At 40.4% G+C, this 808,776-nt stretch overlaps 126 protein-coding genes, 35 long non-coding RNA genes and 2 pseudogenes across 239 annotated transcripts; 79 read left to right on the top strand and 84 right to left on the bottom strand.

Annotated features, from left to right (window-relative positions):
- Positions 1–2,037: 2,037 nt before the first annotated feature.
- LOC130694749 (uncharacterized) lies at positions 2,038–11,092 on the bottom strand. 2 transcript variants are annotated; one of them, XM_057517828.2, is made up of 21 exons: positions 10,676–11,092; positions 8,594–8,679; positions 8,206–8,515; positions 7,834–7,957; positions 7,619–7,770; positions 7,344–7,476; positions 7,123–7,268; positions 6,793–6,980; positions 6,596–6,722; positions 5,742–5,897; positions 5,166–5,323; positions 4,958–5,082; positions 4,740–4,900; positions 4,493–4,671; positions 4,279–4,418; positions 3,956–4,192; positions 3,737–3,887; positions 3,446–3,664; positions 3,219–3,376; positions 2,991–3,152; positions 2,038–2,928 (listed from the first exon to the last, which is right to left on the bottom strand). In XM_057517828.2, exons 1-21 carry the CDS (start codon positions 10,764–10,766, stop codon positions 2,652–2,654), a joined length of 3,480 nt encoding a protein of 1,159 aa, XP_057373811.1. In that variant the 5' UTR covers positions 10,767–11,092; the 3' UTR covers positions 2,038–2,651. The 2 variants fall into 2 exon arrangements, with proteins under 2 accessions (XP_057373811.1, XP_057373812.1); XM_057517829.2 differs by lacking the exon at positions 5,742–5,897.
- Positions 11,093–12,432: 1,340 nt separating this feature from the next.
- On the bottom strand, positions 12,433–16,959 carry LOC130694754 (1-phosphatidylinositol 4,5-bisphosphate phosphodiesterase eta-1-like). Of its 2 annotated transcripts, none has more exons than XM_057517836.2 (13): positions 16,436–16,959; positions 15,322–15,555; positions 15,030–15,255; positions 14,826–14,955; positions 14,635–14,750; positions 14,411–14,571; positions 14,197–14,317; positions 14,041–14,126; positions 13,764–13,973; positions 13,461–13,696; positions 13,306–13,402; positions 12,619–13,245; positions 12,433–12,533 (listed from the first exon to the last, which is right to left on the bottom strand). In XM_057517836.2, the coding sequence occupies exons 1-13, from the start codon at positions 16,509–16,511 to the stop codon at positions 12,442–12,444; spliced, it is 2,412 nt and encodes an 803-aa protein (XP_057373819.1). In that variant the 5' UTR covers positions 16,512–16,959; the 3' UTR covers positions 12,433–12,441. The 2 variants fall into 2 exon arrangements, with proteins under 2 accessions (XP_057373819.1, XP_057373818.1); XM_057517835.2 differs by having other exon boundaries at positions 13,306–13,405.
- A 1,957-nt stretch (positions 16,960–18,916) lies between these two features.
- LOC130694764 (cyclin-dependent kinase 17-like) lies at positions 18,917–33,262 on the bottom strand. Of its 2 annotated transcripts, XM_057517854.2 has the most exons (12): positions 32,920–33,262; positions 32,756–32,842; positions 23,794–23,915; positions 23,521–23,706; positions 22,697–22,847; positions 21,591–21,712; positions 21,413–21,523; positions 20,902–21,035; positions 20,537–20,634; positions 20,301–20,449; positions 20,125–20,215; positions 18,917–20,041 (listed from the first exon to the last, which is right to left on the bottom strand). In XM_057517854.2, exons 1-12 carry the CDS (start codon positions 33,041–33,043, stop codon positions 19,932–19,934), a joined length of 1,485 nt encoding a protein of 494 aa, XP_057373837.1. In that variant the 5' UTR covers positions 33,044–33,262; the 3' UTR covers positions 18,917–19,931. The 2 variants fall into 2 exon arrangements, with proteins under 2 accessions (XP_057373837.1, XP_057373836.1); XM_057517853.2 differs by lacking the exons at positions 32,756–32,842; positions 32,920–33,262 and adding an exon at positions 31,096–31,342.
- Positions 33,263–33,778: 516 nt separating this feature from the next.
- Positions 33,779–37,930, top strand: LOC130694806 (DNA replication licensing factor mcm2-like). The gene is made up of 15 exons (XM_057517916.2): positions 33,779–34,025; positions 34,087–34,367; positions 34,436–34,599; positions 34,656–34,747; positions 34,808–34,982; positions 35,049–35,320; positions 35,390–35,530; positions 35,598–35,978; positions 36,047–36,352; positions 36,419–36,583; positions 36,648–36,794; positions 36,856–37,032; positions 37,144–37,326; positions 37,386–37,541; positions 37,601–37,930. The coding sequence occupies exons 1-15, from the start codon at positions 34,020–34,022 to the stop codon at positions 37,709–37,711; spliced, it is 2,757 nt and encodes a 918-aa protein (XP_057373899.1). The 5' UTR covers positions 33,779–34,019; the 3' UTR covers positions 37,712–37,930.
- A 409-nt stretch (positions 37,931–38,339) lies between these two features.
- On the top strand, positions 38,340–42,570 carry LOC130694759 (Na(+)/citrate cotransporter-like). Its single transcript, XM_057517841.2, has 16 exons — positions 38,340–38,615; positions 39,321–39,470; positions 39,564–39,679; positions 39,771–39,843; positions 39,910–39,951; positions 40,048–40,241; positions 40,566–40,703; positions 40,791–40,913; positions 41,011–41,196; positions 41,286–41,377; positions 41,488–41,574; positions 41,645–41,786; positions 41,863–41,914; positions 41,988–42,043; positions 42,111–42,192; positions 42,252–42,570. Exons 1-16 carry the CDS (start codon positions 38,496–38,498, stop codon positions 42,423–42,425), a joined length of 1,827 nt encoding a protein of 608 aa, XP_057373824.1. The 5' UTR covers positions 38,340–38,495; the 3' UTR covers positions 42,426–42,570.
- A 9-nt stretch (positions 42,571–42,579) lies between these two features.
- LOC130694790 (vacuolar protein sorting-associated protein 37A-like) lies at positions 42,580–44,153 on the bottom strand. 2 transcript variants are annotated; one of them, XM_057517891.2, is made up of 6 exons: positions 44,014–44,153; positions 43,446–43,945; positions 43,151–43,302; positions 42,958–43,077; positions 42,754–42,891; positions 42,580–42,690 (listed from the first exon to the last, which is right to left on the bottom strand). In XM_057517891.2, exons 1-5 carry the CDS (start codon positions 44,103–44,105, stop codon positions 42,817–42,819), a joined length of 939 nt encoding a protein of 312 aa, XP_057373874.1. In that variant the 5' UTR covers positions 44,106–44,153; the 3' UTR covers positions 42,580–42,690; positions 42,754–42,816. The 2 variants fall into 2 exon arrangements, with proteins under 2 accessions (XP_057373874.1, XP_057373875.1); XM_057517892.2 differs by having other exon boundaries at positions 42,580–42,703.
- On the bottom strand, positions 44,021–46,670 carry LOC130694761 (ankyrin repeat and LEM domain-containing protein 2-like). The gene is made up of 8 exons (XM_057517849.2): positions 46,619–46,670; positions 46,180–46,551; positions 45,960–46,112; positions 45,680–45,878; positions 45,425–45,613; positions 44,687–45,213; positions 44,492–44,623; positions 44,021–44,426 (listed from the first exon to the last, which is right to left on the bottom strand). Exons 2-8 carry the CDS (start codon positions 46,509–46,511, stop codon positions 44,249–44,251), a joined length of 1,710 nt encoding a protein of 569 aa, XP_057373832.1. The 5' UTR covers positions 46,512–46,551; positions 46,619–46,670; the 3' UTR covers positions 44,021–44,248.
- Positions 46,671–47,691: 1,021 nt separating this feature from the next.
- LOC130695176 (ubinuclein-1-like) lies at positions 47,692–55,235 on the top strand. 3 transcript variants are annotated; one of them, XM_059494836.1, is made up of 15 exons: positions 47,692–48,210; positions 49,688–49,816; positions 49,893–49,997; positions 50,066–50,263; positions 50,325–51,010; positions 51,086–51,244; positions 51,321–51,401; positions 51,546–51,581; positions 52,111–52,221; positions 52,289–52,474; positions 52,573–54,116; positions 54,225–54,465; positions 54,537–54,627; positions 54,716–54,905; positions 54,977–55,235. In XM_059494836.1, exons 1-15 carry the CDS (start codon positions 48,016–48,018, stop codon positions 55,003–55,005), a joined length of 3,981 nt encoding a protein of 1,326 aa, XP_059350819.1. In that variant the 5' UTR covers positions 47,692–48,015; the 3' UTR covers positions 55,006–55,235. The 3 variants fall into 3 exon arrangements, with proteins under 3 accessions (XP_059350819.1, XP_057374285.1, XP_059350820.1); XM_057518302.2 differs by having other exon boundaries at positions 47,693–48,210; positions 54,225–54,471; XM_059494837.1 differs by lacking the exon at positions 51,546–51,581 and having other exon boundaries at positions 47,693–48,210; positions 54,225–54,471.
- Positions 55,236–55,315: 80 nt separating this feature from the next.
- On the bottom strand, positions 55,316–58,517 carry LOC130695177 (E3 ubiquitin-protein ligase UHRF1-like). Its single transcript, XM_057518303.2, has 12 exons — positions 58,283–58,517; positions 58,022–58,225; positions 57,836–57,957; positions 57,616–57,759; positions 57,152–57,553; positions 56,832–57,066; positions 56,619–56,775; positions 56,501–56,555; positions 56,230–56,424; positions 56,011–56,170; positions 55,714–55,950; positions 55,316–55,655 (listed from the first exon to the last, which is right to left on the bottom strand). Exons 1-12 carry the CDS (start codon positions 58,430–58,432, stop codon positions 55,410–55,412), a joined length of 2,307 nt encoding a protein of 768 aa, XP_057374286.1. The 5' UTR covers positions 58,433–58,517; the 3' UTR covers positions 55,316–55,409.
- Positions 58,518–61,178: 2,661 nt separating this feature from the next.
- Positions 61,179–62,984, top strand: LOC130695255 (DNA polymerase delta catalytic subunit-like). Its single transcript, XM_057518371.2, has 9 exons — positions 61,179–61,194; positions 61,247–61,419; positions 61,498–61,670; positions 61,744–61,878; positions 61,937–62,216; positions 62,276–62,411; positions 62,477–62,603; positions 62,665–62,802; positions 62,868–62,984. Exons 1-9 carry the CDS (start codon positions 61,179–61,181, stop codon positions 62,956–62,958), a joined length of 1,269 nt encoding a protein of 422 aa, XP_057374354.1. The 3' UTR covers positions 62,959–62,984.
- Positions 62,985–63,924: 940 nt separating this feature from the next.
- LOC132087899 (uncharacterized) lies at positions 63,925–65,958 on the top strand. 3 transcript variants are annotated; one of them, XR_009420864.1, is made up of 7 exons: positions 63,925–64,092; positions 64,504–64,618; positions 64,700–64,825; positions 64,888–65,145; positions 65,208–65,313; positions 65,389–65,625; positions 65,700–65,958. It is a non-coding gene; the product is annotated as an uncharacterized LOC132087899 (long non-coding RNA). The 3 variants fall into 3 exon arrangements; XR_009420863.1 differs by having other exon boundaries at positions 64,500–64,825; XR_009420862.1 differs by having other exon boundaries at positions 64,504–64,825.
- An 855-nt stretch (positions 65,959–66,813) lies between these two features.
- On the top strand, positions 66,814–67,236 carry LOC130695680 (uncharacterized). Its single transcript, XR_009002452.2, has 3 exons — positions 66,814–66,892; positions 66,960–67,030; positions 67,119–67,236. It is a non-coding gene; the product is annotated as an uncharacterized LOC130695680 (long non-coding RNA).
- Positions 67,237–68,549: 1,313 nt separating this feature from the next.
- Positions 68,550–69,715, bottom strand: LOC130695681 (uncharacterized). Its single transcript, XR_009002453.2, has 4 exons — positions 69,554–69,715; positions 69,397–69,491; positions 69,148–69,319; positions 68,550–69,043 (listed from the first exon to the last, which is right to left on the bottom strand). It is a non-coding gene; the product is annotated as an uncharacterized LOC130695681 (long non-coding RNA).
- A 1,126-nt stretch (positions 69,716–70,841) lies between these two features.
- Positions 70,842–77,139, bottom strand: LOC130695440 (sodium/glucose cotransporter 1-like). 2 transcript variants are annotated; one of them, XM_059495192.1, is made up of 16 exons: positions 76,981–77,139; positions 76,793–76,830; positions 75,823–75,894; positions 75,637–75,741; positions 75,502–75,553; positions 75,315–75,427; positions 75,049–75,247; positions 74,732–74,952; positions 74,408–74,651; positions 74,185–74,335; positions 73,571–73,739; positions 72,229–72,319; positions 72,014–72,156; positions 71,765–71,948; positions 71,504–71,663; positions 70,842–71,432 (listed from the first exon to the last, which is right to left on the bottom strand). In XM_059495192.1, the coding sequence occupies exons 1-16, from the start codon at positions 77,045–77,047 to the stop codon at positions 71,366–71,368; spliced, it is 2,076 nt and encodes a 691-aa protein (XP_059351175.1). In that variant the 5' UTR covers positions 77,048–77,139; the 3' UTR covers positions 70,842–71,365. The 2 variants fall into 2 exon arrangements, with proteins under 2 accessions (XP_059351175.1, XP_057374560.1); XM_057518577.2 differs by lacking the exon at positions 73,571–73,739 and adding an exon at positions 72,937–73,105 and having other exon boundaries at positions 76,981–77,137.
- An 802-nt stretch (positions 77,140–77,941) lies between these two features.
- LOC130695439 (uncharacterized) lies at positions 77,942–81,518 on the bottom strand. The gene is made up of 9 exons (XM_057518576.2): positions 80,971–81,518; positions 79,712–80,910; positions 79,447–79,641; positions 79,117–79,392; positions 78,826–78,976; positions 78,625–78,748; positions 78,430–78,543; positions 78,273–78,357; positions 77,942–78,215 (listed from the first exon to the last, which is right to left on the bottom strand). The coding sequence occupies exons 1-9, from the start codon at positions 81,448–81,450 to the stop codon at positions 78,005–78,007; spliced, it is 2,835 nt and encodes a 944-aa protein (XP_057374559.1). The 5' UTR covers positions 81,451–81,518; the 3' UTR covers positions 77,942–78,004.
- Positions 81,519–85,510: 3,992 nt separating this feature from the next.
- On the bottom strand, positions 85,511–90,747 carry LOC130695022 (uncharacterized). The gene is made up of 7 exons (XM_057518135.1): positions 90,007–90,747; positions 88,853–88,940; positions 88,027–88,112; positions 86,361–86,468; positions 86,008–86,067; positions 85,834–85,872; positions 85,511–85,750 (listed from the first exon to the last, which is right to left on the bottom strand). The coding sequence occupies exons 1-7, from the start codon at positions 90,163–90,165 to the stop codon at positions 85,703–85,705; spliced, it is 588 nt and encodes a 195-aa protein (XP_057374118.1). The 5' UTR covers positions 90,166–90,747; the 3' UTR covers positions 85,511–85,702.
- An 8,350-nt stretch (positions 90,748–99,097) lies between these two features.
- On the top strand, positions 99,098–104,764 carry LOC130695019 (uncharacterized). Its single transcript, XM_057518132.2, has 6 exons — positions 99,098–99,327; positions 102,133–102,183; positions 102,759–102,956; positions 103,096–103,734; positions 104,005–104,194; positions 104,716–104,764. The coding sequence occupies exons 1-6, from the start codon at positions 99,273–99,275 to the stop codon at positions 104,723–104,725; spliced, it is 1,143 nt and encodes a 380-aa protein (XP_057374115.1). The 5' UTR covers positions 99,098–99,272; the 3' UTR covers positions 104,726–104,764.
- Positions 104,416–111,048, bottom strand: LOC130695015 (apoptotic protease-activating factor 1-like). 2 transcript variants are annotated; one of them, XM_059495164.1, is made up of 19 exons: positions 110,777–111,048; positions 110,431–110,697; positions 110,168–110,368; positions 109,901–110,072; positions 109,667–109,840; positions 109,336–109,595; positions 108,855–109,277; positions 108,609–108,793; positions 108,397–108,538; positions 108,063–108,309; positions 107,660–107,711; positions 107,437–107,584; positions 107,145–107,361; positions 106,823–107,078; positions 106,535–106,754; positions 106,207–106,467; positions 105,848–106,129; positions 105,628–105,768; positions 104,416–105,559 (listed from the first exon to the last, which is right to left on the bottom strand). In XM_059495164.1, exons 1-19 carry the CDS (start codon positions 110,912–110,914, stop codon positions 105,092–105,094), a joined length of 4,254 nt encoding a protein of 1,417 aa, XP_059351147.1. In that variant the 5' UTR covers positions 110,915–111,048; the 3' UTR covers positions 104,416–105,091. The 2 variants fall into 2 exon arrangements, with proteins under 2 accessions (XP_059351147.1, XP_057374110.1); XM_057518127.2 differs by having other exon boundaries at positions 108,147–108,309; positions 110,777–111,047.
- A 1,500-nt stretch (positions 111,049–112,548) lies between these two features.
- Positions 112,549–134,628, bottom strand: LOC130695017 (neuropeptides capa receptor-like). Its single transcript, XM_057518130.2, has 8 exons — positions 134,342–134,628; positions 122,788–123,191; positions 122,610–122,700; positions 119,432–119,904; positions 116,077–116,199; positions 115,847–116,009; positions 115,393–115,777; positions 112,549–113,414 (listed from the first exon to the last, which is right to left on the bottom strand). The coding sequence occupies exons 2-8, from the start codon at positions 123,101–123,103 to the stop codon at positions 113,103–113,105; spliced, it is 1,863 nt and encodes a 620-aa protein (XP_057374113.1). The 5' UTR covers positions 123,104–123,191; positions 134,342–134,628; the 3' UTR covers positions 112,549–113,102.
- Positions 134,629–138,450: 3,822 nt separating this feature from the next.
- LOC130695021 (uncharacterized) lies at positions 138,451–140,731 on the top strand. The gene is made up of 5 exons (XM_057518134.2): positions 138,451–138,609; positions 139,443–139,706; positions 139,772–139,900; positions 139,995–140,109; positions 140,329–140,731. The coding sequence occupies exons 2-5, from the start codon at positions 139,455–139,457 to the stop codon at positions 140,457–140,459; spliced, it is 627 nt and encodes a 208-aa protein (XP_057374117.1). The 5' UTR covers positions 138,451–138,609; positions 139,443–139,454; the 3' UTR covers positions 140,460–140,731.
- Positions 140,732–142,659: 1,928 nt separating this feature from the next.
- Positions 142,660–149,858, top strand: LOC130695016 (uncharacterized). Its single transcript, XM_057518128.2, has 5 exons — positions 142,660–142,899; positions 145,255–145,560; positions 146,473–146,801; positions 146,952–147,085; positions 147,981–149,858. Exons 2-5 carry the CDS (start codon positions 145,306–145,308, stop codon positions 149,408–149,410), a joined length of 2,148 nt encoding a protein of 715 aa, XP_057374111.1. The 5' UTR covers positions 142,660–142,899; positions 145,255–145,305; the 3' UTR covers positions 149,411–149,858.
- A 3,124-nt stretch (positions 149,859–152,982) lies between these two features.
- Positions 152,983–156,420, bottom strand: LOC130695018 (Na(+)/citrate cotransporter-like). Its single transcript, XM_057518131.2, has 13 exons — positions 156,254–156,420; positions 156,044–156,193; positions 155,791–155,906; positions 155,185–155,299; positions 154,922–155,117; positions 154,770–154,848; positions 154,543–154,668; positions 154,174–154,445; positions 153,965–154,051; positions 153,649–153,842; positions 153,509–153,564; positions 153,333–153,414; positions 152,983–153,242 (listed from the first exon to the last, which is right to left on the bottom strand). Exons 1-13 carry the CDS (start codon positions 156,362–156,364, stop codon positions 153,072–153,074), a joined length of 1,755 nt encoding a protein of 584 aa, XP_057374114.1. The 5' UTR covers positions 156,365–156,420; the 3' UTR covers positions 152,983–153,071.
- An 885-nt stretch (positions 156,421–157,305) lies between these two features.
- Positions 157,306–159,899, top strand: LOC130695020 (bombesin receptor subtype-3-like). The gene is made up of 4 exons (XM_057518133.2): positions 157,306–157,768; positions 157,852–157,939; positions 158,115–158,524; positions 159,361–159,899. The coding sequence occupies exons 1-4, from the start codon at positions 157,483–157,485 to the stop codon at positions 159,606–159,608; spliced, it is 1,032 nt and encodes a 343-aa protein (XP_057374116.1). The 5' UTR covers positions 157,306–157,482; the 3' UTR covers positions 159,609–159,899.
- A 1,132-nt stretch (positions 159,900–161,031) lies between these two features.
- LOC130695024 (palmitoleoyl-protein carboxylesterase notum1-like) lies at positions 161,032–174,465 on the bottom strand. Its single transcript, XM_057518138.2, has 13 exons — positions 173,902–174,465; positions 164,308–164,564; positions 164,118–164,212; positions 163,958–164,010; positions 163,755–163,850; positions 163,580–163,640; positions 163,146–163,307; positions 162,742–163,028; positions 162,526–162,664; positions 162,152–162,445; positions 161,627–162,054; positions 161,376–161,552; positions 161,032–161,298 (listed from the first exon to the last, which is right to left on the bottom strand). Exons 2-13 carry the CDS (start codon positions 164,503–164,505, stop codon positions 161,153–161,155), a joined length of 2,136 nt encoding a protein of 711 aa, XP_057374121.1. The 5' UTR covers positions 164,506–164,564; positions 173,902–174,465; the 3' UTR covers positions 161,032–161,152.
- Positions 174,466–192,898: 18,433 nt separating this feature from the next.
- On the top strand, positions 192,899–196,192 carry LOC130695351 (uncharacterized). 2 transcript variants are annotated; one of them, XR_009002365.1, is made up of 12 exons: positions 192,899–193,014; positions 193,071–193,189; positions 193,252–193,470; positions 193,550–193,701; positions 193,772–194,298; positions 194,360–194,433; positions 194,517–194,625; positions 194,691–194,883; positions 194,949–195,180; positions 195,265–195,288; positions 195,365–195,553; positions 195,612–196,192. It is a non-coding gene; the product is annotated as an uncharacterized LOC130695351 (long non-coding RNA). The 2 variants fall into 2 exon arrangements; XR_009002366.1 differs by having other exon boundaries at positions 193,071–193,180.
- Positions 196,193–198,954: 2,762 nt separating this feature from the next.
- Positions 198,955–200,329, top strand: LOC130695673 (uncharacterized). The gene is made up of 4 exons (XR_009002446.2): positions 198,955–199,140; positions 199,221–199,426; positions 199,487–199,562; positions 199,647–200,329. It is a non-coding gene; the product is annotated as an uncharacterized LOC130695673 (long non-coding RNA).
- Positions 200,330–202,217: 1,888 nt separating this feature from the next.
- Positions 202,218–205,595, bottom strand: LOC130695182 (uncharacterized). 11 transcript variants are annotated; one of them, XR_009420775.1, is made up of 12 exons: positions 205,127–205,595; positions 204,957–205,021; positions 204,847–204,893; positions 203,922–204,748; positions 203,751–203,856; positions 203,661–203,683; positions 203,512–203,588; positions 203,408–203,454; positions 203,002–203,331; positions 202,859–202,938; positions 202,710–202,780; positions 202,218–202,602 (listed from the first exon to the last, which is right to left on the bottom strand). It is a non-coding gene; the product is annotated as an uncharacterized LOC130695182 (long non-coding RNA). The 11 variants fall into 11 exon arrangements; XR_009002297.2 differs by having other exon boundaries at positions 202,218–202,475; positions 202,531–202,602; positions 202,710–202,938; XR_009002292.2 differs by having other exon boundaries at positions 202,218–202,938; positions 203,002–203,114; positions 203,177–203,331.
- A 4,463-nt stretch (positions 205,596–210,058) lies between these two features.
- Positions 210,059–212,094, bottom strand: LOC130695202 (zinc finger protein 391-like). The gene is made up of 5 exons (XM_057518324.2): positions 211,921–212,094; positions 211,346–211,816; positions 211,107–211,276; positions 210,747–210,912; positions 210,059–210,689 (listed from the first exon to the last, which is right to left on the bottom strand). Exons 1-5 carry the CDS (start codon positions 211,982–211,984, stop codon positions 210,316–210,318), a joined length of 1,245 nt encoding a protein of 414 aa, XP_057374307.1. The 5' UTR covers positions 211,985–212,094; the 3' UTR covers positions 210,059–210,315.
- A 4,049-nt stretch (positions 212,095–216,143) lies between these two features.
- Positions 216,144–219,828, top strand: LOC130695293 (gamma-tubulin complex component 2-like). Its single transcript, XM_057518412.1, has 13 exons — positions 216,144–216,297; positions 216,373–216,534; positions 216,599–216,738; positions 216,795–217,175; positions 217,231–217,875; positions 217,941–218,091; positions 218,166–218,419; positions 218,497–218,671; positions 218,760–218,952; positions 219,008–219,133; positions 219,223–219,330; positions 219,387–219,523; positions 219,610–219,828. The coding sequence occupies exons 1-13, from the start codon at positions 216,245–216,247 to the stop codon at positions 219,692–219,694; spliced, it is 2,610 nt and encodes an 869-aa protein (XP_057374395.1). The 5' UTR covers positions 216,144–216,244; the 3' UTR covers positions 219,695–219,828.
- Positions 219,829–219,949: 121 nt separating this feature from the next.
- Positions 219,950–253,875, top strand: LOC130695299 (acetyl-CoA acetyltransferase, mitochondrial-like). 2 transcript variants are annotated; one of them, XM_059494922.1, is made up of 9 exons: positions 219,950–220,106; positions 220,200–220,426; positions 220,494–220,722; positions 220,805–221,009; positions 221,067–221,152; positions 221,224–221,430; positions 221,505–221,644; positions 221,707–221,830; positions 253,865–253,875. In XM_059494922.1, the coding sequence occupies exons 1-8, from the start codon at positions 220,086–220,088 to the stop codon at positions 221,825–221,827; spliced, it is 1,236 nt and encodes a 411-aa protein (XP_059350905.1). In that variant the 5' UTR covers positions 219,950–220,085; the 3' UTR covers positions 221,828–221,830; positions 253,865–253,875. The 2 variants fall into 2 exon arrangements, with proteins under 2 accessions (XP_059350905.1, XP_057374402.1); XM_057518419.2 differs by lacking the exon at positions 253,865–253,875 and adding an exon at positions 221,991–222,288 and having other exon boundaries at positions 221,707–221,823.
- Positions 222,439–225,463, top strand: LOC130695298 (importin subunit alpha-7-like). Of its 3 annotated transcripts, XM_059494835.1 has the most exons (10): positions 222,439–222,563; positions 222,743–222,961; positions 223,068–223,548; positions 223,621–223,720; positions 223,786–223,949; positions 224,008–224,212; positions 224,272–224,415; positions 224,495–224,654; positions 224,749–224,987; positions 225,138–225,463. In XM_059494835.1, exons 2-9 carry the CDS (start codon positions 222,805–222,807, stop codon positions 224,940–224,942), a joined length of 1,605 nt encoding a protein of 534 aa, XP_059350818.1. In that variant the 5' UTR covers positions 222,439–222,563; positions 222,743–222,804; the 3' UTR covers positions 224,943–224,987; positions 225,138–225,463. The 3 variants fall into 3 exon arrangements, with proteins under 3 accessions (XP_059350818.1, XP_059350817.1, XP_057374401.1); XM_059494834.1 differs by having other exon boundaries at positions 224,749–225,463; XM_057518418.2 differs by lacking the exon at positions 222,439–222,563 and adding an exon at positions 222,564–222,582 and having other exon boundaries at positions 224,749–225,463.
- On the top strand, positions 225,937–227,985 carry LOC130695335 (8-oxo-dGDP phosphatase NUDT18-like). Of its 2 annotated transcripts, none has more exons than XM_059494906.1 (7): positions 225,937–226,275; positions 226,431–226,621; positions 226,691–226,766; positions 226,833–227,115; positions 227,177–227,282; positions 227,355–227,610; positions 227,726–227,985. In XM_059494906.1, exons 1-6 carry the CDS (start codon positions 226,170–226,172, stop codon positions 227,601–227,603), a joined length of 1,011 nt encoding a protein of 336 aa, XP_059350889.1. In that variant the 5' UTR covers positions 225,937–226,169; the 3' UTR covers positions 227,604–227,610; positions 227,726–227,985. The 2 variants fall into 2 exon arrangements, with proteins under 2 accessions (XP_059350889.1, XP_057374449.1); XM_057518466.2 differs by having other exon boundaries at positions 225,938–226,275; positions 227,355–227,599.
- LOC130695322 (trafficking protein particle complex subunit 5-like) lies at positions 227,823–228,784 on the bottom strand. The gene is made up of 4 exons (XM_057518449.1): positions 228,597–228,784; positions 228,393–228,519; positions 228,129–228,311; positions 227,823–228,069 (listed from the first exon to the last, which is right to left on the bottom strand). The coding sequence occupies exons 1-4, from the start codon at positions 228,746–228,748 to the stop codon at positions 227,971–227,973; spliced, it is 561 nt and encodes a 186-aa protein (XP_057374432.1). The 5' UTR covers positions 228,749–228,784; the 3' UTR covers positions 227,823–227,970.
- LOC132087896 (uncharacterized) lies at positions 229,135–229,976 on the top strand. Of its 2 annotated transcripts, XR_009420848.1 has the most exons (4): positions 229,148–229,364; positions 229,435–229,618; positions 229,681–229,774; positions 229,844–229,905. XR_009420848.1 is itself a non-coding variant. In XM_059494935.1 (3 exons), exons 1-3 carry the CDS (start codon positions 229,173–229,175, stop codon positions 229,743–229,745), a joined length of 441 nt encoding a protein of 146 aa, XP_059350918.1. In that variant the 5' UTR covers positions 229,135–229,172; the 3' UTR covers positions 229,746–229,976. The 2 variants fall into 2 exon arrangements, 1 of the variants encoding a protein (XP_059350918.1); XM_059494935.1 differs by having other exon boundaries at positions 229,135–229,364; positions 229,681–229,976.
- Positions 232,670–233,649, bottom strand: LOC130695326 (uncharacterized). 2 transcript variants are annotated; one of them, XM_057518456.2, is made up of 6 exons: positions 233,586–233,649; positions 233,461–233,532; positions 233,263–233,402; positions 233,009–233,192; positions 232,853–232,946; positions 232,720–232,783 (listed from the first exon to the last, which is right to left on the bottom strand). In XM_057518456.2, the coding sequence occupies exons 1-5, from the start codon at positions 233,611–233,613 to the stop codon at positions 232,882–232,884; spliced, it is 489 nt and encodes a 162-aa protein (XP_057374439.1). In that variant the 5' UTR covers positions 233,614–233,649; the 3' UTR covers positions 232,720–232,783; positions 232,853–232,881. The 2 variants fall into 2 exon arrangements, with proteins under 2 accessions (XP_057374438.1, XP_057374439.1); XM_057518455.2 differs by having other exon boundaries at positions 232,670–232,946.
- LOC132087887 (uncharacterized) lies at positions 233,961–235,049 on the top strand. Its single transcript, XR_009420793.1, has 3 exons — positions 233,961–234,017; positions 234,281–234,366; positions 234,445–235,049. It is a non-coding gene; the product is annotated as an uncharacterized LOC132087887 (long non-coding RNA).
- Positions 235,787–238,772, bottom strand: LOC130695325 (coactosin-like protein). The gene is made up of 5 exons (XM_057518454.1): positions 238,666–238,772; positions 237,471–237,550; positions 236,912–237,029; positions 236,680–236,802; positions 235,787–236,404 (listed from the first exon to the last, which is right to left on the bottom strand). The coding sequence occupies exons 1-5, from the start codon at positions 238,717–238,719 to the stop codon at positions 236,288–236,290; spliced, it is 492 nt and encodes a 163-aa protein (XP_057374437.1). The 5' UTR covers positions 238,720–238,772; the 3' UTR covers positions 235,787–236,287.
- LOC130695329 (mitochondrial pyruvate carrier 1-like) lies at positions 240,081–240,729 on the top strand. The gene is made up of 3 exons (XM_057518460.1): positions 240,081–240,159; positions 240,399–240,499; positions 240,559–240,729. The coding sequence occupies exons 1-3, from the start codon at positions 240,098–240,100 to the stop codon at positions 240,711–240,713; spliced, it is 318 nt and encodes a 105-aa protein (XP_057374443.1). The 5' UTR covers positions 240,081–240,097; the 3' UTR covers positions 240,714–240,729.
- Positions 240,944–249,449, bottom strand: LOC130695285 (nuclear pore membrane glycoprotein 210-like). Its single transcript, XM_057518398.2, has 20 exons — positions 249,171–249,449; positions 248,080–248,213; positions 247,880–248,011; positions 247,574–247,818; positions 247,283–247,498; positions 247,034–247,207; positions 246,816–246,965; positions 246,416–246,742; positions 245,901–246,357; positions 245,647–245,840; positions 245,291–245,579; positions 244,979–245,235; positions 244,416–244,517; positions 244,268–244,354; positions 243,860–244,198; positions 243,000–243,803; positions 242,600–242,935; positions 241,852–242,529; positions 241,463–241,787; positions 240,944–241,379 (listed from the first exon to the last, which is right to left on the bottom strand). Exons 1-20 carry the CDS (start codon positions 249,332–249,334, stop codon positions 241,138–241,140), a joined length of 5,652 nt encoding a protein of 1,883 aa, XP_057374381.1. The 5' UTR covers positions 249,335–249,449; the 3' UTR covers positions 240,944–241,137.
- LOC130695307 (bestrophin-3-like) lies at positions 250,066–253,919 on the bottom strand. Its single transcript, XM_057518429.2, has 13 exons — positions 253,721–253,919; positions 252,884–252,994; positions 252,760–252,814; positions 252,652–252,682; positions 252,479–252,573; positions 252,352–252,405; positions 251,782–251,848; positions 251,479–251,714; positions 251,267–251,386; positions 251,093–251,200; positions 250,918–251,001; positions 250,771–250,851; positions 250,066–250,205 (listed from the first exon to the last, which is right to left on the bottom strand). Exons 1-13 carry the CDS (start codon positions 253,786–253,788, stop codon positions 250,128–250,130), a joined length of 1,188 nt encoding a protein of 395 aa, XP_057374412.1. The 5' UTR covers positions 253,789–253,919; the 3' UTR covers positions 250,066–250,127.
- A 2,227-nt stretch (positions 253,920–256,146) lies between these two features.
- On the bottom strand, positions 256,147–258,766 carry LOC130695316 (mediator of RNA polymerase II transcription subunit 18-like). Its single transcript, XM_057518441.2, has 5 exons — positions 257,184–258,766; positions 257,050–257,115; positions 256,862–256,981; positions 256,534–256,703; positions 256,147–256,458 (listed from the first exon to the last, which is right to left on the bottom strand). The coding sequence occupies exons 1-5, from the start codon at positions 257,323–257,325 to the stop codon at positions 256,273–256,275; spliced, it is 684 nt and encodes a 227-aa protein (XP_057374424.1). The 5' UTR covers positions 257,326–258,766; the 3' UTR covers positions 256,147–256,272.
- A 552-nt stretch (positions 258,767–259,318) lies between these two features.
- Positions 259,319–266,186, top strand: LOC130695301 (E3 ubiquitin-protein ligase goliath-like). The gene is made up of 10 exons (XM_057518423.2): positions 259,319–259,669; positions 259,825–259,972; positions 262,529–262,664; positions 264,172–264,289; positions 264,385–264,456; positions 264,733–264,812; positions 264,901–264,997; positions 265,088–265,294; positions 265,362–265,470; positions 265,536–266,186. Exons 1-10 carry the CDS (start codon positions 259,379–259,381, stop codon positions 265,661–265,663), a joined length of 1,386 nt encoding a protein of 461 aa, XP_057374406.1. The 5' UTR covers positions 259,319–259,378; the 3' UTR covers positions 265,664–266,186.
- Positions 266,187–266,929: 743 nt separating this feature from the next.
- On the top strand, positions 266,930–268,521 carry LOC130695324 (YY1-associated factor 2-like). Of its 2 annotated transcripts, none has more exons than XM_057518452.2 (5): positions 266,930–267,086; positions 267,251–267,306; positions 267,376–267,445; positions 267,513–267,662; positions 267,758–268,521. In XM_057518452.2, the coding sequence occupies exons 1-5, from the start codon at positions 267,055–267,057 to the stop codon at positions 267,969–267,971; spliced, it is 522 nt and encodes a 173-aa protein (XP_057374435.1). In that variant the 5' UTR covers positions 266,930–267,054; the 3' UTR covers positions 267,972–268,521. The 2 variants fall into 2 exon arrangements, with proteins under 2 accessions (XP_057374435.1, XP_057374436.1); XM_057518453.2 differs by having other exon boundaries at positions 267,254–267,306.
- Positions 268,522–268,529: 8 nt separating this feature from the next.
- On the bottom strand, positions 268,530–269,924 carry LOC130695328 (ubiquitin-conjugating enzyme E2 N). Its single transcript, XM_057518458.2, has 4 exons — positions 269,756–269,924; positions 269,548–269,638; positions 269,323–269,478; positions 268,530–269,076 (listed from the first exon to the last, which is right to left on the bottom strand). Exons 1-4 carry the CDS (start codon positions 269,783–269,785, stop codon positions 268,895–268,897), a joined length of 459 nt encoding a protein of 152 aa, XP_057374441.1. The 5' UTR covers positions 269,786–269,924; the 3' UTR covers positions 268,530–268,894.
- A 365-nt stretch (positions 269,925–270,289) lies between these two features.
- Positions 270,290–272,811, bottom strand: LOC130695309 (MAP kinase-activated protein kinase 2-like). The gene is made up of 9 exons (XM_057518431.2): positions 272,474–272,811; positions 272,260–272,399; positions 272,088–272,152; positions 271,916–272,023; positions 271,686–271,784; positions 271,541–271,616; positions 271,264–271,474; positions 271,069–271,197; positions 270,290–271,006 (listed from the first exon to the last, which is right to left on the bottom strand). Exons 1-9 carry the CDS (start codon positions 272,645–272,647, stop codon positions 270,911–270,913), a joined length of 1,098 nt encoding a protein of 365 aa, XP_057374414.1. The 5' UTR covers positions 272,648–272,811; the 3' UTR covers positions 270,290–270,910.
- Positions 272,812–273,222: 411 nt separating this feature from the next.
- LOC130695336 (beta-1,4-N-acetylgalactosaminyltransferase bre-4-like) lies at positions 273,223–275,110 on the top strand. The gene is made up of 6 exons (XM_057518468.2): positions 273,223–273,388; positions 273,454–273,603; positions 273,677–273,889; positions 274,131–274,527; positions 274,587–274,705; positions 274,782–275,110. The coding sequence occupies exons 1-6, from the start codon at positions 273,309–273,311 to the stop codon at positions 275,092–275,094; spliced, it is 1,272 nt and encodes a 423-aa protein (XP_057374451.1). The 5' UTR covers positions 273,223–273,308; the 3' UTR covers positions 275,095–275,110.
- A 40-nt stretch (positions 275,111–275,150) lies between these two features.
- On the bottom strand, positions 275,151–288,931 carry LOC130695284 (rho GTPase-activating protein 190-like). Of its 2 annotated transcripts, XM_057518397.2 has the most exons (21): positions 288,554–288,931; positions 286,076–286,425; positions 285,148–285,295; positions 284,970–285,059; positions 284,649–284,900; positions 284,228–284,581; positions 283,685–284,151; positions 282,446–283,617; positions 282,164–282,374; positions 281,598–282,099; positions 280,723–281,310; positions 279,866–280,060; positions 279,584–279,628; positions 278,997–279,187; positions 278,642–278,933; positions 277,899–278,195; positions 277,435–277,532; positions 276,915–277,329; positions 276,709–276,837; positions 276,532–276,640; positions 275,151–276,450 (listed from the first exon to the last, which is right to left on the bottom strand). In XM_057518397.2, exons 2-21 carry the CDS (start codon positions 286,244–286,246, stop codon positions 276,252–276,254), a joined length of 5,925 nt encoding a protein of 1,974 aa, XP_057374380.1. In that variant the 5' UTR covers positions 286,247–286,425; positions 288,554–288,931; the 3' UTR covers positions 275,151–276,251. The 2 variants fall into 2 exon arrangements, with proteins under 2 accessions (XP_057374380.1, XP_059351073.1); XM_059495090.1 differs by lacking the exon at positions 288,554–288,931 and having other exon boundaries at positions 286,076–286,469.
- A 46-nt stretch (positions 288,932–288,977) lies between these two features.
- Positions 288,978–291,050, top strand: LOC130695334 (transcriptional adapter 3-B-like). The gene is made up of 9 exons (XM_057518465.2): positions 288,978–289,304; positions 289,370–289,501; positions 289,574–289,705; positions 289,775–289,918; positions 289,989–290,200; positions 290,257–290,381; positions 290,450–290,583; positions 290,639–290,797; positions 290,872–291,050. Exons 1-9 carry the CDS (start codon positions 289,104–289,106, stop codon positions 291,010–291,012), a joined length of 1,380 nt encoding a protein of 459 aa, XP_057374448.1. The 5' UTR covers positions 288,978–289,103; the 3' UTR covers positions 291,013–291,050.
- Positions 291,051–291,147: 97 nt separating this feature from the next.
- On the bottom strand, positions 291,148–292,112 carry LOC130695321 (protein OPI10 homolog). Its single transcript, XM_057518447.2, has 3 exons — positions 291,953–292,112; positions 291,753–291,882; positions 291,148–291,667 (listed from the first exon to the last, which is right to left on the bottom strand). Exons 1-3 carry the CDS (start codon positions 291,980–291,982, stop codon positions 291,225–291,227), a joined length of 603 nt encoding a protein of 200 aa, XP_057374430.1. The 5' UTR covers positions 291,983–292,112; the 3' UTR covers positions 291,148–291,224.
- A 621-nt stretch (positions 292,113–292,733) lies between these two features.
- On the top strand, positions 292,734–299,825 carry LOC130695292 (uncharacterized). Its single transcript, XM_057518410.2, has 8 exons — positions 292,734–292,840; positions 292,920–293,181; positions 295,056–295,308; positions 295,380–295,492; positions 296,813–296,901; positions 297,066–298,182; positions 298,261–298,687; positions 298,872–299,825. Exons 2-8 carry the CDS (start codon positions 293,171–293,173, stop codon positions 299,517–299,519), a joined length of 2,658 nt encoding a protein of 885 aa, XP_057374393.1. The 5' UTR covers positions 292,734–292,840; positions 292,920–293,170; the 3' UTR covers positions 299,520–299,825.
- An 8,330-nt stretch (positions 299,826–308,155) lies between these two features.
- Positions 308,156–309,022, bottom strand: LOC130695341 (uncharacterized). The gene is made up of 3 exons (XR_009002352.2): positions 308,884–309,022; positions 308,569–308,701; positions 308,156–308,515 (listed from the first exon to the last, which is right to left on the bottom strand). It is a non-coding gene; the product is annotated as an uncharacterized LOC130695341 (long non-coding RNA).
- A 437-nt stretch (positions 309,023–309,459) lies between these two features.
- Positions 309,460–314,654, bottom strand: LOC130695332 (uncharacterized). Its single transcript, XM_059494924.1, has 12 exons — positions 313,981–314,654; positions 313,734–313,907; positions 313,536–313,668; positions 313,340–313,476; positions 313,070–313,255; positions 312,824–312,996; positions 312,682–312,758; positions 311,494–311,637; positions 311,182–311,414; positions 310,957–311,121; positions 310,562–310,880; positions 309,460–310,501 (listed from the first exon to the last, which is right to left on the bottom strand). The coding sequence occupies exons 1-12, from the start codon at positions 314,238–314,240 to the stop codon at positions 310,250–310,252; spliced, it is 2,253 nt and encodes a 750-aa protein (XP_059350907.1). The 5' UTR covers positions 314,241–314,654; the 3' UTR covers positions 309,460–310,249.
- Positions 314,655–315,015: 361 nt separating this feature from the next.
- LOC130695291 (putative protein kinase C delta type homolog) lies at positions 315,016–355,406 on the bottom strand. Of its 5 annotated transcripts, none has more exons than XM_059494921.1 (17): positions 355,311–355,406; positions 354,537–354,654; positions 347,422–347,514; positions 347,180–347,307; positions 329,272–329,332; positions 328,814–328,976; positions 328,275–328,306; positions 326,019–326,104; positions 324,086–324,215; positions 319,730–319,831; positions 318,786–319,147; positions 318,528–318,701; positions 318,300–318,454; positions 317,386–317,524; positions 317,050–317,238; positions 316,807–316,947; positions 315,016–316,673 (listed from the first exon to the last, which is right to left on the bottom strand). In XM_059494921.1, exons 1-17 carry the CDS (start codon positions 355,386–355,388, stop codon positions 316,527–316,529), a joined length of 2,298 nt encoding a protein of 765 aa, XP_059350904.1. In that variant the 5' UTR covers positions 355,389–355,406; the 3' UTR covers positions 315,016–316,526. The 5 variants fall into 5 exon arrangements, with proteins under 5 accessions (XP_059350904.1, XP_059350903.1, XP_057374391.1 ...); XM_059494920.1 differs by lacking the exon at positions 317,386–317,524 and adding an exon at positions 317,889–318,027 and having other exon boundaries at positions 355,311–355,403; XM_057518408.2 differs by lacking the exons at positions 317,386–317,524; positions 347,180–347,307; positions 347,422–347,514; positions 354,537–354,654; positions 355,311–355,406 and adding exons at positions 317,889–318,027; positions 340,215–340,376.
- A 12,928-nt stretch (positions 355,407–368,334) lies between these two features.
- LOC130695310 (store-operated calcium entry-associated regulatory factor-like) lies at positions 368,335–370,043 on the top strand. The gene is made up of 6 exons (XM_057518432.2): positions 368,335–368,620; positions 368,684–368,817; positions 368,894–369,049; positions 369,116–369,342; positions 369,403–369,651; positions 369,722–370,043. The coding sequence occupies exons 1-6, from the start codon at positions 368,542–368,544 to the stop codon at positions 369,885–369,887; spliced, it is 1,011 nt and encodes a 336-aa protein (XP_057374415.1). The 5' UTR covers positions 368,335–368,541; the 3' UTR covers positions 369,888–370,043.
- Positions 370,044–370,455: 412 nt separating this feature from the next.
- LOC130695254 (uncharacterized) lies at positions 370,456–372,426 on the bottom strand (annotated as a pseudogene).
- Positions 372,427–373,321: 895 nt separating this feature from the next.
- Positions 373,322–375,838, top strand: LOC130695302 (translation initiation factor eIF-2B subunit gamma-like). The gene is made up of 11 exons (XM_057518424.2): positions 373,322–373,425; positions 373,608–373,768; positions 373,832–373,986; positions 374,051–374,216; positions 374,353–374,560; positions 374,619–374,755; positions 374,843–375,033; positions 375,094–375,159; positions 375,230–375,378; positions 375,443–375,540; positions 375,638–375,838. Exons 2-11 carry the CDS (start codon positions 373,621–373,623, stop codon positions 375,688–375,690), a joined length of 1,371 nt encoding a protein of 456 aa, XP_057374407.1. The 5' UTR covers positions 373,322–373,425; positions 373,608–373,620; the 3' UTR covers positions 375,691–375,838.
- Positions 375,839–376,344: 506 nt separating this feature from the next.
- LOC130695320 (SOSS complex subunit B2-like) lies at positions 376,345–377,375 on the top strand. The gene is made up of 3 exons (XM_057518446.2): positions 376,345–376,605; positions 376,690–376,869; positions 376,981–377,375. The coding sequence occupies exons 1-3, from the start codon at positions 376,515–376,517 to the stop codon at positions 377,316–377,318; spliced, it is 609 nt and encodes a 202-aa protein (XP_057374429.1). The 5' UTR covers positions 376,345–376,514; the 3' UTR covers positions 377,319–377,375.
- LOC130695313 (testis-expressed protein 264 homolog) lies at positions 377,357–378,728 on the bottom strand. Of its 2 annotated transcripts, XM_057518438.2 has the most exons (4): positions 378,339–378,724; positions 377,984–378,205; positions 377,766–377,913; positions 377,357–377,705 (listed from the first exon to the last, which is right to left on the bottom strand). In XM_057518438.2, exons 1-4 carry the CDS (start codon positions 378,600–378,602, stop codon positions 377,563–377,565), a joined length of 777 nt encoding a protein of 258 aa, XP_057374421.1. In that variant the 5' UTR covers positions 378,603–378,724; the 3' UTR covers positions 377,357–377,562. The 2 variants fall into 2 exon arrangements, with proteins under 2 accessions (XP_057374421.1, XP_057374420.1); XM_057518437.2 differs by having other exon boundaries at positions 377,357–377,913; positions 378,339–378,728.
- Positions 378,729–379,651: 923 nt separating this feature from the next.
- Positions 379,652–394,194, top strand: LOC130695308 (calcium/calmodulin-dependent protein kinase type 1-like). Of its 2 annotated transcripts, none has more exons than XM_057518430.2 (10): positions 379,652–379,814; positions 380,034–380,331; positions 381,340–381,474; positions 385,876–385,950; positions 387,660–387,798; positions 388,511–388,634; positions 388,728–388,868; positions 389,474–389,600; positions 389,794–389,881; positions 393,066–394,194. In XM_057518430.2, the coding sequence occupies exons 2-10, from the start codon at positions 380,204–380,206 to the stop codon at positions 393,246–393,248; spliced, it is 1,140 nt and encodes a 379-aa protein (XP_057374413.1). In that variant the 5' UTR covers positions 379,652–379,814; positions 380,034–380,203; the 3' UTR covers positions 393,249–394,194. The 2 variants fall into 2 exon arrangements, with proteins under 2 accessions (XP_057374413.1, XP_059350836.1); XM_059494853.1 differs by lacking the exon at positions 393,066–394,194 and adding an exon at positions 391,367–391,816.
- An 8,791-nt stretch (positions 394,195–402,985) lies between these two features.
- LOC130695290 (dihydropyrimidine dehydrogenase [NADP(+)]-like) lies at positions 402,986–409,226 on the top strand. The gene is made up of 20 exons (XM_057518404.2): positions 402,986–403,315; positions 404,199–404,309; positions 404,644–404,820; positions 404,906–405,067; positions 405,174–405,367; positions 405,447–405,573; positions 405,656–405,806; positions 405,911–406,080; positions 406,171–406,381; positions 406,457–406,641; positions 406,738–406,953; positions 407,028–407,192; positions 407,279–407,431; positions 407,498–407,657; positions 407,730–407,839; positions 407,897–408,010; positions 408,075–408,254; positions 408,319–408,549; positions 408,625–408,782; positions 408,850–409,226. The coding sequence occupies exons 1-20, from the start codon at positions 403,274–403,276 to the stop codon at positions 408,947–408,949; spliced, it is 3,117 nt and encodes a 1,038-aa protein (XP_057374387.1). The 5' UTR covers positions 402,986–403,273; the 3' UTR covers positions 408,950–409,226.
- A 298-nt stretch (positions 409,227–409,524) lies between these two features.
- Positions 409,525–411,922, top strand: LOC130695300 (cyclin-D-binding Myb-like transcription factor 1). Of its 2 annotated transcripts, none has more exons than XM_057518421.2 (9): positions 409,525–409,783; positions 409,970–410,146; positions 410,215–410,342; positions 410,424–410,596; positions 410,659–410,887; positions 410,963–411,114; positions 411,174–411,374; positions 411,437–411,643; positions 411,711–411,922. In XM_057518421.2, the coding sequence occupies exons 1-9, from the start codon at positions 409,649–409,651 to the stop codon at positions 411,797–411,799; spliced, it is 1,491 nt and encodes a 496-aa protein (XP_057374404.1). In that variant the 5' UTR covers positions 409,525–409,648; the 3' UTR covers positions 411,800–411,922. The 2 variants fall into 2 exon arrangements, with proteins under 2 accessions (XP_057374404.1, XP_057374405.1); XM_057518422.2 differs by having other exon boundaries at positions 409,526–409,783; positions 411,714–411,922.
- Positions 411,839–413,762, bottom strand: LOC130695315 (uncharacterized). The gene is made up of 7 exons (XM_057518440.2): positions 413,564–413,762; positions 413,197–413,326; positions 413,072–413,128; positions 412,862–413,013; positions 412,699–412,795; positions 412,586–412,627; positions 411,839–412,086 (listed from the first exon to the last, which is right to left on the bottom strand). The coding sequence occupies exons 1-7, from the start codon at positions 413,613–413,615 to the stop codon at positions 411,870–411,872; spliced, it is 747 nt and encodes a 248-aa protein (XP_057374423.1). The 5' UTR covers positions 413,616–413,762; the 3' UTR covers positions 411,839–411,869.
- Positions 413,763–414,059: 297 nt separating this feature from the next.
- LOC130695311 (glycoprotein-N-acetylgalactosamine 3-beta-galactosyltransferase 1-like) lies at positions 414,060–416,059 on the top strand. The gene is made up of 5 exons (XM_057518433.2): positions 414,060–414,947; positions 415,046–415,187; positions 415,252–415,511; positions 415,585–415,733; positions 415,848–416,059. Exons 1-5 carry the CDS (start codon positions 414,629–414,631, stop codon positions 415,962–415,964), a joined length of 987 nt encoding a protein of 328 aa, XP_057374416.1. The 5' UTR covers positions 414,060–414,628; the 3' UTR covers positions 415,965–416,059.
- Positions 416,060–416,870: 811 nt separating this feature from the next.
- LOC130695318 (charged multivesicular body protein 6-A-like) lies at positions 416,871–418,025 on the top strand. Its single transcript, XM_057518444.2, has 5 exons — positions 416,871–417,047; positions 417,137–417,246; positions 417,319–417,442; positions 417,500–417,616; positions 417,674–418,025. The coding sequence occupies exons 1-5, from the start codon at positions 416,985–416,987 to the stop codon at positions 417,884–417,886; spliced, it is 627 nt and encodes a 208-aa protein (XP_057374427.1). The 5' UTR covers positions 416,871–416,984; the 3' UTR covers positions 417,887–418,025.
- Positions 418,026–418,854: 829 nt separating this feature from the next.
- On the top strand, positions 418,855–420,390 carry LOC130695342 (uncharacterized). Its single transcript, XR_009002355.2, has 6 exons — positions 418,855–418,983; positions 419,074–419,140; positions 419,244–419,342; positions 419,405–419,563; positions 419,625–419,961; positions 420,024–420,390. It is a non-coding gene; the product is annotated as an uncharacterized LOC130695342 (long non-coding RNA).
- A 5,248-nt stretch (positions 420,391–425,638) lies between these two features.
- On the bottom strand, positions 425,639–426,501 carry LOC130695345 (uncharacterized). The gene is made up of 3 exons (XR_009002362.2): positions 426,354–426,501; positions 425,914–426,262; positions 425,639–425,854 (listed from the first exon to the last, which is right to left on the bottom strand). It is a non-coding gene; the product is annotated as an uncharacterized LOC130695345 (long non-coding RNA).
- A 52-nt stretch (positions 426,502–426,553) lies between these two features.
- LOC130695343 (uncharacterized) lies at positions 426,554–428,734 on the bottom strand. Its single transcript, XR_009002358.1, has 7 exons — positions 428,631–428,734; positions 428,542–428,565; positions 428,424–428,470; positions 428,054–428,132; positions 427,116–427,414; positions 426,821–427,011; positions 426,554–426,752 (listed from the first exon to the last, which is right to left on the bottom strand). It is a non-coding gene; the product is annotated as an uncharacterized LOC130695343 (long non-coding RNA).
- A 415-nt stretch (positions 428,735–429,149) lies between these two features.
- LOC130695295 (serine/threonine-protein kinase PLK4-like) lies at positions 429,150–432,626 on the bottom strand. The gene is made up of 10 exons (XM_057518414.2): positions 432,388–432,626; positions 432,232–432,327; positions 431,844–432,167; positions 431,689–431,781; positions 431,482–431,625; positions 431,126–431,424; positions 430,578–431,061; positions 430,364–430,506; positions 429,717–430,297; positions 429,150–429,642 (listed from the first exon to the last, which is right to left on the bottom strand). Exons 1-10 carry the CDS (start codon positions 432,412–432,414, stop codon positions 429,416–429,418), a joined length of 2,418 nt encoding a protein of 805 aa, XP_057374397.2. The 5' UTR covers positions 432,415–432,626; the 3' UTR covers positions 429,150–429,415.
- Positions 432,627–432,676: 50 nt separating this feature from the next.
- Positions 432,677–434,378, top strand: LOC130695314 (vacuolar-sorting protein SNF8-like). The gene is made up of 3 exons (XM_057518439.2): positions 432,677–433,189; positions 433,262–433,450; positions 433,590–434,378. Exons 1-3 carry the CDS (start codon positions 432,765–432,767, stop codon positions 433,732–433,734), a joined length of 759 nt encoding a protein of 252 aa, XP_057374422.1. The 5' UTR covers positions 432,677–432,764; the 3' UTR covers positions 433,735–434,378.
- On the bottom strand, positions 434,117–445,911 carry LOC130695330 (splicing regulator ARVCF-like). The gene is made up of 17 exons (XM_057518461.2): positions 445,395–445,911; positions 443,250–443,389; positions 442,863–442,931; positions 442,338–442,397; positions 441,540–441,702; positions 440,266–440,773; positions 439,289–439,366; positions 438,418–438,729; positions 437,946–438,165; positions 437,729–437,882; positions 437,513–437,652; positions 437,163–437,422; positions 436,621–437,067; positions 436,201–436,538; positions 435,860–436,120; positions 435,688–435,780; positions 434,117–435,595 (listed from the first exon to the last, which is right to left on the bottom strand). Exons 2-17 carry the CDS (start codon positions 443,288–443,290, stop codon positions 435,422–435,424), a joined length of 3,318 nt encoding a protein of 1,105 aa, XP_057374444.1. The 5' UTR covers positions 443,291–443,389; positions 445,395–445,911; the 3' UTR covers positions 434,117–435,421.
- A 355-nt stretch (positions 445,912–446,266) lies between these two features.
- On the top strand, positions 446,267–447,951 carry LOC130695312 (uncharacterized). 2 transcript variants are annotated; one of them, XM_057518435.2, is made up of 8 exons: positions 446,267–446,415; positions 446,484–446,700; positions 446,764–446,921; positions 446,989–447,141; positions 447,209–447,327; positions 447,395–447,525; positions 447,621–447,662; positions 447,753–447,951. In XM_057518435.2, the coding sequence occupies exons 2-8, from the start codon at positions 446,531–446,533 to the stop codon at positions 447,865–447,867; spliced, it is 888 nt and encodes a 295-aa protein (XP_057374418.1). In that variant the 5' UTR covers positions 446,267–446,415; positions 446,484–446,530; the 3' UTR covers positions 447,868–447,951. The 2 variants fall into 2 exon arrangements, with proteins under 2 accessions (XP_057374418.1, XP_057374417.1); XM_057518434.2 differs by having other exon boundaries at positions 446,270–446,700.
- Positions 447,952–448,016: 65 nt separating this feature from the next.
- LOC130695304 (haloacid dehalogenase-like hydrolase domain-containing 5) lies at positions 448,017–450,437 on the bottom strand. The gene is made up of 8 exons (XM_057518425.2): positions 450,133–450,437; positions 449,849–450,058; positions 449,588–449,791; positions 449,368–449,532; positions 449,256–449,302; positions 448,991–449,179; positions 448,719–448,908; positions 448,017–448,643 (listed from the first exon to the last, which is right to left on the bottom strand). Exons 1-8 carry the CDS (start codon positions 450,253–450,255, stop codon positions 448,491–448,493), a joined length of 1,281 nt encoding a protein of 426 aa, XP_057374408.1. The 5' UTR covers positions 450,256–450,437; the 3' UTR covers positions 448,017–448,490.
- A 5,241-nt stretch (positions 450,438–455,678) lies between these two features.
- Positions 455,679–463,171, top strand: LOC130695288 (neuroglian-like). Its single transcript, XM_057518401.2, has 15 exons — positions 455,679–455,774; positions 456,073–456,202; positions 456,396–456,511; positions 456,577–456,910; positions 457,321–458,124; positions 458,397–458,488; positions 458,577–458,858; positions 458,937–459,467; positions 459,534–459,704; positions 459,798–459,998; positions 460,080–460,350; positions 460,439–460,767; positions 460,842–461,052; positions 461,128–461,237; positions 461,834–463,171. Exons 1-15 carry the CDS (start codon positions 455,702–455,704, stop codon positions 461,926–461,928), a joined length of 3,750 nt encoding a protein of 1,249 aa, XP_057374384.1. The 5' UTR covers positions 455,679–455,701; the 3' UTR covers positions 461,929–463,171.
- Positions 463,172–464,378: 1,207 nt separating this feature from the next.
- LOC130695289 (trafficking protein particle complex subunit 10-like) lies at positions 464,379–469,512 on the top strand. The gene is made up of 20 exons (XM_057518402.2): positions 464,379–464,577; positions 464,659–464,770; positions 464,833–465,062; positions 465,126–465,319; positions 465,379–465,574; positions 465,643–465,754; positions 465,821–466,014; positions 466,073–466,465; positions 466,533–466,765; positions 466,830–466,924; positions 466,987–467,404; positions 467,474–467,600; positions 467,658–467,870; positions 467,931–468,122; positions 468,187–468,322; positions 468,387–468,514; positions 468,582–468,746; positions 468,813–468,996; positions 469,066–469,194; positions 469,254–469,512. Exons 2-20 carry the CDS (start codon positions 464,731–464,733, stop codon positions 469,409–469,411), a joined length of 3,537 nt encoding a protein of 1,178 aa, XP_057374385.1. The 5' UTR covers positions 464,379–464,577; positions 464,659–464,730; the 3' UTR covers positions 469,412–469,512.
- Positions 469,513–469,610: 98 nt separating this feature from the next.
- On the bottom strand, positions 469,611–470,615 carry LOC130695337 (large ribosomal subunit protein eL37A-like). Its single transcript, XM_057518469.1, has 4 exons — positions 470,496–470,615; positions 470,125–470,260; positions 469,976–470,060; positions 469,611–469,760 (listed from the first exon to the last, which is right to left on the bottom strand). The coding sequence occupies exons 1-4, from the start codon at positions 470,496–470,498 to the stop codon at positions 469,661–469,663; spliced, it is 324 nt and encodes a 107-aa protein (XP_057374452.1). The 5' UTR covers positions 470,499–470,615; the 3' UTR covers positions 469,611–469,660.
- Positions 470,616–472,256: 1,641 nt separating this feature from the next.
- LOC130695306 (S-adenosylmethionine decarboxylase proenzyme-like) lies at positions 472,257–486,740 on the top strand. 2 transcript variants are annotated; one of them, XM_059495029.1, is made up of 8 exons: positions 472,257–472,587; positions 474,231–474,317; positions 474,376–474,502; positions 474,565–474,667; positions 475,274–475,710; positions 475,785–475,877; positions 475,951–476,130; positions 486,727–486,740. In XM_059495029.1, the coding sequence occupies exons 1-7, from the start codon at positions 472,463–472,465 to the stop codon at positions 476,113–476,115; spliced, it is 1,137 nt and encodes a 378-aa protein (XP_059351012.1). In that variant the 5' UTR covers positions 472,257–472,462; the 3' UTR covers positions 476,116–476,130; positions 486,727–486,740. The 2 variants fall into 2 exon arrangements, with proteins under 2 accessions (XP_059351012.1, XP_057374410.1); XM_057518427.2 differs by lacking the exon at positions 486,727–486,740 and adding an exon at positions 476,172–477,169 and having other exon boundaries at positions 475,951–476,106.
- Positions 474,678–475,193, top strand: LOC130695346 (uncharacterized). Its single transcript, XR_009002363.1, has 2 exons — positions 474,678–474,966; positions 475,077–475,193. It is a non-coding gene; the product is annotated as an uncharacterized LOC130695346 (long non-coding RNA).
- LOC130695297 (ATP-dependent RNA helicase DDX51-like) lies at positions 477,325–480,083 on the bottom strand. Its single transcript, XM_057518417.1, has 8 exons — positions 479,930–480,083; positions 479,112–479,860; positions 478,926–479,050; positions 478,702–478,869; positions 478,496–478,638; positions 477,924–478,436; positions 477,690–477,855; positions 477,325–477,625 (listed from the first exon to the last, which is right to left on the bottom strand). The coding sequence occupies exons 1-8, from the start codon at positions 479,950–479,952 to the stop codon at positions 477,359–477,361; spliced, it is 2,154 nt and encodes a 717-aa protein (XP_057374400.1). The 5' UTR covers positions 479,953–480,083; the 3' UTR covers positions 477,325–477,358.
- Positions 481,185–483,755, bottom strand: LOC130695296 (1-phosphatidylinositol 4,5-bisphosphate phosphodiesterase eta-2-like). Its single transcript, XM_057518415.2, has 2 exons — positions 482,441–483,755; positions 481,185–482,372 (listed from the first exon to the last, which is right to left on the bottom strand). Exons 1-2 carry the CDS (start codon positions 483,555–483,557, stop codon positions 481,267–481,269), a joined length of 2,223 nt encoding a protein of 740 aa, XP_057374398.1. The 5' UTR covers positions 483,558–483,755; the 3' UTR covers positions 481,185–481,266.
- On the top strand, positions 486,337–491,639 carry LOC130695286 (uncharacterized). 2 transcript variants are annotated; one of them, XM_057518399.1, is made up of 11 exons: positions 486,337–486,477; positions 486,714–488,312; positions 488,382–488,795; positions 488,857–489,640; positions 489,716–489,889; positions 489,962–490,152; positions 490,219–490,442; positions 490,513–490,681; positions 490,745–490,959; positions 491,019–491,207; positions 491,262–491,639. In XM_057518399.1, the coding sequence occupies exons 2-11, from the start codon at positions 486,786–486,788 to the stop codon at positions 491,590–491,592; spliced, it is 4,218 nt and encodes a 1,405-aa protein (XP_057374382.1). In that variant the 5' UTR covers positions 486,337–486,477; positions 486,714–486,785; the 3' UTR covers positions 491,593–491,639. The 2 variants fall into 2 exon arrangements, with proteins under 2 accessions (XP_057374382.1, XP_057374383.1); XM_057518400.2 differs by having other exon boundaries at positions 486,356–486,477; positions 486,761–488,312.
- A 176-nt stretch (positions 491,640–491,815) lies between these two features.
- Positions 491,816–494,133, bottom strand: LOC130695305 (uncharacterized). 2 transcript variants are annotated; one of them, XM_059494829.1, is made up of 9 exons: positions 493,754–494,133; positions 493,491–493,647; positions 493,266–493,419; positions 493,012–493,194; positions 492,745–492,951; positions 492,465–492,628; positions 492,271–492,404; positions 492,087–492,205; positions 491,816–492,005 (listed from the first exon to the last, which is right to left on the bottom strand). In XM_059494829.1, exons 1-9 carry the CDS (start codon positions 493,827–493,829, stop codon positions 491,937–491,939), a joined length of 1,263 nt encoding a protein of 420 aa, XP_059350812.1. In that variant the 5' UTR covers positions 493,830–494,133; the 3' UTR covers positions 491,816–491,936. The 2 variants fall into 2 exon arrangements, with proteins under 2 accessions (XP_059350812.1, XP_057374409.1); XM_057518426.2 differs by having other exon boundaries at positions 493,266–493,431; positions 493,754–494,131.
- A 538-nt stretch (positions 494,134–494,671) lies between these two features.
- LOC130695331 (coiled-coil domain-containing protein 174-like) lies at positions 494,672–499,547 on the top strand. Its single transcript, XM_057518462.2, is given in 8 exon segments — positions 494,672–494,819; positions 494,887–495,075; positions 495,175–495,425; positions 495,494–495,780; positions 498,045–498,266; positions 498,333–498,358; positions 498,361–498,514; positions 498,587–499,547. Coding segments are annotated over 8 exon segments (1,731 nt in total). The 5' UTR covers positions 494,672–494,765; the 3' UTR covers positions 499,135–499,547.
- On the bottom strand, positions 495,838–497,064 carry LOC130695317 (uncharacterized). Its single transcript, XM_057518442.2, has 3 exons — positions 496,986–497,064; positions 496,551–496,739; positions 495,838–496,320 (listed from the first exon to the last, which is right to left on the bottom strand). The coding sequence occupies exons 1-3, from the start codon at positions 497,047–497,049 to the stop codon at positions 495,995–495,997; spliced, it is 579 nt and encodes a 192-aa protein (XP_057374425.2). The 5' UTR covers positions 497,050–497,064; the 3' UTR covers positions 495,838–495,994.
- Positions 499,548–500,003: 456 nt separating the features above from the next.
- Positions 500,004–501,540, bottom strand: LOC130695323 (ADP-ribosylation factor 6). 2 transcript variants are annotated; one of them, XM_059495030.1, is made up of 5 exons: positions 501,168–501,540; positions 500,843–500,928; positions 500,664–500,767; positions 500,395–500,593; positions 500,004–500,326 (listed from the first exon to the last, which is right to left on the bottom strand). In XM_059495030.1, the coding sequence occupies exons 1-5, from the start codon at positions 501,170–501,172 to the stop codon at positions 500,184–500,186; spliced, it is 537 nt and encodes a 178-aa protein (XP_059351013.1). In that variant the 5' UTR covers positions 501,173–501,540; the 3' UTR covers positions 500,004–500,183. The 2 variants fall into 2 exon arrangements, with proteins under 2 accessions (XP_059351013.1, XP_057374434.1); XM_057518451.2 differs by having other exon boundaries at positions 500,843–500,949; positions 501,189–501,539.
- A 3-nt stretch (positions 501,541–501,543) lies between these two features.
- On the top strand, positions 501,544–502,697 carry LOC130695344 (uncharacterized). The gene is made up of 3 exons (XR_009002361.2): positions 501,544–501,622; positions 501,713–501,884; positions 502,082–502,697. It is a non-coding gene; the product is annotated as an uncharacterized LOC130695344 (long non-coding RNA).
- A 179-nt stretch (positions 502,698–502,876) lies between these two features.
- Positions 502,877–504,723, bottom strand: LOC130695333 (microfibrillar-associated protein 1-like). Its single transcript, XM_057518464.2, has 6 exons — positions 504,443–504,723; positions 504,056–504,386; positions 503,923–504,001; positions 503,700–503,857; positions 503,320–503,646; positions 502,877–503,255 (listed from the first exon to the last, which is right to left on the bottom strand). The coding sequence occupies exons 1-6, from the start codon at positions 504,658–504,660 to the stop codon at positions 502,980–502,982; spliced, it is 1,389 nt and encodes a 462-aa protein (XP_057374447.1). The 5' UTR covers positions 504,661–504,723; the 3' UTR covers positions 502,877–502,979.
- A 629-nt stretch (positions 504,724–505,352) lies between these two features.
- LOC130695338 (uncharacterized) lies at positions 505,353–509,339 on the top strand. 7 transcript variants are annotated; one of them, XR_009420778.1, is made up of 11 exons: positions 505,353–505,747; positions 505,807–506,124; positions 506,186–506,306; positions 506,359–506,551; positions 506,625–506,657; positions 506,738–506,805; positions 506,873–507,687; positions 508,256–508,631; positions 508,700–508,787; positions 508,848–508,983; positions 509,041–509,339. It is a non-coding gene; the product is annotated as an uncharacterized LOC130695338 (long non-coding RNA). The 7 variants fall into 7 exon arrangements; XR_009420779.1 differs by having other exon boundaries at positions 505,807–505,899; positions 506,041–506,124; positions 506,186–506,551; XR_009420776.1 differs by having other exon boundaries at positions 505,807–505,899; positions 506,055–506,124; positions 506,186–506,551.
- A 4,162-nt stretch (positions 509,340–513,501) lies between these two features.
- LOC130695353 (uncharacterized) lies at positions 513,502–516,033 on the bottom strand. 4 transcript variants are annotated; one of them, XR_009002369.2, is made up of 6 exons: positions 515,881–516,033; positions 515,774–515,814; positions 515,339–515,716; positions 515,201–515,283; positions 514,369–514,551; positions 513,502–514,149 (listed from the first exon to the last, which is right to left on the bottom strand). It is a non-coding gene; the product is annotated as an uncharacterized LOC130695353 (long non-coding RNA). The 4 variants fall into 4 exon arrangements; XR_009002368.2 differs by having other exon boundaries at positions 513,502–513,759; positions 513,862–514,149; positions 515,339–515,814; XR_009002367.2 differs by having other exon boundaries at positions 515,339–515,814.
- A 379-nt stretch (positions 516,034–516,412) lies between these two features.
- On the top strand, positions 516,413–517,937 carry LOC130694869 (uncharacterized). Its single transcript, XM_057517974.1, has 6 exons — positions 516,413–516,543; positions 516,601–516,785; positions 516,843–517,011; positions 517,073–517,199; positions 517,260–517,481; positions 517,567–517,937. Exons 1-6 carry the CDS (start codon positions 516,523–516,525, stop codon positions 517,680–517,682), a joined length of 840 nt encoding a protein of 279 aa, XP_057373957.1. The 5' UTR covers positions 516,413–516,522; the 3' UTR covers positions 517,683–517,937.
- On the bottom strand, positions 517,527–520,442 carry LOC130695253 (peptidylprolyl isomerase domain and WD repeat-containing protein 1-like). Its single transcript, XM_057518370.2, has 12 exons — positions 520,309–520,442; positions 520,136–520,238; positions 519,876–520,072; positions 519,728–519,815; positions 519,552–519,657; positions 519,275–519,493; positions 518,895–519,203; positions 518,688–518,824; positions 518,535–518,632; positions 518,190–518,378; positions 517,973–518,124; positions 517,527–517,905 (listed from the first exon to the last, which is right to left on the bottom strand). Exons 1-12 carry the CDS (start codon positions 520,424–520,426, stop codon positions 517,762–517,764), a joined length of 1,860 nt encoding a protein of 619 aa, XP_057374353.1. The 5' UTR covers positions 520,427–520,442; the 3' UTR covers positions 517,527–517,761.
- Positions 520,443–520,524: 82 nt separating this feature from the next.
- On the top strand, positions 520,525–521,176 carry LOC130695162 (U11/U12 small nuclear ribonucleoprotein 25 kDa protein-like). The gene has a single exon (XM_057518288.2). It carries the CDS (start codon positions 520,526–520,528, stop codon positions 521,159–521,161), a length of 636 nt encoding a protein of 211 aa, XP_057374271.1. The 5' UTR covers position 520,525; the 3' UTR covers positions 521,162–521,176.
- A 584-nt stretch (positions 521,177–521,760) lies between these two features.
- On the top strand, positions 521,761–523,376 carry LOC130695251 (high mobility group protein I-like). Its single transcript, XM_057518366.2, has 4 exons — positions 521,761–521,916; positions 522,841–522,963; positions 523,041–523,196; positions 523,266–523,376. Exons 2-4 carry the CDS (start codon positions 522,886–522,888, stop codon positions 523,374–523,376), a joined length of 345 nt encoding a protein of 114 aa, XP_057374349.2. The 5' UTR covers positions 521,761–521,916; positions 522,841–522,885.
- Positions 523,377–523,534: 158 nt separating this feature from the next.
- On the bottom strand, positions 523,535–531,017 carry LOC130695348 (rapamycin-insensitive companion of mTOR-like). Of its 2 annotated transcripts, XM_057518472.2 has the most exons (21): positions 530,944–531,017; positions 530,759–530,815; positions 530,524–530,686; positions 530,330–530,461; positions 530,080–530,270; positions 529,624–530,015; positions 529,250–529,559; positions 528,841–529,181; positions 528,668–528,784; positions 528,421–528,603; positions 528,149–528,357; positions 527,995–528,084; positions 527,710–527,926; positions 527,432–527,655; positions 527,304–527,368; positions 527,100–527,239; positions 526,787–527,030; positions 525,643–526,731; positions 525,461–525,566; positions 525,258–525,396; positions 523,535–524,275 (listed from the first exon to the last, which is right to left on the bottom strand). In XM_057518472.2, the coding sequence occupies exons 1-21, from the start codon at positions 530,978–530,980 to the stop codon at positions 524,231–524,233; spliced, it is 4,491 nt and encodes a 1,496-aa protein (XP_057374455.1). In that variant the 5' UTR covers positions 530,981–531,017; the 3' UTR covers positions 523,535–524,230. The 2 variants fall into 2 exon arrangements, with proteins under 2 accessions (XP_057374455.1, XP_059351145.1); XM_059495162.1 differs by lacking the exon at positions 523,535–524,275 and having other exon boundaries at positions 524,350–525,396.
- Positions 531,018–531,658: 641 nt separating this feature from the next.
- LOC130695048 (NAD(P)H-hydrate epimerase-like) lies at positions 531,659–535,752 on the bottom strand. 3 transcript variants are annotated; one of them, XM_057518163.2, is made up of 7 exons: positions 535,593–535,752; positions 535,379–535,461; positions 533,809–533,903; positions 533,620–533,736; positions 533,303–533,559; positions 533,140–533,221; positions 532,814–533,032 (listed from the first exon to the last, which is right to left on the bottom strand). In XM_057518163.2, the coding sequence occupies exons 1-7, from the start codon at positions 535,594–535,596 to the stop codon at positions 532,909–532,911; spliced, it is 762 nt and encodes a 253-aa protein (XP_057374146.1). In that variant the 5' UTR covers positions 535,597–535,752; the 3' UTR covers positions 532,814–532,908. The 3 variants fall into 3 exon arrangements, with proteins under 3 accessions (XP_057374143.1, XP_057374146.1, XP_059350915.1); XM_057518160.2 differs by lacking the exons at positions 535,379–535,461; positions 535,593–535,752 and adding an exon at positions 531,659–532,545 and having other exon boundaries at positions 532,866–533,032; positions 533,809–534,052; XM_059494932.1 differs by lacking the exons at positions 535,379–535,461; positions 535,593–535,752 and having other exon boundaries at positions 533,809–534,052.
- Positions 535,753–535,914: 162 nt separating this feature from the next.
- On the top strand, positions 535,915–538,135 carry LOC130695047 (alpha-N-acetylgalactosaminidase-like). Its single transcript, XM_057518159.2, has 10 exons — positions 535,915–536,311; positions 536,380–536,554; positions 536,621–536,689; positions 536,753–536,858; positions 536,923–537,017; positions 537,073–537,132; positions 537,198–537,299; positions 537,365–537,562; positions 537,663–537,900; positions 537,973–538,135. Exons 1-10 carry the CDS (start codon positions 536,142–536,144, stop codon positions 538,023–538,025), a joined length of 1,266 nt encoding a protein of 421 aa, XP_057374142.1. The 5' UTR covers positions 535,915–536,141; the 3' UTR covers positions 538,026–538,135.
- Positions 538,136–538,590: 455 nt separating this feature from the next.
- LOC132087903 (uncharacterized) lies at positions 538,591–543,311 on the bottom strand. Of its 2 annotated transcripts, XR_009420867.1 has the most exons (6): positions 543,177–543,311; positions 542,947–543,091; positions 540,053–540,694; positions 539,804–539,993; positions 539,433–539,713; positions 538,591–539,358 (listed from the first exon to the last, which is right to left on the bottom strand). It is a non-coding gene; the product is annotated as an uncharacterized LOC132087903 (long non-coding RNA). The 2 variants fall into 2 exon arrangements; XR_009420866.1 differs by lacking the exons at positions 542,947–543,091; positions 543,177–543,311 and adding an exon at positions 540,852–540,988.
- Positions 540,456–543,327, top strand: LOC130695052 (uncharacterized). The gene is made up of 4 exons (XM_057518167.2): positions 540,456–541,521; positions 541,730–541,905; positions 542,006–542,042; positions 542,877–543,327. The coding sequence occupies exons 1-4, from the start codon at positions 540,456–540,458 to the stop codon at positions 543,002–543,004; spliced, it is 1,407 nt and encodes a 468-aa protein (XP_057374150.1). The 3' UTR covers positions 543,005–543,327.
- Positions 543,328–546,104: 2,777 nt separating this feature from the next.
- LOC130695050 (receptor expression-enhancing protein 5-like) lies at positions 546,105–547,573 on the top strand. The gene is made up of 5 exons (XM_057518164.2): positions 546,105–546,268; positions 546,569–546,740; positions 546,823–547,055; positions 547,136–547,304; positions 547,380–547,573. Exons 2-5 carry the CDS (start codon positions 546,614–546,616, stop codon positions 547,418–547,420), a joined length of 570 nt encoding a protein of 189 aa, XP_057374147.1. The 5' UTR covers positions 546,105–546,268; positions 546,569–546,613; the 3' UTR covers positions 547,421–547,573.
- Positions 547,574–548,247: 674 nt separating this feature from the next.
- On the top strand, positions 548,248–549,307 carry LOC130695051 (receptor expression-enhancing protein 5-like). Its single transcript, XM_057518165.2, has 4 exons — positions 548,248–548,523; positions 548,592–548,824; positions 548,893–549,090; positions 549,159–549,307. The coding sequence occupies exons 1-3, from the start codon at positions 548,397–548,399 to the stop codon at positions 549,055–549,057; spliced, it is 525 nt and encodes a 174-aa protein (XP_057374148.1). The 5' UTR covers positions 548,248–548,396; the 3' UTR covers positions 549,058–549,090; positions 549,159–549,307.
- On the bottom strand, positions 548,598–549,595 carry LOC132087923 (uncharacterized). 2 transcript variants are annotated; one of them, XR_009420881.1, is made up of 4 exons: positions 549,515–549,595; positions 549,362–549,429; positions 549,103–549,280; positions 548,598–549,045 (listed from the first exon to the last, which is right to left on the bottom strand). It is a non-coding gene; the product is annotated as an uncharacterized LOC132087923 (long non-coding RNA). The 2 variants fall into 2 exon arrangements; XR_009420880.1 differs by having other exon boundaries at positions 549,362–549,582.
- A 6,220-nt stretch (positions 549,596–555,815) lies between these two features.
- LOC130695046 (uncharacterized) lies at positions 555,816–558,627 on the top strand. Its single transcript, XM_057518158.2, has 6 exons — positions 555,816–556,652; positions 556,718–556,976; positions 557,036–557,114; positions 557,183–557,343; positions 557,409–557,556; positions 557,616–558,627. Exons 1-6 carry the CDS (start codon positions 555,978–555,980, stop codon positions 558,025–558,027), a joined length of 1,734 nt encoding a protein of 577 aa, XP_057374141.1. The 5' UTR covers positions 555,816–555,977; the 3' UTR covers positions 558,028–558,627.
- LOC130695045 (calpain-D-like) lies at positions 558,564–562,940 on the bottom strand. The gene is made up of 13 exons (XM_057518157.2): positions 562,561–562,940; positions 562,396–562,438; positions 562,072–562,326; positions 561,679–561,982; positions 561,135–561,562; positions 560,919–561,075; positions 560,674–560,860; positions 560,460–560,594; positions 560,251–560,395; positions 560,057–560,189; positions 559,054–559,578; positions 558,941–558,982; positions 558,564–558,878 (listed from the first exon to the last, which is right to left on the bottom strand). The coding sequence occupies exons 1-13, from the start codon at positions 562,799–562,801 to the stop codon at positions 558,564–558,566; spliced, it is 2,910 nt and encodes a 969-aa protein (XP_057374140.1). The 5' UTR covers positions 562,802–562,940.
- Positions 562,941–563,883: 943 nt separating this feature from the next.
- On the top strand, positions 563,884–568,265 carry LOC130694840 (protein daughter of sevenless-like). Of its 2 annotated transcripts, none has more exons than XM_057517939.2 (6): positions 563,884–564,191; positions 565,193–565,321; positions 565,390–566,318; positions 566,388–566,791; positions 566,888–567,003; positions 567,146–568,265. In XM_057517939.2, the coding sequence occupies exons 1-6, from the start codon at positions 564,114–564,116 to the stop codon at positions 567,395–567,397; spliced, it is 1,908 nt and encodes a 635-aa protein (XP_057373922.1). In that variant the 5' UTR covers positions 563,884–564,113; the 3' UTR covers positions 567,398–568,265. The 2 variants fall into 2 exon arrangements, with proteins under 2 accessions (XP_057373922.1, XP_057373923.1); XM_057517940.2 differs by having other exon boundaries at positions 567,164–568,265.
- Positions 568,266–571,700: 3,435 nt separating this feature from the next.
- Positions 571,701–575,712, top strand: LOC130694841 (uncharacterized). The gene is made up of 4 exons (XM_057517941.2): positions 571,701–572,985; positions 573,088–573,208; positions 573,966–574,829; positions 574,904–575,712. The coding sequence occupies exons 1-4, from the start codon at positions 572,975–572,977 to the stop codon at positions 575,405–575,407; spliced, it is 1,500 nt and encodes a 499-aa protein (XP_057373924.1). The 5' UTR covers positions 571,701–572,974; the 3' UTR covers positions 575,408–575,712.
- Positions 575,713–575,722: 10 nt separating this feature from the next.
- LOC130694822 (sulfotransferase 1E1-like) lies at positions 575,723–577,536 on the bottom strand. Its single transcript, XM_057517928.2, has 5 exons — positions 577,016–577,536; positions 576,738–576,949; positions 576,549–576,675; positions 576,324–576,490; positions 575,723–576,245 (listed from the first exon to the last, which is right to left on the bottom strand). Exons 1-5 carry the CDS (start codon positions 577,464–577,466, stop codon positions 576,003–576,005), a joined length of 1,200 nt encoding a protein of 399 aa, XP_057373911.1. The 5' UTR covers positions 577,467–577,536; the 3' UTR covers positions 575,723–576,002.
- Positions 577,537–577,884: 348 nt separating this feature from the next.
- LOC130694831 (uncharacterized) lies at positions 577,885–578,815 on the top strand. The gene is made up of 5 exons (XR_009002155.2): positions 577,885–578,018; positions 578,162–578,208; positions 578,262–578,390; positions 578,461–578,541; positions 578,687–578,815. It is a non-coding gene; the product is annotated as an uncharacterized LOC130694831 (long non-coding RNA).
- An 83-nt stretch (positions 578,816–578,898) lies between these two features.
- Positions 578,899–580,385, top strand: LOC130695250 (probable ATP-dependent RNA helicase DHX37; annotated as a pseudogene).
- Positions 580,386–581,602: 1,217 nt separating this feature from the next.
- Positions 581,603–582,982, top strand: LOC130694826 (small ribosomal subunit protein eS1-like). Its single transcript, XM_057517934.2, has 5 exons — positions 581,603–581,764; positions 581,947–582,050; positions 582,119–582,237; positions 582,307–582,577; positions 582,640–582,982. The coding sequence occupies exons 1-5, from the start codon at positions 581,703–581,705 to the stop codon at positions 582,885–582,887; spliced, it is 804 nt and encodes a 267-aa protein (XP_057373917.1). The 5' UTR covers positions 581,603–581,702; the 3' UTR covers positions 582,888–582,982.
- A 423-nt stretch (positions 582,983–583,405) lies between these two features.
- On the top strand, positions 583,406–587,878 carry LOC130694820 (microsomal triglyceride transfer protein large subunit-like). Of its 4 annotated transcripts, none has more exons than XM_057517925.2 (17): positions 583,406–583,659; positions 583,770–583,819; positions 584,064–584,087; positions 584,154–584,287; positions 584,350–584,424; positions 584,480–584,833; positions 584,895–585,060; positions 585,123–585,274; positions 585,337–585,497; positions 585,556–585,713; positions 585,773–585,888; positions 585,975–586,540; positions 586,598–586,688; positions 586,771–586,971; positions 587,051–587,205; positions 587,283–587,450; positions 587,525–587,878. In XM_057517925.2, the coding sequence occupies exons 2-17, from the start codon at positions 583,774–583,776 to the stop codon at positions 587,670–587,672; spliced, it is 2,715 nt and encodes a 904-aa protein (XP_057373908.1). In that variant the 5' UTR covers positions 583,406–583,659; positions 583,770–583,773; the 3' UTR covers positions 587,673–587,878. The 4 variants fall into 4 exon arrangements, with proteins under 4 accessions (XP_057373908.1, XP_057373910.1, XP_057373907.1 ...); XM_057517924.1 differs by having other exon boundaries at positions 583,641–583,659; positions 583,719–583,819; XM_057517927.2 differs by lacking the exon at positions 584,064–584,087.
- LOC130694828 (MIP18 family protein galla-2-like) lies at positions 587,864–588,577 on the bottom strand. Its single transcript, XM_057517936.2, has 3 exons — positions 588,405–588,577; positions 588,248–588,327; positions 587,864–588,187 (listed from the first exon to the last, which is right to left on the bottom strand). The coding sequence occupies exons 1-3, from the start codon at positions 588,526–588,528 to the stop codon at positions 587,915–587,917; spliced, it is 477 nt and encodes a 158-aa protein (XP_057373919.1). The 5' UTR covers positions 588,529–588,577; the 3' UTR covers positions 587,864–587,914.
- A 268-nt stretch (positions 588,578–588,845) lies between these two features.
- LOC130694824 (geranylgeranyl transferase type-2 subunit beta-like) lies at positions 588,846–590,425 on the top strand. Its single transcript, XM_057517931.1, has 6 exons — positions 588,846–589,005; positions 589,078–589,386; positions 589,465–589,623; positions 589,694–589,800; positions 589,877–589,983; positions 590,049–590,425. The coding sequence occupies exons 1-6, from the start codon at positions 589,003–589,005 to the stop codon at positions 590,363–590,365; spliced, it is 1,002 nt and encodes a 333-aa protein (XP_057373914.1). The 5' UTR covers positions 588,846–589,002; the 3' UTR covers positions 590,366–590,425.
- Positions 590,426–594,418: 3,993 nt separating this feature from the next.
- LOC130694838 (uncharacterized) lies at positions 594,419–595,203 on the top strand. Its single transcript, XR_009002162.2, has 3 exons — positions 594,419–594,553; positions 594,783–594,998; positions 595,158–595,203. It is a non-coding gene; the product is annotated as an uncharacterized LOC130694838 (long non-coding RNA).
- An 86-nt stretch (positions 595,204–595,289) lies between these two features.
- LOC130694832 (uncharacterized) lies at positions 595,290–596,723 on the top strand. The gene is made up of 6 exons (XR_009002156.2): positions 595,290–595,422; positions 595,482–595,569; positions 595,635–596,005; positions 596,103–596,176; positions 596,242–596,341; positions 596,440–596,723. It is a non-coding gene; the product is annotated as an uncharacterized LOC130694832 (long non-coding RNA).
- A 1,406-nt stretch (positions 596,724–598,129) lies between these two features.
- Positions 598,130–599,217, bottom strand: LOC130694834 (uncharacterized). Its single transcript, XR_009002158.2, has 5 exons — positions 598,825–599,217; positions 598,697–598,770; positions 598,508–598,624; positions 598,370–598,440; positions 598,130–598,280 (listed from the first exon to the last, which is right to left on the bottom strand). It is a non-coding gene; the product is annotated as an uncharacterized LOC130694834 (long non-coding RNA).
- Positions 599,218–599,902: 685 nt separating this feature from the next.
- LOC132087925 (uncharacterized) lies at positions 599,903–600,840 on the top strand. Its single transcript, XR_009420883.1, has 4 exons — positions 599,903–600,109; positions 600,169–600,249; positions 600,312–600,431; positions 600,507–600,840. It is a non-coding gene; the product is annotated as an uncharacterized LOC132087925 (long non-coding RNA).
- A 1,050-nt stretch (positions 600,841–601,890) lies between these two features.
- On the top strand, positions 601,891–602,657 carry LOC130694836 (uncharacterized). Its single transcript, XR_009002160.2, has 4 exons — positions 601,891–602,202; positions 602,257–602,330; positions 602,403–602,519; positions 602,587–602,657. It is a non-coding gene; the product is annotated as an uncharacterized LOC130694836 (long non-coding RNA).
- Positions 602,658–604,573: 1,916 nt separating this feature from the next.
- LOC130694837 (uncharacterized) lies at positions 604,574–605,231 on the bottom strand. The gene is made up of 4 exons (XR_009002161.2): positions 605,089–605,231; positions 604,918–604,991; positions 604,753–604,852; positions 604,574–604,654 (listed from the first exon to the last, which is right to left on the bottom strand). It is a non-coding gene; the product is annotated as an uncharacterized LOC130694837 (long non-coding RNA).
- A 9-nt stretch (positions 605,232–605,240) lies between these two features.
- On the bottom strand, positions 605,241–605,809 carry LOC130694835 (uncharacterized). The gene is made up of 3 exons (XR_009002159.2): positions 605,671–605,809; positions 605,524–605,611; positions 605,241–605,458 (listed from the first exon to the last, which is right to left on the bottom strand). It is a non-coding gene; the product is annotated as an uncharacterized LOC130694835 (long non-coding RNA).
- An 80-nt stretch (positions 605,810–605,889) lies between these two features.
- LOC130694839 (uncharacterized) lies at positions 605,890–606,610 on the bottom strand. Its single transcript, XR_009002163.2, has 3 exons — positions 606,540–606,610; positions 606,095–606,310; positions 605,890–605,935 (listed from the first exon to the last, which is right to left on the bottom strand). It is a non-coding gene; the product is annotated as an uncharacterized LOC130694839 (long non-coding RNA).
- Positions 606,611–607,344: 734 nt separating this feature from the next.
- LOC130694833 (uncharacterized) lies at positions 607,345–609,607 on the bottom strand. 2 transcript variants are annotated; one of them, XR_009002157.2, is made up of 7 exons: positions 609,485–609,607; positions 609,243–609,420; positions 608,922–609,186; positions 608,381–608,779; positions 608,037–608,316; positions 607,887–607,974; positions 607,345–607,817 (listed from the first exon to the last, which is right to left on the bottom strand). It is a non-coding gene; the product is annotated as an uncharacterized LOC130694833 (long non-coding RNA). The 2 variants fall into 2 exon arrangements; XR_009420888.1 differs by having other exon boundaries at positions 607,882–607,974.
- Positions 609,608–610,708: 1,101 nt separating this feature from the next.
- Positions 610,709–612,347, bottom strand: LOC130694823 (L-lactate dehydrogenase-like). Of its 2 annotated transcripts, none has more exons than XM_059494925.1 (7): positions 612,191–612,347; positions 612,076–612,111; positions 611,892–612,009; positions 611,472–611,819; positions 611,279–611,396; positions 611,102–611,219; positions 610,709–611,043 (listed from the first exon to the last, which is right to left on the bottom strand). In XM_059494925.1, exons 1-7 carry the CDS (start codon positions 612,281–612,283, stop codon positions 610,879–610,881), a joined length of 996 nt encoding a protein of 331 aa, XP_059350908.1. In that variant the 5' UTR covers positions 612,284–612,347; the 3' UTR covers positions 610,709–610,878. The 2 variants fall into 2 exon arrangements, with proteins under 2 accessions (XP_059350908.1, XP_057373913.1); XM_057517930.2 differs by having other exon boundaries at positions 611,096–611,219; positions 612,191–612,345.
- A 591-nt stretch (positions 612,348–612,938) lies between these two features.
- LOC130694825 (L-lactate dehydrogenase-like) lies at positions 612,939–614,514 on the bottom strand. 2 transcript variants are annotated; one of them, XM_057517932.2, is made up of 7 exons: positions 614,377–614,514; positions 614,234–614,293; positions 614,053–614,170; positions 613,635–613,982; positions 613,455–613,572; positions 613,236–613,359; positions 612,939–613,173 (listed from the first exon to the last, which is right to left on the bottom strand). In XM_057517932.2, the coding sequence occupies exons 1-7, from the start codon at positions 614,440–614,442 to the stop codon at positions 613,009–613,011; spliced, it is 999 nt and encodes a 332-aa protein (XP_057373915.1). In that variant the 5' UTR covers positions 614,443–614,514; the 3' UTR covers positions 612,939–613,008. The 2 variants fall into 2 exon arrangements, with proteins under 2 accessions (XP_057373915.1, XP_057373916.1); XM_057517933.2 differs by having other exon boundaries at positions 614,363–614,479.
- A 297-nt stretch (positions 614,515–614,811) lies between these two features.
- Positions 614,812–622,127, bottom strand: LOC130694819 (cell surface glycoprotein 1-like). Its single transcript, XM_057517923.2, has 4 exons — positions 621,911–622,127; positions 619,677–619,811; positions 619,475–619,609; positions 614,812–619,029 (listed from the first exon to the last, which is right to left on the bottom strand). Exons 2-4 carry the CDS (start codon positions 619,782–619,784, stop codon positions 615,454–615,456), a joined length of 3,819 nt encoding a protein of 1,272 aa, XP_057373906.1. The 5' UTR covers positions 619,785–619,811; positions 621,911–622,127; the 3' UTR covers positions 614,812–615,453.
- A 5,799-nt stretch (positions 622,128–627,926) lies between these two features.
- On the bottom strand, positions 627,927–630,130 carry LOC130694830 (proton-coupled folate transporter-like). Its single transcript, XM_057517937.2, has 6 exons — positions 629,994–630,130; positions 629,559–629,938; positions 628,925–629,496; positions 628,528–628,851; positions 628,296–628,452; positions 627,927–628,197 (listed from the first exon to the last, which is right to left on the bottom strand). The coding sequence occupies exons 2-6, from the start codon at positions 629,912–629,914 to the stop codon at positions 628,119–628,121; spliced, it is 1,488 nt and encodes a 495-aa protein (XP_057373920.1). The 5' UTR covers positions 629,915–629,938; positions 629,994–630,130; the 3' UTR covers positions 627,927–628,118.
- Positions 630,131–630,208: 78 nt separating this feature from the next.
- Positions 630,209–631,580, bottom strand: LOC130694827 (uncharacterized). Its single transcript, XM_057517935.2, has 6 exons — positions 631,462–631,580; positions 631,279–631,396; positions 631,131–631,226; positions 630,820–631,073; positions 630,621–630,750; positions 630,209–630,552 (listed from the first exon to the last, which is right to left on the bottom strand). Exons 1-6 carry the CDS (start codon positions 631,462–631,464, stop codon positions 630,410–630,412), a joined length of 744 nt encoding a protein of 247 aa, XP_057373918.1. The 5' UTR covers positions 631,465–631,580; the 3' UTR covers positions 630,209–630,409.
- A 266-nt stretch (positions 631,581–631,846) lies between these two features.
- On the bottom strand, positions 631,847–633,986 carry LOC130695193 (protein disulfide-isomerase A3-like). Its single transcript, XM_057518315.2, has 5 exons — positions 633,716–633,986; positions 633,085–633,642; positions 632,723–633,019; positions 632,290–632,653; positions 631,847–632,225 (listed from the first exon to the last, which is right to left on the bottom strand). The coding sequence occupies exons 1-5, from the start codon at positions 633,856–633,858 to the stop codon at positions 632,118–632,120; spliced, it is 1,470 nt and encodes a 489-aa protein (XP_057374298.1). The 5' UTR covers positions 633,859–633,986; the 3' UTR covers positions 631,847–632,117.
- Positions 633,987–634,246: 260 nt separating this feature from the next.
- On the top strand, positions 634,247–635,454 carry LOC130695197 (C-signal-like). Its single transcript, XM_057518319.2, has 5 exons — positions 634,247–634,463; positions 634,528–634,579; positions 634,643–634,998; positions 635,053–635,131; positions 635,217–635,454. Exons 1-5 carry the CDS (start codon positions 634,341–634,343, stop codon positions 635,360–635,362), a joined length of 756 nt encoding a protein of 251 aa, XP_057374302.1. The 5' UTR covers positions 634,247–634,340; the 3' UTR covers positions 635,363–635,454.
- Positions 635,455–635,469: 15 nt separating this feature from the next.
- Positions 635,470–636,714, top strand: LOC130695195 (endonuclease V-like). 3 transcript variants are annotated; one of them, XM_057518317.2, is made up of 4 exons: positions 635,477–635,799; positions 635,890–636,044; positions 636,108–636,418; positions 636,498–636,714. In XM_057518317.2, exons 1-4 carry the CDS (start codon positions 635,690–635,692, stop codon positions 636,705–636,707), a joined length of 786 nt encoding a protein of 261 aa, XP_057374300.1. In that variant the 5' UTR covers positions 635,477–635,689; the 3' UTR covers positions 636,708–636,714. The 3 variants fall into 3 exon arrangements, with proteins under 3 accessions (XP_059351125.1, XP_059351124.1, XP_057374300.1); XM_059495142.1 differs by having other exon boundaries at positions 635,470–636,044; positions 636,469–636,714; XM_059495141.1 differs by having other exon boundaries at positions 635,475–636,044.
- A 246-nt stretch (positions 636,715–636,960) lies between these two features.
- LOC130695198 (uncharacterized) lies at positions 636,961–639,970 on the bottom strand. The gene is made up of 8 exons (XM_057518320.2): positions 639,644–639,970; positions 639,504–639,578; positions 639,270–639,437; positions 638,038–638,087; positions 637,834–637,951; positions 637,686–637,762; positions 637,355–637,622; positions 636,961–637,281 (listed from the first exon to the last, which is right to left on the bottom strand). The coding sequence occupies exons 1-8, from the start codon at positions 639,960–639,962 to the stop codon at positions 637,061–637,063; spliced, it is 1,296 nt and encodes a 431-aa protein (XP_057374303.2). The 5' UTR covers positions 639,963–639,970; the 3' UTR covers positions 636,961–637,060.
- A 1,640-nt stretch (positions 639,971–641,610) lies between these two features.
- On the bottom strand, positions 641,611–643,971 carry LOC130695236 (uncharacterized). Its single transcript, XM_057518355.2, has 10 exons — positions 643,856–643,971; positions 643,395–643,617; positions 643,227–643,341; positions 642,999–643,173; positions 642,785–642,944; positions 642,502–642,660; positions 642,258–642,448; positions 642,116–642,204; positions 641,909–642,057; positions 641,611–641,852 (listed from the first exon to the last, which is right to left on the bottom strand). Exons 1-10 carry the CDS (start codon positions 643,877–643,879, stop codon positions 641,674–641,676), a joined length of 1,464 nt encoding a protein of 487 aa, XP_057374338.1. The 5' UTR covers positions 643,880–643,971; the 3' UTR covers positions 641,611–641,673.
- Positions 643,972–644,376: 405 nt separating this feature from the next.
- Positions 644,377–646,487, top strand: LOC130695235 (shematrin-like protein 1). Of its 5 annotated transcripts, none has more exons than XM_059495000.1 (4): positions 644,377–644,502; positions 644,582–644,825; positions 644,968–645,861; positions 645,895–646,487. In XM_059495000.1, the coding sequence occupies exons 1-4, from the start codon at positions 644,461–644,463 to the stop codon at positions 646,434–646,436; spliced, it is 1,722 nt and encodes a 573-aa protein (XP_059350983.1). In that variant the 5' UTR covers positions 644,377–644,460; the 3' UTR covers positions 646,437–646,487. The 5 variants fall into 5 exon arrangements, with proteins under 5 accessions (XP_059350983.1, XP_059350985.1, XP_059350984.1 ...); XM_059495002.1 differs by having other exon boundaries at positions 644,968–645,831; positions 645,913–646,487; XM_059495001.1 differs by having other exon boundaries at positions 644,968–645,815; positions 645,849–646,487.
- Positions 646,475–653,973, bottom strand: LOC130695234 (VPS35 endosomal protein-sorting factor-like). Of its 2 annotated transcripts, XM_057518352.1 has the most exons (21): positions 653,838–653,973; positions 653,404–653,780; positions 653,152–653,345; positions 652,961–653,088; positions 652,731–652,898; positions 652,487–652,658; positions 652,244–652,413; positions 652,065–652,165; positions 651,814–652,001; positions 651,602–651,745; positions 651,378–651,544; positions 651,145–651,307; positions 650,766–651,068; positions 650,514–650,682; positions 650,295–650,428; positions 650,025–650,159; positions 647,989–648,157; positions 647,763–647,906; positions 646,871–647,040; positions 646,697–646,808; positions 646,475–646,632 (listed from the first exon to the last, which is right to left on the bottom strand). In XM_057518352.1, the coding sequence occupies exons 1-21, from the start codon at positions 653,852–653,854 to the stop codon at positions 646,610–646,612; spliced, it is 3,348 nt and encodes a 1,115-aa protein (XP_057374335.1). In that variant the 5' UTR covers positions 653,855–653,973; the 3' UTR covers positions 646,475–646,609. The 2 variants fall into 2 exon arrangements, with proteins under 2 accessions (XP_057374335.1, XP_057374334.1); XM_057518351.2 differs by lacking the exons at positions 646,475–646,632; positions 646,697–646,808; positions 646,871–647,040; positions 647,763–647,906; positions 647,989–648,157 and adding an exon at positions 649,682–649,944.
- Positions 653,974–654,099: 126 nt separating this feature from the next.
- Positions 654,100–662,861, bottom strand: LOC130695237 (transcriptional regulator ovo-like). Of its 2 annotated transcripts, none has more exons than XM_057518357.2 (5): positions 662,362–662,861; positions 659,305–659,623; positions 656,065–656,373; positions 655,895–655,982; positions 654,100–654,514 (listed from the first exon to the last, which is right to left on the bottom strand). In XM_057518357.2, exons 1-5 carry the CDS (start codon positions 662,764–662,766, stop codon positions 654,361–654,363), a joined length of 1,275 nt encoding a protein of 424 aa, XP_057374340.1. In that variant the 5' UTR covers positions 662,767–662,861; the 3' UTR covers positions 654,100–654,360. The 2 variants fall into 2 exon arrangements, with proteins under 2 accessions (XP_057374340.1, XP_057374339.1); XM_057518356.2 differs by having other exon boundaries at positions 656,065–656,376.
- An 18,511-nt stretch (positions 662,862–681,372) lies between these two features.
- LOC130694488 (uncharacterized) lies at positions 681,373–682,028 on the top strand. Its single transcript, XR_009002050.1, has 4 exons — positions 681,373–681,461; positions 681,548–681,577; positions 681,752–681,819; positions 681,891–682,028. It is a non-coding gene; the product is annotated as an uncharacterized LOC130694488 (long non-coding RNA).
- Positions 682,029–686,057: 4,029 nt separating this feature from the next.
- LOC130694487 (uncharacterized) lies at positions 686,058–686,628 on the bottom strand. The gene is made up of 4 exons (XR_009002049.1): positions 686,553–686,628; positions 686,364–686,481; positions 686,226–686,296; positions 686,058–686,136 (listed from the first exon to the last, which is right to left on the bottom strand). It is a non-coding gene; the product is annotated as an uncharacterized LOC130694487 (long non-coding RNA).
- Positions 686,629–687,338: 710 nt separating this feature from the next.
- Positions 687,339–689,049, bottom strand: LOC130694482 (uncharacterized). The gene is made up of 8 exons (XR_009002043.2): positions 688,782–689,049; positions 688,597–688,676; positions 688,416–688,535; positions 688,237–688,340; positions 688,080–688,181; positions 687,948–687,995; positions 687,603–687,730; positions 687,339–687,534 (listed from the first exon to the last, which is right to left on the bottom strand). It is a non-coding gene; the product is annotated as an uncharacterized LOC130694482 (long non-coding RNA).
- A 3,374-nt stretch (positions 689,050–692,423) lies between these two features.
- On the bottom strand, positions 692,424–694,007 carry LOC130694481 (uncharacterized). Of its 3 annotated transcripts, XR_009002040.2 has the most exons (6): positions 693,735–694,007; positions 693,395–693,662; positions 693,169–693,325; positions 693,076–693,100; positions 692,838–692,992; positions 692,424–692,779 (listed from the first exon to the last, which is right to left on the bottom strand). It is a non-coding gene; the product is annotated as an uncharacterized LOC130694481 (long non-coding RNA). The 3 variants fall into 3 exon arrangements; XR_009002042.2 differs by having other exon boundaries at positions 692,910–692,992; positions 693,169–693,662; XR_009420849.1 differs by having other exon boundaries at positions 693,169–693,662.
- Positions 694,008–700,025: 6,018 nt separating this feature from the next.
- LOC132087912 (nucleolin-like) lies at positions 700,026–705,981 on the top strand. Its single transcript, XM_059495003.1, has 6 exons — positions 700,026–700,533; positions 702,736–702,927; positions 703,112–703,172; positions 703,229–703,276; positions 705,019–705,244; positions 705,490–705,981. Exons 1-5 carry the CDS (start codon positions 700,410–700,412, stop codon positions 705,239–705,241), a joined length of 648 nt encoding a protein of 215 aa, XP_059350986.1. The 5' UTR covers positions 700,026–700,409; the 3' UTR covers positions 705,242–705,244; positions 705,490–705,981.
- A 355-nt stretch (positions 705,982–706,336) lies between these two features.
- On the bottom strand, positions 706,337–719,202 carry LOC130694475 (myosin-I heavy chain-like). Of its 2 annotated transcripts, none has more exons than XM_057517559.2 (15): positions 718,229–719,202; positions 712,375–712,809; positions 711,460–711,644; positions 710,987–711,331; positions 710,613–710,889; positions 710,244–710,482; positions 709,876–710,163; positions 709,518–709,691; positions 709,188–709,383; positions 708,939–709,110; positions 708,591–708,802; positions 708,059–708,505; positions 707,713–707,990; positions 707,546–707,645; positions 706,337–707,458 (listed from the first exon to the last, which is right to left on the bottom strand). In XM_057517559.2, exons 1-15 carry the CDS (start codon positions 719,055–719,057, stop codon positions 707,289–707,291), a joined length of 4,347 nt encoding a protein of 1,448 aa, XP_057373542.1. In that variant the 5' UTR covers positions 719,058–719,202; the 3' UTR covers positions 706,337–707,288. The 2 variants fall into 2 exon arrangements, with proteins under 2 accessions (XP_057373542.1, XP_059350982.1); XM_059494999.1 differs by lacking the exon at positions 718,229–719,202 and adding an exon at positions 715,259–715,685.
- Positions 719,203–720,642: 1,440 nt separating this feature from the next.
- LOC130694463 (2-oxoglutarate and iron-dependent oxygenase domain-containing protein 3-like) lies at positions 720,643–722,178 on the bottom strand. The gene is given in 6 exon segments (XM_057517546.2): positions 720,643–720,852; positions 720,855–720,911; positions 720,986–721,112; positions 721,217–721,370; positions 721,437–721,671; positions 721,735–722,178. Coding segments are annotated over 6 exon segments (996 nt in total). The 5' UTR covers positions 722,078–722,178; the 3' UTR covers positions 720,643–720,772.
- Positions 722,179–722,261: 83 nt separating this feature from the next.
- On the top strand, positions 722,262–725,189 carry LOC130694460 (uncharacterized MFS-type transporter YhjX-like). The gene is made up of 10 exons (XM_057517543.2): positions 722,262–722,608; positions 722,664–722,901; positions 722,965–723,419; positions 723,477–723,663; positions 723,735–723,861; positions 723,924–724,054; positions 724,128–724,530; positions 724,599–724,811; positions 724,906–725,005; positions 725,070–725,189. Exons 3-10 carry the CDS (start codon positions 723,299–723,301, stop codon positions 725,096–725,098), a joined length of 1,311 nt encoding a protein of 436 aa, XP_057373526.1. The 5' UTR covers positions 722,262–722,608; positions 722,664–722,901; positions 722,965–723,298; the 3' UTR covers positions 725,099–725,189.
- A 2,448-nt stretch (positions 725,190–727,637) lies between these two features.
- On the top strand, positions 727,638–732,739 carry LOC130694455 (uncharacterized). Its single transcript, XM_057517539.2, has 7 exons — positions 727,638–728,060; positions 729,029–729,096; positions 729,187–729,278; positions 729,358–729,580; positions 730,006–730,138; positions 730,388–730,846; positions 730,949–732,739. The coding sequence occupies exons 1-7, from the start codon at positions 727,719–727,721 to the stop codon at positions 731,630–731,632; spliced, it is 2,001 nt and encodes a 666-aa protein (XP_057373522.1). The 5' UTR covers positions 727,638–727,718; the 3' UTR covers positions 731,633–732,739.
- A 1,392-nt stretch (positions 732,740–734,131) lies between these two features.
- Positions 734,132–736,906, top strand: LOC130694480 (uncharacterized). Its single transcript, XR_009002037.2, has 7 exons — positions 734,132–734,290; positions 734,422–734,665; positions 734,731–734,818; positions 734,925–735,655; positions 735,720–735,823; positions 735,891–736,228; positions 736,360–736,906. It is a non-coding gene; the product is annotated as an uncharacterized LOC130694480 (long non-coding RNA).
- A 5,229-nt stretch (positions 736,907–742,135) lies between these two features.
- On the bottom strand, positions 742,136–744,408 carry LOC130694478 (uncharacterized). 4 transcript variants are annotated; one of them, XR_009420822.1, is made up of 6 exons: positions 744,297–744,408; positions 744,072–744,182; positions 743,689–743,814; positions 743,184–743,631; positions 742,900–743,124; positions 742,136–742,836 (listed from the first exon to the last, which is right to left on the bottom strand). It is a non-coding gene; the product is annotated as an uncharacterized LOC130694478 (long non-coding RNA). The 4 variants fall into 4 exon arrangements; XR_009420821.1 differs by having other exon boundaries at positions 743,689–743,822; XR_009002034.1 differs by having other exon boundaries at positions 742,136–742,579; positions 742,733–742,836; positions 743,689–744,182.
- A 315-nt stretch (positions 744,409–744,723) lies between these two features.
- Positions 744,724–747,373, top strand: LOC130694458 (uncharacterized). The gene is made up of 9 exons (XM_057517541.2): positions 744,724–744,984; positions 745,108–745,231; positions 745,302–745,469; positions 745,535–745,761; positions 745,826–746,050; positions 746,114–746,259; positions 746,320–746,405; positions 746,469–746,516; positions 746,580–747,373. The coding sequence occupies exons 1-9, from the start codon at positions 744,865–744,867 to the stop codon at positions 747,317–747,319; spliced, it is 1,884 nt and encodes a 627-aa protein (XP_057373524.1). The 5' UTR covers positions 744,724–744,864; the 3' UTR covers positions 747,320–747,373.
- LOC130694464 (retinol dehydrogenase 13-like) lies at positions 747,316–748,827 on the bottom strand. Its single transcript, XM_057517547.2, has 7 exons — positions 748,650–748,827; positions 748,313–748,587; positions 748,164–748,255; positions 748,054–748,107; positions 747,815–747,983; positions 747,548–747,755; positions 747,316–747,484 (listed from the first exon to the last, which is right to left on the bottom strand). Exons 1-7 carry the CDS (start codon positions 748,724–748,726, stop codon positions 747,388–747,390), a joined length of 972 nt encoding a protein of 323 aa, XP_057373530.1. The 5' UTR covers positions 748,727–748,827; the 3' UTR covers positions 747,316–747,387.
- Positions 748,828–749,179: 352 nt separating this feature from the next.
- Positions 749,180–749,829, top strand: LOC130695245 (gem-associated protein 6-like). The gene is made up of 2 exons (XM_057518363.2): positions 749,180–749,385; positions 749,466–749,829. Exons 1-2 carry the CDS (start codon positions 749,192–749,194, stop codon positions 749,827–749,829), a joined length of 558 nt encoding a protein of 185 aa, XP_057374346.1. The 5' UTR covers positions 749,180–749,191.
- A 39-nt stretch (positions 749,830–749,868) lies between these two features.
- Positions 749,869–752,893, bottom strand: LOC130694454 (protein suppressor of forked-like). The gene is made up of 10 exons (XM_057517538.2): positions 752,557–752,893; positions 752,398–752,495; positions 752,061–752,325; positions 751,494–751,808; positions 751,248–751,439; positions 750,775–751,188; positions 750,626–750,714; positions 750,370–750,560; positions 750,166–750,300; positions 749,869–750,106 (listed from the first exon to the last, which is right to left on the bottom strand). Exons 1-10 carry the CDS (start codon positions 752,773–752,775, stop codon positions 749,889–749,891), a joined length of 2,136 nt encoding a protein of 711 aa, XP_057373521.1. The 5' UTR covers positions 752,776–752,893; the 3' UTR covers positions 749,869–749,888.
- A 51-nt stretch (positions 752,894–752,944) lies between these two features.
- On the top strand, positions 752,945–757,082 carry LOC130694453 (SANT and BTB domain regulator of class switch recombination-like). 2 transcript variants are annotated; one of them, XM_057517537.2, is made up of 15 exons: positions 752,945–753,084; positions 753,144–753,184; positions 753,256–753,397; positions 753,454–753,681; positions 753,745–753,984; positions 754,426–754,689; positions 754,747–754,795; positions 754,868–754,969; positions 755,035–755,188; positions 755,266–755,532; positions 755,591–755,870; positions 755,968–756,106; positions 756,169–756,312; positions 756,378–756,672; positions 756,756–757,082. In XM_057517537.2, exons 1-15 carry the CDS (start codon positions 753,049–753,051, stop codon positions 757,060–757,062), a joined length of 2,688 nt encoding a protein of 895 aa, XP_057373520.2. In that variant the 5' UTR covers positions 752,945–753,048; the 3' UTR covers positions 757,063–757,082. The 2 variants fall into 2 exon arrangements, with proteins under 2 accessions (XP_057373520.2, XP_059351111.1); XM_059495128.1 differs by lacking the exons at positions 752,945–753,084; positions 753,144–753,184; positions 753,256–753,397; positions 753,454–753,681; positions 753,745–753,984 and having other exon boundaries at positions 754,060–754,689; positions 755,968–756,103; positions 756,175–756,312.
- Positions 757,083–757,119: 37 nt separating this feature from the next.
- LOC130694461 (uncharacterized) lies at positions 757,120–759,148 on the bottom strand. The gene is made up of 6 exons (XM_057517544.2): positions 758,976–759,148; positions 758,741–758,848; positions 758,475–758,684; positions 757,865–758,408; positions 757,641–757,800; positions 757,120–757,581 (listed from the first exon to the last, which is right to left on the bottom strand). Exons 1-6 carry the CDS (start codon positions 758,997–758,999, stop codon positions 757,371–757,373), a joined length of 1,257 nt encoding a protein of 418 aa, XP_057373527.1. The 5' UTR covers positions 759,000–759,148; the 3' UTR covers positions 757,120–757,370.
- Positions 759,149–759,205: 57 nt separating this feature from the next.
- LOC130694462 (phospholipase A2 group XV-like) lies at positions 759,206–763,627 on the top strand. Its single transcript, XM_057517545.2, has 13 exons — positions 759,206–759,507; positions 759,585–759,686; positions 759,757–759,917; positions 759,974–760,120; positions 760,185–760,247; positions 761,789–761,832; positions 761,909–762,283; positions 762,351–762,578; positions 762,645–762,699; positions 762,774–762,890; positions 762,967–763,060; positions 763,137–763,337; positions 763,404–763,627. Exons 1-13 carry the CDS (start codon positions 759,316–759,318, stop codon positions 763,476–763,478), a joined length of 1,854 nt encoding a protein of 617 aa, XP_057373528.2. The 5' UTR covers positions 759,206–759,315; the 3' UTR covers positions 763,479–763,627.
- Positions 760,625–761,342, bottom strand: LOC130694472 (bis(5'-nucleosyl)-tetraphosphatase [asymmetrical]-like). The gene is made up of 2 exons (XM_057517556.2): positions 761,122–761,342; positions 760,625–761,055 (listed from the first exon to the last, which is right to left on the bottom strand). The coding sequence occupies exons 1-2, from the start codon at positions 761,231–761,233 to the stop codon at positions 760,745–760,747; spliced, it is 423 nt and encodes a 140-aa protein (XP_057373539.1). The 5' UTR covers positions 761,234–761,342; the 3' UTR covers positions 760,625–760,744.
- A 335-nt stretch (positions 763,628–763,962) lies between the features above and the next one.
- On the bottom strand, positions 763,963–766,820 carry LOC130694459 (regulator of chromosome condensation-like). The gene is made up of 9 exons (XM_057517542.2): positions 766,662–766,820; positions 765,985–766,382; positions 765,720–765,919; positions 765,463–765,654; positions 765,198–765,382; positions 764,767–765,136; positions 764,574–764,687; positions 764,360–764,518; positions 763,963–764,295 (listed from the first exon to the last, which is right to left on the bottom strand). Exons 1-9 carry the CDS (start codon positions 766,674–766,676, stop codon positions 764,057–764,059), a joined length of 1,872 nt encoding a protein of 623 aa, XP_057373525.1. The 5' UTR covers positions 766,677–766,820; the 3' UTR covers positions 763,963–764,056.
- Positions 766,821–767,087: 267 nt separating this feature from the next.
- LOC130694471 (protein snakeskin-like) lies at positions 767,088–768,007 on the bottom strand. The gene is made up of 5 exons (XM_057517555.2): positions 767,860–768,007; positions 767,701–767,788; positions 767,587–767,625; positions 767,320–767,504; positions 767,088–767,245 (listed from the first exon to the last, which is right to left on the bottom strand). The coding sequence occupies exons 1-5, from the start codon at positions 767,914–767,916 to the stop codon at positions 767,174–767,176; spliced, it is 441 nt and encodes a 146-aa protein (XP_057373538.1). The 5' UTR covers positions 767,917–768,007; the 3' UTR covers positions 767,088–767,173.
- Positions 768,008–768,732: 725 nt separating this feature from the next.
- On the bottom strand, positions 768,733–800,471 carry LOC130694469 (uncharacterized). The gene is made up of 4 exons (XM_057517553.1): positions 800,467–800,471; positions 769,549–769,634; positions 769,065–769,481; positions 768,733–769,000 (listed from the first exon to the last, which is right to left on the bottom strand). The coding sequence occupies exons 2-4, from the start codon at positions 769,603–769,605 to the stop codon at positions 768,926–768,928; spliced, it is 549 nt and encodes a 182-aa protein (XP_057373536.1). The 5' UTR covers positions 769,606–769,634; positions 800,467–800,471; the 3' UTR covers positions 768,733–768,925.
- On the bottom strand, positions 770,394–772,806 carry LOC130694470 (uncharacterized). Its single transcript, XM_057517554.2, has 4 exons — positions 772,418–772,806; positions 770,717–770,899; positions 770,536–770,655; positions 770,394–770,470 (listed from the first exon to the last, which is right to left on the bottom strand). Exons 1-4 carry the CDS (start codon positions 772,490–772,492, stop codon positions 770,396–770,398), a joined length of 453 nt encoding a protein of 150 aa, XP_057373537.1. The 5' UTR covers positions 772,493–772,806; the 3' UTR covers positions 770,394–770,395.
- Positions 773,832–776,503, bottom strand: LOC130694477 (cyclin-Y-like protein 1). Its single transcript, XM_057517561.2, has 8 exons — positions 776,309–776,503; positions 775,884–776,168; positions 775,790–775,821; positions 775,539–775,727; positions 775,313–775,446; positions 775,043–775,195; positions 774,778–774,934; positions 773,832–774,714 (listed from the first exon to the last, which is right to left on the bottom strand). Exons 2-8 carry the CDS (start codon positions 776,119–776,121, stop codon positions 774,589–774,591), a joined length of 1,029 nt encoding a protein of 342 aa, XP_057373544.1. The 5' UTR covers positions 776,122–776,168; positions 776,309–776,503; the 3' UTR covers positions 773,832–774,588.
- LOC130694452 (dnaJ homolog subfamily C member 7-like) lies at positions 776,924–782,821 on the top strand. 2 transcript variants are annotated; one of them, XM_057517536.2, is made up of 9 exons: positions 776,924–777,221; positions 780,629–781,028; positions 781,096–781,214; positions 781,287–781,440; positions 781,527–781,691; positions 781,765–781,930; positions 782,003–782,149; positions 782,209–782,364; positions 782,424–782,821. In XM_057517536.2, exons 1-9 carry the CDS (start codon positions 777,040–777,042, stop codon positions 782,570–782,572), a joined length of 1,638 nt encoding a protein of 545 aa, XP_057373519.1. In that variant the 5' UTR covers positions 776,924–777,039; the 3' UTR covers positions 782,573–782,821. The 2 variants fall into 2 exon arrangements, with proteins under 2 accessions (XP_057373519.1, XP_057373518.2); XM_057517535.2 differs by lacking the exon at positions 776,924–777,221 and adding an exon at positions 778,675–780,134.
- Positions 783,460–784,361, bottom strand: LOC130694466 (uncharacterized). Its single transcript, XM_057517549.1, has 2 exons — positions 783,819–784,361; positions 783,460–783,753 (listed from the first exon to the last, which is right to left on the bottom strand). Exons 1-2 carry the CDS (start codon positions 784,327–784,329, stop codon positions 783,494–783,496), a joined length of 771 nt encoding a protein of 256 aa, XP_057373532.1. The 5' UTR covers positions 784,330–784,361; the 3' UTR covers positions 783,460–783,493.
- On the top strand, positions 784,429–788,199 carry LOC130694476 (85/88 kDa calcium-independent phospholipase A2-like). The gene is made up of 14 exons (XM_057517560.2): positions 784,429–785,058; positions 785,115–785,205; positions 785,269–785,393; positions 785,456–785,642; positions 785,711–785,950; positions 786,008–786,262; positions 786,317–786,609; positions 786,681–786,856; positions 786,923–787,070; positions 787,128–787,304; positions 787,415–787,583; positions 787,642–787,737; positions 787,805–787,825; positions 787,886–788,199. Exons 1-14 carry the CDS (start codon positions 784,832–784,834, stop codon positions 788,078–788,080), a joined length of 2,400 nt encoding a protein of 799 aa, XP_057373543.1. The 5' UTR covers positions 784,429–784,831; the 3' UTR covers positions 788,081–788,199.
- On the top strand, positions 788,644–790,281 carry LOC130694465 (tetraspanin-33-like). Its single transcript, XM_057517548.2, has 7 exons — positions 788,644–788,904; positions 788,977–789,180; positions 789,245–789,418; positions 789,480–789,617; positions 789,682–789,729; positions 789,786–789,902; positions 789,962–790,281. The coding sequence occupies exons 1-7, from the start codon at positions 788,812–788,814 to the stop codon at positions 790,031–790,033; spliced, it is 846 nt and encodes a 281-aa protein (XP_057373531.1). The 5' UTR covers positions 788,644–788,811; the 3' UTR covers positions 790,034–790,281.
- Positions 790,462–791,203, top strand: LOC130694491 (uncharacterized). Its single transcript, XR_009002054.1, has 4 exons — positions 790,462–790,572; positions 790,629–790,707; positions 790,770–790,911; positions 790,986–791,203. It is a non-coding gene; the product is annotated as an uncharacterized LOC130694491 (long non-coding RNA).
- On the top strand, positions 792,686–793,467 carry LOC130694486 (uncharacterized). The gene is made up of 4 exons (XR_009002048.1): positions 792,686–792,809; positions 792,866–793,096; positions 793,157–793,231; positions 793,315–793,467. It is a non-coding gene; the product is annotated as an uncharacterized LOC130694486 (long non-coding RNA).
- Positions 800,472–808,776: the final 8,305 nt, after the last annotated feature.

Below are 808,776 nucleotides of genomic sequence, written 5' to 3' on the forward strand. Positions count from 1 at the left end.
TACAATGTAGCCACTAACAGCTAAAACTAGAATTTTGAATATGGTGTTTTTCTTAGTTACATTTCATTCTGATTTTGAGCTTCAGCCACCAATGTTTAATTTGTCGTTCTCCATACTTCCCGGCTTGACTGCTTTAACACAGATAATTTTCATAACCATAATTTCATTTACTGACGGCTATTGCTATATTCAGGAATTTTGAATGTCTGATGGAAAATATATTTAACTATTTGGTTAATAGATTGTGAAATATTTTCTGTTGGTTTACCTGGCTTATGTCTCTGTTGGATTTCTTCACTTGTTTTATTTCTGAATTTCACGATTATTGGCCATTTTTTGTTTGTCTAAGTAGATTCTACCACAGGTAAGTTGTCAGTATGCCAAAGTCTACAACTGAAAAATATATAAGAAGCAGAAACATTGTTTGTAAATGATTGAAATACTTCAGGTCCCTATATGGGAGCAAATCAAAACCACTGTACAAGTGAATTCCTTTCTGATTCAGGTATCAACTTAAAATCTATGTTTACTGCCAAATGGTTTTTTAATTCAATGGTGTTTCCTATTTTTAAAAATTATAAATACAAAGCAACTAAAAGCATTCTTTATATACCTGTTACAAAACTTTTTGTAGACCTGTATTTCTCATTTTTTCCAGATGATATGAGGCATCTCCAACGTAGTTCGTGGTTAGGAGCACCTTTATCTCCCACAACATTTTCGTTCTCTAAAAATAGAACCAATGGAGGTCAACAAAATCCCATATAGACAAAAAAGGGACACCATGCAGCAAGAATTCAATTTTCTTTTCTCTCCTATGAAGTTTTACCATCATCAGAGCTAGATCTATCAAACCTTTGATAACACTGTACCGACAGGTATTTTTCTAAACTTCTGCAGCAGTGGTTCCTTCTGCTATTTTGATTGTGACCCATTTCAAACCAAACATATCCCATCTCCACACCAATCAGTTTTCCTCGGTCTCGCCGCCAGGTCACCTCACACGAGTGTGGAAAACTTCGACCATTTTCCCCTTTTTCCCATACTGACATTCATTTATAAGTCAAAGCAACTGTTTTCAAGTAAAATTGCGAACATTTGAGACAGGTAAACCTGCGTACCTTAACAATAGATGGCTGCACTGATTGATGGATCGTCACGAATATTTCTGCTGCATCTTTGCCGAAAAAATTTAAAGCCCAACTGATAAATAAGCCCGACTTTCTGCCGCTTCGCGCTAGCGCTGGAGCATACTGGCACGCTAGCGTTGCGTTAAATATTCGGTGTATTTAAAAAACGATTAACTTAATGAAAAAAATAGCAATTTTCCGGGAATGGGCATTCAGTTTTGAGTATATCCTATGATATTCAACGAATTCAGATGGGTGTCAGTTTTTGCCGAAAAAACTTTAAGCCCGACTAAATAAGCCCGACTTTTCTTATTTTTTCATTTTTTACATTTAATTAAAAACCGTAAGGCCCATTGGAAAATAAATTTGATTTCCGTGACAAGCATTCAATTCTAAATCGAAATCATGTATTTTAGGTGAAATTTAAAATGGATAATTTCGATCCAACATTGAAATTGAATCGCGAACAACAAGTTCGTTTTTCTATTGGGCACATCAAGGGGAAACATTTCCGGGATCATTCTCACATGATCGAATCGGCGATAATTTTTTTAGCGTGACCACGTTTATTTCAAAAACTTAAGATCCAATACGCTGCACTATTGACACACAGTGGCAATCGAAATTGGGCACACAATCGATCAACAAATTCAATGTGTGGCAGACTACTCCTTCATTGACGGCGTTATCTATTCAAACACAAACTTCGATAGCCAATTTTGGCCGCTATATGACATTCTACTTATCTGTTTATTTACGAAATAAACGGTTTTTTCAATCAAGAGTGTTCTATTTTAAAAAGCGGGCTACTAACCAAATCTGATTTGATAGTAAAAGGTTCGAAAAATGAGAAGGGAAGGGATGGCTATTATTCTTCATTATTTACGAGGAATCTGAAAAAAAAAACTGAAAGTGATGTTATTTGTATTATCGTTCATGATCATAGGTTCGGTGATGACATAAACTTGAGTCAACATTACACGAAACTATTCTAATTATATGACGTGAAATATATTTCTAGATACCGGGTATCAACATGTAGGCTGGAGAAAAATGTTAAGATTAATAAAAATCAGCAGATTGTAAGGTGAAACGTACTGGCAGTATCGCCGTAGGATTACAGTTTACTCAAGATCTTCTCCAAATCCGTGCAATAATTGTAAGCGATGTAACTTCCAATCTTCACCACACACGTTTGATTTCCTGTTCTGTTACCTTCACTAATCGGGAAAACTGATGGAGTAACACTCAGACCTAAAATCGATTGAACACTAAGATTAATTAGTCAGCGGGCGATGTTCGTAAAAGCTGCTCATGTTCATTATCCTACTACTAAGGTGCGTGGGTGGAGTTTAGTTAAAACAATTCGAAAATCATAAAAACAAGAAGGCTACCAAGCTACGTAAATATAACGATTCCCTCTTATAGTGGTAGTATGCTTGGAATATTTAAGTGATTATAGCAAAGTTTTAAGATAAATCTTTAAATTGGACGGTGGAATAGCAGGGTGATCAGTTAGTGTTATAAGGCGGCACTCTCGGTGTCGGGCATTTCTTTAATGGCCGGTTGATCGGCAGTTGTTCGATGCACTACGCGGCGGAGGTCGGTAGCTGCCATGCTGCGGAGGCTCCGCGACCGCTCAAACAATGACGGTTCAGTATAGATAGGTTCACTAGGATCTTGAAACACACGCGACGTCTTTTGCTGTCCTTTTCTAGTCGATGTGGCATCCGCTGCCTCTCCTTCACCAAAGTCTAGTTCAGTTTGCCTGTCACCAACGCTAGATTCCGGCGGCGTACTGCAGATAAAAAGAAAATGCACATTTTTGCAGAAGAGCCATACGCTGTTGGGCATACTGACCGTAAATCGAAGGCGCGATTAATGAAAGCAAAATTTCGAGCCGAAGGAGTGTGATGGAACAAATTGCGCTGTCGCTGCTGGCCGTAGGTGTTATGACTTAGCATTGAGTGCGGTGCTGTTGCATCCGCTCCAGCGTTTTTAAAATGCAGCAAACGATAGCGCCTAAATCATGGTTAGGAGTTTTGATCAAAAAGAAAGGGAAAATTAAAAGCGTAGCAACGAACGAACCTGAAACAGAGGCCAGCCACGAAGGAGGAGGCGATTAAAATAAGTAATATGATGCCCAATGACGTGATCAGGCTATAATATTCAACACGAGATAGACAGATGTCAAGCTTTTGAAGACTGACAGTAGTTTCAGGAATCTCATCGCGATTAGCATAGACCTGTTAGACAAATGAGAAGAAATGTAACTGAAATACATTAGAAAATCTGTGAATGTAGTCTCAACTAACTCGAAGCATTTCCATCACAAGCTCCTCCTCGTTTGTCTCATCTATGGATTTCATGCTGCTACTGCTACTGCTACTGCTACTGCTACTACCGCTACTACTACTAGACAAACTTAACCAAGCTGGTTTGTTCAGAGCAAATGTGGCCGTAGTATCACGTCGTTTGCGACCGTAGGACTGGCCGGAACCGCGTCCGGGTACGTTATTCGTATTACAGAAAACCTATTTTTTTTAAATGATTGTTATTATATGGATACAATCGATGATGAGATACAGATTAAGCAGTTTACTTACTGGCTGACAACCACCTCTGCATGATTTCACAGTGGCTTCAAACACTAAAAAGTTTGATTCTGGTATTTTGAAGGCGTTAAAGCTAGCCTCTAAGCCCTCACCGCTTCTTGCCCGATCTAATGACGGAAAAATTCCATCGTCAACTGGACATCTGTTGGTATAAACATAGGCATCAGAATTTGAAATGTTTTTGCACTAAGCTATTTTGTATTAATCTACCCGAATCGATCGATTAGCTGGACACTCTTGCCTGTGTAAGGATCTTTTGCAATCACGTTTGTGGCAAATATATCGGCAATCAGGTTATAGCCCTGCAGTGATTCCAGCTTGAAGGTAAGGGGATCACCAACAGCTATGGTGGTCGTAGGGCGCCCTTGATACATAATAAGCAATCGAACGCGGGAATCCAGTATGTTCTGAGCCGGAAGAAACTCTATTGGAGTAGGACTACCAGATCTAGAATGCGGAATTATCATTTACTAATTAGTTTGGAGGTACATAAAAGAAAAATAATAATATATACAAAGCGAGATTTCAATTACCCTGCACCGATATAGCCAGAAGTGACGACAGCTTCTCCTGGTCCACCATACAAGCAAGTTAAGTTATAGCGTTTATCTCTAGCGGTTTGGACCATTTCACTAAACTGGACCACTATAATGTTGGTCAGTATATCTCCATGCTAGCCATAAACGTAAAAACCAATTATAGTTTGTTAAAAATCACTAAACAAATAACGTATATACGTTTACGTACCCTCTGCGATCCGCAGTCGGGAAAGCCTCTCGGACCCGTGATGCGCAAAACATTGGTAAGGCCTCCAGTGCCACGAAAGAAACATCGGTCATAATAGCCGTACGTATAGATCCTTCCGGTGAACGGTTCAGGAGTACGCAACGTAAACTCCATTCCGTCTTCATTGCACACTTGGCTCACTGTGGCGTGAGTAGAAGAACGCTTACTTAGTATTTGAATTTGAAACAAATGTCTAAAACTTTAGTACCGTCAAGACAATCGGATGTCTGCGATCGTTCGTAAAAATCATAGTCGCCGTTGGTTTCAAAGAAAGATGGATTACTCGTGTCCAGTTCGCGAGTGGAGCGGTCGCTGAGTTCGCAGTTTTCTCGTTCGCCTCCAATCGCGTTCGAGTAAAATGGCAAACGACTAAAGGATGAGATGAATTTAAATTGTGTTGATCAATAATATTTATATATATCGTACTAGAAATTGAAAGAGATGCAACGGAAATCCCGCGCGGTTTGACACTCGCGCTCACACTGGGCTAAAGACGGTGCCACCAAGTAGCGTTTAACATAGATCCGGCGGAGGCGCATACGAGTAGCAGCCTATAAAGAAAACAAAATGTGTTAGTCTTTAGCGTTCATTTTGAATGCTAGAAATAGTAGCATTAAAAAAAGAATGAGTATACCTGGCGAAAACCATCGTTTTCCCGGCCGGGCTCACATCGTGGACGATTTCCCAGCTGTGTTCCACCAGCAAGAGTTCCTAAACCAGGAGAAGATCCTACTGATAGGCCTGGGCTTATACCACCCCCAGCGGGCCATGGTCCGGCATAGAACTGATCATCTGTAATATAAGAGAAAACGATACAGATGTTATCACAAATACCTTTACATTTGAAAACATTGACACCCATTACCCATTATCCCAGGCATTTGTACTTGGTAATTTGTTCAATCAAAGCTAATTTATATGTGTGCAAAAGCGGTGCTAAGGCCAATCATGTGCATTTTGAAAAATCAACCAAGCCCGCAAAAAACATGCCAATAAAAAAATCATGCATTGAATGAATTAGTATTAGAATTTAGTCATGAGATTTACTATCCAAGATTGTTCAGCCGAAAAGTAATAATAAGAATAGAAATGGTAACATTAAGAGTAATTAAAACGAGAACATATAATAACACAAATACATTAGATACTACATGCTATTTACTACAACTAAATGTCAAATGGAGCCTAGTGCCGAAGGGCTGAATGGAACCTGTTAGTATTTCTGGAACGATTCCCGGAGGCCAACCTTCGGCAGGAACGGCAGAATTTGCAGCACTACCTCCAACTGCTGCACCAGTAATATGGCTGATTTCTTCCGGTCGGTTCAAGAAGATCGACGAACTGGCAAACACTGTGTCGTTCACAACTATAGTGTTTCAAGTGCTCGTGCTGTGATTACTTTTTTTAACATTATTCTTACTTAGTCCTAGGTATCGCAAACATGCGGCATTTCTTAGAAAACTAATTTTGTACTACTAGATGTCGTTAAAAATACATGACCAGCAACAATTTAGAAATTAGTATTCGGTAAGTAGAAAAATGGTTCACTTATGTATGCGTGTCTGTGGTTCTCTTATAGAATTCGTGCAGTTCGTGACTTTAAATAAAGCCGTTCACTTGTCAAGTTTCCTTAATCTTTTTTTTTAGTAGCGTGAAGTTAGCGGATCGAGTGAACATTTTATGCGATTTTTTTCTACTACATGAAATAAAAGTAGCCTTTTAACCTTGCTGGCCTGGCATGATAAACGGAGGGCGGTAGGGTGTTACAAGCGACGGGTTGTAGTCGTCTATCGAGCTGGGACCAAGCCCGCCACCGCCAACGACGCCGCCTGTTGACGATTCAAGTGGCTCAATTCATTTCCAAACACGATATTCTAATTACATGTCGTAAATTGCTTTGGGCCCAAGAACTAGATATCGATGCATTTCGTTATTGTTCCTAATTATTAACTTGAATTCATTGCAATTCAATCGCAAAACGGCTTTTACCAATGTCATTTTCACGTAATTGTAGCTTTTCGTAGAAGCTGATAGATTTATCTTGCTCATTAAACTTACTCTTACCTGAGAGGCTTTCGTAGTAATCGTAATCTGGCTCGTAAATGAGTCGGCCATCCTTCTGATCGGAACGACTTAGACGGCAGACCCTAAAGCGCTCGCTGTACATAGTAGATCGGCATCGATAACTTGTCTGTTTTGTGCACAACGAATAAATGTAATCATTTAATTGAGTTTGAGTTTACTAGAAATGCGATAACAACCTGACGAAGGCATTCATCCAGACATTCAGCTAATGATCGGTCGGTAATTTCAGTTTGGAAATCAGCCGACAGACGCGAATTACGGTATCGTTGAAAGGCAGTCAGAATATCTCGTCGGCGACCGTCCACCAGCAGTGGTGATGCTTCGCCTTCACCTCGCTGTGACAGCGGATTCACTTCATTAGCACCTGTTGATCGCATAAAAGAAAATTTTAAAAAATCCATTGAGAAATGATATGACTTTTCGTTCATTCTACATTCTACGTAACACCGAAATTCAAGTTCACGCAATTTAATATCCTCCAAATAGAATATAACGGCAATGCTTACTGAGGCCCATGCACAAGATCTCAAAGTAGTAATAACCAGTGCCCGTCATGGTGGCAACTTCCTGGTCGGTCAAGGAAATTGTATCTTCGCTGGAGAGGGCGCATGATTTGGACATCGGGTCGAATGTCAATGATCGACAAAAGTATCTAAATTATAACAAGATTTAAATGTCAGTTGCTAAGAATATTTCGAGAAATTATAGCCATAAAAGATTTACGTACGTTTCTGCCGATAAACAGCGTGCTTGGCATTCTTCTAACGTCGTGTTTAGCATAATTTCAGCGTCAAAGGAGCTCCACATTTGGCCACGTTCTTCACGAACAAAAGTAAGTTGCCCTTCACAGCGACGGTTTTCTAAAAGAGTCAATTAGTTTCAAATGAATTATCATGAAAATATTGCTTTCGGTAAGCCAGTCTATTTGAACTTCTTTGCCGTATTTTTCGGTGAAAAAACCCGTAATCGTTAAATATGTGGTTAATACGAAAAAATGGTTACCTGACAGACACGTATTTTCCAAATATTCAAATCCAGGATCGTCTTCATACTGTTCCGGATGAGTACGGCGTGTGAATCGACTTAACGAACATGTTCTGGACGTGCTGTCGTACGAAATTGAACGACAGACGAAGCTGTATTCATTCAGACACCTGTATAGGGAATGTTATCACTCTTTAAGTTTCTTCACATTTGTAAATTAAATGATTTTGTACTTGTCTTCGCATTCGGTACGGTTGTTGACAAAATACTCTTTGGAACCAGAAGGACGAAATCGCTTGCGAGTGATACGATCAAAAACCGATTTCCGAGTTGGGCACTCACGTTCAATTCTTGACGCTGTGGAAATCAGACTCATATTTTAGATCAATACACTTAAATGAGAACTAATACAATACAACTAATGATGAGAATTAGTGTTTTAAAAACGCCCCCTTCTACCTCGATCACAACACAAACGTCATGAGCAATTCTTCTTCGACTTTTTGTAATTTACAACGTTCGTTTAGCAATGGCAAATGTTTAAGTATAGAAAACATTAAAAGCAATAAGTAATTATCAATATCTTGATTGTTGATTCGACTTACAACTTAGGCAGACCTCGCTATAAAGGAAATGTCCGGGTAAATTGACAAGTGTACCAAGTCCTTCTGGTCGAGGCAGTTCCCGTGACAAAAAACAAACTGATTCGTCGTATTCAATAGAACCCGACGTAGACGACGGTGTTGATTGCGAATTGAATGAAGACGATAAGGAACTCGGAAGTGACAGTCGTTTGCCTGGTTGAAAATCAAAGGAACTGCAAGTTCGTACCAGGTTGTTGGCGGCCGTTCGATCCCGGAGGCACAAGTCTTGACATCTAGTCAGAACTTGCATAGGAGGAGATGAATCTCGTACCTACAACACATTTTCTTGAAATTCTAACAATATTGACCAGAAATAACAATCAAATTGCAAATGTGGCTAAATTTGTACCACGTCATCGTCGTAACCTTGGAGCTGCTGGTGAGGCAATTTCTCGTAGACTATTCTTCCCAATCCAGAGTTGCAAGACGTTTGAGCTGTCATTTCAAAAACATCGGGCTTATAGTTTACTTTTTTATTTTTAAAAATTATAATTACTGCTATTTTTTTCTGCAATCTAATTTGATTTGATACTTTGATCATCAGAGCATAATTTCCTTCCAACATTTGGTTACATCAGACAACAGACAAAGAGCAGTAGAACAAATTGCGAACAGGCATTTCACTAGTGTTCAAAGACAATCTGATCAGTGTAACAAATTGTTTTATTGTTTCACGTATTGCTGTACTATTATCTGTATATATGAGGTAATTCCAGTGTTTTTCACCCCTTATGCATCCCTTAATAAGTTAATATTAGGCACGGCTAAAATGGTTTTTTATCATGCATGACTTTTCTAACCTCTTTCTTCCTATCGAAAACGTGGTGGGGGGGAGAGGGCCAAAAAACATACTTTAAAATGACGGACATCCTGTTCCTGCTATGGACCAACCTGTATATGGGGACAAGTATAGCACGTCCATCATGACTCAATCCCTCCTAGTTTATAAATGCTGAACGGCCAAACACGAGACAAAACTTTTCCACCCCATACACCTTGCTGCCCACCATTTCCACACAGACCTTTACTAATTGTGAGTACTCTCGACGCGTACTTCCGAGCGGAAAATACCGCTCGTTAACGTCATTTTTATTTACCCTCTCTCCACCCCCCACCTGGCATCCATAAAGTGTGAGATGAATTTGGGCCTCACAACTGTGCATATAATTATCTTGTCTCGAACATATTTCTCCGAGCTTTGTTTTAATGGCAGGGCTAGTTGACCAGTATTCTAATTCTATATTATCAATGTTTAGCTTATTTTTTAATTGGCAAGCACAGAATTACGACAGCAATTAACAACACATAATCAGGATCTAATCTGCACAGCAATGAACTGCTATCAGTTTGGATTGGTTACGCATGATTTCCCTAGATTGGGACGTGATAACGTTCGTCTGACCTATTTTTTTTTTTTACAATACAAGAGCATTGAACTGTTCCATGGTCAACATTTGTTTATTGCCACAGGGAACAAGCGGACAGCAGAGAACGGATCTATTTGCTTGACGTTGCACGGTCGATTACGTCTACCATTTCTACATCAACGATCGAAGTTGCTGATTGAGCTATCCCTAATTAGAAAATCCCACACTACTGAGTGAAACACGATTTCAATTACATTTCAACGTGAGTATTGCAATTGAGATCGGCCTAGATGAGGCACGAAAAAAACAAATAGTTTTACTGATGGGTTGCGAGCATGTCGGATGAAAAGGTGGAAAGAGGAATAAAATGGAAAAAAAAAGAGACACGAGGGGGAATGAAAAGAGAAAGAGAGGTGGGAAATATTGGAGAGCGTGGAAAGAAGTAAAAAAAAAGAAAAAAGAGGAGTGGGGGGTCACTTCCGATGTGGAAGAACGAAGCAAAAAGCAACAGGGAGAGACAGTGAAAACGATAGAATTGTCGATTCATATCCGGCCGGTGCTCTATTCAATTCTTCAAACAGCCCGTTGATTTGTTACACTCTATCCCTCCACCCTTTTTCACTCCCACCGATCCTCATTTTCAACCTACATAACTGAACGTTGCATGATAGATATAACAAAATCTAGCGAGTAAGCTAATTCATTAAACATTACATACTGAATGAGTTCACAAAACTCATTAATGATTATTAGTTTCAAAATGATGTACAACTAATTCCTAATAACGAATGGAACGAGCAAAAATAGCTGTTGTCCCATTGTTAGAACAATAAACTGTAACCACCTGTTGAACCCTGAAACCGGTGGTAAGACCGGTTTGGATGCGGTGTTTTCATTAGGGGAATTTAACCGGTACCGCGTTACTCGCTAACAATCTTGATATTCTAGATTTGCATATGTCACGCTACTTTAATCTACTTGGTCTTTCAAATTCATTTCGGCAAGTTAACCAACAGATGATGACAATTCATTTGAAAAGACAAAAATCAATAAATGGGGCTTACCTTCAGTTAGCATGCGCAAGAGAGTGAGTAAAGAAATGGCCTGCACCATGATGCAATGAATTGAATTGTGAACGATGGTGAACGATCGCATCTTGTGATTGAAGCCTAAGGACTAGTGGTCGTCCGTCAACCTCACTCGCATGGCACCCGTGCTTCAATGATTTAGCGAGTGATGAGCAGCGAAAACAAAAAAATACCAAGCCAAAAAGCAGCGGGATGCTCGAATTCCTTGGTGTTTTGAACGTTCCAAAAAGAATGCCTTCAACTGGGTTCAAACCACAGGTGGATTATGACTCTCGAGGATCTTTACCGACTGTCGTGAGAATTGGAATGAGCCAGTGAGACACACGGGAGTTGGTAGTGACTGCGAGCCGCGGTCCAACACGTCGACTTTATGGTCACTTCCACATCCCCTCGTCGGACTGTGCATCCTACGTATCCATGAACATCCCCTACCCACCTGTCCCCTTCATTCTCCGCCCACCGTTCCAGCCTCCTCTCCATTCGTTCGTTCTGTTGCAGCTAACACAACGCAGTAAGAATGAGAATAATAAGAGAGGAATCATACGACATCATCAAGTGACGTCATGGAACCATTTGCAGTTGTCTGGTCCCGGCATCGGGCAACTGCCGAAACCGGAAGCAGACAGCTGATGGCGGCGCAAATGCGGTGAATACAAAAAAGAAAAAGAGAGAGAGAGAGAGAAAAAGAAACGAGACAAGAGGCGAGGGGAAATGAAACATCCTCTCGTCCATTTCCAATGTGTGTCCACGTTCCATTATTCTCGGGACCTGGTTGCTCCCTAACCAGCTTTTCCGAAAAGTTTCATCCACGCAGGAACAAACATGGAACAGACACGCACTTACATTTTTACATCACTTTAAAAACAGATCACTGGTAACCCTCCCCTTAGCACAACTCGCATAGAAGCAATTTCAAATACTCGTTTCAGAAGATATGTATCAAAAGGGGATCTGTTCTGTTTCAATTTGAAAACATTTCAAGTGTCTTCCTAGTGCCACAGGTGGATAACAAGAGAACCCCTGGTAGCCTGGAAATTGAGAGAGGAAATTTAAATGGATAATTCGAAACAGCATCTCTTATTCTAGAAGAGAGAAAACAATAAAAGAACAAAAAAAAAGATGGTATTATCTGGTCTGTACTCACACCAAGTTGACAATTCTTTTGAAATTCACACGCAATTCAGAGTTGGAGATTAATGAGCTTTTCCCTTTCGAAAATCCTTTTGTAGCTGTCAGCGTTTTCCCCTGAAACAAATGGAAAAAAAAGGACCTAGGTGGAGAAGACTGGAAGCCATGAGCCAAACATAAAATGATACAATACGTTATTGAAAATAGTCAGAATTTCGGGAATCCATCTCTATGCGGCCGGAAGCCGTGTCATGTGGGGACACATAACGATCACTGGAGCGTAACGAATGAGAAAAAAGGTGCACAAGGCTTTTCAATCCAATCAATACCAACTAATATCCATATCCGGGACAAGATGACCGTGCCAATTAGCACACCTCTCAGAAAAAGAGTTGTCACCGTATCGAATTCCTCATAGAAAAACATGGCATAAAAAAAAAGGGGTCCAGTGACCCGGAATTGAGCAAAATCCTGTATTGCAAAATCAGTAACAATCCCCACCTTTTTGTTCGCTCGTCAGAGAACAAAAAAAAAAATAACAGAGAAACCAATCTGTAGAAATAAAAAAATTTTGAATGGAAAAATATGAATAGCCCTTTTTTCAGCATCATTCATCAGTCGTTCAGGTCTTTCATTTCGACCTGGATACAAATAGTGGCCGAAGAAAGCGGTTCGCCGTTCCTCACCAACGGAACGTGACGATATCCTGATGTTTTTTTTTTTTCAAAAACAGAACAATGCACTCTTTTAGCCAATCTCATTTGAATTTTCATTGTTTTTACGTTTATTACCTGGGCTGATGTGATTGACGGGCAGAGAATAAGATCCAATGAAGCGACTGGCACCAATCGTTTGGCTATCTTTGACGGTAAAACAGATGACAGCTAATTCTGGGGCTCGAAGAAACACTTCGACGGCCTCATCCCAGTATGGATTAAATCCATTATTAGCCACCACACGAGTACGGAACGAGAACGTATCGGCTGAATGGCCCAAAATTTTGATTGTGACGTAAGGATCAACAATAGAATTTTCGCTTTCTCCAACTTTGGGTAAATATTGACCGCTGATGATTCGCACTTTCAGATATTTTTGTAACTTGTCGTGTTCCAGCGGTAGGGGGAACGTGTTGTTGATTAAGTACTGTGGTTTCAGTACGTAACCGCAATTGCCATTTTGGCGGAAAAAGCCGCGGTACATTCGCATTTCTTTGCTGTTTGTCTGGTAATTTAATGCTACGATTTGGCTGCCCACTGCCCAGTGAGGAAATGGAGAGAAATTGCTCGACGTCGTTCTCGTTGCTGCAGGATAAATCCGAACCAACTGGCGTGTAGTGTGTCTGACAAAATCCTCACAAGATTCCGTTATCAAATCCAGAGCTTTGCCCTCCGAAAAGGACGAAATGTGGTAGCACTTGTCTATCAAAAGATGAAAAAAGAACTGCATATTTCAGTGGGGAAAGAGATATAAGGTTTTACCTTTTTTAAGACTGTTGACGAAGCCATGGAACTTGACGGCTTCGCAAATGTTGACCATGTCGAACAGGTCTTTGGCTATTGGTTGTGAAGTTTTCTCCTGCTTTTGATAAAGGTTTATTGATCTGTATAGACAAGTGAACTCATAAATGAATTACTTGGCTGCTATTTGCATGAGGCAATGGCACGGCTGGTTGACTGGAACTTGGATTCTTCTGGGCAAGTTGTTCTTCCTTCTCCGGAGGAGGTGAAGGCGCAGGACTCGATGTAGTCGAAGGTGCATGATGCGATCCACTGGATATATACTTTTTGGCTTTGATGATGATCTTGTTACGAAGTTGTTCAGGAGACGGAAGTTCTTTCATATCCGCAACGTCCATCAGACACAGGAAGTCTATTATTAGAGCGGGAGTGAGTAATCGTCATTCGCTTTATAGAACACACACACATGAGTGGCGTACCTCCTATGGCATCCTTAATCTGAGTGGCTAGCACGGCCTGCTGTTCCAGGCAGAGGTGATTTTCAAATGACAAGAACAAAGGGTAGTCAGTGGTTTTGAATGCAAATGGTTTTATGGCATCATTCAGCACATCTTTGACTGGCACTGTTCCCGTCAGCGTATTTCCATGGTAAATAACCGGCTCTCCGTCAGATCCATCCCATAGGTCCACTGTCGGATGTTGAATGATTGTTCATTATGCGGAGATAGTTACATAAAGAATAAAATTTTTACTTACGTTCAATGCAACGGCACCCGTTCTTTAAGACGGTAATGTAGGCCTCAATGCTACTTTCGCTCGTCAGTTGATTTCCCGTCAGATAACTACACGATAAAAGAAATTTTAAGCTCAATTAATATTTGATGAAATCTGAAAAAGCCAAAAACACGTTACGTGTTGTGCGAAGAAGCGATAAAATAATGAGAGAGGGGACGAGTCATGTCATGGACAACTTTATCACGTTGACTTTCATCCAGTATTTCGAACATGGGAGAAGTCATGAGAGCCGTAAAACCTGAATGAACCACAAAAACAAATGATTTTTTATCAGAGTCGTGAAAATTTAAATGGTAATCCGACTAAAAGCAAACAGATAAGACAGAATTACCTGCAAGTGTCATCCTTCCCATTTCTTTGGATGGCGAAGGGTCAAAACGTCGGATCAAACCGACAGCGAATTCGGCATTAACATCTTTCATCGATTGCTCTTTTTCGAGAAACTGACGTAAACCGTTGGGTGACATTGAAGCTCCATCATCTTCAGAATATCTAAGGGAAGATCACCAAACGTTAATCGGCTTTAAATATTACCTTAATTGAGGCTTTAAATACTTTCGAAATAAGGTATCGATCTCGGGGCGCACGAGGAGCAACTGGTAAAACTGGATGAACTCTTCAGCATCAATAGCGTCCTCGCCTTTGATTTTTCGCTTTCTTACATTGGAAATCTTGGATAAGCCAAAAAAAAGAGAGAAAGAACCGAATAAATACACGTGAAAGCTCAAGGGTTTGTTTTGTGCTACCTGGAATAATTTTATGGCTGCATCTGGATCGATTTTCATGTTTAGTTGCAGAAGAAGTTGGCAACATTCGTCGAAACACAAAGCACCTGAACCGTCTTTGTCCGCCTTATTAAACAACAGTTTCAACCACCTACAAAGAAAAGTTAATCGAGCGATCTTAGCATGTCAATTTGAAATGCGAACTTCGATTAAAAAAGTTCTTACTGTTGATCAGATCTCCGTTTTTGAACCGCTTGAACAGCTGTGATCAACGATTTAAATCCTCTGACCCAAGTGGCCGCAGTTTCAGGATCGCTGGCCACTAAATCCAGGCTTTTGTTATCCCGGCCATGAATTATAGAAAAACAACAGTCTTCTTTAAGCATTGGAGGTCGTTGTGGATCTTTAGCCCGTTTCTTCTCAGCCTGCCTGCCAGCCAAATTAAATATATCTGCAATAAATCAATCTTTAAATTATCCTCACAATCTACACATTTTTTAATAAATTACGAATAAACCTGTTTTCCATCCTAACCGAGCATCTTTAATATCCAAGATGTCAATGTGTTGTTTGGCATTGCACCAGAACGGTTTGTGGCTCGGTTCGTAGTGAAGTCGCATGTTTTGGGTATCAACCCAATAGCGTCGACGGTACCAGGCATTGGATGAGCGGAGTTTCCACAGAACAGTACCCACACGGACGGCAGCTAGGTCGGCATCGTCTGTTGGTGGGGGTGAACTTGCTATCACATCTGTCATAAATGTATCGTTTTTAACAACAGAAAAAGAAAAAAGGAGAAGAGGAAAGAGCCTAAACGATAACAGAAATCATTCTGAAACGAGTTGGAAAGATAAATAAACATTTCCAGGGGAGGAAAATAATGGCATAACCATAACCAAAAGAAAAGGGTAGCATTCAAACATGGTTAGCATTAACCGCGATAAATCACACGTATCTGTTCAGAAAAACAAAATACCCGGCTGTTTTAAGAAACTGTTTATATTTTCTCGCAGACGTTGGTAAAGCTATTTTACAAAGGAAATTCAATCTTTTTTTTTCCGAAAGGCAATTCCCTGAAAAGTAATGAGCGGAAACATGAAAGGGGATACGTGCCGGTATAAATAGCTAGCCAGCCAATACCGCCAGTTCATTTATACTGTACTTTCAGTCAACTGGAATATCACCATTGGTCGCTTAATTTCTTCTATTTCAAATAAATTCAATTTGGAAATAGTTTAGGAAATATTAACAGTTGCCTAAAACACCATCCTGTTTTTTTTGAGAAATGGGTGGTTTATGATGATGTATAATCGCTAGGATTTCCGGCCAAGACGTAAAAATGGCAAAATAAGGACGTTACACACAAGAGAAAGAGCAGTAAAAGATGAAGCCATTCGAATATCCTACAGTGGATTAAATTAAAGCTTTAAAAACACGAATTCTATTTGCTACTATTTGCGGGGCGTATTTCTTTCCCCTAGCACGAACGGAAATCTCTAGATTTGGAGAATTGGCAAACGCCCTTGTTTTACCCAGAACACACAATAACACATACATAGTATATCCTTGATTAATCATGAATAGTCAATCAGGAGAGAGATTTCTGATACAGAGTTTTAATGCTTGGTTACCTTGGAATTCTGGTGTTTCCTCAAGCAAGTGTGACGGGTAAATGCTACTCGGAGTTTGGGCAGAGACGACGGCCATGATGCCGTTTAGCTGCTTTGTTTTTGGATGTATTTCTGTGAGGGTCGCCCAGATGCTGTTCTTTAGCAGTTTTACTCAGAAAAACAGTGGATGTGATTTGAAACTTAAATCAAAAGCAGCCAACCAAGACGAGGTTATTTTTTTTCAGCCGACACTGCAGAACACCATCCGGTTTCTTTCTTGGGTGCTGTTTTTTGTGTGTTTTGTTTACGAACACAGTACAACGCGTTGAGAGACCAACAGACGAACAGTTCGGGTTTCACGTACAAGGAAGACTTCTTTTTTTTTTTTCTTGTCAAATGTGTGTGTGGGTGGGGTGGAAGCTCTTGATGTGATCCTCCGGCTCACTGTTTGAAGAGATGTTGGTGTCTTGCCTCCAGTCTGGCTGGCATGGCAAGACCTAGAACTTGTTTTGGAGAGTCAAGATGCTTGTCTGCTACCAAGATTGCCTTTGGCATTTTTGTTGTTTTTCTTCCATTTTCTATTCTGTCTCCTATCCACGTCTTCGTGTCCCCTCCCCAATGGTTCTTTTTCGCAGGAATTTTCGTTTGCTGCCAGGGATCTTCCCTTTCAGTTTCGAAAGCGCCGGTAGTTATAGAAAACAAAACACAAAAACCTTGAAAGGAAGTTTGACATGAAAAAACCCAATGACCATCACTTCCGTCCTGTCGCAATAAGCGTACGCTCCAAATCTTGAGCCATGAACATTTTTGGCAGTTGACTGTTTGACAGTAAGAGAATACGTGTCAATGAGTTTGTCTCTTCTACGAAAAGTGGGAATTGTTGAGGTGTTGCTTGGAAACAGCCGTTTTGTTCGATTGGTCTTATGTTACTGTCGACTATTTAAAGACAAGTATACAAGTAATACAAGGTGGACTGCTAAACCGAGTGTCTGTAAAACGTGGAATCATTTTCAAACGCAGCCATTTTGATTTTCAGACCACATGGAGTTTGTAGTTCGATAAAATGCCACCTGTCATAAGATGTTATTTTATTTTTTAAAATTCCATCTATTCTTGTTCGTAAAAAAAAAACAAAAAAACAGACGGCCTGTTTTCGTCGCTGGCTCGTAACAAACTCTTGATTACAGAGGCGATCGTACGGGAATACATTTACGTGTTTGATAAAGAACGAGTCGTATAATAAAAACAGAGCGTTTCAACTAGTTGACGACTCGTTGCGCTGGAATGTGTATTGTTTTATTATTTAAAACAAAATTGCCGTAGCACTGCCAATACGGAAAGCACCACGAATAAAACGACAGAAGTCACGGCGAGGTGCACACATCAGGAGTTTCATGGCGGCATGGCTATAGGTTTTCGGGAGGGGATCGGGAGCTCACGCTCGTAGATGTGACTAGTTTCGGGTAGTTTATATTGGACGTGCCCAAAATTCAAGGCTGACGGGCTGAAATAAAATGAAAATGGATGAAAGGAAGGAAAAAGGGGGAATGTACAATTGTTTTTTTGCTTCTTTTGTTCTGCTACTCGTTCAATTCGCCGGTCATCGTTCGATCCTTTTTTTTTTTTTGTTCTCCTACCGTTTGTTCGATTCAGAGTTGCCGTTGACAACAACAATTTACGTCAAACGACCGCTAGATGTCAATAGATGGGACTTTTTCTACCCCCATTTTCCTAGGCCCATGAGAGTACATATTTCGTATGCAGACCATAATTCCATCCATATTGGAAAAGGACGAAGCATTAGGGAAGAAGAATGAGTTGTCTACCACTTCAGATGATTACAATTTCAAACAGGGGGAGGACCTTTTTTTTTATTATTATTTTCATATGGTGAGAGAAACATTCCGTGTGTGACAGGCAAGTTGGGGCGAAACTAATCCAGTAATTGCCTTTTCTTGCGGGACACACACAAAGAGTGGCATGGGAAATGCTCATCATGGCTAATGAAAAGCAGCTGGAAAGGAACGCATTATGTCATCAGAAGAGTGGACTGGTTGGAAAATACCAAACTTGTCAACACAAGACGAACACACACACACACACACAGATGAACCAACCACAAGATTTCGATTTTTGTTTGTACTACGCACTGCACTTTTTTTTTTATTGTCATTTTTTTTTTTTGTCGTCATCATCACCGCTGCTGGCCACATACATAAACAATCAATGGAAATTGAAACAATTTTTCGATTCCTCAGACCTCCCCCCCCCCCTTCTAACATCCCCACATTTTGTGTAACACGTACATGTACACGTCTATACGCGATATATCATAATATATTTAATATGTATACTTGTATGTCACAGACGCGAGAGAGAGACAGTAGGAGGGTGGGAAAAAAAAGTCAGGCCAGAAGAAGACTCATTGCCAAAAAAAAATAAAGAAGAAAAAGAAAAAAAAATTAACAAGAAAAAAAACAAAAAAAAAAAACAAAGAAAGTCTCCACTGGCGCGCGCCATAAGTATCATATCTCTGAGACGAAACATTTCACGACTGCGTGACACGTACGGAAGAGAGGGAACGGACTTGTGAGCAGCTCGGTTGGCAGTTTGACTCGACATCCAAACAGACAGTCACACGGGCTCACACCTGGAACCGAGACGACACACTCACACAAAAGAAAAAAAAAAAAACACACACACACACGCGTACATGACACACACAAACCAGACACACACAAGACGCTAGACGATCCGCAGCATCCGCCAACAAGTGCGAAAAAAAAAAACATACAAATCCCCATACACGCCATTGATTATGTACCCCATCATAAATCATCAAAGTACAAGGGTCTACAGCAATGTGTCCAAGATTTTGGATAACCCTCTGCCATCACCGAATCTCACTGAAAACGAAAAGAAAAATTTGAGGGGGGGGGGGAATTCAACAAATCGATGTGACATTATTTTTTTTTTTTGTTGTTGTGTTGGATTATAAATGAGGGCAAGCGAAGGGAAATCAGAAGGTACTGAGAATCAGTCAAAATGTCCAAAAAAAAAAAAAAAAAAAAAAGGAGAAAACGAGCTGGACGATATTACCATCACAGTGGACAAAAAAAAAAAAAAAAAAAGATTTCAATTCAAATTTTCGGGAGAATTTCAGAAGAGTAGAACGACATGATTTTCAACACGCTCAACGGAGGAGGAAGGGGGGGGGATTTCTAAATAAATGGAAACGTGAGAACAACGGTGTGTGTGTTGAGGGGAGGATGTTTGTTTTTTCTTCCATTTTTTGTTTTGTTTTAAATATGATAAATTGAAACGTAAGAAGGGCCGAGCTGAACAACACGAGTGTCGCATTACAAGAAACGGGAGAGTTACAATTGTTTTCTTTTTTTTTTTGCGGATTCTCCAACCCACACACACACACACTTATTAAACTTTGAACCTTCATTTTTCGTTTTAAGTGTGATGCCAAGTTTATCGTATCGCGCCAATTTGACTGTATCACTGCAGTCTAGAGGAGCATCGATTGGCGTCGTGTTTTCGAATGATTGCCGTGACTCGATGGCCGATACCCTGGATCTCTCGTCAGCTGGATCCCTTGACAAGTGAAAATCGAAGCGACTGCAAACAGAAACATGAATAAACGATGAGCACACACACACACACACAGACATCGGGGGAACATAAGAACAAAAGGCATTTACCGTCTGGTAGTTTGTGCACCATCGACCCCAAGGATCGAAAGTACGGGTGACGCATTGCATCCTGGGCTGAGATCCGCTTTTTGGCTTCATACTGCGCAAAAGGGGGGAATACGGAAAGAATGTGTGAGTAGGAATAAATTAAAGATGAAGAGAGAACACAGTTGGGTGTGCCTTACACAAAGGAACTTGTTCAAAAGGTCGAGTCCGTCGCCGTCGAGTCGAGGCGCTCTGTGGATCAAGGATTGCGGAGCGCAATGGTCAAAGCGGTATGACAAGAAATCTTCGTTGCTCTGGATGCCCGGCCACGTCTCCTCTGTCGGGCTCCCTGTGGAAACCATCGGGAAAAAATATGCCACATGTTTTTAAGTCAAACTTCTTTTTTTTTTAATGTTTCAAAATCTTATGCCTTTACCCAACAGACTGAAAATCAATTGAAGCTGGTCCTCGACTGTTGATCCCGGGAAGAGGGGGCGGCCGCTTGCCATTTCAAAGAAGATGCATCCGACTCCCCTGTAATTTATTCAAAAATCATTATGTTTACACACCCAAAAAAAAAAAAAAAAAAAGGTCAGATTTGACATTTCATCTTTCTACTATGGACTTGAGTTTGCAAAAGGTTTCCATAACAACGGCTTTTAGACAATCAATAAGTGTTTTTACTCGACGAACGGGGTGTTTGGAAAGGGGAAGGAAAATAGGAAGAGAAAGGTGGTAGGTGAGGGGGGGGGGGAGGAAAGAAAATCGAATAATAACGTAAGATATAAGATGTGTGTGTACCACATATCGATGGGCGTCGAGTACTCGGTGGATCCTAGCAAGACGTCGGGTGGGCGATACCAGAGCGTCACTACTTCGTTTGAATAGGTTTTAGTCGGCACGGATTTAGCTCGAGCCAGCCCAAAGTCGGCCAACTGCATTAAAGATAAACAACAATTAGTAAAGCACACACACACACACACACGTACATATATATATAGAACGGAGGGGAAATCAATGCCAACGCAGCCATTTTTGATTAAGAAAAAAAAATAAATAAAAAGGAACCGACCAAAACTGGCGAAATAAAATCAATTTGCATAGAACGTGACTAGAAATGAATTTCTATTTCCCTCTTTTGCATTCTAGACATTTTTTTTTTTTTTTGTTGAGGCCACTTCAGTCTACACAACGTCTTTTGTTATTTTTTTTTTCTACGTTGAAAGGCTTTCGGGAAAAATGTGAAGCCGAAAACAAAGGAATCGAAAAGAACAGACGTGTTTTGACGACGTGAAACAAGACAAACGCTAACCTTGAGTTCGCCCTTGTCGTTGATGAGCAAATTTTGCGGTTTGAGATCGCGGTGAAGAATACGCCGCCGGTGACAGTAAGACAGTCCCCTCAGAAGCTGGAACAGAAAGATCTACAAAGAAATCAGAGTTTTTAATAGAAATGCGTGTTTCTTTAATTTAAATTTAAATTATACTGACTTTGACGTTATTCATGCTGAGAATGCTGCCGCAATCGTCCATGTACTGCTTCAAGTCCTTTTCCAGGTATTCGAAGACCAGCGTCAATGACTTTTCCGTGTGGACAATGTCGTGCAGCGTCACTAAAAAAAAAAATAATAATTTAAACACCACAAAAATTAAAGAAAAATTCATTGTATAAGAATCATGTTCGATGTTCCATTTCCATTTGAAAAGCCACTAGCCAGTAGGCCATCATTCTTTATGGAAGATTCAATTAAGGGTGGGGAGGGGGGAAGGGAATTACACGCTGACCGGTGATGAAAGCTTGTCCGGAATAAGAGATTGGATAGGACGAGGGGACCTAAAAATGTATCCTGGAACATTTGGGGAAGGGCGAAAACTCCTTCCGATTCCTATCCCCCCCCCTCCTCTCCAAGGTTCTGTGAGTATGGGAAGTAAATTAGTGTAGCCCAATCAGTTTCACTATCGATTGATGGTCCTAGACTGGGACTTACTTTCTCGCAACTTTCGATCAATGAACCATAAATCAGACTGACACACACACACACACACACACTAACACTTACTAGCGGGGGTCGGGAAATAGTGTGTTGCCAACGGCTATTATTTTCCATTACACTAGTGCGATATATTTCTATTTTTGACACGCATTTTACAATTCGCTTGTGATGGAGACAAAAGTTCATCCCCACCCTGCCTCCCCTTCTCGCTTTCGCTACAACATTGTTCCAAAAATGGGCCATTTTTTGAAAGTTCGCACCCGTTCCAATGCTCAAATCAAAAACGACTTTGAACGTGGAAGTTAACTTTTACTTTAAAACCAACGTCTCCTCCCTTCTCTCGTTTTCATCATAACGGGATGAGAGTCAAAGAGAACTCGGCATTTTATTTTATTCTATTTTTATTTTTTTATTTAAAAAAAAAAGTTTTCGGATCGATAGAAGACGGTTCTCCATAGCTGCGAAAGCTTATGATGAGTTCGTGATTGGATTCACGGGGGTTTCAACAAGAAGCCGAAATGAGATTTTCATTTTTTTTTTTTTTTTTTTTTTTTCAAATCAGATGATGGGGGGGGGGGTGTAGTAGAAAAAGCGATTGCTCACCGATATTGGCGTGACGCAAGTCTTTGAGGAGAGAAACCTCACGGATGGCCGTGCACGGAGCGCCTTCCTCGTGTTCCAGACGAATCTCCTTGAGGGCCACCAGGTTGTCCGTCAGTCGCGATTTGCCTTTGTAGACGGTGGCGTACGTTCCCTACGCGCAATAGGAAAAAGGAGATGCTTAAGATTAACACACATCCCTCGTAAGAGTTCGACCCCCCCCAACAAAAAGACCAACATTGGGGAAACAAGAGGAACGTGATGGCCTCGAGCAGCGTCCATCTGCTATCCCAGCAGAATAGTCCACCTTAAGGCAAGCCTCCCCTCTTCTCTCTTCGAAGTTGTTCAAATAAAAGAAAGAAAAAAGGCCCATCCGTCAGACTACGCCATTTTGGAAAAAAAAAAAAAAAGAGATGCCCGTAATTGGTCAGGAAACGTGTGTCACGCAGTTATTTTCTTTCTTTCTTTTTTTTTTGTACAGACAGAAGAAATCCTCCTTGAGAAAAAGACACTCGCCCTTTTTTTTTCAAGGATTGCCCGTCGAAATGGCAGACCAGTTTTCCCAGTTTCTTTGATTTGCATGATCACGACTTCCGCAATTTTTTTTTTTCTTCTCCATAAATCTTTTGATCGGGACGATTGCCAATTTGACTGGAACCGACGAAAAAAAAAAAAAAAAACTGATCGCGGTGCACTGAAATAGGAAAAAGTGTGTGTGAGATGTAGCTGGCCGGGGGCCGGCTATAGATAGACTAAAGCTAAGGAGCACATCAAACCCTCACACTACCACACGTATAAATGGGAAAAAAAAAAAAACGTGAACTGACCTCTCCGAGTTTGTCGAGTTTGGTGTACGTCTCCATGCGGCCGAAGCCGATCTCAGAGAGGGACTGTCTCCGGTTGGTCCGTGTCAACGGCCCGTCGAAGATGGGACTACTGCTCGACTGTTTGGCTAGGAAGGATTCCGGTATCCGTAAATCAGCCGGTAATGACAGACGTTTGCTGATGTCTTGCTGCTTTCAACAATTGGGAGTCGAAAAATTTTTGATTTCAAATTGCAATCTTTAGGGAAAAAAATATGAAAATAAAATTAAACAAACCTCGCTGAGACGGCGATTTTTTTGGCGCATTTTGACAGGTGATGTGACGTCAGGATCGGAGGCCAATGAAACTTCCTCCGACTCGCCATCGGAGCCAATCCTCGGATGTTCGTGCAACACACCTGCCAATCAGAATTTAAAAGAAAAAAAAAATGATTCATTTGTTAGTGTATCATTGGCCAATCAAAACAAGCGACGAGGTAATGCCGGAATGGCAACAGCGCATGTTGTTTAGGTTAGTATTTACTTGTTCACTAGCTACTCGTATCACAGACTAAGAATAGTAAAGGAAAATAAGAGGGGAGACTCTTTCCCTTTTGTGTGTATGTGTGTTAACGAGCCGCCATTCACGGGGTTCGAAAATAAACTGCTGGGCAAACACACACACACACACAAGGGGGGGGGGGTATGTTGAGGCCAACGGCCACGTAAAAAGAAGCCGAGCTCCGTACGTTTGGATTTTTTTTTTTTTAATGTTCAACAAAAGATGGTCAATAGCTCGTCAATGTTGTGTTACGCCTGAATGACGACCCCGCCCTCTCCTCCCCCTTGCACGCGCAAAAGATGCCAAAAAAACGCACGAACGGGCGCATTTTTTTCCTCATCTAAAGTTCGTGTGTAATCTTCGACGACATTTCCTCTGTATCTACAGTCTTGTTCGTTTGACATCAATCGACAATCACGTAATAGCCCGACAAAAAAAAAAACGGCACCCAGCCAATTTCACGAAATCAAAATCAAGGCAAGAACTCCCGAATCCTGTTCAAACTTGATAATTGTGCTGTTTTTTTTGTTTTTTTTTAACCCGCTATGCGTAACACACAAGTCATTCTTTGTCTATCAAAATTATTAAGCCATAAATCAATAAGAAAAGGATACAAAAACAAATAGATTTCAGACTCGGCAATCGGTCACGAATGCCTCCCCCCCCCCCATCCATTTCTTTTCTTCTTCTTGTACATCAAATATTGACCAACGTCACGAAGAAAGAAAAATGGCATGAGCCAACCGAGAAGAACGGGAGGGATAAAAGAGGAATCGTTGTTTGCCAGGCAAACAGATGCTACTGTTGACCAAACAGTCGTGACGTCCATCTTCCAATAATAAATCGCGCTTGTTTGAAATAGATTTTCTTTTTTTTTTTTCTTTTTTTTTTTTTTTTTTTTTTTTTTTGAAAAGCCCCTTCTTGTTTTGGCTACTACTTTGTAAAGCACCGAAGGCGATAAGTGCGCGCAGAGACCGGCGCAGCTGCCATGTGTTACTGGGCCAGTGTTTCACATCGTTCACTACGCACCACTTCAACCGTTCAAAATCACAAAATTCCAAAAAAAAAAAAAAAATAAAATAAATACTCAAACATATTCATAAATAAATTCCCCCCCCAAAAAATTCTTCCTTATTGAATTCACGTTCCAAAAGAAACTCTTGCATCGATTTTTCACGCTAATTCACGTTCCCAAAAGCAAAAAGCCGAGAGTCTTTTTTTTTTCTTTTTCACCTAAACCCGTCGTGTTGTTTTCGGGACATGGCGATGTGGACGACGATGATGAAGAGGACGAAGTGCAATCCGAACGCTGTTGAGGAATGAAGAGGGAGAGGACACGCTCTTGGTAATTGAGGCACGAGGGGGACGTGGCCGGAGACGAATCCATTTGGCTACAACAATCGTCAAACTCTTCGGAGGACGAGCGACGAGACGTCAGTGATATGGTGGACTGTGTCAATTTCGAACGAGACAGTGGAAACATGGCTTGTGTGTGTCGATGCACTCTTCGAGTACTGAACGAAGCCCGATGAGTCTGCTGGCCTTTTTATGCCAACGGGCCATGTGAGCAGACAAATTAGTGATGGAAACCCTCCCCATGTGGAAAGAATGGGCCATCACGTGGCACGTGGACTACAACCGTCTAGGATTTAACATTATAACATGGACTACAACCGAGTTAGGATGAGTTAGCCGAAAACGCACGTGAATCACGTTTTTGTTTTCGCAGTAAGTCTCTGGCTATCGGCTCGACGTCCCGAAACAGGGAAAGCCGAACACGTGTGCGCAAGTTGAAACAAAATTTAGCATCACGTGGATTTTGATTTGAAAACATCGGTATGCAAATTGTGAGGGACATTTTCATCGCCATCCAATGAATTTTTTTTTTTTAAAGAAATGATCAGATACGGGCCCGGATTATCTCGTTTTTGCACGCGGAAAAACTAATCACGCGGCAGATGCATTAAAAGTGTCATGCGGCCTCGTACGGAAATGATTCAAAAAGCTTTGGGGTTCTCATCCCCCCCCCCCCCTCAAAACGCAAATTAGAACGGGTATGATGAAAATGAACGCCTAAAAAAAAAAAAAAAAAAAAAAAAAAATTAAAAAGATAAACAGGAAGTCTATTTCCCTCCCCACCACTCCCCTCAATGAATGTTCAAGTTTTTTCGGTGAGCTTTCCATCTGTCAGTGGCGTCCGTCGTGGAGGAGCTGCTAGATGTCGACATCTTGCCGCTTATTCAGACATCACCACATGGGCGCGAGAACATTTGCATAACGGAATGCAGTCGAAGCTGTGACAAACGCTGATGGATTCTGAGCTCTTTTTTTTTTTTTTTTTCTTAGGATTCCATCCGGTATGCCAATGGCTGACGTCATCGTTGGCTGCGAGAACGGCATTCACGATCCCGTTCTCGTGTCCCACGTGATTGACGGCTTGGGAAGGCAAACAAACAAAAAACAAAAAAAACAAACACGTACGGATCAAGTCCAACATTGCCGGACCGGAGATGGAAAAGCGTGTTGGGACTGGTGGGGCAAAACCACTTGGCATCAAGCCATTCGTATTCGATCGATCCTTTTCCTCCCCCTTCCCTATCCCCCCCCCCCCCAGGAGTGTCGTCAACTTTGAAAATCGCGCGCTATGTCGATTTCTTTAGCACGCACAAGAAAACTCTTCTTTTTTATTTATTTTTTTTTAATAAAAAGGGGGAAAGATGGTAGCAAATAACTTTTATTTTAGGGATGCGATCCTCCTACTCTTTATTTTTTTTCCCCCCGTACGATCCCTTAGGCAAACGAGTTTCGTCCCTCAACAACATGAAAAACAAAATCACGTTTTTTAAAAACATTTTTTGGGTTTAAAATTTTTAATTTTCTTTCAAACATCAGACGTAGACTCGCAATCAAAACACCGAGAATGGCGCCTGGAGGCTTCTTCATTAAGCAGAGGGATTCAATCATTGTAGGAGCCTTCTCGATGGCAATCAAAATGTCATCACAAAGTTCAAAAAAAAAAATACAGTCTGAAATTATCCAACCCTTAATTAATCGTTAGAGCGCGTTTGTCTAACCGTGAGAAGAAGACCCTCCAGCGCTGTTGCGCATTTTATTTTTTTGATTGCTCAACATAAAAAAAAAAAAAACGAATCCATCTGGGTCGTATATCCTAAAAAAAGACTGTCAAAACTCTGCTTTCGTTTTAAAACTTAACGCAAGTTAACAGACAGACGCACATGAAAAAAAAAAAAAGTAGATGATACTTGAAACGAAAGAGATCAATGCAAGATCCGCCTGGAGCACGTACTCCACGTTAAAAGGATGAAGTAACAGAGAAGGACTTGATAATTGAACGCAATATAGCAGTCGGCAGCACACAGAACGGGGACAAGAAAAAGACTGTGTAACCTAATCCGCCAGAATAATGATTGTACTCGCCCGGCAGACACGTACTCTCTCCCCCCCCCCCCCAAGCCACCCTTAACTATTAGGTTCTTTACATTGTTGTCTGCATAAATGTATGGCCATGAATATAGTAGCAACGAAGGGACGGCCCCCCCCCCGTTCCAGTGAATAACACAAAAAAGAAAGGGAACGGACATGAAAGAAAACAAACCGGATATATACCGTGAACGGACACCAGATAACAAGACGTTGAGGACGTCTAGTGATCGACGTCACAGTCAGGTCCGCGACGCCAGAAACACAACAATAGCGCAATTCAATACGAGGGGGGGTGATAAAAAAAAAAAAATAGGAAAAAATATATATCTATACATACTGGGTTGTCATTCTAGATTTTCCAATGACGTCATTTCTAACTTGATCATGTTCCAATGACAGCCAGGCGTGATGCCTTGTGGGGGTGGAAAAAGGACTAAGGGGGGGGAGGGCTGAACGAAATTCAATTGTACATCCCTGAGGGGAGATTTAAAAGGCAGTGACACGAAGCGTCGTTACGTTTCTTCACCCTGTAGCCCATCCCCATCCCTTCTTTAAAAAAAGAGGAGAAGGTGCATCGCTCTCGGTGATTGAATGACATCCGAAATGAGAGTCAGGAAATTCAATTTTCACATTTTCATCTTCGAGAAGAAGTTGACTTTCCAATCTCCATGTTTTTGATTTCTCTCTCTCTCTCTCTCTCCCTCCCTCCCACTTCCTATTCTCACGAAGTTTGTATGCAAACATTGAACTGAAACATCGTTTGCCAGCACACACACACACACACACACGTCATTGCCGGAATTCATTCAAGCGTCGTCTGGTACTAATGCGCAGGGGGAACGCTGAATATATATATATATAAATAATCCAGGAAAAAAAAAAAAAGATGGATGGTTTGGTGGGGTGTGGCATCTTTAGAAACCGGATGCTGCTATCGCACACGGTTATTTTCAACAATTTCGGGTTGTGTGGCTTCTTATTATCTGGCCGTGCAGAGGAAATATCTGAGCTTGGCATCTTCAAAAACAAAACAAAACAAAACAAAAAAAACAAACAAAAAAGGCATTTTGCTTTCTGATTTTCGTTTTCTCCGGTTTCCGTTAGGCGGCTCATTAGCAAAAGAACAAGCCACAAAAAACTTGTAGGATTACAAAACGAGGACAAACCAGAGGTGCTGGAATGTAGCACACACACACAAAATTTGTTTTTCCCTGTTCAATGTCATTTGACTATTCTCGTCTTCTCAGCTCGCAATCCAGAAATCGATCGACTACAACAATCGGCCCGTCCAACAACACGATCGTAAAAACGAACTATCCAGGTCATATAACGCTCCTGTTTTTGTTTTATTTTTTTTTTTTAAAAAGAGAAAGATTTCCTATTTTTATTCTCTGCTGTCAGTGAACAATTTCAAGTGTAAATCATTATCTCGTACTGAAGGTCTTGAACGTCATTTACAGTTGAATGGAACCTTTCAGGTTCAAAGCCATTTTTTTTCTTTTGCGCGTTATTTTTCTCTGTGTGTCAGGTGAATATAAAAATAAAAATCTTTTGGTTGGAATCGACAACCGAATGATGGATGGCATTTCCATTTTCTTTTCACGCTCCCATTACACGAAAAGGGGGGGGGGGGGATCAACAATAAGAAAAGAAGGCCGAGGTTCTTTTCTGCATCATTCCAGTCGATCAAGTTGACGTCTGCGACTGTCACATCGTTTCCAGCCTTTTGCTTCCGGCTTTTTATCTGTCAAGAGGGATGTAGGCAAAAACACACACACGCACACAGGCTATCCAAACAAAGAAAGTAGGATATCAGTCCCTTTCCTTTCACATTGGTAAACATCAATAAAAAGAAAAGATAACATATTTTCAGCAAGGGCAGCTCGCTTTCGTCATCAAGACGTACCTACTCGCCTATCAGTTCTCAAAAATCCCCCCCCTCCCAAAAAAAAGCGTAGACGATATTAAAAAAATCGGGACACGAAAATTCTTATCTGTAGCGCGCACTGTTGCCCAACGAGCTCGACCAAACAAATAGATTTAAAAAAAAAAAAAACGCTAATTCTTCATTTTAGGAGGCAAGGAATGAGAACAAAAAATGTGCCGACAAGAAAAAAAACAAAAAACAGAGGATCGGGAGTGTCATGGTTCCATAAAAAATAAAGGGTCGTTAAAAAGAATGGAGGGAACATGTCATTTGCGAGATGAATAGGATCGTTCAAAACGGGGGATTGCACATTATGATGAGAAAAGGATCATGGCAACAGTGTTTCGCTAAACTGCCAGGTGGATCTTTGATCCCCTCCCCCCCCCCCCCCGAAATATCCGAGATCGATATTTGGAACAATAATAAAAAAAAAAAAAAAGAAGGAAAAGAACAAACAAAGCGTGAGAGAGGTGATTGAACCTGAACAACTCGTGCGGAATAATATCGTTTTGATCGACAGTTGGGGCCAGCCAAAGAATTTCTTCTTTACGTTTACATACATGTTTTATGTTTATCTATACGTATTTTTTTTTTCCCGTCGTAGAAGGTTTAAGCTTTCGTACCAGCGTTGAATACGAAAACTGTTTAGATGCACGGAACAAAACGAGGCTCAAAGAACCCTCCAAATACGCGTAAGCTTCTCAAGAAAGAAAAAAAAAAAAAATTAAGAGGGGCTTTGAGAGGATGCTGTATATATATATAAGTCTCGCATGAATAATGCCGGACAACACGGGGGCCTTCGTCGTTTCTGCCAAGTCCCATGGTAATCCGCATTTTCTTTTCTCGTATACGAGATGAAGACCTAGTGTCAATAGACCGACCTAGAACTTCTTCTTCTTCTTCTTTCTGGGGGCCAATATCGTGGACCACATTCGAAAAAGGTTCCTTGACCGACATGCGAACGACTCCTATTCGGCCCGTTTCATCCCCCCTTTTCTTTTTTTTTTATATTTGAAAATTCTTCTTTTTTCTTGGACGAAAACTGTCGGGTCCTGGCCGTGAAAGTTTATCGGACCGTACGAGCCCCGGCTCCTTTTCTTTTTTTCCCCTTTACTTCAATAAACTTTTAAAGAACTCTCAAAGTTTCCTAATGAGAAAACCTTCGACGTACGTCCCCCCTCGCCTTCAACCTCTAAAGAATTGTAAATCTCATTTCCCAGAGAAGAAGAAGAAGAAGAAAAAAAAATTTTTTTTAAAGCTTTTGCCAAGATGAAGACGGAATGCGGAATTCCGTACGCCCATGCCAAACCGTGACTCTCCCCCATCTGTTTTTCCCCGCTTATTTTTTTTCTTTTTCGATAACAAAAAAAAAAAAAATGAACACACACGCACACACAAAGATAACGAAAAACCTTCGCAAAACCGCATCGAACCGGAGGGCGTAAAAAGACGCGGGCCGACGGTGAACGGTAAATCGGTGTCTGGCCAGATTCTTTTTTTTTTTTTTCAATTGACTTTAAAAGAACATTTGTCTTCTTGCAATTCTATTTAAAAAAACTGAAATCTAGGTATCGATTTCTCCCCCAAAACCCCCTGATTTTCAAAAGGGGAACCGTGAATCGTCCTTCAAACGTGACGTCAGGACCGAACCCTGGGCCATCCTTACCGAGAGTGAAGCTGCGAGTGGTGTTGTTATTAGCGACGCCGTTGTTGGTCGAGTTGGCGGCGGCTGCAGCGGCGGCCACGGCGGCAGCTTTACGGCGCCCGCGTCCCCTGGAACCCAACGAGGCGAACCAGTGGCCGATCTTGTGGCCGCCCACTGTCGACCACGACATCTCATCCATGGCCACTGAAGTGACGACGTTGACTTCCGCCAGTTGAGGCATGTCCAGATGTTTTGAGGAACAATAAATTTCACGTCAATCCTCGGCGCACACTGTTTGCAATCATCGACTAAGTCGATGAAAAAGAACACGAAAACGCAGCACAGCTACTTGTTTCGTTGCCTTTTTTCTTTCTATGTTCTATTCAGCACTTGACGTTGCTCATAGCCAATGGCAATACGTCCTTGGCTTTGCGTTCGAATCGACGAAAAAAACAAAACAACAACACACACAGTCAAATGTTGCTTTTTCCTACTAGAAACATGTGACCTTTAGACTAGGCACGCTACGTCGTTTTCACGAACGAAGCAAATACGACAAGGCTGGAGAAGACGGTACACTCCCCATCTGCAACTGGCATCTGGCTCTCCCTTCTCGCATCTTCTTATACAGGAAAGAAAAAAAGAGCTCTAGAGAGAGAGAGAGAGATCAAGGGGCGGAGTTTCTTCCGCACAAGAGGCCCGAGACACGCTACCCCCGCAGCGTTCCATTAGGGCGCATCTACAAGTTTGTCGACATCTAGCGAGAGATTCCGTAGGGACGTGTTGGCGACGACATCCGTAAAAGAAAATAAACTGCGTTTACTAATGTCGTAAGGCCATACCTGGCGATGACTTCCCCCGTGGCTTAAAAAATGTTCTTTTTCGTCTCAAGGTCGAATGACAAGAATCCACGGGTTTCCGTTTCCAGAGAAAATCGCACTGTTTTATCCTCCCTCTTTAGTGACATCACAAGTCTACGTTACGAAATTGTTACCCACCCCTTCCAGGCTGATATGGTTTTCAAAAGAAAATAATAATAATAATCAATAAAAATAAAATTCGTCCAACATCAGAACGAGTGCAAAAATCGACATAGTCAAACGATAGGATTACATGTTGCAAACTAGGGCTTTATACTGCGACAATCACGCGACCTGGTTATTTTCCTTCCTTTTTCTTTTTACAACGTAAATGTTGCGAGGCTACGTTGGTGGGATAAGATAACTCCTTGAACTTAAACAAGATTAGGTAGAACTATTTACGATGCAGACAAGGAGGTCTCTCAGTGGGAGATTATCGCATTTTATCGTTGGCGGATTCACGCAGGTCGGAATTGCAACACTATGGACATTTTCATGTTTTCGACGAACAAAAAATAGATCACCTCTCTTTAATGCACAAAACATTTGGCCTCAATACCGATATTCTACCCGGAAAACGCAAAAATGAACAACATTCATTTCAGGAAATTCCAACAGACCCAAATAGCTTTTCTATTCGCATCTTAAAGATATTCATGTTCTTGGTGATGTTTATGTGCAAGTTTCAGCGAATGAAACTGAATAACTGGGAAATCATGGCAGATGTTCTAGAAATTTACCACCCTATCTGAGATTTAGTAAGCACCAGTATCACCAAGAAAGAAGAGTCAAATCAATAAATGGCAAGGCAGTTTTCCTACCTGGCCTGTGGTTGACATCAATAATTCGTGAGTGAGAGAGTGAGAGCCTCCTGTGGTTTTTTGTGAAGGTTGACGTATGGTGCATGCCTGAATGAAGGATATACAAGTTGGAAATGTTATTTTCTTAAAAATATAACTAACTAACATTTTCTTTTCATTATCACCATTATTCTTGACTTCGCCATTGCTCTCTTCTATGGTTAAATGTTCAGCCAGCTCAGACAACGAGCTTTCGATGCTGAAACGGAAAGTCTGAGAAAGTCGTCGGCGTATCTTCTTGAGGCTCATTGCAGCAATTTCGGTCTGCCCAATCCAACACAGTCCAACACAAATCACTCACAAAAGGACAAGAGCAAAATATTTCACTAAACTACAAAAAGAAGAAGAATTTCCTAAACTTTACTTGACATGTACAACGGAATCACAGATCTGAGTAAGGACAATAATCAGCATTCAAGGGCATCGACATGCTTGCAACATTACAGCACTGTTTATCAGCCATTTGGCTGTACAACCAAAGCTGACATCTAGTGAAATTTCTTGGGCATGCGACTTGTAGCCACCTAACGGTAAAATAGCTGGCTAAGGTCTAAATCACGAGGGCGATGCAGCATAACGTGAAATCCCAGAAACGCATGATTTTGTATACATACCTTGGCTAACCACAGCTATATCTATAATACAAAGATACACGAATGATTTAGTTTAGATGGAGATCGTGATTTAACTATCCAGATGAGCCCATGCTTAAAGGAAATTTCTCCGCCATCTCCTTCCCTATTTTATCTTTGAAATTAATCTCTATGTTGAAGAAACTGTAAAAAGTTATGATAGGAACACTTTCTTCGATTCGGAAGGCATATAGGGAAATTATTGTCTTCTTCTTGCTCAACTTCGTTTTTTAAATCATGGTCTTTAAAAATAAAAATATTTAAGATTCTCGATTCTAAATCATAATCGAAGTAATAATTGTCATTGTCAATTCGTCACTAGAAATTCGAAAGCCTGGCACTAAGACTGGCAACCCCGGTTTGATCATTCCCGCCAATTTCCATCATTCGCAATCCTCATGGTTCTTTGTGACATTCTTTGTTGCTTCTCCGTACTACTGGAGATTAGACTTCTTGGTGTCTGTGGCGGTTATTTCGTTTTTGTGTCAACAATATTTCTTCATTATTAGTCTTAACCACGAATTTGCGTATCTTGTGCACGAAAAGAAATTTTTTTTTTTGCGCGAAATTGTTAAAATCGAAAAATCAGCGCGATGTCGGTAAGTTTTGTTTGTATGAATCATCTTCATTACATATTTACAGTATGGACGTTCTTTACAGGATTATAATGCTGCATCACCTCCACCAATGAGCGTGTCTTCGTTGGAGCCTGCTACTCCATCCAGTCGTAGAGCAGGAAGAAGAGTTAGGTCACAATCAAGAGCCTCTGCAACAAGTGTCGAAACAGGAATCACTACTGGGGGAGCAGCAGGCTCGGTTGCAGATGATGAATTGCCTGAATTTGATGATGAACAGGATTTGGGTGGAGATGATGATGATAATGCAGTTTTGGAAGAGGATGAAGATGAAGGAGAAGAGCTCTTTGGGGATAACATGGAAGCGTATGAGCTTATTGTTTCCCCCTTGTGTTTTCGATTTTAGATTTCAATATGAATTTATTTGAAAATAGAGATTATCGGGCCATTCCTGCTTTGGACCGCTATGATGGAGAAGAATTGGATGAGTCTGATTATGATGCTATCTCTGAAACAGGGCGTAGGGAAGCAGAAAGAGCCATGCGCAAAAGAGATCAAGAAATGGGTGTTGGAGACATGCGAAGAGGGCTCTTTTACGGTTAGTTACACCTTTCAAGAATATTGATGTCTTTTACATCCAGTTATTTCTTGCAGACGAGAGTGATGAGGATGATGAAAGTCGCCCTGCGAGAAAACGTCGTTTGGCTGAACGTGCGGCTGAAGGAATGGAAGTGGAAAATGAACAGGTTTGTGCTGGCAGTGTCACTTAAAAATATGTTGGATTCTAATTTGTATGAATTGTCTAGGCTGTTGAATCCATTGAAAACTTGGAGGACATGCAGGGTTACTCTGTGAGTGAATGGGTATCACTTCTAGCCCCAAGAATGGAAATTTTGAATCGCTTCAAAAACTTTCTTCGTACTTATACAGACTCTAAAGGCAACGCAATTTTTAAGGAGAAAATTCGTCATATGTGCGAAGGTTTGTCTTAAAACCACTGCGTTTATTACATAATTTTTGTCGAGTACACTTATCGTTTCTTTCTAGAAAACAAAAGTAGCTTCGAGTTGGATTACAACAAACTTGCGTCCGAGGAGCACGTATTGGCTTACTTTTTACCTGAAGCGCCCCTTGAAATGTTGGCAATATTCGATGAAGCTACGAAAGATATTGTTTTGGCTATGTTTCCCCAATATGAACGAATTGCTAAAGAAATTCACGTCCGTATTACTGATTTGCCCCTGGTAGAGGATATCCGTTCTCTGAGACAGCTGCACTTGAACCAACTCGTCCGTACACATGGTGTCGTTACTGCACAGGTATCACCAAGCAAAATCAAAATGATTAACTAATCGTTTGCTGTATCATCAACTTAATTATTTGTTAAGACTGGAGTACTACCACAGCTTTCGGTCGTAAAATATGATTGTAACAAATGTTCCTACGTTCTGGGACCATTTGCTCAAACCCAAAATAACGAAGTGAAACCCACTTCCTGTCCAGAGTGTCAAAGTACTGGTCCCTTTCAGGTATTTTTCATTTTTTTTTTATTTATAGATATTAAGAAGTCTTCCATAACTAAATTGTTATTCCCAGATCAATATGGAACAAACTGTCTACCAAAATTATCAAAGAGTAACATTACAAGAAGCTCCAGGTAAGGTAGTAGCTGGTCGTCTACCACGAGCGAAGGATGCCATTCTGCTTGGAGATCTCTGCGACATGTGCAAGCCTGGCGATGAAATAGAGCTCACTGGCGTCTACACGAATAATTATGACGGTTCACTCAATACTGCCCAGGGCTTTCCCGTATTCGCCACCGTCCTTTTGGCCAATCATATTGCTAAAAAGGATGGAGATGCTTCCACCCGTTCCTTAACTGATGAAGATGTCAAAGCAATTATGGCCCTCAGCAAAGACGAACGCATTGCTGAGCGTATTGTTGCAAGTATCGGGCCCTCCATCTACGGTCACAACGTAAGAAATTGCTTCCTTTGATATCTGAATTCATGAGGTAAAGTTGCATTAAACGTATTCATTTTCAGGATATCAAACGAGCGCTAGCCCTAGCTTTATTCGGAGGAGAATCCAAAAACCCAGGGCAAAAACATCAGGTCCGAGGTGATATCAACGTGTTGATTTGCGGTGATCCCGGTACAGCCAAGTCACAATTTCTAAAGTATGTGGAAAAAATTGCCCCCCGAGCCGTTTTTACCACTGGTCAAGGTGCTTCGGCCGTCGGTCTAACAGCCTATGTCCAGCGTTCGCCAGTTACACGCGAGTGGACCCTTGAGGCTGGTGCACTCGTTTTAGCGGATAAAGGGTTCTGTCTTATTGACGAGTTTGATAAGGTAGGCTGACTTTTGTTTACATTTTCCATAAATGTTCTAACAAAAATATAATGTGTCTATTATTAGATGAACGATCAAGATCGAACATCAATCCATGAAGCTATGGAGCAGCAAAGTATTTCGATTTCGAAGGCTGGTATTGTGACGTCCTTACAAGCCCGTTGCTCCGTCATGGCTGCTGCCAATCCTTTGGGTGGGCGCTACGATCCATCAATTACCTTTTCCGAAAATGTGAGAAATCTCATAGGCCATCATGTTAGAATGTATACCAACATTAATTTTTGCTTTCGTGTAGGTGGATTTGACGGAACCCATTTTGTCCCGTTTTGATATCCTTTGTGTTGTACGAGACACGGTCGATGCCGTTCAGGATGAATACTTAGCGCGATTTGTTGTCAATTCGCACATTCGCCACCACCCCAATGTCACCAATTCTGAACAGGCATATTTATTTCCATTTTTAAAAATCACCAAATCGTAATGCGTTGATATTCTGTTATTAGATGGAAAACAATCCTGTCGACATCAACGATACGAATCTTTCTGGTGTCGAAAAAATTCCTCAAGATCTCCTCCGAAAATACATCACATACGCTCGTGAAAAAATACATCCAAAGTTACACCAAATCGACCAAGATAAGATTGCGCGTATGTACAGCGATCTCCGAAGAGAATCAATGGTAAGGTTTCCTAGTCCAGTATAAAATTTCATCTGTTCTCAGACGGAAAAAAAATTCTCATTTTGATTTGATTTATTTTCTTTTTAAATTCACCATTCCATTGCATCGTAGGCTACCGGGAGCATTCCTATCACCGTCCGCCACATAGAAAGCATGATTCGATTGGCCGAAGCACACGCTAAGCTCCATTTACGTGAATATGTTATTGACGATGATGTTAATATGGCTATCCGAGTCATGCTCGAATCATTTATCGACACCCAAAAGTATTCTGTCATGCGAACTATGCGAAAAGTGAGTTTTTATTAATTATTAATATTTGCATTGAAATTTAAATACTTTCCCTCTTGTAGACATTTGCTCGTTATCTGGCTTACAAACGAGATAATAACGAATTACTCTTCTTCCTCCTTCGCCAACTGGTCCATGAACAAACAGTTTATTTGCGCAACCGTTTCGATAGCGAGCCGGACACTGTTGAGATTTTAGAATCCGATCTCATCGACCGGGTACGAATATTATCATGCAGAATTTCGGATAATATCTAACTGATTTTGGATGTTTGTAGGCTCGCCAAATCAACATACTAAATCTCAAGCCATTCTACGAAAGTGAGATTTTCCAGGCGAATCGGTTCACTCACGATCCGAAAAAGAAAATGATTATTCAGACACTTTAAGGGATGTCAGTTATAAAAACAGCTGGACAAATGATTGCTGTGGTAACAAACAATTTTGTCCTTTAAACATGTAGATAAATTTTCATCATCTTTCCATTATCGGGAGGAAACCTCCTCTTGGCCGTATTTTTTTTTTAGGTGATACATTACTATGTATTACTTAGTGCGTATTTAATGATGTTTTTACGTGTCATATTAAATGCATGTTCTTTGCCGGTATGATGTTTTCGTATTTTTTTTTATATGGTCATTTTCCTGCTTTGATTGGCCATTTGAATTTTAGCTGTTCATATGGTCAAATTTCATACAGAATTTTTAGAAGAGAGTCTCTTGCATTGAACCTACAGTTTTCAATGTATTACTGTATACCACCAGGCGAAGGCAAAATTTAAGGGTAAACTGCATTTGAATTAAATATTTTAATAAGTAATTAATTTTTATTATGAATGACAATATAGGTAGGGTCTACCTTGTTATGGTGCAGCCAGGTCTTTCAGTAACCAGTTATTGTTAAAAAGTGAAACACCGGAAAAGCGAAAGTTGAATTTCACTAGATACATAAGTGCATGCATCAAGGGGCCTGCTCAACAATATGAACGGAATACCCAGCCATATTTGTACCAGTTGATCTTAGGAAATCTACCAGACGGGTTGCAACCAATTTCCCTCGCCACCGATTTCGATTGTCACACTTAACCTTTCAGTGCGGCATCACATCGCAGTAAAAGAAAACTACGCTGTTCTTTTTCTACAATTACTGGCGTACCTGTTTGAAGTTACACCAATGGAAGGACTTCAAAAAATGCGTTTGCGCATTTCTTCTTTGTCAGCCTATTGGAAAACCTACGTTTTAGTGCTGTTGCCGTTAATTCTTTTACCGCTACCGATCATGGGGAGTGGAAAGGTAAGATTCATTTTAATCTTATTTGGATGAGTAACGAAGTTTAGTAAGAGAAAACGCAAAGATGTAACTGAATTAAATTTAGGCTTAATTGTATTTAAAGTTGAGATCCCGATAAGCTTGCTCGCAGTTAAACTTTATCATGAGGAATTCGAAAGCATGGTCAATTTCATTGTGACTTAATCGTTTTTTCTTTCTCTTTTCTCGATACAAGTAGAAAGTAAAACTGAACTTGATTCCACTTTCTCTTCTTAATGCACTCTGTAAATCCTGATCCCCAATCAATTTAACCTAAAATAGGAGCTGCTTGAAGTTTTTTCCCGACCATTCTTTTTATATGTGTTCAAACAGTTACAAAATTGCCACTAGCTATTGTGTACGAACGTTCGGAACTGTTATACGTTTCTTTTGACCTTGAAACTCCAGAGCATTCTTGGCCATGCAAGAAAAATTTACTGCGAATATTTCGTAGGTATGAGAATAATTCGAGGCATGGGATGCAAGGCCCCACGGCAATTCCGCGTGAGTTTTGCCCGCAAACTGCACGAGGATAAAACTTAACCATTTTAATTTTAACTGTTTTGAAAAAATTATCCCACAGTTGCATGATGTAGCTAAGAATAATACTATGTATTTTAAATAGTTTAATGTACTGCTGAATTCAGTGCACTAAAATGAATAACCTTTATGTTTTCTCGTATCCTGTAGGAAGCACGAACAGGCTTTGTAATCATCATAATGGCAGTTTACTGGATGACGGAAGCTTTGCCTGTACCTGTTACTAGTCTGCTTCCTGTCGTCCTCTTCCCTTTACTTGGCATTATGAATACAGGAAAAGTCTGCACTGCATACATGAAGGTAGGATTGATTGCACAGAAGATATATTTATTGCACATTACGTCACTAATGCAAGTGGAAAATTATATCATTTTCCCCCGCTTTAAATCGTAGGAAACAAACATGATGTTTATAGGAGGCCTGATGGTAGCTTTGGCAATCGAGCATTGCAATTTGCACAAGAGAATTGCTTTGAAAGTTTTGCTTTACGTCGGCGCTAGTCCTAGATGGTTTGGCATTTTAATTATGTTTTTCCAAAAAATCAAAGTTACAGGTGATTTTTCATGCTACTATATAAAACAATTGATGTCGCATGCACAGGTTGATGCTAGGATTCATGTTGACCACCATGTTTCTGTCCATGTGGATTTCAAATACAGCTACCACTGCCATGGTACGTACAATCCCTTTGGATAACGCCAACTATGATTGACACTTTAATCTTTGAATTTCAAACTAGATGGTTCCTATCGTTGACGCCGTGGTACAAGAGCTGTTTAAGGTTCGTTCACTTCATTTTATCTAATCAAAGTTTTGAGTAGCAATATACGTTAAAAGTAGACAATAAAATCAACGTCTTTGTCCGTTTCACATAAAGGACAAGGTGGAGGAAACGAAGAAAGATTCAGACGTCCGTGTAATTCCAAATGGGTTGTCGACCTCTTCATCCTCGCTCGATATTGAACATACGTTTGAAAGCATTTGCCAGAATTCTGAAACAGGATCCGTAGATTCCGTTGCTGACTACGTTGGTAAAAGCTGCATGGAACTGACAACCTCTGGAGAGCAAAGGTACGGCTGCCTATATTCCTCGTATTTTTCTAATGATCATTTCTTCCTCCTCAGTCAATAATATCGCCTCTACGAATTTTTTTTTATTCCACTTCTTGCTTATGATTCTGAGGGGTAATTATTTCTTCCAATTGAAAGTGGTTTCCAAAAATTCATTCTCCTTGGGATTTTTTTTCTCTTTTAAAAACTTAACTTCATAAAGTGTATCAAAAGAAGCATATATTCACTGTCTGACTTCTGGGGCAACTAATTTTTTAAAAATTATGTCTGTTTGGGTATCAGAAATAATGTACCGAATTCAGAATGTTTGGTAAATCACGACAGATGCGCCGACAACCCTGATGACAAAAAGAAAATCGGTAGCTGTGTACTCATGTCTATTGCATACGCTTCCAATATTGGAGGTACTGGATCTCTCATAGGTTCCGGTCCGCAATTAGCCCTTAAAGGAATATTGAATGAGTGAGTTGTTGATCTCTGCAAATCTCTTTTAATGCTGTATTTAACAATAGCACTAGAAGACCAAGTCTAACGTTAATCTGTTTGCAGGTTGTATGGCTCAGATTCTGGTTTGAATTTTGCCACATGGATGGCATTTAATGTTCCAGGGATGCTTATCAACACATTCTTTGCATGGATATGGCTCCAGTATTTATTCATTGGATTCAAGCGGTAAGACATTATCAGCTTTTCTTATTTTTCATTTTCTTTCTAAGAATAGCCTTTTGCTGCGATGGAGAATTGGATGTTTACCTCGCTTTTTTTTTAGAACAACGGTAGACGAAAAAGGAAAAGCTGTAATTGTTAAAAAGCTAATTAGGAAAAAGTATGAAGAATTGGGACCAATGACCTTTCACGAACTGGTGACACTCATTTTATTCGTTTTGTGTGTTGTGCTCTGGTTTTTCCGCGACCCGCAATTTATCACTGGATGGTCCGAATTCTTACCTGCCGTGTAATTAATATAACATTTGCACTTGCACCTACAGTTAAGGATAAGAAGGTTTTAAATTTCTTTAATCTGCTTTTTCTTTTTTGGCGTAGAGAAGTGGATGATGCAACTGCAGTAATGGCTATCGTCATGCTTTTTTTCATCATCCCAGCAAAGCCAAAATTTTGGTTCAGTAATCCAGGAGGTAGAGCCAATTGGGTTATTACAATGCAGGATACTTAATAATTTCATTACAGCTAGCATTACTAATCTTTTTTTAAAATTATTTTATTCTTTGGCTTTTTTTGTGTTCAGAAAGAAATTCCGATCGATCCAGTCCTGCCCTTTTGGAATGGAAGTATGTACAGGATAAACTACCGTGGGGAATCGTTCTTCTTTTAGGTGATTTTTATTCAAATTGGTTGGTACTAAAAATGATTTTGATTTTAAAGGTGAGAAATTTTGTTTAAAGGCGGGGGTTTCGCCATATCCGATGCCTCAAAAATATCCGGACTTTCTACTTGGCTTGGAAGTCAATTAGCTGGTTTAAGTGTCCTGCCTCCATTTGCAATAATGATGATTATTTGCATCATGACCGCTGCCGTAACGGAAGTGTAATGTTCATAGCCTATAGCTTCAGTTTACTTATCTCTTGAATGAAATTAGTATACAATTTTCTTTTGTTGCTAGCGCATCTAACACAGCTACAGCCAATATCCTTCTACCTATTTTGTCTGAAATGGTAAGTGAAAATAGATGTTTTTTACGCATGTATCAGATAGTTGCAATATAAGATCGCCTCATCATTAAAATAGGCAAATACTGTACAAGTCAACCCACTATTTCTGATGCTGCCTGCAACGGTCACTTGGTAAAAAAAAATCACTTAAAATGTTAGTTTCTAATATTAATTTGAAGTAATTCTTAATACGTCACAGTTCGTACGCCTTCATGTTGCCAGTGGCCACTCCTCCTAATGCAATTGTTTTCGCTGCAGGGAAAATGAATCCGATTGACATGGTAACTTTTAACGTAATTGATTACCGACCAAGTCACAGGAAGCACAATGTTTATTACAGATGAAGGCCGGTTTCTTCATGAACATAATATGCGTTTTCACCATTTGTGTGCTGACTACCAGCTTTGGTAGTTTGATATTTGGATTCAACGAGTTTCCAGAGTGGGCCATTCCCAAAGTATCAAACGAAACCATAGTTACGGTTTTACTTATCTCAAACTACACCACCCAGTGAAGACAATCCAAGAAATAGAATTGAGTGTGGATGTATATATAGGGTTAATCTCAACAAAACTTTTGCACACTTATTTTGATGAATGGTTTTCTATGTTAATGCCGGCTTGTAGAAAAAAGAGCGCCATGATTTTCAATGAAAGAAAGAATCCAGATTTGGTTGAAAAAAAAATATATACCATGTATTTCAAATCCAATTCTCATCACTGATATTCGGTGGTTCAAAATTTATCTGTGGGGAATAAGTCCGCCGTCCAGGAAAAGACCTATAAACAATGACTAGTGATACAAGATGAAATTTATTCTAAATATTTAACATGTCAATTTACGTTATTGATGTGTCTTTCTATGAAAAGGCATGTGTCCTGAATCCCACAACAAATTTCACATTTTCAATATCCCAATCGCTGAAGCTCTTGGAGTTGCTTATGGAGAATTTCTTCTTTAGTTTTTCGTATGTGGCTTTCCTAAAATAAAAAGATTGTTAGTTTATGCTTGCTTCCCATTTCTCTAAAGGTGCTTCTTTAGGATACCGTCCTAGATGCAGTGTATGAGCTTAAGAATGTGTCAACATCCATTTGACCGGAGAGAAACACTTCAGCAATTGCTTCACTTTTCTCATCTGCCAGCGTTGCAGCTTGACGAAGGCTTCCCTGTAACATGTAAAAAAAACAAAAAAACTATCAAAGCAAAGGTTACCATTATGAAAAAAATTTGTCTTTTTACTTCAATGTTGTTAGGTAAATAACACTGAGACAAGTTATGGTGCTGAGTACTTGATGAATCCCATTCTAACTTCAGCTCATTGAGTGTCTCATAGTGTTGCAATATCAGCTGTCGTTTAGCATTCAAGGTTTTCTTCAGGTCAGCAATACTCCCTATTTCAGAAACATTAATACTTATTGATGTTCCATGTTATCCATAAAATTTACAGTTTCATTAAATTACAGTTACATTAAAATCAGATCAAATTCATTACAGTTTCATTAAAATTCTGAGTATGTTAAATTATAGCCCTTACTTGCTATTTTTTCGACAACATCCAGGTGGTTTTTGACATCTATTGCAACAGCCTCTGCTTGAGGAAGATCCTCAACAAACTGATGTAAAACATCTTCACTTTCACTCAGATTCTTGATCTGATATCTTGAGAGGCTTTCCAGTTCAGGAATGAAGGGAGGAATTGGGAAATATTGTTGCTGACTAAGTTGACTAGTTGATAGGAATGTTTCACTGCTGCTCCTTTCTCCATTTGGATAAGATTTTATTTCAGGCAACTTTGTCATTTCTCGTACTATTGAATGCACAATTTGACCCAAATCTGAGTGCTCTGAATAATTCACTAATCCTGGAGACATTATTCGGCCATTGTCGGTTATCCAGTTGTGTTGAATCACAGGATTAATCCAAATCAAAGGCTTCTGAGTTGGAAAGTCGGAAGGTAATTGAATTTTTAATGTCAATTCCCGATTTCCCGAACGAAAAAATACATGATATTCTCCGGCGTGAATTTCTCGAACACTGACAAGTAGAGTAAAAGGCTCAAAGTAACGAACTGTACCGACGAAGCCAATAAAGCTATAACTTACTCGTTGATGAAAATCCGTAGTGAATCAATTTGTTTCTTTTTTTTCAAATGTACAATCGAAGGAGTTAATGGATACACAGTAGAATGATTCATCTTGACATTATCATAACCTTATTATGACAGCGGCGGACATACTTGTTTATACATAAGCACGCATCAGTCCGCGCAAATTAGATTGGAAAGTAAGGAAATTGTAACACAGGAGTAGGGGAATTGGTGGCCCGTGATGCCGCGAACTAGGAGTCTTCGAATCTCTCGGAGAGGCGGGCGCGAACTACAGGAACGCCACGTGTTTTCCTTGGTGAATTTAAGCACTTAGCTATGGAAGATACTCGCGGAGAATGTGGATGAGTTTCTGGCAACGGAGATTTCAGAGCACTACTCATGATGTTAGCCCTAGCCGGAGTTTTCAGCCTAGTAAAACGTGATGAATGTTATTTGTAAGTTACGCCAAACCTGTTTTCAATGTTAATGCTTACTTGTTAAGGTGATCTTCGTTATATTGCATCATATTTTCTTTCCACATCGACACATTGGGATACTTTAAAAAATCTAATTCAACATTTACTAGTACTCGAAGTACATCGACATCAGTTTTGCTTGGTTGCGAACTGGTAACGAAGTTCACGACATTATTAGGCTGAATGGATTTAAATATATATATGATGACTTACCCGAAAATGTAAAATGGTGATATTTCGTAGAAAGTAGCGGGTGGAGTAGACGGCGGGGTAAAAAACTCGTCATTTCCGTTTTCAAGTATCTCGGGAGACTGAAGGTGCAGTTGGCTCAATTTGTTGCAAAGATCCGATAACGGGCTTTTGGCTTCCAGATTGGAAGAAGCCTGACACTCTTCTGCCTCACTTCGCTTTCGGCGAAAATAGTTTTCTAGTTTCCTCAACCCTTCACTGGAGCATAGATCACAAAATTCATCAAGGAATTTCCAGTACTCACTCCATGGTACATTTAGGTCTTGCGCAATATTACGGCCCACACGTTCGAGGCCCTTGTCGATATCCGATAACCTACTGTCCATCATTTTTTTCGGTGTCATTTTTTTATCACTGAGTCGATTCTGATAAAACTTGGGAACAGGTGGAGTTTTCATTTGTTGATAAAATAGTTCTGCTTCGACTGGTGACATAGGACCAGCTAGTGCTTGAAGCATCATCTGCGAATCAACCGGATACTTTTGATGGCTCTGTAGAATATAGATTTTCCAAAACATCAAGAGCCGAAAATACTATTTTAATACACAATTGTGAATCCAAGTATCTTTCATTGTACGTTGTTGTTTTTAAATCTAAGAGCTGATGCTAGGCTATATCGTAGTAAACACGATAGAAAAACATACAGTGAAAGAAACTTAGACCCACTAAGGCTATATAATTTTAAAACACATATTTTTGTACCAGAGGTGAGTTTGGCATTAGAGATTCTGGCGATCTTGGAGTAACATCTGGTGACCATGGCTTGCCAATGCGGGCTGGAGATGAAAGGTCTATTGGTCTAAGTACTGGTACAAAATATCTTTGGCTTAGAAGGGATCTCATTTGTGCTTCTAATTCTGGTGAAGGATTTTTACAAGAAGAACAGATAATCTAAATGGAAACAAATGAATTATTTCAGTTTTATGTAGTAGTTAAAACATGACATGATTTACTGACATCAGCAGGTGTTTCTCCTCTAGTATTTTTGCGTTCTCGATCACATTCGGGAAAAGAAAGGAATAATTCTAAAATATTCAACAACCCAAACTTTGATGCAAAATGCAGAGGAGTTTCATTAAGGAATTTATCAGGTGTGTTTAGATAGGTGTCTAGTAAATAAAACATGCGATTTTTCCGTACATGCTCCGCATCATTTCTGTTTTTGAATATACATAATGCAGGTGTTAGAATATTTGGCAAAAGAAGTTATCCAAATATTATTGAGTGATTTACTTACACATACAAGAGCCCTATGAAGCTTGGATCAGTAATTGTATCTAAAAGAGCTCTGCAGATGGGAAAGGATTTTTTAAAGGTTGCCAGTAAAAGACCATGATATCTGTAGCGTTCTCTGATCATTGTGGGTGTATCACCTGCACTTATGAGGAATCTGAAACATTCAACATCAGTTAACTGGCAAACAAAAATTTAAGGTCAAACTCAAAAATTTTACTTACCTCGGATTTTTCCAAACAAGGAACAAAAATTCTTCACAGTTTCCTGTTTCTATAGTTCTTCGAAAAAGCAATAGTTCTTGAGGGCTTGGATTAGGGAATGGTAATTTCTCACTTGGTAATTCTTTTATTACGACATCGGTTTCAGGTTGGGTTTGTTTTGTTTGAGTAAACAGAACGGCTTCATCGCGCTCCGTAAAGCATTTAAACCGAGCTCCTTTAAATTTTTTGCAAATTTTCAAAGCTTCAACTCGATCCTCGAAAACCAAGTCTGTCTGCTGTCCTTGTTCCTGCCCCTCCAGTAAAGAAACACCGTAAAATGTTGTTCCGCTCATTGTTATGAATTCCGACTAGTTATGTCACCTAGTGAACCATCTTATAAAAAGCGAAACTGTTATGAAATGGAAATTAATAAACGTTGCTTTTCTCTAGCAGACTTTACCAGCTTTATTTGTATCTGGAGTTTGGGATAAGCAACGTTGCCAGCAAAGAAAAATGGAAGGCAGCTAAACTCTTTGGGGAATTTAGCTTTTGCAGTGTCAATTTTGCCAAAAAGGTTAGTATCAGTCCAGTTCAAGTCTAACTGGTTCGTCCATCGTCGCGTTAAAATTATGTAGCAACTAGTTAAATTTGCACTTTGATGTATTGTAAACATGATCAAGTTATTTGCATGAATGTAATATATACTAAAGCAGTAAAGGCGGTATTTCAGAGGTGAAGTGAAGAACGAAGAATTTATTTTCAGCGTCAGAATTCGTGTCTCGTCTTTTCTTAAAAGAAAAAACTTCTTTTGAGATAACCGCTAGTTTTTGTAGTAGAAGTAGGAAACCGACCGGTTTTAACAATTCGAGGTCGAACAGCACAAATTTACCGAGAAGTTTTTTAGGTCCCCTCCATCATAAACTAGTCTTGATTTGAAATTCTATGCGTGCCTGAGTGTATTAAAATCAACGTGGGAAAGAAAAATTCGGATGTCAAAACCAATCGGTTGAGTCCTGTCGTGCACCTGTACAAACTTCCAGGTCTGTTTTTCTCCTCGTGTTCATGACATTTAAGAAGCAACTAAGTGCATAAAAGGAGATTATTATTTCTGCTGAGCTCATTAGCTATAAAAGAAAAGTGATTAAGAAAAGTTGCATCGCTGTGTAGCCTATGCGTTGTTTTCAACTAAAATTGGTTGAATCGTTCGGTTGTATGGAGTAGGTGTAATGGTGAAAACCGGTGCATGACTGTCTTCCAGTACCATCAACGAAATTTCAACCCACCAAAGACGTAAAGCGTTCGAATTTCATCCAGAAAACTGAACTGAACATTAGTAATAGGCTTAGTGATAACTTGGCAGTTGGTAGGGCTGTCTCATCAGAAAAAGCTGTACACAGCCAACGAGACAAGACGCAATCGGGCCGGTACCCCAGCAGGCCTGCCCTGGCATGCATGGATCTGCGCCCAACGCTTCACCTAGCAAGAACTGGCTTTGGCGCCTTCAGTGCCTTAATACAACTACGGGCATTGTCAATTCTGTTTTGCCGTTTTTCGTGTTCAGTAAAGTGTTTGTGCAGTGTGTGTGTGTGTGTGTGTGAATGTGTGTGTGCAAGAAGTTTTGTAAGCGCGGACGTTCGGAAATGGCGTGGCGATGGTTGTGAAAACTGGGAAACATTAGTGTATTAACTACCGTCCTGCCAATAAAGTGAATCGGCAGCCATCATTCGGCTGATGAAACAAGTTTTTCCACCACCACTGTTGACGAACTTAGACAAGAGAAAAGTGAACTCTCGTGAAAGAAAAGGGTAGAACGTATAAAAGACACGTAGCCCAGAACCAAGAGTCACAGCTAATCAAATGAGTGAGCCCAAACGGATAGCCCTGATTCCGCTGGCAGCAGCAGAAGCAGCGCAAGCACCATTGCCGGCCAAAAAAGACAAGAAATCCACAACTACAATTGTCAAAACGCATCGTTTTACTTTGACGTTACCCGACTCTACAGAGAAATCTTGTCCAGAATTCAACTTTGCCGACCTCATATCTGCTCTGACGGTAACCCCTTGTGTGGTTTTGTTTTGTTTTCTTGGCTTCAGAGGTGTTTTAGGTAGTGAAATGATAGAGGGCCAAGAAATGTTACAGTTGGATATTAGGTTTCATGTGTGTCGTTGTAGCTTAGATTTATTTCAAAGTAGGGTTCATTTGAGTGCATTCACGCCGTCTGCTCCATACTTTGTGAAAGTGGCATTTAAAATGAAACTGACAGCAGGTCGCCATGTTTTTGTCTTGTATCAAGCAGGAGAGAGGACAGTGGCCCCGCTCAGAGGAAGAGTTGGCGGGGCCTCTTCGAAGTTTCTTTCTTTCGCATGGTTTCACCTCCTCACCGTGTGTATTTTCTTACTCTCGCCAATCAACCCAACTCCAGTGCAGCATTCTTTGTATCGATTCAGTGCATTAGGATAGCATTAGTTAAAGTTTTTTTTCTTCTTCAATCGACGTTTGCGGGATAGTGAGAGTGACGGGTTTTCAATTCGTTGGCATCGTTGCCGCATTGCTTTGCAATTGTCGTTACTCGCGTACAGGACGCTGTTACCACCAAAAAGTAATCTTCGTTTTCCCAGTTCTTATGGACGTTGGAGTTAGATTGAAAGAGCGCCATTTTTGTCTCTTATTGCACCTCGTCTTTATGGCGGCGGAGCGGGCGACTAAGTACGGATGAGTCACCTGGCGCTAGATCGTTGAGTTATCTCATTCATCTTCGTTTACATTGTTTAAATTTTAGTAATGATTAATATTTTTTGTTATTGTTGTATAATATTAAATTCGTGCAGTGTGTTGTTATAAAAAAAATCCCTTTTTTAATCTCGGAATATTTTTACTACACTAGACTGTTTAAGGAGTTAAATGATATTTGATTACTAGGAAATAAAAGCATAATGAATCATACGTTTGGGGGATTTAAAGGGGATTGAATAGAATGTCAATGTTATCTCCGCAAAGTGGGAAAAGTTTAAAATGAAATATCAACTTCAAGGAAGTCAATATAGCTTTTTCTTTTTGTAACTATTTTGAAACGGACATGTGTATTTATATTCTTTGGAAGGAGAATCAACGTAATAGGGAGGCAGTCGGTGGAACTGTGTGAATTAGCCAAGTGTTTTCTTGCAAATTAGTAGAGGTCCTGTCGCTCACATTCCTCTACTATCTTAATATCGATCTCCTTCAAGGATTTTACCGCTAATTTTCCGAATTGGTGTCAAGGTAACATTTTGTGAAAAATAGTTTCTTAGAAGCAATGCACAAATGTTCAAATCGGCATGTTTTACTTGCTTTACTTGTGCATTCAATGATGTATGAAAAATGGGTCTGTAAATAGCTTGGTATAAAGTATGCAACCAATGTCTCAAATTAGGCGTGAAGGTCATTTTACCGTCCATCTGTTCCCCATTAAGTTTTTCAAAAGCGGTGCCGTAATTTGTTACATAAATTGAAGACTTTGATAAAGTATTGAACTTTCTTTCGTCTGGTTTAGAAAAAGAAGGAAAGTCACGCAACGAATGGTTCTACTCCCGCAGTTTCGACAGGGCCTCTACTCGATCCGTTTGCAGAAGATGATGAAGATCAACTTCGCGGCATTGCAAAGAAGTTTGAAGAAAAATATGTGAGTTATATTTTTAATATAATTTTTATTATTATTCTTTTTCTTATTTTCTTAATTTGCCACGTTTGTCTTTTAGGGTTTGCCTGCCGCGAAAAAGAAAAAGTCACGAAAGTATGATGATTATGTCGATCTGGGGGCTGGTTATGATGAAAACGATCCCTTTATCGACAACACTGATGCGGTAACCAGCATTTTTAAAAGCATAATTTAAAAACAAAGTTAATTTCAAAATCGTTTTGGGTCTCACAGTACGATGAAATAGTTCCTGCTGAAGTAACAACGGCCCATGGCGGATTTTACATTAATTCAGGAGCACTCGAGTTCAAACCGGTAGAAAAACGTTCCGATTCTGAATCCGAGTCAGAGTCGGAAAGTTCCGAGTCTGATTCTGAAGATTCTCTCTCTGAAGCCAGCACCACTCCTATTAGTACAAACAAAAAACGGAGGGTCAGTTTCCACATGTTATTCATTCCAAGTACAAGAGTACTGAGCGATTTCTTTACTGTAGGTAATTGAGTCGGACGACGATGACTCACCTGAGGAAATCCAACTAAATGGATCTGAAGGAGAAGAGACAGATGTCAAAAAGAAAAAGCTTCGGTTGGATGACAGTGGAAACGTCCAGCAGGCTAAAAGAAAGAAAATGTCTTCCCCGCTTGAGACTAGTGTCACTGGGGAAGCCAGCTCAGTTTCTTCTAAAAAACCCCGACCTAGTGTGAAAGAACTATTGCAGCAAAAACGGGAACATGAAAAAGCTACCCCGGATATTGCTGAAAAACCCGTCACCAAGAATCTTAATAACAACGTTTCAGTTACTCCAACTGCCGTCGTGACTACCCCGCCAGTGCCGAAAGACGTATTACAGTTGAAGCGAGATAAAGAGAGGGAAGTCGTCGACTTGTCAGTAGGAAGTAAAACTACACCCGAAACAGCTGTCGTCACAACCGATTCGTCGTCGGATTCGTCAGACTCCTCATCGGACTCATCCGAGTCTGAAAGTGGAGGTGACGAGGATGAAGACGGTAGAGATGCGGATGCGATGAAGGGAGAAAATGATCCTGATGCCAAACTGCCTAATAATTTAACCCCCGCTACATTGGCGGTCATCGAAGATATTAAAAAAGCAGCGGCGTCTTCAGATCAGCAAGGAAAATGTCGTTTCTTCTCAACGGAGATTAATCGTCTTCTTTTGGCGTAACTAATATTTAGATTTTTTTTTCTGAATGTATTCGTTGGCAGTAACGAATGCAATTTTCATTAATTGAATAGTATTGAGTTACAGGCCCGACAGTATTCGTGCAGTAAGAGACAAGCCATCTATACCCATTTGACTGGTTTTCTTCCATGTACAAAACACACACTACTCAAACGAGCCAAGAATCTAGTTTTGGAAGATGTTGAATCGAAATTAAAACCGGCTATTCGAAAGTAGGATTTTACAAATGTTCTGTGAAATCCTTTTGCAACTTTCAAATAATATTTTCTTCTAAAATTAATTCAAAAGGTTGCAGGTGTCTGTTGAAAAAGTCATTGCTGAACAAATTGAACGACATGCCACTCAATGCCAACGGTTAGCAGATGCCAAGTAAGTAGTTTCTTCAGTCCTCTATATCAAGATTCTTCTTTATGTGGTCGTGCGAATCCATTTTGTTCTGTTTGAGTCTTAATCATTTGTTTCTTATCCTTGCTCGTCAACCTCTCTCGTTTGGGTGGCTGTTTCGGTACACAGTCCGGAGAGGTACCTCGAGTATTATCGCTACGTGTGGTAAGAATTTTTTTGACCACTCGGGTTTAGATTGCAAGGTCTTAGGTTGGCTGTTAACCTGACCCTATTGTTTTGTGAGCTTTTGGGCGTGTTCACTGCACTTGGTAGAAATCACCGAACATTAAGACGATGTGAAATTTCAGGCTTCGCTGCTAAGGCACATCTGTTTGATCCATTCCGAGACAATTCCGACCCTACACAACATTCAAAGAATCAGACATATGATCAATGGACAAAGTGACTAATACGTTGGAAACCTATTGCTTTGGGTTGAGGTTACTAATGACGTACGCTAATTTCAAATACCCGTCTTTAATGTTTCACGCTTTACATCACCCCGATTCTTGTGTATGTGACGGACACTAGGTTTTGCGGAAGAAAATCTAAATTGTGTGGCATGGCTTTTTTTTTTCATGTCCATCGTGTGGATCGTCAGCTTTGGGCTGAGATTTATTAACGAAAAAATAATTCTCGCATTTTACGAATGAGCCTTAACATACAGTTCTTTTGTAACTCGTATTTTGTGTAGGGATCCTGAATTAGAACCTGCTGGGGGAACGGATGACGAGGACAAAAAACCAGAGAAAAGTAACAAAACACCACAGCCTCGCAGAAGATTCCAATGGAGTAAAGAAATGCGGTAATATATCTTAAAATAACTAATTATATCCATTCATTGTAAGCAATTTGTTTTTCTTTTCCTCTAGATCAATATTGAACCAAGTGGTTTACTTAAAAGCCGAGTGCTTCAACTGGTCAAAACTGCGAAAGGAAACTGCTGCTGAGTACCTGCTTCGTTTCCTAGATTCAGAAATCCGACTACTCTGGCCGAAAGGTTGGATGACGGCAAAAATTCTCTTCAAAGAAAGCCAAGAAGCTCATTCCTTTGTGACGTGAGTTTTTGTTTAATTTAGATAGATAATAATAATTTGTACCAAAAATCCGGTTAGTCCACGCATTTCGTTTTGTTTTTTTTGTTTTTTTCTAATAGATCGAAATCAAAATTGAATCCAGCTGTTAAAAAACCTAGCATTCCTCGCTCAGGATTAGTTGATGCTTTGGCACTACCGTCGCCAGTTGCTCCGTCCACACTGTCCCAAAATGCTACAAATACTCCGCCATCTTTTGTCTCTAAAGAGATAAAGAAATCTCAGCTCAAAGATCGGATGTCATCGGCACTAGCACAACCTGTAGCTCGGCAAGATTCCAACTCTGTCCACCATCGAAGCGATTCTGCACCCAACTTATCCTCAGGAAAAGCTGAAAAATCTCGGTCAGAAGTGAACGTACCCACCATTAGGCCGGACAATGGCGCCAAGTTAGATGTTACCAAATATCGTCCACGGCCAGACCCGACGTGTTCTGCCGCACGAACAGAAATTCATCACATAACTAAAGATCCTAACAAGTCTAGTTTTCGCCAAAATGAGAGTCCTCATTCCACTAATCACAGTAGAGTGACCGATGCCAACCAAACGAATAATTCGAAATCGGACCACCCGAGTGATCTTGTGAAGCCGAAAATCGAGGGGGCCACATCCAAAGCCAACCCTGTTCACGTTCGATCTGATTTAGGCATCGTTAAAAGCGACGCTCCTCAATCTACAAAGCCTAATAAGGTTGACTCGATCAAACCGCGCCACGATTCAAATTCGATTTCACGTGGAATGGAGAGCAACAAACAATCAAGATCAGACAGTGCCGCTTCATCTGAAGTGAAATTGAATTCAGTTTTACGTGGACCGGATAGCAGTAAACAGTCCCGATGGGATAACGTCTCATCGGCTGAAGTGAAAAATCGTTTTGATCATGGACAAACTGTGACGAAAGTTGATCCAGCTCAGAATAAAGTTGATGTTATCCCGTCCGACGGAAACTCCACGAGCAACTCAAAAGTGGGCAAAACCAGCAAACCTGTTCCAACCGTAAGCGCATCTCTAGCTAACTCTCTAGCCTCTTTCGTGGATTCGGGTCTGCGTTGGACGGATAGTATTCCAGGTGTGTTGGACCTTAGCGATGATCAACAACAACCTCGACCTACGTCAAAAGCAGCTGAACCTTCTACCCGAGCAGATTCGCATTTCGTCAAGGATCCTGTTCCAAAATCAGAAGAAACAGAGGATCAGGAATCCTTGCTACAACGTGATTTGGCTATGGTACTGGAAGAAATCAGCCAAATTACACGACTAGTCGAGGGGAAAGACCTTACGCAGCCACCGCAAATGACCAAATCTTCCGACTCTAGGACCAAAAGTGTCATCAAGACCACAGGATCGCTCTCTACCTCGCATATGCCAGCGTCGGCACCTTCCTTAACGTCTAATCCTGCTTCCAGGTCTTCAACAACTAGTGGCTCGGTTCTGCCACCAAAATTAACGGCAGCTACACGCACACCACCGCCACCGCCACTTGTCTCAACTCCCGTCAGTCGGATTAGTAGTTCACCTACTGGTGCCAACAGCTCAGTTCAATTGATCTCGCCAACTCACTCGTCAAGAACTATGTCTCCTGTTTCCAGTGATCATCTAAAATCAGGCGAGAAAGTCTAGAAATCTAAAATACAAATGAATTCAGTTCGCAGCATAAATGGTGTTTGGATTTCGTCTTTGATTGTAACACGTTTCTCTCATGTACTCGTATCAGGTTCAGGACAAGGAAAATATAATTCGAGCATAAGTAAACTGCTTTTGAGCGAATTCATGATGACTCCACCCACAGCCCACTCTTCCAGTCGACACGCGGGAGATTTTTTCAATTCGGGACATCTCAGTCCAGAGAAAAGAAAACCAGATGCAATCTCTAATCAGCAGTCGTTGCCACCACTCCCTGCTCATCAACAGCACGTCAGCACCAACTCCATTCCCAGAAGCTCACCAAACAGCATGTACAGGTATTATGTTACTCAATGAGGAAACAACACACACTAACTTGAAGTACTTCGCTTGCCATTTCCAGAAATTACCCAGCATCATCTGCGCAGGTGGTCTCTACTCCTACTAGTACCTTGGCAATGCGAAGTTCCCATAGCATCGAGTCGTTAATTCAGGTACGTAGCAAGTAAAACAACCTGAGCATTGTATACCCTCAAGATGTTAGCTTCGGTTTTTTGTTTGTTTTGGAAATGGCTTGTTTAGACAAAAAAAAGTCCAACTGAGACATCGTCTCACCGATCTGTGGGAAACGTTCACCCAGGACAGCAGACATCACAATCTCAACAGTTGGCACAGCCTTCTGTGTCAAAACACGATCCGCTTTCCATCTTCATGGCCCAAAAAAATTCACAAAAGAGTCCTCACGGAGACTACAACTATTACACTCAACCTGGTAAAAAAGAAAACATGAAGCTATAATTGTTAGTACACGACTTAATTGCAATTTCTTTATACTGATGATAGGGACGGGCCACCATCAGCAATCATCATAATAAATGCCTTCTGAAAGCACCGTCAAAGTTTGTTCCATCCGTGTCATGTACATAAAATGAACTGATGAGTTTTTTTGCCTCAAGTGTTCGCGCAATTGCAACATGGAATAATGGAGTTGTTACGGTATGTAGAATAACTAGTATATGCCACCGAATCCTCAATTGAAGTCTTCTGCCTTGCCATTGTACATTTGTTCTGTAAATTTTAATAAACCATTTCGTTTCCTCTACTTCCCCAGTTGGAAAACAGTTGTGCCAACAACAGCAACAACCAGGTCGAGAATTACAGGGATCTGCGAACTACTTAAAACGACGAAATAAAGTGCTTGTATTACCCGAATGCGCGCTTTCGCCTCAGCCATAAAAACCAGTCTAGAAAACATTCTAAAACCTAGATTCAAAAATTACCGACCATTTTCATACCCGGGGAAGATAGCGTTGAGAGCACGGCAAAGATCTTCATTCGGTTCCATAGCCATATTCTTTCCTAGTTCGTGACGACAGCAAGGGCAAGTATAAACTTTAGCACGAAAGGAACCTTGCAAACAGGCGAGACAAATGTTGTGCGTGCAACTTGTCGTAATTGGTTTGCACACGATGTCTTGGCAGCAAATGCATAAAAATCGCTCTTCGACCTTTGATACAAATTTCTGTTTAAGAAGAGATCAGTTATGTTCAATCAAGTATCGAATTCAAGATGAAAATTACGTGTTTTGTGTCGTCCAAGCTTTCTTTGCATTCATCCCACAATTTACGATTCAAAGTGTCTTTTTCGATTAATTCAGCGATTTCAGGTTCTAGCTGATAACCGACTTTTTTCGCTTTCTTAGCGGTTGCACTTTCTTTGTTCTGTTGTAGCAATTCGACAACAGACTTTCTCTTTCCTCCGTTCTTTTCTTTTTCTTGTTCTTTGGCTTCCATTGCTTCTAAATGTCCTTCAGGATACTTTGAACAGGCAACGGAAAATGAGGAACGAACATTTTAGCGAAAAGAAAAACTACTTACAATCACATGGTCTAACCCCAGCTGCTGGATACGTTGTTTTCCTTCATCTGTCCAGACCGGTGGAGTTGGATCATCTCGCTGTAAGAAATATCGCCAAACAAGAAACCCAGATTTCCCTTTTTCTGGCCAATACTTGACAATTTTATAAATTCCATCATACCTGAAATTTAGTATGCAAATTACAAATGTTACAGAGAGATAAAGACGAAAAGAACCTACCGGACACCGATTTCGGGACCATAAGATGATGAATGTTTTGCTGCTTTCCCTTTTCCCTTGCCTGGGCCTTTTGCCAGTGATTTTTCATCGCCCTGTCCTTTTCGAAGTACTCGTACCGGCTTACCTTTTCGCCAGTCCTTTGCTTCAGCACCTTCTGTTTCATTCACCGCGACGTTGCAGTTGAGAGCCAAGGCCCTATAATCGAATTACAATTTTCTGCATTGGTAATTAAAATTTAGGATTAATGTTATTTGTTGGGCAATCCGCTTACAAATTCATTCGAGTAAGTGTTTGATCACAGCTCTGTCCAGCAGTTCTCTTATTGCCTATTAATAATTAGACTATTAATTGATATATTATAATAAGTACTTGTTGAATTGTTTAGGTGCCTGTCAAATCTCGCCCACCGGATCCCGTATAATAGAAAGAGTCCCCATTGTCCATATCGTCTTCATATCCACCACTAAGAACGATACTGTAAGCGCCTTCCTTCTCACGACCATGAATACCTCCCACAGGTGGGCGATGCACACCCGCTTCAGATGCCTAGAGTTTACACTAGTATTGGTAGATGATGACCTTAAAAGGAGTATTTCAATTACCTGAAATCGAAACCGCCAAGTCGTTCCCACATCGACTCCTGGAATAGGTCCAAAATGATTTGACGGGACTATTGTGCACTCTTTTGCTCGACCAGCACAGGCCATTCCTCGGCCCCAGTCACGAGTTGTGTTTTTGTTTAGGTTTGACGGAGCCTTGGCTTTTTTCTTGCTTTCCTTGAGTTTTTCTCCTGCTTTGACAATCTGACTACTATCGGTTTTGCACTTCGGGCAATACCTTTAGTAATAAAAAACAAAACAATAATTATTGTACAATTTAGGCGGTAATTTTTCTATTATTTATTTTTAATTATTTCATTTACCATTCTTCGGATTCGTCTGGCATACAAGTTAAAGGTGGCTTAAGGCAGTAAAGGTGATAAGGTAGATCGCATTCGTCGCACATGATTTGCTGATCAGGATTTTCTTTACTTCCACACTCATGGCACCCACAAAATTTGCACTTGCGTCTTGGATTATCATTGCAGTGATGGCAGTATGGGGCGCTCTCTCTTTTGGTGGCCGGGCCTTTTTTCAGTAACCGGGTATCTTCTGCAGTTTGTTCTCCCCGCTTTTTTACGTGGGATATTCGCATGATTTCTTTCACGAAATAAATGGAACAATCGTTGACCTCAGTTTCATTTTCTTCTCCCATAATCAATGTCACGATAATTTTCTTTTTTGTTCGGGATTGAAGGTCGACTTTTGTTAATTTTCCGTCATACCTGAATATTCAAATATAAATATAGATTTTCATGAAATAAGTTATAAACCTATAATTCACTACCATAACCCCCTTTCTTTGCTTTCTTCCATGTTATAATTCACTAGCACAACTTCTCCTATTTTCAAATCTGCATTTGAGCACAATTCTTCTGCTCTTGGTCTGATTTGCTGAAAACTACGTGGGAGTGGAATTTCTCGTTCATGTCTAACACATTTTTCAGTGATTATTTTACACAGATAGTAAATTAACGTGTTGGCTTTAGAAGTCAAGCATTACATACCCTTGAAACAAAACATGATATTCCAATTGCTCATCTTCATTTTTGTTTTTAGCTATGCGAACAATTTTTGCTTCAACCCATGAAGAGGTAAAAGGATCTTTAGCATCAACTAAATCTTGAACCTGTTAGAATAGAGATTGCAGGATATCATATATTTAAAAAAATGAATATCATACAAACAACTACCTCATAGTATTCACATATTGCATCAGTGAGAGACTCATCCCCTGATTTCTTTACTTCCTTTTTGTCAACTGTTGCTTCTTTAGTTTCTGAACTTTCTTCACTCACCTCTTTAATAGGCTGTGGAATTGGAATAGCTCGAATCATCAGCTGAACTACATCATTGATGTTGATTCCATAATCAATTAAACGGTAACCATCTTCCATCTAAAACAATGATTAATGTGTTATAACATTTATTTTCTATCAACATCTTTAAAATACCTGTTTTCCGCGAAAAAAGAGACGTTGGCATGCCGGATCAACATTAAGTTTATCTTTTACAAGTTGACGAACTTCGTCTATCAATGACATCTTAGAGACAGTCAGCATGACCGATTCCTTTCCATCCATCGTCTTAATTTTGATATACATTTCTGAGAAATATTTTTAACTTTGCAAGGAAACAAAACAGAACCGATAAAATGAAGCAATTCCGCGAGCAAATTTAATTCACGAGTGAAAACACAAAAGTTTTTTCTTAAGGTTTACGCGCGACTTTTGCTACTGTTGAAGCAATGTTGCCATATTTTCTAACATTAGCGCTGTTGCGTACTGGCGCGTATGGCTCTGCCCCGCGACGATCGCGCACGATTTTGGCCGACCCGCGCGGTTTTTTTTTTAAAAAAGGTCAAACCGGTGTGGTTCGGTTTGTTGTTTTTTTCAAACCAATTGAAACGCGGTCACAACAATTAATGATAATTATTTAGTTTGGAATTTTAGCAAAATTTCAAAAAAAATTTTAATGGCGGTTCAAACCGGTTTGGCCCAGTTCCAAACCGAAAACGAAACCGCAGTCAAAAATGGCCAAACCGAACCGACGGTTTGACGATTTTTAAAAGAAAAACCGCGGTTTGCCCCGATCAAAGACGATCGGGGCCGAGCCCTACTGGCGTGCTAGCTTTTAAACTGCATTTTTACGTTTATTGAAGGAAATTCAAATCCTACGTCAAAACAAAATCATCCGTCATCGTTAACATTTGAATGCGATTCGAAATTTTGTTAATTTTACTAGATCTATATGGCAATCGTTTTACCAAAAAAAAAAACAATATCGGCTTTTTTCTGTTTCACTGCTATCGCCATCTACCGGTCGGTAGATGGTGACACCAACCGAAACAAATGCCAGCAAAAAGCAAAAAAATGCCAAAGGTGAGACATGCTGGAAAAGCTTGATACGACCAATCCGTTTTACCCAAAATAAAAATAAAAAATATTGCCTTTTTTTCTGTTTTACTGGTATTGCCATCTATCGGTCACATTTCTAGTTAATTTAGTTAACGAAAAATCATCATACTCCATTTTGGAATAAACTAAAGGAAAGGAGCAAGAAATTAAAGTGTGTTTCCCCAAGTATTACGCTTTTTTTCTTTTTTTTAAAGTTAAATCTTGGATTTGGTTGATTACTTTAAATTTGTTTAAAAACATTTAATTCGTGACCGATAAAGTTTCTCGTAATGACTTTGCGTCCACAAGAGGCGCCTTAAACCGTGGCTCATCGGGCAGTTGTTTTTCAGGCATATTTCTAGATTGGCTTAGCGCGTGCAGTCTGCCTTCCTCGCTCGATTTTGCTTCTTGACCTCGTGGCTTTGGCGATTTTTGGCGTTTAATTTATTCATTTTTCTTCGCTTTTCAAGGTACGCTAATAGATAATAATTAATAGCTGATACTAATGTTTGAATAATTTTGAGTTGGACAAATTTTGTTGTCTTCGTAAGGTTAGGTGGTGGAAGTCGTACTTGCCATAAGGTAAGAAAAATAAAAATACTATTTGGCTTAGTACATTCTAGTCTGGCTAATCCATAGTTATTAAACAGTTTGGAAAAGGACATTTTTCCATGGAATGCCCACAGGGAGGAGGTGGTTGTCGAGCATGTAGGTGTCATAAGGTGAATATGAGACTCATATCTAGTTTTCTTTTACTAAAGTTTAGTGTTCATTTCCAACCAAGAAGTGGGCCATGTAGCAAGGGATTTTCCACAAGGAGGGGTAATTGGTGACAGCAAGTGTTACAAGGTAAACATCAATTGTATCTTCACAAAAAATATTTTATGTTCCAGTGTTCATTGTCTTACCCCTAGTGTCATGAAGTTGGCCGACGTGAATTTCGAATTTCGTGAATTGACAAAAACGGAAAGCCGCGTGAACAATCAATTCTGGAAGGTGTGACATGAGATGAAAAGGAACTGTTTAAGTGGGATCGTCTGCGGGGAACGCTTTAACAATTTTGATAAAGTTGTTCTCCATCGAATCCAGGTAAGCCATTTTTCGATACAGTATTTTATGATTTGAAAATATCTATTGGGTTTGCTTTAGGTTACAGGAAAAGATGTACCTCAATACATAACATCACTCTAAGAAGCTGGCCTGCGCCCACTACTACTTGAAAACATTAAGAATTCTGGCTACATAAAACCAACATCTGTTCAGAAAGCTTCAGTTGTAGTTATTCTTGCCAAAAGAGGATTGCTTGTGCGGTCACGGGCTCCGGAAAACGATAATCCAACTAATTAACGCTGTGTAATTTTGAAACCTTGATTCCCTCGTACTGACTTGATTCGAATGGGTCGGTATGAACTGGGTAAGTTGAAGTAAAAGTAATTTTGATTGGGCACGCCGGTGATTGCGACTACTAAAAGGTCCAATTGCATCTAAGATACTCAACAAACCCTTCGTGATATTCGTTGATTAAGTCATCTAAAATTTTACATTTTTTCATGCAGGCGGCGTACTTGGTACCGGTTATGAACATATTGTTAGAACATATTGTTAGAACAAGGTGTTGTTGGTGCGTCTCATACCATGAGGCAAAAGCCAGAAGTTGTAATTGTCGCACTTACTCGTGAATTTTCGATTCGAATTCACCGCGGGTCGTGTAAATTCTCCTACAATTCGGTTTTAAAATCTGTCATTATATATGAAGGAACTGTCACGAGCCATCAGCGGTCAAATCTTCAAGCTGGGTGCAATACTCTTGTCGCGACCGCGTGGCGACTCGAGGATTTTCTCTACCGTGGAGTATTTTACTTCTCGACGGCCAGGTTTTTAATTTTGGACGAAGCTGATCGAATGCTTTATGGGTTTCGGTCCCGATATTGAAAAAATTGTCAACCATCCAACAATGCCTCCGAAAGTATGTTCTCGATGGCTTTTGAGTATGAGATTTGACTGATATTTGTTTCGCTGTAGGGAATCCGTCGTGTTTGTATGTTTACGGTTTCATTGGCGCCCAAGTCGGAAAATTGCCTTTTCTGGAAATTTCGCAAAGTGTCACAGCTTTTGGCAGAACTATGATTGAGAAAACAAGAGAGGATGTGGAGTCTAAATTTCGCGTCGAGAATGGCTATGCCCATGACGCCAAAGTAATAGCCCTGGATTGTGAATAATTATTTGCTGAAGTACTGAGTAATGGATTTTCTTTTAATGTAATATCATGTCAGGTAATCTATGGTAACACAGATTCCGTAATGGTGTTATTCGGTGTACCCACGGTGGCCGAAGCCATGGAATTAGGCCGAGAAGCTGCCGCATTTGTGTTGGCAAAATTTGTCAAACCCATTCATTTGGAATTGGGAAAAGTCTATTACTCCTATTTATTGATCAACAAAAAGAGGTAATTATGGTTCTGATTTATAAAGACTTGTTAGATGAGATACCAGTTGTACTGACTATTTCTGTCTTCACAGGTATGCAGGATTGTATTGGACCAAACCTGAAAAGTTTGACAAAGTGGATTGTAAGGATATAGAAACCGTTCGTGATAATTGTCAACTCGTTGCCAATCTTATCAATAGCTGTCTGCAGAAAATTTTGATGGAGCGGTAAACAAAGTCATCAAATTTAGTATTCGAAGTTTGAGGTTTTGATATTTTCTCTTAGAGGCCCAGATGGAGCCTTAGAATACGCCAAACAAACAATTTCCGACTTGTTGTGCAACAAAGTCGATATCTCACTCCTGGTGATTACCAAGGTAGAGCGTAACTATGTTTTGGAATACTGTGATTTTATCCGTTTGCCTTCTTTTATAAAAAAGGACTACGCCAGCAAACAGGCACATGTGGAAGGAGCTCACAAGATGCGTAAGCGAGATGCTGGTACAACCCCAAAATTAGGGGATCGAGTTCCGTATATCATTATCGCAGCTGCAGCCTACCTCAAGGTTCGTCTTTGGATTTCAAATTTCTCATGATCTATTAAGTTTTCATACGTCTTCTTTAGGCGGAAGACCCGATTTTTGTCCTGGAACACAGCGTACCTATTGATGCCCAATACTATTTGGAAAATCAGCTTTCAAAACCCCTTGTTTGGATTTTTGAACCCATACTTGGATCTAAAGCGGAATCATTGTTGCTACATAAACACGGACTCATCGCATTTATTTGCTTGACATAATTGAACCGTTTGTATTCCGTATTGTAGATGGTTACCATACCCGTACGCCTTCAGTTTTTACTTCAAAAATTGGTGGATTGGCTAGCTTTACCACACGCAAATCCACCTGTGTTGGATGCAAAACCGTCCTTCCAGACGATAGTGCTGTATGCAAGTAAGTCTAATTTCTGCCTAACTCGGCGATGTTTGTTAAAATTATTGTTCCAATTAAACAGATTTTGCAAGGCGAAAGAATCGGAGTTCTACCCGAGGGAAATTGTCGAACCTTATGCTCTCGAAGAGAAGTTTAATCGTTTATGGACAGAATGTCAACGGTGCCAGGAAAATCTCAACGAAGAGATTCTTTGTTCCAAGTAAATAGTTTGAGTGATATCATAATCATGTTACATACTAAATACTAATCATTTGTCACATTTAGCCGAGATTGCCCCATCTTTTATATGATGACAAAAGGTAGAAAAGATCTCACGGAACAGCATAAACTTATGAAAAGATTCGGCCTACCCTGACAACCTTCCGCTCTCGTCAATGATGGTGCATACAGGTAATGGTTTGGCTTCTGTAAAATAGATTGAAAACAATAAATTACATGACTCATTGTTCAGTAAGTTCCCCATAACCAAAAGATTTTAATAAAAATTGCGTATAGCGTCGTAAGAGTCTCGGAGGGAGTAGGCGGTAAAATGCGTAATGTCATGTAATTCCGTATTTTGAAAAACGAATGTTATGGCATTAGTACGTAGATGTATAAGTTATTATTAGAAACGTCATGTTGTTGCGAATGATCCAGTCGGCGAAACATCGTACGAACTAACGCACATTGAATTAATTAAATTAAGTTCGTAGTCTTTGTTTTCGTTTTTTTGTGGTTTATTTCAATATCTAGATTTTTTTTCTTCCCATCCCATCCCATTTTAAATTTTTTTTCATTGGTAACAAATTTTACTTCCATTTATTTTAGTCTTTTTTCTTTCTTTTTTTTCTTTTTATTACTGCCACCCGCGAAAGATGTAGCAAATTTGCAATAGACTAAATTCATTAATTTCTTTTTTTAATTCAGTAATTAATTCATTTGTAATTTAATTTAACTTTTTAGGAAGTGCTAATTTATACAAACTCATTATTCTTAACGCCCAATTAAAGTCGTATTTGTCAAACAAAATATTTGCTTTAGTCTCGTAGAGGGCTAGTCGCCTTGTGGCCCAGGTGCTGTGCTGAGCTGAGCTGAGCTGCTGATGGCAACATTTAACATGGCATCGTAGCGGCTGGTTATATCACGGCAGCCGAACGTGGCAGACCTTCCTTTTAGTAGGTGAAATTCAAGGGAGGAACTGCAAATGCTCGGCGCCATCTAGTACGAACGATGTGGTCTGGCGAACACCTTGCCAAGGTGACCATGCATTACCTTTCAGTGTATTTAAGGTATACCATTTGCTTGCTTTGTAAAAGCTAGGTTTTTAACTTGTGCATCATAACGAGTTTGAATTGGGCAAGTTGCAAGTCGGTAGATTTGCTCCGCAGTTTCCCGGATACCAGCATCCTGCATCGCGAGAACTACTCTACGTTGTTCTGAGGGGGCTTAGACGAACATCTGAATCCGATTTTGAAGAAGTCTTGCATCGATGGACACTGACAAAATATAGGTGAAACAGCAAGTTTTTTTTTATTAGCAAGGTTCATTTGTGTTCCAAGTCATTTTATTTTTCAGGAAGCTGCACATGAATGTTGGGTATTTTATCATAAGTAGAATACAGAAAGATTCTGTAGTAGTAGATCTCTTTAGTTGGGTATTGAAATTGGCTATGGTATGTCTGGGGTCCGATGGGGTCTCAGTTGCATTTGATCCTACTTGTTATTTATCACTGCCAATGCCAGTCGAAAAGGAAGTACCAGTTGACCTGTATCTGGCTTATATGGATCTTTTAGCAGAAAATTTTCTGCTTTCAAGGGATTCGAAGAGTTTGCAAAATATTATGTCACTAGGATTCCACAGTTTTACGTAATTCAATTGGCAAGAAATTTATACACTAATTCTTTTATTTTTCTAAAGGCAGATTCGTAATTATAAAGAATTGGGAAAGAAAATTGACGGAGGCTCAGTGCCAAACAAATTATGGTAGTTGGAATGATTACCGAAGCTCTTCGGATTCGTTTATTTCACGCGTTATGGTATTTAAAGAAAATAAACGTGTACCTGGGCCCCTTTGTATCTGTGACCCGATTTCCTCTTCACTTGTGATAATTCTGCAGCGGGTCATGCAGATACTGCGATCAGCAGAGAAGGTTAGAAGTGCGCTGCCCGGAAAGCAAATTTGGGGTAAAAGAAAAAAACTTATTCCAACTAGTAAGCCATTTCCAAATTCAACCAACAAAAAGGTACACACTGAGATTTGTTTAACAATTATGTTTCTTTAATTGATTTTAAAATTACGAAAAAGGTGGAAGGAAAAACTTTGTTCTCAGGTAGTTTTTTAGTTAAAATCCTTTTTGTGTTTATTCATTTTTGAAATTGTTTACTTCATTTTTGAATGGTTCCGTTCACATTTGTTGTTCATGTGAGATGTTATATTTACCAGTTACTGCATTATATTTACCACTATTGCAAGATGTTTGTTTAGGAATTACTACTGTTTTGTTTATCTGGCATGTTGTGTGGGAGTCCATCTGGAATTGCTGGTCTGCAGTAAATTTGTCAGGTATATGTTGACTTTCATCAGCAAAATGTTTGGCACTATTGTGTTTGATATTCTTGGTATAGGCTAGGTGATGAAGATCAATGAATCAGAAAATGTTTTGCATGGGTGGTGAATGTTCTGACAGTTTTAACAGTTGTGAGGTGGTGTATTTCACTTCCACGCATCATGGTATTTCTATCTATCAGTTGACTTGTATGGTTAATTTTCTGTTCGTGTAACCTCATTTCCTCTTGACTCATCTAGTAGAAGTTGGTGACCTGATACAATGAACATGGAAAAATCACCTGCGCCCACGTTGACGATGATACCTGTACCGAAGTGCTGGAAACTAAAATTAATTTTCTTTACAATTTGGTTTCAGGCTATCTTTATAATTTCTTAATAGTTTTGCGTTTATTGATGAGTCCGCAAGCTCTTAGCTGATTTCCTCCTTTAGATACCGCCTGTCGACGATTGGACAGCCTCACACAATTAAAGAACGTATGCCAAAAAGTAATTGATTCAATCTAGTGTATGCAATGTATACTAATTACACCATTCAAACAATATTGCAGGCCAAAGTGAGCTCTTCCGAGCAGAAAAGTGACGGCGTATCCATTTAATTGAAAATAGGCACAAGATAACGCACAATTAGCGTCCTTGTCTCAATGGAGAAATTTTGCCGTGGAACTTATAACCGAAATACCATTGCAGCTGTTCAAAAAAAGAAAAGTGTATTATCATACAGATGTTGACTAGCTAACAATCCAGAGATACGTCAACTTGCGAAATTTCTAGATGTGTGTGAAGCGCAATCAGCATCCTTGTTGAACTATGAACCCAAATCATGTATTTTCCTAGAAATATCTAGGTTTTTGGATAAATAAATAAATAACTGAAAAAATCGGGCTCAAAAACATGTTAAATCGCTATATTTTGAAAATGCCGTTCGTGGTTTTGGTCGCTGTATTTGTTAAAATAAAATTGAATGGTAGTAGCCAATATGGGGGTGGCGGGGGGGGGGGGGGGTTCACGCTCTTAAAGTATGTTTAAAGAGTTCACATTCAGTGCAGTTCCCGTCTCAAAAAAGCAAGATTTTCAATTTTGATGAATTTTTTTGTTGTTAATTGGAAAACAAGATGACGCTGCTGTGCCACTATTTACTTGCTGACTGTGTGGGAGCGGTGAAAGCTGTGTTCGAAAGTTTCTGTTAAATATGTCATATTCCAATGGAAAACTTAAGAAAATCTAATGGTGCTTCTGTACGTTTTCATCCCTGAGTGTGTTTTAGAAGTGAAGCCCACAGAATGCTTGGTGTTTATGGTACATGTCTTTTAATCACCTATGTCAGCTGACAAACCAAAAAACTATTAGCAACCAACTATGTTGCATCATCAAACTGTACGAGTGCTCATTGAGAGGTATAAGACTAATGTTTTGTTATCAGAATCTCATTGACGGATTTTGCTTTTAAGGTTTAGCTCATGAAACTTCATTTGTAAAGAATACTTCCCGTTGAGGAATGTCACCAAAGATGCAAATCCTATGGGTAGGAATACCATAATATCATTCTTCTACTCTTTAACCACTCATGGTCTCCTGTCAATCGTGATCTGAGTGGTGCACCATTCTTACTAAGATTTAGAAATTCTTCTCTCATATTCATCTTCGTTGCAGTGTCAACTGTAACAACAGTCATTTCGGCAGTTGTAATCTCTACTTAGCCTAGCAACAGACATAGACATGTACCTCAACACAATTTCTACTGGTATTTTAAATTTTTCATATGCCTCATATAGTTAGCTTTTTTATTTAAATTGAACATTCAACCATAGGACTGCCACCTCTTAGCCGTCTGCTGCCTATTTGCTGGCGCTACAGTTTTTCTAGCCATCGAACAGCAGAAGTAAGTCAAATTGCTTTCAACGTTTGGTTACAACAACAATCTTATATTTCCCACTAACTAGTTCTTTTTCTTTACTTTTACGATTTAGAACAAAGCCTTCTTCGTCTTCGCCGCGCCCGTCGTCACTTTGCCCGTCATCCCGTCTTCGCTTCGGCCGTCGTCCCGTCTTCGCTTCGCCCGTCGTCCCCTTTGCATCGCCCGTCGTCCCGTCTTCGCATCGCCCGTCGTCCCGACTTCGCCTCGCCAGTCGCCCCGTCTTCGCCTCGTGGTCGCGCCGTCTTCACCTCGCCCGTCGCCCCTTCTTCGCCTCGCCCATCGCCCCATCTTCGCCTCGTGGCCACGCCCGTCTTCGCCTCCCCTATCGCCCCTTCGTCACCTCGTGGTCGCCTCGTCTTCGTGGTATGGTTGTGTTTTGTTTTATGTTGTGATTATGTCATGCAAATTAACCCGTTGGCTGCCACCCACCCACTTTGATCCCCTTTTTTTTGTAGCTTGACAGGGACGGGCCGCGCTGTTCTGCTCCATGGTCTATCTGCCATGGGGTGGAGCAGCGCCACTGCCCAAGATTGGCCGAATGGCCCCAAAGGCAATGCACCACAGGGAATCCCTTGATCGAGACGGCGATGCAGACCTGGGATGTGCATTTCCGTAAAGGTCTCATCGCCGTCTCAGCCCGGCCCACCCGGCCCCCTTGGTCGCTATCCCTTTGATAGCGACAGTAGCTATTGTAGATAGGTGGCGTGGCAGCCAACGGGTTAGTTTTAAGTGTATTTGTGTATGTATTGTATGTTGTATACTGTATTTTGAAATGTATGTAAAAGTGGTGGATATGTGGGTGGAAGGAGGGACAATAAAAACGATTTTACACTATTTACTTTCGTATTTATTATTTAGCTATACAGTTGCTGACATGGGGATCGAACCCTAGTATTTTAGCGTGACAACCACACGCTTTACCATTATTCCAACCATCAACTTATGAACAACTAATGTGCATTCAATAATAAGCTAATGGGAATTGCAAATCTATATATGTATCACAATCCTAAACAACGTTAACAAGAGCAGCTATGGCATAACAGAAGCATACTGGCCTGCGACACAAGAAGTCTGTGGTTCGATCCCCATGTCAACAAAAGACGAACTGAGCAAGCTAAATAAAAAAAAAGTTGATAAACGTAATGTGTGAACACTGCGACAACAGAGAAACAAAGAAACAAATTTTGGGAAAAATATTTTATAAAACAAATTATATTGACAATTCTCTGCACATTACAATTATTTTTGCAACTTTAAAAAGGCACAATAGCCCTTTCAAAAGTTGCCGTCAACCCAGGCAGGGGGAGACACTGCCTTGTTGACCCACCGGGGAGATTACCCGGTGATTGGCTAAGAGAAGCCGGAAGAAGAGCCGAAGATTTGGAACATTTTTACAGGAGCGATTAACCTTTAGTTCGGATTTGTGGATAGCCACGTCGCCCTCCGTGAACACATCATCGGACTAAGCGGACCCCCACGTCCCCTTTCCGGCCAGAGCCCTCCAAACCTCGGTATATGTTATTTTTATATATACCGTACAGTAGGGGCATGACCCCCTACGGGCTTATTACGAGTCAAGGGGAAACGGGGCTACGGAAAGGAAGGGAGCCCAGATATGCACTTCAATTTTTTAAATATAAAATACCGTCTCGGGAATCCGAATGAAGTATAGAAATATCATGTCATCCATCCAATCATTACAATTTATTCAGTGTCATGCCCCAACCAAGAATTTTTTCAGATCCAATGTTACTATTAACCTACACTGAGAAAAGAAAAACAACACCATTAAGCATCTCAATTGTTGCTCATGTGACTTACATGACTCATAGATTCAACTTCTGACAGAAGCTTGGAAAAGGCCATACAAATTGTAGATGAAAATCATTGTAAAAGGCTCTTGAATGATAAAATAACACCCGTAGAATGTTGCATTGTTGATAGTTGTGTTCCCAGTATACTAAAAATCCTTTCCTATTGGATAAATTTTTTTTTTTGTAGATGAGACATGGTTGAGAAAAAGGAGGAGAAAAGCTTCATCATAAATTCAAAAATTTTCAAGAAAATTCCTTTCATACCTAAAGAGTCCATGTATGATGTTCATCGCTGCAATGCCAGTGAAGTGAAACATCTTTAGGGCCATTTAAGTACCCAGCTTCACCAACACTGAGCGTAAAGGACAAGTTGTTCTTTAGCAAGGGAAGCAGACTTATTTGAGGCTTCTAGCTGTGACAGAACTATAAAGGATTGCTGTTATACAGGATTCATTCACACAAGATGGTACTTCTCATTAGACAATGTGCATACTCTATTACTTTACCTCATACCTTAATGATAATGCACTCTCAGTGTTTTTTCAACTGTAGGCTGACTCTTCCATCCTGTAACACTTCCAGACTTGACTTGATCCCCTGCTAAAATTCTGTGAATGCAAAATAATAGCATTAAAAATACTTTTTCAATAGACAAAAAACCGAAAAGTACCTAATCAATGTTTTATGTTGAACTCGTGCCATATCTCGGTTTCCGTACCACACCCATTTTCGGCCCAAATACGGTCCCACAATTGTTCAATTCCTTCGCTGCATGGACTTATTACTAACGATTCTTTTGGTGCAGCACTAACAGAATTTAAATTTAACACACTGTCAGGTGGTGGACTGAATAACTAAACAATAAATAATTGTTTGTTAAAATTCTATACTTATTTTGAATTCTTATTTGAAAAGTTTAGGTACCTGACTGTGTTCGCCTAATGCCAATTCATCCTCATGTTCAGTTAGGGATGAGTTTGGAAAAACCTCCTTCACTGTTTGGAAACTGTTCTGTTCCAATTTGTTCTTTTCCCTAGCTGAGCTTGTAGACTCAAAATTTGAGCTACAAAACACAAATGAATAAAAGCAAATAAATAGAATCATTACATATTAGGCCTTACCATCCTTAGCTTTGCTGTTATCTAATATTTTGTGTTGTTCCAATAATTGGGCCTGCAGCTTCATAATTTGATCTAATAAACAATAATTAATAATTGAAAACCAATATAATAATGTTTATACTTACCATCCTTTTGTTGTATTATCTTATCCATTTTTCAATTGTTCCTCCAGCCACGCGTTATTCTCTCCATCCACGCTACTGAACTAACTGCGAATGGCATCCAATGGACTGAAATTGCCTACGCCAGTAATAACGAGTCTGAGCGGTAGATGGCTACGTGTCGGGAAAAAAGAAAAAAGTGTGATTTTTTTTTTTTTTTTGCGAAATTTTTTTTTTTTTTTTGTGTAAAACGGATTGCCATAGGTAAAACGGATTGCCATAATAGCCTTCCCACTTTTGTCAAAATTGGCGTAAATCAATATCTCTTGAAATTGGACAAAAATCACCCAGAATTACACGCTGATTCTAATTAAGTGATTTATTTTCTCGTCAAACGAGCTGTTTTTGAAATAAACGGTAACAATGTGCTGTAGGTGCACCAACTTTATGTTATGGTTTTTTACGTTTATCTGAAAAATCAATGGTGGATGCTTGGTCCAATAAAGTAAAATAATGGGATCAACTTCATAATTTAAAAATATTTTTAGGTAATTTTTCATTTTAATGCAAGCCGTTATTTCACGTGAACGCCACCCACATTTTCTTCTTAAAACTGTTTTGGCTACCATGAACTTCACTAACATCCTAAGTCGTTTGATTAGCAGCACCGTGGCAAGTGACCGGGTAAAATTCACGTTTTTCAAACAAGGTTTTTTTAAACCAAATACCTCTCGAATAAAATCTAAGCCGCTATATATGACTTTTTTACGTAGAATAACATAGAAGTCAACGTCAACAGTACAAAACATATGCAAGAGCTCAAACCGTTTAGTCCTAGCCCAAGATTAATAATGTTAACAAGTGTTTGACTATTTGTTAGAATTCACTATTTGCACTGCTTGCAACAATCTTAATTTCAACATGAAATGGAAAAACAAAAACAAACAAAAAACATGGCAAAAAGAACAAGTACTTGAAGATTTGGCGAATAATTCTAGTACTACGTTCTGGTCATGTTTTCTTTCACGTTTGTGTTTGTTGCTTTGTAAAAATAGAGCAAACTGAACATTCTTGTTGGCAGTTATACTATTTTGGCACAAAGAAAACCCCAGCAACAAACGTAATTTACCTATAAAAAGCGTTCACGACCAATCTTTTTCGCAAACCTATCGGGCTAGGAAGTATTATAGCAACAACACACATTTAGACAAACTAACTATAAAAACACGGTTGCATTGGGTGGCGTCCAGTAATTTCAGTCTAGGCATACCATGCCCACATAAAGGCAGACACCGACATGACTAATATGGCATTGGTGTTCACGAACCTAATGAAAATTTCCACATGCATACGATTAGGTTTTCATCATTACAAAACAATGTACAATGACATAATTACCTAAACCATTTCGGGTCTTCTTTAATAAACTCACTAGCCATGAGGGCTTCTTGCTTGGGATCGATAACAGCAGTCACCACAGCGGTAGTATCCTGGGTTACTTTCTGAGTCTCGACGCCACAGAGGCAGTTAATGGCCTTCCTCCAGACAGGCAATTCAACTTTAATGTGCGTTGAATGAAAAAAAAAAAAAAATTAGTATTAATAATTATGTTACGTGACCATTACAGAAAGCGACAGGTTTCATAAACTGCTAAAATACCTGCATTGTCAACTATTGGCTGGGGTTCGTTGAGTTCGTTTACTGAGTCGTTGCTTGCTGTAGTCGAAGAATCGGCATTCATTATGGGTGTCGTCTCTTTTTGTGATTTATCAGAATTGTCATTGTCTTCCAATATCGATCGAACTTGGGAGCTGTGACGGCTCCAAAATGTAAGACGGTACAACTGCGTTCAAGGCATTTTCATTAGTGCGGTCATCAAATAATGACTAGCATTATTAGATTTCTTACATATTTTTCATCAATCGGTTCCGTGATAAGTGAAACGAGTACCGTTGTTACCAGCGATATGACGAACAGAATGCAACCAAAATGAAGATAGTGAACGTTTCCCACAATCTTCTTGATGACCTCTGGTCGAGGATCAGGCAGACCTAATAAGTGTTTACATCCGATATTAGATTATAACAGAAAGCTTGTTGAATTGACGTTTCAATTTCACGTACCTGTGCCACATGGTGGAATAACGTAACCAAACTCCAAACCGAAGCGGATGAGTCCCACAATCAATCCTACCATAAGGCCCCAGAAAGCTCCCTGAAAGAAAAAGCAAAAATCCAATTATTGCTGTACATGTGGCAAAACAAGACAACATTTCTGATTTAAAAAAATTTGTTTAGTATGGGAAATAAGGACTGGTACGAACACCTTTAGTAGCATAAGGCTGGGGAAAATTACAAAATGATAAATGGCAAAGGCTGATATTAACACCAGCGTGGTTAGTGATTATAGATTTGCAGATACCTGAAGCGAAAGAAGAATTAATTATTACATAAACCAAAAGACGGTTGATTTTTCTGCAAATAGGCCCATGTTTAGCTAAAGCAAACAGGCTGTTAAGTTAACCATTGAATGATTGATCTTATGCGTGCATTTACATCTCTGATATGCGTAATACTACTCAAAATTCTAAATGGTTCGAGGTTAAGGCTACTCTGTCGTAACTGCTACACGTAGATGATAACGTATCATTTTTTGATGAGACAATTTCGAATATCTACACGTACTTAAACTTCAACCACTTAAAATAATGAGCGAAACAAATGCAAGGGACTCGCGCGTTACGTCGAACGTGTCACTCGCGGGTGGGTAATTTAAGTTAGCTTTAAGATCTATAATTGGCATAGAGGGGTGAATTCTAATTATGAAGAAACCTGTTCATTGGTGCGTGGGATGAAAAAGGCCAGTAAGTACACAGCGCAAACGGGTGGTGCTAAATATGATGTAATATTTTGAATGTAGACGAAGAGTTGGCTTCCTTGAGATGCCTGAATCATCGGAATCCACAGGATACTGATGGCTACTAGGACCAGCACAAAGAGTCTGTAGAAATGATGGCAATAGAAAGTAAGGAAATGATCAGTTACTGCCCGTTTGGGGACTACTCACTTACAAATTAATATTCCTTAGACTTAGTATATACATATCTGGCATTCCGCAATGGACGTACTTCAATTACGGCGAACAGGAAGTTCAACGAATACCCAATACATCTTAGTATTACGGTGCGACGAAAGTAGTTGTTTAATGTAATTATTATAGCAATGAAAGAAGCATGAGGCAGAAAATCCATTACGTCTTTTGATATTAAAGCAAATGATTAATTAAGCAAAGGACAATGGAGAAGCTGAATAAAACAATGAAGTTAGGTCGAAAGCTATCGGTAATCTAAGGTGGTGAGGAAAGGTAAGTTAGTTTTTCTCGGGTTTTCCTTTAGCATATAGGCAATTAGTTCCTCAGCTAACATCGGTTATTAATTTTGTTTGTTTGAAGATATTAATGCCTTACTGGTTCATTTGTTCGTGGCCAAAAGACGGCCAACAAAAACACCGCGCTGACGGGGGGTGATAAGATGTTTTGCACTTGTTGCATATAAGTAAATAATTGTGACCCGGCTACATTTTGGATGATTGGCACCCACAACACACCGATTGCCACCAGCAACAAGCAACTCACTCTAGGATCACAAGACATGACATTGAAATTACATTAAACAAACAATTCGTCGTCGCACCCCCGTTGCTTGGCTTTTTTGTCGTCACATAATTTCTTACCAAGTTACATAACCATGTTTATGGTATCATTATGGGCTAGTCTGCCGCGCCAGAAATCCGTGATCAACAAGATAAGAGTCAAACGAGGATTTTGTTATTTGATTAAACAATTTCTACGCTGACGAAACACTTAATGATCAGCTTTATCATCGAATGAATAAGCACTAAAATTTATGTAATTTCTCATACGTCGGTGACACTGCAAATTTTCTCTTCGCACCGTATGCATAACGATTAACCAAGTTAGCCAAAGGAGATGTTGATAACTTATTTTAATCCCTAATAAAATTACCTAATAGGTTTTCGCTTACGACCTAATAGTTCTCTACTTAAGATTTACATGATTACCTTCCGACGATGAGCAGCTCGATGTCAGAAGGATTTTTCCGAATCCGAGTCCAGATGTCCATAGTGAAAATAGTTGACGATGAGTTGAAAATCGAAGTCAAAGAACTCATTAAAGCTGCCAACATGACGGACAACATTAAACCAGTCAATCCTGCAGCATTGATAAAAGGTATAGTAGGCAATTCGCAGACGTAGATCAGTTGGAATTCAAAAAATTGCATACCTGGAGGTAATAAATTGATCACGAGCTCAGCGTAAGCGATATTAGTGCATCCGGCCTGACTTCCACAAATTTTTTCGCACGCCTGTGGATCAGCACAGGCAACCCTATCAGTGTATAGCACTCGCGAAGCCATTCCGGGGAAAATGATGATAAACAACGGAAGGATTTTCAGAAAACTGGCCATGATACAGCCTCCTTTTGCGTGATTCATGCTTTTCGCTGCCAAAGTTCGTTGAACGATAACCTAAGTAAGCCAAAAAGCCATACGCAATTTTCAGTTAAAAAAAATAAATAAGAGGATGCGAAAAGGTATACACGCATTACCTGATCAGAGCACCAATACCAGATGGACGAGATGGTAACACCGAAAACGACGCCAGTCCACGGTAATTCAGGCGACGTGATGCTCTTGAAAAGGTGCATCGCATCGGGCGGAATGTTTGCGCACGATCTGTTGTTCAAATCATACGCGGTGTAGTTTTCACTCGGGTACGCCATGAAAAACTGGCGAATCAACTCGCTGTAACCACCGACTTTGACAAACGCTGTTGATAACGAACGAAAAAAAAAATGATTCGCAAATAGTTTTAACAATCAACCAAGATTCAATAAAACGTAATATGGTAAAGGTTATGTGTTACCCATGCCCATCAAAATGAAAGATCCAATCAACATAATGATGGTCTGCACGAAATCTGTCCAAATAACAGCCGTCAATCCTCCGGTGATGGTAAAGAGTGCCGCAATACCTAGGAGGATCAAGATGGAAATATAAATCCCTGCGTCTCCTTCCAAACCCATTGCTTGTTGAATAAAAATAGCTCCGGAAAACAAATCAGCCTAAAAAAGGAATGTTGAAATAATTTTAACTTGTATCATTTTAAGTAATCATATAACCATATCGCACCGAGATTTTAGTGAACACGTAGAGAAGAAGGGCTAGCACGGAAAGGTAGACACGAATCCGCTGCCCACCAAATCTGAGTCGTAGGTATTCCGGCATAGTGTAAACACCGCTGGCTGTTTGGCAAAACGCCAGTTAAAATTAAATTATTCAGACAACGTGTGATCATTTCGTCAACCGGTCAACTTACCCATGTAGACAGGAACAAAGACGTAACCCAAAAGAATCAGAACAAACATGGCCTGCGGATGTGAAAACCCAATACGACACATTAATCGTCGTTACACTGATCGAGTGAGGTTAGCTATTTCGAATAGAATCTTACGTTTAATTCGAATGCCGCATTGCCAATTCCGGAAGCCGCACCCGATCCGGATAGTCCAACAAAATGTCCTGATCCGATGTTGCTAGCAAATAATGAAGCTCCTACCTAGTGAGTTTGACGTTTCAATTAATAATTCTTACATCCATTATGCAGAAACGAATAAAGTTTTAGTAAAAGCCAAATTACCGGAATCCAGTGCATATTTCTCGATGCAAGAAAATAGCCGCTAATGCTGTCTTGCTTATTAGAACGGCCAGACTATCATTCAAAAACAAAATTATACAATCATAAACATTTATGAATAGGCTAATTCGCCGCGCAATTCACGGGGCATAAAATAACTCATTTATTATTCACATATTTTGCAAGTTGCTCTCGAGCGTGGTCTACTGTTTACCTGTCGTGTGCAGTAAACATTGGTATCAGGGAAAGTACTACTTTAGCTTCCCCTGGATTAAACGGATTCGAGAAATCAACAATACGAAACCTGCTGATGACGACGCTCACTGATGTCGTTGCGTGGTTTTGATAACGGGGAACAAAAACAGCACGTACGTAAATTGTACCATTAATCCCCCTTCCTTTCGTAACTTGACTTTTGAAGTTTCTGCTAACATGAAGGTAAACTTTAAAGGGGCTTTCCATTTTTTTTTTTCAAACAACAAATAGAAGATGTCGTGAGCTTAGAGGCAAAAGATAATGTGGTTACTAAACCAAACTGAAATGGAAGAGAGACTCTCTGGAAATAACCTGATTAACACACAATGCCAGTGCTGACAGGAGATACATAAATGCAAAAGAAAACCATGGCAAAGGGAAACAATCAGCGATTACTCATGTTCTTGGTCTTGCATTGTCGATGTTGATAATCAAACAACACTCCCGAACCGTGCGATTTGAAACAATAACTGAAATTCGACCCAAACGTATCGCAACTATTTGGCCTGTAAATATTCGATGAACTAACTTTATGATGGGAAGGGGAAAAACCACGTAAAAACCCACTGCTTTCTTAAAAGGCAAAGAGCTCGTCTCAGCAAAAACAAGTGACCTTTTCTCATTTTTCTTTTCTAATCAATGCCTTAAGTTAATTTTTTTTATATTGCATGAAAGAAACAAAATTTCGGTACTAAGAATTTAAAGAGCAAAATATTACCCACAGTCCTACGGCGAGAATGCCCACGAAATAGATAGCTGTTTAAAAAAAAAAAAAAAAAAAAAAAAAAAAAAAAAAAAAAAAAAAAAAAAAAAAAAAATTAAATGAAGAAATTTATAATTAGCCTCCGGTTCATCGTTGAGCAATACAAAATAATAACGTTATTTAAAAAAAAATAAAATAGTTACCTATCACAACATAATCCGGCCATTCTAGCGAAGATGAAACAGACAGAGTAGAATCCGCTTTGTCCATTATTCCGAATTGTCAATGGCACTTTCAGAATCAGCGACCTCGATCACGAACCCAATTTTTTACCTATAATTCTTATAAGGGAGCAAAGAGGACTGACAAAAAAAAAAAAAAAATTTTGAGAGACCGCGAAGCGACAAGTGAGTATTAGACGAGGACACAGCCCAACTGCACACGCGCGAACCAGACGTGCTGTATTATACTAGGGTCCGGTTGTTGCGTTTCTCAATCCGTTGGAAACCCATGTTAGTCCATTACTGAAGTACAAAAATGGGTGGAGCGTATGAACATACCTGTTGCTGCAGGGGCTACGGGAACGTAAATCGAATTCGAACCATCGTGAAGGTCGGTTTAGTGTTTAAATAGGACCGACCTTGTCCCGACTATGCTTCGAGCACTGTGAACATCGCAAAAACGCAAATTGACGTTCGGTTACTTCATTTCCTCTTTTTTCTTCTCAACATTTTACGTTTTCAGGTACGCAGTCAAAAGACTGCACAGCACAAAGCGCAATTGCGCAAGTCTAGCCGATCACCGTTTGCATAAAACAGGTGAAATGCCAATCGAGCCGAAATTCTAGTACCATTCCAAAGGTATAGAAAACATTTCTATGGGGAGAGACTTTGACCATATGTTATTGACCAATACACGTATGGTATTGGCTCCGGTCCCAGCTACGTTTCGTATAGAGATGTAGCCTTGGTGAAAGAACCAGAAAACAAAGCCTTAGAACAGACGTGGAAATTTTTCGTTTCGCCAACTATTTTCTTTCATTTTGTTTTCAAACTATCTAGATTGATAGAATGAAATGAAATGCTTCATATTAGCTCCAATCGATCGTACAGACATGCACTAATATGAGGCACTTCATCATGGAAATGAAATTAGTTGTACGAATTTCTCATCACGTCTGTTTTATTTACAAGGGTCGTGTGTGTACTAGGGAAACGCTTCAGATGACTATACATTGCGCTGTCTGAACAGCTTTTGTTTGAGATAACTAGATTTGGCTTGGGTAGTGGAAAGGGCCAAAGAGTTCCAATGGTGAAGTGGTATGCCAACAACTCTATAGCCAAGGATTTCTAGTTGTCGCTGACGAAGTAACGACAAGCCCATCAGGTAGCCATAATTGGCAGTGAATAACGATGGTAATAAGGCCAAAATGGCAATCCTAGCACAGATCAGTTTTAGCTTCGGTGAACGATTGACAACCGCAAATCCCACTTACTTTTCTTCGCGGCCGTTGGACATCTTGGACTTGTTGATAGATGGAACAACGGGTTGCCCGTTTTCATTCAAATGCACCTCAAAGTCTATAAATGTAGAAAATCAAATTGCAATGTGAGACATAGCAGAAGGAAAGTAGTGAAGGCTTTGCAGTATACCTATAAGATGATAATATGGACTGTAGGTCCATCTTTCAATCAGATTACTGTTGCCCAAAATCTGCACCAAACAGTGGTGAATATCCACATGGAAATTCGTAGAGGTTGGAGCATCTGGTAAGCAGACAATTGAAAATAAACAGAGAAATAGTTTACATTGAATTTTGAACTTTGCTAATTGGACAGTACACGTACTAGTATGCATTTGTTCTTGGCAATATTTTTCATGGAACCAGGGGACACCAGCTTCTGGCATGTCAATGCAAACACTGCGGTTTAGCTCCATTAACGTACGTCGAACCCGAGCTGGATAAGTGGCCTGTAAGGAAGAAAACAGAAACAAATCAATGAAATACTGAAATAGGTCAAAAGAGATGAGGAAATCTTAGGACATACTTTAGAGTAGCAAGCAGCTACTTCTAAATCCAGTTTGTCGAGAAACTGGACGGTGAAGATGTCATTGACTAGTTTAATCGACAAGCGATTAGTAAGCACCAAAGCCAAGGACGCCTCCAGGACAAAGAGTCCGAACATTCCATTTTCTTTCCTGCTCTCTCCAAAGAAAACGTAATACGTGATATAATGGCTCGCTATTTATATAGCCTGTAGCTTGTGCACGAATAGGCAGATACACTGCAAGATATCTTCCACGGAGAAAGAAGAATAAAAGAAAGAAAATAAAATTACGATTCGAGAGATTGGGAGGTGATAGGAGCTAGAAGTTCCAGGTTTTTGGTGCTGTAGCCTAAATTGAAACAAAGAACGAAGACATTGACGAGAAGCGATGGCCCCAGATGCTCGTGCTTTTTTAAGGCGTAGTCCACAATCGCGTCTATGATTGGGAATTGCAAATAACGGAATCGATCCAGGAAGAATACTAAATCTCGCGTTACTCTGGCCGTCAACTCGTTTAACTGCGTTTCACATTTACGCAAGCCTGCCTCGTTGAGCGGGAACACATTCCTAGATAAAACGAATTAAGTAAGACCAAATAGTAGCAAATTGTTCATCAAATACCCATAGCTTTCGGCATTGCGATAAAGTGCACTATGTAAAAGGGTAGTCGTTAAACTCAATGTGGACGATGCTGGCGAGGACAAAAGAAATGCAGAACGCCGATCTAGCATCAACGTTAGGTCACCCATATCACGCTGGGAATAATGCAGCTGTGGCCGTCTGAGCCAGTGCCGGCCCAGTTGGATCCCCCGGGATCTGTTTACCAGAAAACATACAATTAAAAACTGACTACACGTGTGATATACGTGTTCAATTGATGCCTTACATATAGAAGATGTCCTGGATTGTCAACTGGTCTTCTATGTCAACCAGCTTCTCTAACAAGCCGGTCGATGTTGGATGACCTCCGTATGCTAACACAAAAGCTGACAGACGACAGAAGAAGCGAACATTTCGCACAGGTTGGCGCCAGTCGCCATTCATCATCTCCTTGATCCATTTTAAGACTTGATTTTCGAAGTTTGATGATCGGTAAGTTCCTCCAAGATTGTTGTTGAAGAACATGTACCATTGGGCCGCGTCGAGAAGGAGTGGAACAAATTCTTCATTATTTCCTAGTCGCCTTGTCAAACTTTGCAGTACGCGGTTCCAATACAGGTCGACCAATCTGATGTCGGACATTTTTGATGAGCGAATGATGCGAAATATTTGCTTTAGATACGGTTCAATTGCAATTGGTTGTTCCTTCTCCATGATGCGCATTAGATGCCGCTCTAATTGTTTTTTGCGGTCAGACGACGCGTCTTGAATATGCGAGACGTGCGAAAGCAAATTGATATGCTCCGTTTGAATATTTATCTTCTCTAACCAGCTGCAAGCCATATTCTCCATTTTGCGGACCAAACCAATTGGCTCGTTAACTGCCTCCCAAGACTTGCGAATGGCATCGAAATAAACCATGGATGATGGACTATTCATCAAGTGAGAATCCTGTAGAATATAGAGGATTCGTATTGTGGCACACGACGATGACGGGTTGCTTTTGGCCACCTGATATAGTGCACGCAACACCCCAACCAGTACGGCCAACGGAGTATCTTGGTTGAGCACATTTCTGTCTAATAGGTGACTGATTTGGTTGACGAACATACACGCTGTAGGCCCGTTTTTATCAACTATAGGAGCGATGGCGACGAAACAGATTGATAGCAGCTCTAAATCTGTTAATGATTGACAATTTTTGGCATGTTGATGAAAAGCTGGCAGAGCTGCAGGAAGCATCAGTCGGCCACCATGGTTGGGCATAGAAGTGACAAGGCACCATTTAGCCAGCGAATCGAGGGAGAAAGCTTTGATACGAGTAAGTGAAGTGCACAACAATGTCTGAAAGCTGGGTTCCTTCATTGAGATCTGAAATTTTCTCAGATAGAGCAGCATGGAAGTGAGGATGTCATCTGACAAAAGGGATGCTGACTTTTGAACACAATCCACTGCTACCCAGAACTGTGGATGGCTTTTAACAACCTAAAATACAGAAATCATAAATTTAAATCCAAAAGACACATCAAATGCAAAGAAAGATACCTGAATAAAATTTCGATTTGCAGATGAGGTATTTGATGTTACATTGTGGTAACCCTTCTTCAGGTCCCACAATGTAGCTATAGCTTGGCTAGCGTATTTAACATTGAGCGGCTCTTGTTTGATAAGGCCAAATACTTGTTCAATGGTTGAGGCTTTTACTAGGGTCTCAAGAAGATCATCATTGACTTGTATCATGGGGTAAAGTCTAGTGTGATCATTTAAAGTTTCCTTATCAAAAGAATTATCATTAAATTCTTTAATCAAGTTGTCTTCTTTAAATCCATGTTTGTAAAAAAAATCTTCTGCCACGTTTGCACTATTCCGAAACGAGGTGGTAAATTTTGGATTCCTCTCCTTAATCGACAACGTCCGATGGCACGTTTTAAGGGCGAACAAGTTACTCGGAAAACTTTGGGATGTAGTTTTACTGAATATATTTTTTGTTTTCAACAACATACGATAAGGAACCCTATAACCCATTATTGTAAGATATTACTGCAGAACCAAGGAGCCCATTTATATGCAAAAACATTGATTCACAAAAGGGCCCAGCCGGCATGAAGTAACTAACACATGTGACAGCAGACGAATGAAGTAAACAGAGACGCGTTCGTAACATTCCTTCGATTCGATTCTACAATATTTTGTTTTTCAGTTTTTTGTTTTTCCCCTGTCTCTATAGTTTTTGCATCTTTTCCGTTTTTTTTAATAATCATGTTACTGTTGTGGGATTTCTTTTGTACATCGTACTATTGCCTTGGGATATCTTGCATGTAAGCAAGTTTATAGTTTAGCAATTCTGGCAAATCAAATTTACGTGTACCATAGTGTATCCGTTATAGCCTACACCGACAATCACAGCTCAATAGACACCACAAACCACAATATACCCCCATCACCCCCGAAATTAAACAAATCCATCATAATATGACAAAGGAAAAATTATGACGGACCCTCAGTAACGTTAACTAGAAGAGCAAGTGAACCGATGAGGAGAGACATCCATCTTTGATGCTTTAGCTAGTTACTGGTAAATTTCTTGCGTGATACTACCACGGCTATCCATGTAATTTGATAGCCAATTATTAGGTAATTAGAAACTTAGCGTCAGGTCATGTGGATAAATCTAAGCACTGGATTCAGGCGATCCATGTATCTTTTAGCAATATCGCATGACCCCTCACTTTATACGGCTGATATCAACTCCACAACGTACTCTCCTTAGCCTGATCATGTATTTCTTTTAACGGTAAAAGACCGAAATGTATTGTTCAGTTCTTGTGCAGACGCTCACCACGAAGCTACATACTAGGCTGCTTGAGTGTGGAAATAAACGTCACCCGGGGAGTATAGCATTGAAACTTTGTCCAATCAATGGCCGTGAAGAACAATCGGCAAATCATTTTGTACAGAAGCGACAAAAGATTCAAGTTTCTCATTGGCGACATTAACGATCTTACTTTTCTCAGATGAAAGAACTGCGTACTCAAATTCTATACTACAGTTCCATCTTTAATACCATGATGGCTATAAGTGAAAAGTTCTTATCGTAGTAGCGCGCAGAGAGTGTACGGGCATTCTCTCCCTGTGCTTACAGCAATCAAATTGTCATTAGTCTTGGCAATCTACAGTTCTTGTTAAATTGATCAAAAGTATTGCAATTATAGGCTGTTCAGGCAAACCAATAAGGTTTTTAGTAAATGATTAAAGACTAGCAAGCTAAACTTTAAGTACTTTCTCAGTCGCTGTAGTTCGCTGTAGCTGTCACATCACGCACCACACTATCGTATAGTCATTGCAGCTGTGTGAACGAACGAACTACACAACATTTTTATTGAATTCAACGATGTAGCACATCTGTACTTCCCGGAAGAATAAGAAGGGTACGAGGGAAAGGCAGCTGGTACTTCAAAGCCGACGTCTGTTGCAAATTATCGATTCTCTCGAAAGGAATTGCACAATGATACCAGTAGTGGTGACATACCGTACCGAATTCGGTAAAAAATGGGCATTCTTGAAGAATCGCAATCCAGAATATCGAATCTTGCAGACCGGAAAACGTATAACAGAAATCTGTACGTATATATTTATGCCAGATGCTTGTTTATATATAACCTAGATAAGCTTTTTCACGCACTAGGATGTACATCAGTAGTATAAATGATACAGAATGATACATTTCAGTCATATGTGTGCGGCAGTATCGTCTTTTTTATTTCATTAATCGAATTCTGGGTTGCACAGTTCGAATTGCACTCGGGAAAGTTCACCCATCCGGTGTGCACATTCGTAAAGGTCCGAGTGAGTATTGACTTGTTGGAAATTAAGATGATTACAACCATGGCACTTCTGCCGAGCTGTCAACGAAACAAACACGACATGGTCATTCTACGTGGGGCCGTAAAGCGTACTACGTTTCCTCTTATGTGTTACTAATAATAGATGAGGAAAGTATAGTTTCATAACGCGACTCGGGTTGTGAAAATGTATTTTGTGTAGCATTCACCGAATGTCAACAAATTTGAATTCTTACGATATGTGATATGGCACATAGTCCAGTAGTCTAAATTCAGCCGTATTGAAGCAATATGCTTATATGTATCGTTATTGCAGATCACGCGAACCAGCCTTGACAAGTCCAGTGTTTTAAGGGACTGTTTTAAATTTGCCCTTTAATGGTGATTGAAACATTGCACAACCATAAACATGCAGGTAGACAGGAATAACGAAATATAAATATCCAATACGCTTATTATTCTGCTGTGTTTTATAGCCTCTCGTTTGTTTGAAATAAAGCAACAATTCTGATATACAGAGTAGGTATATAGATCGATGCCTTTGCGTTAGATCTGTTTCCTGCCTGCCTCTCACTCGTCTATCTTTATTTTTTATTTTTATTAAACAGTGCAGAAGCTGTCTTTGCCCTATAGTGTACCGGATATTCGACCAAAAACAAACTCTGCGTCCCTAGATTGTGTGTGTATATTCAAGCAACGAGTACCAAATAGCACAGCTTTATATATATATATATACACACTATATGTAAAGAATTTTTGTGCTCTATTCTATATAGATCAAGAAAAAAGGGAAAGAAAAGCGTCTATACAGAAAGCAGAATGCGTTTAGAAGCGATAGGGAAATACATATAAGATCTCAAATGACTATATCTTTTTTAGAAGCAAGTTGATGTGGACTTTTTTTTTTTTGCTGCTCAAAGTATTTATGTGTAGGTCCTATTTGCCAGTTAACCATAATAATGCGCCGTTCCAGTATAAAACAGCTGAATCGAACGACACACTTTACTAATAAAAAAAAATAGACATAGGCCCAGTCGATGGAACACCCGATCGATAAAACTCTTTACAACGAAGAAGACCCAAGGACGGAAACACGTATCATCGTTTCTTAACAAATACGCAGCACACAACGACGGCAAGCGGGGTTAACATGCTACGACCTATTGTCTATCTTTAAAAGTCTTATAAGATTCGATGCACGTATTCACATGAACATAAAGCTTGATAGTTTGGTTGCCATCTATACAAAAGATGAGCGCTATAGTTCTTTCCATTTGTTTTCTTTTGCTCCCAACGACCCGGCAGTCAAACGCAGCAAGTCAGCAGATTGACGGAGGAACCATCTAATGTTCATCGGCTTCCTTGCGCTTGCATTACACATTTTCGTGGAAAAAAAAAGAAGATTCGACAGAAAGGAAATAGAAAAAAAAAAAATAAGAACTAAAAGCTTCATCTAAGTCTGTTTAGGATCTGATATATAAAAAAAAAAGTGCAACGACAAAATAAAAAAAAAAAACATGGCGATGGAGCGCACGAAAAGCGAATGCTAGCATGCATATATGAAGCAATCAATAATACGAGCTCGTTTACCCGTATATATAGCTCTCTCAGTTTTACAAGGTTGATGCATACGTAGACATTCCAGAATGCGTTCGAATTCTATCCGTTTCCCCTCTTCTTCTTTTTTTCTTTACGTTGTTTCCTATTCGCTGCTATACGAAAGAGGCAGGACAAAAAAAATGACTGAATTCTACTGCAAAAGCGAGAATAAAATGAGTCTTAAAATAGTTTGAAAAAGGGTCTTTTTTTTTATACGTAGTCAATTGTATGCATCGTAGAATCAGAGTGACTTTTCCTATAGACTAAAAGGAATATAACAAGTTGTCGCTCGTTATTTATATTCTTCTGGTTATTTTTTGTGTGTGTGTGTGTGTTACTCGCTCGCTTTCTCTCCCATTATTTCTTTGACACTTGGGAGCCATGCCAACGGAAATGAAGGGCGTGTTACGATTTTTTTTTTTTCACTGCGGATTTATACTGCACAATACAGTGTACATAAGAACCGGAGGAATGAGAGCGCATAAAAAATAAACCTGTCTTGTTGGGGAGCCGATGAGATCGGATAAGAACTCTTGTGATCTCAGTTCACCCAACGAAAATTTCGCAGATGAGACTTTTGAGAACGTTTCCTTATATTATGTAGAAATAAGCCTATTCGAATGAGTTGTACATGTCGGTATATTTGGTTCGATTACGTGAAATGATCAGAAAAGCTGGGCATCGCGTAGCAAAAGACTTGTCGGATAAATAGCAAGGAGATTGAATCGTAAATCGTTTTTCATTGCACTCAAATTGCAGCAAATGTACAAGAATAGAAAATGGCAATCCAACGATGAGTACAAAGTCGAAGCCGAAAGCCATCGTAGGTACCACGGTTACAATTCGTAAATGTCGTTGACTCTCCATGTGACACCGTCTTTTAGCTATCGTCGATTATGGAAACCAAAAAAAAAAAAGGTGAGAAGAAATTGAAAATTGAAAGACTAGAAATCAGTGGATGACTGACCTGTCGATAGAGGCGTACCACAGCGCCAATAACGATCACCTAGCGACATATCACGACGTCCAATTGCGTATAAATTAAAAAAAGGCGAAACATTAGGTCATTAAAAGAAATGTCTTTTTAAAAAGAGGGTTTTCGTGTATGAAGATAACGAATACCCCCCCCGGTTAGACTTACGTTGACGAAAGTCTTTGATAGGAAGACGCCTACTTCAAAGTGGCACAACTGATCAAAACCCTGCAACACATCAACATCAAAGAAAATCAGCCGAAAATAACCGGATTTACCGTACAAGATTTTCGACGAGCCGCCTTTTTTTTTTTTTTGTACTTTAACTACATTGAGAAAGAGTTCTACGCACAACAGTGTCTTATCCCCAACGATCCTCGGTGCACACTTTCAATCATTTGTAATTAGACAAGACACATTTAACTCATCGAAGTTTTAAGCCGGCATGCAAAAGCACATGTTGGTAAAGCCACTCTAATTTTTCCTATCGATTTTTGGAAAGCAACAAATGTATGACATACCTGATTGATATGGTCACGAAGAACATTTGAATAGACTATGGCTAGCGCTTCTAAGGAAATGGAACCTATGAAGCCCAACACCCACGGAACCATCAGCGAACAATTCTCCTGCATCCGTAAACATTTCAAAACAAAAAAAAAATATCTGCATTAATTTAAGCAATGCCACACGCTCACAACAGGAGACTTCAAATGTTTCGGATTGCGCATCATCTATTTGAAAACAAATTAACGGAAAGCAACAAGCATTTAGCTGTACGTATACGTGAGCTTCATGAAACGCCACTGTGTCTACTTGAACGAGGGCCTACGATTACGAATGATGACAAGGACGTGTAGTACAAAGACAGAACGCTATAACTTCGACGACAAGCAACACGGTCAGCTACAGAGTAGCCAGAAAACGAACAAATGCGAGTTAGTTTATTGGCCCTATTAAGCGTGGAGCTGTCACATGAAAGAGCCTCGCCTAGGAAGAGGCATCTTAGTAGATGACGATTTAGGGAAGCACGTCTTTCATGCGCATTATCACGTTGACTGAAGCCCTTTATTACAGCGCAAAGCGAGACAGTGGAAAAGAAATCTAACCATTGCAGAAATGTTGGCGTAGTGCGGCCAAAACGAGCCGCTTCCAAACGAATGAGCGAATCGGAGAAAGTAACCTAATATACGAGGGCCGTGTTAACAGACTTTGGCTTATACTATTCGCAAAGGATGTTGTTGTCTAACCTCTTTGTTATTCTTTCTCTTTTTTGCTCGTGTCAAAACAACGTAATCAACACACAAAAAAAAACGAATGGGCACATAAGTGCGCAAAAAAAAAAACCCAAACTGCTTTTTTTTTTATTGCGGATTAGTTTTTCAAAATTGATGGATATTCTGTGCGCTAGTCGCAAAAAGAAAATCCTTGTTTACTCTGAAATTGGTTTTTTCATAGTATTTTCATCAAACAAGCGGCGGGTGACACACAATCAAGCGCACGCATTCGCTAGTTTACGCTTACGCACGCGAATTATGCACGCGAAGGAGATGTCTAGACAAGTCGAAGGATTTCAAGGGATGGGCTCTTTAATGAACTGGCCCGTTTAATTGACACGGTAGCACTCGAAATTGATTCTTATAGTACATCTATACGGTACAGTTTGACTTTTTCATTACGAACGTTGTTTTTTGCGCGTTACCATTAGTTTCGTCACCTGTACGATCCCTATCAACTTGCTAGCGTGCATCTTCTCATTATTCGGGAGTTGACATTATTGAGATTTAGAAAAAAAAAAAAAAAAAAAGTAGAGTTTGAGTTGATACGTAGTCCTTTCACAACAGAGCCTGTGCATTGCATAAGCTCATTTCTGCGCTTCAAAAAAAGAGGAAAGGTGTTTGTATTGATTTTTAGACATCTACTAACATGCGATGCGGCAGCTGAGCCAAACGAAGTTTATAATCGAATACGCTATTTCTTTTTTTTTTGTAATTTCTTATAAATTTTGATTGGCCATTTGACGTTCGTTTTTTATGATCCAGCGCTTTATAGTTGCAGGAAAATTGAAGTATACCTTAAACGAGTGGTAGCAGAAAACGAATGGGATTCTTTTTATGTTTCCTAATTTTTAACAGTGCAAGACCCATTGTGCTGTTTCATTTGAAAGGACGTATAGAGGCCACTGACCTGATAAATGGCGATCAACAGAGTGGTGGAAAGACATAGCGACGTTAATTCCGCCATCATGACGGCGGCGTATGAGGCTTGTACTCCTGCAAAAAATTAGAGAGATTCCAATTAACAGAGTACACGAGCGCACAGGAAATAACGAGCAGCTATAAAATAAATAAAAAAAGGAGGCACTATTGGAAATGGTTTTCTTCTATTTTAAGAGACCACGGCCTTCAATATAGCCAATTGTTAAAGAACGAACGTCCGTGGCGTATATAATCAACTCTAGATTGGCGCTACATCAAGTGAGCCCACGCGATTGGATCCTTTGATTGGTTCAGTATTTATTTTCTTTTTTTTTCTATTTTGGAACCTTCTGAAAAGGTCGTCGTATGAAAGAAATGTTTTTGCTCGTCGCGAACGAAAACGGACGGCAGCCAATCTTGAACTCTGCGTAGTTCGAAAAATGCGCTCACTGTGCCGTACGCTTTTGTACTGTTCAAATCGAACTCTGCAAAAAAGCCTTTTCCATTTTCCCATAGTCGTTGTCAAATACGCAATTTCACTTTCATCTATTTCTTTTTTTTTTTTTTCGTACACATTTTTGTACGTACAATTAGCGGGATAACAAATCTCGCAGGACTTCATTTGGCAAACGCATATGGCGAGACCTTCGTCCTTCACAGCGCTTCGTCAGCATAATGCCATGCTTATTTTATGTGTAAAGCTAACGAGAGCCAAACGATGAAGTGTCCACTGGTTTTTTTTTTTTTTTTTTACGATAAGAAAGGCAAAAGAATAAAAGGCGGATGGACATAAAAATGAAGAATAATGTGCTTACCCCAGTACACGTCGGCCATATGTTTGGCTTGATAAGACGTAGCGACGGCCAAAAAACAATAGCCGAAGAAGGTGATTGAGGACGCACACTGCAAAAAAAAAAAAAAAAAGAAATAAAATGAAAATAAACAACGTTAGAATTGCACTAGATAGAAAAAATCCTAAAGGAAAATCAAACAGGAAAGTGAGCATATGCGATAAATCGATAGGCGCGCAGGGGTGTATGTACACATATAAAACTTCATAAATAGGTCCTCGCATACATACAGCATTGCGCTAATCTCCTTCTAGTTGGAGAAACTTGACGCAAAAATCCCACCCACTGTACAAAAACATTTCAGTTGATTTTTAAAGCGTGCTTTCAATCCAATAGCATTTTTGGCCTGATACGGCGGTTATCTACCAAGAGCATTATCAATATGCCACGCCTTTTTCAATAAGCTATACAAGACCAACGTCAAGAGATAAAGGCAGCAAGCGTATCAGTGGTTCGTCCGCATGACGGGCTGTTGTTTCCCATTTATCATACGCTCTATTGTTGTTGCCAATTGGACGATAAAAAAACAAGGCAGCGAAGATGAAAGAAAAAAAACTTTCGAAACAGATAAACACGGAAAAAGGAAAAACGCCAAAAAATATGGCGCTCTTCATTCATTCACCACTCTTTTTTTTTTTTTTTTTTTTTTAAACAGTGTTATGGATTTGCGTGTCTATTCCTATAAGAGATATCACCCATAGTCGCATACATTGTTTTCTAGCCTAATAGAATATAGATTCACTTTCCCAGTCTTTATAGTATTGTTTAAAGATTTAAAAATTTCATTCAATTTGCGATGGTCGCACTCGCTATACATCGCCTCGCACCTCGTTAATTTCAATCAGTGGGAGCGTGATGAATGCCTCAGTTTCACACGGAGGCTTCACGCAGAAAGGGGTTCTTCGCAGCGAAAATGTCGACAGTGATCGATGTATCCATTGGGCTATCATCGAGTTCTACGAATAATGGGATAATAGGACTATTCCGTTTTGATGTAATAAAAGAAAAACGGGACGTGAAAGAAAAACGACAAAGTTATAGCCGATCGGGGCTTTTTCTGGTTAGAGAAAAAAAAAAATGTTAATTGAGAAAAAAAAAAAAAAGAAGAAGAAACTTGCTATTGCGTAAACGGCGGCGACAACGGCAGCTTGGCGATCGTTGAGAACGAATGGAGTGAAATGACAATTGTGTCTGCGAAATGATCGGTCGTCGTATGTGCCCGAACCGAAATTGCTGCCTTCGATTAGGGGCTGATTGGCTGCCGTTGACGAATCCATTTGGCTGATTAATATACCTAGATATATCGATCAAACGTGACTCCAATGGCTTTTTGACCTTTGAAACAATTTTTTAATCGAAAATGAAATCGAGGGGGGAAGAATGCAATCTCACAGGTCTTTCACGCGCACAAATTTCGTTTTGAAATGATCGGTGAACGTGCTGAATTGAGGAGCTCATCAGCAGCGCTTCCTCTATTAAACCAGAAGGGATTTTTTAGTTCCGGTGTTTGATAGGAAAAAAAAAGCACAACTAAGCGTTAATTGATGTCCAACTCGACTGAAATCGAAACATGTTTTCTGTGTTACATTGACCGTTTGTAGTTCGTTTAACAGGTAAACATAAACGTAGCCAATCGTGCAGGTAGACAACACGTCAGAACCCAACTAGCTGATTTGTATTTCCAGAAAACTGATCTCAAACAGTTTCACGACGAAAGTAAGCTGTGCATAACGTTCGACACTCACGCGGACGACCCAACAAAAATGCGCACTACGCCCAATAAAATCTTTTAACGAAAAAAATAAGGAACAAAAACACCGGAGACTTTGGAGAAGTCAGGACGTGCACAACTGGATCGCTAGCTGGTACATACGTGACTGTTTGAAGAAGATAAAAAAAAAGATGCGAGTCCTCGACGTTGACCCAATGGGTTCACGATAGTGTGAAACCTCGTTGCTTCCTCTATTTGGTTTCGATCCTTCTGCGCAACCGCAGTCAGTCCTCAATCCAAATAGGGAGGGTCCATTTTTCTCTCTTTTCACGTTTGTTTACACTATGTTGCATACACCTGCTCAAGTGGAAAGTGAATGCCACATTGTTGTTGTGTATCTTCTTTCGTTAACGAGCAGCTTTTAACTTGGAGCGTAAACAATGTCAATGTTTGTTTTTTTTGGAGGAGGGGTGGGGATTAAATGCCCGTCTTCTGAATTTTTATGGAAATGAGAAATCGTTTTCTTGCTAATGACCTAGCAGGTGGTGGTGGTGGTGGTGGACGTGAAACGATGTATTGATTCTCTGCTTGTACGTAGCGGCTTTGATTTAAAGATCCCCATCAACAATGTGCTCCGCATTTTCAATAAATCATTGCGTCTTGTATTCAATGAATATCCAACGCATTTTTTTATTTCATACAAAATAAGTTTTTGAATTGGTTACAAGAAAAAAAAAAAAAAAAAGAAGAGGGAGGAGTAAATAAGAAAATCGTTGCACAATGAATAAGGATGAAGAACAGCGCGCGAGCCAATTAAGCCTACACGTCGTAGCTTGAGTGAATTATAGATTAGGTCTAACAACGTTGTGTCCCGTAACCTATTGTTGCCTTTTCCCATTTTTCTCACGATCTGTTTTCCTTTCTCTTATCCTATACGCACAAACGGTGCTATGTGTCGTTCGTGATTTCGACGTGCCGTGCTTTCACAGCCCAACCGGCAGTCGCCCATGACTTCCATCCGCAAACTGAATTTGTTTATGAAGAACGAAGCAGCTACATCAAATCGATAGATGAAAAAAAAAAAAAAAAGCTTGGGAGGAAAGAAAACTATTGATAAAGAGAAGGCGGGGGCATGCCCAGTATTCGAGTAGTACATGGCCAGTAAACTATAGGTCTATACAGCCTATATATCCGATGAAGAAAAGAATCCCGTAAATTGGATCTGCCCTTTCCAAATAAGAAAAACAGAGGCGAACAAAAAAAAAAAAAAAAAAAAAAAAAAGAACCTACGTAAGAGAAAAGGGAAAGGCGATAGAAAATTAATAAAAAAAAAAAAATAATAATAGTAATAACGTCGTAGCCTAGCAACTCTCAACTCCCATCCTTTTTTTTTTTTAGGGTAAGGGAATACAACTTCCTCTTTTTTTTTTCCAACGTTTCCAAAAGTCTTGTTGGTAACGTTCAATAAGTGAAATCCCATCTTTGGCGTGCATTAGAACTAATATAAGAACAGCAAACTCAAGGTATTATAGATGTTTGAAAGATCAGGATTTATTGGTAGTATTAATGAGCTTTCGTCGTATAGCCCAGATCTTATTGCTGTCTAACAGATTGGCCTTCTCCCTTCCGGCAAAAAAAAAAAATGAAAAAAAAAAAAGGAAAATGCCAAGAGCAAATCCGTGACAAACGCCAACGCAGATAATATATGTTACAAAGCATTTTTAAGCCGATGCAAAGAAGAAAGTATATAATGTACAGCTAATGCAATACGCAGCCGCAGAACGGAAGCCTATCAAGAAAAGGATTGGGATAGAATTATAGCTAAAAAGAATAAACACGATCGGCTTTTTAAAAAAAAAAAAAAAATAGGATCTTCTATTTTAACACAGACTTAGCAGCCACGATATGAAGCTGATGAAACTAAATGTTTCGACGTTACTTTGTGGGATTAGACGAGTGTACAAAACTGTTTTGATCCGGAATTTTGAAATGAAATTTTAGCCAATGAATGCCCCGTATTTTGTTTCTTATTGTTTTTGCGCGTGGATTCATGCAACTTGCAATGTTCGCTCAATGACTTTGGAGTTCGGTGCAAACGCACGCGAACATTGTAACAACCAGCAAAGTTTTCGGCTGCTCAAATTGATTGACGCTACACAACCGACTTCAGATTGACTACTATGATTGCCTCATGATTACGTCGGATGCTTGTGTAGCCCGCTAAAAGTTGCGTGTTATTTCTTCGCTTCCGGCTAGATACATACTAAAGCGTCAGCTATGAGCCCTTGTGGGCAAACGGGGGGTTCTCCGATCGATTAAAATGCGATGACGGTCGGCCAATCGCCGTTGGTCCGTCTACTGTACTAGACTCGTGGCAACATTCTCTTTGATTTTCCCCATGCCAATTTCACGCTTCCATGATGAAATCGTGGTAAAGAGAAGAGTAACCGTGGCTCTCCATTCTATATGGTCATGACTTATGCAACGCACAACTGGGTTCCAAACTACTTAAGCAACAGTTTCCTCCGGCCTATTGACACACGTATCAGACGAACTCAAGCAACTGGCAACTTGCAATCTGCCACAGTTAAAAAAAGCCTTTCAATCAATGCGTCTTTTGGTAAATCAAAAGAAACGCGATATCAAGAAGGGGGGGGGGGGGCACTGTGAACGATGTCTACAAAAAAACAGTTGGCCGAACCCAAAGGCCTGCAATCACGACGATGAGCAAACATATAGGTTGCACCGCGCGCAAACAGTACGCAATGCAAACGATCGATGGTTGCACAAACTTTGGCAGGCAAAGGGCGATTAGACAAAACACATCGTCTTATATGCAAGATAAAACTACACGCTCGAGTAAGTTTCATCGCTTAATGCTGCCTATAGTTGCGTGAATAAGCGAACGGGGGGGGGGGGGGTAAACAGCGTTAGTTTTAAACCTTCCGCCTTCACGTATCAAAACTATTTTGAAATGCGCCCCGTCTTGCGGGGAAACGGGTTGATTCTTATACCTCTCCACCAATCTCCGCATTTCGATGCTTGAGTTAGTTCGGGTTGAGCACAGAGTGTGTTAATGCTCCTTTAGTCTTTGTTTTTTGAAGGAGAGAGGCCCTAGTTTATTCAAACGACTTGTGGATTATCGCAAACGGTGGCAGCGGCACGTGCCCGGCTTTAAGCAAACTGAAACGAAAAATACAAAATATTCTTCGTTTGCCTATAAACATTTGATCAAAAACTCTATGCATGCAAATTTTCATATTTATTTACGGTATCTATGCAGGCGTGTGTGCGATACCAAATTTTTAAAAAATGGTATTCCGCTTTTTCAAATTCGACTTTAGTGCGCTATATGCGCAAACTGTTTGTGCGTGAATGTTTATACAAGTAACGGTAATCGATCTTTGGCTGCTGTTGCTTTCCCCACTCCATCGCAAGTCAAACAAAGGAAGGCCTGGTTAAAATACGCGAGGCCAGCAGAGCCAATGACGTTTACCAGCCTCGCATTAAACCATGATCGTTTAAAGGGAATTTTGAGCAGAATAAAGGATCACGCAGTATATTGGTCAAGAACGGTGGTCTCTCCTACGATTCTATGTCGTAAAAGCCGGAAGTTCAATGTTACGCATTCAAGCATGCCACACCTGAGGGATGTGGAGTTAGCACGAACCTTTAAAAATGCACGAGAGATTTCAAGTTCGTTTGTTGGCCTAACGACAGTTGCGAAATGTGTGCAGTGAAAACACGTACACGCCTTTCGACATTGTAATCGTCAAATGTCACGCAAACCGGTGCAGGTAGAAAAAAAAATAGCAATGAACACACCCAAAGTCATTGAGTAAATGACGTCAAACGTTCGTAGGGATCGAAATTCTAAAGGCAGGTGTTTCTACAACGTTGTGGGCGGATTTTGATGCCTTTCGAATGGGTACGTTGTTTGATTTCGTACCGCGGGAATATGTTTCGTATAGGTACAAATGTATAATCAAACGCGAAAGAACTCCACCCCCCCCCCCCCCAAAAAAAAAAAAGGCTGACTTGTAATGCAAAAAAACGTGAAAAGAAAACTTCCGATTGAACTTCCAACAACATGTTTGATTAAAATGAGTCTTTCTTTCAAGAAAAAAAAAAAAAGATTCACCTCATCAGTTTCTACGGTACGCCTTACAAAGGATGAAGTTCCTCAATAATTGAGATGCAAATCTAGTGCAGGTTTTCAAATGAAACGGAAATTAAAAGCAACCGAACCGATCTGTTGCCTTTGATTCAATCATAAAATAGAACGAAAAAAAAAAAGAAATCAAAAGCTATTGAAGCAACTTGATTGAAAAATAAAAATACGTCGCATTATCTACTACTCGCTCTCACATGCTGTACATAGTAGAGGGTTCAGGTTATCGAAGAGAAAGTGGTGATGAATGTTTTACCTGCATTTCTTTGGCCAGACCATTTTCATTGAAGACCGGACGAACTCGTTTGTCAGCAGTTGGCGGCACTCGTGTGGGGGTTTGCAAGTTATTTTGGTGCACACCTTTCCGGATTCTCACTCCCAGCGAACTATGTTGCACATGTCCGATTGATTGACACAGTTAATCTGATTTGAGATGGAAGAAACGCGAATGACGTTGTTTCCTGCGTTATGCACTTTCGTTGGGATCAGCCAGACCACACTCGAGAAAGCGAAAAACACGACTAGCTAAATTTTGTGTAGGGATGTGTGGCATTTGTCCCAATTAGGGGGTTGAGAGAGAAAGTGACGTAATGAAAGGTAGGGTGAACAAAATAGGTAAGAAAAATTGCGCTGTTGACAGATCACCGAATTTGTGACGTAATCATTTTTGAATAACTGTAAGTACAACAACATGAAATTTTATTAAGAAATAGGAATGGTCCGTTTAAAAATTAGGTCAGCATTTCTATTCACGTTGAGGTATTTTTACTCACGCGACTTTGTGGCTTTGCGGTATAACGAAAATCGGACATCACCACCAACAAGAACGATTCGGTTTCAGTCTGCGCGATAAAAGTTTTAAAGAAAAATTAGGTTAATTATTAAATCGTGCTTACCTGGGCGTACAACACCTGATGTAGCATTCGATCTCGTTTTCTTATGTTTGTGTGTTTCCATCCAGTTAAAAAAAAAATAACGGGGAATATCAACAGACGTCATCAAATAATTTCTCTTTGAACTTTGCGTTTACTGAACATTTTCAAAAGTTTTAGATTCAACGGTGACGATAGACAAGATGAGAATTGCTTGGAATTTTCAAAAAAAATGAAAAGGAATAACTATTTCTAACGCTGAAGTGGAATGGCTCAGTCATCATGGAAGGTATACGAACGGAAAAAGTGTGTCCCGCTCTCCGACTTCTTTCATTTCGATGGAATGAAAAGATTGTGGAGCATCCCCCTCTTCACTATTTTCTTTGTCCGCTCCACCATTTCAAAGTGCTCGCTTTTCGCACTTCTTTAATCCGCTTTACATGATGAGGAATCTACAGCATTTACGAACAAAGATAAATAAAGAATTTAAAATTTCAATACATGTTTCTTTTACGTCATCTATACGTACACGTTTAAGCTGATGGATTCCAATTGCTTGCGTGGTTCAACATATCGGAGCACGTCACAACAGTCTGATGGCGAACCAAAGTAGAGCAACGTCATTTACTTTGACGTGAAAGAGAGCTGCTTTATAGAGCCTACCCTTTCTTCTCCTTTCCAGTATAATATTCTGCCTTTTGTGGTGGATGTGCTTTATCTCATCACGCTGCTCTTTAGCCCTCTTATGGAACAATATGCCGTCTGCCTTTTCATACAGTTTTGTTGTTGCAGCACGCTGTCACGACACCTCCCGTTTTTCCTCCCCCCCCCATACACGAAACACAAATCCCTTCGTCATGTCTCTTCACAGCAAGATTATGAATTTCACTTCAATCAGCACGAGAGTGAGCTCTGCTTTTCATGTGCTATTCAGCTTATTTAGCTCTATCTTGAGTGCTGCCTGCGCCCTGCTTTTACAAGCATATCTATTTATATAGAAATTTCGACATAAGATATCGACCAGACGTCTGCATTTTTAAAGCGATCAGCTACATCATAACGCAGACGTTGCGCTACACCAAAGCTGGGCTTTAAATAAATAAAAGCTGCGCTTTAAATAAATAAAAGCTGCGCTAACGAGAAACTCTTACGTGGTACATCGCAAAGTTTGCCGGTGATTCGACGTTTATTAATGAATAGTCACTCATAGTTTGGCTGCCAACAGTCTATTATTTACTATGGCCTATCGCAGGATCTCGTAGAAGACACACGACGAGCAATAAATCCATCCATTGCTCTTTAAAAATGACGTATAAACTTTACATTAACTTGCAACATAGTTTCTGTTTAGCTTAGTTTCGATCACGGTTGCATCCAGAAAGTTTATCTTTGTGATAGAAGTTGAGGCCAGAGTGCTAACGTCTATCAAAGTTTTCACGTTATATGTTTACACGAGTTTACAATTGGGCGCATCTGGCATAGTTATTACTTCAACTACAAGCATATAAAGTGCATTCCCCCTTTTTAAAATTGAAAAAAAAACAAGGATTCGTGTAAGTTGTCAACATCCATTGGCTCGGGACCGGATATCCTGTGTCGTGATAACGGCTCCTAATTAGAAGCACGTATAACTATATAGCCGTATAGTTCCAAGGTCTGAAAAGATTTTCAAATATAATGCCGTCGTGTTTGCATTTAAAAAATGGCACAGGGATATGTCGTCGTGCCTTCTAGATTGCTGATGACATTGCGATCCATTCTTCCAACGCACCGTAGATAAAAAAAATGGTAGAATGATGCAACGAGCCGTTATTGCGCGAAGGGCGAGATCGATCGAATCAAGGATGAAACACAAAGCTCACGGTATAAAGTAATGAGAAAAAAAGAAGAAGCGAGGGAATGCAAAGTAGAACGAAAACGGGTATGAAATAGCTCATCATAGCAGACAGTTGGCATTCAATATTGCCGCGCACAATGGCTGTTTTTGAATATCCAGATGGTGCCTTTTTTCTCTTCACGGGCATTCGTATCGCCTGCACAATCCGAATGTTCTGCCATTTCCATAAATCCAACGAGATGACATCGTGTTCAGCCGCAGAGTTGTTAGAAAAACGCAGTTTGGTTTGTCATTTCTTTTTTTCAACAACAAACTTCTCGTACGATCATCGGAGCACGACAAAAGGCATATCGATCGAGCTCTTGTTTGCTCGTTACTTTGTGTTTGGCACGTGCACGATGTTGCCCTTTTTTCCCAATGATTTTGGTAGCGGTCCCATTACGCACTGTAATGAACAAACGAACGTATCGAAAAAAAAAATGGTTTGTTTCAATCTTAATCAGTTCTCAGGAAGAACGCGTACATTGACAAGCAACAAGCGAAAGCCACCGAACTGAATGCGAAATTTAATTAGTTCTAAAAAGCCATTCATTTGCGTTGAAACATTAAAGACGACGTACTCTCTGACTGTGTAATTGAACGATCGCGCAAACCGTTAGAATAGAATCGTGAGGCCGTTACCTTTGATATTTTTCGTTTTTAAAGGGGAGCGCTATGCGAGGCGGTGAGTTTTAATTGCAAGTTTACGGACGTGTGCAATTAGTGTAACATCCGCCCATTTTTTTTTCGGACAGTCACACTCTACTAGCCTGCGTATGTTGTAATAAGAGATCAGACAGAAATAGATAGAATGCTAGCCACTTACGCCCTGCTTTGTTCCTCGGCTCACTTGACGAGCAACCATGGCATCATCGGATGAACTAGAAAACACTTTCAGCTGTTATGTTCGCTAAAGATAAGAGTCCCAAACAGGACAAGCTGGGAATAGACGATGGGCAAAAGAGATCGCATGTTTCGAGCTACGTGACTAAACGCGAATATCTGAAGCGACTGATGCATTTTGCAAAGCATGTTAAAGGAGATGTATCCACTCATATGTTATTCTTCTTAGAAGGCAACGAGACGATAAATGTTGTAAAAATTGTGTGTGTGTACGTAAAACAAGCGATCCCGGTTTCTCTCAGCTTGCTCAGTTAATCATAAAGGCCGGCACAATGGCGGGACCTTTCTATGTATGGACCGGTTTTTTTTTTCTTTTCTTTCTCCTTTTCTAAAAAAAAAATAAAATAATTTATTCAAAAGAGAGAACTCGAGTGGGGGATCGACTCCTCCTACCGTACGATGTTGGCGGCAGGTATATGGACGCCAACAGTTTGAAAGACGGGGTCTTTTCCCATTCTTGAAAAGTGGGATTTTTTTTTTTTTCGAGATTGGGCCAATGCCATATACTATGTCGGGGCTTATAACGCACGCTATTATACAAGTATATACCGTCCCCCTTTTGTCTAGCGTCTAAAGCGCTAGCGTTCATTTTCGCGTTTTCACTTTCCTTCAAGACGAAACGAAGAAGAAGGAAAAAGGACGAACGCTACAGAGGAGACCTTCCGTCAGACAGTTGCGATCGCACTGGTCTGCTCGAGTGGTTGTCATTTTCAAGAGCTCTCTGGGTTTTTCTTTTTGTATTCATATTGCGGGACAAAATTTAAAAAAAAAAGTCTTAATTGATTTGAGGCTCCTAGAAGATTCAAACAATTTCATTTGCTAAACAAGCTGTGAAATACGGTGAGCAAGAAATGGTTGCTCCGATGCTTCTCCTCGGATTCGTTTTGATTGCGTGCATCCGCGCCGGTAAGTTTGAATTATTTTTCCAGAGAATTTCATGTTTCGATCGCCCTGATTCATTTACCTTCCGCATTTGAATTTAGATTTTTGAACGAACGAGCATTTCATTCGAATTGCCGCGTTCCCCTTTTTCAATTCATTCGTTTTTTTTTTCGCGATGACGGTTCTCCCGATGAATTAAAACAGTCCCAAAAATTTGAAACTCTCAGTAATCGATGCGTGAAAAGCAACAGGTCTGATGTGTTGGAAAGTTTTCTCTTTCTATATTTAACACCCGATCCCTATAAAAAAAAGGGACGCACAACAAGATCTAAATAAAAAAAACAAAATGTTGCACGTCACTTTTCAAGGGTTAGTTAACGATGGTGTTGGTTCGCTTAGCTCGAGGGCAGGGTGTTAGTCGAGATTCAATCCGTATGCTGATGACCATACATGGTAAGGTATTACCTTGAAAAAAAAAAAAGAGAGAAGATAACCTTCAACCTGGTTGTTTTTTAAGGGCGGGAGGAATGATAATTTCTCAACACGATGGGTGGTGACGTATCTGCGTTATTTTTCGAAATGGACTTTAGCCGAGTGTTGCATACTTGGTGGTAGTGCCCAATTTCGTAAACTGGTTGAAATTGTCAAGCGACGTGTATGGTATTAAGCGTCAATGCGTAGCGAATTGTACCGTCACGCTATTTCTTGAAAAAACACAGGCGAGTTGGCCAATGGATTTTCGGGCCTCCTTTTTAGTGTATAGTTACAAGGACTATCGTCTTTATTTTTACTCGAGTGTTGCGCTCTTGCGAAAGATGATGAAACTTAATGGGCCACGGCGACCTGTTGAGCCCAAAACACACAAAATTGCCCAGTCCTGACGAAGGACTGCTGTATAACATCGGCCGTAAATGGAGTTAGGACCTTGAGATGGGGAATGTATAAATAATTTTTTCGAAAAAAAAATATATAGATTTATTTTAAAGACGTTTCGGAGGGGCGTAGGAGGTTCCAGCGTCCGGTGAAAATTGTCGGGCGTCGACTTCATCAATTTCAAGCGGATGGAATTTTTTTTTTAAGGGGGGAAGGGAATCTTTTTGTCTTTTCACGGTTTTCCTAACAAACCCCAATGTTTAAAAGATGAAACACAAAACCCAAGCGTGTTGAAATGACGCGTTCATTTGTTTTACAAAGACAGGACGCTTTGTCTTGGACTATGACGTCAGCAGTCACACGGGGCAAACGGGTATATGCCATTGGAATCGATCTTCAAACTGTTTCTTTAAAAAAAAAAGGGTTCCAACTTTCACTTGATAGTGTGTGGCCCACGGTCGTAGACACTATAAAACTGTTGACTCGGTTTCCAGTACACGAGAGAGTTTATACCATCAGAGAGAGGGGGGGGGGGCTGGTGACTGGCGCGAAACCAAAACGAATAAACTCGATAGTGATAACAACAAACGGACGAACATGGAGTTTATGGATACTGGATAATTCACAAATAGTTTCAGCTATGTGCTCCTCAATATGGAATTGAATTCAATTATTTTTCGAAACGAAAAATGGCAATATTTTCCAATGGATGGGGGCATCACTCAGGTTTTCAGCCGCAACCATTTGCTCGTGTGGGAAAAGAAATCGAGTGACCAGGAATTCGATTAGAAAAAAAAACAAAAAAAAAATCGGATAGAAAGAATTGAAAAATGTGATACATAAGAAGAAGAAGAAGAAAAACGTGACTGCGCGCATAAGGGCCCATCACAACAACTTTCTCTGCTTAGTTTGGAAAGACGGGAGAGAAAGTTGGATGGACTGTTAATAGCCGTCCTTTTTTTTTTTTTCTTAAAGAAACACGTACGGCACGCACGACGGGATTTGTTTTTTTCTTTCTTTTCTTTTCCTGTTTTGATTGTTATTTATATTTCTGATTGTCTTTTCTTTTGTGTGTGTGTTTTTTTATGGTTTTTTTTTTCTTTCTTTCTATGGTTTCTTATTTGTATGGTGTAGCTGTTTCCGCCCCTGGAAATGTGTAGCAAAACAAAACTAATGATGATCATCAAAAGAAAGATCAGTTGGTTGTCCGCCTTTTTTTTGTTTTTGCTTTCCGAAAATGACTGAAGAACTTGTTTGGCGGTTTATCTGAGCGTCGCACGAAAAGATCTAGCGACTCATTAAATGCAATTCCTTTTTGTTTTCCTCTTCGTTGCAGCCGCTTCGTTGTTTCGAATTCAGCAACGCCCTTTGAATCTCAAAGATGTACGGCGTACGAATTTTTTTTTTTTTTCAAAATGCAGAAATGAAACGAAATCTCGAAAAATGCTCGATTGAAACACGGAAACGAACGTAAAAACTAGCAAAGTGTGAAATGTTTTGCCTTATTATTTGCGGGGTTAAGCAGGGGAAACACGAAACGATGACGACGTTATCGCGTGTTCAAGCGGACGAGAGAAACAAACGCAGGTGTACCTCGTCAGAAATGCGCAAGAACTCGCAGAAATCACGAAAGAAAAAAAGATATTCTTTTACATTTCAAACAGACTTCAAGAGGAATAAAAAAGGACTTGGAGCTTTGTGTGTTTCCTGTTGCGCATTGTGTGCGCGCACAACGACTCAAATCGTTTGCTTTTGTTGTCATAGCGTTGCACATCCGGCCTTTTTCGTCCAGAATGGCCGCTTTTTCAAAGAGCATAGGGGTTATGCAAAGTTAATGGACATCCGCTGTGTCAACAAAAGTTTTGCCCGAACATGATTTTCTTTTAACAACTGTCAACATGCCCATCTGACTTTTTCCCTTTCGTTATTTATTGATGATGTCTTGCTTTTCCGCAGCTACCCTCGGAGACGGACGGACGAGTTTGATCGACGGAAGACCAATCGACTGTAAGTCGGCAAACATTTTGCAATGAAAGCAGTGATAGCCATAAGCATAACGCTTTTGTTTTGCATTCAACTATTCGTTTGATAGAAAACTAGTTTTTGATTTCTCTTGTTATTTTGTTTGTTTCCTTTTATTACATTAGAATACTTCAGGAAAACAAGAAAATAACAAACGAAATTGGCTTCTCCTGAACTGACAGCTATGCTACTATAGAAAAACGTCATGCACAGATAACTAGATGTAGACCAGTATAACATTCTTCATAAGAGATATAAGTAGGCCGAACGGCTAGGGGTCCCCCATTGGCGCAGAGGCTTTACAAGCCCTAGCAGCACATCCGGTTATTACATACAATGAAGCATAGCGGACATTAAAGAATAAAAAAAAAAAAAAAAAAAAGGGACAGGATCGTTTGTTAGAAACAGGAGAAATAATAAGCCTTCTTATGATCGCATATACTACTGCCGTGCGCTAACGACATGTGTCACTGTTATTAGGTGCTTCTGTCTGTGTCACAAAATCTTTATTTTCCTATTCTTGTTTTCGTTTTTTTTTTTTGTTTACTTTAATCAAACAGATCGATCGTCCGGCAGTTGCATCGTAGGAGGCAAAACGTATTTGTCGGAAACTTCTGTGCCACGTGACCATCCTTGTCATTACTGCATCTGTTACGGCGGCAAGATTGACTGCTTCTGGAAACAGTGCGCCCACATTCCAGACGGATGTCAAGTGATGGCCTTCCAAGACACCTGCAACCCTTCGCTTTACATATGCGGTACGAACGCCAATTGAAACTTTCACAATTGATCAATTTCGTCAATTGAAAACAGACTGCCAAAAAAAAAAACTGGTTACGTGACGCTAACGATGGCCCATTGATTTTCATTCAAATTTCGACCGCGTTTCTTAAATAGATATTCCCGAGAAGGCTCGTGAAGCCCCGATCTACGCACCGCCTCTAGCCGTTCGCCAACAACCGACGTTGCAATCGTTGCCATCAACGAAAATCTACACGACAACGAGCCTGTCCACGACGACATCATCACCGCGGCCACGATTAACTCAGCCATCGACAATTGTGCAAACATACGCAAAGCCGGAGGTGGTTCCCCCTTCGCGGCATCTCGTCCCGCCGGAACGCCAACCGATTGAACCGCCATCCCGTCATTTAACTCCACCCCTGCCATCGGCTGTTGTCCCGCAAAAGAAATCCATTTCTATTTCGCCCCAACGACGGCCCGTTGTTGAAGTTACAAACAAACAGCCTGCGCAATTCGGGTTAGGAATGAAGAATAAAATGCGTTTCAGTCGGTCACTGGCCGATGTTAGCTCCGTCCTCGAAACGATGTTACCGCATAACATCCAAGAAGAATTCCCGTTGAACTTCGACCAAGAATTCGTGATTCGTTTGGTCGAAAGGCAAATCCGCTCAAAGCGATCGATCAACGACGTGGCAAGTGGCAATCATCACCACCATCACCACGACCACCACGAAGAAGAGGATCGCGGCTGCACCATTCTTGGCATTCATTATCAACTCGGCGAAGTAATCGGTGAGTTTGCGGTCGGTAAGGCAACTCTCACAAGATAAATAGACGGGTACTTCCAAAACATTTCGCGTCGCAAAAAAGAAAAGAAAAGAAAAGAAAAGGAAAGTTTTGAACGAAAGTCGTCCTTGTGGTCGTCTTTAAATTATTTATGAGGCCGTAAACAGATGGTTTCTGATGGAGGTGGTCGATTCTAAAAAGATTTGCAGATGAGGCGTGAAACGGTGAAATGCATTTTAGTTGCGTGCTAACGAAGTTTGAATTGCCGGTTAACAGGTGTGGCCACCGACGTTTGCCGCGAATGCCGATGCGCAGCACAGTCTCTCTTTTGTTCGCCAAAGTGCTGCTTCAAACCGGCGCCACTTCAGCAGGTGACGGGAGATTTCGTTCGCGTCTTGGAGCAGAGCTCCGCACCAGCCTCGGGATTAGAAGCTCCGCGGCATCCACTTCATTACATCAAGAGCGAGTGAGTTTCAGAATGCTGACGCAATTATTTCTCCACGCTTATACAGGATAAGGGCAAGCCCCAGGCCGCTTAAAAGAGAGACCATTAATGTGATTGAAGCCTTATCCACTTACGTGCTAATCAATAGCAAAAAAAAAAAAAATGTTGCCCTTTCCCCTACCGAGCGCAAAGATGGCTGTTTGGCTAAGACGTTTCAAGCGGTGAACGCAAGAGAAACTATGAAAAAAACGGATGTATTATAAGATCATTTAGGAATGAGTAAGAATGAATGTAAGATAGTTATCACACAAAACTAGTATTTTTGAGGCAAAGATCGGGAAAACAATGTAACCATAATGGTCATCACAAATGGAAAGATCCCGAACAGTCACGTAGTTACGACTCAGATCCTTAATGTTAATTTTGAACAGAATTGAAATTGGGCAGACATGGGGGGAAGAAAATTTTTCAGATTTTGGATTGAGTATTGATAAGAAAACGCTTCGCAATCTTAATCCTTCCATCGATCTTAAAAACTATAGGTTCGCTTAAATTGCTGCGGTGAAAAAAAAAAAAAAAAAAGTGTCTCAAGAGTCATCTAGTGGCAACAATGCACAACGACAACGTGAACGGGAATCTCGGGATTTCGCAGCGACGATGCACAGCGGGAACGCGTTAACGTCCCCAAAATCGTTAGTTTCAATGTACCAATATGTTAAACTGTCCTTCTTTCTACTCTATTTTTTTTTCGTTGTGCGAACAACGTTGCTGTCTCGTGCCATTCAATTATTTTGCGAAAAACAAAACGCGACATCGGAAAAATCGAATTCATTGGATACGTGTTTGAAAGTTGTAACAATAAACGATTTATAATGAAAAATGGGGTGACTTCTTTGATTGTTTTTTGAGCGCGTTATTTCAATGTTGCGATAGTTGATGGAGAATGTATAGGATACCAGAGTCGGACACGGTGACGAGAGCACGGCCGTCACACGAAACGAAAAGTTTGGAGGCGTAGCGACCTCTGGTTTGAAATTCCACCGTCTGAACTAAGCCATCGAAGTGCGATGATTGCGTGGTGCCAGTGCTAATGAAACGTGAGGAAGAAAAGGAAGACGTGGAAGAGAAAGAGGAGCCCGGAGTAATGGGCGTTAAAGGGAAGCCCATACCTCCAGCCAAATGGTTGCTCCTGTTGGAGTGCGTCGGGTTACGTACACTAGAGGTAGACGTTCCAAAACGAGACGAACTGAAGTCCCACCACGCGATGCGGTCACCCAAAGACACTAGTTGGAAGAACGGAGAGTTTTGACACCATTGCAGATCACGAACCCATGACTGATGCGCTTCCAGCGTAGCTTGTAATGTGTTGCGCAGGTAATCAAAAATCTGTTGCACGAGAAACGTAAGATGTTAGTCCAACCTGACTGAGGAGATAAAAAGGGAAATGTACATACTTCGATTATTCCGTTGTCGTAGCCAATCGCTATTAATTGAACATGATTGGCGAAGCGACATACTCGCACTGGCACAAGCTGATGTCCAAGCCGATTTGGATGCCGAAAACCTTTGTTATTTTTTACAGGTTTACTGGAGCGCTATAAAATCATGCAAAAATACAAGAAATTAAGCCTCATTCTGGATGGAATAATTCGTTTTAGAATAATAGAAAATTACCGGCTCTGCATCCAAAGGAATGTGTACGATGCGAACTCCTTCAGTGATGGTTCCCTGGGCCAACCACTGTCGATTGTAGGCACGGTCGACGCAGGTCAAGTTCAAACCAGCATTGTCCAAGATTAGGCTGATTGGATGGCCATTGTCGATGCTCCACAGTCTTATGCTTCCATCAGCTCCACACACCATAAGTGTTTTTTCGTCAGACTCGATAAAAAAACAATCAGTGACGCCTTTTCGAGGACCCGTAATAGTAAAAGTCTCATTCTTCGGTTTCCAGATCTAAATAATCAATCGTCAGGAAAAAATACAAACAAGTTTTTACACGGAAATATATAAGAGATATTTTCAATCCATACCTTAATACAGCCCTCAGAACTGACCGTCAAAAGCAGAATATCAGACGGACTGAATTTCAGCAACGTCACTCTGGCGTCGGAGTGATGCCCGAGTGTTTTAACTTCTTTCTTGTCAAGCGACATCAGCTTCACTAAACCACTTAAAGTGGACCAGGCCATCATGGAAGCTCTGTGTGATAACACGCACATTTCTACTTGATCCTTACTCGACTCTACATCATTCGTAGTGAGCAATGTTTCACAACTCGATCCACTCACAACCTAAGATACAAGAATTGAAATTACTCTGAAGAAAGTAGTAGAGCATGTTGTATTTTTAAAGACATACCTGAATGTGGTTATCCGATCCAACAGTGGCAATCAGAAAGTCACTTGATTGATCTGGAGGACACACTGCATGGAAGGCAGTGCACGATAAAGAGCATTCAACTCTTTCAACGTCTGCGACATTCCACACTTTCAGAGTTTTGTCAGCAGAGCCAGAGAGCAACCATTTCGGTGGCTCATCATTGTTTGTGCTGGGAGAGAAATGTAGAGTATTGACAGTTCTACAAAGCAGAAAGAATAATATTCATTAAAACTGCATGAAGTTTCGCTAACGAGATCAAATATTTACCCAGTATGTCCAACATATTCGAAGATCTGTTCAGTTGAATCGATGTTGTAAAGAAGTATGTTATCTTTGGACGTTGACACAGCTAAGAGCTGTCTGTCATCACTTACGGTGGCGCAGTTATAACAGCAATTGCTATTGGCATTGGCAAGAGAGTTGGTGACGTAGCCAAAGGAATCAGACTCTCCCTCTTCGTCTGAGGATAATGTCCAGTCAAACCGTAGAATTTCCGTATCCGAAACAGAGAGCAATGATGTATCTGCAATCACATAAGTTGAACGATGATATATGACCATAGATATTAAAAGCCTATGGGGATATTTACCTGACAAGAAAGAAATAAACAGAATTCTGGAGCTGGAATTTTGTGTGTGGAAGGACGCCACGCACGTATACAAAGACACATTTCCGTTCCACAGACGAATGGTTGAATCAGTGCATCCTGTGGCAACAAAAAACCCACAGTCTGAAAAGCAACACGTGGTGACCGGTTCGGGATGATCCAATACGCCGAGCTCCATACACGCGGTACTGAGCCATATCTACATAATGATGGAAAACAAACAATTATTACTTGATGTACAAAAAAATGGAGAAATAGCGAAGCGAATGCTTACGCGCGCTGTGTTATCTAGACCGCAAGAAACTACTAGTGCACCATTTTCAGAAAATCTCGCTCCCAAAACCTCGTTTGTATGTCCTGTATAGGTCTTCAAACTGTTATCATTCACGAGGCGATCACCGACATCGAACATGTTGTGCCAACTGTAGAAAATAAAACGATATTAGGAAACGAATACGTGAAATGAAACCAAAAGTTAAAAAATATCAATTGCGTACCTATCCTGTCGCATCCGTGGCGACGGTGTTTTGTTGGGACGATGCTCAATTTCTGTAAGAAAAATCAAAAGTGCATTCAGGTTTTCATTGAAATCAATTACGATTCCCAACAGCCACCACTAGGAGTTATCTAGAGCTCATCACAGTTTTTTACGGTGAAGATTGAATTAGCCAAGCATATTAATGTTTCCGCAGAATGGCAAAAGCAAATATTAGCTATGTTATAGAACTTACGCACAATGGCATAAAGAGTTAAGCTAGCGTGCGAAAACGTAAGACTATGGGGGTAAAACAAAGACATTTGAAGTGGGACGGGCTACAACTTAGCATTCTCATTCGGGGATCCATTGTGTTTGAAACCCAGAAAAGATCGGCGGAGGGGCAGATCAGAAGCAGCTCTTACCACCGGCAACCAATGTATGAGAACCCATGACTATTGTGCATGGAGGGTGAAAGGGTGGTGAAGATGGATGGTCAAGTGGGGTACCGTCCAGTTTGCTGATGACAGCCGAGAGATCCCAGACCTTCACCGATCCGTCAGCCGACGACGAGACGAAACGTTTGGCATCCCTGCTCAGTGACAGCTGGTGAATGCTGCCGTTATGTCCCACGAAACGGTGGAGTTCCTTTCCTGAATCAACGTCCCACATCTAGAAAAGGAAACAAAATATATATTTATATAACACAAATTGTGATATGTGTAACACGAGCAGTCTGCAAAATAAATAGAAGCTTACGCGAATTTGTCCATCGTCGACTGCGCTGAGCAAACGTTGCCCATCCTGCGTAAAGCAAGCTGCGGTGACGTGACCATAATTTAGTATGGTACTACGGAGAACTTGATCCATGCTTTCTTTTGTTTGGCTGCCGACTGAGCGGCTAAATCGGTAAGAACAAAAAATATACAAGAATGATTGAGAGCCAGTACAAAATAAAGATTATGAATTACCATTCCAAATAGAATCTGTCCTTGGACAATTTTGCTATTTCTAGGGCATCGTTGTATACGCAGCTGTTCTTCGGCTGCTGAAGAGCAAGTTGAATGATATCTAAATGACGGCATTGAACCACAATGTGTCCACAGGTTCGAATAAAATGCGTATAGTCTTCGACTCGTTGACTGTTTCTTCCACTCTGTTTAAAGCAAAGAAGGTTAAGTAAATTCAAACGTAGCATAAAGGGCAATCTCACTTACAGTTTCAGATATGTAATCCTTGTACTTGCGGAAGTCGTTAAGCAGATCACTGGGTCCAGTAGCACGCAATTTGGCAGATATAAAAGAGAGGTTGAGGTAGACGTGTGGAAAAAGCTCAGTATACTCGGCTTTATACAAGTGGTAACCCAAAAACCAAAAAAAATAATTATCATCTGGTAGGGCACCGAAATAATGGTTGCACTCGGCGAAATATGAATCAATAAGCTTGCGATGGGCGTCACGCTGTTCTTCAGCGGTCAGATGTGATTTGAGGTAGTCCAACAGAAGATCGTGAATGCCGTACAAAACAACACAATTTGATGACTGTTCCTGGAAGTGTTGGGCTATCAGCGAATTTGCCACTAAAAGACTAATTCGTTCTTCCATCTCATAGCGGCTACAATTCCATAGAACTTGCAGCACCTGTCAAGAAATTTTTTTTTATAATATCTTGGACGTTTTGCAAGATTTAATAATTTACCGGAGCTGGAATGTTGACATCGTCTAAGAAAATAACAAAATCATTCAACGAACGCCTGGTCTCCTGATCAAGGTGATCAAAACTTATGGCAATGGCTTCATTAATGGTTTCGTAGTTGTAGGAACCATGCCGCTTCAATTGAGTATATCTCCTGTCGCGTAATTTTCCCAAGTAGTGATCCCATCTGTGGGCATCGATACGCTGATATTCTCCGCGATCGGCTAAAAGCGGAGCTAGGAGCGAAAGCACCATTGGAGAACCTGTTGTAACCAAGCCAACACGTGACGAAGAAGTCTTGACAACATGGTTTTAAATTTATGCTATTTAATACCTTTGCTTTCCAAATAAATATCATTTGCCTGTTCTGGCAATTCCTGTGCCGAGATATTAAAGCAATTCGCCAAATAAGACATGGACTCCTCCTGAGTGAAGCCGTCTTGAACTTTCACCAGCAATACACGTCCGTGAACAACGTCTGTCACGGAAGCATCTCGGGTGGTCATCACTTCACAAAAGCAAATAATTGATTTCATGCTTAGCAAGTTGATAGATGTACTTTTCTTACATATCCGGCATCCGAAATCAAAGGCACGGACCACTTCACCTCTCCAAACATCGTCCAGTATTATCAAACTGTTTTTCCGACTAGGATCAGTCATAAGGCGGCGAAGACGTTCCGTGGCTTGGTCAACGCTCAGTGGAGGTAGAACGGTGTGGTCAAGTCTCTCGCACAATGCCTACACTCGATATTATACAAAACCAATGAACGTAAGACTTTCCAAACGAATCTGCCACGTAGTTTCAATAAACATAAAATATTATTAATTTGTACCTGCATTTTGGTAAGTAAAGTATCTGTGCCTGTTTGGCCAACTGTCAACCAGTAGACATTATTCCCAAAGGTATTAATCATTAGGTCCATATCTCTCATGGATTCCGCAGCCAAAACTGATTTTCCAGCTCCTGCCATACCATGAATGACCACAAATTGACCTTGCGTCATTGCTTTAAGACATTCTCTGATCTGTGCAACCTATCGTCAATTAAAACATCTATCAACTGTTGAACACATGATTTAAAGAAAGCTAAACACACTTTTGTGTGACGAGGTATGAGATGTGGTGGCGGGAATGGGATCCCACATTGAATTAGTGAGTGCTGCAAGCTGTCCGGAGCAGCAAATGGATCACTGTTCAAGTGACTTGCCGCATCTGGACTGTCCCGGTTGTTACACTCACTTAATCTTTCAGCTATCCAATCATAGTCTTCTTCCAAAATTTTAACAAAAGTTATAAAGGTCTCTTTCACCCCTATTTCAGGTAGAATATCCAACAATCTACGCACTTTGGCTGATTTAGTTTTCTATATGACATGATTGCAAAGTTAGGAATGCTTCAATATTACAGTTAACAAAATGAATTAAAATTGAAATAGTCCATACCTCACAATCTACATCTTGCACCTCTTGGACACTTAGTACTCCATAAGCCAAAAGTTTATCTTTTATATAAGTGAAGTCAACATTTTGAACAATGGCATCCCGATTTCTAAGTAAAGCAGCCTTTTCAACAGTATTCATCGTCGGTGTTAACGTATTAGACTAAATTCAAATGTGCCCAGCTTCAAAGGATAAAGAGCATGTTTAGCTATTTCTCCTAAAATACGGCAAATAGGCTGCGCAATCCTACAGTTCCTCAAAGTTGTTTCAACTGTCAGGGATAACAAAATCTGAAATCATAGTAATAAGCTTACTGTAGTTGAGCTACTACAAGAGAATTATGCATCTAAACAAATGAAAAACGGGAACTGGCAAAACTTTCCTATGTTTCCCTATGGCCTAGCCTCCCACCACCCTTTAACTACCGATCGATTGATCTATATCTTTTGTACAAACAAACTTAAGAAATACAGAAGCTACACAAATAAAACGGGTTCAAAGCAATCTACGTTGATCAGATTCTGCTGGTTCGAGAGAGTGTTCAGTTAAAGGGATGTTTTACGACATAATCTTCGTTATAAGCCATCGCGGTGGTTTCACTTTAGCCTTTTCTTTATTAAAACGCAAAAAAAAAAATGTAAATGCTCTTTCGCGGATAAGTGTTTACTGTCAATATTACTGGCATTATCTTCGCGTCATCTGGTTTTGGTCAGTGTTTTTCAGCCAAAACTTACAAGCACAAATACTTTCGTAAGCAAGTACCAGTTAATAAAGTGTGTGACGTAAATGTTGCCAACTATGATTCGCGAGTCTTTTATTGCGAGTGCTCGCAATACGTTCGCGTTAGTTTTTGCACGAACTACATAAAGAAATAAAACACGACTTGTTAGGAACACGCCTCATAATTAATATAAGTATTTTTGTTTGATAGGCGTTTTCGTGTACAACGACCTTTTTCGTCACTGCCAATTCTGCTTACAATAGTTGATGGTTGTCGACGCTGTGATCATACATCAAAGAGGTAATTTTATTTATGTTGTTTATTCATCGAAGAACAAATGGGTATATAACTTATGTCCCCACAAAATGTCATGTGGCAGTCTGATCCATCTTCATCCAGCATAGGTCTTATTGTAGGAGATACAGCAAAAAAAAAATGTTACTACAGAATAAACTCTCATAGTCTCACCCCTTTCAGTTATAGAGCAGGGTACTTGAAGCATAATTAAATATGGTTATGATTATTTTTTTTACTATAATGGAATGCTCGGGAAAAATAAACGATAGTTTGATGTGCAACGTTGCTTTTCAACCGTATTACGCGCTTTCGGAGCTCACCCTAGTACAAACGTAATCTTCCTAGCCCACACTGTCATATTCAATCGATCGAAAAGTCGATGCAGGCTTATTTATCTCAGCATTGTGCATTTTTATATGTTTGCCAAAGCTTATATAACCGAGCTATCCCAGCAGACATCTCTCGTGTTCGGACACGTATCAGTCATATATTCCTAAAAGATTTTTTATAGCTACACATAAAATACAGTACATATACTGAACGATATCTAGAATTTTTTTTGTTTCCCAATAACCCCGTGAACTTTACCATCTGGAGTACTGTGTTTAAGTTTTTATTTTACTTCCTGATGTTTGTTCATGTACTATAGCACCGATGAGACCCACAGGTATATCAGGTCAATCGCCTTTGTTGTTGTTTTTTTTCTGAGGACAGCTTTTTATTTTCATTCACGAGTACAGTAAAAAAAAATGTTCATACTCATTTTTAAAAAACGGCACAGGATTAGGTTAAAAAGAAGGCTTCTTGTGCTCGTGATGGAACAATTTGTTGTCCTGCTGGTCGTTTTCGACAGACGAGAGCCTATGGGGGCAAATTGGACATGGTGTATGAACATCACGATGAACAGGTAAATATAGTGAACTGCCATTGCGATTCAAACAGGCATAATGGAGCAATATACGTCAAAAAATCCAAATATAAAATTTTCTTGGCAAAAATGATCCAATCCATATTCACATGACTATATGAATGGCAACCAAAAAAACGACATTAGCATGTGGTGCAATTTCATAAGAATCAGAAAATAATCCGAAATGGACGTCGGTGGGTAGACGAGAAAACACATTTTTCATGGTATGTACAATGATGGGTCTTCGAACAAAGAATTGTATAACCCACTCTTTGGAGGATAGAGTGGGAACGAAGAGACAGTCCATTCCAATTGGCTACAAGCGATTTGGAACTCCATCAATCAAAATTGAAAATCGATTTAGATTAAATGTGCATTATCACGAACAAGCTAATCTTAAATTAAGACAGCCTCCTTGTGTTTTGAACGAACGTATCACGGACTGCGGCGGAGATGGGATCGTCTTCGTGAGCGATGTTAGTTGTGGGCTCGATTAACGAGCTCATTTTGAAATCGGTGAGAAGCGGATGGCCTTCGGTAGGGGCGTCGCTAGGCATAGTGGCTACAGGTGGCTGATGCTGTTCATTGGCGACCCCAGGTGTCGGTTGCATTCGGCTGGTCTCGCTGGCTCTGCGCACTAGCTGACTCGATTTTAGACACAAGGGCGTACATCCGGCTGGCAAGTTAGCAACTCCGCCATTAGTGGCTTTCGGCTAAACGGAAAATATATACGAATAAGGTCAAACAGTTAATGGGCTTCGAAATCGATGGAGAAATCAATTCACAATAAGGATGTAACATCAATTAGAATAAGCTAAATCATCCCAACCCGCGATTCACGAAACTCAAATTCAATTAGTCCACGCTGTGTTCAGTGAGTTAACGATGTCATTTACTAACTGGTTAACACAAGCCAGCAGGAATAATTAAACCAATTTTTTCAATGAGATGGAAATCGATAAAATTAGGATGGAATCATTTGAAGGACGTTACTTTATTGAACGTCAGCAGGACATTCCTCCTGTCACCAATTTTGTTGATTTATTTATATTTTTCAATTCGATCGTAGTGGTGCAAATCGTTTGATGTTCAACCGTATCTAGCAAACAACAAAACGCACAAACGAACGGTACGATCGTTTATCGTTCGCCGCGTTCGGTGCAAATTGGAGTTGGCGTTTAAAGTCATGCAACTTCAAACCTTCGTACGCTGCATCGATCATCGGATGATTCACGCGTGACCGTGTAACGTTCGTGATGTGACATTTTCGTAATGGGCGTTCACGGTTTGGCGTGGTGATTGAACGCGTAATGTACAATACTGCGATTCGAGCTGTAACGAGTTACCTATTTGCGATTGCGTTCTAAGCAAATCTACCTAGAATAAAAAAAAAAAATCCTTTTGTTTTTCGAATCATCTCAAAAGTTACTTCGTATCGCCCCTTTAACAATCTTTTATTCAGAGTAGCACGAAGGCGTTTGATGGCACCGTCTACGTGACTCCTGAGGCTCATCAAGGCTTCAGCGAAGGCAAAAACGAATAGGAAACAAAGAAAGGGAAGTAACGCAACTATAGAATAGCCGAGCACAGAAGAAATCAAAGAAAATTTCGTCTCCTATTTATGTTTTGCATAGAATGGGGCCCATAGAACTGCATAGGTTTTGATGTGGTGTATGGACGCAAAGGTCAATTTAAAGATCTAATTGAAAGCGGATTGTAAAGAGAACAAACAGACAATGAAACAAACGTTTAATGGAAGCATCCCTCGTGAAGTTGACCAATCCCGATTGAGGTAATAGAAAATCCCAACCGCAAATGAGACTAATTTTCTAGACGGGTCTATACTAACATTTATGGCTGCCTGCTTAAACCAAGGGCACAAGTTATCTGACCGTCTCCTTTTCATCTATAACATTTCTTATTGTGCGTCGTAGGGACATACATAGCTACACATAATTCGTATATAGAAGAGAGAGTCAGCCATTAAAAAAAAAACGTAGTAGGCCCTACGCATTTGCTGGGTTCGGATCAAGCCACGAATCATTAGGATACGGCTATCTCACTTTAACCGTCACGTTGATATTCTTCGTGCGTCCTGGACATGCGTCATGAATAACTTACAAGTCAAACGAAGAATACGGCAAGCAACTAGCATGATTGCCATCTGATACCAACATTTCGATATCATTTCTTTAACAAGAAAAGGCGGAGTGCGTAACTATGCCAATGAATTACTGCACTATTACATAGGGTGGTTATGCCATTGCAATAGCCTGTTATGTTTTATCTTATTTTTTTAAATAGAAAATTTAATCTAATCATTAAATTAACGACGTGTGTGGACAACAGTTAGTTAGCCTTACATTTTGGAAGTTATCCAGCAAGCTAACGGACGAAGCGCTAAGACACCACGTCCGCTTCTTACAACATCATTTTACTTTCATACAATTAAATCTAAAATATAAAGAAATATCTATTGGATATTGCAGCTGTACTGCAGTTCGAAGAAATATTCAAATTTAGGCATGTCTGAGTGATCATTACGTTTAATCAGTTCCTTCCTTGCGGCACAACTCTGCCTGCACCGCTTGGATTATTATGAGCTCTGTAAATTGCCTGCCACTGATAACGTCTACATTGTCTAAAGTTTGCCCGGGTTGTACACTCATTACATGTAATTAGTAACCGTACCTTGACGTGGGCCAAACGAACTCGCCACTCAGCCGGTTTGGTAGTGCGATGATGTAATCCGACATCGGACGAACACGGTGGATGTTGCTTGCCGATCGCAACGGCTGTATTAGATGGCGTAGTAGCAGGAATGCTATTGACAACAGCATCGTCCTGCATCACGAACCCGATGCGGAGAGGGGCATTTGCCAGTGAGGGCACCATTTTCATGCTGTCGTCCAGCTCAATATCAACATTGGTGGTCTTCTCTTCAGCGATAAGTGTCTCTTTGACAGCCCCATTTTGCGGTGCTGGGCTCGCACGTCTCTGCGACCGACGTTCGGCCGTGCTCAGCCAAATGCCGCTCGTGTTCAAGCTGCCGCCGTTCCGCGAATTGGCCGAAAATCTGGACGATTACAAAGGAGACTCAGCTGTTGGATTTCACTCTAAATTCAATGATGCCGTTTTTTTTTACCGCGATCTGTCCGAAGCTTGTCGGTGGTGATTGTAAAGGTAGTGATGTCGGCTGGATGCAGGTGCCAGGCCGCACAGAGTTTCGCGGAACGCCTCACGATAACGAACCGACATGACATTGTACAGTATCGGATTGATAGTCGAAGAGAAGAAATAAAAACACCCTGTGGTATAGGATTTGGTGAGTAGAGTGAGGTTGGCATTTCATTTGTCATTAAACAATGTCAGTACCTGTAATGAAGAACATCTTCTCGTTGATCTCGCGGTAGTTGGGCGAGTCCTTTGCGTAGACATAGAGAAGTCGCTGAGCGTGGAATGGCGCCCAGCAGATAAAGAAGCCAATCACCACAGCAACTGGACGAATGAAAACAAAGAACATTAAAGTCACATGCCATTTCAGTTGTTTACTTTGTTACTGAATCTAAAAGAAAAAAAGAAAAACACCTTAAATATTTGCTCAGTCTTTCTTGGCTGAGTTTGTTGAGGACATCACCATCCCCCACATAGTGGCTGGAATGTGTGGGTTGCAGTTGTTATATTTTATGACCACGCGAATGCTTACAGAGTGCAACATTTTGCATTATCTCCACACTCGCCAATAATTCTCAGTATGCATTAAGTATTGCACAGTCTTCAACTTCCATTTGAAAAAAGGAAGACTTCTTATCATCTTTGCCTTTTTTTTACTTTGATTCCATTTGTTATATGAGCTTATCTTTTGCCGTTTCCATTTTTGCGGCTTTTGAAACGAAGATTTTTACCACTTTCGGGCGCATAGTTCAAACTTTTTTTTACGAAAGAAAAAAATCAAAATATAGACCAGGTTTCAATTTAAAAGAGAGATCTTGTATCAATCAATCGTTTCCGGCGCACATACAGACCCACTAGGAGAAGCTTTTGGATCGATGCTCAATGATGCCACTAACGGAAATGGTTTGCTATTCAATCAAAAGATAAACAGTTGAACCGAAATGGGTGCTGCGGGGGTCGTGAAGGCAAATCGTCAGTCGTTCAGACGGGGGAGGCTTACATCTAGCTGAAATTGGTTAGTGTGCGCGGCACATCTACCGGAACATGCTATTCCACTTAATATGACAACATCGACGTTGTTGTATTTTACTTTCTTATACACACACCCAATCTCTGAGTGGCCTGACGGCAAAAGAAACTTTTCAGCAAAACTAAAATGGTTAAGTTTTTTTTTTTTTACAAAAAATCAATCAACGCCATCATCCGTGATGGTCACACACACGTCTCGAGTGTAGCGATATACTCTGAGTTTATCTTATTTTTCACTGGAACTGGAAAAAAGAGGGGATGATGTGTTGGGAATGAAAGTGACATCGGATGTTGCCAGGCTTTCTTCGAGAGCTCCAGTGAGAGTTCCAAACCGACAAACAGCAATCTTATAAAAAAAAAAGTGACCACACACCGTTGGCACTATGGTCTCTCCTGTTTTTTTTTTTTTTCATCGTTACGTAACGGATGTTGGGATTCTCTTTTCTTTTTCGGGCTGTATAAGTGAGAAAAAAAAATGTTATAGATTCTTTGGAAAGAAGCTGTCGAACGGGACTGACTGACAGCAAATAGACGCCTCCGCCACCATCCCTTGCTTTTTTTTTGTTGTGTTTGACTGATGATCTACATGTATAACCTCCTTTTAGTTACTTTTCACTATTTACTTCTTTATCATCTCCTTTTTTATTCTTGTCCTTCAGCCGGTACCTTCTTTTTACAACATCCAACAGGAAGAGCCATAACTGTGTTGGCCTATCGAAAATTGCGCTGATATCAGGTGACTGTCAAACTTAATTCGTTTCAACTAAGTCTGCACGAAAACGGTAATCGGGATTGACCTCATCTTGTCATTCATTTGGGCACACGATTGCATGGCAAATAAATCTGAAACTCTGTGCCAATAGTTTGAGCACACACCGAAACTATAGCACACACACATACGTCCTGGATCGGCTTGATGAGTATATTTGCTGTGTACGGAGTGCCATCGATCGGGTCGAGAGACTTAACGACTTGCGGGACATGACGGCCAACGAGCCGTTCGAATGATACACCCAAAAGAACGCAATCTTCTTCTTCATTCTTTTCAGCCCTTTCTTTTTTTTTTTTTTCTCTCTCTCTCTCTTCTAAATCACAAATCATCACTCAGCTGAAGAGAAACAGATTGCTTCTTTTTTTCTTGCACGTATGCCATGTATCTAACGTCGTCAGGAAATGCTAGACGCGACCAACGGTCCTCGAGTGAGTCCGGCCAGAAAGAAAAAAAAACGTAAACAACTGAGGGAACACTCGATTGTCACATTTTGCTTTTGCAAAAGAAAAAAAGAAGAAGGATTTCAGAAGGATCATGCGAGTATATCGATGCCACCAAACGATCCAGCATCTAAGGCTCGTTTTGCAACGTATTTATTAAGGACATTCGTTGAATCTGACGCACTAAACTTTTCTTCTATGTAGCTGTTACTTACTGCCGTTGTTCTACGCACACCCACTCGATGTTTGTTTTTCTTGCAAAATTTTAGATTCGCTCATCAGCTGAACGATAACGGATGTTCTATTCCCCTAAGCATTTTTGCGCATACATCCGATGTTTAGTACCGAACAAGAGAACCAAAGTAGGACGTGCGCTGAATCTGCTTGTTGTTGGTATATGCAAATGTGACGTCAATGTCCCCCTACGCGTCAGCTAAAACAAAAATCTGCAACGTCTCTCGCAAGCCAGTTGACGTCTGTTAGCAATGAGCAATCAACCATATACTTTTTCGTTGGGGGGGGGGGGGATGATAACGATCACGCGAGGTAGAGTTGTGAATCTTCAAAACGTAAACTGATTTAGCTGTACGCAGAAGAATAAAGATGGCGACAGATTTTACACGAACGTTCGTGCTCGACTTGACACCACTTTCACGCACAATCGGTTAGCAACGCTTCTCTCTATTCACCCGGACAACCCGTGATTTTATTATAGGGTGTGACTCAATGTTCCCTTATTCGGTCGGTCAATGTCTTGATGCTGACGTAATGCTCCTCGTACGACTCGTCATTGGTCAGAAATAAAAAAAAAGACTGAAGAGAATAGAGAAAGAAAGACACGTATAATCCCTTAAAAGGAAATGCTGCATCGTGCGATATACGCGTCGCCACTGGTGGACATCCTCGTTGATTGTCGGTTACAGCAGACAGGGCACAATACGTACATACATCATCCGTGCGTATAGAGGGCAATCCAGAGAAAATCGACCGACCTTCCCTGGAAAAAAATGATTGTCCCCTTAATATAGCACGATGAAAGCCTTTCCCATATACTGGCAAAATTGTTCTTCATAAAGGAATAAAGCCGAGAGTCTATAAACCCCACGTTTTCACACCTGACCAACCATGTTACTTATAAATGATACGAAAAAAAAAATACAATCATTGACGTTGAACCCTTCTCGATGATTGAACGATCCTTCACAGGTGGTTACAATCTAACGAAGGCATTGTTATGCTAACTGATTGTTACAATCAAGCGATTGGAAAAGTCAATCGCCATTTTGAATGAAAAGGGTGAATCAATGGGACTTACCGAGCATACGTAAAATGGTCCTCCTCGAGGATGACTGCCTCGACTCATTGGAGTGATGGACAACACCTTGGACGTTACGGCCGCGTCCCAGCGACGTCCGTCTAATTCGGATTCCGATGCGCAGATAAAGCAGACACAGAATGCCCATGGGCACGATGAAGAAGATGAAAGTGGCCACTTCGACCAGCGGCCACTGTGTCGGTGGATTTTCATCTTGCAGCGCGCAGAAAGCCGATTCAGGTATCGACTGGCCGGACAAATTGGCTCCTGCTTCCGGCGGATAAGGCACGTACGAAATGCCAGTGTAAATAGCGAACGGCAGGGCTGAGATGAGCGCCACCAGCCAAATGAGAGCAACAATGCGAGCCGCCCGTCCAAGCCCGGCCATCGTGTACGCGTGCAGCGGATGACAGATGGCGAGATAACGTTCAAGCGAGAAAGCCACGATCGTCAGCACCGAAGCGTAATTGGTCCTTTTCATTAAAAAAAGGAGTATTATTTTATCATAAGCCGTACCAGGAACTTACATCACGGATTGACATGTCTACTTAAGCCTAACGTCAATGTCAGCGGCTCCAGCTTAGAGTGGTAGTCGTACTCTGATGCTTTCGCAAGGTACGTCAACTTAATACTAGCTCAGCCATGTAGATGTATTTTTCTTTTGAAAATAATTACGTGAAAATATTGAACATTTCAATCCTTTGCTGTTCGCAATTTTTTTTTTTGATATAGTGGTGCTCTAAAGAGAGACAAACTCCGAGGGATTTGGTGCTCGCATGGCGCCCTAGCAAAGCTTTATACGTTCACAATTGGGATGCTAAGGCTTTGATCGCAGTTGGGGTCGCAAATGTTTTGATTAGATAATCTTGTAGGAATGGGGAATAAAAAGGAGAACTCGAGCTTTAGTCGAATGAAATGCAAAAAAAAAATGCAAAAGAAATACATAAAAATAAAGTAGGAAATGAACGCGTTTGACTCATAGTCGTTCAGTTGAGCAATAACGTACGGCTTAATTGCTTTTTGCGATGCACAAATTCGTACTCGTTGCACGAGAAAGAGGACTTAATATAGCACCTTCCTTTTTGGCTACTTACAGAAATGTCCATCAACGTGAATTTTTGCGGATGACACTCAAGCCATAACCAGAATGCGAACGTGGCTGCAAGCACTTTGCATAAACACAAAAGATCGAGAGCGTCGTTTACGACATTGGAAGCTATTCGAACGGCGGGGGATATACACAAACCGATGTGGCATGCATCAAATTCAAGAGTTTACATTAAATTATGCATATTCTATTTTCCTATTCAATACAACATAGCGGAATAACTGGGAGTAAGCGGGCGCACAGCGGGAACGCAGCGCGACTTGATTTAGTATAACAGTTCATATGTAACAGCTGAGTGGAAATCGAGAGAACGGGAAGAGGAAATGGCCTCACCCTTCACATCTTCAAGAGGGAAGTTTCTAACGCCGAAACTGATGCCAATTCGTTGCGGAAGCATTGATGGCGTCCGCTTCTTCAAACGCCAGCCAAACTACGTTCTAATATTTTAAATTCACAGTGATTCCAACTTATTCCTTATATAAACATGGCCTCTGTCATCCATTGATGATAACAGCTATATTTTTTTTTTGTTTAAATGCCGGAATGATGGGCGCACTGACATTTTCATTATTCTTTTCCTATCCACAACACGAGACAGTTGTGTACGTCGCTGAATTTTATGACCCACGCGATTAACGTAATTGCATCGTTAGAAAATCCAGTGATGCTACGTCAACGGGCTGACTATTCATAACAGTGAACTGCTGAGTATCAAAGAAAATCATCTATTATGAAAGGACAATTTAGCAAAGTGCCATGTTAATCCATGGCGGCCGTATGGAGTGAGGAGCTTCCGGCCAAAGTGAGACGTCTACGTTACAAAAGAATATCGGATACATTTCGTTGCACGCGTCACATAATTTTCTTCTGAATAAAAGCTAAAAGGTAAATACGTTCTCACAGTGGTACCGAAATATTGAAGATCGTAGCCGGAAGTGGAAGGCGTAGGGAGCGTTGGGAGAATTAAAGAAAAGAATTTGATCTCAAGATTAAACTCGCGAAGCCGGAAACCCATTAGCAAATGCAGCCACGCCCTCCGGAAAAGCATGAAGTATATAGAATGGGATGTTATGTGCCCTCTCTCTGATTTAATATCTGTCGTCACGCAAGACGCTTGTCTCAACTATGCGAAGACCGAACGCATGATGCAATATATGCATAATAAATCGATCTATATCTTCATGGCTTCCTTTGCCTATCCATAAGACACACTTCAAGGGCACGTCCGTATGTGCGTTGTGATGCTGCTTCCGTTTTATCGACTGAATGTTTGGTATGTATATTCATCAAAACAAAATTTTTATTTCTCCTTTATAGGGGTCTCCTTTTTTCTTTATGGCATCAGACGATTGTAATGAGATCATTAGCAATGACAAAGGAGCCAGATGTTGACACATCTTCGTTCGTCAAACGCGCTAAAAACAATCTTTGGATCGATACGTCGTATTTACCCTTTTCTGTTGTAAAATGCCGTATACATTTTGTGTTGAAAAACAGCTTTATCGTGCTTTTCAATCGTAAATTTCACTATCTAGTTTAGTTTATATTATCCCATATAGAGAGCCGAGTCGTAATCAAAGTGGCGGCCCTTTTTCAAATGCGAAGGCGCTTTCTTTCCGTCCCCGCACGTACACATAGGATTAGAAACTCATTAAACCACCATCAAAATATTTAAAAGAAAAGATATACCCCTATGCTAAAATACCCCTTTCCTTCTACGCCTCTATAAGATGAATCTTTAAAGGAATAATTTTAAGCGCAACTCTCGCAAACTATTTGTGTAACAGCGTCTTTCCATGTGGCCGACACGTCTACCCGAAATCAATGCCCTTTTTTTTAATTTTTCACAGTGATTTAAAATCCCCTAGAAATCGAGTGATTAACGGCACGTGAAATGACTTATCAACTAACGCTCTCTAACCTTTTACAACAATTCACTTGAAAGTGTAAAACGGTTAGTGCGTCGCCCTAATGCTGTCAAGCTTTAACGCTATTCCCACGACGCCATAGCATTCTCACGCAAATGGGATGAATAATGATAGCAATCAAATAGTCAAATAGCTAATTTACATTTCAGCGATGAGAGCTCTCAGCTTGCAGACAATTTCGCCCAACGCCCACGGATACTGCTGCCAGTAGACGCTCAAATCGTTTGGCAAACCTGTTTCAACACAAAAGGTGTTAGTGTTACATCAAATAATAATAATTCGAAATAAATAAAAACGGACAATTGATTGCATAAATGTACCAAATAGAAGGACCGTCAAATCAGAGACGGCCAATGAGAATAGGTAGCAGTTGGTGGCCGTGTGCATGGACGGGTTGCGCACGATGACAACGCACACGGCGATGTTGCCCACCACGCCCGAAACGAATATCAAAATGTAGACGATGGTGATGGGTATGACGACGTCCATGGGCAGATGTTTTGGACCCCAGTGAGTGGTTAGATAATTATGCACGTTCCATTCGTTGACGGTGGCATTGCTCGAGTAGGAGGCATTTGCTTCCAACAACATCAAGTCCGACAGCCATTCAGTCGTGTTCTCCACGTCCGAAGTCATGATGGTTGTCAGAAACGAGCACCGAACAAAAGTCGGATGATTGTAATCACAACATGTCCGGCAGTTCGGTTGAGCGTCAAAAACGAAACTGTAATGGAACGAGAGATTAACACGCGTGATTATGAAAGTACAGATGTCTTGATGCAAATTATGTAATTAAAACAAAAATCAGCCTAGCGTACAGGTGTGACTAGAAAAGAAAACATTTCAAGTGTAACGAGTAATCATAAATAAGGTGACGTGTTATTCAAATCTTTCCCTCCTGCGGATAATGGTATATTATTACGTAACACGCAATTAGAGTGTGTGTAATATTCACGTTCGCTTCGCAAAACACGATCCAAGGAAACATGGTTAGGGCGATAGCTGGTGTGCAGACTACGCGGAGCTAAAATGTGTGTATGAAAGAGAGAACTAGACAGGCAATTCTATATTTCATGTAAGAAGAACGTCATCAACGTGTACATGAGTTACTCATGTTTTCCCGACGATCCGCCCCCCCCCCCCCAAAGACGTTGGCTGTTTTCTGCATGACGAACACACGACAACCACCTGCAAGGCAGTTAGGATATTCGATACACGTGTTGGCACTTCATACATTGAATTCAAATGTTTTTTTTTTCCATCAATATAAAGAAAAAATTCTACTGCCGTTAATACGGATTTGATAGACACCCCGGATTGAATCAACCTGTCACACATTCGCTTGATGTTTCAATTAGGGTAAATGAAAATCCAATCAAATTTTTCTTTTTACATCCGTGCGTCACGCAAAGGCAGTTTTCACATTAACTTTGTGTAAGTTAAACATTTTCTTATTGTTAAGAATTTAAAAAAATTCGGAACTCGGTGACGTGTTGCCCATGTATACATCAACTCGCTGTGCGTAGTTGATGTTTTGACTTGACACTTGCTAATGACCCTGCGCTTTTCACTGTGTTGCGTCAGCGATTGACCCGTTAAATGCTGGACAGCAATTGATGAAACTGCGATTGCTTCTTCTTCCTGTTTCGTTACTCGTTGCTGGCTCGACACTGTTCGATGGCACATCTCCTTGTAAACAAAAGTAGGGCGAAAACAAGGGAAAAATAGGACAAGGGTTTTATCATCACATTCTTGTCCCAAAATTGCCAAAAGACGTTGATGGTTTAAAAGAAAAACATCCAAATGAAAAAGAAGACGATCAAAAATAGCACTAGTCGAGTCTTGTGCCTGGCCTTCATATTATATAAATTGACCGATTGTTGCTCTGCCCTTTGCCATTTTCGACGTTTGGTTGAACGCGCAGCTGGCGAACTTCAACGCTAACTTTGGAGAAAAGATCAGACTTTCGGCTGTTAAACTTGCCGTGACACCTTTACAAGTGCTGAGAATAAATTACGACCGTGAACTCAAAGACCTCGAAGGCTTTTTAGGTTAGCCGACAGAGCGTATATTAGAAAGTTTGGGACGAAACACATCGAGAATGAAGCGTGCTTGTTTTGACCGTGCTATCTGTCTTCAAGCCGTTCGTTTTTGTTAATGTCGAAAATAACGGTAGATCTATTGGGGCCTTCTTTTTGGAGAGGGTTAGTCAGATCGTTAAATTTGATGTTAGTTAACGGAGGATATGTCTGCTCTGGTGTTGAAGCAATGCCGATTATATCTATAGTTAGGCATCATTCCAAAGAGTTGGTGAAATTTTAATAATAATTAAAAAAAAGATTTCCATAATTTCTTTGAAAGACTAATTTTGTTATTGGACTTTGACCCTTTTTATTTATGACGAGACAACTCTCAAAGAGGATCCCCACGGATAGATGAACGTATTTCATTCCATCTTTAGCGCTAAGGATGTTGATAGCATCGTATCAAATCTGATTATGAATCATTTTTGTGTGTGTTATGGCAAGGCTATAACGGCCCGTAATGCGACACGCCACCACATTCTTATGACAAGTTAAAATTCAATAAAACCACAGTCGCCTTAACAAATGTCTAATCATCCTATTATAGTTTTATTCAAATTTAGCGTGTTGTGCGGAGCTCGCTGGATCAATGCTCGTTGCGTCTGTCAGCATGTCCCGCGTGAGAAAAAAACAAAAAGGACGACATTCCTGGAATCTTTCCGCCAAAGATAGGGTAGTTCGGGTAGTTTAATGAATACCGGGAGCCTTCCAATAGTTCCGTACGCGTCAGCCTTTCATTATAGTTTTCCTTATCCGTATAGGGAAAAAACGTCCTGCCGGCCGGAACGCTATTAGCCGAGAAAGACGTATATGAAAGCTCGACAAAAGATTTTACGAGGAAATATATATAAAGTTACGGATAGTAAAAAAAACAAAAGAATTAATCGGTTACTAAGATACGCCGACTGAGCCGTGCTTCATTATAGCTGAACCATGAGGCCGAATAAAGCATATAAACTTATGAATGTACAGTCAATAGATATTAGCTTATATATGTACGCACTTTATTAAGAACAGCTGCGATTATATAAGCGAAGAGTAATGGGACACTCAAACGAGATATTGCAGAACAACTCAAGATGCTGAACGAACCATAAAGATTAATCATGATACATTTTGAGACTGTAGGAAATGTAATCCGTTAGCATCAAGCCAAATAGTGGATGAACGTAATGACGTCAAACACGCTGATGGGAAAAAGAAGGAGGGACCGATACTATGGGCAATCTTTTCAACGAGCGACTCTATTTACGTAAAAAAATATCTAGGCTCTTGTAAAGACACACATAAGGGCAACACCAAAAACTAGAGTCGCTTATGTCAAAAACTGACTTTGCACGAAAATGCAAACTGCCATCGCAATTACGTTAAATAACACGCGTCTAATGAATCAGTTTTGCTCAAGTTCTTTTTGGCGATTGCACGTGCGAGATTGAACAGCTGTTCGCAATGCTCCTCAACCTCAAACGAATTAAGATGGCACGTCAGAAAGAACAAGATGGAACGAGGATCGGTCGAGCGAAGATGGGCCATCGCCAGCCTGTTTCGCGTACACGCTGGACATTCGAGACGATGGATCCCATTGAACCGACGCATCCGAGCGTTGGAAGCTTAGCGTGATTATCCGCAGATTGCGTTTTACGTCGACGATCATCAGAGGAAGAAGAGATTGTACTCTGAATTATACAAAAATGGCAGTGCGCATGTCCGATAATCTCGTTGTTTCGAATCATGGCCGTTTCAGTTTGAAAATGGTCCCGTTTTATAGACGTGTAACTATTGTGACAGATGTGGCTGTCCCCTTGAATTTGCAACGAATGAATAATTCTTAAACGGGGTCGTGACAACTCGATTGCCGCTTGTCACGCGAAATGCATTCTACGCACAGCAGTCGTCCATTTTTGTTTTTCTTTCTCGAATCGACACTCAGTTCCGCTGGCGTTTGTCGCTGATCGTCTGTGCCGATATGACACTCAACTGCCCGTCTATATAGCGGCATGAAATTCAAACTCTGTTGGTCTGCTAGAAGCTTTTTTCGGATTAGTCAGCTAACAGACAGAAGGTATGGCACGAACAGACTTTCATTTTTTATCATTTTTGTTTTTGAAATAATGACAGCACGTTTCCACGCAGCTGCTGAGGTGACGAGACTGTGTTACTAACCGGCCCGACAGCACATACTCATTTCACTTCCAGTTTTTTTTTTTTCTTTTTATATAGCTCAAAATGTTGAATCATTCTTTGACGACTTCTTTCATTCACGACAGCTGAGATATGTGTATTTCTTTGGAACGAAATAATCCAGTTGAGATTCCATGTTGAGGAGAGGGGGGGGGGGGTTAATCCATGATAGACATGCGGGGACAGTTTCAATAATTCAACACGTTTCTTTATTTTTATTGGGCTAGGAAACTTGGGCTATTCTTTACGCTGCAGCTATGTGTGACATGAAGAGGGAAAAAATATATATACATATATTTTGGAACGCAAGCGATTTGACTGATGGATTAAACATTCACAATGTTTGAGTCAGTATGGCTTTTTTGCGCTGAGGGCGGATGAAGAATGGCGAAGTTTCAGCCGACGTTGATTGAGCAGGTGAACATCACTGGCTCCATATTTTGAGGGGGGACCAAATGAGAAATGGAGGCAGCGAAAAGGAAAATTAAACGACGACGTTGTTAGGCGAATTTGTTTTTTTTCTTCTAAATAAAACGACAAACTCAAAAAAAAAAGAGACTTGAAAATTGTTGTTCCCCATCGCAAGCCTTCGATAAGAAAGAAACGTAGATTATCTTTAACGTCTAGAGGAGATGCAGCTGTTCTTATAAATGTGAACCCCGATTTTATATTGAACACTCTCCTCTGTTATTGTTATGATTATTACTTTGTCTCGATCGTTTCTCCAGCGTTTTGGCTACGAAACTCATCTCTGTATTTTTATCCGCACCAACGGACCGCACACGCATTTACTTTGTGCTGCGGTTTATTTTAAAACTGTAATAGCCCCTCTACCTCGTGTGTGTTTGTGTGTGAGGGACCTGACAAGACGCTGGACAAAGAAAGAAACGATTGGACGGACGATTCCCGACAGATGCTTTCCATTTTCTTTTCCACTGTTCCTATCGCAACGCTTTTCGACAAACATCAAATTGCGTTGGAGCATCGCATTTCAAGTCTGACCCGGAGACAGTTCAACATCACCACAGCAACTCTCGACACAGAAACTAAGAATAACATTGAGTTTGGTATCTCTCTCTCTCTCTCTCTCTGTCTTCTCTTCCTTGCATATTGCAAAGCGCAGTCATCTTAGATAGCCCCTTCTCGCTTTGTTTATTTTTCGACGGTTTTCAACGTCAACACAAGTTAAGAGCGATGAGACGATCGGAGCGCACAGACCGACCGAAAAGCCCCCACCAAACCTTAAATTTTAAAAATGTTTTTTTTTTACAAGCGACGAGAGAGTTCCAAAACACAGTCGGGGACAACGAAATAAAATGATGAAGGTATAATCTCATTCCACCCATATTCAGCTGGCCTCATAGTCGAGATTCACAGCCCTGATTGTATGCCGCATATATTCTTATCGTTCATCTTTAAAAGAATAAAATAAAATAAATTAAAATGAATAAGAAAAAATAATAAAAGGAATGTTTTCTCGAAAGCCTGGCATAGTTTTTCAATGTCTCGCCTCCGTGAATATAATGAATTTCTTGGCAACTGGTGGCCCGGAAAGAGATTATGGCCCTGTTCAAATCTTTTCTTGTTTATTTTTGTTGTTTTTTGTTTTGTTATTATTGACATGTACGCAAAGCGTACGTGTTACATTAACAATCATTTTATTGCTATGTAAAATAACATTGTCTGTTTTTTTTTTTTTTTTTTTTTTTACCTTGATCTCATTAAAGGAGATGAAAGAGTTGTTAATTACATTGATGTATAAAAATTTTTCCTCTTTTGTATTCGGTAGAAAAGATCAAACTTCGTTTTTCGTTGCCGAACGAGGTTAGATTTTGATATGAAGTGACGGGTCAATAAACTGTGACAATGCGCTGCTACACAAAATGCGGAACTTTAAATAAAGCCTCAGTCATAAAAGTTAGACCGTCTGAAAAAAGTTCTGCCCTACAAAAAACAAAAATGCTCGAGATTTGCGAATGACGTATTTACCGAACAAGCTACCCGAAAACCTTGCCCACCACCACAGACATCGGTAATCCCGCACAAACAGCAAAAATGGTGATCCCCTTTAAGTTAATTTTTGTTTCCTTAGAAGTCTGCCATCGAAATGCAAATCCATCCCCAATATGTCGCAATAACCGAACAGACATTTATAGACTTTTCAAGCCTCCTCCTGCATATGCATTTCAACTTTGTATAATTATACGCGACTGTAGACACACATAAGAAGAAAAAAAAAAAATCTATGAATAATTCATTGTACAGCCTCCCCTTTTTCGGGGTAAAAACTTGGCTGCATAATGTGAAGACGCGTGAGTGAGCTATATCTATATTATGTGTGCCTTGTCGTCATGGTACAAATAGAACACACACACACACACCGTCTAAGTTTGTTAAGGGATTCGTATCGGTCTCCTATTACCACAACACACAGAGGCCTCGCAGGGGCATTGAGGCTCTGCCACCACGAATGTCATTGACAATTAAAAAAATTCTTTTCCGTAAACTCTTTGTAAAGGCGAAACAAACAAGTAAATGCAATATAAGAAAAAAAAATAATAATCCAATAACAATGTCTTCATTATTTGTGCGTCTTAATGGGACTGTGTGCCCTCACGGGCCTGTATAGGAACTGTGATCTTACTCGACTTCCGGCGGATTGAAAATACGTTGTTTTTTTCCGATCCTCTTTAAATAAATTGCATCCCACCTTTCTTTGTTGTTTGTTATTTTACATAATTAAAATCTCCCCCTCTATCTTAATAGTAAATAAACAGATCAAATGATGGCAGACTTTGCTTTGTTTCCTTCTGAATTCAGGCCAAAATGCTTCTCAATTATATTGTATATTTTGGTTGTCTTAAACGCTAGCATGGAAATCTTAATCATTCTTACGAAATGCTCAATTATGCGTATGGTTGTTATATCTGACACTATAGCAAACAGTTAAACAACCCAATTTGCATGCGAATGTCAATGAAGTTCACGAGGCACACGGTGGGCCGTGATACGTCGACGTTTCTCAACTATCGCTTTTTCAAACCATAAAAAATACTTCTTTCACCTTATAATTAAATGTTGATAAAGATCCTTCTTCTTTTTCTACACATACACACACAATAGTTTTATCACCCAGATAGCTACTTGAAAGCATTTCTTTAATCAAATAGTGAAAGGGAAACAAATAGGCGTCAGGACCTCCTCCCGTTAAAAACATTTCACACACACACAAAAAAGGGGGAAGCTTGACAAACAAATGATGGTGAAACAGCCGTTTCTTCGCGATTCAAAGAGTCGCTGTTCGTTCCTCTAATTGAATTCTCTGTTGGCTAATGAGCTTTTTTTTTATATACCGAGGCGGGGCGATGAGGCTGTGGTACTGCGCAGCGCTCCCGCTTTCCAGTTACGTTGATATACATACCTCAAGAGTTTAAGCGAAGCTAACATTGTATCCAGCGCAACAAGGGCTCACCATAGGGGTGTACACAAAAGCCTTTCGGAATTTCAAGAACAACATCATCAAGACGATTTTGCAACGTGGACGGGCTGCGTGTCCCGCGGGTCACGCAACTTCATCTCGCTAGTCAATTGACTTTGAGATGAGTCACAACGGGGTAGGTCAATACATCTGTGTTATGTGCATCCTTTCCCTTTTACTATGCACAACAATCGATGAGGATGGAACGATACGCTGGGGAGGATAATTGTTTGAATGCGGATTGAAAAAAGAGAGAGAGACAGAGCTACGTCCTTTGAGGCTAGAGGGGAGTGCATTTCAAATCAACCAGCCATGTCCGAATGTCACGAAGAGAATAGACTTTTGAATGGGTCTCTCTCTTTTTTTAAAGCAGGGTAAGATAATTTTGTTCATTGGCTTTTAAAGCTGCGAACCCACTCCAGTGCAAGAGTCATCAAGACTTTTTGTCAATAAAAAGGTTCAGCGTTTGAGAAGGGCTCCTCTCACATTTTTGCAGAACCCATCAGGGCTCTTCTATTCGCTGAGGTCTATCCATTTTGTTTGTTTTTTTTTTGTTTTCTTTTTTTTTTTTTCTAAAACGCAAAGACTCGAAGACGTAGTCGACTTGGTCGCGTAAGATGTTTTCGGTGATTTACGAAGACCAGATGTATTTCAAAACTTTGATATTATATCGATCGGTGCGTATATACCTGATGCACAAGCGGTGTGTTTTCTTAGAGTTACTTCAGTTTCTTAGCTTCACAGCTTAAACTGTTAGTGTTGGTTTCAGCCAGCCAACTTCTGTACCTATGGGCTAACGATAGTTTGTGGGAACTTGGGATTGTTAACTTCCCCCACATCGATTCGTGAAATTATTCTCTTGAAAAAATAGGTCTGCCTGGCGCGAAATTCACCTTTAATCATTTCTTGGGGTGTATTATGAAATTTTCAAAGTCAACAACAAACGCGTTATTTGAAAATGTAAAAAAAAACAATGAAAATTGAAAAGCCAAAAAAAAAATGATCGTTTCATTAACTCAATAATCGATAAGAAAATAAAAAGAGCGGATCAAAGTGAAGAGAAGGAACAGATTTCCTCGACTAGTCTACACGTTCCCAATTTGCTGCCTTTCATACAAGGAAGGAACGACCCACTGATATCCTCGTCCGTAAAGTATGCAAATCCTATTTCGCAACGTACAGCAGATTAAGGTCTCCAAGCTCCCCCTAAAGAAATATCATGGATTTCCAATACCATCGTCTCGCAAATAACATAGTTTACAGAACACAAAAGGTCCCATTTCTTTTTTCTTCATTGAGACCCGCGTATAGATACGAGATGGCATTTTTTTTTTCACATGAGCCTCTTTTTATTCTCGTCATGTTTTCCAAAATGAGAATTCCAAAATGGACTATGTAGAGTTGACAATTCCCTGCATCCCTTCGAAATCACGTTTGCTGCGCATGGATTTGTGGCCTTCTTACACCGCAAACTCCAACGTTCTTTTCTGAGCCGCTTTTCAATCACATTCAACCTGCTTCCTTTTCTTCGTGTCTTATCGACTAGAATTAATTAAGCAAACGAACAACTATGTGTACCCAATAGATGGGAAAAAGATCCCTATAGCTGTGGATTTCGTAATTGCACAAGCGAGAAGCCAAAAGTCGTTTGAACAGCGGTGCAACTCATCGAGGGCTGTAACGTTCTTGCACTCGTTTTGAACGAAACAGCCAACACTTGACCTCAACCTCTGAAGCATCGGCTCGTTCGCATGAGAGGGGCAACATGTAATCAGTAACTTGAGTGAGATCAACGTTACGCTCTAGTTGGCTGTGCGTTTCTTTTCCTCCCGCGGACGTTCTCTATGCACTAACGTTACGCCTTTTGTTTTTATTTTGTAACAGCCAGTTGGCCCAGGCTTCTTTATTTTCTCCCCCCCCCCCCCCAACCGACCAAACAATGACTCGCAACGACATTGAGGCACGCGTCTGGCCAGCAGTGCCAAAAAGGTGGGCATGCTTTCGTTAAGGCATCGCTATTTTTTATGGTTCTTGCCACATTTGTTTTCCTTCCTACGTTTTTTGCTTTAAAAAAATGTATTGAAATTTTTCCCTTTTCGCAACGGCTGTAACGATCAAAATAGATAGTGTTTCCCCCCTTCCCTTAAGTTAAGATTCGGTTTAATAACAACGCCCATAATAAATGGTAATAGAGCCGCAAGCTCGGTCTAAAATGTCCTGCGACGTGGGAACATGCTAAGCAGCTGCGATACAGCGAAAACCTTAGATGATCTAGCTCTTTCGGTTTAGCGTTTGATCGATTGGCTATCGAAACTGCCATTGTCACAACAAGATGGACGTTGTTTGAAAAGGGCGCTCTCTCACGACATTATCCAGCGTGAAAGAGAAAAAAAAATGTTGTTTACTGATTCCAAGTGTGAGGTCTGACCTTCAAGTTCTCTTTGGCTGCTATTTCTCGAAGAGAATCGATCGGCTGGATCACACAACTTGGATATGTGAACTATTATCCTGCTTTTATTTATGATTTATTTATATTCTTTTATCGCCCGTGCTTTGATTTCTTTTTCTTTAGCAAAACCCGTTAGCCCACTTGAAACTTTTTACACCGGCGTAAGAACTAGTGTAAACCTGTGGTGATCTTGTTCGCCCTCTAACGCCAATCGATACCACAGAAATAGATGAGGACCTTTTTCTTTTCCTTTTTTCTTCCATTCTTCTTTGTGTTTTGTTTTTTTTTGCACTTTGTTTTCTATTGAGGAATTGCGTTGGACTAGAACTTTTGGGATTCAAGGACGGCCAGCTTCGATCTAACGGATCATTCTTTTTTATTTCGGGGACAGCTGGCCCGGCATAAAGGTAATTCCCCAGAAGGTGTCGACTATACACGTCGCAACACAAAATTTGTTTTTATTGTGCAACATTATGCACAGTTTTCTGTGCACCCCATACACAGCAGCTCGTTTGCTGTGTGTTGTTTCTACGTGCTGGCCTAACGCGCAAGGTTGAATTCATTAATCATCGGGCGTGAATGTGCGTGAGTTGAATGGGAAACGAGAACACACATGTGAACGACGTTGAACGTTTTTTTATATTTCTGCATTCGACAATTGTCTAGCGCAAGTGCAAGCAACTTCGTTTGTTCTGTTCAATTTCCGTCTGTTGAAACAGACGAGGAGGGAGCTTCGCAAAGACAGAAACAATGGGGGAGACATTGGCTTTCAATTATTAAAATAGATTGTGCAAAAGTATAAAGACACCTCCCAAGTGCTCGTTGGCTCACCTCCTGCTCCCGCGTATGCAAATTTTGGGCGATTTAGAATGATTTGCGTGTATAACGCTGTTTCTTGAATATAAACCATTTGCGTATAAACACACACAGCGGTGGCCATAGAGCTCGGCGCTATTTGCATCCGTTCCGGATTAGTTCTCAAACTGCTATTTTTGGGTGTGAGTTGGAGCCCCCGGGACATCCGGTTAAACGAACATGCTAATGTCAGGAACGGTAATTCGCACGTGACCTGTTGATTTATACGGCGCGGTGAAGAGAGACGCAACAGCGTCGTGTCAAGAAACTGCGAAGAATTATATCTGTCTATTTTTATATACACAGCACGCGTATAAGTCGTATCGAATTCGATCTTCATCTATCATTTAAACCGGATGTCCGTGTGCCTTTTTTTTTATGACTCCATTCATTTGGAATACGCTCAATCTCTGTGACTAATGTACATGTCATTTTTTTTTTTACCCCCATCAGAATCACGACAGCTGCTATTCTGAGTACATTTTTTGATTTCATTTACTTGCGAAAGACAATCCGAATGGAAACAAATACCCGTGACCCAGAAATTCGATTTACATTAAATTCAATCATCCTTCGTCAAATGCAAAATCAATAGAAACAGTTAACCGTAAGTTAGAGGGGTTGTTGAGTTTACGGCAGATCCTAACCAGAAATATCGTTCTATTTTCACAGCGAAGCTATAAAGACTTTTTAATTATTTTTAATTTAAAAAGTAAATCAAAATGAATTGTGTTTGAACAAGAGTGCGGATTTGCTGAACGTGAGCGAACGATTACACCAATCTCTTTGGCCCAACTTGGTTTAATTTTGTTCAAAATCCGACTTACCCTGAAGTCCTGCCTACGATGTGGGTTACTATGTTGACCGGCCGATACAGTTCGAAGCTCGCAGAGTTCACTTAATTAACGTTTGCCACATTGGCAACAGATGAAATACGTAACTGATGACCCCGCAGATATAAATCACTTGCAAACTCAAAGATAGTTGACATACAATCTTTCGTAACGTGTCAAGATTCTCTTCACTCCCAATCACTTTTGATTTGTCCTTTTTAGTTCCTCGCTAAGGTCCAATGATTCTGCAAAATATATAACAAAAAAATTGCCTCTTCTTTCCTCTTCCCGTCCGAGCTGCCGATATTCTCGTACCGCTCTGGTCGGCGGATGAACGCACACTATTTGCGGCCGACTCCGTCCGCGCTACCGTATCCCCTTCTTTTTATTTCATTCTCTCGTTCTGTCTGCCAACCAGCTCCTGCGATATATCCAGATGTGGTACTGCTATAGCCACGCATCCCTCTCAGCTGTTTCCCCTATCTGTAAGCAGCCCCGCCCCAGCCCACTCACGCACACCACACATTGAGACCCCCACGTTCGTTTTTTCTTTCTCTTTCTAAATTCTTATCTCCTCCTTCACCCTTGTTGCTTTATGGGTGTGTGTGTGGATGTTTGGAATTAGAGTCAGCAGTTTAGATATAGAGAATTCACGCTGTTTTTCTTTTTGCTCCATCGTGGTAGATCATTTCCCCCCTGGTCACGGTGTGTGATACATGCCACAGGTCCATTGTTTAAAGAAAAGAAAATTCTAAATAGAAAGAATTTTTTTTTTCTAAGAATAGCCTTACATGGTTTGATGTCAGGGTGAATCCCAACAAATTGGATTGTAAATAACAGCTATTATTGAAGCAATTGAAAAGCAGAGGCTTGGTTCCATCTTTGATCAACCAAATGTGTGATCATCAGGCGGCATTCAGAGAGTTGGCGGACCAATTGAGATTCTTACCTCGTTCGTACGGTTGTCGCGTGAATGGTGAATCACGCGTTCGGCATGAATCTAATAATTACTCGATGTTTTTTTTTTTTGATTGAAAGCAAACGTCACAAAGCGGGGTAACGTGACCGTGTAAGACTGCAGAAAAATTTCATTTCTGACGTTGGAGGCGAATTAGTTAACGAGAGATGACGTGGCTTAAGCAGTTGATTGGGAGTGGGTGTCGTCTCTGTGTTACGAAATATATGAAAATATTCAAAGGAAATGTATCGATTTCTATCTATCTCCAATTTGCTTGTCGATGCTGAAATATTTGCGCATGTAGTTTTTGTTCTTTGTTTATTTTCAAACACGTACCATAAAATTATTGCGTACTAGTTATATGTTAGTTTGAGTTGCTTTCCTGAGGACGGTGGTATAAGCAGTTGTTTTCCTGTAAGTATTTTTCTTTGCAAAAAGGAGAGAAACATTAACATTGATTGTTATCGATCGAAAGAAAAAAATGCAAGGCTAAACTCCAACGAAGACATTCAACATATATGCAAAAGAAAGCACTTTCGGCGTTTGTTTGCCTAGTGATTGAATTTTTGGAAAAATTGATCATTTGCATATTTTGTTCGCCTTGGAAGTTTCCCTTACCCTACCTACCTCTTAGAATTTCTCAGAAAACCGTTGTCGCTGAATGCCTTTTGCACTTGACACGTCACAGCTCATTACATGACGAATCCTATGCAAAATTTTGGTTTCCCTCTCCCTACCTACGATTTGCGACCATCTTAGTTCTTTATCTCTTTCTTACCCTGCCTTATTTTGCAGAGGGCGTTATCAGCCTAATGACTAAATTGGAAGATGTGGGTTGCTTTTTAGTGCAATCGGCAGTGAGTACACACCTGTGAAAGATGTGGTTAAAGCTCAGGAAACATACACCCAAGCCAGGTACGCTTTAATAGTGAATTGTTAAGTTTGACTGCAGAATTTTGAAAAGTATAGAGGATTACACTCAGAACATTCAGTTAAACTCAACACTCAATATAGTGGCAATATAGCTGTGCAATTTAGAATTTGGTGTTATTGTTTCACGACATGTGTTATGACGGTGGTAGCTAGCTTATCGTGAAATCAGTAATTCTCTCCCGTTTTGATTAAGAGGTTAGAATGTCTTTTTAATTTATTTGTTGTTTCACATTAATAATAGATCAGGCAAAATTGATTTTCATTGGTAGTGTATTATTTTGTGCATCAATTCTGCAAGTGCTAAATGTGTTTGGGAAGCTTTTTGAACGCAAAATGTTCAATCGTATTCAATTTACTTCATTGCCCAAATAGATCTAACTTTTATTTGTGTTTATTTGTTTGGCAACATTCGCGTATGACAAAGTAATCATTGCATCTCATAAAGAAATCAATTTCAGCTAGCCTTTTGTGTGGTGTCATAAACTTTCGTTTCGCAAAAGTCCATTTTCATTTATAAGCAGCCCGCATTTTCGCAGCTTTTATATGGATTATTCAAATAAAATAAAGAGGGTGGAAAAAATGGAACATGTTGGATGACGCTGCAAATTTGCATTCACGCGAACGTAGATTAAGTGAAGTAGATAAATATTCATTTGGGTTAATGGATAGGTGGATTGACGTGTGTTCAGTGGCGATTGCACATTAAAGTACTTGATTAATATTCATTTGGTTTAATGGAGAGGGTTGCTGAAAGTTGATACAAAATGAGCTGTTTCGAAGTGAGTAATTTATGCTTTTTTTGGCACGGGATACACAACATCGTTCAGCAGGCAAAAAAAACTCCTAAACATTAATCGTTCCGTTTTAATTATTTGCGTTGCTTGGGCACAAGCTGAACTACGCTTGTTAACAACCAACAATCAGCAAGTCCTACAAATATAATTCAACAAAACAGGAGAACAGTTTTGAACGAAACCATGTTGCATTTACGTGAATGATGAATCGAGTTCATTGAGAACGAGCTGTACAAAGATTACTATTTTTAACAAAGCATTTCTTTTTGTTTTTAGGATTTAGTTTTACGAGGCTGTCGACATGCATTGTTCAATATGAAGGATGACCAATGGAACTCTTTGGGCAGATCAGTCGTTAGCGCAATATTTCTGGCTGCTTGTTGTGCAACGGTCCAGCGAACGGAGCTGGAACGGGGTCGCATGACAAAGTGGAAGGCTGTCAACTCCCGGCGAGTAACGTGCTCCATTCATACATTAAACATGACGTGCGTCGTTACACGAGAATTTTTTTCAGGTGGCTTACTATACTTTTTCTTCGTTTATGCTGTGATTGGCCTGAACCGCACGTGCGTTAAGACGCCACGTTCGACCGGAATTCGTGAGTAGCTTCTTCCAACACACACTAGAAAAGTTTAAAGATATGTAAATTTTGTGTAAACAGTCTTATAAAATTTTTTTTTTTTTTTTTTTAAATTTGTGTCTACTATTGATGTAGGGGTTCGGTTGTTTTCTTTATTGGCAATCCTGTCAGGAGCCTGGGACGTTGCAACCAGTATATTGCATAGAGATTGACGTCAAAGTGTAAGCTTGTAAGTTTGAAGAATTGTTTACAGTTGTTTAAACATTGGTGAACTTAAGCAAAACAAAATGATGGGATGTAACGCATCAGTGGATGACGGTATCCCAGAAACGCCATGTACTTGGATGACCCTTCCGATAGCTTAAGCAAAGACGGGGGGCTATCCAGTCTGTTTGAAAATTCAACTACGAAAAGATAGTCCCTATCTTTAAAGAAGAGTGGAAATGAAGAGTGGGGAATGCAATTTAATAAATGCATCCTCTCTTGCTGAATAGGATATGCGCCAGACAGTTGCCCTTTTCCTGAAATCGTATTTATTTAATGTTTTTTTTTTTCCTTTCATTGAAACAGGAACGTGGGTACCATCTAGCGTTCGTGCATTAGTTTAGCCGTCGTGAGTTGCCTCCCGCCACGTCGTTGAGAGCGGGTGCCAGATGGATGACGTCATGGGGAAGTGGCTCGTCACGAGCTCCCGTCCTTCGGAAAGCTAACAATGGGAGGAGAATCGAGTTTTACGACTCACGGCCGATTGTGAAGGTACGAGCGAGTGGAATAAAAGGTACGTGAAGGAAATATCAAACATTAAAAGCCCTCGAGCTTTGCGACGTGACGGAAGAACGGGAAATTCCAAGTTTGTTTATTCTTCTGGATTGAATTCATTTTGTGCTGCAGCTCTACACCGGCTTAGTTTGTTGAATTTTTTTCTTGTTTTCTCAACGGTGTGATTCTACGTTGAATTTAAAAGAAGTTATTGTCCTGTGACTTCACCGAGAGCAAGGTATGATTGAGCCACATGGTTTGTGTCCTTAGACGTTACACGTTGTTGCTGCGTGAAAACACGTCTCGTGAGTGTCAGCCACGTGTTTTAGAGAATTAATGGGATTTAATTAGATTGAAATGTTTTTAGTGCAAATTAGAGACTGCCTTCTGAAAGGAAATCGTTAATTTGATTAAATAATCCGTTCTAGATCTTCACACCCTTCACTGTTTGATTGCTCTGCGGGTCTGTAACCGTGCAACAATCACGTTCGATGCATAGTATTGTTTTAGAGTTTAAATCATTCGTTAGCATGATTTATTTTTGAACGAAACAGATCGTATTGCTAGGAAATTCCCTTGGTTTCATTAGCACACAATGGCAAATAGGCGATATGCCTTATCGTCGGATGATAACTCGTTACCCGTTTTTGACGCAGGTTTAATCCATTTATTTAACTAGGATTAACATGTTATGTAATTGTCTGCTGCGAGGGGGAAAACGTTATTGTGTTAATCTTGCTCAAGTTGCACACCAGTAAGTTTGTCAACAGAGAGGAGTACAGTGATAAAATCGTGACACGCACGATGTTGTTGCAATGCGGGATTGTTTGGTTTTTGCAGTATACTTTCAATTTTAAACGAACTGCTACAAGGTTCTGACATCTATTGGTCACGCTGTGCACTTACCGAATACAACGTGAAATCGTGCACGAATTTCACGGGGAATGAAAAGTAAATTTTAAGAAATTGTTAAGGCTTGAATATCTCTTAAGCAATGGTTCGATTAATAATACTTTTCTTAATTATCATAGGGTTTTAATTATTGTTTCGTACGTTTTGTTTTGTTATTAGATTTCTTTTCAGATGGAGCGAATTTCGAAACTTACGGTGTTGGCTGTCGTGCTGGCGTTGAGTTCGTGTTGTCACGCTGAAAGTACGGTGTCCTACAGACCTGTGCGCGTTTACGCTGACGTAGAGGTAGCTCTTCCTTGCTGGGAATTGGTTAATGCCGGCCATCTGATACTTTGGATCACGCCCGCAGAAGTTGTTATTGGCCCTGATCACGATGCTTCCGAGAAATACGCCATCGATTTTGAAGGGTCGCTAATTGTCAATGTAACGTTTGAATGTTTCTTTCTGTTATCGAAAATTTTAACACATCTGATTTAAAAAACAAAAAGGATACGGAAAAAAGCGATACTGGAGTCTACAAATGCATTTCTAAATCACCGGATGGGGCTTACACCACGACGAAAACAGAACTGGAAGTGATTGACGCTTCGTATCTTCCCGAAGTGGACGAATGGCAGGTAAAAACAAACAACGAAATCATTAAACTAATTCTTTTTTTTGTAAATGCTACGTATAATTTAATTAAATCAAATCTCTTGTTATCGTGAATAGAAAAACTTAGCTAGAGGATTGATAGCTGCCGCAGCAACCGCCGCTTTCTTTATTGCAGCTTGCGGATTTTCTTATTTCAGTTGGGACGAACGCCATGCGGAAGGCAAATCTAACCGTAAGTGACTTAATTTCTTATGTTTTTTTTTCTGGGAAACAATATCTTTAATCAGCCGCGCTGATTCGTGTTATACGCTGCGCCCTTGCATTTCGATCAATCAACGCCCTTTCATGATTTGGCTAGGTTTTCTAACAGTACAAATGGGAACTCTGCCTTCGTCGCTAAAGACTTTTGTATCAAATGAATAATCTTTTTGGTTCCGGTTTTTGTGTGTAGGTTCTCCGATAAGTAGCGCATCTCATCCGTTATCTGCGACGTCGTCAGACACTCCGAACGTACACGAATTGAAAGGTTTGGATAATCCAGCTCTAGCGATCGATACGAACGAGGTCGATTCTGGGCTGTGAGTCTTTTTTTTTTATTCTTACCAAGTTCTTCGTTGGTTTTCCTACCACCAACAGCCCTTCGTAGTTTATAGACTCTTCTGCTCAGTCGATTTCCATTTACCTTTTTCTTAAGTGCCAATATTTGCCTATTAAAGGGTTTACGGTGTAGTAATCCATAAATAGGGCGACGTGCAGTGTGATCAATGATAGTTTCTGATTAAGGATAATTCAATTGATTGAGCTTTTGTTTTAAATAGATAGTGGTATGTGGAAAACACGTCTTTTGAACGAAAGCTTTGCAAAACAAATGTGTTTAATTCTTCAGTTAAAAGGATGTTGCACGGCGATCAAAGGAAGGCTGTGAAGATTTGCATTTCTGCTTTGTGTTCTAGGGATAAGTTTGTTACGGGCAATGCTTATTTCCGAGGACATGGTGTGAGGGATGATTACCAAGCAAGAAAAGTCCGTGGTAAGACATCAGTCAGTTGATAGAATACGCAATGAGGACTACGTTGGTGATGCAAAGCTCTTAAAGTCAAGTAGGTTGAGCTAAGAAATCTGCACCTGTTTCGATAGTTGGTTGGAACATTTATGTTTAGCATAATAGATTTTTGAACACAATTTGCATAGAATCATTCCTCTGTCGGGATATTTGCATAAAAAGTATATCAAATCTCACGGGCATCGCTTCAACGCACACATAGAAGGAACTTTTTTGTTCACGCTGTTCAAATATCGAAATTTGTTGGAGATGACTTACGCTCTCTATTTTTAAGTGAGTGTAAAAAAGAAATTGTTTGATAGCGCCGATTTCAATCATTCACCACAGAAGGCTATAATTCAGACATCACAAAAGAGGTAATTTGTTTTTCTTTTTCTCTATCAAATCAATCCCTTCACGCCGGAAAACCCAAGTTTTCTCTTTTTTTTTTTTTTTTTTTTTATTATTGAAGAGGGCGCGTGAGGTTGAACGTGCTCTTTTTTTTTTTTTTTTAAATTTTATTTTAAAGTTCACATGCGCACGCTGACGGATTTCTAGAAGCTATTTCCAGAAAATAGGTTCACATAGTCTTCCCCTGTTTTCAGATAAATGAAGATAAATCCATCCTTTACCTCGACCCTCTTCATCCCCTTACAAATATCTCCGTGTTACTTGTAGGCTATAACTGAAATCAAACTCACGCAAACTGATTCCCTGGGATGATTAGTTGATGATTAAATAACAAGACTTGTGTTTTTTCTTTTAATTATTTCAACTGAGGAAATTAGAAAGGGATTCTTTTTTCTCGTACTTGATGGTATTTCGTGAAACACTTTTTATGCGATTTGATTTACTACTTTTTATATGGTTCTATACATGCGCACGTACACGTTCGTATACACAAGGCCGTAAGAACTCTATCCGGCGTGCTTGGAATCGATTGGCTAGTAGTTTTGTAGCCTCGAGGTTTTGTACGGCAAAACTTTGCAACAGAGAAACACGGAAGACGTCCTCAAAAGAAATGGGGGTAGGGAAGGGATTTTGCGATGCAAATCGGTAAAAAACCGGGACAATATGAAACGAGGATAGAGGGAAAAAAAAGACGTTTCAAAAGGCAAATGTTAACATCCAACAAAAACGGCTTGCTTTGCTGTTTGGACGTGCCTGCACGTGATGAATCTCGAACGTGCTAAACAAAGGCGAAGAGATACGAGTTGCAAAGGCAGCAAAAGTCGTAGGATACGATTCACGCGTGATGAAAATGCCAGCAGCAGCGACGTTTTATTGAAAAAAAAGGAGATGAAGAACTTGAAGACTAAATGAAAGTAAAAAAAAAAAAAGAACAAAACAAATGGAGGAAAAAAAAAGGAAGAATTGACTCTCAGACAGTTGCAATATTTACGACATTTTAAAAAACACGCATAAACATTTACTTGAATTCTTCTTTTTTTCTCATTGCGTCATAGCTTCCATAAAATAACTAAACAGTTTTTCTGAAAACAAAAACAAAAATTGGGTTGAGAAGAGAAAAAAAAGGGAGGAGGATGTAAACGACGCAAGTCTGCTGTGTTTCTGTTACACAGCTGCGTCTATATGCTTGCTGTTGTTGCCGCTTTAAACTGGAGGGTGAGGGTACCAATCCTGGGGACTGAGCCCCCAGGATTCCGTGCGTCCTAGACTCTGTTTAGTGCGATGAGAGCTCCAACTCGGTGCAGACGTGTCGTCTATACCTTTGGCCCCGCTCTTTATACCACAAACTACCGAGTGTGTAATCAGTGACATTACTGTGATGTGACTCCTTTGACCAAACGTGTCAATTTAAGTTCAAACGCTCAAACAGTATTTTGTTTTTCTTTGCCATCTTTCCATTTTTGCATTGTACCACACTGAAGGTAATAGGAATAGGCGATTGTTTGACAACAGAGTCTTCGAGAAGGAGAAAAAACAGGAGCAGGGTCGTCCGAGAGTGACAACTGACAAGTAAGACCGTGCACGTATACTCGCAAAACATTGTCAAACAACGAAAGCCGGAAGGGCCTTCTTGAAAATGTGGTATTCAAGCATCTTGGAAAGCTCAAGAAGTTTGAAAAAGTAAAACGGGAAGGGGGGGGGGAGGACTTTGGAATTAGCTTGGCACATTGATGTTATCAGTCTACATAAACAGTTTACCTTTTGGCCGTGTCACGGGCTTTGAAAGGCATCGTGAGCTGACCTGAAAGTTTACACAGTTCGTGCCAAGCTGTTGATGTAATCAAACCACGCTTCTCAAATATCGACACCAACAACAGCTAGCGAAGAGGATCGATGTTTTTTTCTTTTTGCCAACACTGTCTTTGACCCATATTTCGTCTATTTCACACAACAAAGGCCGCAAATGTCAATAGTTTCCTCTTTTAAATTTGAAAAAGTTATTATTCGTTCAAGTTTTCGCAACATACCTGATTTTCACTGTAATTTCAGTAGGGTTTGTGCGGGGCATGCCAAATCTTTTTGGACAAGTATTGATGGGTCTCTTGACATTTAGTCTACAACCACGTCTAGTTGCAAAAACTGTTTCTGGGGAGGGACAAAGAAAACAGACAGTTCTTTATTATTATTTTTTGTTATCACGAACATCAGGGGCGTAGGCGACAGCTATTGTGTTTTTTTTTTTTTCTACCCAACAAGTCTTTCATCGCACGATGGATGACGTTGTACGGTGATTGAAACCATTTGATCATACTGCGCTAAGGATGAGTTAGCATCGATCTACATTCGCAATGGACCAGGACTAGGAATGAACATTCCACGTTGTGGATGAAGATTGGGGTTCCAAGTAGACTGTATAGAACGTGCCATCGATTTTTATCTGCATTTATTTGGTTCGACATAAAGAGTTGGAAAGCCGGTGGAGGCCTCCTCCCCCCCCTCAAAAAATGTTGTTGGATGTAGCCCTCACTGGCGCTGCTATTCATAGAACGGCCAGGCTGGTCGGCTCGAGAAGAAAAGGCGTGTGAAATTGAGAAAGACGTGTGAGAAAAGGAAGAAAAGAGGAGAAACAGAGCAACACGAAATGTAAACGTAAAAAAAGAGGAAGAAACATCAAGAGGAAAAAAAAGGGGGGAGGAGGGGATCTTAAGCTAACTTTGAGCTAGTTCACGACACTAACGGCGTATTTGAACGCAGACAGTGAGACTCAGTAAAAAGAAAATGATGCTAAATTATCCCCCCTCCGGAAACAAAGAGCGAGTGTTGCGTGATGTTGCTTCTTATGCGATTTGCATCGAGACGAATAAGATAGAAGTAGAGCTGAAATCTGAAAAGGATGTTGAGAGCTTGTGAGGTGCCCGTGACGGTCAAGTTCCAGACATCAGAAAATCCTTTAATGCTATATACCTTTGCCAATATGTATGTGGGGAGAGAGAGCTGCTTGCCTACGCACACAGTGTGCACACCGCATCGGGACAGAAACTATTGATCCTCCTGTGCTACCTTCGCTTGACAGCATGCGTACATGCAGCAGACTACCTGCCCGTTTGCTTACCGCACGCCCCGCCTACCACTTCCATCAAAAATCCCATTTTTTGGGGGGGGAGGGCTTCCTCTTTGATAACAACCAGCCAACCTTTTTTTTCTTTCTCGGACAAAGCAAAAAATTAATGGGGGAAATGAGGTTGGAGCTGTTAGAAAAATAATCATAATGTGATGTAATCAAAATATGTCTTCGCCTTATTCTTCGTGCGATCGATAATCGTCATCATCACTGTCCCTGGCTCAACGACCTACTCAGCACCAGATGTTGATGAAAAGATCCTTTCTTTTGCCAGTTTTATTCCCGGCCCCCCCCCCCCCCATGTTTTAAAAAATCCATTTCATGAAATCTGACCATACAATGCAGTACGTTAGTTTCGGTGAGGCGTTTGAATCCCGATTTCCAACGTGCAGACACTGTAATGTTTGGACGATCGTGCACAGCCAATTGCGTCCGGAAGCGGAAATAGAGGCATATCAAGTTTCCGGGAAAACGATTCTTTTCGCACCGTCGTATCATCGCGTTCAGCCGGGCACAAATCAGCCCATATGGAACAACTCGAAAAACGAAAAAAAAATGTGGGTTAAGATAAGAGATGCCAGCACGAGAGGATCGCCATAAAAGACTATCAGCCTGGACAAATGCCAAAAAGAGTTACTTCGACATAGACTGACAGCGTCGATACAAAACGTCCTCCGCCTGCTGCCAAAACGCCTTTTAGCCCCCCGTACAATGAATGATCTTGACAATCCATTTCCAATTTGTTTGTTTGTTTTTTTCTTTAAATCAAATATGTACGATTTTCATTTATCTTTTCATTCAAGAGATGGACGTGCAATTGGCCGCTTGAATCGCATACGACAAGACGATTATCGATGGCTTCGGTCGTCAGTGAGTCAATCAACGAGGGCACGCCGCAAATGAACATCACCGTCGAAACGGCCGATTCGGTTTACTTTATCCTGTCATCAGCATGGCGTGCGGGAAGAACTCAATGGCCGCAGACGGCCGCTGAGAAGGCCGCTGAAAAGAACGAATATTACAAAGCTTATGATCCCTTGACTGGGCTCAAAATTGCAGCCACTCTTTCAGGATTCTTGACGATGGCCGTCCTCTACGTTTTTTATAAGGTCAGTGACACATCGTTCTATACGTCCGTCACTCCGTTTTTTTTTTTTTTTTTATTGTGTTTTGTTTGTAATAGCGTCGTCACTGTTTCAAAACGCAAGCCGACACGCTATAACTGTTGTTCGGCCGGCTTTGCTAAAAACTCTTAGCGGCGCAAGACGTATCGACCCAGTAGTTTTCCATTGTTGAACTCATTTTTTAATGGATTAAAAACGTGTGCGCTTTGGTATACAACTATCGACGTGTTATCCTGCAATCTGGAATTCCTACGAACGGCTTTTTAATATAACTGATGTGACTTAACTTGCCAATTCAACACTAGCCGTTAATGTCAAAGAGTCACATCGAGCCCATCCTTCTTCTTGCCGTTTAAAGTTGAATGTGTTTCGTTCGTTCAAGGGGACGAAAAGTGGGAACCACGGCAAACGAATGTATTTTAAAAGAAAATGCACAGGAAATGGTTTGCGCAAAAGGAATTTGATCAAATCACGAAATTTCAATCTCTTCATCTTATATGAGCAAGATGCCTGAAGGCGAAACTCCCTTGGATGCGTTCAGCATGGGCGACCGACAGGGACTCGACTCACGCTCAGTGAAAGTCTAAAGGACATATTGATTCAGCTGTCTAAACGAACTGAAGCATAAACGACACATCTCAGCTTGTAATCTTGTCTGAGTGGTAGATGTTGTTGCATATTTGCCTATTTGTCCAAGTTTGAAAGAATGCAAAACTCTTTTATCGATCATTCCGTCACTGATAGTATCCTCAGATCAGGCTCACTTCTTCTAATTAAGGAAGATCCTCGAATGTTCCTATTTGATTTTGTCTTCTATTTTCGCCGTGTGTTGTTGCTCTAATTCAATTGTGATTCGCTTACATGACCGACTTGGTGTTCTTCCTTATATCGAATTAGGCAAAGTGCAAGAGGTTGAAATTCATGCGAAGCTCCAGCGATGAGGATTCGATAGTCATCGACCAGCCGGTGTCTCAGCCGCACTTACACGAGAGCAATCCAGGGCTAACGGCCGACTCTTCGGCTTTCTACCAGGTCGAAGTGGAATGCGGCAGCCTTAACAAGTTTCAACATCATTGCGAATCGGGACGCGAAACGCCATCGGGCAGCATCGTGACATCGCAACAGCCAACACTGCATCAATCGACTGTGACAATCAAATCGTCTCAGCCTCAGTATTACACCGATGACAGTGAGATGCCAGCCTGGAAGATCTATGCCAAAGAGCTGTAAATAAAAACTATTTCCATATTGTAACGACTAAAAGTATATGGCATTAGTATTGGAAGCATGTTATATATATATATATGGGGACGCATACGTTTTGTTTAGAATGAATGATACTTCTTGATTTATAAGTGCTGTTTATTATTTCCCAGATTTCTTTATGGAGGCTCGGGTTTATGGCGATCTGCCAGTCTCCAAAAAGGAAGTGATCCCGTTCTACTGGTGGCCCAGTCCTCTTTCGACGAGACGATCAATAGCCGCAGTCAACGGACTGGTAGTTTATCAGGTACAATTTCATTCCTGCTTTTTAATGAGCTACCGGAATAAGACAATGACTCGTAAAGTCTTTCGAGACCTTCTGAAGGAAGCGTTTTTCTTCGGACAGAAATGAAAATGATTGGGTCCATAAGGGTTAGATGCTTGCGCAGCGCAATCTAGAACATCAGCGATGATGTAAGAGTGTCTATCAAAGCGCACTATAGCCATACGTTGCAAAGATTTATGATCGGCACAAACTTCGGTAAAAAAAAAGCGATAACAAATAGACTCAAAGACAACTTGATTTATATTGATTGGACTAGTAGGCTATTAGTACGTGGGAGGAAGGGCAAAATGTCTACACGAAGTCGTTCCGTATAGCCTTGTGTTATTATTGATCCAAAGTTTATGGCTGAAGAGGGGTGTTGCATCAGCCATATACTGTGCACAAACTATGTACGCGTGCCACCACCGAGAGGAATCTATATGAACTGAGCTTTGTTCATTGTTGTTGTAGCATGTAAAACGTTTGTTATAACATTGACATAGGAAAGAAAAAAACTATTTCGGAAGAAAAGAGAAAGAGCCATTTTGCTTTGGCTGTTGCGCGTATTCCGAAAATAGTCGTACGATTTATTGCGACCTCAATGCTTCCCTGGACAGGGGTCGAAACGCTCGTAAACATACCGGAAGTTTTATTAACGATTACAATGCTCCACTGTACATTCGATTTCGTTGTAGAAAAAAAGAATAAAACGAAGCAATAAAAATGGATCTAATGGATCGTATCTAACACGCAAAGTACCCATATTTATGCGAACGTGAGGCGCCATCATCATCTTTCATTCAAGTGTCACATCTTCATAGATAGAGTTCAATCATCACAATCGATTGTGTATTACCCCTTCTGTGTTTGGAAAAAGGTTCCGTGATGGGTGGATTGGGTATTTATCGGTGCGATTCTCGTAAGCCATCGTCCGTATGCGCCTACCCGACGCGCAACAGCCAGTCACGCTTGCAAGTGCCGAACGTGCAAGCGAAAACGGCGTGCGTGTCGCATCTGCATCGCCAACGTTCGTTGAATCGTCCAGATTGCAGCCGCCATGACGATGGAATGGCTGGTCGTGACCAACAGCTGCAAAGTCCGTTCAACAAAAAGAACCTACCTGGACGGTCGGTTTCGTTCCGTGAAAGCGACATGACCAACTACAGCCGAAGTAAGCGCGTTGCACGCAGCCGACCGGGATCGTTGCACAACAATCGGCCCGATTACAGCCGCCTGAGGAGCGGCAGTTGCAGTAACGCCGAAACGGGCCATTTGCGGCCCGATACTCTTCCAGTGGGCCATCGCAGATCGTTTCGAACGCCGTCCAGGCAGCCGTCGATTCGAGAGAACCGCCGCCATGTCATTACGCCTAGCACGTCGGTTGACATCCCGATACCATCCCTACCACCGCCATCGCCGCGTTCACGTTTAGCCGTCGTGCATCGCATTCACATCCAGCAGCCGGAAGATTCCAAGAATAAATCGACGTATTGCCGTTCGGCTTCGCTGACCAGTGAGCCTCTCTCTCGCGGATGGCGATCATCGATAGCTAAGATGATCAGGGCGAAGAGCACGAGTGGCCATTCGGTTAGATCCAACGGCGAACGGACCGAATGTTCGTCGCCGAAGAACCGCCACAATCGAAATCAAAGCAGCCTGGCGGAAACGGGCCTGGCCGGCACGAACCAGGAGGAGCGTGATAACTCTCAACGCGAAGGACACATCGATATTTGCGTGATCCAGGCAACGCCGGCAGCTTCGCCTTGCACGAGCATCCGCAGCACGTTCAGTGGCGATAGTTTGGACTCTTCGACGGCCAAGAACATCCCAGCTTATTCGAGTTTCCAGCCGGCGGCCGTCATGTCGGTGCGCGATCGTCGAAAGTGTTTCGCTCGCATGAAGGGCCAAACAATCGATCACGACAATGCGTTGGCGATCGACACGTCTCTCTTAGCTCCCCCAATGATTGAGTACAACGTTGGCCTCAGTCCGTCTTCGCTCTTGTCTTACCCGTTGGCCGATTTACGTTCGCATCGCTCCAGTAGTCCGGCCCGCCCTTCAGCTTCCACTTGGCTCCAAGTGTTCAACGAAGAGCGGAATCCGTTGAACTGCCATCCGCCGATTAAGAGACCAGCTGTCGTTGGTACCTGCAAATCGCGAGCATCGACGGTAGCTGGAGAACACCTGGGCCAGCTTCCACCAAGGGTGGAAGGTGAAGCTGTGAAATGCAGTCGGCCGACTAGTCAAGTTTCGAATGCAAGTCCGACCTACCAAACGACCCAACAGAGCACTCAATTTCCATTTTGAATGTCACATAACGTGTCGGTTTACATAGACTCGATGCAGTCAGTATATATCTATCTTTGACGACGCAAAGTTATGGAACGGAGAACGAGATGATGAATGTTTCCACTCTTGGATTTTCATATAGGTGCACTCAACTTATAGCAATGTGATAAGGTAAAATGCCAACCTTTTAGGCCTGACTAGCGGTTCAATGAATGTTTGAAAGGAACTATATATGTGTGGTTTCTTGTTATAACTATTACAATTTGTAAAAGGGCAAATTCAAACAAACAAAACAATGTGTACCGTAATTGATATGCACGTCATCGTGTCTCATTAATGATAAGTCAACCAATGTTTTCATTTGATTTTTGTTTTCACCCGATACATGTGTGCGTTTTTTTTTTGTTTCCATACTGACCTGGACAGTGTTTGAATAATTGGATCATTTCCTGTAGCAATACATGTAATACATCCAGGTTCATGGGTCAACATTCAGTTTTCAGAATGCTTGTGAGTAGGGTATTGCCTTTTGGAATAGTAATGGAGAAAATCGTATACAATGAAAATACATAATAGCCACCCTTTGAGTTCACATAACTCAAGAACTATACAAATACCGCGTAAAAATAAAATCCATTTTCATGATCATCGTTGAATTTGGCATCTAAATCGTGTATACAACTACAACTAGATTATTATTTCTTTAAATGAATGAAATGAGCGAAAAGTCGGGCTTATTTTGATGGGCTTGTGTTGTCGGGCTTATTTTTTAAGCCCGGTTTTTTTCGGGCTTAAAATTTTGACTTGGAACCCCGATGAAACCAATACCTGTGGTCATCAAATTTGAACGCCAGAGCCGAATAAAATATTAGTTTCGCTGTTGGTTGCGCATTTTTCGAATTAAACGTAAGACAAATGTTTTTAACGTAGCCACTTTTGAATAACTCAAAAACTATGAGCCCCACGAAAAAATAAAGTTGAATTTCGTGACTCTCATGCTAAATTCATGTGTATTTCCAAGTAAAACATAATTTTTGAAATAATTTTTGGAATGTACAAAAAGTCGGTCTGATTTTGGCGGGCCTAGGTTTAAAAAAATAAGCCCGACATTATTTTGTCGGGCTTATTTTTTTTAACCTGATCTTTTCGGGTTCAAAATTTTGACTTGGATTCCTACGAAAACAAAACCTGTTATAATCAAATTTGAACGCCAGTGCCTAAGAAAATATTAGTTTCGCTGTTAGTTGCGCAGTTTTCGAATTACACGGAAAATAAATGTGTGTAACGTTACCCACTTTGAATTTCGAATAACTTAAAAACTATGAGCCCTTCATAAAAAAAATGGAGCTGATTTCCGTGATCCTCGTTCAATTTCGTGACTAATTCGTGTGCATTTCTACGTAAAACATAATTTTTGAAATAATTTTGGGAATATACCAAAAGTCGGGCTTATTTTGTTGGGCTTATTTTGTCGGGCTTATTTTTTAAGCCTGATTTTTTTCGGGCTCAAAATTTTGACTTGGATTTCGATGAAATCAAAACCTGTTATCATCAAATTTGAATGTAAATGCCTTTTTTTTGTTTAATTCAGAAACCATAAGGCCGATTAAGAAATAAGCTGTATATTCGTGATAAGCATTCCATTCTGCATTGAAATCATGTATTTTAAGCCAAATTTGAAATTTGGCCAAAAATGAAAAAGTAGGAAGGCTATAGCCTTCTCACTTTTTCAATTTTCGTCAAATTCTAGATTTGGTTAAAAATACATTATTTTGATAGAAAATTGATCGTTGATCACGAAAATCTGGTATATTTTTAAATTGGGCTTATGATTTTGAATTAACCGTAAAAAAACTAAGGACTAGGACAAAATTTTAAGCCCGAAAAAATAAGCCCGGCCTTCTGTTTTTTTTGTTTAATTCAAAAACTATAAGGCCGATTAAGAAATAAGCTATATATTCGTGATAAGCATTCCATTCTGCATTGAAATCATGTATTTTAAGCCAAATTTGAAATTTGGCCAAAAATGAAAAAGTAGGAAGGCTATAGCCTTCTTACTTTTTCAATTTTCGTCAAATTCTAGGTTTGATTGAAAATACATTATTTTGATTCAAAATTGATCGCTGATTGCGAAAATCTGGTATATTTTTATATTGGGCTTGTAGATTTTGAATTAACCGTAAAAAACTAAGGACTAGGACAAAATTTTAAGCCCGACAAAATAAGCCCGGCCTTCTGTTTTTTTTGTTTAATTCAAAAACTATAAGGCCAATTAAGAAATAAACTTTAGATTCGTGATTAGCATTCCATTCTGCATTGAAATCATGTATATTAAGCCAAACGAAAACAACAACAACAACAAAATGGAGCGCACGCCAAGTGTTGGAGGAGAGAGAAAGTGAAAAAGAACGTTGGGCATTAATAAAAACAATAACTACGCGGCAGTTGTTTCCAATCTTCAACGTGTGTGACGTCAAAACCTCCATCCACGTTATCTTCCTTTTTCTTTTTCTTCCTACAACCCACAGCCGATTCCCACCGGGAAAGAAAAAAAAAAAAAGCTGGAACGAAGTCAGTAGCAGTCATGTGTTGTGTAGCAGCTCGGTGGATCGGTAGTGTCCCTCCACTTGATATCTAGACGTGAAGCAGGTATATTTGTGTACACAGCTATAGGCTATACACGAAGACGGACAAGGCAAGAAAAGGGATGGTGTGGGATTCCTCTTCAGATTTTCTCCCTCCACTATTTTCGTATCTAAATCGTGTATACAGCTACAGCTAGATCATTATTTTTTTTAATGAATGAAATGAGCGAAAAGACGTGTTTAATTTGTTGGGCTTGTGTTGTCGGGCTTATTTTTTAAGCCCGACTTTCTCGGGCTTAAAATTTTGACTTGGAATCCCTATGAAACCAATACCTGTTGCAATCAAATTTGAACGCGAGAGCCGAAAGAAATATTAGTTTCGCTGTTAGTTGCGCAGTTTTCGAATCTAAGTCAAATAATTTTAACGTAACCACTTAGAATTTTGAATAACTCATGTGCCCCCCCCCCCCGAAAAAATAAGCCCGACATTTTTTTGTCGGGCTTATTTTGTCGGGCCTAGGTTAAAAAAAAATAAGGCCGACATTATTTTGTCGGGCCTAGGTTTAAAAAAATAAGGCCGACATTATTTTGTCGGGCTTATTTTTTAAACCTGATTTTTTCGGGTTCAAAGTTTTAACTTCGATTCCTATAAAACCAAAACCTGTTGTAATCAAATTTGAACGCCAGTGACGAATAAAACATAGTTTTGCAGTTAGTTGCGCAGTTTTCGAATTAAACGGAAAACAAATGTGTGGAACGTTACCCACTTTGAATTTCGAATAACTCAAAAACTATGAGCGCTACAAAAAAAAGGTGCTTAATTTGGTGATCCCCGTTCATTTTCTTGACTAATTCGTGTGTATTTCTAAGTAAAACATAATTTTTGAAATAATTTTGGGAATGTACGAAAAGCCGGGCTTATTTTGTCGGGCTTAACATTTTCAATTTGGAATTTTCACAAGACCTACGGTCAAATTGATTAATAATGTTTTGTGGAGCTGAATCTATTAGAGTATATATATTTCGTTATTTTTTTCGTGGGAAGCATTGATTTTTGTTGATATTTCAATAGTTCAACTCGGCTGGTAAAACATTCATGCCCACATTAGTCTAGTGACGTTGCACGCGTTGTCAGTATCGTTCGTCATGGTAGAGTTGGCCCACGCCGGGAAATCTTTGCTGTTGAAAATCACATTTCCCCACGTCTCCATCAATACGCAAATGACAATGACGCAAACGAGGTTCATGAACCAACCGGCTTTCATCTGTCGAAAATCACGTTCAAATCGCAATCAGTTTAATTATACGTAAACGTTAAACGCCTTGATTTTGGCAATTGCATCTTTTATGCGTACCATTTCGACTGGATTCATTTTGGCTGCGGAGAACACGATCGCGTTGGGAGGCGTGGCCACGGGTAGCATAAACGCGTAAGAACTACACGTAGAATATTATGGATTCAAATGAAACTATGCACTTGCGATAATATTCTCTAAAAAAAAAAATAAAATAAAAGTTTACTTTCCCTTACCAAGTAACTGTCGCCGGCACCATCAAGTACAAAGGATTTACACCGATCGATACGGCCTGCGTGTGTCCAAAGAAATTCGATCAATTGCGAATAACATTAGCGAATTATGCACAAGAGGCAAACTTTCAGAATATGTATACCGTGTCTGCTAAGATGGGAAGGAGAATGTTGGCCGTGGCAGTGTTAGACGCAACTTCCGTTATGGTGGCCGTGATTATGCAGATGATTAACATGATGACGAACGGAGGAAGAACGGACAAACCGGTCAATTGTTGCCCAATCCAGTCCGATAATCCTGATTCTTTCGTGGCGTCAGACAATGCAAATCCACCACCTATAAAAGAATAGAAATCAATAGGAACTCGGATCATTTGCGGTTTTAATGAGGATGTAAATCCATTTTTCAACAACCAATGGAATAAATAATGAAAGCATTAACACAAAAAAAAAAAGTACCTAGAAGAAGGACAATGCCCCACGGTAGCCTATCTTGAACGTATTTCCAGTCGAGAAGGGCAGGGCTAGGCTTCTCCGGTCCGCTTTCTGACGACATTAAAGTCAGCGAGATAGCGCGTTGTTGAAAAAAAAAAAAAGTAAAAGCGACAGTTTGTAAATCAAGTGTTTGAAACACAAAAGGGTGTGACCAATGGCCAAATATAACACACCTCCTTTCGGACGTAAACACCAAAAGGCAGGCTTGGCAGGAATGCTGAACAAAAACAGAACTATAATCATAACGGCTGTAGCGTCATCGACGTGCGCGTCCTCAATGAAATGCGCCCAGCCGGGCACAAAACCAGGGTCGCGGAAAAACCACAGCATAACGCAGATGATGAACAGGACGAGCACGGCTGCTTCGTGGAACGACATAGGGCCAAGATCTTTGAATTTTTTGCGGATCATTTTTCTCACCTCCTTCTCCCGCTCCGCATCGGTGCTGTACATGCAAAACGCAATCAGAAAAAAATGATGATGTAACCTCTAATTTGCATGCATGTTTTTTTTTAATGAATTGTTATGCAATCAGATTATACTTGTTGTTTGTGAATCCAATGAAAAGAAATTGTATCCATAACCAAGCGAAGAACAGGTTAATAATGACGCCGGGAATATTGAACGCCATCCAGCTGGCGAAATTCAATTCCGTCGTACCGAAAGTTCTGTTTTGCAAACCAAAAGAGATGGGTGTTAACATATATATGATAATAATGGGCATTATCGATTGGCTTGCGCATTATTCAAACCCAATCAGTTGACCTACTCTTGCAAGATGCCTTTCAGCGCTAATTGGGGAGATGATCCGATCAAAGATCCAGTTCCACCGATATTCGAGGCATAAGCTACAGAATAAAACAAAATGAGCAATTAACTATCTATTGAGATATATATACTGTATATAGCTTAAGGACTAACCTATGGACATCATCACGCCTACGCGCATTTTCCTTCTCGCTTCCTTCTCGGCTGCTATCGACGCTGGAGATAAAGACGCTACTTTCTGATGAACGTCTTTGGTTTCCAGCGGACCGGGCACAAGTTCTTGAACGCTGTCGCTGGATATGGCAAGCGTGACGTGCGAAGATCCACGGGATTCCTCCTTGTCATCATCCTGTTATCGAAAATGCAATGAAAAACATTAGAAACTGTCCCACTTTCATTTCTTTAGTGAACAGTACCTTGTACAATTCGGAGACGACGGCTTCTACGATGGGAACCATCATGGCGGTGGTGGCCGTGTTGGAGATCCACATGGACAGAAAGGCTGTCGTTGCCATGAAACCCACCATCAACCTATAGGCCAGCAGGTGAATATTATTGTGTTCACATAAGTGTTAAAGCGTGTGCTCTTCATTGAACAAACGAGAGACCCATAGGCCTTAAACTCATTTTGAAAACTAAGACCAAGAGCTTCATGATTCATTGTGGATGTCAAAACTAAAGTGAAGTGTGACTGTCTCGAACAGGAGATGATGATAAAGCGACAAGGTAAACGTGTCACCAGTCACTGTTAACAATCTTTTTTTGAAATGATGATTATGACAGCTGTCCTTTTGCTGAAGATCACGATCTGAACCTAGTATCATGTACGACCATCGATTACGATGAGTGACGTTTTGACAAACGTCTGAAAATGTCGTGATAAAAAAAAAAATAAACATGTTCAAGAAAAACCCTGAATTAGTAGACACGAAGGTCGGCTATGTGTAATGAGTAGACAAAATCAGCATAGTTAATAGCTGTATACTCTTAAGTATGTATGGGATGTTGCATAAACGTCTTACCATCTTGGTTTAGCACCGACCAGTAGCAGCACGGCCAAAGCCACTCGTTTGTGCAAATTGCAAAACTCAATTCCCAGAGCCAGGATGAGTCCTCCGATGAACATCATGTTCGTTTCCTATGCAGATTTTGAAATGTCGAGAACGTGTCATAATTATGTTTCACAGTAACTAACTCAAATCCGATATGTCACGTTCGTTTAGCAACAGCAAAATGTAAAAAAAAAAAAAAACAGGAATAAGAGATGGATAGTACCTTCATGTAAGCTGTGCAAACTGTGCCCGTGTCCAAAATGCCAAAGAGGGGGAAAGCAACGACCGGAATCAAGCTCGTAATTGGAAGTGGCAATGCTTCCGTCATCCAGTAAATGGCCATGATCAAAATGATGTATCCACATGATGCTTCCTGGCATATCCATCAATCAAATCGTGTTTAATCGAAAATGGCGACAATCAAATGAATTACCTTCGTTCCCGATATAACAGGTAGTGGCAACAGTAACAAGGGAACAGATACAACAATGATGGATTTCCAATAAGGGAAAATATGATTACGGAAGAGTTTTAACATTTTCATGTTTTCGAAGCTAAGCTGCAGTGCCTTTCGTACCTCTGACTCGGTTCTTACCTGAATGACGCTTTACAATTGCTTCACGGATGGCAAAGCTACTCTCGTTTCATAAGGTTCACATTATCTTTCCTACGTTACACGACGCAGATGTGGGGAGGGCTGACAAATTGCCCAGCTTTACGGACTTTGTTGGCCAACACAAGTTGATTGGTAGTTGAAGCTAATCGCAATGCATCGTGTATCTACATACGCAAAGAATTCTTAACTTTGAAACTTAAGCCAACGTTGTACCGACGCAAAGGTTGGCGTGTCCGTAGGCTCTAAACCTTGAAAGTATTTCTTTTAAAGCTTACGCATTATCTTTACCATATTTATATATGGTGGCTAAACCCATGCGCTGCCCTATTCTTTCCTAAACGGGAATATAATGGAACGTTTAAAGATGATGTGTTTGTATGTAAGCGACTATCGGAATATAGGTATAATGAAATGGAACGCTCGCGATCGGTGTTTTAGTTTACACAAATTGAATAAAAAACTCATAAAATTACATTATGCCTACGGGCGTAGAAATGCACAAGATTTAAAACATTTTCTAAAAACATAGATCCGCATTAAAAAAAAAAAAAACAACTCTAAATGCGGATGTTATAAGTGTAGTCAGTCCTTATTAGATATGAGAGACGACAAACAAGTTGAAAAAAATAAGTGCAAAGTACGTTAACCAAATTTCATAATCAAACACGACACCCTCCCGTTCGCTTTGAGTTTTAGAAAAAAAAAAAAAAAATCTGTGCCTCTGTGCCCTTCATCCTGTTTTGTTGACGGTTAGGAGTCAGACGCAAAGAGTCTCTTTTCTCTGCTGCTCGTGATATTATATGCTTGACACGATACAGTTTGCTGGACGCTTATCGAAAACGATTCTTGAGAATGACAGATCGCGTTTCAACGTCCTCAGTGTTGGTCGAACATAGGAAAAGCTGTGGAAACGGCTGATAAAGTCAGTCACACTTGTCTCTCGTCCTTCTTTCCCACTCTTAACTAACGTTTCGTTATTCTCTAACGTTTAATTTAAATCATTGCATAATTGCCTTCGTCATCTGTTCAAAAAAAAAAAAAAAAAAATGGCAAACCGCTCAGTTGTGACGTCAGTATTCCACCTATCGAATTCGAGTGTCTTCGACTTGAAGAACGCCAGTGATTTCGACGCTATCGATCACGATGATGTCATCAGAAATATTCGCGTCGTATTCGCCACGTTCGGCGTAGTGCTCGGAATCTCGGCCATCGGTTTGAACGCTGCCATCGTCGTAGCATCGGTCGTCAAGAATGCCCGAACTCCGTTTTCATTGCAAACACTCCATCTGATGGCTTCGCTGGCCATGGCCGATCTGATCCTTCTAATGTTCGGTAAATGCGTAATATAACGATGAATCATATTGGGTTTTTTTTTCGAAAGGTATTCATTCGATTTTGGTTGATCACGCGCACAGGTTTACCTTACGATCTGGTTGCTGCCATCGACGGCTATTGGTTGGAAGGGCCGATTGGATGTCAAATGTCCGCTTATCTGCCTGAAGCGTAAAACATACGGTCCTATATAAATTAATTTACGACTATAACGTTAAGACGCAGTACAAAAACGTGACTTTTTTTCGTGTTTTCATGAACTTGATACGCATGTCGCGAAAAACAAACAACCATCTTATCTTTCAATTCGTTTTGTTCTGTTTTTAAAACAAAATTTTAAAAAAAGGTCACGTTTTGCTTGGGTCGGCACAGTTCTATTAGCCTTGCCACTTCGTTGGCCATCGATGATGAAGACGCGCAAACGGACGATCGTATGGACGCTGCTCGTTTGGATCCTCTCGTTGTGCGTCGTTATTCCCTTCGCTCTTCACGTTGACTGTCTCGGGCTGTTCCAGACGTCTGGCGATTACCCTACGACACCGGAAGCCGAGCCTTCGTTACGAAAGGAGGAGGACGGCCTTTGTGTCTGCGTGTTCACCGTGGGCCAATCGGAAGTCGTCCGCATGTTCGGTTCGTCTCTTCTGGCCTTCTCGCTCTTGCCCGTCATCGCTATCGCACTGATCAGCTTGAAGACGCGCACGTACGAAACGCAGCCATCCGACATGGACAAACGCAACACGTCTCCTAGAAGGCTGGGTAATCCATTTTATTTAATGGCTTTCGTTTTGTAGTCTATTTTAGTTTAACGTTATTTGTACAGACGGTTCTTATTGCATTTACGCACGGATGGTGTACGTAGAGAGGGAATAAAAAAAAAACGGAGGAAAAAATCACAAAAAAATGAATTCAAAGACTTTAAGTTGGTGTGACACCCGTGTTGTCGTTAACAGGTGAGCGAGTGATCGCGATCGCAGGTAGATACGCCCTTCGTTACCGATTTCCCTAACTCCTCTCCAGACGCTGCCAGGTTGGAATTTTCGGGGTCTGCAAAATTGCGACCGTTGTTCGCTGGCACGGGGTTGCCAACAGTTCTAGCGTCAACTGTTTTTATAGATAACACATTGTTTTAATAAGCTTTCTTCTTTTTTTTTTTTGGTTTTTTATTATTACTATAGCACCTCGTTCGTTTGAATGGGGTGTTAAGAGAAAGCCGAGCGTGTAGACGCATGGCTCTTTACACTTCGGCTCAAATTAATGCAACCAAAAAATGAATTGAGACCATAGGGTAACGGCTATTTACATCGGAAACTATTAAACTTTAAGTAGGATACAACACCAAGCTGTGTGGCTATCAACATAGTGGGTGGGTAGGCGCCCTTCGAAGCAAACAGCCCAGCGGGGAGGCAATTCAACTACCCTAAAAATCGTTATTTTATCAGACGCTTTGTACGTGTTTCAAAAATCGTTCGGCAAACGGCCGCTAGTTGACTTTGATGTGTACAGCTTTAAAAAAAAAAAAAAAGATCTTGTTATTTAATACTCTTTAAAAAAAAAAATAAAAAATAAGAAACACCATTTGTTTTTGTCGACAGCCGTCATGTTGTTGGCGTTTATGGCGTGCACTTTGCCTCGCTACGTGCACATCGTGGTCAACTATTCCGATCACGCTCCAACGATGGATGGCCATTACGGATTGGCCTTGTCCATTATGGAAATCCTTTGCTGTGGCCTTTTCTATTGCTCGACGCTGATTCATCTGGTCGTGTCGCCGCATCCGCGTGCCTTACTCCGCCAGCTTTGCAGACATCGTCCACGCCAAGTCTACGTCACTAAAAACTAAAAAGACACACATTTCGACAGAGCCAACCACTTAACTCGGTTCGCAATCCATCAAAAACCAGTCGGCTTTTTTTGCCATTCTAAAAAAAAAAAAAAACGGTGACTCGCCTTCGTACCTCGACCTGCTGACCTACAGCCTCAGCAGTAAAACGTGGTGTCTACATTGTTAAACGAACAATGGACCGCATGATCGTTTGATATTTCCATGTGTGTAATGCCGCGATTTCAGCTCGACATTCGCATCATTGCAAACGGAAGCTGTACAAAACAATAAAATAAAATAACGATGCAATCATTATCTCATGTTATTTCTCGTATTTTTCTTTTCTTTCACAGAACAAAAACAAATCGATCGGAGTCAAAATTCACAGGCAAGAAAATGTAGCAAAAAAAAAAAAAAAAAAAAGAATAATGACCTAATCAACGAATATAAGACGTATAGCTGTGATACTGTCTACACACACACACACACACACACACACGCTCGCGTGCATCAACAGTTTTACACGTTCGCAAATTGCATTGGTCGCTGTAAAGGGCAGCGCTCGGCCGAACACAACGTACAATCAACGCACATCGCAACACACTGGGCTTGTCTGGATTATATATGATACAAAATTTTTTTTACACATCTTATTCTTTTTTTTTTTTTTTTTTTTTGATACTTAAAAAAAAAAAATAATAATAGTATTGATTGTAATAAAAAAAAGAAGAGGGGCGAGTGGTCAACAATGTTGGCGATTTCTTTTGCTGGCGAACAAAATGATGTTTGTAGATGATTGGAACAGGTTGGGGGGAGGGGGAATGAGATGAAGGAAGTTGATGAATTGTGAATCTTAAAATTCATCACGTTCCTCGTTTGTTTTTGTTGGGCTGGTGGTTGGTTTGTTGTTGTTTCGTTCAAAAAATTCCTGAGATCTACAGAGGGGGGTCGTTGTTGTTGTTGTTGTGTGCTGATGTTTCCGGTTTCGGTTTGTTCTTCCGTTTCTTTCGTTGCAGGAGGGGTTTGTTCTCTACATCCGATTTCGGGATCTTCTTCACATTGTAACATGACATAATTATTCAAATTCAACTGTTTGCATACAAAAAAAAAACAAAATCTGTTGGATTGAACTGATCAAACATTGGCCAGTCAATGTACAGCACGGCTTGCTGGCTTTCAGGTAGGCAAGCAGGAATCAACATGTTTCCTTTCTTTTTTTTTTTTTCATTTTTAAAATTTTTTTAAAAAAGAAATTTCTTTCGTGGGAACTTGTAAGCCGGGAGAGGGACTAATTTTTATGTTTTTTTTTTCTTCTTTAGTTATAATAATAATAATTCACAAAAGAAATGAAAAAAAAAAAGGAAACAAACAAACATTTAGAAATCAATACAAACAAATGCATATAGGCCTGTATGTATAATATATATATATCGTTGTGTGTGGGGGGAGGGGAACGTCGTAGGTGGGAACAAAAAAAAAAATTTAATGAAAAAAAAAAAGATCTTTTCAGTTTTGTTTTTGTTTTTGTCGCTAATAAAAAAAAAAAAAAAAGATGAAATGGTCTAGTTGGTTTGCTGTGTCAATAAATGGAGCAGCACGTCGTGGTCCATGTTGTTGAGCGTGTGCATATCGATGCCAAGCGCGTTGGCCACGCTACTCATATCGAGCCCGAACGATTTGAGCAGCTGGATGAAATCCATTTCTTCACCTGTTTTCAAAGGTAAAACGCGTTTGAAATTCAACTATTCCCAATGTACAACTCACTTCTATTTTGATTAAACCTACCAGTGAATGGATTGTGCAGTTTCGGGCAGACTCGATTGCACTGAGGCCACGTGCACCGATCAACCAGCCGGTGTTGGCAAAATTCAGGTGCTGACGTCGGTGTAGGATCCGCCGCAATCGCGGCAGCCTCTCTCCTCGGACGCGTTGTCGTTTCGTCCTTCGACTGGCCGTTCTTATCTAAAACGAGAGAATGTCATCGTTTATAGATTTGCACGGAACAAAAAGACAAGGTTTCATTCGATTTCATTTACCTTTTTTACGTTTACGATCTCTGTTGTTGTGGTTGTTCCGCCGATGACTGCTGTGATTGCTGGCATTTTCTTTGTTGCCCTTTTGTTGGTGTTGTTGTTGCTGCCGTTTGCGACCGGATTTGCCGGCCGGCCTAGCGACTCCCGTCCCGCTGTTGGACCCCGCATTGCCGTTGACGTTTCGCTTATTCTCACCGGCTTTCTTGTTACGTTTACGACCTCCTCCTGCTTCTTTCTTTTTTTCGTCTTTATTCTTACGCGTTCCGTTACGATTGGCATGCCTCCCGCTCGGGATGAGAGTGGCGTTAGCCGTACCAACGATCAATTCGCTGCCAGGAGCCCGTTGGCCGGAACGGACCAGATTCTTGGCTGGTTTGACCGTCACGGCGTTTGCTGGCATTTCGGGATCATCGGCCAATAAAACGATGGGACTATTTAAAAAAAAAACAAAAAAACCACACAGGTTGATTAGCATATCGTGAAAAATTTAATGACGAGTGGGGGGGGGGGGATGTGATGGGGACTCACTTGGATTCGACATTGGCGGCCTTGTATCGCTTGTGACCGTGTCTGAGTGAATGCTGGACAGAATGAGCCGCGAGGTTCTGCTGCTCGTTCTCACCGTCTTCACTTCCCAGAGGTCGGTGATGATGACGATGGTGGTGATGTCCATTGGGCGTCAGGTGGTTCGAGACGGACCAGTAAGGTTGAAGTTCCCAACAGCGCAAAGCTTGAGGCAGCGATATGTCTCCGATGCGGATGGACTGCCAGTCACGTTTGGTCAGCACCGTATGTGAGATGCAAGATGGAGAAAACACGGCCCTGTTTTTGATTATTTAAAAAAGAAAAAAGAAAAATGAATTAGAAGGTAATGTTAAATGGAGAAGGTAGGAAGAACTTACGAGACATTGGCGAACGTGCGTCTTAAATCATCACCAACGGCGTGAATATAATCCCACTGTTCTTTAGACATGGGCGGACCGACGTTATCCGCCAGCATTTGAGCCTCGTCAAACAGCCATTGGAAGATGAACAATGGAGCTGTTCGAAGTAGAAAAAAAAAATGAATATATTTTGATGTGATTGGTGGGTTTTTTTTTTTTTCAAAAGCGACGTACTTTTCAATGTGCGATGAAGGTGATGGCCGAAATAGCAACGCCACGGCTGCGCGGCGTACTGGCCTTTGCAAGCGGATGGCACCTGGCCATTCCACAACGTGTGGCCCATCTGGACGGCCGTGGTCGGTGCGCATCGCTGAGGATCCTGGCAATCGGCCGGTGCGTAGGGCACGTTGTCCAGGAACCAACCGGAGTCCGTGACACCGCGAACTTCAGCCGTTGAGCCTTGCGTTCGCAGGAAGTCCGTGGCCCTGTCCAAGTTGAGCATCACGCCCGTCCCTCCGGCACTGAAAACAAAATTCAAGGACAGAAGACGATCGTTAGTTTTTTTTTGTTTGTTTGTTTTTCCGCAGTTTGGCTAATGTATTGAAAAGGAATGAAATCTAATTGTTTTTGATGTTTACCTGCTGCCTGTTAACATCAATTTGGATGCGTTCAGAAGGCCCTGGGACAGCAAGTCACGCAGCACTTCTTGGATGATGACTGAACCCATGAATGCGAAACGGGATGTGGCGCCAGCTGGAGACGAGCCACTCCATGAATCGCTGGAACAATACGGTACGTATCTGTTTTTTTTTTTGTTTTTTTTTTGTTTGTAAACACACAAAATACACGGTGAGAATACGCGAATGACATAAGCCGATGACGCTGTTTGGAATTCTTAATTCAATCGATGCGGGTTATCAAAATTCAAATGATTCGACATTGTACGAAAGGGCAAATGATGTTGGTTAATTTTAAATATTGTCTTTTGAATAATTAATTTAAAAAAAAAAAAATGGAAGGTGTTTTTCGTTTTTCTATCGTCTATGGAAGTAATTGATGTACCTGTACTTACACGTGGTTTGCGTTCCACCAGTAGGGATTTTCCTCGGGATCTGGGGACAAAATGCCGCTCACTGTCAGTTTCACAAAAACGATACACACAACAACAGTTAGAATTAAAAATCCAAAATGCAATCGGAAAATTGTAATTGTTTTTGTTTTTTTTTATTCGGGCTGAACGATTTTACCTTGACGAGTATCTGGCCACATGTTGGAGGTCATGAAGCCTCGCAGGCGACTCCAACGCGATTCGCAACTGCGCTTGTCGTAACAATACCAACCACCTATATTTTTTTTTAAGAAAAGCGAGAAAAATATGAATGATATGTAACGCTTGCGGCTCACTTGTTTCACACATATGTTGCGGAAATTTAAAAAAAAAAAAAATGACCTTCAAGAAAAACGATCCAACGTTTGCTGCCGTACGATTTGCGGATAAAGTATCTGCACGAAATAAAAATCATTGTTATGAACACACGTGGTTTTTATTCCAACTGGGGATGAGGGAGGAAAGAGGGGGGGGGGGGGGGGAGGCTAAAATGAAATCTTACCCAGCGGGAGATCCATCATTGCAGACTGCATTCTTGTCTTTGAGTAGGATTTTCTGCGTAGGAGGAGGCTCGCGTGAATTGCATTTAGACAAAGCCTACGATTTAAACAGGAAGACATTAGTTTTAAGTTCGATTGTTTTTGGATAGGGACTTGCCCAGTCAAACCAGCGATGTGGCAACATTAACGTACTTGTTTGAGATGTTGTCGAAGAATGTCGGGCGTCGTCGTGCTCCGTCGGCTGATGCCGGACGAACGACGCCGGACGAAAGGCGAGTTGACGCTGTGCTCAGTAGGTGTCATCACTTGATTGGGACGGGCATCGATGACGAGAACGAAGACGGCCGCTGCGGCCAAGACCGTCGCTGTCCACCTCGACGCCGTTCTCATCTTGCTGACTGTGCTGACCGAGAGACGGCCAACGTTTGGGCGTCCGCTGGACACCGAAACTGTTTAACAGCACAAAGGAAAAACGAGGGGCTCTCTTTTATTTTTGAAAACGAATGTAAATACGACATTTTTTTCTGTTGTTATTTGACGTGCATAGAAAATGTTCCCGTTTTCGAACAGGATATGGCCGAATATTCTCTATTCAGATTTAATGATGACAGGTTGGCGTTGGCCGCCTTGCCGTGACCATTTGAGTAAATGGCACTGCGGCCCGTCATCGATAATGAATCTCAAGAATTCCAGTATCGTAGATTACGTCATTCAATTTGGGACCGTTCCGTCAGGTATGCGCTTAACATCCTGGTGTAGAACTAGAGAAAGGCTTATAACTTCTTAAAATATATATATATATATATATACTGTATATTAAATATTAAAAAAAAATAATAATAAAAAAATGACGATATGCGAGAATGCGTCAACACATGACGTCGGAGCACCATGGGATTGAACGAGATTGAAATACTGCCGCATTAAAGAATGAAACATAAAAAAAAAAAAAAAAAAAATGGAAAATGGTAATTCATTCGAAAAGCGAAACGCCTGTTCTATAGAAGAGGAACACACACACACACACACACACAAATAAGAAACTAGAACCGGTCCGTCATAGACGTCAACGGGGCGGCACGTGAAATAGAAAGAAAAAAAAAGAACGATGAAATCCGGTAGCTTAGTAGCCTACCGTATTCAGTGTCAAAGGCAAAAGCGTTGCCCAATGATCAACACATACAAAATATCTTGTCCTTTTTTTTTTTTTTTTTCATCTTTCTCGAGTCATCAAGCAATGTACCGAAAAAAAAAAAAAAAAAATAAGGATCAAAGGCAATAAAGCGCAAGCGACGTGGTAAATGGTGGCACTGGCCACCATTAGGACGGGCAGGAGGTTTGAAGGAACATGCGTTCGAATATCACACAGCTGAAAGGCATCAACGAATAACAGAAGATGAAAGCGGCGCCATTCAAAACAAAACAAACAAAAAAAAAAAGAAAAAAGCTTGTCTGTTCTCTCGGCTTCTTCTATCTCTCCCCCCTCCTCCTTTCTTCTTTAACTACCTTTAAAAAAAAAAAAAAAAAAAAAAACAAAAAGAAATGAAATTCTTGATTCTATACGTGCACACACTGTGTAAGAACATGTACGCAACGCTTATTTTGTTCTCGTATACGAAGTCAGATGCATCGCGTCGCATCAAACGTCCGTCCGTGTGCGCACGGCGTGATTCACGACAGGACACGCGGAACACATCTCACTAGTCACATTCGTACCACACTCGTTTAAGGTTCAACAGTACATGAATGCCGATTATCTTGATATATTCTTCTTTTTTTCTCTTTTTTTTTTTTTTTTTGCAAGTGAGGAGAAAGAATACAACAAGAAATGCAAGTTGAATTCGTTAGCGTTTGGACTGTTGCGTTCGTTCAAAGAAACAGGAATTGGGGTTCAGGAGGAGAGGAGGGTGGACGTTTAGTAAGTAGGTGGGGGCGCACTGGTTTTTAAAAAATGAAGAAGCAGTCAAGACCGGTAGCTGCAAATCTATATGTGTTGTAGATGGTCATATATAACAGGGGCTCTCTAATCTCCATTCAACTTCTTCTTTTTTTTTTCTTTCTGGGGCTTTGTAATTAAAGTTAATTGATGTTCGGGACATGAAGGGGGGGGGGGGACTGAAAAAAAAAAAAAAAAAGCAAGAAAGAGAGGAGGGGGGGGGTTTACATAGAAGTCCGTTAGTGGAGAAAGCTGGAAAATGGACGAACTGGATGGAACTGTGTGTGCCCTCTATTTCCACTGTCTATGCGATCGTATTTACTTTAGGTTTCCCCCTTGTTATAATCTTTTTTGTTGAAAAGAAAAAAAAAAAAGAAGAGCTAAATAAAAAGGCATTAATGGAGGTTATAACACACGGTTGACTTGACATAAAGGACGTCTTCTTAACAGATTCTCTCTCGTAGACGTTAGTCTTCCTTCTTTTGTTTTCGTTAATGAAAGGCAGCAGCGCCATTAGTGATTGCGACGACCGGTGCAGGGCTACCGTATGTCGCCATCAACTTCTTTTGCTTTGCTTTTTTTAATGGCTTCTGGTGATCGTAAATCAAGAAGCTCCAATAAGAGAGAGAGAGAGAGAGAGAAAGAGGGATATAGCCTTAGCTTATTACTGGGTTCTTTTTTTTTTTGTTTTTATTGTCTTGCCACTCAAAAACAGTTCCAAAGACCTATGGATGCGACTCTCTTCGAAACGACCTTTTGCAGTTCGAAAATACAAAAAAAACAAACAAAAAAAAAACTGGATGGCATTCATTTTTGCGGTGGAGTGAGTGTCTAATTATCATCCATCATCACATGTTTGTCAGCTGAAAAATCTGAGAGAATTAGTTCCAAATTATTCAGAACATCGGAAAGGGGGGGGGGAGGTCTGAGAGAGTTAGTTCCAAATTATTCAGAACATCGGAAAGGGGGGGGGGGTCTGAGAGAGTTAGTTCCAAATTATTCAGAACATCGGAAAGGGGGGGGGGAGGTCTGAGAGAGTTAGTTCCAAATTATTCAGAACATCGGAAAGGGGGGAGGGAGATGAAACCGGTGCAACGGCTCGAAAAACAAAACAAAAAAAAAAACAAAAGAACGTGTTCTCTAGTTTGTTTGTTCTTTTTTTTTTTTTTCTAGATTCTTTTTGTTTCATTTTCGTACAATAAAACAAAAAAAAAAAAACCCAACTCGCAATGTGATTGGTCATTTATTTCTTTTTTTTATCGATTTGCATTGATTTAAACGCGTTTATTATGTTTGATGTTGTGTCTGCTTATCCTTTTGAAGTTGTTAGCGTGTGCGTGTGGCTCTTATCCCGACCTGTACAAATGTTTTCGAATGACGTGCAACTGGTTGGCTCACGTTTCTTTTCTATTTGTTTTTGTTCGGCGTGTATTCTCGTGACTCACAGTTCAGGCCCACGACGTTTTCCCCGAGAGAGCCAAGTGATTGATACGCCACGCCTCAAAGCCTTGGCTTTTTATAAACGTCCCGCCATTGCGAGAAAAAAAAAGTCAATCAATTTGAAATATTGAATGTACACACACACACACACACACACACACGCAACACTAACCCCGAATTGAGCAAATACATTAAAGTTCTTAAAAAAAAATAAATAATAATAATAATAAAAAAAAAAAGGATGTTTTTGAAATGACATGAAATTTGGGGGATCCGGGTTCGTGCGGTCAATAATTCCCGTCCTATGAGTTTTGTGTTTCGTGTCTGCCATTGTTTTTACTCGACGCGCGTTGTGTTTTTTGTTTTTATTTTGTTTTTTTTTTGTTTTTGTTTTTTGACGAGAATACGAAGAGACGAAAAGGAACGAAAAGAAGAAGAAGAAGAAGAAGAAATGTTGGATGTGGATAAGTGATGCGTGTGCCACCTTCCCTATATATACGCGGTCGCCCGGGATAAAGTTGGAGCGGCGGCGGCGGCGGTCGTGGTGTGGCGGCAGCGGCGGTCGAGGCCTTTCAGCTTTGCCGCTTCATTTGCATATCACTTGGCAATTGCAACTCTGTTGCCTCTTTTTTTTTTTTTTCTTTCTTTCTTTCTTTCTTTCTTTCTTTCTTTCTTTATTTCTCTCTTTTCTTGTACGGGCTCGCTTGTACGAAGTGGAAGGGCAAAGCCGCGGCCGGAGAGTCTGGTCGGGCACATTCAAAAAAATAAAATAAAATAAAATAAATAAATAAAACTAAAGAAACGAAACCCCGAAGGAAGAACGCAGAGAGAGGAAACAAAAAGAAAGAAAAAAAAACACGGCGGTTATAAGAGGATAAAAAAAGAAAAACGAAGAGAAGAAAAAGAAAAAAGAAAAAAAAAAAAGAAAGGGCCGAGCCATTCATCATCGAATTAAGGATGATTCATTCAACAACCTCGAAAGTTATCGTCGTAAAAGAAACTCTCAGAACAAAAAAAAAAAAGAAAGTAAACAGATAGAAATGAAAAAAATCTTAAAAAAAAAAAAAAAAAAAAATACAAATCCCAAACGCCAGTCAGCCGAGTCCAAAAAAAAAAAAAAAAATCCCAAGTTCCGCTTCGGAATGAATTGAATTAAAAAAAAAAAACTAAAAGAAGAAGAAGAAGAAGAAGAAGAAGAAAAGAAAAACGATTGTGTGTGTGTGTTGCCTTATTCACTTGACTTGGACGAGCCGATGATGTATCTCTTCTCTTTTGCTTCGTCTCCTTATGTTCTTATGTCGGCTTTGGCATTCGGGCTTTTATTTTTTTGGCCGATGTAATAACGTAAGAAGAAAAAAAAAAAAAGAAACGGGAAAAAAAGATAAATAGATTTATATAGTTGTGAACGGCAGATGTGGCTTGTCTTAAGTTCTCGCTTACTCCCCCCCCCTCTCTTTTTGGCTTCTGGCTTTCGCTGACTCAACTTAGTTACATGACGATATTTTTCCCTTTTCATTTTTCTTTTTCTTCCTGTCTTTTCTCTTCCACCATTTTTTTTTTTTCTTCTTCTTTCTAACCTCTCCTTCTTTTTTTTTTTTTTTTTTTTTTTTTTCGTTGGGTGCCTCCGACACGCAACGGACAAATTGCTGTGTCGGTGAATCGCTTTGATCGCCGACCTGGAACGGAACCTTTTCATCATCAGCGCCTCTTCTGTTTCATAAGCCCCCTCCATTTCTTTCTTTTTTTTTTTTTCTCTCTCTCTCTCTCTTTTATCTTCCCATCGTACTCCTCTTTCCCTCCATTTCATCGTTGCTTTTCTTCACTCTCCCCCCCCCCCCTTCTTTTTTTTTTTTTTTTAAATCGCTCACGACCGTCCAGTTTCCCATTTTTCCAGCCCGAAAAATGAACGAATATATCAACCCATCGAGTTGGGACAAGTTCTAATTTAAAAAAAAAAAAGAAAAGAAAAGGCATTTTTCGAGAGTTGAAACGATTCAATTTTCGAAGACGCACGTTGAAATTGCATTGAAAACAAAACAAAACAAAAACATTGGGGCAGCGTTAAAGGCCAGTTTATCAATTTGATGACGAGGGAAGGAAGAAGAAGACGATGGTCCAGAAAGAGCCCCGACAAGGTCGTGGGGCCTGGTCGGCGGTTTGTGTTTCGGTGCGAAGTCGAGAAAAAAAAAAAAAAAAAATAAAAAAAAATATCAATCAACTCGTAGCCGCAGACTTGACGCTGTTTGCTTGTTTGTCTTGCGACCCCGACCGCTGCCCCCATGCCGCCCTCTTTTTTTTTTTTTTTTTTCAAACATCTACCGACCGTTTGTTCCGAGATCTCAGATATGATTTTTTTGTGTGTGTTGTCTCTCTCTCTCTCTCTCCTGAGTCTCGTGCTTTGCTCCCTCTACATTTCCTGCGGCGCAATCCAAACGTTAGAGAGATGCACACACGTTGGGTATTTTTTTTTTTTAACAAGAAGAGAAAGGACACCAAACATGGGCGAGGGGCATTCGTCTTGTAGCCAAGAAGCGAGTCTATCAAGTGATTTCTTGGCGGCGTAGTTGGCAGGCGCGTGCGCTCCAGCGTGCCGAACTCTTATTTTCCCCTGTCTGCACGGCACCTTCAATTACAGAACGCAAAGGAGAACGGATAGACACGCGCACGAAGCAAAAAAAAAAAAAAAAAAAAAAAATGTATGCAAAACACGCCCGCGAGCTACTTTGGCGGACGAGTCATCGAGCCTCTCTATAAAAAAAAAACAAAAAAAAACAACAACAAACTTTGAAGGCTGGCATTTTTTTTTCTTCTTCTTCTAAACCTCCCGTCTAAAAGGAAATGTTTTCTTTCGTCTTCTTCTTTTTTTTTTTTTTTTTATTATTATGATGAAAAGAAATAAGAAAAAAAAAAAAAAAATCCCACGTCGGACGTCTCGCCTTGTTGAATTTTTTTTTTTTTTCTTTAGAAAATTTGAAATTCGAGTTAAAAAAAAAAAAAAAAAAAAAAGAAGAGGAGGAGGTGAAGAAGGAAGGCCTCTAACATAAGAGAGTCTCTCTCTCTCTCTCTCTCTTGTTTCCTTCTTTTTCTTTTTTGTATGTACGTGTGTGTGAGTGTGTGTGTGTGTGTGTGTGCGTGTCTATTTCTTCTTTGATAATAATAGAGCGGCGTCTGGGCCTTTGATGGTGTGTTGTGTGGCTGGTTGCGCGACGACTATCGCTAACGTTAGCAGCAGCGTAGAGTATAGACCCCGCAGTTGTTGAAGCGAGGCGAAAAAAAAATATGAAATAGAGCCCGGCAAAAGGCTGCCCTATCAAAAGCAAAGACGGCCAATGTGTCATCCGTCTCTCACTTTCCCGTCCGTCCGCAAACGGCCGATTTCAAAGGAAAATTGCGAGTTGTACGTTGATTTTCATTTCGTTGTTTTTTTTAAAAAAAAAAAAAAGATCTTCTTCTTCTTGTTCGTATCGTTGTACGTGTGTGTGTAACTCTTCTAAAGCTCTTGCCGTTCGTTTTACCTGTCGTTGGTGGGGCAACTGTCGGAGAGATAAAGCATCCACCTCCGTAACATATTGCTTTCGCCTTATTTTCATCACTATTGTCTTCTTCTTTGTCTTTCTTGGCTTTTTTTTTTTTTCTCTTTCTTTGCCTTCCATCCAATGCTTTTAGTGAATAATGCCGACACGACACCGACACGACCTCTTTCGCTATACATCCATGTTGTATATATATATACTATATATATATATATATAGACACATGGATGTATTTATACCGTATGTTTTGGTTACATTATGATCCCCGTTCGTTCGTTCCTCCCTTGTTTTTTTTTTTCCTTTTCCACATGGGGCTCAAACAAGAGACACCGTCTAAGACACACACACACACACAAAAAAAAAGGCCTACACTCATTTTTACGACATCCCCCCCCCCCCCCCACCGTGTGTGTGTGCCGATGACAACAACACACAAAAAAAAATGCACAACCCTTTTCGACGATTTATTTGACTCGCCTTTTTTTTTTTTTTTTTGCTCTTGTGATGTAATAAAAAAAAATATGTCGTCGGAAAAAAAAAAAAAAAGGATTTTGTAAGAGGACCTATGGAAATCGTATGCCGACATTGTCAAACCGTGGGGCCCCCGCACAAAATCAAAAAAGCAGAGCGAAAAAAAAAAAAAAATGATGGAAAAGTATAAGGCACCCATAAAGATGCGCACCAATGTCTTACGCGTCCCACATATCGGTGAATATCAAAGAGAAAAAAAAATGAGATAGAATAAGCCAGAGGAATACAGTGTTACGTGCACGAACGCCCGATGTCATAATGGCCTTTTTTTTTCAGTCTCTTTCCTTAATGGCAATGAATGAGAAACACAAAAAAAACAAGCGTCTCTCTCTCTCTCTCTTTTTTTTATTTGTTTTTCTTCCGCTTGGGAAACGACCAGGAAGTAGGGTGGGAATAAATGAGCGAGTAACTGACTCATAACGACGCCGACCGACGACGTAACCCACCCCTATGCCGCTTTTATTTTATTTTATTTGATTTTTTTGGCTGAGAAAAGCCGCCAACCACCAAGAGGAAGAAAAAAAAAAGCAAAAAAACCTCAAGCCCAACTATTACCGCCGCTACAAACACACACACACAAACACACACACAACGACCGCAGAAGACAATCCATTACCCGGTCGTAAATCAACGCCGCCGCCGCCGCCGACACCCGCCCGACGATGCCGATTCGTCGTTTGGAGCCGCCCTCAACACTTGCCGACAAAAGAGCTCGAGACTTGAAAAAAAAAAAAAAAGCGAGGACGTACAAGAAGAAGAAGAACAGGAGAAGTGAAATAAAAGGCAGTGGAACACACACACACACACAAGTAAGGGGAAAGAGAGAGAGAGAAGGAAAGAATTGCTGCGGTTGCTTCGTTCATTGACACGTCCCGGACGCCGCTGTTGAACGCAATTTGCTTTCAATTTGGACGGCGTCGAGTCGCGACGCTCCCTTTTTTTTTTTTTTTTTTTGTTCCCTATACACGTCGGCGAATCTTTAAAAATAAAAGGGCGGCTGATGTGCGTTCACATCGTCGGCTCCAACTCATTTTCCAATGTATAACCAATACGAAAACGAGCCCATCGGAATCAATTGGCCATAAAAAAAAAAGAGTGAAACAATAGAGTTGACCAGCCCATCCAATGAATTGCAAGCCGTGAAAGACGAACAGAAAAAAAAAAAAAAATGGGATAGAAGCGGCGGGTGTATGAAAGTCACACAACCCAATACCGGCGTTAGTGTGATGGCAAGGAGCGATATGGAAACCTCTTTTCTTCTGTTTTTTGTGTGTGTGTGTGTTGAATTTTTTTTTTTTTTTTTTATGTATTCCTCCTCTTCTGTTTTTTTTTTTCTCTCCCCCCCCCTTTTTTTTTGTTCTCTCTGTACGTTGAGCCATATTCCCCCCTGTCCAATTGCTTTCCGTCATCCGCTTCTGCTGTAGCTCATTTACCTGCTGCGCGGCTGAGAGTGTTAGAGAGTCGGATAAGGAGAACAGAGAGAAATGGAAGAGAAAAAAAGAAGAAGAAAGAAAGGCCCATGGAGCACCTGGCAAATTGCGTCGTTAAACCGAGGAGTTAATCACCGCGGCGCACACACTCTCACACAATGGAGAGGGCTTATACACAACAGCACACACACATACACGCGAAGAGTGAAAAGCACTGGTGCTGCCTCCAACGTTCATTCCCAATAGGAATGAACGCCGCCAAAGTAACATCCGATTTTATTTTATTTTTTTTTCAATTCCCTTCAATAGCAGAGTTCCCTTCCATTGGGCAAAAGTTGGAAGGCTAATACCCGAAAAATAGCGAGAAAAAAGAAGCCAAAGACGAAAGAGGGTAGGACCTTGAGTATTTGCCCCAAACGAGTCCCGCCGCTGCGGCCGCGCAAAACTTGGACTACCTTTAGACATGCGTCAAGTGCGTGTGTGCATTCGCTATTGCGTGTAATTTGTGTCTACGTTGTTTAAAAAAAAAAAGAAAAGAAAATAGGACTACACATTTCAAATCAATGAAGTACTCGGCAATCCGAAGCTAAGAACGGTGGGACTTTTTCCCCCGAGTCACGATCAATACGTCCGTTGGGCCGACGTTCTTTTGATTTGCAATCGATAAATAATGGCTACGCGTAGTCAAAAAAAAAAAGAAAAAAAAAAGAACGATCATATCGATCTACTCAACGGTTGGACTTGGAGCAATAACAAACACGGGGATCAACCGCGATTGCTCACGTCTGCTTTCAACATTTTTCAAAGATAAACAGTTTATATTCGAGTGGAACGCGGCTATGTGTGTAACGTTTGTTAAAAGAACATTACGAGTTGTATAGTTAGTAGTAGGTATTGACACACTGGGCTTTCTTACCTTGTCGGTTGTGTTTTGTTTTGTTTTTGTTTTTCCTGAAGAATGTCGATTGGAATGAAGGCGTGATACGGGCGCGTGAGTGAACAACACAAACCGAGTTGATTTTGTTTGGTTTTTTTTTTCCAAATAAATAGAAAAAAAAAGGAGGAAGGGGGGGGGGGAATGCGTGGAGGACGATTTTATGTTTTCCAGGAATTCAATCGGATGTTGTTAGATGGAAATCTTCAAGAACACATTTTCCGTGACGGCTTGTTGTTGTTGTTGTTGTCGGATGGCCAACGAACTATGGAGGGTGGAGGATTCACAATGTTGCAAACATAACGATGTTACAAAACCCTCTTGTAAATCGTGTACGGCCGATGAACATAAAAAATGTGTCTAAATATTCAAATGAGCGGGCGCCAAGATCGGACGTGGAACTTTTTTTTTTTTTTTTTCAGAGCAGGAGCCGAATTGAAAAACTGATCGGTCGGATTAAGAAACAGAAAAGTAGCAGCAAACTTGTTGTTGTACTGGAAATAAGTTGAAGAGAAAAAAAATACGACGCGTGTGCACAGGAGCGCTGCTCAGCGCAGACTGACCGCGCTCGGTTCGGTTGACATTCAGTTAACTTCCCTCTCTCTCTCTCAACTCTCTTTGGCCTCCCGTTGGCCTCTCTTGAGCTCTTTTTTTTTCTTTTTCTTTTTTTTTTTTTGCCGGCTCTACCCAAGAGAGGGCTGCATCTTAGCCGCAACAGCCCTGCGCGGCGATGTAGAGAGCGAGCGAAAGAACATGGAAAAGAAAAAAAAAAAATTCTAATAAAAAAAGAAAAAAAAAAAATAGGGGAAAAAAAAGAAGAAAAGGAATGAAAAAGAAGAAGAAGTAAAAAAAAAAAAAAAAAAAACTCCACCCACCTTGGACTAGAAGCAGCAACAACAACCAGCGCGGCGGTACAGCAGGTACTCCATCTCCCCTCTCTTCATTTTTTTTTTTTTTTTTTTGAAATATATTTTATTTCATTTTCAAATTTCCTGGTCAGTGATGGGGGTAGCCTTTATTTCTCTCTCTTTCTCTGTGTGTGTGTGTGTGTGTGTGTGTGTTAGAATCCTTGCTTGAGCCTATAGCTATTTTATTTTGTATTTCCTGGAACGTGTATATATTTGTTGTAATAGCCGGCGTACGTACGCATGTAATGCAGCCGCCAAAGAAGCGCGTAACAACCGTCACGCTATCGGCATCATGTGGGGTAAACCCATACAATGCGATATAAACATTTCGTGTGCGTTATAAGCCCCCAACCATTCGGCCCCGTACAATGCATAAACACGGCCATAACAGGACACACTATACGCTTTTTTTTTTTCAATGAATCATCGCCGACTGTGCGCGCTAAGCGACCCAATCGTTCTACGCCGTGCGCATTTGCTTATTCAATCAAGTACCAGCTATACTATAATTCGCAATCATCTTTTATTTATTTTTTTTTTTTTACACACCCCCTTTTCTTCAATTTATTTCAATCAAAATTGAACCAAGGACATTTGTATATACCTTTTATATGAATAGCTCCTACACGTACAGTGCGTTCACTTTGACTATATAATGACCTGTTTATTTCTTTTCTTGTTTTCTTTCGCCTTCCAAGTCCAATGTCTGTCCTTCTAAAAAAAAAAAAAAAAAAAAGAGCCAACATCGATAGAAACGATTTGAACTTGCCGCCCAATGTCGGCCTTCCCAATCTTTTCTCTTTGACCGACGGAGCGCGGTCACGGCTTGTTTGCTTCTGCTCCACATATTGATTGGACACGGGGTGGCAAGGCAGCACTGAACGTGCACTCTACACCCATTGTGAGCACAAAATGCATTAAGTACCTCCTGAACAGACAGGGAACAGGAAAAGAAAAAAAAAAAGGGAAAATCAATTAATGAAACGTAGGTTTTCCCACGATGTCAAAGGTCGTGTGGGTCTTTACTGATCGCACCGGAGAACCGAGGGGGCTTCTTAATTTTTTTTTTTTTTTCGAATGCAGTTTGTATGTATGTACGTATCGACGGATGCGGTTGCAAATGAAGCAAACGGATTTTGCGGATGAGCTTTTTTTTTTTTTCTTTCAGAGTTTGATGAGCTTCGGCTTTTTTTGGAATAAAGGGGAAAATTGTGTGGACACACACACATCTCGATTGGACAGATAAAGGGGGTAGACAAACGTAGGAAACGGATGAAGAATGAAGGAAGGGAGGGTTAGAGACTAGGCAATTGGGAGGAACCACAGAAGATGATGATGATGATGAAGAAAAAAAAAAAAAGAAGAAGAGATGGATATATAGAAAAGAAAGAGAGGGAGAGACCTGCCGGATGATGAACAACTGATTAAAGAGATGCCGCCCTTAATGATCGATTATAGTGCGCTGATGGGCCGAGGGGATCTTTCCCCAGTGGAGGAGGAAAAAAGAAACAACTGCTCGAGAGTAAAAAGAAAAAAAAAGAATAAAGATGATGAAGGTAAGTAGAAAACCAATTCTTACTTTTTACAGGTGGAGTGGGGGGGGGGGGGTGCAGCAGAGAAGATGTGGTCTCTATGCGCACCGTGCGCCGCCATTGTTTCTAAAGGACGAATCAAACAAAAGAAAACAACACACAAAAATTGAGTAGAAAAGAACATAATCATGGTAATAAAAGATCAACACAACACACACAATGTTATTCCCAACGAAAACTCAAAAAGAATTTCGAAAGCAAACAAAACATTGGAAACGAGGGAAGAAGAGCCGAGAAAAATGTAGGCCTTTTTTTTTTTCTTTTTTTTTTTTGAGTGCTGCGTCAACGTAACACGGAAACCAATCAATACTGCCAGATTGCACCGTATCGTGCTCGTCATATCTTTTTTCTTTTTTTTTTTTTTTTCTGAAATTGAACCCTGCCTCGGTTGTTTGACGTCGTGTAAAGCAAGTCACCTACCACCCAAAAGCAAAAAACTGGCCCGTTCAAGTGGCGGCGGAGTCCGATACAAGATCAAAAGGAAAAAAAAAAAAAAAAAAAAAAACTGGGAGGGAGGGGGGGGAGGGTTGTGAAAACAAAAAATAAAAAAATCGCTGTGCGTGACAATGGAGAATGCAACTAATATAACAAGCCTCCAATCAATGGGCGGCATGTATTTTATAGCTCCACTGGGCTATGGGCCCAACAAACAAACGTCGGTTGTTTTTTTTGTTTTTTTTTTTTTGCCCGGCTTTGATGCTTTTATCGTTTCAAGAAAAAACAAAAAAAAAAAAAACAGAAAGAAAAACTGGCCGCATCTTATATGGATTTTGGGGAACTCTGATGCTATTATAGCTGATACACTTAGTGCTTTGCGTCAATCAACAAATCACGCGACTAGGTAAATGCTTTTTTAAAAGCCTCCATTTTTAAACCTTCTAAAAAAAAAAAAAAAAAAAAAAAGCTGCAAATCTTATGAATTTTTCCTCTTTCGTTTTTCTTGTTTTGTGTTTTTTTTTTTTTAATGAGCAAAAATTTTTCATAGGCAGGGAGATGGATGGATGGGCTCGCGCCCAATCAGCAATCTGCCAAAACTGCGTGACATTGTGCGCGTGTTGCGATGTTTCTTCGCCCAACGCAAAATCTTGTTTGACGGTCGCTATCCAAAAGGGAATGAGAAACTCTCTCACTATACTCTTATTGTATATAGCCGCCGATGTTCTTTTGTTTGTTTTTTTTTCACGTGCGTGTGCGCGCGCTTGTTGTATAAACCTTTTCAAAGCTAAACATTCATAGAGCACGTAGTGAGAAAAGAAAATAAAGAAGGACGAGGCATTGGCTGATCGGGAAAAAAAACAAAAAACAAAAAAAAAACAAGACAAAAAGACGTGAGGAAGATGGACGTTGTAAGGCACGTCCAAAAAGAACGGACCCATACGCGTTGCCAATGAAAGACTAGCGAAAACGGGCAAAACGGGCGAGTTCTCTTTTTTTCTTTCTTTTATCCAATTCGAAAATGCAGTAGGGATTGAAGAGGAGAAGCAGGGCCAGAAAGGACACGCACACAAAGAGAGAGAGAGAGAGAGAAAAGGTAGGGGAGTAGGATATATCAAAGGCGCCGCTTGTTTACATAATAGTGGATTGCGGTCGGTCGACAAACAAGCCGCCCATCAGCGTTGCCTTTTACCTTTCGGCTCCTAGCAAAGCACGTAGAAACACTCTTGTCTTTTATTCTCTCTCTCTCTCTCTCTCTCTTTTTCTCTGCTGGTTCCCTTTTATTTTTTTTTCTCTCTCTTCTTCTCTCCTTTTCATTTATTGTTTTCTTCTTTTTTATTCCATTTCTGCTCTCGTCTCTCTCTCTCTCTTGTTCGCTGCGCACACAGACAACAGAGAGAGAGAGAGAGAGAGACACGCACACGCACAATATATAGACACGCATGCGAACACACGACGTTACCCGTGCACATAGATACGTAGCATAGCGTAGCATTCAAACGAAAAATTTGCATACATTTCAACTGTTCAACGTATAGACTATGAGCACGTAACCGGCATGGCACATTCCAGCCGGCCCCATATTCAACAGGTATCTTTAACTATATATATATAGCCGAAACCCCTATATGTGAATGAGGAACTTTGAGCCCGGCGTCTCTTCTATGGCCAACACTTCCGCAGTTCTTTCGCATTTCCGCCACCTCATTTCGTTTCTCTGTTTTGTCTCTTTTGAACGCAAAATTTTCATTCGGCCATTTTCTTTTTTTTTTTTAGATTTTATTTGTTTTGGACGTTTTATATAAAAAAAATAAAAGTCCATTCGATTTTCTTGGAAAGCGGCCGATTGGCTCCGCTCGCAGATGTGTTGACGCAAATGGATGAAGCCGCGCACGAACGTTGCGTTGGGACTTTTTGGTATTGAAATTTGTTCAAGTCTGATGGCGTCCCGTCTTTTTATGTTGATCCTTCTCCCCCTTTTCAACCCGAATCGCGATGTTTATCAGGACGCAGACATCAGCGTATGCAAGAGACTTATTCGGATCAAGTACATCGGGCCATCGATTTGGATTGCACCGTTGGCCAAGCTGCTGATGTCCCGTCTCGGCTCGCCCGTTTCCTGTTTCAGAAACATTGGCCGAATGCTGATTTTTGTCGGATGCATGTCGTGCATGCGTGAACGTCTTGAGCTATAAGCTGCGCGTCTTTCCATTCGATTGTTCATCTCTTATCCGGGCGAATGCAAAGCCACCCTCAACATATACTTAATGCACGCGCTCGCAAAAAAAAAAAAAAAAAAAACCAAAAAACCAAAACAAAAGAAAACAGAAAAGCCAAAATGATAAAGAAGAAACCAAAGTCCCAGGGTAGACGAGGGGCCACACTTGAATTCGTTATCCTTCATTGCGTATTTGAATACTCCAAGTCGGAGAGAGAGACACGCACCAATACATGGCTGTTGTGTGTGTGTTTTTTTCTTTTCTGATATTGTGCAACGTGCCGGCGAAGAAATTAAGTTTGTCTGTGTCTGAGTTCACATCTAGAAAAAAAAAAAAAAAAAAAAAAAAAAAAAAACGTTTGACTCTCTCGCCCTACATTACGTTCAAACGTACAGGGAAATCAAAATGTGTGTGTGACCCTGGTCGGAAAGAAAGTATAGGAAAGCAACAACAACATTGCAAAATGCTCAGAGATGTTGTGCAGGGGCGAGAGTGTTAATCACATAATCGTATGAAATCATGTGCTAGTCGATCATCATCATTCAAACATTTTGGCCCCGACAAACACACACACACGGGTCGTGATTCTTGATTCAAATGACCATCCCTCCTCTCTCTCTCTCTCTCGCTCTCACTCAAAGAAATGGAGACAAGAGGTTGAGGGCGGACTTCTTTACTTCCACCCTTCCATTTTCTTCATATATATATTTTTTTTTTTTTTTTTTTTTTTTGCTCTTAGACTGAAATGGCAGCCCCAAGTTTTTCTTTTTCTTTTTCTTTTTTTTTTTTGGCTGAAAAAAAAAAAAGAATCGCTTCCCCCCCTCAAACGCTGCGCCCTTTTAGAGGCTCTTTAGAAATCGGTTTCCTTTTGGCTGGCTCGAAGAGAGCGCACACCGTGCGCTGCAAACGACTTGGTCGGAGAGAGAGAAGGTGGGACGAAGGAGGGGGGGGGGGAGAGATCCAATAGCTGTCACTCACCTTCCCATTCAACAGTGCGTTTTCTTTTCTTTTTTCTACGTCTTTTGAAAATGCTTTTTGCTGCTGCTGCTGCCCTTTGCGGTAGTGTACGATTTTGAAACTGAAGAAGTGCCACACAAGCAATAGCGCAAAAGGTATTAGTACCGTGTGTGCCAGCACCCGCCTAATATAACAAGCGAGAGAGAGAGAGAGAGTATGCATAAAAAGGGGCGGAGGAAAATGAAAAAAAGAACTTGGGTTATTCAAAAATAAAATAAAATAAAATACTGCCGACACTGGTTCTATAGTCAGCTGTACGTGTGTGTGTGTACGATGGGTATGACTGGTGCCCGTGCCGCCAATGATGCCGCGCATCCGCCACCATGAACGTTATACTATGTTCGAATCCTATAAATATATGAGGGCGAAGAACAAAAGAAGCGAACAAGTTTTTCATTTTTTTTTTTTTTCAAGTGGAAAGCTGGGCGGTAGCAAAAAAAAAAAAAAAAAAAAAACGGGTGCGGCTATCTGGGCGCATTTTCTGGAAGCCGATCTTAAAAGGGTGGGCTAAAAAAAAAAAAATAAGAAAGAAAAAAGTATAAGACATGAAAGGTATTTTTTTTTGTGTGTGTGTGTGTTTTGTTTTGTTTGGTGGGTTCCAGGTGCTACTACAACTACTACTACTACTACTACCCACTATTAGCATTACTACTTCAATTGATGCTCGTTGTTATACGCCTGCTTCTGCACCCAACGTCAGCTCCCTTTTTTTTTTTTTTTCTTTTTTTTTTTTTTTTTGCTTTCTATAATGTTAACTCGTCCTATACAAACGTGTGCGTGTGTTTCCAAAGCCTTTGCGCAAGTCCTCAAGCGAGCGTGCTGAGCGTTATTGCCTCTCTCTCTCTCGCTCTCTGTGGCGCTCGTTATCATTTAGATTTATCATCTCGGCAGTGAGTTGGAATGAGAGTATTAAGCAAACAATAGGAGCAAGCGAAGCGCATTTTTTTTTTTTTTTTTTTTTATAACGCGGCCATTAGTTTTCCGGTCTGAACCGTATAACCTCATCACCTCTCTCTCTCTCATTCTCTGTCTGCTTTCGGAAGGTGTGTTTCTTCCTCTTATTTTTTTTATCAACGATCCCACCACCAGCCATAAGCTCGTTGGCTATGCCAGGTGAAAATGCTTTGCTTTTGCCTAATACGGGGGGAAGCTGATGTTATTCGCCCTTCTCCTTTATAAGCGCACCATTGTGTGTCTCGTACACAGATAGTGCTACCTCACCTTACGACCCATGACCTACATGCTTTTTTTATTTATTTTTTTTTTTCCTCACACTTCCTCCAACTACCTGCCTTGTCGAATTATGGTTACAGTGAGAACGTCGCCATTACGTGTATTTCCTTTTTTAAAAAGGACTTTATTTTTATTTTTTATTTTTGCAAATCAACTCTAGTAGAGGGTAGGCTAGACCGGTAAGGCACTGCGTGCGAAGAACAAGGTAGATGAATCGAAACGCAGTTGATTAACGTTGCCAGTTCTTAAACAGCAAACGATTTTCACTTTGAATCTTCTTCTTCTTCGTACGAAAACGCAATACGTTTAAACGGATGGCACATACCTACATGTGTGTTTCACGTATTGGCAAATGCAATATGCGATTGTGTACCTGGCAGTTGGACAACACCAACTGCTGAATGGTGAAAGACTTTCTCATGCACATTAGCAGCGGTACTCTTGGCTCTAAAATGATCTTTCAACTTATCTCTCGTACATTCCCAACCAACGTTTTCTCTTTACATCTGTTCTCTTATTCTCGTTTTTTTTTTTTTTTGTTTCTTATAATACCGCGACTGCTGTTGAAAAAAAAAAATAAAAATAAAAACGTGCATACAGTTTTCTTTTTTCTTTTTTTTTTGAAGAGAAACGGTTGAGAGACCAAGATCCAGCCGGACCAAATGGCTGAACGCTGTCGGCTCGGCCTCAGCATCGGCAGGGGGTCCACGTTTGTGGTTTGCCTATATACCTCGGCATTATTTATTTAAGGAGCGGAGCTTGTCGGCGGCACTGCGACTCCGCCGGAGCAAGCGGCCAGCCCCGCTTGGCGGCAAGCGGACGTGCATACATACACATCCACGACACACACACACACACACGCACAAAATGAATGGCGGGACACACAGCCTCTGTCCGTTTTCTCTTCTCTATCCCAAAGATGCCTGCTTACTGATACACGCGTATTGTAGGCCTATATGGAAGAAGCATCTTGTTACACACATCCGTCATGGCATTGAATTCGTTTTTTTTCTTTTCTTTTTTGTGTTAGACGTTAGTCAGTTATCGTAGCTTTCCATGTTGGAAGATGCGTGACGGATAGGCAGGATGACTGGCCCCTGTAATAGAAAATAATGCTCAATAAATGTTGGACTTGTTTTTAGAAAGCATTTCAAAAGCCTCGGTAGATCGTTTTCAAGTGCTGATGGAGCATAGGACAAGAAGGGGGGGGGGCAAATGTTAGTGTGAGGGACGATAGCGGGTTAGCGAGGACTGGTGATGGGCAATTCACTTTCTTGGGTCGTTTTTGCCATTAACCAAGTTCTTCAAACTATGTCTGGCCTATTTTTTAAAGGATATTTATATACAGTATATATATATACGTATGTACATAGTATACCTACTATCGGGCTATCTATAGTGCCAATTACTGCCAATAACGCGCATCGTAAAAGCCTAAAAGATAGAGCCTGTTTATGTATCGATAGACAATAAGGCATAATTTACGGCCTACAGTTATTAGCTGGCCCTTCCGATAGGGGTCCCCTTACTTCGAGAATAGTTCATCAAAATGGCATTCAAACTATTTATGATGGCACTATAAGCTGTATACATAGCCTATATATACAATATATATGTACTCATTATGGCCGTAGACTTTGGTCCATGCGTGATAGACGCAGTAAATGACAAGCAAGTGTTTACTACTTGTCCCTGCTATTAAAGCTGTCAGTCATAATGCAATTTAAACAACTAGGATAAACCCGGCCGAAAGAATGTTTGGAGTTTCCGGGCCGGATGATAACGTAACAACGGTGTCAGAAATGTTTCAAAAAAAAAAAAAAAAAAAAAAGAAAAAGGTCCAAAATTTAAGGAAGTTTTGTACGCAGCGTAATGTAGGAATGTGTGTGTGGAAGAGCTTAGGCGGTGGCCGAGTTGAAGTGATATACATACCACTTTGGCCAAAGAAGCACTGGCATCCTCCCTACATCTCGATATTCGATCGGTTGGGATGATGTTATCTTGGTAGCGACATTGCGATGCCGAGTGTGCCTTGCGGGCCCATCATCTGCATCAGACGTCTGGCAGTCTGTATATATATATTACACGTCAAGTTCGATTGCGGCTCTTACCCGTACCTCATCTCGTTCTCCAAACATCTCTGGCTGCCACCCATCTGCCCCTCTGGATTGTGACCGTAGTCGCCTAAGATGAGGGACGGAAGAGAGTCGAAAGGAAGAACTATAGAAAGTTATATAGGAATAGTTTGGTATCTAGCCAAAGCGTTCGCAGCTGATGCGTCTGCCTTTTTAGTTCGTCGCATATCCTCGACGTTCCATGTACAAGTGGCATGGTCTCAAATAATAAAAAAAAAAAAAAATGCATTCGATTCAAACGGTGGTTTCCCTTTATATTTTTCAGTTCGATAGGCGACTCGCTGCGTCCCGTTTCGAACGGTCTCGCAGCTCAAAGAGATTCACATCTGACCATCGCGGAGTGGGGGCGCTAAGATGACGACCATCACTAATGTTGGGGATGTCCCAAAGATGAGCCCTTCTCTATTATTGATAGGCTTACAACTTTGGAATTTAAAAAAAACAAACAAAATACGATGACATCCATTTTGCCTTTCTTTCTTCTTCTCCCCCCCCTACCAGCCGTGGCTAAGGGTGATATGAAACTCAAATAAAATAATAATAACAGAACATAAATTTACAACAACAACAACAAAAAAAAAAATTCAAGAAAAGAAAAGGATAAAAAAGGAAAAAAAACAAACAAAAAAAGAACAAACAAAAGAGGATAGAAAAACAAACAATAGATGGGGGGAAGGAGAAATTCTATCGTACGCCACGAAGGTTATGGTGCCCAGCACTCGCGCGTCGAATGTGTAGCCCATACATTATTCTTGTCGTTAAAAAAAATAAAAAAAAATGCCGACAAAACATCTACAGTTCGATGTAAAGACAAGAGAATAAGAAGAAGAAGAGGGAGAAATGGGGAAATAACAAAACAAAAAGATATGGACAGTGCTATATAAGCTTTTGGCCTTTTGGCTGCTGGCCTGCTGAAAACGGGCTGGGACGTTTTTGAGACGGTTTGCTGGCCGCCCAATCCCCCCACCCCCCTGCTGTTTTTTTTGTTTTTTTTTCTTGTCTCTCAGTCTACATGCATGTATAGGCTTTTTACATGTCTGTGCCGTACGTGCATATGTGTATGTGTTCAGACTAAAATCGTTTTTCCAGTTTATCTATATCTACAGCAATTATCTATCGTTTGCGCTACGAGTTGCTGTACCACCATCGTTCATTCGCTATAGGAACTGGCAAAACGATCCATTCGGACCGCATTCCAAAGATCGTTCGAAACGAACAATGCCATTACTTGTGCAGATGAATTGGGACACACACACACACACACACACAGTGAGAGTTCCTATAAGAAAAAAAAAAAGAACGATAGCAAGCTTAGATAAAAAAAACTTGTATGGTAAGCCATTTACTATAAGATAGGTCCCCCTCTGTGTAGCTAACAGGTTGCCCCCCTTTTTTATTTTCTCATTCAAGAATTCGATGTCACTCTTGAACTGCCCTTTGCGATGTTTCAGGTCAGTCTAATCGAATAAAGTAGGCCAGACGCAGTTGGCTGCACAGCCAAATGAGTCCACGTTGTGTTGCGTTAAAGAAATCGTCAGTTAACAAGAGAATGTGTTGTGTTCTACCACCGGAAACAGAAACGCAACTCGTTCATTATCCCAATTTTTTTTTTTTTTTTTTTTTTTAAGGAAGGGGGGGGGGGCAGCCGGAAGTAAAGCATTAATTCAGGAGGGCAGGCGGCGAGCAGGCAACAGCAGGCGATGCATACGCATATATATATATATATATATCCAGCAGAGTGAGGAGCACACACAACTGAAAAAAAAAAAAAAATGGGGAAGCATCAACCAACTGCACAAGAAGCGGAGGCAATTCACAAACGACCTACTTGCCTCCGGCCGACAGCCACGTCCCGTCTGGGGCTTTTGTGTCACAGTCATATCTCATAATAAAGAGGCGGCCCCAACATTAGAACGTATACAAAACCGGGGGGGAAAAAAAAAAAAAAGAAGAAGAAGAAGTATAGTACACAAGCATCAGCAGTAACAGCTGCAAAAAGAAAAGAGTAACCTTTAAAAAAAATATATATATATAAGGACCCAAATTTCGAAAGGTATATATATACATATACGATCAATAGCAGTTTATATGCCTTAACATTTCTTGTCATCAGCCCAGAAGGGACAACATTTTCCACATTCCTGGACAGTCCATATACTTGCAGGTACACACAGTCAATAGCTTCAGAAATTGTCCGACTAGCCAACAAATAAAAATAAAAGATAAATAAATAATATTAGTAATAAAAAAAAATAAATAAATAAATGAACATAAGTATAAGGATAGCCCTGTTGTAGATTAAGATCAGAGGAAAGGAAAAGAAAAAGAGAGAGAGAGAGAGAGAGAAACGCTTTCCATTCAGACGAGAGTCTGTGATGGGGACAGGGCGCCATATAACACAACAACTCTGGATTTCCTGGACATGTTCTAAAAAAAAAAAAAAAAAAGAAAAAAGGTCAGCGCTAAATGGTTTCAACGTTTAAGGATAGCAATCCGAAAGCAAGAAGCAAAGTATTAAAGAGCATTTCCGGATGGTATAAAAACGTTAGACAAGGTCGCCGTTCTTCTCAGACATTCGAATTGTACGAGAAAGTGAGAAAAACAAAATTAAAAAAAAAAAAAAAGGGCCCCCGGATCCGAACGCGCACCGGAATGGACTTGTTGAACATTTTATTACACAGCGTTTTTACAGGTTGTGCAGGCCGTACATAATCGCATCACCGTCTTCGCCATCGAGCGGTGCCATTGAGAATCCAGCGAACAAAAAATGAGGAGGAAGAAAGAAGAAGAAGAAGAAAATCATCATCATCATCATAACAATAAAAACTCGGCACGGTTTCTCAGCGGCTCATTCGGACATTATAAAAACATGCACCATCCTTTTCGGTGTTTAGCAGGTTTACCTCCCCCCCCCCCCCTACACCCACCTATGATGTTTTCCACGAAAAAAAAACAAAAAACAAAAAAAAAAAAACAACAGACGCATTTATAAGATGGCGAGTCGGAACCAACGGAGCCTATAGCCATCAAATTGAAATATGTACGAAAACAAGAGAGAAAGAGAGAGAGAGAGAGAGAGAGAGAGAGAAAATGTAGTGTAAAACGAGTTTCGCTCGTTTAACCATGCCGGACATTAGGGAAAAGTTTCAAGCATGCATGTCATGTCGTTAACTTGCTGACCGTGAAGTTCATTGGAGACATTTCCCCTTCCCTTATGCCTGTTGTGTGTAGACCCTGGGCCCAGTCAACTGTAATCGGCCTTTTTACCTTTCAACTGCACCGTATGGGCTCAAACTATACGTCCTTTTTTTTTTATTATTATTATTTTTCTTTTTCTTTTTCCCCATTTCTCATTTTTTTTTCTTTTTTTTTTTTTTTTTTTTGAGGGTCCAACCGTTTTTGGCCGAAAGAGTGGGAGGGGGATATCCTTGATATACGGGCTAGTTAAACGTTCACGATGGAGAGGGAAGGAGTGGGAGGGAAAACGAAAGAGCTTTGGGAAGATGGTCGGTCGAGATGTGGGAAGTTTTGCAGAAGCCGGCAGAGAAAAAGGGTGGGGGGGGGGGGGGAATAAAAGTTTTAAAGAAAAGAAATTGAATTTTATTTCGCTTCGCTTCGATGCGGCCTGTCACACCCTCAGTTTTCACGGTTTGCGGACATCAAAAAGAAGAAAGGGAATGAATTTTCAAAAAGGAGGGGGGGGGGGGGAATCATCAAATCCTTACTTCCTCACGACCGACACCGTAGCCAGTTAGTAAGCGACAAAAAAGGCTAAACCAGGTGGAACTGAGGCCCCCCCCCCTTCTTTTTTTTTTTTTTCTTTCAATATTACGTGTCCATTTTTCGCATTTTTTTTTTTTTGCGTTCCGACATTTCGTCGTGGACGTTCTCCATTTTGCATCGAAAATAGAATTTTGTATATAGTTTGATTGGCTTAATATGTTTCATGTAGCTACAGATGAGTCATTGGCTTTCATAGCTGCGTCATGATAGATACAAAGCAGCAGGGCAGCACTTAGTCTTTTACTGGTATATACAGTATAATTGATCGATGCCATACGCATGAGTGGCACGTTTCAAATGGCAATCGGACAATCTCGCAGAGTTGAAAGAATTAAACACTAAAAGCGTCAGCATCATCAATGCTAAGTTTATAACACAACCAAAACCCCTTCCAAAATTCAAAAAGGATGTAGAAGAAGGAGTGGCCAACCACTTGAAATCTATTAGCGAGCGGTCGACAAAGTAAAAGGCACACTGTCTGTTTATGATCCGTTCGTGTCTTCTTTCTTTCATCCGGTGTGGTCAGTTTTGACGGGTTTCACGAGTGGCCGTCATTGAAATTATTCAGAGAGCTGGAGAGGGAGCTCACATCCTTAAAAAAAAAAAAACATGCCAACGAAATGAGTATGCGCCAAGACGACAGGCCTTAGTCGTCAATCTGCACGGTGCGTGCTGCGCATTCTGCAGTCACGGCGTGAAATCACGAAACGCGGCGACCGGACCACACGCGAGCAAAACGAAATACGAAACAGTGATTAAAAGATCAATAAATAAGTCGGACCCTATTTAATGACGCGTATGCAAATAAAGCGATTGATAAGGAGCGAAAATGGTCGGGAAGCGAGACAAAAAAACAAAACAAACAAAACAAAACAAAACAGGTATGTTTAAAACACACTCATAACAAAAGACAAATAAGCCAACAATAAACAAAACAAGAAAGGTGGCGCCACGTCCCCACAGCTCAAACAATAAAACATAACGACAAACAAAACAAAAAGCAAAAGGAACAACAAAAAAAAAATAATAAAATAAATTAAAATAAAATAAAAAATAATAATAACAATAATAATACCAGCAAAACAAAATACAAATAGTGGCGCCACTTTGTTTCGTTTTTTCTTTTTTAAATCTTTATCTTATTCGTTCCGTTTTTCTTTCTGTCCGTTTTTCTTTTTTGTTTTTTTGTTTTCGGTGCGTCCTTTTGTAGTACGTCCTTGCCGAACACACACACACACACAGCACACCCCACATGGGCAAACACAACACTCGTGCTGAGCGCTGGCACGCAGCAAACCGGTATGTAACACGTTAATGGACAAAAGGCGACGTTCTTTTTCGAAAGGTCCTCACATTCTTCCTCTCATACAAGTGAAAAGCCAACAGACAAGTTATTAGTAAAAGTAATTATGATTTTTCTGAATGCCAGCCGCATAGGTCCAAAAAAACAAATCATAGGCCTTAGATCTGAGCGTGTACGCCGGTCACGTTGGCACGCATTTGCGTTCATAACCAAGTGGCAAAGAGGAAAGGGCGCATTTTCGGCTGTCACCTACAAAAATGAGTGGAGTTTTTTTGGTTTTTTTTTTTTTCGTTAGCTGCGGAGCCCCCCACCCACAACAGAGTCCTCGTTTTTCAAGTTTGGATTTCCTTTCTCCTTACCCTCCCACGGTCTCCTATTTTGTATTTCCTTTTTGAATGATTCTTGGGAAACAGCAAAAAGGAGAACCGCCGCTCGCTGCGACAGCCGGAGAAAAAGGAAGTTTTTTTTTTGTTTTTTTTTTTTGTTTTTTTCAGTGCCGACGTCAAGTGCCGCTTAATTGAAACACTAATGACAGCAGTAACTGTATCCTCCTCCACTTGACTCGCCCGTCCTCCCTCCTCCTCCCTTCCCTCCATGAATCCAGCGGAGCGCTATGCAGCATGGCCACTCGGGGCTTCCAGTTCCCATACACAATGTCTCCAGCAAAAACAGCCTACTTTTTACTCCACCCTTCCATCCACCCCATCGCCCCAACTCCGCCCACTACTCAGCGACGTTGATGGGTTCCAGTCAAAAGTGTTTCTCTCGCTCCAGTGAACCCTAAACCTCCTCATGTCCTTTCTCCTCCGTCTTCCCATTTTATTATTATTCGAAAAGAAAATTTGGAAGGAAAAAAAAAAAGCTAATCCGAAAAGTACATTCTGATGCATTTTCAATATGAACGGAGTTACACCCCAAAAAAAGAAAAAGAAAAGATTGGCCGTTAATAGTCCTAGGAATATAAGGTTTTTTTTTTCTATCTTTAATTGCTGCTAGTATAGAACCACTCGGGGACGCTTGTTTTAAATAGGTCCTTAGTGGCAGTTAAACGACACGAGTGCATTGACGTATAGACAGTACGTATAAGATGTGCAGAGGAGAGACAAGCCCAATGTCGCAGACATAATAAGGTACATGGAGGATATGTGATTAAATGATGGTGTGCGATGGATGTGTATATTCAGCCGTCTTTTTGCAATGCAATCAGACGTAGTGGACAATCAAACGAAGTACTGCGGGGATGCATCCAGAGCAACAATCAAACAAGGTAGTAGCTTTGGCCATGATCGGCCTGACGTGATTACAGGCTGCAACAGCAGCAGGTAACGAATGGCAAGCACGAAGCAAGCGTTTGCTTTTCTGCAAGGCTATGCGAAATGAAGTAGGGCATCTTTGCAAATCTGGTTTTTCAAAAATGTAAACATCTCGCAGCTCCTCCATATCCAGGAATGAACGAACGAAATGTAGTGGCGTATTTAATCCGAGTTATTGCGTCAAAATGCAGCTGCGAATGACGCACCGTTTGAATACCAAAATTTCCATATGAATCCGTCTTTTTTTTTTTTTTTTTTCGGCTCAATGATCAGCTTTTGATCTAAAAAGAAACTTGATGTCGTCTAATCTCCATATCATACATGCGTTTCGACAATTTATTTATTTATTTATTCGTTTTATCTACCCGTCGTTTTCGATTGTTGCTCGCCTTCGGTTACTGGAATCTCCACATACCAGCAGAGCGCGGCGAAGTCTAGTAAATTAAGAACGAGTCGATTTTAATTGCACCTTATCAGTTGGTTGTGCTTCTCTACGAGCCCCCCCCCCCCTTTTCGTTTGCCGCTGCCTCCGCCGCACTTGCCGCCGGCTCGTTTTTTTTTTTCTACCTATAAAAGATTGACAGTAAATGCATGAGCGGCTTGGCAGTCGGGCGCGCACTGTGTCTAAAAAGAATCAAATTTATACGAATGGAAAAATGTACTCTTACACACAAAAATCTATTTGAAAAAAAAAGGGAAAATTCAAGAACATCAATGGGAATTGTAAAAAAAAAAAAAAAAAAAAGAAATATTTTGCTGCATGACTTCTCCGATGCTAAGCGGCCAGAGGTCGGTTCTCATGCGTACGTACGTATTCATCATCGTGATCAATGCGCTTCCCTTTAAAATCCCGATGAATGATGAATTAGCTGTGCGTGCCGCTCCTCTATGGATAAATCCAAACAACACACACACACATTTGCGCACACACAAAAGAAAGGGCCTCGAGCTGGTTCCTCCCTTTCGCTCTCTCTCTCTCTCTCTCTTTATCAGTGGCAGCAGGTAAATGTACTCGCGCATGTAGCTTTATTTTTTTTTTTTCTTTAACGCATTGATATATACATATATATATTTCGTTCTTTTCGTCTTGTATTGCAGCTCTGTTTTTCTTATGCCTGCCTGTTCTTTTTTTTTTCTGGTGGTTGATCGCGCACAAAAAAAAAAACGAGAGAAAAGAGAGGGAAATCAGAAAAGAAAAAGAAAAAAGAGGGCGGAGGAGAAGGAGGAGGCCGGAGCTCCTTCAAAACGATGAACACCTGCCGAGGTCTCTGACTTCAAAGGAGCCGATCGGTCCAGGTTAAATTACGTCCAATTAAGGAAGACTGTCAATAGCCGCAAGGTTTCGTTTCGTCCTTCTCTTTTTTTTTTCTTATTTCTTTACATTTTTTTTTCTTGTCTTTCTTTCGGGGCTTAGCTCTACAGAGAGATCCGCGCTGCTGCTGGCTCACGTCTCTCGTCATACAGGCCCACATAGAAAGAGCCCCGTCACTCTAGAGTATATAGAGGGCCTATGGGCCCAATCTTCTTCAATTGATTTGGCTCGAGCTGATCTCGTATAGGAGCATTCGGAGGTGATCTTGAGCAATGCACCTCGAGCGCAGATTGATGCGCGATGGCCATTAGCCTAGCTATGTTAGGCTAGAGGAGGGGGAACTATAAAAAAAAAAAAAAAAAAAAAACGATGAAGAAGAACGAGAAGGCTGGAACACCTGGGCGCCATTAGGGTCATCAGAAGACCTAGCATCCATCGGGATTGCACCCAACGCTGCTGTTGGTGTCCATCTGTAAAAAAATGCGGAGATCATATACCAGCCGTATACGCTTCATCGTACCGGCTTTCTAACATTTTATTATTATTCATTTGAATTCTTTCCTTTTGAATTTCCCGCTTCTAAAAAAAGGCGAAACAGATTCTCTCGTTGATGGTGTTTTTAGTAGCCTCCTTTCTATTGGGTTCTATCGCTCGTTTTCGTTCATTTATCATCAACAGTGGACGGAGGTGGACAAACAAATAATTGTTTTCAAATTGCCTAACGATCACGACTATCTTTTATCGATGATGATCGTGAGACGAGAGAAACATCGATGAGCGTGGCAGTTGGAAAAACAAATAAGAATAAGAAACATGAAATGGAGCAAACGAGCCTCGGCCCGCGTGATGTTTGAGCGTAATGGCGGATAGCCCTGTCCTCCGATTTCCTTTCGTTTCCTCCCCGTCCTCCCCCCCTCCCAACCTTAAACTTTTCTTTACGCCATGTGTGTAGGGCAACAAAAATATGAGGCTGTACAAATTATACAAACGAGCCGCTTTTGAAATCCGATATACAACATACGATAGGAAATCGATATATGGGAGAGAGAGCGAGAGAGGGAGAGGACAAGCGTGCAATGGGCCAATAGAGTCGGTATTCCAGTCGGGAACAAATAGCGAAGTATGTGGAGTTTTATTTTATTTATTTATTTATTTATTTTTGTTCCTTCGTAGCCTACAAGCGCAAAGCCACAACTGCCATTTGCCTACACGCATGTTTTTGTTTTTAATCAAAGCTATAGAGTTTTTCCTGATTGGAAACATGTCGGGAATTAGTTCAAGAAACGCAGGGAAAGCTTTATTGTTTTTTTTTTTAGCATAAAGGTTTGGCCCCACCAGCAATTTGAGAAGGTGAGTAAAACTTAAAACGGTGTGAGAAAATAGAACAATGAATTTTGTCATTGTCTGATTCCCGATGCGTATGGAATACGATTGTTCTAATAACAAAAAGAAACTTCACTTTGGTTTTTGGAGCTTTTTTTTTTCATCAGTTTGTCTTTTTTTGACGATTTGTTTATTAGCATTGGTTTCAGTTGACTTTCAATCTCGTTGTTTAAAAGTTGCCGCCGTTGCCAATAATGTTGCGGGCAGTGGTCGGTAGGGGCGCTGCCTTAAAGCGAAGGGTGTCAGGGCGGAGCGTTGAAGATGGGCCCACGTTGAACGGAAAAAGATGGCGCTTTCGTCTGCTGGCTTTTCCGAACAGTTGGCCAACTCCTTAATTCGTATGTGAGGTCATAGCTCAGACATTCTAATTTACAAATGATGTTAATTCTTGGACTTTTTGATTTGTTTTTAATTGTTTGATTATTCCAGTGGTGTCCACGTTTGTTCGTCATAGCTTAAAGGGTATTTTGATTAATCAAAAATCAACAAAAATTTATCGGTACATCATATGTTTTTAGGTCGTACACCATGGCATGCTGATCAGCATGGTGGAAATCTTCTTGACTGAGCTTAAATTCGCACATGTCTCGATTGAGAAAGTTTATGTCAACAAAATTTTGCAAAAGAGGTATTCTAGGTAAAATGGCAGAAAGTATTCACAAATCAGTTCACTAAATAGTTAAGTATATTTTGTATCAGAAACTGCCGTAATTCATTCTCTGTGATATTTGTGAAATTCCTGGGAGTAGTAATGTGAACCAGTGGATGATATCAAGCTTAAAAAAAAAACAAGAAAAACAATCAACCCAGGAACTGAGGCAGATGAAAAACTAAACTTTAGATGCTGTACTGTAAAGCAAAATGAAACACAACGAAAACGTTCAGAAACAACATAATGCAAACACTGCTTTTAAAATGGTAGTCTTGTACATTTCTGGTTGCAAACTTTATTCTACTAATTATTTCTACACTTTGTCATTTTTAATGTCAAATGCAGGGGCATCTTATTCATTACTATAAGGACCAAAGTTTGGATGTTACATTGCTTTTTAAAAAAACTTTCATTTTCTTTTCCATCCTCTCAAGTAATTCAGTTGCCAGTATGATGAACATTCAAGCTCCCGTTCCGTTCAAGCCATTCCGTAAAAAGTGGGAAGGCTATACTCTTCCCAGTTTTTCATTTTTTGTAAAATTTTTTTTTTTTTTTTTTTTCACCAAGACTGTCGGGAACTTCGCGAACATCTGTAGCCGTTGAGTTTACAGCGAAAAATTTCTTATCTTGGATTAGGACCCACCCGGCTGTTCAAGAAGTTACCTACGATGCGTAACTAAGAAGTAACTAGATGGCGTTAGAAGCACAGAAGCCTACGATGCCTAACTAGCAAGCAACTAGATGGCGTTAGAAGCACGGAAGCCTACGATGCCTACCTAGCAAGCAACTAGATGGCGTTAGAAGCACGAAAGCCTACGATGCCTAACTAGCAAGCAACTAGATGGCGTTAGAAGCACGGAAGCCTACTATGCCTATATAGCAAGTAACCAGATGGCGTTATAAGTACGGAAGCACCAGGGGCGTGGTTAAAATGGTTAACTGGATGAAAACGAGTCTTGGTAATGGACAAATGGTAGACGCACGACATTTTGTTTTTCATCTGTGTCGTCGAGTTAATTTTCTGCATGCCATCAACTGAAAGCGCTCGCCATTTTGGTCTTCCCTCATGCAGGCTGAACTGTCTTCATGATTTGGTAAATTGTAACAGATTTCAACAGAATTATTATTATGGTCGCTGTTATATGAAATTTTTAGGTCTCCTTTTTCTGCCATAAAATGGCAGAAAATTAATGGAAATCAATTTCGTTTATTAAGAACAAAAGATTTAGGTACCTGTTAGTTTAGTTTATGTTCATATTTATGTATTAATGAATTATTAAAAATTCTTCACATAATATCTTTTCTTCTATAGTAATCCTTGGCATAATAAAAACCAAAAAATGATTTGGAAGCATCTGGAGTTTACGGAAGGAATTGCTGCCTGTGTTTAGTTTTGCTTGAGTATTGTCACAACCCTCATGGTATGGCAGAGATAATCATGGTAAAATTGATAAAGAAAATTCTTTTTTCCCCATAAACTTGGCAGTAACACAAACTAATGGAGGTCATGAAGTATAGCCCTAAGGTTGGTAAAGCTATATACAAGGATAGCAAAAAACAAACAAAGGTGTCAAAGGCATGTTAAGTCATACACAGAGCATTTTTTAAAAATTATTTCTCAGAGTAGTAGTTGATTCATCAACTATGCCAAAAGATTCATTTCAACACAAACATCAAAGGTATGTATACTTCAGAAATTATTAACGTAACCAAAAAAAAACCATAAATGACATTTCATTTATAGGTATGTTGTGCAGTGGAGCCATTGGGTTGGTAGTGTCTATCAGAGTGACATCAAGTTGTACAAAATAGTAGAACAGAATTGTCAGAGTATAGTCGAGCTCTCTGTGACCATGGCAGAAAATCGTAGCATTTGCCGTCAGCTGCAATTTACATTGTCCATCAGCTTTCAGCTAAGGATAAACTATCAACGTATTCCGCACTTTGGCCTGTATATCCGTAAATTTCGATTGGTCGTAAGTTTGTGCAAATTTTTAGAAGTCAATCACAATTTAAAATTAATTATTGAAAATTTTACAAATTAATTATCGTTATTACAGACCTGTAGAAGTTGAAAGCATCAGGTAATTAGAACCGTGTCCTTTTTTGAATGCTCAAAAAACTAGATCAACATTTTTATTGTCTATTGTCTTGTAAAAGCTAACTACAACATCAAGCTGCTGTCTTGGCTGTTATCTTTTATTGATAGCTGGAAAGACCGCTGGTGTACCGATGGACTCGTCCGAGTACTATGTCACATGTGCGACACGCCACAACGTTCGTTGCTCTCACATACTTCTCTACCGGGATACCAGATTGCTACAAAATGAAAAAATACAACATAACCACGTATGCCACTTCCAACTACTGCACTGAAGTTTCTAAATACTAATTTAGTACTATATAGAAACTCGGGTTTACCGCATTTTAATGTATGCCTCACCAAGCTACATTACCAATTCATCCGAGTACTACACGACTAAACCTGTGTATTGCACAACGACTTGTGTTACGTTAACATATTCTACCAAAGCCTCGAAATATCACCCTTCACTGGTTTACTACACCGACGCTGCCCAATCTTATTACGTCGTGTCCAACTACTACGCGTCAACTTATGCCGCTTCAGTTTACTACACTGAAGATCTGAAATGAAAGTCGGTTGGAGTCTACTTTGCTGAGGTTTCTTTTTACTATATTACTTCGTTTATCTCGCGTTGCTCTTAAACTAAGGCCACAGAATACTACATCACAAATGCTGACAATTACTATATTACCGCATTGCACACATCTCATTTCCGGAATCTTACCCTTCCAGAAGGTGGAATACCATACTACAACCCGAGTTACTATACCGAGAGCAAAAGTTTTTACACCGAATGCATAAAGGCATAATGCACGTAGATAATCCATAATTAAAAATATGGAAAATTGCTCACGTGCATGTATTGTGTCGTTATGACCTGCACGTCTATAGTTCAAAAGATTTTGGGCCCATCTCTCCTGATGCTTGGCGATTGAAATTTTGGTGAAGTTATATAATCAAAATTCATTATTGTGAAAAGTAATGGTTACTGATCACATTCATCAACTTGGAATTGATCAAGTGATTGATGTAGTATCCTCATTTATACCCAATTTAGTCCGTATTTTTATTTGTGTGTATTTCGCGATCACTTTACCATATTTGAATTCATGCAGTAGCCATGAAGTAGAACGGCGTAGTCACGGCTGCGGAACTAGTTGAGCTACGTTTGTTGCGGCTCAGAGATGGCGTTGTCTCTACCAATTCCAGTACAATCCGATATTTGAAATTTTTGCCCCGCTGTTGTGCTTCACATGTTAACATTAGTTTAATGATGCATCATATCGTACCTTGCAATTTATGTGAAGTAGAAGCATGGATCATTTCTTGTTTGAGATACATAATATTGTCTAATATGGTTAACTATCTAAAAGTTAACGCTTTTTACTATGATCTTGTAGTGTAAGCTACACATGTTAAGCTCCAGAGATGGCGTACAAATTGCCAGTATGCTCCGGTATTTGACAGTTTCGACCGCCAGAGTGCTCTGGAGAATTGATATGTTAATAGCTAGGCCCTATTAACATCGGAGCCTACTGGCAATTTGGTGTTATGCTATCTGTGGAGCCTAATGTCGTCTGTCATGTCTGCTGCTTGAAATGTAAACTGCTAAATTCGTTTTTTCTTAACTCCGCTTGCTGTTTTCCCGTACACGTTAGCGTAGTCCTGAGCACGTACTGAACTCCACGCTGACAGTCCTTGAAAAAACTTAGAAGTGCCGTGTAGCACGTGGATCAGAAATATCGGGATTCGACTGACATTCGTAGGTATGAATTTTTTTTTCAACTCCCAATTGTCCACAGTAATCAGTTATTCTTGGCTTGCAAATCAATAGATAATCTTAATATCTGATTAATTTAGAGATGGACAAATTTTGTTTGTCTTCGAAAAGATTAAGATTTTAGTATTGAAATTAAACATCTGCCTTCGTTTTGATCTCTATATAATCTAAATAATAGACTGTTTTGTTCTGATATGAATTTTTCTGTCCAGGTTACTTTATGTTGATGGACTTCGATTACAGCTGTAAAACTATACCTAGTACTTTAAGCATTTACAACACAAGAGCAATATTGAAGTTTCTATAAAAAATGCACCAGCATTCACAAGGGAGTGGGTTCACAGACTGACTAATGTTTTGATTTTGCCCTTGATCTACATAAGTTGTCTTTCAAACGGTAATATGATGTTTTATGGGCACCGTGTATAAAAGATCTTCATCAGCATTCCAGAAACTTCTTCACCGCAGCAGTTATCCTTTGGTAATAATCAGAAATTCTATGCATTTACGGAAAGATCGAGGAATGATTGCTACAGGAACATGTATGAACCCTCAAAATCAGGTGTGATTTTGATCTCAACTCCTTTGGCCCTACGTTACCAACATCCTTTGGGTTAAAAAGCTACGCCTGAGAAATTTCATTAAGGAAAGATCAAATGTATTACTTTCTTTCGTTTGCAATCGGTTTCTCACTTCTAAGGTGCCACCAGCAAACTCAACAACCAGAGGAGTGCTAGGCATTTGCGGGTGAACGTGAAAATAGTTGACCGCCTGTTAATTGTAATTCCGAATTTTGCTTAAATTTTTATTTTCAATGGTGCATATACATAGTTGAGTTGCTGGTAATTGTAATAGCCATCATCCTCTGTTAAGTCCTTCAAAAATCGTAAGACCTATCAAGGTATAATTTTTCTGAGAACATTAAGAACCATCTTTGTTTCCTTCTAATATTTTTCTTCTCTCTAGGTTATTTCATGTTGAAAATTTACATTACGCCGAAAAATACACCAGCAGTCAGCCACCAGACAGTAGGTTTAAGAGGACTACCTTGCCTTGCTGAAAGTGTTAGGTTTCCCTAGGATCTGCGTCATCCGAAACATTCGACTGACTGTCTCCGATTACGTATCTGCTGAAAGTTAATATGTCGTTGTATCGGGCAAGCAAGCTAAAGAAATAAAGTAAGATAAAACGGGGGGGGGGGGGGTTATAAATTATAAAACATGCTTCTCTGTTTGGGCCGATGCGACTTTTCTTTATTCGACGGAACATGCCATTTCAGTTGTGCCGATGGTTCGTGTTTGTGGTAAAACTGGCGCATATTAGCTGATTACCATTCTTCCTTAGACAATGTCTTGTTTGTCACTCGTCCTTTATTTCTCGCAATCCCTTTCGGACAGCATCTTGCATGAGAAACTTTCACAGGGGAAATAGATTATCCGCTAATTTCTCTGGGATACTTTCAGCGTGTTTTATACTCTTTATATTTTATCGTTTGACTGTAAGGACTGGCGCGGAAAACTAATGTCGTTCTTTTTTTTTTGTCATTTTCTTTGTTAAATTGTTATAAGCGCAAAGGGCACACAGGTGTACGCAATACCGGACCGCTTAGGTTTTAAATGAAAATTACTATGTCCTGTGGTTTGGAATCATTATATGGCCGCGTATTCTATGTTGTATTTTCATTGGAATACCTAGGTTTTTGAATAAACAACCTGTTCCCTAATTCCTTTTGATTCGTTTTTATTGTGGTTGTAAACAAAAAAACTAGATGTCGCAGGTGTGGTTCCAAAATGGTGTTGTGATTACGTGTGACAGTGATGTGAGCAGTGAAATCTGTGTTTGAAAGTTTTTGTTAAAAATGTTTTATTCCAGTGGGAAGTTATAAAAAAACTAACTACTATTAAGTGTTCTATTCCCTGTGAAGTTTTTGGAAGTGAAGCACACTAAATAGTTCATTTTTTATGTAACAGGCAATCTTGCAAGCTACCAATTCCAAACAGTGACAGATTGCTCTGCTACAAAACTATGACCTTAGCATTCCAACGTGCTACTCTGTTGCTCTTTTTAGAGGTATTTTACTTTACATGGCCCTTAGTATACCATTTGGCATGATTCCGACTTTAAGATCTAGCTTGTGAAACTTACAACAGGAAAAATGCTAACCAAGAGGAAGTACACCAACGAAGTGAATTCTTGGAATCATTACACCACTGTCCAATTCGACTACCCTTTGCCCTAGTCATAAGAATCAGTTTTATTGTGGTAAATGCATCATGTTGCTCTTTGTTTGGTTTCCAATGAGTAACCACTACCAATCAACACACACAGACATGGACATCAAAACCAATCCCTTTTGGTATTTTATCTTGGAGGTTTATTTAGTATTGCTTTTTTAAAATTTATTTTCCCATTGTAGGGCTGCCAAGCTTTCAAGTTCTTCAGCCGAAATTACCAGCCCTTCAACTTTTGCAGTCTTCGAACAACAGGCTTAAGTAATTGTGTTCCCTGTTATAATTACACCAATAATCTTATATTCCACATGTAGTCACACGTTTGTTTTCATATTCATTACTTAGAACTATGCCATCGTCTTCATTCTCACGCAAAATTGAAACAAAAATTCTAAGTTTTGCCCGTTCTTCGCTCCTTCATACGTCGTCACCAGGCTTTTCGCCCTGTCCGTCGCCCAGTCTTCGCCTCGCCCGTCGCCCCGTCTTCGCCTCGCCCGTTGCCCCGTCTTCGCCTCGCCCGTCGCCCCGTCTTCGCCTCGCCCGTCGCCCCGTCTTCGCCTCGCCCATCGCCCCATCTTCGCCTCGCCCGTCGCCCCATCTTCGTCTCGCCCGTCATCCTGTCGTCGCCGCGTCCGTTGCCCCTTGGTCATCTTATCTGTGTGGTATGGTTATGTTTTGTAATGTATGTAATGTATAATGTAAACTAACCCGTTGGCTGCCACCCACCTTTTATCCCCTTTTTTTTTTAGCTTGACAGGGACGGGCCGCGCTGTTCTGCTCCATGGTCTATCTGCCATGGGGTGGAGCAGCGCCACTGCCCAAGATTGGCCGAAAGGCCTGTAGGCAATGCACCACAGGGATTCCCTTGATCGATGCGCTTGATGAGACCTGGGGTGTGCATTCCCGTAAAGGTCTCATCATCGTGTCAGCCCGGCCCCCCTGGCCCCCTTTATCGCTATCCCTAAGATAGCGATGTAGCGACTGTAGTTAAGATGGCGTGGCAGCCAACGGGTTAGTTTTAAGTGTATGTATGTATGTATGTATTGTATGTGTATTATGTAAAGTGGTGGATTTGAGGGTGGAAGGAGGGAAAATAAAAAGATTTTTAATTATTTATATTTGTATTTATTTTATTATATGGTGAATGATTTGGGGATCGAACCCAAGGAATCTCACACGCTTATCACGTGCTTTACCATCAATCTAACAACTATTCATTATCTATGAAAAAGCTATCCCATAATAACCTTGTATAGAACTCATTTCAACATACCCATAAAAATCTAAAGTTAGGTATGTAAGAACAGTGATGGTACAAAGGTAGTGTGCTGGACTGTAGTGTTGAAGGTCTGTGGTTCAACTCCCAGGCCGGGTGCTATTGCTTGACCGCCGATAAGCGCCCTAAAAGTTTCTGGAATGACGGAATCTGCATGAAGCCATCCGATCGTCGAGGAGAAAGAATTTCGTTATTTTGACATTTAAGGGCGTTTTGTGAAAAATATCGTGTCATATCGACTCTAAGTATTGAACCCTTAACCTTCGGATTCTGAAGCCGATGCTCTACCACTGAGCCATTTCACGTATTTTAGTATTACTGTTACTAATAGCGAATGTAGGAGTAAGATTTGGACTTAGAAAAATAAAAGCAAACTGCCCTTTCGTTCACGGTCCATACACTGGCTCACTACGCTGAACGCTTACCTTCCTTTGCCTGTACATTGCTTGGCTCGGAAGATCGTAGCCAGAACCCAGGCCCCTTGCCCAATGTGACAGACGTTTTTCAATTTTATCAGATATTGTACATGAGTTACAGAAAAATCCTAAATTTTTCTCTAGGGTATTTTCTACAGTACCGACAGCCCTTTTTCGTTTCTTCTGTCATTCGCCTGTGACGATGCTGACAAATTTTTCGTCGACAGAAAATTTGTGCATTTGACATGAAATTACAAATACAGCAAACAGAAAATAACCGTCTTATTCGTTATTTTCTATTTTTTTACAACCAAACCCACACAGATGTTGTATCTGTACATATAATTTGACTATATACACATGGCTTAGAATGGGAGACAACAATGAGATGTAAATATAAATAATGTGTTCTACTTAGCTCTCAATTTCAGAAGAATGGAAGAAAAGAAAAAAATTACTGATTACTCACACGCGCAAAAAAAGAAGTCGTTTCCAGAGCAATTCTAGTTGTAAGCAACACCCTATTCCTGATGTGATGATTGCAGCAAAGCTCAGAAAAGGATCCATAGCATAACTCCAGACTGCAATCAAATTCACTGCTACTCACTTTCTGATCATTAATCACAAAAGTCGACTGTTGTTGAATGCAATAGGACAAATGCTGCAGGTGGAACTCAGTAACAACTGGAAGTGGAATAAAATGAACACACCAGTAGCTAGTACAGAAACACATGTAGCATATTCAAGTTGGTGAGGTGCATAAATTATTTGTTGCACACTAGTCAATGGTAGGTGCACTAATAGATTATCACTTGAAGAGGCTAAGCCTTTAACAAATCCTAAAGCCAAATGACATAACTTTAGACTAATAAACCATACTTCCATATAATGATTAAATAATACTTGCCTTTCTTACTCTTAGTTTCACACCATTATTGATATTGTCCTAAACCTTTTTCATCAATACCTTCCACACTTTTACCGCTGATGTAAAGTTGCTGACGAAGTCAGGAAAAATTCCAAGATCCACATTTATACGGATCTGATTTAATCACAGCATCACATGCACTCTGGTTTCAGCAATGAGAACAAACCTATAAATCATTCTTGGCGTAAACATTCTCTGAATTCCTACTTTCTTTTTGCAGTGTTCTACAAAATACAACAAATGTTTTACTAAAATTAGAAAAGTAAACTAACTTCGAGGAAAGCACTTGCCGTATACAACATCTTCAACGGCAAACAATAATCCTGAAGTCCCGGGACGCCTAGATGGTAAAATCCTATCCATCAGATTTATTTGTATGGGATATACATTCAGATCTATGTCTACCGTCACGTCTGTCATGCATTTTCCACTGCACACGTGATTGGGAATAGCAGCTGTACAAACTTTGTAAGACTAATCGAATATGGGCTAGCTGTTGTTTTTGATGAGGGATCTCAATCACGAAGCTGACTCTTGCTTGCAGATGTGTTTGTCTATTTGAAGGATTACAAATTTAATTGATTAGACGCAACGAGGTCGTCTACTTACCGAAAGCTGATTTACTAGCATTTTGCCTCGGAAATCACCCTTTTTCACACCGAGTCGCCCGACACAGCTGTTCTAATTTTCCCAACAAGAGATTGACAAAACCAAATTAATTTAAGTATGAAATATACAGCCATAACAATCCAGGTCTGCCAGATTTCGTATAAAAATCAAAATCTTACCTTTGAAATGCAAACTAAGAACGAAATGAATAGATAGAAAATTCGATTTTGAAGACCACTTTTGTTCGTGTCTGTCAGTACCGAATAGTTATTCATATCACTGTAAAGCCTTTAAATATTTCTGTAACCATGTGACTTCTTTAAACTACCTTAAGTTAGAACTCTGCAGAAAAACTTCTTCAATTACCTATACAGCAGTTCCTTCACATGTTTAAGGGAATTGCATTTCCTGCAAAGGCAAAAAGCATTAATGTAAAATTTTTACTTATCCGTTCTAGTAAAAATAAATTACTTTCAAGCAACTCCTTTGGGCATACATGCACTGGTTAAAATCATCCACCATTTTCACCGACCATAGACAATTTCAATTCAATTGGTATGTCAATGCAAGTATCACAAATTCACCTGGGATAAATGGTATGCTCAGAAACCCCTTGAACAGTCTATGTAGTATCAGTCTCTCATACCTAAATACCACAAAAGAAGTATCTCACAGCACATAGGCAATTCTTTAGGCATACATCCACAGGTTAAAAATTATTTGCATTTTAACAACCCAAAGCCAATTTTATTCAGGAGTGTATGTATGTCAAGGAAAAGATCACAAGAATCTCCACTTTACCTGGAAATAAACAATATGCTGGTCATTTCTCATTCACTGCAACATAATACATTTGATGGTATTATAGATTGACTACCTGTATAAGGCATTACATTACAAATGTTGCTAGAAAACAATGATAACCTAAGAAATAGTATTTCATTCAAGTTACTATGAGAGTTCTATTAGTATGCAACTCACCTTAAGGAATTAAATACTTTAATGTTGCACAGCCAGCGCTATGTTTCACCACAACAATATCCAACAAGTAATTGTACCTGAAAGACCACAAAACAGATGGAAAGTTGTAAACTACAGTACAGGTGATTTTTCCCACATCAATTACTTACAGAAGTAGTGTCCCTGTGGTTTACTACACGAGTCAAGAGGAAATTAGCTTACAAGTTCAAGCATTAACTTTAATTGTTAAGTAAAAATACCAAGATGTGTGGAAGTGAAATTATCCATGTCACAGCTGCTAGAACTTTCTGAACATCCAACTCTTACGCAAAACATTTTTCAATTCATTATCTTTCTTCATTTAACCTATATCGAGAAAATTAAACAAAGATCAGTCTAGAAAACGTTTGCTTGTCTAAGTTAATATATACCCGTAGAATTCATCGAATGCCAAGAATTTCTGACGAGCTTAAGGTAGCAGGCAACGCCACGTAACGGACATACCCAGTGAGGCTTGCAAGGAAATCTGTTGGCTATCAGGGTAAGTTGGATCTGAGCACCATACATCTGAGCACCATATATTGGTAGATTCGCACACCACCTGTTGGAAAACAGCCCAAACACCATCCAGTGGACGAAAAGGGAAGTAGCTTGCTTCCATCTAGTGGACGAAAAGGGGAGTAGCTTGCTTGCCATCTAGTGGACGAAAAGCGAAGTAACTTGCTCGCCATCTAGTGGACGAAAAGGGGAGTAGCTTGCTTGCCATCTAGTGGAAGAAAAGGCAACGAAAAGGGAAATAGCTTGTTCGCCATCTAGTGGACGAAAAGGGAAGTAGCTTGCTTACCATCTACGAGTTAAACAAACTTAATATTAAAATCATACTAGTTACAAGAAAAATATTGCCTTGTTACCTTTCACGTACGCCACTTTCACCACCACCTCACTATTATCTGTTTGCGATTCTTGGAACAAGCAAACCAAGCTATGTAATAATAAAATATCTTTGTTAATTAGCTAGCAGATTGACAGTAACCTGGAATAAATCACCAAAGTAAATGTTATTTTACTAAATAAGGAATATCATTCAATATTTGTGTGAACGTAGAACACAAATGTCAAAAAAACAAAAAGTTGGGTTAATGCACCCATAATCACCCATAACTAAAGCAGTATTATTTGCTATCAATTCTGGGACAGGCTAACAAAGCTATGTAGCTACATTATATTTTATGATCAGCTAGCAAAGACTGGCAGCAATCTGAAATAAAATATGAAAATTAATTTTGTTCTACTTTAACATTAACACAATAGGACATAAAACTCAGAAAAACAAATAGTTGCTTAATTGATCCTTACTTTAACATTTTAGCAGTGACTTGCCCTTGATTGCTGATATTTGAAACCTAGTTTTCAACAAAAAGAAAGTTATGATTTATGCAGACTCAGATAAAATCTGCTGAACGTACTTTAATATGTTGAAAATTTGATGTCCTGCAATTTCATTGCCCACTGGCTGTGATACTGTTTAGTCCTAAATAAGTGAAAAGAAATTTTCTTTTACACACATGCTTTAAAAATCAAATTATAAATACAAAATCTAACGAATTAATTCAATTACAGTCATCATGGTACATACCGAAAGTCCCACATCCGCCGCAGTTAAAGAAACGCTGTTAAAAACTTCACAAGGTATACTATCTGACGAAGAATTCCAGGGGTAGTGACGGCTGCATAAACCCGTGGGCCTGCACGTGTTACGATCTAGTGGCTCATCAGTACCCTAAAACTGACCATTTCGGTATATCACCATTTTACAGCGCCTGAGTGTTCAACTAGCTGTAACTGGTTTTTTACCACACTGGCATCCCAAGACACTTTCTCTTCTTCAATGCATTGTCGTATGAGCGTAGAATAACAGTAACGCTACCTAACCGTGACTCCCACTCACAGCCATGCGCGGCATCTAGTGGTGATTCACATCCGCAGCACATTTAATGAGATGACTAGCGGCAGCGCCAGCTTTTTATTATATGGTGGTCTAAAATTTTGAATACTGTTTGCGTATGGACATTTTCACAGAAACATCTCTGGACGTGGAACTGCACTTCTTTTCCAGCACTGTCTCCTGATATAAGTACCAAGTATCTAAAATGTAATAAATACCAAACCATCATCATTAGATGTTTCTTCATTTTCGGTTGCGACATTTAACATTGCAAACCCTTAAGGAAATCCATGGACATCCTAATTAACACCAGTACATATTTTCTGGCCATCTTCAATTGTCTTTATTGGGTAATTATTATGCTCTTCCTTCAACAAACAAAAATGAGGTTTTGTTCTGTAGTACTTACAAAAAAAAATGCTAACAAATAAAACTAAGTTAATAGCTAGTGAGTAGAACTAAATCTGCCATACCTTGTGTAAATGAGTGCACACAACATTCCATCCATGCTGCCAATAAATGGCATTTCTAGCACAACTGGAAATAGCCTGAAACTTGAAAAATTTTCTTGCTCAAATTATTGATTACATTTTAAAAACCAACTCCTATAACCTCTTACATTTTTTTAGTAACATTTTAAAAAACTTCAATTAAAAAATAACAACTGTATCAAACTTCAGCATCAATACCTGTTTAACTTAGGCAGATAAGACAAAATAACCAAATTGTGCCAATGTCAATAACTTTCAACTTCACATTTCAATACTTCATTGTTGGATAGGGCATAGGAGTTAGTCGATTAAAAGGTTTGGCACTTTGTAATACCACTCTGTGCAGGAAATGTGCCTTGCTGTCCCCAAGATAAAAAAAACCATTTTAAAATACAAAGTTTAAATGCTGATTTTCTTTGAGTGCCAGAAAAAAAAAAGAAAAGAAGCATATTAACGAATTGAACTAACTTCAATCTTTTACCTTTTTCGGAGATATTACACTCGTCAGTGTCTTTTAATAACTTCAGCTTTCCGGTGTTCAAAAGCTTCCTGTTCAAATTAGGATACCCAATTTTCGCAACATACGTGTGCAGTTGTAAAATTTCAATTTCTAGTATTATCAACGATTTTTTTTTTGCTTCCCATAGAATCTTATCGTTGACGTTCATGGCACGGTTAAAAAAAATATGGAATGGTGATGAAGAGAGCGTGGCGTAGGCTTTAAGATGTTTCTGAACTCTTAAGCTCTGAACACGTTGGCCGCCATGTTGAAACTACGAGTCTAACGCTGTAACCAGTGTTTCCACTTTCCGCAAAGGTATCCCTAGAACGTTGCCAGACTTTAAAAAAATAAAATCCCCAGAAAAATCCCTGTTACTTTCATGGCATACTCACATGGCCTACTATAATAACGGCCTGCAAGCGGCCTGCAGCGCCCTGCAGCCTAAAACTGCATTGTAACACCCCAAACTTAAACACTGTTTGGTAACGAATTTTCCGGAAATGGGAAACGAAAAACAGTGGAAAGTGGAACCTAGCACCGGTGTTAGATACAAAAACTTACGGGTAGCGAATTGGGTCACATATCCCGATGATAAGCTGCCTGCATCCACGAGCCGTCTTTCAGGCCGTGGGGAGGCTAACGAACAGCCTACGTTCAACGCTCACCTTTTCTCTACCTTTCAGCTTGTGGTTCGATCTTCAAGGTAGTACAGTACTACAGATCGATTTTTAGCCTGGCAAGGCTATTTTTGCCAATTTTAGCCTGGCAAGGCTTTTTTTTGGTGTGCCATTTAGCCCCTTTATAGTAGGCATGGCTCTTCTTTTTTCTCTTTTCTTTTCTCTCTTCTATTTTTCTTTCTTCTTGTTTTCTCTTCTTTTTTCTCTTTTCTTTTTTCTCTCTTCTTTTTTTTTTTCTTGAAGGCTTAGAATCTTGCGTCTTGATCTGTTGTAGAAGCTTGCGTAATCCGATGAATCTTGCGTATCTTGAATGAAGATTTGGAGGGAAAGGGAGGGGGGGAAATTGGCGGTGTCGGGACTTGAACCCGGGGCCTTCAGAATGCGAAGCGAAGGTGGTAACCACTGTGCCAGGACCGCACACCTCAAACAAATTTATTTTTCATCGACCTTCGTTCTAATACCGGAACTATATAATATGTGACTAATAGTGGTGTCGCGCTGTGATAGGGCGCTGTGGTATAGCACTGAGATCATACGTCGACTGTCCGTGTTCGGTTCTTATAGACGCCATTGCTTCAAAAATTTTTTTATTATTTTTATAAATGTAAATAAAAAAAATAAAATAACCCATTTTATTTATTTTAGAACAGTATTAAAAAAACACATTTTTAAAGCAATTAACCAGTGTCCGTCAAAGCCAAACAAGTTACCAGAAAAATTTAAATTGGCTATGGAAATAAAACCATCGGATTGCCCCATCATATTTGTTTAGTTAAGCAATAAAGATATGGTTTTTTCCAAAAATAATTGTCATCGAACTTTCAACGTTATAAAGCCTCAAGAGAATCACAGCGTTTCCCAATGAACAGTGTGTTGCTCACCTAGATAACAAAATTGTGTGAGAGGCCTCGGGTTCATCATGTCTCAACAACACATTGTTCATCATGGTTGAACAAAATAGATTCGTAATTCCTACGTATATATTCAAGGAACTCTCCCCAGCTTTTGCAATTGGGTCAAGTGCTTGTCAGAAATTCAGTCGGAGACTTGAGTCTTAAAAAATTCGGCGTGCGATATGTTTGGCACAGACGTTTGGAGGATCAAATGGAGTTCGTGGTGTATCCTAGTCAGTGTTACTTTCTGAAAAGCGTACCGTTCACCATTGTCCGCTTGGTGGCTCTTATTGAGGAACATTTTACTTTTGACGTTGCATAGAAGCGCCAAAAGCAACAGCGGTTTGGCCAAAAATCTCAAAATCCCGAGAAATCCCCAGAAAATTAAATAGGCCCTGGATAATCCCGGAAACCCTAGATTTCCATAACTGCACCCTAGATTCCAAAAATTTTCCTTAAATCCCCCTAAATAGGGTAATATCCCTAGAAGTGGAATGGCTGGCTGTAACGTACCAGTGAGGTAAAATTAACTCCTGATTTGCTGGCATTTAGCAGTGTTGCACTTCTACTGAAACTGAAAACTCAACCAAATAAATTAAATACTTTAAAAATAAATTTGTTTTCATTAGAGCATGGCCTAATATAATCATTATAGTAGGCCATGCATTAGAGACTAAGACGAGTCACCACCCACCATTTCATTAATTAGAAAATATTTCGATGTGGCAATGTTGTCGGTGTTGATTGTCAATTTGAATACTGCCACCTTTATTCCTTTTAATCCTTTTCCTAGAAAAGCAAAAAATATTATTTATTAATTTATGGCACGAACAACGTTTTGTTTAAGTTTTTTTTTATTTTTAGTTTCAAAACGAAAAATTACAATGGAAGTATCAAAATTTCAATGACAACAAAATGGTTGGATAGAAATAGTTCACTAATTAGCGGAAAAACTGCTTTTTCCAAAACGCAGGTGATGGCAGAGAGATAGCCATTCAAAGTGGTATTTTATGTAGGCAATTCAACTATTCATTTTCTTACCTTTATTTGTGCTTTGAGCCTACATTCATTTTCAAAGACTGAATGATTTCTCTGCTAGATTGGGCAGAATCACATGTTTGTTATTCTGCGGCTGATGTTTGGTTGGCTTTGTAAATTCATTTCATTTACTTAATGTTCCAGGCTTCATTGATTCTGTTAAGCGGATGAATAGCCTAGCTGTTATTAAAGGCTATAAATGGATAGAAAGTAAAGCTAATGAGGCTTGTTTAGCTGTCCACTAAGTTACCAAAATTTCCCAGTGATAAATTCATGTGCTGGAAAATCAAATTAATTTACTTTATAATTTGGTTTCAGGTTTTATGTTTTATTCTTGATTTGATTCAAAAATCCACTAACTGTTTGCTGACCAACTCTTTCAGGCACAACCTATCAAAGATTTCACAGCCACACACATTTAAAAGCATTGTGGCAAATAACAAATGATCTACATCAGCAAAAGCAGTGTGCTGTATTCTAACAACACCATTCAAAGATTTCATGAACATAATGAAAATCTGTTTTTCAGTCTTCATCGGAAATGACATGACAGCAGAAATTGAAAGGGAACTTTTACCTTTTTATTGGTCGTAAAGAAAGGTTTAGTTGTAAAATGCATCCACAGTAGGTGTACCACAAAGTTTTCATATTAAGTTAAACTAATACTACATAAAAAAGATTTGTATAATTTCCCTTACTTTACCAGCAGGCAACGCGTTAATCTGTCACGAAGTTGTCCCATGGTCGCTTTTTAATTGTACATAATTTAAAATGCCTTTACATTATGAATTTGAAATTTAAAAATTCATTTAAGAGACAAGACACGGACTTATTTCGACTGAACACACTAGGAGCAGAGCAGGAAACAAGAATGCAGTCTAGCGGAAGAATAAATGACACGAGTAACGTTTCCAGAAATTCAAAACGATTTCTCAATTTTGATTTAATTTTATGTCTGGTTACAAATTCATGATTTCGATTGAAAATTTAAAGAAAATCACTCAAATCTATGACAATAGGACGAATAGGTTCACAGCACGCCAGTCACAAATTTGCGAGACAGACCACGTTTAGGATTTAACACAAAAAAAGGAAAAGGAAAAAACCCCTAACCTCCTCTTACTTCTTTAATTCGTACTCCGCCTATTGAACTTGGGTTTATTTCATTTGGAAAGTGAAAATAATATTTTTTTTTATGTTGTGTTATATTGAGACGAAACATTTACACGTATTTATATTGTGAGTATTGTTGTAGGTATACAATTTGTTCGTGAAGAATTCATTTGAAGGATTTGAATGGACGAGATGAGGAAGATGTGAAATGCAGTGGGTCCACATGAATTTGCTGATGTTGTTGTATTAACATGTCGGTTGTTAGTTGTTGTTGAATAGACTGCCAAAAGAAGACGTGATCCACCAAACGGGGGTTTAATTGAGGTATGGGGCAACTTCCTTCCACGGGCTCTTGTGTTGTGGAAGCAGAAAATATTGGATTAACTTTGTTATCTTGTGAATCTGAATGTTTCTCCGCTCGATCAGCTTTAGTTTCAAGTTGACAGGAGTTTGATTCGGGATGAGTTCGCAGGTGTGCTCTTAAGTTGCAGGCTAAGGCAAAACACTTTCCACAGCGCAAACAATTGTGTGGTTTTTTTCCTGTAAACCAAACAGTCAATAAAGGACAAAAGGGAAAACAATTTACAAAAAGCTTACCAGTATGAAGAAAAAGATGATTCCGCAAATTGGTCTGCTTGCTAAAACCCCGCTTGCATACATGGCACTGGAAAGGCCAACTACCGTTGTGGACGTACATGTGAGATTTCAAATCTCCCGGCGTGGGGAATGATTTATTGCACATCGTACATTTGTGGGGCTTTTCCTGGAACAAAAATAAAAACTGAATTAACGCATCCTCCGATATACGTCAACAGATTGGAGATGTACAGATATATTCTATTGTTGGTGACCACAAATGTACTTGCCACTTTTCCTTGCAAGGCATGATGTTGTGGTACGCGGTATACCAATCATGTAGTTACCCGACTAACATTTAGCCTATTAACCATAGCTTACCTTTACGTGAGTCATTCTATGATAATAAAGGTTGGATGAAGCCGTAAATCGTTTTCCGCAGATGGGGCACTGATGTGGTTTCTCGCCACTATGAATTCTTCGATGAGTATTCAACGAGCTTGAAGTGGAAAACCCTTTTCCGCAAACATCACACACATGCGGTTTTTCACCTGAAATCAGATATGCAGAAGAATAGCTATTAGACTATCAATGTTGTAATTCAGGCCTACATTATTTACCAGTGTGCGTGCGTATGTGACGTTTCAGCAACGATGGACGATCAAATGCTTTACCGCACACTTGACAGGGCAAAAGAGTCCTTTCACGGTTTCTCCTCGGCATCGGTTGATGACTTGCCGTAACTGACATGACACGGCTATCGTTCCCTGAAGAGTGAAGATCCTTGGTGGAAACATCTCCTTCGTGAGGAGAAGGGATGTCGTCGTCGGAATCTGTATCGTACAGCGAAACAGTTCTCGATTCAGCACTGGTACTGTCAGGACTTAATGCTTTCCTAGGCAGTAAGTCCTGAGTTTTCCGCAATGGGCACGATGAGGCGAGAGGCATAGGCGATACAGTAAGATCAGCATCACTTTTGAAGCCCAATTGATTGTGAGCACCGACTGAAGGTACAACGTCTCCTGTTAAAATTTGGTTATTTGAAAATTGCTTGCATTCTTTTGGTTTATAGCTCAAATCCAACGGAAGATCTACAAAATAAGTTTAAAAAACGAATAAAAATTTTCTCATTAGTTTTATATAATTTATGTTTTGTTTTTTAGCATATTAAAATCAAAGCCTGTTTATACTGTACCATTGGTAGGCGTGACAGAAAAATTGTTTTGCGAAAGAGGAATGTAGAAACAGCTGCCAAACATTTTAACTTCCACTTTTTTAGGTATATCAAAATGGCTACCGGTTGTAGTGGTTGAAAAGTTCTAATAATCTTGTCTTACCGATGGCTCAACCACAACTGACCGATCACCATGAACGATCCATCCTCAAAATATTAAAAAAAAAAAAAATTCACAATGCCCTGGAAAATGGAATCATAACAGCCGCAGCGATATCTCGGGGGTTACGCACACAAAAGCGGGACCTCATGCGTCGCAGTGGTAGCGGCCAAGGAAAGAAAAAAAAAAGGAAGGCATCCCAGCTGCTGGTATTGGTCAAACCTTGGCGATCAAACCTGTGATGTCATTTCTTTTTTTGCTAGCGTGAGCCAATCGTCGTCAAGCTAATCAAGAGCACCTATTCTTATTGGTCTACACCTGTGCTGCATTGTCTCTTTTCAGTACACTCGACCATCGAAAAACATGTTCAACAACCAACACAAAGAGAAGCCGTTCTTCTCCGCTTTTTTGTGTGTGATGTGTCCTTTTCCCACTTTTCTTTCAAGGGACATTCGTCGCGTATATAGGCTACACGTCTTTTACACAATCGATTCCCATTATTGTGATTATTATTATCATGCCCTTTTTTAATATCACGCTGCCGGTTAGGAATTTGAAATTTGTATGGGACAACAATGGAATTGGTATTGCATCGTCATCTAGCTACTGGTTGTAACAGGACAATCGAATCCTATATTTCCTACTTGCTGATGGCTTCTACTTGTACAGTTTGTAGATAACGTTATGTAGTAGTCTACTGTATCCTTTTATATGTGCATAATAGCAGCAAGTATCGACAAAATATATCAAGAAATAATCAACTAGTGTAAAAATTTTCATTTCAGTTTCAACCATGCTGCATTTTTAGAAACATCATGTAAGAAGAACAAACCATAAAGCAATGGAGGTTCTGCCAAATCACATACGTCTGTTCAGCAGATGGTGTTATGCATTAAAAACTGCAATGAAAATTACTAAATCACATCCCAAATATGCTTTAACTGCTACATTGCTAAGGGTCCTAGTCTAGAAAAAAAAACGAACGCTTAAAAATTCACGTACCAGTTGCTGACATTTAAGATGGTTGGTCTTAAACAACGTCCAATCATTTCATACCAAGTGTGTCTGTGTTTCTAATTACAGGTGATCTCTGTTTAGTCTTATTTCACAAGTAACCAAGGTGGCATGAAAAGTACTGCTATTTCAGGATCTGTAGCTCAAAGTCAAAGACAGGAAGTAAACCTGTACAAAGTGGATCAGAGACGCAAGAAAAAAAACCGATGAAACAAAAATCTAAATCGATTTGGATCCGTTCATAATTGTATGACAGCAAAGGGCCGCCACAATCTCATTTTGTTGTTACCGACTTTCCCAACAAAAAAGGAAAGAAAAACTAAAAAAAAAAGAGGGCGACTTGCGATAGTTGCCGCCTCACTATATGATGCCAGATCATCGGCAATGGCGGCAGACAATCGATGAGGTGGAAGAAGGTAAAAGGGCAATATCACTACGGCATCATTAAGGTCTGAAAATAAGAAAAGCCATGAAACGGAAAAAGATAGGTACGTGTTATTGCCTGCTGGGACAAAGAGAGACCGTTGCAGCACTCTACTTCGGGACGCTTTAAAAAGCGTACCGCCTCGATTCCAAACGACGGACAAGTCCATGATGTCGCACCAAGCAATGTGAAATCACAACAATGGCTTTGTTTTGGAGACGGCACTTCCGCGAAAAAAGCTTCCATTAAACTATGGGGCTCATTGTTATTTTTAGATCATCGATAAACGCATGAAAGAGGGTCAGTTAGTTATTTTTCTTGTCGGTTAACCGTTGCGTTCAGGCAAAAACGTAATGAGCTCGACGAGGTGGTGTTAAAGTTCTTCCAACAAAAGTTGCAGAAATTGAACACGATTCGGTTATCGAATTGCGATGTATAGTCCTACATGAGATTGCATCTTATACATGCAATGTTGTGTTCCATTACTTGGCTTGAATTTATTTTTAATTTTGGGATGATTATAAGGTATTCTAGTAGATCATTCTGCCCTGGAGGTCACTTAAACAAGCCTGTAGCCGACAGTTAACCGTAGCAATAACAACCAGCCATATGGGAAGCAAGCGGAATCGACCAACTACGGGCGACCTTTTTTCTTTGAACATGAAGAAAACCCCCCAGCGCGGGCAATGACTAATGACTATCCAGTGTTTTGAAATTCAACAGCTTGATCATAAATAAAGTTATTGTGTCCACGTAGGCTACTCCAATCTATCCTAGCATTAACTTATGTGGAATCACCATTATGAAAATAGTTAAATGCCCTTTAGATTTGTGGAACTCTGTACAAATACAATTTTACGTAACAAAAACTATTGCACAACGATTGCGATAGCCTAGACATTTATAGCAATTACATAAGGGCATTGAAACAAATCTCTTGTTAAACTGGTGCTTTCTTGGAAATGCGAAACAATGTTTTTTGTCTACACAGAAATTGGATTTTGTTTTTAGACGCATTGCTGCCCGAATTACTTCCATCCTTGACTATAAGAAAACTAATTATTCAAACTGAGGTTGGAGTGTATGGGTATTAGTATGCTGGTACTGTGAAGAAAAGATAAATTAACGACTTTTTTGCTAGTGGGGATAATACACCTGCCCCGATTGGTTCCATCCTCGCCTTTGAAAACGCCTCCCACTACCTATTGGTCTTCTATTGTATTTCCACAAAAATATCAGGAAGAGTCTTTCGTGTCAAAGAATGAAAACCATTTATCACTTTTCTTTCTGTACTGCCATCCCTGTTTTTTACCCCCAGTTGGTTTTGTCTATTTTGTTGTTTGTGCCTCCCTTCTTTCGTTTCTCGTTCTACATTAGTAGCTTCATGAAAGTATTATGCATAGAGAGAGGTCATCACTTTTTGTTCATCTTTTAGTGGCGAATACAACTACTAAACATATTCAACGCAAAGTAATGACCGTATTAAATTGGATCAGGTTACCAAGGTTACCGAAAAACGCCTCAAAACACGACATGTTTGCCTAACCATGAATAACTGGGATGGTAACTTCGCGAAAAGAAAAGCCAAATGTTATAAATCCCCCAAAAACGCAATTAAAAGGTGCTGATTAACACTTAAATCCATCTCCACCAAAGAATCTTGAGTGCAAAAAGGTGCAATCAACGTTACAGCGTAAGTGGACATACAATGACGCATCAGTAAGATATTACAATGTGATCCATTTGCATTACGCGATTTTTCAGCAGAAAAGAGAAATAGAAATGAGACGGAAGTACTGGAAGCTACTTTCAGCTGCAAACGTGATTCTGCTGGGGTAACCTAAAATCTGTGAATGTACGATCCTGTGTTCGTCGTAACTACATAGTACTGAGGTATATAATTTCGCATCCGTGCCCGTTAAATTTAAGTCACACAAAACACGAATGATAAGCAAAATTTCACCACGTACAGGTTTAAAAAATCCTTGCAAAAGTTGGGACCAAAAAAGTATTTTTCTGTAGTTGCACGTTAAAACTACTGAGCACAAGGTTTACGTCTTGTTTTTAATAAAGAAAAAGCTCTTACCTTGCTATCGACCTGAATTCTTCTCCACTTGAGATGTCCATGTTTCACACACCCCTTTCGTTTCGACCGCGTGGTGAGCTCGTAAGTTTACTCCTTACAATTTTCTACTTTTCCCTTCACCATCTACTCCTTAATCAGCCTTAATTTGCTTGGGTTCCATACATTATCGACATCGTTTTATCTATTATTGAGGATAAACAAAAATTGTAATGCGAAATCAAATATGTAACATTATCCATAATTACGCACATCTTAGCATATGCTGTTATCCCAGCGACAGAAACAGGAGCAAAATGGGACGTGGGCGAATTGCACTGATCAGTTTCCTCAGTTTAGCAACTCTGCAAGTTGGCACTGGGCCACTGGCAGCAAATCACAGTAAAACAATTGTTGCCCTATTATTTTTGCTCCATAATTTATTAAACATATTTTTTAATGTTTTATTTTAGTAACTTTTATGTCGCAGTGTCAGCGAATACGCTACTCATACAAATCCTAAAAAAGTACAGTTTACGTTCTAATTAACCGTTCCCATTCTATCCGCCAGATGGCTTTTTATTTAAAATTGGCATTACCGCCAAAATGGTAAAGTATCATGAAATGTCAACTGGAAGACGAGTGTGAGTGAATGTTACATCGCTGAAGATATTCTATTATTGGTATGGGGGAATTTAAAATCCACCACGCCGTCAGCGAGTTAATTGATTCTTTGGGGTAAGTATTTTCTTTCAAACTCAACTTAAAGAAAATACATGCCACTAAGTAGAATCATTTATTGCATCCTTGCAGGCTTACCGATTTGGTTGCACCTGAGAAGTTTGTAAAAAACTTAGTGACATCTCCTTCCCAAGTGCAAATATCAAACACGAGAGAAATTGTCCAGTCTTTAGCTGCTGTAAGCTCAAATCCAGCTGAAATAATCAGCAAATATGAAGAACTTCGAGACAAAAAGTATAATTGGGTTTATTTGTTGTAGTAACTGAAGTGTATGGTTATAGTTGATTTCTATTTTAAGCTATGCTGAGCTGGATCCATTTGTCTTGATACTCTCCAAGATGAAAGAGTCAAAGACAATGACCCGTTCAGTTAGGGCTGGTTTGCCAAAAGAATCAGCAAAAAACTATTGTACCAGCACCGATAGCAACCAAGGATCTGGTATGACAGTTTTAATTGTTCTTTAGATGTAAATAATTAGCTGTGTTTTAATTTAGGGCCATCAACGTCTACTCCAATTGTGGTTGGTGGTGTGAAATTGAAGGAATTGAAAAGTAGATTGCAGACTGCAAGTGAAGGCTCAGTGGGTCATCAAATCATTGAACTAGCAGAAAAGAGATGCACAACCAATGAAATCATACAAAGGAATCCTAAATGGTTTCTCTCCAGACCTTTCCTGTCCTGGGACTATCCTGTTGCTGGGTTATTAGATTCCCAGTTACTTCAAATAGCTCCTCTGGGGAATGTGCCTGTAGGAGATCAAGAAAGAATTCTTCTAGAAGAGCTTTTGTACGTCCTTAGTGGGTTTGATGGCGACTACATACGCGCACTCCCCTTGTCATCAAATATCGACGAGAGAAAATTCGAAATCGATGAAAGTAATACTATTCCTTTCTCTAATTTCCGTCATGAATCACTTAATATTATTTTTAGGTGTTGACGATTCCCTAAAAGAAATGGTTCGGCGATTCTTTCCAATTTTGGCTTCCTATTCTATAATTGAGCGTTTCTACGAAAGTCGTTCAGGATTCGATTACGGAATGGTCAACGATGCTCTAGCAGCGGCTATTGGCAACTTGGTTCATGACTACCGAATATTTATTTGTCAACTGGAAAGCTTGTTGCTCAAAACCGAATTAAGTTTCCAGAAAGCTTGGTATCTGCTCCAGCCTAATGTTACAACATTACATCAATTGCATCATGTCACACTCTCTTTGATGAGAGCTAAAGCTCAAGGTGGTCAAGTTTTGTCTGTGTTGCACCAACAGACAATGGAAGCTATGGGAAACGATAAGCAGCAAAAACTTTTGCTCTCTCTAACTCGTTCTGCTGCCCAGCCATACTGGGACATTTTGCAAAAGTGGATTTATCAAGGTTCAGTTGAAGATCCGTATTTAGAATTCATGGTTGAAGATCATCAAGTAGTGTCGATGGATAAGCTCTCACCAACGGCTTACAGTGACGACTATTGGGAGAAGCGATACACACTACGACGAGATCGAGTACCCTCATTTCTGCTCCCTCTTACCGACCAAATACTTCGTACAGGAAAATATCTCAACGTCATCAAGCAGTGCGGTAATAAGCGATTTCTTCTTATAATACTCTGAAAAAATTACTTTATCTCTTGACATTATGCATAGGAATGAAAGTTAAACCACCAAAAGTGGATGATTTGCGTTACACGCTTGATGGCTCAGGTTACAAAGAAGCAATTGAAAAAGCTTACAGCTATGCATCTGAAACACTCTTGCACGTGCTTATGCAGGATTATGATCTTCTTGGGCGACTCAAGTAATATGTTCTAACTGCTCTACTCTGCTGTGCAACTTAGTTTACTTAATACTTATGGCTGGCACGTTTATTAGGTCCGTGAAATATTACTTTTTCCTGAACGCGGGAGATTTTATCTTACATTTCCTCTCGCTGTGTGGAGCCGAATTGGTAAAGAACGTTGACGATGTAATGCCGAGCAGATTGGAATCTTTGCTTGAATTGGCACTTCGAACTTCCACAGCTAACGCTGACCCTTTTAAAGACGACCTCGGACTTGAATTACTCTCGTACGACCTTACTTCCCAGATGGTTCGCATTCTGTCTATTCAAACCCAAGAAGAACGAGGTAATTCCATTGATAATTTTCTATTTCATGAGATTAATTTTGTTTTCTATACGTTTGATTCCCGTCTTCATATATAGTGGATGGAAACCACTCAATGGACCATGTACGGTTGACGGGCTTGGAAGCCTTCTCCTTTATGTACCGTGTCCGATGGCCCGTTTCACTTGTATTCACAACCAAAGTCATGGCGTGCTATCAGATGATTTTCCGTCACCTTTTTCTGACCAAATATGTAGAAAATCTCCTGGGGCGGTAAAATCTTTTTCTTGGAATCAAATAATTAACCATAAAAATGAACAATCACAACAAAATCAATGGGTATATTGTTAAATTCTTCTAGGGTTTGGATTTCCCACAAAATCGTGCGCAACTACGCTTTCCCAACTAGCCAGTGGTACAACAATGCCTTCGCTCTTCGACATCGCATGCTGCATTTTATTCAAAATTTGCTGTATTACATTACTGTAGAAGTTCTTGAGCCTTCCTGGCAAGTTTTTGTTGAAAAAATCAGAAAAGTGGACAACGTAGATCAGGTATGCTTCTATTATTTTACGCTGAGAAATAATTCTAAAGTACGGCATATTTCAGGTCATCTCAACTCATATGGAACTTCTGAACATCTGCATGAAAGAGTCTATGTTAACGGATCCTGCCCTTCTGCAAACAGCGACCAAGCTGATTAAACTCTGCGAAGCATTTGCTCATTTTATTCTTGTGAGTGGCTAATTATTTTTTATTTATTTCTTATTAAATGTTTTTGACATAAAATACGTAGTAATTTTATGCTGGTATTTCATTCATAGAAGATGCATCGCCATGCTAAAGAAGCTGAAATGGGATTGAGCAGCCTTGCAAATGTAACATCTCTGAGCGAAGTGCTTCTAACTTCTCCAGGGGACGTCTTCCTTCAAGTATGTTGATGTTTTACCAAGAAAAAACTTTTATCTTAATAGTATTTCTATCATAGGAAAACAGTGATACGTTCGACCAAAACGTTGCGCGCATGGAGTTACAATTTACCACACTGCTCGCCGACTTATTACATAGGATTGCTGAAATGGGCCATGAAAGCTATGATTCTCATATGTTAACCTTATTGAACCGGTAAATCATCAACTACAATTGACGATCGCAGCAATCATCGTGTTTACATTATAAATTAATTTTCAATATTTATGCGTTGCCAATAGGTTGGATTTTAACAACTATTATACAGAGAAAGTGATTCAGTTCACCATGAAATCGAATCAAACGGATGAGACAATTTCTGGATAGTGCATACCAGTGATTCTTTTTCCCCCGATCCATAGCTTGTATTAAAATCGAGGAGTTCCCATGAAATCAATAAAATTCCCAGGTATTCTAGTAGAACATGAAATATCAACATTATTGCGCGAAAGCTTTTGGAACATTATTTCAAAGCTCCCATTTAAAATTTAACATGTTTGCACGCCGGGGTCCTGGCTGTGGCTGTTGCCATATTCAGCGCCAGAAAATTTTTGAAATTTGGCATTACTGTTCGGGATTTGTTTGGCAGACGAATTCGCCAATTAAGAAGAATAGTAAGAATTTTTAGATTCCTGAGTATCCCTCTATCCCCTAATACCTCGTAGAATCTGATAAAATCGCAATTTTTTTTGTTGGCAATTTCTCCATTTCGTGCAATATGGCTTTTTTAAGCTCTAAAGTATGTCAAATATTTTATATTGCCTACCGATGCCTTGTAATGATGTAGACTGATAATCGCATGGAACATATGTTTTTGCTACAAATTCAATAGGTTGTTCAATGCAGTAAACGATTTTATGCTTCGTCTGCAAATCTGAATGATGTAGTCATTCTTGGAGCAGCTCGAACTCCTATGGGAGGCTTCAGAGGTGGTCTGAAGAGCATACCAGCTCCCAGGTTAGGTTCAATTGCCATTCAGGCTGCTGTTGAAAGAGCTGGCATTGCTAAAGAAGAAATTCAAGAAGTTTACATGGGAAATGTTTGCCAAGGTGGTGTAGGGTGATTCATTAACATTGTAATTGAAATGAAAAAAAAAATGATTTGTCTTATGATATTTCATTTATAGCCAAGCTCCGTGCAGGCAGGCGACGCTTTTTGCTGGTTTGTCAAAAACTACACCAACAACAACAATCAATAAAGTGTGTGCTTCTGGGATGAAAGCAATTATGCTAGCCACTCAAAATCTCCAAACAGGACAGCAAAATGTTATGGTGGCTGGTGGAATGGAATCTCTTTCTAATGTACCTTTTTTTCTCCCTAGAGGTGAAGTTCCTTATGGAGGAGTTAAACTCATAGTAAGTATTATAATACATGTCACAGAGTCCTGAGTACCCACAGAATTAAGTTACAAACCCGAGATTTTCTTGGTACTTATAGGATGGCGTCTCATTTGATGGGCTGACAGATGTTTATAATAAAATCCATATGGGCAACTGTGCTGAAAATACCGCACAAAAAATGTCCATTTCTCGCCAAGATCAGGATGCCTACGCCCTTCGGAGTTATCGTCTGAGTGCCGATGCATACAAAAATAATATAATGCAGAGGGAAATAGTCGAAGTTCGTATTCCGCAAAAGAAAGGTGAGATATGAAAATAAAATGACTACATTCCTCGATTCACATTATTTAACTCAAAAGGTAAACCGGATTTGGTGGTGTCTGAGGATGAGGAGTACAAGCGCGTCGATTATGAAAGATTCTCTAAGCTACCCACTGCATTTCTCGTTAGTACACCAAATTTGCTTTCATCAGCTTACATAAATTCTACATTGGTAGGGTTTATTTTCTTTTCTAGAAAGAAAACGGCACTCTTACTGCTGGTAATTCGTCGGTATTGAGCGATGGCGCAGCAGCATGTGTACTCGCAAGCGCCAAAGCGGCAGACCGCCTGGGATCCAAGCCACTCGCCAGAATTGTTAGCTTTTCTGACGCTGCAACTGACCCTATTGATTTCCCTATTGCCCCTGGTTTCGCAGTACCAATAGCTCTGGAACGCGCTGGGGTAGGTGTTCTTTCAGATATAGCGTTTTCGGATTCAAACTTTTACCACTAACCGATGTTAATTTTGCATGGTAGCTCCGAAAAGAAGACATAGCCCAATGGGAGATAAATGAAGCTTTTAGCGTGGTGGTATTGGCCAACATAAAAATGTTGGACATCGACCCCGAAAGAGTTAACATACACGGAGGAGCAGTGAGCTTGGGCCATCCTATTGGGTGAGGAACAAAAAAAGTTGTGTGCCTTTCTCATTGCTAATTGAATGAATCTGTCTTCACAGTATGTCCGGATGCCGGATCGTGAACCACTTAGTGTACAGTTTGAAGGCTGGGGAATATGGTGTTGCAAGCATATGCAATGGAGGTGGCGGTGCATCTACAATAGTGATCCAGAAATTGTAAGTTGCACTGTATTGACCGTAAAGATTACATTAAATAGTTGAAGATGTTATATTGTTCTTATTCGCGCTGTCGTCATCATAAAAAAAAATACATTTGATGGCCATACGAGTTGCAGATTTCAGGTAGTTAAATACCAGTTTATTCTTAAATTGCATTGTTCCAGGGCGGCATCTGCGCCTGGACGACTACCGGTGCTTACACTATTCACGAAAGATGAGTGCTCGCTCTGTGATGATGCTAAAATGGTTCTTATGAAATCAAGTTTGTGGAATCGATTCCTTTTTCAAGAAGTGGATATCCGACGTCCAGAAAACCGGAAATGGTTTGGAATGTACCGCTATGAAATTCCCGTTTTTCACTTAAATGGGCAATTTTTGATGAAGCATCGTGTTGATTTAAAAGTTTTAGAAGAAAAACTTAATGCCACAGAATTGTAAATTGCAATCTGGCTTAAGCAAAATTAAGTTATCGATATATTTTTTAAATGATATCATAATAAAGACTACATCCAAAAATATAACTGCATTTAAACAGCACTATAAGTTCAATACCGTGATACATCAAATGGAATTCTCAAAAACAAAACCATTAAAGAGGTTGAAACTACACTAATAGGTTGCTGTTTAGGAGGTCTATGGTCTTACTTGGTGATACCTTTTGCATCTGTCATCTGTATCTACTCGGTTTCGTTGTCGCTGGAGTGCTCCTAACTTGTATTAGGATTCTGTTATTTAAAGTACGATTTTTCCCAGAAAGTAATTGAATTTATTCACTGTTAAATGCTGCTTTTCATTCTTTAAGTAAAAGGTCATAATACTATAATGCAAGTGCTGCAATTAAAACATCCATCAAGCTCACTGCTAGGAATATGCAATACTATTTTCTCAATTAATAATTTCTATTTTTATGTTACAGGAAGAAAAACTTGAAGTGAAACATTTTGAAACTGATCTGTGGTGATAACTGCCTATTTACCAATGTCAGGATCAGGGACAGGACAAACTCACAAATTTCGATACAAAAATGCAGCTCTTGATTCTCAGGAACTCAGACGCAGAAGAGAAGAGGAAGGAGTTCAGCTGCGTAAACAGAAAAGAGAAGAACAGCTGTTCAAACGAAGGAATGTAGTTAATGGTTGGTGTTTTAACTTAAAATTGGGATACTCCTTTATTTTTACAATCACCATTTAGCTCTGTTTTATTAATATTTTATCATTTTCTCTAATTGCGTTTTTTTTTAGCTGGAAATGTTCAGGATGAAGAAGTTAGTAGTTCTTTACAAGAAGATCTGATGAGTGTGGCTGCACAGCAAGGCAGCATTACTCAAGAAATGTGCCAAGCACTGTACAATCCTGATATCAATGTGCAATTATCAGCTACCCAGAAATTTCGTAAAATTCTGTCACGAGAACCAAATCCTCCTATTGATGAAGTGATTCAATGTGGAATAGTTCCTCGTTTTGTGGAATTTCTGGCTAACAACAGCAACTATACACTGCAATTTGAAGCAGCCTGGGTTCTCACTAACATTGCCTCTGGAACTTCTGCTCAGACTCGTTGTGTCATTGAAGCTGGCGCCGTCCCGATCTTCATTGACCTACTTGGTTCTCAATACGAAGATGTTCAAGAACAAGCAGTTTGGGCCCTTGGTAACATTGCTGGTGATTCTCCTGAATGTCGGGATTTTGAAATCGATGCAGGCATCCTTCCCTCTTTACTACAGTAAATACTAAACAAACAACAAAACTTGATTTTTTGATAGATAGTTACCTATCAGGTCCCGTTTTCAAACAGGCTGTTGAGTAAATCAAGTCGGTTGTCAATGATTCGCAACGGAGTTTGGGCCTTATCAAACTTGTGTCGTGGTAAAAATCCTCCTCCAAATTTCTCGAAGGTAAAATTTTGCACGTTTTTGCGCAACTTTAGTTAATCTTGATGTTAATGCAATTTTCTGTTTAGGTTTCACCATGTCTTCCCGTCCTCGCTCGTTTACTTTTTCATGCGGATCCGGATGTTTTAGCTGATGCATGTTGGGCTCTTTCCTACTTATCTGATGGACCAAATGACAAGATTCAAGCCGTCATCGACGCTGGTGTTTGCCGGCGCCTAGTTGAGCTGCTCATGTAGAGTTACCGTCGTTATATGTTAAACGACAGCGTTAAAGAAAATATATTTAACTAGGCATACTACACCCAGCGTTGTGCAAGGAGCGTTGCGAGCTGTCGGAAACATTGTCACTGGAGACGACGTCCAAACCCAAGTGGTTTTGAATTGCTCTGTTATGCATTGCTTACTGCATCTTCTAACTTCACCAAAAGAATCAATTCGCAAAGAAGCATGCTGGACGATTTCAAACATCACGGCAGGCAACCGCCAGCAAATACAGGTAGCCTCCTTTTTTTTCCTGGGGTTGTTTACTTTTTAACCAGTTTTTTTACGTTATAGGCCGTTATAGATGCAAACATCTTCCCTGTTCTCATCGATATACTTGGCAAAGCAGAGTTCAAAACTCGAAAGGAAGCCGCTTGGGCCATTACAAACGCAACATCGGGTGGCACGGCGGAGCAAATTCGTTTCCTTGTTAATTTGGTATGAACGTTGATTTGCTTTTGCCTAGCTTTCATAACTACTGGGACATGTAAAGATTCAATAGTCTTGTACATCACAGGGGTGCATTCATCCATTATGCGAGTTACTTACCGTGATGGATGCCAAAATTATCCAAGTTGCTCTAAGTGGACTGGAAAACATCCTTCGATTGGGTCAGCAAGAAGCGCAAACTCGCTCCGGGCCCAACGCTTATGCTATTTTGATCGAGGAGTGCTATGGTAAGTACCTAGATAATTTGAAAAAATTCATTTATGCAGTAATGTGTAACTCTTCTCATTTCTAATTCATTCCTGCTTATTTTTTTCGTTGCAGGGTTGGACAAAATTGAGTTTTTACAGTCCCACGAAAACATGGAAATTTACCAAAAAGCTTTTGATATCATTGAAACCTACTTTGGTTCGGAAGAAGAAGATACTAAATTGGCACCGTCTGTTGATGCCCAAGGTCAGCAGTTCAACTTCAATCCCGATCAACAACAGCAACCATCTCAGGGCTTTGAATTTTGAACTTGTATTTGCAGAGATTTGGGAGCAGGGGATGGGAAGAGAAAGGTAGTTTGCTGCAAGAGTGGTTCTCTGCAATTCTTCACTTTTCATGAAATATTGGAATTGATAATTATATTTAGGAGTGATTTATTTCTTTGAAGAAGCTGACCTCTTTCTCTTTTTTTTTTGTAACACCTTTCTCATATTTTCAATAAGGTTACATTATATTCTCCAAAGGATCTAAAGCTATTCCTTTGCTTGTCACGAAATTGACCCAACAATCTTTTCTTTTTGTTTTCTTCGCGCTATGGATTTGAGCAAGAGTATTCAGAAGATTTGCTTGTTTTTTTCACCTTTCCTCTGTATCATATATGAAAGAAATATGCCGCCGATTTTATAGATACGGCATTAAAGGACACAAAATAAAATAACTATATGAATAATTCGACGGTGCGAGGATAGGCGATTCTGTAACATACCGCATATGCAAATCGACAAATAAAGTTGAGGTAGTGATACTAAATACAAGGGGCTTTCGATCAAACTACCATGCACTTCTTGAGTTTTCCCAGAAAGTAACCACACAAATTTAACCTAAACAATATTTCATCTAAAACGCCAAAAAAAAAATGCAAGTTTACAGGCAGAATAAAGTGCTTTTAAAATTAATTGAGATAATAAAGGCTTGTTCGGATGAATATTCTTGTTCTAAATGTACGATTTATTTATTATTTTTTTTAGGTGGAAAGTTTGTGAATAAAAATCTTCCAAATGAAGGAAAACTACACTTGTAATACTATCGAAAGAAAGTAAGAAACTACTACGCCATTTGAACAAGCGATCGATTTTTTCCGCAGCTATTACAGAGAGAGAATTATTCAGGTATTACTAAATTTTCATATTTTAAAAATCCAAATTAGGAAATACCAAGAAACAATCAACGAACGCAGCGTGTGGAAATAAAGCGTTAAAATGTGCCAACTTCTAAGTTGTCCTGGCACTATGACTGGTAGTCTGGTGCCACTAGTGGTCATAGCTGACCAAGCCCTTCTTCGAACGGTATATCCTGTTTAGACTATAGCCTGCCTAGCTGTCAAAATCGAGAAAAAATTGGGACATTCTGTCAATGTTCGGAGGGTAGTTGACAAATCAACTAGTGGCGAGGAATGCATTAGTAGAGTATAGCTATACTGACGTATTCTTTGAGATACGTTTCCGGGATTTTTTCACATTCTAAATGTCACAAAAATGGAAAATATTGAAAAGAACGTGGTTCTTCTGTTGAATGGAAAAGATGCGGAAGAACCTCAAGATTTCTGTGATTTTACACTTGAAGATCAAAATGAAGCTGCCAGTAAGTTTTCTTTAATGATCATTGTATTGCTGAATATGTGTTAATAACAGTAAAAATGGACTAATAAGTTTTAAACAAACAATTAGTACAATGTGAGATCTTGTGATAAACAAATTAAAAGTATGTGTTAAACTTGTTCAATGATTTTTTTTTAGTTTCTAAAGGTTTAGCACCTTCTGCACCTCCAGACTTTGTTCCAGTCTTGAGGCAATCTGTGTGCTACGTGGTTATGGCTGTTATCATAAATGAGAAAAATGAGATCTTGATGATGCAGGAAGCAAAAAGTTCTTGTGCAGGGCAATGGTATCTGCCTGCTGGGAGAGTTGAACCTAATGAGAGCATAATGGTAAGCAAAATCTAGATTTTAATACAAAACCTAAATAAAAGTGATGAAGTTTGTAACACTTTACTGCAGGATGCATTTAAGAGAGAAGTCTTAGAAGAAACTGGTTTGACGGCTGAACCCTCAACTTTGTTAATGGTGGAATCAGGTATTGCTATACAAAAACAGTGATTCCAATCATGAAGATGAATGTTCATATTGCATGTTTTTGCAGCTGCTGGATCCTGGTACCGGTTTGTTCTTGCTGGAAATGTGACAGGTGGCTCAATTAAACAACCCTCACAAGCAGATTCTGAATCTTTGCAAGCCAAATGGGTTCAGAATTTAGCTGACTTAAGCCTAAGAGCAGGCGATATCTTATCTATTGTTGAACATGCAAGATCCTTTAAAGTCCACCTTGATACCCATCAAGCGTTCCATCCTTCCCTCCTTCCTACTCCGCGGTCATACACAAAGTTATTTTTAAGATTGATCATTTGTGCCCGAAGAAAAACAAAGTACTGAGCTTTTAATTTGTTTCTATGTCTGATACTTAATGGGCAATTTTTATCTGCCTAGTAATAAGGTACACGTTCTAGTATCGGAAAAGACAGCTGCGCATCTGCCAGTATGCGAAATTCATCCTGGACGAAGTTTACACGCAATCCTTAAGAAATTTATGACGGTATTTAAACGAATCCAAGTTTATATTTTTTGTTGAAAACTAAGATAGACTCAACATTTATTGTTATCATAGGAAATGTTTGGTGCCGACTTACCCTCGCACAGGCCACATGGAGTATTAGCTTTGGGTCATCATTGTCAGCAACGACCAAAAATCACGGATGGCCTGTGTCTTACTTTGTTAGTTTCTGTCCGACTTCCGTTGGAAGAAGTTGGACTGATTGATAAATATTCCTGGTTTCAAGTGAATTTGGAAGTGGCTGGTACCCTTCTGTCACGAATGGGGAAATTCCGCACTGTTCCCCTCAACGTCGTACGGTAAGCATCCGGTAAGCTGGTTCATCTCAACTTGTTGAAATCTACCAACCCTCTACCGGCCTAATATTAGAATGCCACGTTCAGCTATATGCTAGCTTACAAAATTTTATTTGTCGATTTTGGCAGGACTTCAGAATCTGATGCCTGAATCTACTTCAAGATCTTCCAACATTTGTTAATGTATTGGCACACTAACCATAGAGATAAGAAGAATAATCCAATATTTGAATATATTTATTTTATTGTTATCGGCGAGACACATTTTAATGTTCTTACCATTATTCCGTCCATTGGAATGCACACATTCTGTTTGTTTTTATTCCATGTAGTATGACTTACATTTACTGATGAATGTGAAAATACACCATTTGTTATCTTCCTTCTAATTGTTTGTCTCTTACAATGACTGATTCGTCAAACTTGATCATATATGTTGTTCCTTTGTGCCAGTGGGCTGTGACTTTTGCAGGCTGGAATTAATTAAATTACAATAAAATTCTTCTGTTGTAGGGAATTGAGAAATACTCACAAAATTGCTAGTATTCAAGATTCCTTCAATGATACCAGCACTAAAGGCAGCACAGTTGAGGTTTCCTTTATCCTTGGGGACAGAAATAAATCTGTTCACTAATGATTCTTTTTCAATAAGGTAATAAGTATGATCATCATCGTTGGCATGTTCAAGTTTATCTGCTTCTTTCCCGAACAATGACTAATAAGAAAATTATTAGTAGGAATAGCTACTGCATACCATATTTTAAAATTTTCACAATATTTTTTCTGGATTAGTTACCTTCCACACAGTTGATTTAATGAAAATCAAAATTTGCAGTAATTTTATCTCTCGTTTGCCACTCTTTTCTCTGACAATTAGCAAATCAAGCATCCGGACTCCAACTTGTTGACCAAATTCTGAAAGCCTGCAATTGTTCCCAACAAAATATTATACGAAATAGGGAGCTACATCAATTCAAAGTGATAGAAACACACCACTTACTTGGCCTGTAGCTCAGGTACAGTGGATACCCTGTTTTGGCAATATTGTACGATTTCTGAGAATAATAGAGCAAATCCATTCAAACTGACTTCGTTTTTCCCTTTACTGATAGATCGATCAAGAATGGTAGTTTTCAGTTTGAGGGATGACATACTTTTCCACTGTAAAATAACCAGTCAGTCAAAACAGAAGCATCGCAGCGCCATCTACTATGACTGAAAGAAATTTTAAGCCCGACGAAGTAAGCCCGAATAAAGTCGGGCTTATTTATCAGTCGGGCTTAAAAATTTTTTCGGCAAAAACTGACACTCATCGGAAAACGTTGAATATCACAGGATATTATGGCAATCCGTTTTACATAAAAAAAAAAAAAAAAAAATGGCGGAAAAAAAATTAAAAATCGCACTTTTTTCTTTTTTTCCGACACGTAGCCATCTACCGCTCAGACTCATTATTACTGGCGTAGGCAATTTCAGTCCATTGGATGCCATTCGCAGTTAGTTCAGTAGCGTGGATGGAGAATAACGCGTGGCTGGAGGAACAATTGAAAAATGGATAAGATAATACAACAAAAGGATGGTAAGTATAAACATTATTATATTTGCTTTTATTCATTTGTGTTTTGTAGCTCAAAGTTTGAGTCTACAAGCTCAGCTAGGGGAAAAGAACAAATTGGAACGGAACAGTTTCCAAACAGTGAAGGAGGTTTTTCCAAACTCAAACCTAACTGAACATGAGGATGAATTGGCATTAGGCGAACACAGTCAGGTACCTAAACTTTTCAAATAAGAATTCCAAATAAGTATAGAATTTTAACAAACAATTATTTATTGTTTAGTTATTCAGTCTACCACCTGACAGTGTGTTAAATTTAAATTCTGTTAGTGCTGCACAAAAAGAATCGTTAGTAATAAGCCCATGCAGTGAAGGAAGTGAACAATTGTGGGACCGTATTTGGGCCGAAAATGGGTGTGGTACGGAAACCAAGATATGGCACAAGTTCAACATGAAACATGGATTAGGTACTTTTCGGTTTTATGTCTATTGAAAAAGTATTTTTAATGTTATTATTTTGCATTCACAGAATTTAATGGGGGATCAAATCAAGTCTGGAAGTGTTACAGGATGGAAGAGTCAGCCTACAGATGAAAAAACACTGAGAGTGCATTACCATTAAGGTATGAGGTAAAGTAATAGAGTATGCACATTGTCTAATGAGAAGTACCATCTTGTGTTAATAAATCCAGTACAACAGCAATCCTTTATAGTTCTGTCACAGCTAGAAACCTCAAATAATTCTGCTTCTCTGTCTAAAGAATAACTTGTCCTTTACGTTCAGAGTGTTGGTGAAACTGGGTACTTAAATGGCCCTAAAGATGTTTTAATTTTGCTGCCATTGCAGAGATGAACATCATACATGGACTCTTTAGGTATGAAAGGATTTTTCTTCAAATAGTTTTGAATTTATGACGAAGAATTTCTCCTCCTTTTTGCCAACCAGGTCTAATCTACCAAAAAAAAAATTATCCAATAGGAAAGGATTTTCATGTACTGGGAACACAACTATCAACAATGCAACATTGTACAGGTGCTAGTTTATCATTCAAGAGCCTTATACAATGATGTTAATCTGCAATTTGTATGTCCTTCCCCAAGCTTCCACCAGAAGTTGAATCTATGAGTCATGTAAGTTACATGATCAACAGTTGATATGTTTAACGGTGTTGTTTTTCTTTTCTCAATATAGGTTAATAGTAACATTGGATCTGAAAAAATTCTTGGTTGGGGCAAGACACTGAATAAATTGTATTGATTGGATGGATGACATGACATTTCTATACTTAATTCGGATTCCCCAGACGGTATTTGATATTTAAAAAATTGAAGTGCATATCTGGGCTCCCTTCTTTTCTGAAGCCCCGTTTCCCCTTGACTCGTAATAAGCCCGTAGGGGGTCATGCCCCTACTGTACGGTATATATAAAAACAACATATACCGAGGTTTGGAGGGCTCTGGCCGGAAAGGGGACGTGGGGTGCCGCTTAGTCCGATGATGTGTTCACGGAGGGCTCTGTGGCTACCCACAAATCCGAACTAAAGGTTAATCGCTCCTGTAAAAATGTTCCAAATCTTCAGCTCTTCTTCCGGCTTCTCTTAGCCAATCACCGGGTAATCTCCCCGGTGGGTCAACAAGGCAGTGTCTCCCCCTGCCTGGGTTGACGGCAACTTTTGAAAGGGTTATTGTGCCTTTTTAAAGTTGCAAAAATAATTGTAATGTGCAGAGAATTGTCAATAAATTTTTTTTTATAAAATTTTTTTGCAAAATTTGTTTCCTTCATTGTCTGTGTTCACACATTACATTTATCAACTTTTTTTTTATTCAGCTTGCGCAATTCAATTTTATTGTTTTTGCCACCGTTGTATCGTTTATCTGTAAGTATTCAATTATTATTTATTACACTTTTTGAATCCATGAACTTAGACAAGGAACAACGTGTAATACCTTGATATTTTCTGAAGTAATTTTGTATTTGTATATTGTTTTACTGGTACGGGAATCGATCCTCAGACATTCAGCGTGCAACGCCGATGCTCGAACATTGAGCCACGAGATATATATAAATTTTTTATTATCGCATATCATATGTTATCGTCTAGGATGTTTATGCAGTCTTTCACAACTATATGTTTATCTTTGTATCGCTTTTATAATGTCCATAGCTCTGTGGTAGAGCATTCAGCTGCGATAACTGTTACCCTGGGTTCAAACCTTACTAGATGTATAAAAATCTACATCTAAATGGAGAAAATAATATTGCAGTATTGCATTTCAGTTTTATTCAAAGTGTAAATGCAAGTCCGCAAGTGACTAGAAAAAAGCCAACTTGACATCATATGATTCATGGCTCATTGGTAAAGCATCGGCGCGGAATGCCGAACATCTAGGGTTCGATCCCTGGATAATAATTGAATGCTTACAGATAAACTATGCTTACAGGAAACAATGCTTACCATTAAACGTGGCATAAACAATAAAATTGAATTGCGCAAGCTGAATAAAAAAAAAGTTGATAAATGTAATGTGTGAACACAGACAATGAAGGAAACAAATTTTGCAAAAAAATTTTATAAAAAAAAATTTATTGACAATTCTCTGCACATTACAATTATTTTTGCAACTTTAAAAAGGCACAATAACCCTTTCAAAAGTTGCCGTCAACCCAGGCAGGGGGAGACACTGCCTTGTTGACCCACCGGGGAGATTACCCGGTGATTGGCTAAGAGAAGCCGGAAGAAGAGCTGAAGATTTGGAACATTTTTACAGGAGCGATTAACCTTTAGTTCGGATTTGTGGGTAGCCACAGAGCCCTCCGTGAACACATCATCGGACTAAGCGGCACCCCACGTCCCCTTTCCGGCCAGAGCCCTCCAAACCTCGGTATATGTTGTTTTTATATATACCGTACAGTAGGGGCATGACCCCCTACGGGCTTATTACGAGTCAAGGGGAAACGGGGCTTCAGAAAAGAAGGGAGCCCAGATATGCACTTCAATTTTTTAAATATCAAATACCGTCTGGGGAATCCGAATTAAGTATAGAAATGTCATGTCATCCATCCAATCAATACAATTTATTCAGTGTCTTGCCCCAACCAAGAATTTTTTCAGATCCAATGTTACTATTAACCTATATTGAGAAAAGAAAAACAACACCGTTAAACATATCAACTGTTGATCATGTAACTTACATGACTCATAGATTCAACTTCTGGTGGAAGCTTGGGGAAGGACATACAAATTGCAGATTAACATCATTGTATAAGGCTCTTGAATGATAAACTAGCACCTGTACAATGTTGCATTGTTGATAGTTGTGTTCCCAGTACATGAAAATCCTTTCCTTTTGGATAAAATTTTTTTTGGTAGATTAGACCTGGTTGGCAAAAAGGAGGAGAAATTCTTCGTCATAAATTCAAAATTATCTGAAGAAAAATCCTTTCATACCTAAAGAGTCTATGTATGATGTTCATCTCTGCAATGGCAGCAAAATTAAAACATCTTTAGGGCCATTTAAGTACCCAGTTTCACCAACACTCTGAACGTAAAGGACAAGTTATTCTTTAGACAGAGAAGCAGAATTATTTGAGGTTTCTAGCTGTGACAGAACTATAAAGGATTGCTGTTGTACTGGATTTATTAACACAAGATGGTACTTCTCATTAGACAATGTGCATACTCTATTACTTTACCTCATACCTTAATGGTAATGCACTCTCAGTGTTTTTTCATCTGTAGGCTGACTCTTCCATCCTGTAACACTTCCAGACTTGATTTGATCCCCCATTAAATTCTGTGAATGCAAAATAATAACATTAAAAATACTTTTTCAATAGACATAAAACCGAAAAGTACCTAATCCATGTTTCATGTTGAACTTGTGCCATATCTTGGTTTCCGTACCACACCCATTTTCGGCCCAAATACGGTCCCACAATTGTTCACTTCCTTCACTGCATGGGCTTATTACTAACGATTCTTTTTGTGCAGCACTAACAGAATTTAAATTTAACACACTGTCAGGTGGTAGACTGAATAACTAAACAATAAATAATTGTTTGTTAAAATTCTATACTTATTTGGAATTCTTATTTGAAAAGTTTAGGTACCTGACTGTGTTCGCCTAATGCCAATTCATCCTCATGTTCAGTTAGGTTTGAGTTTGGAAAAACCTCCTTCACTGTTTGGAAACTGTTCCGTTCCAATTTGTTCTTTTCCCCTAGCTGAGCTTGTAGACTCAAACTTTGAGCTACAAAACACAAATGAATAAAAGCAAATAAATAGAATCATTATGTATTAGGCCTTACCATCCTTAGCTTTGCTGTTATCTAATATTTTGTGCTGTTGCAATAATTGAGCCTGCAGGTCCATAATTTGATCTAATAAACAATAATTAATAATTCAAAACAAATATAATAATGTTTATACTTACCATCCTTTTGTTGTATTATCTTATCCATTTTTCAATTGTTCCACCAGCCACGCGTTATTCTCCATCCACGCTACTGAACTAACTGCGAATGGCATCCAATGGACTGAAATTGCCTACGCCAGTAATAATGAGTCTGAGCGGTAGATGGCTACGTGTCGGAAAAAAAGAAAAAAGTGCGATTTTTAATTTTTTTTCCGCCATTTTTTTTTATTTTTTTTATGTAAAACGGATTGCCATACATATCCCTGTCCTCTCAAAAGCGATGTGGCCAACACTATGCACTCCATCCATGAGTATTCAAGGTATCTATTTTTACGGTGTGGTAAAAAGGCTAGGTTTTTAACTTGTGTATTGATACATTTCTAAACAGGATTAGTTGCAAGTTGGTAGATCGCGTCTTGTATGCTAACTTGCTAACAGCCATGGATCTAGGTAATTTTTTTGGAATTTACTAGTAGTATTCAGGCCATAGATTTCCATATGTTTACCATATAGGTATGAGCAACCACAAAGGCTTGGGACACTGGTTACATGTTGTTTTGGTGCATACCTAAAAAAAGTGGAATTTATGAGCTGTTTGACATGACTGTTCTCTGTTAGCAAACTTGGTTTTTATGTACATCAAAACTTAATACCATTTAACTCAGATATAGCCATCACAGTTTAATTTAAATATTTTTTATTATCATTTTTAGCTCAAGTGAAAACAAGGATGATGGTTGTTGGAATAATTTTTGCAACAGCTGCGTTTCTGAAAGTGAATGAAGTGTCTGTTTGTTTGGTAAGAAGCAGTGTTTTTAATTTGTGTTATTTATCTTGACTGGTACTCGTTAATGATCACTTTCAATATTCTAAGTAGAAATCCGTTTGAAGCCTTTCCCAGCAACAGTCCATATGACGCACGCGAAGTAAAGTACAGGAAACAATATGTCGGAGTATCAGGCAGTATCAAGTGGTCTATTTTACCAAGCATTAGCATCATCTAAAACTCAAACACTATTTGATTTTGCTAAAGATAGTGTATGGAAGAAGATATGGGAAAGTGTATTGATGGATGCATGCTGCCAAAAAAAATTATATTAGATGAAAGGACGACCGAAGATCTCCGGATTCATTCATTTTCTCCAATGTTATGGTATTTAAATTAATATATTTCAGTGTATATCTGGGCTCCCTTCTTTTCTGTGGCCCCGTTTCCCCTTGACTTGTGATAAGCCCGTAGGGGGTCATGCCCCTACTGTGATCAGCAGTAACGGTTGTGAGTGCGCTGTCCGGAAAGGGGACGTGGGGGTCCCCATGGTTCGATGATATCATTGGAGGGCTGTGGGGCTACCCAAAAATCCGAATTAACGGTTAATCGCTCACGTAAAAGCTTGTCCGCAACCTTCGCTCTTCTTCCGGCTTCTCTTAGCCACGCACTGGGTAATCTCCCCGGTGGGTCAACTGAGGCAGTGTCTCCCCCTGCCTTGATTGACCGTATTATCTCATGTGTACTGAGATCTCAATAAAAGAAATAGAAAATAAAAAACGTTTGTAACTACTGACTTACGTAAATTGTAATTATTACGCTGAGGAATCGTGTCTTGAACATTGAAATTTTGATAGCTGATAGTGTAATGTTAATCAAGGTTACTACTACCTGTAGGTGGGACTCGAACCACCAACGAGATTTTACCATCACAACGCTCGTGAATCTTAACTGGAAATCATCACACATTACACATTACAATTCAACTCATTTGGGATTCGAACCCTAGACTTTCGACTTACGACGCCGATGCTCAACCACTGAGCCTTGAGTTTTGTTTGTTTGTGAATATTTCTCTATGTCACCAAAAAACGAGTGATTACTTAAAAAAGTACTGGAAGATACAAAAGTCAACGATATTAGGGGAGGATAGATAGCTCAGTGATAGAGTATTGGCTTGATAAGTTAAATGTCGAGTGTTCAAACCGCAGTTTGGTGAAATGAAGGGGAAAAAGATTTTAGTATTGCACGAATTATTCATTGGTGAACGTATCTTAAGAAGTTGTTATAACTAGAAAGTTTAAAACTGATTTCATTGCCGGTACATCAGATAACATTCGGTTTAGCCACGAATTACTGAAATAAGCGGTCAACTTACGAAAAATAGAAAAAAAAAGGTGGGTCAAAAGACATTTAGTAGTCCTGTAGTCAATTGATCAATGAAGAAAACAGATGATGTTCAATAAGGATGTGTATATCCGATAATTTTCTGTACCGACAATACTGAAATATATTAGGTAAGTACAAAATAGGTGGAAGGATACTCAAAAAGAAATTTACCCGTAGGCTTCCAAATGGATTGTGTGCGACAAATATACATAAAAATAGCAGACAGCTGATCAGGTAAACATTCTGGAAGTGGGCAATTAGAAAAATCCACTATAAAATTTACAAATTCAATTAGAGCTTCTCATTTCATATAACTTGTTGGGTTTTCTTTTGTAAGTAATACATGGGGAGCTAAAAGGACCATAGCCGGAACCTAAAGTGAACAGCAACACTGATCACATTCACCTCGTACTAACACACAACAGTACGGCTAAATTACAACCGAATTGTTTATGAAGAATTTAAATTAGAGATTTTTCCGTTTAACCTCTGCCTTACTTCCCATCATGAGCAGTGATAATCAAGGCGGTAGGTAACAAAACCGTGATGATGAAAGCAAATCAAATCACAGCTCCCGGACACCGGTTCCATAGTTGGCTCCGCCCGCTTTGTGGACGGCTTCACGGAAGAACTCGTAGTTGAGCTCATCAGGCGACTCAATCTGCAGCTCGACAGCAAAATTCTATATGAAAAAAAAAGTTTAAGTAAAACAGTCATTACACAACTCTTGCCGCCATCATTTGCAGTTGATCAAGGAAGCATTAATGAAAAGAAACCTACAAACCCAACTGGTATAATGCAAAAAACTATTGTCATAATCTAACTATTTAAAAAAAAAAAGAACATTATAATCTTTGTTTAGGTTCTTTCTCATCAACCGTTGCTATAACATCGACTATTTGAACTGTTTTGATCATCTCTAGCAATAACTCAAACGATTGTTTATTTAATTAATACCATTATAATTTCTTTGACGAGGGCCTTGTCGCTGCTGAGACGGGCGCGCTTCATGGTACTGACGTTGGGCCCCAACCAAGTTACAAACAGAAATTTGGTTCGCTTGCTCATCTCATCACCACTCTGAAATTCAGAAAGAACAAACAACAATGTAAGGGATCTGGCATTCCCGACTTCCCTAGAAGTGGACAGCTGCCAAAATGACAACGAATAATCACTGAAGCACAATAACCTGAATACGAACAAATCCAAAAGCCCGTTCATCATCGACGAATTGAGTTCGGAAGTCGGCGAAATCGCTTCCTACCGCCTTGCTGCAGATTTGGTTGCCTTCAAATTGGAAAACAGCCCTAAGTGAGATATTCCAATGTTAGTTTGGTGATAGTAAGGCATACATATTCTTTTGTGTGGACAGATTTTTGCATAGAGGACAAGACTTATCTTGTCTCATTAATTACAGAAGAAGAGATTGGTACTGGTTAACAACGGTTTGCTTGAATTCAGGTTGTTGACTAAGACTTCACTGAGAAAAGAACAGAGGAGTTGAGTTTATTACGATTACATCTACCTCAAGATAAGCCTTGCCAAATCATTGCGGTATTAAATTTTTATCGAGAACTAGAACCGTCTTGTGTTTCTCTTTCTTCACAGGTTAACCTATGCTATGGGATCCGATGGACTTCAATTGTTTTGAAAACTAGATGGAAGTCAATGAGCATGTATCCGCGGCGTAATGAATATAGGAACGAGAAAATTCGAGCGAAGGAACAATTTAAAATGGAATAAAATACCAATTCGTTTCGGAGAAATCGGAACGGACATCATTGTAAGACTCCCGAACACTCTGGCGATCGATGTGCGTCTCCAGGGTCTGAAACGATAAGAAAAAACAAAACAATGATACAAATATTAAATATGACCGCTTTTAGCAAAACAATTCGAAATAGGATGTAGTATGCATAAAATCAGCAAAGCAACATTGTTATCTATCCCCCCACTGTACCTTATGTACACTTTAAGTCGTCGAACAATCACGCACGTTGCTTTTACTTATTTAACCCAATAAAGAAAACGGGTGAATAAGATACACGTCGTGTTCACAAGGTTCGGTTGTCAACAAACTAGAAGAACAGTTGTGCGAAAACAAAGCCAGGACATGCAACCAGCATCCGTAATAGCTATCAGAACTACCGGCGTAGATTAGCTCATGTAGGACCGTATGTGCAGCAAAACGAGTCACGACTATAACGATAACCGTTCTAAAATAAAAAATAAGGAAAAAAGTGGAAGAAAAATATGTTGGACTAGCGGAATGTTGTTCAGGAACGGAATATTCTAATTACATATTAATCTAAGTCGGCCATAAAACGTGATATTAAACTTCGATGGGGGCAGTATCATTAGGAAGTGGATGGACCACCTGAGCAACTGCAAGGGAGTCCGCAAAATTCGATAGCAATAAATGAAACGGGATAATGACTTCCTAAAACGACTTCAAGAAACGAGTGCATTTTTCTCGATGAATGATGCAATCGCCCAAATTGATAAAACGAACAAGATTGCGGTTATTTAAATGGTCTGATTTGTTTTTGTAAAAAAAAAAAAAAAAAAAAACGTAAATTTTTTTAGTGATATTTACACAGTATTGGAGGTCAATGTTCGTCAAACTGAAATGGTAACTGACAGCCCAACAGTTCGAGGAACTGCAAAAATAGACTGAGCACGACATACAAGAAATACGATTAAGACATTATCGACCAACAACGGCGGCCATTATAGCACCTAAACACACTACGATCCAATTGTTTTACATTTTCTCTCGTGCACTCCTTTACCTCTTTTGCAAATTCAGAAACTTTATTGAATCAATCTTAACTCTAATCTAAAACTTCAACATCAGATTGTTACAAAGTTAGACACGAAACGCCACCTCTCAAAAATAGAAACGAGCTGTTCAATTTTTATAACAATTCAAATGCTATTTACCTTGTTGCGAAGACTGACTCGGCTGCTATTTTCTCTGCTGAACATGGTGGACATGCAGTCAAATGTGCTGCACGCGACCCTTTTCTTTGTAACCGGTACAGCAAACTTTAACACACTGTCAACCTAAAAGCACTGACTATACTGATGTTTACCAAACAGACAATTGAGAACAAAATAAAGGAATAAAACTATAAAAGCCCCAAGATGCTGTAACACACAGAAGATATTGGTCGATCCAATTCGTGAACACGCTGGTTCAATCAGAGACTAAGAAAGGCTCAGGATTGTGATATCAAAAAAGACAGAGATAGGGAGGTTTTCCGAGAGCTAGCTTCAGCGACCATCTGAAAGGTATGCCTAGACGTGTGTGCGAGCCGACTTGAAACATTGTGGTGTGAAATAGCCTAAGGCTAATCGCATTTGTGAATTGTTGCAAACTTAACATTTGTTTTGGTTTTTTGCAAACGAAAATAAGTTTTTTAAGGCAAGAGTGTTTCCGTTTGCTATGCAAATCGAGTCTTATGAGCTGTTTTTTTTAAATTATTTAAATATAATTTTTATTTTTTTGCGAACTTTCCTGGAATCGACAACTCTAGTGTTTTCACTCTCTAAATAATGTCGATAACGCATAAAATTCTTCAGAAAAGCTTAGAAATTTAAATTTTTTTAATACCGAACTATTTTTTTTTTAAATGATCTTTTGAATGATTCAAATGCACGGTCAGATTCCTTTTTTCCCTTCGCAAAAAGCCAGCTTCGTAGAACTCACACCAGAGGCCTTGAACTGACGCACTTGCGTGCATGATTCACCTTCAGTGGCTCCAGAGTGGCAAAGAATCCTCCCCTCTTTTTTTTCTGCTTGAATTTCGATATTAATCAAACGGTGTGACAGACCTTTTTCTAGCAATGTTAGTCTTTGTTTGTTCTGCTACTGACATTTTGTTATTTTCAGAACTTGCGTACGTTAATTTAGTTTGGATTCTGCGCAAAGATGCGAGTAGCAAGTTTTTCCCGACATGTCAGCGAAAATATAGCTCAAGCTTCAAATGTTACATATTGCCATATTTTCTTTTATATGTTTTTGGAATAATTTATAAAATAAACCTTCAGATAATGTCAGTTTTACAACAAGACGTTGATGATACTAATCAAAGGAATTTTTTTAATGAAAATAATATGAAAAAACTACGATAGTGATATGAATTCTAAGCTCTGTAAAACAAACAAACAACAATTAATTTTTTCTGTATTCAATAACTCAAGCTCATTCATAATATTTCCTACAAACATTGTTTGTGGGAAAGATGAGTACCTAGTTATGCAACATTTGGAAGAAAATAAGGTCTGTTTGTAACCCATCTCTTATATTAAAGTCACAAAAAAATGATCAAGTGTTGTTCACACCAGGTGGAAGCAAACAATCAGCTTAAAAATGGCTACAAGAAGACTCATAAATTACTTGTCCAGTAAGGAAATACGAGATTGGCTTATGAGGTAATTTTTGTCAAATATTAATAATATTTTGGGTCACAAATTATTCTATAATAGCTATAAAGAAACTTAATCCTACTTTTGATTTGATTGGAGTGATCCAACTTGTGAGTTTGTGGAGCTCTAAAAACTTTGTACATAGATGCAATTTGACTCAAAATTTATATCATAAAAATAACTCACTGCCATATAACATAATCTTGAAATACCCTCTAGTGATAATCATCCTTTTAACTTTTCAGCACCCATTTTTGGGGGCCTGTTGCAACTTGGTCAATTCCTATAGCTGCTATTGCCGACACTCAAAAAGACGTTAATTTGATCAGTGGAAAAATGACATTTGGTAACCTTGCCTTTTAATTTCCAATTGTTTTTATATGTTTAAACTCCTCTTTTTTTCAGCTTTATTAATGTACTCTTCCATATTCATGAGATTCGCATGGAAAGTGAATCCACGTAACCTGCTTCTCCTATCTTGCCATTTTACTAACACATGTGCACAACTTACCCAGGGGACAAGATATTTGAATAATAAGTATGGCAAAAAAAATATTTAAGTAATGTTTGTCAATTTGACATTCTAGTCATAAATACCTTGTTTAGTGGGTATGTTTTATGGAGATATTACTCCAATTTTCTCAATAAGCTGATATTTTATTTGATCAACAGCAAATGTATGTTGTGTGATTCTAGTCACTTGAGCTTCTAACTAAATACTGTAATTATTGTACTTTCTGTGTACAACGTTCACATTATCCAAGGTTTTCCTCAAAAATTCTTGAAAAAGACTGAATCCAAACTGTGTATTATTCTTAGAATAAGGATTTAAATTAGGACAACTGTATTGCTTGTCTTCATCTCCTGTAACTGATGGACTTGGGAGAGTACAAAATTGGTAACATTTTCACACGAATGTCTGTTCAAAATTAAAACACATTTTGTATAGGAAAACATTGGACAACTCAAACACTACTTAAAAAATTAGAAGGGTGATTGACGTCTATTTAATAAAGGGGAAGAGGTGCTAGGAGATGAGTGATGTGACCGAGGGTAAATCCCTGAGTTGTGAAGCGGGGAATCATTATCCACGCTCCAGAGTTGCGGTCCACGTTTAATAAAGGGCGAGCCATATGCCGGAGCCTCCGGAATCCCATTGGGTGGTAGAAATGCGACAGGATTTGACGTTACTCGATATGAGGACCATCCGGCGAAGGCACGGTAACCTTCAAAATAAAATGATCAAGTTGTGTATAAAAGTAAAAATTAAATTGTGTTTAAAACAAAATGTTTAACAATTCAACGTTACCTATATATATGGCTGCGCAAGTCCCAAGTAGAGAAAGGACACTAATTGCTCTTTCTTGAACAAACTGCCACACGGAAGTTAATACGTTTACCCACGTTGCGTCGGGCACACACTGAACGTGATCACCGAATAATTTAATTTTCACCGGGATTTCGATTTGCTGTCCTGACAACGGGCTCCGAATTGTGATGAATAAAGACGTTCTACTGTTTTCGCTTAGATACCCTGGGTTGAACCGTACAGGTATCTTGATACTCTTCGGCGACGGGTGTTGAGGACCATAAATGCTTAAAGCAGAACTATCACTGCTAATGAACTCCAGTTGCTATAAACGAATCCAAATAAAATTTCATCATTTGCTACAAAACAATCAATTTTGAGGAATTTACCTGAAGTACATTCGATTTCCCTGTTACGATAAGATGTGAGGCAGGCTGGAGATCACTGACATGGACTTCTGGTGTCTGAACAAACACGGCAGGGTAGAAAGGCATCTTCATTTGAGCAACAACATTAGAAAACCGAGCTTTTAGCACAACATCAGTGTCCAGTGTGCTGCTCGCCACAGTTGGATTTCCTACTGCTTTAATAACACACTGATAGAATCCCGTTTTGGGATCAAATTCGGCTTTTGAAATGAAAATATCTTCAATGTTGATTTCACTTTCAACATCAAATGAAAGTGAACAAGTGAGAAGTGGTGTACGAGAACGCGTAAAACGAGTCACAGCCTCAGTACTGCAATTGTCTCCTATGAGACTGCTACCAGTCTGACGTAGACTCAGGGCGAAAAACTGGCCAGCCCGTCGTGCATCGGTAATAACCTTTTCCGACGTTTCTTCGAAACGTAGCGAAGAAATAGGGACAGTTGTCACTTCGGTTGATGTGCTTTGTTTTTCAGAAATGCTGTAAGTCACTTCACTTGTTCCCGTTCCAACAACTATCGCCACTCCTGTATCCTGGTCTATGTCAATAATTTTAACGTCTGCTGACCATTTGCTACGTCCTCCACTCAATGGCAGTACGTGGGTTGAAAAACACACCACATCTCCTAACACAAGGTCAACCTTTATCATAGAAAAACACAAAAACATTTACTCAAAGTAACCTAGAAATTTGAAATACAAATATTCTTACTTGCTGGGGTCGAAGCACGTCGGCCACATCGAATCGAAGGTAGTCTTTAAGCCCTGGATTTAATTCATCGTATAGATGCAAAATAGTTTGGCCAACTTTGTCCGCATGAACAATCAATGTCGAGTTGTCTGGGTCGAACGATAGCCGAATCAAATCAAATCGGCTAGGACGGAACGTCAGTTGATTGCGTACGGCATGGAAAGAGCGTCCAAGAGCGTCTCGGTAGCTTAATCGAAGCTCCAAGTCAAAGCCTCGAGGAATGACTGATACACGAGCTGTGGGTGCCACATTCAAAAGCGGAGAAGCAGTCAACATGATGTAGGATACAGAGCGCACCTAAAAATTCAACAAGAAACACGATTGAAAATTATCTATCAAACAAAACGTAATAGGTTATCACCTCCACTAGCGTGCTTAAAGATTGTGCTACTCCGTAGTTGTTAACAGCCGTTGTAATGAGTGACGAATGGCCCAAAGAACGGCCTGATCGAATATTTCCTTTGCTATCTGAACGGATAATGTCATTCGATCCTGCTACTGTATACTCAATGGAAGCCGCCGAATCCAGATTGGTTCTCAAATTGAGTTCCGTACTTGGCATCATAACAATCACGTCGCCAGTCGTTGGGTAGGGGTTAACAAGCTGTAGTGACTCATAGACTTGAATTGAAATTTCATCTGTCAGTTCCGCATGTTGTAGTTGACCAGAAGGTGGCCGGGAAGAAACTTTAACCTTCAGAGTTGTGTGGCCCGGCTGTAAAGCCCTAAAACGTGACGCAAAGTAGCTGCCGCTTGACAATGGATTCAAGCCGCTATGCTGGAAAGGGCTTGAAACTTGGCCCGATTGGTGATCAGTCAAAAGCCATTCGACTTCAAGAGGAGGGTTGCAAGTTCCAAAGGCAAACGGTACTTCAAAGTCATCAAGACCCGTAAGATATACAGGCATTTCAGTGCCTTGTCGTAAACGAGTTAGTGGAGCCACAATGCGGATCCCTGACAGACGTACTACATGGACATCAACCTGGTCTTGTGAATAGATCCGTGGCCTTCCTGTTTGCCGATCAATCCCCACTGCCCGAGCAAACAGTTTGGTGCGTCCAAGTTGAATCGCATCAACAATTCCGTTTGAAGTACAGGTTGCGGTTTGTTCGTTTTCAAGAGTATACTCTACTACAGCGTCTGGCTGCGGTCCGCCGGAACTCACCTATAAAAAAACAAGTCAGTAATGCTAATATCGATTATAGACGAAATTATACTAACCACTTGCATCGTAGCTCCTAAAACAAGTGTGACATTCCGAGGACTGAGTTTCAACGGGGCAAACACTTGCACATTTACAACTGAACTGTGAACAGCGGCCGAGCTGAAAGCGACAGTAGTTTCGCCTAATGCAACTCCTTCCAGTGTGTGATGTAAGCCTTCACTGGCTTTGACGCGAACAATGGATGATCCAAGGTGAGGTTGTAGTTTCACAAAATGTAACACATTTGCTCCCAAAGGGTGACCTAACGTATCAAACAACTGAACGTTCATCGGTACACTGTTGCCCTGTTCAATTTTGTCAGACACTTGTAACTCGATACGCGAAATCCCCACAACCTGTTATAATCGAGTATGGAATGCAGGGATATTTTAAATGAATTTGCAGATGAATAGGAAAGTAATTACCTGGATCGTGGTAGTGGCAGGTTGCCGCGTCCACAAGCATTGGTCAGTTACTGTTATTTTCAATTCACCGTTCATTAAAGGAGATACCTAAACGCACAAAATCAGTTATTTAATAAATAATAGAATAAGGCCATTTAAGGTCCTTTACCAAAACGGATCGGTTCGCAGCATTGTAATCCACATGAGCAATATGTTTGGGTTCATAATCCAAATGGAAGCTTCCAGATCCATCAGTCAGATACAGCAACATCTATAAAACAAAGTGCAATAAGCAGGAGAGGAAAAGAAAGTTGAAAGAATGAATGAAACTGGGATAAAATTTGGTGATCATTACAAAAAAATGTTTTGCTTTGTTTTAGATATTTTTACTTGAACTCTACTACTATGCTTAAAACGAACATCGCATTCCAGCCCATTAAAAAAATATTACCCTTAACCTTCAAGTGAATTATTTCAACCAAGAGGGCAAGTAAAGTATTCCCAGTCAGTTTAACTGGTAAAAGACATGCATAATTGGAAGTAAAAACTATAAACGTATAAAAGAATGCAATAGAATGTGTGCTGATTTAATAACGTTATGCAGCAACATCCTGTAACGAGTTAAAATAAGGCAAGTCGTTATACTATCCATGAAAAACTAAACATTTTGAAAACTAAATAGCAGATCCCGATAAATCACTATGACGAAAATGGATAAGACAAAAGAAATACCTTATTTTGGGGGTGGTTGTAAAGTGATTCTCCGATTGAAGCAATTTTTACATCATCAACAAGAATCAAATCAATCGTGCTAGTTAGTATTTCGCTGACTTCCTCTTCTTCGTCTAATGAGGTTTGGGATGAAGCTGGAATCAGCGAAGGCTGGGCGATTAAATTCAACATACGCAGCACGTACGGCTTGTATCCAACAATTCGGACGGTCACATCCAGTGGTCCAGTTTTACCGGCAGGCTTAAACATACGATAGCCTAGGCAGGATATATTTGAACTATACTGAGAAAACGTATTTATATTCGAACTTACTCCGCCTGAACTTTGGGTATCCATTTACTTGTTCGGTATCAACCAAGAGTCCTTCCTTGTTAAGTTTCCCAAGTTCCGTATGTGAAAGAGACCATTCTAATTCTACGCTGGAATAATTGTCCAATTTGCGGCCCTTTTCATCTTTTACCACCGTTATTAACTTTAGATCAAGGTAAGCTTGCGTGGCTACTCTTTGTGTAGTGGTGTCGATTGTGCATGGGAGTTTACTTTCGTCGGGAACTCGTATTTCGGGCATCAAATGAATTTTTCCAGGGTGTGCACAAGAAACCTGGAAATTATAAATTATTCTTTCCATTAACGACATTTAAGAAATTAAAATTTGATACACGACGTACCTTGATTTGAATCGAAGCTTGCACTGGATACATGTTAGAAGCAGAAGCAATGTTTCCAACCCGGTATACGACTTCCGTATCACCAATTTGGCGACATAACACTTCCACTTGGAAAACGTCTTTATTAATATGCCTACTGTCCGTAACGGCTTGCAACTGACCAACAGAAGCAACGGTTTCATTTTTAACGCTAACTGTTTTAAAAAGGAGATGTAATCAGTAAACTTTTCATTAAAATTAATAAGAAAACCTACTTTTACGGAAATGGCCTGATGGTTTGTTTATCCAAGGGAGAGGCCCACCTTCAAAAACAATTAGCCGAGAAGATCCCAATGCTAACACAGTTTCTTGTTTAACCGGTTCTATATGGCGGAGTTTCCGAAAAGACGCCAAAGTTACGCTATCTTTCACAGCCATGTTTTCGCCAGCAAATATGAGAGCCAATTTTGTTACTGATATGCCCGTAGCATGGACAGGAATTGATCGGCAGCCCGTAATTTTGGGGGTATCTTTTGCCAAGGGACCAATATGAAAATTCTTCTTATCGCTTAACTCCATCTCAATCCATACGTCTGAGCAATCGTTGAATGCAATTTTCTCTCCATTAGGCAATCGGGTCATCATGGCCACGGGTACATTGATGGAGCTACCTTCTTCAATTTCAACTACGTGATTCAAAATGCTCATATTGAAGGGCGGAAGAACATAGAGCTGTAAATAGACAATAATTAATTGGGGTTGTTCGGTAAAATTTACAATCTATACGTACAGCAGCATCGCCACGCAAATGCGGATATTTCGGAACACTGGCCGAAATATTACACCAGCCTTGTCCTACAGTTTTGGCTAGACCAGCTTGCGAAACTGCTGCAAACGATGTGTTGGACGACGAAAAATAGTGCGACGATACACCTCCAGCAGCCTTATACTTGATTTCATGTCGGGGTTGCATTATTGGATCCCAAGCAAGCACTTGTATAGGAGGAGTCACGCTTATGCTCTCAAAGATCTCCAGGTCGGCACTGGCTTTTAATGTCGGATTTAGTTCAAGTTCAGTGCCATCCGTCAGCTTGATGGAGCGTAAAGACGCTTTAACCTATAAAAGAGTACAGCCAACCGCAAATAATATACATTAGATTTTGTTTAAGATAATGATTTCTATTCGTCACCTTATGTACTCCAAGTAGGGAAGCTTTGCCAGGATGATACGTGCCATTTTTTGTGGCTTTGTCAACTGTGAACGATTTAGGAATATTTACATGGACAGAGAGATCGTCGTTTGGCTGGATCAAATTGCCATGTTCATCAAACAATTCCACCTGATGCGTTGGAAAGAAAAAAATTTGCTGGACATTCGATAAGAGTAGGTAGCATTTAAAGTATTTACGATAACGGCATGATTTCTGCCAAGAAACGTTGCCCAGCTTCGCTCAGGCAACAGCGCCAATGAAAGACGATGAGGGTGAACGACATTGACAATCACGTACGGAGCGTGGCTTACATCAGGATCTTTCATGTTTCTGTCGCGTAAACGGACGTGAGTCGATCCAAGTCCCAAAGCCTGTCGTTGAAAATAATTGAATATAAAAGACTTCTACTGAAAACCGTTCGAACATGCTGGTGTGTGTATCCTTACCCGTACGGAGCCGGTAGTATCGATGGTGGCGCTCACTTTAGGGTCATCGGCCTCAAGGTAATATTGAGATGAAGGTAAAGAAATTACTTCCGCTTTTCCTTGTCGAATTTGACTCAAGCGTAAAGGTACAGTAGTTCCCGGGAGAAGATAAAGTTCTGGCGGATCAAGCACTAAGTTTGCGACTACCACAATGTTAACATCCACAGTAGGAACATTCTGCATCAAGATACGAGCATTTAGCAATTAGTATTACTATTTGTTAGCGAACGCATAAATGAAAATGATCTTTACCTTGAAAATTTCATCTTCAAGCCGAACCGAAACTTTTGCGGAGCCCGTACGTAAACCTTCAATTAGAATGACGTGGCCCTGGTAACCGAGTGTCTCGAGTGCAGCAATGGACGGTTTTACTTCGTATGAGGAGTCAGAAAATTGAACCCAACGTAATACAGGTTCATTTCCCATTTCGGGATCCGTCGAATGACCTTCAAACGTCCATCGGAACACTAGACCGTCCACGCTAGAAAATTCATTTCCTATGTACGATAAGGTATTTCATTAGTTTTGTTTGTCATTTTTGGTAAGGGTAGCAATTACCTTGGTCATCTGATGCCCTAGCATAGAACTCTTCAGGTGCGTCTTCTATGAAAAGTTCACGAGTTTTCATTGCAATTTGAATACTACGGATGTGATTGAGAATGACATCACAGCGAAGAAGTTCTCCAGTGTCTGACAGTAAAAAATCGGCAAGTTAATGGCAAAATTCTGATGAATTATCTTTAAATAAGTTGACCGACTTATTTCTTGTGCCAATACGATGGCAGATGTCTTATGAGTTGAACTTCCTGCAGAGGTAACGACAGCATTCCTTGAACATCCGGTATCGTCAGAAAGTGGGATGATTTTTATTGCTTCTGGCCGTGAGGAAGACCTAATCCAAAGAAGAAGAAAGTGTGATAAGTAAACTGGAAAAGAATATACTAGCTACTATAATGGCTTAATTAATTTTATAAATTTCGCACCGAAGTTTAATTGTACTAGTAGCATAGCGCTTGGTTTTCCTTATTGCACTACCTCTTGAAGCATTTGACAAATTAATTTGTTCTTTCTCCCATAACGTAATAAACATGTCGACCAAAAATAATTCATTCAATGCTTCCGTTTCGAGTAATTATTTGGGGTTGACAACAAATGCCCTTTCTTTTACTGCTAAAGAAATTTCGAAGGACAAATAGTTATTCAGTTTGAGGTACTGTTTCAACATCACTCTATGTCATTAAGAAAACTTAGAGTAAATTTAACTTTCATTACAAAATAATGAAGCACACACTGTAAAGATGCTCTTTTAAGGAGCAGAAAAAAAAACTGGGGTGTGTTATAGAATGCAAGATGGCATAAAATTGATGATTTGCCAAATGAAATGTTAGCAAAACATTATCAACCACTTCCTTTAAGAGTACTTTTTCTTGCTCATTTTCAATCTACACTGAAATAAAGACAGAGTAAACTATTATAAAGGTAAAGTTAAAATTCCAAAGTTAAAGATGGAAAATTAAACAAGCACACAGACAACACCATTTCTAACTTCGCAAGTGGTTACAAACAGTGGCAGGATTGCTAAACATAGAGAAGGATTGAATCTGAGAAAACCTCAATCTAAATTTTCAGATGGGTATGATAATTATGTTAGAAACTGAATTCTTATATGATGCATTTGTATGTAACACACACAATCAAATATGTGAAAGTGTCCCGGTAGACAAATGCATATTCAAGAACTCGTAATATTTGAAAGACATTTTCGAACCCTGCATAAAATGTCTAATAAAGGTTCAAATGGAAGTATTGCTTGAAGGTAAACATGCAAGAATTACCCGTGTAAACTTACCACGTGTAGCAGCCTCCATCGGATACTTCCAATGTGAAATTTACCGGTGTTTTTGGAGAGATCGGTAACAAGACACGAGGTACGTTAAGTTTTGATGGTGAGGCGAGGGCTGCGAAAAGCAGCAATAGAAAAGTTCGAATCATTGTGAAAAATTCGTAACTCATAAGAATACACAAACGTTTTAAAATTTCAAAATTCGATTCCGATACAGCGTATTGTGAATTCTGCTATACTGTTTTTGTGGCGCTGTTTTATTAAGTACAACTGCTGGATATTCCAGGCCAGCCGCACTGCCACAACCGCCTCAACTGTCGAATTCCCAGCCCCCAAGTTGAAAACATGATAAGGAAGCGACACCTTACAGCCAAATTTTCGACTAATGGCGATAGGGAAAACAATATATATCTATGTCAATAAAAAAGAAAACTAAAAGTAATAAAAAGTTAGGTATATCCTTGAATTTCGGCAACGTCGTTAGGTATTACTCGATTGCTGAAAAAATTCAGACAAGAGAGCGTCTTTTTCTGTATTTACAAAGGCTTCCAAATTTCGACTGTTTCTTTTTTTTCGTTATGTCCTAGCGAGTTATTCGTTCTTCCGGTCGGAAGCTATGCTATTTTTGTCCGTCAGTCAACGTAGACGGTATTAGCTTTTTGTCAAATGCCCTGCTGTCTTAGCAGAATGCATTCCATGGCCTATAAATGAAGAACTTGCAAAATATCATAGTGGCAAATTCTATCTCTATCGGAATAAGTTTGTTGTAAGGTTGCACAAAAGAAGAAAGCAAAAAGGAAACGAACCGAAATGATGACCATACCTTTTTCGTAATATTTCTTTGCTGGAGATATGTATTCTGAAGTAAAAATCATGATTGGCATTTGAAACTAGCGAACCAATCTGCCATCCCAGCCTACACTTGAAGATGATAAATGGTTGGATAACACGCGATGTGTTACACTATTCAGCTATGCCACGGGAAAATAATAATCCGCATTCCAGAAGAGGCAATGACATCTGCGGTAGCCGATTAGATTCCTAGTTAAAAGTAGATTAGCAAAGGACAAATATCACAGTTTGTAGCTCACTAGAATGATTGAAATTAGTTGAAAACTAGCCCTTTGGAAGTAATTTTAATGCATACAATGCATAATTTTAATCATCTGTTATTACACAGTGATTCTTCAGAATCTCCCAACGTTGCTAAGAAATTTATCATTCTCATTAACACAAATAAAGGAGGCTATTTTCCTTAGGAATGGTGCCATACATGCAGTCAGACGTTCAAACCAAACGACCGGATTGCAAAATATTAGCGAAGATGGTAAAATTTCTTAACCACAGCATGTATAAAATAAAAGCAAATGAAGACGTAACATTGAATTTTTTTAGATCACGTACTGCACAAAACACATTTGAGACAAATGCAAGAACAATTTGAGTTGTCTTTTTACAGGATTTGATCATGAATTGATCATGACTTCAAGCTCATCCGCGTCATCCTGACGAGAAGATAGAGCAAATCGTTAACTATATTTCTCATAAATAGCCACCAATTGGCATCATATCCTACAACTATTGAACAAGTAAATGTTATGCATACCATGAAAGGGATTTCTTCCGATGTACTGAGAGCGTCATTCGGTATTTCTGGTTTCCTATCCGTAATTTCGTTCAATTTAAACTGTACAATATAGAAAAGACAGAGATTAGGAATATATACAAAATGTAAACTATTAAATTTCTTTACCAGTGTAGAATTCATTTGTTCCAGACTTTCTTTCACCGGATTATTCTGATCAAGCTCAAAGAGTTTCAGCAAATCGCCTGCAAGCTTCACAAATATTCGTTCGATTTCCACAACAAAGTGAACATTTAAAAAATCTAATCAGAACTTCCAGAGCAGAAACACACAAATATAATACCTCGACGTGGTTTTCGAATAGCCCGATTATGTCAAAATCGTCATCGTCTTCTCCAAAGGGATTGACAGCAACTTCTCCCAGTTTCAGCCAAGACAAGTAGGCCAGATACTAACCAAAATAAATCAGATTATTTTGCTATGATCTTTCTCATAAACTTATCAAACTGAAAATCACCTGCATTGCTGGCAATATGGGAAGATAACAGTCAATAACAAGAAGTTTGGTCGGAAAATCGACAAACTGCTTGCCCATAAGGCTCACGAGTCCGAAAATTTGCACCGTCAATGTCACTGCCTGAAATCATTCAATTGGCCAAAATTAGAAAATGAAGAAAAAAACAAAAATACAAAAACAAAAACAAGATCGCTTAAGTCCATACAACTGACCTGAACAAAGGAGAGCGGGATAGCAGTAATTTGATACTTTAAGACAACTGAGCAGGATTTTTTGAAAGCAACAATCGGATCGAGGAGACGAGTGGCGTCGGAAGGATTGTCGAAATATCCTTCATCGCGCGCTTGTCTAACAAGTATTAAGGCCCAATTAACCACGCGCAATGACCACTTGTGATTCTTTTCCTCGTCCAGGGACAGAATTTCGGCTTCATGTTTTAATAGAAATCCTAAATCATTCAAAAATCAAGTGTAAGACCAAATTAACATTGATGGAAACAACCCTTTATTACGTACCAGCTCGTTGCATAGATTCTAGCGAAGGGTATTTATTTCTCAATGGCCTGCATGTCGTCCTCATTGTCTAAATTAATAAAATTTATTATTGGTCAGTTCAATAATTTTCTTTTTCCTGTTTACAAAGGTGCGCATTAACACAGTGACATTTTCGTTTTACAAACCCGGGCCGTATTACAATTTTTAGATATTTATGGGTACCGTAAAAGGTTTAGCAAAGCCTAAACCAATTGATGCTCATCGCTCGAGCGAAATGCGTGACTTGACTCTCTGCGTTTAAACAAACAATAGAATGCCAAAATAGGGATTTACCCTGCCCCTGAAAAGCATGGCCGTTTTGGGATTTGTGAAATTGGGCCACTGGAAATTTAACAGCAGTCTTCCGTAGCCGCATTCTTGTGGGGAAGTCCCTCTAGTTCCAAGCACATGGCAACGTTTAATTTTATCGTGTACTTTTTAAGATTCAAAGGGAAAGTTCAAACTAATTTCCAGAATCAGAAATTGCAAAGGACCCAATATTTAAATGTTTCTTAATTTTAGGGGGGTAGATGTAAAATAAAAGTTATTTACCAACATCCATGCGAGGATCAAGTAGCGGGTAAGAGTCCTCAGCCACTTGCTTGTCTTGAAATGAAAGCAAAAACAATTATACATTAGCGTAATTGTGCAAAATGTGGGAGAATATGCCTTATCATACTTGCGGATTATTCTTCTGCATGTAAAATGTGGCCAAAGTAATGATTTTTCCTGTTCCAGGTATTGCGGCATACACAGCCCACCACCGCTGCATCACTACATGTAATTTGTGTTTTACTTTTCAATCTTGATGAATGCAAACAATATTTCTCTATGATTACAAGATGAGATTACCTGTTCCGGTAAAAAATCCGAGGAAAAGTACCTACATAAATTTGTAATAAACTTGCTACTGAAATAAGATTTAAGACGTAATAAATTGTAACATAGAAGGAACTATACCACAGGAATACTATCGGCGTACTTGGCACAGCAAAGGGCAATTTTTTCGAACGTCCTATTTTTTGTTGAATTTCCTTTTTAGCATATCATTGTGCTTTAAAGTACGATGATGTGTGAATAATACCCTTGGTCTTCGTCGTCGAGCGCTAATTTATAAATCAATCCTAAAGCAGTGTATGTGACGAAATACATCAAGACTTGACGCCACAAAATTTTGTAGATGCTTCCTTGCCATCTATTGAAAAAAAAATAAAAATAATAATGAAAACTTCAACTTGCTTCTTACAGAAAATTCCGTCCAAACCCACACACACACGAATTTTTAGGCGATAAAGCGCTGAATCATTGACGTATGGTTAGATCGAAGTTGTGTACACATGAAAAAGAAAAAGGCCGCACCTACACTTTAGAAAAAATTTTCAAAATTTTTTCTAGCAATCCACACATAAGTGAATACGAAATTATCTTATTCTGAGTGACAGTTAACGTAGGGTCATCTTATTTACAAAGGGGAGGGGGATACAATCAAGACACTCTTTGATTATGTGGAGCGAAAGGGAGAGGTAGTTGACATGTTGGATTTCTCATCAACAGGAGATTGCACTTAAGTGGTACAAAGATAAGGAACTTTCTTCGGACCGCGGGCAAAGAAAAACAGTTGGACGACAAAAGTGTATAATTGCACTTTGCGTCGTGTTTAAATGTTGCCCTAAGGACAAACAGCATAGCGGAACGGAAAAGAATTTAATGTATCTATTATACTATTTAGGGCAGCATCACGAACGCACGAAGAGCTATTCTGAATTTTCAAAACTAACTAGTGTCTACACTGAATGTTATTTTAACAAAACTTAACATTTAAGCATGTCTATGGATGCGTCCGAACATAAGGGAAAGAAATAGATACGAAATAAAAGGATCAATGAATAACTAAAAGCGAAACGAAAACTAAATGTGATACCTGAAGAGTAAACTGCACGTTTGACACATTTGCTTGACGGAAGCCATATCGTCATAATAGTTGACCATGTTTGAAATATCCTGAAAAAGGGCACAGTTCCAGAGACGTTTGGCGGTGAATTGTTGCGGTAAGGCCGACAGTGGCGAACTGTTAACACGACTGGTGAAGAGGTGATGCTGGAACTGAGTAGACGAAGAAGCAGACTACCAAGACGACACGCCTGGTTTTCGTTCGGAGGTAAAAGCCTTCCTCACTATGCCAATGTGAAAGCGCTGAAAAAGATAGCTATTGTGGGGTTCGCAAGGTTTAAAATGCGTGCATAAAGAGGGTTAAAACAAATTACATCCGGAATTTTACTTTTTGTTTGAAATCTATAGCAATTAATTATGCTCGTAAAAACACTGTAATTTTGCCCACGAAATAAGGAAACCGCCACCTGCAGGCCACGCATTTTGAGTCTTATCATAGATGCGAGCTTGTGGATCCATTAAGCGATTCGTGATTTTAAGAAAGAAAATTACGTACACAAACAAGAGCTATTTAATACTAGGTGATGCGTTTAAACGCAAATTGTGTGCAGGAAAACATGGAGAGCAGGGAAAGGTTTTAAATACAGTTGGTCTTGGACAATGAAGAAGTACCTGTGTTGAAGCTCTTTAATGTAATGGAACTGAATTCACCACAGCCACGTCCATCTTCCACCTGGGAAATCCTCATTTATTTGTTAAATCACAGTGTTTAACAGCAATTAAGTTCTGCACGAAATACTAGCGCCACTTGAGAAATAAAATAGCACAGATGTCTTGATAAATGTGTTATTCACTGAATGGCAATGGGGGATGGGCGTGAAGCGTGAACTTGAAAAGTGGCAATCCCATACATATTTCAACTTTTGGTTCATAATCTTGGGAGGTTTTTATCAATAGTAATATTGCCTGAAGTCACGCACCCTTGTCTACGTTTCGGGGTCCAACGAAATTTCCCAGCCGAAACTTTGTCGCAATGGCTGGAGGCGCGTCTCACGATTAGAAATTAGGAGAAGAAAAAGAACGTTTTTGTTTACGCAAAAAGTTATTAATCACGAGTCACGTAAAATCTGAAAAGCTGATTGAGCAAAGTTTATCCTTAAAAGGATGATGGAGAAAAAGAAACGCCCGACAAAGACATGCCACTTGTCTACTTCTAGCTAGTTATTAAAAAAAAACAAAAAAAAACGATGATAAACTGAACGTGAAGTTACATTTTTGTACAAGAATCCCGTTATTAAAGAATGATTCAGAAATGAAAAATTCCAATCGCAGCGCAAATTAATTGTGCAAGTCATTGACTGTGATCGTACCCATCTTAACATCGCTTGTAAGATGGTGATACTTGTACGCGGCATTATAAATGATTCCATCGAGCCATTTTTAGCTGAGATGAAACGCTCGTAAGACTTTGTTCCTCCTGAAACTCTCCCTAACGCTATAAAAAAAAAAATCTATTACGAGTGTAAATTCCAGGGCGGAACCCTGCGCCTGGCTGCAGGCCCGTTTTCATCACCTCTGGTGTAACGGATAGCGCACAATATTATCATAAACGGAATACTCCCATTGACGATTCCTAGCGGACGATGATGTCAGACACGTGACATGACTGCATGAAACATACCACTGAAATTGTAGTGACATGATACGGGTGAAAGGCATGTTCATTGAATGTGGTTAGGTAAGTCTAGACAGAAAGGTAGAGACGCGCTTTTAGTGAATGCGGTGTACGTGCGAAGTGTACAGCGCTTAGATTTCGAATGTGTGGGGAAAAGGCTATCGAATCGCATTTGATACAAACATGTGGCTTTACCGCAAAATGTCCTAGTACTTGATCCACTTCAGTTGAATTTTAATCCAAATGTAGTAACCAATTTCCATATTGGCACGTCCAAGTAGTTTAAAACTCCGTGAGAAAGGACATACCACCGCAAATTTAATCACAAAAGACAATAGGGAGTTCCTTCGTAGTAGTTGCCACTGTCTGCCCTTAATTACGTACTGGACAGATTCATTTTTTTTTTTGTACACGGATGTGAAAAAAATAAATACTTTCTTCCCAAAATGAGAATACGGTAGGAGGCTGCTTAAATCGCATTCACTTTCACGCAGCGTCGAGCACATAAGTGTCGAACTTTTACGAGAAACGCAAACCCAACATCGCAGCCTCCAGGCCCATTCTATATCAGCAGGTGTTTAAAGACGTAAAAAGATACCTGACTTTGGACTGGTATAACTGATGGCACTCACTCTCGTGAAGCAAAAAACTGCAAGGCATATCGATGTGTGCAGTGGTAAACTAAGTACTCGGCATGGACGGGGGACCCTTTTCTGACATTAACGATGACTAACTCGGACGGGAAAGGTATATGCCTCACGTTCTCTTGAAGAACAAGTTCGTTGAAAGAAAGAAACCAATTTTATTCAAAAAAGAATAGTTATAGTAACAACCAGCAATTATTGAGATACTTATCTTGCAGGAAGTAACCAGAAAAAAATTAAGGTTTGTCCGATCTTGGGTTTAGCTCATGAATACGACTGAAGCCTTCTATAATCGATCTTTTCAAGGTGAACCAATGGTCTAAGTTGTTCGGCAAAGACTTTGATTTCATCCGCAACAGCGTCTTGTCCACTAGGAGCCAAAAGAGAAAGTTCCACTAGGTAACTTCCGGTCATCGGTTCCAGGCTGTCTGGAGATTTGGCCTGACCCATCTGTCAAACAATAAAAAGAGAAATATTAGTCAATAAAAAAAATGCAAATGAAAGAGTAGCTAGATAATGCATTACCCGAAATATTTTTGACATGGTAACTTTCATTCTTCCTTTTCTGAAGAGATATCCTTTTAGAACATATTCAAACTCAATTCGACATCCAAGTTCAGATAAAAATTCCACTACATTAGGGGTACAGGCAATATCAATGCAGCTTCTTAAAACTGTAGGCTGGTTCTTTTCACCTGAAGAGAAATAAAACAATAAATAAACAATTCAAGATAGCAAGTTGCTAGCTTGGCATGAGCACTTCAGTCAATTTCTAATACAACTTAAGCTTAAAGATAGTGTTACACTTTCCATTACTGCTATTAATAAACAAGTGATAGGTAGGGAAATATACCAAGTTCAGGTTGTCCTAAGTATCTTAATTGCCATGGATACTCAGGATGATCCAGGGCTCGTCGTACACGTAGCAAAAACGACTGCTGCTGCTGGGGAGTGCCCCCCGGACTACTGGCTTCTGTTGGTGTAACAGGTGAATGGACGGTAATTTCAAATATCATTGATGATTGGAAAATATCTACATACTTAGACTGAAACACATTTCATGATCATGGAATGTTTCTGGTCCAGTTTCAGCAGCATCACATAAACCTGGTGTAAATAAAATTGTGATAACTTGAAATACGAAAAGCATTAGAAAAGTTTAATAAAGACTTTACCACGTAATCGGTTATGCAGGACTTCAGCTGATGAGTCGATAACACTTCCTTGGAGTAGGTACTCTTGGTTAGGAATTATATTGCTTCGTAATGCAGAGGTAAGCATGTCAATGGCGGATATAGGATTTTGATTGCCGGCCATTTTCCGGTTTAAAGTGAAGTGCTTTTTTGATAATTCAACCAGTAATTCTCTTAAAGAAATAACGCTTTTTTGCGAACGCTTTTTTTTTTTGAAGATCTGGCCAAAACAGCAGACGATAATTAAATCAAATCTTTGGAACGCTTATTTTCAGAGACACCTGGCGGTACAAAATAAAACCCTTAACAGAAAGGCAGTTTAACTTGATAGCTAAATGATACTGTCCTTTAAATTAATTCGGTTCAAGTGCACGATGATAATAGTTCATAATCGTTAAAAAATGATTTTTAACACGAACGAAAATAAACCGCTAGTAAAAACGTATGTATAGCGATGGACGCTTTTTTTTGCAACAGGCGGCTACGTACAATCCGTGAAATGTTAAAAATCTAGATCAGAGGGAAAACTATTTTGAGAAAAACGAACATTCACGTCAAAGGCCAGTTTGAACCGGTGGGGTCAGGTTTAAAGTATGTTCCCTTTTTGTCTGCAAATGATTCCTTACAGAATTTAAACAAGAATTCGGCGGTTCACATCAGTTTTATGACGTTGCGATGCCAACTCGTAGCACGTGTAGCTGTAGCTCCCAGGAAACGAGATAAAAATAGTTGGAAAAATAAACAAGCAGAAATCTACAAACCTAATATCTCGATACCAACGAAATAAAAATAAGTTTACACGCCGAGCTCCCGTGGGACAGAATAATAACATTGTTTCACAATTTACGAGCAAAGGCTGACTTAAATTCTATTACAATGTACATATCACCCATGGCTTGAGCTACGCTTTTGCACGACGACGCAAATAACAGACCAAACAGACAAAAAAAACAAACAAAAAAACTGGATTCTGGTATTTGGCATGTGCTTGTGGCGTGGGTGTGCATTCTAGAAACATAGGGAAAAAATACCCTTGAAGAACTTTGATTCCTAGTTTCCAATTCGATTAATGATGGGTAAAAATCAAGTTGGAATCAAAACTAAGAATAACTCGTTTGTGCGCCTATCCACGCAATTAGAGTAAACGAGTGTTTTGGGCGCCATTATGCCTGCAAAATGGTGGACGAATAGTTTCACTCTTACCGAAGGCGATTGGGCATGACGATTTGCTTAATTTATTCTTCTTCCGTGTAACGATCAAGCTGATAGTTATCGTCGAAGGTTAAACGTCAAGAGTAAAGAAAAGGCAAGTGACCTTGAAGAGTCGTGATTGCCCAGTCATCCACTTCTTCTTATGGCGATCCAGCTCGCCCGAGAACCCGAAAGTCATGCGGATGTGTTCGTACAAGCATGGATAAAATAAAAAAAAGCACTAACTTTTGTTTTGAAGGTTGCTCTGCGTCGACGCCTTTGGCAAGCATTTCTTCCATTTTGTCTCTAAAAAAACACACGAGAGAAAAATCTAGACATCTTTGTACGCCATTCTTGGATTTTGTAGCACTGACGAGGAAGAAACTTTCGGCCAGTTTTTGCCCGCGAATTGGTCTTTGTCCCCAGAGCAGAATTTTTCCTCGTAGCTGAAATGTATGTGATTGGCTATGGCTATGTCAGGTGACGTCACTGATGACGTCGCATCGCCCCGCCTTCTCCCTGCAATGTCCTTGGCAGTTTTTCCTGCAGCGCCATCCAGCGAAAAAGGTGTTTTCCGTCCACGAACGAGCTTCACTCGTGCTCGAGAGTTGGATTCGTGCTATCGTGTTTGGCTTCTTTGGGTTTAGACAATTTCCTTTTTTTTTCCGTTCGCCTCTCATCTTAACGTACCGTAAACAAATCCGTACCCATTTCTCTCACAGGCAACAGATTGTCTGCCAGTTGTGTGACGATTAAATCGGGTCCAACAGTTGTGGTAATCGGCCATTTTTGTTTTTCAAAGGCATCACTTGACTCGTCTTGTCAATGACGACGTCTCGTCAATATTCTTCCTCAATTGATTCCCTCGTTGCAAAGCCTTTGAAAAGTGACACTTGTTTTTTCCCATCGATAAAGTCTCGTCACTCTGTGCATCACTATCTTCTTGTTTAGTGCCGCGTGATTGTGCATGTTCGACGTTTACAAAAATGAACCGGTCGATGCGCGCGATGACTGTGTCCATCGCTGTTGTAGTATCGCTAATTGGAACCAAATTAGTGCATTGTGATCAATGGCCGTTCCCTGAAAGCGAGGAGTACACTCTGGCCCACATCAACGTGTCTTACATCGATTCTGCCGCAGTCCACAACGATGGAGCGGATATGGGCAAATTCGGCAACGGCAGAGTCGGCAGCACAGCCGGACTCATCGTTCACGTTCGTTCGGCTAATTCGAGCTCACATTATGGTTGTGATATGACCTACGAAAACGAGATACCTGTAATTATTGTTTTTATTCGAATTTTTCAGTACGCATTTGCTAGTAATTAAAATATTTCCTCATTCTTGTTTCCTCTCTTACGTTCGCCTATTAAAAAAGGAAAACCTATACTACTATTTCACATTAACAATACGATTACATTTTTTCTTTCAAGGTGGTGCCGTGGATTGCTCTGGTTCGCCGTGGTCGCTGCAATTTCGACGACAAATTGGAGGCGGCTTTTTTAAACAATGCGTCCGGTCTGGTCGTCTACAACAACAAAGAGGACGGCCTCCAGAAAATGACGTTGCGCAATAAATATCGTAAGTGAAACACATTCGTTTTTTTCCCTCCCGCCGTCTCTATGCGGCCCCACCCTCAAACGTTACGCCTAGCCGAGCAATGCCAGGAGACATTAAACGTCTATTTTTTTTTTTTTTTTTTTTTTGTAAATTATCGTCACTTTCAATAATTACAGTGGATCAAATAACGATACAGTTAAACAGTATGGGAGGGTGGCAACCAGGACAATAAGTGGAAAATTGGGCAATGGCACGGCGGTGTGTGACGTATCCGAGTCCGGTGCTGCGGTTTTGCAAGGAAAAGTGCGCGGTGAATACGACCAATAGAAACAATTGTCATAGAGTCTAAAGTAAAGTGTGTCTATAAAGTCCGTCCTTTGTGTTGCAAAAGCGAAATGTTTGCTACCATCTGATCGGCCTATTTTTCTTTCCTCCGTCACCTTGGACCCAAAATGTACAAAAGCGAAACGCTTGCATACCTTTTGGCGTCGAGAGAAAAATATAAAAAGACAGGACATCTGATTGCCTATTTATTCGTCCCAATCGATGATAAGATATCTATCAGTGAAGCGGAAAAAAGCGAGCATGGATACGAGTCGCAAAATCATTTCCTCCGAGGGCTCTTTTTGGCTACAAGAGGGGCATGGGGGCCGCAGTGGTTGGTTTCGTACCATCATCTCTTTATTGATTTCCTTTCATCCAAGGTCTGCGACGTCGCACGACGAACCCGTGTGTGTGTGCAACGTTAACAAGCATATATACGTACACAATTGCTGATCAATAGAATGAAGTACGTTCCGCTTTGGCGCATTACAATTCACCTTTCATAGGAGCACCGGGTTCATTTTCGGGAGGGGTGTTTTATTGTTTCTTTTTCAACACGGTTATTGATCAATGCTAAAGGATTTAGTAATTGCTAGCAGATTGAGACATGTATGGTGAAATTGATTGTGTTGGACGTTAGAGAAAGCCTCGGTTTGGTCGCAATGTTTGGGAATGAGAACGCTAACCTACCTGTGTACGTTGGTCGTAGGAAGGTTATTAAGTAGAAAATGAAGCATTTTCTAAAGGGCCTTCACTTTCGTCTGAAATTTTCTCTCGCGCGCGCATCGGCCGTGCGAACCATCTGGCGAAGAGAAAATACCTTCGTTAAACTCGTGGTATCTAGGGAAAACACTGAAGCTTTCGCCAGGTGTGCTCGAATCATATTGTCCCATTTTTTTCTCTTTTTTTTCTTCATTAAAATTGGAGATGGTTGTCAACAATCGTCAGCACTTTCCAAAAAAGACCATCCGGAGATGACACCGAAAAAAAGAAAAGAAATTAGGATAGAAACAAAGTACAAATTTGTACAGCGATTGCGGAAGCCCAAAACAAGATTTTTAAAGGTCACGTATTCAAGTAATCCTTTGTTTCCGTATGGACGGGGAAGGACGTTTTGCGGTGGGTGGATGATGGTTCACGGAGTCATCTCAAGGTGGACCAGTCGCCACTAGCGATATGTTTTTCTCGTTTTGAATGGAAGACAAAATCTGGCAGTTAAAAGAGGCCAAGGTCTGCAACGCTCTGTGGTAGCGTTTGTGAGACACACAAACGATCTAGTTACGCTTTCTATTCATTGCTGCCGATTCAGGGCCGCTAGAAAGACAACAAGTGTGCAATATTGGTTCTATAGGCAATTATTACGCTTTTCTCTTTTTACGTGGCTTTTCTTTTTGCCGTTTCTTTCAAGCGCTTGACGATGAAAAAAGATTGAAAGCAGATGGTCGGCCCGATGTTGACAGATCACGGAATTCCCCCTCGTTTTTTTTTTTTTTCGTTTAATGAAAAGTCAGAAAGAAAAAGCGCTTACCATCTGCCGCGAGGACTGCAAATGGCATTAGTCTTTTTTATTTGATTTTCAGGACAACTTCTTTCGCCTTCCGTGGGGCACGCAACTATACATTTTTTTTCTTACCGGGATTTCGGCTTCGGTTTACTTTTTTTTTGTCTGTTCCGGAATGGAAAGTGCGACCTCGTTTGGAATCAAAACCGAAATCTCCCGTTGCGTTTGAAAAAAAAGTTGTAATCAGATTTCCTTGGATAAACACGCACTGGGTATTTAAATAGAGAGAAGGGGGTGGGCTCTCTTAATCCATAATAAGATAATCAATATCCGTGAATGAGATGGAGGTTAGCAGTTGGCTTCTAAATATGATTTTAACGGGGGGGGGGGGGGGAAACAAAATTTTATCCAGTGGAACATTTCTTCTGAGTATACATCACTGTCTCTTATAGCGTCTTTACCATTTGTCCTATTGATCAGATACGAAAATAAAAACAAAAGTGTTCTCTGACTGACAGAAAAACGGATCTATAAACAGACGTATAATAGGGTGCATCGATTTTTCTATGTTTTTTTTTTTTTTATATTTGCACTGACATGGCGACTAGAATTTCCCTGGCAACAGAAACATACCAGGATGTATTGACGTTGTGTTTTGATTGAATATTCAGCCATTATTAAATCAGACCTTGTATGCAATGAACGTGTATCGGAATTTAACTTGATTAATTTTTTAAATTTAATTCCAATAGGTGACAAAATCGTGGCCGTGTTTATCACGCGCGCCAAAGGTGAAGAATTGGCAGCTTTGGTCGACAACGGCACGCGTGTCATGATGCAAGTGACGGTCGGCGCTCATTACACTTACCGTTTCACTAATATCAACAGGTAGGAGAACATTTCAAAGTATGTGCGTTACGCTATGAGGAAAAACTTTCTATGCAACATATGCTGGTGGGTGTAATCGAGCGAAAGTAAAAGTCGACGTGCCACGCTTCTGTTCTAGACATGTTTTAAATCGAAAAGCGCTTCAGGAAGTCGACTACTTTCAAAAGAATCTAGTGTAGTCGACTAGTGTTATTAGCCATCACGTCATCTATCATTCACTGTAGATACACGCGTTTCTCTTCTTGTCTGCAAACTTCTTTTATGATTGTACTTACATAGGGGCCGCTATCGATTGATACGCATCATATACTTTTCGTATATCAAAAGTAAGGGGGGTTTTTCTCATCCCACATGATTGGCCTGATTCCCGCACTCGTTGAGGGTCTCCCATATACGATGGGAGAAAATACGATAAGACAAAGTTGTTTGGTCGTTATTACGCTTGTCTTAACACGTTGGGCCTACTGTGAATCACATGTTAACTCTCTTCTGACATGCTTCGTTAACCGAGAAACGCGTGGAACGAATTGACGTGGCAATCGCATCAACATTTCGTTTAAATAGCGCTGGACGTGCGATGTGCTTTTCAGGCTTTTGCGTGAGTCATTCGGGGAATTCGTTAAGTCACAGAATACTGTGTTTTGTGGCTTCCAAGTTCTGACTTTAACGGAAAGAAGTGCGAGATATTTGGAAATTTTTGTGAGCTCATGACGCATTGGCTGTGGGGTAAAACGTGAGCTGTTGAGAAATCACGTGTTCGGGACTGATGCCCGAGAGTGATAGTAAGTCAATTCTATTTGCATATGGTCGTAGTGGGTAGTATAGGAAATGGCCTTTCATTCTACCAGAAGTTGTACGTCTATACGAAGCATTACGAGTAATTTGGGAAAGAGATCAACTACGTGCATAATTTAATTACCGATGATGGGGTCACGCGTGCTTCTAGACGCCTGCGCTGTCTTACTGCCCTTCTGTTATTATGAAATCTTGTTTTGTTTTCTTTCCATCGCACATTTGATTTTTCCCTACCCGCATGTGACTTTAAGGGCTGGTTTAAAAGTCGCGGCCCAATTGCCCATCACCGGCACTCCATCAGAGTCTTCGAGCTTGACGACGTCAGTTTGGGGCTGGGTGAAGTATCGTTTTTCAAAAAAGGCAGCTAGCGACGTACTCTACATTCCTTGATATCGCAGTTTTTCGTCACATCTTTATGTGTACACTTCGAAAAAAAGGAAACAACAAGAGAGCGTAACTCGGGCCTTAATCTTTGCGAAAAACAAAAAAAAGCGAATCAGTTCAACATGGATCCTACTGTTGCAACAGAGGAGACGTTTCTTTACGGCCGCAGACCCGTCAATATTTTCACGTTCACGACGATGGCAATGCGGATGTCTGTTTACTGGTCTGCCTCTGTTGTCGATAACAAATCCATCTGCGTACACATGTCTTAACATTGCCCCATTTTTATTTTTCAATTTTTCTGTTTGATTTCCTGTTGGCAACGTAGGACATCGGTAATGTTCGTTTCCATCTCTTTTATCGTTCTGATGATGATCTCCCTGGCCTGGCTCGTCTTTTACTACATCCAGCGTTTCCGCTATTTGCACGCAAAGGACCGCCTGTCGGTACGGGTTTTTTCCAGTTGTATAATTTCACGATGTGTAACACATTAAGAAAGTCCTCTTTTCATGTTTCATTTTATTTTGAAATTTTGTCTTAGCGCGAGTTGACGAGTGCTGCTCAGAAAGCCCTTTCCAAAATCCCCACCAGGGCCATCAAAAACACTGACAAGGTACTGTGTGTGTGTGAGCGCAATGGCTCGTGTTGTTCTTTATCGATCGTGTCCCGCTAGTAATCCCGAACCCCGATGTTATCGGCTCGTAAATGTATTCTTCAAGACGCCCATCTCGTGATGAGATTTTAATACATTGTGTGTAGACTAGAGTTAACAAGTAAAGGGCATTTTCGCGATGAGAAATTTTTAAAACATGATCGTGAGATTCAATAACCTGCGCTTTCTCTTAATTGTATCTTTTTTTAAAGATTTTATTTTTGTTTTTGTTTTCAGGAAGTTTCCGAAGCTGAATGTTGTGCCGTTTGCATCGAGCCCTACAAAGCCAACGATGTTGTTCGATTATTGCCTTGCAGGTATAGTGTGTAGAATTTTGACTGGAGTTTGAAAATGACCCGTTTTAATTTTTCCCCTTCGATATTTTTTTTATTTAAACAAAATTAGGCATGAATTTCATAAAGTGTGCGTCGACCCATGGTTATTAGAGCACCGGACCTGCCCCATGTGCAAAATGGATATCCTGAAACACTACGGCTATGTGGTATAAATTTCAATAACCATAGTAATTTCATTTGCCTTACATCGGATGTATCGTGCAGCTATTAATACAACTTCTGTTTTATTATTTCAGTTTACTGGAAGTCAAGAAAGCGTCGTCAATATGGATTTAGACGCGCCCATCATCTCAGGGTTGCGACCAGGCCATCGCAGAGGAAACGCTTCGCCGGTGGTCGTTCCTGCTGGCCAACATTCCACTCATCAACGGTCACCTAGCGTGACCCCCGATATCCAGCTCACATCAGAACAGCCTTCAGCCAGAATTAGCCGAACAGACACGGTAAATAATACTTTAACAAAAATCCAATTGTCTTAGTAATTTCTTTCTTGTTTTAAATAAAAAATAGTTGGAGCCGATTCGTCGCGAAGCGAGTGATTCACCGTCCACACGTCGTTACTGGTCATGGCCACGATCTTTCTCCAGTCGGAATAACCCTCCTATTTCAACAGACCCAGGTATTTTTTTCTTAATTCATTTCTTTTTGGGATAATACATGAATTTTCTTGCTTCGTTTAACAAGACGTCGTTGAAGATGCTGCTGTTTCAGTACCAACAGCTGTCGAAACTCAAGTGGAGATTGTCTGCGAATCTCCTGTTGCAGCATCGGCTACGCCCATCGGTACCGATAGCCGTTCGAACGTCGTCTAGTATTATCCATCTTGTATTTTGGTTTTTCTCAAGTCGTTTATATAGTCTTGCGCTGTGTATATACCCTCACTCCGACGCGAACATGTCACCCATTGCATCAACAGTCATTTGTGCTGTGAAAAATCGTAGTTCCGACCCAAATGTGAACGACAAGTAGGGAATCGAACTTGATATTTTGACTGTATTTCGAGCGTGATTTTTTTGTAAACTGACGGAGAAGGATGCATGCTTCGCGAATTGTGATATTCTCCATTGTTATCAAGTATGGAGGAGATTTTACGAAATGTCTGGCCGACTCGTTTGGTTGGAAGGCGTCGAAATCCGATCTGTTCGAATCAGAATTTCCATCTGAGCCAATCGCCCATTCAAAGATTCGGGGAATGTGTAATCTTTTTCGGGTGTATTCGTTAATTGTTCGTTCTCTCTTATGTCTCTTTAATATCCATTTGGGTGAAGATAATATTACATTGGTCTGTACATAATTTCAAATTTTAATCAATACATATGGACAGTATTCCACCAATACTTGTATGGTTTCGTCTGCTTCTGCTTTGCTTTTTTTTAACAATGCTGAAATTTAACTCGAAGTTTTATTTCACTTACAGTTACGGCGTTTTGTGTTTATAGAAGACCTTTCTCAGTTTGAACTCTTCAAAGTTAGCAAGATTTCATGCAAATTGAATGAAAATTTCCTTTCACATTCAAAAAATACAACATACCAGATTCTAGTTTTTCATGATCAAATAAATCAAGAAGGTTTTCCTGGATGCACTGTGGGGAAAAAATCAGTTTCCTTAAACATCGTATGGATTTCTTTCAAGTTTGGCGCCGTAATAAAATACGATTGTTAAGAGTGGACTGCAAAGAGCGGTCACGCCCTTGTCTGTTGATACTGAAAAACTGATCTAATAATACATTTGTTAAATAAAATTTCAATGAATAAGCAAAGCTGCATGACCGGTTACGGTAATGGCTAAAAGATAGGATACCTCTTTGAATTTCACCATATGTTTCCATTTGTGGTAAGGATATTTCTATGAAGAATGCTAATGCAAAAATATCAAGGGAATATACCTTCTGGGGAAGATAGCTTCTGTACTTAGACGTTGTACATGTCAAGATCTAATGCATTCAAACTTATCACTCGTCAAAGCAAAAAGGAACAATGAATACTCTTCATCAACATTTATTGAAACCTTTTCTTGCAATAGTTTGGTTTCAAGAATGTTTCTCTATCTATTGTATCGATAGCGAATGAATCGATAATTAAGGAAAGAACCCCGAAAAAAGCATATTTTTTTAACGTTGTAATTTGTAATGCCATTCGTACGTTTTATTACAAACTTAGCGAGTAGTTGAATTGTTTTTTATTCGTTCTGATCATTTTGGACATGGATGCAAAGAAAGGCAGTCCCAATGCGAGGTAAATAACCCTTTTCTTGTCGGTTCTTAAGTGAAAGACTCGATCCAACTGGACTTCTTTCTCCCAACCTTGACCAACAATGTACTTGTTTTTGTTTGTTATCTACTGCAATTAGTATAAGTGAAATATTTATTCATACTAATGGGGGTTTCTGTACCTTCAAGAAGGGCGAAGCGGAGTAGCAAGCAAATAGAAGAAAACTACTGGGACTGCAGTGTCTGTGAGTTACTAGAGCAAAAATGAAAACACAAGATGTTGACAAATGATATCTATCTCATTATTTCTTTAGGTACCTACAGAAATAATGCTGAAGCATTCAAATGTTCAATGTGTGATGTTCGCAAAGGAACTTCAACCAGGTGACTTTTTCTGTTTCGTAGTTCCTTCGGAAAATTTACATTCTACATAACATTTTTAACTATATAGGAAACCAAGGCTCAATCCTCAATTGGTACCTCAAGTGTTCAATCCTTCCCTAGCTAACAAAAATAGAAAAGAGAAAGAATCTAAAGAGAGAGATAAATCTGAAAGAAAGTCAGATGGAAACACTACCAGGAACAGTAAAGCCAGGCCACGGTATAATTTGATTTCAACACTCATTACTCTCAGAAAGCTTAGTATTAGTTCACATGGGCAATTGTTTGATTCATAATGATTAACTATCAACACAGGTTGAAAAATGTTGACAGAAGTACTGCCATGCACAAGGAAGTAACAGTGAACAATGTGACTGTAGTCATTACTGAATTTCGGCCAAAAATTAGCAGCAAGTCAACATCCCCCAGCAATCTGGATTTGGATGCTGGGCACACCACCAGTAGTTCTAGCAGCGCCAGCAATCACGGCAACGATCTTTCCCCCGCAGACCAGGGACATTCAGACTGACCTGTCGCCGTTCATGGTTAATTTTTAATTATTATTTTGCATCCTGAGGTTTTGAACTATATTCTGTTTGCGCGCCGAATTGAGCTCCCCCTCCCAATCTTTTCTCAACTGCCAACAAGTATAGAATTTTAAATATCTGAAAGGATGCAGTTTGACCCCAACCAAATTTAGGTGAGAAGTAACTGGAGCAACTGAAGTCCAAACTGAAAACTCTACAAATGAAAAGCCAAGAGGCAGTTGTTTATAACTATTCTGGATATATTTTTTTTTCTTTCTAAATACTGCATTCGTAATATTCCATTTACTGGAGACTATTTTTGAGTGTTGGGGATTGCTGTTCTGATCGGATCTCAGTACCAAAATTCGCTTCCCTTTTCGGTTTAACCTACCTCATCAGAACAGTGTGCTAAGAGGTGGGGGACGATTTGGAGAAAATTGATGATGTCTGTCGAATGGATGGTTTTCGTTTCGTGATAAATGTGCGCTCTCATCCGTCTTTATAATTTCACCCTCATCCACGACAAGTAAATACACAGCTGTATAATTCGATTCTTCAACTTCCACGGGTGACGCATTTATTATTGTTTTTCTTTAGTTTCCTTTTTGAGGTACTCGTAGTACTAAAACGGTAAAAAGAAAATGCTATCGACGATCATTTTTTACGGCGCGCGAATTGGAATGAGACGTCGATAGAACTGTTGACGGGCAAACAAAAGAAGTGGGATTATAAGAACGAGCAATTTTTCTTTTTTCTGGCTGCGTGATCACCACCAGAAGACAATTCAGCCAATTAAAGGGAGAGGACAACCAGCAAATAAAAGCTGATGGGCGAGGAACAAAAGAAAGCAAAATAATCTAGATTCAACACATTTCTCGGCAACCGATTGACAATTTTACTCTTTTCTCTTCCACAGAACCAGATTTCATATGTTTCCCATAGCATAAGTTCTGGTCCATTCTCGAGCATTACGAATAGCTTCTCCCTCGTTGACTTTCCACAACTCTGCAACATCGTTGGCCAGCGGATCATCAGGATTCGGTGCACTCAATAAAGCTTGAATTGACAACAACACTGTCCGAATTTGCAAAGCTGGGCTCCATTTGTCTGAAAAAACAAACAATCAAGCAATTCAAACATTTTCTTAGAGGAAAATAAATAACAGAATAACATATTTGCTATTTCGAAATATGTTATGGTTTAAAAGATAAACATGTTTTCTAATTTTGACATGAATGTGAATCAAAGAATGGAATGCCAGCAAACTAAAGAATTTGACACTCCATGCAGAAAACTGTGCTTTCTTTTAAACACATTACCAATATTGTAACTTAAGCAACAAAAAAATTTTACCTTTCAAAATATCGAGGCAAATACGGCCTAATTTATCAATGTTGGGGTGATAAATCTTTGTCATGAAGCGCACTTTAGGTGCTGACATGGGATACTCTTCTGGCAAAAAAAGTTCTAATTTGAAAACACCCCCTTCAAATGGAGAGCCTTCTGGACCTACATATCAATTAATGGCTCACTGATGAATGAATCAAGATGACACCTCTGTACATTATGATATCAGACCTGCAACCACAACATGGAAATAGCGAGCATTTTGTTCATCTGGAACTGCACTGATGCCTGGCACAGGTTCAGCCATTAAACGTTGAGTTTCCTGCGAGTGAAATTTGTCAGTGTACATTAAGTTCCAGAAAATACTGCCGGTCCAATAATATGACCCAAAACACGTTGCCTCCATCTGATAGAAGCTTGAAATTTAAGATTATGTTACCTTGATTATCCGTCTAGGTAGGCCTGCCATTTCGCATTAATGTTCAGCACGAAACAACTTGTATAAAATCAGAATGTCGTTTAGTAGACGGTAAATGTTAATGACAAATAATAGGAGGCGGAAAGTTTTCACGCTTCACGCCGAATAACGAGACTGCCTTTACTCATTAGACGTTGTCAAATCAATTTAGGAGGCCTAACTCTCGCATCCGTCTGAATACCCCCAATTCATGATTTAAATAACCTTTTTAAACACTGATTACGTACAACATCTCCAAATTTAGTAGTAAACAATTATATTTGAAAAAATTATGAATTTTTAGTTAACTTTATAAAGATATGACATAAAGAGTTTTGTTTCAAGCAACCTACCTAGAAAACCGAAGCCACTGCCCCTCCTTAAATTCATTTTACAAATTGAAAATTCGGTACAACTAAATCCACTATATATTACGCTTTAAGCGTTGTGTCTGCCATTGAAATAAAATCAAGTAACAGTAGGTTGCATAATAAATGTAAGTAACCACAGACAACATGAACAGTTCACCGTCTTTATTCGGAACACCTAAAACATGTGGATAATCAATAACAACCGGTGTGGCGGACGAACGGATGACTATGTAAACTAATTGCACTTTATAACAAAAAGAGATAAACAGGTCGAACCACCGACATATTGTACCATCAGAAAACAAATCAAAAACAAAAAAAAACTGTGTAAGGCAATGCTGGTCCAGTGCGGCTAAATTGCCCAGCAAAGGATTTTGACGGTCAAAAAAAAAAAAAAAAAGAAGTAAACGGTTAAGTGGCAGAAAATTTCACGCACTCCAGCACCAGGATTTGCTCTTAATTGCAAAATCTGAGCAACCAAGTCTAGTGATGCAAAACACATTCACGCAGATTTGATCATACTTCACGGGGGGGATCAACAATAACACGGAAATTCGTGCATACACGTATAAGTAAACTTGTTTGTTAAAAACGAGCACGGATTGAACATGGGAGAATTACCTGGTCAACTTTAATAAACTACACAAGGTTAAGTGATGTTGAATTGTGAGAAGTCAATCAATCAACAGTATTTCAATTTCAATTTTTCTACGGCAACCTAAAATGTTCGCTGGTCGCAATATTTTAAGATACATAATGCTTTCCCTTAGTGCGCTTGGGCACAGGGAGGCTCCGGCGCGGCTCTTTTACGCCGCTTGTTCAATAATGCATTATTTGATGTTTGTAAAGATTTTAATGCAACCTAATTAAAGAAAAATGATTCGAGATTAAACCAACACAACAACCAACACTTTGTAATATTACTTGATCGTAATCCACACGCATGGTGGCTAACGACCTATTCATCTCTTCTTGCACTTCAGGCCAAGCCTCTTCTTCTTCTTTCAAAACCATTCCTGTTGCCAACGGAGTCGGTGGTACGGCAGCAAAATGCTACACAAACAATAAAACAATGACAGTGAGTGGAAAAGAATTAACAATATAACTATTTTTATATACCGCGATCCATTTGTTCTGCATGACTTGATCTATAGTCGGTCGTTTAGTAGCTTCTGTTTGTAGTAAAGACCGAATCAATTCTTTGGCTTCACTGGATACATGTTTCCATTCGGTACTTGGGAAATCATACTGTCCTGTGCGAATTCGTTTCTTCATACCAGGTGACATGGCTTGGCCATGATTAGAATAGAATGGTGGGTAGCCGCAAAGCCTAAAACCAGAATGCCCCGATTTACAAGACTGGATTGAGATTATTTCGAATGACAAACTTTCTTACAAGATATACATGATGACGCCTAACGACCACATGTCGCAGGACGTATCATATTTTTCAGGGCCGAGAACTTCAGGTGCTATAGATACAATTATTTGAGTTATAGATTGACACCCAATAATACTCAATCAAATTAATCTAAACTTGCCAACGTAGTACGGTGTGTAGCAAGGCGTTTGAAGAGTTTCTTTAGCAAAACATTCTTTGGCAAAACCAAAATCAGTTAGCTTCAGTATACCATCCAAGCCTTTATTCCAAATATTTAAAAAAAGAAATACGAAAAAAATAATGAAGAAAAAAACAATAATTACAAAAGTTAGTCTCATATTAGTTTCTGCTTGTTTGTCATACTAAGCATCCAATCAGTGCAATCCATACCTGGTGAAGAGTATAACAAATTCTCGGGTTTCAGGTCTCGATGAGCGATGCCCATAAAATGAAGATGTCGGACAGCTAAACAAATATCTCGCATAACCTCAGCAGCTTCTGTAAAAATAACAGCATTTGAATTTAAACTATCAATTTAACTCCTTCTTAACACTGAATGTACCTCTTTCTGTGAAAGCACCATCTGCACGGTCTTGAATACGCTGGAACAATTCCCCTCCTTCCATGCTACAAGATAGATAAAAATAAATATCAAAATCATAGCTATGGGATGGGAAAATTGAGACAAATGTAAATGTAAAAGAAAAATAAAATATTAAAAAAGGAGTAAATACCACTCCATGACAACAAGAAGACATTTTGTGTTTCCTTGCACATTTTCATAGATATCAATAATATTGACTATATGTTGGTGGCTACTGGCTCTCCAATGAAGCTCCACTTCTCTTCTGGCTTTGGGATTATCACGTAAAACCTGATCCCATTCACAGATTCACAAAAAGAAAGTAAGCACCAATATAGATTAAAACACGGTTGAATTTCCCATACTTTAAGAGCGTATTTTTTTCTATTCTTCAACGAGAAGCATTCGACGACTTTCCCGCTAATCCCTAAGCCCAACACTTTCTTGCTTATTTCGTATTCCTCTGTTATCGGGAACGTTTTAGGGTTTAGGGTATTCGCTCCTAATACTGACTGCTGGGCGAATGTATTTGGATTCATTTTTGAAAAGCGAACACAACGACATGGGTCGTTGCGAGAATTAAAGAATGGTTTCCAATAAAACACAAAACTAACTACAACAATCTGATGTTACCAAATACAGTCAACAAACGTTACGATTAGCACCTGAAATCCCACCCTTTCCCCTTCTAGACCAGTTTCATCACACAGAATCCTTTGAAGCCTCTTCTTACTAGGTATATGTCAACAAATATTTTCTTTTGCCATTTCTTTATTGTTTTGATACCTAAAAGTTTAAGATGTATTTATTTCATGTCATGTTTTTTTTTAACATCTGATCTCAAGTAAACTAGTCAGTTAGTCAGTTAACTCAGTTTCGACTTTCCAGTAAATCACATTTACTTTCCTTAATCTTTAAAGCCCGTAACCCAATTTGAATATAGCAGCTTATAGACTTGAAAAGTAAGTGTAATTCTATTCCTATCCTTTTAAAATAAGTTAATTAAAAAAAAATTAAAAATAGAACTATAAAAATTTTACAAGTTTTTTTTATTGAGATGTCGCAATGCTAGAAACGATTTAAAATCTCGTCTGCTGTTAGTGTGCTTATCAGTTGCAATTTCTATATTTGTTTGGTGGCAGCGAGGGACTACGATTTATTTGTAATATAATTTTTCTTTGCCATGTTTTCATTGTGAAAATGGCTGACGATAAAAAAACATTACAGAAAATTCAACAATGCGAGAAGTTCGTAAATGAGGTCCTAAGAAGTAAGCTCAAGTATGAACAATCTATGCCTTCTAAAGCTAAGTTCAATCATTTGTACTAATTTCGGCTTTGGTTAGGAGCTGCTTAGCAGCCAGGGAAAATTACATGTCGGATATCCAGGAATATCTTCAACTACTGGAAACAATAAAAAATTTAGATGAACTGGATGTTAATCCACTCAAAACAAAAGTTGATTTGGGGGTTGGATTTTTCGTTCAAGCTGAAGTGTAAAAATGAAAAAAAGAAATTTTTAATGTATTTTGCATGCAATTTAAATATTTATAACTTTACTTTGTGTAGGCCTGATGTTTCCACAATACTTGTTTCAATTGGATTTGGATTCTTTTTGGAACTAACACATACAGAAGCATGCACCTTTATTACAAAGAAAGTGGAGCACATTGGTGGACGTGTTAAAGTTTTAGAAGAGGAAGCTTCATACATCAATGCAGATATAAAAATGATGTTAAACACACTTGGGCAACTACAAGGTGTTATACCTACAGGCAGCTTGTGAAGCAATTTTTTTTCGAGTGAAGCATTGCCTTTTTTGACAATAAAGAGTGAACAAAATGACTCTTAGCTCAAAAGTGCTTAAACCTATTACATGGATTTATTATCCACGTCTGCAAAGGAAGAAATTCCAGTGTGTCACAGCCCTATTTTTCATCCTTACTGTTTCATTGTTCCTCAGCTTAAAGATAGATTTTTTATGCTCCTTTTCTTTCCTCTCGTTTTCCGCAATGTCCAGAAGTTTGGTTCCTCGAGAATCAAAAAACTTTGACAACATTTGTTTTCATCCCTATGAGAAGCGGCTCAGTGACGAACGGATTCATTTAAATGTGAACGATTCGGAGCTAACAGTCTTCACCGGTCAAGCAGAAAACATTACGATTGGAGGTACATGGAGTCCCACGGAATGCTGGTCCAAATACCGCGTCAACATAATAATTCCATACCGTCAACGTCAGGAGCAATTGCGCGTCTTCCTTCATTATTTCCATCGTTACTTGCCGTTGCAGCAAATCGCATACCGGATAATCGTCGTTGAACAAAGTGCGGAAAAGGAATTCAACCGGGGAAAGCTCTTCAATGTTGGTTTCGTTGAAAGTGAAAAACGTTTCCCATCGGATTGCTACATATTCCATGATGTAAATTGCTTTTTCAAAATTTATCACACAACTGGCGGTATTCATAATTTTTTGAATAGGTTGATCTCATCCCCCAGAGCCTGAACAACATGTATGCCTGCACAGAAATGCCGCGCCACTTGTCTTCAGCTGTTGATACCTTTAATTACCAATTACCTTACTGCGGAATCCTTGGAGGGTAAAATATGGAATTGCCGAACTGCATTTATACGCGCTCCAATTTCCGTTGTATATTTTTCATATTTTTATTGCAGAGTTGTCGCCATGAGAAGTCAACATTTCAGAAAAGTCAATGGGTACTCGAACATGTTTTATGGATGGGGAGGAGAAGACGACGATCTCTATTTCCGTGCGTCTCAAGCTGGGCTGAATGTTATTCGATTTGAGCCGGACGTCGCCAAGTATAAAATGCTTCGCCATATTAAGGAGATTCCAAATCCAGCTCGTTTTCAAATTATGGAGATGGATCAGGAGATTTATTATGGTGAAGGATTAAACAACCTTAACTACACTTTGTTGTCGTATGAACTAAAACCATTGTATACGAGGATATTTGTACACGTTTAGGAAAACTGAAGGAAAACAGTCCTTTCTTGCAATTTCACCATGAATGAAAATCAATGTGATATTTCATTTTTGTATTTTCTGGACTTGTTCTTTTTGCGATAAACATGATAATCATTGGTAGGAGCTGTTACCAACAACAAAGAACGTGAGACTCGCTGAAAAGTAAAGTAATAGTGTTGGCATCTCATTCGGCAGCAGCAATGTCGAGCTCCTAGATCGAAGCATCGTAAATTAAGGTTATTAATGTCCGAAAAATTTAATTTGGGAGATTAAAAAAACAACTGTAAACGACATTTTACAGCTGTCGAGAGATGGCACACAATCAGCTCGAATCGTGCTTGGGGAGAAAAGAAAGCGAAATATTGAAGACATACAGAGAGCGGCGAGAGAATAGGATTTTAGATTGCTTTGTTATGCCCCGATTTGAGTTTTTATTGTATATCTACATGTTGACTCGAGAAAACTCCCTGAACCACCCGACAAATTTCGACTTCCAGCAGATCGAGCTTATCGACTCTGATGACCGAAATTACAACAGCTGTTAATTATGTTATCGCGTGTCTTTTTTTCTTCTTTTGTCTAAAGCATCAACAGTGTTCAAACTGCACAAGGGGAAGAAAAATCAAAATTCGACGAGCAAGCGAAACTCGTGTTGTTAGATCAACAAACCGAAATTGAAACAAGGTTGCACAAAATGACACGAGGGTATCAAGAAATCATAATCAATGAAGCAAAAACGACAACACGATTTGAATGAAGCGGTGATTTGTCTTTCAGTTTTCGAGTAGACCCTTTCCAAAAGCATGTGGCTGCTTCACGCTCCTATTGCTCGGTACTATCCACGGAATCGAAAACACAAACGCTCGTGAATTCAGGCTATGTACATGAAGAGAAAAAAAAAAATGTTACGAACAAGCGAGGACGAGACACAACAACGTACAAAACAGACACTTGATAATGCGAGAATTGTTGAAGCAGTTTAAGAATTAGACGGGGCGACTATTATTATTGTTTCTGCGACTCAAGTTCTAACAGATTCTTAGTTTTGTTCATCTGTTTCTTTCCATTTCTTTCCTTTCAAGTTAGCGAAACGCAAATGGCAATGTCATGGAAAAAAGGAAACACGCGTAGTAATGAAGATTGACTTGGCCAAACGATTAAACCATAACAATTTCATCTTTGCCTAAGAAGAGGAACGGGAACTGATCAATCATGGCCTGAACTGTGTCTTCAAGATGAGGCCGCATCATTTCGAAGCGGACCATATCCGTAAACTCGAAGGGTAGTAATGTAGGCCACCAACAAATGGCCAAATTCTTCGAGTCCATGCTATTGGCTTTGCAATTTTCCGTCACTCTGTTTGTGCACAAACAATAGAAAATTATTTTAGGGGCGTTTGTTACTTAAACAATCGATGCTTATCAGACAATGACGTACTTGACGAAATGCTGGAAGATGAACTTGAGCACATTGAAACTGACGGGTGTCAGCTTTTTCGTCAGAAGATCCCGCAGTGCCAGCAAACGGCAACTTCGATCTGGCGTCACTGAAAGATTCGAGGGAAAAGAACGTCACACTAAGCTCATCAAAAGAAGAATGAATTAAATCACTTACTGGAAATTTCTTCCATTTCGCTCATTTGCTCTTGCGTTAATATGGAAGGGAACCGTTTGAAGAAATCCTTCAAAGCTGTAGCCACTGCATTGACCGCGATATCCAATTCATGAATATCATAATTGGGATCTGAGGATGTGTATAAAAAAAAAATGCACATTTTAATTGAAATGTTTCTTCATTACAAATAATTTCGTAATAGAAACCTTCTTCGAGCTTCTGGAAAAGCATGTCAACATGGGCTCGATTGCCCGGCACCCGGTAAATGCCTTCAGAGTCGAGGCCCTCCGCTTCGATGAATTTGACACAGGTTTCGAGGAAGAGCGGAATGGCCCGTCCCTCTGCCATCACAATATCCTCCAACATGGGTATGGCTTTCTCCTTTTTGCTATCCTTCATTTTTAAATTGCGTTTGCGTTCGCGCTCCTTCTCTTTCTCTCGTTCCCTTCTTTGTCGCTCCTCCTCCTTCAACCGCCTCTTCTCCTGCTTCTCGTCGTCCTTAGCTTTGGCCTTGTCCTTTCGTCGTTGCGTCGACGGATCCCTTTCGGCTCTTTCTTGCTCCATGACCGAAGCGACTCCGCCGGAACCTTCTGAGCCTCTTTGCCGCGACATGAAGCCAACCTGCAAATTCATTCAAAACGTTCGCCATGAAGAATAATCCAATCCAACGTCGCATCGCACGTCCGTCTTTCACATAAACAAAAATAGTCAATTCATGTCAAATACCAAAGGAGATCCCAAATCACGTTCTCGGGGCGATGCCACATCCATGCCGGGATCATCGTCGGGTAAAGCGGAGTAGATGGGATCCCGTGGTCCGATTCCTATTGTGCAATGCAAGGCAAGAAACCGGCGTTACTTAGTGCAAGCCCCATCCCTTGTCGATCCGTTCGAAGAAAAGCCACCACAGCGCCCAAGATTAAAAATTAGCAAGCGCAGACATACAGTTCACAAGTGGGTAGGTTGAAAACATAACCAAAAGCAACAAGTCATACAAAAATAAAAGCTCCTGTTTTTCAAGTTTACGTTATCCGAAGGAAAATCAATTGTGAAAGCCAACCCAACCCTTTGCTCTCTCTCTCTCTCACAACCTCATACATAACCCAGGAAGGAGTAAAGAGAATATGAATAAAATGTGAGAGAGAGAAAATAAAATTCAGGGATGCTTTAATTGAGTCCGATGTGTGTACCTTTATCGGCAGCAGTAGTAGTGTCACCAGAAGTTTGACCTCTGGAACGTGCCGATAAGGGAAGGGGCATGCCGGAAGGAGGCAAGTTGGTAGTCGTTGATTGGCTGTTGGCAGAAGGCAAAGTTGGAACGCGAGGTGTGGCCACGGGGATGGCCGCTCGCTTCCGGCGGGGACGTTTGTGCGTCGACGACTTGCGAGGCGGCCGCGAACTTCCATCACCCGATCCAAGTCCGGTTCCAGAGATATTCGGCCGGCGATCCAGCGAACTGTCGCTGCTGTCCGAGTCCGAGTAAACGGCTGCTCATAACACAAAAACCAGTTGATGCGTGGGCTTGATGACTGTGTTACGCATTTTCTTTTACAACTAGTCCTCATGCTCCCTACCCCTTTCGTTCATGTCTCCCTTCCCCTTTATGAAAACCGCATGACATTCGTAGCTTTAACCCATACGAGGCGGCGTGAAAGCTCACCGGCAAACGCGTGAATAAAGTTGATTGACATAGGGTTTAGAATAATGCGAATCAATGGGACAGAAGCTGCTTCACAAATGGAAGGACAATTAACATGAAAAAACGACAATCGCTTGACGGGTCCCAGCTTTTAGAAGACGGATACCATTTGCATGAAAGCTGACTGCAATCAAATGAAACTCGGCCATTTAAAATGATGGCCACAACTTAGCGGGGCACAGGGAATGTTTTGCAGGGAACTGCATTAGAAAAATCAAAGCTCTTGCTTTTTACCTGGTCGCTCCTTTTCGCGGCGATAGCGGCTGCGAGTTTTCGAGGTATTGGTCTGCGTTCCACTGGCTAACGCATCCTGAGCGGACGTGTAGCTGTAATCGCCGTCATAAGACCCGAAATGGCGATGGCCGTGGCTATCTTTGCTCTTGGCCAGCCGCGGCGGAGGTGGCGGTGGAACAGTGGGGCATTCTTTGCCGCTCGACACCAATTTCATCCTAGCGATGGCATCAGCCACGTTGGCGAAATCCTTCGGGTTCAATTTGCCAGGATGTTGATACACTTGCTGTTGTTGCTATTCGAAAAGACAAACAGCCAATAAAATTATTAATCATTAAAATCAAAGATCATTTCCTACCTTTCTACTCGTGTGTGGAAGATGGCCAGGCATTTGCACTTGCTGCTGCGGGAGACCTTTCCTTCGACCAGTCGTGAAAGCGCGATGAGAATATGAATCTGCACCAGGTACGCCGCCGCTTATGCTCTGACCCCACGCTTCGTCTTCCATCTCGTTCCGTGACCGGAGAAAAACGGAATCGTCCATCCATCCTAATTTTTTAGTGGCCAAAAAATGAACGAGCATTATTATTATATGCTAAATCAAACTCACAAAAGAACAACGGTTCCCTACAAATTGGCAAAATTGGCATGCATGACCAACAAGTCATCATGATATTGACCCCTGTCGACCTACACAACCCCAGTAGCGACTAAAAAAATTTAAATTAAAAAACAAACGAGTAGGAAATGTGTGTGAAAGAAAATCAAAAGAAAAATAAATATTTCTTGTTGATTTGATCAAAAATAGAAAATGATCCTGGACATGCAATTCAAAGCGGGAGGTAAAAAAAAAAAAAAAGCCGACTAGGATGGTGGATAGCTGTAGCAAAACGTGGCGTACAGCAATAAACAACGGAAGGCATACGATAGGTCGGCGGTGTGTACCTGTCTGAGACGTCGAGATCGAGTCCCTTGAGCAAGAAGCGTCCGCTGTGCGATGAAGAGCACCGAACGTCACGCAAGAAAAATTGGTGGGGGAAATGCAAACGGTTAGAGATAAACAAATAAATTGTTTTAAAGAACTAGCCTTATCTCTTCATTATTATAATACGCTATAATTAATTGATTTCTACGTCGGCGGGGTGATTTCAAAAAAAAAAAAAAAAAAAAAAAAAAAAAAAAAAAATTAAAAGAAAAAGGGTGCGGTTGTGAGGATCAGATCCATACATGCCGCCTCGTCGAGGCTCGTGTGCGAGGAAGCGGTGGGCAGAGACGACGAGGCCGTGGCGCCGTGAAGGAGCTGCCAACGCGGAGGGGGCGGCGCTTGCGATGACGGATGCGGGTTGGAAACGGCCGGGCCTCGGTCGGGTGGTGCCGGTTCTGGTGGTGTACTGGGCGGTGGGAAAACTTGGAAACCACCGCCTATTGGCCGCAAGTGAAAAATTGCACGTGCCCACACACCACACAGATGACGACCGATTGTGATAATAATAAAAAAAAAAAAAAAAAAAAAAAACAAGGAAAAAAAACGCGATTGGTATCATCTGATTTGCAACCACGCCAAACGAAAAACGGATCCCACCACTGTGGTACAACGAGCAAACGAACAAAGCCGAGTTTTTGTTTTTGCCTATCGACCTGCGAAATCTATGCAGGGCTACAATGTCACCATTTCCACCGTTCATGCATACTGTGCCCCCGCATCGCCCGTAAATCCTACCCCAGAAAATAACACTTGCGGCGGAAAAAAGAAGCCGATATCTAAATTCATACCAAAGCCACAGCACACACACATAAATAATAATAATTTTAAAAAATAAGGCGAAAATGGCCCCAGAAATCAAGTTACGTTTCAACCAAGAAAAAGGCGACGCTATACTCCTAATTATAATCGTATCAAAACTGCTCACTCCATGCATTCAAAAAAAAAAAAAGAAACGAATCAAACGTCACTATGGAAACCATTCTAAAAAAAAAAAAACAATGGTATCCAGAAAAACCCAATGCAACGAAAAACGAAAAAAAAAAACGGACTAAAAAGATATGCTGCATGCCGGGGACTGATAACAGCGAGAAACTCTCACCGCGACTTTTCTTATCAGCCGGATCGGCTCCACCGTTGCTTCCGACGCGCCGTTGATCTCCCCAGAGCGCCGCTTCGGCCTGAACGAGAGACGGGCCGAGCGACTGGAAGTGCGAAAAACGTGACGACGATGGAGGTGCGCTCGTGGGCACAGGAGGTGGGGGATAGGACGGTCCGGCCGGATGGTGGTGGTGATGATGCTGAAACGAACTGTAACGATGACTAGTCCGGCCCGTGAGGCAAGGCCCACCGTCGCGCGTGAACAATTTGGGAGAGGAGGACGACTCTTGCGATTCTCCCAAATGGCCGAATGGGGGAGGCGAAGGCGCGTGATTGGAAGCAGCAGCCGATCCAGACGATGTCGGTGTGTAATGAGGAATGGGGGTCGAATAAGGATTGAGTCCAGACGGATTCAAAGCGGACGTCATCATCAAAGAATGTTGACTTTGCAACGTCATGATATGAGAAGCGGGATTAGCCGGAATTCGACTTCCCGTCGCACCGCACGGATACGTTGGACCGCGCAGCGAGAAGGAGAAGGCCAGCGGAAGCGAATCAATACTCGGGCACGTCTGACGAGCACCCTCTGCTATGCCGACCCAACCGAAAACATTTTTTTTTTTTTTTTTTTTCGAACAACCCAACAGACCGAAAAAAACAAAAAAAACAACAAATGAAGATGGAGAAAATTCAAGAGTAAAGTTTGAACGACAAGCATTTCTTTCTTTTTTCACACTCGGCGAAAGCAGGCCCGAGCTGAAACGCTAAAAAAAAAGATCACTTCCCATCCCTACCAGTCGAACATCGGACTGTCGCTTTAGACTTAACTTCCACAATGTTATGCCATAAGAATAAATCGAAAATGACAGCAGTTACCTTGTCTGGTCTTTTGGCGACTCTTGAAATGACTTGGCTTGACTAGACTCTCGCCGACACCATTTTCTTTCTTGTTACGTTGCATTGGCCGGTCCAACGTAGAATAGAGATCGCTGTCGTCGCTGGGCGTTAGTCGACGTTCGTCTGGGTAGGTCGGAGACACAGCGTCTTCCCCGTCTTCGCCCAGGGAACCGTCAGTTGGCAATCGCTCGTAAATCTCCGATCCACTGCCTTCGTTGGAGCCGGCCCGGCTTGATCGCTGGTAAACTCCGACACCGCAACGTCCGTAAACAGGTCCGGCCAAGTGACGAGGAGGAGGAATGGGTTGCGTCCTCCTCAATGGTCGCTCCAATGTGCCCTCGCCCGAATCATTCAGGCCCGCCGCGTCTTCTAATTGGAAGGCCTGTTCTATTTCCATTTTCTTATCCCAAACTTCTTTGAAGAAAGGAGTGTAAATGGCCGATTTGGGATTGGCAGAGGCCGTCAACGTCATGAAATGAGCCTACATACAACGACATCAAAATAAACGAGGAAAAACATAAAAAGGAAAGCGATGAGCTGAGTACCTGGAGACGGTCGGCTGCGGCATTGCCGGCCGTAATAAGCTGATGACTAAGTTCAGAACTGAAGAAGGCATTGGCTGCGCCTCCACTCTCCGTCACAGCCAAGATCTGGATGGGCAAATTAGGAATGTTTTGAGAAAAGGCAACCAAAGTGGCTAACGAAGCCTTTCGTTTCGTCGAATACACCAAGACGAAGCCATGAACTAGATCATCCCTGTTTCAAAAAGCAAAACCGTTCATGTTTTAGGCTGCAATTAGAAACCAACCTGATGGAACTGAACGTACCTGAAAGAGTCGGCCGAATGGTAGGATGTGACGACCACTTCGACTCGACGTTTCGAGTCGCCTAGAAATGTCTCGAGGGTCAAGCTGCGTTCGCCGCTGAGGAAGCAGCACTGGTGAGAAAGGAGCGGGCCGAGGACGCTCTCCACTGAGAACGGGTCGGCGCAGAGCATCGACAAAATGATGCGGATGTCGGGCTGGCATGAACCGTCCATCAGTCCGGACGTGGATGACGATTGGCACACGTTCAAAAAGCCGGCCCGCTGCTGAATACTCGTGACTAAGGCCCGCAGCGCGCTGCTGACTAAGTGGGGATTGAATCGCTCTCCCTGAGTTTGAACTTCGGCCGGCGATTCTCCGTTACGCTCGGCCTCTTCCATTGAAACGCCGACTTTGCCGCCATCCATGGATGACGTTGAGGACGATTGCGAGACTTCGATGAACGGACACTGGAGATTGTCGGCCAGGTTCAAGCCCTCGCCTTTGAGGTGTTCGTAGTCCGTCTCGCTGAGAGACGGTTCGGCCGCCATGACGATGACGATGGGCAATCCTTGGAACGGCAATCGATCTTCCTGTTCCAGATTGGACAGAAGGGTTTTCTCTAAACTGTCGCGGATGTATTCGAACGAGTCGGCGTTGGAGAAGACGCAAAAACAGCCTTGCGGCGTGAACTCGGCCGTTCGGAACGAGTTCTCGGGCAAGCTGACATCGCCGTCGATGATCCTGTAGTCGAGGCTGTACACTTGATTGTCCATTTCGTACTCGTCCTCGTCGCACAGCGCACGAATCTCGCCAGCCAACTCGTGTGCCAAATCCGCAACGCCCAGCAGGATCAGACTGAGCTGACTGTTGTCACTGCCGCCACTGCCCAGCATCCACTGACTATTGCGGTTCCATGACGACGGTCGATGAGCTTTGACCGAGATGAGCCGCTCGATGACAGCGTCCATGCAATTAGGATGAGCTGGACAATGCTCGCGAATAGGGCAATGGACAAAACCGAGATGCTGGAGCAACAGTAACCTTCGCTCGTTGTCCAGCCGGTCAAGCGCTTTGTAACGCGAATCCTCTTGCAATTCTTCCGTGATTTCCCGTATGTCATCTTGCGTCACTGTACCCGACGGCGCAATGCTCTTGAACTGATAAAACAGGTGGGCATGTTCCAGTAGCAATTCCTAATTAACAAAACACGTCATTTTTATTGCGAACAGAAAGTAAAACAGCACGACAAAAAAAACGGACCTGGAAGTTTTTGCGAGCCTTTTCCGTTATGTCCCTTTGATGGAGATCGTAGATGTGGTGGCAGTCGGCCTCGGAGAGCGCTTCGAAGCATTCACGACCCATGAAAAGAACCTGAACTTCCGAGAGTGTTTTTCCGGGCGTGACGTATCCCGTTTCCTCCAACAAAGACTTGAATTGGTGTCGGTACTCGAGCAGCCGTTGTTCTTTCTGCAGCGTGTTGATGTGGTTACGGAAAACCATTTCGGCTTCACTCGTATCCAACACGTCGAACGGTATCCGCATTTCGGTGCTGTCCAGCAAATCCGTTTCGGCCCACGACATTCCATCGGCCGGGCAGTCAAGGAAGTAGTTGTTGAAGTCAGGGTGGCTGTGCATCTTCTCTTTGATGAGATCCCAATCGCCTTCCTCTAAGCTGGGCAGATCTGGAAAGAATTCCAGCAGGATTTCGGGCAATGTGTCCATGTAACCTGTAAATGTTATACACAAATAAACAACTCATTAGTTTGCGAAACTAAAATGAACTACGCCAGTCGATGAGGGAACCTTTGATTTTGCGGGCCAAATGTTCGTCTTTGAGCTTCTTAACGTGACGCCGGAAAAGGCGTTGGGCGTCGTCCTGACCGAATAGGTTACAATAATGGATGTAGTCCGGATTTGCGGCCAATTTCTTGGACGTGGCCGACCAAAGGGCACGGAAATCAGTCACTTGAGCTCGTATCAAGCGCTGAAAGGCTTCCGTGGCAACATCTAGTACATCTTTGCGAGCTCGTGCCGCTTCGGCGAAGGGAACGACTCGCATGCGATTCTTGGCCTTGTCCACCATCTGGGCCAACACGAGGAAAGCCAAGTCGACATTGACGTTCTCGTGAGCTGAAGTCTCCACCATTACGATGCTTCCTGTAGTCAAGCAATTAAAAATATTCAAGAAGCAGCCACAAAATTTAAAAGAATATACACACTGGACCTTTAAACTCCTTTCTCGAGACTAGTTTCTCGGCCTCGCGGATGAAGCCGTCAAAGGCCTCGTCATTTTTGGTGGTGGCCAGGACGATGGGTTTCTTGCTTTTGACCAGATTGGCGAGAATGGTCGCCGTGTACTCCATTTGCCGTTCGATCGGCCGGCTGGGCACCATCGACACGTCAAACACGCAAATGAAGCCGTCAACATTGAATTTACCGTCCGGCATCACCTTTTGCTCGTATTCCTTTTCGATTCCTATTGTTGACATCGATAAGGTGATAAGTTGGAAAACACATGAAATAACCTTTGATTTTTTTTTTTTACCTAGCTGATTCTTACAGATGTACATGAATTTTTCAGCTGATGTTAACTTGGTAGCGGCACACCGTTTGACGTACGGCTCCATTTTGCCACCTGCATTTTTGTTTCGTGACAAAACGTTTTCAAAAGGGAAAAGAATCAGTAGAAATACAGGGTGTTTGTACTAAGAAGCGCATTATACCTTTGAAAGGCTGAAAGGAAGCATCGTCGAGAAACTCTGTCTGTTCGACTAGGTGGAAGTGATACTCGACGCCATCGTCGGCCTGCTTGGTCGTCTCTCCCCAATAAAGGAAGTGATCGTTGTTGATCACTCGGCCGCTAAAATCCGTCTATTAATAAGAAATTACAATCAATTTTGAAATAAAATGAGCGCATTAACAAATGGGGGGATTGCAGCCAGCGGTCCCATATTTTCATGCATCAAAAAACCAACTACACGATGAGCAGTTATTTAATTACGAACGCGGGAGTGGCGGCACTTCGTCACTATTCTAAATTGCGTTTTTTCAAAATTAAATTTTTTTTTTTTTTATAAAGACGGGCAGTTACAGGGACCGCCTGTCGTGGATGGAAAAGGCCATGCGAGGGCAACGAGAATTTGCCGTTGGCACTGAAGCGGAAGTCGCCACCGCTGTCGCCACATGCAGTCAAGATTGAAACGAAAATTCCCAGTGCGCACGGTGACGTGCTTCTGGCGGTCGGAAAATCATTGGAATACCTCGACCGTCTTATAACCACGAAAAAAAATAAAAAAATAATAAAAAAAAAGAAAATTTTAAAGTAAAAAAACAAACAAAAACGGACAGAAGCCCATAAGGGAGGAAAATGGTCGGACATCAACGGGAATGTCATTGATTCTAGACCCAACCCCATAACGGAAACATGCCATTAATACGATTTCTTTCTTTTCACTTGGCTTTCTATCCCTCGGGGGCTTTACACTGGGTCATCAACGGTTCCAAACAGCATAGTTAAATGGATTCCAATAAAAATGTAAAAAACAAAAAAAAATATAATAAAAATAGGCGTTGCCATCGCGCCAGTCTATTTGGTATTGTTGACACACTGCCATTGGCCATCTACCAGAATACTCTGCACATTAAACTAACCTGACTGAGGACGGAAATATGTTCGACGTGATAATCATCGGCCAGCGACTTGATGAAGCGATTGCACAGGCAGGACTTGCCCACGCCGGACTGGCCGCGCTCTTTTTCCGTGCCGGCCAGGCCGACGACGGCTACGTTCAGCGTCCGCACCTGTTCTGCTTTCCGCGCCATTTTTCTACTTCGTCTTTTGTTTCAAACGTCCTCCAACGGCTGGTGTTGAAAACGAGCTCCTGGCTAGCGGTTTGTAATTTAATCGCACTCTTCCGGAGATGGAGCAACCATCTTGATTGCTTTCCACCTTGCTTTGATGATGTCACCGCTTTCAAATAGTCCAGATCAGCAGCATGACTCTGTTGGATAAAATAAAACAATAAATTAATACGAATTTTTTTTTTGTTTCGGAATAAAAAGGCAAACAAACGAAAAACAAACTAGATGTAGAAACGTCACCCGGCCTTATGGATAAGATCAACGTTACCGCCACCAGGGTTCGTCGCAACGAGGACGAGCTGCGTGTGTCCCCCAAAATTCAACGGCTTATAACCACAAGAGAAAGTCTCGAATCAATAGTCTGCAATTCCGAACGATGTGCAAGTGTATAGAAAAGAGGGGAGGGATTTTTAGTTGACTCGAAAGACCAAATGTAAAGTAAACAAAATTAAAAAAAAAAATACGAGAAACGTGAAAAGGGCAAATCAAACGACACTACACTCGAACGAGTTGTCAATCCACGTAGGGAGATGCAAGAGCAAATCAAATTGGAGGGAAGCTAACAAGAAAAACTGGCCATTTTTGAGAGACAACGGAAAGAGTCATTCGATTGGAAATGGATATAAAATGGATAGATGATGGCTTTGTTTTGGCGTCATCCGAGATTGGCTTGGCATTTGGCCATTCAAGGGAGAGGCGGATCTTGACGACTAGCACACTGGTGTGCAATCGATCTCATCAGTGTTGCGATTATCTGAGCTTCTTTACAGCCCACTCAGTCGGGGAAAGAGCAAAAGCACTGGATTGCATCGATAATCAATTTTTCGGGAGGGGAACTAAGAATATCACCGTATGGCTTGTTATCGGGTGCTAGTCACAGTCAGGATTCTCTTCAAGTTTGTTGCCGACGAACGTGCATTGTAGCGAATGAATGTCAAATCCAGCAGCTGCACTAGTCGGCACCATTGCCATTCCACAGTCGATAATACTCTCCACCATTAATGCGTTGTTTGTTATTATTTTTTACTTTTGAGAGAAGGACGGCAGGTTACGACGAGGTGGACCCGATTAAACCGCGCACGCGAGATACGCATTGGGTATGAGACCCTAAAGTGTCGCTGGATCGTAACCCAAACGACGGATTGTAATGCAAAGGGGTAGCCGGTAACAACAAAGGGAATGCACGTGCCAATGGCTGGGGGTCTTTCATGGAATGATCTTGGGTTTCCGTGTTAACTTGGATTCCGAGATCTTTTTTAGCCCGCTGATGCGAGCTCAACTAACGACGGTGCATGAGGAACGGAGCAGCTGGGAGGAAAAATTAAAAAAAAAGGGGGGAAGGATGAAGATATGTCGACCAGGGAGCGGTCGTCGTGGAAACCAGCTCCACAAAAGTGACCTTCCCTTCTGCCTTTCTTACTAAATGACACGCCGACGGAATTCCAGTTGGGCCTGAATGCAATCAATTCCTATTTGCACTGTACCCTAAAAAACCAACACATGGAAGTCAAACTTTGAGAACGCTAGACGCCCTTCGTTTCTGTGACGTCTGAGAGAGACCGAAGCACAAGAACAATAACAACTACCGAACATGAAGGGGAAAGAAAAAAAATACGGGACTATCTCTCCTCCTCGAAGCAGATACGATTTCTCTCCAACCCCCCCCCCCCTACTAGTGACTCCGCCTTGAATCTGGAAGAGATGAATCCATCGGATGGAGAGGGAAAAAAGGCGCTGGAGATCAGGGATGGGAATGGATCAAGAAAGTATGTGAGTGTGTGTGTGTTGGACGCTGCGCACAAGTCCAAGTGCCATCGTGCCGTCGGATTCAACCCCCGCTCCTCCTCCCCTTCCTCTTTTTCCTCCCTCCTGACGTGATCAATACCTGAGCTACAGATTCCCCCATGCCCCATTCCCAACCCCGCCAACGCACATACAGCTGTGTATCCCATTTGCAATCGTTGCGAAAAGAAATGACCCATTTCCAAATGAATTTCCTATGTGTTTTCCAATCCACCTGATACCACGAAAGACCTTGCCTGTCACACAAATGATTATGTTTAAGGAAAATAATGCTTTTTGCTCCTACGTTTCACACAAGATTACACTAAATTCAGTCAGATATTATGACAAAGGATCTCATACCAAATAAGTCCTTGCTAATAATAAAGCAGTGAAGGGAATTTTTAGAATGTACTTGATCCATAAAAGTGTCAAGTTTCACCAGCCAAATGTGACGATTGTGCAATAACAGCCAAGTTTCCTCACCTTGTAATGAACAACAGCTCCAACAATCACAACGCATAAAAACCAGCTTGAAACCCGCTTTTATAATGTCATCAAATAATGACTGTAACAAGGAAACACTCTAATGTTCAATAATTATTGAAGGTTGTCTCACGCACTCGACCCCCTTTGGGTTCTTCAAAGCAAGTGACACAGATGTTACAACCCACTCACATCACAGAATGCAACAAAAAAGAATTTTCACTCAAAATGTGGTAATGATTAAACACCACAAATATGCCAGTTAAGAACTCTTTTCTGCTTCTGGCGCACACACACTACTTTTTAACTTCGTGTAAATGATAAACTGTCATGAGACATATCTAATGTCACAGAAACTCGAGGTTGTCGGCCATAGGAGGTCGGCCATCTTGGGAATAATTATCGAATCGTTTACAGGAAATCGATCCGATATCTAAGCCGCGATACTTGATTATGTGTTGAGCGTTTCGAAGGACAGTCATATAAACATCGTCGATTTTTCCCTCGAATTTTAACTTGCCGTGGTGCAAAATACTAACCGTGCACGAAAATGGTGCCGGGGAAAGGTAACGTCTCTAAAGGAAAAGGAGCAGCCAATGTTAAGGGGTCAACATCCGCTACAAAAGTTAAGAGAGAGAGAGTGTCAGAACCGGAGGACTCTGATGAAGAAGTATCTCTTGCTGACGTCCGAGCTATCGACTATGCAAAAGCTTTACCCCGTTTCACAGCCAGTAAAATATTATTGTTTAATGTTTAAATTCATATTTAACTTTTTTTACCAATTCTGCTTTTTATTTATTCATTTTACAGTTACAGGCACGTCCAGAAGATGGGGGTGTCATGATGGATGACTTGGATACTTTACAAATGGAACTAGAAACACTACTCAATTGTGTGGTTTTACGTTCCTTGAATTTGCAAAGGGAAATAGCTGGAATGACTGAAAAGGTACCTTTGCTATCCAATAACTCCACCTTATGTAATGCTATTAAGTAGTTGAAATTCCCTCTTGTCATTCAGCCTCCATCTCCTGGAAAACGTTCAAAACAGGATGAACGTTCGCCAAAAAAATTCAAGGACCAACAAGGAAGACTTAGGGATGCACATACACCTCCACTTCTGAAGCAAATGAAGATCAAATCTGCTCTAGCTGTACATATTTTTTGAAAGATGGGTTTTCATACTTCAAACCAACTAATTCTTCACCTCAAAATTGATCAGAAACCTATACTACCTGAAGGAGGAGTGGAAGAGTTGCCTCCCTTAGAACTCATGAAAACGTCTACCGCCAAAAACGATACACCAAACAAGTTTTGGGCTTCCGTAGAACCCTACTGCGCTCCGTTTACGGATGACGATTTAAAGGTAAAACATGGGTTAGCAAAAAGTAGTTGTTGTTCTTCCTTTTTCTTGACACATAGTATTGATAAGTTAGATTGTGGAAGAACTGATCTCGACTCACAATGACGATGAAGAATATTTGAAAATCCCACCTCTCGGCCGTCATTACACACATCGTTGGGCAGAAGATGATTTGCTTCAGGAACAAAGAGAAGGCTCTCGTTTTGGGGAGAAAAAGAAAATCACTTCTGGGACTTCAGGAACAGAAGAGGCTCAAAGACTGATGGACGCTGCAGCTAAAAACAAGTAAAGAGACAAAATTTTTACCACATGCTAAGTTTCTCAGTATTACATAAATGTAGTGGGGAAGCAAATTCTACGTCTACAACAGGAATATGCGGACCCATGACTCAGCGCCTCATTTCAGCCCTTTTGGAAGAAAATATCGTAACATCTATACAAGAGACGATGGAATCGGAAGGACAAGGTATACTGTCCTAGACATTCGTTTTTTTTTCGATTAAAAACATTTAACATCTTCAACCACGACAACAGACGAAAATGCCAAATCCACTGGTGAAAAAGCACCAGTTTTCAACGGACCTCAGACTGCTGCGCTTGAACGCCGTCTCCGCCAGGAATTAGAAGAACAAGGCATTCTTACAGCCGATGAAGCCACTGTTAACCCGGTAACTCAATTGTCTAGTTTGAAATAGATCTTTAATAACCACCGAAATAATGAAGGCTGACGATGAAATATTGACGGAGCTACGTCGGTGCCAAGGAGAATTGAGAGCCATATCGCAGCATAACTTGAAGCAGCTAAAACGACTTTATCGTCTCGGTCAAGAAGAAATGAAACGTCAAGAAATTCGTAAAAAGCTGATTGCAGCGGATGCTGAAGTAGTAATATTATTGTCTTCTTTTGGTATCGAGCTTGTTTACATTTTTACGTGTTTGCAATCGTTATTCTTTAGGTACTAGATACATATCGCAAAATGGTGGCGGCAAAACAAAAAAAACGACCCTTAACTAAGAAGGAAAAAGACCAAATGTGGAAAACCCTTCGCGATCGCGAGGCGATTGTCAAACAGTTAGACACTGGGGCCCCGATGTAAATATTTTTCAATAAAGACATGGAAAACTTTATAATGGTGCTGGATTGCAACAAAATCGAGCAGAGAAACCGTATTATGGTTTTCCGCAATAGAAAATGATATTCGTGAGTTTGCTTTGGGGTAGGTATGAAAAATTTTATTCTCAAAAGGAGGAGGTATTGAACACATGGTAACAATTATGATTTCATCAAATAATGATTATTCAATGAGCTTCAGGTTCTCCAGAACTGAGGATTCAGTTCTAGTTTTCTGGTGAAGTTAGTATACCAGTTTCTTAATGCAGACATGGGTATGTAAGTTTCTGTGGGATTGGGTGTCATCTGAGATTGTGTGACACCAAAACTCGCCACAAAATTGAAAAGATGTTGAATAGTTCGCTCAGCAAATTCTTGAAACGTTGTAGTGTTTGATGGTTCTGCAATGGCACTAGGGGATTGTGTGGAAATTAGACTAAGAGGATCAATGGATATGCCTATTTGAGCATGGTGATGTATTCCACCCTGATTCTGTCCGAATGGACTTGGATTGAAACCACCTGGATTCTTCTTCAACCCAGTGATTTTGTAGATGTTTGATGGCTTAGTGTTTGTGAGGTGGCCTAGAAGTTGCCATACTGGTGGTGTTGCTAGATCTGGCTCTGGCCATCGGAAGTACACTAAAGAATTTTTTTTTTAGCAAATTGATGTTAATGTTGGATCATAAAGAATAAGTAAAGAAGTATGAAGCCTCCACAATTATACCTGATCCACCAAATCCATCTGGAAATGGTACAGTGCCAGTTAAAAACACAACTAAATGATTGATGTTATCAGCATCGGGAATGGTAATGGCAAACTGTGCCTCTGATATTTGTTGAAAGTCTGTTTGAACCTGTAGAAAACGTATCAACAAAGGTGCATTCGACACAAATGTCAACAAATGATTTGTCTCTTGAACTTACCAAACGTCCCGCCACAATAAGACCAAACATTTCAGCGAATTGAAAGATTCAGTTTTGGACCACGAGACAGAATATGGTTCGCAAGATAATATAAGTACAAAGTGGTTCAGAAACGCGATCGCAACGATTACTATCCTTTTTCATTCGAATTTTTTCCAAATTAACCTAATCTCAGTATTTTTCTAGACGTTCTCGAAATTTTGTCTGCTCTCAAAACGCCATCTGTTGTACGACTGACGAACTGTGTAGCGGTCATCTTTCAGTCGAATTGAGTAGGGGAGGTTGTAGTGTTCTCGTCTTCATTCTTTAGTAGTAACGATAATCATTGCACTTAATTTTCACGCCAAAGCTGTTGTGCTCTATAATTGTCTAGTATTTTAATTGTATCACAAAACTAGAACCATTTTATTGTGCATGATTGTCATGATGTTGATTGTACCACTCACTGTGTGATTAACATGTGGCAAAAAGGTGACATGGTGTGGCAACGAAACGTGCTTACTTTCGTTTCTCATGTGCTCGTTATGCCGGAAAAATGTGGAGCTTTTGTAAAGTACCGTTGTCTTTGTTCTGAGGCATATTTTTGGCTCCGGAATAAGACGTGTTCATGTTCACAAGTTTTAATTTTTTAATATAGAAACTCGGTATTGCAAGAAGTTGGACCACGTGAAACTCGATCGATCAGGTTGGAAGGCGTCTCGTTCTTTTCGGCAACGTGTGCGTTCCTGACTGGTGAATTATGGCTCCATCAAGTTTCGTTGTTTGCCCGAACAAATAAATGTCATCGTTTTTCCGTCTTTTCCACAAGAATGATGGAAACATTCCTGAATACATTTCACAAATTCGTATTCGTCCAGACGTGGTTTTCTTCACGAAGAACACTCTCGGGTAATTTCATTTTCTAAATTTTTCCCAATTCACGTTTGTCTCAAACCACTATTTATCTTTTAAAATTTAATTTATCCAGATGTTAAAACCATGGGCTGGAAATGAAAATCGAACATCAGTTCGAATGCAGCTACTTGTTATAGCCTCAACGTTGACGTACCAATGTTTGACATCCAGCATACTGCGACTGCAAGAACATTGGTCTACACTGGCATATTGTTTCTCAGTCATGAGTAAATATTGGCAAAAAGCATTTGGCTAGGCACAATTGACGGTTACACAAGTCTTGTGCTAGTACCGGAGAGCGACACCAATTGGACCAGTAGGGGAATGTTACCTAGGTATGTGGCTTTTTATTAACTATTTTCAAGGCGAAGGCGTTTGAAAGTGGAATCGGAATTTCAAATACCTTTGCTAGACCGTACAAGCGAAAAAGAAAAACCTGCGTGCATGACTAGAATAAATGTGTAATGGCATTTCTCAGCGGGGGCGTTGCATGTATAGACAATCACAAGATTCACGTGTATACATTGGCCCGCACACTACAAAATCACGACAGAGCTACCGTGTTTGCGTATATATGCACAGTATGCCGGTTATTTCACGTGGAAGCAATCGTTCACTACCCCAAAGAGCATACATTTGAATTGAGAAAAAAATGTAGAATATGTGCATTGCAAGGCCTTGTACAGCCAGATTATCACATAGGCCGCTCTGAACAACTTGAATGGAATTCAAATTTGAATCAGTTTCGTTCGCATTTTCCTCGGTTCGTTATGGAATTTTTTTGCTTGATTTAGAACTAGGTTCATTATTTTTTGCTCCTCAAATTAGCGGTGATTTGCGTTCAGTTGCCGATTCTGTCGCCTCACCTCTTCTATCAAGAATGTCTTTTGTAGAGTTATATAGTAGTCTATGCGTAGCATCCCCACACGGTTCCTTGTAGAGGTCTAGACTCGGGGAACCTACGTTTTGAATTCAGTTGCATGGTGTTCATGGCAGTGGAAGGAAGTGTTCCGTTCATCAGCTGTGCTAGCGATATTGAATTCTGAACGTATATTTTCATTATATTCAACTATTTGGATTTTTAACTCAGTCACACACATTTTACTGCGATCGACTCCGTCTCGCGAAGGTAAAACAACCAACTATCTCGGAGCAAACTTATAAAGCAACATCCCCGCACTGATACACATCACCGGACCTTGCCTGTAACATAATTAAGAACACGGCAAGAGACCCCCTGATTGGTATCTGTGAGCATACCCTACTCAATTTCCGCGTTTTGACATTTTTTTATTTGAAAATTCTTATCTTACATGGTAATCTTTCTTCGAGTCGCTCTTCAGCTAGAACAAGGAGGGGCTATCTTACCGATCCATCACTTTTATCTCTCCTGCTCTCGCCTGCGTTTTTCAACTTCTTTCAACTTCCTTGAAATCACAACAATAGTAAGGGGTAAAAAAAGATCAACTCGAGTGATTGAAAAATAGATTTACTTACCGTGTACGACTAATGCGTAGAATGGGCTACATGTAAAAAAAAAATGTTTTATTTCAGCCGTGACCTTAGTTTTGGCGTGTTCGAATTGGATCTGAGAGAACGTGAAGAATGACAGTCGGCAATCAATCTCAAACGTATGAACAATTTTTACTTACCGCCAATAGGAATTGCAGACCGATGTGCATGAAGTGAACAGCTGCGATCTGTCTACAAACGTATCGGTTAATAGATGTAGTGATTTCATTTTTGCGCTGCCCCCCCCAAGTCTTTTCTATTACAAATAGAATAGAAAAGACGACATTGTTACCTAACCTGTAAATTCAGAATCCAGGCATGAACCACCGAATAGAGTTCTACCAGGGTTTTTCGTTTTCCCTTTTCTGTCGTCACCCCTTACCTCTACAGTGGTTCATAAATCCTAACTAGAAAAAAGGTTCTGACATAATAAGTGACTGGACCTGTGCTTGCAGGCCAGCAAAAGGGGGCTCCTCTCAACAGATGTTTCAACAATGTAATGTAGGGTCACCGTACAATAAAATGGGAATAATGTACAATGTGGAAAAAATTGCCGACCATTTCGCAACAAAAAATTTTCATTTCAGTTAATTTTGTAAATTTAACAAATTACAATATAACAGCATTAACATACCAGTTACGACAAACATTGTTCCTAATATTTTTAATTTGTATTTTATTGGGATTTTATTTCCAGATATCCAATGATTGAGGAAACGGAGCAAATCTCTTTCCACATCGCTAATGACAATTCTGGTGCCGAAGAGAGTTCCGATCCCGGTACCAGGATTTTGCTGGACATCAATAGTCACAAAACCAATGTTTGTGTTACACCATCAGAACAATTAAACAATGAAACATCAAGAATGAATTCAAGTTCTACGTTATCGAATAATCGAGAAGATTTGGGCCTCGGGATTCAAGAATGTCCAGCGGCTTTGAAAATGAATGTATGTAGAAGACCGAAATAAATTATGTGTCCATAGTTACCCATTCAAAATATTCTAATTTTGGCATACAGGCCTCGTCAACTTCAGCCCGCGTAGAAGAACAGCGTTTAAGAATTAACCGGACGGTTTTCTTGTGGTCCAGCTTTATTTGCTTCATTTTTCTGGTCGGTGCCATCTCATTAGGGTGAGTAATAATAGAAATAAAGTATCATTACTTTTCTACTCCGCCTGCGAAATTGCTTATTCCGCAATTTAGCATATCTCAATAGTCGTCTGTAGGATGGTAAATTTGGTCATGCAGCGTGACAAATGCCGTAAAAGTAAAAAGGCCAGCGTGCCCTCATAAAGAAAATTATGATTAGTTCTGTACTATGTAGGCCTCTACGTCTCTATCCATACTTGGCAAAAAAAAATGGGAGGAGGGGAGCGAATCAATGGCCGGGCAAGATGTGCTCCAACAGCTTTGTATTTAATCAGCCGCAGTTTTTTTCTACTGTTTATTCAAAGGGGAAGATGCGTTAATCGTTAATGGGTAATAAATCCTAAGTTAATCCGATTATGCTATGACTCCTACCGTGCCGTATTGTAAGCGTCGTTTTATTACCCTATCTGGATGTCGGTTGACAGTATTAGGGAATTAGCTTTAGGACTTCACGAATCGCCCATAAAAGTTGCAGTTCTCGACTACAAATATTCTTAGACACCCGTGTTAAATGTGCTTATTGACAATTTCTTTAGGTTTTCTACTTTTAATATCTGTCTTTGTAAATATAAATGAAAGGGGCAAACAATGGAAGCATTGATAAAGCGCTCGTCGCGATTCACCTCACTGAATCTCCAGCAGCTCACAGAGCAATAACATCCACGTCGTTATCTGCCTCACCTTGCCATGAATCATGTTGACTTGGTGGTCTTTTTTTCAAGTTAGAAACTTGAGAGATCATCCCTTCCAGGCCAGAAAAGGTTACGAAGGAAAAATGTGTAGATATTTTCGTTACACGGAGTTGAGACTGCGGGTGGGCGTACACGGCCTAACTCATATCCGAATGCATTTTTCACTTACCTTATGCATCGTAACATTTATGTTCTAGCTTTCTGATGGCAGAAAAAAACTTGAGCGGATATGTCCTTGGGGAAAGAATTGCGTTACAGAACCAATAAATAATTTTAATTGTTGCACGTCTGCTAGCACCATTTGAATCAATGTTGATTTTAAAGATTATCTTTCTTTTGAAATTCACAGCGCAATGCCAGAAGTGGAGGCGGGCTTTAGGAAATGACTAGCTTAGCCTGTACAGTGAATTGTGTATTCACACAAGACGGTTTCAGCCAAGTCAAACAAACTTGACTCTCCTCGCAATCAGTTTTATTTGATTTGAAAGAAAAACGTTACACGTCAGCATAGCTTATTGACTCAAAGTTGCGTACAAATCAACTTGTGAATTTCAGTTTGATGAAGTGGAAGAAATTTAATCCATTCAACTAAATCGTGCATTTTGTTTAGGGTTATAATTTGGAACAAAAATCAAACAACCATACGGAACCCTATACGCCCGTTACCTGAATTACAAACGCGGTCATGGCCAAAGCCAGGTAATCACATTTCCATCTAATTATTTTTCTCATATACATCGTGTTAATTTTGAACATAAATCATTAGTTACATAATTTGCTACAGCTCTATCGAGCACTTTGTTGCATTTTAAATGCTAGTGCACCTCGGAATATCTAATGTTTTACTCATTTCTTTGCATCAGTTCCAGATTTGTTTTGCCATAATCGGTCCACGGTGGGTTTCTTATCCGATCTATTTATGGCTGGCTATGACATTACACGTACCAACCCATTTCGCAAGCAGATCTTTGGAAGACCTTTGTTGGAGCACACTTTGTTGCATGAATGTCGCCTATCACCTGACCCACAACGCTGTCAACCTAATGTTGAATCTGTCGTCATTGACAGTTTCATAGCTTATCAACAGTGGGCTAGCCGTTACATAACATTCTCTCCAACCAAAGCCGAAGAGCTAGACGAATCCGTCCTTACGGCTGCTGTTTCTAGCGCTCAAGACAGCGATTTGCTGAGCATCCAAGCCGCATTGATGTCGGGTAACCTGGTTATTATGACTCACATCAAATGTCCTCACGTGAACGCCTCAAGGACTCGTGCACCTATTATTATGTCCGAGTACGCTCATAGACTACGTTTGATGATGCTTACGAAAACGGAGGAAGAAGAAGAAATGGTTGAATGGGCTGAAGATTTTGGAGGGCATTTTGTTGACCGAGTGACTCTTGGAGCTGAAATCATTATTCGTTTTACGCTCAGCAGAAAAACGATTGATTTCTTTAAAAGAAAGAACCTTAGCTTTGACATGCAGGCCACAGCGAGCGCACTTTACATTTTGTCTCGAAACAATATTTCCGTTAACATTTCCAAAACGAACCAAAAGGTAGCAAGGGATTTTGTAGCAGCCGCTCAAATGCAAATTTACTCGGGTACTGCACTATCCGCGCCGCTGTCTGATTTGCAAGCAGCCGATCAATGGGTTCGTTCAGCCATGAAACACTTTACTGTAATCAGTCTACAACTAAAGCCTATGGAACAGCTCTTCATCCAATTGTTTCAAAATAACACCTCAAAAATACAAGAGAAATGGCAAAGAAGCCGAAAAAGGATATGCCACCAATTTTTGCCACTCGCGTTGAATGGCAAGTGCGGAAACCCCAACAACAGTAGTTCTACATCTCTTCAACGACCAATGCAGCACACCAATCATCCGGACAACGAACAATTCAACGTTTTCGTACTTCCATTACTTCAAATTTGGACCAATCGAAGTACTGTTTGCCTCCGCGCTTCCTGGAATCATTGGTACTGTAGAATAATTGGACAATTTCTATCATTCATATTAACAATCTATTCGTGTCGTATATTTGGTTTCACACACAGCTTGGAATTATGCCGTAATGATCCTCTATGTTCGGCAGCCACCGTTTGTCTAACTTCAAATGCTGCTGTTTACCAATCAACAGATACAAATACTGCGCCTTCATGCCCAGCAGAATTTCGAAATTGCGATTGTGCTCTTCATCGACAGCAAGATTTCAGTCATGGTATTGTATCACCGAGGGTGATAACGCTGGTTCCGGAGCGGCAAGATTTGCGACCGGTGACACTTCGCGGATTCGCAGTGTATGGGCAAACGCTATTGTTGGTCGATAGGATGCCTGATGTAGCCTCATGCGCACGTCTCTGCAGCCGAACAGCTGCATGCCAAATTGCTTCCTTTAGTCAATACGATTTAGGCCAACACAAAATTTGTAAGCTTTTTAGCAACATGACTGGAAATGAGCTAAGAAGAAAAGGGCGAGCCATCGTAAGTTACTCTTTTCTTTTACGTATTATTTCCTATCATTTATCATGTTGAACCATCGCCGCATTTTAAAAAATAGTAATTGCAAAAGAACAATGAATGTTCATTAATTACGATATAATTTTTTTCCCCTTTTATTGCAAGTCAATTTTGAATAATTTTATTTGCTTTTTCTTTTCCCGTGCAGACAGTATTTATGATGGCTACCTTTACACCATGTTTCTCTGGCGAAATAGAATCTGGGAGGACCAGCTGCCCGTCTAATGCAAACTGCTCTTCCTTCTATGGAATGTGTGTTTGTATGCCTGGTTACTTCAAAAACGGAAGCACTTGCCTTTCCCGTAATCACGACTACCAATACGAAGCTGACGACGGTTTACAGAAAGCTCTTCCTGAGAATAGCGTTATCGTTAACGATGACTTCAATAGGAAAGATCAAGAGATGGATCAAATTCATGGAAATCATCAAATTTCTTCGTTTTTGAACAAGCCTCCTACACAAGACGCTTCGCTTTGGTCTAATGTTCAAAAAGTGAAAGAAAACTTCACGTCGAGTGCTACCCATGTATTAACTACTGCCTCTTATGCATCAAGCACTATAGCGATCATGCACATGGAAACTGCTGGACCAAACGCTAATGAAATTCAAACGACTACCAATCAGCAAGACCGAGTGTCTAATACCGAGGATCCCACTGCCGTTATTGCAGGGGTAACCGTATCAACGCATCGTGATCCTAATAAAAACAAAATGACATACTCAACCATGCATAGCAAATCTTCCTATGTACCGTGGCAAATGAGATCCTGGAATAGTAGGGCTACCACAGCTTGACAGTGAAGATCATTAACGGGAATCATACCAGGCCATAACAAAATGAAATTTCCTTTGTAAATCTAATTCAAAAATGAAAGCACCTTCATCTTCGATATTTAGCACAAAGCTGTAACCAATCCCGATGGGGATTCTACCTGCGAAAACTCTACTGGGCGAAAAAGGACACCATTGTTACTGTTCTCCGATATTAGATGGCGATTTCGTTTCTCGCGAGATGGCATTGGCGTTTCAATTCTAATGTCGGTATCCTGATGTAAATGTCATTCTGAAATACCTGTTTCCAGCAGTGTGCCCTTGAATTTTTAGTAAGACTGTTTAACGGAGGGATACTACCATTAAATGGAAGATGATGCAATAAATTGCATTTAACTTGTTTATTTTTGACAAACAAGCCCTTCCTAATAGCCGTTTCATTTCCAGTCCTGACAACTATTCTCTGGGAATTGGCGCTATGTTTGGCTGTTTGCAAATGGCCGAAACTCCGAAAGGTAATAAGTCAACCATAAGTTTTTCGGCAAACCGGTCTACATAGCAGATACAGAAAGAATACACCAGTTTGAAAGAATACTCTGCTTGGTAAAGTATACAAGTAGCATCTCAAAATTCCATTCATGAGAATTTAACTTATTTTTTCTTGATGAGCTTTCTATTGGCATGACATTAACATGCAGACATCTGTCATCAACTGAGGTGGTGTGCTTTACCTTGAATAAGAATAATTGTTCTTGCCTGTTGTGTTTTGGTAGGTTTCTTTCCAGAAGTTTCAGAACTGGAACTGCAACGGAGCTCTGGAGTGCAATATTGGCAGCCAATTTCCTTGCCCAATGCCATTTACACATTGCAAAGATTCTTCTTCAATAGTTCATGGTAAAAAAAAATGTAAATGAGGGTCACATCTTTCATATGTGTGTATGACCATAGAATTGAATTCAGGATACTTAGCTTAGCCCATTTCTGATTAACTCCTATTGCAGTAAACAAGTTTCGTTTGAACACATACTATAAGCATTCATAATTTTTCTTTTTTTTTTTTAACAGGTTCAAGCCAGCATTTTAACAGGTTATGCCATGGATGATTTGCGTTTTAGGCTGGGCAGTATAGTGCATCTGCAATTCATTGACTGGATGAATAATATAGGCAAGTGGCTTATCTGTGATAAAGCGAAGGACCCAGAAGTTTAATTGATTTTTTCTCAATTCCATTTTAAGGATTTTTTGTGGTAGTTTAAGTTTGATGCATAAGCGCCTTACCCTATTCTGACATCTGCCTTCCGGGGATAGCTGTTGATGATTTCCTGCCATATAGATTACAAGCTGTAGTTGCACAAAGCAGAAGAATTGCCTGCCTACGTTGTACGTACATAGCGTTTTTACAGTAGTATCTGACTCAAAAAGTATCAAACCAAAATTACTTCTTTCTAGCAGAAGAGAAGCGTTGCAGTTGCATTTATTTCATCGAAAACGAGGGAAGATCAATCAGAAAGTGGCGTGCTTTAATTTTCTTCAAAAAGCTTTGGGTAGTAATAACTTAAGATTTAAGAAGAAATCGGAATCGACCGCCATAGAAAATTTGGATCGCTCAACTGATTGCCCATTAAAGAGACGGAAAGGCCCACGTCCCCGTTTCATTTGGCCGATGAAAATCATCAATATTTAAGGGCCCTAATAAGGACATCAGCTCCGCCTCGCCGTGGAATAACTACTACATGAAGACTAACCTGAAACAAGCTGGAGATGCCCGCTTAACGTGGGCAGAAGGAGAGGAAAGTGGTGTTGTTTCTGATCTTGTCTACGATGGGCTTGAACGCAACGCCAATTTTAGTGGTGGCGATCTATGCCCGTGCAACAGCACCAACAAAACCAGTTGCAAAAAGGCCCAGCGATCTTTCACCACCAGCCCTCGTCGAATCGGTGCGATGAAGAGCACGTAGCGCGGTGCGCTAAACAGCAGTGACTTCAACCGCGAATCGCTTTGTTCTATCTATGTGTGTGTGTTTACGTAAAAAAGCGTAATGTAAAAAATATGGTGGGTTTTTTCTATTCGCTTCGTTTGTTTCTGTTGTGTATGTCAAATGCACAACCTGTACAGAGCGGCTATTTCCACGGAGCTGTGTTGAGCGCGATTTTTTCCTTCGACGTTAAGTGCGTCACTGCCTTCACAAGCGATTGACAAGTAGTAGAATCGAAAAAAATCAAACCGGCAACGTAAAAAACACCCTATAAAAAAAGGGGGATTTCGCAGCACAGCTGATGTGCAATATGTGAACAATGGAAAACATCCGTCTCAGAAAAAAAAGGTATTCATGATATCAGGTATTGGTAAAGGCAAGTGATCTGGGTCTTGGCTTCGATGTTCTGAGCCAGTAAATAGTCAGGCAACGAAAAGGAAGCATGCTTTTTTTTTTTCGAAGTCCAAATCTTATTCCTACATTCACTATTAGTAATAGTACTACTAGAATATGTGAAATGGCTCAGCGGTAGAGCGTCGGCTTCAGAAGCCGCAGGTAAAGGGTTCAACACTTAGAGTCCACATGACATGCATTTTCACACAAAATGCCTTCAAATGTCAAAATAACGAAAAATTCTTTCTCATGAATGTGATGGCGAAAAAGTTATAATAATGTGAAGTACGGAATTGAATTCCCATCCATGAGTCGCCTTTGTATTCCCGCGTATTACGTTATTAATTATTTAAAGATTGAAGTGCATATCTGGGCTCCCTTCTTTTCTGTAGCCCCGTTTCCCCTTGACTCATAATAAGCCCGTAAGAGGTCATGCCCCTACTGTACAGTATATATATACCGAGGTTTGGAGGGCTCTGAGCGGAAAGGGGACGTGGCGCCCCTCAGTTCGATGATGTGTTCACGGAGGGCTATTTCGCTACCCACAAATCCGAATTAAAGGTTAATCGCTCCTGTAAAATAATGCAGTGTCGTAAGCGGCGCAGTGGTCGTGGACGAGTTGTTAGGTTGTTTGGAATTGTGGTTGTAAACATGCATCTGGGCGTAAGAGTTGTGGGCGCAAATAATGTTGTTCGCCAGCAGAGATTATTCTGGAACGCCAAGTTCAATTGTTTAAAACAAATATCGGAAATAGCTGTTAACAAATTCGGAAACAACTTTAAAGTGGATGCGTACTATGACGTTACTAGATGGCAGCACGTTGGAGGCTAGTTAATAGATGGCCGCCAACTGTTTCTCTAAATGCAGCTTTTTGGGAACCTACAAGTAAACCGGCCATAACCTTAAATTGTAACATCGTAGAAAAAGGTTAAGGCTAAGACATCATCTGCAACTTCTGTATAACCGTGATTGCCAGGTAAAATCAGCCCAATCAAAGACCTTAGGGTGGTATGGATTTATTCAAAACAAAAATTATGCAAAGGAAATCTCAGAGATGCTTTTGTTTTATTATGTCATAGCTTTCAGGGGCGTCAAACAGACGAAACTCAAATTACCATCAGTTGCCATCATAGTTACATCTGCTTCGTCTAGTGCTGTTCTGGAATTTCTTTGTCGTAAAAACTTTCGAGTCTCCGCCATGCACGTTTTAAACAAGTCAGCCGAAAATGGTATCAAATTTTGTATATCGCAAATGAGTTAATAGGTTTCAGTGATTTCATAAGGTACATATGAATTTCTTTCTGCAGGTTGTATAGGATATGTGTTGTGTCCCATGCGGTGTTGTTTGCAGCCCTTTCTTGTGGTATGTGTTTAATATAGGCATATTAGATGTAGAGCCATTTGCTGTGGATAAAATTTATGCAGGGAAAAGAACTTCATCGTAATGGTGCATTGGAACTGACATGAGCTACTGGATTTCTACCCCTTAATGGCTTCCATTAAAATTTCATGGTAAAAAAGTATTAACAATATTCCCATTGACTTCAAGGAATTGATCACTGAAATTACCAGCAAGGGTTAAACAAAGTTCTACCTGGAAAAGCTCCCTTCGAGAATAATGGTTGGATAAAGAAAGTGAGTTATCCTAAATCAAGGTATGGGCTTCTTCGAAGACATAACGACCATTCCATTTTGATTTGTGTGTAGAAATTGAATCCTCTCTTTTTAAAGATGTAAAATATTGTGCTTGAATGATTGGTAAGTTAATAGTTTCTGCTGTTTAGCTTCTTGGTGTTTTCTTTCTTATCTTTTTTTTTTGCCCATAGAACCAAATTTTCTTCTTTAGTATATAATAAAAGCTACTGCGAGAGAATACATAGTGATTGCCGTACAGCCAACCCCGTATACAACATCGATTGCGTGACGCTTCAAATTCGGCTTATTGTAATGGTGTACACACATTAATATCTACGCGCATGAAATGTTTTATGTAAGTGCGATATGAAATATTTTTTTTTACAGCGACCAGAATAATGAGGATGAGGAATGAACTGGGCATCGAAATGTGGGGGCATAAGGCATAGAGCTGTTTATTTGGGGGAAAAAAATGGTTAGCAAAGGAAAGGTTACCCTAAACCAATAGCAGGAATGTATATCAGTTAGTAATTACAATATGTAGGTTGAATTCAACTGTGAACATCTCTTATAGTTAGCACTGTGTAAAATGACAAAGTAGGGTGACTGGAAAGGCCTCCCACAAGAAGCCATTCCCTCATTCCATAGAGATATACTGTGAAAAGGAAAACCTGGCAGACAAGAAAAATGAAGGAGTTATTCTGCACCAGAGGATTTCCTCTGTCAGGTGGGTGTAAGTGTTTAAAAATTGGTAATTGTAGCTGACATAGTTATGCAATCCATTGTCTACACTCAAATCAACATATTTTAAATTTGCCCATAGTAGTTACGCGCAGCCTGTGCCACTGCATACCAGTAGTATTCTCTCAAAGCTGGGACATGGAGGCTATACCAGCTTTGGGCCAACTATCTGGAATGAAAAATCCACTTGCAATTGCTAGAACTTCATTTTCTATATTGCGAGTGACATCGTAACATTTCACCGATTTATTGGACGAATCTATTGGATTCTAATGTTATTTGGTACAAAAATTATCTTATGCAAACAATGAGACGGCTATTGACATATTCACGAAGTATGGCTTTACAAAGTCTAACTACGGTCGCCAGATGTCCCAAATCATTGTTATGAAAAGTTGTATCAGAATTGTGCTTGTGCTGTAGGTTTTTATTTAACAATTATGTAAACTTATGAGTGTAATCGTGTGAAGCTAATTAATTCTGATGGATATCAAATAAAGGTGAGGGTTTTGAAATATTTGCCTCGATTATTATGTGTGTGGTATTGCTTTAAAGTGGTATATGAGTCATACCTGAAAACTGAACTTCAACAACTTTAAAAGGCCATGTTATATAAATTTACTATAGTTAACGTTTGAAACTGCGCAGATCTTCTATACCTTGTAAAGAAGAATATAGTTCACTTTTTAAATTTTCGAAATTTCAACTTCCGGTTTAAGATCCGGTTTGAAAATGCTTAATAACTCACTATCTATTGGTCTGAACAAAAAAAGACCGGCATTTTCGTAATCCTCGTGAAATTTGGGGTCGAATCCATGTGTCAGTAGAAAATACCCGAAAATCGTCAAAAATCGCAAATTTCCCTGAACTATAGTTCAGGAAAAATCGCGATTTTGGCCAAATTGGACTTTTCGCCAAAAACAGGTCAAAATAGGTCAGACACACCTTAAATGTCACGAGGATCACGAAAATCATATTCGTTTTGTTGTGGGCCTAGTATTTCTGGAGATATAGGCTACTTCCGACCACTTCCGGTAATTTTTTTTTTCAACTTGGCAAAAAGTAAAAAATGAACATTAATATTCCAAACATTTTAAGCATTTTGATCATAAATGAAATGGGTTGGCGGCTTTTTTCGTGTTTGTTTTGCTATTTCATTATTGGTTGATCGCGCGAGATGCATATACTTATAACACTACTTCGTTAACAGAGACTACTAGCATTATGTGTCACACTAATGGGAAGGTATACCTGATAAGTATAGATGAAGATATACCTCGTGCTATTATTATAACCTTATCATGCACGGCCATCTGATGTACAGTCAGGTTTAGAAATAAGCCCGACTTTTTCTTATTTTACGTTACGCTGTAGCGTACTGGCATGCTACGGGAAATTGCGGAATACTAATAGCGCCCTAATGTCTCATTAACTATAAAATTCGTATGTTGAATGTGCAACACATTCTGTTAAATTTTTTTCTGATTTCAATTTTGTCCGGCTTTTCATTGCTCGTAACAAACGAATATACTCGCTGGAATGTTGCGTTCTGCGATTTTATGGGTATTATACATCTCTGATTCGTTTCGTTGTGTAATTAGTAGTTCAGAAGTTCTTCGTTACTTCCGACACACTTTGGAAATTTGCATATAAACAGTAAGGAACCTTGAATTAAAAATCTAATCATTCACTGGGGGTATATTTAAAATTCGAAAATGCTTATCGTATAAAGATTTAAAACCTCGGTTGCTTCGCATTAAAACCCGAAAGATTGAACGCTACCGTCGTCTGCCATGTCCGCCATTAGCCATGTCAACATGCAAACATTTTTGCCCCGTTGTTTTTTTTTTTTTTAGTTTTCCCCCTGTTTTGTGCGTCTACATCAACGAGTAAGTAACATACGATCATTATTTTTATTCAGGCATTATTATTTTGCTTTATTGTTAGAATTAGGAAGATGGAAGCGTTTTATGTAAACCAGCAATGATAAGTTAAACACAGATAGTAAGGAAGTCGATGCTCAGCTGGTGCCTTGGAAAATCAGCCGTATGATTTTTGTAGCGTAAAATATCTTTAAGCTCTTCTTCAGAGCATAACAGAAATATTGTTGGCAAATTGTTCAGTATTACTTGGCAGTGAGTCTCTTACATAGAATTGTGAGTAGAGGTTAAAGGATTGTTTCAACTGTTTCAATAACGAGCACACTAGCTGAGCTATCAGTATTTAACTTATCAGCCTTTTTCATCTGTATCATAATAATATAAACTAAATGGTTTATTAACCTTTTTCAAGTTTGTATTCAATATTGTGACTTCTGTTGTACTAAATATTTGTTTGTTTGAACTTCTTGAATCTACGTTCAACTAACAAAGCTTTATGACAGCTGTTTGTGAAAAGCTCTTTTTGAAGAAGATTGAACATATGGAATGTTTGATAACCATTTAGCAAAGGATTTATTTTGAATGAAAAACTATTTTACAGAAGTAACATTCCCTGTCTTCAGTCTGTTCATATTATGGTCCCAGTAATCCTGGGAAACTAATCGAGCTAGTTTTCGTTATTTAACTTGTATCATTTTTAAAGTCCCGGTAAACCATAAACGTACTTAGATCTCTTTTATTGAATTCCTATGTTGTTCTTTTATCTAACTCCTTTACATCTGTTACATTTACATAGGGTCAATAAAAAGAAAATCCTGATAGTCGCCTCATCGCCATCGCCGTCTTCGCCATCGCCATCACTGTCTTCGCCATCGCCGTCTCCATCGCCGTCTTCATCGCCGTCTCCATCGCCGTCTCCATCGCCGTCTTCATCGCCGTCTCCATCGCCGTCTCCATCGCCGTCTTCATCGCCGTCTCCATCGCCGTCTCCATCGCCGTCTCCATCGCCGTCTTCATCGCCGTCTCCATCGCCGTCTCCATCGCCGTCTTCATCGCCGTCTCCATCGCCGTCTCCATCGCCGTCTTCATCGCCGTCTCCATCGCCGTCTTCATCGCCGTCTCCATCGCCGTCTCCATCGCCGTCTTCATCGCCGTCTCCATCGCCGTCTCCATCGCCGTCTCCATCGCCGTCTCCATCGCCGTCTCCATCGCCGTCTCCATCGCCGTCTTCATCGCCGTCTCCATCGCCGTCTTCATCGCCGTCTCCATCGCCGTCTTCATCGCCGTCTCCATCGCCGTCTTCATCGCCGTCTCCATCGCCGTCTCCATCGCCGTCTTCATCGCCGTCTCCATTGCCGCCTCCATCGCCGTCACCTCATCGCCATCTACGGGATTCGCCTTGGTATTGTTTTGTTTTGTTTTGCATTCTAGTGTATAAGTTAACCAGTTGGCTGCCACGCCGTTTGCTCCTATTTTTTTTTGGTAGTTGTAGGGACTTGGGCGCTGTTCTCCTCATGGCCATGGGGGGAACAGTCGCCATTGCGCCTAATGGCTTTGTGCCATTAGGCGCCCGTAGGCAATGCACCAGCAGGGACTTCTCTTTGTCGGCGCAGTGATAGATAATCCAGGGGTGTGCATTCCCGGAATGGACTCTATCACTGTGCCAGCCCGGGCTTGTCTTCGGACAAGCCCCACCTTGGTCGGGGATCCTTCGGACCCGACATGTAGCGACCGTAGCTTAAGCAACGTACAAGTTGCATGGCGTGGCAGCCAACAGGTTAATTTAGCTAAGTGTATATATGTACTTATGTATGTACTTATGTATGTACTTATGTATGTATTTGTATGTATTTGTATGTATTTGTATGTATTTGTATGTATATATGTAATGTAAAATAGTGGTGGAATTGAAGGGTGGAGGTGGGACAATAAAAACAATTTAAAATTTATATATTTGTTTTGTGTATTTCCATTTTTATGGTAGTTGACTTATTAAAAGTCAAAAGATAAACTTAGCTTATTTTTTTCTATCAACTTGTTTGACTTGAAGTCTAGCCATAGCAAACAAAACTTGCTACAAATTTTCTTTCTTTGTTCAAATTTACTGTCAACTACAAAAAAAACTATGAATCTCAAAACACAATTGGCAAAGAAGGTATGTAAACCCAAGTTTTCAGTGACCAGCACAATGTGACACTTGACTAGCCACTTAGGAAAAAAGAAATGACCAAATTCATCTTGAATCTTTCTCCGTTTCTTGAACGAATAAGTAATCCAACAATGCAACAATGATACTGGAAATTTTTCATTTACACTGATAATAGAACATCAACAGCATTCCTTTCTGGCGAATGACTCTGCTGCCACCACGTCACACCAGGTATCTCCCAAAAATCTAGAAGTACAGTTAAAAACTAAACCATAAATTGTAAGATAGCCTACGAGTACCTTATGGAATCTGGATCTGAGAAATTTTGGATCTAAGAGATCCAGGTTGCACAGACTAGGATCCAGAGAAGAGAACAGATTTTTAAGAACTGCCTTCTGCAAGTAGCACCTTTGGTATTAAATGTGTAGTTGCCTAACAGAGATGAAAAACTGGGTTAAATCAAGCCATGCACCGAAGCGGTGTATTTGACTAATGGAGATCAAAAACGTGCTGGCTAAGTTAAGCAATGCTTCTCTTTTGAATAATTTATAATGTGTTACACAATAGTTTACGAATGAATAGCTGCCATAATACCGTCAAAAAATTACTCTTACCTTTTAGCACAGATTCAACCCACAAAATCCAGGTCTAGGCACGGCGAAATCGACGGTAAAATTTCGAGAAGGAACACGTTTATTTCATGCTTCCATCCTAAATCCGACGCCACGCGAAATGAAACAGCTGATAGAAATTTTGGCAGAATAGCTGACGTGGTGGCTATGAAAACGAATCGGAGTTAGCCACTGGTCCACTAGATGTCTTGAAAAATATGCATCACAGAATTATTTGACGTGTAAAACAGAAAAAAAAAACATTTTTTATTTTTATTTTGGGTAAAACGGATTGCCATAGAAAACAAATAATCTTATCGAAATCAGCGCTCAGTTTTGATGCAGCCCTTTGGTTTCTATGGAAGAGTTCTTAAACCCCAATTCAAATATTCGCTTAAACCGTCAATTAGAAACAAGGTAGTTCCTGTGGATGATGTTGGTGTTCTGAAAACTACAGCTGATTTGCATCTAAACAAAATTTGAGATGCAACTGTTTTCAGCTCTTAGAGTGGAGACAACCATCTTTGCTAGTTTGCAACGAGTTTAAGTTTTTCACAAATTCAAAATTAAACGATCCCGTTAGGATTCACAGCTCTATATATATTTCCCTTTGCCATATCGCATACATCTCTACATAACTTCAATTACGGAGAATGCGTTAAGGACAAACAGAAACTGAGAATTGAAAAAATCAGTTGAAGTGTGACAAAAGAACTTACTACTCAAACTAAAATAGGAAGAAGAGAAGAATGAATAAGAAAAACAAAATGGCTATCCCGATCGATAAAAGTATGCGCACTTATACAGAACAGATTGAGACCGTAATCGGATTTTTTACTTGCCTTTTCTGACATTTGATAAAATTCCGGCCATCAGGGAAACACAAGAAAATGCAGTATTATACAAGAATAGGCGATGGGGAACAAAGGTTTTGAATAGACTACGCTCGTAAAAAAATGCGCGATAACTTTCTCAGCCGTTTCAGGGTATTTTCCTGATGATTCTTCACGACGGAAATGTAAACTATTGTTGTTCTCGCTTTCCCCCCATATTTTCCAGCAAAGAAGACACCAGCGGATTCACGCTTTGACTCAGACAATTTTCCTTTTAGCTCTTTGAAAATAATAATAATAATAATAAAAAATAATAACAATATGGAATGCCAAGAGAAAAAAGAAAACACCAGCATAGATCTCTTGCAATGAGTTAACATACAAACGATCTTTTAGCTTTCCGACGGTCATCATAGTTCTTTCAGTATTTGCAGTATAAAGCCGCTCAAATAGGCGGCAGAGGATAGAGAAAGGGGATGCCGTACAAACGTGGTAAATATTTAAGGGAGTGAAACGCCATTTGACATACCAATTATTCACGCATCCTCTGTGGGAACACCTTCTGCATAACATTCTACCCTGGAAATATCTTCGGAAGGCGCCGCATTTGGAGCAGGTTCTTCTGTTGGAGAATCTTCCAAGGACGCTTCTTCGCTGACGGGCGTTGGAATCTTCTCAAACGCTTGGACCTGATCACTTTCCCCATTGCTTGTCGGTGTTGTCACTGGTACCGGTGCCATTTGTAGGGATTTACGTATCCGATCTCCTTTTCGCCACAAGGTGATTTCCTAAATCAGATTAACATTCGTAATGATAAGTTGTGCGAAAAGGGGGAGAAAATGTATTACCTGTTGCTTGAAATAACGGCGTTCCTCTTCGTCAACCAGAACGAGATTCAGGTAATAACGAACAGAGAACTTTTTATTTATGTCACGCATGGTTGGCGTTAGATCGTAACCAGCAAGAAATACTCTGATAGGTATGCTCTCGCCTCGAACAGGTGAGCCATCCATTATCTCATATTTTGCAATAGTTTCATTTTCATTGAAGACGTTTGGTCCAGAACCTGTCGTCTCCCTTCGAATGATGGCAATTTCCATATGACGAATTTTGATTCTCACGAGGAGGAAGTAAATTTTCCCAACTATTACATCTTTCAAATGGTACCTGTCATACAGAAATATGCGGTATGTCAATATGGTTCAGTTGACGTATAAGAAATTATCGGCTTTTGATTTCATACTTGGACTTGTTGTATTCAAATTCAATGTGTAACGAATCTTCGATGCCGACTTCCATTTTTATGCTACTGTTCATTTCTGGATAAGAACTAAGCGTGTGCACCGCCAAATCTACTTCTTTGACTAAATCTGTTAATCTTCTAACTACAGTCACTCTAAGGAAATATCTGTTGAAAATGACATTATTAGAGCTTGTGCTAAAGTTATCAAGTAATTATATCCTTTACCTTAGCTTGACATTTGTGCCAGTGTAGACCTCATATGGTTTCTCCACTTGGTTGAAATCAAAATCGTAACTAGTGTTGTGATGGAGTTCACCTGGGCGAGCTAATTCTTTCACCAATGAAGTAAATTCATGCTGATTCCCTCTATCATAGTAGAGTTCGATTTGACCAAGAAATTCAATTTTGATCCCCTGGTGCTCCAATTTATAGCCTGGTCGCTTGAGTGTTATATTTACCTGCAAATTAGTATGTAGGGATTTATACACAACATAATATTATATTTGACAATACATTGTAAATATTATCAAACTTTACCTTTCCAGATAGGCTTTCTCCATCAAAAAATAAGAACAGCCTTTCTTTTTTCCCATCTTCTGTTTTAACTTCAGTAGTCCTTCTTGTTGCAGCTCCATCTAGGATGATATCTATCTCTGCACTTTGTCCAAATCCAAAGAAGCTCTGAAAATATATAGTGTATATTAAAGATGGATCATTTTTTCTATATATAAACTGTGATTGTCTACTACAATGATAACAAAATAAATGGCTGAAGTGTAAACATTTCCTACAATATGTATCATGCTTTTCTGATTAAAATTACATGGCATTGGCAAATAGTGCTAATGTTGGGACATTTTGTGGGACTATGACATTTCTTGCTTTATAAAGAATGAGACACATACCATTTTTGCATCAAGTAGACGCAATTTCTCCTCATATAGCTATAGTCACAAATATAACAGGCGTTTTCCGGAGAGAATTGCTAAGTTTACGTCTTGTCGTCTACAGAATACAGACTACAAAAACCCATAATCATGAATGCGGCGTTGCGATTTGTTGTAAGATAACCTGCTCAAACTTTTCGGTGAGTGGCTAAATGGAGCTAATGGCTAGGGGAGCCATAGATTTGATTTCATATATTTATTCAAATCTATGACTCTGGCTATGGCTTGTAGATGCAGATAGTCAGTTACAATTGAACTTTTGAAGATTTGAATTGGCATTCATGGTGGTATATATTTATTTTTACATAGTCATGAACAATCAACACTACACTACATTGATGCGCCATTTTCCAGTTTTGGCAACACGTTATCCACTGAGTTTCGACAATTGTAATTTCTAAGCACGAAAAGAACATAAATACACACGACAAAATCACACTCTTTAATTAATGTTCATTTAGATGGCGCCAGATGGCAAAATTACTGGATGACAAGATAACGACCATTTACGGCAAATCAGATATTTTTAGTAACGACAAACATCGATTTTCTTTCACCTACAATTATTTCTCATTTACGGCAAATATGGAGAAGGCAAAACATTTCATCAGCTAAAACTAAAAAAAAGGCAAGACCTGGTAATTTTTTCTTCTTTTGCTTTTACTTGTTAAGACTGTTTGCACGCGGACAATTTCCTAATTCTAAAAGTCCCTCTCCAACGATCCCTCCGCCGCGACCTCCGCGTTTCGGTCGACGGGGCTCCAACTGCTGCAGCTACTGTTCCGGGACTAGGAGGAGCGCTCCGGCTGTTTTGCTGTTGCATGTGCTGCTGGAGTTCTTGCTGAAGTCTTTGAGCTAAAATTTAAATAAAACCGATTATTAATTAAATACTCAAGGCAGACAAGAGCTACGATGGTTACCTGTCAAGTCATGTTCCGTAAAGTAATGAGAATCACTGCAATCATCCTCCTCTGAGTTGTTACCATGATGCGATTCCAAATATTTTAACACGGTCATATTTCGACTTTCATCGCCACGCAAAGGCGGAATACGGACAGACGGCTCGTTTCGCGGATGCCGCTTGATAAACCATCTGATGAAATAACGACACACAACAGTTTAGAAATTAATCAAGTATAAACATTTGTTTTGCTACAGTTGCCTACCCATGGTGCTGGACTTGTGGTAGAGAAAAACGTAGATAAGGATCTTTGTGAAGCATTCCTCTGAGAAGGTCGCTCAATAGCTCATCGACCTCCTCAGGAATTTCGAATACACCTTCGCCGATTTTCTCAAATAGCTTGAAAATATTGTCTCCTTCAAAAGGATATTTACCAGTCGAAATGTTGAACCTTACAAAGGATATTCAATGTGAATAGTCAAACAATGGTGTTGGCAAACTAAAAACTCTAAAGTTAGATTGCCGAAAGCCTTACAAAGTGACACCACTACTCCATACATCAACTTTAAATCCCGGAAATGAATCCAATCCATTGGCGATTTCTGGAGGTTGAAAAGCTGGTGATCCTTGGCTAGTTTGGCATAAGTCATCCAATGCAAACATATCTAAAGCCTGAGATTTTGAGCTGTCAATATTTATCTTAATAATGTCATCAAACTTAGAATTTTTACCTCTGCCACTCCAAGGTCAGATATTTTCAGCAAACCATCTGTAGTGAGCAATAGGTTACTTGGTTTAATGTCTTTGTGGATGATTCCCTGGCTGTGCAAATATTCCAATCCATCTATCAGCTGGCAGAAGTATCTGTTAAAAAATTCATTGTATAAAAACAATATGCTTGCTTCATTATTTGAGTTTAAAAGTTTTACCCATGGGCCTGCCATATTGGAAACTTCTTTAAGGGAGTGCTGTCAATAAGTTCTTGTAATCCAGATACACAGTACTCTAAAATGAGATACATTTTCTGCTTTTCTTCATTGTGCATGACTTCATACAAACGAATCACATTTTTGTGATTCAACTGCTGCAGTAGTTTTATTTCCCTGAAATGTATCAGGTAACCATTCGAAAAGTAAGTAAGTGGTATCACATGAGCTAATAAGATTTTATCCATACCTTTCAACATTCTGCTCTCCGTTAGGAATCCTCCTTAATTTCCTCCTTTTCAAAATTTTGACAGCCTTTCTACTAAGTGTCTCTGTGTCGAGGACTTCTTTAACCTTGCCATAGCTACCTTCTCCCAACAAATCTCCCATCACATACTTCCCAATAAATTTACACTGATTTTTCTTGGATTTGTAGATGATTTGCTCTGAACTTATCCGGTGGATGAAAGGCATGAGGCCATCATCTTCCAAGTTGAATGGGTCATCCATTTTCTTTGTGTTCTGTCACCAATGACTGTCTGCCGCTGGAAATGCAATTCATTTGGAGTTCACAATATGTTGATTCTTGATTGGCAGTTCCATGACTGGAGGTAACAGAAAATTTCTCTGCCGGTGATACACTGCTATACAACGCCTAAAAGCAGTGTAAATAAGGCGTCCGTAGGCACCGCCACGAATGTTTTCAATTCAGAATTAACAGTGTTCAACAGTAATGACATTATACATAGCAATGCTAGTAAACTCTTGTTAAATCTGTTACTGTTAACCCAAAGAATGGTATTAGTATACAGCAAAACTATCCAGGCGTTGGCGTAAATATTAGTTTTATTTAGTTTCGTCCGAATTCACCGATAGAAACTACCAAAAAAGTCTCTAGCTTGACGATGCGCTGTTGCCGGCTAGCACTGGCCTTAACCGGCATGCAGCAGAGGCTCGTCTCGTAAAACTATTGCATCTTTTCATGCACTTTCTGATGGCGGTTTGGCGGTCTGGGCTGCCGTTGAACTGGAGCCGCGCATGCTAGCTCATCGCAACATTATTAATCATGAACTTTAAATGCGTTGGTAAATAAGACATCAGCAACCGTAGCATCAATTTGGTTCCCGAAACGTATAGGTTGATATATTTGAAAGGAAACATAATTCTTTGTTTTAATGAGATGTATCGGATTTGACTTCCTGCTATTGCATTTCTTCATTTTTGAAAAACCGAAATGGTTTACAATGGATCGAACTAGGTATGGCAGCCACACACTTACACAGCATTGTATACAAGAGCGGTGTATTCAATATACACTGATTAACGATGTAGAGAGAAAAAGAGACGGAAAGGCAGACAAATGAAATAGCAAATGAAAGAACAGTTACTTTTTGGAGTCGGGTAGAGGGCTCCGCAATAGTTACAAACATTTGCATTTGCAACATGATGTGCATAACATTGCATTTATGAAATGATACCCAAACAATAAAAAAAAAATCGATTAAGAACAAAAGGAAAACTTGGCAAAATAGCAAAACAAAAAAAAATCGATAACTTCTGCTCGGTATCGAACATCGTTCATGTAGAAAAATAAGAATAATACTCCTGAAGCTAGGACCCCAAGGGGAACATACACAAGTATAGAAAGGAAAATATCGACAAATTAATGTTCGAATTGCTCAGATACGCAATGACATTGCACAACATCCCGCAACGGTGCGAGGTAGAACGCAATTCAAAACCGCGGACGTGATAACAGTGGTATCAATTCCAATCGTCTCTATTAAACCGGTTCGTCAGTTTTAGCATATGTATCTTTATATTGTATATTGCGTGAGCGTCTTTATACATGTATATGTAAGTAATAATTACTTTAGTATTTAAAAAATGCACATGAGACGTCAAACGCTCTCGCAGGATTCAGTTCGTGTCCGAATATGGTGTGTTTATTTCATTTCTTTTCGGTATTTAAAAAAAAAAATGAATATCCAATTTATTTTTAAAATAAGAATTGAAAAAAAAAAATTAAAATTTCTAGGCAAGCAAGCACTTTAAATTGTGTGTGATGTGGCTTATTGTACAATTTTTACGTAATAATAGCGAAAAAAAGTGTCTGCAAGCACCTAGGCATCGATAAAGTTCGATGTCATCTTCTTACAGGTCCTAAGTCCAAAAACAGCAAACAAATTGGCAAATAAAACAATAGTACAAAGGATTTGCTGGGCGAAGGAAATCTGTACATCAAAGAGTTCACGTTGAATATAACGAGCTCTGGGAGCAGCACCAAAATTGGTGTGCGGGTAGGGTATGGGAGGATTCGGTCATTCCGAAGGTTGACTACAATACAATAACAAATGCGGACTGTAATAGTATACAGATTGAAAACAAAAAGTCCTCCGAAACTGTACCGATGGACTCAAATTTCCAAACAGCTGGAAAACAACAAAGGTCAGCACTGATCATTAAGGCAAACCAGATGATTTTTTAATTTGTTTGGTTTGGTTTCTATGTTGTTGTTTTTTTTTTTGTTTGTATTTTTTGTTTATCATTATGATTAAATTTTTGGTTTTTTGGTTTTTTTTTTCATTTTTACTTGTGCAATTTCTTAACTGGATAGCAGGACTAACGTACGAAAGGGAAAGTCCAAAATCTTCTTAAAGGGCTGAACGGGCTGTCCAATTCAATAAAATTCACGTCCCCGTGTATCTAAATGCGTTGAAATGGATGTTTTGCGTAACTTTGTACGTAGCAATGATAGTTTTTTCCCCATTTTCCGGCGTGCTTTTTCTTTTTTTTTCAGTCAGTGGTGTTTGGGTTGGTGTAGGAAAAGCCCCGAAACTGGGTTTGGTCCATAGATGCCAAGATGTCCTTGTCGACTGGCGTCAGCTGGGGTTTCTCGATGGTGAAAGCCGAGTCAAAGTACTGGACGTCCAAGATGTGCCGCTAAACAAAACAGAACAAGATCAATTTGGAGAACGTCAATTACATTGTTTTGTTTGTTTGTTTTTCTCTTTAGAGTTAAATAACATTAAATTGTACCACGTCAGCAATGCATAAAATGAAAATTAACGCGTACCACTCTAGGTTTGAAAGGCGGTTCAATCTCTTTACGGTCCAGTTTGTCCCAGTTGATGGTCTTGAAAAAAGGCTGGTCGACAATGTCACCGGCTGTGCAACCCGACGTGCCCAATCGTTTCTGAGGATCCTTTTCTAGGAGCTGTTTTTTTTTTTCGTTATTTCAAGTAATAAAAATGTACAGGAAAATGTGTTAATCAAATGCTTTTGAATAACTTTAGATGAAAAAAAAATTCGTGAATACCAGGACAAGGACGGCTTTAGTTTCTTTGGCTAGGAAACGAGGATAGTAAGCCTGCTCGTTACAGATACACCAGAAGAGTTCGTCTTCATCGCAGCCATTAAACGGCGATTGTCCAACCACCATCTCGTACAGGAGGACGCCGAACGACCACCAATCAACGCATTGGTTGTACTTGAGACCTTTAATGATCTGCACCCGATTTCCATTTGCGCAATAATAAGAAAAGATCAAAATGAATAAAAAAAAAAGACGAATGAATACGACTGAAATTAGCACGTGTCAGGAGTCACTGTTAATTAAAACAAAAATGGCATGCAATTCGATTGGCGGTCTGACCTCAGGTGCGATGTAATCTGGTGTTCCGCAAAAGGTCGACGCGGGATTCTGGGGGTTCAAGTCCGTGCGGCACATGCCCATATCAGCCAAGCGTACATGACCGATCGCGTCCAGCATAACGTTGTCAAGCTTCAAATCTCTACACGACAAAGACGGGACGCGGAATTCGATGGGCACACATGCAAAACAAGAGTACAAAGTGTAATCGAGTGGTTAGGTTTTGTTAGCTGTCAATACCACACCATGTGGTTGGTCCGATAACATCTAATCAAATCACACTCTTCTTGTTCTCTAAATAAACGTTAGTCGTGCAGTTAAGCGGGTCAGTCTAAACACGTTACGTTAGAGGTTAGATCGCTGTCTCTATGCCCCGCGCAGTAAGGACCAGGTGACGCATATTACGTCAATGCTACGCTATGAATGGTCAAATGGTTAGGATCGTGGTTCACGAATCGGACGCAGGCAAAAATCGGATATCTTTTAGCAGCGTCATTTCTTCGTACTTCGGGAGCCATGTAGTCGGGCGTGCCGCAAAAAGTGTCTGCCGTCCGATCCAGGTAGATTTGCAGTTTACACATGCCGAAATCGGCGATGCGGACGTGACCCTCGTAGTCCAAAAGGATGTTGTCCAGTTTCAGGTCTCTTTTGTCCAGTTTTTGTTTCGTTCAATTGAGTTGTCGTGGAGGCAATCAACACCAAAATTAGTGCACCTTCGCCAATTGTACTATACTTAAATTACTAATCACTAAACCCTTAAGCACCTTTCTCTCGTTACGATCTAAGTGATATGAATTTTTGGATCCCTAAGTTTTTGCTATCAATTATTGGAAGAGTATTTTTTACGTCACTGTCGATCGTTTTGAAAACGATACCCTTTCATTTATGGCTTAAAATCTTAACCACTAAAAACGTACCGGTAGACGATGCCTTTCTTGTGTAGGAATTTGAGTCCGGAAACGATTTCGGCCGCGTAAAACCGGGCTCTGTCCTGTTCGAATCGGCCGCTCTGCTGAATGTGGAACATCAAGTCGCCCCCGTTCAAATACTCCATCACAAAGAACAGGTGGGACTGCCCGAAACCAAACAAAAACGCGTTCATTTAAATAGCTGATCTTGTTTGACTCTCAATTCACGCCATTTACCTCTGTTTGGAAAGTGCAGAACAGGTGGCAGAGATAGGGATGTTTGGTGCCGAGCGCCAGGACTTTGCGCTCGATCATGGTGCACTCGACATCGTCGTCTTCCAGCACTACATCTTTTTTCAGGCATTTAATGGCAAAGTAAGAGCCGGTACCTTTCAGTTCGGCCAGCATCACCTACGGAAATAGTTCACGCATCAAACTGGTAATGGAACACGAAGAAAGAAAAAAAAAAAGAAGAAAAAGATGATTGTATTTTACCTTGCCAAAGCTTCCCTTGCCTAGGACTTTGACCAGCTGGAAATCGTCGTATCCGTACTTGCGGAATTTCGGTTTGGTCTTGATGGGCGGTTCGCAACGAGCTGGAACCGAAGACAAGGACGTGCTGCTGGTTGTCGCATTACTACTGCCGCTACCTCCAACCCCTGTTACGCCAGGCCGTTTTCCCGTACGTCCGTCGCTGTCCGAATCTGTCGAGTCGTCCTCGTCGGCTGAAGATGTTGAGCCACCGGACGTCGTGTCCTCACTGGAGCGGATTGTCGATTGCGAGTTCTTGGTCGACTTCTTCGTTTTCGACGATGACTCCGACTTGACCGATGTCGGTGGCGACTTATTACTGCTACCTAAATTGTTAATGCACCAATAAAATTTGAATAATTATGACAGTTATCGGCCGCAACGAATCCCGAAGTCCCACGCAGGGCTATGCTTATGAATACGCAAAATTGTGCTACGTATGGGGGGTCATATTTTTGGTTTCGTGACGTTGGCCAATTGGAATGTGAACGAGTCAAGTACCATTTACATATTTGACATGACATGTACATTTAAATATGCCAACAATGCAGACACGCAGCATCGCCTTAAGGCTGCAGCCTGTTTGGCAACGAACAGTTCGATTCGTCTTTGATTTGAAGCATTTGGCTCACACATCAGGGCAAAACGTCGACTCAGTGAATCGGATCGGGAAAAACGTCGGGAAGTTCAACAAACATAAATAGATAAGAGGAAAGGACGGGAGGACGGGAATGATGGACGATGAATGATGATGGTGTCTACAAGATTAAAGGAATTATTGATCACGATTCTTTTTAAGGGTTTCGATGGTATAGCTGCATCTGTGAAATAGGTGTGTAAGCTCCTGCGGAACTGGTACACTGAGGGCAAGAGGAAGATGGTACGAATAGAAACGTTACAATACACACCTCGTTTGACTGAAGAAAGAGCCTCGGCCAAGAGTTTCTGGTTGACGCCGCACAGGTTTGGCATATGCCGCTCGCATTTCTTGTGGCAGTTGACATTGCAGACTGATTAGTGAGCAATCGAAGTAGCACCAGTCAGACATAAATGCATCATCAACGGTTGTCGAAACAGGCGGCCGGCAGAATGGCACAGCGTTCAGAAATGAAACAAAACAAAACAAAAAAAAAAAGAAACAATAGTTTAGTGAATTGATTATTTGTAAAGTGTACAACAAACATAGACGATTCCAGATTTTCCCAATGTCATAGACATGGCCGACGTGACCGTCAAAATCCTTCGTACTACAATTTTGGATTGGATCCAGGAACACGTGAGAAAAGACGCTGTCTACTGCAACAACAACAAAGCAAAAGCTCGGAAGGATTTTTCTGAGCAGAGAAAATCGCGAAAACTTTCAGCGAAAAGTAAATACACTTTGACGATGCAAGAGTGCGCAGTTGTAGTTTTGCGACGTGTGTAACGCGCGTACGTTAACAGGCCGTTTCTCTCGACTTAAAAATAGCCCGATATTCGGACAGCGCTGGTTTAACAAGTTCGTTTATCGATATGCGTCGAAAAGCTGAACGCCATTTGGGCCGAGAGGTCGACACGGCCCTTGGGGGCCGATCCTTCGGCGAACTGATTTGCGACGAAAACACACGTCTCGTTATGAATCCTGTTCTAACTCGACATGGCGTCACCTGCCAAACTGACCCGTTACGGCTGATAAACGACGTCCGTAAAAACCGCCAACAGACGCAAATGAGTCACAGCGTGAGTTGGCAATGACCGAGAAATTGTTTCCCGAAGGAATATGAATCATCCGACATTTGAATACAAAAGGCAATGAACCTCGTAATAAAAAAATTAAATCATACTTTGTTGCGGACGTGGAAGAAATTTGATTTTCGGATCGCGATAGTGCGGATTATAAACTGGCGGTATGAGGACCACCGGTGATGAGCCCAATCCCGAATCTTTGCTGGGACTCACGAGCTTCACCGGTAAAGGAGCTGAAGCTTTGACGGCGCGTACAGCTGGAATCGCTACAGGAGATGAGACTGCGATTTCATTGGTTGGCGGAGGCCTACGAATTGGCGGCTCGGGTGACGTTTGCTTGGGCAAAGAAACCGGACTGACGGTGCAAACATCAGCTACTGCCGTCACGGGCGGAGTAGGTTCCGCCAATCGGTTGTGATGGATGGCCGGCTCGATCGTCTTTTGAGGACCTTTTCTTGATAAGAGCATATATTTCTTCTTCATTTTTTCACCAGGGGTCAACGCCACCTTCTGTGACGGCATCGCCTCCGCCGGAGGAGATGCCGTCACAGCCGGAGCTACCGGCAACGCTGTGCGTTCTGCCCCACCGTACGTTCGCATGGCTGTTTTGCATTTTGGACTCTTGTCTTCCTTGTCTTCGCAAATATCAAGGCTCGTTATCTCATCGCAAACTCGCTCGACTTTCTTCTCTTCTGGCTTCTCTGCGGCGATCGTTTCAGGACTGGGCAGACGATTCGTTTGAAGGCGGATGACCTTCCGGCCGCGCTTTAACGTGCCCACCGTAAAATCACGTTGGATCGGGGTACTGTAGGCTGGCGGACGCGAGGCCTCGTACGGTTCTGATCGATTACTGCTACTACAGTTATTATTCAATGTCTGACGCGGCTGTTTGTCCTGTCGCGATGGCGGACGATTCACCACGTCTATGTTGGCCGTGTTACGCACGTTCATTCGACGGTAACTAGCGTCACTTGCAGCTCGGTTTCCAGTGCCACCTGACCCGATCAACGTCGAGGAAAACGTCGATGACGGGAGAGGACGGTACGGGGATGATGGTGGCGGTGTTGGTCGTGAATTGAAAGTGTAGCCTTCCGAAATGGAGGGCATGTAACTCGACTTGATGATGCGACAAGGAGAGTGGTAATGCAACGCCGGTTTAATTCCAAACGATTTCGGTCGGGGAAGATCGAACGATGACGAGAAACTAGACGAAACGGCCGAACTGCTTCCGAAACCGGACAAGATCCGGCTGGCTGAAGATCCGTAACCAGACGAAGAGGTCAGATGGTAAGACGGCCCGCTGTTGTAATTCGAACTGAACGAATACGGCGATGAAGAAGAGCCGAAATTATAGCCATAGCTACGGCCGGCCATTGTTTCACAGCGTGGATCCGATTGCTCGGAATGTTTCGCTTAGCTTTTTCTTTTCACACTTTTGTTTACTTCATTTAAAATAGCCGCTTTTTTAAGAGCAACCATCGGTACACGTGAATTTGGCCTTGTTACGTGCCGGCACTGTCATTTCTCTTCCTTTGATAACTCGTTGTCTTGTCAAACGTCAATCGCTTTAACAACACGGGGGGGCACTGCTGCAGACGGTGAGTTCGGATCGAATGACGAACTACAACTAGACGGACGCCAAAAAAGAACTGGGCAAAACCAGTCGGACAGCCCAGCCTATATCCGTGGCATTAAGCCCGTTTTTTTTTTCTTTTTTTCTTTTTTCCTTTCTCAAAGTATATACAACACTGGGTGTATGGTAGTGTTTTTGGCTCTGGCTGGTCACGTGGATTCTCGTGAGTTCCGCTTTGCTACCCGTCGTCATCAACCCGTACGAAGACCTTCCCTCCCGACGGGCGACAAGTCGTTCCAAACTTCGTTAAGGGACGAAGCCGGATTTCGGTTCTAGTACTCTTTTGTACCGGCGTTACAAACTAAACTTGTGGTAGCGTGTGTGTGTGTGTGTGTGTGTGTGTGTGTGTGTGGTTATTTTAAAACGCGGGCAGGCCAGTTGCAGTTAGAGACCCATTTTTTTTTTTTTTGCGTTAGAAGAGACGCAAAGACAGATACGCGGGATATTTCAAAGTACAGAAAAGAACAACACACACACACGAAGAGATGCGATCATTCTTGTTTTCTTTTTGAGAAGCGTCTGTGTGAGATAAGGCGTGCCGTGTCTCTCGCACACACACGGCGGCGAACAAAATAAAATGTTGCCTTGCGCCAACGTATTTTTAGAACGAAACACGAAACTGTGGATAACTCGGAACTGTTCGGCATTGTTGCTGGGAAGTTCGGCAGAAGATGGGCGCCAACTTGGCATCCACTTCTGTGGCCGAAGAGAACTTATTGCGCGCTGCTTCGGGGGGGGGGGGGGGGGGGTAGAGTGATGCCAATAGGCCTTTTTCCAATAAGGGAACCTTGTCATCGTTTCAACAATGCAGAATTGAATTTGTTTGGCCACTTGGAAGCAAAAGAGGTGAAACGCCCCGTGTCGTACAACATTCGACAGGTCCATAAACCATAGCGGTTTAAATTGCTCCGTGCAGGTGCGGCTCGTTCCACTTGACACACGCACCGCACACCGCACACCGCACCCCCCCCCCCCCCACCCCCTATAACTTCTTATACACGTTCGTGTCTGTAGAAGAACCAGATGGAGCCAATGGTTTTCTTTTTAATTCTTTTTCTTTTTAATTGAAAATAGGCATGTTCTTTTGTTGGCACGATAAGCGAACGCGTGACCCGAAGCTTTTTTTAGAAATAACACCTGATTTTGTTCGACTGTGTACGCAGCATGTCTGTTTGGTTAAGGGTGTTGACTGTTGACGTTGGTTCGTGTGCAAACAGATGTCAGGCCAGCAGTCACACATAACGTGGCGTCATTGTTTACTGTTTTTTCGATCTCCGGTGGTCGACATATGATGAATGATCGACATTTGATATAGGTCTCTTATAGACGCAGTTAAACAACTAAATCAAAATGAAGATGGATCCATTTTCCTTGCGATATTCTTCGCGATGAGCTTGCCATCTAGTGGACAGGCACCAAAAAATCGTGGTCTCGGCTTTTCACGGCCGTCGTGAGCGGGATTGGTAGTTTGCTTACTCACGCCACCGTTAGATGGCGTTAGAGACCGGTCTGGTAAAATTATTCTCCGTGAAATTAACAAAATAACACCTGATGTTTCTTCCACGATAAGAGCACGATATCGGAATTTGCCCGAGCTTGATATCAATTGACCAGTGTCCGGAAGGCGCCTCTTGTTCAAACAATTCGTAGAATTCCGCCGGTACAGATCCAATTATCTCTTACTAAATATCGTTCAGTCCGAAACATTGCACCCTTTTCTTAATCTCGTAAGCAACAACAACGCAAACTTGTTAGATAGAACCATCTTGTCATCAAATCAAATCGCAAAGAAACAAAAACAAGTTTAGAACCAAGGAAGTTGCGCAATCACGATGTAGATAACCCAACAACAAAACAAAAAAAAAAAAAGAGGAAAAACTGGGCGATAGAAAAATGATGGACATACCTTCACATTTTAGTCCTTGCCGGAATAGGCCGTAGAGTAGCGATCCGCAATGATCGCAAAAGGTGGGCGACATGTAGTTGTGCACGCGGAAACGATGCGGCACGTCGATCTTGAACCGCTCTCGCAGGTACTACGCGAACGCGTTTAAATCCAATATCGACATCGTCCAGGAAGAATTCGCCACGTGAAGTATGGGATCGTGATCAAGACGACACATCGACGAGCAGAGAAAGTGAGGAGAAATAAAACAAAACAAAAAAAAAAGATGAGACAATTAACGTCAGTTGAAAGCACACATGTCGTGACTCTTCAGGATCTATATTTCAGCATTGTCCAGGCCCTTTACGCTCGTTTCTCCAGGATGTTATACAATGGTATATTTTTAAAACGGAGCGTGGCAACAGTGAAAGAGATACCATTAAACTTCTGTATATACATCCGACGTAAACTAAAGGTTGAGCTTATTGGCGCCCTGTCTACGTATATATTTATGTGTACAGTAGAGATCCCACCCCCCGCACTGTACATTTTGGAATTGGGTCTCTTTCCGTTGGCCATGGCAACGAATAGCAAAAACAAAAACAAAACAAAAATCCGATTTAGTTATGGACGTCTTGTTTGTTTTTTTTGTTGTCTTGTCCCTGCTTCCATAACGATAATTCCTTGTTTCCACCCCAATGGATAACGTAGTGTTACAGTTGGAAGGATGGACGCAGGAAAAAGACGTACGGCACGACGCCCGTCGAGCGCACGAGGCAACCCGTTGGACGAGCGCATGGGTCGCAAGAAATAGACAAAGTGGAAAGCTATTCATAGAAGTTTTGGTGGGAGACGAACGAGCGCGACATCATCCGCACAGAAAAGATTGCTTTTGTATTCTCCTGTTTCGGGTTCACTTGAGAAAAGTGTGGCCGGCAATTGACAATGGAACCAAAAAAAAAAACAAAAACAGAACGATGTGGAGACGGCGTCTGTGTGTGTAACTGTCCCCCCCCCCCCCCCCTGTTCTACATTCTCAACAAGATAGAGAAAGCATAGAAATGTAGTTGAGGTAGATTGCCTGCATAGCCTTTCATTGTCAGTAAGGGAGGGAGAACTGGAGACAAATGCCAACAGATTGATGATGGACTCGTGACGTAATCTAGTCACGCTACGCGACTCGCTCAGCAGCGCGAGGATGGAGTAATCAACGATTTCGGAAGCAGGGCACGTGCAACGGACGCATCTCTTGCCTTTCACGTCCGCGATCCCGGCCGAATCAGTTTGTTTTTTAAAATTCAAATCAAAAATTGAATTCCAAAAAGAGTCGAATAAAATTTTATGTTTTGGTTTGCATATTTTTCAAAACAAATTGTTTGAATCAATGATTTCCAAAAATTTTCAAAAAAGAATTTTTCCTTTTTTTTTTTTTTTTTTGTTTTCCAGTTCATGGAATGCGGAAGGATGGAGAGGATCTACGTCATAATTCTTTACTCATTCAATGCACATTTTTGATATATTTTTTCTTTCTTTCAAGAATTATTCAGTGGTATTTTGATATACGATCGCAACGCAACATATTCAGATTTGATTCACAAAAAAAAAAAAAAAAATGATATGTTCCCCATTTGATTCGAATTCGAAATGATTCGACCGATCAGCGACGATGACGACATTTCAATATTTACGCACCGATGTCTAGCATTATTTATACGGACATATCGAACTATAGGATGGCATCTCTCGCAGCGGGACAAGAATAACCAAAAAAAAAAGCAATTTCAAAAATTGACCCAAGAGGAAAGAGATGTACACTATATCACTACGTATGGGAGGAAAGTGAGTGGAATTAAGAGACACGTCAGTCTATAAATCACCCAGAAAATATATATATATATATACACCTACATAAAAAAAGAGAGGGAAAAAAAAAAATAATAATAAAACAACTTACGATGGTGTTTTGGGATTCTTTGCCGGAGCCAGGGCATTTTCCAAGTATCTTGTCGTGGCACTTCTTGTGCACAGCACATTGGCAAACTGTGCATCGCCACAAAAGAAAGGGGACACATAAAAGAAAAATAAAATCAATCAATAAAAATTTAGTTAGCAATTTTTCTAGCATGAATTGTTTATATAAAAAAAAAAAAAAAAATCTTCGTGTGCAGATGTCGCTGCTGTCTTCAATGGAAGCGAAAATCCTACACGGCTACTTTGGGGCTTACATCAGCTCCTTGGCAAAATGCAAGATCCCTTGGCCAATGGAACGATCGAGAACAGAAGATGACGTCGTGACTAAATGTGGGAGAAAACGCCGGGCGACGCGTACGGACAGTTCCGAAGCGAATAGACGGCGCGCCTAATGCCCTGCGGGGATTAGACACGCTCTCTTCGCAACTTGCGTTCCCAAAAAAAAAAAAAAAATGAGAGAGAAAAAAGAGGAAAAATTGCTGGAAATTCTTGCTGGTTGAATGCTGTTATTAAAAAAAAAAAAAAAAAAAGCAACTCGAGATTAAAGATATTGCTTCTTTTTTTTTTTTCGGGAGGGAGGGACATAAGGACGCAATACTTCTTCTACACAATGCAAACAAATTGTTATCCGCTGGATGTTGCGCTACTTTAGTGTGTGTACACATCGTTGTGACGCGCAGATGTTCTTTGCATTCATCATCGCACGAATAGACATTATAATGGAGCACAACATCTGACATGATAGAACGAGGCTTTTCAATACAAAATTCGAGAAAAAAAAAAGATTGAAGTTCAGGTGCGGGTTGATTTTGTTTTCAACTATCAGACGATTCTCGTTTGAAGGTCCATGCGATCGAATGAAATTCGATGAAACTCTTGATTTCAGTTGGTTACATCTTAAACATACATATATATATTTTTAAACTTTGATTTGATGTTATCTAACCAACCGAAACATCAACGAATCAAATCAAGTAAAGGTTCTTCTTCTCTTTCTACTTTGTCCAGTAACGTACAGCTTACCCAATCGTTATCCGCGCTAACGAACTGACGAGACCCCCCTTCCCCCCTCTCCATCGATGTCACGCCATCGTCTTATAGAAATTCGTTTCTTCATTAGTCCGCATCGATTTGAGCGCTGATAGAAATGAACCGCGGAAATGATCAGAGCTTTCGTTTGGACGAAGACAAGTTGCAGAAAGATCGCACACGAAATCCCGATATTTGAAGAGCAAATGGCAACAAATCCTGAGATTGCGGACTGTTGCACTGGACGAATTTAGATGTTGTCGTTGGTTTCCTATTCAACGTCTTTGGCCTTATTCTTTCACGATGAGTGATCTTGATAAAACCCATACAACTTGTGAGCGTTTACAAAAATGCATGAATGTATGAAAAAGCCCTAGATGTTCGTGATACAATTTTTTTTTTTTTTTTTATCCATTTCACGATAGAAACGTTTTGATTCCCAATAGATCTGATATTTCGCAAGAGGTTTCGAGTGTCGCATGCATCATCGAAGGATCCCATTTGCCATTGATGCATGCATTCGAGTCGTGTGAAATCATTCGTAAAAATGTGTCCTAATATTTTGGCTTTTTGCTCGCACCAATCGAAATAGCGAAAGAAGAAAATAAAGGGAGGCAACATGGCAAAGCAAAACATGGGTCGCATCTTTAAATATCGGCTAACGATGTAATTGATTTTCCCTGTCTACGCAACATCCACCCAAGTCCGGATCAGCTTGCTGTGACATTTGCCAGGGACATATCCAATATCAGACGACCTCATCGCAGACGCATTTTGACAATCCAAGTGTCCTCCCTATTCTCTTATTTGCGTGTCTCGAAACAGACTCTCCACACGGTTGTTATGAACATCGAGGACGTTGTCATCCATTTTGGAAGACAATGTTTCGGCATTTAAAGCAGAGTCAGGAGAGGAATAAGTTTTCGTCCGATCGATGTCGATAACACTTTGAATGATTAAGAACTTCCTTAGCATTCGAAAGAGTTGGGCTTGATTTACGCTACTTGTGTTACTCGAGAGAACTCGAGCCCAACTTTAACGGTTATTCGCAATCCCTATGGGTTCGGGAGAAATAACTTTTGCGGAAACGTTGGTGCGGAAATAGGCTTTCAAACGTTACGGTCTGTTCTCGAAAGGTTGGCCGACTGCTCACACAATAGACGATCACACGAGAAGCTCATGGAAATAAAGAGAGGCAAATGTTACTCACTTTGACATTGGTAGCCCTGCTTACCGAACCCCCTGCAATAAAGAAAAGAAAATTTATTTGTAAGAAAGAGTTATGCAATAATAATAATAATAATAATAATAATAATAATAAAAAAGAGAAGCTTATAAAGAAGAATGAGAGAGGAAGGGTTGGGGGGGGGGGGGGGGGAGTTGCGGGACGAAAGTACAGCGGTCATTCATCGTGGCGTCCAATAATCCAACGATTCCTCACGCTCGGACACGAGCTTTTATGTTGGCATCGCTTCTGCACCGGTCGCCAATGGGCGTTCAAAATCGACCGCAATACTTGAACGATATATCCAAGCGATTCGTCATCTATGGCAGCGTTCATCCGCGCTTTACACGCCTGAGTGTTTCGACGTGAAAAGATGGAAGCGGTGGACAGTGCAAAATTGTAAAACAGCAATTGTGCGCCTAAGTGAATCCGCATCGCTTCGTTTGGACAGTTTTGGAAAGGGATGTTTTGTATGCGTGTAAAAAAAAAAAAAACAAAAAAAAAACAAAAATATAGAAACGTACCATAGGAAATCCCGGCAAAAGGCACAAAAGGTCGGCTGACGGAAGAACTTCGCGACAAATTTGTGACCCTTGACCTCATGGACTTTGTGGTGTTTGATGGCTCCACGACGGCGTGTAATTCCGCCGCCGCCCAGGCTGAAGTCATCACCGTCCAACACGGGACCTGGATAAATGAACAAATGAATGCAGTAGAGTTACGGGAATCAAATCTACGACGCGTATCTAAAAAAAAAAAGGAATTGATAAAATGGCATTTTAGGAGGGGGGAGGGAGGGGATTTAAATCCCCGCACACAAAGTGTCAAGGGCATTCAATTTCATGTTATTCATAGCCGTGTTATAACACAGCCCGGGGCCTAAATATCCGTGCAAACGGTAGTTGTATATCGAGGATGATGATGTAATGCGGTTTGTTCGCTTGGCACGTGAATAATTTATGAGTGGGAACAAACTGCTTACCATCACTTTCGCGGAAGTGTCGCACCTGGACATTGAGGCGGCCGGTAGGTCGAAGCTTCAACTGCATAAATAAAAAAAAAACGAGAAAAAAAAAAAAAAAAAAAATTTATTTCGATTAAAAATTATTAACACCACAATGGATACAAATCCCAATTCAATAACATTTTCGCATTGACGCCCTTTCTTTCCTCCCTGTTCGTGAACCCTTACTTTAAGCGATGAATGGTGAATAATAGCTCAAGTCCCCGTCTGTTCATTTCGTAACAGAGAATCTACGCAATTGATCATCGAATGGCTGACACATTCCCTCCCTCCCCCCCCCCCAACCCATCCACTTCGTAGAATAGTACGCTATAAAAAAAAAAAAAAATATCTAAAAGTAGCACTAGCAATTGACTTCGTGGCATAGAGCAGATGGATGGATGGATGTTACGCAAAACTTCATTTCAAACGCGCCTGTAAGTGCGATGGACAGCGAAGATCAATGGAGGGAAGCCCGAAAGGAAATGTCTGCGTGGCCTCAGCTGCGCACAATTTTTGGCGGCCCAACCATCGAGCCTCTTCTTCTTCTTCTTCTTCTTTTTTTTTTCGTTTTTGCCAACTCGATTGGCCATCGGTACGCAACATTCAGTAGGTAAAGGAGTTGGGCGCAGATGGGATGCGGACTCTGTGGGCTCGATGATGTGTTTCTCTTTCCGAAGAATTCGACCATCCATAAAGAACGGAAAAAAAGTTTAAAAATAAACTGGGCCGTCGGTCGTAGGCGTGGCCGGACGTGGCCAACAAACGTTCGGCTTTCCAACATCTGCGTTGACTCGATTTTCGTTGTAGATTCTTAGTCCTCCGGCCACGTCACGAAAACTTGTCTTCTGCATCTCGTTTTCAAAGTCGCAGTGCGCACGCACGCTCGCATGTATATCGGCCTACACTCAACAGACGCAAAGCCTTCCTTCGTCATCTCCCTCATAAAACACAATTTAATGAAAATACAAAGTTTTTCATTCGTCCTTACGGTTATCCCATTTCGCAAATGAAGATCATTTTTTTTTTTCCAGCCTAGTATAAAAACGGTGCCATCAACAGGGGGGGGGGGGGGGGTCAGGCGGGCAAGCGATGTTTTGCCACAGGTTCTTCATTGTTTTACTTATAGTTTTCTTTTTCTCTCCCAGCATTTCGTCTATACGCAAACCGATTCATACGCCGTTGCAACAGAAAAATATATAGAAATCAATACAAACACAAACACACACACACACACACACACACAAACACAGACAAGCAGGGCTAGGGGGAAAAAGCCAGTTTCTTCTTAACGCGTCACTAAAACGCTAAAAATAGAAAAGCCAAATATATGTTGACACAGTTGGGGGTTCTGCAGCTATTAGTGGGGGGGGGGGGGGAGCACACAAGCTGATTAAAGCTGATGGTGCCACTTGGAGTGTCTGCCGTGTGTGTCGACTGTTTCTACTGCTCTAGCCTCAGACCATCCATAATTCAGGAATTGCCACCCTCTTATTTATAACAAAAAGAGCGAGAGTTTATTCGTGTCTAGGCAAGACGCACCCAATCGGTCGGGATAACACACAGCAAAGCATCTCCAAACAACTCGGCGTTTCCTTTCTCAAAACAAGGGCACTGCCATGTCGGTTGAAGAACACTACGATTCAACATCTTGTATTTTGTTTTGTTCTTGTATTTAATTCAATTCTTTCGCTACGTCAATCTATAGACGGTATATTAAACATTTATTTGTTCCCGTCCACAATGCGCTGCATGGACGAGCGCACGTGACGTCGCAACAACGATAAACTATCGTGCACGTTGCCGTGTTCATTCACTGGGCGCCAGCGTGACTTTGGTCTACCACCGTTTACTTGCTGCTGGGCTACTGCGTAGCCTTGGATCATAGAGTACCTGGAAAGGTTGTTGAGTAGCAGGCCGTCCAAGTAAACTTTGATGCCAAGTTTTGTTGGGGAATTACACAAGAACGCTTTGGTCAACTAATATCCAGGAATGACATGTCTTGCAATGTGCTATTTCGTTTTCAGGGCGTAGGTGGGAACAACATCAAACGCATTGAAAGCGTAGAGACGCGCTAAAGTTATAACGATCCCCGGTTGCAAAAATTGCGCTTCCATTTCGTTTCATTGCTTCTCGAATGTGGGTTCTTCGACGTGTAACGAGGGGAACAACAGCGCATGACCCGCCAATACGAAAAATGGCAACGTAGCATTAATCTACGCATTAATCTTTTTTTTTTTTGTAGGCAGAGCTTATGCAATCCCATTCACGTGATTTGGCTCTTTGATTCGCTTCTGACCAAGCCCTTCTTGCCATAATGACACACGAACTGATGCCTTCCGCTCTTTAAATATTTCTTTTTCTTCCTCTTCCGATCCTTTTCTCTTTTTTTTTTTTTTTTTTTTTTTTTTGCCTTTAGCTCATGTCTGACATTTACGTAACAAACGAAATCATCTCAAATCTAAAGACAAGCCTTACGGCAGGCTAGGGATTCCATCGATTGCGTTACTCCACTGTCCAATAGAATGGCCACGTATAGACGTGGCGTCACACAAGATCGGTCCCTCGATCACGTTTATCCTTGCCGTTTTGACGGCCACAGACTCCAACCCCCCCCCCCCCTTCACTCTTTTTTCGTCTTATACATTTACTTTAAACCGTAGACTCTTCAAACGTCTATCTTGTCTGCGTTGATACGAAAGAAAAGGAGCGATACGCAAAGCTTACACCGATCTACGTCATAAAAAAAGTCTAAAAATGGAGACGGCGTACAACGACTTTGTACGGCCAATTCGCCGTGTTGATTGGACCTTAGAGGTTGGCGTTCCCCCCCACTGCATCTGAAAAAAAAAACAAAAAAAAAACGGAGAAGATTCCATGACGGGATAGTATCGCGAAAAAAAAAAGAAAAAAAGATGAGCTAACACGAGCACGAGGGACTTTTCTTTTTCATGTACTGGATTATACGGACGATTGGCCGCATCCGCACACGCCGCGCTTGATTGCCTCCTATTCGCTTGCCAATTGCCATGTTTTGTAACGAATTTCGGGCCGTCTTCTCAACGTGTACCAGCGTGCGTAACGTGGGGAGGCATCCAGATGATAGACTGACGATGAGTATACATTTAGGTCTTACTACTATGTGGGACGTACAACTCAATGCATCCGCTAATCGACTCACTAAAACCAGACCTCCAACGCCACCCCCTCCAAGAAAAGAAAGAAATCGAAAATAGCACGACAATAAGAAAAAAAAAAAGAAAAGAAAAGAAAGGAAAAGAAAAGAAAGAGAATGAAAGCCAAAGAGCGAAAGCCGTCTCATCAATTTGGGTCATCGGTTAGACTATTGGCATGGCCCTTTTGTCCAGTTTTCACCGTTTCCAAATGGGAAACGAAGAGGCATCGCACGCATTTTTACTACATCATAATGAGACATATTCTCCCTTTCTTTTAGTACATAAATTTGGCTGGAACGACAGCGAACTCCGACTAGCTTTTAATATTTTGTGGCAAAAAGAAAACAAAAAAAAAAAAACGTGAAATCCGGTTGATTGTTCGTGGGGGAAACGATTTGTAACATCGACAAGCCGTTTGCGCTATTTAAAAGACAACCCAATGGACCCTTACAATTTGGCTGGTCTTCCACAAAAAGAAAATCAATTTTGACCAGCTACTAAACAATTACGTCTAAAAAAAAAAAAAAAAAAAAAAAAAAAACAAGGACCAGAAAACGTCCATCGATCCGGATGGTTTCCATCATTCGAAACGTATCACGTTCGATCTCCGAAAACATTGCAACTGCAAACTTAAAGCTACACGATAGCTAAACCAAAAGACGCAAACGATTTTCGATGGTCAATGGTTGAAACGGAGCGTTAAAAATTCAAAGAGATGCGACAAAGACAAATAAAGAGAGCAGTTGTGCACAGCTAAGACGTTCGTGATCGAATTACAGATGCTGGACGTGAAACATTGTTGATTGCTAGTTGTCTAGACATCTTTGCCCTGTGTTTCACAACTGCGCAGCCAAAAAGGATCATCCCTAACTTAACGTAAAAAATAAATAAATAAATAAATAAGTAAATAAATAAAAATAAAAAAAAACGGCCGACTTCGTCTTATCGATCTCCAGTCCGGGTGGCAGGTTAAAGTCAACGATATATTTTCCGCAACAAGCGATTTGATATAGCAGTATAGCCATTTGTTGTTACTTGTCCCTGAGGGCGAGGATGACGCCAAACCCAACTTCTTGGGACTCTTGCCAATAAAACACGACACACACGCACGCACACACACACACACACACACACAGACAAAAATTGGAAAAGAGGGGGAGAGCGATAGAATTCAAAAAGAATCCAAACATCCATCCATCCAAAGGAAACAAGTTCGGAGAACGTTGCGGAATCGATTCTCTTTTACACCGGCACACACAAAAATGCCGGTACGTGCGGCGACGCTCGAGTTATTTCCGCGCACAACACACACACACACACACACACACACACACAAAAAAAAAAAAGAACATCAGCTTTCTTTCAAAAATGGAAAGGTCCATCAAAGTTTTTGTTTGGATGGATAAAACCCCGACCGGTGTCGGATTAGACGGATGAAATCGGACAAAGTTTGTGGCAAGAGGAGGAAATGACCTTCTTCGCACTATCAAATACAAATACAAAAACAAAAATAGGCCAAAAAGACAATAAGAAAGGCCAAATAGCGGCTGTTACGTACAGACGGCAATGGTAGACGGTCCAAACACACAACGTCTTCGCAAGATAAGAAATTGTTGGGGGCAAAAAGACGTAACGCTATATAATCGGATAGAGGCCATTACATCATCGCTATGCGACTTGGCCGTATAACTTGAAGCTCCGCAATGTAGTGGAAACGGCTGCCCGTATAACCTGAATGAAGACTTCAATTATATCTGGGCTTTCACTGTTGAATCCTAACCCCCCCCCCCCCCCCCCCCATCTTTTTTTTTTCTTTTTTTTTTTTTTTGTAGCAAGTTGCGGGGGGAAACGGAACGGATGACGCTCCCTTTAGCGCATCTCGCTCCAGTTATCCATTGCAATCAGATGCGTTATGTTATTTTCTTTTTTTTTTCTTCGTTGAATGGATCCGCTACCGTATTTACAGACGAATCCTTTGTCTGTCTGAACCATCCTATTATAAAGGCAGTCGGCTATTATATCCCCGTTGATGTCGGACGATCACACAATGCCCTACACGCACGGCTCTACGGCTTCTGTATAAGCGATGCGAATATAACCTCCAGCGTATAATATACGCTCCAATAACACGGCCAGAAAAATCGAAATGTTTTTTGAGGGTCAGTGGATCACTAGGATCGTCAACGTCAGCAGCAGCAGCAGCAGCAGCAACAAAAAAAAATAAATAAATAAAAAAAATTAAAAAAAAATCGTGTATCGGGTCAGGGTTTCGCCCCCCCCCCCCCCCCCCCCCCGTCTCCTCTTTTATTATTACGACATTCGTTTCCTTGGCTGGCTGTTTTTATCGAGACGTGAAGCGAATCACGGCCAAGATAAAGCGACTCGTTTCAATGAATCGTCTTTCCGCCGTCCACGTTTAACAGATTACAAGCAAAGGAATGTCATTATCGACATCATTGATTAAACTTCTGTTACACTGAGCATTAAAGAAAGCAGAAGAAAAAGAAGGGAGGAATGCAATTCGAGTAAAAACATCCCCGTTGGCCGTTGAAAAATACGGGCAAAAGGAGGAGTAGCGATGGCAACAAACAGGGGTTGGTGGGGGGGGGGGAGCTGGGGGGTCCGCTTTTCTTAACCTTTTTGGACGAACGCTGACGTAACCTATCGTTGCGTACAGTTCAGTGGCCTAGAATAAAGCCGGGGACGTGATTGGGGAAGGCTTGTTGATGCGCACAATGCGAGACAAGTAGGTTGTATATCAGCACACGGAGCCCTTTGCTTAATATGTCACGAGCATTTGACGAATGAGCAAGCGGCCCAAACAGAAATAGAACTATGTAACCTGTCAAGTGAGTATTCTCTTTTACTTTCTTTCTTTCTTTTTTTTTCATTTCTATTTTTCTTTTTACCTCTTTCTCTTAAAAAAAAAAAAAAAAAAAAAAAAAAAACGCACAGTTCGACGAATTCAGAATGCGGGCAACGAGAGCGATCTTTTTGCTTGTGTGCGCGCGTTTTCGGGGGCCTTGATACTCAGACATTTTGCCAGTTCTCGGGCCGTCGTATAGCGAGCCGCGTAAGAACGAGACACAAAGTGTAAAGAAAAATTTGCAAAACAAAATTATCGTTGACTCGTCTATCTACGGCAGCAAGAGATGCAAACTGCGCAGTTTATGCGAAATATTTCAGACATGTTTTCTTGACTTTCAACCATCAAAGTAATAGTCCATCCTTTCGCCCGAGAGATGCAAGGTTAAAAATGGTAAGAAATGATGATCCGCTTTACGGAGATCGGGTTCGTCTGTGATATCTCTTTAGGCTAGACCGACGAATGTCATAAGAAACCCGATCCTCCCCTCCTTCCCCTCCAAAAAAAAAAAAAAAAAAAAAAAAAAAATGCGGCAACTTAAAAAAAAAAAATAACAAAGTTCGTTGTTGGCAAATGCGTATGTGCATACTGTTGTCAAAATTTTCAAATAAAAATAAAATCAAAATAAATTAAAACGACTAATTTAAAAAAAAAATAAATAAATAAAGGGAGAGATGGACATTTTTTCGCAGAACTTTGTGACGTGCGCAGATAAACTGAAATGCCCCCCCCCCCTTCCGAGCATCAGGCCCGAATCAGCTCGTATACAACTCCGGCCAATTAGTGTACCAACCGTGTAGGTCATGTATATCTGTCGGCCTCGGAGGCGGCGGGAAAACAAGGGAGGAAAAAAACAAAAAAAAAAAAACAAACAAAAAACACATCCCACATCTACGTTGTTTCGTCTCCCTTTTCTCTGAAAAAAAAAAAAAAAAAAAGGACGCATACATCACGCGCTTAAAGGATAATTTTATTTTTATTTTTTTTTAATGAGCGGCAAAAAAGGAGGAATCAAAACGAAAATTGATCAGAGGTGTGCGCGTGAATAGATCGTTCTCAAAGCCTTTTCTAAAGATCTTCAACGCTAAAATACCTTATCTTAAAAGATCATTGCTTTATTGTTTTTGTGTTTTTTAGGTAGAGCTCAAACAAAAAATGGAAAGACCGTAGGGTACGACTTGGAAAGGAAAAAAAAAAAAAAAGAAAACTGCTGCGCCAATGGAATTAAAATGAATGATCCGTGTTATTACTGCGAACGAGCATCTGATGTCTGGCGGCGCCAAGCATTCATCATCTCGATGAAAATAAAACAAGAGGGAACAGTTGCAGCATTTGAGAGAGAGAGAGAGAGAGAAGAGAGCGGCCCCAAAATGTAAATACCATATCATAAAGGCTGGTTATAGGAAGCCGGCGAGTAGTAATGAACGCGCCATTTCAAATACGCCCATCTCATGTGTAGTTAGTCTTCGTGCTGCGTGTGTCTGTGTAACGTTAATGGTTTTTCTAATGCTCCTCGTCAACTCTGCTCGTCGCCCGTAGGCCGCAAGAGCTAAACCTGCAGATGATCTACGTTTTGAAATGTCTAAACAAAAAAAAAAAAAAAAAAAGAAAAGCGCCGCTTATTTTTGTTGCCAATGGACGACGTGTTCCAGTTCTCGGATCCCTAACCACGAACGAACGAAGACCACGGCACCACATCATCGTCGTAATTCAAAATGCAATTCATCCGCATTGATGAGTCGGCGGGAATTCAAAAAAAAAAAAAAAAAATGGGGGGGGGGGGGGGGGGTACTAATAAACACGGATGGAAATTCGAATGATTTTTTTTTCGTTCATGGATCTAAAGGCGAAACACATCAATGCACATGATTTCGCTTCGCTTCTCATTCGGCATCTTCTCTTTTGATGTAACGTCATTGTTTGCTCTCGTCGTTTGATGCGTCGATGTTACAGACAGTTTCCACCTATTGAGACGTACCTCGCTAAACAGCTTACACGTTCCCTCCAAGCAGAGAAAGAAAGAAAGAAGAAGCAAAATAGAACAAATCTCCTAAATGCGCGCATTCATGATGAAATATTCGGGGCTGGCTGGGAGGGCGCACTCGGGCGAGGACCAATCGCCGACTTGTGTATAGGACTAGACATCGCGAATAAAAGCCATTTTATTGCGAATGCCGCGTTCAGCGTGTACACCACACAACGCGGGGGAGCAAAAACCGTCGCGACATGACTAACCAACGAAGACAACGCACAAGAAAAGCAAACGACCAACATTCTTTCCTATAGCTCTCCGTTGTTCCGAAATGTTGAGTAGAGCGAACGCTATTCCGTCCTTTTTATCTCCGCCATCCCCCATATTCTATGTGTGCATCGATATATTTAACGAAACAGATCCAACCCCCCCACCGCATATGTATGCGCAATTTGGGCGGCGGGTGGGCACGGGAAAAGAAAGGGCTCGCAACGCTAGCGGAGGGGGTAGGATAAAAGAGCCATCACGAAATTGACGAAGTTCAAATAAAAAAATATAAAAAAAAAGCAGCGAGACACAGACAAGAGAGTACGAGTTTGAGTAGTTTCAACGAGAAAATGGCTGTTTGTTTTTTTTTTTTTTTACATACAAATGGCGTCGATAGGGAAACCTCTCCTTACTGCCTTCCCCAAAGTCGTTTCGAGGTTGGCAATCTGATTAGACGCAGCCGGCGAGAGTCTTGTGTTCTACGCGCCACTATTTGATGCACATGCACACACGCGCCGGGGGAACAAAATGAGAACGAAAAAAGAAGATAATAATTGTCAGGAGTTTGAGAAAAAAAAAAAAATAATAATAATAATAATAATACTAAAGGCGGCGGACGCAAGCGCTTTGATTTTCACGCGGCAACAACGAGAGAAAAACAAAACAATGGAGACTTGCAAATGCAGCCGCGTTCTGGTGCGGTTTAAAAAAAAAACAACACAAATTTCTCCGCGTTTGCCAAGAAATAATAAAATATATATATATATATATATATATATATAATAACAACAAAAAGTCTGTGACAAAACAAAAAGGGGGTGGAGGAGAGAGAGAGAGAGGGAGAGAGAGAGAAAGATAACCTTGTTCTCCGCGTCACAAGGCGCTTGAATAATTCAATGCGGGATGATGACGTCAATATGGGACCCCGAGCGCATTTGCGGCTCTCCCGATCGTCCGTCCCATCGTTTGTAGCTCCCCCCCCCCCCTCCCTGTCTACCGCATCCCAGCAGCGAAAAAAATGTTCGTCCATCATTTTTGCCGGCCCTTGGCCTCTCCTCCGTTAATGCGACTTGGGAGAGAGCGAACACACACACACACACAGACACACCCAGACACACACACACAAACGAATTTTGGTGTGTGAGATGCGCAGCGAGAGGGCGTAAAAAAAAAAAAAAAAAAAAAAAAAAAAAATGAAAAATAAAAGGAAGACAAGCAACGGGCACACACACGTGTCGAGACCTTTACATAGCGAACCGTTGGCAATTGCATTTTTCATCATTGCAGTGGCCCCAAACGTCTATTATTTCGTTCCATTTTTTTTTTCTTTCCTCTCCCGTTCTCCCCCCCCCCCCTTTTTTTTTTCTTTTCTGGAACACATTTTCTCTGAACGAAAAAAAAAAATAATAATAATAGATGCCCGACACACACTCTGTTACGAAAGACTGTAGAGGTTTTCACATTGTGTACGCAACGGACGTATAGATTATATAGTACCATAGCTCTCTGGTCCCCTGCCCTTCTCTGTCCACTGGGAGCCCAAAAGATCCTGCGCATCCCAATTTTTTTTTTTTTTTTTATTGTCTCTCTCAGTCAGAGTTTTTTTTTTAATGAGAAATGATATTTATTATTACTTTTTGAGGCAGGAAGGTTATTTTTCTTCCGGGCTGCGTGAGATGGTAGTAAGTGAACGACGTTGAGCAAAATAAGACATCGATGGGTTCGTGAGACAGACGTCCATGCGGAGCCGGGAGGGGGGGGGGGCGGAGGGATCAAAGTCCAGTCAAACAGGAAGGGAGGCGATTCAAATGCTTAGGCTAGCATTTTAAGCAAAAATGCGAGCAGCAGTGTAACAAGATGATTCGATTGCATCAAGACAAAAAGTGTCAAATCAAACGAGGTGACGTCCCCCCCCCCTTTTTTTTTTAAATTATTATTATTGATTTATTTCTTTTCGCACGGCATCGCGTTTTCGGTGTGTCATCGATCTTTCAACTGTTTAACGATAAGACCTACGTCGGGTAACCTGATTTTCTATACTCGAATATTCAAATGACGAAAGAAAGAGAGTGGGGGGGGGGGGGGGGCGTGTCGATGGGGGAAAAAAAATGGGGATCAATAATTCAAATGGCTGGCGGGCGGTTGTCCGCATCACACGGAACGTTGCAGACTATTTAAGTAGTCTCTCCTACACTCCCTCCACCCCCACCCACCCACCCTCACTGAAAAGGCCAAGAGGCTAATCTCATAAGAGCGTTAAGTGCACGTTGGCGTACGGGAACATAACATTCTTTTCTTCCCCCCCCCCCCCCCCCCCCGTCGCGCAAAGGGCTTAGCTTTTCCTCGTCCGACATCTTGCGCCTCTCCCTCCCCCCCCTCCTTCACGCTTAATACGACGGCCGAAACATGTAGGTTGCACACACGAACGAGCCGCTACACCACCGACGACATTTTTTCTTTTCAATTAACAGGCGAAGGCCAACGGCGAAATTCGCATTTGTACGTTGATGTTGGCCATTAGTCAAAAGCGCAAAATTTAAAGAGTTTTTGACGTCTGATTAAGATGGACGCCCACTAGAAGAAAGCAATTACAAAAAAAAAAAAAAAAAAAAAATAGGAGGATGGCGGTGAAAGGAAATACCTCCTGACAGCTGAGGCGGGTGCGATCAACGCTCCTCTCGGCGATAGCGCCCGGATGTTGTCGTTCCTGCGACAAGAATTGCCTCTGCTTGTGACTGGTGCTGCTGCTGCTCCGCTTCTTGGCCGCGTGCGAGCCGGTGAACATCATATTGACCGCCGTACTAAATCAAATCCTTCCTCCTTTTTTTTTTTTTTTTTTCCCACACTGTTTTTCTTTGGGGGAAGGGGTGAAAGGGCGAAGGGAGACTTAAAAAAAAAAATGATAATAATCACAAAGCACAGAGACACTCGTTTCAAAAAACTGTTCAAAAAAAAAAAAAAAAAAACTGTTTCTCGTTTCACAACAAGCCGTCTCTCTATTGGAGCGGCGTGCGAAGCGCAATGAGGGAGCTGGACACTGTGATTACACTGGATCCATGTTGAGGTGGGTACACCGTCCGGCGGCCACTTGGCTACGTTTCTTTTTCGTCGTCCTCGTCCTCGTCGTCGTCCTCGTCTTCGTCTGCCGCTTCCTGTGTCATCCAGCCGTCGGGGCGCAAAGCGGGGCCGGCTGTGGACGCGGACAAAGGCGGACAGACAGACAGACAGACGAACGAACGAACGAACGCACGCACGCACACACACACACACAAAAAAAATGCACGGCCAGCCAGGTAGAGAAAAATCGACAAATTGAACGTTCACTTTTCAAACGAAACGGGTTTTGAAAGGCGCGCGCTGCTCAGTGCGGCGGCGCTGCCAGCCGCCCCAAATTCAGTATGCGATGCCGCAACGCGACCCGATCAGCCCGCCGAAATGAAATCGTTACGTTTGTTTTGTTTGTTTTTTTTGTTTTTGTTTTTTTTTTCAAAATTCACCTCAATTTTTGTTTTTCTTTTCTTTAACTGCATCAGCTGATCCGCTGTGCGAGCTATTCAAAAATTTCAGTTCCGTTTCGATAAATTCAAAGACGAACGATGCGCTGAACAAGCCGAATCAAAATTAAAAAAAAATAAAAATTCTTCCCCCCCCCCCTTTTGTTGGACGTTCACTGCACGCGGGTGAGGGTCAGAATGGATGAAAGGCCTACGTAATCATGGCGTTGACGGCCAACAAGGGCGACATCTGATCGGGCCGACGGCTCAACATTCACAAGCCGCCGGAATGAAGAAGCGATCGACAGGCGATGCGCCGCCGATGTCGGCGTTGCGTCGGCCAAACGCGGGTGGTGGCACATCAGGCCAAGGTGGCGGCCGGCCAGCTCCAACACTCGCAGCCAACGAGGCCCAAACGGCACACCAAGCAAAGATGAGGAGGACGAAGAGCACCTATTAAGCGGCAAGAGCTCTGGCCGGTGCAACAAACGCCATCCATCGCGGCCTCGGCGACGTTGCGAACGCCCAACGGCCGGTGCGGTGCGAGCACGGCGGCATTCCGCACACATCATGCAAGGCAAATCCGCGTCCTTTTGCCCGCCATTGGATAAACACAAGAGCCGCACACAGTTAACCTATTTTTTTATTATTATTTTTTTTTTTTTTAGCCAACACAAGAGCAACAGGCCTGTTCCAGCGAAATGTTCCCCCCCCCCTCAACCTCTCCTCCCAACACCTCTTGGCCACCGTACACGATACGCGATGTGTATAGATTGCAAACACCCGCACGCAACACCGCTGTCTTAAAAAAAAATGAAGGCACAGCTTGCTGCTGCTGCTGCTGCTGCTGCTGCTGCTCCGTCGGCTCTTTCCCAATCTACACTTCCGCTCGTGCACGCAGTTTCGGTGAAACAGCCGACTGGAACCTTTTTCTCACGAAACAGAAGGTTGAGAATAGACAACCAGCAGAGGGCCTCACACACACACACACACACACACACACACACACTTTGAAGTTAAACTGGATCGAATGAAAAGGCAATCAACGCACGAAAAAAAAAAAATAAATAAATAAAACGAGCATCGACATACGAGAAAAAAAAAAACAACTAAACTTTTAAAAAAAAAAACAAAAGAAAAATAAGAAAAAAAAAAAAAAAGAAGAAGCACAAATTCCTCGGTCTGGAAGACACTGCGAAGTTTTGAGCGAGAGATAACCAAAGGAGCGCTAACGGGAGAGTGGAGGGGATAACGGTAGCGCACGGCTGGAACACAAGTCTGAAAAGATGGCGAAGAGCAATCAACGCAAAAACAGGAAAACGTTCCCCCCCCCTCCCTCTCCTCGGTTGTTGTTCAATGATTGAATGCGAGCGAGCGTCTCGGTCGTCGACGTCCGACTGAATCAACGCCCAACCTGGAGAACGAAACTGCCCTCCCCCCTCTCTCTCTTTTGCTCTCTCATTCTGTCTGTTTTTTGTTTTTTTTTTGTTTTTGTTTTTTTGTTTTCAAACATTTTTTTTTTTTCTTTTCGAAACGGCCACGAAAACAAAAAGCGAAGGCGGATGGACGAAACCAAGGAGAAGGTAAAAAAAAAAAAAAAACGAATGGAAGGAGGAGTTTTTGCTTGGCGCTCTCTGTCGCGTACAGACGTAGGCAATGCGGCCAGCGATGTGTGGTGGATTCCACCAGTGGGAGGAGGAAAGACATTGAGGGCCTTTTTTTTTATTATTATTATTTCTTTGATGGCGAACGAACGAACGCAAAACAAAAAAAAAATGAAATGGGTGAGAATATATATACTACGCCTTGTGTGTAGGAGAGAGAGAGAGAGAGAGAGAGAGAGAGAGAGAGAGAGCAAGCAAAAAAAAAAAAAAAAAAAAAAAAAAAAAAAAAAAAAAAAGAAAAAAAAAAAAAAAAGAGGAGGAGGAGGAGGTGGGATGGGCGTTTCCGCGGCGAGTACTCGAAATAGAATAGGGGACGATACAAGGAGCTAGAGAAACAGCACAGCCGGTACACCGTAAGATGACGAGCACAAGTCGGCCAAAAGCTGCTAACCGGGCACGGGCAAAATCGAAAAACGCGGGTTGCCAATCCGCCGGATTCTGCCAACGGCGGGATCCTTTTCCCTTCTTTTTTTTTTTTTTTTTTTTTTTTTAAATTCTCAAAGTCCAAAAGAGCGGACGACACCCCCCCCCCCTCTCTCTCATCCTCCCAGTGCGATCCGCACGAAATTTTATTTTATTTTTTTTTTTTTTTCAAGTGCCAAGCGAAAGTAAGTCACAGCCCGTCCGCATACACGGCCAAAACAACATCCAATCTGTGTATCTCTTATCGGAGCGTGACAACAACAACAACAACAAACAAAAAAAAATCAGTTCCTTCATTTATCGAGCGATGACCAGCGCCCCCCCCCCACATCAATGAGCAAACAAGAAAACAAATGACGATATCATTTGTTTGTTTGCTTTTTGCAGTTATAACTCTGAATATGCGCACCGTGTGATGTATTATTATAGAGCAGCAGCAGAGAGAGAGAGAGAGAGAGAGAGAGAGAGAGAGAGGCAGCTGGTTGTAGGCTGCAAACAGGGGTATGTGTAAACTGTGAAATGCGTGTACAACGCGTGTACAACGCACGTACACACACATAGCCAACGGAAAAGCAGCAGCCAAAGAGGAAACTGAGGGAGTGGGCGGGGGGATTTTTTTTTTTTTTTTTTTTTTGGGGGGGGGGGGGGGGGTTTGGGAGAGAAAGCTTTCGCTGTGGAATCTAAACAAGAGTGAGGAGGCAACAGCTCGAGCGGAACGTTGTCCAAAAATTGGATGGTCTACATTATAATCTCTCGTGTATCTAATAAATATTGACGCAAAAACAGCAATTCCTTACGCAATCATGACGAGAGAGCACATCCAATTATCAGCTGTAATAACAAGGGATTTAACACATCGTTGCGGGGAGTGCAATCGCGGGCTCTGCTTCGGATCAAGGTCCGTAAGTCAAAGGAATACGATCCTCCCTTAAAAATTAAATAAAATAATATTCTAATTCGACATTGAAGCGATGACACAATCAACGTCTGTTTGTGTCTCGACTATTGCTTAGCCAATCAACTCTCCTTTGTACAACCCACACACACACACACAAAAAAATAAATAAAAATACTCCGTTGCGTGTTCACTTGTTTGGGGTGTGGCCGCCGCAGGTGCTGACGCAGACCTGGCCTTGTTTCGTTTTTTTTTTTTTTTTTAATTATTATTTGTTAAATGAAAGGAAAAAAAAATAAAATAAAATAAAATAAATAAAACCCGGACGGAAGTTGACCATCGACCACTCCCCAACGCTTGCGGAAATCGTTCAAAAGACCGCCGATGAATGGCCAGCAAATATTCGCATACTCTTTAAAACGTTTAACGACTCGAGTTACTCTCTCGCACGAGCTTTGTTTGCCTCTTCGTCCTTACACCACCACCCCCCCCCCCCCCCCAAACGCTGGAAGAAAAAAAAAAAAAAAAAAAAAAACAATTTCTTTTTGGTCGGGAATTTTCAACAAATCTATTCTCGTCCGAAAACGTGTGGGGCTGGCGCCTTCGTCCGATTGGTGGGAGGGCATCGCCACCGTCTTCCGGCGGATGAGCAACTCTTTAAAAAGAAAACTCAACTTTCAAAGGAGAAAAAAAAAAAAAAAAAAAAAAAAAAAAAACAGCGTCAACAAATGTCTCAAGCGGACACACATTCCAACGCTCGCCACCCACACGCAAATCTCAAAAATAATAAAGAATTAAGCAATACCGATGAGTGTTACAACGACCGGAGGCAAAAAAAAAAAAAAAAAAAAACAAAATCTGCATAATATTAAAGGAAGGAAATGAAAAAATGCCCAGCATTGCAAAATAATTATTAAAAAAAAAAAAAAAAAAGGAGGGTAGCGCATTCCTTTGCGTCATTCGTCGACACTCTTTTACAAAGCCAACAATTTCGAACGGTGGGAGGGGGGGGGGGGGTCGGTTACGATTTCAACGCGATTTTTTTTTTTTTTTTTTTTTTTTTTCGATTCTCAATGCGTGAACTCCATAACGGATCGCTTCGTGAAAGACTTGCAACGATAATTGTAACGTTACCATCAAGCTGGGAGGGGGGGGGGGGAGACACTAACGAGAGCGTACACGTACACGCACACAATGTGTGGGCACCAAAGTGATTCATCGTTTTCCCAACACTTTCGATTTCTTTCTGGCGCCAGTTCGAACCGTTGAACGAGATGGCGACCGAGTTTCGCATTACCTTGACCATCGTCGGTCCCTTGCGTTGTCCCTTTTTTTTTTTTTAATCAATCCTATTTGCATGTCCTTCTCCTACTTATTAAAATTCAAATGGATTAATGCACTCGTGGAAAATGCGGCCGAGAAGAGGCAGCGGGAATTTCACACGACGAAAACATCAAAGTAAAAAAAAAACAAAAAACAAAAAAAACAACAGGCAAATCCCGATTTGATGTAAACCTCAACGTCAAAGGGAAAAAAAAAAGAAAAAGAAAAAGGTAATAATGTGATGCGTTTTTTTGTTTGTTTTTTTTTTTCCCCCCGGATGTTGCGACAGAAGACGGCAATAAAAAAGGAAACAGATGCGCCAACGGGGGGCGACACGAGCGCATGCATAGCTAAGTTATTAAAGCGCGCACGGGGCTTCGATGCGCGTTGTGGCCGCTTTCAGGATTCAGCGCACGGCGTAACGAAACACAAAACGATGTACGAGCCCCTGAAAATTCACCGGTCGCAGCTTGCAAAGCAGATCCACCACGTGCCGTCGTGTCGCTATGCTTTATATCCCCCCCCCTCTCTCTCTCTCTCTCTCTCTCTTCTTCCTCTTCCTTTTTTTTTTTTTTGAAACATCAACATCGCAGGCATCAACGACTGGTTGCAAAAAAAAAAAAAAAAAAGCTGTTGGATTACACGTCAAGAACAGCCGCGTTGGCTCCCGAAGGGAACAGAACGCCTTCGCCCCCAACCAAAAAAGGGGAGGGAACAGAAAATGGGTGGAATGGAAAGCAAAAAAAAAAAAGGTAGGCGAGTGTATAGTAGGGCAGCATCGCATATTCGCATGACACCGTTAACGTACAGCGCTAGGTGAATAGGCAGAGGCTTCAATTCAGATCGGCTCTTTCCGTCCGTTTTGTTTGTTTTTTTTTTAAATTCCCGCATCGTTTTTTGCGTTTAAAATGGAAACGCAAACCCGTCATGGACGGGCGCAATGTCACGATGGGACGGATGAGTGGAACAGTAAAATAACTCGTTGAATATTAAATTTTAGAAAGAAAGCCGGGGGGTGGGGGGATCGCCGTGAGTTGAAGTTGAAGGGGTAAAGGAAAGCCGTTGGAATTGTGGCGGTTGTGCACTCACCAGCAGATGGCACGAAACGGTGAAGTGGGAACACGAGTGGAAATAGAAACGGCCAATTGGGTTTTTTGTTTTTAAAACAAAACGAGAGTTGCCACTCCATTCTCTTCACATTTGCTGCTATTTGCACTGACACTCATTCGACCGTCTCACTCGAAACGTTTCGCAGCTCTCAACACACACAAAAAAAATCGCAGAGATTATGAATCGAAAATTCGAAAAAAAAAAAATATATATATAAAAGAATTCACGAATCATCCATTCCAATTCCATCCGACTCATACGCGAGCGCGTAACCGACATTTTAAAACAACTCAACGAGTTGTTCTTAAACGATTTTTTTTTTTTTTTTTTTCAAGAGGCAAAAGGTTTAGATTGCAAGACGAACTCATTTCTCCCTCACAACAAAGGCGCTGCAAAGAGCGACTAGAGGATTCTGTTTTATTTATTTTTTTTTTCCCTTTTTGACAGATCCTTGATGACGTTGTCAGATTATGAACCCCCCCCCCAAGAAAAGAAAAAAAAAAAAAATAAGAGAGCAAAAATTGGTAGTAGGCAGCTTTTTATAAATGGCATGCCGCATACTACTAACGCGCACCCCTCAGCAGTTCCCAGCCTACCCACGCGCCATCCCATCGCGAGCCCGTCGCAACAAAGAAATGCAGTTTCTCATCAATTACGATGAAATACGAGGAAATATTAGAAAGCTTTCGAGGCTTACCCATATGCTGTCTCCGGCAGATTGTTTGCACTGGTCGGCCAGCACTTGCGCTCCCACCAATAGATCGGCGTGAGCTGTGCCCCTCTTCTCCGCCGGCCTCGTGCAACGATCCAGCAGCAAGACGTGAACTGTCCATTTTAAAAAGAAAATGACATCATTTTTTTTTTTATTATTACTATTATTATTATTATTATTATTATTATTGGAAAACATCATTAGAGTCTGTAGAAGCTTTACGTTACCCAGAACGCCGCGGCTGAGCGGCACATCGATGCACGAGTTCCATTCAACGACACGCGGTTTGCGCTTCAGCATCAGCTGAACGCCTTTGCCGGCTGTTGGGGAGGTCCACCGACGAGCACCGAATCAAAACCATGCACACAAAAAAAAAAAAAAAATAAAAAAAAAAATTAAAAAAAATAAAAAATGAGTTCATTATTAGAAATTTAAAATTCACAGTTTGTGTTTTTTTTTTTTCGAAGATAAAATAGAACGGTTTTCTTTTTTTTTTTTTTTTTTTTTTTTTTACGAATTAAACAAACAAAACGTTCGAATTCTAGTCTAAGCCTTTCGTTTCCCACGTCCTCCCGGAAACGTGAACGGTCGGCAGTGGCATAAGGCACCAAATCGTCCTACAGTGACTTTGTGTTAGGGCATTTCGTTTTGGGGTCACGGCCAGCCCAGGATGTCAATCAAAAGATATATATATATATATATCCAGTTTGCAAACGTATAGAGACTTGAGAGAAGCCGCCTCATCGCATGCAGCCGAGCAAATTCGGGACAGCGGGGCCAAAGTCAGCCGGACGTTATCGATTCATTCGAGAACGCCCCTTTCCGAGCACTTGACCGGCGAGCACGAGAAGCCACCAACTCTTTAAGCAAAGATTACGTCTGCTGTCTTGTAGTTCTTCGGCAGAGGCCAAAGTATACGAGGAAACAGCTGATGTCGCTCACTTTCTTTTCCCTTGAAAGCATCTTCTTTTCACGAACATGTCGACAATAGACGTTTTTTGTTTTTTTTTAATTCAGTTGTTTTGACAGAGGAGGGAGATGATGCTCTTCGGCTGTCTTCGCTACGTATTGCCACATTTCTGCGAATGTCCTAAATCTGTTTTCATTGGCCAAAAAGGACAGCCTTTTGATGCATTTGGCAGATACGCTCCCCTCCCCCTTCCCAATCCTTTCTTCTTTTTTTTTTTTTCTTTTTTTTTTTTTTATTATTATGATATCCTGAACGATGTATAATATAAAACGCTACTAAAAAAGAGAAGAAAACAAAAATAAAAAAAATGAAACGTGTCAATAACATTCAGGGCGCGCACATGACGTGATGTTGAATAAAGACAGACCAGTTAAGAGACAGAGACTATTAAGATGGAGAGAGAGAGAGAGAGAGAGAGAGAGAGTGTGCCGGCTATATTTCCGAGAACAGCTCACGCAAGCCGGCCCAGTGAAGCGCACTGAATATAAGACGTAAAAAAAAAAAAATAAAAATAAAAAAAATAAAACGAACAAGAGCCCAATGCAGAGGGGGGATGTCCAGCTGCATTTCCAGAAACTGCCGGATGCCGCGGAAGACATGGCCAAACAGATGCCAAACATTGGACTGATGTAGTTGGACAAACTCGACCGAGCGAGAGCCTTTCCTCCTCCCCCTTCTCCCCTTCCCCCCCCCCCCGCTCTCAATATAATAGTACAAATACAGCGAGTAAAGTCGGGCGGAATCAATTGCGATGACACAGAGGGGCCGACTCTCAGTTGATAACGTCAGGCCGGCCATAACGTGAACCGGCGTTCGTAGGGGTCGCTTGCCATCCCCCTCCCCCCCTCTTTCCTCCCAATTTTTAGTAGAAGGCAAACCGAAATGGATCTAAAAAGGAATTTGAACCGCATCTTCTATGGCCTCGCACAGCTGACGTTAGCAATAAAGTCGGTGGATTACAAAAAAAAAAAAAAAAAAAAAATAATAATAAATATTTTTGGCGAAATTGATTCTTTGATAAATAGGCGGTCTACATGCAGCAGTTTATCTTTGCAATTAATCGTGGGGCATTGTACTCGGCATCACGCATTCATCGCAAATAGGCCTAAATATTTACTACAATCAAATTTGGCGGACTTGAGAGTTTCGAATGGAACTCGATTCAGTCAGTTTAAAACAAAAATGAATACATCAAATGCCGACGATTGCCGTTGTGCTGTTTGTTTGTTTTTTAGAGAAAGTATAAAACCAGGGCAAACAACGTATAAAAAAAGAAAAATGTAGGAATTAATTATTATTCCTATTCTTTTTTTTTTTTTTGGGTGTGTGGGTGTGTGTGGGTGTGTGTGGGTGTGTGTGTGTGTGTGTGTGTGTGTGGTATGTGCGGAAGGTGCGAGGGAGTCAGTCTACAAACATGCTACACCACAGAGCTGCAGTGTGCACTGAAGGAACTCTTTGTGTGGCTCCATTGTACAGCAAAAATTGGGTTGCAAAATGAACCAATCACTCGGTCGAACTGTTAAGCGCTTTACACGTCGCATCCACACGACAAAGGAGTCTCATTACTTAAACAAACACTGTCAAGACTGCGGACGTTCGTCAAAGCCTATTCGTTTTTAAACATTTCCCCGCCGGTTCCCAAAAATCCAAAATGAAAAAAAAAAAAAAAAAAAAAATTCGGGCCTCTCTTTCCTTTAAATTCATCTATAGGGCCGTCTATTTGACAAGAGATCCACACACTCCTCGCGCAAGAAAACACGTTTGATGAAGCGGACGGACCAATATACAAAACTCGATCGGTTATAGTTCGCAAACGCGAGGGGACACTTTCAAATCGCTCGTTTCCTAACGCACAAAACTTTAGTCTTCACGATTTTTTTTTTTTTTTCTTTTTACATGGTAGGCCAATATGAAAATAGATGGAGCCCCTTTCGTTCATGTAAACGTCGTAGATTACGTACAATACCAGACGAGCCCACCCCCACTGCATTTCACGCTGCCGCACCCCCATTACAGCGGGTTTAAAATCAACCCGGATAAACGGGGACGAAAGTGGGTGATAGACTTGTGAATTTATCCTAGTGTCAAACTGTCAAAACTTTTGTGTGTGTGTGTGTGTGTGTGTGTGTGTGTGTGTTTTCGCATGAAAGTCAACCACGCCATAGTCGTTCAAAGAATAAAAAAAAAAAAAAACGAAAACTTAAAATCGGATGCTTCCGTCAAAAGGGCCTTGGGTAGTACTAGTCTTACTCCGCTACATTTGGCAATGTTCACTTTCGTTGTTGACTTCCTCTTCCGACATTGGAGAGCTTCAGTCGGAGCCGGAAGTCGATGGCTGCGATCAGAAAAAGGAGTGCGCCACCTTTCATTTAAAACTCGCAATGACGTTGAACATAAGCAGATCAAGCAAAATAAATAAACAAATGCGATGCAACGCGCGTAGAAAATGAGAAATAAATTCGGTTATTTTGTTTGTTTGTTTGTTTGTTTAAATGCTCTACATTAATTGCAGATCACAAAGGCAATGCGGTCATCAAACAATTATAAAGACGGTCGAGCCAATACGTGAGGATCGATAGAGCGAGATCGATGGCATCGGGATCAATGACACCCAGTGATGCATAGTCGCTATAATGAGGCGCGGTCCCAATCGTAAAAGAAAAAAAAAACCAAAAATTCAAGACAGACATCAAAAGAAAAGAAAAAAAAAAATGTTCCAGCACAAATAGTGAGCTATAGAGATGTCGTAGCACAAGAGCTAATCCCCATCGGTCCGGGCCGCGTATTACGCCGTGAATAACACATAGACCTACTTACACGTCTCTATTGATCTAATCAAACACACAAAAGACCTAACCCGCCTTTGCCATGCTTTCGGTACGTGCAAAAAAAAAAAAGGTCCAAAGTGTCTTCAGGTGACAATGAAATCCCCTCGCATGTCTTTGTCAGTGATCCTCTTTATATATTATAAAAAAAAAAAAAAAAAAAAAAAAAAATAAAATAAAAATAAAGGACAAGCTAATAGCATTTCGTTGTGTTGCATCAACGAGCCACGCAGACGGTCACGACAGTTCTCATCATCCATCATGCTCTAGCAGTCATAGTCTCTTCTTTCTTCTTCTCCCTTCTTTTACAGGCTTATCTTCCTTATTATCTATAAAAAAAAAAATAAATAAATAATAGGACCAGTGAACACCCCTACGTCTCCCGTCCTATTCGCAGATGGGGAAATGACGTCAACATCCTTCTCCGTCACAATATTCTAAAGCCCATTACGTCAAAAACTCTATATAAGTGAAGCCGATCCCTCTTTTCTTCATCTACTTCGTTCTTCCCTCTCTTTTTCTCATCACTTTTATTTTTTATTTTTTTTTTTTAAGGGACAGGGTTGCAAAGCGGTATTTCTTGCGTCCCCACCGAACGACGGAAGCTGATGATGAAAAAGGGAGAAAATTGCCAATATATTTATTTCCCCGGCTCGGCACAAAGCTTATTTTCCGTATATGACAACACACACACACACATACACACACAGCCCTCGTTGCACATTTATTGCATTTAAAAATGACGTAAGCCTGCGGCTGAAAGCATTTTCCCCCAGCGCAACGATGAAAGATTTTAAACGAAGAAACAAAGTGAATTGAAGAGCGACGCTTGATGATAGAAAAAAAAAAAAAAAAAACGAATTTCGATGAAATCAAAATGAAATCCCTGCCAAATAAGGAAAAAAAAAATTGCATCGATGAGTTGCGCATTGAAGAAGCCCCGCTACGTACCGACATTAATGTCAACACCCTCGATTTGCAGTTTGCCTTCAATGTTCTTTTCAAGCACTTTCTACTTTGTTTTTTTTTTATTGACACAACAGACATAACTAACTTAGCAGATTGTTATTGGCAATCTGGAGAACCATTTAAAAAAAAAAAAAATAATAATAATAAAATAAAACGGGATCAAATAAGGAATTAGGCACGAAAAAAAAAAAAAACGAAGGAAGGCCCTAGTTTTGGGGCGATCGAAATCCATTGCCCGCCACCCCTCAAATAAAAAACAAAACAAAACGGGGATGGAATTGGAAAAGAAAATCAAATGATGACGATGGGACGGAATAAAAAAACAAAAAAAACAAGGGAGAGTCGGATCTCATCAATCGATTCTTCGGCGTTCCGCGCTCTTCAGTAGCGCGGTGTTCGTCATTAGAAAGCAAAAGTCAAGGGGGTTGGGTGGGGGGGCAATGAAAGAGATCGAAGTCTTTTGTTTGTTTTTTTTCAACATCAACACCCGACCCTGTATAAATCACCTCGCAAAACATTCTGATGCCAGATAGATAGAGAGAGAGAGAGAGAGAGGCGGAACATATGCTCGTGTGCTGCCAAACGGGCCAAGTTTCATCGTTCCACCTGTCTACCTTTTGACGAATACGTTTCTTGCGGCCCTTATTAGAAAAATGGCAAAGCTCTCAAAAAGGAAATCGAGCTGTGCTGCGGATCTGTACTTTGAAGTCATCTTTAAAATATATATAGGAGACGGTGCAAAAAAAAAAAAAAAAAAAAAAATCATTCCGTCATCATTACATACTCCAAACAGCTGAGGCAAGATGATCTCGGGAAAGAGAGTGAATCAATCACAGGGCGAAGCGAACGAGCTGGCCTTTGAGGAAAACTATAAGATCGATGGCCCAACTTTGCCCTGATTTATGAATCGAACGTAGAATGTGATCGCTGAAATATGCGCGAGCGCAACAAGAGCTAAACGAGTGAGAGAAAAAAAAAAGAAAAAAAGAAGACAAACGTTTCGTATTTGTGAACGTCAATCAAATGAGACAAGCAGGCCGTTAAAAATGGAGAACTTTCGTCGTCTTTTTTTTTTTTTTTTTTCCCTCATGTTTCGTTATAAAACCAAAGGAAAAGAAGAGACAAGTCTTCAACGTGACGAGCTATACAATCCGTCAACCGCGTTTTCCAAGGTTCATTATCTGCATGTAACCAAGGAAACGCAAAGGGCGGGAGGGGGATTCTTTAATGGTTGCATCTGTAATACGAAACTCCCGGTGGCAAACGTTCGAAAAGAAATCATTGCTGCGATAACCTTTTACAACACAAATCATTTTTGTTTGTTTTTTTTTTCTTTCAAACCCCAAAACAAATGAGTCACGCCAGCATTTTGAAATTGATTCTCCCGCTCTTCAGACGCATCTATTTATGGAAGTTCAACGGAACAGAGAGGCACCCTGTTCGCGTACGCGAGAAGCCCAAAGTTCATACAGTCGCAATGCAATTACGAATGCCATTACGACGGCAAAACTGTAAAACGTTGAAATCGATACTTTCATCGCAAAATCAAGACATTGCAACATCAAAAATCAATCGCTAAATGACAATTTAAGGCATTTCCGTCAGCCAGTCCGACACAAAGTTCAATGCAAAAACGCACGTAAAAACTGCGTTGTAGAACCCAGGGTACCAAAAAGAGACCATGTCGGTGGTGTTTGCATTCTCGAATGCCATCAACTCGTTACGAAGCTCTCAACTCGAAAATACTTTGCATTCCTTCTCTGAAAAAAAAACAAACAAACAAACAAACAGTTCCCAGCAATTGACATTCCCCCCGCTTCAAGAATCGCGTCCGCCACATTTGCATAGAACCTTACGCAACGCGCAACTACTCGCAAAGTACAACAGTTTTGAAACTGGACACGATTATCTATTGACGATTTTGTATAGCAATCGAGGCGACCATCGAAGTGATTCTACTCGGCACCCTCTGCCCAGCCCTGCGATGCATCTCGATCTGTCATACTTAAGAATAAAATCACTGCTGATGGATGTCACTTAAAACAAATGGATTTTCATTTTTAGCGTTCAGTACAAAACAAAAGTTTCAAATACTTTTTCTTAAAAAAAAAGAAGAAAAAAACAAAAACAGGCCGGGCTAAATGCTGCTCCCCCTCCCCCCCTTCCCATTTTATTTTCAACGAAAAAAAAAAATCAATTTGAATAATAAGCGAGGTGGGTAAAAGGAGTGAGAAGTGAAAGAGTGAGATAACAAGTAGTTCGCTGGAAAATGTGAAACAAATCACAGAAGAGCGGAGCGCCAAACAAGTTACCGTTCCCCCCCCCCTTTTCCTACCAAAAGATAATGCAATATTCTCGTACTTGAATCCCATTTTTCTAAACGCCCTACCCATTGTTCTTCTAAAACGAGAGGGGGAAAAAAAAATAACTAAAGTGAATAGGTTACAGTCAGAGCTGCCGATTGCTTTTAAGTTTTGCGCGCATTTTACAAGGGCGCACTTTAGCGAAAGGTGCGCACAAAAGCGAACGCGGATAACGAGATTCATCTTGATTTTATTTGTTGGGAATGGCAACTTACCAGCATCTGCTATGGCTTCTTTGATGGAGACTGCACAGTAAGGATCGCGGGCGGGCGACTGAGCGCCGAAATCCACCTGCATCAGCTTGACGCGAACAAATTCGGGCATTTTCCCAATCTGAAACGATAAGAAAGAAATGAATGAAACTCTCTAAATCAAATAGTGTCTTGAATATCGATCCATTATATATGTGTGTAACGAGCTCTTTGAAATGCAAAACGATCGGGATGAACCCTTTGAAATGTTCTTCTTTTCTTTAAAAAACAAAACAAATAAAAAAAAAAATAATAATAAATGCAGATCAAATATGCGAACGTGGGTCCGTGGGTCCGGTTGGCTGCTAACGAAGTAAACCAAGTGCCCGATGTGCAGACAAATGAGGCAAAGAGTTCCCCCCCCCCCCCCCCCTTTTTAGCGGATTATTAATTAATCCTCCTTCTCTTTCCACTCCAATGAAACAAACAAAAAAAAAAAAAAAAGGGGGAAAGCGTCTGTTACGTGCGATACACAACGAATAATCCTAGAACTCTTCAACCACTTGATCATTTCACGTGAAAGAAAAGCGCGCATCAATCATCCGCAAAATTAAACATCCGTCTTTAAAATTTCTTTTTTTTTTTTTTTTTTTTTTTTTTTAAATAGCGTCGTCGGTCGCAACTGCTACAACGTGATAAGCACCCGAGAAAAAAAAAAAAACTAAAATGGTACGTTCATGTAAAACTATGTCAACGGTCGGATGCGGTGAAGGATGGAACAAATAAGAAGCGGCATACTTGAATGGAGCCAATGTCGAAATTGGACGCTTCCGAAGACGGAGTTAAAATGGGAGTCAACGGCGCCTTGTCTTCCATTCCATCCACAAACGTGATCTCAATTGCAACTCGATTTTTGTGAATAAAAACGAAGGCGAAAAAAAAAAAAAAAACTGGCCGAAATGCAAATAACCAAACGCTTTTTACGACATGGCTCTCCCCGTGTTCGATTTCAGCGCAAACAAAAACAAACAAACAAAACAAAAACACTCGACACAGCGACACGCGAAAAGGGAGGAAACGTCAACGATCAAAAGATGCAAGAAAGACAAAAAAAAAAAAAAAAATGATGCCGTCCTGCTCGATACCACCGGCTCGACTGGAGTGCTGATGGCACGGGCCTTTTATCATCATACCCTCCCCCCCCCCCCTTCTCCCTATAAAGATGTGCAGCAGCACAGACGGACGGATTGTCTTGCGCAGAAAGACGTCGTCTCTCTCCCCCACTCGATGTCTTCGAACGAGTATTTGTTTTCTTTTTGTTGACACACACACACACACACACACACAGAGAGAGAGAGAGAGAGAGAGAGAGACACACTCTCCGTTTATACAGTCTGCGCGTAGAGGCAATACACATGTTGGCATGGATTTGAATGGTACTTTGCATAATGCGACACACCCGTGTACTCCGTGTGTGGCGTTCTTCATAATCATGATCGTTGTAATGTATTTTTTTTATTTTTATTTTAACGGAAATCACGCGGGAAAATGTGGGGCGTTAAAGGTTATACGCCTACGATGAATCGCAACTGTTTGCACGCGTAATCGGAGCAACGAGGGAAATACGAACTGTAAACGAACTCGTAAGCCATGTTATGTGTTTTCATACCGGACGTCGTAATGACGGGTGAATTTACTTATCTAGATAAAGACAAATAAAATAAAATAAAAAAAAAGCCTTTCACATTATGGAACAATTTCAAGATTGGTGAAACGCATCGTCGGATTAACAATTTTGATAATCACGCGGTTCGATAAGGGTCTAGAATTCCACCTCCCCCTCCCAGAAAAAAAAACAAACAAAAACAAGCAATGATAAATATTATCAACGTCCACCTCCGCCCTTCCAATGAATTGCACAAGATTTCCCATGTTAGACGATCTGGATCAACTATCCCACCCTAAGTTAGTGCAAGTTAATTCAAGATCCTTTGCGCCATTTACAGATCGAGTTACATAAATTGGACACATTTTTATTCGAAATAATCGCATTGATCACGATGTGTCCTCAATGTCTAATATAGCAGAATAAGGTAGTCGATCGTAAAGTGCAGTTACACGAGAAAAAAAAAAAAATAATGGCGTGAATCGGATGGACGTCTTCTATATTTTTACCGCTCTAGGATATAGTGGTTTGATCCCCGGGACAAGATCTCACAGCCATACCCAATTTTGCTATGAGCTTCGAATTCCACGCCCCCCCCTCCCTTCCTCCCCATATCATTTTTCGTCCAGAGATGTTATTGCACATATTATTATAGAGGCCTAATATAAAACAAAACAAAAAAAAAAAGACTTCAAAGCTCAGCAGCTTCTCCTCCAGTTGCTAACAGGCAACGCGTTTTTGCTCAGTTTTTTTTTCTTCTTCTTTGAATCGTTTATAAAAAAAAAAAAAAAAAAAAAGGATCGAAGTTTGCTCACTTCCAAACTCAATTTGATTCTTTCCTCCATTTTCACAGACGTCCTCAGCGCCCGCACAACTGGGATCCAATAATAATAAAAAAAAAAAAACAGCCAATCCTTCAAGTCGCAGTGCCATGTCATTACGGCGTATCTCTTTGCCATTAACGCGGAACGTGAGGCGAATGTTGCCGCGGCCCGGCACATCGAGAGTTGGACAGCGCGCTGCTTTTCAACGAAAGTCTCCTGTACAGTTTCACTTTAACGTTTCACCCCCCCCCCGTACCTCCCCCCCCCCAGTCCGCATGATAAATGGACGCCCTTTTCCAGCAGCTGAAGGCCACATTTATTTTTCTAAGCAAGTTCGCAAACGCCGATGCTATCCGCAGTTTTCTCAGGAGGAATCGATCCCCAGTTTGCCAACGGACTCGCTAAAAACTCTGTAATCTGTTTATCCGACTTGGGACATCAACTAGAATTAAACGAATACCCGTCAAAGGCTATCTGAGATTCGCCTTTTTTTTTTTTTCTGACAGTGTTGCCTAGTCAGATTCGCTTCGTTGGATTATTTTTCTGCCGTCCATCCGGCCACAGGAAACGCTAAGCAACGGTGCAAAAATAAAAACATAACTACGGACACTTTTCTTTCTTGGAAATTTAATTCCATCGCGATTGATGTTTGGGAGGGGGTGGTGGGGGAGGTCATCGAGTCTTAAGGACTGCAATCACCGCAATGTCCTCTTTGAACCTTTTCCTTTTTCCAGCCATGTCTCTGTGGGATATAAATGACGTCCTACTAGCCGTACAATATCCTTTAAAAGGACGCATCGTCAAAATGTCTTAGTGCGAATCCAACGCAAATCGTTGCACAACGAAGCGCCAATGGCATGCCCATTTCGGCAAAGCGATCCGCCTGATCTCGTTACGAGGCCTCTCTCGCACTGACAACAATGAATAAATCACGCGGCTAACACTATGTGCCATCCGCAGCGTGCGGCCCCGGCACTCACAATTTCAACATCAAAAAGCTGTTTTTTGAATTTTGTTTTCTTTCCTTTTTTATTCTCGACGCGCTACACGAGAATGCCGGAAGCTAACGCATGATTTACTACGTAATTACATTGAAATTTCGCCGCACAAAAAAAAAAAAAAAAAAAATGGCGATCAATTGAATGTAGGGGAATTGAATCGCTTACGATGAAATTCTGTAACGTTCGTCGAGAGGAAGACGGCAGCAGCCAATGATATCTAAACAGTTCAATCATCTGTACGCCCACACTGACAGTTTGGCTATCGCACGTCGTCCTATAAAGATAATGCGATTTTTTGATAGAACGGCAGGGAGAAAGAGAAGGGAAAGGGAAAAAAAAAATCGATCGCTGAAGGAGGAGGAAATTGTATAAGGTCGTCGTGCAAAGAGGAATTTGAATTTTTGCTTTTCGTTCAACTTTCGGGGAAAAGTAAGCCGACTAGACGCTTCGGCTAAAGAGGCGCAGCAGTAGGTTTTTTTTATTGCATCGAACGGATGGATGCCTCCACCACCCCCCACCAAAAAAAAAAAAAAAAAAAAAAAACTTTTGAATTGCTACCGCGTTCGCTATATCGTCTAAAAAATATCGGCCAGGATACGCTTGTCCGCAGCATTTTGATTTTTTTTTTAAATAAGAAAGTTAAACAGGCCAAACGAATCCTTGTTTCGCCATCTTTTTTTTTTTTTTTTTTTTTTTTTACCATGTTTACACACTCGAGTTTTATCCGCCCCTACAACATCCATTCATATCGCCGGCTAAATTCAGTTAAAGACAATCGTTAAAAAAAACAACTTCAAACAGCCAACGGCGATGTGACCATGATTTGCGTAGAGAGCCGTTGTCATCGCAGCCGAAGCGGTAGACGATTCAAAACCGCTCGTATGTAAGACGACTGCAATCGGAATGTAACGTGTCGATTTAAGCGGAGTAGCGCGTTTCAAACTTCTCAAAAAAAAAAAAAAAAAAATCTCGCTTTGTTTGTTTGTTTTTATTATCATCCAACCTTTAAAAATTGTCAAGTGCGTTTCATTTTCAAGAATGTTCGCTTGCTATATGCGGCTGTCCTTTTTATCCTGGACAAACAACCTCAAAAACGCTCCTAGATGTACATAAAAAAAAAGGCCCTTCACCAGGGGCGACTAGCATTGACGCACGAAAAAAAAAAATAAATAAATAAATAAATAAAAAATAGGGACGGCAAGTACAACAAATTCCATCGTCCACAGTGTCAGTATAAGAGGGCTGGATGCCTGTCCGGAACGTATATAAATATATATAAAAGAGGCAATCCAAAAAAAAAAAAAAAAAAAAAAAAAAGACAGGAATTTCATGTTCCAGTTTGTATATACAACTGAGCATCCAGCGGTCAAATTGCCTCGTAGATGTATACATAACAACATGTCTATCTCTTTCGCGAACCAACATTTTCTTCTATATTCGGTAGCGCATAGACGTGCGCCACCATTAAAAAAAACACGCACACAGACACGACCAACCACAATTTTCTTTCACGAAAAACAAAACAAAAACGAAACGAAATGTTACTTAAAAAAAAAAAAAAAAAAAAAAAAAAAAACGTGCAAGTTGTCTTTTTATTCATTCGAGTCTAGACTATTACGTCGTAAATCTGCTGCCATTGCAGAACGAATAAATCAAATAAGAGAAGAAATGCGAGTGAACATGCTACTGTTTTTCCCTTCCTTTCTTTCTTTCTTTGCTCGTGTTTCCCCACTTCTTTTCAGATTACTATCCTTCATATCTCACGCTGTAGAAGAGCACGTCTCAGTCATTTTTGTCTTTGTTACAAAGCTTCCCCCTTCTTTTGTTTCCCCCGGTTGGCATCCAAGTTTCATATGGACGCCCCGCATTCGATTGCGTTTGATGTGAGCAAAAAGCCGAAAGCGACAGCATTACAACATCAGCGCACACGCTCCCTAGCCAAACGCGTTCTGCGTTACGCACCGCTGATTGTTACAATATCCACTCATTAGCGCGCGAAATGCGTTGCGATTAGGAGCGCATCCCTATTTAATGTCTACAATGGCTGCCGCCGTGAAAGACGATGGCGACATCTATCGTACGGCGCCAGTAAAACTCGTTTACCGACGCCTTGTTAGTTCTCGGTGAAGAAACCATCCACACAACCGATTGTCTATTAGCGGGTAACATAAAAAAATATATATATATTATTGCGCTCCTCGGCAATCGACATTTCTTTTTTTTTGTAAGTAGCGATAGCTATTTGCAATTATTGCCCGCCGTCGTAATGAGCTCAGAAGAAGCCAAACAAAAACAAACAAAAAAAAAAATAAGACGGAAATCATTTTCATCTTGATCGCGATTCACCAGTAATACGTGATAGTAACGTAGATCCCCCACCCACTCTCCCTTAAAATGAAAAAAAAAAAAAAAAAAAAAAAAAAAAAATTGTACGAGTTGGATGTGCGATTCGCATCAACGACAGACGTTACGCCTACACTTGCTTCCTCTGTGGTCAGCACTCCATCAAGCTTGAAGGCCATCACGCAAGACATCGTGACGTATACATTTTTCCTTTTTTCGGAGGGCAACAACAAAAGAGACGAAATGCTGGCCGGAACTGCGGACTGCTCCATATACTCGATCGGCGGTACATCTGGACAGGAGCGATCGCTGAGCCAAGTTTTTGTTTGTTTATATATTTATCAGCGCAAGACCTTTGCATTAGTTAAGATGCGGAATAGACGTGTAGTCTAGGTCTAGAATTTAATGCAGCGCTCGAACACGTCGATTGATGCCGCAACACGCGCAAGAGGCGAGCACAATTCGAAGGGAAGCGCAAAATTGATGACTAATAATAAAATCTTTATGATCGGAATATGATTGCCCACACTCTGATTTGACGTGAATTCGATATCCTAACGACAGAAAGGACCCGCCAAAAGTGGCAGAGTCATCGTGAAACGGCGTATCCGGCCCAAAACTTTCCGATAAAAATCCAAATATAGGGGGGAAAAAAGAAAAGAAAAAATGATCGTAAAACATTCGAGTAAATAAGAAAACCGTAAAGACGAAAAAAAAAAAGCAGCTTCGCAATGGAATCGGTGAATACGTATAACCGGCCTTTTGTTACACATCAATGACCCGCTAGAACTTTCTGTGCCCATTAATGGATAGAGTTGAAAGGCACGTAAGATGCATTCAATGTTATTCCTTTCGCCAGGCATGTAGGCCCACACAACTTGTCGATTAGGGCTCCCCCCCCCCCCCACCCTCAATAGTTGAAATCTAACGGAAAAGTTTTCTTTTTTTCTTCTTCTTCTTCAACCCAACACACGGTAATCAGTGCAAAGTTCTGCCCAGCTATATCCGCACTCTTTTATGCCGGCCTTAAGAAAGAAAAAGAAAAAGAAGGGAATACACTAATAGAAAACGTGCGAGCAGTCCGTGAACGATCCATTATAGATTACATTAGTACAAAGCATCGTCAACATAACACGAAACTGCGTAGAAATAAAAAAAAAAAAAAAATATGATGAAGGCCATTAAATATAAAGGCCTTTACTTATTATGAGGAAAAGATGTATCAACGTTCGCGGTAAATTAGGTTATCAGCAAATAATGATAATAATAATAAAAAGGTTACACAAAGACGGCCCGTTTTTCTGATCGCGCGCCATACGAGTTAAGATTTTCGGGATATTCGGTGTTCCATAAACGCCCACGGTCGCAAAAAAAATTATTTATTGTCTATACATCCGGTGTGACGCAACAACAAAAACGTACCGACACTTTCTCCGCAATTTCCAGTGGTTTTACTGTTTGCCCAGCAATTATTCCCCCTCCCCCTTTCGCTTCGGTCCATTAACATCCAGTTAGTTTGTTTTGTTTTTCTTTACCCCATTGAATAAGCAGCTCCATAACTTGTGTGTTTTGTTATGGTCTTGTGCTCGCGTTTGGCCTACTTTTTTACGGTAAAAAAACAACAGTTTTTGGCTAAGACGCGCAATCAAAACGAGTTAGCGAGGGGGTTTCGTGGGTGGTGTTCAATCTTGACCTATTCTAACACCAAGGTCGAACGGAATATCAAACGGCACCGTTGAGAAGCATTAAAATTCACTGCGATTAAAAAAAGGGACACATGGAATACCCTCGATGGAATGTGCTGATGTGGTTTCAACTGTTTTGCGTGCACCGCCTGATAAACGTGAGCAATAAAACATTGTTCGTTTTGTACTTTTTCTAAAGCAGTGCATTTCGGCGGCATTGCATCAGACACGCCCGTTCGTAACTCTTTCGACGTCACAACCCGATTTCCCATCCTCGCCCACTTATGTCACAATGCCAGCAGTAAATGGCGAGTAAAAGTCGTCAAGTTACAACCACGGTCGCAAAGCAAAACAGAAAAACCTTGAAAGGGGCTGACGAGAATTGGATGTGCGTTAAGACAACGCACTTCGTAACGGGGTCGTTTGTCCATCACAGAAAATGGTCGTTTAATCGAACCTTGTCTGACTTGATTTCGCTCGCCCTCGTAAACAAAACAATTGCTCTCGTTCCAATCCTAACTCGTTGCAACCTTGTGTTGACCGACACCGTTTAAAAAAAAAAGGGAAAATAACAATTGTCAAAAGAAAATGGGGGATTCACCGTAGTCGATTACACAGCGCGAGTCATAAAAATAAACTCATTTTTTAAAGACCCATTGTTTAAAAAAAAAAAAAAAAAAAAAAAAAAAAAAAATGACAACCATTCCCTTCTCAAAATTTGGTTCAGGGATTTTTACAAAAAACGTTTCGCAGATGAATTTCGCATTTTTATTAAAAGGAAACCCGAGCCATAGATACGTCCTGTTTAAAAGCGAAACGGCAACCCAATCACACACACACACACAGAAATGTGTGTACAGAATAGACATATCGATTTAGCAAACTCTATGACCTTACAGTTCCTTACATCCGTTTTCTTTTGGCTTCGGAGCCACTAAGACCTCCTACCCTCCCCGACCGATATCGTCATCCCGCAGAAAAGGGAGTTACCCAAAATATTTTGGCACGTGACTCAAATATCAATCACGTACATCCTGGTCCAACAAAAACACATCCAGAGTACGCGACTTTCAATTGTTCTATGGAATTCCATCGAGAACTACGCACACACACCAACGCCTTTGTAACACCAATGGAGCCAATCCATATCGGGGACAGGTTGGAAAACCCGAGAGAATCAGTGTCCAATTCATCGCCTACCGCCTTTATTATAAACACAGACTGCAGCAGCATCCCGCCCCCCTCTTTCAACTAAAAAATAAGAAAAAATGGTATAGTTTGATAAATCGGGCCGTATGCACACGCCCCTCGTGCGGCCCGGCCATTATTTCCCGTCTAGCGATCGTATATCCGGCGCAGGCATATAGACACCGCTGAGAGATGGATGAGCCCTCTGCCATTTCCTCTATATATAGTTCACATGTGTCATTTGCGGAAATTTTTTTTTTTTTTGCTTCTTCTTTCACAGCCCTTTAAAAAAGACAACAACAAAAAATGTATTCCTCTGTGCATGTTGGCGTGGGCGAGTCTAATAATTAGATTCAACACCCCATCCCACCGAAGAAAAGCTATTCGCGTTATAATATCGTTAAGACGGCGCCCTCTTTGTTTCATGTTTGGCTTCGATCAGATTATTCGAAGCGTTAAGAGATTTACGACATTCCCCGCGAAATGGCATTCGTATCATTTGTGTGCGATTTTGTCAAGTCTTTAAAAAAAAAAAAAGGAGGAAATATCTAACGGGGTAGTTCATCATTCTACGTAACAACGCCCTTCCGGATACATTTAAAAAGGCGGGAAAAAAGAAGGGTTCATCCAACGTCAATGTTTTTTTTAAGACTTATCTCTTAACGATGGGGCTGTTTCTGCACTTGTCCAATGAAGACCCGATATTGCACGTCACACACCACATAAAATGATTTACGTATTGTCGTTTCTTTCAAGTCCCTACGTATTTCAAATCTAAGAAGTTTACCGGTAGCGTTTCAACAAAGTCCACTTTACAAGTAGCATTTAACGGGAAAAACAACATCCATTTTATTCGTAACCCAATTCATCCCTTTTTTTTTCTATACTGAGCAAATTAGATGAACGTTGACTTGTACGCGATGCATTGCCGACGCTGCATGAATAAAAACTATGGCCGAAACGAAGCGTATCAAAGAACTTACCGGAATGGCTCAGCAGAGGACGACGGAGGCGGATTCTCTCGGCCAGAGTTTTAGCCCAATTACGCACGGATGGCTAAGAAGCACCGACAGCACAAGTAACTTGCGATAGACTGGAACACGAGCCGGCGTTCAACGGGCACCTACCAGCAGACAATATTGAGACACACTGGTGCCTCGAAGGAACTGGCAAAGGCCGTCACCAACGAAACATCCAACTAGGATCCGCCAAAAAGTTTGATATCGGGATCACGGATGGCTGGAATGTTCTCCTCCTTCCTGTCGTTAACACTTATTCAAAGTATGCATCGATGAGGCACATACCTCCCGTAGTTTTCTAATGGCCGCGACCCACTGCGAACCAGTCCAAAAGTGATTGAAAACGAGATAAACACAAGTCGAGATTAGAATTCCCCAACTGTCTTATCACCAACGTCAAGAACGAAAATATAAAATAGCCAGCAGTAGTGCAAATAGTACACACACACACACAGACCCACGAGGTGCGGAAAAAAATGGACGACAGGAGGTCGACAGCGACTAGCAAACAGTTTTGTTCACAGAAATTGTTAAATCACTTGGGAGAACATCTTGTTGATGTCGATGAAATTGAAAAAAAAGCAGTAACAATGTATTCGAAATCACTTGGGTTAGAACGACGAACTGGACACACCTGACGCCGATGCGCGCCAACATCAAACTAGGACGAGATCGCCACTGAGAACTCGAAACGTTTCTAAAGCAATCAGCTGTGATGTAACCTTGACTGCTATTGGACGAGGGTTCTACCCCTTCCCTGTGATGCAACCTGTACGCCATCACAAAAATTGGACGTTAGTCTTTTGTTTTCTAGAGATATGGTCGAGGCCAAACAAAAGAACGTCTACCTCTGTGGACGAATGTCCCCGTTTAACATTGGGATTGTCTTTAGCTAAACGGATGCAAGCCGGAACTAGGGAAAGTGGTGGTGAAAGCAGGTACCTTCGAGTTTTCCTTCTCGTGTGACGTCCAATGCCAGGCAATGCTGATGAGTCATCAGTCATTTGCATCCTGTTTAGGCGGGAAAAAATGTCAACATCTCAGGCTAATGGCTGTTCTCTGAGTCAAAGATGTGGAACGGTGAAAGCAGCCGAAAAAGAACAACAATTTTAAGTCTGCGTTAAACATTAGCCGACCGCACCATTTCTTTAGTTTGTTATGGGATCTAAATAAACAAGCAAAGAATAAACCATGAGAAAAAACACGAAGGTTTTGCAAGTTAGGCGATTAATAAGCCTCCGAAATTCTTTCTTTTGGCTTCCATTTTTCAATGGAACGTCGAGATTTGACGTTCTGAATTTTTTTTTATCATCCTTTTTCTCTTTGTAAACATATCTTAAACTGATGCTACGTCAAGGATTATAATCTGGGCTGGCCTTCAAACATTCAGTACGAATTTAACCGTCGATCAAAGGCCTTCTGAAATCCTCGGAATTTACAAACTTCTGGATCAAATGCACGAAATTCGTTGCATAACGGAGTGTTACATTGTTAATTCATGGCTGCATCTGTAGTCCATAAGACAATTATGGACTAAACACGTATGTCGTTGTTGCAGCTGTTTTTCTAGGTTACGTGTTTCTTGTTTGATCCACAAGGTTTTTTTTTTTTTTTTACTAAGAATAGACAGTAAGGTCTTGAAAAATGTAAAGCAGGTCAGCCATCAAATAAGGAGCCATCAATCTGCTTTGGTTTCTAACCAAAATCGTATAGTAAACAGTTTAGAATATTAACACTCACGTTTCGCTTGGTGATCGGTGAGCTCGACACATGTCAGGTTTAAGAATGGGGATTTTGAACGTCGGGTTTTAAAAGGAAATCTTAATGGATGCCACAGGAAGATTCAAGGAAATGCTGAGTGCTATGAGAAACTACGAAAAGTCTTACAGCATCCGCCATCCATAAGCTGCCCTCGATTAAACTTGAAAATCTTAGATAAACGAAAATGATCGTCTGTTTATTTCGTAAAATAATAGAATTTTTCCCTGCGTAAACGATTAACTTGACGAAGTTAACTTTTTAAATATGAATAACATGCAAAGAAGAAACAATTTCAATAAGGAGATAGACAAAGAAATATTTAGGCGCGCTGTACTACACGTGTCGTTTAGTTTCAAGGATAAACTTTAAAGGGTAAAGGGTGGGTGATGAAACAGATTATAGAAGACAAACAAAATAAGCGGCCATCATGGATTTTTTCTTCACCCTTACCCTCAAATTCAACCAATACGCTGACGAATTCTCTGACTCAAAAATATGTGTTTTCCCTTATTGGTTGAAAGACAAAACTAAACAAAAAAAATGAATATTCATAGCTGTGCAGCTGTACACGTGTCATTTAGAACAATTTCAAGGATAAACCTTAAGAGGCTGGGGTGATGAAAAGGACGTTACTATAGAAGAAAAAAAAAATGGGCGGCCATAATGGATTTTTTCATCACCCTTACCCCCCAGTTCTAATATGCTAATGAATTCCTACCTTTAAGAAAAATGTGTTGTGAAACTGTGTTATTAAATAGGTGAATATCAAATATTTAAATTTTTGATTGATTTAAATATTTTCTATATATCTTTAACCCTTAAAATCGCTGGAACAATATTTTGAAACTCTATTATGTAAAAACCAAAATCGTGTCATATTGCCATTAATAGATTAGTTGTTTTTTTTTCTGGTGATTGTTATTTCAGTTATTACGAGAGATTTTAAAATTATGTTTCTATGATTTGCTGATTGCATTTGGCCAAATGCATCCACCAAATAAAGCAACGAAAATTAGAAATGAATGTTGTTCTTGTAGAAGTGAATTGTTTCTTGTAAATGTTAATCCACAAGAAAAAGCTTTGAGGTTTATTCGTTGGAACTCAATCGATCAGTGTTTTTTTTATTATTATTATTTATAATACACGAAACAATTGACGGCAGCACAATCGGTATTTATCAAGACGTGCCTTGAAGAAACGTAACGGCTGAAGCCGATACGATAGGTTGCTGAACTTCCATTTAAAAATTGTGTTCGAAAACTATTATGTTTGTCATGACATTTGAAAATTCGTAAAAAAAAAAAGAAAAAAAGAAAACGGAACTGATTTGCCGGCAAAATTTGCAGCGTGAAATAGTTCACTTCTCATCAGCAAGGTATAGTACTATCGCGAATAAGAACTTTTGGCTTCCATTTAAAGTACTGAGCAGCTGCTTTTTTCACGGAAAGGGTTGGCTTTTTGTGAGCTGAATCCGATCATCAGGCAATCATCCTGCTGATGGTCAGAAACGTACTTCTACAATTTGATTAACAGAAAAATTTAGTCTTGATTTTTTTTCCCAAGGGAAATATAATTTAAAGTATACCATTATATCAGCAACTGCTTGGCGAACAGTAATTCGTTTGATCGCGGCCTCTCGTCGCAATTGCTCAACCACCAACCTTTGTTGTTGTAAGTTGGACATCTGTAGACACAAGTAAATAGTATCACATGCACGCTAAACCTTTTCACATCAAAGCTTTTGGTTTCCAAACTTATTCATTAATATATAGGTTACTTAATGATTTTAGTCTTATTGATACTTTATCATAATACATATAACTGTGGTAAATGAACGATTTCATTTGGCTTTGTTATCTCTCATTGCCAATTTTTTTGTTAAGGCTTCTTGCATCAACCTCCTCGTGCAACCTAAATAACTAGAAAATGTCACCTATAGAATAGTCATAAGTACATGTTGCTATGTCTTTACTTTTCGATCGTAAATTATGAGGTAATTGCATTTAAAACTATCACGACGAAGGGCGTGGACTTGTTGCACAACGATAACTTACTTGCTACTACCAACTGATGATGAGGAATGTCTTAAATAGGGCACGATGCGAAAAACAAGCATAATTTAAAAAAAAATGTTACCTTTTAATAGCCGCCTAAGTTATCAAAGCCAAATCATAAAATAAAACAAGAATCAAAGTACTAGAGTCTCTAAAGCTCTGTTCGATGACGCGTTGTGAAGCCTGAACTGACACTTGTGCAATAATCGATTAATATTGACAACGATTCGAGATCTCTCGATATCGACGATCGAAACGTTTGTTTACGGAATGGAGATCTTACACGTGTATCTGGAAAGCGGATAATAAAAATTTCTTAGGTGAAGCAATAGTTGTGAAATAAATCGCATCACTTAACGTTTTTATAATGCTGGATACTCGACTGTTTAGTTCTTTCTCAGTGTTATCAGTCACGGGCTCTACTTAGAGTGATAACAAATATATCTACAGTATCTTATTGTGCATCTTCACTTTCTGTGTTAAGTAAAATGAAAAACTTTGCTATTCTGCTGTTTGTGGTTTGCTGTTGCCTTGTGGCAACGGTCAGCACATATGGTGGGTCTTCAGGTATTAAAACAAAATAAGTAGTTTTGTTATTGTTATATGCTACTAATTATATTTTATATATAGATGGCATCAAACTAAGTGAAGTTAAAGTACTTACTCTATACCATGGAAAAATGACCACTGGTAGACGTTCTTCGCCAGTTCCACAATTAAAATGTGTGGGAGGAAGTGCTGGATGCAAAGCATTCACACCCAAGGTAAAACATTGCTTTTTGTATTTCTCCTGTTTTGTTCCCAAATTTCATTGGAAATATCCTTTTTAATCCTATTTAGGTAGTTCAATGTTACAACAAAGGATGGGATGGCAATGACATTCAATGGGAATGTAAAACTGACATGGATAATGCTTACCGCTTTGGTGACATCTCAGTCTCATGTGAAGGCTACTCTTATGCTGATGATCCATTTATTTTAAAAGGATCTTGCGGAGTATGATACACAATAACTCCCTCTAAAACAACACCTAGTAATAATGAATGTTTTCGTTTATTCTAGCTTGAATACACCTTAGATTTAACAAAAGAGGGCTATGGAAACCAACAAGGACATGATTATTACGGCAGTGCTTTCCATGCAAATGATAGAAAGGGCAATTACAGTGCTGAAGAGCCTAAGACATCGTTTCTGGGAAATCTTATTCCTCTAGCTGCAGTTGGGTTGATTATCTATGCCCTTTACAGGACGTGTATTGCACCCCCTTCTGAACGAGTCTTTCAATCTAGGTAGAGATAAAAAAAATATATGTATATATCATACCATATGTTATATTTGAGCTTCTACAGTACCACTAGCGATGATTTTGGTGGATACCCAGGAGGTGATCCATATCGCGCAAATGCCCCTCCTCCTCCTGCGGGATTTCGATCAGAATTTGCACCGGATACTGGATCGCCCTTTGAAGCGTCTTGCGGAGGAGGGCAAGCTGGTTTTGGCAGTGCGACTGGTGGCGGTCGTCCGGGCTCTAGTGCTGGAGGATTTTGGACAGGGGCTGCTGCAGGAGGACTACTTGGTTATATGTTTGGAAACCGAGGGTACTTTTCACTCGTCTGTAGAATGCAAGCAGCGAAGTGTTTCTAATAGCTAATCGTTTCTTCGAATCAGGAACGCCAGAACATCTCATACATACAGGGCTGATAGAAATGACTACTCGGACAACGCATTTTGGGGCGGAACTTCTAGGAGAGGTAGTGGTTATTCACCGTCAAGTGGAACGTCAAGTACCGGCACCAGAACAGCATCAGGATTTGGGGGAACGACACGCCGCTGAGTTTCAAGTCTTAATCGTCATTCTGTAGGATACTTTGTCCAAACACTTGATTATCTTGATTTTTGAAATTAACATATAGACGCTGAAATTGCTGTAGCTACCGTAACACTTTCTATTAATTTGTTTGTTTAGCAAAAAAGTAGTTATAAAATTTGACCTAGTTTTGTATTTAATTTAGCAACACAGAGAAGCTGCAAGCTTAAACCTTATTGCAGTCAACCCCTTAGTCTAAATGATTCTTAAATAAACTGGGTTCAATTCTAGTTTGGAATCAGGTAACTTCACACCATTATGTGACATATAATGGCGTTTCAGCACAGTACGCATAATACCAAACTACGAGCCAGACAGTCTTTTTAAAGAGAAAATGGGGCTTCCTTAAAATTTGTTTGTCAGAAAATCCACGGGACAGGCATTTTGATTGAATCTGTAACTACAGGTTAAGTTTTTCGAGCACTAAAAATGTTAATACTAGCATCTTCTTAGATGCGACTCAATTAATTGTGTGAACGCTAAATCTCTAAAAGCTAGAAGCAACGCCTGTGGCTAAATGATTCTCATCGTACCGTTAATGGACAATGAGGGATTTTTGCCACCTTAGTTTAGATAAGGTCATAATTTCTACAATAAATATAAAGAAGGACAATGAAATCCCAAGTCCAAAGAGTGCAAAAGCGCTGGATAGGTCATCCAATGTGAAACGATTCATCCGTCCTCGGGGTTTGATTTTTCCTACCATGCACTTGTCAACGTTCGGTGTGTACTTCTTTAACCGATACGGAAGCAGACCGTTTTCCCATAAGTACTGAAAACTGTCAATCGAAATTAATGAAGAGTGTGAAAAACATCCATACCTTTTGTATCTCTCGAGCTTTGAAAAAGTCTTACTCATAATTGATCACCGCATTGTGTTGACCACGTTTGGGTAAACCCGCCGATGAGTAATCCATGTACGGAATCGTAGCCGAGGAGGTCAGACGACAGTTAGGGTGACTTTTCATATCCATGGCTAATAAATAATCTACGACAACGCGACTCTTACGAGTAAACAGAAGTAATAAAGTTAACTTGGCTTGCAGCTAAATTATCTTTGGCGGAGTATGCAGTACTAAAGGAACACCATACCGTAATGAAAGTAGCTCCTAATTCCAAAACATTTTAAAGTCCATCGAATATATGGCCCCCTTTGACGAGGAGCTTTGGATTATTACGAAGGGAATTGCCTAAGATTAAATGTGTTCCAGAAGTTGCCCTCTTTAACAGCATTAATGATCATTAGCTACTACACTTAAATAATATCATTTGATTTTTAAATGTACCAAAAACATTGACGTCTGCTCCGTTCCGTAATGCACAGTTACTTCTGTTTCGCTAACTCTGGCTGCCAATTCCTGTAGTGTGTTCACAATCGGTGTCAGTTTATGGACCGCCAAGTAAGAGGTCAATATACTTGAATAAGCATTAACCAAAAACCATCATCGTCAAACACCACAAGCCTGCCACTAGGCGCAGGGAGAATTTTTCTTTTGATGATATACTGTTTCCTTCATAGGAAGGGTGTTGCCTATGTCAGTACAATCTCATAAAAAAACCCGAAAAATTCAGTCGGTACCTTGACCAGTTATTACTGTGATGACGTAGTTTACATGACGACTGATTGCATCCATGAAGCTTGTTTGGTTGCCTTCTGTACTTAAACGAGTCAACAGAGGCATAAAAACGATCAGTGCAATGGATGAAAAAAGGAATACGATCCAAACCTATGTGGAAGACATAGAAACGGGATATTAAAATTAAGCCGTATTTTTCCCCAAAAATATTTCTATGAAAAACCGTTAAAGAAAATGGTCTAATCAGTGTGGTTAGACGACTTGCTTCTTCAGGCCAGCGCTGTAACATACTGTAATACTGTATTGCCACAGGAATCGAAAAATCCGCTTGTTGCCAAAGTTCTGGCGTAGGAGCAAAAGCGTATGGTACAAAATCGACTTCCTAAAACAATTGTTTTTAGTATTTTTTTTTGTAGCAGCTTAAAAGCAGGAAAATTTTTATTTTATTAATGACATAAACGAAATAAAACCTTGTACCATGTTAAGCAGTTGTTCCATCAGCACAGGAACTATTCCTAGTTTGGCTATTTGTGTTGTGTTTGCAGGCACGTAGACCAACCTTGTTCGACATTATGATTAAATTGAATAATTACTTGATGCACGTCAGTTCTGTACAAGATATTCTTACTTCATATTGTAATATGAAACCATCCATGTCACGATATCATGGCAAATCCCAAAGTATGAGTAGTTTCCCGATGGCATTTTCATGCGCGACAAACACGGGGGATACTGAAAATCAAGCGGTTGATGAAAACGGTCTTCAGTTATTTTCGAATAAATATCAAAATAATAATAATAATAATAAATAATTTTACTGTACATCAAAGGCAGAAGCTCTGATTTGAAGACCGTGAAGGCTTCTTCTTTCGTTTTGCCATACATCTCCACTAACATCTGGTTTGAATAACACAATTGCTGCAGAAACAAGAAAAAAATAACATTGCTTTTAAGTGTATGAAATCCCAAAGAGTTCTTCTCCCAAGTCCAGATGCATTTGTCTTCACCACGTTGGCTTTCGAAAGATCCACCGATCACGTCTCGCCTCTTTTTATGGCGTAGAACCAGAATGATGTAAATGTTTCATATTGCTTAAGACTGTTCTGTTTCCAAGCAAACTTACCCCATGGTGACTCCTTCCTCGAACTTTATTGCTGTTTTGTTGTGCCAGTAAGACAGGGAAATCGAAATAATATCGGTTTTCTTCCAAATAGTTTGAGACGCACAGTAACACTTCTTGCCAAGAGTAGAGAATCAATCTTTCATGGGACGAAGTATCCAAGTTTCACACAAGATTTTGCCCTTCTCCTGAGTTCATGACACATTTTTCACTAGGTAAAAATGCATGCAATTGATTGCAGAGCAGCTTTTGTACGAAATTGGAAACAACGATTCTACAAGTATTTGCAATGGTTCTGCCATGTGGGTCTGCAAATCTGACTCTTGTTCTAAAAAAAGATGCCATCTGAAACCCAACATTTAGGTTAAAATTTGCAAGATACTTTTACTGCTTTACAAATCATAATGTACAGGAATATCTGTATTTATAAAGTTGTTTTGCGTAGGCTATTCCATTCTCGGGCGCCATTCCTTGAATGCTGGAAATTCGACGTACATTATGAGATGTCCCTTAGACCCTACACGTTCATTCACCTGAATTCTACATAGAATTAGGAGCAACTAGATTTGTGAAAATGGCTCAATAGCTGTAGGATGTAGGCAAGCTGCAATTTTAATTTTTAGTTTCTCGATTTGTTTTAATTTTAAAAGTAAGGCTTCATCAGTTGGCAATTTTTATAAGTTAGATGGCGCTTGATTCACTAGCAGAAGAAATCCTCCGTTTGTTGTTGCACTTTGCCGATGTTCATTATAATATTCAGACGTCTAGTTACTAATAATTATTCTACCACAGGAGTTAATAACTCAAGGTGCGCCAGGTTCACTTTAAAATTTTTTTTTTTATTATTACCGCTGTTAGGAAAATTTTGTACGTTCGCTTCTGCTTGTCATAAGGTGGCCTGAAGATGAATGAATCTCAAAGCATGTTTTTTTCGAGAATTTATAAGATATCCGTCGTATTGCACTTAAATTATTGTTCCACCACATATAGAATTTCCTAAGTTATGGAGTACCAAGCTGTAATCATGGCTGCTGGAAGGGGGTCACGGATGACAGATTTAACCCATGATCGCCCCAAGTGTTTACTACCAATTTGCAATAGACCAATGATCTGGTTTTCTTTAAAAATGTTGGAAAAGGCAGGCTTTGAAGGTATTTGAGCCTTACAGGTCATATAATAAAGATTTTCTAACAAAAATGGTGTTTCTGTTTCAGATATTCTAGTTATTATCCATGAACAATTCAAAACTGAAATAGCAGACATTCCAAATAAGTATGGTTTGAAAATCAAATTAGACATCACATGCCTTCAGAAAAATGAAGATTATGGAACTGCTGATTCTCTTCGGCTAATTAAAGATAAAATCAAGGCAACAGATGAATTAATTTAATAAGTCATAAAAAACCATTTCTAACCTTATTTTTGATGAAAAGACTGATGTCTTAGTTGTTAGCTGTGACTTGGTATGTGACATACCATTGCACAAACTGTTTGATCTTCATAGAACGCACCAGTCAAGTGTCACAGCTCTTTTTAGCCAGACTTCTACAGAAATGATATTGGCCCCAGCACCTGGTCCAAAAACCAAAATCAAGCAGGGTAATATCCGTCTTTATCCCGTTAAGTTGTGCTGCCTCTATGTGTTATATACTACAGTACTTCGTTTCGTGTGGATTTCAACACCAAATAATGGTCGTCTGTACTAATATAATAATTTTTTTTCCTGAAATTTTAGAAAGAGATCTAGTAGGATTGGATCTTCAAACTCCTCGTCTTGTTTTTTTGGTATCTGAAGCAGACTTGACTTCGGAAAACGAAGAAGACCTCTCAATCCGCAAATCGGTTATGAAACATTTTCCACAAATAAGCGTTCAAGGTAATCTCCTTGACGCGCATTTGTACGTTATTAAGAAATGGGTTTGTGACTATATCGCCGAAAACCGGTATTTAAAATTTAAGATTTAATTAGGAATCGTTCTTAACTTTCGCGTTCTGATATAGATCTTTTACAATGCTTAAGGGTGAGGTATTGCCTCATATTGTGCGAAAGCAATTCACAAAGTCGCCAAAAAGAAATACTGATAAAGATCTTCCCAATGCAGACGTCTCAGTCGCTTCTTTCAGTACTGCCAATCGAGGTACTTCTAAATTTTGTTGGCTTTTCCCTTAGTGCTCAATCTGTTGAATCTTATTCTCTTCTCTTCGTTTTTGCTTTCCATGCTCAGATGTTTACAGCTTTCTTGTAGACGCTGAAGAAGAAGAAAGGATAAGAAGCTATTCTGCCTGGAATGATCATCGTGGTGATTTGCGTGGTCCATACCAAGATCATGCTATTCGTTGTTTTGCCTACGTTGCTAAGGAAGGCTTTTGTTTGCGAGCAAACACTTTGAACAATTATTGTGAGCTTAATCGACAGGTAATAGAATGCGATAGCTCAGTCCTATTACTTCGTATTAAGACAAATTTAACGCCGTAGGTCATTAAAAGTTGGAGTACAATGTTCCCCGAGGAAGAAATAACACCACCGGTATCCAAAGCACAGGTATTTAATAAACCAGACAAGAATTTTCTAGATTTCCTTTGTGATTTCGATGTTTCTTAAATTTTTAAAGGTCGGCGCTGATTGTCTTATTGGTGAAAACACCCAGTTGTCAGACAAATGCTCAATTAAGCATTCAATTATTGGTCAGAATTGCAAAATCGGAGATAAAGTTCGAATTACCAACTGCATTATTATGGATAACGTCACTATTATGAAAGAGTAAGCTCAATCGGTTTCTAATATCTACAAAGTTTGCAACATTTTTCTAAAATCTCATCTTTAGAACGACTCTTCAGGGAAGCATTCTGATGGATAACTCGATAGTGGAGAACAGTTGCGACATAAAAGACTCCATAGTTGGACATACTGTGCACAGCAACTGTAAGTTATCACTAGTTAAACATGAATCGCCAAAATAGTACTTCTCAATGATACTTATTTGCATTTGTTTTTTTGTTTTGTTTTCGCCGTTTCTTAGGTAAATCCACTAATGAAGTTTTAGTTGATGCCGATCGGCTTTTAGAAATATGATTTAACGACCGTAATGTTGGTGTTAAATTTACGTGAGCTATGGGCGATGGTTATTTCTATATGCCATTATGTGGTCGCTAAATTTATTTTGAGACAAATCCCTGGTTTTTTGTTGGTACCTCTTAATAAATATAGTAATTGACCATCCAATGTACATCCTTTTATATGCAATGTTTAATGTGGGCTTAGCCTTAACCAATGCACAAGACCAAACTTTATTTTTTTTATGTAGCCGTGCATTACAATAAGAACACACAAAGTGCATTGTCATAGAAAAATCAACTGCACAATTGTCTAAAGTCAGAGCTAAATGTCGAAGGAATAGATCAACTTAGACTGCAGAGTATTTTAGGTGCCACATATAGAACGAAAATTCCGAATATTAAGTGATGGCTTTTTGAAACGTTTTCTGCAATATCGCGCAAATGTCAAAAGGCCCAACCTTGTTTATTTTGTCGAATAATGAAAAGAAAAAATTTTATTCTTTGACTAATCAGGTTTTATCCTTAAGGATGTCTGTGAAATTTTGAACTATACTGCTTGCAGAGGCCCGACTGCCTGAGCCCAGAGGGCACGAAGTTATTAAATACGTTAAAAAGGCGCCGAGAGAAAAAAAATATAGTTGGCAATATTGCACCAACACAAACAGTTCTGGTGGTGATTCGGTGTCGCGAGTGTTTACGTTAAGGATTATTTAATTTTTATATTTCCAAGTTCCAATACAAATACAACAGTGGCTTATTATTAATGTCTCATTTGCTATTCAACGACGAAAAAAACTCCGTTTTGAAATCTTAATTCGTTCCAAAAATAACGTGTCCAGCATGCAGGAGCTGCGAGTGGAGCTCACTGCAGTTAGAGATTTGAAACCTTCCATGAAAAATCTAAATATGATTTTCATTGTTCTTGAAATCGGTAAGACATATATGCATAAATATCTTTTTTTTTGGATAATAATTTGTGCCATGAAATCTATTTTATGACTTACTTTGTTTCCAGGTCGACCAAATGTTACAAAAGATGGACATGAAGTGAGATCTTGTAAAGTTGCAGACAAAACTGGGTCCATAAATCTCTCTGTTTGGGATGAACCTGGTATTTTGCTGCAGCCAGGAGACATTCTTAGAATATCGAAAGCATATGTCTCAGTGTGGAAAAACTGTCTGACACTATATATGGGTATGTTTGTTTAAGTTTCTCTAAAACAACAAATAGCATATCAAAATATAGTAATGATAAAATATAAAATTACATTTTCTGTCACTGTATATATTTTTCGTGTGCATGCAGGAAAAGGTGGAGATATCCAGAAAATTGGAGAATTTTGCATGGTGTTTGCTGAATTACCCTTCATGAGTGAACCTAACCCTGACATTGCAACACAGTTGGTTGGAGGAACAAGTGGGCCTGGAAGTCAACCAATCAGTCCAGTAGTGAACGCAGCTCCTGGCGTAGGACCTCGACCACCGGGGAATGGAAGGCAACAAAATGTAAATGGCGGGACATGGCCGTCAACTGCCCCTGCTCCAGGGGCGATGGGTGGTAATGGTTCCATTCCGGCTCCATTTCCGAGAGGACCCGTACCGCCTGCCAAAGGTGGAGGTAAAAGGGATCCAAGGAAAAGATGATGTAAATTCAAGCTTACTCATAAATGTTGTAATAAAACTTGTTTTGGAGTAAGCAAATGTTCTTTATTCTCTTACCCCGCTATACAAAAACGAAAGTTATACATCACATCATTCAGATTTAGGATTTTTAACGAATCGCGAAAGAGTAAACAAAAACGGAATTTTTAAAACTCGCTGAATGAGATAAAGAGGACTTAAACCACTTGAAGAATACACCTTTGAGAGACAGATAATCTAGGATATATTATGAATGATTTAGTTCTTCAAATGATGACCCTGAACTTTCGTCACTATCTTCCATGACGCCGTTCATCTGTGACTTCTCAGTTTCCTCTTGTTCATCGTTACAGTGGTTAATCTGGTGAAGACTTAATTCTTGTGCCTCCTCTGAATCAGCAGTGTAATTTATGTTAAAAACAGAATAAAGAGAAATAACTGATATTTTACCTTGATTTTCTTCAGCACCTGAGTGTGTCAATTCTTCTTCTTGGGTCTCTTTAACATAAAATTCATCTTGTTTAGACAAAGGTGACATGAAGATAATTTTGTCATCCTCATAAATTTCTATCATTGGATGGGCACACAGTTTACTTTCCTAGGTAATTCAAAATAACAATATAATTTAAGCTTGATTATAACAAACAGGTATAGAAGAGCAATATTACCTTTATATATTCAGCTAGCTTAGGGTATACACGTGCTACCCCAATGAAAATTGAAATAGTGCTTTTGAAAGGAAAGGTTGTTAGTACAGCATGATCTACTGCTGGCAAAACTAATTCCTTGAATCCATATTCAAGACAAGTTGAAAGGTGAGTATTATCAGGTTCAGATTCTCCTTCGGACAGAATTATTCCAACACAGTATCTCAATTCTGAAGGATTGACCTATAAAAATTTTTGAGTAGGCATTAATTTATCAAAGAATGATACTAGGAGAAAATTATGTTATATTATTGTTATAAGGCTTTTAGTCTAATGATATGTTACAACTTGATTTCCATTATTTAAATCATTATACCTGTTGTGGGTCATCATAATATATGCCTATGGTTTTCAATTCCGGTATCAGGCTATGTGCTTCTGTAAACAGATGACCGGCATTCTTATATGGACCTCGGGCAAATTTATACGCAATACGCAGACTGGTAAATGAAGGGCGTTGAGCCCTGATTTCAATAGGAGCAAACAAGCCAGAATAAACCAAAAAATAACAAACTGAGGAGAAAAAAATAATCAAGAGAAAAATCAGGCAAAAAACGAGATCGTTTGCTTCAGTTTCCATTTCTTCACAATTAGTGCGTCATAGGAGATTTTGCAGAATTGATAGGATAGAATACGGATCCTTTGCTGGTGGTCGATCACAAAGGGGTTACTAACAACAGCTGATTTCTTGTTGCAATGAGAATGGCAAACACTCGTGATCAGATTTCAGTTGTGTTTACATATCCATTTCAAGAATTGCTCAACAGATGGCTTTGAAGATATTAAACAGAGAAATCCGTGGATCGTTCTTTTGTTTTAGAATCTTTTACTGTTTTAGCTTTCTAGCATTCTTGGGATCCACGTCTGTAACAATTAATACAGTATGTTTTACGTACATGGATGGCAACAAAACACATTCATCTCTGACTCTAGGCATCAAGTATATCACATGAGGTATACCTCATGCTCTCAGCGTCATTTTAGTTTTACGTAGAAAAGTAGTTAAAACAAAAATCTTTACTCGCATAATTTTCTGTTTTGTAGGTTGATTAATGAACTTCCTACTGGTTATGGCTGAGAGGTAATTATAAACACTCTCCTAAGACAATTTTTTGTTATCTTAGCATCGAACCGAGTAAAAAGTGAAAAGGTACTAGAATAGCTAAGTATTAACCCGTAGAACATTATTTTTTCCTTGGATATGTTATGAACCGATTACAAATTACGATATGGTTCTAGTATGCTTGTAGAGTCTTGTTTCAAGGTCGCTCAATCAACCATTAGCGTGAGAAGCAGCTGTAGAAATATTAACAGTAGACTTCTCAAATGTGGGTGATTCTTTCAAGCATGCGACTAGTGTTGCTGGCGCATTCGTGGTTAATGGGCGAATGTCGTGTACCTTTATCATTATTTCACCCACAGTTCGGACATCTGAATCTACCTTACACCATTTTAATTTTAAAACGATCGAATCACATTCATTAATCACATAAAAAGGTATACCACATCAGCATTTTTTATGCTATTTCTTACCCGTTTTGCTGAGACTAGTATCGTACATGCGAGATCTCGTCTCCAGATGGTGCTAGTGTGGTGCTACGCACTTTCGAAAAGACCAAGTTGTGTGGGCCTGACGGCTCTTAGTGCTCGGTGCAGTTTTTTTTCGTGACTCCTGTTTAGTTTGGTTAGGATTGGCTGGCAGTGAACAGTCAGCGGTCGTGAGCTCAAGTCGCAAGTGAACGATCCTGTTTGTTTCAAAGAAATGTGCAGCCAACAGTTGCCCTGACAAAAGGTAGTGGTTGTTAAGCTTTAATTTCCCGCCTCACGTTCAACAGTTTTGTTTCAACTGACTGCAAGTGAAACCATTAATATTCACAGAAACTATATCTGTATGCAATTGTTAAAAAAAAGAAAGAAAAAAATATGAATCCACCTGGTTATATGTGACACTTTTGGTATTCTTATTTCATCCTTGTTCATCTAATTTATAACTTTTCTATGTATTCTCCAGATCCTTTCGTATGCAACAATTGGCTCGCTGTGGACCACACACCTGGTAGTGCAGAAAAAAGGGAAGAATGGTGTAAAGGAGTGAAGTGTCTTGATTGCTACTGACACTGAAGTGACCATTTACAGAGACTGCAGACAATCTAACAGTTATTAGTGCAACCATTTTCCAAAATGCCTTTTTTTGGTAAACGTGATAAAGATAAGGAGTCCAGTAAGAAGAGCACTAATCTCTTGAAAAAAGATGATAAATCCTCACCATCCCTGGAAGATAGATATGAACTGAAAGATCTCCTTGGAACGTAAGTTTACCACATTTGCTTTATTATTGGCAGTCCTGATTTCCTTAACATGTGATGACCCTTTTCCTGCTACCCACTAAAATATCTTTCAACCGAGACAGTGGCTCCTCATAGTCTGGTGCACATGTATTTCACTATGCATCCTGGGAAGCCAAAGACTTTTCTTTGAGTGGCATGCGTGAGACGTTGGGCCATTTTCAGGTTGTAGTGGTTTTCAATGGCGAAACTGGTTCCCTCAATTGAGGTCAGAATGTCTTTCTTTTAGTATAAGAACATAGGTGTGTGTCTGTGTGTTCATGAGGAGAAGGAGAAGGGATGACAGCAGGGTGGAAGGTTTCTCGTTTGACTCGGTGCAGTCGGAACATTTCGGCTGGCCTGAATTACATTCCACTTTCCATTTCAGCCCATCATTGTGTGTAGCTTCCTTTTAAAATCCCCCCGGCCACACACGCACGCACTCTCTCTTTCTCTTACCCCGTCATTGAACCTCTCTGGAGACCCGATTTGCGACCGCAAGGACCTGAATATATATTGGGGAATGAAGACGGATCGTCAGACATGCACAACTTGTGTGGGGTAGCCGGGAAAGTCATTGCCTATTTCTTATCCATGTGTGAGAGAGAAAGAAAACCGCATCAAAAAATTTCATGTGGTTTAATTTCTCGGCCTGAATCGTGGTGTTCCCAAAAGAGAAATATAAAACAACAAAGTGAAAGGACACATATGTTTTATTTAAAAGAAAGACGCAGGTAGCGAGTTGGAAAGCAACATCTAGTCGATGACTTGAGTATTAAGCAGCTTACGTTTGAAGGTCAAGTGGTCTGTCTATTGGATAATTCATACCACAGGACATTCTTTGAATATCCAGCTGGCAAACTCGTATTTACTGACTGCCATGTTTAACAGAAATGCTGTATCATTGTTCGATGACAAGTTCACGTTGTTGTGTCTTTCAAAATGATTATTTTAATAACATTGATTTGCACGGTTCTTTCTTTTTCTTTGTAGGGGCGCTTTCTCTCAAGTGCGACTGGCGGAATCGAAAACGGAAGCGGGCAAACTGTTTGCTGTCAAAATCATCGACAAGACGGCGCTAAAAGGCAAAGAAGACTCGCTAGAGAACGAGATCAAAGTTCTACGAAGGTAAGTCTCTCCCGCCGACGTGCTCTCTATCCTTCAAAGATACCCTATCTAGCACCTTCAGTCTCTTTTTCTTTCTAATCTAAGCTCGTATAATATTCCTGCCTTTGAACCTGGCCTTATTTGAATTCACTGACGAGGTACAACGCTGCCAGCTAGCAAAGCCCCAACCCTAGCCCGAGTTTGCGTTCGAATCTCATTAGAAAGCTCGTACAACCCTAATGACGGTCCGATTGTAAATTATCAGCGGGGAGTGTGTATAGTCGAGCTTTACTTCAAGCCATTTATAGTTGTATCGATTCAGCAAGAGAAATAGGAAAAAAACAAAACAAAGGCGGCTAGTAAAAACGAGTGAAATCGTTCCGAATGCACCTAGAAAAACAGCTTCGGGGAAAGACTAGTTCCCAATTGCTACCATTCTAGTTACATTCAATCATTATGAAATAAACAAGAAGTCAGGTTGGAGCGTTTTGCCTAGTTGGGAGTATTTTTTTTTTTTTTTTATGTTTGTCGAAATGGTGTAGAGCTTTCTCTTTCTTTCGTCGATTATGCCGACGGGCAGGATCACGTTGTACGATCGCGTTACGACATTCGATCTATCGACAGGTGACAACGCAATTAAAACCCTCTATCGCGTGTTTGTTTTGCTCAATTAACGACATTTTCACGCTCTTTTTTTTTTTGTTTTGACGTTCTCTCTCACAAATCATTGATTTCGTTATTTTTTTTTGTATGTTTTTTCTTTATCAGATCTCGATTTTTTTTTCTCAGACACATAGTCCGTTTTTTTTTGTACGGGGAGTATAACTCGTGGCATTCCATACGTATCAACTATTCATCACTACAATCTCCTTTTTTTCATCATGTCTTTGAGTATTCAGCGCGCGTCTTTTCGGGACCAATTGAATAGTCCATCGGAACAAATTCATCATTGTTGTGCTGTCATATTGCGCCATTCATTCCGCAGCAGGACGCTCGCTTTGTTGAACATTTTCACGAGACAAAATTCTCTTTTAAATAATATTTTGCTGTTGTCCTGTTTGTTTTTTTTAAAGGCGGAAAGATTGTGATAAAATCCTGCGTCGATTTAATAGCACAACGGATAGGGAAGCGATTCGGGGACGCGACAAAGTAGACAACAAGCGTGGAAGCAAAATAATGATCTTCCCTTCTTTTTTTAAATATATATTTTGCGAGCTCATTACAAAGGAAAATAGGATGACAAACAAATCTTTTGGAGCGAAGTGAGTTTCGCCTAACGAAGCTATCTGTAATGAGGGGACCCTTTTTGCGTTACATTTCTCGCTGTTTGCCGTCTAATGAAGACGTCAAAGGCAGGACTGTACCGCACTTACTTTTATGCCTTTCTATTCGGGGATCCTTTTTTTTTTGTCTTTTCGTTGTCATTTGTTTTGTCATTGAGCCTTTTCTTTTATTGATTTAAACAGAAAAGATACAAGGAAAAAAAGAAGGGAACGAACATGAGATTGAAGTTCGTACATTGGTTCTTCTACCATGGCGTAGAGCGATCGATGATGGATCAGTTGTAGGTTTCCTTTTTTTTGGGGGGGGGGGGGGGGACTCTTCCCTACAAAGGCAGATAGGAATGCTACAGATTGTGTGCGCAAAGAAACAGCAGGGCTTCTTCTCATTCCATGTAGATGATGCGGATGACGAAAGCGGGCATGTCTAACAACGTAGAATTGGTAGAAAAGCCGACGAGCGGGAATCCTGCTGACTAGAATCCTCTTCAAGTCTGACGTTCTTTCAAGTATCACTGACCGTTCTTCACTCAGGCAAAACGCAATTTTCAGTCCCTTTTGCCGGAAGATTCCTCTTTGCGTTAGGACGGAACAGGATGTCGCTTACATTGAAGCCATTATCTGTTGGAGAATTCTCCCAGTTAAAAAAAAGAACCTTCCTTTTAGAACTTGACTGATTAGCCTATAAACTAGTGTAGGACATCCGCACATCTCCGACACGAGGTCTACATCTTTGTCGGTTTCAAAGAACCCCCCCCAAAGCCGGTGGAATGAAACAGACGAATGGCTGTGTTCGTCTATTGAACTGATTCGACGGAATCGTCCAACTGGAATGTCACATATTTAACCATTGAAGTCGGGGCAAGAGGATTCGATCGGCCGAGAGCCGAGTGGAACATGTTGGCACCGTTAATGCATTGGTTGGCCGGAATCGTTCCGTATTCGACGTCAGCGCGCTGATTATCGAACGCATGGGCGGAGGCTACTGACATTCAGCCGAATTTCGTTTTCAGAAAAAAAAAAAAAAAAGAGTTCGGTGGAAACGTATCGATCCTATTGATGGGCTTCCCCTTGTAGTCAGGATTTTGTTTCTTTTCCTGTTCAGAAGGTTGTTCCTTATAGTTTTACACGAGAGCTTGTTAAAAAAGCTCTGAACTTGGTGTCGTTCAGTATTTGCGACAGGAAAGATCAGTGACACATTTGGACATATCGCTGATAAGAACAAAGAGAGACTTTGCATTTGTTCAAATTATTGACAGAATGAAGAGCTAAATTTTTTTAACGTTTTCATTTGATTAGCGAACACGTTGGGCTAATGAAGGGAAGCGATCTGGGAAAGCGTGTCGTTCAACTGAATGAACGAGCTCATTCAGATCAATACTAAATGGGGGGGGGGGGTTGTAAACAAATTGAGGCCGTTCTTTAATGCCTTTGACCTTTGACGACAAAAAAAAGCTTTGCAAGAAATTACGTGTTTTTTTTTTCTTTCGAAACTCTAAAATGAAGTCTTGAAATAATCCTTAAGTCGCCTTCAAATAGATGATTTTTTCCCCCTACTGTTAATACAGGCGCATTTATTCGCTAGTAGGGGAGAGCTCGATCGAGCGGCCGTGCTCAATCGCATTAGCGTCGACATCCAATCTCGTCGCAAACGGCACGGGCCGTTCTATACATCTCTTTCTTGTCCCTACACATGTCGACGAAGGAGTTGATGCATTGAATTGTTGGGCTCGGCCTCGTTTTTTTTTTTTAATCCGCTCTCTGAGCTGATGCTCGTTTGAAAAGAAAAGAAAAATAATTCGAAATAGAGGGAAGGTGGTGTACTTCAACTTTTATGGCAATGATTATCGGAGAGACAGGCGGGTCTTCGTAACTGAGTTTATCGATCCTACCCTGCTACTCGGTTTATTTCGCATGTGGGCTATGGTTACGGCTACTGGTTACTGTGGGGTTTCTCTCAACACATAAAGGTCCCCTCACTATAGTCATGTCCAGTGGCTATGAAACTTGTTTCTCCGACATGGGATACAATGGCCCCATTAAAGAGAGGATGCCTACGTCGTGGACGCACACAGTCCACGTTAATGGGAATAACATTTAACAAATGTGTAGGATGGAACATATTGGGGCCCGTCTGCGGTATCTTAGCGATGTGTGCGCGTTGTGCACGAATATTGTCGCCAATTTTGGCTATCGTTGTTAACGTCGTCTGAGAAACACGAGATCCTTCCGGGTTTCGCCGTCATCCAATTTTTTCTTTTCGTTTTTTTTCTTTGATAACTTGACCGGATCCTTGCTGCTACTGCTTACGCATTCAGCCTCCTGTGCCTTTGCTTCATTTTAAAATGTCCTCGCTTCGGTTCTAAGAGTACAAAAGAAATGTTAAAAAAATATGCCAGTTTTATTGACCCGGAGTTGAAAAAAAAAAAAAAAAAAAACAGCCGTAGGATGCCACCAAATTGTTTTGCTGGAGGACATTAAAACGCATGAAAAAGAAAACGACGTGCATGAACGTAAAGCGGCAAAGAGGATAGGTCCCCCCCTCCCTCAGATTTGAAAGAACTGACGGCCGCGTGTGTGAGAGATGCATACAATATGCTGGCCAAAAACCATCAGCCATTGTTGTTGTTTCTTCTTTGCGACTGGCGTCAGCGCTGCCTTTTTTTTAAAAACCTCTTCTAAAATAAAAGGTTATGTTGGGATTTTCCTTTTTTTTTTTTTTTTTAAGGTACTTCGTTTTATTTTTAAATATTTTTTTCCCCCCATCTCCTTCGGGCTTTTAAGCTAGACCGTCGTACTTCCGCGTAAGATGTATATATAATACCTTTAGTGTGCTGCAGCTGTGCGTTCGTGATCACTTTGTCATCCGAAGGGAAATCAAAAAAAAAAAAAAAAAGAAAAAAAAAGGCCAGGGGATGGAAATCATAACTTTTCGTATGCTTTAATAATAGACTAAACGAATGTCTTTTTTATTCATCGTAATGGTAGAAAGCGATACGAGCTTGTAGTAGTAGCTTAGATGGAGATGGAGAGAATGAAAGAAATGCTGAAACAGATTTGCGCTCCATCTCCTGTCCAACTGTTTTGGCACCTAAGTTGTCTGTGTAATTTCTCCCGTTCTTGTTTGTTGGTTTTCCGACAGGCTCAAGCACCCCAACATCGTCCAGCTGCTGGAGACGTACGAAGACAAGAGCAAAGTCTACCTGGTCATGGAACTGTAAGTAGTTTTTTTCTTTTTTCTCTTTGATTTCGTTTTGTTTCTTATGTTCCTTCCCTTAATAGCTTATCGGTTCCAAATAAGGTAGTATTGAAAAAAAAAAAAAAAGATCGATGCACGTGGCATATTCTTTCTTGTGTACCCGAATTAGGAAAATGGCATTTAATGCTGATTCGTTTGTCGGGCGATTCTTTGCATACCACGATAGATAAACAAAAACAAAGAATTACTATTTTAAATCAAGCTGGTTTGAATTGGACCCCACCGGGGGGGGGGGGAGGCATTTTCTATTTTTGAAATGTGTCGTAATCATTCCGTCTTTACTTTCTCCTTGCCAAGAGCGCAATAATCATTCAACATCCGCGAGGTATAGGTTGTTCTTTCCGATTTCAAAGTTGGGTTTGCGGAGGAGGCCAACTTCGAACTACGGTGTGATTATCACATAAGGCACTCAGCTCCACTCTAAAATAAATAAATAAGTATCGTAACTAGCGAAGTAAGCTGGAAAAAAAAAAGGAGAGAGGCAATGATGGAACTCATCCGCTCAAGAGAAATGGAGTGTCGTCGCACTGGCCGCACCCAACCTCACGAACTGATTATAAACGCTGCGTGCACGCCGACCAATAGACGAGCTAATTACGCCTACTATTATGATACGTTTTCTTCTTCAAAAAAAAAAAAAAGAAACGAATCTCAATTGCATAAAAAAAAAAAAGCACCAAAAAGAAAATGGCTCAATCGATCTTTTTTTGCACGGCTGCTTTGGCCAGGCCCGCCCTCTTTCGCAAACACAGTTTCCACCTACACAACAGTGTGCACGCTACATAATGCTGTTATTAGAGCAATTTCAGCCATGACCTTGTGTGAGGACAAAAAGGCATTGTTATTCGTTGATTTTGTTGTCGTCGCCGTTCAATAATAATAATACATCCCACTCCCCCCGTACACACACAAAAAAAAACATTCAGCCTTTCTCTGTAGACAGGACGTGTTAAAAAAAAAAAAAATAGGGGATGATGGTGAGGCATTTGCATTTATATTACCTTTCCTACTCTGCCTTTGCATGGGTAAACACAGACAAGTCAACTAGCATTGATCGAATGTATCGTTTGGCTCTGGCATTCCCATCACTCCTTTTGTTGTTGTTTTCATTCTTTTTTTTTTCTTGTAACATTCAATTCGTATGCTGGCAAATTCACAGAGTTCTCGCCTTATTTTTTTTTAAAAGCCAAATTGAAAAGGAAAAAAAACCGTAGTTGGAGGTAGTCAAAAGATAACAATGCTTTCATCGTTATTGCTTAGAAACATAGTAAAGTCTTTGTGATTTCGCTGGAATTCACGAAATGAACAATGAGAACTTCCCTTTCTTAACCGTGTGTGTCATTTTTTGGGTTTGAGTGCACGCATCGATAATCGATATCGCCTCCCGTGTGCATTCGTCACAACGTGCGCGTTTGATTCTAAGTTTATAAAATATTTTTTTACGGGCCAGCTGTAATGCGTTCGGAATAAGTGGTACATTATGAATGTAGGTCGCTTAGGGCCATATTTTTTATATTTGGCTGCTGTTGTTTTCGGGAATACCCGCACCGTACGGGTGGCACAAGTGTGACACGAAAATCGATGGCTTTCCTGTTAGTCATCAATCAATCAGTGACCTGATTAACTTTTTTTTTGTTTTTGTTCTTCCCCAATCGTTATTAATGCAGAGTGACAGGTGGTGAGCTGTTCGATCGCATCGTCGAGAAAGGATCGTACACTGAAAAGGATGCAGCTGATCTGATGCGACAAGTCTTGGAGGCCGTCGACTACATGCACGAGCAAGGAGTCGTTCATCGTGATCTAAAGGTAAAAAAAACGTGATCAATTTATTGCACGACCTGCCGGTATCGCCATTCTTATCGAAGATTAATGGCGGTCGATGGACGATTGAATGATAAAAAAAAAAAAAATAAAAATAAAATAAAAGAGAAATGTATTTTGGGGGAGTAGGGGATGGAACGTCTTGCGTGAACTCTCTTCCCATTGTGTTGTAACGTTTTCGGGACGGTTAAACGTGATTATTAAAAGCGAAGTTATATTTAGAAAGTGGGGAGGGGGGGAGAGAGAAGGGCGTCTAAAGAACGATGAAGGTGATAGTATATGTGTAATCCGATGGGTGCGTGACTGGGTGTCTCGGCCCGGTTCAGTTAGCACGCCGGCTCAGGCTCATATATATATCGATACAAATTGATTGCTGATATCTCTGATACCAGTCCCTTTTTTTTTTGCTACACACATCAGGTCCGAATCGTTTCTTTTCTTTTGACTCCGGATGGTGTATTGCAGTTGTTGACACACCTAGGCATTGGATGTCATTAGATCTAGTTGGATAGACGATATTGCAACGATGTGTGTACAACAATCATTGATTATGTAGCCATGGATATGGGGGGGGGGGGACACGCAATCGATTAGAACATCTTCTTTTCTTTTGAAATTCAGTAGATGTTTTTATTCGATTTTTTGTTGTTGTTGTTGTGTTCATTATTTATTCGTTTTGTTTTTCACATCCCATTAGCCGGAGAATTTGCTCTATTATTGTCCAGACGAAGACAGCAAGATAATGATCAGCGATTTCGGCCTGTCCAAAATGGAGGATTCCGGTATCATGGCGACTGCGTGCGGCACTCCCGGTTATGTCGGTAAGTTTTCGCTTCCTCCATAGTAGATCCTAAATTTATTTATTTTTTGTTTTGTTTTTCCTCACTTGTTGCTTTATATTTTGCGCTGAACAGCTCCCGAGGTGTTGGCGCAAAAGCCGTACGGCAAAGCCGTTGACGTCTGGAGCATCGGGGTCATCTCGTACATCCTCCTATGCGGCTATCCGCCCTTTTACGACGAGAGCGACGCCAATCTCTTCGCACAAATCCTGAAAGGTAAGCAAGATCTATATTGATCAAGAGTCCTATTGGCCGCTATCCCGCCTCCCCCTTCCCGTTAATAACCTAATATCGGACCGCTGCCACAAAGCCTTATCTTCTTTCCCCAAAATCCGGGCCTGGCTGTTCTCGTTTGATTTGAAAACCATCGCAGTGCTACCCGCATCGAATTATTTGAGCCATTGTAACTGCGCTTCGTAACGAAAGTGGTTTGACGTCACGGAGCGAGACGACGTCCTCGACGTCGCGTGCACCTACATTAAAAAACACGATGTCGTGCGGGATAGAGGCGGAACGTGTGCAGTGAAACGTCAATCTGCTCTCGGAACTTTGAACGAAAATAAGCATTTCATTGGTGTTGAGATTTGTATTTGGTTGTGAATCAGCTTAAAAGGAGAACGTATTTACGCTGGATTTTTCACGCTCGACAGTCGGGATCGATAAACTCATTTCGCGAGTGTTCAAAAAAAAATTTAATGGCGTGGATGTGACGCCCTTTTTGTTCGATAATTGTAGATTGTTGGGTATTTATTGGTTAAAAATCGATAGTTGTTTAATTGAGTTTTTCAATTTTCCTTATGTTTTTTGTTTTGTTTGTGTAGGTGAATTTGAATTCGACTCTCCGTACTGGGACGACATCAGCGATTCTGCCAAGGATTTCATCCGCCGGCTGATGTGTGTCGATGTCAACAAGCGTTATACCTGCCGCGAAGCCCTCCAACATCCATGGTAATTGTTACGTCACAAGTCGTAAGAAAAAAAAAAAAAGAATAAGCTTCCAATTTCCGGTCTGACAAATTTAATCGAATCAATTGTTACATGTAGCGGAAGCTGGTCCTTCCTTTTTGTTGTAGTCGTTGTTGTATCCGTCTTTGGTTTACTTGACTACTAACTGCTATTTTCCGTTTGCCTGTTACGTCAGGATATCTGGCAATGCCGCCAGCACCAAGAACATCCACAGTTCCGTGTCGGAACAATTGAAAAAGAATTTCGCCAAGTCTCGATGGAGGGTATGTCTCACTTTTTTATTTTGATTCGGATTTTCTTTTTTTTTCTTTTTTTTTATTATCCCCTTACTTTCTTTTTTTTTTGATAATATTAACTGTCGTTCACATTTTTTTCTTTACCTTAATCTATTTTTCGATTAATCTTTTCATATTACTATTTCATCTTGCCGGCAGTCTATTATAACCGCCCTTTTTTTTTTTCAATCCGCATTTGAATATTCTGATTGCAACTAAACCTCTCGAGCCTCGGTCCTCAATTCGAATCCCAATGCCGTCGTACTTTTTCTTTCTTTCGGAAATTGCTGCTCTTTATTCTCTTTCTTACTCTCGGTCTTATATTCACACGATTTTTTTTTTTATTCACTTTTTTTTTTCAATTGGCGGTGGAATTTTTTTTTCCTCCCCGCCGCTCAGGAATTAAATCTCTTAGCCGTCGGCATGCTCATATTTATTACTCAACGTTCCTTTATTTTCCGCTCGTCTTTTTCATTTGTAGACTTTTCTTCTCTCTCCTTCTCCTCCATGTTTCCGTGATTGCGTCAACGTCGTCCGTCACGGCCAAAAATGTCAACCGGATGACAGTTTGAACCGTCGCCGCATTTTCTTTTTTCTTTTTTTTTTCCGCCAAAATGAAATAGGAGATGCAACGCTTTTAAAGAGCATATCGAATGAACATGTTTTTATTTACACCGGGTCGACCTTCTAGCGCGCACGCACATTTTGGGGGCTTCACCTGATGAATGTCGACATCGATCGTGACGGCCGTCGGTAATTTTTTTTGTTGGGGGGGGGGGGGGGGGGGATCAAAAAGAAAAGGTTACGTGCACATAGAATCCCTTTTTCGGTTGTGCACGCTTTGCCAAGAAATCAATTGGATTGGCAGAGAGACTCGGTGACTCGAATGTTTACTCGCCCGACAAAATGATATCCGATGCGCGTTTCACCTTTCAATTTCTGTCGTCGAGCTGCTTACCACTCCCGATGTCGGGATCGCTTTCTTTTCTTTCTTTTTTTTTCCAGCAAGATACCCGGATGGCAACCTAAAATAGTGATAGGAAACTGGACATTGCCCAGCTCTTTTCGTCTTCTCACTTTGTCTTAGCGTTTCGCCATAAATGGGGGGGGGGGGGGTACTGATCGTTGTAGAAAAAATCTATTGGATCTCGAATGACGTCGCACACAATTGTGTACACCGATCCAATTAGTAAGGATTGACACACACACACACACAAAAGTCAACTTTTATTTTCTTGTAGTGTGTAAGAAGAAGACACTAACGAAAAGAAATTGTTCACTCGAAAATATCGCAAGTGTATTATAAGTTGATATGCAAAAAAAACAAAAAATGTTGGAAGAAGAAGAACAAGGGTGTTTGAATAATTGCTTGGTCCATCTCTCTCTCTCTCTCTATCTATCTATCTATCTATATGGTGCGCGTCGACTCCACCCTTTTGTGTTGTGCGTATGTGGGGGTTGGATGTTTTCTAGCAACTGATGCACGCAATCGCCATGGTGCACAAGATGCAACGGTTGGCGTTGTCTTCGTCATCCATGATTCCGGCGCCATTCACGAAGAAGAGAAGGAAGAAGGGCCTGGCGTCGAGTCGACAGTCAACCATAGAGACCAACTCGACGTTATTGATATCGACCCTTCGTCGTCTACCGCAGCTTCTTCTGCGGCCGCTCCGGCTCCTTTTCCCGTACGGGGTTCATCGATCGCCGGCGGATCCACTGCCGATCCCATGGATCTCTAGTCCGTTCCGGCCGTTTCTCAAAACAAAACAGACACAGACACACGCAAAAAAAACTGCTGGTTATTTCCACCTCTTCTTTTTTTTTTTTTTATTTGTCCTTTCTTTTCTTTCTCATCGCTATTCTCTTTCTTATTCATTTCTTCTTCTTTTTTTTTTTGATCGACCTTAGTTCCATTCGCTCGAATGGCCGTTTCCATTCCCGTTTTTTTTTTTTCCTTTTCTCTTTCGTTGACTTTCTTCATCTTTCTCTTTGTCCATGTCTTCGTACAAATCGACGCTGGCACTTGGAGAAAACGGACGCCGAAATGTGTGCGTGTTTGTTAGCGTCTGCACTTTGAAAACGTTGCCTCTCTCCCTCTTTTTCCTTATCTTTCTCGCTGTTTCTTTTCCTTTCTTTCTGGATAGAGCCAACACACAGAAGTATTTGATTAGAAGATAGAGGAACGCAAGCCCCCCGCATGTTCGATGTTAGCCAATCATTTCGCAAACGATCGCCACCACCCGAGCTCAATCAAACACTGGCATATGTATTTATTATGTTGTTGTTTGTTTTTCAATGATCGCATTGAGTGGGGGACACGTGCACTGGAAACCCGCCTGCCTGCTGTGATTGGCCATTTGAGTAGATTTTCACGCCTATTTTCAAATTTGTTCAATGTTAGTTCGTTTAAATGAGTCTGTTGGTGTTAACGTTAAACACGATGCGTGAAAAAATGTAATAGAGACCATAGCGGGATAGAAGTACGTTGCGCTAGCCAGTCGATAAAAGATATACGTAAGACTTCGCCGGTTGTTCCAAAACGCGCACGCGCTCCTTTGAAACCGTTTCACCCGCGCGTCCAATAAAGCCACGGTCATTTTTTATTTATTTATTTATTTATTTTTACCAATATGTATGATAATATATTTACTACTTCCCCCCCCCCCCCCCCCCCCCCCCCCCCCCTCCCCCCCCCCCCCCCCCCCCCCCCCCCCCCCCCCCCCCCCCCCCCCTATTTATTTGTTACGGTTAGGAAATGTTTGCGATGAGCTCTTTGTGCATTTTGTATTTTTTTTCCCCCGCTTTTATTCTCTTATGCGTTGCGTGACGCAGCGAACGTAACGCAAAAATACGGGTGTTTGACATTCAATCGCCTTTGCGTAATGTGAGCGGCGCTTTTCTTTTTATTGATTCGACTTCAAAGTGCCACCACTGGGTGTTATACGCGTTTATTGTCGCATGTATTTGTTTTGACTAAACAAGTTTGCACGACAATCATGCGCTTGAATGACGTAACTGTTTTTTTTTATTTATTTTTCATCGGTGTGTTTATCCGCGTGCATGCTAGAACAAAGAGAACCTTCGCCGCCTTCTTCACATAATATTGACGTGTTTCTTTTGTACTGATGGTATTCCTTTTTGTTTTTGTTGTTGGTTGGGAAACGCTACGCAGCAAGCGTACAATGCGACGGCCGTCATTCGCCAGATGAGGCATTTGGTATTGGCCAGCAGCAGCCGGTCGACGTTGAGCAGCGGCGAGGACAACAATTCTTCCAGCGATCGCGAGCTGGATGATCAACCGCCCCGTCCCAAGCCCGTCTCTACGGCAGCAGCCAACGGACGTCCAGCTCTCTAGCTAGATCACAAGCCCTCCTCCCCCCCCCCCAAAAAAAAAAAAAGATCAAACCAGATAACCAATTTAAGAATCTATTTCGAATTTTTTTTTTTTTTTTCTCCAACCCCTCCTTTAATGATTTTTCCCAGTACTTTGGTAATCCAATTACAAAGAAAAAGAAGAAGAAGAAGAAGAAAAAAAAAAAAAAACGAAAACGAAACACACAAAAAATAGTAATAATAAAAAATTTCAAAATAAAATTGGGGAAAAAAAATGGTATGATATTTGGGTTATTTGGGTTTGTCTGTTTTTTTTTGGTTTTCTGAATTTTTTTTTTTTTGGCTTTCTTAATTATACAGAAAGCCATTTGATTAGGGTTTTGTGGTTTTCCCCAGGTTTTTGTTTTTTTTCCCCCTATTTCAATTCGTTTCCCTATTGTCTTCACTTTTTGATCCTTTTGGTATCGACGTGTTCCAAGTATTGACTCGGTCAATTTTTTCTCCCCAAACTTTCTACATATTTGAACATTTTTGCTCTCTTTTTTCTCGCTCTCTATTGTTCGCTCTCTATCTCGTTATTTTATTTTTTTTTTGGAATGACTTCTTTACATTGATTCCAGTTCATTTTTGGAAAGGGGGGGGGGATAGATTGTGTTAACGGGTATATACATATATTATAAAAAAAAATATGCATAGACTGTAAAATGAGTTTGGGATGCCCCCCCCCCCCCCCTCGCTTCGGGAGCCGAGTGAATGACAAGTGGTAAAGTGTCAAGAAAATGTGCGATAATCGTTAATCAACTAGCCACACATTGTCAAGTGCATTGTGAAGGGAAAGGAAAACAACACAGCGATTTAAAAAAGAATATCCATTTTATTTCATAAGGTAAATTTTGTTCGTTTCTCCACTACATAAATGAACGTCGAAGACGACGGGACATTTGAAAAATAAACTTTAAAGAAGACGTTTTAAGATAGAATTACATTTGTGCGTTGACGAGACAGGTGAAGATCACAATTCTTATCTTTGTTTTGAGTCTTTTTTCATGTCTTTCTTCTTGAAATGCAAACCTTGTCTTTAAAAAACCAAACAGAAATGGCATTTTTTTTTTAATTCCCAACGTTCTTGAATTTTTTGATCAAAACAATCAAAATTTAATCAAAGGAAAAAAAAAACCTTGGAATTGATGACCAACGTCGTCTATTTCGCCTTCTCGTCGCCTACCCACGCAATTATAATCAGGCCGAGAATAATCGCCCATTGGTATGCGCTTTGCGAACCCGGAAAAACATCCAAATCATCATCCCCACCTTCCAAAACACAGATTGGATTCTGTCCTTGATTGATCTCTATGCGCTAAACATAATAATCAATCCAAATGCATAGAAAATCTGGGGAAAACCGGGTCGTCCAATCTTATGTGAGAATGCATTTCCCGATCGTCCACTTCATCATTCCTCCTGTTACGCAAGAGCGTGTAAAACGATCGTCACGTGACTTGGAACTTGTTTTTCTAAAGCTCATTTGTTTTTCCTTCCGCTTTGCAAATGGACATGGCTGTTTGGCTGCCCACATGCTGTAAGAGCGTTCGTAATGGGTTGCGGTCCTTTCTATTCTTTCATAAGAAAAAAAAAACTTCAAAGTCTTCAGCACTATATAGCTGTATCGTATCAAATATTCTATTCTATTCGGGAGGTTATGGGCATCGTTCCATCATTGGTATTTTCTTTTTCCATTATCTATCGTCCCTTATTTCTTTTTGAATAAAGCATTAGTTGTTACATTCAGCCGAAAACGACCTATGTGAGGTTGTTGCCTTTCTGATTGTGTGAGGCGATTGCTTTTTTTCATTTTTATTTTGTTCACTACACCGTGTATAACCCTGTGTGTGTGTGTGTGTGTGTTTGTCTTCTCTTGTTTTGTTTATGGGCTTGTTCCCGTTCGATGACTCTATTTTGTTCTTGTTCCATAAAGTATATTACAACACACCAAGAATAGCAGATGAAAAAAAGAACGAATGACTATATCGATTATCGCCCGTTGTTTGACCTTCCTTCAGCGCTCTCCCAGTTGCATAATGCATACATGTTTCTTTTTTAAATTGATCGCATCATAATAAAGACTTAACAACTATAACGTCTTACGAGCAAACGCGGCAGTCTTATGCTAAACTGTGGGTCTTTAATTTTCGCATTTCGCAATCGACATTCATCGCATTGCCATCATCGCTCTGTTGCTCATTGATCTAACCCTCCCCCAAAGAAACAATCGACATGACTCGTTCAGTTTTAATTGCCATCATGCCGTAATAAGTTCGGCCAGTTTGTCATAAAACAAGACGGGGCGAACACATTTCAAAAGCGGGATTCTGTGCAATACGCGATGTGTTGCGGGACAGGCAGAATAGTTAAAGAGATACATTGACGTCAGAGAGCTAGCGTGTGAGTTCCAATATACGATCTTTGCCGTCAACAAAAAAATAAAATAGAAAATACATCCAGAACCACACACACATACATACGATCGACTATAGCAACAATGATGTCTTTGGCCTATTTATGTTGTGTATCCAAAGACCTCTCAGTTTTTTGTATTCGGCAGAGTGCTGCTTTTACGTAAAGGGAAGCTCAATAACGGACTCTATAAATGGCCTGTATCAAAAAAAAAGAAAAAAAAACGTGGCAGGCAGTACGTGAAGATAAGAGAAAGGCCTGACAACTCGCGATAGGCTTTCACGCACGGGGCACGTTCCGCCAACTTGCATAATCCATGTAGTGGTCAACATCGTGCGTACGTACGAATTTTTAAGCAATCCACAAATGCCAATAGAAAAGGCTTTTGCCTTACACGCGTGTATTTATAGATGACGGCAAGTGACGTCTGGAACGTGACTATCTGGAAAAATGAACGGAGCAGGGATTTCTTCTTTCACATTTGGCTGTTTTCTTAATAGGTTTACTTTTGGTTTTATTTATTTCCATGGTTTTTTTTTTTTTAATATTTATCAGTTTCAAACACTGTTGAATCCTTTGAAAGTGCATTTCTTTTGAAAGAAGTTGAGTGGATTGTTGAATCGATATCAGACAGCGTATAGATCAAGATTGAAATGCCAACCAGTGACCGTAAACAGCCGGTGGTCACTGTCTACTAAGAACCAAGCTCGACGCCAACGTTAAGAGCACCTCGAAATGTATGCAAGAAGTTACAACAACTGGGGATTTAACTTTGAGGAGGCGAGCGTAAGCCACGAAGTGAAATGATTGGATTCATTTCATCATCCCAGGCACTTGAAACTTTGCTTTTCAGCATCCGTCTCTGTTCATTATGAAAACTGTGCCTGGTCAAGCCGGACGATGAGTTGCGCCATTCCTGCACGAAAATTAACATACTCGATCAGGACACGCGTCTAACTTTCCTGCCCTGACATCAATCGTCTTCCGTTGGTAAAACAAGTTTTAAACGAGAAAAAAAAAAGAAAAAGTTGAAGACACATGCCATCGAAAAACGAAACCATCGTTTAAACTTTTTTTCTGAAACGTCCCGCCGTGAAACAAGAAGCCAAGGAAACGGGCGATTTTCAAAATAAAAAAGTTACGACACGCTGTTAATGTTGGCAAGCCACTCTTTCGATATTAGACTTTTTTTTATATCTTTCCGTTTTGTTTATATAGCCACGGGGAAATCTCAGTAAAACTTGATGGTGTGTATATATACAACTTGACGTAAGAGCTCGCATGAAAAACGGGGCAGACCGTTGGCCAACAAGTCACGACTCCCTCCTCCCTCCCCAAAAAAAAAATAAAGAAAAAATTGAAATACTTGTTTTGTTTCACGATGTAATACCCCCTCTTTTTTTTTCTTCTCCTACACTTGATGGATCCTCTGTGCGTGTTGTGCATGCCCGTGATATGGAAAGCTAACTTTTGCGCGCTCGCGTTGGCCGGTCGATCGGTTTGGTCACACCAGATGCGGGGAATATACTTTACACACTGGCTGTTTGTGTGTGTGCGGGGGCAGGAGCTAAAAAAGAGTTCGGGGCAGACCTTTGGGGAAATACAAAATGCGTGCGTGACTCCGCGGTCAGCCGAATAGGTCACCGTTTCTTTCCCCCCTTCTTATCGCCGAACGTGTTTGTTTGTTTCCAGGTGGCCTGAATTTCAACGGGAAAGAAATAAAAAAACAAAGATATTCTTTCTCGCGTGATGACAACTTCCTCGTTAGACTTGGCTGCGTAAATATTCAAATGGACTTCACCGTTAGTCTTTCATACAACGATAACAGGTTAGACGGCTCTAAACAAAAAGGGGCCTCGTTGATAGACGATGGCTTTCAAAAAAAAAGAGAAGAATAAAAAGAACGGTGTGTAAGTACACGTAGGGCCTCCTGATATGGATAATAAGCACAGCAGAGCGTACGTGTTGCAGAGACGTCCATTCACGCAGAGTGTTGTGCGTATACCAGTTAGAGTGGTGAAATGTTTTTCTCTTGAGACCAGAGAAAATGAGAAAAAGGCGGATCGTTTTTGCTAGAAGCAGCCAAGCTTGATGGAAAGCGTGTGTGTTTTACACCAGGTGTGTTTGTGGCACAACGGAGAGGGTGGAGGGGGGGGATGCTATTGTAAAAAGAAATGTGATACATTTTTCGTGGAACTCGCCACACGTAATACACACGGGTTTTCGATTCGGGCTCCTCGTATATGGCCAATAATCGACCCAACTTTGATTGATTGGTTCGTGCTGACTATGTTTCCCTTTTTGCTCGATCATTTCTGGAAAATGATTGTGAAATGTATTAGACGAGATGGTTTACTGCGGATCGCTTTCCTTTAGCTCCAGATGCATAAACAAAATTCTATATGTGAAAACCCAGCTAAGAGCAAAATCAAAAATAGGTTGCTGTAGTATAAGGTATTGGCAATGATCACGATATCGAGCTAATAAAACAATTTCCGCTTGGAAAAAAAATATATATATGCATGTGTCTGGAACGAATCCAAAAAAACATCGTTCGATGTAAAAAAAAAAAAAAAAAAACCAGCTGCTGACACAACTAGTTCCCTCTGCGTTCAGACATTTATTTAGGATCTATATATATATTTTTTTAAAGTCTATATATTTTCAATTTTTGTCTCGGAAATAAATTCAAACGTCAGTCGTGATTTATGTAGTGCAAATAACCTTTTCCGCGCACACTTCCCAAGTGTTTCATCTCTGCCTACACCAACGGCTGTATATATGCAGGCTACAGTGCCAATGTCAATGTTGATTCGACGTTGCGAATTGTGACTCCAATCCATCGGCAAGAGCTTAGCTACAAAAGAGGCTCTTTAGATCTTTCCTTCTTTTTGTAAGTTCATTTCTTATTACTAACCTCTTTTTACTTGCACTCCCCTCTTTCATCTTTCGTTTCACGTCGCTGCGTCATTCGTTTCCTCCCATTGAATGCTTGTTCTGGTTTTACGTCGAGGATCGATCGGTGGCGTCCAGGGGACGAGCGGTTGGCGACAGCAAAGTCCCGCTCACGAAGCAAACCGGAACTCAAGGGACGACACGTCGTCGTCGTCCGGGGTTTTCTTTCTTTTTCAGTCTTCAAATTGGTACAGTACATTCCCATGGTGACATCCCTTTCATTGAAATGATTTGTTGTTTTGTTTTTTTTTTTTGTTTTTTTTTTGCTATTACTTCACTCTTTTTAACAATTCTTTTGCTCGCTGACGTGTTATCTTTGATCTTTCGCGATTACATTCGTTTTCTGGACGGTCGTTACGTCCTTTATTTCTATATGCGTTATCATCTTTTTATGCCTTGTAGCCTTCTTCGTTGTTAATCAATATGTTGCTTCCGATCGATTCTGCGCTGGAAGACGTCCCGCAGAGAGATAAAACGGCGAGGATAATACAATCATGGGCAAGGAAAAAGTTTTGTTTCTTTATTGGAAGAGAATGACAATCAACTTCTATTTCCTTTTGTATATAGCATTCGTTTGTGTGTAATTGTGGTTGCGCGTTAACTTGCAGCGAGCACGGCGAGATAACGAGATAGAGCCAAAGAAAATCCTGAGAGAGGAAAGCGGGTAGATGGATGAAGAAATGAAATGATGGATAAGTAAATATAAAGCAACGGATGCGGGCTGCGTATCAGATTGACGTGCCACGACGTATAGGACTTGTGAAATAATTAGGAAAAGCAGCAACTTTTGAAAGTTTCCAAATTGAATTTCTTTCTTCGGCTGGCAGCAGTTCAATTTGCGGTCGCATTATTGAAACAGAATTAACTCATTTTCTAGACTAGATGGTCTGCACTTTAAATCGCCATCGTTTAATTTGTATTCGGTGCCCTTTGGCTTTGATTTGTTTTGTTTTTTATTGACTGGAGATCGATGATCCAATGCTACAGCGCTAGACGCGAGTAATACAAGTCTGTCTTAATAATAAGTGTAAGCTCATCATCAGCGAAGCTACAAATCGATTGAATCAAAATGAAGGCCATAAAGCCATCGTACATGATCCAACTACAAAAGAGACGATCAAAGAACTCGAGCTTCCGTCCTATCCGTTCTATATAGACCGGAACGAATTAAAGCTATGCCTGTATATATATATATATATATATATATATGTGGTGGGTTACTGGATGGAGAGAGGGTCCATTAGTGTCATCCTCGTCTGGGATTTCCCAGGGAAAGAAGAAGCATTTCGTATAGCCAGATGAGTACATAAAAGCTTCATCCTCGACATACTATAGCCGTATAAGAGTGTATAATGGCATAGTTGTTTAATAAGTCTACACAGCAGTTGGGGCGAAGCACTCCCATCAAGTAGAATAAATCATCATGATAATCAAGACATAAAAAATGATGTAAGTGCCTCTTTTTTTTTTTTGCTCAACATTGTTCATCACTTGAATAAGTTGACCTTAAGCTCTTCAATTTTAAATTTTTACCTTTTCTGCTTTTTTTTAGGATCATCATAACAATATCCTGGATTTAATAAAAAATACAGCCTACAAATATAATCCTGCAAATGCGCGAAGCGTTTTTACTATTACAAGGAACGATGGAGGTAGGTTGTTTTTTTTCTGTTGCGTGTCTTTAGAATCTTTGCGCTCTCTTAAAAGGACAATGTAAACAGCAAGTGACATACAAGGAGTCGTGAGTGGGAGATAATGGGTAGTAAGAGCATTTTTGTTTTCATTGCTTCCCTATTTTTCTTGTGTCACCGTTGATGTTTTCGCTTCAATCAACAACCAAGCTAAAAACTATACATTTGAACTGGAGGGCTTCGAAAATGTTGCCAGACATAATTACTATTGACTTTTGAAGTAAACAAAACGCCCCAACGAAGAATAATTCAGTCAGCGCCATTGAGTTCAACTGGCAATTGGCTGAAAGCTGGTTCCTAGAAGACAGGGTTTCCTTTAAAGCCTTTCGCCATTTCTCTTCGCACGACTAAATAGAACTGATGACATAAGTCCTATATCTAAATACCACGTATCCCAAGCCCTTGCCGATAGGCAGGGTGCAACTCCGCCGTCGGAAGTTACACAGATTGAACGGCTTATACATAAACACGTATCTCATCAGTCCCGTCGGACCGTTCCACGGCTTGATAGCTTCGCTCCCTGCCGCCCTTTTTTTGTGGAACACATTCATTTCCCTGTAAAAGGAGCAAATATAAAGAAAACTAGAAGAATAGGAAAGAGTTACGCTAGATATGGCAGCACTATCGTTTTATTTTTTAGAGTTTCTTTTTTATTGAAACAAGACGCGTGCCAGACAAAACAAGGACGTATGTAAATTTCTAGACACACAGAAATTGCGTTGGTGAAATTGAATGAGTTGGTTCCGTCAGCGACGCGATAACAAACGCGAGCCTCCATCGTCGAAACGACTTTCATGGTTTTTAAACGGCCAAGGAACTCATTAGAAGTTGATGAAGAAAGAAGAGACCTACGTCAACGTCGGAGTTGGATACGAAAAAGGTAATAAAGAAGAATTGGAAGAGAAATGCGGATTGAAACGATGGCGATTCACCCGTTGTTAGCCGAGTGTTTGGTCTCTCTGCCACTCGAAAGAACGGCATCCAAAGTTGAAGATTATTGACGCAGTAGAAACTGATGGATGCGTCGCTTTATTCGCCCTGTTACGTGCGCCACGAGTATGGTTGCACACGTGGAGCGTAGTGCTCGCCCTTTGCCTCTTTTCTTGTAGCTCTTTATCGAATCGATAGACGACATGAAAGGGCACTAGGACGCTGAGCTTGGCATCAGACTGTAGTAGGTCGAATCAATTGACTGTCCTTCACTAACGTTGAATAGAGCGCGCAGAGAGGCCATCCACTTCGCAGCTATCCAAGAGGTTCATAGAGGGAGTCTAGTCGGTTTTTACATCTAGTCTCTTCATTCATATGCTTTTTCAATTGCCTGGAAGAATACAGGCGTCTGCCATTCTCGTTCGTTTCCATCCATTTCGCTATTTTGTATCTTTAGGGAAATTAATTTTTTGTCTTTTTTGTGCTTGCCGATAGATGGCAGTATGATCAGCGGGATCCAAAACCATCGCAAGGCTCCGGCAACGAACTCCGTTAGATCGACCTTTAATTTTTTAATGCTCTGACCAGAACTATTACTGGAATTTATGAAGAAAAAAGACAACAAAAACAAGCCCATTTAAGGGCAAAGCCTATGGGCTATACATGGGCAAATACATCGGAGCCCAACAACTAACAAAACAAGAACCCGCGCGGCTCAACAGGAAAAAATAAAAGACAATTGCAGGAGAGATTGATAATTTACAGAAAAAATTATGTAAAAAGAGCAAGGTTACGCTTTAAAGATATGAGTGTATTGAGCGGCCTTTTAGATGGCGCAGTTTAGCATTTTGTCATTGTTTGGGGAACTGACCGAAAGAGGAGATGTAAGAGGCTGCATGGCCCTAATCAAATGGAAGTCAGTCTCCCTTAGCAACAAGATCAAGTTGACAAGGCAACGCAGCATATTTCCATACTCAGGCTGACAGCTCGTAGTCTGCCTAGCTGCATAATTGGTAATCTTTCGAGTCAGGTTTCTATTACCTGGTAAAGAAAACTCTAATGGAATGCTAACCAATTGTACGGTACGGTAACTAAATACTATAGTCGAATGATTGTTTGTTTCCCTGCTACTCTTGAGAGTAGATATACATGAGTTTCCTGTTTTCCTTGCTTACAGAAAGATGCACTCAGGCTCTTTCAGTTGTTTGTTTGGCCATACTAGCGAAATGTGAGTCGAGCCCGTCCCTCGAGTTCGATAAGACGTTTCGAGGCCATTTTTGTGTTTTTTGTTTTCCAGTTCGATAATCGTACGAGCAGCGCTGTTTTTCCCGTTTGCGATTACGAATTTATTACAGTCAACGTAGTGTTACGTCCTTTATTTCCAATTAAAATTGGTCCCAATAACAAGGGTGAAACTCTTAGTTGATTTTGCAAAATTAATTGATCGATGCAACTTCAAAGTTTCATCGATTTTGAGGCTTTGATTAGTTGGTGTGAGAAAAAAGCAGTTGATGTTTGTTGAATGTAGGTCACGCAAGAGGGCCAACCACGCTGTAACATTTTTGTCCGATTTTTCGTTTGTATTTATTTTAGTTCATAAACATACTAACATGTATATTTTTGTTTTCTTTTTTAAAGAAAATTCCCATCCACCCATCTTCGTCTCTGGTCTCCCACTTAGGAGGTTTTGTAGGGACTAAGAAAGGCGGCCCCCCAAGAATAGAAATCGCTCCGGGATAAAACTAGCGATTTTCTTAGGACTCTGTGAGTGTCAAACGAAACGTGGAACCTTGGACCTCCTTTGCTTTCGGCTTGCCCAACAGTCGGGACTTGGCACACTGTTCAGCTGACGCCTTTAATTCCCTGTATCCCGTTCATTCGTCGATCAACTGCTGTGGCCGTTTGAGTGAAATCATCGTCTATCAGACGCCAACGTTCGTCGGCCAAAGCAGACAGTGTACACAAGTTCATCAAAACAACACGAAAAGAAAAACAAAGTGCGCCAACTACATTCGCAATGGATAACCTCGGATTGAGTCGTGATGTGGCCGATATTGAGGTATGATTTTGTGCTCCGTGTTTCAAAAAGCTTATCCAAAAACATTAATTTTAAGTTGATAAGAATTAGACCAGGAAAAAAAAATTGCACTCTTGCGGTTATCCTCGGGTGATGTCTTAAAAAACAATGGAAGATAACGAGTCGAAACGACTTGTTGTCGTGGAAAGGTATAAGGCGCGAGAGAAACTTACGTAAACCTATCGACAGCCTCATTGGGAGACAAAAGAGGGCGGGGTCGGTACAGGTAAATAGGGAACTGCGTTGAAACATGTGTTAGTTGTTTGCACTACGTAATTTCAGCTAGGCATGCTGTCGAATTACCAATGGCCATTTACCGACGCGGTGGGCTATTTGAAAGTTTAAAAAGAGGAATACTAATATTATGCCTTATTTTTTTTTCCGTAGGGCTTCTAAAGAAATTGGAGACGCACACGGTTGGAAATTGAATAATGTATTTCACCCCCCGTAGCTAAAATTAAATTATTCTGGTGCCCAATTTAAATATTAAGTGCCCTTTTGGGTTCATAAACGAGTTACTGGAAACAGCGAACTTTGCAAGTTGTCTGTATACGCAGTGTTTTTGCTACTTTCTAATCAAACTTGCCTCAAGGGCAAGTGGTATCACGATAATACTGAAGCCTTTCCTGGGCGCCTCTGTTAACATAACTTCCCTGAGGTTAAAAGTTGGTTGCCGGGAACTAGATTTTCGCCACGTTTCAAATCCAGACTCCTGTCAGAAAATTAATTCGGGTCTTGCACAAAATGGCGTGTTAAAGGCTACTATTTTAAACTAAAGAAATCAGTTGTTTACCATTTTTTTTTGGTCTTTTATTGCAATGCATTTGATAATCATTGACCTTTCCGTTTAATTCTTTTTTCGCAGAACATTTTGGCGCTGAACCCGAAGATCAAACCCTTCGCCAGTTTAGTTCCGTCAGCCGAGACCAAGAAGATCAAGAAACACTGGAAACGAAATGAAGATAAAAACTGCCAGGTAAATAACCAATTACTTCGCGCTGTGAAACGGCGTGTTTTTCTTGGCAATAGACGCCAACCTTCGTTTGCCTATTTCACTTCGCTCAATCTTCCTCACAGACGTCCTTCGTAAGACGTTATTTCCTACTGTGCTTGAGTACCAATCTGATGAATTCAACTGATGCTCAGATGACTTGATCATATAAATGAAAATCTTTCTATTTTTACTAATGGAAATTCAATAACATTAGTTTATTTGGTTGACTCGTTCTTTCCGCTCTACAACAAACTTAAAAAGGAAATCGTCATTTATTTTTGATGTTTTTTCTTTTTGTTGGCATGCGATTATTCAGTCGTGCGGTCCACCGGATTTGTTCCAAAACTTTGATGATATCAAACACACGACGTTGAGCGAGCGCGCCGCTGTGCGTGAGGCGGCCAGATGCCTAAAATGCGCCGACGCCCCCTGCCAAAAGTCTTGCCCAACTCAGCTAGACGTCAAGAGTTTCATTGGTAGCATCTCCACCAAGGTAATCAATAGCAATAAAGAAAAAAAGAAACTAAAAGAAAGGGTTCTTTTTAGAATATAACCGGCTATCGCTCTTTTAATTGCAGAACTATTACGGAGCTGCTAAGGCTATTTTCTCTGATAATCCGCTCGGCCTGACGTGCGGAATGGTGTGCCCGACTAGCGACCTGTGCGTGGGTGGCTGCAATTTGTACGCGTCGGAAGAAGGGCCTATCAACATTGGAGGGTTACAGCAATTCGCCACGGAGGTAACAAGCAATAAAGATGAACACGCATAGCTTATTTGATCGATAGAATAAAGAACATAAATCATTAAAAAAATGAACCACTTGATTCACGTTTCCTTTCCAACAGATGTTTAAGTTAATGAAAATTCCGCAAATCCACTCACCGGATCTTGCAATTGAAGATCTGGGTCCCGGATATCGATCGAAGATTGCCCTCCTAGGGTGTGGTCCTGCTTCAATCTCCTGTGCCACGTTTCTGGCCAGAATGGGTTATTCCGATTTGACGATTTTTGAAAAGAATGAAAGCATCGGCGGTCTCAGGTGAATCAAATCAGCTGAGGCGTATAATTTTCACACAAAAATGAACAAACTAAACAACAAAAGATTTTGTGTGTTCAAGTTCCTCCGAAATACCCCAGTATCGCCTACCTTACGAGGTGGTCGATTTCGAAATCGAACTGATGAAAGATTTGGGAGTGAAAATCGTAAAGGGCAGATCGCTAAGCGTTCAAGACATCACATTGCAGGTATAAAAAAGATCAATTCTTTCTAATAATACAATCCCAAAACAAATACGTCTGGAAATATATTTTCCCCCCCAATTTCCAGGGCTTGAAAGAGCAAGGATACGAAGGAGTTTTTATTGGAATAGGTTTACCACAAGCTAAGAGGATCCCCATCTTTCAAAATTTGAACGAACAAATGGGTTTTTATACTTCAAAGGATTTCCTGCCCAAGGTTTCAGCCGCCAGCAAACCTGGTACGTTTTTCAGTTGTCATTTGTTTTCCTTTTTACTCTATCTTTATGGAGGTCTCATCGATTTTGTGACAACGGGAAATAAATGATATTTTCTATTTGTCTAGGAATGTGCAAGTGCAAATCTGCCCTACCATCTCTGCACGGTAACGTGATCGTCTTGGGAGCCGGAGACACGGCTTTCGATTGTGCTACTTCGGCTCTGCGTTGCGGTGCCAAAAGAGTTTTTGTCGTCTTCCGCAAAGGCTTTAACAATGTCCGCGCCGTGCCCGAAGAGGTAAGAAACACTCGCGATTTTTATTGTTGTTGCCCATTTGTTTGTTTAGAGTTTTTAACAGCCTTTTTTTTATTACGTTCGTGTTTTCAGATGGGCTTGGCCATTGAAGAAAAATGTGAGTTTATGCCTTTCTTGGCCCCAAAAGAAGTGATTGTCAAAGGTGATCGTATTTCTGGAATTAAATTCCTGCGTACAGAGCAGCTGGACGACGGATCGTGGATAGAAGATGAAGAGCAAGAAGTTCGTTTGAAAGCGGACTGGATTATTTCCGCGTTCGGTTCAGGATTAGAAAATGCGGACGGTTGGTTTCTACATTTGAAATGTTCAAATTTTCAATTCTATAATTGTTTTGTATTTTTCCTTTTACGTAATCAAGTGAAAGCTGCAATGGAACCACTCAAGTTTAATCGTTGGGAATTGCCAGAAGTGGATACACGCACAATGCGATCGAGTCTAGAATGGGTGTTCTGCGGCGGAGACATCGCCGGCGTAGCCGAGACCACCGTCGAGTCTGTTAACGATGGAAAGACTGCCGCTTGGCACATGCACCAGTATATTCAGGTTAGTGAACTCGAAACAGGGCGTTAGCCTTTCCTTTGCACGACTTTGTCACTCAACGGCCAACATGTCAAAGCTAAATCGTTTGTTGACACGCAGGGATTGCACGGATCGATCGTTTCATCAGAACCCAAATTGCCAAAGTTTTACACACCCATTGACATGGTTGATATAAGTGTGGAAATGTGCGGACTCAAATTTCCCAATCCTTTTGGACTCGCTTCGGCACCGCCCACCACCACGTCGGCCATGATCCGTCGAGGTTTTGAAGCCGGTTGGGGATTTGCCCTCACCAAAACATTTTCGCTGGATAAGGTCTGTAAAAAATAAATGCTCTCCTTTACACGCGGAATTCCAGGAACTGATGGAGTCCTTTCCTTATTCTACAGGATATTGTAACGAACGTGTCCCCTCGTATCGTGAGAGGAACCACTTCTGGGCATATTTATGGACCCGGTCAGGGATCTTTCCTCAATATTGAATTGATTTCCGAGAAGACTGCTGCGTACTGGTGTCAAAGTGTCACCGAGCTCAAAGCCGACTTTCCTAATCACGTAAAACTTGCGTGTCAATCTCAACTTTGATCTCTATTTTTATTCTCCTACGTAACAAACTCTTTTTTTTTTTTTTATATCAATAGATTTTGATCGCTAGTATCATGTGCAGCTATAATGAAAGCGATTGGACAGAGCTTGCGCGCATGGCTGCCGCAGCCGGAGCTGATGCCCTCGAATTAAACTTATCGTGCCCGCACGGAATGGGAGAGCGTGGGATGGGCCTGGCGTGCGGACAGGTAAACATTTCAACCCAAATCATTTACTGAATCTCTAGCTTTACAAACAAAGATATTTATCGACAGGATCCTGAGCTTGTACGTAACATTTGCCGATGGGTAAGAGCAGCCGTCACCATTCCGTTTTTCGCCAAATTGACACCCAACGTCACTTCAATAGTTGCCATCGCAAAAGCCGCTTACGAAGGGCAGGCTGATGGCGTGACAGCCACCAATACAGTGTCAGGTCTGAACGATAATTCGGTTGAACTTATTCTTTTTTTCTGAATTCATTTTCATTTTTGGTTGTCTCTATCAGGACTAATGGGTGTGCGCAGTGACGGATCGGCTTGGCCATCGATCGGTAAGGAGCAGAAGACCACTTACGGAGGCATGTCGGGCAATGCCATCCGTCCCATCGCTTTGAAAGTATTCATATCCGCTATTGATCTGGTGAGGCTTAAATAACGAATGGTTCCCTGTCAGGCTGTGTCAGCCATCGCTAGAGCTCTTCCCGGATTTCCGATTCTAGCAACGGGTGGTATCGATTCTGCGGATGCAGCTCTCCAGTTCCTCCAGTGCGGTGCCAGCGTTCTCCAGGTATGACGATAGCCGGTTTGTACAATTTGTAGGGGCAATAATAATTAAACATTTTTTCTTACAGATCTGTAGTTCCGTACAGAATCAAGACTTCACTGTCGTGGATGATTACATCACCGGACTTAAAACGCTGTTGTATCTCAAATCCATTGACGGACTTAAGGGATGGGATGGCCAGAGTCCACCAACCATTCGACACCAAGTCGGTAAACCGGTTGCCAAGGTGGAAACGGTGGTTGATCAGGTATATCCTAATGCAGATAATTACAGGGACTTTTAATTAACAAGCAATTCGTTCATTCCTGCAGCACTTGCCGAATTTCGGACCTTTCATGAAGGAACGTGAGAAGAAATTGGCCGAATTTAAGAAAGCAGATGATCTGTTGGCTGATACATATCAACCGCAACCTCAGCGGCCACCGAACGCACCTGCGAGACCAATTCCCGCTATTCGTGCCATCATTGCTGCTGCTATTGACCGCATTGGAACCTATGGCGACCTTGATAATAAACAACAAGTCGTTGCCATGATTGATGAGGTAAAAACAAAAGAACGCAGCAAACATACTTTCGTCACGCTGTTATTCACGCTTACGGTTTGAAAATGATTGCAGGAAATGTGTATCAACTGCGGTAAGTGTTACATGACGTGTAACGATTCCGGCTATCAAGCCATCGTTTTCGATCCAGTTACCCATCTACCGAAGGTTAATCAGGACTGTACGGGCTGCACGCTTTGTCTCTCCGTTTGCCCCATTATTGATTGTATCACGTAAGGCGAATTTGTATCTAGTTTCCTTTTGAAAATATCTAATTTGCATTATTTTTTGATATAACAGAATGGTGCCACGGAAAATCCCGTACATTCCCAAACGAGGAGTTGCTCTGGGTGCAGACGCCAACCGTCGTCTGGCGGTTACCCAATCACAGGATTTCTAGGTATCCAGATACTTTCGAGTTGTCGTGTCGTTTACACTTTTGAGGTTTCTTTTTTTGGCGAAATCTCAATATGTCCTAGCTGCACCACCGATAGTTCAAAATTTAAACTCTGGTGTTGGGGATCAGTTACATTAGATATGATATACAGTATATCCAGTTTATTTGATAACAATGTCTCTGTCACCTCCTGTGCGGTAGACTAGCAAAGTGGACCAACTTTCAAAGTATGGGCTTAAGGAGCTTTTGGTAATAAACAGTATCAATTAACTCTACCAAACGATTTGCTTTCGGTTTTCGTTTACCGGTGACGAGAAGCAAAATACGTTCTGTGTGTCGTCGAATTGTACAATTCCATAAGAAATTGCTGGGAAACACTGCCCCCAGCAAGGCAAAATGGAGAGAGGCGAAAACAGCTCACTTTTAAACAATGAAACTTCAAATGTTCGCCCAGTCGTTCACCTTTTTGTAAGTAGAATAGCACTACCGCAATTGCCAGAGCTCCACTACGTGATTTTCCATGTTTTACAGTTTCCACATCAAATTTCCTCGCTTTAGCGGTGTCTTTGACATTTTTCGCCCATTTCATGTTTTAACTACCGCCATGCTACAAATGTTATTTGTTTACCTGTGAAGCATATGCGTTTATTCAGTGTTCAAAACATCAACTTGTCTTTCAGCGATCGTTATTGATTCTTAAAAATGGCGACAGAGTCTGTCCAGTTTAATAGCGAGACGCCTACACCAGAAGTTTCAGTTCAAGTGCTAGGCGGAGAACAGTATTTGGTTAACTTAGATGGCGAAGAATATTACGAAAATCAAGTTTCGAACAGTGAGGTAAATTTGGAAAAACAGACAAAGTTTCTGAAATCATGTCATTTAAAGTAAATCCTTGGCATTGCTTGTCTTACTTGTCTTACTTGTACTAAAATGATGCATTTACTTCTTTGTACTGTACTTTCAAGCCAGTTGTGCTAAGGGCCTTGCGGAGAGACTTTACCAAATATTGCTAAATTTATGCAGGAATCCACATTCACACATGAAGAGATGCACAAAAATCATATGTCAAACATTCACAGCTGGACATCAACTTCTCAAGAAAAAGGGCACTTGAAGAATCAAGGGCAAGCTTGGAAACAAGGAGTTTGGAACAAAGAAGAAACCCAACAACTTAAGCAAAATATACTGGATTATTGTGATGTAAGTTATATATAACTATATAGATTTAAAGCCTTTGAAGGTATAATAATTTGGCCTAACTTTTTTAGACTTACTCAATAAAAGACCCATGTGAAATAATTTTTGAATCTGGAAAAGAAAAGCGAAAAAATTTCTATAAAACTATTGCAAAAGGAATCAACAGACCATTGTTTGCTGTTTATCGAAGAGTGGTGAGGTATGCATCACCAGTGCCCTTTTGTTAAAATGATGATAAACAGAGTTGGCATTATTTTGTGTGCCCTCTTTCTGCTTTCAGGATGTATGATTCAAAGAATCATATAGGAAAATACAGCACGGAAGAATTAAAAAAGCTGCAAGAACTTAGGAAGGAATATGGGAATGACTGGCAAAAAATAGGTTTAGCAATGGGACGTTCTGCAGCATCCATCAAAGATAGATGCCGTCACCTTAAAGAAGATTGCAACGCGGGTTGTATCTTAGACATACGTCAATAAACCTAAATTTAAAATTTAATAGTGTTCATCTAATAGGGCCTTGGATAGCGGAAGAAGAAGATCTTCTGTTCGAAGCTGTTTTTGCCTTTACCCAATGTCTACCGGGCGAAAATCCGGTAGCTGGTATACCTTGGATTCAAGTTGCTCATCGTGTAGGAAGCCGTAGTGAACGACAGTGCAGGAAAAAGTGGCTAAGCTATTGCAGCATAAAACGAACTGGAGCTGTAGAATGGAACGACGAAGACGAACTTCATCTAATAAACAGGTTCTTTAATTTCCATACAATCTTACAGTTTCATATATTTAAAGAATTGTATGTATTTTATTTTTTTACGAACAGGTTAACTGAGCTGGACAGTGATAAGGAGATTGCTTGGGCCGACCTGACACAATCCTGGCCGCGGTCTTCCGTTCGATCCCATCAATGGTTGAGAGCTAAATGGAAAAGGCTAAAGAGCTCGGTGAAAGGCAGTGACAACCTAAGTTTAAAAGGTAGTTAACAACAATAAGTGCATAGCTTTTGCATCAAATGATTATCATTTTAAATTTAGAAATTTGCAGTCAGTTGAACATGAGACACAATCGTGTCGGAACCTCAATGGTAAACGAAGAAAATTATCAGTCCAGTATTGCACGTGCTAGCGGAGTTCTCAGTGTAATTGAAATTGTTTCATCTGCGTCAATCAATGCACCTATCGGTGTAAATTTCAGCGTGGGATTTGGACAACCGCCAGTCGTTCTCAATTCATCCTGTAAGTCCCCTTCTTTCTTTCATTCATAGAAATAGATTTTTAGCATAGTGTATATCTCGTAGGCGTAACCAACATTCCGATGTACCTCTGTACGCCCAATACGGCGGAGGGCTGTTCAAGTATTTTGTCAAGGGCCGAACGACACGATATTGAATTCGCCAATAACGTAAGACAGAACGCTGAAACAGGCAATGACAGCGTGGCTGTAGTTCATTTGGATTTGGATGGAGGAGAAGAACCGGCCGTCACAACGGACGTGATGTTTAGTGGTATGCGTCTAGAAACCTTATTAGCTTAGGCTGTTCTGCTTTACCGTACTCGATTGTTATTGATAAGCAGGTAGTTCTCTCTGCTCACACGGAAGCCCGCTAGGGTTCGTGGACAAAAGCGATCAAGAATCGGAACATTCTCACGCAAGCAAATGACAATTTGTGATTAGTGGGTAACATTGGCTCTCGAGCAAATTCATTCCGTTCCTTGTATTCCTTACATATTTTATGCGAAATAGCTTTGCACACTGATAAGTGCCAAAGCTATGATTAAAGAGAGAGTGCAAGAGGAAAAAGGTGATTCTGCCCGACTTGCATAGATCTGGGATGGTGTACACCATGCATTCAAAAATAACTGATTTAACTCTTTATAAACGACTTGCGCTTCAACGGGACAGCTGGTGGTGTAACCGTGGGTGCAGTTCATATGGCTGGCCAACGCCCTGTTAAATAAAGTACAAACATTTATTTTAAATACAGTGGTTATCTTAGTAAAAGCAAAATATCGATCAGGCTTCTCAGTCAAATCAGTAAAAGCTCGTGCTTTAGGCCGATTTTCTAATTCAGTTTTGCATGTAACGTCTAATTTTGGATTTAACTAAAAAAGGTGTCTGCAGTTGGTATTATTTCCGCGTTAGATTATATGATTTTTCTTTTTTTGTCACAATGTCCAAACCAGACGTTTGTCTCGAATAGTAAGATTCATGTTGCTTGTATTTTTACGACTAGAGCTCAGAGATATAAATATCCCAAAGGCAACACATGGCGGTATCATGTGCGCATCTCCTATAGGCTACAGAGGGTCAAGCAAACGACATGAATAACCCCTATAGCTGTGCCTGCGTCTTTAATAGCAGATCCACCAATTAAAAAAAATTCACAGACATACGACAACTGAAGAAAGAATACGTAATCCCGAATTTACGAATAATTTGAACTTACTTGCAGACTTCTGTCCCACTTTGAAGTCTAACGATTCGTTGCCTGTGGATTTTAAATTGCATTTTCATTAATAATAATCTACCATTAAATATTGTCGTATAAATTTCACCCACCATATATTCGCTGGAATGTTAGGATGGAAACAAGCCTGGTCTTGAGAGCCGGCTTGCTGACGAGCAGTCTCCAAGCAGTTGAAGGCATTGAGCAATGCTGTTTAGCAGGACGTTGTTCAAATTTAAGAATAACTCATAGAAATGGCTTTAATTTTGGCTTTACTTCGAAATCGACCGCGAAGGTGTTCCGGCGTACACACCCAGTTGATGGATTTACGAAGTGATGCTACCAAATGCCGGAATGGGAAAAATTCGTTGTAATAATAGCATTCAGGTTGAAGATCTTCCAAACATTCTACAACTTCTCCAATGCGACTAAAATTAAATAGAAATACCGAAAATAGCGATTTGTTTTGTCGCAATTAAAACTTACTGGCATTGATCTTCAAGTTCGGGCCCGTCTAGTAGTAACACTTTATCCTTTTGATTGCTGACCAAAAAGAAAGATGAAAATTAACAATTGCCCACTAACGATTTAATTTTTCTCGTGAAACAAACCCTCGTTTTTTGGGAAAGACTATGGCTTCGATAGAAGGAAAATCTCTTTCTAGGTAGGTGTGGAGGCAGTCAGCTACATAGCTGGAACCGTTTGCGCACGAAGGCTCGGATTTCGTTGTTGCTAAGAAAACTGTTTGTTGTCGTATAGTCCAAAAGAAAAACGCAATTAGCTGTTGAAGTCATCCAAAGAATTTGGCGCCAGACAAGAGCTGTGGTATAGACGCGTTCAAAAGAGTCGTGATGACGGCCAATAGCCGTTAGCGATGTTAGTGCTTATATGGCACTGCCCCGTTACTATTCACGGGATGGCATCAGACAGTACAAGTCTGCCTGTATCAAGTCAAATTTCATAAAATATTTCCCTCACCTGTTAACGCTAGAAGTACCGCTGCACAGTGAAATTTCGTGTGCCACGCCATGGTTACGTAAACACAGCTGTGTCTCACAAAAGCAGCAAAACAAGGGTTGACGTAATTTCGGAGCCAGACATCGAATTTTATTTTATCCTTTAGTCTGGAAGGGTAGACATCACCCTTGTAATTTCACTGCCAAAAATCGTTCCATAGAATTAGTGCACCTCGAAAAATTTCACCAGTAAATCGATAGCACTATCAAAACAAATTTTACATTTAAAAAATGAGACGTCAGTATTCTGAAGCGTAAGCAAACGACACGTCCGCTCACAACCACAATGTTTCCGTCTCTGAGGGACTTGATAAGAGCTACACAACAAGTCAAACTTGCGGTCGAAAAATACCGCATGCCTCTCTACGCCCACGCACGTGTGTCACCCGAAGCGATGTTAATGCAGACTATCTGTTTAAAAACAAAAAATTCCAGCTGACTAAAGCAATAATGGGTGTGGTTCCATCTGGACAAACACGTCAAGCGCATCTAATTATATTGTAGACTGATGAATTCTTCGCTCAAAAGCCTATTTTTGACTTATATCTAGAGAGATAACAAGAATAATGGAACCTTGAATATTTTTAATACTTGATTGATTATGCAATGTTATACAGCCATACGAAAATCGTAAACTGGTTGACATTTTCATCATCAATCAAATGTAATTTAGTATCAAGCCCAATTTAGTAAGCATATGAGAAATGTTGCGTCGCATGTCAAAGGAAAACGCCGGCTACCCTACAGGGCATAGATATATTGTACCAATATTTGAAAGCAAGACAGCAATTGGTGATGTCTAAATCAATTTCTGTTCCTAACTCATGGCTCGAAGACTAAAGAAAGCGACCTATAAATTCTCAAATCATTGGATTTAAGATGGATTCGATGTAAGAAATCCTCCTTTTTATAGGATAGTGACTGTTAACCAATTCAAGACGATAGCTGCGAACTTGTATCTCTCCCACCAGTTAATACTAGTTTAATCAACAAAGTTAACTTTGCTAATAAGCAACAGCTTTAGTGAATGGCAGGGATAAAAAAAAATTTTAATTGCGGGAAGCTGTGGCATTACATTCGATCTTCGAAAGGAATTCTTGCCGGTTTGGTACTAGGCTTTTTGGCCACTCAGCTTTTAGCACCATCTTCTTTATATGAATCTTTCGAAAGTGAACTTCGTCGACAGCCAACACTTTTGCAGACGAAAACTTCGAAGCCTCAAATGAGACATTGTCGCATTCTCTGCTGGATTACTACTTCCCCCAAAACCCACTCCAGAGCACAGCTAATCAAGGAGACTTGGGGAAGACGATGCGACAAGTTATTGTTCGTGAGTTCCGCGCAAGGTATTTGATTTTCTATCCAATCGAAATTATAGCTTACACAATAACGTTTTGAAATTTTGAAGGTTAATTCATTTTCTAAGATAATTCAAAATAACTAGATGATAGGTTGCCGGACGCTGTCGTTTTACCGATGAACGACACGTACGAAAATCTGTGGGGAAAGACTAAAGAAGCTCTCAAGTATCTTTACCACCATCACTTGGATGACGCTGAATGGTTCTACAAAGCAGATGACGATACGTAATGGCATTGTTTAAACATTTAATTTTTGTATCGTTAAACAAATTTCATTTTTCTTGCTTAGGTATGCTGTGTTGGAAAATATGCGCTATTTGCTTTCGTCTTTCAACTCTTCTGCAGCTATTCATCTCGGCTTCAAATACAAAAATCCTAATGTTCAACAAGGATTCATGTCTGGCGGTTCAGGATATGTTTTGAGCAAAGAAGCTATCCGGCGATTTGTTGAAATTGCTCTGCCAAAAATGAACTCGTCAGACAGTAGCAGCAATACCAGAGGCAGCTTGTGCGTTTCCGGCCCCAAAGGACACGAAGATGTCAATTTGGGTATTATTCGACACTTCTACCTTTATTATTCGCTGATTTTCTATTGTAAATCCAAATGTTTTTTTTCTGAAAGGAAGCTGCTTAGAAAACGTAAACGTGACAGCTGGTGATTCTCGGGATGAAAACAAGTTAGAACGCTTCTTGCCTTTAAGTTTGAATAGTATGATAAAGTTCCCTACTGACACATTCTTGCAACAGTGGGCGTTCTATCCCATTAGACAAGTAAGTACTTTTATTCCAATAAACGCAAACAAATGCTACGTTAATTTTTGTGCACAGTTTGAAATGTGTCGATAGTGATGTCACTAACCAACACTTTTCTTGCTTCGTCGCCAGGGTATGGAGTGTTGTTCACCTTACGCAGTTTCTTTCCACTATGTCAAAGAGTATGAGCTTAAGGTCTATGAGTACCTAATCTATGGCCTCCGTATTCACAACTACATTGAACCTTGAAATATTGAACGATTCTACCTCTGCGAGATTCGAAACAAAATTTGGAATGGAAATTTTTTTTTACGAATACGCAATACAATGTTTAAATGTGAAAGTTCAATTGGATAGTGAAGCAGTGTCATCGTCTTAGTCTTCACTCGTTTCCCATGGATTAAACAGTAGTATTTTAAAGACGTTAACTTGCAAAAGCTAACAGTTGTATCAATCATCTATTGTAGTACACAAAAATAGCAAAAGTAACACTCTGCAACAGTTCAGAAGTTTCACAAGGAAAGTCATGCGAAGCCAAATTTTTGCTATATTTAGCTTTTGTTATATTATTTAGTCAGTTTTTAGTCGGCAATTTCAGAACGGTACTAAGGAGCGCCTTTTCACCTGTTTTTTTTTATAGACAACTCCTGTCTCTAGTTTACTATTTACTTAGGTGATTTTAGAAACGATCCTGGAATCTACTTTCCAAAAATAAGGCACCATTCATTTAGAAACCGAACTTGAATTTCTCTTCCCCATAAACGAAAAAAGCTCGACTAAAATTTTGATTCAGAATTCGATGAAATCTCCTGTTTAAACCAAATTAAACGTCTATTTCACATTTGAAAGTGAAGATCTTCGTCAAGTATTGAATAAAAATCTTGTATTTGATAACAACATCTAGGTTTTTGGAAAAAAAAAAGTCGGGCTTATTTTTTGTCACCAACGGGCCATGTTACTGGTGGCGTTCGTAGCGGTATTTTGAGAAACCCTTGCAGGTCTTCTATGCATGTCTCCTTATTTCGTTTGTCTACGGGTCTACCTCTGTTGTTGTGCGTGATTTTATGTTTGCTGTACACCAAGTGTGATTTGTTAGCAGACGACTTTATCCAATTGAGAAGCTTTTTGACGTGATAATTTTGACAGTTTATAAACTGAAAAAAAAAACCAAAAACCCAATTTTAAAAAAAGCACTTTCTATACCTTGGTTATGATACCAGTGTTTCAAAAATTATTGTGGGTCAAGTAGTTTGTTATTTATTAGTAACGATGGGAAACATTTTTAGCACCAAAAAAAAGACCAGGGTTACCGAACAGGATAAAGCAGTATTAGTAAGTTCTTGACGACATTGTCGGTGTACTTTATTTTTGAAGAAAGCATATGTAATTCAATATTTAAATTGGTATCTCCTTTACTACAGCAACTCAAACAACAAAGGGATAAGCTGAAGCAGTATCAGAAGAAAATTCTGACAGTTATTGAGAAAGATAAAGAACTTGCAAGAAAACTTCTTAAAGAAGACAAAAGAGAGTAAGGACAATATCACTTTAAAGAAATTCTAAATACTCTTCTAGTACAGGATACTAATACCTCAAATTTTAGACGAGCAAAATTATTGCTAAAAAAGAAAAGATATCAAGAACAGCTAGTGGACAAAACAGACAAGCAGTTGGACACAGTTGAACAACTAGTTCATGATCTTGAATTTGCTCAAGTTGAGATGCAGGTGTATAATTTAGGAACTTTCCTTCTTGAAGGAAACTAACAATTGCCTGTATTTTAGGTTTTGAATAGTCTAAAGATTGGCAATGAATCTCTAAAGGAAGTCAACAAGCTATTTTCCATTGAGGATATTGAAAAAATTATGGATGAGACGCGAGAAGGAATCGAAAAACAGAAGGTGCTCATCAGCTTCTTACACTTGTATGATCATGGCTCATTTATTATGTTCTGCTAGGAAATCGATGAAATCTTAGCAGGGGCATTGACAACTGAAGATGAAGATGCTGTAGACATGGAATTTGAAGAAATACTTAGACAAAGTCTACCTGATGTACCTAAAATTTCCGATGTTGATACATCCGAAATTGAACTGCCTTCCGTTCCGACAGAGGAGCCCAAACCCAAGAAAGAAAAAATCGGTCGAGATCCAGAACCATTAGCAGCCTGAATTTTTTAAGGTTGTATAATGGGGAATTGTAAGAAATCAGTTCCAATCATTTATCATTTTTACGCAGTCACCGATTTCCTGTATGAATAAATGGAGCCTTTTATTGGATACAGCCGTGTCCGTCGGGTTATTGACTAATGTTGTTGTTGATTAATTATTTATTTACCCACAGAATATCGATTTTAACGACGTTATGTTTTTAAAAACTTGCATTGGATTAACTCTTATCGTAAGATATCTTGTTGCCATGGTGGCCAAGGAAATGATGACGCCTTTTGAAACGCAATGACAGAATCCCCATCGGAAATATCAATATCTTTAAGAAAAAGCTGGTTTGACGAGAAAACCAAAAATTTTCCTAAAATCATCGTTGATTTCTATGTGTAACGTGTAATTTTTATAAAATTCAGAGTAGTACTCCTTTTTCGTCAAATTGTGGAGCTTGCAACTAAGCTCAATAAAATAAACCCGACTTTTCCACCAGTTTTGTATTTTCTAATAATGCCTTTTTTAAATAAACGGAACAAACGGCAAAAAATGTTAGTGCGCCAGTACGTAATAGCGCAACCGGACAATAATAAAATTATTTTTAAACAACTCTTTGAGGAAAAAACAGATAACATTTCTTAAATTAGCGTTTAATTTTTAGTATAATGTGTAATTTATGATAGAATTCCAAGTGGTATATTTTTTTCATCAAATTGTTGGGCTTGAAAATAAGCCCGACAAAATAAGCCCGACTTTTCCACCAATTTTGTGTTTCTCCAAAACCTTCAATTTGGCAACGAACAGTTGTGATTGGGATTCTAAGTCAACGATAATCGTAAAAATTAGCTTCCTACTATTTACGAGATCAGACATTTTTGAAACAATCGGAAAAAAACGGTATTAACTTTGGTACAGCATAATCACAACATCAGCGCCACCTGGTATCCACGAGGCAATAGCACTTTCTCAAAGTAGAGCAACCCAAAGCCCCGTGCACGTGGATGCAATAAATCTTACCCAAGTATTTGGTACAGAACAGTCAAGAACAAATCCACCATCGAAATCGAATTTTGCTTGTTTCTATGTTTTCTGTTGTCTGCAAAACGAAGGTAAGTACCGTCTATTCCATAATTTAAGACGACATCCTATACATCTCATCAATTAAAATCCTACTCTTTACTTCCTTCTTCTCATATCAGTGAGTAAGAATCAGCTTCAGGACTGGGAACCCTTAGCAACATACAACAACAAGCCCAAATTCAAGTTGTAAGCACAAAGTTTTGTACAGCTGTGGTTATTCTTGATCCCTATGCAGTAGGAAATGTGTGACAGGCAAATGCTACCCTAACATCCTATATCAATCTGATAGATAGGATTTTGCCATCCCGGCTTTGTGGCAACTGCTATTTATCTTCTTATTACATAAGGGTACAAGGATTCTACATTATCCTTGGAGATGTTACAAATAGTAATGCTTTTTCACAGAGTTAGTTTGGTTTTCTAACTTTAATCGAACATTTGTCATACTAGGCAGCAGACTGCTGAAAGAAGGCAGGATCATGGCAAGCAGGACTTGGGGAAATGTCTACTCCAAGTGTGATGAATAGATATTTGCCTTCTCACCCAGGCAGCTGCCTCGCCTTTCCGATTACAATGAAGAAGAATCACCACAATAATAGATATTAAAAGGTAGTGCCATATTATTTTTTTTTCTATTGATATGTCTCTTAAATTACTGATGCATGAGTAGAATTTTCTAGAATTCAGGATCAGGCAGGAAAGATTTGTGAAAAAAGAGCTGCATCCAAGTATCATCCATAAGTCATGTACAAAGCAGGTCCACAGGTACTTACATTAATAGATCCCAAAAGACGATGCCTGCATTGGCCAGCAAGTCTTGATTGGTAAAGGCGCGGCTAATGGTTTAGACATTCGTAGTTAGCCCTACATTCCAAGATCCCCACTGCCAAGGAATTTATGCTAAAGGGATTTATTTCAAACAGTTTTTATTTTGAAGTGATGCACACAGATATCTTTCTCCATATTATGAGTGGATGTGAGAGTTTGATGGAGACTACTGATACCGGGTATAATTTCGACCTTTACGTTTAGTGACCAAAACCATAATCTTCATAAAGTTTTATCACAGGTACATGCAGCGACGATTTGTATAGTCCTTGGAAAATCTTTGTTACCAATACGACTCGATAGTTTGCCTAAGAGCGCCACCAGTGGGCCAAGACCAGCTTTGGCACCGCAATTCGTCATGTCAGGTTAATCTGACTCTAGTTGGAGACATTCTGCCGATGACAGACATGATTCAGTTTGTTTGTGCAGGAGATGGTTTTGACCCGACTTCCATGAAAGCCACAGATCGTCCTATGGATTTTCTGGCCACATGTAAGCCATGACGATAACAGTTTGAAAACAATTTATTTCCGGTTATTACGTTGTGTTCCATTTCTGAACGAAGAAAAACAAAGCTTTGGTAGATATACGTTTATGTTATGCATAGATTGCGTGACAGGTAATATACATTAACGTTTACGTAGATGGCGCCGGCAGTAATGTTTGTTGTACATAGTTGGCGCTAGTGGAAAGTACGTTTTCGTTCGATATAGATGGCGTTAGAGGTAATGGAGTTTTTCGCGCGCTACTAGATGGCGTGTAGTTCCTTGGGGCAAAATGCTTGTTGCTTGCAATGTAGTTTTCATCGCATCCACAGATGGCGTTACATGAAATGTTGCTTTCCTCGTGCAAGAGATGGCGCTGGAGAAGCTTCGTCGTGCACTAGATGGCGTCGGAGAACTTGTAGTTTTCATCATAGATGGCGAAGCAGAACTTGTAGTTTTTATCGCAAACATAGATGGCGTAGAAGAACTTGTAGTTCTCATCGAGCAACATAGATGGCGTAGAACTTAAAATTTTCATCCCGCAACATAGATGGCGGCAGAGATGTACGTTTTCGTTCATTGATAGCATTAATAGGTAAGCAGTATTGCGCCAAGGTAACAACGTTGGTAGACGGCGTAAATCGTATGCGTTCGTTAACTTTCAAGCCCGGCTTAAAAATAGTAAGTCCCAATGTTTGATATTTCAGCTTTCTGATACATTACTGTAGTTTATTATTACATACATTGATTATTATTTTAAGGAACATTTTGAATGCTGAAAATTCAAATCCTTAGTCTAACTGGGATATGCTCGACAACTTGCTATTTATGTGCTTCGATTTGATAAGGCATAAGAGTTTATCTGTACGAAATATTTGATCCTCCTAAAAAAATGGATCATCGCAACGTAATTAGACATTGGTGGCAGTACTCTCTGATCAGGGACAAAGTTACTATTAGCGGGTTACAGCAATGGATCAAACCCAGCAATATGGCTGCAATAATAGTAACTCCGTATTCATAAAGAAAGAATTAGAACAAATTTGCAAGCAGCAGAATGAAGCATTGGGTAGCTCTGAAAGAGCTGATCTTTTACCAGCAGTCTTTCGTCTCGGAGGTTTATCATTTTGTTCATTTCCTTAGGTGCACTGAAGATGGCTTTATTTGTTCAGAACTCAATAGGGACAGGATAAATCTCCAGCAAAATCTAAAATATTTAGGGTTGACGTAAACCTCAGGCAACGCATTGATAAATGTTTCACTTTTCTTCTACCAGATGCCAGACTAACTATTTTCGGCGCATGTTCACCATAACGTGTACTATTTTACGTTTGCAATTTGAAAACCTCTTCGTTTATATGGCAATCCGTTTTACCCATAATAAAAATAAAAAACATTGGCCTTTTTTTTCTCATTTACGGCTATCGCCATCTACCGGTAACATTTCTAGTTAATTCGCTACATACACCGACCGAAAAAATTTTAAGCCCGACTTTCTGTTTTTTATGGTTAATTCAAAAAGTAAATGCCTAATATAAAAAAAAAACCCATTTTTTTGATCAGCGATCAATTTCGAATCGGAATAATGGGGGAAAACGGATTGCCATAGATTGCATCAAACTTACCCATTCGGCAACCCAAGTGTGCATATGTTTTTCTTTGATAATTATTTTATTTTGCTAGTATGTTTGGTAAACTGCAAACATGCCCAATATTTTTGCCTTTGCATTTTAGGTCAACTCTTAGGTGATCTATACCTGATCCTGTGTTTTAAAGTGATCTGCTTTCACAGCTCCATTTTTGTGTTCTTTTCCGTTGGTCTATGGTTCTGAATTGAGGCAAGTATATCTATCATGCTATGTTACTAAGTACTATAGGGAAAAGAATAACTGAAGTTGATCGAGATCTATTCTGATTCTCCTGATATCCATCTCAACAGGTTTTTATTTGCTTTTCAACATCCATTTTATAGTGGTACATGTGGCTTTGATTAATATTACCATAAAGACTGCCGAAAATGGGTGTGGTACGGAAACCCAGAAATGGCATGAGTTCAACATCAAACATGGATTAGGTACTTTCCGGTTTTTTGTCTGTTGAAAAAGTATTTTTAATGCTATTATTTTGCATTCACAGAATTTTAGCGGGGGATCAAGTCAAATCTGGAATTATTACAGGATGGAAGAGTGAGCCTACAGTTGAAAAAACACTGAGAATGCATTACCATTAAGGTATGAGGTAAAGTAATAGAGTATGCACATTGTCTAATGAGAAGTATCATCTTGTGAAATGAATCTTGTATAACAGCAATCCTTTATAGTTCTGTCACAGCTAGAAGCCTCAAATAATTCTGCTTCTCTTGCTAAAGAACAACTTGTCCTTACGTTCTGAGTGTTGGTGAAGCTGGGTACTTAAATGGCCCTAAAGATGTTTCACTTCGCTGGCATTGCAGCGATGAACATCATACATGGACTCTTTAGGTATGAACGGAATTTTCTTGAAAAAATTTTGAATTTATGACGAAGCATTTCTCCTCCTTTTTGCCAACCATGTCTAATCTACAACAAAAAAAAATTATCCAATAGGAAAGGATTTTCAGCATACTGGGAACACAACTATCAACAATGCAACATTCTACGGGTGCTATTTTGTCATTCAAGAGCCTTATACAATGATTTTCATCTGCAATTTGTATGGCCTTTCCCAAGCTTCTGCCAGAAGTTGAATCTATGAGTCATGTAAGTCACATGAGCAACAATTGAGATGCTTAATGGTGTTGTTTTTCTTTTCTCAGTATAGGTTAATAGTAACATGGATCTGAAAAGATTCTTGGTTGGGGCAAGACACTGAATAAATTGTAATGATTGGATGGATGACATGACATTTCTATACTTCATTCGGATTCTCGAGACGGTATTTTATATTTAAAAAATTGAAGTGCATATCTGGGCTCCCTTCCTTTCCGTAGCCCCGTTTCCCCTTGACTCGTAATAAGCCCGTAGGGGGTCATGCCCCTACTGTACGGTATATATAAAAATAACATATACCGAGGTTTGGAGGGCTCTGGCCGGAAAGGGGACGTGGGGGTCCGCTTAGTCCGATGATGTGTTCACGGAGGGCTGTGTGGCTACCCACAAATCCGAACTAAAGGTTAATCGCTCCAGTAAAAATGTTCCAAATCTTCAGCTCTTCTTCCGGCTTCTCTTAGCCAATCACCGGGTAATCTCCCCGGTGGGTCAACAAGGCAGTGTCTCCCCCTGCCTGGGTTGACGGCAACTTTTGAAAGGGCTATTGTGCCTTTTTAAAGTTGCAAAAATAATTGTGATATGCCGAGAATTGTCAATAAAATTTTTTTTAGAAAATATTTTTTGCAAAATTTGTTTCTTTCATTGTCTGTGTTCGCTGTGTTCATTCATCAATTTTTTTTTATTTATAATGTATAACGTACATTTTTCACACATTTTACAACCATGGACAATGTCGAATGGTGTGGGACTTGAACCACAAACCTATAGCATTCCAGCACAGCGCGCTACCATTGCGCCATGAATGTCCTTTTCTAGGCTGATTAAAATTTTGATGCGGATGTTGAAATAAGTTCGACACAAGGTTATTATGGAATGCCTATCATGATATTAATAAGTTATAGATGGCATAATGGTAAAGCTACTGATTGGCACGCTAGAATACTTGGGTTCGATCCCCATACCAGTCAATAAAACAACTAAATAAATAAATGCAATAAATAAATAATCTTACAAAGCATTTTATTTTCCCTCCTTCCACCCACAATCCACCACTATACATGTTCCACATAATACATACAACAATACATACATATATACACTTAAAACTAACCCGTTGGCTGCCACGCCATCTTAACTACGGTCGCTACGTCGCTATCATAGGGATAGCGACCAAGGGGGCCGGGTAGGCCGGGCTGATACGATGATGAGACCTTTACGGGAATGCACACCCCAGGTCTCATCTATCGCATCGATCAAGGGAAATTCCCTATGGTGCATTGCCTAAGGGGCCATCCGGCCAATCTTGGGCAGTGGCGCTGCTCCACTCCATGGCAGATAGCCATGGAGCAGAACAGCGCGGCCCGTCCCTGTCAAGCTACAAAAAAAAGGGGATAAAAGGTGGGTGGCAGCCAACGGGTTAGTTAACAATAAACATTACAAAACACACACAATACCAAGAAGACGAGGCGACGGCGGGATGACGGGCGAGGCGACGACGGGCGAGTTGACGGCGGGCGAGGCGACGGGCGAGGCGACGGCGGGACGACGGGCGAGGCAAAACCGAGTGATGAGCTAGGTGCAGACAGATGATGAAGCGTGATGGGCAAAACTTAGAATCTTAATTTCCAATTTTGCGTGGTACTCAAGGAGAAGATGGTATGGTTCTAAATGATAAATTTTAGGAAAACATGTTACTACATGAAGAATATAGGATTGTTGGCTTAATTATAACAAATAAGGCAATTTTACTTGCAACTGTTATCCAAAGAATCAAGAATTGTAAGAGCAGCCAATTTTGCTGAAGAAGGCAGAGGCTTGGCAGTCCTGCGATGGAATACTAAATTTGAAGAAAAGCAATACTAGGCAAGCCAATAACTTAAAATACCAAAAGAGACTGGTTTGACATTCATGTCATTGTGTGTTGGCTGGTGGTGGTTAATTGTTTGTAACAAAACAAAGTGCAACACAATCTATCAGAGCAAAACTGATTCTGATATCTGGGCGAAGTGCAGCAAAATGGGACAGTGGCATTTTGATTCTACGTATGCACATCATTGATAATCATCTTCCAGGTTATCATCTTTTGTGCTGCAAGTTCCACGAGCAAGATCTTAAAGGTAGAATCATGCCAATTGGTTTACAGACAGCCAAAGTACAAGTTAGATACCTATCAATCAGCAACGGAATAGCATGATGGAATGCCAAGGTCATCTAACAGGGTAATGTATGACTGTTTGGAATTAGCAGCTTGCTTAGCTTACAAGATTACCTGTTGCATGAAAAATGAACCATTTGGTATGCTTCACTTCCAAAAGCTACACAGGGAATTAATAACTTAATTGTTTGTTTGATATAACGTTTCCGTTGGAGTATAACACAATTAACCAAAACTTTTAAACACAGATTTCACTTGTCACACCACAGCCACAGGTAGCTATACAGAAACAAATGAAGTCCCGCACTAGCGACACCTGGTTTTTTTATTTACAACTAAAATAATGGCGAATCTTAAATTTCAAAACAATGCGAATCATCAGAATTTCAAAACAAGTTGTTTATTCAGTAATATAAATATATTTTTTTGGAAAATTCATTCCAAAAATCATTATTTGGGCTCCCCATTTAACAAGGATTTCATTGCTATTCTATATGCGCGTACCCAACCAACACTAAATAGTGCTTCTGCATAAAATGATTCTTCATATTTTTTTTCTAAATGGTATTAATCATTTCATACCTGCTGTTTCTGCATGTACATCGCCACACACATTGAAATCGTTCTTTTTCTTTTGTCGATACGCCAAAAATAAACGACGAGATGCGACCAAGACACGTTATGCCTGAGAATCAATTTGCAGCCGTATAATATGATAAAAAGAACGAGAAATAGTACGTGTACCTGTATAAGTTTATCTGACGACTGGTGAATTCTCACCTAAACCTGCCATTAATTGCTGGATGAACTGAACAGTAGGCTACAGGTCGGCCGGAGGGGGAAAAATCATTGGATAGACCTTAAAGTACAGCTGACTCTTGCTTTTGATATGGGGATATACTGAATTGTCGTAAGATATCAAAAATTAACTGTTAACTCGTGAAGGATCAGCAGCGAATGCCGGGCTGTAATCAGATTCAGTGGTGCTAACGTTCTGAGCGCATTCACAAGACGACTGTTGTTGAATATAACTGGAAACATCCAGCAAGTGGAACGAGCGCAAACACCGAACGGCTGCAACGATATGCGAAATCTAATAACAAACAGGGGATCCATTAAAAATGTACTTCGTTCTAATTTCAATTAATTAACTGATCTTGCTATCGGGCGACGATAAACTATACCATATAATCGCAAATCAGCTCATCTTGCCAGTTCCAATGAATGAGGTTCAACAAGAATGCACCAATGACAAAGTATTGGCAGTGTGAAGCACATGCAGAATACGCAAGGTGGTGGGGTGTGTTCAGCTCATTTTTTGTGCACTAGTCAAAGTCTAAAGCCAAACAGGAAAATTTTAGTTTGAAAGTAGGACTTGCTGGTCTAAAGATACTATAATAATTGCCTTGCACTAATAATTTGCACTGTCATTGCAATCATTTTAAAACTTGATATCTCCTATCACCAATATCTCACACACTTTTACAGCTGACGTAAGGTATAGAAGACTTCCACAATCCCGATCCACAGTGAGTTAATTTCATCAAAGCAGAAACCAGTTTTGTTTGAGGAGTGATATGGTCCTAGTATTTACACAAATTAGTAAAAACATTACGTAAAATTACAGTCTTGATGAAGGGTAAGCAGATACCAGTGAGAGACGAAAATGTTGGAAGTATGCCATATACCATCAGAAAAGCAAAGGTCAAAATCATTCCTTCTTGAAAAATCCATCAGTATTTCTGCTTATACACCTTATCTTCTCACCTTGCAGATGAGCTTGTTAGCACTTCCAAAAAGGCAAATAAGCTATCAACAGTATTGGTTTTTGTTACTCCACATCTGTTTGAATACAAGAAAATAAATATCACATAAACATCTAATTGCGCAATTAAAATTTTTTTGTTATTCTAGTCATTCTGGAATAAAAATTTGCAATATCATACCAGGATTTCATCATACCAATTCCAGAACACATTGTGGTTATTGAATTGCCCTTCAATTTTTGAACTGAAACACAGCCAGGTATCTTGAACCAAGTAAACAAAGGTTAGAAGATATTTGCAAACACAAATGTGAAATGATGCATGTGAAGCAAGTGCCGTACGGGAGACTGCCGCACATGTACTTAGGTTGGCATCGAAAGCAAAAACAATAGCCACCACAGGAAGGAAGATTGATCTCGACTCACTCTCCACGTGACGCAACCGGAGAATTCTCGTCACGAATTTCCTTCTGCCTTGCACTGCGTACGAAATAAGACAATATTTTAGCAGGGAAATGAAAAGCTAAATTCAATGTAATACACGGTCTTCACAAACAAAGTGAATGACAACATTCTGTTATGCTTATCTAATTTCGAATGTTTAACTGGCATGTTAATAGGCAACATACCTAATCTTAATAACATACGAAACCATTATTTCTAACATAAATTTAAATTCATTCTTGCTTTTCTTTGTTAACGAATAAAAAACAGCGTAAAACTGGAAGAAAAGTTGTTTTCAAACTGTTACCGTGACGGCATACACGTGGTCAGAAAACCAACTTGTGTGCTGAGGTCATTTCCAGGTAAATCAATCACTCACTATGTTGCCTCCTTCACTAAAAAAAAGCAGGCAAGAAGCCATAGACTTTCATTTTTAACGATTAATTATCCTTTTCAGTTCATAAAGCTATATCAGAGCAACAACAAGCAATAAAAACCTACTTTACATCGCTCATCCACGACACAAATGCAATTGCCGGGAAAAAATGAAGGTGAACCATCAGAGGGACAAGCAAGGTGACTAATACAGGTAGCCATCTAGCGTTGACGGTACAAACCATAGAATTTTACCAAGACAGGTTAACATTAACACAAAAAAATTTCGCTTTCACCTACCGAATCTGTAAATGAAGTGATTTTTCCGCAAAAGTGGCCCCAAGGAAGCAGAGGAACGATGTCTTCCTTTAGCCTTTTCCTGGTATCAAATAAATTTTAGAAACAAACAATGTTCAAGCAATGTATGTGGGAAAGGCTAAGTAACTGGAATAGGTTTTTTTTTCTTCTCACAGGTTTAGCTCCCAAACATCCTGATCGAAATAGTTGTAATTGATACAAAAGTAATCTCCGGGGAGGAAGTCAGAAAGACTGAGTACTAGGTTAACATAGCTTTCCTCAATTTTAGTCACAATTGTTGCAGTTATCTACATGTTTAGATGCCTTAATTCACTAACGTGTAGGTATTTTGGGGTCAATCTTATATTATTACCTATCATTTTTTTGTGTTCATTCTCACTCTTCCCTCCCAACCTGTTCCTGCCATTAAAATTTGTTATTATAATAGCAAATGCAATAACAATCTATACTTACTAAACAGAAAAACTTACAGATGAAGCCAATCTTAGAAAAATCTATATAAAGTTAAAGGAAATAATTGTAATAAGAATATATATTTTCACTCTACAAAAATAGTTACCTATGCAATCTCCATGGTGCTATTCCCCTCGATAGTTACAGCCACTATTAGAATGTTTTGTTATCTAAGGAGCTCTGAGTTACGGCAAATGCAGCTCTTCCACGGTGTTACTATACTATGAACTTGGATAGTCTTATATGGCCTTTGCGAGATGGCGTTGCTTGACAGGTAGGTAGTGAACGCCATCTAGCGAATTCCATAGTTTTTGCGGAAAGTCTATATTTTAGGAGCCCACATGGATCATAATGGGTATGATGAAAGACAGCAACACGCAAAAATTGGATTTATTTCAAGTTGATGAAAATGAATAATTAAAGGAATTGTTGTCTGAAAATTAGAAGGTTTGAATTCGATTTCATAACAACCATTTAAACGTAAATAGCACGAAATAATTGCCATTATTAGGAATCGGCTTTTGTTCTGGTTATCGCAGGTTAGGTTTTATCGAATTACAGGTCAAAATTTAAAGCTGGCTTTTTTACTATCGGGGCAAACGAGAGGACAGTTTGCCAACGAAAAATGTGTTACATCATTTTATTTTCGAAGCCTGAATCCTGAAAGTGGGTTCTATCACCTGAGCGGTTGGCAATTCGTTTGCTGAGCCTGCTTGCAACCTTCAGCACAAACCGTTAAAATAGTAGAATACATACATATGGTCATACAACAACCGGATTTTTGAAAAAAAAAGTAAAATTGAATAAAGGAAAAAAAAAAGAAAAAAAAGCTCATCAAGCAATAGGCAATATACAGCTGCATTAATGCAGCGTACGAAAAGCTATCCACCGCTACCGAAGAACTCCATACTTCGGCTGCGGTGGACCTCGATTGCACATCACCAGTTGTTCCACGGCTTTAGGTACCAGTGACAGTTTATGCCGTACCTCGTCTGGCAACGCTTCTTTCGTGTTGAAAATTTCGGCGCTGCTGTGCTCGGAGGGACTGAAAACAACGGTGCTCGAATTTGGAGCTATTGCAATTCGTGAACCGTCGTTGAAATGGACTTCCACATCTCCTGTTGAAAAACCGAAAACATTTTCCATTACCACACATTTTTTCTTTAGAGAATTCATTTGTGCTCATGCTAACCTGAGGATTTCTGGATGGCTCGGCCGATGCCGGATACTTCAACCGTGCGGGTTATGTTAACTAGTTTAGGCTGATCTAATCGCCGAAGAGACGCGCTTTTACCAGAATTATTAACGGCGCTGCGAACGGATCCGTCAAATGATTTCAAACCGCTAAGCACAGGCTCCGTTACTTGATTCTCTTTGTTGCTACACGACTGTTTGTTTGAGCTTGGAGCCATCGGCTTTCGTCCGATTGTAATTGGAAAGAATGGAAGAGAGCCATTGGCTATCGGCAGCGATGCCAGCTGATTCACGACTTCCTCAACCCGTTCACAGTGAGCTAAGCACTCTTTCAGGTGGTGCCACAAGTCCCTTATGCTTTCGCGGTCTAGATGTGGTTCCTCATTTTTTAATGTCAGTGTCGTCATTTGGCCGTTAGGTTCTGTTATCTGAAGGCCGTTTGTAGTACGTGTCATTTTCCATCCAGAATAGAAGAGCGCTTCAAAGTCGGCGTTAGGTCCATTCTCCATTAAAAGGCATTTGGCACGATCGCTATACAAAATTACTTTTGGCGTCTTTGCTTTGACCAGACTTACGAACCTAAATAAATAATTGTCCGGGTTTCAATTATAACGTTGAAGTTGGCAATACTGGAATATAACATACCTAGAGGCATATAGATATTTTTTCCAGTGTTCAGAAGGGAGATTCTCATAACAGTAGATAGCGTCTGATCCTTTTGAAGGCAATGGTGGAGGGACATCAGCTACCGGTATACCTTTGCCATTATTAGGCTGATACAGAACGATCTATTCAATTTTTGAGATAATGTTAGCAACCGAATTTTCAGGTAGGCGATAATAGGTAAATACTGACTCACTCTCATTCCATCACCAGAGATTCGACAAACATCTACAATACGCTCTGCACCACTTCGTGTTCGAATGAATTCAAGGCAAATTTCGCCTTGATCAAGAATGGAACATACAGCATTCTTTGTTCGCTGTCTGGTAGCTTTCAGTCGAGCGGTAGAAAGTGGTGGAGTAAGTTCGTTGAGGCAGCGACTCCTGTTAGATGGGTTAACCGGATTCGCCTTTGGTAGTTTCGCAGCGTGGCACTGGCAGCTGCCAGCATGAGAACAAATACTTTGACAGGGAGAATGATGGCTGCAATGCGTACTTCTATTGTTAAAGCTGTGTTGGCAAGGGTTATGGTGGCAACTGTGTCTTCCGCACGGATCGTCACACTGTCTCTCACGAGAAATTGCAGTAGGTAATGCCGTTTCTATGCAAGGTTCTCCCCAAGATTGAACTTGACGATTCCTCATTTCGGAATGCATTCGTCCGTCTGGTAAAGAATGAGTACTGCAAACAAAGAATTTGAAATTTAGAAATCGTACATTAAGAAAAGACGGATCTTTCGACTTACGAATTTTTATTGCTGGTGGAAGTAGATTTGGGTAATGCTAAAATTGGACCGGTGTTTATTTCTCGGTTGCTGTTACATCGACGTAACTTCGGTAACATTGGCGGTTGCACTTTGATGGAAGGCGTCATAAGAGACGGTACGGTCGACATGGTAAAAAGACCACTGTCAATATCATTACGGTTACGTTTGTTCATAAATGGATGTTCCATCACTTCATCTAAAGTGGGTCTTTCTTTGGGATTCTTCTTAAGTAGACGTTGTATGAGATCTTTGGCTTCGGCTGACATTGTTACTGGTAACTATACCGGTCATAAGAAATAGGCACCTAAATATGCAACTTGACAGCAAATAGCTACCTTATAGTCAGCCATTACAACGCGCGTCAAAGTCGATTTTACGGCATCGGTGTCAAAGGGAGGCCGTCCTACTAGTAGAGTATACAATAAACAGCCAAGACCCCAAACATCTGCTTCGAAACCATGTGAACTGCGCGTAGCAACCTACACGAATTTCGTATTTTGTTTCAATACATAAAATAGATCTGGATGTGAAAGAAGCATTACCTCTGGAGATATATAATTGGGAGTTCCACACATTGTCATGTGTTTTTCGTCTGGCCGAGTAAGCTGTGTTGCAAGCCCAAAATCTGCTATTTTCTGTTTTAAAATAATGCCTTTAAATTTTATACCAATAAAAAGTAGCAAAAATGAAGACTTACAATTTTCATTTCTTTTGTTAAAAGTAGATTAGCCAATGAGAGATCCCTGTGAAGGATGTTGTGTGAGTGAAGGTACAGCATTCCCTCTAACAACTGATTCATAACCTCACGTGCCTCATCCTCACTGAGTGGGTGACCCAAAGATTTTAGGTAGCGTTGGAATTCACCATTTTCACACAAGTCCAGTACCAAGTAGACAAAATCACTGTCTTCAAAAAAGGCATGGAGTTGAAGTATTGATGGATGGCTAAGTCTGGAGTGGATTGCCACTTCTTGTCTGACTCGGTTGACCATACCAGCAGCTTGCATCATCTTCTTGTTGATCTGTCAGATTGGTAATTTCATTATAAATTAGTGTAACCAGATAAAACTATACAATAAGAAATACCATTTTTATTGCAACAGCAACTCCATTTGTTTTACAAACGGCACGATGCACAGAGGCGAAACCTCCTTTACCCACTTGTTCGTAGAATTCATAGTCCTGAAACGAAATTTATTTATTTTCTCTTAGGATTACTTTACTGATTTAAAGCCAACTTACCTCTATAGAATTTCCGAAATCTGTCATTTTAATCTCGGTAATGTCTACAGAAAGTTTTTAATCACAACGTGATAAAAAGAAATGCACCCTAAGGTAAGATAAACATACATCGCTAACCGTCACCATAAACATCAATAGCCACTGCACAATGGCAGACCAAGCCGCCGTTTTTGAATAGTTTGGCAGGGTGCGTTCACAAATCATAAGACGGCGGAGAACGAGTTAGTTAGTTAACCGGTCTTAAGTCAGTTAACGTAGATAACATGTCTGCACTTTGAAGTTTTTCCGCAACACCAGTAGCAAAGCGTATTAATGTCAGTGTGTACAGAAGGAATTATAGATAACACTCGTTGAAGGAAACGATAACATTAACAAAAATGAGGAAGCGACCAGGAATCGGTGCCATTCAGAAGCAAAGGGTAGAGCAGGAACGGTTTCGAGGTAAAGCCACCGAACTGCAAGACAATGTCTTTGAACAAATGACAAATCAAATGGAAAAATTTCGATCTAATTTGGAAACCTTTGCCGCGAAACATCGAAATGAAATCAAGAAAAATCCCGCCTTCAGGAAACAATTCCAAGAAATGTGTGCCTCAATAGGAGTAGACCCATTAGCATCCAGCAAAGGCTTTTGGTCTGAGTTGTTGGGAGTTGGAGACTTTTATTATGAAATTGCTGTCCAAGTTATTGAAGTTTGCCTGGCCACTTCACAGCAAAATGGAGGTTTAATTACTTTAGGTGAACTTAGACAGAGATTAGTCAAAGCTAGGGGAAAATCCCAGCACCACCAAAATATTTCCAAGTAAATTGCCGTTTTAAGTCTTGCAAATAGAATAAAGTGTTCTAATTACACATTCTGCTTTTATTTTAACAGTGATGACATAATACGAGCAATAAAAAAATTGAAAGTGCTGGGATCAGGATTTTCTATTATTTCTCTAAAAGATACCCAGGATTCTTCAGATGTCCTCATTCGTTCTATCCCAGGTGAATTGAATGCTGATCACACTGAAGTCCTAAAAATTGCAGAGGCTCAGGCATTCACATCTGTTGAAACTATAAAGTAAGTTTCACATATTAAGACACTTAATCTAGCCCCATACTTTGTCTCTTTTTTCAGTTGATTTTCTCATATATATTTGTGTAAGCCATAGCGTTTATTACCAAGATCATTAGTTAATGTTTCCATTAATCCTTGATAGGTCTAAGCTAAAGTGGGACGATGTTCGCTGCCAACAAATCCTTAACGAACTTGTACGAGATGGTGTCGCGTGGGTTGATGAACAATCCACCAAAAAAACTTATTGGTTTCCTTCGTTTTTCAAGCCTCTCATCAATGAAAGTTGAGTGTATTTTTCTTTTGTAATATTTCAATTTAAAAATTTACCTATTAAAATTTTTCTGTATATTAAGTAATAAACATTCAGCCTAATAACCTTTCGAATACAAATTGCATCAAATGTTTACACTAACTTTTCGTTTATCGTAGTGAAGTCGTACATCCTCCACGTCGTTCAAATCCAAAGGTGATAATTGCAGGGTATGTCTTACTACACTTCCTGCCATTCAATCACACTCATTGATCCTCTAGTTTGACTAAATACTGGATTATTAGCAGACAGGTTTTAGTTAAGAGTCATGTCATGTTCCTGCTTCTATCCAGAGAACATAAATTACCTATAGACAAACCATAAAAACTAATGCATCATAAGGCCTAAACAAGAAAATTCACCATTAACTATGTATTGGCCTGCACATTGGTATGTTTTTTTTTTGTTTTGTAACACAACACCAAAAAAAAAATTATTATTATTATTATAATAAATGAAAACACAGGATGATGAAAAGATAGGAAGCGCGATGACAAAAATTCATTTTTTAAATCTTCCTATGCAGTGAAAAAAAAAAAACAAGGGGGGGGGGAAGGGGAAAAGACACAACAGTCTGATGAACGAAGAGTAGCGGGAGGGAGATTGAATCCTGCCGACAGGGAATAAGAGTACAACTTTTGCAGACGACCAATCTTTAGCAATGGAGAAAATAGGTTTAAGTGACTGCTGGAGCTTGTGAACGTGTCCTTTAGTGTGCTTTCGTGGAATGTCGTGCACAGAAGCTGTGGAAAGAGGAAGCGAGGTAACACATAGTAGTAGTTCTAATATTTACTTGTTTTTTTTTTTGTTTTTTCAAGAAGACGGTAAATAATTATCGCAAGTTCTTTTGCCGTCTCACTTCTCTTTTTTTTTTTTTTTTTTTTTTTTTCAATTTGAGTAAGGAAGTTAATGTTTTCTTCTTTTTTTATACAAAAAAAAAAACCGAAGCGTCTCTTTCTCTCGCTGATCTATGTGAAAGCGGGTGATACACCAAAATCAAAGTTACTTTTCCTCGTTCGTTTTCTTGTTCTTGTCTATCTTGTTCGTTCAATCGGAATAGTTATGTATAAAAAGGGGAAATGGAGATAATAGTGATGGAGCTGAAAGAACGAATCCGAACTGAAAGATACCTTTACATACAAAATAATTTTATAATAATAATAATAATAATAATAATAATAAAAAAAGGAAAAATAAAGAGAGAAAAAAAATCTGAATAAAGATTTGCCATATCGAAAAGAAAAGAAACGGGAGCAGGGGTTGAAAAAAAGGCACAATATCTGACCTTAAACGAAACGGGAGAATGGACGATAACTTGTACCTACAAAAAGGAGAGAAATGTGTGTGTTATCTGCCTGTGACCCGAACGGAAACATGAAAGGGTTGAGATGGAGAAACAAGAAAATTGGATAGAGGCAAAAGAAAGAAAAAAAAAAAAATTAATAAAATCATTTAAATCAATTCTTATTAGCGGCCGAGTCCTCTCGACTGATTTTCCCGTGGAAGAAAAAAGAATTTTGCCGTCGCGAGAGAGCGAAGGAGCCGTGAAATGTTCCCACCGTTTCGGCCATCGAAACGTACGCGGGTCGGTTGTGTATGTAAACTGGGAGACGAGAAGGTCCTACTCCTTTATTATATTTGAAAATGTTCACACGGTTGATGCCTCAGACCCACGAATCTCCGGCTCCCTGCCCATGCGGGTCCATGTTGAGGCGCGACAGAGAGGGTGCCTCGTCGTATGTTCCGGTCAAACCCACATCCTGACCGGAACCGCCTTCATACTGTCGACTTCTTTTTTTGTCTCGATTCACTTGGGCGTACACAGGCTCGCCGGGTTTCTATTTATCCCAAAGACAAACAAGTCCGAAAAAAACAAAAGGGTTAGAAAATAACAATACTCTTTCATATTTTATGAAAACAAAGAATTTACGGTTCCAGGTGGGAATATTCGCACGCCTCCGGCGGGTGGGGCGTGTGTTGATCCTTCTGCGTACTGCATATCAGCCAATGGGACATCGTCCGCCTTCATAAAACAACACAACAAAACGAAATTTGTAATGAAAGTTGCGGGACTGTAATAAATAAATAAATTTCTATTTTACCCGGTAAGTCTGCTGTCTATTCGCTTGGCCATTATTGTTCGCATTGGCGAAACCAGAAGCATTGCCGGACCGTTGAAGCGATAGAGTCTTGTCCTCGTAGCGGGTGCCTCCCTGACTGGACATCGGCCTGTTCAACGTCGAGTTGGCGGCCGAATGACTAGGAGACGAGGCGCCGCCTCCGCCCGACATCCCTCCTCCCGCTCCACCACCACTGCTTCCACTGCCGGACACTGTACTGCTCCGGCTCACAAAATCTGACTCCTATCGTTTCACAATCAAGAAATAATTTTTTTTTTTAAATCCAAAATCAATGCGGAATGCAATTAAATAAAAAGCCAAACCTTCCAGCCGGATTTCTTGTAAGCGTCTCGCAGTTCCTGATGCGTCCATAACGCGGCCAAGACCTGAGAGGCGAACTTGACCACCCGCGACGAGTAGCGCTGCTTCTGTCGTGTGATGGACACCAGCCGGTCGACGCCGCCTTCATCCAATAGAGAGCGGGCAAATTCGGCATTCTTCTTGATGACTTCGTTGAGAGTGGCCAGAACGGCGGCGATGGTTTCATCAGAAGCGCCGCCAAGATCGTGTTGTTGCTGGATTCCCTGTTGGTTTTTGGCATTCGCCGGTGGAGGTGTCGAAGAAGGCAGCTTCTGGACTAAGTCTCGCATGGCGTATTTACCTTCAGAAAAACAAAAGAAAAACGCCAATAAATATTTAGTGTGGCCCCAATTAAGAAAAATGAAACTCTTCAGGTCAGCTACCGATAAGCTCCTTGTTGCGTTGATCTAGGGCCAAATTGCGCAAAGCTGTGGCCACGGCGCAGACGACGCGATCGACTTCCATCCGCAGCAGCTCCACCAGAACGGGCAATCCTTTCTCTTTGCGGACGGCGGCTCGAATGTCGATCGATGGTTGCCAATAACAAGCTGCCAGATTTTGAATGGCACCAGCGGCTGCCTCCAACGTCTCCGGATTGGAACAGTTGGACAGCAAGGCCAAGTAAGGCTGCACGATGTCCGGCTGCCAGAGAAGTTCCATGCCTTTCGGTGGGTCGGATCGCTGCGGTAAATTTCCGCTCGATCCGCTATTAGCTGCCGCATTGGCGCCACTGTTTGTCGACGGCGATGAAGGTGAAGGCAGTAAAGTCCCACTCGCTCCGCTACCATCTTTCTTCTTCCGGCTGGCTCCGAAACAGCCTTGGTTCTCCCCTGTTTCACGAGATATTATTAATTTAAAATCAAATAATGAACATTGCGAAACAGGAAGAAGGGGAGGTAGGAATTTAAAAACCCTTGAATTTTACCAGAGTGTTGAGCCGTGGCTCTGGTTTGCCCTCCGCTACCTCCCGCTCCCGAACTGGGCGGCTGCTTGTCATAATTGGGATTAACCACCTCCTCGCAACGATAGGAAAGGTTGCGCAGGACACAAATGACATTCTCCACACTCTTGTTATCCATGTGGTTCTGGTCGATGGCGCCTCGTACTAGATACAATAGGGCCTCCACTACCCCATCCTTTAGACGGAGTGCCTGACGAGCTTCGATTCCCGCAGAGCTGACATTCCTGCCAATCGATGAGAGAAAACGGGTTAGATGAAAACAGACACACACCGCAATGAAGCCAGCAACGAAATTCAAAGAATTTCGATACAACCTTAGGATGCCGGAGCCGTTCCGCAAGAGAGGCGTCCAGTGGGTGGGACCCGGCTTTTTGCGGTCCCATCCCGAATGGGGAATGATTACTTGAGCCACCAGAACAGATAGCGCCTCGTCCAGAATGATTCGCTTCAGTTCCTGTTACATTACGAATTTCGGACAATGCATTAAAAATAACTGAACTTTCTACATAGCCTTCATGATGATGGCTTACCTCGCAAGAAGAGAGATTCCACAACACTCCCGTCACGAGCTCTTGGACGTCGGAATCGGGCCTCCTTGTGAGTAGCCGGACCAAGGCTGGTATACCGCCAGCTTTATGCAACGCTCTTTTGTTTTCGTCATTTTGCCGTCCGTATGAAAGATTTCTGGGGAAAATATTTGCAGGTGTTAGAACGCGTGAGTGACAAAGTACGTGATGATTGAGTTACCTGAGCGCTCCGCAAGCGTTGCGGTGAACGTCGGGCTGCTCTGACGAGATGAGGCCGACGAGGAGTGGGATGCCACCCAAGAGCCTCGTCTGTTGCTTAACCGGGTCACTGTTGTAGCAGAGATGCTGCAGGTAAGCGGCCGCGTTCGCCTTCACCACGGCGTTGGGGTTGTTGAGGAAGGCGATGACTTCGTGCAAGTCCGGATCGCGCCATCGTACACCTGTGAATTAATTTAGTATTAATTTAAATGAAAATATAGAGAAAACTAAAATTTAATTGACTTCAAATTTCAATTAATTTGTCCTGGAAACTACGCTAATTCAAAGCTTACAACATTGCCGATAGTAAACAAGCAAATAAACTAAACAAACAAAAATGAACAGTAACTAGCAAACGATAATAGAACGGAGTAGGAAACAAAAAAAAAAAAAAAAAAAAAAAAAAAAAAAAAAAAAAAAGAAGTTGAACCGACCACTTTTATCGAGTCCGATATTGAGACTGGCCATTGCTTCAGCCGGCACGGGTGGTGGTGGGCGAGGTTGATAGGTGCCCTCGACGCCACCCGATCGGGATGGCGGAGGAGGAGCCAGCCTCCGCGTCGGACTGTGACCAGCCGAATTCATGCCAAAGTCTTGTTGTTGTTGCTGTTGATACTGCATCTGTTGGTCATCTTGATCGTCTTGATGTGAACGGTATCCGGAACCGGAGCCAGGGCCGGCCGTTGAGCCCGGATCCAAACCGTTGACATTGGCATAAGCGGCTCGACCGTAGGGAGAATGAGCTGCTACAATCACAAAGCATGCAAGCCAAACGCATCAAAACAAAACAAAAAAATGCAAACACAAACTAAAATATAAACGCAAGCAAACATGCAATCAACGAAAGCCTAAACGAGTTCTAAAAATGGCAACGATGGACTTGGTCAAGAACGCAGCGGCCGGATGACAACACACGTTACCCCGATGACGTATTTTTAATGACCACTTGATATGCACGCTACACTTTAAAGGCCTCAAACGAGAGTCAACAAGCAGAACGAACGGCCATCTCGAATCCCAACGGTCAGAAATTCTCTGCCGGTAGAAAAAAAAAGAGATACGAGGTGACAATAAATTTATTTCTTTTGAAATTTTTTGTCGTTTCGTTTTGCATGTTGCTTACTATGTCATCGCACGTACACGTCAAACTAGTAGTGAGGTAAAGAGAGACCTGTAGGACGTGTTACCGCGTTTGGCCAACCGAGACCAATAACAAAAACATGCTCTCTCTCGTCTTTTTCTTTCTTATTTGCTTTTATGAAATTGGGAAAACTAGCGGGTACAAAAGTGTCGAACTATTATTACCGTAACGATCTGGCGGAATGGCGTTGTCCATTTCGGCATACCCTGACGGTGGATAAGGTAGGCCTTGCCTCGAATAATCTACACAAACACACAATCCAAATCGAGAATTATTCCACAGATGAAATTTAAAAAAAAAAACAATGAAATCCTGATAAGTGAAAACGAAAAAAAGAGAAAAAATTCGCACAAAGCGGATGGCACGGCGGAAGGTAGTGTTGGTATCCATCGTCACCCCATCCCAATTCGATGTAAACATGCGATTTAAACATGGCCGAATAGCTGAAAATCAAACAGATCCGGCCATACACCGGCACTGTACTGAGGTAGTGTCGTTTCCTCTCTCCTTTCCCCTCTCTCTCTCTCGCATACTCTTGGCCGCTTTACACACTAGTTGCATTCACGGATGGTGGGGAAATGAGAGAAAAGACGGACTGATATTCAGCGTTGGGTGCGGATGCTTTAAAAATAGCGTGTCCGCACCAGCACTGCCAGCCACACCGAGCTACTATTCACAAACCCACGCAGCAGGCCCGCCTTTTCACCCATGCCCTCCCTGTCTATCTCTCTCTTGTCGCCCAATCTCTAAGAGTCGCTCAACATTTTTCACTACGATGTATCGGGGAATAAATCACACATCTTTTCCTTCTTTCTCCGTGTCCATTGCGCACCCTAAACAAAAGTTTACCCCGACGTACGGTAAAGATCTTTGTACATTAGGCTCTCTGCTGTACAAAACAAGAAGTCACTGATGGACGACGTAATCACCTCCCTTTAGAAACAAGGCACATGCCAAAGATTGACCCAATGGAAATGGGCAACCCTCCAACATCAGGCCGCTCAGATGCCAAAGGAATTGGGAAAGATATTTACACCGCAGTTTGCAATCGCAGTAGGTCTACGTCCACACCAAAGGTGGGTGCTAAACAGCACGGACGTAGGCCGGAAATTGAGAAAATGGTATAGGCGCAATAACTAACCTCGGGAATGATGCGGCAGTGGCGACTCGGATTGTTCGCTGGGGGATGGCGGAGTAGGCGGCCGGTCGCCATAAATAGGTACACCGCCAGCCAGAGTGCCCGCATTGCTAGGATCCATGTCGGGATAGTCGCGGTAGAGTCCGGGTGGTTGGGCCGTTTGATAGGCGTAGTCCGGAGGCGGGCCGACGACAACGCCACCAGGTCCGCCACGCGGCCCGGCTAAATGTGGATACGGCTCGTAGTCGGCGTAGTTGGCCGTCCGTCCGTAGCCAGCCGGGCTGTGTGTGCGGTAGTCGGCTCCTTCGGCGATGTGTTCGTAGTTGGCGAATCGCTGCGGTTGCCCAACAACTGGAATGCCACTCGAGGAGGACCCGTTACGTCCGTAAGTGCCCGTCGAATGTGGCTGGCCCGTATATTCGCCGTAAGGATTGTAGGGATCGACCAGAATTGGTTGGCCGTCTGGCCCAATATGCTGCACCTCGCGGACTAACTGCGTCACCGTCGTCACCTATAGTGCAAGTCAAAATGGTTACAAATTATCAAGCACTGCCCATCATTCTTATCACGCACAAACACATGATTTTGAAGACGGATGTAGGTGCATGGGTCGGGGTAATCTGCAAAGATAATCAAGGAACAAACTAGGGGGATTTACAGAGTTATCTAGCTCTGTCATTTTTGGACGGTCCGATGACACAACCAACTGAGAACATCTGACATTAAAGTTTCAAAACGCTCTCGGCGGTGCGTAAAACACATTTTTTTTTGGGTGGTTTTTCGCCTTATTGTTTGCATGATTCAATTCCATAGCGCGGCTGTTAAGTGCCGTCGTAAAATGTCCGCCAACCACTCCTTTTTCATCATTTTTTTTTTTTACACGTGGGTTTGTTTGACGGTGGCACAGAAATCCGCCGCGCGTGTTTCAATGTTTTGTTGACTGGCACCCCAAATAATATACGCTAATAGCAAGGAACTAAACAATACTATGATATATCTCGTTATCTCTCGTTCGAATCTGCTACAAAGTTCATTTCTAATTACATCATTTTCTCTATCCCACCCTCAAATTTGTTTGAAGAAATACTCGGCCACAAAATTGCGCAAAGTGCATAGAACTATCCAAACACAACCAATTTCGCAGTTATTTTACGTTATCCACATATTCTTTTTCAAAATAAAACATTTTCGCCCCCCCCCCCTACGAAAAAAAAAAAAATGAAATAGCAGTCACACCATAAAGAGATCTGCTATTTTTAAACGAAATAAATACGTACTTGCTGTGTGGTGAGCTGCTGTTTGGTACGCGAAACTAAGGTGGCGTTGGCCGGAATTCCCGGAGACGATGTTGGCGCATCCACGTGACCGCCACCGGCCAGTCCGCCATTGCTGCTGGCGTACGTCGTATGTCCGTACGTCCCCGTAGGATCGGTTCCCAATCTGTTTCAACAAGAAATGATTTTAATCGAAATCGATAGCAATGTCAAACAAAAAACTTCATCAGCCGGAGAACATACAGAGCCGCTTCGTTTATCGATTCAGATACAAGGGACGGGGGGGCGCCCCGGTTCCACGTCCAAAATAGGCCCGTCCCTTGTATCCGCTGTTTGCTTCCGTGATTATTAATCAATCTCGCTTCTTTCAAGTAATTCGTGACGATAACACAATCCTTGCATTTCATCTCGTTCGAAAGAACCCGAGCTCCCCTTTCAATAACCAATCGAACTTCCAGAAATCGGATTCCGACTTCGCTCCGAGCCTTAAAGTAAACTTAAGATTACACAGAACAACAAGTAGGGAGAGATTATACTTTACAACTACGTTAAGCATAACAATTTTTCGAATAAGACCTGGGGAAAATTTCGTAAGAATAAATAAAAAGACTCTACATATCAAGACCCAGAGAATGCCTTTGCGCATAGGGGCCTTAAATCTAATAATAAACATCTCCGTACTGCAGCATCAACGTGCTCGGATGATTGAACCCAAGCGTGCTGATTTAAAATGGTACAACGAAGAAGAAGAAAGGAGTAAAAGCTGAAACCACTGGCTGCCATGACAACCTTTGAACTTACGTGTACTGAGGCATGACGTTGGCGTTTCCTTGGTTACCGTCGGCAGGATAGTATACTCGCCTGTATTGACAATCAATAACAAGAAAAGAATAAATAAATAAAAGCATGAACAAAATTGTAAATATATTGAACGTTGCGTAGACATTAAACACAGACAGTCGTCGTGGCTCTCTATTCATCTTGCGCTCAGTTCAAATGCTCACATAGTTGAGCATTTTCGCTGGCTAAGCGCATGTTTCTCTCTGTAACATGCAACGCTCATAAGCCATTCGCAGGAGTGGCAGTAAGGGTTTTCAATGACTCGTGTGTTATTCGATCAGAATACCAGCAGGAAATCCGATCACACTTCTTTTTCCACTGGTAAGCATTTATTTTTGGAATTACAAAATTTATGTTTCTTTTTCTTGTTCAGTTTATTAGAACTGATAGGACGAGGAAAGAGGGACCGAGAAACCCAAACAAGAAAAGCCGAATGAATAAGGTCCACCCATGCAAACGATGAAGGGTAAAGGAATATATATATACCGTGTAAAGGTTTCCGTCTTGGAATGGGTGCGCTCTTCGTGACTGGACTCCACTTGGCGTTCAACAAAACTATAAAAGTGCGATGCAGCAAACCCAAAGTGATGTGTGTTTTTTTTTTTTTAATGCACCGATACAGATCGCGCACACATAGAGAAACAACACCGGCAGTCGAGTCCAAGCAGGGGGTAAAGCAGAAGCCCATTAAAGGTTTGTTTTAAAACGTGTACAGCCGATTACGAGATATAGAATAAGATTGAAAAAAAAAAATGAAATAAAAATGCAGTTAGTAGGGTTTGGGGAAAATAAATCCAGAAGACAAACAAGATCATCCGTAGCAACGGTACATCAATCTTGTTGCTCCGGTTTAAAAAAAAAATGGAAACGTACAGGAAGGATTCGTTGGTCGAGGATGGCTGCGTCGACGTCATAGTGTCCAATCGTTTAAGGGCTTATAAAGATGTCACTTTTTTTGTTTGTTTACCAACCCGTAGTAGTCATAAAGTCTGCCACAAGGACTAACATTAAACCTAAGGTAAAAAGGTTTCTTTTTTTTTTTAGTTGTAAGCAAACAATGCATGCGATACGAAATAAATACACCAGTTCGGAGCGAGTAATGGACGTTAGAACGGGCAAGTGGATTTATTGGGGACGAGACTAGATGGACGGGGAGAGTTCAAATTTGCTTCCACGTATGGACGAGAATAGGGGCATAGTCACGCTAGTGTCGCATTCGAGGGTTGGAACGCCCTCAACGAGACATTCGAAACCATTGGGGGCCCTCATTCGAGGGGCTGGTGGTACCGTCGATAACAACGGATCAACGGTAGACAGGCGTATGAGGAACATGGCGACAGATTGTCTCCGCACAGGAAGCGAAACAACACACGTCCCCAACTAACAAACTCACGGTCAGCTATTCACGACGGCGTTTCGATACGCTGTTCGATTTGATCGTCTGATTATTCCGGTCAAGCGGGAATGAGGCGAGAAAAGCGCGATAAAAAAAACGGGAATATTGCTTTTTCTTTTCGCTCCTCTGTAGAAAGAGCAACAACAAGAAAAGAATGGGGAGGCCCTGACGCACTAAAGGGACCGACTCGCTGACTCATTTTCCCCTCCCTTGTCTGTTTGTTGGACCGATTCCTTCTATCCGCTCTGTCCACATAAAACGAAAAGAAAAAGGGGGGGGAAGGCCTCACTAAGTTCCGTCCAGCTGTGCGACTGGAGTTGGAGAGAGATAGAAGAAGATGGTGAGAACGGGAGAGAGAAGAAAAAAAAAGATCCATACGTTACGGCTCTATCTCGTTGCGAATAATGAGATGAAGGGTCGAAGAGAAAAAAAAAAAAGCGGTACATATCCATCCATCTTTGTATCGATCAACTTCTCGAACACAGAGAAAAAGGGGTGGTCACGCGGGAGCCAAATACGCGGTGGGTAATGAGTCAACTTGGAGGCATTCGGCAATTTTACAACCCTCCCTTACAAACCCATTTCTTTCATCCTATTCCTTTCTAATATGTTTGGAGTTGAGTGTTGGGCAGCAGAGAGGGGTGATTTTGTCACGTTCGGGACGTAAAACGTACTACACTGTTACAGCTGAGTTGTTAAAAAGGAATGCAAACACAGAGATCGAGTGAGAAAAGAAGGGGTCGTGCAACACCTGGTCCATAAATGAGGCAGGCCATTTCTCTCGAATGTCGTCGCGAATCAGATTGCCTGCAACCGATGCCATATGGTGCCAATAAAGAAGGATGAACTATCAGGCAAAATAGCCCGTTTGCAAATGGCAAAGTAATCCACAAGAGACTCGGTTGCGAATACAGACGACGGGTAACGAAATTCTAAGTAACTGCGTGAAGGATCGGACATTGTGCATAGTGTGCTTTTTCTTCTGCATAAAAGGGAAAATGAAAAGGCCCGATGTGAGTGCATTTAACAATGTTTAACTGTAAGCCAATCAACCACACAAGTATCTACATGTGTACAGATCTGGCATGCCAACTGTCTTCCTGTGGACACCTTTATTAACACACATGCCAGTTTATATGCACTTCTACGATACACAGGAATAGGGAAGAACGGGAAAGGCAACGTTCTATAATGTTTTATTGATCTGTTTCCGAGCATTCGCCCCTCACCTATTTTTCTGCCTCCCTCTCTCCCCCCACATCCATCACCTTCTACATAGCAAATTTCATCTGCAAAAATCTATATGATGAAATAGATGGGAATTAAATATACTTTTTTCAGTTTGACTGCAGAACGCTGTTAAAAAAAAAAAACATTTCACCCAGCTTGCCCCAGGTGAAATAAAAACTGAACTATTTTGCAAACGGCTGGACAAGAAAGGAAACCAAAGATTTGGGAAAAAAATTAATTGTTTAAAAGGGCAAACGTTGACATTGGTTAGAAGGAAACCACGAAACTATTACAGGAATAGTGTCTATCGAAAATGTGGTTAGTAAGTCACCAATTGGAGGATTATTGATAATGCAGTTATTTTACATAGAAATGTAAAGATGATGGCTTACTTGGGTCCCTAGTATTGGCATTAGATCTGGATTTGATCCCCCATTCCAGCCAAGAAGGCTGTTGTTGGTTTTGCTCGGGGAGTCTTGCAATTATCCGTGTTTACCATCCAGAAATGGAAGGGATATGAGTATGAGATGGCAGGAATAAGCCGACACTGTCAATCACCACTTGTTACACAAAGATGTTTGAAATACCGGTGAAACCTGCAAAATAATAATATCCAACAGAACCGTGACCTCGCCCAGCTTGTGTGGATACTGTAACTTGGCTGTACACACGGCGATACGGCGGGAAACATACGAGGTTTTCACAACAACTCCGCAGTCTGATGGTCCAGAGACTGCTTATAACTAATTGTCAGATAACTCAGTTAATTGTGAACAAACGAAGTCGCAGTGTCTGGTAAAACACACGTCAAAATATCAAGAAGCACAAAACCAACCCAGTGTTCATCAACTCGTTTGCTCTGGTAAAGCGCTCCTACTCCTTCCATCGCTTGACAGCCTTGTGACGCCTTTTCGGACGGCGTTGCCACCTCTCCAAGAAACATGAATTTATTTTAGCCGTCTCGTCTACATCAGGATTCAGGATTTCAGATTACAGGTTCTCCATTCTTTACTGTGCAATAACCACATACTTTTAACTTATTAAGCCAACTAAATAATTAGGATATCGTCAGCATTATCATTCTCATGTCAGAGGGTATGGGTTTGATTGCCAGAACTAGTACGTATGATACCTCATACCTGACTACGTCAAATAAGAGGCTCTGGTAATCGCCACCTAGTAGTCAAGAAAAGAGTTAAATAATGGAGTGACAAGCGGTTCCGCAAATCAGTCGATATTGCTCTGCGACATCCAAAACAATAACAAAGAAGTTGAAAAAAACGTTGACCAACTACGCTGTCAGCAGCTAACGTATGTCGTAAATCATTATGTGTTATACGTGATCAAAATTTTCTTTACAACACATAAGATATACCTTCATCTTGATATTATCGAACGCTTTCAACGCTGAACGTAGAATTCCGTTATTACAGTTTTAATTATATATGGCTATTGAATAAGTTAGCCATTTATAACCATAGGGTTATGAGACATACGCCATCTGACGCCTTTAAACAACGAATTAGCGATGGCGTATCTTCAACGATTACGTTCATTATTGTCAGATGCTTGGCAAATATTCACCATGAATGTGTCTTGCGATAACAAAATGAATGTTCTCAACACAGAAAGTGTTGAAGTGACCACCGCTGTTTCTGCCACAGAAGTAGCCACTTCATTGCAGCGAACTGTGTTGAAGTAACAGTTGTTTGTAAATTTTTTTCTGGAGGAAAACATTAATATTCTGCTTTATAATTCTAGACTTAAAGGAAAATATTTGTCTGAAGATGGAAAGTCTGTTCATTATGCAGAGCTAAAAAAGGATGATTTGTTTCAAGAATTTCAGTCCCAAGCAGAGCAACTTGTGCATGTGTCATTAGCAGACCTGAATCCCATTCAAAGAAAAGCATTCTTCATAAGTAGTCTTTGTTTTTTGTTGAAAAAACTAATACCATGAGTAACACACTAACAATTTTTGTTTCCAAGATGTGTATAACACCTTAACCATACATGCACTTAGTAAGGTTGAGCCCCTCCCAAAATCCTTACTGGATATTAGCAATTTCTGGAAAAAATCAGCATACAATATTAATGGGCTTGTGTTCAGTTTGGATGACATTGAGCATGGAGTATTACGTGGTAACACCTTTGCTCCACAGGAATTTTAATAATTTATTTGAATAGTAAATTGTCTTATTTTAACTAGCTAACACAAGGCATCCGGCTGCTCTCACTAAACCCTTTAAAGAAAATGATCCCCGCCTTCCGTTCAGCATGAAAGAACTAGACCCAAGGATACATTTTGTTCTTAACTGTGGAGGCAAGGTAAAATGAAAGAAAATTTTAATCTGAATGTTTTTCTATTAGGTTTTGACAATCATAAAATTTTTAGTCATGCCCTGCAATCGGTGTTTACAGTGAAGCTAATCTGGAGGCTGCCTTGAGCAGCGCTACAAAAAATTTCCTTTCAGAAACAGTGCAAATTGATGGAAATATTGTTCATCTTTCGAAACTTCTCATGTGGTAAGTCTTTTTACCAGAATTGAAACACAAATGAATTAGTGATTATAGTTAATACTATCAAAAATGTAAACGAACTGCACACCCTTCGTATTTAGGTATGGCAACGATTTCGGATCCAATGACGAAGAGATCCTGAGGTTTCTTTACCTTTAATTTTTATCTTTCAAGCATTGCATAACGTGAAGTTAAGGTACGCAATATCTTAATACTTATTTCCGTGATTATAGGTGGGTAGCTCAACATTTGCCCGACATCCAAAAAACAAGCATTATGCAACTGGTCGATTCGAAGCACGCTGAAGTAAAATTCGATGAATATAACTGGCTTATTAACGCCAGCTGAAATCAGATTAATTATTTTAGTTGATTTATTATTTTGATTCCACTGCATTTTTATCTGGCTATACAATCTCACACGACGAACCTACATACGTTTTTTTACGATTAGACCGTCGTCGTTCGATAGAGGATACTATAAACGATACTAAAGAATTATTAGATTACGAAAATTTATTCCGTCATGAGAGGTGACATATTTGCACTTTTTTGGAGAACATGAAAACAGTAGGACATTATTAGTTCTATCAACATTTTTATAAATAGGAAGATTCCAATACTTTACAAGAACTGAAGATGTAAACTGAAAGAATGCACGATGTTAAGCAAATTCACTGGGTTAAAGTTTTGATCACCAAACTGAAATGGTAAAATGCATTGGTGGAGAACGACAAATCAAATTGTACACTTCTATTATGCTATTTATAGATCAAGGGGAAAAAAGTAGTGCCAAACAGAATTAAATTATTACCTAGGGGTTGCTTGGATGCAATATGTTTTGCACTGATTATTTGTCGTACCAACAAAGGGAATCATTTCGTCTCAAAAATTGAAATACGTGTCTTAAAGAAAATTTATATAAATGACGATGCACTAGAAATTCACAACCTACCCTCAGATGAGGTATGCTTAGTAAAACTTTTCTTGCTGAAAGACAAGCTCAACGGCTCGTAAAACATCAGGCACACAGAATGCCGGCTCTCTCAAGCCCTCCTCCACAGGTAAAAAATCTCTCGGTGAATGATTGGAAAAAGTATCTGAAGAGGCATTGTAAACACCGGTCTGTTAACGAACAAGAAAGAAAATATTCTCGGTTTGAAATATATAATTTTTGAAACTTTTGTAAGTAAGATTGACCTGGACTAGAATACTATGGCACTCTTCGGCCGACGCGTTGACATCTTCTTTTTCAATTTCTAATTCACAAGTTTGGGCACCACGACCGGTGATCGCGGCTGCAATACCGGCAACTGAGCGACCAGAACGTTGGCGCGTTAAATAGCGATGATACAAATTAGCACCAAAAATATCGGTATTTAAATTATCTCTATCAAGAAAAACCGAAGAAATATACGAAGAATGGTCAAAATCTAAATGTCAAAACAAGTAAGTTAATGGTTTGGTCTTACCCTACAAAGTAAATTCTCTTTACAGAACCGTGCACTCCTAATGACCGTGCATGCAACTGACACATATTGTCAGCGTGATGCATGGTCAATTCACTGGGTTTACCAATTAAAGCAGTATATATCATATCTCTTCCGGTAATTTTCTTGTATAGTTCTTCGAGACATACCAGAAATGCTCCATGACCAAATCTGGTTGATAAGGAAACTTGTAATGAGCAGTCAATTGGCTAATGGTAAAATCATAACTTCTTTCGTGGTACGATACCTTGGCATCCAGGCCTCCGCCATCCACTGTAGATCCATATTACAAGCCTACAGATTGATATTAATGTAATAATCAATGGAAGACATTTTGAAGGAGAAAAGCGAGCACGTACTAGTAGGGGAATATGGGGATACGGCAGTTTCGCTGGTGGGTTTAATAATTTCCCATTCGTCATTAGAACATCAATGATTAGCTGTAGTGCAGAATCCCATTCAGCTGGTTCCTGCATTAGAACAACAGCTTCGATATGCGGGAATTTCTCGTCGATTTTCCTTGACTGAAGAGATAATTTCTAAATTTATAGTTCTCTTTAATAACTTAGGTTTTCTTACCATATTTTCTCGTTTTTTCTGATCAACAACATCAAGAACAGGAAAGGCTTTGCGAATATCTTCCACTGTGCAAACATTTGTGAAACCAAGATTCTTGGAGATCTCACGGATTGGGCCTTGTCCTGAAACTAAGACTCGCTTGTTATGAAATAGCTTGAACATTTTTAATGGGCTATGTGCCATAACTACTTGTTCCTGTGAGATCTAATAACGACAAAGATTGTTTTGCTTTTAGTTTCGAGTTGCAAGTGACATATGTACCTTAACTCCCAACAAATCTGTGAGTTTCTGGGCTTTCTGGCATCTCAGATTATTTCCTGCATTGGTAACAAATATCACAGGGACTCTAAACTTCCCATTAGAGTCTACTAATTTCTTGAAGGATTCTATGGCTGCTGGCAGTACCTCAGTCCCTCGAACAATGACACCATCTATATCAAACATGAACCCAAACTCTGACGAGATGGGGTTCTGAATGATAAGGAAACACATCAACATGACATGACAAGCGATTAAACTGGTATGGGACGGAAAAAACTACTTACAGTAGAACTGATTGCTCGATGTAGCAGATTTGATCCGACCGCTGGGCCAATGCATTTTGTAAAAACGTTGGAAATGATTCGTGGTTGAAACAGAGATTTTGTTGGTAGTAAATAAAAGGCCATATTTTTCACTTGAAGATAAACAACGCGACTAGCAAGTTTCAAGGCTACGACGAAAATAATAAGCAAAACTGTTCTAAAATTAAGGCGGCAGCGATCGACGTCACGAGACGGACACAGATTTTGTCACGACAACCGTCGTCTGCTGCGTATTTACAAATCTTATTAAGAAATCCATGTTGTGCATGACTGTAGTGTGGGCCTCCCGAAGGGTACTCATACACAAGGACTTTTCTGTATTTTTTTTTTTATTTACAGACGAAAATGCTTACGTTTTCTGCTAAGCTTTAATTCGTAATAAGACAAGTCGCGATAAAAGCTTAAAGGCGTATACATTTCAACGGAGTAAGGTCTTACTTGTATGCAGTATCACAGGAAGATGGGGGGGGGGTCACATTTCGAATTTGCATGTGCTAATATTGGTCACCCGTAATGCCATGCCTTGGATCTTTTCGCACGTAATGAGCTTCTTGGTACCGCAAGTTGAACTATGTGCACCAAAAATTTGTTTTGCTTAAGAACTTTCATGTCCAAATAGAACTGTGTAAGCTTATTTTTTTATTATACAGGACTACTAGATTTTTTAGGGTTTCATGTGCTTAAACAGTCTTTTTGGGTATGCTTTTAGAATATGAATGTTTGTCAAAATCTTGGGTTCCTGCAACTTGGACGTCTAGAAGGGAAACAGCTGTTACAACATAAATTTCTGAGCTTACCTACACTTTTGAAATGGTTTCCGCCAAACCATCTCCCTATGTTTTCAGCCAAATAAGTGCAGCGGAATTGATTAATATACTTTTTGGATTCCGAACGCCAAAATTCATCGTCACTAGCCGGCTGCATTCCTTAAATTAATTTTTTTCACTTATTTTGTTCTGTATATGGTCTGGTAGACATAAAATCAATAAACATAAAAGTTAGGCATGCTCGAAAAATTAATAGTACTTCACTTGATAAACGAAGCAAAAAGAATAAATTATTGCTTTTGCTTTTTATATCTAAAGTGATTATTACAGCGTCTTATACTTTTTGAAAATGGAAAACTCGAGTTCGTCAGCTAACACCACCTAGCTGCCAAATCTTCTAAACTTGACGGGTGTTTTTAATGACGCCTGAAAAAAGGAAGAACTTAAGTTTCAATATTGTACAACTAAATAAACTAAACATTTCCTTATTTTCTTAACATTAACGTAAAGGTTAAGGATGAAATTTGAATTTCGCTTTCCAAGATAAAACAACTAGAAAATTTTTTATTACAAAAAAATAGTTACTCCATAGGCACTTTGCATTATCTATTTTTCTTCACATTAAAAAGATACACATTGTACATGTCAAAGGACGTAAGCATAATATTCCATTAATTTAATACCCGAGTATTGAGAAACCATTATCAGAAAGAAGCCGTCATTACTATAAGTGATTACTACTAGATGTCACTGCCTACCGAACTTCACGTTAGGCGGGCCTCTAGCCTGTAAAGGCAACCTTCAAGGAAATAATACTTTTTTAAACGAAAAATTGACATGAAATGCTAGTTAAACGTGAAATAATAGTTAATACAGCTGTAAACAATTTTTCAAATGCTACTTTTTGTTCTAATTCTAATAGATACGTTAATGAGAAGCTATAACATGGGAAGTTTGGGTAGGATCATGTCTCGTTATAGAGTAGTCTATGGTAGTCGCCGTCAGTCTAGGCATTTTCAGTTGTCGAGGCGTGGTCCCAGCGTTAGGGGGTATTAGGCGTGGAGCTTCACTGGTTCTCTCTGTTCTTCTACATCAACCAAGCCCCTTGAACGGTGAAGTTGTGCAATATTTTCCCAATCAGATCTTGTGGATCATCATTTACAATTGTGAATAAGAATCTCATCTCCGTCAGGAAACACAAACCGTGTGTCAAACCTTCAATCGAATGGATTTGGTTTGATTGTGTCAACAAAACATTTTCATCCTGAAGGCCTCAGCAGTCGCGTCTGTTTTGCTCACCGGAAAAGCAGAGGTAAAAATGAAAAGAACGACAGGAAACTCCCGTCATTCGATGTTTTTCCCTACATTTCTCTATTTCATTGTGGTGAATCTGTGTTATGCCAAACATCTGGTTCAAGTCAACTGACTTCAACATTAGCCAACCTTCTGTTTGCGGGCGAGAAGGACTTTCGTCTAGTCAATGTTTATTCTCTCTCGTCATTCCCACTTTAGCAGATCCAAATCTTTTTTTGTCTTTGATAAACAAATGAGAATACGTCTCTCTTTGTTTTTCTTCCATTCTCTGTTTTCGTATTGTCGACGGGATGCTCGTTAAAGCTTCGAGCAAGGTTATACGAGAATCTCATTTTAATTGGTCCCCTCCATCTTAGGCCTGACGTATTCTTCTTTAAGTAACTGGTTTTTCTCAAATAAATCTATTGCATTATTCTCCAATCAGGATGTTTACTATTCCCTGATTTCCAACGTGTGTCGTGTAGGGTGGGGGGGAAATAGGATGTCTACACGAATATGGCTTTTTTTGATTAGAATCGACCCAACAGCCGAAGACCTCCTTATCTAGAGCCCAGTAAATTCCCCTCTTTTGTACCTTGTCTACACGTTCTCCAACACACGGTTAAATGTAGATGGCAAACCCATATTGTGTGTGAGATAGTCGGGCGATGATGAACGATGACGTAGGGAGAAAGAACAACAACTCACATAGCCCTTAACCATTTTTTTTTTTTTGTTCCTGTTCGTTGTGCTGAGTGTGGGTGTGGGTCAGCTACTTCCTCCACTGCAAGTTTCAATATTGACCCAACACGCTCTGCAAAAGTCACGCGCCAGTGTGGCTGAAATGGACTCGGCTTTGCCTACGTGAACAACATCCCAGAAGACAACAACATGGGTCCCTGTCGGTGCCTAAAATCAGAACCGTCAGACGGACAACCCCACCCGTCCAAATTTTGATTTTTTTTTTTTTTGATTGATTGGAATTCTTAATCGGCACGCACACCCAATCCTCTGAATATTCTGAATTGTTAAATAGCCTGTATGGTCTTTTTTGAAAGACGACGATATGGCCGAAGATCTTTCCCATATTGAAATGTATCGAGCTAGTGGAACAATCAGCTTCCGTATTTTGATTGAACTGGGGGAGGGCTTTCTTGCGATTGATGCATATGCGTCGGGTAGCACAGTTACACTTCCGGCCGTGTGAAAAAGAATTAAAAAAAAAAAAAAATAAGCGGAAGACCGTTTCAAGCTGCTTTGGTTATCTGTTAGAGTGTGGCAATTCTGTCACATGCGGAATGACTGAACGGGGAATGAACAAAAGCTGAATAAAATAATAAAAAACGGACTTCACCATGACAAAAAAGGAGGAGACAAAATCCCTAGCATTTTGTACTTTCTCGTCTGGAAAGTCTGGAACTCGTCCATGATTTTCACATCCGTTACTTGCGCGGGAGACCCTCGTAAAAGTCGTGACTCATCCTCTTTGCTTCACCCTCGCTCTCACGACGTTATTACCTTCGATCCGACTGGAAAGAAAGTGAGGGATAGGAAGTCGTTTTCAAATCCGGCCCTCCCCATTTCGTCATCGTGACTGTTGGATGAAAAATTCAATTTACTTTGCGCACTGAGACAGAAATCTGTGTCGAAAAGCCATCCCTCTTTGCCCGTCAACCCCCCTCACTTTCCCATCATCGCCATTTTGTGCATATCAACATGGAAACTGAATTCTCGCTTAGCGCATTATGCACGGACCACTGGATAACTATAGAGATAAGGAAGGGAACTCGGTAGGAAAGAGATAAAGGAGAAGTCATCATTCGATAACGACCGAAGAGCAAAAAAAGGGAAATGGTCCTTTTAGATAGTCGGATAGGTTATAGACACATCAACAAATCCAATCTCGTTTTTATCACTCGATACCATCGATCTAATTTAATCCATTTGAATTGCCAGTTGGTAAACGATGATGACCCTGGAATTCCTTGAATGACAGTGTTGTTTTATTTAAAGGAATAATATTTTTGAACGAGCCAAAAGGCGTGACCTGTTGAACGACGTCTCGAGTCGTATGTCCTTGGGTTTCGCTTTCAAGAAATTCAATTTCGTGGCGTGCCTAGTTGCATTACTTTCGTTGTGTGTGTGTGTGTGCGTCTGTGGACGCTTGTAGCGGATATGACCCATTAGACTTTGAAGACGGGTCATTATTTCTTTATCTTGGCCATCCTCCGTCGTAACTGAATCCCGGTATCGTCCCTATTGTATTCACCAATGCCCCCGCCACGTTCTTTTAGCGTTCGTTTTCTATTCTTACTTATTTATGCTGGACGAAGCGTATAAAATCTCATTTTATGCATCGGTCGTACTATTTGCCCAATGATGCGGTTCTGCTCTTAATGTTCATCAGTAACTCGATGGCGAGTTTTGTATTCGACCTGATCCACTTGATCCGTCATATGACTCATCATCATGGAACGCTCGCACACGAGAAATGGAACTTGCATTGCCCTCTTTGAACAGGACGGAATGAGCAATTTACGCAAGATCTTTCGGGAGTTGAGATGTTACTATTTGATGGGGGGAGTGGGGTATAACATTTACGCGGAATCGAAGAGCCATCCCCCCTCCCTCTTTCTCCCGCTCAGTGGATCAATAAGTCTCGCGACTTGCAGCTGGATAGAGAAATAGAATAGGCTATATAAAGTGGGCGATGGTGTAGTGTGTGTGTACCTAGTGTCTGTGTGTGTGTGTAGCAAGTTTGGTTGGCAAAAGCATTGTTGCGTGTCCATCCTGACTTATATCATTACCTCTTGGGTTGTTTGATTCTTTTTGAAAGATAGAAGAATCTTTTTTTTTACGGCCTTACTTTCAAACTTGAATGCGATTTCGATTTCTTTCGATTGCCTCGGAGACGAACGTCAGCTGGAATTGTTGTCTTCGGATCGTGACTTGGTTCAATGCCCAAATAAAAAACATGGACGAGAGGAAGACCCAAGAATAAGAGAAAAAGAGTATGGCGGAGATTTAAAGGAGATGAACAATGTTTGTCCTTTTATTTCCAACCCAATCACGACCAATTCTCTCTTGAAGGAAAAGGAGAGGGACAAGAGATCAATACCCAAGTTTTTCTCTTCTTTTATTTTCCAAGTACTCATCGATTTGCCACTAAAAAGAGTGTCTCACTGTTTTATGGAAGCACTCGTTACAGTGGATTCACGTGAAACTTAAACGCGCGTGTTTTAGTCCTTGTTGAATGGCTCATATCCTAATCTACTTGCTATTTAAACTAGACTACCTAACTGTTTAGTTTCTTATGCAGATGTTGTGTATTTCGTTTCTAAATTTAATTTCCTTTTTGCTTTTTGTTACAGTTACACCTGCTTTGTATCAGGTGAAAGTTTTGTCACGCCAATTACGGAGAGTGCCCGCGACCCCACCCGGACGTTACAAAAAGAAAGAAAAAACCGAAAATGGCCGGCCCGCGGCTCGGGACTTCCGGCCTGCTAATGGTTCTCTTCTACATGGCTTCGACTACAGCGTTAGGTAAGTAAATTATATGATGGACACGCTCATCCAATTCAGCAGGGGAAAAAAGGGAGAATTTTTTTTTTAATTTTTTAAAAAACAAAAGTAGAATATAAAAATAAAAATAGCCGGTCGTCAATGAACTGACACGTTCCATGTAGACATGGCTCGAGGTGGGGTCCGGTAGCCGCGGGAGTGTCTGTACAATAAACTGACAACTTCCGTTCCTTGGTTAAAATCTGAAATAGATTTCTAAATTTTTTTTTGTTTTTTGTTTTTGTTTCTTTGTTGTTGTATGATACGTGCGTCCGAACAGTTCAATCACCGCCGCAAGTTGTCAAACAACCGCCGTCGGACGAGCTGCTCTTCCAGGTGGCGCAGAGGATCGACGAGAACGACAAGCCTTTCATCATCGAATGCGAGGCGGAAGGCGAACCCGCCCCAAAGTAAATAGAACCTCAAATACGAGCCTTCTTTTTTCGCCCCTACTATGCTTAATTGAATAGTACCATTAGCAACTGGTGATGGATTGTTGGATGATTGGGTTCGCTATCCATCACGACAAAAGGCCTCCTCCCTCATTGCGTGTCAAGCCAGCTGTTCCAGTTGTTCACCGTTCTTTCGTGTGTGTTTTTACAGGTACCGATGGGTCAAAAACGGTTACGATTTCCTTTGGCAAAGCTACGACGATCGAATCTCTCAACAGCCCGGCAGAGGAACGCTGGTCATCACCACGCCCCGAGATGAAGATATCGGTCAGTCATCACTCACTTTGTTTTTCGACCAGATTTTGAATGCATTTTTAATTTGTTATGATCAGGGCAGTATCAATGTTTCGCGTCCAACGAGTGGGGAACGGCCACATCGAATTCGGTCTTTGTCCGAAAATCGGATCTCAATTCCTTTAAAGATGAGCCTCCGATGACCGTCTCGGCTCAGGAGGGATCGCCGTTCAGTTTGCGTTGTCAGCCGCCCGACGGCTGGCCCAAACCGTCCGTCTACTGGATGATGCAGAACTCGAACGGAGCCTTGCGCAGCATCAACTCGTCGAGGATGACGGTCGATCCCGAAGGCACGCTCTGGTTCTCCAACGTCACACGTGAAGACACCAGTGATGACTTTGTCTACGCTTGTTCGGCTACCTCACTCTTCCGGTATTTTCTATTTGTTATTTATTTATTTTTAAGTAGTAATAATTAAGGAGATAATCCAAAAATAAAACCGCAAGAGGGGTAACACGTGGCCAATGGACTAGAAACATGGGATGACCTTCCGAAATGAAAGTTCGGGCGGGGATGTGTTTTAAAAAGGGAAAATTCTAGTCAAGAATGTAGTCGCCAGTGTGTTATTACAGTCGGTCGATGTTATAGGATCTTGAATGTGAACGCCGTCTTGGTGGTTACCTTCCTTACTGCAGGTGACCGCGTATCACGTTTCCTCCTTAACGTTTCATTCGGGGGGCTTCATGGCGAGAAATTTCCGGCTGACTGGAGGGTGATAAAAAAAACAAAAAAACCGGAACGTCTCATCCAAAAAATTTTCTTTTGTTTTTTCATAAATGCAGAAACGAATACAAGCTGGGCAACAAAGTGTACCTGGATGTGATTGCAACTGGCAGCGCTGCAGCCCAAAATCGTCATGAACCCGTCCAGCAGTACGTCTCTCGCAAAAACGCGGTTGCCCATCGAGGCAAGAGCATTGAACTGTGGTGCGTCTTTGGCGGTACCCCACTACCTCAGATCCGCTGGACGAAAGAAGGTGCCGCGCTGCCAGCTGGCCGTACCACCTACTCTTCATACGGCAAGACGCTGATCATCAAGAGCGTCGATTCGGAAGACGCCGGCAACTACGAATGCGAAGCTAGTAACGGTGTCGGATTGGCCAAGTCTTATTCCATCAGCCTTCAGGTGTTGGCCGCTCCCTACTTTACCGTCGAACCGGATGTGTACGTCGGAGCCGAAGACGAGACGGCCGAGTTCCGGTGTGAAGCCAACGGCTCGCCTTCTCCGGAGATCAAATGGATTCACAACGGAAAACCAATTGAAGAGGCGGCCGTCAACCCTCGCCGGAAGGTGTTCCCTAATCGCATCGTCATCGAGCGTCTACAAAAGAGCGACACGGGCAACTACGGCTGCAACGCCACCAACAGTATCGGCTACGTCTACAAGGATGTCTACCTCAACGTTTTGGCTTTGGCGCCCGATATCGAAGACGCTCCCGACGATGTGGCCACCGTTGACGGATCGGCCGTCAATTTGACTTGCAAAGTTTTTGGCTCGCCTAAACCTCTTGTCAAATGGATCCGCGACGGGTTGGAATTGACTGGCGGCCGCTATCGCGTTATGGACAGCGGTGATCTGGAAATTAGGTATACCGTCTTTTGTTTTTCAAATAAGTCACATCCTATCATCGAGGTTTTGAACGGAAGAAAACGATATTCAAATTGTATTGTGAGCCCAGCTGCTTTTGACGTCCTCCCCCTCTTCCTTTCAACCGCATTTTCCGCTTCCGCCCTAAACAGCTGGGCTATTGTTTAAGAAACGATCCAATCATGCGGGCGTGTTGCGTGTCAATCTGCACGTTTTTCTCACTCTGCATCGTATATTTTATTAATAGAATTTTTTTTTTTTTTTTCCTCAGGGAGGTGACCTTCACCGATGCCGGCGTCTATTCGTGTCACGCAACCAATAAGTTCGGCTCGGCCAATGCCAATGGAACTCTTATCGTCAAAGGTTAATTAGCTGCCCCATTTCATGATTTCTTCCATTGAGGGGAAACGAAAAAACCTCACGTTTAAAATTCTCTGCTTTTATTTATTAGAGCGCACCATCATCAAGGACGGGCCAGAAGACTATGAAGTCGCTGCCGGACAGACGGCCACTTTCCGCTGTAATGCCGTGGCTGATTCGTCACTCAACTTGACGATCGACTGGCTGCATGCAGACCAGCTGATCGATTTCGAGCAAGAACCGCGTTTTGTCCAGTCGCAGGATTCGTCGTTGACTATCACGAAGACGACGGAATTGGACACTGGCGACTACACGTGCCGTGCCAAAACAATCCTGGACAGCGCCGAGGACAAGGCTACGCTCATTGTTCAAGGTGACGATTTTTCTAGTTTCGCTTTTCTCTAGTGCGGTTTTTTAAATGCTCATCACGATGCGCAATTTGCTTCGACAGACGTTCCCAATCGGCCGCGAATGGTGGGCATCCAGTGCAACAACCGCGACGCGGCCATCGAATGGACACCTTCGGGCGATAATCGAGCGCCCATCTTAACGTACACGATCCAGTTCAATACGAGTTTCACGCCCGACAGCTGGGAAGTGTCGTTTGAAAACGTGCCAGCCACCGAGACGCGCTTCAAAGTGGAGATGAGCCCTTGGTCCAATTACACGTTCCGTGTCATTGCTCGTAATAAGATTGGCCCGTCGCTTCCATCGGACCACTCGTCCATGTGCACGACGCCTCCCGACGTGCCGAATAAGAATCCCGATAATGTAGAGGGACGTGGCACTTCGCCCACTAATTTGGTTGTCACGTGGAACCCAATGCCCGAGATCGAACACAACGGACGCAACTTTCACTATCGCGTCTACTGGCGTCGAGACATACCTGGAGAAGATTGGAACATCGAAATGATTTCCGACTGGAGACAGTCGTCCATCCTCATACCCAATCAACCCACGTTCAAACGCTATCGCATCAAAGGTAAAATTCATTGATTTGTTCATTGAAAAATCGTATGTCGTTCAACTCTTCTTTGTTGTTTTACAGTGGTGGCTTTCAATCAGATCGGTGAAGCCAATGTTGCAGCACAAGAAGTTACTGGTTACTCTGGAGAAGACGTGCCGGTTGAAGCACCAACCAACTTCACTTTGAATCAAATCATTGACGAACGAAGCGCCATCCTTTCTTGGAACCCAGTCAATCCGGATTCTGTTCAGGGTAAAAACTAATCGCTCCCTAAGGGTCATTTTCTTTTTTTAAATACTAACAAGCTTTTTTTTTTTTCTATCGATTTTTTTTTTTTTTACATAGGACACTTCAAAGGCTACAAGATTGAGACATGGACCGAGAAGGAAGGAGAGCTGCGAGCCCGTGAAATGATCAGCAACGCTTCAAAGGCGTTCGTTAACAAGTTTGTCCCGCACACAGTTAATCTCGTCCGTGTTCGCGTTATTAATTCGGCGTACCGTGGACCGGCAAGCGATATCCTTTCCTTCAAGACACCGGAAGGAAGTATGTTTCTTTTTTTTTATCACGTTTTGAATGACCCGACGTTCGCACGAATGTAAACCAAAAAATTCATTTGTTTTCTAGGGCCCGGACCAGTGGATTACTTTGAGGCGGCTCCTCTTGGTTCTTCGGCTTTCTATTTGATTTGGAAGCAACCGGAAGAGCCCAACGGCAATCTGCGTGGCTACAAAATCTTCTACGAAAAGGTAGAAGGTACGAAAATTGGCCCGCAAATCGAAAGAGAACCACCAATTCGTGACCCGTTACAAACTCGAGCCAAATTGGCCGGTCTCGAACCCAACACGAAATACCGCCTTCACATTAAAGCTATGACCATTGCCGGAGAAGGAGACGAGTAAGTTCATTTTTTTTTTTTTTAAGAATTTTAAAAGAAAATGGAAATGGCTAATGTTTTTGTATTCTGTTTTTGTGCATTTCCAAAGTTATTACATTGAACGAAACACTCGCAACGGCAACGCATACCCACCCGACAAGCCCCAGTTTACGTGGAATCAGATCACTTTAGACAATGGAATGCCGGCCATCAAAGTTGTTTGGCATCCGAACGTCGATGGCCAACCTGGTTCCCACTTTTTCGTTCAATACCGGCGAAAGGGCGAGACCATCTATATCAAGAGCGAAGATGAGTTCGATGAGAACTTTATCATCTTGCGCGGCTTGGAGCCTAACCAACTGTACGAGATCCGCGCCGTTGTCGTCGACGGTGATTACTTTACCGAAAGTGACCCCGAAGAGGTGGAGATGTACGCCGGTAAGTTGCCAGAAAGTTGTGATAAAATTCACATAATATTTGTCTTTTAATGTCAATTTGTTTTCAATGTCTAGATGGACCTTACATCCAAGGATCATCCGCCGTAGCTTCGACCGGATGGTTTATCGGCATGATGCTGGCCCTTGCATTATTGCTCTTGGTCCTGGTTCTTGTCTGCATCATTAAACGGAACCGGGGTGGAAAGTATGCCGTCCACGAAAGAGAGGCCACTCACGGTCGTAAAGATTTCAACGAGGACGCCGGATTCCACGAATACTCGCAACCGTACGTTAGCGAAGCATATGATTTCTAACGCAATTTCAAGTGGTATACAAATGTTTGTTTTGTTTTCGTGTGTAGAGTTGGCAGCAGTCGCGCGCCGAGCAAAGCATCTTTGAGTAGCGGAGCCAAAATGCCACCCGAGAGCGAAGACAATGATTCGATGGCTGAATACGGTGAAGGAGAAGCAGGTAAAAGCTTTTATTCTATTTTGTTTAATGTAATTCCTACAGCTTGCAAATCGATCTCCAAAGTCTGCTGTCGTTTTTCCAAAAGCATGAACTACACACGAACATTTATTTGAATCTAGCGAAAAATTGGAATCGATAAGATCAGCAAAAGGGCGTGGCTCGTTTGCATTTGACAGTTTTCGTTCCAACCTACACGTTCGAGCTTTTATTTTCTTCGTGTTTTTTTTTTTTTTTGTCTTTTCAGCATTTTTTTTTTTTCGCCATTGAGTTTGCCTGATTACTATTTTTTCCTTTTATTTTTTTATTGGTTTTTTGATGTTGTAGAAGGCATGAATGAGGACGGCTCGTTTATCGGCCAATACGGCAAGAAGCGTGGAGATGGATCATCTGCTTTCGCCACTCTTGTCTAAAATTTAGAGAAATAAATATAAGAAAAAAACTGCCTCTTCTTTCAACGTAGCCGACTGTATAGTTCCGTTATGTTACCAGGTAATGACACCTAAAGATTATTTATCCGACTTGTCTTCATGAAACTTTGTGGTTGTGAAATGCTTTTCTTTAAATTTAGTTAATGATTTTTGCTTTGTGATTTGCAGGTGAATTTGCTGAAAGTGGTTCGTTTATTGGACAGTATGGTCAAAGCAAATTGCCAACTCCCTTTACGACAGCTAGTGTGGCAACTATTGTTTAGAAACTCAACATTTTTCTCTTCACACTACAACAACAAACAACAAAAGATTCACACCGTTCCCTCCACTTCCTTTATTTTTATTTTAGTTTACTTTTTTTTTTTCCTTTTTTAAATTATTCTTCTGTCAGCCTGCCAAAAAAAAACAGATAAAGGCTAACATAATTATTTTTGTGGACTGCAAAAGCGTAAACATTTTTTTCTTTCTTGTGTACATTGTGCAATGCTTTGTTATGAGCTTTCTGCTGACTTCTTCGACAAGTTTTCTGCTCCTTCTTTCTTTGGTTTGTTTTTTGAATCTCTCTTCTTTATTCCGTTATATTGACTGCTTACTGGTTGTCATATCAAATGTGTGTACGCGTGCAAGCGAAAGCCAAACGCAGGAGAGTTTAATGCTGTCGTAGAATTTCTAGTGTGTCGGAAGGGGGAGTGAGTTGTTGACAGGTGCCTACATGAGTTTTTACATGTGTCTAGTGCCGATATATGCTCCTCTCCTACTTCTTGGACGATACAACCCCTCCCAAATATTATATTCCTCTCCCTTCGAAAATAAGCAGCTCCTTTCCACTCTACATCCTTCTCAAACAACATAAATGCACAAAAGAGCCAAAAAAAGAAAACTTTTTTTGGACTATTGCGATCTTGAAAAAAAAAAACAAGGTTGATCCATCGATCTGAGTTTCTTTACCACATAGATCTGGCTTTACTTGAAAGCCAACATTTTGTTTGTTTTTTAGTGTTTTGTTTTGTAGTTTCAGTTCTGCAGCTTTTGCAGCTTTTTTTTGGCCAAATAGCCAAATCACAACCGTCCTGTTCATTTTTTTTTTTTTTTTGGTTTTTCCCTACTTCTTTTCGTCGTCGTCCGCTGATTTTTATCTCTTCAATCGCCTGCTTCTGTCCTTCCACACTTCGTGTATTTGATCTTTATATACATTCCCCGCGAAAAAAAAAATTGTTTGTGAAAGAAAAGCAGGTCAATTAATGGTCACTAAAATTACAGTTTAACTTCAACATTAATAGTGCACTATTGATCTGTGTTTAAAAACGAGCATGAGGAAACAACATTATGTTATGTAAGAGAGCGCCTTGGTTCATTCTGAGGCCTGGATGACGCCATATAGCCGATGTATTTGCGAACATAACACAGCTGCCGAAAGTGGACGGGGAAACAGCTAATATTTTTTATATGAAGCCCTCTTTCCCCTTTCTCCTTGGAAATGAATTTGAATAAAAAGCTCGACACGCATGTTTTTTAACGATAACCTCTTTTTTTTCCTTCTTCGAGGCCGATATTGTCATTCATTTGGTTTCTGGCTGCTTTGTTATTGCTTCTGCCTCTAACCGAATGATACACACACTGTCCCAGTTAAATTTTGTGTTTCCGAATTAAATCTTTCAACGAGGGTAGCAAACTTGCAAGGCAAAAAGAGACTCTTCGGAGACTCTCCTCATTCTCCTATTGGCGCCTATGTAACTCCGAAGTCTTCGCCTAACACGACCTAGGTTCTCCTGTTAGCGGTTGTGTACACCCGAAGTCTTCGTTCTCCGATCAGCGGGTATGTAACTCTGAAGTAGAGGTTTGCCTGATCTGTAGCTCGAAAGCTGCAGGTAGACAAGCTCCCATCAGGGTATGGATGGGTGCACACCATTATTGATACTATCTCTAATGGTAACCTCTAGAGAGCAAGGTCGGCATCGCAGAGTCTCTTTGTTATACTTACCTTTCCTTCGACCTTCCCACTACTAAGTTGGGGTACCCGACCCTTTTAACACGTGAATTTCATCGAAAATTTCGCTGTTGACGTAAAACGCTTCTCTAAGTAGGTTCTCTTTACTTAATTTTTGCTTTAGCTGGTATATCAATAAATGGAATAATGAACCTCGTAGTTCCCATCAAGAGCTACAAAAGTAACCGATCAGTTTCTAATTCTAAACAAAACCAGCGTAAAAAGAGCTAACAAGTGACAGAGTAAATATGCTACGCAGGGAAACCATGAATAGGGGCGTGGTATGATTGGTTACCACGCCCCTTAATCGAATTCTGCGCGCCAGACTTTCCTCATTCGTCCTTGTGCTTGTTTGCCAAATATAATTTTATTTTATTTTATATTATATTAACAATTCCAATTTTATGTTAAGTCAAAAATTAATTATTAATACTAAACACGACACCACGTAAACAATGTCAACGTTCTTCATTTCAATCTTTAGCTGTGTCAGGCTGTGTTGGATCTGGATGTGAACTGCATGATGATGGTGATGGCTAGAAACTTTGTAAAAAATTGTGGAGATATTGGTCTTTTGGTATACTATCTTTTTTCATTTCCTTGAATTTTGATTCTTTTTCTATTTTTAATATTTTTTCTTAGAATGCCACTTCGCTACATTTTTAACGATAAATTACTTGGCAACGCGGAAATTAAGTTCCAGCAGACGAATGAGCAGTTTCTCTCTTCCTCCTCTTTTTCCTTATATTTCACAAATATTTTGATATATCAAGATCAGGACGCATATGTTTATTTGGTTGTGGTAGTTATTTAGGTTTCTCTTTCGAAGCATTTCTAGATATCCACTCTTGTTCCACCTAGAAAGTTATCTTAAAACGATTGAATAACAATAAGTGCGATGGTTTTTAGCTAGGCAGTTGGATAGGTGAGAGAAAGGCATATGATGAAAAGTTCTCATTCGTGATCGTGATATAAATTAATTAATTTTGGTTTCTTGACACAATAGATGAAATGAATCTCTGCAACAGCAACCTTATGGTGTCCTAGTGTGTACTTCTACAAGTTTTGCTTACCTGTCATGTGCATCATGTCTTCTAAAACACAACCAGTTATTACTTGTAGGTCAACTTCTACTTGAACAATTGCATATCCAAAATTATGTTAATTTAAAAATTAAAAGATTCTGGAGATACCCAACTCTTCAGTACATTGGAATCTGCAGTGGTACAAGGTCTACCTCAAGAGACAGTTGAATGGAAAAGATCTTATGGGCGCCCACCAAGAGCAGTCACTTTAAGTGCTTCTTTCCAGCCCTTTAGACCTGAAAATGATGGATTCAAAGAACAGTCAAAAGGTTTTAAAAAACTATCAGGAGCTGAGGTACTCCATACATATTGGGTTGAATGTCCAGTAAGTACAAAACAATGGCACTGGAAATTCTTTTGACTACTCACATTTTGCCTCATCTTACAGGATGTTGATACTTACAAAGCCAATGTTCGAGAAAGCATTCAAACTTGGTTCACTCAGATAAAACAAGTGGAATATTCAGACTGGCTAATAATCCTTGTAGAGAACTCTGATTCTAAGAAAAGTAAACAAATTCTTCCTCGAACAACAGTGCTAGACAAAGTTAAAAATGACTTTGGAGGGAAAACAACAGAAAGGTAGTCGGTAACGTAGTATTTGGCGTTACACTCGTTTTATTTCGATATTATTTATTCAGGTGTATAGCGGTCATAGATCCAGTGAAGGGGGAAACCAAGTCATCAGAATCTTGGCAAACTTTTCTCTTCAGACTCAGGCAAGCGCTGATGGCAGCATTTAGTCGGACGCTGACCAAGTTTGAAGAGACGGTGCGTACTCAGCGAGAACGACGAAACGAGTTAAACTGGAACTTTTGTAACTATTTTTTGCTTCAGGTATGAAACAGAAGCTCAGGAAATAACTGCCTTGTACTCAAATAATATTTTTTAAAACCAATAATTAGGAAGAGCTTGCATTTGCATTTGAAATGTTGGGGTTATACGACGAAGCTTTAGTGCAGTATGATGAACTGGACGCTCTCTTCACGCAGTTTGTTCTAAACTCTGCTGTTGGTGGTTAGTTTTATTGATTTAAATTAGGCTCTGCCAAGTCTTAGCGTTTGTTCGTTACGGCCTGTATAGATGCACCGGGCTGGCTTTTGGCCTTTCAAGCAACTCCCAACAATTGGTCCGGTGTATGTCTCAATCCGAAAACCCCTTTCAATATGGAATTACGTCAAAAGATACAAAACCACACAATGTCTGTTATCGACTTTCGCAATTATTTGTTTGCTAGGCAGTCAGCCCTTTTACTTATTTCTTCCAAACCAGCTGAGGTATTTCATCTTCGTTTGCCTGAATTCTACCACATCTAACATCCGGTTACGGTTTCAGGTTGCTCGGCGGTGTTTGTCATATGTTCAAAGTTACATGTACGAACTGAAATTACTCAATGTCAGCACGGTCGATGGTGCAATTCCAACATGGATTCTACTGACCTGCCTTCAAGTTTTATCGACTTGCCAATCTCATGTGGGGTCATCTGGCAACCAGTCTATGGAGTCTTTTGCACTACTATGGAATATGGCTAAGGATAAGCTATATGAATTGGGGCGCAAGTGTGGTCTGCTTCCCGGTGCGTCTGTTGGAAGTGCCGAGTTGCACTGTGTTGTTACCCTTTCATCGGGTATCACGGACTATGGGGATGAATCGGCTGTCCGCCCCACGCCTGTCGACAAGCTTAAAGAGGCTCTTTCCTCTAGCCAGGCATTTACAAGACACTACTTGGTAAACATTTTTATATGGGATAATCCATAGAAACCTAAATGGAATTTATAACTGTCATCATTTTCAGGAACTGAGTGAACTGGCGATGGGAACCTTTAAGCATTGTGGTCGTCTGCGATCCGCTCGCTTGATTGGCCGAGACCTGTCGCGTTTCTACCTTCAACTCGGTCAGCCTCAAAAGTCGGTCAGTTTCTTGCTCGATTTGCTTCGGGGCTACCAAGAGGAGGATTGGCCTCTATTGAGAATCGACACCCATATTGAGCTTGCTGAAGTCTTTCAGAAAATCGGCGATAAAGTCAGGTAATTAGTAAACTATAGGCTGCGTTAAGTAGCTACGGTATAATTAATCTGCCAAATGTCACAGATTCATTGAAGCGTCTGCTAATATCGCAGCCTACCCAGCATTGAATGCTGAAACTCGTATGAAGTATTTCAACTATTTACTTAAATCTGCTCAAGGTACTAATTATTTTTCAGCATTCGTTGTTTCCATTAGCTATAAATTTTCGTTGTTTTCATAGATGAGTTCCGGTCCATCAATTGCTCTTCCATGATGGATTTGGTCGATATACGCATTCACTTCGATACAAGCCTGGAGGAACCTTGCTCGGTTTTATGCGACTCAATAGTACGTGCCGAAGTGGAAGTGGTTAACCATTTCCCTGGCCCTGTAAAATGCAATGAAATTACCGTAACAGTCAAAGCGGTTAAGAATGCTAATGACGACAGCAAGCAATCAAAAGCTGCTGGGAAAAAATCTGCGGCGGAAAAGTCACTTGACACAAAGGGGATCGAAAAGTTGGGTGTTTCTGCTTTAGCCACGAAGGCAAACACTTCGTCATCGGATTTTATTCCGATTAAGGAACAACTTCATCTTAAGCAAGATGGCAGTCTAAGTTCGGTTGCACTTGTGTGCCCAAGTGCCCAACAGCTCCTGGGGTAAAATTTTTTTTATATATTTTTTTTAATCGGTTCTCGTACTCGAAGTCTAATTCGATTAATTCCTAGACGTAAGGTGAGCCATGGGCTTTTACCAACCGAACTTTCAGTCATCAAGGAAGAATACACGCACAAACTGAGTGTTCAGGATGTCAATATTGTGCCCGGTGTCAACCGATTGACCCTGCAAATGAAGGTGACATAGGACTCAAACAGTTGGCATTGGGTCAAATAATTACGTACTCTTTAATAGGCTGATCATGCTGGCACCTATGTTCTTAGTCAATTTGTGGCTTGCAGTCAACGGTTAGAGTTCATTCAGAACGTGAGTTGCCCTAAAGTCAGTATTACCGTCGTTGAAGTGATGCCATCGGTCACGGCCGTCAAAACTCGGGATGATCTTCTTGCCGGAACCGATCAAGAGGTTGAACTAGTTGTTCGCACAGGCAGCACGGCATTCCAAAACGTATTTCAGCATTACTTAATACTGTTTTTTTAAAGTCATAATTCTAAATTATGCATTCAGGAGAAAACTCTTCGATTGTGTTCTTCAAGGGGGCTGATGATCAACCTGCCCAAAACGGATAGTCTTTTCCAGCGCGAACTTGATCTTGTTTTGCCTCCGATGGCCGCTTTTGAAACGGTTTCGTATCCGTTAAAAATTAGGGCAGACCTGGGTTTCACCGCATCAAAAGATGCAACTTTTGTCGAACACAAGGTACCTTAAATTGTTAAATAGTGTTTCTAATTCGATGGCTAATTGGACTTGTCTGATTATTTAGCTGTCCGTGCATTGTCCGTGGCTTTCGAAAATTCCGCCTCTATTGGACTTACCATTGAACGTATACGCTCCTTTCACCGTTCAGTACAAACTCCATACCGCTTACACCAAAAAGTTTGTCAATATCCACGTCCAAGGTAACCATGGCACTAACAAATTGAAGTAAATTAGATTAACAAATCAATTACCGTTTCGTGATAGGATTGACTCCATCAAGCCGGGCCTTCGAGTTTCAAAACCCGAATGTACTTTTGCCTGATACAACGTATAAAAATCCCGCTCTCTCCAAGTTGGAATGGAGGAATCTCAATAGCAGCTCTCAAACACTAGTATACCCTCGGCGTCTTTGATAATTTATGGAAAATACGATTTAACAAAATGAATTTCTACGTACAGAAAATATCTCAGGACCAGCCGGCGAATTACTTGTGGGAGTTGTGCGGTGCTCCTGCACAGTATGATATGCCATTATTGAAGGCGGAGTTCTCGGTTGATTACCGTCTCGTTGGCACCTCAGATTGGAAAAGGTTTTCCTTCAACTTTGACATTGCCGACTATGCTGTAAGACTAGCCTCTGCAAATAGTTATTACGTTTGTGATTCATTCGATTTTATATGCTTGATTTAGACCTTATTTACGGTACGTTCGCGTGTTGATCCAGTAAAGGGAAATGATTTCCTGAGGGCTGGTTCTCTCTGCCACATGACATTGACAGTAAGTGATGTGTTACAACAGACTTCATCGACAGCAGCATTGATGTACGAAGTGCTAGCGGATCAAGCTTTGTGGGCAGTCTGTGGGCGGACTGCAGGTATACGACTAGTTAACATTCGAGTTAGCTATGAAATCCCATCTCTGTAACCATATTTGATTTCGATAGGTGTCTTTTCCATGGAAGGATCATCAAAACATTCCGTGACGCTAGATGTGATGCCACTCGTTTGCGGCTTCCTACCTCTTCCGGCTGTTAGACTGTCAAGATACATTCCGGCCGAGCAGAAACCCAAAGGTATGAAATAAAGTTGCTTGTCACTTTGTATTTTGTTTTGCACATTGTGGACTTCTTAGAAACCAACCGGAAGGTTGACTTAGCCGCCGCTACGCTGCCTCGTCTAGAGCCATTCAGCGCTGGGCAAGTTTATAACTGGAGTAAGGCTCAACAAGTTCATGTACTAGCGGCACCTTCTAATAATGGTCCGACGAGCCTTGATAATTCTACATCTTGAATGCGATTTTCTGCTGTTATTGAGACGTCAAGTCCCAAGTCATTTTGGGTATCTGTATGCATTACATCAATTAAGTGTAAAATACAAAATTTATTAGTAAACATGTAGCATAACTAGGTTTCCAAGCAAAATTATTAGAAAATTTTGTTGTGCTATGTTATATATTCCAAGGTTGTAATCAAATTATACAAATGAATGATGGGATCCCATTGTATTGAGTAGCCTTTCTTATTACCAACACAAATAAACTTATTTGGCAGGCGCAGAAGTCTTGCTAGCTCCAACAGTGGGTTTGCCTCCAGTGCGGGCTTGGTAGGCAATCTTCCTGGGTCCTTCACGGAATCCATTGCTAGAAAATTTAGAATAGTGTTAGCAGTGGCAAACTTGCATTTTGATCTATCTTGTCGTAAAGGCTACTATCAAACACTGGTCATAAGTGACTCAAGGGTTAGCGAAACCTCTCATTTACTTTAGCACATTTAAAATAAATATCACAGCCAAAAGTAAACTTGACAGTGATATGAGAATGTGCAATCTGACTTATCAACCAAAATTGATTCTTACCGGAACTTGATCCGGACGATCTTAAGATGACGCATACGGCCGGTACCAGTAGTCTTCCTCCTCTTAGCCTTAACGGACCAGTTGTCTTAAGGAACGGAGAGGAACATTAGAAACGTACAAGCTGAATAGTAAAAATGTTGATAACTTACAGTGGCGAAGGCGCTTGGCAGGGTAGCCGCATTGCGCACATCTTGATTTTTGGATGTGATACGAGGAACGGCCACAACGTCTGCACAACGTGTGGGTCTTGTTATGCCTCTTTCCGAAGCTTGACGTACCCTTCGTCTATAGTACAATAGTGAACAAGAAAAGATTTAGTCGGGAACGGCCATAACACAAGTCAGTTCTGTCTGTCAAATTTTTGGGGAAGAAAATTTCAACTGTTGGCAATTCACAGTCGGTTGTTGATTCCCAAATGGCTCAACACACATCACAACAAACTAAAGCTTAAAACAGAATACGAATAGAACAAAGTTTCTAATGGATGAAGAGTGATAAAAGAATTAAACTCGGAACCAACCATGATGAGACGGTCTCAAGCAGCTAAGTGGACGACGATAGGCAAAGCTGAAAATAAAGGTAAAGACTGTAAACGGAGAGAACAGGCTTCAACTACGGGCAAGAAGCACTATGGAAATGCCATATCTCTGTAAAAATTCCTGATGCGCAAAGAAAATTTCGGTTTAATAGTTTTCTCGAAGTTATTTATTGCAAACTATAACAATTCATACAAAACATTAGTAAATTGGACTGAAAAATAAAAACGCAAAGTAAGGGAATGAAACTAAACTAGAATAGTCGCTTTATGCTAATAGTAAATTTTGTCTCGTCGGCTTCAAACCCCCCAAAAAAATATGAACCACTGTTTAAGTCGGTTTCGCAGTAATAGGAATATTTTGTAATTATGATAGACAATTCGCCAGGAGCTATTTTATAAAAAATAAACTTCGAGCCTTGTAGTGTCTCCATTTTTATCTTTAGCAAGTTGCTTTTCTGCTGTATTATCTGAAATCTTAATCAGGTAAATGGTAGCAAGAAAGAGAATTAACGCTACCAATTATACTTGTGAATTATAATTTCAGTTGCAAGAATGGAAATACTTGCTATGGTTTGGTGGCTTTCCCGCTTCTGGCACCTAGCGGCCAGCTTATGAACTGGCAGCCATTATCGGCTGGACGGGACAAGTGTCTGCTGCCAATGTTGACCAAAGGCATTGATGTAGTTTGACTAGAAAGTAAGATGAAATTTTTAAAACATATAACTGAGGATTTCGAAGTATGTAGTCGAGCTGTTAATTGGCTCCCCGCTTTCTTGCAAATGTCAGATGTGTAGATGTAAATTTGAATTGCAAGATGAGAAAGCAGTTCTCAAAGGGCAAAACGATGACGTTACCGGTAAACCTGAAGTCATGGTAGGAGCTTTAACCGGCATTGGGGACGATGTCTTGTTAATAAACTAGACCAAGCCGGATTCTGATATAAGAAAGTACTTGTTCTATTTTGACTATAAAGGAAATTTGCATGGGAATTGCGTAATCTTGCTAACTTATTGTCACATTACCCCGCGTGCTCTCAGGGTCATAATGGTGTTTCATAGAGTTAATTTTTCTGTGCGGGTCACCAAGAACGTTACAGTTACTTTACATCCAGCATGGCGACTGATGAACTTTGCCACGTTAACAACTGGATTTTGACCAGAATAGATAAAAGACATTGACCAATGAATGACTATGGATGGCAAAAAAAGTACCGGTTAGCGATATCGTGCCATATTGAAACTTGAGAGCACACTTCACATTCTATCGTCACATTTTATCCGAGAGATCCAAAAGTCAGCACGATTGCTTAACATCGCCCTATGGTGGCGAAACTGCACAGTCCCAAAGTCATTTTCATTTTGAGAAAGAGAATTTTTTCATGACTGGTATGATGTAGCCCAAAATTGAGCTCTACTAGCCATAATGCAAAATTAATTGTGACTACTGATTTGCGGTGAAAGAAAATTACATACGAAGGAGGATGATAGTACCTTATTTTGTTATTTTCTGCAATGTCAAAATTGTGGCCTGTTTCCGTTTTTTGCTTTTTGTTTTCTTGTTTTCTTTTTGCTGCTTTCAATTCAAAATGGCCGGTTGTCGTGACGCACAGTGCACTCTATTGGTTGCCTACATGAACTGAAACCCCGCCCCTTTCCTTCCAGAGTTGTCTTCACATCCCAATGCCCACCCCCTGGTCACCTCAAATCCACCCCAACCAAAATGCTGATCAAGGCTTCGTCACTCGTGACGAGCTCAGTCTAACCGGCGATCGGCCCAGCGAGTAGACACGTCCTGCACCGCCTTTCAAACCCTTCGTTACCAGCACTTTTTTTTAAACCACCGTCACTGAACTTTTTGAGGGGAAAACAACTCAGTGAACAGAGAAAATTGCAGAGAAGTTTTAATTTTTATTGATCTGTCATTCGGAGCCCATTCTCTTTGCTACCCATATGGAGAAGGATAACAAAGAGGACCATCAAGAGCATTATTTCGAAGGCGTGGAGAAGCTTTTGGAAGTCTGGTTCACCCGGAAAGATGGCGCTATCCAACATTGCGATCTGCGCAAAGTTCCCAGGTTAGTCAAGTGTTTTTCTTTACTTTTCTTCTTCTTGCTCGCTCGGAAGCTAAGCAAACTAGCCTTTCGTGCCAGAGTGGGAATGCTATGAATAGCTAGGGTTGAGGCTATACGGAAGACGAGCAGAATGCCAACACGTATTGAAAATGCTTGTTTTTCATTTCAATTTGTTTACCAACTGGCTGGACAAAAAAAAAAGAAATTTTTGGCTATTGGCAAAAATAGGCACGCTTTGCATTTTTTGATTTTATTGGGTATGTTTTTGAATTCACCCTACGGTCTTTTGTCGACCATTCTTTTCCGGTTGGCGACCTCGTTGAAATGTCTCACCAATCAGCAACAGTTTAAAGGTCTGCGTCAGACGGTTTCTTTTTCGTCTGTTGCCATGGCTTTTGTCCATTTTTCTTTCTAGAAGCCGATCGAATATCCTATCCCCTCCCCCGTTTCCCTAACGTCACATAAAATAGTCGATTACAAAGTAGTCTAGCCATCGAATAGCCAAGCCGCTCGAAGGTCCGACAATCGTACTGAAACACTGGGTTGGCTTAGCAATCACGTGCACAAATGGGTCGCCGGCTATGTTTCAGCATGGGAAAACACGTGATTCTTTTGTTCAATTTTATTGTACATAATTTTTAAAAAATTAGGTTTTCCAACGTAAGGAAATTATTTCAATGTCGCGACCTTGATCCAGAGCTAAGACGTTTAACTTGTGTCTATATCAGTAATTTCCCCTAAATCTATCAAAAGGCAATCCCTTGGCCTGAATGTATTGCAGTTGTGCCACATTGTCCTTGAAAGTTCCCAGACTGCACAACCTTTTATGTTCGAAGATTCCGAGTTACTAAACAAAGGCCATTGCACTATTCATAGTGGGTTTTTTAAACTGTAAATTCCCAATTGCATCACACACACGCACACAAAAAAATTATAAAAATGTTCAAACTTGAAGCCAAAATCAATGGTCGACCGAACCCAGGCGAGTCTGCGCACTGGGCTGCCTTCGTTGCATCTTGGCAAACCTCCCATATTTTGTAGGAAAAAAGGTGTAATCTAGTAGGGTTCAATAACGAGCACTGACGTCTCGTATTCGTTTTTTGGTTATTTTTTTATTATTTATTTACTTATTCTTTGGCAATCGTCCATATGTGGTAGATGCAGCCAATGTTTATTTAATAGTCCAATTTTGTATTGGAAATTAACGTGAACGTTCTGTAGCCAAAACAACGTGATGAATTACTGGTCTATAATCTTAACATGTAAATTCTGCCTGGTTAAATTCACGATTTCTGTATAATATTGGATGTAACTGTTCTTATCGTGCTATTGGTGCTGATCCTGACTAGATAAGGAAGTTATCAGTTTGCATACAGGAAGTCGTTTGATTGCATATAATCCCGTCATATTAGTAATGTGTGTATTGATTGCTACAACAATGCTGACATGCTTTTGCGTCACTGATACAGTGGTTTTTGCCGGATGTCGATGACAAATGTCCTCTCTAATGAAGGAGAATTGTGTATATAAATAGCACTTTGGGAGAAATTTCAGTTTTTGGCAGGCCGTTTGCTCTTCAGCAGGGCGTGTCTAACCTTGGAGCTCTTGCTGACGCGATGTAAATAATAAAATTTCTTTTTTTCCAGGGAAAAATGGGTGAGCATGCTCAAGATTGTCCGTTGTGAGATCATCAGCATGACGCGTAACGATACCATCGACGCTTACGTTCTCAGGTAACACGAATTTTTAAAAACATTTTTAAATAATTTTTGACTGACATTTGTCTTGCAGCGAGAGCAGCATGTTCGTTTCGAAACGTCGGATCATCTTGAAGACGTGTGGCACCACCACTCCTCTGCTCTGCCTGAAATCTCTGCTTTACCTCGTCCAACGTTACGCCGGTTACGACGAGGTTCAGGTATGATAACATAACCGGTATTATATTGGCGTAGCAATGACATCATACTACTTGGTTTCCAGGATTTGTTCTACTCGCGCAAGAATTACAAGCGCCCAGAATTGCAACAAGAACCACACCGCACTTTCGCGGACGAGGCTGCCTTACTCGACGCCATGTTTCATGGTGAGTGGACCAATTATACATTATCGTAACATGATTTGTTTTGATTAAAAAAAAGAGTAGGTTTCGAATTTCGAATCGTGCGAATCTAGGCATTTTTTCGTGTGGCTTGTTCAGCCAAGAGTATTGATCACACGCGTTAGTCCCAACCGCGTCGATTGTGCGTTTGCGCATGCAGATCCATAAACACAGCCATGCACCACTCCGTCCATACGTCAGCAAACTGGGTCGTATCGACCTGATTCTAACACATAAGCTAAAAAAATTATTTTGAGATAAAAAAAAAAAAGGACTTAAATTAGGTAAGGAATTGGGAGTTTCAAACAACGAAGTAGTTCAATTGTTTACGGATACTTCCATCGTAAACCAGGATGTTGGGTAGTTATTTCAACATAGTTTGCTTGTTTTCCAGCAAATATGGCAATCGTGAAAGAACAAGGACCATTGACGTTTTTGGCATTCCCTCAACTTGTGCAACCAGATCAATACTAGAAAGAAACCAAGATATATGGTGTGATTGTCCTTAGGGGAACGAAACTGGGTCTGATTGAAGGATGTTTATTTATTTTTTTTTCTTGTTTCATGACTTCAATTGTTTATTTTATGCAGATGGCGCGGCCTACTGTCTTGGAGCGGTGAATCGCGATTGCTGGTACTTGTATACACTAAACCCATACGCCTCTCCGGCTGGTCACTCGCTGAGTGCCCTGCTGGCCGGCGCCACTGATGGCGACGACGGATTCGGAGCATCGGATGGCGAGGAGGGGACAGACGGAAGCAGCAGCGATGGCGGCTGCGATGGGATTGAAGACAGTGGCAGCGATGGAGCCGATAGCAGCGATGATAGCTTGGATCTGCGTACCATGAACCTGTCTGGTCTTAACAAACGGAATGTCGCCCAGCGCTACTCAATCGGCATGGGACGAGGACAAACCAACTCGTCGGAAGCCGATCAAACCCTCGAGATCATGATGAGTGATCTGGATCCGGAAGTGATGAAGATTTTTACCAAGCAGTTCTCGGCCAACGCAGCTGAAGCTACCCAGGTACGTTGACTACTTTTCAGTTTCAGAAAAAGGGAGAAAAAGAAATTAACTTTTTTATTTGGAAATCATTTTAGAAATCTGGCATAGATAAAATTCTATCCAATGTAACCATTGACGATTATTTATTTGATCCTTGTGGTTATTCGATGAACGGTGTTCTTAAAAACGTAAGTTATTTTTCATACGTCTTTAGTTGAGCAGAGAGGTAATTGTTTACTGTTGTCGTTGATGACCTGACAGGGCGAATATATGACAATCCATATCACCCCGGAAGCTAAATTCTCCTACGTCAGTTTTGAGAGCAACATCCCGCAATCTTCTTACATGGATGTCATCACCCGTGTCCTCGAGACATTCCGTCCGGGCAAATTTATTGTCACTTCGTTTGCCAATAAGGTATTCTAAAGTTAAAAAACTTAAGTCTGTTTTCACTGTTTTAACAAGTTTTCCCATTCCTATAGGCGTCTGTGGTGGAGGATACGCACAAAGATTTGTTGAACGCTGACATGTTGAGTGAATTTAAGCGTCGCGACATTCAATACTGCCATCTGAAGAACTACGACCTGACCTACGCTCTTTATTCTAAATTTCCCAGCTGAGTTTGGCGGGAACCCAGGCATAAGTCTGGGTGCATCTCCCATATCGCCTCGGAAAACCTTCTTCCCCCTTTCCTTTTCCCTTCCCCCTTTCTCAGCTTCTTTTTCCTTTTTGTTCTTCTCTCATCTTTGGCGTCACTCTCTTCTTTCAATGCTGTGTTGCTACGTACTACTTCTTCACGTCGCGCGGCACGTTTCGGGGTGAATGGACGATTCCAGTTATTGTTCAACTCTACAGTGAAGACGCTCATCATGGTTCAGCATCAAGAGAAAGACCAACTGTATCGACTGGTTTTGCCGTCAGACTTGGTTCTCTTTTGCTGGTGGCGAACTAAGATCTCCTAGTGTCGACTCTCATTGCCATGTTAATCAAGTAGTGATTTTTATAACAACAATTTCGGTGGTATAGATGTTATTATGATTATCTACATGAGTCGCATATGAGGGTGACTTGGCAGTGAACCGACCGATTATGTACGCAAAACCAACAGCCACTCTTCCACTTTTTAATGATGGCACAATCAGGTGGAAATGAATCGAAAGAGAAACCCAAACGCCAATATTTACGTCGTAGCGTCTTTTGCATACTTATTTCACCAGCTCTGTTTTTTTTTAATGATCCTCCCAACCTTAACCCTCCCTTATCTTCAAATGAAGAAAATCTTCCGAGGCGAAAACGGAAGATGCATTCGGATTGATTTTGTTGACGACTTGGCTCTTTGGTACACCCGATAAATATCTATTGGTGTTTTCATCGTAATCCCTTTTGATTTTGAAGTAATGCAACTGTCGTAAAGAGAAATCATATTGGCCCTTTACAGTAGAAATGATTGTGGGTCATATATATTCTGTTCATGCTGTTACATTTCATGAAACTTTTTCCAATTCTAAGTTTTTTCTTTGCAAGGCATTTTTTTTTCCTATTTACCAATAATATCCAATACGAAGTTTAGGTTACTCTTGACATACTGTATGCAAAATATATACTGCATATTCAATAATAAAACAATACACTTACTTCATTCATAACCTTGTCATTTATTATTGGGAAATTATTTAGTGACATTCTTCCCACGACGTTTTGCAAACTTTGTACTTACTACTTTCCCTTTATTCGATTTTAGTTTGAATCCTTTCTTTTGTCTAGCCTGGTGATTACGTACAATTTTGGATTGGATTTCTTCTTTTACCGTGTTCTTGAGTCCATCCAAAGCTTTACGGAACTGTTCTTCGTAGACTTCAAACTCGTCGGTTTGCATGTCCAATGGAGTCACGTTTTTCTTTTCCGCCATTCCCAGCAATTTGTGAAATCCGTGCATCTAAAACGCCAACCGTTAATCACATGACGATTTCAAATAAGATAAATTACTATTTCCAAATTACCTCTGAATCTACCAGTATAGTGATGGCAGTTCCAGGTCGTCCAGCACGAGCGGCTCGACCTGCTCTATGGATATAGTTCTTCACATATCTCGGAGAATCGTAGGAAATCACGCAATCCACGACGCCTAAATCCATACCACGTGAGACTGCATCAGTACATACAAGTCTAAAAATGAGAAAAGAAAAGTTTGTTGTAAATTTAAAGACATTAGCATCCGAAAATGTAAACCTTACAAGTCGATTTTGCCACTGGAGAAATCTTTGAGCAGTTTATCACGAGGGCCCTTTGATATTTCGGACGAACATTCAGCCACTCTCAGGTCACCAAACTGTTTCAGCAGTTCACACAATCGATGAGTAGCTGCTCGTGAATTGGTGAAACAAAGCGTGGTGCGATATTTGAATTTTTTCAGCAAACAGTACACGGCAAGTGGTTTCAGCATCGGTGGGCACTTGAAATAATGCTCTGTTAACTCGGCTGGCGTCGTGAATTTTCCCACAAAATGATGGGATTCCTTTGTGTTATCTGAAACATCTGTTGACACGACGGAAGTGAACAACTTTGGTTGAAATAGACCGAGACGTGTCAATTTTTCAGGGTCCTGCGAAAGTGTGGCTGAAAATAGTAGTTTCTGGACAGATTTCTCCAGCGGAAGACTCAATTTTTGCGCAACTAAATGCGCCGACGATACACCGATTGCCTTTTCGACGTGAAATAGCCAGTCGTTATGCTCTTCTTCCATAATCCTTTAACAGAAAAAAGTTAAGCATTAAGGCCACTGCAAAAACTTACACGTACGTTTTACCTGTCTGCTTCGTCAATAATTAAATAACGTAAGGATTTTAGTGAGAATCCTGGTGTCCTTTGAAGATGATCCACCAATCGTCCAGGAGTACAGACGACAATGTCTGGTTTAGTTAGATACTGTCCAGTTTTACTTTTTCTAACCTGGAGAAATAGGATTATCGTTTGAACGTTCGGGAAAAGAAAAAATATAGAAAAAATTCAAACCAATAGCTGTTGTTCTTCATAAAATGAGGCTTGGCCTGATATAAGTGCTACTTGTAGATTGGTATCAGCGCAGAAAGAAGCGTACACTCGATATACCTGCACTGCAAGATCGTGCACGGGCAACACTGCCAAACAACGCAACTGACGGACACTATGTCTCCATAAAGCCTTGACAACATGAAAAGATTAGACAACTGACAAAGTTTTCGGGAGAAAATGGATACCTGAACTGTGGGCAATACAAATGCCAGCGTTTTGCCGCTTCCTGTAGGAGCGGACACGCACATATCGCACGGCCTGAATAGTTGCTGCTGAGATTCCAATAACCATGGAATAACTTGTTGTTGCACTATATGAAAACAAGCACTTTAAAATATCGGCAAGCAAGTTTAGGGATATCGGACACATACCAGGAAAAAAGTGTTCAATTTTGTTTCTTTTTAGGGCTTCGATCAGAAATTTGTCAAGGCCAGTTATTTCTTTGATTGGCACCTTATTTTTACTCAGGTCACATGATATGACTGAAGGCTTGGCAAGCCAAGTTGGTAAAACTCTGAAAACTTTATTATTTTTATTGGCTCTGAATTCTTCCAAAATAGTAAAGCCTGTTCCAGGGGGCTCTTCTGTTTTTTCTAGATCAACATTTTCTAGCACTTCATCTTCTGGAGCATCTACAGGTAAATGATTTTCATCATTGCTTTCAAGCTTTTGTTCTACTTTCTTCTTCTTTTTTTTCTTGGTTTTTTTTTCTTGGGATTCTAAATTGAGACCATTTTCTTCTTCTAAGGCTTTTTTCTTTTTCTTCTTAATCTTCTTAGGTTGTTCAAGCTCAGTTTCACCTCCATCTTCAACTGGTGCAGCAGCAACTTCTTTATTGACTTCTGTTTCAATTTTTGTATCAAGAACATCTGCATAGTTTGAGTCTTCAACATTTTTGGAATCTTCTAAATGCTTCCGCTTCTTTTTTCTCACTTGCCCGTCAGTTACCTGTTCACTTTCAAAACTTGCATCTCCTATGTTGCTCACACCACTCCTGCTCTTTTTCGACGGTATTGTGTCATCTTTATTTTCGAGATCGCCATGTTGAACTGTTTTTCGATTCTTTCGTACCTTTGATCGAGCTAGAATCCTGGCTTCTCTTTCGGACAAACCGATTTCACTGCCAAAAGCGTAAAATTAATGTAAATGAAAGGAAAATTCTATCACAGAAAGCTACGTGCCTTATTACCTATTTTCTGCAGTAGAGTACATGATTTTGAAAAACTTTTTGCTCAATCAGTAATCCACATACATGAGTAACAAAACTCGAAAACAACTTGTCATTTGCACGTGTTAAAGAGCAGACGATATTGCCGGATTTCCCCCAATATAGTACGACAGCTAGTGGAAATATTTACAACCATTTTGAAATTCAGTCCTCGTCGGCATTGTCCCACGAGCACGAATTGTAACCACAAGTGGCTAACTTAATAGTCTCGACCTTCCTCTCAACATCATCCAAAAATTGTAAAAAAAAACTGGCCACGTTCTTATGGCTAACTCTGATTTCTCGTTAAGTCTCTATGTGAGTGAAGTAAAATGGAACATTACTTGAATAGTAAAAATATTCAACAAGTACCAAACTGCAATCTTGTTTCGGCATAGGCCCACCACCACCAGCCTACAGCCCAAAATGGAAACCACAACGTTTTCAAGAATTCAAAAGATAAATTTCCGGAACTTTCCGTCCTACCTCCTATTTATGCGAACACATTCTATTGCAAGAGGGAAAAAAAGAAAGACATCTCCATTTGATTAAAGTTCAATTCTATTTCAAGTTGGCAAACTCTTGAAAAAGTCCAAGAACAGAGCCTCGCTTACCCGAGAGAAGATTAATTTGCAATGGATCCTGGAGTACATATGTATCACTGTTTATCGTAAACAAAGTAGGTGAACTGAAGGTGAACTGAAGTGGGTGGACTGACAGTTTCGCGATTCGATACAACTGCTATCTTATCGCGAATACTAACCTAATTTAAACCGGTTTAGAGAAACCATTGTCTCATCCGTTAGAACATAGTATCTGCTACGACCTTCATTTCACATTCGCCAGGATTCCGGAATTTTGATCTTAGGTATGGCATTTTAATCTATTTCAATGTTTGTCGATTAGTTTTATTTCTTTTTTTGCTTCGAGATAATTCTGTTAATTGCCCCAGTAATTGAACCATGATCCAATAAATTATATGGATCATGGCTGTAGTGTAGATTGTTTTGCATGAAAGAATGCTAATACGCCGCAAACGAATCTGGGCAAGGCTAGTTTTTTCTGTTTGAATTATATTCTGTTTATCATTCTATTATTTGTCCCGAATCCACGTGATCCAAGTGAACACTTGCCATTGAATATCTTACTATAGTCTTTCCATTTCCATTGTATAGAAAACTACAAATGAATTCAAATTTGTTTCTAGGAACAATAGACAGCCCCAAAGTTCTCCTGGTAATAAAATCTTCGCTGTGGCTGTTTGAATTACACTGTTTCGAAGATGGCAAATGAGCTGTATTGATGAAAAGTCGAAGCGTCTACAAGTCAGACATTTGCACGTGGAGAAAAATGGATGAGATTATTTCAGTGGACGACAGTGGTGCATGGCGGTAACCTGAAGCCAAGCTTTCTACAGGTAAACAATATGAAGCAAGCGTTTGTTTAATTTTAAAGGAGTCCACATATTTCACACTAAAGCAAATGACAGCCAGTTCTGGGAAACAAATTTTTACATTTTTAATTTCATTCCAGAAGGGATTTAAACCGTTACCATTCATCAAGGAAGTTGTTCGAAATTTGTATGAATCCGATGGATGCCCGTCAATCTGTACGGAAACATAAAAATTGCCTTTTTTGGTTTGTCCAGGTCGTTTAGGGAGATTTTGGACGCTAATAATCCGCAACTGTAACATTTTACTTGACTTGCCCGTCGACGGAATCCTTGCAATTTTACCCAGCAGCCAAACCGGTTTGAGAACATATCCACAACTGCCGTTTCGGCGGAAACGACCAAAATTAATTTCGAGATATTTCCCAGGAGTCTGAAAATTTAATGCCACCATTTGGCATCCAAAATTCCAGTAATAGACTGGATTGAAATTACTGGATGCGATTCGTGTGGCGGTGGGATAAACTCGCATCATTGTTTGGCATGTGGGATTCAGCCTCGTTTCTTTAGGTAATTTTTTCAGGTAGGTTGTTGCTTCTATTTCAGACACTGAGACGACGGAATAGCACGGCATAATATGCCCAACCTTTTGGCCCTCCATCTTTTCAAAGCTGGGGAACGATTTACAAAAGTTAATGAGACACTGCAGGGCAGGAGAGCACACTTTGGCTCCGGTGACCTTTATAATAATTTTCCCACGAAGTTGATTAGGCGAAAGGAGTGACGGTGTGTTTCCTGGATTTTCTTCGACAGCCCAGAACAGAGCAGGGCCGAAAATTTGGCGTAAATCTTGCGCGAATATAGTCTGCTGTAAATGTGACAAGTGATTCTCCACGGACAGAATCAAGGGGAAAGGAGAGAATTTAAACGCAAAAGGTTTGATTCCTTTAGACAACACATCACGAGCCAATAATTTGCTAGTCTTCGTATATCCATGGTAGACTATAGGTTGACTGTTTGGACCATCCCAGAGATCTTGAAGAAAAATTTGGCAACAATTAATGAGGCACACACCAGGAAGTGTAGCAAGTCACAAGGTTTACCTAGTTCAAGGCACCGGCAACCACGCTCCAAAGCGGAAGCGTAGCCTTCGATGCTACTTACGCCCATCAGCTGATCCCCCATCAGGTACGTATTGTGAGAACAGGAAATGTAATAATCGCTCAAAGGTCTATTCATATCTTGATTGACTTGGAGATGTTCTTTTTTCAGAATATCAAAAAATGGTGAATTCATCATTAATTTGAATTCCGGTAAAGTCATTTCCGTTATGGCTTTTGTTTTTTGCAATTTATGCTGTTTAATCAGCATTTGTGCAAAATGCAAATCGGCATGTTGAATTCCCTGTACTTCTTTTAGGAAATGGGCTAGACTGTAATCTGAGAGATTTGCATTGCCATCGGCGTAGTCTTGAAATATCGCGTTTAGTTCCGTTCGCTCGCTGACAAGGTTGTAAAATTGCAGAAACTCCTTCTCGTCAAGGACGTCTTTCTCCCTGTCTAGCCGGCTGTTTGTATAAGACAACTGAAATATTTTTGCGGCCTTCTGCGTTCCGATGTTGACATTAAGGTTACTCAACAGACGGCAGCATTCGCGGAAATCCAGGAAGCCGGAACGATTTGTGTCTGCGTCTTTGAAAGCCCTTCTTAGCCATTCGCTTTTGTTTGAGCTGGATGCAAGAGCACGGATTTCGTCGATCAAAAAAGAGATGTTATTTACCCAAGTCTGAGCAATCGTCGAATCGTTGGCTTGTAAATCGAGACTTTGTCGTTGTCGTCCGTAAATGATGGACAAACAGCAATCTTCCTTTAATTTAACATCAAATCGAAGTTCGAATTTTTTGCGAGCATTTTCACTGAAAACGTCGGTCTTCCAACCGTAACGAACATCCGTAATATCTGTTAGGTATATCTGTTTTGCGGGATTTGGTCCATGCACGAAACTTGCTAGTAGTTTAGCTGCATTTTTATCCAGTGAAACATGTACTTGTCGATCGTTTGAGCTACCTATTTCCAAAAACCAGGCTCCATTTTGAAGTAAAACGACGAGGTCTTTTCGCAAAGACTGCGAAATGATTTCACGATCAATGTCACACTTTTGTTGACTTGTGTCGTTATCGTTTGAGGTCGAATGCTCGGTGGGTGGAATTTTCGAAGCCATAACACAACGTGTTCTAAGTTTTGTTTAAATTTGAATTTAAGTTATTTGAATGCTTCATTTTTTCCCGTTTCAAAGTGAATTTTGTGTTAGAGTCGTTTGTGTGATGTTCACTTGCACTGAAAACTTTTTGAAGACTGAGTGGTACACTGTCAGAATTTCTTTTCTTTCCCGGATCCATTCGCCGTAACGAAATTTTCACCCTGAATTTTGAAACGGGAAGAGATATTGCAAAGTTTCTTTTTTGGGTCCAAAAAGTTATGATGAGATTGTGAAAGTCTAAAACCGATCTACAAATGCCCGCTTTCTAATAGAAGAACGACGATCAGTTAAACAAAATAGTTAAGTTAGCAACCGGGACTAATGGCTTTAAATTTAGATCCCATAACATCGGAATTCTTATTGAAGGGCTTGACCCGGTTGCTAGGCGATTTAGTTCATACGCCAGGGCAATTTTCCATAGTCGTGTTGGAATGTAAAAAAAAAAGAAACAATAAAGTACTTAGAATGTGGGAGGTGATCACCAAGACGTTGTGGTTTGTTGGTTACGCTAGCAGATCACCCATTTTTACTAGAAAGCTATTCCACAGTGACCTCATAACGATCTGTGTCATTTTTTTATTTGAACGTCAGATCGTTGCATCCGCATTTTATCTAGTACTAAGTTAAATTTCGTTCCAATGTTGGACTAATAGCTCTTCTAGTAGAAATTAAAGTATCACTCTAGTATTTTGGTAAATTTTCCTTATAATTTCAATGTAATTTCCTTGAACAGCAAGAATTTTGTAAAATAACCATTTATTGAGATTTTCCGAGCGTTAATAATAATGTAAAAACAGTTAAATAAAAATGTACCAAATGCCGATTACGAAAGTAAACATTCTTGGGGCTTATTTACATACAGCCATTGTAAATGGGAACGAATGTCATGCGCAAAACGATTAATTTAAAGGATACTCGATCATTTGTCTTTGAAAGGTAGACGCGATGAAATGGTTGTCGACACTATCAATCCACGAGGTTTTGTTCTGCGATTTAAAAAGGGATGTTGACTTATCGGGTCCAGCGGATGTGCGAGCACTGAGAATCCAAGCACAATTTTCCTGTACAAACAAAACTAGTGTTAAATTGTCCCTTTTTTTAAACAAAACAATGCTGTCTAGCGTAAATGTCAAAAATTGCTATTTCAACTGAAAAAGAACGAGAACTTACGTTGACGTTGATCTCTTGCACCGGCGACTCCTGTTGAAAAATTCGAAATGCATTAGTTTGATGCAGTTGAGTTAACTCTTTCTTTTTTATTTTCCAATAGCAATATTTACCGCCTTCGTTGTCTGCCGGTGTGGGGTTGGCCAAGACGACTGCAGCCATCGAGAGACATACCACGAAGAACATCTGCAAGAAGACAAGAATTGTGTTCCACAAGAAAACAAGGTCTATCTTAGAAAAATATGTTGTTACCACAATGCGGATGAAGTTCATTTTCTTAAAGATTGTCGAGCTGACTTGGGCTTGAATGCGGTAGAAGATGCTGTGAAGCAAGAATGATTGTTGAACGGAGACCAGCATATTCCTTTATATACGCGTTGATGTTGTCCCCTATCCTTGGGAGAGTTGGTTGAAAAGGAAGGCCCTTGAAAACAACCGTCTAGCATAAAGGGGAGGGAAATAGGCCAGACTTACTATAATGCGTAGTACCGATGCCTGGTTCTTACTAGTTTCTTGAATAATAATAATAACTCCTTTCGCTTTAGCTGTCAACTCCTTTCTCGCCTATGACCTTTTACATCACCGTTCTGCATATTCTAATCTAAAGATTTTGTTGAAGAACATGAACGCGCACATCTAAACCAGGTTCATCTGGTTAAGACCATATTTAGCGCGTAAACGGGATACGGCCGGAGCAAACCGGATGGATGGACTTCGTGTTGAACGATAAGGAAACAGACAAGTCAGCATTATGTTCCCAAAGAAGAAGGGCTAAATGTATGGATGGAATTTATGTACCGGCGGCAATTCAAATTAAGGAAGATTCCCATAAATATCTTTCTTTTTTTCCATTTTTTTTTTTTCATCCATTGTTGTACATAAGGGTTTGCATCGTAATTGGTTTCTGAAGTATTTTAAATGACGTGACATGAATTGCATGATTATTATGTAAATCGCACGCGCCGCTATCCCGAAATCGAATGATGCCAGCAGATACCTTTTTGAAGGCTCCCTTTCACGTTGTTTTTGTTTCACAAAAAAAAAAAATTGTTTTGGCTGTAGAAAGTGAAACGGTTGCACTGGCTGCATGATAGTCAATTTTTGGATCTCGATTTCCCGTCTGAATACCCTACTGTATATTGCATACATGTAGTTTAGAGCTATTTCTAATGGAAATGGCCTTCTAATCGAGGCCATTCCTTATCGCCGCCCTCAATGTGTTGATATCTTACTACAAGTACTCGGATAAAATGATTATTAGGTTTAGGCAACAAGTGCCAACAAAATGTCTTCAGTCCCATTGTCCTACAGCTAAAGGGTTAAATTATATACTTCGTTGCAGAACCCATAATTTCAAATTTCGAACGCCTAGGGAAACGTGTACAGAAATAAACAATCAATTTTCTTGCAAGAAAAAATTATAATAAGTTCAGTGATTGCTAGCTTTTAATGTTTCTTCTAAAATGCCACAAATTTCATGCAAATTTAATAAAGTTAAGAGTAAAATAGCCATCGAAAAGCTAATCTTCGGATTCAAAACATTTGCTGTCGTCTGCTGGCCACGAAACTTGTTCGAAAATTTCCATAAAACGTGGAAATTTTATGTTTGTCTCTTCTTGTGAAATCGTGTTTACTTCAGAGATTAGTGATAGAATCCACTCGCTTATTGAAGTAATTTAAAACTATAATATCAGATCACATCATCCGTATTCAAGTAGGTACTCTTATTATTCTTAACATGAAATGTCCATAAACAGACTGAAACAGACGCTGACTGTAAATGACATAAAGTTTGCTTCAGGAATGTATGTAATATTCATGGACCATTGATGGCAATTCCGATCAAACTTGTAGAGTAGTTGTTTTTGCCAGTTGTTCGGTGTTCTTATAATCGAATGTACTTTAAAACCAAGAGCTTCATTTCTGTCATCTTTTTTTTGCATGTACTAGGCTATGTTCCAAGAGGGATCTATTGAAGTTCCTGTACATCATTTTAGATTCCCAGTTTAGAAAAGCTGCCCCATGATGATGGGTAATTCCAAATCGAACCACTCAGGTGAAAATGAACCTTCTAAATCCAAAAGCCCTGATAAGCGAAACACAGCCAGCACTCATAAGACATCCAAAAATAAAAATTTGAATAAGCACAATCAAGACCAACACCAGCACGAGGAATTTTCCAGACATGCCAATACTGTTTCTAGTAATAATGGCTCTGCCTCAAAATCTTCAGAGTTACAATTGACTCGGCGACCACTAAGAAATAATTCAAGCAAAGAACCATACGAAACAGTTAATGCTGAACCAAATCATGTTCCATTGCTGGTTCCAAAAAAAGAAAATCCAGATTTTCATAGTGAAACAGTTTATCACATTTCAAGAGATCCTCGCATGACAGAAAATCCGATTCTGGATCATGCTGACGACACGATTGATGATACTTCTAACGAAGCGTTTGATCAGAATTTAAGAAATGACTCCTCAGCACCCGCTGAACCTGTTCTCGATTTTCTTGTCGATGTCAACATTGAACACGTAAAAAATGAAATCGATGAACTCGGCCTTACAGATAGCAGCGATTGGAAATCCAGGTTTTTAAATGGAAGAAACACCAACACAGAAGAAGGTGAAAAAAACTCCGATAACACTGGCTACGTTCGAATAAAAACAGAGCCGATCGAAGACCATGTGTTGCCCACTTCTGAACCGATTGAAGATGATCGTTGCTCTGTTGACTCGGGTTCTACCGTGGGTCTTCCTTCTCCTGAAAGAGCTTCTCCAACTCCATCGTGTCCTTCACCAATGCCTAATGAAGATAACCAGGCTAAGGTTGATCTAGAAGATTATACAACACTGAAAATCCCTCCGAATGGACAAGCAATCTCACCAGAACTTAAAAATGGCAAAACAGGTGTAGATTCAGTATCAAAAAATGACTTTCCAATTGCCGAAGACTCGAGCACCACATACTATTCCCCACCGACAGACCTGGAGGAAGAATATCGGAAACTAGAGAGGGAAAAGATAGCAGCCGCCTTATTAGCAAACAAGGGATACTCACGTGAAAATACAGACATATCAAGCGACGAAGAAGTTTCTGTGCCTATTGAAAGCCCTTCGAAAGCGCCAGCTTTCCACGTCGATGATTTTGGTGACGATGACGATGGCGAACAGTTCTGCGACTTTGACCAGGAAAAGGATCCTAGCTGGGCCAGCCCCAAACCTCCTGAGGATAGTAGGATAGGACAAAAGCGCTCACGTCCTACTGAGGAGGCAGCCAACGTTAATGAAACGACTGTCCCTCTTTCGAAAAAAAGTAAATTCCAGGTCCACAAATTTCCTCAAGATAATGTTGAGCCCAGTCTCCATCCTACGCCGGTTACTCCTGTGGAAATTAGTACGTCGACTTCTACCGTTTCCAGCTCTGCGGCGATCTCCAATGTTGAAACATCCACAGCCCAGCCTTCCGAAATGGATGTGGATGTCCCACTATCCCAGCCTGCCACACCCACCGATAAGAACCCTGCATCTGCCAGACCAAGAATTCCGGTATGGAATGAAAATGTAAAGACCACCGTACTGAAACTAATGCACATCTTGCGGTTTTTTTTTAAATAGGTTAAATTAACAACTACTAACCGAGCTTCAATGATGGTTGAAGATTACCTAAATTCGGCTAATGTTAACGCTGCTAAAGTACCGAACAGGCGGGCTGGTACGCCATCAAAAACTACTTCAAAACCGAAGAAAACCACTAGTAGCGGGAGGTCTACTCCTTCTCGCCCAGTTGACCTGGAATTTTCGGAGAGCGTTGCCGACAATCATGGCATCACCGAAGAGAGTCCACGACAACAAAACCTTGTTGCGTTAACGTCAAGTGCGCGAGATCCACGTCAGAGAAAAAAAGAAAACGAAACGTCTTCTACGGACCAAGCCAGTAAGTCGCCCAATACAATCTCAAATTTGAGTCTCACCCTCAAAAACCGAATACTCATGCGAGTACTGAAAAGGTGGCAGTACAAATGGATTGAGGTAAATTCGCTGCAACATCGTACACATTTTACGGCTATAATTATTTCATTTTTCTGTTTAGCAACAAGCCAACAACAATGAACCTCCCAAATTGCTTGAAGAGGATAAAAATTTTCCACAGGAAATTCCAAAGTTGTCCTGCGTTCCAGTATTGACCAAGTATGGCGACCTACAATCCTACTATGACGTCTTTCATCCGCTCATTCTGCACGAAATGTGGTCGAGTTTAGTCGTCAAGAACAAGGAAATTAAGGAGAAAAATTACACGGAATGGAAATGTCTGACTGAGACATTAACTGAAGAAGGCGCGTTTGTTCTTCTGCGCTGCGTTATGATTCTGGAATATGAGAGAGAAGTTCCAATAGCGAATGATTTAGTCGTAATAACATTGGCCCATCCTAAAGCAGAATTCATTCATCCGTTTGGCTTTGTAGAGAGTTCCAAAACAATCAAACTTTCCAAAACAGCCAATGTAGACCAAGTGCTAATGCCTAAAGACAAATCAAAAGCCAATTATTCGGCTGAAGTCCTTATTCGACTCGCGAAGAACTTTGCACCGATTTATGCTCCAGGACAGAAGAACATAATTGGCACAATGGCGAAAGTTGCATCGTTGGCTACGTTTATTGACCTGTTTCATGCTCAAGCTGCTTTAAACTTTTCTGCCATTCGCGATATCATCCTCCATCCTCGACCATTTGCCTTTCAATTGATGCACAGCCAAAGGCTTTTCCAGGTGGACTATTTGGATCCCTTGCAAACGGAGGCGTATCTTTCAATCGGACAAACTATGCTAATTACACCAAATAACCAACCGAAAATTGCCCTTCTCCAAGGATTTCCGGGTAACTTTACTGGGGTCTCTGCTTACCTCTAGAAACAAATAAGTAAATTTGTTAGTTGACATAAATTTTTATTAGGTACCGGAAAAACACACGTGGCAGTCCACATAATCAACCATTTGCTTAGTCACAAGCTTCATGATATTCGTCCGAAAATTCTTTATTGCGCTCCCACACATGCAGCCGTTGACGAAATGACCAGACGCTTGGTCAATATGAACAGACGCATGGAGCATAATGCCCGCTTCGATGGTAAAGGCACTAAACATCCTAAAGAGAAACTGCTTCCGTAATTATTTTTTGTTTTTATGATCAATTTTTCAGTTCTACGGATGGGTACGTGGGCAAGACTTCATACGGACATTAAGGAAGCGACCCTGGAAGACAAGTTGATGAGATTGCGGGCACGTATCAAGCAAGAAAATCCTGCGCGGAAGGAAGTTCGTACTCTCGAAGAAAAATTGCTTCTCCTACAAAATCTTAAGCAATCCATCTTGAAAGAGCTTAATCAAGATGTATGAATGTTCTTGTTAAATGGTGAGTCTGAACATTAATGCAAGTTTTGTTTGAATTTTTTTTAGTCACATTCCATCCAAAGAATTAAAGAATTGGAACAGAAACTGGAAGAGGTAACTGATGAGATAGAAACAGCAACAATTTTATTGGAAGAAACCCAAAAAGTTCAAGAAGAGAAAGTAGAAAAAGACCTTCAAGATCACAAACACCTAACCATTTCTCAGGCGGATGTCATTTGCACCACTTTAGAAACATGCTGTGACACAGACATGCAAAACATTTTCCTTGGGTATCTATTTACGTTTAACGTTAATCCTTTCCGTTCCATAAATAATGAAACATTTGTCTTTATAACACAGCCGAAAACCAGATGGTAGCGGGAAAACGCCTAGACCATTTCTCTGCTGCATTATAGATGATGCTTCCTTGTGTACGGAACCCCAAACATTGATGCCATTAAGTTTGGGGATAAAGAAGCTAATTCTTGTTGGGGATGTTGAGCTTGCACCATTCACCCTCAATTCATCAGTATTTTCACTGTACTTAATTCAGCACATACATAGTTTTTAACAAATTCTTCTTCATTCGCAGGTGGCCAAACAATCACGACTAGATCAATCGTTATTCAGTCGTTTTCATTCATTTGTGAGTTCGGAATGCAACGAAAACGAGCGCATGATCTTCTCGCTGAATATGCAACATCGCATGGACTATGAAATCTGTCAGTGGACTTCAAAGTACTATTATGGAAACCGGTTGCTGACGTCTGCTGCATTGAAGTTAAATACTTCGTTACATGCTTATAGGTAATAAGTACTATATCCCACTTTGTTATTCAATGTGATCTAAAAATCCTTTTAAGTAGAATTTTGGATGTTAAAGACAGCGACGAGACTTCTGATGGCTCAAGCTTGGTCAACCGACCTGAGGCTGAAGTGGTCACGAAAATCGTGGAATGTCTATTGCTTTCTCCGGGTCTGAGGGACAGAACAATTGGAATTGTGACGTTTTACGAAAAACAACGTATTCTTATTCGCCATCTCATAAGAGAAAGGTTGTTAATTCATTATTTTCTATTTCATCGAAACGATAACAAAATTTTTTGTAGGATGCCGAAAGATTATGCTCGCACTGACGTGAGATTAGTGCAAGACGTGCAAGGCACTGAAACGGATATTGTTATTATTTCTTGCGTTAGAACGAAGATTCGAGGCAGGGACAAAAATTTGGCTACGTTAACCGAATACTGGAACGTTGCGTTAACCAGGGCAACTGAATCGTTATTCATTTGCGGACATCTCAAAACTCTGCAGACCAATGAAGTTCTAAAAGATCTCATCTATGATGCCGACAAACGTCAAGTGATTCATCGAGTATCAAGTTTATTTGAACGTACTATGTTATACGATGTACTGCTCAAACCACCCACGTACATGTAAGCAGCAAATCTAAGATAGAAAGGTAAATATAAATTTGTAACACCGAATTCCAATGGATTTCGGTCATTTACTAGTAAGTGGGCATTAGCTTAGCCTATCGTCTTTTGAAGTCTTGTTGACTTTAAATTCATTAGTATCCAGAAGATAATTACTATTATACTACTGGAAAAGAAATTGTAGAAGATTTTTATCTTATAACGTTTATTATTATAACAATTTTTTTTTATTCCACATTTTTTTTTTTCTATACGTAATTCCTCACTTTCTCAAGGATTCTTCTTCAACAACAACGAAATTCAAGTAACAATTCTTAACTTTTGTTTCAGGGTTTTTCTCTAGTTGTCTCACCAGCTTTCAAAATCTTCTTCCGACGAACTCATTTCACCGTTTAGCGGCACTGCTTCAAATAACAACTACGCAATCGGCAGTTAGTCGCTTTTGCAAGTGTTTTACCAATATTTTATTTCGAAATTTCTTTTTTTAAGTTTTAGTACCTCGCTAAAGATGATCCATTCCTGATGGTCACGATGAAGTTTAACACGTAAACGTTGAACGGTTCCCAAAGAATGCCAGTCGATAATCCCTTCTGCTAAACCTGATTGGTCAAATTGTCCTGCCGCATGTTGCGGTCGAAATTGTGAAATGACAAACTTAACTCAATTTACAGGTCTGCTGTACCGATAACGAGATAGTCATCTGGGGTGACGACGAAACTTTTCATCTCCATTTCCGAAGTTGTTAGCAGAATTTCTATTGTGGCTCCAGTCAGTTTGTTTGTGGGGTATTCGAAATGGCCAGTTCCGATTTTAAATCTAAATTCCAACGCCAATTTAGAATTGAAACTGAGTTGCATAGAAATGGTCATGTCAAACTTTTTTAAAAGAACCGGTTGGTGAAATGTAAAAAGGATGGTATCTCCATTTTTGGGTGGTCTGGCCCATGCAATGCTGCCATCGTCATACAAATAGCTTAGTTTAAGCCCGAATTCATCCATGGAAGTCTCAATTGAAGCCGGAGGATTTTTGCCTGCAGACTCCTATACATTTCAATGGTACTTAAGTCAGAACGGTGGATGCTTGCATGGCATGCGTTGGCCAGGATAAATTTACTAGATTTTATATATATTTATATAGATTTTATTTAAAGATTTACTAGACATGTCATGTTGATCCTGGCAGAAGACTTCGTGCCGTAACTGTTGCTCAGCCTATCGCTAGCCCCATCTGATTCCCGTTTGACAGGTACATCCCAGCTTGTCAACCCTTCATTCGTAGAATACTTGCCGATCGACTGTCGTAAGATATAGTTTTCTTCCTCTATCTGAAGCTTTTTTTGTTCTTCGTTTTTCAGTTGCTGATACTAATTTCAAACAACATAGAAAATCATTTCACTTTATAGTTACAACACGTTAAAGCCTACCAATAATTCAAGATAACCCTTCATGTCGACCAATTCCACTAAAAGATTCTCTTCCTGGCTCTTTGATCTAAATGCTTCGTTAGTTGCTTGAAGATTGGCGACGTTTTCTGCCAATTGTTGTAACTGATTAGCTAACTGATTCACATGGGTGACGGTACATGCTTCTTGACGCGATCCTCCGGTCTAGGGAATGGCGATAGAATTATAGCACTGATTAGTCCTCTGTAGATGCACGTATTATAAACTGTCCTTACAAACGTAAAAGAAAATCTCAGGCCATCCAGTAATTCAAAAATAGACCGAGTAAGGGAGAAAACGTTCTCTGTAGCAGTTCGAGTTCCATTGAAGTTGGTCATCACACGAAGCGGATTTGTTATGAGGTATTTAGTTAGATTGTTCGTGACGTTGCTTTGAACATTCCTTGCGGGTTACTGAATCAAATGAGATTAGAAAATCAAAATGAAATAGTGGGTATATACTTAAGCATTCCATAGGATAGTCTGTATGGCGAAGATAGCAACGTCATCAGTGTTGAACTTGAGTGTTCTCGAATAACAGGGATGGTATTAAATACATTTTCAATTGTTGCATACAGTTTCGCCATTCGTGGTGGCATTAAACCAACAGCTGTAAAACCTTGTAAAGATAACAGGTTGATGGAATGAGTTGCCATTGCAAGAAAACTATACGTCGACGACCCTCACGCTGCCTCTATCACACGTGCGAATCAAACGGCACTTACTTGGATAGCTGCAGCATACTTCGTTGGACTGAGAAATGCCTGCAACAATGTGTTCTCTACTATCCATCCTGTCCATCAAGAATTTCAAAACAGCACAGGAACGGAGATTAGTACTTCAATCGTTCAAGTCCCGAGCATGAAGGAACTTTGCTCCGAACTTTGTTTTTACTGCTGGATATATGTATGTGGTGATATCAACATAAGCAGCAAAGACGAGTATGCCAGTGTTCAGTTTGGGTTGTCAAGGTCGTTAGTTCATGAGACTTTGGTGCTTGGTAACTGACAATATTGCAGTTGCAAGTAGTTTAGACCTTGCACTTCAGCCTCTTACGTTTATATTACGTATCACAAGAATGTTTCCATCCATGTAATAGTAAAGCCGCTTTTATGACCAGATATTGCGTAGACACTATTCACAGAAGACAACAGGCTACCTCTCAACACAAACGATCGAAAAAATTTGAACCCCCCTCCCCCTTCAAAAAAAGAAGGAAACTCAAAGACGAAAATTCCGCCCTTAAAATGAATGTGAGAAAGGCACTGTTACACCTTTTGTTCTCTACTTCAGAGATTTTCCAAAAGAAAATATGTCATATTCTGAGTTATATCTACAAAAAGGTCTGTTACATTTTAAAGAAATAAAGATACTTAAGTAAATAAAGGGCTGGGTTACACATTTTCACAAATTTGGGTCCTACCGCCCCCTTAATCGTCTCAAGGTTTGTGTAAATTGGGCGGTATGCGTTGGAGTAAAAATAAATGTAATTTTTTACCTTTACCAAGGAAAGGCGCTTGTAACTTAAGACTGTTCACTAAAATAACATTTTGCTATTATGTTTGATTTTCGTTTTGATACAACAAAGGGTTCCGAGAATTATCCCCCATCTTTAATAACACGTGTTAAAAATACAGTGGTCTAGCTCAAACGTAGATGGCGTTTGAATACGAAGCAAAACGTCAACATTTAAGTGTGAAATTAGGTTTCTCACTGTTTCTTTAATTTCAAGCAAGCATGGAATCGGGATTGAAAAAGGGTCCGAAGAAGATAGAAATATCATCAAGCTCGGTAAATGTTCATTACTCTCAATATATATGAAACAAATTCAGGTGAACAGTTTTCGTACATTAAATAGTTGGTTGCCTTGAAAGCCGAGTTACTGAACAAACAAAGCCAAATTCAAAAGGTAAAACAAGATGGGTTTCAAACCATTAGGAATCGATCGACAAAAAAAACAGCAGTTGTAAAACAGAATAGTGGTGTTGAAGCTCGAGCTAAGCGTGATGAAGAACAAAAAGATGAAGATCAGCCAACTTTAGATAAGGTAAAAATTTTTGGTAATATAGCTTGTTATTATTAGCCTTTCATATTGTTTCTTATTGTTATTGATTTAAAAATTATACAAGTTACATTTTGTTTTCAGTCAAGAGTTATACTTGAGGAGAAGGCCAAGCTATATGAACGACTATCCAGAGACAAAGCTCTTTTAGATGAAGAAACAATTTCTGAAGATCAGTCATTCTTTCTTGTAGACTTCCAACAAAAAGTCGTTCAACACACTATTACAGAAAGGCAAACCCAGAAAGTAAAGTCAAGTAATGTCCAAGAAGAAACCTCCTCATCTGATGAAGCGGGAGAGAAAGAATACACAGCTGCTAATCCAGATGAAGAATGGTAATTCCAACTCATGTATGGAGATGAATCTACTAGTTCTTGTTCACCGTCCATATTAATATTTGCAGGGTTGACTATGTGGACTCATTCGGGCGAACTAGAAGATGCCTCAAAAAAGATTTAGCTGTTTTTCAGCAACGGGATGCAGAGCTTAACAAGCAGCCAGTTGCCTCACCAACATCTACTTCATATGGAAATTTCGTGCCTTCTAGCGAACAAAATTCCGGTGAGGATCCCCAGAACATATCAGGTCTAGACGAAGAAGCCCGGAAACGTCAGCGACAACTGTGGGAAGAAGAAGAGGAGAAAAATAGACAGAAAAATAAAGTGCACTATCAAGACATCCTTTATCAAGGTAGGGTCATTTACTCTACCAATTAAAAACAATTGATAGACAAACTAGAAACCAACGTTTACAAAGCATGACTGTATTTGTTTCCATTCGCCTGGTTGTATCAACGTGAGGTTAAAGTTAGCCAATTAATTTCCCGTCGTTACAAACAGAAGTTGATGGATTTTGAACCAGTTAGTTAACATTTGTACATTTTGTCGATAAAGATTAGTCCGATTTAAAAAAATTGTATGGAAGAGTATAACATCAGTAACGATGACAACACCGACCAACAGTCTGATTGACGTTTCTTCGATTCCGATTTGGCTGGATCTTTTGGTCGCAATCGTGGCGTTGTATGGTACGGTTCATCAGCCGGACTAGTACTTAAAGTAGCAATGGTTGTGGATTCCGTCATTTGCATAGTAGAGCCAGTTGTTGTCGTTGAAATTGTATAGTTTTGCATATTGCAGCGGTTTGTTTTACAATAGCAATACTTCACACGATTGGCAGTTTTACAGTCGTCAACTGAAATTTTGGAACAGGTTTTAGCAGTCCATTCTTCTGAAAAGGACGACATAACGTAAAGGTCATGAGTTCCCTGTTTCCAACTCCAAAAATTGATGCGTATCTAGTGAATATCTTATATGGAGCGAACCGGTCATTTCACATAACATTTATAAGGTCATCGTCATCTTATGGCATTCTATTACGCATAATTTTATTTAAATTGTGACCCTATTGTAGTTCGAAATTCAGACCTACACGCAGAGTCTATGATTAATCGTACTTACTAGTTTTTTGGATGTGGCAACTCAAGCTGCCAGGCGGACAAGTTTTTACAATAGCACTCTCATCCGATCCAATGGTTTGATTACAGCCGACCAAAGTGGATGGGTCATCGAGGAAGAGACGTTGAATCTCTTTAGCTATGGAGGCATTCTCATCTGACGGCAGGCAGACAGCGCATTCCAAACCAAAAGCTGTCAGGAAAAAAAAAATTACAGTTTTTTAAAAATCAGGCACCCAATTTGACTCGAGCGGTCGTTCATTTCTTGAAAAGGATTTCTATGACATGGGTGTAATGAAGTGGACAGGAAGTAGTTGTGCGTTTAAGGAAAGGGCTCTTGACGTTAATCAACTGAAAAAGGGAGTTGAGTGAAAACACGTTTAATTCCTAGGGCCGGACGTTCGTTCAAGGATAAACTAAGCGAACCGAATTCACTTGCCTTGTCTTGTAACGCAGAAAGTGGTAGCGGCGAGTAGCAAACAACTGAAAAACCCCATAACCATTTTTTTTTCCCTTTTGTTTACGTGGGCACAGTTGCTGGTTGGACGATCCGTTCTCTGTCGCATCTATAGCTGTTCTGAGCGGCAACCGAGACAACTAGGCTCCCTTCATTGCTACAGTCGCCCTTCCGTCGTTCCTGATTATGCTGTACACTTTGCATATCGTCGACGATGGTTGACAACAACCGGTTGCAACATGTTTTCTTTTCTCTCCGTTGTCCAGACGAAAAACATCTGGAAGACACCTTCATGAATAGGGGTTTCTGAATAAGCGCACGAGTGCGTCACGACTTGAAGAGACCAGAACGGGTATTTTCATCCATTCTCACCTTTTAGAGTATTTTGCTCAACTTTGTTGCTCGATCGATTCAATTCTCGCTCTCTCTATCCCCCTATCATCCCCGTTCTCTCTCTTTTTCCTCTTTCCTTTGCTGCTCTCTGCGGTTTGCATAATAGATGGGGTTTTCACTTCTGTTTTATCTCCTGCATACCTTCCGCGGACTGACGCCCACTGTCAATCGAGCTTAATTGACGGCGACAAAAGAATGAGAAAGGGATAATTGCCACTGCTACATCTGCCGAGGAAAAAAGTTCTCTATTTACCCTTTTGTGTCAGCGAGTACAAAAGCGTCGAGTGGATGATATCGGGTGGAGTTCCCACGCATATCCGTTTAATTACAAGTATCAAAGGCCTTAGTTGGTGGGGAGTTCTTTTTTTTTTGCGAATATGTTTATATTTATTTTATTCGTTTCTTTGTTGTCTTCCCACTATTCGTTCCATCGTTTTCCGTGATGAAAATTGAAAGTAACGCTTGTCCGTAGGCGGAAATTCCGTTCCATTGTTTATCACAAGGCGAATTGTTTTGTAACTTTCGAATAGCCATTCAATTCGTTACGTACGGCTAGCTAACTGTTTTCAAGTTTGTTAGTGGCATGCAGAATTTGGAAATGTTGTTAATAGAATTTTGTCTTGATTTGATTGTTTTCGGTGTTTACAGAGGCGCGACAGCATGGTGTGGGTTTCTATTCATTTTCAAAGGATGAAGAGGAACGTGCAAAGCAAATGGAAGAATTGGAAAGAATTAGGAAACAGACAGAGATGGCTCGCGCGCAGACGGCGCAAACTTCTTTGGATAAACAGTCAGCATTGGAAGCGCGTTTAAAAAAAGTCCGGGATCGTAAGCGACAGAAATTGGGATTACCTCCTCTCAGTAAGAAGCGTGAGATTTTAATGGGCTCTAAATGACTATAATTTGTTTATTTTTTTTTTTTTGTTATATTTGTAGAAGAAGAACCTAAACGGCTACCGACACCCTCCCCGCAGAGCCTGAAGCTCCTCCTGTCGTGGACAGTGCCAAAGAGACAGAAGATAAAATGAGAAAATTGGCTGCCGGAGGATTGCCCCAGTCTGCCAAAATCAGACCTTGGGATTTTGGCAAAGAAGGTGTTCCAGTCCCTAAGAAACCTGGTAACATATTTGTCCTATACGATAATAATGGAAACATTGCATTACACTTCTGGTATTTATTAAATACTGCAGTTATGAGTCAGCACAGCTGGGTTGAGAGGAAACGAGAAGAGCGAAAACAAGAATTTGCGCCTCCTTCCGCCTTTACGGAGAATGATACGTCAAGGCCAAGGAAGTTCGCCAAGCATCAGGAGTCGGCCACGAAAACTAATCCGATTATGAGTGAGGAGTCCATTATCGCAGGATTAGCGTTTATTAGGAAGATGCAGTTTCCCTGTCCGGGCACTCAGCCATCATCTTCCAATAAACGTGAAGAAGATATTGACGAAGAAAACGATGACAACTTAATGCCTCCCGGAGAGACGGACGATCCTCAGTTATCAGCACCTTCATCTAGATGGCGATCAGTACCCAGCCGAGGAGCCGAAATTGCACCGCCAGCTTCGATGGACTATTATAGTAACAGTTCATCCGCCACGGCACGCAGAAGTATGCCTAGCGAACGGACGAACGTTGCGGAATCTTTCAGCGCAGGCATCAGCGAGAGGAGAAACGTTGCTGGTGACAACTTGTCAACAGAAAAAGAAGCACGCCGTCCCAAGTGGGATTTCTCTGCTTGAACCGTTGGACCTTCTGCTCGCGGAATATACTATGCGTCACCACTAATTGTCCCTGAAGGGTTATTTTATGTTAACGGACAAACGCACTACAGACCATCCTTCTTCATTGATAGGAGAATGGTTCAAGTTTTAAAATGAGGACAGTGGAAAGCTGAACTTTGTCATTGTAACGGTAGTTACAAACAGACGATTCGAAAACCCGTGCTTCCTGCGAATGACTCGTCCTAATTTTCTTTTCATCAGGCGGTATTATGATAGAAATGACCTACAAAATCAGCTTTTGACATGTCATAGATCCATGTATTATTATGGGCAGTGTCAAAGAGTCGGCGGTTATTCCTTTGGACGACGACTGAGTAATCGAGGGAGTTTAGCAAGTTCGGCTTAGGTAAAATGGAAACTGGAACAAAGTATGTAATTATATTTACTTAGGTACAAGCAAAAATTTTTTACCGCGCATTCATCGTACACATCTACACACTTGGGCTAGATTCAACATTCTAATGCAATTGAGTAAAAAAATGGGTAGGGATTAAAATGGGGAGAAAGAGTTGGAGGAGGAGGCCGAACTTGGGGCTCTGGGGGGAATGGTTGAAAAAGTTGGGAGCAAAAATTACACATAACAGGGGATGGGAGGGAAACAATCGATTATGAAAAGAGTAAAACATAAACGGACGCGGGAATCAAACAAATGCAATTATGCAATACAACCCAAAGTTGAAACAGAAAAGGGAGGATTTGTCGTCGTCGTCAAGTTTTTTTCATCAGCACAACAATTTTGGAAGAGCTCGTGTTGTGGGCTTGGTAAGAACAGATCCCACAATATTAAAATTTTTTTTTTCTTGTTTAGAAGTAATTGTGGGTTGCTCTCGCGTCCGGTACGATATTAATTATTTGATGCCATAGCGCACTTTTGGCAACCACACTATTACAGTAGGTTGCCATCTTCAAACATATAGTCTCAGTTATTGTTTCCTAAATCTTTCCTCTACGCCCTCACGACCTTGTTGAATTTTCTTATACACAGCACTTGAACGCAGTGGTCTTCATTACGATTTGTGATTGGATGTTAACCACGTTAGTCCTTCATACAAGCCGTCGCCTGTTGTGGCACATGCTGGCTGGACGTACCAGTTCCTGTCACGAATGCGCGTCAGACCCAGTTTTTCTTGAATTTCGTGTGGTTTCATGGCTAAAAAACGAGAATGTCAAGAATTATTTCAGATTCTTGGACAACTACCACAGCTTGAAGATACTCACCATCCTGGAGGTCTTGTTTATTTGCAAAAATGAGAATGATTGCATCTCGCATTTCACGATCGTTAATGACCCTATGGAGTTCTTGCCTAGCTTCGTCAATCCGATCTCTGTCTGCACAGTCCACGACAAATATCAACCCTTGTGTGCCAGTGTAATAGTGTCGCCACAGTGGGCGGATCTTATCTTGCCCACCAACATCCTGCAAAAATGATTCATTTTTAGTTTAAGTTTGTAAATTTGTTGAGTGAGGGCAAAAGGAGATAGCTTACCCAGACATTGAATTTAACATTCTTATATGTTACAGTTTCAACATTGAATCCAACGGTAGGAATTGTTGTGACTGACTGTCCTAATTTCAGCTTGTACAATATTGCTGTGAAGAAAGAATATAATGAAAATAAAAATATGAAACTGGTGATTAGATATGACATGAAATTCTTAATCTCACTTGTTTTCCCAGCTGCATCAAGACCCAGCATGAGTATCCTCATTTCCTTGTTTCCGAATATTTTTGACAGTATTTTTCCCATTCTCCTTAATCAACTCACTAAAAAGCTGTGTTTACAAAAACAAACGTTGAGTTAGAGAAGAAGAAAATGGTGATTATCACGGTCACTATGTAAGTTGATTCAAGACTCAACAACAGACATGTCAAACTAGTTGTGACTCTGCGATAACATTTGTGGTAACAAGCAATTATGAAAAAAGACACAAGCAAGCTTAAAATGACCTTGTCACAATCACCCAGCTGATATATGATTATGTGGTTTTACCACATAAGGGTTTTCACTTACTTTCGATGTAGACTTAACAATGACGTTTTCTGTAATTTTAGCTGTAATACGGAAGTAATTTCGAAGGCATTCCTATGAATTGGAGTCGTTATTTGCACAGACACTAATTTGTTACTGACGTGAACACTAAAGAATCGATGGAAGGGCGTTGAAAATGAGGGAAATAAATAAATTTCTATGCTCCTCCAGATAAAAAGGCACCTGTCACTTTGGTTAGCCGCCCAAACACCCGACCCGGTCTTCCCGATATCTTTGCGAGTCTTTAGTAGATCCAAAAAAAACCAGGGCCTTCCAATGTAATGAACGCACAGAAGAGTACTCCTAGCATCTCACCAGATGGCTTTTCCTCTTTCGACTTTACTCTGTCGGCGTCCGAAGGAAACGGGCGGTTTTCAACACATTCCTCTTGAAGTAGTTGTATTTACCAAATAAATGTATACATAACTAACATTTTATTTGCTACTGGAATTTCTCAGTCATAATTTTTTTATAAGAAGTATTGCTAACAATGATTTTCAAAATAGGCAACATCAGTGGTGTTGGCAATCACACATCAGCAGTATATTTTTGTCTGTCAAGCTAAACCGCCCACCCAAGTTATGTTGTGACTTGTGAGTAGTGACTTCGAACGATCCTCAACCGCCAATCTATTCATATTCCATTTTCAAAAACATGGAGCTCGACATAACCTTCTTGGTATACTTATTTGACTATCTGAGATCACGAGAATTTGTTTATGTATTCAAAAGCTCAAAATGTGTTTTAACGATGCCTAGAAACGATGGCATGGAATTAGAAGTGGCCCCATCCAGTTTCTGTAGCGGTCTCTAGCGTCAGAATTATGAAATGTTGCAAGGCAAACAAATTTATGTACACATAGCTTTTTTTTTTAGGTTGCCGGAAGTCGATGAATTGCCCCAAGCCGGTTTTTCTGATCACAATCTCCCCTCTACGCCGTCGTAGAACCAACTAACAGGTTGTTTTGATGATGCTGTTTAACTATTAAACTGTATTTGAAGAAGCCGAACCGTTTTTTCCGCAAACTGAAACATTTCACGATGAAAGACGAACCGCAAAACAGCGTTATGTTTATCATAATCAAGCTTTTTCATTTTTACAAAAAACTTGTTAGAGGTGGAAACATGAACAGTATGTTAAACAGAAAAATATGTAGGTAGGCAAAACAAAACGGGAAACTGACATTCTTCTGCAACATACTGTACATTGGTTCTTTATCGCGTTGATTTTACCGTAATCTTATGACATTTTGTTAGATAGCAGTTTAGTTATTTCCTTTTTTTACTTTTGCGGACTATGTCTGCACTTGTAAAAGCGTAGTAAAGATTTTTAAAAAGTTAAAAACAAACCAACGATATTAGTGAGTGTAACTGGAGCGAAGACGTCAAAGAAGTTGACCACTATCCATGTCAATGGCTTGAATTTATGCGGCAGTTGGATTGCTCTGGTTTGAAACTGCTTCGTTGGCTAGAACAGAAATACGCTTTGTAAACTTGGCTATTGTTGGAAAAAGTCCAATGCTTCTACATAACAAACAGTACTGGACTAATGCACACTAAACTTTTAAAATCTGAACATATAAAATGATTACACATGCGTGTTATACAGCCTAGCACCTTTACTCCGCTAACTTGTGCAATGCAAACTGAGATTTCTTGGACTGTTTGACATCTAGAAATTGATAGCGGTTTATTGATTCGCATTTATCGACCATAATATTTCACAGTTAAGACAACGTCATTGGGAGATTTTGAATAGCAAACGGTGTAAATATCAGGTACTCGTGTTCTTTTTCTTCAGTGCTGGCCTTTCGAATATTTGCTTCACACCGCCTGCATGCTGAGTGTAGAATTTCAAGTTCTGAGCAGTATGAGTGGCCCATGGAGCGTCAGGTTGTGATGTATCTTGATCCACCAAATGTGTATATTTGGTTCGGCCACTTCGACCGAAGTTTTTAACTTGCATCACTTTAGGTAGAACGGTTTTATCGAAATGATCTTCAAGGGTGGGTACTGCAAAGTCACGTTTGAAAACTTCCTTGTCTTCATCCTTTTTGTGCAAGAAAACATGCGATTATTTTCCATACTTTCACATCATTTAAACATAGATTTACCAGGTAAAATGCACCGCGGTGGTAATACTTCTGTAGAAACTTGTATTTGCCCTTTGGTGCCTTGTTGGTGACTTGCTTCGGGTTGTTCTTGAATTCCAGCCGCCGTTCTTCTTCAGTCATACTACGAATACGTTCAATTTCTTGTCTCTCCTTCTCTTCCGCTTCTCGTTCATCGCGATCTCGCTTATTTCGTTTAAGTTCTCGTAATTTCCAGCTTTCGTACTCGAGTTCTTCATCTTCTGCATCTGTCAATACAGACAATATTCCCGATTCAAGATCTTTTTCGTCTTTAGCCTGCATTTCTTTGCGTACTTCTTCTTCCACGACCTGTAAATTTGTCAATAGTTTACTAATGAAAATAGGATGGAACTGAAAATTACCTTTAAAGTGTAACGCCGACGTTCTTCTGCCAGCTTTTTGGACTCAAGTTCCATAAGTTTTTGTTTCTGTAATTCTTTTTCCTTTTCGGCTATGGTTATTCGTTCTTTCTTACTAACAAAAATGGGTTTTAATCTTGGACCAGTTTCTTCTTCTGAATCTAAATTTGAAAAAATATATTTTTTTGTTAGATTTTTATTTTTTTTTTGAGCCATGAGGTCAGACCTGTGTATTCTTCATATTCAGAAGCTTCATCGTCTTCCTCTTCTTCACTTTCTTTCTCTTCTTCTCTAGCCAACAACTCCTGCAGAAAAACTTTAGATTAAAATGTAGTTGACTTTTATAGTTTTTTATTTACTTCTTCTTGCTGTTTAATTACAGCCTTCTGCCTTGCAATCAATCTTCGACGTTCAATATCATCTTCATCAAGGTCTTCTACCTCATCTTCTTCCTCACTAGATTCCCACCTTCGGGCATTTCTGCTAAAATTAATTTCACCATCATTTACAGTATCTTCCAATTGTGGTGATGCTTCTTCTTCCTCGGTCCCCATAATCTCGGGTTCATGAATGTGCCTGTGTCTTTCAATCCTATGTTCATCAAATTCTCTGTTTTGAAGACGTTTCAATCTTCTATCACTTTGCGCACTGATAGGAATATCTGGCATATCCTCCCACTCATGTTCAGGACTACAAAGAGAGGAAAGTTTTAGTAGTCTTCATTTATTTATATAAGAAATGACCACCTTTCTTCTTCTCTTCTTCCTCTTGGCTGCTTTCTTGGTCTGATAAACTCTTCATCGTCACTATCGTCTGAAGAAGAATGAGTAGCAGCATAGTCTGGTCGTTTGCCTGATACATAGCGATTGACTTTCACCTTTTGCATAGAGATTTCTCCTTTGTCATTTTTAACAGGAATCGCTCCCGCTGTAGAAAGGATAGGAACTATTTTTGAAGAAGACATTTTTACACAAACGTTTTTCTTAAAAAAGAACTTTCGTTATTGTCCAACTGTCTAATGTTTTCTCTGTATTTCTTACACGGTTGCGAGATCGCAAATATCCTAGGTTACGGACTTACGGTCGTAAATCATGAATAGGACTCGGCCCCGCGACGATCGGGCACGATTTTGGCCGACCCGCGTGTTTTTTTTTTTAAAAAGGTCAAACCGGTGCGGTTCGGTTTGTTGTTTTTCTCAAACCGGTTGAACCGCGGTTTTGCATGGTTTGCACCGCGGTTTTACGGTTTGCACCGCGGATTTGCGGGACAGTACATCAGTAACAAATTTTGTCGCTAGATGGCGGAGAGATCGACCGATTTTCGAACGCGATTCCTACAAGTCTGATCGGAAATGTGATTCATAACAATTTGCTGACCGCCATTACGCTCACAACAATTAATGATAATTATTTGATTTTAAATTTTAGCAAAATTTCAAAAAAAATTTTAATGGCGGTTCAAACCGGTTTGGCCCAGTTGCAAACCGAAAACCAAACCGCAGTCAAAAATGGCCAAACCGAACCGACGGTTTGACGATTTTTAAATGAAAAACCGCGGTTTGCCCCGATCAAAGACGATCGGGGCCGAGCCCTAATCATGAAATATAGACCAGCAGACTGAAATTGGATGGTTTGACTACTCCTATACGAACTGTAGTCAAATTCACAAACAACACTCCCTCCGATTGCCCTGCACCTAGCGAATATTTGACTAGGAGAGGACAGAGCTTTGGACCGTAGTGCATCAGATCTCCGCGTGGTGCAGACAAGTCGGGGGAAGCGAGCCCGATTAAGCCCCTGGGAAGCCCTTAAGAATCTTGACTTGCAACTTGCAAGGAGTGGGGCGTGGCTTCTTTTACGAAGGTTCTTAGAACATCGACTAGTTAGACCATCTAATCTGTGATTGATACCAGCAACCAGTAGTAAGTAACAGGGACCCTTTGCCTGAGAGAGCATTGGTTCTTGCTCACATCTGTAGCAAGAATACATTGAATTATGATTGCAATGAATATTACAATGAAGAAGTATCATCAGAATAAGAGATGTTAAAAGGTAGTGCAATATTATGTATTCTATTGAATATGTCTCTTAAATTGCTGATGCATGAATAGAACTTTCTGGTGTTCAGGACTAGGCAGGAAAGATATGTGAAAAAAAGCAGCATCCAAGTATCATCCATTAGTCATATACAAAGCAGGTCAAAGGTACTTACATTAATGTATCTCAAATGATTGCCTGTGTTGGCCAGCAAGCCTTGATTGGCAAAGGAATGGCTAATGGTGTGGACGTTCATAATTTGCCCCTACATTGCTAGATCACACTGCCAAGGGTTTTATTTCTTACAGTTTTTATTTTGAAGTGATGCCCATAGATATCTTTCTCCGTAATATGAGTGGATGTGAGGGTTTGTCGGAGACTACCAATACTGGGTAAATTTCTACCTTTATGTTAAGTGACCAAAACTATTGTCTTTATAAACTTTCATCACAGATACATGCAGCGACGATTTGTGTAATCCGTGGAAGATATTCATTACCAATTATGATTCGACAGCTGCCCTAAGAGCGCCACCACTTTGTTGAAGCCCAGCCTTAGCACCTTGATCCTTCAAGTTGAGTTAATCTGATTCGAGTCCCAGACATTCTACTGATAAAATGATATAGCTTATTCATGTAGGAGATGGTTTGGACCAGACCATCATGAAAGCCACTGATTGCCTAAAGGATTTTCGGGTAGCTCTTGATGACATTACAGCTACCTCTCCCTATGCCCATGAAGATCTGTTAAATCAAGCTAAATACAATTATGGATAGTTTTCCTCAAATCGATTTGGATCGACTCCAATCATGAACTTAGGTAATCCGCTACCTTTTGTCATCGAAAAAATATTTTAATGCAATTATATGTCATTCTTGGATTTTTGTGTAAGATGAAGTCACACGAATCCGGAGGATACGGGCAGGTTTTTACTTAATTCTTTTTATGAGTAACAGAATATTTCAACGAAGTATCCTTAATGTGGCCGATAAACGTTTTATGTAGATTAAATTGGATATGAACATAGTCCGCTTGCTGAAACTAGGAGTGGATGCATATTCTTTATAGTGGAGGTAAGTAAAAAAATATCTGATTTAAAAATTCGAACGAATTTTGCGTTACGAATTTTTTTTCCTACAGCGTTCAGCCTCTGTACACGTAAGCTGAAAATAAGCCAAGTTTCATCGAAGTCGTTGATGAAACCTCTCTAGGTAAAATTCTCTTTGTGCCATCAACGCCAGATGGCTACCTATGTTAGTCACCTTGCTTTTCCCTGTAATGGTTCACCTTGCTTTTTTCCCGGCAGTTGCTTTGGTGTCGTGGATCAGCGTTTTAAGCTGGTTTTCTCTTGCTTGTTGTTGCTATGATATAGCTTTTGTGAAGTGTGGAGGACAGTTAGTCGCTTAACGTGAAAGCGTATGGCTTCTTGCCTGCTTTTTTTTTGGTGAAGGAGTCAGGATAGTGATTGATTTATCTAGAAAAGACCTCAGCAAAAAAAAAAATTGGTTCTCTGGCCACATGTAAGCCATGACGGTAAAGTTTGAAAACAATTTATTTCCGGTTATTACGTTGTGTTCTATTCCTGAACGAAGAAAAACAAAGCTTTGGTAGAGGTCATGTACGTTTACGTTATGCATAGATTGCATTGCAGGTAATGTACATCAACGTTATACGTAGATGGTGCTGGACGTAATGTTCATTTTACTTAGGCTGCGGTAGAGGAAAAGTACGTTCGTTCCAAATAGATGGCGTTAGAGCTAATGGAAGTTTTAGCGCGCAACTAGATGGCGTTAAGGAATGTAGTTTCCTTCACGTAAATAGATGGTGTTGGAGAAGTTGTAGTTGCCATTGCGCAACATAGATGGCGGTTGGACAAAACGTAGTTTTCATCACGCAACACTGAAGGCACTGGATAAAATGTAGTTTTCATCGCGCAACATAGATGGATGTGAGAGGTAAAGCACTTTTTTGTCGTTCATTTATAGCGTTATTAGGTTAGCAGTGTAGCGCCAACGTAATACTATTGGTAAAAGACGTCAATCGTATACATTCGTTAACTTTCAAGCCTGGTGTAAAACAGTCAGTCCCGATATTTGATGTTTCAGCTTGATATATTACCGTACTTTGTTATTACGTCCATTGATGATTATTTTAAGTAACAATTTGAATGCTGAAAATGCAAACCCTTAGTCTAACTGGGATATGCTTGACAACTTGCTACTTATGTACTTAGATTTGATAAGAGTTTATCTGTACGAAATGCTTGATCCTCCTAAACAAAATGGATAATCGCAACGTAATTAGACATGGGTGGCAGGACGCTGATAAGGGACGAAATTACTATTAGCGGTTTACAGAAATGGATCAAACCCAGCCATATGGTTGCATTAGTAGTAGCTCCGTATTCAGAAAGAAAGAATTAGAACAAATTCGTGAGCAGCAAAATGAAGCATGGGAAGCTCTGAAAGAGCTGATCTTTTACTAAAAGTCGTCTGAGGTTTATCATTTTGTTTATTTCTTTAGGTACACTGGCGATGGCTTTCTTTGTTCAGAACTCAATATAGGGAAGGATAAATCTCCAGCAAGAGCTAAAATATTTACGGTTGACGTAAACCCCCAGGCACCGCATTGATAAATGTTTCACTTTTCTTCTACCAGATGCCAGCCTTACTATTTGCGGCGCTTGTGTATGGCAATCCGTTTTACCCCCCAAAAAAAAATATCGGCCTTTTTTTTCTGTTTCACTGCTATCGCCATCTACCGGTCGGTAGATGGCGAAAGCAACCGAAACAAATGCCAGCAGAAAGCAAATAAATGCCAAAGGTGAGACATGCTGGAAAGGCTTGATATGAATGTGTAGGCGTAGTTTTGGAATTCAGAGGTGCTAGCTGGCTGTTTGGTAAAAATTCAGTTAAATTTGGTTTCAATTCAATATGTTTTACTTATTATTTGTGTGATTACGCAAAGGATTGCGCCATCCAGGCAATGTGGATATTCTGCCATGTACATGATAAACCTAGGATTCTTCGTCAACATGCAAGATGTTACCCCCCTGGTAATGCTTTTCCTCCGAGTTTGTTTAGTTTTCTAATTTTAATCGTCAATGTTGTATTAGCAAATTACTGTTGACAGAAAAGCTGATACATTGGGACTATGGTTACAGCAAGTGTGTTGAATAAATCACCATAGATCAGCTGCCTTGCCTTCCCAATTGCAACAAAGACGAATCATGGAGTCAAAAACATTAAAAGGTGATACTATTTTAATTGTTTTAATTGATATATTGCTAAAAGCTGATACATGTGTAGAACATGCTGGGATTCATGTCATCATGGAGATGACTTTAAAAAAAAAGAGCTGTATCCATGCAGCTCATTAGTCATGTCCCAAATGAATGCCTGTGTCAGCCTGCAATCATTCAATGGCTAACAGCATTTAATGGTTTTGAAAATCGCGGTTTGCACTCCCTAAGGCGACATTCCTAAATCCCACCTGTCAAAAGATTTGAATGCAACAATTTTTATTCTGAACTGATGCCTACCAAATTCTTTTTCCATAAAGTGCGGTGATATGAGGTTATAATGGAAATTGCTGTCAAGACTGCCGAGACCAGGTACACTGTTTAACTTAACGTTTAGTGATCAAAACAACCAGCTTTGTAACCTTTCTGTTTTTTATGGTGCATGGAACGTCCAATCGGAAAGCTCATGGAAGATTTCTGTGGCCAACACGAAGAATTCTTCCAAATTTTCGTATTCAAGTTTTGGCCATGGTGATCGTTTGCAACTGCATGGCCTTTTAGAAGCTCCTGCCAGGAATATGCAGGAATGTGGCAGATGATGAATTTATGTACCATGTAAGCTATATCAATAAGAATGTTTCATGCTTATCTATGTTTTATTTTCTTAATTTAGATTAATAGCAGTATTGAACCTGCGAAGGTTTCTGGTTGGGATGTGATGACGAAAGTTATATTAATTTGAAGTACGGAATTGAATTTCCCTCCATCAGTCGCCTGTGTATTCCCGCGTATTACGGTATTAATTATTTAAAAATTGAAGTGCATATCTGGGCTCCCTTCTTTTCTGTAGCCCCGTTTCCCCTTGACTCATAATAAGCCCGTAGGGGGTCATGCCCCTACTGTACGGTATATATAAAAACAACATATACCGAGGTTTGGAGGGCTCTGGCCGGAAAGGGGACGTGGGGGTCCGCTTAGTCCGATGATGTGTTCACGGAGGGCGACGTGGCTACCCACAAATCCGAACTAAAGGTTAATCGCTCCAGTAAAAATGTTCCAAATCTTCAGCTCTTCTTCCGGCTTCTCTTAGCCAATCACCGGGTAATCTCCCCGGTGGGTCAACAAGGCAGTGTCTCCCCCTGCCTGGGTTGACGGCAACTTTTGAAAGGGCTATTGTGCCTTTTTAAAGTTGCAAAAATAATTCCGATATGCTGAGAATTGTCAATAAAATTTTTTTTATAAAATATTTTTTGCAAAATTTGTTGCTTTCTTTGTCTGTGTTCGCTGTGTTCATTCATTACATTGTGTAACGTACATTTTTCACACATTTTACAACCATGGACAATGTCCAATGGTGTGGGACTAGAACCACAAACCTATAGCATTCCAGCACAGCGCGCTACCATTGCGCCATGAGTGTCCTTATCTAGGCTGATTAAAATTTTGATGCGGATGTTGAAATAAGTTCGACACAAGGTTATTATGGAATGCCTATCATGACATTAATAAGTTATAGATAGCATAATGGTAAAGCTACTGATTGGCATGCTAGAATACTTGGGTTCGATCCCCATACCAGTCAATAAAACAACTAAATAAATAAATGCAATAAATAAATAATCTTACAAAGCATTTTATTTTCCCTCCTTCCACCCACAATCCACCACTATACATGTTCCACATAATACATACAACAATACATACATATATACACTTAAAACTAACCCGTTGGCTGCCACGCCATCTTAACTACGGTCGCTACGTCGCTATCACAGGGATAGCGACCAAGGGGGCCGGGTAGGCCGGGCTGATACGATGATGAGACCTTTACGGGAATGCACACCCCAGGTCTCATCTATCGCATCGATCAAGGGAAATTCCCTATGGTGCATTGCCTAAGGGGCCATTCGGCCAATCTTGGGCAGTGGCGCTGCTCCACTCCATGGCAGATAGCCATGGAGCAGAACAGCGCGGCCCGTCCCTGTCAAGCTACAAAAAAAAGGGGATAAAAGGTGGGTGGCAGCCAACGGGTTAGTTAACAATAAACATTACAAAACACACACAATACCAAGAAGACGAGGCGACGGCGGGCGAGGCGACGGCGACGGCGGGACGACGGACGAGTTGACGGCGGGCGAGGCGACGGGCGGAAGACGGGCGAGGCGACGGCGGGACGACGGGCGAGGCGAAGACGGGGCGACGGGCGAGGCGAAGACGGGGCGACGGGCGAGGCGAAGACGGGGCGACGGGCGAGGCGAAGACGGGGCGACGGGCGAGGCGAAGACGGGGCGACGGGCGAGGAAAAACCGAGTGAAGAGCTAGGTGCAGACAGATGATGAAGCGTGATGGGCAAAACTTAGAATCTTAATTTCCAATTTTGTGTGGTACTCAAGGAGAAGATGGTATGGTTCTAAATGATAAATTTTAGGAAAACATGTTACTACATGAAGAATATAGGATTGTTGGCTTAATTATAACTAATAAGGCAATTTTACTTGCAACTGTTATCCAAAGACTCAAGAATTGTAAGAGCAGCCAATTTTGCTGAAGAAGGCAGAGGCTTGGCAGTCCTGCGATGGAATACTAAATTTGAAGAAAAGCAATACTAGGCAAGCCAATAACTTAAAATACCAAAAGAGACTGGTTTGACATTCATGTCATTGTGTGTTGGCTGGTGGTGGTTAATTGTTTGTAACAAAACAAAGTGCAACACAATCTATCAGAGCAAAACTGATTCTGATATCTGGGCGAAGTGCAGCAAAATGGGACAGTGGCATTTTGATTCTACGACTGCACATCATTGATAATCATCTTCCAGGTTATCATCTTTTGTGCTGCAAGTTCCACGAGCAAGATCTTAAAGGTAGAATCATGCCAATTGGTTTACAGACAGCCAAAGTACAAGTTAGATACCTATCAATCAGCAACGGAATAGCATGATGGAATGCTAAGGTCATCTAACAGGGTAATGTATGACTGTTTGGAATTAGCAGCTTGCTTAGCTTACAGGATTACCCATTGCATAAAAAATGAACCATTTGGTATGCTTCACTTCCAACAACTACATAGGGAATTAATCACTTAATTGTTTGTTTGATATAACGTTTCCGTTGGAGTATAACACAATTAACCAAAACTTTTAAACACAGATTTCACTTGTCACACCACAGCCACAGGTATACAGAAACAAATGAAGTCCCGCACTAGCGACACCTGGTTTTTTTATTTACAACTAAAATAATGGCGAATCTTAAATTTCAAAACAATGCGAATCATTAGAATTTCAAAACAAGTTGTTTATTCAGTAATATAAATATATTTTTTTGGAAAATTCATCCCAAAATTCATTATTTGGGCTCAACATTTAACAAGGATTTCATTGCTATTCCATATGCGCGTACCCAACCAACACTAAATAGTGCTTCTGCATAAAATGATTCTTCATATTTTTTTTCTAAATGGTATTAATCATTTCATACCTGCTGTTTCTGCATGTACATCGCCATACACATTGAAATCGTTCTTTTTCTTTTGTCGATACGCCAAAAATAAACGACGAGATGCGACCAAGACACGTTATGCCTGAGAATCAATTTGCAGCCGTATAATATGATAAAAAGAACGAGAAATAGTACGTGTACCTGTATAAGTTTATCTGACGACTGGTGAATTCTCACCTAAACCTGCCATTAATTGCTGGATGAACTGAACAGTAGGCTACAGGTCGGCCGGAGGGGGAAAAATCATCGGATAGACCTTAAAGTACAGCTGACTCTTGCTTTTGATATGGGGATATACTGAATTGTCGTAAGATATCAAAAATTAACTGTTAACTCGTGAAGGATCAGCAGCGAATGCCGGGCTGTAATCAGATTCAGTGGTGCTAACGTTCTGAGCGCATTCACAAGACGACTGTGGTTGAATAGAACTGGAAACATCCAGCAAGTGGAACGAGCGCAAACACCGAACGGCTGCAACGATATGCGAAATCTAATAACAAACAGGGGATCCATTAAAAATGTACTTCGTTCTAATTTCAATTAATTAACTGATCTTGCTATCGGGCGACGATAAACTATACCATATAATCGCAAATCAGCTCATCTTGCCAGTTCCAGTGAATGATGTTCAACAAGAATGCACCAATGACAAAGTATTGGCAGTATGAAGTACATGCAGAATACACAAGGTGGTGGGGTGTGTACAGCTCATTTTTTGTGCACTAGTCAATGGAAGGTGCCCTAATTGAACATCATCTGAGGCAAAGCCATGAAGAAAGTCTAAAGCCAAACGGGAAAATTTTAGTTTGAAAGTAGGACTTGCTGGTCTAAAGATACTATAATAATTGCCTTGCACTAATAATTTGCACTGTCATTGCAATCATTTTAAAACTTGATATCTCCTATCACCAATACCTCACACACTTTTACAGCTGACGTAAGGTATAGAAGACTTCCACAATCCCGATCCACAGTGAGTTAATTTCATCAAAGCAGAAACCAGTTTTGTTTGAGTGATATGATCCTAGTATTTACACAAATGAGTAAAAACATTACGTAAAATTACAGTCTTGATGAAGGGTAAGCAGATACCAGTGAGAGACAAAAATGTTGGAAGTATGCCATATACCATCAGAAAAGCAAAGGTCAGAATCATTCCTTCTTAAAAAATCCATCAGTACTTCTGCATTATACACCTTATCTTCTCACCTTGCAGATGAGCTTGTTAGCACTTCCAAAAAGGCAAATAAGCTATCAACAGTATTGGTTTTTGTTACTCCACATCTCTTTAAATACAAGAAAATAAATATCACATAAACATCTAATTGCGCAATTTAAAATTTTTTGTTATTCTAGTCATTCTGGAATAAAAATCTGCAATATCATACCAGCATTTCATCATACCAATTCCAGAACACATTGTGGTTATTGAATTGCCCTTCAATTTTCGAACTGAAACACAGCCAGGTATCTTGAACCAAGTAAACAAAGGTTATAAGATATTTGCAAACACAAATGTGAAATGATGCATGTGAAGCAAGTGCCGTACGGGAAACTGCCCCACATGTACTTAGGTTGGCATCTAGTAGAAGAAACTTGGAGCATTTGCCAATGCGTCGCCTGAGGTTTATTCCAGCAGTAACTGTTGTAGCTTTTGCTGCACATGTATCCAGTTCCTATTGAGTTTAGACGAAGAAAGCCATCATCAGTATTTTTAAAAATAAAATAATAAAACTCCGGGACGAAAGAAGTTTTTTAATAGCAGATCAAGCTTTTCCAGTGCTTCTCGAGCTTCATTTCTTTCTTTTTGAACGGCTTCAAATCAGGTTTGAAACAAAACCAGTGTATACGATTTATGCCGTCCATGAATGGTGTTACATTGGTAAAATACTTACCTACAACGCCATCTATGAATAACAAACGGATCCATTACGTCCACGCCATCTATGAATGGTGTTAAAACATGCCAATTGCGAAAGCAAAAACAATAGCCACCACAGGAAGGAAGATTGATCTCGTCTCACTCTCCACGTGACGCAACCGGAGAATTCTCGTCACGAATTTCCTTCTGCCTTGCACTGCGTACGAAATAAGACAATATTTTAGCAGGGAAATGAAAAGCTAAATTCAATGTAATACACGGTCTTCACAAACAAAGTGAATGACAACATTTAGTTATGCTTATCTAATTTCGAATGTTTAACTGGCATGTTAATAGGCAACATATCTAGTCTTTATAACATACCAAACCGTTATTTCTCACATAAATTTTAACTATTTTGTGCTTTTCTTTGTTAACAAATAAAAAAAGAGCTTTCAACTGGAATTAAATTGCTTTCAAACTGTTACCATCAAAGCATACACATTGCCTGAAAAGCAATTTGAATGCTGAGATCATTTCTAGAGAAATCAATCACTATTTTGACTCCTTCACTACAAAAACAGGGAGGAAGCCATAGTATTTAATTTTAAATTATTAATTCTCTTTTACACTTCCTATAAGATGTATCATAGCAATAACAAGCAACAATGAACTTAAATCATTCATCTACGACACAAATGCAACTGCTGGGAAAAATGCAAGATGAACCACAGGAAGGCACCACAGCAAGGCGACTAACACAGGTAGCCATCTGGCGTCGATGGCACAAACCATAAGAATTTGTACCAAGAAAGGTTAACATTAACAGATTGAAAACTGATTTTCTATAATGCTTTTATACCTACCGAATCTGTAAATGAAGCGACTTTCCCCCGAAGTTAGTCCCCCAAGGTAGTAGAGGAACGAAGAGTTTTCCTTTAGCCTTTTCCTGGTATCAAAAGAATTTTAGAAACAAACAACGTTCAAGCAATCTATGTGGATACCTTTTTATTTGTCGGATGTCGGGAGAGCTTTGTAACTGGCATAGGTGTTTTTTCTTTTCACAGGGGCTTTTCCCAAACATCATAATTGGAATAGTTGTATTTAATACAAAAATTATCTTTGAGGAAGAAGTCAGAAAAACTAAGTACTAGCACTGTTGAAATAGTTTTCCCCTACAAGAGTCACAATTGTTGCAGTTATCTGCACATTTACATGCATTAATTCACCAGGGTGTAAGTATACTGGATCACCCTGGGGCCAATCTGTTTTTATTTCCTTTTGCTTTTTTTCATGTTCATTCTGACTCTACTTCTCCAACATGTTCCTGTTTATTCTGTTGGTGTTTGGCAGTCAAGCTAGAATTCCTTTTGCCTGTGTTTCTGCTGCCATTAAGATTTGTTATTATAATAGCAAATCCAATAATAATCTATATTTACTGAACAGAAAAACGTAGGGGTGAAGCTAATCTAAGACAGATCTATAAAAAGTTAAAGGAAATAAATTATAATAAAAAAATATACTTTCATCCTACACAAATAATTACTTATGTAATCTCCTTGGTACAATTCCACCCCATACTAATAACCACTATTAGAGTGTATTAAATATTTTTTTATCTAAGAAGCAATTAATAACGTTTTCAAATACTTTCCATGATAAGTCCGCTGACACGTGAGCTACGGCAGATGCAGCTCTTCCACGGTGTTACTTAACTATGGACTTGGTCAGTCCAATATAGGCTTTGCGAGATGGCGTTGCTTGACAGGTTGGGCAGTGAACGCCATCTGACGAAGACCAAAAAAAATTTTAAGCCCGACTAAAAAACTAAATAAGCCCGGGTAAGGATATAAGAAAAATCGGGCTTATTTCGTCGGTCGGGCTTAAAAATGTTTTCGGCAAAAACTGACGCTCATCGGAATTTGTTGAATATCACAGGATATATATTATATAATGTATTCATCTCTATAACTCTGCATGGTTCTATGATTCTAACGAGAGATATTATTTATATATTTTTTTTTTCTTTAAATTTTAAATTCGAAATGGCACTGTCGCCTCAATAAACCGGTACAAACAAAGATTGTTTTTGATCAAGCGATACACAGGAAAACCTTTTTGCGTAACCTTAAGGTGAAGAATTGTTGATAAACTGTACCAAATGCAAAGCCTCTGACTGTTTAAGAAAATGCCACCTAAAAGATATACGGTAAATGGTTATATATTTGGCGTTGCTCTATTAAGAAAACCCTTTATTTTTGTTTAGATTAACAAGCCAAATGTGAAAGATACCACCCTAAAAACAAAGTCTAATAAAGCAGCGCAAATGTTTCTACTCCAGAGAGAGAAGTCTCGGCTCATTTCAAGCATACAAAAAATGAAAAAGGATTTATATGAAATAAGAGCTGCTCTAAAACAACGAGAATTCCAAGCCCTGCAGGAACCAGGAAAGTATGTTAGGTGTTCAAAGATATTGTGTTATGCAAATTGTTATTAAATTTTTTTTAGAAAGGAGGAAAAGTTTGTGGAATATTCCAAGAATGTTGATATTTGGTCCAAATCCTTTGGCATAGCCATTGACCAAGCAGTATATACAAAACATGAATCCAGAAAGTGGCACATTGAAGCAAGTGGAGCAAGCTTGAAATTTGTGGTGGACATATACTGTGCAACCAATGTAATCATGTTTTCTTTCTAGTCTGGATCGCCTTCCAATGAACTAAATTCATTATTTTCAGGAAACGACCAAAAAGGGTTTTATAAAAGAACTTTTCATTGAGACCACTGAACCATGCAAACAAGAGCTCCAACCATGGTTCGATAGACTTGACTGCAACGCTGAACAAATATTCAAAGTTTTAAAGGGTATATAATCTATTTTACGCTGGAATCTGATGATGCATTATATGTGTTCATCTTTCACAGTATATGACGAAATGAATAAGGAAAGAGAGTCTGGGCTCAGAGTTTGCAAGGAGGAATTTGGTTCCATAATTACTGTTTATCACCTGAAACCTTCCGGAGAGACAGTCGTTGAACTCGGGAATCAGGATGCTTATTATTTTCAGATCAAATGGAAGCTTACCCCATCTATTAAACATATTGCCAAAGTGAAAAATGTTTGTCGCATTGCATGTACTGAAGACGGTAAACAAGTTAACATAGAATTTCATATAAATAAATATATACATATTGTTTTTTCCCGTTTTTATTCTTTAATTCTTGCGCACAGGTGACAAGTATATCAAGGCAAACACTGACCTATCCAGTATCAAGAGAAAATTAGGTGAATCGCCTATAGACGTTATTCAGCTATTGGCCAGGGGTATCGCCAAAGGGGACACATAAAAAAATGTTTGAACACCAAATAACACTGAAAACGGGAGGCGATGGAATTCATCTTTGCTTTTGTACTTACAAATCGTGCTTATTTCACTGTGACACTGATGATCGATATGTCGTTATATGGCTTGTCTGTTTTTGGGTTTGTTTTGGTAGAACTTATCTCTTGTACTACTTCCATCCCCTTCACAACACGTCCAAATACTGTATGCTTGTTGTCGAGCCAAGGCTATAAAATAATAAAAATTAATTAAAATATCATCAAGGTCACAAAATAAAATGTTTAAAAAACTGACCGCAGGCGCGACAGTGATGAAAAATTGACTCCCGTTAGTCCCTGGGCCGGCATTCGCCATGCTAACTGTGTAAGGACGATCGTGGCGCAGCGAAGGGTGGAATTCGTCACCGAATTCACCACCCCATATACTCTCACCACCTGTTCCGGTTCCTAAGAAAAGTCAAATTGCGTTAACTAAATTATGTTTTAAATCTATGTATAACATTTTCCTTTACCCAGTGGATCACCAGTTTGAATCATAAACCCCTTTATGCAACGGTGAAAGATGTGATTGTTGAAGTAACTATTTTTGCTATGGACGCAGAAATTCTCAACGGTTTTTGGACATTCTTTCCCGAAAAGTTGAATATGAATGTCACCAACAGTGGTGTGAAGAACGGCCGTTTCGTAAATCCGCTGGGTTCCTATATCAAGGGAAAATAATCAGATAAGAAAAGATACATAATTCGGGTAGACAATTGGTCGCAAAAAAGATAAAAAATTAATTATTTTATGGCTGTCACAGTTTTGTTCCATGATTCTTTTCTGGTATTTTTATTGACGAAATACTAATTACTGACCAATGGCGTCGGTGGCTGCAATCATGTCTTCTTTAGAAGGCTTCTCGTTAAAAACATCGCGTTCTGTACCAGGTGCTTTACTATCATCGGGATCTCTCCTAGACAAAATGTTAGTTTTTGCGTATATTTTGATGTGACGGCAACACAGAGTACCTGGTGAATAAGAAAAACCGATTCTTTTTAAACGCCGTTACAAACAGTGTTGGGTCAGGTTCGATAGATTCTAGAGTAGGATTTTCAGAAGCTTCCATTTCGAGAGTTACCGCTGCAGGATTATGTCTGGCTTTTCCCTACAAATAATGCTTTCTAGTTCAAGTACTTTACTGTAATAGGATTGTTAGTTTTTTAAGTTTGACAAACCTGGATAAGAGAAAGCTGGAGAAAACGCATGTTTTCTGGTTTGCCTATAAGACGCGCAAGTCTATTTGTAACCAAATTAATGACCTTCACTCCAATCATAGTAGGGACCAGGAGAAAATTTCCACTTTCGTCAAAAGTCAAACGCGTTAAATGAAGGCAATCAGCCTTTTCAACTTCCTTTTCCATGGCTACACGTCGGTTAAACTCCATATTTGGCAACGTTTTTTTCTGCTGAAGTTCCATATAATGCTGGATAGATTCGTCTATGACACGTTTGAGCTTACCCGAGGCGAATTTGAAAATCCGAACCTTAAGCAATCCATGATTGATTTGAAGAACATACGATTAATACTAACAGCAAGGTTATAAAACTTACGTACCTTTCGATCTGCTCCGTAAGTAGCAAACATTTCACCGTTCGGAGAAAAGCACAAGCTCAATGGGTAAGTTTTTCGCTTCATGAATTCAAAGAGATCAGTATCAAGTTTCGACTCAAAGTCGACATTCCTTGGGAAGGCATATTCAGTTTTTTCACCAGTCCAGTAATTCAGGATTCCTTGCTTGTCAACAGATATCACAGCTTCATAGACAGGGTTGTACTAAACGGGAAAAGTTTTGTCATTTTTTTGCTACGGCCTTCACATAAAATAAACCTACTTTAATCAGTGTTACTGGTTTGTTGTGTAATTTCTCTAATTGATGGATTGGCTTATTAATTCCATGCCCATCATATAGGTTAATAGTGCCATTTTCAGACTCTGAACTAAAACAAAAGACAATGACAATTTAGCAACACAGTAATCAATGTGATAAAAATAAAAGAAATGCCTTACACTGCTAGAACAGAAATAGGGTCTCCAGGTGAATGAACCCATTCACAGCAGCCTGGTATGTATGATAATTTCATCATGTTGATCATGTCTTAATGGCAGAAAATGTTCATTAGCTCCAATATGAGGACAGAGAAAACAATTGACATACCAAAATTGACAACATCGAACACCTTCAATGATTTATCATTGGATATTGTGCACAACAAGGTCCCACAAGAGTTAATGCTGACATCTTGAATGTTACCAAGATGGCCTCTAAAATGTTTGACAAACTCGATTCCAAGTTCTTGTTTCTTCCAAAACTTGATATGACCATCAATACTGCAAGTGATGATAAAATTTGTTCTGTCACGAAAAGAATTAGGTAATTCTCACAACAGTGACATGCCAGCTTGCTCACAGATTTACTTTGTTGTTACCAAATGTGTTACAGTATCCCGATGCATAAAACTCCGCTCGTACATTTCCACATTGGGAAGATTATCTAAATAAAGTTCTTCAAACTCCAGCACTGCGAAAACACGCAAAATTTTTTAAATTGCATTTGAAAATCTTCAGTACAATACTTTTGACTCACTAACCTTTCTTTTTCTTGGCTTTTGAATGAAAAGCTTCAGCTGGCATAGGGCCCACAAATTCTTCTTCAGATTCAGATTTATTTTCCTCATGTTGGCGCTTGCTGCTTGTTGATTCCGCCATTTTTAATATCAAACTCGCCGGTTGAAAAACAAATGACGAATAGTAGCCGCAGTGGCGCTAGGTGTCAACACCAATAGCAGACCACATTCCAAGTTCAAGATGGAAGTTGAAGAAGCATCATCTCATCGCTCGAAACGTAAAAAAGAGAGGAAACACCATAAATCTAAAAGCAAATCCAAAAGTAAGTCAAAGAAGAAGCATCGGAAAAGGAGTAGGCGATCGCCTTCTAGTTCTGAAGAATCCCAGCAGCATTCTAATGTAAAGGCTAGTAGCCTTGTTAATCTCGCAAACCCAGAAGATAGCCACAAATATTCTCATCAAGAGGTCGTGGACCTAGTCAAAAAGACGCTAGACTCGTTGTTAGCCAAAGATCCTATTTTGAATGATCTTCCACCTGCTGTCACTTTAGAAGAGGCCCAATCTTTGATTGCATTAGAGCACGGACAGGCCATTCATATCGAGATCCATCGGGACGATGGAACTTCATTTCCCGTAATCATCAGCCAAAATGCTACTGTTGGTCAACTAAAGCGATCTGTTGAACGAGCTACAGAACTGCGATTGAGCCGAGACAGGTCAAGCTGCCATAGACGGATCAACTGGAAATATGTTTGGAAAACTTACTGGCTCTACGCACAGGGAATCAAGTTGAAGGACGATATGGCTTCACTAAAAGACTGCGCTATAAATAATTACGACCGCGTTTCGTTCATCAAGCGACTTAAAGAAAAATAAAAGACATTAAAAGATGGCTTTGTGATTTTTGTTCATATAGTACATGTGTGGAATGAAGCTGACGAATGCTGAGAATCTAAATCTTAAAACTGTTTGCATTCTGGCGTAATCATTGCAGAGGAAGGTTGTTTTTAACACATGTACAGCGCCTGCGGTGTCATTTGAATTTGAATCAGTGAAAATGTAGCGACCGTTAGTTATTTTCTCTTCAACTGGGCGGGACCAATGGCGTAATGTGCACAACGCAAAAGTTCTGGGGAAAGAAATACGAAGGTACATAAAAATGCCACACACTGGCCGAAGAGCGGCGCGCGCGGCGTTTTTCAGGCCAGCTGCTGTCAGCCCTACAACCCAGGAATAAGGGTGTGTGTAAATTATGTTTTCTCATCTCAATGGATGTTTCACCCTCCCCCCTTCTTCCTATGCTACGCCAAGGGAGAGAAAAAAAAAACTTTTTGTTCACACACGCACCAATAGGGGGAGAAAGAAACATACACACTGTATGCGTAGATGGGTCAGTGTAATTTCCCGCGCGTCCATAAAAAAGGAGAGAAAAAAAAGATAGAAGTCACGTGACCTTAAGCGACAACCAATAGCGAGAGTTGACACCAACGCCACCTAGGAGGACGCGGTAGTAATATGCGGCCCTCGCGCCGGCGCCGTTGGCTTCCCCCACAAAAGGTTGAGGTTTTTACACTGAGTGTAGCGTTATAGAGCTCTGGTCGACCAGATACAGGACGCGCCTGGCTGCCAAGGTAAGTCGAATAATTTTGCCCCTCTCTCTGTAATTCAAGTAAAATTACTTGGGATTTTTTCCTAAATTGCCACATTTTATGACGACTAGAGTGGTGTAGTCAGGATTTTTGCACAATTTTTCCCAACTGTTAGAACGTAGACAATACGAGTTAACGAATTTTCTCCAAAAGTCTCATCTCGCGAACCCTTGGGTTGGCTTTGCTTTCCCTTTTGGTCGGGCGCGCGGGGGCCCGCCATAGACTGAGTCCACCCGTTTTTCCTCCGTTTGACGCAGTGTATCTGTGTGTGTGTGCATATGCGCCAGTGTGTGCTAGTGTCGTGCCCGTGTGTATACCCCTAGTGCGGCGTGTGGATATTCCCGGCCCAACGCGTTGTGAGAAAAGAAAATTATCCATTTTGGTATTTTCTCCATTTAGGTAGGAGACCTAAAAAATCTTGGAAAAATTAATCTTAGGGCTAATAATTTCGAAGAAAATTATCGTAGCATTGGTTGCTTATTCTCCCTCCACTTTGCGTCGGCCATTGATTTTTTAAGCGTTAGGAATCTGGACAGTTTGACTGGTAAATTGATCGCAGCAGCCACCATTGCCCGTACTCTCCCCGACGCTTGTATGTTGTTAGGCTCTTGTCTGCTTCCCGCCGGCGAAAAGGAAATTTCATCTCACTAAAAAAATTCTTATATCGTAAATTTTTTAAAATTACGAAATGTTGTTCCATTTGTTGATTATATTTTGTGTGCATTTTTAAGTTACCAATGAAAATAGGGGCGGGGGGGTGATAGGTTGCTCTTGTATCGCGGGTGGTGGGGACGACCAGTGTGATGATTGGCCGAGAGCTCACTTTCCCGCCCTTATATTTGAAACGCTATTGCCTGATTTCTTCCATTGCTGATTTTCTGACCGCTTTTGTTATTTTACTTTTAGGTTTTTAGTCTTAAAGAGTAAAGGAATCCAACTGTTTGATTAAATATGGCTGATGCTGCATCACCCAAGAAACGTGGACGTCCTGCAAAGAAAGCTGCCGATGGCGAGCACAAAGAAAAAGATGTATGTTTCTACTCTGAAAACTGAACTTACGCTTAATATGGTGATTCTAATCTAAATATATTTACTTAAACTTTAAGGAGCCCAAGAAGGCTGAAAAGAGGGCAGCTGCCCCGGCACCAGCAGCCGCCGCGGCCGAAAGCGGTGAATCTCAGGTGAAGAGAGGACGCGGTCGCCCTAAAGGATCAGGCAAGAAGGCCAGTGGAGCCGCCGGAGCCTCCGCTGCCAAGTCTAAGGTAAATGCAAGTTCGTCTTCAAATCCTTTGCCACATTTCAGCTAACAAAACAAAATTTTGGTTATTCAGCCCCCTGCCGGTGGTCGTGGTCGTGGCCGCCCAAAGAAGGCGGAAGCCAGCAAAAAGGAAGAGTCAGCTGAAGAAGAGTCTGCCGGAGATGATGATGGCGAGTCATCATAAACAAAACAAAGTGTTCAAAAACTACCCACACTCTAAATGGGAGTTTTCTTGATTTTCTTCGTTTTTTGAGTTCGATATCGAACGATTCGACGAGATGATTAGAACACCTCTCTTAAAAAACAAAATGCAGAAAACCATGTCGCGTCATCCTTTTTTAGTAATTTTTTTTTTAAACACAACTTATCCCCATCTCATTACACCCCACCATCTTTTAAATAGTGTCCACCCCTCTTGTAAACCCTTAACAGTAAATCGCCAACATCTGCTCCTGTTTTTTCTTGTTTTTAAATCTTCCATCCTTTCTCACCGTCGTCTCGTGTGCGTCGTTTCCCTTTAATCTTTTAATATACCGTTTTCATCCCAAACTCTCGATGGTGTGTAAGTGCAGTTCTCTTAGTCCTCCTTTTTTTACTTCGATGGATATCTTGGATGGATGAAAACCCTCCTCCGTTCCTCTTGCACCTGTAAAATCCCCATCTCGGCAAAGAAACACAACTCTGCCTTCCCATCCGATTCTGCACATCATTGAATTCGACAACTGAGCCACAAACAAAATTTATGAAGAACGTTTCACTCGTGACGCTATCCTCCTCATTTTTCTGGCCATCCAATACAAGATTTCGGTTGATAAAAAAACCAATTCAACTTGACGTGTTTAGTAATCTCAAATCTCGTATTATTGATCGCACACCGAACGAGAGGAAAAACCCAACTGTCATAACAAGCTTCCAATCTCAATCTTCCAAGGCGTTGACTAGAAGGCGTGGCAGGAATCAGGATGAAAGATTATTAGGATAAACACACAGGAGAACAAAAACAGGAAAATAGGATCACACAAGGGTAAATGTTATTCTTCATTCAACGTCCACCTTCAGCCGAGAAACTGCAACCGCGTACAGCTAAAATTTGAAAAATAGTGGGAAATATTTAGAGTCTACGACGAACTTATACCACTACGAAGCATTAGCGGATGCTTTTTTTGGTATTTCTGTTTAGCAATCAATCGCATTTGCAGGAACAGATATTTAGCGTCACTCGTTTTGTTTACGGACGGTTGCACGGAATAGCAAACTACGGCTGCTCGGTATAAATACGTCCGAATAAATCCTGTTTAGAACAGTACAATGCTGACCGCCACGACGAATGGAAGCCTTCTGCTCGCGCTCTCCTGTTTCTTTTTCGTCCGGTGTTGGGCAACTGAATCGCCAGAATTGAGCTATTTGCAGTGCGTCCATATGCGAACGCTCAATTCCAGAAAGGTCCTCATTTTCCCACTTGATCAAATGGATTTGAAACAGCCAGGACCATCTACGTGCGCTGAAAGTTGTATCCAAATCAACGAGACCTATGTTTACTTCTTCGTTCACGTTCCCGCTGGTGGCAGTTTCACCAACAAACTCGTCTGCGGTTGCGGAAATGCTGCTGCCCTACTGTCCGTTCCCTTGTCACTAGACAGTTCGTGTAATCTACCTTGTCCCCTAGGGAAAAATTCCACCGATGAATACATCGACGCAGTTCAAATAACCGGTGGTTCTGTTGCAACTGGTGTGATGGAACCATGGTTTCCGGACCGGCCTGCTGTAACGACTCAAAGCAAAGGTCCTCGATTCCTTGCTCTACCAGGAGGGATTCCGGCGAGCCAGAAAAACACAACTAAACGTCGGAGACGGCCTGCTGCGACCCATCGCACATGTGGCGATGGTCACGGTTTACTGAGTGTATACGAATTCTCCCAGAATGGTTACGCCAGTAGCAGTCAACTAAAGATGGTGGCACTACTCGTTACCCTTCTACGCTATGTAATGTAAAATCTTCTTTCAACGGAAGTCCTTTGTTGACGATTACGGGCAAGTAAATAGAATGAAAAATCATGTAACTCACCTCGTCAAATGGCGAGTCCATAAATAACTCGTGAAGAAAACGACGCGCGCGCAATCGGTACCCGTAAGTGGCCAGTACGTGGCACACGTCTGAGAAGAGACATACGTCATGAAAAGCCCATGGAAATCTCTGTTTTAACCTAGTTGGCAACTATATATTGTAAACAAGCTTTCAATATTAACTGCACAATGTTATATGCAAACCTGAGAAGACCTTGTTCATTTGCATTCAAACCAACGGAGCTCCCCATATTTGTTACAAGTCTTAATAATTCTTTTCGAACTAGCCACTTCTCCTCCTCGGTTTGTTCTGTTATTTAAACAAAAAAAATATGTAAGTTTGATTAGAATGCTTGTTAACGGAATAAAGTATTGCAAAAACTTGCTTGTGTCTAGTTCCACGACCGCGGATGGATCTTTGGAGCAAACGATGCAGTTCTGCCATTGATGAACAAATTGTGGCTCTTCATTGAGTGTCATGTTGGAAAAACTGGTGGCAGGCATCGGAGGAACTGGTTGCTCAAACCAATTCGCAGGTGGATGGAGGTATGACAGTTGAATCGGCAAGCAGAGTCCAATGTAACAACCAGACCTGTTGCTCAAAGAGCTCAAAAGACGGGGCCTTCTTTTGTACGGCAATGATTTTAAACGACTCAGAATGGAACCGATGCGATTGAGTTGATACTCAAAATGTAATGGTGCTGTATCTCTTTCTTCTCTATTGTCCTCTTCACTGGACGCTTCCTCGGCAGCAGAAGAAGAGAAGGTTTCTTCTGTTGAACACATCGCTCCATCCGTCAATTCGGAGCGAATCAACTGGATAGGTTCAGTGTCTGGTGGTAGAAAGGAATTTTGTTTCGACGACGATCGCACAGGCAAAGAAAAGCGTTTAGATCTACGTAAGCGTAAACTAGTACGCAATTTACTCCAAATGCGAGACTCTCTTTTTGGTCTCGCTGTCGGAGAAGTAGGAACCGCACATGACACACCATCTGCCATTGTGTAGTGCGAATCGCTGAAGCTGCGGAAGTGAGGAACATATTCCTGTCCAGGAGTTTGAACCGAAAGAGGCAACGTGTACGCTCGTCGGCAACTCCGAATGGCATCTTCCGACATGGGCACGTCTGAAGAATGGTCAGAGTCCGAATCAAAATTGATGGACGAGCCTTCGAGTGAGTATGGCTGTGAATCTGTTTCCCAACAACCATTCGGTTGCTCAACTGAGCCACTTCTTTGTCTCGGAGTTGATGTTAATATCGATGCTGCTCTCGTATCATCTCTTTCGTCAGCTGCAAATGTAACACTGTGACAGGAACTCTGGCTAACGGTACGAGGACGGTCGCGCACGACACTGAGACTAGCATTGTCTTTCAATATCAGTGGGTCACTGACATGTTGGAAACAGAAGGAATTCCACTCGGAATCGTCCAACACATGCCATAGTTCACCGTGATGTCGTTTGATGGAAGCCCAACCTAAAAAAAAGAAACTTGTGAATGAAATTTTTATGTTTATTCAAATGAAAATTACCAAATTGAGCAAGAATGTCGACTCCAGCGCTCGTCATGGCGATCAGGTTTAGAGCGAAAAAAGCTGTGCCTCTTAGAGTCAATACAGATGAAAATGACGCAATACGAACCAAGGCTTCCACTACTTGAGCCGATTCTAGCAACGCCACACCGGATTCCGAAGTTCCTAAATGAGCACATGCCCACACAGCCGCTTTGAGCTCTAATATCTCTTCATCAGTTTCAATGGAGGCATTTGTAACCACCTGAAAACGTAACAAAGCTAGGTATTAGCTTGAAAGTAAAATTTTAAAATTCCAAGAGAAACTTGTTACCGAAAATAGCTTGGATAGCTGTCCTGAGGTACGCAAAAAATCTAACCCTTCTCTATGCTGATTTAACTGGGAAAAAAGATGCGGGGGCATAGGCAAGTCTCGTATTGCATGGCGCACGTTGCTCAGACGGCCATACCGACCTAAGAAATAGTTTAAGATTTATTATGACAACATCACGATTTTATTTTGAATTTGGAAAGATACCATCTTCCGCTCGCTGATGCTGAGTCAGACCGTCGGCTAAATCACTTTCAACTAACTGGACATAACTGTAGGAAAGAGAATGTGGAAAATTTAGTGTGTTATTACAGTTGGATACTTTGTTATTTTACCGAATATTTAAATTGCTAATCCAGTGATCCAACTCTTTCTGAACAAGGGACACTTTCCCATTCTCCGAATCCGTGGAAGTTTCAAGCCAATGTTTGAATCCAGCTGGGAGCGACAGCGTTTTAATTAGTAGCAATCGAGCACGAGAATCTAAATGCTGCTTTTCCTGTTCCTGAATTAGCTGAACGAACTGCGTCTGGAGCGAGATCAATACCTCAATGCATGCCTGTGTAGAAGATGTATTGATTAAAAGGTAAATGCAACTGGAGTAAATTATTACTGGATCGTCTGTTGCTTCATCTAGAATATCTGCAGCAGTTATGACTACGGCACGACTTTTATCATTTAGTTGACCAAGTAGCAACGGAATAGCCCACTTTGCAAGAATGCTGGTCGTCCCATATTCTTCTGTCGCTCGCAGTAGAACGCGAACATGATTTGTCGCATAAATTCGACCAGAATCGACAGGTCCAAGTAAGATCTTTTTCAAGATAGCTCTGAGGTAGAAATAATTCCGCGTTATTCAATGGCAACAGTCTCAGTTAAGTAGTTGTCTTTTTTCTACCTGGCATATCCGTCGGTGTGAAAGTCAAGTGTGGAAACGATCACTTTCAGATAACAATCATGGTTCGTGCTCGCTACCAATTCTAAAAGACTGTAAATACCAAAATAACGTAAATTTAAATCACTCGTTAACAGTTCGATGAACAAGAAAATACTCTTGAAAAATGCCGGCCTTTTCTAAGGCATTAATTCCGTTGGTGGTGCTGCTCAATCGGCCAATAAGTAAGAAGTAATCCTGGCAAGCTGTTGTGGAAAGTCGACCAGGGCTGAGAAGGCAATCATGGGCTGAAGAAGCTAGTGATATATCTCTGATTGCACTACTGACATCGTCAAGGAATTCGGACAAGATTTTGTCGCACTCAAACTTTAAAAAAATTTGAATTAACATCGAAATCTAAATAGCCAGGTTTTCAAAAGTAAGAATTACCTCTTCGACAACTGTAAGAGAATCCATCAAGTGGCAACCAACAGAAGAATAGAGGCGGGTCCGGTTGTTACTAAATTCGTACTGGCAAAACTGGTTGCTGCTGGGCTTGTAAAACTGCATTACTCGGCGAATAATCGAGCGTAAGATGGAGTCTTCCAAAGCACAAGAATTCATCTTACTCCACTAGCAAATAAACAAAACATTTCAAGTTTACTGTGAACATTTACTTCTGACAAACCAAATTTACCGCGAGAAGATTGGACAAGACAGACCAGTTCCAGAGCAATGGGTCTTTCTGTGCTAAAACACCACAGTCTCGTGAAAGCGCCGAGAGAATGCCATCGGGATCTCTGCTGGAACGCATCTGTAAATCTTATAATTTAAAAATCTGAATGTTTTTCATAGTACACAACTTATTACTTCCGATTCCATTTCTCCATTATTCTGGAACTCCTGGTCGTCTCGATTAGTGGCAATAGAATTCTCGTCAATTTTCTTATTTTTCACTGAATAACTTTTTCCGTTGTTGGAAGCTCTTCGTTCTAGTTCAACAATCTGCTTGAGAGCCAAACTGTACGGAGCGATTCCTTTTTTCTTAAGCTGATGAATTTTTGAGAGGGCTGCTGCTGCTTGAGCGGCTCGATGGCGCTTTACTGGATCGCTTTTGAGGGAAGTAATGCTGTCGACTAGTTGAGGAAGACACATCTTTGTACCATGGCACGACGGTGGTAATAGCGTACTACCAAGATGTAACAATTCACCTGTTAATAGTAAACAGAAAGATGCTTTAGCACTATGGATGGGTTTTATAGATAGTCTGTTATAATACCAAGTAAAATCGTAGCTCGAACAGAGATGAAAGTGTCACTAGTTACAATTACTTCCACCAGTGTCTGAACAAGTCGCGCTTCCACCAAGCAATACACTAGAAGGGCCGTATGATTCAGTACTAAGTTTGGCCTGAACTTTGAAATATGCGGTAGCAAGCATTTTCCTTCTGCGGCTACATAACCCTCTTGAAGTTTCCAGGCATCTCGTACGCGGGAGGGATCAGTGGCTAGAAGCGCAACAGGAAATTCATCTGTCCATTCTGGAAGTGGTAATCGCAGCAACGTATAGAAGAATTCTAACATTGATTTCTATAAAACAAAGTATTATAATAAAATGTATCTCTAAATCCTTTAAGAAGGCGACACAACTTGCCCTGGTTTCTAAATGACAGGGTAGTAAGACCCGGACCAAGTCTTCTAGAATATTGCAGCTCATGACATGTAATACTCCATTCCAAGATCTGAGCACCGTGAGAAGGGCTTGCTTAGCACAAAGCAGGCGGAGCTCACGGTCATCTGTCGTGTCGGTGGAAGTGTTATTCCCTTCCCCTGAGTCTGCATGGTGTTTGTAGTGAAAATCAGTATAGGGGGCAATCAGAAACCGCAAATTCAGTTTCGAAAGCTCTCGCCGTTGCTCCGTGTCAAGCAAGTAGAGCAGTGAAGCCACCATAGCTTCCTGCATACGAGCGGAAGAGCAGTCCAAGACTGCAGAAGAGAAACATCGAACACCTCCGCTTGCAACGAACACAGACGGGTTAACGATACCTAATCGGATAACATTAGTTAGCTTGCAGATATTTTGAATTTAATCGCTTTAAAAGCGACTCACAGAGCTCAGCAAGAATAGCCAAAGATGCTCGAACCAATCTGTCTTTTTCCTTTGTGCCGTCAAAAGCCAAGGCCACAATTGATCGACCCAAGGCAACAGGGAATAACAAAGGGTCAATCAACAGCAATCTCCTGCATAGTCTCAGGGCCTGAGCCCGTTCTGCCATATTATCCACCAGCACATCCAAACACCTAATGGAAGATTTAGTTGATGACTTTGTTTCTTGAAATGCCCCATTTTCATACAATACTTTGCAATGAAGAACTGCAGATCTGCTTCCACCAATTTCTTCGTATACTCTTCATTTCTTAGGCACAACCTGATCACTCTTAAGCCTGCAGCTCTTACTGCTTTGCTGTCGTTAATCAATGCAATCCTCAAACTAGAAAACAGGTTCAATTTCTACTAATATTCAGGGAAATATAATAGTATTAATGATGAAACCATATGAAGAAATCCAAGCTGTCAAGTCCGATGCTGTCACAACCTTTTTTCTCAATGTGCTTTGAAATCACATTTAACACCGATCCTACATGAGGTTTGGCAAGATTGAAAGAATCCTTACAACACATTTGCAGCAAAGCATCTCTAATGCTTGGAGTTGCATCTATGAATTTTGGAAGAGAAAAAGAAAGTCCGTGAAAAACAAAACTTCACGGCAAAATACAGACAAGTTTACCAGTTTGAGCACCATTCGCACATGTCGAGGAAACTAGCACGTCGGATGTAGCATTGACTATAGCATTGAAAAAAAAAAAACAGAGTTCATAGATTAATAATATGAAACCTACGCTTGCTGTACGTAAATAACATTTGTCTGAATGTTAATGTATTCTCGGATACCAAAATGAATTTAAGATTTACTTTTGACAGTTCGCCCCACTCGTCGAGGCGCCTCCATTTTCGAAGGTTGACAAACAATTGAGCGAAGGAACGCGCGCAATTTAAGTTTTTTGTTTGAACAAGAAACGTGTTTCCCGATAGCAAATGAATCGGTTCGAGCGTCACTGCCATTTAATATTCGCATTCAGGGCTGAGTTATAATTATAGTTGCAATTCATTTCGAAGATGAAAGCTTTTCCAACTTACCTACTTCATCCATAGTTAGCTATTTTATCAACAGTCACATTAATCGTGTGATTTACGGCTAAAATAAAAACAGCACATCTTAACATAAACGTGTTAAGTTGGGTAACACGTCAATCAGAACTTCTACGTGTTTTAAATTTTTTAATGAATAGATGAATTAACACATGCATCCAGTGTGAACTAGGTTTCGTTGTCTGACAAGCTCTTTTCTACGGAAAGTGAGTTATGCTACTTTATTAAATTGTTATTGGAGGGAAAATTTAACACAACAATTAAAATATTAAATGTCATGATTTATAATTAAATTTAAAGTATTGATGTGTGTACAAACTACCATGAGGTGGCGCTAAAGTAGTGGCAAGTTACACTAATTTCAATGAAACACATCGTTACTGCAAAACAATATTTTATTAAATAAAACAAATATTATAAAGATAAACAAGTATTCGTATTGCATTTAAGAAACTAAAAAATACAACAAAACAGCCTTTGCATGAGGAAAGCCAGAAATGAAAAACGTCAGGCACATGGTTAAGCACCGCCGCTACGGCTGAGACTAGATTGCGTGAAATTCGCATTCGAGATAGGTATTTTGTAGGTTTCTTTCATTTGTAATTGTCAATATCACTTTTGTGTTTATTTTCAATTATGCAATCGGTAGCGCATCAAATTCCCTTCAAAGTTCATCTGTTTTTTCCCCAAAATGTTTTATTTTACTTTATAAAAGGAAGAAAAATGGTACTGGGGTCGTTGTTAACGCAGTTTCCTCATGAAATCAACGGTATATAAGAGTTCGCAATACAAATATGTATTGGCGTGCGTACATCTGGTGATTTACAGGATCCCATCTCGAGAGAATGTCATATAAGCGAACAAGTGTTGGGCGAGAGCGGTGATTAGTGAGCGATAGGTAATATGATAACAGTGCGCGATGCTAGTGGGCGAATTAAAGGCAAATGAAAAGGTAGCAGAATTACAGTGAGCGATGCTAGTGGGCGAATTGAAGGCAAATCAAAATAAGAAGCAGAATTACAGTGAGCGATGCTAGTGGGCGAATTAAAGGCAAATGAAAAGGTAGCAGAATTACAGTGAGCGATGCTAGTGGGCGAATTAAAGGCAAGTAAAAAAAGTAGGAGAATTACAGTGAGCGATGCTAGTGAGCGAATTAAAGGCAAATAAAAAAAAGTAGCAGAATTACAGTGGGCGATTCAAGTGAGCGAAGAACGGAAAAATAGTGGATGAAATAAAATATGACAGACGAATGGGATACCTGGATATACCTGAATGTACGCACGCCTTTTTTCTTCTATTGCATAACTGAAAATTCTTAAGCTTCTACGGGAATTCTTTTTTGTTCGGATATTCTCGCTCCTTTGCCTAAAAAAACAATACAAGTGACATTTATTATTTATATCTGGTATTCGTCCTATTTCATGTTCTACAACTAAAATCTATACATCTAACATAAAAAGTTTTTTTTTGCGACAACAGTTTCAATCCCCATAAAACAAAGTCATTCTTGGGCTGCACAGAGTCCACGCAAATTAGAAGTTTACTGCATTAAACTTGTAAGATAAGAAGAATTTGCAACTTAATTTAGCTACGATTTTGTGATGCGTTTAAATCTCGTGACGGTATGTACCAATTTAGTCTTAGCATTTATTTTTATTTAGGAATCGAGATGCATTAGTTACAACCTTATATTTAAAGATGCTTATAATTTCCCAGTTTAATAATCTATCACAGCCGCACGCAATTTTGCGTCGAAGGATAATTTGGTAGATCGAGCTCATATTTTGTAGCTAATGCAGGGGCAATAAAGCGACCTCCTAAATAATGGATGCCTCGAAAAAAAGTTGCACACCTATAAAAACGTAATAAATTTCAAAATCATAATTAATTTATATTTTAAAAAAAGAAGAAAAGGAATCAATTCCAGATCTCAAATAACGTCAAAAATTAATACTGTACAATTTCGGCGCAGACAAAGAAATCAGCATCGCAGGTTTAATATGATTCGCCGGATCAACTGGTCCATTTTCAACATCCCATCCTACAAGCATATTGAAAATAGAATGGTAAACATAATTATACCAAGTAGTTAGCATTATTTTGAGTCAGGGTGTGATAATACCACTAGGAATATCAATGCTGCAACATGGTGTTGATGTTTGTACCATGGTGTTAATAACCTCACAAAATTCTTGTCGAATGGGGGGTTTAAAGCTAAAGCCAAATAATGCATCCACAATAAGTGAATATTTTGTGTTTAGCTCCTCATGGCCAGGAAATGATGACAGAAATGGAATTTCAAACAGCTCACACTGCTTCGTTAGATTTTCATACAGAATTTTGGCAGGGCGTTTAGGATAAAAGATCTCTGGAAGGTAACTATTGGAAAAAATTGTTTGATATTCCAAAAAAGAAATGTATCAGCATGATTCTTATTACCCAAACATTTTCAAATGTCTTGCACACACAAGTCCATCCCCACCATTATTCCCAGGACCTACAACAACTAAAACATTTTTGGATTCTGGGTATTCTTCTGCTATTGCTGATGCACAGCTAATTGTTCCAACAAAATGACATTAAAAATATGACATTAACACAAAACTACATGCACATATTTTCCTTTACCTTAATCCAGCCAGTTCCATTAATTGTTCAACCCCAAAATAATTAAACAGCTCCTCGTCTAGTTTAATTGCCTCAGCTTGTTTCAAATAACGGGGCTGCATCTTAAAGGAATGTATCAATCGTGTCTGCCAACTGCGTTGACTACATCCAAAGATGTTGTAGGTGCTATTAACAAAATTAAAAGTTAAAATTTTGTCGACGACGCAGATAGCAGAACGCATTGTAAACGAATAAGTGAAGATGACGGACAACTGTTTGCCATGTTTTCAAATTTCTGTTTTTCAGTTTATGTAATCTTTAGCTAGGGAGAAAGTAATACTAATAGTCTAATAGATAACTAGAAATTATTCTTATATCTATCTTTGCTTTTTCCTTTAGTTTTCGCCCCACCCCACCTGGCTCTGACTGCTCTCATTGCTCTAGACGAAATTAACAATTGCCGCGCAATATTTTTCCGAATTGAACCGTAACAATTCGAATCAAATCACGATGTTTGGGAATTAGCATTAAAAAGCCACTCCGGATTCCATTAGAAACGCAAACTTCCTTCGTGAATTAATTTCCAACAAACTTCGAAAAAAAGAGGAAATTATGCCAGTTAAGTCGGCATCTCGTCTAGCAAATTTAATTAACCACAAACCTCGGTTGAGCCGAAAAAATAACCTAATAAAATAAAACAAACGTATGCGGCGATGTTTCAGTTACGCATACAAATGTCAAAAATTGTTATTATTTTATGACGTTTCGTTTACCTTCAAAATTGTCATTTCTTGGGCAAATTGCTTGTACGACAAATTTTTGAGTTAGCCCGCATTTGAAATGTAGATACCTCTTTAAAATATGGAATACACCCTTCTAAATGTGGAAACGCCTTCCAAATGTATGGTACAAATTTGAATCACGTAGTTCTGAAATGAGACGATTGTAAAAACAAAAAGGTGTGTTTCTGCATTTACATGGACTATGGATATGCCGATCCCTAAATGTAGTAATTCTCCCCTAACTTCTTGTGGGCTTTAAGAATTCACCTGATTGAAGTTGGGTCCACTGTAAAAAAAAAAAAAAAAAAAAAATTAATTCTTCCTGTATTGCATGTGGGATGGTGTTGAATGTCTGGTGGTTGTACAAATAGGTTCACTTGAGCCACTCACTATCCAGTTATCATATGTCATTATGCTGGTGCAGTAGGATCAGGCAAGCTAGGAATTCTTTTCTCTAATTACACATTGACGTAGACCTTCACCAAGGTAGATCACTTTGTCAGAGGGAATGTACATATGTATTTTTAATTTCGGCTGAAAAAAGAAGATGTGTAGTAGATGAGAATGAAAAAGGCAAATATAAGAAATCCTATATAACACATAGTTTTTCTGTTACTACTTCCCATTGTCAAAATATTTTTTACTCTTCCCATGCTTTTCCCCAGTAAGCTGTGTGAGCTGTCAAAATCATCAACCATTCCATTTAAAAAGTTGTTTTGATCCTTTGTTTCATGTTCAATTTCAAATGCCAGCTGCACATAAACAAGAAATTGTATACAACTCTTTTACATTTAAATAGAATAACTTACATTTTTTAATCGTGACACTTTGCCAGCAAGTTCCTGGGCAAGACGTTCATTTTGTTCCTCTACCAAGTCATCTTGAGCGGGACCTAAATAAAATTAAACAACTGTGAGTGGCGGTCGGGAAACTCTGCCTTCCGAAAAACAAGTAGAACATGAAGCTACGTTGTAAGTCAACGTAATAATGTATACTTTAACGACGAATAAAAATTTTCTATACCCATCGCGGAGTATCCCCACTCGTTAGTTTTTTTCCTATGCGCAATTTTTGTTGTTGTATTAAATCTCTAGTTAAAAATGAACAAGCATGAAATGCATTGTATGATGACGATTACTGTACTGACGAAACGAGACGTGTCACTGCATCATAGCATCAACCACTTCCTTAACATTAAATAGTGAAGTGGCAGTAATATACTCTTTGGCCACCAGATGGGAATTTTTGCTGCCAATGGCACCATCTGTTGAGCAGATCAGCACTGACAAAACACAACAAAAGCAAGTGTCAGTTATGGTCCGAAACATAAAACAGGAAGTTAGTACCAAACTATCGTTGCTGGATATTGGGTTCATTTTCACTAAGGCGGTTGTTCCGAGCTTCTCCGCCAAAGTCATTGATTATTATCCGCAACTATACTCTAGCAAAGGGTATATTTCATGATACTTAATTGTGCATCGCTCTTCCCTGTTAATTCAAGAAACAATAGCATTCACCTTTTATTTCAACGTTTGGAAGTGGTTTACCCTTCGCGCAATTTGTAGGAATTTAATGGAGATATTTATCAAAAAATCGTTTTGTAGCTTAGTGCTACTTAATATTTTATCATTGTGCTACTGCCTAGACAATGGCTTAGCACTAAGTCCACCCATGGGATGGCTAGCATGGCAGAGATTTAGATGCAACACTGACTGTGAAAATGACCCAAAGCATTGTATCAGGTATGGCATTTATTCATACCATGTGTGTTAAATTCAGAAATAAATATTGAGTTTCTAATCAATTTTAGTGAGAGATTATTTATGGAGATGGCTGATCTTATGGTCTCAGAGGGCTATGTTAAAGCTGGTTATAACTTAATCAGTTTGGATGACTGCTGGTTGGATAAGAAAAGAGGTTCCGATGGGAGGCTGAGACCTGATCCTCTCCGGTTTCCGAGCGGCATTCGCGCACTGTCCAATTATGTAAAACAAATTTTCTCGTTAACTAAAGCCATCGGAGTTTAGAAGTTTTTGTGTGCTATCCAATAGATACATTCTCGTGGATTGAAATTCGGAATTTACGAAGATTACGGCAACTACACTTGCGCCGGCTATCCGGTGAAAAAAATTGTTTATTTGTTATCGCTTATTTATTGTCTCATTTTGTTTCATTCAATGCAGGGTATATTAAACCACATGGAATTGGATGCTCAGACATTTGCAGACTGGCAAGTTGATTATGTTAAATTAGATGGGTGCTATTCCTTTCCATCTCAAATGGATAAAGGTAACGGTAATGTGTTGAATGCTTCGTGTTCGAACTGACCTATTATTCTTTTCACATGTTCCAGGGTATCCTGAATTTGGATATTTCCTAAATCGAACTGAACGTCCGATGATATATTCATGTTCCTGGCCATTCTATCAATTGATAAACAAAATGGAGGTGTGTTTTATATATTTTTTCATCTTACTATGCTGATATTGTCGTTTCCATTTAGCCCGATTATAAAACCATCAGTAATATCTGTCACCTGTGGCGTAACTTCGAAGATATTCAGGTATTTTTGTGGACATGTTTTTACAGTTACAAGTTAGAAGTTATGTCGTCAATTGTACTTGGTAGGATTCCTGGCAAAGCGTTACTTCTATTATTGATTATTACGGAGATAACCAAGAAACGTTGATTCCTCTCGCCGGACCTGGACATTGGAATGACCCGGACATGGTAACAGTTTTATTGGTTTTAACAAAAGATGAAACTAAAGTAATTTTTACGATAATCTTCCACAGTTGATTATTGGAAACTTTGGTTTGAGTTACGAACAGAGCCGCGCTCAGATGTGCATGTGGGCCATCATGGCTTCTCCGCTACTGATGTCAGTCGATTTAAGAACCATACGCCCTGAATTCAAAGCGATCTTGCAAAACAGTGAAATTATCGCTGTAAATCAGGACCCGTTGGGAGTCCAAGGACGAAGAATTTACAAAGTAAGTTCATTGAAATTGATTACCGGAAATGTACATCAAATTTAAACTCTTTCTCTCCTTACCTGTTTTTTTTTCTGGGGTGGGGTTGTGCCATTTTTAGAAGCAGGGCGTGGAAATCTGGACCAAACCAGTATTACCAATGAACGGGAAAAAATTTTCGTGGGCCGTGGTCGTCCTTAATCGACGTGTAGATGGTACACCGTCGCAAGTAACTGTTCCGTTACGTGAATTAGGTTTAGATTCAGAGGAGGGCTACCACGTTCGCGAACTCAACGACCACAAAGACATCGGTTTTCTCTCAAAAGATCAGGCAATACGTGTTGACGTCAATCCTTCAGGTAACACGCTTACACACGAACGTGCTCCGGTGCTATTTCTGAAAGCGTCTTATAACTCCTCTTGCATCCCAGGTGTCGTCATGCTTAAGTGCACTATCCAACGAGTGCCTCCGTTCAGCCCCTAATGGGATGACTGTATTTAAAATCCATCCTGTGGAAAGCCTGGAGCTGCCTCATTTTTTTTTCGTTTGTTATCGGTTGTTTTACAAGAAAATAAAATATTATTGTGTTTTGAGTTCTTTAAAAGAAATATGGTTTGTTCATGCCTGGCCGGTTATCAAGATAATAGAATATCTATATATGTACCACAATAGAATGTATAAATTCAGTCTTCCTATCGCCAAACTGGGCTTCTCATGAAATGTGCAACAGATCAGAAAGGGGAGGCTGGGAAGGAAGGAAACGCGCGCACAGTCAAACGAATCGACTGCCGGAAGCCAATAGGACTACTGGAAGCAGTAAATTAGATTTCGGGCGTGTAGGAATACGCAAACGCCTTGGCACGCTGAAAAAAAAAATAATAATATTTCGCCTTTTTGGAACTGATTAGATATAGTCCATCCCGAAATGCTTTTTTTCTGTCTCAAGACGGTCGTCTTCAAATTTCCCTCGAGGCAAACGAAATGTATTTGTTAGATAAAGAAAATGGGGACAGAAGATTATCGAATAACGAAGCATTTGCACGATGAAATCAACAACCATTATCATGCAAATCGATGTGCGTTGAAAATTGGCTATGGAGCCGATCCGAGCAGGTGACAGTTTGCAGTCTCTGAGCTTCTACATAATAAACTGTTCAGACTAAACTTCGTTTATCAAAGCCAATCATTGACCTTATCCTTTGTTATCACCTCACTAGGTTCGCTTCATTTCAGAGAGTGCGACCGAAGGGGAAGGGTCTTCGTTATACTCCAACGAACCCCCCCACTGGCGAGGATTAGATTTCTTTTGTGTTAGTAAGAACGTCAAAAGCCGGGCTGGCCGCCATCTCATTTTGCCTTTATATTCTTGATCTCGCTTCTATTTTTGTCTCTTTCCCAGTTTTTTGACATCGAGACGATAGGGAATAAAACAGCGGGCTTGCATAAAGGGGTAGCCTATATGGAACACACCTGGGCAAGAATGCACAACGGGCGCGCTAGGTGTATTGATTTTTTGGGCGTAACCGTGCAACGGCGAGGATCGTCCCCTCTTTTCTTTACCGGTTTCACTCCTCTTCTCTTGATTCGTTGTTGAGGACTCTGCACAGCGTCAAATTTACTCTGAAAAAAAAGCTAATTATCGATTTTTCTATCATGGCGACTTACTGCACGCTATAGAATATCACGGTCGAATGACCTTCTTGGCTTTGTGTTGTTGATCACTTCTCCACGACTGTTGCTGGCCACACGCGGACGAGAAAAGAACTTGGGACAGAAGGTGATGGATATGCTACACAAAGGGGGGAGCCAATGGTAACTAGAAAAAGAAAAATAACGGCCATAGTGATTGTCACTGGAGAGGGAATAAAAAAAAAGGAGGGTGGACGTTACCCCGAAGCGCAGTCGACCGGAACAACGAACGCAATCAAGATAAGTTAGCCATTGAAATGATAAGTTCTGCTTTTCGGATGTTTATAAACGTTGGCAAATGAAAGTGCATTCCCACTTCGTTTATAGCTTATCGCCCTGTTTTCGTTGATACGGGCAATATCTTTATACAACTGTAAAATTGGTGGTCTTCCAGTGATTGCAGCAAGCGGATTAAAACGCGGCGTGTGTTAGACGAATGGGAACGGGTTGGGCCGCACCGTTTTCTTTAAGATGAATGCAGTCTAATGTACAAAATCAATATTAAACGTCTTATCCAGAAGCAGGATGAAAACGCGCGTTTCCAGGACCTACACGTACACCGGGGCAATTACCTTTTTTCCCAGTTAAGATTAAGAGAAATAGCACGGACCAGGCCGACCAAGTTGTTTGACCAATGCTGGTCAAAGGGTTCTTGTTGTTGACCAATTTACGTGACCGAACTCCCATGTTGTTCCATTAGTCGGATCGACATTTTCCACAGCGCAATGTTTTGTTTAGCTGAGTGCTGGGCCAACTGCAGACCTAGCAAAAACAATACCAGTTAATTATACTACATAACATAAACGGTTCGAGAGTCTTACACGCATGTTATTCCTTTATTGGAAAGGAGATAAGATTTAACGTCCAATGAATCTGTGTGTACGTCTAGCAACAGGTCTCCCTATGAGCAACTCATGATGACAAAAAAGGATGGTTAACGGCTGCGCACGACGTTAACGCTGTTGCGCCCGCCCAGATAACTGCAAGAGCAGCAGCCACTACCTCCCACTTTATCCGCTCGTCTTCCGAAACTTTGCCATCTTCAATTCACAGTGTTACGAACCTAGAAAGGGTGACCGGGTGGTTTAACACTTCGTTCCCATGTCACGCTGCTCGCTACCGACAGGGAATAGGTAAACGTTCGAATTGCTTTTTTGTTAAAATCTGCAGCCTGTTGATGATGTTTTTCTTTCGTTTAGATAAAGCTTTGACACATTCCCAAGCATGTCACACTCCTATTCCTTCCGTCATGGTAAGAGCCAATCGATGTCATCTTCATCATCCGGGGGTCATCAGCGAGTTACGTACGGCAGCCGATCGACGAGCACCGGAACGCCACCGCCAACGCCAACCATTCGAGTCACATCGCCCGTCCCGGATGTCGTCGGAATGATTGATATTTGGGATCCGGAGGTTGTGGAAGATGAGCCACCGTCAGCTAGTCCCAAGACGTACAGCTTCCGCTATAAGGAGGAGAAAAAACATAAACAGCGCAAACATCACGTGGAAAACAAAACGAATTTCACTGATTCCGGCATGCAAGCTGATCCTATCGAATTAGAGGCTTCTTCCGGCCATCCAGAGTTAACGACGTTACCCGCCGAAGGGACAGGCACTTACGTAATCCAATTGAGCGATGCGAGTCCGGTTGAAGACGATGGATTGAAGACGGCCGGTGAGTCGGAGGAATCGTCCGACTGCGACGAAATGAGTCAAATCAGTGCCGTCACTCAAATTCCGCGCAGTGAGACCCAACGAACCCCGGAAGCTGTCGACGAAGTGGAAACAGCTGAGGATCCATTCATCACGGCCAACCAAATAAATAATCAACCCACTCCCGAGGAAGCCGCTCCCGCTGTTGAACCAGCACCGTCGAATTCTCATCACATCTGGGATGAAATGCAATCGCCAACCGATGCTGATAAACCCATCAAACGAGTGCAGTTCAGCCGCTCTTTGAGTTTAGTTCCAGGATCGAGTGCAGCCCATCAAACAGCTTCGGTTGAATCGGATCAACGAGCAGTTCGTAGCGGCTCGGGAAGACGTTACTCGAGCATGGATTCGGGAGCTCACAGCGACACGTTTCCATCGATGTTGACCTTTGTTGAACATCATCAACAGTTCGCCGTTTCTAAGCGCAAAATGCTGAGCCCAACTCCCGAGTCAGCTCTAGAAAACGCCCAGTCACCACAACAGGAAGGAGAGCCAATCGCCGCAACGAATGTCGAGGAAGAGTTATTGTCAAAAGACTGCCAACAGCAATCAGGCGATACAATGGCTGCGTTATCAGGTACCTAATGATTCAAGTGCAGTGCATTTAGTCATCCCCATCGATGTACAATTGAGAGCACTATTGACGTCATTTATTGCTTAAGATTTTCTTTTTTTCCTTCCTTTTTATCGATCCGAATTGATGTCTGTAAAAAGAGACGTAAACACTCCAGGTTTTGATGACACTTGGACATTGTACATTATTATTTTGGTTTATATGTTCGTAGTGACGGTCGAAGATGTAGGTGAAGGAACGGATCACGATCCGACTTGCGATCTCTTCGACCGACTCAACGCCCTGAAAAATGATGAAGAGCTCATGGATTTGGCTACGGGTTTTGTACTCCAACTGCTCCGTTCAGCCCAAGATGAAGCCCTCAGACGCGGTCACGTACCCAGCAAGGTATACTTCAAATTGCTGTACTTCAATTTGCATATTGTCAACACAAATTCTTTAATTTTTTTGTTTTCGCGCTACATGTCCACCATCCTGCGCATAACAGATAGAACAGAAGGCCAAATTGAGTCTTGAATTGCAACGTAAGTCAACTTTTCAATTCTTCATTTTGTTTTTCATTGGGTTTCACGTTTGGGTCTCCGTTGTCATCAACCGTCCGTAGGAAATTGGAAGCGAAAGCAATTAATATTCCCCCCCCCCCCTTTCTCCTATACGAGTTCTTTTAGTTCTTCGCTCGCATGTCGATGAAAACTTTTTCTTTGTCATTGCGTGATTCCATCTCAACGTATATACTAAGAAAAAGGGGGTGATACAAATATTGCCCCGTGCACTGTGAACTCACACATAATCATTCAGCCAGCCTAAAAAAAAGTGACGGGACTTGACTGATATTATCGCTTGGGTCAATACCAGATGACTCCCAGACAAACGAGTATCAGCTAGTAGAGGCTTAAACGTTGCAGGAAGAAGCCCAATCGATGACAACAATAGACGACGTCCGTCGCTTTTTAATCTTTAGAAACGGCACAGGCTATCCGGCTGTCTGAATCAGATGATTGGGACAACAGTTACTAGCATCAACTAACTTGGCTGATTTCTGCATCCCATTATGCACACATCGCGTTGAATCAGTTCCCGCTGTTTACCCTTCGCCAGGAATATTTTTTCTTCGTATTATGCTTCAAAAAAATCACGGGTACGAAATGTTTGATGCGTGAAACAATGGGTTGACTGCGTTGCTGCGAGTTCGTGCGTGTCTTGCATAAGACATCAGTTCCAAGTAAAATCTACGAGTCTAGCTCGGACTTTTTCTGTTTTGGTTGTCTAACATTTGAATCAATAAGGATGAGATAGTTCCTTGTCTTGCCCAGTTGCACATCTGATAAGGAACGACATGCAATTTTCCTTGATTTCAGATGTTGCCGTTCCGAAGGGCCGAAACAACCGAAAGTGGTACAGCCGACTTCGAACGCTTTTGTTGAGAACATTGACGTGCACTTGCGTCCCGACTCATCCCAACATCCAATCGCCGTTGTCGAACTAAAATGAATTGTGTGCAGCAAAGGATTGCACCGCTTCTTCAACTGATGCCCATCTCTGGGTGATGGCTCGCTCACAGCCGCGTCCAAGTCTATAAAGATATGTCACCCCTTAAAATGTATCTATCTAGATCGGATTACCAAATCGAAATTAAATATATAGATTAAATCCCTTACCCTGATTTCTAAGATCTCCGTTATCCCTTCTTTATCCCCTGTCCACCTTCTATATCGTGGAACCGAGAATTGATGTCTGCATATCGTGTCATAATTACACGTTGATGTTGTTAAGAAAAGAACATGAAAAAAAAACTACAAAAACGAAACAATAGAGAAACATAAATAAAAAACATAATGATCTAGATGTGGGATCGCGTTCCTATATACTTCTCGTTTATCCAAATCGTAATGAAGGAAACCAACACCGAATGAATAATGAAGCAAAAAGCGCGCGTGATGACAGGTGATGAACGTCGTTAAAAAAACGGCGAGACAAATCCCCATCGTGATGTCAGCTTGTCAAAGAAAAATAACGACGTGCTTGCCGAAGATTAGAGTGACAAATGCTCATACTATGAGCTGACTTATATATATATATATACCTCACAATGCAGGATTATTCCGATTCCCAGTTGGTAGCATGATGATTTGATTCTATGCTTTCTGTAATCTATTACATTACTTTTCGATTGGTTTGTTGTAGATATTGGAAATTGGGTGCATTTTATCGCCAAATTAGCGAGCCTTTTTTGCCTTCTCCTTGAAGTAGACCAACAATCAAATTCAAAATGCAGTGGAGCAGCTAACAGCTTTACGGTAGGAACAACTGAACTACTCCCATCTTGGTGCTCTATTCTTCATCAGATTCCCGATTCTATATATCAAGATGGGACGGATCGATTCTGAGCCCAGGCCGGGAGTGAGAACGTAGAAAGGTGTACACAAGAGGTTGCAGTCGTGTGTATACAAGGATCCTTTAAAAAGAAAAAGACAGCTAAATCTTTAAAGGAACTCTTTTCCATCCTTTCTCTTCGTTTCTCTCATTGGCCAAAGTTGTTACAATGTAATCACTCCCGAGACAGGCAAGTCGGTGACGCAGACTGGATGCTGTCGCTTCCATGTTACCGTGCAGTGCGTGTCTATATCGATCGACAGCAGCGCTATTGATCAAAAACCCAAGCGAACCGAATCCTCTCGAAGATGGAAACAAAAAATTTAGAAAGAAAACCTTAATGCTTTCAAATATTGCATACTTGAGAAACGGCCCTCGGAAAGGGTTAAAATACACACAAAAAAGGCATGCGTTAAATTAACTTGATTTCTTAAGTGTGAACAGCGTGAGACGACAGTTTGTAAATAATGTTGTAGTTAAAATTGCATCCGAACCTTAAAATTTTTCCATATCTATTTTTCCTACTCTGGCGGCCTCTAGTTAATCGAAGAATTCAAAAGAAAAGCCGGTGAAATAAGCGTGCGTGAAGAAGGCAAAGAAACTGTCATGCGCCGGGCCCTGCAATCCTTTAAAAGGATGGTGTCATCGACTCGCTCCGGGAATATAAATATACAGAACACACGGTATGTGTACATAAATATAGAATGCAAGTCCCTGACTCTTTGCTTTCGCTTACACATACTTCTAAACTCGCTCTTGTTCGTTAGAAAGCAAACTTGTGTCGAGATGTATACACAGCATCGGTTTTTGATGTCTGTTCTCGCCTTGGCTTCTCCCAAGACGAGTTACTGTTCAAAGTCCGACGTGTACACAGAATGTACTACATTCTTAATGCACGATAGGAACGGCTTTCGTCGTGACCATTACGTATGAAGAGACCTTTATTCACACGATCGATGAAAGCCATTAAAAGATGTGCTTTGAGAAAAGAAAGTGCAATGATGAATTAGCCACCATTCACGTTCTTTTACGATATTAATATACGGGGGCCTGGAGATGGGAAAAAACTGAAAATAAGAAAAATCGTTCGCCCACTTTCTTTTCTTTAGCTGGAATTTCCATCTTTCATTTTTCATTTCCGGAAGTTTAGCAGCCGTTTAAAAAGGAAAGCTGGGGCAAAGGAGTATGGAAATCCTCTTTTTGTTATTTTTTATTTTTTTTTTGCCATGAACTCTCATCTTTTCATCTCCGAGTCCACAACTCCTCATGCGTCATCCCGATTGGAATGAAAATAGCTTGAGTGAAAAAAAAGGCTTACAAAGGAGGGAAATCTAAAGTTGTTGGTTGTTCAATAAAACTTATCGATCGACAGTTGAAATTACAGTAGTTTGTATACGTACAGGAGGCAAGCCAGGATCTTTAGAAGCCAGGTTTAACTGCATAAATGGGTCCTTGATTTTTCTTCATACTTGTCCCACTAAAGTGTGTAAATCTCACTCGCAACTACGAAATGACATGTTTGCAGGATCGAAAGTTTTGTAGGATTGCTAACTTGTAAGCAGCACACATTTCATTGTTTCCTTTGTTCTAGAACGTGTCGTGGTTTTGGTGCTGAGCGTCTGCTTGGCTGATTCGGTATATCCCACATTCTTTTGTTATTGGCCTAGTTCAGTTTCCTAAATGACCCCCTAGTTGAATCGACCGTGAATTTTCGTGCTCCTGGCAGACTAGGAGATCATTAATTATATTTTGTGGTGTACCAATTTTTTTTATTAAAGGCCAGACGTGAATCGATTGCGTCCAGATGGAGAAAAATAATTTAAGTGTCAACGATCGTCAACTCGTTACTGCCATACATTCCACACTCACACATTTAAAATCCATTTCCAAGTGTAACAATGGCCTCGTTCGATTAGTTCACATTCGACTTCCTAATTTAGGGCAATTATACCACCAAAAAAGCCGAAAAAAACGTACTGTTTTTCTTTTTAAAGCGTGGAACAGCACCGAAGGCAACGCGTAATAAATGACGTGAACAAAATTTATCCACTAGCTCCTCAACACTGAAAATGTGAGAACCCTTCATGAAAACGTCATACTTTTTATTAGGAAATGGAAAAAAAATTTCCACTGTGAATTCCAGCAGGACGGAGCCCTTTTGAGCTAAATTGCTAAATTTGGCACACGGTGAATGTCTCTGCCTGCCGGTAGTCGGAACCCTCCCCGGAAATAACCAACTTTTTTTATCTTATTCAAACCAGTACTAGTTGCTCGCTTCACTGTTGGCTGGCGTTGTTACTCCTCTGTTACATCTTGCTTTTAGTTCTTTATAATAAGGAACCCGTAACGCGTCTCTACCCAACGGCTCTTCTATACCGTAAGTTATTTACAACGAAATCAAAAACCGATCAACGTCCAACTCGTTGAACGGCTAAACAGGTTCTGCAGCAATGGAGCTCATCTGCATTTTTTTGTCAATACTTCCTAACCGATTTTGTGCCCGACTTGTTTCTTCTGCTTTCGCTTAAAACTATGGATTGACATTCAAATGTAAACTTTTAAGATTAGTAGAAAGCCCAGATAAGTGACAGTTTCTTTGTATTGTGACACAATAAGACACCTACATAGTTATTCATGAGCTGATAACTAATCTACCTTATTTTCCTTTTCATTACAGTTCCCCAGTTTGTTGGAAACAGGCTAGTCAAAAGTTATCACCAACATGACACAGTTCCTGGAGCAATACCGTGCAGGTCTTGAGAAAGTGCTCTACGAGCCTGGCTGTATCAATAATTTGTTAGCCAAAGCTGAAGAACGAACAGGAGTTAAAAGACTCTATATTGCCCTTGGTATGTAGTAGCATTTAAATTTTATTTATTTCTTTATTGTTTTTACCTAATGTATTGTTCCTTCATTTTGGTCTTCTTACAGGTTTGGTTGGAGTCATATCAATATATTTAACTTTTGGCTATGGTGCTCAGTTATTGTGCAACTCCATCGGTTTTGTTTACCCTGCATATGCCTCAGTGAAAGCCATTGAATCTGACAAAAAAGATGATGACACAAAATGGCTTACTTACTGGGTTGTGTTTGCCTTCCTGAGCACAATTGAATTCTTTTCAGACATCCTTCTTTCTTGGTTTCCTTTGTACTGGTTGGCTAAGGTAAGTTCCTTTAAAAGCACTGAATCTTAGTTGCCAATGAATAATAATAATAATAATCTGAATTCTGAAATCATGTTTAGTGTATCCTGCTGGTCTGGTGCTTTGCTCCTGTTTCGTGGAACGGATCCGCTGTAATCTATCATAGAATTATCAGACCTCGGTATTTGAAATACAATACAAAGTTGGATAAAGTTGTTGGTGAAGCTGCAAACAATGCTGCTAAACTTCTTTCCCAAGGATTAGATATAAGTAAATCGCATACGCTAATTAAATAACTTAAATATTAACTCTTTTTACTATTTATTTTCTTTTCTCAATTTTCAGCACATAACTTGGTCAAGAACGCTAACAGCAAAGAAGAATAAGTCTTGTCATCCTTTTACTATGTTTTTCTCGATTCTTTTAGGGCTCTGAAATTCCTTACAAAATTAGTCGTGCAAGATTTCCTAATTCTTGAATGAGTCCGTTTTTGTGTCTTTTGTAAACTTGATCTTACAATACAGAAATAAGTCACTTAAGTTGTTTAGTTTACCGACATAATTCTGAGTTCTAGCAATTTAATGCATACGCGTGAAAATTATTCTTTATCCGTACTCGCATGAATCATCTTTATCGGAAGACGTTTCGAAATTCGCATGAAAGATAACATGAAAGTACAAACAAATATGCCTTAAGCCAAACAAAAAAACAGATGCAAGGTTAACATTTTCCCTTTAGCACGTACACACCCTTTTGTATTTGAATCGGCTGCATCTTCCCGCTTTATATTTAATCGATAATTTAGTTGAAAAGAACCGAAATGAATTTTTTTGTTCAAGTACAGTACATGATTAAGAATGATGATGCATGTTAGTATGATTATCATCGTTAGTGGATAAATTTTACCTGTTTTACTTGCACTATTAATCATGTTGCCAGGTGTTTGTAAAAACGGTCAAGTAACTTTTTGGTCCAATTTAAGGCGAGATAATAAGCTCTTCCTGCATTTTCATTCAACCTATAGCAACATATGGTCTGATAAGTATGCTTATCGATGACGATACGAACGTTGCCCCACACTAAACTATCTTCAAAAGCTTCGACGATCATTCTGGACTACCTAATCCGTAGTTAAGTTTTGCTTCCAGCATATTTCGTTTTTAGCTTATTGCCACCAGTGCCTTGTGTACAACCGTTGACTTTTGAATAGTTAGACTCCAATTGGAAACTTTGTCGTTATTACAGTTGTTGCTCTGATTTTCTAAAATACATAATATGTTTATATTATTTAAAAATTTTTAACTACGACCAATACTTGACCTGACATATTTTGTGGATTACGTGTTCACCAACTCCAGTAAAATGGCCAATGTTTTGGAGCGACTTGTCCAACGCTTTCAGAAAGTTTTAAGTGAACCCGGAATGATAAACGATTTGTTGACGATAGCCGAAAACAATACTGGGGTGGATCGGATCTACATCGCTCCGGGTAAAACCGTGAAAAACATTACGATATGAGACTATTACAATGTTCCTAATAGCTTTTTTCGCCCTAAGGCGCTATCGGCTTTCTTGCTGTCTATTTAGTTGTTGGTTTTGGTGCCCAGCTAGTGTGTAACTTCATTGGATTCGTTTATCCTTCCTATGCATCGATTAAAGCAATCGAAACGAAACAAAAAGATGACGACACGAAGTGGCTTACCTATTGGGTTGTTTATGCATTCTTCGGCATGGTCGAATTCTTTTCGGATATCTTACTGACCTGGTTCCCACTGTATTGGCTAGCAAAGGTAAAATATTGCCTAAACCTATACAGAGGTGGTGCAGTAAATTATAACAGTATTATTTGAATCAACAGTGTACTTTCCTGGTATTCTGCTTTGCCCCAACCACATGGAATGGGTCAACAATAATCTATCAAAGCATTATCCGTCCACTTTTTTTAACTTATGAGTCAGATATTGATCAGGTTGCTACTGCATTCAGACAGGAGGCTGATCAGGTTACCCTGCTGCAAAGTTAACCGAAGCATTAAAACCGGCATGGGCTGCAAGTGGTACATAAATACCTTGTTTCATCTAATATAGATTTTCACACTGGTTAATGCTGGCTTTATGTTAACAGTACAGTCATTTAATGGCACGGATAGTGAAAACTATTTTTAGGAATATTCATAAGCTTCCTATAGGAATTCATGGAATTTGGGTGGCAGCATCTAGTTCATCACCATAATTGGGAAACACCCTCTATATATACATCAGCACATAGATATGTAAAGAAATAAATGTTTTTGATTTAAATCAAATCTTTTTAAATGTGATCTGAACCTGTCATAAGCTTGCTTCAGTCTCTCAGACTGCACATCTGTATATTCATCCAACGTTCAGGCTTCTCCCTATATCAACCATTGAAAATTTTAGTGTGCTTCCGAAATTTTCACAGCTAAAATAAGGCCACAAGCTTTGCAAGCTAGATATTACTGTTTTGGGTTTTGATCCACTTCATGGCGCAGTTGTTTTTAGAAGTCTAGCGTCTGCAAGACAAGACATTCTGCATATTCCATTTCTGAAGACACATCTCTACAGGTTATTAACCCGGCGGCTCGTAAATTCATCTGCCACCTAACCAATCAATATTCGCGTTTTTCACAGTGTTTTCCGAAAAAAAAAAAACGTAGACGGAGAAACGAAAGAAAACTACAGCAATTGAATTTCATCTGCTTACAAACGTGCTTACACGACTGCATGGAAAGCGTCTCTGGCAACTCAATGGGTTGACTGAAGTTACCTCATAACTTCAACTCCTCGAACTGCCATTCGAATAAATTTTATTTAAAGTAGGCCTACACTAAAACTGTCGATGCAAAAAAAATGTTTTTATGTTAGATGATGGATATAGATAGAACATGACAGATTTTAGTTGTAGAGCATGAAATACAACAGATATGAATAGTAAATGTCACTTGTATTGTTTCTCGAGACAAAAGCGCGAAAATATCTGAATAAAAAAGAATTCCCGTTAAACAACAAATTTCAATTATGCAATAGAAGAAAAAAAAGGCGTGCGTACATTCTAGCAAGTACCAGGTACCAGCCTATTAGTCTGTCATCTTGAACACTGGTTTCCCACTGCCTTTAATTCGCCCACTAGCATTGCCCACTGTAATTTTGCTTCTTATTTTGATTTGCCTTAATTCGCCCACTAGCATCGCTCACCGTAATTCTGCTTCTTATTTTGATTTGCCTTTAATTCGCCCACTAGCATCGCTCACTGTTACCATATCACCTATCGCTCACTATCCCCGCCCTCTTCCAACACTTGTTCGCGATTATGACATTCTCTCCAGGTGGAACCGTGTAATCACCAGATGTACGCACGCCAATACATATTTGGATTGCCAACTCTTATATACCGTTGATTTCATGAGGAAACTGTGTTAACAACGACCCCAGAACCATTTTTCTTTCTTGTATAAAGTGAAATGAAAAATTTTGGGAAAAAAACAAATGAACTTTGAAGGAAATTTGATAGGCTACCGATTGCATAATTGAAAATAAACACAAAGTGACACTGACAACAACAAAATGAAAGAAACTTACAAACTACCTCTCTAGAATGCGAATTTCACGCAATCTGGTCTCAGCCGTAGCGACGGTGCTTGACCCTTGTGCCTGACGTTCATCATTTCTGGTTTTCTCAGTTTCCCTCATGCAAAGGCATAGGGTTAAGTTAGGCGTTGCCGTCATGGAAAATTTTGATACACGTTTATTGTTTATTTTTTCAGTTTTTTTAAATGCAATACCAATACTTGTTCACCATCTTAATATTTTTTATTTAATGAAATATTATTTTACTAAATAACGGTGTGTTTTCAATGAAATTAGTATAACTTGCCACTACTTTAGCGCCACCTCATGGTAGTTTGTACACATTTCAATACTTAAAATTTAATTATAAATCATTACATTTAATATTTTAAGTTATATTGTGACATTCCTTGCGTTACCAGGAATCTAAATATTATGTTTTTATTACTTCAAAACTAAAACCAATGCCCGAACGAAGGGCCCAAAGTTTTCGATTTTTTGTAGTTTTCCCCTCCTCCCAGTAATACACGAAATTAAAAAATTCATTATCTAGGAAACTATAGGTCCAAAATGCAAAATTTGAACAGAAATGAATAGGTCTCCTCAGGTGCTATCCATTTCTGTAAAATTTGAATAAGAATTTTCATAAACAAAAAAAAGTTTAAACAAAATTTTTTTTCTAGTTTTTGCGGTCTATGGATATACTCGACCCAATAGACTTAAGTAAAAGATAGCACGCCTTTTCATTTTTTTTTGTTTATGTAACTAATTCTACAAATTTAACAGAAACGAATAGCCCTCATAAAGAGCTTTCCATTTCTGTAAAAATTTTTCATTTCGGACTTATAGTTTTCCCAGCAATAATTATTTTTTTTTTCGTATGTAATTGCGAATAGGGGATTCCCCGGGACCCGTTAAACCGCACCAACCTTCTCGAAAAATTGTCAATCGGTTACACTCGAGTAGGTATTTTTCAAGCAATTTGGTTATGTTCAAAATGCCAGTCGAAACCAATACGACTTGCCACAAATATGAAAAATAAATAAAGCAAATTTAACAATAAAACAAAATGTGTATTTCATGAAACGGGGCAAACAGGGTACAAATCGGTATAATCGGGTTACCAAATAATCTCAACTCCTCAAACTGCCATTCGAATTAATTTTAATTTTAAGTACACTGAAACTGTCGTAAAACAAAATGTTTTTATTTTAGATGTATGGATTTTAGTTGTAGACCACCAAATAGGACGAATACCAAATTTGAATAATAAATGTCACTTGTATTGTTTCTCGAGACAAAAGCGCGAAAATATCAGAACAAAAAAGAATCCCCGATTAACATGTATAATACTTAAGAAATTTCAATCATGCAATAGAAGAAAAAAAAGGCGCGCGTACATTGACTAACCACTGCCGCCAACGATTTCGCGGTAGAAACTACTCGCCATCTGCTGGAAGTTATAGGAAGAAGCTGATTGGTTTAGCTTCTGATACTTTTCCTGTTGTTTTTGGCGCGTATTGTTAGAGCTTCCATTTTGTACCTTTCCTTTGTACGTGATACAGTGTCAATCATTCCCCACCAATAATTGGTTTCTAGTTCCTACAATGGGATTCAGAAGTATGAGCAAGATATCCAACGAAAGGATTAAATAAGTAAGTAATGTCTTACCATAAATATTGGAATGTGTTCGTTGTCGAATTGTTGTCCATATTGTTGTGCTTGTGTGTGTGTGTGCTTGCTGTGGAAGCAGACGTACTTTGAAACTATTAGTTTGCTAAAACAAATTGTCGCCATAATAGGTGGAGGTCTGGAGGAAGAACACCAAGATACCACTCTTGTAATACTGCCAATAATTCACCATATATGCTGGTAAGTGTTTTATTGCTTTATTCCTTCTTACAGTGTATAAATACTAAGCACCTCAGCTACGATGACGAATTACGCTGATGCCATTTTCATACAACTTGTAAGAATTTCACGCCTGATTATCGTAATTCCACGTGAATGCTGGTACCGCCAACTTGCACAGAAAAGAGACTGAAGTGTTCTGTTATATTTCAAAACCGTTTGCTAGTTTACGATATTGAAAGGAAAACAATTACATACATGGTTTTAGTTTTCGATCAACACAACATGAAACAAAATGGAGTGGCTAATCGATACAACAGCCATTAGATGACAGAATGTTGGGTTTTGATAAGAAACTGTGGCATATCCATCTAATCATGTGTGATGATTAATACTACATATCATTTTGAATATGCAGTTGATTATAGTTGGGTGGACCACTGCGTTGATCGAAAACCATTTCAAGCTCGATTAATAGAAATGAACAAAACTTTGTTCAAATTCTTCGCCCTAGCCTTTACCATAGGCATTTGTAGTGTAGGCCGTGTCCCATCACCGGTGACTAAAACGAGTTTGAAGTTAGACTATGTATATGTAGGGTATGTGAAGTATTGCGCTGTGGCATAGTTCGCGGCTGCCATGCAAATTTCACGGGTTCGAATCTTTGTTATTTAAAAAATTATATTAATATAAATATTAATATAGTTATATAAACTAATAAATATTTAATATTTAATAAATATAATAAATACTTATAAAATTATTAAATACTATAAATATTAAATATTTATTAGTTTATTTAGCTGTGTTAAAAAATGTTGGTAAGCTATTCTAGATTGCCCTATTCCAAAACAACAACCATTTACTTTGTGTAAGAGAAAGTGCGGCATTAGTCAACAAAAAAATCGTAAACTTTTATGCTCTTTACAGCAGCGTAGTTACAATAAGTTCTATACCTGCTTGCATATTATCGGATTAATCATGGGGAATGGCAATTTGAATTTGCCTGCGGCTACAGTAGAAATATTCCTGTTTCGCAGGGAAGCGTGACTTGTTTTTCGTTTCCAGTCATTGTCGTTTGTTTTCAAAGTTATTTCTTGTTCTCAATAAGAGTTGGATCTGTGCATTCATCTTGTATGTTATCCGCCTGACTTTTCTTGCAACGTAAATTTTGCGTATGTGGCGCCCATCCAAGTTACAGCATTTTTTGGTTTGCCCTTGAGTTTTTGTTTGTTTCTTTGAACAGATGTTTCTATGCGAATCTTTTATAGCGAAGAATTCAGGCAGCGTTCCCAACAAGTAATGGCCGTATGCCTAAACGAAACATTAAAAGAAAATGATTAAATAAGATAAATTATCGATAATTAAAACACTTGTCCTAAAGCTGAAGCCCCAGAAATGTAAAACTTCTTTGAGATTCTCTTGAGGCAAGCATTGAATTGAATACCACATATCCCAGTGCTAAAATGGGTCATCTACCTAAGGCAACGTCGTTGTTGAAAATTTGAACGTGCTAAAGGCGATCGGATTACGTGATCTACTATTCTATTTTATTGTGAAATGTACTTTTTTTAGTAATCGACTTGCTGTCCTGTCTCAAACGACAGCTACCTACTTTGTTTAATAGAAAGTGGCAAACTCCAAAGGGTAAACATTTGCAGCAAGTCATTTTCGTGGAAAATGGTTTTATAACAAAATGTGATGAACTCCAAATAGGTCAACCTAAGTCAACGTCCAGCACATATAGCTACAGGCGTAACCGGAACCATTCTTGCGCAAGAGTCTTATTGTTAGGTTTCCCCTGCAGTAGTTTTTCTTTCGCATGGCATTGGGTGGAAAAAGTGTGACGTCATAAAGTGATCACGTCATAAAGTAATGACGGCAAATGAAAGCGGACACGGTTGATACAGGCTATTCATTTGAAATTAATCACATAAAATACGACATGGCCGTCACGCAGGGCATCAATGTCGTCAGTGTCAGTTTTGCAACATGGTTTTCGGCTAAAACCTTATAACGTAAGCGGGAAAATAAAATATGCATTTCCGTGAATGTTCTTTTGATGCGGCCTGTTGTGTCAAGCCTCTAGAATTTCCAAAACTACGCATTAAAAAACTGAATAGTCATTTCCAGACAAAAAAGCTGGGTGTTCAGTAAAAGGTAAAGATGTTCCCAAGATGGCCTGCGCAAGTTCCAATACAATCGCTCTATGCCTTTTGCATGCAAATACAAAACAGACAAGACGAGTCTGGGGAGCAGTAACATCCTCAAGGGCATGACGATGGAGCTGGCAAAAAAACACAACCGGTATAAAAAAGAATTTTGACTGCGTTATTGAATCTGTTATCACAACCAAAATTTCACAGTTCCGTGTGTATTTTAAAGATTGCATAGCATGTACTTTGGGGTCGGTTCAAGCAGACACATGAGAATACCATAATTCTGGTTTTCTCAACACGAGAAGAAAAAAGTTAAAAGATTTAGGCAAATCATTAAGTTCCAACCGATCCCATTTTTAAATTACTTTTATATAAAATCATTTACTTTGATTTTCTTTATGATTAATGCAGACATTCAAGCTTCATCGAACTGTATCGCCAAGATTGAATTGGTGCGGTGTAACGTGACGTCCCGAGATTGCACTCCTCTTCCTCGATGGCTTCTGACCTTCAACGTAAGCACGACGTAGACCATAGTGGGTGTGCTATTGATGGGTGGGCCTTTTTGACCATCATCCAAACAAAGACGCATAGTAAACACCTAGACCAAACATAGCTTTGTAACGTGAAGAATATTCTTCAAACTAGATCGCTGTGTAATCGTGTCTTTTAAAAAAAGGCACTCGTCGTTGAGCTTTAGGTATGAAAGTGGGATATTCAGCATACAATTCAAGGTCCTCGTCGATTTGCTATTTTTACATTCACAATTGAATGCCAGATAAGAAGAATGTTGCATACCAAGCGGAAGGGGTTTGCAAAGTCCTGTTGTGTATTTTCATTGTCCCATTGCGTACACGAACCGATAGGGGTGTTGCAACTCGTATTCAGGAATAATAGGGCGTATACTGGTGCCCTGAAACCCGCAAGATCTACGGAAATGCAACGTCAAACCACACGTTTCATACCTTTTTAGTAGTTGGATTTAACCTTGACGATGCCCATTTCGAACGCTGAAATACCGGAGGACAGCGTGCGTTCAGACGCTCATAGCTGCGGGCATAGTCTGCTCAAAATTTAGAGCTAGAGGCGAAAGTGGAGAGGTGCATATGTTGGTGATGAAACTCATGCGTATGCAAGGCGAAAGGACTTAGTCGTTAGCTAAGTTTCCCCGTCAGCACACGTGTTGGTGAATGCCTACCGATGGTTGTATTTGAAAGGTCTTTACCTAGTCCACTTGTTGCGGTCTGATGGTTGTGATCAGTTTTCAAACCAGTTACTACTGGATAAAGTACTTCCTGAGCTCTCGCTGCTCATCAGGTTGAAACGTTCATCTTGCCAAAAGGAAAATGGAGTTGCTCTTGCGTGTCATCATTGTGGCGATAATCGTTCGTGTCGAATTCACGTGTGCAGAGAATGCGACACAACAGAGATGTTGTCCTGGTAACCAGGTGCTGGACATTGAACTACGCAAATGTGTCAATAATTTAACCGTACACAAGACCTACCAGGAAGACTCGGGAGTGAACGATCCGCTTTTCCCATGTACAGATGGATGGGAAACGTTCAAGACGGATGAGCTCTCTGCTGGTGTTATGATAGAACCTCGGTTTAATCAAACTCTTCAATTAGCTCAATATTGTGTTCATTCCATTGTGCTTCAGGACGGACGTACAGAGGCCGTAGTGGCGTATTGCAGAGCTCCATTGTTGGAAGTCAAAAAATGTTGCCCGCTTGGTCAGTCGGTCAATCGTGATTCAGTCGGAAAGTGCGTCCCGAGCGATGATGTTTTCAATGCTTCTAAAATCGTCACACCAACTGGGTTGCCATTTAAAATCGTGGCTAATTCTTCGCTGAATTGCGAACATGATTATAATATTTACGTGCCAAAACTGTTCGTTGATAACAGATATCAAATCAACGCATCGGGCCACTTTGCCGTAAAGAAGGCCTTGTACAAAGTCTTGCGTCATTCTAGTAATTATTGTGTTGACACAGCCATCAGTGCCCAAGGAAGCCAAGAGGTAAGCATTTGATATGATCTTTTATTAATGTTTAATTTAACATCTGTACGATTTGATCTGTTAAGGATATCGCCATGATTTGCCTGCCGCGGACAATGTACCTGTTGCGATACCTGCTCTGGGGCGTCTATTCGTACCTGCATTACATTTCGGCATTCTTCCTTGTTTTGACGCTACTTGTTTACCTCATCTTCCCTGCGCTGCGAGACAACATCCAGGGCTACTCTATGATCTGCTTTTTAATTTGCATGATTGTAGTCCAAGTAGAATATGGAATTCTTCTCTCACTACCAACCGAGCCGCATACTTGGTGTTTTTTCAAAAGTAACTATAAACAATTGACAATTACTAGATCAAACTTAAATTACTCTTTGTATTTCTAGCACAAGCCAGCAATTATTTTCGGTATGCATCATCTACTTGGATTACTGTGATGGGCTTCAACATTTGGAGTCAATTAAGGTAACATTAATTATGTTTAATCTTTATTTCTAACTTTTGTAAATATCAAAGACAATTGTTCATTTCAGCTATGGTCCTAGATCATTAAAGAAAAAGGACCTATTGATTCGTTTTGGGTTGTGTTCGCTCTACGCTTGGGGGTTACCTCTCGTCTTACAAATGGTTGTGATTTTATATCGCAATAGTTTGGGACCACCCGTCCGCCTTTGTTGGTTCGGAGATCCAATCAGTAAGATTCCTTAATATATCGCAAGTCAATCTATTCAGCTAATACGTCATGTTCTATTTTTCCAGTCAAACATTTATTAAGTACACCCAATGTGGTGTTGGTGACAGCCAACTTGATTTTTTTCATCCCGAGTGCGCTCAAGGTTTACGGAAGTCTCCGCTTTTTGAAAACTTCCGTTTCACGCGTGGCTTTAAACAAACTGGAAAAACAAAGGTAATTACATTTATTTTATTGCATTAAAACTTGTTAAACAGGAATTTTCGATGACACAGGATCACGACAATATTTCGTTTCTTCTTGTTGATGCAGTTCTACACGATCCCGAGGATCGTTCACGAAATTGTGGATGCAGATAGTGCGTCTCCAGAGTTTCTTATCTTCAGTATCTCCCTGTACATGCTGATAGGACCGGCTATGTTTTATTTCTTCGTTTGCAAAAACGAAGTCTTCAAGATGATCACAGAATTCCTAACGAAAGTTAAGGAATCTGCATCACAGGCCAGTACTTCAAGTAAATTATCATCGGGCACAGTTAAATTCTGGAAATCGCGGTCATACGAAACGTCTTCGACTCGAGTCCCTGAAACCAACACCACTCTTACGGCGACGCACATTGAAGCAATCAAATACCAACACAACGGAGAAGAGAACCCGGCCTACGTTAGCGAGGAAATAAGTGCGTAAACTAAAAAAAAAAAAGGCTGTACTATTATGATCGATTTATATATGAAATTAAAAACAACACTTCACCCTGGCAATGTAAAACATTGAATACCGTAAGAAAAATAATTATGCGGAATAAGCATCAGTTAAGGAACGTCCATTTTCATAGAGACCTAATCAAATTTAACCAGTTTTTGTTTTCTTGGGCAATACGTATATATTTTACCAACAAAGCAAAATGGCAGCAGTTTGGGATATTGAGAGAGATCAACATGTTGATAGAATCGGAAACGCTATTGCAATTACAAAGATTTAATCTACCCATTAGGGATGATGTGACATTACAAACAAATGAAAATCCATAAACATGAGGCAATCGATTCGCATGAACAGACGTTTGCTAACCACTTTGTTTTTATCCATTAAAAATTAAGATCTTCACGAACAATTATTGAATTTTTTAAAAGAAAAAAAAGGTGCTTATTTAGAAAAAGGGGAAATGGGAAACAATTTCACTTGCGATGACTGGTTAGATATTTGACGATTGTTTGACAATTTCAAATTGGTCGAGGTGTGTGAAGTCCTGTAACGGTGGAGGTCAATAAAGGCTGATGAGACTCACCTGGAGGCCCCCAATCGTTGAGACCGCCCTGAGATGAAAGCCGGTGAATGAGACGATGGGCAATAGCGAAACCACCACCGCCTTCAAGTTGAGTTAAAACCAACAACACTTGTCTATGCAGCGGTGGAATTGCATCTACTGTCAGTAGAGCTCCTCGAGTCGAAACGACATTGAAGCTCTCTTGACAATCGCAACGAACTTGTAGCCACTTGTCTGCATGGCGATTTTCTACTGTAACTACTAATCCGGCCTGCAGGAATCAGTCAACAATTTTTAGAACATATTTTTCGACAACTTGTGATGATAACTTACCCATCCTTGAGTTAGATAATAAGCAGTCATACCCTCTCTGCCCTAGAACACAAAGAAAGAAAACAAGTCATGAACCTTTCAATTAAAAAAATTAAACAGAAAATGTATCAAACCTCGTAGCGTTGGCCCTTGGCCATAGTGAGACTTATGAGCCCATCGGCCAAAACAAAAGGCGAAGGTGTGATATGTTCGACGAGGAGTCGCTTGCTGCTGTGCAGAGCCAAGACACAAGGTGGATAGTGCGTTACAGCACCCTCACCTGGATTTAGATTCCAATGATTGAAAGCCAAGCAGACGATGAGATACAGACCGGGTTCCAAGAATGCATTGGTTGCGACAAAGCCACGCAATTGCCGCCGACTATGCACGACGAGTTGGCCGACTTGAGGCGCAGCCACTGAGCCTGTGCGGTACAGTGCTACGCAAAGATCAACCGGCGAACGTTGCGATTTATCGGTGTGCCGACTGCCCTCCTGGAACAAGCTCAAATCCAATTCCGTTGGCTCTACCACGGTCACCAGGACGGCCAAAACGTGGTCTGAAAACGCACACGGAGGCAAGAGACCGGGCAATCGTACTTCACTCCACCCAAGGCGTACCTTGCAGACGTCGATGCAGTCAAAGAAAATCAGCGTATCCTGAAAAATGACATGATATAAAAGAGGATACATTAAAAAATTATATGACTGTTGTCGGAATGCAATCAGTAGGGGGGGGGGGGGGGAGAAGGGAGTTGGAATCCATAACAATTGGTTAGGCAATGTTGCTATAGTTCATTTGATGGGGGTTTTACTGTTTAATCGATTGTCATTTTATTGACGAACATGTTTAGATTGTGTAGGCTAACCAACGGCCATTAGGCAACGGTTGGATGATAGTTCAGTCGTCAAAACAATATCGCAAAGAACAGAACGTCAGCGAGTGATTCAACACACCGCCATGGGTTCGCTTACGGATGGACAGCCACTTCAATTTTTGTTTTGGAAAAACGTATCTACAATAGAAGGTATGTCACTTAAACAAACGTCACTAACGTCAGCGTAAACAAGTGAAACATTTCCTTGTCCTTAATATCGGGATCCTATTCTGATAAAAGATAAGATTAAGCTTGTTTACCTGAAATGAAATCCAAAAGACACCTTCCTCAGCACCATGAGGCATACAAGTGGCCCGAAGTTCGGGATTCCAAAGTTTGGAGTCGTCCGCCCAATCACCACGCCAAGAGAAGTGGCCCCACGGGTTACGCATCCTAAAAACGCAAGCCTAACTTAAAAACCAAGTTTAGAAGCACAACAACGGTAGCCTGTTACCGGAGAAGGCGGGGACCACCTTTCGAGCTGAAATCGAGCACATCGAGCACGGAATATGCGTGTCGTGGTCGTAAGCCCTTTTTTTGATACTCTTCCTCGTCTATTTTCATAGTTCCACCGCCGCATGAAGCGCCCATTAAGAAACCTGTCAGAATAGCGAAATTTAATATTTACGTTGCAAAAAAAAAACTAAATAGAGCTGGGTGAACCTGCAGTCCGTGAGCTAAGAAGTCTAGCCCAAATTAAATCTTCATCTAAGCCTTCGGCCTCTTCGCCACTGCTTCCATTGGCGGACGGTTGGAGTGAAATACTCTCACAAGGAGCTCCGGTTAGAGAAGCAAGGCCTAGCGTCGAAGAGATTCAATTAGACATTACACATTGATTTTTCTTTTCTTTATAAATTAAGCGAACAAAAGAAATTACCTTCGATTGAACGACCTGATACAAGCGCTCCATAGCCACCGTGAATCTTAGCCATTGCTTTTTCAATAAGTGGCACCCATAATTGTTTTCTCTTGGCCTGCGAGTAAAGCAGGTGTCCACGTTGGTCGCAAGGCAACAAATCGTCAACCAAGACAGTTCGCCACATTCCATCTTTACACAAGCGTACCTGTACAAAGTGGGCATTAGACAACAGACACGGTTGGATGTAATCGATTAACTAGAACCTGATAAGCGCCTTCATTGCAGACTTCCCTAGTGACCATAACGTTCCGCACCAACTCGTCTCTTTCAGCTAAGACAGCGAGGGCGCTCAATAGCCAACAGTCACCTAGGATTCCCTGGCTGATGTCTGATGGCAGAGGCGTACGAAAAACGGCCCACCTAAAACAAAAATGTCTTAACAAGGAATTTTATGAAATAACTTTTTCTTTCTTATGTACTTGACGTGGGATGCTTCGCTGCTCACTATTTGACTTGGTCGAAGCCATTGGACTCCTTCCTGATTGCTGCTATGCAAAGAACGTCCGGTAGGCAGGAATGAATCGTCAACGAATTTATCACCGCTCGTTCGACAAAACCCGACGATCCGCTTCCATTTTAGACGTGCATGTTCCTCTTCCGTGTGGCGAAGAGAGGCGGATGGCTCACTTTCATGTCGGGAAATGGCGGCCGGGGCAGGTGGCGAAAGGGCTGTTAAGCTTCGACTTGATTGACACATTTCGCAGCTGTACGATTTAGGTTTTTTGTTATGGAACGTACAGGCGGAACATTGCCACCCTTCCTTTGTAATGGCTGGTGACGCGTTTCTAGTTGGTAAAGAAATAAGCTGGTTATTGGCCATGGCTGTTTCTTCAACTTCGCTGACAACCTGTTAGCCGAATAGGAACGCGATGAATATACGTTAGAAACAAGTAATGAAATTTGGTATCAAATATAAAACGTCAGAGCAATTTACAGGTAGCGGTAGATTCAAATTAAAAATACCTTTGTTTCCGCACGAGGAGTCACGGAGGTTTTACATGCTCTGCATTTGGAAATTGAGTTTGAATTAAGCAAGGTGCACTGAGGACATGACCAGGTGTCTTTCTTCTTGGGACTATTGCCAGAACCTAGACTTTCCATCTTCTTTTGGCTATACAACTGTGAGCAGCTGCAGGCCGAGCAAACGTTTTTGCCCACTGGATTGATTAACGTGCATTTTTTGCATGTCCAGCTAGTTTCGTGTCGATGGCTAGTAACCACCGCCCCGTTCTTTTTACCGTTCATGACAGGCGTCTCCTTGGCATGGCTGTCGGGCATAATTAATACAGTTTGTTAATTCTTACAAAGAAGATGTCACCTTATATTATTATGCACTCAATAAAAATAAGTTTGTACTTGTTGTCTGAGTTCAATTCCGGTGTCCCACAGTTAACTACAATGGGTTTTCTTGGCAAGGTTAAGGGGATATTGGGACAGCGTGGTGCCTCACAAACCTCACAGCTATTGAGATCGACAAGATTGGAAAATGTGCAACGCTTGCAGGACCAAGTGGAGCTATTACTGTTTGGCTGCTGCAGAGTTTGATGTAGCTCTTGACTAGCTGATGTTTCTTTTGGTTTGCTGTTCATGCACGTCATGCAGTCCTGTGCACTAAAAAAATCATACTCTAATTTATGCAATTGTTTAAACTAAATAAGTGTAATTTTCATTTAAACTAACCTGGCAACATTCAGAAATAAGCAGTGAGGACAGGTCCATTTTGCTAAGAAAACAAGTGTTTTTTATTTATTGTCTTGCCTTTAATATATTGTTTAAAATTCAAGTTTTATTAGGAGATAACAATTCATTCAAAATATTTTCAAAGGACACTAAAAAATATAATACCTGCGGATGAAGAATGGTTGGAGTAGGACAGAGAATGTTTAAGTTGAGATTGATTTTTTGAGGTCCGATTGTTCTCCTCCAGGGGAAAATTGACTGGTGAACACATTGGACGGACGTTTTCTTCTACAGCATCCTGATGAGATCGTTTTGACCCGCAATTGAAGCAACAGCTCTTCTCAGTGGGATTAACCTGTAAACATAACTCACATTTCCATTGCAAGACTGAGGCAATCGTACCCATTTAAAGTCAAAACGATTGTAAAAGGCGATCACACAAAAGCACTTTTGCAAGTCATATCGATTAAGAAAAGCCAAAAAGTTTGAGATCCAACAGTCAAGAGAGTCTGTCTGTCAAAGACCCAATCATCCAAGAGTAGAGAGGGCAGTCTGAAACAGCCACCAGCTGATCGATCGACCTGCCCTCCGGTAGGATATTTGGCTAGGTCTTTTGTTATCACAAAGGGCGGCCAATAAGGTGTGTACACTTGCTGTCTCGCCCACTTGACATGAATTCTTCATCACCACCCAGCGATGCAGGAGAAGATAGAAAACGGGGAGAAAAATAACGAAACAGTTCGAAAAAAATTGAAAACAAATATCGCATGTTGCCTTGCGCGCGCGTTGGTTATCGAGCCTTCTAGGCGGGCTGGTCGTGAATGCGATAACAACACGCGATGATTTTTGGTGCACGCCACTATCAGCAACTTTTACGTTTTTGACAGTTGCATGTTACTTACTTTTTCTAAGAACAAAACTGAATATTTCTATATGTGACGTTGAACCAAAACAGGTATCTGTTTTGCCTTGCCTGCCCAATTGATTTATTTTTCCAAGTGTTGCTTTATGAACGTAAAACCAGTATAAACATATTATTTCTTCAGTTATAATTTATATTTGATACTACGATTCGTAGTACAAGATTAGAAGTCAATACTTGGAAATCTCCTGAAAGCTTAACATTTCCACGATCAATAGTGGGTTTACAACAAACAAATTTTAAATGGGTTTTCGAATATTTAAAGCCATCTAGCGACAGAAGTATTAAGTTGAGTCCCAATACCATTTCTCACCAAAGAAAGGAAATATATGTTCAAAGAAAAATTTGTTTATATATTGAAAAGTTATCATCGAATGGCACTTTTTTCTATGATAATAATTTCAAAAAATACTTTACACATGAAAATTGCAGTTGACGCGTCCATTTCTATTTTGAATATTAATTCTGGTTTGGAAATGGAAACGTTAAGCGGGAAACGTGTGCAACTGCAGAAGTGCAGGCAACTATAAAAAAGATACCTAGTATTTTCGATCTGGCATCGCTGCATTGTGCTAATGTTAGTCATCCTCCTAGCCACAAAAAGATCACTTGTGTTTCTCGTCAGACTTGGCTGTGGAATTTGAGCTGGGAAAATGTCGTAAAAAGTTCTTTTTGACTTCTGTTACTGTTTGTTTCCCGTCGATTAGATGTTTTCACGTTCCGTAAACAAATCGGCCCGCTTAGCATCAAGTGCAATTGCTCTGTATAGTTTATTTCACTGTTCTACAAAAACGCCATGGCTTTGGCCAACACGGAAATCGTTCATGAAGGTTGGCTTGTAAAGTCTCCGCCCACCAAACGTATATGGAGAGCTGTAAGTGTAATTTGAGTCAGTTTCAATTGAAACATGTCAATTATTCAAAGCTTAATCGAATACTTTCCTATAGTCTTTGTTTTGACATACAAAGTAATGTTATCAAGTCTTTTAAAGCTAACACCAATGTCTGTGGGTCACGAAGCAAATTTTAATGTCCAGCCAATCCTCAACATTCTTGATCTTCCTGTGTCCTAAGCATTGAAAGTAAAATGGCATACTATATTTTGATAATTTTTTGGTTGTTCTAATTGAACTGTAATGTTTGGCTGAAACTAGTAAGTTGTGGTGTAGTGAGAGGCTTTGGTAAATCTTGGAATCCAGGCTTCTATTTTTTTTTTAACCTGTTGCAATGGTTGCCCCATGTCGCGATAAGATTTGCGTGTGCCTTTAGTTGTTTTTTTACGTTTTTGAGTTTACGTCAAATGTTATCTAAAGATCATTACCGCAGCTGCTTTTAGCCTTTTATGTTCCTCCGATCATTTTTTTTTAGACAAAAAGAAAACAAACGAGGAAAAATTGTTATCATAATGGTATGTTCGGTTGTGATATGTTGTGGCTGCTAATCGCACGACACATTTATTTGGGGAAGGGGGGATTTCTCTATTGTGATCCTTTCAATTAAATTAATTTTTATTCGACGTTCCTATTTAAAAAAAAAAATTTTTAATTTTTTTTTTTCATCATCTCGTATCCATGGCAAGGAGAGGATGTTGTTCCCACGGTTTTTGTAGATGAGCGCTTCTCTGACCTATGACCGACTCTATGTAATCGGATCTGCTGATGGCATTCCCCTCCGCTCTCCGTTCAACTTAGATATGATCGAATTTCTTCTCCCCCTTTTTTTTATTATGAGAATGTTTGCCGATCTCGTTCTCACTCTATGACAAACCCCTGTACCAACTCCCTTCCATTATTATACTAAAAAAAAGTGAGTCTCGAATAGTCCTTCGTATTTTTCTTATCCATTTTCTTTGTTTTTTTTTTTTTTAATGAAACAGAAATGGCGGAGACGATGGTTCGTCTTAAAGCATTCCGGCGAGTTGCCTGGCCAGTATTTCCTTGAGTATTATACGGATAAAACCTGTCGCAAATTAAAAGGAAAAATCGATTTGGACCAATGCGAACAGGTGATTTTTTGTTGCTCAACACCACGATAATTTTTTCTAACATATTGTTCTCTTTCTTTGGTGAACAGGTGGATTCTGGGCTGACAATTGAAAGTAGAAAGCAGCGGTATGCCCACATGTTTGATATCCGCACACCGAAGCGCGTCTACTTTTTGGCGGCAGACAGCGAAACCGACATGAATAGTTGGGTTGGTTGCATCTGCCACGTTTGCGGTCTCAAGGTGTTCTATCGCGATGATGAAGACACCGGCTCATCTTTGACGCTTACCCGACCCGGCCCTAACACGTCATCGGCAATGGCCTCCACTGGTGTGCATTCGACCATGGCTAGAAGTTTGCAAGTTAGCCAGTTATTGGAAGACACTCCACCCACTTCGCCCACCTCGCCAACTGGTAGCTCGGGCCCCTATTTTCCTCTGAGTGAATGCCTCTCTGGATCACGTGGCCTCGTCTTTCAAGAAGCCATGGCCTCTGCAGGTCAACCGTCGTCGGCTCCCGTGACACCGGCGCCCACGGCACGAGGTTTAGGTCTAGGCACCCAAAGTTTGCGAGGTAGACCGCAGCGTGAAGATTGGGACTTATTCTATGATCAGCCCAGACAACTGTCTGCAGCCAGCCAATCGCAATTGGGTCAATCACAACAATTGCAGCCTGTCACCTCGGTGGCACGCGATAATCAAGGAGTTCATGAAGCCATTCGTAGCTTTGAGGATAAATTTGCACGTTCGTTTAAGAGGCTGCAACCGGCTAGTGCTGCCGACCAAAGAACACCAGTTCCCCATTTGGTGGGTGGGCAAAAGTTTATTCCGCCACCTCGTCCACCGAAGCCGCCTCACTTGATTGACCAACCTTCGCACAATTATCTGAATCTGGAACAACTGCAATCACCAACTTCCGTTGCGGCTGGTGGTGGCAGATCGCACAGTCGGAGTAGCAGCCCACGCTCTCCACCATCCATTTCCCCCACCTTACCAACGCCGACGAATGCTGACGCCTGGTACATTACAAATTGGCCTTCAAGTCGTGCCTTAGTTATTATAACTAACTAATTTGTTATTGTTTTCAGGTACGATTTTCCGCGATCCCATCAAGGCGATCACGGTAGTGACGGCAAACCAGGAAAAGAAACTCAGAGGCGACACTGTTATTCGAATGCCGCTCCGAGTGAAATATCGTCAGCCAGCGGAGCGTCGGCTGTCGCCTCAACAGCTGACATCTTTACGTTCAACAATAATATCGTTACGACTGGGTCATCTTGCACGGCCTCGGCCATGTCACCGAGTGTGTATTCGAACCTAGCCAGCCCATTCCCGTTGGCAAGTCCCAGTCCAGCGCTCCTTCCCATGACCCCCTTTTCGCCCCCTTCAGTCAACCGAACACTAAAGCCGAAGAAACAAGCATCTGGTACGGCTAGCGTAGTTGAAGGTCCTGCTCCTCCGCCTTCCGTTAACCGCCAGTTGAAACCCAATCGTAAGTCAGCCAACCATCGTGTGATACCGCCTTACTACATTTGTTGTTGTTTTTTTTTTTTTCACGAGGTGATTTTATTTTCTTTCGTTTGCGTAGGTCCTATTTCTGGCGTTGGACAACACACCGATTTCCAAGGAAGCAGTTCGGATGACGCCGACGATCCATCGAGTCGAGGCAGTAGCCGGCCCAACTCTGCTCACGACGAGGAACAGGTAAAGGCTTCTGCTTTCTCATTGACACTGTATTCATCAATAATCATTGAAACTCGCTTTTATTGACAAGACTAAAACTAACCTTGGGGGTGATGCGGTTTCTTTTTTTTTTTTTATGTTTGTGGCTGATGTTTTCCTACAGATCTACTACTTCCTTCAGGGTAATCAGATCATTAGTGCTGGTCGTCAACTGGATGAGATTCAGTACTTGGACTTGGATTTGGAATCTGATTCGTCTCTTCAATCGCCTAAAAGTCCTGAAAGAGGTCACCACCACCAAAATCATCATCAGGCTTCGTCCACTGTCTACAAGACAGTTGATTTTATCAAAACCGAAGCCTTCAACCGGACACGTCTCACCGTTGAAGAACGCCGCTCAAAGAAGGCGCAGTAGCGCGGCTGCATCGCATTTTGTTTTTCTTTCTCGTGAAATTCGGTTCACAATTCGCAAAGCATGAAGACAAGTACACAAATAGTGGCAATATCTTTCAAAGTGGGGAACAGCATGTGAGGAACGTCGCACGATGAGAGATTAATGCTGTGAGATTAATTCGTTAGGACAATCAAAGATGGCAGGTCGGTCTGCTTCCCTTTAAACATTCGACTCCCGTTTTCTCTCCTTGTTGATAGATGGACTCGCGCCATTCCCTTTTTTAATGCACATGTATGTATATATGATATACATATATAAAATATTATGTTAATAACAACAATCTTAGCCATTGCTTTGACGACAAATTCACAAATATGCCCCAGGGTTTCTTACCATGCATAGAATTATCACTCATTATTTCTTCTTATTACAGAACAACAACAAAGAAACAATTAAATGAAAAATTACCTGCAACATGTGCAGTTGTTGGAGTGTTATTTGTTTTCTACCATCTTTTTTTCTTTCTCTCTTTTTGTTCGAATAATGTTGTAACTGTGTTTCGCGGGCCGGGATTGTGATTCATTTTCATTTCAGAGTGCTGATATATTTTGTGTGTGTATGTGCACGTTCGTCGATATCATTTTCTTCCCTTCAAAAGATAGATGAGACAATCGTCAAATGAAGGAAAGCATATTCATTCTAGTTAGTAAATGTTGGATGTTACTATTCTCTTTTCGCCATCTTTGTTTTCTTTCCTGCCTTGCGTTTGATTTCTTTTTAAGAAGAGATAAAAGAAAAGGAAGCACGCTTCATCGTTTAATGTTGTACGTACATTTTCCACCACCTCCGAGAGACTATTTGTAAATACAAATCTCCATTTCTTTTTCTGTTTCGGTTCCATTTTGCGTTGAATGAATTTTCTTTTATAATACTCTTTTGGACACCGAAAGGTGTCGCATTGCGTGCATAATCCGACCGGCATATCCTCAAGAATATTTCGTTCGTCAGCTTTCATCGTGAACTGGGCACACAATTGATCCAGGAGAAAACCGAAACCACACGCGTGTGGGTTAAACAGATCTACAATGTACACACAGACAAGTGTGTATGTGTGTGAATACAATGCAATATCCAAGCGTATTCGTCTGCGTTTTGCCTTTCTTTTGTTTGTTACTAGGGCAACCAACAATTTTCATCCATCGCTTCCCGTACATGCGACACCAGATCATAACAGTGAACACGTTGAGGGATTTTTTAATCGATTGCTTGCGTACCCGAGTGTCTCAAGGATTCTTTAATTCCTCGTGTCATTGTGATATACACAATTCGAAAAATTGTTCAACTAATAACAAACATTTTTTTTTTCATTCTCCGGTATTTATTCAGTTGAGGAAACAAAACTCCGCTTGGCCATCAATGTGCAAAACAGTTGAATCAACACCGATGCAGGTTTTATTACTTATTTCTATTTATTATTTTGATTTACCGTTTTCTAATAATTCCAGGTATGACAAAGAAATAGGTTTGTCGAAAATGTCATGTCCGAGCACTGTTTTTACGTCGTATAATTGTGAATTCGTTAACCATTTTAGATACCACAGTCTGTCGCCATTTTGTTTTTCAATTTGCAAGCTTGACCCAGCTGCTTTTTCAAATAGTATTGCAAGTCTTATTAAGCTTTTTCCAGTAATTATTTAGCTGTCCAGAAAGACCGCTTTTTTTACACGATTCTATTGTACCTTTGGTTGTTTCTAAATGAAAATTATTAGCTAATTACAATTGTTATTGTAGCCCAATAGAAATAGCTGCAGCATTTGCCTCGTTGTGGTGCATATGTACTCGGTTTGCTGATGAAACCTGAAGACCGGGCGTCAGTCTCAACTTCTGTGACGGGCGCCAAGTTCCTAAAACCTCCGCCGACTGGTGCTCACTTGACAGCAGACGCATCGATTCCATTTTCATTTGATTGCAGTTCTTCCGTTTCATCACCCATGCTGTTCGTTCTCGTGTGTTTGAATCATCTTTGTGCAACTCATTGAAAAACCCTCTTCAGGACTGGGCTGCACAGTTTGAATGGAAGTGACGGTATGTAAAATTTGATTCAATTTTGGTTTCCCCCACTGTTTGTCTGCGATTTGTATGCGATCTGTTCGATTCACAAGTTGACCTGAATGTCACTATCGCCATCTGGAGTTCATTCCCCAGTTCGGCTTATTCTGTCTGTCGCTGCGAGTCTTATCTCTTGTTTTTTTTCTTTCAACAACGTGACTTTTTATTTTTATGGCATCTCAGCCATCCAGCCAACGGTCTAACGGTATTTATATACACATTAATGCTGCTAGGCGAAATTTCAGTTATAGCGGAAAGTGTATGGCCATACAGAGAGGCGAAATCATTTCTGATTGCAAGACGAAAAAAAAAAAGTATTAATTTTTTTTTTTTAAAGCTGAGCTGGAGATAAGATGGATGAGACATCAGTCACGGATGTCGACATCTCTCTCTTATGCTACTGGTGTGGCACGTATGTGTCTTTTGCGCACTCAATCTTATTCTCTTTTCCACGAATTTCTGTCTTCCTTATTGGTCAACCAACCTTTGGCCATTCAACGCGGAGGTGTTTAAATTAAAAGATAGAAAACAAAATTCTGCTGAAAACTGATAGCATCTAAAAATGGCGGACGATCGTGCGTCATGTATTTTAATCCTTTTAATTGCGTGTCATTCGACTCCTTCTCGAATCATTTTTCTTTCCATTCAAACATTTCTCTTCAAGAATTCCACATTTCTAGTGGCGTTGTGATGTCATTCCACAGACAGGCCAACTTCCTGTGACAGAAAGAGATGACTAGTTGAAAGGGCAGGATGAAGATGGAAGGGAAGAACGGAAAAGGGTCAGCTCACCTCTTGCCGTCAGATTTGAGGCACAGGTGGAGTACAGGAGGTCCTAATCATAAAGCAGTGCTGTATGTACAGAAAATACAAGGGAGGATACGAATGGGGGACAACAGAGTAATGTGCCCTCAGGGATTGCTTCACTCCCTTTTTTTCTTCTTCTGGATGCCCCCATCCGCACGCACACCGGATGTCCGCTCAACAACACACAAACACACAACATGGAGCAATGAAAAACCACTTTGGCGAAGCCCCATAGCAGTAGACTTTACATCTAATACTTGCACTGATAAACAAGAGCTGCGGGAGACATAGAACGTAACTTCGCCCGTAACGTTTTTATTCCTTTACGGGTTTCCATTCGAAATGTGAGGCAATGTCAACAAACTGTTGAGTACATGTGATCGGTCTACATGTGAAAAGTACAAAGTTTTTTTTTTGGGGGGGGGAGCACAAGTGTTATAATGCGAAATTTAAATGGCATCAAAAGCGGATGAAGCCCTTAACGTTTTCCCAGATTACAGGTGCGCGCAGTCAAAGACTTGGGTGTGACCTGAGAGAGCCTGCTGGGCTTCTTGCAAAACTCGCACTCAAACACGCGATACAAAAGCTTTTTCCTATTTTCCCCATAAGTGGATTTGCATGCGCTCAACAACAAAAAACCCAATTTTAGGTTTTTTGTTTTGAAATATGCATTTTCTAAACTAGTTTGGATTCTTCATTAGACAAATCAACCTGTGTAGTACAAACAATCATAGCGGAAGCCTCTCCCCCTTTAAACCACGACGTGTAGGTATACTAACGACTAATTAGACGCCTAGAATCGATCCCGTCTGGATAACGTTTGGCTCCGAGGTACGTTAGGTACGTTCGAAATAGAACATATGTCTATACATTTTTTTTTGAAAAAAAAAAAAAATAAACAAGTGCATTGCAATTGGACAGCGTGAAATGGCTGATAGTGACGTGAGCCAATCATGTTGTATTGCGTATATATATAGTACACTAATGGGTGACGAACGTCGCGTTTACAAGACGCGGTCACGGTGTGCCAGTGAATAGACGAAAAAGAGGAGAAAGAGGAAAGTGAGAAAGAAAAGAACAAAAACACACACACACACAAAAGAGGGGAAAGGGAATACCATTTTTGCCTGGCAACTGGAGCCAGCCGATGCCAACTGGCTGCAAATGCCTCCGTTCAAATATACACACACGGTCGCGTATAGGAAAAAAAAGAGAGAGAAGCACCGAGTGCGCAGCAGCGGCGGCGGCGGCAGAGTCAAGAGAAAGAAAAAGAGAGAAAAAAAGGGAAGAAAATAAAAAAAAAAAAATAAAAAGGAAAAAAGGTTTTAAAGGGCGCGGGCGTTAGATAGGACCAGCCCAGTCTACTCTCGACCGCTGGACTTGCCGCTCTCGTTTCATTTTCAGGCAGCGATCGTCGCTCGACACGACGACATACAACCCATAGAATTAGTGCGTGTGTGTGTCAACATTTGATTTGATTTTCTTCGTTTTGTTTTTGTCGATCCTGGGGTAAAAGAAGAGCAACATTTTTGGCTTGTTTCGTTTGGAAGGTTCCGCGAAAAATTCATTATGGAAATGTTCAGCGTGGATGTAAAGACAACGTCGAAATGGTGAGGTGGTTAGGTTTGACACCTCGGCGCCAGAAGAGACGAAAAAATCGCAGTGTAGTGCTGGACGACACTGATGACTTTGGACGAGAATACGCGACGCACGAGTCCTCGCCCAGTCAACATTTGTGAACCGAGTGGCGAAAGTGAAAACACGAAAAACAAAAACGTCCCGGTTTTTTGACGACTAAACCGAAATATCGAACCGTCTGTTTGTTTTTCCTTCCCTTTTTTTCCTTCTTCTTCTTCATCTTCATCTGGTTCGCCTTTTTTCTTCTCGTCGGCTCCATCCACCCCGCTGTTTGTCTCATTTTCTTTTCCTTCCTCCTCCTTCTTTTTTACCCTCCCCTCCTGTGTACTTGTGTGTGTGTGTGCGTTCTATCTGTGGGCTCCGTTCGTTCGTTCCCCGCATCACCCGACCACCCCTTCGTTCGTGATGGTATTGATCGCTTCCATGCTGGGTGGATGCTGCGACTAGCGGGGCTCTCGCAACTCCCATTCAACACACACGCGTGATCACTTCGCAGAATGTCTCCGTCGATATAATACAACAAACCGCAGGAAACAACCTTAAGAATATTTAAGAAAAAGGATTTTTTTTTTTCGTTTTTTTTTTGGTGTGTGTTGTGTTTGTCTTCACTGCGAAACTTATTCTTCATTGGCCAGGGACAACCACGTTGTACAGAAGAAGAAAAAAAAAAAAACAATGTGCAGGGACGAGTCGATTGCGATCATTTCGTCAGTGTCGTCCTCGATCCAACAGCAGAAGCGCAGTTGCATCTGATCTCTTTGACATTTGGCGGCGCCAGTGGTGGCCCTTCGTTTTTTGTTTTTTTTTATATTCCCTCCCCGTGAGTTTTCAAAATCAATAAGTCCTCGACAACGAATCATCAACCGACCCGAAGAGGATTTCGTTTTGACACGCGTTTGCTTTCCGCTTTTTGTTTTTTGATCGGGATTTCCCATTTTTTCATCTTAAAAATTTTCCCAAATCAAACTGACAACCTTTTGGAATCGTTGGTGATATTTTCTGATCGAGCTGTTCAACCCATCCGTGTGGTGCTAAACCACCTCTATGCTGCTCACGTAATAATTTGCAAAGAGATGTTTCATTGCGTGTCACGTTTGATCGAATGTCAATAGCGTCGATTAACTCGATTTCTTTTGTTGTGTCTAACTGACGTGCAGGGAATCCCCTCTGCAGCCAATTGGGCTCGAGTACAAGACGACGTTCATCATGGGTTGCGTCTCGAGCAAGGCCGAGCGCGACGCGGTAGCGGGTTTCGCCACCAACGCCAACCTTTTCCAGGTAAAATTTTCACGTTTCTTTGGACATGAGCATTGCTCTTTTTGATTGATTTTCGGCTCATGATGTTTGTCTCAAATTTAAATGTCAAACGTATTGCTTACGTAAAAACAAAACGAAGGTATTGATCAGCTGGGAAGCTGTGCATTGTTTTCCTTAGTGGCTAAGCCACGCTTACGTAACCTTTACTCGTTTCTCATATCCATATGCAGACGTTATTCCCTTGTGCCTCTTCTAGTCGGGTTTTTATCTTAGCCCTGTCTTTAACGATTACGTATTGTGTGCGAGACAACGAGGCTTCCTGATTTCCTAATTTTTTTTTTAATTATTAAAACAAAAACATAAAATTTTTCTTTATTCCGAGATGGAATGAAAAGACTTTAGGGATTCTGCCTACCTTATTTTTATTGCGTAACCAAAGCCCAGGCTGTAAAACTTTTTATTTCATTCAATGATGACTTTGATGTATAGAGAATGGGCCTATATTTCCCCATAGGCTTAGCCGTTATGTAACGATAGACGGCCTCTAATGAAGAAGGAACGATTTTGAAACTTGCCAACGATGGAATCGAGTTATCCAGTCCTTACGGCATTTGAGAAATGGCCGTCGTTTTTTGTGCACAATAACACGAAATCGATGGGCAACACCTGTTTGAAAAATCAAATCAATAACTGATTATTTCTGTATACAAATAATCAAATTAATTTTGCAATTTCGTTCGAATTTTAACGTTCATCTTTCTTGAAAAAAAAAAATTAGGTGATGAATGTGGATGACACGGGTCGGCGTTTATGCCCTGGCCAACTGGAAGTTGGCGAATCCGACCTGATATTGTATCAGCGTGGTAAAACTCCCGTCCGGTGGCCGTTGAGGTCGCTCCGGCGCTACGGTTTCGACGCCCAGCTATTCAGCTTCGAGTGCGGTCGACGATGCCCCACCGGGCCTGGCATTTACGCCTTCCACTGTCGCAACGCTGAAATCCTCTTCAACCACGTCCAGGCCCGTGTGGCCGCCCGCCACGAGGAACAGGAACAGCTGGCCGGCGTGTTGGTCGCCAATAGTAACCATTCGCGATCGCGAATCCGGCACTCTATGCCGGCCCGAAGCGCCTCTTCTTTACTCTTTCCCAACAGCAATGCCGGCAACAGCCTTGTCGTCGATCGCGAAGATGCCGAAGAGAATTCGTATCTGGAACCGATCCGGCTAGTGGGCCAACAGCAGCAGCAAGGGCCAGCTGTTTGGTCTCCCAATTCCAGGCCGCTCAGTTCTTCCTCGCTCATTTCCAGTAGCTCATCGCCCATCAGTCCCTCGACGGCCGGCAACCTTTACGCCAACAACGAAGCTCTCTTGGCGGCAGCTGCTGCCGCCAATAATGACAGCGGATTAATCCATCACCACCATCATCATCTTGACCCATCGACCATGGCCATGACCGGTTCTGTCACGATGGAGACCGTCCTCGTTCCGCCACCGATAGCCTACGCCAATTTGCATCACGACGTGAACAATAGCAACGCCACTGCTGCCAAAGATCCTCGGCTTGTGATGGACGACGATTTATCGGCCGATGAAGCCGATAACCAGCAACACCTTTACATCAATGTCGGTCCCGATGCCATCGAGGTAATAACTCGTGAAATTTCTTTTTTGTTGGAAGCGTTCTAATCGAAAAATGCGACGTTTATCTTCTTTACAAGGCTAAGCCGAGATGTTCAGATTCAAATCACATGACATTGCCGTCGCTAAAGCAAGTCAATTATGTGCTATTGGATCTGGATAAAGGCTCCGATTCGACAACGACGGCTTCGGTGACGACAACCACTGGTGGTGGATTACAAGCCAATTCACCTGAAGGATCTTTAGCCTCTTTCCCGGAATCGCCTCATCGGACTGTGAACAGCATCGCTTCGGTGGCTGCTAACGCCACGACGGCCATCGCTGATGTTTTATCCAGTTCAGCTCAGGCTGTCATAAGCGCCGAAGGCTATGCCACCATCGATTTTGATCGAACGGCTGCCTTGTCTAACGCAACTGGACTTGGCGTAGCTTTCCCCAATCTTGCCGGATGTGAGGAGGAAGAACAAGGATTGCGGAAGACTCGCCATAATTCGACCATGGTGGGTGGCAGCAGCAGCAGTGGCAGCAGTCACGCCGTTCGTCTCTTAGGGCTCAATCGGCAGACATCGTCCGTCAGTGAGTGATCAATGGGCCTTTACAAATCCCCATTTGAAAGGCAAAATGAAACGATAAACCCCTACCCAAAACAACGCTCAATTTTGTGCGCCAGCTTAGCAAGGACTAGACGATCAAGTGCATAAACGGAGTCGATGCCAGGCTCAATAGTTGGACAGGAAGGGAAGCCCTTCCTTCTTTAAGAAAAGGGAAAAAAAAAATGTCAGATGTTCGTTTTTGGAACATGATCAACTTCCAATTTTACTGATGGCTACAAGCATATACATTGCCGGCAGTATTTCTCTCTACTCGTTTTTTGTAACACTGTACATACCACACATCATTACCTAAAGGGCATACATTTTGATTGGTTATCACACAATCACACACACACATACACACAGTATATTCCGACAAAAAAAATTGCCAAAAAACGAAATTCGATTTTAGAATACACTTGTTACAAATTTGGCCAATTTCTAGGGAGTATCCTATTTTAGCATTTATTTTTCCCGATATTCGTCAAATCTGTGTTAGGTTTGTACACTGGTGAATTTGACTAGAAATGGCTGTGTACATTCGTCCGGACTAATAGCCATTTCGTGATTGGCTTAGTTAGCATTTCTACTCATCGGCTGGAAGATAATCGAACTTCAATTCGCTGCTTTCGATATGTTGACGAATAAAATCATCGAAGCGGCGATTAGTGTCTGCGTCGAAGCTGCGGCGCCAGTCTCCAACCCGACCACTTCTCATAAAAGGCGCTTCGTTCTTATTCCGTAGACCTAAATCATCCCAGTGAGAGTAATTGACTGATGGATTTCCAGCCATTGATTCAAACCGGGTATGAGCAGCGATAAGTCGGACCTGAAAGAAGACGAATAACATGGTTTTATTTTATTTTACTTTTTAGGCTTGTCAGATTGATATTAAAGAAACATTTACCTGAGCATCAGTCAGAGGACGATCAAGAAACTGGGCAACACGGCGAATAGAGCCTTCCGGATCTCGATGCATGTCCTCATAAGTAATCCATAAAAGGTTATTGTTCGACTCGCTCTGATGTTGCTTCCAATATCCAAGAACGTGCTCGAAATATGGACCGTAGGGCACTGTATAAATCAAAAACTATTATTAAGCACTCCAGTTATGGTTACTATCGCATTTTACCGTCGCCTTTAATGAACTTGTTGACAAAGTCTTTCATTCCTCCACGATAACCGACAAAAGTTGCCATGCGCAGAAAATAATAGTAACTCACTGCAACATCTTTTGGATTTCTTACTATGTAAATCACCTTCAAGTATGTTAATCAAATAGTTATATTTCACTAGATGCTCAATTACTACTAAGATATACCTTTGTTCCATTTTCCATCACAGATTTTGGTAGCAGAGAAATGGGCAAGTGGGTCTTGATGAAACGTGGCCCCTCTGTTTTCTTGATAGAAGCAAGCCCAGGATAAGGATGTTCTAGATATGGGAATCTTGTTTCAAGAACTTGTTTCTGAGCTCCTTCGAAATCCAATCCAGTTTGAATCAGGTAGACAATTTCTTGCATCCATGTTGTTCCTGTGTTAAAATAAAAGACTTCAGTTAGGCAATGAAGCAAATAGATTAGAAACCTAGGTGTATTACCTGACTTTGGGAAGCTAGCAACAATAATGTCATTATGTTTTAGTTCAAGAGATTCTAATTTTTTCAATGTTCCAGATTTGATTATGTCACCAGGAAAGATACAGGATTTGCACCTGTAGAACTCAGAACCCATTGAAGATGTGTAGTCAGGATCGGGTGGTAATCTTTCACAATCCTCCAAACTATCTCTAAGCCTTTGGGCTTTATTCCTTTTGCTGTAAATCGCCAATCCAAGGGTTGCACTGAATAGTAGGCCAGCACCTACCCTTTTCATGAGTCTCATTTTCCGAACTTCATCGTCCGACCATTGACCGTTGCTTGAGATATTTCTACAACTTGTTTTCAAAACGCCATGATTAAGAGGTTTTACTAATTTTTCGGGCATACATTTATTTGAACAATGTCGCAAAAGAGCGTCTATTAATAATTTACGTTGTTGGAATAAACTCATTTTGAATTACAGACGAACCAAGAAACCAAAACAAACAGGCAGCTTCACAGGTTTATAGCCTACTTGTATTTTCAAATTAGGTTATTACAATATAGTCTTGTTTTTCCTCATATGAAATAGACAGGAAAAATTTATTTTTCAATATATTTTCTTTTAAAAGTATTTAACTTATCAATCTTTTAACCGTTTCAAATGAAAAATGTGTTATTTATCTTCATCGGTGTGTCTAGGGATAGTTCGTTGGTTTGTCGGTATGAATATAGTGGCATGTACTCTTTTGGGCGAGTTACAAAAAGGACTCCAGGGTTTCCGACTTTTGGTTGCAGGTTTCCGACACTTGGACTCTGGAACCCGACGTTAGGACATCTGTCCACCGACGTTTGGACTACTGGTCCCCGACGTTTGGGCGCAACAGTAAATTGTTGCTGAAACCAACGAGCGCGACAAGATGACTCCCGTGCCATCGACATTAGGACTTTTTTTTTATTGATGATAAGTATTGTATACGTCAAACGGACTCCCGATCTAGCGACAAATGGATTCTCAATACAGGTACACGTTAATTGTTTTATTTCTATTACCTTATATTTTATACATACTTTTGCCAAGTAGGTAGGATATTTAATTAATTTCGTTACTATAGATGTGTTTTCCTATGATGTATCGGTTTATTAATTTTACTATTTGTATTACAGAAAAAAGGATGAATAAAATTATAAGAGTTTATGTGCTGATGCCAGAGGTAAATCTATCATTTTTATTTACTTAAATTTACTAATCTTTTAGTTATTCAAGGCACTAAGGTATGATGTAGCAATCGAAACCATTCCTTATAATGTTGCTGCCATACGTCATCCAAGACATTGTAGAGTATACATCAACACTTAGTCTCTGTTATTAAGAAATGTGGAAATGGAGGATAAGGTAAGACCAAGGAAGAATTCCTGTTAAGCATATTAAATAATTAATGTACATAACCTTTTGTCACTCGCAGCACAAACTCATGATTCCATTGTTGACTCAAAGCCAACAGCCCCACTTGTCTCGAGGTCCCAATGTGCATATCCAGGGAAAGGTAATGCTAACAGCAATCTTTCAAATAATGTTATGAAATTAATGAATATATAATATTTCTACTAATAGCATGTTATACAGTACATACTTAAAAACCGTCTGGTAGTATTAATTGTCTAAGAGTTTGTAATTCCTTTTTTTTTTAGCGAAGGGGATATTAATCAACGTGCTGGTCGAGCTGGTCGTACCGGCCCGGGACATTGTTACCGACTCTATTCTTTTGACGTCTTTAATGACGAGTTTGAAAAATTTTCCTTGCCAGATATCGCGCGAAGGTATTATTATTATAGATTTGGCTACTGTCAAGGGAAGTATAACAAAGTTTTATTCCAGACCCATCGACGACTTAGTTCTACAAATGAAATCAATGGACATTGAAAAAGTTATCCACTTTCCTTTCCCCACACCACCTGATATTCAGCAACTGTTCGCAGCTGAGCGACGATTGTTGTTGCTAAATGCACTGGAACCGCCGCCACGCAGCGTAGGACTCAAACGTAAGATTCGTACTGTTTTTCAATTACATTTTAAAATATTGAAAATTCATTTTAGCATTTACAGAAAGCCAAGAATGGATGTCAAAAATCACTCCACTTGGCAGAGCCATGGCAGCTTATCCATTAGCACCGCGCTTTGCAAAGATGTTATTATTAAGCCAACAAAATGACCTACGTCAGCTGAGCATTACTCTGGTCTGCCCTATTAGTACAAGAACTTGTGCTGGATCAGCCAGCCGATTCTGTAGCAGGCGATACTCACAGAAGGTGGCTTGGTCAAGATAGACGTCCTGGGCTGGAACGGGACAGTCCCTACTTTTAGGAGACCCCATGGTACTCCTGCGTGCTGTTGGCGCCGCCGAGTACTCGGGTGATATTGAAGCGTTTTGTTCCACGAACGGGATACGTAGCAAAGCTCTTCGTGAAGTCCGAAAACTGCGGGTCTAGCTGACAAACGAAACGAACTTGAATTTACCATCGGGCACTGCATCGATTGTGGTTGACCCTCGCATGGCGCCCCCTACTGAATTGCAAGCCAAACTTTTGCGTCAGATTCTGATGGCTGGACTTCCCGATCACGTGGCTAAGCGAATACCTCCAAATGAAATCAAGGAAACCGAAGACTGTAGAAAGTACAAATACGCTTATCGCTGCCCAGAAATGGAAGATCCTGTCTTCTTGAACCCATCGAGTATCTTGCGCTATTCGCACCCTGAATGGATCATTTATCAGGACATTTATGAACATGCCAACAAAATCTATTTGCGTGGTATTAGGGCCATCAAACCCGAATGGCTGCCTATATTCAGTCCTACACAGTGCACCTTCTCTGCCCCCTTGGAGCTTCCTGCCCCTGGTTATGATTCAGACCAGGGCCGTGTAATGTGTCACATGAATGTTACATTTGGGAGAAGTGGTTGGCCTCTGCCTGTAATGGAGCTTGAATATCCAGCTGGTATCGACCGGTTCAAGTTTTTAGCCCAGTTTTTCCTTAATGGAGAGGTTTGTCGTCCTCTAGCAAAGTACGTATTGGCTCTAGTTTTGTTCATATTTTCCAGCCGTACTAAATAAGTAATTTTGTTATGTAGATACACGGCAGCTCTGCTGTCAACTCCATCAACAATGGTCAAGACATGGGTGAAACTCCAGCCCAAGACACAAGTGTTACTTCAACAACTGACAATTGGTAATCTCGATAGCTTAGATTCGCTTCTTGCCGCTTGGCAAAAAGATAAATTCTATCTCCTGGGGGCCTATAAAGCCTGGGTACCTGAATCACTTCATGAAGAAATCAATACCCTTTGGCCTCCTGTGTAATTGACTGTAAAATATATTGACCTCTTCATTGCGTAAGTAAACTTCTATCGTGAAATCCAAGTTCTTGAGTTTAGCGATAACTTAATATTTTAATCTCTCTTAGCATGAAAAGTTAGCAGGGTTTCCAATTGAAAATCATCTCATTTTTATTGAAAACACACCTAAAATCAACTACGGGAAGAATAATCTCTACTCTGCCTTGACGCGCTTTTCTTTTTCTCCTTGATTGGATTTTTCTTGCATTCATTATAAATATTACGAAAAATCAATACATTTGCGTCTGAATGAAAGTCTCTTCGGTCTCTATGGCACTTCGGCATACAGTTTTTTGGAAAAAAGTTAACAACAACAAAACAAATAGACGAAGTTAGTTTTCCTAAACAATGTAATTCTTTGTTACAATAGTTAAATATACAATAATGAATGATCAATTGATTATTCTGGGTTTGTGACATGGCTTACGATTACAATTCAATATGAATAAAAACAATACCTGAAACTTACAGCATTTATCCTCTGTGGATTATCAGAAGATGCAATAATGCCATATGTGGCATTAGCTTTTAACTTTCCCCAATCGTGTCCAGTTGCAGCTCTCATTACAACACTGTCTTGTTCTACATAGGACTTCAGGTGCGCGAGACATGCTTTCGATTTCACGTAATTTTGCACTAATTCGTAAATAACACCTTGGTTTCGGTCAAACGCCATGGCCAAAAAGTAAACAATACAATTGCAAATGGGGCTAAACTAATAGTTTTATTAATACTTTTTTCTGTAATACAAATAGTACAATTTATAAACAGATACAGCATAGAAAAACATCTCTATAATAATAACATTAATTAAATATCCTACCTACTTGGCAAAAGTATGTATAAAATATAAGGTAATAGAAATAAAACAATCAACGTGTAACTGTATGGAGAGTCCATTTGTCGCTAGATCGGGAGTCCGTTTGACGTATACAATACTAATCATCAATAAAAAAAAAGTCCTAATGTCGATGGCACGGGAGTCCTCTTGTCGGAAAGTGTAGCGCTCGTTGGGTTCAGCAACAATATATTGTTGCGCCCAAATGTCGGGGACCACTAGTCCAAACGTCGGTGAACAGATGTCCTTTCGTCGGGTACCAGATGTCCAAGTGTCGGAAACCTGCAACCAAAAGTCGGAAACCCTGGAGTCCTTTTTGTAACTCGCCCAAAAGACTCTGTCCCAATATAGTAGTTAACTTTTCGGTCGCTAGTGCAAGTAGTTTGTTTCGTCACCGCCAGTTGTCCATAGAAGTCTTTCCAAGAGGACTTTTTTTCCAAGCCTAGTCTTTTCTAAGTGTACTCCCAAATTCAACATGGCTGTTGGAAAGAATAAGGGACTTTCAAAAGGGGGTAAAAAGGGTCTGAAAAAGAAGATGTAAGTAATTTTATCATCGTTAAACTTATCAGTGAATCTTCCTGTTTCGTATGGTGAATTATTCTGTGAGCATGACAACGGATGTCATAGATTCTTTGAGATGTGAAAACCCCGGCGACGTGTTCAGTCTAAATACCAACTATCGAAGTTGAGTTCATTTTGAATTTTTTTTTCTCTTTTAGTATTGATCCTTTCACTCGCAAAGACTGGTATGACATTAAGGCACCGTCTATGTTCGCAGTCCGTCAGGTTGGCAAAACATTAGTCAACAGGACTCAAGGAACACGTAAGAAAAAATATGACCATTGTCCACTTCCAGTTTAAACGTTTCTAATGTATTATTGCTTCATTCAGGTATTGCTTCCGAAGGCTTGAAGGGCCGCGTATTCGAAGTTTCTCTCACCGATCTTCAGAATGAATCTGATTCTGAGAGGGCATTCCGCAAGTTCAAGCTGATCTCTGAAGATGTTCAAGTGAGCTACCATTTGCACATGTATTTTATTTTGGTAGACAGATCCTTAATGTTCTAACAACTTGCATAGGGTCGTAACTTGTTGACAAACTTCCATGGAATGGACATGACTACAGATAAGCTTCGATCAATGGTGAAGAAATGGCAATCCCTTATTGAAGCCAGTGTTGAGGTGAAGACCACTGACGGATACTTGCTCCGAGTATTCTGCATTGGTTTCACCAAGAAGGAGAGCGAGTCTACTCGCAAAACATGCTATGCTCAGCATGCTCAGATCAAGGCCATCCGTAAGAAGATGGTTGACATCATCACTCGTGAGGTTGGCTCCGTGGATTTGAAAGGTCAGTGTTGCATTTGTTATTTTGAATGATAGAATTTAATGTAATGTTTTCCATTATTTCAGAGGTTGTTAGTAAGCTGATCCCTGACTCCATCAGCAAAGACATTGAGAAGTCCTGCCAGGGAATTTACCCTCTCCACGACGTCAATATCCGGAAGGTAAAAGTCCTCAAGAAGCCAAAGTTCGACATTGGCAAGCTCCTGGAATTGCACGGAGACGGTGGCAAGTCCGGAGTTGGCGGCGAAGGTGGAGTTTCGGGCTCTGTGGACCGACCCGAAGGCTACGAACCCCCTGTTCAAGAGTCTGTTTAGTAGGAGAGAAGTGTTTTGCCATCTTCTTAAACTGACATTTGAGACAGCGTGAAGGCGGTGGCCCCAATAAAAAAAACTTCAAAAAAAATTGTCACTTCTATTTATTTTAATACGTGGAATGCTAATTACTTCGATTGAAGTAGTTGATACATACAGAATTTGTTCTGTTTTTCCAACTACCCCGTTGGGGTAAACTTTTAAAATAGAAACGGAACAGGTGATTCATATAAATCAAAATTTGGCAGGTATGCTTGAGTCACCAGTTTTAAATTTTGAAATTGATTGCTTTATATCTAACTGCTTAATCGGGAAAACTATCTTTGTTCAATGGGGAATAACAGCGAAAAGTGTTGCATAGTATGAAGATCTAGTACTGATCTGGCTAGGTAGATGGTTCTGTGCATTGCAGTGAAGGCCTCGTATTGGTCATTTTTTATTGCTTGCTGTATAGCAATAACCCCAGCAGGCGGCGATTCTCAAAAAGATATACTGTCAACAAGTGAAATTCAGTTTTCATTAAATTTTTTCTAAATATATCTAATTCCTTGAGGAATTGTGGCACATGTGTGCGATATTGGTAAAATGGGAAAGATGGATTTTGCTGCTTCATGCATCTGAGATAATGCAAGACAGCTTTCCTCGCATGTGTTAGTCGGCGACCAGCTCTATTGCTGGAACATCATACTGGCTCTGGTCTGTGGTTACCAAATATTTCATCTTGTGATTAGTATTGTTTTTAGTCATCTTCAGCAAGTTTTGCTTCACAAAAATTGTAAGTCACTTATTGGATTTTCTGCATGAGAATTGACTACATATTATTTATATACCTAGATTCGCAAAACAGAAAACTATTTAAAAAGGCAACATATTTATTTGAAGCAGAAACATGATTCAGCCTGGGATAACTTTGCTGCTGATCTTAGCTGTATTCAGTAAGTTCTATCTTGCTTATCAAATTTGCCTTCCTCTTGGTAAATGTCATGACTGGGTTAAGGGTGAAGGCCAGATAACAAGTTCCCTCTAGAGCTCTTATCATATAGGATATTGAGCCATTTATGTTGAATGGGAAACTTCAAAATTTCAGATCAGCAGTTTAAATGTCCAAACTTTTTTTTTTCATCTGCATTTGTGGAAAAGCTGGATAATTTTAATCTTTCTTTTATAATTTTTTTAAAGGTTCTATCTGTCAACAAGCTCCTGGTACTATAGAAACTTCATTGATTCTCCAGGCTGATGAAATTTAATTTAAACATTTTATTTATGCAGCAACTAGCACTAGACAATATGAATTGGGGACCACATATAGCTACCACTACACAGCTGCAGTATTACTTAATGAAGCACCACCACTATTCTCCCAAAATGCAACTAAAGCAAGAGGGACTGATGTTGGATATCAAGTAACATCATCATTATCATTTATGACTAAACCAGTTTATCACAGAATTTTTTGTCTGGTAAGATTACAGCAACAGTTGAAGTAACACCAGTATGGCGGAACCCGTCAGATGCCGCTCACATGCTGTTTGAACTATTGGTAATTGCGTATAATCAACTCGATTTGGTAACCTAGCTATAAATTGTATTTTTAGATGTCAAGCCCGAAGCTTTCTGTACGGTCTCGAAAAGCCCAACAACCTGATGGGTTTGTTGATCACTCGTCGCCTTTGGATGATGCGCAATCCACCCCTGTGTACATCGACTGGAACGATGGGCAAATATCTCATATTTACGCTTTTGAATCTGAATCTGTTTCCCTCAAGAACCTAAAAAAAGGCATAGCTAGCCTTTTCCAACTTCAGACGTCGGGCATTGAAATTCATGAACTTGATGCTTCTGGAAATTGCACCGCCACCTATAACAGCCTAGGTGGCCGCACGTTTTTAAAAATTAAAAGTAATTGCCAATTTCGAAGACCAACTTCGTCATTTTCCCAGTCTCAGAAAGTAAGTGTGGATTTTATTTTTTTGCAGTTGATGACAGTGTTGCTAAAGTATTATTTTTTAGATCTTGGGTATAGCGTCTGTCAGCAGCCAACAAACCAAATTTAATTTAAAAGGTGATTCCGATGTAATGGACACGTTGACATCGACTGAAGTGCATGCCATCAGAGTGAAGCTGCGCTCTCAAGCCGGAGCTTCTGTGATTTCACGTCAGTATCTTCGATTGAACGGTATGATTTGCATGTGAATAATAGAAATTAGAAATCAATTTTCTAAATTTTGTTAATTTCAGGCGAGTCAAAATCAAATAAGAAGTTTCCTGCCGCATCACTCGCTAAAGCGGTCAATTCAATTATGATGAGTACAAATGTAAACCTTATCGAAGATAATCTTCAACTCGTGGAAGAATCGGTAGACGCCTGTGAAACTTCGTCTTGCAAAAACGTATGTCCGATCCATTTATTCCTAGCTGGACAACATAATTTTGTTTTCCTTTCCTCTCGCAGCTTAAAAAAGCTGTTAATGATCTGAGAAAAAACCTTCAAACCTCAAATGTTGCGAAGCCTTCTGGCGCCGGTGCATTCGGCAAACTTTTACCCATTGTCCGGCGGTCATCAAAAGTTGATATTTTGGCTTTGTTGAAAGATTCCAAGAACAAACCTATTTTGTAAGTATTCTGTTATCTTTTTATTTTCGTAACTCCTTTTGAGATAACTATTTTTTAGACCTCAGCTGATGGACGTTGTGGCAGCGGCTCAAACCGCTGAAAGCTTCACTGCTGCTCTAGAGGCAATCAACTTTCAATCTCAAGACATTGATCTGGCTGAACGATTTCTACAGGTGGTTTCTTTATCGACCCATCCCTCTGAAGATATTCTTCAAGGTAATCTAAGTTGAAGTGGCTAAAAGGTGGGAAGCAATAAACTAAAAATTGCTTTTTAGGTTTGTTACAACTCTCAAGGAAAATCAAGTCAGAAAAGCTCAGCGAAACAGCATTACTGAGTTTGGCTGCTGTAACGAGAACTTTTGCTTCAAATCCGGAGAAAGCGGGCAGTCCGGTATGAAATCATTTCATTTTACCAATTCAAATCACATTCTTTTAGATCCTCTTTGCTATGTTTAAATGAGAATTTTAACTGAATAGTTGGTGGCAAAGATCCACAAATACGTTACCGACAACTTGGAAGCTTGTTCCAATGAAGACTGTAAACAACTGTATATGCGAGTTCTAAGAAATTTAGGCTCAATAGAAATGCTGCCCATTCTATTAGCTCACATTGACAGTAGTGACAAGAAGACTTCAGTTTGGGCAGTCAAAGCTGTCAGAGCTCTTCCCGCATCCATTTTCCTCGATGGCCGCGTCAAAGAAAAACTGCAGCGAGTTTACTTCCAAATAGGCCGCCGTTACGACTCGAGCGCTCGCACATTGGCATTGGATACGTTACTCGAACATGAACCTGACGAAGCCTTTCTTCTTGAGGTTTTGACTTCTCTTTCGATGGGAGGCAGCGAAAATTTAGAACTAAACACCTACACCTTGCAACGATTGCAAGAATATGCTGAAAACGATCCAATTTTACACTCGAAACTAAAACAACTCTTATCAGATCGACCGTCTCTAAATACTTACCACGTGTTTGCCCAAAACGGGATGTCGACTACTTTTTCTCGCGTTCTTTATCGCAACATTGATGGGAATGGAACTTTCAGGTAAGACGCTTATACATTCGTCGAAAGAAGTAATATTCTTTTATTTTACGATTACAGTTCTTCCACTGAAGCGGTAAACAAAATGATGAAGCGTGCTGCGTTTGATGTCTACGTGCGCAATTCCGAAGATGCCTTTCAATTACTCTCGGTATTTAAAAATGCTATTCGATTCATGTTTCACAGGAAAATGGCGTTTCAGATGTTACAAGACAACATTACTTTGACAACAGGTTGGTCTTTTTACTGGAGGGCTGGGTTCCCTAATGGGGTTTTCTAGCACAGAAGGTGAAGAAGAAGAAGAAGCTACGGCTGGAATGGAAGTTACACTTGCGGGCGTCCAGCTCAGACCTATTGTTTTCTTTACTGGTCAAGGCGAGCTAATGGGTCACGTTTGGTCAGGAACAGCGTCCGAAAGAACCACTGCTCTGCAGGTGACAAAATCAAAAACAAAAAGAATATTTTCCTAGTTTTAAATAAATTTTTTTTGTTACAAAATTGACTGGCATTTAGGCAACTGTGCTGCTTCAAGATCACCGTCAAGCAGTAGTACTACAAAGCGGTTTCATCGCTGTATTAGATATTCGTGGATCTGTTTCTTTTGATTTCGGAGGAGAGATCCAAATCAGTATTTGGAACAGAAACTCGCATTCAGTTGTGGAAGATATGTAAGTTGGCCAAAGACCACAAACATGCTAATTGCAAAAAAAAAATGTTTTTATAATTATAATAATTTTCCCCCTAGCGCTGCGTGGCAACTGGATGGATCATTGAGATTAGATACACCTTTTGTTAAATCTTCCGTTGATTTCACGACGAGCGCCGCCTCCCGTGTCGATTTCGTGAATGACGTCAGCTTCGCTAATGGGATTCTTTTATGCTTGCGTATGGGTCAAGCCGAGTTCCATATAAAGTAACCGGAGACTTTTCTTTCACAAATTCATATTTTACGAGCCCTAACTTTTACAAATTTGTGTCCTCCTCTAGTTACACTGTACAAAAGCGTGAAAGCATTCCGGGCACTAAGCATTGGATTCATAAGAAGAAAAAACGTAAGGATTTTATCCCGGGTCGCACGTTTAAGCTGAATGACCAAAATTCTGGCTTTTGTAATGAAATGTTTCCTAAAACATAGAATGGATCATCATTAAAAAAAAAACCGTATAGTCTCAATGCCGGTCTGTTAAGTAAGTTCTAGGGTCCAAAGATGCTCAAATGAAGCTAAGTGGTTTAAGTAGTTTACAACATGATGGTTATAAACAAAAATTAAAAAAAAAACTGTGGCAATGTGAAAAATGTGTTTGTTGCTGAATAAACCTGGATATGTTCCATTAAAACAAATTGCATTTTCATCTCATATGAAATTGATAAAAAGGGTCACTCTAAACTTTTGACTATGCATTGATTGACAACTTCCAACAAGTTACTGTTTTCCAAAGCAGCAGAAACTCTCTCTTTGTCAGCTAGCTGTTTGTTAACAGCTTCTTCAGATGCATGAGAACCTGGTGAAATGTTCACTTCCACTTTAAACCTGGGAGGTAGTGACCTTAGAAGGCAAACTTTGATGGATAGTCCTATTAATGTTGCCATGCTGCAGTGAGGAATAGTTGGAGTATAAAAGACTTTCACACTGTTTTTATGATCATCGACCTATAGCCACCAAAAAGTTTCAAAGTTATTAGTAGTAAAACTAGTAAAATCAATATTTACTTCAATGTTTGTAATTTGTACAACATTCAGTTCTTCAAGTGACATTGGATGTTCAGGATCACTAATATCCCTTAATAAATCTTTGTGGTAAGAATAAGTAAAAATGTAATTATTAAACAAAAGCAAGACGTAAAATGTGTGGGACTATGATTTTTACCGAATATTTCCCTTTCATCTATAGGGTCCTTAACAGATTCGTCTTCTTCTTCTATCGTAACTTCTCTTTTAGTCTTTTTGACAAATCGCTGTGGGTTAACATTCTCGATTCCTTTAGTAGTCATTTTATGCTCCTATCTAACTGCGATTTTGCGTATGGCAGAACTACAAATCAGACAACCAAGTCAATAGTAAACATGGGCAGCAGTGTCATCTAGTGGTTTGTTTTAAACTCACCTAAATAGTAAACCTACATTATGTTTTTTTTTAGTTCTGATATTAATTATATCATGAATCCAAGTTAAAATTAACTAACACATTGAAACGTTGGGTTAAAGAATGCGTTTTTTTTAAATGCCCGTAATGACTTTGTCTCTGTTTTGATTTGGCTCTAGATTAAAACACAGACGTCGTCTGCTGTTTGCTAAAAGAAAAAAGAAAAACACGCTTAACACTCAACAACTTACAGTGTTACAGTGTTCGTTTTCAATAAGCGATTGGCTTTATTATTTGAATTCAACTGAAAATCCCAAAATTTCGTGTGTATGATAAATTTAATCTCATAATAAAGAGTTTCCTTACATCCCATCATCTAGATTATGGTACCTTTGAATTACATTAGTATAGTTTCAAGTTTAAAAATTTAATAATAAAGGTTTCTAATGTGTTAATAGGCTCTTCTGATGAACGATATAGTACTTCCAAAGGATGATGATATTCCGGATCTTCTTCTGTCAAAGCATGCAAGTTTTTTGGCAGCTTACGGAACTAATAAAGATGATTATGAGTTCTGTATGACAGAGTATCTCAGAATGAATGGAATCTATTGGAGTTTGACTGCAATGGATTTAATGGGCAAGCTAAGTGAGATGGATAGAGATGGGATTATAGAATTTATAAAACAGTGCCAACATGATAATGGAGGTGTAGGAGCAAGTATTGATCATGATCCTCACCTACTCTACACCTTGAGTGCTGTTCAGGTGAATATTGGTTTTCATTTCTTGTGCCTTTAAATAGTCATGTGTTAATTAATCTTTTTTTCAATTATGGTATGCTAGATCTTATGTCTGTATGATGCACTTGATGCCATTGATTGTGAGAAAGTTACCAAATATGTTGTGAACTTGCAAAACAGTGATGGAAGTTTCTGTGGTGACCAGTGGGGTGAGATTGATACAAGGTTCTCAATGTGTGCTGTGGCTTGCTTGGCACTTTTGGTATATATTTATTTATGTTATTTGGTCTTTCTTAAACTCATTGTTTTCTGTCCTTATTTTTTCTCTCTAGGGAAAGCTGGACGCTATGAATATCGATGACGCAGTAAATTTTGTAATTTCATGCATGAATTTCGATGGAGGCTTTGGATGCAGGCCTGGATCTGAAAGTCATGCTGGGTAAGCCAGATAAATGAAAAAGTAAATGAACAGTTAAACTTTATTCATTAATTTTTTTTTTTTACCTTTATGATAGTCAAGTATATTGCTGCGTTGGGATGCTTTCGATTACGGGTCACCTACACTTAATTAAAGCCGACAGCCTGGGCTGGTGGTTGTGTGAGCGGCAATTGCCCAGTGGCGGTAACGTCCACAGTGTTGGGGAACCCAGGAATTTACTCATATTTAAATGAGCCGTTTGTTGTTAGGTTTGAATGGCCGCCCCGAGAAATTGCCCGACGTATGCTACTCTTGGTGGGTAGTTGCTTCCCTGCGTATTATCGGCCGGTTGGATTGGCTTGATAAGAACCAACTAAGAAAATTCATTATGGCTTGTCAGGATGTCGAAACAGGCGGATTCAGTGACCGTCCTAATGATATGCCCGATCCGTTTCACACCCTATTCGGTTTAGCAGGTCTCTCTCTTCTCGGTGAATCAAGTCTTAAAACCATCAACCCTGTGTTTTGCATGCCACAACTAATTATATCTCGCCTAAAAGTTCTACCACAAACATTGACAATATAGCAAGCCATTAAAACATTCTTGGTCAGAAGAACAGCTGAATAAAAGGAAATTTTTCAGAAACGGCAACAATGGTGATCATTCTAGGTTATTCCATGGTTTAGACACTGAAGTGTCAGAATATAATCAACCAATGCACTTTGCCCGAATCCTTTTTAATTATGGCAATCCGTTTTACCCCCCCAAAAAAAAAAAAAATTCAGCCTTTTTTTTCTTTTTTACAGCTATGGCCATCTATCGGCCAGATTCCTAGTTAATTTTCTAAATACAACTTTACGCATTTTAGCCATATAAATATATAATTTTTTAAATTATAACTTTATTTTATTAAAATATGACATACAATAATTATTTTGTTATATTCTACTTACTTAACTTTATTATTATTACTATTAACTATTAACTTTCCATTTTGTGCTGCAGCAATTATAATGAATGTAATTCTAATAGCAATGAGAATAATTGCTGTTTCAGGTATAAATAATATGTTTGAGTAATATAAAGTCATTATTGGTTGTTGCGCTGTGAAAATAATACACAATAACGACTTTGTATTACTCAAACATATTAATTTTCTTAAGTTAAATTTTCATTTGGATAAGTACTTTAAATGTTTAAAAACATTTAATTTGTGGTGGATAAAATTTCTCGTAATGACTTTTGCGTCCACAAGAGGCACCTTAAACAGTGGCTCGTCGGACAGTTTTTTTTTCAGGCATACTTTTAGATTGGCTTAACGCGTGTAGTCTGCTGTCTACTTTACTCGCTAGATAGACCGTCCTCGCTAGATTTTACTTCTTGACCTCTATATAATCTAATTTGTTTCATTCTGATCTACATTTTTTCTGTCCAGGGTCATAAGGAAGTGTTTTCTTGTATTCCTAGTGTGATTACTTTAAACTATGGTTTTGTTTAACAGTGTGAAGGACATTTTGCCAGAGTGTCCACAAGCTGGTGAGGGCGGCGGTAGTGGTCCGTTGACGTCACAAAGTAAGATGAAAATATCGAAACATGTGTTCGAACTTAACTTCTTGGTGCTTTTTGTAGTATGGGGAAGGGGGGACATTTCTCGAAGGATTGTCCACAAGAGGGTCGTGGCGGTGGTGGAAGTCGTACCTGCCAGGAGATAAACAAAAAACAAAAAAAAACATCATTTTTAGTGCTCATTTTTAATGAAGAAGAGGGCAATGTAGCAAGGGATTTTCCTCAAGGAGGAAGCATTGGTAGCAGCAACTGTTACAATGTAAACATCAATTATATCTTCACAAAAATATTTTATGTTCTAATGTTCATTGTTTTACTCCTAGTGTAATGAAGCTGACCACACCTCGAAAGGCTGCCTGAATCTCTTCAGTGAATTGACGGAAGATGGAAAGCCACATGAGCAATGCATTCCAGAAGCTGTGACATGAGATGAAAAGGAACTGTTTAAGGGCATCGTCTGTGTGGGAACGCTTTATCAATTTTGATAAAGTCGTCCTCCATGTAAGCCATTCCTCAAAACTATATTTTTCTTAACTTATCTATTGGGTTTGCTTTAGGCTACAGAAAAAGATGTACCTCAATACAGAATATCATTCGAAGAAGCCAGCCTGCGCCAACTACTACTTCAAAACATTAAGAATTCTGACTACATAAAACCAACACCTGTTCAGAAAAGCTTCAGTTGTAGTTTGCCAAAAGAGGTTTAATTGCTTGTGCTGTCACGGGCTCTGGCAAAACGGCAGTACAATTAATTAACACTGTGTAATTTGAAATCTTGATGCCCTCGTACTGACTTGATTCGAATGGGTCGATATGAACTGGGTAAGTTGAAGTAAAAGTAATTTTGAGTGGGCACGCCGGTGATTGCGACTACTAAAAGGTCCAATTGCATCTAAGATACTCAACAAACCCTTCGTCATATTCGTTGATTAAGTCATCTAAAATTTTACATTTTTTCATGCAGGCGGCGTACTTGGTACCAGTTATGAACATATTGTTAGAACAAGGCGTTGCTGGTGCGTCTCATGCCATGGGGCAAAAGCCAGAAGTTGTAATTGTCGCACCTACTCGTGAATTGGCCATTCAAATTCACCGCGAGGCGTGTAAATTCTCCTACAGCTCGGTTTTAAAGTCTGTGATTATATATGGAGGAACTCTCACGAGCCATCAGCGGTCAAATCTTCAAGCTGGGTGCAATATTTTTGTCGCGACCGCGGGACGATTCAAGGATTTTCTCGACCGTGAAGTATTTGACTTCTCGGGAGTCAGGTTTTGAATTTTGGACGAAGCTGATCGAATGCTTGATATGGGTTTCGGTCCCAATGTTAAAAAGATTGTCAATCATCCAACGATGCATCCGAAAGTATGTCCTCGATGGTTTTTGAGTATGAGATTTGACTGATGTAATACTATTTGTTTCTCTGTAGGGAATCCGTCGTGTTTGTATGTTTTCGGCTACGTTCCCAGATGACGTACAAGCGCTGGCTGCGACGTACATGGAAGACTACGTATTCGTCACAACAGGCATTGTCGGTGGCACCAATCCGGATGTTGAACAGCTGTTTTTTCAGTGCTCGAAAAGAGATAAGAGAGCTAAGCTGATCGAAGTTTTACAAGATCTCGGTGATGCCAAGACTATCGTTTTTGTCGACAGCAAAAAAGACGGCGGATTTCGTCGCTGCATTCTCGTGCAATAACAACTTACAAGTAAGAATCAAAACTGTTGGAATTGGGCAAAATGTCTTAACTTTAAATGTCTTGTCTACCAGCATCCATGGTGAGCGTAAACGAAAATCGTAAATGTCTCTTCCGAAGCTTCTGTCAGAAGAATATGCTAGCAATCAACTCACGAATCATGTAAGGTATGAAATATATATATGAATTAAGAGTTTTTATGCCTAATGGTGTTTTACTGTCTTATTATAGATGAACAATAAAAGCCGATGTCGAGGTGACGAAGAAAACAACACGTCGAGGTGCCGTCAAACGTGCCTCCGTTCCGGAGAAGGAAGCGCCGGAAGGCAAAAGGCGTCGTGGTGAAACGAAAGCCAATAAATACGTTGCTGGATTGGATGATGTAGAAATGTTACACGAAGGCAAAGGACATGCTGCCGACATCCACGCCAATCACGTGCCAGATGAGCCGGAGGCGAACAATGGATCGCCAGTCACATCCGTCAAAAGTGGACGATCTACTCGCGCAAAGGGCGCACTCAAAGTTCATTTTGACGTGGCCGAAACGGCGCATTCGCCAGCCAGATCCACCCGTTCGGCGCGGAAGACGGCTTCACCGGCCGAGAAGAAAGTCTCTGTCCAGCTGGAACGCGACCCCGACATTGAGACTTTGGCCGCTACAGCCAAAGAAGAGGAAGAGAAAGCACCGGCCGCCAAACGTTCACGACAAAAGAAGGGCCCGGCAGTATCTGCCGCAACAATGGCGGATGAACCTCCGGCCGTGCCGGCCACGAAACGGACACGTGGTGGCAAGAAAACAACTAGCGAACCTGAGCTTGTTAAGGAGGATACCTCATCGCCACCACCACCACCTCGACGTACTAGAAACATCTAACAGCAAAATCCATCAATGAATTACCTATTTTATTTTTCTTTTGTTTTACCCATAATCTTTTACCCATTGAATAATTTGTTCACATATCGGATTCTATACTGCTTTTGGGTTCACTTCTGTACCTCTTTCCCCAAGTTGACCTCATTACGTGTTCCTATCCATGCGTTGAGGCTCACTTGATTATAATTTTTGTTCTTTAAATTTTGTGTCCAATTTTCATTCTGAGCGACGCCCAAATAATTTTGAAGAAATACAGATTTTGGTACGGTTGGTTAAGTATTTCACAATTGGCACGGATTTGTGTGTGTGTGTGTGTGTTACTGATGTTGGTGGACCTACTGCACGAGAGCCGCAACATGAATTTATCTTTCCCAACAATACATAATTTACCATTGTAAACCCGAAAGACAACCAGCCATCTCCTTGTTTTAATTTGGTTTTTGCATAGTATCTTCCTGTGCGAGAGAAAACTAAAAAGTTGTGTCTTAAATTGAATTCGCCGCCCATTTTGAAATATGTGGCAACGTTGCTTGAGTTTTGTGAACCGCCATCAGTCGCCATTTGCTAGTTCATTGTCGTGTGTGAAACATGTGGTGTGCATCTGACGGGCGAAATATTGGACACATCAGGCAGCAATGGTAAAGTAATACTTGAGTGAATGTTTCGTGAAGAAAACATTGTTAACCAAAGACATTGATTCTAATTCTAACAAAAACATTGTTCCACAAGAAACTTTAATTTGAGAATACCTAACAATATTTGAAACTCCTTTTCAAATTACAAAATGAATGGCACATTATTAATAAGAAACTATAAGAAGTAATTCTTTTCATGCTGAGTCATTGTTTGTTTCTTTCTAAATTTTAGGGAATATCACAAGTTGTGAACAAGATGTGGTGCCTTGGCCCTCGTTCTCTCATCTCCATGCCAGATGGCCATTAAGAAGGATCATAAATGTGTGGCAATATCATTCTTCCATATTCCACTATTGTATTATTCTTTGCCATTATTTTCATCTCATACCATGAACACAAGAAGAATTTATTTGCTTGCCATCATGGATGGTAACTCGTGTCCTTAAAAGTAAGCATGACAGGCACATTGAGATAATGGTTATTGCTACATTCTTGCTTTTTAAAAAAGGCATCAAGCCAAACTGGTCAACCATGCATTAGGCTTTGTACTTTTTTAAAAATTAGAATTAATGAAATAAAACAAAGCTTGTCATTTCAATCATTTCAGGATTGTGGAGACAAACATTGTGGTTCTAGCGGTTTCCTTAGTTAGGCAAGTCGTTTAATAATGCTTGGTATTACAACTATTTTTTAAATTATTTTTAATTAAAATTTTTTCATTCACGACATTTGCAGGTTCTGAGCAGTGAGAAACGATTGTTGCTGATGTGGAGTTTTGTAACGGTGGACCCCACAGTCTATGACAGAAACAAGTAGGACAGAAAATTCCATCTTCATCAATAACAAAAGAAAAAGGAGGTTTGCATTTTAAGGTTAGGTTAGAAACAAAACAACAATAAAACCATTTGCTGATACTACCTTTCATACATAGTTATCACAAATAGGAGCAGTACATATTGGCAGCCATGTAGCTTTGTAGTTGCTTCGAAGAATTTTTTTCCTTGTCTGGTGATTGGTTGGTAACGTTGCCCATTCTATTGTTAACTTTTTTCTCTAGGGTAATGCTATAAAACATTTATTTTAGGACTTTGAATACCTCCTATCCTTATAGCCATGGAACACTTGACATTTGACTCCATTTACACTTGCAGAAACAAAAACGAACATGTTTGCAACAAGTATTTTTTGTGACCATGAAACAAAAAATTGTGAATTTTTTTTAAGTACCTATATTTAGAAGACATCTAACGGAGGAATTGCTTGTTACTGAGTACTCTACTGAACTGTCAATTTGTTCGTTGTCAGGGGGCTATATCGAGTTTGGTTGCCATAATGATGGTTGCCTCGCGAATTGGAAATGCTTTGCCGAATCCCAGTATATTGCCAAGTGTGCCATATTGTCATAATCATTTTTCTTCTTAGGATGGTTACCAATGTGCAGTTGAATTCTGAAAGGTAAAAGCACAAGTTCTTGGTGAAAACTTGTTGTGCAGCATACCACGCCATTAATAGCTTATTGAAAAGTTCTGGTTACTTTCTGCTTTGTTTCCAGGTTTTGTCTGATGTGCTATATTTAAAGAACTGATGTTCGCACCAGCTTGATGGGAAAAATTCATTTCCAATGTGGTAGGAGATTTATCTAGAATTGCATTAACATTCTAATTAAACATGAGAAATTTTCTGGGGCACAGGGAAACTTGGATTTATTTGGTGATAGTCAGATGGTTTTCCTGAAGTTGCAGTTTGAAATAACCTTTCAAAGCCTAAACTCATCTTCATAGAAAGGGACTTGTAAGTAAACAAGAAGCATTTTCTGCTTTTTTGCTAACTATATCTAACCTACATAATTTTCTGTTCAATAGTTAATGTTGTTTTTGTTTTTTTAATAGAGGTGAAAAGTAATGCTGGCTCTGTAAATGTTCTTGGTTTGGGGCAAGACGTTGAATAAATTGTGATGATTGGATGGACAACATGGAATTCCTACACTTTATTCATATTCCCCAAACGGTATTTAAAATTCAAAAATTGAAGTGCATATCTGGGCTCCCTTCCTTTCCGTAGCCCCGTTTCCCCTTGACTCGTAATAAGCCCGTAGGGGGTCATGCCCCTACTGTACGGTATATTTAAAAATAACATATACCGAGGTTTGGAGGGCTCTGGCCGGAAAGGGGACGTGGGGGTCCGCTTAGTCCGATGATGTGTTCACGGAGGGCGACGTGGCTACCCACAAATCCGAACTAAAGGTTAATCGCTCCAGTAAAAATGTTCCATATCTTCGGCTCTTCTTCCGGCTTCTCTTAGCCAATCACCGGGTAATCTCCCCGGTGGGTCAACAAGGCAGCGTCTCCCCCTGCCTGGGTTGACGGCAACTTTTGAAAGGGCTATTGTGCCTTTTTAAAGTTGCAGAAATAATTCTAATGTGCAGAGAATTGTCAATAAAAATTTTTTTATAAAATATTTTTTGCAAAATTTGTTTCTTTCATTGTCTGTGTTCGCTGTGTTCAAACATTACATTTATCAGCTTTTTTTTATTTATTTAGCTTGCTCAATTCACCTTTATTGTTTTTGCCACCTTTGATGGTAAGCATTGTTTCCATTGGTTTATCGTTTATCTGGGATTTGAACCACAAACCTACAGTATTCCAGTACAGCGCGCTACCATTGCGACATAACTGTCTGTGTCTGTGTAGTTTAGATTTTGATGCCTATGTTAAAATAAGTTCGTCATTAGGTTATTATGGAATGCCTATCATGGTAAAAACAAGTTATAGATGGCATAATGGCAAAGCTACTGATTAGCATGCTAGAATACTTGGGTTCGATCCCCATATCATTCAATAAAACAACTAAAGAAATAAATAATGTAATAAGAATAAAAAATAAAAGCGAATAAGAAATGAATAATGAAATATAAAGATAAATAATGTTACAAAGCATTTTATTTTCCCTCCTTCCACCCACAAATCCACCACTATACATATTCCACATAATACATACAACAGTACATACATAAATACACTTACAACTAACCCGTTGGCTGCCACGCCATCTAAACTACGGTTGCTACGTCGCTATCATAGGGATAGCGACCAAGGGGGACTGAGGATAGTCCGGGCTGAAACGGCGATGAGACCTTTCCGGAAAGGCACATCCCAGGTCTACATCGCCGTCTCGAACAAGGGATTCCCTAATGGTGCCTTGCCTGGGGCCATTCGGCCAATTTTGGGCAGTGGCGCTGCTCCACCCCATGGTAGATAGACCATGGCGCAGAACAGCGCGGCCCGTCCCTGTCAAGCTACAAAAAAAAGGGGATAAAAGGAGGGTGGCAGCCAACGGGTTAGTTAATACTTAACATTACAAAACACACACACAATACCAAAAAACGAGGCGAAGACACGGCGACCACGAAGCGAAGACGGGACGACGGGCGAGGCGAAGGCGGGGCGACCACGAGGCGAAGAAGGAATGACCGGCGAGGCGTAGACGGGACGACGGGCGAGGCGAAGACGGGACGCTGGGCGAGGCGAAGACAGGGCGACGGGCGAGGCGAAGACGGGGCGGCGGGCGAAGCGAAGACAGGACGACGGGCGAAGCGAAAACGGGACAACGGGCGAGGCGAAGACGGGACGACGGGCGAGGTGAAGACGGGACGACGGGCGAGGCGAAGACCAGAAGACAGGCGAAGCGAAGACGGAATGACGGGCGTGGAGAAGAGGAAGAAGGTTTTGTTCTATATCGTAAATGTAAAGAAAAAGAATTACTTGGTGGGAAATATAAGATTGTTGATGTAGCCAAATGTATGAAAGCAATTTGACTTACTTCTGTTGTCCAATGGCTAGAAATACTGTAGGGCCAGCAAATAGGCAGCAGACGGCAAAGAGTTGGCAGTCCTACGGTTGAATATTGAATTTATAAAACAAGCAAACTATACTAGGCACGAGAAAAATTTACGAATACCAATAGAAATTGTGTTGAGGTACATGTCTATGTCTGTTGGTAGGCTAAGTAGAGATTACAACTGCCGAAATGGCTGTTGTTACAGTTGGCACTGCAGCATAAGAAGAATTTGGTGCACTAGTTAGATTACAATTGACAGAAGACCATGAGCGGGTAAAGATTAGAAGAATAATATTATGGTATTCCTACCCACAGTATTTGCATCATTCATGACATTCCTCAACGGAAAGTATCCATTACAAATGAAGTTTCATGAGCTGAACCTTAAAAGCAAAATCCGTGAGTGACATTCTGATAACAAAACATTAGTCTTATACCTCTCAATGAGCACCAGAATAGTTTGATGAATGCAACATAATGGGTTGTGAATAGTTTTTTGGTTTGACAGCTGACATAGTTGATTACAAGACATGTAACATAAAAACCAAGCACTTTGTGGGCTTCACTTGCAAAACACACTTTAGGACGAAAACACACAGAACCACCATTAGATTTGTTTGAATTTTCCCTTGGAATATGACATACTTCACAAAAACTTTCGAACACAGGTTTCATTACCCCCCCAGTCACCACGATAGTATAACTACACAAAGGTTAGAAGTTAATTTTGATATGTAACAGGTAATGGGATAATGGGACATATCCCCTTGTTTGGACTTAGAAAATTTTTCAAGTAGGTGCAGCCTTTATTTTTGGTGACGCCTATTGCCCCACAGATTCCGGGGGGCAATAGACAAAAATGCTATTGCCCCCCGGAATCCAGATGGCACTGCTGGCGAGGCTATTTTAACGACAGCTATGGTACCTAACCCCTAGCCTAACCTAACCTAATTAACTTAACTTAATTTAACTTACCTAACCCAACCAAACCTCACCTAACTTAACCTAATTAACTTAACTTATCTAACCTAACCTAACCTAACCTAACCTAACCTAACCTAACCTTACCTTCCTTAGCCTATTATAAAAAAATTATTTATTATCACTTTCTGCAACGCATTCTACAAAAGAAAAGGCGCACAGGTATCCGTTGCCAGCGCCATCTGGATTCCGGGGGGCAATAGACAAAATGCTATTACCCCCCGGATTCTGGGGGGCAATAGATTTTTCCTTTATTTTTTATTCAATATCGGCCACTAAGCGTCTCTCACTATAGGTAACCTGGACCACAAATAGCCTTCAGCCGAGATAGGCCGTTATAACGAAGAGTTGTCTCACCATACTAATACACCATGACCGAAGGGCGATGATTTCGAAATATGGCAGATGTTGATCGGTTAACTAATTATGACTATATCTACCTACACTACTAACAGCTGACTATCTGTCGAGCGTGCCGGTGTGATTTGTCCGTGGCAGAAGCAGTCTAGGAAGTCAACGTAATATAGTGCCGTCTCATCCATTATTTTAGATGACATCCTTTATGTCACATCAATGAAAATTCTAATCCTTCTGATAGATTTACCCAACTGTGAGCAAGACTCAGCTTCGGGAATGTAAGCCCTCAGCAGATACAACAACGAGTCATATTCAAGTTGTAGCACAAAGTTCGTACAGCCGTGATTATTCCCGAACACCTATGCAGAAGTAGATGTTTGGCAGGTAAATTGTACAATAAAATCCCATAAATATCAATCTAATGGATAGATTTTTCCATCCAGGCTTTGCAGCAACTGCCATATAGCTTCTTTTTGCACGATGGAACAAGGATTCTCTTATCATCATCAAATATGTTACACATGGTAATGCATTTCTACAGAGTTAGCTTAATTTTCTAACTTTAATCAAACATTTGCCATATTAGGCAGAACCCTGCTGAAAGAAAGCAGGGACATGACAAATAGGTCTTTGGAAAATGTCTACCCCAAGAGTAATGAATACACTTGTCTTCTTACCATAAACCAGCTGTAGGATAAAATTTGATGTACTATCAAAATATTTCACTCTTTTTTATTAGTAAAATGCAACACAACTTAATTGTTCTTTTTCTCTCTTTTAGGGTTTCCCGGGTAAAACTATGTTGCTAATGTAATGTTACTGATACTTGCTAATCTGTCCAGCAGTCATTTTCACGGATGATCAAATCAGGAGGCTAAGAAGAATTATATGTCTAATATTGAATTTTTGGATGGGCTTACCCAACATTTTTTCATTAGCTTATAGAACGGCCAGCCAATGACACAATTTAACTGTTTGATAACTTTTTGGAAGGACATTATATGACGGAGGATCAGCCATTCAAAGTGGCATTTTATGGTTGATATTTCAACTACTCATTTTTGTTTGTAGTGAACACATACATTCTTCAATAACAAAACAAAAAAATGTTTTGCTTTCTAGATTGGGCTGAATCACATTTCTGTTATTCTGTGGCTGAGAGATGGACTGATACTGATTAACTTTTTTTGCGTAATCAATTTTTTTCGTTATTTTTGTTAAAATTCCAGTCTGCATTGGTTCTGTTATGCGGACAAATAGCTTATCTTTTTTTTTAAGGTTGTAATTGGATAGTGTAAAGCTGATTAGATTCATTTAGGTGTTCATTTTACTGTGAACTATCAATATTTTGCATTCCATATAATCATGATTCCCAGTGAAAAATTGAAGTGCTGGAAAACAAAATTAATTTTCTTTACAATTTGATTTCAGGGTATCTTTAGATTTTTATAGTTTTGAGTTTATTCAAGAGTCTGCAAGATCTTTGTTGACTTCCTCATTCAGATATGGCCTGCCGACGATTTCACAGCCTCACGCAATTAAAGAACGTATAACAAAAAGTAAGTGATCTAAAGTAATAACGCAATGCAATGTTTTCTAACTATACCATTCAAAACGAAATTCCAGGCCAAAATGATCTATTCGGAGCAGAAAAGTGAAGGTGTATCCATTTAATTGAAATAGGCACACGGTAACGCACAATCGATGTTTTGACTCAGTGGAGAATTTTTTCCGTGGAACATATGGCCGAAATACTATCGCAGCTGTTCAAGAAAGAAAATTGTATTGTCAGAAGACTTAATTTTTACTAGCTCGAAATCCAGAGATGTGTGAAGTTGCAACATTTCTAGATGTGAAGTGCAATTGTTAGCTTATTGTTGAACTGTGAACCCAAATTATGTATTTTCCTAGAAATATCTAGGTTTTTGGATAAATAAATGGAAGACAGTGAAAAAAAAAACCGGGCTCAAAAACATGTTAAATCGCTATGTTTTTAAAATGCTGTTCATGGTTTTGATCGCTACATTTGTTTAAATAAGTTGAAATGGTACACCCCCCCCACCCCCATATTTGTCATTCACGTTCGGTTCACGCTCAAGAAGTTTGTTAAAAGAGTTCACATCAGTGCAGTTCCCGTCTCGAAAAAACAAGATTTTCAATTTTTATGAATATTTCGGTTATTAATTGGAAAACAAGATGACGCTGCTGTGCTACTGTTCACTTGGTGACTGTGGGGGTAATGAAACCTGTGTTCGAAAGTTTTTGTGAAGTATGTCATATTCCAAGGGAAAATTCAAACAAATCTAATGGTGGTTCTGTGTGTTTTCGTCCTAAAGTGTGTTTTGCAAGTGAAGCCCACAAAGTGCTTGGTTTTTATGTTACATGTCTTGTAATCAACTATGTCAGCTGTCAAACCAAAAAACTATTCACAACCCATTATGTTGCATTCATCAAACTATTCTGGTGCTCATTGAGAGGTATAAGACTAATGTTTTGTTATCAGAATGTCACTCACGGATTTTGCTTTTAAGGTTCAGCTCATGAAACTTCATTTGTAATGGATACTTTCCGTTGAGGAATGTCATGAATGATGCAAATACTGTGGGTAGGAATACCATAATATTATTCTTCTAATCTTTACCCGCTCATGGTCTTCTGTCAATTGTAATCTAACTAGTGCACCAAATTCTTCTTATGCTGCAGTGCCAACTGTAACAACAGCCATTTCGGCAGTTGTAATCTCTACTTAGCCTACCAACAGACATAGACATGTACCTCAACACAATTTCTATTGGTATTCGTAAATTTTTCTCGTGCCTAGTATAGTTTGCTTGTTTTATAAATTCAATATTCAACCGTAGGACTGCCAACTCTTTGCCGTCTGCTGCCTATTTGCTGGCCCTACAGTATTTCTAGCCATTGGACAACAGAAGTAAGTCAAATTGCTTTCATACATTTGGCTACATCAACAATCTTATATTTCCCACCAAGTAATTCTTTTTCTTTACATTTACGATATAGAACAAACCTTCTTCCTCTTCTCCACGCCCGTCATTCCGTCTTCGCTTCGCCTGTCTTCTGGTCTTCGCCTCGCCCGTCGTCCCGTCTTCACCTCGCCCGTCGTCCCGTCTTCGCCTCGCCCGTTGTCCCGTTTTCGCTTCGCCCGTCGTCCTGTCTTCGCTTCGCCCGCCGCCCCGTCTTCGCCTCGCCCGTCGCCCCGTCTTCGCCTCGCCCGTCGCCCCGTCTTCGCCTCGCCCGTCGCCCTGTCTTCGCCTCGCCCAGCGTCCCGTCTTCGCCTCGCCCGTCGTCCCGTCTACGCCTCGCCGGTCATTCCTTCTTCGCCTCGTGGTCGCCCCGCCTTCGCCTCGCCCGTCGTCCCGTCTTCGCTTCGTGGTCGCCGTGTTTTCGCTTCGTGGTCGCCGTGTCTTCGCCTCGTTTTTTGGTATTGTGTGTGTGTTTTGTAATGTTAAGTATTAACTAACCCGTTGGCTGCCACCCTCCTTTTATCCCCTTTTTTTTGTAGCTTGACAGGGACGGGCCGCGCTGTTCTGCGCCATGGTCTATCTACCATGGGGTGGAGCAGCGCCACTGCCCAAAATTGGCCGAATGGCCCCAGGCAAGGCACCATTAGGGAATCCCTTGTTCGAGACGGCGATGTAGACCTGGGATGTGCCTTTCCGGAAAGGTCTCATCGCCGTTTCAGCCCGGACTGTCCTCAGTCCCCCTTGGTCGCTATCCCTATGATAGCGACGTAGCAACCGTAGTTTAGATGGCGTGGCAGCCAACGGGTTAGTTGTAAGTGTATTTATGTATGTACTGTTGTATGTATTATGTGGAATATGTATAGTGGTGGATTTGTGGGTGGAAGGAGGGAAAATAAAATGCTTTGTAACATTATTTATCTTTATATTTCATTATTCATTTCTTATTCGCTTTTATTTTTTATTCTTATTACATTATTTATTTCTTTAGTTGTTTTATTGAATGATATGGGGATCGAACCCAAGTATTCTAGCATGCTAATCAGCAGCTTTGCCATTATGCCATCTATAACTTGTTTTTACCATGATAGGCATTCCATAATAACCTAATGACGAACTTATTTTAACATAGGCATCAAAATCTAAACTACACAGACACAGACAGTTATGTCGCAATGGTAGCGCGCTGTACTGGAATACTATAGGTTTGTGGTTCAAATCCCAGATAAACGATAAACCAATGGAAACAATGCTTACCATCAAAGGTGCCAAAAACAATAAAGGTGAATTGAGCAAGCTAAATAAATAAAAAAAAGCTGATAAATGTAATGTTTGAACACAGCGAACACAGACAATGAAAGAAACAAATTTTGCAAAAAATATTTTATAAAAAAATTTTTATTGACAATTCTCTGCACATTAGAATTATTTCTGCAACTTTAAAAAGGCACAATAGCCCTTTCAAAAGTTGCCGTCAACCCAGGCAGGGGGAGACGCTGCCTTGTTGACCCACCGGGGAGATTACCCGGTGATTGGCTAAGAGAAGCCGGAAGAAGAGCCGAAGATATGGAACATTTTTACTGGAGCGATTAACCTTTAGTTCGGATTTGTGGGTAGCCACGTCGCCCTCCGTGAACACATCATCGGACTAAGCGGACCCCCACGTCCCCTTTCCGGCCAGAGCCCTCCAAACCTCGGTATATGTTATTTTTAAATATACCGTACAGTAGGGGCATGACCCCCTACGGGCTTATTACGAGTCAAGGGGAAACGGGGCTACGGAAAGGAAGGGAGCCCAGATATGCACTTCAATTTTTGAATTTTAAATACCGTTTGGGGAATATGAATAAAGTGTAGGAATTCCATGTTGTCCATCCAATCATCACAATTTATTCAACGTCTTGCCCCAAACCAAGAACATTTACAGAGCCAGCATTACTTTTCACCTCTATTAAAAAAACAAAAACAACATTAACTATTGAACAGAAAATTATGTAGGTTAGATATAGTTAGCAAAAAAGCAGAAAATGCTTCTTGTTTACTTACAAGTCCCTTTCTATGAAGATGAGTTTAGGCTTTGAAAGGTTATTTCAAACTGCAACTTCAGGAAAACCATCTGACTATCACCAAATAAATCCAAGTTTCCCTGTGCCCCAGAAAATTTCTCATGTTTAATTAGAATGTTAATGCAATTCTAGATAAATCTCCTACCACATTGGAAATGAATTTTTCCCATCAAGCTGGTGCGAACATCAGTTCTTTAAATATAGCACATCAGACAAAACCTGGAAACAAAGCAGAAAGTAACCAGAACTTTTCAATAAGCTATTAATGGCGTGGTATGCTGCACAACAAGTTTTCACCAAGAACTTGTGCTTTTACCTTTCAGAATTCAACTGCACATTGGTAACCATCCTAAGAAGAAAAATGATTATGACAATATGGCACACTTGGCAATATACTGGGATTCGGCAAAGCATTTCCAATTCGCGAGGCAACCATCATTATGGCAACCAAACTCGATATAGCCCCTGACAACGAACAAATTGACAGTTCAGTAGAGTACTCAGTAACAAGCAATTCCTCCGTTAGATGTCTTCTAAATATAGGTACTTAAAAAAAATTCACAATTTTTTGTTTCATGGTCACAAAAAATACTTGTTGCAAACATGTTCGTTTTTGTTTCTGCAAGTGTAAATGGAGTCAAATGTCAAGTGTTCCATGGCTATAAGGATAGGAGGTATTCAAAGTCCTAAAATAAATGTTTTATAGCATTACCCTAGAGAAAAAAGTTAACAATAGAATGGGCAACGTTACCAACCAATCACCAGACAAGGAAAAAAATTCTTCGAAGCAACTACAAAGCTACATGGCTGCCAATATGTACTGCTCCTATTTGTGATAACTATGTATGAAAGGTAGTATCAGCAAATGGTTTTATTGTTGTTTTGTTTCTAACCTAACCTTAAAATGCAAACCTCCTTTTTCTTTTGTTATTGATGAAGATGGAATTTTCTGTCCTACTTGTTTCTGTCATAGACTGTGGGGTCCACCGTTACAAAACTCCACATCAGCAACAATCGTTTCTCACTGCTCAGAACCTGCAAATGTCGTGAATGAAAAAATTTTAATTAAAAATAATTTAAAAAATAGTTGTAATACCAAGCATTATTAAACGACTTGCCTAACTAAGGAAACCGCTAGAACCACAATGTTTGTCTCCACAATCCTGAAATGATTGAAATGACAAGCTTTGTTTTATTTCATTAATTCTAATTTTTAAAAAAGTACAAAGCCTAATGCATGGTTGACCAGTTTGGCTTGATGCCTTTTTTAAAAAGCAAGAAGGTAGCAATAACCATTATCTCAATGTGCCTGTCATGCTTACTTTTAAGGACATGAGTTACCATCCATGATGGCAAGCAAATAAATTCTTCTTGCGTTCATGGTATGAGACGAAAATAATGGCAAAGAATAATACAATAGTGGAATATGGAAGAATGATATTGCCACACATTTATGATCCTTCTTAATGGCCATCTGGCATGGAGATGAGAGAACGAGGGCCAAGGCACCACATCTTGTTCACAACTTGTGATATTCCCTAAAATTTAGAAAGAAACAAACAATGACTCAGCATGAAAAGAATTACTTCTTATAGTTTCTTATTAATAATGTGCCATTCATTTTGTAATTTGAAAAGGAGTTTCAAATATTGTTAGGTATTCTCAAATTAAAGTTTCTTGTGGAACAATGTTTTTGTTAGAATTAGAATCAATGTCTTTGGTTAACAATGTTTTCTTCACGAAACATTCACTCAAGTATTACTTTACCATTGCTGCCTGATGTGTCCAATATTTCGCCCGTCAGATGCACACCACATGTTTCACACACGACAATGAACTAGCAAATGGCGACTGATGGCGGTTCACAAAACTCAAGCAACGTTGCCACATATTTCAAAATGGGCGGCGAATTCAATTTAAGACACAACTTTTTAGTTTTCTCTCGCACAGGAAGATACTATGCAAAAACCAAATTAAAACAAGGAGATGGCTGGTTGTCTTTCGGGTTTACAATGGTAAATTATGTATTGTTGGGAAAGATAAATTCATGTTGCGGCTCTCGTGCAGTAGGTCCACCAACATCAGTAACACACACACACACACAAATCCGTGCCAATTGTGAAATACTTAACCAACCGTACCAAAATCTGTATTTCTTCAAAATTATTTGGGCGTCGCTCAGAATGAAAATTGGACACAAAATTTAAAGAACAAAAATTATAATCAAGTGAGCCTCAACGCATGGATAGGAACACGTAATGAGGTCAACTTGGGGAAAGAGGTACAGAAGTGAACCCAAAAGCAGTATAGAATCCGATATGTGAACAAATTATTCAATGGGTAAAAGATTATGGGTAAAACAAAAGAAAAATAAAATAGGTAATTCATTGATGGATTTTGCTGTTAGATGTTTCTAGTACGTCGAGGTGGTGGTGGTGGCGATGAGGTATCCTCCTTAACAAGCTCAGGTTCGCTAGTTGTTTTCTTGCCACCACGTGTCCGTTTCGTGGCCGGCACGGCCGGAGGTTCATCCGCCATTGTTGCGGCAGATACTGCCGGGCCCTTCTTTGTCGTGAACGTTTGGCGGCCGGTGCTTTCTCTTCCTCTTCTTTGGCTGTAGCGGCCAAAGTCTCAATGTCGGGGTCGCGTTCCAGCTGGACAGAGACTTTCTTCTCGGCCGGTGAAGCCGTCTTCCGCGCCGAACGGGTGGATCTGGCTGGCGAATGCGCCGTTTCGGCCACGTCAAAATGAACTTTGAGTGCGCCCTTTGCGCGAGTAGATCGTCCACTTTTGACGGATGTGACTGGCGATCCATTGTTCGCCTCCGGCTCATCTGGCACGTGATTGGCGTGGATGTCGGCAGCATGTCCTTTGCCTTCGTGTAACATTTCTACATCATCCAATCCAGCAACGTATTTATTGGCTTTCGTTTCACCACGACGCCTTTTGCCTTCCGGCGCTTCCTTCTCCGGAACGGAGGCACGTTTGACGGCACCTCGACGTGTTGTTTTCTTCGTCACCTCGACATCGGCTTTTATTGTTCATCTATAATAAGACAGTAAAACACCATTAGGCATAAAAACTCTTAATTCATATATATATTTCATACCTTACATGATTCGTGAGTTGATTGCTAGCATATTCTTCTGACAGAAGCTTCGGAAGAGACATTTACGATTTTCGTTTACGCTCACCATGGATGCTGGTAGACAAGACATTTAAAGTTAAGACATTTTGCCCAATTCCAACAGTTTTGATTCTTACTTGTAAGTTGTTATTGCACGAGAATGCAGCGACGAAATCCGCCGTCTTTTTTGCTGTCGACAAAAACGATAGTCTTGGCATCACCGAGATCTTGTAAAACTTCGATCAGCTTAGCTCTCTTATCTCTTTTCGAGCACTGAAAAAACAGCTGTTCAACATCCGGATTGGTGCCACCGACAATGCCTGTTGTGACGAATACGTAGTCTTCCATGTACGTCGCAGCCAGCGCTTGTACGTCATCTGGGAACGTAGCCGAAAACATACAAACACGACGGATTCCCTACAGAGAAACAAATAGTATTACATCAGTCAAATCTCATACTCAAAAACCATCGAGGACATACTTTCGGATGCATCGTTGGATGATTGACAATCTTTTTAACATTGGGACCGAAACCCATATCAAGCATTCGATCAGCTTCGTCCAAAATTCAAAACCTGACTCCCGAGAAGTCAAATACTTCACGGTCGAGAAAATCCTTGAATCGTCCCGCGGTCGCGACAAAAATATTGCACCCAGCTTGAAGATTTGACCGCTGATGGCTCGTGAGAGTTCCTCCATATATAATCACAGACTTTAAAACCGAGCTGTAGGAGAATTTACACGCCTCGCGGTGAATTTGAATGGCCAATTCACGAGTAGGTGCGACAATTACAACTTCTGGCTTTTGCCCCATGGCATGAGACGCACCAGCAACGCCTTGTTCTAACAATATGTTCATAACTGGTACCAAGTACGCCGCCTGCATGAAAAAATGTAAAATTTTAGATGACTTAATCAACGAATATGACGAAGGGTTTGTTGAGTATCTTAGATGCAATTGGACCTTTTAGTAGTCGCAATCACCGGCGTGCCCACTCAAAATTACTTTTACTTCAACTTACCCAGTTCATATCGACCCATTCGAATCAAGTCAGTACGAGGGCATCAAGATTTCAAATTACACAGTGTTAATTAATTGTACTGCCGTTTTGCCAGAGCCCGTGACAGCACAAGCAATTAAACCTCTTTTGGCAAACTACAACTGAAGCTTTTCTGAACAGGTGTTGGTTTTATGTAGTCAGAATTCTTAATGTTTTGAAGTAGTAGTTGGCGCAGGCTGGCTTCTTCGAATGATATTCTGTATTGAGGTACATCTTTTTCTGTAGCCTAAAGCAAACCCAATAGATAAGTTAAGAAAAATATAGTTTTGAGGAATGGCTTACATGGAGGACGACTTTATCAAAATTGATAAAGCGTTCCCACACAGACGATGCCCTTAAACAGTTCCTTTTCATCTCATGTCACAGCTTCTGGAATGCATTGCTCATGTGGCTTTCCATCTTCCGTCAATTCACTGAAGAGATTCAGGCAGCCTTTCGAGGTGTGGTCAGCTTCATTACACTAGGAGTAAAACAATGAACATTAGAACATAAAATATTTTTGTGAAGATATAATTGATGTTTACATTGTAACAGTTGCTGCTACCAATGCTTCCTCCTTGAGGAAAATCCCTTGCTACAGTGCCCTCTTCTTCATTAAAAATGAGCACTAAAAATGATGTTTTTTTTTGTTTTTTGTTTATCTCCTGGCAGGTACGACTTCCACCACCGCCACGACCCTCTTGTGGACAATCCTTCGAGAAATGTCTCCCCTTCCCCATACTACAAAAAGCACCAAGAAGTTAAGTTCGAACACATGTTTCGATATTTTCATCTTACTTTGTGACGTCAACGGACCACTACCGCCGCCCTCACCAGCTTGTGGACACTCTGGCAAAATGTCCTTCACACTGTTAAACAAAACCATAGTTTAAAGTAATCACACTAGGAATACAAGAAAACACTTCCTTATGACCCTGGACAGAAAAAATGTAGATCAGAATGAAACAAATTAGATTATATAGAGGTCAAGAAGTAAAATCTAGCGAGGACGGTCTATCTAGCGAGTAAAGTAGACAGCAGACTACACGCGTTAAGCCAATCTAAAAGTATGCCTGAAAAAAAAACTGTCCGACGAGCCACTGTTTAAGGCGCCTCTTGTGGACGCAAAAGTCATTACGAGAAATTTTATCCACCACAAATTAAATGTTTTTAAACATTTAAAGTACTTATCCAAATGAAAATTTAACTTAAGAAAATTAATATGTTTGAGTAATACAAAGTCGTTATTGTGTATTATTTTCACAGCGCAACAACCAACAATGACTTCGTCAACAACCATTTCAAAACATCGTCCCATCCGACCCAATTCAAAACAACCCCTACATTTTGTCCGGTGAATCAGTCATTGCAAATGGACACAAATCGTTGCGTTATATGACTACGAGGTGGCAGTATGGTCAACATCACACAAAAGGTGGCGGTCAGATCGATGCGGAGTTTGCGCTAGTGTACAAGAAAAACATCTTGGAACAGTCGGTCGGCCTCGCATTCCACACTCATCACATGATCAGGAACATCGGGTAAAGGTAGATTGGCCGTCATCCCAGGTAGATCTGAGGAAATAGGGGCGCTGGATCACAAAATATATGAAATGGGCAAAACATACAGGACTTTCAAATAACATTTTAATTTTGAAAAATACTTACAGGCTATTGGTAAAATCAGGCAATTGGCGTTTCCCGTTGCAGCATTGCTCGGTTCTCTAGGTTTAGGACATTTTAGTGCACAGAAACGATAAATATCTAAACATTTGCTCTTATCCAGTGCGATTTTGTTTATTTGTTAGTAGTCATGCTTAACTGCTGAAACCATGAAGAGTGAGCTAAATAATAGTTCAAAGTAAATAACCCAGGCGTTTGACACTGCGACTGTGATAAATCTTTTTAAAACTTAACACTTAAATTCTCCTCTATCGTTTTTAGAACACCAAATTTGATTGAACTTCGTTTAAAGTTGCAGCTGATTTTTGAAACTGGGATCGCTCGTCTTCAGTTAACGTTTGCTGGATAATGTCTGTAATGCCGCTTTCGCCGAGAACACATGGGACGGAAAGGAAAACGGGGTGCTGAACACCATGGATTCCCTGCCAAAAATAAATAAATAAATGAACATTTCTAAATTCTATTCCCCATTACCTCGACTGCTGTCGAGACTGCATGCACGTTTCGCGTGTTCTTCAATATGGCTGTTGTGAGAGTCGCAACACTTGCAGCCATTGCCCAAGACGTGTGTCCCTTCAAACGGATAATTTCATAAGCGCTATAAGAACAAAATGTTTCGTTAAACGTTCATCTTGAGAGGGTCAGATACAAACCAACCTCTGAACAACTTGTTTATGAATGTCATTCCAGTTTTCAGTGTCTGATTCCGCCCCAGCCGCAGGATTGAGATCCCTCAAACGAACGCCGGCAACGTCGACACCGGACCACACAGGAACTGAAACCATAGCAAAGCGAAAACAAGAGTGGGTGTGACAGACGTCTACTGACCGGCTTTTCATTACATTCTTACCACTCGTGTCACCGTGCTCTCCAATAATCCAGCCGTGGATCGAATTTGGTGCAACTTTAAATCGCTCAGAGAGCAGAAAGCGGAATCGAGCAGAATCCACGTTTGTACCAGATCCAATGACACGTTCTTTTGGTAGTCCACTTAACTTCCAGGCCACATAGGTCAATAGATCAACGGGATCAGAAACTATGAGAAGAATGGTATCGGGACTGTGCTGGACCAGTTTTGGGATGATGTCTTTTAAAATTTCTGTGTTGCGTTGCACCAAATCCAATCGGGATTCACCCTCACGTAATTCAGCACCAGCCGTCACGATACACAATTTAGAGTCAGCTGACAGAGCATAGTCTAAATACAAAATTTAGCGAGAACCAATGATGTTTTGCGTTGAGATGAACGTAGTTTTAAAACTATTTTTACCTGAACCAGAGCAGATTTTGACATTATGGACAAAAGCCAAACCGTGCTGCAAATCCATCAACTCTCCCTTAAGTTTGTCCTCCATCACATCGACCAATGCCAGTTCAGATGTTATACTCTATAAGAATATATTAATTACTCAGGCCAAAGATGTACAACGTAAAAATCCGAACACTGTTCTCACCTGGTTGACGAAGCAAAACGCGATAGACATGCCAACCTTAAATTAGTTAAAAAACAACAAAAACTTGGTAAAAAATGATACAATGTTATACTATCTAGGGCTTAACGTTTCAAACCTGACCGGCACCGACGATCGTTACTTTCCTTCCGGAAGAAGGCTTCTCTGGTGCACTAATCTGCGTGTGAAACTTTAGCTTTGCTGACGCCATTTTTCTGATTTTCCGTGCAGTATACAGAAACACATCGGCACTAATGAAACTCGTAGGAGTGAAACGTCTCCTACAGCTGAACACTCAATGCAGACTGATGCAACAACTTCCTTCGTTTAGCGCACTTTTTTTTCTCTTTGTTTGTCTATGCCCCCAGTGGTAATGGCAACAAAAGAATAGCCCCTCCTACGAGTACAAGCGCGCGCAACCTGTTTGAATGTCAAACTAATGTCACTTAAGGCACGTCTTCCCTGATCTCATTGATTGGCTAGACTTCTTCTTCTATTCCCTGTCGCAGCGGGAGTTTACCTTTGTGTTCGAAAACGCACTAAAGACGTTCTTAAATTTGTTCCAAGTAGGCATTAACGTTGCAATCCTAAGTACCCCACGGCATCACGAACAGCTTGGTGCTTGCTTTTAACCGTAGGGGAAAAACCTCTTCCCATGAGAACACAAAAACGTTTACAGAGTTCACGGTTAACGGTAACATTTGGCGTCAGCAAAGAAACAATTTGCATTACTCATCATCAAGCGGTTAGCGGTAACATTGTCGAGTGTTCTCTGTCAGTTACATCTTACAATGATACTCTAAGTGAACGATTAAAAACAATAAATACTTTGGCACCAATCAAGACCACAGAATTGTTCTGCATTATTTATGTTGTGTAATAAACACACAATCCCTGCAATGCGATGGCCATTCACAGTTAACCGTTACAGTATTTTTAAAATATCAAATTCGATTGAATTTTGTTTAATGTTGCAGCTGAATTCTGAAGTTGATCGAGTTCATCCTCTGTTAACGTCTGCCGGATGATGTGGATTATGCCGTTTTCCCCAAGAACGCATGGAACGGAAAGGAAAACAGGATGTTCAATCCCGTGTGTTCCCTTATGAAAATAATACGCTCATTAACGTCTACGACTTAAAAAATTTGCGTAAAATACGATACTTGAACAAATGTCGAAACTGCAAACACGTTCCGGGTGTTCTTCAGAATGGCCATGGCCAGAACAGAAACGCTCAAGCCGATGGCCCAGGAAGTATATCCCTTCAATCGAATTATTTCATATGCGCTGTATGAGAATGAAAGATTAGTACCCCCGACTGATGAAATGCTTCAATCCAATAAAATTTTCAATAAATAAAATTCAATTTCAATAAAATGAACCTCTGAACGACTTGTCTGTGAATGTCATTCCAACTCTCCATGTCTGCAGCCGTGCCTGCCGCAGGGTAGAGGTCTCGCAAACGAACGCCAGCAACGTTGACACCAGACCACACAGGAACTAAAAAAAAAAGAGGATAATAATAAAATAAATAGTGACATACGAAACGTATTATTACAAACCGCTCGAGTCACCGTGTTCACCAATTATCCAACCGTGGATCGAAATTGGGGCAACGTTAAATCGTTCAGAGAGGAGGAAACGGAAGCGTGAAGAGTCCACATTTGTCCCGGATCCAATGACACGTTCTTTTGGTAAACCACTCAATTTCCAGGCCACGTACGTCAGCAGATCCACGGGATTAGAAACAACGAGTAGGATAGTATCGGGACTATGTTGAACGAGTTGAGGAATCACGCCTTTGAATATGTCCGCATTGCGCTGAACTAAATCCAAGCGGGACTCCCCCTCACGCTGGCGGGCTCCAGCACTCAAAATGCATAATTTCGATCCAGCTGATAAGGCATAATCTAAACTTGGCAATGAGCATATAAGAAGTTAATATGTCTATTTTAAATAATGTGTTTATTATTCCGTTACCTGTGCCAGCAGTAATTCTAATGTTACTGACAAAGGATAAACCATGTTGCAAATCCATCATTTCTCCCTTCAGCTTGTCCTCGGTCACTCCCAGCAACGTTAATTCAGACGCAATGTTCTATCGATTTCCGGAAAGACGGTGATTATTATAACACACAGGCCGTGAAATAAAAATGATTACCTGCGTAATGATGCTGAATGCGACCACCATACCCACCTGACCGGCACCGACGATGGTTACCTTGCATTACGAGGACGATAAATGTGGATTGCGCATTGGTTACAATCAAACTATATATATTCCACTTACCCCAATTCACTAACCTTACTTCCGGAATGAGACACAGGCGTTTGAATTTCTTTCCTAAGCTTCGTTTCCGTAGCGGCCATTTTTCCTATTTGTTCTGTGGTGACTAGTTGCAAACTGACACGTTTGGACCGACACACTTGCGACAATGATGTGCTCCCATTCAAGACTATGACGCACGCCAATTTTTCCTTGGTCTTTCTACAACCCTTTCGTGCGTGTATACTTTGCCGACCGGAATATGTTGGCAGCCATGCAACACCGGGAATAAAAAAAAAAAGGAAGGAAAGAACGCGCGTGCAACCTACACCAAAGTCAAAATAAAGTCATTCGGGACACGTCTACCACAAACTTTGAATAAACAAACGGACGGCTGTTAATTGACGTACTCTTTTCTTTCGTACAATTACGGCATTGATAGTCAATCAATAAACCGCAAATAAACAAAGCCAAAGCGGTGAAATTTGTATTTGTGATGTTCCTCCCTGACAACCATCGATAAATGTAATAGGGCCTTTGATTAGTAAAAAAAAATAATGTGTGTTTGGAAGGGAAAAAAATTAATCATGGGGGGGGGGGGGCAAAACAAATGTACGGATCCCCCAAAAAATTCAGATTGAATTACATAAAAAAAAAAAAGCAAATTTTTTTTTTTTTTTGCTTGGCGAATAAGGTCATTGAGGAAGGTGATTACATAAGGGGGGGAATAAATAGTTCACACATTCACACACTTTGTCATGCACACATGGTAATTTTTTTTTCTTTAAGGATCACCTTCACCTGTATACGGAAAGGCTCTTTGAAGTCGTTTTTTTTCATACAACTATATGGTGAACATAACACTGTTTCCTAATCCGACCTCATCCAACGGACCAGCCGTGCGCAAGCTCCTTTACATCTCCGATTGCGTACGTACGTTCGATACTTTTATCTTTTTTTTTTTCAAAGGTTTTTTTTTTTTTCATTTTCTTTTTACATTGTGATATAGCGTGTCAACGAGAATTGTTGAGCAGTATTGGACTTGGAGGAAGGACACGTGGGATGATAAATCGAGTTATACCTCAAAATTGATTGCAGATTGCAAAGGGCCGTCTTTATTCGTGAACGCGGACGCAGCGACCTCTGTAGCACAGCTCGTACATCAGAGACACTTCGGTGGCCGTGGAAACGCCCAACACTTGACGATCGTCATCGGCCAATTCTTTCTGGTCCGACTGGTCGTCCACCTGATTACCTGCAGCCAATTCGACGACGCTCTCTTCTTCCTCCACCGCAGTTTCAGGCTCCACGACAACTGCCGCTTCTGTTGTGGTTGTCACAGTTGGTTCTGTTGCCACAGGTTTGATTTGTTCCTCGACGACATCTTCTTCCACATCAGCAACGTCGTGTTCTTCTTCGGGAATCTCCGAGAAGGCCTCGGCGATCGTCATGGTTGGTCCAGTTGTAGGCGCTGAAGTTGAACTGGAAATGGGTTCGACCTCATCAACAGTTTCAGGTTCAACAAACTCTTCGTTCTCTTCTCCCTCTACTTCATCCGTAAGGATCTCCTCTTCTTCCTCTTCTTCTTCTGCTCCCTCAATGTGTCCTTCTACGGCCTCTTCTTCCACGAACTGATCGTTGGTTAAAATTGGATCATCCGTCACCAGTTCATCGGTCTCTTCTTGGAGAACATCCGCAGGCTCTTCCTCGATGATCGGAGCGGCCGTGGTGGTTGTTGGGGCCTCGGTTGTGGGACGATTGATGCGGATGTTCTGTAATGAGGGTCGATTTTCGGGGACACGACGGCCGATCGGGAGCTGAAGTTGGACAGGTGGATTGTTGATCAAAATCGGTTTATGGTCAATTCCATCGCGGATGCCGAATTCGAGCGATTGAGGGGGTATGAAATCTTCTTGCGTTCGGACGCTTTGCTCTTCTTGGATGCCGAAGATTGGCTTTGTAATGCGGACGGATGGAGGCAATGGTCGCCTGATGACAGCCGCTGGTCGAAGGACGACTTGTCTATTAGGAGCTTCCGGCCTGACAGGTGGTAAGGGAATGCGTGAGGAAGAGAAAGTGGTCTTTCCGCGAACGCGCAATGGCTGTCCGTTGTTAGTAAGGAGCTGACTGGTCACTTCCGGCTCGACAGTTGTCTCCCTCTGGCGCTGGATGGCCTCGTAAGGAGACCAAGGCTTCTCCGCTGGCTCCACAGATTTCGCATCTTCAACAGCCACTGGTTGTTCTTCTTCCTCTTCCTCTAAGGCGAGGTCTTCATCCTCGATGGCTGGAACGTCTTCTTCTTCGACTAGAACACTAGGACTATCTCCCCTAAGGATTTCTTCTTCACCAGCGGGTTCTTCCGTCGCGACCGAGTCGACGAAATGAGCTGCTGTTGATGCTACCGTTGGTGGCGCTGTTGTTGTGGCCGCTGGAGTGACGGCTGGTGGGACAGTTGGGACTGTCGTGGCCACGACTGGTGATGCTGTGGTCGGCGGGGCTGTCGGTGCGGCCGTCGTGGGGATCGTAGTTGGTGCGACGGTACGTGCTGGCGTTGCTGCCTCTGTGGGAGATGCAGTTGTTCCAGCAGTCGTCGGCGTCGAAGTGGTGAAACTAGCCGAGTTGAGTCGGATGCGACCTCTTCCACCGACTAAAGTGCTGACAGTTTGTCGCACTGGAACTGACGGCTCGCTTGAAACTTCAGAAGGAATGACGTTGATGTTGGGTCTGTTGAACCGAATTCTTCCACGCTGATTGCCTGAGGCAGCGTTCTGTGATTCCAGCGTCTGGAATGATTCTTCACGATCGTCGACAGGTGGATCAAGATCGAAAGAGGATGACTGCGATTGTTCCAAAACTGGTTCTTCCACAACGAATGACTCAATTTTAGGTTGTTCCACGACGATCTGAGGCTGCACCGGCAGTGGGGGTGACACCAAAGAGTTGGTCTTGACTTTGTTTCGAATCTTTTGACCGAACGACGCTTCGATCGGGACTTCAGGTTGCTCATCTCCTGATTCGAAGTTGATTGCGGTAGACGCTGGAACTTTCTTGCGATTTTGTTGACGTTGAAGCTGTTGACGTTGACGGACGCTCTGGAAATCCGGCCATCTGGGAGCGCCACCTTCCAACGGGACGCGATTGATGGGCCTCTTCTTCAACGGACGGACAGTGGGAGATTCGGTTGGCTCTGAAACTTGCGGAGCTGGAATAGGAATAGCAGCTGGAATCGTCTGTTCGAAGGCGGGAGTAGGAGCTGGCACGGGACTATCTTCCGCTGGAGGTGGTGCCAACGTGACGGCCACCGGAACTTCCGATTGGAAAGCGGCCGGAACAATATCGACGGCCACCGGTTTCAATTCAACGACAGGTTCGACAATCTCTTCAACTGGAACAGCCGGCTGGATTGTTGTTGTTCTTGGAGCTTCGGATACTGGGACATCGTCAATGACTTCAACTACTTGAGGAACTGGACGCGGCTTAATGAGTTCCAAAAATTCAGGTGATTCCACAGCCAAAACGAGTGGCTCTCTCGGAGCTGGTTTGGAAGCTGGTTGGGTTGGTGGGGAAGGTGGTGGGGGTGGTGGAGAAGTTGCAGGTTCGTCCAGTGTTTGGAATGGAACGAACCCTGTTTGCAGGCGGACGTCTGACAGGGACTGCTCAAAGCTCGATGGCGGTGGCTGTTGGAACTGAGGACGCTGTGCGTCTGAAACGAACGTTTGCTTCTGGAACTGTGGCTGGAATTGCGGTTGCTGAGATGGAATCGGTTGAAATTGCGGTTGGGGAGGCTGGAATTGTGGTTGGAACCGCACCTGCTGCGGTTGAGGTGCTTGAAATTGCACCGGTTGAGGTGCCTGGACTTGCGCCGGTTGGGGTTGAGGTGCCTGGAATTGCGGTGGCTGGGGTTGAGGTGCCTGGAATTGCGCTGGCTGGGGCTGAGGTGCCTGGAATTGCGTTGGCTGGGGTGGCTGGAACTGCGCCGGTTGGGGTGCAAGGAATTGCGCCGGTTGGGGTGCAAGGAATTGCACCGGTTGGGGCTCTGTTGGGTGGAACTGAACCGGTTGGGCTTGAGGTGTCGTGAATTGCGCTTGCACCGGTTGGGGCTGGTTTGACTGGAACTGAGCCGGCTGACTTTGAGGAGGTTGGAACTGTACGGGCTGAGGAGGTTGGAACTGTACGGGCTGAGGCTGCTGGAATTGTGCAGGTTGAGGCGGCTGGAATTGCACTTGCTGGAATTGCGGCTGAGGTTGTCTAAATTGCGGTTGAGCTTGCTGAAACGGGGCGGGTTGAGTCTGCTGCTGAAACTGTTGAGGCTGTTGCTGAACCTGCTGCAACTGCGAATGAAGCGCAAACTTGACATTCTGAATTGGGATTTGCACGCGTCCGTAGCCTTGCGGGACGCTGTAATCGAGCGGCGCCACGAAAAGGGGCGGATGGGGATTGCGTGGGTCGGGTTGTTGTTCTCGCTGCGGGGCACCGACATAGGTCACGTCAAACTTTTGACCTCCAGACGGTTGGGGGTAGTTGGGTGGTGCCAAAAAAACGTGATAAGAACCATCCGAGCTCGGTGGCATCCTCTGCAAATCCATGAGAAGAGCCCCGACGTCGACAAACTTTTGCGGGTCCAGTGGGTTTTGATTGCGCACGATCAACGATACCTTGTCACCCGGTTTCACGTGAACAGGAGGTTCATTCTAGTAGAAAAGAATTAAAAAAAAAAAAGAATAATAATAAGGGATTGTTGTTGTGTTTTTTGTTTTTGGTTTTTTAAGTTACAGCAAAGCCATGGAATTTCTGATGAATGACGTCGTTTCGAAAATGACCGACGGCGTGATAAAAAATTGAGGTCAATGCGGAACTGAACAAAAGAACAATGGCCACAACCACATACCAACAAAATAAACTACGCTAAATACAATCGTACACTCCATTTTCGAATCACGGAAGTGACTGACCCCTTACCATTCGCCCGACTATTATTATATACTTCCCCCCGCTCCCGATAAACCACTGGATGAAACGGGAGTCGTGACAATTACACGACTCTTTTCAAAGTGTGCCAATCGTATTTTTTTAACGCACGAAAAAAAAAAAAAATAAATACTGTTAGGCGGGCATTAGATAGTACGTCAAATTTACCTGAAGGTTGTTGGAACCGGAAGCTTGGAAAGGCCCGTCCTGGCGCCGCGAGGCTGCTGGTCCAGGTAGGGAGAAGCGCGGAATGGGGAACTCGTCAGATACGGGACTTGAATTGATCATAACCGGCCGCGCTACCTGATAGCGATCGAAGAATACGACGTCCATTAGCAATGAAAATGGCGACACTGTGTTGCATCATTACCTGGCCCGAGTGATGAACGAACCAAGTCTGGTCGGTAGGCAGGGCCATGAGCAGTGGAACCGCTCCCAAAACGGCCATCACCGTCAAACAGCTTTGCAGGGCCAGCATGTTTGCTGTCTGACCCACCAACGGGAACTATGCCATCACCACAAATAGAAACACCATAAATAATTACAATTTGTGAATTACAGGGTATTCGATAAAAAGTGAAAGAACAAACATAACAAAAAATACAGAGAGCTTGAAAAACATTCTATGGAATAGCCAGACGGAGTTAGTGGGTCAGTGGACCGACCCATTGCACGCAAACGTCACGCATTCCGGTAAGATTTTGTCCACGTTTTACGTTGAGATGGGTAGGATAATGGAAAGCCATTCGTCGAGGTCCATTAACCTCCGCGACGGACGATGACATTTAACGCGGCTAAGAAATTGTGTTTGTTGCTAACTGATCCTAGTGAAATCTTGGCTGATGTGTATCAATCGGTCACAGTTGATTTCATCTTGGCCGTCTATAAACCACAGTCGTTATAGTTTTGCCGAAGTAAAAAACAAACAAAACACAATAGAAAAACAATGGTTCATTTGCATAGCTCTATGGATATGCGTCCTTCTTTTTCGGCTGTCCATCTTCAGCTATTTGGGTCAAGTGAAAATCTGAACGAAAGCACATCACAAGAGGAGGAAGAAAACACGCAGTCTAACAGCTGGAATAAAAGATTAAAAAGTGGAAGAAAAGAAATCTTGAGGAAAAGAAAAATCTTTTAAAATATGGGTCGGGATGTGCGCACCTGCATCACACGCGCTTTGGGCTTTCACACAGAGGAAACACACAACTCATCTGAGGGACCACAGCTTTCCCCCTCAACGTTTTTTCTTTGTTTTTTTGGGGGGCCTTTTTTCCTTCACTTCTCTTTCTCCTTGATGTCTTTAAGCTACAGGTGGCTGAGGCCAATGAGAAAAAAGGAAGAAGACTGCCTAATAAAAATCAGTGCGCAAACGAATCGCGTTCCTTTCGCTTCTTTTCTCTTTCCGTCTCAGCTCACGGAAAGTTTTTTGGTATACGAGCCTCCTCTTCCGCTCATTTACTTTCACGCCATTTCAACACTTGATCCTAATGGCACAGCTCTCATGAATCACGAGCCCGCCAGTTATCTTTTCCCACGCCTTAACGAAACATTGTGTGAGGCGGTTTACGGAGAGAACATAAAGCGTACGGAAGGGAAAGTTTCACATCATTTGATCGTTCCAGGATACCAATCAAAAGACGAATGAATCGATTATCTACCACGTTCCTGTAGAACGTTTCTAACTGTGGAAATCAGGCAATCAGATAAATACAATTGTTCGATTATTGGCCGGGGTAAAAAAAAAATTAAGTCGTCACGAACGTTCGTGAGTCGTCGAAATTTCCGCCCCATTCAAAAAAGAAAATGTTTCCTAAATAAATTTCCAGACTGTAATAAAAAGAAAGATTCGAAGAACCTCAGAAAAAAAAGGGTACCTGGTGACCTATTTATTGTTTAAATATATCTATCTTTACGTCTATGAATATCCACGTAGACGTTAAAGGTGCACGCAAGCCCTTCTTCCCGCCTAAGGGCGGTGAAGTTCGAGTAACCTGCCGCCCATCGGAATGCGTGTGTGCGCTTTGATGCGGAGGGGGGGAGGTCGTTGCGGAAACCTTCCCCCGGATAGACAATAAAAATTATCGGGTGTAACACTAAATAAAAAGATATAAAAACAGGTTCTATTCCTCCCCTTTTTTTCATTTTTAAGGTCTTCCAAGAGAGCTTTGCTGATTTTTTTTCTATTTTTTCCTACAAAACCTGCTACGCATAGTTATCGGTTATTCTGACGTGTCATGCAATTGAAAAAAAAAAAAAAAGATGCATCGATGCTTTAAATGAAAGACACACACAAAGCGAGGGACTTGACTGAAAAAGGCATTTTACACTTCCCCGGCCGGTCTAAAATGGAGGTCAGCCGGTCAACCTCCTCCTACTACTACGTCGCTGACTCTGTTTTGTTTTGTTTGTTTTCCTACTGTCTCCTGATTTCCATAGATGTCGAAAGCAAAAAATGTAGCTAGCGCACGATTTTTTCGGTTCCAGTTTCTCAATTTCAAATGGGAACGCAGTCAGTGTTAATCAGATCCTCTTAATTAAAAAAAAAAAAAATACAAACACACACAGAGAGAGAGAGAGAAAAAAAACAGAAAGAAATGAACTTACCTAGAAGATTTACGTAGTAAACACGGGGAGGTCGGTCACACTGATCACTTGAACGGAACAGAAAGCGAAGTGGGCACTGGGAACCACTGCCGCGTGGTTATACAATCAGGGATAGGCTGCGTGTAGAAGAAAGACAAACTAAAAAACAAAAACAAACAACAACTCGGCAGCCAATGGATAGTAGAACTTGAGCTCGTGGAGAGTTGAAGAACGACTGCCGATGTTGGCTTCCACTCCGTCCGGGTTTGATTCAACTTGTTGCAGCCGAGCTGGATGAAGCGAGACAAGAGGCGGGAATTTTTTCTTTTGACTTTTTCTTCATGCGGGTGTGCCCGGCACTTGTGGCTAAGGGGAGGCGGGAGAATTGGTGGAGGGAGTCGGTTGGAAAGAACTCGGTCAGACAAGGCCGACGTCGATGACACAGAGAACGAGTCGAGTAGGTGAGGAGAGAGCCAAGCGCTTCAGGTTACCACCCAACTCCTTTTGGCCCTCCTCCTCTCCTCGTCGGCCGACACAAGACGAGGAAGAAGAAAAAGACAAAAGGCAAAGGTAAGGTACGAAGGCAAGAGGGCAGCAGGTAGGAACGTCCTAGATTCTCTCTCTCGATGCACCTGTATGCATGTTATGCACGTACACACGAGGCACGGCTTAGGCGAACCGATTAAGATGGAAGGGGGACACTCAACTCCACCTTCTTTTCAAAGGGCCACATTAGCCAGAGGACAACAACAATAACTGTGTGTGTCCACTGACCCGTTGTCGAGGGTATCCGTCCGTCCGGCAGACAAAAAGGAAACGTTTTTCTTTTTTCTCAACGATTGGCAATACAATTGGATCTTCTTCTCCTACCCACAGCCCCAAACTCATGCATAGACCGTCATAACAGAGAGCGGGTGGGCTTGCTCCTAGCAAAGTTCGTACATGTAATAAACAGCAGGGGGCTCTTTCTCTCATATGGCCATACTTGAGCGTTGACCTAACCTAGCTGGCACATGGCCCTGACTGTATCCAGTAAGAAGGAAAAAGATGCAACGGATGGACGGGCAGGAAGAAGGCCATCTCAAAGAGATGAATCAGCCAGAAGCCTTTGAGTGCGTAACCTACTGACATCCATCCCTCCCGGCCGTCAGCTCTTTTTTACATTCACGTTGAAGCCGCCGACCAAAAGAGTTAGCCACTAGTCACGCTTTCCTTGAACGATACGAACAATGATTAAGCAATCGCAGAATGTCAATCGCTGCAGAACACACCGCCATTTGGTTTACCAATTGACACGCATCGTTGCCCTATCTCGTCATGTTGAAAAGCGCGGGGGGACAGAGGCACAATGCGGCGATGGAAGAATGAAAAAAGTAGGCTATCTTGGAATTTTGGACGCTTCGGGCTTGGAAAGCTTTTCGCAACTTTCGACTTGCTCTCTAGCTGTCAATAAGGTTCTTTGACTTTATCGGCTGGTTACGGGTAAAAAAATCCCGCCCTTCTCCTATTCAGTGAGCCAAAAGATCCGAAAGAGAGCGCGTAAGTAAAGAAAGAAAAAGAAGAAGGATAGGAGAAGACATTCATTGACAAAGTAAACCAGATTTATATTCGTCGCTATGTTCAGCTGCGGAAATCTTACTTGTCCGTTTTACACGGGCGACACAATATTGGAATGAACGAGTGGACCACGTGATAATGTTTCGAACGTGCTTAATTTGAATTAGAACCCTACTGTTACGGCAAATCACGATCACGACGAATAACGGTGGAAAGTTAAGCACGAGAGGAAAATTTAAATACCGATCCCAATGTAAATAACTCTGAGGAGGGGGTATACAGTAGACATGCTTAAATTCCAAAAGATGGAGTAGGGTGGGCTACATTTGAGGGCTGGGATGTATCGAATAGTGTGTCTTCATCCTCATCATCATCACGTCCATCTCCAAGAGGCTCCATTTCTTGGCTACCTGATCCTGCATTAAGAGGATGATATTTGCGAGTGCCTGTTCTCCTGGCAGTTCCTCTTCGTCTTCTTAAACGACAGGTTCTGAAGACAAAATAGAGAATGGCCAAAAAGCATAGGCCAGCAAAGACATAGAAGCTTCTGATAAGAGCCTCTTTGTTTGGAATGAAGCTAGTCACCGGACCGCTACTAGATATCCATGTTTGGTTATGTTTTGATTCACTTCCATCAACTGAAAATCATATAGCTTAAATTAGGCTACTAGAATGTTGTGAAAAAGAAAGACACAACGTTCACTAGCTATTTAGATATGATTCTGGTAAGCAAGAATGGAAATTCTCACAAACACACCGACGAGGAGGAATTGTGAAACGACTAACCTATTAATACAGATGAAGTACTGGAATTGTTGGCATTATTTTGAGTTTCCACTGGTTTCTTTTGCTCATCGCCGGTAGACGTTTGTAGTGCGTTTTCACCCGATGACAATGTGTTTTTAACTATCATTAGCACAAGGCACAAAGCAATAAAAAATCGAAAGGAGAACATGATATCAGTTATTTTGTAACAACTTTTCGTAAAGCCAATATTCACATTGGTATCTATTTGATCGTAAACTTCGCAATCACACACAGCACTCGAGCACTAGAGCAGACGAAATTGAAAATTGCCACGTTTGTCAACATTTTACACAGAAACTACGGGCCAGTGAAACCTGCTCTACAACACTTATTTTTAAAAAGGAAATAAAAAACAAATTGTAATTTTACACACGAAAGTCTAACAGATTGCGTGAAAATCTCAAGAAATTCTCCCAACATTCCATTCATGGTTTGAAATACTGTATAGTTGGGAAGAATAACGATGAAAAACCAACAACTACAAACAAAGAGGCAGGAAATTTCCCATTACTCATGGCGTAACGTAACAACTTTCAGGTCTCAAAATCCATTCACTCTTTCCACTAAAAAAGTTAAAGGTAATTCTTTTCCCCCAATTTCAAATGTAGCATAAAAAGCATCAGTGGACAGAGAAACTCTTAATGGTCCAAAAGAAGTCTACTGATAACAACAAACATGACGTTACGATATCAAATTGTTTAAGCATGACTAAGTCGAGAGTCACGCCCGCAGTGCTGGACTGATGGAATGTTTTACATTTTTGAATGAATTCAGAAAGCGGGAGCCCTAAATACCTCGATTGCAGGACAGGCCTCTTTTCCTCGATTAGATTTAAAACATTTCTCATGCATTTTTGACGCCCAAATACTCTTCATACCACCTGATGGTGTCCGATCAGCTACGTGTACTTCATTTTAGTTGTTACATTCTTGTTTTTGTTTCACTTCCTGCCCGAGGCCTATGGGCAACTTTCACCCACTTCATGACCGGAGATAGGACGTTATACATACTTCAATGTAGTCTATACACGTAGAGTCAATAAAAGTGAACGAACAGAATAAGAGTTTCTTCGGTAATTGTACAGACCAGTAAGAACATTACCTTTATGACTCACCGTACAATTGCTCAAACTGCGGTCAGACATTTCCGGTTAATTAATCTTATTGCGTCTGTTGCCTGAAACACTCCCCCTATTGTTCTCGAAAGAAGAAAGTTTTCGAATCCGGGAGAGTGTTTGCTGAACAAGTGCAAATCTACCAGATGTTGTGACATCACACCAAACGCTTTCTGTCACTTACGGGCGGCGGCTAACCAGTTTTCAGCGTGGTCGCAATGCATACAATCAAAATATATATTACATTTTTTTAAATTTAGAACGACGTAGCGATTCATCAATCATCACGCTCAGAGAGAAGCATTCTTCGGTTGAGTTGCATCCTTGGCCTGGTTCCAGTGACTGCCCAGGGCTGGCTCTCAACGTTCTTGATGGAAATTTCGGCTTGGTACCATTTTGAAATCAGACTGTGCTTTTCGTAGCTTACTCTTCTCTGTACAAAATCATTCGATTGGAACAAACAGATTTTCTCCAAACTACAAAACTGGCAACATTCCACCCTCTTGAGCATAAACGTATTCATCTCCAGGCTGCTCTTCACTAGAGTGAATCCACTGATCGGTGCCGACACGGTGCCGTTACGATCGGCCGCACCTGTGTTTGATATCCGAAGGCAAAAGAGTCAAACAAAAAAAAGAATAAGGTAATAAATAATCTTTCTTACCTTTTTATTTTTAATTTGTGCTTGTGGCCAAACGTCACGTACGGTATGATTTAGACTTTCACCAATCTCTATTTGGAGATAAGACGCGACGGGCGTTCGTTGGATCCCATTGCAAGAAATACCGTGCGACGTACGGTATTAATTATTATGAACGTCCGTGTCCGCCGGTACCGACATAGCATTCTTTCTCGTTTATTTTTCTCTTCGTTCTCGCATTTCCCCATGCTAACATCCATTTACTGCGTGCACGTCCCAGTTCCAACATCGTGGAAAGAAGATGAATAGCTCCGTGTGGCTTTTGGGTCGTTCGGTTTTCTCCGACGTTTCGTATTCTTTGCGTGAGGAGACATTTACTTCTAACCTGTAGTCGGGTCCTTCCTTCAGTAATAACCCCCCTCCTCGCGTTTCATGTTAACGATCACCTTGCAAACGGCTTGATGATTATCCAACGACACCTGTGCTTTTTCTTCTTCCTGTTGAGCCAGCCAAAAAGGCAAGGCCACTCGAAGGAGGAAACAGCATTTCTCACATTACGTGACGAATGACATTTGAACCTGTCGTGACTATTGCACTCTATGGCACTCTTCTAGACAACTGGAAAGACCGACCAAGGAAGAGTGTGTCAAGCGTGGCAAAGGAGAGTCGGATTGACGAGCTGCTCGTAAAAGAAAGTAGGTTGACACCATAGACGGTGCAAACGAAGTGTTTAAAGTGCCGAAATCCTGTTCGTCTCTCAAAGGGCACACACACGGAACCTATGCCAGCAGATCGGTTGATGAATATATTACGAAAAAAAGGGTCCGTTCTTATCCAATTGCTTTGAACAGTTGGCGAAAACGAAGGCGTGGCATAGATACAGCACTCGATAATTGTTTACGCAAACGAAGAATGTAACTATTTAAGCTAAACAGTTGCTAAACAACGAGCAATCTATGCTCAACATCACGCAAAAAAACAACCTGTTCGTTTCATGAATAATCAAATAGGCTTATTATTTTGTTTTCCGTTGTTCCTTAATGCAAGTGTTTGCATTCAAATTGCTTGCGTGATAGGGATAGCTAGCAGGATGTCCAATGTTTCTGTTGTTTTACCATAAGTATTAACTCAAATCTTACTGCGCTATGCAAAGAAGGAAAAGGTAGTGTTCAAGTGGCTCTAGCGTTCCAAAAAAAAAATTTTTTTCTTGCCGGAGATCCGCTTGGATAGTTTATAGCTCAAACGAAACGAACTCGGTTTTTTGCTGGCCTGAGGAAGTAGGCCAAATGACGTGACAAGGTCACGGACGCATGCTTTTTCCTGCATTGCGACCGATGAACCACAATGGTTCACATAGTTCTGTGCCTGTTTAACCATTACGCATTTAGAAAAGAAAACAATCGGAAGCCATTGAAAACATTTTTCTGCTTGCTTTTTCAAGGTTCCAATTGTTTTTGAATCACTTTCAACGCAGTTTTGCTCATTGTTCTCATGGAATTGAAACGTACCACGACATTCATTCATTGACACGATGAATTCAAAAGTGATCTTTCACGGACGAGCGCGCAATGCGGATCGTTCCAGTTTCAACTGAGGCGCGTGACCCGGACTGGGAGAAAACTGATTTCGGTCGTAAATCTTGCAAGAGAAAATAGCAGATAGCATGTGGATGTGGGTCCGTTTTCTCCGCTGTGCAAGCGTTTTTTTGCTTTTCTTTCTTTGCCAAAAATAGAAAGACCATCATTGCTTTGTTTTCCACCAACCGCATTGTCCAATAACTAGTCGATGCAACCCAACTAACCAATGTTTTCTTTCTCTTTTCGCCCTGACAGGTGTGAATAAATTTCCAACTGGCCGCATTGTCCGAAATCTGTTTTTTTCCCCTTGCTGAATAGCTTCAACGGAATCAGGTGGGAGAGTACAGCAAATGAAAAATATTCGTAATAGAATATCATAAAGTTATCGAGTACATGGTTTCTTTTCCTCCGTTCAATTGCTGTTACGGGCTGTTCACGGAACTCTAAATCTCTATCTATATATACGTATATATAAGGCTCGATTGCTTCTTGAGATTTTGTACCAAAAAATGACGACGCTGAGCTTCTTTTCCTTTACGCTGAAGTGTCGGATCGCCGGGCTTCCGCAGTAGAAACGTAATAGAGTTCCTTCTTCATTTGGTAACCCAGGTAGCTGCCCAATGCGCAAACAGAAAGGGAAAAAAGGGGGACGAAACAATCTTTGTAGAACGCACGGAAGAGAAGGAAAATGATATATAGGAATTCGATTACCTCATAAGAATAAGTGGGATGACGAGTAATGCGGCCGCCAACTCGAAGGTGAAGCCACGGAATATAGATCGCGTCAGCGGGTAAAGGACGTTGAACACAATGGACCCCAGCAAGGTGCAAATGTTTTCAATAGACGCGACAAACGCAAATAGCTTCCCTATAAAAATACAAATAGCATAATCCTATATTAATCAACTGAAAATTAAAAATGGCTCAATGCATTTCTACTTACCTAATTCATTTGGCTCAACCTGTTTCGACAAGAGCGAACGTATAGATGGTAGACAAAAGGTGTTGAACATGGAAAGAAATGGCACGCAAAACATCATGACTGTTGTTGTTGCGAAACCATGCAGGATCAAGCCGGCAGCTTTGGAGACAAGCCCGATACAGCAGGTAAAAGCCTCCTGGAAATTTAATCGGCGGACCACTGGAGATAGAGCGATTAGCGACAGGGCACCAACTCCGAATTTCAATCCAAAATAGTAGCTGTAGGTTTCGTAACTCCAGTTAAGTGGGTCATCCTTAGTAAAAAGATAAGCTACGTCCATTTCACCTAGTATAAACCACAAATGATAAAAATAAAAAATACTTTTTTTGCATAATGAAGAATTCGGAATATATCTAACCTGCAGTGACCGTCATAGTTATCAGTGCACAAGTTATCAGGAGAAGGAGGTTGCGGCGCCGACTGTTGGGCCGCGGTTTAAAACAGGTTTGCAAGCTCGACTGAAAATGATGGCAACTAAAAAGCTTCCGACAGCAATTATCGGACGTTAACAGCAACTGCTCGTCGGCAGATCGATCATCTTTGACTGACGGTACCAAGAAAATAACGTAAAGGATGACTAGAACGTAAAAGGCCATGATCACAAGGAATACAGCTGCATGGCTTCCAGTTGATCCAAGTAAGGCACCACCGATAAATGGCCCAATTGTGCCGCCGCAAAAAGTCATGGCCTCTAACATTGCAACACGCAATGAGCGGCTCTCCTCGCTACTTATGGCCGAAATATAGCTCATTACGCTCATTATACAGCTTACAAAGCCTCCAAATATGCCAGAAAAGAAACTGGCCAAAACAATCATTGAAACTGGAATGGAATCATAAAGAGACATGAGAATGTAGACAATACTAGCCAGCACCATGCCACATGCTGGAAAAAGAAGTGGCCACTTTCGATCATATAAATCTGAATACCTGTAAAATAAATGGGGGTTGTTTAAGTCGGGTAGAAAGCAAAATGATTACATGTTACTTACGATCCCAAATAATTTGCAACAATTATAGAAGGTATAGTCAGGGCTGCTGTTGAGCCCAAGATCCAGTGAGAAGCTTGTTCTTGCACCACATCAAGTGCATAGCTGTTGTTGTTGAGGTTGTGACAAACTGATGAATTGAAATTATTTTGACAAGTCTTTTGATAGACTAGATCTTGAAATACTGAATATTGCATAAATGTTGCAAGCATGTACATAAATAATACAGGCTCAACTGTCACAATAGATAAAGCTTTTTTAAATTTTTCTAATGGACTAGCCGATGGGGTTGATGGGGTAAATGAATCTACGGATGTCACAAGGTCAGTGGAGGAAGCATCTGACACTGAGCGTTCCATGATATTTTACTCAATGTGAGAAGGCTGTATAGCAAAGGAATATTAATTATATAAACACTAACAGCAGAAATGACATTACTTCGATTGATTCGAAAACAATCCGTTCGTGGGATCTCGCGCGGTGCTACTGGCACACTTTTCCTTAAAAGTGCAGAATAAGCCGTAACAAGTCGATCAGACGAACATGGCAAAATTACGAATAGTAGCCAGAGTCCAACCTAATCGTTCGAGGACGTGGTATATCATAAAAGTTTGAGATAAACAAACTCGAGATGAGGCGGACAGCATCACACATTATGTCATTCAACTTCCCTTGTATTTACAACTGTTCTGTCTGCTAGAATGATTGCGCTGCCATCTATCTTGAACTTGATCCTCCGCCACATACGGGTCAGTATCATAGTAAACAGTTAGTAAATAGAAACTTGGAATTGTTAAATGGGTGAAGCAACAGCAATAAGAAATCAATGGGCAGTATAATTTTAGCTTTAAAAATCAGTTTGATTTGCCCTTTCGATACCGGTGTCTTGCCTGGGCTTTTGTGAATTTCTTCTGATTATCTCGTCCTTCAGGCATCTTGGTGCCCCCGCCGTTGCCATTAGGTTCTTCATGACTATTATTATCAAGAGAATCATTTTCTAAAAGGTGTACAAAAATAAATTAATTCGTTGCATATTATTACAGTTACGAAATGTTGGGGCCATACCACCAGAGAGATCAAAGGGAGGCTGCAGTAAAGAATCTCTTTGATTCTTAACATAATATCTGTACAATTTACAGAATCCAAAACCAATGAAAGAAATTGCAATGGTCATTAGCACTTTGAGAATTGGGTGCTAGTAGATGATGTGAAATAATGATAATAGTTAAGCAAAGGATAGCTTAAACAAATCAATGATTATTACCACCAAAACAGGTTTGTCAACAATTAAGTAGTCAGCCAGTACAATGGTAACTCCAACAATTATACCAATTCCAGCACCAACCCAGGGAATTTGCTTGTCAGCTCTCTGGTCTTTTTTTAGTTCTCTACCTGCTTTCCTCATAGAATCAATGAGAGATCTGTCTTCTTTTTGTAGGCGGAATGCCATTGAATAAGAAGTCAGAGCTTTCTCAAAATGGAATGTTGCCATTTCCACTTCAGCCTTTCTAAAATAACCTAGCCAAAAAGCATAAATTATAAGTTGAAAACATTTACGTCATTCTTGATAAATACCTTTTGCCCAATCTGGCTTTAAATCTATGGTACGTTTAGCATCTTTGTAGGCCAAAAAATATTGCTGTATTTTCAAGAATGCTAAGGAACGATTACCTGTAAAATATAACGTTAGGGTATGTTCCAATCGCATCTAAAATATGTATACTGTGAAGCGCATGGTTGGTTGGATCTGACTGGATCGCCGCGCTGTAATGCAAGACGGCCTCCTCATGATTGCCCTCTTTGACGCAGGCATTTCCTTTCTCTCTCAGTTCATCCACGTTCTAAAAGTTAAACGATTGATAACGAGATCTGTAAAGGAAAAGATTGTTGGCAGTTTTAAGCTCACCATTTGACAAGTCCGCGTTTACTCTTTTGGCTCACGCAGTGTCGTCTACAACTTTACATCGATACGAACTATAGCGATACAGAGGAGCCATCTTGTAGTAGAATATGCAAAGCTTCAATTCCTTTCACATTGTTTAATCCAAGCGTTTCTAGTAAAATATGGTTTCCTAAATTTAAAACCGTGGTGTTGGAGAATAAAATTTGGTTTGTTACATGGATATATGCGCTCTAACCTATGACTGAAACTTTCGTTTTGTTACCAAAGGCCATAACGAGAGCGAGGCTACATGGCTTAACTGTTCAGCGAATTTTATTTGTGTAGCTTTGTTAGCCTTCTCTTATTTTATGAATAATACATCAGTCGATAACACATTAATTTGGACAAATTAGTTATCACAAACTTGATTTATTTGATTCCACATTCCCACTGCAGGTCTCATGAACCTACAACTGCTGCAATAATACGTTTAACAAATTCGTACCAGCAAATCAGACATGTAACCCCATTGGAGTGAACAAGTTTCAATAGATGTAGTTTTTATTTTTTATTTTTTTTTTTCCTTTTTTTTTTTTAGAAACTGGGAATATGGAAATATGCCCTAACACTTGTGTAACACGGCTGGGACGAGATTATAGGACTGGATTGAATTGAGCTCCTTACAGCTCCTTTAAGTCTTTAGGTGCTCCAGAGCGATCCCAGCCTTTCAACTCCTTGGTGGCATGCTTAGCGATGTATTTAATGAAATCGTCCTTTTCGCGACCACCCTAAAATAAAAAAATGGTTTTTTTAAGTATACCAATTCAAACCCAGTAAAATACAAACACTGACCTCATAACGAACATGGTTGTTCTTGTCATCTTTGGCAAGCCAGTAGAGGGTAGGGAAACCTCTGACTTCGAATTTGCTGGGCACGTCATTAGCTGTGGCATCCATCTTGACGATAGCTACATCCTCGTCTTTCAGAGCATTGGCTACCTCCTCGAAAATCGGGCCCAACTTTTTGCAGTGACCACACCAAGGTGCGTAGAATTCAATCAACGTGTCCTTGCCGTTATCGATGACTACTTCGTTGAAATTCTTAGCAACAGCGGTTTTCAATGGTGTAGTGTTTTCGGGAATGGCTTCCGATTTCATATAAGGCTCTAATTTACCTTCTTTAACGTCATTCAAGAATTTCTGCAAGTTTTCAATCCTGCAATTTTAAAAGAATTTGTCATATTCCGTCACTTTTAGAATATATATATATATAGTGAACTCTTACGAGAAAGCATCTTTCATGACAAATTTTCTGCTGGAAGCATCACGAACAGCAACACGAGGTTTATCATCGTTGATATAATCCAACCCAAATTCGTTAAGCTCCTGTTGGAAGTCATCTTTGTTGCTGATGGCGAAACTGAAGTCGCCACGGAAGGACTGGGCAACTTTGAGGATACGGTTACGCCAGTAGTTTGTTCCCTTGGGGTTCTTCACATAATCGACTCCGAAATATGCAACAACAATGGGTTCTTTGAACTGGGCAGCATTATCGACAGTGCGGTGACCAACCAGGCCAAAACTACAAAAAAAATGTAAAATTACATGCAATGACTTACACATATATGTTTAAAAAGCCTAACTTACAAATCCTTCTCCACCCAATTGTTGATGGCTTCTTTGGTTGCAGCTCCATCAAAAACAACAAAATCAGGCTCGAACTTGTTATGCAAATGCTTAGGTCGGAAAAGAACAACATTGTCTGAGTAACCATATTTTGCAATGACATCTTTGTTGCTTGTAACACCAAATTTGACAGATTCTCTAAGTTTATCAGCCAGCTTCAAAAACACACTCTTCAGCTCACTCGCTTCATCTGCAAAGAAGCCTACTACTGCAACATCCTCTTTTGCAAGGAATTCTTCAGTGGCTTTGACATTCAGCAATTCCTTGGCACTTGGACCAACCTGTGCTCTCATGAATTTAGCAATTCCAGCAGATTCTCTCGGGCCATTGTACTCGCTGGATATTTCACCATTCTTAAATATCTTCAGAGTTGGATATCCCTGTACGCTGAACTTGTTACAGGTACTCTTTCCACCCTCTGTGCAATCAACCTTTGCAAGAGTAATTGGAGGGTCATTACTTTTCAGCAACGAGGCTGCCTTTTCAAATTCAGGTTTTAGGCGTTTACAATGACCACACCTTGATAGAAGGAAAAAGATAATGAAGTTACAAAAGAACTTATTTAGAGCAGAAATTATTTAAGTAATCTTACCAGGGAGCGTAAAACATGACCAGGGCCGTTTCAAAAGAACTTAATTTGGAATCGAAATCATCATCGACAAGATCTACCACCGAGTCGGCGTTAGCCGATAAGGCCAAAAGACAAGAGACTATAAAAGTTGCAATGACCCGCATTTTGTCAGATCAAACAAATAAGGGTTTTAAAAATGAATACTGTTAATCTACAGCCCCTTATTCGGTGAACCGATGAGCAAGAGAGCTAAACTTCAAATGCCGGTGACCGCAGTAAGACAGCTCAAAAGAGTTACACGTACATTTTGACACACCCAATCAGAAGAAGCCAACAAATTTCTTTACGCCGTTGTCAACTTCAATTTCACCGAAATACGTTTGTTGAATTCGTGTTACTTTAAAACAAACATGTATTTTAATATTATGAAACATTTTTAAAATCTGGTTCTTTACTCTTTTAAAAATGTAATTTAAAAATACTGATGCTAATGAGTCATCCATACGTGTCTGACAACTTTTGCTTCAGTTTCCAGTTCCTAGCTTCTGGGTGCAGACGAAAAAACAATAGGTCAGAGCTTCGACATTGAGTGCTTTGTGTGTTCGCATAATAAATTTATAAGTTTATCAAATATTGCCATTTCAAAATGTTGGCGCGATCTATATTTTTAACTGGATGCAGCCGTGGGTTGGGCTTAGAACTTGTGAAACAACTTGTGCCATATACGGATACCTTGATTGCAACGTGTAGAAACCCAGAAAATGCCGTAGTATGCGTTCGATTCCATCAGTTCGCGAAACTTTTGCATTGTTTAGCACTAATTCATTTTTCAGGAACTACAAGAATTGGCAGAGGAACATAGCAATCTTAAGATCCTTCCAGTTGGTAATAGCTATGATTCACATAAAAAACACTGGCTTTCTAAGATGATTTGAAAGTCTCCTTTAGATGTATTGAGGCACGAAACTTTTGATGACATTGCAGAAGAAGTATCTTCAATTGTTGGGGAAAATGGACTAAATTTACTTATAAATAATGCTGGAATATCTCCAAGATCAACGCGAATTAATTTTGTGACAGCAACAGCCATGGCAGAGACTTTTGCTGTCAATACAACATCACCATTAATGTTGGCAAAGGCTTTCTTGCCATTATTGAAAGCAGGTGCTGCAGCTGCTATTGATGATGAAAGTGAATACTGCATAAAGAACTCTGCAATTGTCAACATGAGCTCAGTGCTTGGGAGCATCAGTTCAAATACAGGAGATCGTTCCGGAGGTCTTTATCCTTACAGGTGTAGCAAGGTATTACTCTCTTCATTCATACCATTTACTTTTTCTAGTTTAAGTTTATCTTAGGCAGCTCTCAATATGGTGACCAGATCTTTAAGCAGTGATTTGAATCCATTCAACATTACAGTTATAAGCATTCATCCAGGTGAAAAAAAAAAAAAAAAAAAAAAATTATCAAAAAATTTGTTATCTACATATTTAGAACTAATTCTTATTTTTTATCTATAAAGGATGGGTAAGGACAGATATGGGTGGACCCAATGCGCCGTTATCGGCACCTGAAAGCGTAGAAAGCATGATTTCCACCTTGAAAGAACTCACTTTTGACAAGTCAGGTCTTTTTTTTAACCAAAATGGTGAAGAAATTCCCTGGTAAAATTTAAGGATGGGTTTGTCTGTTCTAGTTTGTTATTCAGATAACTAAATTTAAAAAAAATAAACTTTGATTCCAAAGCATGAGTATCTGTAGAGAAGGAGCCCAATACAATAAAAAATAAATATGAATTTATGTTCTCTAATAGATGGCGTTCCTTCCATTTATAAACAAAACATTCCAGCCTGATAGCATCTTGGCTGGGCCTTGCATCAGATTCGGTGATTGTGAACAATAAAACGAAAGAAGCGGTCGGCAACTCAATCGCGATTAATGAAAAAGTGCTAAGCAGGGAACGTTGGCCTCGAATTTCAAACTAACAGATTTAGAATGTCATGTGATACTGAACTCAAGTTTTTGGTCGCTTCCTGGTCTCAACAACAACTGGAGATGAAAAGTAAACTTGTTGTCACTAATGCCGAACGATGGCAAGACGAACGGTATTGTGAATTTCTTGTGATGGTTCCGCCCAGTAATCCCCAACATGTGCAATTCGTATGCGATATCTTACCGTTTAGTTTGCGTTTCAGGAAACTTACCTACGTCGGTGGTTTTGATCTTTCATTTTGCAAAAAGGATCCTTCTGTGGCATGCTGCACCATTGTTGTATGTGATATTTCTCAGCAACTAAAGGTGGTCTATGAGGACAGTCAGCAAGTGAAACTTACCACTCCATATATCCCTGGTGATTTCACTCATAAAAACTGTATTCAAAGTAAAACCTAAAGATGAGATTAATTTTTCAAAGGGTATTTAGCATTCAGAGAAATTGAACCTTGCCTAAATTTGTACACCAAGCTTGTTTCAAAACATCCGGAATTTAGACCTCAGGTATTTTTGTTCGACGGGAACGGAATCTTACATCCAAGAGGACTAGGACTTGCGTCACATTTTGGAGTCTACACGGATACCTGCACCATAGGAGTAGCCAAGAATTTATATCAAATGAACAATATTCTAAGAGATGATAATCATCTAGCCAACATAAATAGCCTAAAGGCGGCTGGAGAACATTTTTTCATAAAAAATTCGGGCGCAAGTGGCGAAATCCTGGGAGCAGTAAGAAATTTTTACATTACCGTAGTGGCTGTACAAGCATAAGCATATAGTTGGTCTCCTGTTAAATTGTAAACATAAGGCTCTCAAGACGACGCAGGAGGCAAAACGGCCAATCTATGTTTCTGTAGGACACCGAATTGGTCTTGAGTGTGCATTATGGACCGTAATGCAATGTGTTCAACGATTCCGGATTCCGGAGCCTACGCGGCAAGCCGATATCCGATCTAGAAAAGCGGTTAGAAAACTAGATGATACAGATATACCTGTAAATTTGAATAATACAACATAGAATAATGCCTCCTTTCTGTCGCGCTACATTTTCCTCTTTTTAAACACTTGGTTTAATGGGGGCTAAGGCAACCTAAACTAAAATCTCAAACGTTTCTTATTGTAGTACAGTGTTTTCTTCACAAGAAAGCGACCTTTCACGTCCATAACATGTTTTGGTACGTTTGTTTATAGGCTTCGACCTAAATCCTGTTTGGTGCACCCATCACTTACATAATTTATATACTCAAAATGCCCATTACATACGCACCATCTTCAGAACACACGGGAGGTGTATGATTTAACCAAAGTTGCACATGGTTAGCAGAATTTGAATCTATATCCTCACCAAGAACCATCAATGTAGTTCAAATATCACAAATGAAGAAGTGTTTTTAGCTGTTCGATCGTTTCCTCTGGACTTGAAACTTTGTGGCCGATCGTACGTGGGTCTTCATAAATTTCATGGTCGTTCCCTCCTGGTGCAGTTTTGTCACCAAAGAAATGAATTTCTTTATAGCCATCTTCACCTACGAAGCGAAGTGCGTACGTTTTGTCCCAACCTTTTGGGAATACGTCAAAGCTGATTTGACCACCTAATACAAAAATTATAGAATTTTGAGAAATTACAATATACATTATAAAATAACAAATTCTTTTGACAAATACCTATACTGAACACTAGACCAAAGTCAGGAAATTCAGCTTGTAAATGTTTCACAAAGCTTTCTCTGATCTTGTGAACTTTATCGTATGCAGCAAACTCATCTCTTTCTGCTTGTGAACAACTTCTGCCCACTGGGCAGACATTTACAAGTCCATCACGAAATTCAATGAAAGTTCCTCTCTTAACAGGCAATATCAGCTTGGACATGTAGCTCAAGGCACTGTTTATGAACTTCTGGAGTTTTTCTTCCCCCACATGCTCTTGGATACTCTAAGTAAAAATTCTTCGATTAGCAGGTTCAATTTAAAGTAGTGACAGTCATATCTCTCTTACCATTTTCCCTATTAGATCACCATTTTTATAGGCTATGAGACCATTTTCAGCAAAAACATAATCATATTTCTTGATAACTGTAAACAGGAAGAGCATTCTTATAGGTTAAACTCATTCTGTAAAATGGATCAATAATAACAAGGCTTACCATCTGCTCCACCCATTTGCTCTGCAATTTTTGTTAAATCTGATCCACCCACAAGACCCATAGTTACAACTGGTTTTACTTTACTCAGCAGAAATTCTTCTGTGGTGGGAAGAATTTTCTACATGTAGAAGGTATTTATCAGATAACATACAATTTCTTTCCTACCTAACTGCAAAGTAAATATGCTAAGGTTCTAAAAATTACCTGTCTAGGCATTGTCAACGTACCGTCTACATCAAATAGACAGATTATTTCTTCGCGTTTAAATGAAGACATTTTCGTAAGTCTTCGGAAATGTTGGAAAAGATAACGCGCCAGTCTTTTCAAGTAGTTGACACGTCAACAAAAATGCCATCTAGCGGAGATCTCGTTTTTATTTACTTTAATGTATAATAACTATGAAGCCATAAACAAGTTGTACAAACAAGAGGTACCAAATTTAAAACAATTTATGGACCGTTTAAACACCCAACAGGCTGAGGAAAATAATGACGCAACACCGATCACGGTAGTAAATAACGCAACAAAAAAAACATATCGAGGGGAAAACACGCTCGCGTTCGTTATGGAATATACTGTACAATGAAATAGATTTTTCGCATCTTTTATGTTCATTCACTTTCGTACGCGCGAACACGAGAAAGTCAGGTAACTCATCCGTCAGTTTGAAAACTGCTGGTCGGTAATTTTTTTGTCGTTCATCTGCGCACGACGAAGAACGGTCGCTTCCAAAAATGAATCGGACTCTGTGACGCAAGCCGGTAAATATTCTCCCATATTCCACATTCCATCCGTGCAAGATTTTCCGGGTGTGCTCGATCCCTGACTTAGTAATGATCTGTAAATATCAGAAAAAGCATTTGAAAAATTTTCTCATAAAAGATAAGTATTTCAAATAAGATTGATACCTTTTACTGGGAGATTCAGATATGGCGGATGACGGACTAACTGCTACTATATGCGACCGTAGTTTCGAGCTAGTACCGTTAAACAGATTGAAGGCAATCGAAGATAGGGTGTAGGTGACGAACACGAACAGCATAAGCGGTAGAGCCAAACACCCTAAGACTATCAGTAGGCCACCAAGTAAACAGCATCCGATTGTTAACAATGTGCCTAAAAATTTAAGTTAAAAAAGCCAATTTTGAGGAAATGTCTCAAGTACTCAAGGTGACCTCCATTTTATCCCCCCTCCCCCAAAGTAAGATAGAAATAGGGACACGGGGAAACCCGTTCCAAGAAAGACGAGGGGTGGAGGATGGGTTCGAGTATTTCAGGGTTTAGGCTGATCACGTGGGCGCGACGTGGGCAGGGGGTAGCAAGGGAACAAATTATCTTGAGTGGGGTGCACTTGCACGTGTTAGATATGGAAAGTCGTATTGCAAGGTTGTAAATAGATGTATGAATTTTGGGAATACAAAAAAAAATAAACATACCTTCAACAAAAACAAATCCGAGGAAAGTAAATGCTGACGCCAGGACGCAAACCAAAACAGGGAAAGAGATGAGGCCGATAAAGCTCAACAGGACAACCGATGTCAAAGAACGCTCTCTAGCTAGCATACGCATCTGTTCCAGCCACGACTGAGAACTGATACGCTCACCTACGACATTGCGAATAAAATGCTATAACGTACGTGTAAGAATGAACAACAAAGACAACGACTTACCAACGTCTTGGACTTTTTCCATAATGCGACTCTGAATCATCGTTTTTTGCCAGTTGAATTCGGGCAACGTTTTTCCTGCAATTGGGAAAAATACGATGAGGCTACATCAAGGTATGAAAATAGCAAAATCAAGATCCCACCTTTGTTGGTATTGCAATCGGAACAGTCCTCTTGGCTAGCAGTCCTGAAATCGCTGCTTGCTGCGCTCATCCTTTGAAGATTGCGAGGAGCCATAATGCTTGACGAAGTCGACGGCAATTTGCTAAAGCCAATGGTTGGCCAGACAACGTCAAAATGGCACTTTAAGTGGACAAATCGCAAGGGGATATAACGACTGAAACGGCTTGACGAGCTCGGTAACGTTGATGCTGTTGTGCCTTCTTTCCAGCATGAATCGTTGTTCATCCTAGGTCCTCTCACCATGCGCTTTCTCCAACAGACTGACTGGCTTTTCGACATCAAAGGGACAAACGTTTCTATTTATTCAAATGCTACCCAACCTTCACATCTCGCCCTCTGCCTCTTACTCTCAGAAACAGAAAAAAAAAGGAAAAAAAAAACCCCGAGGTGGTAAGGGGGCCTGAACTTTGTGCTTGTGCCATGAGGAGGAGGGTCCACTTGAATAGACAAAACACAATTTGCTTCAGATTTTTCTTAGCGGGTTTTCTTAATTCATTCCAGAAATGCGTTATCTGTTGCTCAACTGTAAAACGAAGTGCAACTCCTTTTTTTTTCCAATTCCTGGTATGAGTATATCATCCAAAATTTCCTCCACTGTGACAGTCTGAACTTTGATATTTGCATCTGTAGCAATCGGCCTCTGATTCTGTAATTGACGCGGGACAGTGATAGTAAAGTACGAAAGAGTAAACTCGAAAATTCGACCTAATTTACCATTGCTCTTCCTTTCCTGAGGGCTATACACGTGATCATCAAATGAGCAGAGTATGGATTTCAAGGATATTCAAAGATCCATGCCGTTACCAGGCGGAGTACATGACCACCAGCATGTTCGCCTAAATACTCGATACCATTGGATCTGTGGGGCCGCTTACGATTCTCTCTGGTCATCCTGCTCTTTGGTGGACATGACGTGGTTTGGGATTTTCCTCTGTCTTGTTATTCAGCTCGCTTCTGCGGTCAGTTTCAGTTCAGTTCCCAAATCCCATGTACCTACTACCTTCTTCATTGTTACTTCTTTTACTAACTGGTCTGAAATTTACTTTGCATTTAAGATTCCTTATGTAGCCAACAATAATGTAGTAATCAAATTCCTTTTGTTGGCAAGATCGTGGTTGAAATCACTTCTCGTTTCGTGGTTACCAAATTGCTCTACCAGAAAACAAAGAAAAAAGAACTTCTAATCAATTCTGAATGATAATATGCTTCTCATCTTTTACTACCGAGATCTCTGTTGTAAGATCTCTATTATGAAATTTCATCGTTAAAATTTGAAGTTAAAAGAATGGGAAGGTTCTCTTGGAATTGCGTCTTCTGGAATAACAGCTTAGTTCGCATAGGCCGAGTTCAATGATTCGAGAAAGAGTTAAGAAATACAACGGAAGACGGTGTGTATTTACATTAGTATAGGTCAACACAAAGTTCACATCCACTTTGCATTGAACGAAAGGGATGCTGTTCAGATGGACTTTAAACTAGATCATATCTGTCATGCTATCGGGTGTAAACGTGGGTTTCAGGACCAAACCAGTTTCATCCATAACCCATGTACCAAAGTTCCATAGTTCAAAAGAACATGAAACATAATTCACGCTGACCTTCAACTTCCCTGCTTTCCACGGAAGAGCTGATGCAGTTCGAACTGCATCTCTGTCCATCCTGTATATTTAACACATTCTCGTTGGCTATGTACTGAGCGATATCCTTTACCGGTCAAATTCCATAGCTTATAACGACGCACGAAGACCTTCACGCGTGAATAACCACTCACGTGCATGCTTTACAGACCGCTGACGAATCACGCTACTTGATTGACGCCATTTTGACGCGACAACTTCACGGCACTCCGATTATATAGTAAGTCGACACCAACCTTTTAATACAAGAAGTCATCTAATCTAGAAGAAATGGGTGACGCACGAGTAACTAACTTCGATAAATATATATATCTGACAAACATTAACCACATGCCAAGAAGTGTGCATTATTTTTACTTTGAAGATCGGTTTTGCTTGACCTGCCGCTGAACGTATACGGCAACAACTGCTATGATGATCAGAAGAGCGATGCCCAATCCCAGGATAACGCCATAAAATGTCGAAGATGATAGACAATCCGTTCGGGGCATCAGCATCCGGGAAAGCATGTCGGCAGATCCATTCACTACAGCTGAAAAATAATACATATGAGCATGACATAAAAACAAGAATTTATGTCGGACGAACCCATAGGCATATTGTCTTCATCTTTAGGAAGGTAGACTTCAATTGCTCGATACATGGATAACATTTCCGGGTTTACTTCTGTACTATTGCTCGAGTTCATATCAGCCGCACGACGTTTTCGACTCGCTGTTCGGGAGTTGTAAGGTAAACTGAAAAAAATTAATCAGAATCAACCATACCCTGGAAACCTTAATGTACGCCTCTTACTCGCAAGGAATCTGAGGTTGGCATTTCTCGAAACAAACTTGAATATCGCATTGAATCAATACCCGGGCGCTAGTAGGAAATCTAAAGGCCTATACTAAGAAAAATTAGATAAAGGAAATAGGTTTTTTGAAAGAGTACTTACTTTGAAGAGAACCCATTCGGTTGTGGTTTTCAAATTAGGCTCAGATTCCCGGACTTTTTGGAAATTTCCAAACAGCTTTGGCTTCACAGAGCAAGACGCCTCAATCACTTGAAGTTGCGTAACTAGAGGACGTGCTGGAGCAACCCCTTGGTTTGGATCGACGTAGGGAGTGAGCGCTTGAGTAGTTTTACCTATATGCAAACTATTAACTCAGAGCCCATCGCAACCGGCAAGATTGAAATACCATCAGTCGCCCAGCAACGAAGCACATTTGAATCGAAATTGAAGACGTCATCGCCCAAAGTAAAAACCAAAGAGAGCATTTGGCCCAAATAAACAGGACCTAGAACAGGTGGAGCCCTGGGTCCCTCTCCATCCTGAATCTCCATCCACAATTTCGGTCCTACAAGATGGTAGATATAAAAATTAATTGATTTATAAACAATGTATTGCCGAAACAACAATAAAATAAATCTGGGCATAAGATCAAAGAATTTGCCGATTCACCCTCCGTCCCAACCTCTTACCAGGGTGTGTTCGGACGATAGCTTCATTCTTTTCCCCAACAACAGAAGACAAATCAAATTTGATGGTCCGATTGTAATCTTCTGGTCGATCGCAACGGATGAGAATGTTAGTATCGTACTCCTGGACGAGGTCAGTATCCCACTGAATCATCAGCCGGTGCTAAAACGGAAGAAATCAGCAGTACTGAACACCCAAATGTTTGAACATGTTTACCTCAATAAAGGGATTAGTTCGCTGTGAATATCCAGGAACCATTGGTGGTGGAGGGGCTCCACAGATATCTTGGCTCAGTGTGAGCTTTACTTCCCTCTCTCCATGACCAAGAAACAGGATGCACTTGTCAAAGAAACCATGTGGGTAGATGTAACCAGTGAACGGTTTTGAAAACCTACAACCAACAATTTAAATGGGCATCCAAAATATAAAAAAGCAAGTCATTACTTGAAGTAGACATTCATGTAGGTCTTTAGGCACTCCAGATTTGTAGTAACTTCCTCACGAATTTCAACGGGGCCATGATAGGCTGATCCCCCTGAACCAAATGCAGTTGGACCACCTAAAATGAATGATGTTCAGACGAGTTGCAGAAATAGACCAACATTGTACTACCATATGGCGGTGGTGGATTAACTCCAGGTGGTTGAGGAATAGGTGGAGGTACACCCTGCCCCGACTGTACAATATAAGGCCGACTACGTTCATCCACCAATTCATCCTTCACTGGCGTAGTAACGCTCCCATAATCAGGCGCCGGGACATTTGCCTCGCGATCGTGAATTGAATGATCAATAGCAGCAGGTAAAACCGAAGCAATGCAGCACAGCAGCACAAGCTAGAGTACAATAGTAGCAAGATATTAACTTAAACAATTGAATTGGTTCGCTAAAATTAGCAATAGACACGTGTTAAACTTTCGTCTGCAACTGGTGATATGATTCAATGCATACATTTCGAAGTATTAGTTTTAAACGTAAGTATCTGAAAGATGTAAGTCAACTCCCATGAGTAACTACTAAATTGATTAAATTTTAAATATATTACATCACATTTTCGAACCAATTTACACTTACCCCGATGGGACATTCAGGCTTCATGTTAACTTTATGATTGCCTGCCAGTGACTGAGCACGGTATCCATGGTCGCATTGGGGTTTTTAAGCTTCTACAGAGGGAAGTTTTCGCGCTTAAAATGCTCGACTTTCATTATGTCACCCTGCCTCTCACCCGATTCTAAAACGTAGAACCTGAGGCGACAACCCTACCCCAAGCACCGCTTGATAGATCTCCTGTTTTAGCCTGTCCATTAAACTTCTAACGATGCTTACAATGGATTTGAATTCGATAACATTTCAAGAATACTACGTGAGTTTATTTTATAAAATCCACGTTTTCTGTGTCATTTGTGCGCAACAAAATGGCGTTTTCGCGGACAGCATGAAACATCTAAATGAAATTCTTTATTAGGCAACCCCTTGTCTCGCCTTTTACCTCTTAATAGGTTGCCAAATCTAACTTTTTATTTCGGAACGCCACGCGTGTGAAAACGCCACTTCGTGGTTTTTAATTACCCTGCCTCTTTTGTACACTGTAACCCACCTGGCCTCCCTACCTCTCGAACGGTAGTAGACCTATAAAAGGTGACACATTGCTCTCGTTCAGCACCGACTCACTCACAATGATTCGTCTAAGCAAGATCAACTCTCAAGTTCTCTTCTCGGTAAGTGTTATTTGAATATGTCTTCAGCATTTTGTTCAATGTATTTAGATTTAATTGCGATGTTTCTTTTAATTCGTAGTTTGGGGTGCTGGCCTTACTTCTAGCCGCATGCAAGACGAATGGAGCGAGCGTGGCGGTCGATTCTAAAGATTCCAATGTTAAAGTAACCGAATCTTACAAGGAATCTGCTAAGGAGACATCTTACAGTGACGACCAGCTAAAACCTCGTATTGGTCTGTACACGCAAAAAATTGATCCTTATGGTACACTTGGACCCATTGGAGGCAATCAGGCTTTCGTCTTGACTTCGCTGAATAGCTACGGTAATGCCGATTGCTCTCTGCCAGTGCAGATAGTCGATGTCAGTTGAAAGCTGATTGTTATTTTAATGGGTTCAACTTTCCATAATTTCATCACTTGGCTGAAAAATTTGTTAAAAATTCTTATGCATTTAATCGTGTTTAGGTAGTTACGGTCCTTCCGGCAGTAGCTATGGTGGCCAACAGGCTGGCTCTTATGGTGCGACTCCACTGCCTTACATCGTGACTGGCAATTACGGTGGAAATGTTTACGGCTCTGCCTATTCTGGAGAATCAGCTTACAGCCCTGCTGCCTATGGTGCTGCCTCTGGGAGCTATAGTACCACCGCTGCTCCTTCATACGGATCTGGGTCTTCGAATTACGGCACAACGGCATCGTATGGTGTAACCCAGGCTCCGGCTTATGGCGGATCAGCTTACGGCGTCACTCAGGCATCAGCTTATGGAGCTTCATCTTACGCCGGATCAGCTTATGGTGTCACTCCAGCTCCTATGTATGGTGGTTCTGCTTATGGCGCAACATATGGCCCCAGTTATGGTATGGGAAACTCGTATGGAGCAGCTTACGGCGTCACGCCGGCCCCTACCTACGGAGGAGCTGCTTACGGTGTCACCCAGGCTTACGGAAACATGGCATCTTCCTATAGCGGAGCTGCTTATGGTGTTACTCCAGCCCCTGCTTACACAATGGCGTCATCGTACGGTGGAGCATACCACGTTACTCCGGCCACATCTTACGGCATGGGTTCCTTCTATGGTGGATCTGCTTATGCTGCTAACCAAGCCGCAACCTATGGCATGGGTTCCCTCTACGGCGGATCTTCTTACGGCGTTACACAAGCCCCAGTGTACGGCGGATCTTCTTACGGCGTTACACAAGCCCCAGTGTACGGCGGATCTTCTTACGGCGTTACACAAGCCCCAGTGTACGGCGGATCTTCTTACGGCACTACACAAGCTCCTGTTTACAGTGGATCTTATGGCGTCACCCCAGCTCCATCTTATGGCGGTTATGGTGTCACTCAGGCTCCAGCTTACGGTGGATCTGCTTACGGAGTCACTTCAGCCTACAGTGGATCTGCTTATGGAGCTACACAATCTTACGGCAACATGGCTTCTTCTTACGGTGCATCATCTTACGGTGTTACACCAGCTCCTATTTACAACAACATGGGCAACTACGGATCGTCGTACTCTGCATCAGCATATGGCGCTACTTCCGCTCCTTATGGCTACAACATGGGCTCATCGTACGGTGGTTACAGCGCTGCTTCGTCTCCCTTCTCTTATGGTGGCAACTTGAACATGCCTAGCGGTTCCTATTTAACTGGATCGACTTACGGCGCTGGAGGCTATGGAAGCAATGCTGGATACGGTGGAGCTAGTAGCAGTTACGGTGTTGCGTCATCCCCTTACTCGTCATACGCTGGCAACATGGGCTCATTCTATGGCGGGGGTTACGGCAGCCCGTCTTCCTACCCTGAAGCTTATTACTCAACTGGATACGGCGGATATGGAAGTGGAGCTTACGGCGCAGGTTCCAGTTACAGCCCATTCTTGAACAGTGGCGCTGGATACAACATGAACCCTTACGGCAACATCGCTGCTTATTGATCTTGTTATTGTTCGTTTGTTAGAAAGTCAAATAGAAGTATTTAATTGAAATTGTGTTAAATTTTATTTACTTGGGTTCCACAAGGTTTTCTCAGGGATGGAAAATTTACAATGTTGAATTTTTTGTCGAAAACAACGCCATGGGATTGAAAATTAAAAGACACGCTGCAAATTTACAAAAGCATTTTGGCAAACTCTGCAACGAGACGAAGAGCATTGCCATTAGTTCAAAGAAATTATTTTTAGATAACATGAAATACCTTCATAATTGATACGCCCGTCCTTGTCGACATCAGCCATTTTGATGAGCTCGTTGAGGCCTTCCTCGGTCATGGATTCGTCGATTAATTCCATCGCTAGTCTCAATTCATCCTGTAACCGCAAAGGATAAGTGTTTTAATTAGGAATGCATACTAAAAGAAAAGCCAATATACTTTAGTTATGAACCCGTTCTTGTCGCGATCAAAAACTCGAAAGGCTGCCACTAAATCCAGGCCGGCTTCCTCATCCGCATTGCTGCCGCTGTCATCAGACTGTGACGGGCGAAGGGCTTGGATACGTTTGACCCACTGGAAAAATTCCGCCTCGTTCATCAGAGTGCTTCCTGTCAGCAAATTTTGGCCAGAAAAACCAAAAAAGGTGGGAAAAAAAAAGTAAACAATTAAAATAAGAAAAATTATTTAGTTTGTTTTCTTTTCTTTATTAAATTTTTTTTTCCTGGATTTGTTTCATGTCCGGAAGAAACTCACGTCAATTCTTCATTCAGTGTCTAATCCGAAAGTCCCGGGAATCCGGATGAAGCAACCAAGCTTTTCTTTGGTTTGTTTTGCAGTGTAAAGTTATTTCCAACTTGGCATGCATTCTGACAGCTTTTAAAGACTCAAGTGATGGATATAGATCAGCCGACATTTTGATTGCGTTCAAGAACGTCCCCGCTTTATCTTTACTTCGTCCGAGCATATGGGGAAAACGACACACGGTGTGTTGTGCAGTCATTTCGAATAATAATAATTTTCTTTCTTTTTTGAACGCAATGCGCACATGTCTCCATGGCAAACGAAACCGCCACGGAGAACACGTGGCACGTAGGAGTTTAATTTTAGTCCGACATTAAACACGGCGAGCCAGCCAACCGAAAGATACCGATTTATCCTTTTTATATTTTGTGTGTGTGTGTGTATACTGGTCAGTTCCAGCACTGGGCAAACAGGTTAAATTTTTTTTGTTTTGTTTCTTTCCCATTCCAATATTCGATTACGCGTTTCACTTGAGGTCACGGACGAAATAGAAATACAACTGGAAAAGAGAAAGAGGAAATGTTTTTACCCGATTGACTCGCTTGCCGGACCAAATTGAGGACAATGTCCTCTCGTAAATTGATGCCCAGTTGTTGGAGCATGCTCTGGACCTCTAAGGCTGTAATTCGGCCGTCCCTATCCGAATCCATCAAGATAAAGGCCGTCCGTAATTCTAAAATTTTGGCCGAAAAAAACAAAAACAAAAATTGGAACTCTTCAAATTGGAAATTGCACATTGAAAGGCGAATTATTACCGTCTATTTCCGACTGAGATGGTACTCGATTCATGGCGGAAGCCTGCGGATTTTGCTGAAGCAATGGAGAAGACGAGAAGATTGCGAAAGGAAGATGAAGAATTCTTGCTGAAAAGGGCGAGCAAAAAGCAAGTGACTGGCGGGCGGGAAGGCCGCGGGCCCACTGCGACTAAAAATACTGGTAAAAAGACAAGAGACACGAGTGTTCCACTTATTTTTGACATACGACGCGCGCACCGCACAGCACAACGAAAAGGCAAAAAACACAAGGCAAAAGAAAATAGCGGATGGATGAAGCCAAGTCCTCTGCGTTCTCGGCTCGTCCTCTCTCCGAGCGTCGCCTCTCCACCGAAAATAGAACAAAAATCGCACACACATACACACTCGACGGCAAAGAACGGGAGTCGATCCGGCGTACGTGTCGTAGACTGCGACGCATAGCGACTTTGCGCTACCAACAACAGCAAAAAAACACGACAAGGTCTCATCAGAACGTAACGTATTCAATCACGTTGGTCATGTTCTTTTCCGGACCGGTTCATTTCGGATTCGGGTTGGTGCGAACTTGTTGAATCCGCACACTAATCTTCAATGACAGCTCGAAAATGAATCAATTGTTCACCGAGTGCACACTCTTGTTTACAACAACAACAAACTTAACTCTCCTGTCATGTCCTTGGCGCTCTGCATTTCTTATTCTCTCGTTTCACTTTATCAGGTGGATTGCATCCTCCATTTTCGTCAGTTCTAAGCAATCAACTCTGTGTGACAGGGATCTTTTGTGAATCGTGATGAAGGTGAACTGCTTTTCTTTTTTTTTTTTTTTTCCTCGAGTGGTCTTTCATTCTGGTCACGACAGATACAACCAAGAAGGCCATGGCCTACGATTTATTCCCCTCTTGCAAAGAAAAAAATTTAGCTCAAGTACATGAAATGAAATAAGAAAAAACGAATTGCCTAAACTGATATATCACGCAATGTTGGCTTGTTTTTGATACCTGAAAGCTAAGCAGCTGTTCCTGTCTTCCAGACTTGAGTGTCGTCCCGTTAAATGCAAATCCTGATGGAGGGTCTGTTCTAGTGGAGTCTGCATCGCTGGCTTGATTCGTTCGATAGTTATTAGCTTGACATGACAAATGGTGCAGACTGATGACGAGTTAGACATCTAAATCACAAGACAGCAATGTCGTGAAAACATCTACGAGCTTCCATTAAGTTTTCTCAGTGTTTGCAATGAAAACTGAATTCGGTAATAACGAGAGCGAGCGTGCTATCGGAAATCTAATGACGCTCCGTCATTGGCTACTTCCTGTTCTTTGTAATATGATAACGTTGTCAATTACCATTGGAAGTGCACCTTTTAAAGAAACGGAGATAGAGGCACCCGTTTTCCATATGCTTCCTTCTTAGGGTGGACTGTCCTTTTTTTTCTTCTCAACAAGACCTAAGGATATTAGAAAAAAGCAGGACATTAATGCGGAAGTTAGAGCACGAAGTAAGGAACTCACCAACTATCGACGCAGTTACACAAAGATCACGTTGTTTTGTTTGTTTTTCCATTTATGGGACGCTCGTGTTGGCGTGTCGCTCGTCACATCAGCTGGCCCACCTAAAGCTTAACTAACGCCATCAAATAGCAAAATGCCGTGAAAAAGGGCGTACGTCTTAAATTTGTTTTCTTCTTCTCCGTACGTGCCGCGTTTCATTCTTTGGGCTCAACGATCTGTTTGGTCGAAGAGTATCCGTAGAAGTATTCGTGTGTATAGTTTTTGAATCTGATCATGTACACAATAATGAACAACTGGCACGCACAACTTGGAACTGAGGAACAGGAATCGAATGGATGAAAGGGGGAAGGAATGTATCACTTGTTCAAAGGCTGGACGCTAGCTGGCGGTAAAGCTCTGCTTCGCCGGAGGAACTTGATCTCAGTCGGACTACTCCCAAAAGCCGTGCCTGAATCGATTAAATAGCTCGTGTTTTGTTTTTTTTTAACTCTAAAAACAAAGCAAAAACGAAAACAAACGGTAACTGACCGCGTAATCGGCATCCCATTGGTTGTGTTTGCGGGCAAGGAGAAAGAGCTTGGCGGCGAGCTGCGTGAGACTCGGTTCGGCTTTGAGGTCAGCTGACTCAATTAGCAATGAGAACAAATCCAAACAAAGAGTAGCCTAAACAAAAGGAAACAAACCCCAACCCCAATCCCACCGAACAAGAAAAAATGGAAGAGAGACAAGAAAAATAAAAGGAAAAAAGAAATTAACATTGGATGGCAAAAGGCAATTAAGATAGGCAATAGGTCAAACCTGCTTTCCGTATTGGTTCTCATTGCCCAGTTGATTAAGATCGTTGAGAAGTTCTGTCAGCAGTTGGCTGCAGTAATCGGCTGCCTCCAGACGGAAATCTTCGTCCCCTAGATAGAGACGGTCGTTGGACTCCACTGCAATGTTTGTGATAACAAACAAAAAAAATGAATAAATCAATCGTAAAAAACAAAACCAATTGTGCGGAAAAGTGTGACTAACCATCTGGAACATGATAGATGTAATCTGATTGGATGTAAGCGGAAAGCAAACGTATCGCTTGGATGTAGATGGTGGAGCGTAAACGGTGCAGCGCGTGGTTCATGGAAAACGTCCGCACGTTGCGTAATAATCGCCGTAAATGATGAAGACGGTTTTGATCGGGCGTGTCCTATCGAAAATTCAAAAATCTCAGTCCAGTATTATCGAGTGTTTGTGACCTGTAGGGACAATAAAAATACAAACTGGACGCACGGGTTGAACTAAAAGGCCGGAAAGAAGATTTGATAGATTGGACACGATCCATTGTTCTTCAAGTGGCGAAAATTCTGTCACCAAATTGATGGCTCCTTCAACACATGCATCCGCTTGTCCAAAGCATTCATTAGCCAAGGCTACCTGACTCGACAGCATATACAAACTGAATCGGATCATTGGGCACGAAATGGCTGGAATGGTGATGTAAGCAAAGGCACCGCAGGCACGGACGAAATGGCCGGTCCTCTCGTTGTGCTCCTGAATCAATTGGCGAGTCCGGCTACTTAAGCGATTGATCGCCTGCAATTATGCAAAAAAAAAAAAATGCAATCGTATTGTTTTATTGCAAATTCGATATTGAAGAAGATATACACACCTGAACTAGGTGGGCAAGCACAGGGTCGAGATTAGTGAATGCAGCTCGCGCATCGCCGTAAAAGGATAACATCTGCTGGAAGTCACGGCCAAAATCAACACGGTCAATAAGGGCGATGGCGATTTCGCTTATTTGTCGCTTTTCGTCCTCTACGCTGGTGGCGCTTTGGGCCCAAAAAGAAATAACTCATTCCATTAGCGAATAAGAAAAAGCCTTATTCGTTGATTGCCTACTTGAGTGTGTCATGGAGAATGCGGGCGATAGATAAAAGGTGGTCAACCATAAGTGGATGATTTAATGGTCGATCATGGTCTAGGAGGAATTGCTGAAGTAAAATTTTTGCCGCTTCTGCTCGTGAATGGCCTTCGGGGTAGATGTCCAATAGTCCCATCAACGAATCCTTGTGAAACATTGATTAGGTAAACAAGCAGTCCTTGAGCTCATCCGTAACACCTACCGTCGCGAATAAACTTTGGTAGTCAACTTGTTCTGTCCGAACCAATGCATGGACGATACTGGTTAGATTTGCCACGTGGTGGGCTTGAGCCTTTGGCCGACAATGCTGGACTATATCGTTGATGATGCGGTGCATTTCCCTGACCTTTCAGAGGCAATAACAACACATGAGTGACGTAATGCTTTTTCCCATTCATTTCAAATACAATTTACTCGCCAATGCCGTAAAAGGTAAGGCATCCAAGCGTCAATACATTGCAAGTACGATTCGACGTCCTCTTTACGACTTAGATAAGGCCAGATGACGTTGAGCATTTTCCCAGGGTTGGAATCGCACGAAGAAGCCAGATTCCGGCTGAGAACTTGGCCCATAAGAACCATCAACTGTTGACTAGGAACACCTATACGGAAAATGAAAGAATTCAAATTCACTGACATAAAAGGCGCCTTTGATATTGACATACCGGTTGAGGGTGTAGTTGTAATATGAAGTGCTAGCTCCAAACACTTGGATAGGACGAAGTCCGACGGGAACTGACTGAGAAGGGATAGCCAAAGTAATCCTCTGTAACGGAAAAGAATAATCAAATGAACAAAAAACCCATGTTTTATGAAATCAATATCGAAAATGATGGGATTTTACGGTTCGGCTTGGTTGAAACTCTGCCGCCAGATAGAATCCAATTCGTTGTATTGGCCGGTATGAGCTAAAGTCTGGAAGATCCAGTCATACGCGGGCGAATAGAGCGACAAATAATCTGCCAAATCCGTTCGGAAGATGGTCAATTCTGAACGGATGCTATTGCTATACAACTTTTAAGAAAATGTCGTCATTAAAACAGATAGTTTAGTGGTTGTGAGACATTTATGCGACAATTAAAATTACCTGGTTGTACGAAAGATAGAGGTCACGAACATTCTCGACAACAAACGAACGATCTTGAAGACGTATTTCTCGCCCAACACGCATTAAATAAGCGCGTGCATAGGCAGCAACTAATGGGTTGCCCACACCACGAATGGTTCTCGATAATCGGATTAAAGTCGCAGAAAAATCCCTAAACCAATAAAACATTTACGTCTCTATTTTAAAAGGAACACTAAGCTGCATAGTTTCAATGTCATCTCACGTGTTTTCGAGGAATGAATAGCTCTCCAGCACGGCCATTTCGACATAAATGCGCGGTAACAGTTCCCTAACTGATGCAATTTTGTACATCCAATTGCGACAAGTCTCACGTGCCGACTCAGAGACATGCTCAGGTTTAAAATATTTGGGAAGCTGGTGATCTACAAGCCTGTAATTGGATTATAAGATTCGTATTTGAAGCAAGTTTCATGGAATGTAATGCATTTTCACCTAATTTCGCCCTTTTCGGCAATCCGTTCAAACACCATCCGGCCAAATTTATCCAATATGTCGGTAATGAGAGCAAATTTGCTTGGATAGAATGCAAAGGGGTGGGTTTCGAGCAGTAATTTGGAACACTACGAAAGAGGTACAAGCATTTACAAAACTTTTTGCATGTTTATCAGTCAATACTGACATACTTGGATGACAATTTTCAAAGCCTTGACTCTTTGATCTAAAGCCCAGGCTTGATGAAGTTCTTGACTTATTTGTGTGATTCGAGTGACATAATCATCCCTGGAAAGGCCTTTATGCTCGCTCACATGTTCTTCAAATTCATCCAGCTGTTGAAGTCTGTGCTTCAGTTTGTCGTTGATCTGCTGTTTGACCACCACTAAAAGACATTTTTTGTTTGATTTTGTTGATAGCAAACTTTGCACTGGTTTACATACATTTTTCTCCTCCTTGAAGGAAACTTGATTTGATGGATAGTTTCTCTGACGTCGTAAATTTGCTGAGTATGGTAGTCCTATGTTTGAGCCATTCCTGCGCTGCAGCACCTTTCTGGTTCACGTTCGTGACAGGAATATCAGGGCCTTCCACTTCGTCTTTGGATACAAACTGACTGAGCGGGTCACTGCCCTCAAGGGCTTGGCTGAGGGGATCTGAGTAGGCGGAAGAAATTTTCTTCCGTGGAACAATTGATTTGGCCTTTGCATTGGTTTCTCTAGAAATTGCACTCTGCAGTGGGTGCGGCAAATTGTCATTCGGTGTCCTTAAGCTTCGATATGCAACTTCTTCCTCGCTGTAGTTTCGGCGCTTGGCAATCCTAAGAACAAAGTATTATTGGCGCGCTTCAATCTTTGGCGATTCACAGAAAACATACCATTTGTAGGAAACCATGGTTATTATACAGTTGACAGGAAAATAGGCTTGTCCTGTTGCCGTTCAAGCCAAGTTTAAGCAGAGACATGCAAGTCGAGGAAAACTTGCGAGGAACTGACAAGATAGCAGACGACATGAAATTGTTGATAGAACTCCCCCGAACGCACGAGTGCGTTCTTAAAAGCTTCAGAGGAAAAGTTTACGCCCGGTTGGGCTTTGCCGCTTTGGGCTCTTTTGCTAGTCAGAAAAAACTGCAGTATAGAAATGTTTCAAAAGTTTATTTCCTTTCGCAACAAACAAAATGTAAACGAGAAAACGACTATAATGTATCATGTAAAACGAAGTTATACCAGTAGGACACACAAACGGAGCAATAAAGATTCATTCCAACGTTTATATGTATCGTATATTATGTGTATACGTATCTATACGCGAAAGTGTCGGTATGGATGCCTGCGAAGGATGAATAACGTGGGCGTTTCAGCTAGCTATTAAACTTGGCCACGATTGCCCAAGGAATGATTTCATTCGTCATCGCTAGACGAAAATAAATATTCATCAGAATCAAAATCGTCGCCAGAATCTTCGTCTGAATCTTCTTCAGACCAATGCGACAAAAGTTCACAATGGTCCTGCAGCGAGGACCAGTTTTTGAAGCTCTTGCAGCAGACAGTGCACCTAAGGGGAAAGAATTGTCACATGATTTCAAAGGAAAAAAAAAAGAGAAAATGCAAATATCGCAGTGACAGAATCCCATTCGTCATCGTGCATGCCCAATCTTTTTTTACTATTGTGCTCAGCAAATGGCTTTTCTCGGTAAACTGGGCAGGGAGGATGCATGTCCTGTCAATAGTCCACGCTATTTCAGAATGTAAATAGAAAGTGCTATAAAAAGGGATGATAAAGGAGGGTAGAGATTGTGGATCTCGAGAATTCTTACGGCTGTAGTTTCACGTCCTATCTGATCTATATCAGAAAAGTGACCTCGAGTATGTCAGAACAATGGGGAATGCAAACGCTATCAAGAAGACATACAGGAAATATTGTTTTACTATTTAGACAGATGTATACCGAGAATGGAGAATGATAATACATTTATTAATCATAGCAACCATTAGTCCATTCTGTCTCTGTGGACACCGCAGATAAAATCGTTAGCTGGCAATAATGAGCCATCTAGCGAGCTTTTTCTCATTACGGTGTGACGCAGAAAGACTTCCTTGCTCACGGGTTCGGTTAAAAAGTTGAGAGACGACAAGTTAAATGAATCGAAGCGAATGACAGTAAAAGGAACGAAAATGAAGGGGTTGCGTTGCTAACAGGAAGGAAGCATGCCAAAAAAGTAGTTAATTGGTCGTGTTCGATGTGCACGTTGATGTTCCATCCCGCCCACGTCATCGTGAACAGCTGGCGGGGAAACAGGAGCGAAAGAGAAAGATCATGCAAGGGAGGAAACTGTCATAGAAACAAGCGAAGAACCCGATACCTCGAATAGAAAACATTCATTTTGAAAAAAAAGAGGGGGGGACATTAGAATGAAATGAGAAAAAGGAGAATCGCAAGCTCCCAGGATGATGATTCGATAGAGAACACTGCTTCGAAGTGGGGTACGCATAAAAAAAAAAAAGAAACGTTTTTATCTATTCTGTTTTGATATATTATTACAGCGAGAATATTTCCCCTGGAGAACATGAATTCATGCAAGTGAAATTCGTTAGATCAAGAGTTGCGAAGCGAACGTAACGGTCGAGAGCATTGGCCCTCGCAGTCGTTACTCACACTATAAAATCTAGGACATAAAGATAGTGGCTGCGAAATTGACGTCTAAAGAAAAGAACGCAAAGAAGATGTACAACAATCATCTGCTTAGCAGAGGTGTATCACGTTTCGTCTACGCCATTTCTAGATGCAACTTTTACGATGTTTCAGGAGGCTTAGCAGACTCCTGCAATGCCCTTTACTTAATGGATCGCCATTTTTTTCGCAAGTGGCCCGTAGCACCAGGTGATAATAACTAGTAATTATAATCTAAAATAATGAAATCATTTTTAATATTACCCAAAGTGATTGGCACGTTCACGGTGTCTCTGCAAGAGGCGGTGAGTCGAGAAGACAGACTGACACACGACACAGGTGAACTGGCCATCTAGTGACAATTAAAACAAATACATAATCAAAAAGAAAAAAATAAACTATCGAACGACGAACGATTGGTTTATTTCACACACCTGGTTCGTGCTCGCGACGGACGTCGACCGATTCACATCCGTCGACATCCGGCGCGGATGATGAAGGGCATCCATTCAGCAGCGTTTCTCTTTCTCGGCGATTGTCTTCCTCCGTTAGCGAGGTCTCCTCCATGAGCTTCTGAACAATTTGGCGATGCCTACGGCGAAATGGATGCTGGATACCCGGAGGCTGACGTCGTCTGCAGGATGCCATCCACGTCGCACTGCCTCCGGTGGAAGGAGTGACGTTGCTGGCGCTATTGTTGCCTCCGTGAAAGAAGCGGGACCACCAAGACTTGTCCCCTGCAGCTGCTGGAACGGATCCAGCGGAAAGAAAAATAATTTAAAACAAAATAAAATCAGCTGATCAATAATAAAAATAAAGCAGAGATGAAAAACCTTTTTTTTTTTTTAGAAAACCAAAAAATAGAAACACAAATCCAGTAGAGCGCATAAACAAACAGATCTATACAATATGCACACACCTCGGCTTATACTGTAAGTAAAGAAAAAAAAGCAAATCATATGAAAGATGTAGAACTAAAAATGCGAGTTAAGTTATAGATGAAGCTGAACCGTCGACGTCCTATGTTTGCCATTTTTATTATTTTTTCGTTTTGTTTTGGTTTGCTTGTATATTACAGTTTATGAAACAGCGTTTCTCCTACAGCTGCTCGAACTGCTCTTTGCCTTGATACAAAAAAAAAAATAAATAAAGAAAAAAAAAATGGGGAAAGGGGGGGGGTAGAGTGGAGGGAAAGCAAATACTTGGGTAAGGCCTCGTTATCATTCCGGCTGCACGCGCCAATTCAATTAACTTGTTGTTTATATGAAGGAGCAAAGGGGCGAAGCAGATTCACGAGTGGCCCGAACATAACTCGATGAGAAGCTTCTGTCTTTTAGACATCCCCTGATGTTGGCGCTACATACGTACACAATAAGACCGTAGCGCTGAAGAGAAAGGGAAAAAGACCGGAACAAACATCGGATTCATTTCCTGCCTAGACGCTGTCACCCGTTTCCCCTTCCCCCTCCCCCCCATTTTTTTTTTCTTCTTCTTCTCCAGATTCTAATAATAATAAAACAAAATATATCTAAAAACCAGCTAACGTCTTGTGTAACAGAAATGACACAATACGGCACTACCGGTTTCCGACAGTTTGATAAGCACAAACAAATAGAAAGGAAAGGGGCGAACTCACTACAGCGAAAAAAACTAATAATAAATTCGCAAAAAAAAAAAATATATAAATAAATATAAATAAAAAATGAGCAATGCTTAAATCTGAATTTTGCGGCCGGACGCACTTGCCATAAAGGACATTTAAAGAGAAAGTCGCAAGCGAATGCGCGCTCATTCCGGTCGAATAAAAAATGAGCTTGCTCTTCTTCTTCTTTCTTTTTCTCTTATGTTTAATCTGTATAAATATTGCATATAAAAACAGCGTGCGTATATCCATCACAAGAGGCACACACACACACACAAAAATAAATAAGGCCATTAAGCGCGTGCCCGGAGCTGCCCGCAAAACACGACGGCTAAAAGAGGGGACGGTGCGGCATAGCGTTCGAACTGGCTGAAACGATCCTATATACAATATGTGTACGTAAAAGCTTTGCCTTCGTATAGCTATACGTCGCACATATAGAGTCAATCTAGCATTCCGTAAATAAGGGCTAGACCTCAGTAAATATACCATAGACTCTACACGTACATATAAGCTGTGCGTTCAAAGAATGGGGACGGATTGTGTGTGTGTGTATATATATATATATGGATCCATAATGGAAGAGGCCGATGATCCGCCCTGAAGTAGCTGACATTTTGCGGGACTATAGTCCCTCTCTCTCCCTTTCCTACATATCGTATTCAACGGTGTTCGAAAAAGAAAAACCCGACATTTTGTTTATTTTTAATCCGGCCACTATAGTCCCTCTCTCTCAATGCGGTCCCCCCCCCCTTTCCCGTACATAATATTACGTATTCAACGGTGATATCGAAAAAGAAACAACCTTTTCAAAAATGATATACAGGGAGATCGAATCCGGTCTGTTTTATTTTTAATCCGGATGCTGCCATCCAGCGTGTAAAATTATATATAACGTCCTCGATGGCATTTAATTTTTGCAACATATAAACAAAAAAAGCATGCATTTTTTTTGTTTGTTTCCCCCCCCAGACGGTTTGCCGACATCCGTAGATAATATTAAAAAAAACGAAAATTTGAGAAGTCTGGAGAAAGGCACACATTGTCTGAATCGTAACCTTGAAAGTCTGGAAAAGGCCCAACCTATGTTTTTTTCAATAAGACGTATAGATATCCGCTCTAAGATAGAGACAATATTATTTTCACAAATGATTAAACAGAAAATTTTTAAGAAGACTATTATTTAAGTTAAGAAAACTGGCGAACGAAATAAGATTTAGGGGGAAGGGGATAGATTTGAACTTAAATTGTTGAGTGACTCTTTTAATCGTTTATTCATGGAGCACGCCGCAATAATATTGTCTGCATTCTAAAATCGCCTTTAGGATGACAAAGGAAAATTTTGAAAAAAAAGTGAGGTTGGGAAAAGGTTACGATTCAGACAATGTGTGCCTTTCTCCAGACTTCTCAAATTTTCGTTTTTTTTTATTTTGCTCGAAGCAAAATTACAAAAAAACATCGGAAATCGGCAAACCGTCTGGAATTTTGCCGTCAAAACAAACAAACAAAAAAAACGCATGCTTTTTTTGTTTATATGTTGCAAAAATTAAATGCCATCTAGGAGATTTTCAGTAGGATACTGTACATAACCTATTGGCGAACGACTAACGGGCTAAAGTACGTAACGTGACCAGCCCTTCCCATCTATCAAGTATTTACTTGCCATATTTTCTTCGAATTTTCGCGAGATCATGTCCCAGCACGTCTCCCCCCCCCCTTCTTTTTGATTGGTCCTCAAACAAATCGAAAACCAATTGAAAATGTACTGGCGCGTTCTTGATCAAGTATTCAACTTCGGGGCGTATCACGTCCAAGTCGAATTTTCCAAACACAATGAATCAAAACAAATCAAATTGAAATACGAAAATGCAAGAAAGACGACGGCCATGATGCGGGGCGCCGTTGACGCACAATTATCGATCGGATCACATCATTAGTTGATGTGTGTTACGTGTTACGGTGTGTGTGTACGTGTGTATCGCTTTGGCGTAAATCAGTCCCCAAAAACGAAATGCAGCTTGGCCAAACTTACCATGACTACCGTTCGCCGTTGCATCCGTCGGCCGACGGAAAGGCGGAGTCGAAGCATCAGACGAGGCCGCCGTGGATGCAGCGTCGCTCATGATGTCGTAGACGCGGAAGGTGCCCATCTGCGAGTTGCCAGCCGTTGCGTTGGCACCGTCGGCGGCCGCATTGGGGCCCACAAGTGCGTCGTCATCGTCGTCATGGCTACCGACGCGACGATGATGAGCTTGGCTCGTTCCGCCCGTCGGCTGGTTGCTCCGTCGACGGTTGTTGCTCCTGTTGGCTTCGTCCGAAGGCGACAGCGATTTCCTCACGCATTCCGGCAGCTGCGCACAATCGTGACGAGTGAATGAATATCAAAACGAAATAATAAAAAAAAATAAAATAATCACATTATTTGATAAGATTGCGGATGTGTTGCGAAAAAAAGAAAGGCGGGCAAATGATGAACGACTGCGGATGTGTTAGACGTCGTGCGGATGAAAAGAGAACTGAACGCTGAAAAGACGCGCTACCTCTATCCATTTATTCTTTTGCAATTTCAAATTTAAATTTAAGAAAAATTGTTTTTTATCCGCTTGAATAATACGACCGTTTTTGCCCGCCGCGTGTGTCACGCCGTATTTTGTTTTTGGAAGCCGGCCCAAAAGCCGCAAGCTCGAACAGACATCCTTTACCTTACATAATAAATGCTGTCATACAAAAAAAAAAAAAAAAAAAAAAATAGAATGTCTACATCAAACAAAACAGAAACTCGTGTGTGTGTGTACGGTGTGCCATAAGAAGATGCACCACCCCGAGATCAATGCACGTTCACGCCTGATCGCGTTTCCTCCCCGTTTTCGCTTCACTTAACTTGCTATCAAGCTGGTGGCAGCACACATTCGATCGACTCTCCAACCCCCCTTCCCTCTCCATTTCTTATATTTTTCGCACGCTTTATTTGTAAGGCTATTTAACATTTACGCTGACGATGAAGTACTAGCCCCCTCTCTAGATTGTAGAGAAGGAGCAGGTTAACGCCGTATAATGTGGGGGGAAATGCGCGTAGATGCAGAGAGACATTCACGGGTTACATCTGTTTGTACACAACGGGATGTGGATATGGGCGAGGCCTTTGCTGTATGATGCAGAGCGCCCCAGATGAGTCGGCGTGGGCATTCATCCAAACAAGTCAAGTAAAAAAAAAAAAAAAAAAAAAAAATGCTATTGTTTCTTCTAAGCTCGCAGAATAATTCTTCGTCTACAAGAGCCCATTGAATCCAATTGGATGGTCACGTCTATTCGGTGTATCTATACGTCATACCCCAATCCCCAACTGACACACACACACACGAGGAAGAAAAAGATAAATAAAAATACTTATATGTAAAAATAGTAAAGAGTAAGTGAGGTACAAGCGCGAGCTAAATGGCTACACATTGAATAAGAAGAGCGAAAAATTTTCTTTTAGCGAATGTGTTTTAAACTTGCAGGGCTAATAGCTGTTGGTGTTGTATGTAAGTAAAGAAAGGAAATAGAAACGAGATCCGCACTGGCGGATATCTCCTTGTTAATGGTTGGCCTCCTGTCATTTAACTCTCGCTGAAAAGTTAGTCCTCCCCCCACTTCTCCCTACTGATGTGCCGTTCTCCTCTGGCCGCACGTTTTGGGACAAGAGACTCGAGTGGATGAGTCTTTCAACATGTCAGAAAGAAGGTTTGCCTCTCTCTGTATTACCCAGTGCAGTTCTTCTCTTGTTTTGTTTTGTTTTTGTTTTTTTTTTCGTCTGAATTCTGAATCCATTCGTTCTCTGCGGGATGTTGTTTTCTTCTTCTCTTTTCTCTGTTTTTCGATATCGATGGCCAAAACTTTCGGTCTCTTTTTCTCCTTCATTCTACCGAGTTCTCTTTGTTGGTTGTTCGGACCGAAACGATCGATGATACGAATCCCGTGAGCTATATACCCTCCCCCCCCCCCCCCCGCTCGCCAGGTTCTATAGAAAACACGGGTAAAGGTCTATACTCTTGTACAACGTCAGTGCCTCTTTTTCTTTTCATCTGCGTTTCTTGTTTTAACTGTCCAAAAGAATCAAACAAACATTTTTTTTTTTTTATTGATGAAATGTTTTTTTTTTTTTTTTTTTTAATCGTCACATTCGACATAAAACATCGTTGGTTTCTTCAGGAACATGCCTTTGTTAAGGTGTGACGAGATAACTGCCACACCCTAATCGTAAGTGTCCCACTCATCTCCATTGAGCAGAATGAATAGCCCCGCTCTATTTATTACCTTTAAAAAAATAGAAAAAAAAAAACATAAATCAAAGAAAAAAAAAGGTGAAACAGATTGTAATTGCCGCCAACAAGAAGATCGATCTGATCGTGTGTATAACGAAAACGAACTTGTGTGTGTGTGACGCTCGATCGTCCAAGGGTCGCATCCACTTCTCTTGTAATAAATAATCAGAACAAAAAAAAAAAACAAAAAATACTAAATCTTTCTCGCTGATTACTAGCACAGCGTTCCACTCGTAATGAGGTTACGACACATTAGGACCGTGAACGATGACATGTCCTGTCATCCTACTACACACACGCACAATGATTTTTCCTTCTTCGACGATCGGGCAAAAGACGACCTTGTTATTTTCGTTCCCCATCTTTAAGTAACGCATTGAATGTGTTTTTTTTTTTTTTTTTTGGGGGGGGGGGGGGTATATCGTCGTGTCTATTCCACACACATGCAAAAAAAAAAAAAAAAAATGATGAATAGAAGTCGCATAGAAAAAGCAACAAAAATCACTGTCAACGTTCGTTCGTTTACACAGATGGCCCTGTCCGATGCGACATCGAACGTGCCCGGGCAGGTCCCGATCTCTCCCAATGCGGAACGAGTTTGAATGCTTGAATAAACACGTAGAATATCTATATACATTACATAGATAGATACGTGGCTTCCAGAGCAAATCGAATGATCTACCCAACCGTAGCAGAGACTCCCCCCTTCCCCCCTCGCTTTAACAAAAAAAAAATATCTATATACGTATAAAATAGGACGTGATTGTTGAAGCAAATGTTTTTACCTTGTGGAGAGGGACGACGTCGACGGGCATCAGTTGAGCCGTACCGCACATCTGCAACTGTTGGTAAATCTGCAAGCAAGTCTGATTGAGCGCGTACCACGCGTCGTCGATCTGGACTAATTGCAATTTCGGATAGACGTAACTCTGCTGTCGCTGGTGCTGGAGCTGCAGCTGAAGTTGAATCTGATGAACGGAACGATTGCTTCCGGCGCGGCTTTTCTTCTCGCGGGCCGACGCCACCGCCTCCGGCTCTCCATCCGTGTTATTGGCCTCTTCTTCCAATTGTTGTTGGTGATTATAGCGATGATTGTGCGCGTGATGGCAATGAGGCCGGCGTCCACTTGACGATAAGTCGTCCGACGACGATGAATCCCACGACGACGTTGCCAAAGCCGTCGCTAACATGACGACAATGACGTTTTTTAAACGATCCCTATAGTCCCCAGATTTCTTGCGCTTCACCGGCTCTTGTCTTTTGTTTTTATTAAATTTTTTTTTTTTTGGCAGGCTGGAAGGGGGTGGGGGGGGGGGGGTTCTAATAGAGAACTTCACCTTCAGCTGTTGATACCGTCTTGTTGTCTATATCTTCCACTGCGATAGTCACAACGATTGCTGCTCAGCGTCCTGTACTGGAAAATAGTGAAATACTTTTAGGAATATGGAAGCCTTTTGATTTGTCAAACATCTATGTATATTTTAAATATGAAAATAGCAAGAGGGAAGCAGACTTTTTGATGTCTGTATTCATGCACAAACAACTGCCTCCTTTTTTTTTTTTTTGTTTTGTTGAACCTATACAAATGTACACAGAGGCCAACTTTGCATAATATTCTATTCGTGTTCTAGGTTGTATAGAAGGCAAAGCCTGTATCGAGGACATCTCTCGGGAGCGGGAGGATGACGCAATTCAAATTGAAAAAAATATATATAATAAAATAAGACCGTGCCGTTTGCGGGGGGAGGGGGGCAACAGTAAGAAGAGACGAGCCAAGAAAATAAGCCCAAAGTCTATTCCCCATAGCTGAAATGCGACAGTCAAATGAAAGAGGAACAATTGCATATGCATATAGATACATAGGAGGGCCTGTATAGCTTACGTAATACGTATCAATTTTTACGGCCAGCCGTGTTACGTGTTCTATATAGACAGAGAGGCAGGAGGGAACGATCGAACCTGAATGGGCTCCTCGAAGTGAGGGCTGTCTTCGATGTTACCCACCATTCCTTTCCTTTTCCTTCTTCTTTCCTGTGTCTATATTACAATAGAGTCGAGTGCTATTTGTGCAACCTTGTTATTGACACGCATCAAAAACTTGTATTTATTTACTTAACTTGAGACATTTGAATTTTCGTTTTCCTTTTCAAATATTCAGCTGTTATAGATGTGGCTGTTTGAGTCGCACTACTGTACGAAGTACTACGACTAGAAAGCAAGCGAAATGGCAATAGACCGTGGATGAAACGTTGAGTAACGAGTAAAAAGGAAATGAATAAAAAAAATTCATATAATCTCGTATAGTGGGAATCAATTGAGAACTATGAAAGCGAGTCAACGTCAACAAGAGATGCGTGAAACAGAAACAAAAACAAACGGCTATGGTACATCAACAAGAGCACGGAATGAGGAAAGAAGACATTTGCTGATGGCGTTTGTGCTCCGGGATTCGGTTATCAGTGTCGGGACATGCACGATGCGTCTATTTCTTTTCTTTTTTGTCTCCTTATTTCAACAGTTTTCAATGGTTTCTGTGTGCCCATACGCTCTTTTGATGGATTCTTGTTGCTGTTTCAATAAAGCAAATAGCTTACGGATGCAAAAGAGAAATACATAAAAGCCAAAGTCATTGTGTGCGCGAGAGCAAGAACAATCCTTACGGCGCTTTTCCATCAACGTCATCGTCTTTCGAGCCGTTCACTCAACTTCATCCCGCCGTCGATTTTATGCGACTCATTTCAAATACTCTACTTCCCCATTTTTGCAAGTGTACGACATTTGTTTTGAAAGTGTTTTTGATTTTAGACTAGGATCGAAATAAAAATATAAAAAAAAGGGGGCGAGTGCCTCACACACAGAGGCAATCGTCTTTTTTTTTTTTTTCAAAATGTTTGGCCGTTTGTTCCGGGGCCGTTGTAGATTCGCAATCAGCCGGGCATCCGCCAAATCAACGATTTTGCTGGGAATAAATTGATTTCCTTTCAAGTTGCGTCGCTGTTTTGCCTATTTGCTGTTTTTTTTATTAAAAGGGATTTTTTTTTTTTTTTTTTTTTTGTTCGTGGCAGACATTGGATGTAGACATTCAAAATAAATGATAGACAGAGGATTGGCGAAAAAGGATGCGACAAAGAGCGTTATACTGCATTTCTCGAATATTATAGATACACAGACGTGGGGTGGGGCAGAGCGGGGAATTGACTTCAAAGTTGTTGCCTTTCAATGAGACGCGAAGAGCTTCTCGTCACTTTTGAAGCTCCAAACTTTGCATACACTCTCTCTCACTTGTGCCTTTTGTTTTTGCATGCAAAAGAGTCTTCATCAAACACACTGGCCTCTTTTTGTCGAGTAGATATACTTGTACGCGCACACTCGTCATCTATAAGGCAGAAGCCACATCTTCAACGCGGGTCAAGTGTTTTTTTTTTGTTATTTATTTTGTTTTGTTTTTCTGTAATCAAGCGTTTCCTCTTGACGGTTTTTATTTGTTTTTTTCCATTTTCTTTTTAAAGACAAACAAAAATTTAAAAAAAGGAAAAAGAATCCAGTGATGTAATTATTATCTGGTATAGTCGATACGTGGAAGAGAGAGAGAGTGTCTAATGAAAATAGACGGAGAGATAAATAAATCATAAAAATAAGAAAACATGTAGAGGGGAGAAGAAGCAATCGAGATGAGTAGATGAGAAAGATAATAAAGAAGACAATAAATAACAGGGAGAAAGAAAAAAAAAAGAAAAAGAAAAGACATGAAATGAAAAGCCGTATCATCATCAGTTTGGCCATGATGATGGCTACGGATGATTGCTTTCGCTTCGCCCACATCATTACGTCTACATCCATCTCACTCGCACGCATATTGTCAGGTTGATTAGACTCGTAGACGTCGTCATCGCCGACGACGTTATCGATTTTAGTGAGTAGGATTTAAAGTCACACCAAAAATCTTGTGGTTTCAAAATACTTTTTTTTTACTTGACTCGTGTGGAAAATGTTCGAGTCCCCCCGCAATCGGCCCGTCCTTCCTATCAGGACTAAAATGTACAGCACGTACACACGCTCAATGGTTTTACTACATAGATGAGGCTTAGTGTGTACCTTTGTAATAGGTTTTTCGGGGGTGGTGTGTCATCAGTCTTTGTCGTCTTATTGCCATCACATTATGAAAGACTATCTCAGCAATTTCTATCCCTTTTCTTCTTTTTTAAACTCCTTTTTATAGAAAGCCTAAGACAAATTGCAAGACTGTGGATGTTCATAATTGATTCCTGTCATCCCAATCAAGTGGCTATTTTTCTATTCCAATTAAAAAAAAAAAAATGGAAAAGACTCTTAAGATGTGTGAGAAGGACTTACCAATGCAAAGAGTATCAGATATAATGAAAGGTTTCGTTTTTCTTATGCAGTCGGGAGATGTTGCTGCGTGAGCGGCTACTGACCGATTGACAAGTGCTAGACGATGGTCGCATGTCTATACTCGCAAACTAGTGGCTCGGTTACCATGGCCACAACATCCCCCCTCCGCCTCTCCGTCTCTGCCAATAGACAGACTCTACTTGGCTCTTTGTGGTGCCCGCATCTCGCTCTTATATGCCAGCGAATCGTTTGATAAGAGGTGGGCAAGGCAAAACGGCTAGCGCGCACGCGCCTCCAAACCGATTTACACATGTGAAACTATGCGTTTGATATAGACGTTTTGTTTTTGTTTTCGAAAAAGTGTTTATCAATCTTCGATGTTGTCTAGCGTGGCATTTCAATGACACAATTATTTCCCCATAAACACGTTTTCAATTGTCGTTTTGGGAAAAACACGGCACAAGTTCGGACGGTCTTTCTCGTGTCCAGACGTGTTGACATGCCCCCGCACTTGCGATGTCTTTTTTAAAAAATAGACTGTCAACCTGTCTTACGTATAGGTTAGAATGCTAGATACGAAAATGCAGTCAGATGGCGTTCGATCGAATCGACTGGCGAACAACAAAAAAAAAGGAGAAAGGGGCGTAACGTCATGAGGACACAGTTTTTTTTTTTTTTCACGAACGGTGTGGACCGTCACGTTGGGTGCAATTGGCGCTTTTTGTGTACACGTGTAGACAGACGACAAGCGTGCGGCAGACGTGTTGGTTATTGCCGACGATGTGGCTCCGCATTTAAGGCACGGAACGATTTCTGAGTGGAACGTTGTCGAAAGAGACGACGACTATTTCAAGAAAATATTCAAATGCGTTCCATCCAAAAATCTCGTTGACTAAAAGAAATGAAATAAAAAAGAAAAGCAGAACGTTTTCTCTTTTTTTTTTTTTTTCTTATTTATTATATCGGCGGGCGAAGTCGTCAAGAAAATTAAGCTAATCAATGAGTATTGACTATTGCCTTTATTATTTAAAATATAAAAAAAAAAAGAAAATCTTAGAGCGTTTCTTTCGCCCCCCTTTATTTGTTATTTCTCACGAATTGAGTTCATTATGATTTCTTCGAATGTGATGTGTTATAAAAAAAAAAGAAAGAAAGGCGCAAAACAAGGAGCACTGTTGCCGTTATCGTGCGTATCTTATGACGACTGTACGTCGATATGTTATGACTACGCATTCGGTCGATGTCTGCCCTTTACGTAAGCGCAATTTTTACTCCGGCCAAATGTAGTTGGAACAAACACGCAAATGCATTTTTTTTTTATTCTTTACGTAACCCTCAGCGAACTTCTCATGGGGGAGGGAGGGAGGAAAAAAAATAAAAACTTCAAAAGATCATCCATCCCGTGAGCTCTGAATCTTTTGCAGAAAAAAGAAAGCACTTCACAGTCCTCAAGAGAATTTCGAATAAAGGCGTTGCTGAGGTTCTTGAACACTTTCCAATTCAAATAGCACGGCCAAAAAAAAAAAAAAAAAAAAAATGATGGGGGAGGGGGTTGGATTCAGTGTACATAAAAAAAAATCCCATTGATGTATATGTATATGTAGATATTTGAAATGCTACTCTATATAAACACGAAGTAGAGAGACATTGTGAGCTTTATTCTGATTGGACGTTGGGGGGGGGGGGGGGTTGCATATACAGGCCATTATCAGAACACATATAACGATGTGCGCACGGCGATTGCTAGTTCAAGATATACAATACACGTCTATTGCACTCGAGTGCATTGATAACAAGTCCGAACTATACGAATTCTATACGACGTCTAATCGCAATCCTATAATCAAGCACCGACCTTCGCATATCTTCTGTTGCCCCTCTTTCTATCTGGAGCGAATCACTTTCGTCAATGGATCAAGAGACTTCACTACTATGTCAAAGCCATACACACGTGGGGGGGGGGGGGCTATTGATTGTCATCGATAGAGTCTCTCCTCTTCCCGTTTGATGTTTTCATCCCAATATATCCATTTGGGTTTTTGCTTGTTTCATAAACTATAGACGACCAAATGCTGACTCGCCATTCTTAACAATTCAAACGAATTGATGTATGTTGCAATAAGCTATAAAAATCGTGAATTGTTTGTGATGTAGAGATGAAAGCTTAATTTTATTTTGAAATAAACGAGGAGCTAGTGAAACATGAAAAAGAATTTTTTTTTCAAATTTTTTTATCGATCAGTTCACATTGAGCTCCGCCTTTTTCCGACCAAATCCAAACGCTTGTGTTTTTAAGATGTAATTGCTGCGTTTTGTGCGCTGAACTTTAGACGCCGAAGTTTAGGTGCGCTATGGAGCCCTTACGGCCTCGAGTCATAGATTGATAGTTCCACTTCAGGGCGTTGGGGACGCCAATGTCAGACGTACACGAAACATTCAAACTTTGCTTTCTACGCACACACACACAAAAATAAATGTCTGTTGTTCCGCCCCGTTTTTTTTTTTTTTTAAATCTACATAGAACAAAGCGGATTCAAATATTTCGTAGTACACGAATATGCATTGTACACACTCATTATAATAGTTTTAAACCTTTCTCTCTATCTTCCTCTCTGATAGAGAGATAAAAAAAAGAAAACAAAGAAACAACGTAGATATACATACGGGACTCATTCCAGCGCCGCTTTTTATGTTTTTTTCTTTTGCCCCCCCCCCCTCCCCTGCTTCTCTCTCTTTCTCTCCGAATAAAGGTTCCATAGTTACCCACGTAATAGCTGAATTTTGACTTGATACGTGTCCCAATTATACCAACAGCCTATTAGCGAGTCAAAAAGTTAATGTTCATATCAAAGACAAATGTCAAAGAGTTATGTCTACACATACAGTCAAATGCATTAAACACGTAGGCTTATATATATACTGTATATACGTATGTATCTACACACACGGATGCTACTTTGACGACAAATGTTATATAAGGACCGGAGGAAAGAAGAAGAAGAAAAAGAATGAACAAAAAAAAAAAAAAAGAAGGGAGGCGGAGTATTACATCTCTATCGAAGCCTGGGTCTCTTGATAGCCAACTTGGAGGGCACAATCTTTCGCTTTGATGATCAAGCCACTTTGGTGGAAGAATGGACCTGCCGCTCTCTCCCTCTCTATAACTGCGCGCTGGGCCACGCCCAATTGTGTGTGTGTGTGTGTAAGCTCGGCAAGAACGGGCTGGAAAGCAGCACTCGTAACGAGCTTTTATTCCTGTTGTCAACCGTCAATAATGGCATATACATACGGGAGGGATATAGAGAAGCGACTTATTGCCTCGTGCCAGACGTGGGTCCAAAACTCGGGGTCAACATCGTCGCTGTTGTTACATATTTTTTATGATCAATACAGAAAAGGAGAAAGTTCGGTCCGCCCGTTTTGTTTGCAATGTAAACAGTTAGGTTCTCTGTGATCTGCAAGTTTTGAGTCCATCCTTTATATTATTTTCGAAACATTTTCGTCCAGGCCTTTTCTAATAACAACAGTGCCGACGTGACTTCGTTGACCCGCTGTGTTTTCATTGACGTGTTTTTTGAAAATAAAAACGGATATCGTTGAACAGGAAATGATTATGTTTCATCATTATAATATCAGATATACATTTTCCAGTCAGTGAGCATGTCATTATTCCCGCAGAACGGCCCTGTAACAAAAAAAAAAAAAAAAATGGATGTACTCCAGCACACAATAAAAAGAAGAAGAAAAAAAAAAACAACCGAAAAAATGAATATGTATGTTCAAAAAAAGAAGAAGAGAGAGAGCGACCCATTACACGCAATGTATGCCGCGTTCTGGTCTGATAGAGCTTGTGCAACCTGCCACGTCTCTCCGATCCATGAAAAAGATGCCCCCTTCCCTTTGCGCGTTCTTCGTATTCTTTTGCCCGGCTCTATATCGAACGTGATACCCCCCGTCCCGGAAAGACGAAGAGCAGCGCTGCTTTAGAAGAATGTCAAGTCAAGCGAAAGAAAGAAGCAAATGGAATGATGTGGTCGGCTCGTCAAAAGACGGGCGGCATCCGCTTTCCGAATGGATATATATATATATATATATATATAATATACCCCGTTTCACCCTGTACATCTTTTCTTTCTTTCTTTTTTTTTTTGCACTTCAGTTGCGTTCCATGGGAAGGGCTAACAAGAAAATGAAAGGGGGACAAAATGAAAGAGAAATATGAAAGAAATAATAATGATATAAAAAAAAAAAAAAGGACAGGAGGGAGATTCCGGTTCTTCTTCTATTTTGTTTGTCTGTATAAGAAAAGCGGAGGGCTGAAAATCTTTTAGTTACATTCGATGTACACGTGCGTGGCTAAGGAGTGTATCTATCAAATGATTTAATTAAGTTTTACACGGTGGCTGTAAATAAGAAAAAAAAAATAGGTTATTTATTTGAACGGGTTGTTGCATAAACTAAGAGGATGGCCAAGCCACAGCTCCTTCTTTCTCTAAATTTACATAAAAATAGGAGCTTAAATGGGACACATGAAAAGACATGTTTAGTTTCTTTGAAAGAAGCAAAAGTTTTGTATAGGCTGAATTCATAATTGGCATCAAACGGGGCAAATGTCTGAAGATCGAAGAGTTTGTCCGCCCTTTTGTGTTTTGTTTTTCTCTTTCCATCTTGAAAAGAAAAAGAAAAAAAAAAAAGAAATACGTGGGATGCACAGCTGGGATTCGAACTGGTTTGTTGCTGATGTGTCGTGTGCTGCTGTCGACTAGATGCCCTTCCAGCTGAATAGTCTTCGGAGTGCTCATGTAAAGTGCAGTGTCTCTAAAAGTTTTGGGTCGCTCTCTCTCGTCCTCTCACTTCGCAATTCTGCCCCGCTCCTCTTACTAACCCCTCTACCCAGATCAACTTTTAGTCTCATCCCAGTTGTATTTTAAGTTCTTCTTCTTCTTTTTTTTTTCCATCCAAATGTTTGAAAATGAAAAGAAAAAAGAAAAATATAAACCAAAGTTTTAAAGCACTTTGTCCATCGCTTTCGTCGGCCCGTGTTGTTTCCCTAAAAAATGCAGTTCATTATTTAATGGCAGCCAGCTGTGTCCCTGAAAAAAAAAAAAAAAAAGAAGAAAGGCCTTACCGGAAGCTGGGCGGAGTTGATGCAATGAAGAACGAGTTGGCCATTGCCGAGCAGCACTTTAATACATCAAGTCATTTTCCATTTCCACCTGGGCTTATAGTACACTGCTGAGATAGGGAGAACCCTATTAGGACATGCGATGCTCGTCGATATATACAAAACTTGGAAGATAACTTACAGATGTGTGCTGCTGCCACGGCCCAGCCTCTTCGCTATTATAAGGCTGGCCGACTTTTGCCACGGCAACTGGGCAAAGATGCAGTTGGCAAGCAACTTGGCTTTCAGTGTAACAAGAAAATTTTTCGAATAAAGAAAATGGACGTCATGGGGGCCGTCAACGAAATGAGAAAAGAAAATACGAAGCCGGATAATCGGGTCAATATTAAACATTGATATTATTATAGATGAAAAAAAAAAAAAGAAATTTATGGACATAGACATTTAAAGGCAGAAATGTTTTTTCCATATTTATTTTAGACAATCAAAAACAAATAAATCAAATGTATTTATCGCTTTAGAACCGAAGCGCGTTGGCCAGTTTCTATTCTCTTCCAATGCAATTGTGAAGATGATTCTCTGCAAAAGAGATGGGGATAGAGTAGCACTAAAAACTCCATCCATCACTGCGAATATATGTGTCTGTCTACACCGGATAGGAGAGAAAAGTCTAAATGTATGCCGAAACGGCTGAAGACGGAGAGCGTCGTTGATGATGCCACCATTTTCAACGGCGCTCAGTTTTCTTGGCAAAAGGGCGAGCTTCTAAGAAAAAGTTCCCTTATATTATTATGTATTTTTTTTTTCTTCTTCTTCTTCTTCCAAAAGCATGGCAAGTCAGAAGGGGCACAACTTTTAGCTTCCCTTTCTTGCTCTTTAAATATTTCGAGTCTACCCCAGGATTCCCATTCGGCCGCAAATGGCTGCCTACATATATATATATCCAACACGAAACGGCAGTAGCCCGATCGATAATTTTATACGTGTACTGTTTCAACTCGTTTGTAGCCAACGTCAGTTTCCTCCCTTCGAAAGATTCAAAGAATCTCGTAGAAAAAAAAAATGAAAAAATTTGTCAAAAGGAATCATCAATGTCATTGGGTTTCAAAGGTAACATACTGTGTACAAAAGGAGCGCAACATCCGACAAATAGATCGATGGTGTACACGCGTATATGTAGTAGACGCTAAAAATATTGATATGGTTCGTGGTATGTGTGTGTGCACAACAAGGAATGGCATCCCTTTTGAGATCTTTCATTTTTTATTAGTTCCCCCCCCCCTTCACTTCGTGATGCCATATGAAGTAAAAGTACATCAAACAACATTTAATAATATATTTTTTTTTTTTTTTTTTTGGGGGGGGGGGGGGGGGGGGGGGGGGGTTTGTCTTGCCCGACCTAGGCGAAGTGAATGAGTTCTGCTTAAGAACATTGATGTTCTCTATACCGTAGTCAATTCAACGGACAATGCGTGTGTGTTTATAGGCTCAGCTAAAGATCGGCCGCGCAACCACCTGAAGCTGCTTTATTATGCACGTGCGTCTTCAATTGCCGTATATACGTATATATATATAGAGGCCCTAAAAAGTTTGATTCGAGCCGGCTGCATTTCAAACGGCTGGCGTTTGCTGTTTCCATTTTGACCAAACTATGCGAAAGAGTCGAGCACTCTCGTAGATTGGCCATCACAATGTTGAAACAACAAAGAAACTACACGCGAAATACATTAGCCTTAGCTATACACCAACCAACTTTATAAATGACTGGTTCACGCTAATTCAATTTCAGCCGTTGTGCCAAGACACTGTACGTATAGCAAAAAGTTGGGAGTATCGTTTGTTAAAAGCCCTCGCTTTCGGGCCAAATGAGTTTCACTTCTAAATCATGCATCAGGTGTACATATACGTATACATCTATGTCGGGGGAAATTCCTCGGTCAATTCAATATCGAATTCTCGAGGCCATTCATATAAGATAGACAAGTCGGAGCACACACATATTGCAAAGGGCTATCCTATCGGCTAATATATATATACACACCCATGTTCAATCACAATATTACGTATTATGGCCATCACGAAAAGCAATAAATATTTCGTCGGTATCCAGGCCGAGGGACACGAAACCAATAACATCGTCCAACTTATGGACTTTTATTTTATTTATTGATTCATTTATTTATTTTTTTTTTGTTTTTAGCTCTTTTGTGTTGTATACACAAGTAACTCACCTGCATATATAGGCTACAGCATAAAATTCTATGAATGCTTCGGCCAGCCAAACTCTCTGCCCAAGCACTTGACACGTGTAAGTGGAAATATATCCCAAGAGATATACACGAAACAGAGATTTATAAATGACGTACAGCATATATTTAATAGTACGCAGCGTTGACTCTCGCCTCGCATCGGCCGGTCTTGTTCGATTTGTTTCAACACGCGCGTGAGTAAGCTGCCTATGTATAGAAACCACACATAAACAGAGAAAGCCTACAGGCTAGGAAAAATAGGCACGTGAATATAGAAAGGTAAAGGAAAAGATAAGCACAAAGTCAGATTGTTAATGTATTACTACATGTGCTTATAAATTTCAAGATCGCATCACAGTCTACAACAGATCGTTTTGCTCATTGGCATCGCATGATTATACGCGGTGTATACACACACGCGTGTCAGCTCTTTCTAATCGTTAAAGCCGATTAAAAAAGCCGTTTAATTTTTTGATGTGATGTGTAGTAGCAGCTTACCGAGGACTGGTTTTTGTTGCTCATCTGTTAAAGCTGCAGGTATTTTCCTTTGTATACATAGATATTCGTGTATATCATTTGATGAGCTGTACAGAATAGTGGATTGTTTCTAGTCCCGGGGTCAACACGGAATTACAAAGAAAGCTTTTTGTCGGAATATGTGATGAGAAAGAGCAACGCGTTTTGTATAATACATTGTAGATACCCTCTATTGCGACTGGCCATCTCCTCAGTTTCCCGCCCGGAAATTGTGACGTATATACACCCCTTTGATGCGAGATATATACCTAAATGCTTCGATCCACTCTTCCTGGAACATCTCGTTTCTGATGTATATACTGTATATATACAGTATTTGTATCCCAGCATGTTGACCTACTGAACTTGACAGGTTCATTGCTGATTTACGTCACCGGTCCAAGTTACTGACTTTGATCTACTTCCTCAAACATCTCCGAGATCCTCTAAACGCAACAGCTGTGTATACGCAGTTAATGGAAATCACGTAATTAGCGTGTTGTCCTGCCGTTATTGACGCGCGACTGCGCTACATTTAACATCGAATACGTAATCAAATACGACGTAGTGCTCAGCCGACGTCGAGATATAGAGGAACGAAGGGTTTTATTTTTTTCGAAGAAGATTGAATGCAACACGAACTTGTTGATGAAACATCTCACGCTTTTCTTGACGATAAAGAGCTATGAGTTCTTCTGTAAGCCACATGGTTTTCGTTTTTTTTTTCCTTGTGCAAATCAATTTGTAAGGCTTTTCTTCGTTGCCACTTTGTGCAGCATTTCAACGTATATTGGCTATTCTACATGTCAACGCTTGAAAATAAGAAACTAACGATGACATACACATCCTGTTTGAACATCCACAGCCTACACAGTGTATTCTGATAACGTAAATAAGGATACAAGCTTCTTTTGTATTGATCAGTGCCAGGCTAGCTATGCAAACATTGAAATACTGTTTACGAAATACAGACTTTTCATGCGAGTCAATAGTTATACAACGCATCTCTTGATGGTTGTGGATCTTAACTTGCACATCAGCAACTTGCCTTTCATTAACTGCGACACATCTTCAGCTTTGCAGTTTTCGAGTTGGCGACTGTGGACTTGGACAATGTATAGACGCATATAGACAATAACTTGGTGCGCAGACACGTTAAATAAATTTGCAGCTGGCTGAAATTGAATTCACGCGCGCCTACGTATTATATTGACTTTTGATATCCTCGCACAAGTCTTGAGATTATACAATTTTTATTTTTCACGCCACGTATACAAGGAAGAAAATGGAAATCGTATCCCCGAGATTCGCGTGATCGGCTAGAGGCTCACGTAACGCCAACGGCGTTTCATTATTTGCCCTTTCTTCTTCTTTTTTTTTTTTTTTTAAATATATGTTTTGATTCACCGCCTCGTTTGTTCTCCATCTGCCCTTATACGCGATAGTTGCAACGTGACGGGAGCAAAACGAACGGCACGAACAGTTGAGACAAGTCAAACACGACAATGTCATCGCGAAAAAAGGGCCAGACGAGAGCGTAATAACCTCTGGTAGAAAAGGGGGGGAAAAATGTGCTGAAAGAGGACGTTGGGCCAATGGCAAACCAAATACAAGACTTTTCCAAACGCCGCGGTCAGACGATGTAACGTGCTCAAGTATATACAGCCCCTTCTATAACAAGATCTTCTCGTTACTGGAGACAAAATCTTTTGCAGCCTGATGCACAAAGGCAGAGAGAGTCGGAGTTACTAACAAAAAAAAAAGGGAATCTAGACAATATAAATGGATGTCCAGGTTGACAGGGCTTTATTTATTTGTCATTCAAACGGAGTGAGATAGCAGATCGAGCTGGTGTCTGAAAGCTAACAAGCTTACACGAAAAAGAACGAGGAAGATACATATGTTAAAAAAACGGAATATGTCAATAAATAAAAACATTTTTGGCGGCATGAAATGTTTTATTCGACATCTATTTCAATCATATAAAGAATATTGGTCATTTTAGAAAATAGTTTGGAACACGCGCACAAAAAATGAGATTTACAAAGGGCTGGTATAGAGTTGTGTTTTTAATGAGTAAAGAAGAGGAATTGTATAGGTGGAAAAAAGCGAGAAACGAGGCCTATAGATCTTTGTTAATTTAAGAGGAAATGAATTTGACGGCAGCAGCCAGTAGGGAATTTTGCTGTATAGAGCAGCGTGGCATAAGCCGGAAGCACTCGTGCGGCACGGCAAAGATTTTAATCACGGGCAGCCAGCAGACGTTGAAGCGCGTAGCAGAAAGCTGAATGAAAAATATTTCATCAACGCGGGGCGGCCAGCAACAGACATGAAAGGGCATATAGAAATGCGATTGCCTTTTTAAAAGAACTTCTTATTTTGCGGTTCCTTACACTCGGCATTAATCAGCGGGGAACAAAAAGGAAGAAAAAAAAAAAGAAATCAGTCTACCATGGCATCAGAACGAAGAGACACAACGCGTTTAAAAATTACGCATAATAAGTTATGTGCGTCTGTACAAAAGAAACTTGCGAGGAAAATTCTAAGAGAGCAGTTTACGCTTATTCGTTTTGATAAAGTAGTGCCCTCGTGATAGCTTCGTGTAAGATTGGGGACGGGGCCTTTTGGAGTGATGGGACCTTGTCAATTCGTTTTTGGAAATGATGATAATCTATGTACAGTTCTATGGCACTACGAGACTGGGTGGATGTTCTCTGAAGGGTGCAGAATTAAGTAACAAAAGATAAAGTTAGGAATGTAATTATTCTCTCGGGACTGTCAGACAGGAAATTGTATCGGTACGTTATATGGCAACTCGGGATTGGATTTGGGCCAAGACCATTAAAAGACAAAATAAATGTCGAGATGGTGAGATTCTAGAAGATAAAAAAAAAAAGAACAAAAAAAACTGATAGTCAGAAGATGGCGAACGTCAGTTGGCAGCAAATGGATGGAAAACGTGTACGCATCCAAATAATATCGAACCGACTGATACAGCGCGTCAAACATTTCCTCCTTTGTGCTCAGCCTTTTCCTGTTCGACTTCAATCAGATTTTTTCCCCCACTTGCTTATTCTTTTTGTTGTGTATTTTTCTTGATTCGCGTAGGCAGTTACGCGATCGGCCGATGACAAGAGGCATTGTATTCTGGTAAGACGTAATAACAGCTGTTCAGTTACTACTCTTTCATGGTGGACCCAAGAGGCTCGTAATACTATCGATAGGTGGCAGTACCTTACGAAGCAATTTTTGGGAAATTCGGTAGGCGCCATAAAATTTGATAGAATTTAGTTCAGTCGAGAATGTTCGATACCGAAGTGCTTTTAGAGGTGACACTGGATGCCGGAATTCTCGAAGGGTTGGTTTAATCCACTTTATTTTAAAAAATTAGTTGTAAATAATTGGCTAGCAGAGCTCTTATTAACATCATTTAGATTGTATATTTGATAAGTTTTGAGATATATAAAACTTGAATGTTTGAAAGATTAAGAATGTAGTTCTTGTAGTAATCTTAACATCCATGTTTGTTTCCGCCTCATGGTAGCCATTTCCTCTACAGGTCACTTTGTCTTAATGGATTTCTGTCATCCTAGAGCAAGTATGTGAATTTGCATCATATACAATCCACAAATTAATGTTGAAGTTGTTGTGCTAGCAGATGAGGTTGCTGCTGCCTAGCTAAAGGTTCAGATATTTTTTCGAGATCTGATCAAATTTTGACATAAACAAGGGTGTCTGTGATATCCCGAATGAGGCAAGCAATTTTTGCCAAAAAAACAAGCATCATAAAAGTTGATTTGACATTTTTTGTTTTTTTTAACTTTTAAAATGATCTTACACTTATTTTTTTCGATTTCTTCTTATCTAGGTTTGGAAGGTCACTACAGTTGTAGAATGAACAGCCAGTAAAAGAGCTGGAACCTGAGACAGGAGGATTTACTGATGCAAGCCCTAAAAAGGAGCCCCTATAATGTTGATGCCAGATTACGATGGAGTACCTAAATGAAGGCATCGCCGTGACATCTGTCATATCATCTCCGCCAATTTCTTCATGTGGGGCTTCTTCATAAGCCATCCATCTCTCCATCATACAGCCATCTTGCGCAATTTCATCAAACACATCACCTTCTCCTTGTAGCCTTGCTGTCTTTTCTACTATTCTTCTACAATAACCAAATTGACGCAAAGAAGGGTGAGATAACAGATTTTACCTGACCGTGTTTCAAGCGGTTTTAGCTCATCCACGGTTACACCTGAACCGCAGTGTATGAACAAATCGCGGCAGGGAAATAAGTACTGCAGTGACCAGGACATTGGCGACAATACATATATGCCAGGTAAGCTCATCCCATTCAAAAGATTTCGGGAAAAAATTATAGGCAAGTGCTGTCAAAATTTTGCCGCAACGCATTCAAGTATGGAGATTTTAACGCCTTGCATAGCTGAATAACAGAATTTGAAAAAATTCAAACAAATTCGTAACCAGCAAAAACAGAGCTCTGGAAGAATTGTACCTTGTTATTCTCTGATTTTGTCACTTGTAATGATGTGTTATTGACCTAAACCTGAAAAGGAACTGCTGGATATAACTACAGCAACAATATTTACAAAGCAACATAATGTACCAGATTTGCCTATTTAGATGTCATGGGTGTCTGGTGTTGCTGATTTGTGTCGGTGAAAGGAAACGAATCGATTTTTCACCGAAAATGTAATGGATCTATTTCAGATTACCAATGAAGACTGCGTTGATTGAGTTGACCTCCACCAGGAAAGAAGAATGAAAACCATTGATACTGAATATCCATCACATGAAAGAATCCTTGATGAATTTTACTTTATTTCATGTTAATTAACGCAAGAGATTTGGGAACAACAAAGGTTACTGCCTACTGTAATGTTTAAAAAGCTTTTCAGCCACTACGCTGGGAATGTCGATGAGCGTAAATCGAATGATTCTGGCTTCAGGGTACAGTTTGTATACCATGATGTGAACTTGTATCAGTATTCACTAATTCCTTTATAATTTCAAGTAGAAAGAGTATATAGCCAAGCAAAGCAGTTACCTGAGAGGAAATCCAAAATCATCTTAATGATGGGACATGTAGAAAAAAAAAAATGTTTGCTAAAAGCGGAACATTGCCTCGGAGAGCGGCTTCTAAAACATGATTTCTCGCGAAAACTATGGTCTTCGTCAGATGGCGTTCACTGCCTAATCTGTCGAGCAACGTCACCTCGCTAAACCCAGATGGGAATTTCCAAGTCCGTAGTCATGCAAGTATTTGAAAACCTTATTAACTGCTTCTTCAATCAAAATTTTTTTTTAACACATTCCAATAGTGGCTGTTACTAGGTGGCGAATAGTACCGTGGAGATTGCATAGGTGATTATTTGAATAGAGTGGAAATTATATATTTTTTATTATAATTTATTTCCTTTTACTTTCTATAGATCTTTCTGAGATTAGCTTCATATGTAAGTTTTTCTGGTCGGTAAGTAAAAATAGTTAATGCATTTGATATTATAATAACAAATTTTAATGGCAACAGAAACACAGCCCAAGGAATTCTAGTTTGACTGTCAAATACAAACGGAACAAGTTGGGAAGGAAGACTCAGAATGAATACAAAAAATGACAGGTAATTAAAAAAGATTGACCTCAAAATACCTACACTTTGGTAAGTTAATGCATGTAAATGTATAGATAACTGCAACGATTGTGACTTGTTGAGGAAAACTATGTCAACAGTGCTAGTACTTGGTCTTTCTGACTTCCTCCCAAGCAATTATTTTTGTATTACATACAACTATTCCAATTGTGATGTTTGGAATCCAAACCCGTGAATAGAAAAAATCCCTATTCCAGTTATTAAGCCCCTATCCTACATAGATGGCTTGAATATTGTTTCAAAGATTTATTTTGATTTCAGGAAAAGGCTAAAGGAAGACGTCGTTGCTGTTTTACTTTGGGGAACCATCTTCGTGGAAATTATTTTTACAGAAATTAATTTACAGACTCGGTAGGTAGAAGCGTTATAGAAAATCTGTTTTTGATCTATTAATGTAAACATTTCTTGGTAAAATTCTAATGGTTTGCGCCGTGAACGACAGATGGCTACCGATGTTAGCCACCTTGTTTTTCCCTCTGATGGTTCTCGATGCTTTCATCCCGGCAGTTGCATTTGTGTCGTGGATCAACGATTAAGTAAGCTTGGTGTTGTTTTGATGGAGCTTTTATTAAGTGTAAAGGACAACTAATTGCAGAAAAATGAAAGTGTATGGCCTCTTGCCTGCTTATTATTTAAGTGATGGAGGTAACATAGTGATCGATTTAACTAGAAACGACCTCAGCACAAAACTTGATTTTGTTGCCACGTGTAAGCCACGACGGCAACTGTTTGAAAATAATTTATTTCCGGTTGTTACGCTGTTCTTTCTTCCTGAGCAAAGAAAAACAAATAAGAAATTAAATGTAAGACTAAAGATTCGTTGCCCATTTATATATTACAAGTTAAACTTTCGAAAATGGGTAAGCACAAAAAAAATTTGTCATTTCAGTTTGTGAAGACCGTGTGTTAATTGAATGTAGCTTTTCCCTTCTAAAATCTAGTCTTTTTCGTACGCAGGGTACAGCAGAAAGAAATTCGTTACGGGAATTCACCAGTTGCGCTAAATGGGGCGTGAGTCATGACCAATCCAGTTTCGGGCACGACGGCGTTGGTAATATGTTACTCCTAGATGCATGATAATGGTTCCAGGTCTTAACCCTAGATGGCAGGATAATGGCTCTAAGTCTTACCCCTAGATGGCAGGATAATGGTTCTAAGTCTTACTTACTCCTAGGTGGCGTTGGTAACGGTACATGGTTTTACTACATGATGGCGCGCTGTAATGGTGCGTGATCATACGCGAAGACGGCGTCTGTAGTGAGACGTAGTCTCGCCCCTAGATGGCGTCTGTAATGGTATACAATCTCACCCCTAGGTGGCGCTAGAATGGTTCATCGAGTTACTCCTAGATGGCTGTTGTAATAGTACACCTTCTACTTCCTGGTTGGGCCGGATGCTGAGAATCAAAATGAATCATGGGAAGTTCTGGAAGAGCTTGATCTAATGTTACAATTTTCTTTTCGTAACGAATTGTAACACATTTTATTTTTTGTTCTTACAGTATGTTTCTTGGTCTACAAAACTATGGGAAACTGGATACCTCTGCAGCATAAAGTAAAACATACGGTTGACATAACCTCAGGTGGTGCATAGATAAATATTGCGCTTGTCTTCTACCAGATGCCAGCCTAATCAGTCTCATACTTTATTGCTTTTGCATCATGGGTATGATTTTACGTTTGTTTTTGCAAATATCTGATAACTTCTTAGTATACTTGGTTTAAGAGATGTAGCTTTGTTTCTGCTTGTAGTTCAAAAATCAAGAGGCAATCCAATAACCACAGTCTGTTACGGATTTGTGAGTTGTTTTTTTTACAGATTGATTAGAATAACAAAAATCTGTAACAGTGACCACAAGATGTTAACATAGTGTTTATTTTTAAGAATTTAAACAGGTTCTAAGTGGCAAAACAACCAATGGTGATGATAGCTTATTTGCCTAGTTGCAAATGCTAACAAGCTCATCTTGGAAGGTGAGAAAATAAGTGATATTCAAACAAATATTGATGGATTGCACATGAAGGAATAATACTGGTTTTTACTCTTCTATTGGAATAAGGCATACCGCCAATATCTTCGTGTTTTACAGGTATCTGCTTAGCCTTCTCAATGAAATTCTGTGTAATTCTACTTTAAAATGTAAAAATGTTTTAACAAGTCTAAGTTTAATTAATTCACAATATTCGTATACATAATTATATTTTTATAATATTTTGTGATATGCTGTCAGGCGTTAATTGAAGATTTCTTTTCACTGTTTTAGGACTAAGCAGGATTACAGGCAACATGCAGGGAAGTGGCAAGACATTTAAATTCTCAACAAAATAGTAGGTTAGTAGGTTCAACTGATACTTAATTTAACTTCATGCATTGATTATAACTTACATTTTGTTTAAAACTAGGTTTCAATGTTCATGGGCAAGTCACTGGTAAAAAACTAAAGTAAGGCACAATTCAGAATCTTAGTTTTTCTGAGTGACACATTCGTTCACAGTAATATTAAAGTAGAGTAATGTTTACTTTCACATTTTATACCAGATTGCTGTCAATCTTTGCTAGCTTATCATAAAATGTCATGTGACTACAGAGATTGGTTTGCCTGTTCCAAGAATTGATAGCAAAAAATATGCATTAGTTATAGGTAGTTATGGGTGAAAAGAAGCAACTTTTTGTTTTTCCGACATCTACATCCTACATGCACGTTAACATAGAAGGAAATGTCTTCTAAAGTAAAGAATAAAACATATTTGCTTACTTTTGCATTTTATTCCAGGTTGCTGTCAATCTGCTAGCTGATCAAATAAGATGTTGTGTGACTACATTGCTTGGTTTGCATGGTCCATGAATTGGAAACAGAAAATGATGGTGAGGTTTTGGTGAAAGCAACATACTTGAAAGGTAACAGACAAAACTCTTCCTGTAACTAGTATGACTCAAAATTTGGTTTGTTTTCCATGATGGCAAATAAGTCAATAGTTTCATGATAATGAGAGTTGATAGGAAAAAGAGTTTTATTACTTGAAATGGTGATTAACAAGTTACCATTTTTATATAAAATGAAGATTACCTATTCCAAGAATTTATAGTAGAAAATGATGCTGAGGTTTTGGGGAGGGCGACTTCCTTAAAAAGTATGTATAAAAAAACAAAAGCAATTGATTCTGATAGATTGAGTAAAAATTTCTTGCTTTAATGTCCGTTAGATAGCGCACAACTCAACCGCATTCATTCCGGATAGATGGCGTTGAAAGTCTCCACTGAAGTCTAATAAATGGCGTTGGAAGTCTATTGAAGTCCAATAGATGGCGTTGGAAGCCTCTGCTGAAGTCTAATAGATGGCGTTGGAAGTCTCCGTTGAATTCCATTGGAAGCCTTTGTTCAATTCCAATAGATGGCGTTGAAGTTTACTGAAGTTTGAAATCTGACGTTGCCTGCTAGCGCAGACTATGGATGTGTATTACCCATATTCTTCACTATTTTTGATTAATTTAGGTATTTAATACCTTCGTGGTTAATTTTTATACTCACATTTATTATTCATTAGCAAGAGACTTTAGGTTTGTCAGATACGAATATTTAAAACAAATGCAAAACATTTTTCCAGGAACTACCACTGGTTTTCTTCTGGAATGGTGTGTGGAAGCCAATCAGGAATTGAAAGCCTTTGATTAATTCGATGGGTACACGTTAACTTTCACAAGGAAAGTTTTTTTTAAATTAAACAGATTTTTGTTTAATTTTCTTGATATAGGTTAGATGAAGTAATATAATGAATTGGAAAATGTATGGATAATTTCACTTCCGCTCATGGTATTTTTATTTATCGATTGAATTCCATGGTTGATCTTTTCATGTAAACTCATTTCCTCTTGACTCTTTTAGTTACAAACACTAAGTAAATGTATAAATAATTATCACAGGAAAAATCACCACCTGTGCACAAGTATGTAACCTTTTGTCTATCCTGTGGAGTTTCAGGTGCAATTAGTTGTTCAATGCTGTGGTGATGACACTTAAAACTGGCTGCCTAACATTCAAAAAGTAGTTAAATTCCTTAAGGTGAGTTGTGGAGTTGTAAGTTAATAGACTCCCATAGTAACTTGAATGAAATACTATTTCCTAGGTTTACCATTGTTTTCCAGCTAGGTCTGAAATGTAAAGCTTTATTCAGGTAATCAATCTATAATACCATCAAATTTATTTCACAGCAATAAAGTGAGAAGTAATTAACAAAAAATTTATCCCAGGCCCTTGTGATCTTAAATTTGATCTACCGGTCCTAGTAAAATTCGCTTTGGGTTCTGAGAAGGCCAATACTTTTTAATCTGTGGATGTGTCTAAAGAAATTGCATTGGCGCTGCTGGTTGTCTAACTGGAATTTTAGTTCTTGAATGAGATTCAGGTTTGATGATGCAGGTGTTACATTAATGAATTACGTTCTAATTCACTAACATTTCAAGGACCAATTTCTTCCTCTTAAAATTTACTTGTAAGTAAAAATGAAGCTTTTATATAATTATGTATTATCTACGTAACTTTTTCCTATTCAATAGGAAAGGATTTTGTTCATTCTGGGAAGGTATCTATCAACGAAGGAAGCTCCAATGGGACGTGTCGTATGTTGTAAGTGTATATATCAAATATGTTATCATTTCCAGTTGTTTCACCCGAAGCTTCTCTCAGAAGAATATGCTAAGCAATCAATTCACGAATCATTTAAGGTATGAAATGTATATATGAATCAAGAGTTTTTATGCTTAATGGAGTTTTACTGTCTTATTATAGATTAATAATAAATTTTGATCTGAAAAGGTTCCTTGTTTGGGGCAACGTACTGAATGAAGCATTATGATTGGATACACTACATGGAATTTCCATACTTTATTGACATTCTCATTTAAAAACGGTATTTAATATTCTAAAAAATTTAAGTGCATATCTGGGCTCCCTTCCTTTCCGTAGCCCCGTTTCCCCTTGACTCGTAATAAGCCCGTAGGGGGTCATGCCCCTACTGTACGGTATATATAAAAATAACATATACCGAGGTTTGGAGGGCTCTGGCCGGAAAGGGGACGTGGGGGTCCGCTTAGTCTGATGATGTGTTCACGGAGGGCGACGTGGCTACCCACAAATCCGAACTAAAGGTTAATCGCTCCAGTAAAAATGTTCCAAATCTTCGGCTCTTCTTCCGGCTTCTCTTAGCCAATCACCGGGTAATCTCCCCGGTGGGTCAACAAGGCAGTGTCTCCCCCTGCCTGGGTTGACGGCAACTTTTGAAAGGGCTATTGTGCCTTTTTAAAGTTGCAAAAATAATTATAATGTGCAGAGAATTATCAATAAAAATTTTTTTCTAAAATATATTTTGCAAAATTTGTTTCTTTCATTGTCTGTGTACGCTGGGTTCACACATTATATTTATCAACTTTCTTTTATTTGGCTTACTTAATGCACCTTTATTGCTTATGCCATCTTTGATGGTAAGTATTGTTTCCATTGGTTTATCGTTCATCTGGGATTTGAACCACAAACCTATAGCATTCCAGCTCAGCGCGCTACCATTGCGCCATGACTATCCTTACAAAAATTAGTTTAGATTTTGATGCGTATATTAAAATAAGTTCGTCATTAGGTTATTATGGAATGCCTATCATGGTAATGACAAATTATAGATGGCATAATAGCAAAGCTACTGATTAGCATGATAGAATACTTGGGTTCGATCCCCATACCAGTCAATTAAACAACTAAATAAATAAATGCAAAAAATAAATAATGTTACAAAGTATTTTATTTTCCCTCCTTCCACCCACAAATCCACCACTATACATATTCCACATAATACAACATACAATATATACAAATACACTTAACTAACACGTTGGCTGCCACGCCACTACTATCTACTATAGCTACATCGCTATCTAAAGGATAGCGACCAAGGGGGACTGAGGACAGTCCGGGCTGAAACGGCGATGAGACCTTTACGGAAATGCACATCCCAGGTCTACATCGCCGTCTCGAACAAGGGATTCCCTATGGTGCATTGCCTATGGGCCATTCGGCCAATCTTGGGCAGTGGCGCTGGTCCACCCCATGGCAGATAGCCATGGAGCAGAACAGCGCGGCCCGTCCCTGTCAAGCTACAAAAAAAAGGGGATAAAAGGTGGGTGGCAGCCAACGGGTTAGTTAACAATAAACATTGCAAAACACACACAATACCAAAACGACGAGGCGAAGACGCGGCGACCACGAAGCGAAGACGGGAGGGTGGGCGAGGCGAAGAAGGGATGACCGGCGAGGCGTAGACGGGACGACGAGCGGGGCAAAGACGCGGCGACTGGCGAGGCGAAGACGCGGCGACTGGAGAGGCGAAGACGCGGCGACTGGAGAGGCGAAGACGCGGCGACTGGCGAGGCGAAGACGCGGCGACTGGCGAGGCGAAGACGCGGCGACTGGCGAGGCGAAGACGCGGCGACTGGCGAGGCGAAGACGCGGCGACTGGCGAGGCGAAGACGCGGCGACTGGCGAGGCGAAGACGCGGCGACTGGCGAGGCGAAGACGCGGCGACTGGCGAGGCGAAGACGCGGCGACTGGCGAGGCGACGGGCGAGGTGAAGACGGGCGTGGAGAAGAGGAAGAAGGCTTTGTTCTGTATCGTAAATGTAAAGAAAAAGAATTACTTAGTGTGAAATATAAGATTGCTGATGTAGCCAAATGTATGTAAGCAATTTGACTTACTTCTGTTGTCCAATGGCTAGAAATACTGTAGGGCCAGCAAATAGGCAGCAGACGGCAAAGAGTTGGCAGTCCTATGGTTGAATATTGAATTTATAAAACAAACAAACTATACTAGGTATGAGAAAAGTTTACCAATACCAATATAAATTGTGTTGAGGTACATGTCTTTGTCTGTTGGTAGGCTAAGTAGAGTATACAACTACCGAAATGGCTGTGGTTACAGTTGGCACTGCAGCATAAGACGAATTTGGTGCACCTGTTAGATTACAATTGACAGGAGACCATGAGCGGTTAAAGATTAGAAGAATAATATTATGGTATTCCTACCCATAGGATTTGCATCTTTGGTGACATTCCTCAACGGGAAGTATCCTTTACAAATGAAGTTTCATGAGCTAAACCTTAAAAGCAAATCTGCCAGTGAGATTCTGATAACAAAACATAAGTCTTATACCTCTCAATGAGCACCAGAATAGTTTGATGAATGCAACATAATGGGTTGCGAATAGTTTTTTGGTTTGACAGCTGACATAGGTGATTACAAGACATGTAACATAAAAACCAAGCATTTTGTGGGCTTTACTTGCAAAACACACTCTAGGATGAAAACACACAGAACCACCATTAGATTTTCTTGAACTTTCCCTTGGAATACGACATACTTCACAAAAACTTTCGAACACAGGTTTCACTACTCCCAGTCACCAAGTAAGCAGTGGCACAGCAGCGTCATCTTGTTTTCCAATTACTAACCGTAATATTCGTAAAAATTGAAAATCTTGTTTTTTCGAGACGGGAACGGCACTGATGTGAACTCTTGTAACAAACTTCTTGAGCGTGAATCGAGCGTGAATGGCAAATATGGGGGGCCACCCCCCCCCCCATATTTGTATCATTTCAATTTTATTTAAACAAATGCAGCGACCAAAATCATGAACAGCATTTTTATAATATAGCGATTTAACATGTTTTTGAGCCCGGTTTTTTCAGTCTTTTATTTATTTATCCAAAAACCTAGATATTTCTAGGAAATACATAATTTGGGTTCACAATTCAACAAGAAGCTTGATTGCACTTCACATCTAGAAATTTCATAACTTCACACATCTCTGGATTTCAAGCTATTAAACATTAATGCTGTCTGACAATACAATTTTCTTTCTTGAACACCTGCAATATTATTTCGGCCATATGTTTCACGGAAAAAATTCTCCACTGAGACAAGGACGTCGATTGAGCGTTGTCGTGTGCCTATTTCAATTAAATGGATTACACCTTCATTTTTCTGCTCCGAATACATCATTTTTGCCTGGAATTTTGTTTTGAATGGTATAGTTAGAATACATTGCATTGTGTTCATTAGCTTTGATCACTTACTTTTTGTCATACGTTCTTTAATTGCGTGAGGCTGTGAAATCGTCGACAGGCGATATCTGAATGAGGAAGTCAGCAAAGAGCTTGCAGACTCTTGAATAAACTCAAAACTATAAAAATCTAAAGATACCCTGAAATCAAATTGTAAAGAAAATTAATTTTGTTTTCCAGCACTTCAATTATTCACTGGGAATTACGATTATATCGAATGCAAAATATTAATAGCTCACAGTAAAATGAACAGCTAAATGAATCTAAGCAGCTTTACACTATCCAATTATAACGCAGACTGGAGTTTTAACAAAAATAAGGAAAACAATTAATTACGCAAAAAAAGTTAATCAGTACCGGTCCATCTATCAGCCACAGAATAACAGAAATGTGATTCAGCCTAATCTAGAAAGCAAAACATTTTTTTGTTTTGTTATTGAAGAATGTATGTGTTCACTACAAACAAAAATGAGTAGTTGAAATATCTACCATAAAATGCCTCTTTGAATGGCTGATCCTCTGTCATATAATGTCCTTCCAAAAAGTTATCAAACAGTTAAATTGTGTGTCATTGGTTGGCTGCTCTATGTGCTAATGAAAAAAATGTTGGGTAAACCCATTCAAAAATTCAACGTTAGACATATACTTCTTCTTAACCTCCTGATTTGATCATCCTTGAAAATGGACTGCTGGACAGATTAGGAAGCATCCGTAACATTACATTAGCAACACAGTTTTACCCGGGAAATCCTAAACGAGAGAAAAAGAACAATTAAGCTGTGTTGCATTTTACTAATAAAAAAGAGTGAAATATTTTGATAGTACATCAAGTTTTATCCTACAGCTGATTAATGGTGAGAAGACAAATGTAATCATCACCCTTGGGGTAGACATTTTCCGAAGTCCTGTTCGCCATGTCCCTGCTTTCTTTCAGCAGCATTCCTCCTAAAATGGCAAATGTTTGATTAACGTTAGAAAATTAGCTAACTCTGTAGAAATGCATTACCATGTGTAACATACTTGATGACGATGGAGAATCCTTGTTCCATCATGCAATAAGAAGCTATATGGCAGTTGCCGGAAAGCCTGGATGGAAAAATCTATTCATTAGATTGATATTGATGGAATTTTATTGTACCATTTGCCTTTCAATTTATTCATTCGATGCATGTTTATGGGATTTTATCGTACCATTTGCCTGTCAAGCATTTCCTACTGCATAGGTGTTCGGGAATAATCACGGCTGTACGAACTTTGTGCTACAACTTGAATATGGCTCGTTGTTGTATCTGCTGAGGGCTTACATTCCCGAAGCTGACTCTTGCTCACAGTTGGGTAAATCTATTAGATGGATTAGAATTTTCATTGATGTGACATAAAGGATGTCATCTAAAATAACGGATGAGACGGCACTATATTATGTTGACTTTCTAGACTGCTTCTGCCACGGACAAATCACACCGGCACGCACGACAGATCGTCAGCTGTTGGTAGTGTAGGTAGATATAGTCATAATTAGTTAACCGATCCACATCTGCCATATTGCGAAATCATCGCCCTTCGCTTTACAGACGTATGAAAAGAAATCGTGAAAACTATGGCAATATGGCAACCCGTTTTACCCAAATATTTCTGCTGCATCGCGCTAGCAATGTATCAAATATTCGGTGTATTTAAAAAACGATTAACTTAATGAAAAAAACAGCAATTTTCCCGGAATCAGCATTTAATTTTGAGTATATCTTGTAATATTCAACCAATGCCGATGAGTGCCAGTTTTTGCAGAAATTTTTTTTAAGCCCGACTAAATAAGCCCGACTTTTCTTATTTTTTCGTTTTCTACGTTTAATTAAAAAACCATAAGACCAATTGAATAATAAATTTGATTTCCATGATAAGCATTCAATTCTGAATCGAAATCATGTGTTTTAAGCGAAATTTAAAATTTAGCCAAAAATGAAAAAGTGCAAAGGCTATATAGCTTTACTACTTTTGTCAAAATCGGCGAAAAAATGACATCTCTTGGAATTCGATGAAAAACACTCGGTATAATCAAAATTAATTAACGCTGATTCAGAAAAAGTCATTCATCTTCTTGTCAAGTTAGCCGTTTTTGAATTACATCGAATATTCGTGCAAAAATAAAACAAGTCGGGTTTAAAATTTTTTCTACAAAAACCGGCATTCATCGGAATCGTTTGAACATTTTAGGGTATACTCAAAATTGACTGCTGATTTCGACAAAAATGTCAATTTTTTCATTACGTCAACCGTTTTGGAAATACACCGAATATTTCTGCTGCATCGCGCTAGTGCTGTAGCATACTGGCGCGCTAGCATTGTGTCAAATATTCAGTTCACGTAGTCTTCCATACAATGCAATACTTTCAGATTCTTCAAAAATAGATCCGTTTTAAACTGATAATTATGCTTAATTACTACATAATTGAACCTTCTTCTATATTATTCTCTTCTATCTATTTTTGGAGACTCTGGTTTTTATACGGCTAGAATATGTAAACTCGTCATTAGATGCAATGCCATGCTAAACAAAAATAGTCTACGAAGTAGTCTTTTTGTTTCAATGCAGTTCTGAGAGCATTTGAAGAAAACAAAAATCTAGTTAACTACTTTTGAATTTTTGCAAATTAAAGAGTTTACAACCTCATGTCTAAACTCTAAAGCTTAGCTATAATAAATAACAGGCCACACAATGAGGCATGGCTGCCATGTCAAAAGGAGATCTCAGATCAGTGAATGATTGAATTATCAACTTATCATTTATGCAAAATGCAAGCAGCTTCAGATGAAATTTGTCCTATTTATTGCTAACTGCAAAATCAAAAATGAAAAAAAAGCAAATCAAAATCCAGCATTTAAAACACCCAGAAGCAATGTTTTTATAATTAAACTAAACGTATGGGAGATGGACCAAAATAAATAAAGTTGATTGGAAGATCTTTGTTGCTAGAACTGAAATTTGGAATTAGTTGATGTTATACCAAAAGTATGAAAACTAGTTTGAATTTCGTACGTATCGTACATTTAAATCACATACACAGGGACAAAAAAGAGAGAGCAGCGGACGAGAAAAAACAAACAAATGAAAAACAAATACTAAGTTATTCAAGTTACTATGACAGCTCTATTACTATACAATTTCACAAGTCACCTTAAGGCATTAAAATACTTGGTGTATGCAGTTAGTGTATAGCATCACCAAAGCATTAAACAAGTAACTAATTGCACCTGAAACTCCACTGGCCAGATGGCAGGTCGTATACTTGTGCACATGTGATTTTTCCCATGTTAGCTACTTACACATTTAGTGTCACTGTCTTTTAATACATGAATCAAGAGGAAATGAGTTTACAAGAGAGGAAGCTTAACCATAGAATCATTACCAGGATGTGTGGAAGTGAAATTATCAATATCACAGCTGCTATAACTTTTAGAATACTTAACTTTTGCACAAAACATTCTCCAATTCATTTTTTTTCTTTTCCTGACCTATATCAAGAAAATTCAAAACAAATAAATGTAGAAAACTTCTGCTTGTGAAAGTAAACATGTACCTGTAACATTGATTGAAGGCCAATAATTCCTTATTGGCTTCCACACACCATTCCAGAACATAACCAATGGTAGTAACTTGAAAAATATCTTGCATCTGTTTTAAATGTTCGTATCTCTCTGGTAAACCTAAAATCTCTTGCTAATGAATAATAAAATTATGAACAAAATCACCACGAAGGTATTTGCCTATTGTTTCGTTGAAAACTCGTTGAAAAATATGCTAAGTTGTCTGCTAACCACACGCATCAGACTTCAGATCAGGCTTGCAGCGCCATCTATTGGATTCAGGTTATGCTTGCGACCGCCATCTATTGGATTTCATTTAGCTAGCAACGCCATCTATTGGACTTTAGTCAGACTTGTATTCAACCAGGCTTACAACGCCATCTAGTTAGTGCTTAGAAATAAAAATCAACGTCATCTAGTGCTAAGAAATAATACTGTTCGCGGTTGGATTAGCAACCACACAACGCCATCTGTTATCGAGATTCATTCATTTAGACTTTCAACTACATGCAGACAATTTATGGCCATCTAACGTTGATAAAACCAACCATAAGAATTTTATCAAGAAAGATTAACGTTAACAGATAATGGTGATTAAGTTTCTATAATGGTTTACTTACCGAATCGGTATATGAAGTAATTTTGCCGCAAGGTGGTCCCCTAAGTAGCAGCGGCACAATGACTTCCTTTAGCCTTTTCTTGGAATCAAATCAAATTTTAGAAACAAACAATGTTCAAGCAATCTATGTGGGTACCTTAGTGTCTGTCAAATGTAAGGAAGGCTTAGTAACTGTAGTAGCAAATTTCTTTTTACAGGCTCACCACCTAAACATCATTGAAATAGTTTATTAAACACAGTAATATGGGGAGAAGTTGAGGAAGTTCTCCTCAACAAGAGTCACACTTTTTGCAGCTTTCTAAACATCTGAATGCATTAATTTACCACAAGGTGGGTATTATGGGGTCAATTTTTTTTTATTTCCTCATTTTTTTTCTTTCTGCCTCTGCTCTCCCAACCTGTTCCTATTTATTCAGTTTGTATTTGACTGTCAAGCTAGAATTCCTTTACCAACGTTTCTGCTGCCATTAAAATTGTTTACTATAACAGCAAATGCCAAAACAATCAATATTTGCTGAACAGAAAAGCTTACTGATGAAGCCAATCTCAGAAGTATCTACAGGAACCAAACGAAATAAATTATAATAACAAAATATATAAATTTTCACTCTACACACATAAGAACCTATGCAATCTCCATGGTATCATTCCCCACAGCAGTCACAGACACTATTGGACTGTATTAAATATTTTGTTATTAAGAAGCAATTAATAAGGTTTTCAAATACTTGCATAATAAGTTTACAGACATCTGAGCTGTTCCATGCGCAGCTCTTCCTCGGTATTACTGAACTATGAACTTACAGTCCAAATATGGACTCCGCTAGAGTGCTTTGCCTGACAGGTTTAACGCCATCTGGCGAAATCCATAGTTTCCGGGGGAAGTGTATATTTTAGAAGCCGCTTTACCAGGCTATGCTCGTTTTGTTTCATCATTAAGATGATTTTGGATTACTGCTAATGTAACTGCTTTGCTTGGCTATATACTCTAAATATAAATAAATATATAAATATACTCTTTCTACTTGAAATTATAAAGGAATTACTGAATATTGATACAACTTCACGTCACTGTAGAAACTTTACTGTAAAGGCAGAATCATTTGATTTACGCTTACCGACATTCCCAGAGTGGTGGATGAAAAGCTTTCTAAACGATAAAGCATAACGGTAACGTTTGTTCCCAAATCTCTTGCGTTAACTAAAATGGAAAAACGAAAAATTCGTTCAAGGATTCTTCAATGTGATAGATGTTCAGTATCAATGGTCACCAAAAAAACTTACAGATGACGCTAATCTCAGAAAAAATCTATGAAAGGTCAAAGGAAATAAATTATAATAAAAAATTATATGTTTTCCTTCTACACAAATAATTACCTATGCAATCTCCATGGTGTTATTCCCCACAGAAGTTGCAGCCACTATTTGAATGTATTAAATACATTGCTATCTAAGAAGCAATAATAGAGCGGACTTCTTATTACTTCCTGAGTAATCCATCAATATTTCTACGTGTATGCCTTTTCTCTCCTTCCTAAATAAGCTTATTAGCATTTGCAACTAGGCAAATAAGCTATCAACACTATTGTTTTTTATCACTTACCATCTCTAATATTAATGAAAACAAATGTCACATTAACATTATTCTGCCATTGTTTCAATTTTTCTGTTATTCTTATCATTCTGTAAGAAAATAACTTGCAATTATATACAAGAATTCTATTATACCAATCCCCAGAACGTTAGTTGGTTATTTAATTGCCAAACGGTTTTTGAATACCAAGCAGGCATGCTGCAAGGTCTCATTTTCTTTTTTGATACAGAGTTATTAGTGTTATTACATCCATGTGCTGTGCTTGATCCATGCATTGCTGGAAACAGATAATAGTAACTATGTCACTCAATGGAATACCTTCATTTATGACTAATTATCTTGTGATTACCCATTTTCTTTAAGAGGACCAAGCATTTTACAGCAATAATTTCAGAAGCATTGTCAAATGGAAGCACGCCAGTAGCAAGTTATCGAGCATGTCCCAGATAGACTAAATGTTTGCATTTTCAGGCTTCCGATGTTTTGAAAAATGATGAATCTAAATAAATAAAACCATGATTAAAATTAAAAGTAGGGTAATATTTCTTCAAAGTAAAATATAAAAAATCGAGTATAGTGAATTTAAACCAGGCTTAAAACTCAACCAGTGCATTCAATTCACACCATCCACGAATGATGTAACACTGCCCACCTATTAAGGCCATTTATGAATAATAAGAATCTACAACAGTAACGCCATCTATGAGTAAAATATACATTCTTCTGCCGCCTTCTGTGAATGGTGTAAGACATGCATTCTGAGAGATGTATGTCTCTCGGAATAATATAAGAAGGCTATTTAACCTTCCCACCTTTTAATTTTGCGTAAATTTTCCATTTAGATGACAATACATTATTCCGATTCAGAATTGAACGGGAATCCCGAACTTTTGGTTATTTTGATGTTGGGCGTGTACTTTTTAAAAATAAATAATTAAAAGCTGAAGATCAAGCGCGAACTTAGATTTAAGCTTACATCAGTACATTGCAAAGAAATTATTTATTTATTCTTATTTGCAAAGAAGCAACCGATTAAATTTCGCAACACGTGACGATAAAAACTACTTCCACTCACAAGTCTAACTAAAAAAAAAAAAATTAAAGTAAGATAAGTAAATCAATAAGTAGTTGCTGTTCCCGTTGAAAGAGTTTTTCATGATTACTGTCCACAAACTGTACGACTAACTGTAATTAACAAAAGGAAAGTAAAAGAAAACCTAATGACTTCTATAGATGTTTTGCCTTACGGGTTCCACCGACGACAAGACTGTCACGCAGCAGGAAAACAAGCAAGCAAAGACGAAGATTACAGTAACTCATAATATACCAAGGATTTTGGGATTGTGCCCAGCATTATTGCCAAACGAAGCAATATTGTGTTTGTATACACACGTGTCCTTATTAAAGGACAAAATCTGTGACGAAGGGGTCATCGTTTCTCTTATTTCGGGCTTCATTTTCTCTGTATGTTTCTCTTATATATTACTATATTTTTTCATCCTCTTCGTCATTGCTGATTAAAGAAGAACACGTACGTCTAGTCGTTTGGCCATGTCAGCGACTTAGTCGACGTTGCATCTAAGGACAGCACCATCCCATTCAAGAAAAAAAAAAGGAAACAGCAAACGGATGATTTAGAAACTACTCTAAAACGGCATATACAAAAGCTGTTTGTTCAACTAAATATATAAACACATGTCCAACATAATCCGACAGCGACTTGCTTCGGCTGCTGTTCTCCTTTTCTTTTTCTTTTTTTTTTGTTTATAGGACGGTGCAAATGTCGGTGTCGTTCGACACGCCTCCGCCACAGCAAAGCTCTTTACATAAACCAGAGAGGTCTCTATAGAGCCTGATATAGAAAGAGGTGACATGGCAGGCCGTCAAAGAGCCCCTTCTTTTAAGGGCATCCGCACAATGTACTCGACGTGAAAATGAAAAAAAAAAAAAAAGAAATATATATGAGAATAGCTTTTTTTTTCCCCCTTTAAACACAAGAGAGGCAACAACTTTTTTGCACTCTATTGATCTAGCTCGTGAGTGAGAGGGAGAAAGGCAAGAGACGCAAATTTACTGGCTGTCTGTCACGAAGGCCCAAATACGGTACAAGAGGATGTGTTGGCGCAAACAGCACAACAGCAGGCTCGGATTGTAAAAGGCGATAGAAGAAAAGCCAGTCAGCAGCAGTAAGACGAGAACGAAAGAACAGGAAAGGGGGAGGAAAAGAAAAAAAAAAAGCTGGGATTGCACTCAAAGGATTGACACGGTAAGATGATATCGTCATAGAAACGACGTAAAAGACGACGAAGCTTCTTGCCGGCTGTCTCTAGCGGATCATGTGATTCCAGCGTAAATATCCCCCGTTGGTTGGACTGTTGCGTGCTTTGTCCGCTTCTTGTGCGGCCATTGCGTTTGGCTATTGCCATCGATTGCTGATGTAACAAGCCAAATCGAACGATAGTAACAAAAGCGATGTGTGTGTGTGTGTTACTCGTCGTGTACCATGTATAGTCGACAGCACTTACTTGATGTATGCCATCAGCCAGAAAGGCACAACGAATTGCCATGCAATTAAAAGATTTGTTCTCCTCTTCTTTTTATGTTTCTCTCTCTGTCTCTGTTTTCGGATGGGAGTTGTTTTGTTTGCACCGTAAATTCGCCAAGCAAGAGTTGGCTTATACACGCCAACTTGCACCTGGCACCCACCCGTGTGGTACAGTCTGCTTTAATTAAGGACGTCAATCGACTCGGCAATGCTTAGCGGTCGGGCCCTCCACAACATACAACTTGGATGTCTTCCTATACGTTGGAGTTCTCCTCGTTATTTTTACGCTTGTGTATCTATACAACCGCAGATCGATTAGCGAAACGTAAACGCTATATGCCACAAAACTTGTATATTTCTTTTCATATTTTTTTTTAAGAAGGGCAAAGCAGGAAAGACATAAAACATAATAAAAAAAAAAAAGTTAGGCTATTATCAAACTCAATTCCTTTTTTTTTAAGTAGGCCATAATACGTAATAGTAAAGTACTATAGAACATACCGCTAGGGAAATGGCTTTACAAGTCGATTGACAATGAAAGAAAAAACATAAGCTGCTGCAATTTCGCCAAACGATTCCGAGGAATTCAATCAACGAATGGCGAACGAGAAGAAAACGTCAATCACTGGGCCTTCTTATATACGTTCTGAGGCAAAGTATGACGTCACGGGCCGAGTGATAGTACAAAGATTGGGCCCATTGAGAGTGAACATCTGATCTTTTCCATAACTTTTTAGCGCACTCTATTTTCCATGTGCATTATAAATATGACAGCATAGCCAAAGAGGACATGTGGGAAATGGTGGGACGACCGGACTTGCGATCGATAGGTGACTCGCCTCCAAAGGCAATCAATTCTTTTTCCCGTCTCCCATTCTAATGACAATGTATTTAGGCGCATAATGAAAAAGACAACCGAGATTATAATCTTACCAAAACTCCCTGTGTGATTATGTATGGGAAATCGCTTCTGATTGGCTATTTTTCGTTCTTGTTCCCAACTAATCTATTGGTTCTCGAATTCCCGAAGAGAGGTCCCAATCTTATTATCATTATTATGTCCTTTCCGAGAATAGCAGATTGATATAACAGATTCTAATGAATTGCATTCCCTCTAAACTATTTGATTTTCTTCCCCCCCCCCTTTTTTTTTTTCTTAAAGTCTCTTATATACCACCAGATATTGGATCCCGACTGGAAAATGGAGCGTACTGTACGTCGATCGAGCAACGACGTTTGACGTACTCAATAGCGACACTCGTCGTGGAACATCAGACAATTGTGCTCGTCTTTAGAATAAACGATAAATCCAAAAGCTTTTCACGTATAGAGACGGAGAGACGAAGCGTTTCTCTTTTGTTGTATCCAAACGGGGGGGGGGGGGGGGATGTCGCGAACAACACGCCCACCGGCGGGATTGAGAGGACGTGCACAAAGCGTCCAACCCGCAACAGATTCTGATGTCTCGAGTTGCCTTCTCGGATGGAGCATAGCGCTCACACAAAATACGCGTCCTTTCCTATACAAATGTGGGCGCACTGACGCGTCTTTTATGTATAGATAATAATGTAGGAAAAAAAAAATGAATAAATAATAAAAAAGATGGTATATAGAATATGTTGCCGCGGTGTTGCGTTCCGAGTTTTTGCTCGTCAGACGCAGAGACTAATAGCATCAAAGGCGAGACAAGAAGCCATCGATAATGACCACGCGCTGCTGCTATTGACGCATCGCTGTCCAACCCCCATGGAAAATAAAAGAAGAAGAAGAACGCGCTTCGGTGCAACTTCTTTTCAAACTGGCCCCTCGACGTCTTTGACTTTCTCTCTCTTTCCCCCTCGCCACAAATGACCAAGGTCTCTTTCTTTGTTTACTCCTTTTCTTTTGCCCCTTCTGCTTTCATCTGGCAAAAGCCGCACGCTGTGTGTAGGCTTTGCCGCTTCGACTGCCAGTGCCAGTTCATTATCTCGTGGCAAGAACCTCACGAACCTACAACGGCAGCCCGGCAGCCCGCTTTTGTTCAAAAGTTATGAAGCAGTATTTAAAAGAAAGCTGGGGAAATGAAGATAAGGACGTCAAGTCGATTGCTTTATTGTGTATATTAGCCACTAACAAACGGTAATGGCGTGGGGCCTAAGCAAGATTCCCAATTTTCGTTCACCTTTTGTCTATGTGTGTAATTGGCTAAGCTGCTCGGCTATAACGAGCAATGTTCGTGAATGTTTTCAAAATTTGATTTGTCTTTTAGTTTTTTTAGTTTTTTTTTTTTTTTTTCCTTCACGTTTTAGCATATACTTCATCAGGCCACTTGATGCTGACTATCCTCTTGATAAAAATGGAGCTTGTCAAAGTCAGGGCTTGTTTCGGCAGAGTGGACTTTGAGGGGGACATGAGCTTCTCTTTCTTCTGTTTATTTATTTATTTATTTATTTTCTGCTAACTACAAGAACCAGACGTCCTTGTTTTGTAATTAGCATCGTTTTCGAGCGTCTAATATAATTAGATGGACCATCTATACGTACTCGCTGTATGTTCTATAGAGTAAAAACAGCTAGTCGCTAATGAAGCACTTCTTGATGAACGACTGATGTTATATGAACATCATTACAATATCGTCTCGTTCCAGCAAACTTTGAGGGTTTTTTTTTTTTATTTTCTATGTTTGCAAAGGTCCGTCTATCCACATCGAATGGTTTGCTATTTATTGATTAGATTTATTTTTGTCTTTCATCCATTTAGTTTTCTTGTTTCTTTTTTTCTGTATTCAACCCTAACGAAGATGAAACGAGTTTGAGTTAAAAACAAAAAAAAAAAAAAAGAAAAACAAAATGGGAGTGTCCCAATAAATAAACTGAATGGGGACAGCATCCGGTAACAAGCATGTCGTTTTTCGTCTATTAGGTAGCGATTGTTGAGTATAGTCACAATCCCCCCTTTTTTTTTTTTTCCTTCTCTCGCTGGCCACAAGTCTCTTATTTCTTTACCCGTCTTTCCGGTACAGCCATCCTCCTACATCCGTTCCTTTTTATTTTTACGGAAGAAGCAAAAGCTTGCTACCGCTTTTGACTCCATTTTTTTGTTCATAGCATTTATCAAGGGAAATTGGAACAAGCTTTCGCTAGGACAAAAAGATCAAACATCCACGGCAAAGTGATTCGATATCTTCGGTCGCATAGAAATCCATGAAGTGGCACAAACAAGAAGCCGGTTCATTTTTTTTTTTTAGGGGATAGGAACATACAAGAAAAAAAAACTAACTAATTATTTAAAAAAAAAAAAAAAGAGAGAGAGTTGGAATGGCCTGGTTTTGCGGCGACATTGAGTTGCCCCCTTAAGTGAGAGAATTTAATTAATTGCGTGTAGGCAGTAAGCTTTTTTTTTTGAGAGGAATCGTTGCTAGGGGCAACGGCTGTGGGAGTTGCACTCTCACACCAGGTGTTGTAATGCATTTTCCTGTACTTTCTTCGTAAGTCTTAAGGGATTTTTAAAATGCCCTGTAATAAAAGTTTGGCTGAAGATCGGAGACGGGGCAGAATGAAAACTTTCGATCCAACAGCTCCAACGATATGAAAAATCGATTTAAAAAAAAGGTCGGGGGGGGGGGGGGGGTCTTTGACGACAAAGAAGAAACCAGCGAGACAGGAAGGATTTGAGAAAAAAATATAAACAGTATATAAAAAAAAAAAAAATCTCAATTGAAACTGTAGACATCATGCATATTGCATCCTATAACATATAGAGCACCGGTCTGAAAGCTTTTCCCATAAAAAAAAAGGGAGGGAAAGAAAAGGATGACACAACTAGTATATATAGGTATTTGATGATTACAATATATAGTGTCCTTGTTTCTTTTCGTCTGATTCCACCCACTTTCAATGAATTTCGCTAGAAATGTTGGAAATGTCGATAACACATCGGAATGAGAAACGAAGATTTCTGTTTTGATTTTTTTTTTTTTTTTTTTTGCTTCGAGGAAACATCGGCGCAGGCGTCCTTCCCTCAACAATGTAAGGCAGCTGATACATCCGGCGTAGTGGTGTCGTACGTGAGTCACTCACGCTCACGAAGCGCATCTCACTCGCCGGCTGACTTTCGCTTACGGAGCATCCGTTTTGAACATTAACCACGTTTCCTTCTCTCTTCTTCTTTTTCTTTATAAAAAATACGCCATCGTCCACACCGTCCATTTAGCGAGAGTGTGTCTGGTGTGCGAGTGTGTGTGTGTGTGTGTGTTCATCGCACAGTGGCGTGCCGTGGCTTCCAGTAGCGCCCACACGGCAACGTCTTCCGCCACAGCTGCTCATCGTACAATATTACACGACAGCCACTCCTATTATATTCCCTCCGTCATCCGTAATTCGATTTGAAAGCCACCAGCGTCGTGCCCCATCAGGACTTCCCTTTTACCGTTCAAGAGCAAGACGGGACTTTATATTTTTCTTCTTTTTTTTTTTTGAAAGCCACCACACTGCCAACAACATGTCAGCAGGGAGCAATTCCAATTTCCTTTGGATACTCAAATCGTCGCTCTTTTTCAGTACGTCCAAGAAACTTTTTGCCAGTTTCGCTGGGCACATCACCAGCAGCGCATCGCACCAATCACGTAACTATGGCTTTCCTTATTTTTTAGATGTCAATGTCGATGGAATATTTGCTTTAAAAAAAAAAAAAATAGGCATAAGCGTAAGGGTTGATTTATGAATAGGAGCTCGTTTAATGCAAAGTCTGGGATTAATGGTCGGTGCTTATAACTCTCATGTTTGCATCGAAATAGACACGGTGAAATGATTTTTTTTTTTTTTTTATTATTATTATTGCAAATGTGTGTGTGTGTGTGAGGGATGTGCGTGGAAATCGATTATCAATGGCGGGACGAGTTTGTATCTAGGCAACGGGTGCCATTACTTGCGCGATGTGAAAGGAGATTCATTTTAATGTCTAGCCATCTGTATAAATGAACAGATTGGATTGCCCTGCGCAGCGTGAAAATAAAAAAAGAAACTTGCGACGGGGGCGCCAACCATTTTTCGGGTGAAAATCGGATGATCCGTCGCTTTCCCGACACGCATGGACGCATCCTCCTTCAAAAATCCGCACGTTGAAAGACCTTTAAAAAACAACTTTGTTCTCAACTGAAATTTTAAGCGAAAGGAATCGCATCGGTAGTTTTAAAAAATAAATAAAAAACAACAACATCGAAAACTTAACACTAAGCTACGAATAGAACGTTAAAAACGAAAGGAAAATCTTAACGGCTGAATTATGCAAAACATCCCACTGAAAGGAACGCAATCACGAAGTTAAAAAAACAAACAAAACAAACATGATCTCGCCGAATCCCCGTCTCGACATCTGCCCGCTAGATTCGGGCCCTGCAAATTAAAAAGCAAGTTAGAACAACGATGCGAATGAAGGGGGTACCAAGTTTTTCGCCGCGTCTCTCGACGTTGCATGTTTGTGCGCCGTAGCGCTAAATAATTGACTCGCTTTGCTTCCTTACATTTCGGCAAAAGGCAACGGACACGTTTTGTGTACGTAGATAGGAAGAAAGGCGGATAACAAACGGGCACAACTTTGGCAGCCAACTTGATTTTTTAAATAGCATGCGAACGCTGAATAAAAAGCGAGCGACATTTGTTTTCTTCAAACTGACTAATGAATATTGCTGAACATTCAAAAGACAAAGGCAATTGATTTTTTTTTTAAAGAGCAAATATTTTCAACTGTTACCTGGGCTCTTGTATAATAGGCCACTTTGATTGGCTTCTTCGCCTTTCCTTGCTCTTCCCATTTGTTTATACGCCAAGTTCGCCCCTCCGTCTGAAACAGAAAAGCGCAACTTCAAAGGGCTTCCAGCATTCACTATTTGATGAGTCCGGGAAAAGTATTTTCCAACTTCTGATCGCACTTTGATTCAGCAAAGTTTTTTTTTTTTTCTTTTCCAAACGATCCTTTGGAAAAATCTCGTTCTACGCAAACGAGAAAAAGCGGTGGCCTATTATTTGTTTTATTCACCGACATCTAACCTCTTTTTTTGCCTTTATTTGATCTGAAAAAAAAAATTAATAATGGGTTCCAATCAATGAAATGGAAGCATCCGTGGGTGTGGTGTCAAACCCTCTGCGCATTGGCTCATCCTCAAAAAAAAAAAAAGCGTTGAGGTTCACGCTGTACGACCGTTAGGAATCGTGACAATATTTAGACCTGGAGAGGTCCTCAAAAGCCTAGGGGTTAGGGGGGGGGGGGTCAAGTAGACGTTGAATAAAATCAATGTATTCATCGATTCGAGTGTCACATTTTTCTATTCCACCTCTACTGTGAAAATGCGACGTTTAAAAAAAAAAAATTGAAAAATACAAATGGCTTTTCATACGCTGTTTCGACAGCACGAAAATTGGTGCGCCCTCCTGAAGATTTCCCATGTGTCTCAAAAAAATAAAATAAAATAAGCAACAATAAAATATAAAAAAAAAAAACAAAAAAAAACCTGCCATTGATTGTCAGAATACACGGGAGGCTTGGGTGTAGACCGAGAGGACGTACACACATAAAGGGCGTTGAATCGATGGCACACAAAGGAACACAGATTGAACGCGTGCGTGCCATCTGTGTGTGTGTATGTACCCCTGCACGACGAACAAAACAATATACGCAATTCTCCTACATGTATTTTTCGTTTTTCTTTTGTTTTTATCTTTCTTCCTTGACGGCTGACTTCTTCATCTTCTTCTGCGTCCGTGTCATGATGGATGGTGGAACGCTCGGTCCACCCTCGGCTATGGGGAAACGTCGCGGAATGGAACAGTTTCGGGCAAACCGAATCGATGTGAATACGAGCAACTATCGGCCGTTGAAGGCAACAACAACCGGACGGACAGGCATAAGAAAAATGGCAAAAATAAAAACGAACGTCACCGTCGTTTCGGATCTATTGACAACGAAGGCAACGAAGACGACGACGACAGCAGTTCCAGCAGCCAAGAGGATGAGGATTCCGGTAATCAAAGCGAATACGCTTCTTTTCCCCCCATCAACCTTCCCTTTTGTTGTGTGTGTGTGTTGTCGTTGCTCGTCATTTTGACACGCGCTAATAGAATCGAGATGTGTTCAACTTTGTAGCGTTCCACAATGGTCTTTTCTCTTTTTCCATATGGGGATGATTTTCTTCTGTGTTGTGCCAGATGAAGACGACGATGAGGAAATCGACAGGTTAACGTGCTGGGTCTGCGAGCGGGCATTTAGGTACATGCGAAGAACATAACAATAATATTGCAATGATTGTATCGTGACGTTTCTAGTTCGACGCGCATCCTGGAACGGCACAAAATACGAGAACGTCATTTCGGGTGAGTTTTATTGTTGTCGGCCATTTTTTTTTTTTTTTTCTCTTGGGTCTACTCCACCCATAGAGAAATGGCATAACCCTTTTTGGTTGTGATGAATTTGTACGCTTTTATTATGATTTATTTTTGTGCGAATGCGTAGTCCGGTCACACACCTTTAGTTCTATCTCGATAACCCCACCCGCACCCCCTTCCCACCTCGCCCATTAATGATGCAGAGATCGATGATGGGATTGCGAGTAGTGTGGCACTATATTCTGATGAACGTATACTTAAAACTGGGGCGCAACACGGCCAACAAAGTCGAGTCTCTTTTTGCCTAAATGCATTTCCCTATATCCACTAGTCATTTGCAAAACTCTGAGCCAGCGGGCCACGCCCGCCCCACCCTTTTTTTTTGTTTGCCGAATGCAGTCCATGCATACCACACAGCCGTTATATATATATATACGGTATATATGTATATTCCTGGGATTTCTTAAAATCTAAAAAAAAAATTCCGCAATGAAAAGTTCGGGCAAATTAAGAGTTTCCACCGCAATCCTGCCCACGCTCGTCTTGATGTTATTCAAAAAAAAAAAAAAAAAAAAAGAAGAAACTTTGGCTCACTTTGGGCATGTTCAAAGACGGTCGGAGGCTTGTAATTTCATTGCACGCGTGAGCAGCACGTGTGTGTGTGTGTGCGTATCTGGCTAAGCTCCGAACGTTGCTAGGCGTCGAACGGTTGACTGATTTCTCACGTCATTCTTTTTTGGGGGGGCCCCTCCAATGTTTCTTTTCAGATTAAGTTTCCACGAAAAATTCGGAAAATGATGAAATGGAATACCCCGCTGCTACTCTCCTATGTACCATTGCCAGACCGATATATTTCAATCACCCCCCCCCCTCCCCTTTGTTTTCACGTAAAAAAAAAAAAAAAAAAAAAAAAAAAAAAAAAATGTTGCAGGTGATGGATTTCTGTTAGAAATACCACGGCATGACGCAGGATCGTTACTCAATTTCATTCACGACTTTTTCCCAGTCGACCAATCACGTTTGGCTTTGTTATTTCACCTTCAGACACTGACATCAGAGTCAGCAGTATCGAATTCATCATTCAAATATTTTTTTTTTTTTTTACAGCAAAAATAAATAAAAAAAAAAAAAACATTTTGGCCAATAATATAAAAACAGCACGCCAGTGTAGCAATTTCACCAATGTGACAAGCTAAACGCGCAGGCTCTGCCATTTGCATGTAGGCCAAGTTCGATCTTTCTCTCTCTCTCTCTTGTATATTTTTTTTTATTCGGCTGTACGAAACATTGATCCAAGAGCTCGTTGTTTTCGTTTGACGAGTGCACATCTAATGACGGATGCCTTTGGTTTCCCCTTATATTTGGTATGGATTGGCTTTGCGTGTGTGCGTCTCAGTTCAGTACATCTGTGATGTTAACACAGCCGAGCAAGAAAGCCACCTCTCTCTTTTCACATGGCATCATTCGTGAAGATGTTTTAGATCTTGGGCTTTGATTTCAACATTTCTTGTTTGCATGGTTTCATCTTTGTTGCTGCTCGAACTGCAATGACTCTCTTCTATTTTTATTTTATTATTATTATTTTTTTTTTTTTTTGGCTCTCGTTTGATCTTTGAAATTCGGTTCCGCCTTTATGTGTGCGGCGTTGCCTTCATCAACCGCGGATCATTTATATTTTGCTTTTGAAATTCATGCGGCCGTTTTTTTTTTTTTTTGGCTTCTGATCAAAGATGCGGAACGTGCGACGCCATATTCCCGACACTCATGGCTCTGGAAGCCCATCAGGAGGAGGCGGATCACTGGTCGAGCGACGAAGAAGACGACGACGATGAGGACGACAAGGACATGGACGGCCACAACTCGTCGGAGGACTCGCAGCTCGACACCGAAGACGAGATGGAACTCGATGGCAAAGATCACCAACTCAAGAAGGAACGGCTTTTCCTCATCTAATCGGTACGTTCCCGGATTGTTCGTCGCAAATATGTTCCCACACACTAAGTAGTTCTTCTTCTATCAATAAGTGGCTCCGGGTATTAACTCAAAAAGATGAATGTATATATATATATATATACAGTATAGTATTTGAATCTTTAATGGAGGGAGAGAGAAAAAGAAGATGAGATGACATTCTTAGTCAATAAAAGAGAGATATTAAAAGATGTAAGCCTATAAATCATGTGTGCATTATTCCCGTGCAGACGACATCACCATGACGACCGGAGTCGAACCATTCCTTTAGTGTTCCATCAGCACACGAGAGCAGCGGCAACAGCTTTGAATTATTTATAATATATCGAATGTACAATATTCCATATCTACTGGTCCACACCCGAAACCAAGCTATGGCCCCACAATCCCCTTCGCTTTGCATTTTCATCTCAATGTCTGTAATTCCATTCTTCGCCCCCCACCCCCCAACTCTTCAACCAGTCACTCTACCCCTTCCTCGAGCGTGTGCGTGTCCGTATCGCACGAATGTCATAAACATTTCTTACATTTTATTTTATTTTTTTTTTTTTTTGGCGACGTACTCACCAACACGCAGGCCGATTTGTTTAAAAAATGTTCCTCACCACACACACGAAAAAAGATAAAACAAGAAAGGGCACACAATAAAGAAAAAAAAAAGGGGGGGGGGGGGGGGGGAGCGGAATGATGGAAGTAGAGGCATCGTGTTTGATCAAGAGCCCTACACTCGAAACCCAACGGGTAATGGCTTGCCGTTTCTCATCTAAATACAGAGTACGTTACACACACACACACACACAGCTATTATATAGATCGAATGCAATATCTATCCCGTGAGAGGAGTGATTCGTCTTTGTGTGTGTGTGTGTGTGTTGCATCCAATCGTATAAGACATTTGGCAAATAAGGGCAACGGCTTTTCAACACGCACGGGCAATCAAGACAAAACGGATCCAATTTTCATTTTTAGAGACGCCAGCATTTCTCTCGAACATTTCGTATTCACGCAGGGAGATTGTTGATCAGCATCGAGAGTTTTGGATCGGGAAAAAAAAAAAAAGAAAGAAGACGGATGAGGCAATATCTCATATTGTTTAATTCATAAATTCATATCGAGTCAGGAAGGCGGGAGGAGGGGGTATCAGGATGGGAAATCAGAAGAAGAAGAAAAAGAAATAAAACAAAGGTAGGAAAGAAAGTAGTGAATGTCGGGGATAAAGATGGGAAGGTGGGGGCGTGAGAGGGCAAGAGGAGACACTCAAAAACTGACGACATCATGGCACATATATAGTTGTTGTCTTTCGTTAATTATTTTTCTTATCTCGCGTTCGTCTTCTATTTTTTTTTTTTTTTTTTTTTAATTTCATCGTCTTACAGCTGAATATGGCATCGGTGCAAAGTTTGATAATATCATTGTAACAATTGTGTAAAGAATGACGATAATATAATAATTGAAGAGAATGGACCATGTCTCGGGCAAATCAGATTAATTAGTGGTTGAAAAAAAAAATGTGAAAATTAAAAACAAACAAAAAAAAATAATAAACAATTGAGCATTGGGCTTGTCTCTGATAGCGTCAAAGAGCGAATCAAGTTCCTTTTTTTTCTTTTCTTTTTCTAAAAAGAAATTCTCAAATTGAAAACAATCGCACCTGGACTGAGAGAAGAAAGTATCGATTTCTAACGTACAAAAATATAAAAAATCACACACACACACACACACAGATCAAAAAATGGATAATTGTAAGCAACTGAAGAAACACGTTAACAGATATAAGGCTCTTTTTGTTTTGTCTTTATTGTGTTGGGGGGGCTAGAGAAAATATAGAAAAAATGTTTCTTTTCCCGAGGAGGACCGATGCCAGCCTCTAGTGGTGAGGCTAAAAATCAATCAGCATTTCTTTTCTTTAATATTATTCTTTTTTATTTGGATGATGGATGAAAAAAAAAAAAGAGAGAGAGAGAGAAGGTCATCATCTTCTTCACTCCTCCTCCCTTTCCTATACATGTATCGATGGTATTTCAAAGTTTCAAATGTCGACGCCAGGCTGCTGGCTGTTGGGCTTGAGCTCGAGAAACTGATACGGCACGTGGAAGTGATGGTTCTTGTGTTCGACGAGTAGGTGACCCCTGCGGTGAGAGGCGCCCATCACCATCACAGCCTCTCCGCCACGTAACACCACATCACCGTTAGCATCTTCTATTTATAACGAATGCATCGGGATTTAAAAAAAAAAAAAAAAAAAAAAAAAGAACGGAAGATTGCAAAAGCGCATGAGAGACGTACCTGGAAATGTACTTTTCATGATCCTCGTCTGCGGATATCCTAATTTACTGTTGCCCGCCACTGTGTAAGACCGGCTGGGCGGCAACGGGGGAGGTCTCTCCTAAAATGCAAAATTTTTTATTACTTTTCGTACATTTTCGCTGGAAATGGAAAAGCAGATGACTCACCAAATCTAAACCGAAGAGAGAACACGTGTGTTGTATGGTCTTAGCGTCGCACTTCTCCTGGTGGAGGCCAGCCAAAGCTTCGGGCGGAGGCGTACAAGCGATGGGCTGCGGCCTTGGCCGGCCGTACGACTGTTGTTGTTGTTGCGACGAGCCGACGTTCTGGCCCACGCCGGCCAACTGCTGCGATTGTTGTGACTGCTGCTGCTGCTGTTGCTGCAACTGCTGCTGTTGTTGAGGTTGTTGTTGTTGTTGATTGCGATTGGCTGGATGAGAGTTACCTATTTATAAAAATCGAATCGATTAAAAATTGAAGAGAATTTCGATCAGGACGTTAAAAGGATCTTGCCACGATTAAGATTGACGTGTGAGGCGCCACCAGCCACCTGGTGGCTTTGCAGACTGGCGCCGTTGTTGACGGACATGGTGGAATTGTTGGCGTTTCGACCCATTCGCAATTCCAGCTGGCGTTTGACTGTGGGCCAGCGACGACGAAAGTGCCATCCGCGCCACGTCGACTGGATGGCCACGGCCGCATTGTGACGCGTTTCGGCTCGCAATGCCTCCAACTGCTGGCGGGCGCCTTCGCTGAGGAAGATGTGCCGTTTGCCCAACGACCAGCTGGTACTGACGTTCGAATCCTTGGGCAGTTGGAGCGTCGTGTTGGCTTGGAACGATTGCAAGATCAGAGTGCAATCGTCCACGGCCTTGTCGTCCAGCCGTTTCAGCCGCTTGAACGGCGCCAGCATCTTGTAGCGGGCATTAAACGCTTTAAACCTCATCCGGTGTGGATATCCTGGCCAAATTTAATCATTTATTTATTTTTATTTTTTTTTCTTTTTGAAAACAATGTTCGTGAGAAATGGGAAAATTTCTTTTACCTCCAGCCATGAGATTGACAGTTTCGAGGACCTGGAGGGCTCGGACCTGTCGGCTGACGACAGATCGGTCGAAATGGCCGGGCGTTTCGGTGTTATTGGCTCTGACGCACCGGATAAAGTGAGGCTTGGCATGTACAAGAGTTCGTAACAAGTTGTCCAACCGGGTGTGAAAGTCTTGCGTCAGCGTCGACACCGGATCGTCGCCATTCAACCTACGAGTTCCATAAACGGCAATAGAATAAACAGAAGAATAACGTCACACGCGTTCATTATCGTTTTTTGTTTTTTTTTTGAACATTTTGTTAAAAGCAAATGAATATTTAAAGAGCAATTGCGTTTTTTGTTTACAGGTCAGTGTGAGAGGTGGGCGAAATGCGGAAGCGGATTCCCCTGGGCGCCGTCTCCTGGGCAAAGAGCACTTTCAATTCCGAGCCGAATAAATGTGTGGCAAAGCCAAACTGGCAACTCTGCTTGTAAAAAACGGAAACCAAATCGTCCGGAAGCACATCGCGATTCGTATCTAAAAAAAAAAAAAAAACGTACAAATTTACGACGTTAACTATCGATTTAAAATTGAAAAGCAGGTTTTTATTTTACCTAAGCAATCGCTGGCATCGTAAACGACTCGGCCAGCGAAATGCTGAATGCCAAACACGCGCAAATCAGACGATGCGGACTTGGATTCGAACAGTCTGCTGTTGTGCTTGTGCTGGAGCCTGACCTTTTGGACGTAGGACTCGGGAGTACCGCGGGCGCTGCACTCGACATCCAGCATACTCAACAGGCCTGTCCGCTGTTTTGATTTTTTTTTTTATTTTTCAAACGTTAAAAAACAAGAACAAATGCAGAATTTAAAAAGGAACCGGTTTTGCAAAAATAGTCAAGTCCTTGAATGAATTAAAAACAAAAGAAGTGTGTCAAGTGTACCAGCGAAGAGATGAGGTCAATGCACGGCACGTTATCGACGTAGTCCGGTTCCAATTCACACTGGATCCCCTCCTCGCGACACGACTCGATACTCGACTTGAAGATGTGCGTGTTAAAGAAATGCTGCATTGTTTCGGCGCACAAGTTGATGCACAAGTGTTCCAACTGGCTCGGCTGCAGTAACCGATTTTGATTGATCGCGTTGGCGTGTGCGGTCGGTCGGAGGGAGGGATAAAAAACAAACAAATAATAATAATGATTTTCTGATGATTATTATATCCTTTTGATGTACAAGTTTTTGAAAATTTGGGGATTGTACGTCAATGGTAATTGGCTGTTAAAAAATGTCTGTATTTACCTTTGGATCTTCAAAGCCAAACATGTCTAGAATACCGATGAATCCATCGGTAGCGTGCCGGACGGCGGTATTGAGAACGGCCATTGATCGGCTGGACTTTGAGCCGGCCGTGCCTACTGTCGATGCGTGTTGACTGGCCACTTCGGCCTGGTTATGGACGGAATCATTGGAATCGGAGCTGAGCGTGCCCGACATACACAGCCGCTTGAGGCTGTTGGCCCGTCTGACGATAGTGGCAACCGTCCTACAGTAAAGCGCCTTGGCCAGCGCGTCTCTCGCTCCACCCGACTAATTTTTTTACGTATGCAAATGAGGCCTCAATTTTAATTGATAATAAAGAGATTTTAAAAATTGTTTTTTTCTCATACCATGTTGGCGTCGCAAATGGACTTGACGAGTTGCCCGCGGACGTTGTGCGTCCGCATCGTGAGTCCGCGAAGTAACGAGGCCGGAGTCACACCCAAGAGTCCGGCGACGGCTTTAAGCTCGGCTTCGTGCGTCTCGCACTGCCCCCCACCTCCGCTCGTTTCGTGAAATTGGAGATTTCCGAGAAGGAGGACGGCGGCCAGTACGCGCACCACATCCAAGAATGGAATGCCCAGTACACCTGATAAAATGGAAAAAAAAACAAAAAAAAAAACCCGCAAATGATTAGATAACAATGGCCTTGTTGGGCGGACCCGCCCACTCAATCTAAAAAAATTTGAAAACAAAAAATCAATGGAGGGCACGAATACCAAGACATGCTTTCCAGTTGGCAAATCGCCGGGCATCTTCAGCCTGGTTGCATCGCGTGTCACCGCGATTGAGGTAGCGCAGGTTGTCGACGGAATAGCCTTCGAGGGAAAGTCGTGCCCGTTCTTCAGCCGTTAATCCGGCCAACATCTGGTAAAAGATGTGGTAATTCTTCTCCTGGGCCAATTGGCGGACGACACGCGTCTGGTCCAAGAAATAGCAGTGGATCTTGGTCCGGTAGAGAGCTCCGTCCGTCACTTGCACTTCGATAAAGTGGCCCTACATTTTTGAATTTTAGAAATTTTTTTTTTTTTTTTTCAAAGTTTAATTAAATATGAGGACATTTAAATTTTGGGGGAATGGTAATGTAATTTACGATGCGGCTGGATTCTGAATTGGCCTGCGTTTTAGCGCTGCCCAGGGATCGAAGAACGGTAAAGGCGGCGGCAAGATGCTTGAAGGCGTCCGTTTCGGGTCCGCCACCGGCCACGTCAAACAACTGCCGGAGGAGAAGCATAGAGGCGTAGGTTTTACCCGAGCCACTGCATCCGGACAGGATGATGGCTTGAGGGTAACCGGTTTCCGACTGTTGGCGTACAGCTTCTTGGACGACACGCACCAGTTGAGGCTTTTGGACGATGTTGCGGGTACTGGATAAGGTCAAGGCGTTGCCCACTTCGTTGTACGGATTGAAAGCCAAGAGAATCGGTCCGATGTTTGTCTTCATAATTAAAAAAAAAAAAAAAAAAAAAAAAAAGATGTTAGAGTGTTGCTCTTCTATCTGTGACGAGTTGCAATTCTTTGTTTTGTTTTTTTTGTTTATAACATTTGAATGTTAAAAATCCTTACGAAGAATTCGTCGGCATAGAATCTAGCCTGCAGCGTCTTGAGGACGGCATCTTCTGTTAATGGTCCAGCCAAATGGATCAGATCGTCGACATTAGACGGCGAAGATCGGGCGGCTCCTCTTCGTAGCGTGCCGCCTCCTCCAGAGCACAACTCGTTGTTGCGTCTCTTCAGAGCATCGCCATTTTCTGTTTCGAAATCATCAAACATTTCGAGTTTCATTAATAAATTTTTCCGGTTGTAACATTTCATTGATCCATTAGCCGTTACGAAATAACAGTCATACAATGAAAGCGTGGGAGTTTGCGGTGGACGGTTCATTTTCAGACAGGGGGGAGGAGGAGGAATTATCATGGAAGAAAAAGATATGGCCGCCGTGTCCACCAGCGCGCTTACTTTGCCAGAAAATGTTACAACATTTTCTAGTTACTTGATGAATATTCAATTAGAAAAAAGAGGGACCCCATAAAAAAAAAAAAAGGGGGGCATGATAAAAAAAAAAAAGATGACTGGAACCATTTTCTTTCTTTTGGAGAGAGCTATCTTTTTTTTTTCTTTCTTATTTTTCATTCTTTGAAAAAAAAAAAAAAAAAAAAAAAAAAGAAAATGGCGGAAACTTTAACCGGTTACTGGCCCCGGAAGGCTGTGTGGAAGAAAAAAAAATGGCGATAACACAGCGGAGCCCTTCCACCACACCTACAGGGGGGAGGGGGGGGGGGGGGGGGGGTTCGGAGGAAGATTGCGGTCATTGGGAGGAAGGTGGTTGTCGAAGAGGAGGGTTAAAAAAAAAAAAAAAGGTAAGGAAGGCTCGAGACCAACTGCAGGCCGGCCAGTTCGCAGTTTCGGCATGAAAGGCCGTTTTTATTTATTTCATAGATAATGTACAGAAAAAAAAAGGGGGAAAAAAGCAAAAGGTACCTGTCTGATCCGTTTTAGCGGTGGAATGCGGAGGCTGTTGAGACTGCGAAGCAGTCAAAGAGCTCGGCTGGAGGGAGGTGGGCGCCGAGAGCACGAGGCCCGTTGAATGGGTCGAGTGGGCGGCCGAGTGGGGCGACGACGACGAAGTGGCAGACCCCAACTCTCCTCCAGCGCTGTCGCCGCCTTTGGTGGCCAGCGCGGAAGAAATCGCCGCAGGCTGTGGCTGCTGATGTTGTTGCTGTTGTTGTTGTTGTTGTGGTTGAGGCAAACGGCCCGGTCGTAACGTCCCTACGTCCCCGTTGGTGCCAACGCCTCGCAATCGCTGCTGTTGCTGGTGCGCTTGTTGTTGCTGCTGTTGTTGCCCGTGTGGCTGCTGTTGTTGCTGTTGTCCGCCGTTGCTGTTGTGCACCGACTCACCCATCGACGACGAAGCATCTGAGGGCAATACCGAAATTCAGTTATTATTTATTATTACGTCATCTCGGCTTTGATTATTTTTTTTTTCTTATTTCATTGTAGGACTTGGTGGAATTTTGCGGGGGGGGGGGGGGGGTTTACCCTTCGATGAATTTTGAATTCTTTCAACACACCACAAAAAAAATTGAACTTTTTGACTCTTTCTTTATTTGATTTCTTGTTTTTTTTTCTTCTTTTAAAGAAAAAGGAACAAGCCTTTCATTTGATTTGTGGGAGGAGTTTTTAAGATCTCAGCTGGAAACAACCAGACTAGAAAAAAAAAAAGAAAATAAAAAAGAAATGGAGGATAGTGAAAAGAAATATATATATATATATATATATATTATTTTGTTTAATAGAGAAAAAAAAAAGAAAGATAAAAGAAACAAGACTATTATAAATACAAAAGAGAAGTAGTTGCCCTGCAGCTTCCCATCGGCCGATTTCAGGTGGAGGGGGGAAACACATAAAAGAAGAAAGGCTCCGGAGAGAGAGAGAGCGCCACGGGCGGAGGAATGACACGCTAATGACAGGTACAATGAATCTTTTCTTTTTTCTTCTTCTTTTTCCTTCTTTTTCTTCTTTTCTTTTCTTCTCCACTTGTTGGTCCGTTGCCCCTCTCTCCCCCTCCGGTTCCAAGGGCATCGACGATCCATCATCACACGGAAAAAGAAAATAAAAAAAAAGAAAGGTAAAAAGCCAAAAGAAGAAGAAGAAAAGCCAAGTTTACACGCTACCACAAGATGCTGTGTGTGGTAGAGGGGGATAACACATTTTTTTTTTTAACTTAAAAAATTGTTGACAAGACAACACAAACAAGTTGTGCGAATCTAGAAACTTGACACACACACACACACGAAAGAAAAGAGGATTTAATTTTTTTTTTTGGAAGGGAAAAAAGAATTTGATATTTGAACGAAGCAAGAAGCTGTTCATGTGATACGAGCATCTTGTGCGTGTGTGTCCTATCCCTCAGGATCTTTTGCATCTCATTAGTTTTTTAAAGAAAAGAAACGACGAGAAAATGCCCACGCTCAGAAACGAGAACGAGGGGAGACTGGACAATTTAATAGTTTCAACATCAACTGTCCATCTTTTCTTTCTTTTTCAGTCCTAACGATTTCGAATTTTTCTTCTTCTTTTTCCCGCCTTGATTTTTATTTTTTTTTTCCTTTCGTTTCGTTTTGAATCTGGTGGTAAGAGACCGCCCTACAATCTTCCCACAAACGCTGACCTGTCATTACAGCGCGTAGAGTAGTGTGTCTACCGAGGCTAGCACTTAACCTGCAGCCATCCTCATCAGCATCCTCCATCGATCTCTCTCTCAACGCACACACTCCCTGCTTCAATCGGCTAGGCAAGATTGAGTGATTGAAATCATCTTTTCTTTTTGCATCAGCTACTGCTGTTAGAATTACTAGGACCACCACGTACAGACACGAGAAAGAAAAAAAAGAGAGGAAAAATGATGAATCATCTTTCGTTTTGCTTCTATCTCTTGCTCTCCCCACATTTATGTAGAAGCAAATGAAAAGCTGTTTCCGGCTCTGTGTGTGTGTGTGTGTGTATTGTTTATTTCATCACGGGCTGATGGAATCAATCGATTCAACAGCGCCAAGCAAGAGAGTGGGCGTGTCACGGAGTTACTTAAGCCCTTTTTGCTTCGCCCCCCCCCCTTCATCCTCCAATTTGGGAGCGTGATTCACGCGGCGATGGGTGGCGCATGCTGCCGCACTGCCACTCACGCAACTGGTGGTGCAGTGGGGAACGTACACACACACACACACACACACACTCACACGTATAAATAAAATTTTAAAAAAAAAGGGAAAAAGACACACACACACACAATCATGGTTATTAAAACGACTGGTGCATCACGTTAGAGTGCAAACAAATCACGAACCAGAGATTTTTTGATGAGCAGTTGTTCTGGCGGTGTCTCTAGCAGACGACGCCAGAGATACAAACAAACAAGACAAACCGTTAAAACACAAAAAAAGAAAAGAGATACACGCCCTAACAGTTGTGTTTAGTAGCAAACGAAGAAGAAAATAAAAAAAAAAAAAAAAAAAAAAAAAAAAAAAAAAAAAAAAAAAAAGGTCGTTTCCTTCTGTTTTCTCCTCAACCTCATTCTCTGTCTCGTCTCGCGCTCTTCTTACCCCACCCAAATGGCCTCTTTTCCCTTCCAGGTGCAATCTGCAATGGCTAAAGCCCCTTCTCAGATTCGTTTCGAAATCGATCACAACCCAGACAAGACCAAAAAAAAAAAACATTCACGTTCGGGAAAACAAAAAAGGAGGGAAAAGATCTAGTCGTGAGTCCAAGTTGGCACAGCTCGTTGCCAGTCGAGACAAAAAAAGAATGAAAGAAAAGTGACAATATTCTTAACAATTGAGAATGTGATGAATTAGTTAAATGAGAATACCTTGAACTTTACGCTCCGTTTCCCAGAATTTCTGCAATTCGGTAAAGTATTTGTCCAGGATGAAGACTTTGGACAGGCCGATGGTCGCCATTTTCCCCCCTATCCCCCCCTCCCTGTTCCCAGTTTCTCAGCGACAACTGCACCACTCGGTTCGTTGAGAGAGAAGAATCAAACCACCATCACACACATACACACACACACATACGCAGGTAGGCACAAATTGAACACACACACAGACACACACACGACGATGGCTAAGCTCAACAAGTTCACTGGCCGAAAAACGGTCTTTCTTCTGAGAAAACTAACAAGTGTATTTTCGTACTGGTTGAGTGTGTACGAACGGGTCAAAGTGGTAAGTAATCACGGCGCGCGATGGCCGTACCCATAAGCAGCAAGAGCGGCCATGGCTCGCGCTCGCGGGTATCAACTGAACTCGGCCGAGAGGGAAGAGCAACTGGTGGTGGCGGTTGGCCACTCTTCTTCTTCTTCTTCTCTTGGGATGTATGTGTGTTAGCCCCCCTCTCTTTCTTTTCTTCCCTACCTGTGCTAAGGTGCTTTTTTGCTGCACACTAGTTTTCATTCTATTCGTCTCCCTATTCTTTTCTTTCGTTCTTTTGAACCTGTTGTTCTATGCCCTTGAGGGATGTGGAGGCGCTAGTTGCAAAGTGTTGTCCGACACACTGGCGCTCTCGGTGTTACCCACTTGGACTGGATGTATCGGAATGGGAGAGAAAACCCAAGAAAAACGAAGGAATAAAGAAACAGTGGAGAATGAAAATTTCCTTTTAAGAAGAAGAAGAAGAAGAAGAAGAAGACGAAGGGAAAAAAAAAACAAAAAGCTGATCGGTCTTCGTCATTGTCCCGCGGTCAGGCCCAGAGGAATCACATTGAAAACAAAAGAAAATCCTCGGCCTCCTTCTCCTTGACTTTGACCTTGTCCTCGCCCATTCGTCGTCCACAAGAAATCACGTCCACAAGTAAACACGTATGCAGATTTCATTTTAATTTTTTAGCTAAGCCCCGTTTCCCTCTAAAAAGGCAATGAAAAGGGCGCGTGTTGTCTGTCACGTGATTTTTCCCGGTCTTTTTCGCCACCCTTTCTCTAATGATGGCCGTTGGCGCGCGCGCCATTAGCTCATCGTCCTGGTTGTGGGTTCAAGATGGATGGGGGCAAGAAGGATGGACTGTGGATTACATTTACCTCCCTCTATGGCACTGATATGTGTGACCTCACACCATTGAAATTATTTTAAGACAACAGTACGGCAGCAACAAACGGATGCCGTACTGGTGAGACAGTGAGGAACGTGACTACCAAGAAAACTATTCCTGTTCAAGAAATTTTTTCGTTCGGCAAAATGATGATTCTCTTCCGTTCTTCTGGGCACGAAGGTAAGAAGGTTAAGTTAAAAAATTCTTTTTTTTTTCTTCCTTTTTTAGCAGGTAATGAAACCGTAAAATACGTGTCCCCCCCCCCTCCTTTTTTAAATTCATGCAAGTCACGAAGGTGATCGACCGGTACTCTGTTTCAAAAGTATTGATTTTAATGACCGCTAGATGGCTGTAGTGCATTGGATGGCCACATGTTCATCCATGTTTGATCAGATTTTTTATCATATTAGGTGCTTCTCACGAAGCTCATCGTATGTATGAATAAGTGAAGTGCCTAATGGAAAACAACAAAACAATCGTAAGTTATGTCTTTCCTTTTTTAACTATGGGAAACACAATTTTTCTCCCTTAAATAACAGTAACAAATCAAAGTTGGGAAATTCGTGGTAGACTAACGGGCCGCCAACGCGATGTGTCGCAAATGTTGAACATTTGGGTAAACCATTTTTTTCTTTTTTTTATGAGAAAGAGAAAGCCCGGAAACTATTCTCCTTCACACACAAAGAAACTCAATAAAATAAATAGAAAAAGAAAAAAAAAAACGGGAAAAATGAAAGAAGCTCATCGAACATCGTGGTGGCGGACGATCGTCTGCGGTTTTTCGACTTCGTTCTTTAATTTGTAATTTATTTTTCGTTTCTTTCTGCTCGTTCGTTGATGAAACGGGTGACTTGTTCTTCTTGAAAGCCACTTTATCGCCCAGTCGTAAAACAAATATAGATTTACTGCACGCATATTCAGAAAAAAGAAAAGGGTTTAAGAAAAAGGCAAAACAAGGGGAAAAAGACAAACGGTGCATTGGCCTTCGTAAGCAAAATAGTTACAAAATTCGCCACGGTAAACCAGACCACATTCTTTTTACGTGTATTTTTATTTCATTTTTAGGGTATGAGGAGTTTCCTCTTACGCCGACCAAATGAAAATGAAGATGAAAAAGGGAGATGGGCTCATCAAACGTGTGATGTTTTATGGCGTGTTCTCCCCCGCTGTGGCTGTCGTCAAACAAGAGAAATGGCGCCATCTCTTTCTGTTCGCTAAACAAGTACTGAGATGAATGTAGTTCTTCACGTCGCCTCTTGCAGCAAAAACGAGAACAAACGAAACGAAAAGGTAGACCGTAAACCTATTGTGTCGATACTTGTTTCCCACATAACGTCTAAGGAACATCCGTAACAAGAACCATGTGTCGCCGATGGAACTCCCGCTAGATGGCATGCAAGTATTTCTGTATTTATTTCCTATGTTTTTTTTTTATTTGATTTTCCCACACAACCGTAACAGCGATAAAGCCTAACAGAAAACACGACGCAAGAATTCCGTTGTGTGAAAATCAGAAGCTAAAACGACCAAAAACTATCATACACTTTGTTCAAAACTATGAAAAGCGACTCTGAAAAATTCCCAACTGGCCGAAGGAGACCAACCGGAAACTAATACCAGTCAATCTTCCGCCAATGACTGGCCGGCTGAAAAAAAAAAAAGGAGTTGGACCGAGCGAAACAACCCAACGAAATAATCCTTAAACGAAAGAAAGTAAAGAAAGAAAAAAAAAACTGTTTGTAATCAATGACTTACTATGATATTTGGCCGTGAAGAATCGCTGGCGATTACGGGGTAGTGTCCCGTAAGTCGAAAGTTTTCTGGAAAGCGCCGAGGCCGACTGCTGGTCCACCACCGTCGACGACGCCCCTGTTGGGTACGACGGATGATTGACTCTATTTTGGTTGTTGTGTCGATGTTGTTGCCGCTGGAGCGCCCATTGAGAATCGAGCGATTGGGGACCAACGGCCTCTTCACTAGAACTGCCACTTTGATAGGCCCAGCCAGCCGTGCCCATGGTCCCATTGCCATTAGCCGATGGATGTTGATGATATTCCGGATAATGATGGGTCGTAAACTGTTTGTGGAATCCACGATTACTCGCCAGCTGGAAGCCATTATCGAACTGCCGTTGTTGTTGTTGTTGATGATGATTTTGTTGCTGCCGATCTTGTTGACGGAGCACAAACTGGATGCGGTCCGTGATGGACACAGAGATCGGTCGAGCGTGATGATAGTAAGGTTCCGGCCTCGAGGAACAAGTCGGACGATGATGGATGGCTCGCCACTGACCGAATCCGCCGTCATCACTCCACTCGCTGGAGAAATGCTGATGACTCTCGCTCCGGTTTTGCACCAATCGATCACACGATTTCCCTCTTGGACGTTCTTTGGCCGTCGTCTGATGCTGATGAACATCCGCCCGACGTCCGACATTCTTTAGCGGTGGCGGCTGTTGAGTCTGTCCTCCCTTTAATGGCCGGTTCTTGCTAATTACCTGGTCGGCCTGCTGTTGCTGTTCCGCTGTCTGCTGATGATTATGTTTGCCTTTACCGAGAACCGAGGCCACGATAAAGTTCTTCATCTTTTTTTCCCCTTCTCGGTCGCGCTGCTATTTTCCTATTCAATTTCGGTGCAACGTCAAAATGACCAAGAACCGCATGGGTACGATCCGAGCCGCACGCAGCCAAAAAGAAAACGAGTTCATTCGAACGGAACAGTCGACTTTTGGGAAGAAAAACACACACACAAAAAGAACTATGGTCGTGTGTGGGTTGTTGTTTCTAGCGTAGCAGACTACGCACACTAAAAAGCACAACTGAACGAGCAGTGAACGGTGGTTGGTTGTTGTGTGCCCCGTGCCATCGACTATAAAGTACTGAAGGTTCTTAATACCGGCTCCCTTTATTTTGCCTCTCTTTCTTTTACCCGTCTCCCTCCCCCTTTTTTTTTCCTTTGGTTTTCCTTCCCTTCGTGCTGAAGCAAGAAAAGCAGCAAGCAACAGGAGCGGGTGCGGTTTTCTTTTTCTCCGTCTCCGGTCACGTGGGGGTGGTTTTCTTTTCCTTCGATATGGTGATGTCTTTGGCGCCGGCGGGCGGACAAGCGAGCCAGCAGGCCCCGAATGCCAGCTAATATAGCTTGCTAGGTGGGCGGGCGTCAAGGCGACCGTACTCGCCCCTTAATGAAAAACGAAGCAAACAAGAAAATGAAATAAAAAAATGAAAAAGAAAAAAACAAAACAAAAACAACGGGTCTGCATCTTGCACTGCCTTTTTACCTGCTGATTGATTTAATCTTTGATGAGCGCTAGGGAGTCGAGGCTCCTGGTTTTCCTTTTTTTTTCTGATGCCACTACCAGTTCTCACTCCCGTTAGTCTACTTTATTAGAAACGATGCCTCTTGAATGCCAATTACCGCCAAGGACGAAGCCAAAAACGAAACAAGTCAGGCAGCTCTCCAAAGAATTCATTGAAAGCGCGACAACGCCTGAACTCACGGCTGTCCAAAGGCGTCATCCCCGATTGCACGACATTTTGATTAAGAGTCTATTACTCAGGTTACTCCGTCAACTAAATGATTAGATTTTTTTTTTCTTTCTTTTTTCTTCTTTTTTTTTTCCAGAAGCCGTGAAGGTAAGCAGCCAGGAAATCGTGTGTGTACAGGAGAGAGGCGCTCGATCTGACGATCGCAATGATACGGCGTGCTCGTCAACCTGTTTCAACAGGCTTTTTCGGTGGTTTCTTCTAAACCTCCTGGGGTTGATGTTTCTCCAGCAAATGGTGGAGTCTGACCTGCACGCCGACCTCTGACAGAAGCAATGTGTGAAAAAAGAGGTAAGAAAGATAAAGGCGGCGATAAGGCCGTGAGTTTCTTATAGTCAACCAAATGAGAATGAATGATATTTTAAAAAGAGCATTTTTTTTTTCTTCTCGTTTCAAAACGGTGGTGAGGAAGAAAACACACTCTTGGGGAAGCCTACGTAATCGCCGCAGGCAGTTTTCCATGACTTCCGTTTCAAAAACTCTATATAATCAATGGGGTTCTCGATGACACACACACAAGAATTGGGTAAGGAAATGCAGAAACCAGTTGATCGCGTTTGTTCTTTTAGACGGACTTTTATCGAAAGAGCACCGAAACGGGGTTTCAAACTGCTATTTAAACATCGATTACTACAAACAAGGATTTTATTGCACAAAAAAAAGCGATAAAAGGAACACGTGACGAGATGGTAAAGGTATCAAGTTACTGGGAAATTATATCTATTATTGGTTTGGTTTTCCAATCAGCCCGACGGAGCTAATTGCGGACGTGTGGGTCTGGAATGGCGTGCTGCGTGTCGCATGTGAATGCGATTGTAATAGCGTAACGGGTCCCTGGGTGACTTTCTCCACGTAATGCAAATTTTCTCCTCCCGACGTGAACATCGAAATTCGACCTGAAAAATAACCATCGAAAATTAGGGAAATTCTGCGCCAGTTTGGTAAAAACAAATGCATTCCAATCAATCACCTTTTCGGGGCTCCACGGTGCGATTCATGCGGTCGCCATCGACAAAGACGAAGCGGCCTCCATCGAACTCTGACCCGTAGTCACTTAAATACAGTAGCGAGGTGAAGTGAAAAGTTTCGTAAGTTTCCTTGGTTAGAGACGAAGGCAAACAAATATGGAAGAAAAAAAAAAAGAGGAATGGAAGAGGCATACTTCAGACCACAGTGAGAAAGTTTTTTTTTTTTGATTTACCTTGTCAACATGTGGATGCCAGTATTCATCATGGACGGTTTTTGCCGGGTTCTCTGTCATGCGGGAGAAAAACGTCGGGGAAGTCAGGTGGATGGCTCCCAATTGTAGGCCAAAATTTTCTATAATTGCTCGTCTGATTGTTTCTTTGGCATCTCTGTGGTATTTGATTTACGTAAACAGCTGCATTTTATAACACATAAAGACAAATATTTAGGCTTACACATAGGAAGCTAGTTCAGCCTCAGACCAGATGTTTTTTGTTTCAGGATTGCTGAAGATATTGATGAACCTTTCCCCTTTCGACAAAGCTCCTGAGTGCAAGTCAAGTATACTTGCTCCCCCTGAAGAATGCCCAAATTGCAACCCCTTTTTAAATATGCCCAGCAGAGTGTTCAGTTGGTCTTCCTGGAAGAGACCATCCATCACAAAACGCCCACACTGTTTGATTGCACAACCTTTAGCACAAAGCAAGAAATTTTTAGAATAAAGGTGTGATGGTTGGGACAACTACAAATTACCTTCAAACTTGTTTATCTCATCATGAAAGGCTGTTGAACAAATTAATGGCTGTTTGACTTTAGCTACAGTTTCCTGCTGTGATACCCAGGTGATTTCATTTGTTTTCTTCCATTTCATCACAATTACTATTACCAGAACGCCCGTCATCAAAACAGCTCGTGACCAGATCTGGTCTTCCTTTCTAATACCCATGGGTCCGAATATCTTCTTGCCAGCTTCTTTACTGTTTGCTGATTTCTTTTCATCCACGATATCGCTGGCATTTTTTTTGCTGGATTCACTGGTACTTTTCTTTAGAGTTGACTTTTTTGCACTGCTCCTTAGTTTTAACTCTGAAACCATTATTGAGGTCCTTTCGGTTATTTGAGCAATTATACCTTCTCAAAATTAAAGCTATGGTAGTTTCGTCAAACTTTGTTTACAAATTTGACAGTTTGCCACAACTACACGATAATTCCGTCAGAGGGCTACAGGCTTTAAATTACAAAACATGGCAACAATGTTATTTCGTTCGAAAAATATTCTGTTACAACTTACAAGAACGGTTTTTTGTGGAGAACTTTGACAATAGCATCTGAAAAGCAAAACAAAAGTGCAAATCACAAGACCTTATTTACAAATTTTGAAAAAAAGACGTTAAAATGGAGTACGATAGTATTATGGACATCTCAATGAATTTGAATATTGACAATATAAGTGCAGTGAATGACGTGAGCATGGAACTGTCAATCCCTGCAACACCAACACCCCAATCATGGGCTAATACAACAACGACACTTAAAAAAACAGATATAATAGAAATAGTGAAAAAATTGAATTCTAAAATACCCAATTCAAAAGAACTTCTTGAGAGGCAGGAAAAAGCAATTGCCGGTAAGTAAATAGTTTAATTGCATGATTAACACTGCTAAATTTTACGTTTGCATAGTGGCAAATGAAAAGCAGAAAGCACTGGAAACAGAACTGTCAAATATAGAAATGAAACTTCAAGAACACAAGAAGGCACTTTCCATAGAAATTTCGGAAATTCAGTCAGCCAAACAAGAAGTGAAAAACACAATGTCTCAACTCACTAGCATTCAGAACAGAATAAAAGGGTTAACAAAGGAAGCAGAAGATATGAAGACCCAAACCTCTTCATCCAACAAAGAAAATATATCCGAAAAGTATATTCACTTCTTAGTTAGTCTGTATGGTATTTTTTTATTTTATCTATTTAAAAAATTTAGGTGTAAAGTGGACCTCTATCGCCAACTTACCGGTGTCACCTTTGCCCGTCATAATCCAAATTGTCCGCACGAACTCAAGGGTTTTGTGGCTTGCTCAGGTCCTACAACTAATCTGAAGACATTTACCTTTAACACGGCTGAACATTCATCCTCTCTGATGGGTGGCTATATATGGAACGTTCTGGAAGATATGCATACGAAGAACTGGGAAGATCTTAGTAAATGATACCGCCATTTAATTGCCTCTATGGTCATTTACGTACGGGTGGGTTGCTAAAACCTTTCCTTATGGGATTTCATTAGGTGGGCCGTAGCCAAAGTGTTTGCATGTAAAATGTTTCTGCTGCCTCTTCAAACATTCTCGATTGTGAACAAATTCCTTTTTTCCAGAAAGTATGTAGTGTTGTTCAGTGGCTTTCTTCTTCATCTTTCGTATGGATCTGTTTTAACATTTGGTGAGTCGTTCATTGACGTTTTCATGGATTTTCAAAAATAAGTACAAACTATTAAAGGAAACATGACGACGTATATAACGTCTTATCAACGGAATGTCTTACAATTGGATGTTTCGTATGCGGACACGATGTGGATCCAAGCAATATCATTTGCAACCACCGGCATTGCGCTGCCATTGGGCAGTTATTTGCAAAAACAATGGGGTCCTCGACCGACTATTGTTATGGCTATGCTATTTACGAGGTATAAGACTAATTATCTGGCCATGTTAACTACTGCATCAGCTAGTATACAACAATGATTCCTTGCTTTAGTGGCGGTGTTTTCCTCACTTCTTTAACGGTGACGCAGTCAACGAGTTTGCTTGTAATTACGTACGGCCTTCTGTTCGGAATCGGAGCCCGTGTGGGCTACATGTCTCCTATTGCTGCCGCAATGAGGGTTTTTATGTCCCATTGAATTGTTATTCAAATAACCAGCTTTAACCGACGCTTATTCCATAGTGGTTTCCAGATAATCAACATGGAATGGTAAACGGGGTTATTATCGCTGGCTACGGAATGGGTGCTTTCGTCTTCAATTTTATTCAGATTGCATACGTGAATCCTGAAAACATTCCTTCCGATAGCACTGGGTAAAAAAAAAATTGAATCAACTGAGAATTATTAAAGCAACTTCTTACGAATTGGGTACTCACACAAAAAAAGGTACTTCGCTGATGAAAAGGTCTTGATGCGAGTACCGGGCCTCTTCGTTTTCCTAGGATGTATTTATTTGGCCGTACAGTTATTTGCAGTTATCTTCATAAGAAATCCACCATCAGTTCCCCTAGCGATAAAAACGGAAACAGCCGACGTCCATCTGACTATTCCTCCGGAACCGAAAGTTTCTGTTTTGCAACTTGTCCGTTCACCTCTATTTATTGCGTTGTGGTTCACTTTTCTCTTTAACGACCAAACCATCATCGGAGTCATTGGATTATACAAGGCCTTCGGGCTGTATTTTTGGACAGACGATAAATGTCTGACGCTGGTCGGATCACTGGGTGCAATTTTTAATGCCCTTGGCCGCCTAGCTTGGGGATTTCTAGCGGACCGAGTGCAATACAGGGTCAGATGAAGTTCGTATTTGAAAAAAAGAGAACGTGTGTTACTAAAGAATCAACGTTTTTTTTTCAGACGTTAATGTTAGTCCTTACGTGGGTGGTGGTGGCACTTTTACTTTCGCTGAATGCAACACCGTTGGTCGGAGGTGTTTGGCTCTACGCATGCTGGATCATCTCATTAAACATCATTACACCCGGGACATACATTCTTCTACCGAAAGCCATCGGACATTATTTTGGAAAAGATAATGTCCCTTTCAACTACGGCCTTCTTTTCACCAGCTTTGTAATCAACTCTTAGAAATATCACTGATTGGCAAAATAAGATTGACTTATACAAAAAAATTTAATCTTTATGTTGTGACTGAGGAATTTAACAGTTAGCTGGAGGTCCCCTTTCTGCCTTGGTATCCAATACTTTACTTGATACGTTTGGTTGGATTGGAGTCTTCTGGTCGATGGCTGCATTTAGTGCTGCCGGTAAGGCTTTGTTAATTAATGTTAAACATTAATGAATGATTGACAACTTTTTATTTTGACAAAGCTGGAGTCATCACTTGGTTCTTGCCTTGAAAAAAACTGAATGGAATTCACAGCAAGCAGCCTATAAATTTAATGTTTATTTGCGTTACAACAGATTTTGTCCTGTTGCTGTAATGTTGAAAGACTATGATAGTCTTCATGTGAACTACAGTTTTTAATTTGAATAAATTGTGAACATCATCTACTTTTAGTGCGGCATTTGCAAAAGAAACGCCGTTCTTTTAAACGTTCCTTAAACAAACTCGTAAAACAGCATTTGTGCGGTACAAGAAGGCGCTGAAGTCAACAACGAAGAACTGTGTACAAACAATAGGAAAACAGAAGGGTATGTTTACAATTTTTCTTTTAACCAAAAATATTGATGGTCTCTTATTGGCAAGTCAATGTAATTGATAATACTGAAATACGTTGAACGGAAAGAACCAAACGAATGTATAATTTTGTTGAACTGAGTTGAATAAACGCACAGGATAAAATTGCGTTTATAAAGAATGCCTAATATTGATAATCTTCACTGTTTTTAAGTAAGGATGAAGCTCTGTCAAGACTCCGCAGAGGAAGAAGGAAGATACCTAGTTACGTTATAGGCCATTCTTCAAACTGAGTAGGCTCGTCAGCAGTCTGTTCAATTGCGGATATTACTTAGCATCCCCATTGTCATCAAAATGACGTGTTCCGTACTTCTTTAGGTGTCTTCTTCAATCCAAGTGTTTCAAGTGAACTAAGCCACAATCCAGCCATCATATAAGCTTTCGTTCCGGGACATTGGCTCACGATTGACTGTTATTTACACGTACCACGTATAGAGGAATTATTTTCGCATTATTCCTAAAGCTCCTTTTTGCTTTCATCCTCCCATCTTTTGTCGCCGTCAGAACAAGTAGAGCGAAATTTCTATTCACCCATGCCATATTTATGGGCTAGTAAAACCGGTAAGCAATATTTATGTAAAAAAAAGGAAAAATAGAAAGAAATCGGACGAAGTTCTTACATCCATGAACTCTTACTAGCTTTCGTCTTTATTCTTGTTTGATTTTAAATTTGCATGTTCATTCCGAAATCTATGGCTGCCTCCTAATGTCTATATTCTTTTGGCCTTGCTCTCCGTGGCCTACTCCATAGTCGGCTATAGTAACTTTTCTCTGCTGACATGTTTGGAAGAGCGTCATCCCTCCGATGAACGGGAGGCCTTTTTTTTTCTTACGTCGTAATATGTGGCGCTGCTGGACGAAAGCAGTTGCAAAAGTTGCGAAAGCTAAACTTATTCTTCTATGGCGTTGCTTTTAGTTTCTTAATTGTGTTGATGGTGCGGTCGCGTCTGCAATCCTGAAACAGAACTCTGAAACAGTTTTGAAGGATGATGACTTTTACGCATCATTCGAGCGCCCAAAAATGTGTGCTAAATAATCAAAAGAAAGGCAGGCAGTCACATTAAACTGTTATAAAAGTCGGGTACATTCAACTCAAAATGAAGAAGGCAAAATTCTATCAAAAACAGCACACATACACAAAAGCAACATCACGAAACAGGGAGTTCCACTTCAATGAACCTCTCTACGTTAACGAGCCGCGACTACGATTTTTGCATTTTGCGGCACGTCTGTTAAAGAAATTAAATTATTTACAAACTTTTCGTTGCTACATCACGTACGCTTGTTTTATCCGCTAGAAAGTTAAGAAGAAGTCTTTCCCGAGATGGATGGCACAATTAAGAAGTAGCGCTACACGTGCGTACAGGTGTTCGAAGCGGTCCTCCGAGTTTTAATTTAGCTTCGTGGGTAGAGTACGTGCATGCAATTAAACTTCTTACCGTGTTCATTTATATAAGTTAGGCTATGTTTCGACGAAATGCGACAACTAGCGCTAACACGAATGGCATTGATTCGGAAACGGCATTGTTTGCGTGGGCATTAAATTGTGGTTGCCATGTCGAAACTCTAGTAATGAGACTACATTGTACAATTGACGCGTAAACAAAAATTTATGACCGTTCACCGTGCCAACATGCAGACGTATATTTCAGCATAATGTCCAGCCGAGATGCAATTAGGTGTAAACGACACATCGCCCGTTAATTGTTTACCTACTTAAGTTTTCCTAAAGCCGTGTTCGTATCAATACTTAAAAACCTATGCCTCACATCTCTTATGAAAAGAAATTCTCATTTAAGCTAATGATAAACCTGCCATCATCACGAAATGAAGAAAAAAACTTTAAGTACGAATCACGAGAACAGGGATTGTGAATCAATATTTACATATCTACATGAAAAATATTGTGAATAAAACAATCAAACATCCACTGCGTGCATTGCTTTGCTGATAGTCTAGCGCTAAAAACAAACGTGAATGCAATTTTTAAAACACAACTTGCCTCGTGTATTTCGCCCACACTGCATATGCGCCGTATCTCGCATTTTCTTCTTCGTTTCGACAAAGTAAATCCCCGCTGATGTTGCGCTGCACGCTTGGCTGCAGCACTCGACTCGTTTGGCTTACCGAAATAAAACGTATAAGGGGGATGCATCCGTCAAAGATGACTTCAGTCCGTTGACGGTGCACACCAGCTCCACATCGACCGTCGCTCTGTAGAAAGGGATGCTCCGGCTTTGTTCGTTCTTCGTGTCCCCCGGAACGAGTGTTTCCATCAAATGAACATGATGAGTGATGAGCCAGACAGCCTCACGTCCTCCTCCACTAACATTTCAAATTCCGTGCGCAATTTTGTGAGCGAGATGTTAACAAAGCGAGAAAACAGTGGCGACGTGAACTACTTCAACAACAACACAGGAATGTCTAGATTAATCGGAACTAACTATGACGATAACATCATCGCCACTGATTATGATGGTGTTGATAATTCAACGGACGGTGTTCACTTGCTAATGCCTACCTGGGCTTACTGGTCTGTGGCCGCGTATCTGCTTTTCATCAGCGTTCTTGGCTTAATCATGAACACTATCGTCGTTGTCGTCATTCTCAGCGATTCGAGGGTAATTCACTGCACGCACTTCATTTTCTCCTATTTCTCTAGCCGTGTCTTCGTTGACATTGAAATTATGTTTGAATGTTATTACTATAAAGCACTACGCTTGTTAACGCTATCGCACACATGAATACATGAATAAAAAATAGGGACTCCGCTAACATATACAGTAGAAGCCGATGACACCGTGTTACGCATAATTGCACCGTGTTAAGCTATTTGCTTGTCCAACCACGTAATTCGTCGTTGAGATGGAGTTTTTTTTTCGATGTTCTCCAGCTTAGTATTTCATGTACGATGCATCCAAATTGCCTTGTTGCGTATAACGTTAATAATTTTCCTAGAAAGCTATAGCCTACATGGCTATTACAATAATGCTAACGAATAGTAGAACTTTCTTGCGGAAGGAAAGTAGTGAGAAGATGATGCGGTTATTATTATTCGACCTTGATATCGTTCATCATTCCCTTGGAAATTGGCGGTGCAAAGTGTCTAAATATATCAACATGGGTTTCGTTGGAAATTCGTATTATTGATGTAGACAACTGGCCTTATCAAAAGGCTATATTTACGTATCAACGACCTGTCTCCTGCGGCTTTCTCGTTTTCAGGGTATATATATTGCTTACGTAACTTGTGGAAAGAGAAGACAAACAATAACAGATCGTCAACCTTTTTTTTTTTCCTCATATTGGTATTGACACTTAGATAACTAATGTCGTCTCCCCATACACTCAATATGGTTTCCATATTTGATTTCGGCTTTCACATTCGTTGGATACCGTTGATATTCTTGTCTTTCATGATCATGTTATGCATGGATATGTTATTGGATCGCGCGTTCTGTTTCTGTCTGCGCAGACGTGTTTTATCTTTGTCACTCTCTACCATCTCTCGGCAATGAGCTGCTGTGCATGTGTGATTTGGTCGGATTCTTTATTCAATTTTTTGCAAATATAACCTTGTTGAGGATAGAAGATGACGCCATTGAACTGGATGTTGCTGAATTTGGCTTGCTCCGACGGTGCCATTGCTGGATTCGGGTAAGTATGTGCACATATCTGAAAAGAAAAACGAAGACGAATAATAAATGAATGATGTGCGCTTGCGGCAAAATACCGCGTTGAATACAGAACGCCCGTTTCAACGGCTGCTGCTTTGCAATTTGGATGGCCTTTCAGCCACGAACTGTGCGTTGCTTACGCCATGATTATGTCTACTGCAGGTATGTAAGTTATGACACTGATGCATCAAAATGCAATTTTATCACCAACATCATTATTTTCGTTCTAAATTTTTTCTAGGAATCGGATCCATCACCACACTAACGGCGTTGGCTGTCTGGCGATGTCAACTCGTCGTTTGCTGTCCAGCTAAACGCAAAAGCACGTTTACTAATCACAATGGTCGACTCGAATGTCGCTATGGCGCCTTGTTGCTCACTCTCATCTGGATTTACGCTGTGGCTGTTACGTGTCCGCCACTTCTAGGTTGGGGTCGTTACGATCGCGAAGCTGCTCACATCAGGTACGGTTAACTGCCTTTCATTTACTTCACAATATGTCTCTAATTCGTATAAAGAATCGTGACTAATAATACGTTACAATCACTGTCTTACGTGGTGATGGCTGTGTATGGTGTCTAAAAATAGACCGGCAATGTGATAATGGCCAACGCATATTCTGACCAGCTCCAAAATAAACACCAGACAGGTTCTATGTTACTTCAATGCGAAAAGTAAAACATACGATCAACATTTGAATTTCGAAAGCCAATTAACTGCCTAGCATATAACCTATAGCAAACATGACTACAATACATAAATGCTCGACGTGTATAGACGTATAATGTTGCTGCTTTACCCAAATTGGAACAATGGATGGCTGTTAATTTCTTGATAAACATACCTGTCTAATTACGTCTTAATTTCGTGCATGATACGGTACTTGAAGCTGTTCGGTCAACTGGGAGTCCAATAGGCATTACAACCGCTCCTACATCTTGTACATGTTTGTTATGGGGTTGGTCATCCCGCTTTCCCTCATCATGATGTCCTATGTCAAGATCCTGCGCGTTGTCCGAAAGGTAAGAACTTGACATCTACAACAATGGAGCTTTTCTCAAAATAATGATGGCAGAGGCACTTGTACCCCCGTAGACGTATAGGCCGATGATGTCTATAGATATATTTTCCAAATAGGCTGATCTATCCCTACCCCTAAATATCGACAGACCCTTAAAATATCTATATCGTTTTTTTTTTTAACTATTCCTGAAAAGAAATATGACATGCTTTTTTAAACAATAATTAATTTAATTTATCGAACCATACAGAGACGAAGGCGAGCCGAAATCAAAGAGGAAACGCCAAAGACGATCCCACCATCTGATGTATCTGGTCATGTTACGCAAAATTATGGCCATCAAATATCTGAGCATCCACTACCGATCACCAACAAAAAGAGGCAGCAACATCTTAACAACAATCAACAGCCTCTTCACCGTCGAGGAGATGCAGCTGAGAAGAGAGTGACGGTGATGGTGGCCTGCATGATCGGCGCTTTCATGGCCGCTTGGACGCCTTATTCCATTCTGGCGCTTTACGAGACATTCTTTAGCATTGACGGCGGTGATAATTACAGCGGAAAGAAAGCCAGTGTTTCCGACCCAACACAGGATAACGATCCATTTTATGTGGGAATCGTTTCACCTGCTTTCGCTACAATTCCTTCGCTTTTTGCCAAAACATCAGCTGTTCTCAATCCGCTTATCTACGGGCTTCTCAACACTCAGGTATATATGATCCCAGTGGGCGAAATAAATTTAAAGGTTATTGTAATCCGTAGAGAGGATGTTACAATATTCCGAACTTTAATACGGTCATTTATTCAACAGTTTCGCTTGGCTTGGGAAAGGTTTTCGATGCGGTACTTTAGTCGATGCCGTCATCGGCGCCATCCCACCGGGGCCGTAGCGGCCAACCGACAAACGCAAATCAAAAAGCGTGATATACGGCGATTCCGATTTAGCTGCAATAGCAATTCACGTGGTATTAAAATGGGAACCACTGTTCACCTGCCTATGCGAGAAATCATATTTCCAAAGGAAGACAGACAGGGTCAAACTAGCAGCAAAATCACAACGATTCCACCCTTTGCCGACACCAAAGCTACCCACTCAATTCCAGTGCATATTGGCCATAATAATGAAGAAGAAGAACAGCGACAATTGAGAGGCAATCAACAAGAAACAACTATGGAAAATCAATATTATAAACCCCTTCATCTACCGTCAGCACTTTCATCATCTTTGCCGTCACTGTCGGCTTGCACTTCATCACACCTTGTCTGTCCAGAGGTGAATGTAACGTGTCAGTCAATCAAGAAGAGATCAATCAGACTTCACCATCATAGGGGCCAGCTTGGTTCTTCGATATCCGTTCGCTTGCTCTCCCTCACAGCTCACTGCCGTTGCAGCATTGAAAAATCGATGTTCTTGAACCCCTATGCCGACACCCACGCTAGCCTGACAGCACGTACCACAATCACTAAGAGTGATCCGGAAGTAAACCAAACCTAATCAACGAACTGGCAAAACATTGTCACCACATGATGATGTCGGAGAATTGGTGCCGATAGAACAGCAGCTATCGATCAAAACCCGCACTAGGTTCAATGTAGGAATAGCTGGCTGAACAGACACATTTGACATCAATTGAACAGTCCTGTGCGATGACGTCAACTGTTGCTGAATTAAGCCGAAGATTTGCGTCATAGAGGGCCATGATGAGTTGTCAAACAAGTTGTAAGATTACGTTAAATATTGTAAGCTTTCTGGGCTTATAAATAAGCCGTGCCAAGTCTGAACGATGCTTCCCTTCGATCATCGAATCGAACTATTTGGGTGTTGTGGATGTCGTGAAGTTCGCTGTTGGGACCGCATCCTTATCGATTTGAATGGAAGAGTTCAATAAACGGCAGCCTATATCGACCAGACCAATTAGCTAAAATAATAAGCTATATTGCATGGTATACTGGTCTGATTTACATTCTGATCATATTATAATCGATAACCAGAATCGAGGAGAAAGAATTGGATTTCCAGTTTGAGATGATACTCGTATAGATGCCACATGTTAGACCGTAGAGGACGGATGACTTGATTAGATAAACAGTAGATACATTGTTTGAATTTTTTGCTATACAATAGGATCAATATATATTAGCGAAATCGAGAACGCATGACACGTTTATAAGGTTGTGTAGCTATTGGTTAGCTACGTTCGATATCGATTCCATCTCAATGACATTCAAATCCGTTCCATTAAAAAATCGACAACCTATCCATCTCTGTTGATTGATGTCTGGAAGATCACTGAAAAAAGAAGCGGTTGTCCCAGAACAAAGAGGGGGACGCTTTTTATTAATTTCCAAAAAAAAATTACGTTTCTCATCGTTCGCCCGTCTGCTTTATTAGTTTTCCACAAACCTTTGTATCTTCGATTTCCATTTCTTTAATTCTGCTGACGCGTTCCTTTTCATTCCCTATTCCTTCTCTCCTTTATAGCTTCACGAGAGCTTTTTTCCACGTTTTTCGGCTTTCCGTCCACATTCCGTTCCGATAGTTTTTCCTCTTCTATTTGCTATGGAACGAAAATAAATTCGTCGTTCCTATTCCGGTTTATTCAGTCAGTTAATCCTTGTTTATCCTTTGTCACAGTCAATTCTGTCCTTTAACGTTGTGTTTTCATTGGTTTCGATGTACGGAATTATAATTCAACTACAAAGCTTTTAGCAACTTGTTTTTCGGTTTATCATTTTGATAGACATAAATTGTTAATTAATCCATTAAAATCAAAACAGCAGTGAAATAATGAGATTGATAATGCTGGAAAATGGAAAGGGTGCGGGGCACAACAAATTTAACGAGTAAAAATTCTTTTAATTGCAGCAGAAAATTGTCCTTAGGTGGAGTTAAAAGTATGTTATGGCTCAGAACCTCGGCAGATGGCGATGGAAGTAGGTCATGACACACACTCATTAGATGGCGTTCGTAACATGTTATAACCAGAAAGTAGAAACTCTAGGCCTTTTTTCGTCTGCTTCTATCCATCTATGTAATCGGCATTCTCTTGCATTCTAGTTGAAATGATTCATCAGAAAGGTAACGAAGCATTTGGATTATTACGATTATAAATTTCTTGCAAGCTTCACAAAACCGTCTTTGTTTTCATGAAAAACTCTAAATTGATGTACAAAAACGAATTTGCTAAATGGTTTGTTGGGTAATTATAATTCAAAGGCATGTTTTTCTTCATCTAGAAAATCTCTTAACCAATAACTTCATTGTTCATTAGATGATTTCTTCGTGATGATTATATTAAGAGATTAATCATTTTTGTCCACTTTTAAATTGCAAAACTGTTTGCACACGTTAGTTTAGAATGATCTGCGTTTTAGGGAAAATTGTGTATTTAGAATGTATTGCGACATCTGTCTGCCTTTGGCTCTGATGGGGCTAGGTATTGGTTATTACGCATTCAAAATTTTGTGTTTTCATTCTAAGAAATTCAAGGGAAAACCCGTCAATTAATTACCCATATTATTATTGTTAATTACCTATTAATCATTTTGAAAATATTTAATTTGTTTTTTTTAATTTTTTAGTTTCAGCAAAAATGCAACATTGCTAAATGCCAGCAAATTAGGAGTTAGTTCCACGCATGGCCTACTATAATAACGGCCAGCAAGCACGCAATACCCCCTGCGCCTAAAACTAAATTGCCAGAGGGGCCTAATACCCCAAATCGAAGTCCATTTTCTACAGCTTCATCCCACCCATTCCAATTTCTTTTACTTTTTCCACTGATTGGCAATGGTGGAGAGGTACTACTGCCGTAGTACCTCAAACAGAATTCCACTTTCCACTGGTTTTTTCCACTCATTCCAATCTGTATTAGTTACCAAACAGTGGAAAATGGAGCTCGGTTTGGGGTATTAGACCCCTCTGGCAATTGAGTTTTAGGCGCAGGGGGTATTGCGTGCTTGCTGGCCGTTATTATAGTAGGCCATGGTTCCACGTCACTGGTACATTCAGCGCTCTAGTTCCAAGATGGCGGACAATATGTTCAGAGCTTTAGAGTTCAGACACATCTTTAAGCTTACGCCACGCTCTTGTTCATCACCATTTCACATTTTCTTTGAACCATTGTGTGAAGGTAAATGATAAGATTCTAAGGTAAGCAAAAAAATCGTTTATAATACCAGAAATTGAAATTTAAATGAAAGCAACTTTTAATTTTTCTGGCATCTACATTCACGCAAATATTGGATGAAATTTCTTATTTAATAAAGTAACATTTATTTTAGCTCTTCATTCCAGGTTACTGACAATCTGCAAGCTGATCAACAAAGATGTTTTGTTACTACAGAGCTTGATTTGCTTGTTGCAACAATTGATAACAGAAAATGACGATGAGGATGACGTTTTGGTGAATGTGATGCACTTGAAAGGTGACAGACAATTATGTCCCTGTAACTAGTATGGCTTGGAATTTAGTTTTTTTCCCCCGATGGTTAGTACATCTATAGTTTCAAGATAATGAATAGATAGGTAAAAGGCTTTTATTACTTGAAATGCCTTATAATTAAAAATTACCATTTTCATACAAAATTAAGGCTACCTGTTCCAGGGATTGATAGTAGAAAGTGATGGTGAGGTTTTGGGGAGAGCAACTTCCTTCAAAAGTTATTTTAAAAAATCAAGGTATAAAATATAGATATGAGTGTCTCACAAGCTATTGAATGTTTAACGGAAAAGGGATTTCTATTACTTGAAATGGTGATTCTAACAAAATACAATTTTTGTGCAGAAAGGTTTTCATGGAACAACACGCTGGTGAACGACTGACGAACTTGTCAACAAGTAAAAATATTGGGTGCTACTAACGAATGAGTTTGCACAGTCAAAATGGGCTTGTAAAGAATGGATTGTTGAAGAAGACGATGGACTGTGGTGCCTTGGCGCTAAACACACTGGTAGCCAGTAGATGGCGTGAAAATCCAATGACTGAAAGGCTAAGAGATGGCGTAGCAAGTCGGACGTGACCCTGAAAACCCAATAGATGGCGTAGCAAGCCGGACGTGACCCTGAAAACCCAATAGATGGCGTAGTAAGTCGGACGTCACCCTGAAAACCCAATAGATGGCGTTGCAATTTGGACGTGATCCTGAAAACCCAATAGATGGCGTTGCAAGTCTGACCTGAAGCCGTAGCGCTATAAATGGCGTTACGAGTGTGCCCTGAATCCGTCACCCAACGGATGACGTTGCAAGTCTGACCTGAATCCGCCACCCAATGGATGACTTTGCAAGTCTGACCTGAATCCGCCACCCAATGGATGACGTTGCAAGTCTGACCTGAATCCGCCACCCAATGGATGACGTTGCAAGTCTGACCTGAATCCGCCACCCAATGGATGACGTTGCAAGTCTGATCTGAACCCGAAGCCCAATGGAGTTTCAAGGCTGGCCTGTAGTCCGGCGCGGCGTTGCGTGCTGCCTTGAACCAAACTGAAATTCTTGGCCTTCGATGAATTTTCGGGTACTTCTTCACTTTGACAAGCTCAAGTTTTCTAGACTGATCTTATTTAATTTTCTTGACATAGGTTAGATGAAGAAAAGTAGTGAAATGGAAAATGTTCTGCGGAAATGTTGAATGTTCAGATTTGTAACAGCTGTGAGATGGATAATTTCACTGTCACACATCTTGGTATATCTTTTATCAATTGACTTAGTGTTGAACTTCTTGCAAACTCATTTCCTCTTGACTCATGTAGTAAAAGAAAGTGACACCGCATATGTAAATACCTTACATAGGAAAAGTCATCTGCGCTGTAGGATACAACCCTTTGTCTGTCTTGTAGATTTTTAGGTGCAGTTAGTTAAATGCTGTGGTAATGATAACTTACGCTGGCTGCCTAACATTCCTTAAGTTGAGTTTTATACTAATAGAAATCTCATGGTAACTAAATGAAACACTATTTCTTACGCCTACCATAGTTTTGCAGATACATCTGAAATGTCAAGTTTTGTTGAGGTCATCAATTGATACAATACCAACAAATTTATTTCACAGTCGTGAAATGAGTAATGGCTAACATATCAATTATACCAGGTAAAGTGAAAACACTTGTAATCTTTACTTCGACGTAGCATTACAAGTAAAATTCACTTTGGGCTGTTAGAATGCAAATAATTTTTAATCTGTTGATGGGTGCTTAAAGAAATTTTCTTTGTGGTTTTTAGATATGGTGGAACTGATACTACAGTGACTGTTGGAAGGTGTTTCTGAGCATCATTTATCCCTTATGAAGTCATGACCCTGTATTGGCGTACCAATTCAATTGACAATGTCTTATATGTGAAAATAATGGATAATTTTAACCAGTGGATGTGTGCCCAATGGTATTACTTGAAAGTAATTTGTAATTTATTTTTACAAGAACGGATAACTGTAAAATTTTTGCATTAATGCTTTTTGGCTTTGTAGGAAATGTAATTCCCTCAAACATGTGTGATCTACTGTATAGGTAATCAAAGCAATTTTTCTTCAGAGTGCTGAATTAAGTTCGTGTCATGAAAATGACTATGGAAAAATTTTTAAGTAACTTGAATTGGTGATTAACATGGTACTTTTTTTAAGGATTTTTTTTAGGAATGTTTTCAACAAAGGCAAAATATTTTTCAAGGGGTTACCCTTGGTTAATGTCACATAGTAGACAGAATAGGAATTTAATGTCACGTCAATGGTACATAACAGTATTTTAGTTCTAAAATGGCGGGCAAAAATTTCTTTGGGCCGTGTATTAAGTTATCTTATCAATGTTTAAATTAACGACAAACAAACGCTTAGGATTGAATTAATTCATTATGTTCGTATGTATAATTTTATTTTTAAAATATTTTGTGAGATAACTTCTGTTAAAGGAATATTTCAGACAGTGTAGAGGCAAAACATTGAATTTTCCATATAATAGTAGTTTAGGAGGGTTCAATTGATACTGCATATGCCTTTCTTTTTGTAGACAACGAAGTTTTGTTTTACACTGCTAAAAAAATGAGTTATGCATCCCTTCACATTAATGTTAAAGTAGAATAACATTTACTTTCATATTTTATTCTAGGTTGCTGCCAATCTTTGCTAGCTGATCATAAAATGTAGTGTGGTTACATAGGTAGGTTCATCTTTCTGTTTTCCTGACAGAATGGTTCTCATTAGGTAAAGAAAAAAACATTTACTTATGAATTTTATTTCATAAGTTGTGGTCAATCTGCTAGCTGATTTATTAAGATTATTGTGACTACATAGCTTTGTTTGCCTGTTTCACGAACCGAAGAAACACGAAGTACGCTCAAAAGATGGCGTGGCAATCCAATGGATGGCGGCGCAAGCTTCGTCCGAAAACCAATAGATGGCGGAGCAAGCTTCGTCCGAAATCCAATAGATGGACTAGCCAACCATCCTGCAATTAATGGCGTTGGAAGCTGCACTTGAAATCGAATAGCTAGAGTTGCATGCTAGGTTAGCAGGCAATTTACTGCTTAGTTGTCTACCAAACAAGGGTAAATACCTTCTTGGTGGCTGTTATACGCAGATTTATTATTCGTTGACGATAGATTCTAGGTATATCAGACAAGAACACTTAAACAGGAGCAAAATATTTTTCCAGTGACTACCACTGGTTTTCTTCTCAAATGCTGTGGGGAAGCCAATTAGGAATTGTTGGCTTTTGATGAATGTTACAGGTACATGTTTATTTTCACAATCAAAAGTTGTCTGCATTAATAAGCCTGCTTCACTTTGTTAAGATTGCGTATCAAACTGAATGTAGCCTATCATTTCTCTGCTTAAATCTAGTCTTTCGTACGCAGTGTACAGCAGAGAGAATTCGTAACGAGAATTCTCCAGTTCCGCCAATGGGGTGAATCGAGACTAATCCACCATACTATTTCGGCTATTTTGTTCTACACCAATGATAGATGGCGTTTAGGTGATGTTTCGTTGTTTGTTCATAGATGGTGTTGTAAGCTGCGTTTCCGCTTGTAATTCAAAGATCATGAGGCAATTCAGTAACGACAACTGTTTTGGAATTGGTATGATGGAACTCTGGTAGGAAACTGCAAGTTGTTTTCTTGCAGGAGTATTAAAATAACAAAAAACTTTTGAAACAGTGTCCAAAAAATGTTTGTGATTTACTTGTTTGTGATTTACTTTTTTGAATTACAAAGATGCTGAATTGCAAGAAAGTGCTTATATTGGAAGAGGAGACTATAAGGCACATACGTCGAATATTGATCGATTACTCAGGAAGGAACGATTTTAGTCTTACTCTTCTGCTGGATTATGGCATGCTACCAACATTTTCAGCTCACACAGGTATCTGCTTAGCCTACTTAATAAGATGATCTTACTTAAAATTTTCATTCGTTACTGTAAATGCTACTACCATATCACTCCACAAACAAAACTGATTTGTGGTGTGATGAAATAAGCTGTTACTGTAGACTTTGGTCTTGGAAGTTTTCCAGACCTTACATCAGCTGTATAAGTGTGTTGGGTATTGGTGATAGGAGATATTGAGTTTTGGAATGATATGAATGACAGGACAATCATTATAGAATCTTTAGACCAGCAAGCCATACTTTCAAACTAAAATTTTCTCCTTTGGCTTTAGATTTCTGTAATGGCTTTGCCTCTGATGATGTTCAATTAGGGCACCTTCCATTGACTAGTGCATGACAAATGAGCCTACACCTAACAACTTTGCATATTCTGCATGTCATTTTGCACTAGTCATTGGTGCATTCTTGTTGAACCTCATTTGTTGAAACTGTTGTTGAAACTGTTAGGATCAGCTGGTTGCGATTACATGATATAGTTCATCGTCTGATAACAAGATCAGTTAATTAATTGAAATTGGAATGCAGTATATTTTTAATGGATCCCCTGTTTGTTATTAGATTTCGCAAGTCATTGCAGCCGTTTCGGTGTTTGCGCTGCGTTCCACTTGCAGGATTTGTCGAGTTGCATTCAACAGCCGTCTTGTGAATGACGATGAGAACGTAAGCATCAGTGAATCTGATTACAGTCTGGCATTCGCTACTGATCTTTTACGAGTTAACAATCAATTGTTGATAACTTACGCCAATTAAGTATTTTCCCATATCAAAAGCAAGACATTCAGCTGTACTGGAAGGGATATCCAATTATTTTTTGCCTTCCGGCCGACCTGTAGCCCACCGTAGCTCATGCAGCAATTAATGGTAGGTTTTGGTGAAAGTTCGCCGGTCGTCAGATAAACTTATATAGTAGGTACATTTACTATTTCTCGTTCTTTGTCACGTTATACGGCTGCAAATTGATTCTCAGGTATGACGTGTCTCTTGGTCTCATCTCGTTGCCTTGTATTTTTGCTTTTTATCGACAAAGGAAAAGAGAAGTTTGATTCTCGGGGCTGTGATGTACATGTAGAAAAACCAGGTAAGATAAGTCCCATTTTAAACAAAAATATGTAGAACACTTTTATGCTAGAAGAACTGTTTGATGTTGGTTGGATACGCGCATATGGAACAGCAGTGAAATCTTTCTTAAATGTTGAATCCAAATAATGTATTTTCCTCAATACTTAAATTTGTGAATAAACACCTTGTTCTGAAATTCCTGTTAGATTTACCTTTATTTTAGTAATAAATAAAAAACCAGATGTCGCTGGTGCGCAACCTTATTTGTTTACTAATGATGTGTGACAGTGGTGTGACAAGTGAAACTTGTTTGAAAGCTTTGGTTAATTGTGTTATATTCCAACGGGCAGTTATGTAAAACTAACTACAATTATGTGACTTACTCCATGTATAGTTTTTGGAAGTTAAGCATACCAAATGGTTGATTTTTTATGTAACAGGTAATCTTGTAAGCTATGCAGGCTGCCAATTCCAAACAGTCATTGATTACCCTGTTAAATTACCTTAGCATTCCATCATGCTATTGTGTTGTTCATCGAGAGGTATCTAACTTGTATGTTTGCCATTTGTTAACCAATTGACATGATTCTACCTTTAAGATCTTGCTCGTGGAACTTGCAACGCAAAGGATGATAACCTGGAGGAAGGTTACCAATGTTGTGCATTCGTGGAATCAATATGCCACTGTCTCCTTCTGCCACACCTTACCCAGATATAAGAATCAGTTTTGATCTGATAGATGCATTGTGTTTCACTTTGTTTTGTTAAAAACGGTTAGCCACCAGCACCTGCCAACACACATTGACATTGATGTCAAACCAATCTCTTTTGGTATTTTAAGTTTTAGGCTAGCCTAGTATTGCTTTTCTTCAAATTTAGTATTCCATCGTAGGACTGCCAAGCCTCAGCCTTCTTCAGCAAAATTGGTTGCTCTACAATTCTTGCAGTCTTCACCAACAGTTGTAAGTAGAATGGCTGTCTTCGTTATAATTAAGCCAATAATCCTAAAACCCCATGCAGTGACATGTTTTCTTCAACTTTATCATTTAGAACCATTTCATCTTCTCCTTCAGTCCCACGCAAAATTGGAAATTGAAATCCTAAGTTTTGCCTGTCTTCGCTTCATGGTCCGTCTGCGCCTCGCTCGTCGCATTATCTTCGCCTCGCCCGTCACCCCGTCGTCGCCTCGCCCGTCGCCCCGTCGTCGCCTCGCCCGTCGCCCCGTCGTCGCCTCGCCCGTCGCCCCGTCGTCGCCTCGCCCGTCGTCGCCTCGCCCGTCGCCCCGTCGTCGCCTCGCCCGTCGCCCCGTCGTCGCCTCGCCCGTCGCCCCGTCGTCGCCTCGCCCGTCGCCCCGTCGTCGCCTCGCCCGTCGCCCCGTCGTCGCCTCGCCCGTCGCCCCGTCGTCGCCTCGCCCGTCGCCCCGTCGTCGCCTCGCCCGTCGTCCCGTCTACGCCTCACCGGTCATCCCTTCTTCGCCTCATGGTTGCCTCGCCCGCCATCCCGTCATCGTTTCGTGGTCGCCGTGTCTTCGCCTCGTTTTTTGGTATTGTGTGTGTTTTGTAATGTTAAGTATTAACTAACCCGTTGGCTGCCACCCCACCTTTTATCCCCTTTTTTTTTGTAGCTTGACAGGGACGGGCCGCGCTGTTCTGCGCCATGGTCTATCTGCCATGGGGTGGAGCAGCGCCACTGCCCAAAATTGGCCGAATGGCCCCAGGCAAGGCACCATAGGGAATCCCTTGTTCGAGACGGCGATGTAGACCTGGGATGTGCCTTTCCGGAAAGGTCTCATCGCCGTTTCAGCCCGGACTGTCCTCAGTCCCACTTGGTCGCTATCCCTATGATAGCGACGTAGCGACCGTAGTTTAGATGGCGTGGCAGCCAACGGGTTAGTTTTAAGTGTATTTATGTATGTATTGTATGTTGTATTATGTGGAATATGTATAGTGGTGGATTTGTGGGTGGAAGGAGGGAAAATAAAATGCTTTGTAACATTATTTACTTTTTGCATTTATTTATATAGTTGTTTTATTGACTGATATGGGGATCGAACCCGAGTACTATAGTATGCTAATCAGTAGCGTTGCCATTATGCCATCTATTACTTGTTGTTTCATGATACGCATTCCATAATAACCTAATGTCGAACTTAGTTTAACATACGCATCAAAATCTAAACTAATGTTTATGAGGACAGTCTTGGCGCAATGGTAGCGCGCTGTGCTGGAATGCGATAGGTTTGTGGTTCAAATGCATCACAATTTGAAATTGTCTCACTCTTGAAAAGCGTGAGAAAAGTCTTCGTGCAGCATCAATGTATTTTCGATTAAAATAATTTTTCATTTTTTAGGATATTCGACATTACAAGTAGGTTGTCGGAAACAATCCGTGAGTGGAACATCTGGGAATTGAACCCTAGAAATTCAACTTCTTAAGCCGATGCTCTACCACTGAACTATATCACATGTTTTAATACTACTATTACTAATAGCGAACGTAGGAATAAGATTTGGACTTAGAAAAAAAAAGCAAACTCCTTTTTCGTTGCCTGACCATTCACTGGCTCAGAACATCGAAGCAAAGACCCAGGCCACTTGCCTTTACGAATACCAATACCTAATATCCTGAATACCTTTTTATTTTTCTCAGAGGGATGTCTTTCCAATGTTTCACATATTGTACATCAGTTGTAGAGAAAAATCCCTTTTTCTCTAGCGCGTACAAGTACAAGTTTTTTTTAGCATCATGCTTTCTTACACACACACACACACACACACACACACACATTGATATGTATATAACCAAACATACAATTTAACTTAAAAATCACGTCCAATAACTTGGGACCTTACGGCGAATTAGGAATGATGAACAATACAATGAAATTGCAAATCAGCTCACCCCGCCAGTTCCAATAAATGAGGTTTGCAGAAACAATGCAGAATATGGCAGGTGTTGAGGTGTATAAGGCTCATTTGTTGTGCACTAGTCAACGGAAGGTGCCCTGATTGAACGTCAGAGGCAAACCCATCAAAGGGGAAAATTTTAGTTCGAAAGTATGTGTTATTTGTCTATACATTCTCTGCTTACTCTAGTTTGTCCTGTCACTGATATTATTTTAAAACTCAATCAGTCCTATCACTAATACCTTACGTACTTTTACGGATGATTTTAAGTCTGGAAAACATCCACATCTACAGTGACTGCTATTTCATCATATCACAAACTGTTTTTGCCTGCAGAGTGATATAATCTTAGCATCTACACGAATGAAGAGAATTTTAATTAAATTACTCAATCTTATTGATAATGCTAGGCAGTTACCTATGAAATCGGAAATGTTGGCAACATGCCACATTTCAACAGAACTGCAAAGACCGTAGTCATCCATTCTTGAGCAGTCCATCAATATTTCTACATGTACGCCTGATTTTTCTCCTTACAAGAAAAGCTTTGTATTTGCCACTGGGCAAATAAGCTATTCACACATTTGGTTTTCACTTTGCATGTGTTTAGATTTATGAAAATAATATTAACACCTAATGGCCTCTGTATAAAATGCTGTGTTATTCTTATCATTCTGTACAGAAAAACTTGCAATATCATACCTGAATTCCAGAACAAATTGTGTTTATTGAATCAACTTGCGATTTTTGTGCTTCAAGCAGAAACATGGCCAGGTATCTTGAACCAAGTAAACGAAGATGACATCAGATACTTGCAAACACAACCGTGGAATGATACAAATGACGCAAGTGCAAGACAGAATGAGCGACTACCCCACAGGTAGTTAGACTGGCACGTGTTAGAAGAAAAGTGAAACATTCATCAAGGCGTCGCTTGAAGTATATGCCAACTGTAAAAGTTTTAGCTTTTGTTGCAAATGTATCCAATTTCTACAGAGTTTAACACCAAGAAATCCATTGTCAGTTTTTTTAAAAATTGTGATAAAACTGAGTTCTTTCAGGGATTCCTGTGCTTCCTTTTGATGTTCAACTTTGTGCAAATCCTTTTTTTTTCTTTTTTTAATAACGTAAATATACATTACTTCGCCATCTATGAATCAAATAATTTATCATTACTTCCAATACGCACACAAAAATTCTATATTACCTATAGCGCCATCTATGAATGGTGGAAACAACTGTGAAAGCAAAAGCAATTCAGTCGCCATGGAATGGTGGACTCACACCCCACATGGCGTAGCCGGTGACTAGCCGGAACCAATTTCTTCCTACGCTGCACTCCTTACGAAAAAAGACTAGATATTATCGGAAAATGAAAAGCTACATTCAACTCAATACACAGTTTTCACAAACAAAGTGAAATGACAACGTTTAGTTGTACTGGTCCCATTTCGAATGTTTAACATGCAACATGTTAATAGGCAACATATCTTTAGTCTTGATAACATTCCAAAACGTTATTTGTTACATAAATTTCAACTCTTTTTTTTTTTATCTTTGCTCAGGAATAAAAAAAAACAGCGTACTAACCTGAAGTAAATTGTTTTCAAACTGTTACATGATAGCTTGCACGTGACCAGAAAACCAAACTTTTGTGCTCAGGTGATTTCCAGAGAATTCGATACCATGCTGACTCCTTCACTAAAAAAAAAGGCAGGCAAGAAGCGATAGGATTTCATTTTAAACGGCTAGCTGTCCTTTAGACTTCATAGAAAGTATATCATAGCAACAAGAAGGAACAAAAACCTAACTTACATCGTTCACCCATGACACAAATGCAACTGCCAGGAACAAAGCAAGGTGAACAGTGAAGGGGACAAGCAAGGCAACTAACAAAGGTAGCCATCTAGCGTTGGCGGCATAGGAGGAATAAAATCGCAAGGCCTAATCAAAATTGAAAGCTGATTTTGATAAAGTTATTGGCTTTATCGTTAAACCAGCTATTTTTTAAATTAAGTACGTTTGTTTACGTTTACTAAATAACTGCCTTCCCAAATAGGATTTATAATATTATCGGTAAGACGCCACTTGAGGCAACCACATAACAAAAAAGTCTTCAATATCAGACCTGAGATGGCCTTACTCACCGGTCGTCGTACATGGAACTAGACACCAGATGTCATCTACCGTTCAAGTTATGAAACAAGGGCATTTTTATCAAAACAACAACGAGAACTCACTACTTAACCACATGTGATAGATAGAGATCTAATCAACTGGAGTATCAGTCTTTTAATCAAAGTTCGTTATTAGACACTTAATTTCATCTGGGGCTCTTCTCTTACGCCAAACAAGAAGCCACACGCATCTAATGTAAATTTAAATGGCAGCCTCATTCTATCTAAAAGGCAACAGGATGAGCTATCTTTGGTGTATCCCAAACTCTCGTTTCAGTAGGCAGTGTGCTACTGTATCCAGTGTCACGCAACACCCAATCTCATCGGTAAGAAATGAAGAAATGGTTACCATTTTCTAGTTAATGCATGATCATCTAATTGTATTATGCAATTGTGATGCTTGTTTAAAACTTTACTATTACTGTTAATAACTCAGTCTATATTTGCAGGCAATTAGAACTTCCATTTTTGAAAATAAAAAAATACTTCCATTTTCTTCGTTTTTAACTGATTCATATGGTAGACAACATAATTACCTTAGAATTTCCTTAACAGAGAGATGCAACCTGAGATGTGAGTAGAAATGTATGATTTCATCTACTGGTCTTATTATTATTAGTTGCAAATTTTCTTGTTTGTTTAGGCCAGTATTGCATGCCAGCTGGGGGTGTTGACTTGACTGCTAAAGATAAATTACTGTCTACTACAGAAATTGTAAAAATTGCATCAGCTTTTGTAGAAGAAGGAATAGATAAAATAAGGTTGACTGGTGGGGAGCCATCTATCCGTCCTGATATTGTTGAGCTTGTTGGTAAGCGTATTTTTTTCCCAATTAAGAAAAAAACACATTCAATTTTACAAATGCTTGCATTTTAGGGCTGCTGAAAGCATTAGATGGTTTGAAAACCTTAGCTATGACTACTAATGGATTACTTTTAACAAGAAAATTATCTGCTATGAAAGAAGCTGGTTTAAACATGCTTAATATCAGCCTTGACACACTTATACCAGCCAAGTTTGAGTTTATTACGCGTAGGAAGGGACTTGAAAAAGTTCTTCAAGGTATTGATCTTGCTTTGGAAATGGGCTACGATCCAGTTAAGGTAGTCTTTTTGCTTTAAGTTTTATAATTACCGCTTTAAAAAATAACGTGATATTTAAATTTAGCTAAACTGTGTCGTGATGCGGGGACTGAACGATGACGAATTACATAGCTTTGTTGAACTAACCCGCGAAAAACATATTGATGTACGCTTTATCGAGTACATGCCTTTTGAAGGAAATAAGTGGAACGATAAAAAAATGGTACCTTATCACGAAATGTTAGAAATTATTAAACAAAAATACTGTGACTTACGGCGCATGGAAGATGCCGCCAATGACACATCGAAAGTAACAATATCCAAATTGTTATAAAAAAATTATTTTGATGCTAAAATTTCTTTCACGCTATAGGCCTATTTCGTTCCTGGATACCGCGGAAAAATTGGTTTCATAACATCCATGTCAGAACACTTTTGTGGATCCTGTAATCGTTTGAGACTCACTGCTGATGGTAATCTTAAAGTGTGCCTTTTCGGAAATGCTGAGACCTCACTGAGGTATATTATTATTTTCGTACACTGTGCGTGGTATCTTGTGATACTCCTTATCTCCTAAAGAGACCTGTTGAGGAATGGGGCAACAAAAGAGGAACTGATTACTGTTATCGGCCAAGCGGTTGGACGAAAGAAAAAGCAGCACGCCGGTACCGTATTAGGGATTTCGTTTTGCACACATCACAGAACTTAACTTTTACTTATTCATTCAGGAATGTCCAATTTACCTTCGATGAAAAATCGCCCTATGATTTTGATCGGTGGGTGAAAACCGTCTTTTCTAGGTAGTTTGCATAAGCTTTTCAACATTAACTTACATTTAGGTGACTCCAATAGTGTGTTGACAGGGAGTATATTAGCCATGGGTTCCATCCGTCCTTACTGCACCGATAGAGGAGACCACTTCAGCAACCATGACGATTACCTTGATGATCCGTGGACAACGTACAGAAAAACGCATGCATCTTTGCTTCAAGCATCTTCGTTTTTTAACGTCTCTACTCGAAGAACCAACCTATCTCAAGAAACACGTGAACACCCCACTCAAAATGCAAACGACCAAGCTAAGTTGACTCACGTCGATCTTCACGGGCAGGCTAGAATGGTCGATATAACTGAAAAGCCATGGACAATTCGGCGGGCTACTGCGCAGGCTGTCGTCTGGATTGGGCCTGAGGCATTTCGTTTAGTAGATGAAAATCTGATTAATAAAGGAGATGTTCTTAAAGTTGCCGAAATAGCAGGCATCACCGGTGGCAAGTTGACTTCACAGTTGATCCCTCTTTGTCATCCTATCTCTCTTCATCAACTGAGTGTTCGCTTATCGCTGGACTCAAAAAATAATTCTGTTATAATAGAAAGTAATGCTGTCACGCATGGTCCAACAGGGGTCGAAATGGAAGCTCTGACGGCCGCGTCAGTTGCAAGCTTGACAATAATTGATATGGTGAAAGCAGTGACAAAAGAAGCAGAAATACGTAATCTCTATTTGGTCAGTAAATCGGGAGGAAGTCGAGGCGACTTTAAGCGTACCAACAATGACAATGTGCCATTCCCCTGTTAAGTTTAAAATGTTCTATATTTTGTTGAAACGACAGAAAATAAAATTAAAAATTTATTATTGTTTTTATCTTAATGAAGACGCGTCCATCTTAAACTGGTTACAAACAACTTACGCGCCGCATCGTCATCCATAGCTTGGGGTGCAACGTAACTTTCAGCACAGTTACTAAATTTCGAAGTTCCAAAGTTAAAAAAAGGTAATATTAACTAAACGTGTTACAATGGTCACCTGAAATATTTCCCGGTTACATTCGCAAGGGAGGGGTCAAGTGCTGCATAAAGAGTTGTCTGCGCTCCTCTTTCAGGCGTACGGATAAAAGGCCATGCAAGTGGCTTAAGAAAGATGCTAGCAAACCAACTATTGACAAAATCCATGTGGCGGGCAATATTTGTATCCACGATTCCTGGATGTAAGGCGTTCACGGTCACACCGGAACCTGAAAAAAAAGCATTTCTTTACGAAATTCTTTTCCTTCAACGTTCTTGATAACTTCACCTTCGAGGCGCTTAGCTAGTTCGCGCGTGAAAAGTACATTGGCTAATTTGCTCTGTTCATAAGCTTTGGTAGGATCGTAATTTTTTTCTGAGTTAAGATCGTTGAAATCTATTTTCCCTCTTAGGTGTGCCACACTGGAAACGTTGATGATCCGACTAGGTGCTGTTTGCTATAGAAGAAAACATAAGTTTCATTTCATTTGTGCTGGTTATATCAGAATTAAACAACAAAGCACATACTTTAAGTTTATCCAGTAATAGGTGGGTGAGAAGGAAATGGCCAAAATGGTTTACCTGGCAAACAGGTTCTTATAATATTGCTATGGGAGAAGTCTGGTAATCTATCATACCCCTATTTGCATCTCAATTCCCTCGGAAGTTAAACTGCGAGGGCAGCGCATTACCCCAGCATTATTAATAAGAATATCCAATCTAGACTCGTCTGGGATAGAAGTTCAATCACTTTGAATAAGCATTGTTAGAACAATCAAACAACTACCAGAATTAAATCTTGAAGCAAAACTTTTGATGGATTCTTGAGATGCAAGGTCACATTTTCTACAATAGATGAATTTGTTGCCAGTCTCAAGAACCAATTCCTTGCGCACTTCTTCACATTTCTCCATATTCCGCGATGCCAGAAATATTTTAGCTCCTCTTTTGGATAGATCTCTTGCTGTTTCCTTTCCAATTCCATCAGTTGCTCCAGTGATTACAACTGATTTGCCATCTAGTTTTTCTTTTCCTTCATATCTTGGTCCACTTAAGTATTCTCTACAAAAGCAAAAGTATTGGTATTAATATGAAAATCTTTATTGATTAAAATGTTTTCATACTTAATTAATATAACACCACCTCCAACTGCCCCAAAAGCAGAAAATAATACATATGGAGTTCGGATCTTCATTTTCATGTCATACTTTACAAATAATATGAATTTTTTCTGTAAGGTTTCCTCACAAAACAAATAACTATTACACAAACCTAAGACTTCCTCTTTCTCTTAATTAAGATATTTAAAAAAAGAAATTTCTACCTAGATTTAACGTTCTTAATTCAAGATTATTTAAGACTTACAAATGGGCTACCAGTTACCGCTTATGTTGGTAGCACACGTGAGACTGCAGAGATTGAGAGAACTAGAATTCATGCAAATGTTTACATTGAATTCGGCTGCTTGTTCATCGATCATGGCTTCGTCGAGATTTTAGCCTCACGAAGTCACGATCGTACGAAATAAATAACTGTTGATCAATAAATTGAAAATAATATTGGTAAAAGTTAATTGAAAAAAATAACTGCATGATTGCGTTAGCCAAATCTTTATCAGGAGACTTGTTAGAATTTTTCCTCATAAAAAACTTCCCAGCTTGCCCGCATGGTGAAACTTCACCGCTGTTCGCATCATAACAGTTTGAAAATGGATCTTGCAGAAGGATACGTTTTACAATATCCAATTGAAAAATGCCCGGCTAATTATGTGAATCTCGTTGGGAGCAGAGTCGAAGTTTTAACAATCAATCACACCAAATTTGTTGGACAAATCTACTCAATGGATCCAATAAGTGGAAGGTATGTTGTAACTACTATTCACAATGCAGATAAAGCCAAAACTTTAATTTCATTTTTTAATTTTTCCTTTTAATTTACAGTCTTTTTATGATGATAGATCGTTGTAACCAAGAAGAAAGAAGTATAAAATTAATCATAGGAAATTCAATTAAGTATCTCAAAGTTATTAAGATGACAACAACTGACACAAGAACCCTTCCCGAAGAAAATGGGTTGCAAGGACCTAGTTCTCAGCATTCAGAAGATTGGAAACAGCTGAAAGATGCCTTAAAGAAATGGTTCCACGAAAGTCGTATTCCAGTAAATGAAAATAATTATGGGTGTCTTTTAGTGCTCAATGAAATAGTGGTAGGACCTCCATACAGGCCAGAAAATTGTTCTGGTACCAATGAAGTTATGTTGTGGCGAGTTCAAAAACTACTTGAGAATTTTTATCAGAAGTAATTGTAAATGATGTAAACAACTGTGTGTATTTGTGTTTTTGATCAAAGTAAATTCTTTCATCACTTGACTCGCTTTTGTTGTCGTTTCCGGTAAATATCGTTTGGTGGTGGTCCACCTTGAGATCCACTAATGGCGACCGGCTCCTCATCTTCAGATTCTTCTCCCATTCCTCTCTTTTTTGTGGGACGTTCAACACCCGCATCTTTCGGAAGCCAATGAACGCTACGAGCAATGTCAAATAATTTTGCGTTGTCTGTAGTATTCGCGAGCAAAGAACCTAAGTAAATAAAAACATTTTTAGTTTTATTCAAAAGGTATGTTATACTATACTTTTACTTGTTTCACTTATATTCAAATGCTTAATTAGCTCCATTACTGGATCGACTACAACAAAAGGCCCATGGAAGCAATGTGGAGGGGGTAACATTCCGCACAGCTGAGAAGCTGCAGGTGGTAACGGAAATCCTCCTCCTGCAAACACACAAATTTAAAGGTAATTGTCAACTTAAAGTTTATAACTAGATTTAATACGAATTTTACCCGGCGCGATGTGTTCCCCTGGTGTCCACTGAATTTTGGGTTTGAAAGGTACCATTTGAGAAAAGTCGGGCTTGTACATTGTAACGTCTGCTGCCTCAGTGTTTTGTTTTCGATTTTCCTCCTCTCTGGCAAGAAGATTTTTAGCACTTTGGCTGCTGCTAAGCTCTGCTACTTCATAGTAGCCCAACGCTCTTTAATAAGCATACATTACAATGTTAAAATCAATAGCTTGAAATTTAACACTATCAGAACAAACCTTAGGTCTGCAGTTGAACAGGGAAAGAGGGTTCCAAATCTATAACGATCAATCAGGAGGGCTGTTTCTTTGCCTTCCAATTCCTTGAGCTAAAATGCAAATAAAAACAATCGAAATGAAACAAAATGCAGTTTCATGTGGAAATCTACCTTATCGAGGACCGCATTGCGTCTTTTTTCTACTTTCACTACACTAGAAAGATCGCCAATAGAAGACTCAAACTCGAGGAAGCGGTTCCAGATTTCTAATGAATTTTCAGGAGAGAGCGAGCCAGATGATAGGATCCGTTCAAAAAGAACTCGAGTGTTGTTATCTTCGTTCAGCTGCGTTAAGAACTCAACATAGGCGAGTAAATAGTCGGGCTGATGTTTAAATCGTTTGAGGCCTAGATCAAATATCTTGAAGGCGATATTTTTATCCTTGGTACAGTAATATTCCATCAAGGCAGCGGCCACAAAAACATGGCTTGAACAGCGGGGGTCTTGACGTGATCTCTTAAACACAAGCCGGGCAGATTTGATTCCTTCTGCTCTTCTCGCAAATCGCATGTACTGAATGTAGCCCTATGAATGTTACCAAATTAACGTAAACATATTATGGTAACAAAACAAGGGAGAATTACCAAGGTTGGGTCAATGTCATGCTGCTCGAGGTATTTCGTATAAATTTGATGAGCTTTGTCATACTTAATTCGCCCCTCTTCGTAATCGGCATAAGCGAAGTAGAGTAGGCTGTTATGGGACATAGGGCCATTAATCGAACGCTCATAAATATTGGACACTTCCTCAGCTAGGCTCTTGGCAGCCGTCACATCCTAAATTACATTGAAATGAAACTACGATCATGAGAAGCTAAAATTTTATCTTACCCCTTTATCTGACAAAGTTTTGGTGCTTATTTGAAGAAAGAGGGCAGCTTCGTACCAAACATGAGGGTGGTGTCCTAAACACAGAAGACACTGTTCGAAAGCAAACATAGTCCGCTTTGTAAGTAACGACTGGTCTTCGGTGCGGAGAGGATTAGATTTTTCCCAGGTCAAATATTTCTTCCACAGTTCCACTTGTTTGATTTGCTCCGGGTGGTTGGATGGAGGAGTTGAAGGCATGGCTTTGTTAAGTCCGCGTGTGCAGGCTTCTAGCTCTTTGGCAACTCTTCTGGCATTCATATAGTCACGGCTGCGTTCCTGTATAACAAAGTAAACGTGGGTAATAGGATTGGACGGCAATATAGAGCCGATTCTTGCTATTGGGAAACTTATCTTGAATTTCTACAGTGGCAACAATATGCTGAATAGTTATTTCTAAAAAATAAATAGTATGAAAAAAAAACAGTTCTTTTTTCCTAATACTATTTTACTTTTTTTTTTCATAATGACAATATGTAAAGCAATATTTTTTGAAGATTATTCTTAGCTACTTTATTTTTAAAAAATTACCTGTTGCATTTTTTCTGCAATCATGGGGTTTATGGCTAATTCATATGCAATATAGTCCTTCCATAGTTGTTCAATATTGAGCATAGGCGTAATCACACCTCTTTGGTAGACTTTTCTCACAGCTGTGATCCTTTGATTCTCAGCATAAGAACCCACAGCTTCAACATTACGGAGAAAATGAATGTAGTCATTCCAAATGCTATAAGATTGAATATCCATTCCAACTTTGTCCAGAGTGAAATCATAGCACTGAGCAATTTTTTCTCTGAAATTATGACAGGATTAACACTAAACATATGAACCTGTATTCTGGTTAGAGCCATCATGCATTTTATACCTGTAGTTGGGTAAAGCACTTTTAGTTTCCTTAACATAGTTCACATAGAGTTTCCAGAGTTCTATATTTAAAACCTTGATCAAGCAGCGTTGAAACAACTGCAAAACAAAACATGAGTGTGAAAATTTGTGTAACAAATGAATGCATGCAAATTTTTACCTTTTCGACTTTGTCGTAATTCCTTGCACGCATTTCTTGCTCTATATACATTTTCCAATAACGACCTGATGTTGGGAATTGCGCTACCAATCGTTCAAAGTAAACTCGGGCATCGTCAATCTTGCGTATCTGAGCCTCACGCAGAATTTGACCCCAAGCTTCTAAATCAAAAGGGTTGGTTTCTATGGCCTTTTCGGCTCTGGCTAATTTATCAGCCATTATTACTATTCTTTTTTATGTACTCTAAAAAAATTGTTTATAAATTCATTAACCACGTTTTCTACAGTTCCATTCAAAATCACAAACAGTCAGGCATCTCAACCTGACAAACAGCTTGGGGAAGCATCGTCTGCTGCTATACTTCTCCATCTAGGTTCCACCTTAGAAACTTCATTCGAAGCAGTCGACTGTTCAATATGACAGCAAGAATCCGGCAATATTACAGGCAAACGAATTCATAAGCAGTAAAAAATCCAAGTTGTTTTGCGAGAAATGACGTTATATCATTTTGGAAATTGCCTAGCCTTGGTAAGACACTATATATTTTCATAATATTTAATTCAAACATGATAAAATATATTTTTCAGAGCTATATTCCATTTTGGATAGTCTACAAATACTGCGGACTGTAAGCTTCTAGTTTAACATTGTAAATCAAATTTATGGCTGAATGCAAACATATTATCATTTACACCTCAGGTCCGAATACGGAGCATTCTGGAAATGCGTCCAAGCGGGAGGAGTATATGCCTTAACACAACTGGGCAAAATGCTTTTGTTGGCTACTTTTTTCCCTACTGCTGGGGATTACTCACAGGATGATCCTGAAAATTTTTCTCCTGTATGAACTCTCATGTGAATGTTCTTAGACAAACAATTCTTTAATTTTTTTTATAGCTCCAGGAATTGCTGAAATGCACAGTTGATTTGATTGACCTGATTGGATTAAGTGTTGTAATGTCTAGAATAGCTGGCAAGGGTCACACAAAAGTACTCATTGCAGGACTAGGATGGGCAGGGGCTGAGTTGGTTCTAAGTCGTCTTTTAGTTCTATGGGTTGGTGCCAGAGGAACTGAATTTGATTGGAAGTACATTCAGAAAAGCTTTGAAGCCAACATTTCAATTGTAAATTGAGCTGAGTATAATTTTGATCTTTTATGTTCTAATGATAAATTTTTTTTTCTCCAGGTTCATTTTCTTTCTGTGACTGCATTAGTTTGGCTCTATTCACGTCATGACTTGCCAAAACAACTATTACCGGCAGTAATCATTCTGATTGGATTTCATAGCTACAAGTCGGTGATTTGCGATATGATTTCACATGTCATGCACATGTACTCCTGGTCACTTCTCGCATTTAAAGCGGTGTTTTCTCTGACTATGGCTCTGATTGTTCTCCATATTTATGGAGGTGTGGCCACATTAGCCGCCTAATGTTGTAAGATTTGTCATCTAGTTCAATTACACATAACGTTGGATTTCCTTTTTTCCCTCTTTTTCAGTTTCGTATCGTTGACTACCGCTGTTAGATCAATAAGTCTAGCAGCTTGTGCGTTTCAGAGTCAATACTGGAGGTAGAACGGCAGAATGTTTCAAGAGACACACGAGTTTTCTGTAAAAGAAGTGTTACAGTTTATTCATGATTCGCTTCGATTTATGCGAGCTTCAGATACCATTCCACGCGATTGGACTACCAGAGATTCAACCGAATTGAACCTGTTTATACCCAGTTTTCGTCATCAGCCGATAGTTCGGCTTGTAGACAGTGTGGTGAGACAAGCCAAATGTGAACCTTTCGATACAGGAATCTATAACTTAAGCCAATTAAGTGAGGTTATTAAACTCCTCCAACAATCTTTACATTTGAAGCTGGAATTAATGGCTGATCAAGGAATATTTGATCCAATTGTTCCCTGGATTGGATCGATCGTTACCGAGAACAAGAACACCGTTGCCAAGCTGTTGGCAGATATAAAGCCGGTGCTCATCAAGGAAGCCATACAAACTGTAGATACCGAAGCTGATACGGCTGTTGTCGAAGAAGACGATTCCAACAAATCATTAGGTTCTAATGAAGTCGTAATCCACGTAGTTGACGATGTCAGAGGGGGCCAAAAAGACTTCTCCTTACCAGTATACATTTGTCATTTTACATCTCTTACAAAATTTACACACGAATATTTCTTGTAGGCGAATATATTACTAGAGAAGATGCCTTACTTTGCTAAAGCTACTAGAGGTATAGATATGTCTAGACAATTGGCCCTTTATTAGTGAAAGTTCTTCGAATTAAAGAAAAATTACTTTGCAGGTCAACTGCTGTCTGACGTCGACATCACCGTCCATTGCGATGTACACATTTTTGAGTGGTTGACTAGATGGATGAATTCGACGAACCACCCTCCTGCACTTGGTTTGCCACTTATTTTCTAAGTTTCCTATGACATTCATCTCTCTATTATGCTATTACGAATGCAGAGCCATCAAATGTGGTACCAGTTTTGCTTTCCGCGGCATTCTTGGAAACGGAAACGCTAGTGGAGGAATGCTTAAATTTTTGCCATAACCAAACTAATCAAATATTGGACGCGAAACAAAGTTTCAGCTGTCTTAGCGATCAGCTCATTGAAAAGTATTAACATGGCGGAGCATTTTAATTTAAAAAACAAAATACGGATATTTTAAACGTTTCGTTTACGCAAAATAAAGGCTTGCTGCAAAATTTACCGCTGCTGAAGTGGAGCAACTTGGTCATCAGAGATCTTCGCTTCAAGCTAGACTGTACGCATTTTTCATCATCGATCTCTGTTCTACAAAAACCAACCCAAAAAGGGGAATCTTTAAAACGGCTGCCACCCTATTTCAATGCGTTCACTGTGGCGGTTTACTTACTGAAGAAGTTCAGTCAAAAGTACCATGCGCTGCTGGCAGGGTAATTTTAACAAAGACAGGTCAACTCGTCCACCGCCATCAAAGGTAAATAGTCGTAAACGTTTTGACACTGTCTTATTACATTTTACGTTTTAATTTCTAGAGATCAGAATTGGAATCTTACCGAATATATCCAGAATCTGAAATTATCGCTGAAAACATGGCGCCGGGTTTATTGGAGACTTTGGTCTCAAACGCATTTTCTTGAGTGCTCGAGTTGCTGCATGCCGTTTGCTGCCACCGATTTCATGAAATGTCTATTTCATCCAGAGGGCAGCCAATATATGGGGACGACGCGGAATAAAGGAAATTTCCAACCAATCGGGAAGCATACGTGTTGCCAGCAACAAGTATTGCGGTTTTCAACTGTTCCCAATCATCACGTAACGTTGCAATTTCACTTTTGGCTAAACTGATTCTTGATCTAAGTATAGCTTAACGCATTCTCTGAAAAACAAAAATCATTATTATAATAATTAGGGATGCCGGATGAAAGAACACACTGTTTCATGTGTGAACCTAGAGCAAATTCAGGTGACGACTGTTTGCCGACAGTTTTCAGAGTTTATTCACTTTGCAGGGCTTCCTAAAGTTAACCAAGTTAACCAAGCTGCCAGTGGTAAGTTCTGGACCTATGAAAAGAACATTATGGTCGCCAAAAAAATGTGTAAATTTTAAAAGATAAAGAAGTACCGAAAGCACCTCGTCTACTGGGAACAGAAGAAGATGTAGTGCCTCGTTTTACGTTGGGGTTGCAGAGCCGTCCGCGAAGACATTTAGTACCATTACCATGGCAGGCAGATCAATATACCAACAAAGATATCAGTAATTCTTTTCATCACTTAACGATGATCTTTGGGTTTCGATTTTGATTTTTTAAATCTCGGTAGATCGCCCGAAGACTGCATGCAGCTCTCAAGACAGTGTATCAACAACCGGTAGCGCCGAATCGGACGAGAAATTTCGAAAAATAGTAAACGTGCTTGATCCCCATTCTCTTTGCTACGAAGAAGACGAAGACATGAATGAAGACGAAGTTGAAGATCCGTCAGGTGCTTCTCTCAACAAGACAGCGAAAGCTTCAGGAAGGGACGGATTAAAAAGAATAAACTACCCACAAATGCTTGGACGTCGAAAATTCTCATCACGCAGAGAATACAAAATAAAACCGCAACCCCAAGTAAAGTAAGTTACGACCAATTTTAGCGGAGGGAGAGAGAGAAAGATCTTGTTTGAAGTGAAAAACATTTTTCACTTTGATTTTCCAGGGAAATCGATTTGCGTTGGAATCCTTGTCTATCGACCAAGACAAATCAAGACAGCCAACGTTACATGGAGGAAGAAATGTTTCGACGAATAGTCAACCAATTGGCACCACCTCAATGGCAGAAAGCTCGTTCGCCCGTAGGTGGTCTTTTTGCCAAAATTCATCGTATTCTGCAAGAGAAGGCTCAGCGGGAGGCACGACGGGCCAAGATGGCTCCGGGTGCTACATCAATCAGTGCTGCCATGACCGCTGCTCTAGCCGCTCGTAAATTTAAGGCGCATCTCCATTCAACGTCAAATCTTGCGTAGTTCAATCTTCCGGTTGATGTAGAGGCTCTATTACAGTTCTTCTAATGGACAACTTGATTTAGATGATCGAATTACTGTACTAATCACTTATGTGACTCATAATTAATAACAAAAACGTGCATCGACATTTGGAACTGGCGGTGATATAAAGGAGGACTGACAGACACTTGACTAGAAAGATGGATTGCTCGTATAGGAAGTTAGAAAATTTCACCGGTTTACAAGCGATATCATCAAATCACATACTACCTGCCCATAATTCGCCCTATCAATAGACTAGAATAAAGATCTGACTTACGATATTAATTTTAGATTAAGCTATTCTCTTCCACATCAACTTCAGTGATGAAAGAGGACTGCGAGCAATTTAAATACGATTCGGACGACTTGCCTATTCGGCTGCAAGATTGATTTGGAGCATCACTCCATGCACCACCTACAGAATTAAAACGAGATCTTTTCTCCCTTCGAATTTGATCACCGGGATTGCTAGATTGGATTGCAGAAGGTTGAGGCTCCCTTTACAAAGAATATGTTTTTAGCTATAGAAGATAGAATTTGTTCAATAAGGTACTCACCGACAGAGGACACAAACAATTATGTACGAACTGGCACATCCTAGGGCAGCAAATGCGATGCATATTAGTAGAAGAGTGGAAGTGCTCGCCTCTGATATAATAACCTCCGTCCAATAACGGTCACAGTGTAAGTGCCAACATACTGTACGATTGAGTTCATCTGCAAAAGTTCGAATAACAATTTTTAAACAAATTTTGCCGTACAGATTCCAATCTTTCCACACCTCTCAGATGCAGAAATTGTTGGTTGCTCAGACGTAGAACAAGACCACTAGTACACATGCTAACCAAGCGGGCGCATTCAGAACGAAGCTGAAAGAAATCTTCGTCTCGGCAAGAGCTTTGCTTTTGCCTTATACGCTCAGACAGTTCTTCTTTTTTAGAGGTTGAAGGCAAGATCATTTCTGGATTTACGTCATTGGTAGTGTTAGTACGGCATCGAGGAAGTGTTTGGTTAGAAACCGATTTCACAATAGTGGAAGGCGCTGGCGAACAGCAATGCATCTGCGGAAGTTGCGACGGAAGGATCAACCAGCCTTTTCGTTTGCATTGTTCATCGTCCGTCAGACAAATTTCGGCTTGTTGGTTATAACGACTAAGAGGATGCGCTTGTGGGGTTGCTTTCACCAAAGCAGTGATAGTCTGTTGCTGTTCTGTAGGGTTCTGGAATTCACTGGTTTGATTTCGATTCTTTGATATTTCTGCCAAGTGGAGCACTTCACATCTTATCAAGTCACAAAAATCACCTGGGCAGACACTGTCTTCTGTCTATCAATTTCCAGTAATAAGCATCTTTTAGCTAGTGAAATGAAACATCTGAAAAATTGGTATTACCAGTTGGAGCTTGTCTTGATGTTTTTTTAACATATGGAGATCAAGGAAAGGTTCTCTGTGAAAAGATTTCCCACAAATAGAGCAGCTCCATTTTGTGGTGCTAGCTTGGAATTTCGATTGATGGATTGCATGGTAAATGTCCCGTTCTGGGTGTAGAGGGCAACTTAAGGGTACTTCAACTTTGAACTTGTTGAAAAGTGGAATCCATTTCTATTTAAATACAAAAAAAAATTTATATTTTTCCTATATAAGGATATCTATTATACCTTGGAAACAAAATTCCTGACAAGAAAAGAGAATTCTCGTGAACACCCTATTGATGGATGACTGAACTCTGGCCATGGCAGTAACGACGAGATCATCAGCAGGATTACCTATTGATACAAATGGAATTTTCATTAGCTGTTCAGTATCCCATGCAGAGCTAAATTAATTGGATTATCTCTGCATAGCAAAACCTTATTGTCGAACAATTTTCCCATCATAGATCAGCCATATTACCTTGAGATTTAAGAAAGATTTCATCTCTAAACTGAAATTTACAAACTTCGGTTGTTCTGTTACATCATGTGAGCAATAAATTTTATTTCGTACAATTTTTTTGAATCACGCCCATGTTTCGATCATTTTTCACAAACATGCCATTAAAAAACATTGGATCGATCCAGCGTACTAATTTCATTCGTCAGATGGCAATTCCATCGCCACAGTAGATGGCGTTGGTTTTGTTTTCTTTTTTGACCTTCAATCCGGTCTTTCGGAAATTTCCGATCGTTGGAATATTTCTGAAAATTTAGTAACTAGAAGTCGTAAAAGTTGATATAGGCAACGTTCGCCAAGCATGCCGAAAAAGTTTGAAGGAGAAAATTCAAAGGTGGCAGTTGCCAGAGCGCGTAAGGAGGCAGCCAAACAGGCAGACCAGAAAAAGAAAGAAGAAAAGCAGGAAGAAGAGTTCTGGAAAGATGATGATAAACATGTTCAGAAAAAGTTGCAGCGCAAAGACGAGAAGGAAAAGAAAAGAGTAGAACAGTTGGTAACTGCCATCAAACCTTATTTAGCAATCTCATTTCTGAGATAGAAAGTAATAATTTAAATTGTTGGAAAAATAAGGAAAAGAAAACTGCACTTAAAAATCTGGCAGACGAAGAAATGGAAGCAATAAAGGCACCACCTAAGCAAGCATCCAGCAAAATTTCTCGCCTACAAATTCAAGTATACAAAATCTGTTGTGAGGGTGGATTCAATCAGAGTACAATATTCTTCTGCATTCAATTTCCGGTAGGCTGAATTAGAGAAGAGGGAAGCTGCTGCCAAAGGTAAAGGATCACAAACTAAAGTTGTGCCAGTGGAAGATATGGATGCACCAATTCCAGAAAATATAAATAGAGTGGTAATTGATGGAGAAGTAGCTAGCTCAGTAGATGAAGCTATCCAAGTTCTAAGGTATGCTTATTTGTCAAATTCTGTAACTGGTCTATTACTATGAAAATGGCAATTAGAATTAGTGATTCAGCTGCTGATATTGAACGACATCCCGAAAAACGAATGAAAGCTGCGTATGCAGCGTTTGAGGAAAGACATCTTCCGCGCCTCCGAGAAGAAAATCCCAACATGCGCCTTTCGCAAGTTAAACAAATGTTGCATAGGTAAACAAAAACGAGGTGCTAAAAATGTTATTCTCTTAAATATCTGTTGATATTTGTTTTCTAGGGAATGGCTTAAAAGCCCAGAAAATCCGCTAAATGCATCCCACTCTCAATACAATAAAAAAAAATAACGTTAACATTAATATTTGCTCTGAGGTTGAGTTTGATCAATGAAGTTAACATTTTTGTGCTCATCAAAATTTGAAAAATATTAATGTTGAAAGAATACAAACTCGAAGGGACAACACGCAATCTTTTTTACTACAATTTTTGTACGATGCCGAAAAGTTTTATAGTTGTCAGAAAATTTGGACGAAAGCTTCCCTTAAATCAATCTTCGATTATTTTACTATTTCATTTTTGATTTTCAATTTCAGTTTTACGTATGTAGCGTTTAAATCGCTGTAGCTTTACCATGAGGTGTAACTATCGAGCGTGTAAATGATGTTTTGAATTCAAATTATACTAGATCCATCAGGCATCTAATGGCAGAACAACTGAAAATTATCTGGTGGCTTGTAATGCACCAACATTATTGGGGAATGCACTTTTATGCACTAACATTAACAAATATAACGAAATGAAATAGTGAAATATAAAAAAAAAAATATTTTAAATATAATTTTAATTTCTCTTAAGATATGCTTCACAATCTCTAAGAACAGATTGTAAGTCTGCATATTCAACCAACTGACAAGCTTCTTCCAATTTTACCCATTTGAAATCCTTATGTTCTTCTGAAAGCTTCACTGCTAGATTAGGGTCCACAAGCTTGGCAGGCCAGTATATTACAGTTTTAGGCTTTTGATTAACTTCATAATGTAATTCTTTTTTTAAGTTTTCCATGATCTCTAGATGATTGCCTTTCAAGCCAGCTTCTTCTTCAGTTTCTCTGAGGGCTGTTTCCATGTCACTCTCTCCAGGGTCAACATGACCTGATAACAAAATAAAATAAAATAATAACATCATATGCCAGCAAAAATGTTAGAGAACTAATAAACCTTTTGGTGGTGTCCAATGGTGGTGACCATACGCAGTCTGCAATAATAGATATTCTATTTCCGAAGAAACAATTCTGTAGATTATTAAACCAGAGGCTCGTAAATTCCTCATCGTAACGATCTAAACAATTTTCAATTTTTCAGCCTGGGTTTCTTAGATAAAAGACAAACGATGGAATATCGGAAGGAGACAAGAGTAACCTTACTATCTATTTTCAAGTATGTGGAACTACTAAAAGAAATACAGCATGTAAACGTCCAGCATTGCCAGTTTCATTACAATAACAATTCTTGTTTTATACAAACTCAGTGCTGGTTGTTATGGAATTGTAGGATAGATCTATTCTACGACCCTGGTTTTCACTTGGCGGCTTGCGCAGACTTTTCAAATCTCATGATGACGGCATATACAAATTGCTAATTAATAAGCCACTCTTTATGGAGATGAGAACTCCTACTCATGGTTTCACCAACAAAACTATGGCGCCATCTAGCGGAACGGCGACAGTCTTTATTTAAAAGTGCAGAAGGCTTCTCTTGTTGTGTTTTCTTGTCAGTCACAGTTGTATTTAAGTCGTCATTGGGATCACGTTGTAAAGGACTCAGAGAGAATGCGAGCGTCACGTTGCTTGGAGATTTGTTGCATAATATTACTGTATTCTCAGATATGTATTGCTGCCAATGATTTACAAGGGCACCCTGTTATTTTAGGTAAACAATTTTTAAATTAACACATCTAAAAGAAAATGGAAACTAAACTGAATAAATGTTTATTATTATAAATTAGTGCCAGGTGATGGAGGAAGTCAAATCGAAGGGAGACTTGATAAACCTACTGCTGTGCATTATGTTTGCTCAAAGAAAACTGATTACTGGTTCAGCTTATGGCTAAATATGGAACTTCTAGTTCCGATTGTTATTGATTGTTGGGTTGACAACATGAAGTTAACCTATGACAACACTACCAGGAAAACTACTAATAATCCTGGTGTAGAGATCAGAATTCCTGATTTTGGTAACTCAACATCAGTTGAATGGATTGATCCAAGTAAAGCATCAGCAGGAAACTATTTTGCCACAATTGCTGAATCTATACTTAAATTTGGCTATGAAAGAAATGTTTCACTGAGAGGAGCTCCATATGATTTTCGCAAAGCACCAAGTGAGGATTATCGTACTAAATCGGTTTTTATTATGTTTTTACCCATGAAATTTGTTTGGAATTTCAGACGAACTTCAAGATTATTTTGTGAACACCAAAGCACTTGTGGAAGATACTTACAGCAGAACAAATGGGCAAAAAATAATATTTATTACCCACAGCATGGGATCTCCAATGATTCTCTACTTCTTAAATCACCAGACCCAAGAATGGAAAAATAAATACATTAAATCATGGATCTCTTTAGCTGGTTGTTGGGCTGGCACTATCAAAGCCTTGAAAGTTTATGCCCAAGGTTTGTTAAAAACATTAATAGATGCTTTTTAATTTGGCTTTGAAAAACTGTTGCATTTTATTTCAGGCGATAACCTGGGCGTGCGTGTACTCAGCGAAACTGCACTGCGGGAGCAGCAAAGGTATTTCATATCAAAACTCTTTTTCTAAAAATTTATTTCAATTGTACCTTTCTTTGTATTCCAACCAACTAAAGAACTAGCCCGAGTTTATCTTGGTTGATGCCATCCGACAAACTATGGACACCGGAGGAAGTGATGGTCCAGACATCAGGACGAAATTACACAATTCGAGATTATCAGGACTTCTTCCTGTAAGATACAACGATCGCGCGATGTCTTGTATTCGTCTTGCTAACAATTCTTGTTTTCTTGTCTTTTTGGACACAGAGATATTGATTTCCCGTTGGGATATGATATGTGGCAGGACACGCATCCTTTGGTACACGAATTGACAGCACCAGGCGTGGAGATCCATTGCATAGTATGCTAGCTTGTCTACAACTTTGTTGTATCTGTCCTGTTTTGCATTCATCTTTTATTTGTTATTTACTTTATAGTTTGGAACAGGTGTGGATACAGCTGAGCGACTAGTGTACAGTAAATCATCACCCATTGGGAAAGCTACAATCATTATGGGTGATGGCGATGGCACCGTCAATGTTCGTAGTCTAGCCGCATGCAGCAAATGGATCAAAGAGCAGTCACAGCCTGTCTATGTCCAGGCATTCCCCAATAGAGACCACATGGCTGTGCTTTATGTAATTTTTTCTCTATCAAATTTTGCCTTCATTGCTCGTAAGTTTATTTGTCTAATATTATGACAGGATCCAGTCATTTTAGATTACATTCAACGAGTTGTCACTGCCAGCCAGGAAGAGGAGGCGGTGCGTAAAGCGTAAGACGCTTTTATTTTCCTTTAAAACTCAAGACTCTCTGGTTTTCTCCTTGTATAACGTGTGCCGCCATTTTCGATTTAGTAAATGCGACACCTCATTTATATAACACGTATCGTGTCAGCCTGTTAGTATAAATAAACATTGTACATTCATTTGTTGTCCCCACATCCCCAGTTTGCAATGAAACATTCTGTTACAATATAATTTACTGAAAATGAAAACTTCGCTATTTATTTCCATCTCATTCGTGTTTACTTCTTTTCATGTGTTTGAATTATTTGCTAGAGAGGATGACAAAATAGGTTTCTAAAATTAAAATTAAGGGAGTGAGGAGTGGGACCACATGGTATCGCATATACCGATACAAATGCTACTCAACTGTTTAATTGTTTGTCTCCCTAACGCCAAACTATTCCAAACGGTAAACGTTGGCGTTGAAAAGGGTTAAGAACCATTGAAAACTAACCGCGAGAAAAAACCAGCCGGAAAAGCGGTATTCAAGTCTTTTTAAATTGGAAGTGAACAGGTAGGGGATGAACACATCAGATTTAGGTTTTTGACGACTTGGAATGGGAACTATTCTAGTCCGCCGACGAGTTGGCGACGGCAGCAGTTCGAGCCTGCGTAGCAGCGGGTGGAGCTACGGTGGTTGAAGATTTTTCGGCAGCTAATAAAACTGTGTGTTGACCACCTGCAGAGGCCAGAAAAACCAATCGGTTTTCTAATTGTTTCCCCTTGATGGTTGTTGGTTCTAGCACGTCATCTTCGTGCCCAAGTCCAAGCTGGCCGTTCGTACCCATTCCCCAGGAAAAGGCCATCCCTAATCAGATGTGATTGTAAAATTCATGTCGGTTTCACTTTGCCGTGACAATTATTTTGCTTACCAGATTCCGTGACGGCTAGGGAAACAGATTCACCGGCTGTGACGTCCACACATTTTTGTGACTGAAGTGCTGGGATTGGCGTGGGGACAGCTAAATCTTTTGCGTCAGCACCCATACCCAAACGTCCGTATTCTTTACGGCCGAGACTGTAAACGAGACCTGTAAAAGCCTTAGGTTAGCTTAGTCCGAAAGCCAAATTACTCTTCCAATTTACCATTTTCGTCCAAAGCTAGCGTGTGGTGCTGGCCACAGGAAATGCTTTGCCAACGGTGTCCCTTGAAACCATCGGAAACTTCAGGTTGGAAACGCGCGTCTTGGCTCGGGAGTCCTGTTTAGATAATAATGGATTTTCATAAGTGACACGATATTAATTATGTAAAAAGGTAAATTTAAACTTTTGCACGTACCAAGTTGATTATAGTTGTTAAGGCCGAAGACATAAATCAGGCCAGTGTCTTTGGCACGGGCAAACGTCGCATAAGACCCTGTCCACACACTGTCGATGACAACACGTTTCTTTCCCTTGCCCAATGCGACCGGCTGGGGTGTTAGTAGGTAATTCTTGCCTTTGCGGCCTCCTCGGTTGGAAAACACTTCAGCAACGCGACCCAACTGTCCCTGTTCAGCACAACCACAAGTATAGACCTGGCCGTCGGAAGACAGGCAAACTAGATGGTCGGCACCAGAAGCAATTTGAGTCATAGGTATGCCTTCTAGAATAGGTACTGGCAACTTTTGCGAACCAGTCTCGTTAAGTCCCATAGGCCCGTGAGAATCCTACCAAAACAATAGATAAACTTCCAGTTCTCAATCTTGACTGTGTGACAAAAGTTCTTACACGGAATGTGCCCCAGATAAAACATCGTCCGTCTTCTAACAAAGCAGCAGTATGCGAATCTCCCGCCGATATTAATGTTGCTTTACCAGGCAAATTGACTAGTCCAGGTTCGAATTCGCTACCTTCTTCGCTAGTATCACGACCCAAAGCTCCCTCGTCATTACACCCAAATGTGTAAATTTCGCCTAAATGGATGCGGGATTTTTAAAACATTAATTGGTGAATAACGGTTGATGCAATAGGTCTAAACAAAAATGAAACGAACCTTTACTAGTTAGGCAGACTGTGTGCATACCACCGGCTACTACATCTATGACATCTTTGACTTGATCTACTAAGGCCGGCCGATTCTTTTCCAAAACATCAGGGCCTAATCCTAGCTGACCCACGTCACCTTGGCCCATGCAAAGAACCATACCAGTTCCACGTTTTTGACGAAACGGAACAACTATTTCAACTGCAAAAGAATTATTAGTGGAATCATTCGAATAATCCACACATTTGTTTTAAGATGTTCCTCACGTTTAGGTTTCTTAGCCGCGACAACTTCTTTAGCTGGCTTCGGTCGCTTTCGAGCTTCGGCGGTTTCTGTTTTTTTCGTTTCTTTATTCTTTTTTTCGTTGATTACTTCTGCAGGACTATCATCAGAAGATGTTTCCATTTCAGATGCAGCCTTCTTTGCCTTAGCTGTGGCTGGCTTTTTCTTTTCTGGTGTAGCCACTCTAGATGGATTCATACAAAAGTGTCAGTCTTGCAGTTCGCATATAAACATAAAACTAGAACTTACTTAGGAACCTTAGGAGCTTTGGCAGCTGAAATCTTTTTAGGCTTGGCTGGTGAAGGTTTAGGCTTTGGTGTCTTTACTGCTTTTACAACTGTGGTTGTTTCTTTAGCAACAGTTTTAGTAGTTCGTTTTGCTTTCGTAGGGACCTCATCATCTGCTTCTGTTGCTTTCTTTGCTTTGCCTTTTGGTGCAGGGGTTGCTTTGGATTTCGCAGGTTCTGGTGCAGGTACTTTTGTGAGCTTAGCTGCTTTTGGAACAGCAACTTTTTTCACAGGGCTTTGCTGTGGGCTAACAGTAGCTTTGCCTTTCTTCGCAACTGCTTTTGGCTTTGCAGCTTGTTTTGCTGTTGATTTTGTTGCTGTTTTTGCTACTTCTGCAGGCTTTTCCTCAACTTCAGCAACCTAAAAAGGCAAATTTCGAAAAAAAATAGTTATTTATTTTTTAATTTGAGTATTGGCAAGATATAGCATATAGTTTTCTCATAGAACAAAAAATCATTGATAAGCGGCTTAGTTTCCGAAAAACAGAGGTAGGCTTGCAACTCTCATTTTCCCTTGGGATACATAGCTTCTCTGAATGCCTAACGGTTTCAGCATGAAAAACACAATGCCGGTGTCTCCGAAACTGGGCCAGCTGAGAGCTTTGTGGAGCAATTACTATTCCTTTAAAAATCAACGTACCTTCCGTTTGACCATTTTAATCTTTTGATATTAATCCGCGTGACAAAAACGAACAACTGAGTTAAGTTTGGCGGGACTACGATTGTCGATGAAAGACAGTCCCACATACAGCGCACTGGAGGTTCGAGACTAGTCAAAAAACGTACAGAAAATTGGAGAGGGCGCTACGCACGCGGTTGCGAAGTTGCCATGTTTTCCCGCCACTGTACGTCGCTTGCTATTTCGAAAACTGCCATTTCCATAAATTGATTCGGCACGTAAGCATATCAGTGAATCCATATTTTCCAACGTCTCATTCTATAAATATCAAATACATTTTTTTCACACATCTAATCTGAGTTCTGCGTTCATAAAAATGACAACGTTTTAAATTTTATATGGTTATACAGAGACGATTACGATTTTTATTCGGTAAATTTGTATTTATTTTGTAAGGCATATTCCAGCAATCTACATTTAAAAATCAAAAATCAATAAATTGGTTCCTTTTGGGCTGGGCAGCACCACTTGCATTATTCCGTCCCTTGCTTAATAGCCAACGAAGCGTCAATCAAGTAAATAATAGAATTGACCAAGCAAATCGCCTACAGAAACAATTGGTATACAGAAAGGTTCAATTACATCTGAATTTATACAAATAAATTATTGAATACGTTACCCCCAGGGCGACTCCAGGCTCACTGCCTTCCAGGGGTTTTAAATGTCCTTTGTAATGTTCCAGCACCAATCCTCCGACCGTTAAGAAAAGCACGAATCCAATGAGGTTATAAATAACTTCGAGAAACGGCGTGTAATAATTAACAATTCCGGCTGGGTTTCGGATATATGCAAGAAGCAACGGACCTGCATGGCAGACGATATTGAACTATGCACTCTTTTTTTTTAGAAAGATATCTTTACAGCTGGAAAGAGTTGGGATACATACCAGTGATGAGCAGCATGCCTCCAAATGTAACCATTCCAACTATAAATTTCAAAACACATTTTCTCTTAATGATTGCAATGTTCTGATCAATCTTTTAAAAACTAAAATCATTACCAATGTAACGATCTGCTGCCGCCGTATCGGTGCCACCGAAACTCAAATTGTAATGGCGATAAACCACAAGGCAAACAACAGCTAAGGCCTGACAGCGTTCATCAAGACGAAGAATATCTGAAGTGCAAAATTTAATACAATAATTTTGATTTCACTTACCACTTCGGCTATTTTCATGGCTCCTCGGGCATGGGCTAATGCACGTGTATCGGTCATTTTTGTCACGTATAAAATTTGACTGTGGCTGTCTTCGGGTGCTCGATGTAGAATGATAAAAAGATCGGTTCCAGCTTGCTAATGATCTACACAAACCACGTACTCGTCAACGTTTCTTTCATCCATGGGTTTTCCGAAATGAAACGAGTTCCGTAGAATTTCTCAAGCGTTTTGCTAACGATTTTTTGCCCTTTTTTTTTTTAAGGAATGAACAGTAAGAAGAGAATAGTTTTTAGTCCCAAGGGAATTACACATAAATACCATTTACATTTAAAACTAAAATTGACAAGTGGTCGATTGTTATTCTTGCTAAATATTGTCACGGAGCATTGGCAATTTAGTTTCCGGAATAGATTTTCAGCGCCTGTTGGATAGATTTATGCTTCGTCTTATTTATAACGCCATTTTTTTTTCAGCCTTAACTTCTTTTCCGTGAAAGCGGAAGTTTACCATTGTACAGGGAGGGAAGTGGTGATGGCCACGATGATTGTGGTCAGTTTGAAAAGAAACGGTTACGTTCGATGGATCGGTCGAACGCACTCGAAAAGGCTTTTTAAGAGTTAAGAATAAAACCACACATTGTGGTTACTAATGTTTTCATCTTTGTGCTTACTAATTGGCCAGAGAAGTAATGAAGTTTCCACATGAAATGATTCAAGTGATTTGTCCATTCTACCGATTCCTACACATGTGTTCACGCACCTTAACGTATTTCTCGTTTCTTACTGAAGCGTGAAGCTCGGTTATGGCACAATGTGCTTCGTAACTTATTGCACCAACGGTTGTGAAATAAAAGATTTTTCCCAAAACAATTCATTACGGCTAACCATGTAATTATATATTTGGTGTTTTTTAGGTAGAACAAATATAAAAACACACACGGTTTAGGCAAACGCTAAAATGTTAGGCAAAGAAAAATAATTTTATATGTAATTTTCACGAGCTATTCCGTATTGCTGAAGCTCTACACGACTTCATTTCGGAAATAAATGAGGTAAAAACACCCCGTTCAAACGGTAGAACCTTGCCGGAGAGCCAGGGCAGCATCGGTCAGGTAGAAGAAAGCGTTGATGATGCAAAGGGACTAAATAAGAATTCACGAAATGAAGGATCAAACCAAAAATGATAAATGAAATATGTTTCATTACTCCAAGAGCCTTTCCAGCAGTAATGTTGTCAGTGGTGTTCAAACCGAAGGCTTTGTCGATCCCGGTACCGGATTGGGTCGTGTTAGAGGGACCGAACCAATCGTTCATGTCTCCTCTTCTGTTGTCATTGCCGGTCTGAGTTACTCCAGCGTAGTTACGGTAGTGATCCAAGGCGAGAGAGCCCACCGTCAAGAAGAGAATGAATCCCAGCGTGTTGTAAATGATCTCCAGAAACGGTTGGTAAGTTCCCGAGGTGCTCCACAGGTAGGAGATGAGCAACGGGAGAGACACCAGCAGCATACCACCAACTGTGACCAATCCGACGTTGTAACGATCGTGGAATGCTCCCGATGCTACATCACCACCAAAGTTCAACGAATAGGTGCGGATCAAGATCAGGCAGATCAAGGCGATAATCTGTGCATTTTAAATACAAAACTTAACCGTCATGGATGTAATAACTAATTGAAAATGAAATGGTTACAATTTCAGCTAGCTTCATGAAGCCGTGAGTGCGTGCCAAAAGTCTGAAGTCTGCCATTGTTGAAAATGTTTGTTTTTCTTGAAATTAGAGAACTTATTCCTTGCTGGTCAGTCGGACAAGTGACTAGTGAAGAATCAATGAATGTCACCTCATCTTTTATGTGTTCAGTGGGTCCACTCCATTTTCGCCTTTGGGCTTGGCCTTTAACGAACGTTTGCCCGACAACCCTCTTCAAGTTATTCCAGAGCCTTTTTCACCATCAACTTCAAAGACTACCTAGAAATGTTTTTCAGTTATTTGTGACCTCATCTACTACGAATCGAGGACGACTCATCGGGGTACTATGCCGTTATCAAGGATTAAAAGCGTCCACAAATCGTTTTCTTTTTCTTTTTTCTTGTTCTTCTATTTCTGAATATAGGGTCTAAAAATGAGATACTTTGTATTTCTTTGATGCCACGTCAACAGAACGTCACTTCGACTGTTTTCTGAGATTTTCCAGTGTCTTTGCATTGGATGGTGGTGGTAGCACTGATCGGTTCAAAGAGATCGTACAGGTAGAAGGGCATCTCTCTATCTAGTTTTGTGTCATTTGCTTACAAGTGGTGGCTTTTTAAAAACAATGGGGTTGGGATATGGTATACACAATCAAGTAAATATGTGGTCGATCCTTTGCGAAAGAATCGGGAAATATCTAATGAGAAAAGTCATTTCTGAGCTATTTGAATGAAATTATGTTTGTGTGTAAATGCTTCATAGTGGTGCTTCTTTTTTCATTGCCAGATCCAGGATGAGATGAATCAACTAAAACAGATGTGAAATTCGGTTGAACAATAATGGGTGCCTTTCACTTTAGGAAAATCCGAACCAAAGAAACGATTGTGTTGAGCAGGAAGAAAAAAGAATTGATGATCAGCATCGACTGAATAATAAAAAACAAAAGTTCAGCTTAATAATCAATTATTTTCATTTTTTTCTTTTTATTACCCCGAGTGATCGACCCGCATTCAAGTTTCCTGGCCGGTTGCGGTAGATGACGTAGAAATCGAGGGATAGAATTCCAGCCGTCAGAAAGAGGACGAACCCCATCAGGGAGTATATCAAATCCTTTCAACAAAAACATTTTGAAAATCAAGGGAGCAAAAAAATTGTGGTCATTTGTGTGTACCAATCCTGGGCGAATTTCCGATCCGAAGAGGTGGGCCACGAAGATGGGAATGGTGACGAGGAGCATACCACCAATAGTCATCACGCCGAAGAGGTAACGATCGTGATAAGAGGCCTGGTTGTATTCCCCGCCGAAGGATAGGTTGTAATAGCGTAGCAAGACGATGCAAATGATGGCCAGGAACTATATTGACGAGCGGTACCGCAGGGGTTGTATAGAGAAATATTTTTAAAATCAAAGAAAAACAGAGTTAGATTACACGCTTTAGACAAGAGGGAGAAAGACTCTCCGAATCTTTAATTTCATGGGTAATAATAACCTGCAGGGAAAATACAAGAAAACTATTTCTTTATCAGCAAGTTTTATTTCCATACCGAAGAGTGTGGTCTCTTGTTTTTTGTTTTTTTAAAGTTATCCTTGATGCTATCGATTCCGTATTAAATGATCTCTCTCTTCGTCAAAAGAGTCTTTTTAAATGGGGTCGTAAAAAGAATCGTCGTAAATTCAAAGAAAACGGACATCGTTTTAATTTTTTTACGAACAAACTCGTTCGTGACAGATGGCCTATTCGAAACTAGCACTGAAGTTCATCGATAGTCATAACAAAACAAGCCGGAAAAGAAAAAAATTACTGATTGCACTCGCATTTATCAACTCCCCATTTTGATTTTCCTCGGTTGGTGGAATTCAATTAAAACTATCCAGGTTTTCCTGTTGTCATTCTTTGTGTCTCTTTATCTCGTTTTACAATGTATATACTAGTCCGTCACTTCCGGCAATTCCGGTTCCGGTCATCAGGTCGCTGACGAATCGTTTCTTTTTTTTTTTGTTCCGCATTTTTCGCTTATCAATTTCGAGGCCTTTTTTTCCTGTTGCATTAGAACGACCGGAACCTACCAGTCACCGTGACCGCCTTTCAACGCGGGTCGTCACACATGTACGTTCGAATTATTTGTCTAACATCAGACATATGCCCTGTGTATCTTGGTCCTTGATTGCGTGTCTAATTGTAGACACAAACTATTTTTCCTACAACAATAGCAGCTTATTTTCCCCCGTTATTTTCTCTTTGCAGCTCGCATTGAAAATTGAATTCATGTCGCTGATCGCATGCGAGTCACGCGTTCCGACGACAATAGCCAAAAGTCTCTTGTTCCCTATTAAGGTTTCCTTTTTTTAGGGTAAATTCATGTTGTGTTTAAATGGGCAACCTACAAATCTAAGCTATACCTGTTTTGGTCGGTCTTTGCTACGTAGTCTGCATACGTCCTCACGCAAAGGCCTTGGACCCTGGGTTCCTATCGAAGCTGCCTATATACTACACACAGTTTGATATACGAAAACACGTAGCTAACGTGGAAAACAAGAGAAACACAGTGCTTTTTTTGTTTTATTTTTTTTTTGCCCTCAGGTCACGTTCTGAGCGGGGGCATTAACATGGCTGTTACCGTATGGTAGAGAGGGGGGGGGGATAGAGGGCGGAGGTTGAAATAGGAAATGAACGATTCTACACGACGCCCTTGTAGTAGAATGAGTAGTACTAGCGTACATGTGTGACCTTTACGTTCCTCTATGGCGTAACGGCTGTCATCAAATACCACGCAATTTTTAGAACTACATCGTTTGTTAACGTGTCAATTTCCAGCTATAGACTTTACGATAAAAAAAAAAAATGAATTGAAGTAAGAAAAAACAACTTACGATCTGGATGAATTTAAGAGCGGGGACGGCCCATTGGCCAAGAAGCGAAGAAACAACATCTTTCATTTCAGCCATATTTTTTTGTTTAAAATTCCACGCGTGGAAATCCGAGCACGCGAAATCAGGTATCCGTCGGGGGGCACGCCCAAAAACAAAACGGACTTTTTTTTTCAAAAAAAAAAAAGGAACGGACGCGGGACGGCGTCGTCTTTCACGTTTTTGCACGATTGATGTTCAGACTACCGTAAAAACTGTCTGCTTGTTCCGCAAATTGGCGCGCGTCCGAAACTCGAAACACGGAAACACAAAAGGTGCGTCTATTCTTTCATCAAGTTTTTACCGAAGCGCACTGCGATTCACGTAGCGTCCACGACAGAACACGACCGACACTGCAATGCCCACCAACGAACTGAATACAAAAAAAAAAGAAAAAAGAAGTTACGACCTGCGACGGTTCTTACCAAACATATAGGGATCCCGTTTGGCTGGAGGTTACGTGGCCAGTGGGGTCTTTCAAACCTGCCTTTTTGTCAGCGTTGTACGAGGAGGCGGAGCAACAGGTTTTTAAAGAAAAACAGAACCTACTCCGGGCGGGAGAAAAAGGTGAAGAGATGGGGGGGGGGGGAGAACCCAAAAAATAGGGATATAGAAAAAAGAGGCCAACAGCCGAACACACGAAGGCTCAATAGAGAAGCTTGTTGCCTTCACGGGCAGTGTATCCCGAAGAAATAAGCCCTACGGTGGAATTGGCCGTACGCTGTTGGCCCGGGAACGAGGTAGAGAAGAATAAACAAAAAAAATAGCTGATTGGTCAGTTTTCCGCAGCGACGCGCAACAGGTGTTCTGTCGTACACACTTGACTCTCTATACATGGTATTTCTTGTTGAAACATAGCAGGAAAGGGGAGACTTTAGGACAGCAGCCAAACCGATTCAAAAGGTGTTGCAGGTGAGCGCACCTGATGCAAAGTAAGCACGTCGTGTGTTTGAATTTTTATCCCGTCATTTGTTTGAATATCGTCGTTTTCCTAATTCCGCTTCGTTGGAATTGATCAGCGCTGACGGAATTCCAGCCTGTCAGCTAGCCACATTTATGCATTCACGCAAGAGCTTGTCACGCATCACTTGCGCGCGCCAAGTAAATCGCATGACCGAAACAAGCGTTGCACGTAATTAGAAATTCGAATCCACGGCCAACTACGTTGAAAATTTGCAATCGTTACGTATTTTAGCCGCGTTTTCCAGAAGAAATGCGTCTTACACGAACGAAACTGTTTGCCAAACAGCCGCTTTACAGCCGTCCTGGCTAAATTTGCTCCAATTGTTTGAACTGTTATCGCCTTGTTCGAATCCCAAGAAGTAATTATCCTGTAAAAAAGAAAAAGAACAAACGGCAAAAATTAATAAAGGCAAAATTTTACGACATGTCTTTATTATCATTAATTGTCCATCAGCGGCATCATCACATGTGAAGTGTACCGGAAGAGTAAACCGAAAAAAATAAAGGAAAAACAAGCGGATGAAACCGCAACACTTTTTTTTCTGGGAAAAATATAGGGGGAAGCAAAAAAGAAATAAAAAAAAAAAAAGGAAAACGATAGGAAAAAAAAAAATTGGGTGATAATTATTTCGGTTTGTAGAACAAGGAGTTGGAGTAAAGAAAATTTACATTGGTTAAGTCATTTTTTTCTCTCTCGTATTCCTTACATTGCCCCTGTTCTTCTTTTTTTTTAGTTTTTTAAATGGCGTTTTTGTTTTCGGGAGAGAGTTATGTGGCGTAACGCCTGGTGTTTTTCTTCCTCGAATTCTACGTCGACTGACTAGGAGAGCTAAATCATTTTAAGCATGCAATGGGATTAAAAAAAAATTATAATAATAATAAAAAAAGAAAAATTGAGGCAGGAAGACGAGAAAAAAATAGAATCGTACTTGATTAAGTAATCTTTCCCTTGTGGAAAATAATCAATAGGATAAAGGATCTTCACAAGTCATGAGTGTGTCATGAGGCACTTTTGAGGAAACGGAAAGAAGCTAACGTGAGTTGGAAAAGAAAGGGAGAAGGCCAGCCACAATTTTTTTTGGAGGGGAGGAGTGATTGTAAACGGGGGGAAGTGGGGATCTTGGATGTCAGGAGTGCAAAAGAGGATGCGTTACGATTACAAGAAGGTTCGTTTACGACAGGATTGCTATGCTCCTGCGTGAAATGTTGACGTTGTCCATACTGGCTGAGCGCTTCATATTAGCTCGCAAAATTTCCGCTGCCAATTTATCCTCGCAGACCCGCGACATGGCCTCCAGCTACATTAATTAAAGAACACAATTACAATAAGTTGAATGACGTGGAATTTGAATTCAACGAACCTTGGTTGCCTTTTCTTTGGTTAAAGGCTCTGCAGGGAAATTCATTTCATTCGCTTCGGCAAGCGTCCTCAGGTCAAAATAATATTTGGCGTAAACGCTTGAGGGAATATTGATGTTGAACTGAAGCATTTCCAAAAAGTGGCGCTCCAACTCGTTCCTTCAATCAGAATCAGATAGTAAACAGAAACAAAACAAAAGAGCGGTGGCATAATGCAGTAGGGCAGTTTCATCGTGATAAGATTCGTAATCTTGAACCAAGACTTACATATCTTCCACTGTGATATCTTTGAGGATTTGGCAATAGTCAACATTCCAAACTGCTTGATCATCCCATACTTTGGAAGCTAATAGAATGGCGCCCAGCACCACTCTTTTCCAATTTCCAGGGGTAATGTCGATTTCAGCATAAGTCAATAGCCTGTAATTTAGAACGCGAAATTGTAATCTTTGGGGGCGAGATAAAAAGAAATACTCTTGGAATAATTTCTAGATATTTATGATTTAAATATGTTCCATCCGCGTAATGACGGCCAACCTTTCCAAATAAATCAGGGTGATGATGGCACACTCGGCAGTCAGTTGAGCAGCGTTGAATAACGTTCTGACAAACTTGTAGACTTGGCGGTGATCGGGGTTATACCGGCTATAATCATTAGATACGCCGTCCTTCTGCGATAGTTATAAAGCAAAACGCAAAACGTGAATGCTGACGAAACTTAAACTTTTGCAGCCACTTCAAATGAAAGTAACATTCCACTGACTGATAATGGGTGTAGTTTCTCATCAAAAATGTCCATCTGTCGCTCGGATTGCCGGTTTTTAATGTGGTAGTAGATGGCTAGTGTTACACACTTGATAGTGTTCTTCAAATTAGGCTGGCAGACTGTGCTCTCATCTACAAAGATGGTTGAGCAGGAATTGGATTTCTTCAAGGTGCCTTTATCGTGGAGCTAGAAGCAAAGCAGTGGAGTCAGAAAATCAAGATGAAATGGTAAAAAATATAACACCACACCTGAAGTTGACTTCTCCTCCTCTCAAGTCCCTCTGATTACAACAGAAAATGTGAGTCTTTATTCTACAATCTGTAGAAGTGTAACAATTATTACCATGAATAGCAGCTCTTGACCTCTCCATGAATATTGTTTCAGCTTTGGGGTGAAGCGAAGGATCAGATTGCCAGTCTTCTGGCTCTCTTTCACTGATGTGTTGAAGATTAGCTGTACTTTCAGCCCTGCCAGGCTCATTGGATTCCAGGACTCTTCGCTCAGAGACATCATTGACTTTTCGTTGAGGTTGAGGACTGCCACTGTAGTAGCAGCAGTTGAATGACTGCTTGTTACCCATGATAATCCTTATTGATGTGGAAGATTAAAATCACAGTTCTTCAGTTCCTGTTCATAGAAAAACATAAACACAAATTAAAACATGTGAGTCGTAAAGAGAGGAAAATGCGTCCGATTCGGCGAAGAATTGACCGACAACAGACGGTGTGATATCGCCATAGATATAGAATTTCTGTTTCCCGACTTACTTGAGACAGATCTTCGTCGTCTGTTTTCTAGACATGTGTTGTTCCAATGTCGACGCCTTCATGAGAGCGGACAAATAGGTCACGCGAAAGGACCGAATATAAGGCTCAACCAAACGTCAAACTTGAATTCTGTATTAATCACTTTATTATCTTCTCCATTAGAGCCGCTGCTTAGAAAAGACAGCAAGCTGCAGAATGCCTATCAACATTGCCATATTCATTATTAGAAATACGCGCTTTGGCAGCAAAACACGGAAGCAAATTTTACCGGTAAAATTTTTGTGAATGATAAATGAAATTAGTGAAGTTTTGTTTTAAAACATTTGGGCTTTAATTTTACGTTACTTAGATAGTAATTGCATTCCCGAATCCCGACGTGCGATGGTCCGATTGGCGCGATGGCCAATTGCCAAGAAACGATAGCAAGTAGACCCAAACCCCAAAGTCCAAAATAAAATTCAGTTTATCTTTAATTACATTATAATAAAACTATTTTCATATAATTTTATGCCACTCATGCGCCGCATTTTTCAATTATGAAACTAAATGCACTAAAACTTGACAAGTAAGCATGAAACATTTGGCAACGTCTTTTATGTAATCGACTGAAATTTGGGTCGATACTTTAATCGGTCCTTTGCAGTTGTAGAAGTTGGGAGGGAGTTGGGAAAAAATTGTTCGAGAAGGAGAAATTTAGATCCCTAATTTCCTCCCTTGTATAGATTTCTATAATGGCGGAATCGGAGGGCCGTGTTATTGAAGAAATCAATTTAACCGACGACGATCAAAACGAAGTCGAGTGCCTGGAAGATTTAGTCACGTTAGACGGCACGGATTGCACCCATGATGACATGATGGATTCGTCCCATGGGTCACAAGATGACATCGTCGATATCACCCCACCACCTGAAGTGTAAGATAATTTAATATTGTTCTTTGTTATGTAATAGCAATGCTTTACCAGAGTTTGCTGTTAAGCTAGCTTGTTTGGTGTCACCCTTGAAACAAATGTTTTTCTTTCCATAAACACATACCTGAAAATTTCCTCAAGCAAAAAAAGCACATGGGCTTGAGAATGAAGTAAATATTTTTGAGGGAAGCAGGTTGATCTTTGCTTGAAAGATTGATTAGTTAAATGTCAAGGATTTCTATTCGCTTCCTAAAAAGAAAAATCTATATCACAAGTGAGAATTAAGTGTGATGTACTTGACCTGATAAAATGTTTTGGGTGTAGGTGCGCTTTTACCATATCTGGACAGCCATTTTGTAAAAATGTAGGTTACCCCCACTCGTTGGAAAGTGTTTACTCATGAAAATTCAGAAATGGTTCATTGTTGGCATCACTTCACAGGGAAATTGTGCTTACAATACATTAGTGTGTCCTTTTTTTTCAATATGCACAATTCTGGAGAAAAGTTCCAGTTAGCTGTGCATTCTCCAGTTGTTTGAGAATCCTGTTTTTTTCTTCAATACTTTGTATATTTAATTATTTACTAATTTTTCTTTGTTTGCTGCTGAAACTTCGTGTTCAAACGTGTAAAACCCAAACAAAGAAGAAAAAGCAGCGCCCCCTTTGAAATTCTCTGTGACCCTGAAGTCAGTCTTGTTTGGGCACGTGAATCCTTGCATCACGGTAGATTATTTTGTTTTATTATCGATCCTTTTTGAGAAGTGGCATTTAGCAAATTGAAGGTCAACGACATTTCGTTTCCTTCATGTGTCACGGTAGTATCTCCGTTGGAGAATCGTGTATGGTATATGCAGTGCAGTTGGAAGTTAGAGTCCTTAACAGTCAACAACTCGAAGAAAGAAGTAGAAGCGATCAGAGACCTTGACGCATGACGTTAAGCTGCCACATAGCAGCTGAATCGTTCAGGTTGCTTGCTGACGCATGCTTAAAGAAAACTGGCTGGCCTTGGTAATGTTGCCGAACTCTGTGAGATATTTCAGCAACCCCCAACCCTTTCCTCCCAAACACGACACGCTATTTCAACCGGTCAGTCTTGCCAGTGAAAGGATTCAAGTAGAGAGACTTGGTTATTTGTTCGTCGTCTTCTTGTGGCGGGCTGCACACACGTCATTAGGGGAAGGGGATTTTTATTTCCAGAACGCCGTCTGCTATATTTGGATTTGTTTTGGCTCCTCTTCCGGCGTCTTGCCTTCGTCATTGCTTCGTGAATAGCCCCTGCGGCCGAGCTGCTCATAGTCGTTACTGTGTGTAAAAATGCGATTGGATGAAGGTATAGGGACTTACTGAAACTCTCAAAAGAGTCTGATCTTTGTCTGGCGCAATCAGTCGCTCCCAGACCGCCTCGCGGCAACCAGGGTGGGTACGAATTCGTCAAGAAGTCTATTCCCTTGTTTTTTTGTTTGTTTTTTTAAATGTCTTTTCGTGTTGTCTTGACGGACCATATTCGATCAGTCACGCTCCGTCTTTGACTTTCGCGCAGTGATTGCTACATATCGAAGTGTTCTTGTTATTTGCCGGAAATCCTTGTTACTATCGAACAATTTCTCTCCCCTCCCTGTGACGTATAGTAGACATGAAAATGCCTTGGTATTCTTCTTATTACCCGGAGTCTTCCCAGCGAAATCGATTTCGTCAGCCGAATCGCACCAGCAATCCGGCCAGCAACGTGTCCCATCATCATACGATTCACATTGCAACGTCATCTTATGCAATGCCATCGTTTCGCCAGCACGTTTACTATCCATCGTGTCCGTCTCCGCCACCGTCATACCCCCGTCGACATTATCAAAACGAGTTTAGTCATTTTCGGCCAGAGAGCACTGGTCTACATAGCGGTGCGACGAGTTACAGGCCACGTCATTCATCTCCGAATTCAAGTGTTGGATCGAGTCCATTCAAGAGCCGAAGTGACGGATCGACTTGGTACCACCACCGCCGGACAGTTGATTCGGCCACTGAGCGCCTTTTGGCCCGTGCCGATGCGCTCACTGAGCGACTCCATCGACTGCTGGCCAAGTCGGCCGACTTACACTGGCGCCGTATGGATCACCCAGTACGGCCGGATATTTTTAACCGAATGAGTCAGTCAAATGCTCCGTCTACGACAACTGGAACGTCGCCGACTGCTAATATGGCAACCGATACAAATGTGGATGCCTCTTCCGTTCGAGTCGATGACATCACTGTGTCTAAAACTGAACCACGTCCAACCACTCGAACGCATGTCATCACCATTAAGCTGAGTAACAGCTACAGCAACAGAGGCAATCGTCGGTCTCAGCATTTGGTTCAAGAGCCTGCAGAGCACGAAGAGCAGCAAAAGCCTCAAGTGCCGCCGAAGCCGCAAGAGAATCAGCGGCCTCAAGAGTCACACAAGTTTGAAGAGAATCAGAAAATTCGTGAGCCAAAGGAGACGGCCGAGCGACAGGAGTCTCCAGAACCGCAGCAGCCATCAAGGGAAACGCATCGGCCAAAAGCGCACGAATCGCAGCCCAGTCATTTTTACTCGCGGACATATCGACATTCGACAACTCGTAAGCCACCTGTCGTTCGGATCATTCCGATTCATATCGAAGTGGAATCGGATGATTCCGGCATTGCGGTCGACCCCGAAAGGGACATTCAGGTTCCGGATGAGGATCCACGAGTTACGATAAATAGCAGTCCTATCCCTAGTCCTAGACACGTGTCATCCATTTTCGTGGATGATCCTATCCCCGTTGTCGAAATACCTGTGATGCCAGAGTCAACTGTAGAATCAAATGTCGAACCTGAGGCGTTGGACATCGAACTGGAGGAACCAGTCCATCCAGCTAATGGTTCAACCAACAGCCGTCGTTGGGCTCTCACTCTGAGGTAGGCATTCCCAAATAGAAGGGACCTCATCAAACACCACGTCAGCACGGATTGCTTTTTTTTTTTATAAATACTATCTGCTTAATCCCCTAACTTTCCGAGATGAAGGCGATATCTCTTCGGCTACCTTAACCAATACTGCTGTCTTCTACGTTATCTGATCTGGGGGAAAGTTGGCATTCGTCAATATATAATACTGGGAATTCCTGGTTACAGGAACCAAGCCACACAATCCTCTCGCCTAATACAAGAGAAATCGTGAATGTGTAATTTTTATCGCTTAATGAAAATCACTTAGTCGTATATCATTCCGTGTTGTTTCAGCCGCGCCCGGGCTCGCTGCCGAGAAAGTTGTTGGCTTGACGTCATGTTAAATAATCGCTTTGTTTTTGTGTCCTTGACAAAATCTCAGATTTGTGTAGGCACTTTTTTTTTTTAACACGTTTTTTTCCCTCATTTTAATTTGCAATTTTTTTCTTTTTCTCTGTTTGCAGTCTCGCCGAAGAAAAGAAGGCGGAAGGCAATGCTTACTACAAGGTGAAAGACTACAGAAAAGCTTTGGCGTGTTACACTCGCGCCATCGAACTCTGCCCGGAGAGTGTGGCCTATTATGGCAACCGCGCAGCCTGTCGCATGATGATGGGTTCGTACCAGGACGCTTTGGAAGATGCCCGCGAGAGCACCCGTCTGGATTCTAGCTTTGCTAAGGGCTACGTCCGTATCGCTAAATGCTGTTTGGCACTCGGTGATACTGCGGCTGCCCTTAATGCGATCAACAAAGCCGAAGAACTCGATCCCAATTCCGATCTGGCCAACGAAAAGCGCTCTCTTCACGTCCTTCAACAACTCAGTGAAGAGATGAGCAAAGCCAACGCCAAAGGCGATTATCGTAAAGTAATTCTTACCAAGTTGTTACATTTTATAAATGTATCTTTTCCTAAATCCGTCTTCATTTTTCAAGGTAATCTACTGTTGCGATCGCTCTCTTGAACACGCCCCAGCTGCTCGTCGTCTGAAACTGACCAAAGCTGAATGTCTTGCTTTACTATCTCGTTACGCTGAAGCAGAAGAAATGGCCAAGTAATTTGCTTTTTATTGTAAAAGTATGTCCTAAGAATTTATTTGATTAATTTTTCCTCTTGTTACTTCCAGCGACGTTCTAAGGTTAGACCAGACAAACGCCGATGCACTTTTAGTGAGGGGTTTGTGTTTTTATTATCAAGACAACATCGATCGAGCCTTCCTTCACTTCAAACAGGTCCTTCTCATGGCTCCTGACCACGTCAAAGCTCGTGATATCTTCAGAGTTAGTGAAAGATTTTCTTTCTTTTCCTCATCTATATTTGCTTTGGCGTGTTTACTGTATCCTAATATTGTCTAAACATTTGATAGAGAGCTAAGTTGCTCAAAGCTAAGAAGGAAGAAGGCAACGAAGCTTTCAAGGCCGGGCGGTACCAGGAGGCTCATGATTTGTACACTGCAACTTTGATTATTGACCCTAACAACAAGCTGACCAACGCTAAAGTGTATTTTAACCGTGCTGTTGTACTAGTAAAGGTATTGATGTTTTTCTTTTTTCACATTGAAAAAAAATTAAATTAAAGCTAACTCTTGTTTGCTTCGTTTTCAGCTTGGCAAATTGAAGGAGGCCTTAGGCGACTGTGACAGAGCAATTGAGTTAGACGAAACCTATATCAAAGCGTATCTACGCAGAGCTAAGATAAACATGGACCTTGAACAGTTCGAAGATGCTGTCAGAGACTACGAAAAGGTCAATAAAATGGAAAAGAATCGAGGTTTGTTACTTGACCGTTTATTGGTAAAATATTAATCGCCAATTAATGATTCGGAAACGTGGTTTTATTCAGATTACAAGCGTTTGTTACAAGAGGCAAAATTGGCACTGAAGAAGTCCCTACGAAAAGATTACTACAAGATATTGGGCATCGATCGCAATGCCAATGATGATGAAATCAAAAAAGCCTATAAGAAAAGAGCACTCGTTCATCATCCTGGTATTTCGTTGATTTGATTTTTTTCTCTTTGTGATGCTAATGAAGTGATATTGCAATAGATCGGCACTCCAGCGCCACTGAAGAGGAAAAGAAAGAGCAAGAAAAGAAATTTAAAGAATTGGGAGAAGCTTACGGCATCCTTTCAGACCCCAAAAAGAAGTCCCGATATGATAATGGGCACGATATCGATGATAACGATGGTGGTGGATATTCAAGTATATTTAACTAATGAATTTAATGTACGACAGAAATTTATTCTTGGTTTTTTTTAAAGGCGAAATGGATCCTAACCAAATATTCCAAGCGTTTTTCGGTGGGCCGGGCATGTTCCGGATGGGTAATATGGGCGGAGGAATGGGTGGTATGGGTGGTGCAGGAATGGGCGGCCATTGTCCAGGCAGTTTCAACTTTCAATTTGGCTAAGTGTCACTAATGCTCTTTGATACACCAACCATTAACCTATATGCATTCAATCTCGAAAAGTCCGTAATTGGCCGTAAGACATGAGCACCTTTTGTCTTACTCTTCAGTCGGCAAAACTTTTCTTTTCGAAAGTTGAAGCATGTGGCTGTAAAAACACTTTTGCCATTTATTTGCGCTGTTTATACATTTACCCAATCCTTAGACTCACCGACCGATCTTCTTATCATGCTATACACGGACTAAAATTTATCATCTTTCCTGATCCTTTTTTTTTTTAGATGATCGAAATGCTGACAAATAATTTTGTAACTTCTGTTCCACAACAGTCTGGTAGGATTCCGCGGAATTGTTTGTTTTATCTTTCTGCCCTCGTAGCAAAACACGCTACAATAGCATGGTCTTGCGTGAAGGTTCACCAGCTTATTGGTATTGCAAACAGTTACCGTAAGTCAAAAAGCAGAATGTTCGGTGTAGGTAAATAAGCAGGCTTGGTCAAGTTATTGTTATGTCATTGTTGTCTGTGTTGCTGTCGCATCTGATTATGTTAAGCGTTCGTGCTTTGCAATCATAGCTCATTTTGGTGCTCGTTTATCGGATCTTAAATGGCTTTTATATGGCCCTGCGATATTTTTGTAGCTAACTATATGGTAATGATTTTTGCAAAGTTATCAGTGGAACTCCTTTTCGTAATAAATAAGAAAGCTGTCAAATTTTCGCGGATGAACACCAACATACTGTGGTATTACGAACGCTAGGTGAAAGAAACTTTGAAGAGATGTATAAACGTTTGCCAACCGTGCTAGCTAGGAAATCCATTGAATCCACACATCAAATCTAAAAGTAAAGACATAATATGTAGGTTTTCCCTTAGTCAAGTACATGGATAATACAAAATTATTTATTAAGAACAAAGATTTCTAATTACACACTTTTTTGGCTTGGAAATGTGTAACAGTTTGTTGGGCTTGTTAACACATCATTCTCAATTGACAGGTCATCAAAATCTGGTCCACATGCCCATAATGTTTCAAGATCATAGATCTTTCTGAACTTACTGGAAAATATGTGAAGGGCAATGTTACCTAGATCTAAGGCAATCCAATCTTTGTTGTTTTTTCCTTCTATAACTGGCAACAAATCTGTTGTCAAACAACGTCTCTTTGATAATTTTCTTAGAAATTCTGCAACAACAATAAAAAATTGTCAACTCATCACTTAACTGATGTCATTAATTCAATACAAGTACCAGCAACTGCAGTCATTTGTTTAGGAGACTTCCCTGTGGTAATCACCATGTAATCCACATAACTTAACTGTGAAGGAACAGCAATTACAACTATATCCTGCAGCTTCTGTTGGTTCAAAATTTCAACAAACTCCTCTATATCAAATATTCCAGTGGTTCCACGCTGTAATGAAATTCCTTGGAATTCATCAAACTCTTCAACTATTTCTGAATCACCAATCCTTTGCCAATTGCCTTCAGCAAACATTTTTTCTTCTTCTGATTTGTTTTCTACTAGTTCTGTAGTATAGCTTCTTTGGAAATTGATATTTGTTGGTGAAGAAGACGGAAATAACAAGGCCCTTGCATGCCGGTCAGCTGTATGGCAAAGGTTTCTTTCAACGCACGTTTCATTCAAAATTTTGGAAGCTATGCAATGATTATTTTGTTGATATTGAGAAGTGCGCATGAAATGAGACTTGTTAAACAATTGTTTTGTTAAAAGAGCTCTAAGTGAGCATTGGCGCCACATTTTTTACACAGAAGTTTGGCTGAATCACTGAAAAATAGCAGACGGAAGTTAATCTTTCCTTGTGCAGACGACATGGAAAAGAACAAAATAAAACAAATTGACTAGTCATGTCGTGTTTCGAACTCCCAGTCATGTATTTTTCATTCCTATAGCTAGTGCATAATTATAGTGAACGAAGTTCAAACTAACAATTTAGATTAGATAGTACACCCTTAAAACAAAGTAAAAAAAAAGAATTCATATAGTTTGCACCGAGTAAAATTGTTGTGACACTATCGCCCACTGTCAAGCTAACCTGCCAAACGTTAAGTTCCAACAAAACTTGGCAATCTAGATTACAATCTAATTACCAATTACCCCGAAGAACAAAACTTTTTCTCGTGTGTTACAGCGTACTATAAAGTAGTTGCTACTAATCAATTTATACAGGCATTTTGAGTTAACTCTGTTTTGAAATTTGAACCGTAAGAAGGATATAGCAAAATCAAACATCCCTCAAAGAATGTCATTTCTTACCCAGTTAGCCTCAGCAGTGGCCACCAACTTAGTGAATTCATTGACATCTTCCAATATCATAGACCCAGTAAAGGTTATTGAAGTTTCTTCCACTTCACTTGTTACTAGAAATATTTGTAAAAGAGATCAATGTATAGTACTATATGGAAAGGGTGTGGGTACGAATACTGGCTTTGAGCTGATCATGACAGGCAGTAGAGACAAAGTTTATAGGTAAAGTATGTTTCACATTCTGAAGAAATGCAAGTACTGAAACCCCCACTTTTTAGTCTTTGCAGGTCTGCTGAAGTAACATTTGTAGAACACCATTTTGAAATGGCTAGAGACAAACTTCCATACCTTACAAGAATATCAACCGAGGTTGGCTGTAAATCATAAAATTTTTGGCTTTCCACTATATTCATGTTTAAAAAATTTGTATAGCTTTGTGTGCTTCCCCAACTACAAGAAGTCTGGTCTCTTATAACAACTAATCCATTCTGGACTGCTGCACACATAGTTGCCCACTATGGTTTACAAGAAGGCTTGAAAGAGCCGTCCTTTTTGGCGTATTACTTATCCCTTAGCTCTATTCTAGCACATGTTAGATAACAGAGATTATTTTTATTAGTCTGCTGTGCATCATTGACGAATCCACTGGAATGACGCCGATGCACGTAGCAGCCAAAAACGGGAAAGCCGACTTCGTCAAGGCTGCAATTGCTGCTATGTCTGGAAATGTCCAGTTTGATGAAGGGGATGCTAAAGGAAACACTGTATACCATTACGCTGCAATGGCAAACAAAGAAACGGTCGAAGTAAATCAATTGAGTTAAATTTTTTCCTGGCTGCATTGTATTTATATATCATTTTCCGTTATACAAAGGCGTTAGCTTTTTGTGCTTTAGATGGGACAATTAACTCCAGGAATAAAGAAAATCTGACGCCGCTCCATCTAGCCTGTCAGGCTGATAAACCTGATTGCGTTAAAGCACTTATTGCTGCTGGGGCAAATATCAATGTGGCCAGCAACGAAGAAGGCTCTATCGTTCAAACTGCGGTCGCGAATAGTTTTGCATGTGCTAAAGAAATTCTTACTGCATTCCCCAATCAGCTTCATGTCAAAGTAAACTAGACTGCAATGGAGTTATGAAAGCCGCATTTAATTATTTCTTCTTTTTAGGACATGAAAAACGGAGGTACACCACTACATTGGGCTACTACAAAAGAAGTTGTTATGGCTCTTGTAGAATTGGGCTGTTTCATCGATGCTCGGAATTTTAGTGGCCAGACTGCTTTACATGTAATGGTACAGCGAGATCGATTTGAATGTGTTGTCGCACTGTTGAGTTGTGGTGCGGATCCAAATTTAGTCGATTCTAATGGCAATTCACCGCTTCATTTAGCTTCTAGTTCTGCAAGCCTGTTAATAATTCAGGTACTATTATAGCTAATGTGGGATTCAAATATTGTGTAACGTATATTTTGGCAGGCTTTGTTAGTATTTGGATCGGATGTGAACATGCTGAACGATCGGGGTGAATCCCCACGCCATTTAGTCGCAGGAAGGGGTTCTAGTAGTGGTCCAGCATTACTCTACTGTCTTCATGCTGTCGGGGCAAAACGGTGTTCCCAGAAGGCGCCGAAATGTGTAGATGGATGCAGTCCTACTGGGAAAGATGACGGCCAATCATCTAGTGCAGACCAAATTCCACGTTCCCGTCACCTATTTGATGCCATGCTTCATCAGGTTTGCCAACATTCCGCAACCGCTAATCAAGCACCGTAAGTTCTAACCGAAACAGATTCCCCGTTAGCCGAATTTGAATAACAATGTGCCTCATTTTTGCATTCAGGAAATCAATCGTTGGTGGACGTGTTTTGTGTTTAGATGGCGGAGGGATTCGTGGTTTGATCCTTATCCAAATGTTGGAAGCTTTGGAGTTAATCCTTGGTGGTCCGGTAATCCAGCATTTTGACTGGATCTCTGGAACTAGTACGGGCGGGATTCTTTCACTAGCATTAGCATGCGGTAAATAATAATTTTTCAATCTCATTATAGTCATTTTTTTTTCACTTTAGTATGGTTTTCCTGTAGGAAAATCTGTTCGTGAATGCAAATCGATGTATTTTCGGTTTAAAGACCAAGTTTTCGTCGGTAAACGGCCTTATAACGCTGATTGTTTGGAGGGATTCCTGAAAGCCGAATTTGGCGAGCGAACTATGGCAGATATCACAGGTCCTAAGTAAGTCAAGAACCGAAGTGTAAACCCGTTAATATTCTACTATTTGCATCGCACTAGATTATTTGTCACTGCCGTGATTGCTGACATGATTCCCGCTGATCTACATATGTTTCGGAATTATACATCGCCACAGGATCTGTTGAGTCTACCTGAAGCAACGGTATCTAAAAAACCCGAAGAACAGATGGTATGGCAGGCTGCTCGGGCTTCTGGGGCAGCACCTACTTATTTCAGGCAATTGACACACAAAACTCGATTTCTTTTTTTTTATTTTTAGCTAATTTTGGATATATTATTTACTATGACTATTTTTTTTACTATTTTTTTATTCTCCAACTTTTTAGAGCCTTTGGTTCGTTTCTTGATGGCGGCCTGATTGCAAATAATCCGACGTTAGATGTATTGACTGAAATACAGGAGTACAACTCGGTTATGAACGCTTTAGGCGCAGGAAGTTCAATTCCACCCATGTTGGTGGTTTCCCTGGGCACAGGTTGCAAACCCACTGAGCTGGTGATAAATTTCTAATAAGCAAACGCTGCTCATGTGTTTCTAATACAAAATATCATAGGTGACAAGTATTGATGTTTTCCGCCCAGAAGGTTTGATTGATGCTGCTCGTTTAGCATGGGGTGCGTCCGCTTTTTTAAAACTACTGGTTGAGCAGGTAAAATCGTTGATTTTTTAAAATTTAATAACATTATGCTGCAACATTGCCTTTATTCTCTAATTAGGTGACCTCCACTGATCGACGGGTAAATTTACTAGAAAATAAAAATAGTAAATACACGAATAATTTATTCATGCAAAAATAGGTGGTAGATCGTGCCAGAAGCTGGTGTAGTATGATTGGCTGTGCATATTTTCGGCTGTCTCCTTGCTTTACGAAAGATATCGCTCTAGACGAGACCCGCAGCGAACAATTAATCCCAATGCTTTGGGAAACTAAAGCTTTTATCCACTGTCATACTGCCGACTTCAAAAAGATTGCACAACTGCTGAAGGCCTAGATTGAATTGAACGTTTCGTGTTCTCTCGTTATGTAACATTTAAAATTGGCAAGTAAAGCGAGGTTTGTTTTTCTGGCAAAAGTTGGATTGGCAAACGAAATACACTTTCATTGCATGAATTACTGTTGAATTTGACCAACAAACGCATATTCGTTCGTTGTGCCAGCAGAAACAGACGCATTTTACGAGATTTATGCAAAGTTAATTATGTTTCATGAGTCCCAGTTTAAAGTAAAGTAATTTTAAGAGTTGTCGTAAACAGAGTGTTGAGTTTTGAGCACGCTGTACAGTAAATAATACTGCCAACAAATGACAACGCAGTAGTAACTAGAGACGAAAATTCGCGTTCTCGTAGGATTTCTAGTTAAAACGGTGCTGCTATAGAAAATTACGTAATCACGTTTCATGCAACAACCAGTGATTCATGTAGCTTTGTGGTGGCGCGCAATATTTTCGAAGTTTTGGGCGGCTCCAAGTTTGGCAACCGTTGTTTTCCGCACCCTTGAAGACAGAGAACGTCTGCTATTGGAATGTACGGTTGCCCAAACCAGTGTATAGCCCTCCTTCCAGGAACCCCACACCCATAGTGGACGTTTTGACAACCCGGATCAGTCTTTTGGACAATGATCTTGTGAGTGTTGTTCGTGAAAAACGAAAATCTCCAATGTCGATGATATTTTCTTTTAGCTTTTGAAGTGCATTCGGATCGGTGTTAAGTGTGGTTACTAAAAATGAGTGGTTATGGCCGTAGAAGAAGTCGAAATATTAACCACATCAATGTTTGTGTCAAATATACCATTTTCTTCTTCAACTTTGTGTTTTGGGTATGCAAATGTTAGGATTTGCGGGGACGCTTTGCGTTATAAATGATGCTTTTTGTTGTTTTTTATTTACAGCTTCTTGGTGGTATATTTGTTGGAGTTGGACTTTATGCATTCTTTGAAAAATGGAAGGGCACAGGCTACAGTCTGGTCTTGAACGCTGAGCAAATGATTCTCGATATTTCTATCATCATGCTTATTGTTGGTTTTGTCATGTTCACTGTGAGTTTTGCTGGCTGTGTTGGGGCTCTGAGAGAGAACTCCTGTCTTCTCAAATTTGTAAGAAATCAGAAATTTATATTTTAAAATTTTTCTCATTAGTATAGTTTGTTGTGTTTTCTAGTACTCTGCTTGCCTGTTATTGTTTTTCATAGCTGAACTGGCCTTGGCTACACTTGGATTTGTTTTTCCACAGAAAGTCACAGGAGTATTAGAAAAACACTTAACTTCCAAACTCATAGAATTCTACAGGGAGGATCCTGATCTCCAGAACATAATTGATTTTACCCAGCAAGAAGTAAACTCTAAATAATTGATATTAATGATTCTTTAGTAACCAAAACTTGCATCTATCTTAGTTCAAATGTTGTGGCTTGAGCCAAAGTGGATACTTGGACTGGTCTCAGAATGAATACTTTAACTGCACAAAAACCAACCCTTCTGTTGAAAGATGTGCTGTGCCCTTTTCATGTTGCAGGAATCCTGCAGACATCAATGTAAGTATACATCATTTTATGGTAAAATAATTTATTTTCATATATACGTTCCAAAACTTTTTAGACTGGTCTGATCAACGTGATGTGCGGTTACGAGGCCCAACAACTTACAGTAATATTATATCTTTTGATCTGTCGAAATATTATAAAAATAAAAACCATTTATAGGAGCTTGAAGCCGCAAAGAAAATCCACATTAGCGGTTGTATTTCTATCATAGAAATGTGGGTGTATGGAAATCTCTATATAATAGCGGGCATAGCCACAGTCGTGGCTTTTGCGCAGGTAATTTTGCTCATAGCTTCATCATTTAGTATTTCTCTTTACGCACTGTTCTTTTTTAGCTTTTCGTGATTTTCTTGGCGAGAACCCTTGAGGGACAGATTCAACGGCAGAAGTCATTATGGATGCGCTGAATTTTACGTAAGGCGCCAGTTCTCTGATTTCAAAGATCATGGTCAACAGAACAAACACCCTATTTTCGGTCATACCTTCTATAAAATCATGTTTGCTTTATTCGCGTGTTTGTCGTGCATGTGATACTGCCTCTCTTGGCGCCAGAGAACTCCGTAGCATTCTCATGATGTAATTTTCATCGTTCAAGTTTCGTTTAGCAGAAATAAGGAAGATCACTTTTTCTAATAAAAAATATAAATAAAAAAAATTATATCTATTTCTTGTCTGTTAAAGATGCAATGAAAACGTTTTGACGAAAAAGGGATACCCAATAGGGATATTAAAACATTTCATTTAAAGTTTCTCGTAATGACCGTTGCGTCCACAAGAGGCGCCTTAAACCGTGGCTCATAGGGTAGTTTTTTTTTTGTCATACATTCCTAAATTTGCTTAACGCGTGCAGTCCGCTGTCTGCTTTCCTCGCTAGATTTTACCTCTTGACCTCGTGTTAGTTGCGATTTTCGGCAACAAATTTACTCATTTTTCAATGCTGTTCAAGGTACGCTAGGAGAGAAAAGATAAAAGCTATGCTTAACAACTTAAAAGCTTTAACAGGGTTTAAGTTTATTACAAAACCTAGAAGTGTCGTGAAGCACATGGGTCAGGAATATCATCGGGATTTCGACTTACCTTGGTAGGTGTGTATTGTGTTTTTCAATTTCCACTTGCACACCGTAATCTGTGATTACTAACTAGTGAATCATTAGAGGATGTTAATTTTTGGAACCTAAAGCACCTTCGCAAGCTCCCGAGAATCAAGTCAAAACATATAAGTAATTGAAAGATTAAGATTTTAGCATGGACATTAACCATCCATCATTGTTTTGGTCTCTATAAGGTAAATTGTAGACTGTTTTGTTCTAATATGAATTTTTCTGTCCAGGGCACTTAATGTCTGACTTTCCATTACAGTGGAACAATTACAGCTAGTACTTACAGTAGTTACAACACATGAACAATATTGAAGCTTCTATAAAAAATGCAATAGCATTCACAAGGGAGTGGGTTCATAAGGACTGGCAAATGTTTTGATTTTGCCCTTGATCTAAGGAAGTTGTCTTTCAAACGGTAATGTGATGTCTTATGGGCACCATGTATAAAAAATCTTCATCAGCATTCCAGAAACTTCTTCACTGCAGCAGTTATCCTTTGGTAATAATCAAAAATTCTATGCATTTACTGAAAGATCCAGGAACGATTGCTACAGGAACATGTATGAACACTCAAAATCAGGTGTGATTTTGATCTCAACTCCTTTGGTCCTACATTATTAATGTCTTTTGGGTTAAAAAAGCTACGCCTGAGAAACTTCCTTAAGGAATAACATTAATGGTATTACTTTCTTTCATTTACAATTGGTTTCTAACTTCTAAGGTGCCACCAGCCAACTCAACAACCAGAGGAGTGCTAGACATTTGCGGGTGAACGTGAAAATAGTTGACCGCCTGTTAATTGTAATTCCGATTTTGCTTAAATTTTTATTTTCGATGGTGCATAGACATAGTTGAGTTGCTGGTAATTGTAATAACCATCATCCTCTGTTAAGTCTTTCAAAAATCGTAAGACCTATTAAGGTATAATTTTTCTGAGAACATTAAGAACCATCTTTGTTTCCTTCTAATATTTTTTTCTCTAGGTTACTTAATGTTGGTAATTTACATTACGCCAGAAAATACACCAGCAGTCAGCCACCAGGCACTAGGTTTACGAGTACTACCTTGCCTTGCTAAAAGTGTTAGGTTTCCCTAGGATCTGCGTAACCGTCAACGTGTTCGACTGACTGTCTCCGATTACGTATCTGCTGAAAGGTAATATGTCGTTTTATCGGACATACAAGCTAAAGAAATAAAGTAAGATAAAACGGGGGGGGGTTATAAATTATAAAATATGCTTCTCTGTTTGGGCTGATGCGACTTGACTTTATTCGACGGAACATGCCATTTCGATTGTGCTGATGGTTCGTGTTTATGGTAAAACTGGCGCATCTTAGCTGATTACCATTCTTCCTTAGACAATGTCTGGTTTCTCACTCGTCCTTTATTTCTCACAATCCCTTTCGGACAGCATCTAGCATGAGAAACTTTAACAGGGGAAATAGATTATCCGCTAATTTCTCTGGGATACTTTCAACGTGTTTTATACTTTTTTATTCTATCGTTTGACTGTAAGGACTGGCGCAGAAAACTAATGTTCTTTTTTTGTCATTTTCTTTGTTAAATTGGTATAAGCACAAAGGGCACATAGGTGCAAGCGATACCGAACCGCTTAGGTTTTAAATGCAAATTACTATGTCCTGTGGTTTTGAATCATTATATGGCCGCGTATTTGTATGTTGTACCGTGTATTTCAATGGGAATATCTATGTTTTCGAATAAACAATTTGTTCCCTAATTCATTTTTGATTCGTTTTGATTGTAGTTGTAAAAAAAAAACTAGATGTCGCTGGTGTGCTTCCAATATGGTGTTGTGAATACGTGTGACAGTGGTGTGAGCAGTGAAATCTGTGTTTGAAAGTTTTTGTTAAAAATGTTTTATTCCAGTGGAAAGTTATAAAAAACTAACTACTATTAAATGTTTTATTCCCTGTGACGTTTTTGGAAGTGAAGCACACTAAATAGTTCATTTTTTACGTACCGGCAATCTTGAAAGCTATCAATTCCAAACAGTGACAGATTGCTCTGCTACAAAACTTTGACCGTAGCATTCCAACATGCTACTCTGTTGTTCTTTTTAGAGGTATTTTACTTGTACAAGGCGCTTAGTATACCCTTTGGCATGATTCTGACTTTAAGATCTAGCTTGTGAAACTTACAACGGAAAAGATGCCAACCAGGAGGAAGTTCACCAACGAAGTGAATTCTTGGAATCAATACACCACTGTCCAATTCGCCTACCCTTTGCCCTAGTCATCAGAATCAGTTTTATTCTGATAAATGCAGCATGTTGCTCTTTCTTTGCTTTCCAACAGTTAACCACTATCAATCAACACACACAGACATGGACATCAAAACCAATCCCTTTTGGTATTTTAAACTTGAGATTTATCTAGTATTGCTTTTTAAAAATTTAATTTCCCATTGTAGGGCTCCCAAGCTTTCAAGTTCTTCAGCAAAATTACCAGCCCTGCAACTTTTGCAGTCTTCAAACAACAGGCTTAGGTAATTGTTTTCCCTGTTATAATTACACCAATAATCTTATATTCCACATGTAGTGACACTTTTTCTTCATATTTATTATTTAGTACTATGCCATCAGCTTCATTCCCATGCAAAATTGAAACAAAAATTCTAAGTTTTGCCCGTTCTTCGCTTCATCATCTGTCGTCACCAGGCTTTTCGCCCTATCCGTCGCCCAGTCATCGCTTCACCCTTCGCCCTGTCTTCGCCTCGGCCGTCTCCCCGTCGTCGCCTCGCCTGTCGCCTCGGCCGTCTCCCCGTCGTCGCCTCGCCTGTCGCCTCGTCCGTCGCCGTTTCGTCGCCTCGTGGTCTCCCCATCTTCGTCTCGCCGGCATCCTGTCGTCGCCGTGCCAGTTGCCCCTTGGTCACCTTGTCTGCGTGGTATCGTTATTTTTTTTAATGTATGTAATGTATAATGTAAACTAACCCGTTGGCTGCCACCCACCTTTTATCCCCTTTTTTTTTTTTAGCTTGACAGGGACGGGCCGCGCTGTTCTGCTCCATGGTCTATCTGCCATGGGGTGGAGCAGCGCCACTGCCCAAGATTGGCCGAAAGGCCTGTAGGCAATGCACCACAGGGATTCCCTTGATCGATGCGCTTGATGAGACCTGGGGTGTGCATTCCCGTAAAGGTCTCATCATCGTGTCAGCCCGGCCCCCTGGCCCCCTTTATCGCTATCCCTAAGATAGCGATGTAGCTACTGTAGTTAAGATGGCGTGGCAGCCAACGGGTTAGTTTTAAGTGTATGTATGTATGTATTGTATGTGTATTATGTAAAGTGGTGGATTTGAGGGTGGAAGGAGGGAAAATAAAAAGATTTTAAATTATTTATATTTGTATTTATTTTATTATATGGTGACTGATTTGGGGATCGAACCCAAGGAATCTCACACGCTTATCACGTGCTTTACCATCAATCTAACCACTATTCATTAACTATGAAAAAGCTATCCCATAATAACCTTGTATAGAACTCATTTCAACATACCCATAAAAATCTAAAGTTATGTATGAAAGGAGTGATGGCACAAAGGTAGCGTGCTGGACTGTAGTGTCGAAGGTCTGGGGTTCAACTCCCAGGCCGGGTGCTATTGCTGATACGACCACCGATAAGCGCCCCAAAAGTTTCTGATCGCCGAGGAGAAAGATTTTTTACATTTAAGGGCGTTTTGTGTGTCATGGCGACTCTGAGTATTGAACCCTTGACCTTCGGCTTCTGAAGCCGATGCTCTACCACTGAGCCATTTCACATATTTTAGTACTACTATTACTAATAGCGAATGTAGGAGTAAGATTTGGACTTAGAAAAATAAAAGCAAGCTGCCCTTTCGTTCACAGACCCTTTCATACACTGGCTCACTACGCTGAACGCTTACCTTCCTTTGCCTGTACATCACTTGGCTCAGAACATCGAAGCCAGAACCCAGGCCGCTTGCCCAATATAATTTTTTTCTCTGACAGATGTTTTTCAATTTTATCAGATATTGTACATGAGTTACAGAAAAATCCTAAATTTTTCTCTAGGGTATTTTCTACAGTACCGACAGCCCTTTTTCGTTTCTTCTGTCATTCGCCTGTGACGACGCTGACAAATTTTTCGTCGACAGAAAATTTGTGCATTTGACATGAAATTACAAATACAGCAAACAGAAAATAACCGTCTTATTCGTTATTTTCTATTTTTTACAACCAAACCCACACACATGTTGTATCTGTATATATAATTTGACTATATACACATGGTTTAGAATGGGAGACAACAATAAGATGTAAATATAAATAATGTGTTCTACTAAGCTCTCAATTTCAGAAGAATGGAAGAAAAGAAAAAAATTACTGATTACTCACGCGCAAAAAAAAAGTCGTTTCCAGAGCAATTCCAGTTGTAAGCAGAGAGAAGAACTTCGAAGAAAAACTTCTTCGATTGCCTATACAGCAGTTCATCCACATGTTTGAGGGAATTGCAGTTCCTGCAAAGGCAAAAAGCATTAACGTAAAATTTTGTTATCCGTTTTAGTATAAATAAATTACTTTCAAGCAACTTTTTTGGGCATACATACACTGATTAAAATCACCCACTATTTTACCAGACCATAGGCGATTTCAATTGAATTGGTATGTCAATGCAAGGATCACAAGGATTGTGACTTTACCTGGCATGCTCAGGAACACCTTGAACAGTCAATTTAGTATCAACTCCCTCATACCTAAATACCACAAAAATAGTATATCACAGCAAAAAGGCAATTCTTTAGGCATACATCTACATGTTAAAAATTATTTGCATTTTAACAACTCAAAGCCAATTTGGATTGCCAACTGGATTGCTATGTCAATGAAAAGATCACAAGGATCTCTACTTTACCTGAAATAAACAATATGTTGGTCATTTTTCATTTCACTGCAATATAATACATGATGGTATTATAGATTGATTACCTGCATAAAGCTTTACATTACAGATGTAGCTAGAAAACAATAACCTAAGAAATAGTATTTCATTCGAGTTACTATGAGAGTTCTACTAGCATACAACTCACCTTGATGAATTAAATACTTTAATGTTGTGCAGCCAGCACTACGTTTCAGCACCAAAATATTCAACAACTAATTGCACCTGAAAGACTACAAGACAGACGGAAAATAGTATACTATAGTAAAGGTGATTTTTCCCACATCAGTTACTTACGTAGTGTCACGGTTTTACTACACGAGTCAATAGGAAAAGAGTTCACAAGAAGTTCAAGCATTAACTTCAATTGTTAAATAAAAATACCAAGCAGTGTCGAAGTGAAATTATCCATACCACCGCTGCTAGACCTTTAAGACCATCCAACTTTTACACAAAACATTTTTCAATTCATTATCTTTCTTCATCTCAAATATATCAAGAAACTTAAACAAAGATCTATCTAGAAACCTTTTGCTTGTCTAAGTTAATACATACCCGTATATCCATCGAAGGCCAATAATTTCTGATGGGCTTAAGGCAGCAGGCAACGCCACGTAACAGACATCCAGTAAGGCTTACAAGGATATCTGTTTGGTATCAGGGCAGATGGTTTTGAACGCCATCTATCGAATCAGGCGTTTCGCGCGCCACCTGTTGGACATCAGCACAAGTAGATTCGCAACGTCATCTGTTGCAAAATAGCCTTAACAGAACTAATACCATTTATTATGCGAATAAGATTGGCACGCCATCTAGTGGGCAAAATCAGGACTTGCCACCATCTAGTAATCGAATGTGAAACTTTCTTCCGCCATCTAGTGGACCAAATGCAAAGTGGATATGCACGCCATCTAGGGGAGCAAATGCAAAGTGGCTTTTCACGCCATCTAGTGGACAAAATGCGAAGTGGTTTGCACGCCATCTAGTGGACAAAATGGCAGGTTTGCGACGGATCAAACGGGAAGTTGGTTTGCACAGCATCTACTGGACATCGGCGCAAGTGGCATTGCCACGATAGTATATCCCATTGTGTTCTTTGCAAAACCATACTTTACACGTCCATTTTTCACTGTCCACTATCATTCATTAGTACTCACCTTTATTTTATACCTGCATTGTTTTTTACAATTTTTGAATGAAGTTCCTCTCCCCAAAATCTCAGCATTTTCTACCGCCAATCCCCTGAACAGACAACCTTAATTTCGTGTGAAAGTGGTAACTTGTTAATCATTCTTTCAAGTAATAAAAACCTTTTTCCTATAAACTCATTTTCTTACAACTATCGATATTGCCACCAGTGAATTAAACTAAAAGTTAAATCATACTAGTTAAAAGAAGAATATTAGCTTGTTACCTTTCAAGTATGCCACTTCCACCAAAACCTCACCATTTTCTGTTTGCCATTCTTGGAACAAGCAAACCAAACTATGTAGTTACAAAACATCTGTTAATCAGCTAGCAGATTGATAGTAACCTGGAATAAAATGCTAAAATAAGTAAATGTTATTTTACCAAACGAGGTATATCATTCAATATTTGTGTGAACGTAGAACAAGCAGCAAATGTCAAGAAAAATAAGTTGGGTTCATACACCCATAATTACCTATAATTAAAGCAGTATTATTTGCTATCAATTCTTGGCATGGCACAGGCTAACAAAGCTCTACATAGCTTTGTTAGCGCATCTACATCATATTTTATGATCAGCTAGCAAAGAGTGACAGCAATCTGAAATAAAATGTGAAAATTAATTTGATTCTACTTTAACATTAATGCAAGAGGATGTAGAACTCAGAAAAACAAATAGTTGCTTAATTGTTCCTTACTTTAATGTTTAAGCAGTAACTTGCCGTTGAATGCTGAAACTTGAAACCTACTTAAAAAAAAAAAAAATTGAATGATTAATGCACAGACTTAGACCAACTCTGCTGAACATACTTAATTACTTTGTTGAAAATTTAATGTTCTGCAACTTTATTGCCCACTGGCTGTGATACTGTTTAGTCCTAAATCAGTGAAAAGAAATTTTTTCAAACAGATGCTTTAAAAATCAAATTATAAATACAAAATCTAACGAATTAATTCAATTCTAGTCATTGTCATCATGGTACATATCGAAAATCCCACATCGGCCACAGTTAAAGAAACGATGTTAAAAACTTCACTAGGTATACTAGCTGATGGAGAAGTACGGGGTAGTAACGGCTACAAAAACCCGTGGACCTGCACGTGTTCCGATTTAGTCACTCATCAGTACATTAACACAGACCATTCCGGTATTTGACACCATTTTACAGCGCCTGAGTGTTGAAGTTACTGTAACTGGTTTGTTACCACACTAACATCCCAAGATATTTCTATACTTGAATGCATTGTCGTCTGAGCGTAGAATAATAGTAACGCCACCTAGCCGTGACCCGCACCTACAGCCATGCGCGGCATCTAGTGATGATTCACATCCGCAGCACATCTAATGAGATGACTCCCGACGGCGACAGTTCATAATTATATGGTGGTCTAAAATTTCGAATACCGTTTGTATGGACATTTACACAGAAACATCTCTGGACGTGGAACTGCACTTGTTTCCCAGCGCTGTCTCCTGGTACAAGTAACAAGTATCTAAAATGTAATAAATACCAAACCATCCTTAGATCTTTCTTCATTTTCAGCTGCGACATTTAACATTGCAAACCCTTAAGAAAATCCATGGGCATCCTAATTAACACCAGTGCATATTTTCTGGCCATCTTCAATTGTCTTTCTTTGGTACTTATGCTCTTCCTTCAACTAACAAAAATGGGGTTTTGTTCTGTAGTACTTTTTAAAAAATGCTAACAAATAAAACTAAGTAAATAGCTAGTGAGTAGAACTAAAACTGCCAAACCTTGTGTAAAGGAGTGCACACCACTTTCCACCCATGCTGCCAACAAATGGCATTTCTAGCACAACTGGAAACAACCTGAAACTTGGAAAATTTCACATTTTATAAAACCAATAGCCTCTTTATAATTATAATAACATTTAAAAAACTTCAATTTAAAAATAACAACTGTATCAAACTTTAGCATCAATACCTGTTCAACTTAGGCAGGTAAGACGAAATAACCCAATTGTGAAAACATCAATAACTAAACTTCACATTTCGATACTTCATTGTTGGATAGGTCATAGGAGTTGTAATGTAATACCACTCTGTGCAGGAAATGTGTGCCTTGTTGTAACCAAGATAGAAAAACCTTTTTAAATACAAAATTTAAATGCTGATTTTCCCTGAGGGCTAGAATGTTACCTAAAACAAGAAAAGACCATGCTGTGAAAACAATCTTAATTGGTGTAACTAGGAAGCAAATTAAAAATTGAACTACCTTCAATCTTTTACCTTTTTCAGAAGCGTTACACTCGTCACTCTGTCTTTTAATAACTCCCTCTTTCCAATTTTCAAAAGCTTCTCGTTCAAATTGCGATACCTGATTTTCGCCACATACGTGTGCAATTGTAAAACTTCAACTTTTAGTAATATTAACGATTTTTTTTTCTTGCCTTAGAATCTTCCCGTTGACGTTCAAACCACGATTGCAAAGAAACGTGAAATGGTGACAAGCAAGAGCGTGGCGTAGGCTTAAAGATGTATCTGAACTCTTAAGCTCTGAACACGTTAGCCACCATCTTGGAACTAGGAGGCTAAATCTACCAGTGACGTGAAATTAACTCCTGATTTGCAGGAGTCTTTTTATAGTATTACTACGAGTCAAATGAAAATTATTTTAAAAGCGTGGCGCTTACCGAATCTCAGCAGATGATACATAGAAATGGGTGAATTTTCAACTGTTAACGATACGGCAATTATTTAGTGCCATTTCTGTTGCAATTAAAGCCAGGAGCTAAACAGGTTTGGCAAAAACATCGATTACAATAGGAAGAACGGGAAACGAAATGAGGGGCAGCCTAAACAGAAACCCTTCAGGCAACCTTTTTAAAAATTTCTACCCTCGCCATATGTTCCGATCAGATGGCGCTGGTGCACTACGGTGACCATGCATCTGCGTTGAAGAAATAGACGCTGATCTATGTAGCCTCTGAAACCGTTTTGTATCACCTACCGTTAGATGGCAGCAATTCGGGAGGATAACGATAACAAATAGCTTTAGAAAGCAGTTTTAATGTTTTGAAATCGCATAGGAAAAAGGCAAATAGCTAGGGGATTGAAATAATCCGGGCTTAATGCAAATCAGGTTGAAATATGTAAATTCGGCGCACATTCAAAATAAGTCGAACGTGTTTTCCGTTGCCAAACCAAACTGAAATGAACCACAAGTGTCACGTAACTGTGGGCAAATCGTTAGCTATGCTACTAAATATGATTGATCGAGCAATCTTGCTGTATGTTTTACACGCAAATCCAGCAAGTATGATCAATCCTGAACGAGGAAACAAAATGGCCATCATAGTGATGGGTTTCGTATACACGTGAATAACGTCAGAGATGATACAGCCAACGTTACGTAGGCTACATACTTTTCTCGTCCTCGACGCGGTAAGGGCAGAGCCGATTTTCACGCAGACACTCTCAACGTCTAAACTCGAAAACCCCATCGTAAAAACATTAGGAAAGAATGCGGAACATTACGACGATTAATTCGCGCCTTGTGTGCGTTTAAAATGGAAATGATTTCGAAATCTCGAACAAAAAACGGGGGGGAGTTAAGGAAGGCTGTTTTGAAAGTGAAAATGGCTTATGTGACCAGCTTCCAAGTAAATGCCGGAGAAGAGAGCGCTTTGGCGGCTAATGGGCATTACAGGAGTGAGCCAGAGCGGCATTAATGCGCAACAGCAGCCGACTACTTAAGGGACGAGTGAGACGCTCGGCAAAACAATTCTTTCGTCGTTCATCAAGGCTCTTAATACATTTCACGCTTGTGGGTGTGGCGTTGCCGCTGGGGAAGGACGCAAGATGAGCAAGAAGGCAAGTAGGTGGTGCGACGGCAGTGGGTCGTGAAAATGGCAGGATAGGAATTTGTCATCTTCCGTGATAATCCGCCCGACATTGCCGATTTGACCTTTACCAACCGTCATAACGAATAAAAGCTCGGGCTGGTCCTCAAATGTTATGCTTTAATATCCTATATGTTTTTCTAGTCATGACGGGTGTCTGCACTGTATAAGATGGCTGCTATTCTTCCGATGTATTGACGTCCTAACCTTTAACGTCAAAACGATAGGGGCAAGCAATATACATAAAATGGAACGCAAGCTAAATGCATCGTCATCGAAATAGAATATTTTATTCTTTCATGTCGACGAAGATTGGCCATAAATTCTCTAGAAATATGCCACCATAGGCCATTGAGACTACATATATTACATGCTGCCACGCTTATCATTATGAATTGAAGAGCGTCTAACAAACAGCCCATGTGAATGAAAAAAAAAAAATTAATCAAAATTTTGGCTATGCTTCCCTATTGATAGTTTTATTATGCCCATTATGTCGCTTTACAGGCAATAACGAACGAACGACGAATTTCCCTTTCGACAGGTAGGCACCTAGACGGTGCACAACGTTTTTATTTGATGTTGTGTACTCGTTTCGTATACGTCTGATACTGTAAAGGCCATGTGGCACCTTTGTACCGAAATGCGTGTGTGGGGGATGCACAAAAAACGAAGATGATCGAGGAGCAACTGCATCTATACAAGAAACAGGGGGTCTTACCTTAGCCGACAATATTGACGTATTACGATTCACTATGGCATCATTTGGGTATTATCCTGTATCGACGGCAAGCTGCTTTACACAGAAGAGGGCCTGTTTTTTTTTTTCTAAATCCGTGTACAGAGGCTATTGGAAGTTAGACGACTAAAGGCAGTATAGTCCTTTCTTGGCAGAATAAATGTTATTCGTTCATTAATCCGCTTCCCCCTACACTCTCATACGCAAAAAACCGCATTAAGGTTTTCTCCTTTATTATAACGTTTTCATGAGAAGTCAATAGATTTCGTTTTCCTTTCTTCTTCGAGGTCATTTTCTTCACATCCGAGAGAGCTATTCTTTGGCCCGCGGTTACGTCACCGCATCCCTTCGCTTCCACGTCAACATGGTGGATCGGAAAAAGACAAAAGAAACCGAACATAAACGTAAGACAAATGACACGAAAGAAATGGTGTGGCGATACACGCGGGAGCTATTATGGCTGTGCGAATCGTCCTGTAACGCTAACCGTGAATCAACACCAGATGGTGTTGTCGTTAACGAGCCTGTGTCAGCTGTGATAGGATTGCGGCCGGGCTGTAAATAGGCTGACGTCGGCCAGAACGGCCAGAAACAGCCCCCGTTTCGCAAGCCTGTAGACTATATGTATATATACACACATCCCGTATAGTTAGGTTCTACAATAATACATGTGAACGTATACTATAAGCGGCAAGGCCGATAGATCTTGAGGGCATTGTGCGTGCGTGAGCGAGACTGAAAGGAAAGAAAGAGAACAAATGAAACTGTATATGCCAACAGTCTTTTCCGATTTCCTTCTCCATTTATTTCTATTTATTTTCGCCCCGATTCGTTTGCGTCCTGTGCAACGATCCCGATCCATCAATGAATCCATTCAATCGCCTTTTATGACTATATATATACGCCAGTGCGGGATTATGCTCCTCCCTTTTCCTCCTTCTCACCCCAACAACGTGCAGACACACACACACACACAAATACCGGAAGTATTGATTCAAAAGGCACTATACGCCAACATGTACAGCGGACGGTAAGTGCCCGATGGAAAACAGGCGATCCCGCATTAGTGGTGGTTGAAATCGAAAATAAACTTTTCTCTCTTTTTTTTTTAGAAACTTGTTTGTAAAAAATATGGGAATAATAGAGGCCTATAGTGGGGGGGGGGGGGGGGGGGGGGGGGGTTATAACTTTTAAGCAATTGTAAAACAGTTTGTTGACCCGCAAGCTCTTTTCTCTAATCGAAAAACTTGTCCTATATATTTTTTTTAATTTCAATTTTCATCTGATTTTATCTTTCTCGTCGTGTATCCTTTTTTTTTTTTTAATTCTATACGCCACTAGCAATATATAGCTGTTTTATTTCTTTTGATTAGCGCTTAAAACTCAAACACAGACTTGCGATCCTCTGGCTGATGCGGAATCATCCCTTTGTCTGTAAACTATCACTTAAGAACGTCGAGACAAAGATTCTTGATGAAGGCAGTTTGGATATCGATTATTAATAGTGCGTCTAACTTGTTTGTAAAAGAGATAAACGGGATTCCTCTAAAGAATTAAATTTTTTGATCACAACACGATGACTTGATGGGTTTTTTATTAAATCTTTTTTTTTTTCCTTCTAAATTCATCAGCGATAAAAACGCACGTGTCAAATGTAAACATATAAAAGATGAAGAAGAAAAAAGAAGAGCACAACACTCTGGGACAGCAGGAAATCGTGCGGATGAATCGCGTGGGTGCGTTTAAATATGATCAACATAGCATATAAAACGTCAGGAAAGTTTACCTTCATTTTATATCTTCCTACCATTGTTGCCCTTTTGCTTCGTGTTTTTTTTTTTTTTTTTACCCCGACGCATAATGTAGTTCTTCCGGATCATCCAACTTCTCAATATACGGCAGTGTGTGTGTGTGTGTGTGGGTGCATCAATCGGCTACAGTCTTTAGGCTATATTACACGCACTCATCCGCCGTTTTCGATCGAGCTATACGCTTTTTTTTCTATTTTCTTCTGCATATATGTATATGTTTGTTTCAAAAGTGATTCCGAGTCCATACGTAGCCGTATGCAAAAAAAAAAAAAAATGAAAATAAGAAAAAAGGAGAGAAGGATATGCAAAATACGCAGAACTATCGTCACTCCCGCTTTCTTATCGAATATTATTCCGATTTTTTTTTTTTTTTTTTTTTTTTTTACAGTCGAAAGGGGTTTGTATATAAAATAGATATATATATTTATATATATATATGAATGCCAATAATATAGAAAGCGAGCAGTTTTTATTTATTCACTTCCGTCAGTTTGTCTCACAAGCCTTTGAATCAACAATGAGATGCTTGGCCTTTCTTCTATAAAAACGTTTTCCAGAGCTAAACCTATACGGAAGCGTGAGACCTATGCTCTCACGTGTTACACACGAGTGTACATCATCTGTTTTTCGATATATTGCATTCAAAAAAAAAAAAATGTTGATGACGTACGAAAGTCGATCGAAGTCTGTTACTTTGTTTCAGTTGAAGGGTTTTCATCGTTTTCATTGTGCATTTCCTTGAATTCATCCGGTTGTTTCTAGGGCAAGCTCACCAGATGTATAACCAAAACGTTGGATATGCCGGGCTGGCTGTGGTCGTTCTTGATACTAAGAAATATTTCGCCATTTTCTTCGTAACTTGGCGAATCAATAAATGCTGGCCCCAAAAAAACCTTGACAACAAAGTCTATTTATATATTAGTTGCCATTGTACCTTTAATGTTAAATCAGGTATAGACTATATATGTGATATAAGTAGAGGGAATGGAAAAATAGAGGTACCATCCTAGTGAGGGAAAGGTACACGTACCCAATGGCTGGCCAAGAGAAAAGCTGCTACCCAATTGCGGGTGCACAGCAGTTGTCTAGCAGCTGTGTGACATTAATATTGCTCACCAGAGGTATATGGCAAACGTGGGCGACGGTGCGGAATTCATCCAGTACAGCGCCAGCCTCGTCTATATGCCACTGATTTCCGGCTACATATTAAAACTTCTCGTGTCTTTTGTTTTGTTCTGTATGCGCAGCGATTGTTTTCTGTTTTCCTGACACATTCAAGACAACTGATTCGCAGATCCCTCCTCAAAGTTTTTTTTCCCCATTGTCTTAAAGAACAGAAGACCAGAACCTTTCATTTGACCTTACGCTACACACGCGGCTTAGTTAATAAATGAATAAAGTTTGGAATCCCTATTTCTAAAAAGAACTGAAAAAAAAAAAGGAAAACTATATGAATACGGGAACATCTCACGGACGTGTTTGATTGAAAGTGAAAGAATAAAAAGACTTTTTCTCTTGGATATCGAGGACGCGAATGATGGCGGGACGTCAGTGCGCTTATAGCTATTGAACCTTATATAATACTGCGGTATCTATACGCCTACAATTTTTTTTTTCTTCTTTATATTTGCTTTTTTATTTTTACCGATAGGGATGCACACACACAGAGTCTCTGCGCTGATCTCTGCTCCGATAGCCCCCGTATAGGAAGCACACGCTCCCAATGGCGGGGTGAAAGCGCGAGCAAAAAAACTCCCAACGAAAAATAGAAATGAAGAAAATCCTTGTAGTCGGATGGGTTGCAAGGCCAAACAGCTGTTGTCTTCGCAGTTCAGTCGCATCGAAATAGGACTGCGGATTTTCTTCTCTTTTTTTTTTTTCTTTGTACACACAAAAGTTTTCTCTTCCATTCAAATTGTGTTGTATGCTTCTCTTTGGCGAGGATGTCCATCGTTTTCAACTCGGTTCATAAAAAGGAAATGGGCCATCCCCTGTCGACCTGTGCGCTATGAATGAAACGTATATTAAGCCAGTAAACGTTTCTTTTATAAATATAGGCAATACTTTATACATATGTAGATATTTACAGGCAGATTTATATAGTTTAAAGATTACATTCTAAAATGCTATCATCAGCTGTCGTTTTTTTTTTCTTTTCTACTCACCAAACTAAACGTGCACATCTCTTGGCTGGTTTCTCACCACAGTTAACATGGATTTCTGCGAGGCTTTTATAAAAAAAAAAAAAAAAAATCCATTAGAAATGCTTGAATGGGCTGTTATACGACGCTTCACACCAACTTGTGTTTCAAGCATGACATTTGTTGTCCGCATTGATTCGAAAATCGAGAGAAGACGTGTTGCCTCTTTTCTTGAAACGTTCAATGAGACACCTTACAGTAGGCCCTACAGCGATCTGGTCTTTTATGAATCATTCATACTCCGGTTGTGTTTTAAATTTTAAAGAAGGAAGGGCGTTCAATGTGTAACTGCGCATAACGCCAAATAATGTAAAAGTTTTGGGGGCGAAAAATACTTTGGCCAAGAACAATTTGTTTGAAATGCAAAAGAGCCAACGGCACCTCGCCATGATTTCGCAGTTCTTTCATTGCATCCATTGTTTTTCAGTGAATTCGTCCAACGTCTTGGGAACATGTCGTTTTCATCGTTCCACATTACGTAACAAAATCCCACACATACATCAATCAAATAATGACCTTAGCCAGATTTCTATTTACCCTTGTAGATTGACAACGGGATTAAATCAACACTGAGGCTGATGGCCAGCACTCTCCAACGCTGTTCTATTTCATTCAGCGAAAGGTCAAGTCCAACATCCCGCTTTCGTTCAACAGCGTTCCGATCTGTGTCTTACGTAACACTTTCCCATGTCTCGTTTGTCCGCATACGTAAATCGAAAATTGTTGTTGTATATCCCTGCACGCCACACTGGTCTATCCCACTCAAAAAAGTCCATGGACCAATCTATAAATACTACTATAATAATAAGTCGTATAACGTACAACCAAGTGGGTGACTGTATAGCTACGGAATATCACGTTTACCCCCCCCCATCCATCACTCACGCGGCTGTGTTACTCCGGCCGAACTCGCTCCCTTCCCGAATCAGCTTTTGCGTTTCAATTCAACCAGAAAGAGGGACGTATATATTTGTGAATGACATCGAATCACATTGGATTTCATAAAGACGTGTCTGTCAAGTCCGAAGTGTGTAAAGCTCTTCTCCTTCTATACTGGACGTATTAATCTGATGGCATTCGAAAATTAAAAAAAAAAAAGGCCAAGTTGAAGCTACAAAGTGCAATACAGAAGTGCTTTTTCCATGAGGAGATAAATGAATCAGTTCGTACATAGCTCTCAATCAGCCCAGGCTGTAATCGCACGGCTCTGTGTGTACTTGGCTCACTGCGGGTGACTTTGAACGATCGACTTAATCACGACCATCAGCTTCCTCTTCGCAGCGGAATTCCTCCTTGTTTTCACATTCATTTCCATACATCCGCGGCTCGTATCTATACAGCAGACATTCAACTATAGAAATCTCTGCTGATAATAACGTCATGCTGGGCTTTAAGAAAGACAAATTTTCTACGGATAGCTAGAGGATCTATTTAAATTAAAACGCAGTGCGTCACGACGTGTGTACCTATCAAAGACAAGTATCGGCGTCTGCACAAAAAACTCAATCGCACTGTGTACATACAACCTAAACATTATTGATCGATTTCATTTTTTTCTTCTTCTTCTTCTTCTTCTTCTTCTTTTACTTGGTGAGGAGGGGCGACTCGACTGATGGAATCGATCCATCATCATCCAGCCTCCACATATTGGAGTGTGTGGCTCGACATTCCTTGCGACGCAAAGAATAGGATAGGAAAAACGGCCAGTAGGGAAACTGGCGGCTCGTAGAGTGTCTCATATGTTCTCTCGTTTTTCTACGTGGAAATCTTACGTCTAAAAAACGTTTGGTTTCTCCAATAAAAAAAAAGAAAAGAAAAAAGGGTACACGTCAATGTGTATAACCAGCAGCTATATAGACTTTTTTATTTTTCAATTTCTATTGGGGAGGAAAAATATTTAAAGAAAAAAAAAACCATTGGGAATAAAGCAAGTGACGTGTTTATAACGTCAAGTAAGAAATAAGAGAGAGTAAGAAAGAAATAGACCAAAAAAAAAAAAAAAAGGAGCTATATATGCAGCAGTATAGTGTAGTTATTGATAACGTGTGTAGATATATCGGGCCAGGAGGAAGATGACGGTATATATAGTACTCGGTTGCCTCGTATGCGATTGTGTGTGTCTGTATATTGCGTGGGCGTCGCGTTTCCTTCCCTATATGCTCTATAGCTTTAAATCCGGACGAACGGATGAGTTCTTAATACCCTTGTGTTTCCTTCCCTTTTTTTTTCCTCCCCCTTTGACCCGAGCAGCTCCTTCCTTGTCTTCTTTCGTTCTCTCCATTTCCTTATCGCCTGCTGTTCTTTCACTTTTACGGCGCCCGTCAGCAACGACGCCAATGCTCCTCATTCATTCAACATCATTTCGCATGGAGTCCACTACGTTTAGATGTATGTGTATGTATATATATACAGAAAGAAATATCAAGAATATTTTAAAGATATGGATGCGTAGACGTATATATAGGCGGAGGCCTATATCTATAAACGTGGATGGAATCATAGTCGTGAAGACGTTCAACTGTTTAAGAGCGGTTTATGCTATCGGTGAACGAACTTTAATCTTTGGACAAAAAAAAAAAACATGAAATGTATGGCTTGGCTTTCAACACTGCGCAATGGAATAACAAATATATATTTCAAACTTTGCAATTGAGAAAAATACGATCCATTCAACTGTGAAGACGTGAGCACAAAGATATGCTAAGCCTATATTGGGTTTTTAGCTTTAGCTTAGGAATTAATGGTTGTCAATTGATGTAAGACGCTGCAATAAAAAAAAAAAAAAACAAGAAATAAAAACGTAACGAAAAAACCAAAATTAGAACATAATCTTGTTGCTCATTACGAGTTGAGTGATTTTCGTCGGGTAAGCTCTCAAAGATTTCAATATGTATCAGGCAAAAAAAAAAAAAAAAACGTAATACCCGCCCTCCCCCCTCCTTCGGCTCTCTTGTATAACAGCAATCACTCTCTATATATATAGCAACAACGTCATACATAATAAGAAAAAGGATTATTAGCAATCCAATAAAAGAGCATTTGATTTGAAACTCATCACGGGGGGTTGGGGGTGGAGAGGCGGTTCTCCGCATTAGATAAAGGCTGCGTGTATGTTCACAACATTCAAAAGAACTAAGACCATCCTCCTTCTTCTTCTTTTTTTTTTTTTCTATTTGTATTGGTTGATAGATGAGAAAGGTTCAGCTCTATGAATGAGACGAGTACAGGAGAGGGCCTTGACGTCATTGAAAAACCTTCATTTTGTTTGTGTCTTATATGCGGATATATTACGCACGCTATGGCAGTGACACGCCGTTTATAGCTATAG

The sequence above is a fragment of the Daphnia carinata genome, chromosome 4, assembly GCF_022539665.2.
Source record: "Daphnia carinata strain CSIRO-1 chromosome 4, CSIRO_AGI_Dcar_HiC_V3, whole genome shotgun sequence".
Taxonomy (NCBI): Eukaryota; Metazoa; Arthropoda; class Branchiopoda; order Diplostraca; family Daphniidae; genus Daphnia; species Daphnia carinata.

What these genes read in the sequence shown, in the direction of transcription:
- LOC130695348 (XM_059495162.1), bottom strand. Translation starts at nt 530,980, where the DNA reads ATGGAGGCGCCTCGACGAGTGGGGCGAACTGTCAAAA. An exon ending in TCGAGCTACGATTTTACTTG is followed by an intron (nt 529,182 to 529,249) that starts GTATTATAACAG and finishes TACTATTAACAG; the next exon opens with GTGAATTGTTACATCTTGGT. An exon ending in ATGAAGCAACAGACGATCCA is followed by an intron (nt 527,656 to 527,709) that starts GTAATAATTTAC and finishes TCTTCTACACAG; the next exon opens with GCATGCATTGAGGTATTGAT.
- LOC130695015 (XM_059495164.1), bottom strand. Translation starts at nt 110,914, where the DNA reads ATGAATACTGTTGAAAAGGCTGCTTTACTTAGAAATCGGGATGCCATT. An exon ending in TCGACGATGGACAAATTCGC is followed by an intron (nt 108,310 to 108,396) that starts GTAAGCTTCTAT and finishes TTCCTTTTCTAG; the next exon opens with ATGTGGGACGTTGATTCAGG. An exon ending in GTCTAGATAACACAGCGCGC is followed by an intron (nt 107,362 to 107,436) that starts GTAAGCATTCGC and finishes ATCATTATGTAG; the next exon opens with ATATGGCTCAGTACCGCGTG.
- LOC130694455 (XM_057517539.2), top strand. Translation starts at nt 727,719, where the DNA reads ATGAACATGATGAGTGATGAGCCAGACAGCCTCACGTCCTCCTCCACT. An exon ending in GGTGCCATTGCTGGATTCGG is followed by an intron (nt 729,097 to 729,186) that starts GTAAGTATGTGC and finishes CGTTGAATACAG; the next exon opens with AACGCCCGTTTCAACGGCTG. An exon ending in ACGGGCTTCTCAACACTCAG is followed by an intron (nt 730,847 to 730,948) that starts GTATATATGATC and finishes TTTATTCAACAG; the next exon opens with TTTCGCTTGGCTTGGGAAAG.
- LOC130694475 (XM_057517559.2), bottom strand. Translation starts at nt 719,057, where the DNA reads ATGAAGAACTTTATCGTGGCCTCGGTTCTCGGTAAAGGCAAACATAAT. An exon ending in CTTCACGGCCAAATATCATA is followed by an intron (nt 712,810 to 718,228) that starts GTAAGTCATTGA and finishes TATTGCCCTCAG; the next exon opens with ATGCTTCGTCGTCGATGGGT. An exon ending in CGCTAAAACGGATCAGACAG is followed by an intron (nt 711,645 to 712,374) that starts GTACCTTTTGCT and finishes ATTTCGAAACAG; the next exon opens with AAAATGGCGATGCTCTGAAG.
- LOC130694761 (XM_057517849.2), bottom strand. Translation starts at nt 46,511, where the DNA reads ATGAGCGGAACAACATTTTACGGTGTTTCTTTACTGGAGGGGCAGGAA. An exon ending in TTCATAGGGCTCTTGTATGT is followed by an intron (nt 45,879 to 45,959) that starts GTAAGTAAATCA and finishes ATTCAAAAACAG; the next exon opens with AAATGATGCGGAGCATGTAC. An exon ending in GAGGAGAAACACCTGCTGAT is followed by an intron (nt 45,614 to 45,679) that starts GTCAGTAAATCA and finishes GTTTCCATTTAG; the next exon opens with ATTATCTGTTCTTCTTGTAA.
- LOC130695300 (XM_057518421.2), top strand. Translation starts at nt 409,649, where the DNA reads ATGGCGACAGAGTCTGTCCAGTTTAATAGCGAGACGCCTACACCAGAA. An exon ending in ATCAAGTTTCGAACAGTGAG is followed by an intron (nt 409,784 to 409,969) that starts GTAAATTTGGAA and finishes AAATTTATGCAG; the next exon opens with GAATCCACATTCACACATGA. An exon ending in ATATACTGGATTATTGTGAT is followed by an intron (nt 410,147 to 410,214) that starts GTAAGTTATATA and finishes TAACTTTTTTAG; the next exon opens with ACTTACTCAATAAAAGACCC.
- LOC130695288 (XM_057518401.2), top strand. Translation starts at nt 455,702, where the DNA reads ATGGCCGGCCCGCGGCTCGGGACTTCCGGCCTGCTAATGGTTCTCTTC. An exon ending in GGCTTCGACTACAGCGTTAG is followed by an intron (nt 455,775 to 456,072) that starts GTAAGTAAATTA and finishes GCGTCCGAACAG; the next exon opens with TTCAATCACCGCCGCAAGTT. An exon ending in CTTCAAGACACCGGAAGGAA is followed by an intron (nt 459,999 to 460,079) that starts GTATGTTTCTTT and finishes TTTGTTTTCTAG; the next exon opens with GGCCCGGACCAGTGGATTAC.
- LOC130694806 (XM_057517916.2), top strand. An exon ending in GCGAAGAGGGCTCTTTTACG is followed by an intron (nt 34,600 to 34,655) that starts GTTAGTTACACC and finishes TATTTCTTGCAG; the next exon opens with ACGAGAGTGATGAGGATGAT. An exon ending in CAATTACCTTTTCCGAAAAT is followed by an intron (nt 36,584 to 36,647) that starts GTGAGAAATCTC and finishes GCTTTCGTGTAG; the next exon opens with GTGGATTTGACGGAACCCAT.
- LOC130694464 (XM_057517547.2), bottom strand. Translation starts at nt 748,726, where the DNA reads ATGAAAATGAAGATCCGAACTCCATATGTATTATTTTCTGCTTTTGGG. An exon ending in GAATTGAGATGCAAATAGGG is followed by an intron (nt 748,108 to 748,163) that starts GTATGATAGATT and finishes CCTGTTTGCCAG; the next exon opens with GTAAACCATTTTGGCCATTT. An exon ending in ACTAGCTAAGCGCCTCGAAG is followed by an intron (nt 747,756 to 747,814) that starts GTGAAGTTATCA and finishes CTTTTTTTTCAG; the next exon opens with GTTCCGGTGTGACCGTGAAC.
- LOC130695334 (XM_057518465.2), top strand. Translation starts at nt 289,104, where the DNA reads ATGGTGCCGGGGAAAGGTAACGTCTCTAAAGGAAAAGGAGCAGCCAAT. An exon ending in TTACGGATGACGATTTAAAG is followed by an intron (nt 289,919 to 289,988) that starts GTAAAACATGGG and finishes TTGATAAGTTAG; the next exon opens with ATTGTGGAAGAACTGATCTC. An exon ending in GATGGAATCGGAAGGACAAG is followed by an intron (nt 290,382 to 290,449) that starts GTATACTGTCCT and finishes CCACGACAACAG; the next exon opens with ACGAAAATGCCAAATCCACT.
- LOC130695336 (XM_057518468.2), top strand. Translation starts at nt 273,309, where the DNA reads ATGGCTGACGATAAAAAAACATTACAGAAAATTCAACAATGCGAGAAG. An exon ending in GTCCTAAGAAGTAAGCTCAA is followed by an intron (nt 273,389 to 273,453) that starts GTATGAACAATC and finishes GGCTTTGGTTAG; the next exon opens with GAGCTGCTTAGCAGCCAGGG. An exon ending in TACTGCGGAATCCTTGGAGG is followed by an intron (nt 274,706 to 274,781) that starts GTAAAATATGGA and finishes TTTTTATTGCAG; the next exon opens with AGTTGTCGCCATGAGAAGTC.
- LOC130694458 (XM_057517541.2), top strand. Translation starts at nt 744,865, where the DNA reads ATGGCAGCCTCATTCTATCTAAAAGGCAACAGGATGAGCTATCTTTGG. An exon ending in TGGGCTACGATCCAGTTAAG is followed by an intron (nt 745,762 to 745,825) that starts GTAGTCTTTTTG and finishes ATTTAAATTTAG; the next exon opens with CTAAACTGTGTCGTGATGCG. An exon ending in AAAGAAAAAGCAGCACGCCG is followed by an intron (nt 746,406 to 746,468) that starts GTACCGTATTAG and finishes TTATTCATTCAG; the next exon opens with GAATGTCCAATTTACCTTCG.
- LOC130695317 (XM_057518442.2), bottom strand. Translation starts at nt 497,049, where the DNA reads ATGGTTATGGGGTTTTTCAGTTGTTTGCTACTCGCCGCTACCACTTTC. An exon ending in TTTCTGCGTTACAAGACAAG is followed by an intron (nt 496,740 to 496,985) that starts GCAAGTGAATTC and finishes TTTTCCTGACAG; the next exon opens with CTTTTGGTTTGGAATGCGCT. An exon ending in TTGCCACATCCAAAAAACTA is followed by an intron (nt 496,321 to 496,550) that starts GTAAGTACGATT and finishes CGTCCTTTTCAG; the next exon opens with AAGAATGGACTGCTAAAACC.
- LOC130695301 (XM_057518423.2), top strand. Translation starts at nt 259,379, where the DNA reads ATGAACCGGTCGATGCGCGCGATGACTGTGTCCATCGCTGTTGTAGTA. An exon ending in CCTACGAAAACGAGATACCT is followed by an intron (nt 259,670 to 259,824) that starts GTAATTATTGTT and finishes TTTTCTTTCAAG; the next exon opens with GTGGTGCCGTGGATTGCTCT. An exon ending in TCCTATTTCAACAGACCCAG is followed by an intron (nt 265,471 to 265,535) that starts GTATTTTTTTCT and finishes TCGTTTAACAAG; the next exon opens with ACGTCGTTGAAGATGCTGCT.
- LOC130695328 (XM_057518458.2), bottom strand. Translation starts at nt 269,785, where the DNA reads ATGGCAGGCCTACCTAGACGGATAATCAAG. An exon ending in TTTCCATGTTGTGGTTGCAG is followed by an intron (nt 269,479 to 269,547) that starts GTCTGATATCAT and finishes ATTGATATGTAG; the next exon opens with GTCCAGAAGGCTCTCCATTT. An exon ending in TTGCCTCGATATTTTGAAAG is followed by an intron (nt 269,077 to 269,322) that starts GTAAAATTTTTT and finishes TTGTTTTTTCAG; the next exon opens with ACAAATGGAGCCCAGCTTTG.
- LOC130695318 (XM_057518444.2), top strand. Translation starts at nt 416,985, where the DNA reads ATGGGAAACATTTTTAGCACCAAAAAAAAGACCAGGGTTACCGAACAG. An exon ending in AACAGGATAAAGCAGTATTA is followed by an intron (nt 417,048 to 417,136) that starts GTAAGTTCTTGA and finishes CCTTTACTACAG; the next exon opens with CAACTCAAACAACAAAGGGA. An exon ending in AAGGAATCGAAAAACAGAAG is followed by an intron (nt 417,617 to 417,673) that starts GTGCTCATCAGC and finishes ATGTTCTGCTAG; the next exon opens with GAAATCGATGAAATCTTAGC.
- LOC130695299 (XM_057518419.2), top strand. Translation starts at nt 220,086, where the DNA reads ATGGCTTTTTTAAGCTCTAAA. An exon ending in TAGCTCTGGAACGCGCTGGG is followed by an intron (nt 221,431 to 221,504) that starts GTAGGTGTTCTT and finishes TTTGCATGGTAG; the next exon opens with CTCCGAAAAGAAGACATAGC. An exon ending in ACAATAGTGATCCAGAAATT is followed by an intron (nt 221,824 to 221,990) that starts GTAAGTTGCACT and finishes GCATTGTTCCAG; the next exon opens with GGCGGCATCTGCGCCTGGAC.
- LOC130694764 (XM_057517853.2), bottom strand. Translation starts at nt 31,315, where the DNA reads ATGCCTCAACTGGCGGAAGTCAACGTCGTCACTTCAGTGGCCATGGAT. An exon ending in AAAATCGCCGTCTCAGCGAG is followed by an intron (nt 23,707 to 23,793) that starts GTTTGTTTAATT and finishes TGTTGAAAGCAG; the next exon opens with CAAGACATCAGCAAACGTCT. An exon ending in CTTGCGTCACGCCAATATCG is followed by an intron (nt 21,713 to 22,696) that starts GTGAGCAATCGC and finishes TTTTTTTTTTAG; the next exon opens with TGACGCTGCACGACATTGTC.
- LOC130695325 (XM_057518454.1), bottom strand. Translation starts at nt 238,719, where the DNA reads ATGTCCACCATGTTCAGCAGAGAAAATAGCAGCCGAGTCAGTCTTCGC. An exon ending in TTGGATTTGTTCGTATTCAG is followed by an intron (nt 236,803 to 236,911) that starts GTTATTGTGCTT and finishes TCTGAATTTCAG; the next exon opens with AGTGGTGATGAGATGAGCAA. An exon ending in TCGTCAAAGAAATTATAATG is followed by an intron (nt 236,405 to 236,679) that starts GTATTAATTAAA and finishes TTTTTCATATAG; the next exon opens with AATTTTGCTGTCGAGCTGCA.
- LOC130695298 (XM_059494834.1), top strand. Translation starts at nt 222,805, where the DNA reads ATGTCAGGATCAGGGACAGGACAAACTCACAAATTTCGATACAAAAAT. An exon ending in ACGAAGGAATGTAGTTAATG is followed by an intron (nt 222,962 to 223,067) that starts GTTGGTGTTTTA and finishes GTTTTTTTTTAG; the next exon opens with CTGGAAATGTTCAGGATGAA. An exon ending in GCAACCGCCAGCAAATACAG is followed by an intron (nt 224,213 to 224,271) that starts GTAGCCTCCTTT and finishes TTTACGTTATAG; the next exon opens with GCCGTTATAGATGCAAACAT.
- LOC130694828 (XM_057517936.2), bottom strand. Translation starts at nt 588,528, where the DNA reads ATGACTACTAAAGGAATCGAGAATGTTAACCCACAGCGATTTGTCAAA. An exon ending in AGATGAAAGGGAAATATTCG is followed by an intron (nt 588,328 to 588,404) that starts GTAAAAATCATA and finishes CTTACCACAAAG; the next exon opens with ATTTATTAAGGGATATTAGT. An exon ending in TACAAATTACAAACATTGAA is followed by an intron (nt 588,188 to 588,247) that starts GTAAATATTGAT and finishes TGGTGGCTATAG; the next exon opens with GTCGATGATCATAAAAACAG.
- LOC130695296 (XM_057518415.2), bottom strand. Translation starts at nt 483,557, where the DNA reads ATGGCTTCGAAAATTCCACCCACCGAGCATTCGACCTCAAACGATAAC. An exon ending in TTGCCGGTGCCTTGAACTAG is followed by an intron (nt 482,373 to 482,440) that starts GTAAACCTTGTG and finishes TTTTTCTTCAAG; the next exon opens with ATCTCTGGGATGGTCCAAAC.
- LOC130695195 (XM_059495141.1), top strand. Translation starts at nt 635,690, where the DNA reads ATGTCATGTGATACTGAACTCAAGTTTTTGGTCGCTTCCTGGTCTCAA. An exon ending in TACCACTCCATATATCCCTG is followed by an intron (nt 636,045 to 636,107) that starts GTGATTTCACTC and finishes AATTTTTCAAAG; the next exon opens with GGTATTTAGCATTCAGAGAA. An exon ending in GTGGCGAAATCCTGGGAGCA is followed by an intron (nt 636,419 to 636,497) that starts GTAAGAAATTTT and finishes TGTAAACATAAG; the next exon opens with GCTCTCAAGACGACGCAGGA.
- LOC130694827 (XM_057517935.2), bottom strand. An exon ending in AACCAACCATGCGCTTCACA is followed by an intron (nt 631,227 to 631,278) that starts GTATACATATTT and finishes TATATTTTACAG; the next exon opens with GTAATCGTTCCTTAGCATTC. An exon ending in TTGACAAACCTGTTTTGGTG is followed by an intron (nt 630,751 to 630,819) that starts GTAATAATCATT and finishes ATCATCTACTAG; the next exon opens with CACCCAATTCTCAAAGTGCT.
- LOC130695332 (XM_059494924.1), bottom strand. Translation starts at nt 314,240, where the DNA reads ATGGATGACCCATTCAACTTGGAAGATGATGGCCTCATGCCTTTCATC. An exon ending in CTCCTCCTAGTCCCGGAACA is followed by an intron (nt 311,638 to 312,681) that starts GTAGCTGCAGCA and finishes ATATATTTTCAG; the next exon opens with AGCTTCTTTGGATTTGGACA. An exon ending in GAGAAAGCCTATCTGGAAAG is followed by an intron (nt 311,415 to 311,493) that starts GTAAAGTTTGAT and finishes ACTAATTTGCAG; the next exon opens with GTAAATATAACACTCAAGCG.
- LOC130695253 (XM_057518370.2), bottom strand. Translation starts at nt 520,426, where the DNA reads ATGGCGGAATCAACAAGCAGCAAGCGCCAACATGAGGAAAATAAATCT. An exon ending in GTTCGATGTTGTCAATTTTG is followed by an intron (nt 519,816 to 519,875) that starts GTATGTCAATTG and finishes TCTGCCATTAAG; the next exon opens with ACATGATCAACATGATGAAA. An exon ending in TGCAGCCACCGACGCCATTG is followed by an intron (nt 518,379 to 518,534) that starts GTCAGTAATTAG and finishes CCCTTGATATAG; the next exon opens with GAACCCAGCGGATTTACGAA.
- LOC130695323 (XM_059495030.1), bottom strand. An exon ending in TGATGCAGCTGGGAAAACAA is followed by an intron (nt 500,768 to 500,842) that starts GTGAGATTAAGA and finishes CTTTCTTCACAG; the next exon opens with CAATATTGTACAAGCTGAAA. An exon ending in TAAACAAGACCTCCAGGATG is followed by an intron (nt 500,327 to 500,394) that starts GTGAGTATCTTC and finishes CTCGTTTTTTAG; the next exon opens with CCATGAAACCACACGAAATT.
- LOC130695052 (XM_057518167.2), top strand. Translation starts at nt 540,456, where the DNA reads ATGTCACACTCCTATTCCTTCCGTCATGGTAAGAGCCAATCGATGTCA. An exon ending in GCGGTCACGTACCCAGCAAG is followed by an intron (nt 541,906 to 542,005) that starts GTATACTTCAAA and finishes TGCGCATAACAG; the next exon opens with ATAGAACAGAAGGCCAAATT. An exon ending in ATTGAGTCTTGAATTGCAAC is followed by an intron (nt 542,043 to 542,876) that starts GTAAGTCAACTT and finishes CCTTGATTTCAG; the next exon opens with ATGTTGCCGTTCCGAAGGGC.
- LOC130695313 (XM_057518437.2), bottom strand. Translation starts at nt 378,602, where the DNA reads ATGGAAACTGAAGCAAACGATCTCGTTTTTTGCCTGATTTTTCTCTTG. An exon ending in ATTATGATGACCCACAACAG is followed by an intron (nt 378,206 to 378,338) that starts GTATAATGATTT and finishes AAATTTTTATAG; the next exon opens with GTCAATCCTTCAGAATTGAG. An exon ending in AGCTAGCTGAATATATAAAG is followed by an intron (nt 377,914 to 377,983) that starts GTAATATTGCTC and finishes TGAATTACCTAG; the next exon opens with GAAAGTAAACTGTGTGCCCA.
- LOC130695284 (XM_057518397.2), bottom strand. Translation starts at nt 286,246, where the DNA reads ATGGCGCGGAAAGCAGAACAGGTGCGGACGCTGAACGTAGCCGTCGTC. An exon ending in CCGCAGCCGACCGTCTCCAG is followed by an intron (nt 282,100 to 282,163) that starts GTACTCAGCTCA and finishes CGTTGTATGTAG; the next exon opens with GCTCATTTCATGACGTTGAC. An exon ending in TCGCCAAAAGACCAGACAAG is followed by an intron (nt 281,311 to 281,597) that starts GTAACTGCTGTC and finishes GGGTCGGCATAG; the next exon opens with CAGAGGGTGCTCGTCAGACG.
- LOC130694840 (XM_057517939.2), top strand. Translation starts at nt 564,114, where the DNA reads ATGGCTTTGGCCAACACGGAAATCGTTCATGAAGGTTGGCTTGTAAAG. An exon ending in CCAAACGTATATGGAGAGCT is followed by an intron (nt 564,192 to 565,192) that starts GTAAGTGTAATT and finishes TTAATGAAACAG; the next exon opens with AAATGGCGGAGACGATGGTT. An exon ending in CTGCTCACGACGAGGAACAG is followed by an intron (nt 567,004 to 567,145) that starts GTAAAGGCTTCT and finishes GTTTTCCTACAG; the next exon opens with ATCTACTACTTCCTTCAGGG.
- LOC130695177 (XM_057518303.2), bottom strand. Translation starts at nt 58,432, where the DNA reads ATGTATATCAAAATTAAGACGATGGATGGAAAGGAATCGGTCATGCTG. An exon ending in CTTGGCGGTTTCGATTTCAG is followed by an intron (nt 56,776 to 56,831) that starts GTAATTGAAATA and finishes TGTAAACTCTAG; the next exon opens with GCATCTGAAGCGGGTGTGCA. An exon ending in GGTCCCGAAATCGGTGTCCG is followed by an intron (nt 56,171 to 56,229) that starts GTAGGTTCTTTT and finishes ACTAAATTTCAG; the next exon opens with GTATGATGGAATTTATAAAA.
- LOC130695198 (XM_057518320.2), bottom strand. Translation starts at nt 639,962, where the DNA reads ATGTCGAAAAGCCAGTCAGTCTGTTGGAGAAAGCGCATGGTGAGAGGA. An exon ending in CGATTGCAATACCAACAAAG is followed by an intron (nt 639,579 to 639,643) that starts GTGGGATCTTGA and finishes TCCCAATTGCAG; the next exon opens with GAAAAACGTTGCCCGAATTC. An exon ending in CGTTGACAATGCCTAGACAG is followed by an intron (nt 637,952 to 638,037) that starts GTAATTTTTAGA and finishes TTCTACATGTAG; the next exon opens with AAAATTCTTCCCACCACAGA.
- LOC130694466 (XM_057517549.1), bottom strand. Translation starts at nt 784,329, where the DNA reads ATGTGGCGCCAATGCTCACTTAGAGCTCTTTTAACAAAACAATTGTTT. An exon ending in ACAAATGACTGCAGTTGCTG is followed by an intron (nt 783,754 to 783,818) that starts GTACTTGTATTG and finishes TTGTTGTTGCAG; the next exon opens with AATTTCTAAGAAAATTATCA.
- LOC130694749 (XM_057517828.2), bottom strand. Translation starts at nt 10,766, where the DNA reads ATGCGATCGTTCACCATCGTTCACAATTCAATTCATTGCATCATGGTG. An exon ending in CGTTCCAGAAATACTAACAG is followed by an intron (nt 5,324 to 5,741) that starts GTTCCATTCAGC and finishes CTTATATTACAG; the next exon opens with ATGATCAGTTCTATGCCGGA. An exon ending in AAAACGATGGTTTTCGCCAG is followed by an intron (nt 5,083 to 5,165) that starts GTATACTCATTC and finishes TTTTCTTTATAG; the next exon opens with GCTGCTACTCGTATGCGCCT.
- LOC130694470 (XM_057517554.2), bottom strand. Translation starts at nt 772,492, where the DNA reads ATGGCTGAAATGAAAGATGTTGTTTCTTCGCTTCTTGGCCAATGGGCC. An exon ending in CTCTTAAATTCATCCAGATC is followed by an intron (nt 770,900 to 772,417) that starts GTAAGTTGTTTT and finishes TCGTCAATATAG; the next exon opens with TTCCTGGCCATCATTTGCAT. An exon ending in CGGAAATTCGCCCAGGATTG is followed by an intron (nt 770,656 to 770,716) that starts GTACACACAAAT and finishes TTTTGTTGAAAG; the next exon opens with GATTTGATATACTCCCTGAT.
- LOC130695293 (XM_057518412.1), top strand. Translation starts at nt 216,245, where the DNA reads ATGGGGGAATTTAAAATCCACCACGCCGTCAGCGAGTTAATTGATTCT. An exon ending in GAGTTAATTGATTCTTTGGG is followed by an intron (nt 216,298 to 216,372) that starts GTAAGTATTTTC and finishes GCATCCTTGCAG; the next exon opens with GCTTACCGATTTGGTTGCAC. An exon ending in CGATAGCAACCAAGGATCTG is followed by an intron (nt 216,739 to 216,794) that starts GTATGACAGTTT and finishes GTTTTAATTTAG; the next exon opens with GGCCATCAACGTCTACTCCA.
- LOC130695321 (XM_057518447.2), bottom strand. Translation starts at nt 291,982, where the DNA reads ATGTTTGGTCTTATTGTGGCGGGACGTTTG. An exon ending in TTATTGTGGCGGGACGTTTG is followed by an intron (nt 291,883 to 291,952) that starts GTAAGTTCAAGA and finishes CGTTTTCTACAG; the next exon opens with GTTCAAACAGACTTTCAACA. An exon ending in AGATGGATTTGGTGGATCAG is followed by an intron (nt 291,668 to 291,752) that starts GTATAATTGTGG and finishes AAAATTCTTTAG; the next exon opens with TGTACTTCCGATGGCCAGAG.
- LOC130695308 (XM_059494853.1), top strand. Translation starts at nt 380,204, where the DNA reads ATGCCTTTTTTTGGTAAACGTGATAAAGATAAGGAGTCCAGTAAGAAG. An exon ending in CTGAAAGATCTCCTTGGAAC is followed by an intron (nt 380,332 to 381,339) that starts GTAAGTTTACCA and finishes TTTTCTTTGTAG; the next exon opens with GGGCGCTTTCTCTCAAGTGC. An exon ending in GTCTACCTGGTCATGGAACT is followed by an intron (nt 385,951 to 387,659) that starts GTAAGTAGTTTT and finishes TTATTAATGCAG; the next exon opens with AGTGACAGGTGGTGAGCTGT.
- LOC130695324 (XM_057518452.2), top strand. Translation starts at nt 267,055, where the DNA reads ATGGATGCAAAGAAAGGCAGTCCCAATGCGAG. An exon ending in AAAGGCAGTCCCAATGCGAG is followed by an intron (nt 267,087 to 267,250) that starts GTAAATAACCCT and finishes TGTACCTTCAAG; the next exon opens with AAGGGCGAAGCGGAGTAGCA. An exon ending in AACAGTAAAGCCAGGCCACG is followed by an intron (nt 267,663 to 267,757) that starts GTATAATTTGAT and finishes CTATCAACACAG; the next exon opens with GTTGAAAAATGTTGACAGAA.
- LOC130695020 (XM_057518133.2), top strand. Translation starts at nt 157,483, where the DNA reads ATGGCAAACCGCTCAGTTGTGACGTCAGTATTCCACCTATCGAATTCG. An exon ending in TCCGCTTATCTGCCTGAAGC is followed by an intron (nt 157,940 to 158,114) that starts GTAAAACATACG and finishes TTTTAAAAAAAG; the next exon opens with GTCACGTTTTGCTTGGGTCG. An exon ending in CACGTCTCCTAGAAGGCTGG is followed by an intron (nt 158,525 to 159,360) that starts GTAATCCATTTT and finishes TTTTGTCGACAG; the next exon opens with CCGTCATGTTGTTGGCGTTT.
- LOC130694462 (XM_057517545.2), top strand. Translation starts at nt 759,316, where the DNA reads ATGCCGAAAAAGTTTGAAGGAGAAAATTCAAAGGTGGCAGTTGCCAGA. An exon ending in TTTCTCGCCTACAAATTCAA is followed by an intron (nt 759,687 to 759,756) that starts GTATACAAAATC and finishes AATTTCCGGTAG; the next exon opens with GCTGAATTAGAGAAGAGGGA. An exon ending in GATTATCAGGACTTCTTCCT is followed by an intron (nt 762,891 to 762,966) that starts GTAAGATACAAC and finishes TTTTGGACACAG; the next exon opens with AGATATTGATTTCCCGTTGG.
- LOC130694869 (XM_057517974.1), top strand. Translation starts at nt 516,523, where the DNA reads ATGCCACCTAAAAGATATACG. An exon ending in GCCCTGCAGGAACCAGGAAA is followed by an intron (nt 516,786 to 516,842) that starts GTATGTTAGGTG and finishes AATTTTTTTTAG; the next exon opens with AAAGGAGGAAAAGTTTGTGG. An exon ending in CATTGCATGTACTGAAGACG is followed by an intron (nt 517,482 to 517,566) that starts GTAAACAAGTTA and finishes TCTTGCGCACAG; the next exon opens with GTGACAAGTATATCAAGGCA.
- LOC130695236 (XM_057518355.2), bottom strand. Translation starts at nt 643,879, where the DNA reads ATGAAGCCTGAATGTCCCATCGGG. An exon ending in TAATCCACCACCGCCATATG is followed by an intron (nt 643,342 to 643,394) that starts GTAGTACAATGT and finishes CATTCATTTTAG; the next exon opens with GTGGTCCAACTGCATTTGGT. An exon ending in TCGTTGCTGGGCGACTGATG is followed by an intron (nt 642,449 to 642,501) that starts GTATTTCAATCT and finishes GTTTGCATATAG; the next exon opens with GTAAAACTACTCAAGCGCTC.
- LOC130694476 (XM_057517560.2), top strand. Translation starts at nt 784,832, where the DNA reads ATGTCATTTCTTACCCAGTTAGCCTCAGCAGTGGCCACCAACTTAGTG. An exon ending in CCAATCAGCTTCATGTCAAA is followed by an intron (nt 785,951 to 786,007) that starts GTAAACTAGACT and finishes TCTTCTTTTTAG; the next exon opens with GACATGAAAAACGGAGGTAC. An exon ending in GCAACCGCTAATCAAGCACC is followed by an intron (nt 786,610 to 786,680) that starts GTAAGTTCTAAC and finishes TTTTGCATTCAG; the next exon opens with GAAATCAATCGTTGGTGGAC.
- LOC130694459 (XM_057517542.2), bottom strand. An exon ending in AGTCTGCCTAACTAGTAAAG is followed by an intron (nt 765,383 to 765,462) that starts GTTCGTTTCATT and finishes GCATCCATTTAG; the next exon opens with GCGAAATTTACACATTTGGG. An exon ending in TTATCTGGGGCACATTCCGT is followed by an intron (nt 765,137 to 765,197) that starts GTAAGAACTTTT and finishes TTGTTTTGGTAG; the next exon opens with GATTCTCACGGGCCTATGGG.
- LOC130695306 (XM_057518427.2), top strand. Translation starts at nt 472,463, where the DNA reads ATGGAGAAGGATAACAAAGAGGACCATCAAGAGCATTATTTCGAAGGC. An exon ending in ACTCGACGCCATGTTTCATG is followed by an intron (nt 474,668 to 475,273) that starts GTGAGTGGACCA and finishes TATTTTATGCAG; the next exon opens with ATGGCGCGGCCTACTGTCTT. An exon ending in TGAACGGTGTTCTTAAAAAC is followed by an intron (nt 475,878 to 475,950) that starts GTAAGTTATTTT and finishes ATGACCTGACAG; the next exon opens with GGCGAATATATGACAATCCA.
- LOC130694822 (XM_057517928.2), bottom strand. Translation starts at nt 577,466, where the DNA reads ATGAGTTTATTCCAACAACGTAAATTATTAATAGACGCTCTTTTGCGA. An exon ending in TGCTAGCTTCCCAAAGTCAG is followed by an intron (nt 576,950 to 577,015) that starts GTAATACACCTA and finishes ATTTTAACACAG; the next exon opens with GAACAACATGGATGCAAGAA. An exon ending in GTCCTCTGACTGATGCTCAG is followed by an intron (nt 576,246 to 576,323) that starts GTAAATGTTTCT and finishes GTCTTCTTTCAG; the next exon opens with GTCCGACTTATCGCTGCTCA.
- LOC130695176 (XM_057518302.2), top strand. Translation starts at nt 48,016, where the DNA reads ATGAGTGAGCCCAAACGGATAGCCCTGATTCCGCTGGCAGCAGCAGAA. An exon ending in AGAAGTTTGAAGAAAAATAT is followed by an intron (nt 49,817 to 49,892) that starts GTGAGTTATATT and finishes TTTGTCTTTTAG; the next exon opens with GGTTTGCCTGCCGCGAAAAA. An exon ending in TTAAAACCGGCTATTCGAAA is followed by an intron (nt 51,245 to 51,320) that starts GTAGGATTTTAC and finishes TTAATTCAAAAG; the next exon opens with GTTGCAGGTGTCTGTTGAAA.
- LOC130695439 (XM_057518576.2), bottom strand. Translation starts at nt 81,450, where the DNA reads ATGGGTTATAGGGTTCCTTATCGTATGTTGTTGAAAACAAAAAATATA. An exon ending in TCCATATTATCATCTTATAG is followed by an intron (nt 78,358 to 78,429) that starts GTATACTGCAAA and finishes CTACATTTATAG; the next exon opens with ACTTTGAGGTGCATTTGAAT. An exon ending in TCCAACGGCCGCGAAGAAAA is followed by an intron (nt 78,216 to 78,272) that starts GTAAGTGGGATT and finishes GATCTGTGCTAG; the next exon opens with GATTGCCATTTTGGCCTTAT.
- LOC130694820 (XM_057517925.2), top strand. Translation starts at nt 583,774, where the DNA reads ATGATTCAGCCTGGGATAACTTTGCTGCTGATCTTAGCTGTATTCA. An exon ending in CGGAGAAAGCGGGCAGTCCG is followed by an intron (nt 585,889 to 585,974) that starts GTATGAAATCAT and finishes TTAACTGAATAG; the next exon opens with TTGGTGGCAAAGATCCACAA. An exon ending in AAAGAACCACTGCTCTGCAG is followed by an intron (nt 586,972 to 587,050) that starts GTGACAAAATCA and finishes ACTGGCATTTAG; the next exon opens with GCAACTGTGCTGCTTCAAGA.
- LOC132087912 (XM_059495003.1), top strand. Translation starts at nt 700,410, where the DNA reads ATGTCAGCAGGGAGCAATTCCAATTTCCTTTGGATACTCAAATCGTCG. An exon ending in CAGCGCATCGCACCAATCAC is followed by an intron (nt 700,534 to 702,735) that starts GTAACTATGGCT and finishes GGAATGGAACAG; the next exon opens with TTTCGGGCAAACCGAATCGA. An exon ending in GTCTGCGAGCGGGCATTTAG is followed by an intron (nt 703,173 to 703,228) that starts GTACATGCGAAG and finishes TGACGTTTCTAG; the next exon opens with TTCGACGCGCATCCTGGAAC.
- LOC130694790 (XM_057517891.2), bottom strand. Translation starts at nt 44,105, where the DNA reads ATGAATCATTCTACTGTGTATCCATTAACTCCTTCGATTGTACATTTG. An exon ending in CTACGGATTTTCATCAACGA is followed by an intron (nt 43,946 to 44,013) that starts GTAAGTTATAGC and finishes TCTACTTGTCAG; the next exon opens with TGTTCGAGAAATTCACGCCG. An exon ending in CATACACTGCATCTAGGACG is followed by an intron (nt 42,892 to 42,957) that starts GTATCCTAAAGA and finishes TTTTTATTTTAG; the next exon opens with GAAAGCCACATACGAAAAAC.
- LOC130695312 (XM_057518435.2), top strand. Translation starts at nt 446,531, where the DNA reads ATGGCGTATCTTCAACGATTACGTTCATTATTGTCAGATGCTTGGCAA. An exon ending in TTGCAGCGAACTGTGTTGAA is followed by an intron (nt 446,701 to 446,763) that starts GTAACAGTTGTT and finishes TTATAATTCTAG; the next exon opens with ACTTAAAGGAAAATATTTGT. An exon ending in AATGACGAAGAGATCCTGAG is followed by an intron (nt 447,663 to 447,752) that starts GTTTCTTTACCT and finishes CCGTGATTATAG; the next exon opens with GTGGGTAGCTCAACATTTGC.
- LOC130695311 (XM_057518433.2), top strand. Translation starts at nt 414,629, where the DNA reads ATGGCAGGGATAAAAAAAAATTTTAATTGCGGGAAGCTGTGGCATTAC. An exon ending in GTTCGTGAGTTCCGCGCAAG is followed by an intron (nt 414,948 to 415,045) that starts GTATTTGATTTT and finishes CAAAATAACTAG; the next exon opens with ATGATAGGTTGCCGGACGCT. An exon ending in CGTTCTATCCCATTAGACAA is followed by an intron (nt 415,734 to 415,847) that starts GTAAGTACTTTT and finishes CTTCGTCGCCAG; the next exon opens with GGTATGGAGTGTTGTTCACC.
- LOC130694452 (XM_057517535.2), top strand. Translation starts at nt 778,852, where the DNA reads ATGAAAATGCCTTGGTATTCTTCTTATTACCCGGAGTCTTCCCAGCGA. An exon ending in CGTTGGGCTCTCACTCTGAG is followed by an intron (nt 780,135 to 780,628) that starts GTAGGCATTCCC and finishes CTCTGTTTGCAG; the next exon opens with TCTCGCCGAAGAAAAGAAGG. An exon ending in CCAAAGGCGATTATCGTAAA is followed by an intron (nt 781,029 to 781,095) that starts GTAATTCTTACC and finishes TCATTTTTCAAG; the next exon opens with GTAATCTACTGTTGCGATCG.
- LOC130695286 (XM_057518399.1), top strand. Translation starts at nt 486,786, where the DNA reads ATGATGATGGGTAATTCCAAATCGAACCACTCAGGTGAAAATGAACCT. An exon ending in CCTTCTCCAAGGATTTCCGG is followed by an intron (nt 489,641 to 489,715) that starts GTAACTTTACTG and finishes AATTTTTATTAG; the next exon opens with GTACCGGAAAAACACACGTG. An exon ending in GCATAATGCCCGCTTCGATG is followed by an intron (nt 489,890 to 489,961) that starts GTAAAGGCACTA and finishes TCAATTTTTCAG; the next exon opens with TTCTACGGATGGGTACGTGG.
- LOC130694465 (XM_057517548.2), top strand. Translation starts at nt 788,812, where the DNA reads ATGAGTGGTTATGGCCGTAGAAGAAGTCGAAATATTAACCACATCAAT. An exon ending in ACTCCTGTCTTCTCAAATTT is followed by an intron (nt 789,181 to 789,244) that starts GTAAGAAATCAG and finishes TGTGTTTTCTAG; the next exon opens with TACTCTGCTTGCCTGTTATT. An exon ending in ACGAGGCCCAACAACTTACA is followed by an intron (nt 789,730 to 789,785) that starts GTAATATTATAT and finishes AACCATTTATAG; the next exon opens with GAGCTTGAAGCCGCAAAGAA.
- LOC130695245 (XM_057518363.2), top strand. Translation starts at nt 749,192, where the DNA reads ATGGTGAAACTTCACCGCTGTTCGCATCATAACAGTTTGAAAATGGAT. An exon ending in ATGGATCCAATAAGTGGAAG is followed by an intron (nt 749,386 to 749,465) that starts GTATGTTGTAAC and finishes TTTAATTTACAG; the next exon opens with TCTTTTTATGATGATAGATC.
- LOC130695314 (XM_057518439.2), top strand. Translation starts at nt 432,765, where the DNA reads ATGAGGAAGCGACCAGGAATCGGTGCCATTCAGAAGCAAAGGGTAGAG. An exon ending in CACCACCAAAATATTTCCAA is followed by an intron (nt 433,190 to 433,261) that starts GTAAATTGCCGT and finishes TTATTTTAACAG; the next exon opens with TGATGACATAATACGAGCAA. An exon ending in ACATCTGTTGAAACTATAAA is followed by an intron (nt 433,451 to 433,589) that starts GTAAGTTTCACA and finishes AATCCTTGATAG; the next exon opens with GTCTAAGCTAAAGTGGGACG.
- LOC130694826 (XM_057517934.2), top strand. Translation starts at nt 581,703, where the DNA reads ATGGCTGTTGGAAAGAATAAGGGACTTTCAAAAGGGGGTAAAAAGGGT. An exon ending in AAGGGTCTGAAAAAGAAGAT is followed by an intron (nt 581,765 to 581,946) that starts GTAAGTAATTTT and finishes TTTCTCTTTTAG; the next exon opens with TATTGATCCTTTCACTCGCA. An exon ending in CAACAGGACTCAAGGAACAC is followed by an intron (nt 582,051 to 582,118) that starts GTAAGAAAAAAT and finishes TGCTTCATTCAG; the next exon opens with GTATTGCTTCCGAAGGCTTG.
- LOC130695322 (XM_057518449.1), bottom strand. Translation starts at nt 228,748, where the DNA reads ATGTCATCCCTCAAACTGAAAACTACCATTCTTGATCGATCTATCAGT. An exon ending in GTACCTGAGCTACAGGCCAA is followed by an intron (nt 228,520 to 228,596) that starts GTAAGTGGTGTG and finishes GAACAATTGCAG; the next exon opens with GCTTTCAGAATTTGGTCAAC. An exon ending in TCTTGAATACTAGCAATTTT is followed by an intron (nt 228,070 to 228,128) that starts GTGAGTATTTCT and finishes AATTAATTCCAG; the next exon opens with CCTGCAAAAGTCACAGCCCA.
- LOC130695193 (XM_057518315.2), bottom strand. Translation starts at nt 633,858, where the DNA reads ATGCGGGTCATTGCAACTTTTATAGTCTCTTGTCTTTTGGCCTTATCG. An exon ending in GTCATGTTTTACGCTCCCTG is followed by an intron (nt 633,643 to 633,715) that starts GTAAGATTACTT and finishes CCTTCTATCAAG; the next exon opens with GTGTGGTCATTGTAAACGCC. An exon ending in GTCATGAAAGATGCTTTCTC is followed by an intron (nt 632,654 to 632,722) that starts GTAAGAGTTCAC and finishes TTAAAATTGCAG; the next exon opens with GATTGAAAACTTGCAGAAAT.
- LOC130695285 (XM_057518398.2), bottom strand. Translation starts at nt 249,334, where the DNA reads ATGAGTTACGAATTTTTCACAATGATTCGAACTTTTCTATTGCTGCTT. An exon ending in ATTTGCGTGGCGATGCTGCT is followed by an intron (nt 246,358 to 246,415) that starts GTACGTATAGAT and finishes GTCTATTTACAG; the next exon opens with CTCTATGTTCTTCCGCCCTT. An exon ending in CTGCCACTACCACGATCCAG is followed by an intron (nt 244,199 to 244,267) that starts GTAATTACTTTC and finishes CGATTATAACAG; the next exon opens with GTTGTGGGGATTTCGCGTAT.
- LOC130694454 (XM_057517538.2), bottom strand. Translation starts at nt 752,775, where the DNA reads ATGGCTGATAAATTAGCCAGAGCCGAAAAGGCCATAGAAACCAACCCT. An exon ending in GCAATGCGGTCCTCGATAAG is followed by an intron (nt 750,715 to 750,774) that starts GTAGATTTCCAC and finishes TTTGCATTTTAG; the next exon opens with CTCAAGGAATTGGAAGGCAA. An exon ending in AGGGGAACACATCGCGCCGG is followed by an intron (nt 750,301 to 750,369) that starts GTAAAATTCGTA and finishes GTGTGTTTGCAG; the next exon opens with GAGGAGGATTTCCGTTACCA.
- LOC130695305 (XM_057518426.2), bottom strand. Translation starts at nt 493,829, where the DNA reads ATGGACAGGATGGATAGTAGAGAACACATTGTTGCAGGCATTTCTCAG. An exon ending in CTATCCTATGGAATGCTTAA is followed by an intron (nt 493,432 to 493,490) that starts GTATATACCCAC and finishes GTAACCCGCAAG; the next exon opens with GAATGTTCAAAGCAACGTCA. An exon ending in AATGGATCATCTTTAGCGAG is followed by an intron (nt 492,006 to 492,086) that starts GTACTAAAACTT and finishes CCGATTGCGTAG; the next exon opens with TTGTTATTTGAAGCAGTGCC.
- LOC130695333 (XM_057518464.2), bottom strand. Translation starts at nt 504,660, where the DNA reads ATGTCTTCTTCAAAAATAGTTCCTATCCTTTCTACAGCGGGAGCGATT. An exon ending in GGAAGAAGAGAAGAAGAAAG is followed by an intron (nt 504,387 to 504,442) that starts GTGGTCATTTCT and finishes CTCTCTTTGTAG; the next exon opens with TCCTGAACATGAGTGGGAGG. An exon ending in GTCGGCGTTACACTTTAAAG is followed by an intron (nt 503,647 to 503,699) that starts GTAATTTTCAGT and finishes ACAAATTTACAG; the next exon opens with GTCGTGGAAGAAGAAGTACG.
- LOC130695251 (XM_057518366.2), top strand. Translation starts at nt 522,886, where the DNA reads ATGGCTGATGCTGCATCACCCAAGAAACGTGGACGTCCTGCAAAGAAA. An exon ending in GCGAGCACAAAGAAAAAGAT is followed by an intron (nt 522,964 to 523,040) that starts GTATGTTTCTAC and finishes TTAAACTTTAAG; the next exon opens with GAGCCCAAGAAGGCTGAAAA. An exon ending in CCTCCGCTGCCAAGTCTAAG is followed by an intron (nt 523,197 to 523,265) that starts GTAAATGCAAGT and finishes TTGGTTATTCAG; the next exon opens with CCCCCTGCCGGTGGTCGTGG.
- LOC130695329 (XM_057518460.1), top strand. Translation starts at nt 240,098, where the DNA reads ATGGCTACAAGAAGACTCATAAATTACTTGTCCAGTAAGGAAATACGA. An exon ending in ATACGAGATTGGCTTATGAG is followed by an intron (nt 240,160 to 240,398) that starts GTAATTTTTGTC and finishes TTAACTTTTCAG; the next exon opens with CACCCATTTTTGGGGGCCTG. An exon ending in CAGTGGAAAAATGACATTTG is followed by an intron (nt 240,500 to 240,558) that starts GTAACCTTGCCT and finishes TCTTTTTTTCAG; the next exon opens with CTTTATTAATGTACTCTTCC.
- LOC130695337 (XM_057518469.1), bottom strand. An exon ending in TGCCAAGCGCCTTCGCCACT is followed by an intron (nt 470,061 to 470,124) that starts GTAAGTTATCAA and finishes CCGTTCCTTAAG; the next exon opens with ACAACTGGTCCGTTAAGGCT. An exon ending in ATCGTCCGGATCAAGTTCCG is followed by an intron (nt 469,761 to 469,975) that starts GTAAGAATCAAT and finishes TAAATTTTCTAG; the next exon opens with CAATGGATTCCGTGAAGGAC.
- LOC130695295 (XM_057518414.2), bottom strand. Translation starts at nt 432,414, where the DNA reads ATGACAGATTTCGGAAATTCTATAGAG. An exon ending in CCAATTATATATCTCCAGAG is followed by an intron (nt 431,626 to 431,688) that starts GTAATGCTTCTT and finishes AAATTCGTGTAG; the next exon opens with GTTGCTACGCGCAGTTCACA. An exon ending in AAATATCTATATGCCTCTAG is followed by an intron (nt 430,298 to 430,363) that starts GTATGTTATATT and finishes TTATTTATTTAG; the next exon opens with GTTCGTAAGTCTGGTCAAAG.
- LOC130694460 (XM_057517543.2), top strand. Translation starts at nt 723,299, where the DNA reads ATGTTTCTGCTGCCTCTTCAAACATTCTCGATTGTGAACAAATTCCTT. An exon ending in TGGATCTGTTTTAACATTTG is followed by an intron (nt 723,420 to 723,476) that starts GTGAGTCGTTCA and finishes AAACTATTAAAG; the next exon opens with GAAACATGACGACGTATATA. An exon ending in ATTCCTTCCGATAGCACTGG is followed by an intron (nt 724,055 to 724,127) that starts GTAAAAAAAAAA and finishes ACACAAAAAAAG; the next exon opens with GTACTTCGCTGATGAAAAGG.
- LOC130695022 (XM_057518135.1), bottom strand. Translation starts at nt 90,165, where the DNA reads ATGGATTCGTCAACGGCAGCCAATCAGCCCCTAATCGAAGGCAGCAAT. An exon ending in TATGGCCGACGTGTACTGGG is followed by an intron (nt 88,113 to 88,852) that starts GTAAGCACATTA and finishes AATTTTTTGCAG; the next exon opens with GAGTACAAGCCTCATACGCC. An exon ending in TGGTACGCCTCTATCGACAG is followed by an intron (nt 85,751 to 85,833) that starts GTCAGTCATCCA and finishes AATCGACGATAG; the next exon opens with CTAAAAGACGGTGTCACATG.
- LOC130695302 (XM_057518424.2), top strand. Translation starts at nt 373,621, where the DNA reads ATGGAGTACCAAGCTGTAATCATGGCTGCTGGAAGGGGGTCACGGATG. An exon ending in GGAAAAGGCAGGCTTTGAAG is followed by an intron (nt 373,769 to 373,831) that starts GTATTTGAGCCT and finishes TTTCTGTTTCAG; the next exon opens with ATATTCTAGTTATTATCCAT. An exon ending in CACCGGTATCCAAAGCACAG is followed by an intron (nt 375,160 to 375,229) that starts GTATTTAATAAA and finishes AAATTTTTAAAG; the next exon opens with GTCGGCGCTGATTGTCTTAT.
- LOC130695335 (XM_057518466.2), top strand. Translation starts at nt 226,170, where the DNA reads ATGGAAAATATTGAAAAGAACGTGGTTCTTCTGTTGAATGGAAAAGAT. An exon ending in AACCTAATGAGAGCATAATG is followed by an intron (nt 226,622 to 226,690) that starts GTAAGCAAAATC and finishes ACTTTACTGCAG; the next exon opens with GATGCATTTAAGAGAGAAGT. An exon ending in GTTCCCCTCAACGTCGTACG is followed by an intron (nt 227,600 to 227,725) that starts GTAAGCATCCGG and finishes CGATTTTGGCAG; the next exon opens with GACTTCAGAATCTGATGCCT.
- LOC130695290 (XM_057518404.2), top strand. Translation starts at nt 403,274, where the DNA reads ATGGATAACCTCGGATTGAGTCGTGATGTGGCCGATATTGAG. An exon ending in GTGATGTGGCCGATATTGAG is followed by an intron (nt 403,316 to 404,198) that starts GTATGATTTTGT and finishes CTTTTTTCGCAG; the next exon opens with AACATTTTGGCGCTGAACCC. An exon ending in TCCGTCCCATCGCTTTGAAA is followed by an intron (nt 407,840 to 407,896) that starts GTATTCATATCC and finishes GTTCCCTGTCAG; the next exon opens with GCTGTGTCAGCCATCGCTAG.
- LOC130694754 (XM_057517835.2), bottom strand. Translation starts at nt 16,511, where the DNA reads ATGGCCGTCGTCTCTGCCCAAACTCCGAGTAGCATTTACCCGTCACAC. An exon ending in GGAAACACCAGAATTCCAAG is followed by an intron (nt 15,556 to 16,435) that starts GTAACCAAGCAT and finishes CATTTATGACAG; the next exon opens with ATGTGATAGCAAGTTCACCC. An exon ending in GGGAAGGATGACACTTGCAG is followed by an intron (nt 14,318 to 14,410) that starts GTAATTCTGTCT and finishes TGGTTCATTCAG; the next exon opens with GTTTTACGGCTCTCATGACT.
- LOC130694477 (XM_057517561.2), bottom strand. Translation starts at nt 776,121, where the DNA reads ATGGGTAACAAGCAGTCATTCAACTGCTGCTACTACAGTGGCAGTCCT. An exon ending in GTCAAGAGCTGCTATTCATG is followed by an intron (nt 775,822 to 775,883) that starts GTAATAATTGTT and finishes TGTTGTAATCAG; the next exon opens with AGGGACTTGAGAGGAGGAGA. An exon ending in CCAAAGAAAAGGCAACCAAG is followed by an intron (nt 774,715 to 774,777) that starts GTTCGTTGAATT and finishes TAATTAATGTAG; the next exon opens with CTGGAGGCCATGTCGCGGGT.
- LOC130695048 (XM_057518160.2), bottom strand. Translation starts at nt 534,029, where the DNA reads ATGCGTTCTGCTATCTGCGTCGTCGACAAAATTTTAACTTTTAATTTT. An exon ending in CAGCATTGATATTCCTAGTG is followed by an intron (nt 533,222 to 533,302) that starts GTATTATCACAC and finishes ATATGCTTGTAG; the next exon opens with GATGGGATGTTGAAAATGGA. An exon ending in TCTTTGTCTGCGCCGAAATT is followed by an intron (nt 533,033 to 533,139) that starts GTACAGTATTAA and finishes ACGTTTTTATAG; the next exon opens with GTGTGCAACTTTTTTTCGAG.
- LOC130695315 (XM_057518440.2), bottom strand. Translation starts at nt 413,615, where the DNA reads ATGGCGTGGCACACGAAATTTCACTGTGCAGCGGTACTTCTAGCGTTA. An exon ending in AACATTCCAGCGAATATATG is followed by an intron (nt 412,628 to 412,698) that starts GTGGGTGAAATT and finishes TAAAATCCACAG; the next exon opens with GCAACGAATCGTTAGACTTC. An exon ending in AGTGGGACAGAAGTCTGCAA is followed by an intron (nt 412,087 to 412,585) that starts GTAAGTTCAAAT and finishes TTTATTTAACAG; the next exon opens with GGCGTTGGCCAGCCATATGA.
- LOC130695017 (XM_057518130.2), bottom strand. Translation starts at nt 123,103, where the DNA reads ATGACTTCGGACGTGGAGAACACGACTGAATGGCTGTCGGACTTGATG. An exon ending in AGAGCTCTCATCGCTGAAAT is followed by an intron (nt 119,905 to 122,609) that starts GTAAATTAGCTA and finishes TTTAATGAAAAG; the next exon opens with GACCAATTACGCTTCGGTGC. An exon ending in GAAGATGTTCTTCATTACAG is followed by an intron (nt 116,010 to 116,076) that starts GTACTGACATTG and finishes CCTATACCACAG; the next exon opens with GGTGTTTTTATTTCTTCTCT.
- LOC130695310 (XM_057518432.2), top strand. Translation starts at nt 368,542, where the DNA reads ATGAAAAACTTTGCTATTCTGCTGTTTGTGGTTTGCTGTTGCCTTGTG. An exon ending in CACATATGGTGGGTCTTCAG is followed by an intron (nt 368,621 to 368,683) that starts GTATTAAAACAA and finishes TTTTATATATAG; the next exon opens with ATGGCATCAAACTAAGTGAA. An exon ending in GAACGAGTCTTTCAATCTAG is followed by an intron (nt 369,343 to 369,402) that starts GTAGAGATAAAA and finishes GAGCTTCTACAG; the next exon opens with TACCACTAGCGATGATTTTG.
- LOC132087896 (XM_059494935.1), top strand. Translation starts at nt 229,173, where the DNA reads ATGGTAAGTATAAACATTATTATATTTGCTTTTATTCATTTGTGTTTT. An exon ending in CATTAGGCGAACACAGTCAG is followed by an intron (nt 229,365 to 229,434) that starts GTACCTAAACTT and finishes TTTATTGTTTAG; the next exon opens with TTATTCAGTCTACCACCTGA. An exon ending in CAACATGAAACATGGATTAG is followed by an intron (nt 229,619 to 229,680) that starts GTACTTTTCGGT and finishes TTGCATTCACAG; the next exon opens with AATTTAATGGGGGATCAAAT.
- LOC130695162 (XM_057518288.2), top strand. Translation starts at nt 520,526, where the DNA reads ATGGAAGTTGAAGAAGCATCATCTCATCGCTCGAAACGTAAAAAAGAG.
- LOC130695202 (XM_057518324.2), bottom strand. Translation starts at nt 211,984, where the DNA reads ATGTTTGGCAGCTGTTTCTACATTCCTCTTTCGCAAAACAATTTTTCT. An exon ending in TCACATACGCACGCACACTG is followed by an intron (nt 211,277 to 211,345) that starts GTAAATAATGTA and finishes ATCTGATTTCAG; the next exon opens with GTGAAAAACCGCATGTGTGT. An exon ending in ATAGAATGACTCACGTAAAG is followed by an intron (nt 210,913 to 211,106) that starts GTAAGCTATGGT and finishes TTTTTGTTCCAG; the next exon opens with GAAAAGCCCCACAAATGTAC.
- LOC130695304 (XM_057518425.2), bottom strand. Translation starts at nt 450,255, where the DNA reads ATGGCCTTTTATTTACTACCAACAAAATCTCTGTTTCAACCACGAATC. An exon ending in ATCGAGCAATCAGTTCTACT is followed by an intron (nt 450,059 to 450,132) that starts GTAAGTAGTTTT and finishes CTTATCATTCAG; the next exon opens with AACCCCATCTCGTCAGAGTT. An exon ending in GCGGAGGCCTGGATGCCAAG is followed by an intron (nt 449,180 to 449,255) that starts GTATCGTACCAC and finishes CTTATCAACCAG; the next exon opens with ATTTGGTCATGGAGCATTTC.
- LOC130695018 (XM_057518131.2), bottom strand. Translation starts at nt 156,364, where the DNA reads ATGAAAATGTTAAAACTCTTCCGTAATCATATTTTCCCTTATTGGAAA. An exon ending in CTGTTATATCGGGAACGAAG is followed by an intron (nt 156,194 to 156,253) that starts GTAATTCATTTG and finishes TGGATATGCCAG; the next exon opens with GAAGCATCATGTGGATACAT. An exon ending in GTGCCGGCGACAGTTACTTG is followed by an intron (nt 153,415 to 153,508) that starts GTAAGGGAAAGT and finishes TTCTACGTGTAG; the next exon opens with TTCTTACGCGTTTATGCTAC.
- LOC130695255 (XM_057518371.2), top strand. An exon ending in TTATTGATCAACAAAAAGAG is followed by an intron (nt 61,671 to 61,743) that starts GTAATTATGGTT and finishes CTGTCTTCACAG; the next exon opens with GTATGCAGGATTGTATTGGA. An exon ending in GAAGAGATTCTTTGTTCCAA is followed by an intron (nt 62,803 to 62,867) that starts GTAAATAGTTTG and finishes TGTCACATTTAG; the next exon opens with CCGAGATTGCCCCATCTTTT.
- LOC130695016 (XM_057518128.2), top strand. Translation starts at nt 145,306, where the DNA reads ATGGCTTCGGTCGTCAGTGAGTCAATCAACGAGGGCACGCCGCAAATG. An exon ending in TCCTCTACGTTTTTTATAAG is followed by an intron (nt 145,561 to 146,472) that starts GTCAGTGACACA and finishes ATATCGAATTAG; the next exon opens with GCAAAGTGCAAGAGGTTGAA. An exon ending in AAGATCTATGCCAAAGAGCT is followed by an intron (nt 146,802 to 146,951) that starts GTAAATAAAAAC and finishes ATTATTTCCCAG; the next exon opens with ATTTCTTTATGGAGGCTCGG.
- LOC130695326 (XM_057518455.2), bottom strand. Translation starts at nt 233,613, where the DNA reads ATGGATAAGATAATACAACAAAAGGATG. An exon ending in GATAATACAACAAAAGGATG is followed by an intron (nt 233,533 to 233,585) that starts GTAAGTATAAAC and finishes ATTGTTTATTAG; the next exon opens with ATCAAATTATGGACCTGCAG. An exon ending in CATTAGGCGAACACAGTCAG is followed by an intron (nt 233,193 to 233,262) that starts GTACCTAAACTT and finishes TTTATTGTTTAG; the next exon opens with TTATTCAGTCTACCACCTGA.
- LOC130695316 (XM_057518441.2), bottom strand. Translation starts at nt 257,325, where the DNA reads ATGGCCGGCAATCAAAATCCTATATCCGCCATTGACATGCTTACCTCT. An exon ending in TGAAATGTGTTTCAGTCTAA is followed by an intron (nt 256,982 to 257,049) that starts GTATGTAGATAT and finishes TTACACCAACAG; the next exon opens with AAGCCAGTAGTCCGGGGGGC. An exon ending in CCATGTCAAAAATATTTCGG is followed by an intron (nt 256,459 to 256,533) that starts GTAATGCATTAT and finishes ATTGTTTGACAG; the next exon opens with ATGGGTCAGGCCAAATCTCC.
- LOC130694759 (XM_057517841.2), top strand. Translation starts at nt 38,496, where the DNA reads ATGGAAGGACTTCAAAAAATGCGTTTGCGCATTTCTTCTTTGTCAGCC. An exon ending in TCTGCACTGCATACATGAAG is followed by an intron (nt 39,471 to 39,563) that starts GTAGGATTGATT and finishes TTTAAATCGTAG; the next exon opens with GAAACAAACATGATGTTTAT. An exon ending in TCCGAATTCTTACCTGCCGT is followed by an intron (nt 41,197 to 41,285) that starts GTAATTAATATA and finishes TTTTTGGCGTAG; the next exon opens with AGAAGTGGATGATGCAACTG.
- LOC130695237 (XM_057518356.2), bottom strand. Translation starts at nt 662,766, where the DNA reads ATGTTAGCGACGGCTTTGGCAACGTCGTCGTGGGATTCATCGTCGTCG. An exon ending in CCGTCGCGAGCACGAACCAG is followed by an intron (nt 655,983 to 656,064) that starts GTGTGTGAAATA and finishes AATTGTCACTAG; the next exon opens with ATGGCCAGTTCACCTGTGTC. An exon ending in GAACGTGCCAATCACTTTGG is followed by an intron (nt 654,515 to 655,894) that starts GTAATATTAAAA and finishes CTTTCCCCTTAG; the next exon opens with GTGCACTGTCTGCTGCAAGA.
- LOC130695051 (XM_057518165.2), top strand. Translation starts at nt 548,397, where the DNA reads ATGGCCAATGTTTTGGAGCGACTTGTCCAACGCTTTCAGAAAGTTTTA. An exon ending in TCGGATCTACATCGCTCCGG is followed by an intron (nt 548,524 to 548,591) that starts GTAAAACCGTGA and finishes TTTCGCCCTAAG; the next exon opens with GCGCTATCGGCTTTCTTGCT. An exon ending in CACTGTATTGGCTAGCAAAG is followed by an intron (nt 548,825 to 548,892) that starts GTAAAATATTGC and finishes TTGAATCAACAG; the next exon opens with TGTACTTTCCTGGTATTCTG.
- LOC130695050 (XM_057518164.2), top strand. Translation starts at nt 546,614, where the DNA reads ATGACACAGTTCCTGGAGCAATACCGTGCAGGTCTTGAGAAAGTGCTC. An exon ending in AAGACTCTATATTGCCCTTG is followed by an intron (nt 546,741 to 546,822) that starts GTATGTAGTAGC and finishes GTCTTCTTACAG; the next exon opens with GTTTGGTTGGAGTCATATCA. An exon ending in TTCCCAAGGATTAGATATAA is followed by an intron (nt 547,305 to 547,379) that starts GTAAATCGCATA and finishes CTCAATTTTCAG; the next exon opens with CACATAACTTGGTCAAGAAC.
- LOC130694472 (XM_057517556.2), bottom strand. Translation starts at nt 761,233, where the DNA reads ATGAGGAATTTACGAGCCTCTGGTTTAATAATCTACAGAATTGTTTCT. An exon ending in CCATTGGACACCACCAAAAG is followed by an intron (nt 761,056 to 761,121) that starts GTTTATTAGTTC and finishes TTTTGTTATCAG; the next exon opens with GTCATGTTGACCCTGGAGAG.
- LOC130695234 (XM_057518352.1), bottom strand. An exon ending in TATTCATTCCTCGAAAACAC is followed by an intron (nt 652,659 to 652,730) that starts GTGAGATGACAT and finishes TTATTGGTTTAG; the next exon opens with GGATTTTTCTGCGACTTTAA. An exon ending in ACCTTTTACGGCATTGGCGA is followed by an intron (nt 651,746 to 651,813) that starts GTAAATTGTATT and finishes TGCCTCTGAAAG; the next exon opens with GTCAGGGAAATGCACCGCAT.
- LOC130695045 (XM_057518157.2), bottom strand. Translation starts at nt 562,801, where the DNA reads ATGGGTACGATTGCCTCAGTCTTGCAATGGAAATGTGAGTTATGTTTA. An exon ending in ATCAGGTCGTTCAATCGAAG is followed by an intron (nt 560,595 to 560,673) that starts GTAATTTCTTTT and finishes CTTCGACGCTAG; the next exon opens with GCCTTGCTTCTCTAACCGGA. An exon ending in ATTATCTAACTCAAGGATGG is followed by an intron (nt 558,879 to 558,940) that starts GTAAGTTATCAT and finishes TGATTCCTGCAG; the next exon opens with GCCGGATTAGTAGTTACAGT.
- LOC130695320 (XM_057518446.2), top strand. Translation starts at nt 376,515, where the DNA reads ATGCAGGAGCTGCGAGTGGAGCTCACTGCAGTTAGAGATTTGAAACCT. An exon ending in TTTCATTGTTCTTGAAATCG is followed by an intron (nt 376,606 to 376,689) that starts GTAAGACATATA and finishes CTTTGTTTCCAG; the next exon opens with GTCGACCAAATGTTACAAAA. An exon ending in CTGTCTGACACTATATATGG is followed by an intron (nt 376,870 to 376,980) that starts GTATGTTTGTTT and finishes GTGTGCATGCAG; the next exon opens with GAAAAGGTGGAGATATCCAG.
- LOC130695292 (XM_057518410.2), top strand. An exon ending in CAGCGGCTTTGAAAATGAAT is followed by an intron (nt 295,309 to 295,379) that starts GTATGTAGAAGA and finishes TTTGGCATACAG; the next exon opens with GCCTCGTCAACTTCAGCCCG. An exon ending in GAAGAAAAGGGCGAGCCATC is followed by an intron (nt 298,688 to 298,871) that starts GTAAGTTACTCT and finishes TTTCCCGTGCAG; the next exon opens with ACAGTATTTATGATGGCTAC.
- LOC130695297 (XM_057518417.1), bottom strand. Translation starts at nt 479,952, where the DNA reads ATGTACTCTACTGCAGAAAATAG. An exon ending in AATTGAACACTTTTTTCCTG is followed by an intron (nt 479,051 to 479,111) that starts GTATGTGTCCGA and finishes GTTTTCATATAG; the next exon opens with TGCAACAACAAGTTATTCCA. An exon ending in TTGTATTGCCCACAGTTCAG is followed by an intron (nt 478,870 to 478,925) that starts GTATCCATTTTC and finishes CATGTTGTCAAG; the next exon opens with GCTTTATGGAGACATAGTGT.
- LOC130695197 (XM_057518319.2), top strand. Translation starts at nt 634,341, where the DNA reads ATGTTGGCGCGATCTATATTTTTAACTGGATGCAGCCGTGGGTTGGGC. An exon ending in TCTTAAGATCCTTCCAGTTG is followed by an intron (nt 634,580 to 634,642) that starts GTAATAGCTATG and finishes AGTCTCCTTTAG; the next exon opens with ATGTATTGAGGCACGAAACT. An exon ending in AGTTATAAGCATTCATCCAG is followed by an intron (nt 635,132 to 635,216) that starts GTGAAAAAAAAA and finishes TTATCTATAAAG; the next exon opens with GATGGGTAAGGACAGATATG.
- LOC130694471 (XM_057517555.2), bottom strand. Translation starts at nt 767,916, where the DNA reads ATGACCGATACACGTGCATTAGCCCATGCCCGAGGAGCCATGAAAATA. An exon ending in GGCAGCAGATCGTTACATTG is followed by an intron (nt 767,626 to 767,700) that starts GTAATGATTTTA and finishes TGAAATTTATAG; the next exon opens with TTGGAATGGTTACATTTGGA. An exon ending in AGGCATGCTGCTCATCACTG is followed by an intron (nt 767,505 to 767,586) that starts GTATGTATCCCA and finishes TCTGCCATGCAG; the next exon opens with GTCCGTTGCTTCTTGCATAT.
- LOC130695046 (XM_057518158.2), top strand. Translation starts at nt 555,978, where the DNA reads ATGGAGTTGCTCTTGCGTGTCATCATTGTGGCGATAATCGTTCGTGTC. An exon ending in TACTTGGTGTTTTTTCAAAA is followed by an intron (nt 556,977 to 557,035) that starts GTAACTATAAAC and finishes TTGTATTTCTAG; the next exon opens with CACAAGCCAGCAATTATTTT. An exon ending in TTGGTTCGGAGATCCAATCA is followed by an intron (nt 557,344 to 557,408) that starts GTAAGATTCCTT and finishes CTATTTTTCCAG; the next exon opens with TCAAACATTTATTAAGTACA.
- LOC130695024 (XM_057518138.2), bottom strand. Translation starts at nt 164,505, where the DNA reads ATGAGAACGGCGTCGAGGTGGACAGCGACGGTCTTGGCCGCAGCGGCC. An exon ending in AATGATGGATCTCCCGCTGG is followed by an intron (nt 164,011 to 164,117) that starts GTAAGATTTCAT and finishes TATTTCGTGCAG; the next exon opens with ATACTTTATCCGCAAATCGT. An exon ending in TTGGATCGTTTTTCTTGAAG is followed by an intron (nt 163,851 to 163,957) that starts GTCATTTTTTTT and finishes AAAAAAATATAG; the next exon opens with GTGGTTGGTATTGTTACGAC.
- LOC130694841 (XM_057517941.2), top strand. An exon ending in CCAACGCCAACCTTTTCCAG is followed by an intron (nt 573,209 to 573,965) that starts GTAAAATTTTCA and finishes AAAAAAAATTAG; the next exon opens with GTGATGAATGTGGATGACAC. An exon ending in TCGGTCCCGATGCCATCGAG is followed by an intron (nt 574,830 to 574,903) that starts GTAATAACTCGT and finishes CTTCTTTACAAG; the next exon opens with GCTAAGCCGAGATGTTCAGA.
- LOC130695440 (XM_059495192.1), bottom strand. Translation starts at nt 77,047, where the DNA reads ATGGACAAAGCGGATTCTACTCTGTCTGTTTCATCTTCGCTAGAATGG. An exon ending in GGTATTGGTGCTCTGATCAG is followed by an intron (nt 74,652 to 74,731) that starts GTAATGCGTGTA and finishes TGGCTTACTTAG; the next exon opens with GTTATCGTTCAACGAACTTT. An exon ending in GATCAATTTATTACCTCCAG is followed by an intron (nt 74,336 to 74,407) that starts GTATGCAATTTT and finishes TCAATGCTGCAG; the next exon opens with GATTGACTGGTTTAATGTTG.
- LOC130694461 (XM_057517544.2), bottom strand. Translation starts at nt 758,999, where the DNA reads ATGAAATCTTTCTTAAATCTCAAG. An exon ending in ATCAAGACAAGCTCCAACTG is followed by an intron (nt 758,409 to 758,474) that starts GTAATACCAATT and finishes GGAAATTGATAG; the next exon opens with ACAGAAGACAGTGTCTGCCC. An exon ending in ATTGTTTGTGTCCTCTGTCG is followed by an intron (nt 757,582 to 757,640) that starts GTGAGTACCTTA and finishes TTCTTTGTAAAG; the next exon opens with GGAGCCTCAACCTTCTGCAA.
- LOC130694830 (XM_057517937.2), bottom strand. Translation starts at nt 629,914, where the DNA reads ATGGAACGCTCAGTGTCAGATGCTTCCTCCACTGACCTTGTGACATCC. An exon ending in GTTGCAAATTATTTGGGATC is followed by an intron (nt 629,497 to 629,558) that starts GTAAGTAACATG and finishes TTTATTTTACAG; the next exon opens with GTATTCAGATTTATATGATC. An exon ending in ATCCCACTTATTCTTATGAG is followed by an intron (nt 628,198 to 628,295) that starts GTAATCGAATTC and finishes CGCATTGGGCAG; the next exon opens with CTACCTGGGTTACCAAATGA.
- LOC130695019 (XM_057518132.2), top strand. Translation starts at nt 99,273, where the DNA reads ATGGTTGCTCCGATGCTTCTCCTCGGATTCGTTTTGATTGCGTGCATC. An exon ending in CGACGGAAGACCAATCGACT is followed by an intron (nt 102,184 to 102,758) that starts GTAAGTCGGCAA and finishes TTAATCAAACAG; the next exon opens with ATCGATCGTCCGGCAGTTGC. An exon ending in TCAACTCGGCGAAGTAATCG is followed by an intron (nt 103,735 to 104,004) that starts GTGAGTTTGCGG and finishes GCCGGTTAACAG; the next exon opens with GTGTGGCCACCGACGTTTGC.
- LOC130695307 (XM_057518429.2), bottom strand. Translation starts at nt 253,788, where the DNA reads ATGGTCAACTATTATGACGATATGGCTTCCGTCAAGCAAATGTGTCAA. An exon ending in ACGTGCAGTTTACTCTTCAG is followed by an intron (nt 252,995 to 253,720) that starts GTATCACATTTA and finishes TTTTTTCAATAG; the next exon opens with ATGGCAAGGAAGCATCTACA. An exon ending in TCCCGCTCTCCTTTGTTCAG is followed by an intron (nt 251,387 to 251,478) that starts GTCAGTTGTATG and finishes GAATGATTTCAG; the next exon opens with GCAGTGACATTGACGGTGCA.
- LOC130695330 (XM_057518461.2), bottom strand. Translation starts at nt 443,290, where the DNA reads ATGACGTCGACGCAGCCATCCTCGACCAACGAATCCTTCCT. An exon ending in ACGCAACAAGGAGCTTATCG is followed by an intron (nt 436,539 to 436,620) that starts GTAGCTGACCTG and finishes GTTTTTCTGAAG; the next exon opens with GTAAATACGCCATGCGAGAC. An exon ending in ATAGACAGCAGACTTACCGG is followed by an intron (nt 435,781 to 435,859) that starts GTAAAATAGAAA and finishes TGTTTTATGAAG; the next exon opens with GCGGACGATGTCCCATTGGC.
- LOC130694453 (XM_057517537.2), top strand. Translation starts at nt 753,049, where the DNA reads ATGACGTTATATCATTTTGGAAATTGCCTAGCCTTG. An exon ending in TTGGAAATTGCCTAGCCTTG is followed by an intron (nt 753,085 to 753,143) that starts GTAAGACACTAT and finishes TATATTTTTCAG; the next exon opens with AGCTATATTCCATTTTGGAT. An exon ending in AGTTAACCAAGCTGCCAGTG is followed by an intron (nt 756,107 to 756,168) that starts GTAAGTTCTGGA and finishes AAATTTTAAAAG; the next exon opens with ATAAAGAAGTACCGAAAGCA.
- LOC130695047 (XM_057518159.2), top strand. Translation starts at nt 536,142, where the DNA reads ATGGAGATATTTATCAAAAAATCGTTTTGTAGCTTAGTGCTACTTAAT. An exon ending in TTCGCGCACTGTCCAATTAT is followed by an intron (nt 536,555 to 536,620) that starts GTAAAACAAATT and finishes GCTATCCAATAG; the next exon opens with ATACATTCTCGTGGATTGAA. An exon ending in ATTGGAATGACCCGGACATG is followed by an intron (nt 537,300 to 537,364) that starts GTAACAGTTTTA and finishes AATCTTCCACAG; the next exon opens with TTGATTATTGGAAACTTTGG.
- LOC130695289 (XM_057518402.2), top strand. Translation starts at nt 464,731, where the DNA reads ATGTGCATCATGTCTTCTAAAACACAACCAGTTATTACTT. An exon ending in TTTCTTCCAAACCAGCTGAG is followed by an intron (nt 466,015 to 466,072) that starts GTATTTCATCTT and finishes TTACGGTTTCAG; the next exon opens with GTTGCTCGGCGGTGTTTGTC. An exon ending in TTTACTTAAATCTGCTCAAG is followed by an intron (nt 466,925 to 466,986) that starts GTACTAATTATT and finishes TTGTTTTCATAG; the next exon opens with ATGAGTTCCGGTCCATCAAT.
- LOC130694469 (XM_057517553.1), bottom strand. Translation starts at nt 769,605, where the DNA reads ATGGCAGACTTCAGACTTTTGGCACGCACTCACGGCTTCATGAAGCTA. An exon ending in TCATGAAGCTAGCTGAAATT is followed by an intron (nt 769,482 to 769,548) that starts GTAACCATTTCA and finishes TAAAATGCACAG; the next exon opens with ATTATCGCCTTGATCTGCCT. An exon ending in CTGCTGGAAAGGCTCTTGGA is followed by an intron (nt 769,001 to 769,064) that starts GTAATGAAACAT and finishes ATTCTTATTTAG; the next exon opens with TCCCTTTGCATCATCAACGC.
- LOC130695291 (XM_057518406.2), bottom strand. Translation starts at nt 321,920, where the DNA reads ATGGCCGGCCGTAGCTATGGCTATAATTTCGGCTCTTCTTCATCGCCG. An exon ending in TCTTCCACGTCCGCAACAAA is followed by an intron (nt 319,832 to 320,644) that starts GTATGATTTAAT and finishes CTCACTAATCAG; the next exon opens with TCTGCAATGTCAACTGCCAC. An exon ending in TCTTTCTTCAGTCAAACGAG is followed by an intron (nt 319,148 to 319,729) that starts GTGTGTATTGTA and finishes TTAACAATTTAG; the next exon opens with GTAGCAGTAATAAGTCGCCA.
- LOC130694823 (XM_057517930.2), bottom strand. Translation starts at nt 612,283, where the DNA reads ATGGCGTCAGCAAAGCTAAAGTTTCACACGCAGATTAGTGCACCAGAG. An exon ending in CGATCGTCGGTGCCGGTCAG is followed by an intron (nt 612,112 to 612,190) that starts GTTTGAAACGTT and finishes AACTAATTTAAG; the next exon opens with GTTGGCATGTCTATCGCGTT. An exon ending in CAAAATCTGCTCTGGTTCAG is followed by an intron (nt 611,820 to 611,891) that starts GTAAAAATAGTT and finishes TTTTGTATTTAG; the next exon opens with ACTATGCTCTGTCAGCTGAC.
- LOC130695309 (XM_057518431.2), bottom strand. Translation starts at nt 272,647, where the DNA reads ATGAATCCAAATACATTCGCCCAGCAGTCAGTATTAGGAGCGAATACC. An exon ending in CTTCTTGTTGTCATGGAGTG is followed by an intron (nt 272,153 to 272,259) that starts GTATTTACTCCT and finishes TCTATCTTGTAG; the next exon opens with CATGGAAGGAGGGGAATTGT. An exon ending in TGGTGCTTTCACAGAAAGAG is followed by an intron (nt 272,024 to 272,087) that starts GTACATTCAGTG and finishes TTATTTTTACAG; the next exon opens with AAGCTGCTGAGGTTATGCGA.
- LOC130694825 (XM_057517932.2), bottom strand. Translation starts at nt 614,442, where the DNA reads ATGGCCGCTACGGAAACGAAGCTTAGGAAAGAAATTCAAACGCCTGTG. An exon ending in TAGAATTACTGCTGGCACAG is followed by an intron (nt 613,983 to 614,052) that starts GTAACGGAATAA and finishes TGCCAAGTTTAG; the next exon opens with ATTATGCCTTATCAGCTGGA. An exon ending in TGAACACGGTGACTCGAGCG is followed by an intron (nt 613,573 to 613,634) that starts GTTTGTAATAAT and finishes TTTTTTTTTTAG; the next exon opens with TTCCTGTGTGGTCTGGTGTC.
- LOC130695021 (XM_057518134.2), top strand. Translation starts at nt 139,455, where the DNA reads ATGGAGCGAATTTCGAAACTTACGGTGTTGGCTGTCGTGCTGGCGTTG. An exon ending in AAGGGTCGCTAATTGTCAAT is followed by an intron (nt 139,707 to 139,771) that starts GTAACGTTTGAA and finishes AAAAACAAAAAG; the next exon opens with GATACGGAAAAAAGCGATAC. An exon ending in TGCGGAAGGCAAATCTAACC is followed by an intron (nt 140,110 to 140,328) that starts GTAAGTGACTTA and finishes TTTTGTGTGTAG; the next exon opens with GTTCTCCGATAAGTAGCGCA.
- LOC130694819 (XM_057517923.2), bottom strand. Translation starts at nt 619,784, where the DNA reads ATGCTGGCCCTGCAAAGCTGTTTGACGGTGATGGCCGTTTTGGGAGCG. An exon ending in TCGTTCATCACTCGGGCCAG is followed by an intron (nt 619,610 to 619,676) that starts GTAATGATGCAA and finishes GATCGCTATCAG; the next exon opens with GTAGCGCGGCCGGTTATGAT. An exon ending in CCGGTTCCAACAACCTTCAG is followed by an intron (nt 619,030 to 619,474) that starts GTAAATTTGACG and finishes CTTTTCTACTAG; the next exon opens with AATGAACCTCCTGTTCACGT.
- LOC130694824 (XM_057517931.1), top strand. An exon ending in TGGCTTGCTTGGCACTTTTG is followed by an intron (nt 589,624 to 589,693) that starts GTATATATTTAT and finishes TTTTCTCTCTAG; the next exon opens with GGAAAGCTGGACGCTATGAA. An exon ending in GGATCTGAAAGTCATGCTGG is followed by an intron (nt 589,801 to 589,876) that starts GTAAGCCAGATA and finishes CCTTTATGATAG; the next exon opens with TCAAGTATATTGCTGCGTTG.
- LOC130695235 (XM_057518353.2), top strand. Translation starts at nt 644,461, where the DNA reads ATGATTCGTCTAAGCAAGATCAACTCTCAAGTTCTCTTCTCG. An exon ending in ACTCTCAAGTTCTCTTCTCG is followed by an intron (nt 644,503 to 644,581) that starts GTAAGTGTTATT and finishes TTTAATTCGTAG; the next exon opens with TTTGGGGTGCTGGCCTTACT. An exon ending in GACTTCGCTGAATAGCTACG is followed by an intron (nt 644,826 to 644,967) that starts GTAATGCCGATT and finishes AATCGTGTTTAG; the next exon opens with GTAGTTACGGTCCTTCCGGC.